The 1,025,791-nt window shown below is 41.4% G+C and overlaps 245 protein-coding genes, 19 long non-coding RNA genes, 13 other non-coding genes and 3 pseudogenes across 334 annotated transcripts; 155 read left to right on the top strand and 125 right to left on the bottom strand.

The window, feature by feature from the left end:
• Positions 1-6,321: 6,321 nt before the first annotated feature.
• On the top strand, positions 6,322-8,265 carry LOC145703148 (uncharacterized). Its single transcript, XM_081780462.1, has 3 exons — positions 6,322-6,797; positions 6,839-8,009; positions 8,055-8,265. The coding sequence occupies exons 1-3, from the start codon at positions 6,694-6,696 to the stop codon at positions 8,214-8,216; spliced, it is 1,437 nt and encodes a 478-aa protein (XP_081636588.1). The 5' UTR covers positions 6,322-6,693; the 3' UTR covers positions 8,217-8,265.
• Positions 8,266-11,417: 3,152 nt separating this feature from the next.
• On the top strand, positions 11,418-15,617 carry LOC145704100 (uncharacterized). 3 transcript variants are annotated; one of them, XM_081781536.1, is made up of 7 exons: positions 11,418-11,510; positions 13,606-13,678; positions 13,839-14,022; positions 14,111-14,290; positions 14,355-14,568; positions 14,614-15,055; positions 15,189-15,617. In XM_081781536.1, the coding sequence occupies exons 1-7, from the start codon at positions 11,476-11,478 to the stop codon at positions 15,423-15,425; spliced, it is 1,365 nt and encodes a 454-aa protein (XP_081637662.1). In that variant the 5' UTR covers positions 11,418-11,475; the 3' UTR covers positions 15,426-15,617. The 3 variants fall into 3 exon arrangements, with proteins under 3 accessions (XP_081637662.1, XP_081637660.1, XP_081637661.1); XM_081781534.1 differs by lacking the exon at positions 11,418-11,510 and adding an exon at positions 12,881-13,153; XM_081781535.1 differs by lacking the exon at positions 11,418-11,510 and adding an exon at positions 13,241-13,318.
• A 1,740-nt stretch (positions 15,618-17,357) lies between these two features.
• LOC145701900 (dynamin-1-like protein) lies at positions 17,358-19,687 on the top strand. The gene is made up of 9 exons (XM_081779113.1): positions 17,358-17,549; positions 17,598-17,803; positions 17,847-17,932; positions 17,973-18,219; positions 18,640-18,855; positions 18,953-19,023; positions 19,068-19,205; positions 19,247-19,482; positions 19,566-19,687. Exons 2-9 carry the CDS (start codon positions 17,647-17,649, stop codon positions 19,648-19,650), a joined length of 1,236 nt encoding a protein of 411 aa, XP_081635239.1. The 5' UTR covers positions 17,358-17,549; positions 17,598-17,646; the 3' UTR covers positions 19,651-19,687.
• Positions 19,688-20,769: 1,082 nt separating this feature from the next.
• Positions 20,770-24,047, top strand: LOC145702793 (uncharacterized). Its single transcript, XM_081780061.1, has 11 exons — positions 20,770-20,889; positions 21,166-21,227; positions 21,498-21,596; positions 22,050-22,121; positions 22,216-22,260; positions 22,304-22,420; positions 22,510-22,686; positions 22,802-23,081; positions 23,219-23,280; positions 23,477-23,642; positions 23,907-24,047. Exons 1-11 carry the CDS (start codon positions 20,885-20,887, stop codon positions 24,001-24,003), a joined length of 1,182 nt encoding a protein of 393 aa, XP_081636187.1. The 5' UTR covers positions 20,770-20,884; the 3' UTR covers positions 24,004-24,047.
• Positions 24,048-24,219: 172 nt separating this feature from the next.
• LOC145705039 (uncharacterized) lies at positions 24,220-25,194 on the bottom strand. Its single transcript, XM_081782487.1, has 2 exons — positions 24,403-25,194; positions 24,220-24,356 (listed from the first exon to the last, which is right to left on the bottom strand). Exons 1-2 carry the CDS (start codon positions 25,144-25,146, stop codon positions 24,309-24,311), a joined length of 792 nt encoding a protein of 263 aa, XP_081638613.1. The 5' UTR covers positions 25,147-25,194; the 3' UTR covers positions 24,220-24,308.
• Positions 25,195-25,795: 601 nt separating this feature from the next.
• On the top strand, positions 25,796-39,399 carry LOC145703605 (dynein axonemal heavy chain 2-like). Its single transcript, XM_081780987.1, is given in 5 exon segments — positions 25,796-26,133; positions 26,178-26,379; positions 26,424-33,652; positions 33,654-39,253; positions 39,326-39,399. Coding segments are annotated over 5 exon segments (13,434 nt in total). The 3' UTR covers positions 39,391-39,399.
• A 1,822-nt stretch (positions 39,400-41,221) lies between these two features.
• Positions 41,222-42,388, top strand: LOC145704299 (uncharacterized). Its single transcript, XM_081781753.1, has 3 exons — positions 41,222-41,335; positions 41,822-41,966; positions 42,013-42,388. The coding sequence occupies exons 1-3, from the start codon at positions 41,236-41,238 to the stop codon at positions 42,134-42,136; spliced, it is 369 nt and encodes a 122-aa protein (XP_081637879.1). The 5' UTR covers positions 41,222-41,235; the 3' UTR covers positions 42,137-42,388.
• Positions 42,389-42,699: 311 nt separating this feature from the next.
• On the bottom strand, positions 42,700-45,850 carry LOC145701899 (uncharacterized). Its single transcript, XM_081779111.1, has 7 exons — positions 45,830-45,850; positions 44,817-45,759; positions 44,357-44,765; positions 43,632-44,309; positions 43,157-43,589; positions 42,937-43,114; positions 42,700-42,895 (listed from the first exon to the last, which is right to left on the bottom strand). The coding sequence occupies exons 1-7, from the start codon at positions 45,848-45,850 to the stop codon at positions 42,759-42,761; spliced, it is 2,799 nt and encodes a 932-aa protein (XP_081635237.1). The 3' UTR covers positions 42,700-42,758.
• A 1,582-nt stretch (positions 45,851-47,432) lies between these two features.
• Positions 47,433-49,557, bottom strand: LOC145702746 (sodium- and chloride-dependent GABA transporter 2-like). Its single transcript, XM_081780009.1, has 5 exons — positions 49,458-49,557; positions 49,187-49,247; positions 48,990-49,126; positions 48,261-48,947; positions 47,433-48,221 (listed from the first exon to the last, which is right to left on the bottom strand). The coding sequence occupies exons 1-5, from the start codon at positions 49,542-49,544 to the stop codon at positions 47,433-47,435; spliced, it is 1,761 nt and encodes a 586-aa protein (XP_081636135.1). The 5' UTR covers positions 49,545-49,557.
• An 824-nt stretch (positions 49,558-50,381) lies between these two features.
• Positions 50,382-53,217, bottom strand: LOC145701898 (uncharacterized). Its single transcript, XM_081779110.1, has 6 exons — positions 51,497-53,217; positions 51,292-51,450; positions 51,111-51,249; positions 50,935-51,066; positions 50,806-50,893; positions 50,382-50,552 (listed from the first exon to the last, which is right to left on the bottom strand). Exons 1-6 carry the CDS (start codon positions 53,215-53,217, stop codon positions 50,515-50,517), a joined length of 2,277 nt encoding a protein of 758 aa, XP_081635236.1. The 3' UTR covers positions 50,382-50,514.
• Positions 53,218-53,690: 473 nt separating this feature from the next.
• LOC145704367 (uncharacterized) lies at positions 53,691-54,977 on the top strand. The gene is made up of 5 exons (XM_081781817.1): positions 53,691-53,910; positions 53,956-54,445; positions 54,486-54,690; positions 54,731-54,795; positions 54,843-54,977. The coding sequence occupies exons 1-5, from the start codon at positions 53,691-53,693 to the stop codon at positions 54,862-54,864; spliced, it is 1,002 nt and encodes a 333-aa protein (XP_081637943.1). The 3' UTR covers positions 54,865-54,977.
• A 367-nt stretch (positions 54,978-55,344) lies between these two features.
• Positions 55,345-57,442, top strand: LOC145701897 (arylsulfatase B-like). Its single transcript, XM_081779109.1, has 4 exons — positions 55,345-55,774; positions 55,815-56,343; positions 56,399-57,225; positions 57,270-57,442. The coding sequence occupies exons 1-4, from the start codon at positions 55,388-55,390 to the stop codon at positions 57,366-57,368; spliced, it is 1,842 nt and encodes a 613-aa protein (XP_081635235.1). The 5' UTR covers positions 55,345-55,387; the 3' UTR covers positions 57,369-57,442.
• Positions 57,443-57,873: 431 nt separating this feature from the next.
• On the bottom strand, positions 57,874-65,660 carry LOC145703606 (irregular chiasm C-roughest protein-like). The gene is made up of 8 exons (XM_081780988.1): positions 65,260-65,660; positions 62,382-62,612; positions 61,414-61,568; positions 60,116-60,260; positions 58,826-59,839; positions 58,397-58,780; positions 58,183-58,320; positions 57,874-58,075 (listed from the first exon to the last, which is right to left on the bottom strand). Exons 1-8 carry the CDS (start codon positions 65,488-65,490, stop codon positions 57,986-57,988), a joined length of 2,388 nt encoding a protein of 795 aa, XP_081637114.1. The 5' UTR covers positions 65,491-65,660; the 3' UTR covers positions 57,874-57,985.
• An 11,447-nt stretch (positions 65,661-77,107) lies between these two features.
• Positions 77,108-77,882, top strand: LOC145703960 (uncharacterized). The gene is made up of 4 exons (XM_081781376.1): positions 77,108-77,252; positions 77,296-77,424; positions 77,467-77,571; positions 77,658-77,882. The coding sequence occupies exons 1-4, from the start codon at positions 77,189-77,191 to the stop codon at positions 77,867-77,869; spliced, it is 510 nt and encodes a 169-aa protein (XP_081637502.1). The 5' UTR covers positions 77,108-77,188; the 3' UTR covers positions 77,870-77,882.
• A 7-nt stretch (positions 77,883-77,889) lies between these two features.
• LOC145703958 (autocrine proliferation repressor protein A-like) lies at positions 77,890-80,346 on the bottom strand. Its single transcript, XM_081781374.1, has 5 exons — positions 80,091-80,346; positions 79,827-80,050; positions 78,561-79,223; positions 78,137-78,519; positions 77,890-78,095 (listed from the first exon to the last, which is right to left on the bottom strand). Exons 1-5 carry the CDS (start codon positions 80,327-80,329, stop codon positions 77,916-77,918), a joined length of 1,689 nt encoding a protein of 562 aa, XP_081637500.1. The 5' UTR covers positions 80,330-80,346; the 3' UTR covers positions 77,890-77,915.
• Positions 80,347-80,378: 32 nt separating this feature from the next.
• Positions 80,379-81,745, top strand: LOC145703959 (uncharacterized). The gene is made up of 5 exons (XM_081781375.1): positions 80,379-80,815; positions 80,857-81,174; positions 81,223-81,451; positions 81,497-81,576; positions 81,619-81,745. Exons 1-5 carry the CDS (start codon positions 80,761-80,763, stop codon positions 81,660-81,662), a joined length of 726 nt encoding a protein of 241 aa, XP_081637501.1. The 5' UTR covers positions 80,379-80,760; the 3' UTR covers positions 81,663-81,745.
• Positions 81,746-81,807: 62 nt separating this feature from the next.
• LOC145701895 (SRSF protein kinase 3-like) lies at positions 81,808-83,369 on the top strand. The gene is made up of 6 exons (XM_081779108.1): positions 81,808-81,819; positions 81,863-82,046; positions 82,096-82,184; positions 82,224-82,311; positions 82,354-82,594; positions 82,652-83,369. Exons 1-6 carry the CDS (start codon positions 81,808-81,810, stop codon positions 83,367-83,369), a joined length of 1,332 nt encoding a protein of 443 aa, XP_081635234.1.
• A 276-nt stretch (positions 83,370-83,645) lies between these two features.
• LOC145704586 (uncharacterized) lies at positions 83,646-86,505 on the bottom strand. Its single transcript, XM_081782044.1, has 7 exons — positions 86,203-86,505; positions 85,934-86,155; positions 85,281-85,851; positions 84,938-85,236; positions 84,415-84,893; positions 84,209-84,376; positions 83,646-84,164 (listed from the first exon to the last, which is right to left on the bottom strand). The coding sequence occupies exons 1-7, from the start codon at positions 86,262-86,264 to the stop codon at positions 84,037-84,039; spliced, it is 1,929 nt and encodes a 642-aa protein (XP_081638170.1). The 5' UTR covers positions 86,265-86,505; the 3' UTR covers positions 83,646-84,036.
• A 127-nt stretch (positions 86,506-86,632) lies between these two features.
• LOC145704587 (ATP-sensitive inward rectifier potassium channel 12-like) lies at positions 86,633-95,605 on the bottom strand. 2 transcript variants are annotated; one of them, XM_081782046.1, is made up of 9 exons: positions 95,400-95,605; positions 89,506-89,663; positions 88,750-88,966; positions 88,466-88,691; positions 87,872-88,037; positions 87,573-87,830; positions 87,296-87,476; positions 87,136-87,251; positions 86,633-87,086 (listed from the first exon to the last, which is right to left on the bottom strand). In XM_081782046.1, the coding sequence occupies exons 2-9, from the start codon at positions 89,602-89,604 to the stop codon at positions 87,042-87,044; spliced, it is 1,308 nt and encodes a 435-aa protein (XP_081638172.1). In that variant the 5' UTR covers positions 89,605-89,663; positions 95,400-95,605; the 3' UTR covers positions 86,633-87,041. The 2 variants fall into 2 exon arrangements, with proteins under 2 accessions (XP_081638172.1, XP_081638173.1); XM_081782047.1 differs by lacking the exon at positions 95,400-95,605 and adding an exon at positions 92,615-92,808.
• LOC145704589 (uncharacterized) lies at positions 93,961-96,912 on the top strand. The gene is made up of 11 exons (XM_081782048.1): positions 93,961-94,199; positions 94,252-94,389; positions 94,465-94,708; positions 94,885-94,940; positions 94,991-95,185; positions 95,596-95,794; positions 96,035-96,071; positions 96,128-96,247; positions 96,309-96,473; positions 96,544-96,639; positions 96,716-96,912. The coding sequence occupies exons 3-11, from the start codon at positions 94,685-94,687 to the stop codon at positions 96,847-96,849; spliced, it is 1,026 nt and encodes a 341-aa protein (XP_081638174.1). The 5' UTR covers positions 93,961-94,199; positions 94,252-94,389; positions 94,465-94,684; the 3' UTR covers positions 96,850-96,912.
• Positions 96,913-96,995: 83 nt separating this feature from the next.
• LOC145704591 (uncharacterized) lies at positions 96,996-98,121 on the top strand. The gene is made up of 3 exons (XM_081782051.1): positions 96,996-97,417; positions 97,462-97,626; positions 97,730-98,121. Exons 1-3 carry the CDS (start codon positions 97,027-97,029, stop codon positions 98,047-98,049), a joined length of 876 nt encoding a protein of 291 aa, XP_081638177.1. The 5' UTR covers positions 96,996-97,026; the 3' UTR covers positions 98,050-98,121.
• Positions 98,122-98,134: 13 nt separating this feature from the next.
• LOC145704590 (syntaxin-16-like) lies at positions 98,135-100,116 on the top strand. The gene is made up of 6 exons (XM_081782049.1): positions 98,135-98,215; positions 98,406-98,956; positions 99,089-99,422; positions 99,467-99,544; positions 99,588-99,808; positions 99,855-100,116. The coding sequence occupies exons 2-6, from the start codon at positions 98,872-98,874 to the stop codon at positions 100,028-100,030; spliced, it is 894 nt and encodes a 297-aa protein (XP_081638175.1). The 5' UTR covers positions 98,135-98,215; positions 98,406-98,871; the 3' UTR covers positions 100,031-100,116.
• LOC145704592 (uncharacterized) lies at positions 100,090-101,139 on the top strand. The gene is made up of 4 exons (XM_081782052.1): positions 100,090-100,225; positions 100,270-100,574; positions 100,666-100,744; positions 100,800-101,139. The coding sequence occupies exons 1-4, from the start codon at positions 100,148-100,150 to the stop codon at positions 101,109-101,111; spliced, it is 774 nt and encodes a 257-aa protein (XP_081638178.1). The 5' UTR covers positions 100,090-100,147; the 3' UTR covers positions 101,112-101,139.
• A 23-nt stretch (positions 101,140-101,162) lies between these two features.
• On the top strand, positions 101,163-107,140 carry LOC145704585 (1-phosphatidylinositol 3-phosphate 5-kinase-like). Its single transcript, XM_081782043.1, has 10 exons — positions 101,163-101,298; positions 101,872-102,088; positions 102,130-104,349; positions 104,449-105,306; positions 105,354-105,531; positions 105,575-105,693; positions 106,073-106,215; positions 106,258-106,397; positions 106,487-106,710; positions 106,914-107,140. Exons 1-10 carry the CDS (start codon positions 101,174-101,176, stop codon positions 107,043-107,045), a joined length of 4,356 nt encoding a protein of 1,451 aa, XP_081638169.1. The 5' UTR covers positions 101,163-101,173; the 3' UTR covers positions 107,046-107,140.
• Positions 107,141-107,220: 80 nt separating this feature from the next.
• Positions 107,221-108,471, top strand: LOC145704593 (protein SET-like). Its single transcript, XM_081782053.1, has 6 exons — positions 107,221-107,381; positions 107,619-107,776; positions 107,821-107,967; positions 108,010-108,136; positions 108,181-108,257; positions 108,300-108,471. Exons 1-6 carry the CDS (start codon positions 107,324-107,326, stop codon positions 108,408-108,410), a joined length of 678 nt encoding a protein of 225 aa, XP_081638179.1. The 5' UTR covers positions 107,221-107,323; the 3' UTR covers positions 108,411-108,471.
• Positions 108,472-111,838: 3,367 nt separating this feature from the next.
• On the bottom strand, positions 111,839-113,906 carry LOC145703727 (RNA-binding protein MEX3B-like). The gene is made up of 9 exons (XM_081781121.1): positions 113,796-113,906; positions 113,513-113,709; positions 113,378-113,464; positions 113,204-113,334; positions 112,881-113,158; positions 112,729-112,836; positions 112,569-112,686; positions 112,160-112,528; positions 111,839-112,114 (listed from the first exon to the last, which is right to left on the bottom strand). Exons 1-8 carry the CDS (start codon positions 113,834-113,836, stop codon positions 112,481-112,483), a joined length of 1,008 nt encoding a protein of 335 aa, XP_081637247.1. The 5' UTR covers positions 113,837-113,906; the 3' UTR covers positions 111,839-112,114; positions 112,160-112,480.
• Positions 113,907-114,155: 249 nt separating this feature from the next.
• Positions 114,156-117,529, top strand: LOC145701894 (glutamyl aminopeptidase-like). Its single transcript, XM_081779107.1, has 7 exons — positions 114,156-114,474; positions 114,518-115,275; positions 115,320-115,666; positions 115,728-116,666; positions 116,847-116,920; positions 117,067-117,254; positions 117,325-117,529. The coding sequence occupies exons 1-7, from the start codon at positions 114,156-114,158 to the stop codon at positions 117,484-117,486; spliced, it is 2,787 nt and encodes a 928-aa protein (XP_081635233.1). The 3' UTR covers positions 117,487-117,529.
• Positions 117,530-128,661: 11,132 nt separating this feature from the next.
• On the top strand, positions 128,662-129,743 carry LOC145703770 (uncharacterized). Its single transcript, XM_081781157.1, has 4 exons — positions 128,662-128,788; positions 128,830-129,112; positions 129,157-129,273; positions 129,315-129,743. Exons 1-4 carry the CDS (start codon positions 128,666-128,668, stop codon positions 129,548-129,550), a joined length of 759 nt encoding a protein of 252 aa, XP_081637283.1. The 5' UTR covers positions 128,662-128,665; the 3' UTR covers positions 129,551-129,743.
• Positions 129,744-133,190: 3,447 nt separating this feature from the next.
• Positions 133,191-134,412, top strand: LOC145703345 (uncharacterized). Its single transcript, XM_081780695.1, has 2 exons — positions 133,191-133,393; positions 133,666-134,412. Exons 1-2 carry the CDS (start codon positions 133,278-133,280, stop codon positions 134,327-134,329), a joined length of 780 nt encoding a protein of 259 aa, XP_081636821.1. The 5' UTR covers positions 133,191-133,277; the 3' UTR covers positions 134,330-134,412.
• Positions 134,413-135,091: 679 nt separating this feature from the next.
• Positions 135,092-135,163, top strand: TRNAA-UGC (transfer RNA alanine (anticodon UGC)). The gene has a single exon. It is a non-coding gene; the product is annotated as a tRNA-Ala (tRNA).
• Positions 135,164-135,310: 147 nt separating this feature from the next.
• Positions 135,311-137,189, top strand: LOC145704164 (uncharacterized). 3 transcript variants are annotated; one of them, XM_081781603.1, is made up of 7 exons: positions 135,311-135,747; positions 135,859-136,085; positions 136,129-136,238; positions 136,309-136,496; positions 136,543-136,646; positions 136,767-136,833; positions 136,877-137,189. In XM_081781603.1, exons 2-7 carry the CDS (start codon positions 135,969-135,971, stop codon positions 136,906-136,908), a joined length of 618 nt encoding a protein of 205 aa, XP_081637729.1. In that variant the 5' UTR covers positions 135,311-135,747; positions 135,859-135,968; the 3' UTR covers positions 136,909-137,189. The 3 variants fall into 3 exon arrangements, with proteins under 3 accessions (XP_081637729.1, XP_081637730.1, XP_081637731.1); XM_081781604.1 differs by having other exon boundaries at positions 135,313-135,747; positions 136,315-136,496; XM_081781605.1 differs by lacking the exon at positions 136,767-136,833 and having other exon boundaries at positions 135,326-135,747.
• Positions 137,190-139,226, bottom strand: LOC145704160 (uncharacterized). The gene is made up of 4 exons (XM_081781599.1): positions 138,974-139,226; positions 138,537-138,794; positions 137,901-138,162; positions 137,190-137,859 (listed from the first exon to the last, which is right to left on the bottom strand). The coding sequence occupies exons 1-4, from the start codon at positions 139,032-139,034 to the stop codon at positions 137,616-137,618; spliced, it is 825 nt and encodes a 274-aa protein (XP_081637725.1). The 5' UTR covers positions 139,035-139,226; the 3' UTR covers positions 137,190-137,615.
• A 139-nt stretch (positions 139,227-139,365) lies between these two features.
• On the top strand, positions 139,366-144,155 carry LOC145704157 (uncharacterized). The gene is made up of 8 exons (XM_081781595.1): positions 139,366-139,618; positions 139,694-139,922; positions 140,374-140,498; positions 141,212-141,509; positions 141,554-141,802; positions 141,845-142,015; positions 142,059-142,289; positions 142,338-144,155. The coding sequence occupies exons 2-8, from the start codon at positions 139,731-139,733 to the stop codon at positions 142,761-142,763; spliced, it is 1,692 nt and encodes a 563-aa protein (XP_081637721.1). The 5' UTR covers positions 139,366-139,618; positions 139,694-139,730; the 3' UTR covers positions 142,764-144,155.
• A 118-nt stretch (positions 144,156-144,273) lies between these two features.
• Positions 144,274-145,636, top strand: LOC145704161 (uncharacterized). Its single transcript, XM_081781600.1, has 5 exons — positions 144,274-144,403; positions 144,690-144,993; positions 145,038-145,152; positions 145,222-145,377; positions 145,426-145,636. Exons 1-5 carry the CDS (start codon positions 144,347-144,349, stop codon positions 145,574-145,576), a joined length of 783 nt encoding a protein of 260 aa, XP_081637726.1. The 5' UTR covers positions 144,274-144,346; the 3' UTR covers positions 145,577-145,636.
• An 11-nt stretch (positions 145,637-145,647) lies between these two features.
• Positions 145,648-146,769, top strand: LOC145704162 (uncharacterized). Its single transcript, XM_081781601.1, has 2 exons — positions 145,648-145,888; positions 145,954-146,769. Exons 1-2 carry the CDS (start codon positions 145,712-145,714, stop codon positions 146,506-146,508), a joined length of 732 nt encoding a protein of 243 aa, XP_081637727.1. The 5' UTR covers positions 145,648-145,711; the 3' UTR covers positions 146,509-146,769.
• Positions 146,770-146,780: 11 nt separating this feature from the next.
• LOC145704158 (solute carrier family 53 member 1-like) lies at positions 146,781-149,074 on the top strand. Its single transcript, XM_081781596.1, has 9 exons — positions 146,781-146,987; positions 147,037-147,199; positions 147,246-147,344; positions 147,388-147,578; positions 147,764-147,927; positions 147,978-148,184; positions 148,288-148,452; positions 148,490-148,620; positions 148,744-149,074. The coding sequence occupies exons 1-9, from the start codon at positions 146,830-146,832 to the stop codon at positions 148,882-148,884; spliced, it is 1,419 nt and encodes a 472-aa protein (XP_081637722.1). The 5' UTR covers positions 146,781-146,829; the 3' UTR covers positions 148,885-149,074.
• A 19-nt stretch (positions 149,075-149,093) lies between these two features.
• LOC145704163 (uncharacterized) lies at positions 149,094-150,519 on the top strand. Its single transcript, XM_081781602.1, has 3 exons — positions 149,094-149,401; positions 149,491-149,921; positions 150,242-150,519. Exons 1-3 carry the CDS (start codon positions 149,224-149,226, stop codon positions 150,293-150,295), a joined length of 663 nt encoding a protein of 220 aa, XP_081637728.1. The 5' UTR covers positions 149,094-149,223; the 3' UTR covers positions 150,296-150,519.
• A 15-nt stretch (positions 150,520-150,534) lies between these two features.
• Positions 150,535-151,688, top strand: LOC145701893 (oxysterol-binding protein 2 pseudogene; annotated as a pseudogene). Its single transcript, XR_014134287.1, has 3 exons — positions 150,535-150,700; positions 151,009-151,401; positions 151,600-151,688. The product of XR_014134287.1 is annotated as an oxysterol-binding protein 2 pseudogene (transcript).
• Positions 151,689-151,773: 85 nt separating this feature from the next.
• Positions 151,774-155,977, top strand: LOC145704159 (oxysterol-binding protein 1-like). The gene is given in 13 exon segments (XM_081781598.1): positions 151,774-151,905; positions 152,180-152,256; positions 152,397-152,483; positions 153,763-153,876; positions 154,472-154,742; positions 154,862-154,954; positions 154,957-154,997; positions 155,045-155,146; positions 155,194-155,317; positions 155,320-155,432; positions 155,476-155,637; positions 155,680-155,793; positions 155,837-155,977. Coding segments are annotated over 11 exon segments (1,269 nt in total). The 5' UTR covers positions 151,774-151,905; positions 152,180-152,256; positions 152,397-152,411; the 3' UTR covers positions 155,900-155,977.
• Positions 155,978-157,130: 1,153 nt separating this feature from the next.
• On the bottom strand, positions 157,131-159,877 carry LOC145701892 (DNA repair protein Rev1-like). The gene is made up of 6 exons (XM_081779106.1): positions 159,679-159,877; positions 159,017-159,629; positions 158,306-158,960; positions 157,727-158,083; positions 157,286-157,679; positions 157,131-157,242 (listed from the first exon to the last, which is right to left on the bottom strand). The coding sequence occupies exons 1-6, from the start codon at positions 159,811-159,813 to the stop codon at positions 157,186-157,188; spliced, it is 2,211 nt and encodes a 736-aa protein (XP_081635232.1). The 5' UTR covers positions 159,814-159,877; the 3' UTR covers positions 157,131-157,185.
• A 112-nt stretch (positions 159,878-159,989) lies between these two features.
• Positions 159,990-163,301, top strand: LOC145702341 (protein CASP-like). The gene is made up of 10 exons (XM_081779562.1): positions 159,990-160,142; positions 160,399-160,565; positions 160,608-160,792; positions 160,834-161,160; positions 161,218-161,405; positions 161,509-161,872; positions 161,917-162,099; positions 162,153-162,252; positions 162,298-162,537; positions 162,977-163,301. Exons 1-10 carry the CDS (start codon positions 160,028-160,030, stop codon positions 163,124-163,126), a joined length of 2,019 nt encoding a protein of 672 aa, XP_081635688.1. The 5' UTR covers positions 159,990-160,027; the 3' UTR covers positions 163,127-163,301.
• Positions 163,302-163,335: 34 nt separating this feature from the next.
• LOC145701891 (carbonyl reductase [NADPH] 1-like) lies at positions 163,336-164,398 on the top strand. Its single transcript, XM_081779105.1, has 5 exons — positions 163,336-163,443; positions 163,496-163,524; positions 163,567-163,887; positions 163,984-164,128; positions 164,206-164,398. Exons 1-5 carry the CDS (start codon positions 163,346-163,348, stop codon positions 164,396-164,398), a joined length of 786 nt encoding a protein of 261 aa, XP_081635231.1. The 5' UTR covers positions 163,336-163,345.
• Positions 164,399-164,422: 24 nt separating this feature from the next.
• On the top strand, positions 164,423-166,590 carry LOC145702226 (calnexin-like). Its single transcript, XM_081779442.1, has 8 exons — positions 164,423-164,636; positions 164,678-165,145; positions 165,189-165,506; positions 165,550-165,768; positions 165,811-165,967; positions 166,013-166,098; positions 166,142-166,207; positions 166,254-166,590. Exons 1-8 carry the CDS (start codon positions 164,424-164,426, stop codon positions 166,302-166,304), a joined length of 1,578 nt encoding a protein of 525 aa, XP_081635568.1. The 5' UTR covers position 164,423; the 3' UTR covers positions 166,305-166,590.
• Positions 166,591-167,172: 582 nt separating this feature from the next.
• Positions 167,173-167,794, top strand: LOC145701890 (meiotic recombination protein SPO11-like). Its single transcript, XM_081779104.1, has 2 exons — positions 167,173-167,546; positions 167,593-167,794. Exons 1-2 carry the CDS (start codon positions 167,173-167,175, stop codon positions 167,792-167,794), a joined length of 576 nt encoding a protein of 191 aa, XP_081635230.1.
• A 941-nt stretch (positions 167,795-168,735) lies between these two features.
• LOC145701888 (uncharacterized) lies at positions 168,736-169,225 on the top strand. Its single transcript, XM_081779103.1, has 2 exons — positions 168,736-168,879; positions 168,926-169,225. Exons 1-2 carry the CDS (start codon positions 168,742-168,744, stop codon positions 169,223-169,225), a joined length of 438 nt encoding a protein of 145 aa, XP_081635229.1. The 5' UTR covers positions 168,736-168,741.
• A 123-nt stretch (positions 169,226-169,348) lies between these two features.
• LOC145701886 (lysosomal thioesterase PPT2-like) lies at positions 169,349-171,163 on the bottom strand. Its single transcript, XM_081779100.1, has 6 exons — positions 170,957-171,163; positions 170,656-170,911; positions 170,517-170,583; positions 170,338-170,472; positions 169,842-170,026; positions 169,349-169,801 (listed from the first exon to the last, which is right to left on the bottom strand). The coding sequence occupies exons 2-6, from the start codon at positions 170,766-170,768 to the stop codon at positions 169,657-169,659; spliced, it is 645 nt and encodes a 214-aa protein (XP_081635226.1). The 5' UTR covers positions 170,769-170,911; positions 170,957-171,163; the 3' UTR covers positions 169,349-169,656.
• Positions 171,164-173,917: 2,754 nt separating this feature from the next.
• LOC145702707 (uncharacterized) lies at positions 173,918-178,812 on the top strand. The gene is made up of 10 exons (XM_081779968.1): positions 173,918-174,113; positions 175,852-176,044; positions 176,094-176,284; positions 176,418-176,683; positions 176,811-176,952; positions 177,058-177,246; positions 177,293-177,362; positions 177,650-177,774; positions 178,263-178,478; positions 178,553-178,812. The coding sequence occupies exons 2-10, from the start codon at positions 175,927-175,929 to the stop codon at positions 178,700-178,702; spliced, it is 1,467 nt and encodes a 488-aa protein (XP_081636094.1). The 5' UTR covers positions 173,918-174,113; positions 175,852-175,926; the 3' UTR covers positions 178,703-178,812.
• Positions 178,813-180,570: 1,758 nt separating this feature from the next.
• Positions 180,571-183,045, bottom strand: LOC145703466 (coagulation factor X-like). The gene is made up of 8 exons (XM_081780826.1): positions 182,836-183,045; positions 182,694-182,758; positions 181,986-182,144; positions 181,662-181,939; positions 181,423-181,620; positions 181,282-181,358; positions 181,143-181,238; positions 180,571-180,741 (listed from the first exon to the last, which is right to left on the bottom strand). Exons 1-5 carry the CDS (start codon positions 182,896-182,898, stop codon positions 181,493-181,495), a joined length of 693 nt encoding a protein of 230 aa, XP_081636952.1. The 5' UTR covers positions 182,899-183,045; the 3' UTR covers positions 180,571-180,741; positions 181,143-181,238; positions 181,282-181,358; positions 181,423-181,492.
• Positions 183,046-183,732: 687 nt separating this feature from the next.
• LOC145704192 (beta-galactosidase-1-like protein 2) lies at positions 183,733-186,410 on the top strand. Its single transcript, XM_081781632.1, has 9 exons — positions 183,733-184,039; positions 184,150-184,243; positions 184,288-184,384; positions 184,490-184,588; positions 184,637-184,723; positions 184,769-184,911; positions 184,955-185,921; positions 185,965-186,227; positions 186,272-186,410. Exons 1-9 carry the CDS (start codon positions 183,942-183,944, stop codon positions 186,383-186,385), a joined length of 1,962 nt encoding a protein of 653 aa, XP_081637758.1. The 5' UTR covers positions 183,733-183,941; the 3' UTR covers positions 186,386-186,410.
• Positions 186,411-190,929: 4,519 nt separating this feature from the next.
• On the bottom strand, positions 190,930-191,319 carry LOC145701885 (uncharacterized). The gene has a single exon (XM_081779099.1). It carries the CDS (start codon positions 191,317-191,319, stop codon positions 190,930-190,932), a length of 390 nt encoding a protein of 129 aa, XP_081635225.1.
• A 38,924-nt stretch (positions 191,320-230,243) lies between these two features.
• On the top strand, positions 230,244-231,144 carry LOC145704559 (uncharacterized). Its single transcript, XM_081782012.1, has 3 exons — positions 230,244-230,473; positions 230,517-230,980; positions 231,025-231,144. The coding sequence occupies exons 1-2, from the start codon at positions 230,270-230,272 to the stop codon at positions 230,676-230,678; spliced, it is 366 nt and encodes a 121-aa protein (XP_081638138.1). The 5' UTR covers positions 230,244-230,269; the 3' UTR covers positions 230,679-230,980; positions 231,025-231,144.
• Positions 231,145-232,350: 1,206 nt separating this feature from the next.
• LOC145704873 (uncharacterized) lies at positions 232,351-232,898 on the bottom strand. The gene is made up of 3 exons (XM_081782339.1): positions 232,822-232,898; positions 232,590-232,782; positions 232,351-232,545 (listed from the first exon to the last, which is right to left on the bottom strand). Exons 1-3 carry the CDS (start codon positions 232,861-232,863, stop codon positions 232,373-232,375), a joined length of 408 nt encoding a protein of 135 aa, XP_081638465.1. The 5' UTR covers positions 232,864-232,898; the 3' UTR covers positions 232,351-232,372.
• A 4,938-nt stretch (positions 232,899-237,836) lies between these two features.
• Positions 237,837-248,771, top strand: LOC145701883 (protocadherin beta-15-like). The gene is made up of 11 exons (XM_081779098.1): positions 237,837-237,869; positions 238,370-238,603; positions 239,584-239,755; positions 242,903-243,144; positions 243,190-243,380; positions 243,619-243,758; positions 244,616-244,841; positions 245,460-245,566; positions 245,863-246,368; positions 247,343-247,546; positions 247,960-248,771. Exons 1-11 carry the CDS (start codon positions 237,837-237,839, stop codon positions 248,674-248,676), a joined length of 2,772 nt encoding a protein of 923 aa, XP_081635224.1. The 3' UTR covers positions 248,677-248,771.
• Positions 248,772-251,328: 2,557 nt separating this feature from the next.
• LOC145704781 (uncharacterized) lies at positions 251,329-252,084 on the top strand. Of its 2 annotated transcripts, none has more exons than XM_081782251.1 (4): positions 251,329-251,527; positions 251,573-251,715; positions 251,759-251,813; positions 251,858-252,084. In XM_081782251.1, exons 1-4 carry the CDS (start codon positions 251,362-251,364, stop codon positions 252,010-252,012), a joined length of 519 nt encoding a protein of 172 aa, XP_081638377.1. In that variant the 5' UTR covers positions 251,329-251,361; the 3' UTR covers positions 252,013-252,084. The 2 variants fall into 2 exon arrangements, with proteins under 2 accessions (XP_081638377.1, XP_081638376.1); XM_081782250.1 differs by having other exon boundaries at positions 251,573-251,718.
• Positions 252,085-252,938: 854 nt separating this feature from the next.
• LOC145704747 (uncharacterized) lies at positions 252,939-254,051 on the bottom strand. Of its 2 annotated transcripts, XM_081782215.1 has the most exons (6): positions 253,954-254,051; positions 253,824-253,885; positions 253,654-253,715; positions 253,571-253,600; positions 253,342-253,433; positions 252,939-253,194 (listed from the first exon to the last, which is right to left on the bottom strand). In XM_081782215.1, exons 1-6 carry the CDS (start codon positions 254,007-254,009, stop codon positions 252,975-252,977), a joined length of 522 nt encoding a protein of 173 aa, XP_081638341.1. In that variant the 5' UTR covers positions 254,010-254,051; the 3' UTR covers positions 252,939-252,974. The 2 variants fall into 2 exon arrangements, with proteins under 2 accessions (XP_081638341.1, XP_081638342.1); XM_081782216.1 differs by lacking the exon at positions 253,571-253,600.
• Positions 254,052-255,365: 1,314 nt separating this feature from the next.
• LOC145701882 (synaptotagmin-3-like) lies at positions 255,366-256,284 on the bottom strand. Its single transcript, XM_081779097.1, has 5 exons — positions 256,121-256,284; positions 255,946-256,050; positions 255,717-255,902; positions 255,536-255,672; positions 255,366-255,497 (listed from the first exon to the last, which is right to left on the bottom strand). The coding sequence occupies exons 1-5, from the start codon at positions 256,282-256,284 to the stop codon at positions 255,424-255,426; spliced, it is 666 nt and encodes a 221-aa protein (XP_081635223.1). The 3' UTR covers positions 255,366-255,423.
• A 2,810-nt stretch (positions 256,285-259,094) lies between these two features.
• Positions 259,095-259,659, bottom strand: LOC145705313 (uncharacterized). Its single transcript, XM_081782771.1, has 3 exons — positions 259,504-259,659; positions 259,243-259,461; positions 259,095-259,202 (listed from the first exon to the last, which is right to left on the bottom strand). Exons 1-3 carry the CDS (start codon positions 259,609-259,611, stop codon positions 259,113-259,115), a joined length of 417 nt encoding a protein of 138 aa, XP_081638897.1. The 5' UTR covers positions 259,612-259,659; the 3' UTR covers positions 259,095-259,112.
• A 404-nt stretch (positions 259,660-260,063) lies between these two features.
• Positions 260,064-262,439, top strand: LOC145703998 (uncharacterized). The gene is made up of 5 exons (XM_081781416.1): positions 260,064-260,607; positions 260,645-261,067; positions 261,113-261,279; positions 261,323-261,857; positions 261,915-262,439. Exons 1-5 carry the CDS (start codon positions 260,088-260,090, stop codon positions 262,262-262,264), a joined length of 1,995 nt encoding a protein of 664 aa, XP_081637542.1. The 5' UTR covers positions 260,064-260,087; the 3' UTR covers positions 262,265-262,439.
• A 240-nt stretch (positions 262,440-262,679) lies between these two features.
• Positions 262,680-264,739, top strand: LOC145704190 (uncharacterized). 2 transcript variants are annotated; one of them, XM_081781629.1, is made up of 5 exons: positions 262,680-262,771; positions 263,338-263,577; positions 263,617-264,180; positions 264,221-264,401; positions 264,449-264,739. In XM_081781629.1, exons 2-3 carry the CDS (start codon positions 263,405-263,407, stop codon positions 263,993-263,995), a joined length of 552 nt encoding a protein of 183 aa, XP_081637755.1. In that variant the 5' UTR covers positions 262,680-262,771; positions 263,338-263,404; the 3' UTR covers positions 263,996-264,180; positions 264,221-264,401; positions 264,449-264,739. The 2 variants fall into 2 exon arrangements, with proteins under 2 accessions (XP_081637755.1, XP_081637754.1); XM_081781628.1 differs by lacking the exon at positions 262,680-262,771 and adding an exon at positions 262,858-263,028.
• A 239-nt stretch (positions 264,740-264,978) lies between these two features.
• On the bottom strand, positions 264,979-266,508 carry LOC145704189 (uncharacterized). The gene is made up of 4 exons (XM_081781627.1): positions 265,797-266,508; positions 265,667-265,758; positions 265,353-265,621; positions 264,979-265,310 (listed from the first exon to the last, which is right to left on the bottom strand). The coding sequence occupies exons 1-4, from the start codon at positions 266,506-266,508 to the stop codon at positions 265,073-265,075; spliced, it is 1,311 nt and encodes a 436-aa protein (XP_081637753.1). The 3' UTR covers positions 264,979-265,072.
• Positions 266,509-268,000: 1,492 nt separating this feature from the next.
• Positions 268,001-269,322, bottom strand: LOC145701881 (astacin-like metalloendopeptidase). Its single transcript, XM_081779096.1, has 2 exons — positions 269,293-269,322; positions 268,001-269,248 (listed from the first exon to the last, which is right to left on the bottom strand). Exons 1-2 carry the CDS (start codon positions 269,320-269,322, stop codon positions 268,538-268,540), a joined length of 741 nt encoding a protein of 246 aa, XP_081635222.1. The 3' UTR covers positions 268,001-268,537.
• A 196-nt stretch (positions 269,323-269,518) lies between these two features.
• Positions 269,519-270,209, bottom strand: LOC145703207 (uncharacterized). The gene is made up of 5 exons (XM_081780532.1): positions 270,092-270,209; positions 269,894-270,036; positions 269,792-269,850; positions 269,658-269,749; positions 269,519-269,616 (listed from the first exon to the last, which is right to left on the bottom strand). The coding sequence occupies exons 1-5, from the start codon at positions 270,127-270,129 to the stop codon at positions 269,535-269,537; spliced, it is 414 nt and encodes a 137-aa protein (XP_081636658.1). The 5' UTR covers positions 270,130-270,209; the 3' UTR covers positions 269,519-269,534.
• Positions 270,210-270,389: 180 nt separating this feature from the next.
• On the bottom strand, positions 270,390-273,175 carry LOC145703205 (uncharacterized). The gene is made up of 7 exons (XM_081780531.1): positions 272,962-273,175; positions 271,320-271,415; positions 271,040-271,224; positions 270,939-270,996; positions 270,722-270,880; positions 270,576-270,661; positions 270,390-270,530 (listed from the first exon to the last, which is right to left on the bottom strand). Exons 3-7 carry the CDS (start codon positions 271,124-271,126, stop codon positions 270,471-270,473), a joined length of 450 nt encoding a protein of 149 aa, XP_081636657.1. The 5' UTR covers positions 271,127-271,224; positions 271,320-271,415; positions 272,962-273,175; the 3' UTR covers positions 270,390-270,470.
• A 581-nt stretch (positions 273,176-273,756) lies between these two features.
• On the top strand, positions 273,757-274,155 carry LOC145705256 (uncharacterized). The gene is made up of 3 exons (XM_081782716.1): positions 273,757-273,894; positions 273,937-273,993; positions 274,034-274,155. Exons 1-3 carry the CDS (start codon positions 273,766-273,768, stop codon positions 274,151-274,153), a joined length of 306 nt encoding a protein of 101 aa, XP_081638842.1. The 5' UTR covers positions 273,757-273,765; the 3' UTR covers positions 274,154-274,155.
• A 946-nt stretch (positions 274,156-275,101) lies between these two features.
• On the bottom strand, positions 275,102-276,597 carry LOC145704233 (uncharacterized). The gene is made up of 3 exons (XM_081781677.1): positions 275,940-276,597; positions 275,661-275,860; positions 275,102-275,610 (listed from the first exon to the last, which is right to left on the bottom strand). The coding sequence occupies exons 1-3, from the start codon at positions 276,012-276,014 to the stop codon at positions 275,349-275,351; spliced, it is 537 nt and encodes a 178-aa protein (XP_081637803.1). The 5' UTR covers positions 276,015-276,597; the 3' UTR covers positions 275,102-275,348.
• Positions 276,598-280,014: 3,417 nt separating this feature from the next.
• LOC145704513 (uncharacterized) lies at positions 280,015-280,777 on the top strand. The gene is made up of 3 exons (XM_081781964.1): positions 280,015-280,180; positions 280,223-280,283; positions 280,339-280,777. The coding sequence occupies exons 1-3, from the start codon at positions 280,022-280,024 to the stop codon at positions 280,572-280,574; spliced, it is 456 nt and encodes a 151-aa protein (XP_081638090.1). The 5' UTR covers positions 280,015-280,021; the 3' UTR covers positions 280,575-280,777.
• Positions 280,778-281,935: 1,158 nt separating this feature from the next.
• TRNAL-UAG (transfer RNA leucine (anticodon UAG)) lies at positions 281,936-282,017 on the bottom strand. The gene has a single exon. It is a non-coding gene; the product is annotated as a tRNA-Leu (tRNA).
• Positions 282,018-282,129: 112 nt separating this feature from the next.
• Positions 282,130-283,771, top strand: LOC145700980 (protein O-linked-mannose beta-1,2-N-acetylglucosaminyltransferase 1-like). Its single transcript, XM_081778207.1, has 4 exons — positions 282,130-282,391; positions 282,443-282,598; positions 282,636-283,445; positions 283,485-283,771. Exons 1-4 carry the CDS (start codon positions 282,202-282,204, stop codon positions 283,709-283,711), a joined length of 1,383 nt encoding a protein of 460 aa, XP_081634333.1. The 5' UTR covers positions 282,130-282,201; the 3' UTR covers positions 283,712-283,771.
• Positions 283,772-284,428: 657 nt separating this feature from the next.
• On the bottom strand, positions 284,429-285,382 carry LOC145701880 (uncharacterized; annotated as a pseudogene). Its single transcript, XR_014134286.1, has 3 exons — positions 284,887-285,382; positions 284,631-284,846; positions 284,429-284,529 (listed from the first exon to the last, which is right to left on the bottom strand). The product of XR_014134286.1 is annotated as an uncharacterized LOC145701880 (transcript).
• Positions 285,383-285,389: 7 nt separating this feature from the next.
• LOC145701879 (uncharacterized protein KIAA2013 homolog) lies at positions 285,390-288,087 on the bottom strand. The gene is made up of 8 exons (XM_081779095.1): positions 287,966-288,087; positions 287,706-287,850; positions 287,476-287,659; positions 287,198-287,410; positions 286,164-286,829; positions 285,876-286,121; positions 285,626-285,831; positions 285,390-285,584 (listed from the first exon to the last, which is right to left on the bottom strand). The coding sequence occupies exons 1-8, from the start codon at positions 287,997-287,999 to the stop codon at positions 285,461-285,463; spliced, it is 1,818 nt and encodes a 605-aa protein (XP_081635221.1). The 5' UTR covers positions 288,000-288,087; the 3' UTR covers positions 285,390-285,460.
• Positions 288,088-290,919: 2,832 nt separating this feature from the next.
• LOC145705389 (uncharacterized) lies at positions 290,920-291,316 on the top strand. Its single transcript, XR_014134588.1, has 3 exons — positions 290,920-290,982; positions 291,028-291,092; positions 291,151-291,316. It is a non-coding gene; the product is annotated as an uncharacterized LOC145705389 (long non-coding RNA).
• A 1,458-nt stretch (positions 291,317-292,774) lies between these two features.
• On the top strand, positions 292,775-293,376 carry LOC145704602 (uncharacterized). Its single transcript, XR_014134475.1, has 3 exons — positions 292,775-292,927; positions 292,977-293,197; positions 293,240-293,376. It is a non-coding gene; the product is annotated as an uncharacterized LOC145704602 (long non-coding RNA).
• Positions 293,377-293,534: 158 nt separating this feature from the next.
• LOC145700985 (parkin coregulated gene protein-like) lies at positions 293,535-294,476 on the top strand. The gene is made up of 5 exons (XM_081778211.1): positions 293,535-293,667; positions 293,711-293,858; positions 293,903-293,985; positions 294,033-294,264; positions 294,311-294,476. The coding sequence occupies exons 1-5, from the start codon at positions 293,574-293,576 to the stop codon at positions 294,417-294,419; spliced, it is 666 nt and encodes a 221-aa protein (XP_081634337.1). The 5' UTR covers positions 293,535-293,573; the 3' UTR covers positions 294,420-294,476.
• Positions 294,477-297,463: 2,987 nt separating this feature from the next.
• Positions 297,464-302,951, top strand: LOC145701878 (uncharacterized). Its single transcript, XM_081779094.1, has 11 exons — positions 297,464-297,541; positions 297,872-297,947; positions 299,282-299,360; positions 299,407-299,489; positions 299,539-299,619; positions 299,747-299,886; positions 299,936-300,015; positions 300,454-300,727; positions 300,774-300,958; positions 301,367-301,468; positions 302,752-302,951. The coding sequence occupies exons 3-11, from the start codon at positions 299,330-299,332 to the stop codon at positions 302,949-302,951; spliced, it is 1,176 nt and encodes a 391-aa protein (XP_081635220.1). The 5' UTR covers positions 297,464-297,541; positions 297,872-297,947; positions 299,282-299,329.
• Positions 302,952-303,208: 257 nt separating this feature from the next.
• On the top strand, positions 303,209-307,472 carry LOC145703121 (uncharacterized). Of its 2 annotated transcripts, none has more exons than XM_081780435.1 (5): positions 303,209-303,616; positions 303,811-305,944; positions 305,990-306,110; positions 306,152-306,550; positions 306,798-307,472. In XM_081780435.1, exons 1-5 carry the CDS (start codon positions 303,324-303,326, stop codon positions 306,911-306,913), a joined length of 3,063 nt encoding a protein of 1,020 aa, XP_081636561.1. In that variant the 5' UTR covers positions 303,209-303,323; the 3' UTR covers positions 306,914-307,472. The 2 variants fall into 2 exon arrangements, with proteins under 2 accessions (XP_081636561.1, XP_081636560.1); XM_081780434.1 differs by having other exon boundaries at positions 306,651-307,472.
• An 89-nt stretch (positions 307,473-307,561) lies between these two features.
• Positions 307,562-308,891, top strand: LOC145704317 (uncharacterized). The gene is made up of 8 exons (XM_081781767.1): positions 307,562-307,614; positions 307,654-307,749; positions 307,787-307,940; positions 307,982-308,060; positions 308,119-308,245; positions 308,283-308,401; positions 308,444-308,592; positions 308,637-308,891. The coding sequence occupies exons 1-8, from the start codon at positions 307,574-307,576 to the stop codon at positions 308,889-308,891; spliced, it is 1,020 nt and encodes a 339-aa protein (XP_081637893.1). The 5' UTR covers positions 307,562-307,573.
• Positions 308,892-310,552: 1,661 nt separating this feature from the next.
• LOC145700987 (uncharacterized) lies at positions 310,553-314,141 on the top strand. The gene is made up of 4 exons (XM_081778215.1): positions 310,553-310,768; positions 311,237-311,383; positions 311,791-311,883; positions 313,866-314,141. The coding sequence occupies exons 1-4, from the start codon at positions 310,721-310,723 to the stop codon at positions 314,004-314,006; spliced, it is 429 nt and encodes a 142-aa protein (XP_081634341.1). The 5' UTR covers positions 310,553-310,720; the 3' UTR covers positions 314,007-314,141.
• Positions 314,142-316,801: 2,660 nt separating this feature from the next.
• LOC145700978 (uncharacterized) lies at positions 316,802-320,316 on the top strand. The gene is made up of 9 exons (XM_081778205.1): positions 316,802-317,010; positions 317,486-317,641; positions 317,683-317,827; positions 317,961-318,099; positions 318,317-318,595; positions 318,771-318,951; positions 318,998-319,293; positions 319,533-319,715; positions 319,837-320,316. The coding sequence occupies exons 1-9, from the start codon at positions 316,862-316,864 to the stop codon at positions 319,923-319,925; spliced, it is 1,617 nt and encodes a 538-aa protein (XP_081634331.1). The 5' UTR covers positions 316,802-316,861; the 3' UTR covers positions 319,926-320,316.
• A 1,105-nt stretch (positions 320,317-321,421) lies between these two features.
• On the bottom strand, positions 321,422-323,997 carry LOC145700977 (cilia- and flagella-associated protein 221-like). Of its 2 annotated transcripts, XM_081778204.1 has the most exons (9): positions 323,931-323,997; positions 323,731-323,890; positions 323,479-323,682; positions 322,552-323,436; positions 322,147-322,506; positions 321,968-322,105; positions 321,833-321,927; positions 321,739-321,793; positions 321,456-321,580 (listed from the first exon to the last, which is right to left on the bottom strand). In XM_081778204.1, the coding sequence occupies exons 1-7, from the start codon at positions 323,969-323,971 to the stop codon at positions 321,904-321,906; spliced, it is 1,812 nt and encodes a 603-aa protein (XP_081634330.1). In that variant the 5' UTR covers positions 323,972-323,997; the 3' UTR covers positions 321,456-321,580; positions 321,739-321,793; positions 321,833-321,903. The 2 variants fall into 2 exon arrangements, with proteins under 2 accessions (XP_081634329.1, XP_081634330.1); XM_081778203.1 differs by lacking the exon at positions 321,739-321,793 and having other exon boundaries at positions 321,422-321,580.
• Positions 323,998-324,451: 454 nt separating this feature from the next.
• On the top strand, positions 324,452-326,017 carry LOC145700979 (uncharacterized). Its single transcript, XM_081778206.1, is given in 4 exon segments — positions 324,452-325,115; positions 325,160-325,349; positions 325,393-325,758; positions 325,803-326,017. Coding segments are annotated over 4 exon segments (1,392 nt in total). The 5' UTR covers positions 324,452-324,466; the 3' UTR covers positions 325,990-326,017.
• A 1,848-nt stretch (positions 326,018-327,865) lies between these two features.
• LOC145700986 (peptidyl-prolyl cis-trans isomerase H-like) lies at positions 327,866-413,589 on the top strand. Its single transcript, XM_081778214.1, has 6 exons — positions 327,866-327,876; positions 412,827-412,930; positions 412,985-413,104; positions 413,145-413,271; positions 413,314-413,405; positions 413,448-413,589. The coding sequence occupies exons 2-6, from the start codon at positions 412,835-412,837 to the stop codon at positions 413,553-413,555; spliced, it is 543 nt and encodes a 180-aa protein (XP_081634340.1). The 5' UTR covers positions 327,866-327,876; positions 412,827-412,834; the 3' UTR covers positions 413,556-413,589.
• Positions 329,997-337,371, top strand: LOC145700975 (grainyhead-like protein 1 homolog). Its single transcript, XM_081778200.1, has 10 exons — positions 329,997-331,105; positions 331,325-331,704; positions 331,752-331,834; positions 334,404-334,586; positions 335,706-335,854; positions 336,083-336,325; positions 336,488-336,577; positions 336,688-336,798; positions 336,922-337,032; positions 337,086-337,371. Exons 1-10 carry the CDS (start codon positions 330,449-330,451, stop codon positions 337,263-337,265), a joined length of 2,187 nt encoding a protein of 728 aa, XP_081634326.1. The 5' UTR covers positions 329,997-330,448; the 3' UTR covers positions 337,266-337,371.
• On the bottom strand, positions 337,373-342,038 carry LOC145701877 (uncharacterized). Its single transcript, XM_081779093.1, has 12 exons — positions 341,867-342,038; positions 341,493-341,806; positions 340,946-341,438; positions 340,821-340,856; positions 340,577-340,634; positions 340,152-340,529; positions 338,608-340,048; positions 338,139-338,393; positions 338,010-338,093; positions 337,834-337,957; positions 337,613-337,791; positions 337,373-337,562 (listed from the first exon to the last, which is right to left on the bottom strand). Exons 3-12 carry the CDS (start codon positions 341,144-341,146, stop codon positions 337,466-337,468), a joined length of 2,853 nt encoding a protein of 950 aa, XP_081635219.1. The 5' UTR covers positions 341,147-341,438; positions 341,493-341,806; positions 341,867-342,038; the 3' UTR covers positions 337,373-337,465.
• LOC145700990 (uncharacterized) lies at positions 342,367-344,204 on the bottom strand. Its single transcript, XR_014134249.1, has 3 exons — positions 344,065-344,204; positions 342,509-342,608; positions 342,367-342,464 (listed from the first exon to the last, which is right to left on the bottom strand). It is a non-coding gene; the product is annotated as an uncharacterized LOC145700990 (long non-coding RNA).
• Positions 344,542-349,810, bottom strand: LOC145700974 (uncharacterized). Its single transcript, XM_081778199.1, has 10 exons — positions 349,479-349,810; positions 348,674-348,872; positions 348,455-348,596; positions 348,008-348,349; positions 347,574-347,670; positions 346,916-347,350; positions 346,500-346,816; positions 346,166-346,236; positions 344,947-345,670; positions 344,542-344,848 (listed from the first exon to the last, which is right to left on the bottom strand). Exons 1-10 carry the CDS (start codon positions 349,696-349,698, stop codon positions 344,642-344,644), a joined length of 2,754 nt encoding a protein of 917 aa, XP_081634325.1. The 5' UTR covers positions 349,699-349,810; the 3' UTR covers positions 344,542-344,641.
• On the bottom strand, positions 350,479-351,030 carry LOC145700989 (uncharacterized). Its single transcript, XR_014134248.1, has 3 exons — positions 350,868-351,030; positions 350,710-350,770; positions 350,479-350,663 (listed from the first exon to the last, which is right to left on the bottom strand). It is a non-coding gene; the product is annotated as an uncharacterized LOC145700989 (long non-coding RNA).
• Positions 384,024-386,022, bottom strand: LOC145700981 (hepatocyte growth factor activator serine protease-like). The gene is made up of 6 exons (XM_081778208.1): positions 385,920-386,022; positions 385,367-385,879; positions 385,162-385,328; positions 384,405-385,121; positions 384,169-384,351; positions 384,024-384,131 (listed from the first exon to the last, which is right to left on the bottom strand). Exons 2-4 carry the CDS (start codon positions 385,776-385,778, stop codon positions 384,555-384,557), a joined length of 1,146 nt encoding a protein of 381 aa, XP_081634334.1. The 5' UTR covers positions 385,779-385,879; positions 385,920-386,022; the 3' UTR covers positions 384,024-384,131; positions 384,169-384,351; positions 384,405-384,554.
• LOC145700983 (uncharacterized) lies at positions 387,559-389,334 on the top strand. Its single transcript, XM_081778209.1, has 5 exons — positions 387,559-388,007; positions 388,048-388,465; positions 388,507-388,809; positions 388,855-389,014; positions 389,056-389,334. The coding sequence occupies exons 1-4, from the start codon at positions 387,690-387,692 to the stop codon at positions 388,869-388,871; spliced, it is 1,056 nt and encodes a 351-aa protein (XP_081634335.1). The 5' UTR covers positions 387,559-387,689; the 3' UTR covers positions 388,872-389,014; positions 389,056-389,334.
• Positions 390,063-390,811, bottom strand: LOC145700988 (zinc finger CCHC domain-containing protein 24-like). The gene is made up of 3 exons (XM_081778216.1): positions 390,670-390,811; positions 390,317-390,630; positions 390,063-390,276 (listed from the first exon to the last, which is right to left on the bottom strand). The coding sequence occupies exons 2-3, from the start codon at positions 390,569-390,571 to the stop codon at positions 390,157-390,159; spliced, it is 375 nt and encodes a 124-aa protein (XP_081634342.1). The 5' UTR covers positions 390,572-390,630; positions 390,670-390,811; the 3' UTR covers positions 390,063-390,156.
• LOC145700976 (uncharacterized) lies at positions 396,123-400,951 on the bottom strand. The gene is made up of 9 exons (XM_081778202.1): positions 400,829-400,951; positions 400,574-400,678; positions 400,057-400,243; positions 398,878-398,970; positions 398,294-398,417; positions 396,913-397,993; positions 396,765-396,868; positions 396,495-396,663; positions 396,123-396,338 (listed from the first exon to the last, which is right to left on the bottom strand). Exons 1-9 carry the CDS (start codon positions 400,841-400,843, stop codon positions 396,249-396,251), a joined length of 1,968 nt encoding a protein of 655 aa, XP_081634328.1. The 5' UTR covers positions 400,844-400,951; the 3' UTR covers positions 396,123-396,248.
• On the bottom strand, positions 404,690-404,762 carry TRNAT-UGU (transfer RNA threonine (anticodon UGU)). The gene has a single exon. It is a non-coding gene; the product is annotated as a tRNA-Thr (tRNA).
• On the top strand, positions 405,039-405,587 carry LOC145704615 (uncharacterized). 2 transcript variants are annotated; one of them, XM_081782079.1, is made up of 3 exons: positions 405,039-405,181; positions 405,228-405,318; positions 405,377-405,587. In XM_081782079.1, the coding sequence occupies exons 1-3, from the start codon at positions 405,076-405,078 to the stop codon at positions 405,456-405,458; spliced, it is 279 nt and encodes a 92-aa protein (XP_081638205.1). In that variant the 5' UTR covers positions 405,039-405,075; the 3' UTR covers positions 405,459-405,587. The 2 variants fall into 2 exon arrangements, with proteins under 2 accessions (XP_081638205.1, XP_081638204.1); XM_081782078.1 differs by having other exon boundaries at positions 405,360-405,587.
• On the bottom strand, positions 406,345-406,731 carry LOC145702233 (uncharacterized). Its single transcript, XR_014134299.1, has 2 exons — positions 406,544-406,731; positions 406,345-406,495 (listed from the first exon to the last, which is right to left on the bottom strand). It is a non-coding gene; the product is annotated as an uncharacterized LOC145702233 (long non-coding RNA).
• Positions 406,727-408,161, bottom strand: LOC145702230 (phospholipid scramblase 1-like). Its single transcript, XM_081779446.1, has 5 exons — positions 408,009-408,161; positions 407,384-407,596; positions 406,993-407,257; positions 406,859-406,946; positions 406,727-406,814 (listed from the first exon to the last, which is right to left on the bottom strand). The coding sequence occupies exons 1-5, from the start codon at positions 408,013-408,015 to the stop codon at positions 406,755-406,757; spliced, it is 633 nt and encodes a 210-aa protein (XP_081635572.1). The 5' UTR covers positions 408,016-408,161; the 3' UTR covers positions 406,727-406,754.
• Positions 408,372-409,024, bottom strand: LOC145702232 (barrier-to-autointegration factor B-like). The gene is made up of 2 exons (XM_081779447.1): positions 408,739-409,024; positions 408,372-408,623 (listed from the first exon to the last, which is right to left on the bottom strand). Exons 1-2 carry the CDS (start codon positions 408,931-408,933, stop codon positions 408,546-408,548), a joined length of 273 nt encoding a protein of 90 aa, XP_081635573.1. The 5' UTR covers positions 408,934-409,024; the 3' UTR covers positions 408,372-408,545.
• Positions 409,383-410,746, top strand: LOC145703557 (protein ZNRD2-like). The gene is made up of 4 exons (XM_081780933.1): positions 409,383-409,505; positions 409,589-409,602; positions 410,250-410,403; positions 410,448-410,746. The coding sequence occupies exons 1-4, from the start codon at positions 409,383-409,385 to the stop codon at positions 410,703-410,705; spliced, it is 549 nt and encodes a 182-aa protein (XP_081637059.1). The 3' UTR covers positions 410,706-410,746.
• On the top strand, positions 410,780-411,926 carry LOC145704146 (geranylgeranyl transferase type-2 subunit alpha-like). The gene is made up of 3 exons (XM_081781585.1): positions 410,780-411,441; positions 411,485-411,607; positions 411,648-411,926. The coding sequence occupies exons 1-3, from the start codon at positions 410,784-410,786 to the stop codon at positions 411,887-411,889; spliced, it is 1,023 nt and encodes a 340-aa protein (XP_081637711.1). The 5' UTR covers positions 410,780-410,783; the 3' UTR covers positions 411,890-411,926.
• LOC145704147 (CDGSH iron-sulfur domain-containing protein 2 homolog B-like) lies at positions 411,936-412,779 on the top strand. The gene is made up of 3 exons (XM_081781586.1): positions 411,936-412,107; positions 412,149-412,242; positions 412,468-412,779. The coding sequence occupies exons 1-3, from the start codon at positions 411,969-411,971 to the stop codon at positions 412,604-412,606; spliced, it is 372 nt and encodes a 123-aa protein (XP_081637712.1). The 5' UTR covers positions 411,936-411,968; the 3' UTR covers positions 412,607-412,779.
• Positions 413,590-413,602: 13 nt separating the features above from the next.
• On the top strand, positions 413,603-414,958 carry LOC145700984 (uncharacterized). The gene is made up of 4 exons (XM_081778210.1): positions 413,603-413,851; positions 413,893-414,233; positions 414,284-414,451; positions 414,691-414,958. The coding sequence occupies exons 1-4, from the start codon at positions 413,626-413,628 to the stop codon at positions 414,943-414,945; spliced, it is 990 nt and encodes a 329-aa protein (XP_081634336.1). The 5' UTR covers positions 413,603-413,625; the 3' UTR covers positions 414,946-414,958.
• Positions 414,959-414,998: 40 nt separating this feature from the next.
• On the top strand, positions 414,999-417,703 carry LOC145700970 (uncharacterized). Of its 4 annotated transcripts, none has more exons than XM_081778197.1 (7): positions 414,999-415,453; positions 415,518-415,643; positions 415,688-415,936; positions 416,330-416,561; positions 416,607-416,824; positions 416,877-417,138; positions 417,182-417,703. In XM_081778197.1, exons 1-7 carry the CDS (start codon positions 415,039-415,041, stop codon positions 417,300-417,302), a joined length of 1,623 nt encoding a protein of 540 aa, XP_081634323.1. In that variant the 5' UTR covers positions 414,999-415,038; the 3' UTR covers positions 417,303-417,703. The 4 variants fall into 4 exon arrangements, with proteins under 4 accessions (XP_081634323.1, XP_081634321.1, XP_081634322.1 ...); XM_081778195.1 differs by having other exon boundaries at positions 415,685-415,936; XM_081778196.1 differs by having other exon boundaries at positions 414,999-415,459; positions 415,524-415,643.
• A 16-nt stretch (positions 417,704-417,719) lies between these two features.
• Positions 417,720-418,573, top strand: LOC145700971 (trafficking protein particle complex subunit 2-like protein). Its single transcript, XM_081778198.1, has 3 exons — positions 417,720-417,807; positions 418,086-418,294; positions 418,351-418,573. Exons 1-3 carry the CDS (start codon positions 417,756-417,758, stop codon positions 418,480-418,482), a joined length of 393 nt encoding a protein of 130 aa, XP_081634324.1. The 5' UTR covers positions 417,720-417,755; the 3' UTR covers positions 418,483-418,573.
• Positions 418,574-418,591: 18 nt separating this feature from the next.
• Positions 418,592-424,360, top strand: LOC145700969 (protein DENND6A-like). Its single transcript, XM_081778193.1, has 8 exons — positions 418,592-418,855; positions 422,487-422,856; positions 422,905-423,301; positions 423,346-423,560; positions 423,603-423,723; positions 423,766-423,921; positions 423,965-424,139; positions 424,180-424,360. The coding sequence occupies exons 1-8, from the start codon at positions 418,627-418,629 to the stop codon at positions 424,236-424,238; spliced, it is 1,722 nt and encodes a 573-aa protein (XP_081634319.1). The 5' UTR covers positions 418,592-418,626; the 3' UTR covers positions 424,239-424,360.
• LOC145700973 (uncharacterized) lies at positions 424,269-425,545 on the bottom strand. The gene is made up of 3 exons (XR_014134247.1): positions 425,414-425,545; positions 424,654-424,787; positions 424,269-424,605 (listed from the first exon to the last, which is right to left on the bottom strand). It is a non-coding gene; the product is annotated as an uncharacterized LOC145700973 (long non-coding RNA).
• Positions 425,546-426,001: 456 nt separating this feature from the next.
• Positions 426,002-428,352, top strand: LOC145701876 (uncharacterized). Its single transcript, XM_081779091.1, has 3 exons — positions 426,002-426,311; positions 426,353-426,749; positions 426,792-428,352. Exons 1-3 carry the CDS (start codon positions 426,002-426,004, stop codon positions 428,350-428,352), a joined length of 2,268 nt encoding a protein of 755 aa, XP_081635217.1.
• Positions 428,353-428,361: 9 nt separating this feature from the next.
• On the top strand, positions 428,362-429,447 carry LOC145703898 (uncharacterized). Its single transcript, XM_081781297.1, has 2 exons — positions 428,362-429,126; positions 429,167-429,447. Exons 1-2 carry the CDS (start codon positions 428,774-428,776, stop codon positions 429,369-429,371), a joined length of 558 nt encoding a protein of 185 aa, XP_081637423.1. The 5' UTR covers positions 428,362-428,773; the 3' UTR covers positions 429,372-429,447.
• Positions 429,448-430,486: 1,039 nt separating this feature from the next.
• Positions 430,487-432,485, top strand: LOC145706073 (signal recognition particle subunit SRP68-like). The gene is made up of 7 exons (XM_081783588.1): positions 430,487-430,597; positions 430,642-430,886; positions 430,931-431,657; positions 431,698-431,888; positions 431,932-432,121; positions 432,166-432,300; positions 432,345-432,485. Exons 1-7 carry the CDS (start codon positions 430,528-430,530, stop codon positions 432,449-432,451), a joined length of 1,665 nt encoding a protein of 554 aa, XP_081639714.1. The 5' UTR covers positions 430,487-430,527; the 3' UTR covers positions 432,452-432,485.
• A 103-nt stretch (positions 432,486-432,588) lies between these two features.
• On the top strand, positions 432,589-433,228 carry LOC145706076 (uncharacterized). The gene is made up of 3 exons (XM_081783592.1): positions 432,589-432,681; positions 432,725-432,825; positions 432,868-433,228. The coding sequence occupies exons 1-3, from the start codon at positions 432,624-432,626 to the stop codon at positions 433,009-433,011; spliced, it is 303 nt and encodes a 100-aa protein (XP_081639718.1). The 5' UTR covers positions 432,589-432,623; the 3' UTR covers positions 433,012-433,228.
• Positions 433,228-434,307, top strand: LOC145706075 (torsin-1A-like). The gene is made up of 3 exons (XM_081783591.1): positions 433,228-433,416; positions 433,458-433,777; positions 433,820-434,307. The coding sequence occupies exons 1-3, from the start codon at positions 433,256-433,258 to the stop codon at positions 434,104-434,106; spliced, it is 768 nt and encodes a 255-aa protein (XP_081639717.1). The 5' UTR covers positions 433,228-433,255; the 3' UTR covers positions 434,107-434,307.
• Positions 434,308-434,846: 539 nt separating this feature from the next.
• Positions 434,847-436,342, bottom strand: LOC145705372 (testis-specific serine/threonine-protein kinase 3-like). Its single transcript, XM_081782840.1, has 7 exons — positions 436,292-436,342; positions 435,903-436,247; positions 435,787-435,859; positions 435,604-435,746; positions 435,379-435,561; positions 435,037-435,338; positions 434,847-434,995 (listed from the first exon to the last, which is right to left on the bottom strand). Exons 1-7 carry the CDS (start codon positions 436,340-436,342, stop codon positions 434,857-434,859), a joined length of 1,236 nt encoding a protein of 411 aa, XP_081638966.1. The 3' UTR covers positions 434,847-434,856.
• A 191-nt stretch (positions 436,343-436,533) lies between these two features.
• LOC145705371 (endothelin-converting enzyme homolog) lies at positions 436,534-440,282 on the bottom strand. The gene is made up of 11 exons (XM_081782839.1): positions 440,216-440,282; positions 440,008-440,173; positions 439,621-439,698; positions 439,340-439,569; positions 438,941-439,301; positions 438,243-438,883; positions 437,949-438,202; positions 437,352-437,722; positions 436,986-437,307; positions 436,633-436,944; positions 436,534-436,593 (listed from the first exon to the last, which is right to left on the bottom strand). Exons 1-11 carry the CDS (start codon positions 440,280-440,282, stop codon positions 436,534-436,536), a joined length of 2,862 nt encoding a protein of 953 aa, XP_081638965.1.
• A 216-nt stretch (positions 440,283-440,498) lies between these two features.
• LOC145705365 (C-type lectin domain family 18 member A-like) lies at positions 440,499-442,070 on the bottom strand. The gene is made up of 9 exons (XM_081782832.1): positions 442,010-442,070; positions 441,859-441,971; positions 441,571-441,816; positions 441,425-441,527; positions 441,232-441,376; positions 441,002-441,192; positions 440,882-440,964; positions 440,732-440,842; positions 440,499-440,689 (listed from the first exon to the last, which is right to left on the bottom strand). The coding sequence occupies exons 2-9, from the start codon at positions 441,887-441,889 to the stop codon at positions 440,499-440,501; spliced, it is 1,101 nt and encodes a 366-aa protein (XP_081638958.1). The 5' UTR covers positions 441,890-441,971; positions 442,010-442,070.
• Positions 442,071-442,328: 258 nt separating this feature from the next.
• On the top strand, positions 442,329-444,848 carry LOC145706074 (uncharacterized). The gene is made up of 10 exons (XM_081783589.1): positions 442,329-442,377; positions 442,705-442,796; positions 442,840-443,121; positions 443,163-443,480; positions 443,582-443,815; positions 443,854-444,123; positions 444,169-444,310; positions 444,355-444,438; positions 444,479-444,578; positions 444,620-444,848. The coding sequence occupies exons 1-10, from the start codon at positions 442,366-442,368 to the stop codon at positions 444,739-444,741; spliced, it is 1,656 nt and encodes a 551-aa protein (XP_081639715.1). The 5' UTR covers positions 442,329-442,365; the 3' UTR covers positions 444,742-444,848.
• Positions 444,849-444,985: 137 nt separating this feature from the next.
• LOC145706077 (uncharacterized) lies at positions 444,986-445,380 on the top strand. The gene is made up of 3 exons (XR_014134651.1): positions 444,986-445,096; positions 445,143-445,216; positions 445,262-445,380. It is a non-coding gene; the product is annotated as an uncharacterized LOC145706077 (long non-coding RNA).
• Positions 445,381-445,835: 455 nt separating this feature from the next.
• Positions 445,836-447,560, top strand: LOC145701875 (uncharacterized). The gene is made up of 7 exons (XM_081779090.1): positions 445,836-446,001; positions 446,076-446,231; positions 446,298-446,368; positions 446,408-446,557; positions 446,595-447,015; positions 447,057-447,165; positions 447,206-447,560. Exons 1-7 carry the CDS (start codon positions 445,836-445,838, stop codon positions 447,558-447,560), a joined length of 1,428 nt encoding a protein of 475 aa, XP_081635216.1.
• Positions 447,561-448,128: 568 nt separating this feature from the next.
• Positions 448,129-449,224, top strand: LOC145703063 (uncharacterized). Its single transcript, XM_081780376.1, has 3 exons — positions 448,129-448,533; positions 448,578-449,010; positions 449,049-449,224. Exons 1-3 carry the CDS (start codon positions 448,473-448,475, stop codon positions 449,206-449,208), a joined length of 654 nt encoding a protein of 217 aa, XP_081636502.1. The 5' UTR covers positions 448,129-448,472; the 3' UTR covers positions 449,209-449,224.
• Positions 449,225-449,234: 10 nt separating this feature from the next.
• On the bottom strand, positions 449,235-450,072 carry LOC145703064 (uncharacterized). The gene is made up of 2 exons (XM_081780377.1): positions 449,724-450,072; positions 449,235-449,679 (listed from the first exon to the last, which is right to left on the bottom strand). The coding sequence occupies exons 1-2, from the start codon at positions 450,054-450,056 to the stop codon at positions 449,536-449,538; spliced, it is 477 nt and encodes a 158-aa protein (XP_081636503.1). The 5' UTR covers positions 450,057-450,072; the 3' UTR covers positions 449,235-449,535.
• A 176-nt stretch (positions 450,073-450,248) lies between these two features.
• LOC145704444 (uncharacterized) lies at positions 450,249-450,927 on the bottom strand. Its single transcript, XM_081781904.1, has 3 exons — positions 450,866-450,927; positions 450,477-450,797; positions 450,249-450,436 (listed from the first exon to the last, which is right to left on the bottom strand). The coding sequence occupies exons 1-3, from the start codon at positions 450,907-450,909 to the stop codon at positions 450,319-450,321; spliced, it is 483 nt and encodes a 160-aa protein (XP_081638030.1). The 5' UTR covers positions 450,910-450,927; the 3' UTR covers positions 450,249-450,318.
• An 86-nt stretch (positions 450,928-451,013) lies between these two features.
• On the bottom strand, positions 451,014-451,791 carry LOC145704741 (uncharacterized). Its single transcript, XR_014134490.1, has 4 exons — positions 451,568-451,791; positions 451,413-451,523; positions 451,212-451,367; positions 451,014-451,165 (listed from the first exon to the last, which is right to left on the bottom strand). It is a non-coding gene; the product is annotated as an uncharacterized LOC145704741 (long non-coding RNA).
• A 3,549-nt stretch (positions 451,792-455,340) lies between these two features.
• Positions 455,341-455,667, bottom strand: LOC145705507 (uncharacterized). Its single transcript, XR_014134602.1, has 3 exons — positions 455,612-455,667; positions 455,415-455,546; positions 455,341-455,371 (listed from the first exon to the last, which is right to left on the bottom strand). It is a non-coding gene; the product is annotated as an uncharacterized LOC145705507 (long non-coding RNA).
• Positions 455,668-455,960: 293 nt separating this feature from the next.
• Positions 455,961-458,459, top strand: LOC145701874 (uncharacterized). Its single transcript, XM_081779089.1, has 8 exons — positions 455,961-456,603; positions 456,645-456,707; positions 456,746-456,863; positions 456,905-457,091; positions 457,130-457,580; positions 457,622-457,896; positions 457,936-458,191; positions 458,233-458,459. The coding sequence occupies exons 1-8, from the start codon at positions 455,988-455,990 to the stop codon at positions 458,439-458,441; spliced, it is 2,175 nt and encodes a 724-aa protein (XP_081635215.1). The 5' UTR covers positions 455,961-455,987; the 3' UTR covers positions 458,442-458,459.
• Positions 458,460-458,720: 261 nt separating this feature from the next.
• LOC145701872 (trypsin Blo t 3-like) lies at positions 458,721-460,289 on the bottom strand. The gene is made up of 5 exons (XM_081779088.1): positions 460,124-460,289; positions 459,588-460,079; positions 459,381-459,525; positions 458,973-459,331; positions 458,721-458,929 (listed from the first exon to the last, which is right to left on the bottom strand). The coding sequence occupies exons 1-5, from the start codon at positions 460,287-460,289 to the stop codon at positions 458,721-458,723; spliced, it is 1,371 nt and encodes a 456-aa protein (XP_081635214.1).
• A 2,103-nt stretch (positions 460,290-462,392) lies between these two features.
• On the top strand, positions 462,393-463,593 carry LOC145704308 (uncharacterized). The gene is made up of 5 exons (XM_081781760.1): positions 462,393-462,816; positions 462,885-463,013; positions 463,060-463,184; positions 463,327-463,414; positions 463,457-463,593. The coding sequence occupies exons 1-5, from the start codon at positions 462,435-462,437 to the stop codon at positions 463,504-463,506; spliced, it is 774 nt and encodes a 257-aa protein (XP_081637886.1). The 5' UTR covers positions 462,393-462,434; the 3' UTR covers positions 463,507-463,593.
• A 786-nt stretch (positions 463,594-464,379) lies between these two features.
• LOC145706097 (sodium- and chloride-dependent glycine transporter 2-like) lies at positions 464,380-467,802 on the top strand. The gene is made up of 11 exons (XM_081783615.1): positions 464,380-464,609; positions 464,679-464,753; positions 465,448-465,919; positions 465,999-466,172; positions 466,221-466,479; positions 466,524-466,692; positions 466,739-466,861; positions 466,904-467,030; positions 467,072-467,223; positions 467,270-467,431; positions 467,476-467,802. The coding sequence occupies exons 1-11, from the start codon at positions 464,538-464,540 to the stop codon at positions 467,638-467,640; spliced, it is 1,950 nt and encodes a 649-aa protein (XP_081639741.1). The 5' UTR covers positions 464,380-464,537; the 3' UTR covers positions 467,641-467,802.
• On the bottom strand, positions 467,698-471,950 carry LOC145706096 (uncharacterized). Its single transcript, XM_081783614.1, has 5 exons — positions 468,820-471,950; positions 468,426-468,779; positions 468,187-468,380; positions 468,034-468,146; positions 467,698-467,990 (listed from the first exon to the last, which is right to left on the bottom strand). Exons 1-5 carry the CDS (start codon positions 471,699-471,701, stop codon positions 467,856-467,858), a joined length of 3,678 nt encoding a protein of 1,225 aa, XP_081639740.1. The 5' UTR covers positions 471,702-471,950; the 3' UTR covers positions 467,698-467,855.
• Positions 471,951-472,422: 472 nt separating this feature from the next.
• Positions 472,423-475,576, bottom strand: LOC145702874 (uncharacterized). The gene is made up of 3 exons (XM_081780165.1): positions 475,250-475,576; positions 474,443-474,947; positions 472,423-474,348 (listed from the first exon to the last, which is right to left on the bottom strand). The coding sequence occupies exons 1-2, from the start codon at positions 475,251-475,253 to the stop codon at positions 474,556-474,558; spliced, it is 396 nt and encodes a 131-aa protein (XP_081636291.1). The 5' UTR covers positions 475,254-475,576; the 3' UTR covers positions 472,423-474,348; positions 474,443-474,555.
• A 219-nt stretch (positions 475,577-475,795) lies between these two features.
• LOC145704169 (uncharacterized) lies at positions 475,796-479,064 on the top strand. The gene is made up of 3 exons (XM_081781610.1): positions 475,796-478,179; positions 478,217-478,827; positions 478,870-479,064. Exons 1-2 carry the CDS (start codon positions 477,475-477,477, stop codon positions 478,511-478,513), a joined length of 1,002 nt encoding a protein of 333 aa, XP_081637736.1. The 5' UTR covers positions 475,796-477,474; the 3' UTR covers positions 478,514-478,827; positions 478,870-479,064.
• On the bottom strand, positions 479,036-480,585 carry LOC145704168 (uncharacterized). The gene is made up of 7 exons (XM_081781608.1): positions 480,282-480,585; positions 480,059-480,238; positions 479,758-479,990; positions 479,573-479,715; positions 479,432-479,520; positions 479,255-479,389; positions 479,036-479,210 (listed from the first exon to the last, which is right to left on the bottom strand). Exons 1-7 carry the CDS (start codon positions 480,550-480,552, stop codon positions 479,101-479,103), a joined length of 1,161 nt encoding a protein of 386 aa, XP_081637734.1. The 5' UTR covers positions 480,553-480,585; the 3' UTR covers positions 479,036-479,100.
• A 675-nt stretch (positions 480,586-481,260) lies between these two features.
• Positions 481,261-482,254, bottom strand: LOC145701871 (uncharacterized). Its single transcript, XM_081779087.1, has 5 exons — positions 482,105-482,254; positions 481,912-481,986; positions 481,749-481,870; positions 481,515-481,639; positions 481,261-481,472 (listed from the first exon to the last, which is right to left on the bottom strand). Exons 1-5 carry the CDS (start codon positions 482,138-482,140, stop codon positions 481,261-481,263), a joined length of 570 nt encoding a protein of 189 aa, XP_081635213.1. The 5' UTR covers positions 482,141-482,254.
• Positions 482,255-487,958: 5,704 nt separating this feature from the next.
• Positions 487,959-488,030, top strand: TRNAP-UGG (transfer RNA proline (anticodon UGG)). Its single transcript has one exon. It is a non-coding gene; the product is annotated as a tRNA-Pro (tRNA).
• Positions 488,031-490,369: 2,339 nt separating this feature from the next.
• LOC145703424 (uncharacterized) lies at positions 490,370-493,536 on the top strand. Its single transcript, XM_081780781.1, has 5 exons — positions 490,370-490,468; positions 490,516-490,612; positions 490,659-490,727; positions 490,772-490,876; positions 493,048-493,536. Exons 1-5 carry the CDS (start codon positions 490,448-490,450, stop codon positions 493,263-493,265), a joined length of 510 nt encoding a protein of 169 aa, XP_081636907.1. The 5' UTR covers positions 490,370-490,447; the 3' UTR covers positions 493,266-493,536.
• LOC145702748 (uncharacterized) lies at positions 490,969-492,319 on the bottom strand. The gene is made up of 3 exons (XM_081780011.1): positions 491,494-492,319; positions 491,366-491,454; positions 490,969-491,286 (listed from the first exon to the last, which is right to left on the bottom strand). The coding sequence occupies exons 1-3, from the start codon at positions 492,316-492,318 to the stop codon at positions 491,178-491,180; spliced, it is 1,023 nt and encodes a 340-aa protein (XP_081636137.1). The 5' UTR covers position 492,319; the 3' UTR covers positions 490,969-491,177.
• Positions 493,537-493,956: 420 nt separating the features above from the next.
• Positions 493,957-494,667, bottom strand: LOC145703423 (uncharacterized). Its single transcript, XM_081780780.1, has 4 exons — positions 494,594-494,667; positions 494,399-494,552; positions 494,287-494,359; positions 493,957-494,220 (listed from the first exon to the last, which is right to left on the bottom strand). The coding sequence occupies exons 1-4, from the start codon at positions 494,648-494,650 to the stop codon at positions 493,986-493,988; spliced, it is 519 nt and encodes a 172-aa protein (XP_081636906.1). The 5' UTR covers positions 494,651-494,667; the 3' UTR covers positions 493,957-493,985.
• A 147-nt stretch (positions 494,668-494,814) lies between these two features.
• On the bottom strand, positions 494,815-496,366 carry LOC145704981 (uncharacterized). The gene is made up of 4 exons (XM_081782437.1): positions 495,938-496,366; positions 495,584-495,893; positions 495,364-495,545; positions 494,815-495,085 (listed from the first exon to the last, which is right to left on the bottom strand). Exons 1-4 carry the CDS (start codon positions 496,080-496,082, stop codon positions 494,841-494,843), a joined length of 882 nt encoding a protein of 293 aa, XP_081638563.1. The 5' UTR covers positions 496,083-496,366; the 3' UTR covers positions 494,815-494,840.
• LOC145704982 (mediator of RNA polymerase II transcription subunit 20-like) lies at positions 495,258-563,165 on the bottom strand. Of its 2 annotated transcripts, XM_081782439.1 has the most exons (6): positions 562,973-563,165; positions 562,838-562,907; positions 562,600-562,797; positions 562,469-562,553; positions 561,235-561,392; positions 495,258-495,272 (listed from the first exon to the last, which is right to left on the bottom strand). In XM_081782439.1, the coding sequence occupies exons 1-5, from the start codon at positions 563,134-563,136 to the stop codon at positions 561,250-561,252; spliced, it is 660 nt and encodes a 219-aa protein (XP_081638565.1). In that variant the 5' UTR covers positions 563,137-563,165; the 3' UTR covers positions 495,258-495,272; positions 561,235-561,249. The 2 variants fall into 2 exon arrangements, with proteins under 2 accessions (XP_081638565.1, XP_081638564.1); XM_081782438.1 differs by lacking the exon at positions 495,258-495,272 and having other exon boundaries at positions 561,186-561,392.
• On the bottom strand, positions 497,535-499,602 carry LOC145701870 (uncharacterized). Its single transcript, XM_081779086.1, has 2 exons — positions 497,723-499,602; positions 497,535-497,679 (listed from the first exon to the last, which is right to left on the bottom strand). The coding sequence occupies exons 1-2, from the start codon at positions 499,594-499,596 to the stop codon at positions 497,535-497,537; spliced, it is 2,019 nt and encodes a 672-aa protein (XP_081635212.1). The 5' UTR covers positions 499,597-499,602.
• On the bottom strand, positions 499,751-501,221 carry LOC145702965 (zeta-crystallin-like). Its single transcript, XM_081780267.1, is given in 5 exon segments — positions 499,751-499,961; positions 500,006-500,090; positions 500,147-500,513; positions 500,693-501,127; positions 501,169-501,221. Coding segments are annotated over 5 exon segments (1,044 nt in total). The 5' UTR covers positions 501,186-501,221; the 3' UTR covers positions 499,751-499,821.
• Positions 501,314-501,387, top strand: TRNAI-AAU (transfer RNA isoleucine (anticodon AAU)). The gene has a single exon. It is a non-coding gene; the product is annotated as a tRNA-Ile (tRNA).
• Positions 502,327-503,323, top strand: LOC145701869 (uncharacterized). The gene is made up of 4 exons (XM_081779085.1): positions 502,327-502,482; positions 502,522-502,591; positions 502,630-503,003; positions 503,045-503,323. The coding sequence occupies exons 1-4, from the start codon at positions 502,327-502,329 to the stop codon at positions 503,243-503,245; spliced, it is 801 nt and encodes a 266-aa protein (XP_081635211.1). The 3' UTR covers positions 503,246-503,323.
• Positions 506,543-512,358, top strand: LOC145702609 (kielin/chordin-like protein). Its single transcript, XM_081779847.1, has 6 exons — positions 506,543-506,675; positions 510,882-511,000; positions 511,050-511,234; positions 511,369-511,509; positions 511,575-512,041; positions 512,083-512,358. The coding sequence occupies exons 1-6, from the start codon at positions 506,670-506,672 to the stop codon at positions 512,341-512,343; spliced, it is 1,179 nt and encodes a 392-aa protein (XP_081635973.1). The 5' UTR covers positions 506,543-506,669; the 3' UTR covers positions 512,344-512,358.
• LOC145702610 (uncharacterized) lies at positions 512,330-513,669 on the top strand. The gene is made up of 3 exons (XM_081779848.1): positions 512,330-512,644; positions 512,809-513,315; positions 513,427-513,669. The coding sequence occupies exons 1-3, from the start codon at positions 512,420-512,422 to the stop codon at positions 513,583-513,585; spliced, it is 891 nt and encodes a 296-aa protein (XP_081635974.1). The 5' UTR covers positions 512,330-512,419; the 3' UTR covers positions 513,586-513,669.
• On the bottom strand, positions 514,602-520,607 carry LOC145702848 (uncharacterized). Its single transcript, XM_081780134.1, has 6 exons — positions 520,383-520,607; positions 519,593-520,131; positions 517,886-517,998; positions 517,676-517,815; positions 515,001-515,323; positions 514,602-514,958 (listed from the first exon to the last, which is right to left on the bottom strand). Exons 1-6 carry the CDS (start codon positions 520,515-520,517, stop codon positions 514,706-514,708), a joined length of 1,503 nt encoding a protein of 500 aa, XP_081636260.1. The 5' UTR covers positions 520,518-520,607; the 3' UTR covers positions 514,602-514,705.
• Positions 520,788-525,422, top strand: LOC145702847 (leucine-rich repeat-containing protein 9-like). The gene is made up of 8 exons (XM_081780133.1): positions 520,788-521,141; positions 521,183-521,322; positions 521,361-521,633; positions 521,673-521,877; positions 521,920-522,047; positions 522,100-522,647; positions 522,693-523,049; positions 523,094-525,422. The coding sequence occupies exons 1-8, from the start codon at positions 521,065-521,067 to the stop codon at positions 525,368-525,370; spliced, it is 4,005 nt and encodes a 1,334-aa protein (XP_081636259.1). The 5' UTR covers positions 520,788-521,064; the 3' UTR covers positions 525,371-525,422.
• Positions 525,687-527,071, top strand: LOC145703451 (annexin A13-like). Its single transcript, XM_081780812.1, has 5 exons — positions 525,687-526,025; positions 526,072-526,373; positions 526,416-526,520; positions 526,702-526,893; positions 526,941-527,071. Exons 1-5 carry the CDS (start codon positions 525,719-525,721, stop codon positions 527,058-527,060), a joined length of 1,026 nt encoding a protein of 341 aa, XP_081636938.1. The 5' UTR covers positions 525,687-525,718; the 3' UTR covers positions 527,061-527,071.
• LOC145701868 (voltage-dependent calcium channel type A subunit alpha-1-like) lies at positions 527,163-530,804 on the bottom strand. Its single transcript, XM_081779084.1, has 3 exons — positions 529,396-530,804; positions 528,396-528,538; positions 527,163-528,328 (listed from the first exon to the last, which is right to left on the bottom strand). Exons 1-3 carry the CDS (start codon positions 530,802-530,804, stop codon positions 527,163-527,165), a joined length of 2,718 nt encoding a protein of 905 aa, XP_081635210.1.
• LOC145701867 (voltage-dependent P/Q-type calcium channel subunit alpha-1A-like) lies at positions 532,085-534,345 on the bottom strand. The gene is made up of 5 exons (XM_081779083.1): positions 534,275-534,345; positions 532,996-533,101; positions 532,835-532,909; positions 532,402-532,651; positions 532,085-532,347 (listed from the first exon to the last, which is right to left on the bottom strand). The coding sequence occupies exons 1-5, from the start codon at positions 534,343-534,345 to the stop codon at positions 532,085-532,087; spliced, it is 765 nt and encodes a 254-aa protein (XP_081635209.1).
• TRNAQ-UUG (transfer RNA glutamine (anticodon UUG)) lies at positions 533,574-533,645 on the top strand. The gene has a single exon. It is a non-coding gene; the product is annotated as a tRNA-Gln (tRNA).
• Positions 534,503-535,236, bottom strand: LOC145703473 (uncharacterized). The gene is made up of 2 exons (XM_081780834.1): positions 534,998-535,236; positions 534,503-534,917 (listed from the first exon to the last, which is right to left on the bottom strand). The coding sequence occupies exons 1-2, from the start codon at positions 535,187-535,189 to the stop codon at positions 534,648-534,650; spliced, it is 462 nt and encodes a 153-aa protein (XP_081636960.1). The 5' UTR covers positions 535,190-535,236; the 3' UTR covers positions 534,503-534,647.
• On the top strand, positions 536,871-537,717 carry LOC145701866 (synphilin-1-like). Its single transcript, XM_081779082.1, has 2 exons — positions 536,871-537,131; positions 537,441-537,717. The coding sequence occupies exons 1-2, from the start codon at positions 537,037-537,039 to the stop codon at positions 537,715-537,717; spliced, it is 372 nt and encodes a 123-aa protein (XP_081635208.1). The 5' UTR covers positions 536,871-537,036.
• LOC145701865 (uncharacterized) lies at positions 538,158-539,612 on the top strand. Its single transcript, XM_081779080.1, has 6 exons — positions 538,158-538,239; positions 538,284-538,359; positions 538,402-538,462; positions 538,613-538,719; positions 538,802-539,005; positions 539,095-539,612. Exons 1-6 carry the CDS (start codon positions 538,183-538,185, stop codon positions 539,610-539,612), a joined length of 1,023 nt encoding a protein of 340 aa, XP_081635206.1. The 5' UTR covers positions 538,158-538,182.
• Positions 540,211-541,465, top strand: LOC145703492 (uncharacterized). Its single transcript, XM_081780856.1, has 6 exons — positions 540,211-540,244; positions 540,580-540,638; positions 540,738-540,813; positions 540,859-540,929; positions 540,970-541,076; positions 541,115-541,465. Exons 2-6 carry the CDS (start codon positions 540,581-540,583, stop codon positions 541,253-541,255), a joined length of 453 nt encoding a protein of 150 aa, XP_081636982.1. The 5' UTR covers positions 540,211-540,244; position 540,580; the 3' UTR covers positions 541,256-541,465.
• LOC145705473 (uncharacterized) lies at positions 541,602-558,232 on the bottom strand. Its single transcript, XM_081782955.1, has 11 exons — positions 558,129-558,232; positions 557,962-558,090; positions 557,762-557,918; positions 557,167-557,693; positions 557,019-557,122; positions 546,084-546,228; positions 544,787-544,813; positions 544,201-544,268; positions 544,023-544,092; positions 543,797-543,894; positions 541,602-542,040 (listed from the first exon to the last, which is right to left on the bottom strand). Exons 3-10 carry the CDS (start codon positions 557,784-557,786, stop codon positions 543,850-543,852), a joined length of 1,011 nt encoding a protein of 336 aa, XP_081639081.1. The 5' UTR covers positions 557,787-557,918; positions 557,962-558,090; positions 558,129-558,232; the 3' UTR covers positions 541,602-542,040; positions 543,797-543,849.
• On the top strand, positions 543,577-549,930 carry LOC145705471 (uncharacterized). Of its 3 annotated transcripts, none has more exons than XM_081782951.1 (7): positions 543,577-543,763; positions 546,922-546,999; positions 547,691-547,769; positions 548,598-548,775; positions 548,972-549,050; positions 549,099-549,450; positions 549,654-549,930. In XM_081782951.1, exons 2-7 carry the CDS (start codon positions 546,928-546,930, stop codon positions 549,926-549,928), a joined length of 1,035 nt encoding a protein of 344 aa, XP_081639077.1. In that variant the 5' UTR covers positions 543,577-543,763; positions 546,922-546,927; the 3' UTR covers positions 549,929-549,930. The 3 variants fall into 3 exon arrangements, with proteins under 3 accessions (XP_081639077.1, XP_081639076.1, XP_081639079.1); XM_081782950.1 differs by lacking the exon at positions 543,577-543,763 and adding an exon at positions 544,701-544,829 and having other exon boundaries at positions 548,978-549,050; XM_081782953.1 differs by lacking the exon at positions 543,577-543,763 and adding an exon at positions 544,904-545,651.
• LOC145705474 (uncharacterized) lies at positions 550,033-551,710 on the top strand. The gene is made up of 4 exons (XM_081782956.1): positions 550,033-550,174; positions 550,222-550,307; positions 550,352-550,455; positions 550,499-551,710. Exons 1-4 carry the CDS (start codon positions 550,071-550,073, stop codon positions 550,628-550,630), a joined length of 426 nt encoding a protein of 141 aa, XP_081639082.1. The 5' UTR covers positions 550,033-550,070; the 3' UTR covers positions 550,631-551,710.
• On the top strand, positions 552,578-556,732 carry LOC145703010 (pyridoxal-dependent decarboxylase domain-containing protein 1-like). Its single transcript, XM_081780314.1, has 10 exons — positions 552,578-552,734; positions 552,805-552,868; positions 552,964-553,192; positions 553,234-553,444; positions 553,487-553,603; positions 553,643-553,777; positions 553,826-554,054; positions 554,117-554,404; positions 554,487-555,467; positions 556,116-556,732. The coding sequence occupies exons 1-10, from the start codon at positions 552,588-552,590 to the stop codon at positions 556,274-556,276; spliced, it is 2,562 nt and encodes an 853-aa protein (XP_081636440.1). The 5' UTR covers positions 552,578-552,587; the 3' UTR covers positions 556,277-556,732.
• Positions 558,415-559,126, top strand: LOC145703891 (uncharacterized). Its single transcript, XM_081781288.1, has 5 exons — positions 558,415-558,487; positions 558,535-558,651; positions 558,690-558,837; positions 558,885-558,949; positions 558,989-559,126. The coding sequence occupies exons 1-5, from the start codon at positions 558,436-558,438 to the stop codon at positions 559,096-559,098; spliced, it is 492 nt and encodes a 163-aa protein (XP_081637414.1). The 5' UTR covers positions 558,415-558,435; the 3' UTR covers positions 559,099-559,126.
• LOC145705472 (uncharacterized) lies at positions 559,300-560,865 on the bottom strand. Its single transcript, XM_081782954.1, has 6 exons — positions 560,768-560,865; positions 560,405-560,727; positions 560,212-560,342; positions 559,855-560,106; positions 559,720-559,758; positions 559,300-559,657 (listed from the first exon to the last, which is right to left on the bottom strand). The coding sequence occupies exons 1-6, from the start codon at positions 560,852-560,854 to the stop codon at positions 559,461-559,463; spliced, it is 1,029 nt and encodes a 342-aa protein (XP_081639080.1). The 5' UTR covers positions 560,855-560,865; the 3' UTR covers positions 559,300-559,460.
• Positions 561,944-562,410, top strand: LOC145704983 (homeobox protein ceh-5-like). Its single transcript, XM_081782440.1, has one exon. It carries the CDS (start codon positions 562,029-562,031, stop codon positions 562,374-562,376), a length of 348 nt encoding a protein of 115 aa, XP_081638566.1. The 5' UTR covers positions 561,944-562,028; the 3' UTR covers positions 562,377-562,410.
• Positions 563,165-565,143, bottom strand: LOC145704980 (histone acetyltransferase KAT5-like). The gene is made up of 7 exons (XM_081782436.1): positions 565,040-565,143; positions 564,751-564,995; positions 564,630-564,709; positions 564,072-564,383; positions 563,620-564,026; positions 563,474-563,576; positions 563,165-563,432 (listed from the first exon to the last, which is right to left on the bottom strand). Exons 1-7 carry the CDS (start codon positions 565,071-565,073, stop codon positions 563,258-563,260), a joined length of 1,356 nt encoding a protein of 451 aa, XP_081638562.1. The 5' UTR covers positions 565,074-565,143; the 3' UTR covers positions 563,165-563,257.
• An 18-nt stretch (positions 565,144-565,161) lies between these two features.
• Positions 565,162-571,081, bottom strand: LOC145701864 (phospholipid-transporting ATPase IF-like). Its single transcript, XM_081779079.1, is given in 14 exon segments — positions 565,162-566,277; positions 566,414-566,621; positions 566,668-566,895; positions 567,372-567,577; positions 567,621-567,757; positions 567,801-569,106; positions 569,201-569,837; positions 569,840-569,867; positions 570,002-570,117; positions 570,171-570,261; positions 570,313-570,427; positions 570,468-570,593; positions 570,636-570,791; positions 570,840-571,081. Coding segments are annotated over 14 exon segments (3,618 nt in total). The 5' UTR covers positions 570,915-571,081; the 3' UTR covers positions 565,162-566,088.
• TRNAA-AGC (transfer RNA alanine (anticodon AGC)) lies at positions 566,965-567,037 on the top strand. Its single transcript has one exon. It is a non-coding gene; the product is annotated as a tRNA-Ala (tRNA).
• On the bottom strand, positions 567,252-567,324 carry TRNAA-AGC (transfer RNA alanine (anticodon AGC)). The gene has a single exon. It is a non-coding gene; the product is annotated as a tRNA-Ala (tRNA).
• Positions 571,082-571,813: 732 nt separating the features above from the next.
• Positions 571,814-573,384, top strand: LOC145702213 (motile sperm domain-containing protein 1-like). Its single transcript, XM_081779425.1, has 6 exons — positions 571,814-572,072; positions 572,168-572,493; positions 572,546-572,640; positions 572,684-572,808; positions 572,848-573,014; positions 573,060-573,384. Exons 2-6 carry the CDS (start codon positions 572,481-572,483, stop codon positions 573,179-573,181), a joined length of 522 nt encoding a protein of 173 aa, XP_081635551.1. The 5' UTR covers positions 571,814-572,072; positions 572,168-572,480; the 3' UTR covers positions 573,182-573,384.
• LOC145702208 (uncharacterized) lies at positions 573,296-575,784 on the top strand. Its single transcript, XM_081779422.1, has 5 exons — positions 573,296-573,679; positions 573,727-574,206; positions 574,249-574,353; positions 574,403-574,547; positions 574,590-575,784. The coding sequence occupies exons 1-5, from the start codon at positions 573,296-573,298 to the stop codon at positions 575,720-575,722; spliced, it is 2,247 nt and encodes a 748-aa protein (XP_081635548.1). The 3' UTR covers positions 575,723-575,784.
• LOC145702210 (succinate dehydrogenase cytochrome b560 subunit-like) lies at positions 575,785-576,661 on the top strand. The gene is made up of 4 exons (XM_081779424.1): positions 575,785-575,969; positions 576,008-576,173; positions 576,218-576,371; positions 576,412-576,661. Exons 1-4 carry the CDS (start codon positions 575,798-575,800, stop codon positions 576,481-576,483), a joined length of 564 nt encoding a protein of 187 aa, XP_081635550.1. The 5' UTR covers positions 575,785-575,797; the 3' UTR covers positions 576,484-576,661.
• Positions 576,662-576,667: 6 nt separating this feature from the next.
• Positions 576,668-578,331, top strand: LOC145702209 (putative tubulin polyglutamylase ttll-15). Its single transcript, XM_081779423.1, has 3 exons — positions 576,668-576,930; positions 576,976-577,843; positions 577,889-578,331. The coding sequence occupies exons 1-3, from the start codon at positions 576,751-576,753 to the stop codon at positions 578,245-578,247; spliced, it is 1,407 nt and encodes a 468-aa protein (XP_081635549.1). The 5' UTR covers positions 576,668-576,750; the 3' UTR covers positions 578,248-578,331.
• Positions 578,332-578,392: 61 nt separating this feature from the next.
• On the top strand, positions 578,393-590,214 carry LOC145701863 (cytoplasmic dynein 2 heavy chain 1-like). Its single transcript, XM_081779078.1, is given in 9 exon segments — positions 578,393-578,535; positions 578,578-580,389; positions 580,392-581,600; positions 581,602-581,975; positions 581,977-585,199; positions 585,202-588,103; positions 588,421-588,784; positions 588,851-589,914; positions 590,201-590,214. Coding segments are annotated over 9 exon segments (11,049 nt in total). The 5' UTR covers positions 578,393-578,448.
• A 6,106-nt stretch (positions 590,215-596,320) lies between these two features.
• Positions 596,321-597,211, top strand: LOC145704977 (uncharacterized). The gene is made up of 3 exons (XM_081782433.1): positions 596,321-596,650; positions 596,699-596,968; positions 597,007-597,211. The coding sequence occupies exons 1-3, from the start codon at positions 596,479-596,481 to the stop codon at positions 597,111-597,113; spliced, it is 549 nt and encodes a 182-aa protein (XP_081638559.1). The 5' UTR covers positions 596,321-596,478; the 3' UTR covers positions 597,114-597,211.
• A 57-nt stretch (positions 597,212-597,268) lies between these two features.
• On the top strand, positions 597,269-601,368 carry LOC145704965 (nuclear cap-binding protein subunit 1-A-like). 2 transcript variants are annotated; one of them, XM_081782420.1, is made up of 10 exons: positions 597,269-597,517; positions 597,564-597,726; positions 598,814-600,043; positions 600,083-600,163; positions 600,204-600,313; positions 600,369-600,482; positions 600,527-600,635; positions 600,678-600,817; positions 600,857-601,018; positions 601,060-601,368. In XM_081782420.1, the coding sequence occupies exons 1-10, from the start codon at positions 597,272-597,274 to the stop codon at positions 601,162-601,164; spliced, it is 2,460 nt and encodes an 819-aa protein (XP_081638546.1). In that variant the 5' UTR covers positions 597,269-597,271; the 3' UTR covers positions 601,165-601,368. The 2 variants fall into 2 exon arrangements, with proteins under 2 accessions (XP_081638546.1, XP_081638545.1); XM_081782419.1 differs by having other exon boundaries at positions 597,564-597,733; positions 598,821-600,043.
• On the bottom strand, positions 597,744-598,529 carry LOC145704975 (cilia- and flagella-associated protein 20-like). The gene is made up of 4 exons (XM_081782432.1): positions 598,280-598,529; positions 598,150-598,235; positions 597,966-598,101; positions 597,744-597,923 (listed from the first exon to the last, which is right to left on the bottom strand). The coding sequence occupies exons 1-4, from the start codon at positions 598,467-598,469 to the stop codon at positions 597,760-597,762; spliced, it is 576 nt and encodes a 191-aa protein (XP_081638558.1). The 5' UTR covers positions 598,470-598,529; the 3' UTR covers positions 597,744-597,759.
• Position 601,369: 1 nt separating the features above from the next.
• On the top strand, positions 601,370-602,957 carry LOC145704973 (uncharacterized). The gene is made up of 5 exons (XM_081782430.1): positions 601,370-601,484; positions 601,538-602,029; positions 602,071-602,204; positions 602,249-602,359; positions 602,399-602,957. The coding sequence occupies exons 1-5, from the start codon at positions 601,401-601,403 to the stop codon at positions 602,523-602,525; spliced, it is 948 nt and encodes a 315-aa protein (XP_081638556.1). The 5' UTR covers positions 601,370-601,400; the 3' UTR covers positions 602,526-602,957.
• LOC145704972 (uncharacterized) lies at positions 602,957-605,393 on the top strand. 4 transcript variants are annotated; one of them, XM_081782428.1, is made up of 7 exons: positions 603,881-604,023; positions 604,063-604,189; positions 604,233-604,408; positions 604,453-604,632; positions 604,679-604,897; positions 604,954-605,196; positions 605,241-605,393. In XM_081782428.1, exons 2-7 carry the CDS (start codon positions 604,141-604,143, stop codon positions 605,265-605,267), a joined length of 894 nt encoding a protein of 297 aa, XP_081638554.1. In that variant the 5' UTR covers positions 603,881-604,023; positions 604,063-604,140; the 3' UTR covers positions 605,268-605,393. The 4 variants fall into 4 exon arrangements, with proteins under 4 accessions (XP_081638553.1, XP_081638552.1, XP_081638554.1 ...); XM_081782429.1 differs by having other exon boundaries at positions 603,900-604,023; positions 604,132-604,189; XM_081782427.1 differs by lacking the exons at positions 604,453-604,632; positions 604,679-604,897; positions 604,954-605,196; positions 605,241-605,393 and adding exons at positions 602,957-603,362; positions 603,406-603,545 and having other exon boundaries at positions 603,587-604,023; positions 604,132-604,189; positions 604,233-604,373.
• A 57-nt stretch (positions 605,394-605,450) lies between these two features.
• Positions 605,451-608,723, bottom strand: LOC145704978 (leucine-rich repeat transmembrane protein FLRT3-like). Its single transcript, XM_081782434.1, is given in 5 exon segments — positions 605,451-606,151; positions 606,269-606,809; positions 607,089-607,301; positions 607,304-607,669; positions 608,576-608,723. Coding segments are annotated over 4 exon segments (1,713 nt in total). The 5' UTR covers positions 607,643-607,669; positions 608,576-608,723; the 3' UTR covers positions 605,451-605,531.
• A 15,811-nt stretch (positions 608,724-624,534) lies between these two features.
• LOC145704979 (uncharacterized) lies at positions 624,535-625,572 on the top strand. Its single transcript, XR_014134535.1, has 2 exons — positions 624,535-625,065; positions 625,311-625,572. It is a non-coding gene; the product is annotated as an uncharacterized LOC145704979 (long non-coding RNA).
• A 469-nt stretch (positions 625,573-626,041) lies between these two features.
• Positions 626,042-629,354, bottom strand: LOC145704967 (G protein-coupled receptor kinase 3-like). Its single transcript, XM_081782421.1, has 14 exons — positions 629,043-629,354; positions 628,804-629,000; positions 628,524-628,735; positions 628,397-628,449; positions 628,187-628,338; positions 627,977-628,106; positions 627,790-627,933; positions 627,599-627,749; positions 627,384-627,555; positions 627,124-627,339; positions 626,924-627,085; positions 626,741-626,871; positions 626,194-626,302; positions 626,042-626,150 (listed from the first exon to the last, which is right to left on the bottom strand). Exons 1-14 carry the CDS (start codon positions 629,326-629,328, stop codon positions 626,046-626,048), a joined length of 2,220 nt encoding a protein of 739 aa, XP_081638547.1. The 5' UTR covers positions 629,329-629,354; the 3' UTR covers positions 626,042-626,045.
• A 1,575-nt stretch (positions 629,355-630,929) lies between these two features.
• On the bottom strand, positions 630,930-632,295 carry LOC145704974 (thioredoxin domain-containing protein 9-like). Its single transcript, XM_081782431.1, has 4 exons — positions 632,221-632,295; positions 631,916-632,176; positions 631,729-631,871; positions 630,930-631,683 (listed from the first exon to the last, which is right to left on the bottom strand). The coding sequence occupies exons 1-4, from the start codon at positions 632,267-632,269 to the stop codon at positions 631,462-631,464; spliced, it is 675 nt and encodes a 224-aa protein (XP_081638557.1). The 5' UTR covers positions 632,270-632,295; the 3' UTR covers positions 630,930-631,461.
• A 17-nt stretch (positions 632,296-632,312) lies between these two features.
• On the bottom strand, positions 632,313-633,868 carry LOC145704971 (acetyl-CoA acetyltransferase, mitochondrial-like). Its single transcript, XM_081782425.1, has 6 exons — positions 633,654-633,868; positions 633,188-633,610; positions 632,888-633,138; positions 632,768-632,842; positions 632,575-632,719; positions 632,313-632,534 (listed from the first exon to the last, which is right to left on the bottom strand). The coding sequence occupies exons 1-6, from the start codon at positions 633,853-633,855 to the stop codon at positions 632,434-632,436; spliced, it is 1,197 nt and encodes a 398-aa protein (XP_081638551.1). The 5' UTR covers positions 633,856-633,868; the 3' UTR covers positions 632,313-632,433.
• Positions 633,869-633,986: 118 nt separating this feature from the next.
• Positions 633,987-634,559, bottom strand: LOC145705442 (uncharacterized). Its single transcript, XR_014134589.1, has 3 exons — positions 634,419-634,559; positions 634,171-634,376; positions 633,987-634,126 (listed from the first exon to the last, which is right to left on the bottom strand). It is a non-coding gene; the product is annotated as an uncharacterized LOC145705442 (long non-coding RNA).
• Positions 634,560-634,742: 183 nt separating this feature from the next.
• On the bottom strand, positions 634,743-635,739 carry LOC145706093 (uncharacterized). Its single transcript, XM_081783610.1, has 3 exons — positions 635,390-635,739; positions 635,218-635,347; positions 634,743-635,172 (listed from the first exon to the last, which is right to left on the bottom strand). The coding sequence occupies exons 1-3, from the start codon at positions 635,685-635,687 to the stop codon at positions 634,932-634,934; spliced, it is 669 nt and encodes a 222-aa protein (XP_081639736.1). The 5' UTR covers positions 635,688-635,739; the 3' UTR covers positions 634,743-634,931.
• An 8-nt stretch (positions 635,740-635,747) lies between these two features.
• Positions 635,748-636,836, bottom strand: LOC145706092 (acyl-protein thioesterase 1-like). The gene is made up of 4 exons (XM_081783609.1): positions 636,617-636,836; positions 636,295-636,499; positions 636,059-636,252; positions 635,748-635,999 (listed from the first exon to the last, which is right to left on the bottom strand). The coding sequence occupies exons 1-4, from the start codon at positions 636,758-636,760 to the stop codon at positions 635,751-635,753; spliced, it is 792 nt and encodes a 263-aa protein (XP_081639735.1). The 5' UTR covers positions 636,761-636,836; the 3' UTR covers positions 635,748-635,750.
• A 785-nt stretch (positions 636,837-637,621) lies between these two features.
• Positions 637,622-641,269, top strand: LOC145706089 (reticulocalbin-2-like). Of its 4 annotated transcripts, none has more exons than XM_081783603.1 (6): positions 637,622-637,882; positions 638,705-638,832; positions 638,954-639,076; positions 640,402-640,619; positions 640,662-640,769; positions 640,866-641,269. In XM_081783603.1, the coding sequence occupies exons 1-6, from the start codon at positions 637,639-637,641 to the stop codon at positions 640,912-640,914; spliced, it is 870 nt and encodes a 289-aa protein (XP_081639729.1). In that variant the 5' UTR covers positions 637,622-637,638; the 3' UTR covers positions 640,915-641,269. The 4 variants fall into 4 exon arrangements, with proteins under 4 accessions (XP_081639729.1, XP_081639731.1, XP_081639730.1 ...); XM_081783606.1 differs by lacking the exons at positions 638,705-638,832; positions 638,954-639,076 and adding exons at positions 637,953-638,042; positions 638,296-638,384 and having other exon boundaries at positions 637,624-637,882; XM_081783605.1 differs by lacking the exons at positions 638,705-638,832; positions 638,954-639,076 and adding an exon at positions 639,957-640,141 and having other exon boundaries at positions 637,623-637,882.
• An 80-nt stretch (positions 641,270-641,349) lies between these two features.
• On the top strand, positions 641,350-642,675 carry LOC145706090 (uncharacterized). Its single transcript, XM_081783607.1, has 4 exons — positions 641,350-641,490; positions 641,537-641,948; positions 641,991-642,225; positions 642,269-642,675. Exons 1-4 carry the CDS (start codon positions 641,390-641,392, stop codon positions 642,349-642,351), a joined length of 831 nt encoding a protein of 276 aa, XP_081639733.1. The 5' UTR covers positions 641,350-641,389; the 3' UTR covers positions 642,352-642,675.
• A 29-nt stretch (positions 642,676-642,704) lies between these two features.
• Positions 642,705-644,061, top strand: LOC145705641 (GPALPP motifs-containing protein 1-like). The gene is made up of 3 exons (XM_081783128.1): positions 642,705-643,363; positions 643,409-643,626; positions 643,674-644,061. The coding sequence occupies exons 1-3, from the start codon at positions 642,707-642,709 to the stop codon at positions 643,888-643,890; spliced, it is 1,092 nt and encodes a 363-aa protein (XP_081639254.1). The 5' UTR covers positions 642,705-642,706; the 3' UTR covers positions 643,891-644,061.
• A 7-nt stretch (positions 644,062-644,068) lies between these two features.
• On the top strand, positions 644,069-644,816 carry LOC145705642 (uncharacterized). Its single transcript, XM_081783129.1, has 3 exons — positions 644,069-644,355; positions 644,418-644,575; positions 644,619-644,816. Exons 1-3 carry the CDS (start codon positions 644,091-644,093, stop codon positions 644,775-644,777), a joined length of 582 nt encoding a protein of 193 aa, XP_081639255.1. The 5' UTR covers positions 644,069-644,090; the 3' UTR covers positions 644,778-644,816.
• A 257-nt stretch (positions 644,817-645,073) lies between these two features.
• LOC145705637 (tubulin polyglutamylase TTLL5-like) lies at positions 645,074-650,342 on the top strand. 2 transcript variants are annotated; one of them, XM_081783122.1, is made up of 12 exons: positions 645,074-645,229; positions 645,782-646,012; positions 646,268-646,647; positions 646,692-646,857; positions 646,984-648,114; positions 648,157-648,379; positions 648,536-648,860; positions 649,036-649,312; positions 649,350-649,667; positions 649,715-649,801; positions 649,859-649,883; positions 650,167-650,289. In XM_081783122.1, exons 2-12 carry the CDS (start codon positions 645,785-645,787, stop codon positions 650,175-650,177), a joined length of 3,171 nt encoding a protein of 1,056 aa, XP_081639248.1. In that variant the 5' UTR covers positions 645,074-645,229; positions 645,782-645,784; the 3' UTR covers positions 650,178-650,289. The 2 variants fall into 2 exon arrangements, with proteins under 2 accessions (XP_081639248.1, XP_081639247.1); XM_081783121.1 differs by lacking the exon at positions 649,859-649,883 and having other exon boundaries at positions 650,167-650,342.
• Positions 650,343-650,455: 113 nt separating this feature from the next.
• Positions 650,456-651,403, top strand: LOC145705640 (uncharacterized). Of its 2 annotated transcripts, none has more exons than XM_081783125.1 (4): positions 650,456-650,568; positions 650,723-650,911; positions 650,960-651,045; positions 651,256-651,403. In XM_081783125.1, the coding sequence occupies exons 1-4, from the start codon at positions 650,456-650,458 to the stop codon at positions 651,330-651,332; spliced, it is 465 nt and encodes a 154-aa protein (XP_081639251.1). In that variant the 3' UTR covers positions 651,333-651,403. The 2 variants fall into 2 exon arrangements, with proteins under 2 accessions (XP_081639251.1, XP_081639252.1); XM_081783126.1 differs by having other exon boundaries at positions 651,092-651,378.
• A 75-nt stretch (positions 651,404-651,478) lies between these two features.
• Positions 651,479-655,955, top strand: LOC145705638 (uncharacterized). Of its 2 annotated transcripts, XM_081783123.1 has the most exons (10): positions 651,479-651,972; positions 652,121-652,228; positions 652,287-652,413; positions 652,512-653,184; positions 653,324-653,454; positions 653,519-653,574; positions 653,659-653,776; positions 653,883-653,961; positions 654,035-654,718; positions 654,943-655,955. In XM_081783123.1, exons 4-9 carry the CDS (start codon positions 652,987-652,989, stop codon positions 654,254-654,256), a joined length of 804 nt encoding a protein of 267 aa, XP_081639249.1. In that variant the 5' UTR covers positions 651,479-651,972; positions 652,121-652,228; positions 652,287-652,413; positions 652,512-652,986; the 3' UTR covers positions 654,257-654,718; positions 654,943-655,955. The 2 variants fall into 2 exon arrangements, with proteins under 2 accessions (XP_081639249.1, XP_081639250.1); XM_081783124.1 differs by lacking the exons at positions 651,479-651,972; positions 652,121-652,228 and having other exon boundaries at positions 652,256-653,184.
• A 491-nt stretch (positions 655,956-656,446) lies between these two features.
• On the top strand, positions 656,447-659,321 carry LOC145701861 (tetracycline resistance protein, class H-like). Its single transcript, XM_081779077.1, has 9 exons — positions 656,447-656,785; positions 657,058-657,157; positions 657,290-657,602; positions 657,652-657,824; positions 658,074-658,166; positions 658,319-658,523; positions 658,570-658,769; positions 658,860-659,008; positions 659,052-659,321. The coding sequence occupies exons 1-9, from the start codon at positions 656,738-656,740 to the stop codon at positions 659,319-659,321; spliced, it is 1,551 nt and encodes a 516-aa protein (XP_081635203.1). The 5' UTR covers positions 656,447-656,737.
• LOC145701860 (host cell factor 2-like) lies at positions 659,255-662,220 on the bottom strand. Its single transcript, XM_081779076.1, has 8 exons — positions 661,621-662,220; positions 660,950-661,570; positions 660,624-660,841; positions 660,336-660,528; positions 660,082-660,290; positions 659,826-660,036; positions 659,537-659,686; positions 659,255-659,496 (listed from the first exon to the last, which is right to left on the bottom strand). The coding sequence occupies exons 1-8, from the start codon at positions 662,200-662,202 to the stop codon at positions 659,398-659,400; spliced, it is 2,283 nt and encodes a 760-aa protein (XP_081635202.1). The 5' UTR covers positions 662,203-662,220; the 3' UTR covers positions 659,255-659,397.
• A 54-nt stretch (positions 662,221-662,274) lies between these two features.
• LOC145704969 (GDP-Man:Man(3)GlcNAc(2)-PP-Dol alpha-1,2-mannosyltransferase-like) lies at positions 662,275-664,181 on the bottom strand. Its single transcript, XM_081782423.1, has 5 exons — positions 663,787-664,181; positions 663,404-663,608; positions 663,192-663,359; positions 663,010-663,079; positions 662,275-662,901 (listed from the first exon to the last, which is right to left on the bottom strand). Exons 1-5 carry the CDS (start codon positions 664,144-664,146, stop codon positions 662,376-662,378), a joined length of 1,329 nt encoding a protein of 442 aa, XP_081638549.1. The 5' UTR covers positions 664,147-664,181; the 3' UTR covers positions 662,275-662,375.
• LOC145701859 (spectrin beta chain, non-erythrocytic 2-like) lies at positions 662,375-699,159 on the top strand. The gene is made up of 7 exons (XM_081779075.1): positions 662,375-662,378; positions 691,170-691,252; positions 691,441-691,519; positions 695,914-696,248; positions 697,953-698,217; positions 698,444-698,766; positions 698,815-699,159. The coding sequence occupies exons 2-7, from the start codon at positions 691,178-691,180 to the stop codon at positions 699,157-699,159; spliced, it is 1,422 nt and encodes a 473-aa protein (XP_081635201.1). The 5' UTR covers positions 662,375-662,378; positions 691,170-691,177.
• LOC145706009 (importin subunit beta-1-like) lies at positions 664,716-669,001 on the top strand. Its single transcript, XM_081783516.1, has 13 exons — positions 664,716-664,872; positions 664,918-665,101; positions 665,148-665,253; positions 665,294-665,428; positions 665,472-665,693; positions 665,738-665,821; positions 665,962-666,193; positions 666,235-666,392; positions 666,433-666,714; positions 666,756-666,899; positions 666,942-667,138; positions 667,182-667,890; positions 667,934-669,001. Exons 1-13 carry the CDS (start codon positions 664,746-664,748, stop codon positions 668,033-668,035), a joined length of 2,682 nt encoding a protein of 893 aa, XP_081639642.1. The 5' UTR covers positions 664,716-664,745; the 3' UTR covers positions 668,036-669,001.
• Positions 669,689-670,427, top strand: LOC145704543 (uncharacterized). Its single transcript, XR_014134468.1, has 3 exons — positions 669,689-670,045; positions 670,088-670,276; positions 670,316-670,427. It is a non-coding gene; the product is annotated as an uncharacterized LOC145704543 (long non-coding RNA).
• Positions 672,137-672,928, bottom strand: LOC145703145 (uncharacterized). The gene is made up of 3 exons (XR_014134352.1): positions 672,744-672,928; positions 672,525-672,612; positions 672,137-672,335 (listed from the first exon to the last, which is right to left on the bottom strand). It is a non-coding gene; the product is annotated as an uncharacterized LOC145703145 (long non-coding RNA).
• TRNAC-GCA (transfer RNA cysteine (anticodon GCA)) lies at positions 672,400-672,471 on the top strand. The gene has a single exon. It is a non-coding gene; the product is annotated as a tRNA-Cys (tRNA).
• Positions 672,968-674,713, top strand: LOC145703144 (SWI/SNF-related matrix-associated actin-dependent regulator of chromatin subfamily B member 1-A-like). Its single transcript, XM_081780460.1, has 8 exons — positions 672,968-673,092; positions 673,160-673,306; positions 673,346-673,523; positions 673,568-673,807; positions 673,851-674,031; positions 674,076-674,196; positions 674,241-674,355; positions 674,398-674,713. Exons 1-8 carry the CDS (start codon positions 673,021-673,023, stop codon positions 674,544-674,546), a joined length of 1,203 nt encoding a protein of 400 aa, XP_081636586.1. The 5' UTR covers positions 672,968-673,020; the 3' UTR covers positions 674,547-674,713.
• On the top strand, positions 675,232-676,892 carry LOC145702322 (AP-3 complex subunit mu-1-like). Its single transcript, XM_081779540.1, has 7 exons — positions 675,232-675,349; positions 675,388-675,502; positions 675,545-675,885; positions 675,929-676,026; positions 676,070-676,202; positions 676,243-676,335; positions 676,377-676,892. Exons 1-7 carry the CDS (start codon positions 675,239-675,241, stop codon positions 676,731-676,733), a joined length of 1,248 nt encoding a protein of 415 aa, XP_081635666.1. The 5' UTR covers positions 675,232-675,238; the 3' UTR covers positions 676,734-676,892.
• Positions 676,959-677,309, bottom strand: LOC145705443 (uncharacterized). The gene is made up of 2 exons (XR_014134590.1): positions 677,169-677,309; positions 676,959-677,109 (listed from the first exon to the last, which is right to left on the bottom strand). It is a non-coding gene; the product is annotated as an uncharacterized LOC145705443 (long non-coding RNA).
• Positions 677,465-680,887, top strand: LOC145703487 (tRNA N(3)-cytidine methyltransferase METTL6-like). Its single transcript, XM_081780850.1, has 3 exons — positions 677,465-677,886; positions 677,923-678,087; positions 680,312-680,887. The coding sequence occupies exons 1-3, from the start codon at positions 677,476-677,478 to the stop codon at positions 680,504-680,506; spliced, it is 771 nt and encodes a 256-aa protein (XP_081636976.1). The 5' UTR covers positions 677,465-677,475; the 3' UTR covers positions 680,507-680,887.
• Positions 680,919-683,014, top strand: LOC145703486 (uncharacterized). Its single transcript, XM_081780849.1, has 8 exons — positions 680,919-681,022; positions 681,386-681,772; positions 681,818-681,878; positions 681,924-682,024; positions 682,089-682,400; positions 682,466-682,638; positions 682,678-682,806; positions 682,847-683,014. The coding sequence occupies exons 2-8, from the start codon at positions 681,392-681,394 to the stop codon at positions 682,920-682,922; spliced, it is 1,233 nt and encodes a 410-aa protein (XP_081636975.1). The 5' UTR covers positions 680,919-681,022; positions 681,386-681,391; the 3' UTR covers positions 682,923-683,014.
• On the top strand, positions 684,562-685,749 carry LOC145703550 (uncharacterized). Of its 3 annotated transcripts, none has more exons than XM_081780923.1 (7): positions 684,562-684,659; positions 684,799-684,923; positions 684,969-685,055; positions 685,094-685,205; positions 685,294-685,341; positions 685,406-685,543; positions 685,603-685,749. In XM_081780923.1, the coding sequence occupies exons 1-6, from the start codon at positions 684,634-684,636 to the stop codon at positions 685,488-685,490; spliced, it is 483 nt and encodes a 160-aa protein (XP_081637049.1). In that variant the 5' UTR covers positions 684,562-684,633; the 3' UTR covers positions 685,491-685,543; positions 685,603-685,749. The 3 variants fall into 3 exon arrangements, with proteins under 3 accessions (XP_081637049.1, XP_081637050.1, XP_081637051.1); XM_081780924.1 differs by having other exon boundaries at positions 685,598-685,749; XM_081780925.1 differs by having other exon boundaries at positions 685,592-685,749.
• On the top strand, positions 686,210-686,803 carry LOC145705137 (uncharacterized). Its single transcript, XM_081782593.1, has 3 exons — positions 686,210-686,290; positions 686,335-686,563; positions 686,608-686,803. Exons 1-3 carry the CDS (start codon positions 686,249-686,251, stop codon positions 686,796-686,798), a joined length of 462 nt encoding a protein of 153 aa, XP_081638719.1. The 5' UTR covers positions 686,210-686,248; the 3' UTR covers positions 686,799-686,803.
• A 144-nt stretch (positions 699,160-699,303) lies between the features above and the next one.
• LOC145701858 (spectrin beta chain-like) lies at positions 699,304-704,597 on the top strand. The gene is made up of 5 exons (XM_081779074.1): positions 699,304-699,464; positions 701,419-701,597; positions 702,415-702,509; positions 703,093-703,295; positions 703,616-704,597. The coding sequence occupies exons 1-5, from the start codon at positions 699,364-699,366 to the stop codon at positions 704,595-704,597; spliced, it is 1,560 nt and encodes a 519-aa protein (XP_081635200.1). The 5' UTR covers positions 699,304-699,363.
• Positions 703,493-703,565, top strand: TRNAK-CUU (transfer RNA lysine (anticodon CUU)). Its single transcript has one exon. It is a non-coding gene; the product is annotated as a tRNA-Lys (tRNA).
• Positions 704,598-705,028: 431 nt separating the features above from the next.
• On the top strand, positions 705,029-723,012 carry LOC145704964 (spectrin beta chain, non-erythrocytic 1-like). Of its 3 annotated transcripts, none has more exons than XM_081782417.1 (26): positions 705,029-705,304; positions 706,735-706,800; positions 707,104-707,153; positions 707,288-707,378; positions 707,526-708,065; positions 708,326-708,393; positions 708,645-708,812; positions 709,567-709,714; positions 710,028-710,199; positions 710,717-710,781; positions 710,831-710,934; positions 711,228-711,332; positions 711,378-711,450; positions 711,788-712,068; positions 713,043-713,179; positions 713,341-713,579; positions 715,482-715,726; positions 718,982-719,047; positions 719,463-719,602; positions 719,970-720,078; positions 720,413-720,734; positions 720,782-720,960; positions 721,057-721,163; positions 721,229-721,357; positions 722,115-722,198; positions 722,915-723,012. In XM_081782417.1, exons 1-26 carry the CDS (start codon positions 705,080-705,082, stop codon positions 722,944-722,946), a joined length of 3,945 nt encoding a protein of 1,314 aa, XP_081638543.1. In that variant the 5' UTR covers positions 705,029-705,079; the 3' UTR covers positions 722,947-723,012. The 3 variants fall into 3 exon arrangements, with proteins under 3 accessions (XP_081638543.1, XP_081638542.1, XP_081638544.1); XM_081782416.1 differs by having other exon boundaries at positions 722,115-722,229; XM_081782418.1 differs by lacking the exon at positions 706,735-706,800 and having other exon boundaries at positions 722,115-722,229.
• TRNAK-CUU (transfer RNA lysine (anticodon CUU)) lies at positions 706,494-706,566 on the top strand. The gene has a single exon. It is a non-coding gene; the product is annotated as a tRNA-Lys (tRNA).
• Positions 706,618-706,690, bottom strand: TRNAK-CUU (transfer RNA lysine (anticodon CUU)). The gene has a single exon. It is a non-coding gene; the product is annotated as a tRNA-Lys (tRNA).
• On the top strand, positions 712,905-712,977 carry TRNAR-ACG (transfer RNA arginine (anticodon ACG)). Its single transcript has one exon. It is a non-coding gene; the product is annotated as a tRNA-Arg (tRNA).
• LOC145704200 (uncharacterized) lies at positions 715,954-718,388 on the bottom strand. 2 transcript variants are annotated; one of them, XM_081781638.1, is made up of 5 exons: positions 717,460-718,388; positions 716,773-717,258; positions 716,538-716,676; positions 716,374-716,496; positions 715,954-716,304 (listed from the first exon to the last, which is right to left on the bottom strand). In XM_081781638.1, exons 2-5 carry the CDS (start codon positions 717,029-717,031, stop codon positions 716,187-716,189), a joined length of 639 nt encoding a protein of 212 aa, XP_081637764.1. In that variant the 5' UTR covers positions 717,032-717,258; positions 717,460-718,388; the 3' UTR covers positions 715,954-716,186. The 2 variants fall into 2 exon arrangements, with proteins under 2 accessions (XP_081637764.1, XP_081637765.1); XM_081781639.1 differs by lacking the exon at positions 717,460-718,388 and having other exon boundaries at positions 716,773-717,398.
• Positions 723,013-725,220: 2,208 nt separating the features above from the next.
• LOC145701857 (uncharacterized) lies at positions 725,221-726,985 on the top strand. Its single transcript, XM_081779073.1, has 3 exons — positions 725,221-725,351; positions 726,506-726,566; positions 726,875-726,985. The coding sequence occupies exons 1-3, from the start codon at positions 725,221-725,223 to the stop codon at positions 726,983-726,985; spliced, it is 303 nt and encodes a 100-aa protein (XP_081635199.1).
• On the bottom strand, positions 725,628-726,121 carry LOC145705192 (uncharacterized). Its single transcript, XR_014134563.1, has 3 exons — positions 726,067-726,121; positions 725,943-726,025; positions 725,628-725,873 (listed from the first exon to the last, which is right to left on the bottom strand). It is a non-coding gene; the product is annotated as an uncharacterized LOC145705192 (long non-coding RNA).
• Positions 726,986-730,160: 3,175 nt separating the features above from the next.
• Positions 730,161-730,902, top strand: LOC145702706 (uncharacterized). Its single transcript, XM_081779967.1, has 3 exons — positions 730,161-730,303; positions 730,457-730,624; positions 730,672-730,902. Exons 1-3 carry the CDS (start codon positions 730,259-730,261, stop codon positions 730,801-730,803), a joined length of 345 nt encoding a protein of 114 aa, XP_081636093.1. The 5' UTR covers positions 730,161-730,258; the 3' UTR covers positions 730,804-730,902.
• LOC145702705 (uncharacterized) lies at positions 730,884-731,835 on the bottom strand. The gene is made up of 3 exons (XM_081779966.1): positions 731,517-731,835; positions 731,245-731,473; positions 730,884-731,055 (listed from the first exon to the last, which is right to left on the bottom strand). Exons 1-3 carry the CDS (start codon positions 731,548-731,550, stop codon positions 730,899-730,901), a joined length of 420 nt encoding a protein of 139 aa, XP_081636092.1. The 5' UTR covers positions 731,551-731,835; the 3' UTR covers positions 730,884-730,898.
• Positions 731,836-733,157: 1,322 nt separating this feature from the next.
• On the bottom strand, positions 733,158-733,976 carry LOC145701856 (uncharacterized). The gene is made up of 2 exons (XM_081779072.1): positions 733,774-733,976; positions 733,158-733,487 (listed from the first exon to the last, which is right to left on the bottom strand). The coding sequence occupies exons 1-2, from the start codon at positions 733,882-733,884 to the stop codon at positions 733,158-733,160; spliced, it is 441 nt and encodes a 146-aa protein (XP_081635198.1). The 5' UTR covers positions 733,885-733,976.
• Positions 733,977-734,579: 603 nt separating this feature from the next.
• On the top strand, positions 734,580-735,699 carry LOC145702756 (uncharacterized). The gene is made up of 6 exons (XM_081780022.1): positions 734,580-734,659; positions 734,706-734,806; positions 734,851-734,987; positions 735,094-735,343; positions 735,387-735,485; positions 735,535-735,699. Exons 1-6 carry the CDS (start codon positions 734,632-734,634, stop codon positions 735,661-735,663), a joined length of 744 nt encoding a protein of 247 aa, XP_081636148.1. The 5' UTR covers positions 734,580-734,631; the 3' UTR covers positions 735,664-735,699.
• Positions 735,700-735,718: 19 nt separating this feature from the next.
• Positions 735,719-762,441, bottom strand: LOC145702753 (uncharacterized). Of its 4 annotated transcripts, none has more exons than XM_081780015.1 (15): positions 762,302-762,441; positions 752,004-762,207; positions 744,386-744,475; positions 743,862-744,341; positions 743,509-743,821; positions 742,948-743,468; positions 739,124-742,818; positions 738,480-738,632; positions 738,263-738,388; positions 737,815-737,913; positions 737,122-737,471; positions 736,792-737,081; positions 736,455-736,750; positions 736,085-736,411; positions 735,719-736,019 (listed from the first exon to the last, which is right to left on the bottom strand). In XM_081780015.1, exons 2-15 carry the CDS (start codon positions 762,161-762,163, stop codon positions 735,925-735,927), a joined length of 16,995 nt encoding a protein of 5,664 aa, XP_081636141.1. In that variant the 5' UTR covers positions 762,164-762,207; positions 762,302-762,441; the 3' UTR covers positions 735,719-735,924. The 4 variants fall into 4 exon arrangements, with proteins under 4 accessions (XP_081636141.1, XP_081636142.1, XP_081636143.1 ...); XM_081780016.1 differs by having other exon boundaries at positions 739,220-742,818; XM_081780017.1 differs by lacking the exon at positions 738,263-738,388.
• On the bottom strand, positions 744,635-751,739 carry LOC145705341 (uncharacterized). Its single transcript, XM_081782801.1, has 5 exons — positions 751,619-751,739; positions 750,650-751,346; positions 749,219-750,196; positions 748,255-749,094; positions 744,635-745,619 (listed from the first exon to the last, which is right to left on the bottom strand). Exons 1-5 carry the CDS (start codon positions 751,737-751,739, stop codon positions 744,635-744,637), a joined length of 3,621 nt encoding a protein of 1,206 aa, XP_081638927.1.
• A 5,254-nt stretch (positions 762,442-767,695) lies between the features above and the next one.
• On the bottom strand, positions 767,696-770,788 carry LOC145702754 (carnitine O-palmitoyltransferase 1, muscle isoform-like). The gene is given in 11 exon segments (XM_081780020.1): positions 767,696-768,005; positions 768,059-768,328; positions 768,466-768,698; positions 768,744-768,976; positions 769,021-769,220; positions 769,266-769,349; positions 769,395-769,470; positions 769,513-769,801; positions 769,839-770,033; positions 770,036-770,301; positions 770,345-770,788. Coding segments are annotated over 11 exon segments (2,313 nt in total). The 5' UTR covers positions 770,710-770,788; the 3' UTR covers positions 767,696-767,903.
• On the bottom strand, positions 770,780-773,455 carry LOC145702755 (uncharacterized). The gene is made up of 8 exons (XM_081780021.1): positions 773,193-773,455; positions 772,950-773,151; positions 772,673-772,873; positions 772,501-772,606; positions 772,404-772,458; positions 771,729-771,897; positions 771,000-771,682; positions 770,780-770,954 (listed from the first exon to the last, which is right to left on the bottom strand). The coding sequence occupies exons 1-8, from the start codon at positions 773,271-773,273 to the stop codon at positions 770,874-770,876; spliced, it is 1,578 nt and encodes a 525-aa protein (XP_081636147.1). The 5' UTR covers positions 773,274-773,455; the 3' UTR covers positions 770,780-770,873.
• A 1,169-nt stretch (positions 773,456-774,624) lies between these two features.
• LOC145702750 (uncharacterized) lies at positions 774,625-775,820 on the bottom strand. The gene is made up of 3 exons (XM_081780013.1): positions 775,606-775,820; positions 774,919-775,563; positions 774,625-774,875 (listed from the first exon to the last, which is right to left on the bottom strand). The coding sequence occupies exons 1-3, from the start codon at positions 775,808-775,810 to the stop codon at positions 774,784-774,786; spliced, it is 942 nt and encodes a 313-aa protein (XP_081636139.1). The 5' UTR covers positions 775,811-775,820; the 3' UTR covers positions 774,625-774,783.
• Positions 775,821-775,867: 47 nt separating this feature from the next.
• On the bottom strand, positions 775,868-776,743 carry LOC145702751 (uncharacterized). The gene is made up of 5 exons (XM_081780014.1): positions 776,574-776,743; positions 776,467-776,531; positions 776,279-776,424; positions 776,126-776,234; positions 775,868-776,082 (listed from the first exon to the last, which is right to left on the bottom strand). The coding sequence occupies exons 1-5, from the start codon at positions 776,668-776,670 to the stop codon at positions 776,014-776,016; spliced, it is 486 nt and encodes a 161-aa protein (XP_081636140.1). The 5' UTR covers positions 776,671-776,743; the 3' UTR covers positions 775,868-776,013.
• LOC145702749 (polyamine-transporting ATPase 13A3-like) lies at positions 776,727-780,943 on the bottom strand. The gene is made up of 9 exons (XM_081780012.1): positions 780,864-780,943; positions 780,158-780,728; positions 778,886-780,117; positions 778,012-778,845; positions 777,713-777,966; positions 777,497-777,670; positions 777,304-777,452; positions 777,071-777,261; positions 776,727-776,962 (listed from the first exon to the last, which is right to left on the bottom strand). Exons 2-9 carry the CDS (start codon positions 780,677-780,679, stop codon positions 776,770-776,772), a joined length of 3,549 nt encoding a protein of 1,182 aa, XP_081636138.1. The 5' UTR covers positions 780,680-780,728; positions 780,864-780,943; the 3' UTR covers positions 776,727-776,769.
• A 48-nt stretch (positions 780,944-780,991) lies between these two features.
• On the bottom strand, positions 780,992-785,583 carry LOC145703570 (cilia- and flagella-associated protein 74-like). The gene is made up of 5 exons (XM_081780947.1): positions 785,162-785,583; positions 782,228-785,122; positions 781,832-782,179; positions 781,473-781,787; positions 780,992-781,431 (listed from the first exon to the last, which is right to left on the bottom strand). The coding sequence occupies exons 1-5, from the start codon at positions 785,581-785,583 to the stop codon at positions 781,050-781,052; spliced, it is 4,362 nt and encodes a 1,453-aa protein (XP_081637073.1). The 3' UTR covers positions 780,992-781,049.
• Positions 785,584-785,613: 30 nt separating this feature from the next.
• Positions 785,614-786,978, bottom strand: LOC145703780 (set1/Ash2 histone methyltransferase complex subunit ASH2-like). Its single transcript, XM_081781167.1, has 6 exons — positions 786,828-786,978; positions 786,733-786,784; positions 786,526-786,686; positions 786,231-786,484; positions 785,904-786,191; positions 785,614-785,862 (listed from the first exon to the last, which is right to left on the bottom strand). The coding sequence occupies exons 1-6, from the start codon at positions 786,937-786,939 to the stop codon at positions 785,662-785,664; spliced, it is 1,068 nt and encodes a 355-aa protein (XP_081637293.1). The 5' UTR covers positions 786,940-786,978; the 3' UTR covers positions 785,614-785,661.
• On the bottom strand, positions 786,972-789,004 carry LOC145703779 (protein DD3-3-like). The gene is made up of 5 exons (XM_081781166.1): positions 788,856-789,004; positions 787,905-788,728; positions 787,405-787,862; positions 787,190-787,364; positions 786,972-787,148 (listed from the first exon to the last, which is right to left on the bottom strand). Exons 1-5 carry the CDS (start codon positions 788,988-788,990, stop codon positions 787,097-787,099), a joined length of 1,644 nt encoding a protein of 547 aa, XP_081637292.1. The 5' UTR covers positions 788,991-789,004; the 3' UTR covers positions 786,972-787,096.
• A 104-nt stretch (positions 789,005-789,108) lies between these two features.
• LOC145703784 (uncharacterized) lies at positions 789,109-790,239 on the top strand. Its single transcript, XR_014134387.1, has 2 exons — positions 789,109-789,328; positions 790,070-790,239. It is a non-coding gene; the product is annotated as an uncharacterized LOC145703784 (long non-coding RNA).
• LOC145703778 (endoplasmic reticulum chaperone BiP-like) lies at positions 789,400-797,004 on the bottom strand. 2 transcript variants are annotated; one of them, XM_081781165.1, is made up of 8 exons: positions 796,797-797,004; positions 795,347-796,377; positions 795,117-795,302; positions 794,916-795,071; positions 794,731-794,868; positions 794,536-794,688; positions 794,360-794,488; positions 789,400-789,410 (listed from the first exon to the last, which is right to left on the bottom strand). In XM_081781165.1, the coding sequence occupies exons 1-7, from the start codon at positions 796,957-796,959 to the stop codon at positions 794,369-794,371; spliced, it is 1,947 nt and encodes a 648-aa protein (XP_081637291.1). In that variant the 5' UTR covers positions 796,960-797,004; the 3' UTR covers positions 789,400-789,410; positions 794,360-794,368. The 2 variants fall into 2 exon arrangements, 1 of the variants encoding a protein (XP_081637291.1); XR_014134386.1 differs by lacking the exon at positions 789,400-789,410 and adding an exon at positions 792,675-793,085 and having other exon boundaries at positions 793,125-794,488.
• LOC145703782 (uncharacterized) lies at positions 790,456-792,373 on the bottom strand. Its single transcript, XM_081781168.1, has 3 exons — positions 792,254-792,373; positions 792,085-792,216; positions 790,456-792,037 (listed from the first exon to the last, which is right to left on the bottom strand). Exons 1-3 carry the CDS (start codon positions 792,369-792,371, stop codon positions 791,226-791,228), a joined length of 1,062 nt encoding a protein of 353 aa, XP_081637294.1. The 5' UTR covers positions 792,372-792,373; the 3' UTR covers positions 790,456-791,225.
• A 313-nt stretch (positions 797,005-797,317) lies between the features above and the next one.
• On the top strand, positions 797,318-799,428 carry LOC145706153 (endoplasmic reticulum chaperone BiP pseudogene; annotated as a pseudogene).
• A 15-nt stretch (positions 799,429-799,443) lies between these two features.
• Positions 799,444-802,455, bottom strand: LOC145706150 (uncharacterized). The gene is made up of 4 exons (XM_081783674.1): positions 800,799-802,455; positions 800,649-800,755; positions 800,393-800,605; positions 799,444-799,515 (listed from the first exon to the last, which is right to left on the bottom strand). Exons 1-3 carry the CDS (start codon positions 802,427-802,429, stop codon positions 800,400-800,402), a joined length of 1,944 nt encoding a protein of 647 aa, XP_081639800.1. The 5' UTR covers positions 802,430-802,455; the 3' UTR covers positions 799,444-799,515; positions 800,393-800,399.
• A 6-nt stretch (positions 802,456-802,461) lies between these two features.
• LOC145706152 (protein FAM50A-like) lies at positions 802,462-803,993 on the bottom strand. The gene is made up of 7 exons (XM_081783675.1): positions 803,695-803,993; positions 803,475-803,645; positions 803,293-803,369; positions 803,085-803,250; positions 802,924-803,020; positions 802,658-802,883; positions 802,462-802,615 (listed from the first exon to the last, which is right to left on the bottom strand). The coding sequence occupies exons 1-7, from the start codon at positions 803,983-803,985 to the stop codon at positions 802,522-802,524; spliced, it is 1,122 nt and encodes a 373-aa protein (XP_081639801.1). The 5' UTR covers positions 803,986-803,993; the 3' UTR covers positions 802,462-802,521.
• A 27-nt stretch (positions 803,994-804,020) lies between these two features.
• Positions 804,021-805,984, bottom strand: LOC145703783 (arfaptin-2-like). The gene is made up of 7 exons (XM_081781169.1): positions 805,804-805,984; positions 805,437-805,684; positions 805,262-805,393; positions 805,115-805,215; positions 804,815-805,034; positions 804,664-804,771; positions 804,021-804,522 (listed from the first exon to the last, which is right to left on the bottom strand). The coding sequence occupies exons 1-7, from the start codon at positions 805,889-805,891 to the stop codon at positions 804,478-804,480; spliced, it is 942 nt and encodes a 313-aa protein (XP_081637295.1). The 5' UTR covers positions 805,892-805,984; the 3' UTR covers positions 804,021-804,477.
• Positions 805,985-806,024: 40 nt separating this feature from the next.
• Positions 806,025-806,713, bottom strand: LOC145702826 (ubiquitin-conjugating enzyme E2 D2B-like). Its single transcript, XM_081780111.1, has 3 exons — positions 806,563-806,713; positions 806,331-806,519; positions 806,025-806,286 (listed from the first exon to the last, which is right to left on the bottom strand). The coding sequence occupies exons 1-3, from the start codon at positions 806,689-806,691 to the stop codon at positions 806,071-806,073; spliced, it is 534 nt and encodes a 177-aa protein (XP_081636237.1). The 5' UTR covers positions 806,692-806,713; the 3' UTR covers positions 806,025-806,070.
• A 14-nt stretch (positions 806,714-806,727) lies between these two features.
• Positions 806,728-808,315, bottom strand: LOC145701855 (uncharacterized). The gene is made up of 6 exons (XM_081779071.1): positions 808,204-808,315; positions 807,750-808,154; positions 807,432-807,709; positions 807,146-807,386; positions 806,914-807,105; positions 806,728-806,867 (listed from the first exon to the last, which is right to left on the bottom strand). The coding sequence occupies exons 1-6, from the start codon at positions 808,313-808,315 to the stop codon at positions 806,776-806,778; spliced, it is 1,320 nt and encodes a 439-aa protein (XP_081635197.1). The 3' UTR covers positions 806,728-806,775.
• A 179-nt stretch (positions 808,316-808,494) lies between these two features.
• Positions 808,495-811,643, bottom strand: LOC145702827 (uncharacterized). Its single transcript, XM_081780112.1, has 3 exons — positions 811,570-811,643; positions 810,601-810,612; positions 808,495-808,682 (listed from the first exon to the last, which is right to left on the bottom strand). Exons 1-3 carry the CDS (start codon positions 811,622-811,624, stop codon positions 808,573-808,575), a joined length of 177 nt encoding a protein of 58 aa, XP_081636238.1. The 5' UTR covers positions 811,625-811,643; the 3' UTR covers positions 808,495-808,572.
• On the top strand, positions 811,641-813,021 carry LOC145702825 (uncharacterized). The gene is made up of 4 exons (XM_081780109.1): positions 811,641-812,031; positions 812,096-812,316; positions 812,376-812,690; positions 812,732-813,021. Exons 1-4 carry the CDS (start codon positions 811,946-811,948, stop codon positions 812,968-812,970), a joined length of 861 nt encoding a protein of 286 aa, XP_081636235.1. The 5' UTR covers positions 811,641-811,945; the 3' UTR covers positions 812,971-813,021.
• Positions 813,022-813,128: 107 nt separating this feature from the next.
• On the bottom strand, positions 813,129-813,977 carry LOC145701854 (serine/threonine-protein kinase pim-3-like). Its single transcript, XM_081779069.1, has one exon. The coding sequence runs from the start codon at positions 813,975-813,977 to the stop codon at positions 813,129-813,131; it is 849 nt and encodes a 282-aa protein (XP_081635195.1).
• A 3,215-nt stretch (positions 813,978-817,192) lies between these two features.
• On the top strand, positions 817,193-818,801 carry LOC145702594 (glucoside xylosyltransferase 2-like). Its single transcript, XM_081779827.1, is given in 4 exon segments — positions 817,193-817,384; positions 817,422-817,758; positions 817,847-818,318; positions 818,392-818,801. Coding segments are annotated over 4 exon segments (1,125 nt in total). The 5' UTR covers positions 817,193-817,307; the 3' UTR covers positions 818,631-818,801.
• Positions 818,802-820,926: 2,125 nt separating this feature from the next.
• LOC145702824 (uncharacterized) lies at positions 820,927-832,872 on the bottom strand. Its single transcript, XM_081780108.1, has 10 exons — positions 832,741-832,872; positions 832,445-832,542; positions 832,336-832,403; positions 832,029-832,272; positions 831,869-831,968; positions 831,819-831,828; positions 822,007-822,382; positions 821,473-821,963; positions 821,206-821,429; positions 820,927-821,164 (listed from the first exon to the last, which is right to left on the bottom strand). The coding sequence occupies exons 2-10, from the start codon at positions 832,517-832,519 to the stop codon at positions 821,040-821,042; spliced, it is 1,713 nt and encodes a 570-aa protein (XP_081636234.1). The 5' UTR covers positions 832,520-832,542; positions 832,741-832,872; the 3' UTR covers positions 820,927-821,039.
• On the top strand, positions 824,690-828,052 carry LOC145704077 (uncharacterized). Of its 4 annotated transcripts, XR_014134417.1 has the most exons (9): positions 824,690-825,244; positions 825,293-825,533; positions 825,631-825,672; positions 825,715-825,874; positions 825,913-826,005; positions 826,079-826,152; positions 826,266-826,333; positions 826,373-826,684; positions 826,940-827,287. XR_014134417.1 is itself a non-coding variant. In XM_081781509.1 (7 exons), the coding sequence occupies exons 3-7, from the start codon at positions 826,960-826,962 to the stop codon at positions 828,010-828,012; spliced, it is 648 nt and encodes a 215-aa protein (XP_081637635.1). In that variant the 5' UTR covers positions 826,017-826,333; positions 826,373-826,684; positions 826,940-826,959; the 3' UTR covers positions 828,013-828,052. The 4 variants fall into 4 exon arrangements, 1 of the variants encoding a protein (XP_081637635.1); XR_014134415.1 differs by lacking the exon at positions 825,715-825,874; XR_014134416.1 differs by having other exon boundaries at positions 826,079-826,333.
• LOC145704078 (uncharacterized) lies at positions 827,830-829,290 on the bottom strand. The gene is made up of 4 exons (XR_014134418.1): positions 828,691-829,290; positions 828,570-828,617; positions 828,461-828,513; positions 827,830-828,418 (listed from the first exon to the last, which is right to left on the bottom strand). It is a non-coding gene; the product is annotated as an uncharacterized LOC145704078 (long non-coding RNA).
• A 1,259-nt stretch (positions 832,873-834,131) lies between the features above and the next one.
• Positions 834,132-851,785, bottom strand: LOC145702819 (uncharacterized). Of its 10 annotated transcripts, none has more exons than XM_081780094.1 (23): positions 851,438-851,785; positions 846,380-846,449; positions 845,943-846,062; positions 845,466-845,663; positions 845,248-845,416; positions 845,055-845,207; positions 844,549-844,713; positions 844,109-844,148; positions 843,697-843,771; positions 841,810-841,905; positions 838,300-838,566; positions 838,098-838,255; positions 837,008-837,142; positions 836,868-836,966; positions 836,684-836,747; positions 835,785-836,639; positions 835,592-835,743; positions 835,521-835,538; positions 835,139-835,356; positions 834,796-835,042; positions 834,632-834,750; positions 834,473-834,589; positions 834,132-834,411 (listed from the first exon to the last, which is right to left on the bottom strand). In XM_081780094.1, exons 1-23 carry the CDS (start codon positions 851,517-851,519, stop codon positions 834,321-834,323), a joined length of 3,708 nt encoding a protein of 1,235 aa, XP_081636220.1. In that variant the 5' UTR covers positions 851,520-851,785; the 3' UTR covers positions 834,132-834,320. The 10 variants fall into 10 exon arrangements, with proteins under 10 accessions (XP_081636220.1, XP_081636221.1, XP_081636224.1 ...); XM_081780095.1 differs by having other exon boundaries at positions 838,309-838,566; XM_081780098.1 differs by lacking the exon at positions 844,549-844,713 and adding an exon at positions 844,896-844,934 and having other exon boundaries at positions 851,438-851,783.
• A 3,968-nt stretch (positions 851,786-855,753) lies between these two features.
• LOC145702823 (cilia- and flagella-associated protein 45-like) lies at positions 855,754-857,548 on the bottom strand. The gene is made up of 8 exons (XM_081780107.1): positions 857,409-857,548; positions 857,254-857,367; positions 857,084-857,209; positions 856,940-857,040; positions 856,756-856,898; positions 856,422-856,711; positions 856,123-856,377; positions 855,754-856,078 (listed from the first exon to the last, which is right to left on the bottom strand). Exons 1-8 carry the CDS (start codon positions 857,451-857,453, stop codon positions 855,800-855,802), a joined length of 1,353 nt encoding a protein of 450 aa, XP_081636233.1. The 5' UTR covers positions 857,454-857,548; the 3' UTR covers positions 855,754-855,799.
• A 4,433-nt stretch (positions 857,549-861,981) lies between these two features.
• Positions 861,982-868,958, bottom strand: LOC145702821 (uncharacterized). The gene is given in 13 exon segments (XM_081780105.1): positions 861,982-862,880; positions 862,929-863,042; positions 863,358-863,426; positions 864,027-864,114; positions 864,412-864,580; positions 864,722-864,893; positions 864,896-865,157; positions 865,599-865,719; positions 866,001-866,143; positions 867,635-867,955; positions 868,017-868,090; positions 868,185-868,289; positions 868,777-868,958. Coding segments are annotated over 12 exon segments (1,713 nt in total). The 5' UTR covers positions 868,282-868,289; positions 868,777-868,958; the 3' UTR covers positions 861,982-862,797.
• A 2,319-nt stretch (positions 868,959-871,277) lies between these two features.
• On the bottom strand, positions 871,278-873,550 carry LOC145701853 (F-box only protein 3-like). The gene is made up of 9 exons (XM_081779068.1): positions 873,489-873,550; positions 873,198-873,427; positions 872,478-872,534; positions 872,293-872,413; positions 872,142-872,251; positions 871,810-872,095; positions 871,703-871,765; positions 871,582-871,647; positions 871,278-871,538 (listed from the first exon to the last, which is right to left on the bottom strand). Exons 1-9 carry the CDS (start codon positions 873,548-873,550, stop codon positions 871,343-871,345), a joined length of 1,191 nt encoding a protein of 396 aa, XP_081635194.1. The 3' UTR covers positions 871,278-871,342.
• LOC145703072 (uncharacterized) lies at positions 872,575-873,200 on the top strand. The gene is made up of 4 exons (XM_081780385.1): positions 872,575-872,653; positions 872,698-872,793; positions 872,833-872,954; positions 872,996-873,200. Exons 1-4 carry the CDS (start codon positions 872,616-872,618, stop codon positions 873,133-873,135), a joined length of 396 nt encoding a protein of 131 aa, XP_081636511.1. The 5' UTR covers positions 872,575-872,615; the 3' UTR covers positions 873,136-873,200.
• A 543-nt stretch (positions 873,551-874,093) lies between the features above and the next one.
• Positions 874,094-875,037, bottom strand: LOC145703845 (uncharacterized). Its single transcript, XM_081781242.1, has 5 exons — positions 874,803-875,037; positions 874,654-874,758; positions 874,512-874,612; positions 874,277-874,471; positions 874,094-874,237 (listed from the first exon to the last, which is right to left on the bottom strand). Exons 1-5 carry the CDS (start codon positions 874,848-874,850, stop codon positions 874,186-874,188), a joined length of 501 nt encoding a protein of 166 aa, XP_081637368.1. The 5' UTR covers positions 874,851-875,037; the 3' UTR covers positions 874,094-874,185.
• Positions 875,038-875,087: 50 nt separating this feature from the next.
• Positions 875,088-878,938, bottom strand: LOC145701852 (uncharacterized). The gene is made up of 13 exons (XM_081779067.1): positions 878,639-878,938; positions 878,470-878,560; positions 878,373-878,427; positions 878,010-878,067; positions 877,213-877,629; positions 877,084-877,166; positions 876,524-877,035; positions 876,317-876,482; positions 876,170-876,275; positions 875,908-876,120; positions 875,796-875,862; positions 875,512-875,620; positions 875,088-875,436 (listed from the first exon to the last, which is right to left on the bottom strand). Exons 1-13 carry the CDS (start codon positions 878,756-878,758, stop codon positions 875,088-875,090), a joined length of 2,346 nt encoding a protein of 781 aa, XP_081635193.1. The 5' UTR covers positions 878,759-878,938.
• A 545-nt stretch (positions 878,939-879,483) lies between these two features.
• LOC145702498 (uncharacterized) lies at positions 879,484-880,157 on the bottom strand. The gene is made up of 3 exons (XM_081779730.1): positions 879,961-880,157; positions 879,746-879,917; positions 879,484-879,702 (listed from the first exon to the last, which is right to left on the bottom strand). The coding sequence occupies exons 1-3, from the start codon at positions 880,033-880,035 to the stop codon at positions 879,539-879,541; spliced, it is 411 nt and encodes a 136-aa protein (XP_081635856.1). The 5' UTR covers positions 880,036-880,157; the 3' UTR covers positions 879,484-879,538.
• Positions 880,158-880,242: 85 nt separating this feature from the next.
• On the bottom strand, positions 880,243-881,945 carry LOC145702496 (trypsin-like). The gene is made up of 5 exons (XM_081779729.1): positions 881,709-881,945; positions 881,020-881,546; positions 880,854-880,948; positions 880,575-880,662; positions 880,243-880,509 (listed from the first exon to the last, which is right to left on the bottom strand). The coding sequence occupies exons 1-5, from the start codon at positions 881,877-881,879 to the stop codon at positions 880,254-880,256; spliced, it is 1,137 nt and encodes a 378-aa protein (XP_081635855.1). The 5' UTR covers positions 881,880-881,945; the 3' UTR covers positions 880,243-880,253.
• Positions 881,946-882,326: 381 nt separating this feature from the next.
• LOC145702828 (solute carrier family 9 member D1-like) lies at positions 882,327-887,544 on the top strand. The gene is made up of 16 exons (XM_081780113.1): positions 882,327-882,619; positions 882,658-882,737; positions 882,791-883,245; positions 883,574-883,669; positions 883,892-883,997; positions 884,088-884,182; positions 884,234-884,339; positions 884,382-884,462; positions 884,585-885,030; positions 885,077-885,391; positions 885,442-885,520; positions 885,591-885,725; positions 885,790-886,121; positions 886,426-886,586; positions 886,839-886,994; positions 887,148-887,544. The coding sequence occupies exons 7-16, from the start codon at positions 884,261-884,263 to the stop codon at positions 887,251-887,253; spliced, it is 1,890 nt and encodes a 629-aa protein (XP_081636239.1). The 5' UTR covers positions 882,327-882,619; positions 882,658-882,737; positions 882,791-883,245; positions 883,574-883,669; positions 883,892-883,997; positions 884,088-884,182; positions 884,234-884,260; the 3' UTR covers positions 887,254-887,544.
• Positions 887,545-894,062: 6,518 nt separating this feature from the next.
• LOC145701850 (uncharacterized) lies at positions 894,063-896,512 on the top strand. Its single transcript, XM_081779066.1, has 4 exons — positions 894,063-894,213; positions 895,065-895,267; positions 895,311-895,428; positions 896,157-896,512. Exons 1-4 carry the CDS (start codon positions 894,150-894,152, stop codon positions 896,510-896,512), a joined length of 741 nt encoding a protein of 246 aa, XP_081635192.1. The 5' UTR covers positions 894,063-894,149.
• A 16-nt stretch (positions 896,513-896,528) lies between these two features.
• Positions 896,529-897,473, top strand: LOC145704707 (uncharacterized). The gene is made up of 3 exons (XR_014134485.1): positions 896,529-896,798; positions 896,839-897,090; positions 897,133-897,473. It is a non-coding gene; the product is annotated as an uncharacterized LOC145704707 (long non-coding RNA).
• A 176-nt stretch (positions 897,474-897,649) lies between these two features.
• Positions 897,650-901,060, bottom strand: LOC145702980 (uncharacterized). Its single transcript, XM_081780281.1, has 7 exons — positions 900,952-901,060; positions 900,498-900,696; positions 899,974-900,139; positions 899,010-899,612; positions 898,115-898,963; positions 898,018-898,074; positions 897,650-897,977 (listed from the first exon to the last, which is right to left on the bottom strand). Exons 1-7 carry the CDS (start codon positions 900,983-900,985, stop codon positions 897,783-897,785), a joined length of 2,103 nt encoding a protein of 700 aa, XP_081636407.1. The 5' UTR covers positions 900,986-901,060; the 3' UTR covers positions 897,650-897,782.
• Positions 901,061-901,509: 449 nt separating this feature from the next.
• On the bottom strand, positions 901,510-902,404 carry LOC145701849 (uncharacterized). The gene is made up of 5 exons (XM_081779065.1): positions 902,188-902,404; positions 901,981-902,141; positions 901,839-901,933; positions 901,693-901,796; positions 901,510-901,650 (listed from the first exon to the last, which is right to left on the bottom strand). Exons 1-5 carry the CDS (start codon positions 902,281-902,283, stop codon positions 901,510-901,512), a joined length of 597 nt encoding a protein of 198 aa, XP_081635191.1. The 5' UTR covers positions 902,284-902,404.
• On the bottom strand, positions 902,403-904,222 carry LOC145701848 (voltage-gated delayed rectifier potassium channel KCNH1-like; the record flags this gene model as incomplete). The annotated part of the gene is made up of 6 exons (XM_081779064.1): positions 902,403-902,647; positions 902,689-903,009; positions 903,081-903,313; positions 903,357-903,821; positions 903,862-903,988; positions 904,042-904,222. Coding segments are annotated over 6 exons (1,572 nt in total), but the record flags the coding sequence as incomplete, so codon positions are not given.
• A 3,146-nt stretch (positions 904,223-907,368) lies between these two features.
• On the top strand, positions 907,369-914,779 carry LOC145705786 (transcriptional regulator ATRX-like). The gene is given in 11 exon segments (XM_081783270.1): positions 907,369-907,826; positions 909,326-909,763; positions 909,809-910,731; positions 910,733-912,308; positions 912,404-913,344; positions 913,392-913,605; positions 913,646-914,047; positions 914,093-914,176; positions 914,220-914,327; positions 914,368-914,475; positions 914,528-914,779. Coding segments are annotated over 11 exon segments (4,914 nt in total). The 5' UTR covers positions 907,369-907,748; the 3' UTR covers positions 914,570-914,779.
• Positions 914,780-914,844: 65 nt separating this feature from the next.
• On the top strand, positions 914,845-916,080 carry LOC145705785 (uncharacterized). The gene is made up of 5 exons (XM_081783269.1): positions 914,845-915,039; positions 915,081-915,303; positions 915,350-915,440; positions 915,486-915,765; positions 915,808-916,080. The coding sequence occupies exons 1-5, from the start codon at positions 914,845-914,847 to the stop codon at positions 915,880-915,882; spliced, it is 864 nt and encodes a 287-aa protein (XP_081639395.1). The 3' UTR covers positions 915,883-916,080.
• Positions 916,081-920,941: 4,861 nt separating this feature from the next.
• LOC145703812 (uncharacterized) lies at positions 920,942-921,999 on the top strand. The gene is made up of 4 exons (XM_081781203.1): positions 920,942-921,032; positions 921,071-921,455; positions 921,496-921,708; positions 921,749-921,999. Exons 1-4 carry the CDS (start codon positions 920,980-920,982, stop codon positions 921,938-921,940), a joined length of 843 nt encoding a protein of 280 aa, XP_081637329.1. The 5' UTR covers positions 920,942-920,979; the 3' UTR covers positions 921,941-921,999.
• Positions 922,000-922,121: 122 nt separating this feature from the next.
• Positions 922,122-923,323, top strand: LOC145701847 (uncharacterized). Its single transcript, XM_081779063.1, has 6 exons — positions 922,122-922,258; positions 922,307-922,364; positions 922,409-922,700; positions 922,742-923,054; positions 923,095-923,196; positions 923,240-923,323. Exons 1-6 carry the CDS (start codon positions 922,122-922,124, stop codon positions 923,307-923,309), a joined length of 972 nt encoding a protein of 323 aa, XP_081635189.1. The 3' UTR covers positions 923,310-923,323.
• Positions 923,324-937,017: 13,694 nt separating this feature from the next.
• LOC145702710 (potassium voltage-gated channel subfamily KQT member 5-like) lies at positions 937,018-940,408 on the top strand. The gene is made up of 8 exons (XM_081779970.1): positions 937,018-938,081; positions 938,128-938,310; positions 938,389-938,632; positions 938,847-939,307; positions 939,350-939,507; positions 939,548-939,779; positions 939,822-939,952; positions 939,993-940,408. Exons 1-8 carry the CDS (start codon positions 937,582-937,584, stop codon positions 940,169-940,171), a joined length of 2,088 nt encoding a protein of 695 aa, XP_081636096.1. The 5' UTR covers positions 937,018-937,581; the 3' UTR covers positions 940,172-940,408.
• Positions 940,409-940,431: 23 nt separating this feature from the next.
• On the bottom strand, positions 940,432-941,435 carry LOC145702708 (uncharacterized). The gene is made up of 4 exons (XM_081779969.1): positions 941,202-941,435; positions 940,972-941,115; positions 940,835-940,928; positions 940,432-940,622 (listed from the first exon to the last, which is right to left on the bottom strand). Exons 1-4 carry the CDS (start codon positions 941,255-941,257, stop codon positions 940,548-940,550), a joined length of 369 nt encoding a protein of 122 aa, XP_081636095.1. The 5' UTR covers positions 941,258-941,435; the 3' UTR covers positions 940,432-940,547.
• Positions 941,436-943,467: 2,032 nt separating this feature from the next.
• LOC145706045 (uncharacterized) lies at positions 943,468-946,391 on the top strand. 2 transcript variants are annotated; one of them, XM_081783558.1, is made up of 8 exons: positions 943,468-943,716; positions 944,169-944,311; positions 944,362-944,442; positions 944,494-944,798; positions 944,851-944,937; positions 944,978-945,088; positions 945,132-945,993; positions 946,033-946,391. In XM_081783558.1, the coding sequence occupies exons 1-7, from the start codon at positions 943,578-943,580 to the stop codon at positions 945,589-945,591; spliced, it is 1,326 nt and encodes a 441-aa protein (XP_081639684.1). In that variant the 5' UTR covers positions 943,468-943,577; the 3' UTR covers positions 945,592-945,993; positions 946,033-946,391. The 2 variants fall into 2 exon arrangements, with proteins under 2 accessions (XP_081639684.1, XP_081639685.1); XM_081783559.1 differs by lacking the exon at positions 946,033-946,391 and having other exon boundaries at positions 943,469-943,716; positions 944,851-944,872; positions 945,132-945,515.
• Positions 946,392-947,639: 1,248 nt separating this feature from the next.
• LOC145706046 (uridine-cytidine kinase 2-B-like) lies at positions 947,640-950,128 on the top strand. 3 transcript variants are annotated; one of them, XM_081783562.1, is made up of 7 exons: positions 947,640-947,710; positions 947,836-947,883; positions 948,791-948,908; positions 949,081-949,284; positions 949,330-949,544; positions 949,589-949,706; positions 949,750-950,128. In XM_081783562.1, the coding sequence occupies exons 1-7, from the start codon at positions 947,706-947,708 to the stop codon at positions 949,837-949,839; spliced, it is 798 nt and encodes a 265-aa protein (XP_081639688.1). In that variant the 5' UTR covers positions 947,640-947,705; the 3' UTR covers positions 949,840-950,128. The 3 variants fall into 3 exon arrangements, with proteins under 3 accessions (XP_081639688.1, XP_081639687.1, XP_081639686.1); XM_081783561.1 differs by lacking the exons at positions 947,640-947,710; positions 947,836-947,883 and adding an exon at positions 948,024-948,148; XM_081783560.1 differs by lacking the exons at positions 947,640-947,710; positions 947,836-947,883 and adding an exon at positions 948,060-948,219.
• A 640-nt stretch (positions 950,129-950,768) lies between these two features.
• LOC145702822 (uncharacterized) lies at positions 950,769-953,017 on the bottom strand. The gene is made up of 7 exons (XM_081780106.1): positions 952,844-953,017; positions 952,588-952,765; positions 952,450-952,540; positions 952,110-952,381; positions 951,571-951,935; positions 951,341-951,527; positions 950,769-951,297 (listed from the first exon to the last, which is right to left on the bottom strand). The coding sequence occupies exons 1-7, from the start codon at positions 952,986-952,988 to the stop codon at positions 950,862-950,864; spliced, it is 1,674 nt and encodes a 557-aa protein (XP_081636232.1). The 5' UTR covers positions 952,989-953,017; the 3' UTR covers positions 950,769-950,861.
• Positions 953,018-953,384: 367 nt separating this feature from the next.
• LOC145702618 (uncharacterized) lies at positions 953,385-954,208 on the top strand. The gene is made up of 3 exons (XM_081779865.1): positions 953,385-953,702; positions 953,778-953,833; positions 953,905-954,208. The coding sequence occupies exons 1-3, from the start codon at positions 953,627-953,629 to the stop codon at positions 954,085-954,087; spliced, it is 315 nt and encodes a 104-aa protein (XP_081635991.1). The 5' UTR covers positions 953,385-953,626; the 3' UTR covers positions 954,088-954,208.
• Positions 954,209-954,213: 5 nt separating this feature from the next.
• On the bottom strand, positions 954,214-955,469 carry LOC145702616 (plasma kallikrein-like). Of its 2 annotated transcripts, none has more exons than XM_081779863.1 (5): positions 955,332-955,469; positions 954,816-955,216; positions 954,599-954,775; positions 954,465-954,548; positions 954,214-954,422 (listed from the first exon to the last, which is right to left on the bottom strand). In XM_081779863.1, exons 1-5 carry the CDS (start codon positions 955,408-955,410, stop codon positions 954,258-954,260), a joined length of 906 nt encoding a protein of 301 aa, XP_081635989.1. In that variant the 5' UTR covers positions 955,411-955,469; the 3' UTR covers positions 954,214-954,257. The 2 variants fall into 2 exon arrangements, with proteins under 2 accessions (XP_081635989.1, XP_081635988.1); XM_081779862.1 differs by having other exon boundaries at positions 955,287-955,459.
• Positions 955,470-955,629: 160 nt separating this feature from the next.
• LOC145701846 (uncharacterized) lies at positions 955,630-959,613 on the bottom strand. Its single transcript, XM_081779062.1, has 3 exons — positions 959,236-959,613; positions 958,763-958,942; positions 955,630-958,722 (listed from the first exon to the last, which is right to left on the bottom strand). Exons 1-3 carry the CDS (start codon positions 959,611-959,613, stop codon positions 955,630-955,632), a joined length of 3,651 nt encoding a protein of 1,216 aa, XP_081635188.1.
• On the bottom strand, positions 959,183-962,558 carry LOC145701845 (uncharacterized). Its single transcript, XM_081779061.1, has 6 exons — positions 962,301-962,558; positions 961,914-962,260; positions 960,824-961,844; positions 960,497-960,781; positions 960,198-960,456; positions 959,183-960,156 (listed from the first exon to the last, which is right to left on the bottom strand). Exons 1-6 carry the CDS (start codon positions 962,448-962,450, stop codon positions 959,696-959,698), a joined length of 2,523 nt encoding a protein of 840 aa, XP_081635187.1. The 5' UTR covers positions 962,451-962,558; the 3' UTR covers positions 959,183-959,695.
• Positions 962,559-963,428: 870 nt separating this feature from the next.
• Positions 963,429-969,894, top strand: LOC145706179 (uncharacterized). Its single transcript, XM_081783701.1, has 13 exons — positions 963,429-963,650; positions 963,691-965,054; positions 965,365-965,525; positions 965,574-965,678; positions 965,724-966,043; positions 966,186-966,362; positions 966,406-966,555; positions 966,657-966,964; positions 967,010-967,119; positions 967,321-967,581; positions 967,625-968,184; positions 968,233-968,316; positions 968,669-969,894. Exons 1-13 carry the CDS (start codon positions 963,495-963,497, stop codon positions 968,729-968,731), a joined length of 3,819 nt encoding a protein of 1,272 aa, XP_081639827.1. The 5' UTR covers positions 963,429-963,494; the 3' UTR covers positions 968,732-969,894.
• A 335-nt stretch (positions 969,895-970,229) lies between these two features.
• LOC145704090 (calmodulin-regulated spectrin-associated protein 3-like) lies at positions 970,230-973,650 on the top strand. 2 transcript variants are annotated; one of them, XM_081781524.1, is made up of 9 exons: positions 970,230-971,132; positions 971,173-971,348; positions 971,397-971,579; positions 971,858-971,977; positions 972,019-972,060; positions 972,149-972,255; positions 972,602-972,707; positions 972,750-972,912; positions 972,957-973,650. In XM_081781524.1, exons 3-9 carry the CDS (start codon positions 971,487-971,489, stop codon positions 973,121-973,123), a joined length of 798 nt encoding a protein of 265 aa, XP_081637650.1. In that variant the 5' UTR covers positions 970,230-971,132; positions 971,173-971,348; positions 971,397-971,486; the 3' UTR covers positions 973,124-973,650. The 2 variants fall into 2 exon arrangements, with proteins under 2 accessions (XP_081637650.1, XP_081637651.1); XM_081781525.1 differs by lacking the exon at positions 972,019-972,060 and having other exon boundaries at positions 970,236-971,132.
• A 1,031-nt stretch (positions 973,651-974,681) lies between these two features.
• On the top strand, positions 974,682-975,534 carry LOC145702393 (uncharacterized). The gene is made up of 2 exons (XR_014134312.1): positions 974,682-975,162; positions 975,204-975,534. It is a non-coding gene; the product is annotated as an uncharacterized LOC145702393 (long non-coding RNA).
• A 1,360-nt stretch (positions 975,535-976,894) lies between these two features.
• On the top strand, positions 976,895-978,329 carry LOC145703464 (pancreatic secretory granule membrane major glycoprotein GP2-like). The gene is made up of 4 exons (XM_081780824.1): positions 976,895-977,391; positions 977,437-977,755; positions 977,890-978,093; positions 978,138-978,329. The coding sequence occupies exons 1-4, from the start codon at positions 977,199-977,201 to the stop codon at positions 978,265-978,267; spliced, it is 846 nt and encodes a 281-aa protein (XP_081636950.1). The 5' UTR covers positions 976,895-977,198; the 3' UTR covers positions 978,268-978,329.
• A 3,341-nt stretch (positions 978,330-981,670) lies between these two features.
• On the top strand, positions 981,671-987,360 carry LOC145705099 (leucine-rich repeat-containing protein 23-like). Its single transcript, XM_081782554.1, has 7 exons — positions 981,671-981,810; positions 981,856-981,938; positions 981,979-982,139; positions 982,178-982,257; positions 982,297-982,397; positions 982,439-982,662; positions 987,096-987,360. Exons 1-7 carry the CDS (start codon positions 981,717-981,719, stop codon positions 987,256-987,258), a joined length of 906 nt encoding a protein of 301 aa, XP_081638680.1. The 5' UTR covers positions 981,671-981,716; the 3' UTR covers positions 987,259-987,360.
• LOC145705097 (uncharacterized) lies at positions 982,548-987,149 on the bottom strand. Of its 2 annotated transcripts, XM_081782552.1 has the most exons (5): positions 986,912-987,149; positions 983,176-986,865; positions 982,980-983,130; positions 982,837-982,926; positions 982,641-982,794 (listed from the first exon to the last, which is right to left on the bottom strand). In XM_081782552.1, the coding sequence occupies exons 1-5, from the start codon at positions 986,970-986,972 to the stop codon at positions 982,722-982,724; spliced, it is 4,065 nt and encodes a 1,354-aa protein (XP_081638678.1). In that variant the 5' UTR covers positions 986,973-987,149; the 3' UTR covers positions 982,641-982,721. The 2 variants fall into 2 exon arrangements, with proteins under 2 accessions (XP_081638677.1, XP_081638678.1); XM_081782551.1 differs by having other exon boundaries at positions 982,548-982,794; positions 983,176-986,983.
• Positions 987,361-988,028: 668 nt separating the features above from the next.
• Positions 988,029-991,442, bottom strand: LOC145704852 (uncharacterized). Of its 2 annotated transcripts, none has more exons than XM_081782321.1 (6): positions 991,253-991,442; positions 990,403-991,213; positions 990,096-990,359; positions 989,180-990,053; positions 988,868-989,134; positions 988,029-988,832 (listed from the first exon to the last, which is right to left on the bottom strand). In XM_081782321.1, exons 3-6 carry the CDS (start codon positions 990,221-990,223, stop codon positions 988,674-988,676), a joined length of 1,428 nt encoding a protein of 475 aa, XP_081638447.1. In that variant the 5' UTR covers positions 990,224-990,359; positions 990,403-991,213; positions 991,253-991,442; the 3' UTR covers positions 988,029-988,673. The 2 variants fall into 2 exon arrangements, with proteins under 2 accessions (XP_081638447.1, XP_081638448.1); XM_081782322.1 differs by having other exon boundaries at positions 988,035-988,823; positions 991,253-991,440.
• Positions 991,443-991,518: 76 nt separating this feature from the next.
• LOC145704851 (spectrin alpha chain, non-erythrocytic 1-like) lies at positions 991,519-1,001,760 on the bottom strand. The gene is given in 9 exon segments (XM_081782320.1): positions 991,519-992,345; positions 992,389-993,146; positions 993,192-993,442; positions 993,445-997,081; positions 997,144-997,617; positions 999,565-999,665; positions 999,709-1,000,575; positions 1,000,679-1,001,192; positions 1,001,516-1,001,760. Coding segments are annotated over 9 exon segments (6,960 nt in total). The 5' UTR covers positions 1,001,600-1,001,760; the 3' UTR covers positions 991,519-992,071.
• Positions 1,001,761-1,004,432: 2,672 nt separating this feature from the next.
• LOC145702817 (uncharacterized) lies at positions 1,004,433-1,006,400 on the top strand. Its single transcript, XM_081780091.1, has 4 exons — positions 1,004,433-1,004,783; positions 1,004,827-1,005,227; positions 1,005,327-1,005,676; positions 1,005,722-1,006,400. The coding sequence occupies exons 1-4, from the start codon at positions 1,004,690-1,004,692 to the stop codon at positions 1,006,056-1,006,058; spliced, it is 1,182 nt and encodes a 393-aa protein (XP_081636217.1). The 5' UTR covers positions 1,004,433-1,004,689; the 3' UTR covers positions 1,006,059-1,006,400.
• Positions 1,006,401-1,007,360: 960 nt separating this feature from the next.
• On the top strand, positions 1,007,361-1,008,028 carry LOC145701844 (uncharacterized). The gene is made up of 5 exons (XM_081779060.1): positions 1,007,361-1,007,486; positions 1,007,534-1,007,595; positions 1,007,660-1,007,752; positions 1,007,793-1,007,866; positions 1,007,907-1,008,028. Exons 1-5 carry the CDS (start codon positions 1,007,481-1,007,483, stop codon positions 1,008,026-1,008,028), a joined length of 357 nt encoding a protein of 118 aa, XP_081635186.1. The 5' UTR covers positions 1,007,361-1,007,480.
• Positions 1,008,029-1,014,268: 6,240 nt separating this feature from the next.
• On the bottom strand, positions 1,014,269-1,015,931 carry LOC145703109 (uncharacterized). Its single transcript, XM_081780421.1, has 7 exons — positions 1,015,689-1,015,931; positions 1,015,456-1,015,576; positions 1,015,316-1,015,411; positions 1,015,134-1,015,238; positions 1,014,885-1,015,090; positions 1,014,706-1,014,837; positions 1,014,269-1,014,659 (listed from the first exon to the last, which is right to left on the bottom strand). Exons 1-7 carry the CDS (start codon positions 1,015,796-1,015,798, stop codon positions 1,014,599-1,014,601), a joined length of 831 nt encoding a protein of 276 aa, XP_081636547.1. The 5' UTR covers positions 1,015,799-1,015,931; the 3' UTR covers positions 1,014,269-1,014,598.
• Positions 1,015,932-1,021,786: 5,855 nt separating this feature from the next.
• On the bottom strand, positions 1,021,787-1,024,838 carry LOC145704057 (uncharacterized). Its single transcript, XM_081781481.1, has 6 exons — positions 1,024,759-1,024,838; positions 1,024,631-1,024,683; positions 1,023,621-1,023,690; positions 1,023,159-1,023,218; positions 1,022,411-1,022,503; positions 1,021,787-1,022,007 (listed from the first exon to the last, which is right to left on the bottom strand). The coding sequence occupies exons 1-6, from the start codon at positions 1,024,795-1,024,797 to the stop codon at positions 1,021,954-1,021,956; spliced, it is 369 nt and encodes a 122-aa protein (XP_081637607.1). The 5' UTR covers positions 1,024,798-1,024,838; the 3' UTR covers positions 1,021,787-1,021,953.
• Between the last annotated feature and the right edge of the window lie 953 nt (positions 1,024,839-1,025,791).

Raw genomic sequence — 1,025,791 nt, 5'->3', positions numbered from 1 at the left:
CTCCATCAGCAACCATCATGCAGCTTGAAAATGAGTCGGATTCAGAAACAAGCATTAATTCACAAAAATCTTCTTTCGTCGCAAAGTCTTCTTGAGACTGTTACAAAACTGTCTTCGCGACTAAAGCTGAGCCACTGTAAGTTCCCTGAATTTCTTGAGCAAACGGCTGCCCTGCGAAATCTTATGGAAGACGTTCAAGAAAAGGCATCATCTCCAACTTCTGATTCTTCATCAACAAAAAGCTCGATTGAAAGGCGAAAAGAAGGCTATACTCGACAAGTGAATCGAATGAAGGATACGGAGATCGCCATGGCTCTGGCATTTTACTTCATGACAACATCGAAGGAAGAGTGCTTCAACGCCATTTCGGATAAAAACCGAATGAATCTGATCTCTGATGCGTTTCCAGTCATGCGAGTCACCCTTTTTGAGCGAATGTTCGAAGCAACAGCAAACAAATTTGTCGAAAAAATTGCCACTCTTTACGCTCAAGATTTGATGATCAATACTTCGCAAACAAAGGCTCTTCAATCTTTCGTCCACCAAATGCTCCTAGGAACATCTCAACGTCAATCTGTTCATATTGAAGACACCTGCGTCACAGAAGACCTCTTGCTCATGTTGACAGACTGTTTTGAATGCGGACAAGATCACGTAAACCGAGCTGGCAGCGCAAATACGAAATCGTCCGGTTCTTCAACCAAATCGCAGAAAATAACGAGAGTTGGAAACAATCTACTCCCGGAGAAAGTGCATCTCGAGTTCACCAACGACGTCGAGCAGTGTCTCCAAGAGTGCACTTTTACCACCCGAACATGGATTATCACACGTGATCAAGAATTCTGCGACTTTGATCGACTACCATCAAAATGTTGCATCGTGCGTTTAGTTCCAGTTCCCGATGGAATTACAGTCCCGAAATTCTTCTGGAAGGCCTTTTACATTAAAAAACTGGACTACCTCGATTCTACAATCAAAATTCCATACTCAAGTAAATGCAAATTCTTGCAAAACTCGCTGAAAACATTGCATAAATTCGATCGATACAACACCGACGTTTACAAAAATGAAGAAATTCAAGAAAATACTCTCTTCAACTGTGATAATCTGGCTCACTGGTCGGTTCTCAACGCTGTTGATCGAGTTGTTATCGTTCAGAAATTATTTCTCTTCTGGGCTAAGTCACAAGGTCTTCTGCCTGAGGATACAAATTCAAACCACGATGATATTCTTGATCGAATCGCTCGTCTGAGCATCTTTTGGTCGTATGCTCTTGGTCTCAGTCCAAACAATAGAACAACGTTTTCTGAAGAGTTCCACGAAGTCATCGAAGAAGAAGCAGATGATGATCTTAGCCGAGTCTTTATAAATGCTGATGGCGACTTTGAAGAGTTTGACGCAAGAAGCAGAATCGAACAAAATGTGCCAGGATATGTTCTTTCGGTAGAACTTCTTCAAGGAAAATGGCTTCTCGGCGTTTTGGTTCCAACAGATCAAACGAAGATCAAGTCAAATCTTCAGTTCACCGGTCCTGCAGGCTGTGGAAAGAGCCACTTGATATCCTATTACGACATCGATCACCCAAAGCCCCTCCAAACCAGGGTCGTTCCTGGAGCTGCTGAAAGCTTTCACCGAAGATTCAAGCTTTATTCGCCGTGTCAACTTATTCCAGATCAGCTTTCCAAAGCGAACTCTCACCGCTTCATCAGATCTTTTACTAAGCCGATCATCAGTGTTGCTGGGCCTGATCAAACTGCATTCGAAGATGGCAGAACATTCTTACAGTATCAAGTTGACTTCTCGCCAGATATAAAAGACATTTCCTTCCAGTTTCTCTACGGAAGAATTCTCTGGCTGGCGAAGAATTTGAACAAGCGACGGACGCACGAGATTCCCATTGAAGAAATCACCGAGCTGATTATTTCTTGGATTTCGACCCTTTTGCAGCGACGATATCTTGAAACAACGATGCTCAATTGGCAGCGAATGGCAGCCGTTTGTCTTGGCGAATTAATGGGATATTACTACCGCGAAAGCCAAGAAGGTGGAACTTTTACAAAAGCGAAGTGGGACGAATGGTTCAAAGCGATTCTGATCGACAGTATGATCGATCTGACGAGAATGTTTTCAAAGTCGGGAAATCCTGCACTTCATTATGGTGGGCAGTATCTTCAGCGATTGAAGACCATTCTTGAAACAATCGAAACGAAGGAGTTCAAAGGCAACAGAATCTCATCCTTTTCAAAACATGCGCGAAGTATCATCTGGCAAATCAAGTTGAATGCTGAAAAGAAATCAACGCTCAACATCTACTTTTGACCAACTCAGAAGTTCTCGAAGGCCACCCTACTTTTGAGGAAATCCACCCGGCCCACTACATTCCCACTCTTCACCAGCTTCATCTGACGGAATGGATGTTCATGGGGTCAAAAATTTCTAACTTTTTGATTCTATGCTCGCAGCACAATTATGTTGGTCGAAAAACGGCGGCGAAAACCATGGCGAAGCTGCAGAAACTTCGATATTTTGAAATTACTAAAGATGCTTTCCACGATCAAATTATGGCTGCTCTTCGACTGGATGAGCCTCTGCTGATTTATGCTAACTCATCGAAGCTTTCTCAAGAGTCTTGGAAGAAAGTGATGACGCTGGTCACGACAAAGGATATTTTCTCAATCATCGACTTTGAAGATGTTTTCCGAGCACTCGATCCAACTGGTTATTATAAAAACATGAGCAAAGTGCGCGACACCGCCATCGAAAAGATCCAACAACGATGGCTAACACAGATGGTCTTTGTTCTCGCAATTGATCCATCTCATCTTCCAGAAATCAACAAGCACTTGCCCTCATCATTCCGAATCAACGTGGATCGTTGGGAAGAATCCGACTGGATGACCACAGCGCATCACTTGATCAAAAGTCCTGGAAAAATAAACCAAGTTTGCACCATCTTCGCGGCGTACATGACAAAACTACCAGTTCATTTCTCGCCCGAGTACGGCTCCAAGATCTTGAAAGAATACGATGAGCTCGTGAAAATCAAGTCACAGCAGATTTCAGCGGAATTAGAGGAAACTAAAGCCGTGAATAACTCAATTCAGGAGGCGCACGATGCATTTAGCCGAAGAACTCTAGAATACAATGATGATAAAGAACGACTCGACGCAATGGTTAAAAACCTCGAAGAACTGAGAAAAGCATCTGATGATGCGCTTGAAGAATACAGAACTAACTTCAACAAAAACCTCGAAATCGAGCAGCGATTTTCCCATCTCCAGCAAATCGTCAACGTTTTACGAGAAGAGACGGATATTTCCAGCCGAGTCCATCCGCTGTTCCAAAAGGCGCAAAATGTTCTGAAAAACTTGGACATTCGCGATTTTGAAGAAATCCGAACTTATCGAAAGCCTCCAGCATCGGTTGTTCTCGTCGTCGAGTCCATCTGCTTGTTGTTCAACGAAGAGCCGACTTTTGAATGCGGAACGACTTTGCTCCACAAAGACAACTTTTTCCTCGAGCTGGAATTTTTCGAAAAAGAAAAAGTAACAAAACAAGCGTTTCAAAAACTCCGACATCGGCTCGAACGCGTCGACGAAAAGAAGTCGCCAATGCGTCTAAACCCGCTTTGGGGCTGCTTCACTGGCTTCAAGCAATCGTCGGCTTCTCCACAACTTACAACGAAATGCTTCCAACGCTCAAGCGGCTGAGAAAGGCAGAAAATGAACTAAACGATGTTCAAAAGCAGCTTGGCGAGTCGAGAGTCAATCTTGACCGGCTGAACAAGGTCTTTGAAGCTCTTGAAGAAGAATGTAGCGAAGTGAGCAAAAAGATGTTCGAATTGAAGGCGAAAATGAGAAAAGAAGATTCAGAACTGAAACACATCAAACAGTTCTTGAATGAACTCGGACCCTTCTATGACAAATGGAAAGCTAGGCAAAGAGAGCTGCAAGACGCCACTGAAAAATTGAACATTCAAACCAGAGTTCGAAATCCCGCGTTTGCCCGGGGGAAGATACGGGCACGGGCAAGAAAGTGAAGATTCCCGAGGGCAAAAGCGGTCACGGGCAAAAAAACGAATTTTCCCGCGGGCCAAGCGGGCACGGGCACAATAAAAAATATTCCCGCGGGCAAATTCGGGCACGGGCAAGATTCCCGCGAGCTTAAACGGGCACGGGCAGACCTTATGAAAAGTGTTTAAACTATTTAAATAGCGTGGAAATAGACACCAAATACTTGAGGGAGTATATTGAAAACTAATCTGCATACAGAACTGTTATGACGTGCTTTTTTTAAGGTTAACGAAGTTTTCCAGCCCATTTCCGCCTTATAGACCCCCGAACATTATACCTTTACAAATCAACAGAAAATTTTAAGAACTTTAACGGTTCAAAATTCTAGAAAACTCCACTTCCGGTCGGTTCTAGAGCCGGAAGTTGACGTAATTTAGGTGTTATGGTGAAGTGTGACCTATCAAATTGATGGGCTACACGACGTTTTGACTAAACCGACGTTCTCGCTAACCGACGTTTTCGCTAAACCGACGTTCTCACCAAAAGTCAAAACGTCGGTTTAGTCAAAACGTCGGGTTAGTCAAAACGTCGGTTTTCCTTAAAAATGCGTGGGCGCCTTGAATTTGGTTAAAACTCAGTTTGGAAACCGACGTTTTCGTCAAACCGACGTTTTCATTATCTTTCGAAAGATCTTTGTGAAGAGTAAAAGTTTAAGAATAATGAATATCTTCATTAAATTAACTAATATAATAAAAATAAATCTTTTAAAAATGATCTCAAGACCGATAAAATGTAAAAAGATCAGTAAATTATGCAGACTTAATATTTTTTTAAAATTATTGATTTTGTTATTCAAATAATAATTTTAAAATAATAAATTAAAAAATATATATTTTGTTTTTCCAAGTTAACAATTTCGGTTTGAGTAAGACGGCGGGCTTTAGACAGAATTTTTAATCCAGGAAGAGCCTATTCTCATTCGCTCTGATTGCCCCCGCATTTTTAAGGAAAACCGACGTTTTGACTAACCCGACGTTTTGACTAAACCGACGTTTTGACTTTTGGTGAGAACGTCGGTTTAGCGAAAACGTCGGTTAGCGAGAACGTCGGTTTAGTCAAAACGTCGTGTAGCCAAATTGATGCTCAGACGATTTCCTATCATTTTAGACGAAGAATCAAGGCCAACCGCGGTAAAATAAACCGGAAAAAAGTGAAGAAAAAATTCATCACTTTATGCCTTTTTTACATAATTTTAACGGTCGGTTTGACCAGGTTTGGGACTGTTTCTTCTGAAATATTGATTTTAGGATGACTCGAAATCTTCTGAGCATCAATTTGATAGGTCACACTCTACCATTTTAACTAAATTTCGTCAACTTCCGGCTCTAGAATCGACCGGAAGTGGAGTTCTCTAGAATTTTCAATTCTCGCTTCACCGACTTCAAATATGGCTTCTCCAATGTCCATCCCGGGTTCTTCGACGTCAATCCCGATTTCTCTATCGTCGATCCCGACTTCTCCAACGTCGATCCCGGCTTCATCCATCTCCATCTCGGCTTTGTCAACGCCAATTTTATCTTGAAGAAGCCATGATCGACATTCGAGAAGCGATGATTGACAACTGAGAAGCCGGGAGTGACGTTTGAGAAGCTTGGATTGAAGTAAGTGACGGTCGGATCAGCATTGAAGAAGCCAGGATTGACGCTGGAGATGCCAGGATTCAAGTTTGAGCCACCAAGATTGACGTCTGAAAAGCTAGGATCGAAGTTTTTGAAGCCGGGATTGAAATAAGTGAAGCCGGGATTGACTGTGAAGAAGACAATAAAAGTTATATGATCAATCAATTTAAACTAATTCACATCGCCGTTTGCCCAAGTCGCCGTTTCCGAAAGTTGGGGAAACGGAGACCATTCGGTCGTAGTTTCTAACTAGCTCCTAAAACTTGCGATTTAAAAATCCGAATTGATTCAGGGTCGTTTTTATTTTATTTTCTTATTTTGAAAAATAGGCTTGAGATTTAGCAGTAGAAAAAATGTTCCCCGGGCTGCCCTCGGGAATATTTCGTGCGGGAACGCGGGCAAACCGCCCGTGCCCGTTTATGCCCGCGGGAATCTTCTCATTCATGCCCGTGCCCGTATCTGCCCGCGGGAAAATTTGTTATAGTGCCCGTGCCCGCTTGGCTCGCGGGAAAATTCGTTTTTGTGCCCGTGACCGTTTTTGCCCCCGGGAATCTTAAATATTCTGCCCGTGCCCGCCCGCCCGCCGCCCCCTTGCCCGGGAGCCGCAAAAATTTCGAACTCTGATTCAAACCATCATCAGCGTCCTCTATGTCTTCATAATCTCAAGATGGGACAAAGAAGAGCGAGAAAACCAAATTAACATCTTGGGCGATATCTGCGAAAGATTCAAAATCACGCCGGATGAATTTTCTTCTGATGAAACTGTTCGTTGGTTGAAAATTGACAATTCGAAATCGTGGCCGACTCAGAACGCGAAAATCATTCAAAAATACCTTGGCGAAAGAAAAATCGACTTCTTCATCAGAAGTTGGAGCGAGTCGCCGACCAAATTGACCGACGAGCTTGTTCTTTCCCTCGTTCAAGCCGAGGAAGAAATCAAGGAAGAGTGGACCGAGATATTTGTGAGAAGACAGTTCCCAAAGTACTCGGTAGACTCACGAATGTCGGAAGCGAATGATGAAATGATCACTACGGAAGTAGAGTTGCTTGAAAAGAAGATTTTCGATGACATCAAGGCCAAGAAAACGGACATATGCGATCTTAGGTAAACTTTTACTGAGAAAAAGACGATTAAAAATATTTAAGTACGCTTCGAAAGAAGGTTTCCATCCGCCATCGTAACAACACTCAGTGGACTCAAGCTGAATCGGAGAACAACTCTCTCTCACAAATTTGGAAGAATCAAAGAGACTCCGTTTCTTGTGTCATTAACGCTGCATGGGATGCGATGATACTGCTAGAGAAAGTTGCTGATCCGCTCGTTCCTTCGAGAGTGAAGATTTTCACAGAAATTCTGGATAAGATGCCGCGACTGGCGACGATTGAGGTAGATGGCGTCGATTCGTCGAGAAAGATGCTGTTTTATGCTCATCTTTTCCCCGCTCTGAGATTCTACATGTCCACCGAAGTCGTTGATGATTATGAAAGCTACCTGATTGTTGAGAACTTGCCGCTGCAGGTTTCAAAGAGAGAAGAACTCCTGCAAATTCTCAAATCAAAGAGCTTCGAAAAGAAACTCGAAAACGAACAAGATTCACTAGAACTAGAAGAAGCGCTGGCCGATCCACAATTCAGCCCTTTCGTGCCATCTGACATCGCTTCCGACCCGATTGAGCTCATCAAAAAGGTCTGTCACATGGACGGACATTCTCGACGAATGAAAAAGCTTCTCCGATCAATCGCTCTTGGAATTCCAGGCGACGGCTTCCCACATACGAATTTCACTCCGCCTCGCGTTTTCATCTGCAGCAGAGAAGACAGATCTATCGCTCCGAAAAACATCGTCGCAGATTTGATCGCAAGCGGAACCAGAAACTTTTCGAGAAAAAATGATTCTGAAGACTTTTGCAGATTGGCGCTAGAAGATACCCTCGAATTCAAAAATTCAAAGGGGATGATTATTGCGCTTCGAGAAGAAAACGTCAATCACCCTGAGCTCAATCGCTGGCTTACCAGCGAAACAACTTTGCTCAAAGATTATCCTCTTCGGAAAGCAAAGCAAAAGCGGTTATTTTCGCTGAGTAGCCATCAGAAATGGACGCTGAACGAAATCTTGTCAAACCTTCCAAGATCGATTGACTCTAAAGTCGCCATTTTTATGTTGGAAGCAGCGAGAAGTGCGACCGATGGAAGATTATTTGAAAAAATTGTTGATGTTTTGAAAGAACAAGCATCAAAGATCAATTTGAATTCAGAGGATGAAGAAGAAAAGTCGATTTTAGAAGCGTTTTTGCAATTCGCTGAGCAAAAACTAAAGGTACAATGAATTTCTAACGATAGTTTCACCAAATAATCATTTCAGAAAACCTGCTGTTATGTGACCTCCATATCTCCGAATAGAACAGACGGTTTCCCCCTGGTCGCGATTTCAAAGTCTGGGACTCGACAAGAAGAATATTTAAACATTGTGCCCATAAGCGACTCGCTCGACGAGTCTTCAGTTGCGAAAAAGTTCAAAATGTAAAAACTGTTATTTTGCCTCTCTTTTTTATTTCTATATAATAAAATATCTATTTTTATACAAAAACAACTGTCTACTTTAGAAGTTCCAATAACTTATCATTCCGCGTGGTGCAAAATTAGCGGTCGCTAAAAAATCTTGAAAAACTGGCGCTGAGTACTAATTTAATCGACCGCAATATGGTAATATCCGCAAGTTCAAAGTCAGAGCAGGATAACGCAATAGTCTCACAGGACATGTCACAGGTTATTGGGTGGGTTTTAAGATTGTACAACTGCGGTTGCAATTTCGAATTTGGACAATTTCAAGTTATTTCTTGGCACTTCCAGAAATGCGGCTTGACTTAATAGTCTCTAGCGTGGATTATTCAAACGATAATTATCCAAAAGTTAACCAAAATCGTGGCATCTATCTGTATTTCATTTAATCGTCCTTGTTTTATATACAGTAGCAGGGGGCTTCCAAAGCCGGCTTATTAGGAGCCCGTCGACGAGAACCCAACACGATTATTACGATTGACACGAGACAGAGAGGCCAAGAGCGCATCGATTTTTTCGGCTGGCAAGAGCGTTGGTCCGTGAGCCCGACCCATGCTCAGTATAAAAGTCGTTTGGACACCAAAATTAGAAAATAAAGAACACAGTTGCTTTTTATTACAACCCATGACAATGAGAGCACCGATGAAAGTCAGAACTAAAAGGTAAAATAAAGGATGAAAATTATTCAAGAAACTTGCTTCGGGGAATTGAAAAACGCTCGTTATTTTTGAAAAGAGCCGAACAGATGGTCAAAACTCTGAGAATTCTTATGGGATTGCAAGCCCAGTTAAATTAAGCCACTTTGTTCTGATCAAGCATAAACAAAGAGAGAGAGCAAGGGACTAGTCATGTTTTGCTACTGTCCTCTGGCAAGCACAATATGTGTCCAATTATGAATTCGAGCGTCTTCCTAAGGGGATGTGAAGCTTCAAGCAATCCATTCTCTGAAAAACTAACACGCGCTGCTCTTCAGAACAATGGGCTGTATCATGACAAAAGCCAAAGACTGGTGAGTCCAAGATCTTTTAATCCATCAAAATTAAAACCGAAAAAATCGTGGAATTTTTGGCTTCCTCAGAGAATTGAAAATGAACTCGGCGAACGGCAAATTTAGGTATTTTTGGGAAAAGATGTAATTTTCCGCCACTTTGGAGGGGATCAATTAAAATTTGAGGAAGTTGCTTGATATTTTGAGAGGAGCCCTTGATAACCAGGATGTTAATTACACGACTAATCAAGTCATTTTCTTTTTAATGAAAGCAGAAAACTCAGAAATTGAACGGTTCACGATGACCCCACTTTCACATTGCGAGGTTTTCAAGTAAAATGTTCAGTTTGGGGCTGCTCATTACATATTTATTTAGAAAATAACGACGTATTAAGGAGGTAGTCCTTGCTTTTTTGCGATTTCGGTCCTTTTTGAACAACGCTCTGCCGAATATGAGCTTGAGTTAGAGGTTAAAAACTATATAGATAGAAAGGTCAAACCCTGATCTAAGTTTGAATTTTCTGGAAATAATTTTCGGCGCCCCCTTAAGGAGTAAGAGGGCAATAATCGAACACTATGCTTGAGAAATCGCCATTTTGGCCTATTTTCAAACGCGCCTAAAATCAAGGGGCGGTTTCAAAAATTTATACCAATTATATTTTTCGGAAGTTCATACCTTCTTCTAAGTTTGAATTCAGCGAAATAAAAAAAATCAAAAAATTAATATGTAAAACCATCGATCAAATCTGGGGTCTCAAAATCATGAAAAATGAGTTTTTTAAAGAAGATAAATCTTTAGTTATCTTTATAATAGACATTATATTTTTTAATTTTAATAATCTAGAAGTCATAAAAATGGAGATAAAGCCAAAACTTTGCATAAAATAAGCAAAAAAATTCGAGTTTTTGAAATTTTTTCATCAAAATCTCACTTTTCAAACGCGATTTTCGGGGCTTTTCTCTTACATTTAGAAAAAACTATTAGAACAAAGTTTGTAGATCTTTATACGAGCTTTCAGAATCTGCAAAGAAAAATTGAAAATTCCGGTTTTCTTAAAAGCGAGGACTACCTCCTTAATTTATTAATGGACCCCAAAACAGACTACGAGCGATATTGGCGAGTTTGACAAGTTCAGATCATCGTGTGATTCGCTAAAAGGCTTCATTACAGATTTTACAGCCTTTTACTGTAGAATATTACTGCTTTTTTCGAGTAAATTATGCATGCCGGAATAAAACAGTTGCAGTAGAAAATACAGTATTGATAAGAAAACAAGTCGCTTCTTGAATTTCGCTCTCAATCAAAGAATTATATTCATTTGGGAAAACAAGTCAATTTTCCGAATCATTTGCAAGTCGCTTTGTAGCTTCTAAAGGGTACTCAGCACTTCACACAGATTCTAGCCACAGTAGCTGACATTTTGAGTTCCAGTCGGACTTCCGTGTCCCCTTTCATCTTGAATCGTTTTTTGAACTTGAATGAATTGAATCAAAACTTATCCGCTTTTTCAACTCGCCAGATAAACATGAATAATTTTCTGGCCACGAGGGCTAAACAATTTGTTAACATAAAATTATCAGTTATCGAGCTGTTGTTTCCGAGCGTGAAATGAGCATTTCTCCCTTTGACCAAATCCCGCCTCTCTTGAATATTCTAAAAGTCGAGCAAAGTCAAAAATTGCCTCATTGTCAGATTAAACTCCGGAAGATATCGTGGCCGCTCCCCCGCCAAGTGCATTAGTGATTACTGTATTACCGCATTTTTAAAAAATAGCGAGCTTCGAATGCATTTTTCTTTTTTTTTTCAATTTGCAATCTTTGGCAAAAATAACATTTTTTCTTGAACAAATGCAAAGAAGAATGAAGAAAGAATTTTATCTCGTCAAATTGTTATTTTTTCTACAGAGGAACCACGTTTTAAGAGCATCCCAAATAATTAATAAATGGAAATTTTATAGATTTTTTTCGAAACATTGCGCTTTCAAACTCCACCCTTATCGTTCATGTTTATCACCAATTTGATAATTTATCAACAATTTGAACAAATTATTTATGCAAACGGAAAAGAATAATTTTCACACTGAGCATTTTTGCGATGGCGCGCGCGAGTTCTCGTGATCCCTCGTCCTCGAGCGGATAGCTGCTCGCGAGTAAAAATAAAGTTAAAGACGAGCAAAAATAGATAAGCACAACAAGTTTTGTAACCAAGAGAGTAGAAAAGAAAACAACTTAGAAAATGGTGCTTCGAGTTTTAACAGAATCAACAAACAGGTAAATTTTTAATTGAGAAAAAAATATGATTTTAACTACACAACTTCACAAGGTCTTTTATCTAATTGATTCTTTTAAATAAAGAAAATATTCGGATAAAGAAATAATTTATTTTCCCTTCCACTTTTAAGAACCCTTGTTCTCAATTTCCCCCAATTCTATTTTGACTATTTGATGACTAGAACTCAATATCCGCTTTCGAAAAAGCGATAAAGCAGTTTCTCTGATAACAAACCTAAAAGCCGACTCTCATGCCATAATATCTCCCGTTTGATAGTACCGCCAGTTTCTATAATAAATATTCATGTCCTTATCAAATTATCAAAAAGAAAGATCAAAAGAAAAACGGTTGCTTTCTCCCGAAAAAAATAATAATTATTGCATTATTTTTCTTTTAATTCCTATTTTAAAAGTAAACACGTGCTATCACCTTAATAATTATTACATAATTACTGAGGTCAATTCTTTGTTGAAGAAAGACCGTTTTCCCACAATCAGAATCGCCAGCAGACTCTTGCTTCCAAGGGCATCTCATCATCTGCGGAGTTTGTGGGAAACGGTGGCTTCTTGGACAGTAAATTGGAATTTAGATGAAAATACCACAGATGGATAGCGGCCCGAGCTTTAGTGGGTATTATTTCCCAACCGGTAGAAAAGAGTCTGAGAGTCTAATTTGCATTTCAGGAGAAAGGTAAAGGGCTTTTTTGAAGCTTCAAATGTTCAAATGTTTGTTGTATAAAAATCAAGCCCTGTCAGGGTTCAGAGCACGAGACCAGGGGATGATAGAAAACCACGTGTTGTCTGGCGGGAGACGGGTGATTAGAGTTATAGAAACAAAGATTTTGGATCATCAGAGAAACAAAACTCCTGACCGTTCAAAAAGTAACTTGATAACAAATTAATTGACAAGTTGTTTAATATTCATTTTCCCCGACCAAAACAAGTCCCCGAATTACAACTAGTACAATTACAACTTGCAACAACGATTAGGTAAAAAATGTTTTACTCCGCTAATCAATCTTTCAAGAGAAAATCGTTAAAAGATGATCTATCATCTTTAAAAAAATCCTCAGATTGATCATCATCGTCAATTTCTCATTGTAATTACGTCTTCTATCATCTATCAATTTATGTTTTCTTGACTTCGTATTTTTTTGACCATCGAAAAAGGAACTTTTCGCTCATCAAAAGCGTTGGTAATTTGTAATTACTCATGGCATGAATTGACAAAAATGAACCCATCGAAGCATGAAATCCATCACGCAGCTCGTAAAAATCGCCTTTGTCCTCTCCCTCTGACTTAGTAATGGGGCAAAACAAATAAGGAGCCAAAATAGAAGTAATCTTATTTTTTGGGCACACAGCTAGGAGTGATGCCCAATTCAAGCTCAGGCACACAGACTCTGACCTCATAAAACAAATCTAGAGGCAAACTCTGAGATAAATTTGGATAGATTAAACAATAGACGCAATTTTAACGAGAAGAGCAGGGAAATTATGGTGATAGCCTGGCGTAAACCACCAGCAAAAGTCGAAGCAGAGAAAATGCCCGGCACTAGAAAAACAGTCACGAGAAGTACTGAAGTTAGAAGGCCACTGAGTTGCTCTGCCAGTAGCTCAAGTACAGTTAATTCAACAAGAAGGTACCGATACTCTAGATTAGAAGTTTCAATAATTTCTAGAATCATATGAAAAATTTTATTTGAGCTTTCAAATTAAAATAAAGAGAGAAAATAAAATAAGAAAAAAATAATGACTTCAACTTCTACTAAAATTTACCTGCCCTTCCGAAACCCGTCGAGAACCGTGTAAGCCCCTGTTTTCTTCCCTCCCATCTGTCAGCAAGGTGGTAAGCCGTTTTGAGGCCAATTGTGGCGCTGCACCACCTGCACCGTTTTTTTTTCTCCCCGCCACTACCAGCTGGTTCGTTCCACTGCCGTGTTGATATTTATCGCAAGCGGGGGAGTTAAGATTTAGGCCAGAAGCTATTTTTTCTGAAAAGGGGCCACTTCGTTTTTTCCGAAAAAAGTTTTTTGGGTCGTTAATTTTTTAAGACCAAGGCTTTTTTTCTAAAATCCTAAATGGAAAATCCTAGGATGAAAAAATCGCCGGTGCCAGAGATACGAATGACAGAAGCGGCTTTGAAGAGACAGGCGAAAATCAAACAGGTAATAATTTGAAGTAAATTTTGACCTTCTACTAGCAACGGCGACACTTCCCTCAGGGCATGTTTTTCTTGCCTTTGGGCGAGGACGATTTCGCTAGTTTTCGAATTCTTTAAAACTAGATGTCCACTTATAAACTTGGTTTACATATGAATTAATTTAGGACAAGGAAAAACCTCTCCGATCGACGCCTCCAACAACCCGTTCTGCATCTGTCTCCACCGGGCCATACCCTCTTCGTAGACCCCTGAGCACTAGAATCACACGGTCTACTTCCAATGCCATCGCAATGAACAACAACAAATTGAAAGAACCAGAAACCAGCGCGGCGAAAGCGAGAGCTGGAGGTGAGTCAAACCCTTTAGATTATATTTTTATCGCCACAGTTTGAGAGCTATTAATTTTTTATCAAAATATTAAACAAAAAATGTTCAGCGAAAAAGGCGAAAATAGAAGAACACTCGCCAACACTGATCCGAAGAGTGAAGTCAAAGGAAAACGCGCTGCGGAACTCGCCCGGACTCAGCTCTAACAATAAACCAATTTCAAAAGCAGGAAGTCGTGATAGAATCCCGTCGTCAACTTCTTCAACCTCGAGAGTCAGTTCTAAAAAAGGTAAGAATTGGTATTGATAGTATAGGTATTGATTCTAACTGGCGGCGTTTAACAGAATTACTAGTTGATCACGCTGCTAGGGCAAAACTCCTCGAGTCACGTGTCGAGGAATTGGAAGCAAAACTCAAGGATGTTACGAATAAACTAACGAGAGCGGATGAACTCGTGACGATCATCTTCCCTAGCGTGCTCAAACAAAAGGACCAGCAGATCAAAATGATGGAAGAAGCGGCACTCGAGAAAGTGGCAGAGCTCACCAGCAGAGCTGCTCTTGAAAAGTAAGAAAATTTTCTCCCAATCATTTTTCTATCTCATCTCTTTAGAGCTGTAAACGCCGAGCAGATTGCCAAGCTACAGCAAGAACACTCCTCCTCCCTCGCCGATCTCAACGCTAGAATCGCCGAACAAACGACGAAGCTCTCCGAACTTTCCAACCAGCTGAGCGAGTCCCAAAACGAACAGAATCAACTGAAAACCGACATTTCCAACCGAGACTCGATCATCGCCGAATTCCCGAAGCGGCTGGAAAAGCTAGCGAAAGAAAACGACAAAAAGATTTCAGAAGAAGTCGAACGCCGACTCAAGCCTTACGTCGAGGCAAAGAATTTGGCGGACAGTATGAAATTTGAAAACGAAGAAAAAGCGAAGCAGAACAAGATCTTGAGGCAGAAGAATAATCAAATCGTCCTCGAAAACGAACAATTTCGTGAGGAGATTGAGAAGTTGTCCAAGTTCAAGCATATTGCGGAAGATCGATCAGAAATGGTAAGTTGTTAGCGACGTTGAAGTTGTTGTTGTTGCTCTTATTGATCGGTCGCATAAGAATTTCTTCTTTTATATAAATCTTCCAAATCAATTTTTACACTTATGGTTTCCAAGAAACTCACTTTCTTTTCAGATCGAGAATATCAAAAACCACAACCGTCGTCTCCAAACCGAAGTAGAAACCGTCCGACAACGACTCTCCGCCGTCGAGGCCGAGAAAAACCTGCTCAACTGTTCCCTAGACGAGGAAAAATTCCGCTCAGAAACTGGCCACCGCCGACTTTCGACCAGCTTTGTCTCTTCCCATGAATGCTCGACACTCGACGAGACCGTCTTCCATTCCTTCAACGAAAGTTCTGCTTCTCCATGAAAATAATTTTTATTTATAAAGCCCTAAGAATTAGTGATTGAGCTTTTTTTTATCGAAATCCAGAACACCTGGAGAAAAAAAAAATTCGCTCAGCACTTGATTATTTTATTCGATTCGCTGTACACTTCCTTTTTATTTGTCAAAAAACGTGATAAGGTTAAAATATCTGTAAATACATTTAAAGCTAAATGATCTTTGAATCTTATCTTTGAGGCAAAGAAAGGGATGAACGTGAGATTTTGAAGATGAGAACGTGTTTTGATTAAAATGAATTACCGGCTGCGTGTCAGATCGACGAATATGTATATTTTTTGCCGTCTGCATGTTCAAATCTGCATGAAACTGGCAATTAGAAACGCAAGTGTCAGAATGCCTCGTCGATGATATGTTTTTAATCCGGATTTTCGCTGGTGGAGGATACAATCTCTTTCGCATCCCCGTGTTTCGTAAACAAGAAGGGCTTCTCTTGAGAATCTTGAGCGGGGAAAACCGCCGACCACTCGGCAGGATATCATCATAGTGACCGCCCTGATTACTGATAAGAAACGAGACGATAGTGTTTTTCCAATTCGACAACTGGGTAGCAACGGTTGGATTGTAGAACTATCGGAAAGTGAAAAACATGCTAAATTAATCTAGCAGCAAATTAGATGATTCTAGCGCTTGAAAAACTAGAGCATCTGATGAACAAGTCTCTTATCTTGTCAAAAATGCAAGAATAAGAGCCTTGACCTTGTTGATTTATGCTTGTAAGTCTTACTTAGAAATAGTCCTCAAGTGGCCATTTTTTCAAGAGTTCTGACTTTCGCCCTTCAAGGCAAAAATGATAGATTTAATTTGATTCATCTTTGTTCAAAATGCAGTCGCTTCAAAAGTCAGTGTCCCGCCCTGCTTTAAAAATTGGAAGAATTCGTGTTTTACGCATTCAACTCCCAACAATTCGGATTGTTGAACAAGCTGATGCAAATTGGACAACGAGAATCGAGTGCTCCAAAATCGATGCTTTCCTGAGTCATTTCCATCTAAAACCAGAATATGAATCTCCGTGTAAAGTGCCACTTGAAATTATGAAAGATAAAGCGTTTCAAGCGGAAGTACCTAAAACTGGTGCTATTTATATTCTCAAACAACATCTGCTGTTTAGGCAAAACATCATTTTAAACATCTTTTTTCAAAGAGTTGAGACGCTATTTTCATCCTTTTACTGCGAAACATGGAAGATTGAATTTGTAAATGATAATATCTAGCAATTAAAAAGGTCTAAAGAAAGAATCGAGTGTGATTTTCTCTGAGAAAGCAGTTGTGGTAATAATAGTCATTTAGAGGGTTGAAAAAGTGTTAATTTTCGAACAAAACCGCGGGTTCTGATTTTTCAACGTCGAGCTAGAAACGTGCCGAAATATCTTACTCAAGAATTTGTTCTATAGAACCACAGAAAACATGCAAAAATGAGCGAATCAATCAAAAATAGGAAGTCAAGTTTTCGTAAACGCGAAAAATCGACCAGAGCGGATGTTGCGCTCGCTACTAAGAGAAAAGCAAAAAACGCACGAAATTATAGAAGGGGACGAGATGGATGTCCTAATTAGAATGATGAGTCGCATTGACGACGTTTTGGAGACAGTTGGAAGGTTTTTTCTTGAAATCGTTAATTTTAAATTTACTTCCATTTTAGCGGGGATGTAATTTCTCTCCCTCAAATCGTCGCGATCGGCTCACAAAGCTCGGGAAAATCGTCGGTTCTCGAAAATATCGTTGGACGAGATTTTATTCCTCGTAACTCAGGAGTCTGCACCCGCCGCCCGCTGAAATTGGATTTGATAAAAGTCGACAGGACGCAGGAAATAGTAACCCTTAGAAAGGCAGCTTTAGATTTGATAACAACACAATTGCGAAACTATTCAAAAAGCAAGTTGAAGGGCGAGTTTACGAAGAATGGGCGGTTTTTGCTCATTTGCCTGACAAGGTTTTTACTGATTGGAACGAAGTTGGACTTGAAATCGTCCGGGAGACGGAGAGACTTTGTGGAAATAATAAGAACATTTGTGATACGCAAATTGGTCTAAGAGTCTTTTCGCCGCATGTGGTTTCACTTACGCTGATTGATTTGCCAGGAATAACAAGGTTTTCTGAAAATTTGGCCAGCGAATTCAAACTAAGCTATTCTTTTAGAGTTCCTGTTGGTGATCAACCTGAAGACATAGAAGATCAAATCGTTGCAATGGTCACGAAGTACATCAAACGTCCAAACACCCTTATCTTAGCCGTAACTGCTGCTAATGTTGATTTCGCCACGTCTGAGGCAATTAAATTGGCAAGAAAGGTTGATCCACTCGGAAAACGAACACTCGCTGTTTTGACTAAAATTGATTTGATGGGTACTAATAACTATATATTGCTGCGATTCCAAGAGCGTTTCAGATAGAGGAACAGATGCGATGGATGTGATTTCGGGAAGAGTTCTTCCCGTTAAATTGGGAATCGTGGGTATTATGTGCAGATCCCAGGTAAGATAGGGTAAAGAAGTGGATGACAATGGTTATTTAGGCCGATTTGAACAAGAAAACAACGATCAGAGAAGCACTCGAAAAGGAGAAAAAGTTCTTCCGCTCAAAATATCCCTCTGTCGCTGCGCGATCTGGAAGTGCCTATCTTCGAAGGAGCTTGTCAAAACTTTTAGTGGAGCATATCCGTGCAACGTTGCCGGAATTAACGATGAAAATTTCATTGTTGAGGAGGCAGTTTCAATCGCAATTGGCGGCCTATGGCGAGCCGGTAAAAGACTTTTCAGGAAGTTTGGAGATTCTGCACCATTGAATTGAAATCAAGGAAGAGAAAATCGGAATCTCTTAAAAGGCACGCTACTGTCTCTTCTAACAAAATTCGCCAATGACTACAGGCAGGAGTTTAATTTCGCTCGCTTTTGAAAATTACGTTCTATTTGCGATCAAGCCGCAACATGGTCAGCCACAATTTGACAGCTCGATGACCTGTAGTTTTTGAATCGTTAAAATGCAAAGTAAACTCGTCTGAAGCGATATCATCGACGGTGCGGGTTATTTCACGACTGACGAGTTGGCTGGTGGGGCAAGAATTAACTTCATCTTTCACGATACTTTCGGAAACGCTCTCGCGCAGGTTAATCCTCTTGACGGAATAGGATAGTGTTGAAAAAATGATAATGGTAATGGCTTGTCTTATCTATTGCTAATAGACAATTGGCAATCCGGACCGTACAATTATCTCCTATCCAAAAAAGCGCCGGTTGAAATTCTGACATCAATCAGAAACTCCTCCGGAACCAGCTCAGCCGTTTTCATGCCCGACCGGAGCTTTTGTACTCTCGTGAAAAAGCAAATTCTCCGACTTGAGGAACCAAGCATCCGCTGCATCGAACTCGTACAAGAGGAGCTGAAAAGAATTATAAATGGTAAGTGACATATTGCATGTAACGTACAGAGCATTCGATGAGGGAAATCATTGATACAAGCACTCGAACTCAAGTGGTCGTAAATGGTCATTTTTAGACGCGCTGTCAGCGGAGTACCAGCGATTCCCACGACTTTCAAACAAGCTCCGCGATGCCGTGATTTCTAGCGTAACTTTTCTTATGACAGCGTCAAGAACTTTCCTGACTTTCAGATCGAAATGAGGACAGCGCCGGCAAAAGAATTTATTTCGAATTTCATCAAAAACGAGGTGTCCTACATTAACTGCAAGCATCCGGACTTCCTTGGAGCCAAAAAGTCTGCCATCAGCAAAATGACAGGCGACTCAGAAGTACAGTTATTCCACTTGAAAGTGTCTTATCTTTTGACTAGCAAGCAACGGAAAAACGAGAATGCGCAATTGTCGAGTTCTTGATCCAGTGCTACTTCAACATTGTCAGAAAAAGCATTCAAGATCACGTGCCCAAGGTGATCATGAATTTCATCGTCAACGCTGTCAAAGATTCGCTGCAAGGATTCCTCGTGACGACTATTTACAAGACCGAAAGTGGAAGTGAGAGGAACATGAAAGAGCTGCTGGCGGAATCGGAATTTATTGCGCAGCAACGGTAAACTCAGTTTTTCGTATAAGTAAAAATCAATTGCAGAAATACCAAAATTGTCGATATCAGTAATAAACAGTTCCATTTAGAGAAGAACTTACCCACATGCTTCAAGCATATTCACAAGCCGAGATGATTCTCCAATCCGTTCGAAACGAAACGAACACGCTATAATTTCATCTCCAGCTGTGCATTTTTTACCAAAATTGACGACAGAGAATAAATTGACAAAATCCTGAAGCTCGGATCGCAAGCAGGGCAAATAGCAGCGCAGCGCCTGCTTCCGTTTTAAAATTTCAGCCGAGCGTTAAAACAGAAAAAATAGGAAGTTGCTAATGGAGGCGAGCACCTGCGCGGTTAACTTTTTTGCGAGGTGATATTCTCTTTCGGAAATCGGTCGTTATGTTTTCTGGGAGGACAGACCTTGAAGACGTTTGAGCATTTACTTTGTCTTATGGTCAGTAATTCAGCTAGATACGGTTTATTTTCACTGACCCTCCCAGGATTCTTCATAAGAAGTTGTTGAAAATATCAGCGAAGAAAAATTTGAGCACACAAATTCCTCGGGATAAAGTATTTAAAGAATTTAAGCCAAGTGGAAGTCGAAGCGCGGCGAGCATCTTTCATCTCCCTCTGAGTGGGGTTGTTTGCCGAGTGTCCAAATCGAGAATTCGTCAATTTCGTCGTTGAAAATCGACAGATGCAAATAAGTACTGCCCAGGTTCTGAATACTTATGGCGCCCTCCTGGCGGAAATCTATCTTCTCAAGCAGGGGAAAGTAGAAAATTAAGAAATAGTTAAAATTCATCAATTTATTTTTCATATGTTGTATGGGTAGAAACATTCCACCTGACAACGATAGAACGTAATCGGAAGACCTTCCCGAAAAGTGAGCCATCCTAATGGTGATCTATTATTCAGTAAACCAACAGTCTTTTATACGTGAATTTCGATTGTGAAAATACAGTCAGTTAAAAGACATTCAAAAGATTGAATCAAAGCTTAGATTCTACTGTAGTTCAAAAATCGCTCTGTAGTTCGAAATTCTCACTGTTGCGGAACTAGTAAACATATTCGATCGGAAGATTTTAACACTGATCCGACGCCACAGTAACGCGCAGCAAAAAGTGATTACGCGACCATGCGAAAGGGCCCTTCTCCGTTTGAACTTATAAAAAGACGTCTGAGTACCATTTTTCTACTTCGAGCAAATGACAGGAGTCCTCATAAACTGTACCGATAGGACAAGATCAAGCATCTGAGCACGTTTTAAGCTCATTTGGCTCATTTCCAGTCACACAGGAATTTTACTGTAAGAAGCCGTCCTAGAATTTATCAAGTTTTAAAACGAGATTCAAACGAAGAAACCTAGCAGTTTGAGCCTAATTCTAGCCGTAGGGCTCTTTCTATGAGGTATTTTAAGAGACCCTACCTAAGCTTGTGTGCTAGAAATTGACGTTATAGCCTATAATAGGTCTATAACTTATAGGTCTAAGATTGTCTAAATTGGCTCTGGCTTGTATATCTTCTTGAGCCATATTAGCTGCGCCGATTACCTAGTCAAAAATCTCATGAGAAGCGACTGAATTACAAGAGTCTGAATTACAAACTCTATATTATAGAGTCTATAAGACTGTGATCGGTCCTTTTTTTACTAGAAACTTGATTATTCAAACTTTTTAATTCAAGCTCAAAATTGGAGCACATCATCGATTTCTTGCTGAAGAAGACCGACTACGATGATGTTTACGCCAGGGTAGCCCAAGAAAAAGAAAAATGGCAAAATTTTTACTTTACAAAAAAATTTTCGACTTTCGACAAATAGACTTTAACATTTGTCCAAACAGAGAACTTGCGCTAGTGGTGATGTGCCTAATCTCAGTCCTAGCACCACATAACTAAGTTACGTGATCATATCACTAAAAAGAGAGAAAATTTGATAAGTACCTAAACCTGACAGCATAGAACTGTAAAAAGAAAAGGCGATAAAAGACGCTAATCAGAGGTTATCCTTGTATCAGAGCACAGTCGAACACACTCGCCCGAGGCAATGTCACAAGATTTGCAAAGATATGTTTCAAGCGGAAAGATAACGAAATTGAAGAGCTTTCTTGACCAAGGTAAATTTGATTTGGGTTTTTCGATTTTTTTTCTCTTCCTTGATTTCAAGAAATGATTTTTCCAAAAAAAAAATATTGAAATGTAAGGCGAAATAACTGCAGAATTAGGGGACCTCAAACGATGCTCAAATTTGCTCTCACTTAATGAGTAAAACCTCAGCTTGAATGGTATTTGGCCAAAATTATGAGCGCTCAGCGTATTTTCGCCAAATCTTTCGTCCAAAAATGAAGCGTTTTTCAAGAGAACTAAGGCGTCTCTCCAAGCCAGAGGAAAATGATAAGGGTAACTCGTTGATGCAAATTGAAATGTGGCCCAGCTGTGAACATGATTCCCTAATGAATTTTATTAGTCGAAATTTCACGGGCTGCAAAAGTTTTACGCTGCCGCAAATTAGCCCACCCCAGAGAATTTTATGCAGCACTGTGAAATTATTCTTAACAATAAACTTCAAGGAAATGTTGATATCGATGAAAGACTTCCGAATGGGTGGACGGCGCTGCATAGAGCCACAGAAGAAAATAAAGGTCAGGTGGCAAATGGCATCTTCTTTTATTGACTTGTCTGAATTTTTGAGTCTTGTACTGTACTTTTCAATTGCCATTGTCATCTTCAAATAAGTCAAAATGATGAAGACTCTGATTGATTACAATGCCTCAGTAGATGGTTAGTTTGTGTTAGCAACCGCGTTTTCTATCGATAATTCTAGCAAAAACAGATGCCGGCTTCACGCCTCTGATGCTTGGTGTCCAGTCTGGAAATCTCGAAGCCATCAGACTTTTAGTAGCGCACAATGCAGATGTCAACGCACAAAATGGATATCAAGGTATTTTTTGAAGGATTCAATGATCGAGAATGATCTTCAATGAATCTGTCAAGGGTCCCTTTCTTCCTTGAGTTCATTTCATAATTCAGCCACGCCGCTGATGCTCGCCGCGGCGGAGGGAAAGCTTTCGATAATTCAATTCCTGCTGAAAAGTGGCGCAGACCCTGAATTAAAGGACTACAGGAAACAAACGGCCGCCGACTGGGCAGAAGAAAGAGGAAACCACGAAGTCATTTCCTATCTCACCAAATACGCCCAAGATCAGCGTAAGTACTCTAGGACAGCTGTGTTTGTACTGAAGTGCATACTTTTATGTCGTGTAGTCGGGAGCACAGATTTATTGCGTCACGAAATCTTATAAAATACTGATTCAAAATTCAGATGGAAGCTTGACAAAAAACGAAATCGCGGAAATCATGAAGCAGCACGAAAACACTGGAATGGGCAAAAAGCGCAACTCGCGTTCCTCCTCGCTTCAGCCAAAGAAAGACTCGTTGTTCCCCGCTGACCTCTCCAAAATTGACGAAAACAAGGAGGTCACCGCCGATGACCTCAAACTCGGCCTGTCAATTGGCGGCGCCTCGTCCTCGAAGCTGCATCGTCCCAGCGAAGTGTCCATAGTTTCAAATTTTGGGGAGACGGACTATTTGCAATTGCACAGGTGCGAGAAAGGCTTACTTTTGACAAATAACAATTTTCAGAGCTTCTCAAACAAACGCTTTCTTTTAAATTTTACGGAACTAACTATGCAAACTTCAAACTTTGCAATTTCAATATTTATTAAACTCGTTTTTTCAGTACAATCACGTCATTACAGGATCGCATCGCTGAGCTCGAACTTCGCGTCAAAACCGACCAAGGTAAACAGAAATGCAATAAATCTCGGCATTCCATGAAAGGCACACACAATTATCTTGATTTTTTAAAATGTTCCTGTGGTAAATTGATGGATATATGATGGTACTATCGACAGTAAATAGAACGTCGCTAGGAGCAAAGACTACTGTTGTTTCTTCGAATATTTGAGTCGAAAATCGCTTCAATCCTGCATTTAAGACCTGATTCGACGACTAGAACGCGTAGAATCGCGCCTTGGAATCAACGAAATGATGACTCTCGTCGAACGAAATCGTCAACTTGAAGAAAAAATACGAACACTGGAAATCGAGTCCAAGAAAAATGCAGAAACGACGAAGAAAGAAACCAAATCAGATGACAAAAAGTAAAATTTTCTAAATCTTCCAAAATAACTTTCAAAAACTGCTGCGCTGGGACTCCTCCGCGCAAATTCACAGATTTCATGACCAACAATCTCTGTAATCGACTGTATAGCTTCTAATGAAGATTCAAAATAGAATATCACGGTTATCTTTATTGGTGAAAAAAGACCTTTTCTGGATAATTATACACCGAAAAGGGAGAAAATTTTAAGAAATCTTGATTATTGATTTGTAGTAATTTCTTGAACTTAAAGTTTTATAAAAAGGCACTCGATTTTTGATGTGATGGATGCAGAAAAGAGGAAAAAGTCGCTGAAAGAGCGCGGAGCAAGTCTTTTTCGAAAACTGTCAATGGATAGCTGAAGAACTTGTCTAATTCAGATCATTGAAAATATATTTTTTTATTGAGATAATCGTGTTCTAGTTATTGCAATTTTATAAATTAAGAGAAGACCTGCTCTAACCCTGCGAATATTGACGCAAATTCAACAGTCAGTTTGATTAATAGTTTATTTTCAATAATTTTTCGGCAATTTTCATGGTGAACACCAACTTGTAGAAGTTTAGCATAAGACAATGGCATGGTTTAACATTTCGCGATACGGTTTCCCGCTACTAAATTTTTGAAGAGCGTTCTCGTCTGGCGTAAATTGTTAAAATGAAGAAGTTTATTGTTTCCTGATTTGTTCAAGCGCTGGTTCCAGGTCTGGAATTCCCTTAAAATAATTTTTCGTAACGACAATTACGATTTTAAACCATTACCTGATGGTACATATTGCATGCATCCGTATGAGGTCTTGATGAAACAATTTTATAATTGTTCCGATTGAATACGTCCTCGTGGTCATTCAGTCTGAGGCGTTTTCTGCCACTAGATGGGGGGTCTACTTCGGGATTTGAACCACGTGGAGTTGGTAAGTAACTTTCTAGCATCGTTTGCTTCAGTATCTTTGCAGAATGTTGTCCGTCACATTGGGAATATACGCAATTGAGCAGGATTTCACTGTTCAAGTTAACATTGTTTCCCTTGTGTGTCCGTTTTGTCCCGTTATTTTCGACTATCGTTGCGTATATTACACACCTTGTTCCAGCCGGTCGTGTAATTTCTTGGATGCTTGGTGATGAGGAACTTGCGGAACTCATATTAGCTGTGTTCATGAGATTACTCTCATCATCAGCGTTGGGCATCCATTCTGGGTCCTCTAGATCACCAGAGCGTTTCCGCTTTCGGGGGTTTCCTCCTTTTGACTCGACCTCAACTGAGGCATTAGATGAAGCCGGGGTTTCCTCGCCGGGACTCGGCCCAGGAGGGTTATCCGTGGGTAGTGACCCGCATGAAGATGGGGAGGTCTTCGCCTCTAAACTTTCAACTAATGGACGTTTTCGTACGAATTTCCGATAACAAGCACGGTATGTGTCGGTATTTCTCACTTTTTTGTGCAAAAATTTTAACATTTTTATGTCCTCTTCCGTAGCGGGTTTCCCCTCGCGCATAGCCCTCTCCATCTTTTTTATGTGGTTGTCGAGTAAGGGCCAGTATTCTCGCTCTGTCTGTATACATTCTCTAAACTCTCTCTCCAATAGATCTTTGAGATCCGTCATCGTGAAAAATATATCTCAAGTGAACGTGGTTTTCTTTGACATTGACTCGAAGTGAGTGAGTGACAGATAAATTGCTGAGTTTTAAGAAGGCCGGGCAGCGAATCTAGAGAGTTACTCGAATCTAGAGAGTTGGCCGTCAAGAAAAAAAGAAAAATATCCATTTTTCTGGATTCTTTCCGGCCTCTCAATCTATTTTACATCAAAAAGCGTCCTCAAGTGGCTCCAATCTCGAAAAAATGCCCATCTAAAGAGAAATTTTCGTTTCCAAGCAACGCTCCCAGTCCACATACAAAAGCAAAGAGCAGGGATCATTATTTCAACCAGCTAAAAGAGATTTTTACAGCATCAAGAGCTTCTGATCTTATCGGTAAGTGAAAATAGAGAAAAATGTTCTGGAGGAGTTTCTAGAACAGCTCTGATTGTTTTTCATTTTTCGGAATTTTGTCAGTTCTAATTTTGCACCGGCGAAAACAAGGTAATTTTTAGATTTTTATGGCTTTTCAATTATTTTGGGGTTGTTTTGCATTAACGGAAGTTCACAAAAGGGATTTAGATGAGCGAGATCGAGCTCTCGGTAGCCCCGCCGGAGAATGTTGTGGACATCTTCCGCAACTCGGTGGAAATTTCCGGCTGGCCCATCGAAAAATGGACCGAAGAGCAGCATTCCAAAGCCGTCGAAGATTACTGTAAAGGAGAAGAGCCGCTGATGCTCATTTTCCTCGACAAAGATGAAGAGATTCAAATGCTCAATCGGGTTCCACCAAACTTTGACAGCCGCGAGTTCATTTACATGATCAAAAAGCCAGAAACAGAGGTGACGTTTGAAAACTTCTACACGGAGGTTCAGACCGGATCTATTGTCGGCCAATCTGCCGTTGAATCACTTCTCAGGTAAAATTCTCAAAAATTTTCAAAAAAGTCATTTTCTCTTTTAGATTAATGCATGGTGTCTACGCACCGATTTTCTTGGAAACAACATCTCTGCCAGAAACGATATCAAACGATTTCAGCGCTAGAATGCACCGATTCTTGGCCAGTCTTACCGATGTCAGACATAAAATGGATGGAAAGACAGTCTTATACATTCCGGAAGAAAAGAAATGCCCAGCTGATTATAACGAAGCAATCAAAGACAAGGTAAATTTTCACCATGGATCACTTTATCCTCAAATTTTTTATAGGAACTTGTTGGAAGACTGGAAGCCACGATGATTCAGTGGACTCGACAGATCAAGGAAGTCCTTAGTGCGCAAGAAGCAGTAGAAACTAACGAAAACGCCGGTCCTCTGGACGAAATCGAGTTTTGGAATAACCGCTGCAAAGATTTATCCGGACTCTCGAAGCAACTTGATTTGGAGGGCGTGAAACGAGTCCAGAAGATTTTGTCCGTGGCGAAATTGAGTTACGTCAATCAATTCGATAAATTATCGAAACTTATTCAAGGAATGGATTTTAAAGATTTTCTGCTAAAACTTAGCGATAGAAGTTTTATTATCCATTGAAAAGATGGCTCCGCGCAAGCTCAGTCTAACTTGAAATTCCTGATGTTGCTCAAAGAGCCCTGCACAAAACTTGGAATCAGTCACCCAAAAGATGTTCCCGCTCAACTTACGACAATAATCCGAATGATCCGTATCATCTGGACGAATTCGCCGCACTACAACACCCGTGAGCGGCTCACCTCCCTCTTCAGAAAACTCAGTAACGAAATTATCCGCATCTGCTGCAAGAGCATCAGTTTGGATGCGATTTTCGACGGGCGAGTCAAGTCATCCATTCGCAATTTGATCGAATGCATCGAATGCTGCAACAAGTGGAAGAGAATCTATCGAAAAACCGCGCTTAGTCAGCACAAGTACTCCAGTCAGGGATGGGTTCTAGATCAGTCTTCGATTTTCGCGCAAATCGACGCTTTTGTCCAGCGATGCAAGGATTTGATCGAAGTCTGCAACTGTCAGATTCATTTTGCTCGATGGGAAGACGGCGAAAAGACACGAATGCCTGTTCTTGGTGGCCAGCGAGGCCCAGAAGTCACAAGATCCCTGTTAGAAATTGAAGAAACTTTCCGAAAGAATCTTCACAACTTGATGAAAGCAGAAAACGCCATTCTCGACGTCAAGAACACCTCCTGGCACGAAGTTTTCACGCGTTTCCGAACTGCCGTAAAAGAGTTGGAAGTCATGGTCCAGAATTTGATCACCTCCGCGTTCGATACAGTGAAGTCGGTGGACGATGGAGTTATGCTGCTCAAGGTTTTTGGACACTTCAAAAGTCGAGAGGCGATTAAACGTACGATTGATAAGAAAACCGTAGATGTAATGCTCATTCTCAGCGAAGAACTGAATGCTGTCAAGAAAGAGCTCTGGTCGAAGCGCTCAAGCAAGGCGTTTTACGATTTGCCTCAGCACGCTGGCCAAGCTTATCAAGCTCGCCTCCTTCGCCGCAGAATCGATAGATCATTCAAAGTCATTGACGATGCGAGATGGTTGGTCAAAACTGGCTCTGGCGAAGAAATCAAGGCGAGCTATAACCAGCTAACGACTGCGCTAGATGAATTTATCCGTAAAGTCTTCAACGAGTGGGCAATTACGGTCGATCGTGATTCGTACAAAAAACTTGAGAGTCCACTGATGGCGCGATCAGAGCTGCAGAAAAATCTCCTTGACATGAATTTCGACCCGTACTTGCTGAAATTGTTCTCGGAGATTCAGTTCTGGGAGATTTTGATGTTCGAAATTCCCCACTACGCGGCTGATGTTTACCAGAGAAGAGACGAGTTGAGAAGCTTAAGAGAAAATGTACTCCTCGTTGTTCGCGATTATAATAGAATCATCCAGGATCTCGACGAAGACGAAATCGGCCTCTTCAAAGAACGAATCAAAGTACTCGACAAAAAGGTCCAACCAGGTCTGAGCAAGCTCAACTGGTCCAACGGAACTGGATCAGAGTACTACATTACCGATTGCCGAGCACACGCATCGAAAGTTATGCAGATCGTCACTGGCTACAAGAGCGGAAATCAACAAATCGCCAAAAAGTGTCGAGCCATTTCTGAAGACCTTCTCGTCAAAATCAACAACAAAGAGGTTTACGAAGAACTGGACTTTTACGAAGACCAGCTCGATCATAAAGATGAAGTCAGTAAGCGGCTGCAGTTCTATTATTCGGATATTGTGAACGAGATGAGCAACCAGTACAACATGTTCAAGCGGGACTGGACCGGCAACGCCGATGTTTACAGGCACTGGGTCAAATACACGGAAAGAATCGACCAGTACATGGAAGATGCTTACAGAATCAACGTTAAATACAGTCTTCACGAGATCTTCAAGGCGATCAACGGCGACGGAAAATCAGCACCGAATCCTCTCTTCAGAATCAACGTTATTCTCGAAGAAAAGAAACCTGATCCAACCAAAAAGCGCCATAAGAACAAAAACTTTTACGAAGTACAGTTCTCCCCTCGCCTCGAAAAGCTTCAGGATGTGATCAGCACGACGATGTATAAACTGACCTCAGCTTTCCGTGGAATCCGTAGATTGCCCCAAATCTTGACGAAAAATGCACCGCAAACTCGATCGATCGCGGAAGTTATTGACGATGACGAGGAGACGAAAAAAGTGCGAAAGCTTATTTTGGAAGGCATCGAGCGAAACAACGATCAAGTCAAGGAATGGTCAACAATGTGGAATCAAAACTACATGGAATTCTGGAGCATCAACAAAGATGCTTTCATCGAGAAATACGATACGATGAACAAGGACATTTCATCATTTGACGCTGATCTTGCTCGATACCCTGAAACTCAGAACAATGTCCAGAAAGAAGAAGCGATCGTTATGATTAACTTCGTGCTTCTCGATTCCAATCCAATCAAGTTGTCCATCTCGCGCCATTGTCAAGAATGGCTGGATAAGTTTACGGGTCTTCTCTCCCGCCGCGCTACAAAGCGACTTACTTCTATCATGAACTTCATGGAAGAAAACGGTGCCGCTGTCACTACTCCACCAGAAGATTTGGATCAACTGTCTGACAGAATTGAACTCTGGGAAGATCTCAAGGCGTCTCTAGAAGAGAAGAACCGCGAATTGCCCGTCATCCGGGAGCATTTCCTGATTTTGGAAAAGTATGAAGTCACAGTACCAACAGAAACACTTGACTTGCTCGACACGATGCAAGATGGATACAATAAATACGCGGCTTCTGTTAACGAAGCGGAGGAAATGATCAAAAAATCAAAGGATAAGTTCAAGAGCAACTTGCTCTCCAATGCCGACGAATTCAAAAAGACCGTGGCGAATACGCGCGACGAGTACATCCGAGAAGGACCGTTTGGGGCCAATATCGCTCCAACTGACGCGCTTGCAGCTATCGCTCAGTACTTCGAAAACTGCGCTACCCTTCGCAAGAAAGAAAAATCCATTCGAAGAGGTCTTTCGATCTTCAAAATCGACCAAAGTGAGAATAAAGAGCTCACTGAACTCGAAGAAGAGCTTCAACTCCTTGAAACGATCTGGAAAATTGCTGAGAACTGGGATACTCTTTGGAACGAATGGAAAGTCACGAAGTTTGCTGATATCGTCCCCGATACTCTCGAGCAAAAAGCCGCTGTTTGCTTCAAAGACATTTCAAAGCGACAGCGGGAAGCTAAAGATAAGGACAACTGGACTATCGTCAAGTCAACAAAAGACACAATCGTCCGATTCCAGCGAACGATGCCTCTCGTCACTGATCTCAAAAATCCGGCCATGCGCGATCGACATTGGCTTGAAATCAAGGAAGACATTGGTACACCCTTTGACCACGAAACCGACGACTTTACTCTCGACAAGATCATCGAGCTCAAACTCGATCAACACGTCGATAAAGTCTCGGAAGTCTCAGGCGCTGCTTCCAAAGAATTGGCAATCGAGCAAGCTTTGGCTGATCTCGAAACTGCTTGGTCAACCATTGAGCTGGAAGTTGGTCCCTACAAAGATCGCGGACACTTTATTCTCAAAGCACCTGATGAGATTTTCACTCAGCTAGAAGACAACCAAGTTACTCTTGCGACAATGAAAGCCTCTCGATTCGTCAAAGCATTCGAAAAGACTGTTGATTACTGGGAACGAGCTCTGTCTCACATTATGGAAACGATCGAAATGATCCTTCAAGTCCAGCGACAGTGGATGTACTTGGAAAACATCTTTCTTGGCGAAGATATTCGAAAGCAGCTGCCAAAGGAATCCGCTGAATTCGACATAATTAATGTTGATTGGAAGACGCTTATGACCACTCTAAATGGCGATAAGAACGCTCGACGGGGAACGCACAAAGAAGGACTTCTGGAAAAACTCACGGCGATGAATACAAAACTTGAGGAAATTCAGAAATCACTTGACATGTATCTTGAAACAAAACGACAGATCTTCCCACGATTCTACTTCTTGTCCAATGACGATCTTTTGGAGATTCTGGGTCAGTCTAAGAATCCACCAGCGGTTCAGCCTCATATGAACAAGTGCTTTGATAACATCAAGGCCCTCCAAATGAAACCAGTCGCCGGAGCGATCAACAAACTCGAGGCTGTTGGCATGGAATCTTCCGAAGGAGAAATTGTGCCGTTCGGATCACCCGTACTTCTCGAAGGCCCAGTCGAAGCCTGGCTTTGCGATGTTGAGAGAACTATGCGATGGACTCTTCGAGAAATTCTCAAGAACTGCAAGATTTCTTTGAAGAAAATGATTACAAAGCGAGAAAAATGGGTGAAAGAATGGCCTGGTCAAATGACAATCACAGCATCTCAGATGCAGTGGACAACTTCTGTCGAAAAAGGTCTCATGCAAGCTAAAGAACGCCAGGACAAAAAACCAATGAAATCAGTGAAGAAAAAACAAATCGCCTTCCTCAAAAAATACGTCGAGTCTGTTCGAGGTTCTTTGAACAAGAATCAGCGAGCTAAGATCGTTGCCCTGGTCACGATCGAAGTGCACGCTCGGGATGTCATTGAACTTCTCATCAAAAAGGGCGATTTCGATGAAAACTCCTTCGCTTGGCTCCAGCAACTTCGTCTTTACTGGGACAGAAAGATCGATGATTGCATCGTTCGACAGACCAACACTCAGTTCCAGTACGGCTACGAATACCTCGGCAACTCTGGTCGACTTGCTATCACTCCACTTACTGATCGATGTTACATCACACTTACAACTGCGCTTCATCTTCATCGAGGTGGATCGCCAAAAGGTCCTGCCGGTACTGGTAAAACTGAAACCACAAAGGATCTTGGAAAAGCACTTGGAATGTACGTCATCGTCATTAACTGTTCCGAAGGTCTCGATTTCAAGAGCATGGGTCGAATGTACTCAGGTCTTTCGCAAACTGGCGCCTGGGGATGCTTCGATGAGTTTAATCGAATCAACATTGAAGTCCTGTCTGTCGTTGCGCAGCAGATTCTCTCCATTCTATCAGCTCTCTCTGCTGGCCAGAAACGATTTATTTTCGAAGGTCGGGAGATCAACTTGGTCTGGTCTTGTGGTATCTTCATCACTATGAACCCCGGTTATGCTGGCCGAACTGAATTGCCAGACAATCTCAAGTCAATGTTCCGACCTATTTCCATGGTTGTTCCTGATACTGCTTTGATCGCGGATATTATTCTCACTGGAGAAGGTTTTGACAACGCTCGAGGTCTTGCTAAGAAGGTCGATGTCCTCTACTCCTTGGCCGTCAAACAGCTTTCGAAACAAGATCACTACGATTTCGGTTTGCGTTCTATGGCCGCTCTTCTTCGGTACGCTGGTAAAAAGAAACGAGCGAATCCAAAGATGAACGACGATGAAGTCCTCCTTCTCGCTATGAGAGACATGAACGTAGCAAAACTCACCTCCACAGATTTGCCACTTTTCAATGCAATCACAAACGATCTCTTCCCCGGTGTCGATTTACCAACACTCGACTATGGCCAGTTCAAGGTCCAGATCGAGGAAGAGCTCAAAAAGATGAACATGCAGGTTTCTGCGAATGCCGTTGGCAAGGTCATCCAGCTTTACGAAACGAAGAATTCTCGTCACTCGACTATGATTGTCGGTGCCACTCAATCTGGAAAGACAACGACTTGGAAATGCTTGCAAAACGCGCTGAGTTCCATGTCGAAAACTGGAGCAGAAGGTTTCGAGAATGTTATCGAGTACCCTATCAATCCCAAATCTCTGTCCTTGGGTGAGCTCTATGGTGAATTTGACTTGGCTACAAATGAATGGGCTGATGGTGTCCTCTCCGCGCTCATGCGAAAAGCGTGTTCTGATGATCGACCTGATCAAAAATGGCTGATCTTTGACGGTCCAGTCGACACACTTTGGATTGAATCTATGAACTCTGTCATGGACGACAATAAAGTCCTCACGCTGATTAATGGTGAACGTATCTCGATGCCCGAGCAAGTTTCTCTTCTCTTCGAATTATCCTCTCTCGCTGTTGCCTCTCCAGCTACAGTTTCTCGATGTGGTATGGTTTACTTTGATAGCGCCGACTTGGGATACGAACCTTTCTTGAAATCCTGGCTGAGCACAAAACCAAAAGAGTTCCAGCCGATTCTAGCGGATCTTTGCACAAAATACATTGGCCCTCTTCTCGAATTCAAGCACCGAAACTGCAAGGAACTCGTCAAAGTGAACGAAGTCAACTCTATTCAATCCCTGACTCGTCTTTTCGACACTTTTGCCAACCAAGAAAATGGCGTCGACGTCAACGATGCTGAGAACTTCCCTACGATGCTTCAGTATTGGTTCGTTTTCTCACTTATTTGGTCAGTAGCTGCTGGTTTGACAGAAGAAAGTCGAAAGCAAGTGGACACTTTCCTCCGAGAATTGGATGGAACCTTCCCGAACAAAGACTCAATCTACGAATACTGGGTTGATGGAAAACAGTACACTTGGCAGAACTTTGAAGAAAAGCTTGAAAAATCATGGCGATACTCTTCCTCTGCTCCTTTCTATAAGATCATTGTTCCAACTGTCGATACTGTTCGATATAATCTGATTGTCTCAAGTCTCCTAAAGAATAAGAACCCTGTTCTCCTCACTGGCCCAGTTGGTACAGGAAAAACGTCGATTGCAGAAACCGTCCTCGACAGTGTTTCCGCCGATTTCAATCAATTGACGATCAACATGTCCGCCCAGACAACATCCAACAATGTCCAAGACATCATTGAAGCCAAGGTTGAAAAGCGAACTAAAGGCGTTTACGTCCCAGTTGGCGGTAAAAACCTCATCTGCTTCCTTGACGATTTGAACATGCCCGCGAAAGACACTTTCGGCTCGCAGCCACCCCTTGAATTGTTGCGACAATGGATGGATTACAGTTTCTGGTACGATCGAGAGAAGCAAGTTCAGCGAGAAATTCGAGGAATGTTCATTCTCGGCGCTATGGGACCCCGGTGGTGGAAGATCAGAAATTTCCGACCGTACCCAGAGTCGATTCAACCTCATCAACATGACCTTTCCATCTGATGAGCAGATCACCCGAATCTTCGGAACGATGATTAATCAAAAACTCCAAAGCTTCGACGAATCCGTCAAGCCGATCGGACTCACCATCACGAAGGCTACCTTGGAAGTTTACCAATCTGTCATCGAGCGATTCCTTCCAACGCCAGCAAAAATCCACTATCTTTTCAACTTGCGAGATATCTCCAAAGTCTTCCAAGGTCTTCTTCGAGCGAACAAAGACTACCACGACACGAGTACAGCTATGATCCGTCTCTGGATCCATGAGATCTACCGTGTTTTCTCCGATCGTCTCAATAACGAAAAAGATTCCGAAGCGTTCCATCAACTTGTCAACACAAAGCTTGGTTCTCTCTTCGACACGACTTTCCATGCCATCTGTCCGAGCAAGACGGTGCCCGTTTTCTGTGATTTCATGAATCCGAACGGCGTTTTTGAAGATTTTGAAGAAATTTCAAAGCTGAAAGCGTACATGGAAGAACAACTCGAGGATTACAATTTATCTCCCGGCGTCGTCTCTATGGACATCGTTCTTTTCCGCGATGCGATTGAGCATGTCTGCAGAATAATTCGAGTTATCCGCCAACCAAGAGGAAACATGTTCCTCGTCGGTATTGGTGGTTCCGGTCGACAATCTCTCGCTCGTCTAGCCGCCTACATCTGTGAATTCAAAACTTTCCAGATCGAAGTGTCTAAACATTACCGATCAAATGAGTTCCACGAAGATCTCAAGCGTCTTTACTTCCAAGCTGGTGTTGAGAATAAGCCAACCTGTTTCCTTTTCACCGACACTCAAGTCGTTGAGGAAAGCTTCATGGAAGACATCAACAACATTCTCTCGTCGGGCCAAGTTCCAAATCTCTACCGACCTGAAGATATGGAGGAAGTAGTTGGCGCCCTAGGCCCTGAGGCGAAGAAAGCTGGAATTCCGGAAACTTCGCAGGAGATTTTCAAGTTCTTCATCGAACGAGTCAGAAACAACCTGCATGTCATTCTTTGCGCTTCGCCGATCGGTGATGCTTTCCGAAATCGAATCCGACAGTATCCAGCATTCGTGAACTGCACAACGATTGACTGGTTCACTGAATGGCCTAAAGATGCTCTTTTGGAAGTCGCCGAGCGATATCTTGAAGGAGTTGATCTTGGTGGCGATGAGATTCGAAAAGAAGCAGCAATTATGTTTATGATTATGCACAAATCCGTTTCAAATGCATCAAAAAGAATGCTGGAAGAACTAAAGCGTCATAATTATGTGACACCAACCAACTATCTCGAGTTGGTCAGCGGATACAAAGTTCTACTTGCTGAAAAACGTGAAGAAATCGGCTCCCAAGTCAAGAAGCTCAGAAATGGTCTGTTCAAAATTGACGACACACGTGACAAGGTCGAGAAAATGTCTGCAGAGCTTGAAATCGCGAAAGTAAAAGTCGCTGAATTCAAGAAGCAGTGTGAGGAGTATCTCGTCACCTTGGTCCAGCAAAAGAAATCAGCTGACGAGCAGCAAAAACAGGTTTCCGCAACGCGAGAAAAAATTTCTCAAGAGGAAATAAAATGTAAAGCAATTGCAGACAACGCCCAGCGAGATTTGGACGAAGCCACGCCAGCTCTAGAAGCCGCCGTCAAAGCCCTCGAAAGTTTGAACAAAAAGGATATCACTGAAATCAAATCATACAGTAAGCCGCCACCACTGGTCGATACCGTCCTTCAGGCTGTCATGATTCTCCGACAAGCTGAGCCCAGCTGGGCCGAAGCTAAACGTCATCTGGGTCAAGGTGATTTTATTCAGCAACTGATCAACTTCGACAAGGACAACATGAGTGACAAAACTCTCAAAAAAATCGGCCAATACTGCGCCAACTCCGAATTCCAACCGGACATCGTCGGTAAAGTCTCTAGCGCCGCCAAATCTCTCTGTATGTGGGTCCGTGCCATGGAAGTCTATGGTCGAATCTTCCGAGTCATCGAGCCAAAGCGAAAGAGACTCAACGAGGCTACAACTCTTTTAGCTGAGAAACAAGCCATTCTTGCTGATGCCGAGGCTAAACTCCAGGCCGTCAATGACTTGATGGACAATCTCAAAAAGCAATACGAAGAAAAACTCGCCGAAAAGATGCGACTCGAGAAAGAAGCAAAACTCACCGAGGAGAAACTCCACCGAGCTGGTATGCTTGTCGATGGTCTTGCTGGCGAAAAGGTTCGATGGACTGCATCCGCAGAAAGATTGGAGGAATCTATTGCTTATCTTCCTGGTGATTGCCTCATCGCGGCTGCTTTCTTGTCTTACATGGGTCCGTTCCTGTCGAATTACAGAGACGAGATGGTCGAGCAGATCTGGATCAAACAGATCAAAGAACGAAACATCCCTTGCTCACCAAAGTTCTCTTTCGCTAATTTCCTCTCGAAGCCAACCACTGTCCGAGACTGGAATCTCAATGGTCTTCCATCCGACGCTTTCAGTACCGAAAACGGTGTCATCGTGACAACTGGTAAACGATGGCCTCTCATGGTTGATCCTCAAGGTCAAGCCATCAAGTGGGTCAAGAATATGGAAACGAAGAAGGGTCTGAAAATCATCGATTTGCAGCAAAGCGATTTCTTGCGAACTCTTGAAAACGCAATTCAATTCGGTACTCCTGTTCTTCTGCAAAATATTCAAGAAACGCTTGATCCTTCTCTCAGCCCTGTTCTCGGAAAAGCCTATTCCAAGCAAGGTGGTCGACTGGTACTCAAACTCGGTGACAAAGAAATCGAGTGGAATCCTGATTTCCGATTTTACATCACTACGAAATTGTCGAACCCTCACTATCCTCCCGAGATTTCAACTAAAGTCAGCATCATCAACTTTGCTGTCAAGGAGCAAGGTTTAGAATCTCAGCTTCTTGGTGCTGTTGTCCGAAAAGAACGTCCCGATCTGGAAGAGCAAAAGGACTCGCTCGTTGTCAACATTGCTCATGGAAAACAAAAACTTCAAGATCTTGAAGACGAAATTCTCCGACTCCTTAACAACGCTCAAGGTTCTCTTCTTGATGACGTCCAACTGGTCGATACTCTTCAAGAGTCGAAAGTTACGTCCAATGAAGTCACCCAGCAGCTCGAAGATGCGGAAGCGACTGAGATTAAAATTGATGCTGCTCGAGAAGGCTATCGCCCAAGTGCCAAGAGAGCCTCTATCCTCTTCTTTGTTCTCAACGATATGTCCTCCATCGATCCTATGTACCAGTTTTCTTTGGATGCCTACATCAATCTCTTCAACTTATCCATCGACAAGTCGCCAAAATCACCGAAAGTGGAAAACAGAATCAACAATTTGAACGAGTACCATACCTACGCGGTCTACAGATACACCTGTCGAGGTCTTTTCGAAAAACACAAAATGCTGTTCTCATTCCAAATGTGCGCGAAGATCATGGAAGCCGCCGGAAAACTCAACATGGAAGAATACAACTTCTTCCTTCGAGGCGGTATCGTCCTCGATCGAGAGGGACAAATGGACAATCCTTGTGCTTCCTGGCTCCCAGAACAGCAGTGGGATAACATCACAGAACTCGAAAAACTGACGAACTTCCACGGAATTATGCCGTCATTCGAGCATTACCCACGTGACTGGAAGACTTGGTATGTAAGCGCAACACCAGAGACCATCGAAATTCCTGGTGAATGGGACGCTCAGTGTAACGAGCTACAGAAAATGATCATTGTTAGATCACTTCGACCCGATCGAGTCAGTTTCTGTGCCATGAGCTTCATCATCAACAATCTAGGAGCGAAATTCGTGGAGCCGCCTGTACTTGATATGAAGGCTGTTCTTGCTGATTCAAGCGCGAAGACACCTTTGATTTTTGTCCTTTCTCCAGGAGTCGATCCAACTACTTCTCTTCTGTCCCTCGCTGAGAACTCTGGAATGTCGAACAGATTCCACGCGCTTTCACTGGGTCAAGGTCAGGCGCCTATTGCCACCAGAATGATCAAAGAAGGCGTCAAAGAAGGTAACTGGGTCTACTTGGCTAACTGTCATTTGTCCCTCTCCTGGATGCCTTCCATGGACAAGCTTATCGAGCAGATCATTGACGGAGACCCTCACCCTGATTTCCGGCTTTGGCTCTCTTCGTCGCCGAATAAAGAATTCCCCATCGCCGTTCTTCAGAGTGGTATCAAGATGACTACTGAGCCTCCAAAGGGTCTCAAGGCGAACATGAAGCGATTGTATCAAAACATCTCTCCGACTCAATTCGAGCGATGCCAGGCTCAATCCAAGTACAAAAAGCTTCTCTTCGCTCTTTGCTTCTTCCACTCTGTTCTTCTAGAGAGAAAGAAGTTCCTCATGTTGGGTTGGAACATCATCTACGGATTCAACGATTCTGACTTTGAAGTCTCCGAAAATCTCTTATCTATCTACCTGGATGAGTACGATAACACTCCATGGGACGCTTTGAAATATTTGATCGCTGATGTCAACTACGGTGGTCACGTTACGGACGATTGGGATCGAAGACTCATGCAGAGCTACATCTATGACTATTTCACAGATGCTGCGATCGAAAAAGACTACTTCAAGCTGTCCGCTCTCGACAAATACGTCATCCCCAAAGATGGCCCATTGAACACCTACATCGAGTACATCAACATGCTCCCTAACACCGACCACCCTGAAGCTTTCGGCCAGCATCCTAATGCAGATATTGCCTCTCAAATTACTGAAGCAAGAACCTTGTTCGAAACCCTCATTTCTCTTCAGCCTAAGGTCGCAGCTGCCGCTGGAGGTCAATCACGAGAAGATAAGGTGATGGAATTGGCGAACAACGTTCTCAATCAGCTTCCGGAAATGATCGACTACGAGGGAACGCAGAAGATTCTCAAGGACGATCCATCTCCTTTGAACGTCGTTTTGTTGCAAGAAATCCAGCGATACAACAGCTTGCTGGGAATCATTAAATCTTCGCTCAGGGATCTAAACAATGCGATCAAGGGTTTGGTGGTGATGAGCTCTGAGCTCGAAGAAGCATTCACTTGCATTTACGAAACGAGAGTTCCGCCCATGTGGGAGTTTGCTTACTCTTCGAAGAAACCCCTCGCCGCGTGGACCCGTGACCTTGTTCAAAGAATCGAGCAATTCGCCAAGTGGGCCGAGTCCGCTAAGCAGCCGCACATCTTCTGGCTGTCTGGTTTCACCTTCCCGACTGGATTCCTCACAGCTGTTCTTCAATACAGCGCCCGTCAGAGTGCTATTCCCGTAGACTCACTCTCCTGGGAATTCACCGTCTTCAACGTCGACGAGTCGAACATTGTAAATCCACCAGCTGACGGTGTTTACGTGAAGGGTCTCTACCTGGAAGGAGCAGGCTGGGACATGAAGGGTGCACAACTCATCGAAGCCGCTCCCATGCAACTCACGACTCCAGTGCCAGTCATTCACTTCAAACCAACAGAGGCAAAGAAGAAATCGGCGAAGGGAATGTTTGCTTGCCCGACTTTCTACTATCCTGTCAGATCGACAAGCTTTGTTGTTGCTGTTGATCTCAAAGCAGGTCAGTAAATTTATTATATAATGACTCTTTTTTCTTAGAAGAGATTTCTATCTTTCTAACATTTTTTTTCAGGAGAACACACATCCGATCACTGGGTCAAGCGAGGAACCGCCCTTCTCATGTCACTCGACCACTAAAACTATTTTATCTTCTGATTCAAATTTCTATTTTATTGTTATTATAAATATATATTTTCAAATCAAAATGATTTCATTTCTTCTCTTCAAAGAAGCAAATGAAATGGTGTTCATGTTTTACTGCAGTTGATGTGTATAACGCACGATTAGACAGATTTTGGTTTCGAAAATTAGGCCGGATTATCCGACTTCGCCAGCTCATTGATTAGCTAATCAAAAAGAAATTGACGTTTCTTGTCGAACTTCGAAAACTAGTGCAGATGTCTTTTCGATGCATTAAAAGCAAGCCAGTTGAGCTTTTTCAGAAGCTCCAGAAAGCCTTTGAGTTTTGCTGACTAAATTATTGAAAATGCAAAGCTGGTCCAGATTTATAAGAACTCCGAGCGAGAGAACAGATAATTTGAAAAGAGAAGAACGAGTATTTTTTATTTCTGCTCTTCCGAGCAACTCAAGCAGGTATTTTTGAGTTAATTATATTTGTGAAATACAGTCACAGGCTGCATTGATTTCGAAGGGGGTAATTTAAGCGATTTGGAAATGATCAGAGTCGATTTCGATTGCGCTAATTAATCATTTTCCTACGTCGCATGCAGTTCAGCAAAATTGTACATTCATCCTTTTTTTAATTGTTTATTTTTGAAATGGATGTTATTGTTTATTATAGATCTACCTCAGAGAATTCATCTTACTACGTTTCTCTTCATAAATCGTAAGTTACAATTTTAATTTGTTCATTGATAATTAAAATTCATGAAGTGACAGTATAAAATGGTCGATGCCCTGTCCAATCAAGCTTTTGGAAAATTATCAGAAAGTTAAACAACTTGAAAAATCAGCATTGTCGACGAAAGAAAACCTTTCCAAGGGTTACACGATGTTTTTCAACGAAAATTCAAGGAAGAATTCTCAGGGCGTGCAAGTTGAAACAAGGTTGGGTTGAATATTTTTTTTCAAAAGCGATCAGCACTCAGTTGACTGGTCTTCCCATTAGCCGGCTTTTGACCGACCGGTTCAGACCCCAGACCGTTTTCCCGGTTGGAAGCGGTTCGGTTTTCCATCAATTCACTTAACCTCTTAGTCTTCATATATGACCGAGGTGCCTTCCACATAAGCTTTTTATGGTCTTTCACCAAGAGAGCAATATCAACCCCACTCGCAGCAGCAACCTGGCCAAGTGCGCACGAAATGGCGATAAAGTGCGCCAAGCGAAAGAACACTTTGATTTTGAAGTTCAATCAGAGGCAAAATCGCAGCAAAACTTCGAAGCGCTGCAAAATATTTCGTCGATTCTTCAAAATCGACCAGAGTTTTTAGAACTTGTTACTTCAAGGAAAAAAGTTTCGCCAGAGAAAATGAGACCGAGGTATTTTTTATAACTTTCGGCATTTCTATGGTTTTTTTTTCAGACCGACGTACAGAGATTTCCTTCCGAATCGAATCAGTTCCAACGCAACTCTGATGAATTCCTCGCCAAATGTGCCCCCACACGTCGTCACGTGGATCCATTCCGGCGGACAGACTTCCTTCAATCACGCCCAAAGAGTCCCAAAAGTCTACCAGCTCCAACCTGGGTTCAGGGATGAAGAGGAAGAGGAGGATAGCGCGTAAGTTTTTTTATTACTCACCTTGGCACAGTTAAAATACACGAGCACTTATTTTTTAGACACAAGAGGAAAAAAGGCGACAATGTTGCCAAAGCAGGGTACTGTAAAAAGCGCTATAAATCCAATTTATAGATCATCGTCAAAAATATAATCACAATTATATTCATTATAATCATTTTTCGTTAGTTTTCGTGAGTTCCTGAACTTCATTATTTTTTTCAGCTTGACTCGGCTGATAAAAATGTGCGGAAAATGTTTCGGCGATGAATCAGATGATTCTTCCTCTGGAGGAAGTTCTAGTGAAGAAGGCTCCGATGGTGGCTCAGATGATGATGATGACGGTGATTTTTCTTCGTATAAAACAATTAACAAAATAACTTACACTGTAATCCCACTTGCATTCATAACAAACTCACCCACTAACAACCCCTCCTGAGCCCCAAAAGTCGCCGTAACATGGCTCGAGAGAAAGCTCTGGTGGCTTTTGTGGGATATGGAAGAATCCTCGGATTCGTCATCTTCCAGCTCTGAGAAAAAGAGACTGGACGATCTTGATGACTTGATGGATTTGAATTCGCAGGCGGGCACGATGGACAGCGAGCCGTCTCTCGGCGGCGACAGTACTGAAATAGAATTCGGATAGTAGGCGATTAGGTCAAGACTTGACAAGGAACTCAGACTTTTCAGCGCAATGTCGGATGATGGATTTGGTAAAACGGAGAAATCGATACAGAGACTTGTATCAGCAGAATTTTTACAATACTTCATCTTTGTCGTATTCCGTTCTTTTTAAAAGGGATCCGTGATAATTAAAATCAAAATTAAAGATGCTGATGGTGGGGATGAAGTGTCCCTAGATGACGATTCCGGCGGAGGAGATTCCGGAAGCGACGATGACGATGGAGACGGAGATGACGACTCCATCGATACAGATGCGCTAGATGATGACATTGCGAACGATCAGTGGAACAAGTAAGCTAGCAATCACGTGTGAAGCCATAATCGCGGGATAATTAAGCATGGACGGTGATAACATGGACGGCGGCAGCGTTGACGGCGGAATGTCCATGGGCTCCGACTTTTCCGATAGCCTGACAGAGCTGAGAGCCGGTGGGAGGAATTTCTTTGGCGAGATTCGGTGATCACTAAAATGTCGACTTTTTCTACATTTTAGACGAATTTTTACTTTTGCTTCTTTTCCAAAATGCGAAAAGATGATTTTCGCTTATTGAAAATCGCAATTTTTATGAACATGATCCAATAAGTTGTGTGATCCTAACTAAAGAATTCGGTAGATGCAAATAGCTGCGATACGATTCATGCACTGGAAGGCGTGTCCAACGACACCTGGAGTATTTACTCTTATCACGAGTACTGAACCATCGAAACCTTACTTTGACCAATAAAGGATATTTGCTGCGTATTATCGTTCATTTTCTACTCTGAGAACATTCTGAAAATCGTTAATGTCAATTTGGACCGTTCTCATGTAATTGATTGTAGAATCGGAGACTGTGCGTGGCTACTCCTTTCACACAAAGTAAAAAAAGTCAGGAATATTTTGGAGATTGACTACCAAGAAGGTGTGTCGAAGATAATGGAGGTTTACCCATTTACTCCTGATCAGTTCAATTACTTGGGTTTGTTACAATATTCTTGAATGTGAAAAAAAAAACATGATAGTGTAAATGACTTGTTTGTTTAATTTTATACATATCTTATGGCACAGAGAATATCAGTATTTACAGGCAGGTAAATTGTTACTTAAATGTCATCAAAGTTTTTGACTTCGACAGTGTCTGGATTCGAAAAGTCCAGGCCTTTCCGGTTCAAAAATGGGGTCAGAGAACTGATCGCTTCTGGTAGCTCTTCTCCTGTTACTGTACTTGTTCGAGAATCATCTTCAAATACTGTCATTTTTGTTTGGTTTTGGATGACTTACCGATAAAGGAGAGTCCGCCACTTGTTTTAGCCGATTCCCAGGGAATAAAATACGATCCCTGGTCCGATTTTCGAATTCTATGGACCAACAATAGTCCAAAGAACACCACAAGGATTAATCCACCAACTCCAGCGAGTGATGCTGTGATAATACTCATCATTTCTTTTTCTCGTTTGATCTTGGTAAAGGTTTAAGAATAGTACTACTCATTGAAGCTAACCTCATTAATTTGCATGCTTTGATCAGCCTCGGCATTAATCATTTCCATATTTACAGGGATTACTGTTGGTTCAACCATGCTTTCGTCAGAATCAAAGGAGTTTGATATCGGAGAAAACTCAGGCTCAGATTGAATCTCAGGTGTTTTAGTGGTGGGTTCATGCTGGGGAAGGTGACCTTTTCGGTGATTTTTACGAGAGTGGGATTTTCCCTTCGCTTGTTTTTTGGTTGTCGGAACGATTGTTGTTGATGTTTTAGTAGGAGCAGGTTTAGAGGTTGTTAGGTCCAGCTCGTCCAGGAAAATGACGACACTGGCGTCATTGCTTTCTTCCTGACCCGACCCTTCTTTCAAATAGTCAAGCGAACTTACATCTGCCAACGACTGGACCTTTCCGACTTCAACTTTTCCGGGCGAGTATCCAATAGGAAGTGTTCTGAAAATTATGAGTAAAAAATTTTATATGCTCGCTTGAAACCTGGCAGTTCTGGACATTTCCTCGGTCGTCGTTGGCATATTTTTTTGATCAAGAAGATCATCGCAGAAGTCAAAGAAGCTAGCATCGTCGGAACTGCAAAGTTCTTCGTCTGTTTGTGATTTTTCGACTTCAATGAAATCAAAATCGGGTTTAAATTCTTTTTGAATTGTTTCGGCTTGAACTCGTGTCTCGGAAATGAAATCTTCCAAGATACTTTCCATTGTTGTTGTCACAATTTCTTCTTTTGTTGTTGTTTCTGGGAGTGTTGTTGATGTTGTTTTTCCCGTTGTCGTTGTTGATTGAGAGTTGGTCGAGATCGGTAGAAGGGTTTTTCTTGAGATTTCAATTGTCGTTGATGATGTTGAGGTAGCTGTCGTTGTAGTCGTCGTTGTTGTTGTCGTGTCGATTGTTTCAGTCGTATAAGTGAGTTTTATTTCTTCCCTTTCTTTCTGTTGCAAAGTGATAACATATTCAGTTCCTGGTTGAAGATTATTTGCTAAGATCTCATTCTTCGTAAAGTCTAGTGTCAGGCTGAGCGTGCGATAGAAATCGGGATTCGTGAGTATCATCGGTTTTGTTGAAGAAGATTCGATATACGCGCCGGAAATTTGAATGTCTTCAAATTTTATTGTGATTGAATCTTTTACCATGATTTCATTTCGTATTTCTTTCTTTGTTCTATTTCAAATATTGAAATCATTCCTGAAGAAATTGTCGGAAAGAACTTTGGATCGGGAGGAGAAGTGGTGAAAATAATTGTCGACAACTTGTATGGTCGATTTCCATTGATCAAAGTTCCGCGAATGTTGAGGTGATATTTGGACTCAGGAAGCAAATCCTCCAAAACAAACAACTTATCGATATCATCAATTTTGTAAAACCGAGTCGTTGTCGACATTCCATCATCATCACGAGAGATATTCAGGAGCAAGTTTTTGAAGACTGAGTTGAACTCAAAGTCGTTTTCGAAGGCTTTTTTCAAGTTTATTTCGCCGCCAAAAGCAGTGAGGTTTTCAACAGCGGCGGTGAAGATTATTGGCTGGGTTTTGAGGATGATTGGGTGGTTAGTAGACGCAGTGAAGCTTCTGAGCGACTGGAAGAGCTCGATTTTGTATTCATTCTCGGGAATCAAGCCTGAGAAGAAAGGTGAATAAATGTTAAAATGTGTTTATTGAGTTTTTTTACCTGAAATAATGACACTGTCTTGTGTAGAAATGACTTCCTTAGCATATCCGAAGTTGTCAGATATCTTCAAAAGCGTTTCATTCTGGAATCCTCGCCATTTTAATTGTAGACTTTCAAACGAAGATTTTTGCTCTTCAACAATGATTGTCGCATTCAAAGTCGTAAAGGAAGAGTTGTATCGAACGATGAAATCTCCGATTTTTTCCTCAATCACGACGTCATACGGAGACAAGGGAGTGAGCCCATAAGTGGCCCCATTGAGGGACAATGAGCGCTGCTCCGGCTCAAGAGCAATTTCGTACGAGTCCTTTTTGTCAAGCACATTTGAAATTTTGAAACTCTTTCCGTCCGAACTGACAGCTGGTACTGAAGATGTAAATTCGAATCTCGCTGAAGTTTCTGTGATGTCTGAAATATCCATGGAAAGTTGTGGTACGGGCATGTCAATTTGAAGTGTCGAATTAGCAAGATCTATTCCATTTTCATCGGATAAGATGACTGAGAGAGTGAAGGATGATCCAGGCTGAACATCATTTATTTCGTAAACGATTTCGGTCGAATTCGCGATGATGCTGCGGGGTTCGAGGTCGAGGGAAGTCTTTGTTCTTATTTCGTCCACGTAATCGGCGAAGTCACTTGCCAGTCTTATCAACACGGAAACTGAAGTAACGCTTGTCTCCGAAATGGTGAGGGTTGGCTTCTGAACATCTTTTTTGAAACAGAGATTCAGGTCAGTGTTCAGCGCAAATCCATCAAAACAAACACAGCTTCCATCGACCGCACATTCATGATTACAGTTACACACGACTGTACTGCTTGTTGTTGTTTCTTTCTTCACTGTACGTAATTGCGAGTCCGGGCAGTTTTTCAACAAAAATGAGGCGACGTGGGAGGCGAAATTTTCCATGTCTTCTTCCAAGAATTGCCTGGCAGGAGATCGAAACTGGAATCGATGATTAAATATCTTTCTAATGAGTATTTTTTAATTACCTGAGAAGAATTGCGAAAGTTACCAACTGTGACGCGGGTTTCATTTTGCAAAGTAGTGATGTCTCCTTCCTTGTTAGTAAGAAACACCCAGTGCGAACTTTGACGCGAGTTTGATATGAGGCCATTATCAGAAATCAGAATGTTAATATATTATAATTTACTTATGCGTTTATAAAAGCAGCCTGGTTTTGCGATGCCACCAAGAACGCCCGTGAGAAAATGCAGCGCAGATCACCTGCACTAATGTTAGGCGAAAATTTAAATGGCACACAAAGGGGCCACAAAAGACGACTTTCTCTTTTTAGGAGGGCTGTTTATCAAAAAACTTGACATGCTCTTTGATCCAAAGCGGATAAGAGGAAGCTCTGCAGGAGGCTTTAATTTTTTCTTGCCAAACTCGGTGCCTGTCATTTTCGGTCTCTTTCATTAGACTTTCCAATCGAAGAAGACTGAATTCTAGTCCTCTTAAGATATTGTTCTTCCGTTTGATGTGGAATGGTTCATGGCCGACCATTTTTTCTTTTGGAGGGATTAAAATTTATTGGAATAATGAAATTAATCGAATAATTCGTCTCTTTCCTTGAATGATTTTAGAAAGTTCTTCAGCCCTTTCTTCCAAAATATCATCGTGAAAAATATTTAAATTCTAAAAATGCTCAACTTATCTTCAATGATAACAAATTTACTTTTATACAGGACTCTTCTGCCTGTAGATTTGGGAGTAAAATGGTCCAGAGAAGCTTCTTCATGGTTCTTTATCTCTGTCTATTTTTTTTTCTCTTGGCGATTTCGACGAAAATCAGTAAAAATTGTTTTCAAGTGTTTGTTTCTTGGTTGAAAGGGATTTCGGAAATAATGGGGAGCGCAAAAGGGGATCTCCTCCTAATAGAGGGCGCAAAATAAAATCGAGGTTTGTTTGAGCTTTGGCGAGCGCGTGCGATCCCCTTTTTTGGACTCTTAGCTTTTTTGACTTCGCCTTACACAAGTAGGCGCCACCACCCAGTGAGTGATCCTTCCGTGTTTGAACTGCTCGAGCGGAAAATTTAGGGAATTCCGGATTCCACAAAACAACCGACTTGCAAAATTGGATGCAGCTGGAAAACAACGTCTGGAGGAGTCGAGTTGCGAGTTGTTGGTATACAAATTGAGCATGATCTTCACTTGAGAAGACGATCAAAATGTTTCTCAGTAAACAATGTTCTTTGATATCAAATCAAAGATGGAAACAAATATTTATATGGGAAACCAGCATCTGTTTTCATAATAAAGATCAGTTGGAAGTTTGGAATTTATTTTGAAGGAAAGAGTAAATTGTTCGCCTATGATCTTATTGGATTTAAATGAATGAACTGAGGGAAAAAAACAAAGAAATGATGGCTTATTTTTTGAGAGAACAATCTGATAAAGAATATGGATGATCTTGAGGATATACTGGTGTCGTTAAAATAGTCCATGCACGCGATAAACTTCCGTATTTTCTGGAAGCCGTGAAGATTTCCTTTTAAGAGTTATTATATTAACCGAGATTCTAAATGCTGTCTCCTTATCCTGACCCTAACCTAGGCTATAAATATAGTAGCCTATTTGATAAACGATACCGTATATCATATACGCTTTTTCTTGACATTAGAATTTCAAGAACTCTTCCTTGATTGCATAAATAGGAATAGCAATTATGCTTGAGAGAAGCATGAAAATAGCAATTGCATTTCCCGCTGATGGATAAGTATAAACTTCATTTGCGACTTTGTAAGTTGGACTTTGCCATGCTGTAATTTTGGCTACGCAAACAACCGCGCATAAAACCGGAGTGATCCATTTCCAGCAATAGCCGAAATATGTCCAGGGCTTTTCTTTCGGATTCATCTTGCTTCCAAACATGTGGTAAAGATCGTCGTAGAACTTGTCTTTTCCATAGAGCCAACCGATCGCGACTGTCTCAAAAATAACGATCGTCAGAAGCGCGATTCCGGAAGCAGCATACGAATCGCAGAGATTGAAGAGGAAGATGCCTCCTTGAGTCACCATTGGTATCGCCATGAAAAAGCAGAGTATGCAGTTAAGGCCCACAAAAAGGGGTCGACGAATTGATTTCTTGTCGAACCAATGTTGTTTCAGATCGACGATCATTGTGCAGACAGCTTCTACTTCTGCGCTTTCCGACGCGATTCCTAGCATGAGCAGCATACCAAAGAATAAACAGTACCAGAGATGAGGAAACGGAAGCCCACTCAAGGCCCTTGGGTAAACAATAAAAGCCAAGCCAGGACCAGATTGTCCAACTTTTTCCATCGGTATTCCACTTTCCAAAGACATATTTCCCAAAACACTGAAAATGGCGACGCCAGCTAGAATCGATGCAGAACAATTAAGAAAACAGAGTCTTGAGGTCCATTTGAAAACGTTGTAGTTATACTAAAGCTAATAATAACTGAATTCCTCAAGAAAACCAACCTTATTGAAACTGCCAAGGCTACTCAGAACACCCTGACCGCAGACATAGCTGAATAAAACCTGGCTGCCAGCCATAACCCAAACTTCAGGATTCATCGCCTTTTCTAGATCTGGAGTCATGAAATATCTCAATCCAACAGAAGCACCAGGCAAGCTGATTCCTCTGACGACGAGGAATAAAAGCATCACGATGGGGAAAGAAGCGGTTACGTAAGCTGCTTTGCCGGTTGATTTGATGCCTTTGAAGACGCAGAAAAAGACGACGATCCAGAGAACCAGCAGAGCGCTTACTAGCTCCCATCTCAAGCTTCCTGTCTCGGTGATTCCGGAAGAAATGTTCAGAGTTCGTTGGAACCAGTACTCGCTTTCTGGCAGTTGTGGTTCTCCAATGCATCCTTCGGGAACGAGAAGAGTTCCATTCGGTCCATAAGTTGACGAGCAGCAGGGACCATTGAAGTCATTATCGCATGATGACCAGGGCGAGTTGCCGGTTGCAGCTTGAACGAGGTAGAAAAGCGCCCAGGCGAGAATGACAATGTAGTAGACATTCATCCACAAGTCGAGTATCAAGCAGGCGTAGCCGATTCCTTTGGCGATTGGCATCATATTCCAAACTTCAATTCCGCCGAGGGACATAAACTGGCCCATTGATATCTCCATGATCATTGTTGGTATTCCCGCGAGAAGCTAGTGGATTAAAGATAAAAGGCTTTCTACACCTAAACGAACCAGGAAGGTGAGGTATGGAATGAAGAAAGCGCCGCCACCATATTTGTAGCAAAGATATGGAAATCTCCAAACGTTTCCAAGGCCAACACAGCTGCCAGCAACTGTCAGAACAAACTCCCGCTGTTTATCCCATTTCTTTACCAAAGTTCGAGCAAGAATGATTGGGTCATTTTTATTCAATGATGAACTCATTTCCTGTCTAGCTGTATTCAACTGACTTCCGTCAGAGCTGGTTAAGGAAGAAGATTTCGACTTTTTCTGAAGAAGTTGTTAAACGATATTCGTTCCTAATATAAAGTGCTGTCTGAAACTACCAATGACGGTCATTGATTGGTTTTTGTCTTTGATTTGGGTTTCGTTTCTGGGCGCCGAGATGATCTAATGCAGTTAGTCGGTAAATAACTCGTTTTAAAATATCAAAATCATAAAATGAGCATGCTAAAAAATCTCAAGAAATCAATAAATAACCTCGTCATCAAAGGATCCAGGAGATTCAATGGAGTCGGTAATCGTGTCGCTAGAGAGTAACAGCTGATCGTTCCTCGAACTCGGCATTCTCTAATCAGATTAAGGTTAAAATCAAAATTTATAAAAAGTGAAGTTGGAAGGAGCAAAAGTCTCTCGGGTTATAACAGACCGACGCAGACCCGAATGCTCTTATAAAAGGAACATACAAGCCCTGAGGGTAAACGTTCCTCTGACGGAAAATTCCGTCAAGAAAATTTCTTGTTTTGTAATGGTAGAATCATTTCATTTTCATGGATATTATCTGTCTAGAAACAGTGTAAAATTCTAGCTCATAAAATGAAGCAGAAGTCTACAAGTCAAGCAATATATCGTTTGTCTCTCAGACTCTAAGCTCGGGGTATTGTACCGAGGATTTCAAGCACGTGACATGCCCGGGCAATGCTGTTTGTGGTTTTCTTAAAATCATGCAGGAAAAGTCGACTATCTTGTTCTCTCTCGTCAGGACTTCCTTACTCCAGCCAGAAATTTGCAATACATACAAAGGCACACAACAAAAGGATTAAAAGAAAAATCCGATTTTATAAATTGAGAAAGACAATGAGAAGTCTCTAGTTTCTTATTCAATCGAGATATTTTCTAACACTGTCTGTCCTGAATTCCAACTATTCCAAAGTCTCACTATCTGCAAATATTCTAGCACTCTTTCTCTCCGTGATGCTGTTGATTATTTAATTGTCTAAATGCTGTTTTGATAAAATGGCGCGACTGCTGCTGCAGAAAAGAATACCGTTATCATGATGCAAATTGAGAATCTATTCTGGAACGATGCTTACTCTCTCTCTGAACTAAAGAAAAATGAATAAGTTAGGTTTTGTGCTACTTAGTAGTCTACTTCCGGTTTGATAATAGAATGAAGGTTAATAATTTTCTGTCTATATTTTTCATTTATTGACTTTTGTCTTTGCTACTAAAAATGATTTGAACTGGACATTGAGTATTGAATATACAAGTAATAAGTTTAATTTATATAAAAAAACAGCGGCTGGTAGATTTGTCTTCAATCACCTTTGCCCCAATCCCAAGGATCGTCGCTCGCTAAAACTTCGGTAAAATTAAAAGAGTTCTGAGCTCAACAAGCTTACCTGTTTTTTAAAAATAAGGTTGAACACAATCAAGGTTCAAAGAAAAAAAGAGAAGGTTACGCAAGTTCAGTTCAAGAATAAATACTATATTTGCAAGAATATACGTTTTTCGTTTACGTTTCATATTTAGAGAATAAATATTTTTGGCACCTAGAAGTCCTCAAAGCCAGAAATGTCTCCTTCATCTTCAGAGGAAGACTCCTTACCCCTCTTTTCGGCGATCAGAGGCCCTTTTTGTCTGCTGGAGAATGAAGATGCCCTTTGACGATTTGAAGCTGGCATTAATCTTCGAACCTAGAAACATTTATTAATCAAAAATTTCTGGAAAAATTTACCTTTCTTCTTGTAGTCGCAATAAATAAAATGCCAATGACCATCATAAACACCATCCAGCCTTTATGCGAAGTTTTGGTGTTTTCTTCTTCCTCTCTTTCCAGCGCTCTATATTTATCCTCATGCAAGTCTTGCTGAAATTTGTTTTGATAAGAAACTTTTCTGAAATTGGTCGAACCTGTTTTTGAGCAATCAAGTCTTCTACTTGAAGTTTGGAACGCTCAGGAAGCTCGACTGGAGGTGCGTCAAAGATGGAGTCGATTTCGTTAGGTTTGTCTTGGAAAATCTCTTCTATGATTTCAGAGTGATCCCCAGAACTAAGAAAAGTCAGAATATACAACTTGAATTAACGAACTTACCTCTCAAGCTCAGTTTGAATATCGATGTAATGGTCACGTGATCCGGCAGCTTTTAACGAGTCATATTGAGGTTCTTGTTCGTAGTGTTTGAAGATAGCTGGCGGAGGAGTACGCATTTTTTCAACTTTTGGCATTTCTGTTGGATTACTTTCTTTTTCCCTAGAAAGTATTTGAAGTAATAGTCTGTAAAGAGATAAAATCTTACCAGCTCATAAGCTCCTTAGCATCTGGTTCAACATATTCGACCTCGTTGAGATTATTGTACTCGTCATCATCGTACTCGACCACTTTTCCTCCTGTATTTTCTTCATACAAACTTGAGTCAATTTTCTCCGGTTGAATGTCGGCTGGACTGTTCAATATCGTAGGCGGCTGGACTACATCTTCTGGTGAGCCAAAGCCAGTATCAGCAGGATCGTCGATCTGCTCTGGAATGATTTCGTTGTTTTCTCCATCGTCTTCCATTCTTTCATCAGAAATTACTGGCGATTCCTCATCTTTGCCCGGCAAAACAGAATTTTTAATGAAAGCAAGAATTTGAGCTTTTTGCGCTTCGGATAAACCATCAAAACCTTCGATTTTCTGTTCCGACTTTGCCAACAAATCTGAAACTTCTGGATTCTCAGCAACAACTTCGGAAGCTTCATTTTGAGGTTCTTCTTCTCCTGTAGACTCATCACTCGATATAACTGGTGCTTCTTCCTCAGCGACCGATTCACTCGGTTCTTGAACTTCTGAAATTTCTGCGGCTTCTGGCGCTTCATTGACTGGGATTGGCTGAAGCTCATTAGTGAGTTGAATGGCTGAAGGTTGGTTTTCTTGTTCCAAGGACTCCTGAGCGACTGGTTCTTCATCAGCAACACTTGGTTCCTGCTCAGTAATTTCTTCTTGCTTGTCAACAGTTGGCTCTTCTGCAACTGATTCTGAGAGTTTTTCTACCGGAGCGGGCTCTTCGATCGGTTGCTCAACAGTTTCCTCAACTTTGCTTTCCTCTGCCGCAGGTTGTTGATTTGCTTGCTGAAGATTTAAAAGTGCCTGAATGCTATTCTGGATGTCAAGACCACCACTTGACTTCATTGCTGATATCAACGCTTGGGCGAGAATTTCCTCTTGAGATAGCTCTTTTGTCTCTGGAACACTCTCGGTTTCAGGTTCTTCTTGTTTTTCGGAGGTTTCGCTTATTAAAATTTCGGTATTATCTTCTGGTAATTGTTCTTGAACTATTTCGTTTTCTTCAATATGAGACTCGGGGGCAATACTTTCTTGGACAACTTCAGGAACTTCTTGAATTTCTTGAGCTTCTGGTGCTTGGATAATTTCTTCGGGAACCGACTCAATGGGCTCATTTTCTGCGGGTACTTCAGCCTCAGCAACGTCTGTTTCCTCGACAACTTCTTCGGTTTCAACTTCCTCAGTATCGATAGGTTCTTCTGGACTCTCCTCAGTTTCTGTCTCTGGATTTTCAATAGATTCGATAGCATTTGAAGGCACTTCAGTTTCCTCTTGATTTTCGATATTTTCAGATTCTTCTAAATTGTTTGAAATAGCGTCTTCATTTTCTTCTGACTTTTGACTGGCAGTTTTTGTAGTCTCGGGGGCTTTAGTTGTTGTACTTTCTTCTTCACTATCTTTCGATGTCGTTGTATTTGACTCGGTTGTTGTTGTGGTTGTTGTTTCAGGCGCTTCAGTAGTATCTTCCTCTGTTTTATCGTCAGCATCGAGTTTCTCCAATTCTTCGATTTGCTGTAATTCATGATCTTGACTAATTTGATCCTCTGTCAACATTTTTTCTATTTCGTCAAGGTCAGTTTGGGGAGTAGTGATAAAAACATCATCTTCAGAATTTGTGGCAGGCGTAGTGTCGGTTTCGACGTTTTCTAAAAAGTCATCGATAGATTCAGCGGTTGTTTGAAGTTCCTTTTGCATGATTTTTATAAATTCTGAATTAAATTAACGATAGATCAATTTTTAATCATTCCTGAGCAGCGAGCGTAAAAGTCTCAATTGAAGCGGGCGCAGTGGTTTCTGGTGGCAGCGGCGCACCTGATGCTAATTTTAATAGCAAAATATTTCTAATCATTTCTCTTGGCTAATATTTTTTGATGGTTAAAAATTCCAGCTCATCATTCAGAATTAAATTGGAAGTCGAAAAAACACGGAGCGGCGCAATGCAAGTGGCTGCTCTTATTTCACCAAAACCGCTCTATCACGGCCGGAGGCGGCACCACCAAATGACTCCAGTAATTTTCGACTCTCTTTTGATTTACTATTGACTGAAATCGTTCAAAAACTTGCAATAAATGCATGTCCTTTCAAAGCGCCATATATTCTCTAGACGCCCGACGTAAATGTTTTCAATTTGCAATGTTACATATTCAGCAAGCATAAAGATACGTAAAATGCAGGCACCTGATCAAGATTCACTGAGAGATATATTAAAAGATGAGCAAAAATTCTGGCACTCTAAAATAACTGAGCAAATCGATTTGCTGGACCGTAAAAGACGTGAAAACAAGGTTGCTAGTGCTGACGATATTCAAGTTCTAAGATTTCTGATGAAAAAAATTGAGGATTCAGAAAATGCAGATTATTGCAAACTTTCTTCTAAAAACGATTGTGGTAAGCCCGTATTGAAATAAATGAATCTGGTAATAGATGCAGTAGTTATCACTGGAACAACGGGATCAGCCGTCAATTCAAACCATTCAACCACATCAAAACCGCCGACTTCTGAGCCAAAATCTACAATGGAAGCAACATCTACAGTCTCATCACCTTTAAGAAAAGCTCCACCTCCACCTCCACCAAGACGCGAGAAAGAGCCATCACAAAAACGAAAGCGGGACGATTCCCAAGAGTTTGACTTAGCGAAGAAACTTTTTCCGAACTCAAACAAGAAATCAATGCCTTCAAAGAAGTCAAACGATACTCATCAAAAACGGAAAGATACTACGCAACAATTTCATGAAATTCAAGATAAAGCTAAGAATCAAGTCATCGATCATCCGAAAATCCTCCAAATCGAGCCTAAAGGACCGATCAGTCGTAATTTCTTGATTGCGGAAAAGTTGATCGATGGAAACTGGCAGTCGCGGCAGTACAATGGAGCAAGTGTTCGTACTTATGATGATTTAATCTCAGTGACTTGTCCAAAGTAAGAGTTAAAGCTTAAATTTTGAGAAATAATTTGCAAGTTTTAGCCGTGCATTAGGTAGCAAATGTTCCGCGAAGCATGTTCTAGCTATTCTCAAGCCAAAAGAAATGATTCGATCATACGAGTCGACTGACGGTCGCCAGCGACGCCGACTTGAATTCACAAGCGAGTCAATCAATGATCCAAGTAATTATAAAATTATTCCTGGAGATCGACAGAATCACACATGCACTATTCCTCATGAGGTAGTGATAATTTTTTCTTCAAGTTTTAAATAATTTAAAGAAACTGTCAGATGAGGAGGATCACAATAACAAAGCTTCAAACTCGCAGAGCCATGGAGAAAGATCGTTAGTATTTGACTCACTGATATGAAATTCATCATATCATCTTTTAGTGCTATTAAACAAGAAATCTAGGATAATCATCGACTGAATTAGTTTTGCATGCTGTTGCGTTTCTCCAAGTTTTTTCACTGCGACTGATACATTTTTTCTACACAAAGCTATATTCACTGAAACTGACTGCCCATTTATCCTGAACTCGACCAATAAAAGTTTTAAAAAACTTATTATCCTTGTATGAGCAATATTTTATTCTGCACGTTATAAACAAATTCTACATTATGCATCACAAATTAGAGCTAACCCCATGGTCGGTCGCTAGAATTTCATGGATCAGGCGCAATTAATCGCAAAATTATTAGCTTATCAAACTCCAGCCCGCACACAGGTGGAGCGGCTAATTTCTCCGCCATTTTCTTACGTGAAAATCTTGACAAAATCAAATTTGCTTATTTTCCTAATTAGCCGAAGAAAGCATCTAAAATGATAGTTTCGGGATTCAAATCTATTGCAAATTAAGAGAGATAGAAATAATAGAGAAAATCCCTCGAAAGATCGAAGCTCTGATGTTTGGTCTCATATCATCACCGTTTTAATTATGGCTGGAATCGCCAGTTCAGCACTTTTTATCGTTATTTATGAAAATAAAGTAGAACCGATCGAAAAAATTATCCAAAAACACGCTGAAAGAAGTGAAGAACAACACAACCCTAAGCTCGCTTATCTTCAAGATTCCCCCAACATCACAGAAAGCTTTGAAGGGTCAGGAGGTTCCTCTTTTGAAGTTAGAAAAAGAGCGAAATTTGACACGTTCGATAAATATAATTTTGTAATCATTATTGCTGATGATCTTGGCTGGGCGGATGTTAGTTGGAATAATAAGTTCGTGAAGACGCCGAATTTGGAGAGAATTCGAAAACAAGGAAGAACGTTTACCAATCTTTACTCTCACAGCACCTGTTCGCCTTCTAGAGCTGCTCTTCTGGTATGAAATTAACTGAGATTTCGCCTTAGTTTTCTCGTAGACTGGAATTTACGCTTGGCGATTGGGCTTGGACGGAGCACCGTTTAATCCAACAAAAGTGAATGGGATCCCCCTGGGAGTAGAACTCATTCCAGAGAAGCTCAAGAAACTAGACTACAAAAATCACTTTATTGGAAAATGGCATGGTGGTTTTTGTCACCAAAACTTGACCCCAACCGAGCGCGGCTTCGACAGCTTCTATGGCTTCTACTCTGGAGCCGTGAATTATCTAACTCATGAGTCAAAATTCAACGCGGAAGAAGTCGCACTTGATTATCGAAAAGTCGAAAATGGCACAGAAACGATCCTGAAGGACAAAAACGGGGTTTACACAACTTCCGATTTCACCAACCAAGCAATCGATAAAATTGACAATTTCGATACCGAAGGTGGTAATTTACTGTTTGTCTCGTACAACGCCCCTCATGCTCCCCATATCGTCCCGGAAAACATGGATGATGCCTATGCTAACGAGACTTTGCTTTCCAGAAGGCGCAGGAATTATCTGAATGTGATTTATGATATGGCAACGGATTAAAACTAACATGAACTTATTCAAAATAATCTACAATTAATCCGACTTAGACCTCCATATCGGCCGCCTTTATGATAAGATTCGAGAAACCCCGGGCCTTTGGGACAACACGGTTCTCCTCTTTGTCTCAGATAATGGCGCCACTTCTCCTGGAGGATCCAACTATCCTCTGAGAGGAATGAAAGGCGATTATTTTGATGGAGGAAACAAAGTTCCCGGTTTTATCGTCTCTCCAGTTTTTAAAGAAAACGACCTAAAGCGGTCGACTTTCGATGAAACAGTTCATTTTGCTGACTTGATGGTAAGTCTTTTAGGCCTTGCAGACCCGACGGATTCATTGGTAACTGACCAACTGGACGGACTGAACTTGTGGGACTCAATGATTGGAGAAGTTGGGAGGAGCAAGAGACGAGAGACAATTTATCATATCGACCAGTCACCTAAACCATCGAGGGAGATCCAAAGCAACGTTTTCCTCCAACACGCGAACTGGCGATTCAATCAGTCAACTCATTCGAGTACAGTATACTCGGCAGCAATCCGACTAGACGAGTATAAGTACATAAAAGCTGTCAGAAACGTACGTAAGAATATGTTTCCATTTTCTGCAATCAACGAGGACTGGACCTGGCAAAGTCCTTCTGAAATCACCCCGCCCGTGTTGATACAGAATAGATTCGGGATGCCTTTCATTTCAGAAGAGTATGATTACTGGTTGTTTAATTTGGAGCAGGACCCGATGGAATCGGTGAATTTGCTGGCGTTTGAAAGCCTAACTGAAAAGGAGTATTTGATTTTGTCGGAAATGGAGGCGATTCTTGAAGCGGAAAGTCGGAGAATGATGCCTCAGATTGCAACTGAACGGTATAAAAGCGAGGTAAGCGGCTGTTATAATGCAGTTTTTGTAATAAAACATTTTAGAACGAGCTTATAAAAGCTGTAGAAAAAGGAGTTTGGATAAGCGATTGGTGTTCTTCTACAGATCTTGACGCGCATAATCTTTATTACAAACTTGCCTGATTCCTACCTCATGATTTCGTTTTTGTAAAGTGAAAACTGTAAATACAATTTTTACCATGATTCTCGATAACAAAATACGGAGTTACAAAAATTGAGACCGATGACCAGGTTCGTGAGGACAAGGTTCGTGTGACTAGGTTTGTGGGTGCCATGTCGGAAAAAATGGTTCGTGTGACTAGGTTCGTGAAATTTGGATTTTTATATGTATTTTTTTGTATCTTCACCATTTTTGGGCAGTAAGGGAAATGGCTTGATGACTAGGTTCGTGGGACAAGGTTCGTGAAATTTTTTCATTTTTTAAATTTCACGAACCTCTAGATGTCACACGACTCTAGTCATCAACCCATTTCCCTTACTGCCCCAAAATATAGGCCGATTTCAATACTCTGGCAGACCCAATCACGAACCTAGTCACACGAACCTAGTCCTCACGAACCTATTCGTAATTCCCACAAAAATTAATGAAAAATTGAAGAATTTTATATTTCTTGACAAAAGTCAAATTTATTTATTGTTGTGCAAAAAGGTTGAACTGGTGATGAATCATCTGTACAATAAAATATATTTACAGTTTCAAACTGAACGGAGCATTTTTCTTAAATTCAGCTGGAATGTTTTCACACGTGAGAGACCGAGCGGGCAGTCGTTGGTCGAGTTTGAAGAAAAACATTGGCAGAAGCGTTTTTAGAAGCATTTTTCAGCAGAGGCTAGAAGAAAGCGTAAATTCTCGGATAAAAGACGATCGATTTAATAAATTATAAAAGTATTAAGCTGCAAAAAGAGCTGGTTCATTATAAAATGAATATTCAATTACCTGATTGCTATTGTTGTAGGTATCGTCAGAGGATTCTGATCCTTCGGGCATTGTGTGCCTAAGATCTTCCAAAGACTCGCTCATTGGGGGGATAAATTGAGGCTGTGCGCTTGATGGGCGGAGAGTAGACTCGATTTTCTGAATCAAAATGTTAAAAAACGCCATTTCAAGAGTAAATCTAGTTGTTTCTATTGATAATTTTAAGTGAACTCACGTGGCCATGTCGATTTTGAAGAGTGGAAAATCGTCCAAAAACCGGGACTCTACTCGAGCCTTGAAGGGAACTGTACATTTTCTCAGAAGTAAGTCGATGCTCATTCGCCATTTCGTAGCGATCAAACTCCTCAGATCGCATGTCGTCCTCTATGATTTCAGCCGAAGGAATCACATTTGGCAGTTTCGATCCAGAACCAGCTTTTGAGCTCTCGCCTCGCTCGGTAGAGTATCCGTCGTCTGGACCGGAGCAAGTTGAGTCAGGCTTGTGAATCCAGCTGCGAGTTGGGCCCTGGTGAAGATCAGCGTCGGAAATGTGGATTTCAGCGTCTTGGCGGTGTCCGAGTTGATAGTCAAGTGCTGGGGGCATTGATGGAACAGTGTGCTAAAAAGAAGCTTTGAAATCAACGAGGACAAATTTCAATTTTACCTGAATCAAATCGGGAGTCAATTTTCCGTTTCGCTCCTTAGTCACGTGTTTCTTTTCCCGGTTGCATTTCATTAAAATGATTGCGACGCAAATCAGCGCTAGAACCAAAACTGCTCCAGAAATAATAGCCAGGGTAGCGTTCGCTAGTCCAGAGCTGATTTCGAATTCTCCGGTCGTCATTCCAATATCGTTCGACACTTGGCAAATATACTTGGCGTCAAGGTCTTCCTCTGTTGCGTCGAGAATCGTCAGCAGCGAAGTGGCAGAGTCGGAAGTCACATCCGTCCAGCGGATCATCCACTTCTCATCGCTCACCATTGCCGAAGTGGCTGGGCTGCCCGGCTCAAGCTGGATCGCCTCAATGCTCGAATCATCCTCTTTTTGAACGAACCAGCGCACGTTGGAGAAGCTTTCGGAGGAGAAATGAAACTTGAAAGAGCAGAAAATCATCGGTCGCGATGCATTCTTGCCGATTTCTTGCTTCTCTGGCGAAATAATCACTGGTTTTTGAAGAACAGTGACTTCGAAAGTCTGCTCTGCTGTAAGACCAGTGACTGGATTTTTGGCTTGACAAGTCCAGCGACCGGAATCGCCCGCGGCGGCAGAGTTCAAAGCCAAAATCGACGAGAACTCACCCTCCAGGGCATCATTGTTTTTCGTCCACGCGACTTCCGCCATGGGAAAAGCATCAAACGGGCACTTGAGCTCAAACGGCGCACCTTCAGTGACAATCACAGGCTCGATTTCTTCCGACTTTGGCAGAGCAACTGGACCCCAGAGGACGGATAATGATGATTCGGCGATGTTGGACTTGAGGATTCTGTTGTTAAACTCGGCTTCCGCTTGACAAGTGACTTTGAATGCCCTGTCTTCGTTCTGCTTCGCGATTTTGGTGGTAAAAACTTCGTTTGAAGAAATTTCTGACTTTTCACCATTGATGTTCCAGTAGAAACGGGCTGGAGCTGGATGTCCAGTAGTGGCGCAGCGGTACGAGACGATTTCCCCATCCTGGGCCTGAAAAATTGATTAGAAATCGCTCAAAAGGATGAATCTCTGATCAATCAGCTCATCGAGTAATTGAGCCTTTATCCTGCTCAATACTCAATCTTGTGGCCTGCAAATAATTGCCATGGCCGTTTTACTGGACAACTACTGTTACAATTAATGAAAAACTATAGCTAGGAACCAGGGTCAATAAAAATGGATGAGTTGTTGGGATAATTGGAGCATTATCTGATCGTTGACGGCGACTCTCACGTGCCTAATTTTTGAGGATCATTTTCAAGTTACCTGATCGTTTCCGAACTTCGCGTTCTCCAATCTCGCAATGCTAGCACGTGGCTCGCTCATCGGATAAGATCGTGTCGAAACAGCGAGAAATTGTTGATCGACAAGGGCGTCGTGGTAAACTCGGCATTCAATGTTTTCATTGCCACTAAAAACAGAAAATTTAGCGGATTTGAACTTCGATTTTTTGCGATTTTGATTTGATTAAAATTGCAATTTTTGAAGATTTGGGAGGATAACCCTTTTGAAGAAATCGAAACGCACGTGCGCTTTCGCTAAGAGTTCAATATCCACTTTCGATTTTGGAAAAGGGTTGAGCGGAACAAGCCCACCTTGCTCATCCCTGCTTATCCCAGCGCCGCAGCTTTTCGCTAAAAAGAGACCGAAACAGGGAGGAGTTGCCGATTCGGTTGATCCTTGTTGGACTCCTTGGATCAGAATTTCCGTCGATACTGTTTGAGTATAGAAGTATTGCGAATCTGGCGGCGTTCCAACGGGAATTGAGCCGTGAACAGAACACAGTGGCATAATTCACAAATAATGAGTTAAATTATTTGACTGACGGAGAAGGCATCAATTCATGGAACTTCAGATGTTCCATTCTTTACTTTCTTCACAAAGAATCAAACGAAGCTGGGTTCCGCTACCGTAATAATTATTCCAACAGACAATACGGCCATTAACCCCCAGACAGTTACTGTAATTGATTGAATAAAGGTGCATAAGGCCCAAATACCCAAAAACGCCAGAACAGAAAATCAGGCTAATTGGCAATTAGGGAAGTTCCGTTATCGATCCGAAATTTCAGTTGCGGCCCTCTTTTCCCCGTTCGATTTATTACTCTTTGGATCAATGGGCGAAAAAAGCTGCGGGTGGGAAAAAAAGAAAGGTTGAGTTTTATGGCGCAGGAGATATTCGATTACCGCCAAGTGAGCGAGCCTGGGAGAAAGTGGCTTTTTAAATTTTATTTATCGATGGATAAATTTATAAGTTTTAAAAGTCGAGGTGGAACCCTGGGTGGAAGACAGGCGGTCTTTGAAGAGGGACAGATTCAGATTCAAGATGAGCCAGGGGATAAAGCTGCGGGGGCTTTCTACTGATACCGAAGCTACTGTATTTACGCAATTGAGAATAGGGATGCTAGGCGGGTCCATTATTCACAAATTTACATTTTTGAATGCTCCCCGGAAGCATGGGATATTTCCCGCTCTCGAGTTTGTTTGGTAGCCATTACAATAACTTGTAAAAAAGCTCGGCAAGCAAAATGGAGTGCTTTCGCCACATATTTGGGTAAAACAAACCTTTGATCTGTCGGTAGGAAATCAAAATCCGCCGCCGAATTGCACATTCCCGTTTGCTTGTCACACGAGTCCACTTGTTCGCCGGCTTTTGCGACCTCGACGCCATCGCGGTAGAATTTGATGAGGCCAGCTGGTCGAGAATTGACGATTTCGCACTTTTATCGGGGTTTATTTGTTGGAATGTTAAGAAAGAGAGTCGGAAATCTTGAATAGTAAAAACGGTAATCTCGCTATAAATTTGACATCTAACGCTGAGAAAGCATCAGAAGTGCCATTTCCCTGATTCCCTGAAATTATCTATCGCTTGATTTGATTTTCCGACCCTTATGTGACCCCTGGAAAACGGCCAGTCGCCAATCAGAGCGATTCCCAGTGACCCTTTTCTTTGATTAATTTGTGTATATTCTTGCAAATCAAGGCCAAGGAGAATAAAATGCATAAACATTCGCACCTCGGCGAAAAGACAAGTTTTATTTGACTCCAAACAGAGGACTGACGTGCGAAAAAACTGCACACTTACGATATAGAATTTTTTTCTTTGCGAAAAATGCAAAATTAAAATTTGGGTGGCGGCCAGGCGAGGATGGCCAGTATGTCATGTTTTGACCTTGTTTGGAAGGGGGAATATTTTTCAGAAATGCTAAACAAACCTTCTTGGCGGTCGGGTGTTGAAGGCTATTTACACAAGCGTAACCTGCCAATTTCTGGGTGATTATTAAATAAACATTAAAAATTTTAAAACACTCACTCTTTTGAGCCTGAAAATTTGACGATCGTCGATCGCTAATAAAAATTCCAAGAAAATCATAATCAACCGGATTTCCTTGGCGTTTTGTCAAGTCAGAGAGCGCAAATTTCGGGACATTTGTGACATTTAGGGCCCTAATTATAATTTTGACCATTATCCAAGCTGCTTTGACAGTTTCTAAGTGGGCCGTAATTTTCTAGAAAAAAAGCAAACCCCGTGCCTGAACAGTTGACCTTTGGCCCGGGACGTGAGCCAGGTTCCCTTCAGAATCGGTGCCGGAAATGAGGATTTTCTTTGGCGGGACGCGGACGAGTACTTTTGCCGAGGCCTGCCCATGGCCGTGATGGACTTGGCACTGGTAGTTGCCAGAGTCGGATTCAGCCAGGTTGTTGATTCGGAGAGTCCAGTCGCCGAGGGATTCATCGCCAACGATTTCGTATCGCTCATTGTACTAAAAATTGAATGTAAGCAATCTATCTTATGGATAAATTAGGATTGATATGGGATGATTTAATTTACAGTGCGGTTCTTATTTACTTCTAATCTAAAAAAAGAGACCAGGCGCAGTTTACTGTGCACAAGAGCGGGTGCATTCTGCTGATGTTATGAATCTTTGAAAGCTTCTTTGTTGAATTATCTACTAGTTTGGTACACGTAACTACTGAGAGAAGTCGTTTGAATCTAATTAAAACCCATTTCGTGGTCTATTCAATATTCATACGATTACAGTACTTTCCCTCGCTCCCTCCAAGTGCATATTCAAATATTGGAACTTGCAGAATCTACATTAACAGCCATTAATTCATTAATAAAACAGAGGTCGAAGTTCAAAGCCTCACTCCATCCATTTCAATAGTAATAATAGCTATGAATTATTCTCAAAACTCGGAACCGGTGGCACAAAAAAGGCCCATGAAGACACAACTTACGATACGACTCACAACTATTGAAAAAAAGACAAAGGTCTCTGGGTCCGTGAGAAAGTGGCCTGCCGAGGATCGAATTTTATGCTGACTCCAAGGAGAAAGTTGCTTTTGCTATTATTTCCAAATTAGCCATAAAATTTACGTAAAAGTGGAAATTCAATAGTGTCTCTTAGTGGGTCAGAAAGCTGCTAAAGCTTCCAATGTTCCAAAAACTTAAGGGTATATTGGCAGATGGAAACACTTTCGGACATGGCCAAATACACAACTAGTCACTTGATAGATCAGCGAACCGATGTTTAGCACACTTTCTCACGACAGCGCGAAGTTGCGTCGCATGTGACATTATTTTTGTTGATGAGTAAATAGTAGAAGTATCATTACAACTTTTTCCCTACAAATTTTTACTTTTAAAAAGTTGGAGCCATGCTGTCGGCAAATTTAATTCGCCCATTCGGCGAGCTTCAAACAGGTGACGCTAAAAAGTGGCTCAAATCCTCGTTAATCCCGGCCAATTGTCCACAATCATTATTTGGAAAAACTGAAGAAAAATGCATCGCCACGGAAGTCGGGCCGTGTTTTATTGAGCCTTCTCCTTTGCGAAATCACGCGTACCGCATTTCTTGACAAGAAAGAATAAAAATTTAACCAAGTCTGACATGTAGCCTTTAATTTTGGCGACTGATGTGCGCTTGGGATTCTTTCTGCTTCTTCTCTTCATATTTTGCTTTATAAAAACGGCCATTACGAAATCATGAGGCATTCTTTATTTATGCTCAAGAACGAGAAAATTAGACCAAAAGTTGACCGAAAACATGGGCGTTTGGGAAAGTCTAGTAGACACCTGAGCTTGTGCGCAAAATACACGAGACGATCTGATTGCGATTTTCTTCGGGACAGTAATTTGATTGACATTAAGATATTTGGGCTTTTCCAGCTTGATGATCGCGCGACTGTATCCCACTTATCACCCACTGCCAAACACGCTTATCCCGAGATTTGATATAGACCCAAAAAATATCACGCAATCGTATTTGCATCAAATAAATCCATCAGCACGCGCGTCACCCCTAAACGTTTTACCCCTTATTCTTCCCCAAACACCCTAAATTCATAAAAACCCTCGTAAATTTTAACTAAAATGGGCCAATAATCAGAAACCCGATAGGAAAAAAATCGACATACGTCCGCTTGGATTACAGTAAATCCAAGCAGCAGATGGACACTGGGAAAGAAGAAGCAAGAAAATAACGGTAACTTTGAGTCCTCCTTGACTTTGAGCCGATTTAATCAAGCCACCAGATAATGGATTCCCATAGTAATGCATCCATTGCCTCCCTAAGGGACTGCTGGACCGAAAACGCATGATTTTAATTGTTGCTTTAGTCCCTATCTGTTGGAGCCAAGGGCACTCGCCTGGTTTTTATGATTGAAAAAAAGAAAGGAGCGAGTATAAAGCTGGCGGTAATCCTTGGTCCTTTCTCAAGCCAAAAAATATTTAAACTCGTAATTAACTTCTTTAATTTTTAGGTTAATTTCAATTTCCAAAACAAGGACTGTCTGTCAGCGCAAATAAAATCAGGACATTACTATTCAAGCCTGAAAATATAAGAACAAGCTTGATTTGATTTCAAAATCAAAAAGGGCTTCTCTAAAAGGTGTTTGTCGCGGCCTTTTGACTGCCTAAGTTTCGTATGAAAACAGCTCTTTTTCCGAAAGTCGGCTACTGTAAAAGTCTGTTGACTTATTGGTTTCAAATTTGGCCACATCACTTAGACGCGAGAAAAAATAACACCGCCGGAAATTAGCTTTTGATCCTCTCCCTTGACCTTCGCTGGCCGAGAAATTCTATTGACCCCGGGAGATGGAGGTCAAGGCCTGGGAAAAATAAGCCACGGGATTAGACCGATTCCCGATCCGCCTTTTATGTTCTTGGCCATATTAGTTCTCGGCGGTTAGTGTCACTTAACCACTGCGATAACCGCCAGGTGTGGGTACGATTCGCCGATGCGCTCGTAAATAAAATGAAATTTTTCGCGCTTAATTTGTACGCAAGAATTTTTATACAAAAAAGTATGTTAACATGAAGCTTTCGAAAAGCGTGGAAAATGGTCGAAAGGGCTCTTTTTACAAATCGGAAATTAAAAAAGTATGCTGCTTGCACTTGATTCTTACCTTCTTGTTGATGTTTCTTCCGCCGGCGAATGTGTTGATGGTCTGACCGCGTGTCTGATCGACCCACTGTACCGCCTTGTTGACGTATTCGACCATTCTCTGGCCTCCGACGATGCATCGTAGCTCAACGGTATCTCCAACATTTGCCACCTGATTCGCTGGTTTCCTGATCAAGAACGGCCTTCCTTTACAGTAGCCCACTGTAAGAAGAGTCAGAAAGAATATCTTCATGATTTCTAGTTGTTGTGTGTTCTGGTTGGTTGTTGTTTTCTTAGTGCTTCATTCAAATAATCTCTTTTTTTTCTTCTTGTCTCGGTTTTGTTTTTGTTAGTTTTTGAAAAGTACGAATTTGCGGTTATCTTTCAATTTCCGCTACTTTTTTTCAATATTTCTTTATTGTATTGAGCAAAAAATAAAGACTCAAGGATCGACGGCAGCGCGCAATAGCGCAAAGCGGACTAGAGGTCGCAAAAGAGCGCGCACGCGAATTTTTCGGAAGAAGGAGCTTTCGCAAAATGATGGCGCGCAAGGGCTAATATGGGTAGAGTCGAGCTGCTCGACGGAACTGGACGCTACAGCTTGCTCCTGCTCAAGTGGATTGAAATTTCGAAGAACGCAGCTGGATCTTTTGGGGTTTAGGATGAAGGTTCCTTGAAAAACATGCATAATTGACGATATCTGTAATGAGAATTTGGACTTATTGGCCTGTCACTTGAAGTTACAGTCAATTTTCACATGGACAAAAATGATCCCCGATTCCTAATAAAAATGATTTCTGTCGAAGATTTTTTTTATTATTGTCGATGAAAAATATTCCAAATTTAAGCAAACCTTTTTTCAGAAAAAAATGCAATACTGGCGTCGCTATTTGAAAACAGGAAAAACACGATCCTTTTTGGCACTTCGCATTTCCATATTATTAAATTTAATTCTTGTTCGTTTTTGCCAACTTTCTTTCACCTTTTTTTGCTCGACACTTTTGCCTTTTTCTCTTCGAAGTGTTTATTATGTGGATAATCCGCCATTTCCGGGTGGTGGTTCCGTTCCGTGTTAAATTTTTAACCCCAAACTGTCGGAAGCCGACTTGAGCTTAGCCTCGAAGTGGGGCACAATGGGGGCTAAATGAAAAACTTGAGCCGCGATGAAATAAGGGGACACATGAGATGGGATTAAGGGGCTTTGTGATGCTCGTTAGGTTCTTTTTCTGAAGACTGGAACGGCTTAATTTGGGAGGAACAATAAATTAAGGATATAGCCTATGAAATTGAACTTTCATAGCGCCTAAATGCGACGTCGGATCATTTTATTTCAAAAAGAATCCTATCCAAAAATGCATGCAGAACTCGATTCTGGTACTTTTTTAAAAATTTTCGTTAGAATTTTTCTCTGTATAGCGTTTTGAAATCTTACGATCGCGATTTCTCGAAATATTTACATTAAATCGCTAAAACTAAACCAATGACTGCATTAGCAAAATGCTAAACTAGAATATTGTGGCTTAAAAACTTTCAAACTCGGCCAAATTTTTATTCTAGTGTTATCCTCTTTCTTGCTCCTGGTTTTCTTCCATGCGCGCTTTTTTGTGTCCAACCAATCAGAGCGCTCTTTCAAACGCGCAGACTCTCTCGGGAAAGAGGAGTCGAGAGATTGAGCACCCAGCGCAGCGCTTTTTACACTATTCACGCGCCGAGGAAGCCTCATGGAAATGGCTCTAAAATCGGTTTTTGTCGGGATAAGAGAAAACCGAACCCACAATATTGTAGATAAGGGTCTAGATTACTTATCTATCAAAAAAACTCGACCGATTTAATGTAAATATTTCGAGAAATCGCGATCGTAAGATTTCAAAACGCTCTACAGAGAAAAATTCTTATGAAAATTTTTAAAAAAGTACCAGAATCGAGTTCTGCATGCATTTTTAGATAGGATTCTTTTTGAAATAAAATGATCCGACGTCGCATTTGGGCGCTATGAAAGTTCAATTTCATAGGCTATATCCTTAATGAGGGGAAATTGGAGCATAAGACTTTTCAGGCTTTTCCCAAGCGAAAAATGCGACAATGGCGGAAACCCTTAATTTAAGGCGGTGACACCCTTATCAACTCTTAGAGAAAGAATTAAATGCGAGTAATAAAATAAAACAACTTCCACTCAAGCCTCGCCAAGAGTGCCTGTGATACGGCTTATCCGCACTCCTCCTGGCCTCTTCTGATTCTTTCGAGTTTGTTTTGCCTTTTAGAATTTTAATGAATAATGCTAAGAAAGCAATGCTTGAAAAAATCATTGCTAAAACAAACTCGCCTCTTTTTTGCCTTGTTCGCGCGCCCGGGGGGAAACGACGCCTGGGCCACAGCGAAGACGAATGAAAATATTGCCGAATTATTCAAAAGATGACTGCATCGAAGTGGCACTTTTACTCTGTTTGAATTCTGACGTGCAGATTAATTGATAATTTTATTAAAACTTTTTTTAAGAGTTCATGCGCATTTTAAGTCCCTGCGTCAAGGCTTTTTGTACTGTAACTTATCTGGCACAGTCTTTTTAGATCAATGTTCTCATGCTCACAGAAATGGAGAAATAATCTCAAAATAAATGAAATGACGAAACTTTTTTTATCGAAAACGCGCGAAATTGCATCGTTTCCTGGGAAATTGTCACCTTCTCTAATGATCCCCATCACTATTTTCCCCCTGTTCCCAGCATCTATCGCCCAGCTGCAACTCTTTCCCCTCTTCACCCCTTTTTACCATAATCGCCTTGAACTGCCGAATCTAAATGCTCAAAGCATAAAATCGATATTTCCGGTTCTTGGTGTTCCGTTTTTTTCATTTGATGCACCTGTTTTTTGAAACCGAAGAGGAGGAGATTATGCAATCTTCAGCGCACATCAAAGGCGGATAAGTGCGTAATTTGACAATTTTCACGCGAAGGGGTTTTGTTTCGGCTCTATTCTATGAAGAAAATTTCGCGTTTTTTGGCAGGCAGAGATGTTTAACTAAGCCCAGAGAATCTATCAGATAAATAAAATAATTAAAAAACCGCATTCAAAACCCAAAAACCGAAGTTTCCTCGTTTCGCCTAATTTATCCAAAGCAAAAGCGCAAATACTCCTCCATCCGGTTTTCAAGTCGATTACCCTTCAACCCTGGATAGTCGCCCTGGAAGAGTGGATACAGCTGAGCGAGCTAAATATTCAAATTCTATTTGACAATGTAAATTTTGCGCGAAATTAGGTGCGTTGAGTGTGGATTCACTTCCCCCGCAGAGAGCCTACCAGTAGTGGTTACTCTAAAAAACTTCTTGGCAAGCGATCAAGATATCTGAATTATTCGACTAATAATTTTAATTTGAATATAATGCCTCTTCTTATTGAACAATCGAGAAAGAGAAGAGCAGTAATTTTCAAGTCGGAAATAATCACGTAATAGACAAAACTAACTACCACTGGCCAAGCAAATTGCAGATTACCGGATTCGCTGGTCGAAATTTCTCAGCGCTTTTTCGGCGCCAAATGGCACTTCCGCTGTAATTTGCGATGCGTCTCATCCAGCGGCCAAGTTTGAAATTTTTACATAAAATTTGACCGCCGAGAGACTAAACATCTTTCTCACCAAAAAATTCAAGAGCTCATTAATACCAAACAGATCAATTTTTGAACCCTAAAAAAACATTCTGAAATTTAAACTACAGTTTTTTACTAGAAAAGCATACGATCAAATACGCGCAGCTTTCCAAAAGATCGAGCGGTCCTAAAAGAGCCATATTTACGCATTTTACGATGAGAAAAAGAAGAGCCTCTCCCATTAAAGAATATCGATAAGCATAAGCGGGCTGCATCAAAGACGAGCAACTCTGCGTTATCACTTTCTCTGTGCCCAAAAACTGCGCCTGTTTCTTTGTAGATTTTGGGCATAGAGAGCGTCGATAACACAAATCCGTATCACTTCCAATAGCGCAATTGGCACTTACTGGAGCATCCGCTTGCTCAAGAGGGCCAATTGAGAATTTTGTTTCTATTTGAAATGGTATCGAAATCGAGCAATCGAGAAATCCTAAAATCCTGGAAATGGAATGGGCATTGATCACGTGGCTACAAAAAGAAAGCAGCATTCTATTCTATTCTCGAAATCGCCTGTTTATCCCGAAAAGAATAATATTGTCTGATGAGAAAATCATTGATCTCTTTTTCAGACGAGAGACATTTCTAAATTGTCTGTACGATCAATTTTTAACCTGAATTGAAATGTCTGCTGCCTGTAATTTAAAAATTTATTTTCACGGAAAGAAGGTTAAACTAACAACAAACAGATTTGGCATCGCGCAAAAAATGTACTCAAGTAATTAACCTGTCCGGCTTTTAACTCCACTTAGTGGTAAATTTGTTTATCCGGGCTGAGCTCTCAAGTTTTTTAAATTTCGCGCCGACTTTGAGTCGAAAAACGATCAAAGCGCCGAGTCAGATTATCTGTCCGGGGGTTGATGGGTGACCCCGGAAAGGGTACTATTTTCAGCCCTTTCCTGAAAACTTTCAATAAATCATGCGCGGCACGTCAAGCTAATAAAACAAATTAACCACAACTGCTCGAGGGACCTGCTTTGATGCCCTTTGAGGACTGTGAAAATTTTCCTCAACCCTTTTATGGCCCAAAGAGGCCCGCGCACCGTAAAAATTAAAAAAGAAGGACCACGTGATCGATAGTTTCTTGCCTTTGTGCTCAGAGCAATTATCAATTTTACGCTGACGGGTTAATTCGGCAAGCGGGGAACTTTTTCATCCCCATTTTTGAAACAATACTTGCAAAAGAAAAATGCGTATTGAAAGTCGAATCAAGGGCGAGTGGATTTTATTTTAGAAATTTTCAGAAAATCCGAAAATCCGAGTTTGGCGGCGTTTCAAAATAATTGCTCGCAATTTGTCCCGTCCGTGAGTTTCTCTTTCGCTCAGGGAGTTTGACTGTTATCTGCCCCTTGTCCGACATAATTTCATAAATTGTTCAAAGCACTCACTTCAAAGCGCAGCCATAATTGCTGTGATTTTGACGGTCAGCTTTGAGCTTACTCAAGCACTCAAGTATTGAGTCTAGAAGTCTTTAGTCCGAATATTCTTGAGCAAAAATTATTTATCCCTTTAATTTTTCATTGATAACAAATCAACCAATTTCTTATCGAAGAGGCGCATTTACAAATTCGTCGCGCAGCAGGGAGCCCGAAATGCGCATAAACTAGGGGGCAGCTGCGAGACCCAATTTTTAAAAACGCGAATCGCGAAACTCATCCAAAATCGCCCACTGTGAATGATTTTGCAGACGATAGGACTTGATCAATATCAATTTGTGTGAATTTTATAAATACTTATCAAGGTTAGATAGGGCGAGAGAGCTTTTTATTGACACCAAAACTGGTGGATCAAAATAGGGGTATACAGTGGTTAACATAAACCGCTGATAAATATTGCTAGCGAAGGAAGTTTATTTCGGTCATTTTTGATTCCAAAGAACTGTATTCAGAAGTGGTGAGCCAGACGCCGCAAGAACTTCTTGATGTAATAAGGGATCAAAAACAGATCATCCATTTTTGATAGGCGCCCGAAAAAAAAGAAGGCGAATTTTGGCGAAAATTTTGAAGAGCTTATCTCGGTCCTCGAAAATGTCTAATTCCGCTTGCTAAAAAGAACGGCCAATATTATTATCTAGGGCTTTTGAATTCCCAACTTCCGAGGGAGCTTGGAGTTTTCGCCTTTGAAATTTGAAATAGCCACTAATCCGGGGCTAATTTTGCTCCGTGGTACCAAATTGCACCCCTTTTTGGCGGCGTAGGAGTCTTCCTGCGGTGGAGAAAAGCAGGTGCATCAACTGGGCGGTGAGATAAGCCCAGATCACGAGCTCCAAATCTTATCAAACACATAAGGAAATTTTTATCATTTGCCAAAAATTTCTTAATCGCGAATTTACGGACTTGATTCATTTTTTTTTGAAAAACTCAAAAGTTTCCTCCATCTTGATTTTTCCCATTTCATTTTACAGCGATTTTAAATCAAGGTCAAATTCAAATCCTTTCAAAATTTGTTCACCTGGCTAACGCCTTAAATTTCTGTTCCGCCCCAGAAATGCCGTCCAAACTCTTTTGTATAACTATGCATTAAAAATTGTTCCGCGGGCCTATTATTTTCGCGCACTCATTGTCCGCGAAATCGTACACTAGACATTACGACCAGTGGCCGATATTTTCTTAAGGGTATGGCCGCCCCGTATTTAGAGATTGGCTTCAAAGCCTGGCTCATAAAGAGCCCATAAGCCACGGAAGCCTTTAGCTGTGATTAGTAGAGTCTTGGAAAATATGATTGAAGGATAAGTCACGTGAAAGGGAACAGCGGAGATCAAGGATAATCAACAGTGGTGTTACATTTATACAGTGATATTTACGCCGAGGAGGAAAGGGTTGAAAATTCGCGAAATAAACACCTGTTGAATTTCAGCAAAAATATTTGACACCTAAAAACTCAAAAAAACGAAAAAGATAACTGGCTTTTGAGCGAAATATTATGAAGAAATATTATTATAGTGATACCCTTATTTTCATTATAAATAATTTTTTAGAGTACACTAAACTCTTTTAATTCTTATAAAGGCCCCGCAGCTGGCCTATGAACTAGGGGATGATCCGAATTTTCTTGAAGAAATAATTTCTAATCAGCCGGAATAATGTTACAAGACCTTGAGCCTCTGACCGACAAGGCCGGCTTTGATCGTTGCCGGGGATGAGCTAACTCGCAACTCAGCCTCTCCAAACGCCGCCGCGGATCAATCGGGTATCATTTCATGGCGCAGCTGTTGGAGGAAAAGGATGAAGGTTGGCTACAATGGCTAACCTTAATAGTTGATAGAACTGACCTCGGTGAATTTATGATACGCTCTTTTGGAAATCGAGGAGAATAGCCACTTTGAAGGATTTGAGGGAGTCGATTAATATCCTCAAGGAACGGATTATCCCATCTCTCAACAAAAATACGCGCAGAACGGATCATTGCGCAAAAGGGTTCCGGAGACAATTGAAATCCGGGAAGTATTTAGTCCTCCGAAGACTTCTTCAATTATTTGTTCTACGTTATTTAGTCGATTCAGTTTGAATTTGATTTCATGCTCCGCTTCCGGAACACCGGAAGATGGTGTTTAGTCAAACCCGTGTTCGGGGAAATTAAGGCTGTTACAGAATAACATTCTTTAGCGAAAGCAGATTATTCCCAAGTTTCTCAACTAGAAGGCGGACTCTAGAATTCTGTTCCTGGTTGATCTGACAATGGATTTATAAATTTTAAAAACTGGGAAACGGTAGTCCCGCGCGGTCAACAATAAACAAGCCTCTCTCCTTCAGTAGAATAAACTGGGCGTTATGCCTGAAATAATATTTGAAATTCGCTCATTTGATGGAAAGTTTGTCGCTTTTCTTGACGTTTGTTGCGCCGCGAGTAGTTTGTTTAGCTTTTCGAAACCGTCAAAGGCGGTGCTCGTCGACTTATAGTGTCATTTTTCGTATAAAATAAAATACCTGCCTGCTCTGAAATTGTACCAGAACATGGTTCAATGCACAATGACAATTTTTGAAATGAAAGATAGGACATTTTAGCTTTACTTTGTTCTTGTTGTAAGGGTTTTGCTCTGCTGAGTTTTATTGCTTCAAAAGACGTTATAAATTTTAATTTATTTCACGTTTCGTATAAAGACAGGGTATCTACATTGTCTTACGAAAAAATTGATAATTTTTTGGCTTCCATTTTATAAAATATTTCCAAATATCAGAATTGCTATCGACAAGTTCCTAAAGAAAAATGCGTTTTTCGTTTCATTTTCGGAATTGAATGAAAAAACAGTCGATCGAAGTTTTATATGCGAGTCTAAGAGATTCTACCGCCATCTTTTTATGCATAATAATAGCCAAATTCAAGATTTGCCAAGATTGATAAGGATACCCCGCTGTGGCTTGCACACCATTTATCACTTCCAAAATCAAACAGTTGTGTGCACTTCAAAAGTTCTAGTTTTCTCTCCTCTTCCAAGTTTTTCAAATGCTTCTTCCAAGTACTCAAACAAAAGGAAGTAGCGGTTGGCGAGATGTCTAAATGCAAGAGCGATTGCAAGATCATCCATCAGTGATGGACCATCACCAAATTCCACGGCTCAAATGTCTTACCAAAAATGAATAATAGGAATAGTTGGAAGTGAAGTGCTCCCCACGTTCGTTTCTGTTTTCAGTGAAGGGAATTGTCACGTGGAGCACAGTTCGGAAATTTTAAGAATTCTTGTCGAATGTCAAATGTCGCATCGCGATGAATAAGCGCTGACAGGGGCAAATAGCAGCTCTTATAGTTCGATATAACTTTTTCAAGTGGTGCATTGTTTGAAATAATTTATGGAATTTTGGAAAAACTGGACCACCAAATATAGGGTTTGAAGAAATTTTTACTTGTCTCTGATTGGCTAAGATAAGTTATAATGGTCTCTCATTGGCTGAGAGTCCCCATAAAGCCCCATATTTTCGGTAATATGCCTACTTCAAGATTGAAGACAACGAAGAAAACCTCCCAAGAACAGCAGCTGGGAAAACGCATCTCAAAACAATTAAAAAATCTCCTTCTTCCCATTTCCGCCATGTTCCTCCCGTCGCCTAGATAAGCTTATCGCACGCGCCTCGACTGCCATGTCTCAAGAGCCCCAACACTTCACGCTCCTCCTCCAATTGACAATAAATAAAAATAATGTGCTCAACTAGACAAGTAGAAGTCTTCTTGGTGAGAGGTCTTGGTTTTTTGGGCGCCGCCACTTGAGTTTTTTTTTTGACTTTGATCTCGCCCAACGTTTTCTTCGTCTTCTTTTTCTTCTTATGGGGCTTTTGAAAGGATGATGAGAAGGTTATCAGGCCCTTTATGGGGAGATCTGAAGAGCTCTGATAAAAATAAGCTCAAAGGGAATTTGCAATTTGGAGGCCCTTTCAAAAATGTCAAAAATACACATCACAAAGTTCCAAAAATGAGAAATTCCATCGAATCAATTGAAAATAATCGCATCTTGCAACTGAAATTTGGACCCCGTTTTTTTAATCGAAGCAAATTGGATCATCCCTCACTGAAATTCCTGCATCCCCTAAACTAATTAGGCCACTGACCCAAAATGCCAACCCATCACCTTACTTTTTTTTCTGTTTATGAAATAGAGCTTCTTCCAAAAATATGGCTTTTGCGTAATATTCACGAGCCAAGAGATTCCGAAAACAGCGGATTAAAACGGAGGAATAACCCGGATGTGGAATTATCCGGGACTTTACTGACCTCAAATTCTTTTCCAATCGAGGGAGAAATGGTTAGTAACAAGAAACTTTTGATTTATTGAAAGCATCATTTTGATAATTCCTCGAAACTGGCTGTCCTTCACACGTGATCCCGCTCGTCCTTTCGCACAAGTGATGAAGGGCCCTTTGAAATATTTTTATGAGTCAAGCTAAAAATGCCATAAAGGGCACCTTGGAGAAAACCTTTTTAATTGTGTTTATTGCGCTCGCTGTAGGAAATCGGAAATGATTGCGCGCACGGTTACGGCTTCCGCTGGGGTACCTTTTTCCTTCAGATCTTTGTCGTATAAGGCCGGCACGTGACTTCCTGCCAAGGGTTTTGATCCTTTCAGATTTATCTGAGACGCCTCTCTATCAGAGCTACAGTAAGAGCTTTTTCTTTTGATCAATCAAGTAGTTTTTTCTAGCCTTTTGATCAAACATCTGCAAACAGAATATTTTTCAATATAAAACTTCCTCTACAAAGCGGCGAAAGTCAGAAGCACTCGACAGAAAGTCAACTTACTGGCGAAGATCCAGCGAGAAGATCCAAATGAATTGATAAAAGGAGGCATTCAATTAAAATATTAACTTACACCCGAAGAGAGGATCATGACACCAAACAATGCACAAAGGATTAAGTGGATATCAGGCTTTCCTAAGGAAATAAGAGCTTCGTTGATAAATGAGCCAAAAGGCCTTGAGCTTGTATTTTTAAGAACATGGAAAGCGAGCCTTGGAAATATTTAAAAATATTGGTACGAATGAAAATAGCGGAGAAACCGCTTCTTCCAAATCCCCCATGCTTGGCCGAGGAGCCAATAGAGTATGGCAAATCCGCGTTTAATCCTCATTCGGACACATGTTTGAGCTTCCGGTCTGTCTGGCCAAGCCTGGCAGGTGTATTTATTTCGATTTTCCGGCTCTGGAAAATAATTTAAAATTGGAGGCGAAAAGTGGGAGTCGAGAAATTCTAAACCGAGCGGTCAGCAGTGGCAGGACTGGACCTAATTCGGTAACGACCCTAATTACGTGAATTTGATCGATCCTCGGCACCTGGAAAGGGGGAGGCCCGTGTGCCCAATGTGTCACTTGGCGTTATTTCAATGACAATAAATCATAAAGAGGGGCACTTTTAGTAAACTGCTGCTCCACTTTCCGTGACAGCTTTACTTCGTCCAGATAAAATATTGAAGCTTCAAGAAACGACCGATTCTAATAAGAAAACGGAACTTCTCGCTTCAGAGAAATTTAAAAAAGATAATTATACGAAAGAAGCCGTCACATTTCCCGTCTCAGAATAAATAGAACGCTCACTTCAAACTACAAAGGCGGCGTTTTTGGTGAACCATACACTTGTTTGCGTTAATAAATGCACATTTGGCGGTGGAGTTTTTTCCCGGTTCAAAGGCCGCGTGCGAAAATAACCACCAGTTACTGCGAAACCCGCCTGTTTGTTTATAAATGCAAAACCGAAAAGTGCTCCAGTGAACGGTTTTTTGACACCTTCACCGAGCGGGATAATGGGCACTTTGAGCCGGCTCCTCGAAAATTCCGACTTTATAGAGGAAAAATGCCATGGATCCGAAAATTGGCGAAAAGGCCATCGAACATGTCAAGCAAGGAGTCAACTTTTACGCGGACATGGCAACAGCGGCGGAATTGGAGGGCGGGACAGTTGGACGCACGCGGAAGGGATTGTGAATGACGGGCGTGTTTCATTACGCAATCGGTCAACCGGTGAAATTTTTACATGTCAAAATTCTTGTTAGACATATACAGTCAAAACGCACAATTCCGGAACTTTTTCAGCGAAAGTGGCAAAATCTCCGGAATTGTGCGGATTTTCGATAAAAAATTTTTCTCCTCTCAAAAAATCTGATTTATGGGGTGAAGCTCAAAATGCCCTTTTTGGATGGACAGCACTGACATCTTATCCTAAAAACCGAGTTTTCGAGGTTTCCTCCTTTGAAAATGCCAAAAAATAGCAAAGATTTCATAAAGCTGACATTTCTTTTACAGAAAAACATGAAAAAACCAAAAACACAAGCCGAGATTCCCAGTATTTTTCTTAAAAAATGCCCGAAGTTCAATTTTTTGTCGAAAATCTCCTGAATTGTGCGATTCAAAATTTTTTCGGCTCGACCCGAAATCTCCGGAATTGTGCGTTCCGGAATTGTGCGTTTTGACTGTAAGCATCAGCAAAAATTTTCACCAGGCGAGGGACCGATCGAAACTGTGAAAAATGACTGAAATCAAGGAAGAGTACCAGCGATAACTGAAATTTATTCGATGAAATTTCTTTTTCCTTGTTTGTTTAATTATAATTTATTAATTAAATATGCTGAATAAGCACGACTGGGAAAATATCTCCGGGCGTCCGACTCTTTCTACGTTTTGATTTGGCTAATGATCGTAAAATGCCGGTTCTGATGAGTAAGAGAGAACGCAAACCCAAAAAGTGGAGTTTTTTATTATTTCTTCAAAAGAGTCGAGCTACGTGTTGATTACCACCCTTGATTCGAACTTGATCATCGAGTTGATGATCATTTTTTGAATAAACAAATTCAACAGCGAAGATAATTCAGGAAAAAAGAGAAATTGGGAAATGTCAGACGCCGAGGGTTTCATTGATGATGGTTTTGAGGGAGTCAAGTCCAATCAGATTGATGGTAATTAAAAAAGAACTCATAATTCTTCATTGCAATCTTTTAGATGAGTTCGTTTACAACGAATTGGAAGATGTTCCTTCAAATTTAACCATGGTCGACTTGGATGACTCATTTGAAGATGTCGACATGGTAGAAGGCCTTTCCAAAAGTGTTCGTTTTGCTTCTCCTCAAGGTTCTATCTTGCATCAAAAAATATGTCCTATTATTTTTTTAGTCAGTGAAACTGCACTAGGATACATTTCGCTCATTCTAGCAGATGGAGGATGTGAAATTAATGTGAAAAATATAGACGCTCTTCTTCAAAGTGTTGGTTTAATAGGTAATAAACACTCGTTAATTCTTTCTTGATGTTCTTTTTTATTGTTCAAACTCTTCCGACCTCGAATTTTACCAGATTTTTTTTAGTGGAAAATGAAATTATTGATGCCTTTGCCGAAAGTACAAAAGATCTTGATGTCAACTTGCTTGTAGAATCAATGTCGAGTTCTAGAGCAACTGCTTCTGCGAATGAGAATTCTGATGAAAAAAGCTCCCCTGAGGTTCAGAAAGAGCAAAAAACTAATGAAGCGTCGGAAGAAGATTCAGACCTTGACGGCTGCTTCGGACTTTTCGACTGAAACCAAATAAACAATCAAGCCTGTAATTGTTTTATTGAAAATATTGCTAGACCAGGCCTCCTCTGCATTCTCCTTCTCCGAAGCAAACAGGCTCGGAAGTCAAGTATGTATCAGGGCCAATAAAGGTATCAGATGAAGTGGTAAACTCGTCACCAGATGGAAGCGTGAAAGTCGCATCGAACCAAAATGCCAACCAACCGGTGCTTGGGATGTTCATTTCGAAATACTTAAAAAAAATAACATAACAAACTTTATTGATGCTCTTACATAAGTTTTTTCATCAACTCCAATCGCTTTTCGAGGAAATACTTTGACCGGGCGAATGAGCACTGGCTGGCCTCCCCGTTCTTCACTCTTTGAAGTTGGGTATTTGTCCGATTCATGATAACCGGGAAGATCCCACTCATTCTCTGGAATTGTCCATCGCCAGTCTTTTCTCCAAAGCGTCGTTCGTTCTTCCTCAACAGTCTCACTGTACTTGATATTCACCTCGTCTGGCAATAAATCGCCTTCGATGGTCAAAGTCGCCCACAGAATATCGCCGTTGAATCCGTGCTCCCAGGAGATTCCCGGGGATTTGTTTCCGAGAATCAGATTTTTAAACCAAGCAAAGATATTTCGGAACATGTTTCCGTTGGTCAACGAATGTCCTTGAATTCGTAATAATTGAAGACTCGTTGAGATATTTTACCTAAAGTTGAGTGCTCGCAATTTCCCATCAAATACCGATGAATTTCGCCGAGTTCCTTCATTTGTTCGAGATAGAAAGAAGAATCGTCAATCATGAAAAACGGGTCTCCAGAGCACGTGACAGCAACGATCGGCATATTAGCCAGCTTCTTTCGATAAGTGAATACGTCGATATGCTGAATGAGCTCAAAGAACTCCTCGGTATCGATGTTCTGGGTAATATTCTCGCGGTAGAAGTCTTCGTAAGCAAAGGACCAGTTGCCGAGCATCATAAAACTGTGCTTCAAGCTCGTATGCATGTTCAAAACGTCCAAAACAACTGGAGCAATTGCTTTCACTCTCACTGGTTCAACAATTCCGGTAAACCATGTGGTCCAACCTCGCTTCGATCCACCAGCGACGAGGAAACCCTCTACGTCTATGTTCTTTTCTTCCTTCAAAAACTCTTCCAAAAGGTCTAGTCCCTTCGTAGCAGCCTTGGTCATTGGGAAGTAAGCAATGATCTCTTCACCCCAACCCTTGGCCATTTCTGGCATAGGCTCGCCAGTCAAGTCATTCATAAAAAGACGCCAAGTGTAGCCGCAGAATTCATCTTCTTTTCTACCATGAGGCTCGCCGTTCTCGTACCACCAATCGTCGTAGAACTTGATTCGTTGATTCGGGACTTAAATCAGTTAATCATTATAGATCTGATAACCGCCTAAAGGCAGAAAGCACTTGAGGTTGCGAAGGCACTGTTGAAAGATCACCTGCTGTTGAATCATGATTTTCGTATAAAATAGAATGCATTTCTGTTTTGACGCTCAATTTCAAGATAAAAATGTCCTTGGAAAGTTATACTGGAAAACTAATACAGACAGCGGGCTTTTTGAAAGGCCTTGTAGAGATTGGTACTGCCATGTCGGATGAAATTCAAAGAACAGAGAAACAACGAAAGGAAGTTGATGAATGATCAATGATGATGCTAAAACAGTCAAAATTGTTAATTTGGAATATGAAAACTCAAAGCTCAGAAATAATTTGCTTGCTGAAAAAGAAAGGGTTTGGTTTGAGAAGTCTCGAAATCGAAAACAACCACACTTATTTTAGTCAACTAAAATAACGGATGACCTGATCAAAATGGAAATAATCCACCGGGAACTTCAGACAAAAATGATCGAGGCGATGAAAAATTATCGAGGAAACCCACAAGTTTTTGATCTCTGCTTTGAAATTCATGATTTGCTTATTTAATTGAATGACGAATAAAAGTATAAAAAGAAGGTACCTTGAAAGATAATAGAAGTGACAATACCACCGCCGACAGCAAGAATCTTAGCCGCGTCAATGTCTTCGTTGTCATGAATATTCGGGTAGTTGTTGTTTCCGTTGCTGCCAGCTTCAATCTGCATGTACACGTGATTCTTCATGTCCTCGTCAAATTTTCGTGGCACAATGACGACCATCCAGTGCCACCAGACTGCATTTTCATGATGAGGAGAATACCAAACACTAGAAATAAAATGCATACTGTACTGTAACTCCATTTTACCTTTCATTGAGCCACTGTTGAGACCACATTTTAAAGCAGTAGATGTTATAGGTAGCTTCTCTCTCAGAACACTCTTCCCAAAGCTCATATCGAAAATGAGGATCTGGCCGTCTGACATATTCCTCCAAAGCCGTCAAATCTTCTAGCTCATACGGCGCAATCTCATCCCCAAAGCCCCATTTCGAGGGAAAGTGCTCGATTCCGAGGGCAACGCCCAGCAAAATCGAAAGAAAAAGCATCAGAAAATTTGAATTTATTTAACTTTAAATTCTGAGTTTAAAATGATCATCTGTTTCAGTTCCCATGAAATAAAGGAAGAGAATTACAAAATACCAGTGTCGAAAGCGATTTCCTATAGCCACTTGTCTTTAAATCTTTCGATAGCATAATGTGTTTATTGAGGATGTTATTTTGTCAACAGTGGCGCCCGTTGCTATCTCTGAAGAGCAAGTAAATTGGTGTGTATACTGAGCACAAGCAGCGATTTCAGCTTGAGTCGAAGGGGCGGTGTTACTTGACAGAGGCATTGTCTAACTTGATTGAAACTGGATTATCCAAATTTTTTTATTCATCAGGGCATTTCCCATTTAACAGAAGGCAGACAAAGGCCGGGACAAAGAGACAACTCTAGCTTTACAAGAAGAAATCAGAATTATTAAATTAGAGAATTATGTCAACTCATAGATTGGTCAACTGGGCGCCAGACAATAATTTCAAATATACAGGTAGTTTTCTCATCAATCCTTCTCTCCTATATTTCTGAAAGATCTGAATCGACCGAAAAAAGAAGTGTACAACGCTCGATTTCTTTATCATGACAGCGCCCATCACGGAATCAACAGATATCCTGACCGAAACTCGTACCGACCGACAAAAGCACCATTCCATACTTCTTCTAGCTCGTCATTTCGAACCACTAGGGAGTCAAGAGAAAGTGTTCTCTCAAGAAAAGCTCCACCGAAAACTCAAGAGTACAGATTTCCGAACTCGTCTAAGACTGACATTAGAGGATTTGACAACGACCAGAGAAGAGATATTTTGATGACGCCGAAGACTTCAGAAACAACAATTCCAGTCCTTGACCGTATTTTTCCAAGATATTTCAACATATTTTAAAGATCGTTTTCTTCAGGGCGGCCATACACAGATCATGGACCCTACCCATCATTTTCAATTCCAAAAAGCTCCAAACCACCGCGACGCCCTCAAACGGAAAAAGTTCCAATGCCGAGTCCTCTGCTACGCGCCAGTATAGCCAATACTTCGAAAATGTTTGCTCGATCTCAAGAAGGAGTTTCAAACAAAAATTTCACGAATGAAGAGTTCAGTCGACGCTCGATTGTTGATACTGTCAGAATGAGGTACTCTTGACAATTGATGACAAAAATTTGAAGTTTGATGTTTAGAAATAATGCTCTCGAAAGACTCAGATCTCAGCGAAGACTTGGGCAAGTGAAGCCAGTTTTGCTAGGAGGGCGAAGCCAAGGTTAGTCTTCTAAGATTCTTCAAATAAGAAAGTATCATTCAGGAAATCTGCGACGAGCGACAAAAACGATACCAAAGTTCACTTGATTATGAAAAAAAAATCAGCTCATTTCTATAAAGTTCTTCACTATTTTTGATAATTCACTGTTGAATAAATGTTTCTTCTCTGATTTGTTTGGACCCATCAAAATTTGAGCGACCGGAAGTGTCAAAAAAGCTTTATTCTTATCTAATGACGATTCAGGTAGAAAAGAAGAGGAGAGAGAATTAGAAAACGGGAAATTAAGGATTATTATTCTGACGAGGGAGAGTACTACTCTGAATACGAGTACGAGGAGGCAGATGGAGATGATTACGCAGAGGAAAAACTTGGGTCTGACAATGATGAGCAAGAGGCTTCAAATGAATATGAGAAAAATGGGTATTGTCCGATAGAAGTTGGAGACTTTTTTCATGAGCGATATCAGGATAGTTTTTAATGAAAATGAACAGTTCTCTTCACAGAATACCTGATATCTAGGCAAGATAATCAGGAAACTTGGATGGGGAGCGTTTTCTACAGTCTGGCTGGCATGGGACAACAAGCGTAAAATGTTCGCAGCGTTAAAGGTAATTGTTTTGAATGATGATTTTTTGTATGATATCCAGGTGATGAAATCAAAAAGATCATACTATGAGACTGCAAAAGACGAAGTTGACCTGTTAGAATGCATTAGAGAAGCAGATTCCCACGAAGGTTTAGCTTTTATATCCTACTTCACTTTCAAGACGATTTTAGCGCGAAGATCCGTCACAACTCTGTTAAACTACTTCACAGTCGACTCCATTTTCGGAACACACTTTGTGATGGTCTTTGGCGTTCTGGGGCCAAACCTCTACAAATTTCTTCAAAAAAGTCAATACCAGGGGATCCCTCTTCCCGTGGTCAAACAAATCGCGCGGGAATCCATTCGATGTCTGGATTTTCTACACTCAAAGTGTAAAATTATCCATACGGATATCAAACCAGAAAATATTTGGTAGATCAAGAGTCTTGATTCAAGACTGACTTTCAACCTCTTTTCTAACAAAAATAGCATTCAAGTTTCGAAAGAATACGTCTATCGCCTGGCGATCGAAGCGTACAACTGGCAGCGTAGCGGTGAAGATGCTCCTTCAGCTGGTCACGTGGCCTCCTTCAAACCAAAAACCTTCGATAAAGTTGACTCTCCTGATCCGGAAAAGGCGAAACGCCTGCAAGAACACGTCGATCGACAGATAGCCAAACAGATTGAAACTAAATCGCTAAAGGTCGACCTGGAGCAACCAGCTTCGTCTCTCCTGCCCGACTTGTTGGATCCAAATTGTGAAGGAGTAAAATGCAAACTGGCTGACATCGGCAACGCCTGCTGGACTTACAAGCACTTTGCTTCAGATATCCAGACGCGTCAGTACATGAGTCCGGAAGTGTTCCTCAGAACAGGATACGACACGTCAGCGGATATCTGGAGCATGGCATGCACTCTCTTTGAAATTGCTGTTGGCGCGCTTTTATTCCGACCAAAAGCATCTCAGCACTGGACAAAGGATGAAGACCACGCTCGACTATACACAGAGTTCATGATCGGCAACGGGTTCAATCAGTGGCCAAAGAGACTGATCATGTACGGATCAAAGTCGAAAAACTATTTCAATGAAGAACTTCAACTCAAAAACAAGAATATGATCATCAACCCTTGGTCTCTCAAACAAAGAATAGTCGAGCGCGGAATCGACGTTAGAACACTTTTTTATTCATTTTTTATATTTTTTTAGGAAAAAGAAGCGGAAGAATTCGCTGAATTCCTGTCAAAAATGCTTCACCCTGATCCTGCAAGGTTAGTTTAAAAGATTTGAAAAAGAAAATATAGCATTTGTAGACGTTTATCAGCAAAAGAACTACTTGAGGACAAATGGCTCAACTAACTGTATTCTTTTCTACTTGAAGATTGCTACTGTACTGTATAAATAAACTAATTTGATATTTAAAACCCCGAGTTTTCCTACATTCCTGAAAATTTTCAAAAAAGGAGAAGAAAGGCTTGTGAAATATTCGGTTTTGAATTTTTTATTATAACCGTATTTACAAAGATCAAGAATTGGCGGCGCCTACTTCAACTATCAAAGTAAACGACGACCGTAGCACAGTGTTATGTTTTTTAAAGATAGGGTTTTGTGAGTCAGGTTTTCAAATTTTCGAATTTCATCTAACGGGCAGCTTTTTTGACAAAATTCAAATCGGAATGGTGAAGAGTCTTTTCAAAGTGAAGGGAAAAATATGCTCTGGCAGAATCTAGTAAGTGCTTTTGGAATGTAAGTGAATAAAAGTGGGGAAGTGGTTAAAAAAAGGATGGTGAAAAAGAGGTTGGCTAAAATAGGTTACGGTGAAACTGGTGAATTGGTGAAGTAACTGAAAATTTAAAATTGTGAACAAGAGATTTTTTTATAAAATAGTTTCCTTCTTGACTTGGCGGATGGACATGGCCGCCAACGGACCCATGCGCGTTGACGAGTTACGGCGCAAGTCGCGGCGGTAGGAAGACAAGCCAGGCGAGTTTCTAGCACGCACAACTGAAATGAAAAAATGAGCTGAGGGAATTGAAAGAGATTCTTACTCGGTCGAGGAAGGGTGACAGTTGTCTTCTCTTCTGTCTTCTGCAGCTTTTGCTCTCGCTGGACATTTGGATGCGTCGGGCTTTCTCGTTTCATGGAAGGCTTGGGCGAGTAACGAGACGGGCTATTCTCGGACACTGGCTCTAGAACGCGTCGAGAGGAGCTCTCGGCTAGAAAGAGGTAATGAAGAAAAATCGCATTTGTTTACCTTTGTGTTGTTGTCGCATCCTGACCAAGTCAGCGATCGAAGTGATTCTTATATCCGGGGCTTCTAAGGTAGATTCGTCAAGACACTCCTTCATTGACGATTTCGTCGTGCTCTCTTCGTACTGCGAGAGAGACGAGGCCGAGGGTTTCTTGGAAATGAGACTTCCGCTTGTCGAGGAAGGAATTTGAGGATTGGTAACAGATGGAGAGTGCTCGCTCGACTCGTCCGGATTGTCTTCGTCGAGGATTTCGTCGACAGAGGCAGAGTGGTAGTCTTCCGTGGATTCTTCTGAGATCTTAGATTCCTCGTTCATTTGTGGCTCTTCTGTTGGCTCTTCGGAGAGAAGCTCGTCTTGGCTTTTCTCGGCGTAGTCGATCGAGGCTCGGCTGATGCAATCGGCCTTGGCCTCGTCGAAAATATCGTTGGAAGCTGCAGATGAAAGAAGACTAGCCATAGAACCCATGGAAGCCGTTTCTTTGCTAAAAGATTCATTAGAAATCGGGAGAATGGAATAAGCTGATACCTATGCATCTCTCGGAATTTCGAATACTCGCTATTGGCGGTTGTGCTGGTCGAGGGCAATTCATCACTATCAGCGATGTCGCTTCTTGAACCAAAGATGCTCTTCCTGTTGAGGATCTTCTCACTCTTCGAGCGACACTGTCGATCTAACGCTTTGGGACTACTGGTCCAATCGGCCGAGCCTGAGCGGAAAAGAAGCGTATGAGAGATAGAATTTGCATCGCGAATCGGCGCCCGGCGCCCTTTCTTTGGAGATACAAAGTTGACGATTGAGTCTTTTAGACGGGTAGAAAGTGTTTTCTGAAAACACAAGTAAGTGAAAAGGGAGTTCATGTAGGCTTTACCTTTGCGCCTGGTCTGCTTTTGCCAGAAGCTGGAGGTGCAGGAGGCATGTTTTTAAGACAATCCGGGTAGAACTTTTGAACTAGATTGACGATCTCTATCGGCGGCATGATAATCTTCCTGGCGTGTCGAATCATGAAGGTGATGTGATGTGAGAGCTTCGTGATTCCAGCCGAGGAGCCATGTTCGACCACCTGTGGAAGAAGGGCGGGAAGGAAGATCGTCGCCAACGAGGATGCCGACATTTTATTCTCCTCCTGTCGCCGCGCTGTCGAGTGCAACAACTGCAGCAGGATGCGAATCGCGATGCGGTTTACATCAGGCAGGCAGAGATAGAGCGCCTGGAGCGTTTGAATCCGCCGCCGCTTGTCCTCAGTTCCATCGGCGTGGTTCATGTCCGAGATGGAAATGTGCGTCGCAAAGTGCTCCTCCGGAAAAACGTTCTGCGGCAACTCGCGGAAGAAGATCTTGATCAAGTCGCAAGCGTCGTTGACGTTGATTTCCGTTGGAGGTTTTTCGCCCGAGTCGAGAATTCTTCGAAGCTCTTTTTTTCTTGCCGTTGCTCCTGGCTTTCTACAAAATAAACCTTAGATTTTGGCTTTTCTTTGAAAAGTGTTATTTCTTAGGGAAAATGAGAGGAGGTAACAAACGGTACCTGAATAGGCCTTCTTTGTGGATATCGATCCTGATCGTTTGAATCAGCGGATCTAGCCGCTCAAACTGGTACATATTCAGCGGCGCACCGAAGCACTTTCCTGACTTTTTCGGTTTCCGCTCTTTTATGTACAGTTTGCGGCATTCTTCCACAAACGGGAGCTCCAATGTTGTCGAAAGAAGACGCTCCAAGGTTTCCTTGAAGAAGTCTTCTTTCTCTGACCTAGAAAAACATCTCAATGAAGGGCTCATAAGATGACAGGAACAAACCTCAATCTCTTTAAATACTGCTCGAAGAATAGCAATCTATCAACGCCATTATAATCATCCATTTCTATAAAAATATTTTTTTACAAAAATGTCGCGTTTCTCTTAGCGTAAAATGGAAGAAAATAAACACGATTTCTCAGATTCAAAACGGTGGCGCTAGGCCACAGCTGCGACCTAAAGCCAATCAAGTTTTGGGGGCCCGTGGCCAACCGGTAGATCGAGGCTACTGATTGAAATTGAAAACAATTATTATTTGTCCGGTTTTGGAAAAATGACGGAACTGGGGGTCGTAAAATGCGTTGCCAGGCAACGGCCTTCTTTGAAAATTTCAACTGTAATTAAGGCCATTATTGGATTTTAGTAGATGGGATCTAAACTTGCAATCAATAATGAGAACTCGTAAAAAGCGAGAGAATGAATAGACAATGAATTCAATAAATACTGTATTCACAAATATATAAGGTATAATTACTTTTATAAGTCATTTTTTTCATTATTTTCCGTAATTGGGAATTGATTGGAATGTCTCTTGGAAAAAAAAAACAAAACTTTGTTTTGTCGTCTGTTTTGATAAATTTTACTTTCCAAGAGGAGGATAAGAGGAGATAAGAGGTTCTTTTTTGAGCATAATGTATGTACAGCGATCATGAGATTTCTTTTCATCAGAAGATTCCTTTTTAAAAGAGACTCGGGAAGCTTATCAAATTTCAAATTGTAAAGAAGGATGAAGGAAAAGTTAAAGCAAGAATGAAGAGAAAGGGAGATAGAAAGAGGAAGGATTTGTAGCGGAACGATGCGGAACTTTTCTTTTTGTAGATTCATTTTTTTCTTCTGGTTTTTCAGTTGCTGCTAGTGGAGGTCACGTTTTCTATACTTTTTTCAATCTAAAATAATAACTGTCGAAATTATTCATAAAGGATGATGATTGCTTACGGCAAAGATGTCGCTACTATCGGCGTTTTCTAGTTCATCCATTTCTTTGGCGGAGCATTTTGGCGGATTTTTGGTCGGGTACGTTTCGTGAAAATGCGAGAAGTTGATCAGGTAACCTTAAAAGACGCCAATTAAGAAAAGTCCCTTGAGCTGGGCTCACCTTTTTCCTTCTGTCCTCGTGTTACGACGTTTTTGAAGCGGTTGCCCCACTCGATTTCGTTTGGCATGTAGCTCGCTCGAGCTTGAGTTGTGCCTCCAGTGGCTTCGACCATTCCTTCAAGGATGATGATCACTTCAAACGCGTCGCTGTTCAAATCGTCGGGGCCGATGTCATACAGTGGCTTAAAAATGGAATCAACAAGGACTCAAAATATGATTAAATAGCGACTAAAAGCTAACATCTTCCGTAAAAAGGAGTAAATTAAGATTCCACTTACGGAGTCTTCCTCAATCGGATGCACGATAATTTGAGGCGTGACAAGGAATATCGTCTCCGAATCATTCCCAAGGTCGATGTCGAGATCAATTTGTTCAAAAGGAATGTGTTCTCCTTCTTCAGTCGTCCGCGATCTCACCAGTTGCATTCTGATATTCGCTTCTACCAGCACCGATTTTCGCAAGTTTCCAACGCGAACCATTAGGCACAACTTTCCGTCGCGCATGTTGATAACTGCTTTGTTCGAAAACAGCAGCGTCTTGAATATTTCTTAGAACAGGGAAACTGAAGGGATAGAACCTCTGCTCTCTTTTTTGGCCGAGAAATTTTCGCGATGATCCAACCGATGGCGAAAGCGTCGATAATCGTTGACAGGACGGATTGGACCATGACGGCGAAAACTGCCGAGGGACACTTTTCTGTTGGATGTCGGCCACCGTAGCCGATAGTTGTTTGCGTTTCATAACTGAACAGTTACTGTATCGGGCTTAAGGGGGTAGATATCAAGAATCGGATTTCTTGTCAGTGTTTTCTCAAATTTTTAACAAAGTGACCCCCTTATTTTCTGCTCAAAATTTATTTCAGATAATTATCTCTTTCCTATGGAAGCCAAAAATTAGGATTTCTTGAGCTTTCGAGGTGCTACAATGCAAATCTGGCACCTCCGATTGTGGTCAAAAAGCCCATTTTCGGAAAGTCAGCGATCTTTGACGAAAAATTTTGTTAAAAATTTTCTTGAAAATCGAAATTTCGGCTTCCATAGGAAATAAAGAAAGGTTCAAAGTTTTTGTTTCCAAAGTAAAATAAGGGTGTCATTATTTTAACTTTGGGAGAAAAGTCTGACAGAAAATGCCTATTCTTGATATCTACCTCCTTAAAGATGTGGGAAAGTACCTGAATAATACGGCGGAAGTGAAATCTTTGATATCGGAGAAGCAAGTATCCTCGCCCGCCGCGGCCTCGTACTCGTTCATTTTGCGCACGCATTCGATCGCGTCTGACAGACAGCTACTGCAGTCTTCTAGTAGACTGCACTCGTCGCTAGCGCATGCCAGTAATGTCTCGTTTCCGCACGTGTTATTTGTAAGTGTCTCGCAGGTGTTCAGCCAACTGGTATAGTCTGAAATAAGTCTCGTTACTGTACTCCCCTATTGTAATTACAGTGAAAAAATACTTACTCACAGCGTTGGAAGGAACCTGCCATGGAAAATCTTCGTGAATGAGTGAAATAATGTAATATACAACGGCGAAGACCATCCAACTAGCTACGTATAGAAACACAAATATCAATAGCGTATATCTCCAGCGCAAGTCGATGCAGGTCGTCAGCGGATCTGCCATGTAGCGAAAGAACCATGGTGGCTGGTTCAAGTTTTCAATCGAGCACCGACCCGACTAGAAATGATCCATTAGAAAGAAATTCCCAAATACCGAATTTTGAGTTATTTTATGTCTAAACTAGTGAAGGGCACTTTGTTTCCTTTATTTCGACTGTTTGATATTTGCTTTTTCTATGAATTACAACTGTCAATCGCGTGTTCTTGTACTGTTTGTCCACGCTAAAGGACAATTGGAAATTCACGTAATAACGTGCTGGCGAGGCGTTTTTGTTTGAAATACGACTTCCAACTCGTGAACTTTATCATTATCAAAATTCAAGAATGACCCGCAATTCCGGATCTAGTTGGATCCTGAATCTATTCGGAAAATCGTCAGATTCTCTCAAAATTTACGACATAAATCTGGCGTTATAACGACGTACCAGACGTACCTTGTACTAAAATTGATTACACCAAGCAAAATTGAGTCTATCGACTCTCTGCTAATTCCGAGGTAATTAGATTTATTTCACGAGCCAGGTAAATTTGGAATTTACAACTTAATCCCATCCTACTTTATTTCCACAAATATCTATCAAAAACAGCAATTCTTACCTTTGAGATGAATCTACAGGGTGGCTTCTTGTGTACCTCTACAACGGGTAGCGCAACTTGGCCATTTATATTTCCGTTTTTTCCAACTCCTTGGGTCATGCAGCGGTGGCGCGGTGGGCACTCGCCTTCTTTCTTCTATTTCAGCTATTCTCGACAGTCTAAACGACTTCGTTTTGATGAATTACCATAAGAATTTTTCGGGCGAAAAAAATTTTTTTGAGATATTTGTATATTCTGAAAGCCCGTAAAAAGTTATACAGAATCACCGAATTCTAGGGTCAGATGACGTCATTATGACGTCATCGGGCTGATTTGAAAATTTTGTCTTTGGAACGCTTTTTCGAGCCGAAAACGTTTTTAAATTATATTTTTCTCGACGGATTCGGATTTTTCATGAAAAACTACGTAGGGACCCGGGATCAAACCATTGAATATCAACCATTACCGACCGGTTCAATTTTTGAAACCGGTCGGTTCGAAAAATAAACCTCGGGTCCCTACGTAGTTTTTGATGGCGAACACCATGCCATCAATAGAAAAATCTATTTCCAGCAAAAACCGCCTCAAAAAGCGTTCCAAAGTTTCATGAATTTGGAGCCTTTTCGGACATTTATTAATAATTAATGACGTCATAATGACGTCATGTAGCCCTAGAAATTTGTGAATCGACTAATTTTGACTTGGGCTTTCAGAATATGTTCTTCTCTCAAAAAAATTTTTTTTGGCCAAAAAATTCTTATGGTAATTCATCTTTTAATATTTTTCTTTTCAATTTTTTTCCTATTTAAAAAATCTCGTTCTTGATCTTTTTTTCGAGTTTTGGCGCCCTCAAAAATGCTCCTAACTGAGCTCCTGTCATCGCAATTTTAGTTTACCCCTAAGGCACACACGCGCACTCTTACGCTAAAACACACACTAAAGCCCGGGTAACTGAGAAGTGAGGGTGCGCGTCAGTTAAGGCGTTTTTGCCATTTGCGTCTTTTAAGGCATTGCGTCTTTTAAGGCACTTGCGTCAGTTAAGGCGCTGAAAATGACTAGTGGAATTCTGATATCAACTAGGGTCTGCTAAATTACCTCGATTGTAACTATCCTTGAAATTCTCCTCATTTCAATCTCAAATATAACAGCGTATTCAAAATATTTAAATTTCAGATATTTCAAATACATCGAAAACGATCTGAGAAAATTAACTAAAATTTTAGTGTCGAACCTTTATTTTTACAAATAATAAATTTATTCTATCACGAAAAACTTCAAATTCAATCATTAACCAGCAGTTCAGCTTATAACTGAATATAAAAAGATTTTCTTGAGAAAATATTAACTCTGGCACTTACCCTAGGAATTGGTAAAGAAATATTTTATCAAGAAATCTAGCAGACCCTAGTTGATATCAGAATTCCACTAGTCATTTTTCAGCGCCTTAACTGACGCAAGTGCCTTAAAAGACGCAATGCCTTAAAAGACGCAAATGGCAAAAACGCCTTAACTGACGCGCACCCGAGAAGTGATTGAAACTCTCGTAGTAAAAATATGCGAGTGAGTGAATAACAATCGGAGATATCAATTGTTGAATGTACAATTGAGAATATTTATTTACGATTGAAGTGTTTCCACTAAGCGGCTTCGCCAAAATTTAAGAAAAGACTAAGATGAATTACCATAAGAATTTTTGGGGCAAAAATTTTTTTCCCGAGATAACACTATATTCTGTAAGCCCATGTCAGAATTAGTGAATTGCCAAAGTTCTAGCGCCCGATGACGTCATTATGACGACAGAAAAGACGCTTTTAGCATCAAAATAGGCAAATTTTTTTAACCGTTTTTGAGACGGTTATTGTTTGAGATAAAATTTTTTCTTTACGGTATCTTGTTCAGCATAAAAAACTGAACAATCACCCGACATTTAACCGTCCGATATCAGACTTAACCGACCGGTTTTTTTGGCGGTTAAAAATAATACCGGTCGGTTCGATCAAATTTTGCCGGGTAATTGTTCAGTTTTCATGCTGAATGAGATTCTGAAAAGAAAAAAATGTATTTCAAACAAAAACCCTCTCAAAGACGGTCAAAAAGTTTCAACTTTTGAGACCTTTTTTGAACCTTAAATCATCATAAATGACGTCATAATGACGTCATTGCACGCTAGAACTTTGGGAATTTACTAATTCTGATATGGGCTCTCAGAATATAGTGTTATTTCGGGAAAAAAAATTTTGGCCCAAAAATTCTTATGGTAATTCATCCTAAAATAGTAATTTTCTGACGCCGCTCCGCGGCTTTTCATCAGGGATCTTCGAAACCCTGACTCAAGTTTTCCGTACAGGTTGCTGAGTTGAGATTCTCAGAAGTCAAGTATCGCGCACTAGTTTTGAATAAACAGAGCATTTTCTTATTGGACCAGAGCCTTTTTCCCTTCAAATTTTGAGCGAAAGAAGGGAAAAGCACCGTCTAATACGAAAATGGCTTCTTGATTCAAACCTATTACCCACTCAAAAGGACACAAATCGTATATGGGAGCTGGCTGATCCATCAAATTGAAAATGAGCTGTCAAATTAGTAACTTTTTGAGACGGATTGTTGGCAATCACGCCTCTTTGTTCTCAGTACTTTAGTCCGCATTTTATTGGCTCTGTCCCAAAAGGGGAAAAATTGAAAAACGGAATTGCATAAAAAAGACAGTAAACCATAAGAATTTATTTCTATAAGAATTTTTAATGTTAACTTTTCCTGCTTTTCGCAAGTAAAAATTTCTAAATCTTCAACTCGACACTTTTTTCCGTACCGTGTCCAATAAGATCTTCAAATTTCATTCTCGATTCTTATTTGATGAGAAAATTGCATTTAGACATCAACCCATCAAATTCTAACATTGAGCTCAACCGGATTCCCGATTTCTGAGCAGCGAGTGACGTAACAATTACGTAATAACTAAAAAACACGAAAAATTGTTGAATTATGAACTACGTAGGCGACCACAATGGTATCTCAGAAATCGAAGAAAATCGCGGTATTTTATTTTTCTTCAAATTTGTCTAGTCTTGAGAAACAAAGACGAAATTAGACAAAAGCGAAAAAGGTGACTGTAATTAAATTTGTTTTCTCTTACCGAAAAAATGTTCGTTTCGTGACGTTTTCTTTCTTTTTATCTCTCGCAAAAAATTGTTAATTTCAGTCAATTTCTGGCGTTTTCTGTCGAAAATGAGAACATTTCAGCCTTGGAATAAATAAATCAATATTTCTCTTTTGACCAATCCCAACCAAGCGAAAATGAAAAATGGTCGATAAAATTAAAATTACTCTCCGCTCGTTTTTGAATTTGAAACAGGTGCTGACAATTCTCCCAAGGGGCAGTTTTCAAATAAAATTTTCGCGAAAATTTTATAGACGCGAAAATGGGCCTTTTCCTCGCACCTATGTGAGTAACTAAATCACTGTGACTAACTGAGATCAAGTTCGAGCTTTACCAAAAGAGTGAGCTTCAAAATAGAATATTTTCTACTATTTTCTCTGTATAAGTCTGTACTGTCAATTGCTTGTATTGGGCTCGGCATTCTGTGTTGAAAACCTGAGTCAGGGCCTAAAATTTAGGTTGCCGAGTCCAGTCTGTATATTTGACTGTAAATAATAATCTTTATTGAAATTTCTTAGAAATTGGCGAAATACTCGATCTCTGGCCATGCGGAAAGAATCAAGTATTTTTGAAAGGAAGAAAAGCTGGAGGAAGGCCTCGGATTTCGAGCGGATTAGGCTCGACTCGTCGGAAATGGCAGCTCTTCCATCAAATGGAGAGACAAGTTGATCGACAAGGCCGAAATTGGACAATTTAGGAAATGGGAAATGTGTACTCTTCGCGGCGGAAAAAGAGGTTTAATTAACGAATTGAGTATAATTTGGAAATGCGAAAATATTAATTCGAAATCGTGAAATTCTTCCTCGTCGAATAAAGAATATTTTTGCTTATCCGTGGTCATAAAACCTCAAAAGGGCAAAATGGGAAGAAGAGGATCTTCCTCCTCTCTTTTCCTCTTTGCCCGTCAAGGTCATCGTGCCCCTTTACAACAGGGTCTATTAAATGGGCGACAGGCTACGAAAAGCCCCTACCCCTTAAAATTAACTCGAGCACTCGTGTTGTCCGAGAGTCGTAAACTAAAACTAACGCGTTTTTCGTTTTGCTTTTACAAATTTTTATTGCAAGCAGAGATAAGAAGAAGAGACAGATACTGAAAGAATGGAAAAGTCTTGGCGAGCGCTGCCTTGTCATTTTCCAGGAAATGGACTGACAGAAATTAATAAAAAGTGATGATAAATCTGATTTTCTGGAGGAAAAATGAGAAAGCGTCAAAAAGTGACGCAGTAATGCTCTTATGACGACTTTTTGTCTACCCACTTGACTTAAAAACGCGTTTCTATCTTCGCGACTCTTGGCACAGTAGCCTGTGTAGAAGGCCTGAAAGAGCCTGAAAGAGCTTTAAATAATAAAAATGGTTTTCTTTGACCCTGACTCAGGTTTTCTACACGAGCTTTGGGCTCTCTACCTGCGTAGGAATAAAACTAAACCCATGAAAAAGAACTGAACTGCATCGTTGAATCTGACTTACGAAAACTGTGCCAATTGGAAGAGCTCTACAGCGTGTACGTGGAACAGACGTTGAAGTTCGCGAAAACGTTTCTGACTCGTCTGGACTCGCTCGGTGAGTGAATAGAAAGAAACGCTCTTCTGACCACAATTTAACATAATCCTAGTCATTGAACATCGCCAGTCGGGCAAGACGCTCAAGGGTTCCTCTCCTGGGCGCGCCAGTGGGGGTCCCTCAAGAAAAACTCGAAGAACGGGTCTAAGACCAAAAAGCAGGAGGGATTCCTTGAGAAAACCTATGACAGGCGAGGGGATTAGCAGTCACCAAAAAGCTCTTAGCAGCCATATGTTCCTTTATCCTCGTTTTATCCCCTGGAAAGCTTCATTCTCTTTGCCCGAAAAGAAATCGACGCTAGAACTCAACTTTCGACAACTCTGGAGAAAAATGTCATCAAAACAATTCATAAAACGAAAACGGCGATCAAAGAAAGAAACGAAAAATTCATCAAGGATCACAATATTCAAGCGGCTAGAAGAATCAAGGCTGAAGAAAAGCTAGAGTTTTACTTCAACGAATACAAGAAAACTCACGAAGCGCTGATGAAATTTGATAAGAACAATAAAAAAGGGTCGAAATTACCATTTTTTATGAAAATTCTAAAGGTATAGATAGATTTTTTCAATTAAAAACGCAGCTTTGAACGAAAAATAACAGTCCTTTTTGAAATTAATTATGTAAAAAATGAGTGTTTGGTCTCAGATTTTAGTCGAAATGGATCTTTCTTTTGACCCTTGAAAGACCAAAAAAGTCTGGAAAAGGGGTCCTGAGTAAAGAAGAAAGAATCGCCCGAGAAAGGTTAGAAAGCACATTTTACTTTTGAAAATTTTTATTAAACCCTTTTTCAGAAAATACAAAGTTTCGAGCATGGAAACGGCTGAAAACGATTACACAGACATGGTGAATGATTTCAACATCGAGCAGCAAAACTCGTTCGAGGACTACCTCCCACGAATTTGCTCTAATCTCGAAGATCTCCACGAAGACCTTCTGAAAAGAGTCAATCAGATTCAGCTCAATGCCAAAGACTCTCTCACGGAGAGGTAAGACCCTCTTCCGCTGAAAATAAAGAAAGATAGAGCTATTCAAGTATTCATTAGCATTTTTCTGGACCAAAAAGAGATTCTGAAAGGATCTACTTGCTTTTCTAAAGCGAATTTCGAAAACGTTCGAATTTGACTGCGACGCTTCGCTTAAAAAGAAAGAGTTTCAGGCAAACCAATAATTCCACTCATGAACTTTCCGATTTGACTGTACCTTTCAAGCAAAATTGATCGGGTCCAAACTTTCAAATCCTCGCCCATAAAGGATTTTTATCGAATTTACTCGAAGGCGACAATTCTTTCTAAACGTATTAAAAATACTGTGAGTTTACAGGTCAAAAGTCATTTCGAGCAGTTCAAATAGCAGTCTTTCTTGATTTCATTTTTCTCTAATTGTTATATTTTTTCAGCGTTCGTCTGGTGTCTGCGGCTTGTGGCTGCGTGTGCTACCACGATAAGGACTCTTTCCCAGACGTCATCTCCGCCGAACACCGGCTTATCATCGATAACGTAAAGAAGGATCACCCACGGAGCATTCCAGCCGATAAGCAGCCCAAAATGTTTCTCAATTCGAAAAACGGGTCAGTCTCGACTGGATCTTCTTCCAGAGTAAGTCAATGTTGTAGATTTATAATTAAAAAGAGTTTTTTGACTCGAAATTGACTCCTAATTCGCAAAAACGCGGGGCGCGGCAGTTCAAACTTCGCGCCAAGCGCTGATTGGCTGCCTTATTCTGAGAAACGCGTAAATCGAACCAAGGAGCAAATTTTATCAAAATGAGTCAGAGGAAGCAACCACTTATCACTAGAATCGTCAGAATAACAAATTATCTTTACGACATTCCTTCAGACAAAACCGGAGCCGCAAACCAACTTTACATCCCCGGGTAAGCAGCTGCATGATTTTTACTGCTTGCAATAATCATGTAACAACATGCTATAGCCGCCTCGGAAAAGTTCAAACACAATCCTCACATACGAATAAGTCCAAGACCTTCTCAATCACCGCCCAGTCCTGTCAAGGCGCCAGATGAGCCATACGACCCGAATAAGTTAGAAACAGGTTTAAAATTTAAAACGGAGTTTTCGGGTAAATTTCAATTTTTACTTACAAATTTCTTCAGGAAGTTTGGCAGATTCTTTTGTCTCTGAACTGGAATCTCTTCACCTGTACGAAAAAATCGAGCCGGCACTATCAAACTCTGAGCCTTCTCCGGATGATGAGATAAATGCCAATAAAAAACGTGAACCCAAATCGGGACGAATGCTTTACGACTTTGACGGCACTGGTAACCAATAAGCTCTTGATTTTCTTCGATAATCGGGTCACTCGAACCATCCATAAAAGTAATTTCCTAGATTCAAATGGCAACGACTTTCCTGATGCTGTCAAGTGCAAGAAAGGAGATCTACTGGAAGTGCTAGAGGATAGCTCGAATGAAAACTGGAGCAAGGAAGGAATCTCACTTATCATTTCAAAAACCACGGATCTGATTTATCGTCAATAAAACATCAAGAGATTCCTAAAAGGTGAAAATCATCAGCTCGCAGAACGTCGGATTCGTACCTACTCAATTCTTGGCAATAACTCCTCCGAAAAACGAAGATTCAGAATCTGCGAAACACGTACTAAAAGATTCGAAAACTGAACGTCTTGTTGAATAAATTCATATTTCCGTTCATACCACCAACGTCTCTCATTTCGTTTTTCACAGAATGAGTACACCAGACTGCAAACCTAAGTCACCGATTTAACGGCCTGCGCTTATCTATTTTTTAATTTCATTTTGAATTTTGTCATTGTTCAGAATGACTAGCACCAGCAAAAATAAAACTGATCACATGGGAGTTGCGAAAACCAGGTTTTTGGATGTTTACAACTCTCTGCCGGAGGAATACCGCTGCCGCTTCGCCAGATGGGTAGGAGGTTTCGCGGAGGGCGAAATCGATAGCCTCGCGCCAACCCAAACTGAAGAAACATTGATCCAAATTGCTGACACGCTTCGTATGGACATCGAGCCACCGGGAGGAAAACTACCAAACGAGATCACCAGAAAACCAGAAAATGAAGAAGAAGAGGTCGTCGAAGTCGATGAATTTTTGTACCCAGATCAAGTGCTGAAAATCACGGATTTCTCGACCTCAGAATGCGGCGACTGCAAGAGCAAGAATATCAACGATTTGGAAATGGTCTCGCACTCGATGTCGCAGGATGAATTAACGGTTCTTTTCGGTCAGATAATGAATGAAGTTTCGAGAGAACTAAACCATTTTTAGATGAGATAAATGACTTCGAAGTCATGGTGGATATCGGCTCTCGTACTGGATGCATTTTGTACGCAGCTCATTTGATGACAAAGGCAAAAGAGATCGTTGGAATTGAGATTGACGAAGAATGGTGCAAGATTCAAAATAGAGTCGTTGAAAAGTTTCAAATGGAAGGTAAGCATCAAGATTTGAGTCAACAAAAATGATCGAACTCTGATCTGAGATGTATGTAGGTCAGTTTGATAGCAATAATTAATACTTATCTGTAGATTTTTAGATCGAATAAAAATAGTCAACGAAGATGCAAAAAGCGAAAAATCAAAAGAAATTCTTCGAAAAGCAGACTTGACGATAATGAACAATCCTTTTCAATGGTTCTCAAAAGACAACGGAAAAAAAGACTTTGAGTGCATCCTTCAAAGCTTGAAGCCTGGATCGAGAGTTTTGCTCTGCCACATAGAAGAGATCCCGATTTTGCTGGACAGATATCTTGAAGAGATGACTCCGGAAAGTCCTCCTCTGAACGGGCCGGACCATGCATGGGCAGATGAACTGAAAGCCTTTCGAATGTTTAAAGTTTTGGAAAAGAAAAGCTAACTGAACCGACTGCTTTACTGATAGAAGATTATAAATAGTTCAAAATTTGAACTTCAAATTGTATTCGTTATTTTGTTGTAATATCATTATATTTAGAATGGAGGCCACAGAAGAAATGATCCGACGATCTGAAGAAGCCGCAAAAATCGAAGAAATCACTGAACAGGTAATTTTTCATGCTCTCTTAGAGCTTTTTGTTTAGGAAGTCTTAACGCTTACCATTCACGAGGAGATCGAGTTTTTTCATTTTATAAGTCACATTTTCGCTTTAGCGTTTTTCTCAAGTAAGAAGCTTATCTCGCTATATAAATAATTCATCGACCCTTGATTGAAGAAGATTTATCTCTCCTTTTTAGACTTGGAGAGAAACGGCGCAGGTCCAAATTGAAGAGTTCAACGCCTCGCGAAAGAAGCAACTCGAGAATCTTTCCGACCTGATCTCCGAAAACGCGGAAAAAGCTCCGGCGCCAATTACCAAGGAGGATCAATTTTCGAATATAATCGAGCTAATTGACCTCCAACGAGACTCCAACGACGGCGTAGACCGCTCTCGCATGCGCCAGGTCTTGCTCCAAATGAAGCACTAGAAATCATCAAAGAAATAAATGTCAAACTTCCAATTAAAAAGAAGAGAAAACTGTCTTTTGTACCTCATCTCGAAATTCTACCTGATTGTACTTGTAACATTCAAATGTTCTTTCCATTCGCTTACACTCTGAAAATCTGATTCAATTCTAAAAATCTGATCCTCGTTTCTATAACTTGTAATTACAAAAAATGCTGGTGTAGAAAAAATACTGAATAAAAACATGCGAATTAGAAATGCAATTGATACATCGGGACTTGACATCCGCATTCAAGCTTTTGAGAGATCGTTCGAGCACCGAAACGAGCAATTACTATCAAGGTACAGTAAGATTAAACAGGTGGAATAGACTTTCTATAACTAACGAGTAAACCAGCGCATATCTGGCGCAAGATTCAAATAGGCCTAACGCACACTTGTCTACCCGATTCAACCTTAGCTAAATGATCCTAGTTGATAATGAAAAAGAAGTGCTGATCCACCAAGAAGACGACATCGTCCACTTCGAGCGTAATCAATTCCAAATCCAAGAATTCAAAGACAACCTGGAATACCACCTCGGCGCCATCGGCACTGGACTCACTCAGTTCGAAAAATACAACGACCGAATCCTCAATCGACCCGCTTTCGATGAGAATATTGACGAAGACGAAAATGAAGAGATCGAAGCAATGACCGAGACGCTCTCGAACAACTTCATGAGCTCGCAGAAGATTTTGAATAGAGTGAAAACAAGGCAGTTCGCGAACAAGATGGAAGAAAAGATTGCGAGAAATTTAGCGTCTAGGTAGCCGCTTCGTTTTTTCGAGAACTCTATAAATAATTCTTTAGGTACGCTGAAGAAATATCTTCATATTCGACGCGTTTTCGAAAGTGCCAAGGAAACTTTTCCAGGAGACTTCAAAAAAGGTAATTTACTGCGTTTTCAATTATCGACAAAGCGGTTTCTAAGAAACACTCGGACTGCAGATTTGATGGATCTACAGGGCGATTACGAAATAGCGACGGACGAAGCTCTCGATGCGAATTTCCAACGCCAGGAGCTCGCCCTCGACACGGAATTTCTCGATAAAAGAGAAAAGGAGTTGAACAAAATCTCAAAGTCCATCAACGACTTGAATCAGCTATTCAGGGATATTTCTTCTTTCGTCGTCGAGCAAGGAACTATTCTAGGTAAACATTGCTCTTGGTTCACTATGAATTCATGAATCAATTACAGACCAAATTGAATATAACGTCGATATGGCGGCAACAAAGACAGAGGAAGGCCTAAAGCAGCTGAAAAAGGCGGACCAGTATCAACGAAAAGATCGAAAAATGAAAGCAATTTTATGTATGGCCGTGACCGTCGCAATCTTATTATTTCTACTCATTATGAAGGAGATCATCTTCTAACTTAAAAAAAGCTATCTTGTTCCATCTTTATCCTTTACGTCTCATTTTCTTCAATCTTTATTAAAATAAACTGCAATCATATTCATTAAAAAAGCCTCCAAAATAATTTTGAACAGAATGTTAACAGCTATTTGTGCAGGGCGAAATCGTTCAGTCAGAAATCTTTCCTGCTCGCTTTTGAGACTAAACGAATGGGTAAGTAGAATTCACTAATCGAATCTAAAAGCTATCTTTCAAAGGACGATGCAGCGCAAAAAGAATCCAAAAAGTCAAACTGGTTCAATCGAGCAAAACCAGACCCAACCAGGCCGCGCTACGAAGATCCCGGACAGAATTTCTTCAAGCCTTACAAAGAGTTCCGCGAGGAAAAACGACAACAGCTCCTTTCCGGCGATAATAAACGAAAAGTCCCGTTGAAAGCTCTTGTCCCAGAAGAGTATCGTGGCGCTAGATATTATACAGATGCACATATGGAAGTTGTTGATCCGAAAAATGTGAAGCCAAAGGTGTTTATGGGGCCGTATTCGATTGTTCTACCACACAGGTAGCTCTTACAGTATTATAAATGTTTTAATGAGTTTCTAATACAAAAGTTGCTAAGAAATATCTTTACTTCATCATTAAATAATTTTAAGAGACGGTAGAATGGAGCACCCTGGTGATAGAGTTCTCTGCAATCAGGCCATCAAAGATTCTTTGGAATTTCAAGCTCCGGTAAAGATAATTACTCTTTGCTCATTTGAAGAGTTCAAATTTAACTTTCATTTAGTTGAAACTTCCGGAAGGTTTTCAAGACACATCTCGCTACGCCTTGAAGAAAAACTACAAGATCAATCCTTATCGTCGCGAAATACACCGGCACCGTGCGATGAAGCTAGCTTTCTTCACTGGACTAGTGATTGTTGCGTACCGATTTATTTACTGCCCGTACATGGGCATTCCTGATCCAGTTCAAAATGATGTGGATAAATTTGTATTTATGGCTCCAGTATTAGTTGGAGTGTTTATGATTGCAAACGTCGGTGGAACATTGACAAGTAGTTTACTTTCGCTGTATTACAGAATGCGATTTAGACTGTAACTATTCAATATAAACTTATATTTTAAATATAGAACAGACTGATATATTTTGTTTTAGATGTTATGGGCTTAGTTGAATTCGATGCATTGATAGGCCGAGAAATTAAATTCGAAGAGATCGAAGATGAACCTACGCCCAAGAAATCGTCTTCCTGGATCAAAAGTTTCTTTAATTCCGAAAGGGAAGGGTCACTTTTTGAACTTGTGAGTTTTCAGTAGATAATCCGCCCAGGGATAGCTCGAGCATGTAAGAGAAATGTATTTCAAATAATTTTGCTTCTTTTCTTCTTTTTCCGCAGTTCTTATCAGTAGGTTCCAGTCACCAGGGTTTCTAGGATGAAAGTTTCTTCCAAAGTCGTTATTTTGAAGCTCGAAATTGAAATCCTGAAACAGACAATTTTCTCTTTCGCGAAACACGAGAATCTCCTTTTGCATGAGGTCAATAGTTTCGTGATTAAATAGCGGAGCAGCTCCGATGATGTACTCCAACGGATTCTTCGTATTCCTTGCTAATTTCTCGCGCTTCTCAACATAGCCGCTTAGATTATCTTGAGCATCGAGTGATCGAAATGAGCTGTGAAGGTTTTGAAGGTCGACAATCGTAAGTTGTCGACCTATCAGCTCTGGAATGGGCCCTATTTCTTGATCGAAAAGTCTCTCCATCGATGTTTTAAATATTCGAGTCTTCTTAATTCTAGTGAGCTCTACCCATCACGCGGTCATCATAAGGAAGTAGTCTCGTGACCTCTCTGAAGTAACAGCACTGAAATCATAGAAGACGCAGAGCCAAAATCAAAACAAAATGAGACGAGCTACTGGATGTCTGATGAATCAGTTAAAGCTTGTTACAATTGTTCAAAGACATTTACGACTCTCCGAAGAAGACATCATTGCCGGTTTTGTGGGCAGATTTTCTGTTGGAAATGCGCTCCTATCCGATCGTTTCCGATAAATAAAAGATGCTGTGATAACTGCCAGGCAAAAAAGAGCATCTTGAATCTCTCTAATGCTCGTTTTAGGAAGCCCAGATGGTGAATCAACGCAAAATTCAGTCAAAACCTATATCATCAACCCCACGAGTATTGAGAAATCGGTCTCTTTCCAAAGAATTCGAAGATTTCGAGTCCATTCCAGTTGGTTTCAACTCTTTTGAAGAAGTTGAAATCGAACTGCTTTACGAAAGCCTCAGGAATGGAGTTTTCGAAGCAGGACGAACTCATTTTTCTGGCGATGATATTATCACGAAACTGGGTTCGAAAACGACTGATCCGGAGGTGAAAGCAAAACGCATGATCGAGCTTGGTTTCCTTCTTGGCCCAAACTATGAGTTCTCGAAAGATGCGGTCTATAAATTCAACGAAGAAGGGACAATGAGTGGTGATCCACTTATGACCCGTCAATCTAGCCAGGAAATTCCGATCCGCTCACCGTCGAGTTCCATAAGCAGCTCGGCCGTAATCCCCGATATGCGGGAAGATTACTACGCAGAGTCTCCAGAAAGCACCACAACTGGAGTCCCAAAAGCTTGTTCTGACAACTGTCTGACTTGTATCAGCGATATGTACATGGACAATGTCAGCGAGAAGATGAAAACTGTTTCAGTCTACCGCCAATCGTCATCTAGATCAAGTTCGGCCAGTGAAGACTGGAGTCGATCAATTTCTGACTTTCATCGACGTCATTTTGAAAGCATGGTTGCTAAGTTGTTGTCAATCTTCTCCGATGGGGATATAAAAAAGAAATGGTCTGGAAACTTGATTGACGTCGTCCCGCAGATCGTCCAGAATATTTCCTCAGATTCTATAACCGCAGCTTTTGACGTCAGAAAGATGATCCACATTAAGAAAATAATCTCACCGAAAGAAGATAATATTGGGAATATTGAAAAGTTGGATGGCGTAATTTTCAGCGGGAAATTAATTACAGACACTTCGAAGAAACGAGAAACAACAGTGCGAAAAAATGTTTCGATTGTCCTGCTTGATTGCAAAATTGACTTCCGAATGGGTGGCAAAACGAGACTCGAAAGTTTGAGTGAACTGATCCGTCAGGAAAAAGAATTCCTCGATCTCTGCTGCAAACGAATATTAGAACGAAAACCCGACGTAATAATTTCCTCTCAATCAATATGCAACTACGCTCTTCAATTCTTCAGCCATCACAAATCCATCCAAGTCGTCGTAAATGTAAAGAAAACAGCTCTAAAGCGCATTTCGATCGCAACAGGATCAGACATCATCTCAAACCTCGAAGAGCTAAAAACCTCTAAAATCGGCCTCGCTCCTTCATTTGAAGAAAAACTCGTCTGCGGCGTGGACTCAATATTTTTCATCGAAAACGAAATACCTAAGAGCTTCGTCTCTTTGCTCGTTTTTTCTGACGATCTTGCCCAACTTGATTGCATAAAAGATATCATCATGTTTCTGTGTCTTTGTGTTCATCAAATGTCAATGGAAGTTCACTTTCTCAACTCGTTTCCCCTCGACGCCCCGACTATTTCAAAACGAAACGAGTTTTACTGTAAATGTTCTGATATAACAGGCCGTTTCTCTACTGAATATCAACGAGTGCCTTCCAAAGTCTCAAACGAGCAGAACTCAAGCCTCGTTTTTGAGTTGAGCAGTACGCCTGTGCAGCAAGCAAATAACAGCACGGAAAACTCCGAGTTCATTCGTTGCGGCTATCATACTTATCTCATAACACGGCGAAGCGAAGATCCCCTTCAGGAAGGGTTGAAGCGCTTTAATTTGAATCACCGAAGAGACATGATGAAACAACATCGGTTTAAAGTTCCAGAGCCAGAAGAAACATGCTACCACGAAGCGACAGATCCTGATGCCATTCTCGATCATGTAAGCAGGGATGATCTGATGGCGAGCTTTCGTGCAACTGGAAGTTATCCTTCAACGATTAGTAGTCAGCAAAAGTCAAACACCGTTTTCCCTGGAATAATGGCTCGATCCACCGTACATGATATCAGACCTTTAGTTGAGCCTTTTCCAATCCTCTTTTCTACCTTCTATCTCCGCCAAGGAGCAGTGATGACATCTTACTGTACCGCCCCTGTCGAAATTAGTCTCCACCCGTATTCTTCGACAGATTCGTCTGTCGCGGACTTTGTCCAGAATTTAATAGGACGGGAGTCAGCTGATAAGCTTTGCAAAGTCTGCACGAGGCCAGAACGAAATCATATCAAGCGAATTGTTTTTGGCGAAAAAGGGATTCATATCATCATAAAGGTCGTGCTCATCAAATTATTTATTTATAGCTTCATCTATGAACGATCGGCTTCAACTGTTCTAATATGATTGTACAATTTTGTTGAGCGCGATTAAAAGGAACTCCCCGATCAGAACCCGACTCATCAGTTATTAATGTGGAGCAACTCTTACGGAACGAACACGGCGATCTCGCCTATCAATGAAAAAATAGCAAATATGTCGATGGCGTATTTCATCAAGATTCTAACCGCACCTGCTTTCATGCCTTCTCAATTGTCGCGAATTGAAAGTTCATCCGTCTATTTCGCGAACAAAAACATGCTCTGCTCGTTCAAGCTGGTCACCTTTCGTCAATTCTTTGTCAAGTTGCCTTCGATTGCCTATTACGAAGATCAAGCTACTTATCCAGTGGAGCCAATTAAGACCGACCTCGAATTCGTTAGCAACGAGGGCCAAAAAGTATTAAATGAGCTCAACACCCAATTGAAAGAAGCGGAGCAGGAGCTCGCCGCAATTACTGTAAACAACTTTGACTGTGACGATATCATTATTTTCTACAACGAAGAACGGACTAGATTTGAAAATGTAGTGGCAGCGACAAAACAGGATTTGGAAAATCTTGGGGACTTAATTCCCTGGGAGACTTGCGCCAAATTCTTCTCGAAAGTATCAGAAATTGGTCAGACGCTGATTGGAATCATTCAAATGTGGAACATTCGCATTCAAGTCAAATTTGACAGCGTCCGGAAATCGTCCAACGAGGAAAATCCAGTGAGCCAAGATTTTGAAAGTTACGAAGAAATAAGCTCAGACGCGTTAGATGCAACGGACAAAGGAGCAACTCGAGACGATCATTTCGTCTCAAACCCGATTACCCCTTTCCTTCAGAAGCTTTTCTACAACAACGTCCATACAGTCGTCAGTCCCTTCCGAGGAAGCATTCACTATCTCCTCCAACACTCGAGCAAATACAAGGTGACTTCTTTTTCTGATTTACGAGCATTTAATTAATCTGAAAAAAGGTCACGGTGAGGGAAGAAGAGCCAAGTTCTGCTCTAGCCTTTGCACTTAGCTCCGCTAATGAACCATTTGCGCAAGTAGTCGACCGAGATCTCATAATCCACGCCGAGGCATCGACTGTTTCTCTCAAGGTCAAGGTCTTCAATCATTCCGAATTCGCCCAATTACGCAAAGCTATCGGTAAAAACAACCTTCGATCGGTAGCTTATCAATCAATTTCCAGGTTTCAAGGAAGAAGACTTCATTCATTCTCTAATTCGCTGCGAAACCTGGAAGTCTTCTGGAGGCAAATCGGGGGCAACTTGGTTCAGAACTCTTGACACGCGATTTCTAATAAAGCAGGTATGGAATTGTTTATTTACAGTAACTATATGCATTTATTTTGATCCCCAAACGAGTTCATTCGCCGATGGCTCAACAAAGACAGTCTGGCCGCAAGTCGGACAGTTTTTCTTAATTTTCCCAATTTCTTCCGTTTCGTTCTCTTTCATGATTGCACTCTGATCAGACTCAGAAATAGCAGCCGTTTTACTAGATGTTGCGCAGTTGCCCATCGTTTATAATCGGCGGCCTCTCGGTTGGCCGATTTGAAAAAGAAAAAAAAAAACGGCAATAATGGTAGTGAATCTTCTCGGCTTCGGTAGAAGAGAGGTCTCCCGGGAGCTCCCCTCTTGCATAGTAATTTTCAGCGACGGCGCTGCTTGTCAACCTCGATTTTCAGATAAAAGAAAAGGAGACTGCAACTGTCGAAAGCTTCGGGCCTAAATACATCAAGAACGTCATCAAAGGGGTTGAAAACCGACAGCCAAGTGCGATCGTGAAAGTTTACTCGGCTTTTAGGATTTCGCTGAAAACTCACTCTCGGTTTGTTTTTAAAGAAATCTTCAGATATGAAAGTATTTGTAGGAGTATTACGTCCAAAACAGACTTTGTTGTAATGGAAGACTTGTTCTGGAACATGCCGATGATTTCCAAGACTTTCGATCTAAAAGGAAGCCAGCGTAATCGAATGACGAAAGAGTCCCTCGAGAATAACGTCCTTCTCGGTAAGTTACGAATCAATAGCCCGAAATGGCTTAAAATCTGCTCAATTTTCAACTGTGGAAATCGACCTCTCGCTCAATAATTCATTCAGACAGTAATTATATCTCGTCAATGTGTCACTCGCCGATTCACTTGAACTCGGCTGCTCATCTCGTACTGATGAAGGCGTTGGCCAATGATGTTGATTTCTTGAGCCGCTCGCAGATCATCGACTACTCCTTGCTCATTGGCATTGATTACAAAAACAATCACATCGTCGTTGGCTTGATTGACTATTTACGAACGTACACTTGGGATAAATATGTCGAATCAAAGGTAATAAGTCTTGTTTTTATAGGCCTAAACAATATTTGCTAGTTTACGGGGTCTTTTGATTCGCTAAGGCAGAAGTTACGGGCTTCTGATTGGCTTAAACTCAGTTTCCCATAATTCAAGATCGATTAGCCAATCCCAAAACTCTTGTTTCGACATGGTGTTTTGGATCTGATTTCTAGATCTCTTTCGACACCTCTTTTCAGCTAAAATCATCAGTCTCCACTGCTGCGCCGACTATCATCAGTCCAGAGAATTACAAGACGCGTTTCATGAGCGCCATGAATCGTTACTTCCTGCGCTCACCGGAAATTCCACAGGACTACTCCTTCGCCTAAAACGTCTTTACCTACTTCTGTAAATGTCTCAATTCTTCAACAATTCCATTCAAACCAGATTATATTCAAACCAGTTCATTCTCTTCAAAAGCAAACCCATTCGACCTCAAAGCCGATACTTACCAAAAATGCTTTTGTTGTTGTTTTTTATTCTCACAAAAGAGTGGGAGAACTTCTTTTCACCTGCTGGGTGGGGCATTTGACGCATCGGCTTCGGATTTTTATTTACGAAATTTGATTTTTAAGAGCACTGCCAGAGATTTCGAAAGTTCGTTAAAATGCCAAACATCGACGATGAACCACCACAGAAGAAGCTCCGCGCTGAAATTCCTTCTGGTACCAGATCGAAATTTTTCCATCGACTCCTTAGAGAGTATAATAGATGGCGACTTTTTAAATGCGAGAAATTAGCAGAATTAGTTGTAAATAGTCGCATAAAGAATCACGGTACGTCATATATTTTGAAACAGAATATATGATTGATCATTTCTTTGATTATAGCCTATAATTTATAGGAGATTTTTCCTTTTGTAGAATTTCCGCTAGAATTTTGCCTTTGCAAGTATTTTTCAGATGATGCGTCAATCGCCCTCCTGGAAAAAGTATACGAGGTCCAGAAGGGGCTCGATGAAATCCACAGCAAGTCTGCCGAGGAAATCGTCGCAGTAGAGATCAAGTACAACAAGCTTCGAGTGCCACTGTACGAAAAGAGAGCCAAGGCTATTTCCGAGGTACAAAAATTAATTCTACGTTTCAAATTATTCGTAAAATTCAGATCCCTAACTTTTGGCTGACGACTTTGGTGAACCATCCTATCATCGCAGAGAGCATGTCAGAGCATGACGCGCAAATTCTCGAGCATCTGGAGACCATCGATGTCGTTGAGAACGAAGACATCAAGAGTGGCTACTCGATGGAATTCGTAAGTTCAATTACAGAGTCCTAGATTTATAATTGTCGGTAGAAATTCAAGAAGAACGCGTATTTCACGAACGAGAGCGTCACGAAGAAAGTGACAATGAGCGAGGAAGGCGACAACACCGTCGAGATCACCACGATCGACTGGACGGACAAAGAAATGCAGGAGAAATGTAAGCTGTTTACATTTTATACCATGGCTGACTGTGTAACTTAGGTGCTCCGGAAGCCGACGAAGGCTTTATCGCATGGCTACAGAGTGAGGTGGACCCTGAAGTCGACGAGATCGGAAACGTAAGACCTTCCTCCCAACATATTTATCATCCTGTGATTTAGCTGATCAAGGACGATCTCTGGCCGACTCCAATGGAGTACTACAACATGCAAGAAGAGTCCGATGAGGAAGACGAAGATGACGAAGGAGTTGGGGAATCTGGAGACTGCTAGGAAAATACATCTGTTCTTCCATTTACATGTAACGATTTGAATAAATCAGAAACAGCAAATGCTCAAATATGAAATACTATTTATTATCGGATGTTAGTTTCAAACAGCTTGGATTCGAGAGTTTTCTTCTGTTTCTTTTTTCTTGCAGCAAAGTATCCAAATGCATAAGCAAAGAATAAATCCGAATAGAAATAGGCCTAAATTTTGAGAAATTGAATTGAAATAAAAGGCACTTATGTGAGAGTAGACAGCCAAATTTTGATAAGTGGACTTTCTCGTATTGTACATTTTGTAGGTTGCTTTATCTTCTGCTTTTCACCTATCTTTATCTGATTTAGCTTTGGCATGCTTTGGATAGCTCTTTTACTGCTAAACAGGTGGACAATGCCGTTATCACGTAGAAAATTAGCATTAAAATTGGACAAGCTTTCTGCATGAAAATGAGATAATGCCATTAATTCAGCAAGATTTAGATAACAAGGAAGAGAATGAAAGATATTTCGAAAGATATGATTTTTCTTTTTGATGTTTGGGCGTTTATTTACAAGCATTGATAGTGAGTAAGTCAGTGTCTTTTCGTCTTACTGACCTTTATAAATATCGGCTTGAACAAAATCAATCTTGCTTCTTGGCGAGACGGTCTTGGCGACGGCGGATAATCTTCTGCTTATTTCGGAAGCGCTCAATCACGTTCGTGAAGATTTTCTTGTACATCGGTCCCCGTTTGCAGCCGTCCATCTCTTGAATGATAAAACGATTCGTTCTTCGACCAAACTAGTATATTTTCGTTAGAAAAGAAAGGTTAAGGAAAATCCGACTTTCGCGAGAATGGATGGACCGTCGTCGAGGTCGAAATTCTTTCGGTAGCGTTTTCTTGCTCTTGGTTGCGGGTTTTCAGAGGTGACTTTACAGTTTTCAGGAGATGCTTCAAGTGATTAGCTTTACTTCTCTCTAAACGTTCCTGAAAATAGCGAGTGCTCGAACTCGGCATCCTGCGCCTGCCTTCTTCTCCTCGTTGTGTTCGTCGCTTCCTTTTGCTTTCTTCTTTCGCAAGTCTGAAAATTAGCGATTAACTTACCGTAAAACTTGTTGAATCGATTCGAGCAAGTCTTCTTGTGCAATTCATCTCCACTGAATCGTTCTGGCATGTACTCGGAACACCATTTCACTGTCTTCTTCTTCAAGTCTTTTTGAGGTTATTTTACATTTCCAAAAATAAAACAGATGGGATATAAATAACTTTTCCTTGAATTTGTGATTTTGAGCTCTCAAAAGTTTTCTTTCCAAAAGCGAGCGCAAGAAAAACTGACAAAAGTCTTTTTCCTCCAAGCATATTCTTTTCTCAAGAAAGTTTCTTTATGAATGAACAAACAAGAAATCGTGAGTGCTCAAGATGCTCGCTAGGCGGCGTTAGAAAGGTCGTGAACCGGGATTGCTTCTAATCTACGCGGCACGAGATGCTCACACTCGTCTCGCTGGAACCAAGAGCTCGGAAGTAGGACCAAAGAGCGCAGCTCAACCAAGACCGCAACAGACGCAAGAAAAAAGGGAAAACGAATTCAAACCTAGGCTCATCAGTTTCTACAAAATAATTAAATATTGATTTATGCTGAAAAAATTAATTAGAATATAACTTCAGAATTTTAGGCGTGACTATTATTTACGGAAGTTTTTTAAGATCAAAAACTTAATATTTTTTTTTATCTTTCAAAAATCTTTAACACAGTAACTGGTACGTAAACTCTTTTGATAACTTTTGAATTCCGCGTGAATCGCCTAACTTTGGCCGAAGTTCAACTTCATGCCTCCGAAATCGCGGCTTCTTCTCGCTCCAGCGTTTAGCTCGCGGTTTCCCGCCACCCAAAGAAACGCTAAAGAGAAATGTCAGAGTATTTAAAAAGGATGTAAGCAAATATAAATGTCTTTGAAAGTTCATAAATCGAGTCAACCCAATTTAACTCTGAGTGACGGTATTTTTAAGCTCTTCCACCTGCAAAGACTAGTCTAGTTTAGCAAGGTTATTTAGATTTGTACAGTGTCTTTCTTCTTAACCCTCAGATTTCTATAAGAGATTTTTCTAAGAAGTAAGACTCCTGACTTGACATTAGAAATTTATATTTTATTGTTCTTCTTCCAAATATTTCAGGCTGAAGCTTCGATTCCTGGACGGATCAGACAGCAATCGTCACAATCACGATCTTGAGTTTCTGGAGGCTATAATTCACTTACAGTAGTAATTCACTTTGTAGTATTTTAAGGATAATATTCTCACAATGCCGCAAAGTTGCTTCCAGAAAGTCGCGATCCAGCCAACAACCAACAAAATTGCACCATACACAATCAGTTGGGCACCTTTTTTAATATAACTTTCTTAGTATTACTATGTTCTATTACCAATTGGTAGGCCAAAGAAGGAATTAATAGGATCGGCTTTTTCTAACTCCGACAAGGTGGAATGGGGTAGTCTATAATAATTTTGATAAAATCGGTTTATATCGACGTCGGTAACCCTCATTCTCTTCACGCAAAACTGCTGGAAAGCCTGCATTTACACAAAATCAAGTTAAATTCATTTCATCGAGACAAAGAAACCCTGACATGCTTATTTTCTTTGATGGGATGTGTTTGTTGCATTACAGAAAAATATATGGCGCCTTCAATTTTTCAGTGTATTTATTAGATTCTAAGACTTTCAGGTATAAAAATAAGAATTGGCTTGAAAATGATAAATGTGTAGGGTTATAAGATGAAAACTTGACCCGTTCTTCTAGCTTTGTTTAGGGGTCTTATGATACAGTTTTAGAAAGCTCAAAAGCTGAGCTTTCATTTGGGCACAATTTCAAGTGGTCTGGGTCATGCCCGCAAGGCAATTTATGACACCGGAAGTTCTGAAATCGGCACAAGAGCTCTTCAATCGATTTTGGGTGCCGGGGTTCACTCGAAATGGCTTGAAAGCAGGCGTTTTAGAAAGCTCATCGTCTAAGCTTTCTGAAAATCCAATAAAATACTGCTGACTCGCAACCTAGTGGCCGCTAGAGGCGCTAGAATAGTAAATTTTACGAATTTTTAGGTAGGAAACGCGATAATAAGCCTGAAATTTCTACCAAATTGGCAAATTCTAGTGCAACAAATCCCATTTCCGGGGCGAAAATCGAGTTTCTAGCGCCCCTAGAGGCCGGTAGGTGGCAAGTCAGCAGTATTATATTGGCTTTTCAGTAAGTTTAGACGATGAGCTTTCTAACGCGACTACTTTCGAGCCATTTCGAGTGAACCCCGGCACCCAAAATCGATTGAAGAGCTCTAGTGCTGATTTCAGAACTTCCGGTGCCATAAATTGCCTTGCGGGCATGACCCAGACCACTTGAAATTGAGCCCAAATGAAAGCTCAGCTTCTGAGCTTTCTAAAACTGTATCATAAGACCCCTGAACAAAGCTTGAAAAACGGGTCAAATTTTCATCTTATAAGTTATAACCCTATAAATGTGATAAAAAAGGGAGCTAAAATTTTTCTAACTGGGCGGCAACGAGGGATGAATTTAGTGTCAGTAAGCGGGAACGAGCCAGTCTCTGTAGTACAAAATAGAAATTCGCTATAAAATTAACTTTTTCTGCAGAAGATCACTCGATTTTCGGTGAGAGCAATCCAGCTTCAGTTGCATATCCAGACTCGAGAGTGAACAATGAATCTTCTGATGGCGAAGGAGCTAGAAAAGGAAAGTCAAATTGATAAGAAAATAAATGACAGTTACATGAAGGGAGTTTTCTTGGAAGAAGACTTGTCAGACTTGCACCACTATTGCCGGTAACAGCCTGTTTTTCAGCCAATCCATACGGAAAGTTGCGCAAATCGCGGGTCGAGCGAGGTTTTGCAAGTGGTTTCGTTTGAATGTAGATTCCATCGCTTCCTAAAATCTTCTGCAAGTTCTTCGGAGATTTGTGGTGACTCGGCGATTTAGCGACTTTTGCATTTGGTGAGCTCTGAATGGGTGCAATAATCTTCGCCGATTTCGGAGTAAACGCCGCTGCAGTTGGATTAAGAGACGAGTTTTCCGCGGTTATTTTGAACTCATCTAATTTTTCTTGCTGCGGAAGTCTTTGTTGAGGTCAATTCCGAGCTCCTAAAGTTATTTATTCCTTTATTATTTATAAAAACGGTACGTTGAGGTTAACGACGATTTGTTTCTCCTCTGGTACAACGATTGGTGTGTTCAAAATTGGGTTCAAAGAATTCTTGTAAAGATCGAAATGAGTTTTTCCGATGGAGCTTCTGTTTAAGCTAAATTGGATCGTAAATTACGTAAAAAAGGGGCATTATTACTTTTCTAGGTATTCGTGGACTTTTTCCCTCATGCTGATTGAAAGAGAGCTCAATTGTTGAAGAGCCTTGAAAGCCCGCTCCTGAGCTGTAGATGAAGAATCACCGAATCTGAAAGATCTCTGTCATCGTTGTTGTTGTCAAAAAGTTCTTACACAGAATTCTCCGTCTTTCCATCATCGCCAATTTCAACGCCATTCGCTGCGAAATCAAGGTCTCGGTCGATCTTAGAATTTTCCGTTTTTGCATCGATGTACTCTTCAATCTCTTGCTTGGCGAGTTCGACGTTTTCTGGCAATCCAGTGACGAGGAAAATCGGCTCGCCTGTGCGACTTGGCGTCGCAATGTGAGTGCGAGTTTGCTGCTGGATTTTCTTGATGGTAGTTCCTCCGACGCCGACTACCAGACCGACAACTTTGTATGGCACGCGAACCTGGGTTTCATTAGGGATCATAGATGTAATCTACTTTGACCTTACTTTGATAGTGATGGCGTCTTCCGAGGGTTCAGGATTAAAACGCTGCGAATAGCGAGCAGCACGAACGGCATTGAAATGTTCAACCGCTTCCCGAATCTCTGTTGCTGCCTTAGCGACATCTTCTTTCCGGCCTAAGATTCAATGTCGGTTTATATACTTTAGTGATCGGATTACCTGTTATGACGAATTCTGGCTTTTCAAATCGACTTGGCGTCTTGATGTACGTTTTGGTCTTCTGTCGAAGATATTTGATTTTCATGCCTAGAATATATGGTTTTTCGTTGTTAATAAACGCTTGACCGAAATAACCTCCTTTCCCGATAATTTCAGCGATGTAATCCGCACTTGGCACTCTCACAGTCTCTGTCACACTTTGAGTTTCTTTCGGTGGCTCTAACAGCGCGATATCGTTTGCCTGACTGCCTCCAACAAGTCCCAATGAATACATTTCTAGGGCAAGGCGCATCATTTTCTGAGGATCGCTTTTTGGAGCCTTCTCAGAGTCCCTTGAGCAATAATTTAAATTTTGAAACTATTCTCTTTTTATCGAAAATGATCACGAAATGAATCTTCAAAATAAGTTGAGTCTTACTTTTCTTCGCCTTGATAATTCTCAAAAATCTCTGCCATCATCCCTGCCGAAAAAAAGATCCCTGCTTCAAAGAAAAAGCTAATCAGCTGGACTCAGTTACGTCGGAATCCGTCCAATTACAAGGCAAGCTCAGGAAGATACTTTTCCGTGGCATTTTTCGAGATTCTGAAGTTAGCCCACCTCTATGTCTGCCCGACTGACTGCAGAAGTCGGATTTGGAAAGAATCGACTTGATGAATGTTTGTGTCTCTAGAAAGAAAAATTCGGAGCTATAAGATGATGGTTCTCATGTCGTCATCATGAGAACGAAGCATCAGTTCGTTTTTCAGTAGAAAACTACCGGCGTTATAATGTCACCCTATGATTCCTCTTCTGCTACTTTTTGGCACTGCTCTTGCCTCATGGCAAGATGTGGTTGCTTCGTCCCGACTACCAAGAGCTGAAGACGGCTCTATCGGAGTTATTCCTGAGAACTATCGGGTAGAGCTGACGATCAACGATTTGAACTCAGAGAACTTCGCTTACTCAGGCGTGGTGGAAGTTGATTTCGAATGGAATTTGGGCGACTTTGAATACCTCGCGCTCAACGAAGAGAATTTCTTTTACAAGTCAGTGACACTTGATGGACAAGCTGTCGAGCACTTTCAAGAGGGTGGATTTATTTTCATCACTATTCCCAGTAAGAAATCTTCAAGAATAGTTTTCTTTATTCTTCATTTTAGTTGGATTCGAATTCCAGGAAAAGACAACTGTACGAATTGAGTTTACTGGTAGATTCGATTACGTGACTTCTGCAGGCTGGAATGAAGGTTTCTTCGTCGACTACTACGTTGGCCCTGACGAATTGACCTACAGCAACATTCTCGTCACTCAGTTCGAGTCTTGCGGTGGCCGCAAAGCATTTCCAATGTTTGACGAGCCGGAGTACAAATCGACTTTTGACCTAGAAGTTACGCTCTACGGAAATGAAGGCTACTACGCATTATGGAACACGGATACGATCGATGTTATCCAACAAAATGATTCTTCCGTTACTTACGTGTTTGATCGCTCGCCAAAGATGAGCTCGTATTTGTTCTCCTTGTCTGTCGTTAATTACGTTTACGTGGAAGGAACTGCTCCTGAGACCGGCGCCAGAATGCGCGTTTATTCTCCCAAGTGGGTTGAAAATATAGAATTTTCCAGCTTCGCTCTTGATGCTGGAATTGCTATTCTCGATGGCTTGAGCGATTTCTTCGGCTACAACTATTCAGATGCCTTCCAAGGAGTGCCAAAGCTCGATCAAATTGGATTCCCCAATAGCGGTCTCGGAGCGATGGAAAACTGGGGACTAGTCACTTATGATTACACCTGGCTTTATACAAATACGGACAAGATGACTGAGTTCTGGACTTCTGACGTAGCAGCTACTGTAGCTCATGAACTGGTTCATCAATGGACTGGGAACTTGATTACTGCAGAGTGGTGGGACGAGTTGTGGGTAAAAATGAGAATTAAATCTTCCTTCTATCATCTAAATTGTAGATAAATGAGGGCTTTGCAGAATGGGGAGGAGCTTTTGGTCTCCAATTTGTCGACTCGAGCATTGCCTGGGAAAATTACTTGTACTTGTACGATTCGGACTGGGCGTACTGGGTGGATCAAACGCGAAACTCACGTCCGATCGTGAACAAACAGAACAACGACGGCTACATTGTGGATACATGTGAAGCTATCGACGCCCAATTTGACGGTATCGCTTACTCTAAGGGAAGTCTAATAATCCGAATGATCATTGACGTAATCGGCATCGATGCATTCCAAGGAAAAGTTCGAACTTTGATCGACCTTTCTCTCATAATTTCAAAATTTCTGAACTCAAAAAACAGCCGGTATGCAAAAATACCTCAACGAGAACAAGTTCACCAACCCTACTACCGAAACTTGGTTCAGCTACATCTCCGAATTCGTCGATCCAGCAGTCCTTCCAGAGGGAAAAACGTTTTACGAAACCTTCAAAGGCTACTTTCTCCAGATGGGTTTACCCTTACTTACCTTCAAAGACTCCCACGAAGCTTTTGCTGAGCGATTTTTATGGCAAGATACTGAGGTCACTCTTCCTGAGAGCTCGTTGAATTACAACTGGAACATTCCTGTTAAAATATTGAAGTTCGACTCTTGCTCCACAGAAATTCAGTGGTTAACAGAAGAAACAATGGCTGCCGATCGAACCCTCAACTTCGGAAAAGAACGCATTGGCCGCGATTTCTGGCCGTTTCCCGACTCACGATCCTACACAAGAACTTCTTATGGCTCTATTTCCAACTTCAATGAATTGATTACCCAGTTAATGACGCAGGTTTCTTGTCTGGAGACCGTTGAAAACATCCAACTGCTCACCGCAGGAATGATTATGGATCAGTTTTACCTCGCCACTGCTTTAGGACATCGAGAACACTTCCATACGAATTACGGTCACGTGATGGAGCCAACGAGGTTGATGGCCATTGCTGAAATTAGCCACCGGCCACAGGACTGGATCGTTTGGGCGCATGCTGGTACTGTGTTTGACCGAATCGTCGAGGATGAAATTTATACTCACAGAAGTGGTGCGAAACTCGTCCGATTCAGCTCCAACCGAGCCTTGTTTGAAGATTACATGCAGTCCCTTGCCAGCACGAATAGATACATGAGCAACGATCTTTCTGGCTCGGATGAAAAGAAAATGGCTTCGCTGTACACAAGCTGGGCGTGCAACTACGGATCGAGCTGGTGCCTTTCGGAAGCATCGAAGCTCGCACTTGACGTTGTCAACGGCAACGGAGACTGGCGCGACCTTGACGTTCACATCAGACTTCAGGCAAAGCACTTCGCCGTCCGCGGCGGAACTCAGCAAGTCATTGACCTCTTGGTGGACGAAATCTACAGCGGAAACCAACGCGAAATTATCAGGAAACGGATTATGGAATCATTACATAAGAAATTTCAAAACTTATCAAAGGCGGGATTTATTTCCTTTGACGCAAGAAATATACTTATTTGACTTTGAATTTCGGATAATTCAGTTTGAAGTAATCTTGAAGCCCTCGCATACCTCCCAGCTAGCCATGCCGCGAAAATTGTCGAAGTTTTCGAATATATCTCAGGTGGGAGCATCATTAAAACTCAAATCATCTTTTTGACAATTATTAATAATTACTATAAAACAAGACAGACTGACAACAAGGAAGTCCCTCTCTTAAATTCTCCATTTATCGTAAAATCACTCAGTTTTGTCACGTGTGATTTTCAGACGACTATCCCAGCTACGTCAGTGAGTTTGCGATGAAGGCAGCCGAGCAGCCTGAGATCCGAGACATCGTCATTGATTTGTTCATCGACGACCAGGCAATCATCGAAGTCATCAAGGAAGAGGGCGTCATCAACTCCGTCGTCAAAGGCTTCTGCGAGTACATGCAAGAAACAAATGCACAAGAAAGGGTTTAAACATTTAATTCAATAATCATTTGACATCCTCTATGATTCCAAAATTGAACTCTCAAAAGACAAGCAGCGACTGAATGACTTGAAAGACTCGATCATCCGCTGGACCGGTCCACTTTCTCTTTTCGACCAAAGAGCATTCGATCATTGCGAAACTCAGTTGCTCAAGAACCAGAAGTGGATGGACGAAGCTGGAACTGAAATTATCTACTGGCTTCGATTTCACTAAACTTAGAAAAAATAAAGACTATTTTCAGAGAAAATACCGAAAAACATCAATTAGACTCGGGAATAAAAGAAATAATGACCTTGGTTAAACGAAAGCTTCCTGTCTGCCCCTTTTTGTGTGAAGAAAAATTCTTTGTAGAGGCAAATTCTAAATGTTCACACGAATCGTTCCGTTGCTCTGAGAGGGGAGAAATTTTTCTTTCTATTCATGCGCCAAGATAATGGTCGAGTTATTAGGCATTGATGAAAGGACTTTTCAGAAGTTTATTTGACTATTCATCTTTGAACACTAAAACAAGGCACATGTCATAACTGTAATATTTCAGAATCTACCTATTAATTATTATAGCTTTGTAAAACCGATAGAAGCCGATTGCTAAGAGCATTGACCCCTCTTTGAATTTTTTAATCAGCATTCAAATATTTGAAAACTTGCAGCGTTCACTACTGGGAAAGTGGAAATCTCTCTCAGGCAGGGTTCGGTAATTTGAGCTCACGCTAAAACTCAAGGAAACAAAGCTTGAGACTCACGTTTTTAATTTGAGTTTTGAGAACTCAGAGATGAGAGCTCAGGTGAGAAATCAATTCTGGCGATCCATGAGCCAATCAAGGAAGCGCTCGCTTAATTTGAGTTTTGAAAACTCAAAACTCTCAAATCTCCCAAAAACTCAAAACTTTCAAAACTCTCAAATCTTCTCAAAATGATTTCTCAAGTCACTTTGAGTTCTCAATTTGAGGAAATTTGAGCGTCTAGCCAAAATGAGTTTTAGCTTGAGCTCAAATTACCGAACCCTGCTCTCAGGGGCTATATAAAATACAATCGTCCGCAAATGCTACAACTCTGACGATTGTGGGAGAAGGTCCCCTCCTCTTAGGCATAGTAACTGGCTCAAATGGCGGACATAGTCCCCAGGAGAAGTAGTGCAGTGGTAGCACACCGGTTCATGAACACGGAGGTCCCTGGTTCGACCCCAGGCTTCTTCAATACTTTTCACTCGCCTTTGCCTGATCCTACAAACTGGTGAAGACAGTGGGTTGTCTAGGTAGCCAAAACAAACCCTAAGCTGAGATTGACAAAGGTTCACTCAGTAGCTCAGGAGAAGCTGAAGGTTGGGAGGGTTGGTAGGCTTGTAACGGTTGGGGACCGTGGCACCAGACAAAGAACCAAAACCCAAGGCGGCATATGTAAGACGAGTTGTTAGAGCAGTTACTAGGGGGAGTTGTGGGAGAAGGTCCCCTCCTCTTAGGCATAGTAACTGGCTCAAATGGCGGACATAGTCCCCAGGAGAAGTAGTGCAGTGGTAGCACACCGGTTCATGAACACGGAGGTCCCTGGTTCGACCCCAGGCTTCTTCAATACTTTTCACTCGCCTTTGCCTGATCCTACACGATGTTTTCTCACGCATCTTGCCAAAAAAAGCTGCAACTATCGCTTCAATTAAGCTAATTCTCGCAGCGGCAAGAAAAATATTTGCAGATGATTTGGACTTTTCATGCGGCGGGTTATGTAAGTTGACATTTGCTGATGAAAAATTGGTTATAATGAGAAAGTACGAAAGGGCAGTTTGAATGGGTAGGATTAGTGCACTCGTAAATCATGACAAGTCGTCAAACCAGAAGAATTCCTTTGAGCTTTTCTGCAACAGCGAAAATTACCAAATATAAAAATCTTCCCTAACAACAGATTCACCTTCTTTATCAATAGAAATATGCATATTTAACCCGTCAATATACATTTTCCACCCAAAAATACCCTTGCCAAGTTTTTCAAAACTTGAAAAAGACTCAAGTTGAAACTCAAGGACTTGGAAAAATTTAAAACCGTAAGCCTGGCTTAGAGCCCTTTCGCCAATTCGAGCGTCAGTTTCGGCCGATGCTTCAAATTTTTTGACAGTTATCGACAAAGGGCCCCTGGACCAGGGTTCGGTATTTTGAATTCGTCGAAAAATTCGCCAATACACGCAGCGAATATGCTCTTTTCTAAAGCGAATAAGCGATTGTTCGCGAATCGCCTATTCGGGCGAATATTCGCTCGAAATTGAGCGTACAGCCCTGGATTGGCTGAACTCCAGGGCCGCGGGTGAGAAAAGGGTGGCGCCCGCGAGCTATAAGGTTATTTAGGCGGTGAAGATAAAATTATAGGCTGCGCAACGTCAAAGCCCGACCAATCAGAGCGCGCGGCAGAGCGAATATTTGAGAAATTCGCTGAATTTCTGAAAAATTCTCCGAGAAAATTCGATTTCATTCGTTGTGAATATTCGCTCAATAGAGAATATTCGTAAACGAATAAATAGAAATTCAAATGAAAAACGAATAATTTCGCGAATTCAAAATACCGAACCCTGCCCTGGACAGCCCACTCTCTTAAAAGTTCATTAATTGGACTTTTTGAAATGCGTGAAAAGAGGGCCTTGCTGGACTGGTCCGTATTTTAATGAGGGGCAGATCTGTTAGAAAAACTTATACTGTAGCTCGCAGTTGAGGACCTGAGCTTGAGGACCTCAAGTTGAGGTAGCGAATTTGTGATGGAAAACTTGCTCCTTGATTTTGGAACCGGAAACGTTTGGCCTTGCAAATAACGGGCTAAATAAAGACGCCAAATTTGGAATTTAACAACGTGACGGTTGGCATTTGACGGGAGCGGAAATTTCACCTTTCGAAGGATACACATTTCCAAAGATGGATCGGCTCCCTCTTCTTTCCAGCGAATAATTACCCTCGCTGCAAGACCTATTAATAATTCAAGGGTGGTCCCTAAAGCTCCTGATGGCGATTGATTGTTACGATGAGTTTTATTAAAATGGAGCACGTGGATTGTTGTGATTTTATAGCCGAACCTGAACATACTAAAAATCGAGGAAAACTATTTCCAGAGGTACTTCTGGCACCTAGCCGGAATAAAATCCTGCCAAATTGGATTAAATTTAGGGAAGTAAATTTTTCTCGGCCAAGAATATTTTTAATGAGCAGGAAATATTAAAGCCACTTGAAGTCGATCGCGTCAAACTCAAATTTTTAAAAGAAAAAATGAATAGAAAATCTTTCTGAGGTCATTTTACTGTCTGTTACACGGCTCTAGAATGTCTAAATCCGAGGATCTGGGTTTAAGAGCCTGCAATTATACTATTTTTTATAAGTTTGACGCGTTTCCGTCTTGTCAGTGGCTTGTAAATATTAAGTTCTCACACCAATTTAAAGCCGCATAATAAATATGCACTCACATTCTTTACCGACATGATTTGGCAGGATTAAACTTGAGTTCAGCATAATCTGAGGGCAGCAAGTCAAAGACTGTCGCTACTGTTTATTTTGAATAAGCGAGGGATAGTAACTCTTATGTCAGATCAAGCAGCAAACCAGTCAAAAATTCAAGAGTAGGAAAATACAGTAACAGAGCAGGTAGAAAGATCGAAACGCGAACCGAAGCTTATCATAAGCCCATAATTTTTATAATTGCGGTCTTAGCGCAATTACCTCTCTGGCCTAAATGACGCTTTTAAAATAATTCTAGTGTCCGCTGAATTCTAAACAAAATGAGAATTGACTCCTTGTAATGTTTTTTCTATTCAAAAATTCACCACTGACCGCGTAAGATAGACACGCCCGTAACAAACTACCGAAATTATCCTTCTTCTGAAAGTTCGATTACCAATAAAGTGGCTTTCAAACTTTCTCATCGTAAAAATCAAAGATCGGGAGAACTTTGGTAATTGACGCAAATTGATTTGGTTGACATTATCGAAGGATTAATAAATTCAAGAATCATCTCATTGAACCTTTTTATTCAATAAAAAGAATAACCGATAACGCACTCATAATCAATGAAACCATCAACAAATACTCGCTCACTGTTTTCCCCACTTTATGGCGGCAATAAAGTGCCTAATTGGTAGGGGAAATCACTAATAATTAAGCTTTTTTTCTAGCTTAGAAGGGTGAGGTTATAATACAGATTTAGAATCCCCAGAAGCTGGAGATCATTTTGACTATTGATAGTGGGGGGTCAACTCGTACCCTGAGGGCATTTAGGCCTCTCTGAAGCCCCAAAATCCGGCCAACTTCGGAAATTTGAATTTTTGAACGCCCAGACCGCCCCTTTAGAGCCAGCGACTGTGCTAGAATTGTAGCCCAGGCTCTGACGGTCATTTTGAGATATAGAAAAGTACTGAGACCCGGGGGTTCCTGAGGAGCTAGAGGCTCTTGAAGTTCGGGAACTCGACAAAAATTGAGTACTTTTTCACAAAAAGTACACCATTTGTGTCACAAATGCCTCCAAAAGACTCTTTATCTATGTTTCTTCAATAAAAAATGTTTTAGGAATCATTTGGGGTCATCCGAGGTCAGATCGGGTCACTCATAACAGTTTTCTAAATTCTGCATAATTTCTGACCTAGAGTGACCTCGGATGACCCCAAACGATTCCTAAAACATTTTTTATTGAAGAAACATAGATAAAGGGTCTTTTGGAGGCATTTGTGACACAAATGGTGTACTTTTTGTGAAAAAGTACTCAATTTTTGTCGAGTTCCCGAACTTCAAGAGCCTCTAGCTCCTCAGGAACCCCCGGGTCTCAGTACTTTTCTATATCTCAAAATGACCGTCAGAGCCTGGGCTACAATTCTAGCACAGTCGCTGGCTCTAAAGGGGCGGTCTGGGCGTTCAAAAATTCAAATTTCCGAAGTTGGCCGGATTTTGGGGCTTCAGAGAGGCCTAAATGCCCTCAGGGTACGAGTTGACCCCCCACTATCAATAGTCAAAATGATCTCCAGCTTCTGGGGATTCTAAATCTGTATTATAACCTCACCCTTCTAAGCTAGAAAAAAAGCTTAATTATTAGTGATTTCCCCTACTAATTGGGTTTTATCTGCACTTGTAGTCTACTTATACGCACTCCAACGATTCATCAATCCGCTCTACCGTTTCCCCAATCTCATGGTCAGTTTTGAGGACCTCGGCGCAAATCGGAAAATCCTGGGGAATGAACTTTGGCCGCGAATAAATATTTACAAAATTATCCGAGGACGTGCTCGCTCGAGCATTTTACACGTTTTTCTCCTCCTGAATGGCAATGCTAAGTTTACTCAGTGACTACGAAATTCCTCGAGATTCAAGGATTCAAGCGGTATTTACCCCGGCGAGACTCATAAAAGTACACGCAACTTGAGGTGCCTCTGACATTCACTACCGTAAATTCCAGCGGGCGCGGAGCATCAAAGTTATTCACTTATTTATTGAGCCTCCTAAATGATTTAAATAAATGTCATTTTTACATCTGGGGAGGGACTCTTTGGTACATTAGCAGTAGTAGCCACAGTAGCGCTAATCCTAAAATGAATTATTTTCAAGAACCGTCCCAATTTCTTGCTTCTGATGAGGATCTAAGTATTTTCAGGGCACTCTTCTTTTTTGAGCAGTTTATTTATCGCAGGCTAAGTAAATTTAGGGCAGCTCGTCAAAGGCGTTACCGAAAAAAAGCGTGACATGTGGGACAAATGAAAATTGTTTGTACACTCGAAAAGGGATAAACTAGGACAACTCTTTCTATCAAAGGCGGCGATTGAGAGCACCTGCTCTGCGTTCAATTCGATTTCACTCTTCAAAGTTGATTGATTTTGGGGATTTTTGTTATGTGTTTTATGGAGGCAGGGATTAGTTTGATATGAGTAGAGGATTTGAATAAAACTAACAAGAGGTCAACAAGAAGAGAAGGCGTATTTGACATGATGACAGGGTACAGAGTGCCTGACATTCTCTTCAAGAACTGTAGCTTTAGCTGAGAAAGACTGTCACTCAGGAATAAAACAGTAATAAAAGAAAACGTATGCGGAATTCGAGTGAGAAGTGCTTGTGAATTTCGCTCCTGCCAAGTGTCTGTCTCGAGTGACTTTTGAAATTGTTATATTCCGAGACTTGTTGTTCGCAATTGAATGAATTCTGGACATTTGAATGTGCACCTGGAGCTAGAAGTGACCCCTTCGACCTAGGTTGCGTTAGTGCTGTGGAATGTAACTAGAAATGTTTGTTTTGGGTTGTTGCAAAACATGTTGCTAAACGGGTTTTGATTTTTTAGAAGGATTCATGAAAATCTCGGATATTCGCAGACATTTGAAAACATTTAGGGCTATTCAAAGACATCTAAGAACATTCAGAGACATTCCGAGACATCAAGGGACATTTGCGAGCGTTTGAGGACATTCGATCTTGATGTTTATATTAGTACCTTGTAAAACCGGCTGGTGATTTATCGACTAAGAGGCTTAGAAAACTGCTGGAGCTAGAAAAGATTATCGAACTCGACATTTTGGAAAAAGAAACGGGGCCATGTTCGATCGCCCCTGTCATTCAAATTTTCTTGTTTCAGTTTTTTTGTTACATGGGAATCAAGCGGGCTGGATAAAACAGATCGCAGCAGGAGCCGCAATGAAACAGCGTGGACTTCCTCAATTTCAAAAAACCAGGTCACTTGATGCGATCGACGGGACCTTTCGCCCCGGCAGGTCATTTTAGCTTTTAGGGCCGGTTTTGATTTGTAGAAAGGGCGATCAATCAGATGGACAAAGATTTATAATAAAACGCGCGGCTATCTGAAGCTCTGAGAAAAGCTTTGAAGTGGGTAGGACTTTTTTGTCCAAAAGCCAAGTTTGTTTTACTTAGAACTCAGACCAGATAAAGAGCTGTACATTCGGAAGATAAGCTTTTCAAAGAAAAAATCGTATAAACTTGAAATTTGAGGTCCCTGTTAGTAAGGCGGTCCAAGTTTCTGGTCGGTAATTGGCCAAGAAAAATAAGAGAGAGGCGATTTTCTGGCAGTTAGATTTTCTGGCAGTTAGACTTTCTGGCAAAGGCGATTTTCTGGCACTGCCAGAAAATCTAACTTCCAGAAAATCGCCTTTGCCAGAAAATCTAACTGCCAGAAAGTCTAACTGCCAGAAAATCGCCTTTTTAGTATGCATATTATTTGAAACTCTGCAAAAAACTCTTTTTAATAAAATCATTTATAAATTCGAAAAACTGGTGATTATCACACAAATTTCATTCCGGAGCAGTTTCAGCAGGAGTTTGCACCTTTCGACGGGAGCGTTTGATCTAAAAGCCGACTATTCAGGGCGCTAAAAAAGACGACGAATTTGGAATTGAAATTTCTGCGCTAAAAATAGAATGAGGGCAGCATCCACAGTTCGTTCTTGCTATTTTCGGAGTAACAAACGGGTTAACAGGCAGCTGAAAAGTTAGATTTTGATTTTTCTGAGAAAATGGAGGATGATGAAGAGAATGCGGATAGAAAAATGTTGAAACTGACACCGATTCCACCACCTTCTGAGGAAGAATTTTCAGGATAGTTTTATAACAAGTTCAGTTTCAAAAAGCATTTGCGTGCGCCATTATCTCAGTGGGTGCTCACTGTGACCAAGTACTCGAAATCAGATGCAAACACCGGGTGATTAACACAGAAATTCCCGGAAGAAGCTGATTTATGTTTGCTACAGCTATTAATCTTGAATAAATGGGTCAAAAGTGGCCTTTGTCAATGAATTTTTATAAAACGTGTAAGAAAACATTGGTGGTACTGTCGAAAACCCTGCCTTGGTAACGATTCAACGAAACTCAAAAAACAATGCATCCTTCCTCGTCAAAGTTGCTTCCAGATCATTTGCTTTCAAAGCAAGAAAAGCGAAGAAAACGATTCTGCATTCTAAAAACGACGATCCTGACTTCCGTTTCAAGATGCGAGTCGAGTGTGAAAATCAATCATATTCGAAAGACGCTTCATTCCGCTGTTCAACGAAGATTTGGATGTTTGCAAAAGTTGTTGATATGGAATCTCCTCGTTTTTGAGCTCAGCAATTGGCGATGTGGAAAGCTAGAGTCGAAAGTAGACATTCACATGAATAAATGTCTGAAGAACGATGCACTCGAAAAGAAGCGATTACAGTACGCAACGACTGTGTCCATGCTCAACAGGAACCAAATTCGCCCAAAAAGTCAACAGACAATTCGTGGAGAAGTTCAAAAAGATTCACAACTTTCGAGCATGGAAAGAGGCAATCTTTTCACGAAAAAGGAGATGAGACGTCTTGCTCAGAATTCCAGAAAGTACGAAAGAAAAATAAAGGCCGCTACAGTTCCTGATCCTCGACGCTTGGAAGACTGGATGACAGTACTAGGAAAGTGATTTATTTGACCGAGCACAGATGCACGAAAGAAATGACAGTGAATATAGTTTAGTTAAATCTTGAGTTGAATTATCCTTTAGAGCTTGGGACATCCTTGATACGGTAGAAAAGCAGAGGCCGTGCGTTCTTCTTTTTCCTTTGTCTTTCCCTGAACTAACATAAATTCGAAGCCGCAAGCGGCTTCTCTTACGATGCAGGAGTTCTTGGGGCTTCGAGGACCCGAGCAGCGGGAGCTCCAGCTCGAGCGGGTGCTTTCTTTGCTGTTGTAGAAACTGCAGCGAATTTGAAGCGGGAGTCACACCAGCGTTCGCTCTCGCATGAACGGGACCAAGAGGTTCTCCCTTTGAAATCAGAATTGAAAAAGGATTTCGCGTTCTTTTTGATTTACCTGATAGTTAGCGTCGAAAAACTTTTTAAACCATTGAACGAAGTGTGAGACACTTGACAGTGGTGAAAGGAAATTACTTTGCATGACGTTGTCGCCACGGAAGCAGATTTCTCCTTTTCCTTCGCGCGCATAATAATCCATGTCGGGCACGTCAACAAGTTTAAAAAATATTAGCCATCGGCAAATAGCTGAACCAGACGTCGCTTGTTTTCCAAGGCTCTTTAACCGAGAAGATTGTAATGCCACAGCAGACGGTGCAGATGTTCTTGTGAGTCAAGACGACGCCTTTCGGATCGCCAGTCGTGTCGGATGTGTAATTGATCGTAGCAATGTCTGAATAATGAAATTAAATGATCGCCCCTATTTTTATCATTTTTACCTGAAGAAGTCGGCGGAACATTATCAAACGAGCTGTCTTTTCCGATTGCAATAAAATCGTCGAAACTTATGATTTTATAATTGGAGGACTTGACCTTCTTGAATTTTCGAAACACAACGATTGTTTGAAGATGAGCAGGCTTGATTTTGAGAATGAGGTCAAGTTTCTTTTGATTTTGAACGAAGCAGATTGGAGCTTCAATCTGAAGAAAAAGTAAAAATAATCTCGTAAAGAAGTTGTAAACTTACGTGCTCGAGAATGTATTTGACTGCTTGTTCACCAAAAGTATCGTAAAGCGAAACATTGCATATATTTTGATAGTATCCTCCAATGATTACTGCGTCGTATTCGTAGCAATTCGACGAGTAGATCGCAATTTTGCTTTCTCCACTGATAAGTCCGTGCTTTTTCAGTGAATTCGCCAGGTATTGAGATGTTGCAGCGAACTCGCCATAAGTACGGGTCGTGTAATCTGTCAAATCTGGCGTCGGAGTGCCTCAAATGATAGCATTATCACTGGCGGTCTCTCTTCCTCGCTGGAAGCACTCAAGAATTGTCTGAATAACTGTAAAGAAAGTTCTGAGTGATACGCTTTACCTGTGGATAATCAGCTGGCAGAGTCCAGAGTCCTTTCTTCTCGCAGAGAATATTGTGTCTTGCGAAGGTTTCAGAATCTGCTTCATAACTTTGTGGCGCGTCAACGTAGTCTAATTTCTTGTTTCTGTGTAGAGTTATAATTTTGATGAAGACAAACCTTATCTACGCCCATTTTTTGAACGAGTTTTGCAAGACTTTGAAGTTATTGACATATTCGTGCTCGTGTTTTGCATTGTACTTTACTGTCTTTAGTCGGATGGAACCTAAACCAAATGTAGCTTGATTAAAAACGATTCGAAAGATGAGGGGTAAGGTGGAGACAACGAGGACATCATTTTTGTTTCACGAAACGAACATTGAAAAGTAATAATTCATTAATAAATCACGAAAAGGCGATGGTGAAACAAAATGGATTCTAATGAATGAGTTTCTTTCGCCGGAACAACGAAGCCCGATATGGGATGAAGCTCTAGCTTTTGCGACTCAACACGATTTGCGCATGCTGACCTCTTCAAAACACTGGTTTGTTGACGGTAAATTCTTTACGAAAGGCCAGCAAAAGAAGTTTGGCTACCGTCAACTCCTCATTATTGGATCAAGAGACCGAGATGATAGTGTTAATCCTAGATTCTTTATTATTCTCAAGGGTCAGTCTAAAGAAGGCTACAAGATTGTCTTTGAGGCTTTAAAGGAAATGATCAATATTGAAAATTTTGAACTTACTTGGTTCGGCAGCGAATTTGTCGTGTGTAATAACGTTGATGAGGACCACAATCGGCCGTTCGGTAGTTTTGAATAGCAGAGCAGCCGATTTTCCTGAAAAACTGTAAATTGATCTACAAAAAGAAACTTTGTCCTGATTCTGAATTTACAACTGTCTCGTCCGATTTCGAACCTGGGCTCAGAAATTCGATTCGCGAAACATGGCCGGAGAAGAATCTACGCATGGTTGGGTGCTACTTTCATTGGTTACAGAGTGTTAGAAGATATTTACAAAGTCATGGACTGTTGGCACTCTGGGAGAAAAATGGAAAGATACTCCAAGCACTCATCCATGCGATCCCATTCATTCACTTGACCGAACCTACATTCTACGACACATTTATGCAGCTTTTGCGTCGAACACTTGATGAACTGTCTACACCACTAATCAAAGACGAGATTAATGAGTTCTACAGATATCTTTCTACGACGTACTTGAATGACGATGCTAAATTCCCTCCTAGTTCATGGGCCCTTGCATTATCGATAGGAGCGAGGAATGGTTCAAAATTCTTGACTAATAACAGTCTTGAAATCATGGTAAGTTACCTTTTTTCGATGGGAAATCTTGTAAAAACATCGAATTCGTGAAGATGCGATTCCAACTAAAATTAAATGTTTAGAACTCATCCCTGGTGGATCAAGGAATCAACAATGCGACAGAGCTATCTACGGTCATCTCCATTGCTAATGGCTTTAAAAGTGAAAGCTTCAGTACGGAAATTGCTAAGCTTGAGAGCAACAGCCAGCAAAGTACTAAAAATGACAGATTGTGCGCCTTAGTTGCGGTTGTACGCTACGAGCAGCTAGCAAGATTTGACAAAAATGCGCAGAAAATGGCTCAATCGAAGAAGCAATTGTTTCTGTCGGCTTCGGCTTGATGAGGGCCAGATCAAAGGCCGAGTCATTGAAATCTACTCAGAAACTCCGACATTTTATCAACAACGCCACGCAACCAGAAACTGCTGTATTTCAAAATTTGATTAAAGAATCAACAGCTGACGTATAGTTACTATTTTTTATACAAAAATAAAAATTATTTAGTCATACCAGTTTCAAGAAGCAATGCCTGTGATGTCCCCAGTTCGCGATGAGCAAGAAACAGCTGGTGAGCAAGTTGACCCAGATCCTTTCGCTCAGCAAGGAGGAGAATTCGATTTGAGAAGAGTTGCGGCGCCAATCGCTCAGCCAGTTCAAAGAGTGGAAAGAAGAGTCGATGAGGAGACGAGCAATGATGAAGTCGATGTGCCAGCTGTTATCCATGAGTTCGACCCACCTCCAGTGGACTCTTTACCGTCGGACAATGAGGATCGTGAGCCTGAAAACTGTAATATATCAAAAATGTAAATATCAAAAATTTAATATTTCTAGTTGAAAAATCGCCATCTCCAATACATTGGGAACGACTTCTGGATAAAACCGATGAGATAGATGAAACGATCAGAAAACAGTTTCCAAATCGTCCTTCGTCTTCAGAATCGGAGCAAGGTAACTGTCCATATTTAAAAAATAAATGACTTTCATTTAAGAAAATGACGAAGCCGGACAAGCTAATCGTTCTCGTCCAACATCTGATTCTTACCGGAATTTTGATGACAGAACTAGTCCCGAAAAGCTGGTTCTATCTGAACCCAAGCAGCCACGGAAGTATATTCGCAGCGCAAAATCCGCAAAACAGCGCAAAACGCGGGATCTTTCATTGTCAGATTCTGAATCGGATCGTAAGTTTAGTTTTATCAAGCAGAATGTTAATTATTCTAGATGAGCGCCCCGAATCTTCGCAAAATACGCGTAGTTTGTGCGCAAAAGTGAAGCGGAATGCGAAAAAATCAACCTATTGCGAGCATGATTCCCCACCAAAAAAGAAAAAGAAGAAAACTGAAGCCGAAGTGCGTTTGGCAGCCCAAATTGCGAAAGAAAAGAAAATTCTTAAAGAAAGAAATCGAAAAAAAAGAGAAAATGATCCTAAGGTAATGCTTGTATGTTTCTTTAAGAAAATAGCAGAATATTTAGGGCTACTATGCTGATATAGCAAATAAACGGCGTCAAACCATTCAAAGAAAAAAAGAACAAAATGAAGAGTTGATCGCAGAGTTACGGGAAGAGCTGGAAAAAATGAAGGCGGAAAATGCGAAATTGCGAAAACGCGAAGAAATGAGAAAAGCAGATATCCCAGGATTGTTTACACGTATATAATGGTTTCTTATTTAATTGTATTTAATTAGAATAACTTGATAAATAATAAAAAGACGATGACGATTTGATGCGCCAATTAAAAGAAGTACTCGCCACTTCCGACGAAGAAGACTTCTGATGTTCTATAAAAAAAAGCTCCTTACATTTTCATCAAACTCGTTACATTCGTTACGGACGATTTCCATAGGTCAGAGCCGTTACAAAATTACCGGGGCAAACTTGCTGTTGCTCTAGCGCCTAAGGGTTACATTGTAGCCCAAGACATCTTTATACGTATCGACGGAGAATCTCAAGCTCTATGCCAGTATCATCTCAGATTTTCGAGATCTCAAAAAATTTCGGATTTATGGCGATTTTTCATTTTTCAAAGGACTACGTGTCCCTAATTCAGCCAATCACAGCACTGTATTTGACGCATTTGCACCGGTAAATTTGTAACGTCTCAGTTAATTGAAGCCGCTGAAAAATAAACCAATAAGTGAAAAAATTGATTGCAAAAGAAAATTCGAAACTCCTTTCCTATATATTTTTCTTCTTCGTTGGAGCTCCTAAAGATGGAATCGAGCACGTCGTTTTGTTGATTCATCGAGTTCCTAGAATTCGGAAGCTTTCTTTGTTGTCTGCGAGAAGAATACTGGCAGGAAGTTCTTCAATATCTTTCGAGGAGTTCAAAATCATGTTAAATTAAAGAAAGGGCACAATTATAACGGGTAAATTCTTCTGGAGGCCCACAATTATAACGGGTTCAATATTCTCCCCGTTGTTATTTTATATGGTCAATTTTCAACACTGAGTCCTTTCTGAAATTGAAATTCTGAATTAAAATTTAAAAATGATAGACAGTATTTTAGTTTCGCAACTCGTAAAGCTTTAATGTCAAAAATTGAAAAAAAATAGAAACATTTAACTTATCAACGGTTTGTGCATCGAAAGAGAGAAGAAAACGCATCATACATTAAATACGAAAGGTTGAAGTTTGGAGGCGAAACAAAGCGGAAACACAGTTCATAAGTTTTAAGCGAATTGGGCAAAATTTTATAGGCAGTTAATTCTTCTCTAATTCCTCTGGCAGTTAATTCTTCTCTGATCTTCATCATTTCCGCTTGAAAAAAACCGTTGATTTATCAACTAAATTCAGGCGAGCACAGCGCGGCGAATAAGGGAGGAGCGCGCCGCCCACGCGCGCCTGACTATTTCTCAGAAGAATCAGAAGATGAATTCCGAGCTCTTCTTCTCTCCGTTTTTTTATCTTCCAGGATCATTAACTATAGATGTGAAATCAAAAGAGGCGATTTTCTGGCAGTTAGACTTTCTGGCATATTAGATTTTCTGGCATTGCCAGAAAATCGCCTTTGCCAGAAAGTCTAACTGCCAGAAAATCTAACTGCCAGAAAATCGCCTCCCTCGAAAAATAATGCTGGCTTCTGATTGGTGGAAGGCCCAAATAAGGCTCTTTTCCAAAACCAGGCGTCAGTAGTAGGTTAAGAATGAACTCATTTACAAAATCGTTGTTTTTACTTCCTGAACACGCTAGTAAATCCATGTGCATATATGTAAAAAATAATCTTGCATTCCAACTTGTCAAACATCGAAAAAACACGATCGAAACTACGAAACTAGCTTCGGATAATCTTATTTGCTATTCACAAATTTCGTCCACGTGATCCAGCAAGATAAAAACCTGCGGAACCCGCAACAACCGCTAAATCTGAGATAAATTGTAACTTTCAACTACCGCCGCAAAGATCCGCCCTGAAAGAAAAAAATGCAGCGAGCAAGCGAAAAAAAAACAGGGATAACTATAATCATTCTTTACGGACTGAGATAAGCCGGATAATTTTAACGATGGACAATAAGTCTTCAAAGACACCCGAGCTCAAACGAGGACATGATCGTAAATTAGCTTTCAAACAATTCTGCTGACTTTTTTGTTCAGGGGAAAATGAGTAAATACTAAGGCCAACGCGCCCCTAAAATTCCAGGAGCGAATTCGTGAAGGACATAAAAAGGGAAATGTTGTCATGACAAAGTACACTCACCTGGATTGTTAAACGTAAAATTGTTACCTCTTGAGTATCTGCGGTATCCGGCTTTATTATTTCAATCATCCGGTAAGTGAAAGATCATTTCTTTTCAAATTGACTCCTCGACATTGAAATTCCTTTATTTTGATCGACTTTAAAAGAAAAAATCCCTACTGTCAACGATTTTTTCAGAATAAATTCAAGCACTGTCAAAAGATCAGATTCTTTCTGCACTTTTTTGCATATCACTACCTGCTTATCTGAATAACATACCCCACCCCCAAGTTTTCGCGCATTCCTCGGTACATTTTCCGTAATTTACTCTTCCTGATTTGTTCAAAAACCCCAAAATTTACGCCGCTTAACTTTTCTGCGTGCGCCCAAATTTACGCTCGCGGCGCTGATTGGCTTCGTCGGTTAACTTTCTGAGTGCGCAAAAGTCTTGTTTTGCTCGCTCCAGGCAAAGAAAGGATGATCTTTTATAAAAAGCCAGATTCCCTCATAGGGCAGCCCTATCTTATGTTATCTTTGATAAAATTATTGTTTATTGTTACAGTGAAGTTTATAAATATTTGATAGAACGTTATGCTAGTGCGATAGATGAAAACGACTTCTGCGGAGCAAAATCCAGACCTCAATATTTTAAGTTACTCGAATTGTACGATTTTTATGTGTCCAAGCCACGAAAAAATTCCAATTTTGGCGCCTCGAGTACCTAAAAAAGACTGAAATCCCTTGGTTTAATTGGGCGCTATTAATGAAATCATAAGCGTTGACGCGCATTTCAGCGGGTCGCGAGTAAATTTGGGCACACGCGGAAAAGTTAGGAGAAGAAATTTGGAAACGCGGGGAAACGCGAGGAAGCGTAAATTTCGGGGGTTTTGGAAAAGTTAGGAAACGTAAACTTGGGCGAAATACCACGAATTGCGCGGAAATTTAGGGGGGGGTATGTTATCTAAGGCCTTCTGCCCCATCCTGCAACCCTTCTCGCAGCTTGCAGCTGCCATTAATCGTCCCAATCAAGATCCATCTTTCGTAAAACTAATCACATTTTTACAGTGTCGCCAATCGCGATGAAAAAAATCATCTGCGAACTTGGCGTGGCCCTCGTGCGCCACCAGCGCCGCGTCGCATTTTTTTCTTTCAAAAAGACTCCTGCCCAGGGAAAATTTAATCATTATCAATTCTTGCGAAAACAAAAAAATCCACGACTACTATTTTTATCGAGAAATACAGTTGAAAGTAGAGATCACAAAAGAATAGAAAACAACGATGTCGGTCAAGAATACTTTTCAAGGAACAACCGACAATGGCTGCATCACCGGGTTAAAATTCACCATCGGCAAATTGCAGGGAAAATACACCGCTCTTGGTAGCATCACTCCAAGGTAAGAAATCAAACGAGAAGCCTTTATTGTAATTTTTGGAAAACAAAAATTGGTATCTGAAGATTTCAAATTTCAAAATGGAGCATGATTTTTTGACATTTCCGGTTAAAATTAACCCATTTTTGGACAGAAATAAAATCTTTTCGCACCTTTTTGCTACTCATGCCCATTTGGACTTTTCACATACCAAAGTAGTGACTCCAGTCGCTAAATATTTGACGCCCCCATTTTTTCACGATTTGATGATTCACCCACCTAATCACCGTGTTTAGCTACCTCAACGGCACCTCCATCACGTATGGCCGCGCCTCCAACATCACCGAAGTAAAAACCCACGATTTGGCGCTCATAGACAACGAGAAGATCCTCTCGATCACGGTCTACATGGCGATCGGGCAAAACCACGTCTGCGGCCTTCTCATCCGAACGACGGAAAAGCGCAAGTTCGGTCCTTACGGAGTCATTTCGAAACGCGCACCGGAAATCAAATCACCCTTTTCCTGCGGTTATTATCTCGCCTCCCTGTCCGGCAGTTTCGGCGACGTAATCCACTCGCTTTCGGGCGAGTACACTTCCGCTTTCAAATCGCCCGATTGCAGCCCAACCGTCTCGCCCACTTCGACCATTTCCTCGAGGACCAGCGCCGGAAGTGGCTACCACTCAGAAGACTCTCTTTCTCTCAACAGATCGATGAGCTCCTCCGACCTCGAAAACCGACTCAAGAAATCCTTCCACAAGCCTGCCACTGCTTCCTCCCGTTCTTCCTCAATCAAAGTTCTTCATAAACCTCCTCCACCACCAAGAATGGATCTTCGAGAAATGAAGCTCGGCCAGCCAAGCATTCTCACCACCCGAAATTCCTTCCGCGGCAGTCTCATGACCAACCGACCCATTCTTGGAACGTCGAGAAAACCGATGGCAACGACCAATGTTTAAAATTATCTAAAAAAACTGTATATTTTTAAATTCAAATTCCTCGCTCCCAGTCTCTGTAAATAAATATTTATTGATACACCTTATTCTTGACTGTAGTTCAATGAGAGCATATTGTTTCGCAAAAGGCAGTTTTTCTACTAATTGACAGAATGAATTTTAATTTATGCAAAAAAGGGGATGATGCTCAAATCTGCTAAATATGGACGGCAAATGGATTTGAGCGAAAGTTTCTTTGATAAATAAATAAATCCGATTCGCAATTAATTTTCTGTTTCCACCAACAACTGCTCCGTTATGGCATCGAAATAATACTTCATTAGGAAAGGAAAAAGCATCCCACTTGAATTCTTGAAGCTGAAATTGATGACTCTCTTCTCAACACGTCACGACGAAGCGTAAATCCTAGGACAATTACTGTCGGCCAAGGTCAATCCAGTTGATGTCACGCGCGTTGCAAGTCACTCCTCTTATCTCCAAATGGTATCAACTCAGCGTGTTATCAAGCGGGCTTCTTGCCTTATCAGAACTAACTTGCGCGCGCGCTAATTTTCCGGAAGGCCGAGAATCTCTGATCGCCGGTGTTGAATCGCGTGTTCCAGTTTTTCGGTTAGCAGTACCTCCAATCTCATTGGCTGGAAAAGAGCCTAAGGGGAGTGCGGGGGACACAAAAGGCGCACTCGAGAGAAAACACTGCTACGATCGGTCAAAAAACTTCATTTTTTGGAGACATTCATAATTCACTCTGGTAGAGCATGCCCCAACGGGGATGTAGCTCAGTGGTAGAGCGTTCGCTTTGCATGTGAAAGGCCCGGGGTTCAATCCCCCGCATCTCCAGAATTTTTTCACTTTTTCAAAGATTTTTTACTGTTACGGAATGTCACTGTAATTGCCTATTTTTATGTTTTTGGAACGAGAATCGCAGAGAAGTCGAACTTGTTTGCACATTACAGGACATTCAAAGAGTAAATAATTCCAGCATTCAGAGATTATCGCCAATTCCCAAATTTGTCTCCACGAATTTGAGCAGAGCGCAGCAGAAAACGAACACACACATCAAAAAGAAAAGTCTCCACCAAGTAACAGACTCGGAATTTTTTCTTGGAATTTGGAAGAAAGAGAAAGAACTCTATTTTGCTAATTTCACTAAAGAAAGTCTGCGAAAACTGAGCCAGTCAAAATAATCATCAGTTGAAGTCGAAGAAGAGCAAAAAAGGAAAATTCCTATTCACGCCTTTCCTAAAAGAAGAACTTGGTGGGAAGCGATCAAGCTATCGGTGTTAGTTGCATTGTCTGTCGTCTCGAAACTGCAGAATCTCACAGCTAGGGCTATATAAGAAAGGATTGGGCCCAGAGGCAGTGGCACATCTCGCTGGAAGCGCGTGAAAAGAGCAATATTTTCATTTTCAGCAACAACCAAGGTCAGTACCCTTTTTTTCTTAAGCTTTGGCGACCTATGCTCTCTCTCTCGAGTCACATGAGCGGAAGGAGTACGCTTCAACTCGTCCAGACATTACTTAATACTTTTTTAGACATTTTTTCAAAACACAATTGAAATTGATCGCCCGATATCGACGAGCACGACATTTTATAAACTCCAGCACTCGAACAGAGCTCATAAAATAAAGAAGAAAAAGAAAGAATGAAGATTTTTCCACCACTTCTACTGCTAAATACTGTATTGGCTCGCTTCCACAGTAATCCTTGCTCGGTTCACTATCCGAACAACCCGGATTTCTACCAGAATCCTTGTGGAATCGTAAGTTATTGAAACACATGACTGGCAATGTGATTTTTATTAGGCGTTTCGAAAATGGATGGACGCATATCACCAGAACATTGTTTCTTGCGATGGGAACTGGCCCAAGTGCAGCGATACAGGTTACTACCTCCCTCAAGAATGTCACTCCAGGAATGGGGAACCACTAACATGATCCTACGCAGCTTCTCAGAGTAACAAGGACTCTCTTGATCAACCCCAGCGAAAGAGTTGATCAGTACGGCGAGGAAAAGGAGATTTGCTCGTGCATGAGCATATCCAACGGCGAAGTTCTCAAGTTCATCCGCACTTGGGGCGGGCGAAAACAGCTCGTCCCCATCAGCAGCGAGTATTTTGATGATTTCGAACACCGCTTAGTTTGCCGTCTCGCCCAGAGAGCACAAAGAAAAAGTAAGGAAAATTATCAACAAAACCAAGAAACCGTTCATTTTTTTAGCTCTCGACTTAGAAACCTTCTGCAAGATGCGCTACAACAAAAGATATACCAAGGGTAGTAGTGCTGAAGTTACTGGTTGCGTAATCAATGGTCAATGCAAAAAGGTAAAGTTTTTCCTTGACATTCAGGTATATTCTTGTCCTTTGTCCCAGGTAGGACAAATTCTTATATAACTCGTCTTTGCTAAAACAAGGATCTTTCGATTATCGCTATTTCACTATTAGGGAAAGCGTAAAAGTCCGTTACATAACTTGTCTGTTAGCGAGTCAACAGCAGGAAGAGGGAGTTTCAGTAAATACAGACAAGAACGTTACCATGACACACTTTTTTCTAGTGCCCCAGACCCTCCATCTAACATTCGACTAATGTCCTCCCGCTCGAGAAACTCTTCCATCACATCTATACCTCAGACTCAAACAACAACGAACCATCACAATCCCAAAAAACTCTGCTCTTCCTTCCTATGCTTCACACTTCAAAATCGAAAATTGTTCAACTTGTCTTTCTGCGCAAATAACCCCGATAAAAAATAATGTAAAGTTACTTCTTCATGATACGTTTTCTGCACTCTCTACTTTCGCTCGTGATTAGCTACACAACTGTTTTACTGCATTTCAGAGTTCTACATTGAATAAATTTGAATCAAATTTTTAGTTGTTTCAAAGCAGCATTTGAGCATATTATTGAAGTGTTTGGTGAATAAGTAAGTTGAAAAAAAGGAAGACGCTAAACTGGTAGTGATATGACTGGGGTGGGTTGAACTGTGTAGAAAACACGAGTCAGAATTTTTAAGAGCTTTTATGAAAAGCCGTGCTTTCCTAAATGAAGCCGCGAAGCTACCTTGAAAGAATCTAAAAATAAGATTGAGGCGGTCTTAGTTGCGAAGCCGCTTTGCAGCATCGCCACGCGGCTTTTTTTTTAGAAAATTCTCTTTTAATTCCTGACTAAGGTTTTCTACGTAGATTACTGATGCAAGAATTCGGTTGAACGAGCATTTGAGCGTCAATAAATAAATAAAACTAGAGCTAACTGGCTAATTAAAGATGCGGAAGTGTCAACAGTTATTTCGATGATCAGCAGACGGGTTTATACGGGGACTTAGGCGACGCAGACTTTCTGCGCTTGGCATTTCCGGGTGGCGTCAGCAGTCGCGAAACTGGAGAAACTCTTCTCGTGCTGCTTGTGCTATTTTGAAGTTGCTCACCACATGAGCTCGTGGCTTGATCTACGGCATCTTCTGTGTCAAATGGCTGCGTGTTGTTATAAGTAACAGCCGTTCTTTTCGTTGGTTCAATTCCAGGCGACAAGTTTTTCGGACTAGAAATTTCAAGTGATCTTGAAAAGCTAAGGAAACGCACCTGATGCTTGAGAAATTAAACTCTTCTGATTCTTCCGATTGAAAAATTGAGTCGGAGGATGCGAACGTTTCATCCCCCGAGTCTGGATTCTTCTGATCTTTAATTGGCCTGAATTGTCGCGACTTGAGCCTCTTGATGAGTTTTTGAAAGTTAGGCGCAGCCAGAGGACTCGAGTTTTCGAAGCTGAAGCCTTTCACTTTTGCCAATAAGAGATTCGTCGCTTCTTTTGCCGATGATCTTGCGACGGCTTCTTCTCCGAGTTCTGAAGCAGTTTGTCAGCTAGTGGTAGACAGAGATGGAAAGTTCAAATTTAGAACTTTTAGTTTGTTTGCGAATTTGTTGATTTGTTGCCACAATAAGGGAGAAATCAACTTCCCGAATTCATGGAATTCATGGATAAGGCAAGCAAACAGTGATTTAAACTGAGGTAGAATTCGAATTTTTGACATCATGGGACTCGAAAAACATTATTTGTCAGAATCGAAAATCACATGACTTGCCGAACTACGGACTATCAATCGTTGCATATTGACAAGTGCTGTTGTAAGTCTTTGTTTGCCCGAGTTTTCATAAAAATCAAAACACCAACTATCAAAAAGCTGCTTACACCGCAAATGAAGCCAAAACAACGCTAACCCTTGTTCGCAGTTGACTTGCAAAGGGCCTCTAGAATCGGGACGAATTCGCCGAGAAACAGGTTCCCATCCGTCGGACTTGGGCCCATCGAAACGAGGAAGTTGAGAAATGGCTCTTCCGATGACTCAACTCTTGAAGAGGAATTCTTGCTCCTGAGATTTTCTACTCGACGGGAAAGGGTTTCATTTTCAGGAACAAAGACCCCACTGGAGATTTCATCCAAATATTTCAGCAGTTTTTCGGCTTCGTGAGAGTAATCTAAATGGATGAATAAATTACTAATCAAAATTATAACCAACAGAAAATCATAAAATTCAATTTTAGTCATGAGATACTAAATTAAAAAGTATTAAGAACGACCTTCATCACGTTCCAGCTTGAAAAATGCATTCTCACCCGAGGTTTGCACAAGAATGACCTCATAATTCGACCCTTACCATTATAAATCAGCCAGTCTAGCAACAACACACACAATTTATGAATCTGGGACCAGTCCATGATCAAATTAATTCCACTTTTTTCCCACCAATCCGCCTATCTTCATTACTGTTTCTCGGTTTGTCTGAAAATTCTTCAATCAGCGGATGAACTCAATGACTCCTATTCTTCCCGCCTACTCATTTTCTGTCCTCGAGATTGAAAAAGTGAGTCTTTTGGTCGTTTCGTGTTTTCGTTGTGAATTTGCGCACGTCCTTGCCCGTCAGCTTATTGTTAGGTGGGAGGCGCTGTCCAATCGGCTGGCTAAAGTTGAATTGCGTAGTGCTCGCTCGGCCAATCAGCGTGATCGATTGGCGCTCTTTCAAAACAAAACCTGGTCTCTCTCCGCCATCTCGGCCATCAGCACATTCACACTCATCCAAGACCAAACCAAATTTCCTAAAATCAAAACCTAACCCAAACTTGGGATTACCAAGCAATCAGCGCCCAGAGCGGCAGCCCGTTGAGCGACTTTTCTATTCTAGAGGTGAAAACAAACGAAGAAAGAAAGAAGCAAAAATGCAATGGAGATTATAGCGAAGCGAGACGGAGCGAAGCTCGATTTCAGGGCGAAGACAGAGAGTGTAGCGAAGAGAGGAGTTTAGGTTGGGGATGGTACTTTAATTATAGCGCGAAAGAGGGTCGAAACGAGGTGTTTTGAGTGCTCATCCCCTCGCTAGAAAACAAACTTGAAATTCCAGTAAGAAGTTACTGTAGATGACAGTCGAGCGCAGCGCGATGAGCAAGGCATCGAATCTGAAGAGAACGCTGATTCCAGTCTTGGCAGAGCTAGAATGCGACGGCGTGGGCAACTTTGAAGTCAAGAGCGAGCGCTTCTCAGTCGGCAGGGGCCAAAACTCAAACATGCCCATCGCCAGCTCCAACTTAGTCAGCAGAAAACACATCGAGGTAGGCCCTTTTCGGACAATTCTGCATTCTCCCGCGAGGCAGTTGAAGAAACGCTTGAAATCACTGTTGAGCGAGAACGTTTTTTCCATGAAGTTTTCTTTTGTTTATTTGCACTTCAGAAACAGCTAATATTGAAACAGAAGCAATTGTCAATTTTCATTCCTATTGATACGAATATCCTTGATTTTTGAAAATATTTGCCAATTTCCATTCGTTGCCAAGGAGAAAATAAAGCCCGAAATTCGCGCTTATTTTGACGACCCTTTTTTATTTTTAGTTCTGGGTCTTTTGAAGGTCAAAAATACCTTGTTGATTTTTGAATTTTTCGAGCAATGAATGATCGATTTGTTTTTCTTCTGGGCACACGCACGCGCCCGAGGGCAAGGCAAAAGAAGTGACGTCACGTCCTTGTGATTCTTGCGTACGTGATTTGTGATGTTTTTTGTTTTAGTTTTTACGCGATCGCGAGAAGGGAACTTTCAATTTGGTCTGTAACGGGAAGAATGGAATCTTTGTCGATGGCATTTTCCACAAAACGACGTTACCCGATGGCCAGCCGATCGAGCTCAAAGAAAGGTACATTCCATCACACTTGTAAAGAGTTTGAAGTTAGTTTACTCCCAAAGGATTGGCTACATTTAAGCATGCCCAGGGCCAAACTACAACAAGTTCTATTTTTAAATCCTTTTCTCCTTATCAGAGGCTAAATAAAGAACAGAATCGAGGTTTATTCTGCACTCGAGTAAGAAAGCTCGAGGCGAATTCCAATTATCCGCGATAAATAGATCCGATGAACATATTTATTTTTGGAGGACTTGTCCGACCAGTATGCTGGCGCGGCCGCGGGGAAGGTGATGCTCGGGGAGGAATTGTTTTTCTCCACCCTTGCTTTTTGAGCTTTTGATTTATTCTGATTATCAAACCAGCTCAGAACGGGGAGGAAAACAATTCTTTCCATGCATTCCCCGGGGCAGCGTCATCGTTCTGGTCGGACAAGATCTCAAAAAATACCTAAAAATGCTTATGCATCGGATCTATTTATTGGTGGCGAAATCATACAGATTCGCTTCTAGTTGCTTACTTGAGTCTGTAACAACTTTCGACTTTATTCTTTTTCCAGCGATTAAGAACTTAAAAGGCCTTAAAAATAGAGGGTCAATATTTTGGTTGCTAGAATTTCCCTGGAGTGGGATTTATGAAGAATTCCGATGATGGTATTCAGCGAAGCTCAGCAATCATGAACACCGCCCGCGTATTTTCGGCCTAAGCAATAAATCCCTTCCTTTCAGTTGCCTGGTGCGCTTTCCTTCCACGAAAATTCAAATCCGTTTCAAATCGCTTCTGAATCGAAGTGGCGAGAGCCAACAGAAGCAACTTGCGCTGACAAAACAGGAAGTGCCCGAAAGCCCGTCCGGATTCGCCGGCCAAAAAGAAGAGTCCCACGATGCTTTGGACAATATTGTCGCGAATGAAGACTCATCGATAAACGACGAAAATAGCGGCGCAAAATTTAGAAAAAAATACCCGTCAGAAAATGAAAATTCCGAATCAAAGCCTCCCTATTCCTATGCACAGCTTATTATTCAGGTACAGTCAGACACAAACAAAGGGATTTTCAATAAAATACTCAGGCGATTTCTTCTGCTGAAGAGCATCAACTAACCCTAGCGGGAATTTACCAGTACATCACGAAATTCTACCCCTACTACAAAAACTGCGACAAAGGATGGCAAAACTCAATCCGCCACAATCTCAGTCTCAATCGATACTTTATAAAAGTGCCGAGAGGCCAAGAAGAGCCTGGAAAAGGGAGCTTTTGGAGAATCGACCAAGGTTGCGAATCAAAGCTCATTGAACAGGCCTGGAGAAAGCGAAGCAAGGTAAGAAAAAACAAGGAGGAGAGCCGGAATCATCATTTTCAGGGCAAATTTGATGGAGAGCCTCTTTCGAAGAGATACAAGGACGAAACTCCTCCAGCTGCTATCAGCTCATCTCCACAGCCCGTGCAGCCACAACCGACCCAACAAGTCGTTTATCAGCAAAAACCAGCCGCGCCCCAGCCTCAAATTCTCAGAACGGCAAATGGACAACAGGTTTTTTCCTTTCTCGAAAACCCTCCCCTAATTTCCTTTTCAGCTGCTTCTGGTTCAAGACAACGGAGGAGGAGGAGCTCAACAAATGATGGTCCAGCGGGAGCCGCCAAAGCAAAGACCCCAAGTCCAACAAATTCAAATTCCAGCGTCGATGGCAGGCCAGCAGCTGGTAGTCGCCCAGATGCCTGACGGGAGGCAGCAAATCTTTGCCCTTCAGGGAAACCAAGGCACGCCCGTGCAGCTTGTGCAGCAAGGTGGTCAAATCATGCAACAGGTAACTTTTGAAGGACTAAAATCAACGACGACTAACCCTATTTCTAAGATTGTGCAAGCTGGTGTTCAGCAACAAGCGGGCACGCAATTGATCATGACCTCGGGCGGGTTGAAACAAGTTGTCCAAGCCCAGCCAGCGCCCCAGCGAACGATTCAGCCGCACCCGGCAGCGACTACTAGAATTGTTCAGCGCCAAGCAACGCCTCCCGCAGCAACAGCAGCGGCTACTGCTCCTACCCCGGCGACGACGGAAAGCGAGAGTTTGATGCCGAATGAGGAACTCAACGGCATCGACTCCGAACACACCCTTGGCACAGAGGCAGGAATCGAAGACAGCGCCCCTGTGGATTCAGCCTTGGAATCTTCCGAAAATGTTCCCGTAGACGATCCTCCCGTTCACGAAGAAGTGGTGCAGGAAGAAATCGTTCAGGAGAATCTAGAAAACGCGGAAAGTAACAGCGAACCAACCGAGTAAAACTTAAAAGCTGGATCAAAGTACCTTTTCTTTATCCCATTTTTTATCTTGTCATTTCTTAAAAGTTCAATTCAAAGTCCAAAATGCAACAATTTCGTGCGATACCAGCATTTTTCAAACAACAAAACTAAAAAAAAACTAAACTGCTCTGTCCCTCAAGAACCTGTAGCGCTCCTGGTGACTCATTCTCATTGTGTGCGTGTGCCCATCGTTTTCCCCCTTTTTCCTTGCTCCCGATCTAAAATATCTGCGTTATCAACTTAGCACTTTTCTCATGTTACAGCTGATTGTGGCAATACTACTTTTGTAAATATTTTTTTTTCTTTCAAAGTGCATGAACATTGTTTTTTCGACACCCGCATTTGCGCTCTTTTTCCAACGTTTCCGTGCCTTTTTGAGATTTTTCAAAAATCTCCCCAACTTAATTTTCACGGAATAACTTTTTTTCATCAGCGAAATATTCATTTTCGAGTAAAACTACGAAAACGCTTGTACGCGCTTGAATTCTCACGATTTTCGAAAGCGCAAAACATCGTGAATTCTAAAGAAGCGGCACTTATTCAAAATTTCGGCTGAATTCAGTTCAAATTCAAAACTATAAAAACAAAAATTTTTTCTAAAAAATGATACTTCGAAAAAACACTACTGCTGTAAAAGTAAACTTTATAACTGTAGCACATGATGACTAACTAAACTTATTTCGTTTTCTTACATTTTTTTTCTGACTCCAAAGATGTTTTTTAATAACTTAATTTTGTGTTTGCCTCCTGACAGTTCCAAGTTCATTTCTAAAACACATTTTTGGCAATACAGTATGGTTAAACCTACTGTTTAAATCTTGAAGGGGTGCTTCTGTGATAAACAGCTGTTTCTTCTTCTAATTTTATCAACTTATCTTTGCCTAAAAACGACTACTTTAAGAGTGACTCTGTTGTATTTTGTGTGAGCAATTATAAAAAAATCTTTTTATAGCAAAAAACGTCCATTCCAAAACGGTCCAAATCTGTTTTTGCTATTGACTTCTTTCTTCTATTTGTCTTCTATGTAAAATTCAAAATTCTCTTTTCCCGTTTCCGAAAAACATCAAAAAAAAAACTAAACATCTCTATCCCCCTTTCTTTTCGATGATCAGTCGAAGCATCGAAACTGAAACTCATCTGAATAGTACTGAATAAACAGTATACAAGATACAACAATGAATAAATAGTAGCATCAAGTCCCAACTACCGTTACTAGAACTACTACTACATCAAATTTATTCCGGAAATCAGAATATTCCCTTCCCTCTTTTTTCGAAAAAAAACCGTTCTGGCAACCCTTTCTGTTGCGAAACAAAAAATAACTGCGTACAAAATAAAGATACGTTTTACCAAAAAAAAAATAACTGTTTCGTGTGAATTGTATGCTGCATTCTTTAGTACTGAAGAAGTCAAGGCGTTATGGCCCGAGGGTCAATTCTAGTTTTACCAATTGGAAATAAGGGTTTGCTGTTTATAATCGTTATCGGTTGTTTTATCTATGAAAAAGTTCTGAGACTAGAGAAAAAAAAAATAGAATATTGAAGCAATAATAACTTTTTGAGAATGAAAAAACGGGTATTGCTTTTCGATATCGATGGAACTCTTACAACCACTGTCTATGTTCGGTTCTATTTTAGCTATAATACAAAGAGATGTCTTTTTATGTCCCCAGATTTCTTAAGTTATCCTAAATTGCCCAAAAATGTCGTCAAACAATTCGTTGATGTTTTCGGATGTCTGTAGATGTCTGCAGGTGACTATAGATGTTTGTTGATGTCTAAATCTGCCAATGATCAGGGTTCAGATATTTTTATTGTCTGCAGATGTCCGTAGAATCTAAAACGCTATCCTAACTAGAATTTACAGTTCCCCCTTTTGAGAAAAAGTAGAGAACCATCAAATCAAGAACACAACCGCCGGAGATGTGCACCAGCAACTTATGTCTAAAACTTACAATGTTCCAATCGACAAGAAAGGCGTCGTCTATTCCGGAAGCACGGATCGTCTTATCTGGAAGAATCTCCTCAACGCAAACGGGATCGAGTACAACGACAGCGCGGAAGAAATTGAGAAAATCATGAAAGTTTACCGAGAATTGATCCATGATGGAATCAGAGAAAATTGGTGGCGGTGGAAAATACTGCCAAATGTTAATGAATTGCTGGAGAGATGCAGCAAGGAAGGGGATTTCATTCTAGCGCTGCTGACAGGTGAAGAATCGACACAACAAAGGGTTGGCAGTGGTTGATTTTAGGAAATATGATTGAAACGGCAGAAGTAAAGCTGACAAACGCGGGAGTGAATGTCGAAGTTTTCAAAGATGAAAATGGAGTTCTTCGCGGCGGATTCGGGTCTGATGATATGGACAGGAACTGGTTTAAAGAGAACACCGTAAAAATCATGAAACCCCTCGAAAACCTTCGAAAACCAGAAAAAAGAGCGACAATCGTAGCAAAAGCGTTGAAAAAACTACGTACAGAATTTGGCGAGCTGGATGAATCCCAATTTCTGATCATAGGAGATACGCCCAAAGATGTAAAATGCGCGCATGACAATGATTTCGCGGCTCTTGCCGTCGCTACTGGCATTTATGAGTAAAAAAAAACGAGCCATTACGTCAGTATCTTTTTAACCGATTTTAGTGCGAAATCCTTGGGTCAATGCGCTTGTGGAGTGATAGAAGACTTTTCCGAGATTGAAAAGACAATTCTAGCGCTGAAAGAAACAACTTTACGCGGAGACTACAAGTCTGTGAGCTATCAACTGACCGTCAAATCTGCTGCTGATCCTTAAAAAATATTATTCTGTGCAATTATGCTAACTAGCGATTAATTACCGTTCAATGCAATTAAAAAAGCAAAGAAATCTTGATTGCGTTTCTTCAGAAACTGAATAATTTGGATTCAATAAGAAAAGGAAATAATCAAAATGGAGATTTTGCTGCGACTCTTTCTCCTGGACGTATCGATTAACTTTGTCGGTTGGTGCATTTCAGCCGCCGCAAAAACACACAAAAACTACGATCTCGTTGGCTCTGTTTCTTATCTACTTTGCACCGCAGTTTCTTTGTATCATTCCGAGAGACAGCTTCTTCAAAAAGTTCAGGTAAAGAGCGAATTTCCTGTTTTTTTTTTAAGAAATGTCTATTTCTTTTCACATTTTCAATTTAGAGTCTTCTGATAATCGTCTGGGCCCTCCGCCTCGGAATCTTCCTCTTCAGCCGGGCGCTGAAACGCGGCGACTCTAGAATGAAAAAGTACGACGACAAACCCCTTTTGTTCCTGATCCCCTTTTTTCTTCAAATTCTTTGGGTGTTTTTCATGTCGCTCCCGACGTTCCTCCTCAATCGGACTTCCTCGCCCGAGATCGGCTTCTCCTCGTATTTTGGCTGGACAATTTGGGGCGTTGGATTCTTCATTGAAGTTCTAGCAGATCATCAGAAAAGCGTGTTTCAAGAAGACGAAGCGAACGATGGGAAATTTATCAAAAGTGGGCTTTGGAGTCTTTCGCGGCATCCAAATTACTTCGGAGAATTGATGCTTTGGAGCGGTCTTTTTATTTCAGCAGCTGGCTCTTTCACCAGCGGAATGGAGTATTTATCCGGCTTTTCATTGGCGTTCATTTACTTGCTCCTGCGATACGTATCCGGCATTCCGTTGCTCGAGAAAAGTGGCGAGAAACGATGGGGCCACCAGGAATGGATTTCACTGATTTTATTTATGTGAGAAATTCTAGCCTAGAACAGAAAATTAAATCCGATTGAAAAGCCCGACTATCAAAAATACTGCGCTACAGTTCCAATTCTAACTCCTTTTGTACCTATTTATAAATAAGCTTCAGTAACTATAACAGTACTTTCTTTGATTTTACTAAGTCTGATTCGAGCTGTACTACAGATAAACCCGATTAATTCTGTTTGACTATTGTTCTTCACAATTCCATAATTCCCTCTTAGCTTGAAAATACAATCGTTAATCCGATTCTTGTCCATTCTTTTGTATTTCTTGGTGTTTTCAGTGATGCTGGCATTATGACCAGAGTTTCGCATGGGACTGGAGGAAGAGAGTTCGCTTGTCATTCAGAAGATGAGCGATTCCGCAGTAGCTGACCAGCTCCACTCCGGTTCAGCTAGCCTAGATGCCAAAAACACGCTCATACCCATTCTACTTCAATATCTCGTAATTTTCCTGCTCCTTGAATATAGGTAACCGCTAACGCCACAAAGAGAATGCCCAAGACACCAAAATTTTAAGTTTCCGTCGTGGTGTCCACCGCGATTTGCGCTCGATCTCCCGAATTCATTATTTTCTCTGGGTCTCACTCGCCATTTTCGGCGCTTTATTCGTCCTCGACAAAGAACTTGGCCATCCAGATCATGATCCGATTCTTGTTATGCGGCTACTTCGCCCGATTCTGGTAAAAACGACATTTCGTCTTGACTAAAAAATCATTTTACTACTAGCTGCTAACTGTATTTTTCTTTGGCATTGCGGCAAATGTGTATGTCTGGGAAAAGTGCGAAATTCCGTGGCAGGATATGTTCCGAACTGGCGAGAACAAGGTAAATTTACTACCCTTAGAAACCTTCACTTTATTCCCTTCAGTTTGGATTCCGAGAACTGGCAGAAGTAGGGTCTCTTCTTTTATGCCTCTTCTCCGCGACGATATTTTTCCTGCTGCGATCAGATCTTCCCGGCCCTTTCACGACTTTACCTGCGTATCTCCATCCACTGTTACTCTACGGCGGAATTCTGATGCTCCTTTTTTCGCCGCTGCAGCAAGTTTTTCACGAAAGGTACACTTATTGAAATGTGCATTCGAGATGTCTACAGACATTGTTTGGGTAGGTTATCATTAAGAAACCTCTAATGACATCTATTGACATCAATAGACATCTATAGGCATTCATAGAGATCTAGACTCTAGAGACAGTTGTGGTCATCTCCTCAAATAGAGTCGAAAGTCAACCTATTTTTTAAGCCGTTTTTGGTTTATCGGACAAATATTCCGCGTCTTTACTCCTGGATGTCGCCCTGTTGGATTCATGGAATTCTGGCTTGCCGATCAAGCCTGTTCTTTGGTGATTTTATTCGTCGACTGTGAATTTTTAATGTGCTGGTATCTGGTTGATGGGACTGTTTTCGGTAAGATTACCGGAGTTTCATGTGAGTTGATGATTGTTTATTTTAATTAGGGCCGCGGAAAGGAGTAATAGCTCATTGTGGAGACTATTCGTCGATTCGCGCGTTGTTTTCGATCCTTCCAGCAGTAATTCGATTTGTACAATGCATTCGCCGTTTCCAAGACTCCGGCGATTCCTTTCCTCATTTGGTCAACGCGGGCAAGTATTCTACCACGCTTTTGAAAGCAGCCGCCCAGAGAAATTTCAGACTCAAGGAAAGTGGTAGCTTCTTTTACGATAGTCTTTTGGATTTTAAGAAGGTCTTTCAATTAAAAAATTCTCGATTCAAAAATTTTCCTTTGTCTACCAACCTCGCAGCAAGACCATTTCAACTTCCTGGTTTGGGTTGCGGCTGAAACCTTCTCATCCGTTTATTGTCTTTGGTGGGATTTGACCCAAGATTGGGGATTACTCGAAAAGTCGAAGAACGGCTCTCGCCGCCTCCTCCGCAACCGCATCATTTATAAAAGGCCATTCTATCATTTCGGTAAAAAAAGAGAGAAAATGGCAAAAACTCTTTTTAGCGATCGCGCAAGACATGATTTTACGGTTCTCCTGGGCATTCAAATTGGTTGCGCTAAAGATGACCGCCCTTCACAGAGAAGAAACCAACACGATTTTGTCTGTTGCTGAAATTTTCAGAAGAATTGTTTGGGTAAGCTGGCATCCAGGGTTATTCGAGGACATTTTTAGTTATCTTAAGACATCTTAGGACACAAGGGAGCATAATTTATTATTTTTAATAGTTTCTTCTTCTTAAAAATAAAAATCGTTTTAGAATTTCATCCGAATCGAAAACGAGCACATTGGGCGAACGAAAGATCGTTTCCGATCAACCCCAAGAATGATGACGGCACTTCCAAAGAAATTAGACAGCGATTTTGTCGAAAGTTCAGCAGCTTATCGCCAAAAACTATGATTCGGATTCTCATCTATAGAATTTTTCTATTGGCAGGAAATTTCCTGGCTCCCTCTCGCAACTTATCTCCCAAAAACGACAAGCTACTTTTCTGTATCCCCCTAGCCTATCTTCTGTATATGAAGCAAAGAGTTTTGTACAATTATTTATCCTTTTTTAAAACAAATGTTTCAACCGCTTCAAATTGAAAATCGTCAGTTTTTGGCGAATATCGGTGAGGACGGTTTGTCAATAATAATTCAGTAAATTATTGAAGTTCCTTTATTCAAGGTGCAATAACACTAAACCAAAAACACATCTGTCTTTGTTTTCAACGCACTATTCGTTTTAGATGAGAAAATGGGCGGGCGAGTGTCCGTAATCAACAACACGGAAGTGACAATCAAAGTCCAGTTTTGGCAGGTCTCGCCGCTCTATTCGAAGACGCTCAAAAAGGGGGAAACATGGGTCCAGGAGACTGGAGCGGTCCATTTTACAGTCAAGGTCATTGTTCAGGAGAGCGACGACTATTTATTCGGTAAGATAAAGATACATCTCGGGACGTCTTTGCAGAGCAAACGCATCTAACGACATTTTCGGACATTTGAAGCTGATTTTCTTCTTCAGGATCTGACTGCGGAGTTCTCCGAGGAGCAGAGCGAATAGATCCTGCTTCCGAATGGCCTCTGTACGAAAAGATCTTTCACTACTCGTCGACTGGTTGGTATTTCAAGGGCGACAACATTCTCTCCATTTCTGGCGGGCCAGATTTGAAGAGCGCCCATTTCGCCGGAAAACCTCTGTTGATCAGAAAAATTCCCAAGCGATCTCAATCCGTCAGCGACTCCTGCTCTAGCGACCTTCCTTCTCAATTACCGACGAATGGACAGACAGGAAAACAAAAAACGAGCAAGTCGACCAAAAAAGGCAAAGAAGTAAAAAGTTGCTCGCTCAAAGTTAAAAACGAAGACGAAGAAAACAATCTCGTCCGGCAAACTAGCTCGACTAGCACTTCTTCAAATTATTCCGAACAGCCTTCGATGGATGCGATTTTCGAGGTAAAGAAATGAAGAGACAGGTTGTTTGAAATGATATTTATTTAAAATCAGGTTCCATCAAATATTTCGCAGTTTTTTAAAATTTGGTTGCAATAAAAAATAATAGCCATCGCTTATTTTTTAAAAATTAAGCAATGATTCTTCTTCTTCATTCTTGCTTCATTTTATTTCATTTTTTGGCATTCTCAAGTTTCTATTTTCTTCAAATAAAGGGAAGGCGGCTTTACAGCTATTGTCCAACGGCTGAAGGCGATATTTGCTCGGAAAAAATGCCTATGAGGGCGTCGGCCACGGCCAGAAAATTGAGAACTTTTGTTTAGAATATGAAGATGACGGAAGAAGTTTCGCATATTCGAATTCGCAAATCGGACTGAACAAAAAATATCACCCTGTGCGCCTATTCTTTTATTCTATTATTTCACTGTACAGATTTAATTCTTTCCGTTTACTCTATTTCTATTTTCTTCAAGTCTAATTCTACTTGTTCTTTTTTCACTTATAATCAGAACTACACTTTTTAAATTCGTCGAACTCGTAATTTTTCAGTTTATGCTCGTTTCAACCAGTTTAAAAACGCAATAATAAAGAAATTTATCAAAGAAAATTGAGTTTTTTTTTTGCATTTTCGAATTTTAAGATGTCGGATGAGGCGAATCTTAAGGGATGGCTCTTCAAGTGGACCAATTATTTAAAGGGCTATCAGAGGAGGTGGTTTGTTCTTTCAAACGGCTACCTCTCTTATTACAGATCGCAGCAGGAAATGTCCTACACTTGTAGAGGTAAGGGATGAAAAATGAAAGGATCATTGTTCAAGGGAGAATCGTTAAGACTTAGATACTGATGAGGTGATAGTTTTGAAAGAAGGAAAACCTGCGCGTGGTTAGTTATTTGACCGATTTTTTCGTTTCACTTTATCTAAAATTTAAACCTTTGATTCGAAGCGAAATTACACCAAATATTTTATTTGACATAATTTATGAAAATAAAAATAGAAAATTAAGCAAAAATACAGTAATTTTCTATGTATCCTTGTTGATTTCAGTTTTCTTTTTCTGAAGAAAAACTGTCAACTGATATTTTTTCAAAGGGACGATAAATGTTTCTGGGGCGGAAATAAGCTTCGAAGACCGAACTAGTTTCACCGTAACTTCTGGTTCGAACATTTCGTGGCACTTGAAGGCGCAAAGCGAAGTGGAGAGACAGCGCTGGATCCACGGGCTCGAGCTGGCGCGGGCGGGACAGCCGCGCTTCAGCGAGGATCAAACGGACTCGGACTCGGAAGGGGATGACGGGTCATCGCCAGGCGATGGCGCCGACTTGAAGCAAATATCGAATAAGCTCAACGATCTTAAAACTTGCCACGATCTTATCAAAAAACATGCATCTTCTCTTCAACGAGTCATTGCGGATATGGACAAAGACGACGACAAAATTCGGATGTTGCAAGAGAAGACGACGCTTTTCATGATCACTGCCGAGGAAAACGCTTGAAAAATACAAATATTTAAAATGAAATAAAAAAATATTGCGTTGAACATCTTGGGCAATCAACTATTGATGTTATTTTTGAAAACAAGGAAGAAACTATAGTTTTCGAAATTTTCGAATGCTAATTTGCTCAACAGTAAAATTTTATTATTTGTAAATGTTCCTGCTTCCTTGTCAAGCTTTTAACAGGCGATGAATGTAGCTGCAAACGAGTTCGTCAATCTAGCAAAGGCGACGGTTCGCAATATCGATTATTCGCCTTATCTGATTACTGTATAAGGCACTTGTCTACTGACAAACACGAGATTAGTCCCCGCTCTCTTTTCGCGTTTTCTAATTAGCGAGAAGATTTCTCTCTTTGAAAATAAATAAACAAAGTTCAAATTTTAATATTCAATTTCGAACCGTCTCAAGAATTCATCAGAAAATTGGCAAAAAGTTCTCGCTTCAGAGAGAGCCCAAAGATTTCGACTGGAAGAGAATATTGAAGCTTTAGGTATACCCTTACACTATGTTCATATAATGACACCCTTATTTTATGTCATTGGTAAAAATTTCACCGTAAAATTATGTTCAAAGCTCAATTTTTTCTTCCTAAAAAAATTAGGGAGTCACCATGTTAAGTCTTTGATAAATTCTCCTGATCATGAGGTTCTGTTATCTCATAACAGGATGGTCTGAACACGCGGCATCGTAAAAATCGCTGCTCCACGCTTCTCATTTGAGCGTTTTTCTCAGCTTCAAAAAAGTCAACTAAACTAAAAAAATAGCTCTCCAACAAAACGCGCTGGAAAGAGACTCCTCGATCGATAACAACTCAGAATTTACCCATGCCAATGTTATAAAGGTAATTACTTATTGACTTCTCTCGAAAACGGGGAAAGTTTCCCGATTATTTGTATGAATAAATGAATATGGTAATATATCTTCGCTTTCTCTGGCAAAGTTTAAAAGAAGAGTGCTTAATTATTCCTCACTTATCTTTAGAACTACGCCGAGCCAATGTGTGAAAGTGATGATGAGTTCCACGACTGTGAGACCGACGGCGAATCAATAGATGTTCCTGTAGCTACGGTAAGTGAATAGAGAAAAACATAAAAGTGGAAAAGAAGGTCAGAACGGAAGAGGGGTAGATTTTCGATCTATTTGTGTGTTTTATTTGGAGAGATTTTGTTTGTCAACAATTTATTACGTAACTCACCAGCGATTAATAAATGATTATCATCATCATCACCATCAAAAAATTAAAGATCTCAGAGAGAAAATAAGCTTTCAAAAGAGAGTGATTTTATTTCAATTTTTCGTTAATTAGAAATAGACTATTTTGTGTAATTGGGCGGAAATAAAGCAAAGTAAGCTCCGTATTTAAAAATACAAAAGAAAAATTCCTTCAAAACTAAGCTTGTCTCTCTTTCTTTCGTTTTTTCTCGAGTAGTCACTTGTTAAATAATCTGAATGAAGCAGGCCCTATTCATCTTGCCAATTTACCTTTCTATATATCTTTTTTATATTTTCCATTTCGAACAAGGGCACAAGGGCGCGATACGCCTTTCAAAAATACCCGGCCTACCACTTTCTTCCTTGATTTCAAGTCAGAGAAAAATAAAGAAAGAAAATAATACGGACAGCTGTGATCTGGGACGTTTTTTCCGACTCGAGTGTCATCGCGCCATTTTTTGGCGTAATCTTTCGTGTTTTTTGCGATTTTTTTTATTTGCGATTGGTGATTTTCCGTAGAGAATTTTTCTATTTTGGACGTTCTAATTTGAACCAGGTTACTTTTTTTATTTACCAGTGGTTAGCAACAGTGCTGCCTATTATTTCCAAAATGGACGATAAAACCGGACGTCTAATTCCGTATTTTCAAGACTTGCGCCCATGTTTGCGTCATGTGTCTAAATTACTTTAAACTCGAGTTACTGAGGAATCCCCTTAGAGAATCATTTCCCAATCTTCCAAAAAGAGCTAAAATAGAAAAAAAAACTTATCAACAGGTGAAAATCCTTTTTACGAATTTTTACGATTTTCGATGCTCTCTAGTCATTTTTAGCCCCTTTTAGACAGCTTCTGACCGTAAAAATGCTCTTTTTCTTCACAATTATAGCTTTAAATTCGCTTTTTTGGTGATTGCGTCAGAGAAATTCTTGGCACTCTGTTTCGGCATTTAGAAATTCGGCCGTCTGAACTTCAAATATTGTCCTTGGCCTGGGTAAAATTTCAAATTGGCCAGTTCTCTGGGAGATTTTTATGTTTGTCACGTAAAAGCATGCCCGTGGGGAAATAGCAGTTCGAGACCACCGGTTGTCCCTTATATGGTCCCATACCTATTGAAACTGACTGTAAGAGTTTTTAGATGACTGTCGAGACAACAAATAAGGATGGCAAACGCAAGCGGCGCACCACCATTCCGGATAAGCCGGATAAACCACTCAACCTCTGGTCCATAATGCGCTCTTGCATCGGAAAGGTAAACAACTAAAAAGCATAATCCTTTGATCAATCAATTCGAATGCATACAGGTGTATATTTACAATTTTACCAATCAATATTCATTTGCGAGAAAGAAATTTCTTGTTATTCAAATTAAGGGGGTAGAAGCAGCTTTCTCGATTTTGGACTGCAGCTACATAAAAGAAAACATAAGATTTATTTATGTCCACGGAATTTCCTCATAAATGTTCCTAGAAAAAGGGTTGAGCTTAACAAAAATGTGCATGAAATTTGTTTAACTATCAGGGGACTCGAGATATACGTGTTTAAAAATTTGCGAAAATCGTGAATCTCGGAGAGATGAGCTGCTTCTGAGCCCGCTTACTCAAAAATTTGATGACTAAAACAAATTTCAAGGGAGATGCTCCTTGATCTAAGATGTATCTATCTAAACCAGAAGAGAAAATTTGAAAATGTAAGATTCTCTTGACTGTAGCGCCGGTCAAAAATCGCCTTTTTCGGAAAAAAGCTGTTTCTACCCCCTTAAATAATTTATTTTCATTTATAATAATAATAATAGGGCGTATTCTGTAGGCTCAAAAATATAGGTCGATTACATGATATCGATTTAGGACCTTTCAAAAATCCCGATGCCAGTGAACTTCAACGAGCCGCTCTCTATGCTGCAGCGAATCACCGAAGACTTCGAATACCACGACTACCTCGATCGCGCCGCCGCCACGGACTCTGTCGAAGAACAGCTGGCCCTGGTCGCCGCCTTTTCCGTCTCTTCCTACGCATCAACGCTTATCAGAACGACGAAGCCCTTCAATCCGCTGCTCGGAGAGACTTACGAGCTCGACAGAGAGGAGGAAATGGGACTTCGTCTCATTGTCGAACAAGGTAACAATTTTGCCTCATACCTTCGGTATCTGTCGGGGGGTATTCCCAATGTTCTACAAATATTTCAGAAAAGGGTTATATTTCCTTTTCTCCGTATTTTCCACTTATGAATATTTCAGTGTCGCATCATCCCCCAGTCGCCGCCTTCCACGCCATTTCATCGCGGAACGGTGGATGGGAACTCTTCGGCGAAATGATGGTCACGTCCAAGTTCAGGGAAAATACTTGTCAGTCATGCCTCAGGGCTCAATTCACGTAAGCTACGGTTCCCCCCCGATTTACTTATTTATTTCTCCGTGTAGGTCAAATTCCACAAGAACGGCCAGCACTATCACTGGAGCCGAGTCACTACTACAGTTCACAATATCATCGTCGGCAAACTGTGGATCGAGCAAAGCGGAGAGGTGAGTTATCAAAAACATTATTCATAAACTTAATGCACTATTTAAAGTACGATGTGGCGTCTTCAATAACTCCTCACAAATGCACACTCAAATATCATCCCTATTCTTACTTCTCCCGAGAACCAGCGCGCAAAGTCACGGGCACAGTTTTCGACGCCAGTGGAAAGGCTAAAAAGTCATTACTGGAACTTGGGATGACCATCTCGACGTTGCCGATGTTACCAAGATCAAAGACGCGAAGAAAGAAGACTACGAAACTACTCCGTCCAGAAAACTTTGGAAAAAGGTAAACTTCTTTTCCTTGGTTTTAATAATCAACATGATTTTAGTACGCGCTTCCAAAAGGAGCCGAGAAGATGTACCACTTTAGCGAGTTCACGGTGAGCTTGAACGAGATGGAAGAAAACATCGCACCAACCGATTCGAGATTACGAAAAGATCAGCAACTCATGGAAGAAACTTTGTGGGACGAAGCCAATGCTGAGAAACAGGTTCGTTTTTTCCTTTTACTCCATGGCTTATTCGATTTTAAGCGACTTGAGCAAGCTCAGAGAGAAAGGAGGAAAGCTAGAACGAGTCCTTGGGAGCCGGTTTGGTTCAAAGAAGATACCTGTAAAACTTCTGGCCTCAAACTTCATCTTTATAAGGTACATTTTCCATTTGAGTAACTGTCCTTAAATATCCATTCAGGGCGAGTACTGGGAGAAGAAAGAAAAGCAAGATTGGTCAAAGTGCCCTTCAATATTCCAATAAATTTAAATGCTTCAAGACCTGTTCAGTAAAATTCAAAACTCTCTATTTTCTCCTTTTTTTCTCTAAGTTGCCGAAAAATAAAAATGCAAGAAATCTAGTAAAATCACCTCCTTATTCATCATTTCATCCTATGTTCTATTAGTTTTGTCAATTATGATAATATCATCAAATAGTTACAGTAAATCAAAGCAAGAAAAAAAAAAACTATTTTTGTTTCAACAAAGTTTAATCCTCTTTTCTTCAAAACAAATTTGCCTGTTTTACTGGTAGTATCAGTAGTGCTGCTTTAGATTAAAAAATTATATCCCTTCTCTTTTTATACTTGTGACTGTGCATCACGCACTGTAAATAGACACTATTCACTATTGTAGAGATCATCAAGCTCTACTTGAATTAAGGATATAGCCTGTAAAATTCAACTTTCGTAGCGGCTAAACGCAAGGTCGGATCTTTTCATTACAAGTACAATCCTACCTAAAAATGGACGGAGAATTCAATTTTGGTACTTTTTTAAAAATTTTCACTTGAATTTTTCTCTCTAGAGCGATTTGAAATCTTACGATCGCGATTCCTCGAAAATTTTTCACTAAATCGGTCGAGTTTTTTCGATAGGTAGGTTCTTTAGACCTTTATCTACAAAATTGACGGTTTAGTTTTCTCTAAGTCCGAAAGAAACCGATTTTACAGCCATTTCCATGAGGCTAACTCAGCGCGCAGAAGCTATGAAAAGCGCTGCGCTCGGTGCTCGCTCTCTCGCCTCCTCTTTTCCGGGAGAGCGTGCGTGTTTTTGCGAGCGCTCTGATTGGCTACACGCGATAAAGCGCGCACGGAAGAAAAGCAAGAGCAAGAAAGAGGATAATACTAGAATGAAAATTTGATCGAGTTTGAGAATTTTATTCCCTCAATTTTCTAGCTTAGCATGATAACAACAGAGAACACGGTTTAGTTTTAGCGAATTAATGGAAAAATTTTGAGAAATCGCGATCGTAAGATTTCAAGTCGCTCTAGAGAGAAAAATTTAGGTGAAAATTTTAAAAAATATACCAGAATTGAGTTTTTCGTGCATTTTTAGGTAGGATTGCTTTTGAAATGAAAAAGATCCGACCTCGCGTTTAGCCGCTACGAAAGTTGAATTTTACAGGCTATATCCTTAAATTATACAACTTGTGGCTTGTGCAATAAATTTATTGATTATTTGATTTCAATAAAATAAGAGTTTTAAACTGCTTCTGTTTTAATCAATTTATTTCTGTGATAAATATTTTTTGTTCTGTTTTGGCAGTGGGTCATTGAAAGTGGATTCTGGCCAGTTGAATTTTCGAAAAGTTCTCCCAATCTCTCGGCTAAAAATAAGAGCTAGAAAAAACTCCTTTAGTAAGAATTCACCTTTAGCATTCGCGCAGCAAGAGCTGGAATTTTCGCTTGAATCAAGCAGAATTCAGCCAAGTCCCTTCTCTCAATATCTAACAACAGTCCAATGAAATCTTTCACAAAGTCAAGATAGATGTCCAAAACGAAACACTCTTGGATAGACTTCTTTAGCTGGAATTTTATCGCTTCTCTCTTTTCAAAGGAGTCCATGTTTCGAAATCGCCGCATTCGAGATTCCAAGTGGTCCATGGATGCGTGATGAGTTCTGTGCCAAGATTGGGGGAGAAAATCGTCGAGATTTGTGACCATTCCTTCGGCGGTTTTTCGCTTCAAAACATTTTTTTCGACCTTTTCTACGGTGAATGACATTCTGATCCCTCGCCAGTCATAAAGAGGAACACAAAATGAGCTGAAACCAAATGATAATGATTTTGAGTTCGTATCAATTTGCCAAACCTGAGCATACTTTTGGCCACCTCGACAACAGTTGGTACGTTCAAACTGATCACATCCTTCGTCGACGTCTGCGATTCACAATATCCCATTCCTCCGTATTTAATCGGTTCAAAGTCAGCCTCTTTTGCCCTGTAATTGAGTTTGACCGTCAACTTCGTTCCCTCGACCTTGTACTTGTTCATTTTTCCAATAATGTAGTGCGTAAGGGCTGTTAAAAACTCCTCGGCCATGATCCAGTTGCGGAATCGAATTCCGTAGTTGATATCGGAGCCGATGGTTTTTGGGTACTTTTCATATTCGAGCTGTTCTTTTAACTCGCCTCGGCAAGAGGACAGAATTTGCTTGATATGGTTTGGCCTGAAATATGCTCTATAATTTATAGACTATAAATTTTGAGTTCATCACTTCAGTGAATCAAGTCTTCTTTATTGTTATTTGTATTAATTATAGAGCCCAAAACCCAAAATTAGCGTCAGCTAAAAGATCCCGCGGAATCTTCGCTACATCGGAGCACATAATCGGGTCGCGAAAAGGAATATCATTTTTGATCAGTATTTCTCCAATTTTCTTCAGTGTCTGTCCCCCATCTGTGGAACATCGATAAATGGAGTGTTCTCCATCAATTCCGTTATTTCAAATCCATCCGAAATCTCGTAAATTCCATTTGGTTTAGCTTTCTTTGTCGCCATTCTAGCGAGCATTCTGGAGGGCCCGAGACCGATGGAAACGTTTATTCCAGTTTTATCTTTGAATTTTTGCTTCACCTCTGCGGCTATTTCTTTCGTAGCCTTGTTTGACTTGTAAACGAGTTTGGTTAAATCCATGTAGAGTTCATCGCAACTGATGGCTTCGATAAAAGGCGTGAAGTTGGCACAAGTGGCGTAGAGAATTTCGGAGACTTTCTTGCAGTCCTCAAGTTGATAGTCCAAAACGACAAGTTCTGGGCAGATCTTCAGCGCCTGGCCAAGGTACATGTCAGCCTTGATCCCTAAAGCGCGCGCCTCGTAGCTGCAAGAAGCGATTTCAGAGAAGCTTTCACCAGCTTCGACTTTGTGTCCTCCATGGCCGATTCGATGTGTTTCTAGCAAATCGTTCTTTTCAACTTCTTCGGCGACTTTCTGCTTCTTTGAAGGATTTTTATTGCCATAAGAAGCAGTTGTTCCATGGCAGATCGCAATTGGTCGCCCTCGGAGCTCAGGTTGATCAAGAATTGCGACAGAGACGAAGAAGGAATCTCATTTTTGATGATCAAATAAAGTTGAACAAACTAAAGAGAGAACAGTTTATCACCAGTTCCTATATCAATATGCGCGATAAACTGTCCCATCTTCTCTCCCTCCATTAGCGGCGGCCTTGTCAACTCCGCCACCAAATGATGCAGCTCCGCCTTCCACGCGCTCAACCAATGAAGCCTCGATTTCTTGTAATACTCTCCAATGCTCTTCCTCGGGTGCGTATAATCCTCCCAGCTTTTCGGCAACTTTCGCTCTTTTAGAAACTCTTGAAGCTCTTCCGAAAGCGCCATTCGCTGTTCTTCAGAATATCCACTCCGCTCGTAGATTTTTTCGTCGACAAAGTTGGGAGACGATAGTTTTCCAATGAATCTAGCATTCATTTTTTCTTCCTTCGTCGTGAACAAATTTCCCGATTGATCTTTCCAAAGTCGGTATTTCTTCCAATCGACGAGTTTTCCCGCTTTGAGACAGTCGGTGATAAACTTTGGCTTCACAATTTGGTGGTGGTGGAGAAGTCGGAGCATTTTTCCGCGAGGGAGGGTCTCGACGAGTTCAAAATCGGTTTTCGGCGTTTTGACGAGGTCGAGAATTCCACCATTTTTGAGGAAAATCTGCTTCAGTTGGCTTTGCGGCGGATCAGTCAATCCATTTACCCAAAATCGAAGACCCTTGAAATTTTTGGTGTTTCTTCGATTCTGATTGGTTGAAAGAAGGTACCTGAAAGAGATTTCCTGCGTCTTTTGGGACTTGTTTCAGCCACTGGTCATCCAATTTCCGCAATCGCTCTTCCCAGTACTCCCCGAATCCGCCCCATCCATTCACATCTCTGATGTCCCTGTTGATCCTCGTCATACTGTAATTCTCCAAGGAGTAAAGAAAAACGTCAATTAAAAAATATGAGCCACGTCGCCGAGTCTCCGCCAATGACTTTCTCGTATTGAATATTTTTCATTGACTCGGCCTCTTTTTCCGCGCTGAACTCGTACTACGTGCTTGAAAATTAGAAAAGTTTAAAGAATGAAAGTTTATTATAGATTGATCAGATCAAGAGAAATCGTTGATAATTATGTCGGTCTCAATTGCTGCGATGGCGGCGACTTGGAGAAACGTCAAGTTGTCCGAGTTGCAGTCAGAAATGGACGAAAAGGCAACAGATTTAGCTGCCAAGAGCTCCGAATCAGGTAATTTTGTGTTCTTTCTTGTTAAAATGGTAATATTATTAACTTTTTAATGATAATCTTTAAAAAGTTTCAAGAAGTTGTAACCTTTTTGATTGGGGACGTTTTTTTCATGATATCAGGAAGTAAATATGCTTTTCATTTAATTTTCATGTTGTATGGATTTCTATGGGTTACTTAAATGGATCAACTTTCTCTCGATAGCGCTTCAAATACCAACTTGTCCACATTAGGTTCGATTCTTATCAAATGTCTTCAGATCTTTCCCGCAAGAAACTTATCGGCGCCTCAAAAACCTTCAAAAAAGAATCTCCGGAAGAAGCCCGCAAAGCCGCTGCTCCCCTTCTCAAACTCTTCCAAGGCGAAGTTGATGCTTTATCAAAACGATCAAAGGCCGCAGAAACCGCCTTTTTGAACATTTACAAGGTACAAATTTGCTTTTATTGAATTTAAATTGATTTTTACCAGCGAATAATCGAACTCGCGGATCCTCTGCCCGCTTTGGAGGCTGCTGAGCTCAATTTGAAGAAGCTACAGAAAGCGAAGGATATTGAAGTCGAAAATCAGAAGCTGAAGGACACCATCAATGGATACAAGAAGGATTTTGCGGAAATGAAGGGACACGAAATCACAATTCAAAAACTTAATCAAAAGTAAGAGACGCATATATCTGCTCGTCTTATTAAGTTTTTAGAATAAAAGAGCTGGAATCCGAAAACGAAAACAGCGTGTCTCAATGCATCGACGAGAAAGAAAAGGAACTGCAAAGTCTTTTCTCGGAGAAAGAAAGGGAGCTGCTCGAGACGCAACAAATGGTCGCGGGGAAGCTCGGACAAACGGAACAAAGAGCCGCCCTTACTCAGCAAAAACTCGAATCGCTCCAAAACGAGCTGTTGGAAATCAGGGCCAAGTATGAAGAAGAGCGACAGGCGAAAACGGAAGAACTCGACATGCTCGAATCTGACCTTGAAAGAGCGACGCACAGGGCGGAAACGGCGGAGAAAGAAGCTGATCAACTCAGGTTTGAAAAATCGATTCCGAAAAAGGATTGAAATTAACCTTGGTTCTTCCCAATTAGAGAAAAGCTGTCATCCGCCGCGCCTGCGTTTGACTCATCCGACAATTCCGACTTGGCGGCAAATATTGCTGGTTTGGAAGCTGAATTGAGCAGAAAAGAGCGAGAGATCAACCACTTGAGCACGGAGTTTTCAGCTGCCACGGAAAAATCGCAAGTCGTTGTTGCTCAACTCAACCGACAACTTGAAGGTAAGCAGAAAGCTTCTTAACTCTTCCTGATTGGCTGAAAATCCCGATAGAACCACAGTTTAACCTAAAACCTGGAATGCTGCCCATTCCTATTATTTTTAAGCTTTGACGGAAAAAAACGAAAAACTCAACGATGAAAAAACCTCGCTAGAATCCGCATTGGTCGATCAAAAAGACTTCATCGCTCTCAAGAAAGAACTTGACATTTTGAAATCAACGCAATTCGCCGGCGAGGACGAGCAAAAGATCGAATCACAATCGCTTGAGACTCTTTTGCTTTCGCAAAATCGAGGTCTTCAAACGGAAAATTCGCAGTTGAGAAAGGAGAATATTTCCATAACGAATGATCTCAAGCAGAGTGGATCGGATGTTCAGGCGTTGAGGGGACAGGTCCAGAATCAAGAGGCGTTGATTGAGAAATTGGAGAAGGACTTGCTCATGGTGAATGCTCTTCCTTCAGCTTACAGGTAGAAAGATATCATCTTTTACTGATTTGAAAAAATACCCTTAGAACAACAGGGGACGGACAATCCTCTCCACCAAACGCCCAGGCGGATTTCCTCGCAGATGCGGTGAAAGAAGTCGCCCAAAAAAGCACGGCCCTGCTGAGCGACCAACTTCTGCCTAACGCTGCGAGCAAGCACTCGGATTCTTCCCTTCTTACAATTGTTCAGTCTCAGCGCGAACGATTCCGGTAAATTATTTATAACGAAAAAAATGAATGCACCTAACACATTGCGATTATAGTCTACGTGTGCAAGACCTCGAGCATGAGAACATGATGCAAACACAATCGATACAGTCGCTCACACAAGAGATTGAACAAATGAGATTGGACAACGTCAAAGTAATTTTTATCAAAAATGTTTTCCGTCTATTTTCGCATTTTTAGCTTTACGAGAAAATCAAATTCCTGCAAAACTACCGCCCAAGTTCAAACAGCAGCGGCTCCAGCAACTATCCAAATACTTTCAACGATGACGAAGCCGGACGCAAATACGCGGGTCAATACGAAAATCAGCTCGACCCTTTTGCAAAATTTTCAAAATCGGAGAAACAAAGAAAGTATGCTTCGCTCTCGCCAATTGACAAGTTTTCGCTCAACATGGGGCAGTTTATTCTTGGCAACAAAGTAAGTTCTTTATGCTCCTTTTTTCCTCATTTGAAAACCTTACTTTAAGGGGGTAGAAACAGCTTTTCTCTGAAAAAGGCGATTTTTGACCGGCGCTACAGACAAGAGAATCTTACATTTTCAAATTTTCTCTTCAGGTTAAGATAGATACATCTTAGATCTAGGAACATCTCCCTTAAAATTTGTTTTAGTCATCAATTTTTCGAGTGAGCGGGCTCGGAAGCAACTCTTCTCTCCGAAATTTTCGATTTTCGCAAATTTTCAAACACGAATATCTCGAGTCATATGATAGTTAATCAAATTTCATTAACAGTTTTGTGAAGCTCAACCCCTTTTCTAGGAACATTTATGAGGAATTTCCGTTTACATAAATATATCATATGTTTTCTATTATGTAGCTACAGTCCAAAATCGAGAAAGCTGTTTCTACCCCCTTAAGATGGCGAGGACATTTGTATTTATTTATACAGTCATTATCCATTGTCTTCTGTATCTAATTCTCTACAAATTCGGAAACACGACAGATTGCAAGCACCATCTTGCCGAGCTTTGCTACGAGCAATTTGGCGATTCTCGCCATCCCAATTAATTGAAAGACGATTCAGAACTCTTCCTTGATTTCAAGAATTCAAGTTCCTTCTTATCCAATTCAAAAGAAAACCACATTTGTGCAATCAAAAGAAAACACAGCCCACAGTTCCTTTTGCTCCTTCGTTATTTACACCGGGTGTCACTCCACTATACTTTCTGTACTTATTCTTCAACCCTCTTTTTTGTTTACTTTACGCTTCCTTTTAAGGCTGAGAAAATGAAGGTCGCCCTAGTGACTGGAGGAAATCGCGGAATTGGGAAAGAAATTGTCAGAAAACTCGCTTTGGGAGGCTTCAAAGTCATTTTAACTTCTCGGTAGGTCAATATTTTTCTAGAGCAATTTTTGAAACTGACATTTCGTCTCTAGAAACCTGGAAAAGGGAAGAAAAGCAAAAGGTTAGTCCTCAATCGAGAAACTGCTTTCTCAAAAAAATGCAGTCGAGCTGGGCAGTCTTTCCAACATCGACGTCCTCCAGCTCGACTTACAATGCTCGACTTCCATCACGAATTTGAGAGAAAAAGTAGCGAAGGAATACGGGCAGCTGGACGTGCTGGTTCAAAATGCGGCGATAAGCGGCGGTGGAAATGTCAAACGCGACTTCGTTGAGGATATGTTGAAGACTAACTTTTGGGGACCTTCGTGTTTGATGAAGGAGTTTTACGAGCTCATGGCGGATTCTTCCAGAGTCGTGTTTATGAGCTCCATGGTGTCGATGAGGACGCTAACAAATGCCCGACACCCATTGGTTCACGAAATCGGTAAACTGTCACATGCCATGGCGAAAATAGGGACAATAGAACAAGACAAACGCATTTTAGCCTTCTTCATTGATTTCAATTAATTTCACTTTTTAGGTCAAAACAACATCTTTCTAACGGAAGAGAGACTAGAACAACTTGCCCAGTCCTACATCGACAACTACGAAAGTGACAAAAATCTGCCAAGAAGTTGCTACGGCGTTTCGAAGATTCTCATAAATGCTCTGGCTCGTGTTTACGCGTGAGTAGTTCTAGACTACCTGTAGATAATACCAGCCTCCGCTTTTCTTTTTTTAATTATTCGTTATTTCAATTTAGAGAAAAGGCTAAGAAAGAGGACTCGCGTAAAATTCTCGTTAATGCTTGCTGCCCTGGATTTGTGGCGACTGAGATGAATAAAGGGAACCCGAATGCGAAGAAAACGCCGGAAGAAGGAGCTCAATTGCCGTTTTTTCTAGCTACATTGCCAGAGGACTCTTCTCTGTCTGGAGCATACCTTTCTGATGCATAAGTTTTATACATGTGCTCGTTTTAGAATGAAATTGCTGAAAACAGCGTTGATCGCCGGCTCTTGCCTGGCCGACGAAAGCGGCTACCAGACCCCTGTGCCAGAAGGCTCGGTGCATTTTTATGAGTCCTTTGACTCCGCTGACGCTATCGATGGCTGGACCCGCTCTGACAACGAAAAGTACGCTGGTGGAAAATGGGCTGTCGAAGCTCTAGCTAAAGAAGCTCTTGAAGGAGATCAAGTAAAGAAAGCATCCTTGGTTCAGTTTTTAATGTTTTCTAGGGCCTCGTTATCAAAAAGAAAGCCGCCCACCACGCTCTTGCAAACTACCTTGACAAGCCATTCAACTTCGAGTCGAACTTCGTTGCCCAATATGAAGTTGCCTTCCAGAACGGAATCGAATGCGGTGGTGGCTACATGAAGCTTCTCTCTCAATCGGACGACGATTTAGTTAATTTCGACGACAAAACTCCTTTCACGATCATGTTTGGTCCAGACAAGTGCGGCGCCGATTACAAGCTCCACTTCATCTTCCGCTACAAAAATCCCGTCACTGGTGAAATCACTGAACGCTCTCCGTCGAAAAAGGCGGACAGCAGCGATCTTCAAAAGAAGTACACCGATAACAAGCCTCATGTTTACCGATTGGAAGTCAACACCGATAATACTTTCGCTATCTCCATCGATAACAAGGTGGTTATGTCTGGAAATCTTCTTGATGATATCTCCCCGCCAATAATTCCACCAAAGGTAAGCACTTCCAAAAAATGACAAAATATAGAGGATTATTTAGGAAATCAATGACCCTGAGGACTCGAAGCCCGAAAGCTGGGACGAGCGAGAACGAATCGCCGATCCCGAGGCAGTGAAGCCAGAAGACTGGGATGAAACTGCACCAGCTAAGATTCCTGATGAAAATGCTGTGAAGCCCGATGGCTGGCTCGATGATGAAGAAGCGCTTATTCCTGATCCTGATAGCGTGATGCCCGACGATTGGGACGAAGAAATGGACGGCGAATGGGAAGCACCGCTAATTGAAAACGAACTTTGCAAAAGTGCTCCTGGCTGTGGAGCCTGGCTCCGACCGGAAATCAATAATCCAGCTTACAAGGTAACCAACAGTCCGAATTTCTCCATGAAAACACTTTTAAAAGGGTAAATGGAAAGCGCCAATGATCGACAACCCCGATTACGATGGCAAGTGGGCGCCACGTAAGATTCCCAACCCAGAGTATTTCGAAGACGCTACCCCCTATAAAATGACTCCAATTGGCGCTATTGGTCTCGAACTCTGGACTTTGTCCGACGATATCTACTTCGACAACATTTACATTGGAAACAACGCTGACGCCGCTCGAGCGCTCGTTGAACAGGTTTGTAGAAAGAGAAAATGAGTTCTGTTGACATTTTTGTAGACCTGGGCTTTGCGAAAGAAGCAGAACAGCAACGTTCTCACTCCCTTCGTCGAAGCAACTGAAGGTCGACCATGGCTCTGGGCTGTTTACGTCATGGCCGTTATCATTCCAGTCTTTGGACTGATCATCTACTTCTGCTGCAGCGGCGAATCTAAAGGTAAATTGCTCAATAAAGCGATCAAATGTTGATTTTAATGTATAGAAGACGAAGTTGCTCGAAAGAAAAAGACTGATGAGCCAACTGAAGACGACCCACACGATTCTGATGCCGAGAAATCCGATGCTGAGGTAGATTCTGTTTTCAATTTCCTCTTTCTACGTGTGTTTATAGGAAAAGGAGATTGAGCAAAGCTCTGAAGATGAGGAACCTCGACTTGAAGGAGATGATGAGCCAACTGTAAGTTTTCTTCCTTGATTTCATCATTTCATCTTTATATTTTTAGGAGCAAGGTGATGCTAAAGAAGCCGCACCAGGCGAAGAAGACTCAAAGTAATTAGAATTATGCCCGTTCAAAGAGGAAATCTCCTTCTGCTATTGCAAACTTGCTACTCAAAACTCCTTTACCCCATTATGCGGTACAATAGGTGGATTTTGCCTCTTTAGGATTATCGAGTTTACTGCCCCGACTTCGGCCTTATTCCACAAACTATTTTATTCGTCATCTTCTTTTTGAATTTCGACTTTTAGAAAAAAAATAAAAAAAAGCTTACTTTAATTTTTTGACTTTTGATATTATCAACCCTCTATTTTGATATTCGTTTATCTGTTTCATTCTTCAATTGATAAAAAAATTCTAAAATAGTAGCCAGAAATCTTGTAGAATCACAAAAACACTCACACAACCAGAGCCCTTCAAGCTACTACCAACTTGTCTTCATTTATCTGTCTGGCTCTTCTTTTCCTCTTTGTCTTTTTATTTGAATAAAGTGTTGAGTCAAGATAAAACTCTAACCTGAATTGAATTCAGGGGTGTGTATCAGTCAAGTCATGAATTCATTGCAACGAAAAGTACTCTTCCCCAAGCATTACTATCACCTTGAGTTTATACTCGTGCGCATGACAGAGAGCATAAAAAGTCAGCAGGACTTCCAGCCCCGAGTAGAAGTAAATATGCCCAACAAAAGTCGAAGGAGCGAGTATTTTAATAGGCAGGATTCATATCGAATGTCAGTCCTCTCAGACAGATTTCTTTCGCTCTATACAGTAGGGATCACAGTGCACAGGTTGATCAGAGAGGGAGCCAGCTCGACGAAACGAGGACTTTATTACATGCATCCTGGATTGTTTCAAGATCAAAGAGTTGTTGATACTGCTGTAGGAAAGGCTTTAAAACTCCTCTCTGCGTCTCTTCATTTATTTTTATGCCTCTAAAAGATGAGCTAGCGTATATCCTCTCCGTCGCTCGTCCTGAGCTACGCCTCCATCAAGCTGCAAAGGGTGAAGCTCAGGGACATCTCCACCTCCCCGGCTGCAATTTTGCCTCCGAACAAGGAGGGCAAATACCACCTGATATCTCGGACATAAATTTGAATGAGGTGCAACTTCCACAGTTCGTCCTTGTTTTGGAGAAATTCGCAATCTACCAGCGACTTGTAGAAGAAAGATTCAGCGCGACCAGGGATTGTCTTCTTGTCACAGGAAGAGGACAACCTGATAGAGCCACTCGTGCACTTTTAGCCAGGCTTGATCAATGGAATGTGCCTTGTTTTCTTCTTGTCGATGGAGATCCTTGCGGGTAAAAAAGGAAAGAGAGAGAGCGTTTTGAAGATTTCTTCTTTTAGGTTGGATATCTACCTCACTTATCGTGTTGGATCTTGGCAGCTCGTCCATGAGCAGGACATCATTGTCCGAGGGCTGATTCTTGCTGGAATCAGACCGAATCAAATCAAAAGCCGCTTCAACTTCCCCAGAGATGTTCGTCTCCCTTTGAATCAATCAGACAGATCTCGCATTTCCACCATGCGAAATAAAATTCTAGCCTAGGTTCAACAAATCGAAATCCGATGCCCGGAAAACCCGATATCGGATCGGATATTTATCGGGTTTTGTCGGGTTTTTTTTCACCCTACAAAACCCGATCCTGAAAATTTCAAAACCCGACGTAGGATCGGGTTTTTGTCGGAATTTCGTCGGGTTTTTCTTGCCTTTTCAGCCAATCACAGTCGGTCTAAATAGCCTCCCTTGCCCTTTTTTACTCAAAATGCACATTCACATTAATCTTACCAAAGATAATCTTCTGTCAATTGAGAGAATGAAATTCGGCGAGGAATTTCAGAGAACGCCTGAGCTTGAAGGCTTTAGTACTCCAACTATTTTCAACCATGTTGGAACGTTGGGACCGGGCAAGTCGGGCAAGAATCGGGCGGGCGGGCAAATCGGGCGGCGCAGGGCTAGATTTTACGAGGTTAAAATCGGGCAAAGTCGGACAATCGGGCAAAATTCGGCGCCGGGGAAAATAGTCGGCCCTGTTTTCAACCCCATGGGTTATTTGAGGTCATGTGACCTCGGCAAGGCCTAACCCCCTAAACTGCAACTCAGCAATGTCTAAGCTTTCTAAACATATAAACAGGGGTGGGATTATTTATTCTATATTCTACCGTATTCGACCAGGCGTTTTTATCGTACTAGGAGATGCACAATGGGAAAATGTACAAAAATCTAAATATTATTATAAATGATCCTCGAAAATTGTTGAAAAAATCCGCTCAAGATGAGTTTTTGACCTTCTTTTCACTTCATTTTTTTTAATTTTTGCTTGTAGGAAACCCGACAAAAATCCGACAAAAAACCCGATAAAAACCCGATTTCCGACCCGACAAAAACCCGATAAAATCCAACAAAACCCGATCCGATTTTTCCGACCTACTAAAAACCCGATAAAACCCGATCTTGGTTTCGGGCGATTTTGTTGAACCTAGATTCTAGCGACGATGGGGATCCAAACAATTGAAGAATTCAACAATGATACGATGAAGCAATATTGGGATATTGTGATGTTTTACCACGAGCTTGCTGTCATGGAGGAGCTTGAGTATAAAGTCGAACTTGAAGCTCTTGAATCTATCGAGGTATTTTTTCATTGCAAAAGAGTTTTTCAAAAATTGTTATTTTCAGAATGGAGTTTACCGAGGAACATATCTTTCAAACTTCTTCATCCCCGAATACGTCGAAAGTCGCGTGATCGACCACCAACGTAGAGTCCCAGTTGCCGCTTTGTCGCAGGAGCAAAATCAAGTCGTTATCGAAGAACTGCCAGACGACAATTACGATCTTCGATTAAATGACAGCGCTGTCGGATCGAGTTACAGCGAGACCCAGAGCTTGCCGGAAAGAAATCCATCACAGCTGTCTCACTTCTCCGGCTACTACTCCCAGTATTCTGACTCTTATCATTCTCAACACTACTTCAAATAAACTTTTTTTTCCTATTTTTCATAATCAGCTCTTCTTTCCATTAAAAAAGAAACTATTTTGAATACTTTATAACCAATTAGTAATCTGTTATAAGAAAACCTAGAACTCACGTTTCAGAACTCAACTTGGACTTTTCATGTTATGTAAGGGGCTTAATTATGGTATAAACAGACTCCTAATCGATCCTATTAGGAGTTTTATTCGAAATTACGGCAGTCATAACAATTGTCCGTTAGCTATCTTTCTCAATTTGTGCAGGATCATTCATCCACTCAAAAGCAGGTCGGTCTTGTCGAAGATATGGCCAGATAAAATTGTCGAAGACGGTTTCATTCCTTATCCACTAGTAAAGGGCTCAAAGTGATAACCTCTCGGACTTGTTCAATTTTAACCAGGAAAGATAAAATTGCACTTTGGTGGTTTTTCGCGACTCAAGAGCCCAGTTTCTGGTGGTGATTTACGCCGTCTTGAACGTGTCTTTTCCAGCGACCTTTTTCTTCGAGAGTTTTTAGGCCGAAAATATTGCGTTTGTAAAAGTCGAATGTTGATACATCTGCGATTTCCGTGGAGTTTTCTCTTTGAATTCGTTATTGAGAGGATTATTAAAATCACTTACCGAAAGTTTATAAATTGTGACGACTGCCAAGGTTCAATAACTCCATCATTTGGCCCACCAATCGTAACTAGCTGCCTCAGTCGACTTTTTTTGTGGTTCGGCAATTTTAAGAATGTCCCATATTTACGTAAAGCCGGATAGCGGCAATTTCTGTATGCAAGCAATTTTAAATTCTTGAGGCGTAACTTTTTGCATCGCCAAAACAGAGCAGGTCACGCATAGAACTCATGATGCACCCCTTTTCAGCTTTGTTCCACGTTTTCTTGAAAACAATTTCTAAAAAAATAGAACCAGTTCCTGAAATTATCAGCCCAAACAGGATCGATGGGCGTTTTCTACGGAGGGGTGAAAAGTGAAAATTGAGAAGGGCGAGGGAAGGAGCTGATTGATTTGATTCTCAGATTAGATATTCAAGCCCAGAAGAAAAAATAATTAATTTCCCGAGTAAATAGTATTAAGAAAGCAAAGAAGAGAAAGTCCTTTTCACCCCGGGTCACTGAGTTTCGCCGTTGTACACAGCCAAGTATTCAGAAGCAGCCGCGTATTCATCCAGGTGATAGGGGTCGCGCCAGTAATTCGCGATGGAAAGTGATTGTCCACGTTTTCGGTACAAATATTTATACAAATTGAACTAAAACATTCTTACTTTCTTTTTAATAAGGGTTAAGTGATTACTTTGTTGACTTTTATGTACTTTTTGCGGAGATAGTCGGTTTCGCCGAATTGACCGTTCAGGGGGCTTTTTCAAGGGTTATCCTTTGTTCGTTTGTCAGGAAAAGATAAAGAGTTGTTGAACAATTAAAAACCCTAGCTTGAGATGGCGATAAACGTGTGCACATTGTGTTGATTTGACTGGAGCACGCAGCGAGCTGAAATTAAGGGTCCACACTTAGGATTGAGGAAAACAAACAGTTGTTTGAAAATCATTCAGGACCCATTCCTATCAGTCCGCCTTGGCTAAAAGCGACGACGTTGATTCCATCCGGATACTGTTCGGAAAGCTTTAAGAACTCCTTTGTATAAGCAAGATGTTGTTTGGGCAGATTTTGGAAAGAAGACGCGCCGTTGAACTGGGGAGAAAATATTTAGAGGGTGCTTGAAACGATAAGTCTTACCACATCTGCATAGTGGATAATTGTACCAGGCGCTCGCTGCTCTACAAAACCGCGGAAGTCGTTGAAGTCGTGGGAATGTTCCTTTTACAAGAATGCCGAACTTCAGGTTAAAATAGACCTTCAATATTTTATCTTTCAAATTATGGGAAAAATTATTTATTTCTCGAAACTCGAAACATCATTTCAAATGATAAAAATAAATAATCCTTGAAATTTAGATTCAAAATAAAGTTGGCTTTCTTTTAACGCCATTTCATAATGACTTCAAATTGAATTTATATTCAAGACTGTTCCGCTAGTACACGTTCGTTTTTAATTTCGAACTCTTGACTTGAGGCCGTGGAAGATAAATATCGGCCGTGCAGCTCTGGTCAGCTCTATAATCACAAAAATTCCAAGCCACATTTTTTGCAAAAGCTATCTCTGGTCACGAATTCCCAAAATTTCCCGATTTTTACGTACTCCGTTACGCAACATTACCGGACAATGCGATTTCAGGGATTTAACGCTCACAATGGGGTTGAAAGAAACCTAAAAAGAAAATTTTAGGCAACGTGTTTACCTAGCATCAACCCAGTCACCCGCCGAGCTAGGAAACAATGATAAGCGTCAAACAAAAAGATAAATTTTTCTGAAGTGCTGAATCAGCACTGCTCCAGTACAAACTAAATTGCCGGCGAATTGACGCAAAATTTTAAATAACGTTTCTTTTTAGGCATTTTGAAGTTGAAATTGATACAAAATAAGAATTCAAAGTCTTAATTGATTGAATACAGAAAAACTTTTTGAAAGTTTTTATTGAATTGAATGACTCAATTATTTGCTTTGAATAAATAGCGCTTCGCTTGATTCAGGAACGGTCGGATATAAGGAAGGTTCCTCGGAAAAATGATAGAAATTGGACGACATCGAATCCAATATAAAGAGAATCGATCAAAGGTTTGTTAAAAATGTTGGATTGGTAGAAGAATGCTCTGAATGTCACGGGTAAAGTGTGATATTAACGCTTTTCGTTGATGAAATTCGCGGTTGATCCTTACCTGGACCAAATCCTTACCTGGACCAAATCCTTACCTGGACCATTTTCCTTACCTGGACCAAAATCAAAAATGGCAAAAAGAATCTCTCGAACATGTTATTTTTGTTTTTATTCCTAAAAAATTGTCTTTCTAGCGAGATTCGGCGACATTCAGCGAGATTCGGCGACATTCGGCGACATTGCTAGTATCGCCCTTATTTTACAACTTGGTTTCTGTCGGCCATGACACTTAAAACATGCATTTTGGAAGCAAAAAAATTTGGACAATTCCGGAGATTTGATACTTCCGGATATTTAGTCCGTTTTGCCTGTATCTATCAGTTTGAGTCCAAAAATAACATTTAAAAAATTTTCAAAATTCAAAAAAATTTCTCAGAGGGGGGTCGACTACAATTTTTTTAAGTCACGTTTTCGGATTTTTTACTTTGAAAAAAAAATCTTTTTGACTTTCCTTACCTGGACCATTTCCTTACGTGGACCAAAATCCTTACCTGGACCATTTTTGATTTTGGTCCAGGTAAGGATCAACCGAAATTCGCTAGGTTTACAAAATTGATGAGCCAACCCTTCGAAGCTCCAACGACTTGTGAAATCTGTTGGAGCTCTTCCGACTCACTCGCGTTGCCAATCACGAAAACAGATGCAAAATTTTCCTGTCCGAAAGGAAACTGCGATACTTCGTTGACTTTTGATGAGTTCTTTGACACTTCTTGCTGTCAAGAACTGTTCGACAAGCTTCGACAATTTCAAACTGAACTAGAAGTCACTTATCGCAAAAAACAAAAATGCGAACGTTTGGTCAAAGAAGCGAAAGAAAATCTCAAAAAATGTGAAGAAAATCTCAAGGCTGTAGTGGAAGAGTCGAGAAACATTGAAGCAGAAATATTGATTTGCGAAAATCAAATTTTGAAAGTCTACTGAATAAAAAACAGTCATTTTGATTTCAAAGAATTTTATTTTTTGCCATGAATTCATGCTTAAAATTTCTAACAAACACAATCACCCACATCAAAGTCTACTTGTTGGTGCTTATCTGAAGAAAGCCTTACGATAACCACTTCTGCAACAACTCGTTGGTAGTTAATGATTGGGAGACTGTCTTGGGCGCCATTTTGCACCAATGCGCGCGGCGAGCGTTAGCGCAGCTCCACCATGCTAGGGTGCTCCCTCTCTTTATCCAAATTTCGCACCAAGAAATTTATTTTCGTGTTGATAGGATTTAAGGTCGATAACTTCATCGGCATAAAATCAAAATAAATCCATGTTCTTCATATTCCAAAAATAAAAAAAAAGCGAGGAAGAGTTACGGTTATTTTTGATGAATCAAAAAAGGGTTGTCAAAGAACAGCAGTTCTTGGGATTAAGCGTGATTGGGATGAAAACAGCTAGTTAATTGGTTTCAAGGTCTTGATTAATAATTCTATCAGGCGTTTGTGTTTATTGTTTTTTCACCGTACGACTGATAATTTAATTATAGCGCTTGCCCGTGAAAATAAACAGGTAAAAAATAAAGATAAATTGAGAAGATTTAACGAAATAATTTTCATCTTTGAAATTTTAAAACTTCTTCCTTTCCTCGAAATACTGTCAGCTAATAAAAAATCAAGTTTCTTTTCCAAACTATTGACCGTTTTTCAAGCTGAAAAGCTGATAACAATTTTCTATTTTTTCGTTAAAATTAGAAGTTCATTTCCTTCTCTTGAAGGTGTTTTTCTAAGCCCTCTAAAAATTTCCTTTTATCCCTTCAGAAAGTGCTCAAGGATTTATTTTCTTATCCGAGGATACGAAGAGTGCGCTTAGCCTTCCTCCACCACCGTAGCCACCCTTAATCCAGCCCCGCTGATTGCCGCAGGCGACACCAAGTACTCTCTTATGGAGCAAGAGGCACCCCTGGTGGTGGTGCGCCTTCTGAATCGTGAACCGTGAATTGCAAAAAAAGTTACAATTCTCCTTGATTTATTTCCAATTTTGAAAACAATTAAGCGCAAGAAATAGTCAACAAATTTTTTTTCAAAGTGCCAGAGAAAAAATTTGTGAAAAAAACGAAAAAAGAGAGTTTTGCAAGAAAAAATCGCCGAAAAACAGAACTATTTCTGAAATTTTAATTTGTTGAAAAAGGTAAATATAAATTGATCTCAATACAAAATTCATTAGTTATTATATTAAGGGTGTGAACAAGAAATGAGACAATTTTTAAAGCTCAACCATTAACCCGTTCTTTCGCAAAAAAGTTCATTTTTTTTTGCCTCAGATTTGGTCAAATTAATATTTCCTCTAGCAAATGCGCTCATTACTGTATAAGCCCCGAATACCGTATTGACCACGCCTTCTAATATGAGATAAGCTTAATACCTCGTGGTAGATGATCCGAGCCGTCGCTCATTAACTCGGCTTGATTCCGGGTTATTTTGAACGCCGGTGAAATCATTTTACAAAAACACCTGGACGTAGAAAAATAGAGCCTCGGAAAGCCAGATCGCGAATTTTGATGAAGCGGATTCATGACTGTCAAACACGCGGTTATCCCTTCTGTAACAGGTGTTCCCCGTCATATCTGTCTGCCTAGATCCGGCCAGAGAAACATTTGCTAACTACCGTAATTGCACTTTAATTTTTGTTAATTCTTTTCTTATCAAAAGACCGTCTAAAAATGATAACATTGCGGCTCAAGAGAAAAAAAAACAAAAGATAGCAATTTTTTATAATAAACATTTTTGAGCAGTATTTGAGAATGAATGTTGAAACCTACAGTGCGTTCCCTGAACGATGGACCCTTGAATGTTGTTTTGAAAATTTTTCATCTCGTTCACAAATTTTTCCGCCATATTTTGACGAGTAAAGATCTCATAATTATGCGTTGTTCCACGTTAGACTTGAATTGCCGCTCCTCGTTTTCAAGGAGTCAAGAAACCAGATCAGCATAATAATTATGGTTGTGCTTATCAGAGCATGTTATGTTTTCCATCGCGAAATTTGACAGTTCTCGGCTTTATCTTGTTGCTTTTCTTCATCGCGAAAAACCACACCTTGATGCGCTGTTCTCATCTTTCTAAAAAGGATTCTCCTTGAATCGAAATTTCTTGACCCCTTATAGAAACGCCTCTAGTCTAAAGGATACCCTTAAATATAAGACCAACTGTAGACTAAAATAGAATCGCCACGCTAGAATTCATCATTTCTATTTTTAAAGAAGGCCGTTTTGCCCTCCAACTTCTATTTTGAATCAATTCTCTTCCTCTGCAAAAATCTTGAAAGTCCAAATCTGTTTACAAATCGAGCCTCAAATATTTCTCTCAACGTTAACCGCAAGACTTCGCGATTTTCGTCAGCTAAGCGGAAACTTATCGGATCCGTTATAAAGGGATTGTTGTTCAAACTTGCGTTATATTTTTGCGGCGGCGCTTTCTAAAAAGTCTAATCGGCCTCTTTTTGTTGAGGATAATGTGGCTTTGGTTCAAGTTCAACCCCTTTTAGCCGATTTTCCTTCTTCAGGATGCGGTGGCGCTTCTTTCCGGCTACAGAACAGCGTTGTTAAAAAATTTATTCGAAAGTTTTTTCCTGTTTTTTGAAAAGAAGTAGTTTTTTTTGATCCTTTATTTGATTAATTAAAATTATTGTAATTGACGCAATGCTCAAAATAGACCTTGTTTTGCGCGCTACAACGACGGTATTTCAAAATCAACCAACAAGGAAACTAAGTCGATTGTTAATTTTGGTCCAAGAATGTTTCAAGAGGCCTATTTTTCTCCAGGAGTATATTTATTATAATTATTAAAAAAAATGTTATTCGAAGAATTTCGGCAATTGGCAATTGATAATTCCCTTGTTTATGAAATATTGTAAATTTTGTTTTCAGAAGCAGCGATGATAAAAGAAAGATAACGCCTGGCCGATTCGTTAAACCGCCTCTCCAAGGAAAGGTCAAGCAAAGATGGGGAACGTCTTTACAAGAGCGCCCACGGTCTTTGGCTTTGAGGTGGCATTATGGATTCTTGCGCTACAACCCAACGGCGTTGCCGCTTGGAACGATCATTACGACGAAGAAGATGGTAAGCTTTAAAAACAGTTTTCCTGGCAGTCCTTACCGATAATTTTCAGATGCAATGGTTATTCGAATCTTCTTCCCAATCATCGCCACTTTGATTCTCCTGTGCGTCGGTTCCTGCGCTTACGCCAACTACTTCAAGAGCAGCGTCAACATCGCCGAAGACGAGGACGAAAACCAGCAGCACGAAGATATTTACACGCTGAACAAGCCGGACCGGCCTTATCTGACGCCCTTCTATCAGGTTCGGTTTTGGGTCACTCTCTTTAGCGGTTTCTTATCGCTCTTTTGGGGAATTTTACGTTTGCAGCCTCTTTTAACGTGTTACCGTAAAAGCGATAACGGAGAGTTAGAGAGTCTAAAATCCTCTTTTTCAGCGGAGGACATTCCAATCAGCTCCACCAGCGTACGACAATCACGCTTTCCGTCCTGGTCAGGGAGCACCGACCGCGCCAAACGGCATGACAGTGCCGACGCCCGGTGCCAAGCTCGTGACGCAACCGACGAATATCTACCAAGGCCATCAGCCGCGCTTTATGCAGCAGCAGCAACCCAATCCGTACGGCCAGGTTAATCACTATGGACAAAATCCTTATGCACAGAATCCTTACCAACAACAGCAAGCGCCTCTTCGATCTTACAGGTAAATACAAGCAGTATATTTTTATCGAAAAAAGAGCGTGAAAATAACCACGTTTGTTCCTTAACCCGTCAGCGTTAAAATGGCACATTTGCGCTGAGCTCGTGGCATTAACTTAACTACCTATTAGCTTCCACGTTCCTCAGCAGAACTCATACGAAGCTTATGGAAACAACGGTTCCGCGTTTGATAGGTCGAAGTCTTTCGGCGAATACAACCAGAATAACAAGGATCACAGCAGCTTCAATAACGGAAGATCTAGTCCTATTCAGGTAATAATCAATAAATTATTAGATGTTTAAGATTTTTCGAATATATTTACCAAAGAGAGGAACTTCTTGTTTAAATGTAGCATTCCGTTAATAACATCAATTTAGTCGACGAAATCAGCTCCAGCAGCTTTCCCAAGAAACAACCTCCGTCGAACTTTCTCCTCCCCGAATCTTTCGCCTGGTGGATCTCGCGATTTTAACGCCTTTGATCAGAATAATGGCCAGGATAATGTCGGTTTCAATATGTCGCACAGGCATAGTGTCAATTATGGCTCTCGGTATAATTACAATCAGGTAGATTCTTCTATCCCTTTTTTGATAATTAACGCTTTCTTTGCAGCGTGGAGCCTCAAGTCCAGCATCCTCAAGCTCGTCCTACATTCCAGCTGCCTCCGAAGTGGGCTCCACAGGTAATCACGCATTAATTTACGTGTCGAGTGCCGATCAAGGGCTAATTTATCTGCGTCTTTCAGACAGTAGAAACGTGCCATAGTTCAGCCACAGTATTAACATACTGAAGCCAAGGTTAATTCTATCCAACAGTGATTTATGAAAGAGAATACCTATTCACATTATAAATCACTATTTTGAGCAGCACAAGGTCACGCTAGAATGTGCCCCACACACGTTATCGTTTCCCTCGGTCTAGGGTCAACTTTGTCCATCTGTTCCCACAGTAATTAAATTCGCCATTTAGCACCGCTCTTTGGGCGTCGACGCTCGCCAGGGCAAAGCAACGTTTACGAAAGCCACAATCCCGTCTCCTCCCGCGCGGCCAGCCACTACGGAGGCACCCAAAGCCAATACGGCGGTTCCACACAGGTACCACTACTAACTAGTACTATTCATAAATATTGAAGAGAAAGGGGAGAGTTCTGGGGAAAGAAATATACGGCTCCAGTGGCCAAAATATTCAACGAGATTGTGTTAACATAGTTAGTTCCGAAACACTTGTGTACCTCTTTTTTGAACATAGCAGTTAATAAACGTGAGCTTATCAATAAACTAGTTCAGAGGAAAAACGAATTAGAGGGTTCAGATAAAAAGATAAAAAATAAACAAAGTCGATTTGGCTAGAATCGGCTTTGCTCCTAAAAACACGAAACATCCGTTTTTAATTTAACAATAACAAATAAATTCTTATCTTAATCAATGTTCAGATGCAGTTAAGATTCATTTATAACAGGTTAATCTCTGAGATTATGGTTTTGGAAAAGGCTCGTTCAGAGCAATTATCTGTTGAACTTTTGGCTTGTTACCTCAGCTAAAAGGGCAGCAAATGTGAACACACACTAACAGTTGCCTTTTAGGACTATTACCAGCAGCAGCAACCGCGGCGATCCTACGAAATGGAAGACATTTACGGTCAACGCGGCAACGGAATGGGCCGCTACGCGCAGCACAATAATCCCGCCTTCAACAATAACCAGTTCAACAATTACAACCAGCAGCAGCAAGCTCCACAAGAAGCGTATGATCCTTATAATCAACAAAATCCACAGCAAAACTTTTATAGCCAACAACAGGTAGGAGAAAGATCAAATTAATGACTCGCTAAAAAGCTATCTATTCCAAAGCGGAGCGCTAGAATTTTGTTTAGAACGCACAAGCGTACGAAGACATGTCCGCGCCACCTCAATACAATCAACTACAGCAAGGCCATCAGCAGAACCAGGGCCAGGAAAACTACGCCTACGACCCCTACAACGATCCCTACAATTCGCGTGGCCACCACTTACCGGGACAATAAGAAAGGAATCAAGGAGGAAAATCAAACTTTGATCAAAACTCATGTAAACATTGTATTTTTTAACGAAAGAAAACTCCGCTGTAAAAATCCACCGCAGTTCAATAAATCGACCAAACAAAGACTAAATTAGTGTATTTTTGCAGATGTCAGCAGTTTTTTTTACAAAAATTAATCCACGAATTTTACAGGTGTAATTCCAGGTGAATTTCTGTAACCCAAGGAAGCTAATTTCGATTTTCTAGAGATCCACGTATAGAGATATTCATTTTTACAGAAGACGCCCAATATAAGATAATCACTAATGAAATCATTAGAAATATTCAAGATCCGTTCACTAAGACTCTCAAGACGATAATCGTAGTTTTGCTGTACAGTTGGAGTCCAAAATAAGGGACACCAAGATAAGGGACTTTTTGGCTCGAAACGCCGAAAATCTGCGCCCCGTTTTGTATGTTTCTAATGTTAAATTGAACCAATTTAAGGGACTTTTTTTCGAAAATTCGGGACCGAAAAAAGTCCCTTATTTTGGACTCCGGCTGTAGTCTTGAAATAAGCACCTCTGCAGTCCGGCCAGGTTTAGGTGCACTTATGCAAATGCACGGCAAACTTAATTTTCCCTGACTAAGTATAGAGGCGGAGGCCAAATTTAGATAGCCCTAGTCGTGTTTCTTTATTCAGCACGAGAAATTTATTTTTGTTTTTTGAACCGTGCCACTCCAGGAGGAGAAAATTACTTCGAGTTACTTGGGAATTTTTAATAAAAAAAACATGACTTTATTGGTTTTGATCAGATCTTGGCCATTTCGCAGTTGAACTGACACGAACTTACACTTTACAACAGTTTTGGTGCACGCAAGAGTCTATTTTTATCCACAGCTTTTTAATTAAATTGCTTCTGTAATTAGCCGCCGTTGAAATCGTAATCTCGCTGATCAACTTAATCTCAATCAATTAAAAATACTATTTAGAGTTTGAAAACAACACAAAATCACAAATTGCACAAGTCACGCTCACGTGGACTAGTGCTTTCATTTACAAGTATTTCTTCAAAATAAGCGCTCTCTGTTGAATTTGAGAATGCTAAGCGGATGGACTCCGTTGCAATTTTTAGAGTGCTGCAACAATTTAACAAACTGCAATTTTCCCCGGATCAGATAAAAAAATGGGCTCCGCGAAACCGAGTCACGTTAAAAAACTACTCGAAGGAATCTGCTGCCATTTCAACTTTTTCTTCAATCGAATTATCCTCAATACTGATTTTGCACTTAATTTTGGAGAATAATGTTTAGGAACAGTTATAAAAGGCCATTTTAGTAATGAATCCTTTATGCTAAAACATTCTGCTGTCAGCTCCTTATCCTTAATCCGTCGAGAGATAGGTCAACTCTCCAGCTGTCATAAATGTCTTAAGAGGTTTCTACATATCTTCTGACTGTATGATCTAACACGAGGCGGAGGAGATAAGCACGACACGGGCAATTATAAATAAATTGATGCCCAGATTTTCTCGCCTTATAAAGCCAAGCCTTCTCCAGGAGCACCACTCATATCGAGAAAGAAGTTGAACGCTTACTGAAACTATGCAGACAGGGATCAATAATACACAACGAAGAAATCTTTCAAAAATGGCTTTTTAAAAGACCTTAAAAAGATCCCTCAAAAGATAATCAAAGTCGCCATTTTCGCTCTTTCCACATTCACTCAAGCTTGGCAACGTAAGTTCTCTCGTTAAAAAGACATTTTTTTATTCCAACAAAAAATTAAGCAACTTCAAAGAGAAGCTACTTACAAGCCTGCCTTGAACGTCCTCACTCACGAGCCTGCCAGAGCGCCCTGCAGAGAGGAAACGCCAATCTCATGTGGTAAAAAAGAAAGATTCTCCTGAATGTTGTTATTTTGAAGTTTTTAATAAAGTTATTCGTATGGCAAGGAAACGAATTTGTTTTCCATTCAACTTTGATTTTTGCAGTTGTCGGGCGCAGGATTTGCCCCGCCACGGCCGTAGAATTCGACTGCCAAACAGGGAGGAATCGCGGGATCTAAAAATGGTGAAAGTGCTGAATTCTGTGCAAAGATCGTAATTTTACGGTAAACCTTTACTGATCTGTTTATTTTATGTATTGAGGCATTAGGGGCTAACCAACGGGCGAGAATTTGATTTGTTGATACTACACGTCAAGGCAATACAAATAGATTAACTAAGTCCATTACCAACATTGAATTCTTTCAATAATTATGTTCAAATGAAGAAATTTTAATAATAAAAAGAATTAATTGATTATAAACAGTTACAAGTAGACAAATGAAGACCTTATTAGCAATTTAACAGGTCAGCTTTTTAGTCGATTTTGACGTAAATATCTACTGCAGTTATAACCCTGAGGAGGAGCAGTTGAACTAACGATAGCCCGAATAAATTTTTAATCAGAAAGTGTCTTACCAGGGTCGACTGTGAATCGCGGTCTGATTGCAATAAATTGCGCATATACCGGCTTGTTCAGTGTAATCTGCTGGGGCTCAACCGTCGTGTTATCCACTGAAATTCAAGTTCAACCAAATTCAAGGATCAAGAAATTTACCTTTATAGACGTGTCCGTTTATTTCTTCCAAGAAATTTTTCTTCTTGTCGAACACCACTTCTACAGTATTTGGAGCACTAGAAAAAGCGTTACATTTTTTCTGGCGCGTATAGAATACAAAGTGGCGATCTCTTGCCTTACCAGATAGATCCTTTGTGGTATCCTGTCAAGAGTTCACGCTAAAACTGCTTTTAGAGGGCCGCTTCATTTTTTAGATCACGGTAAAACTTGAGTCAATAATTGACCTTCGAATAGCTTTTTTGGCGAGAACTTTTCCTGAGCGCAATGCCATGCTGAAAACTGTTCTTCTTTCGCCCAAATCGATCCACAAATACGGCTCTAGAATTCGTTGGCTCAAGTTTTCAGGGAATCAAGACTACCTGTATCGTCAATTTGCGGCTTCCAAACATTGGGAAATCCACCAGTTGGAACATGAAAGTATCCAAGAGCTTGATTCCATCTGGCATTAAACGGCTCGTATCCAACTCCGTTCTTATCGGATGGAATAAACGACGAAGCGCCAAAGTTCTCCTCTTTCAAATTGACCGTGAGCGGCTTGTTCTTGCTCGAGCAGTCGTGATCGCAGCTGAATCCGTCGAAGCCCTCTTCGCATTGACAGGCGAAGTGACCCCTGCTCATGTCGTTGCACTTATGCGCGCTAAGGAGAATGACTTAATCCAGCTCAGAACAATTCTGGGAGATACCCGCAGGGATTCAGTTTCTTGCAAGGATCAGTGAACATTTCCCAAAAGACTTTTGTGTCACTAATCGACTCAATCGCTTCCAGTGCCTCGTCGTACGAGCAGGTTTCTTTGTAACATTCGCGAACCAAGTGACCTTCTTTCATCTCTTCAATCCAGCCCTGCTTGGGGTTCATAAAAATTGCTAGTCATAAAAATTTACGAGCGTACAAAGAGGCAAATGGAAAATCACAATTCTCAAACCGAGATATGAAATTGCAAAATAATTTTTGATGAAGAAAATAATCTAAAATGAAGCTTCTCCTTTTAGCGTGTGAAAAACACTCTGGTTGTCTGAAATTAAATTTATGTGAAAAAAATATTTACTATTCAAACTGAACTATATTTAACAACCTATTTACTTGTTCTCCATGCCAAAATGAAACCAAAACGTCAGTACACTTCAGCCACCAATGTTGAGAAAAAAATATGATGCCTTTCGTTGAAGAATTTCGCATCTAAAAAACCGTATGGCTTTCACATTCCAAGAACGCGTAAACTAATGGAATCGTAAAGAAAATATAATATAATCGTAATAAAATGATGCCAAAAACATGTGATAATTTGCCTGGTTATCAGTTCACTTTTTCACTTGTCAATCAAAGATGATTTAATTTAATTTAATAAATTATATATTCTTGAAGACTTTTACTGTCTTTTGAACCCCATTCCCATGCTCCTGTATTAGCTCGTCGGACACGATTTCCCAAGAATCGATTTGCCTCTCTATTAACAGGCTAATAGAATATATAATCGAATTATAGAAGGTGTAAATAGTAAATAATCTTTTTAGCCCGTGTTTGCTTCTGTCGACAATGTTTTGTACATTAATCGCTTGTGCTATGGAAATTAGCTGTAGTACCCGTAAATTCTTCATTTTTGCTTCTCTTTTTTTTGAATGTTTTGACGAAAAAACCGAGTAAGGAAAACACGAGACACAAGCAGAAACAAATAAACGCTGCGTGATAGAGTACACACTTCTCAGTTAGGGCAAGCCTCTTGTAATCGCAGAAACAGATCTAGGAACAAACTGATTTAAAATCTCAGATTTCACGGAAATCAGCTTCAATGGAAAACATTTCAACAATTTATTTCATAAAAATCTTTCAGTAAATTTATTCTAGAGAGATTTAATATCACCGCTAAAAGTAGCCGTTAAAAATATCCTCCAAAAACGGAGACAGGAATAATAGTACGAAAAGGCCAGAGCAAGTCAGGATCAGGCAACAACAAGGAAGCAGAAATCTCGGCTCTCTGAAAAGAGGACATGCTGGAAAAGCTTCTTGAAAAATGAGCATATCATTTTTGAACCAGTTTGGTTGGTCTTGGGTTTGATCAAAAGAAGCAGACTCAGATTCTGGGTTAATCAATCAGAGTGAAAGAGAGGGATGACCACTTCTTCAAATTGCTTTTTTTCAACTTGAGGTCTTTGCTGATTAAAGAAATCTTACGATTTTGGTACGGTAGGAAAAAAACTGGAGGACGTTCTGTCAATAATATGTCAAGATAAATTTCTTCTAAGAGAATAAAATACGGCTCTATTGATCGGAATATATCCGTAACAATTTAATCGTGAGATTCGTACGTCAGCGACTGTAAATGTTTGAATTGAATTACTCGAATTGTTAAACATCGATTCCAGCAGCAATTAGCGTCCAAATCGGTCAATAACAAGGCTACGCTTAGGTAGAACAAGTTGTCGAGTTTTGCTAATAAATTTCCAATGGGGTAATCGATCGGACGCTAGAGCAGCTTCTCGCGCACCAGTCAGTCAACATTTCCACAAGTTCGTTTGCTTTTCGCCCTTCAATAAATTCTTTCAGCCACAACTTGTTTTCCCCAAAAAGTAAAATAAAAACGGAAAATAGCTGCAACTTGATTGGTTAAGAGAATTCTATTCGACTCTAAGAGTTAGAGAAAATGGGTGAGAAGAAAGCTGGGTTGACAGCAGAAGGGGACACTTTCCAGCTGGATGGAAAGGATTTTAGGATTTTGAGTGGCGCGATTCATTATTTTAGGTAATTACAAACATCTTGTTCTTAAAGGCTTAATAAGTTATCGATTCATTTTTAATTTAACGAAATTCAAATTCCTTAAACTACTTATTTTTAGATCATTTTTCTTTCAGAATACCAAAGCAATCCTGGAAGCATCGACTTCAATCTGTTGTTGATTGTGGATTGAACACCATTGATGTCTATATTCCATGGAATCGCCACGAGGTACCCATTTTCCAGCCTTATCAATTATAAAAACTGTGGTTAAGAAAGAGCGTGGGAATTTCGATTTCGGAGGCGAGCTCGATCTTGTTGAGTTCTTTTCAATCGCGGCGGAAATGGGATTGAAAGTTCTTTGTCGTCCAGGTAAAAAACCTCTTTTCTTTTATTCTTCTTCAAATAGCTTACGGGATATCAACTCGTTCAACTTTACTGTCTGCAAATATCCTCGTTGATTGCATTTTATTTCAGGCCCTTACATCTGCTCGGAGTGGGACTGGGGTGGACTGCCCTACTGGCTGCTCAAAGATGCCGATATGCACATCCGCTCGAACTACTCGGGCTATCAAGGTAGCCAAATTTGCACATGTCAAATTATTTTCATCTGATTCCAAAAAGACGCCGTCCGATCTTACTTCTCAAAATTGCTTCCTCTCCTTGCTCCTTTACAACATTCCAATGGCGGGCCAATAATCGCTTTTCAAGGTAAATTATGGTTTTATTTTCCATAATTATGCTTAATAAAACCAGTGGAGAACGAATACGGAGACTACGTGGACAAAGACATCGAACACTTGCCCTGGCTCTCTGACCTTATGAAAGAGTTTGGACTCCACGAGCTTTTTTTCATCTCAGACGGTGGTCATACGATTCGAAAAGCAAATATGCTAAAGGTTATCAAATCTTAAGAAATGCATCCTTCAATTCAAAATTTAGGAAGCGCAGGAAAAAGCTCCCGAAGGCGTCATTCTCGGCGGCTACAAAATGCCCGACGATCTCTTAAAAACCATCAACTTCAAATACCTCAATGTGGAAAAACTCACGAAATCAACGCCGATCTGCGACAACTTGCACGCGCTAAAAAGCCTTCAGCCTAACAGGCCAATGCTCGTCACTGAATTCTGGGCTGGTTGGTTCGACTACTGGGGACACGACAGAAATCTGCTCAACAATGAAGTTTTTGAAAAAACTCTCAAGGAAATTTTAAAGCGAGGCGCGAGTGTGAATTTTTACATGTTTCATGGAGGCACCAATTTTGGTTTCATGAACGGAGCGATTGAACTGGAGAAGGGTTATTACACCGCAGATGTGACCAGCTATGATTACGATTGTCCGGTTGATGAGAGCGGCAATAGAACGGAAAAGTGGGAGATTATCAGAAAATGCATCGGAGAAGCAACAAGTGAAAAATCCTCCTCGGAAGTGTTCAAAAACGAGTCGGAAGCGTATGGCGAGTTTGAAGTAGAAAAAACCTCAAAATTGTCAGAACTCGGCGAAGGAAAAGAATTCGAAGAGCCAACAAACATGGAAAATCTCGACCAAGCTTTTGGATACACTTCTTACTCAGTTTTCATCGAACAGCCGTCTCTCGAAAAAACGCAAAAAGAGAGTGAAGATGAAGTTAAAAACATAGAAGACGAAACAGTTGAGCCAGTCATCTTCAAAAATCTTCTCAGATCGATTCGAGGCCGTTATCGCGTTTTCTTTTCTGCTCCAGGAGGGGAGAAATCAGAAGTGTTCTGCAACCAATTACTGTCTGAAAAATGCTGTAATCAAGACGAGTTTGAAGCGACAGAGCATTTTTCAGCAGAAAGAAGATCGTTTTTAGTCGAGTTCCTTGTCGAGAATCCAGGAAGAGTTAATTTTAGTAACCTGAAAGATCAAAGGATGGGAATGCTCTCAGGTAAAACACTCGCTATAGAATTTCTCGGAAAGCATCTTCGTAGCTCCTGATCTTGTTGGAGCCGAGTACATTTCGTCGTGGAATATCTGTTCTTATCCGCTAGATCAGCAGCAAATATCGTCGATTTCTTGGAATGACGCTGATTCTGAAAATGTCAAAATGCTGCCTTCATTTTTCAAGACTACAGTTAAAATCAACGAAGAGCCAAAAGATACTTTCATCTTAATGACAGGATGGTCAAAAGGCGTCGTTTTTGTCAACGGAAGAAATCTTGGTCGATACTGGGTGACTAAAGGACCTCAAAAGGTAAGAGTTGTAAGAAAAATTTGAGTTTGAGAACACTCTGTTAGACACTGTATTTGCCCGCTTCTTGGTTACAATCCGGCGAAAATGAGATTATTTGGTTGGAAGAAGAAAAACTCGGAAAATCTTTTCAACTGCTTTCTTCTCCGGACCTAGGATAACAAATAAATCAACAACTCTGTTTTTCTTCGTTCAATTCAAGCATGAAATGGTTCGGAGTGGTGGTCAGTGCTACACAGTGCTTGTTCGTTACCAGTTATTTGGCAGGAGTAGAGCATTTTTAGAGAAATTTTTAATTGAACAGCACAAGTACAAGAAATCGCTTATCAAAAAGCATCATTTTTAGAATGACTCTCATACCGGGCACTGTCCCGCTTGTTTTCAACAAATCAGTAAATCCTTCTGATGGGCCAGTGCACGTTTTGCTACTTCTTTGCAGAGAACTCCCAAATTACAAACCCCGTAGTTATCGAGCGATTCTCACCGATGGAAAATACAAGACTGAAATGACATTAATAGTGACGGACAAAGACTTGGAGAGGGGCGACTTGCTAAAGATCAAAGACTGGAATGTCAATGGTCAATCTTCAACAAAGGAAAAAGGGTTAAAATTTCAAAAAGTCCGTGTTTGGGCGTATGTACTGGGTTCGAAGTGGACTCAGTTCGAAGTGTACTGAGTTCGAAGTGACTTCAGTTCGAAGTGTACTGAGTTCGAAGTGACTTCAGTTCGAAGTGTACTCAGTTCGAAGTGTACCTGGTTCGAAGTACCGTTTTTCGAAGTACTTCGAGTAAATGCACTTCGAACTGAGTACACTTCGAACTGAGTACACTTTTTTTCAAACTTGCCCTGGGCACTCTTAAAACACTTTTTTCACATTTTTCGAACACTTTTTCACATTTTTCGAACACTTTTCCCACTTTCTTCGAACACTTTTCCCACTTTCTTCGAACACTTTTCCCACTTTCTTCGAACACTTTTCCCACTTTCTTCGAACACTTTTCCCACTTTCTTCGAACACTTTTCCCACTTTCTTCGAACACTTTTCCCACTTTCTTCGAACACTTTTCCCGCGTTCTTCGAACACAAGCGTGCCTTTTCCAGCAACAGGGTTCACGCGAAGCGTGCCATTTCCAGCAACAGGGTTCACGCGAAGCGTGCCATTTCCAGCAACAGGGTTCACGCGAAGCGTGCCATTTCCAGCAACAGGGTTCACGCGAAGCGTGCCATTTCCAGCAACAGGGTTCACGCGAAGCGTGCCTTTTCCTCGAGTCGCCCTCCACAATTTCCTCGAGTCGCCCTCCACAATTTCCTCGAGTCGGCCTCCACAACTTCCTGCTCCGCCTTTCCTAATTCTAATACCTCTATCTTTATGTCTTTAATATATTCGCGCGCGGAGCGCGCTCCTCCCTACTTTTTTTTGACAGGTGTATTTTTGGGGAGGGGGTGGGAGGTTGTGGGCGTTTCCTCAAGGGCTATCTTCTCGTTAGACCTGCGCACTTTTTTGCTCCGAATTTTTATATATATTTTGTTCGAAGTATATAAATAATGAGGTGTATTTTTGGGGAGGGGGTGGGAGGTTGTGGGCGTTTCCTCAAGGGCTGTTCTTTAGTGAGACCTATGGCTTTTTTCTATTATCATTATTTATTGTATTCAGTTCGAATATTCTATCTTTTCCTACTTTGGCAGAAGTAAGTTGAGATAAAATTTTCGGGCGTGAATTTTGAGACTCGTAATTATTGGCGACGGAATTTTACTCTTGTCAAATTCTGTTTTGTCGATTTTGCTTTGGCAGAAGCAATATCGAACTCGAAATTTGATTCTGTCGTCAATAATTTGTTCTCTTTATACTTAGTTTACCCTGAAATAGCTATAAGTGACAGATTTTTTTCTCATTTTGCCTATTTCACTTTGGCAGAAGCGATTTTGGCATTCTCTAATTTGTCACTTATTTCTAGTTCGGTTGGGCTGTGTAAGTCTCGACTAAACTTATTTTCGCTCCTGGTGCACCGGCGCTCGTGCGCTTTCATTGGTCCGCGTTTGGTGAGTCATTTTTGGAAGTAGCTGTTATCACCGAGAATTCTGTTGGTTATATATGTTTCTATTTATTAATTTAACTAATTAGTCTTTCATCATGTACGTTAAGCTTTTTGTTCGTTTTGTTAGACTATGTTGTCTGAGGAAGAAGATTCAATTTTGGTACAAATAAAGACTCTTCTACAGGAAAAGAATATTCTAGTAAGGGTTTTTTTTATAACTCTTATTAATATTTTTTAGAGTTTCGGTCAAGCTGCGTCGATCTTGTCAATGCCTGTCAACGTTGTCAAGCGCCTTTTTCAGAAAAATGTGTCCCTCATTGGTGCTGAGCCCCTTTACTATCTCTCTGGTGAACGAAACGATGCTATTTTCTCCTCCGTTGTGAGTGCCAAAGCGAAACAATCAGTTATTCGCGAACTGTCTGCTGTATACTCCTGCCATGTCTGGGGTTTTAAGACCGAGAAGTATTCTCTACAGGATCATGAATTTGTGTTTTCTGATGTTTCTTCTTCCATGGGAATTAGGTAAAATTTCATTTAAAGTCTTTTCTTATATTAGGCTGAATGATGTACGTGTTTCAAATGCTTCATCTGCGCCTGTATCCACTCCTCAGAACACGAATTCTTTGGATAGTCTTTTCGATATCATCGGGGACGATTCTCAGACCGATAAGCCTGTGTGGAAGCAGAATAAGAAGATTAACTCTTCATACAGGCGCAAAAGAGGTTTTCTGTTTATGAATAATGAGCCCACCGTCATTTTGACTTCAAATGGTTAGTTTTACAGTTAAATTTCTGTACGCTGCGTTTCGTTTTATAACGTTACTATAGACCCTGATAGTGAAAATGCTCTGGATCTTGTTTCTACGAATATTGCGATTTCTGCGAATAAGCCTGTTGATGATAAAGGCGCCTGCGATCCCTTGTGATAAGAAACAGGTAATTAATTCTCTTTTTTTTTTCACGTGTCACAATTTCAATGTTTTATTATTCATCAATGTAATCTTTGATAACTCGTGCTTTTGGAAGCTCCACCGTCTTATTTTCGTACTTTTTTGGATCGTAGTTCCAATAGGGTGCGAATCTTTTCGGTTCTGCTTGCCCCCCTTTCTTTTCTTCTTTCTCCTTCTTGCCTTCTCTCCTCGCCTTGATACTGCTGAGCCATCTTTTATAGTAGCTTTCGTGGAATTCGCACGGCGGTGTTCCTATATTCAACTTAATGATCTCTACTTAACAATTATTACTACCTTCATACGGTCCTTCGAACTCGTCCATGACAATTATCCTTTCGTATTTTTTGCAGCACGGGTCTTGCCTTTCTTCAAATCTTTTCTCGCTCGATTCATTTGAGTCGATTCGCCTGAAACGCGTTAGTTCATTCCATTTTTTACTTTTACCTGAATACTGATGAAGCCTCCCGTGATTCTTGCGCCTGCGTGCTTCCAATTACTGTATCTAATGACTGTGAAGGCAACTTTTTATTTTTTTTTGTTACCTTGCTGCGATGCCAGAAATATTATTCGTTCTTTCTGTCTTGTAGTTTCGTTCATAGCGTATTCTTTCGTTCCTTTTTTGTTTGCTTCTTCTTTTGCAGCAAACTCAGCTGCATTTTTTGCAGCAAGGTTGTCTTATATTATTAGTTATCTTGCAATACTTTCATTTTTTTACCGAAATCATGATCGTTGAAGCTTCCCGTTGCGAAACTGTGCTGGCTTCCCGGAGTTGATTCTTGCGACGCGATGTTGTTATTTGTTCGATAGATTCGATCTTAATTTATTGTTTACGGAAAGTTTGCGTGGCTTCGTATTTACCGAATTCTTCATCATCGAAATCGTCATCAAACTCTGCGTTATTGTGATCAATCTTCGCTGTTGCGTAGTTCTTAACGTGATCAATAATTGCATCGTATATCTTATTATAGTTCTTATAAATTTAGTATCGCTTTAATTACCTTCTCCGGGTTTCCTAGAATATTTCCCACTGGGTTGCATTCCATTGGTTCGGGATTCGTGAAGTTGCTCATTCTAAAGATGTCTATTTTAAATCTATCTTAATGATGATTGCAATCAGATTGGTTGTGCCTTTTTCTGTGTTCTTTATATTAATTTCTCTTCCTAGTTACAAGCTTCGCTTTGAAGTTTCTCTACAAGTCTGGCCATTCGATTTAATTATGTAAATTTGTTGGACTTGTTATTTAGGCCAATTAAACTTTGCCCACATGAGGCTCCGACTTATAAATTGTCGTGTCAAACTTTTTTTTGTGTCAAATTTTTCTTCTTTTTAATTAACTCACCGTGTTTTAGTCTGCCAGCCGCGAGCGATTCCTGCCTGAAGCCTTCGATCTAGTGTACATTTGAGGACCATTCCACTCTTTATTATTGCGTGTCCTGCCAATAGATTCCTGGTTCCTTTTACTCATTATCTTATGTATTATTGTGTACTCTTGCGCTAATTAAGGTTTTTTTTTTTCGAAAATCGAGAAGCCGCTTGCGGATTCGAGTGAAAAGAAAGAAAAAGACTGGTTTCGATTTTGTAGTAACTGCTGCAATATTTGCGTAAAGAATTTTTTTGTAGAAACGAAAACGTTTCTATTTATAAAGCCCTGATGCCATCGGAAATTATTTTTTTGTGGCCCTTAAAAGGGCCTGTTTTGAAGAGCCTTGACAGCGTCTTATCGCTCTCGTCGCAATCGGAGGGCGAGATCAATGTCGCGCTTTTGGAGTGTCTTCCGTTTGCCGTGCGCAACGAACTCATTAGCATCTGTGAAAACGCTTGTAATATGCGTCTCACAGGCTTCCTGGAACGCTTCGAGCGCCCGGCTCGCTATGCGAAGCGGGTAGTGGACGCTGTTCACGATCTCCCGGGTGAGCCGTTGGAACGGGGTTTTTCGAATAAGCAACTGCGTTGACAGCTGCAAATCGATGGCTTCGCGTAACGCTACCGTGCCGGATCGGTACTTGTAGCGTTTTCGGGGAGCGCCATGGCGACAGATTCGGCTTGCGCAGGGGTCGTCGACGCTACAAAGGCCCATTTTCTTGGGGGAGGTCTTGGTTCGTGCCATTCGCTCAGTCGTCTCTGTGCTCAGGTTGGACTGTGATCGGTCCTGCCCATTCCATCCTTTTTATTATAAGGACTGCGATGTGAGGGAGACAACCCTTTTTCCCAAAAAGGGATTAAATCAAAACAATTCTAGAGAATTTCATTTTTTTTGGACTTATTATGGTTTTTCCCCTTGTTTATATTTTTATATAAATAATGTTATCTAGAAATCATTTTACCTTCTTTAGTGAATTTGACGACTGTTTTATTTTTTTATTTGGCAATTAATTTTATCTATTTTGTTATTTAGAAAACATGGGAATTGAAAATCGGACAGCTCTGTGGTTCGAAGAGTGTTGTCATAATATCTTGGCGGAGAATGTCGAAGATGCACTCAAGATGGCAGAGATGGAAAGCGAAGCATGCAGGAAGTTTCTGAGAGTCAATGATATTAATTGGTCTCCAAAATTTATCCTCATGCGCATTACGATTCAAGAAAGATTGAAAGTGGCTATTTTGGAGCGAATTCCATTGGAAAGGATTGACAAAATTCTTCTTTTTGACGTGGAAGATAACAAAATTAAACTTATCTCTGAAGAATCAATTGAAGCTGGTTTCTGGAACTCAGTTGACGATACTGAAATTTGCCCAAACGGTTTATTGAAGAAGGACGTTGACCTGATAAGAAAATATGATCAAACTGCGAATCAAATGGTAGAAGAAATTATTCGGAATTGTGGATCTTGCGTTGTCAAAACTTGGGCTGAACGTAATGACAGATTCGATTCTGAAGATTGGGCGAATAATCTAATGATTTGTATCAAAGGTAGAATCTGCAACGAGGCACGGATAGCAAGTTGGTTAGCTGCGCTGAAGTCGAGTGAGTCTGGCTTAGCGGATTTTACATGGAAATTCAAATTTGGTCCGTATTCATATACTGCGGTAAGAACTTGAAAGAACTTGTTCATGTTATCATTATTCTTTTAGGAATGCTCTTCCAAAACAATTCCCAGTGAGCCCATTCTAATGAAACCGCCGAATCTAAAATGGAAACCTGATGCGAGAATAATTGAAATAATCAAGAACGTCCCTGATTTTGGCGCAACGATAATGGAAAACTATACAAATTTTCACCCCGCTGATTTATCTCGCCTATCCGATGACAGAAATTTCAATAGAAAGTGTATTGCAATTTTCAACGCTAACAGGAGTAATATCGAAATGGCGGTGTTGAATAAGCCTAGAGCACTTAACATCCTGTCTTCTCTACTGGATGATGAATCTTATTCCGATTGCATAATGATGACTCTTCATGATGAAATTTCAAATGCCAGGATGGCTCGAACTGAAAAACGGCTGCTAAACGAACTTTGGAGACTGCTTTCTGCGCTTTATCCTTGTAAAGAATCAGCTGCCGCGCGGAAAATATCTCTTGAGACAATAAGAAAAAACGAGAAAAGATGGAACTGGGTTGATATCATTCAAGAAAAATTCGACCTGGACGTTGTTATCATGGATGAAGTAACAAAGTTCGGTCGAAATTGTTCCAATGGAATCGATACAAACGACATTATCGTAAGGCTTCTTGACACAATTAACTGGGAGAGTGGCCAGTTTGGTATGGAACAGCGCGTCGAATTCAGTAGATATGATGAAAACGTTGATCATTTCTGCTGGTATGGAAATAATGAAGAAGAAATTATAAGGAATTTTATCGAATACATCACAGGAAGCTCAGTTTCACAACAACAATTGTTTCAAATATCTGGTGATATTCATCAGAACGAATCGCCCAATAAAAGTTCTCGAGAAGAGCCTGACAGGCAGAAACGACAATGCAGAAAAAGATTGGGTGCTAATGTTGACCGGATGATAACAGACGAAAACAGGTGGCCTTACAATACGACTGCGGAAAAACGTGTAGAATCCTCGAAAAAAAATGTCTAGCTTATTCTGCGAATCCTTCAAAATTTTATTTAACCTGTTTTTATTCCCTCATATGTCATGAATCTGACAAATTCGCTTTCCTGTCTTATCTCAACAAACAAATAAATCTGCCATTTAGTAAAAGATGCACATTTTGAAAGATCTATTTTCATCTTTCAAAGTAACAATATTGGTTGATTCAATCAATTATTCTTCTTAATTTGGTCTTTTTTTGATTAACAAGAAGTCAAATTTCAGTCCTTCAGCAGGCTCACCATTCGTCATTTAATGCTCTTTTCGCTCGCGAGCATTTCAAACTCTGTTCTTGGAATAAATTTCCATTATACTTTTTGCTGAATTAATATCCGCACATAAATTTTCTAGAGAATGAAGTGTTTCTCAGCTAGCTGAGAAACGCAAAAATTTTTTTTTGGATTCTTCTCAGGCTCTAGAAAAAAAATGTTTTTCTAAATCATACCCTTTTCGATTGGGCGTTAACCAAAACAAAATATTTCTAGATCCCGAGAAGCACAGTGAGAAGTGTTATGCGCTTCTCGGGCAAGGTGAGAAATGCTCGTTTTTCTAGAGAATTTTTGTTATCTTTCTTTCGATTTGAATTGATGATGTTCTTTTTCATGGTATCGCTTGATTATTTGATGAATAATTGGTTTTTATTTATTATTTTGAAGGTCCTCGTTGTCTTCTAGATTGGTACTTTTATCGTGTCCTCTTGAAGTTTTCTTTACGACAAAACTATATTTATTCCAAATTTTCGAAATTATATAATGCTGAATTGTGTGCCCTTTTTTCGCGGAAAATTTGATTTTAAATCAAAAAAATCACTAGCATCGGAATCGTCTGCTGACAGGCTTTCAATTGATGGGCAGAATTTTAAATTCGTTGGATATTTGGTTCTGAGATATTATCTTGGCCTGAATTTATTTTCAGGTTAGCGGTTCTACTTCGAACTGAATACACTTCGAACTGAATACACTTCGAACTGAATACTTTCGAATGGAAAACAATTTTATTTGAAATTAAAATCTTTTGAGAATCAATTAAATAATTATCTTGTTTCTAGTTGTAAAAGTAAACAATGACGGTTTTTGCCATAAATCTTTCTGTCGCTTATTATTGATGCACGCGGAGCGTGCTCTTTTCTTTAATTATGTTTCATCGTTGTCTGCACTTGGGTAAAACTCAAATTTGCTTGGATTTGTTTCTCATCGAATCCGAATTATTTGCAGTGAAATACATTTTGTTGAGCAAATCCAAATTGAAATAGAACTGATTTGATATTAGTTAGGAGTGTTTATTTTCCCTTCTTGGCTCAGGTGAGAAATGCCTGGTTTTCTAGAGATTTCCGAAAAAAATTGTCTGTACGAAATTGGAAAGTATACTGAATGCATCTCGGATGATTTTTTACCGACTTCTTCAACCGAATGTTGTCCGCTTTGATAAATTTTTATTATTAATCTTGCTGAATTAATATCCACACATATATTCTCTAGAGAAAGATGTGTTTCTCAGCTAGCTGGGAAACGCAAGAATTATTTTGGATTCTTCTCAGGCTCTAGAAAAAAATTGTTTTTCTTTATCAAAACCTTTTTTTGTGCGGGCGTTAACCAAAACAAATTCTTTCTAGAGCTTGAGAAGCACAGTAAGAAGTGTTATGCGCTTCTCAGTCAAGGTGAGAAACTCTTGTTTTTCTAGAGAATTTTTTCTACCTTCTTTTTGATTTGTATTGATGATGGTTTTTTTACATGGGTTTGCTTGATTGTAAATGAATTTATCTGATTTAGGTAACCGAAAGGCATCACTTGAAATTGCAATTAATTTGATCAATTCTGCAGTGCTTTTTTTGAGAAAACTAGTAAACCGGTTAAAGATTGTGATATGAATATATTAGCAGTCATTTAATTTGAAAACAGTTTTTTTTTTCAATAAAAAGGCAGGTAATGGAAGATGACTGCTAGTTATCGTTCGCGAGGAAGTTGAAGAACTGCAATTGATAATGTGTTTCTAATAAATGTTTAATTTCTGTCGCCACTTGATGATGAGTTTTATGTTATTTTTTACCTAGAAAAAGGCGGCGATTGTTTTATCAATAAGACGGGAAGAAGAAAATGAAGAAGTGTGCTGAGACTGGCAGTACTAAAAATATGGGGTTTAAGTACACGAGTTAATTTTTGTTTTTACCTTTATAAAGGATTGCAGGTATTTAAAGGCTTTCTTCGGATGGTGATAAGTCGTCTGAGTCCATGTCCTGAGCAGAATGCAGTTCTTTGGCGATTGCCTCAAGAGCAGTGTACATTTGCTGGGCAGTTGGTTTGTTTTTCTTTTTCTTGTCAAACGATGGTAAAAAGATGAAAAGCAACAAACAACTGATCAAAATGAAGAAGAGAATTCCTATGATTCCGTAGTTCACCAGTGGGCTGATCAATCTTATCAGGTAGCAGAAGATTCCGATGCGCATTGGCGTATTTTTCAGCATGTAGATAATTGTGTCGAAAATCGTCGCTATAATATTACGCAGACATCTTGCAGCCCGTTCAGAATCGCATTTCCATAGGGAGCTGACGAGTTCGCTGAAAGTAGCCATCTTGCTGCGAAGAAATTCTTTCACTGATTGGGCGGTGTCTGGAGGTGACCTTTGCAGCTCTCTTGCAGTATTGATGGGCAGGCATGCCCAAAACAGCAAGAGAGAACCGATTGCTTTGATCACAGATGTGCAGAAATCGGTTATTTTGCGTCCATATGATTTCTCCGGGACATTTTGAGTCGCTGAGTCGTCACACACTTCGTTTTCTGTGATTTCATCAGTTTTTGTCCAGAAGGTTCTTTTGGCGTGTCATTTCGACTGCGAATGCAGAGGGGTATCCTGATTTGAAAAATTATCGGGTTATCTCCTTCATAATAAATATCATTTCTCGTAGAGCTTATTAATTCCGCTTCCTAGCAATTTGTAGTCTTACTGGTTTCGAGAATTTCTATCAGAATTATTTCAGTATTTTACCTTTGAAGGAAAAGTGACTTATGTTAATTTTATTTTGTTTATATAAATTACCCTTGTCTGCTGGTCGCAAATGCGTTCCATCTGAGTTGAGAAGATGGCATGGAGACCGATCGTTGCAAAAGACGCATTTCGTAATGGGGGCTAAATTTTTTCTCTCTTTTTTTGAACATTTACTAAAAAAAAGATTATTACCTTTGCATGTTGGTTTACTGGCTGCCTTTCTCATGTACTTTTTCATCTTGAATTGTTTTGCTTGTTAAATTTCTCTACAAAACTGGTAAAATTTGTAAAAAAAAATAATTTCCGGCTTGCCTGGGAACTAAAATGAGTGTGGAGTGAGCGTGATAAAAATGAGAATCGCAGCGGAGAAAAGGATCTTTCAGGAGCGAAATGATGAAATCGGTATCCGTCGCGAGCGATTCTGACTTAAAATGATCTATTGGGATCGCATGAGAGGAATATGAACTTTTATCGAATGAAACTTTCGTTTCTCACACCTTTTATCTTTGTATTTTGTGAGATAAATGAAGTTTTATCACGCAAAGTGCTTTTAGTGCAGTTCTTCAAGATATATTACTTTTTGCTATCATAAAAATGCGCTTTTAAAAATTATTCTTTCTTTCTTTTATTATAAAATATGATTTTCTATTAGTTTCACAAGCGTGGGCTATTGATTATATAAAGTTGGGCATTTTCTTTAACAAGTTTTTAATTAAGTGATTTTTGTCTTGATATTTTCGCACGCGGAGCGTGCTCTTGAAGTTTTTATACGTTTGAAAGACGATTGATTCTTTGATATGTTTCTTAAATATTTCTATCTTTACTGTTTTCAAAAAAAACGGCGATTTTCACTGTGTGAATACCCATTTTTTGTGATTTATGCCACCGTTTTCTTCCATGTCTCCAGTTTTATAATCACCGTGGCGCAAGTTAATTCATTATTATCATCTTATACTTCTACAGAGAGTTCTCGTTTTTTTCGGCTCGAATTATTGTCCGAATTTCGAAAATTATGAGGTTAACTATAATTTTTCATTCATAAGCCTTGATTTATGCGCTTTGCTTTGAAATCACGCGAAGTCAACTTTTTGAGGCCAGATCTTTATTTTCTTTTCCTGGAGTTAGCGGTTTACTTCGAACTGAGGTCACTTCGAACTGAGGTCACTTCGAGTGGAATACACACTTGTTTCAGATTTGAGTTCATTACGTTTATTTCTTTTAATAACTTTATTGTATATTTTCAATCAAAAAAAATGAAATAATCTTTGTTTATCTTTTGCAGGTGCGCTGATCAGGAAAAGTTTCATGGGAACAGATCTCGAATCTTTTTTTAGGGTAATTTTTTTTTGTTTTTTTTTCATTAAAAATAATTCGTAACTTTAGTTGCCCTTCCTTGTTGTCGTCGAATGGCGCTCTGCATTTATGGCAGTTTTTCGGATTGAGTTTACCAGCGCAATCTTTGCAGATGACGTGGCCGCATGGCAATGAAACGGGCTTGACTGCATCGATGTATTCTTGATAACATACTGCGCACTTCGCTAGGCGTTGAATTCCTAGAAGTGTCAATTTTTTTCTTGAAAGTCAAATGTTATTACCTTCGAGTCCGACTTTTGATGCTGAGCGGAAGAATGCCTCCTTTTTTTCTTCTTTGATGGTGGCGAGAGTCTTCTGGTAGAAGTTCAACTCCTGCTGCATTTTAGCACACTGTTTCTCCAATCTCATTTCCATATCGTGTAAAGAATTGAGATAACGAATGTCATCTTGTAGCAGGTTTCAGATAATAAAAAAGTTTATTTTTTTATTTTTTGATATTGTTGAGTAATGAGCGTACCCTATTATTATTGAAACCTTCCTGGTTCGAATGTGTCTTTAGCTTGAATACAGCATTTTCCAATTAAACCTTCTGCCACGCTTAAGTTCTTCGCCTGATCTGAGTTGCATATCTACTGAGCTGTGTGAGCTGTCATAGAAGAGTTAGCTAAATATGCAACTCTGAGCCTGACAATTGTTTGCCGGGCAGCATACCTTCGCGTCTGAGAGTATTTCTTTGTAGCTGTCCATATGTGTGGCGATGCTTCTTTTGGTTATATTTAATTGTTATGTTAGATTATCTTTTTTCTGTATAACCATATCAGTTTTCGCAATATGGGATGAAGGTTGTAAAATGAATATACATGAGTTGTGTGACTGAGCCACATTCTTTTTCATTTCCTTCGCCATCGTATACTCTTCCTCGGCAGAGACCTACTTCACCAGCGTTCACGATATGCTCCCTTTTAATTGAATGGTAGACATACGGCATTCTGAATGGCTGTTTGTTTTTTTATTCCATTTAAAATATCAGTGGTTATTAGCAATCAATTCTCTTTAGCTATTTAATTTCAATGTCTAACTTTTAAATCTCTATCCTACGGAAGTATCGAAAAGTCTCTTGTCTCTTTTCTTCGTTGAAAAAAAAAATATGTAATGCATCGCCCTTTCGAGCGATTAGTCACCTAGCTGAAATCAAGAAATGACCTGGTAAAAGAAATTCTCAAGCGCGTCCTTGCTCGACTAGATCGAATCGAATTCTTATCGCACCGCCGTCAAAAATTTGCTACTCGTCACGCGGGGAGAGAAAAAGTCGCTGTTATTGGCTCTTTTTAAAACCTTGAATTTTCTTAAGCAAGGTTTTTATTGAATGTTTTTTGTCACTAGTATGTTCGCACGCGGAGCGTGCTTTTGGAGTTTTATGCGATTAAATGACGATTTTTCCCTAATTTTTTTCCTTAAATATGTTTCTTTAATATTCTTTCTTAACAGTTTACAAAACAAAATAGGCGATTCTCACTTTGTGAATTCTCATTTCATTTTATGCCACCGTTGTCTTCTATGTTTCAATTATATAAAATCATCGTGGCGCAAGTTTATTCATTATAATTGTGTCAAGTTTATGCTCATTTCTCCTTTGCTTAGACTTCTATGTAGATATTTGACTGTCATAAAATTTTTAAGTTCGCTATTGGCAAATGTAAGGGTAAACCTTTTCGAGCCGAACGAAAAAAAAATGCCTGACAAAGTTTGGTAAGATTTGCTTGGATCCTATATTAGTCATCACACTTTCGTAAAGAAAATATTCCAATTTGTTGATTGCAGACACTTCGAAAGAGAATCGAGCGATGGGATTTTTTTATAATAGTTTGGGTTTTACGTGAATATAACTCGTTATTCTATGCTTGTAAAAACCCACTTCAGTCCTCCCGATGTGATCGATCTTATCTTTGATACTATGCTTGAAGAAGAGGAATGTCGCCGCGTGCGAAAATTAGCCAAGGAGATCGAGTGCGAAAGAATTGCGATAAAAAAATTGAGGTAACTTAGACATACTTAACTTACAATCGATAAATAAAGTCTTGTTTTACGGAACAAATTAAGGGCCGAAAATATCAGACTTGAATTGGAGCTGCTGAATGAAAAAAAACAATTGATCGAAGCTGAGCAAGAAGAACTTCGCAAGGTGAAAGCTCAAATTATTGCACACAAGATTGCTCAGGTTCGCGACACAAAATTTAATTATTCTCAATTTTTAAAGGGCTCGCAATAGATATTCAAACTCGATTCTCACGTGATTGCCTTCACAACGAATTTTTTGGACAAAAAAGAAAAATCCTGTTCGAATCAAATTCGAATCTTCATTTTAAAATTCCTCTCCATCATTTTAATTCACACTGTCTTACTGCTTTGACGTAAATAACACTGCTCCTATGATTCCAAAAAAAACCTTATTCTTCGTTATTTCTAGAAGTGCAACATTAGAAAACGACGAAAGGGGACGCGAAAATAGGCGATTCTACGCCTATTTGATATCCTTATAAGTACTCTTGGCCTTAAATCACTCACGTTTTTGAATTGCATAAGAAAACTTTGACAGATGAAATATTAGTCACCTTAATTTTATCGAAAACACTGACCCGCCCGCATCAAGCGACTATATCGAGTAGAATTCTTTTCGAGTCGGCGCTCGGTTGTCCCTGCGCGTCACGGGGCCTTCGAAGGAAGAAGAGAAGAGTCGCTATTATTGGCTACTCGAAAATTTACTTTTAATTGAATCTGATTGCAAAAAAATTTGATTTATACTGCGAGAGAAATCTTTCGTGAAGAAGATAAAGAGAAAACCTGCTGATCACTGCCTTCTCTTATTGATTCTCCCTATCGTCAAAATGTATTTTTTGTCTTCGAATATTACTTTATGATATTTCAAGTTCATATTACCCTTTTTGTTATATCCTTATATTTCTGCACAGGGTTCTTTTTTTTGGCTCGAATGATTCTCCGAATTTCGAAAATTATGAGGTTTACTATAATCTTTCGTTCATAAGCCTTGATTTATGGCTTGCCTTTGGAATCACGCGAAGTTAATTTTTTGAGGCCTGATCTTTATTTTCTTTCCTGGAGTAAGCGGTTTACTTCGAACTGAGTACACTTCGAACTGAGGACACTTCGAACTGAACTCACTTCGAGTGGAATACACACTAGTTTTAGAATTGAGTTTTCACTGAATTAAGGCTATTATTGATTGGTGGTTTGCGCCATAATCATCAGTTCTTATTTTTAGAATAACTCGATTTTGATATGTCCAGCGAGGCTCAAAACAGTAATCGCGAGTGCGTCGAAATTCCACCAACCGCTTCGCGTTCTGTCTGTTTCTCAAGTGGAAGACCGATAAGGCCATTGGCTATCGTAGCTTACGAGTTACTCCTACCGTATACTGATCTGGCCGGTGATTTGGTCAGTCAAACAAAATATTTTGGCTTCCGATTATCATCATGCGCTCGCAGGTATTCGGCCGAAATAAATCTTTATATCTATCCGTTAGTGGCCTTGATGCTGTCTTCACCTTTACCTGCATTTCGCCGCGCTGCACTGCAATTGAGTTGTTTTACGGTCCCGCGTCGATGTTAAAACCGGCGAAGGACGAACTTGTTGAAGCACCATGCGACGAGTTCTTTCAGCGTGTATCCTTTGACAACCATCGTTTTCAACGACCGTCGATCGTGCATGCGTGCTCTGGTTTGTCGGCGGACACAGCTGCAAATGGCGTTTTTCGGGATAAACTCAGAGTAAGAATCCTGATTTTATGCTTTCACTAATCTATTTTAGTCTGTGCGATATACCGGTCGTCGTCGAATTGCTGAGATTCGCTCACACATCGACCTTATCCGCGAAGAGGTGAACGCTATTTTCCCCGGCTTCTCGACAGAAAACTCGGAGGATGAACTCATCGACATCGTCCTCCGACAACTCAAATAGGTCCTATTCTTATAACGCTCTTAGGGTTTATCTTGTCAATTTATTATTTTACATGTGTCTGTATGAATAGGTTTCTTGCACTTCTATCTGGGTGTTTTTTTTTTCTTTCTCGTCCCACTCCTTGTTGTCTCCACGAGTCGATCTTTTTTTCTTTCAGATCTATAGCGGTGCAGCCACAAGTTTTCTTCTTTATCTTTCCTGTTCATTTTTTTTTAATTAAATATTTTTTTTCTTTGACAATCACCTCCATATAATTAGTGTTTAAAATATCTATTTACCAAGAATCCATGGTCGATGAAAAATAAACTTTTGTCTTATCTGTAAGCTTACAATTCTCATTGCTGTCAAGTATTTACAATTTTTATATCTTCTTTCCTCTAAATAATTTTTTCCTTCTTGTCTTCCTAAAAATTATTGTTGGCAATCAACAAAAAGGTGGTTATTTTATTAAGAAATCCTGTCCTTTTTTTTCAAAATAGCAGCTCCTAACTGAGATTTTTAAGATGTCCCGTGATGGCTCCGGCTCACTTTGCCGGATTTGTGCATTTTCGATGTGCGAAGAAAGCAATCCAAGCATCGCCATAGTCCCTTGTGGCCACTTCCGAATTTGTAAAAATTGCGTGGATTCGGTCGACAGATGTCCTTTTTGCCGGGGCGAAAAGAGAGATTACATTATCGTTCGAGATCGGAATCCTGGAAGGTCGGGGTCAGTATCTTGCTCAACTACTAGCCCTTTAGTGAAGAGTTTATGCACTGCTCGTGTCTAATTGTGGCTAGATGCGGACCCCAAATCGAAGGGCACAGTTAGACTGGCAACTTGATCAGCTGCAATATCGTGATCTGTTGGCCGAATATGAATCCTCTCGAAATGGAAAATTACGCCCTTGACTGCTCGTTTCCTTTATCATTCTTTTCTCCCACAAAATTCTCATTGATAGACAACATTTTTTTTTAATTAAAAAAAAGCATATTTCAGAACAAGCATTGTGATCGGTTAATCCGTGGTTAGAATATCTCGCCTCGATGTCGTCATCTGCAAAGGGGAATTGTGGCTGCTGCGGCCATCCTTTTGCCCCTCCATTTAGGCAGGAGGTCGCATCAAACCCCTGCACCCATGTTGCATGCTTGCAATGTTTTCTCGCTCGCGGAACGCTCTATGGTGGTGGCATAAACCGAGATGTTTTTCTTCGGTGCCCGGTCCCTAGATGTCTCAAAATCGTCGGCTTCAATGATCGTGACCTGGTCTTCATTTCACGAATTCCATTCAACCCGCTCGAGCTGCCACCAGCAAGTAATCAATTCGATTCCTCCGATGATGACGAAGAAAACGATCTTAATGAAGGTGACGGAAGCGATTCTGAAAAAGACGACAATAAGACCACTGGTGCTCCTGTCGGCGAAACCGCTGGTTCTATGGATTTTGATCACATCGACTCCTACTGCGATGGCGAAGCCAACGATCTCGATGAAGGTGACGGCGGCGATCATGGAGGAAATGACGCCAAAACTTCTTCTGCTCCTGTCGGCGACACCGCAGATATGGATTTTGAAAGGACCTCTGATTCAGCTGTCATTTGCATTTCTGATGAGGAGCCGGAAGAAACAAGTCGTCATTAAGTGCATACCATGCTCACGTGCCAACGCCTTCGTCGAAAGTTCTTCGACTTCTCTGTCGTTTGTTTGATCCCTACTCTGTCTCATTTTAGGATCACCTCAAATTTGCTTCTGTGCATATTTATGTATCTGACTGCGACTTAATCACTTTGAGAAGTTATTTTCTTGATTTTTTTTGCCGTTTTTAGTGTGGAAATGTGATTGATTACCCACGAGTTCCCGATTCGTTCAATCCTGAGACTATCGCATCTTTGCTGCCCTTTTGTACATACTTTCTGTCAATTTATGTTTGCACGCGGAGCGTGCCTTTTTAATTATTTATTTCCTTGTATTTAATTATATTTAATTATCTTTGCCAGGGATTCTTTTGCAGATAATTGGTCAAACGAGGGATTTTTAGTAATCGGACCGCGATGAGCGACATGGTATCATTTTTGAGCACATGTACCGACGCTTCGTCTAGCGAAGACGACGACTCTTCTAGTGACGATGATCCGTTCGGGGACAAGGTAAAGACAAAACGTTTTTTATCTCGTTATTATTAATCTCATAGGAATCGAATGATTCTTCGCTGCCAAAGAAGCCCGCTACGTTTTCAACTTCGAGTCCAAAACTGTCGCCTTTGCGATCGAATATCCAAGATGAAAAAAGTGGAACTCTCTTTGGTGCCGATGTAAGTAAATCCTTTTTTTTTGTGGTCAATGTTTAATCAATATTTTAGCTCTCGCCGATACGTGGTGAACGAAACCTTCCCGAGTTCATTCCGACCGAAGTGCAAGAACCTCGCCCAGCGAATAGTCTCCATATTTCTGATGATGCGGCTGCAGATGTAATCGACCCAAAGACAACTTCGGCTAAAGATGATATTGGCCTGATGGATGAGTTGGGCGATTTCGACGACGATCCAGACAATTCACTTTATCCGACTAACAAAAGAAAAAGTCTGGGAAAGAAAGCGACTGCGAAGAAGTTGCCGTGCAACTCTCAGGAAAAATCAAAAACTACCAGTCAACATATGAAGACTAATAGAGGCAAAAATAACAATTGCACTGGCTCTCAACTTGGGCAGAAACATACTAAAAACCCTCGTGATAATGTGGTTGCAAACAGTCAAGAGCTCTTATCGACCCCACAAAACTCGCCCCCGTCGTCTCCATATAATTCCCGTGTACCTTCTCGCAGCCCCTCGCCAACAACATCGAGGGCAAGAAACAAGGGTCAAGAAGTAAAACGAAAACCACCGAAGAGCCGTGATGTGGCAATGACGGTTCAAGTTAAGAAGACTGCGAAGCCACTGAAACCTTCCCAGAACATTTCGCAGGGCGATGGCTCGCCAAATCTGGAAGAACTTGGCCGGCCATCTCGCCATCTCAATGATCAGATTGATTTTTTGATGGACAATATTCGGCCTCATGATGGTTATACTGGAGCAAGCCAAGCCGACAAAAATAATGATTCTGATAGCGGAGAAGAGGATTCAATCACTTCAAACTATTTTTTTGTCGAAACGCCAGCGCCAATTCATGGAATCCCGGAAGCTGATAAGTTTATCGATCCGAATTCGGAGCTCAAACGAGGTGTTCAGTACAGAGACCCTGGCGATGAACCAAAGATAAAAATCCCCTTGAAAACCAAAAGGAGCGTTATCCACTCTTACATATCGGGCAATGGCAATCCTGGCTGTATAGTCGAGTATCTTCTCCCCTTGGACGATGACGATAGTCAAGCATTGCATGACCAGCCTTCTACTTCAACGGCACCTACATCTGCTACGCCTTGGACATGCTCCATTCCTAATGGAAAACGAGAAATTCTTAAGCAAAATAAAGCTAGGCAGTCAATCCAGTCGGCACCCAAGAGAAAAAAAGTCGTTTATCACATGCAGTATAACGGAGCAAACCCAAGGTAAATGGTTGGCCGGATATATAATCATACTTATGCATAATTTTAGAGGCGATGGTGCTGCATCAGTCCATCTGAAGTGTCAAAACTGCAATGGTCGCCAGACGTTCTATTGCGACGCGTCCTTCATAATGCCAACTAAATCCGGCAAGTCCTGGATGATGAATCCAGAAAAGATTCAACTCTTTTGGCACAACGCGACTTTGGAGCCTCCTCGCGATCACCAGCGCCTTAGCCAACAATACGAGCACGTATGCAGAGGCCTTAACAGGCGAAAGATTGCCGAGATTACGTTTTCGACTGGCATTATTGTAATTTTTACCCAAGTTTACAGGTTTCAAGTAATTATTTAGAAATTGGTTGATCAAATGGGACCAACAGTCAGTGCTAAAACGGTGCGTGATCACGTGCAGACTGTCCAGGAAACTTATCCTGAATGGTCGCCTGACTACTCGATGACATCATACATCAAAAAGATGAGAAATCGCAAAAGATTCTACCGGAAACAAATGCGCAAAGAGTTTGAGAGTCGTGATGAGAAAGTTCCACTCGTTCCCAAAATTCTCGGCACGTTGAACTATCACAAACGACTCTCCGGTGAAGGGCTCAACCGCTTACGATGGCCAGTCGCAGTTACCGCCAAATTCTTGATCGGTAATTATGCGAAAATTAATTGTTGACTATTTTTCTCATAACGTTATTTAGTCGCGGATCTTCTCATGCTGTCGCGAATCCCTCCAGCATCATTCATTAGAATGATGCTGGACGGGACCTTTACCATCGCAGGAGATTTCCGGCAATGCATCACCATCCAAATTGCGATTACTGACGACCTTGGATTCACGGAATATAAATTGGTCGCCGCTGTTTATTTGCTCTCGAAAAAAAAAGTCGACTATGCCGCGGCTTTTTATACATTCTGGGCAGCATTAATGAAGCTTCACGACTCCAGCTTGATCACCACCGTCTTTGCACAAACTGACGGAGAAATGAGTCTCTTCCTTGGGTATGTCTCTATTTTAACCTAAATAGAAGCCTATCAATAATTCTGAATTTAGCGCAGAGGAGGGCCTTAAACGTCACAGCGTCAACGTTCTTTCGACTATCTGTAGTACGCACCTGGAAAGGGCGCTTTACAGAAACCTCAAGTCAATTATTGGCTTTCGATGTGTTCCCGCCGCAGTCCGAATCTTCACGTTTATGATGAAAAGCATCGTAAGTTTTTTCACTTAACTTATTTAAATAAACTTCTCTTTCTTGTTCAGCAACTGGTCAGACCTGACCTCATCATGCCGAGTCTTCTTGGACTGTACGCCCTCGTTCAAAGGTTGCCAAAGTATGGAAAGAGAATCAGCCGCTTCTTGAGAGACTATTGTCAGCGAGTCATGGTAATCTATCGTGATAGATTCTGCTATCACAAATTGCTTCTGTTGGCCAAGGAAGAGCGCTCGTCCGTTTGTTTATCCACGAATCCGGCGGAAAGCCTCAATAATAGCTTGAACAGCAGATTTCGGGATACATTTAAAAGGGTAAGTTCAAATTTTCAGTAAATGCTTGTACTTATTATTGTTTTTAGAGAAAGGGAAGCTTCGACGAAGATCTCCTTCTTATGTACCAATTCATGGATGAATGCGGACGCGAATACAACAATGGCGACATCGATAAGGAACGAGAGGATGAAAACAACGTGGCAGCTGATCGTGAAGCTTATATACAGAAGGTATTCGACCGATGCGACAAAGAGGAAATCTACGAGCGCGGCATGCCTTTCCCGAAAGAATTTTTCATGGATTTCGTACATATTGCACTGGAGCGTTTTGCGGTGAGAAATTCGACTTAACTTTATATTAATAAATTCTAAGGAAAAAGCACCTGCGCGTCACACCGCCATTCTTCGCAAACGTTGGGCGCGAAATCGACTCGCAGCACGGTTAACTGAAATTGAAAACGGCAAGGTCAAAGCTGCTGAAATGGATCCAGAAACCGAGGAAGATCGCGCGGCAGATCAAGAATTAGAAGAGGATCGCATTCCATGTGATGTGCCCGTCGGTGAAATGGAGGATGAAATCATTGGTGATGACTTTGATGATGAAGACTATGATGGCATGGAGCTGAATGACAATCGCCCTATTGGAGAACTCAATTTACCGAACTCTGTACAGACAGAGATGGCGATAGGCGATTTTCTTAAAAAGACTAGGGCGGCGAGTGGCGCTGCAGTGCCTGGTGAAAACAGCGACGCTGTGAACGCTTTACGTGACGACGAAGCCAATCAGACGCAGGGTCCTGGGAACAACACGGAGAACAGTGGCGCTGAAGAGCACACAGCAAACATGGAAATGGAACAATTAAATCAAACAATTGCCGAAACCACGGAGAACAGCGGCGCTCTCGAACACTCTGCAAACATGGAGACAGATCAAGTGAATCGTACGCCCGCGATCGAAGACGAACTGCATATGCTTGATTTCAAAAACCCGTTTGAGTCAGAGTCCGACTCTGACATTGAAACGCCGCCCTCAACTGACGTAGAAGATGCAATGGACGAAGGTGAAAAATCAGAGGAGGACTCAATTGATTGGGGATTCGAAAACAACGATGAAACCACTTGTCGGCCGCCACAAAAAGCGTCTACCTCGCAAGCCTTCCAGCACACCAGCGACCAGGGAAAAGAGTCAAGCGAAGGTGTACAGGAATCAAAACATGCTCTAAATTATGGTCGTAATCGCGCGGTGAAATTCGCGACAGAAGCACAACCATCGAAATGTCATGTCGAGGAGTTTCAGGAACGCCAAGACCAAACGCTGAAAAACGCCGGTCTCACACGCAAACGAAAATCGTGTCAACCTGCTAGGATCCATGAGCGGGAAGATAACAAGGTAAAAAAATTACAATTATCGTATTAAATAATCATATCAGGAAAACAAGAAGAAGCAGATTCGAATGGAGAACAATCCAACGATGGCCACGTTAAAGGGAAAAGATAAAGAAAGCCAGCTTCGCGATTTTGATAGACAAGTGAAGTGCCTTGGGGACGCAATGATCGATGTAAATCCAACGATGTTGACTGACGCAGCGCTCAACCAATGGCCCGACAAACCACTCAAACCCAAAGAGCAGCGGAGACACGAAAGAGCAGAAGAAAAAGCGCTAGAAGGAATACCAAAGGTGCCAGGAACTGAAATCATGGACGATTGGAAATCACTAGAGCGAGCTGCTGCTGAAACTGCCTTCTCACCCATCAGAACCCGCAGTCGAAGCAAAGAGGAGAAGCTAAAATCCAAAAAGGTCGTCAAACTAAATACCATCAAATATTCACATATTGTTTAGGACGATTCAATGATGAGCGCCAACGAATCGAAATCATTGCCGGCTGATGGTGACACTGCTCCACAACGAAGGTCTGAGCGGAAAAAAAATACTGTCAATTACAAAGTTACACTCTCTCGACCTCGAACTAAAAATAAATAAAATAGAGTCCACGGGACATAATGTAAAAAAAAGTGTCTGTTTAGAACTTTCGCTCGCCAAATTATCCTTATCGGACATATGAAATCATTAGCAGTTTTAAGTGTCACTACCGGTTATCCACGTGATATGGAGGTGTTTATTGAGGAACACGTATTGTGGAAGCTGTTGGAAGGAAACAAACGGTCATTCATCAAATTCGTGAAGGTTGAAAATGTCCGAGATTGCGACATTGAGACAAGAGGCTACTTTGGGGCGTATGTAAAAAGAAAAAAAAAAGTGGTTCGGAATGAAGGCGCGACTGAAACGATTTATGGAGTATTATTCTCAAAAACAAAACTGTTTGATGTAAAGGGAGCAACAAGTGTTTATACACCTTCTCATTGTCGATACTTCTTTTCAGCCCTCGAAATTTTTATCAATTTCGCGACAATGAACATAGATGGTAATTTTAATAATCAATCATCGCAATTCAATTAACATAATGATTTTAGACATTATCTTCTTTGGAAAAACGGATCAACACCACTACGCTGACATTGTAAATTGGGTACGAGACTGCCAAGAAAAAAATAAACGCCCGAGATCATACCCTCTGCAAAGCTGGCCATTTCTTTCGAGCGCTCCAACAATGGATAACTTTTCGCTCGACACGGAAACTCCTGTAGACTATGTTTAATGTAATGAAAATCGAGCTTTGGATTTACTTTTTAGAATGTACAAAATAGTTTTCACAAAGGCCGAACTGATGAAATGCGTAACCGATGCACTCGTTCCACTGCTCCCCTGGGCGATATTCGACCTCACGCCAGATGGAATTTGTGTGCAGTCAGTTGATGGTTGCCAAAATATTTTGGTGCAATTAGTCCTCCGCGCAGCAGCAATGGAAGAATACTCCATTGACAAACCATACGCTCTAGGCGGTCAGTTAAAGAAGTTCCTTATTGAATTTAAACTGTACTTAGTGAAAGTGGAACTATTGGCGAAATATCTGAAAAACGCTTCAAATGACGACAAATTGACAATAACCGGGGACGACGAGAATGGAAAGCTGGTAATGAAATTCAAGTCACCGGTATGATTAAATAGAAAAATAAGAAATATTTATAAACAATTGAGTACTCTCCAAATGCAATGAAGTATTCGATCAAGCTGATTGTTTTTACAGCTGAAAGATGTGTTATTTCAACGAGCGAATATGGGTAACAAGCACAGAAAAAAAGAAAAACTAATTTTCGATAGCGCTTCAATTACGATGCCATCGTGTGTATTCGAACAGACGATCAAGAAACTTTCGGGCGTTGGGGAAGTGGCAAAAATCAACGTCACTAACGGGAAAGCTGTCCTCTCGTCGAAGGGCGATATCGGTGAGGTGGAGACGGAATTGGATGAAAAAGATAATGACGACCCAAAGAACAAGCTTTTTTCAGTCGAAGCTGAGGGACCGATCGAGCTTAACTACAGTTGCAAGTAACCAAACACATCAAGAAATGAATGTAACCTATAATTACAGATATCTCGAGATGATGTCCAGAGCCGCATGCTTGGCAGAACAAGTGACGATGCAACTTGAAGATGGCGTCCCGATGACCATTACATACAACATGAAGGCAGGTTATAATTATGCGTTTTTCTTTTAATTAAATTCAAAAAAGTAACATATAAATAATAACCGCACGAAGGCTCATGGTCACCTCAGATACTTCATCATGCAGAAATGTGAAGAATGAATTGATGAGCAGACAAAAAGAATAAATCCTATTATAAGGATAAATACAGGTAGAGAGGGCACGCTCCGCGTGCGTACATATCAATTACAGAAAACGGAATGAGTGGCAATTTTTTAAAGCCCTGTCATATTCAAAGCGAATACATAATTCGAGACAATAGATTACCCCTTTGCTAACTTAAAAATTATTTAGATCATTCATAACTGCAACATCATCTTTGCAAATCAGCTGATCACTTCTCTCCAAAAAAAAAATCCATTTGCAGTTTCTCGTTATTTTTTTCTCTTCAATCAAAGCTTTTTTATTGGAAAGAATGAAAATTCTTGTTTTTATTTTAAATCGCTTCTTTTAGAATGCCTTTCTGCAAATTTCCATGTGCAAAGGAAATAAAGATCATTTTCGAAGTGATTGCTGCCATGAAATCCGAGTTCTACCTTAATTTTTCGGAGGAAGGGCTGGTCATCGATGGAATGGACCTAACCGAGTCAGTTCTTGTTAAGGTACCCATCATTATTGACACTGACAATCATATATTTTATTCCAGGCACTAATGAAAGAAGATGGGTTTCTCCAGTTCGAGAAAGGACGAATCGACACTACTGTCGCGGGAGGTAATGCCAGAACTTCTTTCCCACCATCATATATTTCCAGTAAATGCCAAAGCGATGAACGTATTTCTGAAAACATTATCGCGCGATGATTTTCTTGAATTCGACTGCCATGACTATGGAGACAAAATGATCATCACAACTGTTAACAAGGTAACGAAATTGTAAGTTGAAAGGAAACCTATTTTTTACAAGTTTAACGTGAAAACCAAATTCAAAATGAACCTCTTGGACCTAATCGATTCGCACAGAGCCGTTCCAAATATCAAGTACAGGTATCAAAAACAATTCAACAAGTTTTATCTGAATTTTAGATGCTCTGTTAAACTCTCGTCCCAGCGCTTTCAAAACGATATACGAGGCTTATTGAATGTCAGCGATAGCGTCATCATTACCGTGACACGAGACAAAATAACCCTCGAAGCCGTTGGCGAAGAATCATCAGCTGACGTAGAATTGCAAAAAAAAGACACGCGGGCGTCCGATTACGATATGGTGAACATAACGACCGATGAGAGCTTCAAAGCGAAATACTCTCTAAGGTAAGAATTTTTACGGTCCAGTCAACATAAAATTGAAAAAAAAATATAGCTTGCTGTACAAAATCACGAAGGCAACGCCGCTGAGCTCATGCATTACACTAAAATTCTGCAACAGAATTCTGCCAATGCTTGCAATTTATGAGATGGAACGAATCGGAAATGTATCCTTTCACGTTTCACCAAGACTAAAATAATAAAAAAATAAGAATCGGAAAAGTCCATGCCAATTGACTACAACTGTAGACATTTACTCTCAAGATAGATTTTAGAATGAGTATCTCTCAAAGCCTTAAAAATCTCAAAGATTGCCTTGAGTGTCAAGTATGCTTGTCTGGAGAGAATACGAAGCGACAACATTACTGTCCCGGATGTTCGAAGTTGGTTTGCCTATCGTGCATGAAAGGAGGCGATTGACAAATTTAAATGTAGACGATAATGTGGTGAAATTCTGTTCAAATTTCAAAAATTTTCTTTCCATAAGAATCGCCTGCTCACAAGCCTTCGATTGATAGGCAGAACTTTCAGTTTATATAAAATTGAGTTTTTGAGGTTAGACCCTAGTCTTTGTTGCCGCTCGAGTTAGCGATTCTACTTCGAACTGAAGGCACTTCGAACTGAACGCACTTCGAACTGAGTACATATGAAGTTGAAGTTAGATATATTCATGAATTGCTGCGATTTTTTTTCAAGTAAAATAGTTACAGTATCAATTGAACAGACATATGTAGAAAAAATAACACTGTCAGCCCGTAAAAGAAGTCAGCAAGGAATCCCGATTGCGACATAAAACAAGCTGTCCTCATTGTGCCCGTAGCTTCAAGACGGTAATTGCTCTGCCAAGCATTAATTTTATTTGTTTATTAGGAAGACTTTCGAGAAGTATACTGGGCAAGCGGAGCTCTAGAAGATGTATACAGTGAGTAAGGCATTTTTTTATGGTGGTTAATAAGGTTAAGAAATCGAAGAGCATGCAAAAGTGCAATTGAATCCCGGCAGCCAGAATGAAGCTACTTTTGCAATCAAGGAAGAGAGAATGTCGCTTGAAGGAGGAAGCAACGTTACGGGGCCAAAATTGAAGTTGCACGGAAAGGAATCTGAGACAAAGTCAGAAGAGACAAATGCTAAAGCCAGAAAAAGAAGTCAGAAATGGTAATATCAAGAGGAAAAAAATAAATCTATCATATTTAAGGGTCACCACGCAAAATTTAACATCAGTGGCATCCTTCTTTCCGTCATCTATTCACAAATCAAGAATGCCATTTGAAGACGGCGCGTACGAAGAATAGAAAAGTAATTAATAGATTGAATTTTAATTGCAACTCATAATGGTACTCTAGGTGGCGGAGATGAAACGAAGACGGATTAAAAGTCTTAACAATGTCTGCCCTTACGCGCTTTATGCTTACCTGTTCATCAAATATAACAAAAAAATATATTTGAAATTAACATAGATATTTAAATTGTAGACTAAGTTATCGTGGAATTGTGTGAGAATATAAAAAAAAACTGTTCTCGATGGCGGCAGCACTGATTCCTGATAAAAACGGATTTAGTGAAAAAATAAACGAAAAATTAAAGGGGGCCACGACGATAAGAATATCGTTCGGGAAAGGATACCTCGCAGTCAGAAGTAAGGTCATAAATGAAAAACAACGTTCAATTTTGCTGCATGAGCCTGAACTCAAAGAATACTACAAGGAAACAAATGAAACCCTAAATTTCTTTGGTAAAATATAATGAGGAATTTGGCATTAAATGAGTTAAGTAAATTACGAGCAATTCAAGAAAATGCTTGGACAAGTAGAAGAGATGGAGCGAATTTATCTTGTGGTCGATATTGGCGAAGAGGCAGAGATAAGAATAGTTGGTGAGGACAGCAAGCGAAGAAAAAATTGCTTTGTTGATACAATCCAATGTTATCCGCCACAAACTGCAATGATAAATGAGGAATTGGCAATCAAACGACAAATAATTGTGGATACGATTAATAATTTGATCAGCGAAATCAGTCAGCCAGGTAACCTTTTAATAAAAGAGTAGGGAACAAATAAGGTTAATAATCCTAGAGGAAAGACGACTGGAAAGAATGGCCTCTGCAAGCTCCTCAGCAAGCGCAACCAACAATGATGCTGTCTTCAGAGTGCCAGCTGTTCCAAGACCTGCAAAAGCCACGCTGCAAGAATATTATAGAAATCATTTTCCACGAGATCTTCTGAAGAGACTCTGTACGAGAAATGATGCTTACGAGCTGCGATCACGAGATTTAAGGTACTGAGGAAGAGCCAAAATAAAAAAAAACATTCATATCTAGCATAGAAATCGATGACCTGACCGTGAAGATACGAAGAAATGATGTTATTCTAGCCTGGGCTGATTTCATGCAAATATTGACCAAAAACCGTACGAAACGAGTTGATATCGGAGGCCTCTATGAATCAAAAACAAGATGGCGGAATTTTGCAAAAGATACTTTTCAGGGCAAAGAGGTGGCTCAAATAATTATCAGATATAAATAAAAATTAAGCTCTGGCTCGATATTGACATAAACGACTATAAGTATCGATACTGCTGCGAGACAGAGAGTCTATGCAAAAAGTGCTGGCGATTTCTAAGAATAGCCGCAGAAATAATAGATACGGCGCTCAAGAAGGACATAGGCCTATCACGGGTCTTATGGGGTAATTTACATCAGAGTGAAAAAAAATAACAATGAATAGTGTTTAGTGGACGGAGAGGACTGCACGCCTGGTCGTTAGACCCAGTCTTTCTACGCAACAGTGAGGACAACAGACGTGCAATTTTGAGTTATCTGAGCAAAAAAAACCTCAGCTACAGAGGAAAAAAACTTTACCACACGTACTTGAACACTGCATACGAAATCATAAGTTCGGAGTGGATCCATATTCTCAGCGAACAAGGTAAGCAGAATATTAGACGAAGCAAATTATTGATAAAATAATCGTTCAGAGTTGCTTCAAACGGAGGAAAAAATAAATGACATTATGGGTTTCACTGTTCTCCAGGAAGAAGAAAAAGAAACACTCAGAAAAGAAATTTTACAAGAAAAAACCGTTGAGAAAAAATGGGACATTATAGCCAATCGTCTTAAATCGGGAGACATGCAAGACGAAAACAGCGAAAGAATCATTAAATTCGCAGTCGCGCTTCCAGAATTTGATTCACCGGTCACACTACAGAACAGCCACTTGATCAGAATGCCATTTTCAATACATCAAAAAACACAAAAAGGTAAATACCAATTAGGAAAAAAAAGCTTACAGTATTTAAGTTGCTTTGCCGATAGACGCTCCGCGCACGGAATGGGAAGACATAAAGAAAATCCCAAAGTTTTCAGAAATAGCAGCAAAAAAGAAAATTTTTGATGAAAGCAAATTATACTTGGCAACCTTCCTTGACAAATATTAAACAAAAATTGAACTTGACTTAGTTATCTCAAACAACTTAGCTTAAGAATGGAACTATCGCAAGAGTTGCGCGAATTGATGTCCGACCATCACCGGTAATCCGACAAATAAGAAATGAGTAAAGCACTCATGAAATTCAGAGGGACAGCAGAAAATAGTTACACGTATTTTCTAAAGCGGTTAGAACAAATCACGACAAGTGAAGAACACGCTTATCTTTACCACACGATGCTCCGGATCATGCAAAACATGTAAGAATAATCATACTCTTCCAAATGAGTAAATATAGGATGGAATTGGAAGCTTATATGCTCGGACGAAAGCTGCTGATTCGACTTAAGTCCGAAACTTTCAACGGAGCAGCAGAACTGCAATTGGGGCTTACTGTTGACGCAAAAAAACATCGAACATGCAATAACAAGGTAAAAGAACGAAACAATATCGAAAAATACAACTATTTAGAAAATTGGAAGAAATCGACAAGAAGCATTTTGAAGATCGTCAACAGTAATTTCTTGGAGTGAAATTTTATCGGGCTTTATTGTCAACGATGAAAGAAAAAAAAACATGAAATTGTATTAAGAATGTCGGCAAAAATAAATCAAGGAAACTTGCTGAAAAACTTTCTCAAGATCCTTGCTCAACCTAATCAGTCTGTCATTTTTTCATTCGAAGAAACGGCGCTTGTTATTCAATCCTTCGACGAGGAGAAGATCCACTACAATAGATTCGTTATTCCAGCGCAAAATATCGAATATTATGAATTCAAACGGCGGATACTCGAAAGTAAGAGAAATTTTCAATAAATAATTAATAAAACAACTTATCCAATGAATAATAATAAAAACTAGTTCACAAAGTCGAAGAACTCATCCATGCACTGGACAAGTTGGCATCAAAAAAGAAGGACACGCCCGTTTTGCTGCAGCTGAGTGGAGAATTTGACACTGAGCTAAGTTTTACAGTGTACGGAGAAGATATAAACTACAAACTGACGCTGAGAGCAACATTAAAAAACGTCAGATGGAGAATGAATATGGTTGAACGAGATGAGGACTGCCGAGTGCTAGTAGCTCGAAAGCAACTTATGCTTATTCTCGATTTGGCAAGAGGTAAATTTTAAACAAGAACAAAATAATCACAAAAAGGAGGTAATCTCTGAACATTTATGGCACGCTCCGCGTGCAGTCATAGTAAAGACAAGAAAATAATCAGTTTAAATCGAATATCCATGAAATCGTAAATATAATTTAGCCGGAGACGTGATGAAGATCGAAGTTCGAGGACCAAACGACGTTCATTTCTTCTCAAAAAACAAGGACAAAACGATCGAAATCACGTTCCCTCGCAAGGATGGAATAAGGACGGAGAATTCAAGAACAATAACCAGCTTCTTCAATGCAAGGTAAAATACTCAACACTCGTAAATTAAGTTATTTCATCAATGAAAAAATATCAAAATATATATTCAGAGTTCTTCGAGAAATGACAAAGGAGATGGACATTATAAAATTTGTGAGCTTTCGCATGCGAGAAATGAACGAGGTCACAATTGTCAATTTCATGAATGAAAAGTTCAAGGTAAAAATTTGCGATAAGAGCTCAAAAATCCAAAATAACGTTCAGCTCACAACATTGATGCCTTCAATTGTGCCCCCGGATGGCGATATCCCATTCGAAGAGTTTTACAGCAAGTTGAGGATCTACGAAAACGACTTCGACAGAAAACTTGCTGATTCCTTTGTCGCAAGCGAAGAGAGAGAACAAGCGGCCCTTCCAGAAACAACCAAAAAAGAAGGTAAGATTATGAAGTGGAAGTGCAAAATAGCGCGAATTTAAAAAAATTCTAGCTGTGTCGTCAAAGAAAAGAAAGGCAAACTGTCAGCAGAATGAAGAAAACTCGGAGAAAACAACGAAAGCAAAACACCTTAGAAAACAAAACAGCCAGCGTCCCGCTTCGTAAGACTTTTCAACTGCGAACAAGAGCTATCCCGATTAATTTTCACGACGTGTGTTATTGGGGTGGGATTGTGAGTTGGGTTGGCACGGGAGCTTACTTATAGTGATAACTGTTTTTTTTTTATTTCAAAATTCTCCTGTTATTGTACTCAGATAGAAAATTGACCACCGATAAATCTGTCAAACTTTTGATACTGCATTAAATTTATATCAGCCATAACACTACAGAATGGTGGAAAGGGGACGACGATTGGTGGGAAAGCTTGACGGCAGATGAAATGATTAGATTTCTTTCTAAGGGTAAAAAAAGAAAAAAATCATATAATTAAAGAATATAATAGACGGCTGTGAACTTTACGGCCCTGGTCCCAATGGTAAATATTGCGATAACGAGTCGAATTGCCGAAGATACATTAAAGATTATGATAAACCAAAAAACTGTGCAGATATTGTCATTATCGACTAAAAAAATTGTTGAAACAGAAACCATTACGGGAAAAGAAATTCAAAATTTCAATTTCAGATGGGTAATTGTTTTTGCCGAACAACGAACCGAAGCTCAATTTCATCAAGATGGGCGAGCTCAAGCGACTTCGACTCGATCTCGGTAATCATGCGCCAGCGAATCGAACAAGGACTCCCTGTCCCAGGTATGAAATCAACAACGATAACTTGTTTGAGCCCACAGAATATTAAATAAACATAAACGTAGCCGAATTTGCACCAATGGACCCACAACAAAACGAGTCAGGCTACGTTTCGCGCTTTGGGCGATGAGTGCTATCACTGCTTGATTTGCTCCGAAGGTGAGTCATGGAAGTTCAACGGAAATTTATCATTAAATACCTTATTTTCAGCTTCCATCGCTTAAAACATCCAAACAGAAAAATAGATTCGGCAGAGAAATAGAAAAAAAACGACAAACGAGGTTCACTGTTTAAATTATCTTGCGAGTTCAATTTTCTCAATAATGTCATCCTTAATAAATGCATACTGAAAGAACCAATTAAACTCAATCCATAAATAAGGCTGGTTTTAGTTGTAGATTCGGAAACTTGCTAATGGAGCGCGTAAACAAGGCAAAGCAGGCTTTCTACGGGGGCGAAATCGCCAAAGAAGAAGAAAAATTGTCTATGACAATAGGTTCTAGAGTGGCAAAACTAGAATAACAATTTAGTTACAAAATCCACAATTAGAAAATAATAAATGACTTAAAAGCTTCTCATGAAACCTTGTTGATTAATTACATTGATTCGGACAAAAGTCAGCAATTTTGTGCAAGTTTTGCCATTCCAAAGAAAAATTCGAGGCGCTTCTTGGCAATGACGATCATCAATGCGACGAAGAAAAAGGAAAAGGCAACGAATTGCTCAGTAAGAAAAGAAACCATAAACGAAACATAATGAATTCAGAGCGGGTGAAATATCAACAGCGGATGCAATCGATGCAGGTGAGAAACAACGGAGGATTGCTGTACGCATATACAGCATCTATCGATAAGCAGCCAAAAGAGTAAGCAAGATGAAACAAAAGAAAACTAATAAATTATAGGGTAATTGAACTTCTTGCTTACGATGAAGGCCATCCAGTCCACGAGATCATAGTGGCATGGGAAAAGATCAAGGCCATGATCGAAGAAGTGACTGCCGCCATCGACGCCCTCAAAAAGCAAGGACCGAATCACTCCGGAGAAGGTAAAAAGTACTGAAAAAACATCTAAACATTTTTTCCCAGGCAAACCGAAGAAGTCGGATTCGGAGCATGAAACCATCAAGAAAGAGCCAAAGACAGAATAACCACAGTCAGCCTATTAACAAATAGCAAATAAACTGACTTGCATAATGAAATATTGAAATTACTCTCTAACCCAAAGTAAAAGCCTTAATGATTTCGATTTCAGATTGAAGCATGTGGTCGGCCACCAATGATTATGACAAATAATGAAAGTCGAAGAAAAAGTCAGGCCATAGGTTTATCATCAACATTATTTGTAAAAACAATTTTGCAGAAAATAATCTTCAATGGCACGCTCCGCGTGCAAAAATATAAAAGACAGAAATAATGAAAAGAAAAAGATCATTTGCTCTGTCGACTTATTCACATTCTTTGCGAACCTTCTTCATATTAAATATGCGGACAGTTGTGATGGCGAAACAAAAAATAAGTTAATCTTACTTGTTCAGACTATGAAAAGAGGAGCTTTTTACCCCAAAGACCTCGGCAAACTAGCAGAAAACACTGCGCCACGAGACAATGAAAGTACAATTGCACATTCTTCTGATCCTGGTGTCGACGAAACGGAGGAGAAAGGGATGCTTACCCCACGAAGCCGCAATCACCTTCGAACTGAGCGACAAAAAAGGCAAGAGGAAATCGGAAGTAGACAGCAAGATTCGCCCGAAAATATAATTGTTAACTCTGGATGGCAAAAATCGGTGTGAAAAATCTAAAAAACCATGCCAATTACCTATTAAGACCAATCAACCTGACGACTTGAAAGATACCTCACTGCAGTATCATCTCCATGAAGAATGGACAAAGCGGGAGCAGAAGAGCATGCAAAAACTACACGAGCAGCACTCCCTGTCCAATGATATAACACCCGCTTTCATTGACGACTTGCAGGTAAGTTGAATTCATCAAATACATTCTTATCTTTATTAAAAGGCGCTTTCCTTCACAGAAAACAACAATAACAAGCTGCCCTGTTTCCAGCGTGACCAAGAAAATATACCTGAAGGAATGAGTTGCAAATCTTCGGGACGCGAGTCGGTAAGATGAATTCGAATTTATATTTATGAAAGTGATGAATTAAGTTTGACCCGTTTGAATTAACGGAGAACGATCAGCTCAATCGCCCGCTTGGAAAATGGATCCAACATCTATCCGAAGCAGAGCTGGAAGCTCCTGATAGATTTTCAATTTCCGACAATAATAATACAGTCATCATTGAGAGCTTGCAGGTAATTCGCGCAAAAAAGCGCCAATTAAAGGAATTCTTTAAGAACACTTCACCAGACGGCGAGATTGTCCGTGAACAAATCGGAGGATGGGTGCAGCATCTGGAGGAACCAAAGCTAGGAGCTCGTGAGAGATTGCAATCGTCCGGCAATAACAATCCAGCCCTTATTGAGGGCTTGCAGGTAATAAACGGACATAGAGCCAATTATATCAAGTCTTAAAGGACACTTCTACAAGCAGCGGAAAAAACAACGGTTGCATTCGACTGACAGGGCTAACTGACAATAGCGGCGTAGAATTGCACAATTTTGTTCCGAAGCAGCAACTTATGTTGGAGAAGCCGCGCCTTATCATAACCACGACGAAAACTTACGAAATCCCGGGGAGCGTACCAGCAATTCACGGTTTTGTTCATGGCACAGAAGAAATTCCTATTTGCCGGCAGACGGGCAAACTCATCCATGATAAATCAAATTTCAAAATTTCTTCAGAGAAGAGTTAGAATGTGACACGCAATATGTCAAAAAATCCACCATTTATATCAATTCTCTGCTCTTGACAACAGCATTGCATCACCCTGCAAATATAAAACCTCAAAATGCTGAACAAAATACATTTAAGAATGGAAAGGCAAATGAGGCGAGCGCACGTTGGGATAAGGGTCATACCTGCAAGACAAGAAATCATAGAAGACGATATATGCGAATTTCCTCTGCAGATTTATCGACGTGTTCCCCAGTACCAGACAGTAATAGACATAAAGTTGGGTGAATAATATGGAAAAGCACTCAAAGATTCAAATCCACTATTTGAAAGGGAAAAATTATTTTTCTCGCCAATAACAGCATTTACTCACCCCATCAAGGAACTTGAAAGTATGCTCCAGGAAAGGCGAATGGCATTAGAGGCTATGGAAGGTAAAACGCAGATTCATTAAAAAATAACAAAGACTTGTAGCAGTGCACGAAGAGTGTAAAACAAAATATGAAAGAAAACGGCGGCTCCATAAGGTTTTTCTGCAGGACAAGAAGGTTTCCCTCATCGGATTTGACAACAAAATACCGTCAAGAAGCGACAGGGAAAACGACATTATATCGCACTGGTTTTTCAAACTAGGAATGTGCAGAAAACGCCATTTGATCGAATGGACGATCACAAATGAAACAAGATTGTTCCTATACAGATATGACTTACTAACGCAGGAAGGAAAGAAGAAATTTCTCGAGGTAAATTTTCTTAATTCCGAATTATAGGCAGAAAAAACAAAATTTGTAGAGAGAAACGCTGGACATGGGAGAGTTTATCGAAGGAACGATACCCGAGGAAAAACAGGAAGCCTTGTGCAGATGCTGTAACAAAACAAGAAGAAAAGACAGGCGCTGGTACACAATGGACTGGGACAGCGCGAATTTTTGGTCGAAGAAAGATGCACGCATATCGAAAATGGAAAAGGAAGAAAAAGAATGATGAATTATAAATGTAAATTTGATAGGACAAAACCACCATAAGCATAATAAAAACTATTACCATTTTTTTCAATGAAAATGAGAACAGCATACGTTCCCGAAGAATGGATAGAAAAGATGTTGGAGGGATTTTTCAAAAGAGAAATGAAAAAATGGATAGAGCGACTCGCACGGACATACGATGAAATGCTTGTAAACGAAACAAACCGTTTGGGTAAGACGTAATCGAAGCCAAATAATATTTAAATAGCATATAATCAATCACCAAATAAATTTTCGCAACTAGTGCCAATGCTTAACCAGTGCACAATGAGAAACACCCAACAGAATGTTGGGCGAGCTTCTAATCAACTGACCATTGAACATCTCGGTGAACTTGGAAAACGATCACTTCCGCCCTGCGTCAAATTCATGATAAGTGGCCTCGAAAAATATAAGAAATTAAAGCACAAGGTAATAAAAAGTAAAAATGCGACTTATAGAAGTAAGGGACGACTTAACCTATGGAGTTTTTCTACAACGCTGGACTTCCGCTTGAAGAAGCAAAAAGGTTTTCGTTGGAGAAGATGACGATGAACACTGAAAGCGAAAGACGACTACAATATTATGTTGAGCATGCATACGGAAGAAAAAGGCTCAATAGACCAATAAGTACTCCAGAGAAAGATATAAAAAGGTCATTAAACTCTAATTAAGGGAATTATACATGCGAAGAGAAGATTGCTAGCGACGCGCGAAATCGATCGTTTCACCATTGCCCATTCAAGGGAAGGGATATTTGATTTTTAAATAGAGTTCTGTGAATAAAGCACATATGAATATGAATAATCCAACAATAAGGACAAGCAATACCTACGCCGAAATTTAAAAAAATGGAAAATGGAAGACGGTGACATAGAAGACGTCTGCAATATGCCGCCGACGACGACAAGTAAAACCATCTGCAAATTCGTTTTTCGACGCTTACATGCTGGATTGGGCAATGCACAACTTGTTGATTACAAGACGCCGACAGAGTATTTCGAAGCCAGTATTGCCCTGACAAAAGGGATTCATGATGTTCAATTGAAATAATTTCGTATTGCAAAATATAGAAAAGTACTCGTCAGAAAAAGAGTTCTTTAAATCGATAAGATTTAAATTTGAGCCCTCGAAAGCGATAAAAGCAGGGCATTTACACGCAAAAACACAAAAATGATAAGGAAGAGCACGCTCCGCGTGCAAATATATAAAAGGACAGAAAATGCAGCAGATGATACAATTCATTCTCCTCAGAAATAGGTTTTCTCTAGAAAAACGAGCGTTTCTCATTTGGCCGAGAAGCGCAAAACACTTCTCAGTGTTCTTCTCAGGCTCTAGAAAAATATTTGTTTACATAATTTTCATCTTTATTGGGTGCATAAAAATCAAAACAAATATTTTTCTAGAGCCTGAGAAGAACACTGAGAAGTGTTTTGCGCTTCTCGGCCAAATGAGAAACGCTCGTTTTTCTAGAGAATTTCCGTGTTTAATTCGAATTGAATTCTCTCCGTGTGCAAATATATAAAAGAACAGAAAATGCAGCAGATGATGCAATTCATTCGCCTCGGAAATAGGTTTTGTTGAATGATGAAAACCCTGCAGTCTTAAATGCAAAAGGATTTTCAACGTCGATCAGATAAAAACACAACTCTTTATTGACGACCCTACAGCTTTGCTAACCACAACATAAAATAGAACATTCTCATTTTTGTCGACAGACGTCATGATAGAGTTCATTCGCAAAAGAGACATGATTTGAGGCAACAGGTTCGCAAGCAAAACTAAAAACTGCAAGCAACGATTGATTTCTCAGGGATTTCGTGTTGATTAGATTGCTCGTAGAAGAAATATCCGTCATCAATTCTCTAGAAAAACGAGCGTTTCTCATTTGGCCGAAGCGCAAAACACTTCTCAGTGTTCTTCTCAGGCTCTAGAAAAATATTTGTTTTGATTTTTATGCACCCAATAAAGATGAAAATTATGTAAACAAATATTTTTCTAGAGCCTGAGAAGAACACTGAGAAGTGTTTTGCGCTTCTCGGCCAAATGAGAAACGCTCGTTTTTCTAGAGAATTTCCGTGTTTAATTCGAATTCAATTCTTTTGCGAGCAGGCGGCTAGCGCGAGGGCATTCTAAATAAATAGAGTGATGTCTATAAAATCTTTCTTCATTTCATTCGATTGCAGGTATAAAAGGGATGCTTTGCAACACAGTAACACTCGTCAGTCATAAAAATTACAAATAATGATCCAATATGAATTCCAGTTGCGAATCCAAGTACAATCAGTCACAAATCGTCCTATCTACTAGACAGATCAGTTGTTACTTAGATTATCCTACCTAGAACGCTTCGTTATTGTATTGAATCCGACGAGACTTGCGCCAATCCAGTCGAACATTTTGTCAAGAAGGTTTATTGCCTTAACCTTGATAAGAACGGGCCTCAACGCTCGCAGAAGTTCAAGTCGATCCATTGCTCGAAAGATTGGCTTAAATTTATAAAAATCTACTGGAAATAAAATACAAAGGTACCACTACAACTCGCATCAACCGACGGTAAACTCCCTTGAGGGCCAACTCGTCTCGCACAAGTTCTTTCGCCAACTCGTCGCATATCTCCCTTTCAAGATTATCGTTATTGCCCCTTAAAAGCTTATGAAAAGTGCATTTTATTGCTTTCACACATATAAAAATTGATTCTTCTTCTCAATCTGTTGACTCGTCCAATTAAAAATTGAAGGCTATGAAGTCTAGGCAGCGCGCGATAAAGGTCCCCCCGAGAATATCCCCTCTGTTGATTTGGTGAATTTGACATATTTACCCAGTCTTAAGATATAATATTAAGCGTGAGAATGCGGCAGGAATTTTCGATAATAAAAAGCACATAAGCTTTAGAATGGAAGAAGTCTCTTTACTATGAAGTGCAACTTGCCACAGGTCATTTCGTCTGATTTTTCTTTTTCTGTCGCTTAGATTGAGCACTGATGCTTGAAGAAACAGTGGATTTTCTATAACAAAAAAAGTGACGATAAAAAATGAAAAAAAAGCATTACCCGTCTTCTTTCAAGGGCCCACATTGGTTACTCGAATCGCTCGAGTCAACCTCCTTCGAGTCCTCTGTTGTTGCGAGGGAAAAAGGAGTAATGATGAGTGATGAATTCAGTTTTTTCGTTGCTGCAGCTTTGAGAGCCCTTGGTAAATCACAGAGGGGATGTTTTTGATTCGGCCAACGGGTTAACTCGATGACATTATCGATGTCATTCTTCGACAAACTAACGAAAAAGTATATACAGCGATGAGACAGAATTACCTATAATCATTCATCAATTGTGCAATGTTCTTCACCGCTTCATCCAGCGTCAATAAACCAGTAGACGCATTCAACAAAGGCTGGCAGTAAAGATTCTTTATACACGGTCCAAGAACACAAGCAAGATCTGAGCGAGAATAATACCAGCTAGAGCGTGCATGAGAAGAAAATAATGCTAAATAAATGAAAACGTGAAAGGGAATGAAAAACTTACTCGAGCTTCTCCCGTTTTTTAAGTAGGTAGAATTATTCCTCAAAGAAGAAGGAAATTTCATGAGGGAACGATCCATCGTACCATCGATGAAACTACCAGGAAGACGAGATAATGTGTATAGGGTTTCGCGTAAATCGTAACGATGACTTTTGGTCATCAATGTTTCAATTTGGTCGCATGAAGAAAGGCAGTCTGAGGAGAGGGATAATTTTTCCTATAAGAAATTATATTATGGAAACAAAATTTCTATTAACCTGATGAAGATAAGGTTGTTCGGGAAACCGCGTGTAGTTTTCGAATATCATCGGGATCAAGAGATCTGGATAATATTCATAGAGTTTATCCATTTCGGAGAGCTTATTGTGGATAGAATCAGATACATTGAAAATATTTCCCTCCAAATAACGAGAAGAAGCTTCAAATAAATTTGGTTTCTTGTCTTTCAAACAACCGTGGAACATTGTATCAGAGACAGGGAGCGTATTGACATCGTCTAATAAAAAAAATGCTTAAATCATATAAATGCCATCAAAAAAACCTGGGTTATCGCAAGCGAGCATATTCAATGAATTTATCGACTGGCGAACATCTAATTGGCAACGAAGAACAATAGCGCGCAGGCATTCATCAGAAACTGTCAAGTTCTCTGCATAACGAATTTTCTTCAATCGACCTAAAAAAGATTGAAAATCCCAAAAAAAAACAAGTGAGAACCTAATATCTGTGTCGTTTGCAATGACGAAAAGAAAAGTTCGTACATGTTGGCCCGAAGACTTTTGAATTTAGTAGCAGAGCAATTATTCGCAGTAGCGATGATGGGGATGTCAGTGGATTTTACGAGACTGGTAAACTCAGCGAGGCCGCCACGGTCTGCACATCCGGAAAGTCCATCGACTTCATCCATGAGCAATAAAAATTGATCATTCATCGAATTGACATTGACATTGCTTTATAGAAGTACAACAAAGAAAAATTAGAAGGAGAAAATATATTGTCAAAACATTGTTGTACCAAACTAAGAGCTTCGCGAACAACATCGTGAATTGATTTCTTACCACGGTCATCACTAAACAAGGGCGTCATCAAAAATAGCAACGAAAATAATATGAAATACAGGGATGAGTTATCATAATACCTTGCGTTAAACTCGATAACATGAAAGCCAGCTTCGGCCGCAACAACGTGAGCAGTGGTAGTCTTCCCAACCCCTGGAGGACCAAGTAACAAAGCAGCACGTAAATGATTGCCAGAAACATAAGGCTGATAGTTCGATTTTTCGGGGTTCTTCGTGCCTCCGCCAAGACTTGATTTCCAGTTTTAAAGCCAGGCAAGCAACTTAGCAGCGTTCGATGTCTTTTGATTTTGCCCAATTATGTCTTTTATTCGAGCAGGTTTATACTTGTCCACATATAGATCAAGGTGAAGATTCGGATCGCAAGATTTAGATGTAGTTTCAGGTCGAGAACTTGAGTTGGTAAGCAGCATATCGTCGGAATCAAATCGCTCAGAAAGAGACGGGGAGCATCTTATAAGGCGAAAAAGGCCAGCCTCGTCAATTATAATTACTTTAAGACGCTTAGCCTTCTCCACTTTACATTGTCCAGGATTCAATCCAGCAACCAAATAATGAGTGCTAAGAGACAACGAAGAAGAAACTCTGCCGCCATGGGAAGAAATTAGGGAAGAGAGTTGAACACGATCAAGACTATCGCCGTCTCCAGTCAGAACGAATGAACAACCAGCTAGACAATTGCGCTTCCCTTGAGGTACAATCCGCGAACCAGGATTTCTTGCGTAGCCAATTTCGTGAATAGAATGATTCCAAAACGTCTTATTTGCCGTAGATGAACTCGTGCAGGGATGTTCCGCCGCCTGATTCGAAATGTCAGCAAGAACGGGCGGAGGATTAGTATTCGAATCGACAGTAAGGCGGTTTTCAAGACCAGGCTCTTCAACGAAAGCGTCTTCTGTTTTTTTGCTGGATGAGGGAAAATTATGAGAACGAGGATTGTCGTTGACAAAGGCGGGCTCTGACGATGAACCAAGACTTGCAGGCCGTGGCGAATGTTTGACAACAACAGAATCATCATCTAGACTACCTAAGAACAATCATATCAAATTAAACAAGAAAATTACCTGGCAAAATAGGAGCTTCATCGAAAGAATCATTATCGGGTGGTGATAAATCACATGTAGAATTGATAGATTCATCAAAAGTCTTCGATCGGGAATTATGACCACCATCCATTTTAATAACAGGCGAGAATATAGGTGCGATTTTATTATTGGAAACAACGATAGAATCGGCGTCATCGGAAACATGTACAGAACTTAATTCGTTAGTTGCGGCCACCGTAGTTTCGTCAGGAACAGAGGAAGAAACCAAATTAGGGCCCATGAGAAGCTCAACGGATGTTTTATAGGTGCCAATAGACTCAAGAGAAAAGTCGGGATGTAGGCGACGACATGCAGATAAAGATAAATCGCGGAGCGATTTTATATTAAGCGAATTCACATTTGCTTTAGGGATGACTGCAGCATTCATTCGTTCGTAGCATTTTCGATCGTTGTCAGAATTAACGGATAATGAGACTGGAGATGAAGTGCTTGTATGGGCGTCGATTTCACAAGATCCACGGGACAAAGACGCACGCAAAGGAGTTTTCTGATGAGGAATGTCGAGCGAAGATCTGATGAGAGCAAAAACAACTTCTTCGTCAATAACAGTAATTCCATACGCTTCGGCACGTTTCTGATTGAAGAAGCCAAAAAATTCACCAGCGACTGCATAATTTACATTTGGGGAAAAAGCAGTAGCAACAGTTCCACCAAAAGATAAGATTAAAGATCGAAGAGAACCTTCGTCTAATTTACGACCAGAGCCAGAAAGCAAAAAGGTTTCCCCAAACAAACAATCAGGAACGCCATCAACGTAATCACTGAACACAATCTCAGACGAAAAATCCTCCGAATAAACAGCATTCGTATCGAGAAGTGAAATAGTGCGCGGCGCAGGGACAGAGCTTCTTCCAGGACTATTTTTCGTGATGAAAGATTTGCTAGCTGGAATATCATCGTAGGTAATTTGCTCATAAACAACTGCATTGTGTTCGAGGAGATTGGGCCGATATACATCACTTAGTTGAGTAGTTGAAACCGGGGAAATAATTCCAAGTGAACATAGATCGGATAAGTAGTTAACACGAGGAGGAGAATAGTCTATAACAGAAGGGCCATCGATGGGAGCAGACGAAGAGGTTTGCTTGAAAGGCTAGATTTAGAATTAAATTTACTTATCACGCATAATTAACCAGCCCTCTCCTTAAGAACGTCGGTTTCAGAAGAATAGATGAAACCAAGATCCACCAAGTTCTTCATCGCAAATCAACAGTTAACGCACATCGAGCCCTAAATAGAACTCAGTAAATAAATAGTTATCTCTAGAAGACCATGTTTTTGAATCAAAAGAGAAAAATCGAATGAGAATAAAGAAACTTACAGGGAGTAGTGTTTCTAGAATGGATTGTTTTTTTTCGGGACAAGGTTGTCTCCCTCACATCACGCACGAGATAATAAATAAAGTGAAAAATAGGATGAAAGCACCAGTAGCAAACTAAAAAATTTGTGAATAAATGTCCGGAGCAGAAACTAGTGGCAATACCGTCGCCAAGAGCGGGTTCAAGCGCCACAGAAAAGTGTTAAAAGACAATCTCCTTGGCATCACTAAAGCCGACATCCGTAGGCTCGCCCGAAGGGGTGGGATTACGCGCATGTCGGCGGAGGTCTACGCCGTGGCCAGAGAAATCATTAGGGACTACCTAATGAGACTGGTCAGTGACACCGTCACTTACACCCAACACGCCAACCGAAAGACAATCTCCGCCCTTGACGTTGTCTACGCGCTCAAGAGACAGGGCCGACACCTTTACGGGTTCGGAGGATAAATCCATCCCAAGTCTTCAAAAAACAGGCCCTTTTAAGGGCCACACATATATTGCAAGATGTTAATACAGCCATAATAGGTTAAAGTAGTAATAAATGAAGATACTCTAGTAGAATAAATAAATAAAAATTAAAAAAAAAAAGAATGACTCACCAAACGCGGACCAATGAAAGCGCACGAGCGCCGGTGCACCAGGAGCGAAAATAAGTTTAGTCGAGACTTACACAGCCCAACCGAATAGAAATAAGTGACAAATTAGAGAATGCCAAAATCACTTCTGCCAAAGTGAAATAGGCAAAATGAGAAAAAATCTGTCACTTATAGCTATTTCAGGGTAAACTAAGTATAAAGAGAACAAATTATTGACGACAGAATCAAATTTCGAGTTCGATATTGCTTCTGCCAAAGCAAAATCGACAAAACAGAATTTGACAAGAGTAAAATTCCATCGCCAATAATTACGAGTCTCAAAATTCACGCCCGAAAATTTTATCTCAACTTACTTCTGCCAAAGTAGGAAAAGATAGAATATTCGAACTGAATACAATAAATAATGATAATAGAAAAAAGCCATAGGTCTCACTAAAGAACAGCCCTTGAGGAAACGCCCACAACCTCCCACCCTCCCCAAAAATACACCTCATTATTTATATACTTCGAACAAAATATATATAAAAATTCGGAGCAAAAAGTGCGCAGGTCTAACGAGAAGATAGCCCTTGAGGAAACGCCCACAACCTCCCACCCCCTCCCCAAAAATACACCTGTCAAAAAAAAGTAGGGAGGAGCGCGCTCCGCGCGCGAATATATTAAAGACATAAAGATAGAGGTATTAGAATTAGGAAAGGCGGAGCAGGAAGTTGTGGAGGCCGACTCGAGGAAATTGTGGAGGGCGACTCGAGGAAATGGCACGCTTCGCGTGAACCCTGTTGCTGGAAATGGCACGCTTCGCGTGAACCCTGTTGCTGGAAAAGGCACGCTTCGCGTGAATCCTGTTGCTGGAAATGGCACGCTTCGCGTGAACCCTGTTGCTGGAAAAGGCACGCTTCGCGTGAACCCTGTTGCTGGAAAAGGCACGCTTCGCGTGAATCCTGTTGCTGGAAAAGGCACGCTTGTGTTCGAAGAAAGCGGGAAAAGTGTTCGAAGAAAGCGGGAAAAGTGTTCGAAGAAAGCGGGAAAAGTGTTCGAAGAAAGCGGGAAAAGTGTTCGAAGAAAGCGGGAAAAGTGTTCGAAGAAAGTGGGAAAAGTGTTCGAAGAAAGTGGGAAAAGTGTTCGAAGAAAGTGGGAAAAGTGTTCGAAAAAGTGCCCAGGGCAAGTTTGAAAAAAAGTGTATTCAGCTCGAAGTGTACTCAGTTCGAAGTGACTTCAGTTCGAAATAACTTCGAACTGAGTACACTTCGAACCAGTTAACTTCGAACCGAGTACACTTCGAACTCAGTACACTTCGAACTGAGGTCACTTCGAACTCAGTACACTTCGAACTGAAGTCACTTCGAACTCAGTACACTTCGAACAGGATGACATTCGAACCCAGTACATACGCCCCGTGTTTGATTTTCATATTTTGAACTCTTGAAGATGATTTTCCGAATTGAAGAATTCGAGGTCGAAACGAAAAATTACACCTTGTCTACAATAGGGGCAACCAAGTGGATGCACGGTCAGCCCTTCGATCTACCGACTCTCGTCTCCGCACCCATGCGTCAGGAGCAATCAGGCACTGGCTTTTCCTGCAATATCTGCCTGGAAACAATGACGCAGATGAAAAGAAAAGGCAAAAAGGTAAATTTTCGAATTTTTTCTGATATTAGTTAAGTTTTTTTAGATAGTGACGACTCCCTGTGGACACCCCTTCTGTAAGTCCTGCGTGGAAATGGCTGCACGGTCAGCGTATGGACGAATGCCCGACCCGAATCATGTCGTCAACAATTGCCCCAAGTGCCGAAAGGCGTACGCGCTTCGACAGCTGATCGAACTTTTTATGTAATTTTTATATGTTTTACAAATAAAGAAACAAATAAAAAGATAGCATGATAAAAATCTCAGTTATATAGACTATATCTGTCAAATAAGCAATCGTAAAGTTGAGTTGATTTTTTTGATGTTCTCTAGAATCCATTTTTTCTAAGAATAAGAAAAATAACGTAAAATAAACCTCGTCAATGTAACGAACTCTAACGACGATGATCGGTTATCGGCCGTACTGGAATGCTACCATTCCCGAATATTGGCTCGAGAAAGGATTGACCATGGAAATGTTGAAGGAAGGGTACTTGATCTTGGCGATTTGTAAGTTCAATATTTTGCGTCTAAACTGATTCACCGGTTTTCAGTTATGATCATCCTAACAGTAATCGCATTTTTCAACTAATACGTGTTCACTTGCTGGGTTCGCAAAAACATCGACCCACTGAAACTGATCGGAGAGAAGCCCCTGACGAGATTGGAGAAATATGCTCAAGCTTGTTAACTTGGCCAAGAACCTGCGATGAGTTTTATTTCCTCCACTCTTGTCACTAATGACAAAGTTTATATTGTCATTCGACTTATTCTTGCGTTGTGGTCCTCCGCGCTTAATCTGGTTACTTTCGAGTCGGAAGGGATACGAGGAATTTTCGGTGGATCGTATTATCTAATTGGTATGTTTACCGCTTTCCTTCACATCTTGAAAATCTGTCCTAGCTATATGCCTAACGATTTACGTTAGCTTTCATCGAGAGCTGATAATTGACGGATTCGGAAGGAAAGTTCAGATGGTCAACAAACTTCTTTCATTATTGCTAAATATCATGGTAACGCTTTTATTCATGAAAATTGACAATAAAGCTTGAATTCTTCAGATAAATCTGCAGGTTTTTATCGCGCTTAGTTGGTGGACAAAATGGTTTGGACTTGGATACCGCTACAGAGACATACAACGCGGTTTTGATATTCCGAAATGGCTGCGATTTAACAAAGAGTTTTGCCCGATTACTTTCATTCTCGTTGAGGTCCTTTGGTTTGATACGATGGGTGAGCTATTTTCTAATTCAATAAAGTCGGCTAAGCTTTTATTTATTCAGTTACTTTCGCCGGAGTATGGGGACCAATCTTTATTGGGAATTTAGTCGTCTCTTTAATTTTCAGTGACGTGATTGTCGAACCTCCTCAAGCTTTAGGGTAAGATCGAAATCACGGACGAACATATAAATATAATTTGTAGTGCTCCACATGTACGACCTGTAACAACCATGGTTCAAGGTTTTTGCTTTATGCTCGGGTTCAAATGCATTCATTCATTGAAAAAATCATTCATTCAAATGCTGCTCGCTTCTTTCTGCCTGCTGAAAATTTGGGTATTCAAGAAGATTCCAGTTCTTGGAGAACGACTTCTTCATCGACAAAAATGTGCCACCAATTTCCTGAAACGACAAGCTTTCAACGCTCATTTCGAGACAGGTTTCGACGAACCTAAACAAAAGAGAAGAATAACTGTTGTCCGCAATGTTTACGAAAACCTTGGAAACTCGTCAATGAAGAAATACATTCTTTCACGAAAGACTTTAATCAGACGAAGTATGGATGCAAGTTTATAGACTGCTCTGTTGATCATTATATTCTGCTTTTTCTTAAATACAAACCAAAATTATTTTTTTATTATTCATTTATCGGTATTATAAACGATTTTTTTTCATGAGGTTACTAAAAAGGCGCCATCGAAGTGGTCGTAATTGTAGAATTGCCAAGAGCATCGAAATGGTCGACGTATATTTTGTTTGCAATCAGTCCGCCAGATACCGAGCCAAATATGAATCCAATGATCACCATCACAAGAGGCTGCGTGCCCAAAGCTTGCATGATGCTGAAGCAGCCACCTAATTAAAATGAATAAGAATAGATTTTTGACAGCTTTGTTTACTTGTAGCACCACCATAAATGCAACTCTGTGTGCAAGCAGCGCATGAAAGTGCAACGACTCCATCAACACTGAATCCAATAGCGAGCATTGACAGTGGAAAAGCTATGAGGCCGATCAGTCCGCAGATCAAAACCCAAGAGAGCATGTACCAGACTTTTACATCGGAGGGCCAGAGTTCGGACTCGGCGTAAGGCTAGATGAAAAAATGAGAAAAGAAGTACTGAACGCTTACCATGATATCGTCAGGATTCATTGAGGTGGTCACGTGGTCCATTGTATGTTCTCCGAGTCCAATATCTTATAAAGGATTTCAACTGAATTTTTTTAAGTCAGATGTCAACAAACTCTCAAATCCGTTTCTTGAATTGGGGGCAAAATTCTACTGGCCACGACGAACATTTTTATTTCTCTTATTATTTTGTTTGAGCTGATCTCCCTGCGGCAGTTGATTCCTATCTAAGTCTTGGTGTAAAAACTGAGAAAGGGTTTTATTCAGTTTATTTCTGGACCCTCGGGGCTGTTGATGACTCCCTTTTCCCTTTTTGAGGGTTGAATGAACTTTACTTTGAAAGTGCTAGTTTTTCTTTTGAAGATTGAAAAAGAAGAAAGTAGAATTTCTTATTGAATTTTTGGAAATAAGCTTTACTTAATTTTTCAATTGCCTTGTAAATATCATCTTTTAGAAATTGATTTTTTAAAATTTAAAGACAAATGTAGTCTTCCATGATTTCAAAATTGATAACAACATCCCCGGAAATGAAACAAATAATCACACGTAGAGGATAAAGTACTAACCATATGAGTTTCATAATTGACGAAAATTTCAAGTGGCTATTTGAAAATGTTTCAAAAGACAACTCTTTCTTGAAGTGGCGCGGATCGGCGCGAGATTTGCGGCTCATCCTCGAAACACAATTTGGAACATTAGAAGATCATCAAACCTACTCCCTTTTTTCTATTGAGCTTTAGAAAAAGCTCTCTGGAACTGTGAAAAGGGTTTTACAGTTTTACTTTGGAAGTCAGTTGAATAGCTTGTAGGAAATATGTTCTTGGTTAAAATTTGATCTATTCCTTAGTCAGCGAATAAATATTGTACTAACTCACTCTTTAATTTTCTGTTCTGCTATTCGAGTGTTTTGAGATGTTCTTGAGCATTGATCAATTATTCATTTACAGTATTAAAGAATTACTGTAATTTGAACTGAAAGAATCAAGTCAGCAATTCCGCGAATTGAGATTCTTTTGGCAACTTGCAAGGGTCGAAAATTGTTGCCGACTCCTGCAGCTTGAAAATTGCGTAAAATGTGCGCCAGCCTGCCTCGCGAAAAAAACGAAGATGAAATGAGTAAAACCGCAACCGGAACATGCGCAAGAAAGAACCTGCGCCCGCGGTCCAAATTGAAAGAGAAAAAACGACCAAAAGTGCTTGTTAATTTCACATTGCGTGAAATTTGCAGAGAAATGATCAAACAAGGATCACACCTAGGCCGGAAATAGAAGATTGCTTCCGATTGCTTCACGATTTCTTGCGTAAAAATCTGGCTTGGTTTCGCTTTTTTGCGCTAGAAATAAAAAGGAGAACATGCATTCTAATCTCAATTATATAGCGCTTGAATAATTGGCCTACATAGTGCCACTCTCACTTTTTTTTCTTAGCTCATTTGTCAACGCTTTCATATTCGGCCAAAAAAAGCAAAGCTGAAGTTTTCCGCGAAAGAAGCGGTAATTTTTAACCTTATCATTCAAATGCGAATTTGCCAGGAGTCCAGTTGACCTTTTGAAAGTCAATTTCGCTTCTTTTTTCAGCTGCTTCTTTTGTCTTCTTTTTTGCAAATTTCTAAAATCGGAAATGCAACGAGACAGTTTTTATGCGTTTCCTGTCTGCGTTTCCTTGAGTGACAGTAATTCGAGCAGTTTACGATCGAGAAAAGACGATGTTCTTGGATGAGCGAGAATCTGATGATCGAGAATGATGCATGTCAGATTACGGTGATCAATCTGACACTGAATACCCTTAGTTACGCCCTTATTATTCGCCCAGCGTGGAGGCCATGCATCTCGCGCTTTTTTCGCAGAGGGGAAATTAAGGTCATCGAAATCCGATACAGACACCACTGGATACTTGCGATTCTGGCTCAATCGCAGATCATAAACTCTCATCTTTCATTGCGAAAATGCCCGACCCGTCAAAAGTCCGTAAAACACTCATTTTCCTTCCCCGGCGCCAGAATTTCTCCTCGAGCTCGCTAAAAAGCCGGAAAAAGGTGTATTCTGTGGTAACATTTTGGCAGCAGCTTAACTTGTCCGCGGTGCCGTTTTTTTCAAATATTTTCACGCTTACACATGTTCCTCCCTTTTTTCATTCAAAAGAGCTTATATTCCCACACACTTTACTCTCGAATCAGATATTTTTTCGGTTTCTAAGAGTCTTAGGAAGACAGTCCTTAAAAAAAAAACGAATCAAATTTCGCAAAAACGCGAGTCTAAATCCCTTCCAGCGTCTATGTTCCATGTTTGGATGTGTCCCTTTTCTAACTCCTGGCTCGTGTAGCGGGATCTTGTTATGTCGAAAAATGTACAAACTACTTGGACTAACTGGATTTGCTCCATCCAGCATCCAGTTTCTTGTTTTCACTTTTTTTTCTCTGATGGAACGGGCGCGAATTAACGCGGAAATAAAGCCCATTGAAGAAGTTCTTTACTCACAACAAAATTTTAAATTTGAGCAGAAGGGGGTAAATAAAAGCCGATTTATTCAATGACTTCAAATTTTATCGGCTTTTTTTCTAAATTCAAAGATGAGCGAAGCGAATCTTGGCTAAAGAAAATAATTGTAGCGAAGCGAAGCTTCGCCTAAAAAAGCCTTTTTATTCTTGGAATTCGCGGGAAAATTTCGCTTCGCTATTATTTTTCTAAGCGAAGATTCGCTACGCTCATCTTCGATTTTTAGGCTTAACTTCTTTCTAAAGACTTTTTTGCGATTTATTTGCGATTCTATTCTTAGCGAAGATTCGCCGGAAATCGTTGTTTTGAAAACCTTGGGTGTCAATTAATTGCTTTTAAAAATAGAATAAAAGAGGTTCTGTCGCGAAAAAAGTGCGCGTGGATAAATAAGGAGCGCACAAATAAAAGATCAATCGGCGAGTTCTTTTTTATCGCCTCTATTTGGTACATATGGTAAGCCGCCGCATCATTTCCTGATAAAGGACGAGTGAATCGAGTAATCGCGTAAATAGAACATAAACTTAATGAGTGGAAGTTGTTTGCAAAAGATGCAGCAGACGATGAATTGTAAACACTACGGCGGAAATACTAGCCAGCTAGAACAAAACTAGGGGAAGGCTCACTTCAAGGGGATCACTTTTACTTTGCCGTTTTCGTTGGAACAAATGGATCGACGGACAAATTTGACAGCTTGGCGATTCTTCAGAACAGAGTTGCAAATTTTGATCAACTTTTCTGAGCTGAGCTGAGCTGACCTGAGTAAAAATTTTCTGAGCTGACCTACTTTGGAGGTTACTGAACTGAGCTGAGCTGGCCTTTTTCAGAGGTCATTGAGCGGAGCTGAGCTGAGCAGACCTTTTGTTTAAGAGAGTTCAGCTGAGCTGAGCTGAGCGGACCCTAATTAGAGCTGAGCTGAGCTAATTGAGCTGAGCTGAGCTGTTTTTTACTGTTTTTTGGTAGTAAAATTGTATTCAAATCATTGAGCTGAGCTAAGTGATGGTTGTCTGAGCTGAGCTGAGCAGAAAAGATCATATTCAGAAATAATTGAGCTGAGCTGAGCTGAGCTGAGTGAAAATTGTCTGAGCTGAGCTGAGCTGAGCAGATCAGATCATTTTCCAAAATCACTGAGCTGAGCTGAGCTGAGCGACTGCTCAACTCACTCAGCCAGCTCAGCTCACTCAGCTCAGCAAATTTTCAACTCTGCTTCAGAAACGAATGGTCTTGTTTTGAAGCTTTCTGTAGAATTTTAATTTTGCCACAATCAAGCATCTTTTTCGACCTTTGGGAATAGAAGATAAAGAGAGATTTTTGTTGAATATTTTTCTGGTTGTTAAAAACAACTGATTCTTGGCTCTATAAACTCTACCGGGTTGACCTTGGGAAGTGGCAAGCAAGAGATAATATCAGGAAGTCTATTGGAAAGCGTGAATAATTGAAAAGTTGGTTTATGGGGCTGTAAAAAAAGAAGACGAATAGAGCTGGCGAAGAAGGCAGGTGGCGAATATTTCAGACGATCGACGAGCCAGCAACTGGCCAGCTTGGGAAATAAAAACCTTTAATTTATGCCCGAGGATTTTCTTTTTCTTTCAGTTTTACTACTGCAATTGGTCGATTATACTTTGCTAAATAACAGAAGCCGTTTGGAAGATTAAAAAATCAACTTCCAGAAGATACGAAAAAAGACAAGGGCATTACTGTATATCTTCACTAAAATATTCATAAAAGAAATTGTCTATAAAATTCTCTTCAATAACAAAAGTTCTGTTCGAACAAAAACCCGCGTCAATTCTTTAAAATATTAACCGGCCCTAATCATCATTTCTTCTGCCAAAAAACAGAAATGCCTCGAAAATACATTCAGATAAGATAATTGTATTTTATGAGCAATAAATAAACCGGGAAAGTTTGGGTCTTGTATACCTTGTGTTTTACAAATTTGCAGTTTACATGGGCATTTGTTTTTTCAAATCAATCATTTGCGTAATTATCTACGTGGCTAGAATATACCAAAGTTCCTGTTCTTTTTTGTTTTGCATAAGAACGTGAATTTATTTAGGAATAATTAAGAATGTCCCATTCAGAATTTGCATTTCCCAGAGCTCGTTTTTATAGCCCTAAATAAATAACCCCAAACAGGGAAGAAAGTAAATTTCAGAGTTACTAAAAGTGCCATCATATTATCATTATTATATTTGTTGAGTCGATTTTATTTGCGTAGCCCAATATCGTTAGCCACTTCGCAAATTTAATCTACCAATAAGCCTAAAGAAGGTCTGACCTTTATCACTTCTCATTTTTTGTTGCTTCAGGGATTACGGAATCCACCCCCTGCCAAGGCCGATTTGGTAGAAAACAAGCAGTTTTCAATCCTTCTATAGAGAGGCAAACACTTATTTTATATCATCTTGTTCATAAATATTCCTAACCCTAATTCTTTTATAAGGACTTCAGCACCCTATAAACACCTTTCCTCCAGTCATAAAACGTCTTCCAAGTCCGTTTTCTCCTACTCCCAGTACCCACATGTCCTCAACACCAGCTGGTATCCCTACAACCGTAAAGCTCAACCGTAAAGTTGTTTCCGGTTCATGGCCTCAAAGACGAGAAGCCGGAGATAAAGTGGTGGCGCACCATTTTCGCGTACTACTACTCCGCCGCGGCGCTAGAGAGTTAGAATTAGGGATCGCGCGGCCGATAGTGCGGCGCGCTCAACTCTGAATTGTTGAACGCTGTGACTTTTGTACGACGAGAAACTGAACTTTCAAACGCAGTTTCAACAAGAAAACAAAACATTTTTATACACCAAAGAAACGAAAAACAGAAAAAGTAGAGATCAGAAAAGGAAAGTAAGAGAGCATGCTGCCGAAGAGCATTTGGGCACACCTGCTTTGGGTGCTCCTGCTGGTGGCCCGAGAAACAGAAGCCAGGAGCTCGCCTAAGGGCACACTCAAGGAAAGGGGCCTCAAACAAAAAATTTATTCTAGCACCTACTTTCCTCCATAAACATTCTCAGAAGTAGATCGGAAATCGAACTCTCAAACAATCCCCTCTCTTAGCTCAGCATTCAAGAAAACACGCCCAAGGGCAGCGAAATTGAGCAATTACGGAATTCAGTGGACAATAGTGTTCCACGAGAAGCGCCGCTAGAATTCCGCATTGTTCGGCAAGACCGCCAAAATGGACTGGACCTCTTTGAAATCTCCGGAAGCAGCGGAAAGTTGATTTTAAAACAGAGCCCGGACAGGGAAAGACTCTGCAATCGACGAAAACAGTGTGTCTTGAATCTCGAGGTAATCCATTTATATAAATAATAATTTAGATAAACAGTAAATAGCAGCACAAGCAACAGTAAATAAAGAGATCGAGCTAAAAGTAGATGGAAATCCTCGGCTCGGGGCGCATTAGCTCCGTCCACTCTCGCCCCGGGCCATGTCAGATAATAAAAAAGACCTGAAAAGTAGACTGAGTGAAAGTAGGAAAATAGAACTCCTGGTTCCAAATGAGCTAAATAACAGAAAACATAGCCTTCAGGGATCCATAATTCATCCCCCAAGCAGATCCTTACCTGTGTTCATGAATAATTCTCGCGCCTGGAGCATGCGCCTGTTTCACGTATACATACATAAACGTAGAACGTATGACACGAGCGAAATAGTAAATGGACCAAAAAAAATAAGATCGATTTTAAGCTGTTTTCGTTTTTTAGTCCCTTTTTAGACTTTTTAGCGGCTAATTCGACTCTTGCGCAATAAGTCTAAATTTTCCTTACCAAAAAGGGACCTTCATAGCTGGCCTATTCAATTTTTCACCCCGATCAACTGGGCTTTCTTTTTCTTGGCTACATTACACGGGCGACAGTGTGGAATCGCTGGCTGATCCCGTCTGTATCACATGACAGCCGGAGTGCCACTCGAATTCGGATTTGAGCAGCTCGCTGCTATTCTCTCCCTGACTCGAGATCTTCCGGTCCCCTGCTCGTTCTCATCGCCAGGAGTTGCTTACGTATAAATTCGATACTAATACTAATTGAAGCCTTGCCGGTATTCAGGAGCATTTGTTGAGCCAATAAATACAAATTAATTGGACTACATTTCTTTTGGTCTCATTTTTTTCATTTCTACTAAATACTTTCAATTGAAAATTTATTTCTTAAAAGAGTCTTATTGAAAAATTATCTTGTTAAGAAATCCTGGCAGATCGAAATTTTTTTCACACAAAAATTCAATTTTCTATTTTCATCCCTTCTTTATTTATAAATTTCTATCTTTAGGTGCTTGTCCTTCCCGAGCAATACTACCAATACCTAAATATCGAAGTTGAAGTCAATGATGTCAACGACAATGTGCCCAAATTTCCCCAAGGCGATTTGGTATTCGATTTTGAAGAAAACTCCCGGAGCCCGATTTCGCTCGATTCATTCATGGCCTTCGACGTTGATTTAGGTAAGAGCGGAGAAGTTAAAGTTGCGATAGAAGACGTTTTGCGGTAGTCCGGTCCGTACCGCAAGTCCAAGCTGGTCCATTGTGGCACTAATAAAGTGAATTTTCTCCCGCCTGTCCCAGTTTGCTTACTTCATTTTTCACGTTTTCCGAGAAGCAAAAATTGATTCAGAGGATATTGTAAAACGCGTGGGTGCGTATTCAAGGGGATGAGGGAGGGATGAACCCCGGATTATGTCAAATTTAGGCTGCTTTAAAATTTGATTGATTAACGCTCGAGCTCGGGGTTTTTTTTATCGAGGCCCGATCTCGCCCCCTAATGAACCGGAAAACACTTTTCTCGGAAAAAAACTGGCGGAAAATCGGCAGCTCGATACCGCTCGGTTCTCGAAATCGAGGGCGCGGTCATGTGACTGCGAAGGGAAAAAAAAAGCTTCTGGCTGTAGCTGTCAACAGTCGAAATCCAATTTATTACCGGCGACATCTGAAAGCCGGAGCCAGATCCGAGTAAGGACAAACACTGTTTTCGGGATCCAATGTTCCCGAGCGTGTGTTTTCGCTGAATTATTCACCGACCAAGGGAGATGATAGACTCTAATCACTCGGATATGAAAACAAAAACTCCATTATTTAAACTCTATAATTCTGCAATTTTTTGTTTCTTATCAAGGGACTAAGGCGATGCTCCAAAATTGGAAATTGAGAATCGGAGCAGGTGATTTTTAAATTCTCTCTGATATAAGCTGCTAAATATAAAGTCCCTAATCCGGCTGAGCGCCCTGTCGATAAAAATTGGCAGCTTCCGTCAAGCGGGTTTCAAAATTGCTCAAGCAGGGCGTGAGGATCTTTTCTTCATCCCTTTTTCTAAAGAAAAGGTGTTCTTTTCTTCACGTTATTTTGCTCAATATTCAGCAGAATTATGAGTTACGGAACTGGTTTGACAGCAGTTTCTTCCTCTGCCTTCGGACTCATCTGGGTGATTAGATCATTTTAGCGGGAATCTCCTAGGAAAAGACTTGTCAGTTTACTGAATATGCGTGAAGTTTCGGGTGTCGTAAAAGCGCATATCGCAGACATGTTCATTTCAGGATATTTTCTCCTTTCTATCTCCTTCCAGGTCCTGCATCAAACAAAACACAAAATAAAACAGAAATGTTGCCAAAACGCGGCCTATCATTTGTTATTAAAGCGGTCGTCGTAAACACCTATCTTCAGCGGTAATCGTATTTTTGGCGGCTGACACTTTTTAGAATAGAAAACGTGATGATTTCTAGTGTCTGTAATGACTCCCACTTAAAACATTTACTGTCGAAAATTTCCGCAAAACGGTATTCTTTGCTCTGTCGCAACAAGAAGAAGCTAAAGAAGAATTCTGCCATTTGCTAGTTTTCAGGTCATTTGGGGTCAATAAAAACAGGACTTCATAAGTAATCGCTTTTCACAGGTGTCACTTTTCCGTTTTTCTTCAAAAGGAAAAGTGTTTTTATTGGGGGAAAGAATTACCGAGGCATGAAACAAATGGAACATGAAAGACTACGCGCCGCGTTAAATTGTTTGGTGGAGGAGTCGCAAATTGGAGGCGAATTGCATGTGCAACAGCAGCTGCTCCATCAAAGAGCCAATCTGCCGGGCGATCCGTCAGAGAGTGTCTCAGACATCGGGGGATTTTTAAAGGAGCTCGGGCGTGGCCAACAACACAACATTCCATAGAGCTACCTAGCTCGCCAGATGAGCGCTCATCTGGACCAGCGTTAAAGCAACCCCACTATGCATCACTGGTATGAGCAATTTTAAACCGACAACACGTAGTTTTTTTATGATTATACGGTAGTTCGATCGGTTTTGATTTGGGAGCTAGAATTCTCACTTATCAGGATCAATGGTAGGCAACTGCTTCCAGGAGAAACTGACAATATCGATTGTCAAACTGGTCGCGTAATTAATGGCTGACCGGGTGGTGCCACTTATGGTCGACCCAAACGGAAACTGTCCACTCAACTGACCGCCCTTGAAGCGGCGCCGAAGATAAACGAAATATTGCAATGAACAATTTCTAATTTTCAGTTTTTTTTTTGCGAAATTCCTGTTTCTTCCAAAAAACTGATCATGTCTTCCGTCAAATAAAAAGTCTTCATTAATCTTGGCTTTCAAAAGGAGGAACCATCAACTTGAAGAATCAGCTTTTTGAAGAACTCTAATTAAGGGAGTAACTACCGTAAACTCGATTTTCGTTTTTCAAAAGAGCTTTTTTATAATTTTCTTGAAATGGTTAACCCCAAAAGTTTTCACGTTTATTTCCCTTCCCGATAAGTCCCTTTTTCTAAACAAAACAGCGGGGTACCGATAAAAAAGTGATATCGCGCCTAAGACGCCTCGGTTTCCGCCGTCATCGACCACCACAGTTGTCGTTTGTGGTCGGACGCTGAACCGGTTCCTGTCGGATCCAATCGTTTTGCATTCAAACTAAGGGGGGTGGCGGGAATAAATTTTCCAAAAGTGGAAAATTCAATTAGTCCCAAGCCAGATAATGACACTTGAGCTAGCTCCACTTTTGGCTGCGATTCGACACGCGCTCCCACGTTCCATCTCAGCTTTTTCTTCCCCGAAAGTATATTTCAAATATGTTAAAACTGTGGCAAACTTGAAAAGAGGTTGCCCGGAAAGAAGGCCCCAGCTCAAGCGAGAAATAATTATCGGCTGATCATCAGATCAACTCTCAATCAAGTTTTTGCGAAAACAATCAAAAACAATCGACAAGAACCGGTTGTTTGGACAAAACTACAGGAAATCGCGTGCTAATGAGTCAAACCTCTTTCGAAAACATTTGTTTCGCCAACACTCGGTTCATGGTTCAATCATGTGACGTCACCGATTTGCATAGTCCTACAATATATACAAGCTTGAAATTTTCTAGGTACAAGAATCGCGTGGCGCTAGAATTAGAGTAGAGCCCGGGCGCGTTTCCACTTGTAAACAAAATGTGTTTACCAAGCGAGCGTTTACATCGTGTTTCCAGCTGATTTAGGCACCTAATTTCAAAATAGACGAAATTTCAAAAATTTCAAATTTCAAGCCTGCCCAAAGTGCTTTCAAACCAAATTATTATTTATTTTGGTGGCAACAGAGCTAGATCTAACTTTGTTCTTTCAGGAGAAAACGCAGAAATCGTCTACACTTTGAGCCCGAACGACTACTTTCGGTTGGAGCATTACAGTGACCAGTCAGGAGGACACCTGGAGCTCGTCCCCAGCGCTGACATCGACCGGGAAAAGGTTAAGACTGTCCAGCTCGAGCTCATCGCGCAGAATCCCAAAGGAAATGACTCTAACAGGATCAAGATCACCGTCCAGATCAGCGATCAGAATGAGCACAAACCCGAGTTTCTCCAAAAGGTAACAAAAATCACCTTCTTGATCGTTTTTCATTTCCAACTTCAGGAATACGTTTTCGATCTTGACGAACTTGTCCCGCCAGGAACAATCGTCGGAAAAGTCGGAATCGTTGATGGAGATGGACTGGAATCAGTGACGATTAGCATTCGAGACCAATCAGCGAAAGAATTCTTTACCATTCGAAATAATGGAGAGCTTGTGACGAACAAAAAACTCGACTTCGAAAGCCTCAATACGTAAGTAACTGCTTCTGTAATTGGCGTTTCTGATGCTAAAATTTGGTCAATTTGTCAATGGAAAACGCAAGTGGGCTAGAAATGTACCCACTTGGAGCATTTTCACGCCCGTTAGTCCGGTATTTCTGAGTATCCGGCAAATTGAGCACGCATGTCCGGGAATTTATAGGCCACTTGTTTATAGGCGCATCGCTAGGAATATGCTGATTTTGTGATTTGTGATGACTTTGTTGTTTAGGTTTGACTTTTGGCTCGTTGCGTCCGATGGAACGTACTCGACCAGTGGCCACGTGATCGTCAACTTAAAGGATTTGAACGATAATGCGCCTTCTATCTCCGTTATTTTCATCGCGCCGGACACTGATGCGCCAAATACAGGTAAATACTACCCTTTTCTGGTAAAAAATTATCCGATAAATGTGATCACTGAATATTAGTCCCCCGTTCATATAAAATACAGTAGTGCTTGTACAATGGTCCACTGATGCAGTATTAAAACTAATGTAACTCGTCCTTATTTACGAGCGGTCGCAAAAAGTGGAAAAATCGCACCCTAGGGACCCTCGAGAAGCCGCAACAACACGTGAGCGATGGTTAAATCGGCCATTTTGTTCCTCTTTCTCTTTTACCCAGTTAATAATTTACAGCTGAGCTTATTAAATGCCCGGAATACTTTCATTATTTCTTATTCATTCTGCACCGCGATTGTGTCTATTCGACCAATTTTAACGCTTCGATTTCATTTTTTTTAAATGCGCGTAAAATGGTAGACACCCTACTCTAAAATGACTCGTCTCAATTTCTTAAGGGTATCTGTCCTTAAAATTTTTTTGAGAAAATTAACTTTAAAAAGGTAACTTTATATATTTACCATTCAAATTTGAATACGAAAGGATTAAGGGTGTAGCACTCGACTTTTTTCCAAGCTCCGAATTTTCCCAGTATCTAACGAGTGAGCTTCTCAACAAAAATATTCTCATGAATGTTTTTTCCCGGCGGTTTTGAGTGACAGGAAGCTCTAAAGCGCAGCTAGTCTTGTGTTATTCCAGTTTGGAAAGAATTATTTCTTGAGCGGAGTGATTTGCGGTCGAGATACGAACCACTTGGTACACGCTAAGCAGCCTTGTGGTCCCTCAATTCAGCGAGAATTTATGCTACTGAAAAGTTGAATACTTGAAACTATTCTGCACCGACTTTTGTCATCATTGAATCTTTTTTTAACCTTGATTTTCAAGGCAGAATCGAAGAGGAACAACCCGAAGGCACCTTAGTCGCGTACATCAACGCCCAGGACGCGGACCATGGGAACAACGGCAAAGTCCACCTTCGTCTTCTCGACAGCTCGAGATCCTTTAACCTCGACGGGGATGGGAAACTCACAACAACTAGAAAGCTCGACAGGGAAATCCAAAGCACCTTCAAGATGACCATCGAGGCGTGCGATCAAGGAGCCGACGCGAGGTTAGTTTTTCAACTCTTTTTCGTGTCTTTTTTTCTTTCCCTCATAAAAGAAGCAGCTACGGGAGTTTACAGGTGTCACTTTATGAAGCAGCCATATGGCCAAGTATATAGTATCTTCGTGGCGAAGTAGACGGCGATAAGGGTTAGCTCCTTGGCCAGATAGATGAGACCTTTTGCGGGTAGAAGCGCATCACCCCTTTTTGCGCTTCTAAAGCGCGGGTTTTTAAAATTAGTTTATGTCTAGTTGTGTGGCTGTACATTCAGCTGGCGACCTTATCACTCAGCTAGAACTAAGTCACGTTTACCTCTGATAATCGTTGATTGAATTTCCGGCCAAAAAGATTACGGTAACTCTCAATTTTCGAAATCTTTTTCAAAAAAAAAGAGGTTTCATAAGTTTCGCAAGTTTTTCTATTTTCGGCGTTGTGCTTATTTTGCTTTAGCACTGTACTTGGTAGTAAGATTTCCGTAATGGCGGGGTTGTTTATTTTTGGGCCAGTGACCCTAACCCGCTGGAGAGAGAGAGAGAGTGAGAGCTGCTCTAAATACTCGAAAGTGTATTCGACTTCTAAATAGCACCAAGAAAAGTGTTCACTGAAATAACAAACGGCGTTTTAGGTGTGCTTCCGAAACCATTCACGTAAAGCTCGATGATATTAACGACAATGCACCGCAGTGTCCCGCAAGTGTGCCACGTGTTCTCGTCTCCGAATCGGCGGATATCGGTGAGTTCATTAAAAATTCATTAATTATTTTCATACTCGGAAATTGATTTCAATGATTTTGAGTTTTAAGCAAATTTGATTGGTCAAAAGAATAAATAAAGAGATTTGATTGGCTGAAATGATATTTTTATCCAATCAGATTCTTATGAAAGTAATCTGAGCCAATCAGATAGCTCAAAAATGGCATTTCCTTTATTTTGAAGTTTTGTTATCTTAGATACCCTTAATCACCTCAAAACTTTTCCTGGAAGAAATTCCTGAAATTCAAGAGCTGGAAACTAATCGAAGAAATTTAGGAACTTTCATCGCGACCGCTCCAATTAGCGATAAGGACTCGGCGGAGCTCTTTGGGCGATTGTCATTTGGCCTCGAACCGGAAGGAAAGTTCGCCATTGAAAGTGACACCGGGGTCATTTCCCTTGCGCAGCAGTTGGATTACGAGAACAAGGCCGAGTGGCAGTTGGTCATCGTCGCCACTGACGGAGGCGACAAGGTTACCCGATGCAAGTTTATCGTTCTAGTCGAAGATGCGAACGAAGCTGCGCCGGTTTTCCAACACCCCACGAGCGACGATTTGGAGCTTTTGATCAACGACAAGGAAATGGAAAACGCGGAGATCTTCTCCGTCAACGCCATCGACCCGGATTATAACCCTCTCGCGTCCCAGGGGCCAAAAATGACCTACAAAATCGACGGAGCTCAGGAACTACTGAAAATCGACGAGATTTCTGGACAAGTTACACTCAACAAATCCATTGCTGGTCTTCAGGAAGATCAGAAAACTTTCCGCATCATTGTCACGGTAAGAACTCGTTAAATGAAATTGGCAACGCTTTCTCACATCACGCGAGATTAAGGTTAAATTTTTGTCAAATTATAAAATTTCAATTGTTAAATTTTCAAATTCAAAATTTCTTGGTGCACGTGCGCACAATTGACCCTTTAAATTGGGAGGCAGTCGACCGTGGCAGCGGGCAAATTCCATCAACGGGGATGATCCCGGCGGAAATCGGACAAACCCGGCGGGTTCTTCTTTTTAAAACAGGAAGGGGGACATTTGTTTAAGAAAATTTCAAATTTGAGCATCAAAGTGAATGGGATTTTTTCAATTTTATTTTTCGAGAAAGGTTCAAATTTGATAGTTTCGTCAATTTTGAACTTTCTTTTGGATATATTTTCATACAAATCAATTTCGAATGAGTACAAATCAAATTTAGCGCGAGCATTTTCGCTCTGATCTTTTGTTTAGTGCTCTGGGCCGCGGGATTAGAATGAATAATTTAGAAAGGGATAAAGCATGGGCCCCGGACATGTGTATCTGGTTATCGGGAGTTTGTCTGTTTTGAAAGAAAAAAATCTCTGCGCAGCGTCGTGTTATCGAAAATGTCTTTTAAATGTTTCTAAATGTACGATGACTTCAAACCGGAGGCGCCGACATGTTCGACATCGGATGTACCGAGTAAAGACGGCCTCGATTCTCAATAAAATCAAATCAGTGCACAAACAAGTCCTCTTTGATAAGCCCGCGTGTACATCTTACGCAACGTGAATCGGCTCTTTTTCTCATTACAGCTTGTTTTTCTTGCTTTTAAACGTCTCAGAATTTCTATCTTATCATCGTATTTACAGTCATAATTTAATCAAGCGCCCTTAATTGATTTTCTGGACCCTCGGCTTTGTTTAAACCCTTTCTTCAATTAACATTTTTCGCAATCACCGGCTCGTAAAATTTGATCCCTTTTGATCTTAGCAGTTTAAATAATGATAAATTTTCAGGCGAGCGATTCCGGCCTCCCTCGGCTGTCATCGTCCATCCAGATCCAAGTCTCCATCCGCCCAGGCGTCGAAACTGGTCTCCTCATCGACAAGAGCCTGCTCAAGGGTGGGGCTACGATTGCGCTGATCGCCATTCTCGTCTCGACGATTTTCATCTTTGTCCTGGTCTTTTTGGCTGTCGTCTTTGTCTGCAGACATAAAAAGGTAAGAAAAGTTCTCTATTACTAATTAGGAAAACTCAAAACCCGATTAGCCTAGTCCTTAGATTCTCAAAGGTTTTATCTTTCGTTGACCTTCATGACAAGTGATTGTCATGGCTACGTTTTCGAATTAAAATATTAACAAATTTCTGATTAATGCACTGGAACGTAAAGGAGCATGTCATTTTTTACTTCATCAAAGTGGTATTTTGGCAATGAAGCCAGGTAGATTACGAGTTCCTCTTTTGGCCTCGTTTCAAAACACGCTCTGAATGATTAATAAGTACAGTGTGCTTTGCTCTGTGTGCTGGAGCGCGTGCCCAGCTCTTGGTCCATTTTGTATAAATAACTAATTGCGGGATTAAGTACTCTCAAAATCAACCAAATCTCAAATCCATTAACTTTCTTTTCTTTTAGCTCTCGAGCGAGTACACGCAAGGCTCAGTAATTATGTCGTGTAATGGCAATGGCGGCTCCGACGGATCGAAACATGGTTCTGACGGATCCCAGCGGCTTCACGATGATGTCTCGATCCTCTACGACTCCATTCTTACCCCAAGATCGTCGATTGTCCCTGCTCAACTTCACTCGATCAACCCAAACGCCACGTCAAAGAATATAATTTGCTCCAAGCATCGAAACTCCAACAACATCCCTGGCTACACCGACAGCGATTCAGACCATGCTGATTCCGGTCGAGGCGATTCCGACCAAGAATTTGGCCAGAAAAACAAGCTCGGTCCCAAATGCTCTCGACAATGTCTCAAATTCGGCCACTCCGACGCCTGCTGGATCGACATGGACAATCTCAACAACGAAATCAACATTTCTTCAATCTCCCTCGTCTACGACAATCGCGGAAACGGAGTTCTCACCACTCCCGGTCGCTTTCTAGAGGCAAACTCTTCCGGCTACATTTCTGAAGAGTCTTCCCGCGACAAACACCTCCGGCGAGTGCTTCAATCGACGCCCAAGAAGTCGCCAAAAAACACGCCTTCCATGTCTTCCGGCAGCGACTCCTTGGTCATTTCGACCAAAGATGGCTGCGTTATCAACGTCCAAGGCACTTCTAGAGCCAACGACAGTCTCACTGTAAAAGAATGCCCAACACCAACGAAGATTAATATCGTGTAAATAATATATTCCTGTACATACTGTAACTGACAACAAACACTATTCTTCCTCAAGTTCGAAAGAATTTAGCAAAACTCATGGGAAAATCTACTTCAAAAATGAATAAATTCAAAAATCATCAAATATTTCTTTCATCAGCATTTTTTCATTGACCCGAAACAGGAGAAAATTGGAGAAAGTGTCATCAAATTGACTTTCTGTCGTCCATTTTGCAAATAATTATTAGTGGAAGATATTTTTGACACCGCAAATGTGGTTTTATCAGACTGAATTTAATTTTATTTTTTAGCAAAAATAAAAGGTGAGCAAGCAACTCTTTTCAAAATAGAAAATTGGCGATTTATCAAATATAAATGCATAAGAAACTATCGGATTTGTTAAGGCTTTATGAAGAGAGTCGCTTAGTTTTGAAGAGAGGTGCACTAGGAAAAGCCAAGTGGGTGCTTAAATTCGCCACATAAGGTACTTCCACTTTTCGATGCAAAATGCATGGCCCTTTCTTCTAGTATTGGCAGCAAGTGACAGTAAGTGAACAAACTCGCAACCAGGGCGATGCTATCGGCTGTCGGAGCAGAACAGGCGCCAATGTCGGACACGTAACGTTATCGGTCCGCTGAACGGGGCGAATTGACAGACTGTCGTCTCACTCTCTATTCAGCCTCAATTCATTTAGCCTCGATAATTATCTGACAAAAATTAATTCAAAATTGGCGGCTCTTTTTTACCGTTATTATTAAAAATAAAAAGAGAGAGAATTATGGTCACTAAATATAATTATTCAAGATGATCTTATGGTTTCAGAAAAACAGATACAATTACAGGCTTCTTTGTCTTTCGAGCCTTGCTGGGAATGAAGAAATACGAAACAGCCCTTGAAAATACAAGTCCACAGCTTTTGCTTTGCCTTCATCGGAGTATTCAACTATCTTTTAAGTAAAACGATCATAATTGCTTGTTCGAATGGCAAGTTTCCAGCTTTTGTTCCACCAACATGTATCCCCTTGTATCTCGTAACAGTTTTCCTTTCTCCGAATTCCCCTTTCTGCGACGTCAATTAGTGGCTTTATACCTGCTGTTTCATAAAACATTGTTCAATCCATCCCTTTCTAGCTGTTTTGCCGCTTGTTCGTTACATCAATTATTCTTCTCCAATTTTCATTTTTCACTTGTTTCATTCCAAATCAGTGTTTACGCCAACAACAGCAGATTTTTGAGCATCCCTGTTTTGCCATAATTCCCATTTTTGCAAAAATCCCTGGTTTCTCTTTGTTTTTTCGCGAAACAATGAAGATCACTTAAAATAAACCCCTTTCTTGCTTGCCTACAAATATTTCAATAAAACGACAAAGAAAGAGACTGAGAACTGATTTTGTTTTCGCGCTAAAAGTAAATTCAATTTGGCGCCGAGACTACGGTAGAACACGAAAACGGAGGTGGTGGTTGTTCACTTTGAATAAAAAGGGAAAAAACGCGATCGTCGTTATCGCTACTTAGCGGTCGGCTAGCGCTTTCGGATTTCCTTATCAAAGGCACTCTTATTTGAACGACTGTGGGTACAATAAACATCTTAGATGCATTTCCCGTAGTCTCCTCATTCCTTCCATTTATTGCTTGTTTTGCACCACGTGGAATTCGAATTAACAACTCAGAAGTCTTTCTTTTTGAGATCTTTCAACTTTCATTTTGCAAAAGAAAATAAAGACGAGAGAAACTTTCCACCCTAAAATAGCCTTCCCCGGCCGTAGAATGGATCTTTCTTGAATCACACCTTTTTGAGCTTGAAGTGGTTTTGGCGATAAAATTCCAGTGCTTCCTATTAGCCAAGTTATGTTGCAGAAAAGTTGTTAACATTCTAGCACCGCAAAATTGCCACTGCTGCCAAGTTTGCTCATCTGGGAACGGAAAATTTTCAAACTATTGCTGATAAAAGAACTAGAAAAGATAATTTACGAACAGAGCTTCTTGCAAGATTCTCTATTGAAAGAGGGCTTGCTCACTTTTTTTTTTGTCAATAAAGCGATTTCTTTAGCAAATTCGATTAATTAAAGCATCATTACATGTTTAATAAAACGTGTGGTAACACCTATCTTTGCGTTTTATTAAACAATTAGCAGCTTTTTGATTATTATGATGGTGCTTAGGTGAGGATCTAACTGCGAAGTTCGCGGAGTAGCACACATACACCCGGCACTTGGTATATTTCACCAATAAATCCTTGATAATGAGCGTTTACGCTACTCGCATCTGAATTACGCCAGTTTTTCTAAAAACATAATCAACGCCGAAGAGTAGCATTTATTCTCAATTCAGAAACCGCAACTTGCGGTGACTGAGTTTTGTGAACTCGAAAAAATTATTTTACGAAGATCAGCAGCTTTTCGAAGCTAGAATTAAAGTTATTTGTCTTCATGTCTCTAGAACATGTTCTTAGTGTTTTTGCTGCTACCTACACCAAATCAGTTTAAAAATCGAAGATGAGTGAACAGCAAACTGTTCTTGATGTTCCAGAAGTGTCCGGTTACTCCGGAGGAGATCTCAACGAACTTCAAAAGGAGTTCAGGACCTTTGGTTTTCCATGGCTCACTTTGCTTTTTAACTCATAGTTTTTATGTCATAGTTTAAATACAAATCGTGAAACCACTAATAAGGGCTCCTAAAGGCGCAGATATAGAAGTGCGAAAAAAGATGTTACGGCGATTCTTCCGAGAGATTCAAAATCACCGTCTGTATAGAAGCTATTCTACTGAAGATGGATACAGAGAAGAGTATCTAGATGTCAGTTATATTGGGGTTGATATTTCGCAACTAGAGCCAAAAGAGATTGCGTATCTTATTTATAATATTCTTCCTTGTAAGAAGAATTGTAAGAAATGAAATAATAATATTTTTTAAATAGATTGGAGACGGCAATGCTGGCTCTACCATGGTTATGACATGCGACTTTATAAATTCCCACTGAAGCCTATCCTCAGACTCTGTTTTAAACCTGTTTGGAATGAGAGGATGCCTATTTCAGAAGAAGATCGAATGATAATGGAAGTGGTAAGATTTTGAATTTTTACTATCAACAGTTTTTATTTAGACCAATTGGACGCAAGAACAGCTTTACGATGCCCTTAAGATCGTTCAACGAAAACGTAAAAATTGAATGTCTTTAATTAATCAAGTTTTTTGTTTTTAGAACGATGGAAATGTTGTCTTGACATAGCCATAACAATCTATGTTTCCAGCGTTATGTCCTTTTTTATAATTGGTTTCATTTTGACTACCGTTTTCAATACAGGGCAAGACAACACTTGCAATCCCCCACATTGCAAGCCCCCACATAAGCCATAACTGTACTGATTGTTTTTCAGGCGACAAAAAACGCCTGAATGCTGTACACAAGATTAACAATTATATTCACGAATAAATATTTTTAAGATACTTGATTTTGTTCATTTTTAACCTATCACAAATCAGAATATATTTATATCGAAAACACACGATAATAAGTCCGCCATCTTAAAATAGCCGTTGACTATCATTCTCATAATTGATTGAGCTGACAATAAATATGTATTTTTAACCAGTCAAGACTACAATGTTGCTTTTTCCTTCGGAAAGGGATAATTCTCAAGAGGGGCGATACTGATAACAACACAACTCAAACACGTTTGAACAGATCGTTGTTGGAAATACAAATAATTTAATCAATCGCACGGCGAATTCGGCGGCTTTTCGCCCCTGCTCAGCTTCGAGTTTGATAATATGTTTTCGTGAATACGGCATTTCCGTGAACTTAGGAAATAAATTACAAATTCTTATGAAAACAAAAATTAAACTCGCGCCTAAATTCTTCGCGTTTTTCTTCATTTTTCGAGTAAGCCGGCGGCGAATGAGGCGGCAAACCTTTGGCATCCATCACCATGCTGTAGTCAGGTGGAGCGTCGGCATCATCAAACGCGGCTAGAATTTTGTGTTACAGTGACAAACTTGAGATTTAAATTTTTGAGGAAAGCGATGGACGTTTGCTTCAATCGTTGATTACCTTTGTTCTCGACCGTTACGGAAATTGATTCGGCAGTGACTGGGGAAAATGTGGCTTGATTTTGGAGCGCTTGGGTTAAGATTTAGATAGGATTAAGGGACCCCCGTATGATAAGTTTTATTTTTAAAACGTAAACATGACTGAGCCCCTGAATATCTTTTTGAGAACCTTTCCTGGTCCAAGTTCGCGTCTCAACCTTTTCAGTTTCCTCCGCCGGACGAGCAGCGCTAGAATCGCATCGTGAAGATTCCCCCATTCTATTTCTACATCAACAAAATCCCATCCCACCTGTCAACACAAAGGTCATCATCAAGAAAATGATGCCAATGAAGGAGTACACAATGAGAGGAAGCTGATACCAACTTATTTTTCCGATTGAAAATAGAAAAAATATCGAAATGAAATTGAAATTGCGGGAGATTGAGCTGTTTTGAGTAAATATTTCAATTGCAACCGGCCTGAACGCATCATCGGGTCCGCATAATACACTTTTCTTCGAGCAAGGTTTTCTTTTCTGTTTTGCCTTTTGTGATTACAGACAAATACACATTTTTAGCAAATGGGGGACTGTGTTCCCCTAACAAGCAATTTGGCAGGTTGTCAAGGAAGATATATTTAATTTGTTGAATTAAAACCGCTCCTGAGCCGTTTCAGGAATCGAGACAAATTTGGGTGTTCCAGATTCATCGATGAAATTTGGGTTGAATCGTGCAAATCCATTGATCCGCTAGAAACTCATTTAACTCAAGACGGAGCTTTGACAATTATGAGGATAAAAATAAACTTTTGATTTATGAACAGCCCAAAACCTGCCAGAATTTATGGGTTAGGGTTAGAGCGATAACAACTTATAAAGCAACATACCGCCTGATCTCCGGGAATCCACGAAATAATCTAATTCAATCATCATTATAATTATTTTTCAATTATCATCGTAAACAGCTTACCCTTCCATCGATCCAATCAGATTCAACAGGCTCGCTCACCAAGGGCTTCTGTGTGCGGATAACTTGAAAAAGGGATTACTTTGTAATTCGGCGCTCGGCATTATTGGCACTTTATTAGGCGAGAAAGGAACAAAACGGGCGATTTGTTGAAACTGGGAATCGCAACTTACGAAATGTTTGCCGTCCAAGGTCGTTGTCGATGTAAACTTTTGGAGGAGCCGGGAAGAAACCACTTAATTTTTAATCCGACTATTTTCATCTTACAACGGGAAAAACATTAACACTTTTGCTGGAACTTACGGGTCGAGAGTGGGAGAGTCAAACATCGATGTAAAACCTGCCATAATTTCTCCCATCCTGTTTTCAAAACTCCGAACTTGGTTCAGGAAAGACGAGTACATCCCCTTAGCAATATTTTAAAACACGTTTCTTGTTTTGCAAATTTCTATTTCTCTTTTATATTTGCCCTTTATTTACTGCTATTTCTGGTTTCTAACTTACTTCAATTTTCTCTTCCATTTTTGTATCGGACAAATTGAGGGGCAGAACTCTCTTTCTGGAGCCCTGTGAAAGCAACAGAGAGCCTTGATTCGGACTGAATGGGACAAAATCGATCGCCCTCAAGGATCAATAGACTCGGTCAGAATGCATCATGGATTATACATTTTAATCCCCCGTGAGTTAATCAACTGCCTCTGGATTTTTATACTTTATAATGCTTCTGAAAACTTTTGTAAGATGGAGTTTATTGACAGAACTTTGATAATAAAAGGAAACAGGCGTAATTTCAGGCTCATCTAGACGTGGTAGTCGCAGTCCAAGTAACAGAGAATCCTTCAGGTCCAAAATCGGACTCGGCCGGTATTTCAATAATCTTGTGAAACACATTGAGTGATTTACCATCGTAACGTTCAGTTCTTTTTTTATTTCGCATTTTAAACGAGCCGTTAAATGTAGCATCGAGCTTTAATTTCAAGTTATATGGAGTTAGTATCTCCAGGACAACATCGAGCTTTTCATTGTTATTGATTTTGATAAATGTTTTAAAATAACAATTTCCGAAAACGACCCTCTTATGGCTTTCTTTGTGAAATTCTTTTGGCAAAAAAATTGTCGCCCCGGCAGCATTCTTTCTTTCGAAATAATGCTCTTCATTTGGTTCTGGATAAAGATACTCAAACTTATATGTACCACATCCAGATTCTATGCCTTTTAAGAACAACTGAATGTCATTATTCGCAGAAAGATCGGTTTCAGAATTTTCGTTCTTCGACTGATTTTCGAGCTGAAGATTGGTCACCGTCTTTCTACTGGTTTCAGTGAACTCGAACTCAGGATTTTCAATAATGGATTCTCTGTCGCTTGACATGACTTTCAATAAATTTTCTCACTATTATGAATATGAAGTCATGAGAGTGAAGCAGTTTTTAATCAAGCAGATTCAATATTTGATCAAAGCATGAATAGAACAGAAACATTCTGCATCTTCATCTACCGCGCCTACCGAAAACGTGAGCGAACTAATTCTATTCTAGCGACCGATGGACGATTTGAAATCGAGCAAATGCCAACCGGAGCATCCCTAAGTACCGTTCCATCAGCCGTATATTATCCGTGAAATTTCCCAAATGCGAGAATGCTCAAAAAAGTATTTCTGTATTTGAGAGGCATCGTGTTGTATTTTTGTCGGAATGAAATATGGGCAGAAATATCGAGCTTGAACGAGAAAAAGCAATATACAGTATTTGATATCAATATTCTAAGCTTGCGTTATCCATTGGGGATAACATCGGTGTATTTGTTGAGGTTCATTTCCAAGTTGATATAATGCCATTTATTCGGACCTAGAAATGGCCAAAGAAGTCACGTGGGTGAGTCTCACCTTCTTGAATCTGCGTCCAAATAAGATTCTCCGGCCTTGGGCCCGTCGGCAATTCTTCCAAAGGCAAACAACAGTGAGGCCCTATCCTACAGTTTCCTATCAGCCGGTCGCCACGTATACTTTCAGAGTTGAAGCAACTTAAATATTCATCTCGACAACTTTCAGTCGTGAATAATAATACCTAATGTGTATGCCAGACTCGGCCATTATTGACTTTCGCATTGAGTTAAAGGTGAATAAATGATTGAATTCTGGGTTCAGCGCTGACGGTTTATTCTGGGCGGGGCCTTTTTGTTTGCCTCGGATGCCGGGGAATATGTGGACTTTTACATACGGCCAGGTCGCGGAAACAGCCAGATTTTCACCACTAGGAGTCTTTCAAGCGCAGTGGCTAAGGTAAATAAGCGTACCTGACTGCTACGGCTTCGAGTGTCTTTTCATCTGGATTGTATCTGAGCGCGAATCGAATAGTCCCTCGGTACGACAATGTCAGGGCGCTTGACTTAAATGGGCTGCTAATTAAAATTCACTTCTCTCATAAATAAATAAACTCTGAGCCCTGACTTTGGCAGAATCAGGTCGGGCCTGAGAAGATTGTGATAATTGAGCTGCGTGTAGTTTTCCAATTGTTCTAATTCGATGTTTAAGCCGCTCAGGAGCTGATTGCGGCCGAGAGGGTTGAGGTCCCATAATTGAATTTGAAGATATTTGGAGGACATTTTCATCACGTCTACTTGGAAGTTTAGCATCGCGTTGAAGACGGGCGAGCGGTGGCTTTTACGGATTTGGCTTTGAAATCAAGGAAGAGTACAAAACAGCTTTAGAAATTGAAAATTTCAGATCCTTCCCGATGACGATTACTAGCAACTTTTGTCTTTTTCTTTACTTTATCTGGCATCAAATACACTAAAAGAGGATAAAATCTGCCACCTGAACCGTTCATACCTTTTATATAAGGATGGTTAGCGAGCGGAACTGGAGGAATATCAACACAGTCGACAACATTGAAAATGAGTTTGTTTCCATCTTCAAAGTCAAATTTCAGCGAAAATGCAATCTGCCCCAGCGCTTCTTCATCCCCACTTTTCGCAGATCCAAATGAACAAATACTTTCTGAGTGCGCCAATGTTCCATTTTTGTAAATTTCCATGTCTTGTGAATTCTGATTCTGATTTTGACTCTCGCTGCTGAATTTCGAGTTCTCGAGTATTATCATTTTGAAGGGTTATTCTTTCCATGTCTCTCTTTTGGAGCCATAAATGTGCGTGAGGTGGTTTTTAATTCCTTCGGTATTTATTATTTACTGCTTTTGGGCCATTACGAAATAAAGGCTTAGAAACCTCTATTTCGACAGAGCATGTAGGTGCGATATTTATACAAAAAATTCTTAACTGGTTTAATGAATGCACTGAAATCAAGGAAGAATCCCCCCAAAACTTCTCTCTCTTAGAACTGTTCCTTACGCATGACTGAGCAAAAGCAGGTTCTGCTGATGTCGCTTCTTCTGTACGCCGTTGTTCCCCTTCATCGAATTGTGATGAACTGCCCTCTCGAGTGTCATTTTCCTTCACTAGTGGTGTTTGCCGTTTAGTTCTGTGGTCTTCTTCGATCAGAGACGCTTCAATCTGCGGCGTCCTTGACGCTTTTCTACTTTTAACGGAGGAGGAGGGTCGACGAGATTTCGAATTTTCAGGAGTTCTGCGCTCCAAACTTGGCCGAGGAGGAGGAAGTGGGCGACCTAAAAAATAACGGTCAACAAAAAAGTCTCGAAAGAACATTTTTTAAGGTATTTCAAATTTTCTATATACAATAAGTCGAAACTAATTATTTTTTCGCGACATCTCAAAGTTTTTAATTATTTTTAGCTACAATTTAAGGCTTACCTTGTGATAATTTTTCGTCGAGTTCTTTAATCACGGTTGATTTACTTGTTCAATAACTGCCAAAAACTCTATTGCAGAAGAAAAGCGCGTAATATAATCAATAAGGATCACCAAAATCGGCAATTAACTTCACTTTTTGTCGAAATTAACTTCCAAAATGGAAAAATCACCGTTATCCTGTAATGATTTCGCCGAGATCTGATTGAGCCTGGAGCAGTCCTCTGTCTTAAAAATGTTTACTCCTGCGGGTAGCAGCATTCATTTTAAATAAGAAAAATAATCTCTAGCTTACCAGAGGGGGTCTCCAGGGGCGTATCGGTGTACTCTTGCGGCATTCCGCTGTCGTCCGAGTTGAAGTGTACAGATCGTCGCCGCTTAAAATCGGGCTATCTATTTCTGTATTCCGCAGATTTATTTATCTGAAGGTAGAAACCCCTCTCCTGATCAGAATTGTCACTGACGATTTTTGTGTTGTTTGAAGACGGCCTTGTTGATTCAGAAGAGCTCAACTGTGACGAGAGTTGATGATGATTTTTAATCGAAAGCTTTGGGCAACGTTACAGTTAATCGTGGCAAGAATTATTTATTTAATCAATTTATTACTAACTCAGCCTTTGAATAACCATTCAGCTTGTTCGATTTCAATATTCATTAGAACTCACAAATTTTTATTTATCCTGGGTTGCAATCGAAAGTCCCGGTTTTTCCGTCTTTCAGAAAAAAAATTCTGATATTATTGAAATCATTCCTTGTACGGCTCAGATTTTGGCCTCTCTGACGCTAGGTTTGTTCGTTGATTTCTCTTCTGATCTTCTTTTTTGAAATTACCCTTTCTCTTGACCTCCAGTTCCCGAATTCTTCCGATAATAGAGGCGCCAGGAGAATTCAACTCCGCTGAAGGTGGATTTTGCCGGGGACTCGCTCTCGGCGTTGGAACTGGATAATTATCTGGGACTGTCGAGTTGGCTTTGTTCAGCGAATTGTGATACAAGGGATTCGGAATCGATGAGGCCAGACCGCCGCTCCACAAACTCGATTTAGAGCCGCCGATGGAATTGTCGCTTTCACGTGATTTTTTCAACGTGCTGAACCAGTCTCCAGTCGCCCTTAAAATCCAACTGTAATGAAAAAATAACGGTATTTCTGATTCGAAATAGAGTTATTTCCATTCCCAAAAGTTGTATTTTAAAATTAATTATCGTTTGAAGCTCAAAAAAATCCTCTTATGCAATCATGAAGAAAACCTGCTAATCCTTTGAAAGTCCCTCTTATTTGCAAAAGTCGCAAATTTAATCTGTCTGCATCTTTGGCTCTCCTGTCGCCGGACTTTCTCATTCCTCTCCAGGACCGAGTTGATCTTGAGTATTTCCTCGGCGGATAATCCGCTCAGATCAACGCTAATCTTATCCATTTCCCAACTTCTTCACGGCGGTGGATCTCTCATCAACTCGGGAAGAAAAAAAAGGACGAGGACAGGAGAGGCTCCAAGGACAAGAGAAAATTATTCGCCGAATAATTCAATCGCCATCGACTTGACGAAAATTGAATCATAATTGGGATCATTATCCTACCTTCTTTCTTTGCTGTCTGCTGCTCAAAATATGATAAATATCCTCGGGCTGGTAAAAAAGCAATTTTTATTGAAAAATAAAGCAAGAAAACTTGAAAAAGAGAAGCAGATAATAAATTTATTGTTACGTGTCAGAGAAAGTGCCATATTGATCTTGAGCTTCTTTCAGTTTTTCGTACTTCGCCCTTTTTCTTGCCTCTCGCATCGCTCTCCGCTAAATTATTGATAATGTTTGCTTTAAGATTTTTGCTAACCATTTTCTTCGCTTGTTTCTTCAAAATCCGCTGACGAATTTGAGCAGCTGATGGCGCTGGCGGAATCCCTGAAAGCTCTTCAGAGTCTGTATCAATTTTTATTCGGACATCTTCTTTCGACGTTCGCGATTTTTCGGCTTCTTTTTGTCCTAGTTTTGACGATTTTTTTGGCGGTACTGCTCCGAGAGACTCGCCAAGGACTTTCTTCTCTGTATTTTTCTAAAATTTACATATAATGAACGTAGATTTTCCTCAAAATACCTTGTAAATGTGCGTATACCAGAACCAAATGAAGAATATTACATGAACAAGCCCGATCCCAACTTGAAAAAGAAGGAGTGGAAGATAGACAGGTCTTTCCATGTCCATATCCCAAAAGGTATTCTCATCTGGATTCAGAAAAAAGCTCTGTTTCGGTCTCTGACAAAACTCAAACATGAGCTTTATTTTAATATTGATTCGTACGCTACTTTTTATTCTAGAGAATCACTAAGAGTTGCCAATTCTGCAATACTGGCAGTTGATAATTTCATAAAAGAGCAAAATATTTATAGCAGTTTAATTTTGTTGCGGCTAACAAAGATGAAATCAATGAGGAGTCATCTTAGCTTTGATAGAATAATTTTTTGTAATAGAAAGATACGTACGCGTACACCTATTTTCAAAAAAATTACCTGGGCTTGGAAATGAGAACGGGAGAATTGTTTGAGAAAACGGGCATAACCAGCCATATGACGTCAGAAAACAAACGAATGATTGCAATTGAGGTGCGTTTTACAATAGAAACAAGTTCGTTGTGCAAAGATTAGAAATACTGTCACTCAGCAAAGTATTTATCTCATGAAATGCAAGTGACAGCGTATCCAAGAGACTTGACAAAAGAAGCTGTTGAGAAATGGCTACAAGATTTTGAAAAGAAATTAAAAAGAACGACGAGCAGAGATGATTTGGACCGATTAATTTTGTCGGTGGAGAGAAGCGAATTTAAAGATGATGGTTGTGCTGAATGGAAGGAGGTTAGTTTTGGAGAAAATACAGGAAAAATTGATAATGGATGGCACAAAGAAGAATGGAAAACTACATTTTTTCAAAATTGTATCTTAGAGAAAAATCCACAGTTGAAAGGACGCAGAATTCAACGATCAGAATTAAAAGAAGAAACTGGAGAATGGATCCTCGATAAATCTCTGCAACAGAATATTATCTCTGCTGGAGGAGAGGCAATTGTTCTTAAAGAAAAATTTCAAATGGAAAAATGGAGAAACTCAGATGGAGGCTTGGAAGTTGCTGTTCGGGTGCAAGCTTTCGATTCGGCGCTGTTTACGAAGGACGAAGAGGTTGAATTCGATATTCATCTTTCGAAAGGTAATATCTTTATGATTCGGTAGAGGCTGATTTTTAGATTATAAAATTGCAAAAGACATGACAACCGACGACGCAGACGTTATTCCATTTCATCGAAATGTAATTAAAAATTTCGTCAACATCGAGATCTTCTTAAAAAATGACAAGGAGAGAGAAGACTGCATAGGATGGATAACAATTATGGAAAGTTGTGACTCCGACTTGAGAAGAAAATTGGCAAAAGAAAATTTAAATTTGGAAGAAAGGAAGAACATAGCGATAGGAGTTATAAGAGGACAACAATATCTGGAGAAAATTGGAATCTTACATCACGATCAGAAGCCGGAAAATATTTTATTAGACAAAGGAGTAGCCAAAGTGATTGACTTTGGTATTATTGAAGAGAAAACAGGAAGAAGGAGCTATCGTGAAATGGGTTATGCAAGGAGAGGGAGCAAATATAGAGATTATCAATTTTTATGTAAGTTTTCAAGATTTGTTGAAATTATAACACTGTGCTGATAAGACGCAGGAACTGCTGCTTTTTCGGGAAACCTTCAACTTATTAACAACGCCCTTCCGTCCGGATCACCAACACATGTTTTCGTACTTTGCGAATGGAAAACAGCGTGGGCTCTTCTATTCAATCCTATAGAAAAGCACGAAAAAGAAATAGTCAAAAAGGAATTGGAGGTGAGTCTATTTTCAAGCCCTCAATAAGAAAAATGTCTGGTAGGCTTGTTGTGCTGAGTGGCTTTCATACTACTCTCCATCAGTCTACGAAATTCGCAACATGTCAAAAGTTATTTCCTTAAAAAACACGTCTCGTCAGCTTTCCTTTGACGATCCAAATCTGACTAAATCTTCAGCAATGGCTAATCTTAAACAAATACTCACAAGACAAATCAATGTCGATTTTAAAAATCTGACGAAAAATGTTTTAAACCAAAAAGAAACCAATCTCTGTGTCCCCATCTCAGTCGCAGTTCTTTTGAGATGGGCCATCAAGAATGATTTGAAAGCTGATGAATTAGAAATGGAAAGATGTTTTACTCTTGAAAAAATTTTCATTATTTTGACAATGGTTATTTATCCGCGGAGTTTGGCTGGATTTAATCTTAATCCGAAATTCGAAGAGCAGGAATTTCAAGAAAACGAAATTGAGTTGCTTCTCAAAAGACTAAAATTTGAAACTTATTTGAGTGAAAGTGGTTGGGAATCTATCATGAACATGTCTGACGTGGTTCATGGCGATTTCAATTTCGTAAAAGGTGTGACGAAAGGGGGTACCCTTATCATTTCATAATCCTTTTTGTTAACAATTTAAGTACTACTCCACCAAAACTTCACTTTCACCCGACCTCTGACCGTGACAGGCGCCTACCAAAATCCAGACGGATCAATAATTTTCCATCAAATGGTGCTCGACCGAGTCGTAAACTGCGAATTCATCCTCCAAAACACCCTCATCGACCATTCTGGCTCGCAAATCAGAATTCCTCTCGACCGACCTTACTACGCTTCTTGCTCAATGATGAATGAATGCTACAACTGTTACAACAATTATGTCTATTATGGTGACAACAACGAGTTTATTACTTTAGCAAATGAGCAATTCAATATGGAAACAGAAAAGTGGCATCTTCTTCCCCAAGCATATTCTTTAACTCTTCACTAGAGAGAACGCAGTTTTCTGGTAAGTTGATATCACGAGATGTGACATCTAAGATGTCACATCTTTTTGTTTTTTTAGATGCCGACTTGATTAAAGCACATAATGCAATTTGCAGTAATGATTGACTCGACGAAATTGAATGGCAATTGGGATCATTATCTGACGTTCATTTTGTCTGCTGCCCCGTCATTCTGATTTTATTCTTATTTACGAAAAAAAATTGAGAAATCGAGTAAATTATCAATAAATTTTTTTAAAAGTCGATTTTGCTCCCACCTCGATGCAGAAATCCTGTTTTCTATTGAAAATGTATCATATGAGTATGAATGAAACGAACCACGAGAATAATAAAATACGAGTGTCCGAATTCTAAAGCAATTAAAGGCGCAGTCTTCGCACCAAATATTTAATCTTCGCAGAATTTCTGGCCGCGTAAAATAACGATCAAAATTTTCCCCAAGAAATTTTGAGAGACATATTTTAAAGAAATCATAAACCACAAGAAAACAGGTGAGCTTCTACTGAAATAACTCGTGAACGGAAGTTTCGCCTGGATTATCCCATTATTATTTTAGCCGCACAAAAAGTTGAGAATTTTTATTTAACAGGAGATGCGCTGGATTCCTTATTTTTTGTTGAGGCATCTTTTCATACAAAATTCCTTTCTCTTTTCGCTCTTTTTTGGTAATTGGATATTTGTCGCGTGAGCGGTCAGACAAGAAGTTTTTTTCTTACTTCAAGAGAAATTTTTGAAGCATGAGTACCAGGTTAGGAGAATTCTTCCTAAATTGGCCGCTGTGATATGATTTGTAGGAAAATGAATCTAAATCGTCGTTATATTTGATTACTTAGAAATCTTCTGTAGCGTGCACGGTACACCATGCACAATAAACACACCCGAAATATCTTTCCTATCAGTAAAAAAACCCGCTCTTACCGGGCCTAACTGACCCCCAACTCGCTGCATGTAAACAATAGTCGTAAAAAACTCAAACAAATGACCTCCCCTTTACCACAAATTCAAGATCTCTCTCTTTTTGAAAAATTGTCGCACTTTAAATAATAACTTTTTGAAGTTTACGCCGTCGACCTTCGCTTTTTCCGAAGCCACGGAAGGTTCGAAAGAGAAATAATTACTACGAGATGAGTTGGAACGTCCTTGGTGAGAGTTTTACGAAGCTTTTGGAACACTTGGAAACGAATCAGAAACGGTCCCAGGCGATGATTGATACTTGGTTGGCCGTGGCACAGACACAACAGGCGTATTCAGTACGATTACAAGGTGTTGCAGAGCAGCATGAAAAGAAATACTTTGGGTAGAAATTTTTCCCTCCTGAAAATCATTGAGATTTCAGGTCAATAAAGGAAAGCGAAGCCGAAGCGAACGCAAATCTCCAGCCCCACAAAAGTTTTAACAGCATTTTCGCCATTCTAAAATCTGAAAGTACCGCGGCAAAGAACTCGTTTGAAATGATGAATTCCGCGATTGGAGCGCTGAAAGGGAAACAAGCCATGAACGCGGATGATATTCGGAAATTGAAAGTTGGTTATGAAGACAAAACGAGCGATTTGAAGCTGAAATTGAAAGAAGCGAGAAAACTGGAGAAAAATTTAGATGAAGCAGTTGCGGAGAAGAAAAGAATAACTGACCTTCAGAATGCGAAAAAGAAAAGGAAAATGGCTGTTAACTTTTTAATCTCTTCCTTGATTTCAAAAAAGCCCTATTTAATTTAAAAGCCAGAAAAAGCTCATTCTTCAAAAGCTCGACCCACGATCGCCAAAAAGCTCGAGCTAAAGAACTCATCTGCCGTGAAGAATACACCAAGCAAGTGTACATTTACAACGACAACAGGAAACACATCTTCGGCGATTTTCTACCGAAGCTTTGCGAAAAGGCCGAGGAAGTGTATAGGAAACAGGTTTGTCATTCTTTATTTATAGAAAGTCGTATTTGAGTAGATAATTGCGATCGAAGAATGCAGGTGTGCTACAAATCAGACTTTTCAATTCACAAGTATGGAAAAAACGCCTGCGGCAGATGCCGAAGAAGATTTACAAAGAATCTTTCGGACCTTCTCCTCTGTCGCTTCCAATTCTGATTTTCCGGAGCTAGAATTGCCTGCTGAAACGAATAGCTCAGGTTTGTTTGTTTAAAAGCTTTGTTTTTTTTTGATAAAAAATTCATAGGAAGTAAATCAGAAGTCCCCGATTCTGGATTTGGCTCTGGGGAACAAAACGGAACTGCAATACCCGGAAGAAGAATGACTCTTGGAGATGAAACTTATGCTGAACCGAAGAAGATTTCCTCGAGCTCATTAGATTTCGGTCTTTCTACGTACGAACTAATCGACACTTCTCCTCGTCCATCATTTTTGACGCGAGGAAATTCCGTAAAACTCACGGCTTCTCAACCACCTCCCCCGCCTCCTCCAAATCGATGTTTGCGAAAATTTGTAGGAACGGGAATTCACAATAAAATCGGTTATTATTTAAAACGTCACTATGAAATCTCAAATAATAGCGTTGTATAACTATAATGGCCAGGACGCGGAAGGCTTTGAAGTTGACAACGCCCTAGCAATACACGAAAACGATAAACTGACAGAAGAGCCTAGCGATGGAACGGACGATGGTTGGATGATGGTGAGAGATGAACACAATGATGTTGGGATGGTACCTTTATCTTATCTGAGAGAGGTCTTTGATCCTTGTACAGTATAATGATCTCATTTATTCAGTATTAAAATGTAAATAGCATTCAGAAAAAAATTTATTTCTTGTCAAATTCTACTTTCGTCAAGATAACTGGCTTTACCATCCAACAATGACTTCCTCTCCGACACAGCTAGTATAGTCGCAAGCAGGATTCAGGCCAAACAGATCAATATTGCTCTGTTTCATTGGTATTGTTACTGGTTTGGCATAGTTCATACATTCATAGAGGTCCTCCCAGGTGATTGTATCCGGTAGACCATTTGGATAACTGAGGTGGAGAATGTAGATATCTTTTTTGCTATTGCCGGTGATGTCTGGCTGAATCTTCAAAGCACTTGAAATTAATTTTAGTGATGAAAATAACGGAAGATATTACTTGAATCCAAGAGTAATTGATCGATGGTTCTTGTGTTCACCCTCTCGATCTCGATAATAAACTGTATTGAAAGCGTCATAATTTGGCATTGGATATGTTGATTTTTTCTGGCGGCGATCAATGATGTCATATGAAAATGCAGGGTCATCTTTGAACATGTTCAGCACCAATTGTTTGCATGTTTTGCGGGAGAAAAGCAAATAGCCTTGATATGCGGTCAAGTTACCAGCAGTCTTTGAAGCGATTTGGAATGAAGAAGCGGTGTTGGTCTAAATAAGAGTCAAATTTATAAATAAGAGGAGACAGATAGATACCCGGAAATAAGGCTTCATTCGATTCCATTTCCATAAAGCTTTTTCGTTTCTGTTCATCGCGTTGGCAACTCCCTGAGTGCATGGGCAGGGATCTTAATTTTTCGGAAACATATATCACGAGAACTTGTACCTGTTGTAGTTGTAGTTGTAGTTGTAGTTGTAGTCGTCGTTGTCGTTGTCGTGGTCGTGGTCGTGGTTGTTATTTGCTCGAGCCGACAAGAGTATTTTTCCTCCTGCGAACACGTGACATCATGCCATTCTCGATTATAATCATAACCGGTGATTGCGCAATCCTGGTGATCGTAGTTTGGCTGACCATCATCCCAAAATCTGAAAGTTACTTCAGACCCATCCGCGTTCAGCCACTGATCATTGTCACCATTCTGCTGCTCATATCCAAGCCATTCTCGTCGATGTTGAACTTCTTCGTGATATTGGTCCCATTCTAGTTGATTTCTAAAGAAGGAGGGGTAGCCAACTGTATTTGTGTAGTTTAGCGCCAACTCGGCGCAATTTTCTTTTGCGATTGTGTAGTTGAGCTTCTGTTCGCCCATCTTTACGAACCAAACGCTTCCTTCCGAAGTTGCAGTTGTTGTGGTTGTAGTGGTTGTCGTTGTCGTTGAGGTTACCAGCGTAGAAGACTTAAATCGGCAGGAATAATTGGTGTTTCCATAGGTGCAGTGAATATCATGCCATTTTCTGATTCCAGACCAGCCGGTAATAACGCAAGGTTGATCATCTCTGTTTGGCTGCCAAGGCGAATCCCAAAAGTAAATGTCACTTCTGAGCCATCGGCATTGAGCCACATCGTATGATTTTCTTGCTGCTCGTAGCCGAGCCATTCCAGTCGTTCCGTCACATAATTACTGTAAATCTCCCATTCTCGTGGATTTCTGAAAAATGATGGATATCCAACAGTGTTTTCGAATTCTAGAGCTTTTGCCGCGCAATTCGCTTTGGCCGTCGCATATGAAACTGGCCCATCGGTTTGTTCGACAAACCAAACTGCACCTTCCGAGGTGACTGTTGATGTTGTCGTGGTTGTTGTAGTTGTAGTCGTTGTTGTTGTCGTAGTCGTGGTGGTTGTTGTTGTGGTACTGGTTGTCGTCGTAATTGAAGATGATTCGAAGCGGCAAGAAAAAGGATTTGTCCCCCGCAAGACACGTCATGCCACTCAAGTTGATTCTCGTAGCCAGTTATTACACAAGGCTGGTGGTCATAGTTAGGTTGATTTGGATCCCAATCGTCGTCCCAATCCGTAAAACTTGTATTTGACCCGTCGGCATTAAGCCACTGGGTTGTGTCACCATTTTGCTGCTCGTAGCCTAGCCATTCTTTTCGAACTTCTACTTGCCGACGATAAATATCATATTCTCTTTCATTTCTAAAGAATGGTGGGTAGCCGACAGTATCTGCAAATTCTTGAGCAAGCGCTGAGCAATTTTCAACTGCTTGATCGTAGTTGACTGTGTCGTTATATCCGACAAACCATACAGTTCCTTCTGATGAGATCGTTGTAGTTATTGCTGGTGTTGTTGTGGGCCGAGGAATGCAAGAAAATGTAGTTTCATCTTCATTGTTCACGCAAAGCTCATCGTCCGCGCAATCGTGACTGGCGCATGGCTGAAGTTTCACAATAGAACCTCCATGTGGGCAAGAAAGTTCTAAGGGAGTAGCTCCCCAATTAAAAACTCGATCGAATTCTCCATTATCACCAACACAAGGCAATTGACTGTCACCTGTGTAGCTCCATGCCAGCTTCGATCCGCTACTCGAATAAGCAGTCCATCCACGATCACCAAATGCCAATCGTTCTGCAGTGGGCCCATCGCACCAGTAAACATCCCTACCATTTTCTGTTCCATTTGCGGTACAGACATGGTCCTTCCAGTTCATGTGAAGGGTTTTGCAGCACCCAAGATCGGTTTTTTCAGCTTCTAATTGGTTAGTGCAGATCGCGAGACTTCCATCCTCATCAGATCCGTCGTAGCAATCTTGAACATTGTCACAAATTTTACTCTGCAAAATCGGGCGCATGTAGCCAAGTACATCAGGGCCAAGACACTGAGACATTGGAGGCATAGGATGGTGCGAGACCCACGGGTCTTTGCAAAATAGCGCATCAAGCTGCAAAGCGTCAGTTGTAGTCAAATACTCCGCCGACTTGTACCTCCCCCCATTAAGAAGTTTAAAACCACTATACATAACGGCCGACGAAGGTTCGAAGCGTAGTATTATCTCAAAATTCGGCCACCTATAGCCGAATTATTCGTCAATATTTTCAATAATTCTGAATGAAAAATTCGGCCAAATTGACCGAATTATTGGGCGGATTCTACAAAGTATTTTGGTGAAAAATTCGGCCAGTGAAATTCTCCGTGGACAGTCATTTTTCTTTTTTGAGGGCTTTCGCAATCGCTATGAATGCTTGTTATCAATTCTGATAATTTGATTTTTTAGGACAATAACCGGACTTATCATTACCACAAGAATTCCGGTCTTACCGATGAAAATTAAGATCGTAGTATTCGCTAAAATAAAGGTTAGGGTTAGGGGGCACCTGCAAAAATGACGGAACAAATTACCCGAGGTAACCCTAACTAACCCTAGACTAGACCCCGGCATCTTAGGACCGAAGGGGCGGAGCCCCGAGGTTAGGAACCATTAGATTGGATACTTTTTTACTGATAAAATGGAGACTCTTAATAAACGAGTGGCTTTATAGGGGCGCGGCCTTTACTCTTGGGGGCCGAATTTTTCATCCAAAAAATCCTTCAATTTCGGTCGAAAAATTCGGCCACTCTGGCCGAATTATTCATTCAAAATATGAGTATATGAAAATTCGGCATTTGGCCGAATTTTGAGATCATACTACCGTTCGAACGGATGGCCGGTATCATAGAAATTGTTAATTTTTGGAGGCGCATCTTTTTTCTCGAAATAATTCCAGACGTCCGGTCGATCCTGCTCGTGCATGAAACCGAGAGCGTGGAGAAACTCGTGGTGGACACCGCCAGGCCCTGTGCACCAGTTTGGAAGTCTCATCGCTTGCCAGCCGTGGCGCATTCCTTGTTCAGCGTAGCCTGTTTTGCCTTCGCCTCTGCTCGCACCGCAATTCCTGCAGAGTCCAACATATGACCAGCAGCCATCACCGTCGACGTCATTCTCTCCGAAAATATGAACTCCATGCCAATGGTGAAGTTCTGGGTCGTAAAACACATCCAGACAGCCTACTGCTTCGGTGAAGACAGCCAGCGCATCGTGGATTCCCTGATGATATTCTTCTGGAACCGTCGAATCGATAAAGTAGGGAACTCGAATTCTTCCGTCTGGATCAACATAATTCCACTTTTTCGCATAAGCGCCGTCTGAAAGACCTCGACCTTCCATCTCAGTTGGAGGCTCATTATCAGCATAAGGGTCTAAGCGCATTTTGCTAGGATCCATCCCAAATTTTTCAAAAATGGGAACTTGCCACGGAGCAACCATAAGATCTCCGTACGGTCCTTGGCCATGATGATTGTCTCCGCCGTGTTGAGGTACATCATATTCTTGGTCTGATGAAGATCCCTCTGATGCAGCCTAAATTTTTATTATATCTCTTTCAATCTCTAACTTTCTCTAACAATCCAAGGTAACGCCGCTGAGAGTCTCATTCTTTCAACTGACCGGTCCTTGAAAAGATGATTCAACCCGAGCTTGTAAGGGTGTCGCTAGTGGTGCGGGTTTGTCTGTTGCGAAAGTGGAAAATCGAAATTATATTCAATTACAAGAACCTTATCATGTCAGATAAGACGCTTCTGCGAAATCAGAATGTTCCGAAAACTCTTTGAATAAAGAAGTTTCAGTTTATTGAAAGACGGGATTGTCAGTAAAATATTTCTTCGGAGATTTGCCGAAATTGATGATGACCTCGTTTGATTGTTTGAATCAGTCTACTTCCATCAATTCTAGCGCTCCGTAAGTGGTATTATTATTTGAGTATTCGAACCTGTAAGTGATGGAAAAGTCGCCTTCATGGCCTTCTATTGATGCGATTCCGCTTCTATGATACGAGCTTTGAACTTTTTCTCCGTTCATTGCCTTCAAGATCAATTAAAAATGGTACAGATTTGTAAGAGTTACCGTACAAGTATCCAATTGATTAAATTTGATGACCCTCGAATCTTCTGTTTCATTATCCACTGGGAAAGTTTTATTTAAATCATACGTGGTTTCCAAGCTTACAATCGAAAACAAATCGGTGAAAAACAGTTATTTGGTCATCCTCCTCGTCAATTATTGTGCTAAGATTTGCATTGAGAAGCATTTCCAACTCTGCAATTTTATCGTTTTCTTTTATTTCAAGCACAAAGCACAGTTGCTCAAGACTGAAAAAAAATGAAGAATATTCTAATCCGCTTTTTTGGAAATAAAAAGCATTACGTGTCAGCGTGCGTTCTTTTCCACTGTCCGTTGAACATTTTCTCCTTTCAATTTTTTTCTCTTGAACAAAAATAATGAAACAGACTTTCTATTTGATATTTGCGTACGATATTGCGCGATTTTGCTGTTTAGCGTTGCCAGGAACCACCCTTGCAATTGTTTCCCCTGTCAGCCAAGTGTCCCTTCTCACAGTAAAAACAATAGAAAATAACACGATCGAAGCTTGATATAAAAAAATGAACATAAAAGTGAGGTAGATGTGGATTTATCTTTAGCAGAAGTTTTTGATACAGAAGATGGAGTTGCATGCTTTTGAGGGTTGAAAATGAGGTTCAGTGTGTTTCTTGTCTGGAAATTGAATAAGTTACGGGCGATGATTCTAGTGCTGCGGTACGCTGAAACGCGAGCGGATGTTCCGCCGTAAGCTTCTGCTTCTCGACTAAAAAAGGGGATAAAGGTGGTAAACTTAAGAAAGGCGTCTTACAGATCTGAGAATGGCGTCTGTCACTTCGAGCCGGTCGTGGTTGTCTAATTTTCCATTGGTCTTTCCAGTGATGATCACTTCCTTTCCTTAATTAGAATGTAAGTGGTTATTTCAGGCCATCTAATTGATATTTGATTAGCTCTTACCTAGAGGAAAACGCTTCTTTTTACGAAGAGTGACGTTCAATCTCGCGCTGTATCCAGCAACCCAGTTTTGGTTGTAGTCCTCGTTGATTGTCATCATGATCGAGTATTCTGAAGGATCGTTTTGGTTGCGTCTTGCTTCGAGTATGACTCCTCTGAGAGCTAGAATCGGGTATTGAAAGATGACTGATTGACAATCAGTGATTGTTTAAATACATACCGAAGTTATTCTTCTTCGATGTCGAGTCGGGCTGACGAATATTTCCAGAGAGCCAAAGCTAAAAAAAGTTTCATTCCAAAAAGTAAGAAATAATGCTCTACCTCGAGTAAATTTCGCTTGAAAGGATAAAGCCCAGGGTAGACTTCTGAATATAGTACGGAGAAAGTCTCCTGCTGGAAGATTCTCATTCGATCAGGAAACTCACAGTCATTTTGACAGTCTTCAAGGGTCCAAAAACGAGCAGTTGTTGAGCAAGGTCCACAGTCTAGGCATTTTTCGCATTTTCCTGAAAGGAGAATTAGGGTTAATTCAAATACCATGAAGATCTCCCCTTAGAGCTCAACTCCATGGTATATGGGGTTTCAAATAAAGTTATTTTACCTTCATTCTGGTCGTACTGGTATTGATACTTGTAGTCACAATCGACACTTGATTTACATGACTCTGGCAGATGAATTGACGTCCATTTTATCGAAGCTAAAATATTGGGCTCAAAATCAATAAAAGCGAAAATTTATAAGGGGTAATCTTGACCTTCTCCCGTGAATAAATTTCCGAGCCTGGGAGATTTTAAGCGAAGACACCCTGTAGTTTCAGAGTACAGGTATAGTTAGGCCTCGGACGTAAAAAAGACGATTTTCACCATCCGGTCATCGTACGGGAACATGAGAGGGCTCATTCGAAAGGTCTTGATAAGGGCTTTCTATTTGACCGATAAAAAAACTGGGCCCTCCCTTTCTGTTACGAGTTATTTTGAAAAATATTTTTCGAAGCTTACCTTCAAAGTCAAATATCTCGAAAAAGGAGGACAGGGCCCAGTTTTTTTATAAGCCCAACAGAAAGCCCTGTTCAATAGCTTTCGAATGAGCCTATTCTTGTTACCGTACGACGACCGGCTGGTGGTGATGATTTTTTACGTCCGAGGCCTAGGTATAGTTAGGCACGCGTTGGCCGCCTTCCAGTGATCACAATCGATTCGATTACAGTTGGTTTAACATTCTTACTGTATTTGAAGAAGGATCATTCAAAACGATTTAGCACCTCAATGTCTCATCAATTAATCGATTAATTGTCTGCTGTCACATTTTTAGAATTATTTATTCTTCATTCTAAGTATTTCGATCAGTGCACCTTATAGTGCTTTTAAAATACTCAATCCTCCCTACTATCCTTTTGGACTAAAGATGGTCAAAATAAATGAAGCCGCGGGCGGCTTTTTTCTCGTGTTTTTATAAAGAAAAATGATTATTTTCGCGATGAATGCCTCAATTTCTCAGGCAATTTATGTTCTTCAAAAATTTCAATTGAAGTTTTTCCACTTCCGGGGAATTCGGTAATTTCAGCCTTGGCCATGAGGGCTTGGCGCATTCTTTGGCGGCTTATCCCGTCGGTTCCGATTGTTATCAAAAAAGTGCTCCTTGTGTTTTGGGAAATGAATATTCAATAGCGGCTGCTGCTGATATCAGTTATTTTCCAACTGTCCTTTATCGCTATTTTTAGTAGTTTTGATGGGCATATCCGATTAGGAAAGAGAGATACGTTTTTGCTGTGTTTTATAGGCAGTATTAATTCGGGACCACCCAAGAGGAACATATCGAGGCGTAAAATCGAATTTTGTGATTTCGGAAAACCATAAAAAATCATGTCAAACACGTCCATCCCCAGTTAAACCCTGTGCTTAGCCTTGGACAAACAGGACTCCGGATTAGAAAATCAGAGGTCAAGTGTCCTCCTAACCCGATATTCTTAAGCCCCACTTAGTTTTGGGCGTCTATTTTCAACTCCTGACCTGATTCAGGGCTTTCTAAGGCAAAACTAGAATCCTTTCTTACTAGTCTCTTTCTTGATCCGAAAATTGTCGACTATTTTTTGGCAAGATAGTCTGATAATCGACAATCATAGGCCGAAATTAAGAAGATAAATCCACAATTCTGGGAAAACTCAAACAGAAAATGTAAACTTCCAATCAGTAATCCTTAAAAAACCTTCTATTTTTCAATAATGAGCACTCATTTGGACTTACTGCAAGTTATTTCGTCGCTTCCATCTTTGCAGTCTGGGCGCCCGTCGCAGATCTGACGCTTGAGAATAAACTTGTGCTCCCCGATGCATTTTATTCCTTCATCTCTTCTCTCAATAAACCCAAACGAGCTTCTCTTTTGGTGATATCTTCTCAGGCCACTTATTCCTGAGAAACTCGCTGAAACTGTCTTTCTGTCTTCGGCTCAGAAAATTATACGAAAATTTGAATAAATATTATTTTAGATATGAAAATTCAAGAGCCGTTTCCTGTAAATCTCTGAATTTATCAAAAGTAATTGGAAAAATGTAAAACAACTTCGCATGTCGAACGGAATTAGCCGAGTAGTGAGATATGGGCCTCGAAGACGTGAAAAGGGAGGACGCGCCTAGGCGTTATTTGGGGCGCACGCGCGGCGGTATTCCTGTCTACGGCGCCCTTTTCCTCTCAGCTCCCAGCTCCGCCAAGATTTCTGAAATTTTCGTTCTGATATGAGCTTTGTTTCTTTGAGAAATAAAAGATGTTAAATGCTTTGAGTTTATCCCTAGTATAATATGAATAAGCTTTTAAAGATTCTTTAATAAAGAATAGAATTTCATTTAGTTGGTTAGGGTTAGAGTAAAACCGAGCTATTTTCGAACCCTGAGAATCAAGAATCTTACAAGTGGGTCACATCTGTAATCGCAAGTTTTGGCAGTTTTTTGACAGAAGAGCCGCTTTGTGTTTGGTAACTGTGGAAACAATAGCAATTAGCTTACTCGTCAGACTAATAAGTGCTTCCTTCTGAACTATCAAAATACAAAAATAATGCCAGAAGAGAAGGTGGTTGATGCTGTCGCTCAAGATCAGATTTTCAAGGATTATGTGAAGAGAGAAAAAGAGTCGGTGACCCAGTGGGTCAGGGCTTTTGATTTTATGCTGAGTGAAGAATCTCTGGTAGGTTTTTTGATCACTAAATTTTGAAAAAAAAATTTGAAGAAAAAAGCGAAAGGAGAAACTAAAACAGCTCCAGAGAGAAATCCGAATGTACCAGCGGTAATTTTAATTCTTAGTGGTCGAAATAAAACTTATTTAGACTTCTGCCAAAGCAATCGGTTCCCGAGTTGGGAAGAATCTCGATCTTTGGGCTGGAGAACGAAGAGCTCGAGGATGCATTCTGAAATCGCTCAAAATGCCTTACGAAGCTACTGTCTAGCTTTTTTTCAAATATTTCAAATAAAGAACAAAATATAAATTTCTAAGTTCTAAAAGGTTCTTCAAAAATTTTTTCGGAAGAAAAAGCGGTTTCCAGGTTCGGGAAAATTGTTTGTACAAGAATTTGGCAACAGCGGAGTGTACAAGGCTCCGCCACATGCCAAATTGATATCAAAACAGAAGCATAAATTTATATGTCAACTGGCCAAACAAACTCCTCTCGCTTAGGATCACACAACTCATCAATTTGATTACTTTATAACTGATTCTCTTCTAAATAAGCTAGGCCTAAATCGGGGCGTGAAATTACTGATGACAGTTTTACACAGGTTCCACTTTTCACTTTTCGAATTCGACTCTTTGCCCCACTCTTCTTTTTTCAGCGACTTTTCACGCGGTTTGAATTTCCCGCTAACGGAAGCAGTTCATCAAGTGCTCGACCAAGTGCCTTCTTTTGGATTATTTGCGCTAGATTTTTGATTCCAAAAATCGAAGACTTGATCGGCCGGATCACATCTTCTTTGCAAATTCTTCTGGCAGAATTTGTTCAAAACTGACTTATTAATCAAAGGAACATTTTGACTAGCATAAATGGATAAGTGTCAATAATAATAATATGGCAGGAATAATTTAGCGCTCCAATTTCGCTATTCCTGGCAAGGCTCGCTATCTGATCTCGGAATCAGTTAACCGGATCATCCTTTGTCCGATTATCACGCCTCGCGAATTACTTCTTCGTTTTCAAAGCGGGAGAATTTCAAGTTCCTTTTTTGTTGACTTTATTTTTAGTCATAATTTTTATAAAAGAGATTTCTAATGCGCTCGGGTTTGGTAAACTTCATCTTCGGATTGATCGTCAAAGTGGGAGCGATATTTGATTGTTCGTCTTCGGAAGAACTTCTGAAATAAAACTTTACGATGTTGATTTGAGAGTCAAAAGAACCTTTATCAATTTGTAAATAACTACTGTTGCGACAATAATTCCCAGTATCTTCGCAACATGATGATGTTCAACCGTGTAATCAAGGCCGGGGGCTTCTGTCTCTGTTTTTTGAATTGGAACTGTTGTTTCGTCTTCGTGCTTCGTTGTTGTTGATGTTGTTGTTGGGGACGTCAATGGCGCTGGGATTGATGATGTCGTTGTCAATGCTGGCTTTGTAGTTGATTTTGGACTTGTTTGATTTGAGTTTTCTTTCTTAGAATCGCATTATTTCTTTGCGAACGGAAAATGTATCGATAGTAACGATTCCTTCTGTGAAAATATGGCTCGTTTGAGTTGTAGAATCTGAAGCTGTGGTGTTGCTTGATAACATCGATGTCATAATCGACTCGGTCGATGAGGAAGTTGAGTTGACATTCGCAGGAATTGTTGTTGAATTCGAAAAAATTGTTGAACTTGGTCCTTTTGTCGTCATCTTTGTTGGATAAAGAATATTTTTCAATAGATAGCTTGTGTATCTGAAAAGAAAAATCAGCGAAGAACTCTATTTTTGCAAATTATATTGTACCTCTCGTCCCCTGCGTCTTCAAAATGACAAATTCCGCCTTGACAAACTTGACAAAAGCAGTTAATGACTGTTGTATCAGAAGCGAAAAACTTTGCGACTTGGAATCTACTTTCAAAAACAGCGCAACAGTACGCATGGCAGTATGTCCCGTTCAAGACATGTTCGTTTGGCCCTCCCACGATGCTCATTATCGAGTTTTGCTAAAGAAGTACTTACATTCTTTTGACCTTGTTTTCTCGAGAAGTAAAAAGAAATAGGAAAAGCGAGAGAGATTATTACCAGGATCTGACCGCGGCGCTCGGTGAAGGAGCAATATCCGGCGTCTTTGTCTTCTAGGTGCTCAAAAGTCGGCATTGTTGGGATACTCGGAAAGCTTCTTGTCAGCGGAATCGGTTGCGTAACTCTCGAAGTGAAAGTTTTTCCAAGGGGCAAGTTGACCTAAGAGCTCATAACTTTTATCAGCCAAAATTCTGGTACTTTTCTCAAAAGAAAATTTTACTGGAAGATTTTGTCGACGGAATTGTATCACAATCGTCGTTGTCACATGATAAACTTTGCTCGAAAATAAACAAATTTTAATTCTTTAATTCATTTGAGAGTTTATTATCTCCTGCCTTGCCAAAAGCAATTCACCAGATTTGATTCAGTTTCTCTGTAAAATGCCGCGTCTACTGATTTGTCGAAATAAGTACAGCAGTAACTGTAGCACTCCTCTTCGGAAGCCACGTGTTCTCCCGGGTGAGCTTCGATTCTTTTAGTTTGGAGTTTGAAAATCATCGATTCTCTTCGTTGATTTCAAAATCTCATTCCTGGAAGTTCCTAGACTCAGTTCTACGCCGCTCTTCTCTTCGAATTGACAAAAACCGGCATCAATGAGAGCAGCGGCTGCGAAACTGTAAAGAAAGCAAAATTTCAGCAGAGTTAGCATTTTTCATGAGTCGAGTGGAGAAAGTGGGGGAAAGTGACCGGAGCTGGCATCCGTTTCGAAATCCCCTCTTTTCTAACACTTCATATTCGGATAATCGATGATAAGAGTTCTGTTGCTTTCTTTCATATGAAGATTGGTTTGATATTCAGTTTTCTAGGACTTTTCTCTATCTCTCCCTATCGCTGTCCGTAAAAAGTCGACGGTGATTACCGAGGAGTAATGGAGAAACTTGGACAGATCTTGGACAGAAACTTGGACAGATTACTGCATGGACAAGTACGAACGAACACTTGCTCGATGTGATACCCTGTAGATTCTACTGTAAAAATTAGTAAACTATTTTTCTGTGGGTGGCTCCACTTTGTATTGGCGCCTGAAATTTTGCAGGCAGAGATACGGGCAAGGTGTCAAGCTGTGCAAATAGGATACAAGAGGCCCACCGACGAGCGCATCCTGCTGCGAACTCCTGCCGAAGCAGCTACTAGCAGCAATTCTCGGCGTGAACTGACTTGAGCCTGAGTAAACATAAACCGGGGGACATTGAGCTGCGAAATCGGATCAACCTCAGCCGTGGATGAGCACCAAAGTTGCAGATATAGAGAAAAAAATTTAAAATCGTAGATTACGATTCTTGAGTCAGAAATGACTTTTAATGACAAATAAGACACGGGCAGTAAACTCAGCGAAAAATCCTGCTCATATAATAGGTGGTATTTTTCAGATCCTGGAGGGCTATAAGGGCAGTAAATTGAGCGAAAATTACTGCCCATATATTCAAAAGTATTTCTCAGATCCTGAAGGGTTATGCGGGCAGAATTTTTCGCTAAATATACTGCCCGCCGTATGATTCTGATAAAAAAGAGAGAGAAAATCAAATTTTGTTTTAAAGTAATATATTTTTACAGGGATGTAAAGGAGCTTTCATAGTAACTGCCCTTTTAGCCCTCTAGGATCTGAAAAATACCACCTATTATATGAGCATTTTCTGGCTCAAGAATCGTAATCAACGCCCAAAATTACCCTAGGAGGCAAGTTTTCATTGAATTTTAAATTTTTGTTCTCTATATCTGCAACTTTGGAGCTCATCCACGGCTGAGGTTGATCCGATTTTGCAGCTCAATGTGCCCTGGTTTATGTTTACTCAGGCTCAAGTCAGCTCACGCCGAGAATTGCTGCTAGGAGCTGCTTCGGCAGGAGTTCGCAGCAGGATGCGCTCGTCGGTGGGCCCCTTGCATCCTATTTGCACAGCTTGACACCTTGCCCGTATCTCTGCCTGCAAAATTTCAGGCGCCAATACAAAGTGGAGAACCCCTTTTTCTGTTTTCTATTTCGAGAAAATAAAGAATCTTTTCGGCAATTTTTAGTGGAGCGAAGGTATCAAAAATCTCTAGAACAATTCGCTTTTCTTTTTATTTTTACTTATTGTCCCATCGTAAAGTCGAAAGAACATGTTGGACATCGCGACAATACGAGGAGCATATTTAGATGCTACAGAGAAAGCGTATGACCAAATTGAACGGAATATCGATAACGCTAAGGTTGGAAGCTATTATTAAGAAAACAAGTGACCTTAAAATATAGAAGAAAGAGATCAAGAGGTCCGAAATAATGCAGAAAAAGATGACGATTGAAGAAGAGATCGAAAATCTAGCTAAATGGAAAACTGCGCACAAATGTGATCTTCAAATTAAGATCAAAGGGACTGTGATTAAGGTGGTAGAAACAGCTTTTGAAAAAGCCGATTTTTAAACGGCGCCCAAGCTCAGCCAATATTAGATTTTTTAATTGTCTCTTCGACTTTCGTTAGATTTATCTTAGATCTAAGAACATCTGTTTCTAAAATTATTTTTGTTTACCCAGTTTAGCGGTAGAGAGCGAAACATCAACCCATCTCGTCGAAAATGCCGATTTTTGCCCATTTTCAAGCACGATTATCTCGAGTCATGTGATTAACCGAGAATTTCTAATCTCATTTTTAGAAAGTTCAATCCTTTTTCTAGGAGCATCTATGATTGAAATTGCGTAATCATGAAAAATGATAATGTTGCGAGGCCGATTGAAACTTGTGTCTCAAATTTTCAAAATTTTGAGTTTTAAAGACCATTTTTTCGTGATACCCTTAAGTTATCGTCTTACCAAAATTATTCAAGATGATCATGTGATCCAAGCAAATCTACCCTTTTCGCGTTTATCCCCTTATTAAACGATTTTTACTGTCGCTAAATTTCGAAAAACTCGAATTTGCGCCAAAACTTCAACTTTTAAGGCAATTTTAAAGGCTTTCCAACATAGTAAGAATATAGTTTTTAATAAAAATTATATTTTTCATGCATTGGGTTATCATAATCTTTAAAAAATTTTTAAAATTCCATCTTTGGCAAAAGCTGTTTCTACCCCCTTAACAAAATTAAGTTTTAGTCTAAATTGACGATAACAAAATGATCACTAATTTCTAATCAAAATTAGAACTCGACAAGGAAATCGAAAAGATTGATTTTGAGCTCATAGACACTATCTGTGAGCAAAAAGATGACCGGCGAGATCTGCTGTCAAACATGCTTGGTCGCAGATACTGATGAAAATCCGGTCTTCGAATTAGAATGTGAACATAATTTATGCAAGTTGTGCATTGGTAAACTCAAGGAGGTGGCACCATTCAAAGCTGGATCTGTAGAAGAGTTGTACTACATGTTTAGAAAACGCCGATGTTACCGACAAAATTACAAAAAGTGTCCGAGATGTGAGTTACTAGGACGATCCCCAGAACCGTTCTTTCTTCAAGAGCTTGAGCGAGCTGATCCCGCCAAAAGAGATGGTTTGTTATTTCATATTTATAGCCGAATAATAACAATAAACTCCACATCATTTCTTCAGATGATCCTCCATCTTGGAATCGCTGAAACTTTCATTCCTGATCAGACTCTTTTGGTTAAATAAATGTGAAACATATCATTTAAAGATATTTGTCAAGTTTATTTTTGTTTTATTGAAGCAAAAGCTGAAGTTTTCTAGCAATAATGATTCCTCCGAAAAGAATAAACTGAGGATGAAGTCTTCCGTCTTGATATTTCATCCACATGTTCCACGTGAGAATAATAAAAAGCGACAAATGAATGACCCAGTTCTTTGGAAGATTTCGTATCAGCCTCATTTCTCTTCGTAGGAATTTTAGAGCAAAAATTTGTTTGGACTTGAGTTTTACGAGGAGTAATCTCTTGGTCTAAGCAGCGCAAATGCCATCTTTGTCCTTGATTCTTCAAGCTCCGTTTTTGCGTTGGCAGCTGTCGTTCTCGTTCAGTTTGGCAAAGTGTCTGGTAGACTTTCATAACAAAGCATGCCTTGAAAGATGCATCTTGCAGTTTAGTTCTAGATGGGTTTTGTTGGGGGCAGTTCTCGCCAGAAAATGCCATCAAAGAGACACTATTTTCAAAAAATGAACGCAATTGAAGTCATGCTCAGTCATACAGATGTTAGCCACATTTGTATCTCGGAAAAGCAGCAAGACAAGGACGCCCGCGAGGTTTTCCAGAAAATTGAGCTTTACGAGTTGCAGAACTACATCGGATTGAAAGACCACATCAAAGTGTATGAGGTAAAGGTTCAGAGAATCCACAGAATTCATAAGTTATTGCAGCAACTATCAACAATCGTCGATTTTTACGAGAAGCAGCGAGAGATTATCGAAAAAAGGAATTGTTCATTTATTTAACAAACGTCTTAAAAATTTCTCTTGAACAAAGAACAGGTTAGCGGACATAAACGAAATCACTACGAAGTACGGCAGCATGCGAGCACCTCCCTATCGACCAGGAAGAGGTGGTTTAGCAAACAGGCTCTCTCGGGTATCAAGACCTCAATCGAGTAGCAGACCAACTTTGGAGTTCGATAAGCAGCGATTACAATATGATCAACAAAAAATGGATTCAAAACAAAACTGTATTTTTAAAAAATCTTATTTGCGGAAAAACGTTTTAAATCCAAGGTAGCGAACATCAGATTGATGAAACAAAAGAAGCAGCAACAAGCGTACCTGATTTCAAAAATGCAAGAAATAATTGGCAACTACGAATCAGAGCCACCTCAGCTCGAACTTCTTGAATTTGCGATTCCTGATTCCGGAAGTCCTTGATGCCTAAGCTTTATCTTGTTAAACACTTTATTCTTCTTTCATCCAAATAAATTTATGTTGAGCTCCGTCGTTGATTGAATTTCTAAGAAAGCATTTCTGAAAAAAGTACGAATATGAAAGCGCGCAGCTGACTGGGTATCTCTTGCAACGCGCTCTAATCTTTACCGAGAATTTATCGGCGTGATCTGAACCCACCGGTGCTTCCTGCAGGTGATCGCGCCTGCACCTCTGGAGACTCAGTCGCGAGATGGCGCTTCTGTTGCTCTCCATATATTCTGGCAGAGGCTCGCTACCATCACAACATTCTCTTCTACAATCAACAAAACAACAACAACTACAAAATGGATCACTACGAGCGAGTTGAAATGAAAGACCGCCAGCAAGCCAAGCGAAAGATGGCAACCGCCAGAGAAAAGCGCCGGATGGAAAAGCTCAACAATTGCATCGAGGACCTACGACTGATGATCATGCCGGAGACTAAGGCACCAACAAAGGCGAAAGTGCTGATGGTGGCCCTTCAACGGATTCAATACTTGGAAAATCTCTACCGCCAGCTGAACGGTCAATCTGACATGTACCAGACCGCGACCCCTTCCCCACCGCAGCAACATGCTCAAATGGAAAATGGCTTTGAAAACTGTCTTCAAATGCCACAAGAGCATGTCGACATGCAAGTGCCGCTCACACCGCCACTCTCCGAGAGCGTCCAGTTCAGCCCGGACTCCTTCTTCCACTCGGACGACTCGAACAATGACTTCAACTCGCCCGCCCGTAGAACAAATGAGCTCAGTGTCGAGTTCAACTTCTCAGATATTCTGATGAACGAAGACGCCAGCGATGCCGCTGCCAACTTTGAGAACTACTTCGAGCTCTCCAACAACTTCAACCAGCCGACAAAGATGGAGAATCCTTTGGAAGACATCATGGGAGTTTTCGACCACATTGAGCAGGTCTAATTAGCTACTCCGACAGCTCTGTTAATTTTCTGAAATGTCAGTAAACTGCCACCTTCAATTCTTCAACAATTTCAACCTTTTTGCGCTCTTTTTCGCCTGTCCCGCCATCTCAATTCTTCAATCTGACTGTTTTCTCTTCTCATATTGAATGAAAAGAGCTTTTTACCAGCAAAATTACATAAAATATAAACTAAAAATGTCATATCTGTTGATTACCGCAAATAGAGACAGTACCTACACAGTACTTACTTAACAAAATGCTTGACAAAGGTGGGATTCGAACCCACGCCCCCGGAGAGACTGGAGCCTAAATCCAGCGCCTTAGACCACTCGGCCACTTTGCCGTGACGACGAGTAGTGATAAAATACTAGTGATCGTAGGCGTCACGCCGAGCTCCGAACCGCTAGTGATAACGCCCACGCCCACGCCTGTCATTAACCCTAACGACCGTTTTACCGCCTAGAATCGTTTACGCGAGATTCCTCGGAAAAATATAAATGTCAAAAAGTACAACGTAATAAGCATGAATGGCGCTGCGAACAGTCCCTAAACTTTTGTTGGTAATTCCGGCGGCAGCAGGGTTTTATCTATTCGTCGTTTGGCTTCTTTCACGCAAATTAGGGACTCTCGAGAGAAATTCTGGGCCAGAGAAATGTTCCTGGACCGGCGAAGATGCCCTGCGGCGAGCTCAGTTCTGCAAAAGCGAACATCTATCGGGTAAGAATTACAATCAAAAATGATCAATAGTTACTTACCCTCGATTCAAAGAACTCTTTCGGAATGTCTGCGCTTGTAAAAACCCGATGGCGATTACGTACGAAAACCCCGTGGAGCCCCTCCAAGGTCTTGTAAATACTCCTATTCTTATCATCGCTGCTGATCGTCCGAAATACCTCCTTCGTTGTATTTACCATCTTCTTCTTGGTAAGCCCTTGCTAAAATACACATCGCTATTTTTCAGCGCACGGAGTGAACGAAGAAAACATCGTCGTCTCCATTGATGGATCGTACTCAGAAACAGAAGCTGTTGCAACTTTGTTTGGAATCCGCTCGTTTCAGTCCAAGTCCGAGGGCACCAAGTCCGCCCGTGTTTCGCGACATTATCGCCGTGCGCTAGAACACGTCATGAATGTTCTCTATCCCGAAGCTCCAAATATTATCATTCTTGAAGATGACCTCCAAGTTGCGCCAGACTTTTTCTATTACTTTGAGCATCTCATGCCATTGTTGGAAAATGACGAAGATCTGTATTGCATTTCCGCGTGGAATGATCATGGAATGGAGCACGCTGTCTTCTCGCCAGAAAATGTTTATAGAATCGAAGGAATGCCAGGTCTTGGCTGGGCGACGAGTAGAAAGATCATCAACGAGCTCCTTCCGAAGTGGCTACCGAAAGAACGATTCACTGATTGGGACATTTGGATGCGACAGCCTGCTCAGCGAAGAGGCCGACAATGTCTCATTCCAGACATTTCAAGGACATTTCACTTTGGGGAAGATGGATTGAATGTCAATTCGAAAATGCAGGGGCTCTACTTTAGGAATCATGCGATTTTCAAAGAAGCTGAAAAGGTTGGAAGAATCGAATACACTCCTTTAGAAAATCTCTCCGTCGATAAAAATGAAGAAATTCTTCGAGCGATGATAGATTCTAGTGAAGTTCTACCCCCGTCAGAGCTCAAATGCGCGCCTGGAACGAAGAAAGTTCCATATTTTGAAAGGTTATCGAAATCAAACAGGAGCACTTCATTCAAAATTTATTTCAAGCAAGGTAATTGATTAAATTCTTCTGCATTTTAAACACTTATAGATTCAAAAAATGACCTCGACGACTATCTTCGTCTGTGCTGGTGTCTAAACATTTGGGACTTAGATTCACGAGCAAATTACAAAGGCGTCACTAGAATACATCTTCAAGAGCATCCAGTTTTTCTCGTGGGGCATCCTTACTCAGAGTTCTCTCACGATGCAAAACCAAACGAAGTTATCGCAATCAACCAAGAAATACCAGCTGGAAATCGTCGATACAAGCACTAGATTTATATAATTTCTGCATATTCTCTTTTGTATTTTATAAATTATATGATCAAATGATGACCGTGTTTTGCTTTCTGCATTGACCTTTCTGATATTGTCAAAAAGAATAGTTTCGACCCCCTCCCATCTTCAAGCAGAATATAATATACTGAAACTGGCGTTGTAATTCTATGAGAGCAGAAGCATCTGACTAAGAATTCTTTAGTTTGTCTCACCTGATTAGCTAGAAATTCGTAAAATGAAGCTTATTATTTGTTATCTTGAATTTGCCCTTTCGCTGTCAGAGAAACCTATCAGCTGGCCAGCACTGGAGTTCAGATACAACTTCAACTGCGATAGCGCAGCTGAAGGCGTCGTCTGCGTCACCAATTGCAACGATGTTTTCGACCAGTGCGTCGACGGATTGGACACCATAGAGAACACTGATGAGATTTTCGAGTGTTATTATGCGAACTTAGACTGCATCGATCACTGTCCTTGCTACGACTTTTGCTTTGACGGATGCTCGCAATGCCCTGAGCACGAATTCTGTCCAGCTGCCTGCGACGATGAAGAAGCGAAAACTTGCCACAGCTCTTGCGTTAATTCTATGGCCAATTGCTTGGACGGCTGCAAAGAACCGCGGCTGGACTGTCACTACAAATGCAACATCGAAAACTTTGTCTGTACGAAAGATTGTCCGTGCATGAATTGAATAATTTTTTCTATTTATCTGTTTTAAAGTTCTAATTTTCGAAGCTCATCTTCAGTCACAACACCATCTGGGAGCTCTTCTTTCTTTTCGGGTTTGTCTTCCTGCATTGATTCCATGAAATCCTCTTGAAAGTTCACGATCAAAGGGTTTAACAAGCGCTTTCAGAGTTTTAGAGACCGTAGAAATACTTTCAAAAAGACAAGAGTCTCGAGATTTGTCCGAAACTTTCCTTGACTCCAGCTGCGACGACCTTTATCTTTCTATCGGGATAGTCATCCTCGTCATTAACTGGCTCTTCCTGTAGCTGCTTGATAACTTCCCAGCCCTCAATGATTTTGCCAAAAACGACAAATTCTCCATCCAGATGAGAGCATCTTTTCGTAATGATATAGAATTGGCTCGCGTTCGTGTTCGGCCCCGAATTGCTCATAGCGACGTATCCTTTTGAATAGAGATAAAGAAGAACTGATGCTTTTCAAACCTTTTCGATAATGACCGATGTCGAAATTTTCATCATCAAATGTCTTTCCATAAATTGAAACGCCGCCAACCCCGTCTTTGTATTCGACATCTCCGCCCTGTATCATCCAGTTCGAAACACGATGAAAAATGGTGCCTTTGTACGAAGGATAAGCATCACTCAATGCTAGCTTCTTGAAATTCTTCGTGGTTCTTGGAACGATGTCTCTAAATAGCCCGACATGGAACTTTCCTCTTGGGTATCCGTCGACTTCGATCTCGAGCCAGACGGATTCGTAGATCTTTCCAAATTGCGGCTTATCTTCATTAGCGAAAGACAGGCTCAATAAATTGAGAAGACAAACTGCTCTCATTTTGATTGAATGAAAGAAGGATGAAACATCGTCGCGCGCGGCCGTACCGGTAAACGCCTTGAGGACACAAAAAGAAGATTAGTACTAATCTTGAGCTACTAACATTGGCCGATCAAATTGCAAATGTAGACACTGCAATTTGGCTTGTGAATATTGAATGGAAATTTTATTGGTATGAAGCAGCGACAGAAAGTAATAAATATTAAAATGGTCAGTATTGAACTAAGGTTGAAGTCTGAAACGATATGAATATTGCTGCGGCGTGCTCCCCCAACTCCAGTATTCTTTCAGCACCAGGCGAATGAGACAAAAATGGAACAGGAAGAAAAATGCACCGAAGAAGTACCTAAATCGATTCATAAATTAGACTATAAATGATCTGCTTACCAGAAATAAACAGAAATGCCAGAAGAATGGGAAGAATAGTGTTCAGCGTGGGAGATTTTGCTTTCTACATGAAGAGTGTGTTGAAGAAGATCGAGATGTTCCCTCGAGTGAGAAATATACAAAATTGGCGTTGCGGGCTTCGTAACAAAAATTGGAAACTTCATGTCTTCAGCTGATATTGGCTCTATCTGTAGCATACAACCAGCCTAAAATGATAAATTCATAAGAGTTACAAAAGAGTTCTGGCTACCTCGCAAGCGTAGATTTTCTCGGCAAATTTAGACAATTTTCTGGCAGTGACGTGAATTTCCGGCAGTTCTATTCCGTCTTCTTTGATGAGATAAATGTCGATGGAAGAGTTTTTGTAGCGAATATTAGAGAGGCCGATTTCGTTGTGAAGAACTTCAGGGTCAGTTCCAAGCGCTAGGTGTTCTGATGTAAATTGAAGTCCCGCGAAGCTCAGGACCATTGCTTGTAGAAGGCCTTCTGCTCCAGCCTATATGAAAAATGAAATTATGTGAGTGAAATAAGTGCTTACATAAACAAGGCCGCTGCAGCCGTGATTCTTGAGCGTCAATTGCCAAGAATCTCGCAGGGCAAAAGCTTCATCAATGGTCAAAACGTCCTTCCACAGCGAGTTTGAGTGAAGCGTTGCTACTCCGTTGTAGCAGTAATCTGGGGTCATAATTGGAGCGTTTGGAATCAGCTGATAGTCTTCTCCGAGAGCTTGCGATTGCGTTTTGCTAGGCGTGACGGCCATGATAGAATGAACCGTAGAATTGACGAGCTGCGCCCGAGGAATGATATGATGTGGATCCGGGTCATCGGGGTCTAAGTGAATGCCTGTATGAAGAAGATCCTTCCATGCTTGTTCGTGATCTTCTATCAGCTTCAAATCAGACTGTTCTTGCGCCGCCTTCATATTCTTTCTCGCCACTTCCAACGCAGATTCGCTCGTTTTCGCCATTCCAAACACAATCTTCTGGCTCAATAGCTTCGTTTTCTCGTCTCCCTTCAGCAAAAATGATTCCGGCAGAATCTCGGTGATGATAGCAGCGTACAATCCTGATGCTATTCTGTAGGTGTATTCTTCAGTTTTCTCCGTTGTTTTGACATTTTTAATTGTCGACTTTGGAGTTGGAGGATTGATGAGAATTTCGACTTCGTGTAGATGGAAGCCAGTCCAGGTGAAACGCATCGTCTTTTTTGGGGTATTTTAATTTTTTCGGAAAAATATATATCTTTGATGAATTTAAAAACTTTTTGCAGGCAAATTTCTGACCTGGCCGGATTTTCTGCCCTCATGAAAGCCCGTAAAATTTTGAGTCGATTCGACCAAATCGTTTTCGAAATTTTCTAGAGAATGACGTCACAAATGACGTCAGAAGGTCCCAAAAAGGCAAAACTTTGAGTCTATTTTTAATAGCCTTTCCGAAAGAATTACGGAGTGTTCTATAGCTCAGATGAAAGCTTATTAAAGACTCTACTAAGGTTTTTATGGGTTTAAAAATTTTTTATGAAAAAGGCAAAGTCAGAATTTTGCCTGCAAAAAGTTTTTTAAATTCATCTTTAGAATTCAACACTTTCCTGAAGAAATAAATTCGGCTGCGATCTGTGGACCAGCATTTTATGAGACACATGTAAGCAGTTGTCGAAAACGCCGTGGCAAGTTGACTTCGTCAAAACTCCAGTTCTGTAGTCGATGTAAGCGTTTCCCAGCCTTTCTTTGCTATTTTCAATTTCGATGTCCCAGCTCATATCGAAGGGTATCACGTGGCGGTTGTCCTTTATTGAATTCAAAATTGACGATTTTAAATTATTATTATTTTCGAATATTTTCGAATCCAAGCCTGGTATGTAATAGAGACATCCGTAGGATCGAACGCTGACAGCATCACATGTCCATTACCGAGGATCACATCCGAGTTTTTCTCAACATCAGGAGATTCAAAATCTTTGAAGATTTTTATCGCGCCAATTTGCTCCAAAGAAGTGTATTTTTCGACGAATTTGCTCGAGCATTTTGTTGTTTCGCTAGAATGACATCAAATAAGAACATTTTTCCTTGAAGGGTTTTTACCTAGTCCAGAAGAACGATTGTCCTGGAACATGCGTGAATGTGATGGAAAGGATGCAGAAAGTGAGGATGAGAGCGAAAATGCAACGCGGAGATTTGAGATAGCGAATCCAGTCTTGTCTGTTCAGTCGTTTCACATCAGCGAACGCTAGAATCTTCGTAAATACCATATTTATTGAAGTGAGCATTTCAAAATTTTTATTTGAACGAATTGTTTGATTTATGCGACAAGAATCTTGTCTATATTTGTCTAGAAAAACAACCTTTATTAGCGCCCGTCAGAAGCCCTCTGATCATGTCGAATTCATCCCTTCTTTTCTCTCGCGGAAAGTAAAAAATAAGGAGTCTCTCCAAATATTTCGCGCTCCTGATTGGGCGTACCCAGCGCGCTTGTTCCCACCATTATTCTGCCAGGGCGTATTCTTGACTACTGTAATGGTTTCCCTTTTCAACTCTTTTCAACACATTGCATTATTTGAATGCTATTTGCAAATATTGGTACTTCGAAATTAAGGATATAGCCGTTCTCAAGGCACTTTCGTAGCGCCGAAATGGGGCGATAAAATTTTTTCATTCTAAGACAGGTCCTACCTAAAATTATGTCTAGAATTCGATTTTGATGTTTTTTTAAATTTTTTTCAAAGAAAATTTCTCTCTGGAGCGATTTGAAATCTTACGATCACTTTTTCTCGAAATCTTTCAATTAAATCGCTAAAACTAAACCGTGTATTATTATTAATAACTGCCAATCTATCTTCCTAGGGCCTCAAAATCTCAAAACCCGAGCAAATTTAAATTCTAGCGTCTTCTTCTTTTTGTCTGTTCTTTTTCAAAAATACTGCGTTCAGGGCGCTCGACCAATCAGCGCGCTCTTTCACATGCCCGCCTCACCGCGCGATGGAGGAGAGCGCCCAGCGCAGCAAACCAGAGCGCTGTCTGACGCTTCGGCTCACTCAAGTAAGCCTCATAAAAATGGCTGTAGAATCATAAATATTTAGAATCTTTTAAATTTTTGGCCCTAGGAATTTAGAGAAAGGTCCAAATTTTTAATTTATCGAAAAAACTCGACCGATTTAATGGAAAATTTTCGAGAAAAAGTGATCGGAAGATTTAAAATTGCTCTAGAGAGAAATTTTTCCATTAAAAAATTAAAAAGAACACTAGAATCGGGTTTCTAAGGCAATTTTAGGTAGGGTTCCTTTTGAAATGAAAAAATTTTATCGTCCCCTTTTGGCGCTACGAAAGTGCCTTGAGAACGGCTATATCCTTAACACTCAAAATATTTCTTATCGTTTCTCAGTAGCGGAAGATACAGTATTTCAAGAAATAGTCGCATTATCTCGGACGATCACTCAGTAAGCACGAGTTTATTAAAGATGATTCTATTGAATGGGCTATGAACTCGTTCAAAAATGGAAGTTAATTCGATCATCTGTCAGTAGATAAGTCTATCGACGGCACGTCATTCTTGTCATGTCCGATTTTCCGATTTGTTTTGTATTTTTTTATTTGCTCATTAGAAGTCACCAGATTTAAGACACTTATGCCACGACCAAAGGCCCTATTTTAAATAAAGAGAGGCAAAAGAAGGGTTTCCAAGAAGCGCCCCACAGAAACAGTAAGAATTCAGACGGTTCAGTTCGATTCCCAGCAGCTTTCGTATTCCATTAACGCAGCTATAAGCGAAGATATAAATAAGTCAGTAAAGCCCCATACGCTTCACAGACCTCATGAGCTTTATCCTCTTCGCAGGTAATTATAGCATAACACAAACACAGAGCCTGAAAATAACTGCAAGTATTTGAGCTGGAAAGAGTGACTCGTTTCAAGCGAGAGCTGCTCGATTTTAATCAAATTTATAAACTGGGCGATAACAATTTGAAACCCTTGCAAGAGAAGATTAAAATGAGCAAATTCCCTTTGTGTTCCACTGCCAGTAATGAAAAACGCTCTACGAGGCAACTGTCACTAATGCAGGACGGGTCGAGAAAGCCTAGCTTCGTTGAAGAAGAGTTCGAAATTGCTCGAGAAGAAACTGCCTTAAATTTTTTCTCGTAAAAGCTATGTTTTTAGAAGTAAAATCAATAGAACTTAGGGTTAGGGTTATGGTTTAGCGTTTCAGATGAGAATATTAACCCTGACATCCTATTTTCTTAGCAACATATTTATATAGTTACAAAGCCAAATGAGGTTATATACAGTGTCAAAATCTAAAGATTAGCCATTCCAGTCGGGTCACAACTCCTGTCAAAATACTTTTGCTAACAGTAATTGAACTTACATAAAGCAGAAAATCTGCAAAAAAGGAAGCGAGCGAGGGAACGATTTAGGCATTCGGGCTCAGAAGAAAATTACTGGGCCGTGGAATAATTCATTTCGGCTGCGTATCGTTTTAAAATTGCCAATACTTGCCACTGGTAGTAAAATTGACGCGCTGAGCCTATATAAGAAAATGTGTTCGCCTTGCTGCTATGGCTTTCAAGGTAATTCCAAGGAGATAGTAATTACTGTGAAAATTCATTCTATTTTTTTTTCTAGGCTTTCAACATCAGAGCTCCAAAGAAAAAGCTCAGCAGAAGACAATCGCGAGCTGAGCTTGAAATCAGGAACGGTACACATCAATTTGTAGCAGACATTACAAAATTGACGTAAAGTAAATGCTTTCAATCCAAATATATAGCTCCTCTTTGAGTAGATATATTTATCGGGCGAGCATTAAGTGCTTCGGTTTTCATTTCCCGTGTTTTAATGAGACGGAGGCAACAGAGGGCCATTCTCCTCCCTCAAATGGACATAGCGGGACTTAACTGTGCATAATGAACATTTATCACGTGCTTTATGGCTACTAGATAGAATAGTTTTTTTTTTCTCCGAAGATGGATATTTTGAGACGTGTATCGAAACGTGGCAAAAGAGCTAAATCACTGGACTTACCTCCGACTTCTGTAAGATCTGTTGTTCTGGTAAGATGCACCAGCAACTATTGTAACTTTATTTCTTTGATATAGAGATTTCTTGAACAAAATCATCTGTGGAACTTCGACGATGTGTGGGAAGATGCAATCGGAACCAAACTCATCAAAAGAGCTCTTCAAGAAGATCGTACTACCAGAGGACTTATGGAGATTTTTGAGCTCAGCAAGAAACAAGCAAGTTTTGCTTTTAGCTCATTTCGTTCAAGTGCAATTTCAGCATAAAATACGACCGATTGGAATCACACGATACCTCAACGAGTTAGTTTATGTGCTCCGAAATGTGTATAAATCTACCGAGCTTAAAGGTTTCTTGTCAAGTCTGAAGAGTATTTAGTAAGAGCTTTTTTGAGGATTTGAGCTGGACTCTCAACAGATTGAGGTTTTTATAAGAAAACTGGAGCTAAATGAAGAAATTGTATTTTCATCAGGAATGGGATAAGCTATTTAAATGGAGCGCGGAGAAGGTTCTTAAGTATATCCCCTCAGACTATCATCTACTGTACTCGTTATTGAGCTATCTCGGCTGGGACGTCTTCCAAGATTCATATTCATCGACAGTCTACCTTCAGTGGAAATGCCTAGAGCTTGATTTGCGAGTAAATTTGGACACATTTAGCAATTATTCCAAGATCGAATCTGGCCATTTCGTCATGGTCATTACTCTAACTAAATCAACACCGATTGAACTCGTGCTAACTCAATTAAAAACCCAGGCGAAAGCGAACTCAAGACGATTAGTCTTGATCTTTTAATGACCAATTCTAAAAGGTGACGTTTACAAAGTAACGAAAACGGATACGAATGCAACATACGCGCTTCGAATTATGGCAAAAGACAAAATGCCAGACTTCGATCAGCTAGAAAACTATTTTGACATTTTGACTCTTCTCAGGGACGTGGCTCGCTTATGTCTGGAACATAACTCAGTTGTTAATGATCGTTGATGATTTGTTGGTCATAGAAAATAAACGAGTTTCTAATGAGCGTATCTTGCACGAAAGGTGCTTTTATCGACCAAGTCAGCTACATATTCCAGGATTGCTCGACCATCTTATTCAGTAAGTCTTAAGTAGTGTAGCAGAATGATGGATAATTGCGATTGTAGTCCATGACTTTGGCGACGGGGGCGATTTGCTGAAGCTGCATAATCAGCGCGGTGGATTCACCTTGGAGGAGGTGCTCTTCTACACGTGCGAGATGGTCATTGGCCTGGAGTTCATACACCAGCATAATATCTGCCACAGAAACATTTGTCCGAGGTCGATTCTCATCTCAGGAACGGACAAAAAGCCAAAATCAAATTGAGCTTTAGAAAATTGATTTTTCATTCCGACTCTCAGGCACCGGACATTGCATGATCAGTAACTTCTTCGACGCTGTCATCTGCTCTAACAACAATGAAATCACTGGCGACGTCGGTTCCCCTCAGTTCAAAGCACCGGAAGTTATCTCCGACAGCTACAGCAAATCGTGTGATATCTTCTCTCTTGGCTGCACAATTTATTACTTGTTTTATGGAGAGTCGCCAATAGGTAAGACACAGCAGCAGAAGACAAACCTAACCTGTTTCATTCAGTGACGGACCCTATCACGGAGCAAATATCGTATAAATTGCTTGACAGATTGAATCAAGTCTCGCCACTTGGTTTGCAAATTTTGCTCGCAAAAATGCTAAGCTTGGATTTTTACAAAACATTGTCGAGCCACCTTTTTTGATATAAGTACGTCAAATATTGATTTGGGTAACTATTGTTGCACAAAACGAATCCAAAAGAAGCAGCGACCCAGGTGCGCGCCTGAAAGTCGATCAAATCCGAACGGAGAAGATCTTCCATCAGACAAACTGGTCACAAATGGAGCTTAAAACAATTGATGCACCAATTATCGTCTCAACAAGAACAGGTTTGACAATATCCTTTCAAATCATCAATGGTTGCTAGAGGAAGAAATAGTGGACAGAATTGCTTGTTTGGAACAAGACTCAAAATGCATCGGAAATAGTTCAGCAAAATACGAGTTTATAAGCAAGACTAAATGGCGAAAAGAAATTCTAGCTATGGTTTCTTATGTTTCTTATCTCTCACGTTAGTATAGCATCATAGAAACCTAAATAGACACTGTCTTTGACTTGTCCACTCAAAATGCGATTGAAAAGAGTCAAAACGAAGATAACAGCGGCGATCAGCTTCAAGAAACCGAATTTCAAGACATTTTAATCCGAGGAGTTTGCTCAAAAGCCGCCGATTCCAGGTATCTTCTTTGCGATTCAATAATTCCAGATAATTGACCCCCAAAAAAGGTTCAACCCAACGTGGTCCAAAAGAGAGATTTTTCTCTTTCCGAATCGGCTCGAGATACCGGCCGAGCAGATCGTCATTCCCATCGACGAGATCATCTCGGTGGAAAAGATCAAGCCAAAAGACACTGAGGCGATTCTTATTAAAACTCATTCGCGGGACATCACTTTCTCTTTCGAAATGGGCTTCGAGCAAGAGCAGTGGTACGTCGACATACTAAAAGGTACAGCAATTTAATCTTAAAACCATTGATAAATTGATCAAGTGTGGAAAAACGTAACAAATCTTTCGAAAAACGCGCCAAAGCAAATTTCAATACGAAGATCGATGAAAGAAGAAATGAAGAGGCAGAAAAAAGTGGCGATTGCGCACTCAAAAATCGCCAACGGATCCGTATCATCAATTTAACCACAATAAAAAAACTGCATAATAAACTCAACTTATTCGTCGATTTTCTAGAACAGGGTCCTTGTTGTTGCCAAATCTCGGTTTTTGAAATCAGTTTAAATAAAAAACCGGAAAAGGTAAGATCTTTTTTCGTTTTTTCCCTTCTTTCGCGGGAGATTTTTTTCAACATTTGACAGTATCTAGCAGGTGGGATGGAGACCGAAGGATTCACTATCAAATCAAGGAGCCCCAAAGCGCAGATCATCGGCCCACCTACCGCTGGCGCCTTCAAAAAACGACAGAGCGGTAAGATCTCCTTTCGGAAGTCACAAATAAGAATTTAATCTAGGTCCCACCTCTTTCCGAAAATTTTATGAGCGAGGAGATTTCCCCATCGCCCTTGAGCACGATACAAAAGGAAATCGAATCGCATGGAAAGTAGAGATCGAGAAGCTTGACTATCACCATTATTTGCCACTCTTTTTCGATGGCTTATGGTAAGAAACTTTTGCTTGACACGTTATGTTACTGTTTTCAATAGCGAAACAACGCACCCATATGAATTCTTTGCTAGACAAGGAGTTCATGATATGCTCGAGCATGGTGGATCGAAAATTCTTCCAGGTAAGACTTTCCTTTTCAGCAATAGAATATTGAGTACTATTCTTTAGTTATTCCCCAGCTGATCATTCCGATTAAAAACGCTCTGAACACGCGATGCCGACCGACCATCTGCACGACACTGAAGGTCCTCCAGCACCTCGTCATCTCTGCCGATATCGTTGGCGAAGCTTTGGTTCCCTACTACCGCCAGATTCTCCCCATCCTGAACATTTTCAAAAACATGAACCTCAACAGCGGCGACGGAATCGACTACTCGCAGCAAAAGCGGGAGAACATCGGGTAAGCCAGTAACAAGCCAGTAAACAAGTGACTGACTGTATTCTAGAGAATTGATCCAAGAGACCCTCGAGGCGTTCGAGAAGCACGGTGGTCCAGATGCATTCATCAATATCAAGTACATGGTGCCTACTTATGAGTCTTGCCTGCTAAACTAAGTGTATCCTTTGCAAGCTGTTATATCCATACTCGCTGAATAAAGTGATTTTTTATACCTTCGAATTAGTGCTGATGCGCAATGAAAGCATCATCACTAAGTTTCATTGTCAAAAACGAGCAACTGCAGTCAACAATAGGCTTAAACTCTAGCGCGGTCGAGCTAGACCAGCTTGAGGTTTTATTGTTCCAACCAAAAATTATACCATACCGACTGGGGTCAGTAAGTTCCTTCGTAGACTGGTAAACTCACTACTTCACAATGAGAGAGTCTGCGAAAACAAAAGCCTCTCAGCAAAGAGAAGAGCTTTGTCTCAAGGATTTCTGGCTCTTGAACTTGGCGAATCTGTGAGTTCTCAGAATAAACGAGGTGTGTTTTAGACACTCGTGCTTCAAAGAGCCCCGGTTTTACAGGAAATAAATGGCTCATGCGGGAATTTTCAAATGCTACTAAGAGTTCCATTTTGATTATACACTATTCCATTGATAAATGAAGCAATTACGATGAAGGTGAAATTTTCCCTTTTCTTCTTCAATATTGAACCTTGAAAATGAGAAGGCGAACACGTAACGTGTTTATAGGCTTCAATAAATTTCGCGATTAACAGACGCCCGCTGAACTCAACCTGGACAGGAAGACGATTGAACCCGCTGAAATGTGACGGAATAATATCAGAATAATTGCGGTCACGGAAGCAGACTGCCTGTCGATTGTAGCTTCTGAGAATGTAAAAACGACCGTCTAAATTATTTAGCTACTTTGTCAACAAAAAAGGACGGCCAGACTTCAAAACGGCTCGTAACGGAAGCCAGAGATGAACAGTTGACTACGCGCATCCGGCGAGGAAGTTCCGCCTTCGTTGAATTTCCTTTGAAGAGTGAAATTTCAGCGATTATCAGCGCGCCAGGTCAAAGGCGAATTCTGCTGACTCTTGTCGAAGTTCATTACTAATAAATTAATGATTTACGAGGTGGCTTATCGAGAAGGTGCGCTCCCCGAAACCGCTGGCTCCTCGCAAGGGCAAATAATTTTTTATTTCAACTAATTAAGTCTGAAGAAGAAGCTGACCACAGCTCGCGTCTGTGCCGGCAAAAAAGAAGGTCGACGAGGATCCAAGATCCATCTTCATTGATTTCTTATTATAAATATGCACTAGTTAATTTAGCCAGCGCGTCAATCAAAAGTTATTAGAAATAAATCAGTAATATATTTTTTCTAAAATTGGATCCGGGAAAGTCTCCTCAAGTCGTATCCACGTCAGCTCCGCGCTCGATTGCTGAGTTGCGCTCCCGCCGATAAGGAGCCTCTTGAAAGGTCTCCATCAGAATTACCTTAAACCTATACATAAAGTCAGCTTTAGTCTATTTCCTTCGTTTAACTACCCTACCTTGATGGCATATTAAACAATTGCCGTTGTGCATGAAATTTAGCCTCTTCTTTGAAGAAATATTTCAACAATTTTCGGGTAGATAAATACAGTAATCAGACTGTTTCTTAAAATATACATATTTCCGGCGGAAACACAAAAAATACATTTATTAAAAAATAGACGAAATGAGAAAACACGTTTTTTTGAACTTTGAATTTGCGTCTTATTCTCAAGAGAAACCGTAGCTATTGAAAGAAACGTCGATTTATTCTTAATTCAATGAGGATTTCGATCAAATTATTCAGCGCACCAGGCGTATCCGCGCGTTAGTACCGGCGTTTTCAGGAGTTCATCAATGTAAATCAACACATACCACACCAGTTCTATTGCGGATTGGTGAAGAAATCGAAAGTCTTGAATTCGAAATTGTGTTGAAATTTAGAGATCAAAAACAACCGCCGACCCCTTCAGCAGCTCATAATTGATTTGAAAAGAAAGATACTTTCAAATTGATTGAAGCGAGTTTAATTACAGTAGCGTCAAAAAATAAGGTAAATGTCGAATTTTCCTGCAATTCTTCTGATAAGAGATTGAGATTTTTACCTAGAATTTACAATTTCTTATCTGTTTATTTTGATATTCCGGGTTAAACCCACAAGAACAAATTATTTTGCATAAGCTATTTGTATTCAAAATAAGGAAGTCAGATTATTTACTAGTGTCGAAATAATGAACCCCAACTAACCCTCGAAAGAAAAACTTTCCGTCCGCTCGGGGTGAAAACACAGGTCTTAATTGTTCTGGAGGTCGAGGCACACGTGAGGATAATTCAACAACCGTCGTTGTGAAATCTGGACGACCCCAAGAGCCGTGAACTTGAGCATGGGTCCAAATCTGGTGTGGTGGGCTCGCTCTTATGTGAGCCATCGATAATGTTCATCTACTAGCCTGGTAAATGGTTGAATAGGTAAGGTCTGGCGTGTGCTCAGAGCGTTGCACTTGAAGTTTCAGAAGATCAAGTGCCGCCCCTGCTCAGGCGCGATTGGTCGCCGAGGATCATCTCCAGCGCGGACGTGAGCTCCTCGGCGCGTGCAACGGCGCAGTCTCTCCCGTCATCGCCCGACTGCTCCCGTCCGCCTACGCCTCGAAGCTCTTCTCGCTTCTTAACCGCGCCTTTGAGAGTGACTTCCAAAGCGAGCCTCCCGGTTCAATGTCCTTATGGCGCGTTGCCTCGCCCGCGCCGCCAGCGGACCCGACCCGCACCGAAGTCGCCGTGGTCCGCAGTGGCCCGCACGGGAACATTCGGCCCGCACTTTCGAACCAAAAGCGAGATCGAAGGCGCGGGGCGAAGCGCGCGCGGACGTGCTGCTTTTTAAGCGAACCTGGCTTTCAACGATGGCGCGCTTGGCTCGCCGGTTCACGAACCAAAAGAGACTGCTACCAAAGAAAAATATTGAAAAAGGAAAATCGAAAAAACCACGAGAAAGAAAGAGAGTCAGAGAGAGATCGTCTGTGTGAAAGAAACAGATCTAAACATCAACAGAAGGCTCGACAGCAGAAGCAGTAGATATCTGCTGTTGCTGTTGTTTTCTGTCTCCAGTTCTGGCCCAGCTTTGAAAATACTAATGGCGGGCGTGTGCGTTAAAACAAGGCTGAAAATGTTTTGTTTTAGAAATCGGTAATCGAGACGACGACAAGAGAAAGAGAGAGATCTTCGTCGACGCTCAGAGAAGCGGCAGATTGCCATGCACAAGGAACGGGTTTATTACCTCCTGCGAGTTTACACACGTTTTACAGTGCACGGGGCAGTGCACAAGACTGTACTTTAGACCTGTGACAATAATAAATAACGGCCTCAACCTTCGCCCGGTAATGTTAGAATCCAGCAATAAATCTACTTCAAGTTTCTGACTTTCTGAAGTTTATGATTACGATACTCATAAAAACCGCGGGACAAAGGGGACAAAATGTGTATATTTGTTCGTCGGAGCATCTGTTCTGGATAATTTTGGGATGGATGCTTGAGTAACACTCGTGTTTAATTAAATCTAAGCAAGCGGAGAGTGAATAAATCCCAAAAATAGCTCCGTGTGGAGTAAACCACGCATCACCGAACGCCCAGAAAAAGTTCCCTTTACGAAGTACTCCATCAGTTCCAAGGCACGGGGGATTTCTCATCCACACTCGAATTGAATGTGGAGATAAGATAAATACAGTATTTACACTGCACGTTGCCGGTGCAGCGGCCATGATCGCGAAGATCGATCGCGTCCAGAAAGAGAAAAAAAAACCCTTTCGTTTTTTCTTCTCGATCGATTTTTACAATTTACTCGCTAATGTTATGTACATTTTACAGGCACGGTTCAAGTGCTGATAACAAACGAGTTGGAAGCAGAGTGGAAAATCAGCGCCGCGCTTTCGTTTTTCTTTCCTTCACAGACGGGACCAGACGCGCCATGCCTTTCCCGTCGGCGCTTAAATCTTCTTGCCTTTTTTTTTTGCTTTGATAGCGGTTCTTCGCACCGCCAGACGCTAGAAATGCTATTACTCGTGCATGGATCAGCACAAAAATCAGGCCTTGTGTGTGTTTGTGTTCTGCTGTTTGAGAGGCGTAATCTTTTTAATTCATTTTCGTCAAATAAACGTGCCAATTTTAGCGTCAATGATTAGAACATATTTACCTGGCCAAATACAGACTCGGCGGGGGCATTTTCGCTCGTTTCGCTGTGGAAGGTCGAGGGCAAACGTTACTCTGCTCATAAAAATATTGAACTATTGGGTCAACAGACATCTTGCCGCTAGCAGTTTAAATATCATTCTCGCAGATGTCATATCGGCCTTCATCAGCGAAATTTTATAAAAATAGCCTCGCCAATTTTTCAGTAGAAATTTTCTCCCAGAAAACCATGTTTTTTCGAGCGCCAAAATAAGCTTTCTATCAAATTTATTCTTTAATCACTTCCAAACTTCATAAAATCATCGTAAAATATGGTCAGACCTTGGCTTCAGAATATTTATGTTTTCATCGTCGTCTAGGAGAAATTCTCCTTTGATATTCTTTATTCATACACGCGGCACAAGCAAGTGGGTTGACTAGAATAAGACGCAACTCATAATTTAGTCATTATGCCGGTATCAGCGTTTTTCGTTTTTTTTTCTGTACAATAATTGGAGCTAAGCCTCGCCGGCGTATTTAATCTATCTATTATCTCAAAAGGGTCAACTAAAATGTATCCGCGGAGCATTTTACTCGACGCTTTGTGAGACCCGGCGGGACGTCCTTTTTTGCCCTCGGTATCTACTTACTTGGCTGGCAAGTATACCTGGTGAAATTTGGACTGTTAAAGAGGGATGAGGACGGGCGCTGAGCTACTTACGAATGTCACCAGTGACATCGGCTCAGCGAGGAGAGCACTGCTTTGTTTAGAACAGGCGTAAACAAAATAATTTATTCAATTATCCGAAATGCCGCTCCCGAAAATCCCCAAACTCAGACTCAACTTACTCATAATTCCGAATGAATTCATCGCAACCACAGTAATATGCTCCCCTTCCTTTTTATTCTTCTGAAAAGTAAGAACACTTTCCTTCGTCTCGACTTTTGCTAACAAGCTTTCAGTCGGTAGAGGCGATACAATTCTCCTGGATGGAGATGAATCGCGTGCAAGCTTCATGTACAGAGGCCCCTGCGATCTTGTCAAGGTATTTTTCTCAACGGGCGAGCACTTATTCTAGCAATTTTTTAATTAAGCCTATTGGTCGCAATTCTGAAGAAGAAGATTCTCTTTTCAAATATTATCAAAAACAAACTTCCCGGCTAACTGTAGATAAAGTAAGTCGCCGAAAAACACGATAGTATTTTCTAATTGTGTGATCGAAAATGACGCATAATTGCCGAGCAAGGAATTTTAAGAGCTCGAAACAAGGGGCCTTGAAATCCTTTAATAAAATGATTATAGAAATCAGCCGCGTTTAAAATCCAAAATCCTACTTACCGCGAAGCCCTTCAATGGTCCTGTTGTAAAGGACCAAAATCTGGCGATAGTATATCTGACTGTCAGAGTGCTGAAAGTCATCTTATCGCTACTGTACCATTTAGGTAAGGACGCAAAAGTAATTCGCATGCAAATTACGTTCTATACTTTCAGCCCAGTCCAAATAAATCAAGTCAGTCGATTCTTCACTCGCGACAGTGGCAGGCCCGAGCTTGTCACTATCCTCATCAAAGGTACACATGTATTTTACGAAAGAGCGACTCCGGCAAAATGAAACAGATACACTCGAAAATGAATTATTGGTCGGCTCCTCACAGGGCATGTAGATCACAAAATTAATTGAAAATTCGTGAGTCCCCCCGTGTTCTCTCCTACATCCCCTGGGACATTAATTTTATCAGCTCGACTTGAGGAGGCTGATCATGAGAGCCAAAATACGATTATGAATAGGGTCGCGCTTTGCGGGGATTGAATTTCACCGCCACGGTTACTCTCAGACAGACCATTATTTTTCGTATTCGTATCTTTTTCATTCACGACTGAATCAATTACAATTATTTAAAAAGTTCAAAAGTCTTTTCTTGAACGGAATATTTCGCCCTTTGGAGGTGTTTTCAGAGATGCATATTTAAATACGATTTAACAGACTCTAAATTAACGATAATTTTCAGCTGACGTGGCGAGGCCACGCGTTGATAACATCATACCAGCATTTGATCTACAGCTAGTTCTGGACGCAGATCCCGACTCCTGCGCAGGGAATAGATTCACGCGAAAGTTCAACTACCGAGTACCGACTCGCCCAGCACACGACCGCAATTCCGTCCGCTTCCTTTCATTCTCCGACGATCTTTTACCCCAGAACTGTCGACTCACAATGTTTTTACAGAAACCTTGTGAGCAATTTCCGTCTGATTGCAAGGCAGGCGGCTTCTTTTACTATTCGTGAGTCAAGAATTTTTAATGAAATTTTAAAGCGACAAATTATTAGTTCTTCTGTCACGCCAACATTGTTCAACACGACCTTCTCGAGCGAGGACAAAGACATCCAAATCATCGACACGGCCGAAATCATCACCGGGAAGAAGCTGGACGTACTATTTCCACTCGAGCCACCTGCACCCGCTCTTTCTTATCACGAACAGGGGGACGCGCTCTTCACAGAGCTGCCTAAAGGTAATTGACTTATCTGCCTCAACTGTCAACTCTGATGATGAACTTTTGCCTTTTTATGTTCTGGGCGATTTTCCGCGGAAAACTCATTTCCGTAGCCCGGACGTCGGGGAGCGCTGGCCAATGTGGTCCAGTGATGAGCGTTTGTCCTAACTACATCGCTTACTCGATACAAACAGTCATTTTCGGATAAAATATATGTAAAGATGAAGGTAGCTTGAGTTGACTTTTATACCGTTGTATCTTTTGTGGCTACGTGGCAATACGGTATTATCGATTTTTAATTTCTCTTACACAAAGAAAGCGCTCGCGCCAGTGACAGTTCTGCATCGCCTCTGAGTTCATCCCACTTAGTGGCTACAGTTGTTTAAAATCGATAACATAAAGTCTAACTAACAACTCTATTTTTAGCACCACCAGTGATAATATCGGGATACTCTGATGCGGATATTTTCCACTGCGAGGCTTCTGGATACCCGATCCCCATCTTGGAGCTTCACCATCCTAATTCAGGTAATTATTTAAAAATATTTCCAATTTCGAGCAAATTGGATTATAACAACCGTTTCTTGATGCTTGGATTGTCGCAAATCCACTCTAATTAATCAACAAAAAGAACGAGACTGTATCTTTCGGATAGTTGCAGTTTATATCCTTCGGTACTAACTCTTCTCGTCTGAGTTTATTTCTCACGTGAGCGGATATTGAACATGCGAGTAATTTCATTAGCCGATAATTTATTAACCCAAGTTCATACACGTTTTCTTTGTTGATGATTCTGATCCAATGTGGCAAATTAAAATAGTTTATAACCCGCAGTGGCGATGACGTGACCACGAGTAAGAATGTCAACGACAATCAAATCCTAAAGGCAATATAACGCCGGTCCATGTCTCCAAATTGATCTTGAAATGCCGAGGCCGATTTGTGTGATTCAGCCGGTCTTCGGGCAGATCATTTTGAAAATTTCATGAAATTCTAGTGGCGTATGCGGCGGCGATGTTAGTTGTTGAACCGGCATTAAGACTTTCGGGGGGCTCTGTTGCGGGTGTGGTGCCTGCGGGTGCAGTGCCAGTAGGCTATAGGACTGGGCTATGGACCGTGTGGTGCTACGTGGCCTGGTCCGTAGATATGTCAATGGGCCGACCCGTGAACTTGAGCCACCTCACCGCGGGTCGGTCCAATAAAGTGGCTCATCTGATGAGATCAGCCGACGTGTGCCGCTTCCGCTCCCGTCCAAGTGCTCATGCAGGACGTCGATTTTTATTTGTCGCGTGTAACGGCTGAGTCGACATTGCCCCTACTCCAACGCGTTTTTCCTCGAGCGCAGAGTAGCTCCCTGCTGCGGATCATCCACGAATTAGTGTGATATCTAAATGCGCATTAAATCTTACCATTGACCATTCGAGGCCTTTGTCGCCCTAGGGAGGTCAAGCGCTTCACCTGTCACGTGTTATTGAGCCGATCATGAGATACTACAGCCTGTAGTCCATCCCGCCACAAGGCAATTAATCAAAGTTCGATCCCTTTTTAGTTTCGCCTGAATTCTTGATAAGATTTTTCAAAACGCATTAAAATATATTATATTCCGTCTGTAGCTTTACACTTGCCCAGTCAGAAATTCATTTCGCTCGCCCTGTTGTTGATTATCACGGAAGAGGGTGAGCCCCTCGGGAGAGCGGGAAGCAAACCCATTAACCTTGATTTCGCACCATTCAATCATCATATCGTTGACGGTCTTGCTCGAGTCTAATAACCACAGAAATCAAAACATTACTCTAACAGAAGTTTTTAAGACGACGTGCTGCAGAAGCCGAAATGCGAAAGGACGAAATGGAACAGAATGGTCTGCAGATGGCAAATAACACCAAACCAGCGACTTTTCCCATACACCCGCTGCCGGGCGAAGAACGAGCTTGCAACAGCAACAAAGAATATTCCAATCAATGATCATGTCCACCGAATCGAGCATTTGACATCAGGCACAGTTCGTTAATAATCCGTGTTCTAAAGTTGAGGCTGTAACTAGCACTTAGCATTCTAGTGCGCGCTACAAATGAAAGGGGGTCTCATTGCCTCCGGAGATAGGCCTTACCGGCCTCTCAGCTAGCGATCGAAAGTTTAAAATACCTCAATTTGCACGTCAATGATAGACCGCAGAACGAGTTCAAAAACGGCGTCTATGTTTTACTCTGACACGACTGTTAAATTTACACCACAAACAGTAACAATTCGCGAACTTAAAAAAGACTCATCGAAGATCTCAGTACATGGAATTAGTAACCACTCGAAATCAAATGTTCTCCTTGTAGCCAAGCTGCAACTGGCCCCAGCATGGTCAGTGAGGCAGAATATCCTTACCTCGAGGATGCGCGCTGGTGGATTGAAATGGAAACTGAAGTACGAAGATGTGCTCGTAGAGTACAAGAAAACTCTACTCAAAGAAGTGGAGTTCGTCAAAGACGGCAGTCCTTCTTCTTTCGCCTGCGGACGAAGAAAATACACTGTCGAGCTTGACGATAAGACGTGCCTCAAACCAGAGGGAAAGTGTTATGCCTTCATTAGACTTGAAATACTCTTCCCCGATGTCGACGACTCGGGTGAGTATCAGGTCTCGTTGGTCAACGCCTCGCCTCACAACAAATATCGCATTTCTCAGAGGTAAAGTTAACTTTAGAATATGGCGCCATCACGTTATTCCTAATTGTTATATAAAATCTGAATGCCATCGTATGCATCTACCAAATAATGAACGAACGTTAACCGCAGATAATTCAAAATATTTTTGAGACATGATTAGTGGATGGAAAATCCCATTTTGGCGCAATAATCAGACTTTCAACGAGTTATTTTAGTGTACGGATCGACATCAACGAAGAACCCAATCCGTTTACGCGAGATTTATATTTGCCCAAGACCCCGGATGGTAGATTCAGCGTCTTTGAGATGAAACAATGTACAGTTCTCAACTCGGAATCAATCGACTGCAGATGGTGGCCCTCATTCAATACATCGCAAACAACACCTATTTATTCTGTCCATGCGTTCGACCAAAAGGTCTGCCTCGATGAACTCGCACCATACAACACAACAGTCGTCACTGTCAAAGATATACCCATCCATCCGCCCAGTTATCAACAGCTTATCATTCGCGATCTCATACCTGGTCACTTTTACAAAGTCACTGTCTGTGCATGGCAGCGCGACGAGATCAACAGGCTCCAAACGGAGAGTGGCTCGCTCCTCGCTGTCATCGACGGCCGAGGTCAACGAAAATGCCTCAACTGGCCTCATGTTATCCAAATGCCAGAAGATCGACCAAAGTACTTTATTGAGCCACCGAGTCTCGTTCGTGATGCTTTAGATCGCACAGAGTTCGCATATTCGACCCAAGACATCAAAGACTTAGCTTCAGTTGACATCAATCGTTTTCAAGTCGTGTTTACGATGAATGATCTAAACACGCGAAATGCTCGCTTTGGGCAATGCCGTCATTGTCCCAAACTCCGATTCCTATCTCAACTTTCCGAAGGAACAAATTCTTACGCTGGCCCTATCCCTCGCGGAGTAATCATCCAACCCTTTCCTCGGGGGTTCAACGAGCATGGATTTGGACCTTATTTAGACGAAATGGAGCCGCGAAGAGACGCTGAGGAAATAATTGAATCCGATGCTACAATTACATCTTATGAAATTCAATTTAGCGAAGTCAAAGTTCGAGTTCTCGATTACCCTGGGGACTATTTTGAAGTAAAGTGGAACATCAATCGAAAATATTTCAAAAAAGAACAGCTTATTTTGATGGATTACGAAGGCCGAGAAAGCGGTAGAAAGATCATTGATTTGAAGAATGCACAAGAAAAAGAGCTCACGTGCTTTTTGTATGGTGATGATTTCAGCTGTACAATCTTGGTCCCGATTCAAGCTAACATTGTGTCGTTTGAAAGCGTCGGTGGAACTGTCATTCTATCAATTTTCCTGAACAAATACTTCCTCCAGGAAAACGATAAAATTGTGAAGAGTAATCCTAACGCGAAGAATTACTTCATCCCTCCTTATCTGGCTGAAGTGCGCCGAGAAGTCCACAGTTTCAGCATCAAAGCTATCCCAAGAACAGCATTGTTCCATAACGATTTCCAGGCACTTGTGCGACCGGTAATTTTCACGGTGAACCTTGGTCTGTATTCTTTTACGGAATCACCCGACAAAGATGGACTCACATTCCGAGAAAGAGTTGCTCTTACTCCAAGGAAGAATGCCGACTTTAGCGCTTATGAGATCGAGTACGAGATTCGTACGTGCGCAATAAGTTCAAAGGTTGATCCCACACCGAGAATAGCAACGTGTCGCAAGACGAAGTTCAGCGATGTGACGATTTCACTAACGCAATCTTTCGTTGGCGAAGAGGACATCTACTCGCCCGAAAGTCTGCGTGTGTTGATCGAGCCTGACAGAGCTGGAATTCGCCAGGAACATGCCATAATGGAATATGTCAAAACTATTGAGCCGCCAGAAGTTGTCTTGTCGCCGGTTCCGAGCCAGGACTTGTTGGCAATTGCCGACGTCTCTTCGGGGCGCCGACTTGCGTTTGGCATTGAGAGCGAGCTAGAAGTTCAAACCGTTCCGATGCGGAACAACTATGCGTGCGAAGAAATCGAAACTTTCGAAGAAGTCAAAGAGTCGTACACAACAACGACCTTCGTCCTTCCTAGGCTCGGTACTGACGGAGTCAGTTTCTACGGAGCACTCGAAGATAGTGCCGACGATTATGAGTTGGAGGAGCTAAGGACTCACATTGGAACTCGAGAAAACAGTCGACGTGAGGTCCCGATTGGACTTCCAAGTATTGTCACACAGAAAATCAAATCCTTCGGTGGTATTGATGGTTATGCGACGCATTGCGGTGGTTCTCTTATCGGATGCATCAACACTTTTATCAATTGGTCACCGAGACAAAAATCGATCAAAGGAAACGGATTGCTTCAATTGGTAAATTAAACATATATTTGAATCTGATTTCAATGAATATTCTAGCCTCAATTATCACAGAGCACATATTATGGATACGACAGAAACGGCTGTCACTACTGTTACAGATCAAGATATGTCTTCCGGGGTCTTGAACCTGCCCTCGCTGGCGAGAGCGGTCTGAAAGGTACCTTTATTTATACATTCAGATCTTTACAGAATACATAGGCAACTGGAGTGCTGGAAGACACTACGAAAACGTAGGAAAATTAGAAGACACCTGCATCTGGGCTGAGAAGCCTGTTACCCAGAAACTGCAAGTGCTGCCTTCTACCGTAGAAAAAACATTTGACACTCAACCTACACCCACAAAACCTGACCCACCCATTTTACCGACGAGCATAGTAGTCAAAGTCGGCGTACTGATCGTAGTGATGCTGCTTTCCTGCGTATGCGCTTTGATGATCCTGAAGAGGCACTGCTGCCGTAAAGACGAGCATCACCACGCTGCGATACGCCATCATAATTCGCGAACAAATAGACACGAATACTTTCCGGGCAACATTGGAAGCCGCTGCGATGTTGGCGGCCACCCGTCCGAGCTGTCGGAGGGCAACGGCATAAATGGTAAGTCGCTTCAATTTGATTTTTTGCTCTCGCCTCGCTTTCGCTTTTGCTACGCGCGGGATTGTAAGTAAACGTAAGAAATGCAACGCTCGTGTGCTAGATTGGGCTTCGTCGAAATCGTTATCGTCAATGTTGACGGAATCGTCATCACGCTCGCGGCTTGATGATTCTGTTGGCTACGCTTTGCTACCCGCTGATTGGTCTTTGGCATGCTCAAGTGCGCCAGCTATAGTGCCACTCGTTTCAGATCACACCTCTTCATTCGATTCCGGCATCGATAGGCGTTCGGTGACCCCGCCTGCGTCAACCTCATCGAACACCTACGCCCCACCACCAGCAGCACCACCGAAGAACAATAAATAGTTTATTTTTACTTAGCCGATGTTTACCCTCTGTGTGCACATTGTCTCACCTGATCATGTGTCCGAAAGCCCAAATCCCGTGACTGACTGAATCTCGCCTAGTCGCGGTGCCTGCTAAAGCTGCTACTGCCCATTTTTATTTTTCCCATTTCAGTTCGGCGGAACCCTGTGGGCGCCTACCCCACTTTCCTCTTCAACTTTAGATTACACAAATTGAAGGCCGCTCGCTCGACAGGCGGTCGCTCATTTGACAGTTCATCGCGTTCCATTATTACTATTATCATAATTACAGGAGCGCCCACTATCGTTCAGACCAAGTTCAAGTAAAAATCAAGTTTCGCTCGACACACAAACGTCAGAGAGAGGCATCATGTGTGGTGAACTTTAAGCACCAGGTGGCGCCCACAATATAGCCGCCGCCCCGTTACAGTATAAACTTTGACTACTCTGTCACCACCTTCATTTTGCTGCCCTTCATTCGTTAAATATAAAAAGAAAACAACGAAAACCTGACCGAAAACCGATGAGGATACGGCCGCGCTTTCATTTTGTAACAAATAAAGCTTCAAAATCCAATCTCGTCAAATTGTACCACTCTCTAGATTAGATCTATCTCAAAGAAAAATCGTTTTCCTCAAAATGAGAGAAACGAAAATAAAAAATGTCCGACGCAGAGAAATCCTTCCAAGGCAGTGAAATCAGGTTCAGTGAGAATGAAAGCATTTGTACAGAGGATTTTAGCGGATCAGAGACGCCAAACCTTAGGGGCACAGTAACAAGGCGCTTTAGCAGGAAGAATAAAGAGAACAGTCCGAAAACGACGACAATTTGGAAGAGGTAATCGAAGGTAGTTTCCTTTCTTGTTTTTCTGAAGATCTCCGTCGCGGTGGAAAAAGGAGGACGTAGACGAATTAAGCCTGCTTCATGACAACGATGATGCGTCGATTGCCTCCCGGGAAACAGATCTAGCGGGTTCAGATCTTTTCAAGAGGCCAAGAATTCCGAGAAGCTACGATGGCGATACCCCTGTAAGCATTATTCCTCGTTGATTTCTATTGGGGTGTTTTAGCGGAGCAAGCTAGAAGATTCTTTCCGCAGTAACATTCCTGAAAGTATTGATGAGTACAGCTTGATCGAACATGTAAAAGGTAATTTTGTGACTCAATAGCAGAATGCGATTGAAGGCCTATCTTAGTTTTTGTTCAGGAAGCTTTCGAGCACGGTTGGATTCGGAAAAGGGCGATACAGGAGAATTCAAGAGCACTGAGAACGTTTATACCGAGTTTTTTCATGACGTGAAGCTGAAAGACGAGTTCACTTGGGATGGAATCTGGTAATTTTAAAAACTGTTACGCTTGTCCATTTTCTAGGCCATTGATTTACACAGCTTTGATCTCGATTGGCATTGAAGTATATCGCGAGTATGTCAACTCCAATTTTGAAGCTGCCTATGATGTCTACACGATCAGGATTGTTTCTGTCTTCTCTGGTAAAGAAAGGCGGATGATTTTCGAGACTCATCAATTTTTAGTCCTGATGATTTTGGTCTACTGCGCAATCATGTTTTTCGAAAGCTACGTGCTCATGGTCGCCCTTTCTGTTCTGGTCATCGTCAACAATTTTTGTTGCATTCAAGCTGCTGTTCTCGATATCATCGGTTTCTACACTTCATTCGACGAGGTGAGCTGTTTGATTTTCATATCTTTATTGGGCGTAATCTTCAGGCAGATAAGGAGTCTAGATATCAGCAGTTTTTGAAGTACTACCTCGCAAACATTCTCAACCCGCCTCTCGTCCTTTTCCAAATGAACGCTCTCCGCTATACCTTCCTCAACATACACGCCTGGCGACTGGGAGCGATCAAATTCGACAAAGATCGCCGCAACTGCAAAGAAAGAAAAAATTCAAGCTCCGAGGAAGAAAGCAGTGACGAAAATGACGACTCGGGGCTACTTCGGCCAACTGAAACTGCTCTCTAAATGACACTCAATAAAATACCTCTCACAATAACCAGTAATAGCTGGCTCTCATTAAAATTCCTGATCCAGGATTAGTGGGTTTATTACTCGATTTGTCTATTGATTCTAGGACCTTGAACGTTGAACATAAATATCAATAAATGCTTTTTATATTGTTGAGTTTGAACACCTGGCAAAATAAAATTGAATTTCAAATAGTTACAGTACTTTCTGCAAAAAATTTTCGTCTTTATCGCCCACTTGTGGTATCGCCCAAAAGGTCGACGTAGTTTTTCGCATGCAAAACAAATGAACTATTTCAGTGCTGATACAGGTGCTGCCATTTCTGGCTCGTTGAGATGGCTCGCTTTTGATCCACTGTGCAGCTAAAATCGCTCCTAAACTTGGGTAAATATAAATCTTGAGCTAATCAAAGAAGAGGAGTCCGATTAACTTCCGGGCATTGTTTCCGCTTTTTATTGGCTAGAACAGCTGTTCCAGAGAAGTTTTTCTATTGAGCAAGACGAAGGGTGAAAATTCTCATAATAGTCAGCAGTAAAAAGTATTCGTGGGACGTTGGATGAGTCAACTTCTTGATTGGATTAATTGAATCCATCGTCAACTAACTATCAAAAAAGTCTTCCAGGCAACGATCATGCTCTCTTTGATGAGCCCATGTTTTTGTCATTGTTGATAGGAGATCTCCCATGGACAAACTTCCGTCTACTGCTCCGATTCATCCTTCTTTTTTTGCAATTCTTGTTATCACTACAACATTATTGCTTATTTGTACACGACTCTTCATGGGCGGCCTGTGTCCTGGAATGTGTTTCGAATTCCAGCGACTGTCTTGCTCCTTGCTCAAGCACCGAGGAAAACTCGCAATTCAGGGATTTCATTTCGCATCATAAATATGATTTTATATGGGAAACCTTAATGACCTGTCAAGGGCGAACAATAACACGCGAAGATGGATTTTGAACTTGGCTCATTCATATTTAAATCAGCCTAGTTTTGAATACAAAGGGAAATTGCAAAGAATTCTCCTCCGTCTTTGAGAATGAATGTGCTTGATTAATTGTGTAATCATCGCTGTGAACTTCTTTATCCGGCAAGTTGAGGCTCGATTACCAACACACCTGTGTCGTGAGAAGTTACTGAAGGCGTCATTCACAGGGACGACGAAGGAGATAAGCACCTTCCTAGCGAGAAATAAACTGGTCACTCTCTGGGAACTCATTTTAACTCCCTTTCGGAAGCTTTTTTGAGAGCTTACAAGATAGCTTCCGATCACACCTGCTTGATTGAGCCTCTTATAAAATTGTCTAGTTTTTGATCGATAGTCTATCTTTTCTATAATTTCTTTACTGTATTTCTTACTGAGCATATTTTCTATGATTTCAAGGACCTAAATAAGATGTTATACAATGACTTTATTTACGAACAATTATCTAACTAAAACAAGTCGCAAAATTTGATTGTTATCATTGATAAAAATCAATATAAAAATATCATGCATTTGGTGTATATATAATGTTTTATGCTCGCTATTTATAGAAGAAAATTTTGGAGCATGAAAAAATGTTCTTTTGAGGTCCGGCGCTGGAGCGGGCGGCGCTCGCGGGTGAGCGCGCTGGCCGCGGCTGATCTCGATATCTGCTCGCCTCGATTTCGGCTGATGCAGGACAACTTCAATTTCATGTCGTAAAAACACTTTTCTATAAAAACAGAGAACAACAACCAAAGAGACCTCAGTACTGATAACGAAGGGAGAAACAAAATCCAAAGAAAAATCCAAGAAAAAGTCGATAATCTTCAAGAAAAAACAGAAAACAAAAAATAAATAAGCAATGAATTTACGAAGAATATTATTTTCATGCTTCCTTATAGAAGCCAAGGTATGTTTTTATTTTTTTAAAGATAACTTCGAACGAAATTCGTCAAATTTCGACATGAACTTTTGAAAGTAAACATCAATAAATAAAATTCGATGATTAGTTGACCGGAGGCGAGTGTCCTAATTTTCGTCTTTAGGTACCCCAATTTCCCTCGACTCCTCTCTCCAGGAGCAATTTCGGGAACTCCTGGGGATTTATAGGGGCGTTGAATTGTGCGGCCGAGCGCGCTCAATTTGAGGTGCCAGTGGGATTTATTGCCGTAAAACGGGTTATGCTCGATTTACGGGAATGGGGACAGCTGGAGCAGCAAGGGAGCATTAAGGGGATCAAGCCGGAAACTTTTCTGAATTTTTGCCAAGGCGGCGGTCCGCTAACTTTTCCGGCGCTTACTCCAGCAGTCCAGCCGAATGTCAAATGTCAACAGAAGCATGCCCAGAACTACTGATCCGATTTTGACCAATTTTCTAGGGCCAGCTGCTCTACCGCGTAATGCCAAACGACGAGCCGATGAGCCTGGACATGGCTCAAACTGACAATATTGAATTCTTCTCCTGGGCAGAAACGGAAAGCGGCAGATTGGTAATTGGATCAAGAAATAGATTGCTGATTTATGAGGACCGTGTTAAAATTTTTCAACAAAAAAAAAGACCTGAAATTCTTTCATTTAATTTGATAATTAATATCTTAGAATTAAAATAGTAATCACAGAAAGGAATAATTTTAAAGTTTGTTCTTGATATAAATTTAATTCAAAGATAACAATTGATCTTGAGATAGACGACACGTGTTGTCTACCAAGGGTCTGCTACCTAAGGCTCTAGTGGCCGGACTAAGACCAGCTAATACACTAGTTTAAAATAAACAGTCACGGTAGCCAGAACATCGAAATATTTTTTGGCAGTGGTCTCGTATACGGTAACCAAAATTAGCGAGTAAAACAAACGCCGGAAATACGCATGTTTTTGTATTTTCACCCGGCTCCTGGCAGCGCTAGAATTGAAAGTTGTTTAACACGTGATCAGTCCAACAAAAATGGATACTTGGAGGAAGTCAGCTCAATTACAATCAAACCAGAAGCGATCACGAAGAGTAACTGTCAGAGAAGTGGTGGAACGGTAAGTTTGGATAATTGGTTTTTATTTTAAAAATTCTATTCTGAATATCAAATTAACTCTCTTCCCATTAAATTCTCTGTCGAGTATCAGTAGCCTCTGAAGGATCTTCTGAATGTGGGAACAGTATCTAGCTGTCACTGATTCCGCTGCAGTGGCACTTTTTTGAAAAATTCTGACAGTTCATAAGCCGATAGCAAACCATTTGCAATTTATGCCCTTTCCGCGGCAATTAAGAAAACGCATAAGTTCAATAAGCAAGTTTGCTCAGTCAAGTCTTACGTCACTACTTTTTCTCAGACTTTTTTTCTTTGAAAGAGCTTTTTAAGATTTCGGTTTTGTTTTAAATCAAATAAATGGAACATGTTGCATATTTGACGCGCTGCCAAAAATCGTGCTACTTTTTTAACATGTTTAGTGGTAGAATCTGAGTATTTTTGAAAAATATTTTTGTAGATTTTTAGCGCTAGAATGTTTTCAATCGGGTTTTGTTCGAGTGAAGATACCCTTGAAGATTTTTCCTTTTTCGAATTATTTTTTAGGAAATTCGTAAAACTTGATTCTTTCAGCGAAAATCTGCGTTTTAGTGACCTCGGACCCGTGCCGAGCTGGATCAAGGGGAGTCTTCTTCCGCTTCCGCCCATAGACCCATAAAACGAAAAGATCTCGCATTTGGGATAGTGTGTGGGGCAAACACACTGTTCCAGATTTGTAACGCCGAATCGCACAGAGCTCTGCAGCTGACTGTCATTTCTAACTTTAATGTAAAGCCATAAGGATGATAACTTAATTCCAGAAGTCTTCAATTTTAGCAAGGCCGGCCCCCCTGGAATTTTCAAGCGCTTTCGTCATTTCATCAGTTTTCTTCTCCAAAATCTTCTGCCAGAATATAGCTTGGGACAATAACCAGACCTTGTATTGAGAAAAAAGTAGAGAGCACGGTGCGTGGCCCAAAATCGACGCAATAATGATGAGTCCAGCTGAGAACCCACAAAGGGCCAACTTTTGCATAATTAATCCAATTTCACGAAATTACGGGGTCAGTTTTTCTTTCGCCAAAATTTATGCTTATCGGATTGGTACTACCTTCCAGTTTTTGACAAATCCCCATATGGGGAATTCAAATTTTAGCATTTTTCATTCGATAGTTCGATATCTTCGCACTGGCAGATGGAAGTTGCCGGGACAGGCGGAAGCGTGAATGGAACTTCTGGCGGGTGATGGGCAAAGGTGACAGATTCTTGGGGCCAGTCCCGAAAATATTCAAAATCTTCCGAGATTTTAGGAAACTCGTGACGGCCGGATACCCACCGCCATTTTCGCCGGAAACGGCGCTCCCTATGAAGAAGTCTACAGGCTGATTAGCGCTAATTGCTTATCACTTCTTGTGAGACAAAGATCAAAGCAACAAGGGTCCAACTATTTTCCGGAAATTTGAAAAGGGGTAATCGACCTCGAAATTTTTTTGAATTCGAAATTTTTCGAAAGTATTCTTGTGGAAAAGAAGACGCAACAATTTACATAATTAGGGGTGGCTACAGACGAGACTTCTTTTTGGATCAAGATTTATTGATCATTAGGGGTTAGTTTTTCTTTTTTTGGGTCACGTTGGGACGAGAGTTTTAGCTGATAAGGGGTGAGAATCTCGCGAGGTTATCACTACCGATTTGTATTGGGAAACAAGATTCCGTCCCCGGAATTGTGTACCTAAAATAGTACGCGGCTTGTCAACAAAACCAAATATAAACTCGCGAATAGTCCTCGTAGATTCTAGTATCGCTACACTTACAGTCACACGCAGGAACAGGTGATTAAATTAAGGCAGTGCACGGGCCATTCTTTTTCTATTTTCTGAAGGCCATAAATTGGATCAGGGGCACTCTGCCAGCGGGGGTAGGTCAGTTCTACATCCGCTAGAGTTGACTATTGACGGCAATAATTCGAATTGAATCAATACAGCATCAAGTTTTAAAACTTTTGTTTAGGAAGAAGATTGTGATAACTGCCTGGTCGCGATCGGAATCGATGAAGAGTCGATTTGGGCGTGTGGAACTTATGCTCATCGACCGATGCTGTACTACTTCGAAAATGGACAAGCCTCTTACAAAGCGTACAGGAAAGCTTGAATCTCCCGCTAAAATATTTCTTCAAATTTTCTCAGCCCCTTGTTTGCCCTTGATCGCGCCGATTTTCGGACAAGGGCTTGTTTTACGTCAAGGCCAAAAACTGAAAATTAAAATTCTGTTGGCCCTCTCTTCGTACGGAATAATTTTCACTCTTGCTTGCCAAAATGTTGATCTTTCTTGCCAATTTTGGTGAGAAAAGAACTGGGTTAGGAGATCAGGATTTGAGTTGAGTCAATTTTTGGACAGGAGACCGATTGGGAAAGACAAAATAAGATTGATTAGCGAGAAATTTTCTTGGTAAATTGGCTCTGTCAATATATACAAATTGTTGGCTCATCAAGAAGAAAACTAGAATTTGAAGGGTAAATCATTAACTAACCATCCTTACGACATTGAAGAAGTATTATTATTCGTCTTATCAAAATTACTGAGTAAAATTAATATTTATTATTCTTAAAAATAATAATTTTCTGATTTTCTTACGCCTTTTTTAATTTAAAAGAATACATCAATTTATCTCATATTGCTTTTTGTTTCCAAGAAAAATTCTTCAGTATAAGTCTGAAATTTTCGAGAGACCTTCTCAGACCACTAGGATTATGTCCCGTCAAAAAATTTTCGGTATAACCCTAGCACGTGTTCTTAGGTTGAGCGATTTATGTAATGATAAGTGTACTATCACTTTGAAGCCGGCTACGGTCCCCTCGGCTGGACCAATAAAACATTATTTCAAGATTCGCTTTCTGAAACCGACGGATGTCACATGTTCTATTTGCGCTGCCTGAAATTTTACGAATTTTGGCACGCGCTTATCCTTAGTGAGCAGATGTTCGATCTGTGGCTTAAATATTTATGACGGCTGAGAAGATTTTCTTCAGAATAACATTGCGAATATTTAGGGAGCAAATTTATTCTCCTGGCATTTGATAATGTCCTCCTCTAAGTTCTGTAATGCTCCTGGTCAAATTTGATTTGTATTTTCTTGAGAATCGCGGGTGTGGGCCCCTTAATTCGCGAAAATGCCAAATGTGTCTTTCAAGAATTTTTTCTAGCGCCGATTTTTCTGCAGGTGGAAATTCCATTCCATTCTTTATTGCCTTGTTGACCTCAGCAGTGGTCACGTGGGGCGTTAGAATCTTCGCTTCACAGACTGACACCTTCCTAGACACGAGTAAAATTGTTGTTATTATTATTTTGACAGATTTTCCGACATTCTGAGACTTTTTAACAGCCGCTATTTTCTACTCATCAAGGTGATAATGGTTGATAATTAATCGCTTTGATCTGGCGAAATAAAAATATCAACATAAATAAATAAAGCGTGTTTTTGATAAACAAGTCTAGCAGATTTGGGACATGCTTTCTAGGTAGGATAAAGATGAGCTTTTTTATTTGAGGAATTAATGAGTCGGGCTAGATCATTCAACTTGACATGGGCTTGATTAGGGCTAATTGACGGTGACCTTGAGATCAGAAAAGAGGGGATGAACAATCTGATTTATAAGAAAGAAGTGAGCTTTCATTTGCAGAGTTCATATTTTCGTTGAACGAAGCTCATCTTTTCACGATTCCATCAAATTAGCTTCCCCAAACACACATGGATTATTTCGCCCACTGTTTTTCCTTTTTGGCTTGTGCAATTTCCAATTGTCGCTTGTAACAAAAACTTGAAAATGCATTTCCTAAACGCAGCTGTCGGCGAGCTTAACAAATTTACCCTGAACCAAGTTTGTCTCCCCTTCCCGGAAATCCCTAAAAAGCACGGTGCACAGAGGCACACGAGCGAACAAACAAAGGCAAAAAAATCAAATCAAATTCCGTACAAGTTCCGTGTGTTTGGGTTTTTACGAGCGCCTTTGAGAGCCGAGTTCTACGACAAACATGTAAATGTCGCATCGCACCGCCAAGAATCACTGAGTTGCACAGCTAGCTGTCTTTTTCTCCGGATATCCGCTAGGACAAAAAACTTCTTGGACTGACATTTTGGAGGCAGCTATAAAGCTAGTTCAGCATTTGCTCTTCTCGGGAGAAAAGTCTGCCAGACTTCTCCTTATCGTATTATACAGGAATAAACAGTACCCCGATAACTAGGCGAATTTATACAGCTCCTGGTTTTGATCTTGTATTTGGGTCGTCTGAGATTCCTCGAAATACCGGAAGTAATAATGCCTGATAAAGACATCATCTTTATCAGTTTGTATATTTACTTTGTCTTCAAATAACGATACAGTATCCGCGTGAGAAGAATGATCTTCGGAAACATAACGTGATCCCTGGGAAAAGACATTCCGTGTCAGGATAAATACTGTCTCGCAGTACAGTTCCACAGTTTTACTGACGGTAGTTTAGTGGTCCGATAAAGAAGGTCAGGGCGTAGAGTGATGGTTTGAATTTTTTGAAAATTAGCATGAAAGAAGAAAAAAATGAAAATTCAGAAAATAAATTCCGCCGGAATTCCGGAATCACTCAGGATAAGGATCACGGTGACCTCAATTTGGGCTGGATTCAACAATTTCAACGTGAAAAGTGAAATATTTTCGAAAGAATTTCCTATTCCGAGAATGATCATTCTTTCTTTACAAGGCTTCGTAAAAGTCATTCTCGGCCGAGGGCGAATTTACGATCGTTGACCGGAAATCTCGCTTTTGTCAGTCGGCGTGTTATTGAACGTGGCCGGATATAAAAGAGTGTAAATGGCCCGAGGCGCGTGTGCTCTTTCAATAAATCTGTCACGTTTCGCGACACTTGACTGGACTAGTGTACTAAACTGCTCCTTTCTCCGCCGGGGGTTCGATTTCAACCTCGCCGCGCTAGAATCGCGGTGAAACGCAATATTCAAGCTTGAAAATAGTTCGATGACCTGTCCGAAGTCTAACCGACGAAGTGCCTTTCTCAAAATCGCTCAGAACGATGCTCGAAGTAATTCAACGGCGACCGCAAACTTTGAACAAAAATCGATCTTCATCGCCTCAGACGATCCGAACCATGCTTATCTTGAAAAAAGGTGAGCACCCACAGAACAATGAATTTTTCATTCCTATTTTATTTCCATCGTAAAACTGTTTCCAACTTTTTATAAGAAAATCTACATAAGATAATAACTCATCTTAAATGACCGATCAATAAAATGACTTTCAAAATCATATTTCATAAATCGAAAAAAAACGGCACAGAAGCAAATATAAGCCAGACAAAAGTTAATTGAAAATTCCAGTCGGACTGGTTGATTTACGAGATTTCTATATTTCGGACGTGACCGGTGTCCATAAGCGATGAAAATTTTATGTCGCATTGAAAGTACAAATAGTAAAACTCCAAAGCCATAACGCCGTATTCGGCCGTTTCTTGTGAGTTTTGATTGTCTTCATTTCTCTCAATTGGCCATCTCCATTATTTACTGCCTTCCAATTTATCAAAAGTAGGATACTGAAAATGCCCTATAAACGCGCGTAATTATGAATTACAACATAAATATTTAGTGCGTTGAGCCCAGTGAAAACAGTGCTCGAAAGTGAGAGCTTCTCCTCTGAATATCACAACGAAAAACAATGGTTCGAGGCGCCCGACATGCACCTGCTTGTCGATCTTCCCGAAAGAGTTCTGCTCATTTTTGCGGGCGGGCACAGAAATTCAAGGTAAACTCATTCATATCCCCATTTTTAAGATACAATTTTAGGCGAAATATGATCGGCTCTGTCCTAAAATCTGACCGTGGTGGATACAACGACGCCCGCTCAAAATTCACCTCATTTCGTAAAGTGCCTTTCGTCTGCCGCTCGAGCTCGTCCGTCGCGACTTTCACCTTCGCCAATCTGGCCACCGTAAGTGCCTCGATAAACTTGGAATCACCAAATAAAGGATTAAAAGACGCGTGCTTCTTCCTGCGCCAAAGCCTTTATCAAATGCGCATCGCTGTTTTTTTTTTGAAGCACAAAGCTAACTTAGGCTTCTTAGGCAATCGAGGGCGAGGATGAGTTCCTGGCAATTTTCAAAACGGTCAATGGACGAGGAGAGTACGAATCTGCTATGTGCTCGTATTCGTACAAGAATATTCGGGAATATCTCGACTCTGGCAATTTCGACGAGTATTCAGGTAAATCCTTATCGAATGAAATACTCATCGAGACAAAACGGATGTCTGAGATAGTGACGCCGTTAGATCTCTTATTGTTCATCCTCACTCAAGTACAAATGCGATAAGAAGCATACTTCCCAAATTCAATCGAAGAGCGTCATTTCCATTTCTTGTTCAGTCGCTCATGGGATCTCCTCATCATGTTTTTCATTCCTTTTCATTTCCTCTTATCTAGGCCCTCGTTACGAAGCTGCAGATGGAAAAGAACTCGTTTCCTCCCCAATCGTTCTCATCGACGGCGAAGTCATTGCTGCCCTCCAGTCATCTGCCGATCAGTTTTTCTTTGGCCTCGCTGATGGCAAAGTTCTTCGAGTCACTGTGCGGGATGGTCAAGAGCCGATTCTGGCGAACATCGACAGTCCAGAACCAAGATGTGGCAAAGTCAAGTCGTTGCTAATGCGAAGGAATTCTCATCTTGTCATCGCTTGGGAGAAGTGTCTTTTAGAAACAAAAGGTAGCCACCTGAGTTTAGAATATCTTTGTCATTTCGTGACGTAAACCAGTAAAAGAGCTCTTATCAGCTTGATTCTACAAGAAGGTGCAATTCTCGCGCCTTCTCTAGCGAATACTTTCTCTTCCGTCAGAGACCACACTGAGTGATCGCCAGAGCTCTTAAAGAATGCGTTTAGGTGACAAGTTCCACGTCAAGAAAGAGCTTGAAACTGCTGACAAGAAAGACCTGGAAGGCGTGTTTCAAGAACGTCTGAGTCAAATGGAGAATAAAATGAAAGACTTGCACGATGTGATAAATGCATTGACCGCTAGAATTTACACCGAAAATGATAATCGATCGCTCGGAGAAGTTCTTGGGTGAGAAATATTTTTCAAGAAATTGTTTCAATTTCTGTTCATTTAGGGATTTCGATCTTTTGAAAGTGAAAGTGGAAAGTGCTGAAGAAATTGCTCAACGCCGCGTTGATGAGATTTATGAAAAGTTAGAGAAGAGAATCGAAGATTTGGATCGCAGAGCCCTCCAGTGCTGCTCAGCTTCGTCGTCTCCAAAGCCCACTCCTGCATTCAGGCTCAATCACGTGATGCAGCTCGACGAGCCGGTCAGCGTCGTTGCCGAAAAGCTGAACCAGATTGAACAACAGATGGACTTCTTCGACAAGGAGACACAGCGTCTCAAGTCGGATCAAAAAGAGCTCCAGTGTAAGTGGCTTGCGGCCTTTGACCGTGAACGCCTTCTAAAGAGGATCCCCTTAATGACTTGTGAACGGCGGCGGGGTGCCATATGCGCAGCGCTTGTTTGAATGTACTTATCCGCGCGACGACTCTTTTGATGGCTATTGAGTCGCTGCAATAAATTCTTAAGAGTAACTCAAGGTCAATTCTACCCGCCCCCAACTCACAGCATAAATTACGCAGTGTAAATCTAATTGCACTTTCAGCTGGAACCTGGACGTACACAAAACAAGTGGTGGACGACATGCGCAAATTCTGCTACCAGAAGCAAAAGACAAGCATGAACTGGGTCGTCGATCTCAAATCGAACGTCACTGAGCTGGAGGAAACGATCAACGAAGTCTCAAACCAACTGCGTCGGGTGAAGAGACGAGTGGACAAAAAGGCACCTGGGTTATAAATTGGTTATCTCCATAAATTTATTTCCTGAATTGCTTTCAGCAATATTCATCAAAGGGGTCTATATTAATTCAAGTTCTTGGAATCAATTTATAACCACTTGCAAGGGACGCAAAAACCGTCGAAAAAGGAAAACCGGAAAGAAGCCTCGTGAATATGAACTCGTCATCCCTGAACTTTCCCTATCGACAATGAATTAATCTTTAATGAATATCGCGCTGCCCAGAAAAAAAAGACTCAACCAAAAGTTGAAAAGTAACAAATCGCAAAACTAATCCTGTCTAAACAGCTTTCATTATCTTATTGCTACTTACAGGAGAATACTACCTTAGTTCACGAATATTCAAGTTCATGGATCAAACGATTCAATTAAAAAAATTAAAATTTGTGTAAATATTTATCAACGCTTCTACTGTATACTTCTAACATAAATAGCTTGAACCCAAACTGTAATTTCTGCTGCGACTTTTTCACAAAAAACCGGCTGCCTCATCGTTACAGGACTGTATATACATTAAAGCATAAACAGCAAAACAACCAAACATACCCCAATTTTTAACTGTACCTTGACATAAACAACTGTAGTTGACTTGTAAATAATAAAGGAATCAAATGCAAAAATATATGAAATCAACAAGGAAATTCGAGAAATTGAGTTTTATTCACTGAAAATATGGCTGAAACATAGCAGGGTAAGAAGGCTGTGGAACAGAAGGGTAAGAAAGGTAGTAAGTAGGTGGGTAAGCAGGTGGAGCCTGTTGTTCGCTGAAGTTCGTTGGGAAGTGTTCGGCGTATCCCATCGTAGAGTACCACATCTGAATCGGAATTGCTGGCGCAAACATGGATGGCATCTGACAGAATCGTTTCGCGCTCGGGGGTGGAGTCGGAGCCATGGATGAGTAGTAGTCGGATGAGCTGGAAATCGTGGAGTTCAACGCGTGCTCCTCTGGAGTTTCTTCTCTCTTTCGCTTGCTCGGGTTCTCAGTCGTTTCATCGCTGTGGACTTTCTTCATGTGAAGACGAAGGCTTTGAGGATGATAGAATGTCTTGTGGCAGTGATCGCAGGACATCGGAGTCGAGGAGTGAACAAAGCGATGCTTTCGGCGGTCAGTAGCGCTGGCGAAAGTGGAGCTGCATCCTGGTTCAGGGCAAGCGTAGGGTCTTTCGCCGGTGTGCTTCCGTCGATGGATCTTGAGGTTCTCGGCGCGGGCGAAGCTCATCTCGCAGTAGTCGCATTTGAAGGGCTTGTGGCCGGAGTGAATCTTGACGTGGATGGTGAGTTGATACTTCGCCTTGAAGGGAGTCTTTCGTGAGCAACCTGACCAGTAGCAATGAGCAGGATTGGTGGCATTTTCGTTGATGTGGAAAGCAAGATGACTGTCGAGTCCTTCAGTGGTTGCGAAGATCCTATGACATGGGTAGCCGTTGTTTTCCCAAAGGCAAATGATGGGGGTTTCTTGAGACATTTTTACTTTTTGATATGAGAAATGCAAAGCCCGAAGGATTTTATGCTCGAGCTCAGCTGCATCCGCTTAATGACAGAAGCGTGCAACATCATCTGCAAGATTAAACTGATCAAAGACGCTCATTCCGATGGGATCAGTGACGATCATCATCAGAGAGAGAGAGGAAATTAGACACAGGTGAAACAATCAATGTTTGAAGATTTTTTATGAAAAGTTTATTTACAAATGTTTTTTTTTTACAAAAATATGTGTTAGAAAATATAAAGATAAATGCTTTTTTCGATTTTTCAGGCCTTCAGGCTTCGATCGACGTTGGTGACGGAGCTCCAGCGGGAAAGTCGTTGCCCACCCTTAGCAATCTTCCTCTCCTCTTTCTTGCCAGACAATATCTGAAGAATATAATGAGCAATATGGAATCGCAAACGTCAGAAGTGTTTGTTAAAAATAAGTGCCACTAATTTCCGAAAGAACTGATTTTGATTTGATTTGATTTGTTTTGATTAGTAACAGATCAATTTCAGCAAATCTACGCAAACTACAATTTTACCGAGAATTTCTTCCAGTAGTTCTTTGACTACTCCTAAGCTCTGTTGAGCAGTTTCCTGAAGGAATTATTATGTTGTTCTTTGCGGAAGACTAACGTTATAGCTTTGTATGTTTAGATCAATGTCTTCGTGTGTCCAATCTGAAGGCGTGTGCACTTTTTCTTCCTTTAGCTCTTCAGATTTTTATTGATCTAAAGAGAGTTTGAACTAAATAATTTTAATAAAACTTACCTCGTATATCATATTTTCCCAGTTGTACGTTGCGTTTTCTGCATATCCTTGAAGTTTGAAATACGTTGGAGTTTGGAGCGAATGGTAGATTGGCGTTGGCGGATCAGAAAGAGTTATCTGCAGCAAATCTTGTTCGATCTAAAACTGGTTTAAACTTGAGTTCCGAAGAGCCGACTTACGGGATCTCGGAAGGTTCCACTGACTCTCCACTTGTCGAAAAGCGTGCAGCTCGATGTCTGATCAACGACGTACTCGCGGTGCGAAGGAGGACTCGCGATATGGTAAATTTGAGTTTCGTCAATTGACCCCGTCAGTTTCATCTCTGCCATTCTTATGCTCATTCCTCGCTCGTTCACGAGATACAGCAGCTTTCGCAGACAGACGAGGCGATCTTCCGCTCTGATGCGAATGAGTACTGTTCGTGCTGCCTGCTGAAAACGGACCAATGCAAAATGCCGTCCACGCCATGGTGAGTTTCTGTAGAGGTCAAATACGGGAGTATATTCTAGCTTTGTGTTTGCTTCTCGCTCAGTTCGTCCCTAAATTCAATCATAGTCACTCTTATCATTGAAAAAAATCTTTACCTGTATGATTATTTTTCTCCCATCTCGTTTGTTTTGTATTTCTTCAATTTCTTCTGGCTCAGGGATGTCTTCACCAATTTTCACTTGCCATTTTAGCTTGTTATTCTTCTCAGCTTCTTTTGCTTTTCTCAGTCTTGCGCGGAATTCTGTCGTTGCCGAATGAAATTTGACAAAGTGCTCGTCGAGATTGGAAGGGACAATTTCTTTCCTGTTGAGAATTTTGTTGATATGGTGAATTGCTCCGATTTGTAGATTTTCAGCTGGAGGATCGCCGGCGCCAGAACGGGAGCAATCGCTTCTTGGTGGCCTCGGTTTTAGTCTGTCCATTGAAGCTACGTCTGAAGTCGAAGCTTTCACCATTTCTCTTCTCTTCTTTCGATGAAGCTCTGTTATTTCATTCTTGATCGACTTGTCCACAAGCGTCTTTTTTGACTCCTTCACTTGATCCGACACGTATGCTTCTTCGAGCGGTGCTTTTTCCAGCGCAAATTCACGTTTCTTTTGAGTAGTAAGGAGACCGGGAAGGCAGTTGCCGTTCAGCTCGCAGCGAAGCACCTTACGGTCGAAAGTTGAAAACTGAATCGTCATTGTCGCCGAACATGTGACGAATTCTGTTGGATTGAAGGCAACCTCGATTTCTTTATTGCCTTCAATGCTCCCTGAAGCGGGTGTAACTGAAAATACTGGATTCGGCGGCGTAATTTGGCAGGTGTATGTGAAGACATCGCGTGAATCGGATTTGAGAGAAATTGAACGTACAGCAGACTGGCCCAGTGCGACTGAGCCAAAGTTTATCTTTTTTGGGAAGTTGTCGGCATCGATTGTAGGGTAGGCATAAAGTGGAACCAGTAGGTTTTGGCCGACGCAGTGGATTCGGATCGAGTCCTGAAAAAAACATAAAATTCTGATGATTGGCATGGAATTCACCTGGTAGACATTGTCTGAGACAAGATCATCCTTTGTTGGCGTGATAAAATTGACCGTGATCTCCACATGCTTTCCCGGAACTACGCCACCCTCTGGTTTCTCGTACGAGATCTGCCAACGGTTGGTGTTGATTGGTGCGATTATATGGAAGTTCGCTCTTGTGCTCGACGCATTGATAATTTTTACTTTCTTTTTCGTCGGCCCCTTCAATGAAAAATATGATTTTGACTGTCTGTTGAATTAAATCCGTACCTTGTTTAGCAAAAACGACAATTGATGAGGATTGACCCGGAGAATCTCATTTTTCTCCAAGTACGAAAAAATCTGCGTCTCTAATAAATGATGTGGCGGTTTTTGACGGACTTTTTCGCTCTCCTCCTCTTCTCCATATATTTCTTCCAATCTACTCTTTCTAACAAATGCTCGAAAAATGTCTTTTATCGTCAAAATACCTGTATTTGAAGCTGTCCCTGGCTAAACCAGCAGTTGACATTTGGCCGCTAATTTTCTAACTGATCTCTGAAAAAAATCACATGTCTTCAAAAACTAACGTTCTAGAAACATCAACTCTCTAAAAATGCAACCTACCGGTACGGGCTCATTTTAAACTGAAGTTACTCTCATTTTCAATGAAAAAAACATAAGTTTGTTCTAGAGAGAAAATGAGTAACGATTGGACGCGCCTCAATTATAGTTGCATAGCAACGGAATATATTGAAATCATGGAAGAGTTCATCATCACTTGCTTGCTCTGGAGCAAATTTCAGCGAATTTGAGCAAAAAATAGTTGAGTCAAAATGGTCACTGAGTCTTTCTGTTTCTGGGTATTACTCGATTTGGCAAGAATAGGCATTATTTGCTTTATTTTACATTCTTTTTGCGTAATATCTTTCATTGAGTTGGCAATCGTCCTGGAAATAGGGTTCATGGGAATGTGCAGATGCTCCCTACGTAAAAGGGAAATTTCATAAATTTAAATTTAGTAGAAATGTTAAAATTTTCAGCTCTCGCTGCTCTTGTGGCCGCCGTGCCTAGCTACAAGACTTCTGAAATCAAGAGCACAGAGAGAGGAGTCGAGGTTCCCGGTGAAAATGGATGGACAGTGACTTGTCGAATCGAACTCGACAATCCTCCAGCTTTCTCGCTCATCGACGGTGATGATCTTTTCTACACTACTTTTGCCATCGGCCCTGGTGATGCTGTCTACAGAATCAAAAACTGGATTAGCCAATGCGGCGCGAAACCTGTTGCTGAAAAGCTTTTCACTGAGTTTCCCTGGCCTAACGCCATCCAGCCAGTTCCAGAAGCTCTTTACGGCCCTCGATGGTTCTCAGTCTCTTCGGGCTTCTTTCCCAATTCAAAGAACGACGGCTGTGTTGCTGTTTTTAACGCGGACACTTTGGAGATGCACTACATGACGCCTGGTTGCAAGCATCTGCAGGGCGAACATCCAAGCTTCTTCTACCACAAGGTGGAGTGGCACGATATGGACCAGGACGGAGATTTGGATATGCTCACTGCTCGATGCCTCAACGACGGGCCAATTACGCCAATTAATCAGACTCTTCTTTGGTTCGAAAATGACGGTAGCTTTCCCAGCAACATCAAATTATGGAAAGAGCATGAAATTGCTGCTGGTAAGCTTTTCAATAAAAGACAAAAAAAAACTTAAATTAACCAGGTAATAACACCGCGGATGTTTTCTTTGACACGACTTACTTGACCCGACCAGGAACAACTAAGGAGCAGCTTGTCATTGCCGTCTCTGGATTCTACTCTCAACAACTTGAGCTTATTTGGACTGAAGACGCTGACGACGACTGGCTCTACGTCTCTAAGCATCGATCTATCATTGTCGATGATGCTGGCTGGTAAGTACCTTTTATCACTTACACAGGCATAATACAAGCAAAGGTACTTCGAAGTTGAATTCCACGATGTCAACGGCGATGGCAAGAAAGAGATGCTGACGACCACCTGGTCTCGAAGCGACGAAAACGGAGCTCTTTATACCTACTCTCTCAACTCTGCTGACTGGCGAAATCCCGACAGCTGGTTCCGACACGACATCTACACTCGATTCCCTCGATTTTTGAATGCTGGATTTGGATCTCCAGGAGGCTTTGCTACTGGGGCAAGTAATGCTCATATCATCTTGTTACGAAGCAATTTTTAGACGAAAAAGTCTGGCGAAAAACGAGAAACGATCTGGGTTTCTGGCGATGATGACGGGCAGGTCTACCAACACACTCCACTTTCTGATCTTGCTCAAAACTGGAGGTAGACTTTTTCTTTTATCTTTCTGCTGAAATAGTATGTTTCAGATACGAAACCGTTCCTATCTACAAGACCGATGATGATCTCGGCTTCGCAACTCTTACTGGCGCTACAATTGGACAAATTCAAGCCATCGACTACAACAAAGATGGTTCCACTGACATTCTCATTCCAAACTACACTAGAAACGAGATGATTATTTTAGAGCAATGTGGTATCAATTGCGAGATTTAGATTTTATTACTGTGAATAAATCAAAATTAAGTAACAATGTGTTTATTTAGTAAAGACTCTTTGTGAAAATTTATGACCGGAAAACTCGCATGCACAGACTATCAATGGACCATCGTATTCATCTTAAGTCGAGCATTCAAATTTATCTTCCGCTAAATTTTGTGAACAAGATTTTAACAAGAGCTTAATACCTTAATAACTTCTGAGTACAAAAGTCAAAATGAGTTTCTGCTTTTTGTGAGGTACTTTTTTCCGAGTTTAATACTTCTTTCATCGTCATTTTTGAGCGTTTAAGATATTTTTCCGAAAAAAGTCAAAAGTTGAGAATTCTAAAAAGTTTGTTTTTGCCATTTAATTGTTTCTCAAATGTCAAAAAGATACCTTCCCGTTTCAGATGACGTTAAACATGCTAAAAGAGAACGAATTAAATCTGTCATTTAGATAACCATGAGTTTTCTGTTCACTCTAATCATTTAATTAATTTTATTTCCGAAGAATTCGCCGTCTAAGGTTCTTCGTTTAGTGAGGAAACACGTAAATCTTGTAAGTCAATCTGATTCAGGACTTACGGAACTTAATTTAAAAAGAAAACTTCCGGACTAACACAGAATTTTCTTTATGAGGATCTTTCTCAATGAGGTTTCCAAGTGAGTTCGGTATTTCAGAACAATCCAAACGGAAGTATTTTAATCGTAGAATAAAAAGATAACGTAATAACGAGAATTAGTTTTTATTAAAAGATGCAGCTTGCTTCGATTATTATTTCTCATTCAAAATTCGTTTATCGTTTTCATAACTAATACAGAGAGCCAAGTTTATAAGTTCAGAGAAAAGTACTGCTATTTGTATTAATCTTCACAGGTGCAATGATATTCTTACACACTGCCTAAGCAAGATTTTCAAATGGTGAAAATGTGACTTACTATTAACTCTGTAGAGAATCAAAGAGAAGTTTTCCAAGAAACCCAATGATAGTGCCATAAAATATCCGGTAATTTTGAGTATTAAAAATTGTATTGAAAGAAAGGCTTTCAGTTATAGAAATTATCCATCTCTGGATTTTTTTAGTTTTCAGAATAGCAAAACAGTTCAATATTAAAATAATAAGATAAAATTTTTATTTTTTTGGTATCGCGTAATTGGTATCTTTTTATTCGTATTTAGAAGCGATAGCTCATAAATGGTCGGAAAAATATAAATTTTCGATTTTGACAGAAATTTTAATTAGGAGAAAACCACTATATTGAACGTCTTTGTCATCATCGATTATCGAACGATCGAAATATATTCAAGAGCCGAGACAAAGATGGCTCTTCCAGTGTCCACTCTCATCCAACGTCGAGATCCCGCTCATTGGCGGATTACACCGCGCAAATTTTATTTTGAAAGTATAAAAAAGTAATCAAAAAGTTCGAAATAATGAGCGGATACACAAACTCATCGGCTGATTCAAGGCAATTAAACCTGTCAACGTAAAGGATTTTATTAATGACTAGGAATTTGACTAGTTTTAGATCTCAAGCTGCCGTTGATGGTGAAAATGAAGCCTTGTTAGCTCGTGCTCACATCGGAAGGAACACCGAGCCAGGGTGACAGAAATTTACTTTCAATTATTTCAACCCTTTTAGCCCTACTCAAAGAAACAATAATTACGATAACCACGCCACCGACATGGATGCTGATGAGATTCGTCGCGTTCAGCTCTCTTCTGACGCCAACGCGGAAAACAACAATACTACCTAGTGATATAATCTTCTCCAACTCTATAATTGGCCGCAATAATTACTTCTCTTTAGTGTTTTTAATTTTACAACTACCTAGCTCTTTGAACTTCTCAATCCGCCCTTATCGTAAATGTCACGACGACTTTGTGTATAATCTTGTTGTGTACTTCCCGTCAAATCTATTTCCTGATGCTTTCCGAATTTCATTTTTACATTCGGAGAAAACTTATTCCGAAGAACTTTTAGAAATTTGTTCCTTGACAGAATATTCAATCAAGGAACGTTCACGGCCATATTTTATGTTATTCTGCTTTACTGTTAACGCATTCTACGTCTCTAACTATATTAAGATTGCGCTCGAGGTTGGAACTGATAGTCGGACTCGGAATGTACAAGACAAAATTTTGGATGTTTCGTAAACATTGAGTGAATGTATATTGTTGTGATATTCATTCTAACGGAAACGATCGCGTGATCGTCAGGTCGCTGAGACTGTCTATGCGCCACTTGATTCCTGGAATTGGCCACTTCCGGGCTGACGTTTCCGGGAAAACCTTTACGGAACAAGCTATTACGTAACACTCGAGCAGTACTAGAATCTCAAGGGCCAACTCGCAAAATTTTCGACTTGAAGCTTGTTTGGGTGAACTGGGGATCAATTCAGACTTTACGAATCTTTTCGCGTAATGATAAGGAACACCTGGATAATTGGCTCCTAGAGAGCTAGTCAGAACGAGTCGCTCAATAATTTCTAGCTCATTTTGAGTACTAAAAGCTGAGTCGACTCCGGTTTCACGAGTTCAATCGTGTTTTTTGAGCAATTTTTTGAGGAACTTTGCACTTATTTGTGTTCTTCCTTGATTCCACGAGTAATAATTCTAGTTTTGCTGTCATTTTTCCTCGCAAATTTTGTAAGATAAGATGAAATTTGCTACTTTTAGTGATAACAAGGCGGGAGAACTGGAAATTTTGCGTGATAATTTTCAGCGGAAGTTTTTCGATTTTCAAAGCTGCGTGGAAAGTGGTCGGATTGCGGCATCTGCCTAATTAATGCTGCTTTCGGATGTTTAGGGGTCAGGCTCTGGGTTGACTCTGAATTCCGCTTGTGGCTCTTGAGTTGCTCCTTTTTTGAGGGGAAGTTTTGAGCGCTCTTTGATCGCGTTCCACGCCGCTTGGTTGATCGGCTTTGTGATCACCAGGAAAATATTTGAATTTCTCATAATGTATCTGAACCTAAGCTCCACTTTTGCATTTGATCAGTACTTGAGACGATCACATGCGCCGATGATATGTTTTCGATACACAAAAATTGATTCCAGAAGGCATCCACTACCTACAAAACAAGCTACAGTCTAAAATCCACAAGCTAAAGATAGCTTTACTCTGTAGAATTCTTGAAAAAAGTGGATTAAACGACCCCAACGCAGCGGCTTATCCTACAAGGACTCGTTTGCACTATGCCCGGCCAAGATTTGGTCGCCTTCGCCGATTGAAACATTTCCAAAATCAAATCGGTTAGAAGTTTAGCGTGGCTTCGCTAATAGAGAAAACCTGCTCCTAGTTAATTAAAGCTTACCATATGTTAAAATTCTAATTTTGTATCTTTCGTTCATTCAATTTCTTTAGCCCAAAAGTTAGCATTCAGCTAAATTGAATCGTTTATTCGGATAAAAACACACTTTACGCAACCCGTGACTCAGAACTTTTCAAGGCTCTATAAATTACTGTCTATCTAGCAGATTAATATTTTCATAAATTTGCAATGTTTGCTACATCATCTGAGTTTATATTTCTAACTCAGAGCGTCGACTACGTACATCTCGCCTCTAACCGGTCATTGAGTACATACTTCGCTGCAACCAAGAAACTTTTGCGTCGATAATGAAGTTGTAAAAGCTGCAGCCGTCGGTTGATGTGCGGCGTCGCTAATTCTAGGGTTATGATAATTATAGTGAGCGTTCTGCCTTGCGTAAGCGCCACTGGGCTAGAATTGCCCCTTCTGAAGTGCAAGCACCTACTGGGCCTAAATAGGCGCAGACTTGCGGTCTCGCTTTGCAATTTTAAGACTAAATGAATATGTTTAAAGCTGGAAACTGAAAATTCGGTTTGAAAATAAGTCTGCTTTTGGTCATTCAAGATCTGCAGCTAGAACTTCTGATAAAAATAACGAGTTTTTCTTTATTCAACTAACAGCCAGTATTTGAACCTCAAACATAGTCACCATATTCTTCGATACAACATCAATAATACTTGAGTTTCTGGTCCGAAGGACCATCCTAAAGTAGCATTTCAGAAAGAGCAAATTCGAAATCGCCATTGAGTGCTTTTAGATACACCCTCTTTTCATCTAATTTTGAATGAATAATTGTAATTGCAATTGAAGTTCTCAAGGTTACGTAAGGTAAAGTCCTCCAAGTGTGGCTCAAGTAGCAGCAGGCGTCGGCGCTGACGGCGGCGCTGCTCCTTTTTACGTCAGACTGGGTTGAACACGGGGATGAGCCACGCGGTGCGCCCGCGCGCGGCGCAAGAAACTCCTGCTCAGCGCCTTAGCATCGTCCGATCACGTGTTCCATCGAGCCCACATTGCAGGGAAACCCTTTTCCTAGAGCTCATCATTCGCAGAAAAGCCAAGAGCAAAAATATTTTTTATTAATTCAAAAATCGAGAAAAAAAAACTTTAAAAGAGACATAAAAAGAACGAGAAAATAACCTACAGAGCTAAATTTCAAATCGACATGCTGTCGACAGCAGCAAACTCACAGACACCGTCTTTTCTACAAAGACAGCACCAACGACTTCCGAGTTGGAACTCACAACTTCAGGAGGCATTGTCTTCATGCTCCGCTTCGACTGGATCAGTTTCTCCAGGAAGATCAACTTCTCTCACAGGTTCAAGCAGCCCAGACCCATTCAACAGATCCACGTCGCCAGGATCGTCCAGAGACTTTGACAAATGCGGATTGAACTTTCACGATGCCGCTTTGGATGCAGAATTGGCAATGCTCCAGCATGCGTACGCCTCAGAAGCGGTCTCGCAGCTTTTATCTTCGACTCAGACCTCTTCTTCTTCAAGTTCTTCCTCTCCAGAATCTTCTCCTTCGAGAACATCATCACAAGAATCTACCCAGCAAAGCCAACAAAAGCCCCAGTCGCAAGGAGCTGTCACGCAGAATCAAAATCAGAGCGGACAAACCGGAAACCAGCATCAAATGAATACGACTGAGCATGTCATCAGCGGAATGAACTCGACAGGGTTGGCGCAAGGGACGTGGAACTTGATGGATCGTCTCAAATGGGCTCCGAACAAAATAATGCGTCCAGCGGAAGACGCCTGGAAATCTTACCTTGATAATCCCCTGGCCACCGCGGGGCTGATGCAACTGCAAGCTCAGGTAACCAGAGCTCAAGCGTAGATTTTGAGGAGATCCGATCTGCTGACTTCCTGCTCCCCCGAGTCAGGATCTCAGGGATTTGTTTTCATCTATTCCATTACATTTTGTCTTCTTCAAACTCAAATCATTCAAAAGTGTGCCTTTTAGAATGCCTTAAAAGCTACACATGTCTAGCGATTAAAGGAGTAGATCATATTCCAGTAACTAAAATAAATTTAGAACCACCATGACGATTCTGCTCAACATGCTGCCCTTGGCCTCCTCTACGACTACTACAACGGGCCACGTAACGTCCTGCAGCACAACATGCATGCTCACCATGCCCAGAACATGGCCCAACAAAGCCAACAGAAACAACATGTTCCCCAGCAAAATCACAACCTTCCACAAGTCCAAAACAGCCAACAACACCACAATGCTCATCAAGCTCAGCAACAACAAGAACAGCAACTTCGAACTATCAAATCAGAGCCTGTTGATCATATTTTTGGTCAAAATAAGTCGCCAGAAGTTGAAGGTAGCAGTGACTCAGACAACGATGTCAAAGACGGAATCAAAACTGAAGGCCCAAATGCTGGTCTGCCTGAAGACTATCAAGGGTTTGTTGAACACGGTAGACCTAGAATTTTGATGAAAAATTTTTCAGTGAATATTTCGAGTACGCTATGGAAGCACCAAAGAGTCTGAAGCAGAAAGAAGGCGAGCCAACGATGTCTTACATCAATAAAGGTAATTGTGACTTTCCGCGAAATCGCGAAATTTCCCCCGGTTCCGGTTCTTCGATTTCAGTACGGGCGCGCGCGTGTGTTCCCTCTCAGATTCGCGGCGGGCGATCTTAAGATTTGGATTATCTCGCTCAATTATGATTCCAGTTTCGAAAGTGTCAACGCAGGCGTTAGCCAAGCTCTGACATGGAAAAAGCCGCTACATTTCCCATTTCACGCTGTCGTCACATTTACGATGGCGCGGCTTCTTAATTGAGCAGATTTCCGTTCCGCATGATTTTGAGTCCGGATGACCAGTAAAAGGCGAGAAACCGAGGAATAGTGAAGAGCGGATAGAATCCTCTATTGACCGGATATGAAGCAAGCAACGGTTGAATGGGATAGATGGTTAGGCAACGTAATTTTGTAACGGGTCGCAGTGTCATTTACAAAATATTCATTTCGAGTTCTGGAGAGCGCTGGGTAAGTTCCGGAATGATGAAAATCCACGTGCTCCAGGTGAGCGAAGGTCGTCGGAAACATTTCTCCGCGGCGCGCCTTCTGCTGCCCAGCACACTAAGTTGAGCCTTCAAGGGTTCCGGAATGTGTTACCGAGCGCTGCGTGTCATGTGACGTCGTGTGATTTGGGTTGAGCTCTTTCGTAATCGCCTGACACGCCGCTGCAGCAATTTATGTCTGCTCAAGTCCGCTAAATCTATATAAAAAAGAATTACGAATAGTTTAACAGTAAATCATTAATGTAAAGTAGTGATGTAAAGGTGCAATAACCCTCGGAATTTTGGGTTTCGACGGTGCGCCACGACGTCGTGCGAGCACTTGAAATGCTCCAGCAAATGCTCTCCGGGTGTGTTTTCCGAGGGCCGCCGAAAATTACACTTTTCGAAAACGTAAAAATGGTAAAATCACCACTGGAGGGATCAACGCTGACGTAACTGACACGAGTGCAACATCGAAAAGCAGGTTACTGCCTCGAAAACATCAGAAATTCAACATCTGACATTATCACGGCGCGCACTCTGTTTTGAATTGAACATGTCCAAACTCCCAGAGTAGGAAAGAGTATCATGTTCAAGAAGACAAGCTCTTTTTCCGTGCTTTTAATGATATTTGCTTTTTGATAATTCGCCGGGATGATCTTCTAATGCTCCTGCTGGTAAATGTTTATTCTTTGATATAACGGGTTGAATGGAGCTGTTTTATGGCGGCATCTTATTATTGAAGGTGGCGGTGCTATCAGCGGTGGTGAGCAACTGGCCCTTTGCGCCTTATCAGAGACCCTTAATGTTAGTTTACTTTAGCACCCAGCGGTGGTGCTCCAAATGACGTGTTCCTTGATTGCGCCTCCCACATCGGATCAGAAGGCGGCTTAACATTTCCTTCTGGAATTCGCTTACTCCAGCTGAGCGCGTATTTATATGCACAGGATAATATGTTATAATGCCAAATCTTACGTGTCGTAATCCGTCTTGGCGGTGGTGGAGGAGCGCATCTTGTTCAATCCAATCCTGATTATAATTACATGCTTAATTAGCGATACCCTTTACAGGCGATTTCACACTACGGGGTCATGGAAGGTGAGGAGTCCAAATATGCAGGTGGTATCACCTCGTTGTCTCGGGACCATCCAGATGCGAGCAAGTGCGGCGGATCAATAGCGTAAACTGCCCTGCATCGCAGATAAAATCAACATCCGCTACCCCCCTTAGAGAGATAATTTGACGCAAACTGGAATTTTGAATAATATATTTTGAAAATGAAATACAAAAATGTACAAGATTTTTAGTAAGATACAATTAATGTGAGTTTGTACAAATTATAATTCGCAATAAACTGATTTAAACTGGACGATGGGCTCATCTGGGTAGCCTGTAATTGGCGGCAAATTTCTCGGATATTTCTAGGAGATCATTAGAAAAAGAATTTTTTAATAAAATAAGTGACAAAAGTGTCTTTGTACGTTTTTGACAAGTAGAGATTCATTGCAAAATTTCGCCCATTCCATCCGCCCGTTTCATAAGATTGAATCAAAGATTTATCCTTGACAGTAAATAAATATGAACCGGAACAAGCTTTGTGAGAACATTGTAAGACAAAAGTGTCTTTGTACGTTTTTGACAAGTAGAGATTCATTGCAAAATTTCGGGTGTGAGACCCTTCAAATATCCAGAAAATGCTGCTATTTATCCTTTGACCCGCGGTTATAAGATAGACTAGGGGGAGTGAGAGACCTGGTTTGAGTTCTCTGGCCAGTTTTTTGATTTTCTCTTTCACTTCTTCGTAAGTAGGAAAATTAAATTTATGCTTAGCCGCCATATTTTTTGCGAATTACGCTTCCACCGAGGAGATCCGTCCCGATTACGACCTAGATTACCATCACTTCTAACCCCAAGCTACTCTTGAACCGCCGCGCTAGCTCACAGCTGTTATCTCATTTTCAAATCGGTACCTATTTGGACTCCTCACCTTCCATAAACTCCTAAACTACGCCCGACTAATCCCACTTACACGTATTCCTCAACCTCGTTTTTTTTTACTATTTTTTAAAGTTGTACCAAACTAACGATTATTTCTAGCACAATTCTACGCCATCAGCCTTCGAGAAGTTGGGAAGACTGCCTGGAAGTTCCGAAATACAAAGGTGAAGACTGTTGTTTCCGTCATCTTCGGCGATGGAAAGCCAGAAGAAGAACAGCTCCGGCACTGGAAATACTGGCACGGAAGACAGCACACTGCGAAGCAAAGAATCATTGATATCGGTGAGTGCAGCGCCAGGAGGAAGGGGAGATTCCTTTATCAGCAAATTATAAGCATGGTGCGATAAGCATTGAGACGTGTTGGTGATGTTCACCCAACAGGTGTGCTCGAGCGGCTTCTGAATATCAAATTCCTCAAAAACCTAAACTGGGTGTATTTGATAATATAGCGGAATCGTGAGTGCAAATCAAACCAATATGACGTGTCGCGTTTAATATTTTCGAAGCCCTTGAAAAGCTCAAGGAGGGCCCCGCCGGCTCAACCAAATCCGTCCAAGGATAAGGTTTGCGCGCGCCGCCGCAAGACACGCGTAATTATAAAAATACGCCACAGAAAATGAGCACCCCTAGCCACTCACTGACCAAACATTTTCCTCGGCAATCTTGTAATCGATAAAGGCAACAGATAACCAAAAGTAATCCGGACACCGTAGCTTATTATTCAGCTGTTATTTTTTCAATCAACTTTTGGAGGCATGTTTTATCAATCATAGCTTCGTAATTACATTTTCGTTATAAAATTATGCATGAATCCTTACGTTGGTTTATGTAAATTGACCCAAGAGGTCGTCACACTGCGGAAGCGATCAGTTCCATCAGTCGATAACTGATAGTGAGTGGGGGTCCGCCTCGGGTGGTGGCGCGAAATTAGCACCTTGTAACAATTTATTACGCGGTGCCGTAAATATGGCCCAGGAATTTGAAACACGTAGGGCCTTATTCAAGCCGCTTATTATCGGGATCGAAGGATTCAACCCAGATTCATTTGAAAGCCGCAAATTGCGACTTCATCAAAGGCTCACTGGGTTTAACGTGGTTGCATTCGACACGCAAATTTAAGACAGTAGCTATTGAAATTCATAAATATGGTCAACGAGGACTGAGCAGAGGGCCACTTGAAATCATAAGAGAGAGGAGACGAGTCTTGAGTGACTCGAGCCGTGGGGATCATCTCCGATCCAGGAACACGTCGGGTGCCCGATTTAACCCCGCATTTCGTCATGCGAGAGGAAAACAGCTCAAACGGGCTTACCTCGGCAAAGAATCCAAATCTATAACAGTCTCTTTTTAAGATGCTCTTTGAGAAAATAGCCAGAGCACTTTTGACATTCCATATTTCAGCGGACTACAAGGAATCTTCCATGATATCTGATATCAACGAGTTCTCCCACAATGCCATCAGCTTCACTTGGGACGTTAACGATATTGCCAAGATCTTTGTTTCGGTCAACTGCTTGTCGACAGACTTTTCAGCGCAGAAAGGCATCAAGGTAATTTTAATAAATTATAATTGTCATGAAATGGTAAAATTTCACTTATAAAGAGAGTAAATATAGCCTATATAGCCTAAATAATATAGGTGAGTGGATGTGTCTAGAAACTGTGAAGCATAAATTGCTAGATTCAATCCTTGAAATCCTATAAAAATTAAATTCTCTCTATATTTTAGTCCTTTATGGTGTTAAGAGTTGTAATTCTATCTAACAATGATTCTTCAGGGTTTGCCACTTCTGCTTCAAATCGACACCTACACCGACATGCGCCGCAATGCCAAGCCCGCCCATCGAGCCACTGTCCAACTCAAAGTCTTCTGTGACAAAGGCGCTGAGAGAAAGATCAGGGACGAAGAGCGAAAAGCTTTGCGAAAAAAGGGAGGCTCCGGCGCGGCCCCGCCAAAACCGCAGTTCCAGCTTCCCGTTCAGAATCCACTCGGCATCGTCATGCCCGGGCAGCAAGCTAATGTAAGTCGCCAAGTGAATTTTAGAGAACGAGAGTTAAGCTTATTAAAACTCGGTAGATTAGGGAGCAATTTAAAGGATTCTCAAGTTCGCAAAATGACCAGAAATGCTCTTGCTCAGTCAAAATTTTCCTCCTTGATTTCTTTTCTCAATTTCCACTTTTAGATGATGCAACCAAACTCAAAACGAAACGAAATCGTCCTCTTCAAAGCATCTTCTGACTTATCTTCGAGCGTCACATATTTTACACCAGAGGTTCGTAAAAAGTACCGCCGTCAAAACGAAAATATTGTTTGACAGTTTGAAAAGTGTCGCTAAAATAAACGGCACTTACAAAGTTGTGCAAGCCTAACAAATTTTTGTAGATGGCTTCGCGGACCGAAGCAGATTATCTTGCGGCGGGTGAGATTCCACCGATGGATACAGAGGGAAGGAAGAGACTCTGTGATACGGACGGAAATGAAATTCCACAAAAGGTAAATACCATAAATCCGATATAAGAACAAGCTTTATATATATTTCTCGATCGGAAATAAGTGAATTACGCCTTCAATAGCCAAACTGACTAAATTGCTAGCTAGCTTCATATGAATATTTAGATACCGAGACATGATCCAAACACAGTACTTCTTTACGTCAAATCTCCTGAAGCCGAGTGTTTCGACGCTCTCATGCTCTCCCAATCCAACTTGACCGGATTAACCGAAGCGGTTTGATCAAAAACGCTAAATCAAATTATCAGAAAATAACACTTCCATTGTAGATCGTTGCGAAGTACAAAATCAAGGCTGAAAAGATTTCACGAATCTACAAGAAGTCGAAGAAGGGCGTGCTGGTCAACATGGACGATATCATCATCAGACATTACTCAAATGAGGACACTTTCATCATCACTTTTGAAGAAAAAGCGGGAAAGACTAAAATAGTACTCACTGAAGTTTGAAAATATCATCCACTGTAACAATAATTGACCATTCACTGTAAAAATGCATTTTTTCTTCAAACACGATGCTTGTAAAATGAACTGTACCAAAAATTGATTTGTAGAGAATAAAATGATTTTAATCTCTGAAGATAATTTATTTATTATTGAAGAAGGCAGCATGGTGGCATATTTTTATAAATAGAAGTTACAGTAGCTAATTATTCGTCTTCATCAGCAACAAGCAAGGAATACTCCTCGGTTGCCCAGCGAGCCCAGTTCCAGTCTTGATTTCCGTCAAAAGGCTCACGCTGCTCTCTAAAAAGGGTTCGTTTACGCATTGTGATTGAATAAAGAATGATAAGTACCTGTCGAGATATTTTTCAGCGTTGAGGAATGTATCAAAGAAGATATGCTGAAGACGACATTGCTTGAGATCGCGGAGGGCTATGATGTGTTTCGTCTCTGGTTTGACCAAATCCAGCATCAGGCAGAGTAAATCAATGAACGGTAAGGGTTCTACTCCAAGAGTCCGCAGTCGAGTTTCCTGAAGAATGAAGTAGAAAAGACTGTTAAGGCTCGGACAAACCTGTTCAGCATAGAAAAACTCCAAATCGTCGATCGTTATTGCACCATCCCCGTCTCTATCCATCACGCGGAACCAATACTCCGACGATGTTGACGTACTTTTATCCTCTTCTGACATTATAAACCTAAAGGAATTTCATAAATCAACATCATAGCGCTATTTTTAATCTAGATTACCATACAAATTCCGAATATTCCATTACACGCCGTTTAGTCGTCACTGTGCCGGATAAAATTCGGTCGATTGCTTTTACAGAAATACTTAAAAAAAAGCAATTAGGGAATATCAAAATAATGAAACACTACCTATAATCACCATATTTTGACAAATCCGTAGGCCCGATTTTGAGATCATGATCGGAGTCAAGCTCCCAGAAGCGGCAATAAATGACATAGAAGTGCTCATAGCTGAAGAATCGCTGCTCATTGTTGATATCATCCAGCGCATCCAATGAGTTCAGGACTTGTGCAAACTCGGATTTCCGAAGCCCCGGAAGAGTGAGTTTTTTGTTCCAGGCGGAGGCAGTATAGAATAAGCGAGCAATGACAGTAGTAACGTATCTTAAGAGAAAGTGTTGCGAAAGGTTACTTTAGTAAAGCGACGTAAGATGTAAACAACACGCTAACGAGATAAGCCTCAAAGTTAAGGTGAGGCTTTTCGCGCAAGTTTGAGTGAGGGTTGAAAGGAATTTTTCGTCGCTCATGAAAAACAATTTTGTCTGACAACAAATCAGAGTGAAATCAAGGAAGACCACCTAAATGGGTCGTTACTTACCTAGTGTGAAACTCTGGGGCACTCCTGAGGAATTCAAGTCCAGGATGCGTTTCAATGACGTCCGTTATGAGAGGAGTTAAGTCGCTAGGAATTAAATAATTGCGCGTCATCCCATTCGTGAGTAGGGCCATGAGCTGGCTCTCTGAATCGAAGCGCGTCTCGCATATTTTTTTCCAAGTCGAACCAAGTTGAAAAATGGATATTTTCCCGCCACTCTTTCCTCCACACGCGCGGAATAATGGATCCTTCCAGTAATACGGAAGTTTCATTTCTTTTACCAGCGGGCCCATGTCTTTCATGAAAAACTCTTGCTTCCTATTTTTCTTTGCGTATTCGTCGATAGCTTGAAGATATCCGCTCATTTCTCCGGCTGGACGGGGCTTTCCAAATGGGAAATGGAATTTATCAACAGGTGGAAATTTCTTCGGAAGAGGTCGTTGCTGAGGCTTCGTTGGTGCAGGTATGGAAGGTGCCGATTTTGCTACAGGTTTAGATTCCTGTGCCGGTGGTGTGAATGAAGGATTCAACAACCTGTTGAGATCTTTCTCGACCGTCGATTTCGGCTCTTGACGGGTGATTGCTTGCGGTCGTTTTTTAGGGGCTTCAACTTGCGCTACTGGAGTAACTCCTGGTTTTGGCTGGCTTTTCGCTTGCTCGTCTTCCGCAACTTTTTTCATCATTTGCGCCATGATATTCGCAGTTTTTCTTTCTGGAGATTCTTGCCATGCTTTGACCGACTGTGCAGAGTTTTCTACCGAACCCAAATTTTCTGCGAACTCGACTTTTTTGGGCGACACTGGCTCTGGTGCGAAAGAAGCAGGTAAGATATCTTTCTTTTGTTGTTCGACCGGTTTCAGCTTTTCCACTGGTGCTTCCTTTTGAGGTGGTGGAGACTTCGAAGAAACTGGCTCTGGCGAATTCACTGGTGAAATTTTAACGGCAGCTGTCTTGGGAGCTTCGGATGTCGGTTTTGTTGGCTCTTGAGGGGTTGATTTGATCTTATTCTGCAATTTGTTCTTCAACTGGCTCAGTCTTGATGATCCGCCAATAAATGAGGTTTTATCTTGCTTCGATGGTGCTGTTTGAGTGCTCGTTTTAGTTGTTCCAACAGAGCTACGAATTATCTTTGGTGCTGAAATTGCATTTTGAGCCGATTGGGACGGAGGTGAAGTGCGTTTTAATTCAGGAGATGTCGTTCGCTTCGTTAATTGATCTTCTTGGGGAGTAGGACTTTTCTGAAGAGCTGCTGACTTCAAAGATGGCGGAGGAGATTGGACTGCAGACGGTTTTTGCTGGAACTTTTGAGAAGATTGCTGTTGAATTGATGAAGGGATGAATTTTGACTTGACTGTTGGCACTTGAATTGTGATTGGATTTGGCTCTTTCAGTGCTTTATTGCGTTGATCTTCGAGTTTAAACTTATCAATTTCTTGATGCGCCTTTCACGGTTCAGCAAAGTTTCGATTTATATTTATCAAGAAATGAGAAATCAAAATGAACGTAAATTATTTTAATTTCATATAAATGTCCTTAGTAGTTAGAACCTTCCTGAATCGTTATGTTATCCAAGTCATCTAAAAGTGCTCGCATCGTCGGGCGATCTGGACAATCAAGCGAAACCTTCGGAGCTTTAATTGATGGTCCGGTAGGAGCCAAAACTTTTTGCACTGGACTTTTTCTGGGCTCAGGAGAGGATGTATTCGTCGTGGTTTCTGCTGGCGGCGGTGATATGTTCTTCATGGCAAGAGCCAAGAAAGGGTCCAAAGTTCTATCTGTCGACGGCGATTTAGGAGGAATTGGCGATTTTGGCGGGGGCTGAGCCCATGGCCGCAAATCTTCCACACCAAGTTCGTGCATCGATGTTTTTGTGAGACTTCTTCTACGCTTGACTCTCTCTTGCTGGTGTGATGCGAGGCTGTTTCCTTAGGAGAAATATAGTACGGAGAAATATTAATTAATCTTCAATTACCAGACATATTTGGAATATAAACAGACGTTCTCATCTTAACTGCTCTTTCTGATGGCTCCTGAATAAGTTTGAGTTCAGCGAACGTTTCATTTTTACAAAAAGAGAAATTCAAGCCACACATAGATCGCAAAATACAAAGGTATAAACAGGAAACTAGTAAGATCTCACGAAAGGAAACTGTTAATTGAAAGTTTTTTTCAAAATCGCATGCATTTATATTAGAATCTCTGCAAAATCGTTTTACCTGAGATAAGCTACGTTGAACTGGGGAATGATTTGGCTTAAGTTTTGTGATGAATAATTATGAAACAATTTTAGAATCAATAAGAATGTACATCGAAGATATTTGAGATTCAAATATAAACTTACATTATTATGATTTTCTAAAGGAACGGATCTGCTTTCGCCTACATCTCTGTGTCCAATATTCCTGCTTTTCTCCAAATAATGAAGACTCTCTGCAGCTTGAGCGAGCCAAGAATGAGTCTGACCGTGAACTCTTGGCGCCTTGCGCAAATTATTCGCTCCTTTGACTCCGGGAGATGTTGGACTGCTTTCAAAAAGGTTCATTTTGAGGCTTACTCTTCGTTGATTTCAATCATCAAAAATAATATAAAAGAACCTTGGCTTGAGTTATCATTGGTGGGGACCATCTGGTTCAAATGCGCAGTGATGATATTTCGCGCGGTCGACCGGTCGAGGAGCCCCTTCTGGCCCGGTGGGGAAATCCTCTTGGAAATTGTACGCTGCTCGGGCGGAATAAAGCTATTTAGGGCAGAATTTGAGCTAAAAGCCTTTGTCGTGCGTGAGCTGCTCGGTGACGATGATAACGACGGCGACGGTGACGTTGAATTACGCTCTCCTGAATCGTAGGAATTAAATTTCCGGAATCATTACTCATTCATTCAAAGCTTACCTGTTTGTGGTGATTTATTATTAACAACAGTGATGCTGAACTCTGGACGACCATTTCCGTTCAAATCATTTGAGTTCTGATTGATAGTCTGGACAAATGGGCGATTTCCATTCAATGTGCGCATTTGAGCATTTACAGGCGACTTTTGCTGATTATACATCGTTGTATTGGACGATTGACTTTGGTAGGACTGCGTTGAATAGTTTGATTCATTACTTGTGGATCTTCTCAAGGACTTTGGAGAGCCAAGCTCGATGGCGGAACCGGATGGCACGACGATTCGGAGAGGATCTCCTACGCGCACAGGCGTGCGCCTAAATTTTTAATTTAAATGAGAGCTCATTTACTGTTTTTCTTTTACTGACGACTCATACCTGGCAGTTTGAGGAGACGTAATAACGAATGGTTTGCTCGGATCTGGTGGATTACTTTCTCTGGCTTGGCGACATATCTATCTCTAACTATCTCCGTAAAATTTGTTCGTTTGCGGCCCACGCGTAAACTTAATCCTTTCTATTATCCGTGTAAGTGTTTGGAGCTCGAGGAGATCGAACTTGAGCATTGTGAAAGAAAAAAAAAACTTTTGAGAAACTCGGCCACAGCCATTCACTCAGTCTAATGGATGACACTCAATAGAATCCTGACGTCACATGCTCCATTATTTGATGGATCAGGTCAGGTAAGGGGGGATAAGTGTGAGTTTCAGATGGATTTTGTTGTCACAAGACTCAGAGAATTTAGAATTACGAGCTGTTTTTTGTTGGATTAACCAGAGGGCTTATTTATGACGTTCTGAAAAATCATTTATGGTAGTAAAATGTCGAGTGTAATATTCCTATAATTTTTACTGCTTCAATAAAGATTTCAAAGCCTATCCTTGATTCAGTTGAGTTCCTAGGACTGGCCACATTTGATCCGTCAGTTAGGGGGAAGCAGAATCCATGATATGGCTGTTGTTTATAATCGGAGACACTTTAAGAACAGTGTTATAATGTGTTAGACACAGGGTGGCCTACTTGGTGACAGTGGATTTATAGCTAGGTATTCTGATAACGACTTCTTTTGCTTTTGGATTAGCTGTTGCACTCATCGGATTAGCCGGCAGCAGGTCCCAATCTTAATAAAATGTAAACCACAACAACCAGCGCCTCGAGGAGACCTAAATCTAAACCATTTTCTTTGATTTTTCTCTGACATTTAATTCGCCTGTATGTTGTCATTTCAAAAATTTTGAAGAGGGATTTTTTGGAAAAAATCAGCGAAAGTCGCGAGAGGTCAAATTATATCATGCTGGCAAGGTCTTTCTCAAGCTCAGCAGGGAGCTCACCAGATCTCTCTCTTTCTCGACGAGGCACGAGCAAATTGCCCCGCAAGCGAGCTGCTACACTGAGTTCAGGCTACTCCAGATTACAATGAAAATCACTCTTGAGCAGAGGCTTTAGTAGCAAAAAATTCCCACAGCTTATTTTACGGCTTTTTTTCGAGAAACATTAATATCATTTTATGCTGCAAATTAAAATTTCTTCTACTAATCATCCAATGATAAATATCCTTATCGGCAAACGAGAGATTTCATCAAGTAATATTATAATTAATTCAAGAAAAAAAACGTACCTGGGGGACTACTTCGCACGGGCCTGGAAAAGGGGGGTTCTCACTATCCGATAACTTTACGAACTGCGGAGATGAGAACAAAATTACACAAGATATAATGAATTCGACGAAGATATAGTTACTCTTGCGTATCCAATTGGAACGAGTTATACGAAACATATAGAGATAAACCGCTATTCGGCACCGTAATTAGCAAAAGAACTCTGCGGAGAATTATATTAATTTTCAAAGCAGTAAAATGTCTCGATATTTAATTTTGTGTTTCTACAATTTGCGCTCATTTACAAGTCCATTTACTCAAATCGAACATCAGAAATAATACCTTGATGGATTGTAAGCTGATAATACGGCAGGCCATTACTGTGTATCATCCCTTTTTCGAGTAAAAATTTCAAATCAACCGCTCGGTGCCAAAATCTCTGCTGCCTAGTGAGTCAAATTGAAAGTATTGAATAGCACGAAATTGAGCTAAATTTGGCGCTCAATTAAATTTGTCATCCTCTGAGCGCATTCAATGTCAGTCTTTCTGCCTAGCTTTCGAAGGTTGCATTCGTCTCTGATTGCAAATTCGAAGAAATAAGAAAATGAAATGAGAAAGGATTCGGAGCAATCATCGATCGCCACTACCTTGTCGGGATTAGAAGCTTTTCTATCTTCTCATCCAATATTCCTAACGCAAGGGCACTCAATCTCGCTGTATAAAACGTTTCCTTGGTCAATGAGAGGCAAATGAGTTTTAGATCTAAAACTCAGTGTCAATTACAGTCCGCAAATTGCCGATACAAATGAGCACTATCGACTTTGACCTCGAACAGCCCTCAAACTCAAAATTGACTGGAGCTCATTAAAACTGAATAAGAACAGTTTTAGAGATGACTTGTGGTGAAGGGATTCTTCTACAAAAGAAGGGACTTTTTATTTATTTTAAAATCATAGAAGAAATAGTCTTTCAATTCACCTTTTTCAACTTCTTATTCTTCAAATCTCTTGATACAAGTTTTCTTTCGACTTTCTCTCTACTTTTGAATATTTCTCAAATTTCGGGCGCGGCGCGGCTCGATCGCGAAAAGGTTGAAATGACTCTTCTTAGCAGAAGCAGCTGACCATGGCCCCCTAGATGCATCTTCCTCTCTCTCTATTCATTTGACACGTTTTCGATAATGACAAGGGACCAGATCAAGCCGCCTCGATCACAAGCTAATCCCAATTTCAAAAACTCATAATTGCATCCTTCCCGGACAAATTATATGACGCTTTCTTTAAATTATAAAATATTCTTCTTTTTGACATTTCTATATTTTCTATCTTTGTGTTTGGTCTGCTTGCTATCAGTATTAATGAAAGTAAAGGTGTTTTCTATCATTTCAATATCTAAGAATACTAGTAGACTAGCTAGTTTATGTAGTTTTATAGAACAAAAATAGTACTTTTTTGTTTTCTTAAATCATATATTATCCACGAAATATGTCAAGTGAATGGGTAATTACAGTAACAAGGAAATATACAGACGTGACGAATAATTCAGCATATCCGAATTAGTTCACGGAAGTTGAACTTGTTGTACTTTGAGGAAGTGGGGGGAGAGTTCGCAGGAAACGCATGTATGTATCGGTCTGCATGAGTTTGAAGACGTGTTCTTGTGCCTTGACCAGACAGAGCGCATCGGGTGGAGAGGCTTCGAGGCCTGAAATGGCGAGGCGCTTCGTCTCGGAGTCGATGTTGATTTCTTGTTCAGCGCCGCTCTGAAGAAAGTTTTAATACTTGAAAGAATTTGCAAAGAATAAATATAATTATTTTCTTATCGCAATTGTTAAAGACTTTAATCGTTTGGAAAACTTACCAAGATAAACTGCTCAAGGATTTGAGTCGCTTTTTCATCTCGGAGTTCTTCGAAGTTCTTGTATTCTTCGCAAGCGAGCCAAAAGCACAAATTCTCTTCGGAGTGTTCTTTGGCCAAGAATTCTCTGAAGGCTGAAAGGCTTGCTTCGCAGGCGATCGTATCAGCAAGGCCCAATCGAATGGCGCAAAGGTCGCTTTCGACAAGTCGGTCGAGGGCGGAAGTTCCGTTGATAGGCAACTGCCCCAAGTTGGCCTCAGATTCCAGTCGGCGGGCTTTTCGTTCTCTGTGCTTCTTGAGGAGCTTTGCACTGACCCAAGTGGCGGCGAAGTTAACTTTTTCTGGAAGAGATTTTCTCTCGCCGCTGAGGGCCCCTTCGCCGGAGTCGCCAGAGGTGTTCATCTGGTCGAGGTTGGAGCTGCTCGCGTGCTTGGAAAGAAAACGATGGTCTGCTTGGAGCTGGGATTTTCTGGATTGGCCCTTTGCCCCTGCGAGATTTGATGACGATGAGGACGACTTCAAGGTGAAGTATTCGTCCTCTTGTTGCTCGTCAAATGACTTTCCTTGCTCTTGAAAGGGCGAGAAGCGGGGAATCTCTAATGCATTCGTAGTGGAGTTTCTTCGTCGGTTTCTGATGGTTTCTCGAGCGCCGGAAACAAGCTTGACGAAGGCAAGGTCGATTCTAGCAGGGCCAAAGGATTTTCTTCGGTTTTTTGTCGATCCGCCTCTGAAAGAAAAAATGAATAAAATTAGCGAAAAAGATTAGCTTGACTTTGCCCTGTCGCGTTATAAATAAATAATTCTAAGGTACTACCCAGGTCCCCGTTTTTCTCCGCTACGCAGTCTTCATCAATGATTGACAAATAAGGGCAAAAGCTTTTTTCGCACACGCTGTTATGACTTGTAGCTGTGACAATAGGAAGTCAATGGAAAAAAACGTGCTGATTTCCTGTCATTGAATTTCTTGGCTCGATTTTTTAAGAAAAACAGCCGCAAAAGGCATACCTTTTATTCTTCTTATAAATGGGCTAATTCTCAGTATTTGGACTGCTCTGAGAAAAATGGAATGGGAAAAGGATTTTGCTACGGAGCGGGATATCAAACAGGTAATTGATCAGCAATGAGCTGGATCATCCTCGTCAAATAAAATATATGGCCTCTATCTACTCTTACAGGCTCATGAATATGGATAGAAAATGAATAACTATGGGACTGGGCTTACCGTGGCAAGGAGTCGGCGGCAACGTCGTATGCATTCATGTCAGCTTCGCTTCTGCACCTTGACGGGGTTCTCTAAACGTATTTTGTCAAAATCTGTCGCTCTGCTCTATCTTGAGCCATATTTCGTATGTACAAAATTGAGCACGCATCGAGAGAAAAGATATATACAATTGGGTTCAATTCCCATACGCTCTCTTGACTCTAACGATTTTACTCCGGTCGTGCAAATAAGAACACTAAAACGCGAAAAACGCCGAAATCGTCTAATTTTGTAGAGCGAAATGGATCGAATTAAAGTTCTTTAATCTACTAGATAGTTTTGCTTTTGGACTTACATCATTTGTCTCGACTTGGCTGCGTCGGGCGAGGTCGATTTGTCTGCTGATTGAGCACTTCCACATAGCGGCTAATTCAGCACTGTCAGCCTTGAAGGTGTACTTTCGTGGTCCGAAGCCCTGTTCTTCGTCGATTGAGATTTTCCATGTCAAATCTGGTGTTCCATCTGGGCCAAAAGCTTCGTAGTCCAAGGTCACTTGGCGAAGACGAATGGGCTCCTCGATGATTACATAACGCTTCTCCATGGAGTCGTACTCGGTGATGATCATCATGTCTGTGAGAAGGATGATCCACACTCGCTGAGGTTGAGCCACGCCTAAATCGGACATTAGATAAGAAGGAATTAAAATGATCGCTGCCAGATCACTGTATTTTATCGAGAAAAAAAATGAAGGTGATATAATCAAATTTTTACCTGAAATAGTAGCGAAAACAGCTCCGGAGTAGACAAAATCGCGTCCATCAGCGAGCAAACGAAGGGGTTTCAGACATTCGTCGAATTTAAGCAAATTGTTCATGCCACCAAGTCGTCCCTGGCGTGGACTCTCCTCCATGATTTCGGGCTTTGGAGGAGCCGAAGCCTCTCCTGCATCGTCCAGGATCTCTTCTTCGTCGTCAGAAAAATTGAACTTTTGAATTTTTCGAGGGGACTGAGTCTCTTGTGCCCGCTGTTTGGAGAACTTGGAAGAGCCGTTGTTGAGGATTTCTCTCTCGACCTCCAAGTGAAGATCGCTGACAGTTCTCAGGATCGCTTCTGATACTCTCGCGGCGTTTTGTTCGGCGACAGACTGTCCGTTTACGGATAGAATGCTGTCTCCGCTCTTTACTCCAACTTGAGCTGCGACGCAATCTTAATAAAAATAGTGAATATATTATTCTCGGCGTAAAAACAAGAGGAGCAGCTTTAGGTTTGGCACTAAGGCAGCCATAGTTGTCAGCAATGGCGCTAATAATCGATCCCTTGGGTGAATTTGTGAAACCAAGGTTGAATGAATTATGAGTCAAAGGTCGCTATTTGGGTGCAGTTCGAATCTCATTGCTTTACAAACTAATTTCATCTGTTCAAATCTTACCTTCAAAGACGGTTTCTACTTTAGCCGGGCATTCACCAACGAGGGTAAAGCCAAAACCGCACCATCCTCTTCGAATCGTGAGCTCTTTGATTTCAACCTGAAACAATGGGTTAGTGGCTTTCTCTTCACAACTTCTCGACACCTCTCTGGGCTACTTGAACATTAATAATTGCGTGCTCTAGTGCTATAATTAAGTCCACGCGCGGGTACATTATTTTTACCGCGTACAATATAATCGCTCCCCAGAAGAGGGAGAAGGGGAGCGCAAGTAATTAAACTTGGGATCCTCTTCGATTTTGTTCTCACTTTTTTAATTCAGCGAAAAAAATGCTTCTCGGTTAAAAGCTGTGCATTTTAGACATTTTAAGAAACTGGACAAAGTCACGATGTACTCAATAATGCATATGCCATAAATAAAAGCGATGGGAAATTACCTGCTCGGCTTGAACTGAGATGTCCTGTCCGTGAAGCGAGAATCCTTCTTCGAAAAGAGGGCTTGGAACTCGTCGCGGGCTCTTCGGTGTCGAGCAAAGTGGAAGTGGGATCATGTGGTTGTCGCGCCATCGAACTCGTCGGTCACCATTGATGTCTCCGGCTACGATTGACGAGAAAGCGGAGCTGGAAGAGGTAGAATTCGACCAGTCGCAGACGGATTGGACGGGCTTTCGAATCGCCATCTTTTGAGCAACGTGTCCTGATGGGTAAATATCCGGTGTCTTGGATACTGCGAGATGTTTTCTGCGGCCGAGATTCTCAGAGAGGAGATAATACCAGCCCTAAAACAGAAAATTTAAATCATGGACGAGAGCCCTTTTTATTTTCCACAAGTTCACATTCTGCTGAACTGGATAAGCTCTGATTAAAAACCGAACGAACTATACCTTAATGATGGATTGCTCCTGGATGATCTTGCGTGCGCCGAAAGACATGCATCCGACGAACTTGGGCTCGGCATCGCCTTTTTTCTGGAGATAAACTCGAATGAAGAGCTTTGTTCCAGACTGTAGTCGCTCGTTGATATCGCTAAATTCACTCATTTTATATTTGCTTCAAGTTTTCAATAAAAAATGGCGAGTTTATTTCCTATTTGGAAAACTTACAATGTAAATGTTTTGTTAATGTTGCTGGCATTTGGTTTGATGGGCTCTGAGACTTGGCCCATTTCAGGATGTGGACTGGGAAGAAGGTGAGCTTCGAGGACCATCGTCGTGCCTGGAAACTTGGACTGGATTGATCGGGCTTCCAAGACAGTGACCGCCAATCGGTTCTCAGACCCGCAGACAACCAACTTGAGCTGACCTAAATAAAACGCTTTGAGGCAATGTGGGACACTCAGAGCATGTTTTTCGCTGCATGAAATTTGCGGAAAATTAGAATAAAAAAGCGCCCGCCAGGCTGTTCAGAGGCGCTCGGAAATTCACGATTTTCAGCTTTTAGCACAGCTGAGTGCCTTCTGATAATATTTTGAATTCTCGATTCAAGAAACGCGCAAAATGGGTTTAGGAGGTTTTAATTGTTCATAGACTCATTGAGTAGTTGACGAAAATTTTAGAATTCTATCTGGGCTCCTGATAAGAAGATTTCAAAACCACCAGGTGGAAAAAAGTGTAAGTCTTTGTGTCCATTATGATCGTAGACTAGGCTAAGCCTTCTTTATAAGAAGCTCTAGATCTGGTGCTCTGATGAAGATAAGCGCGCTCGGGTGAACACGGCGGGAGGCGGCTCACCAAAGCCTCTGCGGGTTAATCGATAGTAAGGATTTGACTTTCTCCCCAACCGTGGCCTTTCAAGATCTCTTGCAAGGCGACCCACTTCCCGTTGATCTCAAGGGCGTCCCTCTGAGATTCATAAAAAATCCATAAAAGAACCGATTTGCATCCCGTTAAGATTGAACTGTCTCCTTACCTCTGTTAAAGATGAGCTTGTTTGGCTGGTCATCGGTGTAGGACTTGTAGAGTGTCTCGGAGACACTGGGCTGAAGTCTCTTTGTTCGGACGACAGAAGCTGATCGGAGAATTGGTCGACTGGGCTGGACGCAGATGGCTTCTTGCGATTCCAATTCAGCATGTGATCTCTTTAGTTTTCGGATAGTCGCAGTTTTGCAAACTGGGGCAAGCATAGTCATTTTGTTTCTTTTCGTCTTGACTTTACAGTTTCATATCTCTTTGCTCGATAAAAATCTCAAATTTTTCCAACTGGGTGGGTAGAAATTTTGCGCCTCTGTGCTTTCTCGAGGTTATTCGGTACCCTGAATGGAAGCCCTGAAGCTTTCTCCGTCTGCTTCAGCGTCGAGGGCGCGCTTAGAGTGTTGGACAGGCGCTGGTGAGCTAGGTCGAGTGTTCGCGGCGTTTGGCGCGGAGTTTGAACAGCGAGCGGTGGCGCGCGCTGTCCGAGGCCGGCCCAGCTGGCCGCGATAAAGCAAGTACTTTGCGGCAATTACACACTTGCCACGGTTTATTGACAATTTGTGGGGCATTCTGTGGATTGAACTGTGGACAAAACCATCAACGGAATTACTAACATTTGACAGAATGGAGACTTCCGGAAGGACAATATCCAAATCAGTTACGCGTCTTTTCCGGGGCAGGAATAATATTTGGAGAAACTTGGAAATGTCAGGCATATTTATTGCAGCTTGGTCGAAGGGTTGCTCAGGTGAGCATGGAAGGATCCGGTGATTTATGACTCTTTACTCAGGAGATTGCCAATACGATATCGGAACTATTAGCCAATTGCAGTGTAACAGTATAATCGCTAATATCTTCATTAAAAAAAACTAAACAGTATCTTTTTAAGTCATTTTTATGGTGCTTTGACAATCGTTTCTTTCAGAGGAATATTTTACGGAAAAGAAAAAAGAGTTTCGTTTTAAATTTATTAATTGCAAAAATCTATTTCAGGCAGGTTTGCAATTCGGTCTATCTACAGTGATTAATGAAGATAAATGAATAAGAGCATCGTTGTGTGTGCAATATTTTTAATTCATTTCAATTGTTAAATGTTTGGCGACGGCGAATGGAGGGACCATCTTTCAGCAGGATTGCGCGTTCGACGACTTCTTTTGTTCATATAATATTCATATAAATATGTCTAAAGCATGTTAACATCTGAGCAAAAGATAATATTTATTTCCTACCCAGATCCGTATGACGGCGAATACGCTGATGCAGATTAGGAGGAATAAAGCCGGCAGCATCCTGAAATTCAAATTTAGCTCTCTTCAAATTTTGTTATTTGACGAAAGGGTTCAAAGTGGCTCCATATGGGAAATATAGGTTATCAAAAGGTACTTACCAAAAGCCATTGGCTTGATAAAAGCCGGGCTGCATGTCCGAGTGTCTGATATACAATCCCTCTGTGCTCGTCATTCTGTTTTTCTCGATATTTTTTTATGAGATTCGTGTGTTTTCAGTAATCCGTTGAAGCTCAGAAGAGGATCAGTCGCAGATTTATTCACCTTTTTCGCCCCTAAAACGGACAAACTTAATTTTAGCAATTACTCGATGGGACAGTATATGGCCCGCCAGATTACATCCCCATTTTATTTTACAGTATCAACTTGTGGCCTAATTGCTCTTTAAAAATCGCCCTCTGAAAATTTTGACCATATGAAATTGTTTCATAACCTATCGAATTCTCCACAGTAGTTGGGAATGTTCCCAAGTTGCCCAAAGGTAAGGCTTATAATTTGCTAGGCGCGACTGCTAGTTACTCCAAGCTGGATAAGCCATACTAGATTATAAAGTGATGAAGTCATTTAATTTTACTTTAAAAAAGTTCATTTTTTAGCTTCGAAGTTCGATTTTTTCTATTTTCGGAAGCTGAAAATACCCGGAAATAGAGCCGTAAAGTTCGAAACAAAGGAAATCGGCGAAGTAGGTCAGCGCGAAAAGTTGCAAATCCCTATAAAAAGTTCGCTCCGAAATCGAACCAGCTATATTTTGACCCCAAGGCCGAAGATCATGGTTATAATCCGGTCGAACTACTGCAAATGAATTGTCAACTTGCTTGTTTTCAAATTCGAAAAGCCGCAAAATAAAGCCGCAGCCAGTGCCCTGATTAAAAAAATCTTTCTTACTGTATGCGAGACCGATCAAAATTTAAATCACCACTCACCTCTTGTTGTAGTATTCTCCTACTAGAGATTTATTAATAATTTCAGTCGAGGAAGATTCTCGTAGGAAAAGATTTCTCTATCGCGATTCTAATTGACGTTGAAGTGTTTTGCCCTGGAGCGCATGCAGCAGTGGCTCTTTGTCTTCTTCTGCGAATTCTGCCCCCGGGCGTGTATCTTCACTTTTTTACTCTTCTCGAGATTCGTCCTTTCGCGATAATTTTTTTGGGGCGACAGGGGAACGCGCCGCGGGCTCTTCAAGGAGAACGAGCCTCTGGAGAGTTGCTCCCCGAGCTCTTCATCCCTTCAAGGCAGCCATAATCGACCCGCGTAAATCCCCGCTCCTCTTCAACAGAATTATTTTCCGCGCGCCGCGTCTTTTTTTACTGGTGATAAAAGAGCCCACCGCTCAGGATTACTGTATCCCTCTTCAAATGGTTTTGAACTTTTTTTCTCTTCAAAGATTTTATGAGCACGGTTAAAATCGAACTTCTTCTGTCCGCGAATATTGATTTGCCAAATTTTATTAAAAGCTTTTAACAGACTTTCGTCTAAAATATTCAGGATAACTACATGATTTTCCTGAAAAGAGCAATTTCGATGCCTCATTCGGCGAATTAAGGGTATCCCCATCCAATTTGAAAAATAACGATATAGAGAAGGAAACCCTTAAAACTTTTTGATGCATATTTATGGCGATATATGAATCATATAATATGATATCATATAATATGATATTTTCCGATGAATCCTTTTTTCGGGAATCATGAATATTGCAAGTCTATTTTCAACCATTCTCTTTTTTCAGCTGACCAGTGGGTTAAAAATTCAGAGTTAAATACTTTTCTCGGCGCTGAATGGATCCCGGTTGCTTTTCACGATGCTATGAATAATTAAGGCACCACAAGGCGCCGAAACTGAGGAATTAGTAGCACAGGATCCTCTTTATATCAAATTATATACGACACGATGCGATATGAGTTGTGAATTATTTACAACCGCTGCCGATGGAACATGTCGAAGTGATCAAATTTTAATACAATGCACAATTCTAAGCGAGCTTAAATTATGACCACCCGTCAGCCAGCATGAATCTAGTTTTTTGATTAATGGGTCATTTAATCATTTTATCTAAAACATGGAATCGAAACCTGTACTACAACTGGGAGGATTTTTTTCATTGAAGAATCTTTTTTTCTCGCGTCTTTAAAATGATTTTATTACAGTACGGCTTCGGGCAGTTTCATCGAATGTCCGCTAAATACGAATTTATACAGAATAATAATAATAGTAGTAGTAATCTTCGGTCAGTCATCGTCCTGCTCGCAGACAACATCCAGCGGAAGTTGAAAAGAGTGGTCCCCACTTTCGCGATCTCTTCTGTACAAGTAATACAGGCAGCCAAGGGTCACCTATTTTTAGCTATTATTAGGTTTATGACGAAACGGGGCTAAGTTTAGCTGTAGATAAGCGCTATTAAATGTTTTCGCGCGGCGCAAGGTTATTTTTTCTAGCGCCGCGGAGGACTGCTACTTACAAAAACAGAAAGAAGAAGCATGATTCCAGCAATGGCAGCGATCGCCCAGTGTGCATTCGCATTCCACCAGTCGGGGTCGATTTCTTCTAAGCGAATGTCAGATGAGGCGGGGCTGGCGAGGGGACTCACTTAGCGAGTTATTTTTAATCACGAATTTTTTTTTCATTTTTTGTAAATTTGAAATTGAGCCCCAATACAATTTTGGGCAGGAAAAAATTCAAAATTCAAACCTGCTGAATAAATATCAATATCCGGATTTAGTCGCTCTGCTTCTGCATCCTCTATCTCTTTGTCCATCTGTTTCTTGAACTTGAACATTTCTACCCATTTCACCGGCATTGTGTCTTGAAAAAAAGGTGCTTTCAACTTTGGCGTTGGTGGTGATGTGGCAGCTCCTGAAAGAAATTCTTCACACGTTTTCCGAGTATCGAGGGAATCATAAAGCTAAGACGAGCGTTCGTTCTTTTGTTATTTAATATTATTTAATAGGCGCCGCATAAGCAGACGACGCGCCTCAACAGATGCTCCACGACTTTGGATCATCATTGGAAAAATGAATTTTTAAAGCGCAACTTCATCACTTTTTGACGAATGAAAAACGGGCAAGGTTGTTATGACAGACTTGTTCACAATAAAATTTAGGACTGCTTTTATTTCAATATTTGATAATAATTCAATAATATCATTAAAAAAAATGCCCGGAAAAATGTTAGTTTTAACCCCAAAATGCAGTAGTAAAAACGAATCGAATCACAATTCCGCAAAAATCAGGCCTTTTTGTTGTCAATTTTGAATTGGATTATCCACTACGGGCATATGGGCTGTCCGTTTTCCGTTGGCTAATTAACCGACTCTTAATTCGCCATAACGCGGCCATAATTCGTTACCCTCCTAGCTCGACTGCCCGGGTCGATGATCGAACGGAAATATTGGCGTTGAACACGTGCGTGTGCCCAAATCTCGCGCCAAATGACAATTTATCCTCGTAGGGGTCTCCTTAAACTCGCGTCAAAGAATTTTCTCTATCAATCTTTCTTGGTACCTTATAGATTTCGTTCATCCTTTTCATTAGAAAAAAAACTGTTCTAACCCTACATCGCCTTAAAGCTTTAGGCACACAGGGTATTGATTATAAACATCCATAAAAATTGAATTAGTGGTCGATCATAATCGCATATTCTTCAACAGTCTGAATACCTACTGACCCGATAATTATCCAATCTCTTGAAGTAGAATAATTCTTTCAACCCTGCTTCAGGCGTGTCGAACAGAAGTCACACTTTTCTCTCGACTCCATATTTTTTCACTTCTTTTCTCATCACACATTAATATTCATTTGCACCCCTGTCATCTTATTTTTTCCATTTTTACCAATTTGAGAGATTAAAAAACTTAGAAAAGAAATAGAATGGGAATGTCTCCCCATAAGGCCCCGGAGAGAAATTAAGAGAATTGATTAACCCTGTGTGTGCCCAATCTGATCTGCCTTCGCTTGATTTACATTCTATTAATTTGAAATAACAGCAAAAGTCAATCCAAAATTGCTTTAAAAATTAACTGTTTAGCTTTTTTAGCCTTTTTTTTCTTATATCATTTTCTCGAATCTATTCTTTTCCATCCCTTTTTATAAGAAATCTAAGGAAGTCGTCGATTAAAAGGTCATCGAAAAGATTCGCCTGCATCGATCACTCCCAGATTGTAAATCTCCGAAGATAGCCTAACCTACTCTGAATGAAAACTGTTTATTAGTTTATTTGCTCGACAAATTTCCCCTTCCGGCACCGGTTTCAGACGTCAAGTGTCAAATTTGACCTTTTTGAGCTATTAGCGAGGAGTTCCGCACTCAGCCGGGAAAAAAATTCGACTCAATCTTTGTTGCATAAAAGTTCATGTGCAGGGCCATGAAGATTACCTGGTGGGAACGGAAGGATGCCTCTTGGATAATGTTTTTACGAAACTGTCACTTATCAAAATTCATGTCAAAATGAAAGATGTAGCAGATGAGGTATGAAATTGAATTTGAAATGCGCTGAAATCTTTTCAGTGCGTCTTTATCGACAGTCTTACTGTCCAAAATTTCGATTCAAAATATAAAAATTTACATTGTAAATCATCTTTTCCCTTCGTTTCTACATTGAATAGTAAAATCTTTCCAGTGTTGATTTTACGATGAAAATCTCCAAATTACAATCACATCCGGAATCTTCCCCTCCGTCACGGGCAATATCACGGCAAAGTATGAAACAGCTCCTTCTTTTTCTTCGTTTCTGGTCGATTTACTTCCGGAACATTATGGTATGATCGTATCTTTCAATCACAGGGGCTACGATGTTTGAAATTGCCCGCGAAATTGCGAATTCTTGAAATTATCTCAAGAAGAAACGAGATTTCCCAGATGGAATCGCTCTTCCGGGTTCCCGTCGGAATTTCCCCAAATCGGCGAATTGAAAGCGACCTCGACAACCTCGGCAACCTGAAGCCAGCTTCGATATCAAAGGTAAAATGCGACTCCCAGAAAGCTGGAAAGGCAGGTTCTAGGGGTTTTGATCGAAATCCACGAATATTACTCCGACAAAAAAGAGCCTCAATATTCGGGCGACAAATTTTCTCCCTAACCTTGGCCTAAATATTTACCCCTTGGGTGCACCTGTTTAGACTTTCACGCATTTATCGCTACATCATCGCATCTACTAATACGGCTTATCTGGTGTTAACCTTACTTTCACACTACTGGTGCCATCTTCAAGCCATGCTATGGAAGAATCTTGATAAACGGAGAATTTATGAAGTGTCTTTTAAAAAGATCTAATTTTCGAAAACTGAAGGCCGAAATTTCAGTCAAAAAAGCTGAAGAGTTAACTTCTTTGATCATTTTCGAGCAAGTCGAAAATTGCTAGAAATCCTAGACGCACGCTGGGGCATCGTTATCCAATCCGCAACGAAAATATTTTCGTTGTTGGGGATTAAGGAACATCAAACGTGCGCACTGGTTGCATCGACTGCTGGATTAGCTGTTTTATTTTATGTGCATTAGTGTAGCTCAAAGATGCGCGGTCACGTGATGACACCTTTCTTGGAAGCCGCAAATCGCCCCGCAAAAGGGGATGAACGGGGGAAATCCGGAGTCAATTCAAACTTTGAATCTTTTGGACTGGAAATTTAAGGGTGTCAACATCGTAAATTAAAGTTTGATGAAAAGAATGCAGACGCGTAACTCACTTATCGCAGCGGATTTAGCTTGTCAGGTGCACTACAAACAAAATATATCAACTTAGCCACCTCCTGGCTGCTTTCCAATCACAACGAGTCCTTTCGATCATATCCGAGTTTCGATCAACAAGGCAAGTTCTTAAAATGGCCACTCGAAAAATGGCCCCGTGGTCAATTATCGATCATTTTACTTTGGAAACAAAAAATTTTACTTTTTTGAAGTTTTGAAAATTTAGACTTCAAAAGTGATGGATCTGGTGCGTCAAGCACAAAGCCTATTACTGCCCACTTAGGCACACGGTGGGCACCACTGAACTGATGTTTGACCGCTAGCCACGTGACCCAGCTTCAATGAGAGTGATGGCCTAAATAATCAAAAAGGGAAGCGGGGTAATAATAACCATTTAGTTGATAATTTTGGAGTACAAAGTGGCTTCATGTTGACACGGCCGATAAAAAACGACTCAATAAAATTAACCCATCAGGGCAAAATTAAGCTTCTGAGGGTGTTGGTCTTCGATTTTTCGAAAAACAAACTAATTTTCCGATCGAGTAAGTTATTCGAAAATAAATGCAAAAACAAGCTTCGTCTGTTAATCCTCCAATTTAACATGCTTACTCAGCTTTATGGAACAGGCACGCGATGATTGAGGTACTCAATCTCGGCCTAAGGAGGGCCAAAGTGCCCGGTGCTGGTCGTTTTTGAAAATTAACTCGACAATTTTCTAGTCGAGTTCTTTTCTAGTGTCGTTTTCGACCCCTTTCCCGTGGAAAATCCTAATCCCTAGCAGCGTGTTTTGTGCCCCAAAGAACATTTTCGTCTGGATTAGCCGGATCAAGGGGAGCAGAGCCCGCAAAAGAGCGCAGGGAATATTTTTTCGCGGCTGGAGAAGATTTGCTAGAAATTCCTAAATCGAGGGATTAAATCGTGCATTGCTCGATATGAGAAAGTGCCTCGATTTCCGGATGTCGGACAAGATGCACAGGATGGATTAGGGATCGTGAACACGTGATATTAAGTAGCTGGCGCTAGAAAAAGTAAAGGAGGATTAGCCGGAAGTATCAGCTGCAAATAACCAGCAAATGAATGAGCAGTAAGGCCGTCAGTAACGATTTTTCTAAGCTATCGTGATATCCCTCAAAATCTCAACACAAAAGTACTCAAAAGCCGACCATAAACCGGTTCAAAACAATTTGAAGATGATATCTCTTCTACGAGCCAGGTGCGGCTTGAATTGTCCACGCGATCACCCCTCTAAACCTCGAAAAGCATCGAAGGGTTGTTTATGGAAAGTTCGCCCTTGTTGTTTCTTCTATTTTTCTGATGCAGGTGCTCAACGCGCTGGCCGCTGCTGCTCTTTGAGGTCACGTGATCGTCGCTTGCAAGGTCCATGGGCAGCCCTTTGGAACTTCAATTTGCTATCTAGCCGAGCTCGATCAAAGAGGCACCTGTGGTTATCAGACGAGCGGCCAAAGATGCATCAAATATCCAAAAGAAGACTCTCCGATAATAGATTCCGGCGAAACCGACGACGGGGATAAGCCGCTCTCCGCATTTTTCCCGAGTCACTTAGCCCAGCCATATGTTTTTGAGCTGATAAAAAGCCGGGTTAGATAAGAAAAAACTCAAATTGGACCATCTTTTTTCCGCCTAAAAGCTGGTCGTGACGCAGCTCTGATATTCGAAATAATAATCGATAATTAAAAAAAAAAACAAGTAGCAAAAAGTTATTAACCCAATTCTCCCATGACCGCGTCGAATTCGCTAATTGATCTTCAAAGCTCGTCAAATCGTATGTGGAACTTCACCCTGACGAAAATCCCCTTGAAGCCCCTTTGTTCCCATGTTGAAACTGGATAGTCGGATGAAAAGCCAAAGTGGACAAGCTGTTCCACACCGCTCGGTCAGTCTTATGGTTTTTTGGCGCTTGTTTCTTTTGTGCTATCTTTCCCACCATCGCGACTGATCCTTCTCAGCCTCCTTGTGCCCAAATATTTACGCCAGGAGTTGCCAAACGGCTGCTAAATGCTGATCGAAATGCTAAGTCTACTTGAGAAGAATGCTGCTTCCTCGAGAGATCATCCCCAGAGCTGGAAAATACTCTAAAATAACTGCGGCCTATTACCAAATTAGAAACTCTTCTCAGATGAATCTCAGAAACGATCTACGAGCTAATAGAATCAGTACGATCAAAAGCCGCTTATTTAACGTACCTCATTCGCGTAGCTTGTAAATTTCGCCATTTCAAAGCCGCCCACCGCTCATTTTCAAATCTCGCGCATTTTTCACCCAAGTCAGCACCCACTGTGAGCTCAGCACTGATCCCATTTCGGCTCAAAGCGGCGTCATTTACGAGCTCATCTGTATGATCCACTAACGCCAAATTCGATTGTGCACAAATTCAGGGAGGGATCCTGAGATTTTCATTTTCATTTGCATCTCAAGGGCGGCCGCGGGGATGAACAAAGCACAGCCACTTATTCAGAAGTCATTTTAGTGGCGAGAGTTTGACAAATCGCCAAAATCAGGATTCAAATTTTTCCATTAAAATCTTCTTTCTTTCCCGAACAAATCCGTTCACGACTAATTTTTTTCGTTCAGCAATTCTTTATTTCTTTTGCCAAGTTGGAAAAAGTCAAAAAATGGGTGGTAAAAGATAGAATGAAAATAATCCCCTTTGTCCTTTTAATTTTTGTTATTTCGATTTCCGAGCCGGGGAACATCTGTTGGAAGAGACTCAACAGAGATCTTTGACGGAAGTTTTGGGCTGTTGTGAAAACAGGCGAAAAGGCTTTCATCGTCAGCGCCGCCTCTATTATCCTGCCAATACTAACCATAAACTAACCACATCCACAACCGGATCTTCTCTCTCGACCGCGCGTGACTTTTCCTCACTTCAAGAAAAAGTTCGAATATCGAACTCTTCTCAACCCTTCAAAATCTTGGTGTCTAAAAACAGTATCTAAAAAAGGAAAGCTCGAAAATCCTTTGAAATTTTGAATTGACCTCAAAAATGTCCATCGTCGTTCGAAAATTATCGCCATTTCCTCGGACTTCGCCTTTGAACTGGGCAATTTATTCTACAAGGGCGATAAGGCGCGAATTCTAAAATTAGCGATCAATTAGGCTTTGAAGAGTACCTGACAGGTGCCACGGCAGTTTCAATCGTTCGCCCGTTCACGCTTTACGCTTCTGATAAAAATAATAGAACTGATATCAGCAGGTTCATCGGCGCCGCTTTTTCATTTTCCCGACTTTGCTTGGCGTTTATGGCCTAGAATCGCGCGATTTCTTGCACCTTACCTACACCTGCCCTCAAAGCTCTGATCCCCGATTCTTGAAGCCAATAAAACTTGCAAGAAGGCACCTGTTTATTTTCAAAAAGTGCAAATTAGCCGCTCTCTAGTAGAATGCTCTTGTCGATTGCACCTTGCGCTCTAAATACTAGGCAGGAAATTTTTTGGCAAGAAAAAGGGATTTTCGCTGAAAGAAAAATATGACTGCAGCTGAGAGGAAATGGCCTTGTTTTTTGGAATGAAGGAAATTTAAGAATCGGAACTTCCTCTCAATTAATTGCTCGGCTGATTTTGATTAATTTGAATTACCATTTTATTTCTGAAAAAATGGGTTTGCGAAGTAATTATTTTCTTTGAAAAACCAACTTTATTGTTTTCAAAGTTTGCTCCGAAAATGTCAAAAATCGGAAACATATTTTGAATTGCATTTTTGTTGTCATCTTTGCGGTTTCGTCGAGAAATATTCAAATATTTCAAAGCTGCAGTTCAAAATTTTTTGAAATCGAAATTTTCGCCTTTCGTGGGATTATGCAACCGATCTGAATCTGGGCTCGAGATTCCGCCGCAGCGAAATCAAAATGATACTCAAAGGTTTATAGTGTCGCATTATGTAAATTTTTACATTTTTTGATCGATTGAATGTGTGCTTTTCGTGGGAGAAAGGGGAGGAAAACGGATGAGCACGCAGCAGGAATCTGAAAATGCATCGATTTTGGCGATTCGGACAATAAAAAAATAATTGTTTTCATAAAGGGGCTTCCACTCGAGCGAGATAATTGGAATATTATGGATGGACTCGGACTGGAATCACTCTTTCAAGCTGTTCCTTTCGTTTCGAGCAAGATAATGAAGAATATGACTTTATAAGATGCTAAGGCTACCTTTCCTTTATCAGTGCTCAAACCCTTATCAGTCCCCATTTGAAACATGTCATGCTCAATTCTCCTGCTCCAAATATTTACTTGTTCGGCGCGAAAAGCTGTGCATTTTTGCTCGTTTATTTTTGGGATTTGTAGTTTTGCGCGATAACCACCCTTAGCAGTGAAATCAAACACTTGCTGCAATCTTCAATTTGGGCGTTTTGAAAATTTTTGAGATTTTCTGTGGGCAATGGGGATTAGACGCCTCTCGAGCAACTTGTCTCGCATTGCGAAAGGGATGAAAAGAGGAAGCAGTAATTACAGGCGCCGAGGCGAGAGGCGAGGATTTTGTATTATTCGGCCACTTGGGCTCAATGAAGATCCTAAAATCACAATTCTTTTGCCAGCCTTCTTTTCAGGAAGATAAAGACGGAAAGGCCTTAGTTTCTTAGAAACACAAAGTTTTTCCCAGGAAATGAAAGTAACCTCTCTTTGAACAAGCGATTATATATTCTTCAGAAATCTAAAAGTCGAACGTTTTAACATTTTAAAAGCCGACGTAGGAAGGCGAAAAAGTGGTCCGCTTCTTGTTTCTTCGCCTGGTAAGAATTGATAGTTTGTCTTGCTCGATGAGATTTCTCCAAGGGAATATCGTAACACGCGTAATCAGCGAAAAATGACTTTTATAGTTCATGAAATTTGCCATTACTAGATAATTAATTTCGCCAATTTTATGAACCGCTCATAAAGCGCTGCAGAATACATGTTTATCGACTCGCAAGGATTGTTCGCGTCAAGAATAGGTGAGACGTATGAATATGCAGGCCTCACTGATGGCTCGTTACAGGGAGAGTTGTAGTACCAGAACCCCCAGTCGAACCAAAGTCGGACTCTTCCGAATTTACCGTGAGCTCGAATAAGTGTCGAGATTTTTGCGGAGAAAAGCTGATCGAGAAAGGGGGAAAATTGATAGGTAGCGTTTATCATTTGGAGGGAGGCTTCTTCGGCGGAGATGATATATTCGGTTGTGGTGGCGGATGTTGTCGTAGTCGTCGTAGTCGTGGTCGTAGTTGTCGTCGTAGTCGTAGTCGTAGTCGTAGTCGTTGTGGTAGTCGTGGTCGTAGTCGTAGTCGTAGTCGTAGTTGTGGTAGTGGTCGTTGTGGTAGTGGTCGTTGTAGTTAGGGAGGTTGTAGTAATCGTTGAGCTAGAAGATGTCGATGATAGATCGAAAAACACTGGTGTTGTCTCTGCGAAAGCTGCTACTTCCGTCATGGTCTCGGTAAAGTCTGGAACGGTAAAAACATCGGTGAAGGGTAACATCGATCTCTCAGTAAAGGGCTGAGTTGACTCATCCAAAGATATCTCTAGTACTGGCTCTGTGAACTCCTGTGATAAACATCCGATTTGTAAGGAGGAAAATATAATTTGAAAAATCTTCATGGCTTCTTCAAAATCAGGAAAAACTGTTTTGTGAAAAAAATTTAATTCTATTTGAAGATTTCAATCTTGGAATTAGTTCGCGCACACTTAATCCTCCCAAGGTTATGATGGATCTGCCCATAATTATAATAAATGTTCTCCAAGACAAGCCGGGTATATCAATAAAACAGAAAAGCATCTGTCCACCTAACCTAGATAATCGGCATTTCAATTTATTGCTGATTGCCATTAAAATTTAATTGAAATAGTCAGCATTGACATCTTATTTTCATTTTCTTGCCGCTGATGAAGCAGTATTTGAAATAGAGATTGCTTGGAAATAATTTGCAGAAAATATTCTTCGGTACATTCTTCTATATAAACAACCTTTCATCGGTGGTGGCTGAGTGTGTGCCTGATTATCATTTTTGCCATTTTGGAGCGGGCACCATTAGAGTAGGCCCAGACAACAAAAATCAAAGTTGGCAGCCGCCTTCTCAGACATCTCCTAAAGTATGTGTACCGCACTAGCCAAACAAAATAAAAAGTCTGTAACAACACCCATCAAGCTGCGATAAGCATCCCCTGCAAAACACGACTCCGATTCAAGGTCAGCCCATTCCGCATTGATAAAACTTCAAAGACCCAAAAGTTTAGAGCATAAAACACTTTATTTTTCATGATACACACTTTTGGCATAATTAACCAATAAAGTTCGCAGCGAAAACTTTCTCCCAAACATCATTTTGCCAACCATAAGAGTGTCAAATATGATAAACTGTCAAGAAAATTACCAGACGCACGCGAAAGTGTCCCCATAAAGCTCGATTTATTGCTTGATGCTTGTTTTTGGAGCATGGGAATCATTAAATGCGTCCATGTGGGTCAGCCAGATGGAAACGTTTCTTTTTCTTTCTGTAATGAATGAATTTGGAGTGTGAATTTTAGTGAGTTTAGGATTTTATGGGGAGCTTGTAGGATCAACTTGGCCTAATTGGGGAAGGTAAGCTGTTGCAGGTGCGCTTTACTGTAAAATCGCGCAGAGTAAGAATGAAAAAAAGTCTTCAAAGCTTCGACTTCCTAAATTATCGTTTTCAGGTGGAGTTTAGCGGCTAATTTAGGTGTAAATTTGGCAGAGGCCGAGAATTTCGTTGGTGCGATAAAGGTCGCCGAGGAAGCCATTTTCATCATCATTTTTCTCCAAAATTCGCTATCTGGTCCACGTGACATTTCCAGCCTAATTAAAGCACATCCGGCTGAGAAGCCATCGGAAATTTGAATATTCAAATTAGCAACTGTTGACACAGTAATTTCTGCTCGAAAAAGTAAAACTGTCAAAATTAACTTCTCGTTTTCAAAGAAACTAAAGAGCTTCAAATTTTATTCACAAAAATTGTGTAAATTTTCGCGATGTTTTCACTCGCTGGAATTTATCTTCTACAATTTTAATCCCTTTAGATTCGCATTCGGCGTCCAAATATATTATCCCTCTAATAATGAGCATGGAGCTGGTGTAAATAGGATTAAACCTTAGAAAAGCGCTCCTTTCAGCTGTTACCTAAACATGCGAATTTCTCTGATTTCTAGGTTTATACGTATTTTTGCAGCAGTGGCTTTGCTAATTTCTCCCAAATTTAGTCAACAAGCAATCGTCCTTATTTCGAGCGAATATTTGCCGCACCTGCGCCGAAAAGTTCTAAAATTTAGAAATTCAAAACCTCCATCAGCTGATCAAGCCAAACAAAAACGAAAAGGGCAGACGCTGATTTCGAATTTCCAAGTTGAAAGTTTGGACAGACCGAGTTTTGAAAATAATTATTGGCGGCGCTTCTGAGGGATTAAGAGTTTTGCAGTTGTCGATAATTGTTGGAAATTGTGTTTTGAACACTGCAAGAAACACGTGACAGAAAATAAACAAAGGATTGTACCGAAGCTAAGGGCTTTTCCTTATTGATGTTCTTTTTCGTTGTTGATTTCAGTGGATAGAAACCGAGATAGCAGAGATTTAAGTTTTTTCGATTCAAATTTGATTTTAGTTGGAATGTCCAACGCTCTGGAATTAAAGTACTTATTGCATCACGGTCTAGAGTGGTTTATCAGCTTTGAATAAGCATAATTTTGCGCTTGCGATTTGTGTATTTGGAGCGTGTTGGAAACGCGGATATTGGAAAGTTGACCCTTGGCACAGGGTCAGCGCACTTATCAGGTTAATTAGATACCAGTACCGAGGCTGGCCATTGCGGAAATTTGCATTTCGTCGGTGCTTCTTTTCTCACGTTCAATTTTAGCTGCCTTTCTTTTTCCTTGAACAAACATATTTTAATTTACACATAAGTTTACCTAAGATAGCAGAGGTTTAACTGGTTAGAAAATCGTTTTTATCCACTATCAAATCAAAATTCTCCTGTAGCTTTAAAAAATCTTCTCAACGATGCTCAAAAATGCCTTGACGATGTTCCGGAATTTCACGCGCCCTGGCCGTGAATATTTAGGAACAGGACGAAGACTTTGACCAAAATGTTTATGTACGAGGGTATGTTTCCTCAGATTCCCGTGACGGCGAAAGCGACCTGTTTTATTTTGGTGTGAAGAATTCCCCCAAAATATCCGAAATGCTTCTAAATTGGATGTAGAAGCTAATCGTATAGAAATATCGAAATCCTGGCTTGAATTCTAGTTGTTCCAAAGGAAGGAGAAGACTTTCGACTTCAATAAATTTACAGATTATTATCGACAGAGTTTCTCTATGCAAGCTTCCTCCACCCCTCTTTAGATAACAATTAGCTTCAACCCTCGAGAGAAAGATAAATAATCTTCCCTTTTTTCAAATAAGGTTATGTATAGTTTGAAGGGCGCCACTTGACTTTCGAATGATCCGCATTTTTCTCACACGAGATTACATTTTTTGTGTATTTGTGGTGAGCGTCGAGAATGTGTAGTTTTGGCTTGGAAACTCTTGAAAGTCGATTTTGTTTCGTGGTCGACGAGGAATTCTCAGATTCTTTACCGCTCGGTGGGAAACGCTGCTCTCGCGGTTAAATGTACATATTGCTATTTGATGCGAAAAAGGGTGTTTTATGATAATTTATTTCATAAAAAGTCGTTAGTTATCGAGTCCCGAAAACATCCTCCGAATATTCGCCGAGGTTCCGGCGGATCCCTCTTTCACCCATTCGAGAACGCGTTTCAGCGCAATTTCCGACCGGAACTGGTCCCCGCTCATTCCGCCACTTCAAGTGCCCTTTAATTATTTTTACCAAAGAAATTAAAATAACCAATTTCAAATCAAATCTTGTCGTGCTCCAAGGGCGTTTTTTTTTTTTTTTGGTATTTTATTGGATGCAGTTATGAAAGTGGTTGGCAAATTGAACCCGCAAGCAGGAGCAATTTCCGGAAACAGTATATATAATGAGCATAGGGCAGCTGAACAGTGGCTGCATGATGGGAGTGTATATAGCACAGTGAAAGAGGACTTTGATTGAGACGTAATCAAAGCTTAACACTGATGTGGTGGTTACAGAATACGAAAATAGAATGAAAGAAAGAATGAAAGAAAGAGAGACTAACAGTAGGGTAAGGGAGGAGGTAATATAATGGGGAAAAATTGGGAATGATGAATAAATCTTTATGGATTTTATTGGCTTCTCTGGGTCTTCTCGGTGCGGTAAACAGGGCTTTAGCGGTGGAGGATTCCTGGGACCTCATCGTCATCGTCAAGGTTGCAGCGGGTCTTCTGGGTTGTCGTCTTTTCTCTTGTTGCAGTTTGTGCGGGTCGTCAGGAGGAGGAGGATCTATCCTCATCGTCGTCAAGATAACAAAACGTTTACAAAAAGTTGGAGCATAAGCAAGGAGGTGTTAGTAAAAGGAGGAGATAGAAATAAGCGCAAACACACCTCAGGGACGTCATACAGAATGGCTCACATCGATTTCGCGCATCTTACTACGTGAGCCGAGGGTACACGCTTCCCACCCACGCGATTACGTAATTTTGGGCTGCGGCAGCGACGTCACGAAGCCTCACACGCTACTTGACCGATAAGATCTGGAGCGCGAGAGAAGTGTTGTTTTGATTGAAGATAAGGAAGACGACGCAGATGACGCGCAGTGTTGGATAATCCTACTGCATAGTTCAATGCTGACAATTTTATTCACTAATTCTGTTAAATCCTACTTACATAATGATTTCTAGACGCATATTGAGTGTTTTTGAGGATTTCCTGGAAAAATGCTATTTTCTCTAGAATTGTTGTTGATATGAGGGCTCGGAAGCCCGAGGTGGTCAGTTGCCTACTTATCGTGACTACTACAACAGCTGAAAGATGGAGTATCGAAACGAGCAAGACCGAGGATGTCCCGACCTCCTCCTCCTTTTGGAGATTTGCAGATGGCTGAAGTCCAGATAGTGCGACCGGTCGACGCTTATTTTCCGCCAACACAGGTAAACATCTATCTAGAGGGAATATAGCGGGAGGAGATGTGAAATGATCGGGAATATTCAGCTGCGACCGTAAGGGTGAGGTTGAGAGAAACTTCGAAATTAATCGCAGTTAGTTTAAATCTTGCGTTTCCCTTATATTAGGTCGCTTCACACAAGATTTTTCATAAACCGTGCGGCTATTATATCTTGGATACTCCACAGACTAGATAAGGGAGATAAAAGATAAAATCCCAGAGACTAATTTGGTAAGACCTGTGAAAATCGCTAACCTAAACGCTAGCATTAACTTTTATACAATAGGAAAAGGAGGAAGACATGCCATCCTCCTCCGCGATGGGCGAAGAAGGCCAGATTCACGAACCTGCTGTAGAGGCGTCACGCGGCGCAAACAGCACCGATAAGGGCAAGAAACGCGCCAAGCCAAGTGCTGATGCCGAGGGAAGCCCGACCAAGGAGCCAGATCGCAAACGAACCCTATTGGGCACGTTTTTCAACAAGGCAAAAACGAAGGGGAAGAAGTCTAGCATGACCAGCGGCTCCTCTGACGAAGCCGAGGTATCGCTAATGGAGGAGGGCCCCTCCACTTCTACCTACGTACCACCAACTTCCGCCTGGGTTGAGATATCACCAAATGGAGTTCTGGGAGGAACGAAGCTGAATCAGGGCTCAACAATCCTTCCCGGAAACAACGTTTTCAGCGAGCCGTCCTCACATTACTCCCGAGTGGAGTGTGAACTCTTGAGCGAGGTAAGAGATTTGTCATGAATAGGTATCTTGTAGAAAATGAGCAGATCGACTTTAAGAACAGAATTTGAACAGATTTTGAGTGTAACCATTTTATTGTTAGCCCATTCGAGTGCAAGAAATTATGCAAATATATTTTAGTTGGTGCACGAGGCACTGCTGGATGCTTACTCCAGAGCAATGTCACGCTCTCAGCTGCTAGATTTGCTCTATCATTCGGCGGAGCAACTTTCATACTTGAGCATGCTCAAATACCCAACCATGCAGTGTGTACTTATGCAGAAGATGATTCGACCGTTCTTGCATCAGGCAAGCAACTCAAAGATGAAGATGAGCAAACTTCAACCAAGAGTTGAAAAGATGGTAAGGCTAACTGGAGCTCTGATAGAAATGGCTCGTCATCAATCCGCTTTTCGACCTGACCAGTATTATTTGCTGCCGCAGATGCCGGAATATCAGGAGTTTCAGTCGAGGTAGGAGGAAGAGAATACATCATCCTGATTAAATATCTGTCTACTCTAGATTATTCGAGATGCTGGACAAGAATTCACGACAGGGACCAACCGTTATTGCCGAGATAATGCGACAGACATTTTCATACGTGAGGAGTATCCGTCCCACGAAGATCGGAGCAAAGCTATTGGGGCATGTCCTGAAGGTGGGTAGCGCACTTCCGCGCTGTGGGATTGCTTTTAAAGACCGGCATAACCTCCATTTAGGTTGGGTTCAACTCGAAGTACAACCGTGATTATGCGTCACACATGGCTACACTTCCAATGGACCCTGTCTATCTCTTAATGAGATGTAGAATTTTGGACACGTCAAAACAATTGGTGGCGACTCTCATGCCAGCGGATCATATTGCCGTTGTAGGGGAGCACCGTGTGCGACAGTGTTTGCATGCATTGTCACCAGAGGATTATGGTAAGTTGTGCTTCACGGAGCATATACTAAAACAAACGTGATTTAACATATATCTTAAAGCTCCACCACTCAACGATTATGATGGCGTAGAGCTGCATCATTTCATGGCTCCGCCCACTTACAACAATTTCCGCCAAGCATGCGCTATACCTGCGAGCCAACGCAGCCCGCCTGTTTCTGACGAGGAGGAGGCAGAAGCATCCTCAAGACCTTCGCGAGTGAGAGCGCGTTACATGGTTGAAGAGACCGACGATGGAGACTTGAAGGTTTCACGAATGGAGTATATCGGTAAGTCACAGTTTTCGTGATACAAGAATTTAGGATTTTAATGCTTTGATAATAATTACAACCTTTAGTTGGAAAAGAGGCCGAGCGAGTGAAACGAAGCGTAAGAACAACACAGCAAAATCGACAACTGCCGACAGGTGAGCAGCCAGCACAAGCTTCATCGTTGTCAGCGCCAACGCCCGAGGACGAGGAAGGTGTATCATCCAGTTCGCCCAACGCCGCGCCTGTAGAGACAACGACGGCATCTATGGAAACAGATCAGACCGAATCTCAGGCCCCCGAAATAGATGGATCGACTGGGGCCCAGAACTCAGAAGAGGAAGTGATCATCGTGACCGATCCGCTGGATGCTGCTGCCCAGGAGAAAACCGGAGAGTGCGTGTCTTCCACGGAACTTCCAGCTGGAAATAAAGATACGTCAGAAGATGCAGAAAAGGGGGCTTCAGTGGCTCCCTCGTCGCCACCAGATGAGACTGTACAGGAGACCGAGACAGAGATTCCTTCGTTGGAGACAATAGCGAATCAAACTGTCTATCACAATGAAAATACTATTGATCCGAATTACGATACTCTGCTGGACGATCCACGCCCTGCACCTGTTCCAATGGAAGAAGAGACATCGCCCAAAAGTGCATCACATGGACGGACAAGTCCTGTTCAAAAGGATGAAGCAGCTGCTTCAGGAGGGGTTCCAGAGGGCTCGACAAGTCCAGCATCGGTTCAAGCAGAGCGTCAGGCCACAAGTGGAATGCCTCGACCTAGCCCAGTAGCTACGCCAACGAATGGCCAGGAGGAAATCGAGGTCGAAGAGATGGCTCACAACGAAGAGCAGGTCCTTGAAGCTGAGGAGCAGATGGACACCAACGAAGGTCCAGAGATGGTTCAGCCGAGTAGCGAGGCCACCATTATCGTCATCGAAAGCGACGATGACGAACAGAATATCAATCCAGCGCCGGCTCCTGCAGTGAATGTTAAGCATGAGGAAGGATCATCCTCATCTACTGACCACGACACACCAGAGCCACCTCGGCCGCGGCCGTCGCGACCAGCTACTCGAACCGGAAACGTGCGGCGGGGCATAAAACGGGCGCAGCGCAAGCAGGAGCCACGCAGCATGCGATTACGCCGGTTTCGAGCAAAGGGTGTACGTCCTCCCAAGTTGTCAGACCGCGGTGGAGCAACCATTTCACCATACTCGACGGATTTGACGACGACGTTGGGGGAAGCCGCCCGTGAGAAGAGAGACGGAGGCTTAACAGATAGCGAATGTGGACAAATTCTGAACGATACCATTGAGAAGAATTTGCCTAAGGAGAGCGAAGCAATGCACATTGCAACTCAAATATACAAGTCCTTGACATCTGGTGAGGATTAGCTACAGATGAGGGCATAACCGAATCTTCTTTTAGTAAACGATGTTGTCGAGTTTTTCGATAAGCGACTGCGAGAGGTGCCCAAGGATGAGTTACAATCTTTGATGCACGCCGCCACTTTGTTCAACCGCCCTTACCGACGAAATTGTGCCGCTGATTATTCCACAACAGTGGACGCTGCTGCTGAGTTCACGTTAGCAAAGGAGCAGGGTCGCGGCTTCACCCAGTCGAAGAGAATTCTGCAAAGTGTGAGTAGTTAAGAAACGAAAGGATTTTCAGACACAAGAGATGACCAGGAGGATGTAGATACAGCCTCCTTAGTGCAAGTATTGATACAACCCATTTAGAAACTGTGCTTTGCGTATTATCACGACCCGTCCACTCAGTTTAGCGGCGAAGTCTTACAGTGCCTTCTCGCCCGGAATCTGCCACGCGTGTTTTGCCAATCAAGCGCTCACGACCATCGTTCGGGGCCGCTCAACCTAATGTGCTTGTCGCCTACTTGCACTACAGATGGTCCATGCTTGCGGGCAGGCGCGAGTTATCTGGCTGGCGTGTCAACAATGTAAGTCCCAAAATCTGTTCCTCAGAATAATTAGCAGAAGATAAATGTAATTAATCAGGTATATGACTTTTGCGCACTTGGCCGAGTTGATGCGCAGAGTTTCAAGAGAGGGACAAGTACGCCCGGTGTTGGACTTCAAATCAAAAGACGAGGAGATGAAGATGCGACATCATCGTCAGGCATCGGTTGGCTTGTCACCAACAGACCTCAACGCTGTCATCTACCCTGTTGGAAAGGCCGCGATCGATCAGAATGTCGCAAGCCAGCAACGAGTGATGATGGACCCCTTCTTTTCCGGCCCAGGAACTTACTATCATCTCGTCTTCAGTGACGAGGTCAAAAGAGATGTTCACAAGGTATAATAAGTAGAGAATAAGTGAGATGTTAACCAAGAACCACTAGGAATATCCACGTTACTGTCGCGAGATAGGGATACTTTGCGATATTCTCCAGCTTTTTGGCGTCCCCGCACGATTGTCGATGCCCACTGGGAACGTCATAGTCGACTTCGCGAACATCACGGCGACACAGGCCGATCTATTTTCAACTTGGCTACATTATCTGTTGCTGGCTGAGCCAGAGCACCAAGCCGCTGGATATGGGGCCGCTCACAAGCCTGATACGTTCCCAGGACAGCCGTTTCCAGAGGAGCTGTGCCCCGCCGATAGACCAGAATTTGCCGGCTCACCAGACTATCTGGCTTCGTAAGTACCTTCACGCTTCCAGAAAGAGTAGGCGCTAATTTCTTGGCCTAGTTCAATTAGGAGGAGGTGAGACCATCATCCTCCATAGTTAATTCGCTCATTGGAGCGTCTACAATTCAATCTTATTACTAGTGAGCATATTCTAGGGATGCCGACGCTATTTACCAACAGTTCCGACGCCGCGTGAGGGACAGTCCAGTAGTAGCTGATTACGACTCTGAATCGCGAAAGCAACTCTTGGCCTTGCAATGCCGGTAAGAGTAGACAGGAGAAATTTGCATGCACTACTGAAGGATGAGAATGTAAAGTCATTTTAAACTTTTAGAGAGGAGTTGGCTGGCACGAAAAATCCTTTCGAGTTCGGCTTGTCCTCCACCGAGGTACAAGACCGGGTTTCACGCTTGAACACCCATTTGCACGGACTGGAGGCTCGACGGCGACGACGGGTGATAACACGATTGTTCCCGGCTGAGATGCTGCCGACTCCTCAAAACCGGTGTGAGGTGCCAACTTGTAGCGACGTCGACTGCCCGCAGAATCGAGAGGGATGGGCGCAGCTTGTTAAGGACATCGACAGCTTTGTGGAGAGGGAGCGCGAGCCTGCCGATCTTAAGCCCTTATGTTACTCCGACGCGCGCCCCTCACGGCAACAGCGGTTCTTCCCTCGAGATTATTTTGATCGATTAACCGAAGGTAAGCTTGAGGCATTAGTCTGTCTGGAGGAGGATGTCGTAGCTTCATCCTTCTGATAGTTTTAAATCTAATGTGATAATTATTGACGATCAATTTCAGAGGTTGTAAACTCCGTTCCGTTCGGTACTGGCCGCTATGAGGGAAATAGTGCTCCACCACTTATGGAGCATCTCCTCTCACGTGAGTGGCAATTGACGGACGTGGTCGCACTCTGTACACTCTACTGTCGACGAGTTTACAGTATTTACCAGAACAGCGGCGGGAAGCGACGATCCGTTACGACATATCCAGAGTGCCAGGTACCACTCTGTTTCTACGATTTGGAACGAAAGCGACTACTGTCTCTGAGACATCATCTGCCAACAACATTGTCCGAATCGTACCTTGGTCGCGCTTGCTTTCCAAAGAATTAGCCACGCACAGGTTGGGGGGTTTATTGTTACCTATTAGTGGTGTAAACTGCAGACTTCAGATCATATTACAACAAGTACCACGCTTACCCTGAGGAAGACATCTACTGTTCCACCCGACTGTTTTACTGTTTTAACTTACCAAATGTTTCAGTTTATAGGAGATTGTTATAGGGTTAAAGTCTCAGTTTCCGAATTATAATTTTCAGGATTTAAGATTAGCGCATAGATTGTAAAGACATACTGATATAGTTTAGTCATAGGCCCTGCTGTGTTTCATGCAATAAAATAGTTCAAAAGACTGAATCAAGAGGAGATACAGCCTCATAATCTGTATCGAATCCTTTGAGAGTTTCTTGTCAAGATGTATTTATTGTGTGGTAAGAGGATGTTCGAAATATTGACAATTGTGGAGAGAATATTATGGAGATAAGAGAATGGAGATGGGGAAACTTACAGATGCTGAGACTGTGGCATGAAAGCATGGTTATAGCCTATTGCAATATGTGATGAAATAACAAATGTGCAGTAATTTGCAGGATAAGAGGAAGGCGAGGGTGATGTTTTAAAAGTATGGAATATTGACAAGAGATGTAAGCTAAGCAGGAGTTGATTGGTATACATTACAGAAGTCATGAAACGTTTTGAGAGAATTTTGAGAGAGAGAAGTAATATCCGAGAGGGATTGAATTTAAAAGACAGCTAAAGATGACGATGAGGACTTTGGTAGAGAAAAAGAGCGGGATGGTGGGTCAAACAGTGAGAGTTATTAAGTAAATAAACTACGTAGAGGAATCTTCACAAAGTGCTGGCGCTTTTGTAGTTGACGGGGGTTGATAAGCCAGTCTGAACTTGCAGGTACCCGGATGACTGAAGTTTTTAATAAGAATGGTGCGACTTATAATCAGCGACTTACTGAAAGATGATTACTGAGAGTTATTTTGCTGAGCGAAGCTTCATGCCAGAGGAGGATGGCTCTTCATCATCATCCAGTCGGATGATTGCAGGCTCTACAACAGCAGTCGCTGCGTACACGGTCTCGTAAGTGTGATTGGGATGCAAGATCTCCTCACCGACCGCACCAGCTGGAGTTGATGCCATTATTCGGTCGGATAGTCCATAACGAGTAGGCCGGCCGAGAAAATCACCTCGCCTCTTGCGAGAATCAACCAGGGCGCGAAGACGAAGCGAGTGGATTGACTCCACAAGCGCAAGGTTGGCTTCTTCACCCGAGGGAAGAGATGAGGAGTCGTTTAGAGTAGTCATGGAAAGAAGCGGGCAGCCTCGGTCGATGACATCGCTACCGGAGGTGGTGATAGATCCTTGGAAGATATTAGTTAGGAGTTGAAGCTGCGCTTCAGCCATAGCTTTTATGATGGAAAGTTCTGGGTCAATGAGTGATGGGAAGCGGTCAAGCTCAGCTTGATCCGCTTTTTCAATGCTCTGAACTGGACAGAGATTCTTGGCCGGACGTGTGATCGCACGGGCTTTTTCTCGCGAAATGGTGAAAGAGGGAGAGGCTTTCAATAAAGTGGTGTTAATGGCCAGCTCCACTTTTGCCAGGGCTTTCGAAAACGCATTGCCACCATTGGTCTCCAATTTGGATTTTGTTTTCGCTACGATGCTCAGAAGAGTCATTGCGAGAGTGCAGTGATCCTTCAGCTCGGGATCAACGACGGAGGGGTTTCCCGGACCCGTGATGCGAGCCATCTCAGCTACAAGTAGTTTGAGAAGCTTACAGCAATCGTTGACGACGAGGATCGTGAGAGCTCTTGATCTCCAAAGCACATGAAGCGCTGGACGAGTGGGACGCGTTTTTAGAAAGCCAGTGGCTTGAATTAGACAAGCATGGTGCTCAAGAAGGTGGCGGATCATCCTAGATTCCTCACCGGCGGGGATGAAGGAGTAGAGGCTTTCGGTCATCCGCCTAGATTCACCAGACTTACGGTTTGTGCTGATGGCTTTGAGCTTGTTTATGAAGGCAATTAAGATCTTCTGAGCATTAGCGGCACGGTTTTCCAGATCAGCATTGGAGGCACCAGCGTCCCGGGAATCCACGACGTCCTTAAGCGTGGAGCAGAAGTTGCACATGGAGGATGAGACGTGCGCGGCCATTTTGTTCAGGAGCGTGGACAACGAGTGACCGAAGGATGATGATGCAACCTCCTCCATCATATTCCACTCAAATTGAGTAATTTCGATAAGGTCTTGCTCGAGTATGCCCTTATTGATCCCTAAGAACGCAGAGTGTGGTAGTGATTTTCCGTGGGCATAATCAAAGATGTCGGTGTGTTCATCCCCACAGCCGAACTTGTGAATCAAGGAGACGATATCAGTCTTGAGGACAGCAATCTCACTCTTGCAGGGCTGAGAGCAGAGATTTACTGCGATGGAGGCGATTTGCTCGTTTGAGTCGAGATTGCTGAAGAGCCCAGTTTGACGAAAAGCTCGAAGAACCGTGTAGTAGTGGGATAGCTTCATGAGAACTGATGGGAGAGCATTCATGGCATCATTTGATCTCTGGAGCAGCTCAACCGTCCTGATGTTGATCCAGGCGCCCGCAGTTCCCTTCTTGTCCTTGAGAATAACTGCAGCTCCTGCGGTTGGGAGAATGAAGAAGTCACCGTAGAGGGCGATGCTGGCAGCTTTTAATTCGAGCGTCCAGATGTGGCTCTGACGATTCGAATAGCATGTCGCTCGGGAAGGAAGAAGGATTGGCCTCATTGATCTCAGCGATGGAGAGTGAGCAGCGAACATCCAACTTCCAGGCTGAATTCCGAGCAGTCGCGATGTTTTCCCATGCCTGTCGAGCAGAACGAATTTTCGCCCGAGTGGCAGGGCTTGGTAGCTGCTGTTTGACGCCAAGCCATACGAGAAAGTTGTTCTTATCATAGCCGAAGTGTTTGCTATAGCTGTTGTAATAGCCATCTGCCAATCGAAGGATATGGGAGGGTAACTTATATCCTTTAGTAACATTCAAGTTGCGTGTAATGTCTTCGCCATGAAAGGATGGAAGTACATGGACATTTCGGCCAGCGATGAAGGATGGTGACTGAATCTCGATATGAGTAATAGCCTTGTATGAGCCAGTTTTTATATCGTACAGCACATACTCGACTGCGTAGCCGGGATCAACATCATCCATCACCATTTGAAGTCGTTGGCCGAGGAAGTTGACTTCTAAAAGAAATTATATGACTGATGCATATGAGAGTAGGAGGGGGTTACTTCATCTTATTCAAGGTGATTTTGATGGCTGCTCTTTCAAGAGCAAGCTTTGTGGTCTTATCGAACAAGAGTTGCTTAGCCATAAGATTTTCCTTTCCTGATATTCCTGTTAGAAACTTCACAAGACTACAAAATGACTCAAAAGACTCATAAATTTTTCTTTTCTTATTAAAGGGAAACCACCAGTCTGCAAGAAGCAACACCCGTGCATGTTCTTTCTTGGTAAATTCAATACTTTCCTCAAGATTGTTCAGATATTCGTCCATCCGGAGATCAGATGGAGTACAATTGGAACGAATAACGCGAGGAGTAGATGGTTTTGAGGTAGGTGGCAAAGAGGGATGGAGGTCGAACTTGTAAAAGGGTGCGCCTGGCCTGCATGTGTCGCACCAGATTGCCCTTTTGTGGTGCTTGTGCTTGCTTTTCATAAATAGTTTAAGAATAGTTGGAAAGTCATCAGATACAAAGCTGTTCCGAATGCTCGTTGGTAGGTCGTTAAAAAGCTGATGAGGTGAAAAGGCCAGGTATTCTTATCAATTTTCTGCTTAAGTAACTCACGCCTAGGGTGGGTCATTCTAATAGTGAGATGTCCCGCAGATAGTAGCGAGCGCAACCTTTCCCTTTCAACTAACAGGGAGGCTAGTTCAGCATGCTCTTTGGCGGTGAGAATGCCAAATGTTCTGTCATGATGGAACCTGGACTCGTTAATGAAGAATGTCTTTCTCCTGGAATACTCACCGAAGTCCGGAAGCACACCGACCCTGTTTCCCTTGCGGTCAACTAGGATCAAGGAGAGCTTAAGCGATTCCCATGCACAGACCGGGAGATGCAGTTTCCAGACTTTATGCATATTATTAACCCCCATTGTGACCATATTGTCGAGAACAGTGGGTTGACCGTATCTGTCCAGGACAATGAGGTCATCATCAGCTACAGGCTTGCCGTACTCGAGCCTGATGAAGTCAATGGGGAGATTAAGGGTAGGCTTTTGTGATGCGGACGAGGAAGAGAGCTGTTCCTCTTCCATTTTACGTTGCATCTCAATGATGTACCAAGGCCGAGGTGTACGACCCAACAGCGAGTTACAGTGAATACGCTGCCATGTGTTCACTGTGGATTGCGGCGGGATAGGCCTATAGTCTGCAGTGTGATTTATGATTCCGTAGTTTAGGCCTCGGGCCATTTGGGCATTTGCTTTTGGACTGACGACGCCTCTTAGAGTGGCTAGCTTGTGATGATTGCTCCGCAACCTGCACGTGATAATCTTGTCATGATTGTTAAGGGACAACTTGCCATTTACGGATGCAAGGGTTACGCCGAGGTATTTAAGGGAGTTGGAAACAGGGATGGCTTGGCCTCTGATGTTAATGTTGGGGAGATGGTCGGACTTACTTATTAAGAGTACTTCAGTCTTCTGATCAGCAACTCTAAGCCCCAGGCTCTCGATTCGATCAGCGGCGCCCTCAGCAGTACTCGCAATGCCAGCGTTGACATCGTTGATGTCGGCTCCAAACACCGCGGCTGCCACATCGTCCGCATACAAGGTAAACGCTCCTGCTAAACGAGGATGATTACCGCACTTCATCCTCTGTCCCAAACTAATACCTTCGGTGATACAGGACTCACGTGGAGCTCCGTGGTCGCAGCGGCAGTTCGTCTCATTGCACAGCAGAGACGAGGATGACAGGGTGAGCTCAAGCGGGCGCTCAGGCACTAGAATAGGATCAATTAGAGCGTTTAGCAGGATACTGGTGCTGAAGAAGGAAAAGAGAATTGGGGAGGGCGCAGCGCCTTGTGGCAAGCCGAAAGGCTCTAGTTTAAATACACTGCTGAGAAACCCCCTGATGGAAACTACGAAAAATCTCACGAGAAAAATTCTGATGAACTCAATAAATCTGACGCTACAGAAGGGGAGCATCATTCTGATGAGCACCTCGTGAGGGACCGTGCCGAACGCGTTGGCGGCGTCGATCATGACAACGCCGCTGGCGCGTTCGGCACGGTCTATTATCCCGCTAGGCACGACTCGGGACGCAAGTGCAGTGGTAAGCACTTTAGTTACATTAAATATTGCCGACCCACACGAGTGGGAAGGCTTAAAGCCATGTTGAGAGGGAGGGATTAAGCCAAAATGAAAGAGGTAATCAGCAAGGGTTCGGGTTGCTAATTTCTCAATAATACCTCCAATACAGCTTCCCACCGTGATAGGCCTTTTGCGTCCATTCTTTTTTAGGATGGGGACGACTTTATTAATATTCCATGCATCGATTAGCTTACCTTCACTAATGCAGAGCTGAATTGGCATCAGGATGAAGAAGTTGGTTGCGACACACGGCAAGGTCTCTAGACATTTTTTATTTATATTATATAAATCACAAGTATTCTTTTTATTTTTGGAGTAAATTTCCCGAATAGAAGGCCTGTTAGATGACTTGTGATATTTAACAGTTTCAAAATCAAGTTTTGGAAGTTTGTGAAGGGATGAGGGAGGCTCAGCTTCTTTCAATTTCTCTAAATTGGGCTTGGTGGACTTTTGCAACTCAGAAAATTCATTTGCAACGTCATCGGGGCTGTCATTCACTTCCATGCTATTGGTCAATTTAATGTCGTTTTTGAAAATACCCCAGCTGTCCGTCAGACTTAGTTCGTACGGATCGGCTTTACGCGCAAGGTGGTACCGCCGATCAGCCGTTTTGAGTTTCTCAATTACTTTCTTGCAGTCAACCCATAGGTCAACTACCTTACGCCACCAGGAGGAAGGAACTTCATCCTTCTTAGTGTCCCGGATTAGCTTTTCAAGGTAAAAGCCAGTCCGCAGCCACTTTCTAGTGGTAGCAGAAGTCGTGACCTTATAATTATCTTGCACGATGATTTTTTCTTTTAGCGGGCGGGTCAGTTCAGCATACTTCACGAGCAGGTCATGTGTGACCTGAACCGTGTCCATCCCTCCCTCCTCATTGAACCTATGTAGGTTAGAGTAGATTAGCTTCATGCCGGTTTTGTAACAAAAATGAAGGTCTTTTTCCTCGGGTACTCTCCATAACTTCCAAATCTTACCGTTTGGGGGGCGGATGGGAAGTACGGTAACTAGGCCGACGTGTCCGTCAGATTGAAGACTTGTTCTGTGATCACCAGGTTTGGAGAGAGCTTTGGTGAGGTCGAGTTTGCCGGAGAAGAGGAAGAAATGATCAATTGCTGACTCGAGGGTATGGCCGTTGCGAAGCTCACGCCTGAATGTAATGAAGTTAGTTAGACGGTTGAAATCTAACAGGGCATTTTTTACAGCGTCACACTTTCGAGCAAATTTGGGGCTATTTTTTGCAAGTTCGAGATTGAAGTCCCCGGTGATGAAGCAGGGAGAGTCACCCTTTTCTTGACTAACCTTGGCGAGGTCCAGCAGAAAAGCCGAGTCATCAACGTTGTACTTGGTTTTGTAGTTATCATAACGGCCGCCGCAGAAGTTATAAATACAGCAGGCGAGAAGTTGAGTTCCATTGACGTCAATGTGAAGCGCCAGGTTTTGATGAAGATCGGGGATCATCCTCTTAACAGTAATATTATTGCGTAGAATGATCATTGTAAAGATCTGATTCTTGCCGTCGCGAGAGGGCATGCCTACATGAATATGGAATCCATTAGGCCAATTTGATTTATCCAGCGCCACATCTTTTTCCATGAACAATTCACTAATACAAAAAATATGGGCTGAGCGATGATGGTTTACTAGTCGCTTAATTTTGTCAAGGGATCTGCAGTTACCAAGGTTCGCGCTGATGATCACAATGTTATCAGCGGCATTAATAATTTGCTCATTATGCTGGATAACTGCCGCAGAGAGATCACCTGAGGTAGGAACTGGGCATCGAATGGATTTTTTCAGAGCTGGGAGCTCACTGGTCGGCGGCAAAATACCAGCCAGGCCTTTACCTTTAGCCAAGACCTCAGGGCTCGGAATATTATGAGAGAAGGGCATTCTAGGAACAGTACCTGATTCAAAGAATTGGAGAACTTTCTTCTCTCGTTGGGTTGTGGTTTCGATTTCCAGAAGATTTTTATATTGTTTGAAGTTTGGGAGAAGGGGAGGATGTAAAAGGGGTGGGAGGCCGGAGGAAGAGTCGTCATCATCGTCATCTTCAGAGTCATTAAGCGTTAGAAGGCCCCTATAAGAACAAGATGAGATGAAATTGCGGTCCCGAAGCCAGCAGAGAAAGCCGCAAAGCAGAGTATTAGCAAGCAATTTGCTAGTAACTTCGTTAAGAAAAGCTTTGAAGCCTGGCTTTTCTTCAGCCAGCTTTGGACAGTCAAAAATAGTGAAGTTAAGTTCTTGCTGATATTCTTTGATGGCTATGATTCTAATAAAGTTTTTACCATATTGAAGCGCCTTGAAACCAGGGCAGGACTGACCTTTAGGATCCTGGCGTAGATGGGTTTGCTCGTTAAGAGATGCTGTCCAGGTAGATCATCCCGCTTGTAAACCGCTACGTGCGATTTTCTGCTGGTGACGAGCAGGCCGAGCGCCACCAGTTGCGAAAGAAGGATGTTTTGAGGCGTCTTTGGACCATTGTCCTTTTTGTTGTCCATTATCATAAGTTTGACCCAATTGTAGATTATTTTGGACGGAGGAATTGGAACATATGACATGAGCGTGTCAGCATTGCAGAAGAGCATCGAAATGAGGGATTCGGGGTCATACATAGCCAGGCGATATACTCTGACTCCCGCTAGAAAGTTGTTCCAATTTTCAAGAGATGCAGCATCATCAAGCTCCATACTCTCAATTTTGCGTTTATCGTCCGTGTTGATTGTATCACGGAGGTTGTTAACGAGGATGCCCCTGAGCTCATATATATTTGAGTGCCATGTTCTAACAAGAACTCCGAGTTCTTTCTTGTTGCTGATTCCAGTGAATCTGCTGATTGCATTTTCGATCTTCAGGGTTCGGACACTGGCCTTATCCTTGACGTTGTTGAACATTTCCACCGAGGAGAATACAACAGGCTTCTTCTTCAATATGAAATCCTCAGAGTTGTCAAATGTTTCTACAGTGTTAATCCAGCTGTTTTGCTCCTCAATCTTGCTGATGGCGTTCCATTTCGCATCTGTCCCTGTCGCAAATTGATCAGTTAGCTCGTGATCGACTTGGCCCTTTTGGGGGTCAATGGTTTTCACTTGTACAATTGTCGGGGCAGAGATTTCAGCTTGATTTTCAGGAGCTGGAGGCTGGACGGATTGAATAATGGCCGATACCTCACTTCTTTCATCATCGCTGAACTGTTCAATCGCAATGTTGTGATCCAACAGCGTCTTTTGGAAGAGAAAGTGTTTAGTGGTCTTTACCTTGGACTCATTGAGGCGCTGAGTGAGTTCCTCGGCTTGAAGATCGGAGGAGTAAGTTGAAGAACGATCATCATCCTGACGAATGTTCTCATTTGAGGGCATTTCAGCTTCCGTGATTGAGTTGTCCAAGGGAGAAGCGTTTTGGAAGGATATCTCGCTCGGCACCTCGTTTTGGACGGCGGTGAAGGGATTAGTGTTTACTTGCAACGAACGACTACCCTCAGGCAAGCCAGCTTTGTAGTAGTAATGCGAGGTGGAGAGTTCCTTCTTGTGGAAGGCCGCTTCGTGCAGGCGAGCAAGTTGATCATTTGGAGTATCGGACATGTAGCCAGTAAGAGAGACTTTGGAATCGTCTTTGAGGCTGACCACAGCAGGAGCCGAGTTTTTGTCCTTCAAGATGGTGAGAGAGCCAAAAAGCGTACCGTCAGTATTAAAGTGCCTGTCGTGATGCAGATTAAAGGCCAGGTCTTTGTCGAGAGCACGCTGCCTCCTTTCTCTTTCTTCAGGAGTAGTAGCAGACGCAACCAGTTCTTTTCTGATCTCAATTATCTGGTGGTTCTGGATGCGGTTGGTTGAGTGTGTATAAAGAGCAACGTTCTGAATGGCCGAGGCAGCACGGCATCGTTCTTCATGAGCTTTGATGAGCTGGGACTCGGCTTCCGCGACTGTCTTGCCCATGGTAGTATTTCTAACAATGTGGTCCACGGAGGATGTAATTCGACCATCATCCTTTGACCTAGAGAGGTCATTGGCCAGATGGTTTGTACGTTTAGCGAGTTCGGCCTTGGAGGTCATTACATCTGGGTCCTGAAGCATCTTGACGGTTAGCTTGGTGTCAGCTAGATTGGCGGAGGATCGCTGTAGTTCCAGTTTTGAGATGAAGAGCTCTACTGATGTCATGGAGAACCAGTGGGAGCGAGTACCTGCTTTGAAATATTCTTGGAGCACAATGATCGCTCTGCTGATGTCATGATAAAATCGCGGGATGGTCCTGGACATCGTGTGAAATCTTTTGTCGAAGATGAGCGGATCTAGGCGGGAGATCCATTCGTCAAATTCAGCCGCATTCGGAGAGAGGGTCTCAACATTCATACTGCTGATGGTAGTGTTGAAGATTGCTGCAATGGGGAGAACGTTAAGGACGTTTGACTTTTGATGAAAGGTAAACGATCCCGGGTAATTCAGCACATAGTGGAACCATCTCTCAAGAACTGCACGAAGTACGGACAGAATCTTGACTCCGTTGTTTGGGACGACGGTGAAGCCTCTTCCTCCGCTCAGGCGTTCAGTGAAGGTGAAAAGCATTGCCCAGCGTGGGATCTGATAGGCATGATGAAATGGGTCAACCGGCGAGAGAGCCCCATTGGCTAGGATAATGAACTTTAGCGTTGGGAAAAGGCTACGAAAGCGAATTCCTTTCACTGTGGCTCTGTTATTGCGAGTGAGATTATCGGACGTGGGCTGGATTATTTCACCGTTGTTATTAACGACGATTAAGGATCGGATCTCATCCCAGCTGATGTGCAACTTTGTGAGTGTTTCTTCCATGATTTGGACAGTGACACGAGTGAACAGGTGAAACTGATATTTGTCACCCTTCCAGTCTTCTGGCACCCAACTGAAGCTGAGCACAAGGTTGTTGTAAACAGGGAGGGCAGTGCTGAGGATGTCCTCGTAGTGGTTTGCTGATACGAACGGGGCGTTACGGTGTACAACGTGGTTATTAGACGTGTAACCGCAGTCAGTGAGTTCCGATGCGCTTGATTGGAGATAGTCGAAGCCATCCTCCTTTTTCAAAAAGCCACGTTTCTCGTCGAAGAGGTCGTAGTTCATAACGATATCCGAATGAGCATTGAGATCCAGATCAGCAAGGTGAACAGCTGACTGGCGCGCAAGGTCGCACCGATGGTCAATCATTTGTTGGGTATCTCCAATTTCTGTAGTTAGGACGTTAAGCCCTTGGAATAGCTTTCTGGGCGGTTTATTCGCTTGCCCCGACGGGCCGCTGTTGTTTCCGCCGTTATTCCCTGAGCATAAAGTCACTACAGTATTATTCGGAGGGAGTACCTTTGTTTTGCTTTCGCTGACCGAAACTTTGTCGGTTGCGGGGGTTGAAGTAGCGACCATTTCCGTTGGATCTTCGACGGTTAAAGTCCGACGTGCCACGGGGCCGGGGAGTGTCTCCACTAGGCCCTGGAGAGATTCTTGAGTTTTTGGAGGAGGATGCCATACCATCCTCCTCTCGGTTACGCTTTTTATCGTTTCGTCGACTGGGTGATGGCGGTCCATCGCCGAAAGAGAAGGAATTCATTCAGTGCGGGCAGTTCAATCTCTCAAAATCTCTTTTGAGAGAGTGAAACAAGGACCGAGCGACAGGGTCCGGCGCAGCTGAACGCGCGAAACAAATGCGACCGTTGGGTATTTGTGAGAAAGTAACGCTTTTTGGCGCGAATGCGAGTAGCGGGGCCGCAGCCTTAACGTCAAGTAGAAGAAGGAGGAGGAAATAGCCTCCTCCTCCTTGCTGAAGATCAATAAGAAGAGATCAGTCGTTATGGCGACTGTACCAAGCAGTGGTGGACGTGAAAGATTAGAGTAATTCAAAGAGAAACTGCCAGAGTCTTTAAGGCGACTCTTACCTTAATACAAAGAGAAAGGTTTAGGGTTAAGTTAACCAGACTGCCTGTCTAATGGAGCGAGGATCGCTAGAAAAGAACAGGTTCTCGGCTCAAGCAGTGAAAGAAAGGGCGCAACGAAATTTCCGAAGAAAAATCGAAAAATATTATTTTCGTGCGCGCGCTACGCTGACTCGAACGAGAATGAATACGTGCTTATCTTTTTCGATGATTTTTTGATGTTTTCGGTGGCTTGATTTTCGATAAGCTTTTACTGCTCTCGGAAATCTCAAAAAATACCAGTTCCGATGATATTGAAAAAGGTCAGTGGTACTTATCAGCCGCTACGGTAGACCCTTCTTATTTGATTTTTCATAAAACCCTGCTCCCCTAGTCTACCGAGTTTCAACATCTTGGCAGGAAAGGAACACGTTGTAAAAGTGCCAAAATGAAACACAAATAAGTTCGTTGCATTGATGGGAAATTGAAAAATATGCGAATTTGACTTTTGACTTTGCATAAGTACAATTGGCGTAATCTGGCGGTCACATTGTCCGACCAAAGTTGCGAGCGGCGGAAGTATTTCCTGTTTGGCCTTTCGAGCAAACAGACACAAGGATGTGTTTCACATTTCCGATGCACTTGGTCAATGTCGCTTTCAGGCATCTCGAAGGCTATTTTCACAATACAGTTCTTCCGTTGATGAAATTCATTACAGTCAATTGTATTTAGCGTTCATTTTGACTTCGTAAATCCAATCCATAATGCTTGTAACGCGACTGTAGAAACCATAGACATTGCAATTCTAAAAATTATGATCAGTTTGCGTGCAGGTTTTTTACCTTCGCGCCGCTGGAAGTTATTCCGAGCAAAACAGCTCTATCATCTCGCGCGTAGTCTTCCTTGATTTCAGTGAACTCATCTTCTTCCCTGAACCCATAAGAAACAAAAGGACCGCCGCTGTCGCCACTGCAAGTGTCACGAGTTGTTGGACTAGAGTCTGGTGTTCCCGCGCAAAAAATAACCTAGAACAAAGTGAACTTCACTCGGGCCCCGAATTTGGGGGTCAAATATTTACCCCAGATTTAAATTTATGATCGATTCTTGTGTTTTGTTTATCAAACTCTTCTTTACACTGCTTTTCTGAAATATGCGCAATAGAAGTAATTTGAAGAACTGCAGGGGTTTCCAACGGGCCCTTATACGAATACTAATTTTTCTTGCGACATCAACTTTGTACTTCCGGTATTCTTTCCTGTGTCGGGCTGCTCTTTCCCCATCCAGAAACAACTCCACAAATATCATCACTAAACTCATTCAGAGATTCCGGGAGACAAACCGGTTGAATATATTTTGTATAATCCTCAACGCAGTTTTTCATCTTTATAAGCGCCACATCGATATGCTCTCCGTCAATGTCCGGATGTCGGATAAAATGTTCGATTTCACTTTCATGCTCGCTCTCTACTCGCCCAAAGAATCCATTCATTCTTTCGTCGTTTTGATCGCAGTTGGCAGTTTGTCGCATTGTCGAAGAACCGCGGTTAAAATAATCACCGAGACGAACTTTGAAGGAACTGAGTTTACTTCCGATTCCAACCACGTGCTCAGCAGTTAGAAGCCAGCACTTGTCAATCAGCGTTGCAGTGCCAACATTTGCCTCGCAAGTTCGATGGTTATCATTTATCAACGCACGGATGGATGCTGTCCAAGGAGAGAGACCAGGGTATGCGTTCACTCCGCCAACGACATGTTCTCTTGAGATTCTGAGCTTTTCACTTGCGTAAAGACATTCCTTGAAAAGTGATTGACATGAGAGAGAAATCAAAAAGTACATTTAGATGTTTGTCAACAGCGTCATCTTTCAAAGTCGTTCTGATGAAGCTCGGAATCGCGTGCATTTCTTCTGGTGTGACTTTAAACGTCCTGCCACAGTTAGGCTCCGACAAGCTCTTCCAAAACTGTCGCCGAATCATTCTTGGCTGGACAGAACATTCCGTCACTAAAAATGATCATGAACGCTCTGAAGTCAACCTTTACCTGGGATTCGATCGATATTCTTGCATGCGACAAAATTAACCTTCGAAAGCGTCAATCTTGAAACCTTGAACGGATAGTTTTTTCGCTGGGTGTTTCGACCAAATTTCTTCTTTGCATCTTTTCCGTTGAGTTTAACGCGAAGCTGGCAGTTGTCATTATTACAACTTCGAACTGAAACGCCGACGGTGAAGCTCCCATTTCTTAGTTTTCGGAATCCGCGAGCTTCACTAGATAAAAATAACATTGAAAGCGAAAAATAATTTTTCAGAAAACAGTCAATTTTCATCCATTCCTGTTCCCAGCGTACTTTTTCGTCCTCTATTCTTCTGAATGACATCAACAACGACTTGTCCATTGGCGATGCGCGTAGCAACAATGAGAGGCGTCGCAGTTTGAGTGACAAATTTGCCATTTCGCTTGACTACTATGTCCCGCATCAGAATAAGCTCTGAAGCTTGGCCTTCGCGCAGGTGATTTTTGAACTTCACTTCGTAATTCTCCTTCAATCCGCCACTAAAATTCGATAGAAAAGAATTTCGATGAGGATATGCACTTGGTTGAAACTTTTTTCCTGCAGCTTGACTCAGTACACTCGCCGGATGCGTTTTGAAAGCAGAAAAGGAAAATTAAAATGTTTCTGAGGGAAATCATTTCTCTTTATGTTTTTGATTTCAATTCGAAATCGCTCGTAAAACTTTTTTCTGGGCAAAATGGCTATTTTTATGATTCCATCAAAATAATGAGAATCTCAATTTATGGTGTATTTTTTATTCTGATAAATTGTTTCAGTTGAATGGAATGATAAAGGCAGATGTCGATAAAGTTAGAAAAATCCATGAAGGGATTTTCGGAAATCATCATTGAGAAGCGCAAGTTGAAGGTTGTTAGTAAACATGTTCGGATAGGGATCGCCATTCGTCCAAAGAATCTTATTTCTGAGGAAAGGAACGTGTGGTCGAACATCGATTCTTCGTTGCAAGACTTCAAAATTGTCGTCAATCTCCATGATGGTCTGTTTTTGTGTTGAAAAATATTGTATTTATGAAGACAATAAAATTGGAACTTTTTTCAACCTAGCATGTGTTTTCCATGTTCCCAACCGACCATTTTCCAGCTAGGAATTTTAATCAGGTCTCCTCTAGCGATGTTTCTTTTCGTACGAATTACAATCATCTGCTGCTCGTACTTTCCGTCGAAAAGAGCGGCTCGAAGTCGCCGTCCATTTTGATCCGGGGCCAACGCCTCAAGATAGAGAACAACGAGGAGAATCGGGCCCCCGAAATCCGGTGTTATTTCAAGGTTGAAGACACGCGGGATAGTTCCGATACGAAGACTCATTCTGAAAATGTCCGTTTAGGAGGAATTTGATCGGGAAACTGAAGATTTTGATTGAAAACTTTTTTGTTTGTAATTCATCTAGAGACTTTTTTTCTCAAAATCAGCTAGAAACTTCGCATGATCGCCATTTTTACTGTATACAGTCGTTACGCACAATTCCGGACACTTTTTTTTTCAGCAAAAAGGGCCAAATGTCCGGAATTGTGCGGATTCTAGATGGAAAAAATTTTTGTTTTCAAAATGCTTGTTTTTTATTCAAAACGTAAAATATCGAGAAAAAAGCAGAAGCCAGAAAAGCCGAAGAAACAAGCAAGCATTCTTAGTTTTTTTGCAAGAAAATGATCAAGTAAAATAAATTTCAGTTAATGTTTCTCCTTGGATTTTATTGTGACATGTTTCGATCTTTGTTAGATCATTTTCAAACTAAAGAACAGCTACAGTAAGTCACAAATAATAGGAGAAAAGAATACCTTTGAGTTGTTATGAATTTTAAATAGGAAAAACGCAATTGAACAGAAAAAGCGAGGTGCAGTTGTTTTTGAGATGGAGCAGCTCCTCGCTTTTTCTGTTCAGTTGCGTTTTTCGTAAATTCATAACGACTCAAGGGTATTCTTTTCTCCTACTACTTGTGACTTACTGTAGCTGTTCTTTAGTTTGAAAATGACTCTTACAAAGATCGAAACATGTCACAATAAAATCCAAAGAGAAACATTCAATCTTGGTCAACTTATACGATATAAATTTCAGTTAATATTTTTTGTCGAATTGTCCGGAATTGTGCGTTTTTTAATTTTTTCCGTTTTCCTCTAAATGTCCGGAATTGTGCGTTACGGAATTGTGCGTAACGACTGTAATCAAGGCTGCAGTCTGAAATTTACACAATCCGTCTCCTTCTTCCCTCTGATATTTGACCAACAATCATTAAAATCTGCCGTTCGATTTTCCCCTCTTCAATATTTCACAAGAGACCGGAAAATTCTCGAGTATGAAGCTATTGTCAACTTTTCTCATTGGATCCTCTTTCGGGCAAACTTGCCCAGATGAGGATCTTCAAAAGCGATGCGAAGATTTCTGCAACGCTGATCTTGCAGAGTGCTACGCCAATTGCTCGAACAGCTCTTGTCAGTATGAATGTTTGGGAGAAGCCGCTCGTTGCGGGGCTGCCTGTCCCTGCAATGACGAGTGCCCAGACGGCTGTGCTGGCTGTGGCAACCCAGTTTGCAGCTGCAAGGATCTGCATCTCAACGGCGAGCACGAGTTCTGTGTGGACAAGTTTTCGGATGAGCATGCAGCTTGTATGAAGGTAAGATCTTCTATATCGCTGTTTTAAAATTAGTCTCTAGGCGTGCCCAGATGATTCATGCATCGCGGACTGTAGCATGGAGCTACAGACAAAAGTTGCCGAGTGTCCATGCCGAAGCAATTGCCCAGGCGGCTGTCCTTGCGACAACTTTACTTGCCAACGATACGCAGTGCTTCTTGATGAAGAGATGCGACTCGTTGGTAAAATCATCAGTCGAGATGGAAGTGTCTTCGAGCAGCGTCGATACGGTCCATTCTTGGATGTCGAGCTCGACGCGGCTTGTTATGCGTTTTTCAAGGGCGAACACTTGATGTTCGGTGGTATGACTAAGAAGCGCCAAGTTGCTAAAATTGAAGGTTGTGCGATTGAAGACACTGGAGTCCAGCTCGGATACTCGTTTGATTCCTATCACGGAAAATGCGCGATCATTGAAAACAACATTGGATTCGAAGATGACAGTAAGGAAAATGTCAAAACTATAAAATTTATTGATTTTTAGTGATGAACTTTTGCTTCGGTTCATCTAGCAAAAGTTGCTTTGAGTTTGACGGCGTAAACAGCAACCCTATTCTTGCATCGACCAAAAATGATCACTCTAGAGGTGGCTTGGGAATCTATAAGAAACAAGTTTTTGCCATTGGAGGCGGAGCTATGAACAGGATCGGATTTACTGTCATTGAGCACGTCAACAATTTTCAAGTTCAATTCAATCATAAACCCAAAAAAGCGATACATTTAACAGTAAACTCGAGTTCCTCGGACGAAACGGTTGGACTGAATATGAAGATTTCCCTAAGAATAGGTAGAAATACTTTCATAAAAGAAATCAATTATATTTTTTCATCAGCGGAATCGCGGATATGACAATTGTTTCCGTCCTCGACACTGATCAAGCCTTCCTTTTTGGCGGCTATGATAGCAACGACTTGCAATCTGATGTCTACGAAATGATGGAAGACTCCCAAACTCAGAGTTTCCGATTCCAGTTCCGTCAGCGACTCCTCAAGGTCGGAATCCAAATGTCGAGCAAATATTAAATCTCATTTAGCCTCTCCATGAAGGATCCGCTGTTCTACTGGGAAGTGAGGTTCTCCTAGCCGGCGCTGAAATCCAAAGAATGAATCTCCTCCCTCCTTACGACGTCGTTGAACTTGCTGAGCTCGATCCAGTCCTTGACAATGCCGTTTTCTACGAAGTTCAAGCTGACATCTGCCTCAATAGCTGCGAAGAGTTCTGCTTCGACAGTGATCATTTCTAATGAGTTCTTTGTCGATTACGCCTCTCCTGACTTATTTACCCAGAAATCCTGAAAAATAAAATAGTTTATCTTCTATGATTTCAGACAGACAACGAGCGCGAGTTCAAAATCGATTTCTTAGTATATCGGAGGAGAACTCACAACTCTTCGCGGTTTGCGAATTGATGATGCACAAATTGAGCAAGAGAGACACTTACAGATGCTCTTTGAATAATGCATCAGTCTGCTGTCAGAATACGCAGCGAGTAAAAAATGCCATTATACATTATTGCATATTATATTCATGTTTATCGAGTCTTTTCACATCATAAGTAGTGAAAACTGCGGTCACAAATGGACCTGCTTTGTGGTCAGACTCCAGTCCAGTGGTAATTTTGACGGTTCTGTTTTGTGGCTATAAAAAGCAAAGAAACTGACAAAAAGTCCAATGCATTTGTGGTCGACAGAATGGATTTGCTGACTTACAATTATTCTCATAATTAGCTGGAGGGTTCAAAATTGACGAAAATAGTTTCTAAAATCTTGATTGTCGGACATTTCTGCCGGTTTTCCAACCTTTCGAGGAGGGTGAAAATTTAGTTAGGTGGCTCTCTCACTTACCGAGTGGTAAGTGACGTCCGAGTATTAGCACGGGCTAATGGCGAGGAATCAAACAAGTGCCCTATTGAGGAAAGGTTTATACAGGTTCTCGCCGCTTTGATACTTCTTCCACTGAGAGGCACAAGTGGATCGAGAGCTTCGCCTTCGCTAAATCCGGATAAATATTACTTATCGTAAAAATAACCCGTAAAAAGAGAAAAAATGATTGAAGGTTTATTAGAAGAAAAATCATGCAAAAAATGAAATGGTTTCGAAAATGTACAGAGTAGATCAAAAGTAAAAAATGATGAGTTACATAAAGTCTGGTGAATCGTTTCGGCAATATCGGCCGAGCTGCTGACATTTCTCGCAGAGTTCTTTTGGGTGCTCCCGTTGGGCTACAGCAGCTGCTTCTTGCTTGTTCAGGGGTCGCTAGAAAGCGTTATAAATGAACAACTCTACCTATGGTTACCTGCTTAGATGGGTAGACATTGATTCTACATTTGATGCATTCTTGTCCCATGTTGCACCATGAGTTGCCAGAGAGCCACTTTCTCTTGCATTTTGGACATTTAAACTCTCCGAAACATCTCTTTTTCCCTTGGTAGGGAGTAAGTCCTTCCCCCTTTGGCTTGCTTGATGGACAGTCTTTGATGAAATGGCCAGGGCCGAAACACAGGTGGCATAGGTAGCCAGAAGGAGGAGTTCGTCGAGGTTGCTCGTCCATGCGGCATGGACCATGCCGATCTCTTTTCGGATTTCTTGGAGTACTTGATAAAGTGTTTCCTAGATACGTTTGAGTTACTCATCATATGAAGGTTTTACCTTGTCCCTAGCTTGAACCATCTCAAATTCTTTTCTCCATTTATCCGATCCGTACACCCAGATTTTTCGAAAGTCAACGTCAAAAACAGCATTCGGAACTCGCGGATTCCACTCGTAAAACATTGTGCCTCTCTGATTTGGTTACTGTAGGAGTGACTGGAGAGAATCGGCACATCGGAGTTGTATTTATAATTTGTTTAGGTGCTCCCTCCTCGCAACTAGGTGTAAAACGCACCCTTTGATTTTTGTGAGTTAGTGGAACGAGTTAACGCGATTATCCGTCGGCGACAGTCCCTGCTGAGTTACCTTTGGAACAAAACTAACATTTGAGGTCCTTATACGAAATCTCAGAAAATTATCCGTGATCGGGTTTAAATTTGGAATCGTTATCTCATCGAGAGAATTGTGGTTTGGAAAGCGTCGCGGGCCCTTATCTTCGAATGTTTCTACATGTTCGGCTCTCATACATTTGTAGCATCACGGGCGCAGGTTGATTTGTGGTGTTGGTGGTGTCGGTATCTATTTTATCGTATCTGCACTACCGCCATGTTTCGAAGCATCGGACAATATTATCGGACAATTGAAAGCCACGCCGAGTTCTTTTTTTTTAAAGCATAACCACTCGACATAGATTTACCACCACAATGACGGTTACTCACCTGCCGACAATGAAAATAAGCAAATAATCGAAAAGCCACAGAGATCTCACTTTTCCAATCTGTCGGGTTTTCTTTCTTTTTGTTGCCATTTTCAAACTACCGAAAATTCTCAAAACTAAAGATGTGCAAAGTGATTTTCAAGTTAAATTTTCGAAGAGTTAGCTTACTGACCCCCTTATTCTGGTCAACAAAATAAAGGGCCTTTTTCTTTCGGTATTCATAACCGACGCATGTTTTGTGTTAATTTATGCAGGTTCGCCTGTGGAAGTATATTTTGCAGAGGAGATTTTCATCTAATTAGGGTTGTCCCTTCCATCGTAAATATTTGCGTCGCAAAGAGGATCTGCTCCTGTCGCTCAGATACTTTGAATATTTTAGAACTAAGGATCAAAGGACATTATACTTACTGCCCGATGAAACAATGTTTACAAGAGTTTTACCCGAATCCGATTTCTAGCGCGAATTAGCGGAAGTGGCGGTTAGCAAGCGGATTTACGTTTTTTAAATGACAGGAATTGAATTTTTTCATTCTTTGATTCATTTAACCTGCCTTTGCAGACGAAGTTTAAAATGTTCATAATGCCCCAAAAGTGCAGCGTAAAATTATGAATTGCATTAATGTCCGTCTACGGGCCCGGTGGTGCCAGGATGGAGGTAAAAACCGCGCGGTTGAGGAGCGTGCAGAATCTACATTGTATTTGTGGTGGCAAATGAGCGCCGGGGACAAATTCGTAACGGAAAAGAGGACAACTAACCTGGTCAAACTGGCACGGACAGAAATCTACCTCGAATAAATGATTCACTTATGTTCCGCATTTCACGCTCTGAAAATTGAGTTAGAACCTTTCCGAACATCAAGCTCTTGCCAACCAAAAAAAAGGTCTACCCCCTTAAGGATAGAACAGTTCGAAATTCCCGGAAAAGCGAATTTCGCCCATCTGACCGCAAGTGGGTGGGGACCACATGTCAAGATAAAAAGAAAATCCCATATTTCCCATATCCCCAAATTATCGGACTTCGCCCAGCGGAAAATTGTCAAAGGGCAAGTTTTTGTTCCGCTGTCCACCTGCTCTATTTACAAAAGAACATAATTCTAATCCCAGATAATGGTTCTCAAGGAAAGAACACGGGAGTAGCTTCTGTTTTGGAGCAAACAGGGGCTTACGCGTAAAGTATCGAGGGTCGAAAATTTGATTCTATCTTACCTAGAGATACTAAATACGCCCTGATAACGAAACGTTACCCACTTGAGCTCCGAGAGGCTCACTTTTCTGAATTCGAATTAACTTCCAGTCCGGCAAAATTGTCTTTGAAAACAGCGGACTTTTACGATTCCGTGAGAACGGCGGACCTGCCAGACGGATCTTTTACTATTTAGACTAGCGCCTTATACAAAAGTCGTTTTAATAAATTAGATCCCTGTCAGATCGCACTTCAAACGAGAACTAAACTTTCTCAAATACCCTCACCGAGATATAATTATTTTCGTATCGAATTAGTGATTGAGAAAAAGAACTTGAATTAATTGGCCATTATATTCGAGTTCTTCCTTTTCATGCTTTCTTAGGTGCTTAAAAGAGTCATCAATCCTCAGAAAATGATGATTCATTATTCTGAGCTCGATAAGCGGCGCTCGCGAGAGTACAGTTTCCCGTACTCTGCCCGCTCGACCAATCGGCTGCCCGCCACAGCGCCACGTGCGGCTCACAGCAGGAAACCGGCGATTTGTGATATTGCCGGATAATACCGCGCTAATCGCAACTTCTTCAATCGGTCTTTCCGTGTCTCTCCATCTGCAGGTGCAATAATCCGCTCCAGGAGCCTTTTCTTTCAATTGTAATCGGGCATAGAAAGAAATGGAGAATTAATTCTTTTTCTTATCTCAAAGTAAAGAAGCTGCGTTTTTTCGGGATTTATTTTTTAGAAGATTTATTTTTTCTCAATTTTGAAATCGTTATCGTCGTTTTTGAAGATTTATAATTCTCATTCTCGTGCCAGAAAAAAGTCGTGACATTCTATTACAAAGAGAAATGTTCAGTAATGAAACGCAGCAGGAGAGTTGATAAGGCGTTTCAGTGAGTTTTGTGTTCTCGTGCGATAAGGAGCATTCCTGTTTGGTATCTGTTTGGCAAACAGCGAGTATCACACATTTGAAGCACTAGAAACAAAAAAGTGCCAAAACTGGCGGAGGCGATATCCGACCGCCCACTTTGGCTATCTTCTCAGAGGAAGAGGGGCTGAATAAGTGATGCTCTCACTCTTGTACATTATCCAGTAAGATATTATTTCGGCAAACAATTCATTGGAATTATTCACTCAATTTCTGTTGATGTTTGGTCAATAATTTACGGAAGCGCAAGAAAAACATACTTCAAAGTTACCGCATTCTGTGGTCCATGTAGCTCATTTATTTTGCAAAACAATATTTGATACACTAGCTACTCGCCAGAAAGAAGGGACGGATCGATTGCACCTTTTCGTTGATTTTAGTCAATTCGGTATACAAATTTTTAATTCGCCTTGAATCGAATATACAAGTCTAAAATTTGCTCAATTTGAATTGAGGCTATCCAATATCTTTGGTACTTGATTCTCCAAGTGCGCATCAAAGAACCAACCGAGAAGTATCACTTGGGATTAAGAAATCAATAATTCTAGTGTAGCCAGCGCAATTTGAAAAGTAGAATTGTTGGACGATTAGGGATTGGGTTTCGTATCATTACGGAAAAGCACACTTGCCTACCGGTATCTGATAATTACAATCGCTCAGTCGCGATAAAGATAGGGCTTACTTTTCGACTTTGCGCAGCGATTGGAAAATTTTCGCAAAAAAAATGTTTCCGAAGAGCATTTTTTTTCAAATTTTGAAAAAAAAACGTGTTTGGTGTAATAAGCAGGTGAGGTGTTTCTTGTGGTGTTTCGTGTGTGTTTTATGTAAAATGGGTAACAAGGTTTGCTTTGCGCTGCTGTGGCCTTTGTACTTTGACAGGCAGCGCCCGAAGATATTGTCAAACTACCTTCCACAGATGCTTATCCCTTGCATACTAACCATTTTCCCCATTTTTACGGCTGCATTTTTGAGTATAAGTTGGCCCAACGCATTAAGGGGGTCCCCAACGATTTTTCCGAAATTGGCCATTTTCGACCGGCGCTCACGCCGACACAGACTTATATTTTTCAAAAATTTTTTCACGTACAAGTAGGTCAAACCTAGATCTTGTGAAGCGTATCTCAGATTCTTTAAAATTCAACCACATCTTGCGCAACGGCGCCGAGAAGGAAAGCATCTCGCAGATAATCGCGTTTTTGGCCATTTTTTCACCTGAGATTACTCCAAAAATTTAGGTTACAAAAAATTTTTTTTCTGCTGTTTCTTAAAGCTCTAACACTAATCTAGTGAAGCGTCTCTCAGTTTTTTCTATTTCCAGAAAATGTGTATGTAACAAAGACGATCAAAAAAATGTACGATTTCGGAAATTTCAATCATGTAAATTGCCCTCTGGGCATAACCCAAACCCATATTTTCGGGCATTTTCAGAAAGCTTAGCTCATAGCCTTTCTAAAAAGGTGCTATGTGCGACCTTTAGACAACTATAAAAAAGGGTTGATTTTTCAATTTTTATGAAGATGAAGCAAAATTGGTAACTTCAAGGTCGATTTTAGACACTTTTTTCTACAAAAATCGAAAAAAGCTAGAGACCTTTTTTGCAGCTTTTTGCACGAGGAATTCAGATCTGAAGAGAAAAAAATCTAATTCGCAAAATCGCAAAATCGTGGGGGACCCCCTTAAAAATTAACCGTGTTGGTTGATATCCAATCACTCAATTAATTAATCAGTCGGTTAATCAAACACGAGTACTCTTGCCGCGATAGTGTCCTTGAAAACACTTGAACACAAGAAAAATATACAAGCCAAAATTGCAAGCTCGCTAAAATTGGCAAATTAGAATAAGAAATCATAAGAAGACTCGACTGAAAGGACTGAATCAAAAGGGATTAGTCGCGGGAGCTGCAGCACTGGGAGTGTTAGTTTCCCTTCGTGGCAGGTGCGTCCAAACACGAACTCACCGTTCTCTGCCCGGAAGTCAGTATTTCCGTCCTGCACAAATCACATGCTACAGCTTGCGATACTTCCTTTCATCCGTCTTAGTCCTCACAGATTGGAATAATATACCACCGCAGATGCCATCATAATTTACGTTTTTGTCTCCCTAACTGAATTAGCAGCCATTTTGGCGCTCTAAGATGACTTTTAGCTTATACGACAAAAATATATTCTTCCTTTCTTTAAATTGAGTTATGTAAATGAGTCTCTCACAAATTTATAAGAAGACTGTTGCGGCTGCGCTGCATACTGCCCCTTTACGAATTGGATCTCGCGTTCGCCTGACAGACCCGAATAAATTTGCGTCTACTTTTGGTCTACGGGTAATTAAGGCACCGAATTGGCTACCGTTCGGTACGACCCGTACGACAGGCGGAACAAATGCTCACTGACAGCGGGCATATTATATTATTCAATGCGTGCTATAAGTTACAAACTAGAAAATTCCCTAAGCGGAGTTTGGCTGACAAGGTGTGAAGGATTTACGCCAGAAATTGAGGAAATTGGTGTTTTTTGGGTGTTAAAATTTCAACACCAAACACGCGCCAAACTGACAGGATTAACTACCTTAGATAAACACCGTATTACTCAACCTCAACTCCCTTGAACTTACTACCAAGTTTTCAGTACTGAAAAATGCAATAATATGAGTCTGGACCAGTTTTTGTGTGTTGAATAAGTTATTTATATTTTTACAAAATAAACAGCAGATAAATGAATGTGTGAAAAATTGAAAGTAATTTGCAAATTTGAAAGAATGCAATAATTAACAGTACAGCTTCTTTTTGATTAATTTTTTCTTCTAGTTTAAGAATTTAGTGTTCTTGGTGCTCGTTGTTTCTGAAGTGAAGGAAGAACTCGGTTCGGTCTTTGCACATGTGATTGCATCGCGAGCATTGAAAGGGCTGAAGGAGAATGTTAAGGTACTGCCGTGTCACGTGGTAGTAGTCAAAAAGGTCGAACACGGATCGGGGAATAGGCCGCCGATTTAGTATTCCACTTGATAAAAAGGTTGCCTTTTGTGAAAATTAGGCACGCATGACTTCTTGTGCTCAACTTACATGAATGGCGGGATTCTTGTGCATGTCTACATGTGCCATGTACATAATTGGATCAGGGAAGGTGATCTGACATTGTTCACATCGCGAAGGCTGCATTGGAGCGTTCTGGTTGGCTCCCATGAGTTGCTGGAGCTGAGCGAGCTGGCTGAAGAAATCGCCGCCTTGCATTCTAAAGAAGAGGGTTAGCTGAGTTCCAGTACATTAGTAAATCATGGGAGCGGTATTACAGACCACCCGGCGCGAATACATATTCAGCTTGTTATCATTTACCTTTGTAATGCCATAGATGCGTGCATTTGGGCGCCAAGTGCTGCTCTGGCGGCTGGCGGGCTCAACTCGTCGGATGATCCGCCTGAGGGGCGTCGCTCGCGTGCCTAAGAAGATGTGTTATGAACTGCAATAAAGCGAGATGAGCTACCTGGAATTGGGATAAGCCGAATGGGAATGGTATGTTTGGCCGAGCCGCCTGTGCAAGTCGCTGCTGTAACAACTGCTCCGACATCATGTGTCCAATTCCTGGATCTTCGAGCTTGCGTTTTCGTGAAGCAGAAGCGTTTGAGTGAACGGAGTGGGTGGATTTAGCACCGTCGTCGATTTTCTCAGACTTGACTGAAGCGGAACGAGCTTCGGAAGCCTCTGTGGCGATAGTCTGATCAGCGATCTGAAGACCAGAGTCTTCTCCCAGAGGTGAAGCTGGCTCGACGACGACTTCCTGGCCGGAGGCGGTGCTCCGGGGAGTGAGTGCTGGTGGCGGGATCTCAGTGTTTCCGTTGATGTCGTTGTTTTCAGGAGTGACGATTGCTGGGCTGGTAGAGGGACCATCTTCATCGACAGATTCTGTCTTTACAATAACTTGAGCTTCTTCTGGGTTGGAGCCGACAACGGAGCCAGGTCGGGATCCAGCAGGAGTGCCAGTATTGGAAACAACTTCCTGGACGATTGCCTGGGTAGGAGGACTTGCAACTGGCTGGGGCTGCATTTGACCGGCTGAGAACGGCATTGGAAGTGGCGATGTAGTGGGGATTGGGCCAGCAATAGAGGTTTGAGCCTGTTGTTGAAGTCTATTTTGAAGTTGTCGCTGCATAGAAGCAGCCAGTTGAAGAAGCATCGAGTTAGGTGTGAGCATGGGATTGTTGAGCGCGTTTTCTTGCGCCTGTGCGGCCGCAAACATTTCTTGGTTCTTCTGAATCTGAGCCATCAGCGCTGCGGGGTCAGATGAAATCGGGTTGACCATTGGATTGTCCATGGGATTTCCCATAAGACCAGGGTTGAGTCCAGCAAGATGGTTGGGCAAGCGACCAAGTCCCATGTCTTTACGGGCCCATGGGTTCGTAAAACCAGTTGGATCGTAAGGTCGACTCATTGGAAGCATATTGGGGAGGACGCGGCCTCGCATTGGCCCTCCGGCTCCACCGAGCATTCCAGAGCCGTGCTTGAGCGGATTCTGACGACCATGCTTGTTGAACATGTGTTTATTCAGCGTGCGCGAATCGATGCAGCTAAATTATATAATTAGAGAAGCGATATAAAATGAATCGATTTCGCTTCACGCTGTGCGGGACTCTTTATTTTTGGGCACTAGTTAATAGAGATTGTGTGGGCGCATCTGGCCCTGGGGCGAGCTGGAGGTACGCTCGGATGAGCGCGATCAAAAGGCGGACTTGGGCACACTTGATAAGAAATTAATCATCCCCCACGGCGCGATATACACTTTGACATTCTGGCTCAGATTTACAACCCGTTAATGAACCGATTTGTATCCATAAACCGATCTCATCAAAGTTCAAAGTTTTTCTTACCTGAAAACACAAAGTTTGCATTGATAGGGTTTTTCTGAAGCATGAGATCCTTCCATGTGCGCTTTGAGATGGTGCTTGAGTTTATACGCTTTGGAGCAAATGTCGCATCGCCAAGGTCGCTCGTCTAAAAATTTCAAATTTCAAAAATGCAAAGTTGTCGGAAACATGCTTGCTTCCTTCGTTTGTTACGGCTAATTTGCTTAGGTACAACTGTGGGAGGGGAGTAACGGTTCCAAATTGGCAGGTGCACAATGCCGCTAATGGCCGAACACGCTGGGAACTCGCCTCTCCGATTTCAGTAGAATGGCGGAGCTCGGGTAAAATTACTTTGAAAGTACTTAGTTTTCGATTATCGTCGTTTTTCGGAGAGCAACTTTGTTCTAGCGAGATTCTTACGCTAGGTTTGATAATCAAGCTAGGCTCCTTAAGTGCCCCGTACGCGGAGTTAATCAATGTCCGGGATTCCGTACTGAGATCCCTTCCCGGATTCTGATCATTCGATTTTCAAGTGCGTCAGACTAGAGTTACACTTATAAAAGTATCTCCGGGTCTACTTCTCTATTGTCTACTGTATTGTTACTTACTGGAATGCTTGAGCTTCATGTGCGTGGCAATGGACGACTTCCACGGGGTCATGTAGTCGCATTTGGGACACTTGTGCTGCTCTTTTTGATCATCTAAATGAAGAAATGAGCGTCAGGGAAAGGGGTCGAAAGGTTAAGGATATAGCCGTTCTCAAGGCACTTTCGTAGCGCCGAAATGGGGCGATAAAAGTTTTTCATTTCAAGACAGGTCCTACCTAAAATTTTGTCTAGAATTCGATTCTGATGTTTTTTAATATTTTTTTCAAAGAAAATTTCTCTCTGGAGCGATTTGAAATCTTACGATCACTTTTTCTCGAAATTTTTCAATTAAATCGCTAAAACGAAACCGTGTTTTATTATAAATAACTGCTAATCTAGCTTCTTAGGGCTTCAAAATTTGAAAACTCGGGCAAATTTTCATTCTAGCGTCTTCTTCTTTTTTGCTTTTCTTTTTCATAAATGCTGCGTTCAGGGCGCTCGACCAATCAGCGCGCCCTTTCACATGCGCGCCTCACCGCGCGATGGAGGAGGGCGCCCAGCGCAGCAAACCAGAGCGCTGTCTGACGCTTCGGCTCACTCAAGTAAGCCTCATAAAAATGGCTCTAGAATCATAAATATTTGGAATCTATTAAAACTTAAGCCCTAGGAATGTAGAGAAAGGTCCAAATTTTTAATTTATCAAAAAAACTCGACCGATTTAATGGAAAATTCTCGAGAAAAAGTGATCGTAAGATTTAAAATTGCTCTAAAGAGAAATTTTTCCATTAAAAAATTAAAAAGAACACTAGAATCGGGTTTCTTAGGCAATTTTAGGTAGGGTTCCTTTTGAAATGAAAAAATTTTATCGTCCCCTTTTGGCGCTACGAAAGTGCCTTGAGAACGGCTATATCCTTAAGTGGGACACCCTTCAGTTCCGCGCTAGGTGAACGCTAATTTCTGAATTTCCGGTTTTTCAAAATTGATTTCGAAATAATGTTGTTCTTGGCGAGACTACTGATTACTGTGTCTGTGATTGTAGTTGAATAAAAAGGTATGAGAATTCTTGTCAAATAGCGTGGAACCGATTTCGCCAAAAAGCAAAACGCATCAGGAAATGATAAGCTGAGAACATGTTTAACAGGCGATAATAAATTAGCTTCCAAATTAATTTTATGTGTTTATCTAATGCTTGGTACTTACTTCGTCTGGGAGTCTTTGGCGTCTCTTGTTTCATCAAAGTCGGGAGCTTTTGTTCAGCCAGGGCATTGAGCAAATCTCTGGACGTAGCAGGAGCACCGGACGAAACCGGTGAAACCGATTCAGCCGAGTTTTCACCGACCGAATTTCGCTCATTTGTAGCACGATCTCTTTGCATTTGCTGCTGCATCTAAAATTGAAAAAAAGTGAGCGGGGCCTCCTTATTGTGAAAAATAATGTAAGAAAGTACATCGAAACGTAAATTTTCGCGCCGCCTGGGCGACTGGCGAATCTGAAATTGTCGGACAGCAGTTTTTCAACTCAAATGCTCCAATTTCAATTTTTCAATCCGCGTTTTCGCCATCGCACATCATCCAGGAACTTACTTTTAGTTACACGTGACCACTGGGATGGTATGCGATGGCGATAATTTTGAGATTAATCAAAAAGAGTCGCACTCAAAAAACACTCTTTTGGTTCGATTTCGACTCGAATACTAATTATGAACTCTTTTATTTACCTGATGAAGAAGTGGATTTGTCTGTAGCAAGTTCTTCTGCAGCGGAGATTGTTGCTGCTGCGCAAACTTCATTAAAAAGTCTTGATACATTGATATGTTCGCCGGCTAAAAAGCACGTTATTTTAAACTTTGGGTACGAAAACAAACTTTTACTTTCGGTCTAGAGAGAGTTTCCCGGTAACTGACCGATTTCCTGGAAATCCCGTAATTTTATAAACAGTTCTAGAGACAAAAACAAAACTACCTTACTCTTACCTGTGTATCTGCCATGTTGAGTGGTGTCTGTGTGTTCAATCAAAGCTCTGTTGTTTTTCAATATCTGTTTCTATATTTTTGTATTGGAGGGAACTTATGTGTGTGCCTCTCTTTGGTACAGTTGTAGTTGTCCCGTCCGCCGCCTATTTTTTGCAGGGACGGGTTTAGAATTGCTCCCGAGCGCCGCGCACTCCGATGAGCGCCACCCGAGAGAGTCGGCCGATGAGACTCGCTGTACTCTGAGCACAGTACGCGACAGCCAATCACCGTCCCGGGTACAGCCAGGGTACTAATTTCTTGGTGGCGCTGTTGCAGACTTTTCAGCATCCGAGGCGGGAAAGAAAGGATTATCCGGAAGCGAAGATTATCGATCAATGAAATTGAGTACGGATTGAATCTTGGAAGAGCACTTGTCCAAGTGCACAACCAATATTTTACCAAAGAAGCGATAAAGATTTAATTAAGGGTACTCTCGAGTGATGAAAAGAAACAGCAAGTACTGCAGTTGATTTATTATTCAGTTTTAATACTAATAAACTACTTTTGCCTAGAGAATAATTTCTGCAAAAGAATCGACACTACTAGTGAGCCCCAGAAAAGGCTTACAATTTCTGTAAAAATAATCAACTGGGAGATGCCACGCGTATCTGACGCTAATTGAAAAAATAACCTCGACGGGAATACACACTTTTCGGCTAATACGAACACTGTGTAATCCGCAGTTTGTAAATTATCGCGGCCAAATATCTCCCAGCCCATTCTCCAGGTGTGCTTCGCATTTCTTATCAGACTATTTACTAATACCATAGTTCTGTCCCGTCTATGCGTTACGTATAAAAGCAAGTCTGGGAAAGAAGGCACTCGATAGTAGCTAGGCCTATCGCGCGGGTAAAGTCTTTTGAAGGTACTGCCAGTATCAAAACGCAATAAAAAACGGTTTGTTGACTAAGCAGCACAATGTACTTGGCGATAAGAAACACGGTAGCGGCGTGATAAGCCCAGCGGAAGTGGGGCCGACTGACAGAAGCTACAAACTCCCGCCGCCAAATGTGGAAATAGCCTGATAAGCCGGAATTCAACGTTCAACAAAGCGGATGGAAAATAAATCCAACGGTGAGGACTTTTGAGGAATACAAAAAAGTAGACTCGAGATGGCTAGTAGGATGCATGGAATGTTGTCTCGTTTAGATACTGTGTGTGTGACTGTGAATCTTATTGCTTTGCTTATCGGCTTCTTCTAACTGTCTTGACGCCTCAAAGACGGGTACCTACGTTTTTTCGACGAGGAAACGTAGGCTACCTCCTTCATTCTCAATTCACACTCCCTTTTGTGTGTATCCGCTTTGATTTGCAAGTTAGTATTTGTCTTGTCCACCAAGTTTCTTTCCGCTTTTTACATGTTTCAATTTACAATCAAAAAGTAAGCATCATAAAGTTACCATCAAAAGAGCCAGTAAAATAATGCTGGGTGGGGTTTTGCGCACTCGGCAGGTGCTGGACAGTGACAAGTACTGATAAAAAATACAGCGAAGCGACAGCTTATCTTCCCATGCTTAGCGTAAATACTAATTACCCCCGCTCGCGTTATTAGTTTATCCACTTTTGACGATTCTTCTTACAGTCCGTCTACTTCAAAGTCCGCGGACAGTGTTTTCTAACTCAAAGTTAACCGTATTTGACGTAGAGTTGTACAGTTAGGTAACAGTTATGATAATCTCATTTACTGACTCTTATTGATCGCCCAATTTGGAGACATCCGGTACAAAAGCAGCTGGCCTTATTAGCAGCTCATAAGCCCTGAGCTTGTATAAATATATAATTGGCGTATTCAAACTTGAAATACCCGACTTTCAGAAAACTGCGCTCAGCTGGAGGCGCAACCCCAGCTGGGCAAATCTGCCAGTATGGGTTCAACTGGCTTACTGCCCAGAATCAAAATACAGTCCTTCTCTCACAAGAGTACCTAGTTTCTATGATTCTTGGCTCTCCCATCTCCGTACTGAATTTTCTCAGCTCGTTGTCGCAAATTCAGCTAAATTTTGTGGTTTATGTACGGCTTGACAGTATACGCATCAGCAGCACTGACACACGCGAAACGCTGCCCTGGGAACATCTTCGCCCGCAATGCAACGATATTACAACAATTGGAATTTTTCACGGACGAAACGAGAGCAAGAAAATTGTCTTTCTTCTACTACACGATTTTCTTGACCACAGCACTAGAATCATTCCGCTAGGAGAATTTCACGGACAGAACTTCCGGCGAAAATCTTTTCACTAGTAGCCAAATCGTTCTATCTCCATTTTCGTTGAAGAAATTTTACGAATAGACCCTTAAATTTTAGTTCTGGATGGTTAAATGAGATGCGTTTCGGTCTAATGGCCGATTTGTATACGGTAAATCCGTTGAATTTACGTCTTTTACCGACGCTTGAAAATGAAAAAGTTATGGGCCGAGAGTAAATCATTTGCTGGTGCTGGTGCTGGGTATTGTTTACAGTTCGTTTAAACAAGGGCCAAACAAAAGACCGCGCAGGGAGAAGAGCTTACTAAAACAAATTACACCAGTAGTGGAGCACTGGCGCAACACCGATGACGAGAATGAGTGAAGGTCACCAGCTATCAATCAAGCTATAAAACGAAAGAAAAAAAATGCGACGGCGAAAAAAGTTTCTGGCAGACTTTGCTGAGTGTCTCAATCTATACAGTTAGTTTGAGCAAAACAAGCTCGTAAAAGAACATCCGAGGGGAGTAATAAACCGCTCCCAGGTCCTATTCTCACAGTCGAGGAGACAGAATCTACCAGTCGGCGACGAAAAACTTTTCGATGAATAAACAGTCATTTTTTTCCTAAATTTATTTTTTTCCGCTTCTCCTTGTTTTCTTAAATCTTTGCGAATAGGTCTCAATATTAACCTCTATGACCCGATAACATCTTAGAATTCAAATTTCCTAATTGAGCTGTCTCATTACGTTTTCGAAATTGTGATCATGGGAGTGGTTGTGTGACATTTCGATTGTTTGGGTACCTCTAACCTCGGTAATCGGCCGTGGCGCGGGGTGTATATTATTTTTGTATAAATTAGCGAGAGGCATTTAAATAAATCAACTCGAGTTGATCTGCCTAATTCGGCGCTCAGCTTCAAAGGCCAACAAATCGGGATACTGTGTAGTGATCAAAGGGAAAGTTGCTGCATGCTTTTGCGTGTTGGAATATGGAGGTGCTGTGTTCTCGATTTCATGCCTCTGAATTTCAATTTTTGAAGAAACAAGGGCTAAAGAACAAGGATCAGCGCCCATGAGAAAACAAAATGGGAGCTAGAATTATTGCTCTACAGGATTATTAGGGCTTCATTAACCCTACAGAAAAAATTGTTGAAGAAAATAACGCAAATATGCCGATATGAAAACTAATGGAGGACGTTAGTTGTGTATTTTCATTTTCGAAGATGAAATGCAAAATTGCAAATTTTGTCAACAAGCAAGCTCTCTATAGATTCGGAAACGAGGCTTTAAGATTGGTAGCCGGGATGAGCACTTGCATTACCTTGATAAACCGCTGATAAGGCTGCACCTGACGCACTGCGTGTGAAACACTAAGTTTACACCACTGTTTCGGGCAGAGTTGGTCGTTTATCGAGCCGCGTTTGGGCAACAACCTTATCAGCACACGGAAACTCTTTCGACTTTTTATTTTTTTTTCGTTTTTGAAAAAGGGGCTCCTACAGCTTCCTAGAATTTTATATTTATTCAACAATCATGAAAGATGTAATGATCAAACAAAGATTGCATACGGCGATATATTTTCTATATTTTTAAGAAAGGTCAACGCGGTTAAAAATAACCACGCGGTTCAAAATATGCCTCCTAGCGGAATCGAACCACCGACCCCTGGTTTACAAGACCAGTGCTCTAACCACTGAGCTAAGGAGGCTACGGGAAGTGTCCGAGAACACTAGAATATATTTCAACCGGACCTGGCGCTCGCTTTTGTTCCAGCTCTTCAGCACAAAAGACGCGGTCGTGAGGGGTTCAGACCGATACCTGTCTACAGCGGAAATATACAGAAGACTGCTAAACAGCTGATTAGCTGCTCTAGTTAGATAAGGTCGAAAAACATCGGGAGTCAAGTTATATAGGCTTCTAATCCCAGTTTTCGGTATAAAATCAGACCAGCGAAATCGCGCTGCTCAAAATTTCAAATTTCAAAAAAAATTTTTAAAATTTAAAAACAACTCCGCCCGAAAATGTCAAGAATACAAGCAATTACAGACAGAGTCGAGTTCGAAAGTAGATTTCCAAAGAGACACCTTCCATTGCTCAAAAAAATTGACTCCTACTCGAGCACATCAGGTTAGTAAAACTATCAAGTTCCTTTCAAAAATTCATCATTTTTTAGATCTTTGCCCGCTCGTTTCACGGCCGGAGACTCCCAATTTCAAGCAGGTTCAAATCCAAGTGGAAAACACGCCACTGATCCAATCGAAACCGTAAGAAACCTGTAGTTGAAATAAAAAAAGACCTGCTTTAGAGTAAAATGCACAATAGACATGCGAAGCATTTGTGCTTTGGCAATACTTGCTGCTGCTTTCGTCGGACTTTACTATCTGCTATCTCACATCAACGGTGAATCCATTGACACTCACTGGTAACATCTTCGAGAGAGGAAACTTACTCATTCAAAAAAAAACTGTCTCAAAATTCAATCAATTTACCTCTTTTTGCGTGCTTTATTTTTTGAAATAAAATACTTTGAAATTTTTTTTTCGAATGCAACTTTATGCATAGAATTTGAAAATTCAGAGTTTGAATTTCGCACTGGTCAAATTCAATATAATTCTTTCTAATTCTCGAAGATAAAGACTGATTCGCCGGCCGGAATAGTTTTTGAAGTCTTCAGCTAAATCGAGGATAATCCGTTATTTGAAAAACACTCACTTCCACCGAGCAGATGGCTACAGCTTTCCTCACTGATTACAGGTATCGCAGGCTTATTATCCAGATTCTAGCGGGAAAGAAAGGCAAAATTGGACTAAATCCCTCTACAGAGAGGAAAACCATTTCATTCGCAAAGTGCAAACGAACAGAATACTGAAAACGTGTGTGGCCTGCTTGCTCGTTGTTGAGACGCAAATCTTGCCATGAGTCCGGAATCAAGGTAGTCTTTGATAAGAATTATTCTTATCGCCTGAAAGGTGTGAAAATACCTACTCGAGATTCTCAGCAACGAAGAATGTTTCGGGACATGAATTCTACGTATCAAAATTGCTAGTTTTTGGTCAACGAAAAAGCGATGGAAGAAGAGTTTGTTTGGTGCAAGGGTAAGTCTGATGCAGCTGCTAAATGGCACGGAAAACGGCGAAATTATGCGGCGACATTTCAGAGCAAAATACGCTGTGGACTTTTTCGTGCTGTGACATTTCTCAGGCACGGTGGTGGTGCATTTTCCCCACCACAATTTCAAAATTGGCATTAGACATTTCTTCATTGCGCAAAGAGCGGTTTTGGAAATGAAATCTTGGCATTCTTACGTTTTATTCAAAATTCACAGAAAACATATTTTGAAGAAAGGATTTATGCTGAATTGGAAAAAAGGAATCAGGATGATTTCAGACCGATGAGTTCTTCGTGCTTCACTTTTTTGTTGGCGCCAAAGTAATTGTAGGCCTAGAATGATATTAAGATGAATATATAATTTAAAGTGTATAAAGTTACCATTAGAAATGAGCTGCCAAGAAGAAGATATAAATGTTCTAAATCGAGCTTTGTCTTTGACTTTTCAAAATCAACTCCGAAGCAAATTTGACTGCCGAATTGTGCTTTTTTAGATTGAAAATAATTCATCTTAATTTAGAAGTGAGTACTCTTTTTCTGACTAAAGTTTATGATGAATAAGTCTATTATTCATAAATTGAATTGAATATTTTCAATCTTTTCCTGCTGGTAAACCATCCCACTGATTCTTCATCTTTCCAACTCGCTCTTTCTAAAAACAAACCGTCTTCAAATCGAATCTTTCAAGTGACTCACAGTTCCACTAGAAATAGAGATCTTCTTGACTCCGCACAATCCACTTCCTGAGAACAAAAATACCAAGTCGCGTTTATCATTCACCGTCCTATCGTAAAAAGTGAAGGAAGCAGTAAATCAACCTCAAATTGTACCTAAACTCGGGCGAGCCGAAGAAATTCCAAGTCTGCGAAATCTGTCCAATCTTCTTTGTCGGAGGAAAGTGAATGTCCATGTTTTGCGGGCAGCAGCCGCACCAGCATGTTAGACATCCGATCGATTTTTCTAAGTGGCCGACGTGAACTTCATCGAGATCGTAGACATCGACGGAGAACCATTTTCCCATGCAGCAGAAGGTTCTGCTGCAGCAAGAATCCTCCTGGACGAGATAATACATCGGCGCGCCATTTTGATCGAGCACTGAAATCAAGGATGAGTAGCGAACTTGGCGCGTGGCCCAGGCATCGACCCAGAGCGCTGATTTCTGAGCTTCGATCGCGGCAATAAAACAACCACCTCTGGTGATTTAGTGAAGCTATTAGGTACCTTCGAACTTCTTGGTGACATCATGTGAAACGAGAACTTGATCGGGCTCTCGCGGTCGGCGAATGTAGAAGCGGGTGGCCGCTGTCAATCGGGAAATAGATTGACTTTCGGGCGAGAATGATGTCTCCTGAGCTACTTGAAAATCTTGCTTTTGGGTTTGTTGCGGAGTCGCTTGTTGGGATTTTTCAGTGTCATCATCGCCGAATGGATTGTCTACGAAAAGTTTAAGGCTAGCACGCAGCAGTTTTTTCTCAAGGTGGTACATTTATGGGCGAATTGAAAGAGATTTTATAGAAATACGGCTATTTGTGCTAAAGTTGACATAATGACTAAGATTTTCATTGCATGCATTTAATTTCTTTCAATCAGAATTAGACAATTTTCTGAATTCTAAGCGAATAAGCTGGTAAAATAGAAAGAAAGTGTGGAAGCTGAAGAAAACAAAAGAAATTCGCAGTTTGAGTAGTTCCGAATTTGAACTTACAGTTATAATTTTGGTAGAAAAATTATTAATCTTTTCGTTTTCCCTTTCCCCTGAGGCAGAAAATTGCTAAACCCTCAATTACCAAACAGAGTGACAAAAATGTTAAAATTTGTTATGTTCAAAATATTTACGAAGCGTTACCTGACATGTTCCCTTTCTTTGAATATCTCTAAGAAAAACTAGTGTGAAAAATAATTAGTACCAAAAGAATCAATCTGAAGGCGGAATGGTCCCCGCGTGGCACTTTTATGAGCTACTCTCGAGCCTGAGCCTTGATCTGGTTTGAGTCACCTCGGGCAGAGTGATCCCTGGTCCAACTTGAACCTAATCACACAGCGAGGATTAGGCACACACAGACTTTTCGCGCACTTTCGTTTCCTCCTAGCTACGTCAAGATATTTAATTTATGAGTTCATCAATTTCATTCTTCATCAATATTCTCAAGTTGAAAGAAAAGTTGCTTATTGAACAATATTTCTTCCATGATTTCAATTTTTTTTTTTGTTTTATTTTGGAATGACCTACAGTTTTTGTGCGTGTTTTAGGCAGTTAGCGGCAAACTAGAGATATTTTACCACTACCCAGTACGGTATTTCTTAACTATTACAGTATGTTACAGGATATACGGTTCTGGTTATGGGTTATTGTGAGCTCATGAGTTGGAGAGAGAGGATTTTTTTACATGAAGGCTCGAGACCATTCGGAGATGCAGGTGGAGCAGTCCTTGAGGTGCTTTCCTTTCATCGAGATTTCGTCCTGAAGAACTTTTGTTATCGGTATCTGATCATAGAGAATAAGAAAGCGGGAAGAAAAAGCTCTCGTGCGAATCGATGGATTTAGATTCATAAAAATCTGATAGATTTAGTCTTACCTTGAGCCATTCTTGAAACATCTCTTCGTCCTTGGTGAAGAGAAGGTACTGAGCCAGCAGTTGGTAGGCCTTGGTGTATCCTTTCTCTTCAAGTCTCTTGGCATAAGTGGGTCCAATTCCAGCGCACTCGGTCACTTCTTTTTCGCCCATCGGCTCGGCTACGAAGTTTGCGTGTTTCTGGGAAGTGGTGCTCATTTTTTCTTGCTGCTTGAAAAATCGATCGAAAATACGATTCCTGTTTCGGTAGTACTCTTTGCTGATTGCGACTGAGGCGATCGAGGAGGAATGACGGGTTTGAAACGGTAATTGAAAGATGCAGGAAGAAACGGGCCAATCAGAAGCGAGTAGGCGGGCTGTTCAAAGAAGTGTAGTAAAAAAGTGGTTCGATCGAGCTCGCACTCCCGATTGGAGGAAAATTGCAAAAAATGAAGATCAAAAGGCGTGAAATTCTTATCAATGGAGATTCTGAGAGAACAGAGAGATTAGAAGAGATAATTGTTATGGTTTATTGATTCTGAAGGGGGCTTTTGTTTGTTTATTATTGGAGAGAATAATATTTCATTCGGGAATCACTGTTTTTCCTATCTTTTATTAATTTTTGAAAGTATTAAATAGATTAAATTAAACACATTATTTTCCGTAGAATGGACGATTCTGATTGGACACCGCCTAGCGAGGCAGAGCTAGAAATCTTGAAGCAAAAACGAAAGCGATCGGACCGTGTTTCCGCCCTTATGGGCCAATACATGCTCAAAGGATACCGAATGGTACTTATTCGAAATTTCTTTATATAAATTCTCTATTCGGTATTAAATTCTAAACGATTTTCCGAGAAAAACTTGCTTTTTAGTTGGACAAATATTGATGATTTCAAAAAACTTTTTGTGGGGCCGGAAATCGTAAAAAAACTGCAAGTGCAGTTTTCTTCAGCTCCTCGAGACGAATTGAATGATGGGTCTAACTCATGATAACTCTATGGATTTACCGGTTTACCGGCTGGTTACCGGAAAATACGTTGTCACCGGCCGTTTTTGTTCTAGAAGTGGTAAACAGATGCTCGACCCAGGAAACTGTTCCTTATAGTCAGTTCTATTGCAGGCTAAAAGATGAAAGTCGTATCATTACTCCGAAGAGAGTTATCATAAAAACAGTAAATTTTGCATAAATTTTGTTGTCGCTGCACGTTCCTGATTTTTAGTCCCATTTCCGCCAAAAATAGTTTTTTAGTGATAACTATCTTCTGAGTAATGATACGACTTTCATCTTTTAGCCTGCAATAGAACTGACTATAAGGAACAGTTTCCTGGGTCGAGCATCTGTTTACCACTTCTAGAACAAAAACGGCCGGTGACAACGTATTTTCCGGTAACCAGCCGGTAAACCGGTAAATCCATAGAGTTATCATGAGTTAGACCCATCATTCAACTCGTCTCGAGGAGCTGAAGAAAACTGCACTTGCAGTTTTTTTACGATTTCCGGCCCCACAAAAAGTTTTTTGAAATCATCTATTGCCCAGTCTGCTCGTCAATCCTTCTCCAAACTCCTCAAGCTCAAGGAGGAGTCAATTACTGCGTTAGTTGCGTCGACGTAGCCGCAGAAGAAGCCGCGGCTCAAACGAAAAAGCAGCCAAAAGCCGCGTATGTTCAACCTAAATCCAAACCAAAGGTAGTTTTCCTGTCCCTAAAGTATGAAATGAACTGTATTCGAAGGCGACGCTCGTCAAATCCTCAACGCCGATCTTGACAGTTTCAGAAGTCGCCCCTGTCGCCAAGACAGAAGATGTTGAAAATGTTAAACCTCGTGATTGGACATCTATGGACCGAGTCCAACAACTCATTGGCGCTAAAATGGTCGCCCTCGCTGAAGAACTCAACACCACAACCTCCCCAACTGCGACTAGAGAGCTTCTAGCGCTGATCAAGGAGTGTTCCGAGACTATTTCGCATGTAAAACATGCCTGTCAATGATTTTTCTTCCTGCCAATTTTAAAACTATAAATTTTTTGTTTTTAAAAATCCCTAATTCTCGCGATTTAAGATTGAGCAATGCATGGTCGCGTAAAAGTCAAAACTTCAGCCCAAAAAGCGGCGGAAAAAGAAGCTGAGCGAGCGCGAAAGCTTCAAGAATTCCAGAAGATAAAGAAGAAGCTCTACGAGCCCTCAGAGTCCAAGGTTCCCACGTTCAAACAACTTTTGGAAAGCACTAATGAATTTCTCCCGCCAATGGCAGATTATTTGAGCCAGAGTTCGACTCTGGCGTATTACATGAAGGACTGGCCGATTTTGTGGCAGCTTCGGCTCACGGCCCTCCGGCGAATGGCCACTTCAAAACAAGAAAAATCCTTGGAGACGCTTGAACAAGAACTAGATCTTACCTTCAATTGTCTTGTAGACAGTCCAAAGTCATATTCGACCTGGGCGCATAGGCGAAACATTCTCAAACTTATCCGGCAATTTGACGAAGAAAAAGGCCTAGAAATTTTGAAAACAGAAGTTGGGCTGACGGAAAGGATGCTGATGAGCAGGACCGAAGACCAAGTCGAAAACCAGGGCAGAAACTTTCATTGCTGGGACCATCGAAGGCTCATACTCAACGCACTCCCGCAAGACGCCTTGACAGAAATTCAGCTGACGACGAAGTTGATTCAAACCTCTTTCTCCAACTTTTCTGCGTGGCATTATCGCTCCAAATTATTGAATCTTGGTGAGTTCAACTCTCTAGAATGGGAAGATAACTTGTCCTTTAGAGGAAGAAGGAGTGGTTGAAAACGAAATGGATCTAGTCCTTAACGCTGTCTTCACGGACCCAAGTGATGCATCGAGCTGGATTTATCACAGGCATTTGATTTCCAACGCCCCTGACTCATCAAGTAAAAGCAATAAATTCTTTCCCATCTAACCCTCTCTCAGCATTAACAAACATCCTCAAGAGTCACGAAGAATCCCTCAACGAGCTCCTTGAGTTGGAAAAAGAAGAAGACAACAACGTCTCAACCCTTCGCTCCATCTCCCTTTCTTTGCTTGAAATCATCAGTCGACTGAAAAATGCAAACTGGGAAGCATCATCAAAGTTAATCCTCCAAGAGCTCATTGAAATAGATCCAATTAGAAAAGGATATTATTTGAGTAGAATATCAAAATTTCAATCTTGAACCTGTACCGACCTATTCACATGTTTCTTCATTCATATTTCCCAGCTCTTTTTTTAAATCATTATAGAATTTAGAAAACATGCCACTTGCTTGGGTGATCCAGGACGGTCTTGCCGGATACCTCAACAGTCTGCCAATTCCAAGATCTTTCGCCGATGTTGCGAATTTGTCCGCGAAAGATGTCTTGCATCTTACCCTCTTTTTCGGAACTACTGGAGGTTAGCATGTTTTCTTTTCTTGTTAGTTCATAAGAGTTAAGCTGGTGCGTGGTATTTGGCCGAGAAGTTGACAACTCCTCACCGACAAAACACGACTGTGAAGCTTGGAAGCGATAAGGTCGTCGATACTTTCAAGTAAGTCAATATTTCAACTTTGATTGTGGCCTCTGAATCGTTTTATTACAGCGGGAATTAAAGCTCTTATCAACAATCTATCTTTATTGAACTTCTTAGCGAACTCATTTAAAGTGGCCCAAGATTCTGGGTGGTCAGTTATTTGAAATGAAATATTCATCTGTTTTTACAAAGCAAGTTTTGTGTAACCCTTGTGAACTTTAAATTTATTCGAATTTTTTACAGGACTGAGAACATCGACGGCAAGGCTGTCTACTGCCGATGCTGGAAGTCCGCCAAGTTCCCCTACTGCGATGGTGCTCATAACAAGTACAACAAGGAGACCGGCGACAACCTCGGACCCCTGATCATTGCTAAAGAATAATTTATTGAATAACTAAATACAGAAAAGAAAATCAACCAAGTGTGCATCATTTCTTTTGATTAAAATTAATCTAAAACTGCATTCTTCTCAAAAATCAAGAAACAATCAATCATGATTAAAAAAAAATAACTCGCAAAACTGACTGAAATTTCCTTCAAAAGAACAACTTATTTATCGGAAATAAGCCGCTTCTGTTGACATGATTTCACATAGACTGCAGAAAAAGATATGTCGAGTGGAATCAAAGTCTCGAATCGCGACAATCCCATCGTGTTTTTTGACATTTCTGTTGGAGGCAAAGAAATTGGCAGGCTAAAAATGGAGGTTCGTTCTTGAGATTCTGGCAAAAGCCGAACCAAGTTTTAACTCTAAAATCAGCTGTTTCGTGATGTGTGTCCAAAAACTGCCGAAAACTTTCGTCAGTTTTGCACCGGAGAGCATAAAAAGGATGGAATCCCCGTTGGCTACAAAGGTTGCCTCTTTCATCGAGTTATCAAGGTACAACTGAGAAATTTCCGTCGTTTTCAAGAGATTTTAGGATTTCATGATCCAAGGAGGTGATTTTATTAACTCGGATGGAACGGGCCTGACAAGTATTTACGGTGGAAAATTTAAAGATGAGAACTTCGTGAAAAAACACGAGACTGCTGGTGTTCTGTCCATGGGTAAAACTTTCTGTAGAAGTTTAGGTATTGATGAAATTCTAGCGAACTCTGGGAAGGACACGAACGGCTGCCAGTTTTTCCTCACCTGCACAAAATGCGATTTTCTCGACAATAAACACGTCGTCTTCGGAAAAGTGAGACATCCTTACATAGTCTTGTGATAGACTATTTTCTAGGTGATTGAAGACGGAATGCTGATCGTAAGAAAGATCGAAAACATCCCCACTGACGGACAAAACAAGCCTCGAGTTCCTGTTGTGATCACGCAATGCGGGGAGATGTGAAATTAGTCAAATTTACTGCAACATAACTGCCAAATTGCTCATCAGTCTCTTACGCACGAGTCTTTCAGACATGAACGCCCTTTTGGGCTCGTTTTCGAAATTGGCTCTGGCCCCGACTCCGGTGCAAGTGGCAAAGAGAAGTTTGGCTACGACGTCGGTGGATCAGTGGAAGGGCCCGTGGAACTTTAGAGATGGTTTTTCGAAAATGGGAAAGTATCACTGGAGAAATGGGAATGGAATGAACAAGGGTTACTACAGAAGAATTAGGAAGGAGGAGCCATGGCTTCGTCAAAAAGGTATAAAAGCATTCAAGTATGAATTTCACTCATTCTTTCAGAATTCGCCCACAGACCAAGTCTTACAAAAGACCTGGATACACTTCCCATGTTCTGGATGATGGACCAGGTCAAGCCTGGCGACAAAGACGTAGCTCCGAAGAATCCACAACACCTTCAATCAGCTGGTAAACCAACAGGAGACATTATTCACGATTCTGATGATATGAACACCTGGCGCCGGGCAATGTACGATCGTGGCTTCGAAAACCCGGCCCGAGCAGGCGCCGTTGATGGCCCGATCCTTAGATACAAAAAGAACGTTGCGCAGCGATTTGCCCATCGAAAGCGTATTCAACTTCAATATCAAATGCACTTAATCAGACTTAAAGCCCTCCACGATGTAAGAGAGTGTTTTCGTGTTTTCGAGTCTCATGTTTTTTATTTATTCAGAATAAAGTGTTGCCGAAAGTGTTCAGAAGACAGGCGCAAGAGTTTTCATGGATGATGAATAATGGTCGATTTAGACAGTTGAAGAAGCTGGATAAGGATCCGTCGACGATTATTTGCAGAATTCATGGAAGACATGGCGGAAATCTCAGGCCAAGATTTGGCATAAAGGTACGTAACAATTATTTTTATATGCCACTACTTTTGTTTTGCTATCATTTGAAAATTAATTTTTACTGAAAATGATGAACAGTCTGTCATCATTTCATTCCATTCTCACGCCACTAGATGAAACTCTTTCAATAGAAAAAACCTGCCAAAAACATCAACTAGCGCCACATAGAAAACCTCTTCTTTTAGCGAACCTTTTTTGAACCCTTGTCAGTTTTATTTACAGCTTCTATTTACAGCGTCAACCAATGCGTTTGCTTATTGATTACAACGAGGGCGTTTGCGGCATTCAAAACGACTTCTGGGGCCGCCGGCAGCGCGAATTCTACGTCGATTTCCTCCGCCGTGACCCAACTAAAAAGCGCTACACATCAAGATGGTGGCGAGACGAAACTTATTACAGATATCGTCAGCTACCGTCGTATACTCAAAGTAGCGCTACTTGTACTAATTCTGCGGAAGCTCGTGAAATGTATCCTTCAAGTTCTAATTAGACGAAATGGTCAATTATAAATTACTCGCAATTAATTAAATTTGCTCACTTTCAGAAATTGTCCTCCCCGATTTGATCGGAAACCGATGTAAATATGCGCCGGTCGAAAACCAAATTTCGCCCGAGTGTTGGTACGAAGCCAAAATCAAATGAACCCTCCAAAGAACCCCTGTCGATCGCGCCCACTCTATCTCCCAGCGTTTCTCAAACTTCCATCTCGACCCTGTCCAATCCTTCTATCAAAACAGAACAAGCTCTAAATGAAACGCCTCCCACTGCGATTATCAGCAGTACTCCATCTCTTCCCGACGTGAAACCAGTGACACCTGACATTAAACCTATTCTACAAGCAGAACTTCAACCACCACGACTTCTCTCACCTCCACCACCGTTGATCAAGAAACCAGAGTCGCCAAAACCCTCTGCTCGTCGGGCAAAGACAAAGTTCCGCCCCTCGGGTAAAAGCTCGAGTCCTTCAAGAGCGCCGGCGTTGAATTTGTCTCTCTCAGGAAAAGGTCTAATCTTAGATTAAAGATTGCACGACCATCGGTTCAATTTTCAACCTTGAGAAAGTATCAGCGTTACCAACAACTCCCGTAGTTGCAGATCATCAGCTACAGACTCCCCCCGTGCTCGTTAACACTTCTTCTGCCCCTGAAGTTTCTACCAGCAGTTCTGCCGCTGATTTAATCTTAAAAGGTACTGCCTGCTTCTTTCCCTATAACAAACTATCTGTGTAGAAGTTGCAGTGCCGGAAAATGGAGCGCCAATGGATCCACCTGACGCTCCAGTTGTTCAGAAGGAATCCGTCCAAGACGCGTTGTTTCAATTCAAAGTACCTCCGCCAGAGATTGAAAACCCAACAAAACGGGCCAAGAAAACCCCCAAGAATCAGGTCTTAGCTATGAGTGTTTCTACTGGCAAGTCTTCGAGGGCAGAATCGATCGCTAGGAAGAAACGTGCCGAAGATACAATAAAGAAACACACAGCAGGTATCATCTTGATTCTCTTTTGTGTTGATATGTGTTGATTGTTTTGTGAAAAAGCAAACTTTTAGAAGAGCTCGATAATATAAGAAAAATCGGTAAACGGATAAGGCGGGAAATAGATTTTTTAAGACCTGGAAATTCACTTTTGAAAAGGCCATAATATCTATTTTTCAATATTGGACAAGCTGAATTGCGGAAATAATTATTCAATATTGAAAAATATACTGAAATCATCATAGATTACATTCGCTAGTAGAATCGGGAACCGTCATTTTAAATTAGTCTTTTATCCTTCTTGTTGAAATTTATAATTCGGGAGAGTGTTGATAAGAAACCACGGGTGCTAGATATTGAATTGTGCTGGGAAAGCTTCTGTCTAACCATGTAAATCCGTAGAGGACGGCATCATCGACAAGACCGAAGTGTCGATGTCGGACTTGATCCATGTCGGCGGCAAGTGTGGCACTTTCGAGATGAACTTCTCCAAGAAGCTTCGAGAGCAGCGGGAAGCTAAAGAACGGGCGACTACTGCTTCCCAACTCTCTAGCAAGAGCAACGCCACCGTTCAGACGGTCAAGTCAAAGCAGGAAACTGCTCCTACGCCGCAAAGAATCATGCCAAAGATCAGGTACACTCGCTTCTCTATCTAAGTTGATTTTCATCTTCATTTCAGAGTTATAAACGGAAAGATGGTTTTGGATCAAGATTCACTCTTCCAAAAAGTGCAGGCGTCGGAAACAACATTGAACACGGATGAAATTGTAGAAGACTTCGACTTGTTCGCCGAGAATGTGAACTCGTTGTCGTATAGGAAGAGAAAGCTCGCGAGAAGAAGCAAGAATTGGCATGATGACGAAACTGATAGGTTTTATGAAGCTTTGACGATTGTTGGTACGTTTTAATCGAGTCATAATTATCAAAAAGATTGATTGAACCATTCTAGGAAATGATTTTGAGGCTCTTTCGGGAGCATTCATTGGCCGATCAGCCAGCGAAATCAAGCGAAAGTTCATCCGGGAAAACAAGGCTGATCCAGCTAAGATAGATGCGCTTTTGAAAGTACACGCCTCGGGCGAGAGCGACTGGGATCTGACTAGATTGCGAGAAGCAGATGTCGAGTTCCACGCAGAAATTGAAAAGAAAGAGGAATTGAAACAAACCCGCAAGAGGGAACGACAGGAAAATGCGGCGAAGAAAGCTGCCAGGTACTGTCTACCCTGAAAAGTCTAAAATTTAACAATAACGAAGGCAAGAAAAAAGGAAACGTGAAAACAACAACACAAAGCTCACCCTTCCAGGGCGAATGGACATGACAAAGGTCTTTGGCACGGACAGCGCGAATCCTAATCCCGAGTCAACAGACAGCTAGTACCAAACTACACCTTTCTTCTGTCTGTTTTTCTTTTATTTATTACGAAAAAAATATTTATTGTACACACTTCTTCTCTCCCGTCTTCTACCTTCTCAAAGAAAAAAAAACATCAAAAAGAATAGTTCCGAGATTTAAGTGAAAATGTTCCTGTTCCAAAATCACTGTTCCCTACTTTGCGCATTTTCACGTTCCACGCGCGTTTTGTTTGAAAAGAAAAAAATCCACGCACGCAAACTATTTTTTCATTTTTCAATTTTTCATTATAATAGCTCAAAGCTATTGAAATTCGGAATTCGAAAAAATAGTCTATCGAAAGTTATTGTTTCACATTTTAAGTGTGACAAGAGTGTCAAAAATAAACTGCTCCTGCTTGTCTCTCTCAAATTTGAATTTGATTTTATTCTTGAGGAAAGTATTAAAACAGAGGATTGTTTTCAGAATAGGGAGAATATGTGTGACAGTTTGATGGTGATAGCTGCGAATAATACGCCAATTTATCAAGGTAAGGCTTATTATCGATATGTAGATAAGAAAATTTAGGCACTTCATTTCAGGGTGAAGTAATCTGTTAACTTTTGAATGATGTTGGGACAGTTATCTTTGATAGAATTGCTATTGTTTTCATTTTATCTTTATATTTTTTCTCTTTTCCCCATAATACTCACACTTTTCTGGAAATTTTTCTGTTGGGAAAACTACTTTTGTGGTTTCAATATGGGCTAAACCACCGCGGCTTCTACCCGTTTATTTGCTGACCCACTTTTCATATTTACCTTTTAGGCTTCAAAGAAGGAGCAAACGAGCTGGAGCTCTCATTCTGCGCCTACAGCTCACTGGACGTCATGGACGAGAAAACCACGGAAACGCAGGATATTTTCTTGGGCACACTGTATGAAAATGAAACACATCGGGTGTACGGCTACTGCCCCCCGAGCAGGATGAAGTTTTTAGCACTATACAAGACGAGCAATCAAATTGTAGAAAATCAGGTGAGAAAAAATATGAAGGGTTAATTCATCGTCGACAACTCATTAATTCATCGTAGGTGAAAGCGAAACTGCGAACTCTTCATACAAACTATATCAAAGCCTCTGCCAATCCATTTTACCAACACGGAACGATCCTGAGCACTCCTTCTTTTGTCGCTGCTTCGGAAGAGCTCATGTCTCAAGATTGAAAACAAGCTTTTGAAAACATTCTTCCTTCATCCTTTCTGTTCGCCAACTCCTTTTTCGAACTCCCATTTCAAAGATATCTAATTAATCATTCAACAAAAATTGAGAAAATCTCTTCAGATAATGTTATAAAAAGCGTTTTCGAAATGTCTGAAGAATGGGGTCGGTTCCACGAGTGGATGAAATGCGTCGGCGTGGTCACCTTTGACCTGGAACTTGGGCAAAAGCTTGAGTACTGTTTTCCTCCAGATGTCAAGCTCGGGGAGAAGGAGACTTCTGATGTCTGCTACATGGCGTTTCCAGACTCAAACTCGAGCAGCGAGCCGGAGATTGATGAAAGGTTCTTTATAAGTAGGGTCCACGCTCAAAAAATAGGTACCCGAAATAGAGCTCCTATAATTCTCAAAATTAGATATGTAAAACAACTATAAAAAACAAGCATTTTGACCCTTTTTCAAAAAAAATCTATAAAAGAGTTGAGAAATAATGATGCCTCAAAGTGGGCAAAAATGCAAAATCACCCAAGAACGCGTGTTTTTTTAAATTTAAAATTGTAAAAATATGTTATTTTGAATTCTTAATTCGAAACTAAAATCCTTTTTTTGGAGGATGGCCTAAATTTTACGAAATCGACAATTTTCCGTAAATTCTGAGCCATTTTCAAAGAGCGCGCGGCGCGATGCCTCAGGCGGTCCAAGGGTGTCCACAAAGAAAACAAAGCAGAGCGCTGTCTGGCGCTTCAGCTAACTCAGGTAAGCTTCATACAAATGGCTCTAGAATAATAAATACTAAGAATCAATTTAAAACTACACGTTAGAAATTTAGACAAGGGTCAAAATTTTAAATTTTTCAAAAAAACTCGATCAATTTATTAATTTATTTCAGACAATTATCTCTTTCCTATGGAAGTCAAAAATAAAGAATTCTCAGGCTTTAAAAACCTCCGGATGTCGGCAAAATGACCATTTTAGGAAAACAAGGAGAAAAGCCCCATCCCTGGCTTTTAAATTTAAATGGGCTTGACGGCCCTTCGGGCCGTCTCAGCCCCATCCCTGGCTTTTAAATTTAAATGGGCTTGACGGCCCTTCGGGCCGTCTCAGCCCCATCCCTGGCTTTTAAATTTAAATGGGCTTGACGGCCCTTCGGGCCGTCTCAGCCCCATCCCTGGCTTTTAAATTTAAATGGGCTTGACGGCCCTTCGGGCCGTCTCAGCCCCATCCCTGGCTTTTAAATTTAAATGGCTTGACGGCCCTTCGGGCCGTCTCAGCCCCATCCCTGGCTTTTAAATTTAAATGGGCTTGACGGCCCTTCGGGCCGTCTCAGCCCCATCCCTGGCTTTTAAATTTAAATGGGCTTGACGGCCCTTCGGGCCGTCTCAGCCCCATCCCTGGCTTTTAAATTTAAATGGGCTTGACGGCCCTTCGGGCCGTCTCAGCCCCATCCCTGGCTTTTAAATTTAAATGGGCTTGACGGCCCTTCGGGCCGTCTCAGCCCCATCCCTGGCTTTTAAATTTAAATGGGCTTGACGGCCCTTCGGGCCGTCTCAGCCCCATCCCTGGCTTTTAAATTTAAATGGGCTTGACGGCCCTTCGGGCCGTCTCAGCCCCATCCCTGGCTTTTAAATTTAAATGGGCTTGACGGCCCTTCGGGCCGTCTCAGCCCCATCCCTGGCTTTTAAATTTAAATGGGCTTGACGGCCCTTCGGGCCGTCTCAGCCCCATCCCTGGCTTTTAAATTTAAATGGGCTTGACGGCCCTTCGGGCCGTCTCAGCCCCATCCCTGGCTTTTAAATTTAAATGGGCTTGACGGCCCTTCGGGCCGTCTCAGCCCCATCCCTGGCTTTTAAATTTAAATGGCTTGACGGCCCTTCGGGCCGTCTCAGCCCCATCCCTGGCTTTTAAATTTAAATGGGCTTGACGGCCCTTCGGGCCGTCTCAGCCCCATCCCTGGCTTTTAAATTTAAATGGGCTTGACGGCCCTTCGGGCCGTCTCAGCCCCATCCCTGGCTTTTAAATTTAAATGGGCTTGACGGCCCTTCGGGCCGTCTCAGCCCCATCCCTGGCTTTTAAATTTAAATGGGCTTGACGGCCCTTCGGGCCGTCTCAGCCCCATCCCTGGCTTTTAAATTTAAATGGGCTTGACGGCCCTTCGGGCCGTCTCAGCCCCATCCCTGGCTTTTAAATTTAAATGGGCTTGACGGCCCTTCGGGCCGTCTCAGCCCCATCCCTGGCTTTTAAATTTAAATGGGCTTGACGGCCCTTCGGGCCGTCTCAGCCCCATCCCTGGCTTTTAAATTTAAATGGGCTTGACGGCCCTTCGGGCCGTCTCAGCCCCATCCCTGGCTTTTAAATTTAAATGGGCTTGACGGCCCTTCGGGCCGTCTCAGCCCCATCCCTGGCTTTTAAATTTAAATGGGCTTGACGGCCCTTCGGGCCGTCTCAGCCCCATCCCTGGCTTTTAAATTTAAATGGGCTTGACGGCCCTTCGGGCCGTCTCAGCCCCATCCCTGGCTTTTAAATTTAAATGGGCTTGACGGCCCTTCGGGCCGTCTCAGCCCCATCCCTGGCTTTTAAATTTAAATGGGCTTGACGGCCCTTCGGGCCGTCTCAGCCCCATCCCTGGCTTTTAAATTTAAATGGGCTTGACGGCCCTTCGGGCCGTCTCAGCCCCATCCCTGGCTTTTAAATTTAAATGGGCTTGACTTAGGCCGGGGCCTCTACCTAGCTCATTTCATTAAGTCAAGCTTTGTCCCCAACCCCACCCACACCCGTATTTTACGTTAGACCTATCGTTCATTTATTTTATATAATTATGGTCTTTACAAAAATAAAGAAATACTTCTTTTTTTATTTTTCAAAAATTTTTATTATGAGTTTATTTTTTATTCATTTGATTTCTAGTTAAGATTTTATTTAATTTCATTAGTGTAATTATCCTTATTTGTAAAATAATGGATTTTTAAAGAAGTTTCGACGTGGCCACCCTTGCGATGCCCCTAGGCCATCGCGCGCTGAGCGAGCTGCGCGCCGCTGATTTTTGCCTTTTTAGGGCCATTTTTACGGGATTGCTGGGAAAAAACTTCATCCTCCAAAAATAAATTGGTCGATTTGGGGTTAAAAAAGGGCTACGATTTCGCCTGTGTTAATTAAAATTTTATAAGAGCCGTTCTTCATGGTTTTTTGGGTGTTTTTTCTTCATAACTCCTCAACCCTTTTTCATTTCGGGTTGAAATTTAGCTTGTTTTACTCAGCTCTTCGAGATCTTCATCTTTTATGTTGATGAAAAGACCTCAAAAGCAATATTTAAAAAGTTTTATTTTTTGAGCGTGGACCCTATTTATAAGACTTGCTATTCGTCAAAGGAAAGGGTTGAAATAATCGGGAACAAACCAGTTTTTATCAAATAAGAAAAGGTTCGATTCTTATCACAATTTCTTAGATGTTTTGGGCATATATATGGGTCCGGAAGGCCAAAATTTTTACAGCTACAGTCGGAGTCCAAAATAAGGGACTTTTTTTGCTCCAAAATTTTTGAAAAAAGTCCCTTAAATTGGGTCATCAAAGCAAAAAATATGTCGCTGCCAAATTTTTTCAAAATATATTTTTTGCGGCAAAATAAGCTGAAGTCATTGTTTTTGTGGCTTTTATGACATTTTTGAAAGAGGAAACCATATACTGAAAGGGAAATCACTTCAGTTTGCGGCAAAACTGATTGAAATCAAGGTTATTGATACCATTTATTGGCTCTCAGCTAACCGAAAGAGCTTACTAATCTCAGAAAGTCCCTTAAATTGGATTTTTTTCTGCCGCTGATTTTCGGCATTTTGAGCCAAAAAGTCCCTTATCTTGGTGTCCCTTATTTTGGACTCCGACTGTATTCTAAATAGCCTGTTCAGTTTTCAAAATTTAGTATATAAAATGCTTCTTAGACATTCCTTGCAAATGTTTCATAGCGAGAGCTGATGCTACCTCATTAATTCTGAAAATAAACCCCTTTCACAGCAAAGAAACAAATCCAACCGTGTTAAAAATCCACAAGCGTTTACGCAACGAGTCCGAGCGTTACCTCGAGCCAGAAACTCGTCATTTCTCCGGCATTGCCTTTTTCCGCCAAGTACGCGATGCAAGCATCCACCGTGGCTTTTATCAAAAAGCAGTTATCATCCTATCTCAATTACCATTCCACAACTTGTTCCGACACATTATCGATCTCACCGCGCCCGAGTTCTTTTCCAAAGGAGAAGCGGCACTAGAATCTATGGCGGCTGCGGTTAATAGATGGCCCAGTCCCATCGCGGGTGAAACGATGGAGTTGCCCTTTTTAGGAAGTGTTCTGCGAGTCAGATTGCCAGCGTACGGAGAGGCGCAAACTGTTCGGTGAGATATTATCTTCCTTGATTTCGAAAAATAAAATCGAATCTACAGCTCCGTCGAGTCCAATCAACTCCTTCCGACAATGGCTCCAAGCCGCGGAACAACTCTTATTCCTCAAATATCCGATCTCGATCTCTACCGTCCTCTCTACACCGCCTTCTATCATCTTGGTGTTCTTTGGGAGCTAACTCTTCTTGGTGAGCCACTTCTGGTCGTCTCTGCGACGCCTGAGCAGTGCTCTCAAGCTGTTCTAGGGCTTACCTCACTCATAAGGCCGTTTCATTACTGTAACGAAATGCGGCCTTACTTTACTATCCACGACTCTGACTTCAAAGATCTGACGCAGCCATTCACCAATAATTCCGACAGTTCAACCGATCAAAATAAACGGCGCCAAGGGCTTATGCTTGGCGTCACGAATCCATTTTTCTGCAAAACTCTTACCAAGGTAAAAGACTATTTCACTCTCTCAAACCCACACATTTTTTCTAGTGGCCACACGTTTTGAAATGCGGTGGTTTGAACGACAAGATGTCCAAGAAGACTAAATCTCTGGACAAGATCAAAACGCTCGAACTCAATCCTGGCTTCTTTTCAAAACATACTGGCTATTTGGACAAGGACAAGGCCAGCATAGAAAAAGTCGTGAAGAATGTTTTAAGTAACACCAGAAGGCCACCTGAAGTTGCTTCTGCAATGATCAGAAGGTTTGTTGTCTAATCCAAGGGCCCTCTGTTCACGAATTTTAGATATTTCGCAACGCTGACGAGAAGCTTTGAGTTTCCCCTGGAAAGATACATCTCCTCGCTTATGCCATTGAAAAAGCAAATCGACCCTTTTAAACCTCCTCCTCCGCCTCATCCTTTCGAAGTTCCCCCTCTTTACTTTCCCCTTTCCTATCAATTCTTTTAGGTGAAAACATTTCTACAAAGCTTGAGTCGATCGGGACCCCAATTGACATCGTCAATAACTGGCGACTGGACATCACTGTATCGGGAGTTTTTCAGAAGACCGAATTTCTTCGGATGGTTGGAGCGAAAGAAAATTGAAATGAGAGACAAGATATTGGTAAAGAGACTGTTTCTAGTGGACAGATTGTAACTTGCTTTAGGAATTACACGCAGAAGCAACGTCTGAAGCAGACGTTCTCGGCTGGGCAGAGGACAAGACTGAAGTTGAAATAATGGATTTACTCTTACAAATGAAGCAGAAAGTCAAAGATCTGGAACAGCTTAAGCTTTTTAGATTGAAAAATGGTGTTATCTTGCAAATGGAACATTTAAAAGGTAGCTTTTAGTGATCTAAAATCATTCACTATTATGCTAGATTGTTTACCTTACGACACGCAGAAAATTTTTCAAATGCCGCAGCCTACAACATTGTGAACAAATTCTCCTTTCGTTACTGTAACTGTATCTTACCTTACTGCTCATTCTTGTGATAATTTATTCATTTTTCCCTTGTTTCCAAAAAAGGTGCAATTCATAAACTCGAGAACGAACAAGAACGTGAACAGTTTTGTTTTTATTTTTCTCGGGGTGAATACAGTAGATTTACAATTATAGGGAGGGAATGATTGAGGTACGCTTGAGCAGAGAGTTATTTTATTTTTTCATCGAGAGAATTTGCATCTTCAATCTTTCTTGAGCCCCAAGAATGAAGATCACGATTAGATCAGTTAACTGAGCCTAGTAATCTGGGAAGTCTTCAAACACCTCCTCGATCTTGTGCCAGGGATGATTTTGGTCCTTACTGAAGAAAGGAGATTAGCCCTGAGCAAATTTTGATCCAGAATCTTACCCAACTTCTTGAACCAAATTTTCAAGGGCTGTAAGCGAGTCGATTTGAAAGTCGTTCTCTTCCATGATTTCAACTGTTTCCTTTCTTTCTTCTCGTATGAAAAACTCGTTTTTTCGCTCCGTTCAATTTTCTCTCTAAATTGAAAATGAATGAAAATAAAGGGGAGGAAAGGAGTAATTTCTCGTCTGGAACACACACTCAACACGCGCATTAGATTCTGCTTATTTTGATCGGAGCAATCAAGCGATAAGCATAAGCACTTTAAACTGCATATCCATTTGATATGTCTTGACAGGTGCATCTAAGATATTTCGGAAACAATAACAGGGACTGATTCAAGCGTAGTTGCCGCTCAAAATCAGGAAAAACCGTCTACTTTCTCAAAATGCGAATTCCAGAAAGATTCATCTTCAAATGGCCCTATAAATTGAGGGATAATTATAAGTCCAGGTTTGTCTGAAGGAGTGATTTAATCACTTGCAGGGCTAATTATCTTTGATTTACTTTATGGACGGGCCGTGTTTTCTTTTTAATTTAGAGACGACTGTTCTAATTGCAGTCGGACTTTATTGATTTTCCTTTTTTTTCTACAAAATTCATTTTCTTTGAAGTGCTGTATTTGCTGTACAATAGTTTTCTTGCTTGGAATATCATCAGGTGGAGGGTTTACGATTGTAAAGGAGCCTTTTCACGATATAAGTCCGAGATTAGATTAAAGGGTTAGGTATCTATCGGTTGGGGTTTCTCTGAAAGCTCTTACCAGTGTATGATGTGACTCTGTTTCGTAAAAAGCTCTGAAAATTATGGCACGGTTGTGTTTTGAGGAAGTGTAATTTTGAAAAAAGTAAAAAACGCGTGCGCGACGTGTGAACACCAAATACGACTGGAGCGCACTGAGTGAAGTTTGAGCTACCTTTCAACTCACGCGCGATCTTTGGTGGCTGCGCTTTTTTGCAACTTCCGGAATAGAAGAAAGGTAGTAGGTATTAAACTAACAACGCGGTGACTTTGCCAATCTTGTCGAATTACGACGGCTGCCGATCAAATAAACCTACTTTCCGCTTAGTGTACTGTTTCTTCGATACCGATAGAACTGGCTTTTCGATTTTTATTGACTGCGAAAAGGGTTGGGAAAGATGCTTCAAAAGTTGGAACTTCCAGAATTATTTGTTGATTTACAGCTTCTTGAGAAACTTCTCAAGTTCGTACGAGCAAAGAGCTTAAGACTGTAATCCTGATTGACAGGGAATTTGCCTCTTGTTCAAATACGAATTCTGTCCTTATGAGTTCTTGTTAGATCAAGAACCTCAGTGTCATTTTCTCATGGAATGGTATTTCTTCACCTAGAATGCGGCAATCAATCGACTCTGGGATCCGAGACCGATTTAAAAATGAGCTCTCTTATCTCCTCTCATGCATCGGAACAAAGTTTCCTCGACGAGAAGCGAACAGATATGAGCAGCGAATGATGCTGACCATGGACGACCCGGCAGATTACTTTATCAAAATGAGCACCTTGATTCTGTCTGTGAGGAAAAAGCTGCCAGATCCAAATGAGCCGGCTAAAACGAGCTATGATTACGGACACGACGCGTTTATGTTGACAGTATTGGAGTATTTTGGAAAACGATTCGAATTTTTAAAAAGATCTAATTTAGGTTTGGAAAAGCTTATTTCTTTCGACTTAATTCTCTTTTAGCCGCTGGAAAATTAGTAGACAAGCTTCTCGATCCCGCTATTCCACCTGATGCTGCTGTTGAAAAAGTCAAGGCAGAAGTAAAAAGACTATTTTCGCTGCCAACCGAAGTGAAAGACACCCTTAATTTCCTCCTCAACTATAATCTGAAAAACTACGACCTCAACGTCATCAATATCATTGCTGCTTATCGAACACGAATGCTCCCTGGCTTTAGAAGTTTGTGTAAAAATGAAGTGAAATCAGCGGCGCTTGAAATTCCGCCAAAAGCGTTTTTCGTTCCATTTGAAATGGCGCTGCTTGCTTATCAGGATTTTATTGAATACAAGGGATTTGCGCTTGGTAGGTCGTTGGATAATGGAGAAATGATTGATGTTGGGCACTCAGAGATAAAAGCCAGGTAAACTCACTTGAAGTTCTATCTTTCAACCGTTGGTTTTAGATTCCAGTTCATCCCTTCAGTAATCGGCCTGGGAATTGATGCAGACCAGCCGTTCTCAATACACCCTCGCACTGCCTTCCGACGTGAAAACTTCCGTTTCTCGCAAAACTACCTCAGCACAGGCCTTACCATCGAGTATAAGGGAAGTTTTCGAGGCGCCGTGCTGATCGGAACCTGGTGGTGCGCGTTCGATGAGTCAATGAATGGCTCGTTTGCTGTTTGGCCGTTGAATTATGAAAATTACTACTGTCCGACTCCAGCACTTGAGGAAAAGAGAGGAGAGAGGAATGAAAATGAAGCAGGCATCCTTTATGTTGAAATCAACAATGAGGATATCTCTAATGTCGCGAAAGTTAACGAACGAATTTATAGACACATCGACAGGGTTGAAGAAGTTGAAAAGAAACAGTTGCTAGAATATGACTCAGACGGAGATACCTTCTCTGATTGCGTTTCCGATATTTACGAAGACGTAGAGGGGGAAGTCCAAACCACGTTTGTCATTTGTTCCGATTGCGTTTTATCGCTGCCGAATGAATCGCTCACTGGAATTCAATATTTCAATTGGGCAAGGAGATGTTGGAACGAAACGGAAGTCGAACTGCCACTTTTTGACAGCCAGGCGGTCAAAGTAGCTGTTGACATAAAAGAAGGTCGCATTCCAGAAACGATTCATGATTATCTACAGGTCTTTAGTCTTGGAGTATTTCTACTGGAGCCGAGGGTTATGGAAAAAGTAATTGAGACCTTTTGCGAAAACGAAACCGATCCTGACTTTGCCCTATATATTATCGGCATGAAGGAAATCTTCGAACTGCCCGTATTCAACACTGATCGCCTCTACGACTTCATAGATGTTCATTTCACCTCAGCAATCGAATCTCGTTTATGGGTGCAGCTGAGCGAGACTCTTCTCCGCAGGATCATTAGAAGGACTACCCTCTATATTCTTGACGACCGTGCGATCATTTCCGGCGTTAAAAAGTGGCTTGACGCAAATATGAGTGACGACGACGAGAACTACTCACGCCTTGTCACGTCAATGTCGACTTATGTGACTGAAACGCCCCCGAAAAATTGGAAAAATGATGAGCACTGGTCCTGGCTCATGGATGAACTTGGTCTTGAAACGGTGAAGTGCTGGGATGCACTCTTTTCTGGTGAGAATGGTTTCAGATCGAACCCGCGATTTCCCGAAAAAATCTTTTTGGTCGCGCGAAATTCAATAAACAAGCCGTGTATCTATCAACAAAGCCCTTATTACCAAGATTTCAACTTCATTACTGAAATTCCCGACATGAACTTTCCCGGCGATGCTGGCCATATGGTGCCTTTACAGTCAGATTTCGGGACCATGCTGATATTTTTCGGAGGAGAGCTCAAAAAGTCAGTTTGGGCATATTCTGTTACGTATGCTGTGTGGTTTTCGCTCCCTGCTTTGCCAAGAAGGGTGTGGAATGCGGGAGTTCAAACAGTTCATCATCAGGAAAGGTGGCAATATTTTCGATTGCTCGTTTATGAAGATAATTTTGTTCAAACCTTGAACAAATTCGCCACCTAACTCCAGAGCGCCGGAGATTTTATCTACATCATTGGCGGTTACGGCAAGTACTCCGCGGGTGAGGAAGGGCCAGCCAAGGGTATGGACTTTATCCGCTTCTCATGTTCTAAAATCGATTGGAATGAATATATTTCTGACTTCTACAGTTGCCGACACAGCAAGAACTCAGACAGCTGGGAGCACTTCAGCTGTCCAATTATCAGAGCAGAGCATCACACGGGCGCGAACTTGTGCCTGGTGGATCTCTTTTCGCGAAAATCGGTTGAGAGGCGCCAAAGAACCATACGCACACATATCAGTTCAGATGCCCTCTACTTGCTCGTAATTGGCGGGAAATATCCACATCGAAACGCTTGCAAAATCTCATCCCTGGAACCAGACGAGTTGATCACACTTGTACCACTTGGAACGCACAAAAAGGATGACCTCGCGAATCTTGCCACAAACGATGAAATTATCATTCCAAACATTCTCCGACGTCCAACAAGGTTTAAACCTCTATTCGAACAGAAGTGACAGCAGTTTATTCTCAATCTCAACGGCGACAAAGCTTGACCTCAGCTTGGAGCAATTGGTGCTGACTGGAAACTTGCCGATTACGAGAGAAAATGGAAAAATGAAAAGAGCCTCGAAATTCTTCCCTCAACCCTTGGCTACATCTCAAGAATCGTCACAGGATTGTGTCTCTAAGACGGATGTTTGCTTACTCGCAGAATATGCTTTTTTGAAGCAAGTTACATTCCCTCTTGAAGCATTTGTCTTTCCAAGTCTAAGGTAAGTTTCAAGTCCGAATCGTAAATAAAAGACATTCTAGCAATGCGAAAACTCCTACCCTAAACTTCCTCGGAACGCCTCGCTGGGGAGGGGACAGTCTTCTATTATCTTACGATATTTTCAATTCAAAACTCGAAGAGCTACGAGAAATACCCGACTTCAAAGTATCTCCAAATTTATCTGGCCTCCAACAGACGCACTTCTCACTGCTCAAATCCTTATTCTTCAATTACGTTCATCTTTAACTTCAAAAACCTTCAGTTATCAGTTTCAAGCTTTTCTTTTTTGTATAATTGCTGCTACAAAAAACAAGCGTGTGCCTTCATTCAAATAAATTAATATTTATTGAAATTGACCCCTTTTTTACGAATAAGTGCCAAAACAACTTATCAAGTGGACATGTCATATATTATTTCGGTTACATTTAGAAGGATATACAAAACAGTAATATTCACAATGTTTAGATAGAAAATGTACATTTTTAAGTTAAATAAATTTTTACAGGAGGGTATTTATGTGCAGTCTATGCCATGTCGATTGAAAATCCATTTCTGGTGAGACGATTTGAAGTTGACTCGCATACTTAATTTTACGAATTAATTCACTGATTTTATACGAAAAATACCTGAGCTTTTAGAAATGAGTTTCAAGATAAGGTTTGACACTATTTCTTTTTGTAACATCTTTCTTGCCAATCGGTCGCCTCAGAGTTTCCAGCCTGTTGAAGCACGGAGTATAAAAGAGATGACCACAAGATGACAAGCAGAAATGCTGCTTATTTTCACTATCGTAGGTCGCTAAGCAAATTGGGCAAATTTTAGTGCTTTCTTTGGGCAACTTGGTTTTGATCAAATTTTCCACTTTTTCGCCAAAATTTTGGAGTTTTTCTTTGCTTCGGCCGATAATAGTCGAAATTTTCTTGAGCTGTTCAAGGTGTTTTATAAAGATTTTCATCCGGTTGTCAGTGATGAACCTCGTTCCAATAGCGGGTGGACTTTGTTTTCTGTACAAAATTGAGAGAAATTTAGCAGCAAATACGTAGTCTGTCATCAAAATCGAAACGTCGTTTTCTTTTCGAGCATATCTTCGGAATCCGGGATAATCTCTGGAGAAGTAGAAAACATCTCCATTTTGACGATTCTGGCCGAGCTCGGCCAAAAGAGCTTGCATCTTCAAGATCATACTGTACTCTTTTCGGCTTCTCGAGTCTCTTTTTAATGCTCCGTAATTCATTTTTAATGCTCAGTAATGATTGAAACAAATTTTCGAACTTACTCTGCCACCGAACTCAAGGGCGCCTTAGATTTTATCAAAACCGTTCGCGATAACGGGAAAGATTACGCTCGAACTTGAGGATCTATCGGTAAATCTGCTGAAAAATCCTTATCTCTGTCCTTTAGAATGACAGCGGAGAAGGTGCAAGTCGTTGAAGATGCAGAAGCTGAGGAAATTCAACTCTACAATATTCCAGGTAACTTCTTAAATTTTGTTCTCTCGCTGATAAATTACCGCTAGTCCTCCAAATGCTCAAAGCCGCTCAGCAAGAACATGGTCTCCGTCACCGCGATTATCAGCGCTACCGTCGTTACTGCAACAACCGTTGCCGACGAATTCGCAAGTTTCTGAAATTTCGCCAGGGCGAAAAGAAACGCGTTGTGCCTCGAAAAGTCACTGAATATGAAGCGAAGCAGAATGCTCTTTTCGTCCACTTATGCATCATGGGAATCGAGCAGGATTGGGCCTACTCGATGGAGCTCAAGGTAAACGAACAGCAGTCATGAATTTTTACACCTTTTTTTTCTAGCACGACGACGGAGCTCGCTCTCGGCATCACATGCGCAACAAGCTCCGAAAAGCTTCCAAGAAAGCTAACGAACTTACATCCCTCCTCGAATCTATTGCTGATCAATGCGACTCGCGAACAACACTCGAAGTCCAAGCTTACTGTGCATTTATCACCGCCACTTGGGCGTTCGAGCAGCAAGACTGGCCTGTCTGCTTTGCCAAGTTCAAATCCGCGCAAACGATTTACAATTCTCTCGCTGGAACTTTAGCAGCTGATGAAGCAGAAGTGTACTCCAAGGCGTCGCAAGAGATCGAGCCTTCTCTCCGCTACTGCCAGTACAATTTGAACGAGTCATCCGATGGAGCAAAGATGCAGGACTTTATCGGCAAAGGCAACCAGCTGATCGATGGAAAAGTTTCGGAGCACTTGGCCAAGTTGAAAATAGAAGAATCGGAAAATTTGAACGTAACCGAGTGGCGTGGAAGAAAGATTGCAGTGAAAAACGAGTCCGTCCGGGTCTTTTTGCTCAATTATCGCGAGTTCATGGATGGGATCGGCGATATTGCTGCGGAAGAGCTTCAGGATAAATACGTAGAAATGCTGATGGAAGCTGGAGAAGCGATCGACACAGTCAAAGGGGAGCTTAGACTTGATGCTGCTCATAGAACTGTAATTGAAAAGGGTCAGACACCGCAGAATGATCTTTTCCTTTATTTGAACCATATCAAGTTGGAAGTTACACTCGGTAAGGCGTTTTTCGACGCACTCTTTTTAACATGTTTCAGGTCGATATGGAATCATTGCCTCAAACGCATCGAAAATGAACGAGCTCTCTCGTGTTTACGAGCAAACTGTCCAGTATATTTCTGAATTCATCAAGAAATGCTACGAAGCTGATAACTCTGAGCTTGGAGATGAGCTCGACTCAGAAAAGAACACGTATTTGGCTGCCTGTAGATACTACCAATCCCAACAGGTAAAATCTTAAGTAGATCACGGATGCTCAACGATTTTGAAAGGCGTTTGAAATGGGAAAACTAAAAGAAGCAGGCGCATTGACTCTCAAAGCTCGTCAATGTCTTGAAGCGTCGGAGCCGAAACGCGAAGCAACCAGAACTCTTCACTCATCGATCTCCTCTCAAGTTCAATCATTCTCTTCTTCAATTCAAGCTGCGCTTGTACTCCCCGCAACTCAGTCTACTCAAAAAGGTATTCGGGAACAGGAGCCTTCTCCCCTCACCGAAAAATTTCAGACAGCTCATTCGACAAAGAAAACGTGCTCAAGAATCTCAGCGATTTCGGCGCTCAATTCGGGACAATTGAATTCCCTCCTGCGTTGAAGCCGATTCCCGCGAAAGCGACACTTTTTGACATCGCCGGAGACAAAGGTTCGCTTCTTTTACCTCTAGAATGCGTCTCACCGTCAATTTAGTCTTTGACTTCCCGAATCTCGAAGATAAAGTGGAGAAGAAACAGTCCGCCGAAGCTAAAGGAATCACAGGAAGACTTGGCGGCTGGCTCGGATGGGGCGCCAAGTAGATTTCGCACTCTTTTGAGTTCAATAGTAGCTGATAGTTTCTTGCTAACAATGACTTTGATTTTATGAATTTGTCCGTGCAATCTTCCTTTTTTAAAACATTTAGTGTAATTGTCTCCTCACCGAAGTAAAATACAAGTAACAAACTTTTAAGTTGACACATTCTATCTAAGAATGAGCGAAAAGTGTGCGACGAAATCATGTGGCGCCGTGGAGACAGAGATAACTCAAGGTTTTTTTCTCGAAGAAGAGCCTTCTATTGATGTTTAGTTCAGATGATATGAGAAAAGTGATCATGGAAAAGTTCAATCCTGTCCATTGCGAAGTGGATGATCTGGGAACATGTGGAACATCTTATCAAGTCATCATTGTTTCTGTAGATATCTCCACCGCCATGCTTAATATTAATTATTTTTAGGATATCTTCGAAGGAAAGAAAACCCTAGAAAAGCATAAGATCGTCAATGAAGCTCTCTCCGAGCAGATTGCTCGTCTCCATGCCTTCTCCCAAAAATCATACACACCTGCGCAATGGGAAAAGAAACAGGGCCAAGCCTCCTAGATTTTGATGGTTCGATCTTGTTTTTGACCTGTGTAACCTCTCCAACCGTTCGTGCCGTTACCCAATAGGAGTACCGGTCAAACGGCCCTTGCTTTTTCTCCGCGCCGACCGCTCACTCAACTTGCTGCATAGATCGAGAGAAAAAAGAGAGTCAAACCATCAATTTCTAACTAATATTCTGATTACTACTGATAATCAATTACTCGCCTGATTATAATTTGCTATTTTCATTGAAATTTATAGAATGAAAATCGGAGCGGTTATTTTGGGATTATTAGGGTTTTGTTCGGCGCTATTGCCGGCTATTCCTTTCGCGGTAAAATTTGGAGTAGCCGCGCTGGCTCCTGCTGGTCTTCTTTTATACGAGTACATGGAGTGTACATCTTATGAGTGTTGCAACGATAGGTGAAAAAATGACAGTGAACAGAATTTAAGAAGACGTTAAGGTGGATAAAGCGAAATAAGACTGAGCTCCGCGAAAATCTCAGAGATAGCATTTATGGGCAGCCTTTCGCCACGCGAATTTTGCTAAACGCTATTGGAAATCGCTGGAGTGACCCTCAAAAAGAGTACGACAAGCCACTAGTAATGATGCTTCACGGACCAACAGGAGTAGGAAAGAATTATATAACCAGAACACTGGCGAACTCGATGTTTACTGCTGGAACGAAATCGGTTTTTGTTCATTATATGACGAGCGCGTATCATTTCACGAGTGAGGACAATTTGAAATTGCATATTGCAGACATGCAATCATGGATCGAAGGTAGCTTTTTATTTTTATCAGGATGAGTAAAGAGATGCTTAGGGAACTCGACTTTATGCGGCGAAAATTTGTTCGTTTTCGATGAAGCGCGTCGATTTCCGCCAGGACTTCTAGACGGATTGATGCACTTCATGGCGCACGGAAGTCCTGCGGCGAAGAAAATCGGAAGAAGTATCTTCGTTTTTCTGTACGAAGGCGATGAGCCAGTGGTCGACTGGGCGCAAGATTTATACGAGAATGGAGAGGATCGCGAAACGATCAGCTTGCGCAGAGCGGACGAGGTTCTTATGCCGTATATTTTGAGCGAAGATGGATCGATGAAAGGATGAAACAATTTAAAATAGCGATTCTAGATGTTAATCGTTGAATCTTTGTTTATCCTCTTACAGATGCACGATTCTCTTCTTGTTAAACGAGGCTTAATTGACTACCACCTTCCACTTCTGCCTTTGGAACGAAAACACGTGCGAAAATGCATCGCTGACTCCATCTACTCTAACTACCTGAACAAAGGCGGCAACCCTTCTATGCTCGGGTACGACGACCTCGACGAAATGATCGACGTAATTGAGAAAGAAGTAATCTTCTTCCCTGAAGATACGCCGATCTTCTCGGCTTTTGGCTGCAAGAAAATTGAAAGTAAAGTTCTCTCTGAGTTCCGTCTTCCTGACACTGACCATCATTTATAAGTTCATTGAAACAAAAATCTTCAACTGCCCAATTACATGTCTCCTTAATTTTGTGAATAAAGAAATTCCTCATTTACGATAACATTCCCGGACTAACTATTCGTGTGAGTCTTCTATGTCTTCAACACATGACTCATCCGGATGTAAGGTCTCATTTTCTAAAGCCTGCTTGCACTAAATTCAGTTGCATTTCCTCTCCATTGCAAAAATCAACACAAAACGCGCGGATCAAATGAATTGAAACTTTATTTTTTAGAATATATTACGAAGAAGATTCATGAAGAACATCGTCCATCAGAATAGAATTGAGGTAAATATGAAAATAGAATCGAGTACAGAATTGAAGATATAGAATGAAAAATAGAGTGAAAGAATGATAGGAAGGGTTATTTAACCAATTTGAATGTTATTGGTTGCATTTTCAATTCTTGGGCGTTTCGCTCGTGGGGGCCGGACTCCGTTCAGCCAGGGCGATTCAAGAGCTTTTTCAGCGGTGATTCGCGTATTGATGTCTGGGTTCATCAGTCGGCTTAGTTTTTATGAATTTTTTTCTTTCCCAAAGTTCCTTACCAGATGAGATTTTCAATGACGGGCATGATCTGTCCCTGCATGTGATAGAAGTTCATCTTTCCGCGTTGGCACTTGATCATTTTTCGTGTATCCTTCGTGTCGTAGGGCATAAACGCGCAGATCATAATGTACAAAATGACGCCCAGGCTCCAGCAGTCTGAGATAAAGGGATGGTAGGGCGTGTTCTCCAGAATTTCCGGAGGCACGTATGCTGTGGAACCACAGAAGGTTGATGAGCGTGTTTGGGGATCCACACGTCGCGCGAAGCCAAAGTCAGTAATTACTGCTTTGTCAGGTTTCTCCTAGAAAATATATGATTTTTTGTCGGCCACTATCGTTTACCTTTTCGTTGAATCTGAGAAGAACGTTTTCGCCTTTGAGATCTCGATGTGCGATTCCATTCTTGTGCAAGTAAGCAACTGCTCTCGTTATGTCCTTGAAAAGCTTTCTGCATCTCGGCTCACTGAACTTCCCCTTGGCCATTATATAGTCAAGGAGGTCACCGCCACCGTATAAGTCTGATATCTGAAAGCGCTATCAGAGAATAATCAAGAGTTGGGTACTTACGATAAAAATTTTATCGGTGTTTTTGTCAGTCATGCTCATGATGAAATGTAAGCGGCATATGTTCGAGTGGCGGACAGCGCGAATGATCTCAAGCTCGCGCGGGAGAAAGTGTTCTCGCATGTTTTCAGCTAGATTTGCTCGATCTAAAATCGGTTAAGATTTGAACAGTTTGTTATGCCTTACCGATGATCTTGACGGCTACGGGAGTTTTGACATCGCCCATTTCGCTGGTACGATTACGGACAGCTTTGTAGACCTAAATTTTGTGTAAACGGAAGGATTCTTGTTTTCAATATTACCTTGCTAAAAGAACCCTCTCCAAGTGATTTTCTCGTATTTTCGATAATGATTCCTCGCGACTCCAGGAACTTTCTGATTTGAGCAGCTTTCGACAAGGGAGCTTGCTTTGGAATCAGTGTATCAGAATTACTTGAGGAAGCAGCGGATCCAGCTTCGGAGCGAATCGAGCTTGCCCATTGTCGGGGTCTATCTTTTGGAACAAAAGGCCGGGCACTTGCTGGAGGGACTCGGCGTTGGGGCGGCGCGGTGGCGGTACTTGATCCGGGTGTTGTGTGAGACGACGGTCTGCTTGGACCGGCGGTATTGACCAGCGGCCTTGTAGTGGAACTACTCGGCTGAGACCGCTAATAAATGGTATTGTGCAAAAAAAAATTCAGAGTACACTTACGTTAGGTCCTCCTTGATATCGAACGCGTTTGTTCCATGTACCCCTGTCCATTTAAGAACTTTTCCTAACTGATCGTATTCATCTTCAAAATATGCTCATCCCATCCCTGTTCTAGAGAATTTCATGCATCCTCAAAAACATCACGTGATTTTATAACTACAACACCCAGTTATTTTGGAATTTCAATTTATTTCGGAACCTGTTTTAATTTTTACAGTCTTTTATGGAAAGAAATAGATTTTCTAGCCCCAAATCCGACATTTTTTTTCATCTGGCACATTCATTCGCGATTCCGCAGGGCACTTAATTTGTCATGATCTTTTTTCGAGTAAATTTCAAACCTTAAAAGCATCCGAAAAGTCCGTTGCGTGTTTCAGCGAACTAACCACCCTAAATCTTTCTTGCGCATGAGGATCCTGTCTCATTTGCAGTTCCAAATAAGTTGGATACGGCATTTTTGAGCACCAAGCTTGCCCAAAGGAGATGAAAAACACCTGGTCTTGCGTTGTCTCATTCAATCCTGGCAGACCGATCTCATTTTTTATGTTGTTTATTCGCTTGTACTCATCGAAGGCCATTTTCGATATGTGGACGCCACCCATGTCCGCCAGGTTCTCGAAAAGGGTTGTCTGCAATACTTGCGTTTCAAATGACTGAAACTTTCATTTCTACTGGCGATTTTGAACAATTTTACCTGTTCAGTTTCAAGCAGATAGTCTTGATACGAAGTTTTCACGCATGAAGAATCGATTTGAAATTTTTTCGTTGTATCATCGGTCCACAAGTTTTTCGAATTCCCCTCTGCATCGAAGCCCGCACCGTAGCTATCAAATGCGTGGAAAATTTCATGCGCGAGTAGTGATCCAACTGCTCCAAAGTTGACTGCTGAAGGGCTGTTGTGACTGTAGAGAGGGGGCTGAAGAACACCAGCGGGGAAGATGACTTCGTTCGCACGGACCGCGTAGTAAGCATCACGAGTGTAAGGCGACGACTCCCAGTCATCTTTACCGATTGGACTGGATTAAGAAAGTTCGCAGAGATAATTATAGATGATGCTTACCTTTGCAAGCGTCTCATATTCAGCATCACACGATGTTCGTTAGATCTTCTTATGTTCGTGTAATAATCCCCAGGGATGACGTCGAACTCGACCAGACTTGCTAGTTTCTCAGGAAACTCGTCATAAAAATCTGGGTACCCAATTTTAAAGTTGATCGCGTTCAGCTTATCAATAGTAGAATTTTTCGATTGAGGGTCCATCCAGGTGATGTTCTTCAGGTTTTCAATAAATGAATCTTTCAGCATCTGGATAATTGACTTGACATTATTTTTCGCACTTTTTGGGAAGGTTTTTTGTGTGAACATGTATCCGATAGTATGCGGAAAATGGCTGACGACTTCGTTAACACAGGTTTTCCATCGTGGGTTTGGCTGAATTTAATTTTAATGAAGAGAATTTGTTGGCGGACGAACTTATTTTTGATTGATAGCTTAGGACTTTCGAGATCAAAATATTCTAACAGACAATGTCTCTTTATGCATAATATATGTATCTGTTTTTATTTTTATATCACTTATAAAATCATCATTTAACAAGAGATGCCATTTTCAAAGTCAGTATATGTATAAGTAAATTTGGAACGCATTAACTTCTTACCGTAAAATTGCCTCTCATAATGGCATAGCTCGTCTTATCGAAGATATGACGAAAATCCATGGTCAGATACGGAGTTTTAGACACCACGATTCTCCAAATAAGATAATTATGCAGTGTCTCCACCGGAGTCTCGCTGATCAGAATGGATAATTTCTTCAAGTAGGTCACAGAGCTCACTAAAATCTTTAGCTCGCCCAGATTTTCGAAGCTTATTCCTCCAAGCTCCACTAGCTCTCTCATGAACCAAGGCCAGTCTGAATAACTATTAAAGGCAAAACGAATAAATTAAATTACCAATTGACGGAAGAATCTCGTTCAAATTTTGAGCTGATAACCTTTGTGTATCATACGGAACCCTCGCCGTTAAATTTGCCAACTCTCTTTCAAAGAATACTATCTGGTCAACAACATCTTGTTCTCCTTTTCCTCCAAGAAGTTTTATTACCGAGTCAACAGCTTTTCTGTATGCGATAGTGTACTGGTCCAGTCCTTTTTCATTGCCCCGAGCGTAGCCAGAATCAGTGTGGGATTGAAGGTAAAAGTTAAGCCCTGGCAAAGTGAGACCACCAGGGCGGATAACCAGGGAATATCGGTCAGTCAAAATCGGATCTCTCATCGTCGTGATCAGAAAGAGCGCACTGGAGGAATGAAGACCAATAACTTCAAGTAAGAGTTTCTGAAAATCCCAGCGACTCTTATCCCAGTTCCCTAATGGCTGCCACCCGCCCAGAGCCATTATATCGAGTACCAATGGGTCGAGCCCAATTCGAGTTAGCTCGTTTTCTTGGCGGCAATCTTCATAAAGCTGCTTTGCCTTCCGAACCATTGCCATGTCCTCTTCTGGTTCTGGGCCAGGCTGGATGAGAAGCTCGTGTAACAGCTTTTCATTAGCTTGTTCTATCTTCGTCCAAACTGAGTATTTGTAGTCACCCGCACTTTCAAAGGAGAAAATAATTGAATATCATAAATTTAAGACTTTTCAAAAGTTAAACCCTTTCCTAATTCGATTATTTTCAAACCACTCGCCGCAGGCATACTCGTAAAAATCCTCACACGGGTCGACAGCGGCGTCAATATTGGAGACAATGTGGTTCGCTGTCCGAATGCAATCTGCATAGTGCGTTTTAAAGCCTTTAAAAGTGTGTAGCGCGTTACCTTTGTTCTCGCAGGTTTCATCGATTAGCGTTTTGTATCTGACCTTGTTCACTACTTCTTTGGTGATCTTCGGCCCTTTCTCGAGTACTTTTTTGTATCGGATTGTCATGAATGTTAGGGCGACTAATGATCCAACCAATAGTAAAAGGAGAATAATCAGTATGATGATAAAGTTTCCGGTTGCCACCATAGCTCCTCCTAAACAGCGGTAGAATAAATGATGATAATGTTCTTACCTGTTTGAGGAGCTGGTTTTCGGGTTTTCGATTCAGACACAGTTTGGGAGAAAGCATTCTTCGTTGAATTAAATGACACGTGCTGACTATTGTTGATAACTCTTTTATACCTAGTCCCGAAGCCAAAAGGCGAAGGGACTGCGAACCCTTCAAACATGTGAGTTCTCAGCTGAGAAGCTTTCGCATAAATAGAATTTTCTCTATCAGGGTTGATTCTTATTTCGAGCGATCTGAAATAAACCTCTTACTATATTTCGCGCATTCTGCGTTCTGGATCAAACCTTAGACTCTCCCTGTCGTAGCTCTGCTGATTTCCAACATGGACTGTCATGTCGGTTCGCTTAGTCGAGTGTGCCCGCCTGTCACAAAAATGAAAGTTTTAACAACAATAACTGGTGGTGAAGGTTCGGGTGCGCAGCTTGTGGCGGCGGCAATCCGCCCTAAATATAAAAATTGAAAAGTCGAATACCGTCTGATTTTTCTGCCGCTCTCTAGCGCTCTTAACGAAAAGTTTATATTATGTCATAATTGACCTGATAATGAGAATCGCTGTATACTTCGTCGTAGTACTCATCGGGATGATATGATATAATGCCGCTAGTGATTAAATATTCAAGAGATGATTACCACGCGACAAAAAGTTATTTCAGACTAATTAATGAATGTACCGTTCATGTCCAGCGTAGGGATCGTTTTCTGCGTAGAATTCTCCGTCGTCCGTGTAATCGCTTTCATAGTGGCTTTGAGAGACGCTTGTGAATTTTTGTCGAGGTCTTGGCGGAGCATAAGGTCTTTTTACATCACCTCCCATCGAGCTGTACATCGAATCAGAAACTGAATTCCGCCTTTCTATCATTGGGTTTTAGTTAGTTTTACCTCCTCCGGATTCATATTTATCATCTTCGTATTTTCCAAAAGTCGAGAAACTCGAAGGTGTGTACATGATAATTCCAAGTTATTTCTCTTTCGCCCTACGTTTTTGGACTCTGTAATGACTTCATCCCGCGCCTTTGGCGCAATTAAGAAATTGAAAGTAACATCAAAGTTGAGATTCAATCAAGCTAAAATGGAGGGCGTGTTCAGCCATCGATTCGTTTTCATGAGTCCAATTCATAGAAAAATAGAATTTATTGAGTCATAACTTATAAGTTATAACAGACTATGCGAACAAATAAGATACAGTGACCATGAAAACTGAGAACTTCATCCCATTACAGCCGCTGATCTGTTTTTGTGACTCGGGATCATCATGTGCTTGTTGAGAAGCTACTGACTTTCCTCCTTTTTCGGAGTTGTTTTGTCGATCAGGTTCTGGTGCTTTCGTGGTTAGCATTTCTTCAGTCTTGCAGTCTTAGTTAAGTTGTCCTCGGTCAAGTTTAAACCTATCAATACCTTCAGAACGCCCTCCATACGGACAAACACATTCACAATTTTCTTCGTCCAAGTAGCCCTCATTATAGCACAATTTTCCACCACAACAAAGTGACGACACAGTTGTTGCCTCTATAAAATGTAAAACTCACAGTAAGCTTTGTTTCTTACGGTCAACAGACTGACAATAATCACAAGCGTGGCGGCAGAGAAAATTCGGGAATCGTGGGTATTCATCGGTTGTGCAAGCCATGCTTGGAAAATTAAAGATTGTCTATCACTATTCTTTACCTAAGCGGTACTCCAGGGCTAGCTCCACAGGATTCTTCCATATTATCGCAAGGTCTTTGGCACGCAATTCCATCCCATCCTGGTGCACAAATGCATTGACAGGTGTCCTCGTCCAGAATTCCACAGTTTTTGCATTCTATCGGGCAGTCGCAATTTCCATCGGGACATTCAATGCAAAGACCATCATCACACTAAAAATAGACAACAAGCACTTCGATGATTTTCCTTACCCATCCATGGCCAGATTCACAGTCCTCACAAGATTGCCCACCTTTGCGAAACGGTTTCCTTCCAATTCCGACGGGCATTATTCCCTTATTACCAGGCGGGCCATAATGACAATTGACATTCGTCATTCCCTCGCAAACATGATACCTTAGTTTATTTTTACCATAAAGTGCTCTCCGCACGCAAAAAGTGTACCCGCAACCGACGCGAGTCGAGGTCGACCACACAAGTGCCGTGTAGTGGCCACAAACTGCACCAGGTCGGCACTGTTCGTCAGTTTGCCTTCCAAGCTCAGGCGCTTACAGAATAATAAATTCAAATTTGAATGAAATTTATACTACCTAAAAAAGTTCGCGATCCATAACTATACGCTCTTATCTCCCCGTGCCACTGGCGTATCGGGTCACTTGTGATAGTTTCGTTGTCCATAAAAGAAAAATACAAATTTTGTCCAAATCTTTGCTCGTCATTGAACCCAAGATGAAACCAAGGCTTGTTTCCGTATCGACCACTAGTATCAGGAGAAAAGCCATGTTCACATAATGCGGAGCACTCGCAGCTCTCTACCCATTCTTGAGCCGCATCCGCTAAAGTTAACGGTGAATTACTCAGTTCTTAAAAAAACTTACCCAAGTCCTGATCCCAAATCATCATTTCCATGTCTGAAGCATTCTGAAATCGCCGATAGTAATTGTGCTCATCAACCAGCCTCTGAGCTTGCTCCTCAGTGAATAAAGACGTTCTAAGAAGTAAAATATGCATTTTAGATGATCACCGAACCTTCTCTCTTGCGACTCAACGAGCTGGAAAAAAAGAATACTGCGAAATATACTCCTCGCAATCTTCATCGAGCAAAGTCAAAGTGAAATGAACAACTCGAAGGTCTAATTTGTTGATTTGCCGCGGCCTCTTGACCAGCCACTTCTGCATTCAGAGAAATCCGTCCGTGAAGAATTCCGCCGAATTTCAGAAAAAATTTTCAAGTGCCAAAGTTGCTTTCACTGCTTTATTCCTGTGCCCCTTTACATCTGTAGAATATAAAACTAAACTGCGTCGAGCTTAATGAACTCTTGAAAGAACTTTTTCTATCAATTCTTATTCTTTCAGAGTATTTCTGTTCTTAGATCATTGAGATCATGAGTGTCAGGAACATCGATAGAAAATATTTTTCCGCAAACCATATTTCTTTTTTCAAAGCAACTCAAAATTACCGCAAAGGCACCCGAAAATACTGAAAAGTGGGTCCATCAACCCTCGAAGTATCCTCGAGTAGAGATGGCCCCACTTGAATAATCAGAAATGGCCGAGATCGCGCAGGCATCTGACGTTGAACAGGCGTTTTATGTCACCTTCTATTCACACATTTTCGGTGAAATTGGTAGCCTCTCTACTTCTGCGCGAGAAAGACTTCATGAAGCGGATTTTGAGGATGCTGTACTCCTTTATGATTTCACTGTTTGTTATCGATGCGCAGGGATCCTATCAAGGAAAGGCTGAATTTCCTTAATCAACAGCTACAAAAAATGGAAAGTGAAGATGAGGCTAAGAGAGTCGAATCTGAACGAAGGTCCCCTTTTCTCTTTTTGTTCCATTTTTGATCACTTTTCAAGGAGGAAGCGGAAGGAAGGCAAACCTATGGACCCTCGCGATCCGAGAGCAAAAAGAACGATTTCTCCACAAGTGAATCGGCCGGTAAAGCCTGCACCGAAAGAAGAATTTCTTTTCCGAAAGGCCCATCCAAGAATGCAGAAGCGCATATTCGCTCCTGCTCCTTTTGAAATGAAGCAGGAAGTCACGAAGACGGTTGTCCATCCTTTTGCGGATGATGTTAACCTGGATGATGAAAACTTTGATGAAGATGGTGATTTGATAGGAATTATCAGTGACTTCTCGTAAGTTTATCTGTTTCTTTACCTGCATTTACAATCTGTAGGTCTACAAACAAATCAACTCATTATCGTGAAACATTCAAAATCCCAGGGGAAATCGATGAGGAGGCTCCGAGCTCATCGACTGGCATCGTCAATCCTTTCACTGTAGCTGACCAGCTTGCTGCTTTTATGCGTCCAAAAATGACAATGCCGAGCGAATTGGCAATTAAACCTGATGAACTAGATCTTGAATTGAATGGATACAATCAAGAGCCATTCGCTCAACATCTGATAGTTAATGTGCAGGGATATTACTGTAAGGTGTGTGATATGTTCTTCTGCGAAGACGAAGAGCCTAAAAAGAGGCATAGTTCTTCAAGGCAGAGTTTCGAATTCAAGCGTCTGTATTGGCTGAAAACAGAGACAGAACAAGACGTGCCATTTTAAGAATAAATCTTATGGTTAGAAAACTCTTTAAAAGAGAACATTATGAACAAGTGGCAAGGCGGCTTCGCGGCACTGCAACTCGTTCTCCCCCTGAATCGTTCACCGCCCCCTCTGCGGATGTCAAACAAGAAGTAAACGCTGAAGTACCAGCTCCGTACTTGCCCCCGCCACCTGCTTTTGTAAATCGTCCTGCTCCACTAGTTTCTCCCTCAAAAGCAGAGAGGCCAGTCAAGAGAGAATGGACACCAGATAATCGATTTATTCAACGGTATACCTGAATTTTATGACAATTTTTATCGCTAATAGGCACACACCGCAACCAATGGTTCCGAAATATGGTCAACAAGTAGATCCTAGAGGGCCAAGGCCAGTGGCCATAGAACTTGGACCACCACCGCCAAGACAATTTACAGATAGAAATCCACCTCCGAGACAGTTCTCGTCCGCACGGGCTGTGCGACCGCGTTATGATAATCCGAACACTCCTGATCGTCTTAATAATGCTTTGAAACGAGGGAACTTTGAAAATTTGCCAATATTAACCTACGAAGATCTTCAATTCAACATGCGTATACGGTAACGGCATCAAAATATTATGTATTCATAACTCAATAATTATAGAGGAATGCCGGTAGATGGTGAAAAAGAACTACTTTTGCAAAGACTGAAAGTACTATTGCAACTTGAGGACCGGAATAGAAATGCAAGGGGATACTTTTTAACGCAAATTTTTGAGCGAAATGTAGAAGGAAGAAAATTCGAGGTCTGTGCTCTTCCTTGATTTCAGTATCAGAAATTTGAATTCAGTGGCTCCAGAAAGACAAATTGGAGAAAATTTTATTGGAAATTCAAGGAGTTGTTGCTGTCATCAATATTGAGCGACGAGAGGAGGTGATATGGTCCTCTTAGATTTTTATTAAAATTTATTAAGAAAAACGAAATCGTCTGGTTCGTTGTTTTGCTTACAACTTTCCCAGTCACTCACGAACTCATTGCTCCCGAACCTCTTGTGCGTCGATATCAGAGTATACGTAAGTTTTCTCCGAAAAGAAATATTGCTAAAATAATTCAGCTCTTCGAGTTTGTCCTTACAAAAACCTCCTTGCCTTGATGGACCCTCCAAAGAAACCAATGACCGCGGTGAACCGACACTTCACGCCAAAGACAGAATGCAACTATGTAGCTGTCGACTAAAGCATTTCTGTATAAGCTTTTAATACAAACAAAGAACATATTTGATGCAAAACAAATAAACTTAAAGTTTCTCAGACCACAACACCTTCCAAAACTATTTCAATTTTATTGCTGAAATAGATTTAAAGAGATTTATTTCGTTACGCAGGATAAAATTTCGAAACGAAAAAAATTACCGTATCTCAGTCTTCGACTTCTCTAGGCTTTTCCATTCTCTGATCTAAACAAACATTGAGTTCTAATTTCTCCGCTAGGTCCCTTTTCTCAACCCTGAACCTGAAAATGAGACTTTTCTCGTCTTGGTTTTTTATAGAGACTTGCAAAGCTTTTGATGTGACATATTTATGTAATAAAGGTAGAGAATTTTAGAGAAATAACCAACAAATATACGAGAAATTAAGAGATATTTATAAAGACAGACTCGGAAAAATACCTAAATGGCGATCTCGGCGGGACGCGTCCGCGACTGATTGATGTGAGTTTTTAAGCCTAGGTAGATTCTCCATGTTTTATTTTCAAGCAAAATGTCGGCCCAGGATTCAAATGGTATGTCAACTGCAAGACTGACAAACAAGGCAGCACCACAAAGTTTATATTCACGTCAGAAAATAATAGAAATCTGCGTTGGAAGAACTATGGGAATGGAGTAATAAATCGTCTTTGAGTTTTTGTTTTAAATGGCAGCGAAAATCTTGCGCTTAGTCCAAAAAAGTGGCGTCGAGTTGAAATCTGAAGACCATATTTCAAAAAATTCTTACTGGAAAATCATCGAAGACGACGCCGGAGCTGATTCCGGTCTTTACGTTATCTCTTCTGCCCAGAAAACCAAGTAAGAAGCATTAAACATAAAAAAATATAAACTTCAACAAACTGAAGATCAACGAGTCTTCACTGTATGACAGAGTGGATCGCCGGAGGAATACTTACGACAGCACCTTGCAAATATAACAGAGGAACTGGGTTCAAATTCGAGATGATGAATACTGAAGATGCATATTTAGGGCTACAAAGATTTGATGATCTCTTAGTGTTAATGAAATGATCGCTGATTTTAAATCTTGGTCAGTCGGAGTGGTCGAGCTGGGGCACATGTCATGAAGGAATATGCAATCAAAGCCGTAGACGAGAGTGCAAAAACGACGCCAACTGCGTTGAACCACTCATTGAGTATCAAACTTGTCCTTTGGTCGAAACCATTAAAAACCACGATTGGAACAGTTGGTCGTCGTGCAAAGAAAATGGCAAACGAACTCGAAGTCGGCACGTATCTTCAAAATGCGACATGTATTTCCTTGACAAACATCCCAACTATCACATAAGCGAGCAGACTTCAGAATCGGCTGATTGTACTGCTTGTACTCCACCTGAATGGTCTGACTGGCAGAGAGACGATTCGGGATGCAAACTTATAAGACAGTGCATTGTTTTGGAGAACCAGGATCCTTCGTGTAACAGAGAGTGCGTGGGGAAGGCGGAAAAAGAAGTTGCATGTTCATCAGGAAGCGGATAAAAGAAATTATATCGAATGAAATATCATTTAAAAATCCGATGGAAAGCGACAATTTGCAATAAAGTCGTCCAGCTGACTAATCACCGTAGAAGGGCCCTTACATTAAAAAGAAACAAGGTTTGCTTGTTGAGAATAAAGCAACAAAATTTTTTTCAGAATGAGAACGATAGTAAAGTCACATATCGTTCCATATCGCACAACATCGAACCCTCGGATGACTCTCTGTGGACCATTTGCTGCAACCCAGAGGATGGAGAAAACGTAGCCGTTCTGTACAATGAGCCTTACAATCTCAAACTTATCAAGGTAGCCAAGAAAGCATTCTAGTTAACAGGAACTGCAGGATCACGAATCGGATCGCCTTATTGGTTCGCATTGCCGCGAGAGTAGCCCTTGCGTTGGTAGAGATTTATGGAAAATTCATGATTTTCCGAGTAAATCTGAAGCAAGAATCGAGTATGAAGCTAAGCACAGAAGATTCATTGATGGATTTTCTTATCCACAATTGATGAAAGTTCCTCGGTCAGCCAGTTCACGCGAAAATGTGAAAAAGCGAACTACTTTGGGAGTAAATATCATTAGAGATGCAAACTGCCATGCTTTCAAATCGACTCGATGTGAGTCAGATTGGACGGAATGGGATGCTTGTGACGCTGTTTGTGGAAATGGATTCAGACAGAGAAGAAGGTTCTGCTACGGAATGCTTGAGGAAGACAACGAGCCCTGTATTGCATTAGATAATTATGGGGACGAGATATTATGCGGTACTTAGAGTAAGTCTACGTTTACTAAAGAGTCTTTTGAGAGGACTGTGTTTGGTCTGATTGGACGGAATGTTCTGCTTCAAGTTGTGGCGGAGAAAGTCAGCGTATTCAAACGTGCACTGGCAATAGAATAAATGATGTGGAAACAAAGTAAGTAAGTTATATTCCTTGATTTTCACTCCATCTCAAGGCCTTGCAATCAACAAGCGTACACTGTATGGAGTGATTGGAGGCAAACGACCGATTGCGATGAGAGCTGTGAGGCAGTAGAGGAGCGAGATTGTATCATTATCTGTGGCATTCTGGACGGAGAATGCGAAGGCGAGCGAAAACGAAATATAACTTGTTCCGAGGACGAATGCACCAATGAAACGATTGCATTCGCACCAAAGCCACAAGATTTTGGACGTTCTCCTACAAACGAGACTACAGAAGCAACTGTAGAACCGACAACTACAACCTCCACGACGACATCCACATCAACAACAACGACCACCACAAGCACAACTACAACTACGACTACGGCCAATTTTAATAAGGAGTAGAAATTTCAAATCCTAAGCCCCCCTTTTTATTGTCTGATTGGAATCCCCATAAAAAGTTACACTAGAAAACATTAGGTAAAGTGACTTAGTCATAGATTATGACGTCATTATCGATGACTTAAGTCCCAGATTTTCTAAACTTTCGGACGCTCTTATTCCTAAAATATTTTTCGGAAAAAAACATTAGATACAGGGTTTTGACCGTCTTAGGCCACTCTACGCAGGCAACCATAAATGAAAAAAATTTGAGTCGAAAAAATTTTTACATCTCTAGAAAAAATAGTTTTACATTATTGATAAGATATATTTCTGCAGGCCTGCATAAAGGAGCGTAAGACGATCATTTTTCATCTTCGAGCTCTAATTTTCCTTCAGTAGAATAAAAATGAGAGCGTCCGAAAGTTTTGGGACTTTTGGAACTTCAATCAATGTCTGTGACGTCATCGGACATGACTCAGCATACAAGACTACTTTTTCTGGAATAACTTTTCATGCTCTTTCCAATGAGCTAAAATAAGGGGGGTTTTTGGTTTTAAGTTTTCAACTTCTTATTGAAATTGGCCTACGACAACGACTACAACTACGACTACAACTACGACAAGTACAACATCTACTACAACATCTACTTCAACTACCTCGACAACTACAACCACCACCACAACCACAACAACTACGACATCGACGACCTCAACGACAACTACAACATCGACTACATCAACATCAAGTACTACAACGACCACAACGACAACATCAACAACGAGTACCACAACAACAACATCTACAACAACTACGACTACTTCTACCAGCACTACTTCCACTTCCACAACATCAACAACAACAACTACCTCGACAACGACGACAACAAAGGAGTACATTGAGCCAGAATATTGTGTCAAAACTTCTCAGCCGTCAATGAAAGATCTTTGTGGCACTGACATTATGCTTTATTCAATCAAAGAAACAGCTTTTCTAGGTTTTTCACATTTTTATAGATTTATTGATAACATTTTCGTCTAGGTATGCAAAATGGTATAACAGACATGGTTGACACAATGCGTTTCTACGACGATATTGACTCCACTCTTACCCTCACTTGTTTTGACACGCCAGAATCATCTGATTTCCAAAATGTTCGGTTAAAGTTCACAACTAATTCGGGCGAATTTTACATGGGATACAGTGATGATTACAAAAAGCATCTTACAATGTATGGGATGGAAGGATTCGGTCCCCGAGAAGAAGAGTTGACGATGTTCGAAATGTTGATCGAAGACGTTGGGGATATTCCATGGACGCGAATTCTCGTCCCTGGTGGTAATTTTTACTTGTCAGCAAGAGGGTCCATCAGAGTTGTTCCGATGACCCGCAAAGATACTGCCGCAGAGTGGCTGGCGATTCCGCCGATTCCTAAATGTGCCTTTTCAAGTTGGACAGAATGGGGCGAATGCAGGTTCGAAATAGGGAATGTTATTTTTCGTCATTTTTTAGCGCAACTTGTGGTCAATCCTCCCGTTCACGAGAGAGAGTGCCGGTTGGTGACTTCGCAAGCTGGAAACTCACGAATACTTTTTACAAAATTCATACAAGCGAACCATGTGAAACGGAACTTTGTCCTATCGAAACTTTTGATTATTATTATCTTTACTAAGAATAAACTCTCTTCAGCACTTGATTGTCCACAATTTATTTACAGTACGATAAGTTCACCAAAGTTTCGAACATATGAAAATGCACAATAGCCAGATAAGGCGTAGATAATGAAAGTAAAAGCGAAGACGATAGCTGCTAAGATCGTATACTGCCGTTGAGTAGGAGAGAGAAGAATAATTTCAATTGGTTCAGGGTCCAGATCTTCGGGGTCAGTTGACTTCAAGTCGACGGTGATGTTTTCGAACATTTGGTTGTAGTAAAACTCGTCTTTGAAAAAGGGTTTTAATCCACTCTTCTTTTTTTATATGAAAATATGTTAAATTCTTCAACCCTTTCCTAAATAAAAGTACTGATCTGGAACGTCAAAGCCATCATAAAATAGTCCAGCTCGATCTTCTTGATCAGAGTCCTTGTCAATCTCGATCGCGTTCATTTGATCCGGGATAACAGCATTGTCGATCAGATTTTCCTAAATAGCCAAAATTATCAAGGTGACATGGGTTTTCGAAATACCTGAATTTTGAGGACGAGTCCTTGGAAATAGCTGACTTGAGCAGCAGCGAGCGAAGAAAGAACAAGGCCAACAGCAGCTACAACGATGACAAAAATCGTGCACAGGCCATGTGAAATAACCATCAGTCGTTTGCCACAAATTGTTCCGAGGATTCCGAAAATACTGGTCCCAGCTGCAAGGCAAGAAACGCACAATCCAACGATGGGCGCGGTATTCTCTGGTACAGGTGCTTGAGCAAACGCATAGATTGACATGCCCAGAACTGCCACTGCTAAAGCAAGCTGGATACTACAGAGCGTTGTTAAAATGCACACGTATCCTCTACAAGCCATTTTCTCGAAATTTGGATTTGCCTAGCGGACTGACAGCAGCTTCGCACGAAAGCCACACTTTCTTTCCGGCCCATTGCCCCCTCGTAAACCGGTCCGTCATTTCTAAATTGTCAGAAATTTTCGTTTATTGCGGATGTCCTATTCATCAAAAACTACCGACCGCTCCAGAAAACAAACCGAATGTTAAAAAAAACATTATTTTATTAAAAATATCAAAAATTCGATAAATGGCAGTCGAAAAACTTTCACGGCAAAGCTTGGGTTAGAAGAACGGACATATTTTTTTCTTCTTTTCTTTAGATTTCGTCATGGACTCAGCCATCATCAGTGTTTCTTCATTCACGCGACATGCGATCGACACTTTTTTCCGGTTTTCGGGACTAAATAAAAAGTTGCTAGCAAATACTTACACTTCTATACCTGATGGTCGTATAAAGAGTGCTTTTAAAGTCCTGATCGAGCGAGTAGATCGTCTTCGGCTCCATCGTTGATTTTCTCTTTTTCTTGCTTGTCCGGCGGTCCTTGAGAGCGTCTATCGCGATACTTTGTCTTCTACTCCTATCCGTTATCACACTTGATCTGCCCGTCACATGGTTCGTAAGCACCGATTTGCGCCCAGCTGGCCCTATGTAGCTACTCCGACCGCGTTGGATAGAATGACTCTTGTTGTTCGTGTCGGTTCGAGTGATGGAAATGCCACTCTCCATCATTGGCCCTATTGAAGTCCGTCCAAAATTTGGTCTAAAAACTATCAGTAACAAGTAAAAAGATATACTATCTTTTAAAATAAAAGATATTTATAAACTTACGTATAAAACTCTTCGGATAATGGTTTTTGTTTCATAGGTTCCATGATCTTTGATACTCGTCTTTTGCTTTTTTTTGGGATTTTACTATTTCAGTCTGAAATTTTAGTAGAACCAATTTGGCAGAAATGTTCGTTTTACCCCATTCCTACAATCGTCAAGTGTGTGTTCGCTTGTCATGTCTCTTATGCTTGGCATTATTTCATATTCTCTCCACGGCTTTAGCGGGTTGTTTATTGTATTTGCTCGTTTATATTCTGATGATTCATGACTTTGTTCTGCAACTTCTGTGTTGCTCTTTGACTGCAAAGATAAACCTTAGTTAACTAATTTTTACATTTGTACTTACATATGAAAGGCTTAAGTTTGATCTTGTAAACGACAAGTTTGATCTTGTGATATCGAGTCTAAAATTTGGGTTCAGCAGCATTCCTCCTCCTCCTGCTGGGTTTTCTTCTTTTGTTCCCATTCTACTGTCCATGAATTTTTGAAACGACTCTTTATTCTAAAAATGACATTGGTAGATATTAAATTTAGCGAGCCTTATTACCTGAAAAACTTCTTTAGTAGCTTCATGAGTTGTTAGTCTTCTGAGAGTTTCTTCTTTGCATTTTGCTTTTACGCGGCCAGTTTTTTCGACCTCATCGCACTCTAATCCAGACTGAAGAGAAAATAAGCATTGATGCGAGTGCCAACTGGTCTTACCGCTTCACACAAGTCTTCAAGGGCAACATCCTCAAAAATCGATGACCTGATCGTCTTCCTGTGTCCTAGTGTCCGCCGAGAAATGATACTCCTATGCCTGAGGCAGAGTTCCAAAAAACGAAAATTTTTCGCGTGCGCGTGCGTGCGCGTGCGTCAAAATCCAAAATTTCGCGTGCGCGTGCGTGCGCGTGCGAAAGTCAATTTGTGAAAAATAATATACTTTATTTATAAATTAGAAGAGACATTTTTTTTTTCAAATTAAGGCAAATTATCAAGATAACTTAGAACAGATTCGTATTGTTGATACTGAGCAAGCTCAAGCACTCGTCCACAGCTGATTCTATTTCTTTTCGGATTTCTTATATACTCCGAAGTTCCTCCGAACCTTCTCTCCAGCTCTTGAGTCCCTGCCGGGCATGAAAGAACCTTTGATTTTGAATTATCATAACAGAATTTTAAAAACTCACTTTGACTGCTATTTTTCGTAGTCGAGGAAACTCCGAAGCAATTTTCTCGTCATTCCAAAAAGCTTTCATTGATATCGAAACATAGTTAACATCGTCCTTCTTCACTCTGATGTTCACCTGTGTGCGGTTATACTCTTCCGTTGTCAGGGCTTCATATCTGGAAAGATAAGAAGTTATCTCATTTAATTGGGGCTCCCAATAATTATTTTTTTTTGAAGGTTGTATTTGGGGCCCCCAATTTGGGAGTCCCAAAATTTAATTATTTTATTGTCAAATTTGGGGCGCCCAATTTGGGAGTCCCAATATTAATTTTTTTATTGTTAACTTTGGGGCCCCCAATTTGGGAATCCCAATATTAATTTTTTTATTGTTAACTTTGGGGCCCCCAATTTGGGAGTCCCAATATTTAATTTTTTTATTGTCGAATAAAATTAATTGTACCTGAGCATTTCTCTTTCCACTGGAGAGAGTGTGAGATTCTCAACGCTTGTTGAGAGAGAAGATGATTGACTTTGACTGCTTGATAAATCATCCTCATCAGAGGAATCATTTCCATTAGACTGCTGAAACACAGGCTCCGCGATGTCTCCTGGCATTTTTCGGTCAATCATAGTGATGTATTCGCGGGCATATTTTTGAAAGTCCTTGCATCTTTCTGTAACATATTTTGCTTGTTCTTTGAAAAATCCATCTTTTGACCCATTCAAATGCTTCGTAAAGAATCCGAAGGTTAGTTTTTGGCGACGCGGGAACAGATATTCTCCACTGAGATTAACATTGGCGATTCTGCAAGGATCTGTTTTCGTAATACTCTTTCCGTCAAGCCAGAATTCTTGAAACATAAGTGCTGAGAGTTTGGAATAGGCTCCTCTCGCAAGTTTGCCGACGATGAGCTTAAAAATATTTATGTTAGTCGTGCTCCGGAAAACTTGGGGCCCCCAATTTGGGGCTCCCAAAATTGGGGCTCCCAATTTGGGAGTCCCAACAAATAATGTTATTTTAAGTTACCTGATAATCTGTGTCTGTTATGCCTTCGGCGCAGGATGCTAGGAACTTTGTCAGGATTGAGAAAGAGTGAACTTGGTCCACAACTGATGACGAAGTTTTTGAAGAGCAAGATTTAGACGCATTATTTCGTTTCCGATAAGTCGTTTGGCTCTTATGTAATTGAAGCTTGGCAATGGCGAAGGCAAAAGATAGTTATAGGGATGATGAGGCAACGAGAATTCTCTGACAGTAGATTCCCATACCAACATTGCATTTAGATTATAGAGATTTTTCTCCCATCTGATGGCCGATGTTCGCTAGAAATACGTTTTATTTTGGGGCCCCAAATATGAAGCTTACAAAAAAAAATGGGTCTCCCAATATTGGGAGACCCAATAGATGTTAATTATTTTACATGAAGAATTGGATACGTTTTATGTTTTCTTGATTTGTAATCGATCGATTCGTACAGAATTTTGTCTTGCTGATTAAGCGGTCGTCCATAGAAATAATCAGAGAGACTTCGAAGGCATTCTGGAGGGTGGATAGCGGCAACTTCTTTCGAACATCGCTTTTCGGATGATTCCGCGAATTTTTTAATGTTATTTCGTATCTTGTATCCAAATTGAAATACTTCTGTGCGTATTCGACATAATGTTCCGCAAGACGATTGTATGTATGCGAAATACAAATGCACGATAAATCCGAGATGAGCTTTCCAACCTTGACCTCACCAGCATCTGTGCTCAGTGGTATAAGTTCGACTTGCTCCTCCGGAATGCCATATTTTTGAAGAGTCTTTCTAGCATGAGCTTAACAATATTTATGTTAGTCGTGCTCCGGAAAACTTGGGGCTCCCAATTTGGGGTTCCCAAAAATTGGGGCCCCCAATTTGGGAGTCCCAAAAATTGGGGCTCCCAATTTGGGAGTCCCAAAAAATAATGTTATTTTAAGTTACCAGCTATCACTTCGCTGTAATCTTTGTTAGCTTTTATATCCAACGCATCGAACGCGCTCAAATAATATATTCTGGAACCATCTTGGCGTAAGAATCCTAAAAAAATTATTGGGATTCCCAAATATCTGAATTACCAAGGAGTACTCCATGAGCTGATTCTTGTGTTTCCTTTGTCTTGTCGCCAACACATTTAGCATCGATTTCAGCATGAATAAGACCTTTTTCAACAAGATAGTCCATTTTTGACGCAATTTTCGACGTAATCTCACACGCCGAAAATTCAAGTTGTTTTTCCAGGAAATAAGTTGACACGAGAAGAGATTCGACGTTTTTTTTCTGCGCTCCAAGTTCGTAAAACGTGCGGCATACTTCTCTAAAGCGATCCCTGAAAATAATCATTATTGGGGCCCCCAATTAATTATCCTGAAAAAAAAATTGGGGCCCCCAATTTGGGGGACCCAAAGAAAATTCTCTTACTTTTCAACGCTGCTCAGGGGCATATACAAATCCGAACATAGATACGTCACTTGCTGAGCTACTCGGTTTTTTTCGTCGCGCGAGTGGTCAAGTTCTTTTTTCGGATTTTTCAATGCAGTCAGTATATCTGGTTGGTTCGTTGCTTCTGGCTTGTGACATGAGGTAATATGACGATCAATTGATGATTTCGTCCATTTTGTGACTGGATCATTTCCGTTGCGTAAGGCTTTTACTTTTCCAATAGCACATCGTTTTCCGATGCAGTAAAAATATCCGTCTTTGGCAGCAGGCTCATATTCGAATCCGGAGATAAGAAATCCGTCCGCCTGACAAAAGTGTTTGTAATTTTTGGGGTTCTCAATTCAACGATTAAAAATAAAAAGATTTTTGGGGCCCCCAATTGAAATTACTTAAAAAAAAATATAGTTTGCTTTTATTGGGGATCCCAAAAAATTAACCAAAAAAAACGCGTTCCTGAAAATCTTTGACAAGCTTTTCAAGTTTTGCATCTCTTATCTCTTCTCGGTCCAATCGAGCTCTCTTTGATGATGAACAAGGAGTGTCCATTTTAAAATGACTCTATCAGCACAATTAAAAACAGCTAGAATTGAATTCTAGAGACACGAATATGCTTCAAGTCTCCACAAATCGATGTAAACACGCCTCAGGGGAGAAAAAAATAAATATTCTAGAGATAAAAAAAGATTTTTAAAATTTTTTTCGCACGCGCACGATCAAGCACGCGTGCGCAATCTTAATCTTCGCGTGCGCGTGCGTGCGCGTGCGCAGCAAATCACAAAATCCGAGTGCGCGTGCGTGCGCGTGCGCACGCACGCAAACACGCGCACGCGTGCGCACGCACGCACGCGTGTTTTGGAACTCTGGCCTGAGGTTCCTTTGTCTGATTACCAAAAGCTTATTAAACTGATGAAAATCATTGACAAAGATAATTTCGTACCTGTTTGGCTCGAGCAGATTCATTTTCGTCCTCGATTGCTTGAATCTCGGCTATGTTGAAGTGTTCAAGCGGACCTACTGATTTTGAGGGCTTTGAGCCCATTCGATGTTTGCGTTTACAAAGATCGAGTACCTTTTAAACATTTGTAAAGAAAAAAAATCGAAAGGTTGCAACTGTACTTAGTAAGTACTACTTACGGGATTCTCTCTTCTCAAACGAGGGTTCCTTTTTTTCTTGAAATTTTCTTTCGAAGAATAACCGTTTCAGAGAATTTCGGTGAACAACAAGTTTGATTCTAGAGACATTTGTAAACTTAAAAATAAACTTAAATTTGGAGACAAATTATTTCAAATAATAATTCTGCCCAGCCCATGAGTCTTCAGTTACGTTGAAAGAAGCCAGCAAGAAGCTTCTAGCATTATTTTCCGCCTTTATCCCTTTGATCCGACTTTTCACCGACAAATTTGTCATGGAAGCGTTGGTTCTCCTCCTGTTTACGTCCTTCCTGCCTCTTGGCAAGTTTAAACAGATTTATGTCCAAAAATATTTCTGAATGATTTGAAATTTAATACAATGATTTTTCCGATACTATTCTTTTTGCAGAGGACGGATGCACAAGATAATCTGCCCGCAAGAAGCTTCAAGTGGCAGCATAATCATCCAAAAGAGGATCCTTTGCAGAGAAAGAATTTTCAGGCAGAAGTTGAAGGCACCTGCAATGAAGAAATCGTATTTTCCGATCCAGTGACCGGCCAGATTGCGACCCCGAACTTCGAGAATCACTATTACAGTAACGACTCTGACTGTACTTGGATCATTTCCACCGATGAAAAGTACACGATCGCATACGAAATCGCTTACCTCGATCTTGAGCCAGGTCCGCCTTTTTGCCCGTTTGACTATATCGAAGTAGAAAAGAAAATCGATGGAGAATTCGTAACACAACAAGATCCCAGTTTTCTCTGGCGACGATATTGTGGAGCAATGCGGCCGATGGGCTTTACTGAAACAAATTCGAATGAGATAAAAATTCATTTCGTATCTGATGATTACGAACATGGCAGAGGAGCTGTCATCAACTGGAAAATCCATGACAAGAAGGAAGAACTCGTGCAGTTAGCCGAAGACCAGTTCGACGAGATTTTTATCGACTTTGAGGATGGTTGGGGTTCGCAAATTGATCATACTGGTAGTTTTAGACGATGAATTTATATTTTTTAAAGTTTTAAGGAGACGAAGCTTTTCCAGAAACTTTTGAATGGATGCTTGGTCGTGGCTATACTACTTCTATCGGTAACAATCGATAACGAATCCTCTGCTTAATTTTTCAGGAACTGGACCAAGACGAGATCGCACGACAATGTCTGTATATGGAACTTATGCTTACTTCGATACATCAGAGCCTCGTCGAAAGGGTGATACAGCTGTATTTTCAATTCTGCCGCACGGGTAGGGGTCTTTAACTTTATTTTATTTTATTATTTTATTAGAATTGCCCCAGAAGACGATTACTGCCTGCAGTTCTATGCTGTTTTGTATGGCGATGAATTCGGCCAGATGGAGACTTTTATTCAGTATTATGATGAAAATGATGAACGAATTGAAATGGTTTCAATTGGCATGATCAATCAAGAGTCAGTTCCACAACCTCCTGTGGATGATTGGCTTCCTTTCCAGGTTCAGAATTCTCGAAATATATTCTTCACATTTTTTAGTACCCAATCAAAAATATCCCTGCTTCTGCTGTCAAAGCATCCATCATCTTCAAAGCTGTCCGTGGGCGCTCACCCCAGGGCGATTTTGCTCTGGATGACATCACATGGTTCCGTGGCGAATGTTCGGACAAAACCCCATTTCTCGGCTGCGCTAGAACTCTGAAGAACCCTTTTCGAGGCGGCATTCCGGTTGGATTTTGGAACTGTTCAGACTCATTCTACATGGGATCTACGTGCAATTTAATTTGTATGGAAGGATACATGGTCACTCCTGGTTACGAACCTATTAATCGTTGTAGCGAAGATGGTATGTTCGGCGGATGGTCAGATGACCCAGGGCAGATCAGTTGCCAGAAGAACTACTGTACTTTCCCGAAGCCTGATCCTGAAGGTATCTGGTTCTTCGGATGCACCGACGAGAAAAATCAAAACATTGGAATCATCACGGAAGGCGAGTATCTCTCTTTTCTTCTTTCTTTTAAATTTTTCTAGGTGGAAGCTGCGAGCTCCGTTGCCTACCAGGATATGAGCGTCAATCTCCTCAGCTGATGGCTTGCATCGGTGACGAATGGAGACAGCTGAAAGCATCTAGTGGAGCTTATACTGACCGTGTAGTTGAACTCGACGAAATTTCATGCAAAAAGATTCCGGAAAGTAAACTGACTGTGGATGAAAAAAGAAGGATTGAAAATTTCTCGCCACCAAAACAACTTGGATCTGAGGAAGAAAATAAGAAAGTCGAAACGATTAAACGAACAACTACTACAGTAAGAGTGACTTTAAAATTCCTTCTTATCCAGTTTTAGACAAAGGCAAGTCTACCAGAATTCGTGAAAACAACAAAAGCGCCGAAAAAGACAACGAAAGAGCCCAAAAAGAGCAAACCTGAAAAGAAAATGGAGGAAGAAGAAGAGCAAACAACGACAACTCCGATCCCGACAACTTTCTCCACGTCTACTGAAAGTCAACAAGACAATGAGCCTAAAAAAGAAAAAGCTCCTAAACCAACAATGCCAGCGAAGAAAGAGACCCCACCGCCAATTTTCGCAAGACCTGGTGACAGTAAGCTCAATGTAGATATATTACACCAATATTTTTTTAAGATAATGAAGATTTCATCGGAACAACAGCTGCCTATGAAGATCTCTTTGAAATGACCACTCCCAGTCCAGATATGATAGAAGACATAGAAGACGCGATTAAAGAAGTCGAAAATGACAAAAAGAAAAAGAAGAAGAAAGATAAAGCGGAAGATTCCAGCGCTTACTCAATGTTTTTGAGTGTAATCCTCTTAAGCCTCTCTCTTCTTTAAATCTTTTTATGACAAATAGTAAACCACATTAATCGAATAATGAGATTGTATTTTTGAAACCTAGAATACTCTAAACTCGTATCACACCTAGCTCACTTTTCATCGCTCGAAACTGTCAAACCCCAAAATTCGATTGTCATTAACCACCACAATCAAGTTCGCCCGGCGCTGGAATTCAGGTGCACTTCAAATTCACGCAAGACGCTGTTTTTTATTCAATTTGCAACGTAGTGGACACAATGAAAAACGTGGAAACACAAACACAGAGATTAATTGGTATTACAGCGCACGATCGACGAAATTTTGAACTTTGCCTATCCAGTCAAGATATGAGCTGACTTTTGTCCAGACACCGGGGGTTTCGGCAACGCCGCATGCCAATCCCCAGGATGTGACGCCGGTGATGATCGGGATCTTCCCAGTTTCATCTTTGCAGATTAGGGGTCCACCAGAGTCTCCTTGGCAGCCATCCTTACCTCCTTCTCCACCTTGAAATCAATATAAGACGAACTAAATTAACATTTTTTTTACCAGCGCAAAACATGGTCTTTTCATCTATCTTCCCATGATTTCCGCCGTTTGCGCATTCTTCATTTGTTAGAATATCCAGGTCGACTTCCTGCAAATCCGTCGGAAAGGTGCCCTTCTCGGTCACTCCCCAGCCAGCCGCCCAACAGCGAGTTCCTGCAGCCGGAAGCCAACCAGGCTCAGGAAGACAAGCTCGATCGGCAGTCGGTTTTCGATCAAGACCCATGTCCTCCACGGCCAAGATGCAAATGTCATTTTGCATGGTTCGTCTCGAATATCCTGGATGAACAAAAACTCGTTTAACGCGATGTTCTTCTTCCCCGGTGTCGTGTTCGAAGTATTTGTGGTCTCCTGACTTGACCCTGAATGATTCGAATTATTCTATTAGAAGAACGTTTAAAATGATCCCACCGGATTTTCTTGAGTTTTCGTTTGTATCCATCACAACAGTGGGCTGCTGTTAATACTGTTTTGTCGCCAATTATTGTTCCTCCACATCCGAATCTTCCAAACCAAAGAGAAGCCATCCAAGGCTGTTTAGAGTCAAAAAAATTTTCTAGTTAATCTTGCGCTATCGATATCAAAGCAAAAACTTCAGGAAAATCTATTTTGACCCACGTTCCCATGAGTGAGGAATCGCCGATACACCTCCGTAGATTCTGTCAATTTCGCCTATTTCTGGATTCGAGCTCGGGCATTTCAAATTCGGAGGAATCCTAAAAACAGGATGTCCATCTTCATTCTCTTCCGACTTTATGTTCGAGTCTTGGAGATCGTCCATCAGCGGTAAATTGTTGCAATACCAATTGCCAATAAAATTCTGCTCGTCTCTTTCCCTGTCGTCGACGATGACGTTCCCCGGGCTGACCCAGTGGCAGCCGCTGCGCCGACCGACATTGCATTTACACGCGACGATCGTCTTGTCGTTGTTTCGCGGTTTTATTGCTTGCTTGTTTTTGCATGAGACATTACAGACTCGTTGCCCGTTATTGGTAGTGACGCATGAGGACTGTAGCTCGTCGGGGAGAGCTAAGTCAGAACAAGTCGAGCACTTTCCGATTCGACGGGACCAGCCCCAGCCTCCTGGGCGAGGGACGCAGGTCGAGTGGCCTCAATCCCCATGTAAATATTTTCTAGCAAGGAAACTATCTTACCTGTTCCGCCATTCGGGTAAAACCCATGTGGACATTTGAGCTCGCACGTGAAATGATCGCACTCGTATGTTCCATTATTCTGATTCTCTCCTAAATCTGCTATCTCACACTGGTGAACGAGTTGTGCCAAGTTTTTGCGGAATAGACAAAAAATAAATAATTTCATCTCTTTTTTCCTTTCAATTTTTTTTTTTTGAAGAATGAAAGTGAAAACGAGACGTGAAATCGAGACTCTCAATTTGGAGCTTGTTGCGTTTATTTTTAGTATCAGAATTTTCCCTAGTCTACCTAGATAAAACCGCTCCAAAAAAGTTCTTTCTATTAATAGTTGCTATGCATTATTTCTTCAAAATCACCTTGTACTGCTTGTTTGTTAAACTGTATTTGACAGGGGTTTAGGCGTAAGTTGGGCTTAGTTCAGTGCGCTAAAAGGTTTTCGCTTTCGGCGTCGCTTAAAAGAAGATAAGGGATAATCCACATTAATTATGCCAAGGGTTCAGACAGCCAAATGAAGTCTGGACAGAGTTTATTTCTCCACAAAAATAGAGAAAATCGTCAGTCAACATTGATTGAGTAAAAAAATATGCAGTTATACAAGTTTGCATTCTTCTTAAATGAACTATGATAAATAATTGATTCTGCTCGTCCTTCAAGACCCGGAGAGGCGCGTGAATGTGCCTGTACCCATTAGTGTCTATCTGTATCCTGTCTGTTCCCGAGCTCAGTACATAACTCTTCATCGAAAGAACGAGCGCGTTTATAAATTATTCGACCCGCTCAAAACAGAAAAGCGACTCTTTATATATTTACTTTAGCTAATACGCTTTAGCAGTCTCTACGAATAAACCTTCTACACTACAGTACGAGTCAAGCTACAGGTGATGCCAGATTTCCTTTCGCAGCGAATGTGAATAATTGATCTACTTTTCTTTCACTTTGGTTTAACACTCCAGTTTTTAGAACTGCTGCAAAAGAGAGATAGAGAAGGACTTGAAGAATCAGAAAAAATAGGAAAGAATAAAATAAAGTAAACTTTGAATTATGAGACATGGTTTCAGGTACTAAAACTAATTTTCCTACGCAAGAATAGAAATTTTAGGGCAACCTGTTTCTGCCAAAATTGCAAAGAAAAATTAACGTTTAGCTACTTCAAAGTCACGAGAAATGAAAATTTGCAAAGGTTTGATTCTACTACTTCTTTAAAATCATAATCTTCAAGTTTATCGACAATCAAGTGCGACAACCTAAACGATCCAGTCCAGCTGCCACGAGTCACGTGTCCAGACAAAGAACGCTTCATCAATCCCGCGAGGTACCAGCGAATTCAAGCGACGATGCAGGTAAAAATAGAGTTTGAAAATAGAAGGCGTTAAAAATATTCTCAGCGCGCGAAGACGGTTATAGAGGAAGAAGAAAAAGTCTCGAAAAAGTCGAAATCGAAGAGTGGTTCTAAAAAGCTCCTCCAACCGCAGAGACGGATCGATCATGGAAGGTACTCTATTTTCATTTTTTTGCATATTAATGTGTTTATTTTCCTTCAGCTTCAAAATGACACGAGTGCAGAAACAGATGAAGATAAGATCCGAGTCGGAATGACTGTAATAAATTTAAACACACAAAATTTCTTATTCATTTGGAAATAAGATTAGCTAATTCTGAACAAAAAGGCTTCTAATTGATTTGAACAAGTGGCGAGACAATTTTATTTTTCAAGAACCCAGCGCGAAATTTGCTTTACGAGGCTTGTAACAAGTTCCTGTTTCCCGCGAGCAAGCTCGTTGGCGCCAAACTCTCGAAATCGGTGAAAATTGAGCGTGACCGATTTTGAGCATCAACTGGCCACAGCATCGTCTTTGTGAGAGTCATTAAATCGTTGGATAGAAAAAGCCGTGAAATAAACTATCAGAGACGTTTTATTTTTTAAAGCAAGCAAGTTCATTAAAACCATGAAATTTTCAAACACTTTCGCTCTATTGTCAGCCACAGTCAGCTTCGGCGCAGAACTCAAGCCGTACGAAAGGATCCAGAAAGAGATGGACTTTGAGGGTTTCACTGAAGGAGATTGGGCCGAAACTTGGAGCAAAATCACGGAAAACATGCCAGAAGGAAATTTTTCAAATGATAATTTTTTAATGCGATTTGCGCGAAATCTGACGAGATTGTTTAAATCCGCTCGGCGCCGATTTTATTTACTGAGCTTTCGTTTTTTATACAAACATGTAATCTGCTGCTCGTTGCCAAGTTCAATTTAAAACTGGATAATCAAAAGGTCCTTTAGGGTCAAGGAGAATTTAGAAATAAGCAATTGACAATGATCGCAGCACAGATTCTCGACAGTAAGAAATTTTATCCTCAAATGAAAAATTTCGATAAAGAAAAAATTGGCTTCCGAACGGGTTCAAAAGCAGTCATGTCTGCCAGACAACAGATGACGAGGTATATTCAGTTAAAGTACGCACTCATGTTCCTCCTTCGAAACCAAGATTCATTTGTTAAATTTTGTAATTATGGTTGTTGGTGTTTGCCAGAGGACTCAGGTACAGTAGGCTATGGAAAGCCAGTAGATGGCATTGATGCTGCCTGTAAGGAGTACACGACTTGCTTCAATTGTGTTCATAAACAAGAAAGCTGCGACGAGGAGCTTTACAAGATGACCGGGAAGTTGGACAATGGGGAGAGATATCTTCTTTGCAGTAAGTTTCTTTTATCAAAGATGAACTTTTCTGATTAATTTTTTGGACAATTTTTATTTATTTTTCAGTGGACCCGATCGGAAGTTGCAAGAGGAATCGATGTGAGTGTGATCTTCAGCTCGCAAAGAAAATTGCAAGTCGTGAAAAAGTCTGGAATGCTGACTACCATCGCGAATTCGGGGAAAATCCCAGCCCAGGTGAAGATCAAGTCTAGCCTTTATTATTAATTTTGGTTCTTGTCAGACATGTGTCGCGCTGGAAAGAAAGAAGCGATCAACAATGATCCCCGAATTGATGTCGGGCTCTTTGAGGATGATTTTGTCGAAGCATCAGATGATAGCCGTCTTGGTCAAGGTCTCAGTTTCAAGGTCAGCAAAACATTCCAAGTAACGAAATAGCGAAAAAAAGCAGAAAAGAACTAGCAGTAATTCGATCAGAATGCACTGTTTCTTTTAATGATCCTAATTTTTCGGCCATATAAACTAGAACAACAGTAAAAAGTGGATTTAGGACGCTCTGAAGCTGGGCGACGTCATCGGTTGTTGCGGAAGTGCACCCGCGTTGAAACAAATTCGCCGCGGTCAGAAATGCTGTCCAGGTTCAAAAAAGTCTCGATCGTTCCTTCGATAATTATTTTAAGATGGACAAGTGATGTTGGAAGGCGTTCCATGCGATATCGACTTTTCTTGAATTCGAAATTGAAAAACGATGACGACTACGCGTTCAGTGTGAAAAGTACCATTTTTTATTCCTTTATACAGTTTTACAGTTACTCAATAAATTCCATGTCAATTTTTTTCATTCCTCGGCCGTGATTTATTCCAGCTAAATAAGTTTTTTTCACGCGTTCGTGTGCTGATTTTCGCGTGTCTGAATTGAACCGCAGATAATTGCAGTTTATTGCATTTTATAATTTAACTCTTTATTGCCCCTTATACATTCGTCAAGCGTCTGTATAAATACATGTTTCACAGAGAAGGAAGGGACAGATTTCTGCAATCATGGAAGAAAAGAGAACATTGAGAGAGGGTCAAATTGTCGAAGCCATGCGTCTTCAGGTAATTCTGATTCTGAAATTACTTGGCTTGATTTTGGCAGATTGTCGGTTCGCGCTTTTACCGCGGAAAACGAGGGTTGAGCATGATCATGAAACGTAGCTGCCCTATGTCAATGTAAGGTCAACACGATTTCTACCAGAAGGTCTAGAGAAGTTTCTAGACTTTTAAGAACTCGCTAAAAGTATCGGTTAATTCCTTCATGATCAGTAGTTTTCTGTGAATAGCGGTAAGAATTCGAACATTCAACGATGAAGAATTTATTTTTATCATTCTGCAGACTTCAAAACTTTCCGCTTATTATTATAGCTTGCTCACTTTTTTATTACGAAGCTTGATTCTCCATAGGAATTCCGTGTATTTGTGAGGTCATGTGATAACTATTTATTTAATTGTGCGCGTGAGGCGCTACTAATTGACGCGATGACTAAACAAACATTAGCTGAATAGGCCCTTAATTCTAATAGCATCATGGGGAAATTTCCGAAACCCAAAAAAATTCCTTTACTCGCTGAGTGATTCACTGGATGGCGTGCGAGCGCCTATAAAAAAGCTGCGGCTCTGCGCTGGTTCTATATCAGTGTATTGAAAAACGAAGAACAGCACACAACTCTGAATTCTTTATTTCAATCGACGAAAATAAACATAAAACCTAAAAGAGCAAAAATGCAGAAAGGGCTGAAAAACGGACTGGCAATGCCATCTTCGTCTTTTGACTCTTATTCTTCCGGTTCTATTGTGAGTTTTCAGCCACTTCCCCGCAACTCCCTCAACGGCAAAATTCACCAAAGCTAAATGCGTTTTTAGGTAAAAAGCAGCAATCTGCCGAATCGAATGGCTTCCGCTGCCGACAATGATCCGGAAGAGAGTCTATCAGAAAAGGTACATCCACTAGAGACACCAAGAGAAACGCTTAGTTAGAGAAGAGATGACTACTCTGGTTTACCAAGAGTACCACCAACCAACTTGCTAGAGTGGGGTTGCTTAGCGGATTTACGATCGATTTTCGGATCGATCTGTAATTCCAAAAAGCGTGCGCTTGATCGAGGCAATTCAAAAAATGAATTAACGTAAGAATTTGCGAATATAATAATTTCGTAAATCTTTCAGAACAAAAAATACAAGCTCAAACTCGCGAGAGGGAGGGTCAGTCCAAGCATTATAATTTCTTATGCATTTTTAAGCGAGCTCTTCTTTTTTATCCCTTGGGATTTACTGGGCTCAGAATAATCCACCAGGATACAAAATAAGTTTTGATTGAAATTGTAATTGAACGTTTGTCCTTATCATTAATTTCTACCGACCTTGATTGAGGACTGACACATCTATTGACCTATACAACGGCTTCATTAATTTAGTGTCAAGGTTCGCCTTGGTTTGAGCTAATCCCGCGCTTAGATAGTGATTTCTGGCCATGTCAGCAGAACCATGGCCAGTCTGGCCCTTTATGCACTGGCACTGACACTCTCCCTCTCGGGCAAAATCGATCAGAAGACTGGATTTTCCGCCGCGCTCTCTCAATTTATATTTTTAAAAAAACACGTAAACTCAATCATTTACTCACATGATATTTTAGTCTCTGCCTAGCCGCCAAAGCTGGGGCAACAAGATCGAGTTCATGCTCTCGATGGTTGGCTACGCTGTCGGCCTAGGCAACATTTGGAGATTTCCGTATTTGACTTACAAAAACGGTGGTGGAGCGTTTTTGATACCGTACTTGATATGCTTGCTGATATGTGGCTTGCCAATATTCCTCTTTGAAGTTGCACTGGGACAATTCTGCTCGCAAGGACCCATCAAGGCCTTCAACGGCGTCCCCATCTTCAAGGGCATCGGATATGCCATGGTCGCCGTCTCGACTATCATCGGATGCTATTACAACGTGATCATCTCCTACACACTCCGATACCTCTTCGAGTCGCTTCAGTCTTTCACTACTGGAGAGCTTCCTTGGGCAAATTGCGACAATCCGTGGAACGATGAAAAATGCATGGATGTGGAGAAGTTGAATAAATGCAGAAGTATACAAGCGAATAAAACTCTTGAAGGTAAGTCACCATTTCACATAAATTTAGGGAAATCATAAACTTGAGTTATGAGAGATTTGGTATTATGAGTTACATTTAGTTCCATCAATGTGTCAATTAAACCACACGAATCGGGAAGCTCCGTCTCAGCAATACTTCGAAAATCACATCCTGGATATGTCGGATTCTATTGAAGACATTGGACTCCCAAAGACAGATCTCGTCGTCTACCTCCTGATATCTTACATCATTCTTTTCATTTGCCTAGCAAAAGGTTAGCTTTTCTTTACAGAAAATGGAACTCTATCCCTGCTTTTTTTAGGAATCCAGTCAACTGGAAAGGCAGTTTATGTGACATCAACCTTTCCTTACGTTGTCCTCACAACTTTGCTTATTGTTGGTCTCACAAAAGAGGGTTCTTTGAACGGCATCAAGTACTTTTTGACACCCGAGTGGGAACGATTGAAGGATATGTCGGTTTGGAAAGATGCGGCTACTCAAATTTTCTTTTCGCTTTCCGCTAGCTGGGGTGGATTAATTACTCTGGCCAGCTACAATGACTTCCATAACAACATTGTCCGGTAAAATGATCTTGGAATATATTGATATGAATTATAATTTCTAGGGACACCCTAATTGTCGTCCTGACCAACTCAGGAACATCAATTTTCGCCGGGTTAACGATCTTTTCATATCTTGGCTTCATGGCGCACAGCATGGGCGTGGAAGTTGAAGACGTCGCTCGTCAAGGGCCAGGACTCGCTTTTATCGCCTATCCAGAAGCACTTACACAGGTTTGATAAATTCATGCTCTGCTGATTGTCTGACGTATTTCTTAAGATTTCTGCGGGATCAATCATCTGGAGCGTGCTTTTCTTCACAATGTTGCTCATGCTCGGTCTTTCAACTATGTTCGCAACATTGAACACAATCATCACTTGCTGCTCTGATGCGTTTCCACAGGTAGAAGTCTTTCTATGTAATTGATTTCATCATTGATTCTAGCTTCGAGAAAAACAAGCTTCATTTACTGGGGTTCTTTGCGTTTTCCTTTTCCTTCTTGGACTCCCAATGACGACAAGAGGTGGTCTTTACATTCTCACGCTTTTTGATGACTTTGGAGGATCTTATGGTAAGATTTTTTACGCTTTTGAATATAAAGAAAATTTCTAGCACTCTTGGTTATTTCCGTCGTCGAGATGATTTCGATTTGCTACATCTACGGTCTTGACAACTTCTGCAGCGATATTCAAATCATGATCAAGCGACCTATTGGAATGTTTTGGCGAGTGTGTTGGAAGTTCGTTTCGCCAACCCTTCTTACTGTAAGAAATATTCGCAAATATTCATTTTTCTATTGTGCGTATTTAGGGAGTTTTCATCGCTGTGCTTGCAAACTGGAAGGTGAGCAGTCTTGGAAACTACGTCTATCCAAGCTGGACTAATTACCCAGCGATTGGGCTCATCCTCTTTTCTGTTCTTTTCATCCCTATAATGGCCGTTCATCATATCATCAAAAAAGGATCCATCAAGGTATAAATTTTCAAGGTTTCGCTCATTTCTATCAATATTTATAGGCTGCTTGCGAGCCCACTTCTCACTGGGGACCCTTGAACTCGGAAAATCGGATGAATACGCGTTACGAAAACAGAAAACACTTCAACCGTGATCCACATCGATTCATCGACTACACTTCAAGCGGACAGACGCTGCTCAGCTCCGGTGCTAGCTTTGTATCGTGACTAGAACCAGTGCTCGCCCACGAATCCAGTTTTGCCTAGAATCTTATATTTCCAGATTGAGCAGTGTAAATACTTCTTCCGAACATTTTATTATTCACTTTTTATTATTGTAAATATTTTTGCGATATCGTCCTTCATTCATAAATTGAATAAAAAAACGAAAAATCGAATAATTGTATTTTTTTTACCTTGGCTTGAACAGTATAAAGGACTTTTCAAGCTTTTTTGACGTATTTCGATCGAACTTCAAGGCCTTCGCTTCGGAAGATTCCTTGACAGACGTCTGGATGATCACTCGGATCACCCTTGAATTTCCATACAGCTCGAGTACCTCCATCTTTTCGGTTGCACTAAATACTTATAAAGAAGTGGCACTTATAAATTGGTTCTAACGCTGAATTGAATCTTCTTGGTAAAGAAGGAATTTCCACAATTCCATCTTCCTCTAAGGAAATTGTCCTCCTGAAGTCCATCAATCTGCCAGTCGTTTTCGTTGAAAACATAAGCTTAAAACATGAGATTGTGTTGAATCAATTTAGCACTGACTTGATCCGATGCGGCCCAAGAAATCGGTGATTTCAGTCTCAAGAGCAGCAAGATCGCATGTTGGTGGCAAATTACAGGTCAATGGACGAGTAGGATCTCTCCACAACCCGCTTTTGTGCTTGCATGAAGCTGTAACACCGACTGCTTCAGAAACAGGGCAGATATAATTACAAGTTGTTTTCTTGCTTCCTCGGCTATAAATTTTACATAAGGCTGACTTACTTTACACTTCTATTTACTTGCAATCCCAAAAGCCCCGTGGACTGAGGGCGGAATCATCAAAAACGTCGCCAATAAGTCGAGCATCGCAAGGTAGTAATTGATCACACTGTTTTCCAGGATCATCAGGATTAAGATCGAAGTGTGTCGTGGCGCAGGTGCAGGACCAACCATCGTCCAAATCGGTGCACACTCCACCGGTCGGGTGGCAATCATGTCCACCAACAGTACATTCGTCGACAAGGCCAACACAGTCGGTTCCGGGCTCGTCACTGTTGTTGTCAAAATGTGTGCTGAGATCACAATCACATGTAAAAGAGCCTATTGTATCTGTGCAGATTCCACCGTCATCATCGCAGTTGTTGGTTTCAGATCTAGGAAAATTTCACAAATAGGAAGCAAAATGTGTCTTACCCAGCTTGATTAATATAGAAAGAACTGATAAGCGCGGCTGAATCACCTTCTCTGACGAATCGGAACTCGGTCATTCTGTGGTCGTTATTGTCGACAAAAGCAGTTGAGGCGACGTTTCCGTCAGGAGTGATCAAATCAACAACCATGGAATAAGTAACGGTACCATTAATAGCTATGCCCTGGCGATTGATCAAAATCATGACTGACATTGGACATCCGTCCGCCACAGTATAGTCCGTACAAGTATTATTGAGAGTGTACGGTATCGTTGCGCTCTTTTCTGATCCACCCAAGAATGTCTCATAAGCTACGGTCAGAGTGCAAGTACTCGACGCATCTTGTGCAGGATCGGAGCAGGCGTCTTGGACGACTTCAAAGCTCATAAAATAGTCTCTGGTGTCGACTGGTAGATCTGGAATAAACTGGTTGGTCGCACCAGTCAAGCTGAAGAGAACTTTCTCGGCACCGCCTGTATTTCCAATAGTGAATGTTGATTCAATATTGAATTGATCTTCAAGTGCTCCATGGAATGAACCTACGACTCCGTTGACCATTCCTGACATCGTATCAAGCTGGGCAACGAAATCAGCATAGTTGGTTTCTGTGCCAACAAGAACACCAGCAGTGCCCAAGATATCAAGTCCTTTTTCTGCGCATTCGTCGACTTGGTAACAAATGAATCCAGGACCGTCATATCCAGCGTTGCAAGTGCATGTGTACGCTTCCTGGGTGTCCGTACAGGCAGCATTGGCGTCGCAAGTATGAGTGTTATCAGCGCATTCGTCAACTTTGAGTGTACACCCAGTTCCAGCAGCGAGTCCATCTCCATAAGCAATTGAGTTGTCACAAGAGCATTCGAAGCTTCCTGGGTTGTCAGTGCAAACGCCGCCATCTACATCAGGTGCACAATTGTGAGTTCCATCTGTACATTCATTAATATTCGTGCAACTTGTTCCGTCAAGATTATCATCAGTAAAACCAGGGTGACATGTACAAATAAAGGCAGCCTGTGTGTCGAAGCAATCAGCATCAGCAGCACAATTGTGGGTTCCCATTGTACACTCGTCGAGCTCCTGAATGCAACCCTGTCCATTGGCGAAACCACTTCCATAAAAACCTTCAATGCATCCACACTCAAATTTTATACCATCAACATTAGGATCCTTATCAGTGCAGATTCCCGTAAAGCCGGTGACGCAGTCGTGAAGATTGTCATCGACGCATTCGTCGACTTGAACACACGTTTCTTCACCGAGGCCACTATCGAAGACCATATCATAGCCGTCGAGACAGCTACAGTCATAAGAGCCAATATTATTTATGCAGGAAAGAAGCGAATCAGCACCGCAGAGATTAGCTACTGTATCTTCATCACACTCGTCGATGTCAACGCAAGAGGTCCCGTCTCCTCGATAACCAACATCACATGCACAAGTAAATCCCGGATCTGTATCAGTACATCCGGAACAACCCGCATGAGTGCAGCAGTTGTGAGTATTGAGAGTGCATTCATCAACGTTGACACAAGTTTTTCCGGTTACAAAACTGTAGGCATTACTATATTCTTCATCGCAAATGCAGTCGAAAGATCCGTCATTGTTGACACAATTCATACCAGGATCCGTTCCGCAATTATGTGCTCCGGTCGCACATTCGTCGATTTCAGCGCAAGAAGTTCCGTCTCCTTGGTAACCAACATCACATGCACAAGTAAATCCAGGATCTGTATCAGTACACCCAGAACAACCTGCATGAGTGCAGCAGTTGTGAGTATTAAGAGTGCATTCATCAACGTTGACGCAAGTTTTTCCGGTTACAAAACTGTAGGCATTACTGTATTCTTCATCGCAAATACAATCGAAGGATCCGTCATTATTTACACAATTCATACCAGGATCCGTTCCGCAGTTATGAGCTCCGGTCGCACATTCGTCGATTTCAGCGCAAGAAGTTCCGTCTCCTTGGTAACCAACATCACATGCACAAGTAAATCCAGGATCTGTATCAGTACACCCAGAACAACCTGCATGAGTGCAGCAGTTGTGAGTATTAAGAGTGCATTCATCAACGTTGACGCAAGTTTTTCCGGTTACAAAACTGTAGGCATTACTGTATTCTTCATCGCAAATACAATCGAAGGATCCGTCATTATTTACACAATTCATACCAGGATCCGTTCCGCAGTTATGAGCTCCGGTCGCACATTCGTCGATTTCAGCGCAAGAAGTTCCGTCTCCTTGGTAACCAGCATCACATGCACAAGTGAATCCCGGATCTGTATCAGTACATCCGGAACAACCCGCATGAGTGCAGCAGTTGTGAGTATTAAGAGTGCATTCATCAACGTTGACACAAGTTTTTCCGGTTTGAAAACTGTAGGCATTACTGTATTCTTCATCGCAAATGCAATCGAAAGAGCCGACATTATTGACGCAATTCATTCCAGGATCGGTTCCACAGTCATGAACTCCGGTCGCACATTCATCAACATCCTTGCATCCGTAGAGAGTGTTGTCTGTTTCAAAACCAGCTTGACAGGAACAAGTGTATCCTCCGCTGATATTGTTGCAATCGCAGCCGATTTCGCAGCACTGATGTGTTCCAAGGGTGCACTCGTTCTGATCAGTGCAGGTTGGCGTAGGATTAGCGGTGTAGTCATATCCACCGTCGCACATGCAATCGAAACTGCCCACATTATTATAACAGGTCATGCCAGGATCGTTTCCGCAATCATGATCTCCCGTCTGACATTCATCAATATCTTCGCAATCATAAGTACCAGATAGCTCGTATCCAGAATTACAGGAAAACGTGAGACCGTTAATATCGTGAACACAGTTGCATCCAGCGTGACTGCAGTAGTGGATTCCTGTCTCACACATGCTTATACACTCCTGCCATGGTGATGTTCCAATAAGCGCATTTCTATCAGGATTACTACATTCACATTCGTAAGAACCAAGAGTGTTAAAACAACTTGCGTCACCACACGGATACGGAAAGCGATTACACTCATCAACATCTGTACAAAAAATCGAGCCAGTACCGGTAAAAGAAACTTCATCACAAGTGCAGGTATAATCAAGTGGCACAGTGTCATCATTTTCTGTGCATGAATTGCCAGGAAAATCCGTCTTTTGACATGCTCTTATTTGCTAAATTTTAAGAGAAAATATACTAAAAGAGAACATCTCACTAAGAAATTAAAAAATGTGGAGCACGATCATTACATCCATTGAGAGCTGGGTCATTACATTCGTCCAGTGCTTCTGTAATCTCTACAAGAAAAAAGAAATATAGCAGCCTTTTCGACTTCATGATGCACGAAATCTGATAAAATTTATAAAAGCGCTGGCTATAAAGCTGAATACCATGTTCCGACTATTTGGCAATATTTAGAGCTTAGAACAACAAAAAATTAGCTTTTTAACTTTTTGTTTGGAGAAAACAAGCGTTGAAAACATATGGTTAGCGCCGTTCGGAGGTCCTTTATCGTCAAATTTATTGACCCGTTACGGTCTATTTTTGACCATTTGCAATAAAGACGAATTTTGTGAATGCTTTTTTGTGTGTTTTTCCAACTGCGAAAAATACCATTGAGAGTAATATTTCCAAATAATTTATTTCATTTTTCCAAATTTGAATTTTCTATCCTAACAAGGCAACTGAGGGAGCGGAAAAAGAAACGGAAGAGTATAATAATAAAGTCGTAATTAAATTAGATATCAGTCGAATGATAAGCATCCTAAAGCTTATAAAAGGAGAATTTGAAGTAATTTGAAGTTTTTTTTTGTGAATTAACGGAGAGTATGAAAGGTAATAGGTGGAGTATGGTCTTGAACAGAGGAGCAGATCGTCATAAATAAATTAATTTGATCAGGTTAAGAACCAGAACAGAGGTTCTTTATTGAAGAGCCAAAGTAGTTTTTGGAAGAGGTAGAACATCAGAAAGAAGTTCGAATTGGTAAGTGGTCGTAAAACTCTCAAATAAAATATTCTCTTAAAATGATTTTATCAGAGAGTCTTGGGATTACTTTCTGGAGGAAGTTGTTGTGTTAACTCGACAGAAATTAAAAGAACTGGGCAACTTGCGATAGCAAGGCTTTCAGGCTTCACTTGTGAGTCAGTGTTTGTGGCGAAAATCGAATTTTCTAACAACTTTTGCTAAATGAAGCTAAAAAATATCGCAGTTTAAAACGTGTGTGAAGTTGGTTGGGGGCTTTTTTGGACGCGTTGAAAAAGTGGACATAAAACCAACACTTTTTGACAGGTTTTGTTTTGGCGTCACGGGCAATTTTTGGTTAAAATATATTTAAAAAATCAAATATAATGGTCGAAATGAAATAGACATGTCTGAATCGCGGACGAAAAATGCGTAGCGCACAGCGTTACACAGCTCGTTTAAACGAAATACACAAAAAGGAAAAAAGGAAACGTGGTGTGCGCCATTGAGACATGTGATTGTTTGTTAATAGCACGTGGCTGGGGCGTTAACCTGGATCAATGTTGGTCTTAGGTCGACTCTCGTTTTGTCAACACGACCGGGGTGCGGGGTGGGGGGAGGAAGAAAACCCTAGAATCTTGTTTACCCAGGCACTGTTTAAACTTGAAGCCGTTGCTTTATGTTACAAAGGTTTAGGTACAGCCAAGCGCTAGAAAAACTATCGCGTGGGTAGACAAAGTCCCAGGGATTTAGTGAAAACGGGCAGTATATAAATTTACCGAGCAATCAAGATTTGCATCGAAGCTTTGAAAAAAGCTCCGAGGGAGATCCAAAGAGCACGGAAAAAGAGTAAAACTTCGACATTGAGTCAAGGGTCGACACAGACGTGTGAATTTGCATTCGCACTTGATTAAATTTGTGGTTCGCGGGTTTGGACACATGAAAACTGGCTGGGAACAGGGCTCCAGAGTTCGATCTCGAACTCGGGTGTTGCGCGACGAGCGGGACTCTGGCCAGCTGGTCACAGGATCCCGTCGAGCTAGTTTTGAGGTTAGCAGCATGTGATGAGTGGTAAGAAAAAAACGGGCAAAAATTGGCAGCAGGTTCTCTAGACCCGAAGGTCTGGATATTTTAATGTGTATCGATGATTAAATTTTATCTTACATTGCGTTTTAGGAATTATAGGAAACATATGATTACATGGAAATTTGAGAAAAGACGATTTTACAATGGAACTTTGGAGGAGTTTAAATGTAAGATTTTGAACGCATCTGCCTTTTTGTGCGTGGGGAGAGTTTCTCGAAAGGGTAGTTAGGGGAAGAGTAAGCTGTTAGTGTCGACTTGCTTGTCTTGAATCGAATCGTCATACCCATCACAGGCGGCGGTCACTGTCAAGGGGCTTGCGGTGATCCACAGCCACGTGAGCGGGCTTGATAGAGAGTGAGAGAGGCGCGACGTGAACTTGAACGCAAAGGAAGTATTTTTTGCTGGAACACAGGGACACTCTCGTTTGAAGAAAGTTGTATCCAAGATGAGAAAAAAGTTGGTGAAGAATAAAAGCGGCCCTGCCAGTCCACATGTGAAATCTAAAAGAATAAATCAATATCATCTACGACGTGATTTTTGCAAAGAGAAACGCTTAGTGAATTAATTAATTGAAGAGATAAATTAATTTCTTACATTGACTGGGAGGGTTGACACTCTTCAATGGTTGATTTTTCATCGGGTCGATACAGTTTGCATTTTGTTTGAAAATTGTTGGGATGTAAAAGGTTGAACTGATGAGGCGTCGATTACGCCTTGAAGTTAAGCATCTCTTTCAGATTGTTGGCCAGCGCTTGGCAGAGCTCATCGTTAGAAGCAGGTTTGGTTGGTTTGGGTTGGACGGACTGGAGCCACTCCATCGGTGGAAGGGGAACGGCGGCGGGACTCGGGGGTGAGTTGAAGCGCGCGCCGGCGAAACGCTCGGCCGAGCCGTCAGAATCGGAGGCTGAGTTCACTCGGTTCCGGAACTGGACTTTCCCGTTCGGCGTTCCGGAGCGCGAGGAAAACTTGCGGCTGCGGGGCGTCGAGACAAACATCACTTGGCCGCGGGCGAATGAATCGCACTCGGAGCCAGACCCGACCGAGCTGATCGGAGATGATCGCGAGGGGGAGCTTCGTCCTTTGTTTCCTTTTTGCATACCTGAAAATAATCGATAAATAAACTTATTTCAACACTAAATAAACAGCAAAAATATTTCGCACTATTGGTTTTAAAAAATGTTCCCCACTCAATTTATTTAATAAAAATAGAAGTACAATAATTGATTTACTAACCAATTTTGTGTTTTGAAAGACTCATTTTTGTAAACTCTTTTTATAAATTTTTCAAGCTCAGAATTATTTTTTTTTTGAGTTCTAGAGATAGCATTTGACAACGATTCTATCAACAAAATTGATTTTGTATAAATTTTAACTACAGTATAATGATCAATAATGACTCACCCATATTGAAGATGAGGTCGCTTCTAGTGATTTTCCGTCGAAAAAGTAAGTTTGCGTAAAGTAATGCTCTGATTATTTCTGGCAGTTGATTCTTTTGGATGAATCTTCTCGTGACTCTTCTTTCTTCTATTTTTATTCAAACGATTTGAATAAAAACTTGAAAAAGAAAATGAGTTTTTTGAGATTTTTCGTTGAAAGTTCAAATTTCAGGGCTACTAGTGTTTCGCGTCGAAATTTGAGGCTTTGAAATTTCTCGAAAAAAGAAAGATTCAAAAAAGAGATACGTAAACTCGCACGGGTGAGAAAGGGGAGAAAGAGCGTTGAAAGAGAAAAGCGACGGCCGAGCAGACGGACCAGTTCGCGGGAGCCAATCAGCGGCGCGCGCGGCCTCGCCCACAGCCACTTCCCCAGGCAAGCAGAACCGCCAGGAGGCGACAGAGTGCCTTAGAATTGGCTGATTTTGCTGAGAAAAGCAGTTTTTCGGGGAAATTCAGGCCACAGGGAACTTTTGACAGAAAGCCAGCCAGACATGAATTTATTTGATAATATATTGGAATTTTTAGCAATCTCAGGCTTAGATTTTTAATTAGTAATTAATTAATAACTCTAAGTGAATGATAGAAATTCTTATTAAAGGCGTCTGATAATCAGAATTTATGATTTAAATATAACAACTATTTGTCAATACTCAGCTCTTTTCGCTGTTATATCCTTAAAATCGCTCAAATATGCATTATTTCCCCTGTAAATATCAATCCGCGTTTGATGCCGGAATCGCGGATCGATGCAAAAATAGGTTAAAGCGGTATCTCCCTAAAATTAAAGCGCGTCAAGGGGTTCCTTTATTGATTCTTTTTCTTTTTGCGATTCAGATTTTCCGCGCGAGTGATTTTTAGATCCCGAATTAGCATATTAATTTTCCGTTCGTCTGAGTCCTGAAGACTCATCTTTGCCAATCATCCAGAAAATAATAAAAAACATTTTCCCTTTCAAAACACCTGTCTTTTATTCGTCGCGGAAAGAAGATCGTAAATTCTTTGTTACGCTTTTCTAATCCGCGAATTCAATCACTACTCCTGTCCATCTTCTTTATTTTTTGAATTTAATCGATGAAAATGTCGGATTCAAGATTAGAGACTTGTAGAAAGATAATTGAAAAACAGTTTCCAACGAATTTTGCTGAGCAGTTCAGGACTCGTTTTTTTTCTTCAAGAACAATTGAGTAAAAAAGCACTTTTTAAAAACGCGTAAAGAAATGAAGGTTCAAAGAAACCAGTGGATTCAAAAAGAATCGTCGAACAAATAAAAGATGACGTCGAAAGAAATTTTATGAAAGTTTACGACGCGCTCGACGACGTGGTGAAAGCATTTGAGCGGACGCCTACGGGTAACTGTAAGCAAGTAAAAGTACAGTGGCAGTCGTCCTGCTCAATTAGCGGAAATCAAAGGCAAAACTTCGAAGTTGATCCAGATTCGAATTCTGGCGCTCTTGATTTTAAAAATGGCCGTGAAGCGATTCTTCCGGAAAGAGAGCTTTTGTGTGAACTAGTTTCGCCAAATTCGCCACGGACCTTTGACCAGTTTAATTCGTACATTCCTACGTACAGGAAGGGATCCAAAAGCGTAGATGCAGATTTTTCCGTCTCAAAAAGTTCGATCCTTATTTCAGTTGTGATGACGAAACCTTAATATCTCCTATTCGCGATGCATTTGAAAATGCTTCTGCAACAATTGGTGATGCTTTAAAAGGAATATATTTTGGCACATTCGACGGTTATCACTACGTCTACCCCTGTGAGTCTACTCCCACTTCGTGCAATGCTTATGACCCCCGAATTCGACCGTGGTTCCTTGACGCCCAAGAAGGAAGAAACAAAAAAGTTCAGTTCAGAGAAGACTGCAAAGAAAAGAGCTTTAGCGGGTTCGAGGGGACGAGAATTTTCGAAGTTTTGGAAGATCTTCACAAGTGCAACTTTACGGAAGAAATTGAAACCTGCGATGGCTCAGCTGCTTGTTTAACCTGCGAAGACGATGATCTTCGTTTAGGAGAAGATTGGAGCTTCAAGGAGACGCTAGAAGAGTTTAATTCTCTGAACGCGACTTTGTGGGATCTCAAATTCAGTAAATTGACAAAGAAGCCGAGTGAAGAAAACAGCACCTCGGTGCTCGGTCTTCAATACAACGATGCATTTAGATTCGGGGAAATAAATACAGTCTCTCGATTGATGGAAACGGGTATCATAGGGCTGGACATCGATATCTTGACTAGAGGCCCAAGATTGAAGAATCCACTGTTCAAGGGCATTTTTGACTCGAAATTCAAATCAGAAATCTTCTTCCTGGACTCCTTTGGCAATTTCGTTTACCATCCAAAGACTCTCACACCGCAATACGAAGAGAAATTAAAGAATAAAACAGAGGAGACAGATAATTGCGGAAGTTTATCATACGATGACATGGATTTTTTCTATGAAAATTGGGACTCTTCAGATTTTGCGAAGGACGTTGAAGAAATGATATCTGAGGGATCTGAAGACACTAAATCGAACGATGACTACGAGATATTCAAAGTTAACTCAGCTGCTAGTTTTCTACTCATGGTTGTAAAGTATCATGAGGGCGAAAAAGCTGTATTAGATGAGTGGGCACAACTTTATGAATCGGGCGCCGATCCTCTTTTTAACATTGAGGAATCAGAGTGCAGTTTGATTATGGATCAAAAAGTCTGCTTCGGAGAGAAAAACTCACCAGTTCTCCTCATGGATGCGGTCGAGAAAATACCCGGAGGCGAGGAACTTAGATTCAGTGATGGATTCAATGAGTTCGAGTCAAGAGATGAGATGCTCGATGCGTTTGATGTGGGGGACGAATATATCAATTTGAACGTAAACTGTGGAAAAGCAACAATGAAGGAATGCTGGGAAGATTATGTAAGTTCTGTAGAAAAAGAAAACATCATTTTTTCAGAAAAGCTGTCTGACGACTCAGGCTCTCGTCGATATTTACCGATTCGATGGACTGCAAGAAATTTTGAGAAAATCAGAAACTTGTCCTGGTCAATACAGAGTCGTTGCTGTGACGCCCTCTGGCTTGCTTTACTCATACCCTCACTACGAGATTAATGCCGATTATCCGGTCCTTTTTGAATCTTGGTACATCAATGCCTGGCAAAAAGAAGGGTGGCAAGAGGAACCGCGGGAAAAAGACGGATATGACGTGATAAGGAATGGATTGAGACATTTAACATATGTTTGTTTTGAATAAATGTGATGTTGAAAACCAACATGAGCAAAGCTTTTTTCGATGAACAAGAACTCTTGTTCGTCCTTGCCGTTCACTTGAAACATCCGAATTCGACTATTCAAGGTTGGCCTCAGATTGATGCTTACAAGGCAAAATACTACGAGCCAGTCTACCTTGAAAAAATGACCAAGGAAGAGAAGAGTGTTTCGTACAATTGTATGGAAGGAAAATTTCTAACTCTTCCGAAAACCTGCACGTTTTTGGACAACAATGATTGCACGAAATCGAATGACCTTGTAAAAGCTCTGAACGGGGTCAAAATCGGATGCTCAGAGGTATTTTTAACACAAGAACAGCAAACTTGACGTTTTATTTAGCCATTATCCTGGGCCCCAGCATTTGCATCTGTCATCGTATCGGTCATTTTGGTGCTCCTGACCATGTATATTTTGAAATTGTATCACAAAAAGGAAGATAGAGCTCGAAATGAACTTCAGAAAAACCCTGAAGCTAATTCTGAAGATTCCTGCTGTATAATTTTGTAAAAGAAATGTGAATAAAATGCTGATTGGAATGTATTGATGCAGAGTTTTAACAAATTTACAGTCTCAAAAGCGCATTGTATTCGTAGCGGTTCTAGTTGTATCCACTGTGTACATTGATTCCAGCGGCTTGACTGTGAGCCCAGAAGGACCAACGCCCACTGGCGGACGAACTTCTGAGAATTTAAGTTTGTCAGAGGATTAAACAGGAGAGTCTTACGTTTCTGAATATCTTTGTAAGCGACGCCAACGACGGCCCCGATGAGGATCACGAGCAGAGCTGCCACGGCTAGGGTTACACACAGAGTAATTATATTCGCCCGGTAGATTTCGTTTGCTTTCAATTGTCGCGGAACTAAAAAGAATATTGCAAGAGAGTTCACACATAAGTTTTTACCATATTCTGCAGTTGGAGCTTCCGATATCGACGAAATAAATGTATCGCCCCGATTTACGTAATCGTTAAATTTTGATTCGACATCCAATCTGAATAATCGTTCGCGTTCCAAAACTTGAAATTTCACGAAAAGTTCAGTACCTTATTTGTTCTGTCTGTGCCTCACTGAGTGTTGTGTTTCCGATTGGGGCGTAATAAGCTGTGTAATCCAGCAGGATAACCTCAGGATCGGCTATGTCTTTGCTAAGTGTATATTCGTAGTATTTGAATTCCGCGTCATCCGGCTGAACGTATGTTTGAAATCAAGGAAGAAGGGCATTTTTAACCTGTTGGAATACATCTGGTACAACCTCGTCATTGAGTTTTGAAACAATCAAACTTTTTTCGTATGAAGAAGCGTCCGGGCCAACTTTTGCTTCGTCGTAGATAAAAAGAGGCTTGGGTTCGGTTGCAAAAGCCTTGTCGAGTTTCACTTGCCCAGAAACCTTCGCAGAATCTTGGAATTTATCAAGCTCGGTTGTTACAGGAGTAACATCGGAAGGCTTCAACGGTTTGAAATCTAAAACACTACAGTAGAAGACATACCGAATAAATAAAGTTACTAAGTTATGATAAAACGAGCAATACCTGTTTGAGTACAGCCGCCAGACTCAACATAAATTCTATCGAAGAAGTCGCTATTGATGTAGTAGTCTTCTAAGTGCTCATTTAGTTTATCTTGGAAATCAGACTCTGTTGGAGATTTGTCGTAATTGAAATCAGCGTCAATCAGTTGCATTTTTACAGAATACGGAACAACGTTTCTATCTGAAACAATGTATTATAACCCCTCTTCTTCAGAATTACTTACTGTTAGCGTCAATACTTGGCGCGACGGTGTTCTCAAAGTCCTTAGTAAAATACATCTTTGTGCTTGTGACTGTAGCCTCCCATCGCGTCTTTACAGTCGCACATACTGTTGCTGGGTCAGCTATTTGATTCTCTTCTACTCTCGCAATAATCGTACAGGCATACTCGTAGAATTCTGTGCTAAACTCAGAAGAAGACTTTGTCGGAAGATCCGTACAAGTCTGGCCGCTAGAAAGGCCGATAAGAGACAACAAAGAAACTGGAACTCTCATTTTTTTCTGACTCGTTTTGAAAAATACACAATTCTTTCATAAATGATTCACCGTTATTTTAGCCGCCCGTCATGGCCAGTTGATCGTAAAAAGACACAAAGTCGTATAACTTGCTCGACTCATAGGCGGTCAATTGTTTGTTTTATTTGAAAACTTTGAAAAACGTTACTTATGTTTAGCTTATTGTTAACGAATAATTTTTAAGAAATTTTTATTTACAATAAAATAGAACATTAAACACTTTTGCTACTCAATTTTCATCACGATAGACAGGACTTTGAACGGGTAGATCAGGTGGAAGCTCAGTTTTTAGAGAAGATGGTGACGAATACTAAAAGTATTGAATCACAAATGATAAAATGATCATTTTACTTGGCGCATATGCTCTTCGTAAAGATGTCTAGAAGTTCCATAAGCAGCTGAAGTCATGGAAAACGGATCGTAGGATGAGTAGATGCTGTAGGGAGAGGCGAATGAGACATGATCTGAAAATGGCGAAGCTGAAATGGAAAAATAAAAATACCAGCTGTGGGAGGAGTTGGAATCGTTGAAGCTTCAGTCTTTGGCGATGATGACTTTGGCGTTTTCGGACTGAATATCGCAAGTTAAAAACAATACTCTCGACGGGACTTGAAATATTAACAAAAGCCTTGCTCCGCCAATGCTAACCCAATTACGCTCTCACGCGTTTTGCCGAAGCAATCAATCTCAATTAGCTCGCACTGACCTGAGCTTGACTTGGGCATCACTCGAGGCGGCACTCGCACCGCTTCCGGCGAGTGCCCCTGTAGCGGCAGCGGCATCGCCCGCGGCGCCAGCTTCGCTCATCAACGCACCGCCGCCTGTTTTTTCGCTGGGCGATTTCGCTTTTGAAAGTTTCTCCTGCTTCCGGAACTTTGCGCGGCGGTTTTGAAACCAAACTTAACCCTTTTCTTTTTACTCCTTCATTTTTTAAATCATACCTTGAACTCGAGCTTCAGTTAGATCAATTCTGCTGGCTAAATCTTCTCTTGTGTAGATGTCTGGATAGTGCGTCTCGTGAAATACTCTTTCCAATTCTCTCAGCTGAGCGGTTGAAAATGTCGTTCTACGAATACGAAATAAGAGAAAGGCGAATTCAGACTAGCAAGCCCATAAATGATGGACTTTCAGTCATCTTAGGCGGCAATTTAGATTTTATATCGACGCTTTCATACCTTATTCTTCGTTGTTTTCGACGCTCAAGCGCAAGATTCTCTCGACTTGAAGTAGAATTTGATGAAGCTGTCGAGCAGAAACTCTGATCACTCCGAGGGTCAATTTCATTCAGTCCGGGAATCTTAATTCTTGCTCCACTTTCGAAAAGCCTTTTTATCAAACCTGTAGTGCAGAGGACTCGTCTTGTGGTCTGTAAATCAGCTGCGAGGGCCAAATAGCTGCATTCTGTATCTCTGCCTGAAAATAATCTCATTCTTCTCTATCTTATCAAGTTATCAAAGTGATCATATTATACAAAATTAATTTAGCTCTACCTCTCTCTCTCCGCCTGGTGTAAAATTAAATTTCAAATTACCTGATATTGATAGTCGGCGTCGTAATGAAATTCCATTTTTAAATTCTTTTCAAATGAAGAAAGAAAAAATATAAATCAAATCTCGGCCCCAATTCTCGGGGAGCTGCAATCAACGAGGAGAACCGCCTCTAGTGGAAAATGGAGAAAAGGATAAACGAGTTAGAAAAGTGCGATGAAGAAAAAAGCTTGAGCAAATTGCATTACGATTGGAAAAGATCACCAGAAGGCGCACCGCGAAAGAAGAGACTCCGCGGGAGACCGGAGCAAGTGTAAAGAAGGGATGAAAGTGCGCCTGGCTATCAAAGAGGGGCGTATCCGGAGAAAAATGATGGATCGGTTTTCCTCATTCCAAATGATAAGGGTCAGACTTCCATACTCTTTATAAAGTGCAGTGTTTGAAAAAATAATCATGACTCTCGTGAGTGAGCGAGCGCGAGCAGACACTCTTCAATTATTTCGTAAGTGAGCGAGCGTGAGCGCAGACCCCAGGAATTTCCGGTGAGTAAGCGAGCATGAGCGCTCGCTCGCTCGCTCGCGCTCACTCGCAGCTTTTTGGGGAACTTTTTAGCGAATATTTGTTCGAAAATCCTATTAATTTCAAATTTTAACGCATAATTAATTATAGAAGACAAAAAAGAGCATTCTAATGCGAGTAAAAGAGTCTTTTACTTATCTTAGATAAAATAAAGAAAAATTTGTCAAATATAGTAATACTTTGTCTCTAGGATGAATAAACTAAAAATGACTATTGGCGAGCGCGAGTGAGCGGGAGCGGCGGCCCGGAATTTTATGGTGAGCGAGTGAGCATGAGCGCTCGCTCACTCGCTCGCGCTCGCCATTTTTTCAAACTCTGATAAAGGGAACTCTTCATAAATTTAAAGGAATTATGATCTTGATTTCCGAAAAAACTTTTCTACAAGGAATAAGATAGAGAAACCCCTCTTCTTTACTCATTTAATTTGAAAGAATTTACCCCCTAAATGTCCCATAAAGAGAGGATAGATGAAAATGACTTTTGCGGAGCAAAATCGGGACCTCAATATTTTTTGTGCTCAACTTGTAGCGCAGGTTCTGAGGAGTCGAATTGTACGATTTTTATGCGTCAAAGCTTTGAAAAATGTCCGATTCTAGCGCCTCAAGTACCTGAAAATGACAAGTTTTGACGCCCTGTATGTCCAGAAATCTTCGGAAAAAGTATGAAGATATGGGTATCATTCGAAAGCCCAGCCAAAACTGTGGTTGCGCAGTTGGTGCGCAAGAGAAAACGACGAAAAAAAAAATTTTACTAAAAAGTTCACGCTTATAAATATATTCTTTTGCTTAGAATTTTCGGCTGCGAACCGGGTGCGCAACCACAGTTTGAGCTGGGCTTTCGAATGATACCAAAATCACCATACTTTTTCGAAAATTTTCGGAGATAGAGGGCGTCAAAGGATTTTTTCTTTAGGGGAGCCTATGACGTCATTTATGATGACTCAGACCCTCAAAACTATATGAATCGACTACTCGGGAGTTGCTCTTTCAGATGAGCACAAGAAACATGGGGGGTAGAATTTTGCTCCGAAAAAGTCATTTTCATGTATCTCTCTGAGTGACAGTAGTCAAATTTCGATTCTTGCTTCGTTTGAAACTTTCACGCCGAACAGACGGCGAATTTTTCTAGAATCTCGGTTCTAGAATCTAGAATTGAACGTTAAAACCCTTTTTCCCACTCCTGAATGTCGAAAATTTGACCACCCTTACTTATATTTGAACTGCAAACCATGGCTGTTGATTTCGAGTCCTTCGAAATTACCCGCAATTTTTCTCCGGGTAACCCGCAGTTTTTTACAAGGGTTACTCGCGCGGAGACCCGTGCGTGTAAATCGGGTAAATGAGTAAAGGAAAATCGCGAGTAGCCCGCGACGCGAGTAGAATCGGAGAAAAGGGTAGCGGAGAATCCCGGATTACTCGCGGAAACATACGACACGATTGTGTATGAATGGGGTTGCGCTGGTGGGAATTCGGCCAGAAACGTGTTGTTAAAAAACGCTGAAACCAAGTGACCATATACATAAATAGAAGGGAATCTTAAAAATGAGTGGAAATTAAAAATTTTTGATTTTTGATGGTAGAATAGCGATATTTTTCGGAAAAATACCACAAGTTTCGGACATTTGGTCGAATAACTCGAAACCACAACGACCCACAACCGAACCAAGACCACCAAAAGGAAGTGCAGACGATGCTCTCTATAGACACATTGTTACCTCGTGCGGTAGTGCCCTTTAACGGAAAGTTCCTTCGGGCCGTCTCAGCCCAGTTCCTTGATTATTTAATTTAAGGGGCTTGACGGCCCTTCGGGCCGTCTCAGCCCAGTTCCTTGATTATTTAATTTAAGGGGCTTGACGGCCCTTCGGGCCGTCTCAGCCCAGTTCCTTGATTATTTAATTTAAGGGCTTGACGGCCCTTCAGGCCGTCTCAGCCCAGTTCCTTGATTATTTAATTTAAGGGCTTGACGGCCCTTCGGGCCGTCTCAGCCCAGTTCCTTGATTATTTAATTTAAGGGGCTTGACGGCCCTTCAGGCCGTCTCAGCCCAGTTCCTTGAATATTTAATTTAAGGGGCTTGACGGCCCTTCGGGCCGTCTCAGCCCAGTTCCTTGATTATTTAATTTAAGGGGCTTGACGGCCCTTCGGGCCGTCTCAGCCCAGTTCCTTGATTATTTAATTTAAGGGGCTTGACGGCCCTTCAGGCCGTCTCAGCCCAGTTCCTTGATTATTTAATTTAAGGGGCTTGACGGCCCTTCGGGCCGTCTCAGCCCAGTTCCTTGATTATTTAATTTAAGGGGCTTGACGGCCCTTCAGGCCGTCTCAGCCCAGTTCCTTGATTATTTAATTTAAGGGGCTTGACGGCCCTTCGGGCCGTCTCAGCCCAGTTCCTTGATTATTTAATTTAAGGGGCTTGACGGCCCTTCAGGCCGTCTCAGCCCAGTTCCTTGATTATTTAATTTAAGGGCTTGACGGCCCTTCGGGCCGTCTCAGCCCAGTTCCTTGATTATTTAATTTAGGGGCTTGACGGCCCTTCGGGCCGTCTCAGCCCAGTTCCTTGATTATTTAATTTAAGGGGCTTGACGGCCCTTCGGGCCGTCTCAGCCCAGTTCCTTGATTATTTAATTTAAGGGGCTTGACGGCCCTTCGGGCCGTCTCAGCCCAGTTCCTTGATTATTTAATTTAAGGGCTTGACGGCCCTTCGGGCCGTCTCAGCCCAGTTCCTTGATTATTTAATTTAAGAGGCTTGACGGCCCTTCGGGCCGTCTCAGCCCAGTTCCTTGATTATTTAATTTAGGGCTTGACGGCCCTTCGGGCCGTCTCAGCCCAGTTCCTTGATTATTTAATTTAAGGGTGTCCCCAACGATCGGATTCGACTAATCTTAGTCTGATGACCAAATTTTTTTGAGTTAATTAAAGGAAGCTGATTCTAGAGCTTTTTTCAGATCTGAAATATCTCATCTGATTCTCGAGATATTACTGTTTCTATGACAGCGCTAATGCATTACGGCTCGATAGAAATGCATTGTAAAAAGGGTCATTTCCAAACTTTCGATTTTATATATCGACCTGTATATTTTCTGATAGCTTGAAAAATTCTCTATTCAATGATACCTATATCAATACGATAGCACAAATTTTTCACTTACAAACAGTGCGCCAAAAGTCGCAAACACCTGCACTTTGGCGCCGGAAAAAGGGATTAAGGGTCTTATCAACGCAAAATCTAAGCGTACCGTGAGATTGAAAATAGATCAAACTATTATCCCTGTAAAAATGAGAAAAATTGAATTTCAGGAACAGCGCTAGAATCGAGCTCAAGCTTCAGCAAAATCGTTACTCCAAAGAATGCATCGTATCTGATGCATACAGAGAAATTTTAAAAATCCGTCAAATTAATGGCATAGATTAGCGTTCAAAGAATCAGGATCTGGTCGAAATTTAAAAATTAAATTTGTAGAACTCGAGAAAAACGACCTCAAAGATTGGTCAAAATAGAAAAATCAGAACTCTTTGAAGTAGGGGATTAAAAGATTACAATTTCAAAATTCTGCCAAATTTATGGCATAGAAAAGGGTCTAAATAATAATGAGTATATTTCTTTTAGCCGAAAAGCGTTCAGGAAGTCCTATAAAAAATAGCTCAAAGTATAGCCTGTTTTAAAAAAATCGTTGGGGACACCCTTAAGGGGCTTGACGGCCCTTCGGGCCGTCTCAGCCCAGTTCCTTGATTATTTAATTTAAGGGGCTTGACGGCCCTTCGGGCCGTCTCAGCCCAGTTCCTTGATTATTTAATTTAGGGGCTTGACGGCCCTTCGGGCCGTCTCAGCCCAGTTCCTTGATTATTTAATTTAAGGGCTTGACGGCCCTTCGGGCCGTCTCAGCCCAGTTCCTTGATTATTTAATTTAGGGCATGACGGCCCTTCGGGCCGTCTCAGCCCAGTTCCTTGATTATTTAATTTAAGGGCATGACGGCCCTTCGGGCCGTCTCAGCCCAGTTCCTTGATTATTTAATTTAGGGGCTTGACGGCCCTTCGGGCCGTCTCAGCCCAGTTCCTTGATTATTTAATTTAAGGGCTTGACGGCCCTTCGGGCCGTCTCAGCCCAGTTCCTTGATTATTTAATTTAAGGGGCTTGACGGCCCTTCGGGCCGTCTCAGCCCAGTTCCTTGATTATTTAATTTAAGGGGCATGACGGCCCTTCGGGCCGTCTCAGCCCAGTTCCTTGATTATTTAATTTACGGGGCTTGACGGCCCTTCGGGCCGTCTCAGCCCAGTTCCTTGATTATTTAATTTAAGGGGCTTGACGGCCCTTCGGGCCGTCTCAGCCCAGTTCCTTGATTATATAATTTAAGAGGCTTGACGGCCCTTCGGGCCGTCTCAGCCCAGTTCCTTGATTATTTAATTTAAGGGGCTTGACGGCCCTTCGGGCCGTCTCAGCCCAGTTCCTTGATTATTTAATTTAAGGGGCTTGACGGCCCTTCGGGCCGTCTCAGCCCAGTTCCTTGATTATTTAATTTAAGGGGCTTGACGGCCCTTCGGGCCGTCTCAGCCCAGTTCCTTGATTATTTAATTTAAGGGGCTGGACGGCACTTCGGGCCGTCTCAGCCCAGTTCCTTGATTATTTAATTTAAGGGGCTTGACGGCCCTTCGGGCCGTCTCAGCCCAGTTCCTTGATTATTTAATTTAAGGGGCATGACGGCCCTTCGGGCCGTCTCAGCCCAGTTCCTTGATTATTTAATTTAAGGGGCTTGACGGCTCTTCGGGCCGTCTAAGCCCAGTTCCTTGATTATTTAATTTAAGGGGCTTTTTCGCTGAATTATGGTTTTTACATTTCTAAAATTGATTTTTTTATTTGGGCCCCAAATTTTGGGGATTAATTATCTTACTTTGATTTTTTTTGAATCGAAAAAATTATTTTTGGGCTTATAAAATGGTCTTCTAGGCTTAATTTTGCAAAGATAAAAAAATCGAAAATTTTCGAAAATTTTGAACTTGAAATTTGAAAATGGATTTCAGTTTGTCGCTTAACGTGAGGAAAAAAGGTGTACGGGTAATTTCGAGTAACCCGCCGCGCGAGTAGAAACGGGTAAAAGGGTAGCGGATGATCGTGAGCTACTCGGCGGCAAGGAGAAAAATCGTAGCGGGGGTAGCCCGCGAAAAGACTCTCCGCGCGAGTAACCCGTTGAAAAATCTGCGGGTTACCCGGAGAAAAATTGCGGGTAATTTTAAAGGACTCGAAATCAACAGCCCTGCTGCAAACTGGAATTTATTAGACTTTTAAATCAATTATATATATAATCATTTTTCTCGGATCGCTTCCCAACGGCTCAATGGTCTAGGGGTATGATTCTCGCTTTGGGTGCGAGAGGTCCCGGGTTCAAATCCCGGTTGAGCCCGTCTTTTGTTTTTCTTGAAATCATAAGATCGAACATTCAGAGTTCAGTAGTTTATTCCTATCACAGAATAATAAATAGTTTAAATAGTAGCGCTTTAAATATAGTTTTAAGCAAGTGCATCCTCAAAGAATAAACAGTAAACAGAGAAAATAAGCATTGCATGCAAACTATCAAAGAAGATAAATTAACTGTTTCAATTAATAATTACTCTTTTTTTAATAATCTTATTAACTAAAAGATTAATTATTAAACACGGTTGATTGATTTCATGCAAAGGGAGATAAAGAGAAGAGATTCTTATCGGTCTACTTTGCCAAGGATCGGATGTACTGCTTCAGGTATTTTTTCGTCTCCGGTTTAGCCTTGTGCAAGAGTTGGTTGACGAACGAAGGCTGGTGGCGGTAAGCATGCTTGTGGTAACCGGCGTGGCTGGAGTAGAACTTGTTGACGTTGTTCTGCATGCGATTGTAGCCGATTAGGTCTCGACCGCTGCGACTGAGTATTTCTACTTCAGGCTCTTCGACTGTAACAGGGGCGGCGAAGGAGACACAAGAGAGAACAAGCAAAGAAAGCAGCATCCTTTCCTACTGAAGATCCTCTAAGCGACTTCTGTGATTTTTGTGAGACCGAAATCTGGATTCGAAAAAGCATCCTCGCCGCTTTTATACGCTCGTCTGGTGAAATCAACACGGGCGCTCTTGGAAAATAAGGAAATGGGGAGAAGATGGAATTACGAAGATTTCGAAAATAGATTTATTTTGGAAACAGTCTGACTGTAGATCGATGATCACTGTACTCATCGGAAAATCTTCATGCCATGTCGCTCGCTGGAATAGGCTTATAATTACAGACTGTAATTTACAGTAGCTATTTCAAATAGCCTATTCGGTTTTGGCAATTTCTACTGTACAAATGAACTGTAATAATAATCATTTCCTGATGTGCCTTCAATCGCCCTTGGCTCAGCCTTTTCTTGTTTCAAAGCACTAGAATAAATTGACTAAAGTCCGTTTATTCCAAAATAGAATTCGGTAGGTTCTTTTAGGAAATTAAAATTTCCGATTTGGAAATTCACCGGCGGATTAATCACCGGGCGGTCACAGACGAGCTGTGTATTCTATTACACGCCGTTGATCGTAATTAACTTTCCAAAAAAAGTGACTGTATTTTACTGTAGCTTGAGTTGTTTCGAAATTGCTCGTTTTTTTCCGACACAACGAAAATACAAAGCATCATTTCAATTGAATCAATCGAATGCTCTTATCAACAAATTCAAAAACAAGAAAATGCTGATAGATGATTCACTCATCATTTTACCTGATGCTCGCCCGACCAGTCGCCAAGCCAGATTTGTGGCTATCGTCGCCGATAGCTGGGAAATCCCAGATCGAGGGCACCTTCATCATCACCACTTGTTTTTAAAAAAGGCCAATAAGAGAAGAGAAAACATTTTTCGACTCACTTTTCTTTGGCCGAGGAATGAAGTGGCACGACGGTTTTGTTTTTTTGCTCTTTTTTCCTTCAGAGATTCTCTAGAATTGCGTCCAGAGGAAGATAGAGATCCAGAATCCATAGATTTCAGAGAGAACCTTTCCTCGAATAGGGTTGCCTTTTTTGTTCATCCCGAAATAGTAAAGTTTCTGAAGAGACTCCTTATTTTCTATCTTTATCAATTTTTCCTTACATTCGATTCTGGGTCTTTGAACTCTATCGACGAGTAAATGCACCAGTAGTTTTCAAACACGTTTTCTTTAAACTTGCACTCTTTTCCGAACTGTTCTGTCGCATAAATCTGGCCCGAACTATTCATCGCAACGTAGAGATTCGTCGCATTGTGTCGAATCGCCACAACTCTTAGCCCAACTGGGAGGAGGACCCATTCGAATTTGGAAACGTTTTCCTCCTTGTCGGCATTTTTCTCGAAAGCTTTTACTTTCTTCCCTAACTCGCCTACTTGAGACTCCGCATCGACGCTTGATTCAATTGAATAGATAGTGGTCATATATTCTAGCGCTTGCCAAAGCTCGGCAACTATATACGTAGAAAACCTGACTCAGGTTTTGTACACGGGTTGCCAAGCCCAGGCAAAAGGGCTAAAGTAGATTTTTTACAGCTAAAATTATATTTTTTTATTCAATTTTCCTCAAGAAAAGTCCGCTTCTGCACTGAAACTCAGTAAGAACTGCATGCAACTGCTCTAAAAACAACTCATAAACTTCATTTACTCTCCTCAAGACCTACCTTTGCTCATCACTCTCTCTCTCTCTGTCTAATGCATTTGTGATCATGGAAGAAGCAGCCTCGGCGCTTTATTATTCATCACGGATTAATTTTAATTCCAAAACTACAACTATCCTCTCATCCTTCAGAATCTACGTTTGCCTTTAATTTTTAATCGAAGCTGATCCGCCTCGAAAATGATGGATGCAAATGAAATCGTAAGAACTTGCTTTTTCCTAATGTGCTTTTGATTTTGAGCTTTTAGCTCGCTCTTATTGTGCCAGAAAGGAAATCAGCAAAACGAGCAAGCGGAGAGATGAAAATCGCGGCAATGAATATTCCAAAGAAAGAGAAAAAGAAACGTACTGAATTTTTTTTTATAAATTTTTTCTAAAAGCGAAATTTCAGAGCGACCAAGTGTAACGCAGCGAAGAAACCATCAAAAAATCATTCGACAAGTTCAGCGAAATAGAATCAGTAAGCAATCAAATATAAATAAAGAGACTCAATTTCAAAATAAGGTGTTAACGGATTCAAAGATCCAAGAAACTGCCAGGTGGTTGTGAGTCTGCTGGATCCAGATGACATCCCCGCGGATCTCTACTTGTCGACTCTTTTGGAAGCAGGTTTTGGAATTCTTCCGGAAATAGCACGGGGCGATTAACTGCCCTCGAGGAGTCCCTTTTAGAAAGAGCTCGTTACAAAAGCACGTGACGAGTAACAACTGGAATCCACCTTTATTACACAAAAATATTCGACACCAAAAGTCACATCAGATAAAAAAAAGTGTTTTTCGAACTTTGGGGATTTTCGAAAAAGGCGAGACAGAAAAAAGAGGTTTAGAACAGCCGACAGGACGAACAGGGTGGGGAGCCTTTCGTCCTTCAGTTCGTCGGTTTTTCGTTCGTTTCGTTTTTTGTTCGTTTGTTAGTAAGTTGATGGATCAATGTCGTTGATGTTGCAAAGATCATTGTGGCAGCATCGCCAGCACGTTCGTCCAGACTTACCCTTCATTTTGTCACACTGGCTTGTTTGCCTGAAAAGAAAAAATTTTTTAAAAACGAAACTTTTATAAAAGATTTTTTATATAAAAAAATAGATTTTTTGCAACTTACTTGGTCGCAACAGTACAAGCATTTCGCTGCTTGCATTGTGAGTTGATCTTGATCAGTCCATTTTCCCAACGAGTTTCGGTTTGACACGACTGAACGAGTTAGTGGTGTTTTTCATTTTTTCACCGTACCTCGTGATTGCGGCAAACATTGTAGGTTCCGTTGGAAAGACAGTCGTTCATTGACCTGGCGTTATTGCAAATCCAGCATCGTCGCTCTTCTCCGAGAGTGAGTCCGAGTTTCTCAGCCATGAGCTGATTAGGAGACTGCAAGCCTCTGTCTACTACTCGATTCGACTGAACAGGTTTGGTAGAAACGGGCTTGGACTTGACCGGCTTGGACTCCACAGGCTTAGACTCAACGGGCTTAGACTCAACAGGTTTAGACTCGACAGGCTTAGGTTCAACGGGCATCGGTCCGAAATCACGGCCAGGAATCGAGATCGGACGACCCCCGACTCCAAGTCGACGAGGTCCGGAACGGTCAAGTCCACTTGAGGTCAGTAGACGCTCATCTGCTTGATACTGTCCAGCTTCTTTGATTTCCTGTGGCTTTTCTGCGGTGAAAGTTGTTGTCTGTAGAATTGTAGTCGGTTGTTCGGTTGGCGGCTCTGTTGGCACCGCAGTTGAAAATCGTCTGCCAAAGGCAGCTGGAGGGCCTCTCTGAGGTGGACCTCGAACGGGCGGTCCACGAACTGGAGGTCCTCGACTTGGAGGCCCTCGACTGGGGAAGTTTCTTTTGCCCTTGTTGGCTGATCGACCATCTTTCGTATTGTCGTTTTCTGCTTCGAGCTCTTTCGCGATGATCCTAGCCACCTCTTCGGGATCTTGCGTTGGCACGGCTGTGGCTGCTTCTTCGAAATCCCAGTCGACGGTGAAAGCGCGGGTCGTGGGCTCAAAAGTAGTTTCTTCTTGGGCCCGAGCGAGCCCAAGCAACAACGTGAGTAGCAGCTTCATCCCTCTGAATTATATTTTAAAATATATTGAGATCGGAATCAAGCATCAAAAATTTTGAGTAATAAGAAAGTTAATTTATGAAAAACCATTCTTAGAGACACCCTTTAAGAGTCTTAGAGTCTAAGACACAAACAGAATTCTGGAAGAAGCATCTCATTTTGAGAATTTTATGATGTCAAAAGGGAATTTATGGTGTCGTTGAGAATTGTTGAACTGATTTTTAATCTCTGAAAATATTTTGTGTAAACATAAAATATAACGTTTCAATCTTTCAGAGCTTGACGTGTTCAGTTTTCGTGAATATTTTCTCTAATATTTTCTTTTTCTTTTGTTAAATAATAAAAAGTTCTTTCCTGTGGCTTTTGAGGGGGAACTTGAACGCAGCGACTGGAGTCGACTTCTATGATTCTAGCTCTACGGAAACAAAACTGCCCGGGGCCACCAGCGCGTCTTCTAAACCGCTAGGGTGTCCAGTTCATCATCGCAAACGCACTTTACGAAGTCGTACTTCACGCGATTATGATCAACAGTTCACCCGATTTTTCGAAAGATTATTATACCGTGAGCCTCTAATCGTTTGTTTTATGTCATTAACTAAGATAAATTGATTTATTAACCTAACAATAGTTAAAAAATATGATTTTTCATTAATAAAAATCAATGCGGGATCAAATAAAACTCCTCTCGTTAAAATTATTTTCTAATAAAGTTTTCTGATATATTTTTCAGAGAACAAGACTACAGAAGAGTATCTCAAGAACGCAGAGTGCATCACTGCTTCTCGGACGCGAATTGATGGGGGCACTCAATACCAAGTCAAATTAGCGAACGATTACAAGAACCTTTGGCTTGATGAAGAAATTTGCCAGCACTCTTTACGTCAATTGATAGACGAGTTTAGAAACAAGACACGGCTTCTAAAACTAGCGAGCATATATTTTATTTAATACAAGTTTGGAGCTAAAATAAAGACTCCAGCGAAGTTACCTTGGAAGAAACAACGAAAATTGCGCCGAAATGCGACAAAAGAATTGAAAAATCAAGGACTGAAATTTTCTATCGCAGATGGCGGTGATAAGAGCATGCACCTCCAATTCGAAGAAAACATTCGAAAACATGGTTTCAAAGTTTGGAAAGATGTAGAAGCAGATGGCAATTGCTTTTTTCACTCTGTTGTGTATATTCTCAACGCTTTGCAAGTGAATAAGGCAAGTTGATAACGAATTATTATTATACAAGGTTGAATTATTTTTTTAGAATGGATTGACGCACAAGAGCCTACGTAAACATGCTTGTGAAGAACTGAGAAAAAATATCGGCCAGTATCTGAATTTCATAGACCGAGATCCATATGAATACCTCGAGGTGGGCACTTACGTATTCAGATATTACGATATTCAGGCCATGGCCCAGGACGGCGAATGGGCGGACCACGTGATCATCCAAGTCGTCGCGGAACTGCTCGGGTGGCCAATTTTACTCATCAACTCGGACAAAGATAATGAGCTCGTCTTTTTGAAACCGAAAGAACTCGACAGTAGCCAAGGGCGAACGATCAATCTCGGTCACCTCAACAATGAGCACTACATTGCGCTTACCAGAAACCTGTAAATACTGCCTGAATAAATTTTTCAATGGAATCAGATAGTTTTTTATTCTTTGGTTTTCTAGTAGCCGCACATTTCCAAGAAATTGGTAATTCTGATCACAGCAGTTGCTACTTTCTCGCCGCTGTCGTCGAGGGAGTCCTCGTTTCCGATCGCTAGAACTACGACGCCTCTGGGAGTCTTCATTACTGTCATTGGAATATCCTCGTTTTCCGTTTCAGCTCGCAAGATCGACTTTTTCTCGACTCGATCGAGCCGGTATCTGACGCTGTTGAAATTGAAGAAGTGGAATTCGCTCCGTCCGAGTTATTTCTGCTACTGTTCCTGTTATATAAGATACTGTAATTGAGTTAACTCGGGCCTGTGATCCAAAGTAACTGGGTTTTTGAAAAGAGGGACGACTTCTTTTTTGATTTCTTTGTAAGTCGGAATATCTTCAAATCTTATAGGAAACTTATTTTTAATCATCTCACCTGGAATATTATCAACTGCAAGAGTATCTCCGTTGATCAGAAAAATTCCCCCAGCGGTGATTTGAGAACAATGTTGTCTTAGCCCATCTAAGTACTGTTTCCAATCAACTTTTTGCGACCAGTCCGCAGCTGGGCATGGCCCGAGCTTGGACTCCTAGTTAAATATTTTCTTTTTCGCTAAGAAAGACCTCAAACCTTAGAAGAACCGGATTTCTCTCCAGGCCTGAAAGTTTTTCCTACAGCTTTACTCATCACTCTTTATGAATTTCTTCTAGCGCGCTAAGACACAACCTCACACCTTGGGCGAGATTTTGGCTGATCTACTCAAAGTCGCTGATTAACTTCATAATAAACTTTTTCATCATTTTTATCTAATGATGGTCAAAATTTGAACACTGTTTATCATCGATAGAGTATTGCAGAGAAATCAGTGGAGATTTATTTAAATGTGATTTGGACTGGTTTTCGAGGGTTTGGAGAATTTTTTGAAGATAAAATAAACTCCGGCTCCGCCAACAGCTGTAAGTGAGACAGCAAGAGCAGTTGCTCCGAGAATAAGCCCGACGTCCGCTTCTTTATCTTCGGGTTCGTCCCCATCAGTTTTCGTTGTTGATTCCTGTGTAGAAGATTCAGTACTTGAAGATTCGGTGCTTGAAGTGTCAGTTGAGCTCGATTCGGTCGAAGAGCCTAAATACACACGCGTGAATTAAGGAAAATGGAAATAAAAATGGTGAAGCAAAATATTTAACTGTCAAAATCCGGATTCTAACTTCAATTCATAGATAAATGACCTGAGCTAGTTGAGCTCGTGACTGTGCTTGATATATCAGTAGAGGCTGCTGAGCTTTCAGTGCTGCTAGTTACAGTAGACGAACTTGAGCTTGACGAGCTTTCAGTTGAGAGCGTGCTTGAACTACTGATGGTGGAGCTAGAGACAGTGCTAGAGCTTTGTGTGCTTTCTGTACTCGATGAAGAAGACGCTGTAGATGTAGACTGAGTTGTGGTCTCTCCGCAGAGTTCTGGAGGACATTCATTGCTTGGCGGATCGACCCAGTCTGGGTATCGGAAGGTGTTACAGTCATCAGCACCGGTGCAGGTTAGCTTGCAAACGGAAATTCGTGATCGGTCAACGTCTTCAGTCACATTTCTGAAAAGTTATAAAAAATTTTTTGCATCAAAACATACGTGTCAATAGTGAGAGATCCACATAGCTGCTCCTGAAGGACAAAACTAGAGCAGCCTCGATGAACATTGACGGACTCATCTCCTTCGACGTTCTTTTGCACTCCATCTCCGACAAAACAACCGAGCTGAGCCCACTCGGGGCACTTTTGAATGGAATCTTCGATCGGGTTTTCAAGACAGCCAATTTCATCATCAAGAGGATTATTGGTTCCGATAGATTCGTACGAGCAGGTGTAGCATTCCGTGACTGCTTCGGTTCCATCTTCAGGTGCGAAGTTTTTAGCGATATTTAGGTTGTCATTGCACATGTCTTATATAATTTTTAAACTAAAATGCATTAATAATCTTATTAACCGTCGTAGCAGTGTTCCCAGCAGTCCTTTTCGAGCCACCCGTTGGTTACTCTTTCAGTGCACAAATTGTCGATCGCATTTGGAACGTCACATTTTCTCTCGACAAGAACTTCTTGCTGTCCAAATGGCAGCCATGCAATTTCCATATGAGTAGCACAAGAAGATTCTTCGCCACAATCGACAACATCGTAGTCAACAGCAGAATCAAGATAGAGACAGTCCGTGCTGCCAGTACCAATGACATCACCATTATGATCAATGACGACTCTGCACACGTGACAGTAATTGCCGCTCTTGATTACTGCCTTTTCAGAATTGCAGTTGTCCTCTGAGCATGTTTCTTTACAAGTCGTATATTTGTTCTCAATTTGAGTGTTTTCTTCATCATCCCAAGAAAGGAAGTTCTGATCGTAGCAGATATAGTTGCCGCTGAAAGCAGGGTTCGAAATCGGAGCGAAAAATCAAAAGGCTAGGCTAGGCTAGGTTTTCTGAATTTTTCGCCTTCAAGGCGAAAAAAGGCTAGGCGAAGGCTCTAGCTCAATATTCAAGGCTAGGCTAGGCTAGGCGAATTCGCCTAAGGCGAGTTTAGGCGAAAAGGCGAAAAAATTCGAAAATTCTGAAATTTCTAGGCGAAAAGGCGAAAACAAGGCGAAAAGGCGAAAGAAGGCGAAAAGTCGAAAAAGGCAAAAAGAAAGCTTTTAATATGGGGAAAATAGGATATTTCAGTGAAAAATATATCAAAAAATACAAAATGACACGAATTTTTTTTCTGGTTTTTTGATTGGTTAATTCTTTTTACGTCTTTCACTTTTGATTTCATTAAAACTCTTATGTAGTCCCTGACCATAGAAGTCAGGACCTGAACGGGAAAAACAGGCCTGTTTTAGTCAGAAAAAGGAATTTTTTTTCCCTAATTTTACACAGGTACACAGGACAGGCCCAAATTATGACCCGATTTTGGACGGGAACGGTCGGACTCATTACCAAAATTTTTGGTAACCCATTACCAATTCTCGGTAGTCGATTATCAATTTATTTTTACTTTTTCGCCAAGTTAATGAATAAAACACCCCAAAAGTTTTCTATAACACAGGCGCGGAGCGCACACTCGTTCTGTGAATGAAAAAAATCGACACTTTTTTGACGAATTTGGTAATGCATTACCAAAATTGGTAATGGGTTACCACAATTGGTAATGGGTTACCAATTGGTAATGAGTCCGACCGTTTCCCATTTTGGACAGGTACTCAGACAGGTTCGCTACTAACAGGAAACAGGACCTGCGACAGGTTTTCGATTACAAAGGCAGGTGAGGCTATTCCCTTCTGTAAAACAAGCTAAAAATAAACTATTGATGTCTAGAAGAAAACATTTTTTCGCCCTGATTTCGCCTAAATTCGCCTAATTTCGCCTAATTTTCGCCTAAAATTCGCCTTCAAGGCTAGGCTAGGCGAAAAAAGGCTCCAGCCTTTTCGCCTAAATTCGCCTAAGTCGCCAATATTTTTCGCCTTGAGGCTAGGCTAGGCGAAATTTTTCGCCTTGGAAATTTTCATACCAAGGCTAGGTTGTCTAGGCGAATTCGCCTAACCTCGCCTAGCCTAGCCTTCTAGGCGAATTCGCCTAGGCGATTTCGAACCCTGGCTGAAAGTGCTGCAGCCTCTGATGATGTCAAGGGCACTCTCGTCACCTTCGCGAAGTCGAGAAGAGGAAGTGAAACAACCAGCGTTTGCATAAAGTGGACAGCTAAAATTTGCTGGGATCATTTGTATCTAAGAATAAAACTTACTCAACAACCGTCAAGTCTCCCAATTCTTGATCAAGACGGCAGCCTTCGTCACCTGGATGTGTTTCGCAATTGAAGCAAGATTGAATCGGTTCCCCAGTAAGTTCATCAGCAAATTTCTGCCCGACTTCCATCAGATCGTTATTGCAGCCAGATAGTAAGTTGTTTGTGCAAGTTGATGCGCAATCTTTTCGCTGGTAAATTGATCCGTAAGGATTCCCGATTGTGCAGAATGTCGGAGCCGGTGTTGCCGAGCAAGATCGACGGACTGTTGTTTCTTGATCACCATTTGGCATCCAATCAACTTCAAGCTCAGTGACACAGTAAGTCTGTGTCTCAGCGCACTCGATTTCATATGTTGATGGAGGATCATCGAGACAATGAAAGTCACCGAGGCCAACAGTTTGGTTGAGATGATCGACTGTTACTTCGCAGACATAGCAAAAATGGGCAGTTTCAACAGGTTTTGAAAGATTAATATTACAGTCGGGAGTTTGGCACGTTTCCTTGCATACATTCGTTGTTTCTATTTCGCCGCTAGGATTTCCAAAGCTTGGCATTTCGTATTCTGCGTTAAAACAGAAAAGGTCATTGCTTGTTGTTCTGAAAGCAGAGCATCCATGGTGCGTTGTTTCTTTATATCCCATAAGAGTATCTTCGGCGACACGAGAGCTAAAACATCCCGCATTTGCGTACTTTGGGCAAAGTTGTGATGTAGTCGAGTTTACTGAACAATCGTCCTCAATTTCTGGGTCATCAGACGTGGACTCGCAGACTCGACAGGATTTAATAGCTTCACCTCCGTAATTAAATTCTTCTAGGACTCTTAGATCTGTATTGCATGCAAGACCATCATTCTTACAGTGGTCAATACACTGTTTAGCATGAAATTGGGAGTTGGCGTTTGCAGTTAGACAGTCCTTCATTAGTCCATCATCTGGTTTTTCAATTGGTCCACAACCTCTTCGAAGCGCAAATTCTTGTTTTCCATTAAAACCCCACACAGCATCGAGTTCAGTCACACAAGTTGTAACTCCTTCTCTGCATGTTTGAAGATGTCTTTGCTTCAAGCTATCCCAGCAGTCGGGGTCGCCAATGCTCAGCTGCTTCCCATAATGATCAAAAGCATATTCGCAGACATAGCATACTTTGCTATTTTCTATTGAACCAATATTACATTTGTTTGCATCACATTCGCTCTTGCATGTTTGCGTCATTTGTCCGTTGAGGTTGAAAGTAGAACAATCATTTTCACCTGTCGACTCTTCCTTGATTTCAAAAAATGAGCATCCCTTGAAATATTCTTCAGAAACATTCCCAGCTTGGGTCTGAATGATCTCGTGAGCATTAAAACATCCTTGATTAGCATAAAAAGGGCATAAATCTGTTGGGCCATCGTCTTTGCAATAGTCTTCGGAGTCATCGTCATCACGAAGTGAACTGCACTGAGCGCAGACTCGCTCAACAGGATCACCATCTTCACCAGTTCTTCCGAGTAGATCGAGAACATCAGAGTCAGTATTGCAGTTTGAAAGTTCATTACAAGTAAGCTTACAGTCCTTGTATCGATTACCACTAATAGTACTTTCAAAGCATGCTATTTCTTCTGTTATCTCAGTCACTGCGCACCCACGAACAAATGTGATTGTCTGTTCACCCGTCGCTTCCCACTCAACGGTAACTTCTGTTTTACAGAAATTTTGATTTTCAGGACAAGAGACTTCTGTTGTAGAAAGATCGATCAAAGTGTCATTCGCGGACCAGCAATTCTCTTGTCCTTCAATAAGGTTTCCAACGTGGTCGTATTTGACATAACAGTTATGACAAGTAAATGCACTCGCCACGGAGAGTAGAGCTGCGAAAAACTTCAACCGCATAGCGCGAAACTTTCTCGACTGAAGCTGCCCTGGCGATTTTGCAAGAAGTACTATTTGGTTTAAAATGGCGCGGCGGAACCTGCGGAAGGAACTGATCTACTGCTATGCGCCGTGAACTTTTAAAAATTCGCACAAGTTGGACTTTTGGAAGAAAAGTTTTATTGTCAGTTATCGATTTTGAAATAGTTCTTTCCATACGACCCTCCGTACGAATTGCTGATAATTTCAGCATGCGCTTTTTTGAACATCATCAAGTGAGTAGCTCTTTCCAAGAATCGGCTTCACCAAATTCTGAGAAGCCATTTCATCCAAACACTTGATCGTTTCTAGCATGGCCTCGTCTTTTTCATTGAAATCCCAAAAAGCTAGAAATCTTATTCAAAGCAATTTTAGAGATTGAAGGCGCTACCTGTAAGTCCGATGCCTCTGATTTGAGTTTCTGGGCCCATCAGTAAACGAGGGTTAATTGTTATTTCTCCTCGGCATCCGACGATCTAAAATGCCGCTCTTAGTAATAGCCTCTTACTGTATCAAAAACTATTTTCATTACCATTACACGACCAGATCCAGTATTGAGCATAGTAAGATCGTTTTCCAAGTTTTTGTTCGCGAGCATTTCCACAATCAAATCGAAGCCGCCCTCTGCTTCCTTCATTTTCTGAAGATAGTCTGGATCATCGTGGCGATAACATCTGACTCCTTGAGATTCAACAAGAGCTGCTCCATTCACAGATCCAGCTGTGCCGATAACTTCTAACCCTAGATGTTTGCCAATTTGAAGACATGCTGTTCTGGGATCATAATTTTTGTCATATTCGAGCTAAGCATAATTATTTTTATGATCGTCTCCTAGACCAACGCCGCCAGATGCGCCGTGAACTAGAAGTTTTTCGCCTTTTTGTGCTCCACCAATCGTTCTAAAAATAAGTGATACATATCTGAGTTATAAATTTCATTTTTTCACTTCATTTAATACGGAAAATAAGGGTGTCACTATAAAGTATAGTCTATACGAAAATTTGCAAAAATAACGTTATAAGTATTTCTTTCCCCTTTTTAACACGCCTTACTTATCTCTCCGCTTAGTAAATCTTACTTAATAGCTCGAAAAGCGGTAAAGTATGGAACTCCCAAAGCTGATCCTTCTTCAAAACTCAATCCTTGATGCAGTTTCACGGCAAAAGTCTCTTCGACTGTAGCTTTTTCCGCGTACGCCCCTGAGGCAGTCACAAGAAGCGAGTAAACCTTGTCTCCGACTTTGAAATCATTGACATCAGCGCCTACAGCTTCGACTACTCCACATACATCCCCGCCTGGAGTGTACGGAAGCTTCGGAAGTCTAGACGGAAGATAGTTTCCAGAGCGAATGTAGGTATCGACTGGGTTTATTCCAGCTGCTTTGACTGAAACAAGAATTTGACTTGGCCCGGGCTCAGGATTAGCGATCTCTTTGACATTCAAAACGGACTCGTCTCCGAATTGATCAACTACAACGGCGCGCATTTTTGACGAAACAAATCTCTTAGAGCTTCTAAAAACGGATATTCTCGAGGGTTTTCTTTGTTTTCTCACCGGAGGATTACGGACATGGCGGTAACAATGCAAATATGTCTTTTGGAGACTCCACCCTTAGGGAGCGAGCCAATGATCGCTCTTTTTATGGCACGATTGAAGATTTCAAGCTCTTGATAGATAGCCGTTTCGGCCGCCCTTACAAGGCCGGTTAGCTCAGTTGGTTAGAGCGTCGTGCTAATAACGCGAATGTCGCGGGTTCGATCCCCGTACTGGCCATTCTTTTTCAATCTTTTTGGAATTTCGAGAGCTACAGTACCTACAGTTGTGCATGCATTTACGTACGCTTTTCTGGATAAAGAAGGTTAAGACGCCTCTCTTTTCGCAAAGCCTATTTGATAGCTCAAAACTGCAGTAATCCTATTTCGATAAGGAACAAAAATCTGGCTACACTTGGATTTAGCATTATCAGGAAGTCTAAACAAGCATATTGCTGCAACTTTGGGTGCGCGTCAGTTAAGGCGTTTTTGCCATTTGCGTCTTTTAAGGCATTGCGTCTTTTAAGGCACTTGCGTCAGTTAAGGCCCTGAAAAATGACTTGTGGAATTCTGATATCAACTAGGGTCTGCTAGATTTCTTGATAAAATATTACTTTACCAATTCCTAGGGTAAAGCCAGAGTTAATATTTTCTCAAGAAAATCTTTTTATATTCAGTTATAAGCTGAACCGCTGGTTTATGATTGAATTTGAAGTTTTTCGTGATAGAATAAATTTATTATTTGTAAATATAAAGGTTCGACACTAAAATTTTAGTTAATTTTCTCAGATCGTTTTCAATGTATTTGAAATTATCTGAAATTTAAGTATTTTGAATACGCTGTTAAATTTGAGATTGAAATAAGGAGAATTTCAAGGATAGTTACAATCGAGGTAATTTAGCAGACCCTAGTTGATATCAGAATTCCACCAGTCATTTTTCAGCGCCTTAACTGACGCAAGTGCCTTAAAAGACGCAATGCCTTAAAAGACGCAAATGGCAAAAACGCCTTAACTGACGCGCACCCTGCAACTTTGCAAAAGAAGAAAAGCGTAACTTTTCTGAAGATTCTCCTTAGAAGCTCATTATTTGAGAAGTCTGATTCATTACTCATTGTCCAAATTTTCATTTTACGATGTCTCTGCTTTCCTTGTGTAAAATGATTTGAGTTTGTCACAAGATGTCAGACGATTCTCCTCGAAGTTTGTCATCTTCATCACTTGGGGACTACAGGAGCGAAGTGATCGATGAATCTGCTTACGATTATCTTTCTGTCAATAGAGATTTACAATTTCCTAGTGATATAGAGAGAGAACAAACAACCACAAAGTTAGAGGTGATACAGCGGTTTTAAAATGTTTCTAATAATATTTAGATAGACAGTTTAAAATTCAATAACTGGAATTTAATAAAAGAAAATGAAAATAACAAGAAGAGAATTGGCGGTATTTTGTCTTATTATTCAATTAAATCATTTTCATAGAGCTTGAAAAAGAGATTGGTGATCTGAAAGACATCGTCAAAAAGCTGGTAAATACGAAGCCTAATGTTGAAACCTCAGAAAAAACCAGTGGGGTAGATGTAAATCCAAAATCCGTTGACCTTGCTGTAAATAATGAAAGAGAGCTTCCTGGCAGTATTCAAGAATCTGAAAGTGACCTTACTGCATTTAATCCCTCATCAATCTCTGCAGCAATACAAATAAAATTTGGCGATCAAGAAGTTCAAATGGAAAAAGTACGGGACGATATCGAACGGCTGGGCAGAATTTTCAAAGATATTTCTGGCGACTACATGGAACAGAAGTCCTCACTGAAAAATATTCAGACCTACGTTGATATATTAAAAAGAAAAGAGGTATCACTTTCTTAAATATAAGATAAAGATTTCAGCTTTAGACTGAAAATAGTGAAAGATTGACGATGTTATCTCGAAATCAGCAGGAAAACTTTGAAGATGTCCAAATGATTATTAACCGTTTAAATTCTGGAGAATTCGGCGAAATCAAGCAAAGGAGTAGTTCTTGTGCAAAAAATTCAAGATGCACAGAATTTTTTCTTATTGCGATTGCTTATCTTCTTGATCTGACAATTCATTAGTCTTTTAAGACGCCCATTTTTATGGTTCCTGACATGTAAAAGCAATAAATAATGTACACTGAACATTATACAGTATGACCTGTCGATGATTTAATTTAGCTGATTCGGCCACAAAAACAAAGTTTTAGAGGTCGCGTCTTGCAAAGTGTTGATTTCCGGCGGCATCGTAATGATTTTAGAAAATCGCTCCAGCAAGTACTTACACTGTGTTACACAATCTTAGCCGCGCTCAACTGAATCACCAGAAGACTTCCGCTTTTCACGCGCGGAGCCGGAATAAAACTGGCACTTGTCTAAGGCTTGGCGGTTTTTCAAATCCAGAAATTCACGTCACAATTTTTGGAATATGATTTTTAACGTAAGATTCAAATCAATAATTTCTAAAAAGTTGTTTTCTATTTTCGTTTTTCCTACTTTTTTTGCTATTGTATCCACATTTTTGACAACAGAAAAAAATAAACTACGATCGAAAAAAAAAATTCAAAATAGGGATTTTCTCAATTTAGCGGCGTCACGTGCGAGCAGCTAAAGTCGGCTCAATGTGATAATATCGCTGGCATTTCTTTTCTAAACATTAGTTGACCCATGTTGGATTTAATCGCTATTGGCAAATTTAGAACGACTGATGTTCATGTCAAGCCAGCATCTTGTTTTCATGCAATGTCGTTTCATGTTTTATTTGTTCATTTGCTTACATCACTTTTACTTCTGCGAAGTTGAAGATGTATTCAATGTTCTAGGAAGAAAGCTTTTAATCTATTTTTAAAATTGTTCGATAATTGCTTTGCTTATCTTTTGATTCAGTTGTGGGCACAACTGTCTAATTGAATACTAAATAGAAATTCCCTGAAAATGATGGCAGAAATGGATGTCAAAGTGTTGATGTACTTCTTATCGGTATTCGTTGCTGGTCCCCTTTCGCGTTTGATAACCCGCCGCGACATGAAAAGTTATTAGTCACAGGCGACGTAGATTTTGTGAACCGCAATCGGACCAAAATCGTCGACCAACACTGGCGATAAATATTGGTACGTACGCATAACGGGGGTAATTATTATGATAGGGACACCCTTATGAGCTGGCATTTATCTCCAAGAATTCACGAAGGGTTTTTTCTCGAAATCTCATTTTCTCCTTGAAACATTTTTAACAGCCCGAGCCCTAGCAAGGTTGATAAATGTAATGACAGTCAATAGTTAAATGTCAACTCTTAAATGATAAGTAAGGGCTATCGTGAAAGTTTTCTAAAAAAATCTTTGCATTGCGCTATAAGAAGAAACACGACCGAGGTCCAGGTGGATATTGCGGCCTGATAGAGAATATCTTTTTTATTAGGAAAGTTGTTGTTATGCCGCCTTGCGTTCCACGTGAGAGTCACTAGAATCGAGTGATGGTTATTTTAATGGTTATTGACAATTACCTATTGTAAATGTTTCCAAGTATGGTTCACTTAAGAAAGCGGCGAAAAATTTCATAACGGCTCTTCCGAAAAGGTGAAAATTGTGTTTTATCAAGATCCGGGCGGCGGATATTGGGACTCTCCGTGCGCTCTAAAGCTGCATTTCCGATTTCCAATGGGCACCTTGAGAATTCGAGCTCTCCAGAGAAAGTTTTTCTTATCCAGTGAAATGAACCGTTTGTGTTATCTAAATTTGTCGTTCAATTCAGAAGTTACTTCTGAAATCTTTCACGACTGTATTTGAAATTCGGGAGTGATCTAAGGTGTGATAATTCAGAAGCAGCGTCAATTCACTTTTGCGGTGTCTTTCTAGCTCCCTTTCACCAAGAAATGGTTTTGCTCAAAATTCTCTTTTTTCGCATGTAACACTCTTCCCGTCGCCTTTTATCGCGGTGATAATTGAGCCAACCGGTTAGTGCTTCGGAATGCGCTCGGCCCCGATAAAGTGCGTCTAAATTTTAGTATTTCCGCTAACGTGAATCCCTAGCGCTTTTTTGGACCGCTCTAGAATTTGGTAAAGGCTTGCTTTGAATGTCCGCTCGATTCACAAGACACTGATTGAAGAGCAGGAGACTGGCGTTTCCGATTGTTAACCTAATCATTGCTTAGTCATTTTACAAGTTTACCTCTAGAAAATGTTATCAGAGGGGTCATCAGCCGCAGAATGTTGTGATTCACGAATTTGTTCATAAGAAAATTTGGAAGAAAAAAGCTTTTTTGACGGAATTATTAAGAAATAGTTCAGCTTTCAAAAGAAGACTAAAATGACGCTAAATGGAAATCCCCGAATTTGACGAAAGGCAAAACAGAAGTGAGCCCAAGGAGCGGGTAAAAGACTCCGCCCGGGAGACGAGATTATTCGCCAGAAGTTACCGATGCAAACTGTTTTTAGTCAATTAGATGAATCTTTTTCTGACTTATCAAACCCAGAAGAAGTGCGTTAAGGGTGTATCTTCACGTAGAGAGGAAATTCTTGACGATAAAGGAATCGTCGAGGCAGGAAGAAATTAACATAGGAATCTACTTTCTGGAACTGTTAGGCCAAAGGGTAGAAAGGCGTGCCCCGGCTGCGAGTCTACAGGAATGTCTTTCAGAGCTGTACCAGAATGTCAAAGCAGGCTTAGCTAACACTTTTGTGGCTTGAGGGTTCTTTTTATTTTTCTTATGAATCCTTGGTGATGAATTTCTCAGCTCACCGCAAGTATCTAGTACAGCGAGGATGAGGTCTATGCAGATATGCGAAAACTTTTTATTTCAGACAGGAGAAGCTAAAATAGAGCAAAGGTCAGAGATAAAAAGGGCCCTTCTGAAAATTAATAATAGATAAACAGCATGAAAATAATAGATAAGGAACATCCGCCTTATGCGAAATGTGGCTTCTTTATTTTTATCAACTTGTCTCGCAGTTTTCTGAACAGCCGTGATTTTTGATTAATAATTTCTCAATAAAAACGTTGCATAATATCATCTGAAAACGTTTTGATGCAGCCTTGAAATCGAATCGAAGCCCCTAAATTTTAAATTCTTGACTGAGGTAACATCTCCGTACTTTAAAAAAGTAGCCGTCTCCTTGCTCACGTTTCTTTCCATTCCTATTTTGTCACTTCTTGTCTTGTTACAAAATTCTAGCAGGCAATCGGGCCTTCCATCGATCACCATTTTCCACGTTTGTTTACTGTCAACAACTGCTACTACTTCCTCCTTATTATCCTAGTCACTCCGCGCCGCGGACTCATCGCCGCATTCGGGAGCGCTAGCGTCCACCGCCGCGCTAAAATGACAGCGCCACCTATTCCAATCATTCCTCGATAGATATCGAAAATGGAAGCAAAGCTGGGATCAAATCGACGGAGAAGCACCTCCTGGTTGCGGCAAATCAAAGAAAACTATTTTATATATATATTTTTATTGTACAATACCCAGAACAGATTTCGCCAAAACTACAAAAGATAAAAATCTACAAAAATGAAGGTAAGTTCAGAGAATTACTTTAAAACCAGATTTATCAAGGGAATATGTCAGGGGACTTTCACATAACTCCAAGAGTCAACCTTTTTAATTTTTTTTTTCTGAAATTTACAATCGTTGTTAAGGGACCCGGTTAGGTAGCGGCGCGCCGAATTTCAAGCGCTCGCCGTTATTCTTGTAAATGAAATTTTTCTGATTTTCTTTTTGCAAATGATATCTACAGGTTTTCAGCTTTCTCATTCAGTTTTCCGTTTTCCTCTATCACCACTCGTCGATGAGCTAGATCAAAAAAGGGGAGCGCAACTTCAAAAGGCATCAAGTCCTGCAAATTTTATTTTATTTTTCAGAAACCTGCACCATTAGACCATCATTTAGACTGAAAAACTTGAGATAATATGGGGTCAAATTATTACCGATAAATAAAGACGGCAAGACGGGAGTGGGTCTAATTCTTATGAGCAACAAAGGACGGAAAAAATCCAAATTTAAAAAAAACTTTTTTTTTGGAACTTCAATTTTTTATTGCTACCATCGAATTCCCCATATTTGAAAACCTAGAAAAAAATTATTTGTTTAGACAGGAGGTCTTCTAAATCTTTTCTAACTATCATCTGAAAGAGCAAAAATGCCCTTCAGGAAAAGCTACTTTTAGGAGGGTTGCCGGATTTTTTCTTTTGATTTCTTTGTTGGATCATCAAGAGACAAGTCTAGGGCAGTCGGCAAACGAAAGAAAATAAGAAAGTTTTGATGTCTTCATGTTTAAAATAGGCATTTAAAAACGTGAAATTCATCAAAAACAACGAGAAACGTGAAAAAACGCTCGACGGTCAATAATCGGCATACTAATGAGCTAAAAAAGTGGAGCAAGTCAAAGGGAAGATATTTCGAAATAAATGCCTATCGAAATATATTTATATATATTAATCTTTCAGATCTCCTCTTTCAATACACACAGATTCGACTATTTCGCTTCTTTTCAATCAAATAAATTATCAAGGCTTCTTCGAAACGCAGCACGACTAATTTTTCGAGAAAATTATTATTTTTGAATGCTTAAAAATAACCCTTTATTTTAAAGATGGTCGAAATCTTCGGGCCTCCAGTCTGATTTTTCTCGAGCTGGTTCAAATAGAGTCACTTATCATGTGTACAAAATTTCACGCGTTTTGAAGTGCAGCGCGACCATTTTTACTATAAATTATTAGATAAGCTTTTATCAGCTCTAGAATCTGATTTTTCGAGCCTCCAAGCTAATTCCTCTTGACTGAAGTTTGGTTACCGTTAGGTACCCGCATGCAAAATTTCAAACAATTTGAGACGCAGCGCGACCCTTTTTGAATTAATTGTATCGAAATTTTATTAAAATAGCCATTTATAAGTAAGTTTTGGCCCTAGAATCCAATTTTCTTGGGCCTCCAATCGGCTGGGCGGGAGAATAATTCTGTGGACAGAACTATTCTGTGGAAACAGAACTATTCTGTGAAAAAACAGAACTATTCTGTTTGAAACAGAACCATTCTGTTTGAAACAGAACTATTCTGTGTCGAGCTTAGCAGAATTCACTTTGATTATGTCGTAGATAGCCTATAATACTCTGGAACACATGTCTAAGAGTGGAAAAGGATTGACTTCAGTCGGTCTTTTAATCTTGCAGCCAAATACAATCTATAACAATGATAGTCTGTTAGTAGAAGCTGAACCGAAGAGGCTATGAAGCACGCTACGGGCCTACGGCCCTTGCGCGCATTTTCTGATAGAGAACTCATTGGGTTGGCAGGGGCAGTCTTTTCTACCGCTGGGACTCATTTTTGGCAGCAAACAACTCCTGCATTCGCAGAATAATAGTTGTTTTCGCCAAAAAAATTTTTTCACAGAATTATTCTCCCGGAAACGGGGGTGTTATCGTGAGAATAATTCTGTTTTTACAGAATAGTTCTGTGCACAGAATTATTCTCCCGGTTGCCCCTCCAATCTCATTTTTCGAAAGCGAAATTAACCGAGTGCATTCTATCATATTGCGAAATTTCAATCGATTTGATGCGCAGCGCGACTATTTTTACAAAAATAACAATTATAACCACTATAAAGTAAGTTATCGAAGAAAATTGGTGGCGCTGCGTCTCAAATCGATTGAAATTTTGTTGACAGATAGAAAACACCCATTTTAGCTCGCTTGAGAGAAATTGGGTTGGAAGCCCTCTAAATTTTGATTCTGGGGTAAAAATTACATAATAAATGCCTATTTCTTTAAATTTATTTAAAAAATGGTCGCGCTGCGCATCAAATCGATTGAAATTTCGCAATATGATAGAATGCACTCGGTTAATTTCGCTTTCGAAAAATGAGATTGGAGGCCCAAGAAAATTGGATTCTAGGGCCAAAACTTACTTATAAATGGCTATTTTAATAAAATTTCGATACAATTAAGTCAAAAAGGGTCGCGCTGCGTCTCAAATTGTTTGAAATTTTGCATGCGGGTACCTAACGGTAACCAAACTTCAGTCAAGAGGAATTAGCTTGGAGGCTCGAAAAATCAGATTCTAGAGCTGATAAAAGCTTATCTAATAATTTATAGTAAAAATGGTCGCGCTGCACTTCAAAACGCGTGAAATTTTGTACACATGATAAGTGACTCTATTTGAACCAGCTCGAGAAAAATCAGACTGGAGGCCCGAAGATTTCGACCATCTTTAAAATAAAGGGTTATTTTTAAGCATTCAAAAATAATAATTTTCTCGAAAAATTAGTCGTGCTGCGTTTCGAAGAAGCCTTGATAATTTATTTGATTGAAAAGAAGCGAAATAGTCGAATCTGTGTGTATTGAAAGAGGAGATCTGAAAGATTAATATATATAAATATATTTCGATAGGCATTTATTTCGAAATATCTTCCCTTTGACTTGCTCCACTTTTTTAGCTCATTAGTATGCCGATTATTGACCGTCGAGCGTTTTTTCACGTTTCTCGTTGTTTTTGATGAATTTCACGTTTTTAAATGCCTATTTTAAACATGAAGACATCAAAACTTTCTTATTTTCTTTCGTTTGCCGACTGCCCTAGACTTGTCTCTTGATGATCCAACAAAGAAATCAAAAGAAAAAATCCGGCAACCCTCCTAAAAGTAGCTTTTCCTGAAGGGCATTTTTGCTCTTTCAGATGATAGTTAGAAAAGATTTAGAAGACCTCCTGTCTAAACAAATAATTTTTTTCTAGGTTTTCAAATATGGGGAATTCGATGGTAGCAATAAAAAATTGAAGTTCCAAAAAAAAAGTTTTTTTTAAATTTGGATTTTTTCCGTCCAAAGCATTTATCAATTTTTTTCTGTCCAAAAACGTGAGCCGTAACAATACATACGTCTGTTATAATTCCGATCAGTTTCAAAAGTGTGTGGTCAGAAAAGTTTGAAAAGTCCAAATTGAACGTGAATCAAGAGTAGCAATTATTTCACCACCTCGTTGCTTCGCTTTCTGTCAAAAGTGTCACTTGGTAGCGGACACTTTCCAGCGGACAATTATTGAGTAACAAGTATCCCTCTCACTTAGAATCACGGTGGGAAACACGCTGTTTGGTTTCCGGTAGGTTCAATTGTGGTTGGAGCTTTCTTTGTGGCACCTGGCCAGGTGAGCGGATTTTTCCGTAAGCCCCGGAAAAGGGTTCAATCGAATAAAGGTAGCTATTTTCTAGAGATTTGGGTAATCCTACAGACTGATAAAACACGTTGCAAGAGATTTTCATAAAGGGTTGAAATTAGGAGTGGATTTTGGAAGGCTTTATTGAGATGAAACTTACATAGGCAGTGTTTTTTCCTAAATGCAATATTTTTGCCTGATAGGCTTTTCTTTCATTTTCAGAGGTCAAAATATCAAATTAATTTCAAAGTGATAAATTTAATTGACCGCCAAGACAAATGCTACTCATAAACAGATTACACCACTGAAACAATTTACCAAAATATTCTAATCCCTTGTTCAACCCCAGCGACTTTCAATAGCTCCCTGAATATTCTCGATCCCGTTTAGAAATGAGAACTTTGACAGGCACACGTCTTGTCCTCGAGGAGCCAATCTTACGTCCATAGATGGCGGGTGATAAAATTCATGAACAAAAAAGTTTTAATTCAATAATCTTTTCGCTTTCAAATCTGACAGCTCGGAAATGTCCGATTTCTAAATCAGGGCTCCAGAAAATATTTCAACATTCTTATTTCAGATGCTCCTGCCGCTAAGTACGTATTTACTAGCGAGTACAGTAAATGCGATGACTTTCCATGAAAAAGTGGTGAGCAAGAAGATACGGCAAGAAGCGAAAAATCCGCTACTAACACCACGGTACTCACACGTTTTTCCCGATTTCAGAGGATTAAAAATCTGTTTTTAGAAATCTCTTCGTGGGGAAATCGGAAACAAGCATGCTCTGCAAAGATCGCCCGCTAGGAAATCAGTGCTGCGCAGGAGAAGATTGGAATTGTCAGCCGCCGAACTCGGTGTGCTCTTGTGATCAGGGCTGTGTCCGGCAGAACGATTGTTGCTCCGATTATGAAGATACGTGTAGTCATATGCTCGGTGAGTGTTTGGAAGACACGGTGGCCGCGTCTGGGATTATGCACGTTGCCTTCTAGACCCGGAACTGAATGGATCAATCTTTTGCAGATCATCCTTTTCAACTTCCTTTTATACAACAAATAACAATTGTTAAGGGACCCCGAAGAAGACTTGCAAAGGAACAGGGACGGCCAGAGCTAATGGAGACCCACATTACATGACTTTTGATGAAAAAGTCATTCACTTTCAGGGCAACTGCACATACTTGCTGAGTAAAAACTGCAAAGAGGGACCAGGTAAAAATAGAAAAGATAACAGAAATCTTTGCGAATTACAGTAAGCCTTAAATATTTTTCTTTAGTCGATTTTAAAATCTTTGGTCGAAACGAAAACCGATATGGTAACATGGACATGTCTTGGACAAAGGACATCATCCTCATGTATAAAAACATAAAAATCGAGCTTCTCAAGGGAGGCAAAGTAATGTTAAACAATGAGCGGGCTTATACGCCCACTCTACTTCCTGACGGAACAAAAATTGATAAAAGTGGCAATTACGTCTCCATTTCCACCTTTTTTGGAATTCAAATTTTCTACGATGGCGAGGGAAATAGCGAAATCAAAGCGTCTTGCGATTGGTTCGACAAGCTCTGCGGATTGTTGGGAAACTACAATGGTGACTTCAATGATGATTTCAAGGGATCAGATGATGTTACCTACAATGAAATGTCAGTAGAGGCATTCGGAAAGTCGTGGAAACGACCCGGATTGGATAACCGTGATGGATGTGGCGCAGATTTGAGCGAACTTCAACCCCGTACCCGACCGGTAAATATAACCACAAAGTTCTAAGAAATGATCATTTTTAGTGGATGAAATGGGTTGAAGAGCTTGAGCAGCGACCAAACGGTACAATGCCTCACTGTACTGAGCAACAGTTCAACGCCGCCATTGACCGATGCAGTATTCTTATTGATGACATGGCAAATTTTCAACAATGCTTTGACAATGTTCCGCCTCAGAAATTCTACGAAAACTGCATTTGGGATCAATGTGCTACAAAACTCGCGGACGGAGCTTTTTGCGATTCTTTAGGAACGGATTTTTTGACGAGTGACCTTCTTTTTTAGCATTTAGATACGTACCTTATTAATAACCTGCGCGCTACCGAAGGTAGCTTTAGAAACAACATGTTCTTGGCGGATCATGCGACTTGCTCTGAAAATCCGAAATCAAGCTGCTTATGGCCGCGCGTGCGCCGACAAGAAAGTTCCGATTAACTGGAGAAACAAATACTTGTGCCCCGCTCAGTGCCCGGCAAACTCGCACTACGAGCATTGTGGTAGCCAGTGCGTGGCAAGTTGTGGTGATCCAAAGCCGAAGTGCAATGATATGGATGCAGGTTGCTTCGAGGGTTGCTACTGTAATAAGGTTAGTTTATAATTTCAGAAACGGAAACATAAATCTGTATAATCATTTGTAAAGAATCAAAAATATGAGCATTTATAATCATTGAACGGTAATGCTCTCTTATTTATGATTTCCGGAATTTCCGGAATTTCATTTAATGACTTTGATCACAGTATGATTTGAAGGGATATCTCTGGAATGGACTCAAGTGCGTTAAAAACGACCAATGCGGTTGTGTAGATGGCGACAACACCTACCAGATCGGCGAGAGCTTCCTACGACGCGGCTGCTCGGAGGAATGTAAGTGTTCGGGTGTTAATGATGTTAAGTGTAAGCCGAACGCGTGTGACGAGTGCGATGTCGAAGACGGAATTGAAAAATGTTGGCCAAGTGTGAGAAAGATCACAATTCCAACTTTGACGACTGCCAGACCAACAACCAAGAAGAATCGAAATAAGAAGAAGAGAACAAAACCGGCTAAGACAACCCCAACGACGACGACAACAACGACTGCAGAACCAACAACAACAGAGGCTCCGACAACGACAACAGCTGTGTTCGGGTACCTTCGACAAGGCCCATTCGTGCAGTGGCCTGAATGTCAAAAGAAAGACTATATCCACACAAATCGCATCCGGCCGGATTGGATCCAGCCTAACGCTTGTTGCGGTCAACGACCGTATAATGATGTCGTAAGTGCCTACACGTGTTTGTTAAAAATAATTGTTGACCCACTATGAAACCGCAAAAATTTGTTTGTCAAACAAAGCGTTAATCGTGTTCTTTCTAACGGTTCCTTTTAGGTTACATCGTGTTGTCTCAATAGACAGCTTTACGACCACGATGAGGCCAAATGCTGCGAAGAAGTCGGAGTGGTCGTTCCAATCGATGAAGACTGCAGGCGTGAAAATCATATCCACGAACACCATTCGCAAAACAGTTTATCTTCAAGTGTGCTGTAAGCTGCAAAAAACTTCTGTATATACTGTTCATAAAATTTTTTTGAAGAAAGATGATTACGCTGAATTACAGCGTATATGACTGTACATAATAAATAGTACCGCTCGGAATCACCGGGCGGTGAATTATTGAAACTTAATTCTCTGTATTTAGTGCACAGTAAAAAGTCTTAAGGACCCCCCCCCCCATCAAGATGGATTTGGTTCAAATTTTCTGTATTTTTTGGTTATTTTGGATCTTTAGACAACGAGGAGAAACTTTCATGTTGAAAATTTTTTCGCTGCTATAGAAATTTTTGGCTAAAATTGGCTTTAAAAAATGCAAATTTGCTATATATTTTTATGAAAATCCATGGTTTGCTATATTTTCATTATAATTAAGGGTATACCCATCTTAAAATGCATTTCAATCACAAAAACAAATCGAAAAACATAATCGAAGGCAGTTTTTTAAAGAAAAACTTAAAATTGAAATCTGTAAATTTGCCTTATATTCGACTTATAAATTTTTAAAGGGGGTGTCCTCCTTAAGTTCATTGACGAAAAACTCTCAAAAGAGGAACGGTCGTAGCTTAGGGCCTTAACTATATCCTGTAAAAAATTAAGGGTATACCTCAACTAAAATCCTAAAAAAAACTTTCACTTAGCAACTTTACCTTTAAGGGCCTGTATACCCTTAAATTTGTAATCGAGAGATTATCATAAGGGGAACGGTTGCAGCCGATGGTTGGATCTAAAGGTAGCAAGTGAAAATAAGGATCTACCGAAGATAGTTTCTGAGAAAAACTTTCACTAAAATGGCTCATTTTCACGATTCTTGATGGGGGGTCCTTAAGGGACCCCCTAAAAGTCTTAAGGATCCCCCCACCCTTCAACTTTTTTCAAAGAATCAAATTTTCGAGATCTTTGAAATTCGAGGAGAAAACGCTCCTTCAAGGTATAAAAAAATTCTCTTCCGTAACCGAAAAAGAAAAAAAAGAAGCTTGAAAATAGCAAAATCTCTTGTTTCTGCATAAAACTAGTGTTTTATTTGTGATAATCGGCATTGTCAGTAGTGAGGAAATGGGCAGCAGGTGAAAAGCGTTTCAGAAGCTCTTGCGTTCAATGAGCTGGAAATTGTGTTTCAGGGAAAAAGTCGGACAAGTTCTGACATTGTCTTCGACTGGTTAGGTGGGACGTTGATTACTTGGACGTTTCCGTTGAGAGTCATCGGACCATTTTGCCCGGCAATAGAGATGAGTGTAGGTTGCTGAAGTCCATTTGATGTTTGCATGGCACTAGAGAGAGAGGCCGCGGGTACAGTTGTGACATTGGATGGGAGCTGGATAACATTCACGTTTTGTCCGTTGAGTTGGATCTGTTGCGGGATTGGTGCGCTAGATAAGTTGTAATTGCAAGTAAGACTTTGATGTTGAAACCTTGTGCTCGATGAGATAGGAATGGCGATTAGCGGAGTAGGAGCAATATTAAGCGACTGGGCGCCATAGTTGATCTTGTTTTGCCGCTCTCGAACAGGAACAACTCGTCGTTTTGGATGTGGTGGAATAAACGAAGACTGCCGCAAAGTTCCATAGTTAAGACCAAGATCAGCTGAGATTTTTTTTGCGTTGGTCTTGTGAGCAATAAGTTTGGGCTTGTTGTGATTAGGAAGCAAGGTTTCTTGATGATCCGGATCGACTTTGATCGTAAGGCTCATATCATCATCTTCGTATATCTGGGAGTTCGATGGCATTGATTCAATCTAAAAATATTTATAAATAGGCTAATAATGACCATTAAGTTATTTCAACCTTATAAATAGGGGGCTGCCTAAAGGGGGTGGACATCAAGAATAGAATTTTCCTGCAGTATTGTTTCCATTTTTTAAAATAGTAAGTCTTAATTTTTCATGCTCGCAAGACAATTCGGGCAATTATCTATTTCCTATGCAAGCCAAAAAATCAGATTTCTTGAGATTTTGAAGTGCTTCAATGCAAATCTTGTAACTGCAATTGTCGTTAAAGTGAGTAACATGGGCGACCCTTTGTTACTCGATAAAACGCTGGCGCTTTTGGGTTAGTTACTCAATAAAACGATGGCGCAGCAAAAAAAAATTTAATCGGTAAAACGATGGCACCCTTGTTAATCGAGGCGCGGGGCTCTCCTGCATGACGTCATCGGAGGACTCTTGCTGAAAAAAATAATGGAAAAGGGAATTCGAGCTCGCGCCCGCCACTCACTTTAGTAAAAAAGGGGTAGCACTAACCACTCAGCTGGACTAGTATGTTAAAAGACTCACATTTACAAGGGTTTATTGTTACATTTTCTCACATGGGAGCTGAAATGGTTCTCTCAGAAAATCATTGAATTGAGCTGAGCTGAGCAGGACATTTCAGAAATCACTGACGTGAGCTCTTGGCTCGGCAAACTGAGCTGTGCTGGGCTCGGCATCCTGACCTGTCTAAAAACCTTAGACAGGACCTGTTTCCTGTTTTTTGGCCCTGTCCTGTGTAGCTGTCCAAAATTGGGATTAAAATCTCGAAACCCTGTTTCTGTCCCTGACTAAAGACATGCCGGTTTACTTAACTTCTCAATACACGGCCGCGCAACTAAGCGCTCAAAACACGGGGTCGGGTGAGGGGACCACAATGCATTATTCAGCCCCGCGCGGCGCGCAAAATTCGGATTGTCAGGAAGAGCGCTCAAGACTTTTAGCTCTAACTTGCGTTTCCGGCGAGGAAAAAGGTTACAACTCATATCGCTGGAAAGCTTGAACACTAACCTATCAGGATTTACAATTACTTTTGAAAAACACTTTCTGGATTTTCAGCTGCAGAGTGAAAGATAAATCCGGTGCAAAACGCCACCACTTTTGAGAAAACATCCAAAATTTCACAAAATGGTTCGTTTTAGTCATCTTAGCTCACATAACAAAAATCAGGTCAAACGGATTATCACAAGAGAAATAACGGCGGCTCAAAGTCGCCGTGGTCGGTTGAACCGACCACGTGTATTGAGAAGTTAACCAATTCTATTTTAATAAAGTGAAAGTGATGCTTTGAGGTTATTACTACTTACTTACTTTTAACCCATATGTTACGAAGTCACTTTTACTCATTATATACCTTAAGATTTGAAGTCAAGAATCAATTGCCAAGAAAATCAATCAGCCCAATAGCCTATCTCCCCAAGAGCTTCATGTCCCCAGCCTGGGCTAGGAGCATTTCCGTGTATTCAAAGTGCATGTCTTCAACTTATCTATCTTCCTGCAAGAGAGTCCTCCGATGACGTCACGCCAGAGAGCCCCGCGCCTCGATTAACAAGGGTGCCATCGTTTTATCGATTAAATTTTTTCGCCGCGCCATCGTTTTACCGATTAACAGAGGGCCGCCCGCCACAGTTTTATTGAGTAACTAGTTAAAAAGCGCCAGCGTTTTATCGAGTAACAAAGGGTCGCCCATGTTAGTACGTGATCTTCAACAATTTTTTTCAAAATTTTATATTTTGGCTTCTATAGAAAACAGATAAAGGACAACGAGAATTCTTCAGGGATGGTCGTAATTTCCCTCATACATATTAAATGTAACATATAGCCTCCATATAAATTCCGCCGATCCAGCTCCGCGTCTCGCGATTCTTCACTCGATTTATCAGCTCAATTATAGAAAATATATTTATTATTTAAAAAATCTCTTAGCGTAACCTTTGAAGAGGAGACTATGGGCTTTCCAATGAGTCGAGTTTCAAAGTGTGAATTCGAGTATTTCGAGTACTTATGTACAGTGTACATTGTACACTTGCAATCGAGCTTCTAAGTTTACGACAAAATTCAGCGCAAAAACAAGATATGAAAATTTAACGAAATAGTAATGATAGTAGACAAAGAAGGTTAATTTATTTACTAAGATTCATGTGAATCGAGAAAACCTAAAATCACCAAAAATGATAGTGAAAAATCGCAAGACGCGCGCATGGAGCTGGGTCGACGGAGTGCCTTAAGGGTATCCCCTCTGCAATTGCGAAAAATCGCGAATTGACATTTTCGCGAGAAAATATAAGTCTCTGGGTACGGCCGAGGGTGGGTCAAGGGACTCGAAGGGAACAACTAACGAACCTTTTCTATGACTGGATCGTCGTCTGAAGAAGTGTGATCATCATTAACAGGCCCTGCAGCAGCCTCGATATTGGACTCGTTTTCTTTTTCTTCTTCGAGGAGATCTTGAAAGTGCGTGACATCTTCATCGCCGGAATTAACTAAAATGAATTTTATGGTGACTTTCAATCATAATTAATACTTAATACTATTTTGAAACTTGATACTTACTTTCTTCGATAAAATCCTCGATGAATGGTTCGGACTTGATAATCGGAATCTGGGTGACGAGAGAAGATCGTTTATTAGTAATCGTGGGCGGGATGACTAACTTCGCTGCGACTCTGAAAATTTCATTTTTTGATTAGCAAGAACAAGCTGATACATCCCTCGTATTCCATGACTCCTAAGCGATAATGCTTTTTATATGAAAAATTCTGCAGTCATGACTCATGAATCATAACGATCCTCTTGGCGCACCAACCCGTTGCGGAGTGTGGTAGCCAGGCTGCAAAGAACTGCCCCGATGCTCGAGAAACTGTCTTTCTATTGGCTTACAACGCTTGGACATCCGCAAAATGCATACTCTCTCTCTACGGGGCCGAGAATACCGATTTACGTTAATCCCGATCAAGGTCAAAAGGTTTCTATGGAATCCTTCTTGGGACCAGGGCGTCAAATCGGGGGTAATCAGACTTGGAGTGCGTGCTCTCGCCAACGCACCGCTTCCAGCAGCGGTGGGAGTGCTCGCGCGCTTTTTGAACGGACAGTGAGCGCGGCGCCTAGGAAGAAAAGTCAAGGCGTCTAAGGTTTAAACGGAACAATGAGGCGAATTTGTTCATTCAAATCTGCTCCCAGGTGGTAGCACGCGCACAGGGACTAGCGCCATCACGGTGATTTTGTGAGCGCTCCCTCTCCGTTCAAAATGCGCGCAGGCACTCCCACCGCTGCTGGGACCAGTGCGTAGGAGACAGCACGCTCTCCCAGTCCGATCACCCGCGATATAACGCCATGCTTGGGACGCTGATTGCTACCGATGATTACTTTTTTTATGGTTTAGCGCCCTCCTCTGCATCTTAGAGGATAACAAGTGTGCTGGTCCCCAGCTAGGGTGGTATAAGGTGGGAATAATCCCCGCGCCTGTGGTGCGAACCTAAGATAGAATGTCCTCGACGACCTGGCAAGCTCCTCTGTTTAATCCGCCAGAATACATGCCAGAATTTTATCTAGTTGGGTTGAAAACCAAATTCTCCTAAGTAGACTCGTAAATACTTCATCAATGAGGTTAAACGCGCATAGGGACCTATAAGTTATAGGCTATAACCTACTCTAGGGGTGTTAGATAGCAAAAAGAGGTGCTCTGATTGGTCACTGCGTTCTGATTAAAATCCGCCATCAGTAGGGTCGTCATCGACCCGACCGACAAACCGAGCTGGTCGATTGGGCTCGGAAGGTTGGAGGTCGCTTATTGGTTAGTTTCTTTTTGTATTCGGTCGGTTTAAACCAACGCAATTGAGCGAATTTCGCTCCAGTCACAAAAGAAAAGATGGACGAAGTTTGCGCGCGAAATCTCTTTCCAATATTCTCATTCAGGGCGCTGAAAAGCGTTAAAAATCTTGATTTTTTTATTTAAAAATTTGATCGATCCGACCACCGACCGACCAAGAAAACCGACCAAAAAAGCCGATCCGACCTACCTTACCGACCAAAAATTCTGCCTCCTTTAAAGTTGACCGACCAAACAAAACATGGAAATGTAGTTCGGTCCCGACGACATTTATGCCAACAATGCATGATCCGGCGGATCGGATGACCGCCTTACCCCGAAAGCAAAAGTAGCGCCCGAGAAGAGAAAAATAAAGTCCTGCTGGTTTGGAGTGCTTGGGTTCACAAAGATCATCTCAGGGCAGCAGTATTTACTGCACTTGATTCTCTTACCTCTTTTTCGTTGGCTTCTCATGCTTTTTCAGAAGAGTGGCGTATTTCTCGTGTAGAATTTGATTCTGCGTTTCATCTTTATTTCCACGCTTGATAGTGTCCAGAAGATGTCTTCGTAGCTGCTTGAAAGATTTATCGCAAATCAAGCAATGCATTCTTTTAGACGCATAGTAATCGAGGCAGTTTTTATAAAGGTCGAGGTGCTCCAATAGACGGTGAGAATCGTCAGCGATATGCCCGCAATGATCACACTGCGGTGACATTTGTTTTATTTTTCTCGTGCCATTGATCAAGCGGGTAGGTGGGCATCGTTTTCGCTTTTCGGGGATGGCATCGCTAGCCGCTGATTCATCAGGAGTAATCGCATTGTGCGTAGGCGTAACATTATCAACAATGGCGCAATCAGATAGCGCGATCGTCAATTGTTTGACCACGTGGGGCGATTTTTTTGAGTCATCAAGACGCATCATTGAATCCCAGTGATATTCAATGTCGCTCATGTTTGCTTGTTTTCGAGTTAAGAATTGCAGTCTTCGAATCTTAAATAATTTCTCAGCCTACATACTTCATGAAAACTTTGCATATAAACTTTTGATTTGTTGGGAAACGCCTGCGCTGTTGTCATTGATTGGCGCGTGAGCACCAGCCAATCACTGATGCGCGATGGGATAGTCACTTATCGCTGATTGCTATTGATGATTACTTTTTTTTGTTATTGAATATTTTTAGATTACCCCAGTTATAAATAATTAAATATTTTAATGTAAATTATTGTGATCATATTCCTTACCATAGCCTGGATTTTAGGAGTCTTCGAAGATTCAGATTTTATTAACATGTCAAGACTCCGCCCTACTTGACTCCAATTGTTTTTCGCCTCGCGAATTCCGCGCTCGAAGTCTTCGTTCAGAGTCTTTTTTTCCATATCTCTCGTTGAAAAGTGGCTGTGGTGCGCGCCGACCTGACAGGCTCCTTTTTAGTGTTGCGGCGCAATGCGCTTCATTGGCTACGCGTCGCCCCCGCGGTTCCTTGAAGCCAATTTGATTCTCGCGGCCGGGTAGACCAATCATTACGCGACGCGTACTGATGTTTGAAAGAATTACGTCATTTTGCTGGCGAATCATAAGCCGGTGTTAAATATTGAGGAGGCGGACTCAATCTTATTGGCTTTTGGTCAAAAAGATAGTTTTCCTTGCAAATCGGAAGTTCCAAAATACTTATTAGTGTTATAATGATAAGTTCGGTGTAAGGCTCCGACGAAATTTATCAAATTGTAGAGTCCCCAATCAAATCTGGATTTCATCGTAACATAGCAACGCGAAGAGAAATCTCGAATTCACTCTTTTGACAATTTCTAGAACATCCCCTGGATGGGGATTTGTTTTCGGAGGGAAGGTTAGTTGCTCAAAGATCATTTTTGTGGTCACACCCCACATGAACTAAACCGCTGCGAAGACCGTCAACGCCTAAAGATGTTCAACATTGAAAATATGTCGCGATGCGCCGAGAGGCAAGACCCAAATCAGGCCGTCTTCGCTGAATTATCGAGGTAAGCTCTTTCGCGTGCAGGTTAAAGTTATGCGCTATTAGCTCGAACGGCCTGTCAAAGGAAACGCTCAAGAACAAGAAAGAAGAGGTTTTGCGATTGGAGCTTTTCTTTAATGAAGTCAATTGTTTGCCGCACTTGGCGCAATTTTCAAATCTTTCGCAAGTGATTTTCTTCGGAACAGGTAAAATTAGGTCAAGACTTTCCCCTCACCTTTTGTAGACATTTCTCACATGGACAAAATCGATTTCAACCCGAGCCTCAACGAGTTGTGGCTTTGCGAGTCACGCCTCAAGCGCATCCCCAAATTGACAAACTGCGAGTCGCTCCAGGTTTTGTATGTTTACGGAAACCAGATCAGCCGAGTGGAAAATTTGGATCATCTCTCGCGCCTTGAATTCTTGTCCCTCGCTCAAAATCAGCTCACATCAACGAGGGGCTTTGAAAAGCTCGCGGAACTCAGCGACCTAAACATTGGAGCGAACGACATAAAATGTAACGCCCTTTTGTAAACAACGTAATAACGATTTTTAGTTATTGGAGAAGAAATTAGGTTAAACAAGAAACTTTCGAAGCTGGACATTTCCGGGAATCCGATCGAGAGCGTTGTCCAATTGAGTCCCCTAGCATATCTCAACCTGCAAGAACTCAACATAAGCAACCCACTGTATCCACAATCGCCGCTCTGTCGACAGCAGAATTATCAGCTTCAGATATTTTACACATTACAATCACTCAGGTTGATCTTTTTAAAGTTTCTTAAAGGTAAATTATATTTAAGATTCCTCAATGGAGAAGAAATTCCGAAAGATATGACAGCAGAAGCGGTCAAGATTTTAAGCAGAAAACATTCTTTCTATCGAATGAAGAAACGCATTCTCAGGAGGACTCTTCCCAGTATTATAAAAGGTAGAGTTTTATTGCAAATGCAATAACAATTGTTATTTTTAACATCCTTTAGGTATACAAAAAATTGCACAGAAAAGACTCGCGGTCCCGCTTTCCTCACGCCGCGAGTTGCAAGCCGAGCTTTATCGCCTTGAGAGCATCTTTATTGAAAACAACGAAGAGAACACTGTCTACGAAGCGCGAATCAAAAACAAAATTAAGCATCTTACCGATCGGCTGGAGCACTGGGAGAACGTCTACAAAAGGATAAAATTCGAAGAAAAACGTGCGATACAGTCAGTGAGAGATAAATTCCAAGTGGACGAAGAATTACTGAGACTGGAGCTGCAGTCCGGCGGGAACTTACGATTTGAGGATATTTATGAGCCGGAAGAAGAGGACGGAAAAGAACCGAGTCAGGTCAAACAAATTTGGAATCAGATGGAAAATCTTCTGACTAAAACAGTGAGCGAAGTACGCATGGATAAAAGAAAGTCAGCTTTGGGCGTTGAAAACTTCAAGCTGAATAGAATCACGAAAATTTTCCATCGGCCAAAGAGGCTTGCTTTTGATGAAGAGCTTGATGAGGTCAATGAGACTTCTCAGTTTGTCATTCCTCAGGTAAAATATCCAACATAATGAGAAAAAATAATCACACTAATTTAGACTTACGCCTTCGTCCAATCTGATCCGAGCGACATCGAAAAGACCACCGAACTCATTGAGAACGGCTGCTCAAAAGACAACCTTGTTCTCTGCACTTCACCATTCGACGCTGATGTCCGCTTTCATAAAAACTACAATAAATCAGAAGCCATCTCGACCGCACAACTCATCGTTTGCCGCGCTTATATGGGCAAGAGCACTCCAATGACAACTTCTACAAACGAAAAAGTCAATCCAAGGCATTTTTCACACAGCGACTCGGTCTATGAAGATACGAAAAGCGGGAGAAAATTTACGCTCTTTGACTCCAACTATTTATGTCCAGAGTATCTCATCGATATTGAGTATGTTAACCAGGTAATATAATCATCAGTTACGCCGGTGCTTACCAAAATATTCAGTCACATTTAATCAAATCAATACCACTGACAGAAGCAGAGAAGCAAACGTACGCCGAGACACCCGTCAGAACACTCCAGGACGAAGATAAAGACCTGTCCGCGTTGAGCTGCGCTCCAATAACACTGGACAATGCTCCAACGATACTTGAGCTTATTCCATTCGAGACGTCTGCGCTTACTGATCTGTCCCTGGTCGGATTAAACTTGTCGGAGTTACCGAACTTGACCACTGTGCCGAATCTACATGTACTCAATCTAGCGTGCAACAAATTGACGAGCATTGGAAAGAGCATCAGAAACTTACGACATTTGCGAAGCTTGAACCTCTCTGTAAACGAAATCACTTCCGTGGATCTTCCTGAGCTGAAAAATGTAACGATGCTTGACCTGAGCTGGAATCGCCTTCGCCAGTATGCATCTCTTATCAATCATCTGAGAAAGAAGACGCCGTGCTTAGAATCTCTTTCACTCGACTGGAACGCGATAACTTACGACGATGCGATTCTTGTGCATGCGCTCACTAAACTCACGCAGCTGAGCATTTTCAATGGAAAGAGAATCACTTCAGAGAATAGAGCCGCGGCACAGAAGCTCATCCTCTCCTCTGAAATGGTCCAGCGCCTGGGAAGAAGCGGTGAAATGAATAGTTACGCAGATCTGGCGAATGCAGCAAGGTTCTTGAGAGATTTCGGACACCCAGAAAATATTGGAACGAAGATCACCTCGCTATGTATAGACGAACTGGGCTTAGTTAACATTTCAATGCTTCGGAATCTCGCGAACTTAAAGTTTCTCTCAGCGCGCGACAACAAAATATCAGATGTCTCAGTTCTTCTTTCTTGCACGAAATTGCGTCAGATTGATCTTGGGAACAACGAGATCTCGTCAATCAACAAGATTCTCAATAATCTTCCGTTCATTCAAGATCTCGACATTTCATTCAATTCAGTAGAGGACATCAATGTCGAGTCAACTCTTCAAGCATTGAAATCAATCAACGCCAGTGGAAATCGTCTTACTTCGATCAAATCTTTCCGAAATCTCACAAACGTCATTGAAATCTATTTGTCCCATAACAAACTTGGCGATGCGAACGAGTTGGCGCACTTGAAAATCTGTGAGAAGCTAGAAGTTCTGGACATTGAAGGAAATCCGCTGTCATCGAAGGAAGATTGTAACTTGTTTATACTGTTCCATCTTCAGCAGCTCAAGTCGCTCAATGGGCTACCTGTTCGGCTCAAAGACATCGCGAGAGCATCGGATATCTTTGGCGGACGATTGACAAATGATTTCTTGATCGAAAAATTTGGCTACATAAATGGGCAAGCGACAGTGAATTTGAAAGAGATCGATGATCTGGACCTTCAAGAATGCGAGATTCGATCAGTTCACCTGGATGTCTCCCAGCTCATCAGTTTGACATCTTTAAACTTGATCGGAAATCAGCTTGTCCACTTCTCTGGTCTGGTCGAACTCAAGTTGTTGAAAACGCTTTGTCTGAGCAAAAACAACATTGAGTCCGTCTTCCCACTAACGAAGCAGCAGCGCAATCAGATGACCCGTTCTCAGTACAGTCAAGCCGGTCAATCCAAAGCTGACTCCTACTTGATCAAAGAAACAGAAAGCATAATGCCGAGTCTGGAAGTTCTTCATTTGGGCTCGAATAAGATCAAAGACATGACGCTCTTGCAGCTTCACAGGTTTCCTTCCTTGCGATCGCTTTTCTTGGAATCGAACGATATCATGAAAGTTGACGGATTAGACGGCTGCTCAAACTTGAGACATTTGGTGCTGGACAAGAATCGAATCAAAAACATTGACCAGACGAGCTTTCAATCAATGTGGCGACTGGAAGAGCTTCACATGGACTCCAACCGCGTTTCTGATCTGAACCATCTGCGCGCGCTAGTCAATCTCAAGAGACTGTACCTCGGCGTTAACAGAATCGCGGAAGTTGAAGAAATCACCAAACTTCGACCTCTGACGCATCTCAAAGAAATTTCAATGATTGGAAATGGTGTCTCGCGAAGAATGCTTCACCGTCCTTGTCTGATTTGGCACGTGCCAAGCATCGAAAACATTGATGGGATCAAAGTCTCGAGGGAGGAACGCTTCAATGCTGAGAGCTACTTCATGGAACAAGGCCATGAGAGAGCGTACCACATCTTTGATCAGCAAGTCGATGTCAGCTACAGTAACTCGAAGACGAGCGGTTCCTCGCACATCATGTACAAGGGCGATAAGATCACTCCGTCGGAAAGCTTCTTCAAAAAGTAAATTTTCTGTATCGTCATTTTCACTGTATCTATTTTTGAAATATATAAATCTAATTATTTAATAAACACTTGGAATGCACATCACAAGGGCATGACTAGTCTGAAGTTGACTAAGCATCGCCAAGTTTGCATTCTTCCGTTTACCGAGACTAATTTATCTCTCAAGACGCAGAGCACGCACGCCAGTTAAATATTTAGTAAACCGGTCATGATTCAGCGTATGCAAATGCTATAAATTTCAAGCATGATCATCGAGCAAATTATTAACTCGCGCTCTTTGTAATAAAAATCGCCGGCATTTGCGCTTCTCACGCCACTTCTATAAACGAGAGAGAAGTAACACGTAAAAATGGGAGCTATTCTTGGTATTCTTCTTATTGAGCACGTTATTGACGTCATCCAGGAGCTTCTCCCTGGCTTCGAAGGAACTTGCACTGAAGCCGAAGACTTCGACGCGGAAGCCGATGCCGTTGCCCTTGAAGATGCCATCGGCAGAGGAAGGATAGATGACGACGTGGTCAATGATATTCTACCGAACAGATCGAACGCTCAGCGACAAGAGATCCAGGAGCAGTTCATGTCTCTCTTCGGCGAGTCCCTCTACGATCGAGTTGATTCACGAGTTCGACGAGATCGACTTCGACACGTCATCAAGGGTAAGAGCGACGCGGCGTATTCCTCGTTGATATCAAATCCTTTCAGGAATGCTCTTGACTCCAAAACAATATGATGCTCGATGCCTCAACCAGGCCATGAAGGGCATCGGCTCATCAGATGATGATGTCATCTGCGAAATCCTCTGTGCTCGACCCAACGGCTACCTTGAGGAGCTCAAGGAAGTTTACGAAGAGCGATATGGAAATGCTCTTATGGATGATATCCAGGACAACTGCCGACGAGAGTTCGAGCGATTCATGATTGCTATTCTTTGCTGCGCCCGAGAAGAAGGCCTTGATGCTATCGACGAGGACCAGGCTGCTGAGGATGCTCAAGAGCTCTTTGATGTAATTTCCGTTTAAAAATGCTTTAATCAAATTCTTATTTAGGCCGGAGAAGACAGATGGTTCTTCACTGACGAATCCGTCTTCACTCGAATCTGCGCTCGTCGATCCTGGATGCAAATCCGACTCATCAACGCCAAATATCAGGAGGTAAATTTTTGAAATTGTAAAAACATCACACACGTCCGCTCTGCGGACACTTCAAATCGATATGCAAATTTACCAGATCATAAAAATAAATTATGATCTCTCTTGAACTTAGCAAACGCGAATGTTCTCATGGGCCTTTGAACTTTTTTGAGACTTCTTTATTTACATTCTTTCCTTTTAGATTTCTGAGGACTACGATCTCCTAGGTGCCATTGAAAACGAAGTGAACGGAGACCTAAAGCGAGCTTACAAATCCATCGTCCGAATGGCCTTGGATCCCGCTTACTACTTTGCCCGCAATGCCCACAAAGCCCTCAAGGGTCTTGGAACTGACGATGACGCACTCCAGCGCGCTATTATCTTCACTTCTGAGGTTCGATAAGCTCCCCCAAAAACTTTTGTTTCTAAAAGATATTTTAGTGGGGACTCCAGACCATTAAAGAAAAGTACGAGGAATCTTTTGGCTCCTCCTTGGCTGACGATATCGACGGAGACTGCTGCGGCGACTACAAAGATATGCTCCTCGCCATCGTCAAATAATTTCCCACAAACTATACTGACCAGCATTTTTTCACTTTCATGACAAAGTAAATAAAAAACAGCAAATTCAAAAAATGTTTGAAAAAAGCTGGGCATGTTTATTTAGAGAGGTAATTCAGTCTCAAAGCAGTCGTGGTCATCCTCACTCTCGGAAAAATTCATTGATGGGAGACTGCAGGAATCTGCAATCGAGGTTCTGTAGTCGACAAAAGAAGAATATGTCGATAGTCGAGGCTTTGGAATAGGCACAGATAGAGTTTTAGTGAGCCTTGGTTTCGGAATTGGAAAAAAGGACTGCTCACTCAGTTTTTCATCTTCCATTGTTTCTTCCGATGTTACTTCGGCTGTTTTACATGGTCTTATTATGCTTAACGACGCTTTATTCCAACATTTTTGACCATTTCCTTGATCTATCGACCCTTGAACATATATTCGTGGCATCGATCTTCGTTGAGTTTGCTCTACTTCCTGATCAATCTCAGGTCTGGAGAAGTTATCTTCCAAAATATACTTGTCGGAGACTTCTTCTTTTGACATCGTTAAAATCGCCAAAGAAGGTTGAATTTTTTCTTCTTTTTTGGGGAGTATCACTGGCAGTTCAATCCCTCTATTCGCCAATTTTTCTCTCGCTTCGTACATTTTTAGGCGCTGGATCATATCTTGAATCTCCTTCTTCTTGTTCATTTCAAACTTCGTCCTTCTTATCATGTCCCTTCTATCTTCATAAACCTGCCAATGCTCAAACATTAATAATATTCCATAGATCTTTCCCAAAGTCAGAGTTTTTAAATTCCTCGAGTTCTCCGGAGGTATAATTTCGTCGATTCTCGACTTCGAAAGTTGACACCATTGCTTTTCCACCTGCTCCCGAAACTCAGCGTCAAGTTTTAACTTATCCTTGAAAGTTGCATAATCAGAGTCTTCTTTAGAAATCTGATAGACATCCAGACTGCAGCGTATCATGGCAATAAGAACTGTCGTAAAGTGCACCTTTCCATCCTCATCTAGTGGGCAATCCATGTCTATAAGACGCTTATAGACCAATCTTTGCGGCGCGTTATCTCCCATTCCTAGCGGCGGATGAAGTCGCGTGAGTATCTTTTGCACGTCGGTGTACTTGCACTTCCACGTTGCGTGAGGGTCGTAGTCTGACCAAGCCGCAGCGAATTTGTCTAAATGATGAGGCCCTAGCACTGATGAGTCTTTGGTTAGAAACTCAAACTGATCCATGATGACAGCCACGAAGAGATTTAGCATGATAAACGAGCCTGAAAACGAAGATAAATAACTTGAAACTTGAGCGCGGCTAAGTGATGAGCTCTCAAGGAAATTTACCTAAAAAAATGAAAGTCGTAAAGAAGGGAATCGCAACTTTACTCCCACATCGTTTCGTCGACCCGGCTTTCAGCGTCGCTGGATCGCATTCTGCATCAATGCAACTGAGCATGATTCCTTGCCACCCGTCTCCAGTTGAAACTCTGAAGAGAAGTAACATAGCCATGCCAAAGTTTTGAAAGTTGTTCCGGTAATTAATATCTGACTCTTCATCCAATTTGATGTTGCCAAACATTTGAATTCCGACAATTGAATAGATAAAGAATAAAAGAAAGATAAGTAAGCACACATAAGGTAATGACTTGAGAGATTGCATGAAGGTCCAAAGCAGAATTCTGATATTTTCACTTTGTCTCAGAAGCTTCAGTAAACGGGCAGCGCGGAAAAGTCGCAAAATCGCGAGGTTAACGTTGGAATCTTCCGGGAGGAGAAATACCAGAGAAGTGTCGAGCAAAGAGCCGACAACCGTAACGAAATCAAACAAGTTCCAAGCGTCAGAAAAGTAGTTCAACGGCCCGAAGCCAAAAATTTTCATCGTACATTCAATTGAAAACAGCGTGGTAAAGCAAACATTGGTCACAGACAGCATGAATTCAAACTCGATTGACATCGAGTAATGTTTTATCATCAACGTTACTGTATTGAGAATAATAAGTAGAAGGATAAAGTTGTCGAAATATTCATTGGTGACGATTTTCCAAATAATGAACTGATACGACTTTTTATTCTTTGGCATATACTTGCTTATTGGCTTTGCGTTGATAGCATAGTCAATGCATTGAATTACGGTTTTTTCGAGAGAACACTTTTCGAGGGCTTCTTTTGAATTGTAAAAGAATAAATCCCAACTACGATTGTGCCCCTTTCCTGCTCCGCAAGCTGATCATCTCCTTCAGATTGAAACGTTAGAATAACAAAAGCGATGAAAACGTTGACGAAAAAGAAGGGAAAGACGATTATAAAAACCACATAAAATATGGCGTAATCCATGCGGCTGTACTTTACAGGTCCGCGGTCAACTTTTGTGGTTTCTATCGAGTTCCACAGCCCATCAGGCCAGCTCGCGCCGGTTGAGAACACGTAGAGCGACAAAAAGGCGTTGGGAAAGTCGTCAAAGTGAAAGTCGTGCTGGAGCCATTCATTTTCAGAAATGCTAATCGGATGGCCAAGACTGTCGACTTCATCGATACTGTGTCCTGTACATTCTGCTTCAGTCATTTTTGTTGGATCCGAGCAAGAGAAAAATTTGCCACCAAAGAGCTCCATTCCAACTACAGAAAAGATGAGCATAAAGAGTCCATAAATAGATAAAATTGGTGCGACATTGACAATCGACGTAATGAAGCCATTGAAAACTGCTTGCAGCTTTGGAAGGCGTTGAACAGATTTTAACGGCCGAAGTACGCGAAACACACGGAGAGTCTTGATAAAGCCCAGATCTGATCCGTCTTCGACTTTCTCCTGCTCTTCATTTTTGCAATTCGGTTCGAGGAAGAGAGTTAGCTCATCATCGCAGTCTCTCCCTGGCGGCTCACCGACAAGAACGAGGCCGAGAATTGCGCCTACCACAACAATAATGTCCAAAACATTCCAAATAGACCGCATAAATGAGCCGGGATGCAAAATAAAACCAAGCGCTATAATTTTCACGATCGTTTCAAAAATAAAAACGCATGTGAAAATCAAGTCTGCGTAGTAGAGTACTGTAACCAAATCTGGATTTGTTGCGATCGGATCATCAGCGGCTAGGGCAAGGCTGCTGAGGCCGATGATCACCAAGATGAAGTTGATGAAGAGTGGGCTTGAGTTGACCTTCGTGCAGGCCACGCGGATCGGATTCGTTTTCTCGAAAATGAACAGTGAAGAGTCGTCAATTAGCGGTGGAAGCTTCGCCTCAGCCTCTTCTCCGTTGCTATCATCTTCGCCGATTATCGGGTCCAGCTCGCGATTTATGTTACTTTTCCGCGCTTCTTCTACTTCCTCCTCATCTTCACTCAGTTCAGCGGCATTGGCAAGATTGTCGACAGCGATGGCAAGGAAGACGTTGAGCAGTACAAAGTTACCGATCAAAGTGACAATTACGTAATAGACAGAATAAATGAACCCTCCACCATCGACTCCACCCATACCATTGATAGTAGTGTGCATAATCGAAACCCAGTCCTCACCAGTAAGTACTTGGAAGACAGTTAGAAAAGCGGGGAAAAAGCGGTCATAATTCTGGTTTGGAATTCCATCGGGAAAGTTAGATCGACCGCCAAAAAGTTGCATTCCTAGCAAGGCAAAGACCATGAGCATCAGAAACAACAAAAATATCAGAGCAAGAATCGATTTAACGGAGCTCATCAGAGAGATAACCAAGTTTGACAGGTCTTTCCATACTTTCACAGAGGAATCAGATTGCTGCATACTAATGATGAGCGTTTCTAGTGTGTTGTTGTTGATAAAAAATAAAAATTAAGCGCTGATAAGAATCACTGACAATTACGATCGCGTGATGTTTTCTAGACCCTCTCTAGAACGCATCCCTTATTCTGCGCGAAAATCTTAAAAACATCAGTTAGCACCGAACCACTATGCTAGCAACACGGTCCGTCGCCTTCTTCTCTCCTGTAAGTTTTTCAGATAAATTATTGATTTTTATATCTACATTTTCAGAAACCCTGATCCAGTAAGGGGAAATGGATACTGAAAACTCTGACAACCAGAGTCGACTGAATCACAAGGCTTTATGGCTTGTGCCTTTACTCGTTCGTCATCTCCTAAAGATGATGAGCGAAGATTACTACTCTGGCTTTAGCCAAAGTGCTGGGTCAGTTCAAGTCACTGTTCATTCAATAAATTCTGAATAATTCTTTTTATTTTTCCCAAAAAACTTACTTACTAAACTCTTCAATTTTAGAAAGTGAGTTTGCTTGTGTCTTATTTCTTTGCATTGCAGGATTAAGTATTGATTCACGCATCGTAATTCCCGTTCCTGAGGTGACTTTGAAGGCTATCAGAGAGTTCCTTAGGGTTTATTGGAGATAATATCTTAATAGACAATCATCACGCAAATGTGCGTTTGATATTGCTAAACTAAATAGTGAACTCATCCTTTGAGAAGCCTAAGAGCTCTTAAAATACTAATTCCGAGAGAAAACTCCGGGAAAAAAGCCTTTATAATATAATACAACCAAGATAAAGCAATAACAATCAGGTCGAAAATATTGAAATATGATTGAAAGTAAACCTCTGATCCAAGGCCAAACCATTTGAGCAAAAGTTCCACGGTGAAAAACACCAAAAAAGTTATTTCCAGCTTTGAGAGTAAATTGTCGTACCAGGTAGGCATGCTAAATTTAGAAGTGTGAAGAATCAATGCGTTTTTAAAACATACTTGTAGTGAATGGAACATCTTAGCAATGTATTGATCAAAACAAGGGATAAGATGAGCCAGAACCAGAATTGTGTCCTGACTAGGGCTCTTATTTGTGCCCTAACAAGAGGATCTGAAAAAGGAAACTTTTTACGACTTTTAAACGCTATAAATTAAATATATATTATTATATTATTATTATATTATATATTATTATATAAATTATAGCCTATAATCCGAGAATGAGACCGATCCTACAGGCATTTTAATCCACATTTTTGCAAGAGTAAACAAACTCGGCTCTACTAGAGCCGCTCTAGAACAAGCAATTTTACGATCCTCGCCTAAACGCTTCTACTCCACGCTGAATCTTACTTCCCCAAGATTCTTCGGGCTCCTCATCATCTATTTCATCTAAAACTTCTTCTTCCGCTTCTTCTTCTTCTTCTTCTCCAGGAATTCCAAAGCCAGCTGGTAGCGCGGTAGCTCGGCGCCTTGCGCGAAGACTAAGTCGAGTTTGAAGAACTTCAGCTTCTTCTTCAGCTTTCATTATTGCTTCCCCCTCTTGTATCCACCTCAAATAACCATTCATCGCTTAAGAGTCGGTTTTTGCAGTAAAATATCAAGGAAAATTATGACTCTGAAAACCGCGTTTTCCTGAGTTGACATCCTTATCTTCCCTCATAGCCAAATACGCGTTGCGCTTTTCGACGCGCTCCCTTTCCTTCGAAAACTCGCCACTTAGAACTCCAATTACCAGATTGAGCATGAAGAGAGCGCCGATCACTACCATTAAGACGAAGATTATAGAGTTGAGAGCATTTCCGTTCGTTGTTCCGTCGTTCGACAAGTAGAGAATTGCTGTCCACGATTCCATCGTCAGAATTTGAAAAACCGTCTGAAACGACCTGGTAAGTCAGAAAAATTATGAAACAAAACTTTTCTTTTTAAAAAAATTTATTTTAAAAGCCTCAAGTGCGACCAGGATTTTCCTTATCTCCGAGTGCTAGGCTTCAAGTTTTCAGCTTGCGTTTATCTCGAAGCTCACGTCCTCCCGTTTGATTTTAGAAAGTCAACTTACAAGCATTCCAAACAGCACATCGTCAAAGTTAATAATCCCGTCGAACGGGCCCGTTTCATCGATTTCGCAGGAAAACTAAAAAATTTTTTTACCGGAAAAGGCGCTCCCAAGAAAAGTGAATTCCTTGATGGTGCATTTTACATGTGTAAAATTACTCTTACCTCCGGTGGACATGTGTAAGGAGCACGGGCAGACCACGAGACTCCGTTTGTTGTGTTCACGTTGCCGACACAGAGTTGGTTCTCACCGTAAATCTCGCCTTCAGCACTTTTCGGATTGAAAAATAATTTGATCAGATAATTGAAAATGATTTCAAAGCCTTCCTGACACAGTGAGAGTGGTATCCTCCGGCGTAGAACTCGACGCCAACGATGGCGAAAACGACGATGAAGAAGACGAGGAGAATGAAAATGTTGAAAATGGGTCCTAGAGCTTTAAGAATTGCAGACATAACGACTTTATTCGAGGTTCAGAAGCCTAATTTTCCTGTTTTATTGAAACTTTGAGGAACCTAAGCTTGTAAAGAAGGAGAGTTAGAGATCATTTTCAGCGGGCGGAAAACTCGCCCCATTTTCAGCAATTTCATCTTTGACAGTAATGATGGATCAAGTCCAAGCAGTTTAAATAAAACCTCGCCATACATGTCTAAATCAGAGTTTGAAACAGAGACAACTGTGCAGTGCGCGCTGAGGCTCTTAGGTTAGTATACAATAGTGCTTTTGAGCAGCGCCACCTCCGTGGTCCTATGGTGTAATGGCTATCACTGTGGACTTTGAATCCACCAATCCGAGTTCGAATCTCGGTAGGACCTTCCTTTTACACCGGTAGTTCTTTGATTTTGAACCAGATAATCGGAAAAGATACAGGTTCTTTCATAGAACGAAATCTGTTTACCGATATTTTTGGTACTAACGAAGCCTTTCGTAAATTAAATATTTGCCTCTTACCCAGAATACCAGTAGAAACAACCACAAAATCCATGATGTTCCAGCCATTCGTCAAGTAAGAATTCTTATGCAGGCAAAAACCAAGTGCCATAATTTTGACAACCATTTCAACAATGAAAATCCACAGGAAGTAAATTTCCGTCGCGTCAAGGAAATCTGAAAGCTCACCGCGGTCACCATTCGGAAGGTGCTCATAACTTGCTTTTTCAAAGGTCAAAGAACAGGGACTCATAAAAAATGAATCGAACAATTCATTGAACTCTTCCTAATTGAAGGCAGTTTGCAATGATGGCAACTAGGACTTGTTATTAAAAAATATGACGGTATTGGCTTACCTAAGATGATATTATCAAATATTTTATTGCTTGAAATTGCCAAGAAAAGCTTTCTAACCGGATTTTCCCTCGTCATGAAAAAGAAGGCCTTGTCCTCTTGCCAAAATTTATTCGGCGTTCTAAAACCGTAAATATGAATCCCCAGCTGCCCGAAGCACCTGAAAAGACGATCATCTTCCTTTTCCAACTTCTCGGCAAGATCTCTAACGATAACATGATACTCTTCCATCTACCAGGCCATAAGAAAGTCTTAAAACTAACATCCGCCGAAATCAAACAGCAATTTTGTGCGCTAATTGTTCCAAACAACCGCCGCCAAAGCTTGTCGAACACTCGTTTTTAGAAAATTGAGCTTTATATCCTCGCTCTCGATCAATTGAAATAGATTTTTCTTTTTGTAATTTTTACTTTTTTATTTTAATTTTTCATGTTTCAGTAAAAATTTACACGTCATAAAAGTCAAGCAGGAAAAAAATGGAACGCAGGTAAGAAATGATAGTTTTCATCATCTAAATGGTGATTTTGTTCTGTTTACCAGTTGGATTTGACATCTCCTCTTGGGTACCAAACATCTTCGAAGCCTTGACCATTCCAGAACGCGTCTTGGCCGCCGGTGCCGAGGATGGAGTTTTGGTCCTTTGCGGCGGGGACGTAGACGTATTCTTCAGCCTTAGGGGCGGCTCGGATTTCTCCCTGCATCATTGGGATCAAGGCGAGGTTGCCGAGGTTTGTGAGGTCGGTTGCAGCGTTTTGCTTCATCCAGAAGTACCAGTTCATCTTGGACTTTTGGGAACCTTCGGTCTAAAAAGGGCAATGGTAAAAATTAGGTAAAAGATCGCAGATTCAAGCGTGGAAAAAACAAAAATAACTGGTAAACTCACCTGATCAGCAATCATTCCAGGGATGATAACTTGGCTGGCAAAGTCCTTGTGGGCTGGAGTGAGTGGATTGAGGTTGAGTGTTGGCATATTCAAAGAAGGAGCATTGTAGTTCTTGGCGAGGTGCTTGGCGAGGACGTAGTTGTAGATGGGAAGGCCAGAGGAAAGGCCGAAAAGTAAAGCTGAAAATTTCATATTTTCTCTTTATCTTTTTTTGCAAAATGTGATGAACACGTAGCTTCACGTTGCGTTTTTATGAGAGTGTTACAGCGCCACCGCTAGTGCGCGACCGACCACGCGCTCACGTGAACCACCGCCGGAGTAAGAATATCCAAGTACCGCGTTTTCTCGTAACGTGAGGCGAATGATTACCAATATCCACGGCACACAAAACGGACAGTATTTCAATTTGTAAAAGATTTAAATTGTATTCAGACGATTTAGTTTGGGTAGGAAGTAAGTTCTTTACACAAGGTGTGCGTTTTGGAACTTTTAATTCTTGGCCTGTGATTTTTGTCTGGCTTCTTTTGTATACTGGAATACATTGTTGTTTGATAATTGTGAATCGTGGCAAGTGCTCTTTTGAAAGGCGCTTATCCTCATTGAATCTGGAGATTTTCCATCCAAAAGAAAAACCGCCTTACACCTACAGTGATCCAACTCAAGTTAGACACTACTGAGACAGTCTTTTTAAACGATGCCCAAAAGAGAGAATTCATTGCCGATTCTCCGACAAAGTTTGGGGACACCAAAGGCGAGTGGCTCGATTTTACAGAAACTACAAGGCCTTAATTCTGACACAAAGGAATGGAAAAGAAACTTCAAGTTGAGATTTTGAGTTTTGCTAAAAGCCCTGATGAAAAATTTTTTGGAGAAAAACAGAGCATATTCGCTTATCTCTCAGAAAACTGCACAAGTTCAAGTTTCCCCTCAATCCATGCTCATTGTTTTCTGAGCACTGTTTCTTCAGACCCATCGATAACAAATTTTTCACTTTTCCATGACGAGTCTTGGGAGCAAAAAGCTAAAGAGAAAGCAGCTTTTGATCGCGCCGCTAATTTCCAGCTTAGCAATCCATTCATTGCGCGTTTTTTTTCGCATTGCTCCTTTTTTGTTGGTCAAGCTTGCTGACCTTGAAAAGGTCAATTAAGCCCCACAGAACACGTTGCTCGACACTCGAGTTCCAAGAAGAATTTCGCTTGCCTTTTATCCTGCGCAAACACGAGCATTTGGGCACGCGCGTATATTTCAAATTTCGGGCACGAACGAGTCCTTTTCCAAGAGAAAGAATAATGGAATAGAGAGGCGATCGAGATCCGTCGACTTTGGACTAAGTCGCATTGATAAGGAACTGGTCAGTAGAACTTCCGCCGCGGAAGTATCATGGATAAACACACTACTAGTGTGACAGCTACAGAAGAGAATCACTGCGTTTTAATGTGACTAAGTTAGGGAGTCAATATTGAATTAGTGGGAGAATTTATGATTTTATGGAGCATTTTCGAGTGTCTAGTTGGCGATAATTTCTCATGTCTATGAACAGAAGATTTCTGTCAAGAATGATAAGCTGCTGGAAAGCTGAATTGACATTTTTTTGCAGATTTATTTGAATGACTTGAAGAGTGGAGTACTGTAAGTATTATGCTGCCGTGAAGACGGTAGAAATATGCTTTATGAAGAAACAAAGCTCCTTGAACCACTTCTATGATTTCTAGTGAGGAATTTTTGGAAATTTTCAAAGAACAAATATTGAATACCCTGTAAATCGATGCTATTAACATTTCCGGTCAGGGATTAATCTTCAATCGTAAACTCGATGCCACCGAAGATCTTCAAAAAGATCAGAAACGACCCGATTGTCATTTAATTTCTGATAATGTGGCTGGCAAAATCACTTATGCCGTTTCCATAGTTGCCGAAGATCACCGTTGCATTAGGATTGATCGACAATTTTTTGCAAACATAGAAACTACGACGCTAGTTGTAAAAAAAGAGAATGCCTAAATAATTTACGAAATAATTATTATCCGCATAATCCGACCATGACCAGTGAAAAGAGACAAAGGGAGTTGAGCACTGGGGACATTGTATTTGCCAAAGTTCAGTCAAATTCAAATCTGAGATCTATGTCGAACATGTAAGAGAATTCACCGTTATTGTTAAAAAGAGAATTTTTATTCACCGGGTACGTTTTCAGGTTTTTTTGCTAGAAATTTCCTTCTCAGGGAGTTTTAGCCGCGATGCGGCTCCAAGAGAAAGCCGACTTTGCTGCTCCTTTTTTTAAGATTCTGGCATCGTTTCTATTTCAAAACTTGTGGCGAATTGGAGTTTACTCTGAGTTGAGCAGCAATATCAATATATTTATAAATATTTGATTATTTAGATTATTGGAAGTCTTTCCTCTCAACTTCCAACACACATCAGTAAATGACAACTACCCATTTAGGTCCCTGGACATGCACGTTATCGCCTTGTTCGACAGCATCAAGGTCGGGCAGACAGAAGCCCTCCTGAGTTACGAAAAGGCCGATTTAGAGGAAATCCGCGATGCAGATGGAAATTCCGTTTTACACGTTGCCGCTTTGTGCGGGCACGTGCGGATAGTCGAGAAACTCAAATTTATTTGCCCCGAGCTTTTCAAAGTCACCAATCCTGAAGGTTTGACGGCCGTTGGACTCGCCTGCAAACATGGAAAGCTGAGGGAAGTGGTTGCATATTTGTAGTTACAGTTTTTTTTTGGAATTCGTAATCACATAATGTAATTTACTTCCGTAAATCTGAAACGGTACTTTCAGTCTCATAAGAACACAACTAAGGATTGACAATGTCAAATATATATTTGCCCAAAAAGATGCGAGGATCGTATCCGTCATTGGAACGCCAAAATAACGTCGTTTTTGTTATCGGATAATGTCAATATCCGCTCAGATCAGACCCTCTGTCAATAGTTCTGAATTCTTTGAGTAAGACCAATTCCAGCTGTCAGTTTATCTCATTCTTAGACAAGTTACTATCGTATTCCTCAAAGAGTCTCGAAAGGTCTAACAAACATGCTCTTTAATTTTGAAAATTGTACACAGGTCAGACTTAACGTGAACTGGTCAAGCAGGTCAAACAAATTAGCGTGTTTCCCCCGTGTTCCAAGGAATGACAACTAGGCGACCATAAACAACAGGGTACTTCAATGGATGCTTCTGAATTTTTCAGACAGACTTCTTAACGATACCAAGCCTAATTTACTACAGGTAACTTGAATTTCCCTCAAAACTCTTACGAACGTCAATGAAAGATTTCAACAATAAACGATCAACGAGAAATCTGCTTGTGGCTTTGCTCTGAATACAGTCGTCGAGGACTGTCGCTAGGTACCATCCAATTCTTTCAACAAAAAGTTTACAAGAATTAAGATTTTACTGATGACTCAGGAAACTCGCTGGTTCACATCGCGACGGCGAATGGTTCAATCAGGTAAAACTTCCTGAAAACGGACATCGCAGCGAATAAAACTCAAATCCGGTTGATTTATTTACGTCAATTAGAAGCGGAACGCTGCTTCCGATCGGAAGACGGATAAATATTTTAAAATCCAGCTCGTCCACAGATTCAGTCTTTATTCAGATGCCTGCAGGTTCTTATCTCGTCCGACGTGAAGTTTCAGACGAAAAACCACGCTGGAAAAACGCCACGTGAAATGGCGCAGGATAATAACCAGCCTGTCATTATAGGTAAACTAAGGCCTTAATTTTGGGATTGAGATAGAAACTCAGAGTTTCAACAAAATGACGCGGCTTGAAATTTTACTTTCAGGTTATTTATCGATGGCCGAATCGGTAGCACATCTAAAAGCGGAATTGCTTCTTCTGACAAGCCGGATTTACGTCAACCAAATCACACAAACGGAAGAACAAACTCAAACAGCAGCCGTTGCAATTCAAAAGTCGATGCGCAGTGTCAGTCCAAAGCAAGTGGAATCGGATGGGGATGATCTTGACGATGAGCTAGTTGAAATCAGTAAGTGAAAAACCGCATGTTTGAACGTCAACACTTTGAAGTACCTCTTCCGTCTTGTTTGAGCTCATACAGTAATGTTTACTCTTCAGTGAAGCAAGGTAGTCAGCTGGATTCGCGTCAGAGTTCACCAACAAGTAAACAAAATGTGACGTCCTCGATGATTTACGCTGAGAGTGCGACCTCTGAAGTGCCAAGTGTAGAAGCTGACTTTTGCCGAACATATCTTGGCGATGAAGAGTCCATTCGCGCCTCCGTCATTCCCGCGTCAATGGCTGGAAGTCATTATGAGCCGACTAGTCGTCAGTTTCTGTATTCTCCGACGATAACAGAATGCGCAAACGAAGAGCAAATGGAGACAAAGACAGAAATGCGCAAGAAGATCTCTATGCTAGGTCCAAAACTCGTTTCACCAAAGAGAACGCTCGGATCGGGCCCTGTCTTGATCGGAAAGCTGGAGTCTGTTCCCGAGAAATCACCAATCAAAACGCCTCAGAAAGCATCCTCCTCAAGCTCGGATAGACCGTCGATTTCAGCAAGCACGCTTACTCCGATTTCAACGCCGACATCGACTCTCCCGAAACCTGCTAAACTAAGAACGAAAAAGTGAGCTTTTCCTTCAATTCTTTCGCTCAATAACACTTCTTCAGCGGCCGACTCCTGAGCAAATGCACCGGCAAACAGTTCAACAATCTCCTGGCAATCTCCTGGCAATGTCCGAGAAGTCGATTTCCTTGGAACACATAAACAGTAAGTCATTCAGGCGTGAATTCCTCTAAATTCTTTAGAATCCCTTCCAACCAAGCCTTCAAATCTTCCAACAGGCCAGAAGGTTGTCAAGAAAAAGAAAACAGGGACGACGCGACAAATTTCATTTTCTAAACGAGCCAGGGCGGAACTCCTCCGCATTTTCACCCGCTCCAGCACCTCCCAAAGCGCCCTGCAAACGGCACCGGCCAAGTTACCTAAACAGTGAGACGTCCGACTTCAATCTTGGCGCACCCGCCCTTCAAAACTGTTGTATAAAGACCTCTATTTTAATAAACGTTCAAGAGAATTCTAAATTACCGTCTCGCATAATTTCACGAATAAATTTTGGAAATGAAACATTTCTGAAATTCTCGGAAACGATATTTCAACAACAAGATCTTTCTAGAAACGAAGGGGCAAGAAAAATTTGCCTCTCATTTTCTTCATTCTGTCGAGAAATCCCGTCCCGGAAAAAGCAAAAGAACCTCCCAGGTAAAAACAGAGTTTGTTCTTTGTGAAAGTTTTAATCCCCTTACGGAATATCGACCGGCTGTCGATTCGCCGCGGATTGGCTGTCTGATCTCGTGCAAATTTTGATTGCCTGTACAAAAGATCCGCTATTGGCCGATGAAGGACTCGCACACTTGATTAGGATTTCATAACTTTTTAGGCTACTGTAACAGTTAGAGAAGTATTTTAAATCGTCCAGTTTCTTCTTCACACTCTCAGGGATTTTTGCTTTCAGGTGAGTTCATGAACAAATTTATTATTAAAAAAAAATCGTGATATCAACATTCAGAAGATAATTTTTAGAGACTATCTTTTAGAATGGCCAAATTTGTAAAGATGATCACCGCAGCTGTCCTCTTCTTGGGATCCGTTTCAGGAAAGGGGATACATTTTCGCGATTCTAAGCCGCATTCGAGGAGTTTTCATTGGAGATGTTTCTAGAGACAATTTTATTCCATTTCTATCCCTTTACAAGCTGACGTCTGCGCTGTTGAAGATCGAACTGTTGGAGAATACAATTACTGGGGAGCGCCAAACTGCTTTCAACTCTGGTAATCAAAAAGCATTTCATAAAATTTTCAAATTTTTCTTCTCAGTGGAAATTGTGCTAATGATGTTATTTGCGATGAAGCGACTGGAAATTGCCCGGAAAAGGCCTGTGCCGAAGGTAAGACATCAAAGTACTTCAAATTCTAGCGTGAATTCAGGGTGGAAAGGAGAGAAGTGCGATGAACCAATTTGCGATGAAAAGCTTTGCGGCAAGGGTCTTTGTGTCGCACCGAACAAATGCACATGCCCCTCTCTTCTTGCCCAGGTATCTGCTTCTTTCCCTGCCTGTCTAACCGCTTTCAGTACAAGAAAGGAGATGACAAGATCGGCTGCTACTCCCTTCGCGCGGACGGAATCAAAGGTGCCTTCCTCGCCATGGGAATCTTGATCGTCTCCATCGTCACCTGCTGGGGCATCGGCAAGCACACCCAGAAAAGCGCCTAAGATGATAAGCAAGAAGCGAACTAAAACTGATAATAGCCTGTTTCAATTCTAGTTAGACACCAATTCGACTTTTTTACCAAAGACTTCGCTCTTCCAAATTTAAATTGCAAGTACCGCTCAGCCCAGTTAAAACTCAAAAGCTCCTGGCGTTTTAAATTGCTTCCAGCCTTACTTGTTACACACTAAAAATAAATAAATAAAAAACAAATGCAGAAACTTAAACCTAAAAGATGATCCGCATTGAGTAATTGGCAATTAGAGAGAAAATGTTTGAAGAAGATTCTCCTCTATGATTTCAATCGCTCTTTTTTTTAGCTGGTCATCTTTTACTCGTTCTTTATTCGGTGTTTATTGATACAGGTTACAAATCGTGAAACAGGTTGATCTTGAAATTTATCAAATATATCAAAACATAACATTTACCACGATGACTTATCTTAGTAGTATAAGCTTTTGATGAATACGGGAATCTGCTGATGTGCATTTCTAAAATGACTATGTCGGAACGGGGTATTTTCCTATGACACCATGCGTGTCTCTGAAAAATTTTCCGCTCATTATTCTAAGAATAACTCGAGGGCAGTAGAGTTCTATAATCATTTATAACCTCTTTGGCGGGTTTGTCGGGACAACGACGACATGTCATTGTGGATTAGGACACTTGCAATCAAGGAATAAAATTGGAAAACGAAGAAAGAAAAAGTAGACTACAGGTAAAGAAAATTTATGACGTGACTTTGACTTGTTGGAGGATGCGGTAGAGGAGTGGCCCAGCCGGAGGGCTTCTAAACATAACCGTTAGTCTTATACGTTGACAAGCAAGAATCAATTGCGTTTTTTGAGGATTTAAAATTTCGAAATTTCATTTTGCTCGAAAGAGAATATTGAAAAGAAAGGCTCGATATTATGACAGGTAAAGAGCCAATGGGCCTAAAATGAATTTTTGCAGCGTTTTGAAAAAGAAATATGCACGGTGGACATATTGACCCCTGATGACAGGCTGTCACTGTTGACAGCGACTCATTCAAAATAATTGCCTTGCTTATATTAAAACTAGAAAATGTTCTACGTACGCAATTGTCAATATGGTCTAGTCGTATTTGTGTCCATCACACAGTCTTATAAAACGCAAAACGGTTAATGCTGTTCGAACAATATGTTTCATCAAAATGGAACAATAAAAACTTCTGAAAGGAATTTGACCTTCAACTTTTTTATGTAATTAATGATCCTAAAAACAATGATAAAGTTGGTAACGGTGGCGTTTCGACAAGTAGCGCACTCGATACATTTTCAAGTCACCACAAAAATGTAGTGAAAAGCCGCAAACTAAAAATCTAACGGTCCAAGAGACATGTTCTTGTAATAACTACTATTTATAGCAGCTACAATTTATCCATTCACTTTTTTATTTCTTTATGGCCGTATAAATTTTCTGGCGAGAAATGAGTAATAGAAAACTAATTAATTTTTAATTGTGAATCAATGATGAAAGATTCTAAGCAGAATTCGCTCCTTAGCTTCTCAAAAGAAACCAGAATCTGCTTGAATTATTGAGCGCCAAAAAGATTTACCACTAGCTCGTCAAAATTCAGCAGCCCCATCAATCAGACAAGAAAACTGACGCCTTTTGCTAGAAACATGGCAATTACAGATAAGGAACGACTACAAATCGTTTCGGGAAGCTAATTATGCTTGAAGGTAAACCCTTTTATAAGATTTTTATTACCACAAACGACGAAATATTAGTACAAATTGCCAATTATCGGCTTATTGTATAGACGATTTTTAATAACAACTGCTAGTACGAACTTGAACTCCTACGTTCATGAAAAGACTCATTATGACCCCTAAACTCAAAATATGCAATAACTTCCGTGAAAGTTTACACCTGCTAAGGACTTGTAAAAACGCTGTAGTAGAAAGAAATGGTTGGATTCTGTAGTATTCTACTATTCTACCATGGAGTTGAGCTCTAAAGGGAGATCGAGAATCTGAGCTACTGAAAAATGCACTGACTTTTTCAGTAGCTCATTCTGGGCGCGCCTAATTTGGGGGAGAAGCCGCGCAAACCATTGTTATTGGCTCGGACTTTCCAGATTCTGTTCTTCAGAATCTCGAGATTCTTTTAAACCGCCAAGGAAGCGTTAAAGAAATTTTCTAGACTTCCCCGACACTGATTTGCGCGGGATACGGGGAAGGGGGCCAGAGGCTTTCTCCCAAAAGAGTAAAACTTCATGGTATTTGCGCAGTCTGAGTCACAGTGTCGGTGTTCCTGGCCGCTGGGTGCGCTGGGCCCAGCGTAGGTGACTAATAATATCGTCTTTCAAAATTGCGCTAGGCGTTTTTCCCTCCACTCCGAGCTCGTCGAGCTTTTCCAGGAGCTTCGATCGTGGGAAGAAAACTGCCTTATCACCGCCGAAAGAAAGCGATAAGAAAGCATTAAACCAATCCATCCCGGATCCCAGAAAACGCGCTCAGAGACACTAACAAGTCTCTCAAACAAAGGTACAAAAGAGAAAAACTCAAAAAGAAACTTACCAGAAAACGAAAAAATAATCGAAAATGGAGAATTATTATCATCAAACAGTTGTCTATCGCCGAGCGGTAGGAGAAACGGCTGCGTCCAAGATTCGCTTTTCGTTGGTTTCACGAAGAAATTTCTATGGAGAATCGAAGGAATAGCGGTTTTCTTTCAAAGAGAAGCCGCGTGCGGCTTTTAATTCAAAGATTCTCCATAGAAACTGTTCTCGTTGAAACCAAGCTTGATTTCCGCAGCTGATTTTGCTGCTGATCCAAATGATTTGTCATCTTCAGAATTTTCCAAATCCATTCTAACCCACAAGCTCGCTATTTTATTCATTTGTTGCCTATTCTATTATTTCATTTTTTATTATTTCGTGTAGTAAGGTAATTAGACGAACATGTGATCCCCGAGGTGGCTAGCTCGTTTTGAAGGAGATTCCATCGTGGAGTACGCCGGCAGCGCGGCTACTTCTTCGCGTAGAACTGATGGACGGGATTAACCTTGACCGCCCGGTACACGCTCGGTGTGCGTGGGTGGCACTCTCCCATCTTTCCATAAATTCAAGCGACGCCGGAAAAATGCGGATGGTAATCTTATGAAATGAATTTCCGTGTCTCCGGTCACGATAATCCACAAGGGCGGCAATCCAATTTAATGATGTTAATTAACGATATCCGGTATAAAAATTTACGCTATAACAAAATCATAAAAGCAATAAGCAATGACTCTTCAGAATTGACGACCTAATAGGCCCTAAATTGACAGACTTCTATAGAAGTCTTCACTACTGTTCTACATTCAGTATGATAGACATTCTGGTGAGTCAATGCTCGACTTCCTCAATCGATTTTATGGTTCTGTTGTTACGCCCATTAGCTCGTATACTTTGTTTTTATGAGGAAGAGGTTGATGGAGTCCCATAACTTGCGAGAAAGTTAGAATAAATGGATTTTGCGCTGAGAAGCCGGAAATTATCTCGGAGCCTGTTTATTCCCGCTTCCTGACAAGAGCTTCTCCGCGCCATAGAGATCCTAAACAATGAATCAGGTTGAATATTTGATTAGTCTCACGGTCTACTCCGACAGAGAGGCAAGATCATGGGGATCAGAAATATAAACAACCAAGAAAATACAAAAACTCAAGTTGAGAGAATTATCCGAAAGAGATGGAGAATCAAGGAAGATTTCAATTTCGTAACGAACCTTGGTAACCTCCTGTCTTGGAAAAGGTTAATTGCCAATAATACTCAAGAGCTATAAATTTTAGACGGTCCCACAAGGCTAAAGAAGCATTGCTTGACTAATTCAGAATCTATTTTTTTTCAATAATTCATCAGTGATTTCAGTAAGAGTGAATACTCAGGGGTCAGTCGTAGATAGAACGGCTGTTATATAATTGAGTTATCTTTATTACCGTTGACACTCGTTTGTTCAGCTTTTTTTAATTAATTTGAACTCTACGATCGAAAGAATTTCCATCCAAACTTGGATAATTAAAAAAAATCTACAATTTTGCGCGTTCTCGCCTAATTTCTCCGTTAGAACCACTTATTTTTTAACAAGATCAATTTGTTAGCATCTTTTGTTAGTAATAAAAAATTCTACAATCCGGGTTGAGAAGATACGAGCGACCGTTATCGACAGCTTCGCGGTGTGAGTACAGGATCATCCGAGATGATCTGAGCGGAGAATGGCAGAGCCCAACCTGCTGCAAATTCCGCCCGACAGGACGAAATCGATTTCGAGTTTGGACACAGCACCCGAGGCGAAAAACGCCTCCTCCCCGATCGCATCGACCCGTTCGCCCCTCCAGCCAGATAAAAAAAAGAGCAATCTCGCAGAAAATAAAATTCTTAAAAAAACATAGACAGTAAGTCTTCATTCAAAAAACGAGACAATTACAAATGTCAAATCAATCATTTTTTCTCCTTATTTTCAAATCTTCATCTATCAACATTTTTCGAAGAAAAGAGATCGAGATACGGAAAATAGAGATGCTATTTACAACTTTTTTTTTGTTTGGCTATGAAATATTTAAAATTCAGTTCTGAAGTGGCAGACGCTCTTTAGAATCAGGGATGAATATTTTATGCTCAGAGTTGTTAGACGGAGCGGCTCAAGTATAAACCCTTGGTTTTTATATAGCCTTTCCTTGGCTCATCCAATTTGTCGGTGGGTCTTAAGCTCTTTCGGATAGATTCTCAATGCGAGTTTTTGATAGCAACAAGCAAGTTCTTAATTCAATTTGGGCCTGGCGAGTTGCAATCTTTTTCGCCCCTTTTTCGTGTCTGAGGATACTTACATCAGAGAGTCCAATTTTTCCAAGAGCGACGAGTCCTTGATAGACCATGTTCTGATCTGGCATGTCGTACGAGCGCAACCAAATTGACCAGGTGCGGTGCTCGGACACTGCATTGAACTGAGCAGACTTCTTGAGGCGTTCAAGCTTCACCGCGGTGAGGAATTTATGTAAACCCCTGCCATATATACTTAATGGTTCTGAATGGAGACACACGGCTTGTGCTCTATTGTCTGCTCAAATCAGCACAATACAGAGGCTTTTGTTGCTAGAGCAAAACTGACCCTCTGTGCGATATCAACTCGCCGTGGATTGAGTTTACTGTAGTATTTTTTATAGTTTTCGAGAGGGAAAACTGTCTTGTTTACACTTCCCCCGTCACTTTCCGCGTGAAGAGCTCCAATTAACATTTTAGTCAATTATGCCCCGGTTCCTCAAGCGTTAATTATTGGATTGTCGTCTCTTATATTTATACATAAATTTGAATAGATGATAAGCCGAAAATAATCAGGATTAAAGTCGCTAATCTAAGCTAAAGTCAATTCTGTTTATTCTGATGAGTCTGAGCCCCGCTTTTGAGTTTGAACTCATAGTGTGGCGGGGTAAATAAATTAGCCGAGTAAGGGAATTCCTTTCAAACTCGATTCTCCTACCGGAATCGAATCTGTCCACCCGTCCTATCTTATTCATTAGCGTTCGAGTAGAGTTCGCGTAAATTGATAATTTTTCGAACTTGAAATGATTAACAGGACTAGCCTGCATGTCCTGCCCATCGAGCTAGCCGCAAATTACTCTCTGGGCGCACGCCGGCTGCAATTAATTAGCTTTAGTAAGTTTTTAGTGCACAATGATGTCCGGTGGGACGATGGACGTAAATCAATTCTCAGTGCCTGGGTCGATGGCCATGCCGCCGCAAAATGTTAGTTACTCCTCTAAATCGCCTCACCGAGCGAGCACACCGCGCTACAGCAACCCCTTCGAATGAAAACACACAGAGATTTCCCCAGAAGAACCTCCCATTTTTAACGATGAGGATTTTGATAATTGCAATTTCTGCAATTTCGAAATAGCAGTGTTAATCCACGGGTAGCCACTTACGCTCGAATTTGACGCTTTTGAGAGATTTTTTCGTCGCTGCTTAGATAATAACAGTAATTGATACTGAATGTAATGGACCAGAAAATTTATGCAAACAGGTGCGTCTTTGCCAGGAAAATTCTATAATTAATTTTTTTTAATTTCGAAGGGGGTCCCTTTGTCCAAAAAACTCAGGTGTTGCACTCAAAAAGAGAGGAACCATGATGTTTTTCAACTAAATGATTATTGGAGCGTTACTCAATTGTTTTACGATTGTTGTGTTCTGGTTATGATTTCGCGCCGGGTGGGTTTATCCGTTCTCAACTTTTTTTTTTCGGGAAGAACAATAGAAATAAACGACAATCAGAAGTCGGAAATGCTCGCTGCGCAAATCCCCTTTTTCTTCCGATCTCCCGCAGAGTGTCTATTAATGGGTTTAATCTGCGCTCTCTTATCGCCAGAGCGTACAGAGCGTAGTCGACAGTAGATAGAGAGATAGATGCCGATACGGATGAGTGAGCAAGAATATTCAGATCCCGAGTTACGGTCAACCGAGCCCACTACTCAACGATCCGCCAGCTGCCATTCAAGAGCGCACCAAGAAGCGATTAGGAACGGGTTTTTTAGAGTCCACCCGATTTTTTCGATCCACGCCCGAGAAAAGCTGAAAAACTACGCTGTTTGCAAAACAGCTCCTTAGAGAGCACCATAAAAGAGAATTGAGCGAACCCGTGTGAATAGAATCAAGAGGACTTGAACTTTAATCTCGCACTCTTTAATACTACGATTTTTTTTTTCTTTATTTAACAAGCTTAGAATCTGATTAAAAATTAACGACCGATTTAAAATGCATCCTCAGCTAAATTGATCATCTGCCCTGAAATTAACAAACTTGTGTATGAGAATATTTTGCATTCGCAAATGCACCGGGTGTAATCTAAATCCAACGCTTGGAAACTTGCAATATTGATGCATATAATTTGTAATCACATTCAGCAATCGATGAACATCGATCTGATTTGCGAAAAAAAAACTTTCGCCGCTTTTCTTCTCTTTTCTTTCGCTTTTCAAACCGGCGTTATCGACGCAAAACAGAAACTTCTTGCGTGTTTTGACCGGTTACTTTTCGATTTTTAATGAGATGCCGGTTCCACTCGCCGGGGGCAAGAGTAGGTCTTCCCGCCGGCGCGAGAGATGGAAAGAGAGGGAGAGCGAAAGTTTGATTCAAATTGTCAGCCAGAGAGCCACAATGGCAGCCAGGCCAAATTTTGCGAATGAAAAGCGCGGCTGAAAGACAATGAGAGGAATTGTTGAGCGCCAAGCAGCTCTACCCATACCACTCGGCCCGTTTTACTCGAGTGTCATAATGAACCAAAGCCGATTTTAATCTAAGCGGTCCAAAGAAACAGGCCCGAACAACTCAAAAACCCGATTCCGCAGATAAATACAGAGAGAATGCGAAGCGCAAGGAGTCCGGCCACGATCACCAGGTCAATCATCTCCTGGTCAAGGATTTGAAAGAGACCGAGAAGTACCACCAGAAAGTGAATGAACTGAAGACGAAGCGCAAGAGCGGCCGGGACAGGAAAGACAACGAGAAGAATTCCAATGGACTTAGGCACCGGGCGACACAAATGTCTGGTATTTGAAAATCCGCTTTTACGAGCTTCAAAATAGTAGCATTTCATAATAGTCGAAAGAGAAGGAATCAGATAGATTTTTATTTCGATTATAAATTCAGTCAACCTCAAATTACTCCCCTGGGGAATTTGGGGAGAAATTATTTAAGCGATATAAAGTGAGCTCAGCCCGAGTTTGAGACCTGACGAGCAAAATGCGATTATGAAGGGGATTCGCGAAAACATGAAAGAGAACAAGAGAATGAGCAGAAAGGTAAGCGCGTTTTTCCCTCTTTCCTGTAGAGATTGACGCTTCCCTTAGGCAAATTCTTTGGTGTTTGGCGCTGGTCAATCAAAGGGTCACGTGGCCACAGCTCCTGTAGTTGCTCACCCGATGTTCCAGTCTCAAGTGACTCCGACCCCCTTCGGGCTTGTAGACAACGAGATCCAGCTGAAGCTCGACCCGGATAGACTGAACTCATTTTCCGATTTGAAGCAAGACGACATCGTGGCGATTCTTGGCTCGCAATCCATGGCGAACCAGAGCGAGAATCATGCGCACACGAGCGCACACGCCGCGGGGCATATCGGCCCTTCGGCACTCAGCGACAACTTTTTGCAACAACAAGGCGGTGCCACTGGGGACGGATCGATCAAGCAAGAACACAGCTCAGGCACATGGTTTTCCTATTTTAGCAAAATAACGCGGCGAATTAATTGGCCGCGACAGAAAGTTCAGCTCCTGTGGCAAAGTGCCCGCAGGCGCGAGAGACAACAACGACAGAGAATTTAGGGCTAATTGTAGCCGCGAAATGGCGCGATTAATTGTCTCGGGGGCTCACAATTAGCCAGGCACAAGGAAAAAACCAATGCTCAGGTTCTCCACTCTACCACGACATGCAGCCGAGTATGAGCCACGCGCAATCATCGTCTTATCATCCCAGCGTGAGCCAGAGCTTTGCTGCTGCTCATCAACAAGCCGCTGCTGCCAGATGGGGCTACGGGGCCACGCAAATGACATATCAGACGTCTACGCAGCATGCAGTCGACCCTCGCTTTTTGGGTCAGCAAATGATTCACCAGCAGCAGCACTTTCCCAACCACAGTTCCGCATATCAGTATCCCCAGGGCGATTACCCGTACCCAATGTAGCCCTTCTATTCTGTACTCAAATCATTCTAGCGCTCGCCGAAATACGCACACCTGACTTCAAATACCTTCCAAATCCTTATACAACTTCATAAACATTTTCCGCTATTCCGCAACTAGCCTTTACCCCTTCTTTTATTATAGAATGCCACACCTCAAACATCTTCTCGGGCTCTTCCTCGTCGCTGTAGGCGGTGCCTATGCCGAATGCACAGCAGGCAAATACGGGCGTGATGGCTGCAATCTTTGGTGAGTTATTCTACCCTCTGGATTGTCAACTAACTCGATAATTCTAGCGGAGCTTGTTTGGGGGGCGCTGAGTGCGACTACGATACCGGAATCTGCTGGGATGATACTGCTGAACAGAAAGCTTGTGCAGAGGGTATGCAATGATCAAATGTGACTTCTTTTCATCCAATAATTTAGGCTACAACGGAAAAATGTGCAACGAGCCAGTCTGCCCAGGCGGTTGCGGCGATGGAATCTGTGCTGGACCCGACAAATGCGTTTGCCCAGAACTTTTAGCCGAGGTAAGCTCGTCCACTGCTCTTCCTTCCTAACACCATTGTATAGAGAAAGAATGAATTGGGCCAGTCAACCTGCTACTCTCTTCGTGCCGATGGCCTCAAAGGAGCCGGCGTCGCCCTCTTGGTTTTAATAGCTTCGATATTCTCTTGCCGCCTTGTCCACGCTATGAACCACTAGAAGTGCCATGTGAATTTGACTGGCTAAATTGTTGACTACTAAATTGAACTACTACTGTATCTACAACACGCGCGACTGTTACGTAATCAGCTAAACGGCGTCTTTTAATGATAAGGGCTCGCTCATGAAACAAACCATGAGATCAACTCAAGAGCTTCACCTGGTGATATCGCGCCGGGACGGTTAACCGCGGTACAAGCTGCGCTCCCCATATGCGCCAGTCCCATAAAAGCGCCCTGTTAAGCTATTACGTGATGGTCTCTGTATATCAGAAGTGCCCGGACCTCGAATTTCGGAGCTTCGACGAGCCTTAATGTAGCCAAATTTCCTACTTAACTCTTAACCTCTTTTAAATACGACAAAATATGTAGCTTTTACCACCAACCTTATAAACAATTTACCACGTGACTAAATTAAATATTTTTTTATCAATTTGTCAAAAAAATACATCTTTGAGCTGAAATTACCTCAACCTATGCTGCCCTCGTAGGATGACTCATTTACCTATCCTGATCCAAAATCTATGATAGCCGAGATGCTCCAAAGGTCATCGTGACCTCGAGCTGACCTCAGATCAAACATTTTACATATTTGACAATCTGTCACAAAACAACTACAAACCAACACACATCCCGTTTTGTTATCCTCTCCTTTTTTCCATTTATGTAAATCCAGCCATTACTTTTCCTTCTTATTTTCCCTATCCTACGGGTACAGTCTTTTACTGTACGCCTGATTCCTCCTAATCACTGTACATTTCCATTGATTCTATCTCTTTTCGAAAAAACGCCCTCTTTAGTTAACAATTTACGATATCAATTTCTAACAAATTTAAGTTTTGCTCCAAAAGGCTCATTTCCTAAACATCCATTCTCAAGTCAAATTCTGGCTAATTTCTATTTCGCTTTTACTCTTTTGATTATTTTGATCTAAAAACTAGATTTATGTTGAATTTATTTATTTTAAGTAATTTAATTACGAATTTTCGAATTGAAAAATGTATAGATTACTTCGCTTCATTCTAGGCTGAGATTATAACGCATCCAAAAACTGAAAAAAAACAATAAAATTTGATAAAAATACAATGACAGCGTAGTCAACTTCTTGTGCAATAAGGCCGAATTCTTCAAAACTAGACGAGTTGTGGATAGATAGATCGAAAGGTTTTTATCAACGTCCTATTCCGAGGGATCTTTTAGTACATCAGAGATCCCACGAATCCTTGAGAATCGAGTTCTGCATCAGAAAACCACAGAATATAAGCCGGCCTCAAATGTCCCCACAATTGATGCGGCTATATATTTGATCCAAAATCGATTTAATTAGGCCTAATCAAATCCTCAAAGATGATGCAACTCGGCTCAACTCATTTAGTAAATTTCGCCAGAAGGATCTCGCCAAGAACAAATTAGATTTAGCAATAAGAAAAATAAACCACGCCAAAACACTATTACTCGTATGAATTCTTGACTCTTGCACGATTACAGCCTTGCATTCCTACAAGTTAAGGGTACCCTCATCGTAAGAGCTCCGGTTCAAAGCAAAAGAGGTACTCTTTCAAAATCATGCCGTCATTTTTCTCAGCTTAGAAACAAACACCTTCATGTTTTGTAGTTTTTATTTTGTCTCCGAAACAAACATTCCGTCCCTTGATAATAGGTTCACTCTCCTTTCAAAATTCCGTAACCACTCATTTTCACACAAATAAACTCCCACTCTCTGACCAGCATATACTTTTTTCTTTCTTTTGCATTTCTATTGAAGCACAAAACATCAAGCTGATGTTTTTTCTACTTTTCTTCTTTAGATATTACAAATTTCTAGCATGTTATCTTCCCTCTTGTTATTTTTTGTTCCAAGAAAAAATATAAATTAAATTTGGTCTCTCAATTAATTTGAAAAATTGAATTAACCAAAAATGATTGTTGTCAAGCGTATTTATCGAGCGTTGTTCAGCATGAGCTCTGATACAGTCCCAGAACCTGATATGACAGACTCTGGGCTGGGCATTGCCGAAACATCGCCGCCCATGATGTTCGCCGACGACTTTCAGAAAGAGCTCGAATCGTCGCCGGAATGGCAGGAGATGGAGAAGTCGTTGAAGGTGATTCTAGAGCTTCTAAAGATCTATTGTCGTTCTCCCAAAACATATTATTGCAACTATGCGTTTTAAGGCTACCCTTGCACAATTCAACGCAGATCCTACTCCAGAAGCTGCCGACATTCCTTTGATTAAAGGTAACTCACAAATGAAGTCTCAAAATATCACCATAAATGTGACCTGTCTCCCGATAATTCCAACGTCCTTGTTAAATACTTCCTGCTCTTTTCAGCTGAAGAAGACATCGGAAAAGAGCTCGGAATTCCCACTGTCCCGTCCGTTTACGAGCTAGGATCCTCGTTACAAAATCGTCTCGGCCTTGTCGATGAAGAGTTCCGCTGTGAAATTCTAAACCAAATCCAAGACGATGTTATTAACTGGATTAGGAATATTTTCCGATTCCAGGCAGCCACTGTCAATGCTTACAAAGACCCTCGCCAGCCCATGCTCAAAGCTCTAAGGTACGCATATCGTTGAAAACTAGACTCTTAAACCATTCTAGATGCGCTTTAGCTGTGAAATACAACCAGCAAAACGAAGAATCGCCTCTTGGTTACAGAAGATATGTCAAAGGCGATTCAGTGAAAGCGCCTGTTATCTATGTAACAGACGATATTCCAGCCGCTTGGATTCTGTTCTTTCAGAACGAACTTGGCTTGCCAAAAGAGTGTTTTAATGTCCATAGAATAAATGATGGAATAAATGGAGACAAGGTACATTTGTGCTTTTTCCAACAAAAGAAACACAAATTTTAGACTCCTTTTGATGTGAATAAGCTTTTCAAACAAGTGCAGGCTGACGCTAACGATCCTCAAAAAGAGCCCACCGCTTTGATCGGTTCTTTTGGAAGCGAAAGTGCGATTGATGACAAGGTATATCTTCTAAAGAGAGCTTTGTGTAACGGCGTTTAGGTTGAATCCTTGCTCCATATTTGCGGAAAGTTCCAGATCTGGTGCCACTTTGAGGGCGATAACATTCCTATGCTTGGAAATTTCACGATTCCATCAAAAAGCGCTCCTGTTCTCGCCGCTAATTCTATTACCTTGGTAAATCACAAATTATTTTTCTATACTTATATTTAATACTTTCACTAGAAACCGTCTGACTTCTGCATGCTCGGCTTGCCAAGCCTCTTCTGCATGCGTTCCGCCAACAACCCGATCCGCTGCCAACCCTGGGAGGACGATTTGCTGCCAGTCTGGACTGCGCTTCAGCTCTCCGGCGCGGCGAATATTCGCCACAGGATAAACAACGCGATGCGAATCACAAACGACCTTGTATTGGTACTCAAACAGTTCGCGGATGTTAACTCTTCCGTAAAAGGTACGCGGCCCCTTCTTATCTCAGTGTAACAAGCACTTGAAAAATATACCGTGTAATTTCAGAACGCGTGGAAGAGCACAGCGACGCTGATTACAACTCCTTCGGTGATTTTGTCAAGGATACGATGAAACAGTTGACGGCTCCGCCAGCCCCTCCACTAGTGACTGTCTTTCAATGGGCTCCGAAGACCGAAGTTGTCACTAACGAGTTTACGGACGCGCTGCTCGACGTGTGCAATTACAAGCTACTCATGACCCTGCAGGACAAATGCGACAAGCTCGATTGTCAGGAGACGATGAATGACGAGGGATCGTGTATTAGAATCCGATCGCTGGTCACTGCTCTCAAGGGTACGTCTTATGAGATGTTTGAATGGTTCCCACTCAAATAGAAACTATTATTCGGTAAAATAAATTGATTATGTTTGAATAGGTGCTCAACAAGCGGATCTCAATCTCATGAAAGAAACCATCGACTCTGTCTTGCCATCAATAGAATCGTATTTCGATCAAGCGTGGGATCTGTGGCGATCAACGAGCGCCCGCAGCGATATCAAGCTCTTCTTAGAACCGAATGAGGATCTCAAGCTTGGCGCGATCGCCATTATCCCAAAGGCCGCGCCCGCTGATGTGATCAATCAAGAGGTCTTCCGGTGTCTCAAAGAACTCGACTCTGGAGTAGGATTCACACTTGCTAAAGCTGGCGAAAATATCGTCATTGCTATTGATGAAATTCCTGCAGAAATTGACATCGAAAACATGGTCAACTCGATTTGCGAGCTCGGAATCCGTGCAGAAGAAGAATACAGACGAAATGAAGAGGTCAAGCGAAGAATGATGGAAGCGCTCGCGAATGCCGAGAAGTCCCTCGAGGAAGAAAAGGAGAAGCGCATCGCCGAGGGTGGAATCATCTGGCCAGTTTGGTCCTGGATCTCTGGAGGAAAACAGCCGGTTGAAGAGACCCAAGGTCGAACATTCTCTATCGTTTCGGATAAAATGAAGGTCATTGAAAACTTCAAGGAGGACTTGAAAGACTCTGACGACGAGGAAAACAAAGATGTTACTCTCATCGAAAACGCTTTAGCGACCAAGGTCAGCTTCAGGCGAAAGGGTGATGAGACCGCTTCCCAAGTTAGCTCCCAAGAAGCGCGAGAGGAAATCATTGTTCCCGAGAACAAGACGCTCAACATCGAGGAAAACGCAAATGCGAATAACAACTCAGAAACAAACGCGCTTAGCGAGGTTACTGAAGATATGACCGCAGATGTGACCGAAATTCACGAAGAGGTGAATGAAGAACTAGTGAATAAAGACCTGATTACTGACAATGCGGAACTGTCGATCACAGAAGAAACCCCACAGATTGACGACCCTAAGACTGTTATGCCGGAAGCCTCCGAGGCCGGTACTGAAGGTAAGAATTTAGAAAAACATTTAAACTAATCCCAGCAGAATTTCACATTTACTAACGATGAATTACCATAAGAATTTTTCGGGCAAAAAAATTTTTTTTGAGATATTGGTATATTCTGAAAGCCCGATAAAAGTTATACAGAATCACCAAATTCTAGGGTCAGATGACGTCATTATGACGTCATCGGGCTGAATTGAAAATTTTGTCTTTGGAACGCTTTTTCGAGCCGAAAACGTTTTTTAATTTTATTTTTCTCGACGGATTCGGATTTTCTATGAAAAACTACGTAGGGACCCGGGATCAAACCATTGAATATCAACCATTACCGACCGGTTCAATTTTTGAAACCTGTCGGTTCGAAAAATAAACCTCGGGTCCCTACGTAGTTTTTGATAGCGAACAACATGTCATCAATAGAAAAATCTATTTCCAGCAAAAACCGCCTCAAAAAGCATTCCAAGTTTTCATGAATTTGGAGCCTTTTCGGACATTTATTCATCATAAATGACGTCATAATGATGTCATTGAGCCCTAGAAATTTGGGAATCGACTAATTTTGACTTGGGCTTTCAGAATATGTTCTTATCTCAAAAAAATTTTTTTCGGCCAAAAAATTCTTATGGTAATTCATCTAACCCACATCACTAGCCACCGAGGCATCTGAATTGCCCGACGTTAACCCTGAAGACGAGCAAGTAGCCGAACCCACCACCGAAACTAACCCAGCACCCACTGAAGCAGGCGATACTGAAACTGCCGAGCAGCCTGCAGAGCAGAAATCATTTTCCCTATCATCTATTTTCTTTTAGATAAAATTTCTATTATCATCTCTCAGCCCAGATGAAGATTGAATGCAAAAAATAATCCTTATTTTACTTTTGTTCAAATAAGTGCAATAACCATATAATATCCTGATGTGCCTAAAGTTGTTCCTAACACAAGACGAGATCGAAATTAAACACAACTGTATCTGGGAACAACTACAGTAGTGTTTAGTTTGAATTTAGTCTTTACTTCGCTTCTATATACTAAAACTATTATATTTTTATTCTCTTCCACTATTTTTGGACCATTTCTTACTTTCTGACTTCGTGCGCAAAATAAAACAATTCTATATACCAAGATACAACATACGCTTGAAAAGTTACTGTAACTTTTTCATCCTGATAATTAGCTGTAGTCGAACTATATTCAATATAATTTCGTACAGGTGCGCTTAAAATGCTTTCTAAAAATATTTTCTGTATCAATAAAATCCTTCATGAAAACGACAAAAATAACAATAGGGAGACCTCAAAGCCTCTGTATTGTGCCTGTTTTGTATACTACTTTTGCTCTCAATGAAAAAGTGCATCATGCTCTCCTGCAAAGATCTACACCGAGTTAGCAGAAATCAGAAGAGATTTCTAGCGTCTTTTGCGATGAGAATAAAATTAGTAAACTAAATATTCGAATTATATAATCATACTCATTAAAAATGGACAAGGTGAAGACTTTGCAGAAGAACAGGAACATACACTTTTCAAAGGTCTCGAATTTCTTCACCGTTCCGGAATTTGGCGGACATCGTCCTCGCATAGCAAGTAGTCGGTCTCATCCTCGTGGTGAAAACTCCATCCATTGACGGCCAAGTTAAGGATCTCGCGTTGTAATTTCTGAATATTTGATTGAAAAAGAGTTTGACATGTTTCATTCCCACCTTATTTTTGACGCAGTAAGAAAAGTATCTGCTCAAAAAGTCCAGATCTTCTTCCGATATTCCTGATGTAACCTTCGGTAGGAAATCGAGCGTTCCGGGAAAGGTTTGAAGGCGTTTTTTGAACAGATACGGTGAGTCGTTTTTCTTCAAAAACTCGAATGGCTCGTGCGAATTGGCGAATTCACAGTAGTCTGCGTGGCCAGACTGGAGCATGGTCAAGAGATGATCGACTTTCTTCGGGAAGTAATCGTTGTTTCGTGGGGGTAGCTCAGCAAGGAGAACTTCTCCACAATCAGGACATTTCAACACGTCCTTTTCTTTACAGCTCCAGCCGTAGATAGCGCAGAAGGTAGGTGAAAAACAGGCAGGCTTGCCGCTCCATTTGGTCACATCAAAAGTGCCAAGTCGTTGCTGATAACGAGGAAAAGTTCGAAGAAGAATGATCGCGGAAGGGTCGAAAATCCGGACCTCTTCATTTTTCGGATCGGGAAGTTTGTTCAAGAAATTTTTGAGCGCAGTTTCTGTTTCTAACGAAAAGGATGAACATTTAATTTCCACTTTAACAAAAGAATATTTAAAATGTCTCATCCCGTACCTTTAATAATATCGGCAGCGGACATGATGAAAACAACGAAGAGTATGAAAAATTTGCTTATCTAACGTCTAGTTTTGAATCTGGAGGTGCGTTCTCGCGTTCGTCTGCAGCTGAGAAAAGTAAGTATCGAGCTCTTTCGACTCCTTTAAAATCAATCCTGAAATAAAAAAATAGTTATTTTTGCTGAATGGGCGGGTAACCAGTGGAAGCACTTGAGGTGGCAAGAAAGATTATCGTAAGCGGATGTTTTCGGATTTGAACAGTTTGGTACTTGGTGCCGAATGCGATATTATACAGGTTTTCGCCTTGGTTGATTTGCTTGTCAATGCCTAAAGAAAGTGATGAACAGTTCATTTGGCTTGTTTACCTGAAGAGTTTGAGTTGAGCGAAAGAAATCTGGACGAACTGAGCTCAAATTTGCGCTCAGCTTGTTCGAAAGACTGATGGAGCTGCTGAAAAATTGGGACTCCTGATAAAACGATTTACAGAACTACCGTTTTTTCCAATTAATAATCAACATAAGTACGAAAGTTTCTTTGATTCTATATGCAAATGCGGTAGCCATGGATAGAGCGGATACACAGACACTTTGACGTTATCTTCTAGAACATAACTGCTAAACAAAGTTTGCAGCGAGAAAATCCTCAGTTTTGGAAACTTAGATTTCTGCAAAGATGCGCATGTCCAATTATGGCCGAGAAAGTCCCAGTCCGGGCACCAAAATGGGTGAGTACTGGATTAAATAATTCAATATTTACGGGATAAATTTACAGGGCAGTGGATGGAGTACTGTCACCGAGAAGAGAGAATAACTAAGACTATCGCAATGCGAAACGGTCAGAAAAATGGAACCTGGCTGGAAGATGATGAGGTCAAGGCACAAAACGAAGGTATTTGTATCTAACTTGATCCCTGTCTAATAAATCAGGCCCCTTCAACAACGCCTACTACGAGTTTGACACGACGAGCCACTCCCGAAAGAACATCGACAACCGCCAGTACAACCGTATTTTCAACGCTGACTGCAATTACGATCCAAAGCTTCACCGCGATGACAGGTCAAATGCTAAATCGCGGTAAGCCATTGATCGCCACAATCAAATTAATGAGATTTGCCATTCAGCGGCCTCAACGTTTATCAAGAAGAAACTCGAAGAGTGACGCCTCTCTTGTCTAACGCTCAATACGGTAAGCATTTAAAATTAAACATCTCTAACGATGACCAAGGTGCCCGACCTCCACTGGAAATTCCCGATGGAAAAAACCGACGAGTTAACGTTGTCAAAGGAGAATTCTTCAGCAACAGCCGAATTTCTCTTGGACAAACTAAAGACTAAATAAAACCCAGCATATATTCTTCAAAAATGACTCATGATCCCAGTTTTGGGGCACGAGAATTGTGTAAATCGTTTCCTAAGTTGTCAATGATCGTGACTCCAAGAAGTCCACCAATTTTTTGCTTGAGGACCAGATTCTGGAGGACAGTTTTGAGTTCGTCGGTCATACTAAAGCTCGATTTCCGGTTAGAATTGTCTTGGTACATGAAGGTATCGATTTTGAACTCGGTGTGAACTTGAAAGGAGGCTTGATAGGAGGTAGTAGAAATATCCCGTAGAGATAGTGTGATTCAGAGCCTAATTTATAGCCATGAAATTATTGAACAACCGATTAATGGGTGCGATTTATGTGTTTGAACTTGTCAGTCGATCCTCGGCTCGGGTGTCGGCTCGCTTTGAACGCGCGCGGCGGGCGTCCTTGCAGCAGAACTTCTTTTATCAGTGACAGTATCTGTTTCATCGATAGCATCAGCTTTCTTGGCGGGTCGCGCGGGCGAAGGTGTAATAACTTGCCGCGGGGATCGCGATCGCCACGGTTTCAATGCACCATAAATCGCATCTGATGATCGTAATTAGAGATAAAAGCGAGCTTCAAAGGGCGAAAGTTCGTAGAATAGGTACCTGACAAATTGTCTTGCACCGATTGGTCGGCGATGATTGCTTTTAAATGGGTCAAATAAAATCGTTTCCGGTTATCGGTAGAATGGGTCCCCAAAACCGAGGCAGACTCTACATTTTGTTAATTGTGACCTTTGCCTTGAGTCGCATGAGTTCCTGCCGCCGTGGCCGCTGATTTCACATAATCACTGACCAGAGCGTCGCCAAGTACGGTTTTTACGGTTTCCGTGATGGATTCCGACAGAAAAACATCCTTGACAAGTCGCTGGACGGCTAATTGGATCTTCTCGTCTGCGAGTGCTTTCAAAAGTTGGTCATGCAGCAAGGCGCCCACTGATTGTTGAATGTTTGGATCATTCAGGATTTTATTTACAAGGATAAGCGACGATTCTCATCATTTCGATCGACAAATCTTTCAGCCCGAATAATGGCAACAGTAGCTTAATTGCTTATCGTCTTCGAAATTGGGATTTTGGAGATTTGGCCGGCCGATGCCTGTAACTTGACCGGATTGCACAACGTCGGAGAGTAATCTCGTCACTTCTGACCTAATTTTGGGGTCATTAAGAACCCCGTGCACGATGTTCAGGGAGAGTTTATTCGCCTGCTCCACTAGTTCTTGATTGCTTTATCGCGGATGTAAATCAATAATTTTTAATAAAAATGTTTTCATATTTCAAATCCGCGCCTAAGAGCTCCACGACCAATATCCGAAGCAGTTCTTGAAATTCGTTCCTTTTGCTTTTCGCCAGTGTATTTCAAATAAAAATACATGCAACTTCCTGTGGTAATAATGAATGCAACAATTGCACGGATTTGGCCAAAGACAAGTTTCGCTCGGGCAGCTTCGAGTTTTTCGTGAAATGATTCCTCCATTTTGTGAGCAAGAATTGTCGGAGTGTGGTTCTCGTAGACTATTCTTTTTTGAGCTGGTGCGATCAGAGGTTCTGGGCGAAAACGATCGGAAGAGTAAATATGATGAGTTATTGAAGATCCGATTGAATGAGAACCCTTATTTTATTTTTGAACCATCCAGTAAATAAATTCTTACGAGCTCTGTAATTCTTTGGCCTTCCGTCATTCTAACCGGTGTCCTGGCCCGCCTAGCAACCGTCTTACCAGCGAGAGTCCGACTCATTTTGTCACTGAATTTTCAACATTTCATTTTATTGCAGGAATATACCATGAAGTTTTACTCTTTTGGGAGAAAGCCTCTGGCCCCCTTCCCCGTATCCCGCGCAAATCAGTGTCGGGGAAGTCTAGAAAATTTCTTTAACGCTTCCTTGGCGGTTTAAAAGAATCTCGAGATTCTGAAGAACAGAATCTGGAAAGTCCGAGCCAATAACAATGGTTTGCGCGGCTTCTCCCCCAAATTAGGCGCGCCCAGAATGAGCTACTGAAAAAGTCAGTGCATTTTTCAGTAGCTCAGATTCTCGATCTCCCTTTAGAGCTCAACTCCATGGTAGTAATGAATAAGGAACAAGCAGTTTATGTTTACTCTGGCAGTGGACAGTAAACGGAATAGAATTTGATCTACATTTGCGTGTTGTACGCTTGAATTTGCTCTTGCTTCATCGGTTGTTGGAAATTTGCTTGAGTGGTGGCTTTTCTCGAGAAGATTTCGACGTATTGCTGGACCATCATGCCAGGGTTGAATTGCTTGTTGTTTTCCATTACTTTATTAAGGATTAATTAGCATAAGTTTTGTCCCTGCGTTTGGTTTATTCCTCAGACTGTATCTCGTTTCATTTTAAAAATTGTAAAACTAAATGCAATGTGTGGTCACAAAATTATTCTTGTCAATTATGACTTGATTCCAAAAAAAAAATAAACATATTTTTTCATTTCTCAATTAGTCTCGCCATGTTCGGACACGCTTCCTGTGGTGCAATTCAAATTTAACTTTCACACTCATACCCCAGTAAAAATTTGTACGCGTAAAATCATATCGGAAAGTGGGTCAATACTGTTCTGGGAAAGTTGTTGGATCAATTTCGCACTCGACCGCGCGGTACGCCGCATCAAAGCAATCAGCGCGCGCAATCAGTAGGGAGTAATTAGTCACAATTTCTCGAACTCCTGTGATTGCTACTGCATATCAATCACGCCCATCTTCCCAGCGCCACCGGGTGATTGCCGCCAGCTGGGCTCGTTCAAAGTCGCGCAAAAATTAGTTTGGCGCCACCGGTATCTCACCTTTATAACGCGCTCAGAATTTGGATTCATCATCAAATCACAGACTCACTCGATTAACTCGAAATCGAAACGAACTTTCAACACTCTTCAAAAACTACAAGAGCTTTCAAGAAAAAATGGCTACCATTCCAACTACCATCCGATCCATCGACCTCGCTTTTGGAATCGACAGAATTCTCGGGCTTTCGACTGAATACAACCTCCCACTTCCAAACACTTCTGAAAAGAAATCGTCGAGATCTCGCAAGCGAACCGTTTTCAGCAAGTTCCAACTCGAGCAGCTCGAAATCGCATTCAACAAATGCCAATATCTTGTTGGTCAAGAACGACACAATCTCGCCAGTCAGCTCGGCCTTGAAATCAACACCGTCAAAGTTTGGTTCCAGAACCGACGAATCCGACTTCGAAAAGCCAGCCCAAATACTAAAGCCAATTCTGTTGGCAGCGCTTCTGACTCTGAGTAACTTATTAATGTATATCTGTCTGTCTGTTCAATGATCCCTGTAAATATAATATTCAAAAAAATTCTTTGCCTCTTAAATTTCATAATCCGTTCATGTCGGCGGTTTCTCATCAATCGGCCGGTTCAGAATATACGACCCAAGCTCAGAGAACAAAGGCCAGCAATCATCAGCAAAGTACTAAAAGAAAATATAATCTCTTAGAAAAGCGAATCATGGAACTTACGCTTGGAGTGTATTCAATTTCAACCGTAACACATTTATTCGATCCACTACTCGTGACGATTCCAGGTCTTATCCAAAAGTCCGCAAGTTTGAATCTTGTTCCTCTGATTTCGAAAGTTCGTTTCGGTGTGAAAAACTCGCGGAGTTTGATTAGTAGACTTTCCATCGGGCTATCGCATTGGATACACGAATTTTTATCCTAATAAAATGTTCCTTTTTACTCATTTTTGAGATCATACTTTTGTCGAATCATCTACTCTGGCAAAGACGGTAACCGGGTATTCCGAAGTCTTCAGTGTGTAAAAATCTTTAGAAAAAGTCTTCAATAGTCACTTTTTAAATTAAGATTTAACTATCAGCTCAAGACTTTCCCTCGAGTAGTGGAAGAATCAGACGCTTGGTAGAATTTCGATTCATAGTAAAACTTCCCCTCTTGCACTGCTCCTGTATTGTTGATTCTTCCGTGTAGCTCTTGAATTGCTTGCTGGTGGGTTTGCCCATCGACAAGCTCCCATTGAAAGACAACTGTTACTCCCATCTTATTCTAAAGTCAACGCGTAAAGTATTTTTGAACATTATTCTTTGTATTGTGTCAAGTGCAGAGTTAAATGAAGCTGTAAAACGATAGTAAAAGAAAATAATTGAATGACGAATTGCATCTAGTTGCGCCCGAGTCGCTTCGTCCAGTCTTTTGGCGTCCACTGGATGTTCTTCGGGTTGATGCGCAGTTGAGCTTTTTGCGCGTTTTTGTGGTAGGTGTCGACTTCTTTCTTGTCGATTGCTAGCACGTAGCTGCCACGGTACCAGTCAATCATTTTGTGGTGCAGAAGTGTACTGAACATTTTTTACAAAAAAATTGAAAAAGGAAAAGTCACCTTTGAACATCTTTCCAGTGGATTCTCGTCCTCTCGCAAATCTCGTTTATCGATATTTTGCTTCTCTCTTCTTCTTCCTCTTTCATCAGCTCGACCAGGATCTCTAGAACATCCATCAACCGGGATCCGAAAAGTTTAAGTCTTACCCATGATCGTTTGAGTCCAATAAGAGCGATACGAGAGCAACCCAAGATCTGAAAGAGGCTTTTCTGGCGTCCCCTGTTTCTTCTCGATTTTCGAGAGCTCGTAGCTGAACTCGATCAGCAATCTTCCGAATCCTCGTCGCTGATAACTCGGCAGTGTTAATATACAAGCAACATTGTAGTCTTCGGCGGACTCCTTTTCTTTCGAAAAATAGCCGACAATGTGTGCGCCGTACATGTCGTACTCGCACATGACATAGAAAAGGAAGGGATCTGTGTCGTAGTAAAGTGTTTTGTGGTCGAGGAAACATTTAGCGAGGAGGCAGAGATTCTGGGCGTAAGTCTTGTGCTTCCGACCGTCGAGCTCAAAGATGCAGATTCCCTTGTCTTTTTCTTTTGGATCTTTGTCTCTGAAAGTATTTTAAAGTCTATCTTTTCGAAGAAAAAGGTGTTACCTGTAAATTTCATTCCCTGGCGGACATCGCATTCTGCACTTTCTCAAATGATTCTTCAGCGAAGTTAAGCACTTCATAAAGCACAGGCAATACTCGCATAGGTAGATCTTTCCCAACTTGCACAACTGCTGTGGGTAAGGGGAAAAGTACCAAGGCTGAAGTCGATATCTGCCCAATTCGAGCCACTCGAAATTCTTGATGCGCGTGGTGATGTCGTCGTGGGGGTTTTGGACCATGGATCCAGTGCTCCTTGGCCGTTTTTCTTCGTCCACATTTTCGTCGGAAATTTCTTCGACCCTGCTCGCTTTTCTCCTAAAACATCATTTTCAATTCAAAATCTAAAATGCTCTCTCTTTACTCCTTGTCATTATCGTCTAAATATTCATCCCAAATGTCTTCCCCGTATAGTTTTGCCAAACTAGTCTCTCTTGACATTTTTCAATTTGCAAAAGAATCTCTGGAGGGAACACTGGGCGATTAACCGGCTTATTACGAGAATATTTTCGTGGTCTCGGAGACCATCAAGATTTTTTTAAAATCATCTAGAGAGAAACTTACTTTTGGCTCTTTCTCGCTGGCGGATGCGTGTGTCCATTTTGGTGCGAATGGTTGTTCGAAGCTTTTTTGCTGTCTTTGGGCTACGAGGAGTTAGTGAAAGACAAACATGGGTAGAACGTACTTGGGCTGGAAATTCGACAGAAGACAAGTCCAGTCGATCCTGATCAACCCATTCGTCCAAACGCTTGTTGAAGTCGACGTAATGAATGTAAAACTGCTTCTTTTCAGTCCACCTATCTCCACAATCACGGATCGACAGGATTTCTGCAGGGGTCCATTCTGTGCGCTCTGATCGAAACCGGTTCACGCGCAATTTGCAACCCTCTTTCAGCTCTTTTAGTTCTTTCGCTCTTCTTTTTTCTGGCACTTCAGAAACAACATAAAACATGCGAAATTTCGATTCGCCTCACCTTTTGCATCTCCTTTTACATCTGGTTCCACCATTTTTTTAAATTCAGGCTCCTGCAAAGTCTTATTTCATCCCGACTCGATTGCAAAAAACCTCACTGTAAGGAGAACAAATCAATTTTGAATACCGTAGTTTCACGAAGTTATATTTTTTTGTTATCCATTGAGTACAGTTTCAGAAAAAAATGAAATACTAGTAGAAATAATGCAGGTTGAAGAAAATGAATGCGTATGTTATACATCAGCAACTACTGTCACGCTAGAGAGAGAGAGAGTACTGAACGAGTAAATGCTCACAATAGATGAAGATCATGCCTATTTGGTCTTTTCGTTGAAGAAGTGTAGGTGAGCCTAAATTTGGAAAAGCGACTCGGAATTTAATGAACTCTGATGGACGGGCTTTTCTCTAGGTTCTGACTACGATGCTTTGATGAATTTAAAAAACTTTTTGCAGGCAAAATCCTGACTTTGCCTGTTTTTATATTCATCAGAAAGCCCGTAAAATTCTGAGTCGACTGGACTAGTTTCAGACCAAAACAATCAGACGATGACGTCATAAATGACGCTAGAAGTTGGCAAAAATAGCCGTTTCGGGCAAACTTTGAGTCACTTTTCCTGGGCCTTTTTGACGGAATTTTCTCATGTTTTATAGCTCAAATTGATCCCTATGAAAAACTGTACTAAGGTTTTTCTTGGATTTTCATTTGCTCGAAATTTTTTTTTCGGAAAATTCTAGAGCCAAATTTTTCAAATTTTTTTTCCTAATCCTTAAAACCTTAGTACAGTTTTTAATAAGCTTTCATTTGTGCTATAGAACACCGAAAAATTCGATCAGGAACACTGTAAAAATAAGACTCAAAGTTTCGGCTTTTTGGAATTTTCTGACGTCATTTGTGACGTCATTCTCTAGAAAATTTCAAAAACGACTTGGTCGAATCGACTCGAAATTTTACGGGCTTTCTATAGGGCTACAAATCAGACCAAGTCAGAATTTTGCCTGCAAAAAGTTTTTTAAATTCATCTTTCTAGTTCCGAATCTAGTTAATTCTTTTTAAATGCCAAATCTGTTCATATCGTCAGACCTACAGAAAATACCGTCATAAGATTGACTTTGGTGGATAGGTATAGGCTGGGCATCTTCGTGGCCGCGTTTTCTTTGCCACCAGCGGATGAGGCGATTGAGCTGGTAAACTGGAGATATCGTGTAGTCTTCGTGAGAGGACTGGATGTTCACCTGACGCTGAATTTAACAATTTCCGTCTTTTTGACAAACACCGAAATGATTCTACTCTACAAACGATTCGCCTTTTTTTCCTTCATTTTAAAAGTTTTTAAAATGAGCTTTTTTCTGATAAAAATTTGACTTGAAAAATTACCATTTCGATGTGCGTCTCGCTGGGGAAGAGTTCGTTCATGAAGGTTTTTTGGGCAATAATGGGCAAAATGCAAATTACAAGCATGATGGGTATGAGAAGCCAGGTGTATGCGGAGCCCCACTGACGCTGCATCAGCCAGTAGACGTTGCCGCCATGGGCGGAGAAGCTCCAGACAGTGGAGGAGTAAATGAATGCGAAGATGAAGTAGCTAAAAAAAGAGAATAATATCGCCCGGTCCAGCGAGCCATTCAAACCTAAGGATAGTGCCCCAGAGAACCAAATGCGTTAGCCACGTCCAGCAAGACGTCTCAACAGCGAGTCTAGCTGTGACCACAAGAACAATGCTCGTGTAGCAGCCAATACCAAACTGGAAGTTGTCCGACGGCCTGCCGTGGTAGTAGATCGAAGACCAACAATAAATTATCAATCCATGAAGGAAACCTTCGACGGTCCAGCGAACAAACGCTCTCATGGACAAATGCCTAAATGAAGACAATTAGCAAGTTACAGATAGGGCCGCTATCATAGGGGCACTGTTGCCATCCCCCCAAGGGGGTGTAGCTCAAATGGTAGAGCGCTCGCTTAGCATGCGAGAGGCACCGGGATCGATACCCGGCATCTCCACACCTTTTAGTTTTACTGATAATGATTTGCTGCTGTCAGTAGAACTGATGAGACTGTGAAATCATTTAATTCATTATAATTTCCTCTGAATCATTTTTGTCGGAAAAATGATGCAAAAGCTCTCACTTATTCATTGAAAAGAGGAAACAGTAGTATAAATTAAGGAGGTCGACTCTTATCAGTAACTACTTCTTATCAGCAAAAGCAAAAGGTGTGGAGATGCCGGGTATCGATCCCGGTACCTCTCGCATGCTAAGCGAGCGCTCTACCATTTGAGCTACACCCCCTTGAAGACCGACCCATTTTGCCACAAACTGACTCAAACCAAACTTACTTATTATTTGCGTTGTCTTTGTAAATGTGTGGCTTTTTCTCGACAGATTCTTCAGGTAGATTTCTTTCAAGAATTCCGTAGAACAGCACTGGGAATGCAGTGAAGGCCGTGTTGTACATTGTTAGATAGATGCCATCGTAGAGGGTTGTTTGGGAAAAGCCACATTGGAGCTGGAAGAGAATTTGTGGGAGAACGAATGTCAGGTTCTTAGCGATGTTAGTGGTTGTTCAATTATTGATGGAGGAATACCTTGTAGAAAAAGTACTGAATCAGGTTACCAAGACGGTCGTAGAACATTCTCCCATGGAAGAGAAGAAGCCTTTCCAGATGGCAAAATCGAGGGATAGCATAATCTGCATTTTGAGCAGCAGCTCGTCCTTCTTTTCCTAAAAGATGATGATGAAAACAAAAAATAAATCTGTTTTTAACCGAAAATGCCGACACCAACATGGGCCTCTTGAATCATCGATACATCATTAGCCCCGTCACCGATTGCGAGGGTCAGATCATTGCCAGTTTCATGTGCTCTTGCGAGTTTCACTATTTGAGCCTTCTGAATTGGCGCCATTCGGCAGCAAATAACTGATTCCGGACGGATTTGAATAAGCAAAGTCTGAAGAATCTTTTTGTGATCTCTGATCGCAACGGAAACGACAGCGCCAGGAATGACAAGCGCCCATCCGCGCCCGCAATTTTTCCTGATCGGTCCACCGAATTCGCTTCCAGGAGAGAGTTGACGAATCGCATCGGCGATGGATCTTCCAATTTCTGTCGTATTTTCGCCTTCGATTTTTAGAATCTTCGTCGATGAATCAATATGTCTTGCCATTCTTGAAACAGCTAAGGCAGTTTCTTCCTTGTCTCCAGTCAGAACCCATACGAAAATTCCAGCTTCTCGCAAATTCGCCATCGTTGATGCTACATTTGTCTGTAACTTATCTTCCACTGCAGTTGCTCCCATCAACTGAAGGTCTGACTCGATTTCGTCGTAGATCGATTCTAGTGCTTTATTTCGCACAGCGTCGTTTACGATCGACTTTGCTTCGGATAAAGATTTCACAAGTCGGTCTCCTTCTTCCTGAGTTACGAGCTTTTTGCACAAAATAAGCGTCCTGAATCCGTCCATAGAAAATTCTAGCACACTGTTCTCAATTTGCTTTACTGGGCCCTGTGTGACTAGTGGGAGCACATGACTATCAGCTCCTTTAGTCAGGATAAGATAAACGCCATTTTCATCCTTGAGAATAACAGATTGACGTTTTCTCGCTGATGTAAACTCGATGACATCTTCTACGCTGAATTTTCTAGCTTTTGTACATGTTTGAACTTGAATCATATTTGGGGATTCTTCGCTTGCTCCGGTGAACGCCACTCCGAGGTTTTTGGCCGCTTCGACAAGCGCCAACTCGTCGGGACTGGAGGCAGAGTACTGTATGTTGAGTTTGGCGGGAGAAAGAGTGAAGGAATCGCCCGCTTGAGCTTCGGGAGAGGTGAACTTTGGCTTTCGGTCGACTTTGGCTTGAACAGTGTGGCAAAGCGCCATGGCGAGGAAGAATTGGTAAACGGCGGGGTCGTGGTGGGGGAGCAGCTCGGCTTTGGTGTCCGCGCGGACGAGTTGATTTCCTTTTGAAGGTTCAAATAAAAATATGACTCGGCTGGAAGTCTTTTTACTTTCATGCTTTGTACTTTTACTGATAGCGATCATCTCGAAGATAGATAAGTAGAGCATTTCGTTCTAAAGTTCATTCAAAAATGTAATTTGAATTTTTTCTTGAAATGATCCGTTAGGGTTTGCATAACTTCCAGTGTTATTAGGAGATAAAATAAACCTTTCCTACAAGATCAAACCTCACCCCACCAATCGAACAGCTTTTCAAATTCATTTCGTTTTCAGTCAGCGTTCCGGTTTTATCCGACAGCAGGAATTTAATTTGTCCCAGCTCATCATTTATATCCGAGCAATTTACCTTCGCTCGCAGTTCTTCTCCGTCCGCAGCTTTATAGGCAAACCTTTCATCCCAGGAAATGTAGAAAGCAGAGACGAATCGTTGCATTTCTACTGTTACATACAGAGAAATCGGGATGACGTAGTTATATATGACAAGAAAGGAAAAGAAAGTGACCAAAGTAGCTCCAGTAGTCGTCGGTTCAAGAAGAATACGGTACCACTCTTCGCTCCGCCCAATGTTCCAAATCCCCTCCACGAAAAGAGATAATCCAGACAACGAAAACAACAAAATAAGGTAAAACATTAAAAAGCGATTCATCGACAACTCGGCGCTCGATCTCTTCTGCCGCTTTCCCTTCCAATTCTGTACCATCTTCGTTTCAACACCAGTATACACGGCCAGGCCATAAATCCATTCTGTATTACGCAAAATCGATCCGCGGAAGATGAACTGATCTGGAGTTAGGGAAAGATCTCTTCGTTTTCGCCTCCGACTCCATAGTTGAAAACAGCTCGTCCTGCGAAACGATACAGCTCGGGATTCGGCGCTAGAATAAATTTTTGTCGCCGAAAAGAGAAAATTTTCGTGGAGCCGTTTAGGAATTCGTTCTTTCATCACACGAAGCCGGAAGTGGCTTCGATTTTGTATCTTGAAAGATCTGTTTCGAAGGGGAAAATCTACCTTGAACTTCGCAATAGCATCGGATCTGCGTAATTTCAGCCGGAGTATTGAAAAACTGTGTCTTTTTCAGCGCCGAGGCTTCTTTTAGATTCGACTCGCCATCCAGCGCGGCTGTGCTATAAACAGTATTAAATCTCTAATCTGTGCTTTGTCCCCTTTTGTTTGTTACCTATAATAAGCATGATAAGTCGGATCGCTGGAAGAAATCAAGACCAAATCCGCTGGGACTGTTTCGCCTTCACTCACGCGCACAATATCGCCTATATCAAGAGCATATTAGATGAGTAGAATATGGAAAATGAGTGTTATACCCGGGCGTATGTTCATGCAACGGTCTTGGACGAGAACGCCGCTGCGGACTACGTAAATCAGCTTGTTGTTTTCCTTCTTGTCTTCGCGGTAACGAAGGTAATCTTCATAAGCTTGCTAAAGAAAGGGTTTATTTTCGAATTGTCTATTGGCGTACCTTAATTGCAGTGATACAGACGACGAAGGAAAGCGGAAGACCAGAGGTATACGGCGAAACAGGCGAATCCATCACGACTTCCATGATGAAAATAAATAGAAAATAGAAATTCGCAACTCGATGAAACTAAAAATGCTTCAGAAATTCATCCGGAATCGAGATCTCTACCTGTTCGAATAAATTATGAGGAAGAAATGTTATGATGGTGTATTTGTTTGAAGAAATCGTATTGTCGATTCGGACTGAAGGTTGCTCCTCGCCAGGGGGGAGTTGGTGCAGGAAAAAGACTTTGCGCGAATTTGACTCGTTTACTTCTACTTGTGCCTAAGAAAATGATGATTAATTTTGACGATTTTAAAGACTGTCACTCACTTGTTCATGAAGAGTAGGAAACTTCTCGGCTACCCAGAGCCTGACCCTGTGTTTCGTAGATTCAAACCACTCCATTTGTTTCTGATTTGATTTTTCTTTCTCTTCTTCTTCTCAAATGTTGATTCTTTGGGAAATAGAAAGGTTCACAGTTGGCAAAAGTGGTGGCTCATTTTGGTGTGCGGCGGCGCGGCGCGTGCCCAAAAAATCTATAATTCAAAATCGACCAATCAAACATTTTTCATACTTTCTACTTCTGAGGAACGCATTAATGAACATCAAAGAATTCATTGAAGAAATTTTTGGAACATTTAATAAACATGTTTAATTATTTTAACATACAGATTTATGTAATTTAAATATTCAATTCTTATTACTTAGTAATAATATTAGTAATAAGTTATTAGAGTATTGTCTGAATTCCCATAATGACAAGCCTGCAATAACAGAAGTAACAATTGTTTGAACATTTTATAATGAAAACATTGTTTGAGAGAATATTTTATCAAAACAAAGTCACCGAGGAAAAAAATTTTAAAACATTTTCACACATGAGTCAGGGGAAAAGGACACATTTATGGCTAATTTCTCGGCGCTAGAATTTCCAGAACCTTCTTGTCAAAATCATTATGGTCTTCGCGTTGAAGAAATACCATGGAGTTGAGCTCTAAAGGGAGATCGAGAATCTGAGCTACTGAAAAATGCACTGACTTTTTCAGTAGCTCATTCTGGGCGCGCCTAATTTGGGGGAGAAGCCGCGCAAACCATTGTTATTGGCTCGGACTTTCCAGATTCTGTTCTTCAGAATCTCGAGATTCTTTTAAACCGCCAAGGAAGCGTTAAAGAAATTTTCTAGACTTCCCCGACACTGATTTGCGCGGGATACGGGGAAGGGGGCCAGAGGCTTTCTCCCAAAAGAGTAAAACTTCATGGTACTGAAAGAGCCTCGAATCGGGCCAATCAGCGAGCCTCCCCGCCGCGCCGCTGGAGCTGAAGGAAAAATTGAGGGAAAGTTCTCAAAAGGATAAAAAAGAGCTTATTCCGAAGAACAAGAAGATCTAGAGAGAAAGAAGAATGCCTGCAGTTTTGCCAGCGGTGCCGAGTTCGAGCGGTCGAAGGTTGAAAAAGCTCAAGAAAAGAGTGAAGAAGAAATCGAAAAAGGATGAAAAGAAGAATTTAGATACAGATACAACGAATTCTACTTCGCCAGAGCTTCCAAAAGATAATAAAGAAAAGGTAAAGCATAATCTTTAACGAAAATCATTATGCAAGAGATTTTTCTTCAAGAAAATCTTGCACTTATTTATTGTCTTATTCATTTTTCTTTGAAGATAATCGCAGACCCAAAAACCATCCGCTGGATCGGAAAACTCGACGATCCCGAACAAGAAGCCCGCCGAATTGAAATTTACAAAGAAGAGCGCAGGAAGCGCTACGCGACGATGGGTATTTAGTCCCGTCGGAAAAAGAGCCATCTTGTGATCCAAAGATCTTCTCTCTCTATTTTTATATATTTATTACTCTCTACCTGTTTTTGTATCTCCCTTTGTCTTTTTGACTATTTGACACAAAGTCTATTTTCAAATTTTTGTTAAAATATATTTTTTTATAAAAAAGTATCTTTAATTTTTCCAATTTTTTAGAATGAATCTATCAGGTAGAGAAAACGAAAATGAGAATTCTCCTCATTTTTTCATGAATTTTTACAGTCGCAGTACTGCCACCTGCCTTGCGCTTTTCGCCTTCAGAATCAAAACAGATCCTGACCCTCTTCAATGCAAACGATGAGCCGGTTAAATACAAGGTACAGTTTCATTTCCAGTTCCCAATGAAACAACTTCCCGAAGATGCTTTGTACATCGAAAGATGGCTTTCAAATTTCGCCTTCAAAAGGTGAAATTGAGCCGAACAAACGAATCGACATCGCAGTCAGAGCCAGGAAATTGACACTTTCTTCGGAAGAAAAGCTCAGGTAGGAATCCTTTTTTGTTTTCTTCTGAAACTGTACTAGGGTTGAGTTTTACTCGATGACAGATAAAAGCAGACGAAACGCGAAAAACGTGAATTTAATATTGGACGACGATAAGCCGCCAGAGCCGCGCCCTGTGCCGCGGGTTTCAGAAACACCCGCAGTTCAAGTGAAAACCGACCAAAACCATTTTTACTACATGTTTTTCGGTACAAAATTTTTTCCGTAGAGCATCCCTGGTAGCTTATTTTTAGTGTCGATTTGTATCGCTGTCCTTTCACAGTCAAATTATCTGCCAGAATTCACCGAAGCTCAGCGACTGATAGCCGCCTATGTGCTCGGCATGATGACCATTCTTCTCATTCGATCAGCCTAAAAGAAATAACCCTCAAAGATCCTTGAAATCAAGGAAGAGTATTTTTGTTCAATACGAAAATTATGATGAATAATTTGTTCTAATCAACGAAGTCGCGAAAAAAACTTATCTAAAATGTCTCTTCCGCAGCGTTTATCTTCTTCAGTTTCAGTTTACTCCATTTTTTCTGTCTTTGATACTGTATTCAATTTGTGCCTCAAAAACTCTATCAAAATCTATTTCTTTTCTCAGATGAATTCGAAATCGCAGCCAGACTACTACGCAGCTCTTGGGGTGACCCAGGCAGCGACGGAAAAAGATATCGTCAAGGCTTACAGAAAACTTGCAAAGGAGAAGCATCCAGATAAAAATCCGAATGATCCAAAGGCGAAGGAGAACTTTATCAAACTCAAGGAAGCGTTTGACTTTCTGAAGGACCAAGGGAAGAGGACAGAATACGATAATCAGCGTGTTCAAGCGGAGAGGGACAGGCAAAGATATGCTGCTTTTTCGGCACAGGTACTTGAAGATCTCTCTATCTCTTCCACTTAAGCTTTCTTATGTAGTACAATCATATGGCGGGTCCTAAAGGAGTGAACCAAGCTCGTGCAGACGAGGAAGAATGGGACGCTCTAAATCGAGGCGAAGCTTACTACACTCAATGGATTAAAAACAAATTCGCCGCCCGTCAAACTGCCCAAGATGTCTCCAGGAAAAAGCGAGCCCAAAAGTACCGCGAAGATCTCCTAAACGACTGGAAGGGCGATCAACGGGCGAAATATCAACGAACAATGGCAAAGTTGAAACTCATGGTGGACCCAAGCTTTAAAATGAGCATCGGAAACTTGCGGAGTCTTCTGTGGGCGCTGAACATTCAGGCTCCGCCAAATGCGCCACCAGGCGTTTTTATTGCCGAGTTTCAAGATTCCAAGACGGCGTTGGTTGCTGAAAAGCGTTGCAAGCAGTTCAAGCCGATGCCGATTCGCGTTCAGTGGATCACAAAGCGGCCTCAAACTGAGTTTGCTCCGCCTAGCTCTTACTATGACGTGAGAATGCTCTATTAAGTAAGGCTTTACTTTTTTTTCTAGGGCGACGAAAGAAAGAAGAAAAATCAGCCAAAGTTCGATCCAAATCTGGAGCCCGAGCCGGATATCGGATTTGGCGTTGGGAAGAAACCATCATTTGTTGACGATGTAAGCTAAAATCTTCTCGCAATTGGGTTTAAACTTTAAACATCTTTAGGAGGTTATCATCATCAATGACATGGGAACTTCTTTCGGTACGACCAAGAATCCAATCGTTATCGATGACGATGAACCGAGGGGACCTAATTTTGGTCCACAGCCACGCTCAAAGTCACCTCATGCCGATGAAACTATTGAAATCGGTGAGTTTACCTTCTCTCTATTGGTAAATATTTTTTTGAAAGATGATGATGGCCCAAAAACATCTTCAAAGGGGGACTTTGCGGAGGACGATGAAGACCTCGTCCGGATGTTCCGCGCTCAGAGTGCTAAAAAGAAGGAGGCCAAGAAGCCAAAAGAGCGTCCACAAGAAACATACCAACCGAAGTTCCCTGCTGGTAAAACCTGGGAAGCTCAAGCACCAAACCCCGCGCCATCGAAACCTGCCATGAGCAGCGCTCAACAATCAAATGAAGAGATCAAGAGGAAATTCCGCGAACAACTCAAAGCCAAAAGAGCGCAAAAAGAAGCTGGAAATACTCCTCAGCCTCCTCAAAATACAACTTACACGCCGACAAAAAGCCACGAAGACATTTTTCGAGAAGAAATGCTCAAAGCGCAAAATAATGCCTTCGGAAAGAAGAAAAAACCTATTCCAACTTATCCTCCATCGCCGGAGAGAACTTCCGCCCGAAAACGCCCAGCTAGCCCAATTGATAAACGCGCACAAAATGAAAAACTCTTTGACACGCTAATTTATGAACCTTCGTCATCTAAAAAATCATCCACGCATAAAAAATCATCAAATGCAATCGATCCAAAATTTGAAGCAGAACTAAAACGACTGAAAGAGAAAAAAGCGAAAGAAAAAGAAGATCGTGAGCGAGCGGAAAAACTTGCAAAAGAGGCTGAAGAAGAGAAAAAGGCGAGAAACGCGCAACTTTTTGAGGACCAGTTGAGAAAATCATCGGAAAAGGAGACCTCTAAATCTTCAAGAACGGAAGTCCGTGAAGATTTCGCTGAAGAACTTAAACGGCTCAAGGAGAAAAAAGCTCGCGAAAAAGCGATAAAAGAGAAAGCCGCAAAAATAGCTGCGATGGTACACGAGATTTCTAGCGAAAGCTCCTCCAAAGACGACGATGAAGAAGACGATGATGAGGATTCTGAAGATGAAGTTGTTGATCTGACGAAATCCTCCAGAGAGCTTCTAATCGAGCAACTTAAGCGTAAAAAAGCCCTGGCCATGGCTCGAGCACGAGCAGAAGAAAAACTGAAGCAAGAGAAAAAACGTGTCCATCTTGAAAATCTCGCCGGCTATGATGATAATAAAACGCTTGATAAATCTGATACAAAGCTATTATTCAGTCAAAAGTGGTAGCACATGTATATTCGTTTACTATTCTGTATTGTATTTTTATAACTAAAGGATAAAACTTTTCAGTCAGTAAAGATCATGATTTTAAGAATGTTGGCCAGGCTTTGCACTCGATCTGTCAACACCCGATTCTTGAGCTCAAGCTCTCAGCTCACCAGCAAGATCCAGTACAACGTCGCCAAGCCCCAAAATGACATCAAGTCTGCCCAGGCTCAGGTTGACGACTGGCTCGCTACCAACAAGAAACTCGGTAAGTCTCTTCCGAAAGAATTGTTGAAACTTTCTCAGGTCGACCCATGTCCCCTCATCTCACGATCTACAGCTGGTCGATTCCAATGACCATGTCGGCCCTCAACCGAATCTTTGCCTTTGCCCTCGTTGGTGCTTTCCTTCTTCTTCCAATTTTGGACATCTTTAGCTCTGGCTCGCTCGCATCTGACATCGCCACCTTCGGGTAAAGTTCTGCGATCCCAAGCTTTCCTTCAACTCTTATTTCAGCGCTGAGGCCCGAGCTAATGGAAACGGTTTCGGCATCTTCGCCCTCAAGATGGGCCTCCTCTTCCCACTTTGGTTCCACATCCTCCTCGGCTTCCGACATTGGTCCTGGGACATCTTCGCCGTTGGCATCAGGAATGTCGGCGTCCTCTACCAGGTAAGTATTTCAAAAAGGTGTGGTTATTAACCAGTTTTAGACCGGTTACGCCGCCATCGGCCTCGCTGTTGTCCTCACCCTCGGCATGGCTGCTTACAGCAAGGCTGAGTAAACGATCGATGCCCCGGGTGTACAATATTTATTCAGTAATAAGACTGTAGTCTTGTCATTTGCAATTAGCCTGTTCTTAAACTCAAGTTGAGCCAGCTAAAACTGGCTCTCCCTCTTAACTCCTCCTTTGTTCATCAAAAAACTCTTCATGAAAAAGCAAAAATAAACTACCGAGTCAATCCAAATAACCTTTTGTGTTTTAAGAGCGCTAGATCATCGAAAGTTCAGCGCCGCTCCAAAAAATGCGTTTGAATTTTCACAAAACAAAATGAGACTCCGAACCAGATATGTCGCCGCTGCTGGGGCGCTTCTTTTCGTGGTGTTGTTTTTTACCTCCCAAGTGGAGATTTTGAGTGCAGTTCAGAAATTAAACCCAAAAGAGTGTTCAAAGACGTATTATTTGTCGGGAGATCATGTTGATGCTGGATATTTAAGCCATGTTATCAAGGTATGGAATGAGGAATAATGAATGTTGATAAGGCTTATTTTCTAGGTTTTCGAGCGGGCAGGATTCTCAAGAAGCTACGATCCTGACTCCTGGTCCGTCTTATGGAGCCATCTGTATCCCTTTGGTGAACCTCCAAGAAAATACTACGGCAACTTTCTCAAAACCCTTCCGGCCGGCCTCAGAGTCAACAAAATCCCTGGAACTGGTTGGGTCTCCAGCAAGCAGGCCCTCTCCAAACTTACCAATTATAAATACATGCCGACTGCTTTTGAGCTACCCTCTCAATTCAACAAGTTCAACGAATACGCCAAAGCTAATCCTGAAGGACATTGGGTCGTTAAAAGTGGCAAGCATCGCAATATAAAGATCGTCGAAGCAAAAGACTTCTTAAAACTGCGATCAACGAAGGAGCAGTTCGTTCAGCGACTGGTCGAGCCACCGATGATTATTGACAAGAAAAAGTTCGATATTGGAATTTACACTGTTGTCACTTCAATTGACCCACTTCGAGTTTACATGCTCCAGTCTGAGTGGCTCATTCGCTTTTGCAAGGATGAATACGAGCCTTTTGACCCGAACAATGTCGATAGCTATGTTGTGGGCGACGATTACACAACCATCTGGGACATTCCAACTCTCAACGCCTACATGGAGAACGGTTCGTCGATGAAGCAAGCTCTCTTGCGCCACATGAAGGCCTCTGGAAAGAATATCGATGAGTTTCAAAATAAGTTCAAAGAAGCAGTAGCGCAAGTCTGGGAGCTCCAAAGGGAGAAAATTCTCAATGTTTATAAGAACTATCAGGTGAAGGAGGGGCAGATGTTCGAAATGTTCCGAATGGACTTTGTGATCGACGAAGATTCAAACATCTTTCTTCTTGAGGTTAACATGTCGCCAAATTTATCAAGCCAATGTAAGTTCTAAGTAATTCTTTGCCTTTCAATAATGAAAAATTAAGCGCATCCTCCGAACGCCCCAATATACGAATCGGTACTGCAAAACATGTTTCAACTCGTCGGCCTGACGTCAACTTTTCTCCCAGCGACATGGGAGGTTTCCTTCTGTCACAATGACTCAAATCTCGACTGCCACAAAAACCCTTTCTGTCTAAATTGCCTAACGCCTTCTCAAATCAATACTGTCAATCAATTAACGTCCGAAATGCTGTACCGCGGAAATTTCGAGCTCGTCTCGCCCAGTGCTCAACGCGAGCTGCTTTTGCAGACCACGGCTCTTGATAAGTTCCAATTAAATTTTATAAAGAAATATTGTGAGCATGACTCTAGGTGGTGCGAAATTCATTCAAATTCAAATTAGGCAAGTTACTATTTTATCCTTCTGTATTTTTTCTTTTCTACTTGCTAATGAATAAATGTTATTTATTCCTAATAACTACTCTTCCTTGATCTCAATTTCAAAATGAAAATTTGCAAATAGAGCAAAAAGTTGAGATCATTCTAGATTATGTTGTGAGCATCAATTTATCTTTAAGAAATACAAAAAAAATATGAGATCATTATGAACGTGGTAGAGACGATTGTAAAGAGCTTTTTCACTTCAAAGTGTGATTCTTCGAAATTTGATGAGTTCGTTAACGGAGCTCAGGTAAATTGACTGTTTATTGTCTTTTTCGATAATTTTAATAAGGAACAACTTATTGTTACAAAACTTGGCGACACCGTCCAAGTGGTTGATTCAACACATATTCTTCCATCTGGCGCGAAGGCGATCGTTTTCACAAAACCACAAGGAGTTAATTTGAGCGATAACCCGACGTCTCTCAGCTTTCAGACATTCACACAAAATGAAGAAGTCTCCTATCTTCCCCTCGGTCGTGCGACCAGTGCTGCTCTTGAAGCTGAAATTTTGGAACTGGGCTCGAGAGGTCGAGCACTCGTCAAGAACTTAGAGGGAATGTCGAGTGTTTCTGAGCTTCTAGCTGGCTTGACTTTTCTCTCTGAAACTCTTGGCTCAGTAAAGTCCGATTCGAAAAAGGACCAAATTCTAAGATACACTGACGCGCTATACGTCGAATCTGCGAGCAACATATTCATCGACGGCGCTGGAGATGAGCTTTTTGAAGTCCTGGAGAAGCTTGTAAAAGTTATCGGCGCCCAGGGAACTGAAAACGCAGCGCAGAGCAAGACTTTTATCCAGTCCTGTCGTCACGTGTCCGCTGTGCGCGAGTTAGTGGACACGATTAATAGCGTCACTGGAAAAGCTCTTGTTGTTCCAAGAGTAGACGTCAGTAATCCAGAAGCGTCTGCTGAAAAGATCGGGAAGAGCCTCATCGAGCGATATGGATCGGAACTAGACGATTTCGTCAGAAAAATGCTCGATCAATCGAAATCGCCAACGCAAATCGTTAGTAGATGCAGTCAATGCACCTCGATTCTGAGATACATGCCCGACCGAAGAGCAGCAGTAGCGGAGAAGCTAGAAATTGCGCTGGAAGCGACGATGGAAGACAAAACCGAAGATCTTAACCCAATCAAGAAGATGATATATTCATTCTGGCAAGAGGGCATCGCGAGGAACATTCATAAACTTGGAGAAGCCGTTCACTCGGAATCAATTGCTACTCGTGCTAAAGAACGCCACCAAAAAGAACATGCACGGAGGCTGGAGTTGTTTCATCAGTGGCAAGAAGATATTCAGGATGAAACCGACGATATGATCATCGATTTCGACCAAAAGTCGGATGTTTTTCACTTTAACGAAAATACAAAGAAGCTCGAGCTCTCGTTCTCGGATCGCTGGGAATCGCTACTATGCGAGGTCAAGCAAATCCATGCGCTTAGACTCCCAGTGAATATGAAGGTGCAACAAAATTGCCGAAAAGCAGCGCGTTTTTATCGAGCGGGTGTTTTGCTCCAACAAGTCGCGAGTTTCTACAACACGATTGGCAGCAAGATGATCCCCTCGACGAAGCCGATGCTGTTAAAGAAAGCGATTGAGTTCGAAGCTCTCATTAAGAACATAGCAAGAAACGAGAAGCAAATGAAATGGGAGAATCCAGATGAGCTGGAGAAATTCGCCCGCTCGCTACAAGCCTGCTCCGAAGAATTCAAAACAGCAAATGATCAAATAACTCAGAAACATATTGAACTGAAGAAGCTTGTGCTAGAATTGCTCAACACTGATTTAATCCGACAAGAAGAGAAATGGAAAGGAATAATCAGCCGGTTGCGCGAGAAAGTCGAAAACGTCAGAGTTGTATACGGCGAAGATCAGTGCGAGGCATGGCTTATTCACTGGGATCGGCAGCTGTATAAAGTCATCGACGTGCATTATAAATACAGCTTGCAAACTCTGGTTGACCGTCTACCGGAGATCAGACTCGACCTCATCTTCAACGGAGCCGGGCTTTGCTTCAGACCTGATCTAGAAACCGCTCGGGCCCGATTTTACAGCCACATCAAGAGAATCACAAATCTTCCCCAATCCTTCCGTGGACTTGGTCCAGAGCGCGATCTTTTCCCAAAATCGCTCTTGCAAACGCTGATGCGCTTGTTCCAGCTTATGAGAGAGCAGATGGCATTTTCCATCAAGTCGAGTCGATCTTAGAAAATCATGCCGAGTGGATTTGCCCAGCCATTGTCGACTTGGATGCGATATTTGCTCCTCTGAAAAGCGTAAATGACTTCGAGGAAGCTCTCCGAGAAATCAAGCAAAAAGGCAAAGAAGCAGAAAAGCTACCTGAGATCATAAAACATGACTGTATCACAGTATCTTTAACACAATTCAAGCGACAAGTCGATGGGCTCCTCACCCGATGCTACAACGAGTTGTGTATCTCTATCAGAAACCTAGTCTTAGAAGAAAGCAAAGAGCTGAGCAAATTTATATCAGAGTCAAAAGAAGCACTTACAGCAAGAGTAAACAGTATTGACGATATCACGCAGCAACAAATAAAGTATCACGAAATTACGAAGCAATTATCCAGCGCAATGAAAAAGAAATATGAGGAGATGAAGGAGCTAATAAAGTTACATCAGAATATTACACGCGAAGAAATTTATATTGGCAGCTTACAGTCAGACTGGGAAGGCTTCGGCATTATTATAGACTCATACGAAGCATCAACTGAGGACAAAATCGAACAACTAAAATCGACGACACTTGAGCAAAAGAAAACACTTTCAGGACGAATTGAAGCTGTACTCGCAAAATGGAACTCTGGCAAGCCTTCTGATACGGTCGACTCTCTAAGCGATAATGCCAAAATCAAAAATATATCATCATTTATCAACGAAAAGGCAGAGGAGATGAGAGCGCTGAATGAAGAGATTGAACAAATGAACAAACAGCTGGAGATATTTGAACTCGAAGCGATGCAACTTGACGTATATAATCAACTCAAGAGTGAAATAGAAGAGTACGAATCGAACTGGAGTCTTATAGGAAAGTTCGAGGAAGCCTTTGGGATTTTTACAAATGCAGAATGGGTGCAAGTAAAATCCAGAATGCACGAGTTCCAAGAGCTTGGTCAAAAATGGCTCGACGAGGAACTTACGAATCCCAGTGGAACTCCGACTCTAATGCAAACGCGGCTCAAAGAACGTCTCCGAGGCTGGCTTCAATGCGTTCCAGCGTTGGCACTTTGCCGAGGCGACTCTTTCTCCACTGATCATTGGCTCGAGCTCTTTCGTACGATAGGAATTGAACGGGGGGACATCAGTTGACAAGCTTCAACTATCGTCGCTACTGCAAAAGTCGAAGGAACTCAATGACACTTCTATTCAAGAAAAGCTCAAGCGAATCAACGAGCGTGCACATGTTGAGATATCCATTCGTGAATCACTGGCGGAAGTGGAACTATGGGCTGGCAGTACGGAGTTCTCCATTTTGGAAGCTCGTGACAGTACTGGAAAGCAAGTCCAATTGATCAAAGACTGGAGTGATCTTCTTGGAGAGCTTGGTGATCAAGAACGCCTCATTTCGACACTCAAAGAATCACCTCACTCAATAAATTTCACCGATGCCATCGCTCTTTGGGAGAAAAAAATTGTCAACGACCAATCAAGTCATCTCAGTTTTTTGCGAGATTCAACGAAAATGGCTCTATCTGGAACCAGTCTTTTGCAAAGGCGTCTTTGCAACAGAAAAATCCCAGTTTATGTCGACTCACAGCAACATCGTCTCACTTCTATCACAAGCATTTCACATGAAAACAGCTGTTTCATTTTCAACGACAAGCGGTCTAGTAGACAATCTTGAACGAATCTTGCAAAAGCTTCAAGCATCCCAGCGAGCATTGAGCTCATTTTTGGAGGAAAAGCGAAACTCATTCTCGAAGTTCTTTTTCTTGGGAGATGATGATCTTCTTGAGATTCTCGGCCGACCTTTATCGATTCAAACTCATCTGAGAAAACTGTTCGCTGGAATCGCTGCCCTCGAGATACAAGATGAATCACATGTGATGGGAATAAAATCGCTCGGAGGAGAGAAGGTCAATCTTTCCAGGAATGTGACGATAGATGATAATCCGGAAAACTGGCTTGGCCAGGTTGATGCTCTTGCGAAGGACGTTCTCAAAGGATACCTTCGCGGAAAAGGCGCTGCGCCAGCACAAATAGAATGTTTGAGAAATCAGATTGACTTTTGTGCAAAAGCCGAAAAAGCAATCTCATCTGGCTCACTTTCAAAGCTGAACACGGAAATGGTTGAGCTCATTCACCAGCTTGCGTCGCAGAAAGATGAACATGACCAGGTCTCAATGGCGCGACTGACTGCTCTGATTTTGGATGCAGTGCATCACCGAGATGTTGTTAAGCAGATGACGGATGAGAAATGCAGAAGTGTTGACGATTGGGTCTGGCTCAAGCAGCTCCGTTTCTACTCAAAGGGAGGAAACGTGATCGGCCAAATGATCGACTCGGTGCAAGAGTATTCATGGGAGTATCAAGGCATTCCAAATCGACTTGTTCACACCTCATTGACCGATAAATGTTTCCTTACTCTGACTCAAGCTCTGAGTCTTGGACTCGGTGGAAATCCTTACGGCCCAGCTGGCACGGGAAAGACCGAATCTGTAAAAGAGCTTGGATCCCTTCTTGGCCGGCATGTACTCGTTTTCAACTGTGACGAAGGTCTTGATGTGAAAAGCATGGGTAGAATTTTCATGGGCTTGTGTAGAAGCGGTGCTTGGGGATGCTTTGATGAGTTCAACCGATTGAGTGAAATTGTCCTCTCAGCAGTGTCAATGGACATTCAAGGCATACAAACTGCACTAATGACAAAAGCAAAGGCAGTTACGCTCCAAAATATTGACAACGAACTCTCCTCACACACCGCTATCTTTGTCACGCTCAATCCAGCGGGAAAAGGTTACGGTGGGCGACGAAAGCTGCCAGATAACCTCAAGGCGCTATTTAGACCTGTGGCAATGTCCAAACCTGACATAACAACAATCGCGACCGTCATGCTTTTTGCTGAAGGATTTCAAGAGGAGATCATTGGCCAACGACTCGTCAAGCTCTTCCTTCTCTGCCGCGATTTACTCGAAAAGCACCAGCACTACGACTGGGGCCTTCGAGCATTGAAAACTGTTCTCAATACTGCTGGAAAGATGCTTAGATCAAGGGCCTCTATGGGAGGAGCAATCGACGAGAAAGAAATCGCTGTTCGCGCTGTCAGTATCAACACAACCTCAAAGCTGACTTTCAGTGATCTTGTCCAGTTTGATTTCCTGATTCAACGGGTCTTTCCGGAGGTCAAAAATAAGAAACTCTCCGATTCCACAATGGAACAAAACATTAAAAAAGTGTGCGATTCGGATGGAATATATTTCTATCCTGAATTTGCGAGAAAATGCTTAGAGCTCAGCGAACAGCTCGAACAAAGAATTGGTGTTGTCGTCTGCGGACCACCATCAAGTGGCAAATCGGTCCTTTGGAGAACCTTGGGCGACGCGTTTGCTGCCGAAAAAGGCTCGCTAAAGATCCATTACATGAATCCAAAGGCGGTTTCTCGTGAACGCTTACTGGGTAAAATGGACCCGGACACGAGAGAATGGACAGATGGTATTCTGACAGCTGCTGCTCGGCAGGTCAACAGAGAACTTGAGCATCATCATTGGATCATTTGCGATGGTGAGATCGACCCTGACTGGATCGAGGCGCTAAATTCAGTGCTTGACGATAATCGCTTGCTTACCCTTCCAAATGGAGAGCGAATTCAGTTCGGTAATAATGTAAACTTTTTGTTCGAAACCGCGGATCTCCGGCATGCATCACCAGCTACTATTTCTCGAATGGGAGTTATTTTCCTTTCGACTGAAGAAATTGACAGTTTCAAGATCGCTTCTACTGTCATCAGTAAATTATCACCATCTGAGTCAGTGAAAACCGATGCGACTCAATGGACTAAAGCGATTCTTCTTCGTGGTATAAACTGGATCGAACAACATCCTGAGCATGTAATCTCCCGCCGAAGCAAGCTGATAAGGTTGCTTGATGCAGTTCGATATCAGGATTGGAGTGATGTGACAAAAGAAAAGTTTGTCATCGCTGGCTTTAAGAATATCTCGAGCGGTCTTTCCGTCGCTGGTCGACAAAAACTTGCTGAAAAAGTATACAAAGAAATTGGTCTCGCAGCCGATCTTACGATGGCGATCGACAAGGATGGCAACCTACAGGCACCAACTCCATCTCATGATAGCGAAATTGTCGCCACAAAGTCTCTGCTTGCAAATGCCGAGAGCTTGAAGCACTGGATCCACTCTGGTGTCAGAGGCGTATCATTGCTTGGAAATGATGGTTGCGGAAAAAGTTTGCTTGTCAAATACTGTCAGGGTCAATTCCCTTCATGTAATTTCGTTGAGATGAATTGCTCAAGTATGTCAATCCCCACTGAGCTTGTGAACTTAATTGAATCTGTCGGTATAATCGGCCAGGGTAAAAACGGACGCGTCATCCGACCAAAGGGTTTTGATCAAGCGATTATTCTCGTCCGCGGAGTCAACATTCCACAGAAGGACAAATGGGGTACGAACATGCTCTACGCTTTCATGACTCAACTCATTTCCCGTGGTGGGTTTTACAACGATGAGCGTGAGTTCGTTTCGATTGAAAAATTCAAATTCATCATCACTTCGAACCCTAACCGTGGCCAAGTTGACATGCGCCTCAGCTCAATTGTACAAACGCTTGTGTTAGAAGTACCGAATGACAGGGAGATCCAAAAATTTGCAGACACTTTTGGAAGACCACCTTTCCAAATGGTCCGTACGACGATATGTCGCATAGTACTGCTCGCGCTTTCTCGAATTTGACCGCGCAATTGGGACCCAAGGAAGCGCCACACTACAATTTTTCCTTGAGTCATCTCAATCAGTGGGCAAAAGCATGTCAAAGCTTCAAGAGCAAAAACCATTGGGCAATATGGAAGTTTGAAGCTGATCGGATTTTCCGCGACAGAATGATTGATGAAAATCACGAGCGAATTTACGACACAGCATTCCAAGGAGCAACTATGGAGAAAGAGCTTTTCTTTCCTAAGAGAGACGGAAAGTTGCATGCAATGGATATGAATGATCTGCAAAAGCGCTTGCTTGAAACGGCAGGCAACTTCGAACGTGAAATTCGAGACTTGCCGACTGGCGGGCTTGTCTTATCGCAGCAACTCACGCAATCCATCGTATCGGTGACATCTCAGCTATCAAATAAAGGTGGCAACATCGTACTTATCGGTCCATCAGGATCTGGCCGTCGAACTTCTGTCCAGCTAGGCGCCTATTCACTCCATTTTGACGTAATGTCCCCATCGGTAACGAATGTCACTGATAAAGCTGTCAAGAATTTCTTCCGCACCGCTCTTGGCGCTGCTTCTATTGAAAACAAGTCTGTAGTGATTCTTATCGAATCACATCACCTTGAGAATGGACAAATTTACGTCTACGCTAATTCTCTTCTTGCACAGGGAACAGTCCCAGGTCTTTGGTCAGCGGAAGAAATAGATCAAAGTCAACTGCGTGCTGAAGCAAGCGCAATGAGCATGACTGCGACAGATCTCTTTGTCAAACGAGCAAAAGAAAACATCCGCCTAGTTCTATCCCTAGAAACGGGAAGTAAGGCACTCTCAGAGTGTTGGAATCAATGCCCAGCGCTGACGAAAAAGTCGAAAATTATCGTTCTTCAGCGATGGTCACATGAGACGCTGAGAAGCGTCGCCAACAAAAGACTGTCTCTTGGAGAAGGAACAGAGACAATTTCAGGTCATGCGGTAGAATTGCACCGAGATCACGGTTGGAATCCAGCCCAATATGCAGTGTTCTTGAAAGCGATCTCCGAAATTTACGACAACAAAAAGAACAGCTTTACTGAACGGACGACTAAACTGGAAACTGGTCTGCATAAACTAGCAGAAGCAGGGAAGACTGTTGCAGAGCTCGAAAAGGATGTTGTTGAGCAGCAGAAGGTTCTGAAACTAAAACGAGAAGAAGCTGATGCAGCTCTACAAGCAATCCAAGAAGCGATGGGCGGCGCGGAAACGCAAAAAGATGAAATGTCGAAGCGTAAGAAAGACGCGGACAAGGAACGCGAAAATATCAACCGTCGAAAAGCAAAGATCGAAGCTGAATTGAGTGAAGTTCAGCCGCTCATTGATGAAGCAAAAGAAGCTGTTGGCAATATCCAGACTTCGTCGCTCAATGAAATCCGACACTTGAGAGCTCCACCTGAAGTTATTCGAGATATTTTGGAAGGTGTACTCAAGCTGATGGGAAATGATGATACTTCCTGGACAGGAATGAAGCAGTTCCTTGGCAAACGAGGTGTAAAGGACGATATCCGAGAGTTTGATGCGAGAAACACTCCTCCTTCCTCACGAGAAGCTGTTGAAGCTTTGATGCAAAAGAAAGCCAAATCTTTCCAAGCAGACGTTGCAAAACGAGCTTCAGTAGCTGCAGCCCCTCTGGCTGCATGGGTAACAGCGAATGTGCAATACGCAGCAGTCCTCGAGCGCATCGCACCGCTAGAGCAGGAGGAGCAAAAACTCTTGCGAGGCCTCCGAGCTGCCGAATTGCAAGTTGAGAAACTAGGAAGTGGAATAGCGACTGTAGAAGAACGCGTTGCCGTGCTCCGCGGTGAATTCGAACAAAAAACCTCCGAAGCAGCCAGACTTGAAAACCGCCTAGAAGACGCGAACAAGCGATTGCACAAGGCTGGAAAGTTGATAAAAGATTTGTCGAAAGAAAAATCGAGATGGAAGGAAGGACTTAAAAATCTGCAGACGACCCAAATTCAACTTCCGATCCAATCTCTTCTCGCTGCAGCGCATATTGTCTATCTGTCTTGCCGTCACGAGGTCGAGAGAAATAAAGTATTTAGCGATTGGAAACTCCGCTACAATTGCCAAGACTTCAAACTCCTCGAATTCCTTTCTACTGAAGCTAAGCTTCTTGAATATCACCACAAAGGCATGCCAAACGATCAGTTGTCTTTGGAAAATACAGAAAGTCTCATGTCATTCTCCAAAACGCCCATGATCATCGATCAATCCGGTCGGGCGCAGACTTTCCTCAAGGCCTACTTTGCCGAACAAAAGATAGAAACTGTAGATGAGCATTCAGATGCTTTCCAGTCAAGTGTCGAACTTGCTCTAAGATTTGGTAAAACGTTGATGATTGAGAATATCACCAAACTTTCCGCTTTCATCGTGGAAGTCTTGAAAGCAAATGTACACACAATTGGCACCCGACCAAGCATCAAAATCAGCGACAAAGTGATTGATATCAATCCCAATTTCAAACTGCTCCTTGCATCAAAAACTCTTACATACGATGATTTACCATCAATATCTGGCCTTGCGAACCCTGTTATTTTCTCAATGACTAGAAAAGGTCTTGAACATCAACTATTGTCCGTCGCTCTGCGCGCTGAACAGCCAGAACTCGAGGAGAAAATGACTACACTTGTCAAGAAGGAAGAAGACTTGCGTCTCAAAATCATCAAAATTGAAAATGATCTCCTCGAAACTCTCATCAAATCAGAGGGAAATATTCTTGACAACGACAAGCTCATCAGCAGCCTCCAAAGCTCGAAGAAATCTGCCAAGGAGATCAAACAAACACTCGATGAGAACTCGAGAATCAAAGAAGAACTCGCAATCGAGCGGAACAAATACTCGCCACTGGCATCATCGGCAGCCACGAGTTTCTTTCAGATCCAAGGTGGGTTTCAAAATTACCGGGGCAAAACTACTTTCCCTCTAGCTTCGATCAGAGTCATACAAACCCCAGAAATCTATATATGTATCGACTCAGAATTTTCTGCTCTTTTGCTAGAGCATTGGACTTTCCGATAACTCAAAAACTAGGAAAAACCGATAAAAAATCCGACAATTCTTGAGTTATCGGAAATTCCAATGTTCCAGACAAAGATCATAAAATTCTAAGTCGACTCATATATGGATGTCTGGGTTTGAATGACTCTGGTCGGAAATACAGCAAAAGTAGTTTTGCCCCGGTAATTTTGAAACCCACCTAAGACATCCAAAGCTTGGATGTCATGTACACAACTGGCTTGCACTGTATTACAGTCATGTTCGATCATATCCTCAAAAAGTACCATCAGAAGCCAGTAGACAAACTACAATCAGAATTCATCAAGCTCGTAGTCAGTTTTGTTCAAAACATGGCTTCAAAAGATCATGAAGTTTCAGCATCACTTCATCTCGTCGCAGCACTATTCCCGAGAGAGTTCCCCAGTCAGGACTGGTTTAATATTATGACTTCGGGGCATCGAGAGTTCTCACAAAAGCTCTCTGCAAGCGAAAGAGAGCTTTCTTCATGGCTCGCCGGTGAATATCCAGAAAATGAAAGTCCAAAAGGTGGCAATTTTTCGAAGGGAAGGTTCTGTTATTTCGAATATATTTGACAAATATTATTTGTTAATTATGAATTTCAATATCGAATCAGTATATTATTGAAAATAGACACCTCATTAAAGGTTGAGCAAATGGCGGTTATCGCTCAGCGAAGACCTGATCGTTTCGCCGCTTCTGCTTCAAATTTAATATCGCGCATTGCAGACATGCCTGAATCTGGCCTTGGCGCGATGGAATTCATCTCTCAAGTCGGTGGTGCTGACACACCAAAGCTTTTTATTCTCTCTGGCGGCGCTGATCCTTCCAATGACATCGCTGGATTAGCCGAGGCACAGGGCCAAGCACTGGTCGAGGCGGCTTTAGAAGAGGACAACGATGCGACATTTAGCGTGTTCAAAGAATGTCTGCGCTCTGGGAAATGGCTTTTGTTGAAAAACTGTCACTTGGCATCCAGCTGGCTTGAAAAGCTTGAAGGGGACCTCGCTGCGCCTGATATTCACGAAGATTTCCGTTTGTGGTTAACTTCAGAATCTGTTTCAACATTTTCACCAGCGATTCTTCGGCGCTCAGTTAAGATGTGCGTCGAAGCTCCTCCTGGTCTCAGAAGAAGCATGGAGCGCATCAGCGACTTATGGCCCTCTCGAATGTCTTCTGATCATCTTCAGCTGTCACTTCTCCATTCACTTATTCTTGAGCGAAAGGGATTTGGAACTCTTGGTTGGAGCCAAGAGTACGATTTTACAGTCGCCGATATCCGAGCGGCTCTTGCTGTTTCTGCAAAGATGCGGAATCGCCCCGGAATCACAGAGAAGATGCTCGAGGGAGTCATCTACGGAAGTCGAATGCACAATCCTTTTGATGGCAATCTTTTGCGACTCATGGTGAATGAAACGATGTCACGTGACGGTCCATCCTTCGGAAAATTCCCTAAGATGATCTCTGTCAAGTCCAAGGCCGATGCATTGAGCTACACAGCAAAACTTCCAGTTTCGCGTAATTCTGATCATCTTGGACTCGCGAAGAACTCTGGCAAAGCTCTTGCGGAGCAGCTCGTCCGAGAATCGATCCGATCGCTCAACCTTCTCGCTCGACAAACAGAACATGCGGATAGTCAATGGGAATCCGCTGCATCCAATGTTGTGAAACATTTCACTAGTGAAGGGATCCTAGCTTCTGCTGAATCTCCCACTTCTAGCGTAGTTTGCCTGCTCTCTATATCTGGACGAGTGAAGAAAACGAGTAAAGTATCTTTGACGTCTGTATTTCGAGCTGGAGTAAAATAGAGGTTAATTCACGAACTGCGTGAATTACCGAATGGAGAGAAATACACGGCGGCGACCGAGCAAAGCTCGATCTAGATAAGCAAGTGACCTTAGGGGACGAGGGAGTCTAACGAATCTAAGATCCCAATACCCCCCATGAGACTGAAACGTCCTCTAAGGCCAAAGTGTGTGATTTTTGCAGGAGTATAAGCGTAAGATGAGTAACATGGCAGGTTCGAAACGTCGAGGCAGTCTGATTCGCGTTAAAAAACCCTTTTTTGGGAAAAAGCTTGAATCAGATGCGAAGTTTTCGTGATGTCCGAGCGGTGATGACATGAAGGAGTAGCTGCACATGTAGAAGAACTCAAAATACGTCGGCGACGGTAAACTGTGATAATTTCCGTACCTTTTCAGGCCCCGGTCGATGAATAGGGGACCTGAGTGGGGCAGTACTTGCGCTTAGTCGTATGACTGACCCGAGTTTGTGCCGATGTTTAGAGGTTCGACGGGCCTCGTTTCACGGTGTGCTCGTTTTGTATGTTTCGGGAGATGAGCTGCTCCAACTTCGGTTAAAGTCGCATTCGGATCGGCGCCGGCTGAGTATTGACGATCTGGTGAAGACTTTGGACGGGTTCTTTTCTTGCTGTTTTCAGTTGCTGAGCCCTCAACTACTGTTGAATTTTGTTTATCGACTGACATATGGCTATTGTCGGGCGCAGCAACCTCCGAAATCACTGTAGCATCAGCTGACATGTCCTCGGCAGTTTCATAAAGAGTACCACCAGAGTACCAGCGATCTGACGGCTCGGCTGGAGCTACCGACGAGTCCAAAATAGATGTAGCGGTTGTATCTCCCAGATTTTCCATGTCCAATCGGCGTCTACTTTCCAAAATAGGTGATAGAGATGATCTTGGCGGTTTTTCCATAGCAACCATCGGAGTCGACGCGACCTGAGAAGATTTCCTCCCCCCATGCGACTTCGACCCGGACTTTTCCATCGGTTTGGAAGTAGGAACAGGCGATTTTTGTGGGACTTTCGACTTAACGATTTCGGTTAAATGTGGGAATACGTACTCGGCCTCGTAGTAATCAATCCAGCGTAAGTCGTGATTTCGTTCTGCGGCGTGAACCACGTGTTCTCGATGGATGAAATCACGTTGTCCTTTTTTATCTTCGACCATGACGACCCAGTCGTTGCTCGAAACGGCTTTCAGGGGACCTACCCAGCGTTCCTTCTTGCTTTTAGCGTCGGTCAGGTTTTCTCGCTTAATGTACACGACAGCGCCAGCGGGGATTGGTCTCGGCTTAGGCTCGTTTTTCAGCCTGTGCTCCATGGCTCGGTCAGCAGCTTCCATCGCAGTTTTCACAATGGCTTCCGCCGATTTCGCTAAAGCTCCCACATTGAGACCAAACACCTGAGGTGTTTCCGCTGTCATTTCTGCGCCAGTAGAGTGGGTGAAAGTACTTTTTCGGCCAAACCAAACTTCTCGCGGTGAAATTTTCGTGCTTTTGTTTTTCACACTATTGAGCGCGCGCATCACGTGGGGAACGCAGTCGGCCCAAGTTTTTCGACCGGAAGATGAGTTGACCATGCAGAATAGACTGTTTTTGATAGTCCGATTCGCTCTTTCTGCGAAAGCGTTTGATTGAGGGTGAAATGCGGTACTTATTGTATGTTTTATCTGGTTAAGCTTACACATTTCGTCAATCACGCTTGCGCAGAAGTGGGTACCTCTGTCACTGTGTAGATGTTTCGGCAAGAAATCCATGGGAAGGAAGACCTTGTAGATGAGCGCTTTTGCAGCGCGGATAGCAGTGTCGGACCGCGTCGGAATGCACCAAGTGTAGCGAGAGAAAGTGTCCGCCACCACCAAATAATACTTGAATCCGCCAGCGGGAGGCATACAAGCGAAATCGATCTGAATCGATTCGCCAGCTGTTTTTCCACGACGAAGGGTTCCAAGTGGCGGTTTGGTACGAGTTCCAGCAGATCCTTTTCTGCGTAGGCAAGGGACGCAGCTGTGGACGTAGTTAGAAACATCGTCTTGAAATGAAGGCCACCAAACGTCCTCTAATCGCTCTAAAGTCCGCGGCTCGCCCAGATGACCGGACAAGTCGTGAGCTAGAAAGAGAAAGTGACTTTTACCGCTTCCGGTACCACCGCCCGCGCGCCAGATTTGAATTGACACATCAAGCACCCGGTAGTGTTATCCAGGAACAGAGCTTTTTCCATCTTGAGTAGAGACGATTGTCGGTGGTCGGAGTCCTTCACCAGCGATTTTATGTCCAGTGGCTCCTTACCAGATTCCAGAAAAGTGATGATTGCACTCAGAGCAGAGTCCTCCCTTTGATAGTCCAGAATGTTATTATAATTCGCTGACACCAACGGAATCTCCATTGGCGCCGCGATAGCCTTGACGTTTACCTTATGTATCTTCACCTCTGATAAAGTGATTTTCTCCGGAAACTGATTTTCGTTCCAGAAAGGGACGAAGACACGTACTGGTGAATTCTTGTCGATTTCGTACTCGCGACCAACGGGAAACTCAGAGTCGTATCCAAGTGATTTGTCGTCCTCGCCAGGTCTGCGGCTCATAAAGTCGGCGAATTGATTTTCTGATCCCTTGATGTAGACAATGTGAAAATCGAATTCTTCCAATCGGCTTTGCCATCGGCTTATTTTAGAATTCTTGAACTTCTTTTTGTGTAGGAAGATCAAAGATCGGTGGTCTGTGTGAATCTGAAAGAATCTACCTTTCAGGAGCTTTTCCAGTCGCTCGCAGCACCAGACAATGCTAAACATTTCCTTTTCTGAAGTGTTCCATTTTCTTTCAGCTTTGTTGAAGGTGTGGGAAATCGCGCTTACTAGGTGCACTCTCCCGCCATACTCTTGTAGCAGGACGCCACCCGCTGCGTACAGGCTCGCGTCTGTGTAGAGATGAAAAGACTCGTCAAAGTTAGGAAAACTTATGACTGGAGTCTCGGAGAGTCGTCGTTGAATTTCCTTGAGCGCCAAATCCGCTTCTTTGGTCCACTTGAAACAATTTGTTTCGTTCGCCGAATTTCGAACATCGTTTATGGGCTTCATTCTGCTCGAGAAGCAACCGGATGAAATAGCTTCGCCCATTTTCGTTTCTAGAAAACCTCGGATCCAATTCAATGACCCGATTAATGAAGCTAACTCCTTTTGGGAGCGTGGGGGTTTCATCTGACGAAGAGCGGAGACTTGCGCAGGGTCCGGTTTGATTCCATCTTCGTTGATGATTCGGCCCAAAAAGTGAGCTTCGGATTGTAGGAAAGAGCACTTTTCGCCCTTGAGTTTAGCGTTAAACTTGCGGAGCGCGATGAATAGGTTTCGGAGAGTGTTGTAATAGCAGCTGAAAGTCTTCCCAAAACACACTATGTCATCGATATAAGAAAGCATCTTTTTCCTGGTGGGGCTTGAGTCGAGAATTGTGTTTACGACGCGCGAGAATATATTCCCCGAGCATCGATAACCGAATGGTAGTCTGCAGAAGGCGTAAGATTTCCCACCCCACTGGAAGGAAGTCTTGTACCTGTCGCTTTTCTTTACAGGGCACTGCCAATATCCACTTCGTAGATCAACTGTGGCGAAAAACTTATTGCCCGGTCCAATGTTCGCAATCGTATCCTCCATGCTTGGGAGATGGTAAGGGTCGGATTTGTCGGAGAGGCATTTGTTCAGGCTGTTTTTGTAGTTGATGCAGAAGCGCATTTCCCCAGATTTCTTAGGAATAGGCAATACCGGGCTGTTAAACCCTTTCTGGTCTTTGATCTCTTCTATTATTTTCGTTTCGAGCAGTTCGGAGATGTGATCGCTGACCTGACCATGAAAAGCTTGCGGAATCGGGTGTTGACTGATGTTTCGACTCGTACCATCAGTCGGGATTTCGATCTCGAACGGGAATTCACCCATTTTTTGACCGTCGCAGCCGAATCTGTCGTCGAATTCCAAACACAGCTCGGCGACCATCTTCTTTTGCCCCGGGTCTGCGTCTGCTGGTAGGGTTATTCCGAGTTTTTGCTTCGCTAGCTGAATGGGGCACCTGGCTGCGTTCTTGTTCGGCGCGTCCAGCTTTGGGACTTCTCGTGGTGGTTGAGTGCGGGACCGATCGCTGTCTTTGACCGCTGATCTAGTCGTCAAGTATTTCTTGATTTTGGTCCGCTTCACTCCGTCCAGCTTCACCACTTGAGTCTCAGTTTGTGTGAAGGCTTCGTTGTAGCAAAATGAGAGAGTACGATTCTTATTGTCGACTGTGAAGCTGTCCGTCATCGCATTCTCTAGTATATCGCGGCCCAGTAGACTTGGGTATTTACTGCCTGGCATGATGGTGAGATTCAAGGAGAATGCAGGGCCACCATTGAATGATAAGCGGCAGGGAAGGATACCCCTCGGCTGCTCGGCGGGGATATTTGGGCTGAAACCGGTGACCTTGAAGGGGCAGGGCTTCAGCATCTGGAGAAATTTGTCGGGAACGTAAGCAGCGGACAGACAGGAGGACTCGGCTCCGCTGTCGACTTCCATCGATACGTCAAAACTTTTAGAGCCCGTAATGATGGTAGCCGAAGCGAAATAAGCCTTTCCTGGTCGCTTCTTCTTCACTGTGTAAAAGTGAACATCGAATGGTTGGAAATCTTCGACGTTCTTAGTCGTATTAATCTTCTTGGATTCTGGTTGTTTATCGTCTTTCCCATCCTTAGAATCGGTGCTGGCGCGCTTAGCATTCTTCTTCTTTTTGTTCTTATTTCTGTTGAAGTGCTGGGAGACGGTCGCGCTGTCAACTCGATTCTGTCTTGTGGATTGGGCGAGACGGCAGAGTTCGTTGATATCGTAAACTTTTGATAGGCTTGGAAGGATTGCGTTGAAAACGTCTGGTTCTTCTTTCCTAAGATTCAAGTACAGCATCATCGTCGAGAATATGTCGAATATTTCATCGACCCCGGCGTCGGCTGACTTCTCTTGTCGGTAAGAGTTCAAAGTCGCTTGCTTCGCCTCGTTCATCTTTTGCAAGACGTTGGCGGTGTAGTGTGCAAACGGCTTCGAATGGTCGTATTCGACGTCGAAAACTTCGCTTAGCTTCAGTAAGTAGTGACTCTTCGCGGCGAATGATTTCTCTAGCAGCGCCTTGGCCGATTTCCAGTCTTGACAATTCAGAAATTCGGTTCCAAGTGAGCGTTCGATGTTCAAGTCGAAGTGGCTGTACACTGCTGCGATGAAAGGCTGTTCACGTGAAGGTCTGTCGCGGACGTAGGCGCGGTGATAAATGTCGGCTCTGCCCAAGAAGGTGTTGAAAGATGTGTTGCATGCGGCGTCCAGCTTCGGCAAGTCTTGGACGTGACGAGACCAGGTAGTGGCCACCCATGCTTCTTCTCTCATTGTAGCATTCGTAGATTCTTTTCCTTGATCGAGCTCGCAGGTAAGAAGCGTTGTACTGAGCTGTTCTAATTTTACTCTGCTTTCTGTGATCAAGGGCTCTAGGCTTGGCTTAAGTGATTCGTCATTTCGCACTTGTTCTTCGAGGTAGTTTACTCGATCGTTTATGCTTCTTATTTCGGTGACGGTTTCTAGCAGTGATTTGTTCGCCGCCATAGCTCGAAATATATCGGCAGTAAGGGTTTATGGGCCTTGGATTACCTTTCAGGCCCTCAGAAAATACTGCGACTAAAAGTCGCAATATGATGAGCTGAGGTGCCTTTTTGCGCAAACGCCCGACGATTTCTCTGTCCAGCGATTGTCGAAATTTCAAGGTCTGGTCCAAGGGTCGATTCTTCGTAAACTTCTCTCGATTTTTGGTGAAAAGTGGCGAAAGAATTCTGTTTTTCTGAGTATTTTAGGTTTTCCCCGGCGTGCGTGCGTGGTTGCGTGGGCGCGACTTTCGGCGCGTGGGTCGTGGTGGCGCTCGTGTGGTGGCGCTCGCTCGGGGTGGTGTTGGTGTGGTGCGGCGCGGAAAATTCTCTGAGTGGAGTTTCTCCGGCGGCGCGGTGGCGGTTGGTGATTCGGTTCCCCTCGACTCCGCTGACGGCCAATCAGCGTCCAAGTTGCGAAACTTCGGTTGTCGATGGCGGAAAATTTACCTTTTCTCCAACGGGACTACTCTGATACCACTGAAGGGATCCTAGCTTCTGCTGAATCTCCCACTTCTAGCGTAGTTTGCCTGCTCTCTATATCTGGACGAGTGAAGAAAACGAGTAAAGTATCTTTGACACGGCGGCGACCGAGCAAAGCTCGATCTAGATAAGCAAGTGACCTTAGGGGACGAGGGAGTCTAACGAATCTAAGATCCCAATACTAGGTTATTCAGTCGATCTACCATTGAAGCTATATCCGCTCTTGATGTGTCTCAATCCTCTCCTCAGCCGATAGAGAGCTTTTTAATCGGTGAAAAGCGCTTGTTGAAGTCAGTTTTCAAAGTCGTCAACGATTCAATAAATGGCATGGAATCTGCTCTGCGGGGTTTAGTGACTTCCAAAGCTAAAGCGGAAGCTCAAGCAATTCTCGATGCAGAAACGCCTTCAAGTTGGTTAAGAGCGTTCTCGGATGGCCCCGAAGAGCCGATAGCCTTCCTGGACAAGCTGGCGAAAATAACGAATTACTTAATTACTTCCGGTAAAAATCATCGCATTGTTGACCTTTGTAATGATCAAATTTATTCAGTATCATCGTCGTCACTCAATGTTAGCATGATGTTCCGCCCGTCTGCGTTGATAGCTGCCTTGCAATTGCACGAAAACGCCCCTGCTAACGCCGTGTTGACTCTGTCAACTTCTAGTGCCAAGCTCAAAGTGTCGGGGATTGTCTTGTCTGGCGCTGATTTTAGATCGAAGCTTTCCCATGCCGATATCAACACAAAGTCAACTGTGGAGCTCCCGCCGATGGGAGTCTCTTTTGCGGATGATAATTCAGCTTCGCTCCCTCTTTATTCCGGTATAAAAAATTATTTAGCCGAAATTAATGGTTTTAAGATCAACACCGCGATAATCTTATATGCCCAGCAGTCCTCAGCGGTCTTGGATCTGACGCATCACCATGGCTTCTCTCTGGCGCGGCTCTTTTCTTATCTTCTGTATGAAAATTTACGACTTTAGAACGAAATTTACTTTATCTACTGCGATTTACTATATTTTTCTATGAATGTCTATTTTAGTTGCACTTTATATTTTTCTACCTTGCTCTGTATAAATATATTTCAATAAAAAACAACCTATTGTAATATTTGTAAGAATCAGAATGGGCCGAAGACGTCATTCCGATAGTGACTCTTCTTCGTCCTCGGACGACGATCGCGGTCGATCATTGCCTCAGGAATCTCACGGTGAGATTGAAACTAGGCTCGAGTCGCTCATCTGTCGTATCGGCGAGAAGTCCACTTCATCGCTGGAGTCGAATTTGGAGGGATTGGCGAAGGTTTTGAAATCAGATTTGGCGAATTTCAAGGATTTCATTATTGAGACTCTTGCATGTGCTGCTGTTCAGGTAATCGAGCTTTATGAAGGGTCAGAATTTGATCTTTCAACTTTAGATGCCGGAAAAGGTCACCATTTACTCAACGCTCGTCGGCTGGCTCAACTCGAAGAGCGACTCGTTCGGTTCCGAATTCATGAAGTACATCATGGCCGACCTTCGTGACAACGTTATCGCCTGTCGCTGGGAAACTGTGCGTTTTATGTTTCGTTTTATCACAGGAACATGGTGACACTGATTTTTTATCTAGCTGTTTATTTTTTATTTTGTACAGGGAGATACAGCTTGAACTCAGCAGGTAGCTCGTCTTCTGAGTACAATCGATCCGAGAAATAAACGCGGCGGATTCGGCAATTGGCGTGGATCTGCACACGCAATGTCTCGATGTAATTAGTTCCGTAAGCTCTTCTTGTGAAATCTTGAACGGTCGATAAGAGCAATGTCTGCCTTCAAGGATTACCTGATAAGTTGAATTGAATTTGGTTCCAGCCATCGTCTAATCGCATCGGCATTGTGCAAATAAACGGTTTTACACGCGTTGTTGATTGATAGTTTGATGCGCGGAATCTTCGACGTACGTTTTTATCGTCAAGCACCTGTAAAATCACAATTTAATGCCATTACTTTTAATTTCTTAAATTTACCTGGACTTCGAATGTGAAGTACTTTTTCAAGTTTTTGATGATCATGACGAGAAATGGAAGCTTGATTCCCAGCGTTTTCTTTGGATCTAAAGCGGTCGAATAATTCATTCAGAGAAGATCACCGAAATACCTGCGGGACAGGTGATGTAAGTTGTTGAGACATTGGTGCCTTCGATCTCAAGTACGAGGGATTGAATGTCGTTATCGGTGATTCTCTTGATGTGACCATTTCGAACCTTTTTGTCCCAGATCAGCAGTGGCTTACTGCCGATCGAATAAAGGATCGACAGGAATCCGCTCTGGAAGGTGTTCTTGAACATTTCTGTTGCCAAAGAGTCGGAGCTTCATAAACTCCCTTACTGGCTCAGATTTCCGTGGAAACCGTTCCCCATAGCAACTATGCTCCTGATCATCGTGGGGCATTGCTCCTCCGCCGCATGAAAGTTGTATGGTGGGGGCAAGGACCACACCCCACCACACACGACCTGACCTTGACGGAGCCTAATTCCAAAAAGTCCCACAGATTAATATTTATCTATCGCGCCTATTAAGGGTCGCCTGGGTTGCCGGTTACCCTGGTTACCAGCAGTAGACGCATGTTCGCTCGCTTACGATAGTTCATATTTGCTTCCAATTAGGCATCAACTTGCCACCATCTATAAAGATCTTAGCAACTGTGGTGTGATCACTGCCAGCACCGTCATTACATTCTTCGACTCCTTCCTTGACTGCCTTGACGAAGAAAATGCATCCCAGCGACGAAAGGATGCCCTTGTTTACATCTGTCTCTCATCTCTCCCTTGGTGTGGCCGAAAGCTTTACAATGACGAGTCCGCAGAAGTTGATCGCCTGATGAATACGATGGGGGACTACGTAGCTCAACGAAACCGTGATCATTTCAGCCTCTTGAGTGTTTGGAGAACGGAAAAACAGCAGCGAATGGAAGACAATGTCGACTCTCTTTGGAGTCAGATCAAAAATCTTGCAAAGAACAACTGGGACGACGAAGGCTTTATCCTAAGGCCTTACATAGGATTCGAAGGTATCTTGGCAGAAGCTGTTCGACAGAACCTTCCTCGATTCGTCCTTCCTCCTCATGAGCCTCAATTTATCTACCCTAAGCCGTTCATGATGTTCCGCCTCTTCAAGATGGATGAGGTTGGCGAAGAAGATGGAGCCCCGCTTCCAGCCAATGACTCAATTGGTCGATTTATCGTCGAAGAGAACCTAACCACTCTTTTCTTCACTTATTATAGAGAGCGAAAAGAATGCGCGACTCGTCTTTTGAGCTACTCGAACAAATCTAAAGTGCCGATCTATCACATGATCGTCGAGGTCATCTTTTCGTACATCTTCCGAGTCCCAACTCCGATTGTTCCTGACATTTGTTTTGCGACGATTTTCATTGAGCTTTGCAAACTACAGCCCCAGTTTATGCCACAAGTTCTCGCGCTGGCAACAGAATTGATCTTTGAAAAGCTGGACGATTTGACTCGACCAACTGCTGACCGATTTACTAACTGGTTCGCTCATCACTTGTCTAATTTCCAGTTCCGATGGTCCTGGGATGAGTGGGCAGATTGTCTCCAACAAGACTTAGAATCTTCGCGACCTGCTTTCATCCGAGAAGTGCTCGAAAAATGTAGACGTTTGTGCTACCATCAGAGGATCAACGAGACAGTACCACAAGACTTCGAGCCATTGCTTCCGAGCGAGCCTATCATTAGATTCAAATACAAGCACGATGACGACGATGGCATGTCTGAGAATCCAGCTGTTGCATGTTCCAGAAAGTTAGAATACGCCATTAGATCGAAGGCGACGGCAGAAGAGATTTTTGACATCCTAAAGGATGTGCCAAAGCCTACTGAGCCCGATAATGAAGAAAATCCGGGTAAATTATTCACAGAAAATCTCATCAACATTTTATTAGACTACAACCCGAATGCACTTGACGTTTTTCTTCAAACTCTGATGTTCATCGCTTCCAAGACGTTCTCTCATTCTTTCGCCGGTAAATTTATCTCAACTGTTTATTTTTAAAAATATTGTAGCGCTATCAAAATATCATATTATGCTGAAGCGACTCGCTAAGAACGAAGGCGCGAAGGTCAAGCTTCTCCAGATCTTGTATGATATGTGGAAGGATCATCCTCAAATGATCGTAAGTTCTTTTACTATTATATTGGATATTCTGACTCAGACTCAAAATTTTCTAGGTGGTTTTGATCGACAAGTGCATCCGAGCTCAAATTGTCGATCCAGCTTCAGTTGCACAATGGATCTTTTCAGTGGAAATGTCCAGCAACTTCCAAAGATATTTTGTTTGGGAGGTGAGATCCTTCATCTTTATCTTGGAGTTTTAACTCTTTCCAAGATTCTTCATGGAACAATTTCGAAAATGAAGTCTCACGTCGACCGTGTTACAGATGAATACGAAAGTATCAAGTCTCGATTGCACCAGGCGTCAATTAAGCTTGAAGAAGGTTTGATATTATTTTGAAGTTTGATACATTTTCAATCTGTAGGAACGGAGGCTGCAGAAACTCAGGATATGATGGACTCTTACGCTGCGTTTGCGCCGTCAGAGTCAGAAGTTGAGACGTTCAGAGAGAAGTTAGAGAATGCCAAAGTAGAGCAGAAGAACCTTTTCCTGGTTATTTTCCAGGTTTGTTTTTTCAATTTTCATTTGCAATGATTTGTTTAGAGATTTATTGGAGTGATTTCGGAGCACGTGGCCAAGCACGGACTTCCGATCGAAGAGGATGAAATGATGGATACGCAAGAGACTCTTGTACAGGCGAAGAACAGACATTGGCTCCAGTGCACCTGTGAGCGTCTCCAGGAAGTGTTCCTTCGCAACGAAACTGTAGGTCATCTTCTTTCGATTCATAGTTAACCTCTTTCCAGGCTGTCCTCAGTTACGATAAGCAGCTGAGCGAGCTCCTGTTCACCCAAGGCACAGTTGAGCCAGCACTCAATGTGTTCAAGGAATTCCGCGTGCTGCACGCATAAGAACGTTCGCGTTCCAACTATCCACTGCCGGATTAAATTCTTTCAACTAGTCGATGACAACTCATTGCCCTTTGGTCATCACTACATGTATCTTTTTCTCATCCTCCATTCGTTAACGGCCTGACATGCAAAGAAGCAGACCGATGATTGAACGTTTCAGTGTGCTCTACTGAATTTAGGAAAATTGAACTTTTTTCTCCTCTACCGAAAAATACTGAAACAACTATTGTTTTAGAATGGATTCGAAAGACGACTCGGATTCGGACTCATCCGTTGAGGAAAATAAACGGATGCCGGATGAGGATTGCCCTTTCACAAAAGTAATTGATCCCATTTTCAACAAATAATTCAACAATAAATATACGAATTTTAGTCATTAAATGATTCTTCCTCTCTTGTTGAGAGCGACAAAGAACTGACTCTGCTTGAAAAGCCGCAAAAGCTCCGCCTCCAATCATCTGACTCATCTATCGTCTCTATCGACACCCAATTTGACGGAAAACACCACCAGCGCCGCCACTCTGGCACTTTATCCCCTCGATTGATTGACATTCGTCGCCGTGACTCAATCGATGGATTCAGTCAGGATGAAATAACGCACGAAAATGAAACGAACTTCATATCAAAAATTGGCGATACAATGGGTGCAGCTCAGATCGGGCCGATCTCGAGCTCACCGACTGGAACAAGCTCGATTCTTCGAAGGAGCGAATTCGGTCCTTGTCCTGGCAGTCCAAAGCGGGGCAAATTCGTTACCAAGCCTGGAAGCGGTGATGTTATCAGCAGACGAGCGGAGAGTCCTCTCACCGCTTTCAGGGGCAAGCGACGGTTTCCGTCTGAGACTGTTGAAGAGCCCAAACCAAAGGTATTTATTTCTGTTCGGATCTTTATAGAGATGTTTTGCAGCGCTTGCTGAATGATTTTTCGTCATGTATGGATTTGCGCCGCCCGAGTATAAATGGCATCAATCGCTCGATGTCCATTTCGTCTATCAGTTCAAGCCATGATGGCTCAGTGTATTCCGAAGTATCCCAAAACAGGTGAAAGCTGATTCACCATTGAAAAATCGAAGTGAATCTTTTAGTTCCCAAAATAACGATTTCCCGCCTAAAGAAGGCCTTTTTCTTCACTCTTTGTCTGATAATTCATGCGCTCAGTCTGTTGACACTCCTGTCAACTCTCGTCGCGGCTCAAGGTTTACTTTCGATATTTTTCAAGTTAACAAAATCTTTAGTGATTCGCTCGCCTCAATTGACTCCCGTGATCAGTCCATGTTTCAAAGTCTTCTGGAAAAGACTGCAAAGAAGTCCCTCTGTCCGGATGCAGATTCCGCCACTGCTGACTCCAATATGGAAGTCTAAAACGTTTATCTCGCTCACACGCTCGCCCGCTTTCTAACTTGTTTCTGAACTGAAAGAAGACTGATGCTCGTAGATCCGCAGTTGGGCTTTTATTAATCCCATTTACCGATCTTTACCTAAAAATCGTTTTCCGTACCTCTCTTTTGCTTCTTTTAAGTTTTTTGGATATCTTACTGATGTCTTCAATTAACGACAGTTACTATTCTTTTATATTTCTCCGCGAGCTATTTTGTTTCCTTTAAAAGTTGCTTGAAATTCATCACTTGATAGGGCTCTTTCCTATCAAAGATTTGTTCCTCTATTCCCGGCAAAGCTGGTCTTCACATATTTATTATCTAGTCCTGTCGGAGAAAGTATCTCTCTTCCCATGATTTCTAATTTCATTCTGGTGTGTAACCGAATCAAGTTCAACAAAATATATAAAATGGAAAATTTTTCATGTATTTTTCTTTCAGATAAAGATGGACGAAATACTTGGTTTTGTCAATGAAAAGGTCGTCAAGTTGTCCCACAACCTCGGGATCTCCCCTGACGAGCTGGGCATCGACGAAGCCACTTTTTCGTATTCTTTAGTGGGTGGGTTCCTTATCGTTCATTTTCTCCTTTACTTCATTGCTGCCAATGCATCATCTTCCCGCGATGCGAAATTCCGCGCCCTCTCGGAAGAGAAATCAATGGAACTTCTAAAGCGCATGAAAGCTAGAATCGACGAGGCGAATAAGCCACAGACGAAAAACGTTGCACTCGAGCAGAGTAAAATTGAGTTGGAAAGGCTAAAAGAGCAAAAGAAAAAGCTCCTAGACCAGCACACTCAGGTCGAGCGCGCGTGTCATGCAGGTCGGTCCTCTTCCTTGATTTCAGTGTTCAAAAATGATTCTAGTTCAAGCGAAAGATCCTGAGTACAAAGCAATAGTTCAAAAGGCAAATGATGAATACACGCAAATGTACCAACAAGTGGCGTACAAAGAACAAGAGCTCGCCCGAATGCGGGAGGCTTATCAACAGCAGCTCGCTTATCAGGTACATTCTATTCTTTCCCGCTATCACTCACCTTTCCCTAGGATCGAACAGAGGAACTGGAGCAGCGAAAACTCGGTTTAGAAAAACTTCAACGAGACTTTGCCGATGCAAAAAGGAAGCGCGACAAAACTGCCAAGCAAAACGACAAGCTTCGAAAGGAGGTCGAAAAAATTACCACTGATCGGGAAAAAATGCAACAACAGATAAATGCTTACAAAGCTAGCCAGGAGCAATTTAAAGCAGAAGAAGATGCATTCAATTCCGCAATTGCGTATATTCAAGAAAACACAAATGTTCTTCAAGTGGCACTAGAAAAATTGGCAGAGGGGGCATCAGACAAAGAGAAAAATCAAATCGTTGATGAGCTCTTTGATGTCGAAAAAGCAGCGTTTGAGGTCGAAACTGCTCAGAATGCTGTTAACAAAACTCAAGAAAGTCTGAATGCTCAGGAAGCTGCTTTGAAAGAAAAAGAAAATCAGTAAGAACACCCTACCTTCTTGGATAACAAAATTTTTAGATTGATTTCAAGAACGAATGAAAACAAAAATATTTGGAGGACATCAAATCACTTGAGAAGCAGAAAAAGACTCTCAAAATGAAAATTGGTGTTATTGAGGATTTCTTTGCGAAGAAAGATGTAAAAGGTTCAGCCGATTTTCTCATCAGTTAGTCATAAACTCTGTTTAGTTCGACAAGAACTGGCGAAAGAAAAAGAGCTCCGAGCTGCAATCGAGTCTGACTACGCAACTTTCAAAGATCGAGAAACTTTTTTGAACAACGAACTCGCTGAGTTTAAGAAAACGCGTGCTGATCTCACAAAACGCCACGAGATCGCAAGCCGCGAACGCTCTCAAACTATCAATGTAATTAGAGTCTTACGATGTTTCTTTGCTTACTTGTTCTGTAGAAAGTGGAACGCGAAGCTCATGAGACCTGGTTAAAATGGAGGGAGACGGATCGCAAAGTGAAGGATCTCGAGCGCGAATCGAAATCCCTCCAGGATCAGCTTGCTCGTAAAGCAGAGTTGAAAACTAGCTTGGAGCGGGAGATTCACGAAATTCACGTCCGCCAAGAGCGAAAAGCTGCGGTAAGTCCTCCTGTGACATTTCCCAGCGTAATAAAACTAATCCTAGAAACGACACCAAGAAATCATGGAGATGCGAGCTCGCCAAGAGCGCGACCGAATGCTGCATCGAATGCGTGGTCCTGAAGGGGAGGAAGCTCGTCGAACTGGTCGAGTGATGAACGGACCGAGACCGCGAGGCCCTGCCCCACTCGTCCAACGACCCCCAGCACCCAATCTTAGTCATGCTCAACGACAGCAGCAGCTGCTCTATCATGATTCTCCACAGGTACCGTGTCTTTTAGCTTTGAATAAATTTTACGTGCGGTTTCACAAATTTAATAGTTGAGTCCGATTCATGGCAACGCTGGACTGAACCAGCCCAGACCTTCCTTACAGCAGAAACAGATGCCAATGGCACCCATGCCTCCTCAAATGCCTGGAGCCCCACCAGTTCAATTTCCACCTCATTCCGGAGCTCCTCCGAATTCCTATCCACAGTACATCGCTCCTCAACCACCAGTAATGTCTCAAGCCCCTCCTGCTTTCCGACAAAGCTCACCGCTTCAAGAAAACGGCCATCCTCAGGTTTGTCTCACTTTAATTATTCATCAACTAACAGATTTGTTAAGCATAACGAGCGAAACTATATGGCGTAAATAACACGACGCTTCTTCAACTCAACTTCATTCTGTTTTCGAATCTTATGTTATTCTAATTTAAAAATCTAATTAGGCTACGCGGACGATGAATAAATCTAGGTGCAATATCTTTTCTAAAATAAAGCTGCTTGATATTCAAAGAAAGGAGACTTTTGAATTGAAAGTTTGTGTTGAAGTATATTTATGCAGGAATGTACAAATAGTTTAAAATATTGATTTTAGTTAAAGAAAATCTGGGCAGGGCAGGAAATTTAGAAATATTTACACAAAGACTCCGCCCTCGTTGTTGTTGTTTCCAGTAGTGTTGTTGGCGTAACTCGGGTAAGGTGGCGGAGCACCGGCGCCGCTTGGAATCAGCTGTACGGCAAACTCGCTGCCGGCATCGACAGTTTGCTGGGATTGTTGAGACTGGTTGAGAGTAGCAGGGTGGACGTTTCCGTAGTTAGTGCCGACAGTGTATGGATGATAGAGCATACCAGGCTGACCATAGAGTGTTCGAGTGATGCCAGTTTCGTACTTCGAGTTGAAAGAAAGCGAGCCGGAGGGGAGGAAGGTAGTTTCAGAAAACTTGGAAGAAGGGAATCGCTTGGATTTGTAGAAGAGAACGCCGACGATGATGAGCGAGAGAATGACGATCAGACCACCGGTGACCAATCCGATGATAGTTTCGACATCGTCAGTGACAACAGTAGAAACTTTCTCGGATTGGGTGGAAGAGAAGACTCGAGGAGTGGCAGATTGGCACGGGGAGGTGAAGCCTTCCTGGTCCCAGGTGTAGGGGGATTCGATGCAGATCTTGTACTCAGGGTATTCTCCAAGGCCCGCGATAGTTCGAGTGGCTCCGGGAGTGATCCTTTTCGATTCGATGAGGTTGACGTTTCCTGAAATAGCTTGTAAATAATTGGTCAATAAAATAATGTGTACTATGATTTCCTGGGAAGCTCTTTTTCAAAAGAGTTTACAACAGGAAAAGAGACGTTCTAGGGTTGCTTTATTACCTGACTGGGTGACGCCGCTAATGTTGATCTGGAAAGAAGCGTACGATGGGCTGTAAAAATCAGCGACTTGAATGAAGAGCTCGCCTTCTCGTGGTTGAAGAACTTCAAACTCGACGGCGTCGCAGGACAGATCGGATTCGCTGAGCTTCTCGATTTCAACACCAGTGAGTTCACCAGATTCGCCGCAGAGGAGATCGCCTTGCTGACCTCGGTGGTAGCCTTTGGCGATGAATTTGTGGAGGGACTTGAGGTAGCAGTCGCAAGACCAATTGTTGCCGGAAAAGTCGATTGAGTCGAGCTGGGCGAGACCTTGAAGGGCACCGTCTTCGATCGATCGGAGACGATTGAATGCGAGGTCGAGACGTCGAAGTGCCTGGAGTCCGTGGACGGATGTCTTTTCCACGAATTCGATCATATTTCGGGCCAGGTTGACGCTCTCGACTCGAGTCTGGAGACCGGAAGGAAACGTTCGCAGGTTGTTCTGGCTGAGATCGAGCTCTTCAAGGCTGACAAGGTATCCAAAGATATCCTGCTCGAAAGACTTAATATAAAAGTAAGATATTTGAAGAAGAAAACGTAAACTACAGGTTCTAAGTATGTATGAGAGGTCATTGGGGGAATCAATTGTGAATTCAATCTCGAGTGGTAGGTTCCCAAACAGAGCTAAATACTTTTGAAAATGCGATAAGCAGCACTTGCCTGCCGCTACATTATCTTACGCGCTCCGTTTACGCCGCGCAAGGTGCCTTTCACACAAACAAAGTTTGAAGTTCTTTAAACTAGTTCCAAGTATCCATCATTTAAAAGTTTTTGTATTTACCTGGTCATTGAGCTGGTTGCTGTCAAGGTGAAGAGTTTTCAAATTGCTCAAGTGACGGACAGACTCCAAGTGCATTTGGTTGAGGCGATTGTCGGACAAATAAAGCTCCTCCAGACTGGCGGGCAGTTGTTTTGGGAAGGTCGAGATCGAGTTCTTGCGGAGAAAGAGCACTTCCAGGGAGTGAAGGGAAGAGAAGTCACCGACAGTACCACTCAGCTCGTTTCGCTCAAGGTTGAGAGTCCTGAGGCTAGGAGGTTTCCAAGGCCGTCCACGCTTCGGATTTGGTTGCCGTAAAGGACCAGTTCGTTGAGGGTGGAAGAATCGAAGCTGGGGACGTGCTCGAGAAGGTTGTTGTAGAGAAAGAGTCGCTCAAGTCGTGGAAGTCTGGCGAGACGCTCGTTGAGCTCGGGCGAGTTCAAAATCTTGTTATCCTGCAGGTAGAGATATTTGACGTCGGCAGGAATGTTGGCGGGTACTTCGGTGAGTCCCTTGTCTTGGCAGAAGACGCGTCCGGATGCAGTGCACCTGCACATACTTGGGCAGGCAGCGGCCATCCCACAGAGTGTGATGAGCAGCGATTTCTGAAAGAGAAGGGTTAGCCACTTACAAAATGCAAAACGGAAGTGGGGCCTAATTTGTTAAGATTTTGGCGCCAAATTCAACGCCACGGCGGCGGCGGAGGTATTAAGGGGTTGAACCGCAAACGCCGAAAAAGGCGAAATATTTCACTATATAATTAAACATTTCGCTTGATTGCGGTCAAGTAAGGGGCACACATTCCGCCGCGTAAGATATTGTCGGTTTCGATCTCGGTGATTTGTGTTTACGCTAACGGGCTAATTTGAGGGAGCAGACAGTTTGTTTGGTTTTGTTTTCCTTCCCTATCAAAAACAAAATCCGGCAGTAAAACGTTTATCAGAGGAGGTAGCTTTATCTTTCCAGGCAAGTTCCCATGCATATTCTGCTTATTCACGCAATCTTTTCAGAATAGCTCCAGTGAGTGAGTTAATCCGTGCCGCTCGATTTTCTCACAAGTTAACAAGAATGAAAAGATAAATACGATCAAGGGCGGGATAAGTCACTCTTGGCGCGACTGAAATCAAAATTTGCCCTATCTTGTGCTCGCCAAATCCGGCTAAGGCTGAAGGGGATAAATGAAATTGGTAACTCTAGACGAATGTGTAATCTTTATCGGTATCCCTTTTTACTTGTTAGACAAACTTCCTGGCCCTGGCTGCCTAAGAAGACATGTGCGAGGCGGGGGCCCGCCGCTAATCCCTAAACGGAGAATATTTGGGCACGTTTGATCTTGAGACGCTAATAGGACAGACCTTTCGATAATTCCCTGTGAAAAAAGATCCCCGAATTTTCTAGTGGTCCTTTTAGAAACATAATATTTTGTATCGTTTAGAACTTTTTGTTCAAAAAAACTTCGGTGCCGGAAGAAAACCCAAATTGGAGGACCGTGTATGATTGTAATTTCTTACCATTTTGTTTGTGTAGTGAAGGTTTCTTTTAAATCTCTGTGTTATTTTTCTTCTATTTTTAGCTCTCGTATGTTTTTGAAAAGGAAAGTTTCGAAACTTTAACTTTTTGTATGATTGTGTTTTTGGTACAAGTTGAAACTTCGAATGCGCTTTATTCAGCTTCGATTTCGCGCATCCTCGGCCACGGCGGCGCATATGGCGCTGTTGCGTCATTTAGCGCAGATCGGAGATGTCGCGCAGGAGCTACCCCCGCGGATTGAGCTCTGGGATCGACGCTCGAGCTCGTCCAGGTCCTGCTCGAGTCCTGGAGCCATATGGGGCGTCGATTTGAAAGTATGGCTTTGTGGAAAATGATTTCATCGATTCTGGCAATTCCAAAGATTCGCCAAAGCCGGATTAAGGTCTTCACCAATTTTCACAATTATGAAGCCACCAGAATGCCAATGTCCGGGATTAGCAAAGATTTACAGACATTTAGGTCTATCTTCTTTTTGCGGATGAGCTAGGGCTTTCCAATGCCTCTTAATTTACCAACAACGCGGCTGCAAAAGTAAATAGAGAGATTCTCAAATCATGTCAAGGTAATTTGCATCTCAAAATAAACCAAGAATGTAGCCAGCGCTCTTTTCAACAAGAGTTATGCTGAGTTCATAAATAGAATGATGCTTTATTGAGCCTAAACAAGCAGGCCATGCTTTCATAACTCCAGACTTGGGCTTCCAAAATCATTCAAAATTGGATGGTTAGTTTTTCTTCCAGGTGAAATAAAGAAATAGACTCAGCGGGATATTTTAGTGCTCGAAACTAATCGGGAAGCAATCTGCATGCTCTTATCAGATTCTCGGGCACTCGTGCCAGAGTAACCACTAAGAACCATTATATCAGCATTTTCTCAAAGAAACTTTTTTTCAACTCCAATTTCCCTCGTTCAATTTTTACTTGATGCATTCAGACTATACATTTTTCAGCCGCAGCGATTAGTGCCAGCTTTCTGACAAGTCGATTCATAAGTGTTACTTAGGGAAGATTATGTCAGAATGATTTCCTTGGAAACCGGCCTTTTCCGGCCTGGGGAATATATGCGCACGATTACATGAAAAATTCATGTCACGCTTTTTGGGAAGTGAACGTAGCTCCTTATGGTCCAGATTTTCCTTGCTGAATTTTTCCCGAGTGATATACAGGGATCAACGTATTCTCCTGAACCCACACCAGTTGAGAAAAAACCCTCAATCTTGCTCAAAAGATAAGCCGAAACATTTATCCAATGAACAATTTGCGAGTCCCATTTGATCAAATACAAATACGCAAAACCTAATTCCCCTAATCCCGCGCTACGAGGAGCGTTTTGAACTCTATTTGCGAAAAATAGTCCTTTAGCGAGTCCCTAAAGAGTTTGCTCAAACCAACACTTGATGTGTTTAAATTTATCGGAAGTCGGCGGTCGCCATTTTGATCCTTTTTTTGCCTCCCTCTCTTGACCGATAAACTATCAATTTTCTGCCGTTTTTTTAATCGGAAGAGCTTAAGGGTCAGACAGGCGGCTAAAATGCACCTGCTAGAGTCACACTTTCCCCGGGTATCAGTCCCATAATCCCCGGGTCAATCCGTAACCATAACGCGCCTCTAAAAAGGGCACAAGTTCAAAATAATAATCAAGCGGTTGCAACTCAATCCTCTCCCCTTATCGAGCTACCTGTCAACCGCCGCCGCTTCCTCCCAAGTTATTTCTGGCCGACCGCGAGGTGCCATCGCGTGTGTTGAAGATCGCCAAGAATATTTAACGAAAAAAAAAATGGTGCCACAGGAAGTTTTTACTTCCGATCGCGATTAGGGTTACTTGAAGAAATATTTTTAAAAAAGGCAGAGGATTTTTAGCATTTTGTGGTCTCCAACCATTTCCAGAGAATTTAACATAGTAAAAAAGAAGCTTAGATAAAGATAAAATAGAAGATGTTTTTGATTTTTGCGCTCAAAAGTGCCCAAAAGCACGCGAAAAGCGCGGGACATTCAAACCTATAATTACAATATGTTCTTATCAATTTGATTTTGTCATAGAAAAAATGACAGCTCAGTTTTTCCAGGCATTTAATTAGGTACCCGCATTTCTCGCCCGGCGGTAACCAGTCTAAATAATTGCAAATTACATTTTCTGCTTCAGCTGATGGAATTTTTTCTTCTTTTGACGAGTCGGCAAAGTTTCTTTTGAAATTATTATTTTGACCCTGACTCGTGCACATTTAGGCATTACAAAAATTTTGTTCAAGATGTCTTGCAACCGTGAAATTTGCCCATGATTGATGCTGGCAGCAGGAATTCTGAAAATTGGCGAGCTAAGGGACCTGGTGTGAAATCTGATGCAATATGCGTCTGACGCATCCGGCGGACAAAGATTGAAGATTGTTTTTAAATTAGTTCCGTAAAGATATTCTTGCGATTTGGGCATATGGATCAGCTAGGCAAGCTTTCGGGAGGAAATGATTGAGATTTTTCTTGGTGAAAATAGAAAAGAGCTCTATAATGAGATTCAAACAAGCGACCCATTGCCCTGGCCGTGTATTAAATATTTGTCGGGGTTTCACTTTCAAACTTAAAAAAGAAAGAATGAAGCATTAATTATGCGCGTTACGATTACGCCCGGACATTCTTACATGGAAGGAGAATGCATTTTAACTTCCGCTCTGGCAGCACTTTCCGGGAGCGGAATGACTCCCACGTGACTTCAGACTTGAATAAGCTCCTATTCGCGGATGCTCTTCAAAAGATGAGCCAGGACGTTGGTGATTTCGAGCTTTTGTCAATCGACCGTGAACATCTCAACTTGTATAAAAACTTTTCATTTTCCCAGGCTCTGAAAAGCCAAAAACGGGAAATCAAAACATTGGCTTATAAGTTATAACTAGAAACATCCGATTTCAAATTAATCCTCTCAAAAACTCCAAAATCTGTGCTTCTCCTTTAGAATCACAGAATTTTTGAAAGGCTAGGTTTCAAGAGAGCATTTCTTATTCGTGAAAATACGATTTTTTAAAAACGATCTGTCTCACTTCTAAACCACTAACTGTCAAGTCCCGGAGCCTTGCATGAAATCACTCTATCGGTCAAGGGTTATTTGCTGCACCCCACCTCAAAAGATGAAAGGCGCCGGAGCACTTTGGTGACAGGTTCCGATAATTTCCGCCGTGATCAAAGGCATTTGTTGATCAGCTCCCCTGCAAAGCAGCTCCTGCGATTTCACATTGCAAAAGAGTCAGAAGTTGTTTAGTCCGGATGACGCCGTGGGAGACCATTCATCTTGACAAAGTGCGCTAGAACCAGGGACAGAAAGAGCGGGCGATGATTTCTGTCAAACAAGACCAAGTGCCTGTCGGCCGTTCAATCGCCCAGGCGGTATATTCTTTCCTGGCGCAGTTAGCCACTTAGTCAGAATTAGAGCTCAAATCTTCAAAATGTGATCAAGTGGATCAAACTGACCGGTTTCGTTGTTCAGGAGTAAGATAGATGTCTGATAAGATTTATTGCACCTCTGTTTAGTAAACAGTCTTTTCAAAGAAAGTAAAGGGTGTACCCTTAATCTAGGAGTATCTTTTCTATTTCAAAGATATCTTTTTTTAAGGCTTCGAAACCGTCAAACCTGAAAAGTAAGGAGCAAGATGAGAACCATGGAACTCATCATGAACACGAATACTTTGGCATCTGACTAAAAGCAGATTAGTTCAAAGATTTCTCAAAGAAAAAATATACAAGGCGCTCATTTAGAGGGCGATCTTCCTGGGCGGATATCTTCCACAATGTTTCCGTGTATATGATGAAATATTAAATAAAAATCCAGGTACTTTTGTGTCTCTAAGGTTAGCCATATTTATGGGGTAAATAAGATTTACTTCCGATTTCAATACAAATACACGGCTAACTGGGCTAAACACGCGACCTTTTGAGGTCGAAAATTTCAGCCAAATACGCGTTGCTTGGTACTCAACCTACTATCACTTCGATTTTACTGAATTTTTCACTATCATATCAATTTTTCGAAGAATCAATAATACAGAGAAATATTAGTTGAAATTTCTCTTCGTCAAATTGTTTGAAAGCACTCAAATTATAACTCAAGCCAGCGTGAAAAAGAAAGATAACCAAATGTTCAAATGCCATTGTTCTTCCCAAGGCCACGAGTGCAATTTGAACAAGGGGCGTAAATTATTTAAACATATTCATAAAAACACTCGGTAAATAGCCGTAAACCCCACCGAATGTTGGAAAATGTGTGAGAAGGACCTTGGAGAGATTACGATTTCCTCGAGGGGCTGCATGTTGACCTGGCATTATAGAATTCTTCCGGGCAAATAAAAATATCATCAAAAGTTGCAAAAAGCTACTGTGTAATTATTGGAAGGTCGTCAGAAACACTTGCATCAAGCAAAATGAAGGTACTCGACCTAAATTTGGCCGGAGATCAACCTCTTTGATTGCCGCCGTAAATGACTGTGATAAAGCGTAAACTACCGTAACCGGCCCAGGTGACCTCTCGAATCGTCTTTTTTCTCAGCGCCAGGTTTATTTTAGTAACAATTTTACATACATTCTACTTGTCTACTAATTGTCTTTCCCAGGAAGACTCTGTGGGATACCCAGGTCACCTGACTTCCCAGGATATTGGAAATTGCTCGGCAGGATATGTACCTATCCACCTGATCGCCCGCCGAGCTCTCGGAAATCGCCTTTTATCGGAAATTACATGACTCTTTTTCGAACAAGGGAAAATAGAAAGTAGGCCTTTTGGATGGATCGATATTGAATAAACCTCTGGCACTAAGGCTGGATTATTCAGGGAGGTGCAATCACGATTCACTGATTCAGGCAGGAGGAGAGAGGAGGATTAAAACCACCACCAAGCCGGGCATAATTGTTTCAAGCTTTGACAAAAAACGGGCGAAATCAAATATTCGGAAAGCCGGATGAACCATTAGCGCTCAAGAAAAAACGGGTTTGAGTCGTTTGAGCTTGAAATTCAGAAGTCGATTTTGCGTGCATTTCAAACGCGAAAGATGGAACTAGAAAGCATCAGAAAGCAGGAGAATCTGACTCTGACCGTAATGATGGAGCTCTAAATATTTACATTTTGGATCAGCATCAAAAAGGAAATAACCGGATCACTTGTCCCACTGAAGTGCGGAAGTACACAGACTACGTAGCTCAAACCGCATTGGAACGTGTTGGGAATTTTTTATTTACGAGCGGCGCGATATTAGGAACTTGAGGCGGTTCTCTTGAATAAAAACGTGTCCCCTACTTTCATTTCGAAGAAAATCGCGTTTCTTTGCCATTTTTCTATCAAAAACCTAAATTATTCTTCAAAATTCCATTTTTATTGATGAAGAAAGTTTTAAGTCCGTGGTTCTATTATTGGGGATCCCTCATTTTAGAAATTTATATTATGTGCTAGTACTTATTCGATTCTTCCGAAGCTCCTTCATTTAAAACTGTACTTCTTCCTCGTGCCGGTAAGGGATGGGGTTATATAAACTTGAGATAAGATATTAAACTCGGAGTATATTATACCATGAGAAGTGGGGATTTCGCAACTAAAGTAATGGAGATAAGAGGAGATGGGCAGCAGGGGATAAGTCGGACCCGATAAGACGGATGAGCTCACCTCGGCCGTATCGCAATGCAGAAGACAGTTTCTTTGTAATAAATTGGAAGATAAAGATTTAAAGCTTTATTTGTAGTATCAAATGGAAGTTGAGTCATTCGAGGAGAAATGATTTTCATGAATTTCTCATCAAGGTTCGCCCCAATTCGATCTATAAACGGTAATGAGGCCATATGCTGTGGGACGTTTCTTCGCCCCTTTTAACCATTTGAATTGACAATGAGTTAATTATGGCACCTTTGATTGCATTTCAGCCATGGCAATCATAATACTGTTTCAGAATACAAGGCTTTCGAATTGAGATTTATTCCACCAAACAATTTCTTGAGCATTTATCTCATGTAAAAATATGCTAAATACTCCTACTTTCTGACTGAATAATGGTATTGAGAATTTGGATATTCTCGATATTCAAGAGCAAATAATCCGGTAATTAGTGGTTAGGTGATTTTCAATACGACTTTGGTAAAAAGAGAATGCTCTTGTAAAGAGGTAGTTGGAGCTAAAGTTCTATTCAGGTGCACTTTTGATGAGATTATTGAGCGCCCATATCGCTCAGTCAATTGAGAGGAGTGTAAATTTGCTTTTTCTGGCGATTCTAGTGTTGACTTTGGCGCACTAGCCATTCAGTTCACACGATGGAGATGTTTGTCTCTAGACAGTTATTGGCCCTATTATCGATAGTGTAATGGATCATGAGTACACCTGCACTTCAAAGGGAAGCTTTACAGTACATTACTGTAATTCTGATTTGAAATGACTTGCCAAGTCCCACAAAGCTTGCCAAAAATGGCCAGGAGTTATAAACACCGTATTTTTTTCCTAAGTCTAGTCGGCCTCGTCTCAAAAGATGCAGGAAAAATGCCTTCTGAATTGAGCCTAAATGTTCTATAATAGTCCTGTATATCAAATAAAAACGCTGCATTTCAAAAAAGTGTAAATGTCAACTTGGCGAATTTCGCCTGACGTAGTGTTTAGAATTAATTTCAGCCCTGGTGACCCGAACGGATGAGTTTTGTGCGCGTTAATTAATTTCGCCCTTCCTGGGGATTATCGAAGAAGAACCGGTGTATAGTCCGTAGATCCAAGTGTCCTTTTAATCAATCAACAGATGATTCTATGCACTCCTTGTAAGTCACAGTCCTAGAGCGTTTCCTCCCTTCCTCGTGAGAAAGGTTAGGAGATTAATCTTTACAGCTTGAGAACGAGGGACACCATCATCGAATTGGATACTTCGATAAGTAACAGGAGGGGCATTTTTTAACTTCGCATTTTGTAAGAAGCATGAAACTGAAATACTGATCGTTTGAAACCATTGTTGAAAGAGTTTTGAAAGATCGGGATATTGTTTTTCCAAATATCGAGTTCCCAAAGAAATGTGCCCTGAAAAGGACTTGGAAAAAGAAGTGTGAGAAAACTGGCCCCAATCTATAAGATGGTGCTCAGTGAGGGTAGCCATTGTCACCTGCCCCTTGTCAAAAAGTTGTCACAAAACTGGGATGGGTCGCCTTTCAGTTCCAAAAAGTGCTGTCACCCGAATTAATCTTTCATAATCTGTTCGTAGCACAAATGAACATATAACCACGTGATATGCAGCAACATTTTTCTCCGATTAAAAATTAAGCATCTGACAGCGTCGGGAAGCGAGTTGGACAAATTTTTGGAAGTGGACCAAGAACCCTTCGTCCGGAACAAATTTTCTCTAGATTCACTCGCCTGAGGCCAATCGATACTCCGCCTCGAGACATCAAACACTCGGCCGACATCCGAATCCTCAGAAGACAACGCCGACAAGGCTTCAGGGTCAGATACACTTATGTTAGGAGCATGTGAGAGCTCGCAGCGGGAGTTCCGGAGGATCAGCTGCAAAACGACTCAATAATTATTAATCCTCAAAGGGATGAACTTGAATCTTCGTCTTTGAATATATTGCTTATGGTTGCATGAATTTGATATAGATTCTTGAAAGGAGGAAGAACAGAAGAAAGGGTTTATATCAAGAATTATGGGTTTTTAGGGCTGGCTCGTATCCCATGCGACATTTCCCCCGAACCGCCCATCAATCCAAGGATGACTAGGACGGCGAGAGCAGCAGCTCGCCAAGCGCCATAAAACCAACTTTGGAACGTGTCTTTACCAGCGGGTGCCATCGTGACCAGTGTCCTTTTCCCTTTGAAAACATCTACTCATCCCAGGATCCACGAGGCATCATAAAAAGTTCAGTTGAGCCTCTTATCCATCTGCCTCTCTCTTATTTTTATCGGGAGGAGGCACTTTTGATGCTCAAAAAGCCATGGCTTTTTCCTGTCTTGATCTTCAAGGGCCCATAAGATTTTCTTCATTGATTGATTTTTCCCCGAAATATTGCCATTTTCTTCCGTCTTGTTTTATAAGAATTTCACTTTCGGAAGGTTTCTGGAAGCAAGATAAGCTACGAAAATCTTCCAGTAAGAAAAGTCAACCGGATGGTGCCAAAAACCCGCCCTATTGAACAAAATTCCACCCAAAATGCCAAGACGTATCTGCCTCCCGTTGCACTGCAGGATTAAGCTAAAAAGGTTGATTAATTTGATATTTTAGGCCGGACATATCACCGAGTCGGAGAGCGACGACCACAATCACTCTTGTCCTGACCTTGTACCAATTTTCCACGCAGGACGAGAATTTTTCTAAATTTGCGAAAAACCAAAGCTACATAAAGTGGAATTATAATGTCATTCATCAATTTTGCGGAGCGTGATTCAGATTGAAGAAAAACATCGTTTCCTGTCAAATAAACTGGTTTTCAGAGCTTCCATCTTTCTGAGTAAAACCTGTTTCTGGTCTTTTATTTATTTCCAGGGACAAAGAACAAATTCGTCTGCCGGAATTCCACTTTTTTCCAACTGGCGCTGGGAGCATTCCAAATGTCATTCCCGCTGCTGTGGAATGTGTTCAAAAATCTTAAGGATCTAATGGTATTCAGCTAATGGTTGGGTTCAGTTCTTGCCCGGTTCTAGAGCCGGCTGCCTGACTAGTAGAGCGGAGCAAATGGCCCTGTTTTCGAGCGAATTTCATTTTTTCGAAATCGTAGCCAAAATTGGAAGATTGGCCACTTGACTTGCGCCGAGTTGGACACCAGTTGCTCCGAGATCGATAGTCCCGTGGATAAGTCCTTCAAAGCGAAATTGAGCGGCCAGAGGAAATTGAGCGGCCTGATACACATCCCCATATGTGCCTCCTAATGGGTTTGTGTATTTCAGACGGATGTCCGCGCCAAGTGGATAAGCCCTTATGCTGCGTTTAACTAGTTCTACACGATTTTCAGCCTTCAAGGAGATTTTAAAAGTAGACTATTAGACATGTATCAATCCTGAAAATACAAAAATACGGCTGGTAAGATATCTTCGTTTTTCTGTTGAAAATACGACAATTCGTAGCAGATTTGCCTCTTCTAAAACGGCAAAATACGCCCTCAAGAATTCGCTCAAGTATTACGAAGAGGAAGTGACCGTAATTGCCAAAAATTGGCGAAAAGTCCATAAGGCGGCGACGCTTATGCCGCAGAGCCCTTGGGATGGGACTCGAGTTGTGGCAACACGGCCAAAGAGGGTTAAATTCATGAATTTTGGCCCAGCCTTCGATTTCTCCAGAAGGATTTGGCCAAGGTGGGTACACGGATTAAACTTTGGATTTTGAGAATTTCGAATTTAGGAATTTAGACAGCCAGTTTTGAATCGAATTTTTTCTCGACCTTTAAAACCGGTAATTAGGCCGACAATAACTTCTAAGCTGCGGCTGGAAATTAGTATTTTGGTTTTCCAAATTTTTTTCAAAACTTATCGGCGCTAGAATGTAAAATTTGAAATTTCGCGGTTGCATTAGAACTTTTTCTTTATCTCTTCCCCGGGCATAACTTTCGCGCTCGGTTATGCACAGGAATGGTAAGTATAGACTTTAACCCATTGTTGCAAGGTGTCCCTTATTTGCTTTCAAGAGCCGCCATGAGAAAAAGAACCAGGAGAGTGTGAGAAAATATTTTTCTTTTATTTTGAAAACGATTTTTTTGTAAACAGGTGCATTGTATGCATTTTTAGCGGCGCGCGAAATGAGGAATTTGAATCTGAAAGGAACACTAGCTGTTTTTGCGAAAACACTGGTCGAGGGGAAAATCCGCTTTTTCGGTGCTTGAAAAGATTAATCCTTTTTTAGGGAGAAACATTTACATTTTGACCTTTCGCCCTTTGTCGGATTTTGGGAGCTTTGATATTCAAATGTACCTGCTCGATACAGTAATTCAAAGAAAGTCCTCGTTCATGTAAAAATTCGAATGAAGATTACGCCTGTTCCGATTCGGGAGGTCTTCACTTCTAAATCCATCAGAATTGGCGGTTATGTCCTTACAATCAACAATTGCGGCTTGTATCTTTTCAACTTCGTTTGTAAATATTTTCGCTCACGTGTTGCTAGCAGAACCGTCATATTTCCTGTCCGTCATTTTCTTCACAGGGAGTTCTATTTGCTCCCCGGTCTGACTGGCATCAATAAAATTCGCGCGAAATAAATTGACTTATTTGACTTTGCCATGCGAAATGCGGAAACGAACATCTCAAGGGGCGGCCGATATACAGCCGCAGACATTTGCCCAAGTATTAAACTACAGGAAACGTAACGAAATTTTACGTATAAAGACTTTTTGGCAGGAGCATGATTGGTGTTTCTACTGTATCGTCCTTTTTAATAAAGAACGGGTTAATTTCTGATTCATAATTCCGCAGCTGAGGATCTCTTCTTTTTGACCCTTGCCCGCTAATGAGCAAAATTGTAAATCCGCTTCGGAGAAAAAGACAAGCTACAAAACCGCTCATTCACCATTTTTGGCACCAGTTCCAATCCCTCAGTTTCTGCTAATTTTCGAGGCTTTATTATTTCACGTCAGAATAAGCGATTATTTTAGTCTTATTGCTTTGCCCTGAAAAACATAATAAAGCGGGAATAATTACAATTAGGCCAATTGTTTACAAAATAATCCGGGGAGGCCCTTAATTTGGGAAAATTAATGACCCCTTTTTCGAAAATCGAAGTTTTTGAAATTATCGGAACCGGGATCGACTCAGAATTGGGCCACTTGTGTATTTCCTTGATGCGTTTTATAAGATCCCCGCGCAGCCAATATTGATCACGTGACAATACACAAATTTGGGAGGGTACAGATTTTCGCCGGTAGTAGTTATAATTTATATAGGCTGTTGGTTTAACAACCCTCAAGATTTGTATATTTCGCGAAAGTTGGAGGCATTTTTAATAACCCGAAAAACTCGACCTTAATCCGACCAGTAATCCGGATTTCGAGCCTTTTTGGAAAAATAAAGTGCCATCCAAAAATATGCCAAATTAACAGGTCGTTATCATATTACTGTATTTTCCCTAAGATAACATTCAGTGGTTCAGGCGAACATAAATGATGATACGATGACCACTTATTTTCTTTTCTAGGAAAAATCTATTCGTCACGGATTCGCGATTTGAAAAACTGTTGCCCTTGGTATCGAGCTGGAGTTAATCTGTGGGAACTCTTGTCCTTTCGGGCTCCTTAAAAAATCAAAAAACTGATCCGGCTCAAGAATTCGACCTGAATCCGGGTAAGTTTAGGCGGCAACACTTGACATTTTCCCGCCGACTGCATCTATCGCGCCTCTTCTCGAGGTCGAATTCCTAAGGATCTACCACAAATCGACCAGTTGGTCGTTGATGTCGAAAAAAAAGACACCACCTGATGACGTTTCTCACTAGATCTTGACTCGGTCTGCGAAAGTCGCTGCATGCTAAGAAATAACATACTGCGATTTAATCCGTTTTTATGTGCCTGATGGAGTGGTCGATTTTCTTGTGAATTCTTTTTACAACATATTCGCTGGCTTAGGGTGTGCGTAACACGGCTTGCGGTCGCCCTTTGGCACCAGAAAGTTGCGGTTGGTAGTCCAGATAATCATATGTAACTCTCAATGAGCCTACTCGGTCACTTGAAAGGCCCCCTTCTCCGGCGATTTTTATTTTTCCTTTCTAAATTTCCACTTGTTTCCGGAATACATTACAGCGAGTTTTCCAACACAAATTGGCGTCGACTAAAAGGGTGAACCTATTTAGGCCTCTTACGTGCTTCAGTGTTCCGGAAATATGCGGAAACCGAGATTCCCGGAAGGAGACAAACCCTTTTCCGGAATTGTAGCTCTTTGAATCTTCAAGGAGCTGGAACAAGGGTTGAATCTAGTCAACATCTGCCGCCAACCCAAAGAGCTAAGAATGTTAAATAGCCTATCCTCCTTGTCCTTCCCGATTTTGGCCTGACTAGCGAATTGGTTTATCAAAGCTTTAGGGTTAAAAGTCAACAAACTTCTCCACCTTCTATTTTTGCATATTTTAAAAAGCAAATGCCCTGTATATTATCTTTACTTGTGGTAACTGTCCGGTTTTCAAGTGCTTCCAAAAGTGGGAGACAGATAGCTAAAACTAACAAAAAAGCTGGCTCGGGTACTCGACAAATTTATGCTGATAAGAGGCTTACGGTCACATATTATGACACACTAGGCGGAGCACAATCACTAAACTTAGATTGCCTGTCAAAATAGGCAGGATTTGAAAAACTTAGTGTAAGCCAGGACAGATTGTATCGCACTAGAAAAAGACTCTAACTCACGCGTGGGATGTTTTCATTGAAAAAAAGCGATAAGAATAATTTTCACGCGCATTTCCCAACTAAAAATACGGTCAATTTTATGCGCTTTAAATTTGCTCTAGAATGGATGGCCATTCGTTTCTGATGAATTTGCTGCCTTTCCTTGAAAATGCTGCGATTAGAATAGCCAAAATCTATTTCGGATCAGCTGACAAATCTCATTTTACTTTTGACATGAGTCGGCCTCGTTATTTATACAAAGATGGCTTTTTATCTCTCTTTGGCGATAACTGCTTGTGAACCGAGTTTATGCAAAACTCCTTGAGAAGTTATAAAAGTCGGTTTCAGTGGTCGACTATCGCGATGCTAGGATTTGCATTTTCCTCTGGCTTTGGAGTGGTTAAGATAAATCTCAAACAGTTTTTATACAAAGGCGTCGTTTGGGAAGGCACTTAGGACCAAAGGGGGAATCTTAATTGGCAAACCTTCTAGTTTTTAGCAGTTGCTAATGAGCCTGGTTCACTCAAACATTTTCTTCCGAGACAAGTGTCTCAACGCGTGTTCAGAGGGCGGGAACAAGTTCCGATCATCTACTGATAAGAGCTAATGATAAGGATCCATACGCGTGGATTTTTAGACGCCAATTTAGAATATTTACGAAATTTCCTACGAAAAGTGTTTGATAAACTGTACAATGGAGCGAAATTCGAGCCTGAGAAAAAAGTTCTAGCATCGAATTTCTGTCTGTCAGTGCTCTTTTACATAATTCTCCCGAGCACCTGCCGCAAGTCCAGGTCAAGCCCAATTTGGCACGTTAATGACAGAAGACCAAGTGGAATGAAGTTGATATCGCTGATCATTGTCGAGGGGATCAACGTCAATTTCGACAAATTTACCCGGTTCACAAGTCTTTTTCATTTTGCCGCGAAAGGCGAAAATTGTTAATTGGGGCTAAATGACAACCGGATTATCTGGCGAAGATCAAGCATCACTTTTCTTTTGTACAACTAAATGGATTGAAATGGGGCTTTCAAAAGAAATGGCACTAGAAATTCGAGCGTTCATTTGAGGGATGCCGAAAAGTCATGAGGAGATGATGAACCACCTCTACTAAACATCGAAATAATGAATTTCTATTTACCGAGTGCTAGACATGATGGGATCGCAAATTATATTGTTCGCCCAAGAAATTATTGTTTCACGGCCAAAGCCGCACGAAGACAAAAAAAAAGAGGAAGAGAGGCCAGCTTTGAAAAAACATGGCGAAAAAATGTAAATTTGAAAATGGCTCAAGCCCAAATTGACCTTTTCAAATCGTCCAAATTATTTGGCCCTTGAAATAAATAATTTTCATTCCTCCGAATGTTGCTGGCGCTGGAATGTGTTGTGTTCTTGAAAATGTGGCATTTATTTTCAAACGGCGGGTCAAGCTTTTTTCGGGGAAAGAATGATAACGATTTGGCCAACTGGGAGTCAGCCAAAAGTTACTTCCGGAAGAGAACTTCATTTCTTAAATATTTATAAATCCCAAAAGCAGCAATCGAAAATGCTGCTCCGACCCTTCTAAATCCAAGTAGTTAAACCGTTTATAAATCGGTGAGAAAACCGGTGTTTGTATAAAAGGCGGAAGTTGCAAGCCGGAAATGTGGTGCGCGCCATAATCTGGACAGGGGTCCCTTAATCCCCCGTGTTCCAGTAATTTCTTGCTTGTGTCCATAAAAGACATTTCGGCAGTACCCAAAAATCGCGTTTCCGATTTGGCGATTTTCGCTCCTCTCGGCTGGAACGTGCTCCAAGACACACTAGAATCGGATAAACAGGACATACAAATACCACGCCAAGTACTAAGCTTTCTCACGCTCCAGGATTCAAGCGAAGGAGAAGGTCGCTGGTTCCAAGACGCAACAAATCCAGTTTTTCAGGAAAGTGACATTTTCAACAATTCGATTTCTTGAACGACGCTAAATTGCAAATGGCACGAGACTCAACAGATTTCATTATGCAAGCATTTCTATGACTCGTATTTCTGAGCTCGTGCTACGATAATCGAAGAGGCGTAAAAATGCAATGGTAGTTGTTCTAGTCGATCATGTGCCGCTGGACGGGCGAGAGTGTCATTTGACAGCAGGTTGCAAGCAATTTGTCCTGAGCTTTGTTTGAAGCTCACCGAAGCTTATCCACAGGCAGCTCATTCACAAATCTCACTGTTCTCCACACAAATCCGCGCGCATGCGCCCATTTCCTAATCCGCTCATTAACCCCTGCTGTTCATCTGCGCCATTCGAAGGAAATCCCTCTCTATAAGATAGAATTGATAAATTGTAAAAGGAAATAAAACTGGATGTTTTTACTAGTTTATTATTCAGTTTGAGCATTTTTCTTAGCTCACAGCATCAATAACACCATTTACTCTTCCTTGATATCAAAACGAAGCACCCTAGCAAAAATGAACCTTCGCATTCAAACTTTGTGAATAGCGAGTGAAGATAAGTCAACGAATATTAACAGGCAATTGATTTTGATTCTGCAGTTTTGGCAATTTTTGAGGGGATGAGTCTCCTGCTATGAGAGCGTCTCGCAGAATGGCGCGTTATCAGAAGAATAAGCCGGTGGGTTTCTTCGTGAAAGATATATAAGTAGTAAGTATAACAAATAATATTATTTGGATAAAGAAAAAAAAATGAGATTTAGAAATCAAGAGACCCCGGAAGATGTGTGTTTGAGAGAGTATACGAAAGTGAACAGGTGAAATGAACCGGTTGAAAAATCGGCCAAATACATGTATGTTTTAAGCGATGATAAAATGGAAGAATATAAAAATTATGTTCATAAAATTCATTCTACCTACCAAGACGAGACGGCGGAATCTTCGTTTTCTGGAACGAGTCGTCTTTCTTCATCTCCTCCGCTGTATTCTACAGGTCGAATGAGCGGTAATCAACAAATACGGGGAGAAGAAGGAGAAAAGAAGAAGAAAAAATCATGCGTCGATAAACTGAAAGGTCTTTCTGTTTTTACGAAGATATTGGTGGCTCTCATAACAATCGGAGCAGTTCTTTTTCCGATATTACTTCTAAAAAAGCCTTCTGAATTTAATTCTGTTTCATTCACCAACTCCTCCGTTGATCCAGCTTTTACGAAGAGAATGAACACGCCGGAAACATCCTCAAAATTTCAAACAACCACGACCACAAGGGCACCAACAACAACCAGAAAGATAAGAATATCAAAGTGAGTGACTAAAAGGATAAAAAGCATATTTTAAATATCAGAGATCCTGTGAAACGTTCAATGATGGTTCTCGCTGGTAATAGTGTTTATCGTAATGCAAAATTTATCAGCTACGTACTCAAACCAAACGGACTGATGAATAATCGTACTATCAGAATGCCCTTGTCAATAAGTGACCATCACTATCTTCAAGATGCGATTTCTGCTTTAATTCGAGGGAAAGTCTATATTTTTAGTCCACAATGGCTACCCTCCTCAATTAACGATACACTATATTTAAATAATACCTCCAAAGTAAGCCATATTAAAAATGATATTTCATAAAAACTAAGATTGCGATGATAAGTGACTGCAATATCAAGGAGTTAGATGTAATACTTAATAATGTGTACTTCTTTGCCTCTGCTACAGTAACGGCGGCTGACCAACAATCAGGTGAAGGCCTTTTTGAAGGATGCTTCAGAATAAACATCTTGCCACAGACTCTGACAGTACTGAACATCAAATAAAACTATAATTTTTAGCGCTAATTTGCTTTCCAAGTTCTGAAACTATTGATTCACGGACAGAATGCGTGGAGTTCGACGGATCCTCTGTAAAAATAAGACCGTCCACAAAATACTCGCACAGTAATTCATGTCTAGCGCTGCTCAAAGATAAACCAGTGGCGGTCAGTTCCTCGAGATCAGATGGCTACAAAAAAGTAGAAAAACTCACTGGCTCTTCATGGAAAGATCTACCGGATCATCCAAAGTATGTAAGAATCCTTTTTTGGGTCGTTTCCTGATTATTTTAAGGTCAATATGGGTTCACTCTTGCCTTGGAATCAACAAGGGCATTCTTCTCATGGGAGGTCAATGGACAAGTGATGATACTGACTATTACGCCTCAAAAGAAGTTTACTTACTTCGACACTTGAAATGGACAGTTGTTGGGAAGCTTAATGAACAGGTGTGACAAAACAAAGGAGTACAGTGGTATGAGCGGTTTCCGCACCCCAATTTTTCGCCTTTAAAAATTCATAACTTTTGATTCAGATATGATATTTGATTTCTGTTTTCAGTAATGAAATTTTCACGCCATTTTCTATTAGGGAAAAATACAATAAATAGAGTTTTTGGAAATTTACTGTGTAATTTTAAAAAATCGTAGGGGTGCGGAAACCGCTCATACCACTGTACTAACTTGAGTTTTAGCATTACTACTGCTCTACAATAAGTATTGGAAATTTTATTTATCTCGTCAGCGGCGTAGAACAAAATTCCGAAGAAGAAGAGTACATCAAAAAGAATTTTCCTATCACAAAAATCAAATGGGATGGAGAAAAAATATCGTCGAAAGTAATTAACAACCAAACGCAAAAATTTTGGCGCCCGATAATTTTCCCTGTTGATGAATTCTATTGTGTATAGAAACATTATTCAAGCTGAATAAAGATTTAAAAATGTCATAAATCAACATTTTCAATATGTTTCCATTCATCGAAATTTATAAATAATTTATTAACAAAAAAGTACAGCTGGAACTAAGAGCAGTAAAAGAATCAATAGTAAAAGTTCGTGCTAGTGCGTGAACCTTGAAGGAAAGAAGCAGCAATAAAAAGATAGTACGATTTTGCAAAAAAATTATGCTGCGATTTGTCGATGGAACGAGATAGGAGCGATATATCTTTATTTATGAGTTGGGATTCCATTTTTGCGAAGAGGGGAAGACGTTTTGCTCGAACATAAGATATTATGTCATAAGTACGTTGACCTTGGTATTGTTTGTGCTTTTTCAGGGAGCGATTTTTTTAATTTGAAGAATATGTTGAACTCAGTTGGAAAATGTAAAAGAGGGAATGAAAGTCGATAAGTTGAAGAAAAGAAGAAAAGGGTTGAAGGGATTCGTATAAAAAATATTCACATGAGTGGGGAACTTTGCGCAGTTTCTTAGCTCGTCGAGTTATTCTTCTGCTTTTGGGCGAGGATGATTGCACCTTTTTGCTTAGCTTCGTCTTTGACGGATCGCTGGGTGGAGATTTGCTTTGGCCCGCGCTAGGATCATTTTTAGCGAAAGGTTGAAATCAACGAAGAGTACCTTCAGGAGCCTCTGAGCTTCTTGCCACGTTCTGGTTAAATCTGTTAGCCATTGATGTCTTTCACACTCAGAGTCGAACTTGATCAAAAACTCTTTTTGAGATTTCAACCTAAAAACGCTTTACGAAGTGAATAATAAAAAAGTAGTGAATTTTTTTGCTTTTAAAAAACTCCTAAAACAAGGCAACGCCGACTTATTCGATAAGTGGCCATGATTTGTATGCGTAAATACGGATGTTCCATGCGCGCAGTGTCCGAAAAAAGTAATTTCATACAGTTACATAAATTTTTATGTGCGTGTATTTTGCGGATAAATATTGCCACTTTTTTGGTGATTCTGCGACTTATTGAATGGATGCAATATCGGATAGACACGTAGAGATATAAGTAAATTTTTCTGGTCGATACCTAGCTTCCACACGATTTTGTTTTATTTGATTTTCATTTATATATGGATCTGGGGTTAGATAACAACTATCCGTTACGGCTTCACGGTAGCTAAATGTGAAAAGCCATTTTTCATCAATTTCTAGAGCCAGTCTTTTTACCTCAGCTGAATTGTCCTGTATCCACGATGCGTATGATCTGTAATTGCTATTAGCTCTTCTAGCGGCCAAACGTGAAGATCTCCATCCATTCCTAATTCGAGACGATTTGGAAAGAGAAACAGGTGCTTTCTCTAAAGAAAAAACACTTGATAGAACTCGAGTGGCGCGAGCATTGATGCTAACCTGCCACTGGGATTGAAAGGGGCCGCCAAGTCTTTGACAGGGGCCCCAGATGATCACGTCCTTGCCATAAGCGTGCTCAAAGGCTTTTGACTGACGTTTCGTCAGCAGGCTGTCTTCGCGATCGCGTTCTGTGTTAACAACATTCCAGATCGTGTCCAAGACCTAAAGAAACATAAAGCTATGCATAACTCCCTATTCACCTCTTGTTGCCACCTAGAGCTGACGATAGTCGTGAAATTCTCATAATGCGCGAGATCTTCTTCACTGAGCTTGATGCCCTTGGTTTCGTCATCGTCAAAGTTTCCGATATCGAAGGCATCCGCGGCGTTTACCTCCCCTCTTGGAGGTATAAGCGGTGGGTCGTAACCTAATCTTGCTAGGCGAGACCAATCGACTTCGTCGAACCAGGGATGTTTCTTAAAAATTATCATTTGAAAAGAGATTGCAAGCATGATCCCACCATGATATCTTTAGCACCGCCAATACCAAGACGTTTTTTAGGGTCTTTGGTCAAGAGTCCATTCAAAAGGTCTTGAAGCTCGGGTGTGAAATCCTGAGGCATTTCGGGCTTGTATTCAAGAGTTCTTCTGTCGATCTCGCGCTTGTCTTTTGCTTTGTTACTTCGGAACGGGCTGAATGATAAAGTAAGGATAAAATGATAAGGATGGATAAAACCTGTGGCCCTTCAGAAGTTTGTAAAGCATGCATCCAAGTGAAAACCAATCCGCTGGAAGAGAATATGTCTGTCCGCGAGTAAGAACTTCTGGGGCCATGTATCCATGAGTTCCGACCGCAGCTTGAGGTAGTTTCTTTTTGACATCACATGCTAAAAATCAATTACCGCTTGCTTGCCAAAGAGGTTTTACCAAGTCCAAGATCAGAAATTTTGGCATGTCCTGACTCGCATAATAAAATATTAGCTGGCTTCAAGTCTCGATAGACAATGTTTCTTTCATGCATGTGCTTCAAGCCGAGGGTGACTTCTGCCGCGTAAAATCGAACTTGCGGTTCTAGGAGAAGTGTCAACAAAGGGGCACTCTGTCAGATGTTAACCTGTAAAGCACCCGTGCTGAGTTAAATGATAATGAAGATCTCCACCATTCATGAGGTCGAGGACGAAGCAAACGCGGTCAGCAGTCACAAATGCATAAGTCATGCAGACGATAAATGGACAGTCTTCGCCCTATGATGAAAAATTTTAGTTTTAATTCCTACTGGTTAAGAATTTAGACAAATCTGTTAAGAAAACGGGGAAAAATTCACCTCGGAGACAGCTTGCAGCATTTTGCGTTCGTTCAGCGCTAATGCCTCGCCATTTTTGAGCCTGATCCTCTTAATATCCAAGCATTTCATTGCATACATCTTGCCAGTGTCTACTTTTCGGCAGCCAAAGACCTCGCCAAAGCCGCCTCGGCCTGAAAGCATGCGGTAATCTCAAGTTGAGACTGATTAATCTGGGCTAAGGCTCCTTACCGATAATTCGGTGCACTGAGAAATCTGTCATATTTAAGTTGATGGAAAGCTCTGTGACAAGTTTTAAATTCGAATGCGAAAAAAAGATTACTCCACTCTTCCATGATTGCATTAATAAAACGATCCTATATTTTTCCATTGGCAATAGCGGGTAAACTCGCGTGATTCGGTAAAAAGCGGCCAAGCAGTGCGTTTGAAAAGGTCAAGAAGCGCGCAGTGGAATGGATCGAAGACGGTGGGCTCGATGATGACATCATCGTTTTCGAGGATGTGGCGGACTTCTTGGGAAGATTGCTCAAAACCGGAAATTGTTTTGATTCCTGGTGACGGTGGGGGCTCCTAAAGGATGAATAAGTTTTCTGTAACCGAATCATATTAGTATACATGAGCATATATTAATTTCATACAAGTGGGGAAGTACTCATTGGTGACTTGCGACTTTTCGTAGAAGGAGATTCAGCAGGAGAGTAATTGCAATCGGGCGAACCATCATTTTCTCTCTGCCTTTTTTGCCTTTCAATCAGCTCCCGTTTGACGAATGTATCATATATTTCCCTCGCCAGGTTGTGACGATCTTCTGGCTCGATATTCGACGATTTGAATTCTAAAAATTTAAGAAATAAAGAAATTAAATAAGCGATCCTACCTTCAATTTGTCTGTAGAACAACATTGGCACATGAAAATGCGCCTTTTGATTAAATTTCTTTCTTTTGCAAAACGCGGCGAAAAGCTCAAACCCGAGCCTTTCATTAAACACCTTGTGGAACTGGAGGAGATCTCTTTCTGTCAGATAGCGGCGAATCACATGTGCCGAGTCTCTATCAGGAAGTGTCAGTCGACGCCCATTCTTCGTCGACGATGTTGACGATTTCGACTTCTCCATTGCCATAAGATAGGACACATCGGCGAGAACTGCTTCTAAGTCCGCCATTCTAAAATATATCAAGATTTTTCTCTCCAGATCTTTTTGGTAAGGGGCATTAAACGGAGCGCGGAAAAAATGTTTGGCTTTTCAGTCAGTAGCCGAATGTAGATGAATATTGATGCCGCTACTTTTGGAGTAATTGAGAAAGCTTAGACAGCATTTCCAATTAGTGCTTCCAGGCCATTCAAGGGGCGAAGCGGGTTAATTGGCCGACTGGTCGCGCGGGATGACGCAAATTCGGTAAATCTACTATCATCTATTGAAATTTGTAAGGAGATACAGATAATCAGATTTTTGAACTACTGAAAATTTAATTATTTAAAAATCTTAATTGAATTTCTGCTGATACAAATTTTCAAAATTGTAAAAAGAAGAGATTTACCGGGATATACTGAAAATATATGACGGTCTTATGTTCTCTTTTTGAATTCTCTGGTTACTTTCTTAAAGAAAAAGTTTAAATGAAAAAACGTGTTGATCGCTGTTTTTTCTACGGTGATTGTGGTAATCAAGGTGCAGCGTGTCCTCTTGGGACACAAAGAGGCCTTTGAAGGAGCGCTGCTCAAAGCATATATTGTTGCAATATAAATCGCGTATTTAATGGAATGTATCGATGGGTCAAATGTCCACGTGCACGTCATGGCCATTCGATATCGTCATCAATATTAGATATATTCAGTAGTGGATTGACAAAAATATTTTTCTATATTTTTATTATTCTTTATTAAAATCTCCCAATTCATAATTTTTATTCTGAATTATTCTAAGTTTCTGTCACAAGTGAAGACATAGAAGAGAATGACTCAAATGAAAGCTAGCTCAAATTAAGTCATTAAAAATATATCGATACCTCTAATAAGCCGAAATAGACCAGGAGTTTATCTCTAAATATTTTGTCTCACTGGATATCTTGAAAAGGCATATTTTCAGTAAAATTGATTTGATCTTATTTTCCTCGTTCGAGGTACAGTGCGGTCCATTTTAAGGGTGCCTTCCCGTCGCCTAATTGATTATATATTGATAAATTCAACACTGCTCAAGCCGCGAATAATCCAATTTCCAAAGCCCGCTCAGATTAACTCCGAATATATTTTTTCGATTTTGCACATTTTCCTTCAGTTCAGTAGACAAGGTGCGACATTAATCGCAACGCTAGTGTCAGCCAAAGTAAAAATAACCTGTCGGAGTTGTCCCGGCTTACTGTCGCTATTCAGATTATTATTAATACCTGGTTTTCATTATGCAGTGTTTTATGTCTCGTGTGGCGGCGCCTATTATACGATAAATGATTATGGCTTGGGAATAAATCGAGTCCAAGTTTTGGATGGCTTTGTGGGTATAACTTAATTCTCCTTGATTCTAGTAGCGTACCAGAATATTTATTCACCAGATCAGCTTAAAGTTCGCCATGCTGTTTAATAAATCACACAGACGTTTGAGAAAGAATAACACCAGGTGACTAAAGCTCGCTGCTACATTTAGAATTCGAATTTGCCAAGCACTGGTAAGTTGTCTCGATAAGTAATTAATCTCTGTTTGAAATTTTTCCATAAAGAAGAAAAAATAGCAATTCGAAGCTTAAAATATGGTGAGATATTATCCGAGTATCGATTTCTCACTCTGCCTGAATAAAATCATCAATTCGCTTTTCTCAAGATGACGTATCCGAGTGACGTTGCCTTCTTTCCAAACGATAACCTTTTGGAAAAGGTTTTTCGGGAAGAGCTTTTCCCTTACATAATTGACAGTCTTTCCATTATTTTAGGTCTCGAGTTGGAATAATGACGATCTCATGAGGTTAAAATTAAGGGCGCATGGGCCAAGTATTTTGCTTATTTTCTTCGTTGATATCAAATTGGTCACGATTGTGATTCAATTAGGCTCGGCTCAGTGAAAAGAAATGTCCCTGATAAAAGGCCAGAAGAAAATTAAAGCCCTGATTTTCTTCAAAAATAAACTGTATTACTGTAATAACTGGAAGTGGTTGAAATCATGATTTACAGTTATCAACAAAAGGAATGTAGGTCAATTAATACTAAATAAATATAAAGGGACCTCTACTGATAAGCGACAGATAACAATACAAGTAAAAAGAGAAAGAAAAGGAGAAAGTCTACAAAATAATCTCTAACTGGCGGTCTAGTCGTCGCCAAATAGCTCTTCATCGGTGTCAAAATCATCAGCTTGTCTAATCCTGCGGTTAGCATGAAGAGGATTGCGCGCTGGAGCTCGCTTATCCTCTGGTGGCTGATTCACGTCGCCACGGTAGTTGATCGCTTTTGATACTCCAAGTCGCCACTCGAGCATTTCTGTGCTGAACTCGTCATGGCCTCCAAGTTGGTCGAAACCGACGACTTTTTCCTTCACAAATAGATAAACTCGTGATCGTTTTCATGTGATAGATACCTGTGTTTTGCCATCAACAATAAGCAAAAGAGTAGGAATAACTCGAATGTTCAACCTTTCGCAAAGAAACGGACACTTTTCTGCGTTGAGCTTCACAAATCGAGTTTCCACGTGTTTTGGCGCCAGAAGAGCAAGATGTTTGTCTGTAAGATGTTTTTATAAAAACACATATGCGCAAGAAACATACCGAAGATTTCACATCGAAGAGTTGTCGGCCTGTAAAAGTGAACCACGGCTCGTTTGCATTCCTTGACCTTATCAAAGAAGTCTTTTTCCGAAGGGAGCTCGTCATATCCACCGTGGCCTTTCGCGATGAATTCCTGTTTTGCCGCATGAGCTCGTTGCATCGCTTTCAGTCGTTTCTGTCGGATCTTTTCAATGTCGTCATCGTCCATTTCGTCCATCTTTTTCATCTCGGAGTCGATCTGTTCTTCCATAACTTCGGCAGCTAAATTTAAATAAAACCATCAGCTCAAAATTAAAGAAGTTTACCATGAAGGAGCTGCTGCTCGAGCATTTGCTGCTGCATATGCGCATTCATCCTGGCTTTCCTTTTCTAAAGAACAAAATTTCTTATTTACAAATTTATTGGTGTGTATATTTGAACATGAGAACGTATGATTTTTCTTCGAACTTGGAGGCAAGGAACTTGGGTTCACTTTCGTGAACAATAACTTAAACTTTTTTTCTGAGCAGATTTTCGATTTAGAGCTTCTCGATGACGATGGCAGCGGCTCCACCACCTCCATTGCAAATGGAGGCGCATCCGAGCTGGCCAGACTCGAGGTTGTGCACCAAATGAGCGACTAAGGATTTTTTAGCAAAAGTATGAGAACAGCTGTTTACCGATTCGAGCGCCGGACATTCCAATGGGGTGACCGATAGAAACAGCACCGCCATTGGGGTTAACTTTGGCTGGGTCGATCTCGAGCATCTTCTGGTTTGCAAGAACGACGACCGAAAAGGCCTCGTTGATTTCCCACTGGCTGATCTACAATTATGAGGTTTAACAGTATCCAATTATTGGTATTATTCTTACGTCATCTTTGGAGACACCTGCCCACTTCAAAGCCTTTGGAGTGGCATAAGCTGGAGCAATGGGGAAGTCAATTGGCTATTTGAATTGAATAATAGTCAAAGAATAAAGTTGAAGTTCAACCTGAGTAGCGGCATCAGCGAATCCACGAACTCGGGCGAGTGGAGTCACTCCAAGTTCTTTCGCTCGCTCAGCGGTCATCATCACGAGAGCGCAAGCACCGTCGTTGAGGGTAGAAGCGTTGCCAGCAGTGATCGTTCCGTCTTTCTTGAAAACAGCTCGGAGTTTGCCGAACTTGCCTTCGTTGAATCGAGTGTATTCTTCGTCGACAGAGATGGTGGTATCGGGCTTTCCGCGCTTGCCAGGGATGACGACTAGTTTTTGATCATTGTTAATTTTCCTATAAAAGGAAGAAACCCTAACCTGGGCAGATTTCAGCGTTGAATTTTCCAGCATCCCAGGCAGCTGCAGATTTATGGTAGGAGCTAATCGCATAAGCATCCTGTTCAGCTCGAGAAATGTTAAGGTTTGCAGCTGTGTTTTCTCCACAAACTCCCATGTGGCAGTGGTTGTAAGCGTCAGTAAGACCATCGTGGACAATCAAATCGTCAATCTTGACACCGCCGTAAGCTGGAGCGGCTCGCTTCATCGCATAGGGAACGTTTGACATGCTTTCCATTCCACCAGCGATCATGCACTGGTTGTGACCGAGAGCGAGAGATTGAGCGGCCATCATGACGGCCTTGGTTCCGGAAGCGCATACTTTGTTGATGGTAGTGCAAGGAATGGTATTGGGGAGACCAGCTCCAAGGGTGGCCTGGCGAGCGGGAGCCTGACCCTGGTGAGCTACAAATTAGTGATGAAAACTCATCTTTTCTTCCTTTCTTACCTTGGCAGACGTTTCCGATGTAGCTTTCTTCAACAACAGATCCCTCGATTCCAGCTTTTTCAACGGCATCTTTGATGGCGATAGATCCCAACTGGGTAGCGCTCAGAGAAGAAAGAGCAGACTGGAATGAACCCATGGGAGTTCGGCTGGCCGATACGATAACGACATCATGAAGACTTCGAGAGATAACCTTTCCCAACATGACTTTTTCTCTGAAAACACACCTCTGTTAGAGTTGACAAAAAGGGAGGAATGCGAAGAGACTACGCCCAAAACCTTTGAAAGAGATCAATGGGTCGAGCTTGAGTGAAAATTGAAAGAAAGAGATAATAACACGCCTATTGTCTGGAAATGAGTGATGCATAAAAATGAGAGAGAGAGACAGCTTTGAATTAACAAAACGATGGAAAATATGATAATAAAATACTAGTTTGCGTAGAAGCGATTCTGGTGTCTCGAAGCTCCGCGTTGCGCTAAAGAAGGATATGACATTTATATTTGTATTTGAAGCTCGAACCCAATTCGTTCGCCTGTTGATGTCCATACTCAGAATTTCTTCTAACAAAACAGAATTCCACCTGATTCAAGCAGCCACAGAGATACTGGATTTCGTCAAACAAGTCGAGATGACAGTTTGGGTTCCATTCGCCATTCAAACAATTTACACACCAAGTCGAGTCGCTGCGAACCTGGACGTAAAACAAGCCGAATTTTACCGCGTGACTAAATACCCATCAACAAAGATTCATGTTAATAAATTGCTACCGGAGAGCCATAACAATTGAAAACAGTTCGGCGAAATTGTTTGTGTTGGAGTATCGGTCGTCGAAGTCGGAATGCTGAGAAATGGCACGACCTGGCCCAAAAAAGCAACCATAGCCAGAGAAAAGTTGTCGACGAGCATCATTGTTATTGAAGGATGAACCATCACAATAACACACGTAAAAACCACGGCGATCCATGTAATATCCTCGGTTGTCCAGCTGTAACTGATTAGGTCTCGCGTAAAATGGCATATTCCTGCGAAAAAGAAAATGCTGACTGTATTAGTAACTGCATAAAAAAGCAACAAAAAATGCATTTTGAGTATCTAGAATTTTATTCACGAATGATGGTTTGTACAATCATTATGAAGGAAGATTGATGGGAGGCAGAGATACGATAAGTTTTCGGAAGAATTGTAAAGACAGTGAATGAGTATTTTGTTGAAGAAATATTTTATGCGGAAGAAGACGAACTTGAAGTAGACTGAGTATATTTACAGGATGAATCGACTCATCATTTGAGTCCAGGAAGATTTGTTGGCCTAGTCAGAGCGAGGAGATTTGTGCTCTTTCTCAATCTCGGGTCCATTCGAATTTTTCCCTTGCGCGTGTCGTTGTCGATGATTTGTTTTTCCAGTCCGGAAATATATTCGTCGTAAGCGTCGAGTGGGTCTGGCTTCGAATGGGGGTTGAAAATTGGTTTCGCTCGCCCGTGTGTGTCTACCCAACGATCTTCTTCCTCGAGGAGGAGTTTTCTGAAGAGATAGTAAAAGGTTAGAGAAAACATGATGGATTCTTACTTGACATCACGGAATCTCGTCAAATCCGCAGCAGTTTTTCCCCGGGCTGTCAGCAAAGTCGGATTCGCTCCATTTTCAACCAGGAGTTTCACGATGTCATAATGACCCCTTGCCGCGGCCCAGTGAAGCGCTAGAATATGAATGATATCATTCCTAAACTGCTTTGTCTTACCAGTGAGCCCTTGACTAGTTCCAGCGTTGATATGATCCTTGATCCTCATCTGATTGAAGATTTTGTTGATGTGCTCGACGTGGCCACTTCTCGAGGCGTTGCGAAGCCGTTTGATAATTTTTTCGATGAAAATTCGCTTCTGCTCGAGTTTCTGTTGTCTCTTCACGTAGAGAGCTTTCAGCTCTTCTGGTGGAAGGAGTTTCTCGTTGGTTTTCTGACGAAGTTCTGTTTTCCGACGCATTGTCGGAACCTTCTTTTGGACTTTTCGAGAATTCGAGCGAATGGCTTTAGTTTTCATCCCTTTTTTTTCTATCTGAAAAAAAACGAAAGTTTGACGCTGCGAAATTTAAATAAATAGAAATCACAGTTTGAGAACTTTTTTGACAAAATCATTAACATTCTGCAGCTCTTCTAAGCAGCTTGAGTGTTCCATTCCTTCGTAGGAGAAAAACTGAAAGTCTTCTTCTTTCTCAGCGACTTTCTTGAAGAACTCGGCCGACTGCTGGGCGAAGTAAAAAGGAAGGACGCCATCGGCAGTTCCGTGATGCTGGGAGATTGGACCGGGGAGGGATTTTTCTTTGTTCAGGAACTTCTGGAGCATTTCGTGACTCTGAATAATGATTTAATATTTCTTTTCGAATATTAAAAGATCAAAGGCCTCTCATTTACCTCTTCGATAGGGAGGAACGTCGACATCGCTAGAATTCCAGCCACATTATCATAATGATTTAGCGCAATATTCAGAGCAAGAGCACCACCTTGTGAGAAACCACCGATAACTAAATTTTCTCGCCCAAGACCTTCTTCTTCCAAAACATCGTCGACAATCTTCACCAATTCTTCTGACGTTCTATTCAACTGATCTAAACAAAATAAGCAATTGACCCTTTTTTTGGTATTTTTACCTAAATCGTAACGATCACTCGCGGAAGCAGAAAGTTCTTTGATGTCGAACCAACTTGGCATTCGCATTCCCATATTCAGCGTAACCGGCATTTCTTGAGCTGAAGGGAAAATGTATCTGACATTTGGATCGGCGCAATAATTGGCGAAGGCATCTGCCCAGCCCATTCCAGAGTCGCCAAGGCCGTGCATGAAGAAAACGACTCCCTGAAAATGACTTTTTTTATTGGAAAATTGATCTGGCGAGGACGTAATTTTCGCGTTTTCGAGTCGAAAAAAAAAATTGTTATGTTTTTCTTATTGACTAAGAATCGTTAAACGTACCTTGGCTTGCTGATCAGCTTTAATCTGAAAGCATGGATGAAAAGGATGGTTTTTGATAATTCCAATTTGCCTGGCCGCGTTTCTCCACATTTTCCTCTCTAAAAAATCGCGCGCTCTGAACTTGATAATTTCCCAGATTCGCATAAAAGACAGAATGATTGTAATCAAGTCGACATTCTCTCGGGACACGAAAAAGATGGAACGAACGACAAACAAGAAATTGAAGTTGAAGTGACTCAGAGCTCGCGCAAATTTACTCACGACGCGAACGACCCATTTTTCGCCAAAAAAGAGAAAAAGAGGAAAGCGCCATATTATTTATTTACTGTAATTTATTGTATTATAGTGAATTTGAACAATTTATTCGGAATCTCTAATTGTAATGATCATTTTATTTAAACAATTTCAAAAATTTTATATGATTGATTCAATCATTTGAATGATTGATTTTTCAATAATAATTTTGCTCAAAGTATTAAATTATACTTTAATAGAGAATATTGCCTAATAGTTTATCGAATAAAGCTATCAATAGAGAGTTAGGCTGTGACTCTTTACTTTTATCATTTGAAGCGGTTGTTGTTTTATTTATTTTTCATGAATTATGATCAGATACATTAGCAAGTGTCGTAACATCACTCGTCCGAATTAATTTAGTTTTGAATGACATCAAAAAAAGCTTGAGCCACTTGCCCGCGAGGCGACCGATTTGAGCTGAGTAGGAGGATAGGCTTCGTGGCCTAAAAGTAACTTCAACCCACCGCCGATTTTTGCCGACACTTTACCGGCGATCCGGTACCGAGAGACAAACAACCCTCTTTTCAGCGAAAATATCAACTTGCTTTATTTTATTAATTTCTTCCAAAACTTCCTTGCTACTATTTAGACCTAAGTATTCAAGACAAGAAAGTTCACAGAGAGTTTATGGAATGATTGTTTTCACAACAAGCATGCTCAGAATAGAGCAAAATCAACGAAACTCGCAATCCTGGTCATTTCAAAATTTAATCTTTAGATTGAAAATGAAATTACTTGGTGCTCTTTTGCTCCTCACTCCCCCGGAGGTAGAATGCAAAGACATCAAACAGAAGATGATGGAGAATCGTCTGAAATTCGACCGAGACGTGGTCATCCACGGCGACGAAGAAGAAGATGATTGGGATCCTTGGGATTTGGAAGACGACGAACTCCAGGCAAGACTCAGAAAACTCGTCGTTCGAATGGATCACAACCGCGACGGATACGTTGACCAAGAAGAACTCACCAGTAAGTAGAATTAGAAAGACAGTAGAATCGTTTTTTTTCTTTGCGAATTGAAAACAAATTACCTCCCCAGGTTGGGGACTGGTCTCCATTTATAACATCCAGGGAAAGGATGGCCGTGAAGACTACGAATTCCTTCTACATGATGGCGCTAGCGGTTTAGGCCCGTACCGGTTGCGGAATTTCCCGAATTTTTAAACACGCTTGGTGTTATAAAAATCATGCTCTATTTACAAAACAACGATCTGTTTGTCGTTTCACCAGCGGGAGATTTTCGCCTCCTCATTGAGGACAAACAGGTTAAAACGAGTTTAACCTATTTTCGTAAATAGGTCACTATTTGGTGGCACAAATAGAGGATTAATATTCTTTCTCGTTGTTTTATCAACCGGGGAACTTTCCGCAACTCGGAGTAGACTTCGTCCATCTGACGGACGATATTTACGGGCACATTTTCTACGGCGACGAGGCCGAGCCGTTTGACAAAGACGACTCCATATACGACGTGAGAGTGTTTTCAAAATCAACAAAATTTGAAATTCGCACACTATAGCCGGCTTTTTGGAGGTTCCATAAGGTCGGCTGTAGTTGAGATTTTAAACAACTGCCATAATGAAGAAATCTTCATTTGGCGTCAATTTTCATGAAATCACTTGACATTCTTCTAGCACCAACAGTATCACGTCCAAAGCCCAATAGCTTTTCAAAAGCCTCTTTTTGCGTTCTAATTGAAGACTTTCTCAAAAAGAAAATCTTCGATTTCCCCCTTTTCATATCCATTCATTTTTGGGTATCTCAAATTATCCACCTCTAATTCGTCTTCAGGCTGGTCCCTTGGAGCGGTTTATAATCTCGAGTCAGAGAACTTGTCCCTCGAGTTCCATTCGCATATTCACATTGGGCGAGGCGGCTTCCCCGATGATTTCGCCGCGAAAAAAGAGGCTGGCGATTATGAAAGTGTCTCCAAAAATTTTTTTGTTCTGTTCTTGACTTATCCCCCGGTCGGCTTAGGAAGGGTTTAACCGTGAGGGCGGCGGGGGATTAGTGGGTTTGCTCGAGACACTGAAATGAAAGACGGTGAATTGGAAGGAGTACGTTTTCACCAATTGGAATATCCATATTGACGATGAGGACCATGTAGCAAAGCCTAGGAGCAAATCTGAAGACCAGATTCTTAAATTCAACCAGCGCAATAATGTGAATCCCTAAAATACTTCCTAGGCTAATTTTTACCCCTTTTTTGACCCGTAGAACATTAGATTGAATTTTTACTTTTTAGTTTGGTGCATTCACTCATTGATGTCGATCGATGAGAGTCATAAGCTGCTCTTTTACAATCAAAAGGGGCAGACTTTCGCGTACGAGTGGAGGGCTCATGCGAAATTTTTCTACCGGCAGACCCTTGATGGGGAGCTCAGTGCTTCCAGCTTTCGTCCCGTAACAAATTAGCGCTAGAATGGTCGAGCTAGAGGATAGAATAGGGGAAACAACTCGGATAAGATAGTGGCTAACAGTTGGCTTTTCTTAGGGTGGTGCGTTACCGGCGTAATGGCGTCGGAAACGGCTGAAGAGGCGGAATCGGAGTTCGCGACGATCCGCCGAAACGGAGGCAACATTCCCTCCAAAGAGCCAGTTTCGTTTCATGACTGGATTGTCGATTTTTACGAAATCGACGAACCCAAGCATTTAAACAAACACCTAAAGGACTCTGTCCTCGTTAACGAACGCGTAAATACAAGAAATTATAATCTCTTTCTGGTTCGTGGTCTTTGATTTGGCATTCGATTTGTTTACAAAATGTTATGTTGTTTATGCCAAGAGAGAAATTTAATGCTGCATCACAAGGCCACGATGCCTAGCAATTAGGACGGCCCAGGGCTCCGGAATTAAACTTTGATGCTTTTTAATGTCACTGATTTTGTTATTGGAACCTGGAGGCCCGAATAAGTGGTCTTTCATATTTATCCAACAACTAACCCAACTTCCTTATTTGACCAATCAAAAACATCGATTTCTAAAGCTGGCCAATCAAAAATCCTCATTTCTCAATTGAGCGAAATTGATGAAATTTGTTTAGCTTGGACCTTAGTCTCCATAATCAACATCGAGGGCGTCGATGCAAAGGACGATTTCTCCTTTGAAGACCTTGATAAAGATTCTTTCATGACATGGGGCGAGACCTGTCAAGAATATTACAGCTTCGATCCTACGAACGAGTCTGATCTCGAGGACGAGCGAGAGAATGAGTCCGATAATTATCAAGTGAGCCATGCTTGTTAGCCTTTTTTGGAAAGCAACCGACTGTTCGGCGGCTTTTTACGGTGCCCAAGCATGTCAAAAGCGAAAATTTAAGAAATAGCTTGAATGTTAGAAAATGTTAAATCAGGCCCAAGACTTTTTAGATTATTTATTTCCATTTGGTGACATACTAACTGGTGATTATCCGCTTGATTTTTGCACATTCAAAAAATTAACGCGCGGATGAAACTATCAGTATTCTTCGGTTAAAACAATTTTCGTAGGAATACAACAAAATGTACAACCGAGACAAGGCTCGCTTTGACGCTGCCGATGTTGACCACGACGGAAAACTCACCGAAGAAGAATTTGTCTACTTCAAGAATCCCCTGAAGAATGAAGAGATCAAAAAGCAGTTCTCGCAGAAGCTCTCAATTCTGTCGATACTGATGGAGATGGCAAGATTTCTCTCCAAGAATATCTCAAAGATTGGCATCAAACTGTAAGTGAATACATGTTGATGAGAACTCATGGATGATTTTAGCCATCAAATGTCGACGAAGAATTCATGGAACTGGAGACCGACCGCTTCAAGGACGAATACGACAGAGATAGCAATGGATTTATTGAGGCTGATGAGCTTATCTTCTGGGTAAGAAATCGCTTAATTGAGAAGAATCTTCTTGATAAATGTCAATATCCATCTAAATTTGATCAAATTGAGCCCAATTTTGATTAATTTTCCTAGCTCTCTCCTGACAACACAGAAATCGCCATCGACGAAGCCGAACATCTGATCGACATGTGCGACGAAGACGAAGACGAGCGACTTACTCCCGACGAAATCGTCGACAACCACGACCTCTGGGTGGACTCTGACGCGACCGAATACGGCGCCCAGCTTCGTCATTACGATGAATTGTAAAAAACATTAATATCCGAAATATTAGATTCTGCCACAAACAAAAAATCGTTATAAAAGCAACTCAATACTACTTTCAAAAAAAAAAGAAAAAAATAATAATAATGCTGTTCATTTTCTGTAGACATATTCTTTTACTTTCATTCTGAGATGAGATTATGCAACTTACGTTACGACCTACTTTATAAACCTATGTTTGAGAAAAACAATAAATGTTCAAATTAGACCATTAGTTCATCGCTTTATGTTTCTTATCTTTTATTTACAAATAAGCATTCTTATTGGGCGATTGTTGATAAGAGGATTTCTTGTTGGTTGATGTTTTTCTTCAGAAAAGTCGAATTTGTAAAATGTCCGAAAAATCAGAAAAAGATGAAAAATGCGGATTGTGCTTGATTTACCATCACTATATTTGTAAAATGAAAGCCGATATTCTCTGCAGCTGTGGGAGGTTAGATCATTTTCTAGAAGAACGCAGTTTTATTATTTCTTATCAGGAAGATTTCAATCAGCAAAGCCGGAGAGCCGAAGAGGCCGCTCTTGCTCATGGAATACAAATGCCTCGTCGAACAAGCGGAAGAAAAGAACGAAGATGATAAAAAAGAGGCGGACGAAAGTATGCCAGAATTGACAGACCCTGAATATCAGAAAGAAACCGAAGAGACTATGACGGAAGACACAGAAGACGACGACAGAATATCCGTAACAATCAACGAGGACTTTTTCTCCGAACCAGAATCAAGCAAGAAATCCACGAGGACGAGAAAAACCTCCTCAGACATGGATCTTGGCGAATCTACCGAAGACGAAGTCGAAGATTCTGAAAAAATGCCCGAACTACACTTAGAACAAGACGCTCCTGAACCAGTTCCTCCGCCACCGTCGCGTGAAAGACCAGAACGCAAAAAGGTATTGATAACGGGCCTTTCATAGAATGATCTTTCTTTTTAGACTTTCTCTTCTGAGCCGCCTCCAATGGACGAAGTCCCAATGCACAGCGACGAGCCAACAAGCGATTTCATCAATGAAACCGTAGCGCCTCCACCCTTCGACGAAGAAGACAACGGTGACGGGATTTCGTTTTCTCAGGCAGATTTGGCGGCGATCTCTCGCAGTCGCCTCCTTAGTCCCATTCAGAATCGCACCGCCGATCATGGCTCTGACAGTAGTCTCTCTGCTTCAACAGGTGTTTCCTATTCAAGCTACGTCCGACGGCTAATGTTTTCTAGACGATGAGGCGGATCTGCCCGCGCGAATTGCACACAGAGATCACCTTGCGTTTATTAAACAGGAGCCTAACTACGATGTTTAGCCTTACTTAGACCTACGTTTAGAAACACCTTCCATATGTTACTTTTAATAACGCACAAACCTAATTTTCTATTCAACTCAACTCAAATCGATCAAAATGCAGCTTCGTGTAAATATACAATTTAATTTCCCAAAATCTAGGTGACTAACCAACTTATCTTTTCTTTGCTTCATATTTATACTATTTATTCAAGTTAAACCCCTTCTACCTGACCCTATGTTTGTAAAGAGGTCCTGATTTCAATATTAAGTTTAATCTCAATAATTTCCTTTGATTTCTGCCCAACTGCCGTATCTTTTAATGCAAGAAGATATCAATTCGAAACTTTGTAACATTATTTTCTTTTTAGACTAAAATGCCCATTGGTCCAGCTCTACCACCACATTTACAAAAACAGCGAGAATCACCGGCTGAAAATGAAAGCAAAGAAGACAATGCAGATATCGGTCCAACGCTCCCTCCTCATTTACAGAAAAACATCGGCCCTTCTGTTCCTCCCCATACCGAGTCTACCGAAGAATCTGAAAGAATAGGGCCGGTTCTTCCCCCACATTTACGTCAGAATGAAGACTCGCAGGCTGAAAGTATAGGTCCATCGCTTCCTGCTCATTTACGACAAAGTGTGGAATCAACTACTGCCGGTGCGTCATCTATTGAGAATGAGCCCGTGTCAGATATCGGGCCCGCGCTTCCTCCTCACCTAAGAAGTGGAAATGAAGAAAGTGACGTCGAGGAAGAGTTTGGCTGTCCCCTCCCACCTCCTCCAGTCAAAGGACCTTCGCGCCCGCCTGCAGAGTATACTGAAACTGATGACGATGATTACGTCGTCGGACCGGCTATTCCAGCATTTTTAGCAGCAGGAGGAGCGAGTTCAACGCAAGAGGAGCTTGAAGAAGCAGAAATCGAAGCTCGATTTCAAAAGAATTCCGAAAAGATGAAGAAGAAAATCACAACCGGTGACGAGAAAAAGCTAGAGCGAGAAGAATGGATGTTGGAGCTTCCGTCTGTTAGAGTGAGCGATTTACGGTTAAAAGCGATTTCTATAAAAAGTTTCTAGACTGGAAACGCAATTGTTGGTGGAACAACATTCCGCAAACACGAAATCGCTGCCAACAACTTTGGTCGCTCGGAATGGACGAGAACACCCGGGCAAAAGGGCCCTTCGAAGAAAGAGGCAGCTGAAGAAGATCGAAAGAGAATCCAGGCCTTTGCCGAATACGAGAAGAATCAAAGGATGGCGAAGGAGCTTGAGAAGGCAAAAGAAGCAACAAAAAGGTAGAACATGATCATCAAAACAGGATTCATTTTCTAATTCCATTCAGGCCTGCGGAATCACTCTTCGCCTCGCACCAGAAGAAGCTGAAGAAAAAGGAAAAAGAAGAACGCAAGAAAGCCGGTCACAAGAAAGAACGAGTGGCTTTCAATCGCGAAACCGATATGCAGTCGACTATTCTTTCAGATGCTCAGAAGAAGCAAATGCTCAAGAAAACAATGGGCCTTGGAGGACGCTTTTCTTCCGGCGGTGGAAAGTTTTTATGAGTTCTTTTTACTTGAATATTTCTGTATATTGATGTGTCAAGCAAGATATGAATGATAACATGTAAAAAGCCGCTCTTCGGCGTTTAATTGAGACGCAACGCGGCTTAGATTATGTTGATGACCAATTTCGATTTGTTCTTAACTGCCCTAAATTTTTGTTCATATTTGTCTCATGATTACTTACTTTTTCATGATTTAGAATGAATCGTCTGGCTCGACCTATTCTCCGCACATATGCGATGACTCCTCGAGTCCTCGGCGGCAAGCCATCTCGGGATGCCTACTTCAACGATTGGAACTATCCAGACGGCGGCCATTCCGCCACTTCTCTCAAATGCGAAGATGACGGTCAGATTTCCACCTTGCCATTTGGTTCCGGCTTGGCCCGTCGAGCTCGTATCAATCCAATCATCACTCTCTTGAACGAGTTTATTTATATTCTCTGGGCTGGTCTCCTGATCTCCGGTAAGCCCCATTTTTAGCTTCTCAGTCGTTGACTTTTCGGATTAACTGACGGAAGTGTTCAGTGCCTTGGTTTTTCATGCGACTGGGCATGCGAAAGACTATTGGCGACCCTGAAGCTGAAAACTTACCGGAAGGCTTCACTGCGACTGTAACAACCACTTCCGGAATGGTTGGATCCTATCTTTCAAATTTCCACGTCGAAGTCAACTCTTTTACGAAGGTAATCCTTGATCTTCGATTTTTCGTATTACCTATGGTTCTAGGCCAACACTCTTGGTCTTTCTGGACTCATGTACTACGTCGACAAGTGGACCGTTCTCAACAAGTCCTCTAAGAGCGTCCGTGCTGACTGGCGAGAGAAGCGAAAGGCTGCCTGGGCCAACATTAAAGCCCAGAGAGAAGGCCAAACAGCTGAGCACTAGAAACAAAGCACTGATAAACCTGATAAAGCTCAGCACATTCCATTTACCTACCAATGTTCTTCAGTTATCAATAAAATCGTTTTAAAATGTTTAACCTTTATGTGTCTTTATTACGCAGGGAAGAGCAGAGATAGAATAGATTTGCGGCGCCCTAAACTCAAAAGTACGGAGTCTTTTTGTCTGTAAAAAGAGAAAGTAGCGTGAATTACGTTTGGCTCAAAGCGGATGCCCCGTGTTTAGCTTTAGATAAGTGTATTTGCACAGTAACTCTGAAAGGGCAAATCTTTCATCTCGATTTACAAGAGACTCAATTAGAGTCGCCAAAGCGAAGCAAAGCTCCTTGAAACAACTTTGGTAATCTTCTAGAGTGTTGTTAGATTACCGATAAATTTTTCGCTTTTGTTTTTACTTTTGGAGGCAAGAGGCAGCCGCGGAGAAGACAAAGAGATCAGGTCGGTGAAGATTCTGCTGGGAGGGGCGAAATTTGCCACGGGACAATGCCTTTGTTGCGGGGAAACACACATTTGCGCATACAAGCAGTGACACATTTTTCACTTAGAACGAGGATTTTTTATAAGAGAAAGGGATTTAGAAGATTTGAGGTAGCTTGAGCAATGATTATATTTGTACTCCTCCATGATTTCAACCGGAAATCTTTTGTTCTCGTTTTCCTAGGAAGGAACAAGTCAAAGAAAATTATTAGGAAGCATTCAACCGGCACTTTGTTTATCATACACCAAATTTACCTCCCTATCTTTTTCTCTAGGGCCCCAGAAAGTCATTTTTTGTGTACCAAGCTGTGATAAGCTTCTCTAATAACATTCTGCGCACATGTCGATGCAGAACGTCAGCAGTTTCCGGAAAAGTTTTATGGTCCTTGTGAAAGTCAATACCGAACATAAATGTCACTGTAAATCAAGTTTCCTCAAATCAAACAAATTAAGTTTATCTGAGTCTTCAAAATAGTTTTTCTTTTGATCAGCCAGAATTAAGCTATTCTTCAGATAATGAGTCTATGCTCGGACGGATCGACAGATGAGAGCGAGAGTTCAGAGGAGGAGGAATTGATTACTTGGCGTTATCAGAAGTCGACTAAACATGGCGCAAACGTGTGTTTCAGGCCTGAAGTGGTCGTCGAGCAACCGAATAAGCAACGGAAGCAGATTGGGGTGCAGAACAATCTCACCTTCAAATTCGTGAGATCCAGTACCAGTCTCATTCGAAATATTCTCACGGTAAATCAGATAAACTTGTTTCTTCAAGAATGCCCAGAAATAAAATCATTTGAGTGTGAAAAAGTTGATCTATTTGATGATATTGACAACTTATCCTCCCAGATCTGGCCACTATATAATTTATTGGCATTATCCGTAATTCTACAACAAAATCTCCATGTCTCTATTTCCGGTCGGCCTAGAGATCGTGATCACAAATAAAAAGCTCTTGAAAACATTGACAAGCTGAAGAACCTGTTTAAATATTATTTCTAGGCATATGGTTTCAAAGAAGCGCGGGAAACATCCAACGATTACAACATCATGTGGCTCAACTCGCACGTGAAGCCATACTCGTTAAGAAATCTGATGGATTTCCAGCGCGTCAATCATTTTCCACGGAGTTATGAGCTAACGCGCAAGAATTTACTCGCAAGGAATGTTGAAAGAATGGCTCAAACGAAGAACGCAAAGCTCTTCGACTTCTGCCCGAAATCATATATGATGCCGGGACAGTATCAGGATTTCTGCCATGCTGCTGCTCGGGAAAAAGGGCCTTGGATTGTCAAACCACAGGCGAGTTCCAGGGGTAGAGGAATTTTCCTCGTGAATTCGCCTTCTCAAGTCCCACTGGATGATAGTACAATGGTCTGCAGGTGAAATCATCACAACGCACATTTTATCCGTAACTTATACATAGGTACATTCACAACCCGCTTCTCATCGATGGTTTTAAATTCGATGTCCGCCTGTACGTCGCTGTAACCTGCTACGACCCTTTGATTATTTATTTATACGAAGAAGGAATGGCTCGTTTCGCAACAATCAAATACGAAACCTCGCTCAAATCCATCAAAAACCAATGGGTAAGCTTGACCCGCTAACCGCAATAATCCTAACAGTAACAGTTTCTATCGATAGCGGGGACAAACTCTAAAAATGCGCGCAGTGTCATGTTTTATTTGATACTGTCAGTGGAGCAAATACTTTAGATGCACCTTACGAATTATTCGATCAACAAAAAGAACCCCGAGTTTGTTCGCTGCGATGACGCCGAACAGGAAGACTTTGGGAACAAGTGGACGCTGGGAGCGTTGCTCAGGTACTTGCGTGACGATGGTGTCGATACAGCTGCTCTTATGTCGAGAATCGAACAAGTCGTCATCAAGACAATCATTTCTGTTGAAGGTCAAATTGCTGCAGCGTGCAAGACATTTGTCCCTTATCGCGGAAATTGTGCTGAGCTTTACGGTTTTGATGTTCTGATCGATGATACTCTCAAGCCATGGATCCTCGAGGTTAACCTTTCCCCAAGCCTTGCCACAGATGCTCCTCTCGATCTCAAACTCAAGTCGAATGTTATTGCTGACTTCTTGAATCTTATGGGCGTGGAAAGCGTAGACCCGTTATCTCGCAGATCTAAAGATGCGAGACTGACACACGCTTACAACCTCGGAAGAAATGGGAAGAATTCAGCAGCTCCTAGTCCGTCGCAAGGACAATATGATACTTCCTCTCTTTCTCCAGACGATGTTAAACTTCTAAGATGGGTCCAAGATCAGCATGAGCGTCGAGGTGGTTTTCTACGAATCTTCCCAAGAGCGGATACTTGGGCAAACTACGGCGCGCTGCTAGAAAACAAAACTCATACGAACGAACTTCTCGCTTCTCGACTTTTCAAAGAAACCTACAGACCTTATTCAAGTGTCGTCAGGAATAAATTTAATGAACGAACCGAATCAAGCAGATTTAATCGGTACGAAGAAAGACTTGAACCTCTCGATAAAAAGAAGAAGAAAAGGAGAAGGAAGAAAAAATCGAAGACTAAGAAATCTTCTACTGCGGAAAACTTAATTGAAAACGATGATTATGAAGACGAAGGCGATTACGCGGCTCCAATTGAAACGATCTCAATTTCAAGCCAGCAAAGTATTCCCAATGTTTCTTCTGGTACTTCGACGAGACGACCTGTTCCTTTACCTAAACCAGAAAAAGATCAGAAGACTATTCCGAAGCCGATGAAGAAGTCTGTTGAAAATTCAGATATCTACAGGTCAATAAAGGAAGCCCAGAAAAAGAAAATCGCTGTGTCGAAGAGCCCTGAAAGAGTGGAAGAAGTCAAGGTAACTTATACATTGTAACAGGACTTTTTAATAAGTTTTTAGATTATTTCTGAGCCAAAGGATACTGCACTTGATATCACTTCCCTTGAAGATCTTCCAGACACAATCAGTTCGAGCCAAATGGAATTAGTGACGAAGAAAATCTTGGCAGAAGCTGGAAGGCTCTCTCAGATTGAAGCGAGAGAAGCGTTTGTGACTTATCTGCGACGCCTTCAGCTTCGTTTTTTGAACGCTGAGAATACTAATATAAAAGATCATAACATCAGTAAGTCTTCTTACATAAAGTTGACCCTGGGTCGGCTTATATATCACTATATTTGGGCATGTTTTTTTAATAAAATTTTGCGACTTTCGCTGGCGCCAGTTAGCATGTGCCAGACAGAACTAGTCCGCGCAAGAAAAGTAATTTATATTTTTCCAGCACAAATGGACCTCGTTTGTCGTTTCCTCCGGAAAGCGTCCTCGAACCTCCAGAATCCGATGGAAATAAAAATCCCTACTGCCGAATCGGGTATCCCTGTGATTCAGCGAAAGAGGATTCTAGGGGATTTGTTGGTGGAATTCATTGCGAGATATCAAGGCGACACTGACATGATGCTAAATGATGATCCTGTATTCTCCGATGTCGTCGAGCGTCCACTATTTCAAAAGTTCTGTATGAGCTGCAAAGAAAGTGAGGTAGAAGAAATTCTCACGAAGTATACGACAGAGAATAAATCTGCATCTGTTTTCCTTGGTGCTAAAAAGTAAGTGTCGCAAATGTATTTTGGAATTAAAATCAGTAAGGATAGAATTTTTCATCCTCATCATTTGTTATAAGAATCTTTTAACTCATTACCATATAAGATACCACTGCCAGTGCATTGAAATATTCATAATGATTATATAACAAAAGAATATATTCCCTCATGATTTTTCTAGGCGTCCGAAAGAAAAGAAGCATCAGGAAAACAAACATCCAGATGCGCATGATCCAGTGCAACCAGAGAAACAAGAACATTCTGGGTCTACTAGCCCTGTTAAATCTGAGAAAGTGGAAAGCGTGGAGAGCATAACGGTTCAAGAAAAGCCCACAAGACAACCATCAGCATTGGAAAGCCCGTATAGCGTAATCCAGCAACATGGTGCTAGAGGAAGACCGAATTTTTCAACTGGGCGAGAGAAATCGAGGGTGCGCAGCGCGAGTCAAGAGCCAAAGGTACTCAGGTTATAGAAAAAAGTCTAAATATTTTAAGCTCTTGAAGCGAGACAACCGCGAAGCCAACCAAATCCCGTCTACCTCCAACCAGGCTCCTCCGTATCCATCATCATGTCGCGACGCTGCATTCATCTACAGCGGCGGCAATGCACAGAAACAAATAAGGCCTTCTATCGTTCCTCGTGCCGATTTTACGACGGCTGCTCTCGCCCCTCGGGTGAATACGGCATCTCATTTTTCGTCGGCAACGTCTAGCGATGCAATTAAATTAGCCCTCAAGGGACTAGATAGGCATAATACCCAAGCTGAGCATAAAACGGTGACAGAGCTTGCCAAGCAGCTGGCACGTGTTAAGGTGAGCCCTCCTTGATTTCAACCAAAAAGGTTAAACTGTTTTTTAAGCTGAATCAAAATGTCAAGAAACGACCCAATTCCGCCACGACCGTCCAACATCAACGACACCAGCGCTACTCCAACAATAGACCAAACGTAAGTCAAACAGTAGTAATTTTTAGTTTCAATTGTGATTTGACTGAGTTGGTTTAGAAACGCAATATTGATGTGGCCTTTTGTAAGTTGAGCTACCATATCCTCGGTGCACTGAGTCCGCACAATACCTTTTTTAATTGCTTTATCACACGCGATACTCAATATCCTCGAATCGAGGATGTTTTTCGTTAATTTTACCACTTTGAGCATTTACCTTTTCGGCTGAATGCTTTTTATTTTTTTACATTCCTCTTCATCCTTAGTTGTAAGAGGAAAGTACAACCTACTATGAAGGGCTTTCACAAAAGCAAGAAACAAAGCTCTCCACGGAAACCTTAATCGCTAAACTCTCATCTCAATTTTAGTCTACAACTGATCGATCAAACAACACAGCTTCCGATTTGTTCTCGATTCCGTCCCGCACGAAGCCACGCCCGTACTCGGCAACCAGCTTCATCCCTCAAGATGCCCTTATTCCTAAACCGCCGCCCAAGCCCTGTTGGCGCTGACTGTAAATTTAAATAGACTGTATCATTCGAATTGTGCTTTTTCGCCAAGTCTGCCTTTTACTTCAAATCTCTCCTTGTAATCTAATTTTATATTGATCTTGTTTTTTCCACAATACAGATTCTTATTTTTATAAAACCTTCGTGAATGATTTTAATTCTCCATTATTCCAGAATGGAAGCAATCGTTGAAGCAGTGTACCGCGATGAACCATTTCCAGTGGAAATGACAAATGATATGCTGGACCAGCTTGATCCTAGGCACGGGAGATCTTTCATTACTTTGACCAAATAAAGCGACTTCCGGAGTCGGAGCTCATGGGATCAAGAAACTTCGGAAATTTATTTTTCAACTTACCGATTCTTACTCAACTCGGTTTTCCACTTTCATAGCATCTATTCTTCCGTTTTAAAGCTCCGGAAAGACGCCTCTCGAACTTGCAGCATGTCTTGGGAAGCCTGCTACGATTGCGGCTATCCTAAAAGCCCGTCCAGATTTGTTGCATAAAGAAGGAGTTTCTGGCTTCACCCCTGTTCAGTTGTCTAGTTTCTGGGCGAATAAAACTGGTTTTGAAGCGCTTTTCGCTGCCGGTGCCAATATCAAGTAAGATTATTCCTTTTGCTGACTGATATTAACGAAATTTAATTCTAGCTCTCCAGCAGTCAACGGATTAGATTGTAAAGCGATCGCTGTCTCCGCCGGCCACGCTGACTTTGCCAAAACTATCGACGAAATTGGTAAGTCCTCATTCATTCCTCAAAGCAATATTTACATGTTCTGTAGTTAATTCAAAAAGCAGCAAGTCAGCACCAAAGGGCAAAGGAAAGAAAAAGTAGTCAAGCACCAGTCAAGTTCAAGCCAAGTCAAAAATACGCATCCAGCATGTTCTCTTTTCTATGTTTTCAAGCTGTTTACCCGAACACCTCATTTACCCAAGATTTACCTAGTTCAATTTTTGGAAGAAGAAAAGGCGAAAAAGAAGCGAAAAAAGAGTGCCAAAGGAAAAAATTCAAAGCGCCGCTGAGATTCAAAGACATTCTACTTTTCTACTACCAATAAAGTTTATTTTCATAAAAGCTCTTTCACATTGAAGACAGTAAAATCTTCAAAGAATGCATCTCTTTTCATTTTTGTCCAACCGCAGGGGCTGGTTCTCGATCATTTTCTTCATTATAAAAGTTGTTGAAAACGAACATACGTCCACAAAATTTTCTGTCGTGTCTTCTCCCAGCTGTCGCTCCCTCCCACCTCACGGGTCAGTTGTTCGCAGTTTTCCTTCTTGTCAAAACACACAACACGGAAGTTTGATGTCCTGTCTTCAAGAACACATTTCTCTCAATTAAAAAACGTGTTGACCTTATTTTCTTCCGTGCAAAATGCACCAGTGGTACGCTCACACTCCCTCCCTTGCTCTTTTCTTTCCCTTGACTCGACGAATATCTCTTTTTCAAAAGTAAAATGTGAGAGGCTTTGCGCGTCGCTGATAGAATCTACTAAACTTGAATTATTGCACAACTGGTGATCGTTCGCCGTGACATGAAAAACGAGACAAATCTCAAACTTTGAAAAAAGAGACATTTTGAAAAGAAGAAAAAAGAGGAACCTTGAACTTAGCAAGATTTACGATAGATATGGGCTCCCGTTTCTTTTCGGATTAACATGGCGTAAGTATCTTCAAAAGATTATAAGTTCATTTATCAACCAAATATACTCCTTTCATTAAACACATCAGATAGATCTCGATATTCATCTAATATTTCTCGAAGATGTGTATGAGACGGGTTCATTTCGCCATTTTATAAAATTATGTAGTTACAGCGTTTTGGAAAATCTCCTCGCTCAGGTGAATCGACACGCAACAATTCTCGGAAAATACTGGTTCGTTGCTCTGTATACTTGTAGAATTGTAATTGTCTGCAGGTTTTGGTGATCTATATTTGACCTTAGGTAAAAGATATCGTTAGTCACCACCAAAAAGCATTGCTTCGGCAATTTATTCTGACGAACAGTCAAGTTTTAAATGCAACACACTTCAAGTGGGTTGTGAAAATGTCTGTTTCAATCAAATTTCGCCCATTTCTCAGATTCGATTTTGGGCGGTCCAGGTCAAGGTCCTATCTAATAAAAATAGTTTTAAAAGTCGAATGAATTGCGCTACTAGTAGATGTCAAATGTTCGATAATTGATTGACCTTCAAATCAAGATTATTTTCACATGTGCGCCTACAGTTATATTTGTTCTGGAAGGGGTTAAAATTGAAGAAGTATTCTTCCCTGTAAATTTCTTAAACAAGGCAGGCCGCTGAAGGTTTAACTACCACCTTGCAAAGTCGTTCATGGCTTATGGATTGATAAATGAACGCTTACTGTCAGGTGCTAGGAGCTGTGGCATTATAAGTATCAAAACTCTAAACCCTTCATCAAGTGGGCGGTCAACGCTGTTCATTGCATGATGAACCTCGTCCGGGAGATAATCCAGGAAAGAAGCTCATACTTCACCATTTTATTATAATAAGTTGCCATTCTTATAAACGCTAATAATAATCATATACGCTACCTCCAGTAAAATTTAGATATGGAGAAAAAATGTCCAATCATCCGACAGATAAACGGTTTATTATAAACCAATTCTCTTCGTGATTGTTTTTTACGAGAGCTTAATTTTACCTCACTAAAAGTATGAATACCCGAACTTCTATAAAGGATAGAGCCGTACAAAATGCTCTTGATTCACGATCTGCGGATGGATCAGCCTCGGAGTTGTCGCTCAAACTTGTGGATTACCAAAATTATACTCTGAAGACGAAAATGATCAGACAAGAAGTTCAGAATATTTCAGCAGAGCTTCCCTCGATTCTTCTTATGTACATACTACAGGTAAGATACTGGCAGCTTCCTTACAAGAAAATGTTTTTGTAAAAAAAGAAATAAGGAGTGCCAACCAAATTATAGGTTTTTATCTTTTTTTTTCTTCCTGTCACCTTGTTATCACTAATGATTTGTTTCTTCCTTGTAGCTGCTGCTGAGGATAGCCATGGAATGTTTCTTTGCCTTCGTTCAATTCAAAATTTACGGCACCCAAATCAAGAATTCATATCTTTGCAATCGCTCCCCATGTCGCGTTGTAACTCAGTGTTTCATGAGCAGGTCAGTTTTTATGTCCAGGTTTGCGGGATTAAAGCGCGCCCATTTTCAAATTACTTACTTTTAGACCTAAGGAGAAGACAATTATCAGCTGGATTATGTTTGGTTTGACAGTTTGGTCAAGAGTAGTTAATTATCACCTGTTTATTGTCATGGTTCTTATGGTCACTTAAAATCATTTGAATGAAGTTAACTCAAAAAAGTCAATATTTCTCTCAGTATCAGAACTCTTTCTTCTGGGATATAAGGCAGCGAAATTGATATGGGCACAAAAAATTCACATGACGATCAATGGCGAGCCTCTGAAAAACCCCCATCCTAACCGGTATGAACCGAACCTTTCTTTGACGTATTTTTTGACATTTCAGGTACAATTTTCCGTCTAGAGCTCCAGACAAATCTGTCCACAATTTTTTACTATATTCACTCAGGCTGAAACGAACTCTGGAAGGTCTCGCGGAAATGAATCGAACGGTGAACAACAGATTTTACTCCGATCCAATTAATCAGGTATTTTAATTGTGTTAAATATATTTTGAATAAAAATATTATTCATGAGCATCATGTAACTACCTAATAAAAGGACCTACGGCTGAACCTTCCGCTGGAAAAGTGCTTCTTAATTTTTATCCAACGCCAGCATAAGATAAAGCAAGAAGAGTTGGAGAATGAAGACGTTGAGAATGACAAGACACAAGACCATACGAATGAGGATGAGGAATTAGATGATCTTGAAGATGATTACGCTAAGGGCTCAACAGACTTTTTTCCAGGGCTTAACTTCCGTATTATAAATACCTCATGAATCATGGAGGCTCATAACTTCGACATATTATGTCACATACAGTATGTTACATACTCATCATATTTTGCCTGAATTTCTCGTGAGCCAAAAACTCAGCATACTACTACAATGACGACGACGGATTCTCCGATTCAGATTCATCCTCAGCGTACGGGTTAGAGCTCCTCGACTCAGAGGCTCAATCTCATATTATCGTCCCTCAAGATTTTTTGGATTATCGACGAAAAATCTAAGTCATTTGAAAATCAACAACGATTTTTGGTAACTTTTCTAAGAAAATATCGTACTGGTATAAATGTGGTTTATTTCATTGTCTAGCTGCCACGTAAATATTAACGGCAAAGTTCTTTCGAATCGAAAATCGGATGTATACTCAGTTCTATCTGATGCTTCCAGGTATAATAACCCTATTATCAGATGAAGATGCTGGAGCTGGCGCAAATGATGATGCTTAATCTTCAGGTAGAGGCCGTATCACCGTTTCAAGTTATGCTTCAAGAACTTGAATCTATGAGATCACTTTTTATCCAATAGTAGTATTATGCAGGTGTTATCGACGTAATAAGTCGGACTTACCCGTATCTAATAGAAATTTTCTGAACAATTTTCTGATTTTAGCGTTTTTCTACCTAATTTTTTAGCTGCAACTTGTGATTTTTAAGATATTAATTGACCATATTCTTCAGGTTTCAATCATTTTCCTTACATGGCTCCTCTTCACCAGTTCAAAATGCCAAAAAGTTCAAACCAAACCGAGAATCCGACGCGTCTATAACTCCCCTGTTTATACTGTATCAAATAAAGAACTTCGTCACTTCCACAAACTTCCTGATGCGTCCCTGACCTTATCATGTATTTAAATTGTACATCCCAGGAAATGTTCGGGGCCCCAGAATCAATGCGCAAATGAGTCGCGCTATGGTAGAAAAAATAGTGCGATTTTTGCCATATTAGGGCCACCCTCTCGCGCCCTCAGCCGTCGTCCAGAAGCAAATAGCAGATTTATAAGTTCGTGCGGATACAAATTTCTACAAACAAATTAAGAAACACTAGCAAAACATAGAAATGAAATCATCCGATTCTATGTCACCTTTTTCATACCAACAACTGCTTGGACCTCAAAATGGTGCATCTCGAAATGATGCAACGATGAACTTCAATGATAACTCGTCAATGCTCGGCCAGTTTTCGCCACCGACTACTCCAGATTCCGCCCTTCAGCTACGCCGAGAAGCCAACAACGCTCGGGAACGAATTCGAGTCAAGAAGCACCGCGAATGTTTCATGGATCTCAAGGATGTCATCGGCCGACATGTGAGCTTGGGCAAAGATGTCAGTCGATTGGCTTTGCTTCGTTCTGCAACGGAGTTGATAAAGAAACTCGAACGAGATATCATCTCAATGTCCCAAGCCCAAAATGATTCTTCGCGACAAGGATCAATGTCGGATCCTCCTAGCCCAGTGTCAACTGGAGCCATGGGAATGGCTACATCTCCGGGAGCACCTCTTCGCTCTGCAATGCCTGATTTTCAAGCTGTTGGTCTTCCCCACCCATTTGCTCCTGCACTCAACAACGCTAATCCGACGCAGCTCTTCAACCCAACTCTTCCAAACATCCCACAAGTTTCCGCAGCCCATGCAATGCAGTATCAACACCTTCCTACTCTCAATGATCTCCAGCAAAACATGGTCAACCATCCATTCGAATACATCATGTGATCATCAAAAACACAGAATACTGTTCATAATTCGATGTCATCTCTTGTAATTAGCCCCAGTTTAGGAATTTCTGCAGCAGTATTATCTTCTGAAACCGCGATTGCGCGAAATAAATCGGAACTTTTAAATTTGTGTATTTCATAGAAGCTGTTGGAATTTGCAAGAATACGACTGTTTTACTTCGATTCTAACAGCCATACTAGAACAGGTCTTTAGGTAGCGTAAAAGGAAAACATAGCGAAAGACAAAAATTGTCTTGATGAAAATGAAAGTAAAGTAGTAAAAACGTTCGTGCTAACTTCTGAGTGCTATCCTCACTTTGACGCTGTGCCAATGTCAATGCCACGTTCTGGATGAGTGCCAAACCTTGAACCCCAGCGTGCTAGTCGCGCCCCGGGCACAGAAAAACAAAGAATCCTTTGAATGAGTTAAAAATGAGATCATCCAAGAGGGGCTGAGTAAGAAAAATTGATCGCGCTCACGCCAAAACAAACGGGTGAGACATACAGTCAATCCGCCAGGATTCGTAGGGTGTTATGTCAGAAGGCTAACACTGATCTTTGACCTGGAAGAAATCAAGAGAAATATTGTTTACTCGGCTAGAACATCTCGCCATAACAAAATTACACATCGTCTGTCTGGTCGCCGGAAAATAAGAAATTTGAAGCGAAAAAAGAGGAAGGCCATGGATTGATTTTTCAATTAAAAAAACCCAAAAAAACGAGAAAAGCAGAAGGAAATTTCGAAAGAGGATAAATAAATATGGGAAAGAGCGATGAATCCCTCGAAAAACAAAGAAAACTTTATATGGTGAGTACTTTGTGGTGGATCAAATTGATGATTGATCCGATCAATCATATAAAAAATAAACTCAACCTGCTCGAGTCGAGTAGCATGGGGATTAAAATTATCTTCGAATTAATTTGCGTCAATTATATATGCCGAATTCAGAATTGCTCCGAGAATAGTATTCAAAGCAGATGAATCATTAAAATAATGAGACAAAGTCCTATAACTGGCGCAAATTTATTAAATATAATTAACCACATATGTTTTAATTTTATGATTTACTCTGTCTTAAGATAGCAGTTGCTGTCTGGTATTTTTCTGCTGGAGCTGATCGGGCCCTAATTATTCCCACTGTCAATGCATATCTCACGGAATATCTCGGAGCCGCACAGGATGGGTATTTCTTTGAAATATATTCTTACGTATAATTTGAGAAAATAAAATAATCAGCCCCGTAGTAAGGAACTAACGGTTTATTCGATATCCTGAGCGTTATTCAACAAAGAAAAAGAACCCGATAAAAGGTTTATATGGGGGTAGTAATTTCCATTTTCGCAATCGGTAGCATAATTGCTGCTCCTTCTCTTGGAAGAATTTGCGATTGGTTAGGAACGTCACGGCCACTTTTGATCTTTGGCGTTTCTCTCCATCTAACTGGAAGTATCATCTACTTCTTGGCGCCCGGACTGCCTGGAACAAAGCCTGAAATGTGGATTGTATTTGGTCGATTCCTGGCAGGAATAGGATACGGACTGGATGCACCTGTTGTCGGGACGTTGACGCGAAACGCGCCACCAGAAAATCGTGGATCTGTGATCGCTTCTGCGATTTTGATGAGGTGAACGAGCTCGCACCAATTTGTAAGAAGTATGACATTAAAATTTCAGACAAGTTGGCGTAATTATTGGACCATTCTGTATGTTATTCCTGAAGTATGCTAACTTCACCCTCCCTGGCGGCGTGCAAATCAACCCATACAATGTGCAAGGCTTCTTCCTAATGTGTATCTGGGCGTCTGTGCTTACTGTTATTATCTTGCTGTATCATGACGCTGGACTAGGTAACTCGACCGACATTCCTAAATCGAAAGGATGGGCACCAATTTCGTTGATTCCTAATGATCAGAATGATTATAAATGACAATAGTTACGAAAAGTTCATTGATTGAAAAATGATTGCAAATCAATGATTCGATAAATTCAGAAATTATCTTTTTATGAATGAAATTTCACAATGATTTATACAGTGAATTCATTATCTATGGAAATTTATCAAACAGGGTAAAACGGAAATATCGAGCCCCATTTAGCATATGAAGAAAGTGAGACCATTCCAGAAGACGATGATGTCAATCTTACCGCGAGCATACACAGTCTTCATTTCAAATGGAAAGAAACAAAAGGTACGGTTTATCAACGTAATAATATGTCTCTATCACTAAGACAGACTATATTGATTACCACAATTTGAGATGCTATCAGTTAGAGTGTAGAAAATATTCATACTCTCTTGATAGTACAGGTTAAATTGGAATACCTTTGAAACGTTATTTAGATATCACATCTGGTGGCATACTTAAGCTACTGCTTCGTGAGCAAGTTGTTGTCTGTCTTGTTGGATCTTTCGGTGGAATGTTCTTACAGTCGTCTTTGGAAACAGTGTTCACTCCTCTCTCCAAACGATTTCTTGGTTTCACAAGTGTCCAGAATGCGATGACTTATGTCTTTATTGGCGTTGTTGCTGTTTCTGGATATTTCTGGTGAGAAATATTGTCTTCGATCACAAAAAATAACCGTTATCTTCAGCATGAAACTCATATCCGATCGACCTGGATTTCAGCAACGAAGAGCACTCCTGATTGGAATGTCCGTAGAGTTTCTAAATACAGTTATCCTCACCACTACAGTTCCCAACGCTACATTCCGAGCCACTTACTTGTATATTTTGACGGGCGTTGTCGTCCTGTTACAATGTTTCTTCATGGCCTGGCTCGTGGTGGCTTCAGGAAGCGGTCAGAGAAAAAAGTCAAGCACGTTTTTCTTCTCTAATAGAGAATCTCTATATGCAGCATATAATATGCTGACCGTTTAAAAAGCATCGTTACTCTCTAAGTTTACACCTCAATACTACCAAAGTTCAATTCAAGGCGTACGAATCGGCGTCGAAACTCTTGCCACAATCTTAGCCCCTCTATGGATCAGTTCCACCATAAACTTTTCAATTTACGCTTGTTTTTCTATTCCGGTAAACACACGAAATCCTTACAATTGCTCAAAAACTTTTTCAGACCTTCATCTTGATTACTGGCTGCATATTAACTACCTCATCATATCATGTTCTGGAGCCTTCAAGGATAGACTTTTATCCCCTGCCGAGCCCTAACTCAAAGAAGAATCATGACAACAGACAAGAAGATACTGAACTAGCTAATATTGTAAAAATACTGAATAAACAACACTACAGGCTAAAGGCCTTTGCTTACGCAAAATCTGAAATTTACAAAAGTTTATTGAAAGTTTCCCAAAGATTGAGAAAAATAAGCAGTGAAGGAAAGTAAGGAACTTATTGTTTTGATTGGACGGCAGTATCTGTTTTTCCTAGTAAAGAAGAATTTCCTACGAGCAGAAATTCTCTTATTTAGCTTTCTTCGCGTCGCCATGTTTGGATGATCCAGCAGGGCGTTTAATTTTCGCGTCTTGGATCCAGCGAACTTGTGTTGCTGGCCCATACCCCTGGAAGCAAAGTTAAAAGGATGATAAAGCAAGTCGTTACCTTTTTATTTTTCGCAGCTATCCTGAAAATAACTGCAGCTTTGTTAGCATCATTTTGACTAGTTGCGGCTTGCGATAGTAGAGTATGAGAGACAACACATGCAGCGTCATGCCCGATGTACACTCTTGTGAAATTTGATTTTCCAGCACCCTGAAGAAATCTCGTTAGACAACACTTGACTTGAGTCTACTAAATAGGGAAATCACAAGGTTTCCCAGACTGTCCTAGACGGCTGCGGCAGCGAATAATGTCATTATCTTTGATAAGGAGGAAACCAGACATCACTTACAGGACTAGAGGTAAACTCTTTCTTCACTGAAAGATACACAGAATATTCGATGACATCCGCGTTCGCTGGAGGTTGCCAAGCAAGAGATGCGCCAGCTTCTGTTTTCGAGACTTTGATGTTCCAGGGAGCACCAGGGAATCCTGGTGTACTTGTTTTGTAAGAGCCGTAGTCAGAGAATTGAGATCGACCGCAGGAGTTTATCGCGCATACTCTAAAATCAATTAAAGATCGGTGCTACTCGTTATTCAATACATACCGCACTCTATAAGTTACTCCAGGCGACAGTTTTGTCTTTTTCCATGTTTTCTCTGCATCCAAAAAGGCCTTTTCATCTTCTGAAAGCGTTTCACCTTCAGCTGCTTGTTGGTAGAAGTGTTGTATCTCGCAACTGACTGTGGGTCCAACTCCTGTGTGTTTGAGAATCTGTACATCGTGCCATTCAATTTTACTCGCTGGAATCTTACTCTAGTAAAACTTTTTCAAATCCGCTTCGAATGATTCATATTTTACCTTTTCCACTTCTTCTTCCTTTTTATCGTCGGATTTAACTTCATCAGTTCCTTTTTCACTTTCCTCTTTAGATTCCGAGCTATCAGCCTTCTTCTCTACCTTTTTCGGTTCTACAGGAGAGCATTGAACTAAATACTTTTCCGCTGTTTTGATCGAGCTCCAGGCGACGTGGATCTCAGTTTCCAAGCCTTTCCGACAAGTTACAAATAAGAAAAATTATGTAGGCTTCCTTTTGCGATAAAGCAAGAATATGAAATGTGTGGAAAAGTCTTGTTACTCGTTGCTTTCATAAGACGTAGATTGACGGGCCGCGGAGGGGTCTTTGTTTCAAGAAAAACGAGATCATTGACACATTCACGATCGTTTTTCTTTCCAGCGAAGATGTAGATTTGTGATCCAACGAGGGCCGCTTGAAGGCCATATCTAGCGAATGAGAGCTTGTCCTGTTGTTCGCCCTTTCTTGGGTTTCCTAAGTGGACAAATGTTCTGACTAGACTAAAAGTTGTCTGAAAAATAGATTATAAAATCCCTTTCTTTACCAACACATGGTGAAAGTGCCATTAGACATCTGCCAGTTTATTCTCACCCGACAAATTAAGCTAGCAGACGCTTACGAAACCCAAATCCTGAAGTCCCTTCTCTAACCATTCATCGGCAGCCAAATCTAATATCCTGACACTGTCGTCTGGCTCCCAGACATCTTTTCCTGAGGGACAGTGGTTGTCCATTAACAGATCGAACTTGTCGTTTTTGTTAACGAGTCCGCCAAGAACGACCATTTTTGTTTCACTGACCATTACAGACGCGTGCATTGAGCGCATCAATGGTGGGTTACCCAAAGGTTTCAGCTCTGTCCAAGTGTTGGTTCCAGTGTCGAGAGAGAAGATATCGCCAAGGCGTTTTCGCTCATCTTTGCCTCCATAAATAATGACCATTTGAGCACGACCTTCGGGCTTGTAAACGCAAGCAGTGTGGCTCTCCCTCGGAGACGGAGGAGTTCCAGCTATGGTCGCTTTGCTCCAATTGTAAATGCCCGTTCCGCCTTTGAGCGCGAGATAATATACATCGTTGAAGAATTCCGGACGAAATAGTCGCTCCGGAGAATCGGATTTATTCGTCACTCCTCCGAAAAGAACGACTGTTCCAGATGAGCCCAGATTCGTGAAGCTGTGCGCCATTCTTGGGCATGGAACTGAGCCCGCTTGTCCTTTCTGCTCTAATTTTTTCCATTCCCACTAAATGAAATCGATTAATTGAAATTATGATAATCCTTTCAGATTAGTACCTTTGACGCTTGAAGCTCGTAGAGATCATTTGACATTTTACCATATTCCAGCATGCCACCATGAATTAGAATTCGCGTGCCATCCGCAATCATGCCATGCGCTGCAACTCCAGGAGGAATGTCACCCGAGCAGCTTGGCTTGAACCAATTTCCATTTTCTGTGGAGTAGACCATCAAATCATCCCGGATTTCGCGATCCCCACCGCCGAAAAGAAGTATCAATCCTCGGATGGCGACGAGTCTGTGCCCATGTCGAGCGCGAGGGAACAATCCAGAGCCAGCTTTGACTAAATCGTTTCGTTTGGCGGGAAGCCAATTGTCCGATCGGTTGTCTACTTTCACTTCTGGCTTTTCATCTTTGTCCTCCTGAATTTCCATATTTTCCATTTTCACCTCCATGGGCTCGTCTTTCGATTCCATGATTGGCTTTGGCAGTGCTGCGGAATCATTGTTGTTTTCCCCTTCTGCTTTGATTGAATCATTTTCTTGGGGATTTGTTTCGGGAGGCACTGAAACTGGAGTAGCGGTTGCTTCAGGCTGCTGGGTTGGAGGGACCTGATCGACTTCCATGCTCACTGCCATGATATTTTCATCTGAATGCAGTCCTTTTTAATTTTCAGTTTCTAAGTGAAGCACTATATTTAGCGAAAGAAAGGAAGTACAGAAAAGTTTTATTGCACTCACGATATCTAATAGATAATGAGAAATGAATGTTAAAAAAAGACGAAAGAAAGTTATTGTAATTAAAGGAACTTTCACTTGAATAGTTTTGCAGTGGCATAAAGAAAATCCGTCTTGAACTGTTCCGATGAGAATCTCGCACATGCGTTTCTTGCGTTTTTCTGAATCTGACGTCGTCTCTCTTTGGAAAGAAGAAGAATCTTTTCCATGGAATCAGCGAAAGACCTGGCGTCAGTGGCGAGAAAGCCAGTCGTTTCTCCGTCATAATCGACGAAAATGTCTTCTTTGGGACCGGCCGAGTTGTGCCCCACTGCGATTGTGCCGGAGGCTTGAAAGTCCACGCACGTAATTCCGAAATGCTCATCCTTCATCGTGTGTATGCCACAGGAAGAAGTCTCAAATAACTCGATGATTCGTTCAAAAGAAATATTCTTCTCAATGGTGATTGAATCGCTTAGGCCGTATTCGGATATTAAGTCGTTTAGTTCGTCCACGCGGGATTGATCGCCTGGGTTACGAACTCCTCCTGCCATGATGAGTCGGGCGGACGAAAAAGCAGGATTCTTGTACAACAGCTTGAACGCTTCAACTTGGAGCTTAGTTGAGGGTCAATAAACAAGATTTCCTGATGTAGAAATATAATATTGAATGAGTTGTTCTAGTCAGAGTCTCTAACAAAGAGATACCTAAATTAACGCCTTTTCCTTATGATTTTTCTCTGGCCTAAATTGGGCTAAAGACATAATCTGAAATGGAATTCGCCTCTTTTCCAGCTCTACAAGAGAGCTTAATTAACATTTTTCCTCTTTAGATTTCTCTGATGAATTGTCACAAGGAATAAATTATAACGAAATAAAATGAAAGCAAAATAGAAATAGCACTCTTTCCTAATTTAGTAAAAGCGGACACGTCGCAAGGAGGAAATATTTTCGACGACTTCCTGGTCCAAATTTGATCCAAATGATTTTGCGTCCATGAAGAATTCGTCATGACGACAGAAGATCGATTTCCACAGAAAGCGTAAAGCTTCGAAAACAACTGATAATAGAGAAGTTTTCCTGAATAGAAAAATGACAAATCAACTCAAGAGAAAGAGAAAAACCTGATGAAAGGACAGAATTATTGGCAATCGTTTCACTGTTGTTAAAATCTGCTTCTCGCTTCGAAACCTTTTGTAACATGTCTGTAGAAATCGTTGGATAGTGGATGTAGCAGCCAACTTTGCAACCGAAAAGCCAAAAGAGGGGGTAGGTAAAGCTGTAGCCCATCGAGTCGATGACGATTTCAGGGTTCACTTTAAGCAGCGCCTAGTAGTTTTTAGGTTGGATCGTTCGGATATAATGGTTCGAGCGTGAAACACCTGTTTTCTCGTATAAAATTGGAAAAGTTTTGATTATTTTCATAGTCAAAATGAATTAAGGAATCGATTAACGATTGGATAGTATAAGAATGAGATTATTCAATGGATAAGTGTTACAACTGTACCTCGAATGCCAATAAAATTGACCCGAAACTCTGTCCAGCAAGCGTGAAACTTGGCCAAGTAGCCGCTTCGACTAACCATCGATACTTCAAATGCACAAAAATAACATCTTCAACCTTGATATTGAATCGTGCTTCTGCTCTTTTTAGAATTTCCTTTCCAGAAGCTTCATCTCCGGTGTAAATATAAATTTGCTTGTTTGAATATTTCTGCGAAATAGCAGTAACAGCTTCCCAGAGAACGCGTTCTCCACCTCCACCAGCGTCGCAATAAGGATGAAAGAAGGCGACTGAGTTGTTTTGACGTCTTCCGAAGCGGATTAGAATAAATACGAATATAAAGAGGGTAGTTACGAATATCATGCTGCTTTATCAGCCTTTTAGAACATTGACGAATTCAATCTTAATTGCCACAGATGTTATGAGTAGAAAATTATACAAAATATAATAACTGGGAATTCTGGCATAGTCTTATCAAGATTCTATCGTAAACAATTGTTCACAAATTATAAACATTGACGTAAAAGATGTTTAGAGTCTGATAAGTATGCGACAAAAGAATAATCGAAGAAAACTGATCACTGATAAAATTAGAGCAACTTTTCGATAAGTAAAATTAATAATTTCCAACTACAAAATATATTGCATAAGACAGATTATGCAAAGATCTTGATTTTCAAATAAAAATGGCGTAAGTTCGGTTGGTCGTTTTTCTCAATTTCGCTCGCTCGGGCGCACAATCGCGCAAATCTGATTGGTCGATTCCGTTCAAACGCATTCTTCGAGTTATTCTGAGGGCAAACTTATTCTCACTTCTTTTTGCTTCCATTCGTTTTACTTTTTACGTAGAGATATTACCGTAAATACGATACTGATAATTATCAGTTCTTTAGAGAATTTCGTCGAAAAATTTGATTACGTAATGACTTTTGCTAAAAGCTTGTTTTCTTCAGAAAAATAGAATGGCGGCGCAACTGTTAGAAATTTTGAAGAAGACGACGGACGCAGTTCACTGCAGGGAGGCACAGACTCAGCTTGAACAAGCTGCCAAGAGCAACTTACCAGAATTCCTTGTTCAGCTCTCAGTAGGTCAGTTAGCCCTCCTCTTTCTTCTTCTTCTATTTCTCGTTATAGTGCTCGCAAATCCGCAGAATGATGAGCTCTGTCGATTCCAGGCCGCGTTGCAGCTCAAGAATCACTTGGTCTCCAACAATAATCAGACGAAGATGGAGTATCAGCAGCGCTGGCTAATGATCGACAAAAACCTCCGGGATCAAGTCAAAACGAACTCTTTCAACGCTCTCGGATCTGAAACACGGTGAGGACAAGGCAATGTTCTATGATTCTTGACCATTCATTTTCAGTCGGCCGAGTTCTATTCCTCAAGTAATCGCCGCCATCGCCGGAGCCGAGTTGCCACACGGCCACTGGGGAGAAGTTATCCAAGCCTTAGCGACCAATGCTACTGACGTACGTAACTATCCATTCTTCCTAACTAATTTTCTTCCAGGAAAAAGCAGCTTGCAGATTCGAGCGAACAAAAGAAGCCTCTATCGAGGCTATTGGTTACATTTGCAGCGACGTGAAGCCGGAACTGCTGAGTTCGCAGTCCAATCTCATCCTCACCTCCATTTGCTCTGGCCTTGTACGTTCCCTTGTCGCGTACAGTAGATTACTCCATTGTTCAGCTAGCGAACCAAAATCAATACATTCGGCAAGCTGCGATTACGGCGCTTTTCAACTCGCTTGAATTCGTCAAAAATAATTTTGAAGTCGACAATGAAAGAAATCACATCATGCAGGTCGTCTGCAACCAGACAGTCAAGGACCCCAACAACAGTGACAACGATGTCACAATCAGAACGAGAGCACTTGAGTGCCTCGTCAAAATCGCCATGCTCTACTACGAGGTAAATTGCTCTTTTCCGATCAGGTTTTCAACGAAATTATTTAGCATATTCAAAACTACATGCAGGATATCTTTAAAATTACGATTTCTTCAATGGATCTCAGTCAACCAGAGCAAATTATCCTTCAGGTATGAGATCAAAGTCTTTCGTGATAATTTCTTTATTATCAAGATTCTCTTGTCTTTGTCTTTACAAAAAAGACATGTTTTCACCGGTATATACGGGTTCTTCAAGATGTAGGATCTTACTTCTCCTAATAACGATCTAGGCCATCGAATTCTGGTCGACTATTTGCGATGAAGAAATGGATTTGACTCTGGAAGCCGAAGAGGCCCGAGAAAGCGGTCAGGAACCAACAAGACTTTCTCAAAACTACGCCGATGGGGCCCTCCCGCATTTGTGTCCCAAATTAACGGTCCTCCTTACGCAGCAGGACGACGACACGAACACTGACGAGTGGAGCCCTTCCAAGGCTGCTGGTGTTTGTCTTATGAACTTAGGTATAGAATTCGACTACGTCAGAAGCATATAAGTTTTCTAGCGAACTCTTGCGGAAACAATATCCTCCCGCAAGTGATGGATTTCATCGGGTCAAACTTCGAAAACCCCAAGTGGCAAAATAGAGAAGCCGCGCTCATGTGCTTCGGATCCATTCTCGAAGGACCCGCTGTTGAAAATCTCAAGCCTGCCATCGACCAGGTACGCAGTTCATCTCTTGAAATTTGCTTACTAGTTTCAGGCCTTCCCAATCATCGTCAAAGCAATGACGGATCCCTCCGCGGCTGTCCGAGATACAGCTGCTTGGTTCGTTGGTCGAGTCTGCGATATCGTCCCGGAAGCCGTCCTCAACCCCAAAATCTTCGAGCACGTCCTTCAGGCTATGGTCAACGGTCTCGGTGACGAGCCCCGCGTTGCCCAAAACATTTGCTGGGCGTTCTCTTCTCTCTCTGATGCTGCCTACGATCATGCGCAGAATCAGCTCGGAACTGAAGACACACCAACAACTTACTGCATGTCTCGAGTAAGCGCTATCCTCCTTATCTTCCCCTACTCAATTTTAAGTTCTTCGGTGGTATCATTGAGAAGCTCTTGGCCACGACCAACAGACAAGATGGTAACCAGGAGAACTTGAGAAACGCGGCTTATGAAGCCATCATGGAATTGATGAAGAATGCACCGGATGATTGCTACGACATTGTCCTCAAGGTACCATCATAGAAATCGAGCGTTCGATAAATAGGGTTTTAGACAACCGAAGAAGTCATGACTCGAATCCAGAACCTCTTCGCCATGGAGAACGGAATCGATAGCTCGATGATGTCGCAGTACCACGATATGCAGGGTCTCCTCTGTGCCACTCTGACTGCCATCATCCGAAAGGTCAAACCCGAGCACATGAATGAGCTCTCCGACAAGTGCATGGAGTACCTACTCAAGATGCTTGCGTAAGTCGTATTTCTAGACATCAAAAGGTAAACTCTTTTTCAGCAAATCAAACGGCGTTGGTTCTGTCCAAGAAGATGCTCTTGGCGCGGTCGGAACTCTCATCGAAGTCGTCGGCAAGGGATTCGAGAAGTACATGCCCCACTTCAAGCCGTACCTCATTGTTTCCCTCGAAAACCACGCTGAAATTGCTGTCTGCATCGCAGCCGTTGGTGTCGTTACCGACCTCTGCCGCGCAATGGGCAAAGACTTCAAGAACTACTTCGAGGAGATCATGACAAAGATGTACAACGCGCTTATCTCCGCCTCCATCGATCGATCTGTCAAGCCCCAAATCGTTGCCGCCATCGGCGACTCTGCTCTGGCCATCGGTCCTGACTTCTCACAGTATCTTGCTCCAGTGATGGAAGCTCTTCAACAAGCTGCTTCATTCGAGGTCGATGCCAACGACTACGAAATGTTGGACTACCAAACCGATCTCCGCGAAGCCTGCCTCGACGCCTTCACCGGTATCATTCAAGGGCTCAAGGGCGACGATGAGAACTCAAACCCACAAGCCAGCCAAGTTCGAGCTCTCGAGCAGTACTTGCCATTCATCTTCGAGTTTTTGTGCAAGATCGCAGAGAATACAGACGAGATGACCGACAGCTTGTTGAAAAACGCTTGCGGTCTGATCGGGGATATCTCGATGGTTTTCGGATCTACTATCCCTCAGAATCAATTGATGCAGGCTTTCTCTGCTCAGGGAGTTCAGGTTAGTGTTAAAATTGTGAGATTGGTATCAACGAAAAATTCAGAGCCTTCTCCAGCTTGGAAACCGCTCGAGAGTGGATAGAACCAAGCGTCTTGCTGGCTGGGCGATCAGACAAATCCGTAAGATCGAGCGCGGTCAAGCATAAGCAACTTTGGTGTATGTTATTATGTTTCTACCTAGTTCACTCCTCTTCCTCTACTTCCTACCTTTACTTCAACGTATTTAATCTGTAAATGTATCTTCTTGGACCCCTCACTCCAATTCAAGTTCAAAACACTGTTCAGTTGTACCCAGCCCTGCTCGCACACAACTCAAACTCTGATTACCTAGTACCTTACCTCTGTTTCAAAGTAACTGCTACTCTCAATTCATTCTCGTGTGCTCCTGAACCGAACCCTGCTATATGTGCAGCAAATCAGACCAAAGGTGACCTTCCACTTTGAGCATAGTTTTACACTTTCTTTTGTTTATTCTCGGGATGGCTTGGCAAATTTTTTTTTGTTCTTGTAAATTTCAACGGCCTATCCAGCTATCCCGAGATTCTAGCATACTTGCAATTTGTCCCTTTTGTGTGCGAACAGGTTGCTACAGCTATTATTTTTGATTGGCGTAGTAGTATACGCTTAAATTTCTCAACTTTCTTTTCATATTTATTTTTATTTATTGAAGGATAAGCTCATTTATCCATATTTTAGTTTCCCCTAGCGTTCCTTTGAAACGTACCCAGTACCTAAAATGATCAAAGGAGCGCTAAGGACTTTCATTTTTTCAATGATGAAACTTGAAAATTCTCTGACTTGTGAGTGAATCTGACTGAACCCGTTCTGCCCTGCCTCAGCAACCCTTTCCTGTACTAGAAAGTGCCGGACTGTACTTTTATCCACTTCACTGATGAACCAACCCTTCACCTGCCTCTTCGGCGTCAAAAATCGTACCCAGGATACCGGGCGGACAAAAAAACTAACAGATCAAAATCAGAGTTATGATTTGTTTCCGGAACCTCACTGCCCTCTTCACTGCCTACCATTCTGCTGTACCCACATCAAAAAAGCGATTTCAAACCATCATCACCTGTACCACCTTTATCCCCAGAATAAACCCCTTCAACCCATCTGACGATGATTTCAATGTCTTTATTCAAAAATCCAATTTCTTCAACCGTTTCTGGTGCAGAAAATATAAACGACCAAATATTCAAGAATTTCTAAAGAAAACGTGAGCATCAAATTCATGTGATATCATGCAGGATTTATTGAGCAGGATAGTTGAGCATCCAATTGTCTATCCGTCAGATGATAGCAAAAATCGCAACAGCATAAGATAAGACTTCTCTACTGTTTCCTGATAATTTTACAATTGTGGAACGTGAGTTGCCGCCAATCAAATCGTTATCAAGCATGTCCGACATCCATTTCCAGCTCATAAAAACACCGCCGAGATTAAAGAAAGCAAGACAAATTCGTGAGAGACCGAAATAAATAGGTATTTCGATCGAGCAATTTCAAACATAGAAAATATGAAGAGTGCATTTTTATTCGCCGGTTTCTCCGCCATTTCCGCCGAGAGCATCGACCTCGATACTGCTATTGAGAACTTGAGAGTGCTGAATGATTGGGTTGAGACTAGCCTTTATGAGCAGGAAATGGTAGGAACGAAGATCGGCGACAGGATGGAAAAATGGCAGGGAGATCTTCAAGAAGCTTTCCGAGCTGGGGCGAGTAGAAGTGATTTAGGAAAACTTCTATTTTCTGGAAGAAAGCTCAGGCTTGACTTGATGATTGACCAGGAAACAGGAAGGTGTTTTCATTAGCGATAAAATATTTAACGAAATGAGCACTTGATAATTCCAAAATAAGCTTCCAAATACGCCTTGGAGGATTTGGAAGAAACTGGCTGCTACGGACACCCACTCCAAAAAGGCGAGACTGGGTACGCTGGAAAAGGACAACCGGCTGATTTGATCGATGAGCTCTCAAAATCACTCCTTTTCTGCTACAAATGCGCTGCCAAGGATCATGGCTCAACTTGCAACGGCCGAGGAAATTACAATTCTAGCTTCAATAAGAAGAAAGGATCCGTTTGCCAAGATAGACGTGATACTTGTGGGCACACCATCTGCCAGTGCGATCTTCAGTTTGCTCAAGCTTTCGGAAAGGTAAAGAGTAATCCAAAAATGATGTGTTTTCAACTTTTTTAGATGTCGATTTCGTTCGATGAATCTTTCAGCACGAAGAACGGATTCGACCGAGAAGCTCGATGTATCCCAAAGGCACCGAAAGACAGCTCCCTTGAAGGCCGATCAGGATCTTCTGGAAACAAAGCTCAAAAATCAGCCGCAGCTGTGACAGAATGTTGTGGATTTGGACTCGGTCGAACTATTTTCAAGGTTAGCTCATTATGTTGGCGTTTATAAAGAGTCATTAAGGTTGACAAACAAGTTTGCTGCAATGGCGATACCGTCAAGCCGATTGGATCTTGCTGAGAACGTTCTTTTATGCTTTCTCATGTTTTTATACAAATAAATTTTTACTTAATTTTTAAAGAAGGTTCAAGAATTTTTAATTATCGATGTCTATAATTACTATCTTATGAATAGTAGAGTTCACCGACAAATCACGGATACACGACGTTTTCCTCAAACCGACGTTTTCCTCAACCGACGTTTTCGTTAAACCGACGTTCTCGTCAATGGTCAGAACCAGGGGTGACCATTTGGGCAAAAATCTTCGTCGGGCCGACCAATTGCCCGCCCAATACCAAAAATCAAGACCCGGGCCGACCAAATGCCCGACCAGTCCAATGTGCCCAGAATGCCCAATCGGGCAATTGGGCAATTTTTCGGGCAAAAATTTTCCCGACATTTCGAGCTTGTTAAAACTTTAATTTTCTAAATTTCTCTCAATAATTTATTTCAGTTGAAGATTTGGAAGGTTTGAAATTTATTTAAAAAGCGGTTAAAAAAATAATTTTGTAAAAGATCGATCAGGTTGTCAAGAATAGACAGCTAACCATTAAGGTCCACTTCACACACTCTTGCATAACCGTCTCGAAAAAAGGGGTTCAAAAATGGGGTTGGAAAAATAAGGGATAAAAAGGATCTGGAGGTCAAGGGTAGACAGCTAACCATGAAGGTCCACTTCACACACCCTTGCAGAACCATCTCCGCAAAGAAGTGGCTGAGTTAAGGGTAGGGATAATTTCACAAAAGGATCAAGTGGTCAAAGGTAAACAGCTAACCATAGAGGTCCACTTCACACACCCTTGCAGAACCTTCTCCTTTTATCTTTTTTCTTGTTTGTGAGCTTAACGACCAATAAGCGGACAGGAAAACGCCCACGTTTATGATTTTTCCCGGTGGGCATTTGCCCAACTGCCCGATGGTGCCCAACTGCCCAGAAAATGCCCAAATGCCCGACTTTTCCAATGTTGCCCAGCCTATTTTCAGGCGTTGAGCCGACCAAATGCCCGCCCAAAAGCGTTTTTGCCCGAAAATTGCCCGATTTGCCCAAATGCCCAATGCCCAAATGGTCACCCCTGACTCAGAACGTCGGTTTGATCAGAACGTCGGCTTAATGAAATTGTCGGTTTTCCCTTAAAATGCGGGGGCAATCAGAGCGAATGAGAATAGGCTCTTTTTGGAATAATGTCTTTTTCAAACCGACATTTTCCTTAAATTGTAAACTTTGAAAATTTTAACTATATTAATTATTAAAAAAGATAAAAAGTAAGTATCATTTAAAGTCGATATGTTTATCGGAAAAACATTAGCCAACATAATTTATGCAGTAAAAATGATCGTCTTACATTTTATCGGTCTTGTATACATTTTAAAAAGAAATATTTTAGCTGTATTAGTTCATAAAATGAAAATATACAGTATTCTTATACTTTTACTCTTCATTATGCGTTCAAGCGTTAAGTTTATAACTTATAAATTATAAGCATAATGAAAACGTTGGTTTAACGAAAACGTCGGTTTCCAAACTGAGTCTTAGTCGAATTCTAGGCGCCCACGCATTTTTCGTGAAAACCGACGTTTTCATTAAACCGACGTTTTGATCAAACCGACGTTCTGATCATTGAGTAGAACGTCGGTTTAACGAGAACGTCGGTTGAGGAAAACGTCGGTTTGAGGAAAACGTCGTGTATCCACAAATCACCAAGATGCATTTATCCAGATAAATGCCCAGTGAAAATCAAAAGATCATGATTTCAACTTGGTAAAAATTATTCAGTAACATTAGTTAGATAAGCTTTATTGATGAGAGATCATGTACAGGCGGAAATATAATCATGACTAATTTGAATTGCAATCAGATGATCTTCATTGAATAAATAAGCTCGTTGCTTTTTCTAGTGTCCAGAGCTGACGACGGAGAATCGGTTAGAATGAGCCATGTAGTAGACAGCAATGATCATCAACGGTCCGTAGTTGAAGGCGCTGTCAATTGAGTTTTCAACAAGCTACAGTATTGATTCAAATAGAATTGATCTAGCCGCAGTGAACGTGGGGATATAGCTCAGTGGTAGAGCATTCGACTGCAGATCGAGAGGTCCCCGGTTCAAACCCGGGTGTCCCCTTAATTTTTTCTTTTTTATTTGATTCTCGGTTCAGAGGAAAAACTCATTCCTGTTGTGAAAAGATGCGTATTTGCCGATGACGTCAAAATCTCGGACTTTTTTGACGAGCGGAGCTTCCTGCCAGAAGTCGGAGAATCGGTCCTAAAAGGAAAAGTTACCTGAGCACAAAAGAAAAGACAAATTGTCTATACTATATACAGAGATTCGTGAGAAAAAAAAAGTCTTGTTGAGCTTTGAAAGATTCTTAGCAACTGTTCGATAAATTTACTTACAGATAAGGACTCGTCTCTCTGAAAATAGGCTTCTCTCTCCTCTTCCGTCATCATCTTAGGATCTTGGTTGGCTTGAAACATCCTCTGTAACCTGACTGTATCTCTTCTTTTATCCCTCTCGATTTCTAGGCGTAGTAAAAGCGCCTGTCGATAAATTCTTCTTTCTCGCTTTTGGCCAATCAGCGCCGCGCTCCGCCGCCAATCGAAGTTCGTGTTCGAGAGAATCGACGGCGATATTTTCAATTGAAACTTGTTGCTTAGACGGATTCTTTCTAGAATGTCGGAAATGTCGACCGAGCCGAGAAAGACCGAGGGTGGATTTGTCACTTATGGCAAGGAGCCCACTCAGGAACTTGTTAAAATACTTTTTCTACTGAATATTGAGTTAATGGAGCTTCTTTTTTAACGAGACAAAGATTACGTTAAAAGACGACGATACAGTGTATGTCATTGGATCAGAAGTAGGGAACTATCTGAGAATGTTCCGTGGAAAATTGTACAAGCGATTTCCTGGTTTATACAGGCGAACTGCCACAGAAGAAGAGCGTGAGTACATCAAAAAGGTGCGTCTTTACAATTTTTCTAGGCTAATTTTTCTCTAGACATCGACAGACCCAAACCATGCAAATTTGCCGAGCTCCGTTAGTTTGATGAAAGCATCGGAGGTGGACGAAGTCATGGCGGGAAGAGGAGGAAGGTACAGAACTTCGAATAAAGTCGAAGCAGAAGAAGTCGAAGAAAAAGTCGAAAATTACGCGTCCATGCAATCCGCTGTTCCAGGTTCTCTTTTGTCCTCTTTTACTCGAGGGACCAAATTATTTTAGGAAACAGTACTCCAACGACGCGTAGATCGTCCCTAGCGCCTATTCCACAGACAAATACAAGCGTCGCGCAGCATTTGGACCCCGTTCCGTTGACGACTCCTTGTCTTATTTTTGCGAAGAACAAGAAAAAAGTCAGAAGCTACCCGATGTTCCTCAACTCAAACGTAGACCATCACGTGCTCAACAACGCAGATCAGGAAGAATGCTTGGTTCCTATACGACTTGATATGGAGCTCGAAGGTTTGTCACATTCATAAAATTTCATGATAAAAGTTCAATCAAGGTCATAAATTACGAGACTGTTTCACTTGGAACCGGAATGAAAAGCTCATCTCCCCGGAACAATTTGCAGAGCTGATGTGTGACGATATGAATTTACCACCGGGACTCTTTGTCCGAGCGATTGCGGAATCAATACGCGTCCAATGTGATCAATATCAGCCATCTGAAGATGTTCTCAAAGAGTAATTCTGCGAAAATGTGTATATTGTTTTATTGGAAAATTAAGGGCATCTGATGCGAGAGTCATTTTGAAGCTAAATGTGCATATTGGAAACATATCTGTCGTCGATCAAATTGAGTGGGACATGGCGGAGAGAACAAATGACCCTGAAGTTTTTGCGAAACAGGTTTTAGGAAGATAAATCTTTTCGGGGGTTAAAATTTATTCTAGTACTGCCAAGAACTGGGACTTGGAGGAGAATTCGTGACGACGATTGCCTATTCTATCAGAGGACAGCTCACCTGGCATCAAAAGACGTGCTCGTTTTCCGACAATCCTCTTCCAGGTAAGAGCTTTATTCTTCCTTGATTTCACAGTCGAATTCAAGTTGTTTCCGTGGCGCTAAGAAACACAACCGAAGCAGACGCCTGGAGCCCTCAAATGGAAATCCTGACAGACCAAGAGCTCGCCAAAAAGACCCGCAACCAAGATCGCAACACTCGTCGCCTCAGGCGCGTTGTTCGCGAAAATTGGTAGTGACATGTATTATTCTCCGAAACTCTCCTCGCACTCCGAAAACGAAAAAAGCGACCTACATACATTTTTCTTTAGTCTATCTTTCTTTCTATAACTTTCATGTACTTTCTCCAACTTTGTCTCACAAACACTGCCTTGAAATAGAACAAAACTGCTAAAAGTAGAAACATTTCTTTGATATCGTCATCTTCAGATGGACTTAGAGCGAGAATCGATTGAAAAACGAATAGAAGAGGTCTACAAGAAGCAGAAGTTTTTCGAAATTAATGATGCTAAATACATCTGGATGATGTTTTTCGGCTTCAAAGTCAAGAAAGCAAAACTACTCCCATTCTTCGAAAACGGCCGCATTTCAAAAGAAAAGCTGGTTGCTTACATTATTCACTACAAGTCGATTGCTGGTAATTCTTTCAGTAAAATATTTCCTTAATCGATTTTAGATGACGACTTCAGTATAATGTCGCAGCTTCTCGACCACAACCACCGCGGTTTCTACACAGAAAAATCCTTCGCCAAACTCTTCGAACGACACGGAGAAGATCCTGCTGAAGCGAGGAAAATTTTCCGCAACCTTGATCTCGATGGATACGGGCGGATCTCGTATTCGCAGCTTTTTGAAATTTTACATTCCTAAAAATATATTTTTACACTTTTCTTTTTCTACCCACTCTTCAAGATTATTTCCTTTTAGAATGACGATCAATAGTTTATTTATAATCGCGACGAATGACTTGAAAGTCTTCATGGAGAAGCATTGGTGCTCGGCGATCAAAAGAACAGTTCTTGATGATTTCTTAGAAAATGTAAGATTATTCTAATCTTCTTCTCTAAAAGATTCTAGCTCCGTGGATTATCTGATGTTAACGACATGCCGATTGTCTATCTCGGGCCGAACAACCACTACCTTATTCACGTTCTTCACAAAGACACCATCTTTCTAGCCGTAACTCGCGAAGGTATTAAAAATCTTTAATCCAAATTTCATCTCTCCTATCTAGATGTGATGCCGCTTATGATCACAGAATTCTTGCATCGAATCAAAGATGTCTTCATCGATTACTTCGGCGAGTGTTCCGTCAATTCTATCAAAGAAAACTTCGTCGTTGTTTACTCCTTATTGGACGAGCTCCTTGACGCTGGATTTCCTCTCGTTACCGAACCCAACGTCCTCAAGGAGCTTATTCGGCCGACAACGATGCTCAGTTCAATCAAGAATACTGTCACTGGAAAGAGCAACGTGTCCGAGAACTTGCCTACTGGGCAACTGTCGAATGTTCCGTGGAGAAAGGCGAACGTCAAGTACAACAACAACGAAGCATATTTTGATATGAAAGAAAATGTAACCCAGTATCTTAACAATATCAGATTCATCCCTTTTATAGCTGAATATGGTGGTCAACAAACAGGGCTCTCATTTACTGTCTCTCGCAAATGGCCGAATTGACTCGAGTATCAAGCTCTCAGGAACACCAGATCTGAGGTAGGAATTATTAAAACGCTTCCCCGCTCAAACATTATTGCAGCCTCTCATGGCAAAATCCGAAAGTCTTCAACAACGTAAACTTCCATCCGTGTATTCGACTGAAACGATGGAACGTTGAGAAGATGCTCTCCTTTATTCCCCCAGATGGTCAATTTGAACTCCTGAGATACCAGGTGGATTGCAATTATTTTCGAGTTATCCTAACTTTTTTAGTCTTCCATTAATGGAGGAGCGGCTTTGCCGTTTTATATTCGTGCAAATGCATCGCTTCAAGCAGGAAAATTAGACATCTCCATATCACCAAAGGTATTTATTGTGATAAAAATCATTTTTACGCCCTTTTCTAGCGGTTAGTGACCCCAAAGCCCGTGACAAATGTCTTTGTTACATGTAAAATGCCCGCTTGCGTAACGAACGTCAACCTGACCGCCTCGGAAGGATCGTACAGCTTTGACTCTTTCGAAAAGCGATTGAAATGGGACGTTGGTAAACTTGTGTCTGGAACGGCGCCGTCATTGAGAGGAAGCATCAACTTGAAAGAAAAGTGCGACCTGAGGCTTGTCTTTTCCGTGCAATTCAGCGTCGAGCAATACGCCGCTTCGAATATCAAGGTTCACCAGTTGAATGTCTTCGGCGAGGGCTACAAGGCTTTCAAAGGCGTCAAGTACATCACTAGCGCCAACGCTGTCGAGATCCGCACGTGATTTGCCAAAAACAAATGCATCTTCAAAGTTTCCGTTCCTATTACCTTTACCTGTCCGTATTTCTTCATTTATCTTTCTCAACGTCTCAATTTATCAGACCATCACGAATGTATTTCAAGTTCTTCAGTGCAATACCCTTTTCTTTAATAATAAAAATAACATAAAAATGCATATTTGAGTTTTTTATTTGTTATTGTTACAGTCAGGTTTTGGTCAAACACGAGTTTTAAAATTAGCTGGCTTCACTTGCGGCTGGAGCAGCGGCTTTCTTTCCTTTTCCTCCTTTCTTTGGCGGTCGGCCCTTACCCTTGCCCTTCTTAGCTGCAGCTGGAGCGGACTTTTTCGCCACCTTGCCTTCCTTTTTTGGAGCAGCGGGCTAAATTTTGATTGAAATCAAGGAAGAGTATCGAATCCAAGAGCATTTCTCACACTTACCTTATCTGCCGCGGCCTTAGCCTTCTTAGCTCTTGGCTTTCGTCCCTTTTTCTTTGGAGCTTCTTCCTTTGGCTCTTCAGGAACCTCAGCGGGAATCTGCTGCTCTTCGGAATCAGACATATCTTTCAAAAACTATTTGCAATTCTAATGTTAAAACGAAAGAAGTTTGCTTTCGCTTTCTGAAACTAGTCTTAGCGCGCAAAGGGGAAAAGCTCTTCCGAGCGTGCACGCCTCAGAGCGCGTCATACTTTTTCTGTGTTCAAGTGCCCTAGCTGTCTTGATTTAAATTTTATCAGAACGCTTTAGAATGGAAGTGGAATTAACAGAAGCTCAGATTGAGCAGCTAGAAAAGCAAAATAAACGGATGGTTTCTAACTTCGAAGCGTCTAAATTGGAGCGCGAAGCGAAGAAGCATTGGGACAAGTTCTACATGCGCAACACTACGAATTTCTTCAAAGATCGCCACTGGACCGAACGCGAGTTTCCCGAGTTGGCAAGCGAAAATTTGACAATTATTGAACTTGGATGCGGTGTGGGCAACTTTATCTTTCCAATTTTGGAAGCAAACAAGAGCGCTTCCGGATTCAGTTGCGATTTTTCCCCAAGAGCGGTCGACTTTGTAAAGAATAGAGCAAAAGATGAAGGGCTAGAGGGTCGTTTACTAACGTTTACGGCTGACTTGACACTAAACGACTGGTTAAAAAATGTAACGGAAAAGGTTAGCGTGAAAACGAATTGTCAAATAAAAAATAAGTGCGATTTAGCCTCGCTCATCTTCGTCCTCTCCGCAATTCACCCTGACAAGCACGTGATCGCGTTGAAGAACATTTCTGAGATTCTCAAACCCAATGGAAAATTAATCTTCCGAGATTATGCAGAAAACGATCATGCAATGCTTAGATTTAAGCCAGGAACAAAGGTAATTTATTCGTCTTTTTATTCAATTTTTATTTGGTAATATCGAACTTTTTCGTACATCTTGGATTATTGAGATTGATTGGTTCTCTTCGATCCCAGGTCTTATAGTCATTCGGGATATTCTTCGGTTCGTATGGACAATTTTTCGTATGTAAAGGCCGACAGAAATGCTAGAAATTTACTGAAACAAAGTAATACGGTAGATTTTACCAGAATATAGCGGCAAAAGTATTGACAAAGAAAATGACTTTTGGTGTGTCGAAAAATTCCACCATCGAGTTCGAAACATAAGGAACTATCAGCGTCAAAGATCCATTTATGACTTGATCGCATAGAAGAACATTTCGTAGTTTGTCCGTTCCGACGAGCTCGATGAACAGGACGAACTTGATTCCCGTATATCCACAAATGCCGATTGAGTACAGAAGCATTCCGGATATGAAATGGGAATAGGAAGAGGATAGAGCTAGGGCAATTTGAGAGAGCAGAAATGAAAGGAGGTAGAAAAGTTGCATCAAGGTCACGTCGTGCTTGTTGCAGAAATATCCCCAGATCGGTCTTTTTATGTCTTGCAAAACGTTTTATCGTTAATTTACGTATTGTTAGGCACATTCCTGAAAATCAGCTCGGGTAGAGATGCAAACAGAAGTAGCTTTGTAGCTAGAACTGGCTCGATGCCAGATTCAATGGCCACATTGGTGACCTCTGTCATGACCCCAGAGCAAATAAAACCTGAGGATATTGCTGACACAATCAGCATTGGCACGCATCCCTATTTTCAGACTCACTTGTTGTTGTTTCTTAGTTCTTAGGAGACTAATCCGAGCCCGTTCCTTGATTGCAAGAACGTTTTTAATCTCGACAATGCTCTCACCGATTTTGAATTTAGTCTTCTCGAGTCTGACAGGCTCCGACTCGTGTCTAATAAAGATCGTTCCCAGAATCAGCTGGTTGAGAAAAATTCCAACGATGACGATCACGGCGCCGTACCATGAGAAGATGCTGCATAAATAATTGCCGAGCGTCACTGATAACAATAAGAACCCTGGATAGCCCAGAAATAGATATGGATTGAGTTTTTTGCGTTTTTTCTCAAGCCAAAATTGCGGAGTGATGCAAATTATGCCGTAGGAAAAACCAGAGCCAAGGCCGGCAAGGATGCCCATGATGATTTGTAGTACTGTTAGCCAGGAGCTACCGAGAAACATAAAAAGTAAAAGTGTTCCGTAACCAGCGACAGATAAAAGGGAGGAGAGAATCATCCATTGTGCGGGAGATATTTGAGCGTAGAAAATCGTTACCAGAATTGAGCCAAAGTACATGAATCCCTCGATTGAGTTAGAAAACAGAGTTTACACTGACTATGAAAGTGTTGATTATTCCAACTTTTCCTGAGAAAAACGCTGGTGCAATGAAGCAACCTGAATCGGAAGCTGAAAGTGCACTTTCCATTGCGCAGTTAAAACTTGTTGAAAGCCCGTAAATCTGAATTCAGCTTTTATTTACAGAACAGTTCGAAGGTTTGTTTCAGCCAAGAGTAAAAAGGTTTCGTTCGCGGATTTGTCTGAAAAAGGAGCGGGTTTTCGTCCGGATCGTTTTGATCAACTTTGGTTCCACCACTCTCGAAAAGTAAATTGGCTTTTCAATTGGGAAGTCCCAATTGCATGCAGTTGCATGAAGTTCCAAGATGTAAAAAAGGATTAAAAATATTCTTTGAAAGTTCATTTTTATTCTTTTTTGCGTTGTTGTGTGATTTCTGGAAGAATCAACCTTTTTTATATTCGATAACCCGCGTGGGTATGAAAAAGTACAAGACTACTACGTATAATCGAATGTACGTAGTGGCGCCTTAATAAATCAAAGTTTGTTTGAACTTCTGAGATTCTCAAATAGGCTTTATTATCGAGAAACTGGTAACATTTGTTACAGGCAGCAGATTTGTTTGCTTGTGTTTTCAGGCTTTGTTTAGTGTAAATAGAGTCTTACCCGAAGCAAAAGCCAGAAAGGATAGCGGTAGAAGCAACGACCAGAATCGCATAAGGTCCATCCTTTTCCAAGCTCAATCCGAATCTTCTCTTCATTTTTTTATATTTTCTACTGGCCAATAAAAGCACCGCGTCTTTTTGAAATTGAGGCAATTTTCACCCCGGAAGAAGCAATTTGACCTTTTTTTATCTTATCCGTTGATTAGTTTTAAGATTTCCGTCCTTCAAAAAGCTTTTTAGATCAGCGACAAATTTTACGCTCGCCACGATGGAACCAGAAGCTATTTCTTTGGAAAAGAAGAATTTACTTTGATCGCCGAAGCGGCTGGATTTTCTGTTGAATCTGTCGAAATTTGTGAGAGATCGACGACGAACGTAAAAGAAGAGCTCAATGTGAAACGACTCTTTTTACAGGCTACGCTTGTCAAACAATAAAAGACATTTGCTAGTTGAATTATCTGAAATTTCAAAACTGTCTTTTTAGAATGGTTTGATAGAAAATGAGATGTCTTGTTCAAAGAAGATAAAATGAAAACTGATTTCCAAATCCAAAGTTAATAACAGCCATCCCCATCTCAATATTCAATAATCTTATAATTTTATTCAAAATAAGTGTTAAGAAAAGAAAGGAAATCTCTCAGTTGCTTCGATGTGACTGCATACTATTATATGATCTCTTCCTCATTGATCTAATATGAACCTATAAAATGAATCAAAACACTTTAGGCACCAGATATGAGATGAGTAAATCCAATCTTCAACTTATTGCTATTTTCAACCTTTCTCTTCAATGTTGAGTCTAATTGACTAATCTAATTTGGCATTTCAATGTGCAACGACAATATTTAGAATGGTCGCCTTGGTAAAATGATCCTACACTTTCATACGAATTCAAGCTTTTGTTCTTCAAACCGATAAATATCAAATGAATACTTTTATTTTCATTCATAGGTAATGGTTTGAGTCATCATAATTTAGAAAATGCTTCAGTAAGTTCTATATCTTTAATTAATATGCGCAGTTTCACCATGATTTCTATTTGTCAAAAACTGTTACCTCTATAAAATGTCTAAACTTCATTCAATTTTATGTTCCAGCGGACGTAGTAATAAATTTATATCTTATAATTCAATTATCATCAAAAATCTGCGGTGTTATTTGATAATATCTTGGCAATTTTGCAGCTTCGTCGGACCGCCATGCTTTCAGGGCTTCAAACTGATTTTTGTATCTGAAAATGCCGCGGATTGTCCATTTTGCGTCCACGTAACACTCAACGAGGGCTGTTATTTTTCAATATTTTTTGAATTTCAGAGAATTATGGATGACATTGATAAGCTTATCGAGGCCTTGCGACTCAACGAGAAAAAGTTTAATGAAGAAGAGATCCGCGCAAACTCGTGGAAAATCTTCACGAACCCTGAAATGTCTATAGAAATTGAGGCATTATACCAGCGAGGGTTAAAGCTGCAGGAGAAAAGGAAGAAGGAAGAAATGGAAAGAATTATGGAAGAAGAGATAAAACTTGCGAAAGAGAGCTGGTTCGAAAAAAGCGACGATCAAGACCCGTTTGACGAGCTTGAAAAGTCAATCGAAGTGCTGAATAATTGTTTCGTGCAGATGGAAAACGATTTCGGTCATCCCTCGAAACTTACAACGGAAAAGCTTGAAAAGGCCGCTAATGATATTTTAGAGCAAAAGGTAGCGAATACCATTTTTAATTCTCTTCCTTGAATTCATTTTTAGAGGAAACTCGGGGAAACTGTCAAGAACTTGTCAAAGAAATTAGAAAATTGTGCTAACTTCGGTAAGAAACTATTCTCGAGAACAAGTCCTAAACCAATTCCTTCAGGCTCAAGCACAGCAAAAGCCTTGAAAATAGAGGAGGCCGCTTATTTGAGAATAGAGACTGAGGTTGTTTTCAAGGAGACTTTCCTGCAGAAATATGAGGAACGTTTCACAAATATTAGATTCAAACTTAAGCTGTTAAAATAGGCTATGAAACCGATTAAAGGAATCTCGTTCGAAAATTGAAAATACCTTGTCGATCTTCCAAGGAATGCCTGAAGAGAACCGAACTGTTCTCAAAGAAAGCTTGAAAGCTAGCGTTGAGGATTTGAGCGCTCGCATCGCGAAGTATCTCGACGAAGGAGAGAAATTTCTCAAAGGAAAGACTCTTGAGAGCAGAATTGCTAAGGATGTCCTGAAGAAGGTGTTCGTTGAAATGGAAAAGTGCCAGGCGAACGAGAGAAAGCTCAATGAAGAATGGAGTAAGCTCAGGAAGATAATCGATGTTGATGTTGATAGGATGCGAAAAGTCTATGTCAGGAATGGGATAAAATGGTGCATGACTTTAATTCAGTCAAAGGAGTATTATTTTTATCCCCTAAAAGGCTTAAAGCATTGGAGCCGATTGCGGATGAGAGCTGCAAAGAAATGGAGATCTTGATGGAGAAGATCAACATTTTCAAACGTGACCTGAGCGCAGCTGAACTCGATGCAAAATCGGAACTTGTAAAAGATTCTCCCATTAACCGACAGCTCGCAAGTCTCTGTGGCTTCGAATCGTAAGCAAATTTGCTGAAAAGAGATTATATAATTTGTAGGAGCATGGTGAGAAAAGATGAGTTAGAGGAGAAGCTTCATTCATTGATTCGCGAAAAAGAAGCCAGACGAATGGAAGTTATCTTACAAAATGAAGAAAAAGCCCGTGAAGTTTCTCGCGAATTTCTCAAGTAAACATGTTCTTTCGTTCAATCATTCATCGTATTTTAGAGCCCAAGAACAGAATCCACCAATTCAACTAGCGAACAAATCAGAGGCCACTCTTCAGCATCTTGCTTCGCTCTAAAAGGAGCATCACTTTTACACTGCCTGTTTACACAATTCACCATTCCACTTTTTTGCAAATAAATTATTCACAATTAATCAAATTTTTAATAAGCAACTTGCCCCGTGGGGTTTCTTGCTTCAGCCTTTTTTAAAAACTCATCCCACTTTTGAAAAAAGAGTTTCTCTTTTAAGGGACCTGGGCGAGCAGCGCTGAGCCAAACTTCACGCGCTCGCCGTTCTTCTTAGAAATAAGATTTTTTGAAATTTCTTTTTGTAAATTATATCTCCAAATCTTCAGCTTTCTTTTCCGATTCTTAGTTTTTCTCTATCATTCTTGGTTGATGAGCTAGCGAGAAAAAGAGAAGCCCAACTTCAAAGGCATCAAGTCTTGCAGACTAAATATTTTCCTCATGAAACTAGCACCATTGAAAAGAGCGTTAAATTCTGAACAGATCCCACTCCATCAGCTAAACTAAGTCCGTACTTATAGGCGTGTAAGGCCAGATTAAGAAAATTACTTAGCGCGCGCAGCTGGTCGCGGCGCGGCTGGACGCTCCGATTTAGCTATTTTGGGCTTCCTGGACATGATTCCCGCTGCGCGGGCGCTAAGTTATCTTGTTTATCTGGCCTCTATCTCCAGTATGTACAGATTTAGTTTAGCTGATGGAGTGGGATCTGTTCAGAATTTAACGCTCTTTTCAATGGTGCTAGTTTCATGAAGAAAAATTTAGTCTGCAAGACTTGATGCCTTTGAAGTTGAGCTTCTCATTTTCTCGCTAGCTCATCAACCAAGAATGATAGAGAAAACTAAGAATCGGAAAAGAAAGCTGAAGATTTGGAGATATAATTTACAAAAAGAAATTTCATAAAATCTTATTTCTAAGAAGAACGGCGAGCGCGTGAAGTTTGGCTCAGCGCTGCTCGCCCAGGTCCCTTAATTAGCTTATAATTAGCATTTAAATAGCTTTGCTATTGAAATGCATCATGAGTGAATGCGCTAGAATATGGAGGAAAGCCATTTATGATAAAAAATCATCATGAAAAAATTAAATGAAAATTCTCAACCACATAAGTCATCAGTGCTGATGTAGAAAATTAAGTTTGTTTTTCTCATATAATTTTTATGATATAAATTTTATGTTTCTTACCCGAATAAATTACTGAAATGATCATGAAATACTTTATTGAATAAAATCACAAGAAAGAAAATCTATGGATCAACTTTCCACCTCTCTTCTGCTTCTTCCTTGCGTAAAGAACGTAGTCCGAAAGCCAGTCTTGAGGCAGGGCAAACTCGAATGTGTCGGCATTGTTAGGTGCATTTTCACGAGGTTTTAGTCGAACATCTCGGAGGGAAGCTTTCTCTAGGGATCCACAGCTGACAAGACTTTAAAAGGATACCACTAATATCAAAACCATGCATATCTTTTGACATGAAATCTGTCTCTGGATAAAGAAGAAAGATAAGTATTCCTTTCCTGAAAACTAGAATGGAAAATTTCATGTCACTCCTACTTTTTTGGATGTTCTAAAGTTCGTCTCCTTATATAATGCTGATCATTCAATCTGTGCAAATCATAAATAAGGAATGTGACCAGAGCATGAGAAACGGTTGGTGATGATAAGCTGCCAGTTGCGTCAATGGTTCGCGATTTAATTCGAAGCGGAGCTGCGACAACTTCACTCCCGCTCCTCAACAAGAACGAGGAGCAGCTTCATTTTTTCACAAAATGAAAGCCACGGGAGCCGACAACAGGTGAGTTTGCACAGAGAGAAGCCGATAGAGTAAGAAAAAGCAAAGATTAACACTTTTTGATTAATAAAAGGTCGTTCTGGGGGAATTTTCGAGCCTGGAAATAATTAGTCTTCCTTGATTTCAACAACCCTGTTTTTAGCGAAGAGATTGTCTCTTACAAGTCCGTTGCCTACGAGAGCCCCGGCTCGAAGTATGTCGTCCCAGTTGGTTCTTTCCACGTTAAGGCCATCTTCCTACTCTTTTTCACCGTTCTCCCTGTAGCAGGTAAATCGACGTCGATGAATTTTTTTTGCTAAAGAGGGATTCAAGTGTCCATGTTCGGCAGCGGCTACCTCGAGAATTGTCAAATTCACCTCCCCAAGCAAGTACAAACGGTCTACGCGGCGCAAACTTCAGGTAAAAATACTAAAACAACAAAGATCACTGAAATTCAGCCCCGACAACAACAACTAAAAAGCCTTCTTCTGGGAATTTTTTCGGAAGAAGACGTCGCTCCGCAGATGATGATGGAGAAGAAGTTCTTTCCTCTATCAACCTCTGCGAAAGGAACGGATTAATATACTTCATTCAGCGTTGCCACTGCAGTGGATTAACAACTGTAGCTAAATAGTATCAATTTTTATCCTTTGAACAGTGTTTGGTTGCCTGTTTTCGGATTTTATCTGTTGGCGCTGCTGATCAGGGTGGGTCCTCGGATGTTTATAGATTTCGAACAAGCTTGAATCTATATCACGAGCACCCTTCAGTACTTTTCTGGCGTGGATGTTCAGACTCGTCTGTATATTTCTGTCAAATCACCGGAGCTACGCTTGTCTCGTTCCTCCGAAATAGTGATTTTCAAAAATATACCCTGTTTTGAGAGTTGTACAAAAGAAGTTGAACAGGCATGGAGTTTTCGATAAGAATACGAGACAATTTCTGTCCATCAAAAGCCCCAGAAAAGAAGTCACTTGTCCCGCTACTAAATTTTTGGAACGATCAGTCACACCGCAAAAAAACTTTTTCTTGATATAAACTGTTTTTATTTTTTGTTGCGCTTTTTTATGTTTTCTGTGCCCATTTTTTATGTAATAGACGGATTGGAATTTTTTTTTATTGAATTGACACTTTTTTTCTTTCGATATTAGATTTTCATTGCTTTCTGCTTTCTTGTCTCTTTCCTTATTTCAATAAATCTGCATTCACAAACTTTGTTCTTTTTGCAATCAAGAAAGACCCCAAGAGAAGGAGGAGATAACCCCCTTAGATTAGAATAGACGTGGAAAAATAATTAATTGTTAATCCTCTGAGTGGGTACTTGAACAACAATTCCTAGCTTATCGATTTTAAAGCCTCTTATGGATGGGAAAAAACTATATCTGCTCAATTAAAGTGCCAAGACTTTTATCTGTAACTGCTGTATAATTTTTGCAAACAATGATTAGTTGCCTAGTTTGCCTTTCAAGAGCTCTGAGCATAACAGTTATGCCTCTTTCCGAGGATATTTTCTAGAGTAGGGACAAGCTCTTCTGTTCTAAAAATTGTATTCTCGTCTGAACGACAGCTAGAAATTCTCCAAACAAATCGCTCGAGAGAATTATTTTCTGAAAATGAACATGAACGGGTTCTCCAACGAAGACACCAGTAAAGAGGTGACGTGAAATTTAAAGAAGTGAGAATTAAAACTTTTCAATAGGCTGATTTCAAAGAAAGAGGAGACGATCTCATGGAAACGAAGAAAAATTTTAGAGAAGAGCAAGTAATAGATCTTACAGGTCTTCCTGATCTCGAGGAATGTAGCGATGATTGTGCTGAAGACGATGGATTCATTTTGATTAGCGACGATGATGATGGTTCTGTAGCTAAAACTGAGTGTAAATCGGGCGAAAACAATGTCTCAGACAAGAAGATCATCGAAAATCTAGGTGTATAAATTTTCTACCTGCCATGAATTAAAACTTTTATAAAGCGGAGCGCAACGAAGATGACGACGAAGAACAACTAGTAGAATCAGACGAGGAATACGAAATCATCACAAGTCAATGCGAGAGAATAATTTTGCCTGACCACTTTACTCATCCGATTCTCAACGCCGAAGGAGAACATATTTTAACTGTGACCGAAAGTGAAATTTATCTCCCCGAAGATATCTTTCATTAAAACAAATTTACCACAGTGTTCATTGTTATTCAAGAATTTATTGCGCTCTCTCAGCGGGAATCTACTGGCGCCCTTTTGCTAAAGAGTTCAGGGCGACGGTAATTTCAGTCGAAAGGAGGGAGGAAAATTAAGTATCAGATCATCGCAAGTAGTTCAATGAAGTCTGAAGTCGATTATTAACGATAAGCCGCCGTCAATAAGCTGGTTTTATGAATAATTAATGGTGCAAGTGTGGAGCTCGCTACGCACGCGCCGCAGGCTAAAGCGGGTTCTCCCGTTGGCGCGCCTTTTCTGAGACCTCTCCTATTGATTGATCAAAAAAGGAGGAGGAGCGATTGGCGCAAGGCACGATCCTCCAGGCGGGCCTAATTTTTCTGTTTTGCCGAGTACTAAAAAGGAAGTTGGCTAAACAAACAAGTACAGAACTGGATAGAGAATAAGGAATTATGTAGAGAGGTCGGAAAGAAGATAAGAAGTTGACTGTTAGAAGGAAATCGATTGTTAAAGTACAGGTACAGTGGTGATTAAGGGACCCGGGCGAGTAACGCGATGGCCAACTTTACGCGCTCGCCATTGATCTTTCAGAAAAGCTTTTTTGAAATTTCTTTTTGCTAAACATATCTTCATTCCCTCAGCTTTCATCTCCTACTTTCAGACTTTTTACATCATGATTAATTCTTGAGCTAGAGTGAAAAAGAGAAGTTCAACTTCAAAAGGCATCAACTCCTGCAAACTTCATTTTATTGACATGAAAGCAGCACCATTGAAAAGCCCATTATATTCTGAACAGATCATACTTAATGCGCTAAGCTAGAACTGTACTAATTGCCCTGAACGCGCTGATAAACAAACAGACTGAGCGCTCTCAGCAAGGCAGGACACTCCGATCGGGCTATTTTGGGCTCCCGGGACATGATTCCCGCTGCGCCCGCACCAAGTTTTCTTGTTTATCTGGCCTTAATCGCTCATTACTGCAGTTTCAGCTTAGCGCATTAAGTATGATCTGTTCAGAATTTAATGGGCTTTTCAATGGTGCTGCTTTCATGTCAATAAAATGAAGTTTGCAGGAGTTGATGCCTTTTGAAGTTGAACTTCTCTTTTTCACTCTAGCTCAAGAATTAATCATGAGTCTGAAAGTGGGAGATGAAAGCTGAGGGAATGAAGATATGTTTAGCAAAAAGAAATTTCAAAAAAGCTTTTCTGAAAGATCAATGGCGAGCGCGTGAAGTTGGCCTTCGCGTTACTCGCCCGGGTCCCTTAAGTTAGCCAGAGGCGCGTGTTACTAATCAAAAATTGATTAATATTTTTATTTATTTTCTTCTTTTTTTCGATTAAGGTGAACTTAAAGGGTTTTCTGCGGGCTTTTTCAACCCTCTAGTACCAATTGAAAATCGTCAATTTGGAATAATTAAAAAGGTCATGTGAGGGTATTGCATAATTTTTGCCGATTTCTGTGAGCTGCAAAATTTCGAAAATCTCTGTGTTTAAAAAAACACTTAGTCCCGATTGGGGGAAGCGATTTGTACTTCGCTCCGGTGAGTTCCGCTAAAGAGAGCGTTTAGAAACATGCATCACGTTGATCATTAGAACTTCCGTTTCAGACCAATCAAAAATAAATTCAACGCCTTTTGCTATTTACCCCGAGCTTCATAATTTTTAATTTGTCTTAATGTCATTTTCGTATTCATGATTGGACTTGAAAACGCAGGATTTTTGAACTCTTCTATTGAATGACTGTGTATTTTGATTCTAACTTGATTTGATTCTTACGTTATTCGAAAGAGAGTAGATGTTTAGCCGCGCCGAGTTGATCCCTTAGAAGAGTATCAGTACTTTCGCCCCTAAGCCGGTTAAAATGTTATTTTTCCACGAGCGTAAGTCTGGTTTAGTTCATAAAGTAGCCCCGAACGGGCTAATTTGTTACGCTACGTAGAGCGAAAAACATTTTTTTTTATTTGCTCGAAGACTGTCTTTTTACAGCAGCTACTGATTTTCCACGTCGATGTATTCAGCCGAATGATAATACGGCGGCCCTTAATTCAAGGGTGCACCTCTGATGATTTCTGACTGGGCTCAGAAACTTGTGTAGATAACCTGAGTCAGGGTCTGAAAAATATTTTGTGAAAAAAACGAAAAATTGTTTTTTCTCAAAGTACGAAATTTGATGCGAAAATTGATTTGCCTGAACGGGGGTTTGACCTGCCAGGTAAATCCGACGCCAGGTCGAACCCCCGCTCAGGCAAAACCCCCGGCAGCCTATTTTATTGATTTACGATATTGTGTTATCCCCTTGACCGATTTCGGGCCTCAGCGAAGCGGTAGTGACGCAACCTGCCGAGCTAAAGTTCCGATTACCTATATTACCGGTATTTCTGATACTGCGCCAGATGACGCTCTCAGCTGTTTTGTCTCATTCGAAATAAACAAACTACCAACTCCGAGTTAAAGTCTGGATTTTGTCAGGGGTAGCGAGTTCTATTTCGCATCAAAAATTTCTTGTTAATAAAAATTAATAGAATTTTCAACCTCGCGCTCAACTTGCAGAAAAAGGTCTCGAGGCCAAGTTAAAAAGCAGAAAACGAGAAAGAGGAAAGATTAAAAGAGAGGCCGCTGGGATTTCTTTATTACAATCGGATACTTTTCGGTTTTTATTTAGATGCAATTTGTGTTTTGAGGTTAGTACTGATTCTCCAATGTTCATCCCTTTTATGATGTCGCGCGCGCTTGGAAAGATTATTTATGCAGCAGATAAACAAGTGCATACGGTTCACCCTTATTCATTTTTTTACCGGTAACAGAGAGTTATGAATTTCGGTTCATTTGAAAATTTTTAACGTGTCGCTCTGTCGAAAAAGCCGCTGATCGAGCAATCGATCAGGACACCACGCTGCCCAAGAATGTTTTCGCTATTTTTTCGATCAGAAGTAAGCTCATTTTTCTGTGATAAGAGGCCATCCTCGATGGATATTTGAAACAGAAACTATTCGCGTGCGCGAGTGTATTTTTGTGGTGTTTAGGTGCTCATTAAGAGGATGGTATGCTTATTAAAAAAATGGAGTCATCTTTGAGTTGCTTGATTTTCGAACCAATAAGAAACTCGAATCAGTACCCCCTATTTTATTCAGTAGAAAAAAATTGCAGGATGATCCATTGGATCAATATCTTATCTTTCCTTATGCCTCCCACTTCCTTTTATTGAATTTGTATCGAAAGAATCAAAAATTGATCAAGTTCAAATTTATACGATCAAAATCTTACTCAAAGAGGATAAAACTAGAGGATCGTGTGAATGAAATAAGCTGAATGTTATTTCGAAAAGGTGAATCACATCAAATCGCCTCTCTTGCTCCGGCGAAAAAGTCGTAAACCCCGAGATGCAGTAAAGTTGATTGCATTTTTGCGCACTTTTTGCTCATAAATTTAGAGAAGTTAGAGATAAACTCGAATATGTAGAAAATTGAAAGTAAGATCAAGCAAGATGAGTGAAGAAAAAGGACCGTGTTCGAATTTCAAGGGCTCATTTTTTAACCCACTGGCGTAATTTTGCCTTTTTCGATTTGTTTTTTGAAGAAACCTCGGATTTCTGCGGATAAATTTAAGGTTTTGATAAATTTTGAACACGGGAAAAAGGTCCGAATTGGCAGTTTGTCAGTAAGTTCAAAATATCTTCCGACGGAAGGTTAAATATCTGATCCGCTTATTTTACCGTTAGAATCCGAATTAAGGGTGCTATCGGTGAACAAGTCAGCGGCGCCTAATCTCGGCACGCGATACGTTTTCGATCATTATGTTCTTACCCAAAGCAGAAGACAATCTGAAGAGCTTTGTATTTCGCGCCTTTGATCTCACCCTTCTTAATTACTGAAAAAGAAAGAAAAAGCAGATTACTGTGATTTCAAGAAGCGTGGTATTACAGTTTACTTGACCTTCAACTTGAGTTTTTGGCTTTTTAGCGAACAAAGCCGACTGGAGGAAGCATTGAAAGGCGACACTCGCCGGAGGAGTCATCTTTTTTTTTTATTAATTTTGACTGTGATTGAGCTTTTTTTTCAAAATTCAACTTAGAGGAGATTTAGTGTGATTCCGGAAGAAAAAGTTCTATTTATGGGCCATAAATTATGGTAAAAATTATTTTGAATTCCAACGGGTCAAAAGCTCACTTTCTTATTTGCCATCTGGATCTTAAGAGGGGGGGTCGTCAATATGGATTTTCAGAGTAATTTTGAATTTTTCTCATCCAATCGGGTTTCACCGCTTTTTTTGTTTTTCAGTAAGCCCGATATTGACGACCCCCCTTAATCGAAAGAATCGGAGCATTTTTCAACGAAATTCGAATTTAGTTTTTTTCAACTTGAAAACAACTTAGTTGTCATTTAGAGATGGACACGACAGCAGAACTCAACGATTCGATTATTTCTACCGCAGAGCGGGAATACGTATTTCCAGATTTCAAGGTAGGCAGGACTGGGCACCACTCTTTCTCAGACTTTGTTCTCAGATTTTTATCAATAAACGAAAGAAAGGATTAGCGATACTGATTGGCTCACTTCCGATTTTCGTAAATCCTTTCCCATAATTATTAGAATCGGTTATCATTAGCTTTTTGTCAAGCTTTCTCATTAGCATAACTGTATGTATTCAGGACTCGAGATGGGAAAGAACCCAAGATACAGAAGGAGAAGCCTCCCACTTTGAAGTTGAGCGCATAAAACAACTACAAGGTACAGTCAATTCGCGAGATTTTCCCAATCATTTTGGACCTCCAAAATCAAAATCATCATCAATTGTTCTTGAAGAATGATTGTAATCCCTCTTTCATGGTCACCATAAAAATGTTTGACCTGGCGTTTTAGACAAAAATAGCGGTCATGAAAATCTTTTGCTTTGCAATAATGGTCAAGTTTCTCGTCCGATTTTTGACCGTAATTACAAACTATCTTGAAGCGCAACTGACCAAGTCAAAATGCACACATGAGGAAGTAATTAAAAGGACCCAGACTGAACCTTAGAACGAACTTTGAGAACGCTAATTTTAACTTGCTCTCACGTAAGATTTTTTTGGATCAGTTTACCCAAAAACCGAGCTGAGAAGAAAAAGAGTACTCGTACTTCTTGTAGAACAAGCTTTGATACATGCGATTGTATACAGATCTGGCGAGTAAAACGTGATGATGGAATCATTTGTTTAAACTTTTTTCCATTGCGACTCTCTTTTTGTCTAAATGTAGCATGAAGAGTTAGTTTCCCATGACGGTCAAAAATGAGCTGGCACCAAATTTTCTTTGGAGAAAAGGAAGATTCAAGGTCAAGTTTCTCTTCATAAGAAATCTTCCTGATCACCAATTGTGATTCATGATTAGCATCAGTTGAGCCGAGTTTAAATAGTTTCAAATTGATCAGCGTTAGTTGATCCCTTCCTTCGCCCCTTCCAGTCTCAATATTTTGGCACGTGAAAGTCGCCCCGGTCTCTTATCCGGGGTCATCCATTTTTTGCACCAAAAACGAATAAACGTCCACAACTGTTGTTACACTTGGCGGACAGCGCGAGTTTGCTCGATTTCCAAAGAAAACCCAAAGTGAAAGACTCGTGTCTCCGTCAGGACTCACTTGTTCCGGACGATAATAAAGTTGGCTGACGCGCAATTAGCACGATTATTGTTTTTGCAGATTTCTTCTAAATGACTACGGTTTCACGCCTGGTTATTTGCTCTAGCGTAATTTTCATTTATATCGGAGATGGAAAAATCATCATCATTTTTCATTATTAATTTCAAATAAATAATCTCAGTTTAGAAGATATTTTTCTTGCTCGAAATTAGGTGACTTATTTTCATCATAAGTTCATGACTCCTCCTGTATAAAACCAGGTACTGAATGAAGTGAATGGCATAAGATACAGTTAGCGGGATTTTAGACGCGGTCGGGTGTAAAATGGACCACAAGGTGGTTTCTTTCTAACCCCGATCCACTCAGACAACTAATCGTATCAATTTAAACACGGGACTTTGAATCGCTTTTGAATCGACAATTGCGCGGAATTTGAAATTGACCGGTGCGCGGTCGCCCAAGAGGCTTGCGGTGCATTAAATAACCTTCAAAAATGTCAAATGAATTTTACTATTACAAATCACGATTTCGTAACAAAATCTTTATTGCATCCGTCTTTCTTCACTCCCGTTTATTGCAACACTCGATTATCACATTCTGAAGCTGGGGGTGGCCCGGTTTGACGGGCTAATCGAGGGAGGATGCGTGAAAAAATTCAATCACAAATGTTTACATGCAAATCTTCCGATAAATCCTTTCACGCCCTTTTCAGCGCTTCGATTACCCTTGCAATTATTTTTCCGCGAAGCTGTTTACTATACGAAAGAGGGGAAAACTAAAGTTTATTTCTGATGTCAAGGCAGATTCAAGTTATCTTTTGTTTGGAAAGAGTCGTAATGCCATTATCAAAAAAAGATAAGAAATCCCAAAGTACCAAATTTGTGGCAACTCCGGATCATTTCTGCCATCGTTTCACATTTTAAAGAAATGTTATTTATCTGAGTTTTCATGTCAGTGGGCCAGATCATTATTTTTTCGACGGAAACAATATTTTTCACACTTAGCATTTTTACGCTCTTCAAATTTGCATCTCCACATTCTCCCGAAAATAAGTTCAAAGGATGTTTCCATCAAGTGAAGATCTGTTCAAACATTCGTCACTCTCGGTATCTCTCCCTATTCTTGCCCGGATCTCGCCTCGGATGTTTGCTCCCCCAGTTGTCCTTTAGTTCTTCTCTTAAATATCTTTCAAGAAACTCGATCTAAGGACTTTGAAAGTTGAAATTTTTCATTTTCAATTGTTCGTCGGGAATTATTTGCTCTACGCAGAGCCGACAAAATCGGCCTCTCAAAAGAGCCTCACGTAAAACAGAGTAAATTTCAGAATTCTGTATCTTCTGACTCTCCCCTCGCCGGCAGAGATCGAAACTTTATTCTTTGATTTTATTGCCCAGAGAGAGATTTTGATTAGAGTTGAAACTTTCATGGAGGCTTGATTCTCAAAATAAGAGATAAAAATAGAAGAAAATTATGAATGGTCAATCTTATCAGGGGACGAGGAAGGCTTCGATGACGACGGTTACGACCTCGTCGACGACTTCTTCGACCAATGGCGTCACGATGAGGGATGGTTCATTATTTTTTTTCCACAGATTTAGATTTTTTTGAATTCATTTTTGAATCATCTCCGAAGAAAATCTTCGTTGACAACAACGTCCAATGTCCAGTTGCGCCGCCGCTCTCAGGCAGACACAGTTGGGCTCGTTAATTACTGTCAAAATTGGATTCGGCGGGAATGAATATCATTCAAAGGAGAGAAGGTTGTAGTGTGAGCCTGTATTGTGACTGATCGATGTTGCAGGTCTTGGTCTATTTTATAATCAATATCAAGGAGCGAATATTGAAATGATCGAGTTTTAAATTATGAGAAATAAGGACTTTATTATTTTATGATGATTATTTTGAGATGACGTTGGGAAGAGGAAGTAGCCAGTTGAGCGATGTGTTTGAAAAACATGTCTTCGGAAAACGAGGTATAATTTTTGGACAGCAAGAATTTGCGATGCTGTTAGAATGAATGTTGTTTTGAAAAAGTTGTATTTATAGACCTCAACAGAAGATTCTAGTCACGAACCTTGACTTTTAAAACTAGGAAAGTTAAATACCTGTCTAATAATGCATGAACTTTCCAGATCGTAAAACAAATATTAATAATTCTGACACCGGGCAAATAGTAGATCGATTGGTGGCTCATGAACTTCTGCATTTATTCCGGCAAAATTGTTTTCAATTCGAATGATGATTGATACAATTTTTCTTCGCTTGCGGAAATTAGAATATTTAAAAGTCTTGAGGGCTTTACGAGCCCTAGAATATCCTCATGGCATTTATAATGTAAATATGAGCTCGATAGCAAGTTCAAAATCCGTATCTGTTTGCCTGATTGATCCAAATGGGGAAGCACTGGCCGGAGCAGATCCTTCCCGAATGTGAATGCTGCATTCAGGATTCATAAAAACGCGTTACAAGAAGCAAAGTGCTCGTTACTCGAGGAGTAAATGCAATAAACGCGATCTTTGTCCGACTCCTCGACGCAACAGCACAGCCACATCATCAACAAGAATTTCGCAAACTCAGAATTAAAGTTTCTTTCTTTCTAGGTCAGCGCCTTTTTTTGCGGAAGTTTTTGAACTTGAAAGAAGTTATATTTTTTCCCTCTCTTCTTTGAGGATTCTCTCTGTTTTCTGACTGTTAGGCTTTGTTTGGCTCAGTCAGTGTTTTCGGTAATCAAGTTGATGGGATCTCTTCTCTCTCGAGACAGGTGCAAATTTGTATAATTGGATACTTTTTATTATATTTGGGGTCAAATCTCATGAGGCCAGCTCAACCTTGCTCGTTCCCTGCTGTCATTTTTCTTCTCAACCGAGAGAGAAGCTGACCAATGATGCCCGGGCGAGATAATCACCGGCGCGGGAGGACGATTTAGCAGCGCAACCGACCGAGTGTGGACAATTAGCGAGCCTTACCGAGAGAGTTACCGCCCGATTGTATATTTTTTATTTACGTTACGTGAATCCGAAAGTATTAGACGGGTTCAAATAGAAGTTTAACGAGCCCTAATATGGCCTGGCGTGGCAAACGGGCATCGGCTCTGTACGAAAATGACGACTCGGGAGAGGGGATAAATGCTCAAGTCAATAAATTGAGAGGTACAGTAATCCTATCTTTTGGTATTCCAGGAAAAAGGAGAGCTCAAAAATGGGCTTTCATTTTCGAGTTTTAAAGCGCTTGGTTTTACAAGATTTTTGGAACTTATGTTCAAGTTAGAATTTTCCCGGGAAGTGGACGCCATTGAAAAGGGGGATTACAATAAGTTCAGATAAAAAATCGCGCGTCAGCGGTCGCGTAAAATATCTTCGAGGTATCAGCATTCCATCCATCACGTTCATGTTCTCACTTAATTTAAATGTTACAGTGCATAACAATTCTTCAGTTCCTTCGTCGGAAGTCCGACGTCATGTGGAGTTCCATATGTTTCTTTGCCTGATATCGTTTAACATCTTTTCAGACGAACGGGAAGCCGTCCAAGGTCGAACCTTCACGAAATGGGTCAACTCGCAGCTTTCTCGCCATCCCCAAGGCGTCAAGATCGACAATCTTTACAGAGACCTGTACGACGGAAAGAATCTGATCCGGCTTCTCCACGTGCTTTCTGGCGAGCATCTCAAAATTCCAAACACAAGAGGGCGCATGCGAATTCACGCGATGGAGAACGTTCAAAGAGCTATTGACTTTCTGAGGGAGAAACAAGTGCCCATGGAGAATATTGGAAATCACGATATTGTGGACGGAAATCATAGGATCATTTTGGGACTCATTTGGACCATCATTCTTCGTTTCCAGGTGAGAACTCCAGTATTTGAGCTGACTCAGACGGGAGGACGTCATAATAGTGGGTAACTGTTAAATTTAATTACTCGTGAGAGTCGTGTCAAATTTAGCTTAGAACTTCAATTGCAGGTTGTGATAAGGCACCCTGTTGCGCTTGAATTTCATTTACCAAGGCGGAAGAAAAACACAACTCGTTCCACCATTTTTGAATTTCGAATTTCCTTGGATGCATACCAGCATTATGAGAAAAAGTTCTTGCTCTCGAACAGTCAAAAAGGAAGAGTCTATTTTGACAACGTCTCTAAAACACAATTTTCCTGAAAAAAAATTGCGCACACTCAAGTTGCGCTGTTTAGGAAAGGAGATCATCCTCAATTACATTGTGTCACGTAAACAAACTTTTGAGTAATATCATCGCATTCCTTGGCGGTTTTTTAAGGAGTCTTCTTTTTAGAACCCACTGGGTTAAATTTACGTCATTACCAAAATATACCATAAATGAATCGATTCATGATTTTTTATGAAGAAAGTTCATATCAGAAAAACTGGACAGGCTGTGATTGACTTTGTTCAATACCGAAAACCTCTCCATAAAATTACTATTTTCAAAAGACTATTTACTTATGCTTACTCCCTTGGCCGCGAAAAGGGCTGTCTCTGCCCAAAAGAGGCTTTTTGGCAGGAACCATCCACGCTGGAGCAGATTAATGCCTTCTGAGCTTACAAAAATATCCAAAGAGAAACTCGTACCCGCAAATTGGGTTTCACTAAGACAGTAGCTCGCTTCTAATGAAAGTGCGAAGTTGGTTCTTTTCTAATTTTTCAATTATGCGTAAAAATCCACATGTTTCCTTCTTGGAGTATTGAAGTGGGTAGGACGAGAGCGGCTCGGCACGTTGGAAAGCGACATTTTCGCCACTTTCGCTGGACAAGTTGCGGCTAAATAGGAATTCACAGCGCAGGGCATACTAAACTCACATTTCAAAAGTTCAAGTTTGAGATTGCATCAAACTTTTGGGGACATAAATGATAAGCGAATATCATGAATTTCAAAACATACTGAAGAAAAAAACTTATTTTGAAAATATTTATTACCAAATAAAAAAATTGATAAAATTTATTGGAAGATTCTTTTGATTTCACAATCTTCTCATTCAAAAACCCCTTCTTCACCATGTCAACCGAGTTTTCGCATCCGTTTCACTCTCGTAGAGTGCTTTTCATCCGAAAATCCTTGCACTCAGAGACGCCCCAAATGCACAGTTGTCTAATTTGAGCTGGTCGTGAATTTTGAAAGGGGTCGATTCCTTGCGGAAACTGAATTAGAGATTCTTTTTGGTACTTGTCAAAACGTATATTTCACAGCGATCAGTATCTAGTCGCTAGTATCTTTCGCCTAAGAACTGCGCTAATCTTGGTTAGTTCTGGAGAATTTTCGAATTAACTGACTACCGTTGTTAAATGATTCCTGTCTGTTAGTCAGATCATTTTTACAATCACAGATAGCAATCTTCTAACATCGCCCAAGAACGTGTCTCAGTAGTATGTTCTACAAGTTTCACTCAGTTCCTTTTCCTTACCTAGAAAGGGCCTTCCTCGGCGGTGGCTCCCTTAATCCTCCCTGTCCGTTTAGAGTCCAAGTACTGACTCGGCTTAGTTAAAATCTGAATTCCGCTGTTTGAACGTGGAAATTCCCTTTTTTGAAAATTCTTTTAGATCCAAGACATTGTCATCGATACCGAGGATTCCAAAGAGAGGAGGAGCGCCAAGGATGCCTTGCTACTCTGGTCTCAAATGAAGACAAAGGGCTATCCGAATGTGCAAGTCAAGAATTTCACGAAGTCGTGGAAAGATGGCCTTGCTCTCAATGCAATTATTCACAGACATAGACCGGACTTGATCGATTTCAACAGTCTACCAACTGATGGCTCCGTGGCAAGCAACACTGCAAACTTGGAGAATGCGTTCAAACAAGCGGAATATTTAGGAATGGAGTTGAATATTTATCGATAGAATAGCGTTAGATGTTTTTTTCAAAAAGCTGTGTCTTCAAAAACATTACGAAGAACAAGTTGTTCTTGCGATTTCACCGGACAGAGTCTGTCATCCAAATACCCTCGTTATTTGCTTTCTCTTGTTTCTGTTTTCCGAGCAGTCACTTTGCCCAAGTGCCCCTTAGGTTCCGCTCTAGCCGACCTGAAAACAACTCTTGCCAGGAATTACCCGTCTCCTAGAGCCGGAAGACGTCGCAGTCGAGAATCCTGACGAAAAGTCCATCATCACTTACGTTGTCTCATACTATCACTATTTTAACGAGCACGCGCAGAAAGAAATCGAGTCTAACAGAATCGGGACGATTCTTGATGCCGCTCTCGCTGCCGAAGCAAAGATCAACAACTACGATGAGCTGGTTACTAACTTGCTTAAATGGATCGAGGAGAAGATTGAAGAGCTCAATGATCGAACCTTTGCAAATTCAATCGATGGAGTCAAGAAAGACTTGGCTGAGTTCAACGCTTACCGACTCCAGGTACAAGATTTTATCTCTGATTTTGAAATTCCATTTTTTTTTCTTCAGGAGAAACCTCCGAAATTCGACGAAAAGGGGGCGATAGAAGTGCTGCTTTTCGACATTCAATCCCAAATGCGCGCCGATAACCGCGTTCCCTGGACCCCAGCTGAGGGCAAACTCATTGCAGATGTGCAGAAGCGATGGGACGAGTTAGAACTCGCCGAGCATGCACGTGAGCTCGCCATCCACGAGGAACTTAAAAGACAGGAGCGGCTAGAGCAGCTGGCCGAGAATTTCTTCACCAAAGCTCAGATGCGCGAGGAGTGGCTCAAGGATGTCAGAGGTCTACTGGAGAAAGGAAAAGAGCTTTGCATCTTACCTTGCGAAAATTTCCTGAAAACAGTGGATTGATCTTGCGATCATGCAGCTTGCGGTAACCCCCTTAATTCTGATAACCGCCTATCAGTATCGCTATGAACACTATCTTTATTAAAGATTACCCTCGTCACGTTCCTAGCAACAGTAATATCCGTAAAAAGTAAAGCTCGATAAGACAATTTTGGAAACAATTTGGACGCGGTAGAAGCTGCTCAGAAAAAACACGAGGCTATCGAAATGGACTTTGCCGCCTACCAACAGCGGATTAACTCGATGGAGGAAAAAGCAGACGAGCTTGAGAAGGAGAACTACCATGACATTGCAAAGATTCTGACCAAGTGAGTTCCTGATGCTTTGTGATTAAGTTAGTAGCTATTTTTGACTCAGAAAACTGTACATTCTCGATGAGGTGGCTTAGTTGCGTAATGATAAGGTGGGACGAATCTTCGAAATTCCGCCCCTGTCACAGAATAGTTTACATTGTCCAAAAATATTAGCATCGTCGTCAAAATCCAACATCCGATGCTTTTCTCTATGCCCTCTTTATTATTAATCATAGCGAGAAATGCGACTCTTTCTAAAAATCAAAGTGTAATATTATTTTTTTCTAAAGCGAGTGTTGTATTGTCGCGAAATTCATTTAACGTGGGATGAGCCTTCTATCTGATATTTGCTGAATTTGAAGGGGAGACCCTTAAGCTTAGAGCTCCGAAAAGGTGATCTAAACTCGACCACGATAATGCCCCTCCCCATCTCAAAAGCCGAGCCAATATTAGATCGAATTTTTGACAAAATTTAGCTGATTCGATTTTAGATTTTATAAAAATCTAGCTTTCAAAGATCTCCTCTTTGGCACCACTGGTTTTTTAAATTTAGAAGGCGAGACATTTCGAGACGGGTAAAATTATGACCCAAACATTTGGGTGGACTTCGAAAGCTTATTTTATAAGTAAGCAAAATCTGCTCAAAAAATGCAATGAAAAGCTGGCTTCTTTTCAGAAGGTCAGAATTGTGTAAGAGACTGAAATTCCATAACCAGTCGTTCTGAGGTAAATCTGAAAATAACTTAAAATCTCGCAATCCCTCTTTCAAACGATTCCTACCGCAAGAAATAATGTGAGTACGAGGTTTTCTCTCAAGGAATTCTTCTGTAGATTGAACCTCAAAAAATATCTGCAGTATCTATTTTTATGCTGCATCCGGCACCGCTGCGGTGGTTATTGCATCTGCATGTTGAACATTGACTTTGCGGCAAGGTCGACATGCCACTGGAATCATTCTTTGCTGTTTTCTATTAGATGCATTCAAATATTCTACTGTCATCCTTCCTCATCAAACCAGAATCATTCTAATCCCAAGTTGGAAGAAAAACATGATTCAAGAAAAAAAGCAGGCCACGTCCGTAGAAATTGCGGTCGCTAAATTTGCTCCTGTCTCGATATTTTTTGGTATTTTTCTAAAACGGAAAAGCCGGATTTATTTTTAATCGGACGGGATTCAATTTTGCAAAAGTCAATAAAGTCGGTTAACTCGATTGAGCTACTTTTGATCAGCATCTCAATTGGTTATTTAATAAAGCTGGGCGATTAATGTTTCCGCTTTTTATTTTGAATTATCAATTAATTTACAGAATTCGCCATTTTGTTCATTTCCAAGTCAAAAACCTCAATCAAGATAGAATAAGTGAGCTCTTTTCCCCCTAAATAGCCGGCTTTGCAGATCCCGCTAAGGTCTTCCGTCGAATATAAAATTCAAAACAGAAAACCCAAAGCGATACCCAAAAAGATAAGTCGGAAATTTCCCTCGCTAGATACTTTCGAAATTGTCCTTTTTGCCCACCACATGGCGAATAATTACTTCACTGCTTCACTGTTGCTTAGAAAGAATTTTCGGAAAAGCCGTTTTGATTTTCTTTTTGAAAGATTTGGTTAGGCTAATTGCGGTGGGCTATTTTCGGCAAAGGGAGATTAGACACGTGTCCGACTAGTGTTTTTAACAGACTCGTTTTTGTGCAGAACTCTTAACAGTTTTTAAGAAAAAAGTCTAAATATAGGTGCTTCCGTTTATTTTCAAAAATAAATATATCGGCATCTTGAAACTATGAAGCGTGTCATTACCATTAACCACATTAATCTGAGGTCTAATAAAAAAAGAGTAGAAATGAATTTCGCCATCACTCGTGGTGCGAGTGTTTCCGGCGTTTTGGCTGCTGCCGTGCAGCCACAATCGGATCCACTTTGGCTTGGCCTTATGAGTACTTGTACCTTCCCGGCGATAATCCACTTGTTTCAGAAAAGAAGAAATCACCCACTTGTGGAAAACATTACAGACCGATCTCGCTGCAAGACGACACAGGCTCAATCGAATTTTGGAGCTCCAACGAATCCTACAGACGATCCTTCTCATTTCAGATGCAATTGGCGAGACAAAATCAATCCTCTCCGACCACGTGGATTCTGCTCTACTTGAAGGACCGCGGGGTTGAAATTATTGTTTTTCAAGTGCTCTTTCGCAGCTCTCGCCACTTGGCATAAACGATCACGTGAGAATACAGGGGCAAACAGTTTCTGTTTCTTTGTCGCAGATGCTTGTCAAGTTTAGTCGCTTGAATTTGTGGCTGTTTGCGTTTGTGTGTCAATGATTAGGGTACGCAGCTTCTTACACCGGAGAGGACTCCCCCGGCCACGTTCTCGGACGATTACAGAATAGAAATAATGCAAACTAGAAAAATTTAACATTCGCTTTTTATATTTTTTAAATGCTGGAATATGATTATAAATTTTGATCATTTTTTCAAATTGCATTTTTTCTTCGAGTCCCATTATGAAAATTGATTTTCTATGATCTCTTTTATATCAGTTTTTGTCTTTTATACAATCACTCAAAGAGCTCTCTCTGTCTGTAATAAGGGCATATGCCTTTATTTTGTCCAAAAAATCAATACCTCGAGATAAATAAGATACGTCTCAGTATTAAATGTTTGCTTGGTCATCATGATGTTCTCCAGTATCATCTCGTATAACTTTTGCACAAAGAGCTTCTGTCAACATTTCGGAAACGCGCTTCGGTCCGTTCACCACCTGGGGCTTTAGAACACTCCATTAACCTTTCCTTCCCTTCCGCGCGGCGATGGGTTAAGATCGGTGGGAGAAGGTTAATTTCATTATCATTAGTAGCCGTGGAGAGAAATTCTTCTACGAGACAACAATGATTTAACAGATCTTTTAACTAAGAGCACAAAAGAAACTTAAGAGACTGATAAGAATTATTATCAATCCTGGTGCCCAGAGGCTATTTCAAGGCACGCACTTCTTGAAAAGGACATTGAGATGTTGGGCTGTAGGAAAGAGAAATGCACGCTCGAAGCTGTCGGCTATCTCGAGGTAAATCATCATCCAATTTTTAAGAACTGACCCAAGTTGTGTGGATGTATCAAAATAGTAGTTAGTCAAGTTCAAGTTAATCCCTCTTTTCGCAGTGGCAATTTCTGGCCGATGTGCCCTAATCCAGATGTGTGCGATTTCGCCCGACATGTGTGAGAATTAGTGGTTGTTGAACACACACGGCGTAGTTAAAAAAATCTCTTCTAGTCAGTCAACTCGGAGTCTACTTCAGAAACGTGCATTCCGATAGGTTGCAATGTTTCTGACAGGAATATATTCACGAGGACAACGACTGCGCGCTAATTGCCTACAAAAAAACATACACACTTATTTTTGTTCTACCGTGTGTCAAGGGTTAAACTTTGCAAAAAGTTCACAAGAAATAAACCACTATTCTCTCATTAACGAAAACTTAGCGAGGCCTATCCATAATCTCATTTATCAAGGCCAGAACTTGGCCTGTACTTCTTTCTCAATCGGTAATCTTCACACGGGATTTTCCGCTGAAATGAATAACGCTCAAGTTCTGTGTCTAATTGATTTGTTCGCCTTTGAGCTTGCCCCTGACGTGACCCGCTTTTAGGAGGACGAGGAGAGCTACACCCCGAAAGAAGCCGCCGATCTTCGCCCTAAAGTCGAGCAACTCAAGGCCGAATACGATGAGCTCATCGAACTGGCGAGAGCAAAGAGCGAGACGCTCAAAGCTAAGCAAACGCTCCATGAACTCCAACAGGATCTCAGTGAAATGGACCAGTGGATTATTACTAAGCTCGAGCTTCTCAAAAGGTAAGAGAGCGACTTTAAAAAAGCCCTTTTCGTGGAGACATTGTCACGCGAAGTTTTTAGTTTCTCTCAATAAAAAAGTTCGATCGAAAGTAACTTCTTTCTTTTCGAAAAAAAATCATGGGGTGGCGCTTTCTTTGCAGCCAATCAAATTCAAAAAAAGCTAATTTTATAAAACTAGAATCATGGGCAGTCTTCGGGCCTGGTTAGCTCAGTCGGTAGAGCGTTGGACTCTTAATCCAACGGTCGCGGGTTCGAGCCCCGCATTAGGCTCATCTTTTATCATTTTCTCTACTTATCAGTCCTTTTAACACCCTCTTCAGGATCTGCGAAGATAAGCCCGAGGATCTTACTGAGGTTCAACGCGCGCTCGCGGCGCATCAACTTGAACAAGGCGAGGTTTCTGTGCGAAAGACGAAACTGGCTCTTTTGGCCGAGCGGGCCCGAAAAGCCGAGCAGCACACGGAGATCGAGCAGAAATGGAGCGAGCTGAGCGAAATGATGAGCGCTCGGGCGGAAGTTCTCGAAAAAGAGCGGGAGCGACTTCAGCATCAGCAGAAACATGCAGAGTTCGTTGCGCTTCTTGGCGAGATCAAGTCGCGAATCGAGCATTCTACCAAACCAACTGACGATGCAGAAGTTCAACGACAGATCAAGGCGATGAAAGCAATCAAGGATCAACTCGTTGACATTAAAAAGCCACTTGATGAGTTGCAAGCCGAAGCGGAGAACTTCGAAGAAGCTGATGTCAGTTCTAGCATCAATGAACATTCTGCACTTGTCGATACTGTTGATGAGAAGCTCGTGTATCTTGACAAGATTTCTGACGCGTATGATTTCTTGAACGAATGCGAAGAAGAGGTCCAGTGGTGCCACGAAAAAGCAACGCTTCTTGAGAACTTGAGTGTTCCAGATGATCTCGAGGAAATTTCCGTTATCAAAACGCGATTCGACGGTATCCGAGAAGACGTTGACAAGCGCGCGCAAGTCGTCGATCAACTCGCTTCCCGAGGAGATGAGCTCAATCAAGGAGGATCCGATGCTCCGCCAGAATTGCTCGACGGCGCTGTAGGTCGAGTCAAAGAGGCCTGGAAGGCGCTGCAGGACGCTCTGAAAGCGAAGGATGATGAATTTGTTCACGGTGAGACGCTTCAGAAGTTCTACCTGGATGTTGCGCAGACGGAAATGCGAATCGGGGAGAAAGCTCAAATCATCGAAAACACCAAGGAAGGTTTTGCAAAGCATTATACTTCCCCGGAAAAAAGAGCTAATCACAAAATCCGCGAAATGAAACGTCGCGACTAAGTTATCTCATCAGCAGTCCAGATAATCATTTTTGCGAAGCCTGGCACGTAATAAAATATGTCGATCATTTGACATCGGAGAATTTACACGGCCCCGGACTGGGTTCAATTTTGCATAAACTTGAGCCCGGCCTCAGCTTTAACCGTTATGAACATGTGTTTGATGGTGTCGTGTGGCCGAAAGCAAAGATGTAAATAAATATCTAACGTGATTTATTAGTGATTCAGTTGAGCTGAATCTATGCTGACCAAATACTATTTCATCTAACATGGAAAATTACCATTAATCTCAGATTGAACATGGTCAATTTCAAAACAACTTTCAAGTTGACAGCTTAGCAATAAATCAGAATTTCTTTCGTCGAAAGTAACCCAAACACAAGCGAGTTTCTAAACCGTAAAACTAAGCATCGCAAAACTGCTTGACAGGATACCGGAGACACCCTCGCTGGCGTACTTCAACTACAACGCAAACTGGCGACAATGGAGCGCGAAGTAGCCGCCGTCGGAACAACCATCGCTTATCTCAAAGCCCAGCAGCAAAACATCGCGGACAACTACCCCGAGGATGCTGAAGAAACAAGCGAACGGCTACAGCAGGTGAAGCAGAAATTTGACGAACTCAACGATGCTGTCAAACGAAGAGAGGAAAAACTTGGTCAAGCAGGACATGTTCAGACTTTTATGAGAGATGTCGCGGAGTTTCAGGTTAGAGCTACTTATTGACAAAAAGATAACTCAGACCCGAGGTCAAAAAATGTCTTTAGCGACTTTAGCGGGTTAATTTTCACTGTAAACTCTGTAAGCTAATCCTACTTAATCTCAAGTTTTAAAGATCAAAGTTCGAATGAGTCTTGTATTTTCCAAAATTTTCGCTTAAATTTGCGTGCGTCAATCAAAACAAGTTCGAAAAATGTGAAGCACGTTGAAAATGGAGGACCGTGCTTTGAGGACGGCAGTTAATTCCCGCAAGATTTTTTCGCTGGTTTTGTTAAGGCGGCCGCTTTCGCTATCATAGGCCTAAGCTAGCCAAAATGAAAATACAAACTGGCTGAGCTGACCTTACTGTTTCTCTCCGACTGCCGCGGGCTGTTAGAAGCGTGAAATTGCCAAGTACTACAAGTACTCTAATAAATCATGTCCTATCAATTCACGGTGCAGGAACGAACGTGTATCTAATGTCTTACGCCACTACATTAATCATAAATTAAAAAACACCCCAGCTGGGCTCGGGAAACTCGCAACACCTTACCTTCTACTTTTACAAGCGATTAAATTTATCAAGTTCTAGTTAACACAGGGATGGATTCATTTTCTAAACTCACAGTGAACAACCTCACCAGGGGGGTTGATGTCGGTTCTTTTTATCGACAACTCAGCTGTTTAATAAACTCACGTTTCGTTTCATACATTCATAGATACGCTCTTGAGTGGGAAAAAAGAGCAATAATTATGTTACATAGTCGGCTCCTTAGCAAATTACGCAGAAATTAGAAATTGCGTCACGTTTGATACTAACAGATACTCAACTTAACTTAAGGACGCACATGTTTCCCCTCTAAATTACCTACCTGATGATGAAATGAAATATGACATTTCTAAATTAAAAGAGTCTAAAGAAGAAAGTTTGAAACTAACTTAGTCAAAGGCGGAAGCGTCTCGTTCTGCCCCGTCCCTTTTTATTTCAGCAATTTTCTTCCGACAAGTGAACTTCACCACCAAAAAATCAAAGCTTACACGCATCGACAGATTCTGCTTGAATGAACAGAATAATTTTTGAGACTTTTTGACCTTGAGTTTTTCCATTCTAATTTCATTTATTGCAGAATTTTTGGGTTGGATCATGTGATTGAAAATATGGGCCCTATAATTTTATAAAAATCAGAGTTGAGTACAAGCCTGGTTAGCTCAGTCGGTAGAGCGTTGGACTCTTAATCCAACGGTCGCGGGTTCGAGCCCCGCATTAGGCTTACTTTTGGTACTTTTACTGTATCAATACTGTAAGAAAAGTACCAAAAGTAAGCCTAATGCGGGGCTCGAACCCGCGACCGTTGGATTAAGAGTCCAACGCTCTACCGACTGAGCTAACCAGGCTTGATGCTCACCCCTTTCCTACTCTTTTCAAAATTTTCTCTCAGGAAGAAGAAGAGCCGCTTGAAAGCCATACTCTTCCAGTAGCCATGGCGCTATTTAACGATGACCTCGTAAGAAACAGTTTTTGATTCTAGCTCTGCGAAATTCGCAAGGAAAGTTTTCACGCGCTTTTTTTATTTTGTCTGGGTCGGTGATGGACCTTTCTGATGCTCCAACCTCAAAACCATAAGATCGAGTGAAGATCGCGGTTCTGAAGGCCACACCGCTTATCGAGTTTGTCGCTTCGCTCTTCCATGATTTTCGCTTTTCACAATAAACATTGATTATATTTTCACTTTAGCAGTTTCAGATTATACTGTCTGCCAGACAATTATCAATCTTCTGAACCTTCATTCAATAACCAACTATTTTAGCAATGGCTTGAGAAAACGACATCCGCGATTGCTTCTGAAGGACATGCCAGGAACCGGTCGTTGATTCGAATTTATCAAAGCTCAAAATATATTTGTAAATTTGAACGTGTAGTATTCCAAAATTGCCTCGTGTTCAACCTTGGCATTAAATGGTAGCCGAATGAATTGGCGACCGCTGTGTAAGCTCGCTAGCGGACGCAGAACGACTACTTGCGCAGCATGAACTCTTGCAAGAGGAAATTGAGGCCGCCAAGCCACGCTACGAAAACCTCAAGGTAGAGATGCAGAACTGATAGAGCACGCGCTTTACCGGTATTTTAGTAGTATTGTGCCTTATCACTGATAAGTTATCAGCTTATTAAAGAGGGAATGACTGGGGCTTATCATAATTTCACGAACTAAAAAGTTACGTTCTTTTCTAGTCCGAGGGAGTCAAACAGCTTGAACAGGCAGAGTCCGTATTTCTGACCGAACAACTCGATCAAATGGACGATAGCTGGTCTAAGCTCCAAGCATTGTCACAGAGCCGCGAAGCAGCGTTGAAAGACGAGCTCCAAGAGCTCAAATTCAATTCTGACTGCGCCGTGGTCGAGCAGCTTCTGGCTAATCACGAAGTGCAGTTGCAGAGCGTCAATCTTCCGGAAGATCCCGTCGAGGCCGAAGAGGCTATCGCCAAACATCAAGAGAACCAGAAAGTCTTAGCTGGGACAAAAGAGCGTGTTGAAACGATCAAAAACGCGTCGGACGATTTCGCCGATAAAGAAGATGTCAAGAGGCGAGTCGAGAAGCTAGAAAGCCAATACGACAAGTTGGTCGAGCAAAGCGAAAAAGTCGAGGCCGAACTGCGAGAATGTCACGATGTGTCATCCTTCTTGCGCGACGCTACCGAGGCGTCTGACTGGATAAAGGAAAAGAAACTCGATTTGGATAGCACGGCATCACACCACGACGAGTGGCAAAAGGGATTGGTGCAACTTTCACATTTAGGGCAACGTTGTCAAAAATGAAGTGTCAGAAAATTTGAGCTGGTTATTGGATCAATCTGTCTGAACTTTTTTTTCTAGGTTGACCGAAAGGCCAAAGCATGAATTGATATTTGAAAGAAAAAAAAACAAAAAAAATTTATATCCGTTTAGTTTTTGTTAGAAACAATTTGAAAAATTACTCCAGGAAACTCATTTTTTCCATTCAATTGTAAATAGTAAGTGAGTACCAAAAACAGACGCGTGCTCTTTCCGCCGAGCTTGCGGCTAATCAAAATCGTTTGGATCAACTGCGTGTACGTGGCAAGTAAGTATCCAGAGCGCCCCCATCCGAGTTTTCATGAAAAGAGGGCCGTTTACGGATTTTGACGCCCTGAATATACATATTTATCTTTCCTCGTAAATAATCCCTTTTGAGGTTGCTTATGAAAGAAAAACTTAGTCGTCTCTTAATCTTTAATCAAAACATCACGCAAGAAAGCGTTTTTTATCCAAATTTTATGCTCGTAATTTTTAAAACAAAAAATACGAAAAACCCCATTTATAATATTTTCCTAGTGATTTGAAAGAGCAATACCCCTCCCGGCGCAAATCAATCGACGAAGTCCTCGACGCTCTGACGCTAGAATGGTCTCAAGTCGACGATCAATCCAACGAGAAAGAAAAAGAGCTCTTCGAAGAGCACAAGAACGAAATTTTAGAAAAGTCTGCTGCCGACCTTGAACGGTAAGAATCTTGATTTCTAACGAGAAGCACCTGCCCTTATGCGTAAATATTGCCGTAATTTGAAAGGATCCTCCGCGCTACGAACTGGTTGATGATTCTTCTCGTTCTAAAGTAACTTCAAATTAGGCCAGTTGATGTTCCATCCAGATAATAGAGAAGAAAACTTGTCGTATAGTACATACAAGTACGAGTACCATTAGTAGTCCTTTCAGTGTGGTAAACAAGACGTAGATTAGATACTATTAGCTACCGACCACAACTTGCCGTCTAAATTTAATCAGGTTCACTCAAGATTTTCGTAAACTCGTCTGCCTATTTTCCATCAAGAGAAAATCTCAAATTGCTTGAGTTGCTCGTCTGGCATCGACAAATCTGCGGTGTTGCCATGCATAAGCTCGTGGAACATGGTAAACAGCGCAGATTAAGATTGAACAGTGGATATTTCCCAAATTGACTATCTACCGCACCTCGCGGTCGGATTTCCGTTCACCTAGACCAAGCAACAAAATGGGCTCCCATGAACTGAGCCAAAACAAGTCACTTTCGAACTTTTAACACCCCATTTCGCCATTTCAAATGGCCCATTTGATAAAGCCCTTGAGTTACCACTGAAAAATAAAATTCGTCTTAGGGGTAAAATAACCTGTATTAAAACTTCAAATATGTTTCGATTATGAGTATCGATTTCAAACTTTGTACAGTCGGAAAAAGAAGAAGGAAGTCAAAAACGATCAAAAAGTAATTTTTGTCTTAGGTTCGTGAATGAAGTCGAGTCGAAATTGGAGAAGTCGGTGGAAATGGAAGACCCCAAAGATCTCGCTTCCTGTAACAGATTACTCCTGGACCAGCAACGCCTAGAGGATCAACTCGACAACAGGAGGCAGGAGCTCAATGACATCAAGGTGAGAAACTTTCAGAAAACAACAATTTCGAAAGATTATGGCTTGTTCAAGTGCTGCTTTAGCAACTTGATTTATGAACTTCTGCGAACATTGTCATAAATGTTTGGATTTCAAATAGATAATACTTGTAAAACAAAGACAATTAGTAGTTGACGGGTAGGACATTGAACGAGCTAATCGTTCAAGAAAAAAAAACTGTGTACATAGTGTATATAGACAAACTCCTCCTTGTATACTGATATGCATAGCATACAATTTAACTATTTTTAACAAGAATTCGGCACGTTATTCTCTTTTCATGGTATCGTTCTAGGCTGATGCTGGCTCTGGAATGCAAGAAAAGATCGACCAGATCTCCGAGCGCATCAATCTCCTCGCCGAGCCACTTGCTGACAGACGAGAGCGAATCCAAACAGCAAAGACCTTCCATCAGCTCAGAAGAAATCTGCAAGACGAAATCATCTGGTGCGACGAAAGAACTCAGGAAAGAATAAAAAGAGGCGCGCTAGAAGTTAGAACGAAACGTGTAAGCTACTCAGCGGTTTCCCCTATCGCGACCACAATGGTTGACCCGACCGACATACAACTATAACAGTCAGATATTTCAGAAAATACCGCTAACCCAATTGTTATCTGTAATTTTTTGAAAGGCCTCTTCTTATATAATTACAACATCTGTACGTTGGGTAGTTTTCTTTTAGGAAGAAAAAAAATGAATATTAGACAGGCGCCCTACCCTTAAAAGAAAGCGCTGTCAGAGTTCAAAGTGACTTACGCTCTGCATGTGGATAAATGTCTTTTTTGTCGACTTGCCGCATTGGGCGTTTTCCATTTTGATTTTCCCTGACAGTCCCAGTTTCCCTCAAGCAAAAAATTCATACCGAAAAATTTCGATTAAATCTACCCCTAATTTCGCTCTTTTCCCATGCTCAGGGTCATCTTGGCTTTTTCGCGTGATTTTGCTATCATTTGGAAATTTACTCTTGTTATTCTTTAATCAGGTTGCGCAAAGTGCCGAGTTCGGCGAGAGCCTCCACCAGGTCCAGAAAATCGTGAAACGCAATCAGGTACATTCCTCATTTTGAAATCGTTCAATTTTTAAATTAATGATTTAAGAATCTGCTGCTAGAAATTGATTCTCACGATGGACGGGTAAAATCGCTTTTGGATGAAGCTTCCAAATTGTCTGAAAAGGCAGAAACAACTGCTGAGCAAAAGGAAATCGGGTTAAATTCAAGTATAATGAAATTCCTAGTTTCCTTTGAATTAGGCAATTTCCAATCAAAAATTTCGAAATCTCAAATTTGAGAAAAAGTCGTTTAGAAAAATTTCACGTCAATTAAGGGGACACAAGATAATTATGATTTTCGCGAATCTCTACGCTCCAAAATTAGCCAAGAGTCAAATTCAAAACCGGAAAATCCTAATTTACGGGAAAAGAATCGCGCGCCAAAATCACGATCGACATAATATCAGAAATTGCGCATAAGATGCTCTCTAACCCTTGGAAGGATATTCTCTCTGACTTGTCTAAGGAGCTTGAAGAAAAGTGGAACGCGTTGAGGGCAGCTACGGATGAACGGTCGAAAAAGCTCGATGCCAATATGGCCCTGCAACGGTAGATATAATCATATTATATGATCACATAATAAATCATATTAAGCCTCCTTTTCGACATCGAAAACGCAGAGCAGTGGCTTACTGAGCGCGAATTGATCGTTGAGCAGCCCCTCAAGGTACTATTTAGCAAAAGAGAAAAGTTTCAACTAGTTCAACTCTTATGTTTATTTTTAAAGCTCAAAAAGTCTAAAGAGGTTAAGTCCTATGAACTCTATAAATAATCAAGTTCCAAGCATGTCTAAAGCAAAATTTGAAAAGAACAAGTAACAAAGTGTCTAGTCTCTATGGAAACTTCAAGAGTCGGGCATAACATGTTTTTGCGTCAACAGAAGTGCCAGTACTTACACTAATCCGCCAGTACCTAACCAAAAAGATCCGGTCTTCTAAAAAATCTTTCTGCATTGGAAAGCTCGTTTTTTATTGATCTCATTTGTTGAACGAGACTTTATTAAGGAGGACTCGGATCCAGAAGCTCTCATGCGTCGTCACATTGGACTCGCTCAAACTGTCAACGATTTTGAATCGACGATCGTTGAGCTCGTCAAGCGTGGGAAGGAACTTGAAGAGGCGCAGGCGACCGAACAGCTTTCGGCGCTGGAAAAGCAATTTGCCAAGTTGAAGGCACTTGTTGGCGACAGAAACCATAAGATCGACGAGCTCGTCAAACTCACGAAGCTGAGGAGGCATTTGGACACGGTCGAGAGGTGGATCAAGGAGAAGGAGATCATCGCAAGGTGAGACTTTTTGAAGTGATACCCTTAAGTTTATCGAGCTTGGAATAAGTTTAACAATGTTTCTAATGAGAAATCATAGGATTTTACGCTTATTTTGATCGTTTTTGAAAATAGTGGAGGGGAGACCCTTAAGGAGGTAGATATCAAGAATCGGGGTTTTCTGGCAGACTTTTCTCCCAATCCTAACATAGTGACCTATGATTTTTTTTGTTTTAATAAAAAGTTTAGGCCCTTATCTCGTGCCTATGGAAGGCCGATTTCTAAATTTCCAGAAAAAAAATCGGTAAAAATGGCGTTGAAAACTCAGAAATCGCTAAAAATGACTATTTTCTTGGCAGACTTTCCTCGAAACCCTTATATACGGCGGAATTTATTTTCTTCTGAGAAGTTAGATAAGACCCTTGTCTAGATCCTATGAGGGCCAGATTTTAAAATTTCAAAATTTTTTTTAAGAAAAGAATCGATTTTCTGTTTTTCACGACTTTCAACGAAAATATAAAATTTTGAATTTTTATTCGGGCGAATTAAAATCATTCTATAAATGTTCCCAGGGGTTTTGTTAATGTTTTTGGATGAAAGCTAAGTAATTACTTATTTTATTACTAAAAATTTGTCGATCTATTATAAAACGGGCAAATTTTCGAGATTTTAGAGGCGATTTTATGAAAAACCACGTGGTCCAATCAAAAAATTTTTGCTTACAAGTTTTCTCCTCAACCTCGAAACTATACGTTGAAAAAGTTTGAGGCGGAAAAATAGAAATTTTTTTCTTGATATCTACCTCCTTAATACTAAAAGCCCATTTTGTATAAGCACTAAGGAGCAGATAGGTCATCGGTCTTGTGGCGCAATGGATAACGCGTCTGCCTACGGAGCAGAAGATTCCAGGTTCGAGTCCTGGCAAGATCGTATCTTTTGTCCTCCATGATTTCCTCAAACCGTGAACAACCGGTGATTTACCTCTCATTTTTCAGCAACGAAGATACGGGCGATAAGCTAGAAAGTACGTTGATCCTTATCGAGCGCTGGGAGAGCTTTACGTCGGAAACAAAACGAGTTGGCGGCGATAAAATGCGAGAAGTTCAAGCTGAAGTGGATACCCTTATTGAAGGAACGGGGGAAAGAGCTATATTTAAATCAGAGAGCATTTCGTAAATTATATCAATGCACAAATTGGGAATGCAATTATTTACTGCCGCTTGTAGTTTTGTTCTGGCGACGTGGGCCATTTTGGTGCAACAAATTTCAAATTGCGTAAAACCCTCTTTGAAGCTGCCCATTCAGACGCCTTCAAGATTGAGAGCTGGAGGAAAAATGTGAACAACATGTGGGACGATCTCGTAGAACTCATGGAGACAAGACGACAATTGCTCGAGACGACCTTGAGGAGGCATCGATACTTTGCTGATGCTGATGAACTCGGAAGTAGATTTGCGGAGAAGAGAGAAGCAGCCGAAAATGCAAAGGATATTGGTGGAATTGTCAATGAGATTCAATCGCTAGAACCTAAGGTACGTCAATTCTTTATCAGAAAAATTTTCATGAAATTTTATAATAAATAAGACGGTCACTATATATGAGCTTTCGAATGAAGTAATTGTTGAATGCGATTATTCAAATGATGACTTAGCTACTTCAAGTAAAAATGACAATACGATTTGTTCTCCTTAGGTGATAAGTGGTATCGAAGGATGTCATTCGAATTAAGCGGGTAACGCCGCCCGACTGCTTCTGATTAAAATTTTCCGTTCAATTCTTGGGCCTCTAAATACCCAAAAATGCAAATGCCGGATAAAAATTGACCCAATGACGCCTAATAAGAGTCTCGTTGAGCTAGCTAGGTGTCAGGGCAAATTAGAAGAGTTGAGATAATTGGACGAAAGGATTTCAATTAAGGATATACCCTCCGAATAGGATTTGAAATAATAAATCCGCGAAGTTCGAGAATCGGCAACGTTTATAATCGCAGTTTAGAAAACGCGCGCCATTACGAAATCCTAAATCCGCTGCGCATTGCTTATCTCAATCAACAGCTAAAATTGAGTTGTAAATTTCCGAAAACCCTTGCCTGATTCCTATCCGCCCTGCCTGCGTTGCATACATGCCCAAATTTCCGATGCCAGCCCTTTTCGGCTTTAGCCACGTTGCCTCTCATTTGTTGGCAAACCTGATGTGTGTATAAGGCCAATTTTCGCGCAACTTCCCCAGGTGGGTTAAATATAGAATCTTTTCATAATATATCGAAAAGAATGATCCACCCTAAACTAATTCTAAACTGAATACAGGAAGCTGGGCTCTGCAACCTGTGTAGAAAACCTGAGTCAGGGTATGAGAGGCCTTTAATGAAAAGCCGCGAAGCGGCTTTGTGAAAAATGAAGCCGCGGAGCGGCTCCGCTTGAGTAAATAAATAGATTGAAGAATTTATTTTGTGAAGCCGCTTTTTTAAACCCTGACTCATGAGTCACTGAAAATGTGGCTTCCAGGGATCCACACGTAACGGCGGTCGAAAAAAACTCAACACCCACAAAAAACCAACATTGTTATCAAGCCCCAAGAACCAACCGCGCACCTTTTTTCAGTCATTTTCTCTTCTCATCAACTCCAAAAAAAGAACCATGTCATGCAACCTTTCTTTTAGTGCCGCCCATTATTATCGAGAATAGACAGATAATGCTGGGCTCTAAAATACTTTTAAAATTGCGAGAAGAGGAAACGTGCTTCTTCTTTTTTGCATATTGGGCAGAAATGAGTGGGGGAAGATAGGAACGAATTCAGCAGGGGAAATGGACACTTGGCTGGGCACTTTTAAACTAGGTGTTCTCTTTCATAATTATTAAAAAAAGAGACTTTCGAAACCATAAAATACCTTTTTGGCCCTAAAGCGTTAATCCTGAAACGATGTTGTAACGGCCTAATCAGCTTAAAAATATCATAATAAATTCGTACTCGGTGTCTTTGTTTGAAAGATGTACAAGGGAGAAATTTCAAAATTTCGAAACGGAAGGAAGAACGTGTTTGTACGTTATCAGGCTCGAACAAAAACGTGCGGGAGATGATCCTCTCGAGGTTCATTCGAAATTACTTGTGATTCTTTGACCATTCGAAATTCCAGATTTTATATTTCGAGTCGTCCAAAATTTCAAAATTTCAAATTTTCGTTTCCTTTTTTTATTCTAATATATAATACAATAATTAAAGGGTGTTAAAGGTTGCAGTTTAACTTCAAAAAGAATCTTTTAATGTCAAAAAAGATGAGTTACTTGTTGCAAATTAAAATAAACAGCGTTCTAATCGAGGCGACGGGGCTGACCTCCGTATAATTGTGATTATCTTCTCATCGAAAGCCTATGTTTTGCTGTTTGCCCCACCTTTTAAATCCTTTCATTGAGCCTCTTCAAACAGTTTAATTTTAGATCAACAAGCTGGAAGAAGAATGCCAGTCGCTGGAGCCGATCTACGCTGGCGCCCAGCGAGAAGCCTTGACGAAAAAACTCTCCGATGTAAAATCCGACTACGACGAAACTGTAAAAGCAGCGAAAACGAAACAAGCGGAGAAGGAGACGAATGAGAACAAGGAAAAATTCGACGCCTTGGTCGGTGAACTTTCCGCAATGCTGCGCGAAATAGCGAAGAGCCTGACCGAAGCTGATATCCCAAGGTAGAAATTCCTGAGTTGAAGGAAGTCAACGGGATTGTTTGCTAATAATCTCGGGGCGGAAATTCCGCGCAATCGGAAAGACATGAATATTTTGGCTTTGTTTGAGGCTTTGACAGGTTGCAACGGAGCCTTATCAGCAGGTTCAAGGGTCAAAAATGATAATACTTTTATTCTATTAATTAAAACTATGCATTTTTGGAAAGACAAAAAAACACAAAAGTTTCAGTTTGAAAGGGTACTACTGCAGCACGTGGTTTATTTACAATCGTGACAGGGGTACAAAAATCTTCTGCAACTACCCGCCCTGGGACGGGTAGAAATCATGTTTTGTTGATGAATCACTGTGTACAAAATATTTACAGGCCACCTTGATAAGTTGTTCGTTTTTCTTTTGAGAAGTGATGGTTCTGGACAATTTTTCATTGGAGTCTTCTGGTAGTACATACGTTCTGATAGTACTTCAGCAAACCATGTTGATTGAAATGAGCCTACTGCCAGAGCAGCACTTCATGAGCTCAGTATTGTAAGTTCTACTGCCACAGCAACTTCGGTTTCCAGAATCGCTGAAGTAAGGGAATCTGAAAGTTTAGGGTCAAAATCGGAACGTTTTCCAGTCTTGGAAAAAAAGCAAAAGAGGATGTATTTACAGTTGTCCTTCCACTCCACAACACGCGTCGGGCGTGGCCCCAGTTCCTTGAGCTCTATCGCTCGAGCGGCCAAAATCCACCGAGTTGAAAGGTGAGTTGTAGCCTTGCTTCGACGATTTTATTCTGAAAGTTCGTTTGCATGCATTCGAGATTGTAGGTTGTACCTGCAAATGTTTTCTCGCTGGAAGTGTCCCCATTTTGCGTGTAGACTCTCCTCCCATTCGTATTGCAGCTCGGCCAAATTAGTGGCGAGATTTCGGTCACATTCGCAAAGGGATTTCGCGCAACTTTCCTCTGGATCCACTTCAAATTTCAGCATTATTAGTCGGTAAAAAAAGTATTCTCAAAAAAATAATTTTAGCGAAAAGAAAGATAAATTCGGCGAAAAATGAAACTTACAGCATTCGATCGTCTTTTTTCCTGTTGTACTGTCGTAGATTCCGGTGAACTCGTAGTGCGTATTTGATGGGCATTTATCCTTTCCATACTTCATCGACGCGCATTTATAGCACTGGCTCAATCTCTTGCAGGTCTTATCAATATCATCGACTGGCTCGCCATACCCATTCAATGGCTCGTCAGGACCTTCAGGAAAACACCAGCAGCCATAATAAGCGTGCTTGCCAAACTGAGGCGTTTCCTGGAGGTACATGACCATCTGATTAACGGTCAAAAACTTCCTGGTATTGGTGATTCGGTCACCAGAGCTTGGATTGCTTTTGACCGACGAGTTTGAGCCACTTTTTAGCCGAATAGGCGGAACGATCAGCCGGGCAAAGTCCTGAAACTCTTGATCCTCCAGAAGATGGGTGAAGTTAAAGCCGGGAAATCGTTGTTGGAAGGAAATGGGCCCAGAATCGAGGCAACCAGGGGTTCAGAAAAGTGCTAGAATTTTGTGAAAATCTATTGACGATGGATGAATGACTCGAAAATCTACAGAAAAGACACATTATAGGACTGTATGTATGAAAAAATTGCTAAATTTTATATAATTGCTTTTCTTGCATATGATCTTATAATGGGCGTCATCTGTAGTGTCATCAATCCCCGGTGGAAACACTTGGACATGTGGATACGATATTTTACCTGATTTGGGATATAATGAAAATTTCAACAATAGACTATTTTGCTGAAAAATGTCACTTTAGAAAAAAGGTGTGATAGACAAAAATTAGATTTTATATCCTTGTCTGGAAAGGGTGTATACCAGAATTAATGAATTTGATAATCCGCCGGTTTGTCCCGAAAAAGGCATCTAACTTCTAACCCTCCCCCCGCTTAGGTGGCAAATCGGTCATGGCCAGGGTACCATAATGACCGGACAAAATCTGGTAATTCGGAATAATCACCGTATCGAAAGCAAACCGAAAAAGCCTGAACATGTTATACACCCTCCTTTGATTCTTATAAACTAGATTTTGAAAACAGTCGATTAGCTAAAAATGTACTCCCTAGCTTAACAATGTTTTACATCAGATTAAAAACATGATTAATAAAATTAAGTATACACTACAATCAAACAAGCGTACTGTCGCAACTACTGAGTTAATATTTTTTACAGTTTTTATTCAAAATTTTCTTTTATCTTAAATATTCAGTTCGAGTTTTTTAGTCTTTTTGATAAGCAAATCAAGTCGAAAAGGGATGCTTTTTAGTATATCACTTGCAGAGATAAAAAAATGGCAGCAGTAATCAATTTCTAGTCACAAACTACTCAAAGCAAAAATTGTGAGCCCTTTTCTGTTCAAATTCAAATCATGAGAAACTAGAGAGGAGACCATAGGACTAAGTCCTAGCGTTCCAAACCAACGCATCTTGAGTTTCTAGCGCGTTTTTTCGCTGATCTACGGTTTTCGTTGTCTCTAAATTCGCTCTTCGCAAAATTCGCTGGTCTGAATCTCTCTATGAATGGGGCTGGAAAAATACAAAAACAATATCGCTTCAAAATTATTGTCAGGTCATCATTTATTCGATAAAAAATTGTTAAAGATTCAAAAATTCGATTTCATGTTGGTTTCAGCGTTTCGGGAGGGAAAAAGCAGCGCGGCCCTCTGACGCCATCATCGCGATTCGGGCGATGCGCGCGGGCGCCACATGAGCGCGCGAGAAAAAAAGGACGAGCAAAAAACGGAGCAGCTAGCGGGTGAATACGCCCGCGAGGGACGCAGCCTTGAACCCCGCAAAACCGATTTCGTAACAGCCACCATTCTCGGTCAAATGTTAGGCTAGTTGGGTGATAAGCGAGCATTTGCCATCAGGAGCAGTGAAAGGGTATTTACAGAGTGCTACAAGGCAAATAGTGGAACATTAGTAGAAGATTTATCACTTCCAATTATCAAGAAAAATACAAAATTTTTCCTGAAAATCTACTCTTCTGGTGTTTCTATAGGCATATTTAATCGAGAAAGCATTTTCCTACAATAAACTTAGCAAATATGTGCCATATCAATGATATCATAATCAATAAATCAGTCTGAACAAGCTAATTCTTCTTTGCCATAAAACGACCAGAGAGTCACCGACTGTACGGCATCTATGAGACTATTTTGCATCAAACAAAGCCACGGCTCCATCAACTAAATTAGCCCTTATTACAAATATTGTTTAGGGACACTGCTGCGGCTGAAAAGGCACTTGGTAAAGCCGAAAACTGCAGAAATCAACTGAATGCGAGGTAAGCAAAGTTACGTCAGGGGTGAGATTGTGAAATAAGGCCGAAGAGAACGCTTTCTACTTTATCAAGGCGCTAATTAAAATTTATCAGAAAAGCGTTTTTAGAGTGAACTTTTTTGTCAAGACAAAATCCTACAGCTAAGCTACCGTTTAGGCGTTTATCGCGCGCTAGTAATAGGCCATTGTTGTATCCTCAACAGAAGCTCGTTTTATATAAATATTGGGTTCGAATCCAAACGGTACGTTTTTGCAAATCCTCCTCAGCTGGAAGCGTGGCTGCAAATTTGGGGAGTCAGGTTTAGCAAACGAACTTGAACAGATACAGATTTTCTGCGATTTGCGTAGAAGAATGTGGTTGCAATGAAAGTTTTGCGCCAAAATTTATTATTAATATTTTTTCTTACTTTCTTTCGTAGATCGAAAGATTTCGACGATGTAAAACGGCTTGCCTCAACTCTTGATGACGATGAGTCGAAAGAAGCTCTGGCGAAACTTCTACGCGATAAAGATGGACTTGAAGCATTTTTAGACGACCAAGAGACGCGACTCAATATTGGTAATTATCGTGTTTTACTTGCTTTGGCACTCAGTAAATAATGACAGGCTTTTAACTGATCAGACAGGCAGTAATAGCTGTAAACAACGTGTAAGATGTAATCGCAAAGGGGAGGCTATCTATGATGTCTCCAAGATGTTTTCGATGAAGTTTTTATGTAAAATAACACTTAATGATTTGAGGTCAACGAAATTCGAAAAACGGAGAGAAATTTCAAAATCGACACTTGCAGCCTCCCCATTTCTGTCGTGTTTTTCGAATTCTTACACGTAAATAATTATTAAAGGTGCTCCAGTCAGCGTCATAATTCCCGCAAAAATCGTTTTTTCCGCTTGCATCTTCGATTTTTAACACGTCTATTTTTTAGCTTGCGATATGCTCGGATTCTTGCGCGATGCAGACACGCTGGAGAGCTGGTTGAAGAGTCAAAAAGTAGCGGAATCGTCGCCAGATGTCTCAATTGAAATTTGTCAAAAGTAAGGCTAGAATTCTAGCACCTGGGTGGAGAATAGATTTATTGAATTTGCGGCCCTTTATTTGGAATATTGAATAAAGGGTTGACGTCAGCAAGGTTTGGGCCGCCCTCCACCTCATAATCTCGTTGACCAAAAAGGTCAATTTTGGTGAGCGCGAAGAAATTCATGTGATGAGGAGTAACACGATTTGATAAGCCAATTTCTTGAGCGGTAGCCATCGACCCTATCATTTTCTCATTCCACTTGGTATTTTCATTTCCCCACTTCCTTGCGCCAAAGTTGCGAAATCAAAATAAATCTCAATAAATCAGAATCTCACGAAATCTTTGTTTAGGCTTTTGGAAGAGACCGACCGAAAAGTGGGCCAGGCGAAGACTTGGGAGTCAAAGATCGACCTGTTGAAAAAGCCGACCATGTTCGAGGAGGGAAACGCTGATGCCGTTCGAAAAGCAGAGGAAGAGGCGCTGCGTAAGAAGGAACGAGAAGAGGCCGAAAAACTCGCGGAGAAAGCTAAGCAGGAAGAGCAAGCCGCACAAGAGCAGCAATCAAGGCAGGAAGAAGTTGAGCACGAGCGTGAAATTGTTCCGAGCCAATCTGTTCCGTCTGAAGTTTCGAACGTTCAAAACGGACACGATCTACCTGACAGCGTAAAAACGGTAAATTGATGATTTTTCCGTTCTTCTGCTTGAGCAGTTTTTTTCAGAATGGAATGAGCCAAAACTCCGAAGAACTAAACCAGTCGATTTCCTCGAAGCACGAGTCCTCGATATCTGAATCAACAAAAGAACCTCAATCAGCGACTCTCTCTACTCCAACAAAACTGAAGACAGGCGCTCTTTCGAGAAAATTCGTTGTCATCAATGGCAAATCCGCCAAAGACAGGTAACCGTAACCGTAAAGCTCCATCAATCGCAAAGACAGCGAAAATCTGTCTGTTCGACAGGCGGTAGAGATTAAAGTTATAAAACATCTTTTTAGAACGTGGAAGGACACCTGGATTTCGATACACGATGACAAAGTGGCCTTCTACAAAGATAAAAAATCGGCGGACTCGAATAAAAACCCTGATCCTGCGTTCCCGAAAGGTAATTATTCACGCTTGTTTTATAATTTACTAATAAGCAAACAATTGATTAACAAAATTTCGTAGCTCAAGTGAAAGTGATGCGGGAGCAGCACCACAAGCGCGAGTTTGTCCTCAAGGTCACCTGCAAGAACACAGAATTGCTGTTGGACACTGGCGACAAGGCTAAAATGGAGCAGTGGTTCGTCTCGTTAGGTAAGAGATTGAAATGGAAACAACGTGGACGCTTCGTATTGGGGAATGACGACTAGGTTCGTGATGACTAGGTTTGTGTTGGGTTCTGCCAGAGTATTGAAATCGGGCTATATTTTAGGGCAGTAAGGGAAATGGGTTGATGACTTGGTTCGTGTGACTAGGTTCGTGACTTTTAAAATGGTAAAGATATTTGTCATTAAAGGAAATGGGTTGATGACTAGGCTCGTGGGACTAGGTTCGTGAGTTTTTAAATGGTAAATATTTAACAAGGAAAGGGTTTGTGGGACTAGGTTCGTCGGTTTTTGAACAAGCAAAATGTAGGATTTTATATTCCAAATGAGTCCCAAACTCACGAACCTAGTCCCACGAACCTAGTCATCAACCCATTTCCTTTAATAACCGAAAATGATGAAGATATAAAAATACATTTAAAAATCCAAATTCCACGAACCTAGTCACACGAAACAAGTTTTCCAACATGGCACCCACGAACCTGGTCATCGGTCTCTCGTATTGTCAGTAAACTGATCGTTATTCAAATGAGATCACGTTGGAAGCGACAACCTTTGTACTTGAAATCAATGATAACTACTAGGTGTCATAAGAGCAATGTGTTTTTGCATAAGATAAGATCTGCACCTCGCCCCAGAATAGAATGTTCTAACACATGTCTCCTTCAAATGACACAATGTGTACCTGGGTCGTTTAAGGTCTTCTGGGGTCACGGATGATTCTCATTCTTAAAATGAATCTTTAGGCGGAGATCCCGAGAACTCATCCCTCTGGAGCGCAATAACCGACAACGCTGCAGCATCACCATCCCCGTCCCGCTCAAGCAAGAGTAAAAAACGCAGCCTTTTCGGCCGGAAAAAGTAACAGTAGCTCTCATCCCTCATCAACTCAAAAACGAGCTCCAAATCCGCTTCGAGTCGCTTCGGGTGTTCGCTCCACCAATTCACGCTTCATTCGATTCCGCTGGATTCCTATCATCAGCTGATTGAGCACCGCGCGGACAAAAAAGCTACAAAAAAAATAATTTATTTCCATCTTACTCAAAAATGCGCACCTCAAAACTCGCAAAAACTCACTTCTGCTCAATTTCCTGCCCAATCTTTAGCCAAAGTATAATTAATCTCCTATCAACTTAAAAACTTTATATCACCAACTTATCCTTTCCGAGCAAAACCCATTTTATACAGTGCCACAAATTAAACTATTGAAGTAAAACCTAACCCAACAACAAAAGAAAGCATGTTCCAAAGTACAAAAACTAAGAATCTAATCCCATTTCAGACGGCTCTAGAATCACTTCTACCTCTCCCCAAATTCTACAATCTGATTGGCTCAGAGCACAACCATAACCGCTCGATGGCGCTTCTCTATATTTCCAGGGCGCTCATTGGCTAAAATTTGCACAAAACTAAAATTTCCATCAACCACTTCTTGATTTGGAGTCATTTGATTTCCCAGTCCATATATTCTGATTTACACGAACAACAATTTACAAAGCATAATTTGATCACAACTCTCTACAAGCATGTTACGTTCCATTTTTAGCTCCTCCGCCGTCCCCAGCACTTGATGAATAACACACTTTTCTTCAGCATATTTTCACTTATTTCTTTCTTTTGTATATTTTGAATAAATCTAAACACTTTCAATATGTTTATTTATTATCAAAATCTATATGAACGCTGAATGGTGATTAACCCTGATAGCAATATCTGAATTTAAGTCCCAAAACGAACCATAGTTTACGGTATTATCGGCCATATCATTTAAAATTCAAAACGAAAATTGCATAAACTGCAAGATCAAAACAAACTCAAGTGAGTCTATTTCCTCTAAAATCATTGCCGGCTAGTTAAAAAGAAATAAATTCGATTTCTAGCTCAAGTTTATCTCTTGAAACCAGCTCTGGCTGGTGTTTTTAATCGCAATTTACGCTCATTTACTTCTGACGCAATATTATTTAAACTCAACTGACCGATGATGTCTTTTTGATGTTAACAAGCTACTGTCGGACATTATCAACAGGGTCATTGGCGCGAGAATCGAGCAACTTAGCAGGCCATGCACCATGGTTAATTAGTGCTTGTTCGATTAAGCTTCTTTGATTTTCTCTAATGATTCTTGACGCGGTTTAACGCTGCTGAGTTCGATTAAGCTTGACACTGTCAGAATTTCGAGATAGTCAAGTGTCAAAATATGAAATTCGCGGTTGACGATTTGAATTGATCTTTTTGCGGAAATCAGTTGACGGTAGGGTGATGTTCAACAACGCGTGTACTTGAAAGTTTTCTAACGCTACGTAGTGGTATTTGCTTGGAGTAGATAATTATTAATGTACAACGCATACTGGTATCTCGATGGATAAGATGCTGATGAAACAGATTCGCCCGATAGCATAGAACGTCGATGATGAAATATGGTAAATTAGTGAGCTGTTAGGAGGAAGGCATTGGCCGCAAATGAGTGAGGTACTGTGGGATTGGCAACATGTGATCTAATTTTCCCATAAAAATGGGAACAGAAACTGTCACAGTTGAAAAATGCTGATTCATCAGGTCCAACAAATATTTTATGTTTATGAAAATTGATCAGAGCGTGCTTTATACTTCCGATTCCTACCCTAAAACTTTAGAGTTAATGGCCAGCGACTGATCAATAAAACAAATGAAGTTTTGACGTTTGCTATTTCGCTGACTTTTCTTTTTTTTTTACTCTTGAGCATTTATTTAAAAAAACGAATTAGGAATTTTATAACCGTCAAAACCGTTCTTTTACTTGAGCTTTAAGGGGGTGGTGGTCGAGAAAATTTTTTTCGACTTTTTAAAATTTTGATCCTATTTTTAGATTCCTTGATAAAAAAGGAGCATTTTTGGTCCCTAGCTTTTTTTGATTGGACCAACTTTATTGAAGAAAATTTTCGATTTTATGCTATGAATTCGCCATTTTCGGGAATTTTGAAACGCTTCATTCGTACTAAAACAAATTTTAACTTGATTTTTTATTGCGAAGTTATGTTTCTCGATAAAATTTTAATTATAAAAGGTGAAAAAATTACGATTATTATGATGTTTTCGAAAATTTCATTGAATAATGAGTGAAAATGACGATTTTTCAGAAAACAACATGTTTTCATTCAATTACTATTTTATTTTCTAGCAAGGTGGACTTTCTGAAACTTAGCCGCCCACACGCTAAAGGGTTTAAACTTTCCTCTCGGTAAGTTTTATTTTGAAAAAAATAATAAGGGGATAGAGTTTTTTAGGTCAAGAGATGGGTCGACTTTGAAGAAACTTTTAACCATTTTTCCGAAGAAATATTTTTTTCAAACATAGCCGCCCACATAAATTGGACCCTTTTAAACTTATTTTCAATTAGAGAAAAAAAAATTTTTTTGAAAAAAATTGAGTTTTTTAGGTTGAAAAAAGTCTTAGTCTCGACCACCACCCCCTAAAAATGTAAGCCGGAGACATTAAGGTGTGATGTTGTATTTTGGCAAAGACTGTGAGAAAGAAGATATAGCTTCCTGGAGACTGCGGCAAAGCGCATCCTTATTATATATTTGTTTATGTTTGAGAACTTTTCAATGTCCGCCATTAACTTTGAAGTGGCCGTAAAATTGATTCGGTACCCACAGATCAGCTTAGCTATTAACGAATTGTTGCCACTCACGATTCTCAACATATTTTCAAAGAGATATTGTCTGACAACTCTTTAGAGAAGAAATCAGGACTGGGGTTTTAATGGGGTAGTATGATACGGAATTTTGAGTGCTTTTGGAGGTCAAAGAACAAGTTGGAGTATTGTTTGCGATTAAATACAAGCTTTTTCGACGCCAAAACCCGAATAAGACGATGAAGATTTTACCGTCTACCCTGGCGAGCCTTAGCCTTGCCGCTGCTCCTGGATGGTTAGCCGCTTCCCGGGGAGGATATTCTTCCGCTAGCTGTAAATGCGAAATAAAATGTACTCCTGATATTCAGAGGTATTCAAAAATCTTTATTTCAAGCTTCATTTTTGCTGAAGAAGTATTTTTATGCTTCTGAGAATTGATTTCTTATGCAGTGTTGGGAAACTCGCAAAGTTCAATATGAGAATCGGCGGGTTAGGGTCAATACGGGCCTGATAAGTTCGCGTATTTCCACTCGCATCACGTGCCTGAAAGATGTTTTGGAGCTTCTGCAGTTTGGGCTAGGTCCTGCTCTTGTCCAGCCGCTAGGATGAATAATTCAAGATCACCTAGGGTTAGGGTTACCTTTGCTTTTTGGTCATTGATTGATATGCAATAGTTAGCTCAAAGTTTCGGCAATCACCGGGTAATCGAACCGAGTGGTTTCCTTTCCCTTGAAATTCCATATTCACACACGCGCCAATTACGAAAGAGCAACGAGTTTTTTCATTCATGAAAACCGTCCACATATAATTCCGGTTATCCACGAAACGTAGCTTCAGTGGAAAATCCTTTTCTTGAGCGTCGATTTCAAGCTGATGTTCTCGATGCGCATATCTTGAAATATAGTTATTAATTTGTTTGAATATTAAATTGTCCAATTTCTTAATATCGGTTCACGCATACTTATGATCAGAAAAATGTTCTGGTAAAATTGGCAGATCATCAAATGCAATTTCCTTTGCCTCACCGTTTCGCCCTTTGAAAACCTAAATTTCAAGTACATAATTGCGGTCCGAAATTGAAAAACCTTGAAAAAAGGAGGCTCTCTTAGGTCAGCTGCAGTTATGTCTTGTATCCGTTTCCCGTCCATCTTTTTTTTCTGAACAAGATGCAATTTTTCGATTGAGACTTCAATTATCGATGCTGTAAACTTTGAAAGCCAAATATCTCTATCTACCGGTGAAAGCAGACTCAAATCCGGGGTTACGCTGCCACTAAGGCCCTCCAAGCTTGTGATTGGTCAATGGAAAAAAGATGTCTACAGGGGGTGGAGACATGTTTGAAATCCCGGGTAAAGGCTTGCTTTCACCGGTATTCTTCCGCCAAAAAGCAAAGGCTAGATAGTCAGTACCTTACCGACTTATTTTCTTATACACTGTATAATATACAGTATGTATTTCAGCCATGTCTGTAATAACGAAACTTTGAAGCAGTGCAGGGAACATCCTCAAATAATTTTCTTTTAGGGAAACGTGCGCCGCCGACATTGTTGCCGCTATCGATATGCAGTATTTCACAGAGCAAAAGGTAAAGGCGAATTCCAGAATTCTATCTTCCATGGAAGATCTGTCAAAGATACAAGACCACGTTAGAAGTACTCAGTTGAAAGGGGGAGCGAAAAACGTGACGCAACGCGATGTTTTTGAGAAAAAAAAACCGCCAGCTAGGGTGCAAAATCGATGTTTACTTGTCGAACATCCTGTATACACCGCTTAAAAGTTCGGTTTTTCGGATTCAAACGAACGTGACTCAAGACTCAGACTTTTGGATTTTCGCTTTGTTAATTTTTTATTACGATAAAAGAAAAATCATCATTTTCTGAAAAAAATATTCAGGAAAAAAGCGCTGCGGAATTCCTGTCTCGTCTGGAGAATGAAATTTCAACGACCTTAGGCTATGGCAGTAATCGACAGGAAATTGCTCGAAATATAAATTTAAAGCTTTGAAAAGTTATTACGAAGCCGTATTTGACCTTTGATAAATGTCTTTAGTTTCACACTACAAACCAAAAGTGTCTCAGGAATGTTTTCAGAGTCGGGGGCCTCTTTGTGACCTTTCCGCTGAGGATTATTGGATCCTGAACGGACTCATAAATCGTTCATCCATAAATGTTCAAATTCACGAGCAAAAATGAAAGGCGGCCAGGTTTGCTGTGTTTGGATTTTCTAGTGAAAACGATGAAATTCAAACTGGCCTGAGCTTTTTGGACTCTGTTGATGAACTCAAAGCAAGTGACATTCCAGATAAAATTGAGAATATTTTCAAGGAAAGGAGATTTTATCTTAACTTTATTCTTCAAAATTTTGGTTTTTTTAGCAGAATGATACCCGTATTTTGATGTGTTCTCAGGACGCATCTTTTGGAAATTGTGAGACGCGCAACTCCGGCCTCCGGTGACATGGGTTTTGAGTGTTTTGTTACAAGTCCAGAATTTTGGAGATTTCGACGAATTAATGAAATCTCATCCGAGTCGGGTACCATCAACAAGTGGGCCTTTGAGAATGATGATGAACAGGATCTTGGCGTGGGAATTGAACGAGCACTGGACTTTTTCAAGGAGCCGCACTTGCCAGCAGTTGAAGAAGAAAGAGATGATCTTGGGTTTGAACCGACCAGGAAGGGTTCAATTTTGAAGTTTTTGGAAATGATTTTCTCGCACGTTTTCCTTTCCGAGTTATCGGGAAAAATATTTTGAATCCTCACTTGAAGACTGCTGCTCGTGCTTTCCGATGGTGCTAAGAAGAAGAAATCCAGCTCGCTTCTAAAAGCAATCGAAGCCGCTCATGAAAATAATATTAAGGTACCAATAATTCTCTAATCGCATCATTACCATAAACAGGACCATTAAAATAATTCATGGTTTTTTTTTAATTACCTTCATCAAAGATAAAATGACCTTTCATGGGCGATATGATTTACAAGACAAAAATGAACTTTGGTTTCCTATAGGCTAAAGGCTATAGAATAGGGCTCGCCAAGAAAACTTAAAAGTGTCGGCAGATATGTTTTATAGTATAGAATCGTGTTAGATGTGCCCGTTGCCCATATAACTTACTGATTGGTCCCTTATTCCTGATTTCAGATCGGCGCTGTTACGCTGACTCAAATGGACTCTCCCGCTTGTCGCCGAGGATACGTCATGTGTCCGGATGTAGAGCACTTAACTTCACTATCTGACTTTGTCGTTGATGGATCCAGAGCCGGCTCAGCTGCTCGTGACGTTTTTGACTTTGTCGGACAGAAAGAGTGCTACCACAATGGCGGCTGCAAGCCGTGTAATTGTGAATGTGACCTTCCACGAGGACCAGCTGGTGAGGAAGGTGCTCTTGGTTGTGATGGAGCTCAAGGTCCTTGTGGTGATTCTGGCAACCCGGGAAAAGATGGTGTTGATGGCCCTGCTGGTCCTCCTGGCCCGAGAGGCACACCAGGTCCTTGTGGTCCTTGTGGTCGTCCCGGTCTACCTGGTACTGGTGGTGAAATAGGTCCCGATGGCGGCGATGGTATGGATGGAAACCCTGGTGTTGTCGGCCTACAAGGTCCAACTGGTCCTCCAGGAGAACAAGGCGATGCTGGTATCCGAGGATACAGCGGTGTTCACGGCAATCAAGGACGAAATGGGCCGGATGGCAAACAAGGCGAGAAGGGCGAAAAAGGCCAGCCAGGTCTACCCGGCGATGTCTTACTGAACGTGGCTAACACTCGGTTGCGACGTGAAGCAAATGGCATGGGAATGGAAAAATTGCAAGAAATGCATCGTCTTCGACGAGAATCAGTGGCCGAGGCGATTAGCGCAGCGAACGACCAGATAAGGAACCTTGGATCAACGGCGGACAGGGATGCGCAATCTTCCGATTTCTTTTGGACCAGTTCCTGGAAGAACACGGCTTCCAGACCGAACAGTGGAAGGCTTACCTCACCTCATACTATAGGTGACTTCGGATCGAAGAATTGATGATGTAAAGGAGATATTTTTAGTGATGAGGTTGTGTCGACATTGAGCACGAGCATTCGAGAAATTGTTGTTGAATGGATGAATGAGAACATGGACGTTATCAACTGCATGCTGAATTGTGGATCAGCTGATTGCGGAGGTGGAAGCGGCAATTCTGCTGGAAAGGGTGGTGGAATCACTGTCAAGGTTTGGATATTTTAAAGACGCACGTTTCAGACTTTTAGCCACTCGAATGTGAAGAACCTGTCGATGTGGTGTTTATGGTTGATGGAAGCGATTCTGTATCATCTCGTGACTGGCCTAAAGTTCTCACCTGGGTTACTAACCTTGTTGATCAGGTAATAGAATCCTCGCCAGAGAAATGCAAAAGAGCTGAGAAAATTATAAATTTCTGCTGAAAAGCTGATTTTATTCAATTTAGATCTCCCCAGCTGACCGAGAAAAGTCATCAACAATCGTGTTCCAAGATTTCTCGATGAACCCTGCTACTGGCGCAATTCCACAGGAGATTATGGGGCGATTCGATCCGGGCGATCAGGGCTCCGTTGACGATTTCAAGGCCGCCGTTCTCGCCGCAAAACAATCTGGTACGACACCTAATGACTTTCTTCCCTAATTTATTTGACCACTGGGGGGTTCATCACATGACCGCGCGTGCCACCCGTCCAGAATTATTCACCAACAGGGAATTACATGGTGATTACCTGACCAGGCCACTCCTAAAATTTCAGACCTAAAAGATGAAGAATTTCTATCCACAATTGAGCTTTTTAAAATTCAGTTTCAATTTTATCGAAAATAAGTGAAAAACTGCAGGAATTTGCTTGGAATTATGCTTGATGAACCTAAGCCTTTAGCGTAAACACTAATAGTCATGTTAGACAACATTTTTATAGGCGACTGCGGTTTCCGCTAGGAAACGAACTTTTTGCCGCGCACGCATTTTAAAGTACTTTTGTTTTGTGTTGTCAGCAAAAGTCTCCATTACCATTTCAACCCATTTAACCCATTTTTAGCTCAAGGAACCAATACCTATCAAACTCTTTCGATGCTTCTTAAAGACGACGGAATTTTCGACAAACTCCCGACAGTTCAAAACAAGGAATGCTTTCATTTGGGACTTTTACGAAATGATTATTAAACATTTATAAAGCTCTTTCAACAGGAAGGCGCCACTGTTTTCGTCATTCTGTCCGACGGTGAATCACGTGATCGGTCGAAATATTACGACAAGAAAACATTCGACTATTTCCGCGAAATAACGAGAATGCGAATCGCCGTTGGAGTCGCTGATGCCGATAAATCTGAGCTGGTAAAGGACATTAACGTTTTCAACGTATTACTATAAACATTTTCGTTTAACGAGGTCATGATGTTTTTCTCATGCGAGAAGCAAATAACTCTCTTTCCGATGGATTTATAGATAAAATTGCTCTCAAAACAGAATCGTTAAACTCTTCTTTAGATGGACTTTGCTCAAGATGCCGAGCATCTTCTTCATTATGACGACTTCGGACAGCTGATGGAAGCCGGTCAAGAGATCGTTGACCTCATTCAAGCGGGATGCAAAGCTGACACGAGCACAAGATCGCAAGCGCTATCTTCTAGCCGCCAACTAGAAGATTTTGAATCCGTTAGTTTTTCCTTTGTTCTAAGCTTTGAAACTGATTCAATTTTAAGGACCCCTTCGTTGACCCCTTCGTAAGCTCCGACCCCTTTGAAATGAACCTGGACTTCGACCCATTTGGTCCTGACAACTTTTTGGACTGGGAGTACTACTCAAAATTCCAAGACAACCGGCATCGTGCATAATTCTCTCACAGCACGTTGTAAAACGCTCTTCCTGAACATCTCTTCCTTGCCTGAACCTGAATTTCAAACACTTGACAAACTTGAAAATAATTGCTTTATTCGGGAATGGGCATTTTGTTTTGGTGCTCGCGCAGGAGTTCGGCGGCTTTTTGCTCTTGGAGAAAAGCGTTTGCTTCTTTCAGCGTCGTGTTGAGAAGGTCTTTGTCTTTGATTCTTTTTGCGTGTTCGATTCGTTTGCTCAGAGTTGCGATTCTGAAGTTGAATTTGAAAGAAGATCCCCGATTTTGGGACAGAAAAATTTACAATAAAATAGTAGTATTGGCTACGCAATATCAGAATAAACAAAAAAAAAACTTCCATTCAACTAAATTTGAACGAAAAACCTCATTCAAGGAGAAAAAATAAGAATTATGGTTCTTGCTAATTTTCATGAAAACTTACTCTTTTCTCATCTTGTCGACTTCCTTAACATCGAGTTTTCGCTTTTCTTTTATCTGCTCGTTCCCGCGATTTTTCTGTATTTTCACATGCTCAACGACTTGGTCGGCTAAGTTGAGTTTGCTCTCGAAGCCGCGAATGTCGGGGATGATCCCCAGCTCAATTCGTTTCGCCTTCCTCTGGAATGTCCGACGCGTCTCCACAAGGTAACGATACAAAGGTGAGTGAGTCCCTTATTCGATCATTTTCGAATAGCAAAGGAAAGAAGGACTTACCGATATCGAAGTTTTTCGTTACAAAATTCATCATTTTCGGCGGCGCTTCGCTTCTCAAATCGACACTTTCAGTCGCCACAGTACTTTCGTCTCCAAGAGACAGCAGACTCTCACTGGAAGGCTTAGCAGTATTTTCGAGGATTCTTTCTGCTTTAGTTTTTGGCTTTTCTATGATTTCATCCTCGTCGAGATTGGTTGACTTGGGTTTAAATTTGCGAAGGTTGTGTTGGATGATTTGAGGGGAGGTAGCAAGCAATGTTTGGATTTCCACGGGGATAGGTTCTTCTTCGTTTTCTTTTCTAGCGCTTTATTATTTGTTCTAGAGCTAACAATCTCAAATCTGCAAAATTAATAGCCCTTTCCAATTTGAGGGGCAGTTCTTTATCTTCAAAATAGAGCGCCATAATATGAATTTATTGATATTATATTTATTCTTTTACTAAACCAGTGTTTCTATCAAATGATTTTGTTTCATGCCATTATGCCAACATTATCCAATAACTAACACACAAAAATATCTTTTGTTATTATTTGCTCACCTCAAAAAGAGGTTATAACTTTGAAAACACTGAAAAGCGCGTTCCTATAAGCTCAATAAAAGGCCAGTGTCTCCAACAAGCGATTTCCGGTGGTGTGCCCGAGATTTGCATAAAACAATCGTGCACCAAAGCCGATAAGAATACGGGCCGAGCCAGTGTTGCCCAGTCGTCGGTAAACTCAGCTAGGGTTACAGGCCTCTCCGGAAAAAGGTTAATCCTTTCCTGCTGGGTATCTTACTCTGCTGAGGTAAAAAACAACATGATACTTCAGTGATGAGACTCGAAATAAAAAGACCCCTTTTTAGGGGCAACAAATAAAAATATCAGCGGTTTAAGTTCCTGAGGACTCTTAAGACGCTCACCTTTTTTCCTTGACAGCCATAGCTGAAGAGATGAACGGGTTGATTCCTCAGATAAAAGAATAGTGGATAACGTTGTTCACTGTATTCATTCAATCTGTAAAGATATTATATTATGACTTTTCTGACAAAAATCTGGAGATTTCCGGAGACACATGTAGCCCGATTTCCTGATGCCAGAGCGCGAGCCAAACAATTTGGGCGACGATGGTCGGCAGGTGGTCTAGAATGTCGTCGCGGGCGTTCCCTGCTTGAATGTTTAGCAGCGAAACAAACGAGTACGCCATTTTTCTATAGATTTCGTTCAGTAACTCTCGCCGACACTGGCCGAATTCTCGCTCGTAGATCCACCAGAGAAACGCGTTCGATAGATTTTGAAGTTCTTTTGAGTTCATGATGTTTTGCGGCGCTTTTCGAAGGCGATGGAGGGTCGTTTTTGTATTTAGAACGCGGTTGATGATGCTTTGGATTTTAATGTTTGGTGGAAACTCGAGGTCTTCGAGGTACTTTTCGTAATCGTAGTTGTGTATGTCGTTGTCTTTTGCTAGAATGTATACATTTGCTGGTCAAGGGTTGAAAAGCTTTTTAGCGTAAATAATCCCCTTGGGGATGTCAAAAATATAAGATATTGAGAAATGTGTTTTTAAAAAATATAATAACGAAGACAATTTATGAGATTAATTTTCAGTAAAAATATTTATAGATGGACGAATTTCGATTTTTATGGTTTTTTTCATTCATTTTCATTTCAACCCTTTCCCTGAAGCCGCTGCATTTTCTATGGCTCTCTCTTGAATCTCCAGTCTTTTCTTTCTCATTTCAACCGAGTTGATTAAAAACGGCAGCATAGGCGTTTGCGTCCTGATTGTTTTGTCCTCTTGCATTACTCGGAAGATGAAATCGTCGACAAGACTCTTACAGGTGGCGACGCTGTCTCGAATGTCTTGGACGTACTCGTGCTTTTCGGGCGGCGGGATCTCGCGCATCAACTCTTCCTTGATTTCTTCTGCGCTTTGGGGAATTCCCGCCTGGATCAGCATTTTCTTGTCATTTCGCACTTCTCGTATTATATCCTTTATAAAATATAAGGTGTTTTATAATGTTTATTTAATACGGAACCATAGGATAAAAATAAATGACAAATATTTATTTATATAAAATAAATAATATTTTTTTTTGAAAAGAGAGCCCCGTGCGACTTATTTGGGGCAGTAAAAATACGGTAAAAAACAACTGAAGCAATGTTACGATGCTCCAGTGAGATCACTTATGAGTGAGAAATTTCTATCGAGAAAAATACTCAATGCGTGCCAGTTTGATTATCTTATGGTTTCCATTCACAGCGCTTTTCGTACTTACTTTTTCTGCGAATAAGTTCTTGACATCAAACTGTCTCTGATAATCATCTGCGTCCTGCACGAGGCCGACCGGCTCAGGGCAGGGAAAATCCGCCGGACCGAGCCGTGGCATAAAAATCTGCAAGAATGAGATTTACTTCCCAACGATCTTCAAATAACAGAAACACTCTAGAAAGATTTCTGAATACACACAACTGGACCAAAGGCGCTTTTGTCGCCTTTGTGCCCAAAGTTGCCTATCGACGGGGTTATCTATTGAAAGTGTTTGCACTAAACAGAGTCATAATTGAAGATGCTAAAATCCTAACAAAAACAATCTTTGACTACAAAACTTATTAGTTCCAATTGAACCCAATAATCAGCATGTGATCTCTCCTAAGATAAATGAGGAGAATCTGTATTCAACGTCAGTGAGCCAAGTTTCTAAAAAAGCCAAGTGTGTCTGGCAAGAAATCAGTATCAATATACAGCGCCCTATCAATCATCAACATAAAAAACCCCTTCCAGAATCATTTTTTTTTCGTAAGGTTAAAGGTCAATGAATTTGAAATAATGGTAAGTATCTTCTATCGGTCCCATAATGCAAGGTTTCTTTGATTTTCAAGCTCGGAAGCCAGACATGTTTAATTACTCGGTTGTCTTTGCTTTCTTTTTACCGTATTTGGCCAGTTTTGGCTGCATTTTGTTTGTGATAAATATGCTTAGAGCAGATCAAACCGGCTCCAAAGTTGCGTACTAACTCTTCAATAAGACGGGTCCAAATAAATAACATCTCCGACGCACAAAAATAAACAAGGACCAGATAAAAACCACACGCCAGGGGCCAGAACTCATCAAAGTTCTTGACCCACAGACAGAAATGAAGCTTTTCTCCGCAGGAATCATTGGTAAGAATAAGAGAATGTATGAAAAATTTAATGTTTTAAATCTCAGCCGCCGCTTCGGCTCAAATGGGCGACATGGATATGGGCGGTATGATGGCCCAATTCATGCCAATGGTCGAAGCTAAGTACAACTCCCTCGACCACGAGCAGGTAAAAGACGAGTTCTTGAGCTTCTTTTTGAATACAGTTACTAGATGCACCGAGACTTCATGGAAGACAACACCGGACTCTTCGAACGATATTTTGAGTTCTGCGACATCGGAGGCGATGGCGTCCTCACCCCAGAGGATGATCTCGCTTGCCGAGAGAAGGCCATTAATCTCATTCAATCGTAAGTACTCATTTAACGAACTAACGAAATTGATTGCGTAAAATAAGCATCAAAAAGTTCAAGTCAATATTTGTTTTTGTAAGCTTTTTGTTGACAAGTTCTTTAGTCGAATTCCCTTCCCCTTGGACGACATTGGAGCCATGGGTCTTCCAATTGACCAAGCCAGTGCTGTCACCGAAATGATCTTCGAAAAGTTCATTGATCTCAATCACGACGGTTCCACCACCCTCGAAGAGCTTCAAATGGGCGCTTACTGCCTCTTGCGAACTGCTGCGCAGCTTGGTCTTCAATTTATGGGCGATCAAAATGCTGAACTCCCACGATCCATGTTCCCCGACTTCGACGAAATGTCCGAGGTATAAGAAATATTAAATCTTCTATTTCTACAGAAAATTCTAGCAAGCTCTTGAAGCCATCAACTCTGAAGAGGCTCAGGTCTACTTCCGAGGTCACCAAGGTCTTTACCAAAAACTCCAACGAACTCTTTCCACCCGAAAGGTAAGCCACCATTCTACCGCGTTTTATTTATTTTTTCAACTCATTTCAGATCCGAAAAGTGTTTAAATCCGCTGATATCGATGGAAACAACGCCTACAACGACCGAGAACTCGTCAAGCTTCTCTTCCTTGTTGGCGAAAAAGCCGTTGAGCTCGTTGAGATGTACCTTGGGAACTAGACTGTCATATTGAAAATAAAATACATGTAAACGGAATCATACTGATTTCAGCCGCTTGGTTGTATGTGCTTTATTCAAATGTACACATTCATAATAATTAGATTCGTAAAAAAGAAAGACGTCATGTGAACTGCATATGAGATGTGAGTTGTTTTGTCTCCAAAGGAAATTTTTCAGTCTTTAGTAAGGTTGCGCTGTTTTGTGAAGTATTTGAGCTTGATGGAGGTTTTTTTACATAATTTATCTATTAAGACTGATATTTTAATTGAGGTGGAGCCAGAACATCGTCAGGAGAGGTAGTAGGGACAGAGCAGTAGTGGTTGAACTGCTGTCTTTGGGATTATCGAATTCCCCGGCTGAAATTTTGAGTGAGAATTTGAAATTAAAATGCTTAAATAATTAATTATTGAATAATACTTACAAATATAACACAAGAATTGCATCGGTCTCAGGGCTATGCAGGTGTTACAGTCTCCATTAGCGTCAGCCGACCAAGGATACATGCATTCACATACTTTCTCGTCTTCTTCTGAGTAATTCTCTCGGTCAGTACAACATTCTCGGTCATCAACGAAAACTGTGCCTTCTGGCGCATTTGCGAGGCAATCTTCATTTGGAACGACTTTTTCTTGGTTGTTGTTAATGATGCAATCGCGAGTCCTCTCAGATCTGGACGCTGGGCAGCCGCTGTTGTCCCAGGCCTTCCACTCACCGACAACGGCTTTGTCCTCTTTCGTTACCCGTGTTTCTATTGAATTGATAATGAACGATAAATGTTTACGTCGACTTACTTCCAAAAGCCTGGAAATTCAAGTTATTCGAGTTTTGTGGCTTGCCATCGTCTTGGACTTGTTCCTCCAGTTGTTCATTGATTTTTTCACCCATTTCGTCTGCGGAGACGACCTGTGCGCCGGAATTTTTGAGAATCGGAGAGAGCTGACGAAGGACAGCTTGGCTGACTTCAGTGTAGCTAAAGCTCGTCACGACTTTGTGGCGCGTTCGCAAGTGGAAGATGATCAAGTCAGAGTCTGCGCATTCGATACGGCTTCGTTTGACGGCTTCATCGATGTCACGTCGCCGTCGACCACTAATAATAATAATAGAACAAGTAAAGTTCTTTTTACTTACTCAGATCCGATCTCATCAATGTATGGATTATTCAAAATAACATCAGCATCAGTGACAATCAACTCTTCATCAAGCGCTGCTTGATCAGAAATCGATGGTACACCGGTCGTATCGCACTCAAGAGGAACATCCGATTTTTTCATGTTGACAGGATCAAGAGAAACAAATTTGAAAGCACCAGCAAAGTCAAACCACTCTCTCATGACTCCAGTGTATTTGGCAGCCTTGACGTTAAATGCAGTGGAATTAGGGTTGGCGTAATCATCATTCCATTTTTCAGAGATAGCGATCTAAACGATTTTGGAGAACGAATAGACTTAAAAATATCACCTTGAAATCAACGAATATGTTAATGATACCAAGTCCATTTTCTTTAAGCGCGTCAAGATCATCAACATTTAAGTCGGCTTTAACCTCTTCGGCTGTTGGACATTCCGTTTCTTCTTTGTGGGTCTCGTTGAAGCATCGTTGCGTTTCGTAACAAGTTTCAAACTCAGCGTTCTCGAAGCACTTGAATCTTACTTGACGAACATTTTCGAATTCATCTTCAGTAGACCAGCACTCATGAGAGCACGGCTCCCATGGAGACCAATCTTCTTTGCAGAGCTCGTTGCATTCAGGCTGCACAAATTCTGTTGTCGTGGAAGTTGACGTTGTTGTAGAAGTTGAAGTAGTTGTTTCTAAAAAGATATTAAATTAAAAAGAGAACAATAAGAGTCGAGATGTTGTCTCGGAGACTCAATAAAAGGGATGCATGATCTTATTGAATCAAACATTGCTTCCAGTGTTAAACCTTATGCACACTCGGATCCCCAAAAAACCAGTCGTTAGTAACGACGGAAAAATGTCTTGCGAATCGCAAAATGGTAAAAATAATGAAGAAAAAGAGAGGAATGCTCTGGAATCCAGAGTCTGGATAAAAGTAAAAAGTAGCATCTTTTGGCTACTCTGTTGTAGAATGTCGTTTCGACTTTCTCATTACTTAGCTAAATTACAAGCGAAATGCTTTGCATTCGTTGGTACCTTCTGTCGTTTCACTTATAGTCTCAGTAGAAGTAACTACAGAAGAGGACTCTGTAGAGCTCTCCGTTGGTCCAGGAGTGTTCTTGTCCGTAACATTCTCTATAGATTTTTGTAAGCCGAAATAAAAATTATATGAGTCGAGATATTATCTCAGAAACCCGATATTATATCGGCGATATATCTATAACGGATGCATCATGCATGAGTATAAGTTATACTGTATAACTAAAAATAAAAGATATCGTCGGTTGCACGTTTAACTCGAATTTCGATAAATGAATCCCCGAAAAATGAGTCCGCTTGTGACAACCAGCCGGAAATTCATGCACATTTTTTCTTTTTTCTCGGTTTTCCAAGAATGTTACGAGTCGTAACTCACGACTCTTTAATAGGGCTATAACAACTAAAATTGCCTCGCGAATCGCAGAACAGCTTATGTCAGGTTTACCTTCCGTCTCAACGACAACCTCAGTCGTCGACACAAATGTGCTTGTGCCTAACTCCTGAGTTGAAGTTGAGTCTCTCGACGTAGTTTCTATAGGTGTACTTGTTCCACTAGCTGCCGTGGAAAGTTCTATAGAGAAAAACAAGACCCGTATTTTTGAAAGAAAAAAATTTGATTTTTTACAATCAATTTGAGTGTTTTCTCGAAAACGACTTTTTACCTGTTGTTGAAGTGGTTGTAGTTGTTGTAGTTGTAGTTGTAGTTGTTGTTGTAGTTGTTGTTGTAGTTGTTGTGGTAGTTGTTGTTGTAGTTGTTGTCGTAGTTGTTGTCGTAGTTGTTGTCGTAGTTGTTGTCGTAGTTGTTGTTGTTGATGCTAAGTAACAAATTTGATAGATGTAAAAGTTTTATTTTGTCACATAACTTATGTGATTTTGTGATAAGTGCTCGACAACTTGATAATAAGCTCAAATTTTTATTTTTCCAAATATTCAATCTCTGAAAGTGAGAACTGACGCTGATTTTCCCTATGATTTTGCGAATTTTCGGGGTCGTGTTCGTGATTATAATTATAAACATTTGATCGAAGTTTTTATGAATCATCTAAGTGATCGATTCAAATCCAATACTGTTCTGTGATGATAGGTTGGCCGATATTCCAAGTGAAAAATTTACCTTCAGTGCCGGGTGTATTCTGATCTAAGACTGTGCTCTCAATATCTAACTGAATAGTGCTCGTAGAAACAGAAGTTGATTCGATAGTTGTGTCTTGTGCGCTTGGTGTGAATTGGTCGTTGACAGTGGTCGGACTTTCTAATTTTATAGTGCTTGTGCTCATAACTGATGATGTGCTCAGTGTTTTAGTACTTGTACTGGTGGTGCTTGTTGTCGTGGATGTTGTGGAAGTGGTCGTTGTTGTCGTGGTTGATGTCGTGGTGCTTGTTGTTGAGGTTGTCGTAGTACCTGTTGTAGTTGAAGAATCTGGCTCGAATTTGTCAACCAACGTCGCAACTGATCCAACCAATGCTGTTCCATCAGCAATATCACTGTCAGCAATAGCGTCGTTGATAGCATCTCCGGCAGCTTCTGCCCCGGCATCAACTTCCTCAGCGGCGTCACAGCCAACAACTTCTTCGATGGAGTCATCATTAAGATCAATCTCCACAGGGTCTTCACAAGTAGCAGTTGGGTCCTCAGGGTATTCTTTAGTTTGTTCATACTCAGCAGCCACAGTTGCGGAGACTTCATAATCCTCTTCTTCTTCATCTTCGAGGATAATATCAGACTCGACTTCCGTCACATCTTGGGCAAGAATGTCAACATCACCAGCAGTCAAAGACTCTAGGACAGCTTCTTCAAGCCCAGTAACAGTTTCTTCAAAGGTAGCGTCATCCTCCTTGGCAGCTTCAGCTTCGCTTTCTTTTACTTGGGTTGTAGCTGTAAAGTAAATATCTACTGAAGCTTCGACATCGCCAGTTTCTCGGCGTTTTCGGCGAGCATCACTTGTGACTTGCGTGAATCCTGTTACATCAACACTTGTGAATTCTGAGTCACCAATGTCAAACGTAACGGCTTCGACAGCTGCCTTCACTTCTGCGACCAAATCAGTGTAGTCAACTTCGACAGAGCTTGCCAAGGTACTTGTCCAAGTTTTGTCGAGAACCATTGTTGCAGTAACGATCGCGGTGCAAGAAACATCGGTCGTTGCTTCTTCAGTGGTACTAGCAGTTGTTGTTGTTGTTTCTTCAGATGTTGTGCTGGTACTGGTTGAGGTTGTGGTTGTTGTTGTACTGGTTGTGCTACTTGATGCTGTTGTTTCTACTGTGGAGGTTGATGAGTTTGTGGTAGAGGTAGTTGTGCTAGTTGTTGTTGTTGACGTTGATGTTGATGTCGAAGATGTTGATGTCGACGATGTTGTTGATGTCGACGATGTTGTCGTTGTTGATGTCGACGATGTTGTTGATGTCGACGATGTTGTCGTTGTTGATGTCGACGATGTTGTTGATGTCGAAGATGTTGTTGATGTCGATGTTGTTGATGTCGATGATGTTGTTGATGTCGATGATGTTGATGTCGACGTTGTTATCGTTGTTGATGTCGACGATGTTGTTGATGTAGATGTTGTTGTGGAAGTAATTGTTGTAGAAGTAGTTGTTGTACTCGTGGATGTACTTGTAGTCGTGGAAGTGGTTGTACTAGTTGTTGTCGTAGCAGCAGCGGTTGTAGTTGTTGAATTATCAGCTTGCCGACGGAATCTTTCTCCTTCCAGAAGAGGAACCGAACGTCTTCGCCTGCGACCAGTTGATCGGGCAGCAGAGAAACCAGAAATAGAAAGACCAACGAAGACCTTCGTATTACCATCTGTGTCATCAGTCATCGAGGCAGAAATAGTTTGTCCAAATGAAGAATCTGCATCACCAAAGCTTTGGAAAACGAGCAACATACCGTAGTTACTTGCATCATAGTCAATAGTCATGCTTGATGCGAACATGTCGTTAGAAATAAGACCGGTTGTCAAGGTAAATTTCATATTGATAATGATTGAAAGCTTGATGGTCAAGATTTCTGCGTTAAAGTCAGTTTCACACGAGGAGACGTGACAACGATTTTCTTTTTGCAGATCTCCAATGCATCCAAAAGTATACTCTGGATGGGAATCGATTCGGCAAGCTCTATTTTTGTATTGGTAGACATCCGTTCCGCAAGTAGCAGAGCATGCAGACCAATCAACAGGGTAACCGGAGAAAATGATCGTATCAAAGAGCGTGGAGAAATCGTAACTGTACCAGGCTGAATCGATCCATGCAAAATTAACAGAGTATCCAGCAATAGAAGTAGTCGTCTCAAGATCGGCTGCGAAATTAGTGAAAGTAGAGTTGTCTTGGATTTCGTAGTAGTATCCCCATTCGTATCCCATGAAGAGACGTTCAAATTGCATCAAGTATTTAGCGAGAGTATCAGCTTCGTAGTCCGCGTAGAGAACCCTGGAAATTTCGAAGAAATTCAACATTCCCTGGAATTGATAGGTAAGCAAGTAGTCAACTTTGTAGGAAGAGAATCCGGCATCAGCAATAATCTTGTATGCAGAAACAAGAGCAGGTTGCGACGGGGTTGATGAGAGGTCCCATTCGCTCTCCCCGAGAGCAGTCCAAGAAGATTCGACGCTTAGGAGACTGTTGATCGTTTCATGTGATTCTCCGATTGTCCAAATTCCGTAAGAATACAAATGAGATTGGATGATATGGCTGTACATTTGAGTTTGGATAGTTGCGGTCCAGTCGTACGCGAACTCGGAGTTAACGCTGACAAATGCGGCGTTGAAATCGGTGGAAATTTCCATAGAAGAAATCCAGTAGATTCCATCATAGGCGATATAATAAGAGTTCATAAGATCGAACAAGTCAATATTCAAAGAGCTTAGATCAAAGCTGTTGCTGTACATGTACATCATTGCATCGGAATAGGCAAAGAAAACTCTTGCACCGTGGAACTTCCAGATTTCAGAAATCTTCGATATGATCATCGCAGAATCGTGTTCCTTGATAGTTGCATCCAAATCCAGATAGAAAGTATTGTAATATTCCGCAAGGTAAGCTTGATAAGAAGTGTAAGAGTCTGAAGCTTCGAAGATCCATTGAGAACCACCGATGAAATACATGAGGAGACCGAAATCATATCGTCCCTCGATAGTAAAATCGGCATAAGCAGACATTGAAGGCAATTGATAAGTCTGGTGGGCCCAACTAAAGACATATTGGGCAAGAGATGTTTGCGAGATATCAAAAGTGTAGGTATTGTGAAGAACACTTGTGGAAATACTGAAGTCCTGAGACGCAATGAAAGCATCAATGGTATTGAGATTAAAGGAGGTGAAATCGACGGCGTAGTCCGATGAAGAAAGTAAGCCAATAAAGTAGCTCTGCATTGAAGTGAAGTAGCTAACATAGAATTCGCTAATGGAATAACCACCAAGATGGTAAGATGTTGCAGTGTCAGCGATTATAAGTTTGAGCAGGGCACTCATCTGGCAAATAAAACCATTTGCGAAGGAGCCATAAGCGGCGATGTAAGTCTCAGAAGTCACTGAAGAGAACGTAAGAGTTCGCACTTGCTCCTTGACATAATCGATAAGATAGTTGTTTCCGACTGTAAGTCCGGTAATATCATGCATCCAGGAGAACGCAGCGCCTTCAAAGATAACGAAGAAATTGTGTTGCCATTCGATAAGTTGAACAGAAATTGCGCTGTAGATCACATAGAAGTCAGCTTCGACAAAGAAGAGATTGACATCAAAGCCAACAAGAATGGCCTCGATCCATCCAAAATGCACATCATAAGTGATTTCTGATCGAATGAAGCTCAAGTCAATAACGCTCAAATCCAAAGCGCTGAATTCAGCCCAGCCAAAGTTGGCGACAGATCCGCTAACAAATTTGGCTTCAATGTGAGCAAGTACTTCAAGCTGATAGAAGAAGACAGCGAATTCTGGACTGTAGATTATTGTCTGGAATTTCGCGAACTCAGCTTCAAATCCAGCGTAACCATCGATCGACGTGATGAAACTAAATATGTTTTATTGTTTTCTCGTAATAAAATGACGAGGTAGTAAAAAGTTACCCTCAGAAAGGATGTCATTAAAATGGACATTGCTACATTTAAGTTCGCAATGAGTTCAAAACTTGATAACTTACTTGAACCCGAAATCACCGAAGAAGAACGCTTGGATTTCTCCAACACGGAATCCCTTGAATGAGAAGGTCCAAACTCGTAGGAGGCTGATGAAATCAGCGGAGAATCCGAATGATGTAAAGAAGTCGCTTTCGAAGAAGCGCATGATAAAAGTTTGCTGGATGGAAAGCGGAGCGAGCTCGATTTCTACGCCTTCAATGCCGAAGTCGAAATTAATCAAGTCAAATCCAAAACCGAAATTTGACCATGCGATAAACCAGCCTTCAAGAAGATCGGAGCCAGCGTAGAAATTGAAACAGTACATTCTTTGTGCGAGCGCTCCAAATACAGGGGAGTAGAAGTATCCAACATACTGGTTGATGTTAATATCAAATCCGTACACATTGATCAGATTCATAACGCACACGTTTGCCCACCAGTCTTGGAGGAAGGTAACATACGCTTCGAATCCGCTTCCAGTGAACCAGGTCATCTGTCCAGTTTCGAGTGCCACAGAAAGATCGTATTTGATGTAGTAAAGCATCTAATTAGAATTTAATAAAAATATGCATAAAAAGTAAAACCTTGAAGTCAAGATCCAGATATTCGAAGAAAAGGAAAAGCTGTTTGAACTCGAAGTTGAAATCGTAATCGACCTCCCAGAAAGATACAAAATAATCGGCCTGGCAACTGAAATCATTATTTTCCCATCCTATTTCAGCCAGAAGATCGCTGAATGTCGCGCAATCGAATATAAGTGCCGTCATGTCATAGAAGAAGGTCCAGTCAACCAAGTCAACAGAGAAGTACCCAGATTGGATGAAGATGAGAATATTCATCCAGTAAGTAACTAAACCATCAGCAGAAAGTGAAAGCTCCCAGCCAGTAAATTCGTAGCTAGAAATTTATGCTTATTTTGAAATAAAAGCAAACCTACCCAAAGCTGACGAAATAGTTCACATAGAATTCAAAATATGCATAGAAGAAAACGTTTATGTCGTAGAGCGAGTAAGTCGCAGCGTTAAAGTGTTCCATGGTGTATGCACAAATAGCAAGCTTCGTAATAATTGCAAGGTCACTTTCATTTTCCATTTCGATTCCAAATGCCTTGAGGGTTTCATTGGCAAATTGATTGGTTGCAAAGCAGGTTTCAAGATGAATTGCCTGTGAATGAATTTCCCAAACGACTGTTTCGACAGTCAATTGATACTCTGCGATCAGCGTTATAGTGTCAATATGGAAGTTTTGTGAGAAAGCAGCGCAAATCGTGTCGTCTTGAGATATGTTGAGTTCTTCAATGATGCTTATTCTCTGAAGAGCGTGGTAGTAGAAGTTGGAATATCGGAGTGCGTAGAATCCAGCAGCATTGCTCGAGAGAAGACTGGCAAAAGACAGGGAGAACCAGTCATCACTTTCCCTAAATTGATTATGGTGATAAATTTTAACATTCGGAGATCTTACATCGCCTCCACAGTCAAAACGGCTCCAAGGGAACTGAAATTTGCGACGAACGCGTCTTGAATGCTACCTTTGCAGGAATCAATAACAACACTAAAAGAATATGTTAAGAAATTTTCGACAATAGTTTGTGTTATATAGGCAAAGCATGTTACTTCTTTTGGTGTCCAAAAGTCTTTTGGCGCTCTTGATTGACCGTTTGATTTCAAACGAAGTGGGTATACGATGTTGATCATGCGCTTTTGTTTTAAATTACGTCGTGGTGCTTTGGCTACTGGTGGAGCTAGTGGTGGAACTAGAAGTGGTTTCTTGAGAGGTGGTGGTTGTGACAATGGTGGATGGGGTCGAACGAATGGTCGATGTCGTTGCTTGTAATGTTGTTGATGTTGTGGTTGTAGATGTTGTTGTGGATGTTGTTGAGGTAGTAAATGAGGTAGTTGTAATAAATTCTGTGGTTTGTGTAGTGGATGAGAATGTTGTATCGACCCCTGAGTTGTCCGTGACAGTTGAGAAGGTTCCTATTTCAACTTCAGTGGATGTGGTAAATATTGTCGATGTCGAAGAGGGCTCAACTGTCTGATTGTCTGTCACAGTTGACATTGTTCCTACTTCGCTAGTCGTCGACTCCGTAGAAGTATTAATCGTTGTGGGTTCGATTGTGTTACTGTCTGTGACGGTTGAAAGAGTGAATTCAATAGTGGAAGTTTCTGTCGAAGACATTGTCGTAGGTTCAATTGTTTGCTCGTCTGTTACAGTGGAAACAGTGCCAACATTGTTCTCTGTAGATGTTGAGAATATCGAAGTCGATGTTTCAGTTGTTGGCTCCAATGTTTGCTGGTCCGTTACAGTCGAAAAAGTGCCTACACCAATAGTAGAAGTACTTGTCATCGTTGGTTCAATGGTTTGCTCATCCGTTACAGTCGAAATAGTGCCAACATTGCTCTCTGTAGATGTTGAGAATATCGTCGTCGACATCGTAGTTGTTGGCTCTAATGTTTGTTGGTCCGTTACAGTCGAAAAAGTTCCCACATCAATAGTAGAAGTGCTTGTCATCGTTGGCTCAACAGTTTGCTTGTCTGTTACGGTGGAAACGGTGCCGAATTCGAATTCCGTTGATGTAGAAACTGTCGTGGATAACGTTGTAGAAGACGAGATGATGGTTGACGGCCCTGGTGTTTCCTTGTCGGTTGAGACAATTGTTGAGAAAGTTCCTGTATGAAAAGTAGAAGTGTCTGTACTAGTTAAGAAAGTAGAACTTTCTGTCGAAATTGTCGAAGTTGTCGAAGTTGTCGAAGTTGTTGTGATTATAGTTGTGGTAAAAATTGGATCTTCTGTAAATTCTGCTTCGGTAGTAAGGAATTGACTTTCAGTTCCCGTAGAAAGATCAATTTCAGAGGTCGTGCTATCTGGATCCAGGCATATAAATTTCGTTCGAAAACCCAAAGCGAACGCGAAGCGAAAGCGAAAATTTTTCCAGCCAAAAAGCGAAGCGAAAGCGAAGCGAACGCCTATCTTGCACAGCGAAGCGAAAGCGAATTCGCCAAGCGAAAAATTCGCCAAAAGCGAAAAATTCGCCAAAAGGGAAAATTCGCCAAGAGTGAAAATTCGCCAAAAGCGAAAATTCGCCAAAAGCAAAGAATCGCCGAAAGCGAAAATTCGCCAAAAGCGAAAATTCGCCGAAAGCGAAATTTCGCCGGAATTGAAAGATAAATTTGTATAAAAGGCGATCTAATAAGATGAAAATTCGGCCCATTTTTCTAAGTTAATAATATGACACAGTTATGGAAGATGAAGCTGAGCTTTCATTTGAGTCGTTTCCCGGTACTCAAATTCGATTGAAGATATCTAGTTCGGATTTCGGAAATTCCGGTCCCATGAATTGCCTTGACCCCTTGATATGGTGCCCAAATGAAAGCTCAGCTTCTGGGCTTTCTAAAACCGAGAATTTTCGAAGCCCTAGCTAAGACTTTTAGACTCTAAAATTTAGAGGCTACCATTGATGATTGAAGCCCAGGCTCTTGCAGTCATTTTGAGCTCTAGAAAAGAATGGCGGGCGTAGGGTATCTGGGGAGCTAGGGACTCTTAAGGAGGGGGTCGACGAGAATCGGGATTTCCGTGACCAAAAATGCGGGAAAACCTGATCAGATAGGCAAAATCTGAATTTACTGGCAAACAGAAAAGGGTTGAAAAAATTAACCGGCGTTAAGTAGAAAAATTTTTGCTAGAAAAATCGGTCAAAAATGCCGTCAAAGTAGGGCCATTTTCGCGAAAATGCACCAAAAATAGTCATTTCTTTTACATTTATCTTAATTTCACCCCTAAATCTTATTTTTATCGAATGATTTTAGGCTCAACAGATTCGTGAGGATCTGTAGATTCCAAAATATAAGATTCATGCACAGACCATGCGTATACGCGAAATCACGATCACCCCTGAAAAATTCTCGTCGACCCCCTCCTTAAGGGTACGGGGGTCGATGTTATATGTGGTCTTAACTTGAAAGTATGACAATATCCATGATGCCCAGTGAATTCACCGCAAAAAATAAAGTAGACTTACAGTTGAAAGTGAGCTGTTATCATTTGTAGTTTCCGAGAAACGAGCTCTAGAACTTTGACCGGAAAAAATTTTTTGGCTTGGATTTTCATTATTTAGGGCTCTTTTGAAAGCGCAGAGCCCGAGAAATATGATGGTAGTCTTGGTTTTTTCTGTAACCAGATATTTTGGATTTTACAGCAGAAATCGTTTATTGTTATTTCAAAAAATAAAAAAAAGGTTTGAAATTTCATTAAAAATATACCGAGCGGAGGTTTATAGGTTCAATTCTTCAGAATTGAAGCCAATTTTACCCTAATATAGGTCGAGATGCCAACTTTGAAGCGGTTTTTTGGCAAGAAAATGTCTATAAACTTAAGATTTTTTTCTATAGAAGTCAAGATCTAGGTTCAAATTAACTATAAATGAAAGATCCAAGCCTCGAACTCTTTAGAGTTTCCCGGAATAAGGCCATGGTTAGAGCCTCGTCGACCCCCGTAGCCTTAAAGTTAGGGAACTCGACCAAAATTGAGTACTTTTTAAAGTCTTTTAATCGACGTTTATTCATTCAACAGTGTTTAAGATGACGTTTGGTGTCAACTGAGGTCACTCTAGGTCAGGAATAATTGAAAATTCAGAAAACTCTAATAAGTGACCCGACCTGACCTCAGATGACCCCAAATGACAATTTCAACAATTTTAAATGAATAAACATCGAAAAGACTTTTGGAAAAAGTACTCGATTTCTGCCGAGCTCTCCGACTTCAAGAGCCCCTAGCTCCCCAGATACCCTACCCCCTCCCGACTTTTCTAAAGCTCAAAATGACAGCCAGAGCCTGGGCTACAATCGAGTATAGGTGGCACCCTAACCCACCTATCAGTAGCCAAATGGTCCCCAGCTTCTAGGGGTTCTAAAACTGTATTTAACTCCCACCCTACTAAGCTTGAAAAAAGGCTCAATTATAACTAAATTTATAATTTATAAATGATCTCCCCTATAAATACCGCTTTGAAAGACAAAAACATAAGATTCGGCCAATTATTGGCGAAAGCGAACTCTTGGCGAAACGAGAACTTGGCGAAATTTTGGCGAAAACAAACTCTTCGCGAAAGCGAGGCCTTGGCGAAAGCGAAATTCTGGCGAAGATTTGCCAGAAGCGAAAATTTGGCGAAAGCGAGGCCTCGGCGAAAGCGAATTTTTGGCGAAAATCGGGGACAAAAAGCGAAAGCGAAGCGAACATCAGGGGTGTCATTTTCGGGGGGCGAAAGCGAAATTTTCGATTCGCCTTCGCTTCGCTTTCGCTTTTGGCGAAAATCGCCAAGCGAATTTATATGCCTGTCTGGATCCATAGTCTCGTTAATAGTTTCAGTGGCTTCTGCATAGCCGACCGTTTTTGACTCCGTGAATGGTTCTTCAGTGGGGATCGTGTTACTTTCTGTCATTCCGTCGAATGTAAAACTTTCTGTGATGACGTTCGTGAAAACATCTTCCGTTTCTGTAGTAGGATCGATTGTGATTGAGTCAGTGTAAGACAAGTCTGTTTGAATCGTGAAGCTTTCTGTCATTTCCGCCGTGAAGGCAGAGTCTGTTGCTTCAGTGAAACCAAAGGTGATTGAGTCGGTGTGAGTGGCATCTGTGGGTATCGTGTTGCTTACTGTCATTTCTTCAGTGAAATACGACGCTGTTGCTTCAGTTGGATCAAAGGTAAATGATTCCGTAAAAGCTGCGTCCGTAGGCATCGTATAACTTGTTGTCATGCCTTCCGTAAAGAAAGATTCCGTTGCCAAAGTAAAGCTTTCCGTTGCACCAGTTACAACAGAAAAATCTGTTTGTTCCGTGAAGCTAGACTCTGTCGAGACCATTTCTTGAGTGTAATCCTCAGTAAATAGGGATTCAGTCGGATTTCCAAGTGTGAAAGTTTCTTCTGTAGTAAAGTCTGGGCTTTGAGTAGCAAAGTCGAAGATTGTGGCAGTGTTTTGTGTGACTTGGCTATCAGTGACTGTATCTGATGTGAATGAAATGTATCCTTCTGTGGTCATGAAATCTGTCGAGTCTGTAGGAGACTCTGTTTGGAAACTATGTGTGAATGGTTGTTTAGTGAATGAAGAATGTGTGAATGCATCTTCTGTGGAACTATCTACATACCCAGTGGTCGTGTCAGGTAATTCGGTAACACTAAGTTAAGAAATGTTGGTGAATTGAAATTTAATGAGAGCGTGTAATTAGCGTTTTGCCGAACGAAACAAAAGTGTTTTGTTGGTATGATGATACTGATAGGCGTCTTAAGATGTATCCGTACCTAGGGGCTGTTGTTTGGATGTCTGAATCGGTGACATCTTCGGTAACGTCTGTTACTTCTGTGAATCCTTGAGTAGCTCCTTCAGTAAAGCCTTCAGTAAAACCAGGCTCAGTGAATGGTTGTTCGGTGAAACTATCAGTAGTAAACTCTTCTGCGACAGTAACGGGTTCAGTAACGCCAGGTACTGTAACATCCGTGAAGGTCTCTTCTGTTGGGGATTCGGTGAAACCATCAGTGAATGTTTCAGTTGCTGATTCGGTAAACCCATCAGTGAATGTTTCAGTTGCTGTTTCGGTAAACCCATCAGTGAATGCTTCAGTTGCTGATTCTGTAAAACCATCGGTGAATGCTTCAGTTGGAGATTCGGTGAAACTATCGGTGAATACTTCGGTTGCAGATTCGGTGAAGACGTCGGTAAATGATTCAGTTGCAGACTCGGTAAATCCATCAGTGAAAGACTCCGTGAAAGGATCTAACGTAATAAGTGCAGAATCTGTAAAGATACCGGTAGTGACATCGGTAAGTTCTGTAACAACATCTTCTGTGGGTCCAAAAGTGTAGCCTTCTGTGTTCTCTACTACAGTGTATCCTTCCGTGGCAATGATATCTGTGACAACACTATCCGTTGTGCCGATAAAGGGAACATCTGTGGTCGCATTGAAAACCGGCGCCGCGGTTGATATCTCTATCATAGTCGTTGTAGTTTCGACAAGATCGCAATGCTCAGATAAAATACACGCGCCCTCTAGGTCGCGCACAAAGCCAGGCAGACAAACGCACGCTCCCGTAATAAAGCAACTTTGTGACGTCGCATCCTCTGTTGAGTTTCCGGTCATATTAGCTGGCATGTTGTCGCAGGAGTAGAAGTCGGTACAAGTGTTCGCGCAGCCATTGTACTCCTCGTTCACGCCACACGGAAGATCGCATTCGCTACCAGATCGCCAGTTGCATAATTCTGCTGGCACATCGTCATGAGTACTTTTTACGAGTTACGCTATTTCCTGGGCGAGGTCTTAAATTTGAGACCGAATTGTCACATAATAATCCTAGAACGGCCTAGAAATTGTGATTGATTAGCGATGATTAGGTAACGATAAATTAATAGGATTTTAAAATATATTAGTGTACGGCTGGCACTGCATGATTACTTGTTCATATTACCTTTTTATATGCAAAATCTATCATAAACTATGCAACAAAGGGAGTTAAAAATCCAGCTGATTTTTGAAAGCAATCAAATCTGATCACTTATTTTTACGACTGAGGAGCTATTCTTCGCTCTGTTAGCGAATAAAAGAGCAAATGATTGATAAAAATCGCGGGATTATGTTGGGCAGCTTTGGCTAGATTACTGAATGATCGATTAAAAAATATTCATAACTTTTCCTGTTGGCTTGGCTAAGGATTGAGTCGATGCATTGGTTGACATACGATTGATGAATCTCGCATTTGATAGAAGGTTGCCTGCAAGCGTCGTATTTACATTCATCAACAATAATATCTGGGTTGACCAGGGCATGACATTGTCCAAAGACTGTGCTGTTATCTCCTATCTGCTCGCAGAAGCTGGTAATGTTCGCGTCTGGGGCACAAACACTAGGTTCAGCGGCCAAGCAGCCTCCAGTTTCTGTGAAATTATGGGTCAAGTGAGAATTGCCAAAGTCAGTTGCAGTTCCGGTCGCGTTGCTTCCAAATAAAGTATATTCGTCAGCGCATTCTCCATTGAAGTTACCACAGAGACCAAACGTCTCGTGTGAAAGGCACTGAGGCACCTTGACTTCAACGTACCATACGGCAGTATTGTAAAGGAGCTCAACTCCGAACCAAGTTGTAATCTTCGCAAATCCTCCGTAGTTCTCAAAAGATACGCCACCTTGTTCAAAAGCGCTGAATCCTGAGATCTCCGTGACATTGCCTGTCAAATGATCTTCCCACTCAGTGATGACGTATGAAGGCAGGCCCGAGCCTTGTGGTGGATCGCCGACGCGGATATATAGGCTTTGGGTGAAGGTGGTGTTTTCATTAACTTCATCGTCTTCGAGGTAAAGCTCGAACCAGACATGTTCTGTCATTGTAGCAGTTCGGTCATCCCAAGCTCGGCGCATAGCGACATCGATTTGGAATGGAACTTTTTTCGATTGATAATTATTGTTAAATAATAACAATACTCTTTCGTATATGAACTTGGTACTATGCTTCAATTCAAATCAATAACCGTGGTAGAGTGAAGATGAGAATGAAAACAAGAAAGCAAATTGCTTTTATTATGTAAAATTATTTCCATTCATAAAAAGACCGCCATGTCGTTAACCTCGGTTAACGCTAGTAAATAGAATACATTTAAATATCTTATTTTTCATCCATGTATGATGAGTATTACCTCTATTTTTACCAATCGACCTTTGTAGAAGTATGGATCATACGATGTAGATTCCACCAGTCGGTAGCGGCATTGTCCCATAAAGTCGTAGTTGCAGTGATCAAATGTGTGGTAATGAGGATCTCCAGATCCGTAACACATTTGTTTCGGCTCATCGAAGCAATGGTCCACGCATCCTTCTTCCACTAGGTCTTGAGGAGTGTAATCTGTGCATATGAGGCCTGTTCCACGGGGTTGTAATTTAAAGAAATTAAAAGCGATGATCAAAGTGTTTAATTGAACTTGTTTCAAAAGCCAAATTAGCGTGTCAAAATGAGTTCATTTTGAATTCTGATTTTATTCTGATTAGTATATAAACAAACTGATTTATTTTACAACCTGCCTTCTGTTGTACATTCACAGTACCTTTCCTCGACGCAATTTTGACCATTTTCGGTATTATCCCAATCAATAAGGACATAGTCACCGTTATCAGTAAAGCATCCACATTCATTTTCAGGGACACAGTCGCCTTCTACGCCGTCGACAACCTGTCTGTAATATCCTGGAGCGCAGATACACTTTTGCAATTCTTCTCCTGCCACGGGACATTCGTCTCCGGCCAGAGCTCGGAATTCGGGACAAGTGTAGAAGTCAGAACAGCTATCAGCGCAGCCGGCCCAGATTTCGTTTGTTCCACAAGTAACAGCGCAACTAGTGATCTCGTCTCTCCAGTCACAGAGAGCATCCGTAGAAACATTTGCAGCGCGCATGGCATAAGTACATTGGTTGATAAAAGCCTGGTAGATGTCACATCCGATTGAGCTATCCAAGCAGTAATCGTATTTGCACTCATCAACGATCTGTTCAAAGTTAACATAGTCGTGGCAGAGGCCGAAGATCGAGGAACTATCGGCAAGCACATCGCAGAACGGAGCAACGTGAGCGTTATTACTGTCATCTAGGTCACATAGAGCAACTTCGATTGTCGGTCCACAAGAACCATCAACGCTATAGTTCTGTGTCAAATGAGAGTTACCCCAAATATCGACATCGGAGTTATCGGTAATATTTGTTCCGTATACGTAGCTGTACTCGTCCGCGCAATCTCCGTTGAAGTTTCCACAAAGACCATAAGTCTTTTCTCGAAGACAATTTGGTACATTTACTTCAACATACCAAACTTGGGTGTTGTAGATGAGTTCAACGCCGAACCAGGTCTTAACCTTAGCGAAGGATCCAAAATTAGAGAATTCAACTCCTCCATGATTCCAAGTATCCAATTCTTCGAGTATGGTAACATTTCCATTTGCATCAGTAATCTGGCAGCTTACTTGAGACGGCAGACCAGATCCTTGAGGTCTATCAACAACGTGAATTTCCAAAGAATGAGTCGGACTTGTGGTGTTGTCGATTACATCGGACTCAAGATAGAAATCAAACCAAACATCTTCCGTCATTGTTGCTGGTCGGTCATTCCAGGCTCTGCGCATAGCAACATCGATCTGGAAGGGGATTCTTGTGAAGTTTCGATCCATATCCTCAAAGTCAACAGCAACGAGTCTGTATCGACATTGACCCATGAAATCGAAATTACAATGATCGAAAGTGTGGTAGTGAGGATCGCCGGAAGCATAGCATTTTTGTGTTGATTCTTCAAGTCTGCAGTCATCAATGCATTCTTTTTCAATCAGCTCGTATTCAGTCCAATCTCGGCAAACATAGTTGTTGTTGCCCAAACATTCGCATCGCTGATCACATTCGTCATAAAGATAGCCCTTCAGGACGTATTCGTCGTTGTTCTCACCAATAAAGCAGCCGCAATCAGCCTCGGGGACACATTCACCGTTCTCTCGGTAATATCCGTCATTGCAGATGCATCCTGAGACTCGCGATTGAACTGGGCAGTGTTCGTCATCAGGAACAGCTCGATTCTCGCAAGTTCTGAAATCGTCACAAGAATCTGCGCATGCTGTCCAATAAGCGTTATCACCACAATCAACAGAACAAGAGTAGCTCATTTGGGAGAGGCCTTGTTCTCTCCATTCACAGATCTCAGTTGAGACATTTTGAGCAAGAGATAAGTACTGATTGAAGTAAGACTCGTATATCATACAACCAATAGATTGGTCAAGACACATATCGAATTTGCACTCACTGACAATAATGTCAGGATTGACAAGCTCGTGACACTGTCCAAAGATAGTATCAGCATCAGCCATTTGCTCACAATGCGGAATTATATTAATATCCTCATCATCAGGATTGCAGGTTTCAAGTGGAAGTGGCGCGCCACAAATACTTGCATCGTCTTCAAGAGTAAAGTTCATTGTCTGATGAGAATTGCCCCAATCGATGATTGCTGTGTTGTCTGTTATATTTGTTCCGTAGATTGTTGAATATTCATCGGAGCATTCACCGTTAAAATTTCCGCAAAGACCGAAGGTTCTTTCTTGGAGGCAATTGGGAACCATAACCTCGACATACCAAACAGCAGTGTTGTAGACAAGGTCGACGCCGAACCAGGTTGTAATCTTAGCATGTGAAGCGAAATTTTGGAAAGTAACTCCGCCGTGTGACCAGACTTCGTAATCGCCCAAAACGATCGTGTTGTTGACCACCTTTGTGTTATCAGTGATCTCTGTAACAACTTGTCTTGGCAGTCCACTTCCCTGTGGTGGATCACCAACGTAGATATGCAGAGTATGAGTTGCGGTCGTATTTTCGTTGATAACATCATCTTCGAGATATAAGTTAAACCAAACAGCTTCTGTCATAGTAGCTGGTCTATCATTCCATGCTCGTCGCATAGCAACTTCCACTTGGAATGGAATTCTGGTGAAATTTCGATCAAGATCATCATAAGCCACTTCCACAAGTCGATATCTACACTGTCCCATGAAATCAAAATTGCAATGATCGAAAGTATGGTAGTGAGGATCGCCGGAGCCATAGCACTTTTGCTTCTCCTCAAGTCGACAATCAGTAATGCATCCGCTGTCGATTAGCTCTTGCTCGGTCCAATCTCGACAAACGTAGTTTCCGTTTCCAAGACATTCACATCGTTGATCGCACTCGTCGTAGATATATCCCTTCTCAACATATTCATCGTTGTTCTCACCAATGAAACATCCACAATCTGCTTCTGGGACGCAAGCGCCATTCTCTCTGTAAAAACCGTCGCCACAAATGCATCCAGAGACACGTGATCGAACTGGGCAGTGCTCTTCATCTGGAACTAATCGGTTTTCGCATGTTCTGAAATCATCGCACGAGTCTGCACATGCCGTCCAGAAGGCATTGTCACCACAGTCTACAGAACAATCGTAGTCCATTTCTGAGAGTCCTTGGTTTCTCCATTCACAAATCTCAGTAGAAACGTTGACAGCGAGCGAAAGGTACTGATTAAAATAAGACTCGTAGATCATGCAACCGATGGACTGGTCAAGACACATGTCAAATTTGCACTCACTGACGATGATATCAGGAGTAACAAGCTCATGACATTGACCGAAAAGTGAAGTTGCATCTGCCATCTTCTCACAATGAGGGACGATGTTGACGTCTTGAGCATCAGGATCACATGGCTCGACTGGAATTGGTGGTCCACAGATGCTTGCGTCATCTTCTAGAGTGAAATTTGCAGTTTGGTGAGAGTCGCCCCAAGTGTCAACATCGGTGTTATCGGTGATATTTGTTCCATGAATGATCGAGTATTCATCGGAACACTGACCATTGAAATTACCACAAAGACCATACGTTTTTTCTTTCAGGCAGTTGGGAACCAAAACTTCAACGTACCAGACAGCCGTATTGTAGACGACCTCAACACCAAACCAAGTAGTAATCTTAGCGTGCGAAGCAAAATTCTGGAAAGTAACTCCTCCATGCGACCAGACTTCGTAGTCGCCCAAAATAATCGTGTTGTTGACGGTTTTGGTATTATCAGTGATTTCTGTGACAACTTGTCTTGGAAGACCACTTCCCTGAGGTGGATCGCCAACGTATATATGCAGTGTATGAGTTGCGGTCGTATTTTCGTTGATAACATCATCTTCGAGGTATAAGTTGAACCACACAGCTTCGGTCATCGTAGCTGGTCTATCGTTCCATGCTCTTCGCATAGCAACCTCGACTTGGAATGGAATGCGGGTGAAATTGGTGTCGAAATGCTCATAATCCACTTCCACTAGTCGGTATCGGCACTGTCCCATGAAATCAAAGTTACAATGATCGAAAGTATGGTAGTGAGGATCTCCAGAGCCATAGCACTTTTGTTTTTCCTCAAGACGGCAATCAGTTATGCATCCGTTGTCAATGAGCTCTTGTTCAGTCCAATCTCGACAGACGTAGTTTCCGTTTCCAAGACATTCGCATCGCTGATCGCACTCGTCGTAGACATATCCCTTTTGAACGTACTCGTCGTTGTTGTCACCAATAAAACATCCACAGTCAGCTTCAGGGATACAATCGCCGTCTTCTCGGAAGAAGCCGTCGTTACAAATGCATCCGGAGACAGTGGATCTAACGGGACAGTGTTCATCATCGGGTACAAATCTGTTTTCACATGTTCTAAAATTGTCGCAAGAGTCTGCGCAAGCGGTCCAAGCGGCGTTATCGCCACAATTAATTGAACAGTCGTAGTCCATCTTCGAAAGACCTTGGTTTCTCCATTCGCAAATTTCGTCAGAGACATTCTGCGCAACCGATAGATACTGGTTAAAGTACGATTCGTAGATCATGCAACCGATTGATTGGTCGAGACACATATCAAATTTACATTCATCAACAATCACATCAGGAGTGACGAGAGAGTGGCACTCTCCGAAAAGGCTGGAAGCATCGGCTATCTGTTCACAGTGAGGGACAATATTGACATCTTCGTCATCTGGGTTGCAAGGTTCAACTGGGATTGGTGGTCCACAGATGCTTGCATCATCTTCTAGAGTGAAATTCGCAGTTTGGTGTGCGTCGCCCCAAGTGTCAACATCGGTGTTATCGGTGATATTGGTTCCATGAATGATCGAGTATTCATCGGAACACTGACCATTGAAATTACCACAAAGACCATAAGTTCTTTCCTTGAGGCAGTTGGGAACTAAAACTTCGACGTACCACACAGCCGTATTGTAGACGACTTCGACACCGAACCAAGTGGTGATTTTAGCATGAGAGGCAAAATTTTGGAAGGTAACTCCTCCATGCGACCAGACTTCGTAGTCGCCCAAAACGATTGTATTGTTGACCATCTTTGTGTTATCAGTGATCTCTGTAACAACTTGTCTTGGCAGACCACTTCCCTGTGGTGGATCACCCACGTAGATATGGAGAGTATGAGTTGCGGTCGTATTTTCGTTGATAACATCATCTTCCAGATACAAGTTAAACCAAACAGCTTCTGTCATCGTAGCTGGTCGATCGTTCCATGCTCTTCGCATAGCAACCTCCACTTGGAATGGAATACGAGTGAAGTTGGTATCAAAATGCTCATAATCCACTTCAACAAGTCGGTATCGACATTGCCCCATAAAGTCGAAACTGCAATGATCGAACGTGTGATAATGAGGATCGCCGGAGCCATAGCACTTCTGTTTTTCCTCGAGGCGGCAGTCAGTTATGCATCCCTTGTCAATAAGTTCTTGTTCAGTCCAGTCTCGGCAAAAATAGTTGCCATTTCCAAGACATTCGCATCGTTGATCGCACTCATCATAAAGATATCCCTTTTGAACGTACTCATCGTTGTTTTCGCCGATGAAACATCCACAATCTGCCTCAGGAATACAAGCGCCATTTTCTCTGTAAAAACCGTCGCCACAAATGCATCCAGAGACACGTGATCGAACTGGGCAGTGCTCTTCATCTGGAACTAATCGGTTTTCGCATGTTCTGAAATCGTCGCACGAGTCTGCACATGCCGTCCAGAAGGCATTGTCACCACAGTCTACAGAACAATCGTAGTCCATTTCTGAGAGTCCTTGGCTTCTCCATTCACAAATCTCAGTAGAAACATTGGCAGCGAGCGAAAGATACTGGTTGAAATAAGACTCGTAGATCATGCAACCGATCGATTGGTCAAGACACATGTCAAATTTGCATTCACTGACGATGATATCAGGAGTAACAAGCTCATGACATTGACCGAATAGTGAAGTTGCATCTGCCATCTTCTCACAATGAGGGACGATGTTGATGTCTTGAGCATCAGGATCACACGGTTCGACTGGAATTGGTGGGCCGCAGATGCTTGCATCGTCTTCAAGAGTAAAATTTGCTGTTTGGTGAGAGTCGCCCCATCTGTCAATATCCGTGTTATCGGTGATATTGGTTCCATAAATGATCGAATATTCATCGGAACACTGACCATTGAAGTTACCACAAAGACCATAAGTTCTTTCTTGGAGACAATCTGGGACTAAAACTTCAACGTACCAGACAGCCGTATTGTAGACGACCTCGACACCGAACCAAGTTGTAATCTTAGCGTGCGAAGCAAAATTCTGGAAAGTAACTCCTCCATGCGACCAGACTTCGTAGTCGCCCAAAACGATTGTATTGTTGACCATCTTTGTGTTATCAGTGATCTCTGTAACAACTTGTCTTGGAAGACCACTTCCCTGTGGTGGATCACCAACGTAGATATGCAGAGTATGAGTTGCGGTCGTATTTTCGTTGATAACATCATCTTCGAGGTATAAGTTGAACCAAACAGCTTCAGTCATCGTAGCTGGTCTGTCATTCCATGCTCTTCGCATAGCAACTTCAACTTGGAATGGAACTCTCTTGAAGAAGGTATCATAGTGCTCATAGTCAACTTCTACGAGTCTGTATCGGCATTGTCCCATGAAGTCGAAGTTGCAATGATCGAATGTATGGTAGTGAGGATCACCTGAGCCATAACATTTTTGTTTTGGTTCGTCAAAGCAAAATGAAATGCACCCATCTTCGACTTGCTCTTGCTCAGTTAGTGGAGTACAAATATATCCATCGGGAGTACAGACGCAGTTCTCTTTGCAGTCACGGTAGACAAATTCCTGGGCAACATAGCCACCAGTTGGTGTTCTGCAACCACACTCTGTTTCTGGAATACACTGCCCATCAGAAAGAACAAAGCCTTCCTTACAAACGCACATGCTAGCAGTTTCAGTTTTCCCAGCGCATCGTTCAACGTGATCTTCGTCCTTATTCAAGCAAGTGATGACATCAGAGCAAGTGTTCGCACATCCTTTGAACTCTTGATTAGCTCCGCAAGTAGGAGTGCAGTTCACTTTTTCATGCCAATCGCAAAGCTCTTGTCGTTCCCAAGATGGAATGGCATCTAAACATGCCTCGGCATATCCACTGATCATTTCACAACGGAGAGAACTATCAAGACAGAGGTCAAACACGCAATCGTGGTGGTGAAACTCTGGGTCAACGTAATCGTGACAACTGCTGTTTGCGAAAATTCCAGTTTCGCTAATAATTGGTTCACAATGATCTTCTGCAACAATTTTATCTGCTTCGACTGGGCATTTGGTGACGATCTCACCAGCAGAGCAGTTGAAGCTGGTCAAAGCCCAGGAATGGCCCCAGTCAAAAGCATCTTCAGGCGTAGAAACAGGTTCATCGTTCTCCCGATTGAAATCACCACAGAGACCCTTTGGAAGGTTCTCGTAGCAAGATGGGAGTTCAACGGTGGCCTGCCACCTTTCAGCAGAGTACTTCACTTTTAGACCGAACCATGTCTCAAGGACACATTGATTTCCGTAATTAATCACGCTAAAGTCGTTGTTGACCATTTCATTTGTTTCCAAGAGTACGTCATTTAATCGATCGTAAACAAAGAGTTGTGTGAAGGATGGTCTTCCGCTGCCTTGTCCTTGCGGTCTATTTTCTTCAGGGATAGTCATGTAGATTTCCCATCGTCGCTCAGTGACATTATCTTGATCGCGGAAGTTTTGCTGGTGAATGTCGATCCAAACATGTTCAGTCATAGCGACAGTAAGTGGATACCATGCTTGTCGATGTTTGACAGAGACTGCAAACCCAGGAAGGCCTTCTCGATCAGGGTTTTCGTTATCGTCATCAACTCCTGTCAAGAGGTACTTGCAAGTGCCCATGAAATCGAATCGGCCTCCATCATAAGTTTTGTAATGAGGATCACCAGTTGCTGTGCAAACTCCGTCCGGCCGATCTTCACAGGTTTCTTCGCAAATATCTTCAGGCTGACAGATTCCCTCGTGTCGCACATATCCATCTTTGCAAACACAGTCAGAAACAGCGCTACCACCACTTGGGCAGAAATCGTCAAGGTCTGTGTTGTAATTGGCACAAGTTCGGTAATCATCGCAAGTGTTAGCGCATCCTTTGAAAACTTCATTTTCATCATGACAAGTAGGTGCGCACTGAAGGTCCGTTGCCCAGTCACAAATGCTTGCTGGAATTTCACCTCCTTGTTTTCTTATGGCGGCAATACATTGACCAATGTAGCTCTCATAGATACCACATTTGATACTGTTATCCAAGCACATATCAAATTTGCACTCACTGACGATTATGTCAGGATCCACATACTGATGACACAGGCCAAAAACAGAGGCACCATTTCCGATGAGTTCGCATTCCTCTTCAGTCGTCGCTGTCGGCTCGCATTCTTCTGGAGGCGGCGTTGTTACGTTACATTGACTTCCTTCCCAATCGCCGACTCTGTGAGAATCACCAAAGACATTGGCTTCGACGGTTTCCGTTGTGTTGACTTTGTATGGGATGAATTCGTTTGACTTTTGCCCATCAAAATCACCGCAAAGGCCAAGAGTCTTCGTCTGGTAGCATTGCGGCACGTTTACCTCAACATACCACACCGCCGTTTTATAAATGACCTCTACGCCGAACCAGGTCGTAATGCGCGCCCAAGAGTTGAAATTTTCGAATTTAATACCGTCGTGCTCCCAAGTTGTATGAGCGTCCAGCACGATCGAGTTATTGTTGACCAAGTCGTAGATGTACGCGTTGATAAGTGTTGGGTACCGTTTAGCCTCGGTTGGCACTGGCGGATCTGCAACGTTGATATAAAGCTCATATGGATAAGTAGTATTCTCGTTGATTGCTGATTTCATGCTCTCAGTGTAAAGCTGGAACCAAACATGTTCCGTCATTGTAGCAGTTCGATCTCCCCATGCTCTTCGCATAGCAACATCGACTTGGAATGGAACCACATTATCAAAAAGTGAGAGAGATTCAAGTTCAGTCTCAACCAATCTATATCGACATTGTCCCATGAAATCGTAATTCAAGCCATCAAATGTATGGTAGTGGGGATCACCAGATCCGTAGCACTTCTGGAGGGGAAGAGTTTGACAGCTGACCTCACAACCTCTGGCGACTTTTTCCTCGGTTGTCAAATCTCGGCAGGTGTATCCGTAAGAGAAGCATTCGCAAGTCTGCTCGCAGTCTGTTTCTGTATGGCCGATGGGTACTGAAGCTCCGTTGGATAAAATACAACCGCACTCGCTTTCTGGGACGCAAACGCCTCCTTCAAGCACATATCCACTGTTACAAATGCATGCACCAGTGTAGCTAGGGGTGTCCAGACAACGTTCGTCGACGTTTTCATCTTTGTTACCACAGGTTTTGACATCTCGACAAATGTCAGCACAACCCGACCATGCCGAGTTAGCTGGGCACTCTGGGGCACAGTCCAAAGCGTTCGCCCAATTACAAAGACCGTATGAAAGCTGGAAAGATGGAATTACGGCAAGACAAGTGTCGACGAATTGTCCAATCATGTCACATCGCAATTCACGGTCGATGCACACATCAAACACGCAATCATCGTAAAAATGATTGGTAAGTGATTCGGTAACGTAGACGCGGCAATCAGAAAATCGGTTGCCCTCGATGATCGGCGAGCACTTATCTTTGACGTCTTCAGCATCACACTTTTCAAGGGGGTCGCCAGCACTGCAACCGTCTTCTTCAACGGTCGCCCAGGTCTGAGCCCAATCGACTTGCTCTTGAACAGTGGTAAAAGGCATAACAGCAGAAGTATCAGTATAGTCCACAAGGTGCATATTCTCCCCAGATATCCAATCGTTAGAATGTTCTCCGTCAAAATTACCACAAAGACCATACATACGCTGTCCATAGCAGGAAGGAATTTCTACTTCTACTTTCCATTGATCGGCAGTGTAAGTGACCTCGAGGCCGAACCATGCTTTCAAGTAAATTTTATTACCAACGTTGAGAATCTCAAAGTCGGAATTCTTCATCTCTCCGACATGGAAAGTCTCATTGGTATTCAGATTCATAATCGTCATGTCAACTTGTGATGGTCTTCCAGAACCTTGTGGAGGATCTGCAATGAACAAGTAGATCTCCCAATCGGCTTCCCAGTCAGTGTCGGTCATTGTTCCATTATTTGCATAAATATCAGAGACGACTGTTGGGAAATTTGCGCCTGGGAAGGTGATCCAAACATGTTCAGTCATAGCAACAGTGACTCGTGGAGCCCAAGCTTGTCGATGTTTAGTTTCAACCTTGAAGGGAGGAAGGTTTGCATAATCGGTGTCCAGTTTTGCCGCAGTAAGCAGGTATCGACAGGTGCCCATAAAATCGTATCGAGCGCCGTCGTACGTGTGGTAATGCGGATCTCCTAAAGTACCGCGTTAGTTAACGACCCTTTTGAATCATTAATTTGTAATCAATTTATAGATGAAAGATAAAAAGAAAATACGATTTCGACGTACCCTGTGCACGACAGTATCCTTTTTCGGTTGGCAGTTTGGTGGGAGAAAGAAGGTAGGAGGCAAATCAGTACAGATAGTGAGTCTGTAATCGTAATCGTAGTAATTTTCAAAGTCATTGTAACATCGATGATCGTACAGTCCCCAGGCACACTCTGCTTCAGTGGTGTTGTATTCTGGCATGTAATGGTACGCAACACATTTTGAGTCTTCCCCAAATGGCTGGTCCGTATGATCGATTCCGACAGTGTCGTTACATTTTGACCAGCTCATCGCATCTTGTTCGACGGCGAATTCATTGAAATAGCTAAACATCCATTTTTCAGTAGCTTTGTTTTGATAAGGGAGCCACATGGCCATATCACAGCCTCTATTACATCCTGGAAGGTCCTTGTCGAGCGCGTTTCCGATCATGTTCAAGTACCCGGCGGAGAGAGGGTTCGACAGATCGAATGGAATCAGATACTTGTTCTTACAGAGGCAGAAATCCAAAGCATCGTTGAGTGTATGTTTGAGATTGTAAATCTGGAATTCATAATCATCAGATTTAGACGTAGACGTTTGAATGTTCAGGGTGATATTTCGGAAAGAATCAGCAAACTCGCAGTGCATAAGTCGGTTTTCATCGTATTGCACTCTATCTTGAGCAAAGGGCATACAAACAGTAAGAGGCTTCTTGAAGGTGGATGAGACGCAAGGGCTAAATAATGATTAACATGTGTAATTACTTTACTCGTGAGTTCAATTAAATTTACATGTCTGTTTAACGAATTTGTACCCAATGAACTTGATGCTATGTTCATGATAATGAAAACAAATTGATAGATCCGGCAAAAAATGTGTCTATCTTTGACAAAACGGCCGGTCTGGTCCATAAATATTTATTAGCCGCTGCATTTTTACGAACCTATCAAAGACGCCCCACGAGCACTCGGCTTGATTGCCCTCGTACTCTTCGTTCCATCCGAATGTCAGGCAATGTCCGTTTTCTTCGCCGTCAGGTTGGTTTTGATGAAAATCCATGGGCGGGTCACATGTCGCCCAGTTGATTTGTTCCTCTGTCAGGGAAATGGTTGAGATATTATTGTACACATATCCCCACTCGTCGGCGTTTTCGCCTTCGAGGTCTGAGCTGAGGTTGATAACTTAAATCTTCCAAAAACAAAAGTATTTGCAGAACAAGTCATCAAGAAAAAATATCTCCAAAAGACAAAAAAATTGTCGCACATTTGCTTTTTTTTCCGAAAGTTTTAAATTATCGTCATGAAAATGACAAAAAGTTATTTCATTGCTGTCCAAGTTAAAGCAGGCTGCATTTCAAATTAAAGTTAGCTCCAAAGTGGGCAATAAAACTTATAGTCGTGAAATTATAGCATGCCAAGTTTAAAAGGCGCTAAAGTTATCGACCTCTTCTAGTTTGTAGGGCAGCCCAGTGTTTGAAAACCCGCAACATTTTCCGCGGGCGCGGGCGGGCGCGGGGGCCGATTTCAAAATTTTCCGCGGATGCGGGCGGGCGCGGGGGCCAACTCGAAAATTTCCCACGGGTGCGGGCGGGCGCGGGGGCCAACTCGAAAATTTCATGCGGGTGCGGGAGGGCGCGGGCGGGGGCCCCGCAAATTATCGGACCCGCGGGCGCCCAGGGGGCCAGGGGCGCCCGTACCCCTCGCGCCCGCAGAACCCGGGAATTTAACGAAAAATATTTAAGCAAATTAAATAAAAAAATATTCTCAAAATTTAAAATCAAAACCATTATTAATCTAAAAACTAAGATAATAAGAATTTTTCAAAAGATGGGTGAGGGTGGGGTTGGGGACAAAACTGAGATTGATCAACTCAGAGTTCCCAGCCATTGTCAAGCCCCTTAAATTCAAAAATCATGGAACAGGGCCGAGACGGCCCGAAGGGCCGTCAAGCCCCTTAAATTCAAAAATCATGGAACAGGGCTGAGACGGCCCGAAGGGCCGTCAAGCCCCTTAAATTCAAAAATCATGGAACAGGGCTGAGACGGCCCGAAGGGCCGTCAAGCCCCTTCAATTAAAAAATCATGGAACAGGGCTGAGACGGCCCGAAGGGCCGTCAAGCCCCTTAAATTAAAAAATCATGGAACAGGGCTGAGACGGCCCGAAGGGCCGTCAAGCCCCTTAAATTCAAAAATCATGGAACAGGGCTGAGGATGAATTACCATAAGAATTTTTCGGGCAAAAAAATTTTTTTTGAGATATTGGTATATTCTGAAAGCCCGATAAAAGTTATACAGAATCACCAAATTCTAGGGTCAGATGACGTCATTATGACGTCATCGGGCTGAATTGAAAATTTTGTCTTTGGAACGCTTTTTCGAGCCGAAAACGTTATTTAATTTTATTTTTCTCGACGGATTTGGATTTTCCATGAAAAACTACGTAGGGACCCGTGATCAAACCATTGAATATCAACCATTACCGACCGGTTCAATTTTTGAAACCGGTCGGTTCGAAAAATAAAACTCGGGTCCCTACGTAGTTTTTGATAGCGAACAACATGTCATCAATAGAAAAATCTATTTCCAGCAAAAACCGCCTCAAAAAGCGTTCCAAATTTTCATGAATTTGGAGCCTTTTCGGACATTTATTCATCATAAATGACGTCATAATGTCGTCATTGAGCCCTAGAAATTTGGGAATCGACTAATTTTGACTTGGGCTTTCAGAATATAATCTTATCTCAAAAAAATTTTTTTCGGCCAAAAAATTCTTATGGTAATTCATCTGAGACACGTTGTTTCCAAGTCTTATGGCCCAAAGTCTACCAGCGCAACCCGATTCATGTTTCCTACTTTATGTCCTTTCTTTATTGGAAAACCCAACATTCAGAACTATCTTCATTCAAATTATAGGGAGCCCCGGGCGCCCGCGGGCGCGAAAAAATTTTTCACGGGCGCGGGAGGGCGCGGGGGCCAGATCTTAAATTTCCAACGGGCGCGGGCGGGCGCGGGGGCCAAATCCGAGATTTCTTGCGGGTACGGGGGGCGCGGGCGCCCGTGGCCCCCGCCCGCGGCCCCCGCGGGATTCGCGGGCGGGTTTTTTCAAACACTGGGGCAGCCAAACATCTATATCGTCGTAGTCACGATTTGTCAATTCCCAGATTCGTTCTCCGATTTTGACAATGTGGAGACGAGAGCCGACCTTATCCTTCAAATCAAGTGGAAGGACCCGGCCGTCATTGTCTTCACATTTTTGCTTGGCTTCTTCAAAATTGGTTGGATCCTCGTAAACCTTATAATTTCGTCCGTCGACGACGAATTCAACCGGGAATTCGTAAGTATTTGATTCTGTATTTGTGTCAAGAAAAAAGGACATATCGATCTACCATTAAGTAAGGTGATCCATCAATTAATATTCCGGGATATTTTCGGATTTTATGATCACCTAAAGCTCTTTCTTCATTACTTTTAAATGAAATCAACCGCTTTTAAATGAAATCAACCGCTTTTAAATGAAATCAACCGCTTTTAAATGAAATCAAACGCTAATATTTCTTTGAATCTAAAACTAAAATAGTTTAATTATTAAAAATAAATTAGAGAATAGGAGAAAATTATTTTTCTGGTACACATTCCTGCAGCTCCGAAGAGCTTCAGAAATAGCAATAATCCTAATCGTCGCTTCATGCTGATCGCATTCTTCTTGGATCTCTATTCTCGATACAGAGCTCTGGTGTTCTCTCGTCGATCTTAGGGATCTTTGTAAGCCAGTTAGCAGGACCGAAAGGCTCTGGCTAAATGACGGAAGCGCTGCGACAATGAGCCCGTAAAGTTTGAGATGGTAGTAAAACAAGCCTAGTAAACTCGACCCAAATGGCACATGCCGCATTTAATTTTTGAAGCACTAAGCGTTTTGAGCCTATTACGCTTTCCCCAGAAACTTCGGAGAATTTAATCGTATTTGACCTCGTTCATGTTTCCTGAAAAGCCTTTTGACAAGTTTATTAATTCAAATAACTTGAACTCGAATTTGATGGAGGAGTACAATAAAACTGTTTCTTTAAAAATGAATAAAACGATAAATCAGTTTTCTCCTTCAGATCAATTCTTTTAGAATTCTTACAGATTATTATAAAAAAGGGTTTATGAGGATCAAATTCAAAAGCTCAACTCCTGAGACCTGCACGATCATTTTAACGAGAAGGGCTGGCTAATCCTTTTTACCCTTTTATGGTGATCCCTGCGGCTGAGAACGTAAAAAGGACAACATTAATCATGCCGGTCGGATTACTGTCTGAAACCTAAGTCAACTCCGTAAATAATAGCCGTAAAGACAGAATAGACAGTTTCGTGTTCGCCTGAACAAGAATTTTGCCCTGCAAATCTTGCTACCCAACGAGTCAGATCATATTCTAACAATGAGAAGAGATTTTGTGAGCTGAAAATCTGTGGTGACGATTGTTTGTGGTTGTGTGCGTCGGTGATTTCTTTCAAAAAATAATGAACGAAAATTATATTTAATCCGAGCTGATTCTTTGTTTCGCCAACATCAAATTCAATGAAGAAGCTCATCTGACCACAGTTGGTCGATTTTAATGCTATCTGAGCAATATTTGCTACAGTAATCTAAATTTAAATTGAAGAAATGATTTCTCAAGACAAAAATGATCAATATTACCCGTCATGTCAATTTTGACTGATTCTAATCATCTTCAGCTCTATTTGAATAAGCATAATCCATTAGCACCAATACACTGATATAAAAATCATAGATCATGCACTTATTCAACAGGGTGAAAAAAATGATTAAATATTAAGAAATTGATGATCTTACAAACATTATAAAAGCCCCTGATCATCATACTAATACTTCATACTAAAATTGTAGAAAACGATGAACATTTTCGATGTTCTTTTTGCGATTTGCGCTGCATCGCCAGTCTTTGCTAGCCCCGCAATGTAAGTGTTATAGGCGAGAAAATTAGACAAGATGATCATAAATTTTCACTGAGAAGCTGACTTTTATGAAATATGCTTTTTTATTGCTATTCTCACGATGATTGCAAATTTAGACTCTAAACTTTAGAGTTAACGATAATAGTAAATGTAAAATGAGTTCAAAATCTTCAGAAACCACAACCAACGGGATCGAGAATTGATGAGTTTCCTGGGCTACCCGGAACCCATCAATTTATCAAGACATCTTGAAGGGAAAGAGTTGCAAGTCTTGAGGACCTGGCATAGTTTTAGTACCCTCAATTAAGCCTTGTTTTTACTACTCTCTCGACTATTATTCATCTCATTATGAAATCATAAAGCCTGCTAACTCTTGAAAACAAGTACGATCGCCAACAACCGAAGAACCTCACGCAAACGGTCGCGACTGGACTGATATTTTGAGCACTTTTTTCTAAGCGCGCAAAATAAATAATCTCTTTACACTTTATAATGTCTTATTTATTTATTGTTATACTGTAGCAACATCAGCAAATGGAAATTTTGAACTTTCAAGTTCTATGAATCATCATTTTACTTTTTGAAAGAAAGAATTTTTTTGAATGAAGGTAACATGTTTCTGTTGTTGAGCGGCCGTGAACGTTTCAGTAGAAGCATCGCAACTGTGTGAGAAGGGTTCGAAATAAATTATTTGTCGGCAAAGACTGCGGCAACATCTAGCATGGCTTTTTCTATGTTAGCACCGAAACGAGCACTGTTGGTATGGGCACAAGAGTGCTTAGAAGAAATCTAAAAGAAAATTATTAAAATGACTGCTTTTAATTCAATTTCAAATGGCTTACATGGAACATAATAAGATCCTCGTCACAAATAATGTAGGAAACACCGTAGCCATCATCAGAAACTGGACCAAATCCGCCACCAGTTGAGAGCATATCCGGGTGCTTCTTGAAGTCAATCAGATTAGCCTGGGAGTGAGGCGTCTGTGACGTAGAGAGTCGCCATTTCTGGGTAAGCGCGGTGTCCAAAAACTTCGACTCCAGGCCGAGATACCGAGATACCACGTAGAGCGTGAATAAGTGTCGGTCGACTCCCTTACCCGTCATCGCGGCCTAATAATTTTTTATATTCCTGCTCCGGAAATCGTCACAAGTTTTATTTTGCCTTTTAGGTGTTTGCCTTGAATCGTTAATTGATTATGAATATACGGGATTATTTTAGTTACACAATAATCAATACGACTTCTCACCTGGTAGAGGCTGACGTGGTACTTAGCGGCGGCTCGGGCAAGTCCTCTGAGAGTTTCCTTGTCAGCTCCTTCTTCCATGGCCTTTACAAAAGCAGACGTCTCGTTGGTGCAACTTCTGACGGTTTCAGTTCGTCCTTCGCGGTAAAGTCGAGTCATTGAAGCTTCATAAGTAAGAGAGAATTTTCCTTGATCACGGTAATTAGCCAGTTGGAGGGCAAGTTGAACAAACGCGTCTAAGAGTAACATTTCAGTGGCTAAACTTTGAAAGGGTAAGTAACCTGGAGAAACGCCACAGGATTTGATCAGGCGCTTGCCAAAGGTTCCAGGTGCGCCGTGGTATTTTCCGAATGGATGAATGTGCATGTCAACGTCATCAGCAATTCCTTGAGCTTGGATCTTTTGTTTCTGAATGATTTCGTAGCAATCTTCGTCGATTTCCCAGGTGAGTTTTTCGGGCTTGAATGGGAGATGAGCGCGATCGGCGTCGCAAGTACCGTCTTCTTTGTATCGTCTAGAAATATCTTTGGAAGCGATTCAAGACGAAATTCTACTGACCGTCGAGCGAACTCATGATAAAACATTTCCTCGCACAGATGTCCGAAGATCGGCGCATCAGCCCACGAGTGCTCAACATTGGCACCGTAGATACCGTTCTTGAAAACGACAAGTGTAAAGGTCTTATCGAACCATCGATCGTTAGTTTTTCCATGAAGAAGATCCTTCGCATAGCTTGAAAGAGCGGCTTTATCTTGAAGCTAGAAATAATAGCTAAAACGCGACTTGATAAAGGGAGAGCTTACATCAATTTTAGGAGTGCCTTCATCCAGACAAACACAGAATGCGGATGATTCAATTGCTTTGAGACTCTTGGCGTTGACACCATACTACGAAGAAAGGTCAAGAGAATTATGACGTCGCGCCTAAATTACCGAAAAATGTGTTTGTCGTGCTTGAGCCCAGGGAACCCGTTTTCCAGCGGTAAGACATGCCAAATCTTCCTCTCCTCTAAATTATTATGAGCGATAGTGTTTGAAAAAAGTCTCTTACCGAGCAGGAGGAGTGTCATCCTTCAAAATCAAATCAAGCTGATGTTCTATTTCAGAAGTAGTCAAAAGTCGTCCTGCGTAGTAGCAATAGACCTTAAACCATCGACCTTTGTGGTAAACAGCTACGTGTCGAGAGTCCTCGAGCTTCACAATTTTATCCTTGTCGATACCGGGAATTCGGGTGGTGTTGAATGTTCGCTCGTACTGGTAAGAACAAAGTGGAACCATGTTTCCGGCCATCAGAGGCTTGACTCGTTCTTTATCCAGTTGTGAGCGCCATCGGAAACAAGCTAAAATAATAAGTGAATGAACACATCGATTTGTTACCTTGGATGAGTGTAGCAGCTCGTGCGGTTTGCCTGTCCGTTGGTCTGCAGAGAGCCAAATCCATGGCGTAGAAATTAGAATTGACCATGATAGCATCTCGCGAATGCAGGTAAACGAATTCTTCCCACCAATCAGAGACATAATTCGAGGCCCACCAGGACTTGGCGACAAGGTATCGCTGAAGACGGTTGGCGATTCCATTTGGAACTCTTCAGCAAGCAAGGCCATGTCTTCGTATTCTTCATCGGTCAAAAGTGGCCGAACAGATCGAAGGTATCGGTTGAGCGTGTCCTTGATTGCTGGAACAGGGAGTTTTGGAAGAGACCCTTGGTAAGAATAAAGAAGGGGATTACGGCCCTTGAAGATCGTGACCAAGATGCCCCAGATTCTTGTTGTAATTGATTTCTTTCCGCGCCCTTCGAACATCCAACCGTGGTATGAAAAACAACCTTTGAGGATGTACCTGAATGATTGCTTGGATAAAATTCATGAATCATAGATCCTACCTGACAACATAGATGAGAATCGTAAAAACTCCACCAGCAAAAACACACGAAGCTGTGAAGTACTTTCCACCGATATTAAAAACAGAAGGCAGGACACTCTCAATCGCCTTGATTGCTCCCCGATCGAGGTCAAGATCCGTAGTCTTGTCGACGATGATAAACGCCACTACTGCGCCGGCAATGGTTTCCAACCGCGCAGGGTAGACGCCAGAACCGAATCGGTTGACAAATCGAACCAGACGTTTGCGCCAGGAACGGCCACCGGACTGGACAACGGCCTTGAAGGCGTTGCGATTGAAGTCGACGTCGATTCCATCCGGAGTGACGGTAAATTGGAATCCAACGGCAGAGTGAGCCTCCGCCATCTTTTAAACAGCAAAACGATAACTGAACGAAACCACGCCCAAGATTTTTCGCCCGATCTGAAAAATTGAAAGATACTAATTGTTTCTTGACCACTAGATTTAGTCAAAACACACAGAAAGTAGACAGGTCCTAAAACAGGCAAAGAAAGTGCGAATAATAAAACTTAAATTCCGAGCTGATCCCAGAGATTTGTTTGTTCCTCTTCTTTGCGCTGCCGCCACTTGTCCAACAAGTGATTTTGTTTCTGAATTAGGGAGTAGAATTGAATCTTGTACCCTTCACTCATTACCTTCGAGTCCGAAGGCTTCGATTTTACGGTCTTTTCTTTCTTTCTACGTTTCTTGCGTTTTTCCTGCGGTTGAACCTCTTCTTCGTCGCTGATCAACATTGCATCATCGGAGCAGTTTCCTTTATCTTCTTTTTCATCCCCAGCTACCTTGGATAACTTTTCTGAAACAACCTTTTTATTCTCTCTTGTCTTTTCATTAAATTTCGGCGTGAAAATAACATCTTCGGACTTCTTTTCTGGTGACGCGTCGATTTTGATGCCAAGTCTCGCGAGGCGTCTGTCGTTCATTTCATTTTGTTTTGGCCTTGTGCTTTTAACCTCCTCGTCTGCCCGAAGACGCTGAGCTTTCTCCGCGTAAACCTGGTCTTTCAAGATGTCTGTCTGGCTTTTCTGATAAGCCTCGAGGGGGGTTCGCTTCTTTCCACCACCAAGGACTCCGCTAACGGACCCATCTTCGCCATATTTCCAAGGGGTGCTGTCAGATTTGGAGCTTTTCGACGACTTGTAAACGCGCGTGGGTGTTCCAGACGTTTTTTCAGACGGTTTTAAAGACGGGTAGGAAAATGTCACCTCCCCAGAAAAATTGTTAACGTAGCCATAAGTTTGGTCAGTCGTATCCCAGAGAAGAGAGTGACCACTTGGCGCGGCGGTCTCTTCGAAACGGGAAATTGCATTCTCATGCTCTAAAGAGGTGATTACAAATCTGAACTAAGGATAGGAAGAAGCAACCTTTGACTTTCTTTTGAAAATAAAAAGCATCTAGTTTTCCAGCCTCAAAATCCTCTAGTCGAGCTTGAAGCTGGATAAAAGCAAGTTGAAGTGAGTGAAGGTTCTTTTGGTTGTCAAACTTGAAATATTTGAGCTTGTCGATTGCGATTTTCGTTCGTGCCTCCAAATCCTAAAAACCCTACTCAAGATCTTTCAAGTGACTTATTTTTCTTTGTGGTTGTATATAGAATTTTTAAATTGATGGTTGTTTTGTAGGTTTACCTCCTTCAGCGAAGAATTTTCGTGGATTCTGAAATTTTCGTTAGGTAGGGTTCTCTTAATGGTTTCAAGAATAATTTATGTTTACTGAAAAGCGCAGAATTATTACGAATTTCGCGATCTAGAGATACAGTCTGTAGCTGGATAAATTGAACTTCGATTTTTCGAATATCTCGGTCCAAAGGTCGCTGATCCGAAGCTACAAAATTCCTATTGACAGAGTCTTACGTCATGTCACGTAAAATAACCTCTAAAACTACAAGTTCATCAGCTCAACTTACCATTTTTAGCCGTGATCTGGAGCAGAGTGAGACTGATCTTCAGTACTGAATGGTTAAGGGTCCACAAGCCCATGTATTTGAATTATAATCCAAGTCACGTGATCAGCAGATGATCGAGCATCATCAAGATTCTCACCTTTTCAAGTTTGCGGAGTTTTGATGGGCTCGGGCTTCTTTTTTTCGCGCGTTTCCTGAAAATTAAAAAATTGCAAACATTTTCTACATCAACTGACCTTTCTTGAGAAGGTGACTTTGATCGAGATCGAGTTCGGCGAGCTGGTGATCTGGTTCTTGAGTGAGAACGCGATCGTGACCGGGAACGGCTTTTTGACGTTCTCGCTAAAAATTTTTAGATTCTTTATTATGAAATAATTAGATAGATGAAATGAATCTTTAAAAACTTACATTCTTCCCTCTTATTCTCTTCTTTTTCAATCTTTTTCTGATTTTCCTTTTCGATCTTCTTCAATTTTTCTTCCTTTTCTCTTATATAAATCTCTTTCGTTTCCTGTGAGAGCTCCCATACAGTTTCTTTAGTTTTCTCGTTGTAAAAATACGGATGCTGGGTACTCTCGTCAAAGAATTCAATCCACGGCCCCCATCGATCTAAAGTTGAATAAAATTCGGAATTCTCCATTGTTAAATTGATTTACGCTCGTAAAATGATAAACTTATTTCTTACTCGGTTCAATTTTCGCCTTTTCTCGTTCTTCTTTTCTTCGGGCCTTTTCCTCCTCGCGTTTATCTTTCTCTTCCTCGGCTTTTTGAAGCTCTTTCATGAAATTGAGCATTTTTGATTGCATCCCACTGTCTTTGATTTCCTGATCGGAGTCTTCATCTTCTGAGGAAGACGATTTTGTTTCCAGAAGACCGAGGCGGTTGTCCTGAAGTTACGCTTATTTACCGATTAAAATCTTTCTTGTACTTTTTTTCTCTTTTGAACAATTTGCACTTCTGGGTTCAAATGACCCCACTGATTGCCACTGTTGATATTCCCGTTACTCATGTTGCTCTTTTATCACAGAAGCAGGAGATGTTTTCAAGAATCAAAACTCTTGAGAGAGGCTCCCAGGGCTTTCCAGTTGAGAGGGCCAATGAACACGCGTGGCAGATTCGATTTTATTTCTAATTTGAGAGAACTTTCCCTCCAGGACGACCCCGAGGGTTGAAAATAACGACACCCAAATTCTGAAAAAAAGTTTGACTCAGCTGAATGACCATGTCGCTAAATCAACAATCATTTAGAAAACCAAACGATAAAAATGCTCTATGAAAATCCTGACGAGTTAATTCTTCAATCATTCTCGATTCCGGTCTCTAATCGTCAGAAAAATGTAACAGGAATGAGATCTATCATAAATTTTAGTAAATCGATGCGTATGCAAATATTATTGATCATTAAAGATTTAATAAATGCGATTAAAAATGCAGCTGATGCCAATCTGCAGAAGATGGGATTTCAACTTCTCATTTCCTGGGTAGACAACGACAATATCTCTTTAGAAGAGGAAGCCCTATCCTTATCCACGTTAGAAATGAATGAAAACAATAAAGATCTTCTTTGGTGGTGGCTTCAAGTCGTTCATAGAACCATGCCCTGTCAAAATCTCAGCAGAGACAACAAGCCTTGCTCAGAGTTGAATGTTCTTGCGCAAAAAGTCTTCACGCAGAGCGAAATAATTATCAGATTCATAAAAACAGAGATCGAAGACAATTGGAAAGAAAACGAAATCTCATCAGAATTGAGCTCTTTCGACGAATTTCGCATTTCTGGCGCACTTTTAGGGAAGTATGAAAATACGGCTAATTGTTAATCCGTAAATGCCAGCTGCTGATCGACCAAATTTACGGGCTGATAACAAGTTCAAGCCTTGAAGTTTTACACGCCTATTTTCATCCACAAAAAGCTTTTATCAGATGTTACCAGTATCAAAAAGACCCTTGCGTACCAAAGCTCATGGACTGGTTAATACAAAACAACGACTTCAAATTCTCCAAAATACTCACGTCTGACGACAATTTTCTGCTTGAATTCTTGCTGTCCTGCGATGAAACTTATCGACTGCCGAGCTTTGCGATTGTCTTGGATTATTTGAACTTCGACGATGAGATTTTCTTTAACATGCTCGTTGAAGAAGAGAGTTTCAAAGCCCTCTCGCTTTTGCTCAAGCTTTTCAAGACCGCTGATCTGCTGAGAAAGATAAGTGCAAACATAGAAGAGGATGATTTCATCGCATGGGCGGAAAATTTATACTCCAAGGTCGAAAAGCTAGCCGATTGCCTGCCATTCAAACCTGCCGCATTTCTGAGAGCGATCAAAAATGCCTTGCCTGTAAATCAATAAAATAACACTATAATCTGAATATTCAAATGTATTTTGTTATAAAAAGAAATTTTACTAAGAAAATAGAATCAATAGAAAAGATAGAATCACGAAAAGAAATAGGCCACTTTGGTGTATGTTTTTACAGTAGGAATGATTGAATAAAACACGCATGAATTCTGAAGAGACAGGTCTAGTTCAAGGCGAACTTCCACTCTTTCGTCTCCAAGTTCGAGATGGAAAATTGCGAGAATTCGGATCGTTGGCTCATTGCGGGAGATGCATCTGAGATCGAGTTTTAAAATTATAAGGAAAAAAGCATTCTTACATTTCTGTTGAGTCGATAAAAAGTTCTCTAAGTCGATGTCAGACTGAGTTTTCGAATGCCGAGCTGATGGAGCTCTCACTGGAGGATAGTTCTGCGTCGGGTTTGGCTTGTTCATCCCAGCGTGACGCTTAAGCTCGGTTTCGGTCACTTTGACGCCTTCCATTTGAAGATCGTAGGGATTTTCCGCGATGGCGACCTCGTTCGGCGTCGGCACTTCATGGGCTTGATTGATTGTTACTTGCTTCGTGACTTTGTTCAGAGGGTTTGCAGCAACCGTAGTTGTTGGTTTTCCGGTGGGAGCATTTTTCTTGGAGCGACTACTTTCTACCTGCGCTTTGACATCAACTTTTGGCTTTGGCGCGCTTGGCTGAGCAATTCTAATGTCGAGTTTGATTTCTTCCGACTCCTCCCGCACTTGGCGTTTACCCTGCGTGATGATCTTCTTTGATGCAGTTTGAGAGATTTTCTTGACTTCCGTATCAATCTTCGCGGTATCTGCGGATTTCATAGCGTTTTGGAAGGTCGCCTTACGAGATTGGATCCCCAAATCGAGGTTATTGTCCGGTCGACCGACTTGGGTGGGTTTTCGATCGAAAGTCATGCTTTGTGACATCCAGGGACGGTCGTAGTTGCGAGGGCGGCTGCCTAAAAATTGGATGGAAACTCAATACAATAATAAGTTCATACCTGAACTAGTTGAAGGCCTCTCAGTCTGAACCAAACTGCTTGGAGGTCTCTCCCCTGCGATCATCTTCGCTCTCCTCTTTAGCAAATTGATCACATATTGCTCCGGGTTCTGGGGCTTTTTCTTCATTACAGCCGACTTCAAGAAGTCAAAAAGATCATTGATGTTATGCTTTTGCTCATACTGCTCGTCAGTCAAACTCGGCATCACTCTTGAATCATTTATTTACAGGATCGTTTCAGTTTTTATGAAGATCGTATTTTTTTGGAATTTTTGGAATGGCAACATTGAAAGAAGAAATTAATCAGCGGACAGATAAAAGTACAATTTCGCATTCAGTGGGGGAGTGTAGCAAAGATGAAAGCTCAGTAATTAAAGTTAAATTAAATTGTAGGTAAGATACAGTGAGGTTAAAACGGTTTGACGTCCATCAACTTTGCCGAGTTGCCGACTTCGCGCAATTTATTTCGTTCGAGCGCCTGAAGGGGTTAATTTAAATTGGCCAATTTTAGAAATGCCAACCTGAAATAGATCCTCGCATTGGGATCGTAAAAGCTGCTCTCTTTTCAGCGATTTTTGAAGCTCTTCTTGAAGACTTTTAGACTTGAGTTGTTCTGCTTGCAATTCTTGCCTTGGTTTCATTTTATGATCGTCTCTTGAATGAACTTGGTTCACCTGAGAATCAATAAATCTTCAGAATCTGACGAGTCTCGCAACTTTTTCAGCCGCTTTGTCTGGGCAACTTTGACAGGGGAAACTGGCGAAGTGTAATTTATCAAAGAGTTGGATGTAAATTCCGTCATCATCAGACAATCTTCATGCTTGGGAAAATATTTTAATGGCGATTGAGATGGATCTTTTACCTCAACAGAATTCAATTTCTTTATGTTCTCTTGCGAAGCTTTTTCCATTGAAGAAAGAATATCGGCTTTAACTCGTTTTTAATTTGAAGAAAGTTAAATTTTCTGACCTAGTTTTTCAGCAACTGGGTCAACGGGCGGGGGCGACATCAAAAACTTTTTGCTATCGCCCATAATCCGATCAAGCAAGTCCAAATTATCGCTCATGTTTTTATATTTTCATGTCATTATTTTCTCTGAATTGAAATCATGGAAGAGAGCAGTTGGTTTTTGTTCTTAGAAGTACAGATTTTCTTGTTGAAGATATTAAGCTTTAATTAGTTCTTTCGGTGGCCAGCTCTCATTATTAAAAATTTCCTTCTCAACGATCATGAATCTCTTGTGCTTGTGGCGTTCTTTCTGGAGCGTTGCAAGTGACTTCCAAATTCGTCGATTTTGCACGACGTAGTCCTCGAGCGCCCACGAGACGAGCCAATTGACAATTGCCAGGCAGAGAATCCTTGACAGAGATGTTAATTATAAATAATCAATACAGTCACTCTCGACCCAGAAGGAGAACTCTCTTTCACACTTGTCAAAAGATTGTCACACATTTTTCAAAACTTACCAAATTCTTATTGGATCCTGATCCCATCCTTCTTCAATTTTCCACGGATACGGTAAAGGTTGAAGGGGTGGGTCTTCTTTCTTCAGTTCAAATAGGTCGGTCACAAACGGTAAATCAGTAAAGACGATAAAAATCGAGGTCAAGGTCAGAGTGAGAAGAGCGCAAATGAATACAATGTTCCTCCAAATTGGCTAAATAAAAATAAAATTTCAATAGGGAATCGAATAAATCACCTGGCGATAAGGCTTTCCTACAGAAAATACAAAGGCCATATGAACGTACTGGAATTGGCTGAAAAGAAAAAGGGATACAGTGGCGTAATGTTCAGGGTAGTACTCGTCATCTTGCTCTTCTTGCGAGCAGGTTCCAATAATCGGATGAACTTAAATATTCGTAGAGTGCGAGTTTTGCTATATTTTCAAGTACTTGAGATAGTTCCATTATTTGGAAGTGGAATAGTAGCGTTATTTCCACTAAAGCAAGGTGGGAAATTGTCCGAAATTGAGCAAAACCAAGGCTTATTGATCGTATACAGATAAACGATGACTTGGAAAAGCACGCATGTAAAGACGTGGACAAAAAGACTGAAGATTGTCGGTGCTAAAAATATCGATTAAAATCTAGGGAGTGCTCTCAAATTACCGGTAACGAGAGCTCTTGGCGGTGGGGTTTCGGCGATACGTTTATAGGCTGGACTGAGGGACATTGTCAGCGCGACAATGTCGATAATTATAAGGTCAATGTAAAGATATTGCCAGTCGCTCAGATTCGTCTTCCGCCAGTAGAGGATTAAAATTGAGCAAAATTGGATCATCGAGTACAGTGCCATGTATTTGAACATTCCGAATGATGTCATTAGCGCAGCCCGACCTTCTCTGATGAGATTGGACACACAACTACAGTAGTAGAGTTAAAATATTATCATTAATTAAATTTATTACCTGACATCGCCACATTTTGCAGTAAAAGGCGCCGCGACAGATGCCTCTAACTCAGAGAGTGATATTCCCACACTTGCTCTCTTCAAAGCGCCACAATCATTCGCCCCATCACCACAGAAACAAGCTATGTATTCCATTTGTTCAAAATAATCAACCAGCAAGGCCTTATTCTCTGGACTCATCCGGGCGAAAACTCTTCCCTTTACCAGTATCGAGTCTAGCAACGTCGGTTGATTGAGAACAAGCCAGTCGAAAACATCACCAGTCATCGCGACTTGAAATGAATCCTTGTCGTTTTCGACTAGTTTCGAGATAGGGAAGCTCTCATAGCTCGTTGAATTGTTGACTTCACGCCACATGACGTTTTCCTTTGACAGTTCACCGATAATGACCTTCTCTGATTTATTCAGAATTCCACACTCAAAGCTCACAGCGATAGACGTCAGAATATTGTCTCCTGTGACCATGACGCTCTTGATCTTTGCCTCTTCCAACTCTTCAATAATATCCGCAGAAACGGACTTCACCTTGTTTTGAAAAACAATAAGCCCGATAAACTTGGCATCTTGCTCGAGGTCGTCTCTCTTTGCTCGCTGGACCTTGAATTTTTTCATCGTTAAATCCTTCGCCGCCAGAGCAATCACGCGAAATCCCTTTTGACTGTATCTATCCAGAGCGGTCTTGAACGATTGAGGAACTGAATCGGACAGACATAATTTTTCGATTCTCTCTGGAGCGCCTTTTATGAAAGTTTTCAGGGATTTTTGTCCATTTTGGCAAACGCACTCGACAACCACCGACTGTCGGCTATCTTCTGATGTGAAGGGAAATTGTCTATAAACAGTTCTTATAGTGAAAAATATAACAAACTAACCGGAGTTGTAGAATTCTGTGATTGCCGTCGGGCGATTGAACATAACTCGCTTCTAGGTTGTCGAAATTCTCGGTCTCGCCGCACTCTGGTTCATGGAGCTCCCATTTCGTGTGGCCAAACATCTCCAACTCAAGTGGATCACCTGCGATCTCGTTATTTATCCGCGTTAGTGAGTGGCACACGGCAAGACACTGTGTTAAAATATCCGAGTCTTCTTTTCTCTCGTTCGAAATTCCTGTCGCTTCATCAGTAAGCTGATCGTAGCCCTTGAAAGTCAATCCATCTTCTGTCAACGTGCCGGTTTTGTCAAAGAGACAAATGTTAATTTGACCGGCTAAATTTATTCTTGCCGGAGAGATCGTGAAGATGTTGATTTTCTTGATTCTTCGAACAGCCCAGACCAAACCAACACTCAACGCGGCGGGTAACGCTGGAGGAACGACGATGGTGATGATATCAAGCGATTTGGTAATAATGAGCCTCGTGTGGACACAATTATAATATTGAAGGACAACTGCATAAATAAATCCAATAGAAGCTGTCCCAGCAAGAATCATCAAAAATTGCGCAGCGTCGGATGTCAACTTATGATTCACATCTTTCGGGAATAAAATTGACTGGACGAGCTGACCCTTTGCTGTCTCGTAGCCAGTACGAGCGACCAGCGCCGTACACTCGCCATTTTGCGATCGAGTCTGGAGAACTTCGGTTCCAGCAAAGAGAGTAGACATTTTGAAGCTTTCTGGGCGATAGAGCGCATCAGATGTTTTGATAGGACTTTTTTGGACTGGGATACTCTCGCCCGTTAGCATGCCTTCATTGACAATTGCGCTTCCGGTAAGAATAACACAATCAGCTGGGATAAACGTCCCTCCTGGAGGAACTAGAATAACATCTCCAGGAACTATGTTCTGACTCTCAAGCTTCGTCCAAATTCCATCGCGCTTACATTCAACAATACAATGGTTATTACGATCAACCATTTTCCGCAAGTTTTCCCTTTCCTTGCGAATAGTCAACATGGTCGAGCAAGCCGAAACAATGGTGATGATGATAATCGAAATCGCGTAGTAGTAGTATTCATCGGCCATCCACAAGATGACGGAGCAGATTTGAAACACATAGAAAGGCGAAATAATTTCATCGAGGAAGATCTTTGGGTAGCTTGGCACTTCTACGTCGATTATGTTTTTGCCGAAAACATCCTGGCGGTCTTTTAGCGTTTCAAAATCCTGTGAGCAGGTTAAAAATAAGACATGGTTAGAAAATTACCTTGATGGTGAAATTAGTCAAACTTTTAGACTCGACACCAGATAGCCCACTAATAGCATAAATCTTCTCTTCCATGATTGCAAAACGCTGTTTCTTATGAACAAACGTACAGATGAAGTCCTGGTTGTGCTTGATCTCCTGGCAGCTTGGGGACGAGAAGCGAGAGCCAAAAATGATATGAGAAATGTGAGATTTAACAATGTCCCACTGCCAGATTTCCATTTTCTCGATCCATGTTTTGCCCGTTGTGGATTCTTTGACCAGCACAATGTCTGCGTTTTGAAATGGGACCAGCTCCGCCGTGAGAATGATCCACCAGTCCGAATTCCAGTGAAAAAAGAACCATGCCAAGCCACCTGTTATGAATATAAGAAAGTAGCATAAGTATGTGCGTAGCGCATGCTTCCGATAAGAGTAAATTCCGAATTCGTCATCGCTGCCCTCCCCAAATTTGAGCACTTTCTTCTTGAAGCAATCCGAATTTGGGAGAGGGTTAAATACGAGATTTTCATTCTCTGTCATCGAAGTTGGCGCGCGATTGCGATTGCCAGCTTCAGCCAAAGTTCGTTTGCTGAAAAATACAGTTAACTGTAAACTCCCGAAGACATTTCTTAGAAACTGGAAACATATTCTTGCCTGATTAGCCCCTTCGCAAATAGAAGCGCGTTCTAGAGCAAATCACCAGGAAGATACTCTATTTATTTACCTTTTCTAAGTTTTGCTCCTAGAAGCATATGACCGAAGTACCTCCAGAGAAAAATCCCCTGAGGTTTTTTCGTCTGTCTGAAGATAATAATTTTTAATAAAGATTTATCAAAATAAAAAAAGTAAATAGAAAAGAAAAATATAAACAGAAAAGTAGTAGGTCAGTAGAATAATTGAACAAGAAAGGTCAGTCGCTTTGAAGAAAAATCTGATATTTAACAGTTTGGGAAGTGTTCACAGTTAGCTGAATAGGAAGAGCACTTGGCTTTGACTTCAAAAGAATTTCGAACTTCGTCGCGTCGACTTCTAGAGCGCCTGCTAATCCTGGGAATACCTGCGCTTCAAAATCGTCGGGAAGAATGATTTCGAACGAACTAGGGCCACTTTTTGAAGGCTTCTCCTTTTTCTTCTCTTTTGAAGCTTTGCTGGATGACCTGCTGGGAGATGGTGTCAGAATTTTTATGAGGAATGAAGTTCTGTATTCAGGTCTTTGGATCCTTGAGAGGTCATTTAATCGTGTTTGAATCATAATTGGTCCATGGTCGATCACTTCTCTGTATTTATCAGGGCTAATTACAGAATAAAGAGCTACTTAAAAGCTTAATCTTACTTCGTAAATCCAGAGCCAGCTTGTTTCTGTTCTCTGTCCGAGAATACAATGTCAAAGTCGTCAACTTGTTGAATCATAACATCATTAGGCGAGCAATAGCCATGAACCCGATAAACCCGCGTCGATTCTTCAGTCTCGCAAAATTGCAGAGTAAACACTTCCGTAAAATGCCCAGCGTGGTCAGGGCGAAAGCTTATTTTGAGATCAAGGTTTTCCTGCGTAGAAAGGATTCCAGAAGCTGGGGTAATATCAAATACGGCTTTCCCGTTGCGATTTCGATTATGATCGATTGAGTTGTCATTTGAGGGTGTTATCCTGAGAAAGACGATGAAACTTGCCATTTGAAATTGAAAGCTCACCTGAATGAAACGGGGAAACCGCTCGGATTTTTTATCTCCGTCTCCAAAAAGCTCTCTCCTCCGAGCAAAACAACCGGCATCTCATTTTGTGGCTGCAATTGTTCAACATAGGCGTCGATTTTCTGCCCTCTGCCGAGCAGCTCGATGCGTTGAGGGCAATTGATTCCATCAAGCTTTGAGTAATTCAGGTAGAGGTAGTCGTGATAAATTTGAGCATTTGCTGGGTTGAATTTAATAAGAATTCGGGCGCGATCGCCTGGGCCGAGCTTATTTGGGACTGGATTCGCGAGGATAAATGGACCAGAAGGGTTGAGAGGAGTAGTCGTTATTTCAAGATAGGAGTTTGACCTTGAATAACATTGGTAAAATAACTGATATCTCTTACTCTAGACTGACCTGTTTCTCAAATAAAAATACTGTTTCTCTGTCGTTCCAACTGGTCTGGCGCCCATGTTAATCACATCCATGCCGTTCTCTAGCACTAGCGCTGGGCGCGTAATTTCCAGCTCCGCATCAATAAACAGACAATAGCCCGAATCAAAGGACGGATTCTTCCAGCTGCGTCCTTTCGATACATCCTCCGCCGAAATAAAGCAGGCAATCGAGAATCTATCTCGCCTTTCACCGAAATTCTCCGACAAAATACTTTTAGCTTGACAGTATCGGGTGTCGTTCTTCTCTACGGGAGGCGGTGGAAGGGTGGAAGCGCTAGAAACACGAGATCCAGAGTTGCTATGAGAGCTTTGCCGAGATTCACGACGCGATGAAATTCTCGAAGGCGTTTTTGAAGGGACTCTTGAACCTTTTACGGATTTCTTCGCCGTCTGTGGGGGCTCTGGAGATGCTTGAACTTCCGGTGGAGGAAACGTTCTTGCTTTTTCGTAAATAATTTCTTCGGGTATGAAAGGTTCATGAGTAACAGTCACAAGCACAGATTCACCGGGTTTCAAAACCCCTACAGATGGAGAAAAGTGAAGGTTAGAGTCTTCAGGAGGCATGAAGCTAAAAGACGTGCTGGTCACAGGAAAGATCTTCCCATTTCCGATGCGAGCAACAGGACGAGAGTATTCATCTCTGCTTGTATGCGTGTTAGTCAGTGTGAAGGTAGCTCTGTTGACGCTGAAGAGAGGCGTGGAGAGTTTTAAGTGCTGATTTGAGATTTCAAGAGGCGGTTTGACCCCGACACCCTTGCATTTGAAACGGTGCTTGAATCCTTTAAGCGTTTCGAGCATGATTGTGAACTCATACTTGCTAGCTTGCATTGGAGAGAACAAAATCTCAATTTCCATCGATTTTCCAGGAGCAAGCGAGGCAAATCCATGACCGGGCCGGACAGAAACAAAATTCGGCAGCTCAGAGAAGCCAAACTCCTCGACAAGAAGCGACCGACTCGTGATTTTCACGCGGTGGACAGTTGATTCAAATATCGTTGTATTACCAAAGTCAAGGGACTCTTCAATAATTTCAAGAGATGGATCGTTGATGATTGCATAAAGAGTGGTCGTGAGAGGTTTTTGAAAATTTTGGAAGGAAACTTCAACGGGGAATTCGAAAACATTGGTATCTTCGTCTAAGAAGTGATCGAAGTTGCAATCAGCTGATGGAGTGAATTTTAAATGGATCTTGGAAGAAGAGTACGCTTGCACAGAACCTGTTTGTGGTGAAATCGTTATTCCCGATTGGAGATTTTGAGGGATGTTTAAAGAGAAGGGCTGAGAGACATTGGAGGAATTGAGAATACTGAATTGATTTTGATAAAGAAATCCATGAGAGCAGACTTTGAAATCAAGCGAGTCGTCTGAAAGACTGACGGGGAGGAGAGAAGCATAACCGGAGACGTCGACCTTTTTTTGTTCGTTTTCATCCGTGCTGATAAAAAGAGGGAAATTAAAATGACCAACAGTTTGCGGATTCCACTTCAGTTTCAATTTGATGATTTCCTTCGGTCCAACTTTCATATTTTCGCTTTTAGGACTGATTTCGAACTCATTCGGTAGATTGCTCGAGTCAACATAAATCGAGCCATCTTTAGCGCCCAGATTCTCAATTTCTATTTCAGTCTGCATGGATTCCCCGATGATAACGTTCCCAAAGTTAACTGATTTGAGGGAGATTTTTGGATCATACTTTGGTGGCCGCATTCTTATTGGCAACTTGAAAATGCCAAATAAGGTCTTAAACTCGGCGTAACCATCGATAGACTCAAGCATTTGTGGGTAGAAGGAGATCTGGAAAGGGATCGAGATTCCAGGGGAAATTGAAGGCAACACTTTGAAATCCCAGGAGCACAAGTCCATCACATTGTCGCTCAATCTGACAAGACGAATCGGCGTTTTTTCATTTGCCGCGTTCGTAAGAGTCACACTGATGGTGTACTCTTTTTGGAGATCAAAATCAAGGAATTCAATGGCAGGCGGATCGGCAACGATTTTGGTTGTCAAGTTGACTTCCTGTTTAGCCGAGGTTGGCTTGTAGTTAAGATTTTCTTCATCGTGAGGGGCAACGCCATCCCAGAGAGGAGCAAAATCTTCAGAAAGATGAATTTCTTCATCAACGAAGCTCTTAGAGTGTTGATCAATTGAGAAGTCACGTGAAGTTCCGAGACCTTCCATAACAGATCCAGAGAAGCTATCTGCAGAAAATGGACGTCTGTAATTTTCCAATTGTCGGACCCTTCTCACTTGTTGCGAAAGATTCTTCTTTTTGAGCAAGTTCGGATCTTCTCTGCTTCTTTTTAAAAGCCTTTCTGTTCGCTGTACTTTTTCAGTTCGCTTGACGAAGGCATCTTCCTGTCTCAATTTCATAATAATATCTTCTTCTTTCAGCTGCCGCTCTCTTTTCTGCTTTTCCAATTTTCTTTCCCATTCGAGGTCTCGTTTTTCGCTTTCAAGAATGAACCTCGCTTTCACTTCGCTGATATCATTCGTTTCCATCAGATCCTGGACAATTTCTTCGTCCCTTTTCAACTCTCGTTTATCCCTGACAGCTTTCTTGCGCATAATAACATGATAATTGTCAGTGTTTCTCTTTACCGCATCTTTCAGCTCATTCACGCTCGCTCTCATTTTGTTCTCTCGATCTTTCTTCGCATTAGCTTCGTCTTTTTGCGCTTTTCTCTGCTTCTGAATCGACTCGTGCATGATAGGCTTCAAATTATTGAATGCCACAGATGCTCGATTGTTCATTTCAGTTTGATAGCGCTCCTTCTCAGCCTTATCAGCGGCTTCTTCTTCGAATCTGCGTCGCAATTGACGTAATGCATTTTCTGCAATTTGCGTTTCTTGTGCGAGTCTAAAAAAGTCAATTTGACTGGAGGATTCGTATGGCTACCTGTAGTTGGCAAGGTCTTTTTCATAAATTTCAACCTCTTTTTCAAACGCCAAAACTTCATCCTCCCTCCCTTCAAAAACATGTCCATTGACTTTCGCTACTTCAAGTTCGTACTCGACATTTTCAATTTCCTCCTTTAGTTTCTTCGAGAGCAATTCCGCGCTCTCCATCTCAACAACAACCTTTTCTAGCTCTCCTTGATGCCGGAAGAATGCTGCCTTATTAGAGTTCTCCGCTGCAGCGAGTTTTTGAACAATTTCATCGCGGAGACAAGCGAGTTCGTATTGACGATCTTTGGATGCATTGAATTTTTCGATCTTTTCTTCGCGCTTTTTCTCGAGCTCCGAAAGATTGTCTTGAAAGTTTTGAATTTCCTTCCGCGCTCGGCGGATTTTCACTGTTGGCACTTCTTCGATTGTCATTTTCTAAAAGTATACATTTTATGCAAAAACTATCACATGTAAAACTCCAGTTGTGGCAGTTTGAAAGAAAAGTAAAGACTAATAGTTGGAATCAAGCTTTTTGCCGAGATCGGTTTTCAGTATTCCATTGATTTTCAGATCTACAGCAAACAACAGGTCAGCCATTGCTTGCTCAATTTGCGAGGAAAAGCCGCGTTTTTCAATCGGTTCCGCGGCTTTCTCTTTTTCAGTCGCTTCGGGTCGGTGTTTCCACGGAGTTCCGCCGAAATTTACAGTCACCTTCGAAATGCTTGAATCATTTGCTTATAGGTTTAAATTACCTTAGCATCTTTGTACAACGAAATTGCCGGAAAATACTCCCCGTCGTAGATATTCTTGAAAGCCGTTCCTAGTGATTTTCCGTTTCTATAGAAGGTAACACTCGAATTTTCAACTTCCTTGAGATTCTCTTTGGCATTCTTCATTTGATCGCGTGACTCAAAGTAGTAAAAGTTCTTGAACTTGATAAGGGTAGCTTCTTTGAGAGTATCAGGAAGTTTATAAGCAGAAGGAGCATTTGGAGAGAGCGAGATTTCGCAGCCGATCACGTCACCTTCTTCAAATCCGACCTGAATGTGTTAACAAAACTCCTGAAGAAACTGTCTTACCTTGTTGGTATACGATTTTCCTCGAGCTTGATGAAAGACTGTCCCTTTCTTGGATCTTATCGAGTATCCAAAAACATCACAACCGACTGGGTTTTGAATTGACGCATATTTCTGCGACCAGCCAACTCGCACTGCTGAGTCATCTGGCAGCTCTTTAATTAACACCTCAAAGTACCACTTTCCTTTACGGACGCTGTGCGTGCCCCGTACGGTACTGTAACCTCGCTCGCCAGTTACTGTCAATCGATCATCATCTAAAAAAAGTATTCAATGAAGATTAAAATGTTGATCGTACCTATATTGAGCTGTTGGGCTCGATCGTGAGAGCTGAGAAGAGGAATCGGGTGCTCAAGTTTTCGATAAACTTTTGGCGGAATAGCAACGGGTCGAGCATGTTCTTCATCAGGATCATTATCTGGAATATGAGGATCGGGTTCAGCCAGACAATATCGATATCTAAAACGCTTTCATTTAATCTTCAAGAGACTGGAAAGAGACTTACCCGTCTTTATTATACGGATGATCGCTTGGAAATCCATGCTTTGGGAGCCGATCTACAGTGTCAAAGTCAGTCAAAGAATCTTTGTTTGTCTGTACCTGATGGAGGGAGATCAGAATTCTTTGATCGCTTCGTTCTTTGATCATCTTTTCCGTCTTTGTTCTTTCTTTTTCGATTGGTACCTTTTTTCAGATTCCCGTTTCCGGACATATTCTTGAAGAAGAATGAAAGAAGGATTTCTATGCGCTAGCTTTTGTATTATCAGTTGATTGTTTTGAAGCATGATTGGTGAACTACAGAAAATAAGAATAAAGTAAATGGATGGACTTGGAATTGTGTAAATATGGAAGAGAAGGAAGAAAAATGATTAGAGGACAGTAATTTTGCCCTTTTGACTTCGATTGCTGAAGTTGTTGTTTCTAGGACAAAAACGTTATTGTTGAAAAACTGAATGAGATACCTTGAGCTCATATAATGGTAATTATTAGCCTCTTTCATTCGAATGATATGTCCAGATATCGAAGCGGGAGAATTGTTCATCTGGGGGTCAAAATCATCATTTGTCTTTGGAGACTTTTTGCAGTTTTCTCGGCAATCGTAATAGCCAGAAGTCGCGAAGTAGATCGCCAAGTCCTCTATAGAAAAATTAAGATCTGTCGAGGCGGATTTGCTTACCGATTGTTCCCTGGTCAGGTTTATGCTCAGTCGAGCTCCAGATCCAATCAACGTCCTTCCAAAATGTGGAGTTTTCGAATGGAATCGGAAAGTTGTGACTTTCGCTCAAAATTGGCGTGAAGGTACTTCTGTCCGTTCCACTTTTACCCTGGCCATCGTCGCCTGTTTGCCCATTTGCCCCCGGTGGCTTGTTGTTGTGAGAGTTGGAGCCCCACCACTGAATGTGGATCAAGTCGTCTTTCATCACTTTCAAGTCGTTTGGCGTGAAATCGTATTCCACCGCGGGATAAACTTGTACGATGTTTCCTCGTTTGCCTCTGACGTTTAGATTGTAAACCCTTTCTGAAGGGAGGATTTCCGAAGGACGGGGGATAATTTGGAAGACGTGAGAACGATCTTGGAAGATTTCTTCGCGGGAAGAGTCTGGGCCAAAGTCTTCAAAGATGTGAATTTTGTACCTAAAGCCGTTCATTGATAAATGACTTCTAAAAACCTACAACCTGAGACGAACAACACAAGAAACAGTTTTTTTCTGTACACTTGGCAATTGCCAGGTAACACTTGGCAACTGCCCGGAAAGTGAGTTCCCCAAGATTCCAGGAGTAGTTTTAAAATTCCTTGAACATCGCTTTGGAGGATGAAGTTGCAGACACTTCTTCTGAGGTTTTTCTTGCGAGGCAATCAGTTCACTCGTCAGGTAGTAGCCGTGGACTTGATGAGGTCCCTCGCAATCATTAGAATCGGGTAGAACTTCGACAGGGGAGTAAAAGTCGTAGATTTCGCCATCGCAAGACTCATTTTTCATTCGATAGAAGAATTTTCCGTCATGATTTTCAACGCAAAGAGGCTTTGTTTGGGGACTTTCTTCGCACTTGCCGGAGTTTGTCAAATGAAAAATGTCGAACCAGCCGGAGTAAAAACCGAATTGAAACTCTTTTCGCTCACCTTCGCACTCAAAGCCGTATTGGCTTCCTGATGTTTTTTCAGCCATGGAGCAGCGAAGAAAATGACTGATATCTTCATGTTGGCCGTAGCGATCATTTTGAAGCTGTTCTTTTAGCAGGTTTGATTCTTCAGCGCGATTTGCAGGCGCTTTGAAAAGAAAGTTTTCAGTCGTTTCGCCATTTTTCAAATGATCGCCGCACATGCCTTGAATTATGACCTCGCAATCTTTGCATCCGTTTACTTGACCCCATTCAATGGGCAAATACGAGCCAGACAGGAATTGAGGAATGTATTCTTTCTCGTTCGCGTTTTTTGTCGCGTCTGGCTTGTTATAGCCACCGCGGCGGTGATTGTTCGATTTGAAGAGTCTTTCCGGATTCTAAAGGAATCAATTTAGTACAATCAGTATAACACGACACAATAACTTTCACCCAGGATTTCGATGCTTCCAAAATTGAAAAAGTGGAAGTTCCAATGAGATAAACTCAATTTGAAATTAATTCTACCTTATTTTCCGCGGTACTTTCGTTGAGTCTATTATTTGATCCAGGAGGCATGGTCAAGTAGACCCAGGCATCGACCGATTTCGCCGCCAACATCAATATCTGCCATGCTTTTATCCAGAACAGATATCTTTTCATGGTCTAAATTAACAAATGAATTCTCCTTCATTTTTTCATAAATCGAGCAAAAGGGAAAATATTTGATTTCGATTTGGAATCTGAGTAAATATGTAGAATGCGCAAATATCCGTAGCTCGTGACGGGCTCAATTGTCGTTGAATTAAAAATAGTAATCTGCAAAGAGAGAGACAAGAAAATGTCGAATCTGCTGACGGATGATGAAGATCTGCACATACACATTCACGGCGAGAAAAGCGTTAGGATAGAGTTCTTGGAAGAAGGGGATTTTGAGGGTTCCGGAGATATCGAAGAGGATGAAAGACGAATCAAGGCGTCTACTGCATGGCTCGTTATCGGTAAGAAATGACAAAAGAGCTTTGCTTACTTGGTAACTTTCTCTTTATTTTGACAGCAAAAGTAGAAGCAGGTAAGTGATCACTACATTTTCGAATAACTGAAATACGAGGGTTCAGACTCATTTATGACAGGAATTTTTGCTCTTATAATCGCTAGTCTTGTATACGGGAAAGTTTTCCAAAAATATATTATGATTACGGCTATCATTTTATATTTGACAGGAGTCACATGCCAATGACAGCGTTTTTTTTAAATGGGAACACCGATTTTTGAACCCCTCTAGAAAAAGTTTGAGTGAGTCACCTGGCTCTTTAAACCTTACTAATGCACAGAGTAGACCTAGAGCTTTATTTCTATAGCTTTGGAGATCCTGTATGATGACTGTACTCGGAGCTGTTTGACTCCCCAAAATAGGTAAAAATGAGCGAAATCGGAGAATTTGGAATTGATGACGTAATATCTTCTAGATCACGTGTTATATACATTTTATAAACCCTACCAGTGCACAGAGTAGACCCTCAGCTACATTTCTAGCCATTATCGGACTCTCTCCTATGACTGTACTCTGAGAAATTTCACTCCCCAGGTTGTTCCCATTTAAAAAAAACGCTGTCAATGGTTAAAAATTCTACCATTTTATGCCAGTTTAGCCAAAAAGAAGGCGATAGAGGCCACCCATCACGGCGAGATTCCGTGAAATATCTGATTATCGGTGGAAAAAATCTTCACTAAAAATTCAGGCGCAGCTGCACTTCTGTTACTGGGAATCATCGCAATAATCGCCCTTCGAACTCGATCTCAGCACAACAAGAATAAACGCGAACGGGAAGAAATTCAGTACTCGAAAGGAGCAACTTACATCGATCCAAATATTTAGTTCCTCCAACAAAAATAAACAACAAAAGTTCAATATCATTTCTTCTCCTCTATAATAGTTAGAATTTATTTCTTTTCGCAAGAGTTTCTATGTCGATAATATTTGAAAACAGAAGAAAACTCTTCGTTGCAAATTTCACATTTGAAGCATTTGATGTGGCTCACTTTCTCATGCTTGTTCTTGTGACTGACAGAAACGAACTTTTGATCGCAGTAAAAACATTTCAAGTTGCGCAGGTCAAAGTGCAGGGCCATGTGTTCTTTGAAACTAAGAGAGATGGCGCGGTAGCCGCAGAGGTAGCATTTTTGGAGGTCGTTTTCGTGCACTTTGTAGTGAAAGCGGAGAGCAACGCTATCAGCGAGAGTGGTACCGCAATTGGGATAACGACAGGACTTTTGAGTTGATCTTTCTTCAAAAGGGATAATTTCTTTCGAATATTAATTCATCGAAATTTGAAGCTGATCCCATTCCTGAAGATTTTCTCGTTCTAAAATTGTGAAATCTGCTCATATGAAATGCCAAAGTTTTCTTTGAATAAGCAATAAATTTGCAGTTACTTTTCTGGCACGGTACGTCTTCAAATCCATGTTCTTCGATCATATGACTCACTAGACATCCTGCGGCATATTCCGTCTTGAAATTGCAGTTTTTCTCCGTGCAATGAACCATTGGCTTGAACAAAGACCAGGTGAAGTAGTTTCGTCTTTTGTAGAAGAACTCGTAGAGGTCTGGATCTATCCCAGCTCTTTTTGCGAGTTTTTTGAATTCTTCTGGTACTTTTTCTTTTTTCGACCTTTTGACTTTGCCATTAACAGGGGTTTCAACGACCTGTTTCTTCGGCGGTTTGACAATTTCGAAGCTTAATATTGGTTTCTTGAAAATAGCAAGAGTTTCCCGATAATTGTGCTTTTCTAAGTATGCGGCGACGAATTCGTATTTTTTTCTTTCTGCAACCATTCTGAATTTATTTTTAACTACGCTACTTACTTTAAAATGAAAAGCGATTCTTTCGAAAACAGTCAAAGAATTCTGGAATACTTAAGGCGTTTTTCACATGTTTTTCTATGCGTCTGCAACACCCTAAGTTTGGGCGCTTGAAATCCGCAATCCTCGCATTCAAAATCATCAGTAGTATGAACAGTAAGAATGTGCGTTCTCAAGATATTTTTTGTGTAGAATGTTGCAGAGCAAGAATCGCAGACAAAATTTTTAATATTGAAATGCATTGCCAAATGTGTATGCAAATTTTCGATGCTAGAAACTTTATATGGGCAATAATTACAGGATAGGAGGATATTTTTATGAACATTGACATGTCTATTCAATTGAAAGGGAAAGCGAAAGGCATTCCTACATGAGGGATATGGACATGAATGAATTCCATATGCAGTTGGCTTTTTCCCATGACCATGAAACTTTGCCTTGTGATGATTAAGATTCTTTCGGGAATATGCGATATATGAACAGTCAACGTGGCCACATGGAATTTCAGTGTAGTCGTGAACAGATATCATATGCTCATAAAGACATTTATCGGCTATTTTAGTAGTAAATTGACAGTTTTGTTCGATGCAATTTATGTTGGTTTTATCTTTAAATTCCCAGTTGAACGATGCTCTGTGCTCGTAGAAAAAGTCAAGATGCTCTTCAGGCAATCCGAATCGTTTGGAAATCTTCTTGAAGTCTTCGGGAATGTTGACAGTTTTAGGTTCGTAGTCCGTTTCTTTAATTTCTCGGAAATTTTTATTTTCTTTCACTGGCTCGATGTCAATCTTCTTTCTTTCGGGAGCCTTCAATATTGCAAAGCTGAGCTTGACAGGTTTTCTCTCGTCTTAAAAATTGTAACGCACTTTTATAATTTTCATGATATTTTCAAACTTGTAGTATTTGAAGTGTGTGCTTCTTTCTTCGCTTGCTCATCCTGAGCTTTCTTTCTCTTCTCGCCATTGGATCTCTTTCTAGCTGGAGCTTTTTGAATTTCGAAGCTTCGCTTCGAGGATTCACGGTGATCTAAATCTGGTTTATGGAAAAAAATGACCTGAAGTACCTTTTTCGTACTTTTCTTTTAACTCTTTCTTAAAAATTTTCAGCACTTTTTGTTTTCCATGCTTTTTTAGATACTTCTGAACAAAGCGTTCTTCCCTGCTCAACTTGACGCGTCCCATTTCTGCAAAAGATATGGTATTAAGAGACAATAAGCACAAGAAGTAATTATTTTTTTTAATTGGATGGAATAAATCGACATGTGTTTTTTGACAGTTTTCGGAATGGCGCGTTAAAATCTCTATTTTTGTAAAACTTTTCGTAACTGCTTGCTAGTGTCTCGGCTTCTTTCTTTCGCTCTTTTTCCAGGACGAGTTCGTCGAGTGTTTCAAGGTTGTTGTGCTTTTTCAAATATTTGCAAACGAAGTCGTACTTTTCCTCCTCTGTCGGCATTCTTAAATGACGAGAATTTCATTGTCAAAAAGTACGAAGTAAATAAATGTGAAAAATATACAGAAAGAAAAAAGAGGTAGAATGAGTCTACTAGAATCGATCAAAACAGTTTTGAAAAATGGGTTATTCGAAACCAACCCAATGTCCGATTTCAAAGGAATCAATCGGTTTGCTGCGACGCCTTCTATTATTGTGTTTTTTACTGCTTCCACTATTGGAGGAATGCTCGTTGTTATTTTCATCGTGGAAAGATATATTGTTCAATTCTTTTCTCAATTCGAAGAGGTCGAGTGGCTCCCCTTCCCACTTTTGCGTATCTCTCTCGGAGGCCACAACTTCGGTCCATTCTCCATGAACAAAATCGCTCCCGGAAACTTTTCTTGGCAGAAAATAAGGATTGCGCTTTTCTGGCAAACAATCTTCACTCGGAACTTCTTCTGTTTCTATCAAAAGATAAGTTTTTTCAAGTCAAGAAGGCATACCAATCGCATATTGTGTATTTTCTGCGCTTGAGATTGCGAGACTAAACATGCGCGACAACAGTCCGTCATTCCATCCATCTGGTGCATCATCCAAATTCTCGTAATCACGATTTTCAAGTGAAGCCTCCGGAGCTTTGCGATAGATCATTTTTTTCTCGCTCTTCCCTCTTTTCTTGAAGTACTCATACAGTGATTCGTCGTCCGATTCAAATTTTTCTTTTTGAGGCTCTTTCATTTTACTCTTCAAAAAAATTTTTTAAGAAAACTGCCTTTGACTATGAATATTTGATTAAATAAATTTGCCTAGTAATATTGCACAGATATGCAGTAGTAATTGGACAGTGTATTAACAGGTTTTTTTTAAGTGTGCCCAAAAATGGTGGAGCGTTTTTGAAGGTGTTAGAGTCGAGATATTTCAATTCTCTCTTTTGCACCTTGTTGGGGAAGGTCTGTAGTGTGTTAAATAAGCTTTTGGTGATATTTGCACCAGTGGAGGTGGAGTTATGACGTCACAAAGTTGAAGGCCCACTTTTATAATGCATTTTTATGACGTCATAACTCCACCACCAGAATAGATATTGACACCAACTCTATCTCAAATGAATAAACTAATACCCGGCTACATTCTGCAAGTTACAGATTGTAAATATATTAACCCAATCAATAGATACGAAAATTCTTGGGCACACTTAAAAAAAACCTGTTATTGTAATTCCGGACTAAGAGATGTTTTTGAAGCGAGCTTGCTGTCCTCTGTGATGCTGTTTGTAATTATAACTGCACTAGAAGAAAGAGAGACAAGAGAAGTATTTCTTTGAATTCATTTATCTATATATTTATCCTATGTTTGTGCTTAGCTCGTATTGCGAGCTATGCAGATTGCACAGAGGAGGTTTTGTATATTGAACTGGCAGAGAGTCTTCCTCCAATCCCGTCGCATGTTTGAACTCTAACGAGGAAGAGTCTTTCCTCTCCGATCGGAATGCGTATTGGAGTGCTTTACAGTAGTAGTCGCATTGTTGAAGTCTTGATGGGCCCGATGGAAGGGGAACTATTGGAAAAAAGTGATCGAGACTGGATCGAGACTGAAGACCAGGCTAGTGCAGCAGTTTTGAGGCGAGCACACACAGTTACATCCTGCTCCCACGGTGAGCAAAACAATTAATTAAAATAAAGTTAAGTTGCTTTACAAATAACAGAAATATTCGATGGTATGTAAATGGAGAAATGTTGACTCGGGCTGTTTACAACTCGTCGTGGTCTTCATCAGAACCACCCTGGTCAGCGTAAAGGGCGTCGATGATTGGCTTGACGATACCTTCGAGCTTCTCCTTCATTTCTTTAATGTCTTCGGCTTCAGCAGTCTAAACAGAACGTAAGCAACTGAAGACGCGGTCTTAAAAGATCTTACCTCGCCGTTTTCGTCGAGCCATTCGATGGTGTTTTCGACGGCGGTGTTAATCTCTTCCTTGTCTTCATCGGAGAGCTTGGATCCAAGGCCCTTCTCGGGGTCGTCGTTTCCGACCTGGTTCTTGAGTCCGTAAGCGTACTGTTCGAGCTCGTTCTAGATTGAATTTAGGGAAGAGTTACGTGGATATGATTTTACCTTGGCGGTGGCTCGGGCAGCGACCTTGGCGTCTTCCTCAGCGAACATTTCGGCGTCCTTGATCATTCGCTCGACATCTTCGGGGGAGAGTCGGTTGGAGTCGTTCTTGATCTCGATCTTTTCTTTGGTACCAGTGCCCTAAATTAATCCAATAAAGCTCTCGAATCATTTGAGTACTGTGTTACCTTATCTTCAGCAGAGACTCGGAGGATACCGTTGACATCGATTTCGAAGGTGACCTCGATCTGGGGAACACCTCGGGCAGCTGGGGGAATGCCGTTGAGATCGAACTTGCCGAGGATGTGGTTGTCCTTGGTCATTGGTCGTTCACCTTCGAAGACCTTGAAGATATTTTAGTAAAATTGTTGTTGATTGGAAAGGATTACCTGGATGGTGACGGTCTGTTGGTTATCGGCGGCGGTGGAAAAGATCTGTTGTTTCTTGGTTGGGACGACGGAGTTTCTGGGAATGATCTTGGTCATGACACCACCGACAGTTTCGATACCGAGGGTCAATGGGCAGACATCGAGAAGGACGACATCGACGTTGTCTTCACCGGAGAGAACACCAGCCTGAATGATCAAATAAATGTCTGCGTCGAATAAAGAAATCTTACCTGGACAGCGGCACCATAAGCGACGGCCTCATCGGGGTTGATACCTTTGGATGGTTCCTTGCCGTTGAAGAATTCCTTGACGAGCTGCTGGACCTTGGGGATTCGAGTGGAGCCACCGACAAGGACGATTTCATCGATTTCGTTCTTCTTCATTTCACCGTCTTCCAAGACCTTCTGGACTGGCTTGAGGGTTCCTCGGAAAAGATCGTTGTTGAGTTCCTCGAACTTGGCTCGGGTGAGAGTCTCGGAGAAGTCCTCGCCATCAAAGAAAGATTCGATTTCAATTCGAGCGGAGTGAGTGGAAGAAAGAGCTCGCTTGGCCTTCTCGACTTCTCGTCGGAGTTTCTGGACGGCTCGGTTGTCTTTTCGGATATCTTTGCCTGTCTTCTTCTTGTAGAGCTTCATGAAGTGGTCCATGACTCGCTGATCGAAATCTTCACCTCCAAGATGAGTATCACCGTTAGTAGCGACGACCTCGAAGACACCAGAGTCGATAGTGAGGAGAGAGACATCGAAGGTACCTCCACCAAGATCGAATACAAGGATGTTCTTCTCGCCTTCCTTGTCCTTGTCCAAACCGTAGGCAATAGCGGCAGCAGTAGGTTCGTTGATGATTCGCATGATTGTCATACCGGAGATAACGCCAGCATCCTTGGTAGCCTGTCGCTGGGCATCAGAGAAATAGGCGGGGACAGTGACAACGGCGTGGGTAACAGTGGTTCCGAGGTAATCTTCAGCAATTCGCTTCATCTTTCCGAGGACCATAGCGGAGATTTCTTCTGGGGTGAAAGTCTTGTCGCCAGAGCCAGTGTTGACCTTGATGGCGGGCTTGGATTTATCTTCAACAACGGCGAATGGGAAGAACTTCTTGTCGGACTGGACGGCGGGGTCGGACCAGGTTCGGCCGATGAGTCGCTTGGCATCGAAAACAGTGTTTTGTGGGTTGGTAGTAAGCTGGTTCTTGGCGGCATCACCGATGAGTCGCTCACCCTCGGAGGTGAAGGCAACGTAGGATGGGGTGATTCGGTTACCTAGAATTAGTGGTCAATTTATTTGATTGCGTAGTAAAATTCCTATGAGCAAAAACAGACAGCAAACTTGCCCGAGGGAATTCACGCCGGTGAATCGAACTTGCCAAGGCTACGTGGCCTTTTCGCCACAAAAAAGGCAAACATTGTGATAATGGAAGTGATTATATGGAAATAAAGGCCGTAAAAATGCTATAATAATTCGCTTCTAACGATAATCTTTCAATTGGGAAGCACCTTACCGCTTTTCTAAAAAATTGTGTTTACTGGATATTTTCAAAACTCAATCACTAATAGTGATTTAATATCGACGAATATTTCGATAAGGATAATTTTAAAGTGACTTTCGGAAATGTTGATGAGAAGGAAAGGCCCGTTACTTTATAAAAAATTTTCTCTTTTATGAAAAGTAGTCGACTTACCCTGATCGTTGGCAATGATTTCAACTCTGCCTCCCTTGAAGACACCGACGCAGGAATAAGTGGTTCCCAAATCGATACCGATAACGGTTCCGACGTCGTCCTTCTTGTCGTCAGCGCGGACGGACGAGGCCAAAAGGCCCAAAAAGAAATTTAACAGCTTCATTCTTGACGATTAACTTTCCCACTAGAATTGGGGATTTCTCTACTAACGTTAAAATATGAGACACAGGTCTAAAGGCCTTCCTTTTTCGTCGGCTCAAAGTCGCTCGAATAGCTGACGTGGAATGGATGGCGCGCTCTGATTGGGCAGCTATTTGCAGAACTAGAGTAGCTGATTCACGGCGCCAGTCATGACGTGGCGCAAAGAAGCGCGACTCAGCGAAGTCGAAAGAGTCGCCGCGAATTTGCTCGGCGGGACGCCATCATGCGGGACGGAATGAATAAGTCATAATCGCACTGATGAAAAATCACGCGAAAAATCTTGGACACGTAGGGTTAGGGGCCTTAAAAGTCGACGTTGGGGATGCAAAATATCATAACCACAAACATCAACTCAAAAATTTACTTTTTGAAATCAACGAAGAATACCCAAATTCACGAAAAGAGTTAACAGCGACTTTGAAATGGACAACAAAGCAGTAGCTGCAGCGGTATGTTTGGCCGTTATGGCTGTAGCGGGAGTAGGAGCAACGATAGCAGCATCAGATGGTCCCGGATGGGAACCAGTAATTGGCATCGACTTGGGCACGACTTATTCTGTAGCTGCTGTTTGCGACAAGGGTCAAATTCTAATCATTCCCAACGACCAAGGTAACCGGATTACTCCATCATTCGTCGCTTTCAACAACGGTGAGCGGCTTGTCGGTGATGCGGCCAAGAACCAGATGTCTTCAAATCCCCAGAATACCATTTTCTCTGCCAAGCGCTTCCTCGGCCGAAGATATGATGATCCAACAATTGCAGAAACTCAAGGACTCTTTCCCTTCAAAATCTTCAACAAAAACAACAAGCCGACTATCCAGGTCTCAGTAAATGAATCTGAACCTCTTGCTGAATTCGCTCCAGAACAAATCTCCGCGATGGTCCTCCAAAAAATGAAGCAAATAGCTGAAGATTACCTCGGCCAGCCTGTAAAGAAAGCAGTCGTTACTGTCCCCGCGTATTTCAACGATGAGCAACGACAAGCGACGAAAGACGCTGGCACTATCGCTGGAATCGAAGTCATTCGCATCATTAACGAGCCAACTGCTGCTGCTCTTGCCTATGGGTTGGATAAATCTGGGGTAGAGAAGAACGTCCTTGTTTTCGACCTTGGCGGCGGTACTTTCGACGTTTCACTCCTCACCATTGATCAGGGAGTTTTTGAAGTTCTTGCGACAAATGGAGACACTCATCTTGGCGGTGAAGATTTCGACGAGCGAATAATGCAGCACTTCGTCAAGGTTTTCAAAACCAAGACAGGACTTGACATGTCTGCTGATCCGACTGCTCTTGCGAAGCTACGAAGAGAATCAGAAAAGGCTAAGCGGGCTCTGTCTCTTGAGCATTCAGCGAAGATCCACATCGAAAACCTCTTCGGCGGACTGGACTTTGAAGAGACCCTCACTCGAGCAAAGTTTGAACAGCTCAATATGGATTTGTTTCAAAAGACTCTCGATCCTGTCAGAAAAGTTCTCGCTGATGCTGCTTTGACAAAAGCGGAAATTGACGAAGTTGTTCTCGTCGGTGGCTCAACTCGAATTCCAAAGGTGCGACAGCTGATCAAAGAATTCACGGGAAAAGAACCAGTCCTCGGCGTCAATCCTGATGAATCCGTCGCATACGGAGCAGCCCTTCAAGCTGCTGTTCTTGGAGGAGGATGTTTGGAGCAAACACCCGTCGTCATCGACACTGTTCCTCTTTCAATGGGAATCGAAACCGTCGGTGGAGTGATGACTAACATCATTGAGCGCAACTCAGCTATTCCTACAAGAAAGAGTCAAATTTTCTCCACCGCCGCGGATAATCAACCAACAGTCACGATCAGTGTCTTCGAAGGAGAACGCTCTCTTGTTAAAGACAATAACCTCCTCGGACGATTTGATCTCTCTGGAATCGACCCAGCTCCTCGAGGCCAGCCGCAGTTGGAAGTAACTTTTGAAATCGACGTCAATGGAATCCTACAAGTCAGAGCAGAAGACAAAGCGAATGGAAACAAGAAAGAAATCAAAATCTCCGCCGGCTCGCAGCGACTAACCCCAGAAGAGATCCAAGCTATGATTGATGAAGCGGACAGAATGGCAACGCAAGATGCAGAAGTACGAGACCGAATCAACGCCAAGAACCGATTAGAAGCGAATGTTTACAGCGAAAAGAACAAGATGACCACCTCACCGCCAGCTCATCTCGCGCCTGAGCAAATTGAAAGCATAAACAATTATTTGGAGGAAACGATAAACTGGCTCGACTTGAACGCTGACTCAGCTACGAAGCTTGAAATTGATGAAAAGTCAGATGCGCTGATGCAATTCCTGTCGAGCTTTGCACAAGCGGAACAAGAACCTGCGCGGGATTATAGCACCGAACTGTAACTCATTCCTGCTTTTATCTGCCAAATGATTATCATGTACGCCCACTTATTGAAACAATAAAATCGCAAAACTCTATTTATATCAAATACTTTATTTGAAGCAATTTTTCACAGGAAAGCAGGGTTTGAAAGCAGCAAAAATCGTCAATCCTGAAAATAAAGATTATATTGATTGAAATTTTGTCACATAAAGTTTCCTCTAAATAATGAGGATGTCTGCCGCGGATACTTCTAACATATCGTTGAGTTTCTCGATAATCAGACCTGGATGCGGCGTCTCTAGTTGGCTGTAGAAATCGAACTCTAAGATGAAATTAAAAAACTTCACTTGAGGCAAATTTTCATAAAATTTTTTTTCGTGCTCAGAAGAAAGACCAGAAAATTCTGAGTCGAATGGGCTAGATTTGACCCGAAAATTTTGACTTTATGACGTCAAAAATTGCGTAACAAAGTCCAGATTAGGGCATTTTTGGTAAACTTTTGGGGAACTTTTAAGGAGGTTTCCGTTGGACTTATTCGACGTTCTATAGCTCAAAAGAATCGCCGTCGAAAATTGAGGGGGGGTTTTAAATGGTTTTGAAAAAACCCAAGAAAAAAATTTTGACCATTTTTCGACCGGTCGGTTTGAAGGTGTTTCTCTTGGAATTTTTCAAAATTCAGGAAAACCCCCCCTCAATTTTCGACGGCGATTCTTTTGAGCCCAAGAACGCCGAAAAATTCCATCGGAAACCCCTTCAAAAGCTCCCCAAACGATTTTTAGGGAAAATGAGTCATAATGACGTCATTTGATGGAATTATAGAGCCGGAAGTAGACCATTCGACTCAGAATTTCATCTTCTTTCAGATAAGCCAATAAAATATTTTTCAAAAAATTTTGCCTCAAGTCGACTTTTTTAATTTCATCTAATGAGTAAGATTCTAGAGCTTTTCTTTTGCTTGATTTTATACGCTCTCATTCTTTATTTTTCGAAGAAAAACACCGGGATCAAGCGGAAAGGTTTATTTCAAAGATGCATTTTAAACGTACCTGAATTCTAGCTGTACTCGGACTCGTCAAGATACTCTTTGTTGTAGTACAGGTCTAATGCAGTTTCATAATCGATCTTAATATACGGCTTTCCCCAGCGCATGCTTTCCAAATCCGATTCTACAACTTCAAGGCGTTCTTCATCGAAATCAGAAAAGTTTTCGTTGCCATAATTTTTCAACTCGCGATAAAGGTCATTTTCGGTGCTTTTATCTTAGTAAAATTTTAAGGACGATGTATTTTTATTGATTCTTACCGAACTCTTCTTCATGAACCTCCCAAACGGGTTGAGCGGCGCCTCTTGAATTGACCAGTGATTCGATGCCCCAAGAAGCTCTCACTTGTCCTTGATGTTTTATTCGACTAGAAGTTAAAATATGATCAATTACTATGCATATTTCCTTACTTTATCGTTTCCCTATTGATAACAAACGGAACCTTCATTCCAAGCAACGTATGAACCGTATTTTCCGCAAGACCATCAAGACTTTCGAGCTCAGCGTGCCATGATTTTATCCATATTTCAAAATCTCTCGCGCTCGCTTCGGCAAACTCTAAGAACTCTTCGTGAGATGATGCAAAGATCCTGGCAATTGCTGATCTTTTCTTTTCATCGTGAATTTCCTGGTAGACTTTTCCTTTATGCTTCTTCATTTCAAGCCGTCTTTCCTTCTTGCTTGGCCTAGAAATGACGCCACGACGGTAGCAAAATTCGTATTTTGCGGAGATCTCCTCTATTGGCAGGCCGAGAAGGCCAAGCTCCACCATTGTGTCACGGGGACAGTTGCATCGCATGGCCAAATACTGAATCTTCGCCTCCATTTTGTCATAGTCTGATTCCAAGAACGCTTCAGGACAAAACCTAATGATGTCTCCAAGAACATGTCCGTCGAAGTCCCAGCCAATGAAGGACTCCCTTCTATCTCTGATGACTTTAGGGCTGAGAGTGATATATTCCGGACAATTCATCAGTACATTTCCGAGATCAGAACCAAAAGTGATTCCAGTTTCGTTTCGCAGTGCATCAAGAGTTACTGACATCATTTCTGGAGTGATGACTTTGAGTAGATCGTGGAGCTCCCAGTTTTTCAAAAAGAGCGAATTAACATCGATGTGATTCAAATGCGACCGGTCAAGGATCAAGTTTTGCAGCGCAACGACTTCTGTTAGTGGGCGATTGATGACTTTTGATAAGTTTTCTTGAAGGGAAGAAATATCCGATTTGTACTCTGGGTCAGCGAAACGTTCAAAAACTTCGGAGCGGGTTAAAAATGGGGCGTCTTTGATGAAGTTCTCTTCAAGGTTCTTTTTCAGGAGCTTGTATTTCTGTTCTAGAGAAGTAAAAATGACTGAGTGTTCAAGTTCTGTCGCTTTAAGTTCACTGGAATCATTAGAAGAAGGAGTCAATAAATGAAGATTTTCAAATCCAACGAGTCTGAACAACCCTTGTTCAACCAAAGATTCGGCTTTCGCTTTATCGTAATTAAAGTAGCCACTCGGAAGGGGTTTCATCGCAGGACTCTTCAGTTGTAGCCACTGTCGTCGAACTCCTGGAATCTTTCCATAAGTCGCCGCTCCTACAGCCCGAGTTTTCTGGCTCTTTGCCGTTTCCTCCGAAAAATGAGCAGCGAAATCTTTGAATTCGAGTTCAATTCGTTCTGCGACAAGTTTCGCGCGGTGCTTCTCATAAACAGAGAGCTTTCTTTCCGGCCCAGTCTCTGGCCTTCGATACATTTCCCAAGTAGACTCTGGCAGTGGCTCATAAGGAAATGTTGGAGTAGCAACAGACCAGCGAGAGTTGATATCGTCAACAATTTCTTGTGGAAGAAGAGGTTTTAGCTCGCCATTTGAGCCGTAATCTTCATCAGAGAGGCCAGTGTCGACAGAATAGATAGGCTCTAGTTTTGGGATGTTCTTGTAGGCGGCTAGCGGCAAATCTCGCTTTTCATCCAGATTCTTGAGATTTTCAGTCAGCGGAGACAAATTTGAGGTGCATCTTTTGATTATTTTTCGACATGGACAACGCCACCTGATCATATTTCTGAAGCAGGAATTCAAAGCTAGAAAAGTTAAGAATGGTCAGTACAGTAAACAGTTGAATGAAAGTCAGGCCAGTTTTCAAGTGGTATTCACACTGCACCGTCTTTGTATTCGCAACATAAGTAGCATGTTCCGTAGCTGATTTCTCCGAGTTTGCCTCGTCCATATCCACAATTCGGACATCTGAGCAAGCATTTAAACCCGTAAAGGACCTTCGTTTCTTACCTAGAGGCTTTTGTGTTGATTTCCAGACCAGCTTTGGAGCCATCTTCAACTTTTCCTGATTTTTTGTACTTTTCATATTTCTTCTCCGGTTCGTAGCTCTCCCAAACATTCGCGGGGTAAACATGTTTGTTGTTTTCATACCAGTTTCTGGTGCAGACCTTGACAGTGGCTTTCGCCATGACGGCAGTGTTCTCGACTTTGATGTTGTCTTGGTCTTTTTGAAAATCTAAAAGGGTAGTAGAAAAAATTTCAGAAAAGAAGCCAACCAAAGAGAGTTCCGGATTTTCCTTCCGCTTTCGTAACAATCAAATCATAGAAGGTGTATTGATGGGGAATGATTGTATCCGCCTTTATAAACATCATCTAAAAATAGGCTATAGGCTATAGCAAAGGCCTTTCGTCGAAGGGACTTTTTTCTGATTATAACCTGATCGACAGCTTGAGTTTTCATTTCAATAAAGTCGATTCGAAGTTGTTGGCGGCATCGCTGAAGAAATGTCTCGATGGTGTCCCCTTTTTTGACAACCAAATCTCGTGGATGAGGAGAGCCATCCCAGTAGACATACTCGAATTCCATGATTTGATTTTTGAGCCTACAACAATTTCACTAAATCAAATTGAATTCTAACACTGACCTGGCTTGCTGCTCTATCCAAATCTTTCGAATCTCCTCTCTCTCAGCCTGTTCCCTTTCATTCTTACCATCAGAGGGCTAAAATTAACCGTTAATTAGACTTTCGTAAGAAATTAGATGTATACATAATAATGAGCAGAATCTTCGTTGAAAAGATTCAACTTACGTGAAGCTGCAATTTACCAAAAACGATGTATCAACTGTTAGGTCTTTCCCGATCCTCTTCTTCTTTATCTCAACTTCTTGATTTTCCTCCTCTTCGTCATCTCCAAAGCTTATTTTGTTCTTATCAGCTAATTTTCTATTTCGTTTTTTCTCCTTCGCTCGTCGTTTCTTTTCCTTTTCCGTCTTTTTCTATAAATCAAGCGCTAGAATCACCGAAACATTTTAGAACCCATCTTACCTTGTCTTCAGCTAATCTCAGCGCAATTTGGCGCTCTCTTTCTTCAACTGCCAACCTCTGTTTCTCCTTCATCTCGGAAAGAGTCACCAAACCGACTGTATTCGACCGCAGATCTTCCTCAACGTTATCGACATTCTTCGAGAAGCTCTCATACTCCGGAACATGGGCAGTGGGCATTTCTTCCATCACCGCCTTTTTCTTTTGCTCGAGTTCTGATTTGATCTTTTCAATTTCTTTTTCCGACTGGCGAATTTTAACGCTACACATTCCTCCGCCAGTATACGATGCCATGATTTAATACCCTGAATAATGAGGAACTGAATGAATGACTCCGATATGAACTTGTTGGATGCAAAAAACACAGCTTCTTACGTTATAGGCAAAAGTTGGTAAATAAGGGATTACTTGAGTAACTGTACTGTGGGTGAAGAATATGTACTGTACTACACGTGAATACTGTGGCAACTTAAATTACAGTGAAAGTCCCAAGAAAAAGTAATGCGGTGATCGAATTTAGTTTTGTCTGAGCTTCGTGTTTTGGTCGATAGGAAATCGTAACGAGACGGAACTCTCAAATGACCGAAAAGATCAAATTTTTAATTTTTTTATGAATTAACTCTGGATAATTGCTGTCGTTCGGGAGCACAAGGATAGATGAAGACGAACAAATTGCACAACTGGAAATTATTTTTATATAAGAAGAATGAATAGAAATAGGAAAAAAAGGTTGGAAAGATCGGCAAAGACGCTATCGCTGAAGAGGTGTTTTTTTCCTGGTGAATTTCATGTAGCTTGCTCGAGAAAGCTTTTTTGATGGCCATTTGAGCGCTGAAATATTGGATTATTGAAAGGTAAAGAGCAAAAAGGTTCTAGTTATTATCCCAGCTCAATTTGAAATAACCTGTTATTGCCTGAAAATACTCTAAACGTAATTGAAACTTAAAAGTGAATACAACTCAAGGAAGGTACCTGAAGATGAGCAGAGAATTCTTGAACAGCCCCGGCTAGGGCTTGTTGGTTACCAGCAAAGTATGCAGAGACTCCATTATGAAGCAAAAGTAATTGTTTCGACATAACCTTAACAGATGCTGAATCACTTCCATGTTTTCGAAAAAGTAACCTTGTGTCGATTTTCATCGAGTAATTTGAGCTTGATAATGAGAGCTTCTTTGAACTTATCGAGCGTTTCTTTTCGTTGAACAAATGAGGCTGTTGAAGTTTCGAGCTTTTGGTCTAGGTCTTTCGGAGCACCTGGCGTGCCTTGAAGTGCTTGTAGCTTTTCAAGATCGGTTCTGTACGCGTCGAACTCGACCCTTGACTTTTGGTATTCTCTAAGTGTCTGAAAATTGGGCTCAAACAACTGTAAATGCAAGAATCTTTTCAGGTAATAGACAAACTTTTGCATATTTGAGCCCAAATCATTAGGGTGTCTTCCATCGTTTTGAAAATGAGCGTATGAAGAGAGCTATTAAAAGATGCCAGACAAAAACTGAGAGTTTCTCCATTTTTACTCAGAGCTTTCTGAAAACGAACGGTTGAAAAATGACTGAAAAATGAGGGGCAAAACCTGTGTGTCCGCATTGTAACTGAATTCATCCTGTAAATCTGTCGATTTCAGGCTCATTTCCGAGAAGAAATCGCCGAGTTTCTTTTGAGTAGCTGTCAGAGCTTTGAATCTCGTCGCCAGTTCCTCTCCCATCTGAAAAGAATGTCGATGGTGTGCACCTTTTTGGTGCTCTAACCTGATGTAATTCTTTGTATCTGGTTAAATGGTCGTGTAGTTTTTCAACTCTGGGATCTAAGTCTGGCTCTGCTGTGATCGTTGCTGTTCCCATGAGTTCTTGAATCCTCTGTCGATTTACCCTGTAGTGTTTTAGGCCCCATCTTTTGAGCTTGTCGAGATTTTCTGGATTCGGGATTAACTCTTTTGGAAGCTGGACGTTTTTCAAAACATCTGGCTTTGGAATTGTGGATCTTTGAGGACTCTCGCCTAAATATTTAATCCGTTACGAGAGAATTTGCTTTAAAGTCTTTCATTTTAATAAACTAATGTTTTATGAGCAACCTTCGTGTTTATGATCAATTTATCTAGAAAAGCCTTCGGTTTACCTTGCGAATTTTTAATCGGGATTGTTCGGTCTGGAAGGTCTTCTGCTTCCGGACTTTCTAGGGGCGTTTGATCTGGCGATACGTCCATTTTGGGGAGAACTGGGGTCGGAGCCGCTGGGCTTTCAACTGGTGCGGGAACTGAGGCTGGAGTTGACTCGGTTTTCGGCTGCTCTTCTTCCGACATTCTTTGAAAAGGAGGAAAAATATATAATTGGTTTATCGAAAAAGGCGGAAGAATATTTTGATGGAACGAAGGGAAAGAAATTGTCAGCTTTTTGGAGAATAAGGTAAAGAAAATTTGTAAGAAGAGTTCATGGCGTATTTGGAGGTCCAATCTCTGGCAGTATCGTCGTGTAGTTCTCTGTTTTCAATAAAGATTTGTCCAATTGTTCCCACAAGCGGATGGTAAGGATTCGGGTCAGACATCAGCGTGCGCATTGAGAGAAGAATCGAGGAAATGGTGAACGAGGGGATCCAGGAATCCTAGGAGAAGCAATAAAGAGGAATTATGAGTAAGTATGATTTACCTTCAAAATATCAACGCAAACAAGGCCGAGAGAATTGACATTGCAGTGATAGATCTTCGTAATGAACTTGCATTCAGGGGGAGAGAATGGGTAATTTTGTGGAAACTTCATATTGAACTTGAAAATTCCGTTTTCATACGGAGAATTCGCAGGGCCATGGATATAAGCGTTCCATTCGAAGAAATCTTCCTTTGATTTCGATTTGAGTTAATTTTGAGAGGAGCAGATTTACCTCAGAAACAGGACTGGCTTCAAACTCCGGCATGGGCGCGTAGCTCAACTCTGCGAGCTCGATTTTCAACCTTTTCAGCGCATTTGATCTCGTCTTTTTCGAATAACTATCGAGCGATTTCCGAGACATTCTTATACGGGATTTTATGAAATTGATATTTGAAAGTCGGGTGAGAAATTAATTTAAGCACCGTCTACAGAAATTGAGAAGAAATTAAATTTGAAGAAACATCAAGTGGTTAGTTGGCTCCACGCTCGTGATGCCTGAAAGATCGTGCCAGACGTTGACAGAAGAAGGGCCGACCTCTGAAAATTGGTTTGGAAAAAATGTTCAAACTATATCTGATCCTACGAGCACCGCCAAAGACGAGGAATCCAGAATTGAGAAGATGAAGAGAAGAACCAAGGATACATGGGAGGGGAGAGGTGTTCAGTCGGAGATTCTCACCGCGCGGCAAGTTTTCAAAAGAAAGGTCGCTTTCGTTAAATATCAATCGATGAATTGCAAGAGCGGATTGTTGAGGTTCTTCTTCAGACATTTGCACTGAGAACAGTTTATTTTTTTCTCAAAGAAAGTGATTTACCAGGTGAAAGCCAAAGAAGAATACTCTTGCTCATCGAATAAATGTAACTTGTTCCACGGAGATAGGCGGGCATGTTAGATGAATGGTCAGTTCGGATGTTCGTAAATGTAAATTTGAAACTTCTTCTGCCGGATTCATTGTCGACGATGGGAGTAACTTTGCAATGTTTGAAATCGCGGACGACATTGCTCGTGAAAATGAGGGAGTCATCACTGACCGGAACTACAGCATGAATCGATCGCTTAAATTTGTTTGGAGTTGAAGAATTATTTTTGCTGGAGCTTACGGGAAAGGGAGGAATATCGCCTTCGAGAAAGACTTTCGCCCATCTCCAACTAGTCGGCGAAGCGTTTCGAATGTCGAGGACGAGGGTTTGATCAGGATCAATGGGGTTTCTCTCGTCGAAGGAGCCCCCATCAATAACGAAAATGTCGAGCTTCGGAAGAATGCAGCCAGCAGCTTGAGTTCTCCCTTCTGAAGTATTCGGCAGGCGAATATTGAGCCAGTCTTTTTTCTTCTCGCGAACATTCAGGACGCTCAGCTCGTTTGGATAAAGACCCACATCTTTTGTCAAATGAGCAATTTGGGATTTTGAATATTCTACCTGTTCGAAAAGCAGCAAGCGCACTCTGCGGGCCCTGGCTTAGCTTTCCGCCAAACAAAATCAACCTGTCTCGTTTTTCGTCGGCGACCATCACCGCTCCGCCTTTCGCCTGCGGAGTTTTGGAACAGACGACGCGATCCCATGTCTCTTTCTTTGACGAAAAATACCAGGAATCGTTCAGAGCCGTTTGCAAGTCAACATAGCCGCCGAAAACGTACAAAACTCCGTTGAGCAGAGCGACAGAGGACTGATAACGGGGTTGAGGGCAGTTTCGTGATAACAGTTTCCCGCCTAAATAGTTGACGCGCGTGTTTTTGAATGGCTCAGGGCTTCGATTAGGCTTTAATTTTGACTTTTGGAAAGCAAGGAAGACAATATCTTTTGAGAAGTCTTTGGAAAGCCTCCCTAGCAATTTTTTTCTCAAATCTTCTGTTCTTTCTTTTCACAAATGTACGCGCAATCTGCTCGAATCTGTAGTTGACCTGGCTAAAATGGGAGATGGAGGGCCCAGTAGAAGGGAGGAAAGAAATGACTTGCTCCCATATCTCGTCCGGAAGATCAGACATCTAAACTCTTGGAAAAGATGAGTTTTGGATTTATTTTTTCTCGGAGAATTTCGAAGAATGGCTTCGAAGGCAATATGCTTGGCGAGTAAGGATCGATTTATCGGAAATAAAGCATTTCGCGCACTTTTTTATTACTGTACAATTCATGCATGACAAATGAAATCGCGAGTCGGGGTAAGTTTTTTTAGAGTCATCTGATGGAGTTTATTTTGCAAGAAACAGCGGCATCAGGGTATTTTTTTGTGGTGCGACTGAAATTAGTCGAGCTTCTGGAAGCCAACCATGGGAGCGATTTCTCGGAATGCTCGTCGAGAGACGTTGAGGCCGTACTTTCGGATGAGACCAGATCGGCAGCCAGTGATTCGGCCAGAGTTCGAAATTTTTGCGGCTCCCGGGCAAGGGGGCGGCGGGCGGGCGGGCACGGGCAGAATATTTAAGATTCCCGGGGGCAAAAACGGTCACGGGCACAAAAACGAATTTTCCCGCGAGCCAAGCGGGCACGGGCACTATAACAAATTTTCCCGCGGGCAGATACGGGCACGGGCATGAATGAGAAGATTCCCGCGGGCATAAACGGGCACGGGCGGTTTGCCCGCGTTCCCGCACGAAATATTCCCGAGGGCAGCCCGGGGAACATTTTTTCTACTGCTAAATCTCAAGCCTATTTTTCAAAATAAGAAAATAAAATAAAAACGACCCTGAATCAATTCGGATTTTTAAATCGCAAGTTTTAGGAGCTAGTTAGAAACTACGACCGAATGGTCTCCGTTTCCCCAACTTGGGGAACTTGGGGAAACGGCGACTTGGGCAAACGGCGATGTGAATTAGTTTAAATTGATTGATCATATAACTTTTATTGTCTTCTTCACAGTCAATCCCAGCTTCACTTATTTCAATCCCGGCTTCAAAAACTTCGATCCTAGCTTTTCAGACGTCAATCTTGGTGGCTCAAACTTGAATCCTGGCATCTCCAGCGTCAATCCCGGCTTCTTCAATGCTGATCCGGGCGTCACTTACTTCAATCCAAGCTTCTCAAACGTCACTCCCGGCTTCTCAGTTGTCAATCATCGCTTCTCGAATGTCGATCATGGCTTCTTCAAGATAAAATTGGCGTTGAAAAAGCCCAGATGGAGATGGATGAAGCCGGGATCGACGTTGGAGAAGTCGGGATCGACGATGGAGAAATCGGGATTGACGTCGAAGAACCCGGGATGGACATTGGAGAAGCCATATTTGAAGCGAGAATTGGCGATGGAGAAGCCATAATTGATATAGTGTCGATGATATTGGAGAAAACATGATTGATGTTGGTGAAGCCAGGATTGGCGTTGAAGAAGCCAGGATTGATATTAAAAAAGCCAAATAATGTCTAATGATCAATTAATATAAACTTTTTTCAGATCGCCGTTTGCCCAAGATCTCCGCTTCTCCAAGTTGGGCAAACGGCGATTTTCTATAATTCACCATAACTAGGCCTCGGACGTAAAAAAGACGATTTTCACCATCCGGTCATCGTACGGGAACATGAGAGGGCTCATTCGAAAGGTCTTGATAAGGGCTTTCTATTTGACCGATAAAAAAACTGGGCCCTCCCTTTCTGTTACGAGTTATTTTAAAAAATATTTTTCAAAGCTTACCTTCAAAATCAAATATCTCGAAAAAGGAGGACAGGGCCCAGTTTTTTGATAAGCCCAACAGAAAGCCCTGTTCAAGAGCTTTCGAATGAGCCTACTCTTGTAACCGTACGACGACCGGCTGGTGGTGATGATTTTTTACGTCCGAGGCCAAACCATAACACCTAAATTACGTCAATTTCCGGCTCTAGAACCGACCGGAAGTGGAGTTTTCTAGAATTTTGAACCGTTAAAGTTCTTAAAATTTCTGTTGATTTGTAAAGGTATAATGTTCGGGGGTCTATAAGGCGGAAATGGGCTGGAAAACTTCATTAACCTTAAAAAAAAGCACGTCATAACAGTTCTGTATGCAGATTAGTTTTCAATATACTCCCTCAAGTATTTGGTGTCTATTTCCACGCTATTTAAATAGTTTAAACACTTTTTCATAAGGTGCATTGAATCTGCCCGTGCCCGTTTAAGCTCGCGGGAATCTTGCCCGTGCCCGAATTTGCCCGCGGGAATATTTTTTATTGTGCCCGTGCCCGCCTGGCCCGCGGGAAAATTCGTTTTTTTGCCCGTGACCGCTTTTGCCCTCGGGAATCTTCACTTTCTTGCCCGTGCCCGTATCTTCCCCCGGGCAAACGCGGGATTTCGAACTCTGGATTCGGCACTGTCGGAAACCTAGAAATTTATGTGTTAGACAATTGTTATTTTATTTAGTAACTAAAAAATTCTATAAGTGGAATGTTCGCAACTCGGTTGGAAAGTACAAAACGAACATTAGGAAAGAGGTTCAAGGCGGTATTCTCGTCCCCTCTTCAACTTAAAATTCCAGAGAATCAGAAGCGAAAAGAGGTTCAGTGAAAAAGTGCCAAGTACGATTTCCTTGCGAGTCGAGCGTGAATTTCATGTTCGCCAGCGTTATCTAACCACTTCATAATTCATCATTTTCTCAGTTCCAGGAAAATCTCGAAAGTCGATCGAGGGAAGTTTGAGGAAAAGATGTAGAAGCCGTCGCTTTTAGCTGGCGGAAAAGGGATGAAGGAGGGTTCTTGATAGAAATATTTGAAACTTTCTTCATCAAATTTTACTGAAAATCAGTTTCATCGAATTTCAATTGAAATTCGAGTTTTTCAAAAGATGACGCATTCTCGTGAACGATCTTCAACTGAAATCAGAAGAGAGTGACTTTTGAATGAACAAAGTTCCAAATATTTTGACTCGTTGAAACAACAAGTTCCAAGAGCAGTTCCCAGAAGAGCTCAAAGACAATTTACAAGCGGATTCAAGGAGCTCATCGCCGCGAGAACTGTTCTAAAAAGCGCGCTGGGCCAGAAAGAACTTCGCCGCGCTTGAAACTTGGACTGCTTCAATGAGCTTTGACTTTGGCCAGGAATTTCACCCGCGGCTGCTCAAGCAGAGGCAATCGGGGATGAAGAGCCCGACAGGATGGTGATTGATAAGAGGATTTATAGATTCAGAGGGAAATGAAGGGATTTGAGCATGATGAGCCTCGCTAATCAAAATTTCCTATCTAAAAATCCTCAAATCGCCCCCAAAAGGTTACTTTTCTCGAAGAAAAACCCTCGTAACGAGTCTAAGTCTGTTTAAAAACGAATAGGAGCCCTAGAAACGTACCTCGGCCTTTGGTGTTTTTGCCTTTGTGCGCGAACCAGATGTTTTCGTGTCCCATGTCGAAAAAAGTCTGAAAAAATCACTCGTTACAAACCACAAAATTGATTAATAAAGTTTCATCATCAAATTCAGCCAGGAAGATAGCGTAATTCTTCGTAAAAATCTCTCAGAAATCCTCTCACGCACGTGAACGCTTGGAAAGACGTCCGCGCTTGACCAATCAGAGAGCCACATTCTTTCGAGAGGACAAGCGCGTAAAGCGCGCAAGCCAATTTTTCGCTGGAAGAACGCCGCGTCTGAGGAGTTGAGTGGAAGCAATTTTGAGGACTGGGTGGAAATACTGTACTTTTAACCACTAATGTCCACGTGAAAACAGACGATGAAAGGGTTATCGAAGAATCTCGGTGTAACTGAGAGTTATGTTGCTTGTTTTGGATCAATTGGGAAATGTTCTTCTTGCGAACTGTAAGTGAAAGTATATAAATTTAGTCTTCCGAAGCTACAAATTGTATCTTTAACGAACTTTTAGTGTTACAAAATCAACAGCAAACATAAAGGGTAACAGATACTGTGTCTGTTGCGCATCGAAAAAGTTTCCCGAGGAGTCCAAAAAAGCCAAGTTTGAAAAGACAGATGCAAAATTCAAATGTTACGCTGGTCGTTCAAAAGGTTGTGGCGCAGACCAACTCAATTACAGAGAGTTCTACGTTGGTACATGCTGTGAAAATGCTGCTCTTCGCGCAGATGACTGTACGTATCGGAAAAACTTCAAGTGATAAGTGATTATATTGATTAAATATTTACTTTAGACAGATACGAAACCCTTAAAATCGTCAACGAAATTTTTGAAGAGACAAGAGATGAAGAAGGTATCGTAGAAAAGAGAGTTGAAGACGCCGAGAAACAAGTGGAATCATCTCGAAAAGTAATGGAAGTTGATCAAAAATTGGTAGAAGAAGTTCTGAAAAAGGCTCAAGAGTCCAGTCAAGCCTTTGAGGAAGCAAAAGTAGATGCAGAGAAATGCAAGGAAGAGCTAGCGAAGATTAGAAAGTGGCGGAAAAAAGTTCAAAAGCGATCGTTGGTTCTCAGCAAAGCAGCAATGAAGGAAGATAACAGCGACGCTGGTACAGTAGCTCTTTACAGACTAGAAAAGCATCATTTTTAGAATCGTCAGGGGAATCAGACGAACCTGAGACGAAGAAGTCAAAAGGAGGAGAAGAAAATAATGAGGATGACAACTGCAAGATCTGTTGTGAAGTTTTTAGTGAAGCTCATCCTCTAGCTGCTCTCACTGCATGCGGCCACATAGCCTGCTTCAACTGCCTTTCTAATTTACCTCAGAAGACATGTCCTACCTGCCGTAAAAAGTTCACCAAGCGAAACATTCTCAAGCTTTTCAAGTAATTTTCTGCCACATCGTTTTCACTAAGCAGACAAATAAAAAATGCACTCAACAAGTAACTTATCAGTGGTTTTATTGGCTGAGGAAGAACTTTTCAGAAATGTATCAACGTAAAAATGTACAAATAAATATTTTTTGGCAGTGAAGTTACAATCTGGTTTCAGCACCATCCACAATTGAGTAGTTCCTCCATTGTAATTCTGCTCATCGGGTCTGGGCAGAAGATTCGGTCGAGAAGGGCGACAGTGTATTTGTTAAGAGTCCGCTCAGCGAGGAAGTTTCGTCGCATAAGCCCGGTCTGGTCTGTTTCCCAGTTTCCAGTGAGAAGGATGTAAATGACTGCTCCAATGCTCCAGACAGTGAGTGGCCCGGCGCTGAGAAGTCGGTTCTGGAAGTATTCGATCGGCCAGTAAGAGGGGGTTCCGCGGGCGGTGGTGTAGCAGTTGTCTTCTCGGCTGGCGCATCCGAAGTCGATGAGGCGGATTTCGAGAGTCTCTGGGTGGATGAGGATGTTCTCGTCTTTGATGTCGCGGTGGCAGATGCCGGCACGGGAGAGCTCCATGCAACAGGTGATCAATTGGCCGGCGATGATTCGGACTGCTTCTTCGTTGATAGCACCGTGTTTCTTAGAGAATTCGAAGAGGTCGATGAAGCCGTCGAGTCTCTCCATAACAAGGACGAAGGAAGATCGTCGCTCGTACCAGTCAAAAGGCTGTACGACAAACTCGGATGCTTGAGCCGCTTTGAAATGGTAGTAGATTTCGCTGGGGACAGCTCGTTCTTGAACTTGCTTGAACTGGGAGATCTTTCCTCGAGGAATCTGCTTGATGACGACTGGAGTTTCAGAAGAGATGTGCTTGCCAGTGTAAAGGATTCCGTTAGCAGAGCGCATCATTTCTTCCTCGACATCGTAAGTCTTCGAGAATCGTCGCTGATCTTTGGCGATTTGCTCTTGGGGAGAGATGACGTTTTCGTCTGAAGAGTAGCCGGATTCGCTGTTTCGAGACATTTTCGAGTTTTTCTTTTGAATCTCTTTATTAAATTTTGCTCTTGGGTTTTTTCTTCCTTTGGAAGGTGTGTTTATAAAATGGTTGATTTGATTCTGATTTGATGGTTTCAGAAGGGAGCTGATCCGATTTTATAGTCGGCGAGAAGAGCGCCGCGGAGGTCGCCAGCCGTTCCACTCCTACTCAGCTCAGCGTGACATTTTTTCTGAGAAGATAAAGATCAACGTAGATTCTACGTACACCCGCGCAGATGCATATACTCGATAAGGATACATACAATGGATAAGGTGTTCCTATGCAAATTTACACAGTAAAAGGTAGCTAAGAATTGGGTCAGATTGGCGAATAGATCCAGATGGGCTGAAGCTCGGGAGAAGTTATTGGAGGAAATTTGTCGAATATTGCCTTGATTTTTGAATCCGAAGGGAACATCAATATTTTGAAGAAGAAAATATATTTCAGAACAATGTAAAACTGCTGAAACACATCAAATTTTAATATCATTTTCTGTCTGCAATCTTCTATCCCAGATTCCTCAGATTCAACTATCGATTCTGATAGTCATTTTCTTGAATAGAACAGTTCTGAAAATGAATATCACCATTTGAAAATCGCACTTGTCGATGAATATCGCATTCGAAAATTTCCGATTTCCATTTCCTCCAGCAGAGAATAAACGAGATGAGCTGACTCTGCCTTCCTCGCAAAAGCAGAGTTTCTTTCCGAGAAATTCTAGCTTTCTCTTGTGCATTTTTCCGTTGCAGCTGGCGGTAGCTTGGTTTCAAAGCAGCGCGGCGAGTTCAAGCGCCCATCCGATAAATTAGAAAAAATCCCGGAAAGATTTGAATTTTAGCCGATACAAATGATTTTATGGTACCGAAGGAGATTCGATTTGAGATTTGCTCAGAGAGACAAATTTATTGTATGCTAACCGACTTTCGGCTTGTTTGAGGAGAAATTTCTTGGCCTCATAGTTTGAAAATCAGACTGTACTGGAGAAAAGGCTTCAACTTAAAATTTCATGTTCGCAAGAGCAAATTTCTGGATGAAAATCAATAGACAGAGGTGAACTTGATCCACGCTGAGTTTTATCGATAAGAAAAATGGATGAAAAGCGACCCAGGAAGTGCATCAAAAAAGCTTCCTTGATCACCCACCTTGACTCACTTTCTCAACCTCACCTCAACATATGAAAGTACGAAAAACCGAAGATAGTAGCAAAGATGCTAAACTCATCCAGGAGTTCTCGACCAGGACCCTGGGTAGTATCGAAAATCCGCCAAAAAACCGTTGCGACTTTTTATGCATGAGAATTGTTTGTTTGCGATCCACTGAGAAAGAATGCTGAGCCTTTTCGGATTTGGCGGTATTCGCACCTCAATAAGCGTGCCTCAAGGATCACGGAATTTTTTAGCAAGCCGCAAGGATTTTCACAAATCAAAGCGAAACTTATTGGCAAAATACAGGCTTCCAAGAAAAAAAAATGAATGAGAGTAGCTTAAAATTTTTGATTTCAGTTTTCCATCAATCAAAAATTTCGACTTTTCATCCCGCTTTGGCCTAGATTTCCAGGAAAAAGCTGAGCATGTGACCCCACTCCGTGCAATATAAACTTTAATCCGGCCTTGCCCTGCTTTTCCGAGAAAATCCAATTTTACTTTTTTTCGCAATTTTACGGGATCGGATCCCTTGCCCGAATTCTTGCGGAAATTTTCACTTTTTTAGAATGTTGACCTTGAATTTCCAGTTGATGGCGTTCGCACGTGATCTTGGCACGAGAGTTTTTATAAACAGTAAAATAGAAAGAATGATCTGATCAGGAGAAAATGTGGGTTTATAGATTTCTGGACACTTGATTACTGTTATTTGATTTTGACACCCCAGTAGCCCATTCTCGGTCGCGATTTCTTGATTGCTTGAATGGTGTTTTACCAAGAATGTCTCCCCTGTTTTTAGGCCCTGTCACCACATGCGATATCCCAGGGGTATTACTGCTCTCCTGGGGAGTTTTGTTGCCCTAGAAATTTTACGATGGGATTTACGATTCGAGAGTTCTTGGAAGGTCTCCCGGGGGGCCGGCTCCGAGAAATTTAGAGATCCCCTCGTGATGATAAGTTTGTAAACATATTTCCGGGAAATATGGGGCACATAAGGCCTTTCCGAGAATTCAAGCGCCCCATATTTCCTTTTCCCCTTATCTCGATTAAACTTTGTCGAATTGAAAAAAAGGCTGAACCTTTGAAATATCGATTGAATTGACCACTACCTGCAAGGACTCAATGACCCTTTTTCTAATTTCCAAGGTACAATTCTTTCTTTGATCACTGCTAGCTCTGAATCGATACCTTTTCATCCCCCGAAAAAAATGTCTGATGCCTTTCTTTTCAAATTAGGCTAATGTCCTGCAACCTGCTGAGTACCCTTAGATGCACAAAAATGCACAAAAAGAGTGAGGCTCAAATCAACTAAAACGAAAAATCTCCGTTGTCAGATTGTTCATCTCGACAATCAAATAATTGCAATTTTCGCGCAGGTACTCAACCGCGAAATATTTCAAATTGAGAGTCGCAATAATTGACTTCCTGTTTTGGCAAACATTCGTCGGACAAAGTTTCTCTCTAAATAAAATCAGAACATTCTCATTCTAAAAGTGTGGCTTAGCTTTGTTTTGCAAACCGATTGTTTTCAGACTTTCTAATTTTCAAAATTCAACGGTCTTTTCAGTCGATTTTCTCAATTTTTAAGTTAGAAATCTCGCTATATGAAACTTGAGAATTACTTTTCTCCGAAACCATTGGCTCATTAATGACCGAGACCAATGTCCGATTATCAGCCTGTCGTAAAATCCGCTTTGCTAGCACCGGCGCTAATTTTTATGAAGCTCAAGCTCGCTAACGCGAATTGACCCGCGGCAGGATCATCCACCAAAAAAACTCCAAAACGACAAAAAATCGCCAACACAATATTATTGCCACAAAAATACTACTTGACAATAGTAGATTCATTCATTTAGTAGCTTATGGTAAGAGATCATTGAGAAGATGGCGGGATTTGTGAGAAGAATGGCGCATGGAAATGTGAAGTGGTTTAGGAACATTTTAACGCTATTGGAACGGATCACAAAAGAATTTCACAATAAGAGAAAATTTTTCAGAAAGCTTACTTTGAATTTTTAGATTTAAAATTGACATTTTTGTTGATCCAAGTTAAAGGTTTTTTGTTTATTATTATACATTTATAATGATGAAGAGTGCTTCGGGGATGAATGTGATGAGAGTTCTCTGAGCTCTGATGACAAATCTGCCAAGTCTGCTCCCACAAAGCAAGAAACTATGCATCTAATGACTGTCTCTTGTGGAAGGCCAAACTATCAAGGAATCAGAGACGTAAAGAAACCACTTGATCAAAGGTAAGCAGTAATTGTTATTCAAACTCATTATTTTCAGTTTAACGATGATCAAATCCGCTGCTCTCTTTGCCCATCAACGTCTGCATATCCACGTGTTTACCGAGGAAGATATGGCTCCTCTATTTGAGGGCGAGTTGGAATCGTGGCCGGACTCGATCAAAGAACGAACGGAATATTCAATCAACAAAATCGACTACTCCCAGCTCCCGCAAGACCTCATCGCCGAGTGGAAATCGTGGTACAAGCCATGTGGCAGTTTTCGTCTTCTGACACCGATGCTGCTTGGAGAGACGGGGGTCACCGATGCTGCGATTTACGCCGACTCAGATGTGGTCTTTACGAAGCCAATTGATCAGCTTTGGGCGAAGGAACGGGTCATTTCATTTTCGCAGCGCTATAATCATACGTCAGGGCGTATTAATTTACTTTATGAGAGAAGAAAGCTATTGATCTTTGCAAAAGCTGAAAACATTTTCGCCTACGGAAGTTATGGCGATCGCCCCTACCGCTGGTCATGCTCTTGGAGGATCGAGATACAATGAGAATTTCATTCTTCATGATACCGGGCTATTCCAGATCAATTCCGGAGTCATGGTGATGAACTTTACGAGAATTCTCAACGGCAAGGAATGGATTTGATAAAATTTAAATTTACTCCTTGAATTATTTAAAATTGAATATTTTGTCAAATGCCTTGAAAAGTGGAAACTGTCTTACGACGAACAAGGCCGTGAAAAACCCGGCCCTGCTCTTGGCTACGGATCAGAACTGCTTCTGAAGTATTACAGAAAATATAAAGATCGGGCGGAGCACGATCAAAAGCTTTTGAATATCATGTTTCATTTCAACCCTGACATGCTGCATCAACTCGAGTGTTCCTGGAATTTCAAGAATAATTTCTGTATCGACGACGGAAACGTCTGTAAGGAAAGGAGTTTACTATTGAGGAAGGACATTAGGTATCTTTCGTAAGAGCTTTTAAAAACTTCTCAAAAAGGACGCTGAAGAGAACGGGGCAGGAGCTGTGCATGGAATTACCTCTGCTTTCTTCGGCGATGTGAACCCGACCTTCCGTGGTCTTTACGAAGCGTTCTTGATGTACAACTGGGACGAAGACTTGCACGAAAATCTGATGGACCCATTCAGAAACGCAGTTCAACGGCGCGGGAGTGGAACATACTGTGCAACGAAATACAAGCTACTAGCAGATCCACTAGAAGAGTCAATCAAATCTGCCAATTTGTAAATTTATATTTGAAGCACCTTGCCAATCATCACAAATAATATATGTGTTAATTAGTTTTTATTTTAATAATATTATTATTCTGTTCCGTCAATCATGTTCCGCAAAACCACCTTTTCTATTCTGTTATGCAAAACAACGAAAAAAAGAAAGAAATATGCCAACAAGGCAAAACACTGAAACCCTGAATAAACTCGCAATACTGCTCATGAATACTGTATTCTAATCTGAGTGATAACATCCAGTTTTGAAGAAAAATGAACTTTCAGGGGTCAAAAAGAACTTCTTCTATTTGCAATTGCAAACATAAAAGAGCAGAATCTAACCTCTCCAGGTGTGTATCAAAATTTACGACCTCCAGAATCCTGTCTGTACAAATTTTTAGGCAAGAATTTGTCAGGAAAGAAATTTCAAAACTGAAAATGCAATTTGACAAGATTGTTTTTGCATGTCTTAATTTGACAGTTTGAGTACTGAATGTTTATCAGACGATAAGGGGGACGTTTTATTGACGCACTTAGCATAATTATTAGGAAATTCTGGGGGCTCGGAAATTTATTTGACGCAAAAGTTCGAGACGTTTGATTGACACAAACTACGATAGTAAAAATTAGGAAGTGATCTTATGTCACGATAACGATCGCTGTTTGAAAAGGAAAGTCGAGAATGACTGTAAATTTTGAAAAAATTTCAAAATGTTTTCAAGCCATTCAAGCGCTTTTTAGATTTTAATACAGGAGAATTTCACGTGAAACAACTTTACACTGTTTTCGAACTCTCGTCTGAAAGTGCCCACAAACTTCATTCTCACTGCTAATCTCCACACAAAAGCTAGTGATTACAAGATCGGTTATCCATCATGCTCAGTAAAGAGTCACCGGATTTTTAATGTACACAAGCGCTCGCGCTTACTAGTTCTGGATAAATTCTCATGTCGCTGGCGCACTCTGTGGCGCTAGAAAGATACTTGTAGTTCTTGAGCTTATAAGCATCTGATTTGAAAAATTTCCCAGAAAAAAAAGCGAAAGATAATGACGAAAAAGAGCATTTTAATCCGAAACTTTGGGAGCCCTACTACAGGAAGAACAACCATCGCCCCAGGCAGCCCTGTTTTCAGGCGATTGAGGGATGAAATGATGGCAGAAGACGACGAAACTTTCAAGAAGAAAAAGTATGTCGTCTTCGCCCCTGGCACAAAGCTCGAAGACGCGTAACCAACCATAAATGACATTCTACAGTCGTAGAAACAATACTGTACAAATTTGCTTATTGGACAAAGGCTTAATAAAACGCTCGATACAATATAAAATATATTTATTTATCAAAAAAATTGGTTTGTAACAAAAAAAACTAAATGGCAGAAAATAGTTCCTCCACTGTGACTTCTTCTTTTGAAGCTTTTTTCTTTGGAGACTCACTGAATTTTTCGTAGTTGAAAGTGGCTATTCCATTGCTGCCCAAACTCATGTTTGAAAGATGTTGCGTTCGCCACTGGATTGAAATGTCCTCGACGAGGATGAGAAATGCGACGAGGGAGAGGATCGATTGAAAAAGCAAAATCTAAAGAAAACGTTATAACTCGTTCGTGATTTGTAAACATACCCAGAGGTTTCCGAGTAGATTAGCTAGCGCTAAAAAATTGCCGACAGCACAGGTTATCGAAAGTAAAGGCCCGATGAAAACGCTGAACAGAAGGTTGATAAAGATCGCGGTTGACCTAGCTCCTCCTTCAAGTTGATTGATGGTTTGGAAAAATGTACCAGAGAGTACGAGGCATGCAGCGAGCTTTTGCGCGGTTTTTAAATGAATTTTTATTTTATTCTCTTCGTTGATTTCAAACCCTTCCCAAAAATGTCAAATTTGTGATCACAAAGTTTGATTTTGAATCATCTTCCGCATCGTCAAGCTGTACCCGAACGTAAGCAAGAATCAAAATCAGAAGTGCGACAATAATCAGCTTGATTCCAATAAACTTGTTGCTAAAATTCGATTTGAAGAAATCTTTGTTGAAAGTTCGTCTTGCACCTGAATCTATTTCGCTCGACAAAATTTCTTAGTGAACCTCTCATAACAACGATAATAAAGTCCTTTACGAGTGGGCAAAACACTTGAGAATTGGAAGGGGAATCTAGAATTCACATGTTAGTAACATGTTACTCAGCTCCTCAGTAATTGAACGTTCTCTTATTCCAATATCTTGGAGCAGTTACCAGAGGGCCCCCCTTTAATTGTGGATAAAAACAAAAATATCTCAAAAAGGGTCTACTTCAATCTATTGTGAAATCTTCTTTATAAAGACAGAATAAAGATTTAATATTTGTTGTATTTATTTTCTATTATCAGTAATTCGGAATTGAAATGAATGTTTAAAATAGTGAATTGTAACTGGTGATATGGGTCTGACGCGAATTTCTATGCTTCAGAGTTATCTTCGACAACTTTTTCGACAATGAAGACGTCATCACTTTCTGCAGAAGTGTTCGGGCTCTCTTCCTTGTTTTCACCTTGGAATACGTCGTTGTTTTGGGTTAAGGATTCTTAAATTTTCGGGTAGATCAAGAAAAACTCGTAAGTGTACCTTTTTCTTGCAAGTTTGTTTCATCTACCGTTGAAATTTTGAACCTCGAGGAAAGTCCAACTGGCGGACTACTAATTTGTGCTTGCAGCGGTTTCTTTTGAACAGTGTTCGGCTGTACACTTATCGAGCGCTCAATGGTTTTCTTCTGTACAACCGAAGATGTTCTCTTGGGACCTTCGTCTGTGATATCGTACGGTTCGTAGGAGGGAAGTCCATTTGATGAGCTTAAATTTGATCTCATCGTTATTTTTTGAAGCTATTCATTACCTTGTATCGGGCGAAGATTCCGTCGTTTCTGGGCTTTGCTCTTGAATCGCCATCGTTGTTGTTTCGGGAGAGATCTCAGTCGTTACCTCGAATCGGCCTCTCTTCGTTGATGCCTTTGTGAAATCAGTAACGACACTGTATCTTGATCCACCCGGCTCTCCGACACCGCCTGTTGAAGAGTTCTTGCGATTTCGAACGTACTGCTCAATCTCATGAGCACGGGTGAAGTTTTCTTCCGGAAATCGCTGCTTCCATTTCATCAATTTATCGACCGTATTTTTGCCATCCAAAGTGAGCTGGTTGTAATCATCTGTGAGCTCATAATACGACGTGACTGTTTGTAGTTTTTCAAAATCAAGGCTTGTTGGCTCAAATGTATCTTCTTCAATTGTCGTCCCAAGGCGGTTTCTTCTTCGGAATGAAGCAGGCAATCTCTGCAACGTATCGATGATTCCTTTCATGTTTATATACATTTCTGGCTCTTTCTCGACCTAAAACAACTTTAGCAAAACATTGGAGAAGATTTTGACAAACCTGTTGACTCCAAAGATGCTGATGGATATCGACAATTCTTGGCCCAGGACTAACTTCCTTGAATAAAAATTTCTCGACGAGATAAAAGATTCCGGAAATAATGAATGCATAGAAGAGCTCCATAAATCCATACAAGGGGCTGTAAGGGTGCATTTTCTCAATCAAATAATCATCAAGGGCGTACGCACCAAACACGGTAGACATTCCAAGTTGAGTGTTTTGAAGTCCACAGGCGAGGCCTATTGTTCGGCACTCGTGAGTTGTGAAGTTGTTCAGTGCAGCTTTTGCATACGAACTTCCTCGTTTATGAGCAAAGTAGTTGAGCGACCAGTAAAAAGCATTTGATATGCCGTAGCCAAGAATATATCCACATAGATAGGGTCCACGCTCAAAAAATAAAACTTTTTAAATATAAGATATATACATTTTATGTAAATATAAAACTTTTAGCTATTGAAATAACAATTATTTTTAAGCAAAAAAATTTTTCAAAACTTCAAGGGATGAGGAGAAAATTCGATAAAACATTCGAAAAACTATGAAGAACGACTGATTTTAAAATTTTTTTTTTATGAATAGGTTTAAAAAAGCCCATAATTTAATATTTTTTTTCTTAATTTTTGGAGGATGCCTTCTTAATCGAGAAATCTTGCAAAAAGGGTGAATTTTGACGACAAAAAAGAGCGGCGTGAGTCGCGTTGCGCGGAATGCCCCCAGGCCGAGAAAGGGTGTCCACACTGAAGCATGAATAGAATTTCATTTTTCAAGAATTTTATTTTCTTGACATTAAAAAAGACTTCAATAAATAAAAAACCAATTAATTTTTCATAATTTTTATTAAAATTCATATAATTTTTTCAAATCGAAAAAAATCTAAAAGCAGAAAAATTAACAGTCGAATTATTCGTCTTTAAGAAGCTCCTAGACTTTTTAGGTTTAAAAAAATCTTTTAGAAATAAATTCGACGAAAATTGTATGGGATTTTTGGGATCAACAATTTTTTGAAAAATCAGCTCAGCTCAATGATTATTTGGGTTATTATTTGGACTTTTTCTGGTCGCGAAGAGGTTTTCGGAAAAGATTGAAGCGTGCGTAGGGGTGAATGAAGAGTTCCAGGAAAAGGGAAAGTAGCCACGGAGAAAGGTGTGAGCGACATAGACAAACATCGATCTTCTTCCGAGAGGGACGATAAATGGAAAAAGAGGAAAAGTCGAGGAGAAAAAGGAGCGCTAGGGAATTGAAGCCGACGGTGAAGAAAACGAAGCTGTCGGACCAAAGGTTTTTGTTGAAGGGAACAGTTGATGCGCGATAGAGCCCGATGAGGATTAAAATTGAGCCGATTCCCAAAGAAGGATTCTTCTGTGAAAACTCTTCTTTTTTCGAAGAATCTTTGCAGCTGAAGAAAACGATCAAAATCGACGAAAAAGTGCCAGTAATTCCTTCTGGATCAAAAACAACCGGCTTATTTTTAAAGTGCTCTTCTGAGTAAAACATTTCTTTCGCAGTTGACCATTGATACAGGTGGGAATTTCCAAGGAAAAAGCGACAATGGAAGAACTGCGAATTCCTGGAAGCGAATGGAAATTACTGAAAGGGAATTCGCTAAGCGAATCCAGACCCCTGGTATAAAAATTTGTTCAACTGAGCTGAGCTTGCCTTTTCTTGATATCAGTGAGCTAAGCTGAGCAGACCCTTTTTGAGCTACCATTTTCCAAGCTGACCTGAGCTGCCATTAATAAGAAAATAATTGGTCTGAGCTGAGTTCTCTCAAAAATGATTGACCTGGATGAATGAGCGGGCTAGCCCGAGTGCTGATTGAAAAATTGAATTGTATCAAACTTGGAGCCTCTCCTGAAAATGATGACATCCATGATCGGTAACCGTCAGAGTGGGATACGATTTGGAAGTCGTCGAAGTTTTCTTGTTCCAACTAAAATCAATTTATCTTTCACAAATTTAAAAAGAATTTTTTCCGGAATATTTTTTTATTTCTCAGGACCGATGACCAGGTTTGTGAGGACTAGGTTCGTGTGACTAGGTTCGTGGGTGCCATGTCGGAAAAAATGGTTCGAGTGACTAGGTTCGTGAAATTTTGATTTTTATATGTATTTTTTTGTATCTTCACCATTTTGGGGCAGTAAGGGAAATGGGTTGATGACTAGGTTCGTGTGACTAGGTTCGTAAAAGTTTTAATAGAAAAAATTTTGGGGCAGTAAGGGAAATGGGTTGATGACGAGGTTCGTGTGACTAGGTTCGTGAAAGTTTAAATAGAAAAAATTTTGGGGCAGTAAGGGAAATGGGTTGATGACTAGGTTCGTGTGACTAGGTTCGTGAATTTTTAAATAGAAAAAAATTTTGGGGCAGTAAAGGAAACGGCTTGATGACTAGGTTCGTGTGACTAGGTTCGTGAAATTTTAAATAGAAATAAATTTTGGGGCAGTAAAGGAAACGGCTTGATGACTAGGTTCGTGTGACTAGGTTCGTAAAGACTAGGTTCGTGAAGAATAGGTTCGTGTGACTTGGTTCGTGTAACTTAAGGGTATCCTTGAGAAAATCATTTTTGTGAGTTGAAAATCAAATGTCGCCTAGACAACGCTTCAAGTAAGTCTACCAGAATGATCAACATAGAGGATTATATAATGTACCGTAACCACGCGATTAAAAGAAAAAAGAAAGCGGAAAATCCACTTTCACAGAGAAAATGAAATTTGATCTTCTTTTTCTTTTTTCAAGTATATCAGCATATTTACATAAAAACAATTGTCCTCTTTCTTATAATGATGTGAAAACTTATTTGACTCAAAATGGATATTATACGATTGAACATTGGGAAGAACTTGAGAGATCAAGGGTCAGAAATTCAAAGGATTGGACGAATTTCATTCGTAAAGGACGTCAAGCAAACCTTGCAATCATGAATATTTTGAAGAACAAAAATTTGAGAATTCAATTATGGCCTGATCAAGATCTTGATGATGCTTTATGGGAAACAAATCAACGGAACCAAAATATGATTGATAAATTATTGGATGGTATGGGCGATTTTGAATATTATTTTTGCAAAACGCCCATTGTCCGATCATCGAAGAGGCAACGTCAACAAAGTCAAGTTCCAGTTCCTGACCTTGAAATTCCGAAATGCAGCGCTCCGTTAACGACGCTTCAGAGCTTTTTTAAGAAAAAACCGCCTGGAAGAGAAACATTTAGCCCGGCATTCTCCGCAAGAGGTCAAAATACGGTAGTTAACGCTTTAAATATAGAAAATATTGAAAAAAAATAATTCAAGCCGACGTATCAATTTGAAACAATACGATTTATTCTTTTGCTGAAAATGCGAGCGATTCCTTCAACAACTATTCGGGCGATGCTTTCTGAATTGGAAGATTTTGTTCCCGAACTGAAAAGCCCAGAGGTCGAAATACCAAGTGAGACGTTTATAAATAGTCTGTCCGGAGTAATGATAGAACCGATGCGTCACCAAATCGAAAAATTCGTGAGATCTTCTGTCGCATTGACGCTACATTTAGTGCAGGGATAAGAATAGATTTTTTCTGACTAAAATTCTCGAAATACCAAACCGTGTTTCCGATCCTTAAGAACAAATTTTCTTCATCCCTCTGATAGACGCGACGACATCACGACGAAATAGAGCTGTCAGCTCTATCGGTAAGAGAAATTTATGAAACTGATCATTCGAATATTTCGCAGGATTGACTGACGAAAATGGGAAGTTTTTGTTACTTAGCATTTATCATCAGCAACGTCATACAGCTGATCAATTGTCAAAATGTGCTGTTGATGAATTAAAAAAAATTCAATTTCTATCGACTTATTTTTCAAAGGCTCCGATATATAGTCAGCGATACAGGTGTCTCCCTTGTGTGATTATATTTTTGAAATTCTTAGCTGCCGCGCAAGTGAGTGCGAATCGAAAAATCATCCAGCTTCTCGAAGATGAAGGCTACAGGCAAAATATCTTTAGTTTACGATGTATGATGCTGAACGGATTTAAATAGTGCGAATATTTTAAAATGTGTGCTACAATTTCATCTTTCATAAATCCCGAAAAAGCATGTAGCCGCGAGCTTTGATCAACGCTCTTACGAGCATTTTGAACACGAGGATAAAAGCCGAGATGCTCTTAAGGGGGTACACGCCCATGAGCGCAAAAAATCATAAATGTTTGATTTTATCTCGGATCACATAAGAAAACATTCTTATTCCTTTTCAGTTGAAAAAGGCTAGTTTACCCCCTTAAGATAAACTCTAAGGGATTACCATCCGACGTCTGGAATCTTCTTGTCGCGCTCAAATTATCATTTGGAAGGTTGTTTTAATCTGTTATTTATATTCAAAATATTATAAGTCGTACAACAACGGCACATAGCCGAGCCGATATCCGCTTTGGACTCGAGGCGCTCTTTCTCGCTGCGAACAAGTCGCCAAATCGCCCATTTTCAACGGATCTTGGGAGCAGATATGCGATTCATGAATGGGTCATTTCAGATTTTAACAAAATTTTTTTTAATTACATGACCCTGGGATTATCAAAAAAATACTATTTCTTTTTTCAAATATGAACAACTCGTTATCAATACTTGCGAGATGTACAAAGAAAAGAAATATGCAGCAAAAATTTTAGAAATTTCTGAAAAACCTGATTTCTATTTGACAAGAGGTCGATAAATACAAATTAATAGAAAATTCTGTTTTAGAATTATCGACCTTCTTTTAAGACTAAATTGAAAATGGCCATAATTCCGATCGGGCTTCGGCGATCTGTGTAAAAACTTCAGTCGAGCTCTGATATGCTTTCTAAACAAGCCGCGTAGCGCCTTGAAAAAAGAAAGCCGAAGAGCGGCTCCATAACAAAAAAAATAATATTTTTCAAACAGTTGCAAATTTCAGATACTGGCTCAGGTTTTTCACACAGGTTTCTGAGCCACGATTCTGATGTTTTGGAATGTTATAATCGAGCCGTTTCTCGATCGAACAGGAGGAACGAAGAAATTTACCGAGATAAAGATTGCATTTCAGAACATGAAAAGAAGAATGGATTATGTCAAAGGCGACGATTATTCTGGGTCGTACAACCGACTTTTTGGAGGACTTACGGAGAAAGCAGATTATCTCCAAAGTGAGCAGAAGGAGCTCCTATTATCAGAAGATCTCCTTATGTTAAAAGAAAAAATTGAAGAACTTCTTCATCTTCACCGAAGAAAAACAACGTTGTCGAAAAAACTCGATCAAAATATCAAAATCGCGTCCGAACGTATTATGGGCATGGTCATTTTTAATTTCTATTCTTAGGGGGAACCCCATCGTTTTTTCTCAAGTAAGACTTCTTGATTTTAAAATGATCAATTTTAACGAAAAATACGAGAAAGAATATATCGAAATAAATAAGATTGAAGTTGAAGATGACGCGGTTTTAACTTTTGACAACAGAGCTGCAGGTTTATTCGAACCATTTTAAATTTTTACTTGAATTTTCAGAGCGTTCTTTCGGTCAATTAAAATCGCTCGAGTCTTCTGATTCAAGAACGACAGGCAGAGTTCCAAAAAACGTAAAATTCTCGCATGCTGAGAAATTTTGAATTTCGCGTGCGCGTACGCGTGCTAAAAAAAGGTATCCCCTCCTAAATGGAGCATTGATTCCAAAAGAGATTCAAAATTTGGACTGCGCACTACTCTCTGAAAATGGGCTTTTTTGGACAAGCCGCCCCGCGCACTACTCTCTGAGAATAAGCTTTTTGGCAGAAGCGTGCTTTTGAACTCTTAGGACAGACATTCGAGTATGGCGTCAAGTTGTTGTGCGTCAAAATCAGCTTTATGATCATTTCAAATTTTTGGACGAAACCATTCAAAAAGAGTTGGTCTGGAAGGTGGGAAAAATATTTTATAAAAAAAAAACTTTTTTAGGGAATGCGCAACCGTGAACAGCAGCTTGAGGATGATAAACTTGCCGAACAACAAAAAACATTGGAAATCATGAATGATTCTTAAATTTTTATTCATCACTTAAAATAAATGAAGCTAGATTTTTTGCTGCTTCGTTCCCATAGCGTCGTAGTACTTCAAGCTCTGCGATTTTTTGAGTACTTTCTTTTTTATGTTCATTATTTTCAAACAATATTATTTTGATTACTTTTTTGAACCTGTCCTAGATTCCACCCACTCGGATATTCATTTTTTGTAAGAGAATGCAAATAAGTCTCAAATTTGCTTTATCAAAAGAATTCCATTAATTGGAATTTTTTCTTCCTAAAAAAGCCTTTTTCCTTAATAACAGCTAGAAGCGTCTCAAGAAGCTCATCCATATTCTTAGTTCTCTCCGAAAGTGTTCCTTCATGTAAAACAAATCTGCTCTCAAATGATTCGCTCATAGTTCTGTTTTCCCAACTGAGTAAACCTAGAAAATCAATCTTAATTTTTTTTATGTTTGTTTTTCTACCTAAAAGTATTTTCCTTGCTTCATCAAAATAAGTCGAAAGCATCTCTTTTACACTGTCTTCTTTAAGGATTTTCATGAGCCACTTAACAAGTAAAAATATCATGAAAACCTATCGAAAAAGAATGGTTCTTCAATTTTCTGGCGTTCCAATTTGAAACTTAATGAATTTATAAATTTATCTTGAATTAACAATAGATAAAATCTTTTTATTGTTTAAAAAAAGGACTCACATAAAAGTACTAATGTCGTAGATTGAATCCGCATTTTCAAGGAGAAGCTGAGGAATGTAACTGGAAAGGTCCTCAAAAAATGCCGCAATCTCATGATCCCGTATTATCTTGAGTTTGATTTTCAATAGTTCGATAATTATTTTTATAAAATTATTCTTCTATCAAACCCAAAACCAGGCAATTCCCATGTAAGCATCTGCTTCAAGTATAAAATTGGTGACGTCTCTTTTATTTTTGTAGCATTGCGGGGTGTAAATTTCCAAATGAGCTCGTGAAACCACGTTTCTCCGGATTAAAAATGGATCGCTTTCAGATTATTTGAATAGACTTCCATTAAATAATAAAAATTATTCAAAACACGACTTTCCGAATATGGGGAGAAGGGAGCCTAATTGTTAAAGAAAGGGCTGAATGACAAATATTGTTCTCTTGTTCGTGTCTCGGAAGAAAATGACCAAGAAATCGCTGGCAACGTCGCATTCCGAGAATAAAAGTATCATTGTCGTATTGAGGAGTAATTTCTTCAATGTCTATCCGATATCTGGTAAAATCTGGTCTCTTGGATTGACCAACTGATATTAAAAACAGTAAAATATTCATATTTTGATTTGAAAAAAATCTTTCTATTCTCTTTTTATTATTTTTCTGACTTCAATATTATGTCATTTTTAATAACTCAAAATAAAAAGCTTGCAAATATTCTGCTAGGCTCAGCAAAACTCAACAAAAGAAATAAAAAAGAAAATGGCCCCCATGACGGAAAAACACGGCTATTCCCGATTTCTGGAGTGCCCTTAATTTGGAGTAGGATAATTATTTGGAGCTGTTTTTTAAACCGATTTTAAAGGGTGTTAAAGTCATAATTAAGGGTATCTGACTCGGTCAAAAGAAAGCCTGGACCCATATTTTGAAAAGTAAAGGTCTTAGAATTCAAAAATATTCCGGAAAATGCTGAAGAAACATTAACATTTATAATTGATTTCATAAAAAATACCATTTTTGAAAGAGCAGCTTTTTTCTCTGCTTCGAGATCATCAGTCGCTTTTTGTATTGCGCGGTCGATACCGACCTTCATTGACCATCCAACGGCAAGAAGAATGAGAGTGAAGAAAATTTTCTTCAAAATTTTTTTGCAGTCGAAGGTTTCGCAATACGGCGAGAGTTGCACAATTGGATCCGAATTTTTTTGTTACTTGACCAAAAAAGTTCTCTGTACAAGAGATTTTAGATTAGGCTCTATTCTTACTGAATCTTTTTTCAGATCAAGTCTATCTAAACCCTTATTGGCTGAATTTCGATTCAAAAATGGCCAAAAATTTTTAGATTTCTCGAACTTTGGCGCCTCTTTGCTGTAGGTTTGCCTTGAGCAAATGATTTCTCTGTACTAGAGAATAGCGGATAGCACACAAGCTTTCAGAAGAGCTATTGAACGTCTGGATTCATAAACCCTAATCGGCTGAATTTCAAGTCAAAGATGGCCAAAACGGGGGGGGGGATCCCTTAAAAATTCTTAAGCTTCACAATTGCGCAACCCTGCTTTGACGTTTTCGGTTTGAATCCCCGAAAGAATTTTTTCCCATCGGCTATCCAATCCAGTGTTTGAAAAAATGATGAGCGCTTATTCTTACCCACTCCCGTACACTTTCAAGGCCAATGCTCGCGCTCATTCACTTACTTGAAGAACTCGAAGATTGGTCTTTAAGGACCCCTCCGTCATCTCATAATCACTTTTTCAAACACGGTTATCGGGTTGATCCCCTTAAGATTTTTGAAAAATTTTTTAATTATTTTGTAGCCCGATAGTTGCTCTGGGGCACCAGAAGGAAAACAAGCTTAAAGGCCTCTTAAGGGTGTCGCACCAATAAGTTTAAATGAAAATATTTTTCAAACAGTGATATCATTGTGATCACCTTAACTGATCAAAATTTTTTCATGTTGAAAATTTAGCTGAGACTCTTGTCAAGGGCACCGCATCAAGTTTATGATGATATCTTAAGGGTTTCACTAAAAAAGGGTTTGAAGATTGGTGATCGGCCGAAAAATGGGCAAATTTAGCTAAAAAAGCCCGAAAATCATGATTTTCAAGGTCGATTTTGAGGGTCAAAAAGTCGAAATAAAATTTTATAATAGAGAAAAATGATCCTCAGAACTCAGAGAATCAATTTCCGAAAATCGTCAAACATGACGGGGGGGGTCCTTAAGCGTATTTACGGGCGTTCTTTGAAACGAAACATATTTACCGGGCAGTTACGTAAGTGGTAAAGTTCAGATTATTTAAGTTGTTTAAATACCTATTTAAGTATTCCTATAGCCGATCTCCGACCCCCCTTTAGCCGAAAATGCGTGATACAGTATCACTGATACTCCCCACAACAAGCTCACTCGCTTATCTTATTTTCGACCATTTTTTCAAACACTGATCCAACCATTGTTGCTTGGCTCAATTGCGGAAGAATGCAGTGAATTTGATGAACCTTCCATCTTCTTTGGAGTTTTTTAATGGCCAAAAATTTAATTTTTCTTTTTCTTTTTTAATATTATCGTCAAAACTCATCCTTTTTTTCTCGATTTTGTTATAAAAGAAGAAAATTTTGACAAAAAAATCGAGAGAAAAAGACTAGAAATTTAAATTTAGCCCAAGGTAATGAAAATTATTATGTCATTTTCAGTAATACTTTCATTTTTTTTCTTTTTAAAATATAAACGAGAATAAAATGTTCTTTATTAAAATCAGTTTAAAAGCGGATAATATTTTTAAAAATTGTCTTGGACACCCTAGGAGCGCCCGAGGCAATCGGCGCCGCGCTGCTTTGAAAAGGGGCAAAATCGACAAAAAATCGCTTATTTCTGTTAAATAAGGCCATCCTCCAAAAAATAGTTTTTAAATTTGAAATAAGCAATTAAATTAACATACATTTCTTTTTTTAAATTTTAAAAAATTGTCCATCTTGACCATTTTCAGATTTTTGCCAATTTTAGGGCCTTGTTATTTCTCAACCCTTTAATGTTTTTCTCGGATAAAGAGATATAATACCTAAACGATACATCTCTATAACATATATAATTTTGAAAATCATTGGACCATTATTTCGGGTACCTAATTTTTGAGCGTGGACCCTACACATAGAGGCATAGTTGCTGAGTTTTGCTTTAGCAACAGGATTGGAAAATTTCCTACCTGTAATAATCCAGACTTCTGTTCCAAAATCCCAAGTAAAATAAATTGCATATAAAATGATGAATGTCACTATGACGAGAAAGCCGAGAACCGTTCCAAACTAAACGGAAAATTTTGAAGAAAAGTATCCCGCTGCGACGATTACGTGAGCTTATCTTACCTTGACAAACATCTTGAGAATTCTAAGCTTCTTATTATACCGCATGATCAAATATCGTATTGTTATTCCAATTGACAAGCCAAGGAGTAGAATGGAAAGCGTCCGACAAATGGGCCCGTACGGAATTTCGGGACAAACGCCGTTTTCGCAAGCCGTCGGGTCCATCAGGTTACTGTGGTAGATCTTCAGGTACAGAGGCATCAGCCCGAGTGCCATAATAGTACCAACTGAAGTGAGAGTTTGTCTATAATAAAATATATAACAATCACACCAATTATTTGCTAGTAGCAAATTTAAATGAACTTACGCTAGTATCGCGTTGCCATCACAATAAGCGGAGAAAAGATTCAAAACAGCTGATCCAGGACAGCAACCCTAATTCTTACTTACTAATCAAGTCTGATGATTTAAGTTACCTGGATAATAATTGCTAGTGAAATAGCGTTGTCCAATTTGCCGATAGTGATTGCAAGAAAAGCTAAGCACGGCATCAGAATTAGTTGCCCCACTAACCCTAAAATAGAATTGTTATTTTAATAGTCAAATTAATAAAGGATTGATCAAAGATAGTTTTTAACGCCTGAGTGTTAAAATTAACAAAATAATACACCATCGTACAGATTACATGTACAGTAAGAAACCTGTAATTTCTGCAACTGCCGACTCGTTTTACTGTAAGATTGAAATTTCGAGAGATTAATGCTTTGCTTACCTATCAAAATACCAGATTTGAAGCCTTTTCTGTGATGAAGATTTTCCCAAACTTTTTGATGTCGATGACCAGTCCGGAAGTGAGCATAACAAAAGCGTTTGTACAGCAAATGGTCCAAGATATCGCATTCTTCTGTTCAGGACTGAGCTCTGGCATGGGAGTAGCCGCTAAATTTTCAATAAAAAGGATGAAAGGAAGTCTCGCGCTTTATAAAATCGAGGAGCAGCCTTTCTCGACAATCTCTTGTTAGCTCTCTATCGCCCGTAAGTGCTGCTCATTTGCGTCAGTGGTTGTCTGAGTGGTAGCATGAATAGGTACGTAATATGGACGTATTTCCTGCTGGAATTTGCAGTCTAATGTCAACATACGAAAAGTGAAAGCAAATATGAACTCTTTTCTTCCCCTCGATTTTATTTGCTGCTAGAATTTTCTCGTCGAATTTGATTGCCCAATTAAACCCTTTTCAAAAAATTATCGTGCGTGAAAACTCACACGCTCCGGCGCGCCACCTGAGGCGAAGATCGAGCGTTGCGTGATGAATGCTGATAACTTACCAGTAGATTGGTTGAACTCATTTATAAGTGTCGAGCTTTCCATTGTTCAGTCTTTTATCGTCGTTGTTATCTCTGTTGTTTATTTTCCCAATCGAAATGCATAATCTGCAGTCTTCGTTTGCGGCGCGGGGCCAAATCTTTGTCAGCTCGTCTACAAAAGTTCTCTTTTTTGTATATTTTATTGCGTATTCTGATGCTTGGAGCAAAAGGTCGATGGAGAATAATCATCCCGCCCACGTTGTTCGGATATTCTGAGCGCCACCAACCAATCATGCTCACGGAGGTTGGAGATCAGCACTTTTTGTCCGCCGAGTTGAGCACTCTTTCTAGCGCCAGAACAAAAGATCCACGTCACAATGTCAGATCAATCAAAGCTTTTTCAACTGTCAGTTGAATGCTCAGCGCTTTCCTCTAGAATTTTGATGGACAAGCCCTTGTGCATTGGAATCAATCAAATTTTAACAAAGTCTTCGAATTTGGTATTGTCAGAGTTTATTTTGTGTTTTATGAAAAGTATGCTGTTACATTAAATTGTGTCAGTTACAGGATAGCAATGATAGTATGCACTTTAGGTTGACTGAAAAACAGTTGAATATTTACGTTATCGCCAGTTTTGAGAGGTCGGAAATTGATAATTAAAAAACCTAAGTAGAAGTTTATATAGTTGAAGAAATTTCGGAAAATTGCTTGTAACAGTACACTTTTTTGTTTCTTTTGTACAGGATTGTTTTTAGACACTGAGGCGGAAAAGTGGTTGTATTTTCAAAACTTGGGCCATGACCAGGCACTGCGCCTCGAAATGGCCCAGATTTTCATCCTCAATTTTGGGTTTTTAAAAGAGGTCAGATCAGCGGGAAGATCCGTTTTTGAACTGGAAGGGAAGACAATTTACAGGTTGTTTTTGGTGTTTTCAGTTTTGCGTAGTATTGAAGTTTCTTCGTGGTCAAGATGGGCTTCGGTGTACGAAATATGTTGTTGTAGTTGTTGGTTCGGCAAGATAGAGTTTTTCAATTCTTGGAAGAGATTCTAGTGGCCAGAATCCGACGCGGCGTTTTCCACGCAGAGGATGACCTTGCGCTCGGAGCATTTTGAGACTTGCTGGTTCAGGAGACCATTTCTAAATAAAAATTTGAGCTCATGTTTCTTACAGCATAGTCTTGTCTGTTTCGAAATGCTACCTGAGGTTACTAGAAAGGCCAACGTTGTTAGAATTAGCCGATCGCCAGCCGTCACAGTACTTTGATGGGTTTCGTCGACCGTCAGGGGTCGAGCCGGTCCAGATAGACTTGTTGGGCCTGAAAAACTGGGTTGGATAAGAAAAGAACAGTTGGAATTACCATCGACGGTCAGTGAGAACGTCTCGTCCTGAGAATGAATAGATCGATTTGCCGTAAAGGGCTCCCATGTTGCTTTCTTCGGAGAAAAGTTCGCTCCAGGAGTTGAAGAGCAATTCATCCTTGAAGTATCGTTAGGAGTTGCTTTTGAAATGTCTTTGAGTTACCTTTGAGTTGCAAATTGGATAGTCATATCGTTCGCTTCGACGAACGATGGTGTTGATGTCTTGGACGACGGCGGAGACGAAGCCACGGAAGGTGCCTCGGAGGCGGCTGGATCGTGCGGCATTGTAACATCGATGGTCCAATCCTCGGACACCGTGAGTAAGGCCGGACATTGGCACATCAAGAGCGACAAGTCTGATTCTCTTTCCAGTACAGTCTCTTCGTGCGGCGATTGGCGCAAAGTCATTTCTTATTAATAATTATTAATTGATATAATTATATCATTGATAAAGATTTTGCTCTTTTTCTACAAAGAAAATATAATATATATCCATAAGCAGTTACCTTGAGGTAGATTTTTGTGTGGTGGATGTTGTAGTTGGAGCGGGAACTGGCTTGTATGTTGGCCTTTCTGTTCGTTTGATTTCAGCACGCTCAGTGGTGGTAGTTCGACGAGTAGTGGTTGCTCTAGTTGTAGTCGTAGTCGTTGTTTTTCGAGTTGTTGCTTCTCGAGTTGTTGAATGAGTAGTTGATGGAGTTGGTTTTTTGTAGCTATTCTGGCTCTAAAATTATTCGTGGAAAAATTGATAAGCTTATTGAAAGTTAGAATAAACCCATGAAATTAGTGTAAAAGTAAATATCAATTATGCATTGAAAACTTGTCAGATAAAATTAAAAGTTCAATCCAAACGATGAGCTTCAGTAAATTCATCAAAAAAAGTTTTACCTTCTTGTCGGTATCACACTGTTTTAAATTTTAAATTTATCGCTGCACTTATTGAAAATTTTAAATCATACCGGAAGTGGAATGGCTGGTCCCATAAGAATAGGTCGCCAGCCATTTGAGGTCTTGATGAAGGTTTCTTGTTCGCGATGAACAAAGGCCATGTCACCGTCTTCGTGGTCGAAGAATTTGTCATTCATTTCTGGTACGGTGTCGTATTTAGCCGCTAAATTTTATTTATGCTCTCATTATTATATATAAACATACAGCAAGAGCATTCAGTAGTTGTGCAAGTGCCCTCAGGTCCAGGAGGACCGTGCTGACCGGGAGGACCTTCGTAACCACGTGGACCACGTTCACCAGGAGGACCTTGCTGCCCGTCTTTGCCGTCCATTCCATGTCGTCCAGGAAGACCGTCCTTTCCGGGAGGCCCCTGAGGTCCAACAACTGGTTCACCAGCAACAACGGCAGCAGCGGGTCCAGGAGGTCCCATTGGTCCAGGAGCACCAGGTTGACCATCTTCGCCAGGTCGTCCTGGTCTGCCAGGCATACCCATTTGACCAGCAGGTCCTTGTTCTCCCTGTTCACCGTTTCGTCCAGGAGGACCAACGATTGATTCACCGGGCTCTCCAGCAGCACCCTTTTCTCCTTTTGGTCCAGGAACAGAAACAAGTTCGCCGACTTCAGCAGCAATACCAGGTGGACCGGGCTCACCACGTTCACCCTTAGCACCAGTGGCGCCCTTGACAGAGATACCATCGATACCAGGAATGCCAGGTAGACCGTCTTCGCCACGTAGTCCGTCAGCACCAGGTGGTCCTTGAAGGCCAGGAATGCCATTTTGTCCATCAAGTCCAGCTTCGCCCTTTTCACCCTTGAGTCCTTCTGGGCCAGTTTCTCCGCGTTGTCCGGCAGGTCCTTGTGGTCCTTGGGGTCCAGCAACGCCAGGTTCACCTTGAGCTCCTTGTGGACATTCTGGAACATCAGCAATATTCGATGGGCGCGTTCCTCGATAAGATGCGGCGATATCGACACCATTGGCATCAAGAGGAATCACAGTACAGAAACCGGGGGCACCAACTTCACCAGCAGGACCCATGGGGCCAACAGGACCTTCGTGTCCTAGTTTTTACGTTTTTTATCTGGGCCATCAAATAAATCTTTACCTCTTTCTCCCATATCTCCTTTATCGCCTTTGTTTCCTTTGGGTCCAGGAGGTCCAACTGGTCCCTAAAAATTGGTTAATCTCTGTGTTATTTTTCTTATCATTCAGAATCACACAAAAAAGATCGATTTTTTCGAAATAAAAAATCGCAAAAATATGAAACTCAATGTCAACAAAACCCTTACAGGCCATAGTTGTCCGTTTCCTAATACGATTCTTCGTTGATCTCCGTTGGGGCTTATTGGCTCACGAAGGCTCTGCCCAGGTCGGAAAATCTCTCCCATCTTAGACAATTATTTTGTCGTTTAGAGGAGTTTTTACTTACAAGCATTGGGGAGCCACTGTCTGTTCGAAACTCTGCGCTACCAGGTCCAGGTGGTCCAGGAGGTCCGGGAGGTCCAGGCGGGCCAGCGGGTCCTTGTGGTCCGACAGGTCCAGTTTGAGTAGCATCAAAGGGTCCCTATTGAGAGTGTTTCAAAGTGTAAGTGAATTAAATAGATTTTTAGTATTTGTAACAACATGTTAGCTTCTAAGTGATAACAAGCTTTCAAATGTGCAAAAAAGTGCCCGCAAAATCGTGACTTTCAAAAAAATGTGCTTTCCAGACAAAAAGTAACCTCCTCAGCTTTAGCTGACGAAAAACTATCAGCACTGCTGACATCGTCGTAGAAAGAAAAGTCAGACGAGCTCGAGGATGAGTCGAAAAACATATCGGGTATAAAGTCAACTCCAATACTTTCGAAGTTATCGGCTGATCCCTCGGTTTCGATTTCAGGACTTGCGACCAGCAAATTGTCTAAATTACGAAGCGCCCTGGCCTCGTGATGGAGACTTTCGAGCTCTCTTCGTTTTATCGAATGAGTTTCGAATTCTGTCTCATTATGAAGAATCTCTTTGTAATAAAGAGACAGGTAGTCCAAGATCAAAACGCTTCCACGGGCAGAAAACTCTTATTTGAAGGATTTAAAAAGTCAAAAAGATTCTTATTGATCTATTTCTCAAAATTTCCTTCAGGGACAAAGTACTTCGCGAATTTACTAGCTTCATTTTCTTCAAATTCATCAAACGAGTCATTTTCATCGTGAAAGCAATATCTGGCAGCAGAAATCCAAGCATTGGTGATTTCGAAAAACTGTTGCCTTATTTCTTTCACGATATGACCAAGAGTTTTGCAGTCCACGTTTGGCACAAAAAATAGTGTTGCATTAACACCATCCGGGCTTTCTTGGCCATGGCGGTCCCACCACATTTTTAGCTTGAAATCTATTTAGTTTTTAATGCATAATTTTTATCGGTTCACTACTAGCTGATAAAAGAGCGTATGCATTAAAAATATAAAATTATGTTAAAATATTTATAATTATAAATATTGTATATAAAGTTTTTTTGCTGGTAGCGGTTCTATGCGAACTTACCAGGCCACTTCCCTCTTCGAAGCGGTCCTTGAATGAGTCTGGGTAGTCGGGGAAATCGTCAGTCAAGTCTCTCCAAGAGTCCCAGAATTCGTTAGGGTGCATGCCATCTTTGCCAGGATCACCGCGGTCGCCCTTTTCACCTCTTTCTCCTTGAGGACCTAGAGAAAATATGAAACTATGAAAATCAAACTTGAGTGCATACCTTGAGGACCTTGAGATCCATCTTGTCCAGCTGGTCCGACTGGTCCAGCAGGCCCAGTAGGTCCTTCGGGTCCACGCTCACCAGCGGGCCCTCGTTGTCCTGGTTCTCCATTAGATCCATTGATGCCGTCCTTTCCATCAGCTCCGTCTTTGCCCGGGAGGCCATAGGCTCCAGCCGGTCCTCGTTCACCATCCTTTCCATCAGCTCCTCTTGGTCCTTCAGGCCCTCTTTCACCCTGTGGTCCAGCAGGTCCGGGCATACCGGGGGCTGAAAACATTACGTAAGTCGTGCATTTACGATATTGGAAATGCGCCTGCATGTGTGACATAATCCTGCAAAGCAATAATGCGATAATGAAAAAAGATGAAGTCATAAAGCAACAAAGTGGTCATTACGCGCGTGACCCTCGAAGCAACCTCGTTAATACTAGCGTTCATCTAAGCGGCATTCAAAGGTCACGAGGTCCGAATAGTCATAAAAATTCATCCGGGGAAAGAGGGATTACTAAAAAGGGGCTGAAGTCAAACAGTGCTAAATCCCTAAAAAGTGAAAGTCCCGAGTTACCAATATCGTTTTCCTGGTCTAAAAACTCAGGCACTGTCATTGGCGTTGGAGGGATAAGATCGCCGCTGTCATAGTCCTCGTAATAATCGTAGTTGTCTGTTTCGTTTGCATACAAGGACTCGTCGTAGTCCAATCCAGTGAATGCGGAAATTTCCGGAATCGTGAGAACTTCATAATCTCCAGTTTCATAGTCATCGAATCTGTAGGTATCGAAAAACTCCTTGTCAGACTTTTCAATTTCGATTTGAGCCTCGCTGATCATTCTCGTATCTAACGCTCGGTTTTCTTCTCCATCTACGTAGGCAACGGCGTTTGTGTCAGTCCTCGCAGGTCGTTTGGCAGCTGTAGAATGGTCGCGCGAGTAATTACTGCTAGAATCGAGCATCATCATCATTTCAAGCTGCGCTGCGTCGTCGGGATGGATGCATAAGCCGAAGAGGCACCGCTCACGTGGCCGACATTGCGAGCAACTTTCCCCTTGAAAGTATGGGCGGCCGATTTCGCCGCCAGTCGGCGCGTATTTGCATACGAGGATCTTGGAAAAGTGCCATTCGCCGTCATTTGTTTTTAATTTTTCGCATCCTTTATGATGGCTTTTTCGATCCCGCTGTGGTAATTACGAGCATCTTTACATAGCTGAGTTTATCTTTATAGAACAAAAATCGCTCTAGTGAGTTTTCAGTTCCTTGAACATCATTTTAGGCATTACATTTCTTGAAAGATGAGTTAATTTTTCTCACGCAACTTCTTTTAGATACGTGAATACCCCGTTAATCCAAGCAGAGCGAGGACCGCGAAAACATAAATTTTGGTGCAACCAGATCAAGGAGGTGGAGGCGGCACCGAACACGTGAGATTATCCGAACTCGGGGAAATTACTCTGTGAAACATTGCCAGCTGGGATATCGGATCCTGAGGCCGCCTTTGAGCTTGAGCCTAGCGTTGATCCCTTTTACCACTAGAAGAGTTAATATACGGTCGTCTAAATTTCCCATCAATAATTCATCAAATATTCACTTAAGAAAAAAACCATTCCTACAGCGGCACAGCCAACCCACCGCGCCTGGGCGGCAACCACTTGTTTAAAACGGTCACATTGCTGAATTAGGGGTCAAAGTCGCTAATAACTCGCGAAGGTGTTTACAAAACAAGAATTCATTATGAAATTTATCAACATAACTTATGTTACATAAGTCGAGCGAGCAATTCATAGTGACTTTGAAGCCCGTCCTTTCCCATCTTGCACATGTCGGTCTGTATATTATAAAATTTGCCTTTTGAAGCGTCAAAACAAAGAAATCAATTCCGCGTCGCGGGGGTGCTCGAAGGTTAAATGATCATTTTTCAGGAAATTATCAATTAGTCCTTCCAAAGCGCAAAAATCAATTTGTCATGAATTCGCCCTTCCCGTTTGAGCGAAAGAACCGTATAGACCATATGCTGATCTGGTTAACGAAAATTAAAGGTCATCTTTTCCCCGGCTCAATATTTATCATTGATAAATTATCAACAGTGTAAGCATCCTCCCTGTTGATAAAAATAGATGAACTTGACCGGGCCCTTTCGCATCGGGATTGTTTTGGGATCATTTTGTTTTCCTAACACATCCCTATGTTGATTAAGCCTACTCTTACGCAGGACCGTATTTTCCCGAAAACATGACTTTTGCTTCCCCTATTATTATTTTTCGTATACCCTGTTCTCTATTAGCAAAAATTATATAAGGGCTGTAAAAGAGTAAAACTACATGAAAAATTAATGACGCTTTCCTTCAGACCACCATAAATCTACAGCTCGGTCTGGTTCAAAAGACGAAGAAGTGGAGACGAAGCGGTTTTCTCCTAGAGCTCCCCAAAATGGATCGCGAAAGGGAGGAGATTGATTTTGGTCCTTGCAGTGGCGGGCCCATTCAAGAGCTCTGGTAAACTGATTCAGAAAAACAAGTTCAGGAGCCAAGCAAATGGGCGAAAAAGCCAAGGTCTAAATCAGTTCCTGAAGGACAACTGCTCTGACCACAAAAGAGCGTTCATATTCGCAGCTTTAGGGACCACAGCATTTCTGTAGATGTTGTGAGCTCTAACGATTCCGAGTTTCTGGGCTTCTGTCAAAGGGATGACCTCGGAATTTCTGGCAAATTGCAGATTTGTTGCTGCTTAGGTTTTATTGATGATTTTCTTTGGAAAATTCGTGGATGAATTTACCGAAATATATCAATTTAAACCTATTCCTTGAGCCCCTAGTAGTATCGCAAAAATCTCTCGCATCTTCAAAAATATTCTTCGTTGTTTTCAGATTCGAAGAAAATTCATCAATGTCTGTTCAAAAAATCAGTCCAAAAACTCTATCTTCAGAATACTCTTCTTTTGTTTTGGGCTTGAAAGTCTTGAGAGAGACGGTAAAAATTCGCAGCGCAAAAATTTTTTCAATGGTTCAGGGCGCCCCTACTCCCCATACGATGCGCGCGCTGCGGCGCCCTCTACTGAAAGTTTGAAAAAAAAATTATTGAATTTTAAAACTTTTGTGCTCTTCAAATTCGCGTTACTTAGAAAGTGAAATTTCACAAATATAAACTCCAAAGTGCCGATTCTTTCCGGTGAAAGCATCGGAGATGTCGGACAAGATGAAAACCCCGCGCCGTTATTTTCGAATTTGTTTTGTTTTTCTCCAAATAAAGGGTTACTTTCGACAAGGTCAACGGTTGTACCTGACCGAGCTTTATATCCTTATGACTTCCTGCTACAATGCCCTGCGTATTCATTTGAAAGCGCAGGAAGCGCGTGCCCGAATCCCCAAATGATGCATGCAGCCCTTTTGCTAAATGTCACGGGTCTTTTATCTCGGTTTTTGAATTTTATCCTTTTTGGCTTATCCTCGAAATTACTATAAAAGTAAATGGGTGACGATTTTGAAACATTTTGATCATGGTTTTGTTGTGGGTATTTTTACCATTTTCACTGTGCATGGCTTTTGGCTCTTGATGAGTGGTGGTTTCGGGAACAGGAGTGACCAGGTCTGGACTGATCAGGTTGTTCATCAGGGCAGCTAAAGTTTTTGGTAAATGTAGAAGGATAACTTATTTTCATTTTTTTTCGTCCATGAATACTAAAAGGGCGCGATAAACGTCAGATTAGAAAAAGCGAAGTAGTGATCGGTGACAGATCAATCGAGGCCACAGATTGAAAAGGTCAAATAGAGGAGGTGCTTAATGTATTTGTGCCTCTTTGAACTTCTCGAGGCCGCTTCAACAATCCACAGATGTTTTTCAATTTTCGCTCGGGAAGCGCAAAGAATCAATAAAGAACTCCCCCGGAAGTGTGTATGTCTCGCTATCTTTATGCTTAGAGAGGGTATGCTTGCGGTATATTTAAACACCACAAGTGAAATTTTTAACTTTGCTGATTTATATTATTTAATTGTGAAACGGTTGATACTCTTCTACTACGTTTCCTAATAATGGTCCCATTAAAACAGAAGATCTTTTAATAAATAAGCAAGTACTGTGTGAAATCTCCGGCTATTACAGGTAATTTGCGGAATGACTTGGGCTGGTGCCTGAAATCGCAATCGATAGAGCCGGAAACGAGATGACATATGGGAGTATGTTTTGTCGATATCGCTGCTAACAGTCCTCATTTTGCTCGCCATAACCGTGAAACCCAACGGATAACAGGTTATCGCAAAATACAGCTGCTCAAAGCCTTACTAACAGCGATAATAGGAACACGATATTATTGGCACTCAATCTTCATGAGAAAAAAGACACACTAGAAAGTTATATTTTCAATCTTGGCTCAATTTTTCAAGCAAACTTTATAATAAAGAATAGAAAACAGAATCCTTCTTAGAAATATGCCAGAATATCGAATGATAGAAGACAGTAATCCGAAGATTTGAATAAAATTTGAATAAAAAAAATCCCCAAAAAATCGAACTTTCCCCTGGTACCTGCATAAAATTCACCGAATAAAAGAAGTTGCTCCCTTTACTGTCAATTAATCTATTCAAGTGCTCTCCAACGAGGAAAATTGAGCCTCGGAGCGAAATTTATACTTGTTCAAATTTGCTCGAAATTCCGTGTGAAAATATGCATTCGCCCAAAATTATACATTTTGAGACATTCAATGTCATGTTGAATTTCAACAGTGGCGCAAGGTGCAAATATTGACGGTGGAACTCGTAACAAATGGCAGGAGAATCACGACTAATCCGCTGGGATGCTCCTTATTACAAAACAGGACATATTTTTTCTGTTGTAGATTATGCAATACCAGCTTTTAAGACAACTTTCAATCCTCTTCACCGCCTCACATAATCTTTCACTACTTCCGGGGCATTAAGAACTCCCTATTTTAAAACTTTTTAACCTTATTTCTTCGCTTCCAATAATCTGAGCCCGCAATTGTCCTTTTCTGATCAAAGGAGCCGGGCTGCACATTGCTCTTCTCAGCAGCAAGGAAGTTATTTGTGTACAGTAGCAATAATGAAAACTTTCCGAACTTTTGCCGCGTGTTTGGGCACACATGTTATAAACGCGCCCGGCGGCAATTTAAAAGTTGACAAAGCTATGGAGGGTTCCGGGGGACTTTTTACGCGCACTGCCAAAATTTGCACTCGCCTTAGGGGTTGAGCACTGCAAGCTCTGAAAATTAAGCAATTAAACTCAGCTGTGACTGGATCAAAAAAGGTCAGAAGCCAATTTTAAATTTGCGGATTGATGACTTTTGGGGACACAGCTTCCTTTGATCAGAAAAGCCTTGATTACATAATCGATAATTATTTTAAAAATTCTTTTGAAAGGAACATTCTTACAGAATATTTAAAAAGTAGACGTACCTTCGTCGACGAAAAGAGACTCAGAGTCCGGCGGGAGAAGCGAATTGTCTGTGAAGAAAGGATCAGCAAATGGATCTTCAATAAAATATTCCGTTGAAGCAGTTTCGTAGGTTGTTATGAACACCAAGTATATCCACAATCGATATACGAATTATAGAGAATCACCATGTTAAAACTTAGCGAGCGAAAGCTAAGCTAGGACGAGCCAAAAAGCCATGCAGCAAGTTTGATTCTTACTACAAAAGCCATAACACCATGCTTGATGCTGTCTAAGTCAAAGCTGTCAAGACAAATTCAAGAGGAGAATTTCCCATTTTGACAAGAACCTGATTATAAAAAGCCCTGCATTTGTTAAATATTCACTACTCGGAATAACCGAATGCTGAGTTCACCAGTAACGTTGGTACTTTACCTGATACAGAAGAGGAGGAATCAGTCGGCATTCCAATCGACTAAAAAGACAGTTTAAGAAAGCAACATTGGCTCATAGTTTGCACCGCACACCGGATTTGCTGATTTGAAACTTAATATTTCAAACCATGGTACTTGACGACACGATTCGAATGAAAAAATGAGTGTACCATATTTCTGCATATATGGTTCATATTTTCACTGAAGCAGGTTTTTCGGACCTATCGAGATCTACTAGAAGATATCTTGGGGTCAATTTGACTGAAAAAGTTGAGGCCGCAAGTTGAAGAAAATTAGCGTTTTAGTAAATAAATTGGCGAGCTATGTTAGTTTCTAGCACCTTTTTATAAGTAATCTTAATATTCGCGGTATGTAAGATCTCCCTAGGTTTCAATTGCCGTAAATATTGAAACCTCAGCCCCTACGTTTCTACACCTTCACCTCCTCCCAATACTGATCAATAACCGGAATGACAATGTTAGGGATCGATGTGTTCCTCATCGAGAAAAACAAGTCCTCATCGTCCCAATCGACAACTTGGCCGGGAGCGGCTCCATCCCCGGAACCGTCAACCTCGTCGTAGAAAATAAAGCGAGACGGGTCGTTCTAAGGAGACTCTTTTAATATCAATGTGTTTGATGCTTTTACAAATTTTATATTTTTAGGGACCTTATGCAGCATAAATTATGCGTTGAAAAATAGCAAAAATGCAAATTCTAGCGTAGACACTCTGACAGTCAACGATCATCGGTGCACGAATATATCGTTTGAACGACGTATAAACTTACAGGAACTCTCGGCGGTGAGCCGAAAACGAATGAATAACCCTTGGTATGTAATGTAAAATGAAGTCAAAGAAAAACTTGAAATCAAGGAAGAGAGCAAATATTCTCCCCTTGAGACAAGTTTATCGGAAATTTTTAATTATGAATAGAGAGATTTCTTACCCCGACTTCTTCATCATCAGAAATGAGATCAGAAAAGTCATCGCCAGACGCTTCGGGCTCGTCGGCAAGAGAGTTTGGAAGGTTGCTGCGAGTGCCGACTTCATCGCAAAAGTACTCGTCGGCAGCTTCGGTGCCTTCGACAATTCGGAGTTCCTAGGACTTGTTTCAGATTAATCAACAGGTCGATAAAAACCTGAATGTCACCAATGTAGTGGCGCATGTAATTGTCGCCCTTGGCAAGGTAGAAATTATAGTTGGCTTTGATGTTGAGCTTTGGCTCGCTTCGTTGGAGCGATTTCGTCATGCCCATGTTGCATCCAGTGTGAAGCATGGCAGTCTGACCACTAACAGTAATGGCGAATCTAAAAAAGAGAAGTGATGGTTCTCTTCTATGTTTCCATGGATTCTTACTTGAGCCATTTGCTCTGGCTTGACTTTTGATTGAAGTCCCAAACTTGTCCAAGTTGCGTTTGCTCTTGATCTTCATCGGTCCAGTAGACATTCACTTGAATCTGTCCATCTGCTTCGGCCCTAAGCTCGAGTCCAAAGAAAGTGATTCTTCTGTAAGCGTCTGTGATAGCAAAGAGAACTCCTCCATTGTAGTCGGGTCTAATGATTGTTTTTATAATTAGGTCAAAATTTTGATTGATAAGTTTTGCCGTGAATAATCAGTGAATAATCGTTCCTCAATTTGACAGAGTACCGGAGTGAATAATCAAGTGAATGGGGAAAAAAGAGTGCCGTGAAGACAAAAACCGACTAAAGTAAAATGCAACTCATACCGGATTATTGAATGCATCAGAGCAAATTCTGGCCTAATTTTGTTAATTCAAACATTGGCGAAATTTGATTCAAGGAAAAGATCGATTAATTTATGTTTTCGGGCACCTGATGTTTGCAAGAATGGTGAAATCCTCGTAGAGTTGTCGGGGAAATACTTGAATTGCAGGCAGAGCTTGATTATGACCAGGCTTGAATCGGAATGTAGGGAAGTCGTCATTACCGGCTTTTCACGCGTTACACACAATTTATTAAAAATAACGGGATTCTTTCTTCTATTTCAAAGTTAATTGCTTGATAACAAATAAGTCTGGCACTGAGGATGGCGATATGCCTAAAGATAGACAACTCTTCTCATTAGAATGAAGGTTAATATAAATATCTATTAGGACTATTTTTGCTGTCTTATGGTCCGTAGAAGAAGAGCTGCCAGAGAAAGACCATTTTTGATCAAACTAGTTTTTTAAACCTTGTGGCTTTCTAGGTGTTAAATTGGTGCTTAGTGTGGTAATCTGGAGTTTTATCGATAGTGGAGCACGCTTCCTATCATCTCGACAGCTTTAGAATGATCGAGTTGAACAACTGCCGTCAGGTCGATTTCCGTCTCGTCGCCATCTAAAACAATCTTAAGAGTCTATTTTCAAAATTAAAAAATTCTCAATACATTAACGCAAAAATAATCAACAATTGAAATCTCATCTCTCACCCAATGAAATCAACAACGATAATCACGAAAGCGCATGAATTTGATTTTTCATCGTCGAAAAATCAAGGAAGAGTATGAATAAAGTGAACAAATACATTACCCTCGCATTCGTCATGGACTTTTTTGATGAGCCTTAGACTGATGTCTGCGTATTTTTTGTCTTCGTTTAGGAATGGCTCCGCGCAGTTCCAGTACGACTCTAACTGCCCGCAGCGGAAAAACTATTCCCGAGTTGAAAAAGTGAAAATTTTTAGTGTTGTCGAATTTTATCTACAGATTACAGATTACGATAAATGGCTTCTTATGAATTTTAATGAGCAATAAAATAGTTTTACACGAATTTAATTAGAGTTTTCCGTCAACGAGTTTTCAGACATAATTATCATCATTGCCATTATGTTAGTAAAACTATGTTTATGTTATGTTACGGTTTGAAAAATCTCAATTTCAATTTTTCAAACTCTTAGCTTCTCCGACCACAGAGGTGATCTCCTCGCTTCCAAGTAAGGCCTCCAGCATACTTCCAGCTTGGGACATGCTACAAAATGAAAGGATAAGGTTAGATTGTGAATGAAAAAATTACTTTTTCTTTTGGCAAAGTAATTTTCTGCTGTTATTTTTGGCGAAAATTTCAAACTTCGAATTGAAATTTTCAAGGTGTGTATTTTCAGTTGAGATCGCGGAATTTAAAAGAAAATCACTTCGAGAAAAGTGTAAATTTCGAAGTTATAGAGGACAAGGGATAGCGTTGTTTTGGAAGTTCTATTTTAGCGTGAAACACCTGTTTGATGAGGTTTTTTGGTGGTGTTTTTACTCGCCACTGGTGGCCAGGTAATGGAATTAAAGAGCCCTAATATTTTTGGAAGTTGAGCTTGAAATCCAAAAGCAGCGAATTTCTCCGTTTTAATTTGCCCGAAAAAATAGCGTCAAAATTTGAGCCCCGTTCCCAAGAAATATCTCAAGGAAATTAAAATTAAGGTGTCAAAGGGAAAAGAGGGTTCCGACGGGGCCTCGCATCAATCTGTCAGGTGATCCATCTCCACGCTGCGCCAGTTTAGTGTCAAATTCATCAAGAAAAGTTCACCTCCAAACAGGAATTTCCAAGCTAAGCCTATTTCCTTCCATTTGGACCCGCGATTCCGAAAACGTAGGTAAAAAGGGTGCGTGCCCGTGCCTGGGATTACTTCTCGGATCAGGGCATAAAAAGACGTTTAATTTTTGATGCTTTTGCAAATATGACTTTGAGAATGGCAACAATGCTCGACCACCTGCTCCTTCGATATTCAATTCAATCTCATTCAACAAACAGCTCGGTGGACTTGTAAATGACTCTTTTCAGTAAACCCCGAGAGTTTTTTTTATAAATAAACTCGTGGGCATTTTTTTACATGAAAATCCTTTAATTCGTGTTGAAATCAATTAGCTGTGCAAAATTCAAGAGTGCCTCTTGAGCACCCCAAACTTGGAAAATGCCTCGAAAAATAAAGGTGTCCGTCTTTAGTGTAGATCCGGCTATTCGGATGATCCGCGATTTCGCCCTTTGCGCACACTTTTTTCCACATGATTAGGTTATAAATGCAAAACGGATGTTGGCCCCGATTCGCCCGTATCCGCTGCTCTAAAAATAAACTTGTCACACAAACAGCCTGATTTTTTGCCAACAAGTTTAGGAGCAATTTTCGCAAGTTTAGCGCTCTTAAAAATCATCTAATCAATCTTCTGCGTTGATGAGTTAAAATTAACTTTTCGTAATTGAAAATTTTGAAAATTTTCTGGTTTTAAATTTTAGGTACGTTGTCTCTAAATCTTATCAACTGCGAATTTGAGTAGTGGCACACTCTCAAGTCAAGGACTGATTGCGGGGCGGTTACCGAGTTTATCAATTTCCGTTTCTTTTCAAAGCTAAACCAGAGCCGCTGTATATCCAAACTACTAGGTATAGCATTATTTCCGGCTGATCCTTTTGACAAAAAGAAGAGTGTCAAGAGAAGTGCCCCGATTAGCATAAAACTACGTCATATTATCAATCTTTTCAGTCAAGCTAAACTCGCTCAACAAAAAATAACAGATCAAGGGCAAAGAAGCGCGAAATCTTTTCACGGTCATTATCCCTTGTAAAGCAGCCTCAATCGGAAGCACTCGTGCTCGAGCCGCCAGTTTGGGCACAATTACCGCAACTTTTGCATTTCTAAGAATTTCAAGTTGCCTGTCCCGCCTTTCTTTATAATAGTTCCTCAACTTGAAAAATGCTCAAAGGCCCCCCCCCCCGCAGCTGGAAAATGAAGCGGCCATTTAATCATGGTCCCTTCAGTAGGTAATAAATCGTTTCCAAAATTATGTGCCCGTCAAATGACTTTATATAAGAAGAGAGAATGGATCTCCTTATTTGCTTTTTAAGGAGCACCTGCCATTTACGTGTTATTTCGCGAACCATGAAGGCAAGCGTTAAATAAGCCCTTAGATGGGCAAATGCCATAAAAATCCATCATCCTTTCCCATATCATTCAATCAAGAAAAAAACAAATAATTATATAAAAAAGAGGAGAAAGATTAACTTGGAAAACTTCGCGCTCACTTGAGCAGCAAAATATTGAGCAGTTGTCGAGGAAGTCGCTTTATCTTGTTCGAAAATGGCGATAAAGGGCTCACGTGCTAAAGCATTACAGGAGATAAAGGCGGCCAAAAATTTTCCAAACGCAAATTTTTATCCAAACAGCGAAAGAAAAAAAATGCGCCCTCTGCGAGAAAAGTTGAATTCAATAAATTTTAATTGACGTAATAACAAACTGCTGGCTTTATCAAAACGAAATGATTTACTATTATTAGTTGCGCTGTGGCCTTACTCGTATCCAATATAATAGTTATAAACGCTAAGCCCACCCAGGTCTTGAACCTGGCTTCCTATTTGCAGCTTTACAAGTCATAATTATTTGTTGCTCAATTTCTACTTCTTTGGATTATAAGTACTCTTGTCTGTAGAATCTCCAGCTGATAGGTGACTCAACCCAAGAACATTGCACAACACAAGGATCCGTATCAGCTGAGCTTGACCCTGGCACAGCTGGGAAGAAAATTGGATGAGCGAAGCTAACCCGACCGCAGAAAATCTGGCGCGGTAGGGGTCGTCACGGGCATCTTATTTTTTTTTTTTTAAATCAAGGGCCCAATTTAGCCGGTTTGAATTTTTTATACATAAATATTCATTAGAGCGGGTGGATCTCTTTTATGATCGCTTTTCAACTTGAATTCCATTGAAATTTAGGACCATTGGAATTTTAAATTTAGGATGAAATGAAGTCAGATTGGTTTAACCTCGATGACCCGAGAACTAGAAAGAGTAACTCGCTTGACATTGTGAGATGAGCTTTGCAGCTTGTCACGTATCTTTTGAAGAAATTGTCTGAGCTTTTTTAGTCATTTTGTGCGCTTTAGCGCAAGGTTCAAAGCAATCGTAAAAACGAATTCGCGATCGTGAGAAGAATGGAACCTCGCTGGCCCCTATAAAACTCAACGTAACGCACCAAGGCAACTTTAACCGCATTTTCTGTCCGTATAAGCTATTTATATCCGGCATCAATCGACGCCATCGAGTAATTATGGAGCTATTATGGCTGTTTTTGTAAGTAGCAGGCCACTCGAAAAGGGTTGAAAAAAAAGAAGAGCTTATTCTCGCCAAAGGAAACAATGCGTTTTGTTTTTAGAACAGGGAATGAATCGATCTGAAGCATAGGACGACTATTTCCGACTTGAGAAAACTCAACAGCCCGTGCACGAAATTGATTTTCGAAATTTCAAATCATCGAACTAAAAAGAGGAGCAGATGAACTTGAGCACGGCTCAAAGCTCAAGCGCAAAGGGGAGCACTTGAGTTTGACTTTAATCTTTTATACTTGCCAAAAGCTTGATCTTCGAAAATTCTTCTTGCGAAATTTCTGTTTACTCGATTTAAAATATTTCCCTTTGAAAAGTCGAGATGAAGAACTAAACGATCTCGGATGGCAATTACTAGCTCGACAGACAAGGGGTCTTATTTGTGTTATTGTTTCCAATAGAAACATAAAGGAAGAAGAGCCTGGGTGGCCAGTGGGCGACGTTTTCCGAGGGAAATCATTCAAAGTCGGCGGCTAATTATTGTCTGAGACGAAGCGGAAGTATAAAATTTCATATTTCTTTGGCTCTGGCAAAATTATGTTATCCGGCGGCATTGTGTCCGTGCCCCATTTTAGCCTTTTAGGATTGCGATTAAGACCATCATTCACGTTTATGGCGACTTGATCGCGATATCTCTACTCCAAAAAGTCATAATACATGTTTGAGTTGGAAACCATCGACTTTTTGTAAAAAAAAAAACGGGAGAGTGCCGTCTTTTGGCAAAGAATTTTATGTACTTGCATGCGACGGTGATTTTCGAAGCGGAAATACGACAATTATGTTTGACAGAAAACGAGTGTGGATATTTCCCGTGGTCATGATTTGCAAAAGTCAGCCTGTCAGTTTTTCGTCGCTTTGTATTGACAGAGGAAACAAGTTAAGCGTGGGGTTAGTAATGATAATTTACGAAGGTGTTACGGGATTGCTCGGAAACAGTGATTTCAGGGTGGGCCACTTTAGGATTGCATTAAAGTTGGAAAGTTGGAGGGATGAGAGAGACGGCCGATCATAAAAGCCGCAAAAAGAGCAACGCTGGTTCCCAAGTTCAACAAGCCCCAGTCCCAATGTCCCGTTTTTGATCCTCTCCCGTATTTACCAAAAAGCGTCATTTCTTGTCGACCCAAATATACAAATTCCGCGATCTCTCCTGAGTCAACACTCCCCAAATACCCCTTTTTAGTCCATATTTACTACGGTTTCTTCCCAGCCTTTGTTCGATTTTAATTTAAAATGTCCCGAATCTTACCTTTGAAACTTTCGTGAAGTACATCTCCTCCTCGGTAGGCCGTGGCGAGCTGACTCAGAAGAGCCAGGCCCCAAATTTTCATCCCTTTTCTTCTTCGACCTCTTCTTCAGCAGCGAGTTAATCTCTATTTTTGAAGATCTCTCGTTTCTTCGTTGTCTTCACTTTCAGGTCTCTATATACTCATCAGGAGATAGCGGCTAAAAAGTGCTATGAAGGATGATCTTCTGGCTACAGTAAAATGGGGCAAGAAAGAGACCTCCCGCCGCTCATCGAAAAATAGAGATGCGCGGCAGCTAGAGATGGCGCCGCGACGCGCGATCGGGGGCGTAGTAGCGCTCCCTTACAACGCGCCTAATCTCACACCTAGGCTACTCGAAAAATGTCCGAGAGGATTTTTAACCCACATTCCTAAACATCCCCCGTAATTTGGGTCGACTATCTCGGTAGAAAAAGGCTTGTTTAACAAAATTGAAAAGTACTGCCTGTTGAATCGTCGTTTCATCATTTCTATAATTCAAAATTCATTTCCAAATGATTCTTGAGAAAAATCATCAAAGAAAAAATCATCAAACAGGGGTTAGAAACTGGCACTTTCACGAGAATTGATCATTTCATAATGTATGCTAATTGTCTAATTGTTTATTATCGGCTCTAATTCAAGGTATCAGAGCATTCTTACATTTCAACGCCTCTTTTAAATTATAAATCGGAAGTCATGTCCAAAAATTGACAAAGCAAATTAGCCCCGACGCCGGGGAATACGAAATTCAAGCTCGGACACGTGCCCTTCCCGGTCAATTTACAAAAAGAAGTGTTTTACACGGTCATGTTTTGAAAATAAGCAAATAAAGATTTTCAAGCGCGAGAAGTTCCCTTTGCCAATTTCGCTGTTTTTATATTATGTATCGTAGAGAGAAAAAGAGGGCTAATTTCAGAAGTTGGCACGCGCTTCCGAGCGAAAACAAGCATCATAATAAATCCCTAGATAATTTTAAAAGATGTTCTTTTTGACAAGAAAAGTCAGTGTTCTGTTAGCCGTGGTTGTTTTTATTGATCCGGTGCGAAATAAATCCGCCAAAAGCGCCTTCCGGAACTTGACGTTTCCCGCAGAGTTTCGAACATTACACCTTTCAACTGCTCAATTTGACACATTATATGATGATTAAAAAGAAGTGCCTCGCACTGGTGAACAAGCGAATACCACAACTTTAAGCACAAGTGCTTTACATAGAATTAAGCTCCGGATTCTTGAGTAGAACTCAATCGAAGGAAACGAAAAAACAAGACAAAGGAATTCCACTTATAATTTTTGCTTTCCCCTTTTCTGAGCAATTTTTAGAAACTCAAAGAAGTGATAAATGCTTTTTGTCGTGGAAAATCTGCGTCTCCAAGAAAAAGATTTTGAAAGAAAGCCACCCAGAGAGACTTTCAATCAAAAATCATAGTCGAATTTGACAGCAAACTGTCAGCGCGACGAGGGTTTGATCAAAGTATTTGCTGGTCATTTGATAAGCCCCCTTTTTTATTACCAGATATTCCAGCGGTCGAAAAAGCTCGCATACAGATGCTCAGACCGTAAAAATGGTGATGCGACTTCTCATGATTTAGCAATGAGCTTGAACTCGGCAAATGATAAAGAGCGTCTAATTGAAGATTTTGGCTCAAGTTCAGAAGCAGGCGCCCGCAATCGGCAATCACATGTGATACCAGCTTCGGAGTTTCTTTCCACTCTCCCTTGCTCGCTCGAATACTTGTTTTCACAAGATACCATTCGTGGTGATAAGGGAAACCCTTATTAAATGTTTCGGTTATTTTCAAAGCTCAGCAATTTTTTATTCGAGCAATATTTTTTTATTTGAGCTAGACTGTCTACCTTCTTATTAGAAAAAGTACTAAATTGATATCTTCCAGTAGACAATGAGCGAGTTTTTGGTCAAAATTAAGTTTAAAAATTATAATGGTGTTTTGGCAAAAACAAAGATTCAATGAAAAATTCTCATAAAACTACCCGAATTTCCCGGAAATTCCTTACTTTTCTTTTCCCATCATCCCATTTAAATATTTTTCTATTGCCACAATAGGAAAAAATAGCAAATTGTAAATTGCTTATCCAATTTCCAGGCATCTTCCGTGCAAACGGAAATTTAGCTCGTCCCGGATGCACGATAAAATTTGGAGCACGATGAGTTTCCCGGATAATCTGCGAAGAGCATTTTCGCGACCAAACAAATTTTTTAGGGATGGAGATTGATATCCCCGTGCCACGTTTTATTGCAGTGGTAAATAAACACTACACTCGCTGAAAATCTCTTGAGTTTGGTTTATTATCTGTTACTGTGTCTGTGACAGACAAATTTTCGCCAGCGCGGCTGACCTTCACTAAGGGCAAAATCTACTGAGACCTTGAAAACTTACTTTATTTTTCATTTACAATTTTTCGAAAAGAATCATTTTGAGAACAATTTTTCAAATGTCAATTTTATGAACAATTATCGAATTCAACCACCATCTTGTTTGTTTATTTTTTTCGGCCCGCGCGGTCTGTAAATTACGAGCTTACCGTCTGGTACTAGAATCGATTGCTTCCGGAAGTGGGTACTTGAAAGTTGGATCTCTGTTGATGACAATGGCCTTCAAAGCCTTCTTACCGGTTGGTTATTTCAGAAGGGAGGAATCAGCAATTGCTCAGAGGCAGTTCAAAAGGCAATCCACATTCCATCGAGCGATCGCGGTTGCGAGCATCACCTCAAAATTTAAACACATGTTTCTACCTAAAATCGCTTTACCAGTTTTGTCATGTTTTGCTCATAATCGCACTTTGTGCCTGTTTGACAGTTTTAACGCAAAGACAAAGAATCATAAATTCTGAATGATTTTTTGAAAGCTGCTCTATAAATTAAAAGAGATACGCTATCACCTTTTATCTTGTTATTCGTAAATCAAGGACTTATGATAATGACTGCTTATTATTTCCGCTATAATCTTGATACTAAATCATTTTTTACAAAAATCTTCTGTAGAATGTCTTGAAAATAACCCTGATTCGTTATGAGAATAAAGCCAGTCTACTGATCAAATTCTCCGTTAATCTGGGCCGCGTATTCATTGTTACTGGTTTCAACATTGCCAAGGTGCCAAAGTGGCGGGCTGTTTCAATAACTTTAGTGCTTGTAATATCCAGTAACCAAAGTTATCCAAAGCAGCCTCAGAACGACGAGCGAAAGAAAATGTCAAACAAGACCTTGACACTTGTTATTTTCGACGAGGTACTATTCAACATTTTATGACTTTAATTTTCACCGGCGAAAGATGTCACTTGGTTCTGAGTACCTGACGATTCGGGTCACCGTTTTTGGATCAGACCAGGCTTCCGAAAGAGGATGAGAATCGAGGGTAATGAATCGGTGCGATTTTTTCGTGACAAAGGGACTGACAGTGATAAATTTCACACTTTTTCTTTACAGTTCTTTTCGGGAAACATTTGGCTTTTCATTGTCGATTCAATTGAGGAAACCGAAAAAATGCTTGGACCTCTTCAGAATGATTATTCGAGTAGCGGCCAAGTTGGCGTTCGGCCATTTCTAGGGCGGCTAGTTCAGGTGTTTCTGCATCTTCTGGAATCAATCATTTCGGCCGCCAAGTGTGATGATTATCAAGAGCTAAAAAGGTCAACCATCATTCTTGTCAATTCGGCAAAAATGCCTTTTAAACATGCTAATTACGTGCTTTCACATTTACAAGTTTGTCTGACCAAGTTGTAAAAACATGTTGAAGGAGCCAGTTAAGTTCGCCATTAGCATTGAGTTGACGCACCTGTCACAAAAATAGAAAGGATGTAGAGCAGTACGCTCTTTCTACTTCTCACAATTTCAAAGGACTTTGCATTTAACAATCCTGTTTTTCTTTTTATCCTCCAAATATTATGATACTCAAAAATTTTTTCTAATATTTTTTCATTAAAAATAGCTTATCACTCACTCTGACATAAGAAGACACTCTCCAAACAATAAAACTCCTCATTCTAAAATATACCTTGTCTTCCCATGGCGCCGAAAATCAATACCAGAGTCTGAGCACAGAGGGATAGCTCATCAAAAATCAGTCCTCAGGAAGTGATCAATTATAGAAATTACCCTCGCCCGTCTCTTCACGATGACTTTTGATGAACCGTTTGTAAGTGCTCCCTTTTATCAATGTTTCGCCTATTTCGTCTTTCAGACAGATGATTTTGAATTCGTCTTTCAATGAAATCATAAACGACAAAATGTGATCAAGAGGTTGCCTTTTGAAAACATTTTGATTGTTTTTGGTAGAAAAATAAATAGTTTATTAAAGTTATAAAGAAATAAAGCACGTCAGGATTTATTTCTTGACGTGGAGCGGCTGAAGCGGCTTCTGCGAGTCGTCGAGGACGCGTCGGGCTACCTCTGCGGTGTATTTGTCGGGCACGCCAGCGCGGCGAAGGTCCTCAAGTTTCTTCACCTTGAGCTCGCGCAGCTTGTTGCGGTGCTCGATCTCGGCCGCCATTTTGCGGTTGGCCTCCTCAAAGTACTCCCGACGTTTCTGAAGTCGTTCCTGCTCCCGGTCGCGGATCTGCTTGCGGATATCCTCGGCGTGTTTCAGGTTGTTCTCATGTCGAGCCTAAACGTTCAATCAATCACCTTTCTCACTATTGTCAAATTTACCTGATCTTCCTCCTTCTCGGCTTTAGCCTTAAGAGTTTGATTGTGGAGAATTCGCTGGAATTCGTCGCGCTCACGCTGCGCCTGAACAGCTTGGTAGTGTTCACGAGTTTCAATCTGCTTCAGTCGAGCTTGCTTCAGCATATCTAAAGTCTCCTCGTTCTTCCTCTTCTTCTCGAGCTCCTTGGCTCGCCATTCTCGATCGGCGGCTTCTCGCTCGTGTTTGGCACGAATGGCGTCTTGCTCCGCCTTGTGGTCCTTAAAATTTGATAAAAAAGAAGATCGAGGCAACGAAAACTTACGTTCTGACTCTCCTGAAGTCGAAGGAGTCGCATCGCTTTCTCCTCCTTTAGTTTCCTTATGTACTCTTGCTCAGCCTTGAAAGCAGCCTCGCGCGCTTCACGGTGTTCAACGAACGCATTAATCTTCTTTTCGAGTTCTTTCTCCTCCTGGATCTTGCGTTCTTTGACAATTTGTGTCTGTTGATTGAGGACGTCGATATCCTTCTGAATACCAGCCTGGTACTCTCGCTTCTCGCGCAACTTGTCCAAGTCTTCTTGTTTCAACTTGGCGATATATCGGTTCAGAGCAGCTAAAATCAACCAATATAAAATGTATAAAAAGATTAAGAATTACCTTGTTCAGCGTTTTTGCGCTCCTCTTCCAAAATGCGAGCTTCCTCATTTCTCCTAATCTGGTCCATGATCTGCTGAGCGCCTTCTATTCTTTTCGCCGTCATAAGCGCTTTTTTCTGCTCCGCGTCCTGGATGCAGTTCAAGCTAAAAACTGTAAATCTCTAGAATAGAAAATGTTTACGAACCGGTGAACTTCAGAAATTCGATCACAACGAGCCTCATCTTCCATCTCCTCCTTTTGGATAAGGTCCCGTTCCAAGATTTGCGCATCGCGAATAGCGTGGCACTGAATTTCGTCATTGGAATCAACAAAGAGATTTGTTTTTTACCTTGGCATTGAGGATGAGCTCGTTGAGATGCTTGATTTCGTCCTCTTGCTCGAGTCGCTTAGCCTTAGCATTTTCAAGCAAATGCTCGTTGATTCGTTTGGCTTCAAGGTCGATCTCATTCAACGCCTTAAAATCCACATTAATATTTGGGCGAGTTAATCCTTTGTTACCTGGCTCATTTTACGATGAATGTCGATCTCCTTGAATCGTTCTTTTCTCTGGGCGGCAGCGGTTATCGCATCGTTCTTTTCTTTCCGCGCCAAGTCCATTTCGGCCCTGATCGTCTGAAAAAATCATAGAATTTGCTTGAAGCAGAAAGTATTACCTCCTTAGACTTCACAAAGGACTTTTCCTCGATATGCTGAGCCATTGACTTCTCCAGCAAAATGGATCGGTCGGACTTCGGCTGAGGCACAATCACATTGCGGATAAGATCTTTGGTGATCACCTTTGAAAGGTTATAAATTTAACGGGGACGCAATCAAAATTTAAAATCATCAACCCTTTCCTGGAGAACTTCGGGCTTCCTGTTAGCCGATCGTGGCTGTCGACCACCGTTGGGTCCGCCAAAGAGCAGCTCGTCAACCTTGTGAACCCAATTTTTGCCTGTAAATCATAACTAAAGCTTACCTCAGAGGTCTTGGAGCGCGTCCGATACTTGCCATTTGAGCGGCCCGAAGTTACCGAGCCTGACCGAGTCGACATCCCAGGAAAAAAACGAAGAGAAAGACTTGAGTAGTCAAAACTAAGTCTGACAACTTTTTGAAAAACAGCATGCCCTCAGTAGGAGTTCTAGAGATTCACTAGAATCGATTTCATAGTTTTTCACTTCAAAATCGTAAAACTCAAAACTTAAGCCTATTTTTCGTAAATATTGTATTCTAGAGCTAACGTAATCGCATTAATTATTTTTTTTCGATAATTTTATTTTTTGAAAAATATTTAAGAATAGTGATGGAGTAGAATGGTCGGGAAAATATAAGTTATTTGAAAGAAATGTCAAAAAAGAAAGAATGAAGCAGCGAGTTACAGTAACTCTGCATAAATTAAATTAACCGAAGTAAGCGTAGTTTCCAGCGGTTCGGTAGTTCGGCTGCTGGTAGATCACGACAGGCTGCTGAGGCTGGGCGACAGGTGCTGGCTGGACGATCTCCTGAGGAAGGGTGACGCTGGCCTTATTGCATCCTCCGTTGTTGCCCGCGCCAAACATCATCATGTAGAAGACAAGGTCTTCGTTGCTGCCGCTGTCGTCCATAAGCATCAAAGGAAGGAGCATGTTGCTGCCCATGCCAGTTCCGGGAGCGGCGCTCTGCATAGCCATCATCAAAACGAGCAGCGAGCCGTTGTCGTCAGAGCTAGTGTCGTTCATGAGAAGCAGGGGCAGAAGCAGGTTGAAGGAGTTGTCGAAGCCGCTCTGGGTGTTCATGCCGCCGGACATCGAGCTGAGAAGAACCATCATCAGGACATCGTCGAGGCCGTCGTCGCTCGATCGTCGCTTTCGGGAGGAGTCATCGGAAAACAAATCGAGCATGAGGAGAGTCTCGAAGCTGAATCCCTCGCCGCCGCTCATTGTGGAAAAGAGAAGCATCGTCATCAGCGAATCGGTGCCAGATCCGAGCGAGTTTCCGTCGTCGGCGAAAAGAAGAAGTGGAAGGAGGTTGCTCATTGCGTCGTTTGTATTGATGTTGCAGTCGCCTTGCATCGTCGAGAGAAGCATGAAAGTAGAGAGCATGTCAGTATCGCCAGAATCGTCACTGAGGAGCAAAAGTGGAAGAAGCTGATTCATGTCGTTGGTTCCTCCGGACATCATTGTGAGCATAAGTAGGTCAGTGCTGTCGCTGGTGCTGTTGTTGTCACTGAGAAGAAGCAACGGTAGTAGGGAGTTCATCTGGTCGGTCTGAGATTGAGAGCCAGAGTTGCCCAAGAGACTGAAGAGGAGGAAATCCTCGATGGCCAAGGAGAGAGTGAAGAAAAGATTGAATATCTTCATTGTCGAGGTTTTTGTATTTTTGTCTCTTTGCTAAGAAGTTGCTTGTTGTGCTGAATGAAGACGGAGAATGTGATTTGATGATGAGATTGAGTTCCGTTCAGCTCATATGAAGGCCAAAGCCACCCAGTGGAGGAAGTCACTGTAACCATCTATCATTCAATCGTAACCAGGCGCAGTCAGGTGCACCTAAATTTTACGCACTGATTCAGGTTCAAACCAACACTGTTCGACTTTATCTGCGTTCAATCTATCTCTTGTATTAGATTTTCATTTTTACCACAATTTTTCTTCAAAGTTACTTTTTATTAATGCTTTTGAACAAACATAGCACAAAAAATCGGAAAATTTGAATTTCGGCAAGGTACTGTAAAAGTGTATAAACTTATCACTACTTAGTATGTGAAACCACGCATTCTTATTTTCTTTGTAGCGGATAACCGGATGAGTATTTTTAATTCGTCGGATTTAGTTTGCACAGAAGGGTCGAATTTCTTGCATTAGTGATAAAAAAGGCAAAAATAATTAAGAAAGACTGTAAATTTTTACAGTGCAAAAATGAATAAAAACCGTCCGAATCGTTGTTCATGCCCTTAAGGACCCCCCCGTCAACAATTTTCCTCGAAAAATCAAAAATTTCAAAACAGCTATATTTTGGCTTCTTAGTCTGCCTGGAAGTTTAATACAACATTAAAACTTGTTCGGAGCCCTTTTTGACCAATAAAAATCGAAAATTTTAGCAAAATAAGGTCATTTTCGTCATTTTTCGGCGAAAAATCCGATTTTCAAACGCGATTTTGAGGGTGTTAGAGTGGAGATAGACCCCCAAAAAATGAAGCCTTAAAATCGTTTTTTGTTCCGTAGAATCCAATTCCGGGGTCAAAATTTTGAAATTCCGAAAATAGATTTTTCTAAAATTGTTGACGGGGGGGTCCTTAAAGCTCTGATATTTTCATGAAATCATTTTTTATTTAAAAATGAAAATCTAATACAAGAGATAGATTGAACGCAGATAAAGTCGAACAGTGTTGGTTTGAACCTGAATCAGTGCGTAAAATTTAGGTGCCTGACTGCGCCTGGTTACGATTGAATGATAGATGGTTACAGTGACTTCCTCCACTGGGTGGCTTTGGCCTTCATATGAGCTGAACAGAAATCAATCTCATCATCAAATCACATTCTCCTCCTTCAAACAGCACAACAAGCAACTTCTTAGCAAAGAGACAAAAATACAAAAACTTCGACAATGAAGATATTCAATCTTTTCTTCACTCTCTCCTTGGCCATCGAGGATTTCCTCCTCTTCAGTCTCTTGGGCAACTCTGGTTCTCAATCTCAGACCGACCAAATGAACTCCCTACTTCCTTTGCTTCTTCTCAGTGACAACAACAGCACCAGCGACAGCACTGACCTACTTATGCTTACGATGATGTCCGGAGGGACCAACGACATGAACCAGCTTCTTCCACTTTTGCTCCTCAGTGACGATTCTGGCGATACTGACATGCTCTCTACTTTCATGCTTCTCTCGACGATGCAAGGCGACTGCAACATCAATACAAACGACGCGATGAGCAACCTCCTTCCACTTCTTCTTTTCGCCGACGACGGAAGCTCGCTCGGATCTGGCACCGATTCGCTGATGACGATGCTTCTCTTTTCTACAATGAGCGGCGGCGAGGGATTCAGCTTCGAGACTCTTCTCATGCTCGATTTGTTTTCTGATGACTCCTCCCGAAAGCGACGATCGAGCGACGACGGCCTGGACGATGTCCTGATGATGGTTCTTCTCAGCTCAATGTCCGGCGGCATGAACACCCAGAGCGGCTTCGACAACTCTTTCAACCTGCTTTTGCCTCTACTTCTCATGAACGACACTAGTTCCGACGACAACGGCTCGCTCCTCGTTTTGATGATGGCTATGCAGAGCGCTGCACCTGGAACTGGCATGGGCAGCAACATGCTCCTTCCTTTGATGCTTATGGACGACAGCGGCAGCAACGAAGACCTTGTTTTCTACATGATGATGTTTGGCGCGGGCAACAACGGGGAATGCAACAAGGCCAGCGTAACTCTTCCTCAGCAGATCGTCCAGCCAGCACCTGTCGTTCAGCCTCAGCAGCCTGTCGTGATCTACCAGCAGCCGAACTACCGAACCGCTGGAAACTACGCTTATTTCGGATAATTTATTTATGCAGAGTAACTGTAACTCATACTTTTCCTTGTTCCGTTTATACTTCGCTTATTTCTACAAGATAAGTTATTGATAATTACTGTATCTGCATGATGCCTGTAATCTTTGAAAAAAATAAATTCACTAAATATTTACCCTCGAAAATTCTCAGAATTTCCAAAATAAACAGATTTATTCGTTTGCCAGAGAAAAAAAAGCTTGCGAAACTTTGAAATTTGGCATTTCCGCAACCGGGAAAATATTTTTTTCACCTGATTATTTCGCCGCTAACGATAAATCACTCGCCCGGGGCGCTAATTACACTCGGTTGTTGATGTTTGGGTCGCCATCGCACTTTCCTCTCTGTGTTTGTTTTAGGTGGCTGGAAGGTTTATAAGAAATCTCAGCTCGCTCCTCTCCTCGATTATACCAACGAAAAAGAGAGCTGTGAAAAGATACGGACTCGTCAAAGTGGGGTATTCTCGCGTTCAACCATTGTGGTACTTGATGCTTTTGATGATGACTTGCTGACATATAGCAGAAGTACACATATGGTTGTATCCGAGAATGATCATCATCGGCAATAAAGAAAACAAGAGAGAAAGATAGAAAGTTTTAACCTGCGTTCGTACCAATTTCAACCATCATGGCACTCATCATTCGCCCGCTTAGTGCCGGGTGGTTGGACCTCGGTTTGAAACTCATGCTCGACTTGCTTCTTTGAAAGAATGAGACAAATTGAAAATTCATCTTTTTTTATTTGAATAAATAATAATAAAATTATATTTAAATGCTTTAAATATGGCAGAAAATGCGCATACATCAACTGGTTTGACATTGGTGGGATAGGTGTATATAAAAATCAGTCTTCCAATACCGAGAAAGCATACAGTACATTAAAGGTTATGCTATTCGAATTCACCAAATTATTTGAATTTTACACTATTACGCAGTAGTAAAGCCGCACTCGCCCGAGGCGCCTTGCTCCAAGGGCGAACAGAGCGGTATCAGAAAAGCGCCGAAATCGTTTTTGTCCAAATTTGAATATTTTTTAAAGCGGCGATATATTTTTAAATTGTGGAATATTTGTAGCAGTTATTTTCCATTGTTTTGCATATGATAAGGTATTTCTGGTAGATTGATCACGCGTCAGAGATGAACGCGTACTGTGCGGCTGTGCACGGTGCTTTTAGTATTCTAGTTTAAATATCCGAGAGTTTTTAAAAAATATAAAATTGAAGAAAGCATTAATTTTCTATCTGGGCCGGATGTGGTGGAAAGGTGAGGACGCCGCAGGAAAGGTGGCCCGTGCCCCGCGGCGACGCAAAAAGTGCACAGCAAACAGCCGCACGCGCGTGCAACCCCTGCAAACCCGTCCACGCGATCAATTAAAATTGTGATGTAATGCTAGATAGACGGAAGACGATAACCTGAATAAATACAGTATACAGTGGTGATTTCAGTGGTCGTCGGTCAGTATTGCACAGATATGTTGTTTCTTCATTTTTTTCTTTTTTTTTTGTGGGTTTGCGTAAGTCGCAACAATTACGAGTTTTATACATTTTTGCCCTTTATCAACTTGAAGTTGAAGTCTCCTTCGGGGAACTGGAACACGAGCTCGGGATAGCCTGGTGCGCCTAAAAACAACACCAGTAAAGTGGCGGTGTTCGAAACTCTTTATTTACCGTTAGTGACGACTGTCAGGACAGAGTCGTGCTTGGTGTTTTTGCGGGCGAGACGATCCGTCAACACTGTTTGTGTCCAAGATGATAACGAGGCGCCGAGATAGAACGTCGATTCTAGAGAGGATGTTAGCGCACTACACCTGCGAATTATTAAGAGGATAGTCTGCTTATGCTTCACATGTTTATTTTTGAAGAAATGAGCTTGCCAAAATTAAACTAACCGATTGTTTGTGTTCTTGATAACACTTTGTTATTACAAATAAGAATTTGCGTAAATTGAATTTCTATTTCACTAATTTCGACTCATAACTTGACTACTTATATCTTTCTTTTTTTTAAGTCACCGGGAGAATGGACCGCCTTGCTGTCGGATAAACGACATAAGGTCATGTCTCGCGTGACGTGGCCTAGCTTATAAATTTTACTTACTGAATCCGATTTCTTGTTCAACAAAGGACGCTTTGTAGTTGTTGTCCAAAAAGCCGGGACCAAAGGTTCTGTGGGACGGGGTTTGGCCTCAGTTTTAAAATTGACACAATCCGCGCGAGATGGTATTTTCACCATTAAAAAAAAGCATAGCATGGAACTTGACTTCTGCTGATCTTTTCTATATAGAACTGATCATTCAGAAGCTTTCATGCTAACCTTGACGACATCATCAGGGTGTTATTACTGATAATACAGGGTTAATGATTTAAAAGCCGGTGTAAATGTATGAAAATTTAGTTTTATCGATTTTTGATTGTAGTAGAAACAGACTTTTTTCATTCATAATTACACCGAGTTTTAAATGATTGATTTTCTTTTCAATAAGCATTGTCAATTTTTAGCGGGCTAAGAGGCGCTAGACAAGTTTTTTTTTCGTGATTAGAATCTGATCGGTTTTAAGGCTTTACTAATAGATAGCAAGCGTAAAGATGGTAATTCATGCACAAAACATGGCCGCAATCCTCTTAGCTAGACTCTATCACAATATTTTTCTTCCCAAGCTGGCGAGTCCAGCTTATAGAGCGTATGATAAATAAAGAGAAGGAATAAATAATAGCACCCATCGCGATGTCATGTGTCTCTTTTGGTGGAAGATTTAGAGCCCAACCCCGGTACTATTCGAATAGCGTCCGACGTCATCCATGTAGAAGAAATTTCCGGGGAAGGAGGAGTTCAACAACCGGATCAAATCGATGTTCTAGATTAAATGTCAGCGTTCTATTGAGTAACTTTTATGCGGTCGAGCTTCTAGCAGGAGCCGTTTAAGGCTTCTGATTAATCTCATGTTTCGCAAATTTAAGCGGCTTATATACTTCGAAGCAGCTATTGTTGTGAGATCTAATATTGGTGCATTTAATATTAAATTAAGGAGCTATTTTGGAAAATAGTTAAAGCTTCTTTCATAGATTGCTAACACGACATGTTTACAAGAAATGTCAAGCCGGCAATAATAATTATGCTAACCGCGCACGTAACGTTATGATTACAAACTCACATTAGGTGGTGAAGCGAGGTAGACAACTTCTAAATTGTATTCGGCCATCTTCGCCTTGAGGTTGTTGACGAACATGCTTCGGGTACCCTCGTCGTAGGTGAGTCCCATAATCAGCTTACAGATTTCTTTGTTTCGCTCACGGGCGCCCTTTGGTCGAGATGGTTTGCACCTGAAAATGTGAAAAATAAGCATTTTTACGCGCGGTATTTCGCCGTGGAATTTTGCCAAGAAATTTGCTTGTCGCGGGTTGAGACAAAATTGACCGCAAAATAACGTTTTTTTGCTTAATTTCACCAGTAAGAAGACTTACATATCAAGCCAGTCAGATTCGTATCGCCAGTGGACAAAGAGATAAGGTCTGTTTCCGATGACTTTTTCTGTGAATTCTTGAGCGAATCTGCGGATAACTGTCGGTCTGAGGAAGTTTCTGGAGATTTCGGCAAATGATTGGAGCCATTTATCCTGGTCTGGCAAGCACTTTTGCCGTAAACGATGCCGACGCACTTCTTGTCGGCGATGTCCATCTTGGCGGGCTGGTTTGCATCGCACGCTTCGCCGCAGCACTTGGGATCGAGGTCGGCCATCGTGGGAATAGTAACTGTCTCGGCGACTTCCATATCAATGGCGCGCTGGAAATGATTGATTCCCTGGTAACGTTTGTCATCAATGTCACCGCACTTGATCAACAGATCGAGCTTCTTCTGGCATCCATTCATCATGTCCTTCATTGGCTGCACAGGCATAATCTAAAATACAATATCATCATTCTGTTTCTGAAATGACCAGCTTTGAAGAGCTAACACTTGCACTTTCAGGTCATTCCGTACGAGCATGTGAACAAAGTGTACGAATTATACGCGAGCGAGAAAGATATGCAAATGCTCATTTAAAATTCAGCTCGAAAAAGTCAACTTCAAGATCATCAGTGTCCATCTTGTCCATTAATGGCAAGATTGTCGGAAAAGGTCGATTTTTCCAGCTCCAAGTGGACAAATCCTCTAATACCCCGGTTACATTTTATTTGAACTACCGGCAGTTTGACCGGGCTCAAACTTTTTTCGTTAAGCTCACAACGCCGGTAGGATATACAAGAGTAAGGGATGAGCCTTTCAAGCGACTTTTAATCCCTGTCTAGCTTGAGTAGCTTGACTTTCTATAACAAGAATATACAGATGAAAGAGCATTACCTTTCTAAGCATGCCAACATCGATGGTTTCGTTGGCGGGCCAGACAAGATCGACGGTGTAGTTTTGATCGAAAATTGGAAGGACGAAGGGGTTCTTGGCAGTATCTCCCATTCGAGGATGCCTGAAAGAAATGATCATTACAAAACATGTTAGGAACAGTGTTAGGTGCGATGGCCATTTTCAAATTTCCGGTCGAAATTGACGAGAAATTTTGAAAGCGCCTCAATCAATTTACTCCGCGGTCAGGTCGTTTAGGGTTCACCGCGCAAAACCAATTAGGCCCGTTTGACATACCGTGAGGAGCCTTATGAATTTCACTGTGATATTTAGGGGCCGCGTTACTTATTCATAATAAGTTATTATTACTAATAACCGTACATTACAGTGAAAATGACGGATTACCTGTGGAAGACGGGGACGGTGAGACCTCGCCCCATGTTGTAGGCAGTAATAGCACCCTGTCGAAGGAGACGGAAGAGATTGTTGGGTCCCATGTCGAAATATAACATAGGCAGAATCCATCCGGGATCGCCAGATGTAGCAACCTTAGAAAATATTTAAACTTGGAGGAAGTCGGAACCGTAAATATTTAGCCTGTCTGATAACGTGGTGGTGTCTTAGTCAGAGTGCGTAAAATAAAGAGAGAAAGGAACAGCTTGACATTTTGTAAAAATGATGTCAAACCTGCGCGGGCATGTCTCGGTTCTCGTAGTAATCCTCATACCACGGAAAATCATGCTTATAGGGACGGCCATAGTCCGGGTCGGCCCAGCCACCAGCTACAGGGCCGTCGGGCCATTTTGCTCTCGAAATAGAAACGGGCTCGTCCAATTCGATCCCGAGGTCAATGTGTTTTATTAGATCTAGGTTAAGTGGCTCTGGTTCTGGAATGGGCGCGATGTCGATGGCGGTTTGTTCATGTGGGACTTGTACAAATTCATTCTGGGCTAATGGAGGCTGTTCCCGTTCGAAATTGGAATCGAGCGGGCTGTCGTATTTTGAAACTGACCAATTTCGAGGCTGGACATTGATGTGTGTAAACTTGAAGTAGCCAACGCTACAGAAAAGAAGAATAATCCCACCAAGGGGTAAAAATTTCCGCCTCTCAGGGATCAAGTAAAAACACGGTGAACTCTTTCGGTCGGGTTGGGAAGGATCTGGCTCGTCGTCGAGAAAGGGGTCGCCCGACCGTGCCTGATTCTGCCTCCGCTTTGAAGATTTCTTATTGCGATGAGCTCGTTTTGAACCCAGCTGAGTGTACTTTGCTGTACTTTTCTCATGATGAATACTCATATTTAGACCTGCTTTTTAGGGTTTTCTCTTGTTCATAAAACACAAATAATCCGCTTATGTAATTTAGAATAAATCCTCTTTAGTAGGTACGCTTCATTTTTATTGGCAATAAGAGAGCGTTTTTTAAGAGCTTTCGAACGAGTTTATCTTTGTCCCCTTTTTAGGACTGGTAGATGGTATGGCTTTTACGTCCAAAGTCGAGCAATAATATTATGACATTATTATGAAAATTTAAGAAAAAAAGGCAAGTTATCTAATACCTAATATTTACAGAAAGTTGAACTTTAGATACGTGTAAACTATAGTAAATAATATAAAACTAAGCTTAAAACTAACTTTATCTAAGTTTTAAATTCCTATTTGAATTTATCGTTGATTTTTATACAATTGGAGAACCCTTGACTACATCACGTGCCATCTGCTAGTGAGCATGTTCATCATTTTCTCTCTGTTTTCTTGACTAGTGGTGGTTGGCGGTCGCAAAAGATGCATTTGCCTTGAGGCGGACATGCTCAGAACTGTGGAAAACCATCTCCCTGCCCGTTGGGCACCACAGCGCCACCGCCCAACCGGGATTGGCTTATTGGCCGGCTCCGTCAACCTCGGAAAACATTTTCCCTCTCGATCTCTCCCTTTTGTTATTCCAGCCCCCCTCTCTCTCTGTTTCTACTTGCACTTGACCATTCAATCAGTTATCAGACCGTTACAGACATGCATAATTTCATAGAAATCATGGTACTTACATTCGGAATGGCAGGCAGTGAATCACCAGTGTTCTGAATGAGGGGCTCGTCGTTGACCATGGCCGCTGGTGCGGCGGGCACGGCGGGGGCAACGGGGGCAGCTGGGACGGCAGCGGCGACTGGGGCGGCAGGGACAGCGGGATTCACGGGCACGATGGGAGCAGCGGGTGCAGCTGGTGCCACGGGAACAATTGGCTTCGGTGGTTCCACGGGGGCCATTGGCGCGGCTGGAGGAGCTTGAGGAATTTCGGCGGCCATGGGGGCCATTGGAGGACCGCCCATATTTGGAGGAGGCATGTACATTGGCCCTTCGTTTCCATACTGCAAGTTCAATGTAAACAAACACGAGCTGGATTTATTTTAAGAAGGTTTGGACACTTACGAAAGCTGGTTCCGGCCTTCCTAGAGTATTGGCTTCCAGGATTTCCAGCATAAGATAAACGATCGCGACAGCCCCTAAAAATTTGATTACGCCCGGGAAAATCGCGCCGCCGTAGAAGGGTCGAAAGTTTTTTCCGACTGGAAAGGGCTTTCTGATAAGCGTACATACCGATAAGCTCAAGGGTGCGCTTGACATGTTTCTTGCGAAAGACCATTTTCCACATTTGGCTGCACGAACTTTTCACCAGTTTTGCAACAGAAGGCATTGATCGGGCTAGAATAAAGTGAACGCTTGAGACATCAGATATTCATTCCCCCGCTGCGTATTCTCTACTCGAAGACCATAAATATAAATTTTTGGTCGGAAGGATGCACGCGCTCGGCCGAAATTATTTCTAGTTTCAGCGGGTGGGGTTTCTTGTTCTGGTGGTGGCTGAGCGCTGATTGGAGGAGAATGCACCAGCCTCCACCGCCAAATCCCACCGCGGATTGAAATTTTGCATTTTTGTATAAGAGCGGAAATGTTCCCGAAAGCTAAGAAAGTCGCAAAAACGGATTAGAAACGGTGAGGATACCCTAAGGGTCGAATGTTTTTAGCGATGCTAACGGATATGGGAGCTGTCGAGAGTAAGTTATTCATTAATTCAGCAGCAGGTGCGCCGCCAAAAAACCGGGTTTATTCAGCTCAATGGTTTTTGCGTTTCTTCTCGCAGAGAGTATTATTTCGATAAAAAAGGAAAGTGATAACAACGAGGACTTACCGCGAAAGCGCCCGGACGTTTAGAACTGCATGTTTTTTTCTTCCTTCACGTTTCGAAGAAAATTTGAAGAGTTGAAGTAAAAAGGGATTGAAGAGGAGTTTTTCCGATTCGATACTAAGTCTGAGGGGTGCTCTCTGGGAGGAGGTCACTCAAGGCCACTGCGGTCACTCACGATCGCGACTTATTCTAAAAAAGCAAAAGTTTAGGGGAGAATGTCCATTGTTTAGCTCGCGGGATAATTGTAGATAATCCCGGATTAAACAGAGATAGACGCAAAATTAGCCGAGCGCTTATTTCTCTCTCATGTAGTCATCGCCGGGCAATTTGATGTACCCGCTGGCTACATGACAAGTGTAGCTTGAGTTCGACTTCATCAAAATAATTCTCTTTGTTGTTTTCATCTTCTTTGGGGAAATCTCTTTAGTTGTGGAAAAAGGGCGATCGCCGCCGCCGGGCTGCAAAAGTGTAAGATGATAATGGAGATGATATTTGGTGGGGTTGGTATCAAGCTCTTTTCATTTGGTGTTGTGCATTGGTGTGTTGCCGCCGAGGAGAAAGCCCAACCGTGGTACCGAACGCCCCGGGCAACGGCACCAGGACGCACCAGCACCACATACAAATAAAAATACCTCAATTAGTAGATATTCAATATACAAAGAGTTATGTAAACAATCAGATCTCGCTTTTTCCGCTAACGGTAGTCTAACAACCCCTAAGTAGCCAAAAAATATGATGTTTCCAATGATAAGGCATGGAAACGTGCCCTAGAAAACGATTGTCTCGCAGTCTACGTGAAACTAAGGCCGGAAAAGTATGAAAAAGAATCAAAAATATCCACGTGGCTAATGATAACAGCTTTTAGAAATGCTATTGTTGCAGTATTGGCTGTTGAGTTATGTTCCTATAAATAAATCATTGTTATAAGTGGTCGAAGACACAAGCTGTTGATAAATGTTTTTATTATCCGGTGATTTAACAACGCCCTCGATAAATATCAAGAAAATATTAAGGGTGTTGCTAGCTTGAATTTAAACAAGTAACCGACGATGGAGATTTTAGGTCGAAATTTCGGATGATTTAAATAGGTATTGGAGTCGTGTTTTAAATCAACCAATATTATTCGAAACTTTTCAATTCTTTGAAAAAAGAAGTATGTTTATAACTTATAGCCCGAACTTAAAGGGTTCAGAAAAGCAAGAGGTTTAAACTTTCGTCTGTTAAATTTTTTATTCTTCCTTCAGAAAACATCTCTCCTTTTGTTATCTTGTTTGCGCGTAGCTGTTTTGCTCAATAAAAATAGACATGAACTGATAAACTTAATATTTCGTGATTATGAGGGTCTAGATAGGGTCCAGCGGTAAAATTGGTAAAAGGGTTGTTCAGTCACGTGGCACGTGGTGGAAGATTTTGCGACTAGCGACACGGCCGATGGCACTTTCAGAAGCACGTCGCAACGCCGCTGCTGCTGGAATTTGGCAACCGACTCTGCGGTTTGTAATTTCACCAACTCCCTCTGCTCATTCTCCTTCTCTTTGCCTAGCTCTCTATGAATCGCCTTCCTCTCTGGCTCTATTCGTGACTTCCACCGCGTTCTCGCTACGCTTTAACCCATAGCGGGGGAAGCGCGTTTCCCCTCTCATCGGACAGATGGGGGAACAGTGCGGACGTACAAACGCTGTGGCGACGAGTCACCATCACCCAGAGGGAACCGGTCGCAATAGAGTTGTTGCCCCATGCAAATCATTCGCGCACACACAGCAGCAGACCAAGTACTAATAATTCGACACTTGATGAAAATCAACGCTCGAACTTGGCAAATTTTTAAGCTCTAGTTTTGTTGAAAACGCAAAAACGTTCAGGACTGAAAAAGGCTAATCACTAAGAAAAAGTATCCTCAAAGGCTCATAACTTTTATTGACTTCGGAAGCATTCAAGATGGATGAAAAGTCTGTTATCTGCGCAATTCTCCTCTATATTATATAGACTATATATCTCTAAAATTGAGATTTTAGCTGCAATATAAACCCCGTCTTTAGTTCTCTTCTCAAAAATCTCTTCTTTTGATACTTTCGAGTATCAATATTTCTCTCAAGCAAAAATACCTTTCATTTTCCTTTCTGGCTTAAAAACAATCCGGCCGTGTTTTGTGATTGGATTTAACGATCGGACATTTTACGATGTCCTGCATCGCAACCTGCAAAGTGTGATTTATTCATCTGCACTCACTCATGTTGTCTACAAGTCACTTGAACTTTTTTTGTCTAATGTCTGAGAAAGTTGTTTAAGGATTTAATTAACTACTGATGTCATAAGTTGAGACTTATAAAGCCAAAGAATTATCAATAATTTGTAGAAACGCGTGAACAAATTTTTCAACCAATTGTATTTCCAAGTTCTTGATCTACAGTAGGCGATGTCAGTTTGAAAGGAGGTACTTTGAGCATTTTATAAGACGGTCCGTCGTCTAAGGCAGTTTGATTGATTGTTTGAGTTAAAGGTCATAAAATGGCCAATTGTCATCATCAAACCGCTCCTTCGATTAGCTTACAATACGTGAAGAATCCGCTCATGAGTCCTTCAGGAGTTGCAAAACTTGTTCGAGAAGCGTACGTGTGCTTTTGCCAGGAGTGAGTACTGGGTGTTGGCCGATAACACCAGGGCCGTCAACCTCGTCTACGTTGCCAGCTAGATCGTCAATCTTCCAGTAACGGCGTTGGAGACGCATTGAACTCGACGGTGGCGCGTCCGATCGCATTGATTGACTAAAAGTTTTCGGTTGAATCGAAGTTTAAAAGCGACACAAACGTTATCTCATAAGCATGGTAAAACTGATCTGGGTTCGTTGATGACTCGTGGAAAATCATCGCAGTTCTTTTTCTCGGTTTTCGATTCTAGTTTATACGGAGATTTTTATTTTGACCGAAGCCTGACTGTTACATTAAAATCGTCTTGATCGAGCGAAATAGGATTCCTGTACCCTGACAGCTCACTAGAATAAAAGTAAGTATCGTAAACTATCAATAGTTTACTTACCTTAAAACTTCGTGTTGATCGATTCTTCCTGCTGTGTCTGTCACAACATCGGCCGCGTATTTGAGTAAATCTAACGGGTTCTGGGCAATGATGTAGCCGCCTGTATACTCGTCCGCGCGGACATTCCTTCTCGGCGTAAAAATCTTCTCCGAACTTGGATCAAAGTAGAATATCAACGCGCGGCCATTGTATTTGAGCGGGCTTGCAGCAATAGGAATGAAGCCTTGAGCAACAAGGTCTTCTTCTGATCGCCCGATTTGGCTTTCTATCCAGAGTAAGATAGCCTCTGAATTTTTCGGTGAGCCACAAAAGAGATATCGCAGGTAAATTACCTAAGCTGAACATAAATGGGAGAATCTGCGTCTCGTAAACATCGACCTCTCCAAATAGCGGAGTAGCGGCAATTCTTCCATCAACTGCCCATGATTGTCCGTTGAAAAGCCTTCCCAGTTTTTAAAATGTCAAATAATACTGGGAAAATACCTGTATAAAAGCCTAAAGGACGGCGGAAGACTGAACGTCGGTGTCGTCACGTATTCCTTGAGATTCGTCTCGAACTCATTGAGTTCCTCCTCAGTTGCTCCTTTATTTAGATTCAGCGCCGCTTTAGCGAGGGTTTTTATATGTTTCTTTGTATCGCGAACAAATATTTTTGGTCAAAACTCGGCCTTTGATTGATCTTGGATTGGGCCAATTTTCGCTGGTACTGAGTATTCTATCCCAAGCTGAATTAATTTAGTCAGTCTCTAGAATAGACGCTTTGCATCAAAACATCAAAAATAAGGCCTCACTAAGAGATCAATAAAATGGTAAATGGATGGGAGCACCATGTTGCTGGGCCTAAGTAGGTCTTCCTTGATTCTAAATAAAAGCAAAAGTGACTTTTAGGGGCTTCGTCGGAAGTGACGGAATCTGCCGTGGAGGCATTTTCGATGCTGCAACAGGCAAGCGATGGGCATCTGCTAATTTCAAAATTCCGGCAAGGTAATATCCTTTTCGAACTAGTTTTTTAAAACTTTCAAGTGAAATCACACCATTGAAAAAGATGCTTGGAGGAGGGAGCACCGCTGCTCAAATCAACGGCGAAAAGTTTCTTGCTATTCGAATGCTCCCAGACAAGAATCTAATGCACTTGCGAAGCCCAAGTAAGCTTTTTTGAATCCTGAAATGCGCAACAAATTTTTAGACAAAGAGCCCATGACTGTCATGTTTGTCAAAACTGCTGGAAAAGAGGCCTGTCTCGTTGGCGTCGGAGCTGCTGGCGCATCTGCTGGTGATATTGCTAAGGGAATGGGACGAGTTGCTGATAAGCTTGCTAAAGCCTAAGGGTGCTTTTCTTTGATATTTTTCAATAAACTTATTTATGCAATAAACATAATGTTACTTACAGTCGTAAATTCGGGAGATTTGCGTCGAGTAATCGATGATGATACTTTCGTATTTCTTGAAGCCACTCATTTTTGAAAAGCCAAAGCGGAGCATTTTCAATCTCGCGGCTTCGTCGGGAAGTTTCTTCGCCAGCTTCTTGGGGAATGTCGTCATGACTTCTTCACGCACATCTTCGAATTCAGTGTTGTTTACTGAGATAAGAAAATCGGATAGTTTGACCCAGTCTTCGCTATATTTTGGTTCATGAATTTTTCGAAGGGTTGAAAATTTATGAAGAGTTGAACCAGGGCCCATATTTTGAAAGTAATTCGCTCTCCCAGATATCGTCAACTTCCTCTAGGTCAAAATCCATTTTGTGGATTCGAAATTGAATGAATCTTGGCTGATCAAAAATACTCAGCAGGACAAGAGAGTAAATCAGCGCTCCGAGCTATCGATAAACGATCCTAGAATTTAACTGTACTCTGATAATCGATTCTGTACAAATGAGCGCTTTTTAATTTTTACCTTATTTGTATCGATGTTTGTTAAAATACCGATATAAATCATCGTTTTTTTCTCAGAATTGAATTACCAAAACAATAAAATAAATAACAGTAAACGGTATTTGACCTTTGCCCAACATATTTATTCGAATCTCCCGGCATGTTGAATAAAGAGCCATTTTAGAATAAAAATCTAATTTCGACAAAATAATGTCCAGGACGACGACGGGCACCTCGTCAAGCATCTTCAAATTCCTAGAGCGCGCAAATGATCAAAATTGAAAATGGACTTTCTCTGAAAATGCGCTGGTTAGAACACACCAATCATATGACCGTTTCTTCGTTCTGGCCAATTACACATCGACAGAAAGATCCAGGCGGAGATATAAAACTTCGAATCGTAAGAACGATGATGATTTTATTGTTGTTTGTGAACTTTTTGGAATACAGTAGCAGTCAGTAGGTAAAGCTTGTTTGGAAGGGTGGGGTTGGAGCTTGAACTTCAGATCGGCTTGTGCGGAATTGTGCGTCGTGAAAGATCCATTTGAAGGAAGCTTGAAAATGCTGATTCTGGCGGTTCTGCAGTTTCATACCTTTGTGTTGGTCTACTCCGGCTTGAATCTCCGGAACTCGGACGAGAGGAAATCGCTGATGGAGGTTGTAACTTCGGAAGCTTCGGTGCGGAGTTGACATTTTGGGAGGCTTCGAAATCCCTTTGACTTGAAAGAAGACAGCTGGATCCGGTGAGCTGGAAATCATCGAAACTGTCGACTTGAAATCCACGTGATCTATTGAAATCAATAATGGCATTCATTATTTTGATCTTACAGTTCGGTTAGACGACCTCGGAGAAGATGACCCGCTCTTGAATGAGTTGGGGCCTTGGATGATTCCGGCTGGTTTTTAAACTTTTCACCAGAAATGAACAACTAAAAACAGACCTCGAGGACGACAGAAAGGATCAGCTTACATTTAATAGATCGGGCTGGAACTTTCGAATCGTTCTAATTCGCAAATCCTTCGTGGCTTTGCGAATCTGGTAGCGAATCGCGTGGCGCAGTCGGTAAATCTCTTCCTAAATTCGCAAGGTCAGCGGAAAAGCGCAGAATTAAACTGTACCGTCATCGTGGTCCAAATTCTGTTTCGTCGAATTTCAAGTTTTTCCATTTTCGTCAGATTCGTGCGAATGTCATGCGCGTACTCAGAAGTTGAAATGGCACGTGACCATTCGTTGGCGAATTTTTGGATTTTAGAGTTCGTGTACTGTGCTGATCTGATGTGGTCTGTTTCGATCACTTCTGTTCGGACGGATGCTCTTGAATTTGGAGGGTCAGCGTGATTTGCTTCAAAAACGCTTTCGATCGGTTTTTTTCAATTCATCAAATGTGAGAAAACTCGAATTTCTCAGTAAACTAGAGCTTGTATCAAAACGCTCCTGTTGTCATCCTCATGGTCTTCTTCCCTTGTTTCTTTACTACCTTCAACTTTCTGCGGTTCAATAAATGGAATGGCTATTTGCGATATCTGCTTGTTGGCGATTACTCCATCCACCAAGTCGTCAGTGAAGCGTTCAAAGTCTTCAAGTAGCTCAGCTGGAGCTTGGACAGTATCTTCGATAGAGATAAGCGATTGAGTCATCGTATCAAATCGGTCGCTTCGTGGTTTCGTCACGATTCCAGAGCTCGAAGAAACGTATGAAACCCGAGGAGGAGCTTTTTGCGTTTTATCCTCGAGGTCAATTGAGATCTTCTTTCTTATTTTGGGGTTAGAAAAATTCTTAGAAACGACTGTTTTTATTTTGCATAAACTTGATTTGGTTACCCTTGACCTGTTTATCGAGGAAGCTGAATCAGAAAGAACTCCGCTTTCCTTGAGCGAATCCTTCCTCTGCCGGGCATCAAACGTCGCAAAGAACTTATTCAGACCGGCAGACGACTTTGATAGATTCTTGACATTAAGTACTCACTCAGTGTATTTTATGCAAAGCTTTTTCGGAATATCAAATGTTTGCGCACGTTTGAACATCTTCCGAGTGGCCTGAGAAATGGATACAGAGTCTCGGAAGTTTTTCTAAGAGCTATTAATCTTTAGCGGTGATCAAGAACCCGCCCTGAGATCGTTGTAGGACTGCATTTTGGAGCTGTACATGCGATTCGCTTTTTGTTTTTCGCAAAAGTTCCTAAACAAGATTTTTGTTATGAAAAATGAATATTGTCCGACTGACTTTTCTTTTGATTTTCTTCAGTTCTTCGAGAGACTGGCGATATTTGACCATCAAGTTATCGTACTTCTCCTCCAGATCTGTCATGGCTTCTGCTTCTGATATGCCAAACTGTTCATTTACAATACTGTGGGCTTTGATAGCAGCTGTCAAGTTTTCGACAATATCTTCGGTCCGAGCAAGGATTCGGTTAGCCTCGGCGACGCGCTCATTTTCCTTGAATTTGAAATGATGATTTTTATTATGTAAATTATTCAATAGCTACCTGAAGACTCTCGAAGTCATTTCTTTCTTGAATAATTTTCGCGGACTTCCGTATGCCCAGCACTTCCTCGATTTCCGCAGAGAACCAAAGAAGCTTGTTAAAACATCTTAACGAAAACTCTAGTTCGTTCAGGTTGTGTAAACTTACCTGATGAAAGCGCGGTCAGTTGTCTTTTGCGTGGCTGAGTAAAGGCGCCCCGCGGATTCGAGAACTTCCGCCTTTGGCGTAGCCTGGGTTTCTTTCTTTTCCTGACTATTCACCGACTGCTTTTGTTGTTCTAATTCTGTTGATTGTATGTTTGGTGATGACTTTGCTAAAGAAGCTTCTAAGATTTGGATGGTGATAAATATTTACCGAATGGTTTTGTCGTTTTCGAGCTCGACGCTACAGTTGGCTTAGCAGGTTTTGTTGAATTCTGCATTTTAACTGATTTTTTCGCAGTTTTTGAGGATTTCGGTTTCTCATCATCTTTTGTAGAAGACACAGAGCCTTTTGCTTTCTTCTGCTTTGGCTTTGGCGGATGAACGATGACGGACTCAACTGGATCTGGCATGATCATTTCGTCAGTTTGAATGCTTTGGGTAGCTGTTGTGGGGCGTGAGAGAGTCGTCGGTGTTGGTCCTAAATCGTCTTCTTTCAGAATCAACGACTTAGTGTGCTTCTCGTCTGCACTTAGCATTCTTCTTGGTTCGATGTACATTATTTCGAATGAACTTTTCTCCAACAACACGTTTGCGGACTGAACCCTGCTTGGAACTGCTTGAGGGACTTCCAAATTATCCCCATCGACCTCCACCGCTTCGCTGATCTGCACCGGATCAGTTGCGATCTCCTTATCGGCGCGCTCGCGCGAGCCCGGGATCTTTCTAAAGTTTGACAGAATCACTTCCTAAATGTCGCTTGTGCAAATTTACCTATTCAATTCCTTGATACGCTCCTCGTACATGAAGATCACATCCATTTTATCTGTTTTTGCCTGACGCATTTCGGCAGTTGCCTAGAGAATCGAATATTAATGCCCTCTTCGAATAATCATAAATTACTTCTTCAGCCTTTTCCAAAAGCTCATCTTTTTCCTTTTCCAATTTTTGAATATCTTGATCGCGCATTTTCACTTTTGCTAGAAACTGAAAGTTCTTCCCTTGCTCTGCCGCTATTTCTCCTTTCATGTCTTCTAGCTTCTTCTTTGAGTCGTTCAGCTCCGTCTTCAGAGCATTGACTTTTCGCTCTAGAACTCGGCGTTTCTTCGCCCCAGCACCAGTTCTATTTGCTTCGAGGATTTTGACGATGTCATCTGATAAATCGTCAAGCTTGTGAATGGCCTCCGAGACGCCTCCGATAGTCTCGTCAATCGTCAGGTCGATGTTGTCGAATTCGCCGAGCCCAGAGTCCGTCGACATCGACGGGTCATCGTCGTCAAGTGACGCCATGTGTAAATTCTCCACAACATCGTTGAGCATCTTCAAAGGGTGAAACTCTTGAAGTCTCGATAAATAATCATGAGTTTATCAAAAGACTCCCGTTTATTCAATGTCAAAGCATTTTAGAAATGCAAAATTTGCATGAAAAAAGCGTATCTGTAAGCAGAATAGTGATAGCCATCTGACTGTAACTACGAAGTATTGAAACGGCATCTTATGATAATTTACGTACTTGTTAAGTTTGACCTTCTTCTGTCCATCCTCGTTTGAAAGAATTTAATAGATTTTGAGTTCTTACGAAATACCAATTTCAAACTAAAGTTCACAAAATTGACCCGAAAAATCATGAGGAAATTAAAGTTGAGTCAATATAAGTTTGACATATTAATTCACAATTAAACAGAACATGACATGATCACCCCTTCCTGCAGCCGTTGTGTCGATTTATTTTGGTACCCGACGATAAAGACCTGCGTTCTAAATGAGTATGTAAAGATACAAGTAGGAATGCAGGACAGATGAAAGACCAGGTGATCATGATCCACGTCCGAAAACGTCGAGAAGGGAAAGGCTAATCCCCAGCTGCATTTGACGAGTGTGTGATCTGTCTCTGTATCCAGAGTTCTTATGTAACTCGTAAAACGACAGTAATCGAAAAAAAAACGACTTATCAGCAGCTGAAAATGACAGAAACTGACCAGTCGAGGAAATGATTTCCGCAGATAAAAACCGTATAATTGTGAAAAAATCAACGACACTCTATTACAAAAATCTTTACTTACTTTTGACTATGATCTGCTCTAGACGAGGCATCAGTAATGAGCTTAGAAAGCTCCTCTTAAAAGTCAGTTGAGTTCAGCGTGAATTTGAAGATGGTACCTAAGTTATCCGCGAATTTGATAGCTGAGCACTTTTTAATCAATTGTTTTTCAAGTAGTTCCGTGTCCACTTTGTACCCTTCTAGTGTCGCCTGAATTTCATGTCAGAATTTCCTCGAATTTTTACGTTTCTACCATTTTTTTCCGAATTTACTCTTTTGCTTTCTTACCTCAATTCTTCCTTGGATAATGTTAAATTTCTCTGTCCACTCATCTTCTTTCCGTTTCAATCTCTTTTGCTGCAATCCATGCACAATGCCCTCCAGTACTTCCATCTCTGAATTCGCCATGTTTTCATTAATCAAAAATCAATTATCGTGAAAGTGAAGCTTGTGATTTTATTATCCGAAAGCCGAGCTAGACGGATAAAGCTGAAATTTAAACAAACACTTGCGCCTTTATTCAGAGTGGTAGAATAATGGATCCAGAACTTCATTTGTTTTCGGCGAACACATAGCTCAGCACTGTAATGATCCGCTCTGATCCAAGTGAGAATAGAGCCGAATTAATACCGTCATTAGGAAAGCGCCTTGTTATGAAATAGAACGCGATTTACCTTATTGATTTCAATCGGAATCAACTCTTCCTCGAATAAATAGAATTTTCTGTTTGGCGGTTGTCTCTTTTGACGGACTCAAGTTTTCATTTCCAACTTCTTCTTCCGATTTTCAAAGCCCGTTTTACGAAAAGGGAAGTACTAATTTAATCTGTGCGCCAACAAGTTAACTCAGTAATCGCGACTACTTTCCAAATAATGCTCCCTGTTGGAAAATGATAAAACTGTTTGAATAGGAACTCGCGCCCAGAGGCAAGTTCCGACCTGCTTCGTAGCTAGGGAGTAAAGCAAGTCAGTGTTTCAGAAGCGCTTGTTTGCCCCCTGGCGGGTGCCAGATTCTACATCGTAAAATACTGTCTGAACTTTACGGACTTACCGAATCATCACCATAAAAAAAGAAAATGAATTAGATCAATTATTTTCGTGACATTTTGCCAGAAGAATATCACTACTGCTCCGTTCGGAAGTTTATTTTTCAATGAATTTTTCAAGAATAATTACGAGTGGATGAAATTCATCTTTTCTTTTTGCAAGACTTTTCAACATCTTTTTGAGAATATGGCTTTGCCTTGCATTTCATCGAAGTAGTAGTCTTGCCTTTCTTTGTCTTTGTCTTCTTGGTGCAGTCTACTTTAATTTTCTTGACCGGGGTTTCTCCATCAGCGCACAAAAGGTAAGCTGAACAAGCGTTTTATAAAGACTTCCTCCTGTGATACGGTACCTGTGGCCTTATTTTTTCTTTCGTCGAACTTTGTCGTGAATTCAGGCGTTCCGGGCCAATTCTTCTTCTTTGCTTCTTTCTCGAAAGTACCATCTCTCAGAAGCTCGACGTCAAGTGGTGCATTTGGTGTTGAATTTTCATTCGATGATCTGCAAGCAAAGCCATGCCCGGACTGCAATAATGGTTGAGTTCAATTTAACGTGATTAAACCTTACCCATCCAGCATCGTTCTTTCTGTCACACGAAGTGCTCTGTCCCATATTTTCACCGTTGCAAACGAGATCACACATTTTGATAGAGCCTGATCCGGAGCAGTTCCAAGTACCCCCGATCGGTGGACGAGGGCGATCGGCATCGTGACACTTGCGACAATCTCCGCCTCTCAGTGCGGACTTGTTACGTTTCAAAATATTATTAAAACTAATGACGCGGATGGAATGAAATTGTCGCAACAGTGACTCAAGGTAGCGAAAAAGCGATCTATAGAAGTGTTGACAGATCACGAGAGCTATTTTAAAACGCATTCCTTTGACGGCTTAGACCACTTGCCTTTGGAGCAGCTTGTGATAACGCCTGTTCTACCTGCATCGTTGCAGACCCACTCGCATGACATGTCATCCGAGCAGTCCCAGGATCCAAAACCTTTTACGCCTTCAAACATGATCTGACCGGGATCGCAGTTGTCTGTGCTATCTCCATTGACGAACTTGTCGTATTCCGATGCGATCCACTCGGCGTAGTTTGACACTTTCATGTAAACGCCTTTATAGAGATTTTAACCGCTTTTGACCAAAATAAAAATTCAAAAAATGGTTGATGAATCTCTCCTGGAAGACCGGGAAGGGCACACTGCATTCCCCAACTGACGACTCCGTGCAAAACTGGTCGGTTGTCTTCGATACAAACAAGGGGTCCACCTGAAAATCAGACTAGGAATTAAGTTGAGATTTAACCATAATAGTATTTTCAACATAATGTTTATAATTTTTTATTTATGATGTATAATTGGAAAGCCTTTAACATGTTTAAACTCATTTAAAGTTGGATCGCAATAAAACTTTTTAATCTTGATGATCTTTTAATTTCCAAAATTATTTTTTTCTCATACCGGAATCTCCTTGGCAAGAGTCAACACCACCAGCCCAATTTCCGGCGCACATCATCGAGTCATACCAACTGTCTGGAACAACAAAGTTCGTATGGCTGTTTATCGTTATATATACTTTCCAGTACTCATGAAAACAAGCGATGGACTGTAGTTTTAAATAACGTGCCTTGGGGAGACTTCGCGGAGTTTGTTCTGAATGTTGGTGAAGCAAGTCGCGGAGTCGAGAATCTCAACTTCTGCTTCGTTGAGAACGGAAGAAGCCGACGAGCCGTCAGTTGACTGTGCGCCCCAGCCAGCGATGAAGCACTTTTTGCCAAGCTCAGCGGTTTCTTCGGCGGTACAAGCGGGCGCAACACCGGGATTGAACTCGATTTCTTCCGTTGTGAAGATCAGACACATGTCATTTTCAAAAGTCCAAAAGTTCACTTCAGGATGTTGCACAACCTTTGCAGCTTGGTAGACTCGAGAATATGGGCCGACAGGAGCATCGGGTGCGCCTTCGTCTCGGTAATGTCGTCCAATGCCCATTTCGTACTTTTGGGGATATCGATTGAAGTCCCAAGTACAGCAATGTCCGGCCGTGACGACTGTTCGAGAGTTGAGAACCGTTCCACCGCAATTATTCTCGTGCAAGAATGCGATCCATCGCCATGTTAGCTTATCTGCTTCATTTCCACCGATAATACGAGCATCCTAAGTTCGGTTTAATTTCTAGTTCTTGAATAAACTTCGGAAAGAATTTAGAGTTCGATAAGTTTCTATCTGTCAATACAGACTGTAATCGGGTCAGTAGTAAATACATACAGGAGAAATCAAACTTGAAGTGCTTGCTCACTTCTTTCGAAAAGCCCTTACCTCGGCAATACAACTCAAGTCCCCGGAAATGAGTCCTTTTATCTCCTCAAAAAATCTCTGCTGTTGCATAAATCTGTTCTGCTCCTCGTCACTGATCTCTGCTCCAAAAGAGAACCGCTCCTCTTCATTTTGAGCTAGGCCGAGTCCTAAAATTGCAGCAAGAAGTTTCATCTCTCCCCTGCGCGGATTAAAAAGGGAATGATTTGCTCAGATGTTATGTTACGGTGAGTCGTAACGCGAGACAGGTAGAATAAACGAGGCTGGTGGCGCACACCACCACCACCATCACAGTACCCATTGGAAACAAAATATATACCACACCAAAGATGTATCCAGCAATACACTGACGCTTGAGCCTATCAGGCTTATCTTATCGAATAAATTGTCTATAAAATTTTAAGAAATAATACTAATTATTTGTTTTTAACTCCGATATGTTCGTATTTTCCAGTCAGAACTAGAATTTCGAAAAATAGCCTCTTTTTAATCTGAAGGCAATAAATAACAGTACTTTGACGTCACTTTCAACCCCTCACCAGGTCGATGATTTATGCGAATGGGCTCGCATATTTTCACAGTTTTAAATAAGCTTGTTTTCTACCGCAGGGTAAATACAAGGTGCAGCTACTGTACGCACAGGTACTCTTTCTACATCACAAGCTCAAGAAGATGAATTTGCAGTCTGAAATTTATGAGCTGCGGCAGTCAGGAGATGTGCTACACACAGGATGCAAATAAATTTTTATCGTTTTGTCAGAACCTATTCAGAGTGCCCTAGAATACTCGAGCCATTTCAAAAAGATCGATCATTTTGGAGAAAACAGATAAAATATCGAAAAATATGCCGATTAGCAGATCAAATACAAGGCGACAGTCAATGAGAAGAATGTCTTCGTTCTCACAATCATCAGGTACCATCTACTACTGACAGAAAATTCAGACTCAATAGTTCAAGGAAGATTTGCCAATTCTAGTCTGAAAAGACGACCTCTGAGGAAAGACCCGACATTTTTCGGATTCGTTGCAAAAGTAAGTATCTTTAGATTCTAAAGTTTAGAAGAACCCCTTCTTATTGCTTTCAGTGCTTTTGGATCATGATGTTTATTGGAGTCACCTTCATTTCATTTGACAAATTGTCGAAGCTCCTCATACAAATTTTCTAAATAAACCAGTGCCCGAAAAACTCGCTCATTATTTCGCAAATTTTGCCGAAAAAAATCCTTTATTTCTCTAACAACGAAGATCAAAGCAACACTGTAAGCTCGGGAGGCATGATTAGTGTTGAATAAAGCTTTGGAGATCAACCTTTCGCTCGAATTACCCAAAATATTATACACGCATGATTTTTATGTGCTTCGTACGCCACCGCCGACGGGCAATTTAAGCATTTTCTTGGCGCCGGACTGACCATTTGAAGATATTTAGAAATTTTTAACCGTCAAAATAAATCTTTCTTCAAAAAGAAAGATGATTTTTAGATAGCAGAAGTTTTGTTAGAGACCTCTTTTTCTCGGAAAAAAAGATTAAGAAGCAAAAGGTGATTATTTTAACTATAAACAGGGAATATTGAGTGCGATCTAAAAATAAATGAAAAAAGTGATTCTGGTCATTGATACTAGTAGTAACGTATTCGGTTATTATGTAGTTGATGAACCAGAAACGTGTAAAATAAGCGTGACAAAAAATAAACGTGGAGAATCCGGAGGGCGATGATTGCAGCTGATCCCTCAAGTATCCGATCAGAAACTTTCAAACTTCTTTGTTGAGCTTGACGCCAACTTCAGACACACAAGAATCCGCCTATTCATTTCCCCCATTTTATTTCAGACCGTCCCTATTTTACCTTTTTCATCGGAATTTTTAAGGCTCGTCTGAAAATAATGAAGGTCAGCGAATGGCCTTGAGAGAACGAAGATTTTTAATGCAATCATAACGAGCCTCTCCTTCAAACTTTTCATAAGGTAAATTATGAATTCATGATTTATTCACTCTTAAAATCTTATTATAAATAGAAATCTTTTAATCTGCTCAAATTAAAATTGTTTTTTTTGTCTCTAGAATTTTTAAAAGAATAGTTAAAATAAAATATTTTGGATTCTTGTGTAGTAGAAAAATGACAAATAATCAAGATAAAAAGTATACCACTTCTTTAATTAAATATATTTTTATTTAAAAAAATTAAGGATTTCTCGGCCGAGAATGCTCCGGTTCTGTCTCTTCGCATTTCTGTCTTTCCAGGGTTTTTGGTTGATCAGTTCCAAAAGGCTCCAATCACCAAGATCCGCACAGGTATTGTCAATTCCACCAGATCAAGTTCAAGCGCTTCCTAACGAGATTGAACTTGTCAGTTTTCACTTACCCGGTTGATTTTGTGATTAGACGACCACAGGTGGAAAATTCTCGTTGACCACCGGCGCGCCAACTCTGAAAAAGATCCAAATGACGACCCTCTTGAAGATCTAAACGATGCTCGGGTAGGAAATTTTGGCAGGAGGACTTGATCTTGAAATGTTTATCCCGTTTAGGAAAGGACGCAGAATTGGCTCTTTGCGATGGACAACCTCTCGCCAGCAGCTTTATCAACTCTCAAGAAAGAGCTGGAGAAACGAGTTCACTCGGCGATGGTCAAAAGTAATCGGCTATTACTGTGCAAATCTAATGAGCTTTTTTCAGTCAATGAAACAGAAATCCTAAACGATGAAGAGAAAAAATTCAAGCGCGAATTGCTAACAATGTTTGTTGAAGAACTGAAAGGCTTCGTTCAAAATTATGCGGTGCAGGTGTTACCACAAGTACCGGCTTCTGTTTACCGATATCCAATCAATGCATGGTTCAAGTAAAAACAATGAAACAAAAATTTTGAACGCGCTTGAAAGAGTCTGAGCGCGATATGCAGAATGCTATTGAGGGGCTCCGGCGTTCGCTGACTTCAGATTTTCGGAATCCGTTGGAGCTCAAGGGAAATTCAAAGCACAGGCTGGATTTTCTGCGGGGCGCAACGATGCACGAGGAGCAAAGTTTCAACAAATTGAAGGGGATAGAAGATATGATGGAGAAGTACGACGCTCAGATCAATTCCATTGGTGTCTTCGACGAACTGCTGAAAGACGTCGCGAGAGCGGCAGACGTCCTGGAGGATAAAATTCAGGAGCACATCGTAGACACGCCGCTTGATGGGAGACAAATTGAAGCTGTCATGCATATTCGCGAAAACACCAACCCTGTCGTTCACAAAGAGGGAGTTGAAGATGATGACGAGCCGGAAATCGACTCTTCTGATGTTCTCGTCGACTCGCAGAATAATAAATACGTCCTCTCAAAGGTAATTTGAGAGAGTTACGGTATTTCTATCGTGAGCTTCTTTCTAGCCAAAAGATTCCACCTCGCCCTTGATTGACCACCATCTCGTAATGGACTTGATCACACTACTGTTGATGTCATTTCCCATGGGCGCGGTTTGCGAGCGTCTGGGTCTGCCACCACTTTTTGGCTACATCATGACAGGTGTTTTTCTTGGCCCGAGTGGCATCAACAACTTGAAATCGATGGTACAAGTGGAAACCATTGGCGAATTTGGCGTCTTTTTCATTTTGTTCTTTGCTGGTCTTGAATTCTCGCCGGAAAAGATAAGAAATGTCTGGAAAGTCGCCATTCAGGGCCCGATGATGATGCTTGGCCTTATGGTAAGAAATCATTGATTGTTAGTAATAAGTTAGTTATTTCAAATTTTAAGGTTTACGTTGGCATCACAATGGGATCGATGATTTTACACCAGATTCATATTAAAGAATATGCGTTTATATCAGGAACTGGTTTACGCTTGGCGGCGCTGTCATTTTATTCGTGAAATCTGATTGGCTCAAGCATTTAAACCATTAACAGCTTGCCTTAGTTTGAGCAGTACTCCACTTGTGATGAAATTTTTGGAGCGCAAAGAAAAAGAGCGTACTGACTCTCCTGAAGCAGAATGCTCTCAATATTTGATGGGCATGTTGGTTATGCAAGATGTTCAATTAGGTATAAGCTCTCTCCAGTGCGAACTTCTAAACAAGACCTAAATTGACCATAATGTTTGTTTTAGGATTGATAATGGCTCTTTTGCCTTCTTTGGCTGAAGGGTCTTCTAGTGAATCTTCAAATGATATTTTCTTCAACTTTGTCAAAATCCTCTTCCAAACATGCTTCAACTTCTTCTGTGTGATGATCATCTTTTACCTCTTCTACCGATTCGTCATCAGCGCATATCTCAAGCTGCTGCAGATGTTTTCAAAAGAAGTCGAAGTTCTCGGAACTACTTCTGTTATCTTTGCCATGCTCTTGACCACTCAATGGTTTGGTATCTCGATGGAGCTTGGCTGCTTTCTTGGGGGCTTTCTTATTGCTCTTAGCAACAGTTCCTGCTCCGAGAATCAGGTCAGTTCAAATTCATTAATTGATCAGAGAAACATCCCAAAAATGACGTCGTAAGAGCTAATTTATCTAGGGATTAAATTAATTTAATTACTGGGTCAGTGATTGCAATTTTCTGGAGGTGAATTCTCCGCTCTAAATCAACCCTCCTAGGCAAGGGATTAGATTAATTCGTTAATTAATAATAACAGATTGAAGCATGACAGTTGCACATGCTTGATAACTCACAACAAACCGTCCGCTGGGAGTAAATCCACTTCTTTTCGTGTTTTCGATAATAAATGGCTCTGATCAGTGCGAATTTTAGGTCCACGAAATTGAAAAATCCGTTGGTGGAATGCGCGATCTCTTCTCGGTGGTCTTCTTCGCCACGATTGGATTTCATGTCTTCCCGTCTTTTGTCGTCGGTGAGCTTACTGTGCTTCTTCTACTGACGTTTGTTGTTGTTGGAGTCAAATTTGTGATCAGGTAAATAAACTTCAAGACATTTCAAAAAAGTCTGCACCCCAAATAACTGCACCCTCCCAAGTTAGCAGATGCTTTTATAATTTAAATCCTCCTTTATCTTAGAACAAATTTGTTTCAAGAAATCTTGTGTAAGGCTGCTAGCATAAATTATCCTTAGCGTTCCAAAATATCCCCATATGAATTCCCGAAAGCAATCTCATTTGGCTCTCTTTCAGGCGCTTCCTTGTAAGATCTAACCCTTTTCTTTGCCAGTGTGATAGTTCTCCGTGTCCTGTTGCCGCCAAAAGGACAGCACTTGCGCTGGCTCCTTTCATCTGGTCTTGCTCAAATCTCCGAGTTTTGCTTCGTCCTCAGTTCGCGGGCTCGGCGACTGAAAATCATTTCGCGTGAGGTTTACCTGCTCATTTTGCCAAGGGATTCAAAAACAAGCCACCATCGTTGCTAAAATTGACAGCGTTTGACAGACTAAATCAGAATCATTTTCGTTCCTTTCGAACATGGGAGCGGTCTGAAATTTCAACCCAAAGATTTTCAAAAAGAGCCAAATTTGAATCCCTAAAAGTCAACCACCACGCTTTCCCTGCTTCTTGCTCCCGTTCTATGGAGAATGTCAATTTGGAGCTTTCAAACTCGTCGTCGACGGATGAGTACTGTAGATAGAATTTAAAATGTTACTAAAAATTAACTGATATCTTATTTATTTATCATTATGCAAAAAGCCCGCCCTAAAGCCCAAAAATGTTAATTATTTTTAACAGTTTTAAGCAAATCATTTCAATATATGATATGATTAATCAAATTATTTATATTCAAATCAATAAATTGTTTATCTTCCTTGTCTTTTTAATAAAAAATATTTTTATATATATTCCTGCAACAAAGCTTTTACTGTTCTAATATTAAACCATATCTTCATCAAAGTTCAAACTTATTTTAAACTTTTTAGAAACAAAACTGTTCACACAAAATTGTATTTTCTGTATAATAAATAGAATAAATTAAACTTGAGAAAACAGAAAATCTACTTTGAATAAATAGTGGCCTGAGGAGCCGGAGAAGGAGAGCAGATTAGGGATGCCTTTGAGACGTTGTTTTCTACTTGAAAGCCACTTCTTTCAAATGCGATATTGTAATTGGGGGTTAACCTCGTTCGATTACTAGCAGACTCATCGTTATAAATATAAATCCATTAATTATGCATGACTATATATTCCTAGATTTAGGTTGACATGCCCTTATGTTATCATTAATTCATCACTGTCAGCAGGCAAATCCTACCAAAAGAGGAGAAACCCACTATTCGAGGATAAAAACAGATGGCGCCCGAGATTCTCAAAAAGCAGCAATGCAACCAGCAGCGCAACACGAGTTAGGCACACGCCCTTGGACGAGACTCAAGGCACCATCGACCAGTTATTTTGTAAACAGCGAAAGAGAGATAATTAAGATGCGACCAAATTGAAAATGATTTTTTAAAAACGAAAGAGCGATAATTATTTGAAGAAAAAAAACTTCCGACAATGGACAAAAATGGAACAGGTTTGCGAAGATTTTATAAAATTTAATAATTATATTTCAATATAACCTAATATCATCATTATCATTAATATCATAAATTATGAGTCATAATGCTAAAGAAACACTCTTCTCAGTTTTCTTAATCAAATAACATCGATAAATCAGAATTATAAGCAGTAAATTATGTCCAACAAAATAAACTGATGAACAAGACTGCTGGATTAGTGTCTGGTCTGTCTGTTAAATTTCATTCGTTCTTTGATTTTAGATACAGATGGACCCCAAAATGTCTTACAGACGAGCATGGCTGGCCTGGCTATCTTCGTCATTGTCCTCACTTTTATGATTTCATGCCGACGTTGTCTAATGAAGCCTTGTGGAGCTACAAAGTAAGAACTACAGCAAAAAATGGATGCAAAATATCGATATTTAAGGGCTGAAAAAGATGCAGAGCATTCCCGTCAAGCCAAACGCAGGTAAATAAGAATTTATCGTAAAGAAATGTGACACAGCTTGGTTTCAGTGCCTCAAGAAAATTAGAAGAGTCAAAGGATCTACGATCATCGCTAGAATCTATTCAGTCGTTGGCTTGAATCCATTTATGAATTCTTTTTGTCTAACTCCGCATTAATTATTTAGACACTTTCAATAAAATTCGACATTTATGAATTCCTCTAAAGGGGGAAAGGATTTTACTCTTTGAACAAGGAATAGTTATGTAGTTCAAGTGCTTTTGCGCATTTTTCTTCTATTATTTTGATCGTTTGCCGGTCCAATCGCGCTCTCCATTTATCCAAGCTACGTCGGACATTCCCTGATGTCTTGAATTTCTTATTTTCTTCGATACTAAACATTATTGTTAAAACTCATTGCTGGTCGCATATATTACCTAGCAAGCCAAGTGTTGTTCGAAATGAAATCATCTATTGACTGCTGATAGTCCAGTTGAACGAAGTTTAGGATGTCTTTTGCTTGTTCTCGTGGATGGAGAGCCACATCTTTGAAATATTCAATAGCGTTGTTTGTTATCTTACCTTCATATTTAACAAGTTTCGTTTTCAGGGCTAGATTTTTGTTCAGTTTGAGAGTCTCGTGATTCTAATTTGAGTTTTTCGTCTAATGAAAGGGAAGAATATTAACTATTTATATTCTAAAACATTCCTTTTCAAGATTCAAGCAGAGCTCCTCGATATCATCTATGAGCTCCTTCTTCGTTTTGCCGAGCCCCCTTTCGCGATATTCATCTGATGTGAAGATTTCCATCCTGCTTTGGAAAACGGCTCTAGGGCATGAATAACATTTTAGCTCCGGAGTCCGGTCCCTGCTCTACCTTGGATCACGCACAAGATAGACCACCTGGAAATTGAAAACTGGCAGGAGTAGAAGATTTTGCAGGCTCTAAAGGAAACTCTACTTTAGTCCGGAAGATGGGACAATTTGTCCTAGCATAGGATTTCAGCTCATGCAAAAGTATGAGTAAACTATGGGAAGTTTCCATCCTGATCCTGTATCCGAATGGTTTTTATGACTCGAAGATGTTTCAGGCAATTCCGTATCGCACGCCTCTATTTTATTCAAAACTGAAATCATAGAAGAGAAAAATGATTCGAGATATCCCTGTGTAACATAGTCTATGTAGTCTGTGTTACAGTAAAATAGAGTAATTTCACGAGTTTGTTTATGAATCTTTCCTTGTTACAACTGGCTTGCATTTAACATAGCAGTTCATGTATTCATGGCTAAAGTCTTGGTAGCAAAACGGCATTTTACAGAGCCTCCGACTTTTCGCCCGAAAAACGAAATTTCCCCGAAAATCCATTGGACGGACCGCGGCGTCTTCTGGATTACGTTCCCTTACGCGATCTCTTCAAACAATTTCCTTATTTTTGATGACGTTCGTTTCTCCTTATATATATTTTCTGGGATATTTTTTGAGACTCTTCCTAAAATCCTCCCAAGATAGATCTTGGCTCCGCAAGGGCTAAGTGGAATTTCATGACATAGAGAGAGATTAAGCTTAGAGAATATTGAGTATTTTTTCTTCCTCTACTTCGATTTTCAAGCCGTTCCTATATCTATCCTTGAACTGACATTTCATACTTCTAGCCAGATTTATGATGCATCTTGGCTGGTCTATCTTGCACAGCTGGTTGTGAGGATGAAGCGGCTCGAACTGGTAGAAGACATCGCTGTGTTCGTTGAAGAACTCGCCAAGAAAAGAGCTTCCAGATCTCATATAGCTTTTGCGTTTTCAATGATTGTTCATCTTTCTTTGTCATATTCACTTGTTTATTTTGTTTTTTTTTTTTCGAAAACTCCCTGAATAGAATGACGGAACGGTCCAAATTCCTCTCAAATCCTGACATGTATGGCGTTGCTGATGGTGGTGGTGTATTCACTCAAAATATTCCCTCTTTTCTTTGAATCTGCTGCATCAAGCCTCACCTGTTTTCGCAGCTTCTAATTCCTTCCTCTTTAGCAGAATATTTCTATAATGCTTTAGGTAAATAAGTCCCTGATAAACAAAAAATAAAATGAGCCAGGAATAACTGACTGCATAAAACAGCTTTCTCAAAAATCTCATATTTTCAATATTTTTATTTTGATCCCATTGATGATCCCCCTTGGCTAAGAATGCGCGATAAAATCTACCGGTGGGACGCAAGTTTTGCATTAATTATAAGATAGAAAATTGTTTAACCAGTCGTTAATTAAGATATTCTAAAGTGAGCTTATTAAGCTCCCATTGCGCGATCAGAAGAACCAAATTGGGAAAAAATTTGCGCTGTCAACATCAACCCTTTCGGCTGATGAGTGCGCCGCGCACCTGTACCGTTCCAATGATTTCTAATGAATCATAATTGGCCCCTTCAAATATCTCCAACGTCTCCAATTAGAAACTGTCACGCCGCAATTGTCGAATCTTTTTCCGACTTTTTCTGAATTAATTTGCGGCGAATTGACACTTCAATTTGTCTCTTCTTGAATCATCCTCGTCCACCGATTCTTTATGAATCATTTTTGATGATGAACATCTACTAAAATCATAGTTGTACTCTTCTTTGTCTTCAGTGCCAAGAGCATTATCGTTCGGATCCTCCTGACATTCATTACGGGTAGATTGGCCCGAGGGAGTAAATTCTCTCCCAAACCATTCAGGAAACTTTTACATAAACACGATTGTTCAACAGAGAGAATGGAAACTTTACCATGGCTAGGGCTCCCAATCTACTTTTACTTGAAATACGTACACGTTGAATATATTTTGAAGCCGTAAAAAGATTGTCGCCGAGAAGATCTTTCGTCTATTACCTGATTTGAGCGACGAAAAGTTCTTTTTCGCCCTTCTTCATGGGAAGAACTCATATCTTATTTCAGAAAGAACAAGACGAAATATCTCAGTCGATATTGCCTTATACATAAATTGCAATGAAAAGTTTCTCCCCGTCGAAATATCAAATTTATACAAAGATGCATTCGATAAATTTTGTACGGAAGTACTTGTAGACATCAAGAGCGAGGTTGATCACTTTCACGAGAGCCACAACCTCGGGGTCTCCGGCAGAATTGCTTCTGCAAGAAAAAGGAAAGGAGCTAATTTTCTCTTCTGATAAAAATTAAAACACATAGAACTCCTTGAAGCAAAGTAGAACTTATAGAAACAACTCCACTCTCGACATTCTTCTATTCCCGCAAAAGCTTTATGAAAATTTTCAATGGAAAAGAATCAACGAAAAAACTGGCGCTTCTGAAACAGAACTCTTTTCTAAAAAACTTCGACGAATCTCAGAAAATTCTTCTCGAGAGGCTCATCACTTTCTACTGACGCGCTTTTTTAAGGTGGTGGAAGTTTTCTAGCCCACTTCCGCCATACCGACCCTGGAACACCATACCTTTTCTGAATCAGCAGAAAATTTCAAGAATTTTGACCCTTTAAAATCCTAGAAAAGTCCACTTCCGGTCGATTCTAGAGCCGGAAGTTGACGAAATTTACGTGAAAGGGTGAAGTGTGACCTATCAAATTGATGCTCAGACGATTTCCTATCATTTAAGAAAAGAATCAGCACGAACGGAGATTAAACCAACAAGAAAAAACTGAAAAAAAATTGATCATTTTATGCCTTTTTTACATAATTTTACCAGTCGGTTTGACCACGTTTGAGACAGTTTCTTCTGACATATTGATTGTATGATGAGTCAAAATCTTCTGAGCATCAATTTGATAGGTCACACTTCACCCTTTCACGTAAATTTCGTCAACTTCCGGCTCTAGAATCGACCGGAAGTGGACTTTTCTAGGATTTTAAAGGGTCAAAATTCTTGAAAATTTCTGCTGATTCAGAAAAGGTATGGTGTTCCAGGGTCGGTATGGCGGAAGTGGGCTAGAAAACTTCCACCACCTTAAAAAAAGCGCGTCACTGTGAAAATAAATAAACAGTTTCGCCGAGTAAAAGTATAACGAGCAAATCATTTCAACAACTAAAAATACAAAAATGATCTATATCCTGATTCAAAATTGAAACGCTGGGAAACTCAAACGTCAATGGATTGCGGAAGCTCAAGAATTTTCCACATTCCAGAGCGTTCATCCAGCGTCCCAATCCGAAAATAATCATTTTCCATTCTCGCCTAAAATTTCGCCACAAACAAAACAAGGACAAATATTTCCATTTGTATTGAAATGAATAATATTCAAGGGAAGAGCGAGTTCTCAGGCAGATTAGACAGTATGAGGCCCACTAGAAGACGCAGCAGGAGACGGGGCTCTGGACTAGGATTAGGTGCGCATTCGCAATGGGATCTGAAGAGTCTCTCTGTCAACTCAGCTTCCTTTTTGGGCATTTTTCTCAGGCATAATGAGATTTATGAGAATATAACTTTTTTGAGACTCAAAATTTTCGCTATAAAAATGCAGTTTTTTCTGTTTTTTCAGAACTCTTTATGGAGAATACTGTTAGAAAAATCTGTAATAAAGATTAAGTATATTTAAGAATCTCATTTCCTTCAGTAATATTTCCACGACTTTCCGGCCAATCGAAAGCAAATGACTGGAATGATGTGATATAATAATCCGTAATTGAGCTCAAGGATCAAAATTGGGCCAAATTGAGCATTCAAACTGTCAAAATTTAATCTCTTTCCTGATTCTCATCTTTTCTGCCAGCTATTTTCATTGATCATGGAAAGAAGCACTCTTCGAACATCAAGAATAGTATCATTACTGTAATTTGACATAAATAGCATGAGCTGATCCCTGCGACATCATCCGTCACGAATCAAGTGTTGAAAAAGGAAGGAAAAGGACCAAAGTTCCAGAAGATTAGTGGGAACACGCGCTAGGGAAAGTGGGAGTTCAGAATACTCGCATACCAAATTTTTATGAGGCGAAGTCATTATCAGCTTATTCAATCCAAAGTGGACAGCTCTTCCCTGGAAAGAATCCCGACTCGAGTTGAGAATCTTAAAATATTCTTATTGACTCCAGACTCTAGTGACCAGAGTTTGCGTCAACTTCCGTCAATACGTCAGAATCGATAAAGAATTAAGCCATTGGAAAGAGTCGTAGAGCATAGGGCGCTATAAAATTTTTGAGTTCTCGCTTCATTCTTTGTCTTAGCAGAGAAAAGCAGGTTTCTTTGGATGAAGAAGCTGATAAAAACATCGCCCTATAACGATTTGGTATGCGAGCATTCTGAATTCCCCCCTTTCTTGAGGCATAATCATTAGGCTTTTGGGATTATGTAGCCATAATTTCGGTTAAATGATGAATATGAATTAATTAAATGACACGTTAGCTAACTAAGATCGGAAAGGTCTTTCGATAATGAGTAACTGAAACTTTCAGTTATCAGGAGCAAGATTTTACACATCCCTACTGGGAGTCTCTGGAGCCCCCGCGTGGATGAGGAGCTCACTAGGGAGCGCCTCAGGAACCAACATATCATTAGTGAATCTTGCCAAAATTCTAAATACTCGAAATTCGACAGCAAAACGAACTCATTTTTTTTCTCATTTATCCGAAATACTACAGATATAATTAACGATATGTCCAGCTTTGAAGAGGAGTCCCTCGCTGCAGATAACAGGGAAAGTCTCCACTGCTTATCAGGTACTAATAGAGACAACTCAACAAGTGATAAAGAGCTGCATAAAGATTGATCTAAAAATTGTGTATCTAATTGCAATTTACAATTATCTGATGATTGAATTTGACCATCAGCGAAGAAGATGAAAATTATTGAAAATGCCATTTCCGATGCAAGTGTGCGCTACGCGCTTTTTAATAGGAAACTCATTGATCGAAAGTGTTTTACTTTTATTGTTTCACATTTATTGCTCAAATGAGAGCGCGCGAAAAATTTTGGAATATCTCGAGGAGGAGATTTTACGCTAGCGAAAGGATCAATTAGCGGCTCAGCCGGGCTCATGGCTCGGAGGGAAGAGCTTGCTCCGGCTTTGCGAATTGGAAAGAAGGTGGAATAAGTGCGAATTCCGTATGGGATCAAGCGCATAGTAATTTTCCTCTCACGCAAGTTTACTTCTACGAGTTCGTTTCTTTTTTTTTTGCCATTTTTCAACCATATCTTTGTTCCAGATTCTGGATCGTTCATAATATCCTACAGGTAGTGACTCGAGGAATTCGATATCGATAGTAATTGTGATCGGATGCAAATTCCTCATCACTACTACATTTCGAACTTTGAAAGGCATTATCCGCCTTGTTGTTTTCCCAGCGCCAAATTGGGAGAGTTATCAAAACTTTCACCGATTCGCTCGAATGTCGATAATCGCCGTCAAATGATTGTGAGTTGCTCCATTATCCCACGTTAGGATTCTTCGGCGAGCTTCCCACAATTGTTCCTTGTAATCACATCCTCACACGCTGTACTTACGACTTTCCAGGGATTAAAATCTTTGGTCGTCAATATTTTTTTTTGCACAACTTCATTCCATTTCTAGGAGGAACGGGGAGAGACGCTGACGGCGGGATGAACCAAGAGGAAAATGGAGAGGACGACCAGGAGAGATCAGGATCGTTGATTAAATGCGAAGAATGTGGAATCTCCTGCGCTGGAAAGAGCCACTACGATGTTCACATTCGATCTCACACGGGAGAGCGACCTTATATTTGCAAAGTCTGCGGATTCGGATTCACCCAAAAGGTAGTTCGTGAAGCTAGAATTTCAGCATTATGATATTTTTAAGGGTAATCTAAGGAGACACATGAAAATACACTCTGACGAGAAGCCGTTTGAATGCTCCATTTGCTCCTACAAATGCCGAAGGCGCGATGCACTGAACGGACACATGAGGATACATTCCGGTACGATATTTTCAAATGACAAATTCTAATTTATTATGCCCAATTCTTGAAAACAGGATGAAAAGGCGCGCTCAGTGCTTACGTAGCGCAGTAAATCAAAGTTTTCTTGTATTATGAAGGAAACTTAGCGCCCCATCTAAATCAGAAGGATCCATACTTCGCCGTCCGTCTTCACTTTACGCGAAGAGTTGTCACCTCGGTCCCAAATTCCTATGCTAACGCGATCCCTACACGCATCGCTCTTTTTCCGTAGAGGCTCATCGCAATCAATCCCTGGAAAAATTATTCACTAATGATTATTTTAATATATTTCTAAACATCTTGCCCATTCGGTTCCCTTTCCACGAGGCCGATAATTTGACAGAGCATAATTATCCAGTGCCGCTATTTCCGCAGGGAGCGATGATTATTCTTTGATTTGAAATGAAAAACGAAAACGGAATCCCATTGGAATTCGAAATCGACCACCATTACCAAGCATTTTGTCCAAAGCGGCAAAGATTCAATTATCCTAGCTGGGAAGCGAAATCCAACCGCAAACATCCGAACGCTGCTTTCTAGCGTTTGTGTTGGAAAAATTACATCCCGAAAGTAAATTCCAGAATTCAATTTAGCGATTGATCTCTTGCCCGTGAAAGGCGCCGCGTGGTGGTGCCGTCTTCCGCCAATCAGATCGCGCGCCTTTCCAGATTTTTGATAACCAAGCTCAAGTTTATGATCAACTTCAGATCATCGCCCGTTTCGATGCAAGTTCTGCGACAGAAGCTACAAAAGCCGCCAGAGCATGAAAGAACACGAGCTCGCTTGTACGTACAAAATCAGCAAGCCTCTTCACGAATCCCTACGCGACCGAAACAGCTCTTTGGATCTTACTGAGCCCCTACAAGCCTCTCCCATCCACCATCCTGTGATTTCCCAGTCACATTCCTTGCTCAACACCTTGCCTTTTGGAAACATTAGTACGTTTGCAGCGAACAATCAGTTGAACCAATTTATGATGTACCAAAATTTATTTCCTCACCAAATTGCTGCCCGATTTCGAAGCCTTGCCGAAAATGCTCTGCAGGAAAAACGGAACGGGTAAAAAGAAATGTGTAGGAGAAAAATTCATGTACTTTTAAGATACAATTCCCATGTCTTATACCACAAAGATCAGTTTCTTCTTCTACTAAATCTTTCACAAAAAGCGAAGATGGTCTTCTACCTGGACAAAATCATGCGAAGCAAGACGAAGAAGAAAATCATCATAGAATGCTTAGCACTGAGCGAAATTTGCTGACTAGTCAAAGTACGGAAACAAAAATCCCTGGCGAGACTCTACTCCCCAAATGTCGTAAGCGAAGTCGTTCTGAAGAATCTGACACAGAAACGTAAGATGATGTATGGAAATTTTTGCTGAAGTATTTTTAGTGAACCTGCGACAAAACGCTCCAAGGAGTCGGATGAAGACAACGAGGAGGTGATTGTTGACGTGCGAAATCCAGACAGCTGCTCAGAACACGAGTCAGAGCACGCTCCAACGAATACTGACATAAATCACGAGAATTCCGAGCAAAAACACCCTCGGATTCATCAAAAGACGAAGATCTCATTGTTTATGTAAAGGGAAAACGAACAGTTATCTATTCTTGTCACATCTGCGACTGTTTCTTTCTCAAAGAGGTAGGATCCTCTTTTAATAATCATCCCTTCATCGTTATTCAGTCTGCACATTCCATACACATGGGAGCACACATGGGAAGTATTCGAAACCTACAAAATCCTCTGCAACTGGGTAAGCAAATAACCGGTGCACTTGCTGTTGGGATTCACTGAAGAAGTATTTCTGATAAAGAACGTTCATTCTCTGTATTTATTACTTCTGTAAATTTATGCTGTACTAAGTTCGTGTAAAGACATGCATTTGACTTCAAAATTCTCAAAGCTTGATGAGTGTGACTTAACATGTGTGCCTCTTCGACTCTAACAAGACTAACTCAAGTTTTGTTTGCTTTGACAATAATAATCAAGCGAAGAGAAAATGGAAGCCGGCAACGAATAAAAAAGCTCCAGTTGATAATTACGCCCATCGAATAATTCATCCTGGCCGAATATATTTTTGGAAAAGCAAAACTAATTGAGTACTAGTAAACAAAGCTTCGTCAATCGGTATAATGTTTGAAGTTCAAACTTTGCACAAATTGAATCATTTTCTATTATATATTTGTTAATTATATATTGACACAGAATTTAGGCACAGAGTAAACAGTATTTTGAATATACTTTTTTTGAAGATTTTCAATGCAGTGATTAGGTAATAATTTATCATAAGTTAGCAAGACAGAATTTGTGTTGGACTGAGTTAGAAAAACGTTCTATACAAGGTATGTTAAAAAGCTAGCGACAATTATTAAAAAGTGTGAGCCTTTGTTGAAATCTCTAGTTGCGCCTGATCCGCCACTCTCACTCTCTAAATCGATGATTTCCGAGATCGACGAGTTTCCACGGAAAGCGCCTTCCACGACGGGCGGCGCTGATGCAGTTTCTTCGGGTTCGATTTCGAGATAATCCTTTAAAGGCGTTATAAGGAGTTAAATTGTAGTCTCTTACATAATTTGCAGGTAGCCAGTGTTGAGGTTCTTTTGTTGGTTTTGTTCGCGGTGTTGTCTATGATAATTGTAAACACACAATCAGGTACAACTCATACCTTTGTGAAAACAATTTTTCTCGTTGAAGCGGTAGTCAACAATTTCTGTGGAGTTCGAGCAGGGGTTCGTGGACGCATCGTCGTAGTGGCAAGAGGAAGAGGTGTCCAAACTGGACGATTGAATGAAGCAGGAGTTGCAAATTTGAATTTAGTTGTTGACTTGGTTGTTTTCGGAGTAGTCGTCGTTTTCGTTTTTGAAGTAGTAGTTGTTGTTGTAGTTGTTGTTGTGGTTGTCGTTTTGGTTGTGGAAATAAATGATGTTGATGTTGTTGTCGCACTTGTCGGTGAAGTTTTTGTTGACATAGTCGTTGTAGATTTTGTCGTGGTCGTAGTTGTTGTTTTCGAAGTAGTTGGTCTTTTCTTTGGGGGCTTCGGAGATGTTTTTGGTGTGGAAGGGACGGTCGTTATAAATGTTGCTAGTGTAGTAAAGCCAGCTTTCGTTGACAAATCCGGCTTTACTGTTGATAATTTCGGTCGAGAAACTATTTCTACTGCTTCATCATCAAAAATTTCAAATCCATTCAGCAACTCTGGATCAATATCACCGATCAAGACTGTCTGCCCGCTTCCTTCTTCGAAAAGGCTTTCCGTCTCATCTTCTTTACTTTCCTCGGAGAGCGGTTCGAAGAAATCTTCTATGACATCCGTACTCTCCTTTTCATTATTTTTCTGTTTGTTTTTAATTTCACTAGGCCACATTGGAGGAGTGCCCTGTTCTTTGTTTTTCTGTCGCTCACTGGGCCAAATGGGAACTGATTCGTCGGGCTTCGATGTCGTTGATGCAACTGAGGTAGTAGTAGGATCCTCTGTAAAGAACTCTGTCGTACTCGTCGGTTCGACTGTTGTATACTTGAATATTACGTGAGGAAACATATGGTTAGATAATTTTTGGCACCTGTGTTGTTGAAGTTGCGATTGTTGTTGTTGGTTCTTCTGTTGTTTGATCTGGAAATGATGTTTTCTTCACATCTGTGGATGTCGGAATTGTTGTTGTTTTTGTTGCTGTCGTTGTAGTTTGTTCTTCTGTTGTTGCGCCAGATGTTGTCTCTGTTTCTATTGTGGTTGTCGGTAGTAAAGTTGTAGTAACCGATATTGTTGTTGTGGTAGCTATGGTTGTTGTTTTTGTCGTCGTCGACGTTTTCGTAGTTGTCGGTGTAGTTGTCGATGTGGTAGTTTTTGACGTGGATGTTGTCGATGTTGTTGTAGTTGTGATTATGGTTGTCGTTGTCGTTGTTGATATGGTTTTCGTCGTTGTAATTTTTGTAGTAGTGATCGTTCTTGTCGTTGTCTTTAAAGGAGCTTTTGGCGTCGTTCTAGAGGGAGATGCGGTTGCAGATATCGATGTTCGGAATGGATTTTTTGGCCACATGCTATCCCCTTTTGTTGTTTGAACAGGGGATTTTGATGTTGTCAAAGTTGTTGACAATGTTGTGGCCTTTGTTGGATCGAGTTGCTGCTCTGAGAGAAGTCGCTGTTTGTAGAGCGCAATTCGTTCCGCCTAAATCGAACTTTTAGTCGCGTCTTTTCTACTCCCATTAGTTGATCTCATAAATCAGCTTGTTGCCGCCTAGTCGGTGAGCAGAGCCGGATTTTGAAGAAAAAAACTATAGATTAAAACATTAAACTCGAGTTTCAAGGGTTTTATCCGAATCTGCGCTTTGAGATTTCATTTCACTGCAGCCCAAGACCGCAATTTCGATTTCAAACGGGCCCTTGAGCGTGCGGTCCAACGTGACATTTATAACACTTATCATCATTCTCAATAAACGTAGTTCGGTAAAACAACGTTTATGTTTACCATCAGAATTATTTTTTGGGAAATGAGATTTATTTTCAAAAAAAATGCATCTAGTCATTACCTTCCGCAGTTTTCTCCGCTCTGTAGTTGAAGAAACGGTTGTTTTTGTAATTGAGGTCGGCGTCGGTGAACTGCTCGCTACAGTTGAAGCTTGAGGCTGGGTAATATGTTCAGGTGCGGTGTCTTGATCCTTCGTAGGATTTTCCGGAGAATTGTCAGCTGCGCGGCTAAGAATACTAAGTGTCAAAGAGTTCGGCAATGCGGCATTTCAATTGGCTTATCGCATCGTGATAGAATTAAACTAATCGTGTTTTCGGGATGCATGAAAATCTGTATTTAGTGTATCAACTTGTTATCGCGAACTGATGATAGGTGCCACCGAGTGCGGCCTTCTTATTAATCACTTTCCATCATGGTACTGGATGGTTAGTTAGACGCCCAACTCGGTTTTCTTATCGATAAAATGTGGAGGGAATTGATATTTGAGAGCGGTTGGAAAAGCAAGAAATTAGAGGATGCTGCAGTCGGAAAATTGACTGTAGACTGTTTTGATAAGCAATTTTCGTTTTCCGATCGGGCACTTACAATACTGGAAAAGACACTTCCGGCAAAGACTCGTCATCATCATTGAACACTTCAGGATTCTCAGTAACACTCTTCAATTCTCGCTCAAAGAACTCGCCAAAACCAGAGCCCTCGAGGAATTTTTCATCGTCAAGCAGCAGCTTGTCGAAGCGCATTCCGCGGGCGAATCTGGGGGGCTTTCTTTTTCCCGTGACCATGGCTAGTGCTGGTTTCATCTTTTTGTTTTGGAGACATGTTCTACTCTTGTGGGCCCCAAGTTGTGGGGAAACTATCTCTTACCGACTTGTTTAATACATAATATATTTTCATTTATCTTCAATTGTTTTAAAATAAGTTTTTTAACATGGAGTTTCAATAAAAATTCAGATACCATAAACCATAAGGAAAACCCATAAGCCGGTTCATATTGACAGTAAGATGGATTGATTGTTTTTAGACTTATAGAAACCAGAACCTATAAAGAAAAGGACCAATATTCGGACTTCCATAATTTTCGTTTCTCTATCATATCCTTTTCATGTCTCTGTCTGTTTAAATTGCGACTTTTGTTTGTTTAAAAAAATATTTGCTCAACTTCTGAAAAAGGGCTCAAAAGAATGTTTGGTGCGCCTGGGGCTGCTGCTAGTCCGGCGGCGGTGGAGAGATCACCGCACCCAGATCAAGTAACCACCCAAACGCACCAAACTGTAAAAATGAAACACCACGAACGCCACCGGCTAAGACACACTTAACACCCCCAATACCACAGAATAAACTCTTTTACGCAATTTTATCACAACCTCATTAAAGACGAATTTGCTTAGACGCTTACCAGCTGAATGCTTCTAGCGCCGCCGCAAACCCGATTCTACCTGTCAGCTTGCCGAATTAGTGGCTTTTTAATCGCCGGAACTGATGCATCCTTGGTTGAAAGTGTGAACACAAGAACTAAGGGTCGAGCAGGCAGAGTTTATTTTAGGCGCTGATTGAACTTTTACAGAGGCACTGGAGTAATATGAATATATTCATAGCGTCAATAAGACGATTCTTGGTCACTGTTAGTAGGTTCTTCTGTCTTTGAAAGCCTTCTCGACTGGAATATCGGAGCCAATCTGTTGAGAGATGATTGTTTTGTGGCGTGTTTCTGGCCAGTTTTCTTTCTCTGCGACATTTGCTGAATTAGAGTTTCTAGTAAAAATTATAGGGGTCGTTTTACTTTAAGAGTTTGCGATTGTTTGTTTGGTAGTTCGATCAAACTCGTGATGGTATTCGTGTATCCGCCAGAGTGTACTTCTTCGTCAGAATTAAGCGATATCGATTCTAATCATTTTGCGATATATTTTCTCAACTAAGCTTTCCTACCAGTTCTCGATTTCTTCCCAAGCTCTACTCCTAAAGTTCCCTCGAGAAGTTCCTCCAGACGCTCAAGCTGGTCATTAAGTCGTTTTGAATCATCACTAAAGTATGAAGAATTTGAGAGTTTCCTTGCTGAAATGAAGCTTACCGGACAGACGAGTACAGATCACTTATCTCGCTCAACACCTGAGGATTGATTTTCCTCGAGACTTCATCCTCGTCATTTTCCGATTCAGAAGATTCGGAAGTTGGTTCAGTTTCAATCGCATCGCTTCTTTCGAGACCTTTTGAAGAGCCAGCAGGGGAAAACTAAAAGTTTCAATGAATATTTGTAGCACTTTTGAATTACTTGTACTTTTTGCTCTTCGTTATTTACTTCGCTTTTCATGGGAAGTTCTTTCTTTCGCTCGTCTGTTACTTCTTCCATCGAAGCTCCGGGAATTAACCCCATTGCTCCATCATTAACAGCAGCCGCTTTATCACAGGTCTTAATCCTTCTAACGCCGCAAGTTACGTAACGTTAACTTGCGCCCGTAAGATAAGCCGCCGCCTCTTTAGGCTAAGCAACGGTTAAGACCCCTTTCCTAAAATACTCGAAATGCCACCTTTGACGCTATCTCCGGCTACCAATTTCTGCTTTTTGCGTTTAATCTTCCGGAAATGAACACTCTCGCAAACGTTGACGGCGAGTTTGAGCTCGCGGTCGAAAGATTTCGCGTAATCGTTGTAAAAACCAAGCACTTTCTTGAGCGAGGCACGTTTGATCACGTGAATGTCGGTGAAACTAAGCGCGCGGATGTAAACCACACATTTCGCTGAAAAATTCGATCACCATCAATATCGTTTTCTTGTTTACCTGGGCCGTGGGAGAGCGGTCTTCTCCAAACATTATCTCCGAATGCATCCCCATTGCTTAGAACCGCTATTACTTCTCCGTCCTGTAGCACTTCTAAAATTCCCCTTGCTACAAAAGAAAGCTCGTCCACATATTCTCCTTTGTGGTAGACAATGTCTCCGGCCGACACGTGAATCGTCTGGAATTCTAGAGCCAGCGATCGAAGACATGCATCGGACGCCTCCAGGAAGCACCTGTGTCCGTTGAAAACTCGGCGATGTAAATGCACGCAGATGTCAGCTTTGAGGTCTTTCGGGCAGAGGTTGATCACAGCGTTCGTATCTAGTTAAATTAGCGAAGTTGAATTTTCGATCAAATTTGAGTCTAAAAAGACAGTGTGAAGTAGGGCTTACCTATTCCCTTCGTTTGCTGCCACGTAGTGACCATAAAGTCCATGATCCGCGCCTCTATATTTTGAGGCACTGAGTTGAACCTCGCGAATTCGCGCACCGAATTTAGCGAGTCGTGGTAGCGGTTCATATCCGCATAAATTTGGGAGATTATGGTCGTCACATTTCCGAAAATCATGGCATACAGTAACGCACCGAAAATAAGTACCACAACGCTGAAACTTTGCTCGTAGGGACTAAGACTCTAAGTGATTAATTATATTATTTGCGACTAAAAACCTGTAGGGTGCGATGTTGCCGAATCCGACGGAAGTCAAAGAAGACATGACAAAATACAAAGAAGCCAGGTAAGCATCCAAATGTTCTGGTCCTGCTGTCACATTGCAGCCTTGTTGGATTTTGTACTCCTTTGATATGTCATTAGAAAAACGAACAAGCCAGTTATGCTCCATCAATTTTCCCTCATCCGTGCAAATTGTGTTGATACCAATGGCGAACCACATGCAAGCTAGCCAGTGTCCAAACAACCCAAACGCGCCGACAAGAATCATGAGAACGACGCCAGAGTACTCTGCAAAATGATCCATTTTTCGGGCGACCCGGGCGACGCGGAGAAGACGGATAACTTTCAGCGCGGAGAAGAGGGATGTCGCAGATGAATTCGAGTCAGAAGAACCGATTCCATTCCTTGCTGTGTCTTTGACGTTGTTTAGGACGAAGTAAATTATATCGTATGGAAGGCAACTGAATCAAGCATCAAGTTTTGTTACGGCTTTATTCATACCTAAGCAGATCAAGCGTGTACCAGTTGCTAACATAGTTCATTTGTATAATCTTGGCGTCCTTGATCATCTCCCCAGAGTCGGACATCAAGGAAGTCATAAAATTCACCACGATATCGGCAATGAATACTTAATTATACCGTGTTTTTATTTTCATCTTTTGAATTGTTAAAATGACCCACCGACGTCAACAAATGAATCAATAATGAGCCAAAATAAAACTTGTTGTGCATTTTCCTGAGGCGAGCCTTTATACTGGAAAGCTACGGAATAAGGCACCATCACAGCTGTATACAAGGTCAGGCATAGAATGAACCAAGTCCAGGCAGATTTGAAAGAGCTGTTGTGACTTGCAGCGCATTTTAAGCATGTTTTGAAGTCGTGAAAAAGTGACCTCGGAAATATTGATGCAAAAAAAACGCATTCCTGAGGATGTAACTCGGCATAGTTGGTGCTCCAAATCCATACGAAATATTTGCCGCACTTTTCTCCGAGTTGTTCCCATCTCGTCTTCAAACGCGTTATTTTTGTACCGTAGTGATTTTATAGTAAAAATAAGCATAACTTCTTACCTGAGAATTCTATCTTTAGCGCGGAGATATCCACGTTTCGGAGCTATTTTATTTCGGCTTTGTTGATCCGTGCGAACTGGACTCATTAAACAAAGGGCTGTTTTATGTTTATTTATTAATTTATTGTATAATCTTCATATTCTGTAATAAAAGAAGCCCATTACTGATATGAAAATATACGTGACTTCTGGATTGCCATCCAAAGTCGATGAAATTGGTCGAACATTGATATTATATCGATGTGGGTCGCCATCTTTATTATAATAAATCTCATTTGCGGATATTCTGTACGAGTCTTCTAACGCTTCTTTTATTTTCACGCTTTGTTAAAGCTATGATTATATTAATAGAAAGGTTGAGGGCGCTACCTCGTGCTGGCCTCAGTTTCCTCGCCGGCCAGAAATTCAAGAGTGGCGCTTTTCCCCACGATTTCCGCTTTTGAGTAGCCCAGCTTTAAAAGAAAAAGATAAGCGTTGAGTCACTATCTTTAGCTAAGCAAAGACCCCACTGGGCATTAGAAAATGAACAACCTGTCGAACGAATTTGTCGGAAACGTGGACAATTGGAAAGCCCTCCAGTCTTGCATTTGCGAGTAAATAGCTCCCATATTGCGTTGATAAATTGCTTCTCTTGATGATCGCTTCCAGGAAAGAATTCTGCTTCCACTTTAAATGGGATGAATGGGAAACTGTCCCATCTGACCGAAAGTCGTTTTCCCCTCTCGCTAGGGAGATGCCCGAAACGCTAGAAATTCGATAATAGGAAAACGCTTAACATAATTGGCAAAGGGTTCATTTCCGGGCTCGATTTTATGGCGCAAGAAGGTGAACTTTGTCGCTGCTTCTCTTATCGCCAGGCAGATATCTTGAACTGCATCTCTGACTGATTTTTTTGTCATTTTCAAAGTCAGGAACGATGACTCTGTGGTCTTATCCCGGGCACGTTTAATTATTCTTTTCGGGTGTAGTTTGGGTACTTTTAGGTTGAATGCAACCGCTTGAATAATTCTACAGACTTGAAAGAAGCAAAGCTTAGCAATTGAAAAATATTTTTCAATGGCTATTTTGATATTTTAAACTTTTATATTTGAAGGCTCACTTTCAATTAGCGATAAAATATTGGCAAATTGAATAGTTCTTGGTCAAGAAAGAGTCTTACATTTTCACAATTGTATGGAGCGTCTTCCCAAGCGTACTGTTGGTTTCATTCTGTATGTCAACTCTCTCACCATCTATCTGTTTTCTAGCCATTTTCGAACTGCGTTCTATACTACAGTCGCTTCGAGTCAATTATGAAGATTGACTTAGCCGCTCAAACTCGCAAAAAAGCAAAAGTGTCGAGCAAGTAAAAAAACATCGAGAAACATTGAAAACGTCGCCGGCTTCAGCCTCGATTGATCAACCCTTTCCCCAAGGTCCTCGTTTATTCTGAGCCAGCAAGATCGAAGAAAATCTTGCACACATGATTAAAAGCTGCCTAAACTTTGATTTGTGGCGTGTCACTCAGCATCTTTGACAAGATTTTTTCAAAGAAAAATAATTAATAAAAATCAACTGCCACTTGATGATATTCTCTTTCCCGCTTCATCCCCTTTTCCTTTGGATCCTTAGGATCTCTCATCTTGTAGGAATTCGCTTCGAGAGAGACTCCCGTCTTCTAATGGTTCTGCTTTTATTCATTATCCTAGGAATTTAGCGTCTTTAGAAAACCATGTTTCTGAATGCCAAGAATACTTTCTCTTCTCTGTATCTGATCTTCTTGTGTGCTCGGAACTGCTATGCTCTAGCGATCAGAATAAGGATGAGTTTGTTTAAACAATAAAAATTTAAATTATTCAGAAAGCAACATCAAGCAGGAAAGATTGCATCTCGCGCTGGCTTGAGATAATAAAGATCTCGCAAGAAGAGCATTGATTATGTATATCTCCAATTTGATGATTTTTTTCTGGCGAAAGAAAAAAAACTGACCTCAAACGCAGACGGTCTTCGGTGATGCAGCTCCGACGCAAATCTCAAGGATTTCCTCCTTGCCATTCTTTTCTCTTTCAAAATCGCTGCTCCAGCTTTAAAAAAAAACTTGCGGACTGCTGATCAAAATTAATTTGCTCTAATTACCTGTGCCCAATTAATTAGAGTCCCATTCCCACCTCAAATGGTGGCTCTTTGGATTTAGCTGGATAATTTATTGCACGCTTTTCTTTCTATTAACGCTCGGTTCAAACTTTTTTCTTTTCTTTTTCTTCATTCAAAAGGGTTGATTTCGATGATTTCAAATGAAAACCATTTGAAAAAAGTCGAACTACTGTACTTGCCGATTTCTGTAACAATTAAATCATGTGTAGCGAGGAAACGGACTTCACCGTTGTACGGGATTGTACCCCAGATTCTCTGGTGATGACGTCTTCAGCATCGCGGAATTTCCAGAAACTAACAGGCAAAATGGAATTATCCTGCTAAGCGACTTAGTCGGTCATGTCTAGGAAATTGTGGGAATGCCCAAAACTTGAGAATTTATTCTCCCAGTCATCCTTCTGGAGATAAAAGTAGTAAAATGGTTATTGTCACTTATTGATGTAAATTTATTATTACTTGTACTGATCTAATACTTATATCCGTTCAGAAATGACCATCCTAAGATAGAAGTTCTATCATAGAACCGGAAATACACACAGACGCTTTATTTTACGGTTAAGTACTGAAGATGGTCACTTGCTGACTGACAGCTTAACAGTTAGTGACAGAAGAAGGTGAAGGATATCCGTTGGCGGGCAAAAGCGAAAGTTGCGCAGCACCGAAGCTGAGCTGCGCGCGCGGAGGACCTTTTCCTCAAACTCGCCCACGCTCATTTGAAAGAAAGAAAAAACTTTAGCGCCATCTTGTTGCTAAAAAATTATGAATTTTCACAACCAATCGGGGGTTTTTGATTACGGCCAATCCGAATCTGCGATTGAAAAAATCGAATTCGCCCTGAAAGATCGAGAAAAGCGCCTTCCTCGCTGGAAGAAGTGGATAGCTGAAGAAGGGAAGATTTTGGACGAAAAAATTTTTCGAAAAAAAATTTCGGACCTTTGATGATGAATGACCGAAGTGATTACTCATCGAGCATCTGATTGGTCGAGCGGAATTTGCGTAGGCGGAAACCCGATAGCAGAAAAAAGGTGGCCCGAAAGACTGGATTCTTTTCTGATCCCGATTTGATGGATTCCTGAAAATCTCGAATTTCCGATTCCCTTTTTTTCGAAACTCGTGAATCAGCGCCAGTGAAGAGCGCGACGAGCAGGACGGAGATCCCGATCCACGCGGCGGTCAGCGCCAAAGATGGAATTCAAAGAGAATCACAAGCCCTGGGCATGGGTCTTCGACGCAAAGATTTGCTGTACTGTTTGTGGCGAACAGGTACAGTAATCAACTTTTTCTATTCATCGTTTTATTTTTATTATTGCTATAAAAAATCAAAATCAATTGCTTTATTATGATGATTTCAAAAAACTTTTTGCGCGGCCGGAAATCATGAAAAAAGTGCTAGTGCAGTTTTGTCAGGCTCGTCGAGACGAGTCGATTGGTATAGGTCACTCTTGAAAATTTTAAGGATTTACCGGTTAACCGGCTGATTACCGGAAATCACGTTGTCAGCTCCCGTTTTTGTTCTAGTCGTCGGATTTTCATGTTTGAAGCGTCAAAATGATCCGTATGATCAGGGCTTCTGTAGCCTCCGAGATGAGCCCCATATCTCAACTCCTGCCGAGCTTATCACTAAAAGTTTGAATTTTACGCACTTTTTTCACTTTGACGGTTCATAACGTAAAATTTTTTCGGTAAATACTAATAAATCTTCTGCGGTTTTGATAGACAATTGAAAATTAATAATACCCACCGTTCAAAACCTTGTAACCAGCCGGTATAAAAGCGCTGAATCAAAATAATGCCTTCAAAAACCACTTTCTCGATTATATTAAATTTTAACATTAAAACATGACTCATGTTACATGACAGAAAAGGACTGAGAACATTAGATGCATTCAATGGTCTACCAACTCGTCCGAGCTGAAAGCGAAGAGAAAAAATTCGAAATTAACTGGAGTTTCCTCAAAGCCGAGTTTTCCAAGAAGAGATTTGCTCATCCGGGGGCTCGACAAAACATCTTAAATGTCCTAGAAGGCATCAAATGTCTACTAGAATCAAACTTGGTTAACCTGAGAAAAAATCGAGCAGTGGAAAAGGTGATACAAGAAGTTCCAGTTATGGAATCCAAAATTAAAAAAAACCCCTTTATTCTCCGAAAAATCCTCTTTCAAAAGAAATAACATTGATTTTGCGCAAAAAGGTCCCGCTTCTAGTTCCGATCTTTGAGGAGAAAAATATAATCAAAAAAGTGGTTTTTGAGGGCATAATTTTGATTCAGCGCTTTTTTACCGGCTGGTTACAAGGTATTGAACGGTGGGTATTATTAATTTTCAATTGTCTATCAAAACCGCAGAAGATTTATTAGTATTTACCGAAAAAATTTTACGTTATGAACCGTCAAAGTGAAAAAAGTGCGTAAAATTCAAACTTTTAGTGATAAGCTCGGCAGGAGTTGAGATATGGGGCTCATCTCGGAGGCTACAGAAGCCCTGATCATACGGATCATTTTGACGCTTCAAACATGAAAATCCGACGACTAGAACAAAAACGGGAGCTGACAACGTGATTTCCGGTAATCAGCCGGTTAACCGGTAAATCCTTAAAATTTTCAAGAGTGACCTATACCAATCGACTCGTCTCGACGAGCCTGACAAAACTGCACTAGCACTTTTTTCATGATTTTCGGCCGCGCAAAAAGTTTTTTGAAATCATCTATTACGTAACGTACATTATTATAAATGCTAGTACTAGTGTCGTTATCTTACCTTCAGATCAATGTATTCGGCCGCTGGCACGAGCACCCTCGCCTAAAAGTGATCCAATGCTCTCCCTGTAACAAATTCTACAATCAAGGGCGCTGGACAACGGACGAAGACGGCTATTACGAGCACTGTCGATGGTGCGGAGAAGGGGGCGACCTACTCGGCTGCGACGATTGCGTCGAATCCTTCTGCAAAAAGTGCATCAAACGGAACTTTGGCCGAGCGGAAACGCAGATGATCGAAGCTGCCAAGTGGAAGTGCTTTTGTTGCGACCCAAAGCCGTTGCGAAAACTACTCGACGATTGTAGAAGAGTCGTGGACGCGAGAAGGCAGCGAGAGGAGTTTCTCTTGGAAGAAGAGAAACGGCTGAAAAGAAAGAAACTCGAGAAGGAGGAAAAATTCAGACGAGAAAAAGCTGAACAGAAACTTTCTACGAAATCCATCTCGGTAAGCTCGCGATAAACAAAATTATCTTTTGACAATCTAATTTAGCCGGTACCAGCGCCCACAGACGAATTATTGAACGGAAACAGCCAAAACAGCGGCGAATCGACAGATTTGGAGGAGATTGACGAGAAAATGCACATTCTCCTCAAGCGCCTCCAGCTCAAACTCAACGATCCTGACAAGTCCTTCGAGCAAAAAGAAAAGGCGCGAACTACAATCAACACGATTCATAAGTCGATTCAAACGATCAAGAAATCAACAGAAAGCGCGTCAAAATCTTGGCCGGCGCAAGAAACTCAAGCTACAGTGATAAGCTCTGGCAGCTCAGAAGGAGAAGAAGTCGAGTCGGAAGCAGAAAGCGGAGATGAACTTTTCGCGATGACGAAAAAGCGGCGAAAGGGAAGCGCGCACGAAGGAGTTGGAAAGCTTAGAACGGAAACATCGTCCGACGAATACTCGGACGAAGAGTCGGCGAAGAAAATCAAGGAAGAGCGAAAACGCGAGAACGAAAAACGCGCTGAAAAAGCTCGCATTCGCCGCGAAGCCATCGCCAAACAGGAAGCAGAAAAAGAAGCTGCGGAAGAAGAACAGCGAAAGAGAAACTTGGAAAGAATTCGGATGCGAAAGGCTGAAAGTGCGCTGAATCAAGAAAACTTGAAAAACGCTAGAAATGCGAGGAAAGTATCGCCCAAGCCGCAAAACAACTCCAGCATCGTGGAACTTTCTGATTCAGACGAAAAGATGTCCCCTCAACCGGCACAGGGAAACGATGATTCGGAAAATTCTGGAGCGGAAGAAAACGGAGACGCCGGTTCTAGTGATGAAGATCTGGAATTCCTACCCGACGAGAACAACGTAGCGGAAAATGGAGCCGAAAATGGCGCTGCTTCCAGCCAAGGAAGTGACGACGAAAACATGGAAGCGGATATTGGTTCAGACGAGGATGTCCTAAAAAAGAAAAAAATCAGATGAAGACGAAATTCAAAAGAAAAGGTCTCCCAAACCGAAACGATCAGAAAAGGCAAAGGAAGTAATCGATCTTGACTCTTCTCCAGAAAGAATGGAAGACGATTCTCAAGAAAATGATGCTGAGGAAGAGGACGATGACGAACCAGCCAACAGAAGGAAAAAGCGTGATCGTCTGCTGGAAGACGAGAAAATTCTTTCTTCAGACGAGGAATTCATCAACAGTATCAAAGGAAAGGGAAAGAAAAAGAGAAAGCTATCAACTCAAGAGGAAGACCAACAACGGAAACGAAATAAAATCTCTTCTTCCGCGGAAGAAAGCTCAGACGAAGAGATGGAGATCTCGAAAAAGAGCAAGAGAAGGCGTCGGAAAAATCTCGACAGTTCAGACGGCGAGGATGGCTCTGATAAAGAAAACATCGAGGAGGAAGATGGAGAAGGAAGTGGAAAGAAGAAGAAGAAAAAGGAGAAGGCCAAGTCAAGGAAGATTATGACAGATGAGAAGCTCTCGGAGGAAACCAAGGCGGCCGAAAAAGCGGAAAAAGAGAGGAAAATCCGTCTCGCGAAGATTCGAGAGGAGCGTCAGACAGTCAATCCAGGCGAATCATTCGAGACTAGTGACTGGAGTGGCGTCTTGAACAAAACGCCGAAAATCGAAGTTGACCCGGAGCTGAAGGCACATCTGAAGACTCACCAGATCGATGGCGTTCAATTCATGTGGGATTGCACGATCGAGTCTGTGACACAAAAAGGCAACGAGTTTGTTCTTGGATCTAATGCCAGGGGCCACGGTTGTATTCTAGCGCATTGTATGGGCCTTGGAAAGACGCTTCAATCAATCGCGCTCATGCATACTTTATACATTCACGAGTTTCTCAAGCTTAACCATTACCTCGTGCTGGCGCCGCTGAATGTCTGTGAAAACTGGGCAATTGAAGTGGACAAGTGGACTGGCTCTTTAGAGCGCCCACTCGGCTGCTGGAACTTGCAGTCATCATCCGATTACCACGAGCGATTGGACATGTGCAAGGAATGGGACGCAGAAGGAGGCGTTCTTGTCTTGGGCTACTCCCTCTTCCGAATGTTGGCGACCGGCGCCAACATGAACAGAAAAGTAAAACGTCTGATTCCAAAGTTCAAAGAGTTCCTTCTCAAAACACCAGATTTGATCGTCGCCGATGAGGGCCACCAGCTGAAAAACTCAGAATCCGCCATTTCTAAGGCAACAAAGCAAATTCATACGCACCGTCGAGTGGTTCTCACTGGTACTCCGATGCAAAATAACCTCGACGAGTATCACTGCATGGTCGACTTTGTCCGCCCAAATCTTCTCGGTACAAACAAGGAATTCAGAAATCGTTTTGCCAACCCTATTCGAAATGGAGAACATATCGATGCCAGTCAATTTGATGTGAATCTAATGAAGAAGCGCGCTTTCATTCTGGCGAAATCGCTTGATGGAGTCGTCCAGCGAAAGGATTATTCTTACATGTGCCAACATTTACCTCCGAAACATGAGTACGTCCTGAGTTTGCAACTTACCGAAACCCAGATCAAACTGTACGAATACTACCTCAAGGTAATTTGTCGATTGGCAATTATTTGTATCAAAAGGTATATCAAAATCTATTATTATTATATCTAATTAAACATGAATCGTTATTCGAAATTCAGAACAAATCAACTGCCCTCGTCAGTGGAGGCAAAGTCTCTGGAAGAGGACTCTTTGGCGACTTCCAAACCTTCTTGCTCATCAACAACCATCCCCGTTGTCTCCTCCAGCAAACTGAGCAACAAGAGGACCGTGCTGACCGCGAAGAACTGAACAGATTCGTGACTGATGACACCTCTGAAGAAGAATCAGACGCGGAAGACTTCAATGCCGACAACCTCGATGACGACGACAAGGAAGTCGTTGACACGCCAGATCCAAAAGATGAAGACGAGCTCAGGGAACTCAGTGGCATGAAAATCCGCCAGTATGTCATCGCCAAAGCTGGTGGATATCACCACTGTAATTCGTCTGATCCACGGGATCTTCTGCGACGAGCGATCGAGCTCTTCCGAAAAGAAATCGATCCAGACAACGAGTATTTGGAGGAAGAAATCAAATTTCTGAAAAGAGACAAACTAAAAGAACTCATCCTTCGAAAGGGCGGCACTGATGCAGATGTAACTGGCAAGTCTAAAACGGATCTGCGAAATTTCGCAGCACATCTTCATCGAAAATCAGTCATGCCTCCTCCCGACAGAGTCTGGTACGAGCAGGTCATGAATGACACGAACGAGAATACTTTTGATTGGGATAAAGCGGAGCTCTCAATCAAAATTAATGCGCTCATTGAAATCATCAACATCTCACACCATCTCGGAGACAAGTTGATCGTCTTCTCGCAGTCAGTCATTACGCTTGACACGATTGAAAGCTTCCTTCACGAGTCGACAGTTACGACAGGCTTTAATCTTGATGATGAATCGCCCAAAATGCCCTTGTTTGTCGGCAATCAGAAGTGGTACAAAAACATTGACTACTTCCGAATAGACGGAAGCGTCACAGCGGCAAAGCGAACCACTTACATTGAAAGCTTCAATGACCCTGAAGACGATCGAGCCAGGTAAGATCGTTTTTTAGTATTTCATCTTTATTTATTTTCGATTTAAGACTCTTCCTTGTTTCTACAAAAGCGGGTGGAATTGGAACGAATCTTGTTGGAGCAAATCGTGTCATCATTTTCGACTCCTCGTGGAACCCCGCTCATGATGTTCAGTCCCTCTTCCGAGTTTATCGATTTGGTCAAACTAAAAGTGTCTTTGTTTACCGTTTTGTCGGACACGGTACGATGGAAGAGAAGATTTACGAACGTCAAGTTAACAAGGTAGCTCAATAGATCCTTTCTTTTCTGATAATTATTGTAGTCGTCACTTGGCTTACGAGTTGTCGACGAACAACAAGTTGACCGCCACTACTCTGCTGATCAACTGAAAGATCTCTACAAGTTTGTGCCGAAGCCTGAAGGAGAGCGAGAGCGTCTTGCTCTTCCCAAAGATGACTTGCTCAAGGAAATGATCACTCATGACAAGACCAAGGACTGGATCCTCAAATACCACGAGCACGACTCCTTGTTAGAGCACAAGCCCGAAGAAAACCTGACGAAAGAAGAAATTGACAGAGCCTGGGAAGAGTACGAGAATGAAAAGAAGGGAATCTTCACGCATCGTTACAACCCATCCGTGCACTTCAACCCAACGCAATCTGTCTTCGCCAACACCCACAACGATTCTTTGATCGAGAGTGAGAATTGGCTAATGGGACTCTCCGTAAGTATCCTTGAGCATCAGTCACATGATTATTTGTTTATTTAGAACCCAACTCTGACGGCTTTGGTCAAAGTTGGCGAAGAAATCTTTGGCGAAAAGTACAACTCCTTCTTCGCCAATAGATACCAGGTAAGATCATCATTCTTCTATTGGTTTTTATCTGGTTGTTCAGCCGAAAGTTCCAGAGATGATGAAGCTACTTCTGTCTTACAATCCCAACACGCCGTATATCGACGCTTATCAGAACTCTGTTCGTCTTGTCGGCGTTGTTCAACAAATGGTATTTACTCAAAAAATCACCAGATAGTGACCAATTTTAGCTTGGGAACGAGGAAACTATGTACCAAGAAGGCTTCGCCATCTACCAACAACTCTTGAAGCGCTACGAAGCCCTCAAGAATGGCTTAGGTCAAAGCGCCTCTGCGAAGGTATGATAATATCGTAATACGATTAGTCACTATTATTCAAAATATTTTCAAGGTCCCGATCAAAATCGCACCGCGCGCCTATTTCAACAAATAAAAAAAATGCTGCCACTTTGCTATTTTCCCCGATAGTTCAAATTCAACAAAGACCTTTCCGGCTCCGCAACCTACTGAAGACAACATTTATTTTCCCCTCCCAATTGCTCTTTTGAACTATTTTTCCTTGTTTATCCTCCGTCTTCGTTTTTGCGGAAAGTAGTCAAAGCTAGAATTTTATCTCTGTTCTGCTTAACTGCCAGTGTTTTTTTTTCAAAAAAACTGATACTCATTCTGTTAAATAATAATCTCGAAGAAAACAATAAAATTTAAGAAATGGAAATATTCAATCGACTTGACTCTAAGCGCTTTGAATTGCCAAAAGTGAAAAGTTCTGAGAATGCTCCCCTTTGTGACTATTGCAAGAAAAGAGAGGCAGATTACGAGTGCGAACAGTGTGAAAATGAGACGGGAGAAACTCCTATTCGGTATATTTGTGAGAGACATCTTGATAGAATCCGCAAACATGAGGTTGTGACGCAAGAAAGTAGAAATTTCTAACGATTTATTAGGAGCCCAACAGACATAACTACAGAAAGATTTCCGATTATTCGGAAGATTCGCTGGTCGATTTGATGAACACGTCGAATGTTCATATTTCTTGCCTGAAAGGTCAAATAGCCCAACTAAAAGGCGAACTCGGAGAAACAAAAGAAAGAATCGAGGATCATTTCCAGAGGCTAATTCAAAGTTTCACTGAAGAAGTAAATTTGCACAAGCAGAAATGCATTAGAGGTTTTTAAGACTAGCGCTACTGACATTCTTATTTTTTGTTAATTAGAAATTGAGGCTGAAAGCAATAAGAAAAAGAACGAGCTGCTATCGCAAAAGTCTACGTTGGAGAGAATCGTTGGACACATAAAGACGTTAAGGTGGAAGAAAATTATCCTTGAAGTTATCGTATAAAGAATTTCTAGCGATCAAGAAGCGGAAAAGGCAGACGAAAAAGCGAAAGAGAATGAAGAGGCGAATACGAACGTGAAAGATACGCAAAATCAAATTTATGACGACGCGCAGAGAGCGAAACAGTATCGTCCATCTGCGGGGCCTTTCTTCAGACTACAACCCTTCGATGAGAATATCAAGCGTTTGGTTCGACAAGTCATCGACTACGATATTGTGACTGAACCGATTGACTTCAACAAACTAAAAGAAGCAACTGGCATGACAAAACCGCTCGTAGCTGGTCATGTTTTTGTAAGAATAAAAAATAAGAGAACTGATCTAATTATGTTTCAGTCTTTCAACGCGCAAGAAATTCCCCTTTGGTGCCTGCGGGATTGCCCAGTCATCATGCTCCCCATCCAGATTTGAAGGGAAAAGGAAAACTCGCACGAAAACTTCTTGAGCTCCAGTGCACCGCAGCTGTCGAATCCAGCTTGGTTGAGCGAACTACGCAAATACAAGATATCCACGGATGCTCCTTGCTCAAATGTGGAGATGGTATATCGAGGAGGGTAATCCTTCGAAGGATAGACGAAAACAGTGAAGCAGCTACAGACCCCGATATGAAAGCAGAGAGAAACGTCATCGAGTTATTTAGCCCAACAATCGCGAATAATCAGTACCAAAAGAAAGAATTTGTCAAAATAGCAAATGCGATTGATAAACATGTGGAAGAGTGTGCCTCCCTTTATAGTGAGAAACATCGAGAAATGCTCAAATATCCTGTCAGGCAAAGGTCTATAATTTAAATGCGCTTACAACTTCGAAGCTGCAAAGTTAGACCTTCTCAAAAGGGGAACGTATGGACGAGGTGGAAAGGATTGTTGCAAATTTGATCTCAAGCTAAAGAATCAAGTATCTCTACTACTAGCAGTTCAGGTTTTAAAAGAATTGGTAAGATCACGAATATAAAAGTTAGTGCTGTTATTCGAATTTAGACGGCAAAAGGCAAAGAGCTCGAAACAATCTCCTGGGCGATCCGAGCTAAATATTTTCTCTTCTTCATCGACGAAATTCATATGGCACCTATTCCAATCGACCTGAACCTACCAGATCCCCTCAAAGATCTCGAACTCTACGGTATCATCGACGATATCGATGTAGATTCAATTCCACCACTTGCAATCGAATGTTGGGTCCATTTGAATTACACCAAACAGAAAGATCTTTCGAACTGCGAGCCTTTTAGCTACAAATTTCACAGTCCTGATGTTTCGGCCGCGTTAAGAACCTTTCTCGATGACGCTAAAGAATTCAAAGTCGAGTTCATGGCAAGCATCGAGGGAACTGATTCCACTAACGCATGGTTAACAAACGTAAGCAACAAATATTTCATACAAACTGAACATTTTAGGTCACGGCAAATAAGGAAAATATCGCTGAGAAAGTCCGAAGTTACTTGGATGTTCGTTCTCACTTCACAGTTCCCAGAAAAAGTTCATAAACCTTCACCTTCACTAAATTAGATCTATCTCATCACTACCAAATTGAAAACATCAACTCACTGAAATAAAACAGACATTCTTGATTAAAACTCGCCTCTTCAATAGCTTGAAAATATGCCGTAGCTATTGGATAGAAACAGTTTTTGCAGTACCAGGTGGCACCGATAAACAAGCAGGCCATGTCGGTAAAACCGCTAACACGTCCCGTTACAAATTCCTCTGAGCTCTTCGTCGGGGTGATCTCGATCGGTTCAGAATCACAAATTTGACCACGTTTTGAAAGAGAGATGCGGATATTTATTTTTCTAATTTCTTGCGCGTTTTCATCAGAGATTCTTGCGAGCGGGATTCAATTTGAGTTTCCGGAATTCAACGGAATCCGATTGTTTTGGTAAATAAGATTAATCAAGGAATTGAACTGAATAACAATTTGTAAGCCCGATTGATGAACTCAAAAAGACAAATGCCCATCCAAATTGCACAGATTCTGCTTTTAAAAAGTCAGAATGCTCATTTTCCTGCGATGAAGGTCAAAAATACACTGACTCAAGAGGCCATGCCCATCCACTAACGAGCAGATGTACTTGTCAACGAGCTCAGTGCAATTGGAATCCTCCTCTTGCAAAATGCCGCAGTGTTGGAGAAGTAAACAAGAGAAAACTTATGCCAAAGGTTGTTCTAAAATCAGGGAATCAAAAGTCATCGAAAAAGTCGACTGGTTGGTGCGTTGAGTTTTCTCAGGGCCAGAGAAGCCTTGTTCGATCAGGGACAGGGATGGAAATCTGAGCGGCACGGCACGGCACGGCACAGCGGCATGGCACGGCACGGCACGTGCCGTACCGTGCCGTGCCGGAGAATAAAATCTGGTCGCGGCACCGCGGCACAGAATAACAAGTGTTAAAATAGTTATTTTGAAATAAAATTTTTTTTATCCGTAAAAATAAAGGACGGGCCGTTTCAGCCCCGTTCCTTGATTTTTGAATTTATGGGGCTTGACATTGGCTGGGAACATTGCTTCAATCTTAGTAACGTCCCCAACCCACCTTCACCCATTGTTTGAAAAATTCTAATTACCCATGATTTTAACTTTATTATGGTTTTCATTTAAACTTTTCAAAATTCCATAAGTACACTAGCAGCTTAAATTTTTTTCATTTTCATTTATAAGTTATTTGATGCAAATTTGTGCCGTGCCGTGCCGTACCGTGCCGCGGCACGGGTATTTTGGTTGTGCCGTGCCGTGCCGGTGCCGCCGGAAAATTTTGTCATATTTCCATCCCTGATCAGGGAAATGTTTCTGCCCTTCTGGTTGGAAGAAAGTTGGAGGTTGCGTGGAGCCGAGGGTGGATAGAATCCAACCTTGTTCTTTTGAGTATTCAACAGTAAATTGTACAGGAAATAAGCTCTCGGAGATCTCTCAAGCTGATGAGAATGAGGGAGAAGTTGTCGGGCTCATTTTTGACCTGATAGTCCCAGGTAAAAATTGAGTTCTTTGAACGGACGCTTTATCTTTTTAGGTGACGCAGACGAAATCATTTTCAAGAATTCTCATCTGCATGTCATCCCAGACAATCTCTTGCAGGGGACCTACAAGCTTATCTACGTTGACTTTTCAAACAATTTTCTGAAAACTGTCCCTGTCGAACTATTTCGTAAAACAGATTTGGTGACAAATATCGACCTCAGCTTCAATCAGATTTCTTTTCTTCCGTCAGGAATCTTTGACAACCTGGGCAAGCTTGAAGTTCTCGACCTCTCACACAATAATTTGAAGAAGATCAATCAAGATATGAGCAGCCTCTTCAAGCTGATCGATATAAGTTTATCATTCAACAACCTTGAAGAAGTCGATGAAAATGATCTTGTCCTCCCTGGAAGCGTGGAGTACCTCCATCTCCAAAATAACAGGATCTCTAAAATGTCGCCCAATATCTTTCCGTTTGCGCTTTACAACATCGATCTTTCAAATAATCTTCTAAAGGACGATTTCGAAGAATCATTCAAAGGTGCTCCTAACCTTGTCGGACTGAATGTTGACAACAATCTTCTCGAAAGATTTCCGACGAAGAAATACCCGAATCTTCGACGAGCCGAGTTGAGTGGAAACAAAATAAAGCTATCAGGCAGTGAAAATCTTGCTGTGAAGATGCCCTTATTGGAAAAACTAAATCTTGCAAGAAATCAAATCACAAGTCTGCCCGCTACCTTTTTACCAGAAAAATGCGACGTTCTGAAACTTATCAATTTCAAAGAAAATGGATTAACCGAACTTGCAAATGATGAACTTGCATGCGAAAGGAACGATTTCAAAATTTACACGTGTATCAACTCAGATAGAATCAACTCCTAGAATATAATTTTGAGATAATCAAAGCCTCAATCACATTTTATTCGGACGAAACAAGCTTACGTCGATTCCCACTGATTTGGTCAACATTAACTCTCGTATTATCGACTTCAGCTACAACGATATTCCCGAGATTGCTGATGACTTTTCCGATTACGGAGATTACCTTCGTCACGTTTACATGCATAGAAATAATCTTAGCTCTTTCCCGAGGGCTTTACTTTATGGAAAACCAAAGCTCCGCGACGTTGATTTTTCGAACAATGAAATAACGAGAATCGCGGATGCTGATAACAAAGATTTGGAGGAGTTGTACAAATCCGGTTTCTTGGAAAAGATCGATCTAAGAGGAAACATTGACCTGTTCCCCTTTATGAACTTTGCGTTCGTTGGACCAGATGCGGAAGAAGCTACTAGGAGCGGCTTTTTTTTTTTAGTTTATTGATCAAAATTATCTTTCTAGGTAAACAGCGGAGAGTTTTGCAGTGTAAGCTTTACCAATTGAAACCGAAAATATCGAGAAATTCGAGAAACCAGTTTCGTTTTGTCGTTTTCGTAGAGGTAGTGGTTGTAGTAGTCGTAGTCGTCGGGAACTGAGTCGATGTCGTGTCTACAGTTGAGCTGGGCTCCCAATCAGGGTCGTTTGCTGAATTGGTGCTAGTGCTTGTGGTAGGATCAGCAACCGTTGAAGTCGGGTCACCTTCGATCGTTTGCGTTGTAGTCGGAAAGTGAGTGGAGGTAGTGTCAATTGTGGTGTCGGGAGTCCAGTCGGGGTCGTGGACGGTCGAAGTCTCATCGGGGGCAGTAGTCGTTGTTAGTTGCTCAGTGGTGGAAGTAGTCTCGCTCGTTGATGTCTCGATGAATCGACGTTCTCGTGACTGGTGGCTCTCAAGGAATTTCTTAAAGGCCGGCCTGTCGAGTAAAAAGACGGGAGACGGATCCTCCTCGTTGCTGGAATTCATCTCGTACACTCGCGTTTCCGTTCTAACTTCGCTTGCGATCTTATCTAAAAGATTTCCTCCTAAGTCTTCAGCAGGCCTTGCGAAGGAGGAGCCAAGGAAAAGCATGGTGGATACGTTTTTCATGCTGGAAAAAGTAAATTTTCGATCGCGATTGTGAAAGTGATGGATTGAGCCAGTTCGAAGTGCATTTTATAAGCTCTAGTGATGACTGCAATAGCCTCGGGGCCCGTGATTCATTGAGAATCTGGTGCAAATAATGGTGGTGCAAGTTTTAAGCTCATGAGTCACTTCTAGGACATAGTTATGATGTCATAAAATCGCATTAACGATGTTCGAAATCAAGAAAAGCCGAATCAGCAACTCAAACTTTGTGGATTCTTCAGGGAACCCGTACGACTCCTTTGAACGCGCACTTGCAGAATTCAATAAAGCACAAGTTTAAGCCCTTTCAACATTTATCTGTCAATAAATTAAACAAGTTTATATATTCAATGAAAAATATGCCACGTTTATGGTAGATGCTTTCGAGCTGAAATAAAATACATTGTCGCTAAAAGCTTCAGTAGTCATGAAAACAAACTTATTTGATAATCGCTGGGCATTCTCTTTAAAATTCAAAGACCGTATCGAAAATAATAAGCTCATAAATATAAAAAAGAAAACAGACGCGGCTTTTTTCGCCAGTCAGAGAGTTCAAAAGACGGACAAAATCATGTCGGAGGAAACGCTTTGCTTGGACATTCCGTCGATAGAGTCCATCACAACGTAAGCAAATCCCAGTGCTATGAAATTAATGTCAATAGCCTATCGATTGGTACAACAACACGAGTCTGGAATTACGCTTCGCTCGATGATATTAAGTACGTTCACGACAGTACCTGCTTTACAGACGTCCCTCCTCCACCTCCTTCCACTTTCCACGATATCATCATCCTTATCGATGGGTCTGACAGCTTCAATGATCAAAATGGATTCGCTGATGCTCAACGTTTGATTAACTCCGATCTGATTCCAATGCTCCAGAATAAACTTGGAAGCCGGGCAAGCGTGACCATTATTCAGTTCTCCGGCATCAAAGCTGGAACAAGCTCATACAAGCCCGGATCCGGGGGAAAAGACACTAACTCTGACTACATGCACTACATTGTCGAGCAAGATTGCGTTCCTTTGGAAAACGCTGTCCGAGAGGTGATTGATTCTTACCCGTTCACTTTTTATTTTTTCGAAGGAAAGCGAATTCGCAGAAGGACTTGATGGTAATAGCCAGCTCTTTCTTTGTTTGCAAGATTTGAACCTCGAAAGCTACCTGGAAGAATTTTCAAGGAAGATTGCATACGATGATGGTCCAAGACGACGCTCTATGTTCATTATTTCTGACGGTGAATCCGACATTGGAAATCTTCAGAGCACAACAAGTGACGGAATCGCTACTGCCGAGGAGGTTCTTTTGAAACTTTGAGCAAATGATCGAGCCACTTTAGATTGTTGCTAAAACGAACGAGAATTACACAACCTATCCTATCATCGTCCGACCAAAAGGATCGACTGCAGAAGACGAAGCTTTCTTCAAAAATACTCTGGCGTCTAGTCCACGAAACTTTTTCCGCCTCTCTGACAAATACTTCGAGCGAGATCTCAAGAGTGCTTTCAAAGAAATCGTCCGAGATTTTTAGAAGAACAACAAATGATTGCTATTTTTACTGTTTATTTTGCATCAATCTACTAATACAAAGCATGACGAAAATGATATCAATGGTTCAAGGTGATGAATTCATATTTGACCCTCGATCATGAGAGAAACCAGATGTTTTTCATAATGTGTCCAGCATTGCTCGTTAATTGAAGAGCATTATTATGAGGGGGTTTTACTTAGGAATAATAGGAGCTGCTAAAGCTCAGAATAGTTGCGATTCTTTTTGTCTTGCTGAACTAGAGAGCTGTATTTCTGCCTGTCCACCGGAAGATGCAAGCTGCCCATCAATCTGTGCTAGGTATTGTGCTAGGTTTCATGAAATGAAGGTCCCCAGAACCTGTCTTAGAGAAAATGCTTCCTGTGACATTGAATGCGCTGCTTCTGAGTTTGCACTTGTAGTCGGAGTATGTGTTATTAATAGTGTACGTGTTGTAATGCTTATTTGAAGACAGATGCCTGGGATGTGAACTTTAAACTTGATACCATTCAAGAAAATGCTTCGTTTGACTTCCGCGACCATGAAATTGACATGGTGTGTACAGTTGAATATGAAGGGGATTTCTATGTGATCGGTGGATTTTACGACGAGTACCGTGTATCAAAAGCGAATGGCTGTCAGTTCAAAACTGTCGCGAGACTACCAATCGAAATGTATCAGCATCGGTGCACTGTGTGGGAGAATGACATTTGGATGTGTGGAAACGCGGACGATCCTAAAAAGTGCTACCATTATGATTTACGTCAGTGGCAGATGGAAATAATGATTTTTTAGTGATTTTAGATAAGTTCGATGAGGGGCCCGAATCAACATTGGATCATCGTTTCGGAGGGCTTGTTAATTATAATGATACTCTCTTACGAATCGCTGGATACACCAATCAAGTAGAAAGCCTCTCTTCGCCAGCGGGAGAGTGGGAAGATTTCGGTGCTCACTTGACTGACTTCATCAATGGTTTCACTACAGTCGTCTTTGAAAATCACATCTACACGTTTGGCGGATATTCGGCTTTGCAGCAAGATTACATAACGAAAATCAACAAGTACTTTCCTGAAACTCATTCTTGGGGAGCTGCAGGATTTCTGGCGAACAAAAGGTCGATACTTTTCTCAAATCAATTTTTCATTTTTAGCTAGGCATAATCACGCATCCGCTGTTGTTGGGAACACAGTTTTTATTGCTGGCGGTTATGGTGATCTTCCATTTGAAGCTTTTAACCTTCCCGAAGGTGGTGTGACGTAAGTTTTTACTGTGTTATCTGGTAGTGTATGGTCTATTTAGGGAACTCCAGTCGAAGTTAGAGTACAAAATCTTCACGGAGCTGATTCCGAAATCATTCCTTACCTGCTAATAAAAGAGTTGTCACATTATCTCTGAGCTTTTTGTCCTTTGCGTTTCTCCTGACCTTTTTGGGAAAGCCCCTCGTACTCGTATCGCGTATCACAAACAAGAGAAAAGCGAATGAAATTGAAATAATGAAAAATATACGAGGTGTTCTGAAAGGATCGAATATTGCTTTGATAGCTTTCTCGTTTACGCTTATTATTACAGAAGTGCTTAACTGTGGAATGGAGTTTTTAGAGCGCCACAGATTCGATGAGTACAGAACTGTTAGAGGTATTTTTCATATTTCGTGGGGCTTCGGTCTGATCATCGGACTCCTCGGCCTGGCAACTGGTTACTTCGGATTTAATGCTTCCAAAAGATATGGGCGAGCGTACAGAGAGAATAGAAATTTGAACACTATGATGGTACTGTGAGTAATTGTCGGCCTATTTTATTTTTAGGCCTCTGGAACAGGAATCGTTTCCATTGTCAACTTACTCTGGACGATTTGGATTGTCGGAATCAATGGATATCTTTTGTTCTCAGGGAGATATAACATGACTTCCAGACACATGTGCTTTTCAAAAAGATGAGGCGCTCAGCTGATTTGGTAAATTTGTAAAAAATCATAATTTTTTTAATATCTTTGAAGGAAATCGAGATTAATAAAACCCTAACGTTTGACGTTTTTCAATCCGAATCAATGGCGTTAGAAGTTGTGGTTGATTCTGATGAGGATTTCCGTGAACTCGAGACTAATGTAAGAACAGCTAGATCAGCTGATGAAGAAGATGTGTACACAACTATGATTCCGTCGACCACAGTGAACATGACTGAGGCAGCTCCAACAGCAGATCCAAATCCTCGACTTCAAAATGTAGATTCAGATCGCACGGACGCAGAAATACCAAGAAAGCGTTTTACAACTCAGCTAATTGTTGATAAATCGAATAAGTAAAAAACATTTAATCAGTGTGCCGGTAGTTAACTGGGGCTGGGGTGGAAAGGCGGACATTCATATCGACACGAAATTTGAATGGAGCTACCATTCATTCGGCCAAGACGAGTTTGTAACAGAAAATTACCCGACGTACATCCGATGGGGAGGCGTCAGAACGAAACGGGATCACATTGAACTTTGGACGATAATACACTTATTGACAATAAGTTATTGTCGTGTTTTTAACAAATCATTTGATCCGATTGAAAGACACGCAAACCGACGACTTACAAAGCAAAAGTGCGCACACCAAAACCTGAATACGTCGATCCTTGCGAGAGCTACGTTGGCGACATTCCACTTGGTCCTCCAATGCTGACCTATGCATTTGGCTTAGGACTTGTCCTTCAGTTGTTCTCATCGATGGCCGTTACTTTTTGTGTTTCTTTATCGCCAATTTTATTGGCTGTACTTGCTTTTACAAGGACGCTTATGACCCGAAATCTTCCTTTGCTAAAGGTAAAAACAGCTTTTCATGAAAGACATTGACCAATTGTCTCAAGAGTTGGAAGGAGAAGACACTGAAAGCGACCTCATACGATACGAAAAAGAGAGACTCAAAGCCCAACAAGAACGAGAAGAAGAGGGAGAAGAATGCGAATTCAAATGCACCGACTGTATGACCGCTTTCGGGCAACTTTGTATGATGTAGCTTAGAACTAGTTTAAAAATGATCTGTTTCATCAAATGAATAAATATCCGTTTAGTATCTGTTACTGCGGTTTTTCTAAGATTTTGATTTACAATTATGTTCCCATTAATCAATTTTTTGGGCAATAAATACGATATTATTATTGAATATCAGCGAAAAAATGGTGTTGAGAAACAGGAGTACCCAGTTGGCGTCATAAAAAGTTCTCAAATAGATTATGCCTGGCATTCGAGTAAATATCACAAAGGAAAATTTGTTATTCAAAATAAGGTTTTCTTCAATTTAGGGAACTTTCATATTTTCTCAAATAATGGCGCCAAGAAGAGAGAATGAGAAAACCGTAAAATTTGCAAGGGGCTCCATTAGAGGTTGTTACGAGGCTTGTCCCAGCTCATCAACTTTATGCTGATGAGCTTTCCTAAACAATTGTGATTTATTTTTAGAGTCGCGGAAGATGTCCATCTTCAGAATACCAGAAAACATGCGCGTAAGTCTTTTGGAAAAAAAAACATTCTTCCATGCCCGGAAATTTGATTGATTTTTGTACTGATTTCCATATAAGCGTAGGAGTCCCAAATTTATGAGAAATACCGCGTCAGTTATATTAAATGGCGTTCATAAATGTTGAATTGAATTTTGAAATTCAGAAAGCAAACGAGGAGTTTCAGCGAGAGAAAAATAAGCCCATCATATCGAGTAGGAAAGGTTCTTGTCATTGCGAGTTTTCTCAAGAGGCTCAATGAGTGGCTCAGTCAAACGAGGAGGTCAGGGCTTCTCCTTCAAAAATTAATCCCAATAAAGGGGGCAGTTTAGATTTCCTCCAAAGCCTATCTTCACTGGTACCCCTGTATCGGCATTGAAATACATGTACACATTGTTTTTTCAAGACTTGATAAGTGTGCAAGGGGGATTATACTGTATAGTAGGAAGAGAGGTAAATGAAGACAATCATCATTGTCATAGCCACGCATGGTTCGTAAAATTTATATTTTCATGTAAACAAAAGCTCATTATGATGTCTGAAAAACAATTTCTCGAAAGACAAGAACCCATTTTACCAGTTCCAGTCGAAAGTTCTTTGCAAAAGACGACGAGACGCGTCGGAAATCATCAACCTTCAGCATAGCCAGCTCGTACATCATCGATTTGCTCACTGGGCCAACTGCGGAAACGCTTCCTGACTCAATCCAACACCAAATGAGACGAATTTCGCTTCATGGGAAAGTTGTTAACGTAAGGAACGTGTTTTGAGAAAAAAAAAGTGATAGAGAAAAATAAGTTTAACGCGGTAATTTATAACTTGTCTTAACAATAAACTAGCGCGTACTCCCGATATTTACGATTCCAATTAATTATTCTCGCCCAATCTTTATCCATTCCAAGTTTGACAAGTTTCTGATCTTTTATCTCAGAGAGAGAGAGATATGACCGGAGGTCGAATGAGGAGGGATAAAATTTGTCCGCGTCGGTGATTTCTTCTGACTTTGATAAATGAATGTACAGCGATCGGAGGAAGCTACAATCTCCTCAGAATTAACAAACCCTGTCTTTTGCGCATCGAATCAGTATATAAGGAGATATAAGAGAACATGGAAGACATTGCGTCTATAGAGAATATCAGAATGAGCGTCAGGAAGATGAGCCGTGGGTTTATGCACGAGCAGGGTCAGCAAGTTTTTCACACTAAACGAGAGACCAATATTTTAGTAATTACTAATTAGCTTTCTTGACCGATAAATCATCGTGAACTATATAATTTCTGTTTGAGACCGTTTTTTCATTGCTCAAGCTCTAGTAGCACATCTTTAGTATATGATCGGGTTACGATTTTTTTTTTTTGTTATTTTCAGAAAACAACAAAACAGAGCTTGACAGATTTTAGTGCTGGCAGCGCTGGAATTGAAAAGGCCAACTGCCAACTCCCTTTTCAGAGGAGTATTGTCGTCGTCTTCCTTGATCAGCTCCGAAAAGGGCTTTTATAAGTAACTTTTTGAGAATGATTTTTTATGATATTAAAGCGTTGCCAATCGTGGTAAACAAATACATTCTCGCTAACCCATCGGAAGATAAAGCACGGATGCAAGAGACAATCAAATTTTTTCAAAACTCGAACGAAAGACCACTCGGTAGCTCTGCCCTCCGGATTCAGCGATTACAGGACACGGGGTTTAAATTCGATTAGCGTCGGTACCCTCCCATGGGCCATGGCAAAAAAAGGAACACTTGAAACTTTACCGGTTTTCAAATAAAGAAATGAACTTTTATTCGAGTAAAGAAATTTACCCAGCAAAAGATTTCAACCCCGGAAAGACGAAACTTTACAATTTCTTCGAGAGACCGACTTTTTCACTGAGAGATAGATGGACGATAGCATGCAGTATTTACCACATATCTTCGTAAGTAACAACAACGAGTCTGGTGGGAAAGGGTTGTTACTTATCACCGGTTGCTTGCGGCGGCGGTGATATCTTTTGAATAGAAAGAATCTAACGAGGGGCGATTTGTGAGAGAAATCTTCGATAATGAGCTGGAGGATAGTTTTAAAAGAAGGAATTATTTTCAAAGTTCGAACATGTGTCTAAATTATCTCATATTTGTTCACCGCGCTGTCTGTTTTCAAATGTCAAGGTTGATGAAAATCCTCAATATTGTGCCGGTAATTGTTAGTTATTGTGTAAACCCCACACTGAAGTGAAGTCATTGATAGATATTAAATCGCGTGAGTACGCAAACGAGCGAGAAAACTTCCCAAAGCTCGAAATGAGCCAAACCCATGAATCTCAGTAGGTGAAGCCGTTATCACTTCCACGGCAGGCATAAATCTAGACACACTGTAACAGGTGATTTTGATTTTGAATTCCTGCTCTAGAGAGCTGCCTAGATGTCGATTCATGATGATCAATTTTGTATCTGATCGGCTGTTATCAGAGATTACACCCCTCTGGACCGTGTCGTCCGTTTTGAAGATTTGAGACGCGCTAAAAGCTCCATCGTTAACATTTTCAACCTTTTGGAATACTAAAGCGATATCCATCATTGAGTTGGTCACTTTTTCGCGCAGCTCGAAATAGAAGCAGAGAGATAGGCCATCGAAGAGAAAGTATAGAGACACAAGAATAATGGGCCGTAGAGTTTACGGTTGCGAGATGCAGTCAGATAACAGGGTTGAAATCAAGGAGGAAAATGACAGGCTGCACGGCCGACACTTATGTTTTCCTGTCGACGACTCTTAAAAGGTCAACAGACCTACCTATATCTTTACTTGAAAGCGTTCTCGATATTCTAACAGAACATTTTTATTGATTTTTATTTCAACCCTGCTCTAAACCAGGCCGCACATGCTTAGGCTTACCGCGGCTGAAAACTATTTTCCAGGTTCTTTTGCAGAGACACACCAAACTTACAGAATATATGCACCATGACACGCCTTACAAAACTGCACTAGCCGATTTTTCGAAACGGCTCATTTTTGTGCATTTTTTGGCGATTTTTGATGAGAAAAAATGTATATAGATGAATTGTTCCAAAATTTAAGGGTGTTCCCACATACCGATTCTTATCATTTTTGGATATGTTGTAGAAGAGGGTTCGCTGATTCTTTGGACCACTGGACGAATTCTGCAGACCTCGATTTCGGTACTTTCTAGAGCTTCAAAGTCGACAAAGTCTGCCAGATATGAAATTTCAAAATTTGCAACTTTTGATCTACGCATTCTACGGTGACGATTTATAGCTCATCTTGGAGCTTATGAACCACTGAATTCAGTAAGGTGTTTTTTCTGAACCAGCTGGTCATTCTGGCGGTTCGTCGCGGTTCAAGCATTTAAAAGAGCCGGGATCCGGAAATATGTATATCAAAATGCATATTTTTTGACGACGAGTCGTTTCAACACATTTTCGAACCGAACCACTTGGCTAACCGCCCGGTTCACAGCGGTTCAAAGCGGTTCAAGGTCTGAATGTTCACAAAATATTGAAATATGTATATCAAAATGCTTGTCTAGTCAAAAGGAGTCTTTTGGACAGATTTTCGAACCGAACCACTTGGCTAACCGCCCGGTTCACAGCGGTTCAAAACGGTTCAAGGTCTGAATATTCACAAAATATTAAAATATGTATATCAAAATGCTTGTCTAATCAAAAGGAGTCTTTTGAACAGATTTTTGAACTAAACCGGACAGCTAACCGCCCAGTTCACAGCGGTTCAAAGCGGTTCAAGAACTGAATGTTCACAAAATATTGAAATATATATATCAAAATGCTTGTCTAGTCAAAAGGAATTAATTCAACAGGTTTTCATACCAAACCGCTCGGTTGACCGCCCGATTCACAGCGGTTCGAGGCGGTTCAAGCTCTTTTAAATTGCAAAATGCTGAAATATGTACATCAAAATGCTTCTCTACTTATGAAAAATCATTAAAACAGGTTTTCGAACCAGACCGCTTGGTTGACCGCCCGGTTCACAGCGGTTCAGGGCAGTTCTAGCTCATAATACTCACAAATTGCTGAAAAAAATAAATCAAAATGCTTCTTTACTCATAAGAAATTGTACGTTTGTACAATTTAGTCTGAGACGGGGCCAAGCCGACCCGAAGGGGAGGCCAGGCCCATTTGAACAATTGAGTCTGAGACAGGGCCAAGCCGACCCGAAGGGGAGGCCAGGCCATGTTGTACAATCAAGTCTGAGACGGGGCAAAGCCGACCCGAAGGGGAGGCCAGGCCCGTTTGAACAATTTAGTCTGAGACAGGGCAAAGCCGACCTGAAGGGGAGGCCAGGCCCGATTGTACAATCCAGTCTGAGACAGGGCCAAGCCGACCCGAGGAAGAGACGAGGCAAGTTTGAACAATTAAGTCTGAGACGGGGCCAAGCCGACCCGAAGGGGAGGCCAGGCCCGGTTGTACAATTCAGTCTGAGACGGGGCCCACCCGACCCGAAGGGGAGGACAGGCCCGTTTGAACAATTTAGTCTGAGACAGGGCCAAGCCGACCCGAAGGGGAGGCCAGGCCCGATTGTACAATCCAGTCTGAGACAGGCCCTAGCCGACCCGAAGAGGAGGCCAGGCCTGTTTGTGCATTTTAGTCTGAGACGGGGCTAAGCCGACCCGAAGGTGAGGCCAGGCCCGTTTGTGCATTTAAGTCTGAGACGGAGCCAAGCCGACCCGAAGGGGAGGCCAGGCCCGTTTGAACAATTTAGTCTGAGACAGGGCAAAGCCGACCTGAAGGGGAGGCCAGGCCCGATTGTACAATCAAGTCTGAGACGGGGCCAAGCCGACCCGAAGGGGAGGCCAGGCCCATTTGAACAATTGAGTCTGAGACAGGGCCAAGCCGACCCGAAGGGGAGGCCAGGCCCGGTTGTACAATCAAGTCTGAGACGGGGCAAAGCCGACCCGAAGGGGAGGCCAGGCCCGTTTGAACAATTTAGTCTGAGACAGGGCAAAGCCGACCTGAAGGGGAGGCCAGGCCCGATTGTACAATCCAGTCTGAGACAGGGCCAAGCCGACCCGAGGAAGAGACGAGGCCCGTTTGAACAATTTAGTCTGAGACGGGGCCAAGCCGACCCGAAGGGGAGGCCAGGCCCGGTTGTACAATTCAGTCTGAGACGGGGCCAAGCCGACCCGAGGAAAAGACGAGGCCCGTTTGAACAATTGAGTCTGAGACGGGGCCAAGCCGACCCGAAGGGGAGGCCAGGCCCGGTTGTACAATTCAGTCTGAGACGGGGCCCACCCGACCCGAAGGGGAGGACAGGCCCGTTTGAACAATTTAGTCTGAGACAGGGCCAAGCCGACCCGAAGGGGAGGCCAGGCCCGATTGTACAATCCAGTCTGAGACAGGCCCTAGCCGACCCGAAGAGGAGGCCAGGCCTGTTTGTGCATTTTAGTCTGAGACGGGGCTAAGCCGACCCGAAGGTGAGGCCAGGCCCGTTTGTGCATTTAAGTCTGAGACGGAGCCAAGCCGACCCGAAGGGGAGGCCAGGCCCGTTTGAACAATTTAGTCTGAGACAGGGCAAAGCCGACCTGAAGGGGAGGCCAGGCCCGATTGTACAATCAAGTCTGAGACGGGGCCAAGCCGACCCGAAGGGGAGGCCAGGCCCTTGAACAATTAAGTCTGAGACAGGACAAAGCCGACCTGAAGGGGAGGCCAGGCCCGATTGAACAATCCAGTCTGAGACAGGGCCAAGCCGACCCGAGGAAGAGGCGAGGCCCGTTTGAACAATTTAGTCTGAGACGGGGCCAAGCCGACCCGAAGGGGAGGCCAGGCCCGGTTGTACAATTCAGTCTGAGACGGGGCCAAGCCGACCCGAGGAAAAGACGAGGCCCGTTTGAACAATTAAGTCTGAGACGGGGCCCACCCGACCCGAAGGGGAGGACAGGCCCGTTTGAACAATTTAGTCTGAGACAGGGCCAAGCCGACCCGAAGGGGAGGCCAGGCCCGATTGTACAATCCAGTCTGAGACAGGCCCTAGCCGACCCGAAGAGGAGGCCAGGCCTGTTTGTGCATTTTAGTCTGAGACGGGGCTAAGCCGACCCGAAGGTGAGGCCAGGCCCGTTTGTGCATTTAAGTCTGAGACGGAGCCAAGCCGACCCGAAGGGGAGGCCAGGCCCGTTTGAACAATTTAGTCTGAGACAGGGCAAAGCCGACCTGAAGGGGAGGCCAGGCCCGATTGTACAATCAAGTCTGAGACGGGGCCAAGCCGACCCGAAGGGGAGGCCAGGCCCGTTTGAACAATTAAGTCTGAGACAGGGCAAAGCCGACCTGAAGGGGAGGCCAGGCCCGATTGTACAATCCAGTCTGAGACAGGCCCTAGCCGACCCGAAGAGGAGGCCAGGCCTGTTTGTGCATTTTAGTCTGAGGCCCGGTTGTACAATCAAGTCTGAGACGGGGCAAAGCCGACCCGAAGGGGAGGCCAGGCCCGATTGTACAATCCAGTCTGAGACAGGGCCAAGCCGACCCGAGGAAGAGACGAGGCCCGTTTGAACAATTTAGTCTGAGACGGGGCCAAGCCGACCCGAAGGGGAGGCCAGGCCCGGTTGTACAATTCAGTCTGAGACGGGGCCCACCCGATCCGAAGGGGAGGACAGGCCCGTTTGAACAATTTAGTCTGAGACAGGGCCAAGCCGACCCGAAGGGTAGGCCAGGCCCGGTTGTACAATTCAGTCTGAGACGGGGCCCACCCGATCCGAAGGGGAGGACAGGCCCGTTTGAACAATTTAGTCTGAGACAGGGCCAAGCCGTCCCGAAGAGCAGGCCAGGCCTGTTTGTGCATTTTAGTCTGAGACGGGGCTAAGCCGACCCGAAGGTGAGGCCAGGCCCGTTTGTGCATTTAAGTCTGAGACGGAGCCAAGCCGACCCGAAGGGGAGGCCAGGCCCGTTTGAACAATTTAGTCTGAGACAGGGCAAAGCCGACCTGAAGGGAGGCCAGGCCCGATTGTACAATAAAGTCTGAGACGGGGCCAAGCCGACCCGAAGGGGAGGCCAGGCCCGTCTGTGCATCTAAGTCTGAGACGGGGCCAAGCCGACCCGAAGGGAGGCCAGGCCCGTTTGAACAATTAAGTCTGAGACAGGGCAAAGCCGACCTGAAGGGAGGCCAAGCCCGATTGAACAATCCAGTCTGGGACAGGGCCAAGCCGACCCGAAGGGGAGGCCAGGCCCGTTTGAACAATTTAGTCTGAGACAGGGCCAAGCCGACCCGAAGGGAGGCCAAGCCCGATTGAACAATCCAGTCTCGGACAGGGCCAAGCCGACCCGAAGGGAGGCCAGGCCCGTTTGAACAATTCAGTCTGAGACGGGGCCAAGCTGACCCGAAGGGAGGCCAGGCTCGTTTGTACATTAAGTCTGAGACGGGGCCAAGCCGACCCGAAGGGAGACCAGGCCCGGTTGTACAATTCAGTCTGAGACGGGGCCAAGCCGACCCAAAGGGGAGGCCAGGCTCGTTCGTTTATTTAGTCTGAGACGGGGCCAAGCCGACCCGAAGGGAGGCCAGGCCCGAGTGTACAATTCAGTCTTAGTCGGGGCAAAGCCGACCCGAAGGGGAGGCTAAGCCCGTTTGTACAATTAAGTCTGAGTCGGGGCTAAGAGGATCCGAAGGGGAGGCTTTTCCTATTTTTGTCTTAGTTCTTTGTTGAATTGTTGTTTTTAAGGAGATAATGTTAGAAAATTTGAATTTGTTCCCGATTTACAGAGATAATTATCGATAACGGTGCAAGGAAAACATCATTTTCGGGTCGCCTTGGTCCTTACTCTGACTGAATTGATAAACGGGACTGGCCTCCCTTTCGGGTCGGCTTGGCCCTGTCTCAGACTAAAATGTACATACGGGCCTGGCCCATCCTTCGGGTCGGCTTGGCCCCGTCTCAGATTAAATTGTAAAAACGGGCCTGGCCTCCCCTTCGGGTCGGCTTGGCCCCGTCTCAGACTTAAATGTACAAACGGGCCTGGCCTCCCTTCGGGTCGGCTTGGCCCCGTCTTAGAGTAAAATGTACATACGGGCCTGGCCCATCCTTCGGGTCGGCTTGGCCCCGTCTCAGATTAAATTGTAAAACGGGCCTGGCCTCCTCTTCGGGTCGGCTTGGGCCTGTCTCAGACTGGATTGTACAATCGGGCGTGGCCTCCCCTTCGGGTCGGCTTGGCCCCGTCTCAGACTAAAATGTACATACGGGCCTGGCCCATCCTTCGGGTCGGCTTGGCCCCGTCTCAGAATAAATTGTAAAAACGGGCCTGGCCTCCCTTTCGGGTCGGCTTGGCCCCGTCTCAGTTTGGATTGTACAATCGGGCCTGGCCTCCCCTTCGGGTCGGCTTGGCCCTGTCTCAGACTAAATTGTTCAAACGGGCCTGGCTTCCCCTTCGGGTCGGCTTAGCCCCGTCTCAGACTAAAATGCACAAACAGGCCTGGCCTCCTCTTCGGGTCGGCTTGGGCCTGTCTCAGACTGGATTGTACAATCGGGCCTGACCTCCCCTTCGGGTCGGGTGGGCCCCGTCTCAGACTGAATTGTACAACCGGGCCTGGCCTCCCCTTCGGGTCGGCTTGGCCCCGTCTCAGACTTAATTGTTCAAACGGGCCTCGTCTCTTCCTCGGGTCGGCTTGGCCCTGTCTCAGACTGGATTGTACAATCGGGTCTGGCCTCCCCTTCAGGTCGGCTTTGCCCTGTCTCAGACTAAATTGTTCAAACGGGCCTGGCCTCCCCTTCGGGTCGGCTTTGCCCCGTCTCAGACTTGATTGTACAACCGGGCCTGGCCTCCCCTTCGGGTCGGCTTGGCCCTGTCTCAGACTCAATTGTTCAAATGGGCCTGGCCTCCCCTTCGGGTCGGCTTGGCCCCGTCTCAGACTTCATTGTACATTCGGGCCTGGCCTCGCCTTCGGGTCGGCTTGGCCCTGTCTCAGACTCAATTGTTCAAACGGGCCTGGCCTCTCCTTCGGGTCGGCTTGGCCCTGTCTCAGACTAAATTGTTCAAACGGGCCTTGCCTCCCCTTCGGGTCGGCTTTGCCCCGTCTCAGACTTGATTGTACAACCGGGCCTGGCCTCCCCTTCGGGTCGGCTTGGCCCTGTCTCAGACTCAATTGTTCAAATGGGCCTGGCCTCCCCTTCGGGTCGGCTTGGCCCTGTCTCAGACTCAATTGTTCAAACAGGCCTGGCCTCTCCTTCGGGTCGGCTTTGCCCCGTCTCAGACTTAATTGTTCAAACTTGCCTCGTCTCTTCCTCGGGTCGGCTTGGCCCTGTCTCAGACTGGATTGTACAATCGGGCCTGGCCTCCCCTTCAGGTCGGCTTTGCCCTGTCTCAGACTAAATTGTTCAAACGGGCCTGGCCTCCCCTTCGGGTCGGCTTTGCCCCGTCTCAGACTTGATTGTATAACATGGCCTGGCCTCCCCTTCGGGTCGGCTTGGCCCTGTCTCAGACTCAATTGTTCAAATGGTCCTGGCCTCCCCTTCGGGTCGGCTTGGCCCCGTCTCAGACTTCATTGTACAAACGTACAATTTCTTATGAGTAAAGAAGCATTTTGATTTATTTTTTTCAGCAATTTGTGAGTATTATGAGCTAGAACTGCCCTGAACCGCTGTGAACCGGGCGGTCAACCAAGCGGTCTGGTTCGAAAACCTGTTTTAATGATTTTTCATAAGTAGAGAAGCATTTTGATGTACATATTTCAGCATTTTGCAATTTAAAAGAGCTTGAACCGCCTCGAACCGCTGTGAATCGGGCGGTCAACCGAGCGGTTTGGTATGAAAACCTGTTGAATTAATTCCTTTTGACTAGACAAGCATTTTGATATATATATTTCAATATTTTGTGAACATTCAGTTCTTGAACCGCTTTGAACCGCTGTGAACCGGGCGGTTAGCTGTCCGGTTTAGTTCAAAAATCTGTTCAAAAGACTCCTTTTGATTAGACAAGCATTTTGATATACATATTTTAATATTTTGTGAATATTCAGACCTTGAACCGTTTTGAACCGCTGTGAACCGGGCGGTTAGCCAAGTGGTTCGGTTCGAAAATCTGTCCAAAAGACTCCTTTTGACTAGACAAGCATTTTGATATACATATTTCAATATTTTGTGAACATTCAGACCTTGAACCGCTTTGAACCGCTGTGAACCGGGCGGTTAGCCAAGTGGTTCGGTTCGAAAATGTGTTGAAACGACTCGTCGTCAAAAAATATGCATTTTGATATACATATTTCCGGATCCCGGCTCTTTTAAATGCTTGAACCGCGACGAACCGCCAGAATGACCAGCTGGTTCAGAAAAAACACCTTACTGAATTCAGTGGTTCATAAGCTCCAAGATGAGCTATAAATCGTCACCGTAGAATGCGTAGATCAAAAGTTGCAAATTTTGAAATTTCATATCTGGCAGACTTTGTCGACTTTGAAGCTCTAGAAAGTACCGAAATCGAGGTCTGCAGAATTCGTCCAGTGGTCCAAAGAATCAGCGAACCCTCTTCTACAACATATCCAAAAATGATAATAATCGGTATGTGGGAACACCCTTAAATTTTGGAACAATTCATCTATATACATTTTTCTCATCAAAAATCGCCAAAAAAGGCACAAAAATGAGCCGTTTCGAAAAATCGGCTAGTGCAGTTTTGTAAGGCGTGTCATGGTGCATATATTCTGTAAGTTTGGTGTGTCTCTGCAAAAGAACCTGGAAAATGAAAACAGCCGCGGGAAGCCTACACATGCTCGATTTCGAAGGCGGATTTTCCTGGACAAAAAACGATTTCTCAAAAGACGAGTGACGCGGGGAAGGCGATAAAACGACACTTTCGTTTCCCAGCGAATAAATTGCTAACAGGCAAAAACACGCCAATGTCCATTTATCATCATAAACGTGTTTACAATAATATCGCCGTAAAAAGAGTATTCGCGATTCTGCGTCGGAATGGATCTATGGGAAACGTCCTGTTCGGATTGGGTCAATTTTATCCTTTATTGCTCGTCTTTCTTAGCGTTGTCAAAAGTACCGCTAAATTAGTTCGCTAAAAAATCATCAATATTATTTATTTTGTTGAGAATTTTTTCCCAAAAAAGTATAAGAGACAATGTACGGCTTTATTAAAAGGGTCCACTGTGCGGTCTATTTTACAAAACGTATTAAATCAAACCCTCTTTAAAGTTTTAGCTGACAGCTTGAAATTAATCGTAAAATGTTACTCGAATTTATCGCTTTCGGATTTCTTTCAACTCAATTAACTACCACACTAAAAAAGCATTTCGTAAATCTCATATTTTTAACTTTAAATCTGCAAAATGAGCAGCAAAGACTCTTACATCAGAGAAGCGCTTATGCGAAAATCACTTCATGGAAAGCAGATCAAGAGCTTCCAGATTCGGCATTCTAGGAGCACTTGCTACTTCCAAGCGATGAATTTCATCTTTGAAAAGGGTTTCAAAGTCTCTCGATCATTGATTCTGTCGATCTAAAGGGGTAGTTAAAACCTGATACAGATATTCTTGAGCGGCCGAATTTCAAGACTTCAAAGATTGCTGCATGTTATCATATGACAGTGTGAGTACTCAAACCATTTTACCTAAATGTGTGTCAGATTCTGAATACCGTGTATGTAAGTGTCAGGGAGTTGAGTGAAGGGTGTGACGAGGTGAGTCGAGGCCTGCTCGTTGCAAGCTCACTTCCCCAACTTCCCCAGCTGCTGCGTTAATGAGCCACAATCCGCAAAGAGAGGTGCCTCTTTTCATCCCTTTTCGCTTTTTTTCGCTATATTTTTTGTGAAACTGAGTTATGGAAGACACACGGCACGCGCAACAGGCGCTAGAATACAAACAGCGATACAGAGTTGGGTTGAATATTCATTTTCACTCGTTAGGGTGATTTAATGGCTGACAAGTACTGACAAGAAAATGCCATAACTCTTAAAGTTTGGTTATCTTGGTTCATTCTAAAATGGGGTTTTAGATTTTTCCTGCGCTAATATTGTCGGGAATGCTCAAGAAGTTCACGGACTGACGCCGATAAGGCTCCTAAAATTGTCAAAACTAGCATTTTATTGGGCCGTTCGCGCCCTAATATAAAAGCAGGTGCAGCAGGCGAAAGCTGCACCCTTCTTCTTCCGCAATATCAGCCCCTTTGATGCCACCACTAAGGTAGCCATATAAAAGCTTGGAAAAAATAATCAAGCCATCTTGTCAAAATGGAAAATTTGAGTTCTTCAACCAACGAAAGATTCGCTGTAACGCCTGCTTTACAAGTGACCGACGATTCTGGACTGACATGCTCAGTCACTGGTTCGAGCGATACCGTGGATGAGATTTCTAACCCGTTCTGGCAATCGCACAGTACCACGCATAGTGGGGCTCCTATTTTCAGGCGTAATGCCGAGCCAAAGCTAAGATACGGTTCTGGAAGCTACGGTCAGAGAGCCAGCCTTCCGGGGCTTGATAGAAATGTCCTGAACCGAGACGGAACAGTCGGCGGAATAAGAGATACTCAGTATCATGAGCAAAAACTCAAACGCTTGCAACGGGGAAGCGGGAAGGGAAGATCTCGGATGCGCTCTTTCGGCTCCAACTCCAATTATTCGGGCACCAGATATTCCTTCTTTTATCACTACCTCCAGCCAAATCTCTATAATATCCTCGAACGCCCGGTGCTTAACAGGCACCACATCAGTACTTATTATCACATTTATACGTAAACAACACACTTTGGGCTTAGTTCTTGTAAACAAAAGATTAAGGTTTCTCCTTGTTTTTGCATGTCTCATCCTCACAATGTTCATCACTGGAGATGTATACGACGACAACGAAGACCGAATCTCCTCGACTTCGGAATACGTGCTGAACATTCTGGAAAAGATCATAATGGTGCAATTCACATTCGAATACATCCTTCGTCTCTGGTCGGCTGGCTGTAGATCAAGGTGAGCATTGGGGAAACCAGATGTTTCCATGTATCTTGTCACGTTTTTTCTCTTCATTTCCATAACCGAGACTCCCAGGTATCAAGGTCTACTCGGGCGCCTTCACTTCGCGCGACGGCCTTTTTGCATCATCGACTTGATGGTTGTTATTGCTTCCTGGATTCTGATCTTTGGAAACCTAACGATCGAGAAGGGTCTCTTCGCCGCTTCCGCTCTCAGAGCACTGCGTTTCCTCCAGATTATACGAATGGTGAGAGTCGATAGAAGAGGCGGAACATGGAAACTACTGGGATCCGTTGTCTATGCTCACTCCAAGGAAAGGGTTGTGGATTTTTTTTTATTTATTTTCTCGCAAATTATTTTTGACGTACTTTTGATCGCGAATGAAATTAGACGATAAATGCTCAGGACAGCCATTGCGAGAATATTACAAAATTGACGCACTGATCTTGTCAAAATCCGTTGAAAAATTTACATAGATCGCCATGTTTTTACGAACAAACGAAAATAATTTTTCTTTCACAGCCTTACTCAAGGAACTTTTGACGGCAATCTATATTGCTTTTCTTGTCTTGATCTTCGTCAGCTACATCATCTGGCAAGTTGAGTTTACGACCGATGAATGCAAAATGGCCGCCAATAGAACAATCTTTGAGGATGGAAGTGCTCCGACTTGCCATTTTTTGACATTTGGGGACTCCCTCTGGTGGGGTTTTATAACCCTAACGACGATTGGTTATGGAGACAAAGTTCCAGCAACAACAACTGGTCAAGCGATTGCGTCGTTTTTCGCCGTTGTTGGAATGGCATTCTTTGCGTTGCCAGCGGGAATCCTCGGTACTGGATTCGCCTTGAAAGTTCAGGAGCAGCATCGCCAGAAGCACTTTGCGAGACGACGAAACCCAGCTGCGTTGTTGATACAGGCGGTTTGGAGAAACTACGCAGCCGATGAAGAGTCAAGCTCAATAGCTACTTGGAATCAAGCTAGAACTGCTCTGTAAGTGAAACCCGTTTTTGAACATGTTTTGATCGACTTTAGCTGCAAGAAATCGATCGAGAAGTCGAAAGATGAGACCAAAAATAACATCAAGAATCTGTTTTCATTTTCTCCACAGCTCGCGAGTGAAGACTTGTTTCCTGTTCGCCGCGTTTCTGCTACGAAACATCATCAACTCAACTCACCCGGATTGAAATCAGGTAACTTGTCGAGATAAAATCACCGACTTCAATGTTTTAGACGTAAACCAAAATGGCATCACAGAAATCGACGACGACGAATATTTAGCGGCAGACAATCAGCTGACCGAGAAGCAAAAGATTGCATTACGATTCATTCGAATGATGAAATTCTGCGTTGCGAAGAGGAAATTCAAGGAAGCACTGCGGCCTTATGATGTCAAAGACGTCATCGAACAATACTCTGCTGGCCATGTTGACATGCTCGCTCGCGTGAAACTCTTGCAAAACAGGTTAGAATCATCGCAGCAACGAAATCTAATTTGGGTCGCTAGAATGGAAAACATCCTCGGCGTGGCGTCAACAGTTGAACTTGATCGAAAAAACGGATCTTCTGCTGGTTACATTTCAAGAAGTTCAATGAATGGGAGGCTGATAACTCTCGAAAAGAAGGTTTCCGACATCGGTAAGTAATAGAGCGCTTTTCTCAATTAATTTTTTTGCAGATGATAAACTGGACAAGATCCTTGGCGCACTAAGTTCTCTAAAAGAAGCCCCGAGCGACACTCAAAATGTCCTTACGATTCCACCTTCCCCTGTCAGCGAGCGGAGGCCAGTCTTTCAAAATCGCGTTGCTCCTGAAGTGGCGGTAATGCTCCCCTCTTCTGAAGATCCTCAAAACTAATCACTTGCCTACAAGACTAGATAATCGACGAAAACTGCCTCAAATGTTTCCAAGTGATTTTTGGATAATATTTCCAAGTTAATTCAATTCATCTTTGTAAATACGAAATTCTGTTTTTAATTTTTAATTAATGTAAAGTCTGCCTATAGCAATCTTTATCTCTTTCAATCGCTCTAAACCTGTCGACACCTGTTTGTAAAAGTTCAAGTATCGGAAAAAAATACAAAACAGCATTAAATGACTGAACACAATTCAAAATAGTTAAGATTTATTATTTTTTGTTCTGGAAGGATGCAAAAAGGCGAAAGGTACAATAAGAAAACATCCGGTCTGGACGATCCAGCAGGACTTTTTGTTTCTTGTCGGAAAAATGGATTTACATGAGGGAGCACTTCTCCGTCTGTTCTTGGAGAATGACCATCAAGGGCTTTTCGTGATCGTCTTCGGTGACCTTAAAACGTTGATTAGGAATGCGAAGTGACGTAAAGGGCGGAGCCTTTTTTTTAGAAATTCCGTCTTCTAAAAGAGCATAATTCCAAATGATTGGTAGCGCCTTTCCGTTTTATGGCACTATGAACACGAACGGAGGGTAATTATGGCGAGATAATCTCGTTCTCCGACGGTTAATAAGATCAGACTCTTCATGCATCGTCGCTTTCTTACCTCTCTATCAAGGAAACGAGTACCGACACGTCGTTTTTCCATCGAAGCAAGAGCTTGGGCAATGATCATGTGCTCTTCTTTCGTATGAGAAGAACTAGAAAAAAAACGTAAAATGAATAATCAGAGGTTTCATTTACCTGGTAGGCTGGTTCATCTGTTTTCTTCTTCGATCCTGGATCACTCGATATTGGTTGTACGGAGTAGTTTTTCTCCAGAAATCCAATGTGGCGGATCGGGGGTTTGTGTGATGAGGACTGACTGCGACTCGCATCCGGAAATCCCTTGAAAATAAATTACAGACACGTCCGAATCTTATTTGTTTCAGCAATTATCAAGTTATAATTTTATGAATGGCAAAAATACTTACTCTTCAGTCATCTGGAATGTATGCCAGAAATTTTCATCGACGACAGCTTTCGACATTTTCTCGTTTTATTCAAAAGTTTCTCTTTATGAATAAAAACACGCTCGTATTCTGGTGGATTACTTTCAGAATGGGATGACAGTTTTCTGCATGGAGGAAGGTTTTTTTCGCGAAAAGCGCGCTCCCTAGCGCCGATGCAATTTAACTGTCTCGCGTCAAGACGTGTTAGAAGGGCTCATTTGGGGCTTTTATTAGTGCTTTTTCCGCCATTTCCGGTGGCGAAAGGAATAATTAATTATTTGCCGGACGATAAAGAATGCTTGCTTAGTCTTTTTTATGTTAAAAAGGCTCTGTAACGCACTGAAATCATGTTAAATTTTAGATCTAAATGTCGGCTCATTTCGAAATCATAGAAGACCTCATTTTTAAATGACAAAGCGAATTATTTATTTACATTTTTCAATTATAACTGGCCAGATCCGCACCAACAAATTGAAGAGCAAGTACGCCAGGGAGTTAAAATTCTAGCGCTGAATGGTATAAGCTCCGTTATCGCCGCGGGAGGTTTTGGTGTACTTTGACCAATGGTGCTCGCCACGGTGCACCACCAAACTAATGCGTGACATGTTCCAATGAAAAAATTTTGGAGTTATCGGCTAACCACAACGATACTGGATTATTTATTATCAAGCCTGATTTGATTACTCGATCAGTGTTTCCTAAATTGAGCGATCTAAAATCACTTTTTGGAGTGAAAGATCAATTCGAATATAGAACACACTATCTAACGAATCAAAAATTCAAGGAAAATTAGTATTGTCAATACTTTTGGGAAAAATCATGTTGCAAAAAATATCGAAATTGAAATATATTTTTATTACAATTTTTGATACGATTTTTACTTCAACGCTCAATTACATAAGCAAAAGTTCATCAACAATATCAGGTCATGTGACCTAAAAACAGCTGATCGCCATGTGTGCTCGAGGAATGTCCCTCGAAGCGCAAAATGAGGAGCAGAAAATTGCGCTGGGGCGCTGAAGCTCTGGCTTTCCAGGAGCCAATCGCGCGCTTCGTCAAAATTGAATAAAACTCGAAAATGTGACTCAACTTGATAAATTTATCTATTCTCGCTTTTTGAGCCCCTATGTTGATCCTCCCTGTCTGAAAGAGCACTCAAAAGAAGAAGAAAGAAATGAAGAAAATAAAACACTTTTGCCAGAGGCAAATCGACTTATTTTTTTTTCGTTTTTTCGACGTAGAGAACTGTCATAAACTCAAATTAGTCGAAATTGACTTATAAAATGAATTTACTTATAACCTACTTCCCAGATCAGTCTTGAAAAGACCTTGACTTTTTTAATTTTATAAAATGAAAACTATTTGATAACTGTCAATTATAGACTTCCCGTGATATCAATTTGTTACTCATAATTTATGACTTTAAAATGAACTCTTATGAATGATAAGTATCTATGAAACTTTTACCATGATACATGGTACTTTGATCTGTCAAAAAATTGTTGAAGTTTTTATATTTTGATAAAATGAAGCGCATAATCTACTACCTTTGTCAGTTTTAAAGATTGTAAGTCTGATTTATCAATATATGATATGATATATATAAACGTAAAATGAACTCTTATGTATGAAAAGCATCTACAAGTCCTTTAGAATGATCATACCTTTTTTATTGCTCTTATTTTTAAAATTCTATTAACATGTGACTATAATACTATTTTTAAAATGAATCGAAAGACCGCGCACACGGGTGAAAATTCATATTTTGTTCCTTCTCAAAATTAAAAATTTTAAATGATGAAAACTTGCAAAACGCTTTTGTATAATGAATCAAGTATATCTGCAAAACCTTTATCATAGGGTTCCCTAATAATGAAGAAATTGAAAATGACTTTATAAAATGCATCAACAACATTCTTAAATCGTGTAAACTGATCCCTAACACTGAAATGCTTACACTTTCAATCTACATAAATTGTTCCTGCTGCCTTTAAATTACTCTATTCCATCCCCAATAAAGAAAAAATCCATCACTAGTGACTATTCAAACATTTACTTGATGACGTCTATTGATTCTCATCACGCTGAAAATCAATGCTAGTCACCTCGAAATTTCCCTTTTCTGCCTCTGTCTCCACAATAAAATAAGATCATATTTTCCAGCGAAAAAATAACGGACAAGACTCTTTTCAATTCAAAACTGTTATTTTGTCATATCGTGAATCGCGTGGCCAGTCTCAGCCTGATACCGTGTCTCAGCGTATTATTTTTTTCAGACGGTCGTTTCAGCACCGAAGAGTTATGATCTTGCTCTTTTGAGAAGAGGAGAGAAAAAAGAAGGAAGAAGAAGACGAGTTTATGTATTTTGTGTTTGAAGCGTCGACAGGGACCCTTCGTGCGCTGGGAGCAGAATCTGGTACTGTCGACGGGCTCAAAAACTCCCTCTTCAATCACACAAATGTTCCTCCGGAAAGACAGATTCTCCTTGATGAACAAGGTATATTTCAGCTTCTTTAGTCTTATTATAGCAAACCAAATCAGCAGTATCAATTCGAGTTTTTATAAGTATACGGAATCTCCAGAACTGGGCTTAGCAGCCTGTATTTAAACCTGAGTGAGGGTAAAATAACCATCTCAATCTTTATTTACATTTTTTAGCGAAGCCGCTTCGCGGCTGGTTTTCAAGACAGCCGCTGTACGGCTTTTCATTCAATTTCTTTTAGGACCCTGACTCAGGTTTCTACACAGCAATCCTGTAGCAGGATGCTGAGCCGAGCGCCGAGAGCTACAGTCATGTTTAACTCTGAATTGTTTGTGGCTAAAAGTTATGACTCTCGAGGGAGTCACAAGAAGTACTCATAAAACCACAAGTCACGAGGCAACACAATCTTGTGTTCGCCCTGCTGCTTCTGATTGCGCAACGATCAAATTTCTAAATTGCTGATTTAGGATGTGCCCTTGAAAATGGAATAAGAATCAGCGGCTTTCAAAACTCCGATAGCAGGCCATTATGTTTATTCGATATTCGCCTCCCGGAAGTGTCCTACGCCGAGTTAGGTCCCTTGCCAGATGTGGAGGATGAATTCTACGAGGTAAATATTTTCATTTGAGAAGAAAAACAAGGTTAGAAAAATATTTTTAGTTTATCAATTTGGACCCATCGCAGTTTTCGGCCGATCAATTCGCCAAAGTGGCCGAGTCCATCCTCAAATATGACCGAGAGGTAATTCTTTACTCTTACATCTTTTGCTGTGATTAAAATTGTTCTTTTCAGTGGTTTTCAAAAGCAAAAACAACAATCCAAAGCTACCGCCTCATTCTGTACGCTCTCGACGTCGCGCTCAAGAATCTGGACTCTGTCCAGGCCAAGTACCGCGCCCATTTGGTTGCCAACGAAGATTTATTCCCCGAGTTCGAGCGCAACTTCGCCAACATCTCATCCCTCATTGCCACAGCTCGTCAACGCATGGAAAGGCTGAAGACTGATTACGTCCCTGAATGCATGTCGCCCAGTAAAATCAAGATGATTGACTTCATCGAACTCGACACGACAAACTCGTACCAGAAAATTCTTGAAAGGTAATAGTCTCCTTTCGTAAATCGTATACCGTTCTTCACCGATTTTCTTTAGTTTGGAAGCTACAATTTCAAAGGTATCATTGAAAATCATCATCGACTCCAAAAATCGTCTTGGTAATTTACTCAACACACCTATCAGGTAAAAAAGAAACACACATTCCCATTAAATCATGTTGCAGAAACTTGACGAATGCAGAAAAAACGATCGCATCGCTGGAAGAAAACTACGAAGCCGTAACGGAGAATTTCAAGCAGCAAGAGCAGATTTATCATTCGATGGAGCGTTCCATGTAATTTTTGTCAAAGAAAACATTATTTTGAGTATGTTTTCAGGGGGCAAGGAGCATCGGGGACGAACAATCTTCGGATAATGCTCCACAATCATATGGAAGTAAAACGATTCACAGAAAGTTGCTTCGAGTACAAAAAGAAGCTCCTTCTTTCGACCCGTCGGATAATCGGGGAGGTCTTTCAGCGCCAAAACGATTTGTATCAGGCGGACGTTGGCTTCATTCAAAATCGCCGGCGCGTCCAAAGAATCATGAAGCTCAGTGGAGTGCTCAAGGAAATCCCGAGAGCGGATGACTTCGGCCATGTGATTGAGGAGATCCACTCGAGGAAGCATTTTGGAGAAAAGTACAGCAAGTGGCATGAGAGACAACGAGTTTTCGCTGAACGAGTATGCTCAAAAGAGAGGGAACGAAGAGATGAACTAGATATTGAATGTCCAGCGCTTGTAAAATTTCTGCCCAGGAGCCCTCTTCCGAACCAAAGGAAATTGTTGACCAAATAAGTCTTATAGAATCAGGCAGAACCTTTCATTTTCAACAATCCAAAGCTCAAACATTGAACGTCTAACCCCCGAACTGTCAAGTCACGAATTACCTCATCCCGCTTCGCCCTCATTTTTACCTCCCCCGCTGCCTTGGTTCCAGGACAGTGCCTTCCAAACTGATCCCGAGCCCGAGAAAGAGGACGAGTTCTTTGACGCGCCAGAGTTCGAAAACGCCTGCTTGCAGACTTCCACGGTGGGATCCGCCGAGGCAGCAGTCGAGACTGTCCTGACGAAGACGGAAAGTAAAGCTCTTCAAATCTCGTCCTCTGAATTTTCTGTACCTAAAACTTCGAGCTCTATATCTTCACAAACACCTTCAAAAGAAGTTGATGACTTTTCTGGGCAGGCCATTCCTCTGAGGTAAGATAGCGTCCGTGCATCCTTCTCAAGGAATTCTAGTGCTTCTTTTGGTCTTCAATTCGACTCACCGAAATCACCTGTCTCGGATCTAGAAGTCCAAACAGAGTCCTCATCACTTCGATCCATTGAAATACAAACTTCTCGACCTCGACGTACCGAATCCTTTTCGCAAACAGACGATGTCGAAAGTGAAGTTGAAATCCTCTTGGCTAAGAAAGTCGTCGATGCTGAGCAACTGGCGAAAGAAAACTCGGAGCATTTGGCCATGCTTGTCAAGCTCTTCGAAATTCTTGAAGCAAAATACCACGCGCACGAAGATCGCACGTTATCAAAGGAAAAGGAGCTTGAAGAGAGTATAGAAGAAGTGTCGACAGAGCGAGATCAGTTCAAATGTGAACTTGATGAAGGTATGTCAAAGTTTTACATCGATTTATTTAAAATTTGCAATAGTGAAATCAGAGATGTTCCAGCGCGATCAGAAAATCACCTCACTCGAGCTTGAGCTTTCAAACCAGCGCTCCTCCGTCCATGAGCTCGAGCGCACGAACATGGATCTCGAAGAACAGCTTCTCGAGCTCCGTCAAAAGCTCGAACTCAATGAAGCAGCTAAAACGCGGCAAAACGAGCTTGAGCGTTCTTATGAAAGAATAAAGATCGACATCGCTCGTGTTACCGACGAGCGCGACGAGTACAGATCACTTGCGGAAAGTCTTAAAGCGCATCAGCCCAATGTTGGCTTGATGGAGCAAAGCATCGCGATTGGCCCAATTTGGCCGAGCTCGCCCTCTCCTATTCCGATAAAAAGCCACGGCGGAAGCGGATCGAACTTAATGACGCAATCGTGTCACCCAGGCCTATCCAGTGACTCCCCCGCCAATCAATCCCCAGTTCCAGAAGGTTCAAAAGACGCCGATGAGCGCGATCACTTTCAAGTTGGCGACTCTGTTTTGGTCATTTTCAACAAAGACAAGAAGCAGTACGTTTTGCACACGACCGGATTAAGGTTCTATTTTGTCCACGAAGGATGCTTTGATTCCCTTGGATTGGAGAAGCCTGATAAATGCACTGATACTGAAATTTGTCTTGAGGTAAATTTGTATCTTTGAAATCATGGAAGACTCATTAAAATGCCTAGTGTGAAATCGCAGAGAAACCCGTTCTATGTGTAACTCGACGGAGCAAAAACCGCTACAATCTTCCGTCGCACACGAAATTCTACAGAGTCAAGGTCAAACTTGCCGACGATTAGCCTCGCCGATAAGAGCTGTGTTCAAAAAATCTGTCCTGAAAAATTCCCGTGGTGAAAACAAATGATAGTCTATCAAAATAATGGATAACCAAAATACAAACCTAGAATATTCGAATAGAGTTACTGAAATAAATTTACTGCTACGCTAGAATCTTTGTTCTTTTCTACATATTTTTTCTACTTTATTATTTTCTTGCCATTTTATTTTATTTTCCAGCAAATTTTTCTATGTCTCTAGAAGGCGTTTTTTGTCGGTTTCAATTTGACTTGCGTGAGTTCAGTTTTACGTTTCTGTTTCTTACAGAAAACTTGTTCTTTAAAGTTGTTTTCTACAACAAAAGTTCGTTTCAAAAACAATTTCCAAACAAGTCAACAATTTAGCATGCGCTGTTCGAAAATACTGTCTGTGCGAAGAGAGATAAGGAGGGCTGAGAAATTGAAAAATGCAGTTCGTTCCATATCAATGAGGTCAAAGTGACGTTTTGTTAGGATTTGCGTTCACAGGCGATCACCCAGCGCGTACCGTATAAAACCGCGGCTGGATAAGATTGGCCTCATTCTAAAAAAAAGAGAAAGTGTAATTTCTTTTTTAGACCCTCAAGTAGCTGTAACACTGTAGGTATCAACGATTATCTAGCAAGGTAAAACTATTCAAGCGAAATTTTGAACCCTCGTTCAAAGTGCACTATTTTGCCTGAACAGACACTAATATTTGCTCTCGCATAAAACAATTTAAACAGCCTGTTAAATTCTCCTCAAGCACATGATATTATGTAACTATAATTGCAGCTGCTAAATTATTGTCCTTTTGCAACTGAATACTTTTTACGACTGTAATTTCAGTAAGAGAGACTGAAGGGCGTTTATTTTCAGAGTGAAGGAGAACGTGGCAAGCACACAATTAGTGTAAGTCGAGTGATATTTCAGCTGATTTCGCGATCGAGCGGTAATCTCGCCCGTATGACCGTTACCAGCAGGTATTTGACTTATAACTTCTTGTAGCAGTAAAGACCAAGCATGGAGAACCTGATGGATGCACCGATCATTGCAAACACTCAAACAGACCGCAAAATAGACCAAAATAATCAAGCAAGGCTTTTATAATTTCACGCAGCAGATAGGATATTCTCTCACGCTCGGGGGCAAAGCAAAAACGACCAGGGGACGTTTATTTCTAGAATCTTTTAATGCATGTTATCCTGCTTCAGTTATCAAGCTCAGTTTTAAAACTCAATTATTTCATTCGCATTTATTCATTTATCTTTATGTCGGCTCCTGTTTCAAAAGGTTTGAAATCCATCTCCAGGGGCATTTTCATTCGACTTTTGAGTACAGTTGAGCGGTTGCAGCGCGAACGGAACGCACGCATTCTTCAAGGGGAAATATCCAATCATAACTACCTTTATGAGTATGTACTAAGCCATTCTCAGACTTGCCATACACGCACCGCAGTAGTAAAAAGCGTAAACTAGAAATTCATAATCCCGCACCATTTCTACCGCGCCGGAACTTCCGTTTCCAAAGCCGAAAGATAACGCGTTCCATTAGCATGCCAAGCGCACAGATTCAACGACCGAACGGAACCAAGCCAAAACCGTACATCATCGGCGTCGTTGGGGGCACAAACTCGGGGAAGTCCAGCGTCTGTAAGAAGATCATTACAGAGGTAAGTAAGATCGACTCCGAGGTACAGTATCTCAGCTAACTGTTTTTCTCTTTCGCGTTTTTAAAAGTGATCATATAAGTTTATAATCACTGGCTTTTAGTTGGTTATCATTTTTTTCGTTAAAGTTGAGATCTTTAGAATATAATCCCAGTTCACTCAAAAATATTTTCAGCTGAATACATTGGGCGCCATGTCTGTGGTCTCCATCTCGCAAGACAGCTTCTACCGCGATCTTGAACCGGATGATCTGGAGCTGGCGCACAAATCCGAATACAACTTCGATCATCCAAAGTCTATCGACGACGCTGCCATCTACGAACTGCTGATCGATCTGTGCGAAGGTCGACCTGGGAAGATCCCCATTTACGACTTCAAAGTATACTTTTTGCAACCGAAAGTATACTGTAACTCGTTTTACTAGACTCACAGGAGCACTGGCGAGTTTGAGCCCGTTCAGCCCGCTGAAGTCATTCTTCTGGAGGGAATTATGCTCTTCTACTACAGAAAGATTAGAGAGATTTGCGACATGAAGCTATTTATCGACTGCGACGCCGATACGAGATTGGCAAGAAGAGTTAGACGAGATACGGCCGAAAGAGGGAGAACGATCGACTCAATCATCAAGCAGTATACTTCGTAAGATTATTCAGTTTAGTTCCTTCTTCGTAAGAATCATTCAGCTTTGTGAAACCGTCATACGATGAGTTCTGCGCGCCTACGAAGAAGTATGCTGATGTCATCGTGCCCCGTGGTGTTGAAAATGAAGTCGCTATTAATTTGATCATTTGCCATATCCAGGTACTCTCCCTATTCCTTCTATCTTTCCTTCACCCGCCTTTAGGATATCCTGAAACAATCAGGCGAGATGTTCGAGACGCAAAACGGAGCTGCCTGCACGAACGGAGACGCTGATCAAAAGAGACCTCACTAATGGCGCTGAATTCGTGGCACTCATCTTTACCGTTTCATCAAACAATTCTATTTCTGTCAAAACTAAATCTTTAAACCAATCTTTTTTTCTCCTTCACTGGAGGCTCTTTTTGTTATGTCCATCTTTGAATAGAAGATCAAATCTACTAAAAGAATAGCCAAATCACCCCTTAAATCGTGGCGGAGCTTCTCTCATCATGAGAGTCTCATGTTTCTAGCATATCTCCTTGAAAAAGTAATCGTTTGTCGAACAATCTTTTAACGCTGCACTAAACCCGACAAATTGTTTATTCTTGCGTTGATTTCTTAGGTCGCTTGTTTTCAGTTTTCGAAAGTTTTTGAGTTTCCTTTGCCAATATTTGCCTGCGCGGTTTGAAATATAGTACTTTCAAATAGCGCTTGCTGCATTTTGGTAAAATTTATGTTGGCAACGAATGGTTATTTTACTTCGCGAATGACTTGGATCGTTTTTATTCCTTATTTCCTTTTCAACTTCTGCCCCTTACAAATTTGAAGTGCTATCCTGCGTTTATATCTGCGGTGACTGATATAGTGAGTAGTCGACTAGCTAACAACACTATCTACGTGTTCTATCTTCAATACAATACGAAATGGCTCAAACAAGAGAGTTGTTGTGATCTTATTCCAAGGAATTGAAGATCACTAAATTCCCGCGTTCTTAGACCAGCAATTTAGACGAAGTAGCAATTGACCTTACGATTTTTACGTCAATAGAAAACACCATTCACGGCTTACCCACGAGCACGACTCGTGAGTCTCCCGACTTGCAAGTTGTTAGCTAACTTAGCAATCAAGCGACGTCAAAAAGTCGTTTATTAGGCGCATTTATGTCACCTCATGGCGCCGTAGCTGATATTTTTATGTCTTGAATTTACAGCTATATATTCGAGTGGCATTTTCAGAGGAGATAGTAGAGGTTTATTGTCGTACAGCAGTTTATAGGGGCATTTAACGTAAATTGGCAGTGAAGGTGAGAAATAATCAGCAGGTTGAGCACAACATCTAGTTTTGTTTGCATCTTGATATGATTAAAATAAGGACAAACGCGTTGATGCAAATAATCCCGATTGAAATAAGAGCGATGTTTCTGTTGTTCAATTGGAAATTATTCTCCGGGATATTCCTGATTTCTGTTGGAAAGCGATGCTCATCATCAACAGAATTATCGGGTGAAATTTTGAGGGTTATTTCCGGCTTGAATTCTTCCCCACTAGATTCTACATTATTTTCGTGATAATATACATCGAGGGGGACGAAACGGTTCTTATTATCAAGAACTTCTATGTCTGGGAGGGAAATGATATCATCGCTAATATGAATTATCTTGGGAGAGGGGGCGCTGCCGTGCTCAAGAAATTTTATACGGATGGTTTTCGAAACTTCATGTCGAGGGATCAAGGACTCATCAAAGGTAGTAGATCTTCGCTTTCTACCATTACTGAAAAACGGTTTGCAATTTTGTAAAGAGTTAATACGTTTACCTTTTAAATGCATCGTAGCGATCGCAATTATCAATGCAATGTTTATTTCCAGCTAGAACATCCGCCATCGTGCAGACAGACATGTGGCATGTCACGGAGAATTCATACTCTCCGTACCCGTGTGGCTTCCACAGATGAAGACGGAAATAATCGCTGTTGTATGCGTCCATAAGAACTCGATCGTATTCTGAATGCTTTTCATTAAAAAGAAGATGATAATCGTTTCTTACGGAGAACATTTCTATCTGCAAAGGCATTGTCTTCTTTGCACCCCTTGAATAGTAATCGCTGTGTCTGCAGCGACTGTCCAGAAGTATCAATGAGCTCTGCGTTACATCTTTTTATATGCAGAAAATGATCAGTTTCGTCGTCTGGGAATTCATTCTTGATAAAAGCGGACGCTTTGAAGTAAGCATACGGAATTTCTTCCACCATTGGATCAATGTTTTTCGTCGTGAAGGGAGTTTTAAAGTCATTTGCGCCGAAAACTTCAAGATCGAAGTCGATTTTTTCGGTGTCATCCATTAGGTCCAGCAGTCTATCACCGCTAGCGGAGACCTCGACTGAGTTAGCTCCGAGCCCATCGAGAGAGCAGCTAAAATACAACAAGTTGAATTCTTTTGCTATAGCAGCATATGCTTTCTAGCTAACTACTTATAAGCTATTATCATATTACATAATCTTAACCTTGAAGTTCAAGGCATGAAAAAACCCGCCAGAATGTTTCATCCGGCCAATATCCGCCGGATATTGCTAGTGTCAAACTAACCTAAGATCCCATTGACGACCGTATTTAATAACCGGAAATGTGCCGTCTTTCAAGGGATTTGTATCGTCGACTAAATCATCGTATCCCACGGTGAACTTGTACTCATGCATTCCATTGTCAAAATCGGATTTGTCAAATCGACAGTTTTCGTTTTGCGAGACGTTAAAATGGACGAAACCATTACTAGCGATTCCGATGCAGGCATTCTGATCAGTAGCGCCGATGCTTTCAAATACAGTTGTTGGCTTCTTAGGATCCTGAGAGCGAGTTGACTTACTGAAATTCTTGAGAGAACGGAATGCAGAAGTATTTTTGTCAACTGTTCCTGTTTGTCCGCTACAGACTTTGGAATAAGAGTAATCTTGCGCGTGTCCCAGTCGTACAATCTGACGACATCCGGAACGGTGACACTGACTATCAAGCCCTCATTACTTAAAAGAACATCAATAGAACACGATTAAATCAAGCTCTTCCCTACCTCATTGAGCACTTATAATGCTCGAGGTCCTTTCTCCGGTCTTCAAAGGCAGAGCTTTGACAAACTTCCCCAAGAACGGAGGTCTCCTGGCGCCCGGGTAAATCTTCATCAGTGGGAGCATTTCCTATTAAGATCACCGAAGGGCAATTTTCTTCGCATGTGTAGTCGCAGGAGTCCGCTTAATTGATTGATTGATTCGAAAAGAGGACAAAGCAGTAAATAATTCACGGTTATTTTCGGTTACAAGTACACGTACCTTGAATATTGCAAGTAAAACCATTCGAACACCACCTTTCCTCTCCACATTCAAGTCCTGAAAGTGGCCCTTGGAGTTTTCCGCAATCTGTATCTGCCAGTACATCACTGGCTGCTATGAACGTAGAAATTAACGCACAACGCATAATTATACAAATTCTCTGTTATTACCAACTTATCGTTGTTCAATTAAGCTATTTCCGCAACGGGATGAATTTATATCACCAAAGATGTCCGACATGTGACGTTAGAGATAAGAACCGCGAGCTTATCGAAGAAGGTTTTGACGAGTCTTCGGAGAAAGCGGGTGATTCTTTCTCAATAAATTCCAGTTCTTATGCGATTCTTCCGTTATTGCGCTGCGCAAGGCTCACCGATTTTCGAGTATTTTCGAGGAGACGCTATAAATTCCTGAAACTTGAAAATATTTACCTCTCCAGAAGACAAGAAGATTTACTTCTTCTTTACAATTTTGAAGTCGCGTGAGGTCACACGAATGATAATCATGATATAATGATTATATGTATCGTGTCTTATAACAAAAGATCAGCATTCCTTTGACGTAAATAAAAATAGTTATTAGGAGTTGCCTGGCGCCAAATAAATGGTGAAGTGCAGCATCTTTGACTACCTAATTACGCCACCTCGCCGATTGAAATTATCGAAAGCGCCACTGTTACGACTACTGACCTTTTGGCGCGGGTATAAAACCAATTTTCTTCTTCAGAAGACTCATTATTTAAATTAACCAACCTTCCCTTTATTTAAAAGATATTTAAACAAAATGAACATCTTGCTCATTTTGACTCTCGCGCTCACAGCTCAAGCCTATCCGCACAGAAGCAGAAGCAAAAAAGAAAGTAAGTAAAGAGATTGAAAGAAGAAGACAAGAGATTTGATAAAGGATATGAACAAAATACTTATTTTATATTTAGTTCGCAAAACAAACGATTGCGTCGATCCCGAATCACTCTCAATTCGACAATTGAAGGTAATAATTTAAAAAATTTTTCGAAGCTAATCTTATAACACTACAAACAAGCATTAACATTATTTCTTCAGAAATTGCTCAAGAAAAAGCGCCGAGATGCCCGCCGCCTCCGAACCCCAGCTGTACAATATTGGCCTGATCAGAGCATTGACCCGTACTTCGAACCCAGTTTGGACAATGAATTTGAATTCCTCCACGACTACCCCAATGATCAGCCCGTCCGATTCGACTTCACTGGCGACATTGTCGGCTAAGCCAGATTTCCAAAATGTCAAACAAATTATGCCCTGTAAATCACAGTCTTAATTTCAAACCTTATTTAAACTAAACAACCTATCCGTACTGTCTCTGATCCCAATACACAGCCAAGCCACTTCCTCAAATTTGCCTTTTATTGACTCTAATTAATTGTTGTAAAAACAGTTCAATGTCCATGTCGAACGATGCAGTCTTTCTTGCCAGAAATCTTGTCCGAGGAATATTCGAGCATGTCCGCATTTTTGAGAAGGTAGCAAATACGATCATCAGTGTCGTAGGTCCAGAATTCACAGTCCATCACATTTCTGCAGATTCGGTGGCAATCATCGTCCTTAAATTAGTATTTCTACATCATCATAATATAGACACTTACGCTTCGGACACCTTCAACACCACCATTTGGTGCTCGAGTTACAACGTCAAAGTTAGACCACATGCTATCGGTGAGCTCAGAATTCTAAAAATACCGTTCATAAAACCGCTATTGCCTTGACATATCAATTTTACCATCATGACGCAGTAAGAATTGCTGCATCCACTTTCGGCGCTATCAAAATCGGGATTGGATTCTTGGTAGCGGCGGGCTTCGGGTGATTTAAGGTAGCAAAACTTGCGCGACTTGTCAAAGGTCACATATTCGCACTCATCAGCGTATTCACAAATTTCCGCGCATTCAAAAACGCTCTAGAATCTCTTAGGAGCCGTTCCACACTTTCTGTGTTACCTGGACAGTCTCGATTCTTTGATAGCCAACGAGGCTGTTACGTCCATGTCGTTGGTAAAAATCGAAACCTTCCAAGTGGCAACCAAGGCAACCATCTCGTGGGCCAGTGAACTTAACGTCGCTGTCGACATCATGTTCAATCTCCTCGATATCCTTGTACAAAGTGCATTCGTTTGAGTCGCGCTCCCAGACGAACCACTCGCAGCCGGCGTTGACGAATTCTTTGCAGGATTGCTGGCAAGCAGCAGCGGAATAAACTCGAGTAGCATCGGCAACAACGTTGCTTCTCCAGATGTTTCCGTCAATGTCAACATCTCGCATGAAGCATTTTTCGGGGATATGTGGACCGACGACTTCCTGAAGATGGCTACCCATACCTTGACCCCATCTGTTTTGAGAACCTAAACGGATATATCACGGAAAAATTTAGAAAATGAATATACGACAAGTCTAACTAGTATTATCTCGTACCTTGCTGTTGTTGTTGAACTACTCCTATTGATCCTGTATTCGTACCTTGGTATTGGTTTCCCCACTGATTAGTTGGGTAGTACTGAGCTGAAACAGCGGCGAAAACTCCTCCGAAAACTTTCATTCTTCTGTAGAATCAATCCCGAGTCTCGAGTTTATTCTGTAGTGCCGAAGATCAAGCAGAACACTTTAAGGCCCGCGAGTGTTTATTTACTTACCTTGAGTAAACGCATATTTACTGAACTTGATGTCTTTTTCAGAAAATTCTGACTACTCATTAAATTTGAACATGAACATTGTGCAATTCTTTGACCGAAAATTTCGAAAATATAAAAATATTTTGTTATAAAATACCTGGAGGGAGTGCGGATTTAGGGCAGATTTGAGCAGCAATAATTTCCGGGTAATTCGCTGCGTTACCTGTGTAGCTCAGTTGAGCAATAGATACCGGTTCAAAGGAAGGTGCAGTGTATCCATGAAATTGCCACCAGAAAAACAATCGATGAGCGAAGTCCCCAAGATCTTCAACTTTATTGAGGCTTTCCTTCAGTGGATTCCATACCCTCTCAAATGTTACGCCTTTAGAGAAAAGGATCTCGATATAGTCGTTCGGTTCGTAGTTTCTTGTGAGAGCATCGCTAGACATGCGAATGTTCATCCATCCACGTTGGACCCAAGATGAATCTACCCAGACCTCGAGGGAATCGCAGAGAGAAGCATCTGTCATTCCTGGGGGATTCGTTGGTGGTTCATTCGTAGTCGTTGAGCCAACAGTTGTTGAAGTAGAAGAATCATCACCAAAACAAAGTTTTGCGGAAAGAACGGAGGGAAGATTTTCTGGGGTTGCTTCACCAGCGAAGCTCATCAGTCCAAAGTAAGTATCTGGAACTTCACCAGTCCAGCCGGGGAAATCAGTAGAGTCGAAGTGAGCTCTGATTTTGGAGTCGGATAGGTAGCTGTAAAGTCCAGCTGGATCGGATTCTTCGAAAGGATGAGACAAATCCTCAACGGTTACTGCCTTGCTGAACTCAATTTCAAGATAGCCATCACTAGGAATAGCATGTTCCAAAACCCGAGACTGGATGTAAAACTGCGCCTGGCCGATGCCTGCATCTGTCCAGAAGTTTTGGGCGGCAACAAGAACGTCTTGGCAGACAAGATCTGGAGATGGCGTTGTTGATTCATCTGTCGTTGAAGTCGTTGTTGGTGTGGTCGTCGTAGTTGTTGGCGTGGTTGTCGTGGTTGTTGGAGTCGTTGTCGTGGTTGTTGGAGTCGTAGTTGTTGTTTTAGTAGTAGTTGAGGTGGTTGTGGTAGTAGTGGTAGTAGTTGTTGTCGTCGGAGTTGTGGTTGTTGTAGTAGGTGTAGTAGTTGTTGGATCAGTACCAGTACAGATAGAAGCGCTGACAGCAGTAGGGAAATTACCAGCCGCGCCTGAGAAAGTCGCTTGGCCCATGGGATCCATGCCTGCAAAGGCGCCTGACCATCCTTGGAACCATTCGTTACTATCCATGAAGAAGCGATATTTGTTGTTTCCGAGATCCTCCATATTATTTGCATTGAAGGGATCATAAACCGAAGTGAATGTTAGTGGGCCAGAGAACTGAATATCAAGATAGCCATCTTTTGTGATAGGTGGATCAGCGACAAAAGGCTCGATATTGAATTCGCCAGTAGAAGATCTCCAGGATGATTCGAGCGTAACTGTTACTTCTTGGCATCCAGTGGGTGGGCCCGTGGGTTCAACAGTTGTCGTTGTGCTACCATCAACTCCATTTTTGTCGCAGATCTGCGTCCAGAGAACGTCAGGGTAATGCTCTGCCGATCCAACAAAACTAAATTGTCCGAAAACATGATCGACTTTTGATCCCGTCCAGTTGGTTACTCCGTTAACAATGAAAAATCGATAGATATTGTTTCCCATATCCTCAAACTGGTCTTGAGACCATGGATAGTAGACCTGTTGGACTCCAATAGGTCCATCAAAACCAACTTCAATGTAATCACCAGTGACATAGGTCTCTTGGACATTGTGATTAAGATAGAGATCCATGAAACCGCGAGCAGTCCACGCTTGTTTCATAGAAAGCGTTGCATCCTCACAGAAAGAACTATCAGTAAGGGGAGATGTAATCGGTGGCCCTTCAGTTGGACTGCTCTCGTGGCAAATTTCCAATGAGTTCAGAGTCAAAGATTCAGAAATTTGGCTGGAAAATCGAAGCTGAAACTCAAGGTTGGCGACATTTGTTCCTGAAACATAATCGACCACAGAAAAGTCGATGGAATTTCCACTGATGGTACCAGTTTCGAATGGCCAGTATGCTTGAAGATCTGTTCCGTCGGGAATATTGTCAAAAGTCACTTTCAAGTAGCTCTCATCTCGAATTCCAGAGTTGGCATGAACATCATCATCAAACTCAGCTGAGATTTTGAACTGTTCTCCCTCGAGCCACTTTTCGACCTGCGTGTAACTGAACCCAGGAACTGGGAAGCATCCAACTGGACTTGGCGCACCTGTAGTAGTTGTCTGACCAGCTTCAGTAGTCGTTGTTGTCGACGCAACAGTTGTTGATGTTGTTGTCTCAACGCATTCACCGCAAACGAAGACTTCAATTACTTGAGAAGCAAGTCCATCCAAATTGATGTTGAATGACATCGGATTGTCTTGGTCGGCGAGGAAGTTGATCTCAAACTTGTTACCACCTAGATTTGAAACGAAGTCGATTGGATAAGGAAGAACGGATGGAAATTCGACCAGATCATCAAACTGAACAGTGATTTTCTTTCCAGCAGATGAATCTGTGTTTGTACTGGTCAAAGTCATACACTGATTATTGCAAGACTGGGATGCCCAAGTGTTGGAGATGGTGATATCATCGGTGTGGTCAACACAGCACTCTTCTGGGGGAGCATCACAACCCTCTGTTCGAATATCAGCGAGATTAGGAAGGTTGCAAAATGGAGTGTCCGGTCCATAAGAAGCGCAATCAACTCGGTTATTCTCAGAGTCGAAGCAAGAGCTGACGATGAAATCGTTCGAAACACTTTCATAGCATCGATATTTTCCGGTCTCGATATTAAACCTAGCGTATTCAAAGTTGGGACAAGCAGCTTTATTTGTTTGGGCACATTTTGCGTCCATTTTCTCCTGAATACAAGAATCGATGGTCAGTGGTGGATCTGTTGGTTCCACGGTACTCTGGCAGTATTCCATTGTTGATGGAACTAGTTGCTCCTGGGGTCGAGGAAGAACGTAGTTTGCAGTAAAGCTAGACGCGAGGATGAAGCTTCCTACGGCAGCATCCGCTAGCTCGAAATTGAGAGAGTTTCCGTCCTCTGTGACGCTATCAATAGGGTATCCAAAGGAATAAGAATCGATAGCTGGAAGGGATGGAAATGTGAGGCGAAGAACACCATCTGCTCCGAGATAAGATGGGTCCTTAGTCAATAAATATAAAATTAACGTGGATGAAATTCACCTGAGGATCAGTGCTGAACACATTCAAAATCTGGATAGTGACTGATGAGTCGTCTTCATGAATGAAACGGTAGTTATTATCTACTTCGACAGTATATCCAACGCAAGAAGATACATCGACGTTTACTGCGCTGACCGAGGCCAAAAAGGATAAAGTTCCTGCCTTCGCCAACATGGCTCTCTGTGCGAAAAATCAAAAGCGGGCTCTCACATGGGATAAGATTCATTCGTTGACCTTTCTGTGACCTGCATTATTCTGACAAACTAGGGGAGAAATCCTGCGCATTTTATGTCTATTTTTGCGAAAATATATCAAAGATAATAACCGAATTCGAGAAAATTCAAACTCAAGTTTTGTGATTTGTTTTTTATTAATTTATTTTACAGCCCCTTCGCACTCGAAGTTCTTTTCAGTCAGGAGTTTTTATAATACAGTAGCCATAGTTATCGGCCTACATTCTAAGGGGCATCTACCATCACGGCGTCGAACATTTGATCCAGCTCAACAGCAGTGCGTTCTTGATCTCTTTCATCGAGGAGTACATATCGACCTCCAACGCGGAGAGTTTCATTCGAGAGAGGTTCAGCCTCGAAATCAGGTCTGGAACTCGGCCCTGGCAAACAAGCAAGCGGTGTATAGTGATTCATTGGAATGGGTAAGTTTCCGGAAAAGTTGGAATAATTCTCGTATGTGGGGTCGGGTTGTTCAGAAGCCATTCGAGGCTCAGCATATTCGTTGCCACCGCTCTGCATGGCTGAGTTTAGCTCGGCCTCTAGTGTTTCAGGATCACCTTCCATCATCGTTACTTCTGGAGCCGCTGTTCGCAAGGCAACAGAGGCCGAAAGTGTCATTTTTAGAATTGCCTTTAGTTGATTTCGTCGTCTTCAGTGGATAATAAAAGTTTTTTACTTTAAAACAATCTTGAAATTTCTGTTATCCTTTCCTTCTCTCGACACTAGGTCGGTTACTTAAAAATTGCGCTCTTGTTTCAATCTTCTTTCTCTCCACCGAATCAAAGAGCATCTCAGTGAGTTTCATCGGTACAGCAGAGGGGGGAATCCAGACGTTTGGGTCCTTGCATTTGTCAGCAGTTCGTAAAAGTTTCCCAAAATGCTGTCCTTTCCAGTTCTTGAATTTGAGATTTCCGATGATGTGTTTGAAGAAAAGCCCGTTTTCTGCCGCTTTGCCCTTGTTACGCATTCGAGAGATGACATCCTGGAAGCGTTTGAATGTATCTGGCTGGTAGCCCTTGTCATCCAGCTTCTTGGGTACCAGCGCTGTGCACGAATTGTCAGTATTCTCAGGTGCCAGAAGCGCAGGTAGAGGGTTCTTTTCTCTTCCATAAAGGTCTGGATACATGTTGAACATCGCATCTTTGTTCTGCTCCACAAGTGCTAAAAATAATAATTACGAGAGAAAAAGTGTGATAACTTACTAGCAGGATCTTTATGATAAATGTCCCTGTTCAAGATGACAAGATTTGGATCACGAGCGACTTGCTTGTGGCAGGCTTTTTCGTGAGCTTCCAGTGCGATCGCTTTCTTGAGCGTGCGAATCTTCTCAACTTTACATGCTTTTGTCGATTTTATGTACGGGATGGGCTTTTTCCTCGCAATATGATCTTCTCTTAGATGCCATCGTTTCAGGCACTGACCATCGTTACGCGTTTGTACATGCAAAGCAACCATCGTCCACTAAAAATGAATAAAAAAGAGAAACAACATCTCGAAATACCTGATTTCCATAAATTTTATGGCCTTCTTCAAGAAGTTTATCTTCCTCTTGCGTCCAAGGTCCTCGAATATGCCCATGGCTCAGAGCGTTGTGATAACGATCACGCATCTGCATGTCAGTTCTGAAGCTCCCATCCGCATCTTCGAGCACTTTTGAGTCTCGGATCCGCGCCCACTCTTCTCCCATTTCTTGAACAGCGCGGAGGAGTTTCACGTCCTCCCTAATGTCCCAGCCGCCTCGCTTGATCTTTGGATCGACAGACTTCTTCCAGCGGTGTGTACATTGCTAGAAATATTGTTAGTTTAGTTATCGTCAGTGTAATTATACCTGCGGTGTTCTTCCGTTGATTTGAGCAGCTACCGTGTTCCAGCTAACTCCCAAATGACCGTCTTCATGAAGTTGACTTTCTTCAACTGCTTTGAGCAGAATTCTATCTTCTTCTTTCGTCCACGGTCTTCCCTTTTCTTCGTCCTGCTGCATTTTAGTCCACTGGACGCAACACTGAATGGCAGTTCTGCTGACCATCTTTTCGGAGATTTTCCTCCAACATCCAGTTTCGCCGAATTTCTTAACCCACTTTCGCAGGTTCTTTTTCTCATCGCTTGACCAGTGCGATCGCTTGATATCTAAATGTGCCGCGTTTGACCATCTTAATCGACACTCGTCAGGAGTTCTCAGACTCTTTAGATGGGTAATCGAAGTGACTTCCCAATCGTATTCCTGATGTCTTCCACCGATCAGATCTCTTTCGGATTGTTTGCTGAGCTTGTGGAGATCTGTGTTGAGTTTTTTGAGCTTCGAGTCCATCGATTCTTTCTGAGCCTTTTTCATTGACTGCCTTACTGTTCTCAGGACGGGTCTTGAAGCTGCCTCGATAACACCCTTCTTCAAGGCTCTGTCTTCTTCCGGCGACCATTTTCTTGGAGGATCTTGGTTGACCGACTCGAAGGGCTCACATATCTTCTGTTTCTCCAAGTCGTTATCGCTTACGCCCGGTGGGACGCGCCAACCGGTATCCGACTGACAAAAGTAGCCATTGCTGAACATCGGCAAATTCATGCTCTTCCTCCCCCGATTTCTGTCCGAAACACCGTTAATCATCCCAAAGACGACCATGTGACGCTCTTTGACCGCCGATAGTCGAATGCCAAGTCTCTTGATGACATCTTTTATTCTCTGTTGGCTCGCCATATTAAGCTTCAGAGAGCCGATCATTTGTTCTCTGAAGTTTTCGGTGCGGTGGACGTTTTCGATGACATCCTGGAGCTGAAAGACATGGAATTTACTGTCATTGAGTTCCTCTGCTGTCTTTTGAATTTCCATATTATCGGGAATAGAAATCACTTGTCTTTTTTTGACGTCAAAAACAAGAAGCTAAGGTCATCTGAAGATAAATTTTTATATGAATATTTTTGACGCTTTCCTATCATCAACTGGAGCAAGTTCGTAACTCTGGACATCATCGATTTGCTCTGTATGTGTTTTGACATCAAAGACGTTGTTTTCATCGTCGTAAACGACGAAATTCCCGTTCGCTGATGGGATAGAGGATGCAACTGAGGGAACAGAAGGAACTGAAGCTTGCTGAGGTTCTAGGGATAGGATTGGTTTCTGGTCGTATTGGATGCTCTGGGAGTCGCTTCCGGTAGAATTCTCAACTGAAAGCTCATCTGAAGCGGAAGGAGCGGAATTGCCTTCTGAGTCTTCAGTTTTCTGGAGCATGAACATATCCTCTGCATTTTGGGTGTTTTGACTGGTGTCCACCTAAGTAGATTAATAAAAGAATACCGGATGGAATGCAGACCTTGCTTTCATAAACAACTTGGTTCTCATTTTCTTCGTCTTCCTCTTCGAACTCGGGTGCATAGCCAGCTAGCGGGTTGTTGCTCAAATTGAGCTCCTGGAGTACTTCAAGAGTACCAGGATGGTGATTGTCTAGGGTGTTGAGGTCCATGGCTTGAAGCCTGGGGTGAACTTTGCGGAAATTTTACGGTAAATAGGATCGATAAATGAAGTTAAATGTTTCTCTAAAATGAAAATCGAAATGATGAGATTTTGGAATGGAAAATGGATTCTCGAGAAGAACCGTAGAAAATTTGAAAGTTGGCGGCCATTTTTGGGCCAAAAGTTTCTAGATATCGATCTGGTTATCGACGTTCTAGAGAAATTTTGTTTTAGCTAAACTTTAGCTGCTAAAGAGGTTCATTTTCAAAAACCACTGTAGGAATGTGAAATCACGTGTTTGTTTGCAATTTTTCTCGCGAAAATGAAAGACCATAAAACATCCGAATTTTTTCTGAAATTTGGAAGAAAATATCTCTCTAAACAGGGATTTCTCTTACAAACCGCGGCGCATTCGATCCCATGCCTAACTGGAAGCCATAAGACCTCTGAGGAGCTAACTGGCTATTTTGAGCAGCAAAAAACTGCGGAATTTATCCCACGCGACGCTCAGTGGAGTGCGCCCAAACGGCCAATCAAAGTCCACTCCACATTTTTGCCAGTCACTCAAGAAAACCACAAAATTGAAAAATTAGAGAAAATTTGCATATCGTGATTTCGACTTAAATACCATTAATAAAAAAAAATCATGATAGTTCAAGTTACCAATTAGTCGAATTCAAGTCAAGAATTTTCTTTATTACGACATTAAGTTGTTGGCAGCAACAATTAAAAATGAGCTTTTACTTTCAGTAAATTTCTACTCTTTTAAGAGTCTCATACTTGGTCTCCTCACGCGTATTCTTTTTAATGGTCAATTTTGAGTCATATTCTGTAGCTTACAGAATTTAGTGAACGCTTCTTTGGCTTCTGATTTTGGGTCAGTTCTCCAAGGTTGATCACCAGCAAGGTCTGAATGTGAACAGCAGAACCAATTATCCTCATTCCCATTTCAGTGGAATCCAAAATTTGACACCATTTTTCCTGATAATTCACTGTTTTATGATTTCTAGTTTTTAGATCATCAGGTCGTCGTAATCTTTCGATCGTCAATGGGATGGGTGATGTGGCGTCGTCGCTCGTCTCTGCGTCGACTGAAGAACTCTTGCGCCAGGCAGCAGCTCAAGAAGTAAAAGCGCTCACGAATGAATACAGACTTGCTCTGGCCCAAGCCCTCTTTCTCTCCGTACTCGAAGAAAAGGAAGCCACTAAGGTCAGTGTTGAATTCAACGCGTGTCATTAAATCCTTCTAGGAACCAGACATAGCTTGGAAACTAAAACGACGCACCTGGAAGTCTTTTAATCGAGCGCTTCACGAATCGTGGTGTTGGATAAAAGCGCCAACGCTCGGCAAGAAATGGAAGAAACTCTATTGTGTCGCCAGGCCGGACTATTCCTTCGAAGCTTACGAAACGAAGGAGCATTATTCTAGCGCCGCCAAGCCCAAGTACAGTTTGCGCCCGTCCGGCTACTGCATTCTCCACGCTGCGGAGCAATGGCGGCAACTGTGGACCAAGCGGACGGCGTATTTGTTGCAAACAGATACGCCGAAAGAAATTTCCGAGAAAATAAAAGAAAAACCGTCACCAGCAGATTATACGATCTGCTTGTCGCATCCTATCATGGAACCGCTCTTTATCGGCGTAGAAACACCCGCGGAAAAGGAAGTGTGGAACCTCATTCTAGGTGATTTTATCCGGCGAACTTCAGAGTTGAAAGCAGTAGACGATATTCAAAAGCACGCATTGGGTGCAGCAGTAGAACGCACGCGCAAGCTCCATCAGTGGCGCGATCCAGATCTTGTGGCGGCGGGAAATGAAATCGACGTTGTCTATCACGTCGTAGCCGAACGATTACTCGGCGAATTGGGAATTTTAGCGAGGGAGAGTCAAAAACTAAAATTTGAAAAGTTCACGGATAAGCAACGCGCTATAGAAGCTGGATTTGAACTAGTCAAAGCCATCTCCAAGGACGTAGTTATGAATGGCACGGGCGATGCTTCTTATCAAAAATCAAAGTCGGACGTGGAAGTCGAAGTACGTTCCCTCCGCCCTCTTCTGGTCAAGGAACTCAAAAGATTGATCAATCACAAATTGAACAAAGAGCACGAAAAAGGAAACATTTCTGAGGCCTTTGGCGCGATGGGAGTAGCCTTGGGTACTTTGAGTCCTTCGATCGACCTCGGATTCAACGCAGTGCAGTCGCTCTTCCAAGACGCCGTGAAAGAACTGAAGGGGATGATCCAGCGAAAGCCAGTTTATGTAAACCACGTGGATATCTGGTTCCTTCGCTCGATGGACCCGCTCTCGAGAGATCCTCTCAAGCTCCGCCCATTGTTGAAATCACTGGTGCGTCTTCCCCGGCCAGCAGCGGCCTCGGCCTATATTCACTGCCAAGAACTTCTTGACTCGCTTGTTTGGACTTTTGAAAATCTCGTCTCAGAAGGATCAATGAGAAACAACGGCCGACTCGTTCCGGACGAAGTCACGAAGATCGAAGAAAAGGTGCTGGAAAAATTCGAGTTTGATAAGGAAGAACTAAAAAGGATGCTTCTTGCAAAATGGCTTCTCAATGAGGGCCGACAGAGACTACCTCCAGTTGAGCCAGTACCAGCAGGAATGAGTTCAAAAGAAGAAAATAACAGCTAGATTCTATTTCGTGGGAATTAAAATCTCCTTCAACCAAAATTGGCCGACTTCGGTTTTGACCCCTGCGGCCTTTAATTAATCCTATTATTCAATTCATTCTGACAAATTCGCGCCTTTCTCCATCAAAGCCAAGCTTAATCCCTTCGTTTTCGAGATAAATTGGAGCTGAAAATATATTTTGATAACCATGTTTAAATTTTTAAAACCTCCTGGCACGCCAAGGCCGCCAAGGTCAAGTAGACAGTTGGGATTAGAGACTGATCTGGACTCTAGGAAAGGCTTCAAAGAACACGACAGGAGAGATATTTTCATGCGGCCGCAGCTGATTCAAGAACGAGTATTGCTCAATAAGTTGCGGAAATATGCGGATGAATTGGTAACGCCAAAACCGCCGATTGAAGAAGATTCGTCAAAACTCAGCGCGTTTTCCTCTTTGGAAGGTTTCAAAGTCTAATTTGATTAGTAGCTTCTCAAATTATTCTTTTAAGATGACCAAGCAGAAAAACTCAACTACGTCAAGTCTGAGCCTCCATCTCCGATTCCAGAGGTCAAGCGTAACGATTCCATTTCGTTTTTAAAAGAGGTCGTCGAAGGTTAGACGAATCACGTTCCTTCTTCTCGAATTTGCAACTTTTCAGGAACGAAAGGCCTCACAATTGATTTTGAATCGAGTAACTTCACGAGTTCATTCGCCAAGCCAGCAGCTGAAAAGTCCTCCATACTCGAGCCTAAGCCACAGTCAGAAGTGACTGTCACGAGATCGCACACTGTCACTGAAAGCGCTTGGAAAAGCCCCATTCATAGGCCAAAGCCGCGTGAGCCAGTTGTGAGCCCGACGCTGACGACAAACTTAGAAGCGCTAAACAACTTCAATCAAAATAATCAGTCGACAATAAGCATTTCATCGAGTGAAAAATCCTCCGTGCCTTCGAACACCCTCAATCCAGCGCAACTACAGGTGATTACTGGAATAACCGTTAGGCGATACATCTCTTAAAATCTAGATTTGCTTCCATACTATGTTAGTATGTTGTTTGTAACTTTTTTTATCGAATATATTTTGTCGAAAATATATATTTTTGAATGAAATCTTTTCATAGCAAATCCGTGCCTTGACGGGCATCAAGCCAAAAGAGATCAAACCTAAGAAAAAATCCACTTCCAGCTCATCAGCAATCAAATCATCCTCTGCCAGTAAAGTGCTTGAAAACGGCACGCAAAAGCCTATTTCGAAAAGAGTCGATGTTAATTATCGCGATGTTGATAATCGTCTCAAGGTAGACCTCAGTCTTTCATTCTTTTATCTCATGCCGATTTTAGCCTATCGATCCCGCAGACCCAGAACTTCCACCAGGAACAACGCAAATATCAAACGAAATCGCTGACAAACTTTTAAGCAAGCCAGAAGGAACTACCGAAGGGAAAAAGCCAGTCGTCATCACAGCCAAAGTCACGAGTCCTCATGTTCAGGTAACTCAGCCGAATCAAGAACCAAACAAGAACCTCTGAAAGCAAATTAATTATTTAAAAGACGCGTTGAAACTCCCCAACTGAAATTTTGAATAATTCAGGCGCTGAATGAGCGCTACGCCACGCAAGAAGCTGAGCTCCAGAAAGCCGATCGGGAGCGCGAGAAAAAAGACTTGTTAGAAAAAGGCAACTCTTCGGCGCACTCTGACTCGTCGATGAAATCAGCCTCCTTTGGTGGGGGACTGTTGAGCGGCATCAAAAGCCGCGGAGCAAAGAGGCAGCCAAGTCCGAAGCCGAGAACAGAAGAATGGGTCCAGCAACATATGAATCAGCAGCCTGAAGCGCCAGATGAACAATCTGACGAGCAAAAACTCAACGATGATTATGAAAAGCGAAAACATCTATATGAGTAAGCAATAATTCATTCCTTGCGTTTTCTATTTATTGCATGTAGAAATCTGCCAAGGTCAAGTCCAACTCCGCAAGGTCTTTCGTCTTCTCAACCTCATCTCAATTTACTCGCTGGACGTGACAATGATTTACGATCGAAAAGCGCCGCTCAAGGTAAATAACGATGTTTTCAAAACGAGTTTTTCCGAAGATGTTTAAAATTAATCTGATTTACAATATTCAATATTCAAAACACGCGGTTTATATTCCTAAGTACCCCTCTGCCGTAACAAATTTGATTTGTTATGGCAATATACTAGCTTAGATGTGGTAATGCTTCCAAAATTCTAAAAATATAAAGCTCGCTATTTTTAGCGACAATCATTAGCGACATGAAGCTTGGCTCCGAACCTGACATCCAACATCAATCTGTAGAATCGATTCCGACCAAAACTGCTACGAGAAAGAAGAGAGTCAAGGACGCCCGTGCCAGAGCCATTCCAGATGACAGTAGCGACGATAATTTACCACGTGAAGCAGCGGAAATGACGGTAAAATCGAAATCGGCGATTCTGAACGAGTCGGCTATTGCGGGAACTATCAAGAGGAAGAAAAAGAAGAAAAAACCTGCCAAAGGTAAAAACATCCCATTATCTTTTATCTAATATTTGTTTTCTAGTTGAGGAAGCATCAGTCGATAACAACAACAACAAAATACCAAGAGTGGAGCCAGAAAAGATCTCCAAACCGCCGAAGTCCGAGCCAGAGAAGTCAAAGGAAATAGTCCCGAAAACTGCAAAAACAGCTGTCCCAGAATCCAAAAAGAAAACAGAAGAAAAGAAAAAGTCCTCCACTTCCTCCTCGTCCGCTAAACCGCGAAAATCAACCACGAAAAGCGAGGGGAAAACAACACCTGATCCTCCCAAAGCCGCCCAGAGTGACACGAAAATTAAGGGTTACCGAGATTTCAATGAGCTCCAGCGAGAGATGCGAGAGCGTCAAAAAGAGCTCAAGAAGAAACTCAAGCAACAGAAAAAGGCAGAGAAAGAGACTCTCAAAAAGAAAGCTGACGATGGCGGAGACGCTAGAATTTCCGACAACTCTGAGGACTCTGACTTGCCGGAAAAGTATATCGAGGAAAATGTGACCGAGAGGCAGTTTGTCGATCAAAATGGAAAGGTGCAAAAGGAAATTGTCAAAACTGAAGTGCTAAAGACCCGCTCGAGGAGTAGATCCAAAGTAAGCCCTTCTAGCTCTCTAGAATCATTTTCATCATATTCAATTCAGTCCCGTTCGAAGATCTCTGCGGACGGCATTACCCACACTGAACATATCGACCTGTCTACTGGCCACCAAGACTCCGTTATCAAGGCTGGTTATATAGTGAACTCAACCCCTAAACACATTTATAAAACAACAGTCATTGTTCATATGCCAAACTACAAATTCTAACTCTACAGTAGCTAACTAGTTATTAGTCCAGCGGCCTTAATCAGCACGTATTCATGAGTGTGGCCTTAGGCGGCGCTTGGCTTTTGAGATATGCGGAAGCTTCTAATATGGGCTAGCTGATTCCGGGCGTCAAGTCGGAGGCCGACTATACTTTCTAGAGAAATTTAGAACAATTACTAAAACACCTCAAGAACATTTGTGAACGGATAACAAATGTAGATAAGCAAAAAACTAACTGCTACTGACATGCATGTATATAACAACTGAAAAGCGAACCTTGAAAGAGAAGATTCGTGAGAAGGAGAAAAAAGCCCGCGAAAAATCCAGCTTCTAACGTCCTTACCTTCCTAGTTAACTAATTAATTATTATTATATTTAACAAAAAAACTTCCAACCACTTTACCTAACACAGAGCAAGCTCTCATTTCTCGAGTTCTTGCTCGAGTACCACCATGATAGCCTAACGTAGCCTATTTCATCAATTACTGAAAATTACAGAAAATCCGTTGCTTTCTTCCAAGTTCAATTTATTTTATGATTGATCTTATCCCTTTTTTAACTAACTTACCCATCCAATTTCTTGTTGAATAGGAAATTTATCTCCTTACCTCTAAATTTCGTATTCAACAATATTTTTGGGCATTCATTTTTGTTGACAAAAATGGATATACAGTAACCCCGCTTACTCCCAAAAACCGTTCGTACTCCACTCGGATGCCACTTATTTTTACCTCACTTTTAATCCGAGTGTTTCTTTTTTTTTCCTCGTAATTCATCAGCAGCATGCTAAAACACGGTGAAGTCACGGATTTCTCATCCCATTTTTTCTATTTATGTAAACTAGGGTCGGAAATTTCCGGGCCATGATCACGGTAGGTGCCGATATTTTTTTGGGTGAACCAATGGGATGTACTCTTCCAGAAAATACACATGGCCCTCCCTTAACCCAACATCGACAAGCAAAATTTAACCTGTTTTTGAAAATAGCTTTTTTCATTAAAATTATCTATTAAGATTATTTTTAAAAGTATTTTATGCGTGTAAAATCAAATAAATAAAATCAAAAATAATAATTAACCTATTTTCGACAGGGGAAAATTAACGGATTTTCGAAAAAAAAATTTTTTCTTTAAAAAAATGATATATTTATAATAAAAAATGCATTATTATCCATAACAAATCAATATAAGAAATAAACGCCCTTTCACAGGCAAAAATATCAGTAATATTTATTCTAATTTCAATAAAATTGACCCCGCGAGTTCATGGGAATATAAATCAAAGAATTGAAAGAAACTCTCGAAAAAATAAATCCTGAAATCAGAACCATAATAAAGCTAAAAGCTAGCATAAATTAAATTTTTATAATGATGGATGTGGGTGGGGCTGGGGACAAAACTGAGATTGATCAACTCAGAAATCCAAGCCTTTGTCAAGCCCCTTAAATTCAAAAATCAAGGAACGGGGCTGAGACGGCCCGAAGGGCCGTCAAGCCCCTTAAATTCAAAAATCAAGGAACGGGGCTGAGACGGCCCGAAGGGCCGTCAAGCCCCTTAAATTCAAAAATCAAGGAACGGGGCTGAGACGGCCCGAAGGGCCGTCAAGCCCCTAAATTCAAAAATCAAGGAACGGGGCTGAGACGGCCCGAAGGGCCGTCAAGCCCCTTAAATTCAAAAATCAAGGAACGGGGCTGAGACGGCCCGAAGGGCCGTCAAGCCCTAAATTCAAAAATCAAGGAACGGGGCTGAGACGGCCCGAAGGGCCGTCAAGCCCTTAAATTCAAAAATCAAGGAACGGGGCTGAGACGGCCCGAAGGGCCGTCAAGCCCCTTAAATTCAAAAATCAAGGAACGGGGCTGAGACGGCCCGCATAAATTATAAGTTTTAACAATAAAAACATGATTTTCGCGAATTATAACAATTTTTCCAAAAATAGGTTTAATTTTTACCGCCGATTATGGGTTAAAAATATATTTTTGAAAAAAATTTCTGATTTTTTACGCTTAAAAAAGGGGAATTAATAGTAAAAATACATAAATTTTGTGTAAAAAGGCCATTTTCAAAAACAGGTTAAATTTTGCTTGTCGATGTTGGGTTAAGCGAGGGCCATGTGCATTTTCTGGAAGAGTACCTCCCATAGGTTCACCCAAAAAAATATCGGCGCCTACCGTGATCATGGCCCTGAAATTTCCGACCCTAATGTAAACTAAATCAATATGCATAATTTCTTACCGCAAAGAACTCTGTCTACTATCTCCGCTTTTGTGCTATCTTCTGTCGCAAAATTTCTGTATCAAGTGCAATTTATCATTTTCTTTCCTAACGTACTTCTGTAGCAAAGCAAATCTGACCCAACATTTCATTCAAAATCATCAATAAATTCTTATAATTCAGATGGATCTCGATTGGTTCGTAAAAGAAGTGACCGAGTTATCCGAAAGACTTCAAATCGCCGTCGATAAATTGCCACAAAAAGACGAAAAGTCGAAAGACAGAAAGTTCGTCCCAGTCTTACATCGAGGCCAAGAAGAGAAACCTGCGCTAGAATCAGAAACTTACTCGCTTGAAGAGCATCAAAGCATCCTTTATAAATCCCTGAATGGAAGTGCTGAAGTAACTCCTGATAAAGAAAGTTTGAAAAGTACAAGGGCGAAATGGACACAATCAAGTTCGCCGGTTATCATCGCCAAGGATACGCAAGATGTCAAACAACCTAATACAGCTTTTGAAATTCCAGTAAGCAGCAGTAGTTTTAAAGGGACTCATCCATTCGTAGATAACACCACCAGCAAAAACGAAGCCAAAGCCAAATCTGCGCGCGACTTCTGCTCGTCAAAAACGCGACCGCATACGATCCATGTTGACGGAACAGGAGATTCGACTAATCTTTCGAGCATAACAAACAGAAGTCCAAGTTCCGATGGAATCGAGCAAGACGAAAACAGGCCTCCGGTAGTTCCTCCTCGATAAACAATAACGGTCTTATCCTTCTTTCTTTAGGATCAGCTAAAAGGCGCAGCTTTTGAAATACCCCTTTCGCCGACTAAAGACAAGAAGACACTATCGTCGAAGCAACGAGATACCTTTGCGATGAAGCAGCTTGAGCGAGAGCAAGAAATCCGCAAGAAGCGATTTCAGCGAGAAGAACAGAAACGACTTGAAGTGCGAAGACGAGCCGCAGAGGTTAGTAAAATGAAAATCGAAGCGATCCGCAAAAAGTCGGAAGAAAAAAGCGCCAAAACAGCTGTTACTAAAACTCCACCAAAAAAGGCGAGAGCTTCATCGGTAACCAGAAGGTCGCCGGTTCAGGCGAAAATTATTAAATATCCAACTACCTGTAGTAAGAGGTCTCTCAAAAAGGTTAATATTATTACGCGGAGACTTGTATGCGGTGATAAGTGTATTCTAATACTGAAATCTTTGGTGAAACGCGCTAGAGTTTGTTCTAAAACATCGTTCAGGATGAGCTGAAAAACGAATCCAAGCAGCATGAAAGCGAGCGAAGAAAAATTATTCTTGAAAATCACAAGGCGAAAAAAGGAATTCCAAGTCCTACATCAAAATCTCCATCGATCAATAAAGTAAGTTTGGGGAAAGTGATTTTCTTAATTGGTATTTTTAGAGCTTTACCAAGAAAGATTTTGAATCAGAAATATTGAGAAAGGTTGTCACTTATCCCCCATTAACGTCTTTGCTCATTTATCAGCTCGATTTTGCGCAGTCGATTGTATTGAAAATAACGTCCTTTCTAGCGTTACGGTAGCGCCGTAAACTTGAGCGAATCGCCATCGAGAATGTCTCGAAGCAAAAGCACAACGCTTTATGATGGTCGATCTACGACAAACTGGGATACGATGAGGTAGAATTAACTTCTTATCTTTTACTCCTAGTTCTGTACTCTTAGTTCTTGTAGCGGCTGGAGTAGCCTTCACTCCCAGGCCTTATCATCAGATAATATGTACGTGTTAAGTGTATCTTGTCGTACTAACGTGCTTATCATCGTAGTAAAATTGGCGACCCTTATAAAGATAACCCATAAAACACACGTTGTGCAAGCCTAACAGTCGAAAACCCTGGAATATCTTATGAAATTCAACATTTTTTCATAAAACAAACGATTAACCGCATGTTTATCTGTCGAAACTAAAACTTACTAATCGAACCAAAAACGCAATCGACTTCGGTAGATAATCATTTAATTCTAGCTGCGTCTCGCAGATTACTACCACACGAGTTTTCAAGGAGCCAACAACCAAATCAAACAAACAACTGATGGAAATGGCGCTCAAGTTTCACGCGCTTCCTGGACCGGTAGGGCTTAATTATATCTCGATTAGCTCAACATAAATCCAGGTGAATAAAAACGAGCGCCTGAAAGCACTGGACTCAATGAATAACTCTGGCGCAAATCACTACATGGCGCTTTACAAAGAAAAAGCCTACCGCGGTCTTTACGAAGTCCACCAAGTCGACGAGCTTATGAGGATATCGAAAATTCATGGCACAGGTCCCAAAGGTTCGTTTCAACAAAATGAGTAGAAAATAATGAGTTTGCTTTAGAAGTGACAGAAACGATGATCTCCGAGCTTCTAAAATTCAACAGCGGTGCGAAAAATTTCCAACTCGTGGATGGCAAGACGTTGAGCCCGGCAATTGACGGTTTTCGTCTCAATCCGAATTGCTGGCTTAGCAAACGACCACGTACGGTGCCTTCTAAGCTTCACTAGAGCTTTTGTTCCTCTTATCAGACGATATCGAAATAATAAGCTTCACCGTTCCGGTTTAATTTTTACTCACTTTTTACAGATACACGAAAAGTAACCGTACATTTTGAATTACCTTTTGTACCTACCATATTTAGCTTCTTGTTTTTTCACACATTCCATCTTAAAAAATGAAACGATAAAGTACGAAATCGATACATTTGAAAACTTACAGTTTCAATTTTTTTCTATCGAAACAACTCACAAAGTTATGTTCACGATCCCCTGACGAAGGCTTCACTAAGTTCACTCACCACCAAAAACGTTCGCTAAAACCAATACTAAATCATTACAACTTGAGAACTGGTGTTAAACCCTGGAGCCTCTTCACAGTTGCTTCATTACTCTTCTCAGTTTTAGTTTCACTGCCGAGTGTGTTTTTTATTTTCCCTTTTTTACGTTTTAGCTTCACATATTTTTATTCTACAAGTCGGCGTGGTTTTTATTTTTATTTCTGTACATGTTATAAACAATAAACAAAGTCAACTAAGTACGGCGTTTTTGATTGTCAAATGATGATCAAATGAAAGCACAACAAGTCGTATAGCAATACGATTAGCAGGTCTCATACCATGAGATTTATTCTAAAGGGAGATCGGGTAGTTATGACAGGAGATATATTCTGGATACGCAAGGCAGTCACTAGAATTCAGCAAAGTTTGACACTTTTTGGCTGCGAGATTTGTCGATGGTTCACAATTTTTCGCATCGTCTGGTTTCTTATCAGGTGTTTCATATTTTTCAACACCTGTTTAGGAAACGCAAATGATTAAAAACAATTGCAGAGGTAGAGTTACTATTCAAATGTCTGAAAGACAGTCGATGAAACATGGTGTTGTGCAAACGGGGAAGGAATATTTTATCTCCTCCGTGCACGTTTATCCGGCTGGAGTTCCAGGGCACTTTTCTGGATTGACAACTTCACTTGACTTTACGCGTTTTTATCTTTTGCGCATTTCTATCTCCGGATTTAGTGATCTCTCTACCACGGACTGAGGATTTTACCGTACTGACTACTTCGTGTCCCAGGAACTGCTCCGAAGCTGCTGCTTCGAGAACAGTGGCATCAACAATTTGGTCTAGAGATCTTTTGGTGCAACAGCCAGCGACTGACAGACTCTGATAACATCCATCTAGAGACTTTTTTAATGCAAAAATTGGCTGTCAACGAATCACCTTCCAGTAAAGATTTTCCTGCACACGTGGACCGACTGCTCACCAGCTTCATTCGTTCAATTGCCCGAATCGAGGCAACACCCTTTCTAATTTTTCAGACATAAGTACCCAAAGCGAGAGAAGAGACTTTCCCCCAGAATAGATCTTTGCTGCACCCTTCATACATTTATCCTCAACAGTAAGCCTTTTTGTTTCAGATTGCTTCCAGTAACACCGTCAATCGGCTGGAGCCTTCCCCGTGGCGTCGATCTCGGACAACTCTTCTCGGACTTGATATCTTTAGGAAAGGCACACGACAGTTTTTATGTAACATATTTCCTCATAAACACTTTTTGCGCCTTTTTAGCACCTTTTATAGGAAGATTTCAATGCTCCTAGGCCTTCCATCGACACGAGTCCGCTGGTTCTCCAGTGGTCGATGAGAAGTTTGATTCTTACATCGTTATATTGAACAAAGAAATACATGTATTTATTGCTATTTATCTTAGTAAGGTGATGTTGAATTTATTTCTTAGGAATAGTCAACAAAATCAGACTATTATAAAATGTGAGGCAGAAAATATTTTTAGCTGTTTACCTTTATCTTGTTGTGAAAATTCATGTGAGTGCCCGCAGTTTTTGTCATTCAATTTTGAGTATAAAGACTTGTAGATAGAAGAAACATCTTTTACATTTCAACGTTTAAGAATGATTCCGACGTGTACGTAAATCTTTCGGATGCCTGATCGTCGATGAAGATGGGGACCTTCGAGATCGTAAAATGCTTATTGCGAACTTGGTTTATCCTATCCCCTTGCTAACAGTGCCTGTACGATTAATGTGAAACGGTAAAATTTATTCTTCTTTTAATTGCTAACTGTTCTTCTAGGTCGAGGCGGATGAAGGGACAATTCTCTTACAAGGCCTCCCATCAAAAGATTAAACACAAATGGATGAAGTACGGTTTCTTGTTACTGCGTGCTTTAGGGACCCCTTCCCCGTATTTCATCCATCGAGTCCGAAGATCGACTCCCAAAACGCTATGATTGTTGATTATTTGTCTAGATAGCCTTTGCAAAGTAGGGAATCCTGTCTGTGTTAGGTACCATCTCCTTTTTTTAATCTTACCCGCAAGATAACTGTGTTTTTTCCGTGAAAATGTGATAATTAAAATATGATATTTGTGAAAAATAGTGAATAAAATGCAATAGTCGATTGGACATTCTAACGATTTCGATTCTGAGATATCAGTTTTGTAATCAGCGTTTATTATCTTCTTGCAGGTTATAAATGCTCATAAGTCGATGTCAAAATCGTGCGAACTGGCAAAGCGCTTGAATACATCGGCAGGGATCCTTGTGAGTTTCATGGGCTCCAATCGAGATTTGTTAGAAATGTACGTCTAAATCGTGGCTATGAACGCCGTCAACGTGTCTCTTGAATCAGAACAATCTGTGACGAGAAATATACAGTTGATCTTGAATATCAAAGCCCCATCCTTGAGAGCGTCGTGTCTTTGAATTACTTCCCAGTGAGTCAAGTTGATCATCTCCATCCAAGGCCAAATAAGGACGTCATCTGAAAATATTCTGCATCTAAAAAAATGCATACTTTGCTTACCAAATTCTAGCGTCTTGCACTTAGATAACACTCCGAAACTTTCCAGCGCCGCGAAATTTTTAAGAGCCTCTTCGAACGTGCCGATAACAGATAGATCTTGATAAAGAAAGCGTAAGTGTTTTTAAATAAATATTTGAGCATGCCTTTGTAATAGCAGATCTTGTACCAGAGGGAGACAATTTGTTCCATAAATCCGTTGAATTCTCCCTGACTCAGTATTTTCGACAATTCAAATTTGTTATCTTTCGCCAGAAGGTTGATGATATCTACCGAGTCTGGAGTAAAGGAGCCATTGTTTTCGTAGACGGGTACTTTAGCGAGAGGACTCACTTCGCGAAACCATTTTGGCTTAGAGTTCAGATCGATGTTGACCGTTTCGTGGTCGATTTTCAAATGAGCGAGGAAAATCTTTCATAAAAACTCAGAGAGAAGTACTAACTTACTTTCACACGCTTAGCATAAGGGCAAAATCGGTTTGAAAACAGTCTTGGTATTTCAACAGCAGGCTCAGGCTTTGGAGAATCTTCTTTCAAGCACTAAAATTGTAATTTTCAACTTGAAATAGCGTTTATAAAGACTTTTGTGTTGCCCATAAAATCGTTCATTCTCGCTCTCTGTTCTCGATCTACTCAGTTTCAATCTGAGTTTTCTTTGAGAGCATCTGAAGTGCACCCAAGCTTCACCACCAAGTTCGCTAATCACGCGACTTTAATTATAGCTAATAATCAATCAGGCTCATCCATAATTATTCCAACTTTCTTCTTTCTCAAGGGCGAACGATCTGCCTTATCTAAATCAGCAAATTACAGTTCAAACTCGTCTACCTTATGCGATGAAAAAGGATACCTTTGGCGGTTTTTAGACTAGCGAGCCCTCATGGCGACTGAAGTAGGTGGCGCGACATGCATGTTCTAAATGAAAAAAGCGCTCAATATAAAAAGGGTTCTGGAAGACTGCGCATCTGCTTATTTGATTTTCTAGCATTATATTTGAATTTTCCTTATTTGAAATCATCAAAAACTTTCAAGACTTACTCGAAAAGACAAAAAACTAAAAGAGAAAAAAGAGAAGAAAAAAGAAAATGAGCTCTGTGGCTTGCGATACGCAAGGAATAACCCAGGAAAGATTCACATTCATTAATTTTTATGTATAAAAATGTGTTTGAAAAACAAATTTTGAGTCTTGTCTTTAGCCAGTTACGACCACATGCAGTCCTTCTCTCTTTGGGGTAAGTATTCATAAATGCGTTTTTGAGGAGCTGCGAATGGACCCCACGACGGCCTTTCTTTCCGGCCCTGGTAGCATAGTCGACACTCCCTCATCAACTGCAAGTAATAACTGCACGGGAGAGATGGTGGATGATCTGTGGAATTTTCAAGTTGGAGGGGATGTCCGAGACTGCGACACAGCGATTGACATTAATGATACAACGATTCTATTTTCAAACAGCGTTTCTGGTACAATTGTTTGAATTGTCCAGCAAAAATAAAATAATAATTCAGGAACTGCTGGAATTTCGACGGCCAAAATCACCCGAGAACGCTCTCTCCAAATTGACTTTTCTTGTGACTTCGAAAAACTCATTCGAGTTTCGACCGCCAACCCCGCTCGCACATCCCTTTACGAAATCAACGTCGACCTTGGTGGCGAGCTGGCTGAGTTTGACATCGGAATGGCACTTTACAAAGACAGCTCTTTCACCGAGTTTGTGCCCTCTGATGCTGTCCTGTACGTCCCCAACCCACTCTTTGTCGGAGTAACGATGCTCGAAGCTCATCAGAATCTGGTCATTCAACTGGAACATTGCTGGGCGACTCCCACGTAAGTTTATCAATGATTATCATCAGGCTGCCGAGGTGATTTTCTGAGGCGAAAAATCTCTATTTTTAGTTTTGTTAATCATCCAAAGATAAAATAATATTGAACGGGATTACTATAAATATCTACTATTTTAGTGACGATCCAGACTCAGAGCCAAGCTACCATTTCATCAACGACTACTGCGGAGATGAGATAGAAATGAGCACCTACCACACACTCACAATGTTTCAAAATGGTCAGAGCAACTTTGCAGCCTTTAGCTTGGCCTCTTTCACATTTGCAATTGATCAAACATCAGATGTATTCTTCCATTGTGATGTTCGCGTTTGCGACAGCAGGTAGGATCAAAAGACTTATGGCATTTATTACTTCGGACTTGTAGCACTGGTACGTGTGAGCCTGACTGTAGTGAAAACAGCCGTCGAAGAAGAAGCACGGGATCTTCTACCGAGGGTATTTCGCAACTCACAATCGGCCCTGTATCATTTAATAACAACCCTTACAGTTGGTGATTCTATCCTGCAAATTCTTTGTATAAAATTTTCTCTGCTTTCTGTGTTTCTAATAAAACTTCTAAGAATGAAAAATTACGGCCAGACAGCAATTCAGTCCTTCATCTTGCACGTAATTTAGTTCGTCCTGAAATGCATCAATCAGTGTCCACTTGAAATTATGAACATTCAACCCCTAACCAAATGTGACGTAAACTCTCTCAAGTCTCCGCTAAGTTTCCTTGGGTAAGGTTTCACCGAAGAGGCAATTAATTGAATTTCCTTGACACTAACCGTAGACGCTCATTTCAGACGACATTTGATATTCCGAACTTGAAAATAAGATCCTCCTTTTCCATATTTTTATATAGAAAAAACTCCGTTTCAATATGAATTTTATTAGGAAATTGTGTTAGTAAATAGATATTTAAATAGTTTCTCGCATGGAACTTCCATAGGAAGACATAGAAGAATATTAAGTTATCTCTTCGAAATAAAAAAAGATTGATTAGTGTAAAAGGGCGAATATTCAGAAATAGCAAAGAAGAAAATATATTAGGATAGTGTATTAGAGTGTAGGCTAAAAGCAAAAAATGAAGGCCGAGAAATGTAGTTTTTCAACTTTTGCGTGCAGAAAGAAAATATATAATCTGAGTTTCATAACGAGTTTTGATTCTTTTTTGAAGTTGGTGAGGTTCTTATTGGCTTGGGTACGGTTTAATTGGGATTAGGCTTCACCTTTTAGTATTCAGATTGGAAGTCATTTTTCTTCGCTTTTGATGGACAGTCCTCAGGAGGTCCTCCCAGTTTTTGATGCCGTGTTTTGAAGTGACGCTTCAGTGTATCTAAGCGATTTGTTCGGTAATCGCATCTTTTGCAGGAGTACTTTTTCTCGTCTGTGTGGATCAGAATGTGCGACTTCAGATGGTCTTTGCGCTTGAACTCATGGTTGCAAGTTGGGCACACATAAGGGCGTTCATTCGTATGTGTCCTGGATCAAAATTGAAGAACGCTTTGATTCGATTAAATTTACCTTTTATGTCTCAGAAGTTCAGCCGGACGAACAAACGACCTCTCGCAACCTGGATAGGCGCATTTGTGTTTTTTATTCTCTGACGGTGTCTTGTCTGTGATCATCTCTGATGAGCCACTCGGCCGGTTTATACTTTGAGAAATTCTTCTTTGTGGCTCTTTACCGATTGAGGACTTTCCGTCAAGTTTGAGCAGGACGTAGTCATTTTGTTCGTCCTCTTTCTCCAGCGGAGGGGGTAGCGGTTTCTGTGGGTTGACCGAAAAGTCTGTTGTGATGTCATGAAAGGTCAGCTGGGGCACCACGTCACATCTTGAGCCCTCGCCTTGTGGTGGTGGAGGAGGCTGGGGAACCTAAAACGTCATGAGCATTGTTAAACAGAACTAGTTGATGGCAAAACAGCTCAAATGTCTTAGACGAACGAAGTATTTGGAGCGCTTGCAAAAACGATATTTTAGCTGCTTACCGTTGGCTGGTATTCTTCAATTTTGACTGTTTCTAACTTCATTGGCACCGTGACGGGAAGGTTGATACTGCTTGAAGTCGATTGGGGATTGCTCGTGTTGGAAAGAATTGAAGATTTTCTGTCAGATTCTAGCTGGAGAACAGTCTCAATAATGTCCGATTCAGAGTCATCTGGAGGCCCAAGGGCAGCACGAACCAAAGTTATGCTTTCATCTTCGCGGGCCAACTCCATTTTGATATCTAAAACTTCACTTAGACTTTTGAAATTCATAAAATAATAAGAATAAGGGTCCGAAAAATGTATATTTTTTGACAAACCTTCGCAATAAAACATCGCAATTTTCATGAAATTCTCTACGAAACAGTTTCGAAAAATCTCGGTGCAGAAAATTTCTCAAAAGCTCCTGTTTCTTTCATGGCCAGTGAAATCTGGCACTTTAATTGACCGGTGGGTGCCAGTGTTCAATTATAGAGTTTATGCATGGTTGGTCTTGGTAAAATAAACTTGGCCCCGGGACCTCCCTTTGGATGATCCCTTTGCTTTATTTTTTGTTTTTGTATTTACCGTCATATGGGTATGATCCCGGTAGAGACTCCATCATATCCTGGAGTGTGAAAAGGATCATAAACTGCGGATTTTTTCTTGTTTAACTGCTCTTTCCTCGTTGCGGCCTTCTGGCGGTCTCTAGAAATTTTCCAAGCGTAGATTTTTATTTAAGGAATTTTAATTATCAGCCTGATCTGTGTTTAGATCAGATCTCGTTGAGCTTTTTATAAAAATGTAAGAAAATCCAGCTCTGGTGGTGACGTCCTGAGCTCTGGGCGAACGTCATTTTCACGTCAGAGACGCAGCACCGCCGCCGGCTGCTCTTGGTGGAGGCGATAGCATTGCACCACCATGACGTTTAGTCCTGACGTCACGTATTCGCCTACCTTTCCGAGGAATCTACACCCACTCTTGATGACGTCGCAGCACCAACCGCGTGCTCGCAAAACGTGATACATAATTTGAAGCCTAAAAGCGGGAAATAATGGCTTTAGTTTCTAAATTATGAGCCACAGTCAATGGAAATGTCACAGAGAAACAAGATTGACGAGAAAATTATTATATTGGATATTATTCGCGTGGGAATAAGCTCAACGGAAATTCAGAGTCCAGGTTGGGTGAGCTCATGGAATGAGGCTTCGATTTCGCTTTGAGATCATATGATGGCGAGCCCACTGAATTAAATGGCGGATGAAGGGCTTGAAATTGGAGTTCGAGATCGTCAGCACGAGTTCTTCGTTTAGGTTAGTTGTCAGCAACAAAACAGATGAAATTTTATCGGATAATTTCTTTCTCGGCAAAGAGGGATAAATTATTTCGGATAAATCAATTCGGTCTGGTGACGTCAGTCCGTTGGAATAGTTTTATCCCTAATTGCGCCAGGATCATTGATATGCCTAAGCGCCTGTGGAAAAGGGATCGTATTTTAGGATCATCTATCGGCAAATGGGTTGAATTTCCGAAATAACTATCTCCTGGCATTAGAGTTTGAATTTGTACGTTCCGTTGAGAATCTCTAGAACTTAAAAAACAACATAATGAGAGTCTGGCAAACTCATTTTCTGCATCAAAGAGAAATTTTATAACGAGAAACTTTAAAAATAACCGCGAAAAAAAGCTCTGGCACTGGTTATGGTTGAAATAAGATTCTTTTTGTTACCTAGCAACTATTAAATTTCCCCTCAGTTTTTCAATTTTAGTACTAGTTCTGCAAAAAGGCACTGAATCGTTTTTAAATTTCTTTCCGCATTTTCGATGATCATCTTCGAATAATGAAAACTACTGGAATTTACTGTTCAAGCTTTTCATAACAAAGGAGCACATCGTGTTTGCTCAAAAAAAGCCACCCGCGCGATTTTTCTAGCGTCAGTTCTTTTCAGACTGTTTTGGAAAAATTAAAAGTGACAAAAGAAAACGAGAAAGAACACAATGTCGGATGTTGAAGAAAATCACGAGGGAGATATTCAGCCTGGAGAAGGCGAAGAAAATGCTGTCGAAGAAAAGGGAGTGCCCTTGACAAAAGGTACGTCGTAGAAAATAAAACAAGAGCGAATGAAAAACACTTAAGAAACAATCACCAAATGCTTGTCTCGGTTAGAACGAACTGGTGATGGATCAGCGTATGCATACGTCAAGCTAGACGCGTCAAAGGTGAAATATGAAAATGTTCTTATTTATAATCGTGTTAAAGAGTGACTTAAACGACATTGCAGTATTGAGCGATTACTCCCACATTCGGTACGCTACACTTTCCTCGAACAAGCTTGACGATCTGAGCGCACTATCACAAATGAAATTCTTACTCTCCCTCGATTGCAACAGAAATAATTTATCGACTTTGAACTTGCCAAGGTAAGAATCCTGGATTCTCTCCTCCCAATATTTTTTAGCTTTTCGTATCTTCAATTACTGGATCTATCTTTCAACAAATTGATCGATTTAACGAATTGTAACTTTCCAATGCTCAAAAGTAAGGCAAATCATATAAAGAGTATCTTTCGATTTTCAGCTTTGAATTTAAACACGAACAACACGAAGCTTTCAACTCTTCCTTCGATGGAAAACTTGGAGAGTCTCTCGCTAAGAGACAACAATTTGGAGAGTTTTGAGGTGACAGAATCTTCGTTACCTTTTTTTAAGCAAATTTTCAGGGATTACACTCGTTCCCGAAGTTGAAAAAGCTATACGCGGCGAAGAATCGACTCAAAACCGTCGAATTACCTGAATTGCCGGCGCTAGAAACACTGCACGTGCGGGAGAATCAACTCAGCAGCCTCAATTTCTTATCAAAAATAAGCAATCTCGTCAATTTGAACGTCCGAGCAAATGAAATACCGGCATTGACGGAGCTCGATTACCTTGACTCGTGTAAAAGGTACGATTTTCTTTTTTAATTATATTTATAAATGGAACTTTTACAGGATTTATTTTTTTTTAATTATTCGATTGAACTGATTTTACGTGGGCTTTCGTTCGGCGGAAACAGCCGAATAGTTTTTCACAAAATCTTAATCGAAATTTAGTTGAAATTCAGAATTATCCACCTTACGTTTGCTTTATTGGAGCTTCTTCAATATCCTCCAGGAGATTTTCGGATAATTCAGTATCAGGGGGAATCAGAACGGCATCCTTTTTGTCACTTAATATTTTAAAATATCTCGGTCCTTTTTTCGATATAATGTGTTCTTGTACCTAATGTTCTTGAGCATCTCATCGTCTAGTTCTTTAATTATTCTGTTGATATTGTTTTCGAGGTCAACTCGAGGAATATGAGTGAGTTCCAATTCAGTAGATTCTTCAGACTCTTCCTCCTTTTTAAAAGAAGTATTCTTTTCTTCTGATTCTTGAATTTAAAACTTAAATTGAGTAATGATGATTTATGAGCCACCTGTACGTGATGGCTCTTCTTGAATTGATTTATCTGGTCCTTGAGAGTTGCCTTCATGGCCCTTTTGGTTACTACCGACCACGGGATGATTTTCGTCATTTGCGTTTGTGCCTTCGCTCGTCTCTGTTCCACCATTGCTTTGTTCCTCCAAAAGAGATGTGTCATCAGCCTTCGCAGAGACTTTTTCGCCGTGAGATTCACTGCTCTCCTTTTCTACCGGTTCAGAAACAGTATTTTCTTGTAGAGAGGATGTGACTTCAACTTTTGTCTTCTCACTTATTGAAGGTTCTTGAGCGGGCGCTTCAGTCATTTCTTTCTCGTCATGGTCCTCTAAAGCTTCTTCTTTGGTGATATCGACCGAAAGAAGCGACTTTTCGGGAGATTCTTTCTCCGAAGATTCTGTTGAACCAGTTTCTTTTTCCTCTGCAACTTGCCACTTGATGTCATCATCTGTTGGAGGGGACTCAGAATGAACTTCTGGTATTTTTGCGGGAGAGTTCTCCTCCAAAGATTCCGCCAAAACAGTTGCTGAATCCTCTGCAGGTTCATCCTTGATATCATCATCTGAAGGAAGAGGTTTAGGAAGAACCTCTGCTGATTTTTCAGAGCAACTCGTTTCCAAAGATTCTTTTGAAACAGCTTTCACCTCTACAGTTTCAGCATTGATATTATTGGCTGAAGGGGAAACTTCAAGTGCTATTTCTGTAGAAATTTTCTCTGAAGATTCTGCCAAAACACTCGCCTCCACAGCTTCCTTTTTAATCTCTTCAGTCGATGCAGAGGTCTTAGGGAAAATTTCTTGTGTCTTTTCAGAAGAATTTTGCTCGAAAGATTCTGCTGAGAAATTAGTTTCCTCTTCTACAGCTTCATCCTTGATATTATCAGCTGATGGATAGGAATTAAGAGGCAATTCTGGTGTTTTTGGTGGAGGAGTCTCCTCCGACGAGTCTTCTGAAATAGTTGCTTTGTCCTCAACAGTTTCCTCTAGAATCTGGTCACACAAAGGAGGGGACTTGAGAGGAACATCTGTTGATTTCTCGAGAGAGTTATTCTCAGAGGATTCTACCGAATCAGTTGTTTTCTCGTCTGTAGCTTCACCCTTTATATCATCAACTGATGGTAGAGACTTAGAGGAAACCTCTTTTGTATTTGCGGGAGAGTTATTCTCCTTGGAATCTGTCGAAGCAGTGGCCTGATCTTCTACCGCATTCTCTTTGATATCGTCAGCTGTTAGAAGAGTCTTAGGAGGAACCTCTTGTGTTTCTGTATGCGAATTTTCCTCAAAAGATTCTCCTGAAGTCATCGATCTATTTTCCACAGCCTCCTCTTTAATATCTTCTCCCGATGAGAGTGACTTGAGAGGAACCTTCGCTGAATTTTCGGCAGAATTTTCCTCCAGAGATTCCGCCGAAAGTGCTACTTTTTCCTCTGCAGCTTCAGCGTTGAAATCAACACCAGATGAGAGGAACTTAGCAGAAACCTCTTTTATTTTTTCGGGAAAGTTGTTCTCCGAAGATTCTTTCGAAACAGATGCCCGATCCTCGACGGCTTCCTCTTTTACATCATCAGCGGATGGAAGAGATTTAATAGGACCTTCTTCTTTTGGGGGAGAATTCTCAACGGAAGATACCGTTGAATCAGTTGGTTTTTCCTCCACCGCTTCTCCCTTGATATTGTCAGCTGACGGCAGTGACGTAGGAGAAAGTTCTTCTGTTTCTGAAGAATTCTCCTCGAAAGATTCTACCGGCTGAGTGGATCGATCCTCCAAAGCTTCGTCTTTGATATTCTTAGCCGATGGCAGCGCTTCGGGAGGAACTTCTTGTATTTTTGACGGAGCGTCCTCCTCCAAAAATTCTGCTGAAACAGTCACTTGGTCTTCCACAGCTTCCTCCTTGATGTCGTCGGTCGATACAAGTGACTTTGAAGGAACTTCTGGAGTTTTTTCCGGAGAGGACTCCTCGGAGGATTCTATTGAAATAATCGTTCGGTTCCCCACAGCTTCTTCTTTAATATCATCTGCTGATGGAATAGGCAGATCTTGTTTATCTAGAGATTTATTTTCAGAAGATTCTCCCAAAATATCCTCGTCAACGTTTTCTTTTTGATGTTCCTCTGGTAGATTTTCCTCTCGATCTTGTGGGTCTGCAAGAATTTCAGACTCTACTGAAATCTTGTCTATTTGTGTCTTCGATTTTTTCTTCTTCTTTCTACTTTTTGATTTTGTCTTCGCTTCAGGAGCCACTTTCTGTTGCTCCTCAGATTTTTGAAGAGGGTTTGTAGCATGTGGGTCAAGTAATTTAGGTTCTTCTTCACTTTGACTATCAATTGTAGAAATATTTGAAGAAAAATTCTCAGAAGTGTTGTTTTTCTCTTCTGAAACAGTCTCTATTTTTAATTCTTGCTTTTCTTGACTTTCTTCAGTAGACACAACATCTTCTTCAGTACTCCTTTCAATTTTAGGTTGGCCCTTATCGCTCTCAATCGAATCGGAAACACCTTTTTCTGGTTGAGTTAGTGGCACATCAATTTTTGTTTCCTCACTTGCTGAAGATTCTTCGGTGGAAATTTCAGCTTTTTCCTTCTCACCTGATTCGCTCTTTTCCAACTTCTCAAGATGAACAGATACGTCATCTTTGTCATTTATTTTCTCGATTGAAGGCGCCTCTGAATCAGCTTCTGGTACTTCATCTTGTTTCTTTGCCTCGACTACGTTTTCAAGCGAAGCTTCAGACGCAACGGGCTCATTTTGATTTTCCTCTTCTTTGCTTTCTTCTTGAGCAGGTTGCCCTACAGGACTTTCAGTTTTTACCTTTTCGGATGGTATTTTGTCCATTTTCTCTTCTTCTTCTGCCGTAGAGATCTTTTTGTTAGCTTCTGTCGAAATACTTTCTTCAGCGGGCTGATTTTTCTCAGAACTGCTTTCTTCTGTATTCGGTTCGTCAACAAAAATTTCAGACTTTACTTCCGTAAGCGGCTTTGATTTTTTCTTTTTCTTCCTGCTTTTTGATTTTGCCTTTTCTGAAGGAGTCGCTTCTTGTTCAGTTGTAGAATTTTCTGCACTTTTCGTCGTTAATGCTTCAAGTAATTTGGGTCCTTCATTCTGATTGACAGCTTCTTTCTTTTCTGGAACAATGTCAGGTTTTTCTCTCGGCTCTTGTTTGGTGTTGACTTTGACATCAAAATCATCAGCTTTTAGAGCAACGGTGTTTGAAATGTTCAGTTTGGGATCATTGTCTTGGAGGTCAGGTTGATCTGGAATTATTTCGGCAGGCGTTTCATTTTGCACGTTTATATCGACAATAGCGTTCACCCTTTTCTTTTTCTTACGGCTTTTGCTTCTTTCCAATGGCTCCGCTTCCGGTGGAAATAATTTGTCATCTTCATCATTTATAATTTCATCTTGTTTTTCTCCAGTATTTGCATATTCACCGCTTTTATTGTTGATGGGTGCAGAAACAGAATTATCTAGTGGAGTTAGTAGAGCCTCATTTTTTGTCTCCCCGCTTATTTTAGATTCTTCAGCTGTTTGTTCTACCCCAGTATTCGATTTTGCTTCTGTCGCTCGTTTTTTCTTCTTTCGGCTTTTGCTTTTTTTCTTAGTATCCGAGACTACATCTGGCGAGACTTCAGCAGGCATTGTAAGTTCAATGTCAAGGCTAGTGTCAAGTGCATCCTGAGCTGGGACCAACTCTAGTAATTTATAAAACTTGTTGATAAAATGAATTTTTTTCCTAACCTTTAGTTGTTTTCTTCTTTTTCTTGCTCCTGGTCTTTTTCTCCGGCTGCTTATCATCCATGCTCTCAAGTGATATTCGTCGCAAAACGTAATATAATGCAATGAAATTCAATATTTATGTTAATCTTGAAGCGGAAACGGTTGCGTTTCATGAGCCTACTATTGATGAGATTTTATTTTTTAGACTGGAAAAGCTTTCTGCAAAAGAAAATCCCTTCGCCGAAGAGGACGATTTCCGAATACAAGCACTACACAAATGCGAGACTCTCGCTAGGATTAACAAAGAAGACGTCAATGAGGGTGAGCGTGCCGAAGCTCGACAAATGTCGGAGGAACAAGAAGATTAGATTAATGCATTTTTATAACTGCACTGCGTCCTGAATATATTTTTATATGCTGTTCTAAATTTTCATATTTACTCAAAATAAAAGCAATTTTTTTAATTAAAACATCCAGTCACTGGCTTTTAATGATTTAAAGTAGGGTCAGGCGATATCACGTGACGACCGCGGAACACGCTCAAACATTTTTGGGTAATAGCCTGGGGCGTACTGATCACAAAAAACATAGCGGCCCTCACTTAACCCATCAACGCCTTTACCATTTTAACCCGTTTACTGATTTTCCCGTTTTTGACCATTTTCGATAAAAAACGCTTTTTTCTCGATTTTATACGTATAAAACAAATGAAATATTATTTAGAAATCAAGGAACGGGGCTGAGACGGCCCGAAGGGCCGTCAAGCCCCTTAAATTAAGAAATCAAGGAACGGGGCTGAGACAGCCCGAAGGGCCGTCAAGCCCCTTAAATTAAGAAATCAAGGAACGGGGCTGAGACGGCCACTACTCGCCAGTTTAATCTCTTTACTGAGTTGAGCGTTAAAATTGTAGAAAATTCTTAAAATATTTTTATATAGTTTTTATTATTAGACTTATAAAAAGTCATTAACATAAAAATTCCTTCGTTTTATACGTTTTATCAAGAAAAAATGCGGTTTTTCCTTGAAAATGGTCAAAAACGAGAAGATCAGAAAACTGGTTAAGATGTTCAAGGTGTTGATGGGTTAAGCGAGGGCCGCTATCATTTTTGTGATCAGTACCCCCAGGCTACTACCCAAAAAAGTTTGAGCGTGTTCCGCGGTCGTCACGTGATATCGCCTGACCCTAATTTTAAAGATTTTTAAAATTTTTAATCATTTAATAAAAATATACCGCCGGTAAACAGCGTTTTTTTTTTAAGTAAAAACCCAAAAATTGGCCGGTTTTAAGACACAAATCTTCGAAAAAAGCGGTCAAATTTTGGGTTTTTTTCCCGGGTAGCCAGGTTCTTCCTTCAAAAAGCGAAGTTTTGAAATTTTCGAAAATCGGCCTGATTTTCACATTTTTGATGAATTTTATTCAAATTTTTGCTTGTTTGAAGACATTCTTATTTGATTTTAGTCATTTTTAATAATTAAGATACTTTAAAAAAGCTAATTATGAAAAATCAGAATGCTAAATCGAGAATAGCATCATTAGAGCCTTATTCTGATGGAAAATATTTTTATTTTTTAAAAAGCGGCCAAATTTTGGGTTTTCACTGTATTTCATAAAATGCTTTTAAAGTTGACAAGCTTGAAAATTGAAAAATAGGAGCAGTAAAAAGCAAGTTGAAAAATGAACAAATAGAAAAGGCAGAATTTTGATTGAATCAACTCAGAAAAGTACTTTTCGGGACTCAAAAATACCCGAGAAGATTTCTTCTTGGTTTCGTGAAGGCATCATTAATCGGAAGAATTCGAAAGTTTTTCATGCTTTTCCATGGTAACAACATGGTTGTCGCCAAAGGTTGCACGAGTATTCACCCAAGCTGTAAGGACATCGAGGCTCTTTCTGAGTAACTCGTATTTTTTGGTTGATTTCTGAAGGACGACCTTAACTCCCTCTTTCAATTAAAATTAATAAAGAAATGAATTACCAAAGGCGGGGTACCACCTTGACTCCACTCGTCAGGCTGAGAATTCTTGAGTAATCGCATACGATAAGTTTCCTCAGACGCAAGTCTACGTTCCCAAAAATCATATGCGTAACATGCAAGCCCATGTTTTCCACATTCATTGCACAGTTTGTGGTGATCACTGTACGTTTCCTGATCTAGCTTGTAGTTGTACAGCGTAACTGAGACAGATAAGAGGGGCCATTTGAGGAACTGACGGGAGGCAAAGTACAAGTCAGATACCGGAACCTGAAAAAATGAAATCATTGAAATTATTTGATCTATGAAAGCTACCGTATCAGGATGCCCGTAATCAAGATAGTACACTTTAACACTTTTGCATGCAGAAAACTCATCTCTTTCTCTACTCCTTCTTGCTGTTCTGCAACGCTTCTCTTGCAGAGATGATGGTGAATGCCGAGCAAAGTAGGAGCGATCTTGATTCAGGACATTATTCTTGTCATCTTCACCGACAGTTATCACCATGCAGCGCTCCCTATACGATCCATTGTAGATAAGAAGCTGTCCTGGTTTCAAAAGGTGCTCTCGGCCTTCGACAAGATAAGGAAACAGTCCAGCTGCTTTGAAGCCATCTTGTCCTTTTGCAACTTTGAAATCATTTTCCTCGACAAACGCTTTGATTTCCTGCTCTAAATCGTTTTTCATCGCTGAAACTTCTTCATCTACGACTTCTACGGTAGCTCCGACACACGATTGTAAGTTCTTTAGTTTCACATCATTGAAGTAGCGAAATTCTTCCCCGTCGTCGGCCGTCATTGTTTGGATACTGTCCTTGAATATCCCAAAGGCAAATTCTTTGTACCAATCGGCGAAATCATTCGGCGAGACCAGCTGTTCATTTTCTTTTAGTCGCATGATTTGAAGTAGATTGTTGTCTCGCAGCTCTATTGATCCACCAGAACGCTTGAAGTAATCGGCGTACATTGATGAGGCTTCTTCGGTAGAGCAAAAATCTAGTGAAGCCTCTCTGGCGATGATCCTCCATAGAGTGCTTCCATCATTTTTTAATTGAAAATAGTTGATCGTATTCAGGCAATGAATATTGAAAGCCGATCTCTTGTTTTGAAGAACGGAGAATTCAGGATATTCATTAAGATTTTCTTGGAGACGGAGATGGTAGAAGTACTCCAGATAGTCATGTAGAAAACTGAAAATATTCTCAAAGATGAACTAGCTTGGATAGACCAACCTGATTATTGACACCGCGTAATCGTCAGCATTCAAATGATCAGTAAACTCTCCGACCCTGAATGATTTCTGACGGTAGTTCTCCTTGAAAACAGCGACCATTCTTATCGCGTACTCCTCGATAGCCATTGAAATTTTGTCATTAGCATTGAAGGGAGCATCTGCTGCGGCACTGTCGTTAATCAATTTTGCTTCGAAGTCATCTTCTCCTTGGAGTTTCGAGAACCTAACATGAAAGAGGCCTCCTTCAGTAATATGGACGTAACTAAGCATGGAAATTATCGAAAATTCAATACAGTAAAACTTACTCTTTGTTTGTTTTCAGGGTTTCTAAGAGGCCAGTATCTTTTACGAGGTCGCCAAGAGAGTTTATTGCCGTAAGGAGTTTAGGGAGAATTCTTCGTTATAATGATTTGGCTGTGCCAGAAGGTTCTGAAGATCACCAAGAAGAATTCCGTATGGAAAATATCTTTGAATCTGACACAAGATTGTATCAACTAACTGTTCAACTGGCTGATTAAAACGTTCTTCAAGAACTGTCGATTGAACAACAGGAGATTCACTGACAGGCGGCTCAATAAAACTTGGTTCATCTGTGGATGATTCAATCAATTTCCGTCGCTGGTCTCGTCGAGCTTCGTATATAGCTGAAGCGGAATCACTTGTGCGCGGATGATCATTCAATCTCAGTCTTTCGATGCGGCTTTGGAAGTCGTTTTGATCGACAACTGGACAGGTCTCATCAATCGGAAAGTGACTCAACTCAGATGCGGTACAAATAGATAAGTCGGCTTCGACGGTTCTCTGTTTTGAGTGGTACCCAGATTCGAAGTTCTGATTCTTGTCCATTCTCACTGAATTCTTCACTGCATTTGCTCGCCATTGCATCACAGCATCTTCCAGCGATAAATGCGAGGAGACATAAGAATAAAGAATGTTCGCACACACATGCAAAAGGAAAAGTGCTCGCTCGACAGAAGTCTTCTCCCCAATAATGATTGCATCTCTATGAGTTGCAAGCCTGTGTCGCTCTCTTGCCTTGTCGATTTCGATCTTCGTCTCGGTCAAGTTCATGATTCGATGCAAACGCTGCGCTCCGTGGCCGTGAATGGCACCACCCTTATTAATGTTTGTAAGAATAAAAAAAAAGCTGATTACGTATTTGTTCTCAAAAACAACTTTCATTGAGGAACGCGTTACCCATCTTCTGTCCAACTGAACTTGAAAGTCTTCAAGGGAAGTATCTTCAAAAAGATATTCCATATCCTCGTGACCATTATTTTCTGCCATCGCTATTACAGTCCGAATTCGATTGCCCTTATTTGAATCTGAAATTCAAAGGTCTGACCAAATATCAATAAAAAGTCTCAATAATGTCGCCAAATAATCTATTCAAGGAAAGAACCGACAAGTGAGTGCCTGAATTTTACATTTTTAATAAATGATTTATTAAAATTAGTGCACTAAAATCAAGATATGAAGGAAGTCTTGATAGGAAATTGAATAAAGAAGAGAAAGGGGGTTAGATGATACAATTTGTCATAAGAACGTGCAAATTTGAAGAGAAAATGGAATTTTCGAACAGAAATAATTTTCAATAATTTTGTTTATTGCGAGCTTTCGAAGGGAATGAGGCTAGTTCAAAAGGTCAGAGAAGCTACAGTATCATAGGACTCACCGTGACTGGCGAAAATCGCGAGTGATCGGTAAGTGTGGAAATTTGGTAAGAAAAGAGAAAGTTTAGAAAAGAAGAGAAAGTGGAAGTCTAGAACAGAGATAAATTGCGTATCTGGAGCCTTAGATCGAATTCACCTTAGATAGAGAGTTTTCGTAAATTGAATTAGATGAGTCCTATGTTACTGTAGCTTCTCTAACCTACTGTACTAGCCGGATGAAAAAGAGCATTCTCTTCGAAAGCTCGCAATCAACAGAAACATTGAAAATTCTTCAACGTCAACACAAGAGATAGAAGAAAATTTATTTGAAGTATTCGTTGACGAATTTGTGGTAGTCGAGTGTGTTTTCATTCATAGGAGCATCAGCGCCTTTGTAAAGCGGCATAATACGAAGACAGTACTTTGCTTGCTCGGAAGTAAGGTTAGATCGAAGTTCCTTTTCGGTGATGTAAGGCTTCTCAGGATCAGCAATCGCCTTGAAAGCAACGAAGATGTCCTCTTTCCCGCGAACCTGGGTTGTCTCACGAGTGATCATGTATGAGATAAATTCGTCCTTGGAAACTGCAGATTCACAGCTAAACAAAGTTATCAGAAATATGTAATTTATTGGGATCTTACCTGAGATTCATCTGCGCGAGTATTTCAAGGAAATCATCAGACTCTTGGTCTCCATCCTTGAGCGCCAAATCAATACCCAATGAGCGGAAGAGCGATTTCATTCCAATAAAGTCGAGAAGACCAGTGTTATCGACGTCGAAATGCTCGAAACACTCACGCCATTCCTGAATTCGCTCTTCAGAGATTCCAGTCTTTGATCGAGCTTCAATCTGCTGCTTGAGCGAGCGCTGCATCCGCTGGCACATCTGAATGACTCCGTCCCAGCTTTGCGAGAGTCCAAGAGCCGAGTGTTTAGTGTACTCGTTGTCGAAGATCAGTTCTTGCTCCATTGTGGCGTTGAGCTTTTCAATCAGGTCTAGGTCCCGTTTGCCAGCTCTGATTGCGTTTTCTTGATCAATAACATTGTGAAGCTGCTCCTCGAGAGTTTCATGAGCGTTACTGTGGAGTTTATTGCGAATGGAATTGATGAACTCAGCGAATCTATTTGCGAAGTCGGCGAACTGTTTTCGCATCTCGTCGAATCGAACTTGCCGGGTTTTTTCATCTTCCAAATCTTTCATGCGCTCGGTCAATCTCGTTCCCGTCATGTCCCAAATGCTCTCAAGCTCGCCCATCTGATACCAAGTGTATGGGTTATCCTCGATCTTTGCCTCTGTTCGGATTTTTTCGTCAAGAAGTCGAAGCTTGACAAGTGAGGCTTCCTCGCTTTTGACTTCGCGGACATCCTTGTCGTGATCGAGGAATCGTTTTTCGACTTCCTATGAAGATAATGATAAAATCAAAACTCAAAATTTTCTATTTACCTGGACGCTTCCTGATGTGATTGGATCAGTCAAATTTTCTTCGACATTTTCGAACCAAGAGTTGAAGGCCCCAGCACGCTTCGCAAATTCGATGCACAGCTCATCAAAGGCTCTGAGCATCGATTTCTGCTGTTCAAGTGTGTCTCTTCTATTTCTGGTAAGCCTCTTGAGCTCCTCCCAGTCAAGCTTTAGCTCTTCCCATTTGAGCTCAGCGTGCTCAAGATCTGGATGGTTGGACTCCTCGAGTTTAACAAAAGAACACCAGTGGCGTTGATTCCCTCGGATTCAAAAGATTTCAGTGAGTCTTCGAGGTTATCTTGCTTGATCAAAAGAGCGTTGAGAAGAGACATGTCAGTCGCATTGATGTTTTCAGCAGCAAGTCGTCGCTGACGGTCGCTTATCCAATCAGAGCAGTACTGACACTTTCTTGTAAATGCCAAAAATGCCTCGCGATCCTGCAGTTTTTGTAAAGTCTCCGTATAGGTTGTCACCAGCTCGACAAAAGCGATGGTAAGTTTCATAAGATGAGGATCATTTTCTTTTCCGTCCCTGAGCTTTTTCGCGTTCGCTTCGTGAGCTTCAACGTCAATTTTGAGGTTTTGAACTTTACCGAGTTTATTTCGGATTCCCTCGAGGTTTTGCGTTTCTGGATCAATTGTTGACAACATTCTAGCTTTGTTATTCGCCCAGGAGATTTCCTCATTCACATTTGAATGGAAAAGAAGATCTTTAAGAACGTCATCGAGTTCTTTCCCCTTGACTTTGAGAGCCTCTGCGAGTGTTCTTTGAGCTTCCTTCAATTCCTGAGCCTTGTCAGCGGCGTCATCACCGAGCTCATCGCCCGTGGCGAGGATCTTGTCAATCTTAGCTGATCTTGTTTCGTATTCGTATTCCAAATGCTTATGCTTCAGACTTGTAGCGCGAGATTGGGTAAGATCACTTGAAGGAGCTTCGTGCTCGACGACGACGAGTTTCTCTTTGCACCAATCAACTTCTTCATCAGCGTCCGTGATAAATCTGAAGAGTTTCAATGCGTTGTCGAGTTCATCTCGCTTGGCTTCAACTTGAAGCTGCACGGAGTCAAAGTCTTCAATTAGCTTATTCTTCGTAGCAGTCGCTTTCTCGTTGATTTGCAGCTTTTCGAACTCATCAAGAAGAGAGTCTCGCGTCTCTCGTTTGTTTGCGATATCAACTTGGATTTGAGAGATCTTCTTGATGTTTCTCAAAGCGGAAGAGAGGTCTTTTGCTTCGGCAGTGTCAAGTCTGGTCTTTGTCTCAACGATCCAAAACTCAAGAGCATTGCAAGCAGCGATAAATTGGCGAATTTTGACAGCTTCATTGTATGCTTTTGACTTGTCATCAGATAGCTTGTGAAGCTTTTCTGACTTAACTTTCAATTCTTCTGATCGCTTTTCGATGATTTCCGCTTGTTCTTTGTTCTTATCAGCAATGGCTTCACCAGTGGTAAGGATTGACTGAAGTCTATCCATGTTAGCCTCGATTTCAGCTTTGAAAGCGTTGTGCTTTTGCAGACCTTCGTTCAGATTCGTATCATTGATTGGCTGCTCAGCAATAATGATCTTCTCGTCGAGCCACTCAGAGAATTCGTCAGCGTTCTTCCAGAATTCTTGCAGCGTTTCAACTTCAGCAATTTCTTTATGTCGCTCTGTAAGCTTCGCTTTGAGTCCTTCCCATCGATCAAGAAGCTTGTCTTTGTTGCTTTGAATCTTTTCAGCCTGTGAGTGCCCTTCTTCCGTAAGTTTTTCGCAATTCTCGATGATATTATTGATCTTCGCTTCTTGCTGCTTAATTCCGCGATGAAAATCATCAGTTTTCTTTGCAAGAATCTCGACATTTTGATCCTCATCATCAGATGAAAGGGCATTTTCTCTAATTTCCATCCAGTTTTCAAATCGTTGGCAATCACGCTGGAATCGAGCGAGCTTCGCGGCTTCTTCAAGAACCTTTCGGACTTTTTCCCAGAGATCATCAAGCTCTTTCGTTTTCTCTCGAAGCTCGTTCGATTTTTCTCCGACCTTTTCTTTTGAGTCGGTAACTTCACTGCCACGAATGATGATTTTCTCACAATCTTCGCTCTTTTCGCCGATAATTTTCTTGTGCTCAGAATGTTGCATAATTTGAGCTTCTATTATCGCGAGATCATCGGAAATTTTGAGTTTTTCAAGCTGATTACTCATATTTCCAAGCCAGTTTTCGTGTGCTTTTGCCTTGCTCATGAAGTCCAAGAATTTTTGCCGCTCAGTAAGAGCATCTCTGTGCGCGCTTTGCTTAGATTTAAGTGATTCCCATTCGATTTTAATGGAATCCATGGTTCGCTCGATTTCGTCACGGGATTCAGGCAGCTCTTCGGTGAGCTTCGGGACTTGGTCGGTCAGAAGATCAACGCGATCTTGGATGGCATTCATATCAGCTTCAAGAGCATCGTGGCGGCGAATCATTGCATTCGTCCTTGCGAGAGTATCTGGAACTTCGCTTGGAACATTTTTACGTTGAATCCAAGCCGCGATTTGACCAGCTTCACCCAAGAACTGCTTGAGTCGATTAGCACCGCCAATTTGACTTTCGGTGTCATCAGCAAGAGCTTCCAAATCTTTCCATTTTTCATTCATTGCGTCGAGAGAGGGCGATTCCTTGATGCCAATAGTTTCGGCTTTGTCTTTGAGACCGTGGAGAGCCTTTTCGGCTTGTTTCTGATTCTTTTGGAATTGCTCAAATTTCTGCCGGAGGGCTTCTGGATCCTCTCCATCTTCTTGAGCTTGTTTAAGCGCTTGCTCCTGTTCAGCAATCCAGAGTCGTAGATCCTCAGCTTCGCGGTCGAGTTCGAATTTCTTATTCTGTTTTTCAAGTGCATCTTTTCGTTCATCCGCCTTTTCATTGAGCTTTTGGAAGCTGGCCTCGAGATTTTCCTGCTGCTCGGTCAGGTCAATAAACTCCTTTGATTTGCCATCTTCGTCGATGTAGACAAGGCATTCGCTGGGAATGTAGCCGCTTGAGGAGCCCTTTGAAACTTTTACCCATTCACCGCCTGGATTCGAGAGGATCTTAACGATGTCTCCCTCTTCTACTGTAAGCTCTCGTGGGATTTGAGCTTTGAAAGATTTGATTACTTTCATTTCCTGGCGATCAGGCTCAAGGTCGATCTGTTGAGCAGGACAAGCATCTTTAGCTTCTTTTAGAGCGCCGATTTTCTTTTCAAAGGCTCGGATATCATCACAAAGAGTCGTGTGTTTTTTCAACATTGCATCGGCCTCATCTTCATCCGCTCCGATTTGATCAGCTTTTGCAGCAAGCATTTTTTCTTTAATCCAGTCGTCAGCTTCTGCAGCATCAGAAAGGTATGTAAACGCTTGAAGAGCGTTTTTGAGCTCTTCATCCTTGGCATCAATCGCATTTTTGAGAGATTCTCGTTCAGCTTTGAGTTTTTCTGCTTCGCTTTTGATATCGTCGTTCTCAGACTTTTCTGCCTCCACGGATAGTTCTTCGATTTTCTGATCAGCAGAAGCGACGTCGGATTTTTGGTTGCGAGTTTTGCTCAAGGCAGCTTCAGCGGAAATAATGTCCTTTGGTTTAAAATCAGAGCCGAGGAGCGTTTTCTGCTCGGCGGCAATATCTCGTTGTTCGTTGATGTTTCTAAGCAATTCAAAGTCCTGTAGCGCTTTTTTCAGTCGCTCATCTCCTTTGGCTACATGTGGTGCGAGCTCGTCGTATCGCTTTCGAGTTGTTTCGATGAGATGTTCGAGCTCTTCTGCCTTGAAGTTGTCCTTATCTTTGAGCTGTTGGACCTGTGCCTCCAGGGCCTTGATCTTATCGTCTCGAGAGGCGAAATCATCAGCCAGGGCTTTTTGCGTATCGAGAAGCTCTTTTGATGACTAAAAATAGATATAAACAGCCACTAGATTAGGAAATGAGCCTTTTTAGTTTATCAAATTACCTCAATGTCTTTCCCAGTCTCAGTAGACATAATCTTGGGCTCGTTATTATCGATCCAACTCTCGATCTCATCACAGGATCGTTTAAATGCAGCCGCTTGTTCTGCTTCTTGTTGCACAAGATGAAGTCGGTTGACCTCAGCTTGCAGCTTGTCCCAATGTTCGACGACTTCCTCAAGCTTGGATTCGACTTGAGCATAAGCGGGTAACTCTTCTGTATCGCTTTGAAGATCTTTGAGCCGCTTTTGGTTGGCAGCAATGTCATTTCTCACTGCAGTTAGTTTCTGCTCCTTAGCTGGTAAATATTGAAGATCAGCAGCATTGCACTCAGCCAAAGTCGCATACTTCTGGTCGATAAACTCGTCCAACTCGTCCGCATCAGCGTTGAACTTGTGGAGCTTGAGCGATTGTTCGATTTTTTCTTGTTGCTGACCTTGAATAGTTGCCAGGTCTTCCAATTCGGTAGTCAGTTGAGCCTTATTTTCAGGATATAAGTAAAACGCGGATCTGTGAATTCAAAAGCTTGATTTAAATGTGCACTTGTCAATTAGGACAAGGTGTTTATAAAAATAGGGTGTCCCTTCCTGGTAAAAATCCCGTCCTGGTAAAATTCTTTTCCTGGTAAAAATCCCTTCCTGGTAAAAAAAAAGTATAACCAGGAAGGTTATTTTACCAGGAAGGGATTATTACGAGGAAAGAAAAATCGAAATGTCAAATAAATCAAAACATAAAGTGAGCTTATTGGATACATGAAAATGAGTTTTTCGGAACAAAATTCTACCCCCCATGTTTCTTGTGCTCATCTGAAAGAGCGACTCCTGAGGAGTCGATTCATATAGTTTTGAGGGTCTGAGTCATCATAAATGACGTCATAGGCTCCCCTAAAGAAAAAATCCTTTGACGCCCTCTATCTCCGAAAATTTTCGAAAAAATTATGGAGATTATGGTATCATTCGAAAGCCCAGCTCAAACTGTGGTTGCGCACTCGTTTTGCAGCCGAAAATTCGAAGCAAAAGAATATATTTTTAAGCGTGCATTTTTTAGTAAAAATTTTTTTTCGTCGTTTTCTCTTGCGCACCAACTGCGCAACCAGAATTTTGGCTGGGCTTTCGAATGATACCCATATCTCCATACTTTTTCCGAAGATTTTTGGAGATACAGGGCGTCAAAACTTGTCATTTTCAGGTTCTTGAAGCGCTAGAATCGGATATTTTTCAAAGCTTTGGACCATAAAAATCGTACCATTCGACTCCTCAGAACCTGCGCTACAAGATGAGCACAAAAAATATTGAGGTCCCGAGTTTGCTCCGCAAAAGTCATTTTCATCTATCATTGACTTATAAAACTATTTACTCGACCCCCCTCTTAGCATATTTTTATCGACTGTAATATTGTCAATTATTATTAATTATTATTATTATTAATTTATTAATTATAAATTTTGCTAGCACGCTGTCGTTAGCAGGCTTAATTATATTATATAATTAAAAATTCTAAAAATCTATAAAATTACGCTCAGAGGGGGGGTCGAGTAAATAATTTTATAAGCCAATAAGCTCACTTTATGTTTTGATTTACAGTCCTTACGCACAATTCCAGAACGCACAATTCCGGAGATTTCGGAGTGATCCGAAAAAGTTTCGAATCGCACAATTCCGGAGATTTCCGAAAAAAAAATCGAGACCGATGACCAGGATCGTGAGGACTAGGTTCGTTGGACTAGGTTCGTGGGTGCCATGTTGGAAAAAATGGTTCGTGTGACTAGGTTCGTGGGACTAGGTTCGTGAAGACTTGGTTCGTGAAGACTTGGTTCGTGAAGACTAGGTTCGTGAGACTAGGTTCGTGAAATTTGGATTTTTACATGTGTTTTTTGTATCTTCACCATTTTCGGTCAGTAAAGGAAATGGGTTGATGACTAGGTTCGTGCGACTAGGTTCGTGAAGACTAGGCTCATTTGGGATATAAAATCCTACATTTTGCTTGTTCAAAAACTCAGAGAACCTCGTCCCACGAACCCTTTCCTTGTTAAATCTTTACTTTATAAAAACTCACGAACCTAGTTCCACGAACCTAGTCATCAACCCATTTCCCTTACTGCCCTAAAATATAGCCCGATTTCAATTCTCTGGCAGAACTCATCACGAACCTAGTCCCACGAACCTAGTCATCACGAACTTGGTTAGGGTCTCATTCCCAAAAAATCGAACTTCGGGCATTTTTTAGAGAAATTTTGGAAATCTCAGAACTAGAATTTGACCTTTTTAATAAATAATCACGTGATCGTATTATTCGAATAACAAAAGGTTCAAAGAAGTCAGTGCTGTCTATCAAAAAAGGCCAAGGGATTTTTACCAGGAAGGGAAACTTTGATAAAAATAGGTCTGTGAAAAATCTTGATACAAACGATATGTGCCGATATAAACCTGCTCCTTTAGATTATCAGCCTTTTCTTCTTCGAATTTTATTTTCAAAGCCAAAAGCTGCTTTACTCGTGGCTCACGAGCCTCCAGTTCAGAAGTGAGGACTAAACTATTGATAATCAATTGAATAAAGAGATGTTTTATTACGTTTTTGCTCAGCTAGTGCCTTTTCCGCTTCGGCAATCGAGTCAAGTTTCTGGGAAGAAAGAGTTTGCCATTGCTCTTTAGCTTTATTGATCCACACGAGTTCGCCCTCGCCGTCATTTGTGAATTTGAAGTAATCCCTTGCATCAGAATAGAGCTCCTTTTTCTCCGCAATAACGCCAACTAATTCAGCGTTGAGTTCTTTTAGCTCTTGCTCTTTCGACTCATCGCCAATTTCTGCTGCTTCGGCAATCAAAAACTCGTACAGCGCTCGTCGCGACTCAGCATCTTCCTTTTGCGATTCAAAAATTTCCAAGATGCTGTCGAGCTCATTTTCGTCCTTAGGGTGATTGACAGATTTGACAGATTCGATCGTCTCGGTTGCCCATTTCGAGTAGCTTCGGACTTGATCCTCGAACTTGAGATTTCGAAGCTCTTTTCGGAGCATTTTGGCTTGTCGCTCGAGGGATTCAAGAAGATCCTGCCATTTTTTCTCAACGGCATCGAATGATTCTTTGCACTCGTCAGAGTCGATCGATTCTAGCTGCGATTGGAGAGCATCAATTCTGATTTGATTCGCCTTAACTTCCTGGGAAGCTCGATTGTTATTCCGCAAAAACTGCTCGCACTCTGTAATAGACGTAGAAATCTCCACGGAGTCGACTTGATCCCGTCGAATGACGATGAACTTTGTCAGATGCTCGCATTCTTCCAAAAACTTATGCTTTGCGAGAGATTTAAGCAGTTTCTCGCGTCGTTCAGAAAGTTTTTCGCGGAGAGTGCTCCACTCGCTTCGGATTTCTTGAAACTCGGCTTCGATTTCCAGCTCCTTGGATTCTTCGTGCAGTTTGGTAAGAATTGATTCGGAGGCTAAAATTACAATTAAGAATAAGGAATGTGACAATTAAAAAGATAAGTGGGGGTAATTAACTCTTTCTGCCTCACGCAGTGAGTTGACCTTTGAGAAACTTACCATTAACTTCATTATCGAGCCGGACGAGCGAGGCCTGCAGCGCAACGACTTCCTCCAGCGTCGAGCCATAGTTATCGCTCTCCGCGGCGGGTAGCTTTTCTGCAATCCAAACCGACATATTTCTAAGTTGACTTCGGAACTCATCGATACGCTGCTGCAATTCTAACTTCATTCGCTTCTCGACAAGCGCCTGTTCAAGTCGAGTCATGAGATCGAGAAGGCCATCAATCGTTCGTTGAATTTCGCTTTTCGCAAAATGATCTTCTTCGATCATTCCCTTGCCAGATTCAATGAGTCGATCAAGACCGGCCTTATTCGCTTTTTTGTCCGTTTCCAAGTCGCCCAGCGCAGCGAAACCAGCCGCTGTTTGGCCAACATGCTCGGCCCTTGCCAATGCGAGATGATCCTCGAGCAGCTTTTTCAATTCAGCGGCGTCTTTTTGCCAGTATCCGAATTTGAGAGCTTGTTGCAAGTGCGAGCGGCGTTTTTTGAGAGCGTCCATAAAACCGTCATACTAAAGCAAATGTTGATAGACCCAATTTGACTTTGAAACAAAGCGACTCAGAAATAAGAATCAGCGGGATCTGGGAAGTAATGACGGGGTACGCAAAGAAAGAAGTATTTTTAATACTCCCGTTTGAAAGTTTCAATACGTTTCTGTTTGGTTCTCGAACCTGTACAAAAGCCTGAGTCGGGATCCTGAATCAGTTTAAAAGATAAATCAAAATGTCATTTTGAGATAAGCCGCTTCGCCCCTCATTCTTATTTTTATATCAAAACTGATCCCTGACTCAGATATTCTACACAGGTTGCCGAGCGCAGTCTTTACAACATTACCTTATTGGTAATATCTTCTCTACGTCGCTGTAGTTCTTCAACCGTCGCGATTTCCGACAAATCTAGTGGTTTTAAATCCATCATTTTCACGCTGCTTTCACCGTTTCTTGATTTTCTCTGCGTTTGACGGTGAAAAAAATCGGTTTCTCGGCGACTCTGTTTTCTCCTTTTTCTTTTCCTCGAGTGAAGAAGAGTCGCAGTCGATCGATTTTCAATATTTTTCCTCGATTGTGAGTTTTGAAGCGCCCACGCGCCCTCTCCCTAATATAGTTGAGCTGTGAGAAGAGATTCTCAAAAGCGAGTAAAGCCCGCGCACTGAGTGTGGTGCGGTGTGGTGAGATTGTGGTAGTGAGAGCGCGCTGAGTCCGTGAGGAAGATTTTTTCTGCCTGGAAGAAAAATCTTTCAAATTTTATATTTTTGATTAAATTAAATAGTTTCAATAATTATGGACGGAGAATACTAAATAATCGCTAAAAATCAATATAAATAGAGATTTTTTTCATAAATCTGTATTTTAAAGCTGTAATCGAGCTGCAATCAACATTCAAAATGCTACTCTCTTTCATGAAACGCCATATTTCTCCAAAAGTGGTCTGATGCTCGTCCTTGTCGGAATTAAGCTGATTTAATTAAGTAAAAAAGTCGAATGTCGGTGATTTCATGAACTTAGTTATTGAGACCGAATTCTTGGCCTTTCGCGAGGGTCAAAATCGAAGTACTCCCTTTAGACCCTGACTCAGGTTTTTACACTTTAAAAAAGCGGCTTAGCGGCTTTTTATTCAAGCTCGCTAGACGCTGACTTAGGTTTTTGCACCTTTAAAAAAGCCGCTCAGCGTAAAGAATCCGGGATTGACGGCGAAGATGTCAGGATTAACGTTTGAGCAACAAGGATTGACGTCTGACAAGCTACGATCGAAGTTGTTGAAGCCGAATTTGAAGTTGGTGAAGCCTGAATTAACTGTGGAGAAGTCAATAAATAAAGTTATATGATCAATCAAATTTTATTAATTTGATTGTCTCCCTATCTCTGCAATTCATGAGTCTCTTAATTCATTCTATTGCCAATAGACTATTGGATGTTCTCTGTAAGTTAATGACGATTTGTAGTCTTTTTAATAATTTTATATAATATCATCCTTTCCTTGTCGACTCAAAAAGTATGAGTGAAGAGAAAAGGATTGAATCGGAAGGAAGTAGATGTAAAAAAAATCTGAAAATCCATTGGATGATCGACAATTACGTCGGCTGACATAACATTTTCAGCCTTTAAAAAGGTTAATTATATTTCATTAACCCCTATACGGGAGCTGTACAATTGTTGTCGATTTGGCCTTTCTCTTGAGATAATCTTCTGAAAATTTCAGATTAGACATCAACATACATTTTCTTTTAAACTGCACTTTTAGAGTTTTCGATGACTAAAGATATACCGCTAGAATTTGCTATTTTCATGAATTTGAAAATAATTATTTTGAAAAATTTTCATCGTATAATATGATTTATATGACTCTCAAAGTATGATATTCGAATTTTACGTACTTGAAAACATATAGATAAACTTAAAAAAGCTCAGAGATCTCCAAAGGATAGAGTCAATTTTTTCTTTCCTCGATTTGAGGTGAGAGAAACGGTACTCGCACAGTGCTCGCGTGGCTTATTAGGCTGAAATTTTGCGGATAGGTGAGTAAGGCGTGTGCATATACAGTATATGATATACTTCTTTGAGTTTTCAGGTCATTCCGATTCACCAGTTTCATTTGACTGGCGATTATATCCCGAAATCGACAAAAATTGTACACCTCCCGTGTAGGGGTTTCTAGCCTTGAAAAAGGCTTGTTTTTCATGAACATCCTCAGTGTTGTCTCCAAGGGAGAGAGAAAAGTGGAGGACTTTTTGGCGAGAAGGCAGAATCAAGTGCACGGCGCACTGCGGGTGAATACTGTCCTCTGATTGGCCAGGCTGAATTAGCCGCTGAATTAGGCGGGTAGGCTTCACTTGGACAAGAGCTTCACGGATACACGACGTTTAGCACAAACCGACGTTTGGAACAAGTACGTTTAGCACAAAGCGACGATTAGAACAATATTCTGAACGTCGTTTTATTCCAGGCGTCGTTTTATTCTAAACGTCGCTTTTCGCTAAGAATTGCGTAGGCGCTCTCAAAAATTTGATTTGGACTAGAATCAGTTTGAAAACCGACGTTTTACACAAACCGACGAGGTTTTTACTCTTCTGAGTCATGTTAATATCATTCAAACTCATTTGAGGTTATTCTTATCAGATTTTTTCGGGTTTTTGAATAAGTTACATATTTAAATCACATACATATATGTTAAATAATATATTTATTCGGTAAAATATATCATAAGATAATCATTATTGATATTATATCGAATTTATACTGTTTATCAAATTAATATTTTGAGGAAAACTCAGGCAAATAACTTGTTCTCATTTCAATCTAATTCGTTCTGGGCGCCCACGCGTTTCAGACTGAAAAGCGACATTTAGAATAAAACGACGCCTGGAATAAAACGACGTTTAGAACAGTGTTCCAGACGTCGCTTTGTTCCAAACGTCGTTTGTTCCAAACGTCGCTTTGTGCTAAACGTCGTGTATCCGAGCTTCACTTGGACAGAGCTTCATTTGGACAGAAGCTTCACTTGGACAAGATTTTTACGAATTTCAAAAACGACTATATATGAATAACGCAACTAATAATAAATTATTATGGCGAAATTTCATTAATAATTAACCCTATAAGATGTTTTTCTTTATCTAAAAAGTGAAAAATACCATTTTATCACCAATAAATTTATTTTATCAGATGTTTATGGAAGAAACTTGCAAATTTTATAAAAAGCGTTACTTTCTTCCTAAGAATCGTACGTAAAATTCGTAAAGAGGACCTTTTAAAAATCTTGTCCAAGTGAAGCTTCTGTCCAAATGAAGCTCTGTCCAAGTGAAGCTCTTGTCCAAGTGAAGCCTACTCGAATTAGGCGCGCCCAGAAATGAGCGTCGAATAAAGCCCAATCATTATTTCGACTCTCAGATTCTCGAATCTCCACTTAGAGCTCAACTCCATGGTATTCCCTGAGCGCAATAATTTATTGAATTAGAGACTGGATAAATACGGTAACAGAGGAGCAAGACTGAATTCAAAAAGAGAGAATATGATGACGGAAGATGATGACAGTGACGATTTAGAGGGAGACTTAGAATTGAACGAATTTGTTGATAAAATAAAATGCTTCCAATCAAAATCTGGTATTGTTTTAAATTTTAATAATTTGCTAATTGCGTTTTCTAGCCAAGAAAATCCGTAAATTGAAAGAACAACTGGCCCAGAAAGACGAAATAATCTTCAATTTACGAAAAGAGCTGACGAAAGCCCAGGACGAGCTGAAAGCCCAGAATGTCTCAGATCCAGACCTTGAAGAGCTGCAAATAATCTCCCCAAGCAAAAAGAAGCGCGCAAGAGGATCAATAAACCATGCGTCCAATAGGTCAAATTCTGAAGAAGAAGTTCTCTCCAGCGCGAAAATTTCATCTCGTTCGAAGAAAATCCTGAAAACGGATGAAAAACCCAGCAGAAATATCAGTACAAGTTCAAATGGAAATCAGATGGTAGCGTCGAAACTGCTCAATCTAAAGCCCAAAGAAACATTACCTGTTCCGAAGAAATCTCGTTCACAGGCGGACAGAAGATCAGTCTATTCTAGGAAGGGCTTCTACTAGAAAGCAGGGTGGAACATTTGGGCAGAAGATGCTAGAAAGATAATTAGTATGACCTGAAATTCGATTAATAAGCCCTCTGCAAGTCGTTCTCGCCAATCTTCCAAAGAGAAAACTCAAGACATCTCCCAACACTTCATCAAAAAGTCCTCCAAAGTTACTCCAGAAAAGTCGGCTCCACTGAATATTTTGTACTCGCCGCTAGATGACATCGAATTAATCGACTCGTCCGAAGACGATGACATGACGCAAATTTCCTTGCTCCACAAAACTGGGAACCAAACTGATACTCAACATTTGATGAACCCGTCGCCAGCAACTGCGAATGGAATGGACAGTCGGCTAGGAAACTGGCTCAAGAATGTGCAGGAAAACTCAAAGAAACGCAAACACGCTGCTAGTCCTAAACCAGCTCGGCAGTCAAGGTACTTTCAAATTTGTTTCCTCGTTATTTGAAAATATAAAACTAGGAGCAAAGCCGACTTGAAATCGATGATAAGTGACGACGACGAGACAATGTGTCAAACGTCCAAAATCTACAGAGCAAGTTCCAAGTCACGATCTCGCTCGGTTTCTCCAAAGCCGAGCTACTCAAAGAACGACGTTACGGGCGAAGAACTGCTTTTCGGAGGAGCAAGTCAGACGCCAAAAAGAGAAGATTCCGACACAGAGGAAAACGAAATGGCGCAGAAAAAGAAGCAGCGATTTGTTGGAAATATTCCAGTGGACACGCAAGGAAAGAGGATCAACGAAAAGATAAATTTCGGAGAGGGTTCAGCTGAAACTATTATTATTGATTCAGAATGAAATTTATTCTTTTGAAAAATTTCGATATTTTAGACTGTTTTCAACCCTTGAAAGATTTGATCGAACGAGCCAAGTTCAACCGACTGAATGATTCTGATCTGCTCCGCCAGCCTCCCTCTCCATCCCTCGATGGCAGCCAGTGGGAGCCTCGTTATCCGGAAAATAATTTCGACAATTTCTGGTGCACGGATGATGATAAACGATTGCCAATTTCAAGTCAGCGAAGGCGACCCCATATTTGAATTATTTAATTTTTCTTCGAATATTACTGCAAGCCCTTTTACTTATTTATTCTTTTCCATAATTTTCAATACAGATAATAATCTTTAAAATCGAAAAAATCTATCATCAGAATTAGCTGATCTTCGGATCATCTGATCTTGGCACGCGAATAGTCACTGCATAAAACATTACTAGCAATTATAGCAGCGTTTCAAGGTAGCAGGTGCATGTGAATATGAAATTTCCGCCACTGGCATGATGCTGAGCCCGACGGCGAAAAAAACGCTTCTTTCGAAAAGCTCGACGGGCATAAAAACGCTCAAGCTTGAGATTCAGAGCACTCAGAAGGTACTGAGAACAGCTAGAGCAACACCAGCTTTAACAGTTGATAGTTGAGTGAGAGACGCAAATCCGAGATTTTGGGAAGTTCGCGAAGAGGCAGCATGGCTCCGAAAGACGTCTTGAATCCGCAGGATATCTGGAAGAATTCTTTGAGGAAAGATGGTCCACTACCAATTACGGAAAATGAAACATTTGAGGAGAAATTTCAGAAGAAAATGGAACAGAAGAGAAATAAGAAGATAAAGACCCCCGAATAACAGTAACGGAATTCTAATTTTCTTTTATCAAATTGGCAATATCCTAATGACAGATTCGCTGAATATCTGACACCCGAAGGTGCCTCAGCAATATACCCGTCAGAAACTAATTAGACTTCTGAAAAAGTATCAAGTCACATGAACTCCATCGATTCTGCAACTTCAACTTACACAACTCCAACTAGTCCTCAGTCAGATACATTTTCCGACATCGAAAAGCTTGAGAAAGAGATCATGATCGCAAAGAACGACATGTTGACTGCATACCACGACAAGATTCATCAATTTGAGCCAGAGTTCATACAGAAACTTTCGATCATAATTTCGATCAGAAAAATTATTGAACTCGCAAAAAGCGAAAAATTGAAATCAAGGATCAAGAAATTGTTACGGTTAAAAATTGAAGCTTGAAAGCATTTGCTTTAGCGACTGAATGCTAAGTTAACTTACTTATGGATCTATTTTCAAGCTGATGATAGACCTTCTTCGCGGCACAATTGACAGCTTGTCCCGATCGGAAAGTTTAGTATCAACACCACCGCCAATTAATTCCGACAAGTTGTACTCCGAGTCGGTCTTTTCTAAGCAAATCCTCAATAAGATGAAGGTATTCGGAAAAGAAAAAAGACGCAATAACATATTATCAATAAAAAGGAAATGAATTTTCAACTGCAGAACTTGTCGCGAAGCGTAGAAGATGTGCGCAGAGAGAAAAAGTATGACGCAAATAAACATCGATTAGAAGTTATTTATAAAAAAGCGGCTTAATTAGCTGTTTAGCAATAATTTTCGCAGTTTGGAAATAAGCATGGTCGGTAACTTGGCCAAACTCAAGAGTAACAACTTTTGCTGTGGAGGATGCAACGAGATCCAGTAATTTAATCGAAGAGACATTATTTTTATCCTCTTTCAGACCATTTTCAAGAGAACCATCAGTACGCGAGCTGATCGAGAAGTACCGGGAGTATCCATCTCACTTTAAGAAAGGTAAAGATTAAAAAAAAGAACTGCTCACGCCTGAATTCAGATGTACCTGAAATAGGCTACCAAAAGACGGGAAAGGAAACTAAACTGAGATCAATCGGCGTTCAAGCAAAAATCAAGAAGAAAAAGTTTTCATCCTTCGCAGAATACATGAAAAACTTCTAGCATTTTCTAGTTGAATGTTCACAGTCATCGCTGCATCAGAAGTCGATTCAGTCAGATCGATCTTTATTCGTATGAAATGTCAATAAACTTGTGTCTATCCAAACATCAAAGTCATCACGCTTTCCTTTCAAATTGAATGTATGTAGCAAAGACAGAAATTCTTTCCTTTCGCAGGCTGACTTTACTGCTTCTGTATTTGAATTGCTTTGTCATTATGGTGAGAGCTTGATTAGGCGCAAAGCTCAGACAGCCCTCCATAAAAACGATGACGAGCAAGACGTGGGCTCTCTTTCCCTTTTATCAATATAAACGCTCTCTGCTCGACTTCATCATCACAAAATTTTGGAAACAAAAAGAATATAACCCCGAATATTCAAGCGCACAAAATTTCGAAATGCCGAAAAAAGTTCCAAAAGAAAAATTCAAAGAGAAACCAGTGACAAGGCTTACTAAAGATACGAAGACGACCGCATTCGATGTGTTTAGCTTACACAGCAATGACCTGAATACCTTCAACTCTCCTGATATTGTCGAGACTCTACTAAGTTCCCCCGATTCCTCTTGTAGAATGGTGCCGGTTATCAAAATGGAGTGCCTAAGAAACTTTCACGCCGAGTTGGACAACATTGACATCGAAGAAGAATACACTGATGAAAGAGCAAAACGCTTTCGCGTACTTAAAATGCTGCTTTCAGAAGAAATTTTTGTAAAGAAAATAACACTCGGTTGCTCTATGCAACAGATTCCGAAGAGATCCATTACTGCTTGGAATATGCATCCTGTCTGGAATAACTACAACTTTGCGATAACAGAAAAATATAAAAGCACACTTTTCGACTTCCTCCGTTTTCTTCGAAACCATGACCAACACTTCTACCAAACAACTGCTGATTTTCAAGCTGACATGATACGTTCCCATCGACTTGACCGATCAAGATTCTGTAAATTCGTCGAGACAAATTTTCCCTCAATGATGAATTTCCTCATCACTCTCTATTTGGCTGCTTGTGACGAAAAAGATGAAATGCGCCGACTGTCTTCAATGTACTCTGAAAACGCGGATTTACTCTTGCTCGAAGATCTTGAAAGTTTTCTCTCCGAGACGATTACCAAAAATTTTCCTAATTTTCAAGGAAAGTTTTTACGACAGCTGGATCAATACCTGCATCGGAAAATCATTTACGACAAAAAAGGAAATTTTTTGACTCTTCGATAGCCCGATTTTATTGAGCTTGAAACATATGATCTGAAAACGACCACGGATAATGAAACTGGCCAGGAAACGACCTTGGATATGAATATGGATACGATAACATCAAGATATGGAAGTTTGAACGAATTACAATTCACACAAACTTATACCGCTTATTGGTAAACTGAAAGAAATGCGAATCTGACCACACGATCTCTATAAGAAGAAGTTACGAACAAGAAATTACTAGTGTTGCAACACAGATATTCGTACCTTCGTAAATTTGCAAGCTGAACTGTAAAACTTTTGATTACTCATCTAATAAACTGATTTTTTCAATAAAATCGAATTATTTATCCTTTCTTTGCAGTCAAAGAATATCTAAATTGTCGTTTTCTTCGACATATTCGATCGCTCTTACTCACCCCTACAAATCCATTACTCGAGCGCCCCGCGGGCTCCTTTTCCCTTTTTTCAGAGCGCGTCGCTCGATGAATGTCGATTTTTGTCATTCCAAATTTTGAGTTTACTAAAAAGCAGAACAAAATATTTTTTCAAACAATGAAGAAAAACGCATCTGTTGAAGAGAAGTCAGCGAAAGTAGTCCCAAAGAGACTTACCAAAGACACGAAAACTGTCTCGTTCGACGTCTTCAGTTTGCATAGCACAGATTCAAATACATTTTCTCGGGTGGACATCATCGAAGAGCTGCTTTCAAGAGACAGTAAATGCGCTTTCAACAACAAACTCGTCCCGATGCTCAAGATGAAATGTCTCCACAACTTACACGCAGAGTTGGTGAATATTGAAATCAACGAAGAGTACGAGCACCCGCGAGCGAAGCGATTCCAAATCGTTAAGATGCTTCTTTCCGATGAGAAACTTGTCAAGAAGATCACATTTTGCTCTACTCAAATGGGTCGACACCAAACTCCAGCCTGGGACAAACATTCAATGTGGCAAATGTACGACTTTTCGCTGGAGAAATATGATTCAACACTCGTCAGCTTCATCCGATTCTTCCGTAACCACCACTCGCACATTTATGAAATTGGCGAGGATTTTCACCGCAATCTACTTCGATCTCGGCGAATCGACGATTCAAGATTCTGCGATTTGATCGAGAAGAAGTTTCCATCCTTATTGAGCTTTTTGATCACGCTGTATTTGGCCGCTTGCGATGAAAAAGACGAAATGCGGAAGTTGTTTTCAAGCTATTCTGAAAACGCTGATCTACTTCTCTTCGAAGACTTGGAAAGCTTTCTAGCAGATACTATCAGAAAGCACTTTCCGAATCTCCAGGGAAAATTTGTTTTCCAGCTGGACAAGTTTTTACAAAAGAAAATCATATTCGATGGAAATGGAAACTTTGTGACTCTGTGGTAAACAAATGAAAAAGGGAGAGCAACACGCAGAGAAGACCTCCGGAATCAAGGCGAAGAATAAGAAAACACTTGCAATTATTTCACTGAACGAATGACTGTAATGACCGAGATGTTCTTTCATTTTGAACTAGATTCGAGTAAATAGAACCAATAAACTGATCTTTATAATTATACTTTTGTTTATTTCTCTAGCATATAAAATGATACAGTACTCTCAATAGTTTTAAGCACACATGAACTCTGGTTAATTCAAAGAGTGCAGATGAAAAGTTTAAGAAATTGAACTTTGACTTTAGAAAAGTACAGAGCATGCACGAAGTGACTGGTCTCTCTTGACTTTTTGAATTAAAAATATGAAAGCAATAATGGTACCTTGCTTATTCAAAAAACAAGACCAACGATTGAGAGCCTATCCAACATTCTTTCCGGTTGCTTAGAGAATGAGGCAGTCGATTCCAGAGTAGATTAGAAAGGATTTGATTGTGATGCCATAATTAAACATTGTTCATGTCGCGAGGCTCTAATTTTGTAAATATTACAACATATCACGCGTTCGTGCCATCGTGGGACCACTTTACAACAATAACAAAGTAGGATTTATTTTCTAATGCGTTAAACTAAAATAACTAGCAGTAAAAATAGCACGTATCGAACTCTTAGAGAGAGCGGGTTAAATTCAAGAACTTCCTATCTAAGCAAATGACCCGCTGGATAATGCGATGAGGGAGCAGATTAATTCGTAGAAAACGATCTCCTTTCAACCCTCAATGCTCCAGTCATCATATCGTCACCGAACATAATCGCCTCGGAAAGGAGATCCCTACTGACAAAAGATCTTATTTGCTGAGATGGACGCAATAAATTTAGTTCATAGGCTCTACTTCTATTTTAAAACGATTGATATGGAACCCAAAATTGACCAGGAGTCGCAAACTATCTCAGAAATATGGGGAGTCCAACTCACATTGCGCGGCCTGATATCATTCCGCGTGTCTTATCTCTTAGCTCATCCCTTTATAACGGTTGTTTTCATTCCGCGTTGGTTATCGACCGAGAAGCTAACCACCATCTCCTGCAAGTCAAGCGAACTTGGGCAGCAGTCTGCAGATTCCAAGCAGATCTCAATTTTTCTATCCAAGAAGCAATAAGTTTAGAAGCTTCGCTAAAAATATATCAGAAATGCTTTTATGGTTGTTTTGAAAAGATCATCCAAAAAAGAAGCGATTTGATTTTGGCTAAATATTGACCGTTCTTTAGAAGCACTAGGATGCTATACGGTTCCTTGTGTCCTAGATATAGAATAACCTTGAGGCCTTTAGAAGTGCTTGGAACATGCATGTAAGTGGCTTGTGCACCGTTATCACTGATACACTGGTGTCGATAAGCGGAAACGATAGGCGTCGGGCTCAAAGCGCTGGAACCATATTGAGCTTTCCGGCCTAGGCAAGGAAGCAACGCCACCGAACCCATATTCTAAACTCTATTGCAATCGGATGTTCACTTTATTGCTAGTCTACTTCAAAACGCAACTTCGGTTTACCTAAGTGACAGCAACATTTGTAAAAGTCTACATTCAAATCAACCGCATCTAAATGACGCTCTAAAAATATTTGAAGAAAAATTTGCGTTGTAAACCGAAAAAATTCTTCTGCAGAAATCTCTCCGAATTTAAAACGTGGTATTCAAGTACAGTATTTTTAGCTGGCTGGATTTGAAGGAGCAGTTTTTGATTGATCGACGCTTTTTTACATGAGAAGCGCTTTTATTCAAGTTCCGCGGTTAGATGCTCTTCATTAGCTGCTATCAACATTCATAACATCTCTTCCCGTTTTTCTTCATTGCCTCTAAAAAGAGAAAAACCTCAGGAGCACTTTGTGACGCGACGAGATCCGGCCTGCGTAGAACGATCCGTCACACACTGTCAGATCGACATTCGTAATCGTAACTTGAGATCAGCAGGTCCGATCCTTTTCCTTTAGAATGCGGTTTAGTAGAATCAATCTTGAAACATTTAAGTGACCACTTTATGTAATTTTCTGGCTTTCTAAGAATGCTTTAGATCTCTCGCTGTCAATATGCTAGTAACAGTTTCGGCTGGCCAGCTGACTTAGTTATTGATGAGTGGTTATCTCTACCCGTATGCTTGGAAAGTTTAAATATTTTTCTTGAAAGATTATTCTTCCGCTGAAGAAATTGCAATGCAGAAAGACAGTGATTGCCCCAGTCAACTGTTTAGCTATTGTAAAACAACGTTGTGTTTCCTTAAAATATCCGCCCTTTGTCGCCGTCATATTTTCAAAGCATGTATCCGCATGTTATGCTCGAGTATAAATTGAAAATATACGTGGCCTACGTTTCTCAATTTCTAAATCGTTCTTATCGTTGCGATTATCGCGCTTGGAAATAAATTAGTTGTAACGTCGAATTGGAAGAAGAAAGCTGTTTGGGGATGGTTCAGATTGTATCTTTAGGAGGGCTTAGTGGCAATTTGCCCTTCCTAAACATCGTTAGCACGTTGCTTCCATCGTAGCTTAGATAAAAATCAGAAAATTCTGCGGACAACTTGTTCATCCCTTTTTTGTCAATAAAGGTACCTTCTGATGCTCAATTTTATGATTCAAAGAAAGAGGAAGACGCGATTTTGATTTTTATAATTCACAGTAAATGTTTTATTTATATATAAATTTGTAAAAACACAGAACATCATGTGTCGGCATTTGGACTTCGGAATTGAAATCAAACAGGCTTGGGATGAGATTGACTTGAACGACAATTTCTCGTTTAGTATAGTAAGTTTTTAAATGCAGCAAAAGGTAGTTTTGTTTTATAAATCGTTTGTTTCGTTGTTGCGCCAGCAATTGTGTGTTTGTGGTTGTTGTTTGTTTGTAGTTGTGGTGCGGGTCTTTTCGAAATCGAAGCCGACTCAATCAAAGCGCCAGACTCAATGGCAGGTTTGGATTTGGGCGGTTTCATCCCTTTTCAGCCCGATTCAATCGAATCCAAATCTCTTCGTAAAATTTTGATTATGTTTAAAATTGTTACGCAATCGTCGGAGTTGATCGTCGACCCAACAAAGATGGTGGTTTATGGGTCGAGAGTCCGGTCTTGCTCAGGGGTCAATTTACTGTAACATTTTTGGCACTCTTATTCGAACCAAAGCCGAGTTGAAATATTGATTTCGGGCCCGGCTCGAGCTCGAAGTTCGAGGCCAGTCAAAAAATGTTTCGACTTGGAGACAAATTACAATTCGATCAATTTCGAGTCGAAAGTATCGGCAGGTTGGTTGGTGCACCGATACAGTAGGATTGATTAACCCCTTACCTTCACATTGTTCATTCATCGAGGACGTTTACCCTTGGAGCTTATCGCCCAGTAACTGGGCAGTCTTAGTGGTAAAGCTAACATAAGTAAAATGGCGAAATATAGGCAAAGAATGGTGGGGCAAGAAACCCGCAAAAGCATTCTACTATATAAGAATAGTCTCTCAAAAGTTATTCTTATTCGAATATATTAAATATGCTTCCGCACGAGGAAGGAATATCTCCTCTATCTCGAAAAAGTTCCTCAGAAATATAAAAGTTCTTCTCTCTAATAATTATTCCAAAATTAGAGTTACTTGAGTGTACAAAAGTTTAGCGGTCTAATCGGCATCCGACTAGTCCTTTATTCGAGGCTCCGCTCAGTCACAGGACTAATGTTAGCCAAGCATAATTCTGCGCGAAGTTTCTCGAAAGTTTAATTGTAGCAAAATCGTAAAATCATAAAATTAAATACTATGTACAAGTTGAGTTGCAAGAAGTTGAGAATTTTAAGGAAAAATTCGTTTCAAAATTGGTCGGAACTGTTGGCAATATTCACATTAGGGCGTTTTGGCATGGAAACTACTACGAAGCGACGAGAGTCGTTAGAACAGACGCCGCCTGTAGTGTGGAAAAATCGAGTACTTCATATCTACAAAGGCTTTTTTGTTGTCCTTGTGCCGTGCAAGAATGTTTATTCATCCTTGGATCCACGGACTTTGGGTGTAGCTTTGCTCATGAAGAATTTTTGCCAGCTAAAAGGAAATCGTTAAATCTTGATTTTTAAGGCACGTGACTTACCCTTCGCCGTTGGGGCCGCCCTTGGGGGTGTTGGGGAAGAGTCGCTTCCACTTGATCTTCTCGGCTTCTTCAGCGGTGGTGTAACCAGATCGAATTCCATCTCGAACTCGGCGACTGAGGCTCAAGAGGTTTCTAAAAATCGCGATCAGACAAACAGTCTTGGTGAGCAGTTAATTTACCGTTTCAGTCGCTTGTCGTTTCGGGTGCCCTCGTTGTTCTCACACTGCCAGAGGAATGTGGTGGTGAATCGTTTGACTGAAGTGTGGACTTTTCGTGCGTTCTTGAGGAATTTTGCGGGGTCGAGATCGAAGGACTTTCGGCTTCGGCCCAAGTTACTGGCATCGCTGTCTTCGGCGTCCATCTTTTGGATAGATCCATTCTCGTTCTAGATTACTCAGTAATTACTGCACCTACGAGGGCAAATCTACCTTGACACACTGAAGGTCTTCATCTTCGCCCTCAAGATCATCGCAAAGGTTTTCGTAATCGTCCTGGGTAAGAGCAAGGCTTCCGTAGCCAGTGCTTCTTCGTCGCTAAAGATTTTTGATTAATATATTCGAAATTTTATGAATAATGTTCTATTTTGCTCAAAGTTCTCTAGCAAACTTACTCGGTCGGGGTTCTTTGGCTTTTTAACTTTCTCCATCAGTCCGCAGTCTGGTTCTCCATCACCGTCTTTGTCTTCCATCAATTGATCTCGGAGTTTCTGAAGGCGAGCTTGAGATCCTGTATCAAAATTGATTGACTTACAGTAAAGTATTTGTTGTTGTGGTTCATGACCTTATCGTAGTCTCCGGATGTGACTTCATCTACGTTGTCTGCGTTACCTCCTTTTGAAAAGACTGCAAGTCGGTTGGCGAGCTTGTTAGATCTAAAGGGAACTTTTAAAAACGCTGTTTTAAAAGGCAAGTGTATTAATTGAATCTTAGAATTCAAAAGATACTCATCTAACTATCTAGTTTTATAGTTTTATAAATACGTACGTAGCGAGCTTGTTGATAGGATGTTTTCTTGGGTAGTTTTCATCTCGCTCAAGCATAGCGAATTCAGGAACTGCTTGGGCGGCAGCAAGGATTGTGGATAAAACTCGCATGTTGTGTGTGTGTGTTTAGGCTCTGTTTTTCCAAAAAAGGAGGAATCCGTTTAAAGTTGATGGTAGATGGTCGACGGTTGTTGAGGCAACTCTCTGACTGTCTGGGACGTCGGGTAAGAATGACCTTAAAGCCGCAGCCGGGATCCTTATAAATGGATCGGCGCTATTCCGCGGCGCCGCGCACCGGGCGGCCACGGACCAAGATCGCGGGGGCGCCGCCGAGCTCACCGCGCAACGGGTCGGAGGTTAGTTGATAGCACCGCCACCTCGTGCCAAAGAACAACTAAGCACCAATATCCACGAGCACGACGATTCCACGCGGGAAACGCACTGACCCTCGCCTATCTTCATATGCACTTTTGGATTCAGAATCAACTTTGCAAACTTATTTCTAAAACTCTTTTTTGTTTATCGATTATCAAAGAATCTTTCTATTCAGATCATTCTATAAAATGAATTATGAAAATGATAACACTTATTTTCGGACGATTAACACTTCTTAAAATGTTTATCTTTCAAAGAGTTACCACTAGGCCCGCTGATACTTGCTCATAAAACAACTGGAGCTTGCAGAAATTCAAAAGTAAGGTAGTTTTATGAAATCGAAATTATCAATGAAACTTTTTCTCTCAAAGATCAGGAAAAAGTATTCAGACGCTGAATAAGGGTTAGAATATCCATGGAAAGTCGCAGAAACCGTCAAGGAGTATGTACCAATACGCATGCCACTTTGGATTGAATAAAATATGCAGCAAGTTACGAGCACTTTCTGGTGTGAGCCCTTGTCTGATACTACGTATCCATCGAGTGATTTTAGAACCCCAAATGTCCGTTTCAGTTCATTTTTGGCCGCCAAAAGTTTACGTAAGTGTTTCGTGATTAAGTCGCCGATCTTCTGGCGCTTGACACAATCTATCTGGCGAGGTGACACATGCGGCTGGAGACACTTATTATTTTCTGGACAGGAGCTCATTTATGGAAATCCACCTATTGAGGGCCTGTTAAAACACTACTTCGTGGAGGTACTCCAGGTCTAGTTTTTTCAAGTTCTTGACGTTTTGTTAGGTGATGCTCAGTTGTTTTCAATTCGTCATTCTTTATGTGACTGCCGTAGAAGTGCCTCTATAAAGTGGTATGCTTCCAAGTTTATTATAAAATCCGCACTTGAGCCGCGTTAAATCCCTGAAAATTCGCTTTCATCATCATTAAAAGGCGTGTTCACTCGGTTAATCTCCACTTTCAAACCTTCAAGCTTACTATTGATTCGACGAGTTTCACATGCTTTCTCGGCGGAATTCGCCACAACCGGTTGTTGAAAAAAGTCCTGCGCCGAGTGATAGTATAGAATAATACCGCTTGTCAACAATGAGGGAAATTAACCCCCTCATGTCATCTCGTAACGTTGTCCGACACGTGTCTCCGAAACTACCTAAGTCAGACATAATCTAACATTTATTACGTGAAGCGGTCGTTATTTTAATAAGAGAAAATTAAGCGCCTTGATGAAAACCATAATCCGGTAAACATAAAACGAACGCGCTGACATGCTTTAAGCAAATACATACAAAGAATTATGGGATTAGGTTTAGAAATAAGGCTCAACTTTTTTCTCCGCGAAAAAAAGTGTATAAAAGTAGTCTCCTTTAAGCAAAATACTGCTTGAAAATAATTTATGATTCGTCAATGGTCTTTTTTGTTTATTTCTTCAACTCTTTCATAACCCATTTTTTGTGTTAGAAGTCCACACAATTGGACAACGATCGAATAATATTACACTGGTTGATCCATAACACCGTTACGAAAAACGTTAATCCAAAACAGCAGGTACTAGGCCGAGCTAATGATACCACAACAAACCACGTTTAGAAGTAATGAAGAGAAAAGAAAACGACCTTTTTCTTTTTTATCACAACAGAGACCGTTCAGGTGGCTTGAAGGTTGTAAAGCCGATTGCAGATTGTTATTCTGAATTACACATCAGCACATGTAATTTCGGCTTTGCCACGCGGTTCTATTTGTCTTTTCTTGCCTCGGATGATAGGTGACCAGTTTTAGGCAGTGGCACGACTTTAAATCTATTCTGAATGGCGTCAACAAAGAGCGATCAGCCATCATACGATAGTCGAATCGTTGTTGACACGGTTCATCAAATCAACATACGTATGAACCCTCAAATATCTGTCAGATGGAGGGGATCTGTATCATTCGTAAGAGGGACAGTGAAATCGATAAGAGGGTATTGTATCATCTTCGAAAATGAGCAAGCTGCCTGAACGTGGATTTTATGTTTCGCGAACATCCCAAGATTGGTGGCCCTTGACTCTGCTCAGTTGGCGCGCTTGTCAACTTTTAAAACTTACTGAAATTTCATCGTTTAGAATATTCATTTCCGTGTTGCGGAAATTTTGCACCGGAAGCGCGGCTCCAGGTCGCCCCTTTGCTACAAACTGCGATCGCATCACTTTTAGTATCGACCGTTTTTCGGCGAAAGGATCTGCTTTTGATCAATACGAAGGGTGTACCTATTCGTCAGCTTTATTTATTCCTAACAATCGGCCACGAGGAAATCCAATTTTCACGTTATTCGCGCGCGATTATTCTTTCGTAAAAGGCAAATGCGGATTTATCGGCAATTTGTCTTGTAAAGTCATTTCGTTGTTTATCGATTTCTAAGCATATTCTTACATGGTGCAATTTTTCATTCTGTATAATTCGCTATAACATCTGCTGTTGGAAGAAATACTCAGATAAGTAAATTTCAATTTCCGTTTGTTTTGACGAAAACAAGTTGGAAAGACATAACGCTATTCTATGAACTTGACAAAGAGGCATGAGAATATTTATGAAACGAATCGTTAGTGGCCTTTGCTCGAGAACATAATAGTGACTTATTTGCGACAAGCAAGCCACTCTGGCGTGAACCAACGGGACAAGAAGCTCTCCAATCCAATCTGCGAACGAAATGTTATTGTCACTTTGCAATTTTGTTTTGAGCAAGAACGTATCTAATTTCCCTTGCAGATCTTACAACCTTAAAACAATAAATATATTGCGAAGCGGTACGGTTAATAAATACAGTGTGCTGAAAACGTGAGATTTGCAATTTTCTAGCGGAAAAGAATTGCCGCTTTTCGACTCATTGTTCGTTATTGATCTGGGAACGCAGGTACTGGCGAGTACTTGACTGAGAAAGGAGCCGCGCGAAAACAGCGAAAAATTCTTGAAAGTGAAGAGTGTTCCGCATTGTGTTTAGAGTCGCTGGGGCAGCGTTTCTGCGGTTCAGCGAGAACATACTCACACGTGTGCACATTTGCTACTGAGTACTCGCGGACGAATCGCTCTTATATGAGCTTCCGCACACATACGGACATCTTTCTTGTGCTGAAAAGAAGAGAAAGAGAGGGGCTCTTCGGTGAGAATGTCAACTTCTTTGCTACAACAGATGTCCTCTCCGGACAAGAAATCGGGCCAATTTAGCACTACCAAAGCGAGTGTTAAATTCGATTCCCACACGTTTTCTAGTTGACCTCAAGAAACTAAGTAGATGGATCGACATGCTCCCTCGACAACAATTCTACCGCAACAAGTTCGCGCACGGCGGGAGGGCTGATAACTTATCAATGGTAAAAGAAAACGTTTCGAAAACTTAACGTGGCGGTTTCTCCAGCCAAAATGGGGATTGGGTGCTTTGGCTCTTCCTCCGACAGCTGCACTTTTAATTGTCTAAATCCACGGGGTGCTCAATCGGCAAAAGATACACCAAATCCGCAAGAGCATAAAAGCAATTTAGGCAGGCAGCTAAGTGCATCAATTTACCGGGAGCCTTCACCGGGCATTGTTTATTAGCTTCTTTGATGCTCAGTTCTTTAGTAGGAAAAAGGATGTGCTTCTTACGCCGTATTTTTGTTGCTCAATTTTTTACTGTACATAACTTACCTTCAGCTTGACTGCAACTAAAATAAGCCCTGTTTATGTTAAACCTGTAGCTTATCTTCATTTACGAATCATTCTGTATATTTGCGATTTGAAGTATTTTGCAAATAAACTATTTCACAACGTGAGGGGTGAGATCTGTCTCGTGGCTGCTTAGCGATAATTTTATCTCGCGAAATAGTCGGCGAATTCAACGTGACATTCACATGTGTACATAGTCGGACACATCGCGTTTCTGATAACACAGATATACTCCCTCTTGACATCATAAGAAAACTCGTCCATATCGTTATCCTCGAAGTGCTTCATCGAAAGTCTTTGACTCATGAGTCATGATGTTTTCTGAAGCTTATTTCGTCTTTGAATGCATTAGCAAGACAATTTAGCAGCTTTTTGACGCCTTATGCAAAGAAGATACAGAACTTTCCGAAAATCTAGTTACGTATAAAACCAGGTGATTATACAACGATAAAACTTACACGAAATCTGCTGAGGCTGCTTTGGAAAGGGCTTAGGGTACCTTTATTCATCGGCGATGATCCCTGGGAAACAAGCGTGAGAGCAAGGTGCCATAAAGAGGCCAAACATACTCCGCCCAAAATCTTCTTGTGAGAATTCGAAATAGACGTCCAAGCGTTTCTTGCTGGCGGACGGGCCAACCCCACGTTACTCGAAAATCTACTCGCAAATATATCCAATTTGTTTCTTCATAAGAAATCTTAGCGGCGCTACCTTGATCAAGCAAGATTTTAATAAATTCATCTGCTCAGATGTTTGAACGAGCTTTTGGGACTACCGCTTTTTAGTCACTACAGCTAAACCCGAATATAAGACAACCCCCGAGACAAGGTCTAAACAAATTAAGGGTATCTAGTCAGAAAAGTACATTCTAGGGCCAGCGTTTGCTTATAAACATGATCGAGTAGGTTCAAATCATCCTGTCAAGAAAACATTCTTAGAGCGTTAGAGTCTGTCAAAAGTCTCACGAAAAAAACGAAGGCGAAGATTTTCGCCGTAATTCCGGATTATTGTAACAACATGCCGAAGAGTACTAGAGCAAATCCTGAACAGTTTGCAACTCGACAGCAAGTTGCAAACGTGACAGGATTTTCGACAATCATTTTAGAACAATTACGATACGATCTTTTAGGGACGGAGTCGGGGGTAAGATGAGTGAATTTAAAATCGTGTATCCCGGATTTGCACTGAGCTGCCCTTACTTGTTCAAACAGATCTTTATCTTTTCACCAATCTATGGTTCTAAGGTACATTTGGAATGAAAAGGGATTTGTTGATGGAGCAGAATTCGATGTGGGGGATAACGGGTAGATTTCCCCTGTAACAGCACCAAGAAATATGCCGTCCGGGTTTACCTCAAGAATTTGTCTCTAAATTGGCTGAAAAGTGGCCCCCTACCTCGTAATACCCAACCACTAGCCACCTGTCACCAAAATGAAGCAAACTGTCTTTCAATAACAAAAACAGAATCTAAGCGAATACGAGTCAAGAAGGTTCAACGAAGACTAAGTTTTCTTAATAGGCTCAATTGGGGATTTTCGCCGTCAAGCTTTACCGCGATCCCATTCTTTGAAGATTTCCTGAATTTTTACCCGCTCTTAGTAACTTCACGATTATTTCTTCACTTCAAAGCTTTCTTGCTTTTAGAATTTAGAAAATCGCGCAATTGAGAAAAATTATCGAACTCACGCAGCGTTTCCTTTTCGGATATTGTATGATCAATCGATGATAAATCCACAAATGACCGCTGATTGAGTTTAATTTAGCGCTTCAACTAGTCGTCCTCTAAAAGATTGGCCGGTTTATCGAACTTCGATAAGATTTCTCTCTAGCCGCACTTTGGATGGGCACTTTTCGTTTTCAGCATTTTTACGGTTAGTAACGTGGCTCAAGGAAAAACGATTTGCATTTCGAAGAACGAGGAAAGAAAGAAAATTTAAATTTAAGGCGCTGAGGGAAGGGTTGAGGGTTAGCTATTGAATTAAGGACTCAGCAAAGAGTCCCAGAAAAAGAACATAAGAAGAATCAACGTTCAAAGAGAGTCGTTTATTTATACAGGTACGTGGCAGTGCGTGTAAACAAGTGGGTGAAAGAAAGAGCACGTTAAAAGGGAATCTGAGTGATGCTCTTGAACCAGGGCGGAATCGCGAAAACCGACACGACCTTTGCGTTAACTTTGCGAGGATAAGCACGCCGCAAGTACTTCAAGCTATAGAACGTAATTCCAACACGCATTGCTCCAGTTGCACGATCTTTGCCTAAAAGGGAATAATTCTAATTAGCAGCTGCGGGAGATTATGACTTGATTCGATTTTAAACGTTGCTTTAAAATTATTGAAATATGAAAAGGATTGGCAAAATAAATCGGATTTCCAACAGATTTGTCATTTTTTAAAGATTTTTTTCTTTAATCTTTGAGAATAGAATAATGGCAAAACAGTTAAATTAGATTTCTTTTCCGATAATTTTGATTTTACTAATTTTAATCATCAACGAACGAAATGTTTAATTTTCCATGAAGTTCAGATCTTATCGATGAGAACCACGTTTCTTCTAGTGCTCGAAAAATATAATTTTTGAGCGCACTCAAAGAAGAGTTCTTCTGAGTGGTATCTGTGTTTTTACGTAGATGTCTTTTAAGTCGTCTAAAATGGCAGTTACTTGGGTTTGTTTGAGCTGGCTCTGTTGAAGACTAGCGATTGCCGAGAGCAGGTCGAGCTGGCGTCGATCCGCGAAGCTGCTAATTTCATCCTTTCGCGGATCAACGAGAGGTGTTTTACGTGAGAACCTGCCTGATACGGCATCGCCTCGTACTTCCGTTAGTTAAACACGTTTATACTCTCGGACTCTGGAACTAGTGAGCATCGTGCGAATTTTGTTGATGTAACGAAACCTTTGCTACTTAAACTTATTTGATTTTGAAAATTAAATTTGTTCAAAAAATTTGTGTAAAAAATTAATTTGACGTTTATTTCGACTATTTTCGTCTTTATTCTAAGGGATTGGCTTCTAAGAAAAAGAATTTGGCCGTGAATTTATAATCTCGCATGAGAAAAAACAGCATTGATCAGAACTGTAATAATGAGAGCTTTGAGGTTGAAAATTCATGTGAACCTTGTAAGAACGCGCTCAACATCCACGTTTCGTTTCGCACCGCTGATGACGCTAAATGCCGCGTTTAAGAGCTGAAAACTCACGGTCTAAATAGCTTTTAAATGACCTGTTATTTCTATATCACTCTTATAGGAAAATACCGCTGACGGAGTAAGATATTTTAAGCCAAAAGAAAAGTCGTGCCGATTCCTCAAAAATCCGAAATTTAAATATTATCTCGGGTTGTGACGGGTGATGTCACTAAAGTTGAACTCGTTCGGAGTACGTAAGGGTATCTTCTCGGTATCCGTTCCTTGCCTTCCGCTGATAGAAGGTCCAGCAGTTCGTTTGTTTCGCGGGACACTTCAGCCACTTGCTGAAATCAAAGTTAAGTTTACCTGATAGAGTGTTACGTTGCGATTTTTATCACAACCAAATTTGAAACTTTTCAAAGTTCAAAAAGGGACAGTTTTCAAAAGATTTGAAAAGGTGAGAGAGGTTCTCCAGAAAACAAGTAAATTATTCTAAACACTTTGGTTAAATAAGCTATTTGGTGAAAAAACGTAGTGTGACATTTTAGCCGAAATTGTTCAAGCGGCTGAAGGTCAATTTTTACACATTCTAGTGAACATTCTTCTCACTTGAGGACTGACACTGTGTTACATGCCGTGATATTTGTGTTCAAAGTCGCAGAAAATTTTTTCTTGAACTTAGAAAAGAATAGACCTGCTGTGCTACTGTGTATGTGAACCGCCGCGCTGGGCTTCACGTGATGTACCTGCACATTCTTCCCTTGTGATGTGGCTTTATCGAGCTCACGTTTACATTTCGCACAGTTCGCTGCTGCTCTGAAATTTTTAATTTAGCCTCTTTGGTATGCACCAAAAGCGCAAGAAATTTCAAGCTCGGCGGCTAAAACAAGTGGCTCCAGGGATCTAAATTTTTTCGCGAAAATCGCAATTTGCGAATATTTTGCGATTGCGATGCGAAATTTCGCAGAAAATTCGCAATCGCAAAAACTTTTTTGATCTAATCGCAATCGCATCGCAATCGCAACTCAGTTTTCGCTAATAATTCGCAAATTGCGATTTTTTTGCGAATTTCGGTCTTGTCAGAGTGCTCCCTTGTTATTCTGACATCAGTTTTCTTTGACTCAGAGCCTATGTTCTGTGTTCTTAATGCTTAATTGAAAGCCTGACCTCAAAAAATTTTCTTAAATTCTATGAAAAGTTACTTTTTTCGCTGAAATTTCGCAAATAGCGACAAAATCGCAATTCGCGAAAAATTCGCAATTTGCGACAAAAATCGCAATCGCATCGCAATTTCCGGAGTATTTTGCGTCGCAATCGCATCGCAATCGCAATTGATTTTCGGCAAAAATTTAGATCCCTGAGTGGCTCAGAGGATAATGGCTAGAATTTCAAGAAAAATGATTTGACGAAAATTTCTATGAAGCAATTTAACCTGTTGATAGCAGTTGGCACTTTATTGGCTAGTAGACGGGGATCATTCAAGTTCTAGTACACTAGAAAGCTTGAGAGGCGCTTTTATCCTATCAAATACTGAGTATATCAATGTTGTGGTCATACTTTCGCGATCTTGGCTTATCATTCTGTGTCGTTGTGTTTTTTGGACTATGGGCTCTCGCTGCGCGGGCCGTCGTCGTTTTCATAAGAACCAAAACGTCTTATCAGTGCAAGGCCCAACAAAATTACCCTCTGTGACACAGGTTCGAGCACGATACCGCGAGTGCACTAGGACCTTTAAAAATTTGATTTTTAGAATTACCGGGCGCGTCGGATCAGCAGATCTTTGCATGCGATTGTCTCTGATTCTTGTACCTAAAAGCATTTACTTCGTCACTAATTAGGCCCAGCAATTTTTGAAAAAGCGTTCATAAGAAAGCTAGTGTTTACCTTAAGTGCATCGGCAAGCTGCTGCTGGAGCTCGTTCATTTGATCGGTCTCAATTTTCTAAAAAGTCACATTAGTTAACAAGTCTTTGCCCTAGAGCTTCAAGCTTCAAGCTTCAAGCAACTTTGACGCAAAATCAGTTTCCTTCTATAAAGAATTACATCTCTGTACAAAGCTTTTCTTGTAAAAACGATTACGAGTTTCTACGTCTTTTCTTTGCGGTGACTGTTTAAATAATCAATTTTTAGCACGATAGGGATTATTCTAGCGCACGCATCAAATGATTTTCAAAAAAGGGGATGAACTTGCCTTCAAGAATTCCAAATGACGTTCTTTCTAGGGATGAGTTCAAATCAAATTGGCACTTGAGCGCGGCAAAAATTTAATTGACAGGAAGAATTTTGTAAAAAAAGTGAGCACGTGGAGAACAAGGACTCCTTTGGCAACGCGTTTTATCACAAACCTGTCTTAGAAGAAAGACTTAGATAAAGAAAGTACTGGCCGAATTGAAAGCACAAATCCAGGATGGCTTTAGATTGATAGTACCGCGAGCCCTTGTAATATACGCAAAGATGGCACGTTTTCGTAAACGACAATAATAATTACTTCTTTTCCTTATCGCCAAGTTCGTCGGCTAAATTAACTGCCAACTGAAGAAAATTTCCTTTCGCTTACGAAACGCCGTGTTTTGCAAAAATATATTTTCTTTGTAACGTGTCGTTTTTTCTTTTCAACTCAGATATTTGGCGTGTTTATTAAATTATTCTCAGTGCCCCTTGCAAGTTGCAAAAGATTCAGAAAGAAACACGCATTTCAAAATAAACAGAAAATTATTATTTTGTAATCAACCCCCGTCTCTTTGCCTGTAAGTAAAAAAGTTAATTTTTCAATTTTCATAACTAAGGACCGTCTCTTCTATCCCCTTAGTAAGCGCTCGGTATCAAAAAGCGCCGGTTATGAAGTGTACGCTTCAAGTACTGATCCCTTCCGAATCGGGTGAGGAAGTGTTGAAAATTGTGTTCCCGGGATATCACCG

This window comes from Oikopleura dioica, chromosome PAR (assembly GCF_907165135.1).
Source record: "Oikopleura dioica chromosome PAR, OKI2018_I68_1.0, whole genome shotgun sequence".
NCBI classification, from domain to species: domain Eukaryota; kingdom Metazoa; phylum Chordata; class Appendicularia; order Copelata; family Oikopleuridae; genus Oikopleura; species Oikopleura dioica.
The sequence above is the reverse complement of the archived record's forward strand: the minus strand, read 5'-3'. Positions and strand labels throughout refer to the sequence as shown.

Coding starts and splice junctions, on each gene's coding strand:
- LOC145700988 (XM_081778216.1), bottom strand. CDS start 390,571: ATGGACGAGCAACCTCGACGAACTCCTCCTTCTGGCTACCTATGCCAC. Junction 390,277..390,316: donor ATGTCTACCCATCTAAGCAG/GTAACCATAGGT, acceptor AACGCTTTCTAG/CGACCCCTGAACAAGCAAGA.
- LOC145704233 (XM_081781677.1), bottom strand. CDS start 276,014: ATGCCGACTTTTGAGCACCTAGAAGACAAAGACGCCGGATATTGCTCC. Junction 275,861..275,939: donor AGCGCCGCGGTCAGATCCTG/GTAATAATCTCT, acceptor GTACTTCTTTAG/CAAAACTCGATAATGAGCAT. Junction 275,611..275,660: donor GAAGACGCAGGGGACGAGAG/GTACAATATAAT, acceptor TTTTCTTTTCAG/ATACACAAGCTATCTATTGA.
- LOC145703557 (XM_081780933.1), top strand. CDS start 409,383: ATGGACGATTCTGATTGGACACCGCCTAGCGAGGCAGAGCTAGAAATC. Junction 410,404..410,447: donor AACCTAAATCCAAACCAAAG/GTAGTTTTCCTG, acceptor CTGTATTCGAAG/GCGACGCTCGTCAAATCCTC.
- LOC145701865 (XM_081779080.1), top strand. CDS start 538,183: ATGCTTCTGAATTTTTCAGACAGACTTCTTAACGATACCAAGCCTAAT. Junction 538,240..538,283: donor CCAAGCCTAATTTACTACAG/GTAACTTGAATT, acceptor CGTCAATGAAAG/ATTTCAACAATAAACGATCA. Junction 538,463..538,612: donor ACGGCGAATGGTTCAATCAG/GTAAAACTTCCT, acceptor GTCTTTATTCAG/ATGCCTGCAGGTTCTTATCT.
- LOC145701869 (XM_081779085.1), top strand. CDS start 502,327: ATGTCAGACGATTCTCCTCGAAGTTTGTCATCTTCATCACTTGGGGAC. Junction 502,483..502,521: donor AAACAACCACAAAGTTAGAG/GTGATACAGCGG, acceptor AATAATATTTAG/ATAGACAGTTTAAAATTCAA. Junction 502,592..502,629: donor TAACAAGAAGAGAATTGGCG/GTATTTTGTCTT, acceptor TCATTTTCATAG/AGCTTGAAAAAGAGATTGGT.
- LOC145701878 (XM_081779094.1), top strand. CDS start 299,330: ATGCTCCCCTTCCTTTTTATTCTTCTGAAAA. Junction 300,728..300,773: donor GGCGGCTTCTTTTACTATTC/GTGAGTCAAGAA, acceptor ACAAATTATTAG/TTCTTCTGTCACGCCAACAT. Junction 300,959..301,366: donor CTTCACAGAGCTGCCTAAAG/GTAATTGACTTA, acceptor CTCTATTTTTAG/CACCACCAGTGATAATATCG.
- LOC145705472 (XM_081782954.1), bottom strand. CDS start 560,854: ATGAGTCGGACTCTCGCTGGTAAGACGGTTGCTAGGCGGGCCAGGACA. Junction 560,728..560,767: donor GCCAAAGAATTACAGAGCTC/GTAAGAATTTAT, acceptor AAATAAAATAAG/GGTTCTCATTCAATCGGATC. Junction 560,343..560,404: donor ATTGGTCGTGGAGCTCTTAG/GCGCGGATTTGA, acceptor TCCGCGATAAAG/CAATCAAGAACTAGTGGAGC.
- LOC145703063 (XM_081780376.1), top strand. CDS start 448,473: ATGAAAGATCTTTGTGGCACTGACATTATGCTTTATTCAATCAAAGAA. Junction 448,534..448,577: donor CAAAGAAACAGCTTTTCTAG/GTTTTTCACATT, acceptor ATTTTCGTCTAG/GTATGCAAAATGGTATAACA. Junction 449,011..449,048: donor ACAGAATGGGGCGAATGCAG/GTTCGAAATAGG, acceptor GTCATTTTTTAG/CGCAACTTGTGGTCAATCCT.
- LOC145702210 (XM_081779424.1), top strand. CDS start 575,798: ATGATTTTAAGAATGTTGGCCAGGCTTTGCACTCGATCTGTCAACACC. Junction 575,970..576,007: donor CGCTACCAACAAGAAACTCG/GTAAGTCTCTTC, acceptor AAACTTTCTCAG/GTCGACCCATGTCCCCTCAT. Junction 576,174..576,217: donor TCTGACATCGCCACCTTCGG/GTAAAGTTCTGC, acceptor CTCTTATTTCAG/CGCTGAGGCCCGAGCTAATG.
- LOC145701860 (XM_081779076.1), bottom strand. CDS start 662,202: ATGGCAGTGAGCATGGAAGTCGATCAGGTCCCTCCAACCCAGCAGCCT. Junction 660,037..660,081: donor GGAGTAACTTATAGAGTGCG/GTATGTATTGAA, acceptor AATTGATTTTAG/AGTATGCGCGATAAACTCCT. Junction 659,687..659,825: donor AAGAGTTTACCTCTAGTCCT/GTAAGTGATGTC, acceptor AGATTTCTTCAG/GGTGCTGGAAAATCAAATTT.
- LOC145702823 (XM_081780107.1), bottom strand. CDS start 857,453: ATGGCTCAGCATATCGAGGAAAAGTCCTTTGTGAAGTCTAAGGAG. Junction 857,041..857,083: donor AGCTCATCCTCAATGCCAAG/GTAAAAAACAAA, acceptor GACGAAATTCAG/TGCCACGCTATTCGCGATGC. Junction 856,712..856,755: donor GCGCAAAAACGCTGAACAAG/GTAATTCTTAAT, acceptor GGTTGATTTTAG/CTGCTCTGAACCGATATATC.
- LOC145705341 (XM_081782801.1), bottom strand. CDS start 751,739: ATGTGTTACGGATCTGGAGATCCTCATTACCACACATTTGATCACTGC. Junction 751,347..751,618: donor TGATCCATACTTCTACAAAG/GTCGATTGGTAA, acceptor AATCGAAAAAAG/TTCCATTCCAAATCGATGTC. Junction 745,620..748,254: donor GAGACTATGGATCCAGACAG/GCATATAAATTC, acceptor TTTCTTAACTAG/TACAGACACTTCTACTTTTC.
- LOC145704077 (XM_081781509.1), top strand. CDS start 826,960: ATGTTTTGGAATGTTATAATCGAGCCGTTTCTCGATCGAACAGGAGGA. Junction 827,288..827,378: donor CGCGTCCGAACGTATTATGG/GCATGGTCATTT, acceptor TCAATTTTAACG/AAAAATACGAGAAAGAATAT. Junction 827,557..827,793: donor TTCTGATTCAAGAACGACAG/GCAGAGTTCCAA, acceptor CTCTTAGGACAG/ACATTCGAGTATGGCGTCAA.
- LOC145706152 (XM_081783675.1), bottom strand. CDS start 803,985: ATGGCATCGTATACTGGCGGAGGAATGTGTAGCGTTAAAATTCGCCAG. Junction 803,646..803,694: donor TGAGATTAGCTGAAGACAAG/GTAAGATGGGTT, acceptor CTTGATTTATAG/AAAAAGACGGAAAAGGAAAA. Junction 803,251..803,292: donor TGGATAGAGCAGCAAGCCAG/GTCAGTGTTAGA, acceptor AAATTGTTGTAG/GCTCAAAAATCAAATCATGG.
- LOC145704585 (XM_081782043.1), top strand. CDS start 101,174: ATGGGCTTAGTTGAATTCGATGCATTGATAGGCCGAGAAATTAAATTC. Junction 105,307..105,353: donor AACACTCGAGCAAATACAAG/GTGACTTCTTTT, acceptor ATCTGAAAAAAG/GTCACGGTGAGGGAAGAAGA. Junction 106,398..106,486: donor CGAGAATAACGTCCTTCTCG/GTAAGTTACGAA, acceptor TAATTCATTCAG/ACAGTAATTATATCTCGTCA.
- LOC145701879 (XM_081779095.1), bottom strand. CDS start 287,999: ATGATCAGAGGGCTTCTGACGGGCGCTAATAAAG. Junction 287,411..287,475: donor ATGTCTCTATTACATACCAG/GCTTGGATTCGA, acceptor AATTCAATAAAG/GACAACCGCCACGTGATACC. Junction 286,830..287,197: donor TTCAGGAAAGTGTTGAATTC/TAAAGATGAATT, acceptor AATACCCCAAAA/AAGACGATGCGTTTCACCTG.
- LOC145700976 (XM_081778202.1), bottom strand. Junction 396,664..396,764: donor GCATCTATGGCATTACAAAG/GTAAATGATAAC, acceptor CCTCTTCTTTAG/AATGCAAGGCGGCGATTTCT. Junction 396,339..396,494: donor ACAAGAATCCCGCCATTCAT/GTAAGTTGAGCA, acceptor ATTCTCCTTCAG/CCCTTTCAATGCTCGCGATG.
- LOC145703451 (XM_081780812.1), top strand. CDS start 525,719: ATGGGAGCTATTCTTGGTATTCTTCTTATTGAGCACGTTATTGACGTC. Junction 526,374..526,415: donor ATGCTCAAGAGCTCTTTGAT/GTAATTTCCGTT, acceptor ATTCTTATTTAG/GCCGGAGAAGACAGATGGTT. Junction 526,894..526,940: donor CTATTATCTTCACTTCTGAG/GTTCGATAAGCT, acceptor AAGATATTTTAG/TGGGGACTCCAGACCATTAA.
- LOC145702208 (XM_081779422.1), top strand. CDS start 573,296: ATGTCTCTTCCGCAGCGTTTATCTTCTTCAGTTTCAGTTTACTCCATT. Junction 574,207..574,248: donor CGCCTAGCTCTTACTATGAC/GTGAGAATGCTC, acceptor TTTTTTTTCTAG/GGCGACGAAAGAAAGAAGAA. Junction 574,354..574,402: donor AACCATCATTTGTTGACGAT/GTAAGCTAAAAT, acceptor AAACATCTTTAG/GAGGTTATCATCATCAATGA.
- LOC145705642 (XM_081783129.1), top strand. CDS start 644,091: ATGAATCGTCTGGCTCGACCTATTCTCCGCACATATGCGATGACTCCT. Junction 644,356..644,417: donor GGCTGGTCTCCTGATCTCCG/GTAAGCCCCATT, acceptor GGAAGTGTTCAG/TGCCTTGGTTTTTCATGCGA. Junction 644,576..644,618: donor AAGTCAACTCTTTTACGAAG/GTAATCCTTGAT, acceptor CTATGGTTCTAG/GCCAACACTCTTGGTCTTTC.
- LOC145703780 (XM_081781167.1), bottom strand. CDS start 786,939: ATGTCCGGAAACGGGAATCTGAAAAAAGGTACCAATCGAAAAAGAAAG. Junction 786,687..786,732: donor CATCCGTATAATAAAGACGG/GTAAGTCTCTTT, acceptor AAAGCGTTTTAG/ATATCGATATTGTCTGGCTG. Junction 785,863..785,903: donor CGTTGTACAAAGATGCTAAG/GTAATTTAAACC, acceptor AGCATTTCGAAG/GTGACTGTAAATTTCGGCGG.
- LOC145704586 (XM_081782044.1), bottom strand. CDS start 86,264: ATGGATGATTATAATGGCGTTGATAGATTGCTATTCTTCGAGCAGTAT. Junction 85,237..85,280: donor AAAGCAGACCAGGCGCAAAG/GTAAAGCCTACA, acceptor TTGTGTTTTCAG/AAAACACTTTCTACCCGTCT. Junction 84,165..84,208: donor TGTCACCCTTCCTCGACCGA/GTAAGAATCTCT, acceptor TTTTCATTTCAG/TTGTGCGTGCTAGAAACTCG.
- LOC145703898 (XM_081781297.1), top strand. CDS start 428,774: ATGACCTCGCGAATCTTGCCACAAACGATGAAATTATCATTCCAAACA. Junction 429,127..429,166: donor TTTGTCTTTCCAAGTCTAAG/GTAAGTTTCAAG, acceptor AAGACATTCTAG/CAATGCGAAAACTCCTACCC.
- LOC145702209 (XM_081779423.1), top strand. CDS start 576,751: ATGAGACTCCGAACCAGATATGTCGCCGCTGCTGGGGCGCTTCTTTTC. Junction 576,931..576,975: donor ATTTAAGCCATGTTATCAAG/GTATGGAATGAG, acceptor CTTATTTTCTAG/GTTTTCGAGCGGGCAGGATT. Junction 577,844..577,888: donor GCCAAATTTATCAAGCCAAT/GTAAGTTCTAAG, acceptor TGAAAAATTAAG/CGCATCCTCCGAACGCCCCA.
- LOC145702226 (XM_081779442.1), top strand. CDS start 164,424: ATGAAATTGCTGAAAACAGCGTTGATCGCCGGCTCTTGCCTGGCCGAC. Junction 164,637..164,677: donor AAGCTCTTGAAGGAGATCAA/GTAAAGAAAGCA, acceptor AATGTTTTCTAG/GGCCTCGTTATCAAAAAGAA. Junction 165,146..165,188: donor CGCCAATAATTCCACCAAAG/GTAAGCACTTCC, acceptor AGGATTATTTAG/GAAATCAATGACCCTGAGGA.
- LOC145704090 (XM_081781524.1), top strand. CDS start 971,487: ATGAAGCAGCTTGAGCGAGAGCAAGAAATCCGCAAGAAGCGATTTCAG. Junction 972,061..972,148: donor AATCAGAAATATTGAGAAAG/GTTGTCACTTAT, acceptor CGTCCTTTCTAG/CGTTACGGTAGCGCCGTAAA. Junction 972,913..972,956: donor TCATGGCACAGGTCCCAAAG/GTTCGTTTCAAC, acceptor AGTTTGCTTTAG/AAGTGACAGAAACGATGATC.
- LOC145704873 (XM_081782339.1), bottom strand. CDS start 232,863: ATGGACCACGTGACCACCTCAATGAATCCTGACGATATCATG. Junction 232,783..232,821: donor TGAATCCTGACGATATCATG/GTAAGCGTTCAG, acceptor TTTTTCATCTAG/CCTTACGCCGAGTCCGAACT. Junction 232,546..232,589: donor CATTTATGGTGGTGCTACAA/GTAAACAAAGCT, acceptor CATTTTAATTAG/GTGGCTGCTTCAGCATCATG.
- LOC145702710 (XM_081779970.1), top strand. CDS start 937,582: ATGGAAAATTTGAGTTCTTCAACCAACGAAAGATTCGCTGTAACGCCT. Junction 939,308..939,349: donor AATCAAGCTAGAACTGCTCT/GTAAGTGAAACC, acceptor GATCGACTTTAG/CTGCAAGAAATCGATCGAGA. Junction 939,953..939,992: donor AAAGAAGGTTTCCGACATCG/GTAAGTAATAGA, acceptor ATTTTTTTGCAG/ATGATAAACTGGACAAGATC.
- LOC145701871 (XM_081779087.1), bottom strand. CDS start 482,140: ATGGAATTTCATTACGACGCCGACTATCAATATCAG. Junction 481,987..482,104: donor ACGCCGACTATCAATATCAG/GTAATTTGAAAT, acceptor GATTATTTTCAG/GCAGAGATACAGAATGCAGC. Junction 481,871..481,911: donor ACGAGTCCTCTGCACTACAG/GTTTGATAAAAA, acceptor GCAAGAATTAAG/ATTCCCGGACTGAATGAAAT.
- LOC145704977 (XM_081782433.1), top strand. CDS start 596,479: ATGGAATCTGCTCTGCGGGGTTTAGTGACTTCCAAAGCTAAAGCGGAA. Junction 596,651..596,698: donor GAATTACTTAATTACTTCCG/GTAAAAATCATC, acceptor AAATTTATTCAG/TATCATCGTCGTCACTCAAT. Junction 596,969..597,006: donor TTCGCTCCCTCTTTATTCCG/GTATAAAAAATT, acceptor AATGGTTTTAAG/ATCAACACCGCGATAATCTT.
- LOC145702230 (XM_081779446.1), bottom strand. Junction 407,258..407,383: donor TGTCACCAAGAAGTTCGAAG/GTACCTAATAGC, acceptor CCTTGATTTCAG/TGCTCGATCAAAATGGCGCG. Junction 406,947..406,992: donor TTCGGCTCGCCCGAGTTTAG/GTACAATTTGAG, acceptor TTTTTACGATAG/GACGGTGAATGATAAACGCG.
- LOC145701847 (XM_081779063.1), top strand. CDS start 922,122: ATGAGGGGGTTTTACTTAGGAATAATAGGAGCTGCTAAAGCTCAGAAT. Junction 922,365..922,408: donor AGTTTGCACTTGTAGTCGGA/GTATGTGTTATT, acceptor GCTTATTTGAAG/ACAGATGCCTGGGATGTGAA. Junction 922,701..922,741: donor GTGCTACCATTATGATTTAC/GTCAGTGGCAGA, acceptor TAGTGATTTTAG/ATAAGTTCGATGAGGGGCCC.
- LOC145703779 (XM_081781166.1), bottom strand. CDS start 788,990: ATGAAAAGATATCTGTTCTGGATAAAAGCATGGCAGATATTGATGTTG. Junction 788,729..788,855: donor AAAGTACCGCGGAAAATAAG/GTAGAATTAATT, acceptor TGATTCCTTTAG/AATCCGGAAAGACTCTTCAA. Junction 787,149..787,189: donor TACCATTATATGAGCTCAAG/GTATCTCATTCA, acceptor TTTTTGTCCTAG/AAACAACAACTTCAGCAATC.
- LOC145703492 (XM_081780856.1), top strand. CDS start 540,581: ATGGCCAAATTTGTAAAGATGATCACCGCAGCTGTCCTCTTCTTGGGA. Junction 540,639..540,737: donor CTTCTTGGGATCCGTTTCAG/GAAAGGGGATAC, acceptor TCCCTTTACAAG/CTGACGTCTGCGCTGTTGAA. Junction 541,077..541,114: donor GCCCCTCTCTTCTTGCCCAG/GTATCTGCTTCT, acceptor AACCGCTTTCAG/TACAAGAAAGGAGATGACAA.
- LOC145705365 (XM_081782832.1), bottom strand. CDS start 441,889: ATGGAAATGATGATTTGGGATCAGGACTTGG. Junction 441,193..441,231: donor GTGAATCTGGCCATGGATGG/GTAAGGAAAATC, acceptor GTCTATTTTTAG/TGTGATGATGGTCTTTGCAT. Junction 440,965..441,001: donor AGCCCTGGAGTACCGCTTAG/GTAAAGAATAGT, acceptor TAATTTTCCAAG/CATGGCTTGCACAACCGATG.
- LOC145704589 (XM_081782048.1), top strand. CDS start 94,685: ATGAAATTTGATAAGAACAATAAA. Junction 95,795..96,034: donor CGACTGGATCTTCTTCCAGA/GTAAGTCAATGT, acceptor ACATTCCTTCAG/ACAAAACCGGAGCCGCAAAC. Junction 96,640..96,715: donor GAATGAAAACTGGAGCAAGG/AAGGAATCTCAC, acceptor ATTCCTAAAAGG/TGAAAATCATCAGCTCGCAG.
- LOC145701866 (XM_081779082.1), top strand. CDS start 537,037: ATGACCAGTGAAAAGAGACAAAGGGAGTTGAGCACTGGGGACATTGTA. Junction 537,132..537,440: donor CTGAGATCTATGTCGAACAT/GTAAGAGAATTC, acceptor CTACCCATTTAG/GTCCCTGGACATGCACGTTA.
- LOC145704982 (XM_081782439.1), bottom strand. CDS start 563,136: ATGGGAGTAACAGTTGTCTTTCAATGGGAGCTTGTCGATGGGCAAACC. Junction 562,554..562,599: donor AAATTGAATACACTCCAAGC/GTAAGTTCCATG, acceptor ATTTTCTTTTAG/TACTTTGCTGATGATTGCTG. Junction 561,393..562,468: donor TGATGAGAAACCGCCGACAT/GAACGGATTATG, acceptor TCCTTAATAAAG/TAATGGAAAACAACAAGCAA.
- LOC145703782 (XM_081781168.1), bottom strand. CDS start 792,371: ATGGGACGCGTCAAGTTGAGCAGGGAAGAACGCTTTGTTCAGAAGTAT. Junction 792,217..792,253: donor AAAAGAAAAGTACGAAAAAG/GTACTTCAGGTC, acceptor AACCAGATTTAG/ATCACCGTGAATCCTCGAAG. Junction 792,038..792,084: donor ACACACTTCAAATACTACAA/GTTTGAAAATAT, acceptor ACAATTTTTAAG/ACGAGAGAAAACCTGTCAAG.
- LOC145701870 (XM_081779086.1), bottom strand. CDS start 499,596: ATGCGGTTGAAGTTTTTCGCAGCTCTACTCTCCGTGGCGAGTGCATTT. Junction 497,680..497,722: donor GGAGACTTGACGGTTGTTGA/GTAAGTTTTATT, acceptor AGCAAATTTTAG/CTGTCCACTTTATGCAAACG.
- LOC145701845 (XM_081779061.1), bottom strand. CDS start 962,450: ATGGACCTCAACACCCTAGACAATCACCATCCTGGTACTCTTGAAGTA. Junction 961,845..961,913: donor CCAGTTGATGATAGGAAAGC/GTCAAAAATATT, acceptor CGTCAAAAAAAG/ACAAGTGATTTCTATTCCCG. Junction 960,457..960,496: donor ATAAAATTTATGGAAATCAG/GTATTTCGAGAT, acceptor ATTCATTTTTAG/TGGACGATGGTTGCTTTGCA.
- LOC145700981 (XM_081778208.1), bottom strand. CDS start 385,778: ATGGCAAATTTGTCACTCAAACTGCGACGCCTCTCATTGTTGCTACGC. Junction 385,329..385,366: donor GAATATCGATCGAATCCCAG/GTAAAGGTTGAC, acceptor GATCATTTTTAG/TGACGGAATGTTCTGTCCAG. Junction 385,122..385,161: donor CTGTTGACAAACATCTAAAT/GTACTTTTTGAT, acceptor TCACTTTTCAAG/GAATGTCTTTACGCAAGTGA.
- LOC145704590 (XM_081782049.1), top strand. CDS start 98,872: ATGCAATTGATACATCGGGACTTGACATCCGCATTCAAGCTTTTGAGA. Junction 98,957..99,088: donor AACGAGCAATTACTATCAAG/GTACAGTAAGAT, acceptor AAATGATCCTAG/TTGATAATGAAAAAGAAGTG. Junction 99,809..99,854: donor CGAGCAAGGAACTATTCTAG/GTAAACATTGCT, acceptor AATCAATTACAG/ACCAAATTGAATATAACGTC.
- LOC145703487 (XM_081780850.1), top strand. CDS start 677,476: ATGGAAGTGGAATTAACAGAAGCTCAGATTGAGCAGCTAGAAAAGCAA. Junction 677,887..677,922: donor TAAAAAATGTAACGGAAAAG/GTTAGCGTGAAA, acceptor ATAAAAAATAAG/TGCGATTTAGCCTCGCTCAT. Junction 678,088..680,311: donor GATTTAAGCCAGGAACAAAG/GTAATTTATTCG, acceptor AAAGCTTTTTAG/ATCAGCGACAAATTTTACGC.
- LOC145706075 (XM_081783591.1), top strand. CDS start 433,256: ATGAAAATCGGAGCGGTTATTTTGGGATTATTAGGGTTTTGTTCGGCG. Junction 433,417..433,457: donor TATGAGTGTTGCAACGATAG/GTGAAAAAATGA, acceptor GAAGACGTTAAG/GTGGATAAAGCGAAATAAGA. Junction 433,778..433,819: donor CATGCAATCATGGATCGAAG/GTAGCTTTTTAT, acceptor AGAGATGCTTAG/GGAACTCGACTTTATGCGGC.
- LOC145701846 (XM_081779062.1), bottom strand. CDS start 959,613: ATGACACTTTCGGCCTCTGTTGCCTTGCGAACAGCGGCTCCAGAAGTA. Junction 958,943..959,235: donor AAATGTTCGACGCCGTGATG/GTAGATGCCCCT, acceptor TTTTTCGCACAG/AGAGCCATGTTGGCGAAGGC. Junction 958,723..958,762: donor TGTTCAGCACTGATCCTCAG/GTGAATTTCATC, acceptor TTATTGACTAAG/GACCCATCTTATCTCGGAGC.
- LOC145706092 (XM_081783609.1), bottom strand. CDS start 636,760: ATGCGAATCTGGGAAATTATCAAGTTCAGAGCGCGCGATTTTTTAGAG. Junction 636,253..636,294: donor GAGTGATCGTTACGATTTAG/GTAAAAATACCA, acceptor TATTTTGTTTAG/ATCAGTTGAATAGAACGTCA. Junction 636,000..636,058: donor CGTTCCTCCCTATCGAAGAG/GTAAATGAGAGG, acceptor ATCATTATTCAG/AGTCACGAAATGCTCCAGAA.
- LOC145706150 (XM_081783674.1), bottom strand. CDS start 802,429: ATGATCAGGTGGCGTTGTCCATGTCGAAAAATAATCAAAAGATGCACC. Junction 800,756..800,798: donor ATCAATAGGGAAACGATAAA/GTAAGGAAATAT, acceptor TTTAACTTCTAG/TCGAATAAAACATCAAGGAC. Junction 800,606..800,648: donor GGTTCATGAAGAAGAGTTCG/GTAAGAATCAAT, acceptor AATTTTACTAAG/ATAAAAGCACCGAAAATGAC.
- LOC145704192 (XM_081781632.1), top strand. CDS start 183,942: ATGGGTGAGAAGAAAGCTGGGTTGACAGCAGAAGGGGACACTTTCCAG. Junction 184,244..184,287: donor TTCCATGGAATCGCCACGAG/GTACCCATTTTC, acceptor ACTGTGGTTAAG/AAAGAGCGTGGGAATTTCGA. Junction 184,912..184,954: donor GAAAAGCAAATATGCTAAAG/GTTATCAAATCT, acceptor TTCAAAATTTAG/GAAGCGCAGGAAAAAGCTCC.
- LOC145705471 (XM_081782950.1), top strand. Junction 547,770..548,597: donor GCGCACCAAGAAGCGATTAG/GAACGGGTTTTT, acceptor CCGATTCCGCAG/ATAAATACAGAGAGAATGCG. Junction 548,776..548,977: donor AAGAATTCCAATGGACTTAG/GCACCGGGCGAC, acceptor CCCGAGTTTGAG/ACCTGACGAGCAAAATGCGA.
- LOC145702828 (XM_081780113.1), top strand. CDS start 884,261: ATGGACAACCTCTCGCCAGCAGCTTTATCAACTCTCAAGAAAGAGCTG. Junction 884,340..884,381: donor TCACTCGGCGATGGTCAAAA/GTAATCGGCTAT, acceptor AGCTTTTTTCAG/TCAATGAAACAGAAATCCTA. Junction 885,392..885,441: donor TGATGATGCTTGGCCTTATG/GTAAGAAATCAT, acceptor TCAAATTTTAAG/GTTTACGTTGGCATCACAAT.
- LOC145704964 (XM_081782416.1), top strand. CDS start 705,080: ATGGAGCGCGAAGTAGCCGCCGTCGGAACAACCATCGCTTATCTCAAA. Junction 711,451..711,787: donor TCGTTGAGCAGCCCCTCAAG/GTACTATTTAGC, acceptor GACTTTATTAAG/GAGGACTCGGATCCAGAAGC. Junction 720,961..721,056: donor GGCAAATCCGCCAAAGACAG/GTAACCGTAACC, acceptor ACATCTTTTTAG/AACGTGGAAGGACACCTGGA.
- LOC145704317 (XM_081781767.1), top strand. CDS start 307,574: ATGTCCGACGCAGAGAAATCCTTCCAAGGCAGTGAAATCAG. Junction 307,750..307,786: donor ACGACGACAATTTGGAAGAG/GTAATCGAAGGT, acceptor GTTTTTCTGAAG/ATCTCCGTCGCGGTGGAAAA. Junction 308,061..308,118: donor CTTGATCGAACATGTAAAAG/GTAATTTTGTGA, acceptor GTTTTTGTTCAG/GAAGCTTTCGAGCACGGTTG.
- LOC145706073 (XM_081783588.1), top strand. CDS start 430,528: ATGACAGCGGAGAAGGTGCAAGTCGTTGAAGATGCAGAAGCTGAGGAA. Junction 430,598..430,641: donor TCAACTCTACAATATTCCAG/GTAACTTCTTAA, acceptor AATTACCGCTAG/TCCTCCAAATGCTCAAAGCC. Junction 432,122..432,165: donor AACTCAGTCTACTCAAAAAG/GTATTCGGGAAC, acceptor GAAAAATTTCAG/ACAGCTCATTCGACAAAGAA.
- LOC145702748 (XM_081780011.1), bottom strand. CDS start 492,318: ATGAAGCTGCTACTCACGTTGTTGCTTGGGCTCGCTCGGGCCCAAGAA. Junction 491,455..491,493: donor ATGTTTGCCGCAATCACGAG/GTACGGTGAAAA, acceptor TAACTCGTTCAG/TCGTGTCAAACCGAAACTCG. Junction 491,287..491,365: donor GCTTGTACTGTTGCGACCAA/GTAAGTTGCAAA, acceptor TTTTCTTTTCAG/GCAAACAAGCCAGTGTGACA.
- LOC145702498 (XM_081779730.1), bottom strand. CDS start 880,035: ATGTGTGATCTCGTTTGCAACGGTGAAAATATGGGACAGAGCACTTCG. Junction 879,918..879,960: donor GAAAGAACGATGCTGGATGG/GTAAGGTTTAAT, acceptor CCATTATTGCAG/TCCGGGCATGGCTTTGCTTG. Junction 879,703..879,745: donor AAGAAAAAATAAGGCCACAG/GTACCGTATCAC, acceptor ACGCTTGTTCAG/CTTACCTTTTGTGCGCTGAT.
- LOC145703464 (XM_081780824.1), top strand. CDS start 977,199: ATGGACCCCACGACGGCCTTTCTTTCCGGCCCTGGTAGCATAGTCGAC. Junction 977,392..977,436: donor ATTTTCAAACAGCGTTTCTG/GTACAATTGTTT, acceptor ATAATAATTCAG/GAACTGCTGGAATTTCGACG. Junction 978,094..978,137: donor GTTCGCGTTTGCGACAGCAG/GTAGGATCAAAA, acceptor TCGGACTTGTAG/CACTGGTACGTGTGAGCCTG.
- LOC145701881 (XM_081779096.1), bottom strand. CDS start 269,322: ATGAGACTCTCAGCGGCGTTACCTTGGATT. Junction 269,249..269,292: donor CAGCGGCGTTACCTTGGATT/GTTAGAGAAAGT, acceptor ATAAAAATTTAG/GCTGCATCAGAGGGATCTTC.
- LOC145701855 (XM_081779071.1), bottom strand. CDS start 808,315: ATGTCTGATCTTCCGGACGAGATATGGGAGCAAGTCATTTCTTTCCTC. Junction 808,155..808,203: donor CAGATTCGAGCAGATTGCGC/GTACATTTGTGA, acceptor AAAAATTGCTAG/GGAGGCTTTCCAAAGACTTC. Junction 807,387..807,431: donor GCGATATTCCTCCCTTTCCC/GTAAGCTCCAGC, acceptor AACAAATTTAAG/CGATCGATTCATGCTGTAGT.
- LOC145705313 (XM_081782771.1), bottom strand. CDS start 259,611: ATGGACATGGAAAGACCTGTCTATCTTCCACTCCTTCTTTTTCAAGTT. Junction 259,462..259,503: donor GGTATACGCACATTTACAAG/GTATTTTGAGGA, acceptor TGTAAATTTTAG/AAAAATACAGAGAAGAAAGT. Junction 259,203..259,242: donor AGAAACAAGCGAAGAAAATG/GTTAGCAAAAAT, acceptor TCAATAATTTAG/CGGAGAGCGATGCGAGAGGC.
- LOC145702750 (XM_081780013.1), bottom strand. CDS start 775,810: ATGCCGAGTTTGACTGACGAGCAGTATGAGCAAAAGCATAACATCAAT. Junction 775,564..775,605: donor GAGGCCTTCAACTAGTTCAG/GTATGAACTTAT, acceptor TCCAATTTTTAG/GCAGCCGCCCTCGCAACTAC. Junction 774,876..774,918: donor TTTATCGACTCAACAGAAAT/GTAAGAATGCTT, acceptor ACTCGATCTCAG/ATGCATCTCCCGCAATGAGC.
- LOC145701886 (XM_081779100.1), bottom strand. CDS start 170,768: ATGATTTTCAAACAACTGTTTGTTTTCCTCAATCCTAAGTGTGGACCC. Junction 170,027..170,337: donor TGTACAACGGCGAAACTCAG/TGACCCGGGGTG, acceptor CGATGCAAAAAG/TTACGCCTCAAGAATTTAAA. Junction 169,802..169,841: donor TCACAATTTATAAACTTTCG/GTAAGTGATTTT, acceptor ACGAATTCAAAG/AGAAAACTCCACGGAAATCG.
- LOC145701858 (XM_081779074.1), top strand. CDS start 699,364: ATGGACTTTGCCGCCTACCAACAGCGGATTAACTCGATGGAGGAAAAA. Junction 699,465..701,418: donor ATTGCAAAGATTCTGACCAA/GTGAGTTCCTGA, acceptor CACTTGTTTCAG/AAAAGAAGAAATCACCCACT. Junction 702,510..703,092: donor AAGCTGTCGGCTATCTCGAG/GTAAATCATCAT, acceptor ACCCGCTTTTAG/GAGGACGAGGAGAGCTACAC.
- LOC145701895 (XM_081779108.1), top strand. Junction 82,312..82,353: donor AGAAGCAGATTCCCACGAAG/GTTTAGCTTTTA, acceptor AGACGATTTTAG/CGCGAAGATCCGTCACAACT. Junction 82,595..82,651: donor ATCAAACCAGAAAATATTTG/GTAGATCAAGAG, acceptor TAACAAAAATAG/CATTCAAGTTTCGAAAGAAT.
- LOC145702826 (XM_081780111.1), bottom strand. CDS start 806,691: ATGTCTCGGAAATCGCTCGATAGTTATTCGAAAAAGACGAGATCAAAT. Junction 806,520..806,562: donor AAGCCAGTCCTGTTTCTGAG/GTAAATCTGCTC, acceptor TCGAAATCAAAG/GAAGATTTCTTCGAATGGAA. Junction 806,287..806,330: donor TTTGCGTTGATATTTTGAAG/GTAAATCATACT, acceptor TGCTTCTCCTAG/GATTCCTGGATCCCCTCGTT.
- LOC145701859 (XM_081779075.1), top strand. CDS start 691,178: ATGGACACGACAGCAGAACTCAACGATTCGATTATTTCTACCGCAGAG. Junction 691,520..695,913: donor GCGCATAAAACAACTACAAG/GTACAGTCAATT, acceptor ACATCTTTTCAG/ACGAACGGGAAGCCGTCCAA. Junction 696,249..697,952: donor CCATCATTCTTCGTTTCCAG/GTGAGAACTCCA, acceptor AAATTCTTTTAG/ATCCAAGACATTGTCATCGA.
- LOC145704168 (XM_081781608.1), bottom strand. CDS start 480,552: ATGAGAGTTCCAGTTTCTTTGTTGTCTCTTATCGGCCTTTCTAGCGGC. Junction 480,239..480,281: donor GCCAAGTATTGACGCTAACA/GTAAGTAATTCT, acceptor ACATTGTTTCAG/ATAGAAACGTTGTTCCGTAT. Junction 479,521..479,572: donor GCACAGACAGAACAAATAAG/GTACTGAACTTT, acceptor ACGATTATTCAG/ATTGGATGTCGAATCAAAAT.
- LOC145702980 (XM_081780281.1), bottom strand. CDS start 900,985: ATGGAAGTCCGAATATTGGTCCTTTTCTTTATAG. Junction 899,613..899,973: donor AGCGGAGAAAACTGCGGAAG/GTAATGACTAGA, acceptor AGTTCGATTTAG/GCGGAACGAATTGCGCTCTA. Junction 897,978..898,017: donor ACTGGCTACCTGCAAATTAT/GTAAGAGACTAC, acceptor ACGCCTTTAAAG/GATTATCTCGAAATCGAACC.
- LOC145704971 (XM_081782425.1), bottom strand. CDS start 633,855: ATGTTGGGAAAGGTTATCTCTCGAAGTCTTCATGATGTCGTTATCGTA. Junction 632,720..632,767: donor CAGGTGTCTCCAAAGATGAC/GTAAGAATAATA, acceptor TCATAATTGTAG/ATCAGCCAGTGGGAAATCAA. Junction 632,535..632,574: donor AATGTCCGGCGCTCGAATCG/GTAAACAGCTGT, acceptor AAAAATCCTTAG/TCGCTCATTTGGTGCACAAC.
- LOC145701882 (XM_081779097.1), bottom strand. CDS start 256,284: ATGCTAAACTTCCAAGTAGACGTGATGAAAATGTCCTCCAAATATCTT. Junction 255,673..255,716: donor GAGTCTGGCATACACATTAG/GTATTATTATTC, acceptor TGAATATTTAAG/TTGCTTCAACTCTGAAAGTA. Junction 255,498..255,535: donor TTGGACGCAGATTCAAGAAG/GTGAGACTCACC, acceptor GGCCATTTCTAG/GTCCGAATAAATGGCATTAT.
- LOC145701885 (XM_081779099.1), bottom strand. CDS start 191,319: ATGGCACGAACCAAGACCTCCCCCAAGAAAATGGGCCTTTGTAGCGTC.
- LOC145702793 (XM_081780061.1), top strand. Junction 22,122..22,215: donor AGCCACAGAAGAAAATAAAG/GTCAGGTGGCAA, acceptor TCTTCAAATAAG/TCAAAATGATGAAGACTCTG. Junction 23,082..23,218: donor GACTATTTGCAATTGCACAG/GTGCGAGAAAGG, acceptor TCGTTTTTTCAG/TACAATCACGTCATTACAGG.
- LOC145704852 (XM_081782321.1), bottom strand. CDS start 990,223: ATGGCTATCGAGGAGTACGCGATAAGAATGGTCGCTGTTTTCAAGGAG. Junction 990,054..990,095: donor TACGCGGTGTCAATAATCAG/GTTGGTCTATCC, acceptor GAATATTTTCAG/TTTTCTACATGACTATCTGG. Junction 989,135..989,179: donor ATTACGGGCATCCTGATACG/GTAGCTTTCATA, acceptor TCATTTTTTCAG/GTTCCGGTATCTGACTTGTA.
- LOC145704299 (XM_081781753.1), top strand. CDS start 41,236: ATGTGCGGAAAATGTTTCGGCGATGAATCAGATGATTCTTCCTCTGGA. Junction 41,336..41,821: donor CTCAGATGATGATGATGACG/GTGATTTTTCTT, acceptor TCAAAATTAAAG/ATGCTGATGGTGGGGATGAA. Junction 41,967..42,012: donor GCGAACGATCAGTGGAACAA/GTAAGCTAGCAA, acceptor GGGATAATTAAG/CATGGACGGTGATAACATGG.
- LOC145703144 (XM_081780460.1), top strand. CDS start 673,021: ATGTCGGAAATGTCGACCGAGCCGAGAAAGACCGAGGGTGGATTTGTC. Junction 673,808..673,850: donor ACTTGATATGGAGCTCGAAG/GTTTGTCACATT, acceptor AGTTCAATCAAG/GTCATAAATTACGAGACTGT. Junction 674,197..674,240: donor CTGAAGTTTTTGCGAAACAG/GTTTTAGGAAGA, acceptor AATTTATTCTAG/TACTGCCAAGAACTGGGACT.
- LOC145703473 (XM_081780834.1), bottom strand. CDS start 535,189: ATGAAATTTTCAGCTTTACTTTTCGGCCTTTCCTCTGGCCTTCCCATC. Junction 534,918..534,997: donor CTGGAATGATTGCTGATCAG/GTGAGTTTACCA, acceptor TGCCCTTTTTAG/ACCGAAGGTTCCCAAAAGTC.
- LOC145703959 (XM_081781375.1), top strand. CDS start 80,761: ATGTCAACTCATAGATTGGTCAACTGGGCGCCAGACAATAATTTCAAA. Junction 80,816..80,856: donor CAATAATTTCAAATATACAG/GTAGTTTTCTCA, acceptor TATTTCTGAAAG/ATCTGAATCGACCGAAAAAA. Junction 81,577..81,618: donor GCTAGGAGGGCGAAGCCAAG/GTTAGTCTTCTA, acceptor AGTATCATTCAG/GAAATCTGCGACGAGCGACA.
- LOC145704980 (XM_081782436.1), bottom strand. CDS start 565,073: ATGGTGGAACCAGATGTAAAAGGAGATGCAAAAG. Junction 564,996..565,039: donor TGTAAAAGGAGATGCAAAAG/GTGAGGCGAATC, acceptor TTGTTTCTGAAG/TGCCAGAAAAAAGAAGAGCG. Junction 564,027..564,071: donor CCAGGGAATGAAATTTACAG/GTAACACCTTTT, acceptor AAATACTTTCAG/AGACAAAGATCCAAAAGAAA.
- LOC145702751 (XM_081780014.1), bottom strand. CDS start 776,670: ATGAGCGATAATTTGGACTTGCTTGATCGGATTATGGGCGATAGCAAA. Junction 776,425..776,466: donor AGAAATTGAATTCTGTTGAG/GTAAAAGATCCA, acceptor TATTTTCCCAAG/CATGAAGATTGTCTGATGAT. Junction 776,083..776,125: donor AATGCGAGGATCTATTTCAG/GTTGGCATTTCT, acceptor TAACCCCTTCAG/GCGCTCGAACGAAATAAATT.
- LOC145706097 (XM_081783615.1), top strand. CDS start 464,538: ATGCAGAAAGGGCTGAAAAACGGACTGGCAATGCCATCTTCGTCTTTT. Junction 466,862..466,903: donor GCTCTGATGCGTTTCCACAG/GTAGAAGTCTTT, acceptor CATTGATTCTAG/CTTCGAGAAAAACAAGCTTC. Junction 467,224..467,269: donor TTTCGCCAACCCTTCTTACT/GTAAGAAATATT, acceptor GTGCGTATTTAG/GGAGTTTTCATCGCTGTGCT.
- LOC145702827 (XM_081780112.1), bottom strand. CDS start 811,624: ATGGGACACGAAAACATCTGGTTCGCGCACAAAGGCAAAAACACCAAA.
- LOC145706074 (XM_081783589.1), top strand. Junction 443,122..443,162: donor GGAATTATCAGTGACTTCTC/GTAAGTTTATCT, acceptor TACAATCTGTAG/GTCTACAAACAAATCAACTC. Junction 444,439..444,478: donor ATATTGAGCGACGAGAGGAG/GTGATATGGTCC, acceptor AAATTTATTAAG/AAAAACGAAATCGTCTGGTT.
- LOC145702847 (XM_081780133.1), top strand. CDS start 521,065: ATGTTCAACATTGAAAATATGTCGCGATGCGCCGAGAGGCAAGACCCA. Junction 521,634..521,672: donor TGGAGCGAACGACATAAAAT/GTAACGCCCTTT, acceptor AACGATTTTTAG/TTATTGGAGAAGAAATTAGG. Junction 522,048..522,099: donor TCTTCCCAGTATTATAAAAG/GTAGAGTTTTAT, acceptor AACATCCTTTAG/GTATACAAAAAATTGCACAG.
- LOC145703891 (XM_081781288.1), top strand. CDS start 558,436: ATGCGCATGTCCAATTATGGCCGAGAAAGTCCCAGTCCGGGCACCAAA. Junction 558,838..558,884: donor AGGTCAAATGCTAAATCGCG/GTAAGCCATTGA, acceptor TTTGCCATTCAG/CGGCCTCAACGTTTATCAAG. Junction 558,950..558,988: donor CTTGTCTAACGCTCAATACG/GTAAGCATTTAA, acceptor ACGATGACCAAG/GTGCCCGACCTCCACTGGAA.
- LOC145703550 (XM_081780923.1), top strand. CDS start 684,634: ATGAAAGCCACGGGAGCCGACAACAG. Junction 684,924..684,968: donor CACCGTTCTCCCTGTAGCAG/GTAAATCGACGT, acceptor GAGGGATTCAAG/TGTCCATGTTCGGCAGCGGC. Junction 685,056..685,093: donor CTACGCGGCGCAAACTTCAG/GTAAAAATACTA, acceptor ACTGAAATTCAG/CCCCGACAACAACAACTAAA.
- LOC145703424 (XM_081780781.1), top strand. CDS start 490,448: ATGATGGATGCAAATGAAATC. Junction 490,613..490,658: donor AAAGAAAGAGAAAAAGAAAC/GTACTGAATTTT, acceptor GCGAAATTTCAG/AGCGACCAAGTGTAACGCAG. Junction 490,728..490,771: donor AGTTCAGCGAAATAGAATCA/GTAAGCAATCAA, acceptor TTTCAAAATAAG/GTGTTAACGGATTCAAAGAT.
- LOC145701883 (XM_081779098.1), top strand. CDS start 237,837: ATGTCCTCAACACCAGCTGGTATCCCTACAACC. Junction 238,604..239,583: donor AGTGTGTCTTGAATCTCGAG/GTAATCCATTTA, acceptor TTCTATCTTTAG/GTGCTTGTCCTTCCCGAGCA. Junction 243,759..244,615: donor CACTGATGCGCCAAATACAG/GTAAATACTACC, acceptor TTGATTTTCAAG/GCAGAATCGAAGAGGAACAA.
- LOC145700983 (XM_081778209.1), top strand. CDS start 387,690: ATGAAGCTATTGTCAACTTTTCTCATTGGATCCTCTTTCGGGCAAACT. Junction 388,008..388,047: donor AGCATGCAGCTTGTATGAAG/GTAAGATCTTCT, acceptor ATTAGTCTCTAG/GCGTGCCCAGATGATTCATG. Junction 388,466..388,506: donor CATTGGATTCGAAGATGACA/GTAAGGAAAATG, acceptor ATTGATTTTTAG/TGATGAACTTTTGCTTCGGT.
- LOC145706096 (XM_081783614.1), bottom strand. CDS start 471,701: ATGTGTGAGACAGGAATCCACTACTGCAGTCACGCTGGATGCAACTGT. Junction 468,381..468,425: donor CGGGGCTTTTGGGATTGCAA/GTAAATAGAAGT, acceptor TAAAATTTATAG/CCGAGGAAGCAAGAAAACAA. Junction 468,147..468,186: donor CTTGGGCCGCATCGGATCAA/GTCAGTGCTAAA, acceptor TCATGTTTTAAG/CTTATGTTTTCAACGAAAAC.
- LOC145701900 (XM_081779113.1), top strand. CDS start 17,647: ATGGTCACGAAGTACATCAAACGTCCAAACACCCTTATCTTAGCCGTA. Junction 18,856..18,952: donor GCTGAAAAGAATTATAAATG/GTAAGTGACATA, acceptor GGTCATTTTTAG/ACGCGCTGTCAGCGGAGTAC. Junction 19,024..19,067: donor GCGATGCCGTGATTTCTAGC/GTAACTTTTCTT, acceptor CCTGACTTTCAG/ATCGAAATGAGGACAGCGCC.
- LOC145703121 (XM_081780434.1), top strand. CDS start 303,324: ATGCGCGCTGGTGGATTGAAATGGAAACTGAAGTACGAAGATGTGCTC. Junction 303,617..303,810: donor AAATATCGCATTTCTCAGAG/GTAAAGTTAACT, acceptor GAGTTATTTTAG/TGTACGGATCGACATCAACG. Junction 306,551..306,650: donor GGAGGGCAACGGCATAAATG/GTAAGTCGCTTC, acceptor CTCGTGTGCTAG/ATTGGGCTTCGTCGAAATCG.
- LOC145704972 (XM_081782426.1), top strand. CDS start 602,987: ATGGACGAAATACTTGGTTTTGTCAATGAAAAGGTCGTCAAGTTGTCC. Junction 603,363..603,405: donor CGAGCGCGCGTGTCATGCAG/GTCGGTCCTCTT, acceptor AAATGATTCTAG/TTCAAGCGAAAGATCCTGAG. Junction 604,024..604,062: donor TTGAAAGAAAAAGAAAATCA/GTAAGAACACCC, acceptor CAAAATTTTTAG/ATTGATTTCAAGAACGAATG.
- LOC145704100 (XM_081781534.1), top strand. CDS start 13,008: ATGGTGATAGCCTGGCGTAAACCACCAGCAAAAGTCGAAGCAGAGAAA. Junction 13,154..13,605: donor ACAGTTAATTCAACAAGAAG/GTACCGATACTC, acceptor GGAAAATCCTAG/GATGAAAAAATCGCCGGTGC. Junction 14,023..14,110: donor GGCGAAAGCGAGAGCTGGAG/GTGAGTCAAACC, acceptor AAAAATGTTCAG/CGAAAAAGGCGAAAATAGAA.
- LOC145704162 (XM_081781601.1), top strand. CDS start 145,712: ATGGAGATTTTGCTGCGACTCTTTCTCCTGGACGTATCGATTAACTTT. Junction 145,889..145,953: donor AGCTTCTTCAAAAAGTTCAG/GTAAAGAGCGAA, acceptor TTTTCAATTTAG/AGTCTTCTGATAATCGTCTG.
- LOC145704169 (XM_081781610.1), top strand. CDS start 477,475: ATGGAAACGGGTATCATAGGGCTGGACATCGATATCTTGACTAGAGGC. Junction 478,180..478,216: donor AGGAATGCTGGGAAGATTAT/GTAAGTTCTGTA, acceptor TCATTTTTTCAG/AAAAGCTGTCTGACGACTCA.
- LOC145704147 (XM_081781586.1), top strand. CDS start 411,969: ATGCCACTTGCTTGGGTGATCCAGGACGGTCTTGCCGGATACCTCAAC. Junction 412,108..412,148: donor CTTTTTCGGAACTACTGGAG/GTTAGCATGTTT, acceptor ATAAGAGTTAAG/CTGGTGCGTGGTATTTGGCC. Junction 412,243..412,467: donor AAGGTCGTCGATACTTTCAA/GTAAGTCAATAT, acceptor AATTTTTTACAG/GACTGAGAACATCGACGGCA.
- LOC145705638 (XM_081783123.1), top strand. CDS start 652,987: ATGAATACCCGAACTTCTATAAAGGATAGAGCCGTACAAAATGCTCTT. Junction 653,185..653,323: donor TTCTTATGTACATACTACAG/GTAAGATACTGG, acceptor TCTTCCTTGTAG/CTGCTGCTGAGGATAGCCAT. Junction 653,575..653,658: donor TGGTTTGACAGTTTGGTCAA/GAGTAGTTAATT, acceptor CAAAAAAGTCAA/TATTTCTCTCAGTATCAGAA.
- LOC145701853 (XM_081779068.1), bottom strand. CDS start 873,550: ATGGATTTTGACCTAGAGGAAGTTGACGATATCTGGGAGAGCGAATTA. Junction 872,096..872,141: donor CCCATTTATGTTCAGCTTAG/GTAATTTACCTG, acceptor CGAAAAATTCAG/AGGCTATCTTACTCTGGATA. Junction 871,766..871,809: donor GATCAACACGAAGTTTTAAG/GTAAGTAAACTA, acceptor CTTTTATTCTAG/TGAGCTGTCAGGGTACAGGA.
- LOC145704190 (XM_081781628.1), top strand. Junction 263,578..263,616: donor CATGAAAAGAAATACTTTGG/GTAGAAATTTTT, acceptor TTGAGATTTCAG/GTCAATAAAGGAAAGCGAAG.
- LOC145701897 (XM_081779109.1), top strand. CDS start 55,388: ATGGCTGGAATCGCCAGTTCAGCACTTTTTATCGTTATTTATGAAAAT. Junction 56,344..56,398: donor TGTGATTTATGATATGGCAA/CGGATTAAAACT, acceptor AATCCGACTTAG/ACCTCCATATCGGCCGCCTT. Junction 57,226..57,269: donor CTGAACGGTATAAAAGCGAG/GTAAGCGGCTGT, acceptor AAAACATTTTAG/AACGAGCTTATAAAAGCTGT.
- LOC145705637 (XM_081783121.1), top strand. CDS start 645,785: ATGAGTCTATGCTCGGACGGATCGACAGATGAGAGCGAGAGTTCAGAG. Junction 646,858..646,983: donor AATCCATCAAAAACCAATGG/GTAAGCTTGACC, acceptor CAAATACTTTAG/ATGCACCTTACGAATTATTC. Junction 648,115..648,156: donor AAAGAGTGGAAGAAGTCAAG/GTAACTTATACA, acceptor ATAAGTTTTTAG/ATTATTTCTGAGCCAAAGGA.
- LOC145704967 (XM_081782421.1), bottom strand. CDS start 629,328: ATGGCGGACTTAGAAGCAGTTCTCGCCGATGTGTCCTATCTTATGGCA. Junction 628,736..628,803: donor CAATGAGTACTTCCCCACTT/GTATGAAATTAA, acceptor TTCATCCTTTAG/GAGCCCCCACCGTCACCAGG. Junction 626,151..626,193: donor AAGCTCAGAGGCTCCTGAAG/GTACTCTTCGTT, acceptor AAATGATCCTAG/CGCGGGCCAAAGCAAATCTC.
- LOC145704593 (XM_081782053.1), top strand. CDS start 107,324: ATGCCAAACATCGACGATGAACCACCACAGAAGAAGCTCCGCGCTGAA. Junction 107,968..108,009: donor GTGGCTACTCGATGGAATTC/GTAAGTTCAATT, acceptor AATTGTCGGTAG/AAATTCAAGAAGAACGCGTA. Junction 108,137..108,180: donor CAAAGAAATGCAGGAGAAAT/GTAAGCTGTTTA, acceptor TGTGTAACTTAG/GTGCTCCGGAAGCCGACGAA.
- LOC145700977 (XM_081778203.1), bottom strand. CDS start 323,971: ATGTCAACTGCTGGTTTAGCCAGGGACAGCTTCAAATACAG. Junction 322,106..322,146: donor GTGGAACCTTCCGAGATCCC/GTAAGTCGGCTC, acceptor AACCAGTTTTAG/ATCGAACAAGATTTGCTGCA. Junction 321,928..321,967: donor GGGAAAATATGATATACGAG/GTAAGTTTTATT, acceptor AACTCTCTTTAG/ATCAATAAAAATCTGAAGAG.
- LOC145702610 (XM_081779848.1), top strand. CDS start 512,420: ATGCGACTTGCTCTGAAAATCCGAAATCAAGCTGCTTATGGCCGCGCG. Junction 512,645..512,808: donor AGGGTTGCTACTGTAATAAG/GTTAGTTTATAA, acceptor TATGATTTGAAG/GGATATCTCTGGAATGGACT. Junction 513,316..513,426: donor AACGACCGTATAATGATGTC/GTAAGTGCCTAC, acceptor GGTTCCTTTTAG/GTTACATCGTGTTGTCTCAA.
- LOC145700985 (XM_081778211.1), top strand. CDS start 293,574: ATGGAGACCGAAGGATTCACTATCAAATCAAGGAGCCCCAAAGCGCAG. Junction 293,668..293,710: donor CTTCAAAAAACGACAGAGCG/GTAAGATCTCCT, acceptor AATTTAATCTAG/GTCCCACCTCTTTCCGAAAA. Junction 293,986..294,032: donor TGGATCGAAAATTCTTCCAG/GTAAGACTTTCC, acceptor ACTATTCTTTAG/TTATTCCCCAGCTGATCATT.
- LOC145706089 (XM_081783603.1), top strand. CDS start 637,639: ATGAAATTACTTGGTGCTCTTTTGCTCCTCACTCCCCCGGAGGTAGAA. Junction 639,077..640,401: donor AATTCAACCAGCGCAATAAT/GTGAATCCCTAA, acceptor CAATTTTCGTAG/GAATACAACAAAATGTACAA. Junction 640,620..640,661: donor TCAAAGATTGGCATCAAACT/GTAAGTGAATAC, acceptor GGATGATTTTAG/CCATCAAATGTCGACGAAGA.
- LOC145704592 (XM_081782052.1), top strand. CDS start 100,148: ATGTTAACAGCTATTTGTGCAGGGCGAAATCGTTCAGTCAGAAATCTT. Junction 100,226..100,269: donor TTTTGAGACTAAACGAATGG/GTAAGTAGAATT, acceptor TATCTTTCAAAG/GACGATGCAGCGCAAAAAGA. Junction 100,745..100,799: donor CTTTGGAATTTCAAGCTCCG/GTAAAGATAATT, acceptor ACTTTCATTTAG/TTGAAACTTCCGGAAGGTTT.
- LOC145705371 (XM_081782839.1), bottom strand. CDS start 440,282: ATGTACACACCTTCGAGTTTCTCGACTTTTGGAAAATACGAAGATGAT. Junction 439,699..440,007: donor CCCTACGCTGGACATGAACG/GTACATTCATTA, acceptor TTTTTGTGACAG/GCGGGCACACTCGACTAAGC. Junction 439,302..439,339: donor AAAACCAGCTCCTCAAACAG/GTAAGAACATTA, acceptor ACCGCTGTTTAG/GAGGAGCTATGGTGGCAACC.
- LOC145703812 (XM_081781203.1), top strand. CDS start 920,980: ATGTCGGAGGAAACGCTTTGCTTGGACATTCCGTCGATAGAGTCCATC. Junction 921,033..921,070: donor TCGATAGAGTCCATCACAAC/GTAAGCAAATCC, acceptor TAATGTCAATAG/CCTATCGATTGGTACAACAA. Junction 921,709..921,748: donor GAATCGCTACTGCCGAGGAG/GTTCTTTTGAAA, acceptor GAGCCACTTTAG/ATTGTTGCTAAAACGAACGA.
- LOC145701875 (XM_081779090.1), top strand. CDS start 445,836: ATGAAGGAATATGCAATCAAAGCCGTAGACGAGAGTGCAAAAACGACG. Junction 446,232..446,297: donor GGCGGAAAAAGAAGTTGCAT/GTTCATCAGGAA, acceptor TCCGATGGAAAG/CGACAATTTGCAATAAAGTC. Junction 446,369..446,407: donor TTACATTAAAAAGAAACAAG/GTTTGCTTGTTG, acceptor AATTTTTTTCAG/AATGAGAACGATAGTAAAGT.
- LOC145703064 (XM_081780377.1), bottom strand. CDS start 450,056: ATGGCTTGTAGAGGATACGTGTGCATTTTAACAACGCTCTGTAGTATC. Junction 449,680..449,723: donor GACTCGTCCTCAAAATTCAG/GTATTTCGAAAA, acceptor TTGGCTATTTAG/GAAAATCTGATCGACAATGC.
- LOC145700980 (XM_081778207.1), top strand. CDS start 282,202: ATGGCGCTGCGAACAGTCCCTAAACTTTTGTTGGTAATTCCGGCGGCA. Junction 282,392..282,442: donor CAAAAGCGAACATCTATCGG/GTAAGAATTACA, acceptor CTCGATTCAAAG/AACTCTTTCGGAATGTCTGC. Junction 283,446..283,484: donor CAAAATTTATTTCAAGCAAG/GTAATTGATTAA, acceptor AAACACTTATAG/ATTCAAAAAATGACCTCGAC.
- LOC145705640 (XM_081783125.1), top strand. CDS start 650,456: ATGATTTTAATTCTCCATTATTCCAGAATGGAAGCAATCGTTGAAGCA. Junction 650,912..650,959: donor GCTGCCGGTGCCAATATCAA/GTAAGATTATTC, acceptor ATTTAATTCTAG/CTCTCCAGCAGTCAACGGAT. Junction 651,046..651,255: donor CAAAACTATCGACGAAATTG/GTAAGTCCTCAT, acceptor AGATTTACCTAG/TTCAATTTTTGGAAGAAGAA.
- LOC145703423 (XM_081780780.1), bottom strand. CDS start 494,650: ATGAGTAAAGCTGTAGGAAAAACTTTCAGGCCTGGAGAGAAATCCGGT. Junction 494,553..494,593: donor AGAAATCCGGTTCTTCTAAG/GTTTGAGGTCTT, acceptor ATATTTAACTAG/GAGTCCAAGCTCGGGCCATG. Junction 494,360..494,398: donor TGCAGTTGATAATATTCCAG/GTGAGATGATTA, acceptor TAAGATTTGAAG/ATATTCCGACTTACAAAGAA.
- LOC145701876 (XM_081779091.1), top strand. CDS start 426,002: ATGCGGCAATCAATCGACTCTGGGATCCGAGACCGATTTAAAAATGAG. Junction 426,312..426,352: donor TTTAAAAAGATCTAATTTAG/GTTTGGAAAAGC, acceptor ATTCTCTTTTAG/CCGCTGGAAAATTAGTAGAC. Junction 426,750..426,791: donor CACTCAGAGATAAAAGCCAG/GTAAACTCACTT, acceptor CGTTGGTTTTAG/ATTCCAGTTCATCCCTTCAG.
- LOC145701899 (XM_081779111.1), bottom strand. CDS start 45,850: ATGAAACCCGCGTCACAGTTG. Junction 44,310..44,356: donor ACTTCTCCTCCCGATCCAAA/GTTCTTTCCGAC, acceptor TATTTGAAATAG/AACAAAGAAAGAAATACGAA. Junction 42,896..42,936: donor TGGCGGACTCTCCTTTATCG/GTAAGTCATCCA, acceptor CAGTATTTGAAG/ATGATTCTCGAACAAGTACA.
- LOC145703727 (XM_081781121.1), bottom strand. CDS start 113,836: ATGATGGCAGAGATTTTTGAGAATTATCAAGGCGAAGAAAA. Junction 113,465..113,512: donor TGAAATTATCGGGAAAGGAG/GTTATTTCGGTC, acceptor CATATATTCTAG/GCATGAAAATCAAATATCTT. Junction 112,837..112,880: donor GGAAAGACGGAGAATTCTGT/GTAAGAACTTTT, acceptor GAGATCTTTCAG/ATTCGGTGATTCTTCATCTA.
- LOC145706046 (XM_081783562.1), top strand. Junction 947,884..948,790: donor ATCAACGATTATCTAGCAAG/GTAAAACTATTC, acceptor GCGTTCCATTAG/CATGCCAAGCGCACAGATTC. Junction 949,545..949,588: donor ATCATCAAGCAGTATACTTC/GTAAGATTATTC, acceptor AGAATCATTCAG/CTTTGTGAAACCGTCATACG.
- LOC145704163 (XM_081781602.1), top strand. CDS start 149,224: ATGGGCGGGCGAGTGTCCGTAATCAACAACACGGAAGTGACAATCAAA. Junction 149,402..149,490: donor GAGCGACGACTATTTATTCG/GTAAGATAAAGA, acceptor TTTCTTCTTCAG/GATCTGACTGCGGAGTTCTC. Junction 149,922..150,241: donor CGATGGATGCGATTTTCGAG/GTAAAGAAATGA, acceptor ACTTTTGTTTAG/AATATGAAGATGACGGAAGA.
- LOC145702753 (XM_081780015.1), bottom strand. CDS start 762,163: ATGGGCACCTGTCGATACCTGCTTACTGCGGCAAAACTGGACACCGAT. Junction 737,472..737,814: donor TATAAGTGAAACGACAGAAG/GTACCAACGAAT, acceptor ATATCTTTTTAG/AAACAACTACTTCAACTTCT. Junction 736,751..736,791: donor ATTGATGAGATCGGATCTGA/GTAAGTAAAAAG, acceptor TATTATTATTAG/TGGTCGACGGCGACGTGACA.
- LOC145704057 (XM_081781481.1), bottom strand. CDS start 1,024,797: ATGAACGAGCTCCAGCAGCAGCTTGCCGATGCACTTAAG. Junction 1,024,684..1,024,758: donor AGCTTGCCGATGCACTTAAG/GTAAACACTAGC, acceptor AAATGCTTTTAG/GTACAAGAATCAGAGACAAT. Junction 1,023,691..1,024,630: donor CTGCTGATCCGACGCGCCCG/GTAATTCTAAAA, acceptor TAAAAATTTCAG/AGCAGCAGCGAACTGTGCGA.
- LOC145701872 (XM_081779088.1), bottom strand. CDS start 460,289: ATGAAATTATTTATTTTTTGTCTATTCCGCAAAAACTTGGCACAACTC. Junction 459,332..459,380: donor CGAAAACTCAAGAAAATCCG/GTGGGATCATTT, acceptor CGAATCATTCAG/GGTCAAGTCAGGAGACCACA. Junction 458,930..458,972: donor AAAGACCATGTTTTGCGCTG/GTAAAAAAAATG, acceptor ATTGATTTCAAG/GTGGAGAAGGAGGTAAGGAT.
- LOC145702756 (XM_081780022.1), top strand. CDS start 734,632: ATGAAGCTTTTCTCCGCAGGAATCATTG. Junction 734,807..734,850: donor ACTCCCTCGACCACGAGCAG/GTAAAAGACGAG, acceptor TACAGTTACTAG/ATGCACCGAGACTTCATGGA. Junction 735,344..735,386: donor ACTTCGACGAAATGTCCGAG/GTATAAGAAATA, acceptor AGAAAATTCTAG/CAAGCTCTTGAAGCCATCAA.
- LOC145704591 (XM_081782051.1), top strand. CDS start 97,027: ATGGGAGTTGCGAAAACCAGGTTTTTGGATGTTTACAACTCTCTGCCG. Junction 97,418..97,461: donor TGAATTAACGGTTCTTTTCG/GTCAGATAATGA, acceptor AACCATTTTTAG/ATGAGATAAATGACTTCGAA. Junction 97,627..97,729: donor TGAAAAGTTTCAAATGGAAG/GTAAGCATCAAG, acceptor GTAGATTTTTAG/ATCGAATAAAAATAGTCAAC.
- LOC145704559 (XM_081782012.1), top strand. CDS start 230,270: ATGATTTTCCGAATTGAAGAATTCGAGGTCGAAACGAAAAATTACACC. Junction 230,474..230,516: donor TGAAAAGAAAAGGCAAAAAG/GTAAATTTTCGA, acceptor AAGTTTTTTTAG/ATAGTGACGACTCCCTGTGG.
- LOC145706090 (XM_081783607.1), top strand. CDS start 641,390: ATGTCCGAAAAATCAGAAAAAGATGAAAAATGCGGATTGTGCTTGATT. Junction 641,491..641,536: donor ATTCTCTGCAGCTGTGGGAG/GTTAGATCATTT, acceptor ATTTCTTATCAG/GAAGATTTCAATCAGCAAAG. Junction 641,949..641,990: donor AAAGACCAGAACGCAAAAAG/GTATTGATAACG, acceptor CTTTCTTTTTAG/ACTTTCTCTTCTGAGCCGCC.
- LOC145705785 (XM_081783269.1), top strand. CDS start 914,845: ATGGAAATATTCAATCGACTTGACTCTAAGCGCTTTGAATTGCCAAAA. Junction 915,040..915,080: donor ATAGAATCCGCAAACATGAG/GTTGTGACGCAA, acceptor ACGATTTATTAG/GAGCCCAACAGACATAACTA. Junction 915,304..915,349: donor CAAGCAGAAATGCATTAGAG/GTTTTTAAGACT, acceptor TTTGTTAATTAG/AAATTGAGGCTGAAAGCAAT.
- LOC145702824 (XM_081780108.1), bottom strand. CDS start 832,519: ATGCCGTGCTTAGCTTTTCTTGCAATCACTATCGGCAAATTGGACAAC. Junction 832,404..832,444: donor CACTAGCAATTATTATCCAG/GTAACTTAAATC, acceptor AGTAAGAATTAG/GGTTGCTGTCCTGGATCAGC. Junction 821,964..822,006: donor AGCATCTTTGGAGTCAACAG/GTTTGTCAAAAT, acceptor AAGTTGTTTTAG/GTCGAGAAAGAGCCAGAAAT.
- LOC145703570 (XM_081780947.1), bottom strand. CDS start 785,583: ATGACAATCGAAGAAGTGCCAACAGTGAAAATCCGCCGAGCGCGGAAG. Junction 785,123..785,161: donor AAAGACCTTGCCAACTACAG/GTAGCCATACGA, acceptor TGACTTTTTTAG/ACTCGCACAAGAAACGCAAA. Junction 781,432..781,472: donor GCTGGCTCTGGATTTACGAA/GTAAGATTAAGC, acceptor TTCTGTAATTAG/CCCTGATAAATACAGAGAAG.
- LOC145700986 (XM_081778214.1), top strand. CDS start 412,835: ATGTCGAGTGGAATCAAAGTCTCGAATCGCGACAATCCCATCGTGTTT. Junction 412,931..412,984: donor TTGGCAGGCTAAAAATGGAG/GTTCGTTCTTGA, acceptor CTCTAAAATCAG/CTGTTTCGTGATGTGTGTCC. Junction 413,272..413,313: donor TGCTGGTGTTCTGTCCATGG/GTAAAACTTTCT, acceptor ATGAAATTCTAG/CGAACTCTGGGAAGGACACG.
- LOC145704367 (XM_081781817.1), top strand. CDS start 53,691: ATGCAGGCACCTGATCAAGATTCACTGAGAGATATATTAAAAGATGAG. Junction 54,446..54,485: donor ATCTCAGTGACTTGTCCAAA/GTAAGAGTTAAA, acceptor ATAATTTGCAAG/TTTTAGCCGTGCATTAGGTA. Junction 54,796..54,842: donor CAGAGCCATGGAGAAAGATC/GTTAGTATTTGA, acceptor ATCATCTTTTAG/TGCTATTAAACAAGAAATCT.
- LOC145705474 (XM_081782956.1), top strand. CDS start 550,071: ATGCCACACCTCAAACATCTTCTCGGGCTCTTCCTCGTCGCTGTAGGC. Junction 550,175..550,221: donor CGTGATGGCTGCAATCTTTG/GTGAGTTATTCT, acceptor CGATAATTCTAG/CGGAGCTTGTTTGGGGGGCG. Junction 550,456..550,498: donor GCCCAGAACTTTTAGCCGAG/GTAAGCTCGTCC, acceptor ACCATTGTATAG/AGAAAGAATGAATTGGGCCA.
- LOC145701877 (XM_081779093.1), bottom strand. CDS start 341,146: ATGAACCTTTTTGAAAGCAGTCCAACATCTCCCGGAGTCAAAGGAGCG. Junction 338,094..338,138: donor TCAAAATATGGTGATTATAG/GTAGTGTTTCAT, acceptor CTTTTTTTTAAG/TATTTCTGTAAAAGCAATCG. Junction 337,958..338,009: donor GAATATTCGGAATTTGTATG/GTAATCTAGATT, acceptor AAATTCCTTTAG/GTTTATAATGTCAGAAGAGG.
- LOC145704189 (XM_081781627.1), bottom strand. CDS start 266,508: ATGGCTCGGCTACGAGCAGCAAGAAAATCATACGATGTGGCTCAATGC. Junction 265,759..265,796: donor TACAACTACAACTACAACAG/GTACAAGTTCTC, acceptor CGAAAAATTAAG/ATCCCTGCCCATGCACTCAG. Junction 265,622..265,666: donor GAATGAAGCCTTATTTCCGG/GTATCTATCTGT, acceptor ACTCTTATTTAG/ACCAACACCGCTTCTTCATT.
- LOC145701852 (XM_081779067.1), bottom strand. CDS start 878,758: ATGGCGAATTCAGAGATGGAAGTACTGGAGGGCATTGTGCATGGATTG. Junction 878,561..878,638: donor TTATCCAAGGAAGAATTGAG/GTAAGAAAGCAA, acceptor CATGAAATTCAG/GCGACACTAGAAGGGTACAA. Junction 876,121..876,169: donor ATGACTTCGAGAGTCTTCAG/GTAGCTATTGAA, acceptor TTCAAATTCAAG/GAAAATGAGCGCGTCGCCGA.
- LOC145703345 (XM_081780695.1), top strand. CDS start 133,278: ATGTCGGTCAAGAATACTTTTCAAGGAACAACCGACAATGGCTGCATC. Junction 133,394..133,665: donor CTTGGTAGCATCACTCCAAG/GTAAGAAATCAA, acceptor CACCGTGTTTAG/CTACCTCAACGGCACCTCCA.
- LOC145703606 (XM_081780988.1), bottom strand. CDS start 65,490: ATGAAGATATTCTTTCTGACTCTTCTTACAGTGGGCTACTGTAAAGGA. Junction 58,321..58,396: donor TTCAAAATCGACATGGCCAC/GTGAGTTCACTT, acceptor ATTTTGATTCAG/AAAATCGAGTCTACTCTCCG. Junction 58,076..58,182: donor CCTACAACAATAGCAATCAG/GTAATTGAATAT, acceptor GCTTTCTTCTAG/CCTCTGCTGAAAAATGCTTC.
- LOC145701857 (XM_081779073.1), top strand. CDS start 725,221: ATGAAGATTTTACCGTCTACCCTGGCGAGCCTTAGCCTTGCCGCTGCT. Junction 725,352..726,505: donor TGTACTCCTGATATTCAGAG/GTATTCAAAAAT, acceptor ATTTTCTTTTAG/GGAAACGTGCGCCGCCGACA. Junction 726,567..726,874: donor AGTATTTCACAGAGCAAAAG/GTAAAGGCGAAT, acceptor AAAAATATTCAG/GAAAAAAGCGCTGCGGAATT.
- LOC145704965 (XM_081782420.1), top strand. CDS start 597,272: ATGGGCCGAAGACGTCATTCCGATAGTGACTCTTCTTCGTCCTCGGAC. Junction 597,727..598,813: donor TATGTTTCGTTTTATCACAG/GAACATGGTGAC, acceptor CCATCTATAAAG/ATCTTAGCAACTGTGGTGTG. Junction 600,483..600,526: donor AAAGATATTTTGTTTGGGAG/GTGAGATCCTTC, acceptor ACTCTTTCCAAG/ATTCTTCATGGAACAATTTC.
- LOC145704513 (XM_081781964.1), top strand. CDS start 280,022: ATGAACGCAATTGAAGTCATGCTCAGTCATACAGATGTTAGCCACATT. Junction 280,181..280,222: donor ACCACATCAAAGTGTATGAG/GTAAAGGTTCAG, acceptor AAGTTATTGCAG/CAACTATCAACAATCGTCGA. Junction 280,284..280,338: donor GATTATCGAAAAAAGGAATT/GTTCATTTATTT, acceptor AGAACAGGTTAG/CGGACATAAACGAAATCACT.
- LOC145701890 (XM_081779104.1), top strand. CDS start 167,173: ATGCCTCTAAAAGATGAGCTAGCGTATATCCTCTCCGTCGCTCGTCCT. Junction 167,547..167,592: donor GTCGATGGAGATCCTTGCGG/GTAAAAAAGGAA, acceptor TTCTTCTTTTAG/GTTGGATATCTACCTCACTT.
- LOC145701892 (XM_081779106.1), bottom strand. CDS start 159,813: ATGACGAGGATCAACAGGGACATCAGAGATGTGAATGGATGGGGCGGA. Junction 158,084..158,305: donor GATGTTCCACAGATGGGGGA/CAGACACTGAAG, acceptor AGCATATTTCAG/GCCAAACCATATCAAGCAAA. Junction 157,243..157,285: donor TTGCTGCGCGAATGCTAAAG/GTGAATTCTTAC, acceptor TCTTATTTTTAG/CCGAGAGATTGGGAGAACTT.
- LOC145702609 (XM_081779847.1), top strand. Junction 511,001..511,049: donor AATCCGCTACTAACACCACG/GTACTCACACGT, acceptor ATCTGTTTTTAG/AAATCTCTTCGTGGGGAAAT. Junction 512,042..512,082: donor TTCAACCCCGTACCCGACCG/GTAAATATAACC, acceptor GATCATTTTTAG/TGGATGAAATGGGTTGAAGA.
- LOC145703148 (XM_081780462.1), top strand. CDS start 6,694: ATGTCGGAAGCGAATGATGAAATGATCACTACGGAAGTAGAGTTGCTT. Junction 6,798..6,838: donor ACGGACATATGCGATCTTAG/GTAAACTTTTAC, acceptor AAAATATTTAAG/TACGCTTCGAAAGAAGGTTT. Junction 8,010..8,054: donor TCGCTGAGCAAAAACTAAAG/GTACAATGAATT, acceptor TAATCATTTCAG/AAAACCTGCTGTTATGTGAC.
- LOC145704308 (XM_081781760.1), top strand. CDS start 462,435: ATGATCGCAGCACAGATTCTCGACAGTAAGAAATTTTATCCTCAAATG. Junction 462,817..462,884: donor GGAGAGATATCTTCTTTGCA/GTAAGTTTCTTT, acceptor TTTATTTTTCAG/TGGACCCGATCGGAAGTTGC. Junction 463,415..463,456: donor CGGTCAGAAATGCTGTCCAG/GTTCAAAAAAGT, acceptor AATTATTTTAAG/ATGGACAAGTGATGTTGGAA.
- LOC145701888 (XM_081779103.1), top strand. CDS start 168,742: ATGGGGATCCAAACAATTGAAGAATTCAACAATGATACGATGAAGCAA. Junction 168,880..168,925: donor AAGCTCTTGAATCTATCGAG/GTATTTTTTCAT, acceptor TGTTATTTTCAG/AATGGAGTTTACCGAGGAAC.
- LOC145700975 (XM_081778200.1), top strand. CDS start 330,449: ATGCTGTCGACAGCAGCAAACTCACAGACACCGTCTTTTCTACAAAGA. Junction 335,855..336,082: donor CAGCGCAGAAAGGCATCAAG/GTAATTTTAATA, acceptor ATGATTCTTCAG/GGTTTGCCACTTCTGCTTCA. Junction 336,799..336,921: donor GAAATGAAATTCCACAAAAG/GTAAATACCATA, acceptor ATGAATATTTAG/ATACCGAGACATGATCCAAA.
- LOC145703778 (XM_081781165.1), bottom strand. CDS start 796,959: ATGAAGCTGTTAAATTTCTTTTTGGGCCTTTTGGCCTCGTCCGTCCGC. Junction 795,303..795,346: donor CTTATGGTGCCGCTGTCCAG/GTAAGATTTCTT, acceptor TTGATCATTCAG/GCTGGTGTTCTCTCCGGTGA. Junction 794,689..794,730: donor CTGCCCGAGCCACCGCCAAG/GTAAAATCATAT, acceptor AATTCAATCTAG/AACGAGCTCGAACAGTACGC.
- LOC145702213 (XM_081779425.1), top strand. Junction 572,809..572,847: donor TCTTCGGAAGAAAAGCTCAG/GTAGGAATCCTT, acceptor AAACTGTACTAG/GGTTGAGTTTTACTCGATGA. Junction 573,015..573,059: donor TTTTTACTACATGTTTTTCG/GTACAAAATTTT, acceptor GCTTATTTTTAG/TGTCGATTTGTATCGCTGTC.
- LOC145704981 (XM_081782437.1), bottom strand. CDS start 496,082: ATGGAAATTGCATGGCTGCCATTTGGACAGCAAGAAGTTCTTGTCGAG. Junction 495,894..495,937: donor CTGGGAACACTGCTACGACG/GTTAATAAGATT, acceptor AAATTATATAAG/ACATGTGCAATGACAACCTA. Junction 495,546..495,583: donor GGATCTCTCACTATTGACAC/GTATGTTTTGAT, acceptor ATAACTTTTCAG/AAATGTGACTGAAGACGTTG.
- LOC145701844 (XM_081779060.1), top strand. Junction 1,007,596..1,007,659: donor GATGTGCGCAGAGAGAAAAA/GTATGACGCAAA, acceptor TTAGCTGTTTAG/CAATAATTTTCGCAGTTTGG. Junction 1,007,867..1,007,906: donor TCCATCTCACTTTAAGAAAG/GTAAAGATTAAA, acceptor GCCTGAATTCAG/ATGTACCTGAAATAGGCTAC.
- LOC145701874 (XM_081779089.1), top strand. CDS start 455,988: ATGATTTTTCCGATACTATTCTTTTTGCAGAGGACGGATGCACAAGAT. Junction 456,708..456,745: donor TGGCTATACTACTTCTATCG/GTAACAATCGAT, acceptor TTAATTTTTCAG/GAACTGGACCAAGACGAGAT. Junction 457,092..457,129: donor ATGATTGGCTTCCTTTCCAG/GTTCAGAATTCT, acceptor CACATTTTTTAG/TACCCAATCAAAAATATCCC.
- LOC145702755 (XM_081780021.1), bottom strand. CDS start 773,273: ATGAGTAACGGGAATATCAACAGTGGCAATCAGTGGGGTCATTTGAAC. Junction 773,152..773,192: donor TTGTTCAAAAGAGAAAAAAA/GTACAAGAAAGA, acceptor GCGTAACTTCAG/GACAACCGCCTCGGTCTTCT. Junction 770,955..770,999: donor CGAAGCCTTCGGACTCGAAG/GTAATGAGTGAA, acceptor TCCCTAATTCAG/AAACAAAATCACTTGTTGGA.
- LOC145704975 (XM_081782432.1), bottom strand. CDS start 598,469: ATGTTCAAGAACACCTTCCAGAGCGGATTCCTGTCGATCCTTTATTCG. Junction 598,236..598,279: donor TTACATCACCTGTCCCGCAG/GTATTTCGGTGA, acceptor CGACCGCTTTAG/ATCCAAAGAAAACGCTGGGA. Junction 597,924..597,965: donor AATTCAATTCAACTTATCAG/GTAATCCTTGAA, acceptor CGACCGTTCAAG/ATTTCACAAGAAGAGCTTAC.
- LOC145702496 (XM_081779729.1), bottom strand. CDS start 881,879: ATGAAACTTCTTGCTGCAATTTTAGGACTCGGCCTAGCTCAAAATGAA. Junction 880,663..880,853: donor CTCTTGCCAAGGAGATTCCG/GTATGAGAAAAA, acceptor TCTGATTTTCAG/GTGGACCCCTTGTTTGTATC. Junction 880,510..880,574: donor TGTGCCCTTCCCGGTCTTCC/AGGAGAGATTCA, acceptor AAATCTCTATAA/AGGCGTTTACATGAAAGTGT.
- LOC145704587 (XM_081782046.1), bottom strand. CDS start 89,604: ATGACCCAAGGAGTTGGAAAAAACGGAAATATAAATGGCCAAGTTGCG. Junction 88,038..88,465: donor ACTTCCGCCGTATTATTCAG/GTACTTTCCCAC, acceptor GTAACTGTTCAG/TTATGAAACGCAAACAACTA. Junction 87,087..87,135: donor ATAGTAGCGACATCTTTGCC/GTAAGCAATCAT, acceptor TTATTATTTTAG/ATTGAAAAAAGTATAGAAAA.
- LOC145705137 (XM_081782593.1), top strand. CDS start 686,249: ATGAACATGAACGGGTTCTCCAACGAAGACACCAGTAAAGAG. Junction 686,291..686,334: donor ACGAAGACACCAGTAAAGAG/GTGACGTGAAAT, acceptor ACTTTTCAATAG/GCTGATTTCAAAGAAAGAGG. Junction 686,564..686,607: donor GAAGATCATCGAAAATCTAG/GTGTATAAATTT, acceptor ACTTTTATAAAG/CGGAGCGCAACGAAGATGAC.
- LOC145702616 (XM_081779862.1), bottom strand. CDS start 955,410: ATGAAAGTTTTCGGAGGAGTTTTCGCCGCTGTTTCAGCTCAGTACTAC. Junction 954,776..954,815: donor AAAGAATCGAGACTGTCCAG/GTAACACAGAAA, acceptor AAGAGATTCTAG/AGCGTTTTTGAATGCGCGGA. Junction 954,423..954,464: donor GTGTTGAAGGTGTCCGAAGC/GTAAGTGTCTAT, acceptor TACTAATTTAAG/GACGATGATTGCCACCGAAT.
- LOC145704969 (XM_081782423.1), bottom strand. CDS start 664,146: ATGATATTCGTAACTACCCTCTTTATATTCGTATTTATTCTAATCCGC. Junction 663,609..663,786: donor CAATTTTATTGGCATTCGAG/GTACAGTTGTAA, acceptor AAAAACTACTAG/GCGCTGCTTAAAGTGAACCC. Junction 663,080..663,191: donor CGTGTCCGCTTTTACTAAAT/TAGGAAAGAGTG, acceptor TAAGCTCTCTTG/TAGAGCTGGAAAAGAGGCGA.
- LOC145700987 (XM_081778215.1), top strand. CDS start 310,721: ATGAATTTACGAAGAATATTATTTTCATGCTTCCTTATAGAAGCCAAG. Junction 310,769..311,236: donor GCTTCCTTATAGAAGCCAAG/GTATGTTTTTAT, acceptor CCAATTTTCTAG/GGCCAGCTGCTCTACCGCGT. Junction 311,884..313,865: donor GTCAGAGAAGTGGTGGAACG/GTAAGTTTGGAT, acceptor ACTTTTGTTTAG/GAAGAAGATTGTGATAACTG.
- LOC145701891 (XM_081779105.1), top strand. CDS start 163,346: ATGAAGGTCGCCCTAGTGACTGGAGGAAATCGCGGAATTGGGAAAGAA. Junction 163,525..163,566: donor AAAGGGAAGAAAAGCAAAAG/GTTAGTCCTCAA, acceptor AAAAAAATGCAG/TCGAGCTGGGCAGTCTTTCC. Junction 163,888..163,983: donor CCCATTGGTTCACGAAATCG/GTAAACTGTCAC, acceptor TTCACTTTTTAG/GTCAAAACAACATCTTTCTA.
- LOC145703958 (XM_081781374.1), bottom strand. CDS start 80,329: ATGCTTTTTCTTTCGATTTTGCTGGGCGTTGCCCTCGGAATCGAGCAC. Junction 78,520..78,560: donor TTGCGAGCACTCAACTTTAG/GTAAAATATCTC, acceptor TACGAATTCAAG/GACATTCGTTGACCAACGGA. Junction 78,096..78,136: donor GAGTTGATGAAAAAACTTAT/GTAAGAGCATCA, acceptor ATTTTTTTTAAG/TATTTCGAAATGAACATCCC.
- LOC145702822 (XM_081780106.1), bottom strand. CDS start 952,988: ATGCGTTGTGCGTTAATTTCTACGTTCATAGCAGCCAGTGATGTACTG. Junction 952,766..952,843: donor TTTTACTTGCAATATTCAAG/GTACGTGTACTT, acceptor CAATCAATTAAG/CGGACTCCTGCGACTACACA. Junction 952,382..952,449: donor TTACTCTTATTCCAAAGTCT/GTAGCGGACAAA, acceptor AATTTCAGTAAG/TCAACTCGCTCTCAGGATCC.
- LOC145702705 (XM_081779966.1), bottom strand. CDS start 731,550: ATGATGAATTTTGTAACGAAAAACTTCGATATCG. Junction 731,474..731,516: donor AACGAAAAACTTCGATATCG/GTAAGTCCTTCT, acceptor TGATCGAATAAG/GGACTCACTCACCTTTGTAT. Junction 731,056..731,244: donor GTCGACAAGATGAGAAAAGA/GTAAGTTTTCAT, acceptor ATTCAACTTCAG/AATCGCAACTCTGAGCAAAC.
- LOC145703072 (XM_081780385.1), top strand. CDS start 872,616: ATGGTAAATGGATGGGAGCACCATGTTGCTGGGCCTAA. Junction 872,794..872,832: donor AATTTCAAAATTCCGGCAAG/GTAATATCCTTT, acceptor AAAACTTTCAAG/TGAAATCACACCATTGAAAA. Junction 872,955..872,995: donor AATGCACTTGCGAAGCCCAA/GTAAGCTTTTTT, acceptor ACAAATTTTTAG/ACAAAGAGCCCATGACTGTC.
- LOC145701849 (XM_081779065.1), bottom strand. CDS start 902,283: ATGGGGTTAATTCCCGGAGCTTCGATGGAAGAAGTAACAGACGAGCGA. Junction 901,797..901,838: donor TGGGAAGAAATCGAGAACTG/GTAGGAAAGCTT, acceptor CAAAATGATTAG/AATCGATATCGCTTAATTCT. Junction 901,651..901,692: donor AACAATCGCAAACTCTTAAA/GTAAAACGACCC, acceptor ACTCTAATTCAG/CAAATGTCGCAGAGAAAGAA.
- LOC145701850 (XM_081779066.1), top strand. CDS start 894,150: ATGTCCAGCTTTGAAGAGGAGTCCCTCGCTGCAGATAACAGGGAAAGT. Junction 894,214..895,064: donor AAGTCTCCACTGCTTATCAG/GTACTAATAGAG, acceptor TTCCATTTCTAG/GAGGAACGGGGAGAGACGCT. Junction 895,268..895,310: donor GATTCGGATTCACCCAAAAG/GTAGTTCGTGAA, acceptor GATATTTTTAAG/GGTAATCTAAGGAGACACAT.
- LOC145703998 (XM_081781416.1), top strand. CDS start 260,088: ATGCAAGTGACAGCGTATCCAAGAGACTTGACAAAAGAAGCTGTTGAG. Junction 261,280..261,322: donor TAGTCAAAAAGGAATTGGAG/GTGAGTCTATTT, acceptor AATGTCTGGTAG/GCTTGTTGTGCTGAGTGGCT. Junction 261,858..261,914: donor CGATTTCAATTTCGTAAAAG/GTGTGACGAAAG, acceptor TAACAATTTAAG/TACTACTCCACCAAAACTTC.
- LOC145704157 (XM_081781595.1), top strand. CDS start 139,731: ATGACAGTCGAGCGCAGCGCGATGAGCAAGGCATCGAATCTGAAGAGA. Junction 142,016..142,058: donor GAACGGCAAATGGACAACAG/GTTTTTTCCTTT, acceptor TTTCCTTTTCAG/CTGCTTCTGGTTCAAGACAA. Junction 142,290..142,337: donor GTGGTCAAATCATGCAACAG/GTAACTTTTGAA, acceptor CCTATTTCTAAG/ATTGTGCAAGCTGGTGTTCA.
- LOC145702618 (XM_081779865.1), top strand. CDS start 953,627: ATGAACATCTTGCTCATTTTGACTCTCGCGCTCACAGCTCAAGCCTAT. Junction 953,703..953,777: donor AAGCAGAAGCAAAAAAGAAA/GTAAGTAAAGAG, acceptor TTTTATATTTAG/TTCGCAAAACAAACGATTGC. Junction 953,834..953,904: donor TCTCAATTCGACAATTGAAG/GTAATAATTTAA, acceptor TTATTTCTTCAG/AAATTGCTCAAGAAAAAGCG.
- LOC145705256 (XM_081782716.1), top strand. CDS start 273,766: ATGCCAGAAGAGAAGGTGGTTGATGCTGTCGCTCAAGATCAGATTTTC. Junction 273,895..273,936: donor TGCTGAGTGAAGAATCTCTG/GTAGGTTTTTTG, acceptor AAAAATTTGAAG/AAAAAAGCGAAAGGAGAAAC. Junction 273,994..274,033: donor GAAATCCGAATGTACCAGCG/GTAATTTTAATT, acceptor AAACTTATTTAG/ACTTCTGCCAAAGCAATCGG.
- LOC145702746 (XM_081780009.1), bottom strand. CDS start 49,544: ATGCCGAGTTCGAGGAACGATCAGCTGTTACTCTCTAGCGACACGATT. Junction 49,248..49,457: donor CTGGATCCTTTGATGACGAG/GTTATTTATTGA, acceptor CAACTTCTTCAG/AAAAAGTCGAAATCTTCTTC. Junction 49,127..49,186: donor TCAGTTGAATACAGCTAGAC/AGGAAATGAGTT, acceptor GAACTTTGGTAA/AGAAATGGGATAAACAGCGG.
- LOC145700974 (XM_081778199.1), bottom strand. CDS start 349,698: ATGACTATGCTTGCCCCAGTTTGCAAAACTGCGACTATCCGAAAACTA. Junction 348,873..349,478: donor CAAGCTCATCTTTAACAGAG/GTAAGGAGACAG, acceptor CGTTTTATTTAG/GTCAGCTCAAGTTGGTTGTC. Junction 346,817..346,915: donor TGTTTTCGCTACTATTTCAG/GTAAAAATTTGA, acceptor TGTCCGATTTAG/GCGTGGCTCAACCTCAGCGA.
- LOC145705473 (XM_081782955.1), bottom strand. CDS start 557,786: ATGTCCGCTGCCGATATTATTAAAG. Junction 557,694..557,761: donor CGCTGCCGATATTATTAAAG/GTACGGGATGAG, acceptor CCTTTTCGTTAG/AAACAGAAACTGCGCTCAAA. Junction 546,229..557,018: donor GACGATGTCCGCCAAATTCC/GGAACGGTGAAG, acceptor CACCGCGGTGAA/GCTTGAACGCCTCAAGAAGT.
- LOC145704146 (XM_081781585.1), top strand. CDS start 410,784: ATGCATGGTCGCGTAAAAGTCAAAACTTCAGCCCAAAAAGCGGCGGAA. Junction 411,442..411,484: donor CTCCAAATTATTGAATCTTG/GTGAGTTCAACT, acceptor CTTGTCCTTTAG/AGGAAGAAGGAGTGGTTGAA. Junction 411,608..411,647: donor CAACGCCCCTGACTCATCAA/GTAAAAGCAATA, acceptor ACCCTCTCTCAG/CATTAACAAACATCCTCAAG.
- LOC145704973 (XM_081782430.1), top strand. CDS start 601,401: ATGGATTCGAAAGACGACTCGGATTCGGACTCATCCGTTGAGGAAAAT. Junction 601,485..601,537: donor AGGATTGCCCTTTCACAAAA/GTAATTGATCCC, acceptor TACGAATTTTAG/TCATTAAATGATTCTTCCTC. Junction 602,205..602,248: donor TCCGAAGTATCCCAAAACAG/GTGAAAGCTGAT, acceptor TGAATCTTTTAG/TTCCCAAAATAACGATTTCC.
- LOC145700970 (XM_081778195.1), top strand. CDS start 415,039: ATGCGCCGGTCGAAAACCAAATTTCGCCCGAGTGTTGGTACGAAGCCA. Junction 416,562..416,606: donor AGAATCATGCCAAAGATCAG/GTACACTCGCTT, acceptor TCTTCATTTCAG/AGTTATAAACGGAAAGATGG. Junction 417,139..417,181: donor GCGGCGAAGAAAGCTGCCAG/GTACTGTCTACC, acceptor ACAATAACGAAG/GCAAGAAAAAAGGAAACGTG.
- LOC145704974 (XM_081782431.1), bottom strand. CDS start 632,269: ATGAATGCGCATATGCAGCAGCAAATGCTCGAGCAGCAGCTCCTTCAT. Junction 632,177..632,220: donor CGAGCAGCAGCTCCTTCATG/GTAAACTTCTTT, acceptor ATTTAAATTTAG/CTGCCGAAGTTATGGAAGAA. Junction 631,872..631,915: donor TCTTCGATGTGAAATCTTCG/GTATGTTTCTTG, acceptor AACATCTTACAG/ACAAACATCTTGCTCTTCTG.
- LOC145706009 (XM_081783516.1), top strand. CDS start 664,746: ATGGCGGCGCAACTGTTAGAAATTTTGAAGAAGACGACGGACGCAGTT. Junction 664,873..664,917: donor CCTTGTTCAGCTCTCAGTAG/GTCAGTTAGCCC, acceptor TTCTCGTTATAG/TGCTCGCAAATCCGCAGAAT. Junction 665,429..665,471: donor CCTCCATTTGCTCTGGCCTT/GTACGTTCCCTT, acceptor TCCATTGTTCAG/CTAGCGAACCAAAATCAATA.
- LOC145705097 (XM_081782551.1), bottom strand. CDS start 986,968: ATGATAAGCAGCCGGAGAAAAAGACCAGGAGCAAGAAAAAGAAGAAAA. Junction 982,927..982,979: donor GAGATGCTCAAGAACATTAG/GTACAAGAACAC, acceptor TAAAATATTAAG/TGACAAAAAGGATGCCGTTC. Junction 982,795..982,836: donor GAAGCTCCAATAAAGCAAAC/GTAAGGTGGATA, acceptor ATTTCGATTAAG/ATTTTGTGAAAAACTATTCG.
- LOC145703486 (XM_081780849.1), top strand. CDS start 681,392: ATGGATGACATTGATAAGCTTATCGAGGCCTTGCGACTCAACGAGAAA. Junction 681,773..681,817: donor ATGATATTTTAGAGCAAAAG/GTAGCGAATACC, acceptor ATTCATTTTTAG/AGGAAACTCGGGGAAACTGT. Junction 682,807..682,846: donor GTTTCTCGCGAATTTCTCAA/GTAAACATGTTC, acceptor ATCGTATTTTAG/AGCCCAAGAACAGAATCCAC.
- LOC145704161 (XM_081781600.1), top strand. CDS start 144,347: ATGAAAAAACGGGTATTGCTTTTCGATATCGATGGAACTCTTACAACC. Junction 145,153..145,221: donor GGGTCTGATGATATGGACAG/GAACTGGTTTAA, acceptor ACCAGAAAAAAG/AGCGACAATCGTAGCAAAAG. Junction 145,378..145,425: donor GTCGCTACTGGCATTTATGA/GTAAAAAAAAAC, acceptor AACCGATTTTAG/TGCGAAATCCTTGGGTCAAT.
- LOC145703845 (XM_081781242.1), bottom strand. CDS start 874,850: ATGGAAAAACTTGAAATTCGACGAAACAGAATTTGGACCACGATGACG. Junction 874,613..874,653: donor TCCAGCCCGATCTATTAAAT/GTAAGCTGATCC, acceptor GTCTGTTTTTAG/TTGTTCATTTCTGGTGAAAA. Junction 874,238..874,276: donor CGGAGTAGACCAACACAAAG/GTATGAAACTGC, acceptor AGCATTTTCAAG/CTTCCTTCAAATGGATCTTT.
- LOC145706179 (XM_081783701.1), top strand. CDS start 963,495: ATGGGTGATGTGGCGTCGTCGCTCGTCTCTGCGTCGACTGAAGAACTC. Junction 965,679..965,723: donor TTTAAAAGAGGTCGTCGAAG/GTTAGACGAATC, acceptor GCAACTTTTCAG/GAACGAAAGGCCTCACAATT. Junction 967,582..967,624: donor GAAGAAAAAACCTGCCAAAG/GTAAAAACATCC, acceptor TTTGTTTTCTAG/TTGAGGAAGCATCAGTCGAT.
- LOC145705372 (XM_081782840.1), bottom strand. CDS start 436,342: ATGGACAGGGGTACATGGAACAAACGCGTTCGATATCAAGGAGGACCT. Junction 436,248..436,291: donor GATATCAAGGAGGACCTAAC/GTAAGTGTACTC, acceptor ACCATTTATTAG/CGGTCTCAGCCGAGTAGTTC. Junction 434,996..435,036: donor GTCATTGAAAATCTCATCTG/GTAAGGAACTTT, acceptor ATAAAAACTAAG/CCGACTGATGAACCCAGACA.
- LOC145704781 (XM_081782250.1), top strand. CDS start 251,362: ATGTTACGGCGATTCTTCCGAGAGATTCAAAATCACCGTCTGTATAGA. Junction 251,528..251,572: donor TATTTATAATATTCTTCCTT/GTAAGAAGAATT, acceptor TTTTTTAAATAG/ATTGGAGACGGCAATGCTGG. Junction 251,719..251,758: donor ATCGAATGATAATGGAAGTG/GTAAGATTTTGA, acceptor GTTTTTATTTAG/ACCAATTGGACGCAAGAACA.
- LOC145704615 (XM_081782078.1), top strand. CDS start 405,076: ATGTCAAGAATACAAGCAATTACAGACAGAGTCGAGTTCGAAAGTAGA. Junction 405,182..405,227: donor CTCCTACTCGAGCACATCAG/GTTAGTAAAACT, acceptor ATCATTTTTTAG/ATCTTTGCCCGCTCGTTTCA. Junction 405,319..405,359: donor CCACTGATCCAATCGAAACC/GTAAGAAACCTG, acceptor GACCTGCTTTAG/AGTAAAATGCACAATAGACA.
- LOC145703770 (XM_081781157.1), top strand. CDS start 128,666: ATGAGGGCCAGATCAAAGGCCGAGTCATTGAAATCTACTCAGAAACTC. Junction 128,789..128,829: donor TTAAAGAATCAACAGCTGAC/GTATAGTTACTA, acceptor AAAATTATTTAG/TCATACCAGTTTCAAGAAGC. Junction 129,274..129,314: donor GTCTTCAGAATCGGAGCAAG/GTAACTGTCCAT, acceptor CTTTCATTTAAG/AAAATGACGAAGCCGGACAA.
- LOC145701867 (XM_081779083.1), bottom strand. CDS start 534,345: ATGGAAGAGTATCATGTTATCGTTAGAGATCTTGCCGAGAAGTTGGAA. Junction 533,102..534,274: donor GAAGATGATCGTCTTTTCAG/GTGCTTCGGGCA, acceptor CAATCCGAAAAG/TGCTGAAGGCGAGATTTACG. Junction 532,910..532,995: donor CTTACACATGTCCACCGGAG/GTAAGAGTAATT, acceptor AAAATTTTTTAG/TTTTCCTGCGAAATCGATGA.
- LOC145701868 (XM_081779084.1), bottom strand. CDS start 530,804: ATGCAGCAATCTGATTCCTCTGTGAAAGTATGGAAAGACCTGTCAAAC. Junction 528,539..529,395: donor GTTGACCGCGGACCTGTAAA/GTACAGCCGCAT, acceptor ACTTCTCTTCAG/AGTTTCAACTGGAGACGGGT. Junction 528,329..528,395: donor TACGACTTTCATTTTTTTAG/GTAAATTTCCTT, acceptor CTTCGTTTTCAG/GCTCGTTTATCATGCTAAAT.
- LOC145700971 (XM_081778198.1), top strand. CDS start 417,756: ATGTGTGACAGTTTGATGGTGATAGCTGCGAATAATACGCCAATTTAT. Junction 417,808..418,085: donor TAATACGCCAATTTATCAAG/GTAAGGCTTATT, acceptor TTTACCTTTTAG/GCTTCAAAGAAGGAGCAAAC. Junction 418,295..418,350: donor ATCAAATTGTAGAAAATCAG/GTGAGAAAAAAT, acceptor AATTCATCGTAG/GTGAAAGCGAAACTGCGAAC.
- LOC145704747 (XM_081782215.1), bottom strand. CDS start 254,009: ATGGGAGAAATTATGGCAGGTTTTACATCGATGTTTGACTCTCCCACT. Junction 253,886..253,953: donor GACTCTCCCACTCTCGACCC/GTAAGTTCCAGC, acceptor TTAAAAATTAAG/TGGTTTCTTCCCGGCTCCTC. Junction 253,434..253,570: donor GGATTCCCGGAGATCAGGCG/GTATGTTGCTTT, acceptor ATGAGTTTCTAG/CGGATCAATGGATTTGCACG.
- LOC145705099 (XM_081782554.1), top strand. CDS start 981,717: ATGTCGGATGTTGAAGAAAATCACGAGGGAGATATTCAGCCTGGAGAA. Junction 982,140..982,177: donor TCGACTTTGAACTTGCCAAG/GTAAGAATCCTG, acceptor AATATTTTTTAG/CTTTTCGTATCTTCAATTAC. Junction 982,663..987,095: donor TACCTTGACTCGTGTAAAAG/GTACGATTTTCT, acceptor TTTATTTTTTAG/ACTGGAAAAGCTTTCTGCAA.
- LOC145704160 (XM_081781599.1), bottom strand. CDS start 139,034: ATGGACTGGTCCCAGATTCATAAATTGTGTGTGTTGTTGCTAGACTGG. Junction 138,163..138,536: donor CAAGTCAACTGCGAACAAGG/GTTAGCGTTGTT, acceptor AAACTGCTTCAG/AACTCGGAGAAGAAGCCGTC. Junction 137,860..137,900: donor TTTAATTTCTCAAGCATCAG/GTGCGTTTCCTT, acceptor TGAAATTTCTAG/TCCGAAAAACTTGTCGCCTG.
- LOC145701854 (XM_081779069.1), bottom strand. CDS start 813,977: ATGTCTCGAAACAGCGAATCCGGCTACTCTTCAGACGAAAACGTCATC.
- LOC145704158 (XM_081781596.1), top strand. CDS start 146,830: ATGGGACTGGAGGAAGAGAGTTCGCTTGTCATTCAGAAGATGAGCGAT. Junction 147,928..147,977: donor GGTTGATGGGACTGTTTTCG/GTAAGATTACCG, acceptor TATTTTAATTAG/GGCCGCGGAAAGGAGTAATA. Junction 148,621..148,743: donor TTTTCAGAAGAATTGTTTGG/GTAAGCTGGCAT, acceptor AAATCGTTTTAG/AATTTCATCCGAATCGAAAA.
- LOC145704200 (XM_081781638.1), bottom strand. CDS start 717,031: ATGGTCATGTACCTCCAGGAAACGCCTCAGTTTGGCAAGCACGCTTAT. Junction 716,677..716,772: donor AAAAAAGACGATCGAATGCT/GTAAGTTTCATT, acceptor TGAAATTTGAAG/TGGATCCAGAGGAAAGTTGC. Junction 716,305..716,373: donor TGTGGAGTGGAAGGACAACT/GTAAATACATCC, acceptor CTAAACTTTCAG/ATTCCCTTACTTCAGCGATT.
- LOC145704164 (XM_081781603.1), top strand. CDS start 135,969: ATGAAGATTTTTCCACCACTTCTACTGCTAAATACTGTATTGGCTCGC. Junction 136,239..136,308: donor CCTCAAGAATGTCACTCCAG/GAATGGGGAACC, acceptor GATCAACCCCAG/CGAAAGAGTTGATCAGTACG. Junction 136,647..136,766: donor TCAATGGTCAATGCAAAAAG/GTAAAGTTTTTC, acceptor TTTCACTATTAG/GGAAAGCGTAAAAGTCCGTT.
- LOC145701898 (XM_081779110.1), bottom strand. CDS start 53,217: ATGCAAAAGGAACTTCAAACAACCGCTGAATCTATCGATGACTTTTTA. Junction 51,451..51,496: donor GCTAAGGAGCTTATGAGCTG/GTAAGATTTTAT, acceptor AATACTTTCTAG/GGAAAAAGAAAGTAATCCAA. Junction 51,250..51,291: donor ATTCAAACTGAGCTTGAGAG/GTAAGTTCGTTA, acceptor GACTTTTCTTAG/TTCTGGGGATCACTCTGAAA.
- LOC145702848 (XM_081780134.1), bottom strand. CDS start 520,517: ATGGAAAAAAAGACTCTGAACGAAGACTTCGAGCGCGGAATTCGCGAG. Junction 520,132..520,382: donor CTCCTAAAATCCAGGCTATG/GTAAGGAATATG, acceptor AAATTATTTAAG/ATTCGAAGACTGCAATTCTT. Junction 514,959..515,000: donor CCTATCTCATCGAGCACAAG/GTTTCAACATCA, acceptor CAACTTATCTAG/CGCACCAATCCCGCAACAGA.
- LOC145702706 (XM_081779967.1), top strand. CDS start 730,259: ATGCGAATCGCCGTTGGAGTCGCTGATGCCGATAAATCTGAGCTG. Junction 730,304..730,456: donor ATGCCGATAAATCTGAGCTG/GTAAAGGACATT, acceptor ACTCTTCTTTAG/ATGGACTTTGCTCAAGATGC. Junction 730,625..730,671: donor AACTAGAAGATTTTGAATCC/GTTAGTTTTTCC, acceptor TTCAATTTTAAG/GACCCCTTCGTTGACCCCTT.
- LOC145702341 (XM_081779562.1), top strand. CDS start 160,028: ATGTCGGTCTCAATTGCTGCGATGGCGGCGACTTGGAGAAACGTCAAG. Junction 162,100..162,152: donor TCTCAGCGCGAACGATTCCG/GTAAATTATTTA, acceptor TTGCGATTATAG/TCTACGTGTGCAAGACCTCG. Junction 162,253..162,297: donor TGAGATTGGACAACGTCAAA/GTAATTTTTATC, acceptor TCGCATTTTTAG/CTTTACGAGAAAATCAAATT.
- LOC145703960 (XM_081781376.1), top strand. CDS start 77,189: ATGTCAGACGCCGAGGGTTTCATTGATGATGGTTTTGAGGGAGTCAAG. Junction 77,425..77,466: donor TCGTTTTGCTTCTCCTCAAG/GTTCTATCTTGC, acceptor TTATTTTTTTAG/TCAGTGAAACTGCACTAGGA. Junction 77,572..77,657: donor TCAAAGTGTTGGTTTAATAG/GTAATAAACACT, acceptor GATTTTTTTTAG/TGGAAAATGAAATTATTGAT.
- LOC145702817 (XM_081780091.1), top strand. CDS start 1,004,690: ATGATGACGGAAGATGATGACAGTGACGATTTAGAGGGAGACTTAGAA. Junction 1,004,784..1,004,826: donor ATGCTTCCAATCAAAATCTG/GTATTGTTTTAA, acceptor TGCGTTTTCTAG/CCAAGAAAATCCGTAAATTG. Junction 1,005,677..1,005,721: donor AAACCAGCTCGGCAGTCAAG/GTACTTTCAAAT, acceptor ATATAAAACTAG/GAGCAAAGCCGACTTGAAAT.
- LOC145704444 (XM_081781904.1), bottom strand. CDS start 450,909: ATGGAACCTATGAAACAAAAACCATTATCCGAAGAGTTTTATAC. Junction 450,798..450,865: donor TTATCCGAAGAGTTTTATAC/GTAAGTTTATAA, acceptor GATAGTTTTTAG/ACCAAATTTTGGACGGACTT. Junction 450,437..450,476: donor ACTCTTTATACGACCATCAG/GTATAGAAGTGT, acceptor CTTTTTATTTAG/TCCCGAAAACCGGAAAAAAG.
- LOC145703207 (XM_081780532.1), bottom strand. CDS start 270,129: ATGTTCAACGGACAGTGGAAAAGAACGCACGCTGACAC. Junction 270,037..270,091: donor AAAAGAACGCACGCTGACAC/GTAATGCTTTTT, acceptor ATTTTTTTTCAG/TCTTGAGCAACTGTGCTTTG. Junction 269,851..269,893: donor TCACCGATTTGTTTTCGATT/GTAAGCTTGGAA, acceptor AAACTTTCCCAG/TGGATAATGAAACAGAAGAT.
- LOC145703783 (XM_081781169.1), bottom strand. CDS start 805,891: ATGGACGTATCGCCAGATCAAACGCCCCTAGAAAGTCCGGAAGCAGAA. Junction 805,394..805,436: donor GATACAAAGAATTACATCAG/GTTAGAGCACCA, acceptor CATTCTTTTCAG/ATGGGAGAGGAACTGGCGAC. Junction 804,523..804,663: donor AATTCTCTGCTCATCTTCAG/GTACCTTCCTTG, acceptor CCAATATTTCAG/CGCTCAAATGGCCATCAAAA.
- LOC145704983 (XM_081782440.1), top strand. CDS start 562,029: ATGGCTACCATTCCAACTACCATCCGATCCATCGACCTCGCTTTTGGA.
- LOC145700969 (XM_081778193.1), top strand. CDS start 418,627: ATGTCTGAAGAATGGGGTCGGTTCCACGAGTGGATGAAATGCGTCGGC. Junction 418,856..422,486: donor GGTCCACGCTCAAAAAATAG/GTACCCGAAATA, acceptor TTCACAGCAAAG/AAACAAATCCAACCGTGTTA. Junction 423,302..423,345: donor TCTGCAAAACTCTTACCAAG/GTAAAAGACTAT, acceptor CATTTTTTCTAG/TGGCCACACGTTTTGAAATG.
- LOC145705641 (XM_081783128.1), top strand. CDS start 642,707: ATGCCCATTGGTCCAGCTCTACCACCACATTTACAAAAACAGCGAGAA. Junction 643,364..643,408: donor TGGAGCTTCCGTCTGTTAGA/GTGAGCGATTTA, acceptor AAAAGTTTCTAG/ACTGGAAACGCAATTGTTGG. Junction 643,627..643,673: donor GCAAAAGAAGCAACAAAAAG/GTAGAACATGAT, acceptor AATTCCATTCAG/GCCTGCGGAATCACTCTTCG.
- LOC145703205 (XM_081780531.1), bottom strand. CDS start 271,126: ATGAGAATCTTCCAGCAGGAGACTTTCTCCGTACTATATTCAGAAGTC. Junction 270,881..270,938: donor ATCGAAGAAGAATAACTTCG/GTATGTATTTAA, acceptor ACCCGATTCTAG/CTCTCAGAGGAGTCATACTC. Junction 270,662..270,721: donor AAAGAAGCGTTTTCCTCTAG/GTAAGAGCTAAT, acceptor ATTCTAATTAAG/GAAAGGAAGTGATCATCACT.
- LOC145702707 (XM_081779968.1), top strand. CDS start 175,927: ATGGGGAACGTCTTTACAAGAGCGCCCACGGTCTTTGGCTTTGAGGTG. Junction 177,247..177,292: donor CTCGGTATAATTACAATCAG/GTAGATTCTTCT, acceptor CTTTCTTTGCAG/CGTGGAGCCTCAAGTCCAGC. Junction 177,775..178,262: donor AATACGGCGGTTCCACACAG/GTACCACTACTA, acceptor GTTGCCTTTTAG/GACTATTACCAGCAGCAGCA.
- LOC145703109 (XM_081780421.1), bottom strand. CDS start 1,015,798: ATGCGAGTTTTATCCACAATCCTTGCTGCCGCCCAAGCAGTTCCTGAA. Junction 1,015,412..1,015,455: donor ACAACAACAAATACTTTACT/GTAAGTCAATCA, acceptor GCTCGCCTTCAG/AAACTCCGAGATCAATTGAT. Junction 1,014,838..1,014,884: donor AACGACAAGCGACTGAAACG/GTAAATTAACTG, acceptor CGCGATTTTTAG/AAACCTCTTGAGCCTCAGTC.
- LOC145703010 (XM_081780314.1), top strand. CDS start 552,588: ATGAGCTCTGATACAGTCCCAGAACCTGATATGACAGACTCTGGGCTG. Junction 553,445..553,486: donor ATGGAATAAATGGAGACAAG/GTACATTTGTGC, acceptor CACAAATTTTAG/ACTCCTTTTGATGTGAATAA. Junction 553,604..553,642: donor AAAGTGCGATTGATGACAAG/GTATATCTTCTA, acceptor AACGGCGTTTAG/GTTGAATCCTTGCTCCATAT.
- LOC145703466 (XM_081780826.1), bottom strand. CDS start 182,898: ATGAAGAATTTACGGGTACTACAGCTAATTTCCATAGCACAAGCGATT. Junction 181,940..181,985: donor AAGAAACTGAATCCCTGCGG/GTATCTCCCAGA, acceptor CATTCTCCTTAG/CGCGCATAAGTGCAACGACA. Junction 181,621..181,661: donor GCCGCAAATTGACGATACAG/GTAGTCTTGATT, acceptor AACGAATTCTAG/AGCCGTATTTGTGGATCGAT.
- LOC145701856 (XM_081779072.1), bottom strand. CDS start 733,884: ATGCCACGGCTCGGTCCGGCGGATTTTCCCTGCCCTGAGCCGGTCGGC. Junction 733,488..733,773: donor AGAACTTATTCGCAGAAAAA/GTAAGTACGAAA, acceptor TATTTTATAAAG/GATATAATACGAGAAGTGCG.
- LOC145702322 (XM_081779540.1), top strand. CDS start 675,239: ATGACGATCAATAGTTTATTTATAATCGCGACGAATGACTTGAAAGTC. Junction 675,503..675,544: donor TCTAGCCGTAACTCGCGAAG/GTATTAAAAATC, acceptor TCTCCTATCTAG/ATGTGATGCCGCTTATGATC. Junction 676,336..676,376: donor ACATCTCCATATCACCAAAG/GTATTTATTGTG, acceptor GCCCTTTTCTAG/CGGTTAGTGACCCCAAAGCC.
- LOC145702232 (XM_081779447.1), bottom strand. CDS start 408,933: ATGAGCACCACTTCCCAGAAACACGCAAACTTCGTAGCCGAGCCGATG. Junction 408,624..408,738: donor TGTTTCAAGAATGGCTCAAG/GTAAGACTAAAT, acceptor AAAGTTCTTCAG/GACGAAATCTCGATGAAAGG.
- LOC145700984 (XM_081778210.1), top strand. CDS start 413,626: ATGAACGCCCTTTTGGGCTCGTTTTCGAAATTGGCTCTGGCCCCGACT. Junction 413,852..413,892: donor GCCATGGCTTCGTCAAAAAG/GTATAAAAGCAT, acceptor TCATTCTTTCAG/AATTCGCCCACAGACCAAGT. Junction 414,452..414,690: donor GGCCAAGATTTGGCATAAAG/GTACGTAACAAT, acceptor TTCTATTTACAG/CGTCAACCAATGCGTTTGCT.
- LOC145705039 (XM_081782487.1), bottom strand. CDS start 25,146: ATGGAGAGGGCTATGCGCGAGGGGAAACCCGCTACGGAAGAGGACATA. Junction 24,357..24,402: donor CATGCAATATGTACCATCAG/GTAATGGTTTAA, acceptor AATTATTTTAAG/GGAATTCCAGACCTGGAACC.
- LOC145706093 (XM_081783610.1), bottom strand. CDS start 635,687: ATGAAAACTAAAGCCATTCGCTCGAATTCTCGAAAAGTCCAAAAGAAG. Junction 635,348..635,389: donor AACTAGTCAAGGGCTCACTG/GTAAGACAAAGC, acceptor TTCATATTCTAG/CGCTTCACTGGGCCGCGGCA. Junction 635,173..635,217: donor ACGAGATTCCGTGATGTCAA/GTAAGAATCCAT, acceptor CTATCTCTTCAG/AAAACTCCTCCTCGAGGAAG.
- LOC145700978 (XM_081778205.1), top strand. CDS start 316,862: ATGACCTGTCCGAAGTCTAACCGACGAAGTGCCTTTCTCAAAATCGCT. Junction 317,011..317,485: donor CATGCTTATCTTGAAAAAAG/GTGAGCACCCAC, acceptor ATAAATATTTAG/TGCGTTGAGCCCAGTGAAAA. Junction 318,596..318,770: donor GTGTCTTTTAGAAACAAAAG/GTAGCCACCTGA, acceptor GAATGCGTTTAG/GTGACAAGTTCCACGTCAAG.
- LOC145702819 (XM_081780094.1), bottom strand. CDS start 851,519: ATGAAAATTTGGGGCCTGGCTCTTCTGAGTCAGCTCGCCACGGCCTAC. Junction 844,714..845,054: donor CTGATGATGAAGAAGTCGGG/GTAAGAAATCTC, acceptor GAGTCTCCTTAG/AACGACCCGTCTCGCTTTAT. Junction 835,744..835,784: donor AACTACTGAATGCTCTTGCT/GTATGTTTATAT, acceptor AATAAAATTTAG/CGGCTAAATACGACACCGTA.
- LOC145706076 (XM_081783592.1), top strand. CDS start 432,624: ATGAGCGAAAAGTGTGCGACGAAATCATGTGGCGCCGTGGAGACAGAG. Junction 432,682..432,724: donor GGAGACAGAGATAACTCAAG/GTTTTTTTCTCG, acceptor TGTTTAGTTCAG/ATGATATGAGAAAAGTGATC. Junction 432,826..432,867: donor ATCAAGTCATCATTGTTTCT/GTAGATATCTCC, acceptor AATTATTTTTAG/GATATCTTCGAAGGAAAGAA.
- LOC145702708 (XM_081779969.1), bottom strand. CDS start 941,257: ATGTCGAAAGCTGTCGTCGATGAAAATTTCTGGCATACATTCCAGATG. Junction 941,116..941,201: donor ACATTCCAGATGACTGAAGA/GTAAGTATTTTT, acceptor TTTATTTTCAAG/GGATTTCCGGATGCGAGTCG. Junction 940,929..940,971: donor CAGATGAACCAGCCTACCAG/GTAAATGAAACC, acceptor TTTTTTTTCTAG/TTCTTCTCATACGAAAGAAG.
- LOC145702749 (XM_081780012.1), bottom strand. CDS start 780,679: ATGACAGAGAATGAAAATCTCGTATTTAACCCTCTCCCAAATTCGGAT. Junction 780,118..780,157: donor TGACTAATTTCACCATCAAG/GTAATTTTCTAA, acceptor ACCTGCTCACAG/GATTTTGAAACGCTAAAAGA. Junction 776,963..777,070: donor CAGGATCCAATAAGAATTTG/GTAAGTTTTGAA, acceptor ATCTCTGTCAAG/GATTCTCTGCCTGGCAATTG.
- LOC145706045 (XM_081783558.1), top strand. CDS start 943,578: ATGTATTTTGTGTTTGAAGCGTCGACAGGGACCCTTCGTGCGCTGGGA. Junction 944,443..944,493: donor TCCTCAAATATGACCGAGAG/GTAATTCTTTAC, acceptor TGTTCTTTTCAG/TGGTTTTCAAAAGCAAAAAC. Junction 945,089..945,131: donor CATTCGATGGAGCGTTCCAT/GTAATTTTTGTC, acceptor GTATGTTTTCAG/GGGGCAAGGAGCATCGGGGA.
- LOC145701894 (XM_081779107.1), top strand. CDS start 114,156: ATGATTCCTCTTCTGCTACTTTTTGGCACTGCTCTTGCCTCATGGCAA. Junction 115,667..115,727: donor CTGAACTCAAAAAACAGCCG/GTATGCAAAAAT, acceptor AACTTGGTTCAG/CTACATCTCCGAATTCGTCG. Junction 117,255..117,324: donor AAACAAATGCACAAGAAAGG/GTTTAAACATTT, acceptor TCAAAAGACAAG/CAGCGACTGAATGACTTGAA.
- LOC145702825 (XM_081780109.1), top strand. CDS start 811,946: ATGAAAGGGTTATCGAAGAATCTCGGTGTAACTGAGAGTTATGTTGCT. Junction 812,317..812,375: donor TGCTCTTCGCGCAGATGACT/GTACGTATCGGA, acceptor TATTTACTTTAG/ACAGATACGAAACCCTTAAA. Junction 812,691..812,731: donor GGAAGATAACAGCGACGCTG/GTACAGTAGCTC, acceptor CATCATTTTTAG/AATCGTCAGGGGAATCAGAC.
- LOC145701861 (XM_081779077.1), top strand. CDS start 656,738: ATGGGAAAGAGCGATGAATCCCTCGAAAAACAAAGAAAACTTTATATG. Junction 657,825..658,073: donor GTATCATGACGCTGGACTAG/GTAACTCGACCG, acceptor AGCCCCATTTAG/CATATGAAGAAAGTGAGACC. Junction 658,770..658,859: donor CTGGCTCGTGGTGGCTTCAG/GAAGCGGTCAGA, acceptor CCGTTTAAAAAG/CATCGTTACTCTCTAAGTTT.